Source organism: Bacillus rossius, chromosome 1, assembly GCF_032445375.1.
Source record: "Bacillus rossius redtenbacheri isolate Brsri chromosome 1, Brsri_v3, whole genome shotgun sequence".
In the NCBI taxonomy this organism is placed as follows: domain Eukaryota; kingdom Metazoa; phylum Arthropoda; class Insecta; order Phasmatodea; family Bacillidae; genus Bacillus; species Bacillus rossius.
The window spans coordinates 41047971-42158753 of record NC_086330.1 but is presented as its reverse complement, the minus strand read 5'-3'; the positions used below and the strand labels follow the sequence as shown (position 1 = coordinate 42158753).

Sequence of the window (1110783 nt, the reverse complement as noted above, 5' to 3'; positions counted from 1 at the left end):
TATTTAATTTTAAAACATAAACAGGCAGCGGGAGTAGCGTCATTTGGCGCCCAACGTCCGTTGTCGGACCGCTAAGACACGCGTATCTCTAAACGTGACAGTCCGCACGACCAAGATAGATTGCAAAGTTATATTGACAAGCTGAAACAGTGGCTTCACGTCCCTACGAAAGGTTTAGCATGTAAATGGATGGCTGTTGCCGAAACTTAGGCCGACACGTAAATACGCAGGCAAGATTCTATATTCGGGATAGTTTGCAGTCTAGCGTGCTACGAAATATTAACGTCTCTAACGAAGACGTGGATACGCCGACTGAAGACGTACACGTAAAAGTTCCTACAAATAAAAGTTAGTCACTTGAAATACACGTTACACTTTGCACATAAAAACGGAGAAAGTTACAAGACGAAAGTTAGTCAGTGCTATTCTCAACACTTATATGGAGGATCTACGACGATAACGATTAATTGGCCAATCAGCCGAAAACTGCGTACCAATACTACGCGGTCCTTAAACTGGACATGGAATTACGTATAAAAAGCAAAGTTCCCTGGTGGGAAGAACTTAATAAATTAAGAGCCGCACGAAATATCGTGCGACTGGGTTGGGGTCGGCGCCGAGTTAATTAAAAGGTTTACAAGAACTTACACTATTGCTGAAATGTTGAAGAGATGCTAGAGTTGATGACCCGACGTTCGCGGAGCGTCCGACCCCTTCGAGCCCCGAACGGTAACTGAGCGCGAGACCGCCCTGCGGCCTCGCGCCTAACCACGTGAAACGCGGGAAAACCGACCAGGCCAGTTTTGGACTTAAAGACAAGTTACAAAACATATGCTTATAAAACAATTAGACATAATTTCCCTTACATGAATCCTCTTTTAAATTGTTATTTATTTAGTTGTTTTAACTTGACAAATAATTATATATAATTAGTTAGGCGCATTGCCACACCCGGCCGGGCGCTGACGTCGCTTAGGTGTTCGTCGCGGCGCACTTTCATACACTCACGCTCGGGCGTGTTCGATGCACTTAGGGGCAAGTGTTGTTGTGGCATAACGACCTTTGCGGACCAGAGGGAGCACCGGCGGTTGGCGTCACGGTGAGTACACGTCCTTATGAAGGATGACGTCGACCCAAGTGCCGACCCAGCTCTCACAGCCCGTTATGCCACGCCAACGCCTTCTCCTGCCCTGTGTTGCGTGTGCGCCGATGTGCAGTGCGGCTAGGGCAGGGGGAGATTCGCACGCTAGAGGAAGTTTAATGTAAGATACATAAGAAACATTCTTATTTGTAATTTGTTTATATTATTATTTGAAGGGTCGTGTTTTCTTTATTGTAAATAGTTTATAATATTGTATGAAATGTCATGTAGAAGAAGTTCTCACGTGTTCACCGGGCGCCAAGGCCGTGGCTTCCGCCTGTGACCAATCAGCGCGTTCTGCGGGCTTGCGAGGAGGGGTGGGACGCGGGCGCTGGGTCGCGCGTGGCGAGGAGGGAGTCAGTCGGCAGCTGGACTCAGGAGGCGACAGACCTGTCTACGAGAGCTCTCCGAGACGGTGAGAACGGGCGCAGTGTCTCGTAGCAGTTCATGCATTACCGGGAGGAAGTTATTCCTCTGTCACAGTCATGTGGTCATTTAGGTGTGTCATCGTGTCATTCAGTCGCGGCGTGCAGTCAGTCACTTCTCTCGCATGCGAGTTTTCTCCAGCAGTTTACGAGTCGCAGAGTTCTTTTGCGGGCTGGATTTTCGCCTTCGTTTGCACGGTAATTTTCGGGTCTTGCTCCTCACGAACGGGACATCACGTATTTTCCCATACAGCAAAAGTGCGCGGAACCGGGCTCCGCCCTACAGGATCGGTCACAGGCGGGAACGCGGCAGCCCCTTGTAAAGGGTTTGATTTTCCGTATATAAAGAACCTGGAAACCGTCTTTGAGTGTATTAATTGCTATCCTGATGACTTAGTCCCTTGGCCACGCGGCCCGAACCCTCTCTACCGAACACTGAGTATCCGGCTAAATACAATTATTCAGGGGCTAGTCGGCCAGGCAACGACAAGGATTTGGCGGATAGTCGTGGAACTTATGTTGCTACGACTTAGGCTGACACAGAAACACGAAGAGAAATCCCTATGTTCAGCCTGCGACGAAATATTAATGTCTCTAAAATTACGTCGATACGCCAGCTGGAGACGTACACGTTAAAGTCTCTTGAAATTGAAAGTTATTCAGTTAAATCACACATTACAAATTACATGTTTAAGATGGTGAAAATTAAAAGGCGAAAGTTAGTCAGTAGCATTCAACACTCATTACAAAGAGCCTACGGTAATAACAATTATTTGGCTATAAAGCTGAAACTGCGTAACACTATACGCTGTCCTTAAACTGGACATGGAATGTCCCTAGACTAATGGGTGGGGAGAACTGGGGTGGAGCTTGTAGGCCGATCCGGTACAGAGTACGCCTGCCCTGCCGACCCACATGCACCTTACCTTCGTTGACGTCTATTGCCGCGTCTTCCTGTATCAACCAAGGTAGGCCGAGTATCAGGTCCTCTCTCAGTCCCGGAATCACCAAGGCTGTTGTCTGACTCAATTTATCACGAACGCCGATGATTACCTTGGCGCACCCAGATGTGGGTGCGCAAACTCCCTGCGTTGCCAGCTGGACGTTCCCCTCGTATGGCTCCACATCCCCCTCCGGCACAAGGTGAGTGGCAACAAAGGTCTGACTGGCCGCCGTGTCCACCAGTACTCGAACAGGGCGCCCATTCAGGTGGACTGGCACCCGGAGGAGCTCGGCTGTGTTGTCCCTCAGCTGTCCGAAACAAAAAGCAAGTGGCTCTAAATTCACACAATACAACTTAATGATTAACTTTATATATATATATATATATATATATATATATATATATATATTAGAAATGACATGTAATAAGTTTGTATAAAATAAGTCTGAATTAACAGTCACACTGGAGACTGTTCGTTGCTTGATAACTACTCCAGTGGCGAATTATAAATGCTAATTTGGGGCGGTTTTAGTTAAGTCACATATTACACTATTGAAATCAGGCTGAAGGCCGCAAGGGGAGCACTCACAGTTGTTTGAGTAAAAAACTACACGTGAGTGACCCGGGCACTCCTACGTCACACTTGTGTTGCACGGTGTTGTTCATTCAAAGTGGCGTATTCATTAAAGTGTAGTGAATTTACCGTGTACATGACTCCGTTTGTCTTGCCGATTAAGTTAAGGGCGTTGATAATACCTAAGTCCCACAGCGCTCGTTTGACTCGGGTGGGCCATGGCTAGGGGCGCATTCCGTTAGCTGGGTCGGATACTGGCGGTTGCAGGTCGGGCTTTAGGGTGGCCTTCGGTCGGACGACTTCAAATTGAGGTCACGCCCGGAGCGCTCGGTTGACTCAATCCGGCTGGGTAAGGGGCGCGCTCCGAAAATGGGATACGGTACTGGCAGTGCGGAGCACGTGCTTAAGGGCCATGGTCGTTACGACGTCAATATGGAAAGCTTGGTTTTACAATTTTTTAAAACAAATATAAAGAATTTTATTATCTGTTTCCAAAAATCTCTCATACCCACATGAATTACAAGCAATGTTCTCCTCGAGCTGTTGTAGGTGTGTTATGGCGTCGGTCATGGGTCGTGTGTAGCTGCACAGGTCATGTGTCGATGCGCAGATCGCATGTAACGACACAGGTGATGGTCACTCCGCGAGTCGCGTGTCGCTAAGAGTAACAAAAACAGCGCCGCAAAATAGATGCAGCGGGCAAGTTTCCATGTGAGCCCACTGTTGTTTGTTGTCCGTTTTTACTACTAATGTTTTTGGTTACTTTCAACCACGGTCAAATAGATAGGTCTGTTAACTCCCTAATCTTTGCTTTTGTGTGTCTCGTCGGCTTAGTGAAGTTCGTGGTGGCCGGTGAAGAAATGGCTATAGTAGTAAATGTCTCTTTCATTACAATAGGATTAAATAGGAGTTTCATACACAAGTAGATATATATATGCGCAGACCATTGACCTCCTGACATTGCAGACCTCCATGGAGCATAGCCACCCAATTTTATATCTATAATAGGATAAAGGGACACGGAATATAGTATCTGAGAGTGTAACTTGATGACATTAGTTGGTGCTTCCTTAAGTTGCTTAAATTATTGTTGCCCACTGCTGCCCACATGACTGTGTTTCTGGGAGTGTGGTGTAAGTGTGACGAGTGTGCCCCCAGGGGCAGCCGGGTGTAGTAAAGTGCACCGAGTGAAATGTCCCTCTGGATAATGTTTCGATAGGCACCTGCGCAGCTATTATGTGATACGCCATGTTCCTCCAAATTAACCTTGCATTTCTCTCCGTCGGAAATAGTTATCAGAATTTTAATTTATTAAATTTAATAAGTAATTGTTATTTAAATTTTAATCATTCTGTTTGAGAAACCTCAAATTATCCACTGTGCGATTCGGCCTTATCACACATCCCGAATCGTTCCAGCATTCTGCGTGCTTCGCGCAGGAATCGCGGCATTCGGGGGAGCACAATTCGTTGTCTGACCGGTTTAGGGGCAGAAGAGTATGCTCACCATGGTGTCCTCACTGATTTGTTCATCTGTCTTAATCGCAATAGTGTAAGTTCTTTCAAATCCTTTTGCATCAGCCCTGTAGTCAGCCCCAGCTATGGTGTAGTTTCTACCAAATTTACCAGTTAGCTTAATTATATTATTCGCCATTGCGAGTTTACAAGTTTTCACTTAGTTCTTTAGTAGTTTCCTTTGTCGTATACGGACGATAAGTACACATACTTAATAGAACTTTCTTACATAATCATCAATTCCAACTGGACATTGCTGTAGGCTTTGTCTACATACAAGAGGAATGTGTCCACATGAGCCTTTGCTCGTGTTTAAGAGTAAACAATCGTCTCGTATAGTACCACACGGTTGGTGTATCAATGTTCTACTTAGCGAACTGAATATATAACGCACGTGCAGTGCTAAACACATAGCAGTCACACACATGACCTAAACCAGTGAATTTGTAACTTTAGTTTTTTTAGGGTTATTTTTTTGTGATTTGTGAATGTAGAGGCTCCAGCGGTTGTTCCAGACTCCTCAGGGAAGCAAGATTCTCAAACTCCAAATACGCCAAAAATCCTTTTGAGTTTCAGTCGCCTAAGGCTTCTAGCTCACCAAAACCTGATATGAAGACAACGAAGTCGGGAAGGGTGATTAGGCCTCCAAAAATATTGGATTTGCAAATATGCTCGTTATTATTGAAGTATTGCTATTGATATGTTTTTTTAAGTATTATCTAAAGGAAAGGGTGTGATGTATCTGCCTACCTCTGACGCCGTCCCCGCTGCCTGTTTAGAATTAATAAATTTAAATTAGAGAAATTTAGAATGTTACTCGAGGGCGGGGTTCTTTGCCTCGTGGCTGTAGGCAGGGACGCGTCGACAAGGACTGCCCGGGCTGTTTAGGCTACCCAGGATGCCATTACGATTAAAAGAACACGTAAATATAACTAGATTTATTAGCATGTTACACGGTACATTACGTCACCTGGTACAGTACGCCGTCACGTAACTGGCAGTATCATCGTCTACCTTCTCATCTCCGTATACACATCCCTCGAATGGCGGCACTGATTCACGGTTTGCGGAATTCCCTGGAAAAATCCCACTGAGGGTTGCAGGCTACCCTGAGATTAAGATTAGAGGCGATGAAGGCGCGAGGCGTGTCTGGATGATGTGGATAATGATACACCGGATGGCGAAACAAAGGAATACTTCAATTAGTTAATTAATAAATGACCTAGGTGAAACACTGGATTACACAACTAAACATGGCTGATGGCTGAAACAAATGCTAGCATTGATACCGGGGAATAGAGTATGACATGGAAATGTCCCGTAAGTCGGAGTGAATCTGATACAGGTACACCATTCATATTAAATTAACATAATTACCGAGAGTCCATCCTTGTAGTGGCATGGGGACACGTAATGCTGGGTGCGGGCGCTGCGGTACCGGGGCACGGAAACTCACTCGCGACCGCGACACGTACCAGGAACTGATTCATTAGTAAGTCACTTTTAGCGTTTGGCACAATGCCGCCCCTCGTGGACAAAGTTCAAATCTCCTGACGGAGGAATTACTGCGTGAATCGCGAGCACATCGGCGTGCTGCCCAAAACGATAAGAATTTCTTATTAAGAGAAACGGCTCATGACTGTGTGTCGTCGTCCCTCCGAAGGCCACAAAGCCCGGCCTCCACCCGCCAGTATTAAACCCCGCTAACGGAATGCACCCCTAGTCCATGTCATGTAAGTAAAGCGAGCTGTCGATGCCGGTGAATGTCTTCACAGATTATGTCCATATGCCAACACCACCAAACAGTTCTCATGTATCATAAATTGCTGTGAGTAATTAAGTGATTTTTAATTAACAGAACAACCCATAATATTGAAAGTGCATCGTAGGGGTGCACCAATTTCCCCAGTGGGGAATCGCAAATAATAAACGTCCGTAACGTCCCTTGTGCCCTTTCGACAATAATTAACCACAGTGTTAAGCAACTTAATTCACCTCTCTGTTTTTACTTGCAAATAGCCACTGGAGTAGTTAACAAGTGACAGACAGTATCCAGCTTGATTTTTTATTTTCAAATATTATATATCTCAATTTTATAATGTATTATTATAGGCCTTCCGCCAACTAATTCAAACAGATGTCATTAAGATACGAGGGTTATAGAAATAATAATGACTAATTATAATTATAAAATTGGAATAACAGCACATTATAAAGTTCGCGCATCATGACGCTTCCTCTCCTCCCAAGCCGGCACAAAGCAGCAGTAGAGTTTTACTCATGGGCCGGGGCGGACGTGTGATCCCACGGGGAGACTTCAACTTTTGTACTACTGATTCTTCATACTGGTAACTATCATAATTCACTATAACCTCTTTTCCTCTTTCCGCGTGCTCCCGTGCCCTTTTCTGGTGCAGGGCTTAACCCGGTCGCCTTAAGTTTGGCTCGTCACGGAACAACGGTTCGTGACTTAGTCACTTTACAGTCCGAGCCGAACAGAAATTAACGTAATTCGTCAAGCATATGACTGCGACTGCAAGCTTAAAAACTTTGCCCCTTAATATTATCTTCGTTGGCCCGCGACTCACACAGGTTAGCCCGGGCACGAATCTATCTACAGTTCATCACGGGAGTGGCCATTAATTCACCGAAACTCTTCGTCGACCCACAACCTAAGGTCTAGATCTTGTTTGCAAGTGCTGCAACATAACACGTAATTAATTATCAATGCGAGTGTGTGTAGTGCCAACGTATTTTTGTCAAGTGCAATTGTGTAACTTGTGCCTCATCCACACTATGTGAGATGCAGGATTTAAAAACCAGCACCTAAATACTGTTTCTTTATTTCGTAAAAGCCTCCTGAACAATTAGGAAACAGTCCTCTATACTGTTTAGGGCCAGTGCATATTAGAAGTAGGGACTCCCACCCACCATCAACAGCTGTCGATCCTAGTGGAACACGCAGGGGCAAAAACCCACGACCACTTCTGTTAATCCTCGAATTAACCTGGTGTTCGCCGGAGATTTCCTTTAGAGCCATTGAAAACCACTAGGACCCCCCAGGTCTTGATCACGAGGCCACGGGTGACGGCATTTGGCGACCTTTGCGTGTGGCGAAAACTGGACTTTTTCAACAGTTTCCAACCATTTCTTCAAATGGTCCACGGCGTGGGCAAGAAGCGGCCATTTTTCGAGCAACAAGTGATTGGGGTCAGACAGGCAAGCACGGCCAGAGTAGTGCACAAATAGTCCCCTTCCTCCTCTTAGACAAAGGCAAGCCGGCGGAACAAGGGACGCGCGGACATTTGACGTCACAGCCCAGCGCCCACCCCCAACCCCTCTTTACTTTCGCATACTCCCGCTCTCCCTTTTGTTGCGGCTTTCCGGGCGCTCTTCCCCAACCTCTCCACCCTCTTCGACGCTCTCCGCTTCGTGCAGTCATCCGGGCGGCGCTTCCCTTCCCAATCTTCCACGATTACTCTTTGTGCTGCTGTCCGAGCGCCTCTGAGGGCAGCAGCCCGACCCTGCGCGCGCAACCATCCAGCGAACTCGTCACTGCCACGCCCATTCATGGACTTAAGCACGGGACACCGCGCGCACCCCGAGCAGCTAATCAACAACATGCAGCCACCACCAGAGACTACCGTGTGTGCATACTGCTTCCTACCCAGGGAAGAAGACCTGTTGACAGGGACACTACCATGGTACAAAACGTGCCAATGCACACCGACAGGGAAAGTGATCAGCTGCCCATGGGGCGAGTGGAACCAAGAGGCAGGGACTAACGAACTGCCATGGCTGTTGCAACCCACCAAAACACCCACATCACCCGATGCAGCAAAACCGAGACTAGCACCACGTTAATCGACACGAAGACAACATTGTACCCGACTTATGTGCATGCCGCACCACACCCAACACGAGCTAGAGTGTTGGCTTCATTAACCGAACAGAGCTCCTGGATGCCCACGTGACCATCGTGGGACCAGAGCAAATTAGTGCTGCCGGAGTTCAGTGGGATTGCGCACAAAGACCCTACCACATTCCTGTAGCATTATGAAATGCGACTGGCTAGGTCCGGGATACCCACAGATGAATTGGCGGAACGCACCAGCGAGCAGCTGAAAAGCACCGCCTGCCAATTGTGGAACTCGAGGGGGCAATTCACCATGCCTTGGGAGGCTTTCACAGCCACGTTCGTACGCCCCTTCGATACTGACCAAGCCATCATGCAGTGTACGTTCAAGTATTATGGAAAACGAAAACGGGATGGCGAGCCAGTCGAGCAATTCTTCGCCAGAAAATACAACTCTTTAGGCGATTGTCGCCCAGTAGGGAGCCGACACACACACTGACTACTGTGACAGCCCTATTATGTAATGAGCTACAACCCTTCTTGAGATGCCAGCAGCACGAATCCATCGAAGACTACGTCTAACAGGCTGTAGACACCGAGCGTAACATGCAGGGGCTATGGCGTCAGAGCATGCCGAGCACCAACAGGTGGCCAATTAATTTCACAGCGAGGCGAGGACCGCCCCTAGAGAACCAACTGGAGAGGGCCAATGGACAAAAAAACCGCCCAAATGGCGACGTGCCATCGAGGAGGCACCTAGGCAAAACAGAAGAGACGCACGGGAAGGTCACGAGAGCCCATCAAGGTGGACCGACACATCACTACCCCGGAGTCAACAAGGTTGCTCGCCTGAAATGCGCCACTTGCAAATCGAATGCCCCCTACCACCACCACAGCGGCAGTCACCAACCACCCCGCCGGGAAACGGACACCTGGGGGCGTGGAACTAAGTGCCTTCCCCCGAAAACTGCAGCTCAAGACATGCTGCACCGGCACGGCACCTCGCCCGTCCTGATCCAACTGTCCCGCTCCCGGGATGGTCTGATACGCATCCCGGTGGTTGTGGAAGGACAGCCCGCATCCGCCCTGGTGGACACGAGCGCGAGTCATGTGTTCGTGTCCCCGAGCCTGGTGCCACCCAGCACGCTCCCACCACACAAGACTGAGCAGCGGTTGGCAACAAGCACCCAACCACGCATGACGGTGGGACAGGTGGAGATTAAGGTAAGCCATCGGAGCCTATCAACTACAGTGACAGCCGTGACATGATACTGTGGTAGAGACGAGTCCTGCGCGAGTTCACATAGGCACCCAAGAACGTTTCACTGTGTACGCGACCAGTACCATACCCGAGGCCCCACAAAACTGTTGACATTAGAACAAATGCAGCATGACGTTCCACTCATGTATCAGGATAGCGTGAACCGTGTGCTAGGAGAGAGGCAATACGTGTTTGCCACAGCAGACCCACTCAAATGCACCACAGTGGCAGAACACTGCATACCCACCCTTCATAACAACCCCCTGCGCGAAACACCTAGAGCCTACGGCTTCCGGGAACAGCGCGCCATTAAGGAGCAAGAGTCAGAGATGCTGAGGGATGGAGTAGTAGAACCATCTAACAGCCACTACAATGCATGTGTCGTGTGTGCTCCTAAAAAAAAATGGCTCCCTACGCTTCTGCATAGATTTTCGCCCGCTGAATGCAATTACGGTCAATTCCCCTCCCCCCACTGTAGATCAGTGTTGAAGCCGCCGTAGCGGGGCTAGGCGGAGCCAGGGTATTCAGCACCCTCGACTTGAAAGTCGGCTATTGGCAAGTGCCGATACATCCTAAGGACAGGGAAAAGTCCGCCTTCACAATCCTGGTAGGGCACAGGTTTCAGTTTAGGGCCATGCCATTCGGCCTGAAAAACGCCCCCACCACTTTTCAGGAGATGATGACGAGGGTACTGGAAAGTTATGTGGGTCAATTCGCTATCGCCTACCTGGATGTTGAATTAGTCTTCTCGGAAACGTGGGAGGACCACGTCTGACACCTGGCATTAGAACTGGAGCGCTTAGCGACACACCACCTGACAGCTACCCACCACAAGTGCAACTTCGGGATGCAGGAGGTAGAGTTCCTGGGCCACGTTGTGAGCACCGAGGGTAACCGCCCCCAGCCCGGCCACCTGCGCAAGATCGCGGACGCAGAGGTGCCACGGACCCGAAAGCATTTACAACATTTCACTGGCCTCGTAAATGGGCTCAGGTGCTACATTCATGAGTTCTCTCGAACAATAGCATCGCTAACTGACCTCCTGTCACCGCGATCCTGGTAGCACTGGAACCACGCGGTGTAACACGCGTTTGACGAAATCAAAACCTCGTTCACACAATGCCACATGCTGGCACCAGTGAACCCCGAACACCGCCTGTACCTGCAAACGAATGCAATCGCCCGTGGGGCGGGGGCGGTACTGTTCCACGTGAACCTGAACAGCGACAAGGGGGTAGTGGACTACGCTAGTGCCAAGTTCGGTCCGGCCGAACGCCGGTATCATAGCAATGAACAAGAGTGCCTAGTGGTAGTGTGGGCGATGAAAAAGTACTGACCCTAATTAGAGCGGAGAAACTTCACAATGCAGACGGACAACAGGTGCCTCACGTGGCTGCATACAATGCAAGGGAGGAAGGGGAAATTGATTATGTGGGCGCTGTTCCTTTAGTCCTTCGATTTAGAAGTAGAACATGCCACTGGCACCGAGAATCAACTACCCGATCTACTGTCACGAGAACCTAATGCCCAGACCCAGCTAATGGACAGCGAGGACTGGGAAGGAATACTGCCCCCTAGCCCGCAAGACGAACGGACATACCTGGATTCGACGTGCACACACATCACCGCCGACGTGCACGGCGACGAAGATCCACCAAGTACAGTGGCCGACGTCCATAACCGCGTCCTCAGAGCTCAGGAGACGTCGCATGACGCCGACCGATGCCGCCGGTAACCAACAGCCGGAGACCATGAGGCGTGGAGCATGCAAGACGGGACAGTGATGACCCGGACACCTGGAGGCCGTCACGACTGGAGGGTCTACATACCGCCTGAGGCTCGGGAGGCGACCTTAAGGTTCTTCCATGACCACAACTTTGTGGGCCACCCAGGGACGGACCAGACGCGACGGGCTGTAGGCCAGCACTACCACTGGCCCACCATCACTCATGATGTGCGAGCGTACGTTCGGGAGTGCGAGACCTGTCAAGTGAAGAAGGCACGGAGACGAGACGGCGAAAAGCAGCAGCGGCCATGGGAACCAACTACCGCGTTCCAGACCATCACATTGGATGTCATTGTCCCGTAGCCCTGCACAACCCGCAGCAAATGTTTTCTACTGGTGATCACGGACCTATTCACGAGGTGGACAGAAGCATACCCATGTAGAAACGTAAGAACACCTACCATCACCGAGATCCTGTTTAGCAAGTTCCTTTCGCGCTGGTGTTACCCACAGTCCATCCCCATGGACAACGGCAGCCAATTCCTAGGGCGCCAGTGGAAAGCCTGGTGCAACGACCACCGCATCGATCACCACACCACGCCCGCCTACCATATGAGTGCGAACCCCACCGAACAGCATAACCAGGAGCTGAAGGCTCAATTCCACATACATCTTAATGGGGATCACCCGCAATGGTACCTGCATATGGCAGACACATTGTTTTGTATCCGACGCCCGACGAACGCCGCTACTAGAATGATGCCGGCTGAGATGGTACAAGGGCACAACCTGCCACTACCAGATGAGTGGGCCACTCACAGAGTCCCACACACCACAGAAAGCGTAAAGGAGCGCAATTAGCACCACACAACAGCCCAGGAGGATGTCCGGCATCGCCAAAGAGCCTATTTCGAGGAGATAACCCCTGTGACACAGCACCCACCGTCGACTGTGCAGGCCGGGGACCAGGTGTTCGCACAGGTACACCCTCTGACAGCTGCACCCTGCAACTACTGTGCCGGTCTGGCACCACGATGGGAAGGTCCCTAAACAGTGCAGCACCGACTGGGTAGGACATAGTACCTGGTACACCTCGGGGGGCAGAAGGTTGAGAAGGTACACCGGGATGACCTTTGCCTCGCAAGTCTGCCAGGAGAAAGGCTCCCGGCCGTAGGGACACCGCCCACCACCGAGGCTAACACAGCGTGCGAAGAGGGCGCAGACCCCTACCAGACACCCCACTGATGCCAACGCGGACAAGGACAGCCACGCCCACTGACCCTCCGAAAGCTACCAGTAATCGCAGTGGAGCCTGATACAGATGGAGCCATCACATTGGAAGTCGAGCCCCGAGGGTGGGTGCGGAGGCATCCGGGGACCCGGTGGACGAAATCGAAGGCCACCACAAACTGCTGGCCAGCACCATCAACCAGAGCCACAGGGAGGATATGGAGCAGGGGCCAAGTCCATGCCCACGTCGTCTCCGACGCCGGCCACAGCACTTAGGGGAATATGCCCTGGAAACCACACCAACCTGACGGCGTCCTCGCCGAAGACGGTCACAGACACTGACAATAACAGACGTCTCACACAACTTGGACAGGCACTAAGTGGAAGAGGGCTCAAGCTCAACCCCACTTATCTCAGAGCCTGAAGAGGAGGATATGATGACACCCGAGTCCCCAACACGTGGAGCCTGGGGACACTTCGCCTTGCTCACCGATGCCACCTTCCACGTGCGCATCGATCTGCCCGGGGAGTAGTCATGGAAAAGGTCATGGCAACAACCGAACCGGTCGCACCGATTTAAGGACCCATACATGGGGAGCCCATGGGACGATGGAGGGACGGAGATGCACGACCCACCTGGCATCCCGGAATGGGAAAGGAGGCCCTACTGAGCGATAGCCCGCCAAACAAAAACAGAAGGAGTGGCCCCCATAGCTCCAAGATATGCGGGACCCTACAACCTGGAGGAGGCCCCCAATGAGCGTCCCCGACGAGCCCCACCACTCCCGAAGTACCTGGCCGATTACGACCTGGGAAACTACCTGAGGGGGCAGGTGGACAACCCGACCCCCGGGTGCTCGACGTGGGACGACCTAAAAGCGAGGGGCCAGGTCTACCAACCACAAACACCACCCGAGTTGACTGGTTGCTGGAAATAGGAGGCGCACACTATGCCCTCCACAGGCTCCACGACACCACCATTCGGCCAGCCTGCCACAGCAGCTGCCGAGGATGTGCGCACTCCGGCCTCCACATGCGCCACGACGCTGCCCCTCGGCCAGCCTGCCACAGCAGCAGCCGAGGAGGTGCGCACTCTGGCCTCCACAGGCACCACGACGCCGCCCCTCGGCCAGCCTGCCACAGCAGCAGCAGGGGTTCCATCCATAGTGCATCCATAGTGCAACACAAAGAATGGGCCGATTGTAGCTCTTCCTTTTTGTTCGTTCTCAAAGCCATATCAAAAATTTTATTACTTCTTGATGTCATCCTACAAATAAATAGGTTAAATGAATTATTTGTTTACTCTTCATGTTTACATGTATGTCACGAAACTCCACACACAAGTATAATGGTAGACATTTAATTCGAGATGCAAAATATTATTGCAGAAAATGCAAAAAAAACTCCAATGTATTTTCATAATAATACTCGTGACACATAAATGAAACTTGCCTGCCACACAATGCTGCAAACCACGTAACTACAAAAGTGATATTGTGTGCAAACTATAAAACTTATTTTGGTTTGTCGTCGTCCCTCCAAATGTCATAAAGCCCGGCCTCCACCCGCCAGTATTAAACCCCGCTAACAGAACGCACCTCTAACCCATGTCACATGAGTCAAGCGAGCCGTCAATGCCGGTGTTTGCCTTCACAGATTACGTCCATATGCGAACAGCAGCAAACATTTCTCATGCATCATAAATTGCTGTCAGTAATTAAGTGATTTTTAATTAACAGAACAACCCTTAATAGTGAAAGTGCGTCGTAGGGGTGCAGCGGTTTTCCCTGTGGGAGCATACGACTGCCGACTGCAAGCTTAAAAACTTTGCCCCTTAATATTATTTTCGTGGGCCCGCGACTCACACAGGTGAGCACGGGCACGAAGCTAACTACAGTTCATCATGGGAGTGGCCATTAATCCACCCAAACTCTTTGTCGACCCACAAACCAATGTAGGGATATTGTTTGCAAGTGCCGCAATGTAACATCCATGTAATAGGTAATTAATAATCAGTGCAAGTGTATGTAGTCCCAACGTATTTTTTGTCCAGTGTAACTGTGTAACTTGTGCCCCCATCCACACTATGTAAGATGCGAGATTAAAAAACCACCACCTAAATACCCTTTCTTTATTTCGCAAATGCCTCCTGAACAATTAGGAAATAGTCCTCTATACTGTTTAGGGCCAGTGCATATTAGAAGTAGGGACTCCCTTCCACCATCAACAGCTGTCGATCCTAGTGGAACAGACAGGGGCAAAAATCCACGACCACCTCGGTTAATCCTCGAATTAACCTGGCGCCAGCCGGAGATTTCCTTGAGAGCCACTGAAAACCACTAGGACCGCCCCGGGTCTCGATCCCGAGACCGCGGGTGATGGCCGGTAGATACATAAATTATTCACCTACAGTAAACTGATTGTACACATGTCCTTTCTAATAATACCAGTATGTTTTCGGAGGCCCGAAGGCCAACGCACCCGCCTTCCGCCCCTCCCAAATGTGCGCCCTTTAAGGGTAGATTGGGAGTCTGCTTACAGATCTGTATAGTCCAGGGCCCCTTCCTACTGAAGCTACCAGATCCAGAAAACATGTCCCCTCCACCATTATGGTACCCATAGTGGCTTTTTAGGAACCTGTAGACTGAAATCCCCACATGGGGCTGTATGCAGGTAAGGGTTCAAGTCAGGTGCTTTCACAGCCCAGCAAAACCAACACCATAATATATATATACGTCTATTACATGTCCTTTATATGCCATTATATATTGATTATGTGTCCATTACATGTATTTTATATATTGATTATATTCCTTTATATAAATTATATATCCATTATATACCCTTATACAAATTGCCGGACATGCTTCAGCACACTGCTACCCATCAGTCATCCAGGTATTGCCATAACTGAGGACCATCCACTGGGGCCAGGTCCCCCATTAGGGCCCTGACTAACCAGTAGGTAGTCATTGATCCTGTGCGTGCCTTATCCAGGAGTACATATGCCAAGTATCTCAGTAGTAGTTGAATACTACTCCGCTGACAATTGCAAGGGAGAATGCTCACGGAGCCAGTGGCTCGGTTTCGTCAGCCACTTCAAGTCTCGCTATGACTCTCCGAGCAAAGTCACGGAAGAGAACCCAACTCTCTCTCCGCGCCACCACATTTGCAAGGTCGTAGTCACACCCAATCAGATCCAGGTGGAACTTCAGCTGTTCACGAAGATCCTCAACTTTTTCACAATTATGCAGCACATGTCTGACATCATCCACCGTGTGGCAGTGCCCACACAGCGGATTCTCTGCTAGACCAAATTGGTGTAGTTTGGACTTGAAGTTACCATGCCCAGTTAGAAGTTGAACCGTGGCTCGCGTTAGTTCTATATGCTTGCACTGAAGTCGATCTTGTACATTCGGGAAGATCTCATAGGTACGCCTACCTTTTTCACTAGCTTCCCACTTGAACTGCCACTGCCCCATGGTCACTTCCCTGAGCTTTATGTGGTCCTCTGGCCTGAGGGTGCCCGCAGCTTTCAGGGCAGCAAGCTGCCCTTTTTCAGCCACGAGCAGATCCAGTGGGATCACCCCAGCGAGAACCATCAGAGCGTCATTGGATACAGTACGGTAGGCCCCGGTAACTGCAAGAAGGGCAGCACGCTGCGCCGACTGCAGTTTCCTCCTCATGTGTACTAATCCTGAACGATGCCACCATGCTACTGCACCATAAATCATGATTGGGATGAACACCCCACTGTACAGACATGCCAGCGTAGGCGACGATAGGCCCCGGTTGGTCGGGGACAATCCTCGGAGGCGATGAAACATCACCACAGCCTTTTGGGAAACGTACTCTATATGCTTAGCAAATAAGAGCCGATCATCCAGTAAGACTCCCAGATACTTATGAGTGGTGGTAAATTTCAGGCACTCACCCCCTAGGCTCACATGTGGGTAGTGAGCCCAAGCTCCGCTAAACTTGCCCTTTAGCATCATGCATTTGGACTTTCCCGATGAGAACCGAAGTTTCACCGAGTCAGCCCAAGATGAAATCTGCCCCAAGATCTCATTACATCGCCACTCAAGAGCAGCCCTGGAACAACCTGAGACGAGAATAAGTCCATCATCGGCATACCCAAAGATCTCGCAACCCTCGGGCAGCCGGATCCGGAGGAATCCATCGAACAGTATGTTCCACAACAAGGGTCCAAGCACGGAGCCTTGGGGGCAGCCCTTTGACAAAGTCTTTTCTACTTCCGCATTCCGCAATTCCACCACAGCTGTGCGGTTGCGAAAGTAGTCACACAACAAGGAGTAGAGGTTTTGAGGACACTCCAGCTCTCTCAGCCGGCCCACTTGCTCAACTTGGTGGGTGAGCCGCCTGTTAACTAACTTTTCGAGGACTTTCCCCAGGACTGGCAGTAGTGTGAGAGGCCGGTATGACTTTGCATTAGCCGGGTCCTTCCCATCACCTTTGTATAGGGCTCGAAGGATGCCCTTTTTCCAGGTCTTCGGAAATTTTCCCTCAGCGAGGGATTTATTGTATAACTGCAATAGATGCTCTGAAATCCTGGGGTAGACACTCTTTAGTATTTCTGACGTTATTTTATCGTGACCTGGGGCTTTTCTGTTTTTCATATTATTGACTGCATCCGTAAGCTCTTCCCTGTTAAAGGGAGGAGTGTCCTCCACATGATATGGTTCTAAGATGTTCATTCTGGTGTGCATATGCGAGTTGCTCTCTCCGACAAGGGAGTCGTCAGGGAGAAGCATTCCCATCATCTCAGCCGAACTCTCCACTATATCTGTGCTGAACTGATTATCTATGTTCAATCCATGCATCGCAGTGGCCACTCGCCGTCTCTGAGCAGCTATTCTGTATACTATTCCCCATGGGTCCCTGTTACCTTCAGTTTCCACAAAACTTCGCCATGACTCCAGTCTGACTTCCCTTACACGGTGGTTATATTCATGGCGGAGCTGTCGATACCGCCGCGAACCCTCCTCACGATAAATTCCTTGCAGAGAGGACAGCCGACACCTAGCTGCCCTCAACTGTTTACGTGCACCATCAAGTTCGCTTGTCCACCAGGGATTTCCAACGCGGTTGTTTTTGCGTTTCCTCAGCACAGCTTCAGAAGTCTCCTGTATTATCTTCGTAATAGCTTGTGCTCTCACATCAACGGAGTCAGATTCCAGCCTCTCCTGATTCTCCAGCACCTTCTGCATGAGTACATCATCAAATTGTTTCCAATTTGTACCCTTGTGGATTTAACAGGTCCTAGGGACAGTATCAGTAGCAGCATTAGCAGGAAAAAGGTCTACATAGAATTGAATCATTCTATGGTCACTTGAGGTGTGGTCTGTTACCTCCCAATTTGTAATCACTCCCCAGGCACGCTCCGTGCATGCTGTTACATCAATAAATGTCTCGCTTCCTTGGGCCGAAAAATATGTGGCCATCCTCCCAGGCTGGTTTACGATATGCAAACCGTTTGCCAAAAGAAACCTATCTACCTCCTCTCCATTCCAGTCTACTACGGGTGAATGCCACAGCTGTGATTTAGCATTGACATCTGCACAGAGTATAACCCGCTTATTCCCGATACTTCTCAGTATCCTATCCCAGTGGTCCAGGTGAACTTGGACATCGTCCGAAAACTTGAAGTAGGAGACCAGGTATATCTCTTCTCGTGCAGGCCCAGTTAACTGCACTACTATATGATATTTACCTGAGAGGTGACCACATACCAGCATATCTATGGATTCATTCCAGACTATTATCGCCGCCTGGGGGTGTTCTCCTATAAATACCTTTCTTCCTGTCAGGCCTGGCAGATTTCCGCCTACAGAGTACGGCTCCTGCACCAGCGCAATGTCAATCTTATTTTCACGGCATACAGCTTCAAGCTCTGCCGAGACAACCGAAGAACCCCGCATATTGACTTGTGCACACCTAACCATAATCTATGCGAGAAGCCTCTAAGGCGGTTATCTTGACCAGAGTAGGGCATGTGCGGGAAGTTACCTCATGATCAAGATCAGTGAGGTTCTCTCGCTTACAATTGGCACAGCAAACCCTCGTGGCCTCGCACTGCTTATTAGAGTGCCCTTCCTTTCCACATCGACCACATGTTTGTGCCTGCTTGCAACTGCCGGAAAGATGTCCGTATCTCTGACATTTATAGCACCTCAGTGGGCTCAGAAAATCTGCAACCCTACAAGAGGTGTAACCCAGATAGATCCTTCCCATAGAGATCATTGTGCGTCTAGTTCCTGGATTGCATTGTACAACCAGGTGTACCTCCTCTTTTTTCCTGTCTCCAATCATCCTCCTTATTTTAAAGTCCCGCTTGAATTCCTCACAAATGTCCATTAGCTGGGCTACAGTTCTTACCATAAATTGTTTCTGCCACAGCTTCGTTTGCCAGGTTTCTTGGCAAATCATAAATGATGACCGAAGGAAGAAGCTTCCTTGGTTCATGTACTCTCACTTCGGAGGAATCCTTGAGCCCAGTTCTTATGTGCTTCAGTGTGGCGTCATCTCCGGCTTCAACCAACACTCCACCTTTGGCGACTGGCCTAATCGCCTTTATCTTTACATCTTTTTTCGTTTTATCAAGGCCACCAACCAAGGCTGCTTTGGTTGTTTTACTAGGTGCCAGTGTGTCCACCGGATAGACTACCAGCACTTTCTTAACAGGTTGGATGGGTACAGGTCCAGCTGAGGTCTTAACTACTCGGGACGATCCTGGTTGTGATACGTTCATCCCCCGGGCTGCAGCTGCATATGAGTGCTGCTGTCCAACTGGAGCCTCTACACATGCCTCACTCCTGCCTTCAAGACGGCCTGCCAAGAAGAGGTTTGTATGGACCATGCGATGTATTATCATCTGGAGTATATCAACCCTGCTACTAATCTCCAGAGCAACCTCAGGTTGAATAAGATCTTTGTTATTCAATATCTTCGATAGCTCCCCAACTATCGTGTTTGTGGTCAGACCCAGCTGACTCAAACTGAATGGACCTTCCACTATGGTTGCACCCTCCTGAGGTTGATCGCATGGCTTTTCAGCATTCGCCACGGCGGGCGGACACTTAGGATCATTGGAAGATAGTCCTCCATCATCGGACTTGCCCTTTAGAGGCTTGTCCCTAGGATTAGACTTCCCCTTACCTGTCTTTCCAGTACAAACTTTCTTGGAGGCCGACCTGCTCCTTGTTCCCACTTCGTGTTCTGATTCTGAGCTCTCTGTGGGGCCCTCCCGCCGAGTGCCACCTTCAGGCGATTTGGGATCCTGAGAATTACATCTGTATGCCCGACCCCTTTTCACCATCCAGTGCCCCGTATGGGCTGGAGCCTCCTCAGTTCCAGTTTCTCGGTCAGGATCTTGGGATGGCATGGCTCTGGGCTCCCTTCCCTCACCAGAGGCCAGTCCCATTTCCTGGGCCAACTGTTCCAGGTTGACCTTAGACCGCGTGGCGCTCATCCACGTGGCCTCACAGATCGCCTCAGCCGCACGCTTAGCCGTGACAGGGAATCCTTTCGGAATTATTGCAGTGATAGGCACTGACTGATGACCCGCCTTCGTTTCCACCCTATACCATGAGGAGGTGGTGCTCGATCTGTGTGCGCTTTTGCAACAACTTCCGAAACACTTTGTCCAATCCGTCAAACGCGAAGTTCTAGGAACGACAAAGCTGCTGCGTTTGGATTTAATCAGGTATTTCCGAAAGCGCTTAGAGCAAATAGGAGATACCCCGAGAAAACCAATAATACCAGCAGTAAAACAAATTCTGAAATCTACTGTAGCAACAGAAGATTGATTATAATAACACTAGCGACAGATCATAACAAGGCACTGACGCCGCCGTCGGTGCTCCATCTGAGAGCACAAGCCGTTATGTATCCTCAACACCTGAACCAGTGCCAGTGCTACGAACATGCCCGTGTGTGTAGCATAGTGCAGTACCTCGAACAGCGTAATGCAAAGAGACGTCACGATTGACATGGGCGAGTGGTGGAACATGGACCTACTGACAAGCGAGAGAGAGGAGACCTGCGAGTTGAGGCACACACAACACGTCAGTGCAGCGCGAGGGAGGATCCGTTCCTGGTCAAGGGGGAAGTCAGAGTCACGTCGGCACACCGCTGCCTCGCCGTGGGGTGCCACCGTCAGGCAGACAAGTTGGCCTACTGCCACCAGTGCGGCATCACAAGGCACCGCACATGCACGGAGGCACGTGAATTCCTGAACTTCCGCGACGGCCTGTTCATGTGAGCAGCCAGCGAGGACAAAGTGAATGCGCCCACACCTTTGACCGTAGTGAGTAAGATTCGGCGGTACAACTTTCGGGTCAAGCTGCCGGAATTCTCCAGGCACACGTACGAGGACCCAGAAAAGTTTACACCGGCGTGCCAGGACCGCCTGGCCAGACATGGCGTCCCGAAGGAAGAATGACGGAACAAATCACCGAGCAGCTCAGGGGACCAGCGATGGATTGGTGGACCATGACCGGCGAGTATGACATGGAGTGGGAAGACTTCGCGCAGCGCCGGGAAGCTCAGTTCAACGATGCCCGTGCACGCACCCAGTGCCAGCGCGCATTATTCTGCGAGCCTCAACGAGCAGAGGAGGATGTGGAAACATTCATACGGTCCAAAGTGCGAGTACACCGGCGTCTGGATGCCGGCGGACAGACTAACGCGGCGTTAGACATAGCAGTGGAACTAATGAAGAGGGATTTACGCCCGCACCTGAGGGGGCGGTCGACAGGGAACTCGAAGACTTTGTGCAGCTGGCGAAGGAGATCGAGAGTGACCTGCACCTGTCACCTCGCCAGCGGGACACTGCGGCCCGCCGACGGGGGACGTCTCCACCACACGCGCTGGCCCCAGATGATGCTTGGGCAGTGGTGCCGTACGTGAACCCCCCTCCCACTCCCAGGAACACCCGTTTGGGGGGGGCGAGACGAGGGAGCGGGGTACCACAACGCAACTCACCGCGCACCTGGCCAACATATCCAACCAGCGGACCGCGCGTTCCAACCCACGCGCGGACGGACAGCGGGACAGGCCCCCACGGTGCCGATACTGCAGGGAAGAGGCCTACCATTGGCATGATGTGTGTCCTACCCGGACCGCGCTGTGGTAGGACCGTCGGCCAGGTGTGACGCTGCCGGGAAATGCCAAATAGGGAGCATAATACCGGCGGGCTACTGCTCCTGGATTACGGCCATATAACCACCCGCAAGGCCAGCCTGCATAGCACCAACCGTCAGACCAGGCGGTGGTGCCCCGCATCACCTGTCAGCGACCCGCACCAAGTCGTTGGCGTGCGACGCCGCGTCACCAGTACCCCCGACGTCCCCAGCACCACCTGCGGAGCCTGACCTAGCACCTTCGCCGCCTGTCAGACCTGGCGGTGGTGCCCCGCACCACCCGTCAGCACCCGACACCAGGTCATCACCGTGCGACACCGCATCACCAGCGCCCCTGACGTCCCCGCTCCAGCTGCGGGGCTTGACTGCGCACCAACGCCGTGGCTGGGAACGACTTGGGCATGCTGATGCGGGTGCCAGTCCTGCCCAATGGTCAACCCGTACACGCCCTGGTAGACACCGCGGCATGCCACATGTACGTCGCGGCCCACCTGGTGCCCGAGGCGGACCTGGAGCAGAGGGAGGAAGGTGTCCAACTAGCCACCTGGCGAGCTTGCGCGCTCATGATGGGGCGCGCCCACATAAGGATCGCCGTGTGGGACACGTGTAGTCGGACAACAGCCCTGGTGGTACCGGAGCTGAGGGATGACCTGATCCTGGGACTGCCGTGGCTCGTCCAGGAGGACGCCGCCATTGATGTAAGTGAGGTCAGGATACACGTCGGGCGTCAGGGACGGAGGACACTCTACAGTGTCAATCAGAAGGGAGCACCCCCACTGACCCCTACCATCACCCTAGCGGACTTACGTAACAAGATGCCCCCAGAGTTCACGAGCCTGTTCAATGAGATGCTGGCCCAGCAGCCGCAGCTGTTCGCCACCGCGGAAATGCTTCGCCGCACCACAGTTACTCAACACACCAATCCGACACGACCCCATGAGCCCTGCTTCGTCAAGCCCTTCGGCTTTGGACCCAGGGAGCGAGAGGCGATACAGACACAGATTGCGGAGATGCTGCGGGATTGGGTGATTGAGCTGAGTGAGTAGCCCTACAATTGCCTGGTGGTGACAGCTAAGAAAAAGGACGGCTCACTCCGGTTCTGCGTAAATTTCAAGCCCATCAACGCAGTCACCATCCCCGCACCACCACCAATCATCAACATCACAGACACAGTAGCCGGGTTGGGGGAGGCCGGCATATTCATGTCGCTGGACCTCAAGTCGGGGTACTGGCAGATGCCCGTCTGCCTCGAGGACTGGCCGAAGATGGCCTTCACCACACCCGACAACAGCAGGTTTCAATTCTGCGCCATGCTGTTCGGTCTGATGGACATCCCCGCGACCTTCCAAGCCATAATGATGCGCGTCCTGGACTGGTTCATGAGCAGGTTTGCCGCGGCCTATCTGGACGATGTCATCATCTGGTCGCGGACGTGGGAAGAGCATGTGCACCACCTTGCCATGGTCCTCGAACAGCTGGCCCACCATGGCCTGACTTGCGCGCCCCACAAGTGCCATGTCGGTGCGGTGGAGTTAGCCTACCTGGGGCACATGGTGAGTGCGGACGGGTGCCGCCCCCTGCCAGCCCAGCTCGACCTGATCGAGGCAAATCCTCCCCCATGTACCAGGAAGCAGCTTCGGCAGTTGGTGGGGCTGCTCAATTGGCTCCGAAGCTTCATCCCCAATTTCGCAGTCGTCACTGCCCCCATGACCGACCTTCTGTCCCCGAAGTTCCGGTTCCGGTGGACCCCCGAGTCCGACCGCCCCCTGAACACCGTCAAGCACCTGTTCCGGGATTGTCACACCCTTGCCTGCCTGCAACTCACAGAGCACATCTATCTACAGACCGACGCCAGCCAGGAGGCATAGGCGCGGTTTTGTATCAGCTGGGTCCCGACGGGGAGCGGCGCATCATAGAGTACGCCAATGCCAATTTTGGGCCGGCGGCGCGCCGCTACCATGTAAACGAGCAAGAGTGCCTGGCGGTTGTGTGGGCCATGGGGCGTTACCGGCATCACCTTGAGGGCAGACCATTCACCCTCAGGACAGTCAGCGAGTGTCTTAAATGGCTGGACTCAGTGCAGGGGCGAAAATCTATATTCACCTGATGGGCACTCACCTCGCAGACACTCAATTTCCACGTAGTCCATGTACCGGTTCGGGAGAACCAGCTGGCAAGCGAGCTGTCGCGCCACCCCAACGGGCCACCGAGTTCAAGGACGAGGGGACCTGGTACGAACTGTTGCCGCCACTAGGGAATTCTCCTGACCAACTCGAGGGGAGGGAAACTGCCACCCTGTATGTTACCCAAACCACCACGGCACCAGAGGTGGACAGTCCAGACAACTTGGCCAGCCTCATCCAGGTCGTGCGTCGCACACAAAATGCGGACGTAGCGGTGCGCGCCGATGTGGCTGCGTGCGCGGCGGGACACCGCTCGTTCCAGCGGTGCCTGGACGATGAGCTGCAGACGTGCGCCCCATTGGAAATGGAGAGTTGGCGAACGCACGTACCCGCTAATGACCGTCCGGCCATACTGTATTTCTTTCACGACCACAACTGGGCCAGGCACCCGGGGGAGAAGCAGACACAGGAGGTGCTGTGTCACACTTTCCACTGGCCCAGGGTAGCTTGTTACATACGGGAGTACGTAAGGGGGTGCCAGCTGTGCCAACAGCGCAAGGCTCGGTGGTCCGACGGGGTAGAACAGCAACAGCCCCGCAGATCACACGAGCTCTTCCACACTCTGGCCTTGGACGTGATGGGCCCGTACCTGCGGACACCCAAGGGGAAGCGCTTCCTCGTAGTCGTCACCGACCTCTTTACACGCTGGGTGGAGGCGTTCCCGATGTGCAATGTCTGGGCCAAGACGATCACCAACTTGCTAGAGGGGGAGATCTACTTGCGCTATGGCTTCCCAAAAGTCCTCCTGACGGACAACGGGAGTCAGTTCATGGGGAGGCAATGGCAAGCAGACTGCCTACACTGGGGCATCACCCATCACACCACACCCACGTACCACACCTGCGCAAACCCCACGGAGAGGAGAAATCAGGAAATAAAGGCCCAACTCCGGCTACGCCTGGGGGACGATCACACCAAATGAGACGTTCACCTGCCTAAAATCCTGTATCTACTGTCTGACACGGCACATAAACGCCGTCACCAGTCACTCCCCCACAGAGCTCATGCAGGGGCAAAACCTGGCACTCCCAGAGGAATGCAAACACAGCCACGGAAGACTTGTGGGGGGATGAGCTGCGACCCCAGATCGAGGCAATGTGGGAGCAGGCGAGGGAGATGCAGGCACTTTTCCTCACGCACAAAACGCCTCCCACCACGCACGCACCAGTCCCCCTCACACCAGGATAGTGGGTCAACGTGCGTCAACACCACCTCTCAGCAGGGTCAAAAAAATTATGTGTTGGGCTGGCCCGCAAGTGGTCTTCGCCGCGGCAGATCCTTTGGAAAACGGGGCCATCCACATACGCCGTACACGCCTCGAGTGGGAGTCCGGCCAAAGTGCACCGGGACGACCTACGGCTAGTCATTACTACCCCGAATCCACCACCCGCCCACGACTACAGGCTCAGCAGGGACACGATCAGGGACGCGGGGCCCCTGACGCAAGACGGCAGCATGACACCGGGGTCGGGGCCACCTCCCGACACCCCGGCCAGAGAAGCAGGGGAAGGGGTCACGAGCGACTCCACCCCTCCTTAACCCACGAGCAATGTCGTCCTCCCGGCTAGGCCGAACGTCACCCCAACTGACAGTCAACCAGATGAGGCAGGAGAAGCGACACTTACCCCCCACGATCCCGCTACCACCCCTCCCGACACAGGCGACACTAAGGGCGGTATTCCAAAACATTCAGGTAAGGTAGCGAATAAGCACTACCTTGTTGGGATACAACTGTAACTTATCTCGCAGACTGTATTCCAGAATGCGTCCCAATCCAATTCCTGTTAGGAAACGAAAAAGCAACTGTTTTAATAAACTGTGCCCTGTACGAGGCTAGAAACTGATTTCAATGCATTCTAGCGGATGTTTGGCAACCATCGATGGATTTGCTACGCCAAAATCCTACAGATAGCAGCACTATCGTGCGAATTAATTGGCGTAATTTTAATTTTCTCAGGTACTTTAAAGTTGTTGATTATTTGTTTTTATGACCATTAAACTATTCAAATATATTCGAGAATAGTTTTTGCTATTATAAAGTTTTATTTGACACACTAGGTAATTTTAAAGTTGTTGATTATTTGTTTTTATGACCATTAATGTAATCAAATATATTTCAGAATAGTTTTTGCTATTATAAAATTTTATTTGACACACTAAAACACATTATACATCCCCCGATTATAATTAAAATGACTATATATGAGTTAATGGTGCCAGATGCGATTCAGCCATCTGGGAGAAATCAACGAACAAGTGAGCTCTGCGCATGCGCGTGATTTTGGCAACGAAACGGCAACAGATAGGACACCAAAAATCAGTGCTTTAAAAATAAGGTACTAGCCGTGTCCTATCGTGCACTTGGAATATGGTTAGGGTACAGGTATCGCATATTCAACACCTAAACCCTTATTTTTGTGTCTTGGAATACGGCCCTAAACCCACCATCTGTCACCTAGACAACGAGGCACCCGTACCGAAGTCTGACGGGCATGACGAGCCCTGGTGGCCACTGGACCTGAACCTGCGCACATCCAAATTCCGGGTAGTCATAGAGGAGCCAGTGGCAGAAACGGGGGAGGGGGAGGAAGTCGCTAGGATGTACCCATGCTGGAAGCGGCGGCTGTTGCAGCGCACGTGCTGCACGGGAGAGCCGTCAGCAGCGGAAAGAGGGGACGGGACAGTCGGCCCTCAGGCCATGCCACACGGGGACAGCGGGGATGTCAGGGACCCAGACAGACATGCCGATGCAGGGACCGTCGAACCCCCGCTCACCTGAATGACTACGTCACCACCACTAACCAGGCCACCAGGGGGACGAGCGGCGCCAGGGAAGCCAGAGCCCCCGATAGTAGCCGCCTGCTCGAAGCGGAGCCCCAAAAGCCCCTTGACGTCCCCGGTCGCACACGCCAGGTCCCACCTCATCTCAGGGACTACTTCCTGGGGCCGATCACGTCACCCGCCAGTGACATCTGCCCCGGAACATCCACCATGCGCACGAGGAGGGATTACCCAGGGTTATCAACACAACCCGAAACACGGTATGGGACACCACTTGGGGGGCCCCTGATCTTGTGGGCAAACCACACCGAGACCCAGTAAACTACCCACAGCTCAATCCCGCCTGCGTGTGTACCAGCGACGTCCGAGTACGGCAATACAGTGTGTGTAAAGGTGTTGAGGCACAAAATGGACTCGTTTAGGGGGCCGGGTCATTTGACGCCGCCGCCGGTGCTCCCTCTGAGACGCACAGGCCGATATGTGTCCTCAACACCTGAACCAGTGCCAAAGCTACGAACACGCCCGCGCATGTAGCATAGTGCAGTGCCTCGAACAGTGTGACGTAAGTCACGGCCGGCTGTATACACGAAGCGCCCTGCCGGGTGTGACAATGTGCAAAAGGGAATACAGTGCATTTGCAATTTAAATAACAAACACGAACTAAAAATTTTAATGTATCAAAAATTTCTTATTAATTAATGATATTGTAAACTCTTGTCGTTCACAAAACTGGTCGTCGTCATCTTCATGCGCTCCGCAGTTTCCCGCGGATTTTTCCCCCTCCCTGGCCGGGTTGCCAGGGAGAATAGTCAGTAGCCTTCCAGCACTCACCAGGGCTGTCAGCCCTGCGCACGTGGAGCGTTCAACTTTTCGTGCCTGATCCAGCATGTAACATCCATAGGTAATATTTCTAAATCTACTTTCATCAGCTCCATGGTCGGCCCTAACCCAGCCGTATGACGTGTCATACGGTCCATCAATAAATGTGTGACTCGACTACGAGTCGTTTTCGTGTGCCAAGTAAATCTTAGTGTTTTTAGGCAGCCCACCGAGGTGCCTGCCATCCGGAGTACTTGAACATTGCCCACGTGGGGCGGCATTACGCCTAACGCGAAACCAGACTTTCTAATGCTTCATAACCTGGGACGTGCCGTGGTTGCGGATGAATTACCACGTCAGGTACCACCGCGCCCGTGCCCAGCTTAACGTGGCCCACACCACCACGAGGACGAGCCTCGCTTAATGTAATTTTCCTGAACGGAGGGACTTGTGTCATCCCAAACACCGGGACTTTCTTGTAGCAACTTTACTGCTAGATTTCAGTGTTAGTATAAGTGTTCGCCATAAACCATGCATAAGTGTCTATTTTAGTGTTTTGTGTACTTTTCAATCAGTAATTAGTGAACTCTCTGTACAACGCACCGTCCGGACTACCACGTCCTAATCACTAAATTCGCTGCGTGCCCTAATCGTCATCGCCGTAGCTCTCAGGATAGCCTGCGCCCCTCGATGTGGTAGTCTCCCGGAATACCACCAGACTCTAACCAGTACTGCCAATTGAGGGCCGTGTGAGCGGAGTGGAGGTCGACGATGATACTGCCAATCAGGTGAAAGTGTATTGTGCGAAGCGAAGTGCTGTAACGTGTGACGCAACAATAAAACCAATTATGTTCACGTGTGTTTTTTAATAGTACGGCGTCCTGGGTGGCCATAACAGCCCGGGGGGCCCTTTGTAGATGTGTCCCTGCCTGCAGCCACGAGGCACAGAACCCCGCCCTCGAGACCAAATTCTAGTTAACGTAATTTTATTATCATAATTTCAGTACAGGCAGCGGGGACAGCATCAGCACGTAACTCCCTAGTTTGAGGTTAAGATGGGAGAGCGCCTACCTTGTATCTCCAAATGTTTCTTAGACACCCTTGAATATAAAAATATTTATACTAGTTCACATATAAACAGTGTAATTTAATGAAATATGAACTTACTTGTCAGCTGTAGCGTTATTTCATTACAAATACACCAGTTTAGCTAAATTGATTACTGTAACACAGAGTGACCACATAAGTGTAGTCATTTGCTTAGAAACAGACTGGAGTTACATTGTTTGCCAACACAACATAATGACACATGGATATACAAGGTTTGCAAAACACCATATTTTTTAGGGAAATAATTTCTCTGAAGATTCCAGGCTTTACAGAATTGTGCCAAACATGGCAACAAACATTGTGAAAGTAAAATCCCAAAACGATAATTTTGGAGTTACGTGGTTTTACTATTAAGCCATCGAAATAAAAAAAATGTATTTCAAACACCCAGTTTGTTGCATTATTAGCTATATCGCTTAATGGTCGTTGTCTATGCATTTGAGTCAAAGACAATGTGTCCCCTATTATTGTTCTGTGATTGTGGTGTTGATTTGCGCTTGCGCTCGTTGAAGGGGGCAAGTTCATATAATTTTTGGAGAATGGCTGATCTCCTTAGTGTTTTGAGAGAGTATAATATCAATAACAAAGATATAATTGATTGTAACGACATTATCATATTTGGAAATGTGTACTGGCCGAAAGATGAAAAAATTAATATTTTAACTCATCGGTAGGTATATTTGGTAAATAAATTATAATTATCTATGTATTTCACCATTTCTAAACAAGGCTTTAGTTTTTTTTTTTCTGAAAAAAGAAAAGTGAGTAGGGGTTCCTTGATAATTATCCAGTTATTTTAATTTTGTGTACACATCGTAGCAATTAATAGGTATGCCCATTACTCAATATTTTCGTAGGAAATGTTACCACTTTACCCAATATTTTCGTAAGGTTTTTTTACCCCATTCAACCACTTGTCCTATCTGTTCTATTTTCTTTTAGAGTTTTTTAGATTTAAAAATTAAGTTGAATTTTAATCATGGATTGTGTATCCCACAAGGAAGGCTCAGCGCAACAATCAAATTTATATGGATACTGGAATAAAGTAATATTGCATTGCAATAATATTTAGTAGTTTGCTGATAGTTCATTGTTTGAAGTTTGATTAGGTTATTTTAGCCATATTTAAAATCTGTTTTCTGTGTATGTATGGTTAGGTTAGTTGAGCTGTATGAAAAATTCAATTTAATTATGTGTATACGTTGTTACGTTATCTACATTTATTATACTGTAGGTAACTGTGTTCTTTCCTTATCCAGAATCCTTTGTTCCACGACCATCTCTCCTATGATTGATGGGTCTTAATTGAGAAAATTAGATTGTATTTTAACCTGATGGTGCTGACAATGTCAGACAGTCCGAAACTTTGGACGTTGGTATGTCCTGCTGGAGACCACAAAAAAAGTGTGAAAGATGCTTTAGTGGTATGTTGGAGGTTATATATTGTTTACGTAGGGGGAAGGAATTGAGCCCTTTTGATGTAGCTATAGAGTAACTGAGGAATGTATAGCAACAAGCAACATCAATTTTGTGTTAGGCTTTCTTAAATGATTGTTCCTGATTGTTTCTATGATGCACTGTCTGTTTTTTTTTTAGTACTTTATTTATGTTGAAATTAAAGTTCATTGCAAGTAAATATGTTTTTATATCTGAAACAAATACATTATAAATTTTATGAATTTGGTAATTTTTTTTAAGTCTGTCATCTGCATAAAAATTATAAAAATATAGAATGGATATTTTTCAGTTCTGTTTATTATAGGTATTTTAATAAGGTAATTATAGGACAGCGCAGTCTTTTAGAATGTAAAGAAAAAATTGGAAAAAAAATTGTTTTTACACACTACACACGTCTTTAAATTTACTCTGAAGGGATGGTTTCAGAGTTCCTACTAGTTTGTTAAAAAATTAAATGGTAAATATTTACAATCGCGGTAGATGCCAAAAAAAATGCTAAAAATCCGAAAATACTTTTATTCTATGCTATTTCACTTCCTCTTTTCAAATCAACCGGCGGAGATAAGAAATTCCAAATACTTTAGGAGATATCGAATTTTTTTAATTTCATGATATGTAGAGTCGCGGTAGATGCCAAAAAAAATGTAAAAAATCCTAAAATACCTTTATCATATGCTGTTCAACTTCCTCTTTTCATTAAAAGCGGCGGAGATAAGAAATTCCAAATACTTTAGGAGATATCGAATTTTTTAATTTTGCAATACAAGACCTGTGGAACCATTCGAGCGGCGCCATTTTTGTTATTTTGCAGTGTGTTCGTGAATACGTGAATCGTGAATGCGTAATTAATAAAATGGTTGATTAGGTCAGGTCAGTTACATTATTAATACTTTCAAACTAAGCCGACATTAAAAATTATTTTGTGAATTAATTTTAATGGATGTTTAGTTTTAAAATATTTATAATGTAACTGACCTGACCAAACAAACCCGGACAGAGGGTGAACAGTAAACTAAAATGGTCGATTAGGTCAGGTCAGTTACATTATAAATACTTTAAAACTAAGGTGATATTAAAAATAATGTGAATTAATTTTAATTATTCTTTAGTTTTAAATTATTTATAATGTAACTGACCTTACCTAACAAACCCGTAACAAAGGATGTACAGTAACAACTCACGTAAATTTTTTTGTTACTTATTACTTGCGCAACAATATCAAAATAACAAATAAGACTTTAAAATTAGAAATGTTAAAAACTCACGTAAGTTGGAGGCGGTAATTAAACACCGTTTTAAACAATAATTGAACTAAATAATCACGTATTAGTTCATTTGAATTCTGGCCTATCATGAACAATCACGTGACATCATTATCCAATAAAAAAAATAGATACTCGTACGTAAACAAGAAACAATGGTGCACGCATGCCACAGGAATGCGCTGGTTTTGTGCTGAAATTTAAAAATTCGATATCTCCTAAAGTATTGGGAATTTCTTACCTCCGCCGGTTGTTTTGAAAAGAGGAAGTGAAAGGGCACAGAATAAAAGTATTTTCAGATTTTTAGCATTTTTTTTTGGCATCTACCGCGATTGTAAATATTTACCCTTATATTTTTTTTTTTTTTGTTATTTCATTAGAATAAGTAATTCTATTACAAAATGTTTGTTTTGTTACATTGCATTTAAAGTACGTACTATTTTGAGTCGCATAAAGGACGAGTCTAATGGGAGACAAAAATTTGAATAGAATTGTTAATATCGTTCATTGAATTTTGCAGTCTTTCCAAGGAATTCTTTGATTACAGCCGTCGTATATTCTATGTGTGATATGGCTGATGTGTCATGTATCCCAGTTTATCCCTGGAGTCTGAAGGTTAAAACACCAAGCTTCATGTACCACAGGTTCAAGCCAACAGGATCATGCCATCAGGATCTTTTGATGTATTGAATTAAAACAGCAAGTACTAATGTACCACAGAATCAAGTCAACAGGATCCAGGGATAAACTTCAGTATATGAAACTAAAGAATTGGCATATTTTTTATTCTCCATAGTTGACTACAGTTATGCTAAAGAAACCGATACACGATTGTGGGTAAACAATGAATGGCGGCGGCAGTGTGAACAAACAGGTATTGTTATGTAAGCTTTAAAATGTTTTCACGAACCAGTACTAATTAAGAAACCATTCTGTCAGGGTAAATTTAGGGACATGTGTAGTGCGAAAACCACGTTTTCCAATTTTTTTCTTTCAATTATAAAAGGCGCGATGTCAGAGTATTACCATTAGGGTAATTACATTTATTATACTGTAAAATAATGTGGAAGTTTGGTTCGGATATTTGTTATAATGCTAATAATAGTATTTATGGTTTGTTCGGTAATGTTAGTCTCATTTAAAGTAATGTTTTGCTGGGTATTAGAGGAATATTAACTGAAAAATATCATTTGGATACTTTTTTTATGGAAAAGCCCCACAAATATTTTGGCTGTTTGGGTTTGGTCTGCTACATTTATAATATAATTAAATCTTTTTTGCACAGCGGCTAGGTTTTCTAAGTCCAGGTGATGATTACTTACTTTAGTGAAAGGTTGGTAAAGTTGCATCAGCTACATTTGAAATACTTTAAAATTGTAGAATTGTTTCAAATTTTGCAACATATTTTTCTGTAGTAGTAAAGAATTGTGAAATCAAGAAAAATTGTGAGCTTACAGATTGTTAAAACCATGTACTTTAATGGAAAATTATTAGATACCAATTGTGATTGTGTTTTTAAAAATTTTCATAGTTATATCTTTTTCAGTTTTTAGTGAATTTGAAGTTATAGCACTTTTACCACATTTCAGTTTTTTAAAACAATTGGAAAATAGAAAACATCTTTTTGGGGGACAATCAAATAACATATATAGTACACAAAAATATTTTCAGAATTGCCATACCTTATCATGTTTTCTTATTAACATACAGTGACATGTTGAATGTTGTGTTTACTCTAATTTAAATAGCTTCGGGTATAGTTTTTTGTTATGTACTCTATACAAAAAATTTAATAAACATAATAAACAGTGTAGCTGCCTAGTAGATTGGGTATTCATCATTCATGATGTTAGACATAGCATACATGATGATATTTTGCAAGTTTAATAACTGTGTTATGTGTATGAATTGTTATTATATTGCATTCTCTGCTCCGTATGTAATACCAAGCTACTAGTCCCAGATGAATCAAAAGCCATGCAGCCTAATGCAATTTGATATTGACTTCAGTTCCTAAAAATTACGATCTTAAGTAAGGAAACAAGCAAACTTTTTGACGTGAAATGTCTTTAAAATCCAATCGAAACGGGCAGATACCAGAAGAAAAATTTGTACTCAAACGAAAAGGTCTATATTGTCTTGCCTTAATAATTCCCTAACTATTAGTCTTAGAGACATAAGTTTGGTGTAATCATTTAACAGGGACTGGAAGTAATGCGCTACTAGTAACGACGTTATTTGTAACAGTTACTTTTTGTGGTAACGCAATATATTAAGTTTTCTGTAACTGTAACTGAATTACATTTTTCTGCCTTAAAGTAATGATAATTGTCGTTACTTCTTGCGTTACATTTTTTAAATGTATTTCTTATTGAACGAACAACGATTTGTTAATTTTTTCAAACCCAGAACGAAAATCCCGACAAGCATATTATTTGCGATGGTATTGCTTGTACTTGTAAAACTACTGTTGGCTAGCCTGCGCTCGTATTTTGACTGTCATTTATTTAATATTTGCGACATGTGGGTTTACTGCTGTGGTGTTTAATTAATTAACCTACCTGTGCACATGCGCGAAAGCAATGACAGAATCTAATGAAGCGAGAAGCCTAGAAAGCAGTCCAGAATTTTCGTTGCAGTGGCCTTCATATTCTAATTTTTTCGAAGTTCGGTCGAGTGATAAAAATAACCTTATTGTGAAGTGCTTGTGTGGTTCTGCGAACAATTTTGTAGTGTGAACTAATTACTCAATGTAATTTAAGACCTATTTAAAATTTTTCATTTTAAATAAACATATATCTTTACTAAACACAATATGTTTTATAAGCTTTTAATTATAACAATATGACGTATCACATTTTTAGTTTTTCACAAAGTAACTGTTAAAGTAACTTACAGTTACTTTTCTCAGAACTGTAACTGTACTGGTTTATTTTCACTAGTGTAACTTGTAGTTGTAACAGGGTTACATTTCCAATGGAGTATTTGTAACTGTAACTGAGTTACTTTTTAAAAGTAACTTTCCGGTCCCTGTCATTTAATGTATGTAGTTAGCTCGCTGATATAACCTTGAGTTTGCATTCCGGGCGGGCTAGTTGACAGACATGGGAACCGCACCGATTGGTCCAAACCGGCACTCACGCTCCTTTTATTGTAGCTCATGACTCAAATGTGATAGCACTGTGATTTATGTGTTTGTGTATAGAGTTTATTTAGATTGATTGATTTAAACTAAAAATAGTGTATTTTGGACAATACTTATATGTAAAAATGTAAAGTAAGCCTATAAAAAAGTATTACATTACAATATGTCAGCCTCAGCCCATGCAAAAGCCAGCCGAAAATATAAGTGACGCCTATCGTTGGAAAGAGGAGGCTATGGGCCACGCACAGGGACTTCAATGTCCGGTGCCAAGCGAGGAAGACTGTTTCGGGAGCGTCGCAAAGCTGCCACAGCTCGCTCAGTGAATGATGCCAACTCCAACAACACTTCTACTACTGTTGTACCTGTACCAATGGACATATTGAGTGAAGATAGCACCATTCAGTGTCTATTTTGTACTAAAAGTTTTAGTATGCCGTCAATGTCCATAAACCACCCGTCTATTCCCAGTACGGTGAGTACTGTTTTCCAGCCATAGTTGTCATCCTTTCTTTTTTTTTAAATTATTTCCGACAAAATAATGTGGGTGTGCTGGCTGACCTAATGGCGTTCCCTCGGGCTCAAAAATGGGAGCCAACTAGCTGGACATGCCAGCTTTCCAGTTGCCATTGGTCCTCCTTGCGAGGGCACATCTGTGAGCTACCATCTGCCTCATTGTTGAAGCTGCTCTCCGAGAGCTGGTGCTGGGAAACTTCACCATATACTGCCACTTAGCGGCGTCTGCCATGTTCACACTCTGGTGGTAAACTCACCTGCATCAGTTGTTAGAACATTTTGGCTCCTTTTTTTTAGAAACCAATTTCACAGAACTCTTTCTCATGCTTGCATTCACTAACTAACAACTGTATGTTTCTGACCGCCAGCAACAATAGACAAACTTTCACCCACTTAGCAGTACCAGTACATACTAGTACATCAAATTAAGTAATAACTGAATATAATGAAACAGTTTGTGAAACTTTGCTACAGATGACCATTGCTTTTGTTTCTAGGTCTAATGGTGACAAAGGTCCAAGAGAGCACTTTACTTTGGATAGTGTGGTGTTCCTTCTGAAAACTTCTGATCTTTGTTATTCTGAGTATGCCATGAGAGCTGTGGTAAGTAGGTTTTATGTAGGCTAGCTATTCTTTTAAATATTTTTTAATGATCCTTATGAGTCAGATAGGTACAGTAATGTGTTTGCAGCATGATTTTTTTTTAAAGGATAATTGCAGTATTTGTTTGCATGTAAAATTAAAGCTTAGACGTGATTAATTTTTTTTAGTTCATGTTGCATAGGCTTATGGCATGTTAATTTGCCTTTCTTATCCTGTTTATTGTATGTCTGAGGCCTGTTTCTTTAAAGTACAAGTTGCGTGAAAATTATGCTATTTAAAAAGAAATTCAGTGGCAAATACTGTACCGTGTTTTATTCTATAGTCGTAATGCTCACATAATGGTTGCTCTGTTATTTTAGTGTCATATTTTGGAGACAAAAAAATTTTTGCATAAAAGTTGCATTTTGTTTTTGGTCCACTGTTAGATTCAGAGCGCTTCGTGTAGGTAGTAAACATGTCTTTGCCAAAGATCACAGGACAAAGAACTGTGCTACGGAAATCATATTTCAAGTTGCTGTCAAACGAGAGGTAGTTAAACTGAAAAAAATACAGTAATTACAATTTACAGTATAACTCATATAAGATGTACCCGTACAGTACAATTTCCCATCCAATACAGTCAAAAATTGTTTGTCCTACAATTTTCTCCATAAAATGTATGTTTTCCCCCCATGAAATAATGTATTTTAAAGTTGAAATATATTGTTTTTTAGGATATTACATCATATTTAATTAACAGGAATAAATTGTCCAATTTGTAAATTTTCTTAGAAAGACTTTTCTAGACATTTTAACTTTTAATTTTTTGTCGCCGCTGTGTAGGGCATATAAAAATGTAGCCAGTGCTAGTTGACATCATATTTGGTTATGTTGATGTCTGTATAACGTAGCTGCAGGGAATTTATGGATTTGATTGGTGTAGAAAAATTAATCGTAAATATGGGTGCTACCATGTGATTGGGGCATGTGGACCCGGCTAACAACTCCCTCTCTGGATGGAGATGTGGCCCGTGTGGGTGCTAGGCCCGATTCCCCTATGTTTGGTTGCAATGTATATTTGAGGTGCGGCTGTCCCTCCTACTCCCAGCAACGAACTGAAACGACAGCCAGTGTGGAGTGTCATGGCGGCCTGAAGCCTCACCATTACCGTTAGACAATGGTTACTTTAGTATTATAAAATAACACGGAACAAAACAAAACGCCTTAAACTCTCAACAATAATGTCCAAATATTTATGGCTGATTAATAATATTTATAGGAATACTTAATTACTATTCAGGTTCGAAATGCAACAGCCCGCGGGGGTTCTTTTCATAGGTGGCGCATGGCGCTGCTACATCCTTACAAGCTACCTGAAAACATGGTACATACAAGTTCCAGTGAATTTGTATAAGTTAATAGTTTTTTATTGATGCTACAATTGTTTTACTACAAAAAACAATAGGTGAGTGCTATTCAATTGATAAAATTTATCTTAAAGTTGAATCACTTCAACATAAATGTACTTTTATATCAGTCCTTAATCGCTCGTGTTTTGTTACAATTATTTTGGATTGTGAACGATTGTGGTTGAGTGGTCGGATCACTTGCTGTACACCAAAATGATCACTTGCTGTACATCAAGATGATACCGGGTTTGATTTCTGGCAGGGTCAGACCCTGGTATTTCGCAAGTGGGAAACAAGGTGGATATTTCAACAAGCAGGTAAGTTTTCCTCAGGGATCTCATGTCTCCTCTCTCTCAAAGAGGCTTGCAGCATCAGAGAAAGAACTGCAGTGCTTGCCAGGAAATGAACATTCTGAGACACTATCTGACACTACTGTGAAGGTTCAGCAGATTTGTGTTGCATTGTGATGCGGTGCATCGAGCTTCTGCCAATTGGAGTGTTGGCACCAATGACTGAATGTTGTGATAGTTGCAAGAAAATCAGAATATGATTTTGGTGTTCATTACTGGTGTCAGATATAAAGAATAACAGATTACGTATTTGATTTCACCAACAAATGAATTAATAATGGATGTTGAGAAGTTACTAGTAACAAAGTATACAACTATGTAGATATGCTGATATTACTACAAATTATTTATGGATTGTGTTGGTTCTTCAAAAACAATAATTCAGGCATTTCTAATTCTAATACAGACACATAACCAAGATTTATGGTAATTTTATGAATGAAGCTTCAGTTTGAAAATGGTGCAACATGTTTAATGGCAGGCGAACAAATATTCTCGAACACACAGGCTGACCTTCAGTTGCGACTGATATTTCACTGTAGATGGATACGGTTCATTTCTTCCTGAAATTTCAAATTCTATTCTTTATGAAATTGTTAGTGATGATTTGGGCCACAGAAAAGTGTCAGGTGGGTTCCTTGAGTTTTGACAGATGAACACAAACAAAAACAGATGTGAGCTGCACTGACTCTTGTCAGTCGGTACGATGGTGAGAAGTTATTGAATCACATTGTTACTGGTGATGAGACCTGGATTTTGCATAAAACTCCAGAAATTAAGGGCTAGTCAATGGAATGGCATCATTCCTGATTCCCAAGAAGACCAAAGATGCCAAACAAATTCTGAGCACCAAAAAGGGCAGACCAAAGTGCAGCGACCTATTGTTAGATCCTTTACCAGTTACGCCACGCCGTTCAAAACAAACGGCAGGGATTGTGGTCTAGAGTCATTATGCTTCTTCGTGATAGCGTACGCCCACATGCTGCCGCATTGATGAACAATTTCAGCTTTTTAAGTGGGAAGTTTTTTTAAATCTTCCTTATAGCCCGGACATTGCTCAGTGATTACCATATTTTCCCCAAATTGAAGGGTTTTATTGGCCAGAAATCACTATGAAAGTGACAACAAACTGAAATAGGACGTTAATGACTGGTTCAGCAACTTGGCTGTAACTAAGTAGGCAGAAGGCATAGAAAAAGCAGGTGATACACTTTGAAAAACTTGTATGGTAACTGTGTACAAACATAGCTAAGGTAATGTGTTGTAAAATAAGTTTTGTTTCATTATCTTAAATAAAAATATCTAGAGAAACTAAATGTTTTTACTTTCAGAGTGTTCCTTGTCTAAGTAAGATATTTTTCCATTTTTCTGCACTCCACCTACCATCAAGCAGAGCCAACAGCTGCACATGTAAATGTTCATGGTACACTTAAATGTGAAGCAACAGTCAGGGTTGTATGAAGGGGAGAATTGTGGTAGTTCCTCCCCCCCCCCCCCCCCACACACACAAAAAAAAATCCTAACAAAAATCTATTATTCCCACCAATAAAAGGAAATGGTTTGAAAGCAAACATCAGGCAAATAGGTTCCACACCTACACCTACACCCTCCCCCCCCCCCCCTCCCAATGGACAATTGCCACTCCTCTCAACAGTTGAAAAAAGACTGAAAATGTGATATGTGCCAAACAAGAGATGCACTGTAGGTATAAAATGTCTGAAATTTGCTGTTATGTTATTTCAGAAAGACACATTTCAGATATTTCTGGCACATCCTGTAATTTTTCCCATGTGATTCAATGTCATTGAGATTGAGATATGACAAGGCTGCAATTTTGTGAAACCGGCTACAGAATGCACAGCCGCTCAATCGTTTTTAGTTAGCTCAAGAGAGAGATGGGCTCTGAGTAGTGGTCAAATAATTGTAATTGGGAAACCGGAGGTCTTGGAAAAAAAAAAAACATTGGCTCGTGGTAAATCTTAGATTTTTCTACCTGCTGGGATTCCAGCCTGCTTCATTCTTGTAGGAGGCAAGTGATCTGCCCACAGGCAGCAATAACCTAGAACCATGTTACTGAGCTGTCTGTAACTGCTTGAATGTTGCTTTGTGTTTAATGTTACTTCTTAATAATTTGGTGCAGATTATGTGATTGGTTACTTCTCACTGTTGCAAAATTATTGTTCTAGGTAAGAAATATTCCAGTAATTGAAGATGCCATCAGAGCAGATGTGCTGGAGTATCTTTGTGCTGATTTTAAGTCATCTTCTAGAACCATAGACTCTACTGGGAGTATGGACCTTCCAGCCCTTGAAAGAAACACTGAAGATAAGCATTTGTGGGAGGAAAGTTTTGATATGTGTGTACCCCATTTTGGAGAAACACTAGTTAATGACATTAAGGAAGAGAGGGACATGGCATCTCAATTTTGTCGCTGTAGAGAAACATTGGTACACAGCACTACTGAGGATGACTTCTTCCAGCTTCACCATGGAGAAACAATAGTAACTGACTGCAAAAAGGAAGTTAGTTCCACAGGACTGCCAGCTAACAAACGGCATAGGTTGCAGACCCACTGCAATATCAAGGAAGATCCTGATGTAAAATTGTGTGTGCACGAGAAAAATAACATGTTAGGAGAAACCTTTATATGTGACTTGAAAGAATAGATGAAAAATTTTATGTGAGAATGATAACCACCGCTCAAAATTCCTTTAAATAATAGTGCTATTTATATTTTTATATGTGACAATATTTGTAAAAGGCAAAATTTAGTCCTAAAAGTATATGTTTAAGTCCTTAATCAGTAAGCTTTAAATTACTCTGTGTGATGATGTGCAATTTTAGATTGATAATTTAGTATAAAAATAAAATTGTTGACTGATATTAATTAATTTGACTGTCTGATATTTAGTTAAAAGTTATTTAGTGTTTATGCTTGAGCTTAAAAAAAGTTTTTTTATGGAAACATTTCATATTATGTTATAAAATTATTCTTTAAGAAACTCTAAAACTCCGAATGCATTACAGAACTAGAATACCCTAAGAGACTTTAAACTAATTATTCGCCTGAAACTTCAATACAGGAGCTAGTTTTTAAAGCTTAAAAGGAATGAAATGCTTACAATTATTTAGTGTTAAATTATAATTTAGGTGTATGTTTAATAATACATAAAAAATTAACTAATATGTCATTACACTGCTGTCAAACATTTCTTTTTGTTGTGTAGTTTCAACTCAGAAATGTAAAAGTGTAAACATTAATGCTGTTGAGTATTGTTTTCGTAAAAAAATGTATCATAAGAGAAAATATTTGCAAATTCTCCTATAGTAATGCTGAAAATTACTTCAACCTCACACCATTTTCTTGTTGTAACTTTGTATAATGTAAAATCATTTTGCTGTTAACCTATGTTTTGAAGTGTGATGTTGAAAGAAAGGTCATTGTTTTTTGTTAGAGGAATTTGACCTTAAACACACTTCTCAAAAAAAAATTTCCTGAGGATATTATTGGCTGAAGAATAGTGGTAAGGAGAAGGAACTTACGAAGAGAAGAATGTTTCGATCTTTAACTCTTTTCAATGAAGGGAAGCAGTTGTCTGTGGTTTGTATAGTTTGTCATACAGAATCTGGTAAACCAAAGCAATGGACGACACATTTTACCCAGTGAAGAGGAACCTGCTAAACTGCCTACAGCTTGCAATTTTAGACTTCCTGAACGTTTGACTATCACTATGGAATTTTATGATGGCATAAGGCAGGAAATTCAGTGTGACATTGCAAAGTCTGGACTTGCAGTACATCTCTTGAGTTACTGTCAAGTGGAAATGTGGGTGTTAAATTTATTTATTTTGTTCTGTGGATTCCACGTGGATTTCAGCTTCTCTTCATGCTATGGATTGACAACTTTGTCCTTATATAGTGGTTTGTGTAGTATAGATGGATTAGCGAGTGGGTTTTCCGAAGTTGGCGAGGCTGAGTCTGGGAAGATGGCGGACAAGCGCAGTACATACCATTGGCGACGAGGTGGTTTTTTTAATAAGTTCATGGTTTCTTGGAAGAATGGATTCGTTTGGACGTATGGACGAGTTCGAGGAACATTCAGATACTATAGGGACGTATTTGAAGAGGTTACGGCACTACTTTGACGCGAATTCGGTGCCAGAGAGGAAACAGGTGGCAGTGTTGTCTGTGATCGGGAAGACGACTTTGGGGTTTTGTGTGATTTGGTGTCTCCAAGTAAACCGGGGGATAAGTCGTTCGTAGAGCTATAAGAAATATTGAAAACTCATAGCCCAAAGACACTCGTGATTGCAGAACGGTTCAAATTCCATGGGCGTACTCAAAAAGGAAATGAATCAATATCCGAGTTCTCAGAAGCCATTAAGTACTTAGCACAAACATGCAATTTTGGCGCGTTTTTGCCGGAGGCTTTGCTGAACCAATTTGTTAGCGGCCTGCGCAGTTCAAATATCCAACAAAAGTTAATTGAAGCAGAATACACGTTCCAGGCCTATGCATTGGCAACGACACTAGAGCAAGTGCAAAAACAACAGCAACTGTTTCCATGTTCCTCAAAGTCACAACAACAATTCTGGGCCTCAGGCATCGTCGGAAGAAGTGTATAAAGTGCGGGTGCAACAAAAACATCAGCCGGGGATGGGAGCATATAGCGGTAGCGTGCCCATACTCACAATACAAGTGCCACACCTGTTCAAAGGTAGGACATTTGGCTAAGAAATGTCGCAAGCAGAAGGTGGCAGCAGTGTGGGGGGTGGCAAAACAAGACTCAAGGGTGCCCATTGAGGGGAACAGAGGGGAGTGATGGCCATAGCAAGGAAGTGATGGAGTTGTTTAACATACAGCACCCAGAGGGTGTGGCTTCAGTGGGGTACCAGGTACTGGTTAGGGTGGAAGGTAAACCACTGGTGATGCAAGTGGATACCGGATCGGCAGTAACGTTGGTGTCAAATGAAACATACTTAGCAAACTGGCCAAACTTGCAGTTAAGTAAATCGAAGGTAAAACTGCGGACATATTTTGGGGATGACCTACCAGTGAAAGGGGGTGCTCAAGTGGAAGTTGAATATAAGGAACAGAGGAGCCGACTTCAGCTATTAGTGGTGAACTCCGGTCAACAACGGCTTCCATCACTATTGGGAAGGGATTGGCTCGGTCATATTCAGTTGGACTGGAACGGTATTTGTGCAGTGAGTGTTAGCCAGAGACATCTGGGGTGGGTACAGGAGGATGTGCTAAGGGGGCTGCTGGATAAGTATGCGGGAATATTTAGTGGGGCGTTTGGAGAAATTAAAAATTTAGTGGCTAATTTTACACTCAAGTCACCAGTTTTTCTCAAGGCAAGAACTGTAACATTTGCACTTCGAGACAAGGTGGACAAGGAGCTGCAGAATTTGGACAAAGTGGAAAACAGCAGCTGGGCGAGCCCACTGGTCATTGTCCCAAAGGTGAATGGCGAGGTAAGAGTTTGTGCAGATTTTAAGGGGACGGTGAACCCTAGATTTGAACTAACACGCCAGACACTCCCAGGCATTGATGATGTGTTTGCATCTGTAGCTAATGGTAGGGTGTTTAGTGTACTGGATCTGTCAAATGCATACCAGCAGTTGGTCGTGGGGAAGGAATCGCAGGAATTGGTGACAGTGAACACCCATAGGGGCCTGTATAGATATTGTAGGGTGTCATTCGGCTTGTCGAGTGCTCCTGGTATATTTCAAGCTGTGATAGAGCAGATGTTACAGGGTATTCCAGGAGTGGTGGTGTATCTCGATGACATTTTTGTTACGGGGGGGTTCAGTGGAGGAGGGGTTGGAGCGACTAGAAGCAGTGTTGGCGAGGTTGCAAGAACAGGGTGTACAGGTTAAGAAACAAAAATGCCATTTCTTGAAGGAAGAAGTTCAATTTGTGGGGTATGTTATAAGTAGGGAAGGTATTCGGCTGGCGGACGATCTACAACCTACACCTACCACGGTGACACAGTTGAAGGCGTATTTAGGCTTAATATCTATGCCAGATTTGTGCAGGGAATGTCAGGCAAGCTGAAACTGCTGTACAATTTATTTGCAGAAGGAGCAGCATGGACATGGGATGCCAACTGTCAACAAATTTTTGAGGAAAGTAAGGCATGGATACTTCAGACTCCAGTGTTAGTGCCCTTTGACCCACAGAAACCACTAATTGTAGCTAGTGATGCCTGACAATATGAAGTGGGTGCAGTATTGTCGCACAGGATGCCAGATGGCACAGAACGGCCCATTTGCTTTGCGTCTAAAACCCTGTCCAAGGCGGAGCAGGGTTATTGCCAATTGCAGAAGGAGGCATTGAGCATCATCTTTGCAGTACAGAAGTTCCACAAATACTTATATGGTCACCATTTCACGCTGTATACAGATCATCGCTCATTGACAACAATATTTAGACCAAAGAAGGCACTTCCATCTTTGGACGCAGCCCGGTTACAGAGGTGGGCTCTTCTCCTGATGACCTATAACTATTCAATAGAATACAAAAAAGGAGAAGACATGGGTAATGCGGACGCTTTGTCAAGGTTACCACTGGCCTACGAGAAGTCAGTGGAACAAACAGTTTTCCTGGTGCAACGGGACATCCCAATCAAAGCGGAGGAGATTGCGAAGGAAACGTAAAAGGATGAAGTCTTGAAAAGGATAAAAAACTATACTATGTATGGATGGCCACAGCATGAGTATGAAACCGTATGTCACCAGAAGGGATGCGTTAGCGATAGAAGATAATTGTATTATGTGGGCAGACAGGGTTGTGGTTCCACAAGTACCTATTGAGAGAAACGGTGTTGCAGATGTTGCACGAGGGTCATCCGGGAGTAGTGCGGATGAAGATGCTGGCTAGGAGTTATGTTTGGTCGCCAGGTATGGATAACGAGATTGAGGATACAGTAAAGAAATGCACAGCCTGCCAACTAACTAGGCATAGCATACCACAGAAGTCTTGGGTGCTGTGGCCGGAAGCTTGTCGAGTGGGGGAACGAGTGCATGTGGACTTTGCTGAAAGGGAGGAAAAAGGTTGTTGATCTTGGTTGATGCCTATTCTAAGTGGGTGGAAGTATGGCCAATGCAGAGCATGGTGGCAGAGAAAACGATTGAAAAGTTGCGAACGGCTTTTGCAGCATATGGCTTGCCGGAAAGCCTGGTGGCGGATAATGGGCCTCAGTTTCGCTCGGAGGAATTGCAGTAGTTTTGCTAGGCAAATGCCATCAACCTGCAGTTGACACTACCGTTCCACCCCCAATCCAATGGAGCAGTGGAGAGAACAGTTCAGTCAGTAAAAACAGCCCTTCTGAAGCAAACGTGGAGAATGGTTTAACGGGAGGGACACACTCCCTGCAGCATACATTGGATAAGTGGTTATTTGCACATCACAACACACCTCACATCACAACATGGAAGACCCCAGCGGAAATGTTCTTAAAAAGGAAGCCTCGTACACAATTGTTGTTGGTGAAACCAAACTTGCCGGAATATCATAAAAAGCCAAGTAGGCTGAGAGGAGGGCCAGGACTCAGGTTTAGTGTACACGTTCAGGTGTAGGTAAAGTGCGTCAGAGAAGAACAGACTCGGTGGATACTGGGAAAGATTGTAGAGGTGGTGAGCATGGTTACTTACAGAGTCAAAGTAGGGGAAATAATAAGATTTTGCCATCAGGATCACTTAAGGAGGAGTCATTTGCTAGAGGAGATAAAATTCCGAAGCTGGAAGGGGGCAGCAGGGGCAGTGAGTGGTACCGGACCGAGGAAAATCCAGGGGGAGGAGATATCGGAAGTGGGGGCAGCATCTCCGCCAGGGGGACCAACGACAACGAGAGCAGCAGCAGCAGAAGGAGCAGTGGAGAACCGGATAGAAGAAGGACCAAGCGAAGCTCCGAGCACAGTAGAAGATAGTGATGAGGATGAGTTTAGGGGCTTCGGTGAAGAAATGGCAGTTTTACCCACCCAGAAATTGTTGGCACAAAGGTGCAGTGGGAGGGTGAGGTGCCCCCCTAAGCAGTGGCAACAATGGTAGGTGAGGTGCTGAAGTGAGCAGAAGTGATAAACAGTGCAGTTGGGGGGGGGGGGGGGCTAATTTAGTAGGTAGGAGTGTAGTATAGATGGATTAGCGAGTGGGTTTTCCGAGGTTGGCGAGGCTGAGTCTGGGAAGATGGCGGACAAGCGCAGTACATAACAGTTTGGATAGCATGCACAAATGTGTGTCTATGCTTCTCTAGTATATGTTGCTGTTGCAAGGATGTGATTGTCTTAAAAGTTATCTGCTTGGAGAATGAACTGACACATGCTCAGTGACATGCAGCACAGTGGAAGAGATACAAGACAGTGGTCTGAGTAGTAGGAAAAACAACTTCGAACATTTGGTTAACAGTCACAAGTTAAGAATAAACCACCAGTTACTCTGGTTGTATTAAACTCCATAATTTACATTGATAGAGGTCAAGTGTAAATCAATCCTGTTGTGGAATACATGGTTTCCTCCACTCCCCACCCAATCAATTACTTAGTAGAAAAAATATAACTAGGAGCAAAGCAAATTAGGGTTCAGTAAAATTCCTCCCCTCCCCCTTTGTACTTCTCCGTCTTCTGTTTTGAAATTGGTATGCTCTTGTGAGCATGTGAAAATGTTTGAAAGATGAAGTTGCATGTATGTTGGTCAAAAGGAAATGAAATTGTATATGAGGTAGGCCATTATGTAGAGCAAGGTGCCATCTTAGTTTTGCTTTCTTGCTGAGGATGTTTATTAAAAGATTTTTGAAGTGAAACTCCTTTAGGCACGTAGGAGTAAAATCTAAAATTTCGAAGGTCTAGTTTTAATGCAAAGTTTTTGTGAAACGTTTCTGATGCGAAAAGGACTGAGAATAGGTTGTGGATGGTTCAGAGAACATGTTGTGGTCTCGTTCCCTTGATCGGGCTCCACGTGGCGGCATGCGGCTCAGGTTGAACCCTGCCATGCTGCAGGGATAGGCAGGTCGCGGCATTAGGAACTCTGCTGCGCCTGATGCCAGTCGACTTGCTGGCATCTAGTAAGGGAGTGTTTGGGCAGAGGGCAACACAATGGGTTTGTGCTTATTGTGCACCGTGCTGCAGGCCATATTCGCAAGAAAATGTTCTTTCGTGTATGTTTGTAAATCATTGTTAAGTGCAACGAAGAATATGCTAAACAAATCCTGTGTGTGGACTAGTATGTGTTTTTATTTTTACTGTGTGGTATTTTTGTTATAATTTAAAGAATTAGTCTGTGCTGTTTAGTTTACGCATCGTGGAGCAGCGGACATGTTGCCATTGTTCATGTTTATGTAGCCTATTGGCAGAATCTCTTGCTCTATACAAGGTGATATTTTCAGATCTACAAAATCAGACTATATGAATCTTTGATCACTTCTTACCTATAGTAAAATTAAATTAAAAATTAAATTAATATAATCAATTCTAGCTTTGATATACTAAACAAATTTTCTTTGTGGTGTATTTCAACAGTGAGTAACATTTAATTAATCAACATTTATGATCAATAATTTTTGATTTCCTGAGCAGTTATTTTTAAAGTGACTAATTTGGTTAATTCATGTTTATTAATTTCTAAAGGCCCGTTTAGACAAGCAATATAAATTGGCCATTATTGGGCAATTTCGTGCTCCACATGGCCATCAATATTGCAATATTGTCCGGCAACACGTTGCCCAGCAATACTCGCCACCAATGTTGCCAGCAATATGGAGCAACATGAGTGGACGGGCAACATGCATTTAGACAGTCAAGTAGGGTCCGTGTGTTGCCGGAACTTGCTGACGGACATCATGGATGTAGAGGTATCGGCTGCTGCCTTCATAGTAATTCACAGAATTATTTTAAAGCGACGTGCAAGAAGAGATAGAACATTCTGGATGAGAGCTTTTTTTAGATAGACAGAATAGTAGCATTGATTTGTGTAATGAATGAAAACTTGACTTTTATTTATTTCAGAATTTTACTCGTATGTCACCAAGTGATTTTGAAGAGTTGTTAAACATAATTTGACCAAATATCAAGAGAAAGGACAGCACAATGAGAACAGCAATCCCTATAGCTACAAAATTAGCTAAACTTTACGATTTCTAGCTACAGATGACAGTTTTAAAAGCTTAATGTATTTCTTTAGAGTATCTACAGCTACAATTTCTGTAATGATACCAGAAGTCTGCAGAGCATTGTATGAAGGTTTACAGCAGTACATGCAAGTAAGTATTAAAAATATTACAAATGTATTAAATTTATTGTTTAGGAAACAAACGAAAAAATAATAGAAAACAATATTGACAAAATTAAAAATCAATCAAGAGATGGCTAGGTAAAGTTCACAAAATACAGTGCTGCCATCTTATGTCGTTTCTGGATGATCCTGTGGCACAGGCATAGGTGTGCTTGAAGCGGGTGGTTTAGTGGGTAGGTCTGGCGAAAGCTCATACTGTGAACATGGCGAATAAATCATGGTAATGCCACTGTGTGAGGACAGTTAAGTGTGAAATGAGGATTCAGATGAGCCTGCTTGTTGAAACGCTGTAAAGTGCCCCATATCAGCTTCAAACAACAGCTGTGATATTTTGAACTCCTCTTCTGTTGGCAACATTAGTACTGTACGTATTCAGTTTGAAGGCGACATGGTTCCCAAAGTGTGTGAACTGTTTTTCGACCTGATCACCCCATCCTGTAGAAGACTGTAGGCCTCTTCTGTTTGTCTTCTCGTTTCATCTGCAGTTTCCTTTTTTCTTCTGTGGGAGAACCTCTGAAGAGGCTTTTGTTGTACTGCCGTCGTCCGGGGTCTCGGGCTCGAGTCCCGGTGTGGCTCCTAGTGGGAAAAGGCGGTTCTTGATACGTATTGTCCGGGTGGGCGCCAGACTAGCTCGGCTCTAGTCGTGAGTTTGGGGTTGTGGATGTATGTGCCCCTGCGTGGCCCACTAGGGCCGGCGGCGGTGTTGCGTGAGATGATTTTTAAATAAGAGACGTGGAGTTGAGGTGGTAGTGTCGTACCTTTTATTCATAGGAGCGAGTCGTACACAATACAACACTCTACAGATGTCCCCGGGGGGGGGGGGGGGGGGTTTACTCGTTATTCCGTGGCGCCGTATTGTTTGTGTTCCGCGTTACGTGGGCCTCGGATGCTGTTACGTCTCATACGTCTCACTGGGTGCGCGGGTAACGTAATTTCGTAACACAAAGGCGGGACACAAAAGTACACTGAATTAAGGGGGTGCGCATAAGTTACGTGGCACTCGTTACTCGGGTAACGTAAGTTAGTAATACAAAATACGGGACACAAAAACACACTGAATTAAGGGGGTGCGCACAAGTTACGTGGCACTCGTTACTCGGGTAACGTAAGTTAGTAATACAAAATACGGGACACAAAAATACACTGAATTAAGGGGGCGCGCACAAGTTACGTGGCACTCGTTACTCGGGTAACGTAAGTTAGTAATACAAAATACGGGACACAAAAATACACTGAGTTAAGGGGTGGGCGGTTGGAGACGGCCAATCCCGTATACGAATGTCTCTGCGCGGGTGTTGTGCCCACTGTGGTGAAACACGCACCGCAATTAAGTTTGTCCAAGCTCCCTTGCGGGTTTGTGGTCAACGCCGCGCGCGTGACCTTAAGTAAAGTTCTGTGAGTTGCGGGAGGCGGCCCGTGCCGTATACTGAAGATCAAACCCTGCTGGCCAAGTGTGGTGCGGGGTGTCTTTAAACTGACGCGGTCGGATTAGGTCCTGGACCGAAAATTGGTACCGGGTACACACGGAGAGGTTAAGTAAAAAAAGGGGGTTCTGTTAATTAGTGACTATATTTACCGGACGTTACTTTCGATGAAGACAAAGGTTGTTGCCCCTCCGTGGGACGTAGGTCCGCCCCGGTCCGCGAGCCGTGATGAACTGCCGAACTGGCATGGCGTCCGAGGGAGGCTCGGCCTCTCTTGCGCCAGGTTTGACCTCATTACGCTAGACTCTAAATGGGTGTGTCTGGAAGAGACTTTATTGTCGCTAAAATCCTAATTTAATGTTCCAGGAGGAATGGGTACGGTTCTTCTCTTGTCTACTCAGGTTTTCGCGGGTTTGCCTTTAATCGCTGTTCGGCTCGCCTGACTCGGGTGGGTCATGGCCAGGGGTGTGTTCCGTTAGCGGGAGCGTATACTGGCGGGTGCAGGTCGGGCTCTGGGAGGGTCGTCGGCCGGACGACGTCAGTACCACATTCATTACTCACAGGAAGTGATGATGAATAACCGATCTCTTCATTATTTTCTCCCTCGGAATCCTGAAATATAACATTATTATACTAAATCAAATGTAAAGCAAGTTAACAAAAAAAATTAAATAACGTAACTTTGTATCAAACTTCAAGCCTTACCCCTTAACTTATTTTACTTGTAAGGAGAGTGCATAATATATATAATTTCATACCATATAATTACATGCAAAAATATGACGAGAGTTTTTTTTGTCTAATAGTACCTATAGTTAAAATGAAAACCGCAATGATATACTAGCCGAAGAAACGTTATAGGTACTTAGTGTACATTTTGAACATGTGCATGCTTGAGACCAATTAAAAGCACTGGTTGTGTAAACATTAGTCACTTAGCTATATTATATTGACGTCCCTCGCCCTGAGGTCCCTAAGTCCCTGTTGCGAATTGTCCTGAAACTCGCCTTGATTTGCCCGCGTAGCTCCAGTCGGAGAGATAGTGGAGTTCAGGCAAACGTGGCCGGGACCGGGAGGGAATCTTGTAGAGGTTCTGGTTACGGTAGAAAGGATAAGAAGTTGCTGTCCGTTTACACGAGCTAGTTTATTTCGCTGAAGCCCTGTCGCAGCCTGGCCGACATGTTGCAGGACGAACGCTCTCCCCTGCCGCGACCTGGTCTCCCGAAAATACACGCAAAATATCTCGTACGTGACTTGAACTGACTGCGGAGGCAATCCCGTGTCGAAACTTGCTGATAGCGAAAATTCAGCCGTACTTAGTGCGCGTCTCGCGCGGAGCGAGCGAGAGTACACCTGCTCTGCTCGGAGACTGGCAAGCGACTGCCACCCCGCCCGTCTGCGGGCCGTGGAGGAGGGGAAAGGGAAATAGGCCGGCGTGGGAGAGACGAGACTCGCGGCGGGCCAGGTTGCGGATCTACATTTTACAAGCCCTGCAATTTAAAATATATACAAAAATATTTAAACACAAATTATTAAAGAATTATGAAAACATTACAACTTACTATACAAAAACGTAGCCGCTCGTGAGTATTTACAACAGGAAACATAATTACAAGATAATTTTGAAACAATAGAAATTATTAAACAAAACACGTGGTCGTTTGTGGAGATATCAGGGTGCCCTCGTCCCTGATCAAAAACACCATCAATGCACTGGTAATGCAAGAGAGGAAGCTAAAGAGGCATAATGGCCTGAAGGAGCTGGAGAGACACTTGGGTCGACGTCAATATATTTATGCATGTGTTTGTCATTTAACTTCTAGTTAATATATTATTTTCAGGTACCAAATTCAAAAGAAAAATTGTTGGAAGTCGAAAGGGATTTTTATACCAGATGGAATTTTCTGCACTGCTTGGCTGCAGTATATTGAAAGCATATTGCCATACAGTGTCCATCCAATAGTGGAAGTGAATATTTCAACTATAAAAGATATTTCAGGGTTGCTTTGTTTGCTGCAGTGGATGCTCAGTACAGATTTTTGTACGCTCATGTTGGATGTCAGGGATCTATATATGATGGTGGTGTTTTTCGTAACACATCATTTGCAAAAGCATTACTCAATGGGAAATTAAATATTCACACGATGATGCTTTCCCACTCACTGAAAATATTTTGAAACAGTATTCAACCTTGTTAGGAAAAGGATCTCCTAGGCGAGTGTTCAACTTCAGGTTATCAAGAGCTCGAAGAATCGTAGAAAATGTATTTGGTTTATTAACCGCAGTGTTTCGCATATTTAGATCTGTTGTGAACTTAAAAACAGAAACAGTGCAAGATGTAGTGTTAGCCTGTGCCTATTTACATAATTTTCTGCTGAGAAATCCTCAAGCCACAGCACTGTACTCGCCACCAGGTACATTTGACACAGAAGACACGAACACTGGAAAAATCATTTTAGGTTCACGGAGAAACGAATTTTCTACTGCAATGAAAGATTTGCCACGATTACCAAGATAGGCCAAAAAAAAGTTCAGAACAAAAGAATTCAAATAATTTTTCATGTCACCACAGGGAAAAGTTTCGTGGCAAGACAAACATTATTTGTAAGATAATGGCAGTGTTCCAGAAAAGTAATAGGTATGTTATAAGTACATATTATGTAAATGTGTGTTAAAAGTAAAATTTTCTTACATTTACAATTCGTGGTTTTGAATTTTTTTTTCTTTATTTGGGCAAACATATTTTTTTACGAAAAAAGTGTGTTGCAGCTCTAAAAAAATCACGGGTAAACATTTCTTTGATAATAAAATATTTAAGTCCCTATGCATAAAATACATAAGCCTATATTGTTAAACAGTAAATAATTGGGTCTTACCTTGTCTTCCACGGTGAAGCTTTCTTTTCCCACATCTGGGACATTACTGCTTAAAATAAAGCTCATATTTTTGAAGAGGAACCACAAACTGTCTTCGTCAGTAGCACCACTATCACTTTTCTTTTTGGAATGCAGTTTTTTTTTGTTTTGCTTTTAACATATGTTCGCAAACTTTGAAATTTTGACTGCGCAACATCCCCCGAAACATCAAATTGCTTGCAAATTTCACCCCACACATCTTTTTTCAGATTACTGTCTGTATTTTGCATGCGTTATTTCCCATAGTTCAGGATGTAATGAACTTGGTTAACGAAATTAATTAATCGCTCTTGACTCCACGACATACTCGGCAATGTGTGGCCCACGCCGAAAGTTGCCAGAAATATTGACTAAGAAAACGGCAACTGTGGTCGTGTTGTCGGCAACATTGCTGAGAGTTGCTCAGTATGGCCGGCAACTGTTTTGCCACCACATATTGCTGGGGAAATATTGCTCGTCTAAACGGGCCTTAATAAATACAAAAAAATTATGATTCCTTATGACTAGAAAAATAATTGAAAGCCCAAAAACCTCGGATATGTTATTTTTAAAAATTCTCTTTTTTTTCCCCTCCTACCATTACCACAATATATACTTATGACACAATGTTTCAATTGCCAAATAAGTTTAATTTTTATCTTGTGTATTGCATTATGCCTTTTTTTATCAACTGCAGATAATTTTTGTATATACCTCAATAAAGTATGCTTGTATTTTTATTTAATCCTAAGAGATTCTGCTTTAAGGAATAAGATTAAAATTTATCACTGAAATTATGGGTGGCAAATCCATAGATAATTCGGAGAGCCGATTCAGTTCTGCTTGAATGTGTCTTAAATGTTGATCTTCCCCACTGCTGTACTGCTGCTCTAGCCGGGCGAGAGAAATGTTCTCATCTCCCAACAATGAAAAAAGTCATTATTTGTCGTTTTTTTTTTCAGGACCATACTCTATGATTTAACAGTAGTTTCAGTTGTCTGTGGCTTAGACCATACATATCTATGGTCTATGGTCTAAGGTCTGTGGTCATCTTGGAACTTATGGCTGCTCCAGTATGTTTTCAGTCTGTGATGGTCACGGATGGCAATATGGGTAGGTTCTTACCAGCCTACAATGTAAATTGTTTGCAGTACAAACAGCGATGGTGGTGCATTCCTAGCAACTACGATGCATGTCCAGAAAGTGAGTGCAGTTTGGTAATTAAAAAATACTCGTGAAAAAAAGGTTTTATTGAACATTTTAGTTTACTAAATATCTACATCACATTTTCTCTTAGTCTCCATTTAGTTCTAAGCACTTTTCCTAATGCTCTACCAGATTATTTAGCTCCTCTTCATATAAGCTTGCTGCCCGGGAATGAAACTGGTGCCGTGGGCATAGTCATTATGAACTTCGAATATGCAATACATGTAGCCTAAGTACAGGTGTTTAGCAAACATTCTACAGAAAATGTTTAAGCTATCTCCGTACTCGAATGGGAAAATGATGGCTACCGTTTTTGGGACAAAAAGGACTTCATTTTAGTTAATTTAATGAAACATGATCAAAATGTACAAAATTACGATTTTCCAATGGTTTAATTTCCATCTAATCATTCGGCAAAGAGCAAATTCATATGTTCTCATTTTGCAAATAAACTTATAATGAAACTCAGGCACGAAATTTAACGTAAAAATTATTTATAATAATACAGGTCTTAATATATTGATACGAATGTCAGCAAGACCGCGACACGTGTAAGTGCAGAGCTGGCTGGCAGCCCCACACGGCCGCTGCAACATGAGATGCGCTGCATGCGCCTGGAAGATTACAAGGATTGTCGCTTTCCCCCGTCCTTCCATCTGCTCCCCGCTTGGCGCTGATAGCTTGACATCTGACACCTCGCAGCTGGGGAGTCCAACGTGCCACCTGGCAGCTGCCGACGGTGTCCAGAAATTTCTTGCGTCGGGTCGGTGTGGAATGACGCGACTGGCCCCAACCGCGCTCGCGAATTCTAGAAGGCGCCTGGGCTGATATATAAGCCGAGGACTCCAGCCTCAGAGTGAGAGGAGTTCAGTCGGGAGTTCTCCTGTGGCGGAGTTTCCGGGGCGATAGTTCCGCCGGAGTGGTAAAGTGGCGAAGTCCTTGGACGAAGGTTCCAGGGCAGAGAGTTCAGTTCCGAGCGATAGTGTCGCGGGCGTGGCGGAGTCCCGAGCAAAATTTCAAGTGAGGCGTCGAGCGGATGCTCGGCGAAGGCAATTGCGTCGGCGGCGGCGGCGGAGATCCACGAGGGGTGCTGCGGTGAAAGTTGCACCAGAGGTGCGGCCCAGCGAGGTGTGTGGATTGTAAGAAACAAGTGACTGGGGAAGCAAAATTTTTTTAAAGTGTAATTGATTATTGGCCATTTTAGAAGATTAATTGTAAGTGACATGAGTAGTGGCCATCAATAAAACTGTGTGGTAGTAAAATCTTTAATTGTGCTATCCTTTACGAACCCGCGATCGTAACAATATATATACAAAAAAAATTCCCGAACTACATTTCTTGACAAATCTCATGTTTCCGCACACCAAGTTACATATACTATCAAATCATTCGAAGCGAGAGGTTAAAATGCCGCCCAGCCAAAGTCCACCATGTAATGCTACCGAGCGATGTCTGCAATGTTTACACACTGATGGTAAACTCACCTGCATCAGTTGTTAGTGACGACCTGCGCCTAGTGATGTCTTGCCGGAATCCACCGGAATTTGATATAGGATTGTTGGAGCAGGGCCCCGAGGGAGCCAGGGGGGAAGGCGCTGTACCCGAGCCCCCAGTAACCACTCCATCCACACCAAGTCCAGTGCCTGTCCCACCTGTCTGCTCAGGGAACAGTTAGCGCAACCAGCTTATCCCGACCGACCCGCACATGTCCTGTGGACGTCCCTCTCGCTCAACATGTTCCCTCGGTAACGAATGAACAGGATCGTCTCTCGCTAGCCTCAGTTGTGGCAAAATCCCCACACATCTTCCCTCAACCCCACCAGAAAGACCCAGAGGACACTGGTCGCCGGACAACCGGACGGCGAGGCTGCGGCTCTCGAGCACAACGAATCGGATGTGCCCGGGTGGTCGCCGAATTTGCAACCTCATGGGAAGACACCTCTTCCCAGTACACAATATAGTGCTACGCAGGATAGATTAGTTTTCAGGTGGTCACGCCATACTGATCCCTGGTGTTCAGCCCCACCTAAGCTCTTCCCCGACGTTCCAGTGCGGTAACCAGGTCGTGCCTCGTTGATGGGGGGGGGGGGGGGGGGTAATTGGACGCCACCCATTGGTACTCCTCTCGTCGCACACACTTCTGGGTAGGTTTTTATGATGCACCTGCCCAGAAGCGTGTGCGACGAATGCGCCTGTGCTGCACGCAGTGTTGTGCAGATGTGAGCAGTGCACGTACGATATAAAGATAGCATCGCTACCGGCCACTTTAGCAATATGACGATGCCGGGTGTGGTAAGAAGCTTCCACCAAACTTGGCAAAAGTGTTTACGTATTTATTTTCAGGGACAAACTAAAACTTGTAACAGCTTTCAATTTTCTCATAAATAAAAATTATTCAAAGTGCGACTATGTTGTAAAACTAATTGCTTCTGTTTTCCCGTGCTTTGCGCTTTTTGGCAGGAGTTTGCATCTCCCTCCAGCCCAGCGCTGGAGAGACACGTCAGTCACTGTTGGGAGCTCACAGAGGCCAGCAGCCACCAAGCCATGCAGAAACAGGAATTTCGCGTAGTGGAGACGTCCGCCACATTGGTAGTATAATATAACACATCACGCACACAGTCAACACGACATTGATGCCTAAATAAAAGTGTCGGAGTTCATTTATGTATTATAGTATTAGCTTCAGAGACTTTGTTCAACACAGAAACGTCCGCCATGGTAGTATAGTGCCGCATATCACGTACACAGTCAATACGAAATTGTTAACGTCTTAAGCAATGCGTTAGGGTTTCATGTATGTATGTTATTATTAGATTCGGAGGTTGAGTACCACACAGAAACGTCCACCGCGTCACTCGTCGGGAAGAGACTTTCACTAGCAACGTAAACAGTGCCGCCACTGGAAGGGGCCGTGTTAGTTCAGAGATGTCTATCCGATAACAGAAATGGTCAGGAGTACGATAGCACAGTGTATCTCGAGCCAAGGCTAATAAACCATTATAACTTATGCGTGTATTCTTCTTTTCATTTAATACAGTGTCCTGGATAGTCTGAATAACCCAGGGACTCCTTCAGTCGACACGCCTCTGCCTCCGGTCATGTGGCTGAACCGAGTCCTGAGACCCACTTATTTTACTTAGACTTGTGATCCCTACAGGGAGGCAGATGGAGCAGTGTCAGGATGAATTTGAAACCTACTTATATAAAAATCAAAAGGATACGAGGAAATTGTGTTTTTTTTTATGTAGTTTATTTATTATATATTCATAATATTACACTAAAAAGACAGCTCATCAAACTTATTCACAGTACCATAATAATTGTACTAATTTCATAATATAAGTTCAAAATTATAACGATTCCCTTTTGGAAATGAGTTAATTGATTATTAACTTATAATCTTACTTTGAGAAACAATGAAACGAGCATTGTTTAAATACGTATGTGTCCCTTATAAATTCAAATCAAATGTGAAAGAGAACCATCTAGTATTGTCGCCACTCCCGCTGCCTGTTTAAGTTTTTGAGTAATTATTAATCTGAAAATGATCTCAGGGGGCAAAAACGGGGATTCGGCCTCGTGGCTGCAGGCAGGAGCGCTTCGCGGTTCGGAAACTACCCGGGCTGTTTAGGCCACCCAGGACGCCTTAGAAATAAATGGTAAACTGATTGACACGGCACTGCACTTTATTAAAAACTGTTACACACGATTGTCCAAGGACTGGCCGCGTCTGTTGTCTGACCGTCGCTGCACGAGAGCCTCTATATGTAGACGATGCGCGCGACCAGGATAGATGGCAAAATGGTATGTAAGGACTTATCATGTGCCCGTTATCGACGTGAAGGATGCGGCAAATTATCGCGGAGCTGATATGCTGGAACAGCTTATGCAGTGAATGACGTTAGCATGTAAAACAGCACATATAATTGAATGTTCTAACGATATTTGCAATCTAACCTGTTACAAGATGCGAAGGTTCTGGAATGTACGTAGGCCCGGCTAGTTGAGAACATAAGAGTCACAGTCACTTATTACAGCTTAAAACAGTTATTACATGTTCAGATTGCAAGATAGATATTACACAGTTAAATAAGATAAATCGTAAATATGTAGATTAAAGAGTTAGAACTCCACACACAGACAAATAATGATTAGCTGGCTTCGAAGCCTGAAAACTGCGTAAGACTCATTTACGCTGTCCGTAAACTCAGTACGTGAAAATTATGTAGTAAATTGATATCTCCCTGTTGGGATTAAATGCATTAAGTTAAGAGTCGCACGAAATGATGTACGACTGAGTGGGGCCGGGCGCAGAGCTGAAAAAAGGATTTAATAAACTTACACTATTGCGATGACTTGGACGTGGCGCGAAATCTGTAGGCTCTGCGTTCGCGGAGCGACCGAACCCTGCGAGCTCCCGACGGCAACTGCGCGCCCTGTGGTCCCTGAGTCCCTGTTGCGAATTGTCCTGAATCTCGCCCTGATTTGGCCGCGTAGCTCCAGTCGGAGAGATGGTGGAGTTCAGGCCAACGTGGCTGGGACCGGAAAACGTAGGACCAGGAGGGAATCTTGTCGTGGTTAGGGGTTATGATTAAGGTAGAAAGGAGAAGAAGTTGCTGTCCGTTTTCACGAGCTATTTTATTCCGCCGAAGCTCTGTCACAGCCTGGCCGACACATTGCAGGACGAACGTTCTCCCTCGCCGCGACCCGGACTCCCGGAAATACACTTAATGCAACTTATACGCGACTTGATATGACTGCGGAGGCTGTCCCGTGGCGAAACTTGCTGGTTGCGAGAGTTCAGCGGTAGAAAGTAACACATATGCGGCCTGATATGACTGCGGAGGCAGTCCCGTGACGAAGCTTGCTGGTTGCGAGAATTCAGCAGTACAAAGTAACTTATGCCCGACCGGCTATGACTGTGGAGTCAGTCCCGTGACGAAACGTGCTGGTTGCGAGAATTCTACCGTACTTGGCGCATGCCTCGAGCAGAACGAGCGAGAGCACGTCTGCTCGGCTCGGAGACTGGCAAACCACTGCCTCCCCGCCCGCTCGCGCGCCGTTACGCGCGGGCCGCAGAGGAGGGGAAGGGGAAATAGGCCGGCGTGGGAGAGACACGACTCGCGGCGGGCCAGGCTTGCGGGTCTACATGTTACAAACACTGCAATTGAAAATATATACAAAATATTTAAATACAAATTATTAAAAAGTTATGACAACATTGTAAATTATTATACAAAAAATGTAAACACAAGTTATTAAGAATTATGACAATATTACAAAGTATTATAGAAAACGTGGACGCTCGTGAATATTTACAACAGGAAATACACTGACACGATAATATTATAAGATAGTAGAAATTATTAACAAAACACGTGGTCGTTTGTGGATGTTCCAGGGCACACGCGGGTGGGTCCCTGATCGTAGACACTACACTGCACTTAAGTTGCACTAAGGGGAAAATACCTCCCTTAGGCCCACGTTGGTGGACAGGTACATATAAGTCACGAATAAGGGTTTCCCCCCTTTTCTTTGATAACCCAGCGCTCTTAGCCAATCAGCCCTACCGCCCTGGGGCCCCCACGGGTGTGGATGCGGATACGCCGCATACGCAACCGGGAAGAGCGTTAGAGCTTTTGGCTATGCAAAGGTACTGAGGCTACCCATCTCAGTTTATGCACCACCTCCGGCCCCCTACTCCACTCAGCTCACCAGCAAGTTGGATGCTCCCAGAGCCCTCTGGAGTCATCACTTCTGGCACCTAACCCAGTCTTCCGCTCTCACACTGGGACCCCTCAATCACCCAGCGAACCCGCAGTCCAGTGGAGGCCTACCCAACCTCTTCCAGCTGTCCAGGATGGTAACCGGAGCTGTGGTGGACAGGTACAGCCTTTACGTCTAGGAGAGCACGACATCTGTCGTCAATGTATCGATATAGAAGTGATTTCATCATCCACTTGCATAATTTCAACCGCCCCAGCTGCAAATGTACTGGCACCGTCATTCATCCGCTCGGCCGGATTCATTCTTTTACGTTCCCGGCACTACTTCACTCGGTCATACGGTGTTTTATTAGTATCATTCGACTGATTTTAGGAAACCCTTTCCAACCGTATACAATATCTGTATTTGGATTTGGCTTTTTTGATGCAGTATAGGCCGACATTATATATATTTGATTATATACCCTATATATTTTTAAGAGTACATATATTCCCTGTAACTATTTTACACTAATGTTTTATATGTGAAATCGATAGATTTTAATGTCAGCTGACGATTGAAACTCAAACGAAATACTGTTTCTCCGAGTCAAAAGTTTGCTAAGGTAGGAAAATCCTACCTAACGAGATTTCCCCAAAAGGCAGGATAACTGCAATACTCGGGAGTCTAAGGGGTTACATAACTCCTAGGCCCCAGGAAACCCGAGATTCTCAGGCGACGAGGCCCTTAGCAACAGCGCACGGAGCGCTGATTGGCTATATATGATGTCACTTCAAGTCCGTGCTGATTGGCACTTGATTGGGTTCGCCTGGTATAAATACGGGTGTGTTAGCAAGCAGCAAGCAGAAGGTGCCTGGCTGCCAGCCAGAGGCTTCGGCTTAACATCGCTCCGAAGAAGACCACCGATTGTCACGCTGCCGACATCGCCCACGATGCCCGGAAAGACACGACAGCACGAGGCCGACAACTTAGAAGAATCTGCACTTGGGGCAGAAGGGAATCGCTGCTCCGTCACGAGAGACAGACACCAACCGGACTCTGCCTGTGACGACCGAGCTGTGAACTCTGGAGTCTATCACCTCCATCAGCAGCCGAGGTGGGACATAGCCGAATTTCAACAAGCAGTAAGTGGAACTTTAACTTTTCACAAGGGACCGGGACTTAGCCGCAGACGACGTAATAAGAAGAAACGGACTTAGCCTCAGACGCCACGAATCGCCACCATTACTCGCCAGGAGCGAGTAGCAACACGCTCGACGAGTAATTATGTGAAAAGCTACTAGTCAGATTTGAAGTCCTCAGGGGTGGGCAAATATCCCCTGAAGGAAAATATTGCAGGGAGCAGACTTTTGTTTAGGGACACTCGCTCAGCGAGTGGAGAAGGAGCGAGTCGGCGCTAGGAGAGTGGAAGTCAACATCTACATCGTCCGCATACGGCAAAGAGGGGTTTATAGGTAGCGTTGACAGATGTACCCGGAATTGACTTTGTAAATAGACTAAGGAATTGATAGAGACAGGACTGACACACCAGATAACCAGAAATAGAAACATGACGAGTTGGCCGCGCCTCAAATAGTGTGAAGGCGAAAGCGCCACTAGGATTTGACTTCAAAGTTAAATATAATGAAAATGGAGGGCAGACACAAACTCACAGCGTTGGTCTATGTCATAGTCAAGGTTATGTTTTAAATTATGTATCAGATAAAGATTGTGTAAAATCGAGAAAAGTTAAGTTTAGTTTGGAATTCAGGAAGTAACAGTAATTAAATTCAAAGAATATTGTATACCAAAAATTACATATTTTGTTGTCATAGCTAAGATAATCGCTGAATGTCAGGATTATTATTTGTTATTTCGTGATTATTGCATCAACTTAAAAGTGTTGTATTTTTTTTCACAGAGATCGTCAGCCATTTGCTGTTCCAACTATTGAAGCAAACGGTGACGAATCACTTCCAAGTTTGCATGCGTGTTGTGTGCCACATTATAACCAATAAAAGCGTCTTGTACACAAAACTGTTTAAGTTTCTTCGCAAGACAAAAACCCACCCTATCTCCCTTGGCAACTCTTTTCGAGTCGTTGCAGGAGATAACTAAATGTAAATCTCGAAACGCAGAAAAATTACCTCAAAATTGCTGCGCATCCCCATCCACCGTGCGCGATGCGTCACATTATATGATCCTTTAGATATCTAGTGGTGCAATTAAATTTTGGATAGATATGTAGCTGCAACATCAAACTGTTTCTCCCGATTTTGTTATCATTGGTTTTTTGAATTGCCTCCCACTATGGAAGCAATTTTAACGATGTATTCACGTCAAAACTCCTAGATTTTTAGAATAATTGCTATTTTTCCACCACAAGGTCTGCAGATTGATGCCTGTTTCATCGATGAGAAAATGATGAAGTAAGTGGAGTGGGCTATAAGTGACAGGAGGGTGGTGGGTTAGATTGGTGACTGCTTAAGCAACAGGACACGGAGGGTACGTGTGGAGGGGGAGATTACGGAGGAAGGAAGGGTTATGTCAGGGATGCTGCAGGGTAATGTGCTCGGCCCACTGCTCTTCTCTATAATGATGAACGATATAGGTGAGGTGATAAGAGGGCATATCAGGATATTTGCAGATGACTACGTAGTATACATGTATGTTGAGACGAATGGGCTACATGATGATCGGAAAGGCTGGAAGAGTGGGTGGAAAATAATGCCATGAAAATAAATGTGGGTAAGACAAAAGTGTTATCTTTGAAAGATTTGTGCAATGGGAGTGCATGACTTGATGTATTTTTTGGACATACGCCATTGCTAAGAACTTTTTCTATTGAAGAAAAAATAAAAAATAAAAAAAATCAATAAATAAAACCCCAAAAAGACAAAAAACACAAAATTAAGCAAAAAACTGCTGTTGTCAACAAGGATATAAACAACACAAAATATTCCGTAACAGGAATATGGTCAACAAAACAAAGAAAAACAAAGAGAAATGTACTAAACGAACGAAAAAATTCCCACAAATAATGACGACACAGAAATATTGAACCCAAAAAAATTCAGCACAGCCGTTGAAACGAAACAAAAACCCGACAAAACGAACAGACGAAACAACACAATAGTTTTCCAAAACAGAATAGAACGATAAAAAAAAAACCACAAATGATGACAGCACAAAAATATTGAACCCAAAATAATTTGCCATCACCCGACCTCTGTGAAAGGTCCGGGGGGTACCTGACGGGCGCTACGGGCGTCGCGATGCTCTTGTTGTCCAGAGGGGCGCCAGGCTAGCGGGCTGCTAGGCCCCTGATGTTGGGTCGTGGGTACTCTGCCCCCGCGTGCTCCGCCAGGTACACGGCTTGAATGTAACCTGAATGGCTATCCCTTGACTGTGAAGGCCGCTCGGCCGTGTGGAGGACGGGAGACTACGGAAAATTAGTGTACACGAGTTGGTGAGGATTACCTTTAATTTATTCCCGCTACAAAACACTCTCACCAAATCTCGGCGACGTCTAGCCATTACACAATTAACACAAAAAAAAACATAACACTAATGGTTACCGCAAACAGTCTCGCGGGGCGTGGGTCGATTCTCGCTGGAGATGGCCAGCGCCGAAAGTTAACGGGTGCAGGATGAGGGGGGGGGGTCGAAGAGCGGGCTCCTAAGTTCGGCGAAACACTTACGTGAGTGATACGATACACAGCGCGGTATCACGATTAACAGGTCGGGATAGGCCCGGTTCCGTAAAATACGCGCCGAGTCGACGTGGGCAGCGATGAATTAACAAAAGGTTTTAAATTTAAAGATTTAGTACAGAATAAAAAATAATCAAAGAAAGAAACTTGAATGCTGCCCACGGACACACGTCTGTTCCCGGCGCGGAGTGGTTTGAGACTGCAGAACATGGCCGCCTCGCAAGGAAGTGAAACTTTCTCTTCTTTGTGAGTCGGCGTCAAAAAACTTATATTAATTGAATTTACTCTATTACCAGTTAAAACATGTTCCAGGTGCCTATTAAAATGTAGCACCTGGTAATTGGGTGCTTAAGGCTAAACAATGGTTTTAATGTATTTAATTATTTAAATTGTGACATCAAGTTGGCGACTGTAAATTTACTAACATATTGTCCCACTGCGAATAGTTTTAGAGGGATTTCTCCTATTCTGACTTGATCATAGTCACGGGCATTTTAATTAAGGCCAGTGGCCGCGGTGACTGTTAATGAGGTTTGTTGTCTGCTCCATGCCTGGTGTACTCGCCCGGAGTGGCTACGACGCACTTATTACATGTCGGGTAATTAGTAATTTCGTACTAATGGCTTTTCCCTTAATTGAATTATGGGTTCGAGCCACCGGGGTTCAGTACCTTTAAATATCATTATGTCTATTGGGGTCACGCCAGAGGCGCTCGCCTGACTCAATCCGGCTGGGCAAAGGGCACGCTCCGAAAACGGGATACGGTACTGGCGGTGCGGAGAACGGGCTTAACGGTCATGGTCGTTACGACGTCAAACCCCCCCCCCCCCCCCCGGGGAAACCCGTCTCCGCCCCGTGTTCCTGCTCCTGCGGTACGACGACCCCCTAGCACAGCCGGCACCCTTCGACACGCGATCCCATGGCGCGTGGCGCCTTAGCGCCGGCGGCGCATGAGGAGCTGGCGCAGGAGGACGCCGCCTCGGTCGCTGCGTGGGCAGCTGGGCCGGGAGGCGGCGCCGCGGCGCATGTGGTGCTGGCGCAAGCGGACGCCGCCTCGGTCGCTGCGTGGGCAGCTAGGCCGGGAGGCGGCGCCGCGGTGCATGGAGTGTCGGCGCAGGCGGACGCCGCCTCGGTTGTTGCGTGGGTAGCTGGGCCGGGTGGCGGCGCCGCGGTGCATGGAGTGTCGGCGCAGGCAGACGCCGCCTCGGTCACTGCGTGGGCAGCTGGGCCGGGAGGCGGCGCCGTGGTGCTTGGCAGGGGAGGTGGTGCCACGAGCCCGCCCAAGACGTACTCGGCCAGGCGGGCCGGTTGCCGACGCTCCCGTCGGGGGCGCGATCGTGGGCCACCTTCCTCCGGGCTCGTCGGGCCTTGCCGTCCCTAGGGCTGGCGTTCCCGCTCGGGTATCAGCGCTGGGCTGGGTGAGCTCCGCCCCAGGGGGGTGTTCAGGACAAACTCCTGCAGCCTCGCTGGTCTGCGTCGTGTCCGACGGGGACGTCCAGCCCCCTCCTCGCGTGGTTGTGTGACGGTGACGCGGAAAGTTGCGTCGGCAAGGGTGGCCGTGAGCCCCCAACCACCTCTGGTCGGGCTCGGGGGCGATTCCTCTTCGTCCTCGTCTGGGTCGGATATGATGGGTTCGGGGTCAGGTGTCGCTCTGGCGGGGTTTTCGGAGTCGTCCCCCGTGACAACTGTCACCCGGCACCGGGCATGGCGGGGCCGGCCCCTTCTCCGCCAGCGGGGCGTGGTGTGAGTCTCCGTAGGTTCCTCATGCTAGGTGGGGGGGGGGGGCTTGCTCTCGGGGGCCTCCCCTTATGGCGCGGTTTCTGCGGGACAGGGTGCCTCGCCGGGGTCGTGGGGTGCGTCCGCGTCCAGTTTCCCGTCGGTGAGGTGCTCGGGTTCATCTGGAGCGGTATCCTCGGCTTCCTTTCGCTGTTGCTCGAGTCCTCCAGGAGGGAGTGCACCAAGGGGGATGTCTGGTCCGTCTGCCGTGTCCCCATGTTCGGGTTCGTTCGGGAGTGGTTCCCTGGGGGTCGCCGCCGCTTGCAGATGGTCCCGGTGGATCGTCTGCACGCGGCGGCCGCCCAAGTCCACCATGTAGGACGTCGCCCCCAGGCGCAGCATCATGGTGTAGGGCCCCTTCCAGCGGGGAGCGTGTCCGGCGCAGTAATTGCGCGGCGCTGCCGACAGGGGGTACGCTCGGGCGTACACCCGATTGCCGGCCCGCAGTTGTGCTGGGGGTCGCGCTGTCTGCGGCGTTATTCCCTGACTGTAGCGAGCTTGTCTTGCGCGTGCCGTGTCGTGCTCCTGGGTTCGTCGCTCGTCGCGCTCCTCCGGTTGCACTCCTGGGTGTGGTACGCCGTATGTTGCCAGCTCGCCGGGCAGCGGCAGGTTACACCTCTGGATCGTCTCGGCGGGGGTCATCCCAGTGGCCGCGAACACGCGCCGCCGGACGCAGAACAGTGCGTCGGCGACGTGGCGGTCCCACTGGGTGTGGTCCTCCCCTAGGCGCAGCCGCAGTTGAACTTTCAGATCCTGAATCCTGCGCTCGGTCGGATTGGCCCTGGGGTGGTATGAGGGTGTGGTGTGGTGGATGATGTGTGCCTCTTGGCACCACCCTCTCCACCGGGCCCCCAGGAACTGGCTGCCGATGTCCGTCAAGACGGACTCCGGGTAGCCGAACCGAGTGAGGAACACGCGCGTCAGGACTTCGATGATGGTGGCCACCCGTGCATTGCCGCAGGGGTAGGCTTCTGTCCAGCAGGTGAACATGTCGGTCACGACCACTAGGAAGCACTAACCCCGCGGCGAGCGGGGGTACGGCCCCATCACGTCCAGCGCGAGCGTCTGGAACGGTGTCGACGGCTGGCGAGGCTGCTGTTGCTGCGTGCCGTCGCCTCTGCGGGCCTTGCGGCGCTGGCAGATCTCGCACTCCCAGGCGTAGACCCGGACATCCCGGTTCACCCGCGGCCAGTGGTAGTACCGGCAGATGGCTCTCCGGGTCTAATCCGAGCCAGGGTGTCCGGCGACGTCATAATCGTGGTAGAACCGCAGTGTTGCTTAGCGCGCTTCGGGTGGGACGTAGGTCTTCCACTCGTCCTCTTCCCCTGGCGGTCTGTTCATGACCCGGTCATCCCGGAGCTGCCAGGCGGGGTGGTCTCCTCTGCGCGCTGTCTCATGGGGCCGGTCGGCGTCCGGCGAGCGGCGCTGGGCCTTGAGGACGCGCCGCTCCAGGTCGGCCTCGGTACTGGGAGGGTCTTCGGTCCCTTCTACGCCGAGCGTGAGGTGGGTGCAGGTAGGGAGTCCGTCGGCAGTTGTGCTGGTGTGGGAGGGGGACCGGATTTCGTCCCACTCCTCCTCGTCCAGCACCTCCCTTCTGCCGTCTGGCTCGCGCAAGAGCAAGTCGGGGAGCTGATTTTCCGCGCCTGGCACGTGCTCGACCGTAAAGTCGAACGACTGTAGAAGCAGCGCCCAGCGGATCAGCTTCCCCTTCCTCCCCTGCATGGTGTGGAGCCAGGTGAGGCAGCGGTTGTCGGTGCGGAGGGTGAAATGCCTGCCCTCCAAGTGTGGACGGTATTTCTTCACGGCCCACACCACCGCCAAGCACTCCTGTTCGTTGCTGTGGTACCGCCTCTCCGCCACGCCGAACTTACCGCTGGCATAGTCCACCACCTGCCGTTCTCCGTGGTCGTTCACCTGGTACAGCACGGCTCCGGTTCCCAGGGCGCTTGCGCCCATCTGGAGGATGAGTGGGCACTCGGGGTCGATGCGGGCCAGTGTGTGGCACCGGGTGAACGTGCTCTTGACGACCTCGAATGCCGTCTGGGCGGGTGAGCCCCAGTGGTAGAGGACTTGGGGTAACAACAAGACCGTCAGAGGCGCGATGACTTGTGAAAAATTCTGAATATAGTTCCGGAGCCAGTTCAGCAGCCCGATGAAGCGCTGCAGTTGCTTCCGGGTGCGTGGGACTTCTGCCATCGCTATCTGCTGAAGGTGACCAAGTTGGGGGCGGTTCCCCTCCGCGTTAACCACGTGGCCCAGGAAGTAGACCTCGGCGGCTCCGAAATGGCATTTGGCTGGGTTGGCCGTCAGGTGGTTTGTGGCCAACCGCTCCATCACCAAGGCCAGATGGCGGCAGTGGTCCACCCAGGTGTCTGAGTACACTATGACGTCGTCCAGGTATGCTAGGGCGAACTGCCCGATGTAGCCCTCCAGCACACAGGTCATCATGCACTGGAAGGTGGACGGGGTGCAGTTTAGGCCGAACGGCATGGCTCTGAACTGGAACCTCCGTCCGTCTGGCACCGTGAACGCTGTCTTCTCCCGGTCCCCGCGTCGTATGGGCACTTGCCAGTAACCGGACTTCAGGTCCAAGGTGTTGAAGACCTGGGCCCTTCCCAAGCCGGCTACGGCGGCCTCGACGCTAATCTGGGGGGGTGGGGCGCTGACGGTCACGGCATTTAACGGCCGGAAGTCCACACAGAATCGGCTTGTCCCGTCTTTCTTGTTGGCCAGCACAATGCACGCATTGTACCGGCTGTGGGACGGCTCGATGACCCTGTCGTGCAGCATCTCGTCCACCTGCTCCCGGATGATTCGCTGCTCGCGAAACCCGTAGCCGCGAGGCGGGTCGAACACTGGGTCATCAGTCAGGGTGGGGATGCAATGTTCGGTGACGGTGGTCCGCCTCAAGGTTCCGTCCACGGCAAACACTTCGGGTCGGGCGGCGAGGACTTTGTTTACCTCAGCCTGGTAGGAGGGGGGGACATCATGGCGCACGTCCGCCAGGGTCAGCACCGCGTCCTGTCGGGGGGGGGGGGGTGTCTGTCCTAGGGCGTACACCACATACCTCTCGGCTCTTCCCAGGTTGAGGCGGGGGGGTACTAGCTCCAAGACCGCATCTTGCTGGACCAACCAGGGGAGTCCTAGCACCACCTTCTCACACAAGTCTTGCACGACTACTGCGGACACACTACTATTTAATTCCTGCGTACTCACCACGATCTCAGCATGCCCCAGCCTTCGCCCGGTGTGTGTGGTGGTAGCCAGGTGCAGCTCGCCGCTGCCCGGACGCAACACACCTGCGGGCACGAATGCGCGGCTTACGAACACGTCGCTCGCTCCCGTGTCGACGAGCGCGGCAGCTGGCCGGCCGTTGACCTCCACGGGGATGCGGAACAGGTTGTCCCGTGGGCGGCCCAGCTGTCCCAAGGTCGGGAGGGCACGCACCCTGCCAGGCGCGGGGTTGATGGTCTGTGCGGGGGGAGGGAGCTTTAATCCCGGTCCCCCCGGGGGCCATTTCCTGACTGGGCCGGGCTGGTGCGCTGTGGCGGAGGTGGTACCACGTGCGTCTCCTGGCGCGGCGGTGTGGCGGGTCGCGCCTCCCGGAATCCCCGCGGCCACTCGCGGTGCCAGTGGCGTTCGCCACGCGGGCATCCCAAGCGACACAGTGGGACTTGCTCCCGTGCTCCGGTGTCCCGCGGTCGCTCCGCTCGCCAAGATGGCGGCTCCTCGATGGCTCGTTGTCCTCGGTGTTGTTGTGAGGGTGAGTCCCGTAGTGCGGTGTTCCGCCGGGCTTCTGGTGGGCTGTCACCCCCTCGGGTGCTCGTGGTCGGGCCGCGCTTGCAGGCTCTCTGGAAGTTGCGTTCTGTCTCGCGTGCTTCCTGCACGTACTCCGCTACACCGCTGGTGTGGCAGCGATGCAGAAAGGGCTGCAGCTCGTCCCTCACTAAGCCTGTGATGATAGGCAGTGCCCCGGACAGGGGGGTACCGGGCGAGATGCGGCGAAACAATTGGAGTTTAGTGGCGATGAACGCCTCCACTGCCTCGCTGTCCTTCTGCCGAGCCCCAAAGAAATTTGCGGAACACTCGACGAGGGGGGATCCTGTGTCGAACCGGTGTCGGAACGTGTCCATGAACTCGCCCCATGGCATGGCAAACCGGCCCCACATGCTCCACCAGCTCCGAGCGGTCCCTCGCAGCTGCTCGCTGACCCGCTCTGCCCACTCCGGTTGGTGCGTCCGGCACCCGGTCAGGCGCGCCTCGCACTGCGTCAGGAATTCCCCTGGGTCCTCGTGCGGGGCTCGGGCGAACTCTGGCAGAGTCGCTCTGCGGGGCGGCAGGGCTCGTGCCAGGTCTTCCAGGCCGGGCCACACACACTTGGCCTCGGTGATGTCCAGCGCGTGCATCGCGTGGCCAGGGTGCGAGCTCCAGTCGCTGGCGTGGGTGGTTGGGGGGGAGGTGATGGCCGGGGTGGTATGGTCCGGTAGGGGTGTGTGGTCTACCGGTGGTGTTCGCGCCTGTAATACCGTCTCCATGCTGTCGTGCCTTGGTTCTATGAGCGCTTCGACCTTGATTGCCGGAAATTGTAATCCGGTGCGCATTTACAGGTCTGTGGAGGGTTCGCTTTCCCCGTTACCAGGTCCCTGCCTTGTGGCCAGTAGCAGACTCGACGGGTGTTCATCTTGAGTCTGTCTCCCATTGCAATGCGCGGCACGTCGGTGTTGACAGCCGCTTCGTGCGCGCACGTGGCTCTGTTTATAAACAGACTCCCGGCGTAAGACGAGGGGATAGGGGGGTTGGCGCACGCGCTGGCCGATAGGCGCCCGGACAGCCGCACAAAAGGGAGAGCCGAGACTGGCCACTGCGAAGGGGGGATGCGGATAGCCGTGTGTAGCGGCAGCCGAGAGCGCCCGGATAGCCGCACAAAGCGGAGAGCGCGAGGATGTGAAGGGGGTGGGGTGGTGTGCGGGCGAGGATGTTCACTGAAGGCCCAAAGGGGAGGGGTGGGGGTGAAAGTGAAAGTTGGCGAGGGTCGGCGCGGGCAGTGACGCGCTCTTCCGGGTGGTCCCTTTGTCGCTGCTCCTCTGTGGGCCAAATTCCACTGTGCGCGTCCAAAATGGCCGTCTTCTGTACCCTTTGTCTGATCTTTCTGCGTTTTTCGTGATTTTTGGCTGTAGTTAGGCCCAACGCAAGGGCGTTATTTGCCGTCACCCGACCTCTGTGAAAGGTCCGGGGGGTACCTGACGGGCACTACGGGCATCGCGATGCTCTTGTCTGGAGGGGCGCCAGGCTAGCGGGCTGCTAGGCCGTTAATGTTGGGTCGTGGGTACTCTGCCCCCGTGTGCCCCGCCAGGTACACGGCTTGAATCTAACCAGAATGGTTCTCCCTGGCTGTGAAGGCCGCTCGGCCGTGTGGAGGACGGGAGATTACGGAAAATGATTGTATACGAGTTGGTGAGAATACATTTAATTTAGGAGTTTCACCGGGGGTCCATGTGGGTACACGGTACGCTCTACAATTCCGCTCCGCGGTTCAGTCCTGCTACAAAAATTCTCACCAACACTTGGCGACGTCTAGCGGTTACACAATTAACAAGAAAAAAACACAACACTACGTGACACTGAAATGGTTACCACGGCAGTCTCGCGGAACGTGGATCGATGCTCGCTGGTTATGTTTGCAAGGGGGGGGGGGGGGCTCGATGAGCGGGCTCCTAAGTTCGGCGAAACACTTACGTGAGTGATACGCTACGCTGCACGGTATCACGATGAAGACGGTCGGGATAGGCCCGGTTCCGCAAAATATGCGCCGAGTCGACGTGGGCAGCGATGAATTTAATAAAAAAGTTTTAAATTTAAAGATTTAGTACAGAATAAAAAAAAGCAATGAAAGAAACTTGAATGCTGCCCACGGACACACGTCTGTTCCAGGTGCGGAGTGGTTTGAGACTGCCGAACATGGCCGCCTCGCAAGGAAGAGAAACTTTCTCTTCTTTGTGAGTCGGTGTCAAAAAACTTATATTAATTGAATTTACTCTATTACCAGTTAAAACATGTTCCAGGTGCCCAATTAAAATGTAGCACCTGGTAATTGGGTGCTTAAGGCTTAACAATGGTTTTAATATATTTAATTATTTAAATTGTGACATCAAGTTGGCGACTGTACATTTACTAACATATTGTCCCACTGCGAATAGTTTTAGAGGGATTTCTCCTATTCTGACTTGATCATAGTCACGAGCATTTTAATTACGGCCAGTGGCCGCGGTGACTGTTAATGAGGTTTGTTGTCTGCTCCGTGCGTGGTGTACTCGCCCGGAGTGGCTACGACGCACTTATTACATGTGGGGTAATTAGTAATTTCGTACTAATGGCTTTTCCCTTAATTGAATTATGGGTTACAGCCTCCGGGGTTCCGTACCTTTAAATTTCATTATGTCTATTGGGGTCACGCCCGAGGCGTTCGCCTGACTCAATCCGGCTGGGCAAGGGGCACGCTCCGAAAACGAGATACGGTACTGGCGGTGCGGAGCACGGGCTTAACGGCAATGGTCGGTACGAGGTCAAATTCAGCACAACAGTTGAAACGAGACAAAAACACGACAAAACGAAAAGACAAAACAAACACAATAGTTTTACCAAAACAGAAACAAGCGACGTTTCGGGAACTGCTATCTACTCCCGTCCTCAGGCAGAGACACACATGGTACGGAAACACAGGTGCGACTGAGTAGGGGCTGGAAAAATAAGGGTATTTATCAGAGAAATGTGTCGTCATTGTTTGTGGGGATTTTTTCGTTCGCTTAGTACATTTTTCTTTGTTTTTCTTTGTTTTGTTGACCATATTCCTGTTACGGAATATTTTGTGTTGTTTATATCCTTGTTGAAAACAGCAATTTTTTCCTTAATTTTGTTTTTTTTTGTCTTTTTGGGGTTTTATTTATTTATTTATTTTTAACTTTTTAGTTTTTCTTCAACAGAAAAAGTTCTTAGCAATGGTGTATGTCCAAAAACTTACATCAAGTCAAGACAAAAGTGGTCAGGTTTACCAGAAAGAGGAAGATTGTCAGGGGGGAATATCGCTGGAGGGGAGACGTGATGAGTGAGGTCACAAGTTATAAATATCTAAGGGTGGTGCTGCATGGGAACCTGTGGTGGGAGGAGCAGGTAGACAAGGTAGTCAAGAAGAGCAGACAAGCCCTGGGCATGCTGGGACGAGTGCTCAGGGGTGGAAGCAGCATCTTGCGTGATAAGGCCTATAAAACTATGGTCCGCCCCATGCTGGAGTATGCCGCAGCAGTGTGGGACCCATACACGGCAGTATTTAAGAGGGAGCTGGAGGTGGTGCAGAGGAGAGCAGCTAGATGGGTGAAGGACAAGTGGAGGAGAATGGACTGAGAAGGGAAGGTGACTGCAGTACCACAGAGATTATAGGTATGAGATGGGTTAAAGGATAGAAGACAGAAGGAGAGACTGGTCAAGATATACCAAGTGCTGATTGGAGTGGGAGGATGGGGAGAGCTGGGGAGACGAGTCAAAATGAGAATGCCTAGAAGTAGGAAGGAATATACTAGGAAGGTTTTCAAAGAGACGAGGAGAACAGAAAAGGGAAAAAATGCGATGGTTGTGAGGACGGTAGGGAAATGGAATAGGCTGGAGGAGGAGTGTATGTCGGCTGGGAGTGTGGATCAGTTCAGAAGAAGAGTGCGGGGAAAGTTAGGAAAATGCTTGCCACCGGGCACTTCTGTACCCGATTGCATCTATAACAATAATAATAATAAATAAATAAAATAAATAATAATAATAATAATTCTACTAACATATGTTAGGAAGTCATCTTCGACTTATGGCTGTTAGAGTACTGATGTTGGCCTCAACAATGAGTTTAGAAGTAAACAAATACAATTTTTGTTTGTGTAAATGTTGATTTGTGTATGTAAAAATGAAGGTTAAGCGACATAAAAGGGTCCACAAATATATTAGTTTCTTTTGTAATAATTTTGGATTTCGTCAGCCTTATCAGGTTTTAATTGATGGGACTTTCTGCTATGCTGCTCTTAAGGTAATTATTTTATAGTATTACCTACGATGCTACTTAGGCAGGTGTGTTTCTAAATATGTCTGATTGCTAGTTTTTGAATACGATACGATACGCTTTGCTTGCAATTGGTCTTCTATTTGGTGGCATTCACTCCTCTCTCGATAACTTCCTCTGTTCAACCGATCCCCCAGCTTTCCCCAGCTCCGTTTTCTCATAATCACTTTCTAAAGTTTGACGTGTCCCGGCAACAGCGTCCAGTGCTGGAGTGGCTTGAAGTGGGGTGAACACCCTCCTGGGGTGTGATGTCCTCAGTCGACACTGTCGAACAGCTCCTGTAGGCAGGCAGTCTGCCAGGCTGAGCGGGGCTGCAGCCTTCCCTCTTGCTGGGCAACAAGGAAGAGGAGGGAGGGAAAGGCCCTATAGCATAAGCCTCGAAAGGCTGCTCCAGGAGGAAAGTCCTAGAGCGTAATCCTCGAAAAGCCACTCCAGGAGGAAAGTCCTAGAGCGTAATCCTCGAAAGGCCACTTCAGTGGGAGGGTCCTAGAGTGTAATCCTCGAAAAGCCACTCCAGGGGAAGAGGGAGGCTAGAGTGTAATTCCAAGGGCCGCTCCAGCAAAGGCCGCTCCGGAGGAAGGAAGGATAGAGAGAGAGAAAATGAGAGAGGAGGGGAGAGGAGAGCAGAAATCACTAAACCAAATTCCAAATTCCTGTTTTATTTCCCCAGATATCTCTGGGGTAAGGATCTCTAACTGGTTCAGTACAAGCCAAGCTTATATACAAGTCGGTTGCATTATCATTAGAGTCAATATTTACAGATTTAGCCTTTGCAGCATGTTCTATATTATGTCACTGACTGTCCTGGTAATATGCTGATTTTTGAATCTCGGGATGCTCCCAACATGAGTGGAAGCCTGCTCCTTCCCTGAGTAATGACACAATGAATCACAACTATTTACATTCTGCAGCAGGCGCCATCTATTGGTGCCGGATGCATCACCATCTTACAGGATAACTAGCTTAGGCATAGATATTAGGTAAAATTACCCTGCGGTGTCGGGGCAGCTATGTTTGTTTCAGGGATGAGCATGCAGCACTCGCACAAGGGGGCCGAGGCCAAATGCAGGTCACGACAAGTTTCACCTTTAGATTCAATTAGATTAGTATGTTTCGCTCGCAATTGGGCTTTCACCCAGTGGCAAGAGCCCTCCCCTTCACTCACTTCCTTTCCCCCTTTTTTTAGTCTTCTCTGCAGATCCCGTGCATCTTTCACCCATAACATTTCTTCATCCAGCCCATTCCAGTACCCTCACAGAGGATGTTAGATTCAAATATATACCCGTACCATATTTATGGTACTTACAAAAAAAACCATTGTGCAAGAACAGATTGTCAATTTCATTTAAAAAACAGCGTTTAAATGTGGAAATAAGTTTAAAACAAAATTATATATTTAAAAAATGGAAGCAGAAGTCAATTTCATTTTAAATACAGTGTTTAAAAGAGAAAATAACAAGTTTACAACCAAATTATTAAAAATAAAAATGGAAAAGAACTTAATGTCACACACATTGTGATCCCAACTTCTGATTCAATAAGTATTATTTTGTAACCGTGGCAATTATTAATGAATTTTCAATAGTAAACAATCAATCATAACATATTCTGCTTTGTACAAAAGTTTTAGAAGATTCTCCTTAATGTCACACATGTCACCACTGGGTAAGCCTGTACCAGTTTTTAATGAGAGCCCATCTGAAGGGCCTGTCTACCTGGACACACACACAGTGCGCAGAGCTTCAGGAAAAACAACGCGATTTGAAAGCAACTCAAGTTATCAGAATGGGGTCTGTTTACGAAAAGCATTTAATAGTTCTGCCGAAAAGTAGATTGATTTTCAGGTTATGTTTTTAAACAGTATTTATAGAAGAGTTAAAATGGCTAAAAGGCTTGTTTTCATAATAATTTTTAGGCTTAAAACAACCAATTCAGATTCTTGAAAGCACTAAAGGGTCTGACATTACCTACGTCTTTATCCTCATTTCTCCGCTGTATAATGTTACTGTCACCGCTCAAATGTTGTAGTTGTTCAATGTACGACGAGACAACTTCGTGACAGTTCAGAGCATTTCGTTTAGAGGCAATACCACACTAGAAGCACCAGCGAGCATCGCACTTATCACCCCGCCTCACTGACACAGATACACCCATGACGATGTGGGACCTTTAATAGCCATGTAATATTTAGGCTTCACTCGCACGTATTCCAGAAATATAACTCGTGTACATAATTTGTTACATTAATTAAAATCAATTTATTTATCTATAAACGAATTGAGCGTTTATACTGTATTGAGAGGTATGTCATTAATAGTAGTCCCTTTATTATGAGTAAATCTAATGTTATTAGCAGCTATAATGGTTTAATGTAGCTTAAGGATATATTTATTGTTTAGTACTGTGATCAAATATTTTTATTTTTCTCCTACCAAATGGAAGTGAACAGTGCTGTTAGTGAGAAACTAAATAATATGCGTACTTAGGGTCATAAAGTTTTATATATATATATATAAAAGTAATATTTAATGATGTTTGATACCTTTTTATATTTATATATATTTTCTTGCTTTTCACGGTATGTACCTGTGGAAGTTATAAGAAAAGTGGCAACTGTGGTATGGGGTGTTGAGAGTTATGCTGGCATAATTCTTATATTGGAGGGTGTGTATTTTAACAGTGACATAGGTTTTGAGGTGAGGTTGACAAACCTCTGTAATTTGATGGCAGTGATACCGCTCTCCAGCCCCCTTACCCTTATTTTATGTTGCACCAATTGTGGATAATGAGTAATTAAAATATTGTACTATGGATTGATTCAAATTTGGAGAGCTCTTAATGTTAACTGTTGCTGTTCTCTCCTTGTTAATTATTTTTGCATTTGTGCTGTAATCAAGTTTGTGGACATACATCAATTGTTGTTTATTATTTGGGTTCTTTACACAGCATATTAAATTTGTCTTGTATGAACCTATTTTTTACATCTAGAGTGATCTTGCCCCTCTTTTCCCCTTGATAAGTGGTGAGTGGAGATTAGGGTACTGACAATCTATTTATGAGTATGAATGTTATCGCATAACATTTTTTTGCTTTATTTTTCAGAACAAAGTGAACATCAGAGACCAACTGCCAAAATATTTGGAAGGAGATGTCAAGTTTCTGACAACACAATGCGTTGTTATTGAAGTTGAGAATCTGGGTATGTTGAGTTATTACAAGTAGCCATCTCGCCTACTTCTTTGCATGCATAGGTATATTAGTTAGGATAAATCCAAAATGTTTTAGTTATAATACGTACTGATAGAAAAAGATCATATAATCATATTTTTAAAATATTATTCAGTGGAATGCGTGTGGCTCTAATACTGTGCTAGCAAATAATTCAAACACCCAGGGGTGCATTGGAAGAACATGTGGCATTGATTTCTTCAGCTTTGCAGAGTAAACTTGTGATATAATTTTTTTTTTTTAGTAAGGCAGAGTATCATTTGATTTATTGACACAAATATTTGTGTAATTTATATTGATATTTTACTACTTTATTCAGAAAAGCCATTTAACTATGTTTTTACTGTTTTTTTACAAGGATGGCTAGGTTATTATTAATGCGAATTTGATTTTTAGTAATTTATTTTGTTTAAGGCTAAGATCCTGAGTTTATCGCGAGCGGGCAAAGACACGCGTAGTTACCTAAGTCCTCAACAGAGCGCACTAGCAGTACGGGTGAACGATGTAGAGACGCGTGGAAAAGGAAGGGGGGTGGGAAAGAGGACGCTGTTCTCAGAATTCTTATCGCCCAGCGGGGAGTCATGTTTACGACCGGTCAGGGAGAGGGGGGTGGAGGAAGGGTGTACTCTGCCTCGGCTAGTATTAGATTTCCAATCCCTTTGCCTCTCTGTCCATGTCCCTCACACCCACCCAAGAATACTGAATCCTCAACAAAGCGCAAGAGAATAAATATTACTATTTTTGGTACATTTCAGTTAGAAACCCGTACGTAACCGAGTGCAACCCAAGGTAATTATAATAAATATTAATTTGGTGCACTACACATATACGATATACAAATTGTATGTTTTACTGTGTTGATTATGTGGCCAAAACTATCAGATTTGATCTCTTTTGCAAGAACGCTCGTTCACAGCTAACCACTACATTCAAATAAGTTGACCAGTAATGTAGTTTTCCTGCCCCCGTAAAAAAAAATATTTAACTGTGTGTGTGTACAACAAAGGTTTTGCGCTTCTACAAATTTTATTTCTTTACCCATTTTGTCACAGGTGTGTGCGTATATGTATTACACAAACAGTTAAACGTTGACCACCTAATAGCATGACGTTATGTTGCAAAGCGGTATTATTTGCTATATTTTATATCTGATTAGGACTGTATTTTTCTGTGCAACTATATATACAGGCGAACTTTTTATACTATCGGAGAATTTTTTGTAGCTGAATATCTGTCTTCAAAATATTGCAGGTTATTGCAATAATTTTAGTGTTTTAAATGTATTATGTTTTTAAGTATGTATACATGAGGCTAGAGCTAGAAAAATGTTTGGTTTGCTTTTTTAGCTGACCTGCAGCTTGTGGCTTTTGATTACACTTCCTTTTTTATATGTGATGTTTAAAAACGATATTAGTAAATGTCCTGGCATTCGTACTTCTTGTAAAAAACATAATCATATTTTCGAAAATTAAGCTATAATTTAGTAATTTATTATTGCAATATAAATACTTGTGTATGTCAGTCGCGTCTGGTGAAATGAGGAGCTCCTTCACGCTATCCCTACTGGTGACGTCAAGCATCACTGGTAGTTCGTCTTTTATGTATGAACTGGAAGTCAAAGATGCTCGAAATAAACATCAGTTGTAACTAATAATAATAATAATTTAATTCTGAAAGGACCACATACTCGAAGAATCGCTTTCTCTACGCAATCAAACGTGTTGGAAGTAAAATATCTAAGGAGTAGGCTACACGTCATAGGTTGTATAAGGGAGCTAACCAAAGGATATTTTATCGTGAATACAGATAAAGTGATATTTTAAGAGTAGTAATTACCCCCTCCCCCAACACCACCCACAAACTGATGGATTTATTGACACATCTGTACATAAAAAAACACTGTTCCAGAATCTGCACCTGAATCGTCTTAGTGGGGAAAAGGTGTACATAAATTACAATCACTCAGGTTATACAGAAGGTAATCAACCAGAGTAAGTGATTAGGAGCAAGGAATACTAATGCAATAAATATGCCATTGATATAATTTAATGATAATTTTTACTCACGTTTTAGAAGTTGATATTGCTGAATAGCAAATTTAAATTTTAAAATATTGTAACAATGAAAAATTGCGAACCAATAAATATTTTTTGCTTAGTGTATCATTTGATTATGTCTTAAGACAAATGGAAACTAGATATTATGAGTACGAAATATTTTTTTAAGTAATAAAATTTACATAATAAAATACTTACATTCATACAAAATACAAATCTTTTTCTTAGATATACAAGTATAACTACAATTCATTTTCGGCCAACGAACATATAGTTATGCTTTGGGCCCTGATAATAATACATAATTACATTTTCACTTTTCACCAAAAGTACCTACATGAAGCACAAAAGTCAACAAATCTTAAAACACAATAAAAATATATCCGGTCTACATTATATTTTAATACAAACACCAATACAATACTAATTTTAACTGAACATTTTTTGGATATATGCATAATTTTATTAAAATTAATCAGAAAGTAATGCAGTTACATGTTTGCAACCTTGCGTCTTCACTTGCCTTTGACGAATCCGGATAGGTTCAATGTTTAGCCAGCCGAAAAAGACTAGGCTGAAGTTGGCTTTATTCTAGCTTTATTTTCCTTCCCCTCATTTCCCCCACCCGGAGATGTGGGCGGAGCCAAGCGGTACAGTACTGAATATACAAAATACAACACGTTCTTATGTACAGCACTGCACATAATATGTGCAACACGGACTTTAAAAAAAATTGTGCAATGGTACAGCACTACACATACAAAATGCAACACTTTTAGTACAGTATTACACATAAATGTGCAACACGGAAATAAAAGAAATTGCGCAATGGTACAGTACTACACATACAAAATGCAACAAATTTTTGTACAGCACAAATCATAAAATGTGCAACAAGTGCTTGAATACTCATACGAAATACAACAAAGAGTACAACACTACACATACAAAATGCAACACGAAAGGAAATGCAAAATGATATGTGATTCTTTTGTGCGTATTGTGTGCTTCACCAAGAAAATTCAAAATACTTGGGTACCCACCGTACAGCTCTCTCAAAATCGTCTAAACCAAAATGATAACACAACTTTGAGCCGGGAAACATTGTTTCATTTTTTTCCCATTATAAATCAAGGTGGCAACAATAGATCTGTTAGACTCTTCTGTTGTGCGCATGGTCTGCTACATAAAAATAGTTATAATTTTGTGGCTGTCAGCGTACAGCACTTACCAAAGGCAGTTGATTCAAAAATATAACATTATTATGCAGAACTACAAAATTCAAATATTTTTTTTTTACTTAAACTAAACGCTGTACAGATAGAGCTGATATGTCTTTCTGTTGTGCGTATTGTGTGCTTTACCAAAAAATTACAAAATGCGTTGTACATGCCGTACAGCACTCTCAAAATCGTCTAAACCAAAATGATAACACAACTTTGAGCCGGGAAACATTGTTTCATTTTTTTCCCATTATAAATCAAGGTGGCAACAATATATCTGTTAGGCTCTTCTGTTGTGCGCATGATATGCGACATCAAAAAAATTATAAATATGTTGTTTGCAGCGAACAGCATTTCCCAAAGGCATCAGATTCAAAAATATAACTCCATAATGCAGTAATACAAAATTAAAATATTTTTTTTTACTTAAACTAAACGCTGTACAGATAGAGCTGATATGTCTTTCTGTTGTGCGTATTGTGTGCTTTACCAAGAAATTACAAATTGCGTTGTACATGCCGTACAGCTCTCTCAGAATCGTCTAAACCAAAATGATAACACAACTTTGAGCCGGGAAACATTGTTTCATTTTTTCCCGTCATAAATCAAGGTGGCAACAATAGATCTGTTAGGCTCTTCTGTTGTGCGCATGGTCTGCTACATAAAAATAGTTATAATTTTGTGGCTGTCAGCGTACAGCACTTACCAAAGGCAGATGATTCAAAAATATAACACCATTATGCAAAACTACAAAAATCAAATATTTTTTTTTACTTAAACTAAACGCTGTACAGATAGAGCTGATATGTCATTCTGGTGTGCGTATTGTGTGCTTTACCAAGAAATTACAAATTGCGTTGTACATGCCGTACAGCTCTCTCAGAATCGTCTAAACCAAAATGATAACACAACTTTGTGCCGGGAAACATTGTTTCATTTATTTCCCATTATAAACAAGGTGGCAACAATAGATCTGTTACGCTCTTCTGTTGTGCGCATGGTATGCTACATCAAAAAAATTATAAATATGTTTTTTGCAGCTAACAGCATTTCCAAAATCATCCGATTCAAAAATATAACTCGATAATGCAGTAATACAAAATTCAAATATTTTTTTTTACTTAAACTAAACGCTGTACAGATAGAGCTGATATGTCATTCTGTTGTGCGTATTGTGTGCTTTACCTAGAAATTACAAAATGCGTTGTACATGCCGTTCAGCTCTCTCAAAATCGTCTAAACCAAAATGATAACACAACTTTGAGCCGGGAAACATTGTTTCATTTTTTCCCGTCATAAATCAAGGTGGCAACAATAGATCTGTTAGGCTCTTCTGTTGTGCGCATGGTCTGCTACATAAAAATAGTTATAATTTTGTGGCTGTCAGCGTACAGCACTTACCAAAGGCAGATGATTCAAAAATATAACACCATTATGCAAAACTACAAAAATAAAATATTTTTTTTTTACTTAAACTAAACGCTGTACAGATAGAGCTGATATGTCTTTCTGTTGTGCGTATTGTGTGCTTTACCAAGAAATTAAAAATTGCGTTGTACATGCCGTACAGCTCTCTCAGAATCGTCTAAACCAAAATGATAACACAACTTTGTGCCGGGAAACATTGTTTCATTTATTTCCCATTATAAACAAGGTGGCAACAATAGATCTGTTACGCTCTTCTGTTGTGCGCATGGTATGCTACATCAAAAAAATTATAAATATGTTTTTTGCAGCTAACAGCATTTCCAAAATCATCCGATTCAAAAATATAACTCGATAATGCAGTAATACAAAATTCAAATATTTTTTTTTACTTAAACTAAACGCTGTACAGTTAGAGCTGATATGTCAATCTGTTGTGCGTATTGTGTGCTTTACCAAGAAATTACAAAATGCGTTGTACATGCCGTACAGCTCTCTCAGAATCGTCTAAACCAAAATGATAACACAACTTTGAGCCGGGAAACATTGTTTCATTTTTTCCCCGTCATAAATCAAGGTGGCAACAATAGATCTGTTAGGCTCTTCTGTTGTGCGCATGGTCTGCTACATAAAAATAGTTATAATTTTGTGGTTCTCAGCGTACAGCACTTACGAAAGGCAGTTGATTCAAAAATATAACACCATTATGCAGTACTACAAAATTCAAATATTTTTTTTAACTTTAACTAAACGCTGTACAGATAGAGCTGATATGTCTTTCTGTTGTGCGTATTGTGTGCTTCACCAAGAAATTACAAAATACATTGTACATGCCCTACAGCTCTCTCAAAATTGTCTAAACCAAAATGATAACACAACTTTGAGCCGGGAAACATTATTTCATTTTTTTACCGTCATAAATCGAGGTGGCAATAATAGATCTGTTAGGCTCTTCTGTTGTGCGCATGGTATGCTACATCAAAAAAATTATAAATATGTTGTTTGCAGCGAACAGCACTTACCAAAGGCATCTGATTCATAAATATAACACCATTTTGCAGTCTCAGAAAAACCGAAAAGATGACGGACCCGCGTGATTCATTCGTATATATAGTGCTTTCGTTGCTATCGTGGAAGTTACACCGCGCATTGGTGATAAAAAATATATAGTTTAAAAATACTTGAAAACGCGCTGTTATCAATAATCTAACTAAAAACAAAAAAAAATTAATTCTTAGCATAAGAACAAAATTACCGATGAGACAAATAGTCACTGTTATAAAAGCGTGGGTGCTTAGTATGACATTTTAAAAAAGTACTCTCCGTTTTGAAATGAAACTAGTAGAAAATTTTAACGAGTGATATCGAGCCCTGAATTATAATATAGCCATTTTGAGCGTGTTAGGAAAATGGGGAAATGAAGGATTAAGGAAAGGGAAGACATACTTAGTGAGTAATTTTCGGTAACCGAAAGAGTAATTCGGACGGCCCGGATTAGGAATAGAACCCATATCTATTGGTTGGGATTTATCTGTTAAGAAACGAAATGAAATGATTTTCTTTTCATTTAAATGTTCATATAAAAAAAGATTTAGCTTTAAAAAGAAAAAGCTTCTATAAACTCAATCTTTAATATCTTCATTGTAGGTAAATAATTTTTGTTTTGTGCGAAATTTTTTGTTAGTATTTTACATTTGCTAGTAAAATGCGAAAGTAGATGTTATTTTTTTGTAGGTACTTTTTGTTTTACTTATATATGGTTTTTATTACGCATATATTCCTTGTATGTATGACCCCAGTAATGTAATGTAAGTTTGCGAGATGTGCACTAACGATCAAATATAAAAAATACGTTTACTCACCGTTCATGGAAATAGCCGTTTGCCTAGAATAGTCTTGTATATTAAGTATATGTGCATATACATAATTATATGTATATGGACATATATATATATATATATATATATATATATATATATGTGTGTGTGGTTCGCGTAATTATCTTTACTTACATGTAACATAATTTCATTATATATGATATTGATAAGTTTTATATTTTCTATATTTGACTTGAATAATTGGTCCTAATTAATTTGCCAAATTCCATTATTTTAACTACACTATAAACTCGTTAATACGTGATGGTCGGGACGGAAATAATCACGGATTACCAAATTTCACGGACTAGCGAATAAAAGCCCGGAAGGTCTTGTCAAGCTTCTCAGACATCAGCGTGCAGCTGGGTTAAGTCCAAGGTCATGTGACGTAACATCTCCCGAGGCTTACTGCGCCTTGGCAGCAGATTGATAAAAAATTGTAAACTCTCCTTTATTCGTGTTAATTGGGACCCGCCGATGCCCGGATAATTTTAATTCTGTTAAAAAAAAAATAATAATCAACAAACCCGCATAATCTGTTCACGGTAAGGGCCGTCTTCGAATTAGTGACTCGGCTTAAAAAAAATACGGCACTGCCTAGCCCATGGTGTAAAGAAAGGGAGGTGAAACCGTCCAGCCGCCCAAACTCGTCCTCCACTGCGCACTACGTCACCTTAGTCGCACCGCCCGGTCTACACGCAGCGCGCTTGGGAATACGACGCAGAGACAGTTCATTTTCAATCATTTGAATAGCGAGTTTCCACGAAGCGTAAAAATACTTGGTTATGTACATTGTATATAGAGCATCCCAATGTTAGATTGCAGTGTGGAAGTAAATGGGCGCATCTCTCTAACACACGCCGATTGCCGTTAGCGCTGTCCTTGTTTCTTCGTGCGTTGTTGCCAAATATCAAACGAAATTAAAATTTCAATTTTTGGACCAAGCTTTTTTTAATATTGTATAGCATCGAAATACGCATCAGCCAATGCTTATTTTGAATACTTAACAATATTTTAAGTGTCCGAAAAAATTAAAAAACATAACTTATTCACTGCGAACTGTTTTGAAGTATTCCGAGATGTTTCACATCATAAAAAAAAACCTGCATGTGTATTTCATTCAGATTTTTTTTATTAATAAATTAATGCCTTAGGACGCCACCGAACAAATGTTAAGACAAAAACTATACAGGTTTCACTTAAATAATTTTTTTAATATATTGAAATGCATTTTCTCACAAACTGACACATCAAAAAGTTGACCAGCGGAAAACCTTTTTTCTATTAAAGATATATGGGGGACGAAAGCGTGAAAAATGTTCACAATTAATTGAATTAGTTTTTAAAAGCAGCTCCATCTCAATTGTTTCTACAGTTTCCGTGGAAATAGCTGTTAAAGATGTGTCTTATCAGTACAAGAGCGCGCTGAAATAGAGATTTCTCTCACAAGCTGCCATCGTAAGAGGAAACAGGGTCGTGTGTTTATATAAGTGGGGTTCTGTGCTGCAAGCAATTTCAAATACATGGCTTCCTTAGTCAACCATGTATTTCCTTAGACACGCATTTCTGAAAACCAGCCTGCCAGTTCGTATCGCGTCTCGAGACGAAGCAACGCGTTGTGTCCGGTAACTCGTTACAGTTATAATTTTGACAAACAAATTATATATTAACATACGTGATTTTATTTTCTACATTTATTTTTATTACGTACATATAAAATATGGAAGTTAGAACACCGAAAAGAAATTATATCGGTAGGCTACGTGGGAGGGAGCGCAAGATTGTGTTGAATGTATTTGAGTATTTTTCAAAAAATATGAGTGTGTGCAATGAAATTAAGGAAGCTTACAATTCTTCTGGTCAGCTCTGTGCTACTCTTATGGAAGGGGTATGAACATTGGTCAGCGGTAGCGATAGTGATTAAAAGGTAGGTATGTGATGTTATTAATTTCTTAATCAAGTTAACGTTACATTTATCATATAAATTCCTATGAATGAAATGTGTGTGAACAGATTCTTGCTGTAAGTTAAATTTAAAAAAAAATTCCTTATCGGCACAGCCTAAAGGCGCAGGAAGATTTTGATGATTATATTTCTTTACATTGTAACAAAAAGGGATTTTGATATCCTTAAACCTATATTTTTTTCTTCCCCTTGCAGTAATGGTTGTTACAAAATATATTTTAATCGAATCTTGAACATAATATGTAAAATTTATTAAATAAATACGAAGGAATTTAATAGAGATGATGGTACAAAATTTTGAATTATTTTTCTATCCTTCTCAACACCAAGCATCTTATCAAACATTGTTTTTGACAAAGTTTTGGAAAATAATTATGATATTTACAAACAATTTAAACAGATTTGATAAGGTGTCTACTAAGGCAGTTACGTTTTTTTTGTCCGGTGATTTCGAATCCATGCAGTTATGGCTGGTCGTAAGAAAAATTTATTTAGAAAACATTTTTTGGCATTAGATACTACGAGTGATCATACGTTTAAACGGATGCGATATTATGCGATATTTATGAATCAAATGCCTTTGGTAAATGCTGTTCGTTGCAAACAACATATTAATAATTTTTTTGATGTAGCATACCATGCGCACAACAGAAGAGCATAACAGATCTATTGTTGCCACCTTGGTTTATAATGGGAAAAAAATGAAACAATGTTTCCCGACTGAAAGTTGTGTTATCATTTTTGTTTAGACGATTTTGAGAAAGCTGTACGGCATGTACAACACATTTTGTAATTTCTTGGTCAAGCACACAATACGCACAAAAGAAAGACATATCAGCTCTATCTGTACAGCATTTAGTTAAGGTAAAAAATAATATTTGAATTTTTTAGTTCTGCATAACGGTGTTATATTTTTGAATCAACTGCCTTTGGTAAGTGCTGTACGCTGAAAACCACAAAATTATAACTATTTTTATGTATCAGACCATGCGCACAACAGAAGAGCCTAACAGATCTATTGTTGCCACCTTGATTTATGACGGGAAAAAAATGAAACAATGTATCCCGGCTCAAAGTTGTGTTATCATTTTTGTTTAGACGATTTTGAGAAAGCTGTACGGCATGTACAACACATTTTGTAATTTCTTGGTCAAGCACACAATACGCACAAAAAAAAGACATATCAGCTCTATCTGTACAGCATTTAGTTAAGGTAAAAAATAATATTTGAATTTTGTAGTTCTGCATAATGGTGTTATATTTTTGAATCAACTGCCTTTGGTAAGTGCTGTACGCTGAAAACCACAAAATTCTAACTATTTTTATGTATCAGACCATGCGCACAACAGTAGAGCCTAACAGATCTATTGTTGCCTTCTTGATTTATGACGGGAAAACAATGAAACAATGTATCCCGGCTCAAAGTTGTGTTATCACTTTGGTTTAGACAAGTTTGAGAGAGCTGTACGGCATGTACAACGCATTTTGTAATTTCATTGTAAAGCACACAATACGCACAACAGAATGACATATCAGCTCTATCTGTACAGCGTTGAGTTTAAGTAAAAAAAATTATTTGAATTTTGTAGTTCTGCATAATGGTGTTATATTTTTGAATCAACTGCCTTTGGTAAGTGCTGTACGCTGAAAACCAAAAAATTATAACAATTTTTATGTATCAGAACATGCGCACAACAGAAGAGCCTAACAGATCTATTGTTTCCACCTTGATTTATGACGGGAAAAAAATGAATTAATGTATCCCGGCTCAAAGTTGTGTTATCATTTTGGTTTAGACGATTTTGAGAGTGCTGTACGGCATGTACAACGCATTTTGTAATTTTTTGGTAAAGCACACAATACGCACAACAGAAAGACATATCAGCTCTATCTGTACAGCGTTTAGTTTAAGTAAAAAAAAAATATTTGAATTTTGTAGTTCTGCATAATAATGTTATATTTTTGAATCAACTGCCTTTGGTAAGTGCTGTACGCTGACAGCTACAAAATTATAACTATTTTTATGTAGGAGACCATGCGCACAACAGAAGAGTCCAACAGATCTATTGTTGCCACCTTGATATATGACGGGAAAAAAATGAAACGTTTCCCGGCTCAGAGTTGTGTTATCATTTTGGTTTAGACGATTTTGAGAGAGCTGTAATTTCTTGGTAAAGCACACAATACGCACAACAGAATGACATATCAGCTCTTTCTGTACAACGTTTAGTTTAAGTAAAAAAAAATATTTGAATTTTGTATTTTTGCATAATGGTGTTATATTTTTGAATCAACTGCCTTTGGTAAGTGCTGTACGCTGACAGCCACAAAATTATAACTATTTTTATGTAGCAGACCATGCGCACAACAGAAGAGCCTAACAGATCTATTGTTGCCACCTTGATTTATAATGGGAAAAAAATGAAACAATGTTTCCCGGCTCAAAGTTGTGTTATCATTTTGGTTTAGACGATTTTGAGAGAGCTGTACGGTGGGTACCCAAGTATTTTGAATTTTATTGGTGAAGCACACAATACGCACAAAATAATGACATCATTTCGCATTTCCTTTCGTGTTGCATTTTGTATGTGTAGTGTTGTACTCTTTGTTGTATTTCGTATGAGTATTCAAGCACTTGTTGCACATTTTATGATTTGTGCTGTACAAAAATTTGTTTCATTTTGTATGTGTAGTACTGTACCGTTGCGCAATTTCTTTTATTTCCGTGTTGCACATTTATGTGTAATACTGTACTAAAAGTGTTGCATTTTGTATGTGTAGTGCTGTACCATTGCACAATTTTTTAAAAGTCCGTGTTGCACATTTTATGTGCAGTGCTGTACATAAGAACGTGTTGTATTTTGTATATTCAGTACTGTACCGCTTGGCTCCGCCCACATCTCCGGGTGGGGGAAATGAGGGGAAGGAAAATAAAGCTAGAATAAAGCCAACTTCAGCCTAGTCGAAAAAGATGTTTAGATTTTATTTTTAAACGCATGTGAAATTAGTCCTTTTTTTTAACACTTCATCGCTGTCACGTGAACTTACGGCAACTTACATTATTGTTTTACTTTTGTTTTGTAGTAACGATTGGTAGGCTAAATATGTACATGTGTTTGTCAATTTATTTATTTATACCAGTCAAATACAAAATAAATGATATTTATTTTACGACCTCTTAAATTATTTAAATGATATATAAAATATGACCAAACATTTTTCAAATGAAAACGTATTTTCAACTGGAAGTACGCGAGAATTACACAGATTCATTTACTTGCGTATTGCATAGCATAATTCACGTCCATTTTTGACAGCCTTGCGACGTCACTTCCAAAGTATATACAAGTATATTCTTCAGGCGAATTCGGACACGGCATTATAATCTGCCATTATAGGCTAGAAGACGTGTTCTCACATTTGCTTGGAGTTTTAAATTATTTTTTTGAAATAATAAAGGCAATTTTAAAGTTTAACTCCATTGCAGGCTTCATATTTCAGTCGTTACCATGGTACGACTTCCGGAAATGTTTTAAATATATTTGTTTTTACAGAAGGTACCGGAGCTTGCAGGTTGCGCAGAAAGGAATTGTATTGTTTGTGAGAGTTCTCTGTTGGTAGTAACACATATGATATATGTTTGATGTTCTGTTTCCAACTCATCGTTAACTAAATTTTACAGACTGATAATTATTCTTTGATTTAAAATCTAAGTTATTTACAGTGTTTAAAATATACTTTCTTGCGTTTAAGAATATTTCGTTTTGTTTGTATGATGTTTGAGTCACCCGCAAAGATGAGATAGTTATTTTATACTGCTTCTTTCGCGGTTTTTTAATTTTAGTCTTGACAATGGGGAATGAATTATTCAGGCTGTGATAAATAGATAGATTATGCTTTATATCATTAAGATCAAACTCTTCTATTTTTGTGCATTTGATAGTATTCCTAGTTTAGTTAATTTATCCAACAATATATTTAAACAATCGAGGCCTTAGATGCTTAGTAAAAAAACTCAATTGATTCATAATCAGTTGCCGTGTATAGATTTATTTTGTAGAAAATAAGCAGTATGTGTTTTAGTACTTAGAGTTGATGTAAAACCATGTATTAAATTTGAAAGTATGTTGTGCTTTTCATATTTAAATTATCATACAATGATCAAATATTTTTTGATATAAGTAAGGACACCTGTATTTCGCGAATACATCTCGTGTCCGGCTATTTCACACATAACTGTAGCTTTTTTCTTAGAGGTTTGGCGAATTGTGGGCGTGCAGCAGTACGGTAACTACGTCCTCATTGGCCCCGTCAAGTGCGGGAAAACAGCCTTCACCGACCACAGCCAATAATTAGAAGAAAAATCTACAGTGTTTTGTAAAATACCTTGACACGAAATGTATTCGCGAAATACAGATGTCCCTAGATATAAGCCGTAATTGATCTCTGACGATAATTTTCTTTACTGGTATTATCACCTTTCTTATGCAGGAGAATAGTTTTTGTAGTCTTGTGATACCCATTCTGAACGAATTCCAATAATGGAATATGTGTTTATTATAATAAATTTGAAAAAGAAATTATAAAAAATTACAAATTAATCTACTGCACATAAATCACAGATTTTAAAAAGCCAAAATTACTATAATATTCAAAATATTACAGAGCGTGCCATGTAGAAAACACGGACGCATGTTGTTGTCTAAATGAAATAAATAAAATACAAGTCTGCGGCTTTAAAAACCAAAGAAATAAAATGTTTCATAAATATTCAACGGTTATAAGGGTACAACCATTCATTACACTGATAGGACATAGTTTTTCAGTACATCATACTGATTCCAAACCAGACACACATATATAAATAATTTGTGTTACACTTCAATTAATTTGGCCATGATTTAAACCTGATAAATAAACAATGCAAACAAGCGGAACTGTACAGAGTATCTTCAAATAAAATTTGGGCCAAAAGTAAATCTATATTTTAGTGCTCAATACAATTCGAAGGAAATGGAAGATTTTTTGTAGTATTATAAATGATCATACAAGGATTGCTGATTTGGTTTTGTATTAATTTTGAGCGTAAAACTACCCCGAAAATATTGCCATCGTAAACATTACTATGAGTCTGATTGGCCATGTTGGTGATATGCACGATTTTCAAGGCTGTCTCCCGATATTATATGATATGTGTTTTATTTTTTATACAAAATGAAGCACGAATATGTTTTATATTTCTTGTGTGTGATACCAGTTGCAAAGACTTTGCAGTTGGATTTTATGGGTAGTGAATCAGTGGTATAAAATAACTTCATTTATTTTTTCCCGATAACATATTTTTGACATTAGTATAATTTTATCACTCGCCAAGCAGAGAACCTTATTTTTTTTGGTCACGAAAAAAATTGTTTGTATTCAATATCAGCTAATAACTTATTATTGCTTATGTCATCAAATACATTTACAGTACTGTTCAATTTGTACAAGCATGAGAAGTAAACAATAATTTCTGCAACAGCGTTCTTCCGAAAGAAGGTATACACCGATTTTAAAGGTGCGTGCCTATTTCTTAATTTTATTTTTTTAATAATTAGAAAATAAAAATTGGTACTTTTCCGAATTTCCTCATTGAGGCTGCGACCCAAATTTCAAGTTTCCAGCCCTTTTGGTAGTGGGTTGGAATTTGTATTGGCCAGTATGTGAGCGAGGGAACTACTTTTTGCATATTCGAGCAATTCAAAATTTAGGCCCTAAAGTTTAATTATAACAATTTCACGTAAACTAGATAGCTCAAAGGCTGGTAAAACAATATAATTTTATTTCATATAATTCTGTATCAATTTCATCGAAGTATTACACACCCATTTAAACACATTTTATATACATAATAATTTTACTTCAGCAAGGTCTTCGGTTTCTTGTAACACAAATAAAATTACCTAAAAAAATTACGGGGAATACTTAAAAAAGTTTTTAAATTGTAATATTTGCCAAAGAATTTAAATAAATCTAACTGCAAATGTAAGAACACAGTATAAAGGTCTTTAAAATTGTATTTTGGAAAATTACCTGAATTTTTATTTGCTAAAACTCCTCATTTCACTTGTTCAAAAGTATTTACATGTATACATATGCGTGCGTGTGTGCGCGCACGTGGAACTTATGTTTCTATGATCATTTATAGTTGCAAATAATGTAGCGGAAGTTAAATTGAAAAATATATAATTCTTTTTGGCCAATATTTGTTTTAAAACATAATTTTACATGACCCCAGATGCAAAAAAAAAAAAAAATCGCCACTGCCTTGTAATTGCGTTTCTAACGAACTTGTGTAACTAACGAAAATGCTCAAGGTTAGTGATAAAATAAATGCTTGGGTAGTGAAAAATCCATTGTTAAAAACCAAAAGTAATTTTAAACGACCTTTAGTTAACCATACTTGAACGACAGCATCGAGAGATTGTCCCTATTTTTTGTATCGTTATATACATAACTAAATCATTACGGGAGGAAGTTGCCATAGGCGGCTGGTCCTTCAGTTACTAATTTTTTTTAAACATCTATTAATATTTTTATCATAACTCATTTATGTAACATTACACCCAGAGGTATAGCCCATACTACCAGAGCTAAAGTCGAGGTACAAATATAATTAAAGAAACATAATTAAATAAATTATAACTAAAGAAATATAATTAAATTAATTTATACAAAATCATTGTCATTTTGCAAATCAATTTTTTTACAATAATTATTGAAATATTCTAATAAAATCTTAAACATTATATATTTGTCTTGAATAGAAGTATAAATAATAAATTAAATTGATTTTGGAAGTTATATTATTATATGTTTGCTATTATTTTAATACACCGTGATTGCAGGATTCATTCATGTGTTACGGTAAAGAGTCATATCAAAATACATAATGAAGTCACTAAGATAATATGTGAAATAAGGTTGTAATAAATGTAATTTGCGACGTTCACGTAGATGCCCGTAAACGAAACAGGTTAGATATCATATTTAGCACTTTAGTATTTCCAAAATAAGTTTTTTTTAAGGCGCCCAACTATTATAGTAAATCTCTATCTACTAAAACAATTCAGTAATTGTAGTTAGATGATTTTAAATCAAAAATATTCTATGAATAAATTTGTCACAAGAGAAGCATATTAATTATAATTTACATCACTGAGAAGATGACAAATATATCTATAGAAATTGTCGACAACGTGAGACGGTTTTCAATTCATTTATTACTATTGCTGATACTAGTGTTGTGTTTTGACCGTTTCGAAGCGGTAATATTCCCGCCTGAACTCCTGCGATATTCGAGGCATCTAGTGAGTAAACTCGGAACTAATCGGAGCTCTAGCGGCAAACTGTTGAACTCGTTCCTTTCATGAGCGGCAAGTGACAGTTAAATCACAATATTTTGTACTCAGATTATTTAAATTCTGTACGTTGTATTAAAAAAATTATACGGCAGAATTGTTCATTGTACCTCCTTTAAGTTGTGTGCAAAGTAACAGCCGTTTACCGTTTAAATATATACCTAATATTTAGTTTTTAAAATTTGAAAATTAAAATTAAATAAGAAAGCATTTTTTGAGAAAATTTTAATCATCATATTTACAAAATTTAAAGTTTTGTTTACAATTCTGCCGTTTATATATTTTTTATCTACTACGATATTCATGGCAGAAATAATTTTCTTGGAGGCTGCAAAACTAAGGATCTTAGCCTTAAATAGTTTTTTCTTGATTATATTTTTATTTGTGTACGCCATAGTGTGTGACATTTCTAGAGTGTGGGATGGGGGTTTCTGTGAAAGAGTGAAAGAAAGAAAGAAAGATGCACGATGCAGTGGTGCCAAAAGATAGACAATATTTTATCGCATCCTGTGTTAGAGAGAGACGGATACTTTTGCCAGGACCGTAGAGAAGTGTTCTGACAGGGGAATCACAGAGTAGTAATTATAAGACAATTATTTATAGTCAATAAGGAAGGCATCTTTTTTTGGGGAAGTCCGCAGTTGGTACTTTTTCGTGTTTTTTTGGTACTGTGCTTTGTCTTGTCAATCATTGCTCGAACGTTGCTGTGTGAGTTTGCGTTGGTCGTTGGCTCCCAAATATATTATTTTAATGTGAGTGAGATACAAATTTAACGGCTGTGGTCCAGGCTGTGCCAATAAAGAACATTTTCAAACATTTTATTTTGAATTTTGTTGACCACAGTCGTTGGCAGTAGCCAATGACAAGGCAATAGTGACCATTTATAGCATCCCAAGGCACTTTATCATTATGTTTCCTTGGTCATACCTTGTATTCAAAATTGAATGTGGGACATTTTATTAACCTCAAATTCATTCTCTGCCGAGCAGTGAGTTGCCATGAACTGTGTTGATTTATTAGTGATATCATGGACAATGTGAAAAATAGTCTGGTAAAGAAAAAAATAAAACCACAATATTTGGCTATAAACTATTTTATTTGAAATGCCATTCCAAATTCAGTAATAATCTTCATTCCCTCATCATAGTAAACAGTCTCATATTAAATACCCACAAGACCTCATATTTTCTGCAAGTGCAATTCAAGCCAGAGCTTGCTGGTGAAGTCTGGATCATCACAAATCCAATTTTTATATTGTAGACATCACATTATTTGTCTACTGGTGGAATGTAAGAGGTTGCTTAACCAATTAATAATGATAAACCATTATCTCGGCTGTATCTGTTTCTGTTTAAGCAATGAATAATTGAAATCATTACAACTCTTTATGATTAGTTAATACAATGATAAGTAAGACAAATAAAGTAAATAATGCTCTTAATAATACTGTTACGATCGCACTTGGCTGCAGTGCTTGGCGTCGCCGCACTCGTTCGGCCTGTCTGCGACCCCTTCCACCCGCATCCTCTCCCTGGTATCTCGTGTCATACTATCTCGCGACATCCTGACCTTCGCAGTGCGCACCTGCCTCAGATCGAGTTGCGTAAACAGGCCGCACTGCGGCATAAAAGGACTGACAAGTTTATCGGCGCATTTTGTGGGAACCCGATTCTGTTGCGTTTATCGGCGTTCTTTGAGCAGCCGCCGCGTGTTTCGACAGGACTCACGACGCGTTTCTGGACATTTCGACGGCGAAGGTCGCGCGATATCTCGAAGACATACCCGATTGTTCTGGACGGGAACCCAAGGGCTATATAAGGAGGTAGGCCCGAGGACGTCAGTCAGAGAGTCAGAGTCTGAGTGAGGGAGTTCTCCTGAGGTGGAGTTTCCGGGCGATAGTGCCGCGGGTGCGGCAGAGTGGCGAAGTCCTTGGACGAAGGTTCCAGGGCAGGGAGTGAGTGAGTTCAGTGGAGTGGGAGGTTCTGGGCTATAGAGTCGCGGGCGCGGCGGAGTCCCGAGTGAAGTTGCGAGCGAGTCGCCGTGTGGGATCTCGGTGAAGGGTGTGACGGCGGCGGCGGAGTGCGGCGACGGAGTCCCGCAGCGGAGACCCACGAGGGGTGCTGCGGCGAGAGTTGCGTCGGAAGTGCGGCCCAGCGAGGTGTGTGAAACGAATGACTGGGGAATTGACATTTCTTTACGTGTAATTAATTATCTGCCAATTTAGAAGATTATTTGTAAGTGACAAGTAGTGGTAATAAATAAAACTGTGTGAGTGAAATAAAATCTTTAATTGGGCTATCCTTTACGAACCCGCGGTAAATCGTAACAATACAACCATATCTAAAACAACTCTTTTAGTCACACCTTATTTCCTAAAATATTTTAAGTATTTTTTTATTTTAATCAAACAATTTTTAAATTATTTTATGTAGTAATAATCTTAAGCTCTAATTATAATACATATTAATTTATAATTTTTATATTTTAACATATAACTTAGGGTAACATTTTTTTTTTCATAGCCCTAAAGAATGCTGTTGAATAGAATGTGGACTACACCATGTATCACTAAGATATAAATTGTTTACTTTAATTTACAAATAGACTGAAAAGGTTTAGCTTACAGAAATACTGGCTGGTTTATTTTTAATTCCTTAAATTATTAATCACTGAATTTCCAGTAGTGTTTATTTTAGCACAACTAGAAAATTTAACAAAGTATCTTATATTTTTAAGTTACAATTACAAGATATAAAAGTCCAATCCTATAGGACATTATTTTTGTCTACTTTTTCTTAAAGAGGTTAAGATTGAGAAGCCAAATCCGTTCCTTCGAGCACTTATCTGCTGCAAGCTAGCTGCCAGGGAGCGGAGGTTGTTAACAGTCTGGAGACGTCAGCATCGTCTCGGAAAAGGCGGAACACGTGGGCTGCTGAAACATATGCAGTTCCGACGAGCTGGGTGGTCACTTCATCTTGACGGATGAATACGGACCCAGGGTGAACTTGGACCCCATGGTGGGAATGGGGGTAGCCGTGTTACCAAAGGCAAAAGGCCAATTAAAAATTGAACTGTGTAATTTAGTTAATTATGAGACAGCTGATTTACACTTACCAGTAGATGTGGGGCGTTTGGAATTTAAGTCATGAAGATGCCTCTTCTATGCCCCTCCATCACACAATGCCTGCCAACTCCATATTTCAAATCTTCCGCCAACGATGTGCATGTGATGTGTGATTTTGAACAGCATGCCACTAACTCCAATAACTCTCGTAAGAGGGCGCATTAGTCATTGCCTCTATCCCTTTATAAACCAATAGATCAGAAGATAAACCTTTTTCTTTTGCCTTAAATGATATGTGTTCTTTTTCAGAGTCTCACAAAAATTCTTAATGTTTATTTTATAGAAATTAAATTAACCAGAGAAACTTAGACGAATTTATGAAAGAATTTTGTGATTTGAACATTAATCTTTACACATAAATTTATAAATAATTTTACATATTGTTACGAATGTGATCAGGCCGGTACACGTGCAGGTGCAGAGCTGGCTGGCGGCCGCCGCAACATGATATGCGCCGCGCGCGCCTGGAAGACAACAAGGATTGTCGCTTTCCCCCCTCCTTCCCTACACTCCCCGTGCGGCGCCCTGTCTTTGACACGTAAGTTAAGCGAGCCGCCGACACGTGTTTCGAGTGATTACTGCCGTCGGGACGGTGCGGAATGACGTGACTGGCCCCGGCCAATCTCGTGAGTTCTGAAATCGCGCCGGGGCCTATATATATGCCCGCGGACGCCGGCCGGGGGAGTCTTGAGTTCAGAGAGAGAGAGTTCAGGTGGGAGCCTTCCCGCGGCGGAGCTTCCGGGGCGAGAGTGCTGCAGGTGTGGCAGAGTGGCGAAGTCCTTGGACGATAGGGTCGCGGGCGCGGCGAAGTTCCGAGCGAGGCATCGAGTAGGATCTCGGCGAAGGGAAGTGCGATGGTGGTGGCGGAGTGCGGCGACGGAGTCCCGCGGCGGAGACCCACGAGGGGTGCTGCGGTGAGAGTTGCGCCAGAGGTGCGGCCCAGCGAGGTGTGCGTTGTGTGAAAACGAGTGACTAGGGAAGCAACATTTTTTTTTAAGTGCAATTGATTATTTGCCATTTTAAAAGATTAATTGTAAGTGACATAAGTAGTGGTCATCAATAAAACTGTGTAGTGTAATAAAATTTTTAATTGGGCTATCCCTTTATGAACCCGCAGTAAATCATAACATTTTGGTGTCAGAAGTGGGATAGCCCTAATATAAAGAATTTAGGATTAGTTTATAGTGAATTAAAATTTAATTATATTTTCGAGATTGCAACAAGAGTTAGGAACTGTAGTTAGTTAAGTGAAGTAGTTGGATATTAGTGTTAGTGTTTAGTAGGGGTCTTGGTTAGCTTGTAGAGGAAATTAAGTGTCGTCATAGGACATTAGTGTTAGGCTTGTAGTATATGTGGACAAGAAAGATGGTTGCAGACAAAAATAAAAATTTAATGGCATTCTTGGCCGAAATGAAGAGTCAGCTGGATGAAGTGAATCATAAAATTTATAAAGATCAGGAAGAAATGAAGAATGACATGAAGAGTAACAGGGAAGAAAAGAAGAATGAAATGAAGAATAACAGGAAAGAAATGAAGAATAGGCAGGAGAAAATGGAGAATAGGCTGGACGAGATGAAGAGTCGCCAGGAAGAAATGAAGAATGAAATGAATAATAGGCAGGAGAAAATGGAAAATAGGCTGGACGAGATGAAGAGTAGCCAGGAAGAAATGAAGAATGAAATGAAGAGTGGCCAGGAAGAAATGAAGAATAAAATTAAGAGGAGATGAAGAATGCTATGAAGGAAGAGATAGAGGACATCAAGAAAAACCAAGAATAAATGAAATAAGAAGATCGATGAAACCAGCAACCAGTTTGAAGGCAAAGTACAGTGTTTAGAGCAACATGTGGCAGAAAATCAAGAACTAGTTGCACAACAGCTGGCCCAACTCGAAGCCACCCATCCTTGTGGCCAATCGTCATGACCTGTCTACAGGCGAAAGTTTGAGGCAGCTGCTGAAGTAAATGGGTGGGACGATGAAGAAAAGGCTACGGCACTCGTCTTGGCCCTGCGAGGATCTACTCTAGAGCTGCTGCAGACCATACCAGTTACAGACCAAAGAGAATATGGGGTATTAGTAGAGGCCCTTGAGTTGAGGTATGGTGACCGACACATGGGCGAGGTGTATAGAACAGCCCTGAAAACACGTCAATAGAGATCTTCGGAAACCCTCCAAGAATTTGAAGCAGACATCGAGCGACTCTTGCACCTCGCCTACCCAGAAGCACCAACAGAGTTTCGCCAGCAGCTAGCAACTAGTGATTTTATAGACGGGCTCCGAGATGCGGAGGTTCAGCAAACTCTTCGGTTGGCTTGTCACAAAAGCATATGCGATGCTTTTGTTCACGCCCTGGAAATCGAAGGTGCCTGCATGGCCTCAAGAAACATGATTATCAGTGCGAACAGGCCGTGATAGAACCTTACCACTAAGCGAATGGCCGCTCAGATACTAACGAAGAGATTATACTTGGAAAACTGAGGAAGCTGTTGAATGGATCGCAGTTTCATAAAATAAGAGGAAGACAGCGGTGCTTCGTCTGCAAAGAACTAGAGCGGTGCTTTGTCTGCAAAGAACTAGGACACGTCCGGCGCGAGTGTCCAAATCGTGGTAGGAAGCCCAAGGGAGAAGTACAACACTATAAAACAACAAACGAACAGGAGAAGAGTCTACCGGACCGACGGAGACGAGGTCGTTCACGATGTTACGCGTGTCGAGAAAGAGGGCACGTCCAACGTAACTGTCCGAATCGTGTGAAGAAACTGAAGGAGGAAGGACATCTATGTGACAGCGGGATTAAGGAGGGTGGTAACTCACTGGTTAAAGGAACGGGAAGTTGCCTACGGTGTTCTGCTTCTGCGTGCCGACAAGCGTATTCTCAAGGAAGGTGCCCGGAATGGGAACGTGTTCAGCGGGGTTGCCTGGTGGAAAGGGAAGCGCCACAGCAGCAGGTGCGGAAGAGCAAGACCCATAGTCACCGCAAAGCTGGCCTACGGACCCTAAAAGTCGGAGGATGGCAGCGATGTTACATCTGTCAGGAAGTGGGCCATATTCAGTACACCTGCCCGCTGCGTAGGATGGCTTTGCCACATGGCTGACAACAGCACAGTGTTACCTGTTCAGGAAGAACAGGTTTAAGGAGGGGGCAATGTTACGAACGTGAGCAAGGCCGGGACACGTGCAGGTGCAGAGCTGGCTGGCGGCCGCCGCAACATATGCGCCGCACGCGCCTGGAAGATAACAAGGATTGTCGCTTTCCCCTCTCCTTCCCTACACTCCCCACGCGGCGCCCTGCCTTTGACACGTAACTGAAACCTGAGAGCTGCGAAGTTACGCGAGCTGCCAACACGTGTTTCAAGAGATTTCTGCAGTCAGAACGGTGCGGAATGATGCGACTGTCCCCGGCTGCTCTCGTGAGTTCAGGAATTGCGTCGGGGCCTATATATATGCCCGAGGATGCCGGCCGGGGGAGTCTGAGTTCAGAGAGAGATGCAACAACTGCAAAAACTTTAAAGATCTAATTTTAAGTTGAAATTGGCATGGGTGCGCCGTCTATCATTCCTCAGCTGCCAATTCTCGTCCCAGTGACATTACATTGTCACCCAAAGTAGGAAGGATGTCTTCCACACTCTGAGGACTTATTGATCTTTGTCAACCCGGTATATTTTAATAATGTAAATTGCTTTTAATTGTCTTCAGAGCTTATCTCGGGGGGCTTAACTGTTTGGTTTAATTTAATTGTAGTCCCCTAGCCGGAGTTATGACGTACCACGGGAAACTTTATCCAGTCACGAGGTAGCTCTGACAGTCACAAAACTGATTTGTTTCATTAGGCTTTTCTACCTTTAAGTTATAACTTCAGTGTATGAGAGGCACGTGACTTGATGGCATGTATTACCGTAAATCTCGTTTATTGAATCACATGTCCTTATTTCTATGTTCATTATGTGCTAACCACTTAAGGTGAAACCGGCGTGTGGGATGCCTATAAGAACTCACTTAATTAATGACATCATTTAAGCATGCTTCCACATGTGATGTCGCTCCCTGAAGACATGGTGGCACCCATTGTTTTCACATTTCAATATTTTAAGCAAATTCTCCGACCTCATAAAAAAAAAACTTAAATTCCAGATGAAAATAATTAATACATTTTAATGATGAAGAGGTGTTATGGGTTTACTCCCAAATCATGTATGCTACATCTTGTAGAAAATCGAAGATCATTCCGAAGAGACAAAGACTGCTGGGAGGGGTAGTAAAGGTAAAGGTTCCAGGGAGGGGTTAAGAAAAATCAAATGAAAACGAACTGGAGGGGGCCTGTAGGGATAGTTCCCGTAGGAACTGAGAGATGTCACCCAGGGCGTTTAAGCACTGGCATAGATGGCCAAAGTACTATGTGAATTGTCCACTAGAGATTGTAGGATGTCAGTACAGTGAGTGCATGCAAAATGTTAGAGCATACCCAGGGGGAAAAGGAGAATGGAGCATAGAGAACTAGTGTAAATAGAGTGCCTGACATGTAGCCATGCCGCAGCACAAGATAGTGCTAAAACCGTGGTTTCTTGCTGGGGAAAGGGGGGGGAGGAGTTCCAATATGTCAGCTTGATGAACTGAGGTGCAGGGGGTACAGGAAGGAAGTGCAACGTAGTGAGACTTGAGAAGGTGCTGCTAAATAGACGGTGCAGAGTCGTCTTGAAACAGCAAACTGGAATTGTATGTGCTGGTAAGTGGGTTCACAGCCGGGAGAGGTGAAACCGTACGTGCATTAAGGTGCGGTTAATGTGAGGTGTGCTAACATTGAAGCAGCTAATGATGCGTGAGACTAGGGATAGACTGAGGCATGGCGGCCTAAACGGCAGTGGAGAGTGAGTACAGGTTTACTGCTGGACAATAACTAAAGTAGAGAGTCTCCAAAGAATGTCTAAAACCATTAAAGATTTGAACAAAAACATTTAAACAAACATTACTCAGAATAATTAAAAATGTTTGTGATTCAAAACAAAATTTGTGCCTGGAAATAAACTAATTAGTTGCACAAGAACATAAATAACATATTAAAATAGAATTCATACATACTATGTATTTATTTTTCTAGGTATTTATATATTTAATTAGCATTGGTTTCCTGTAATAACATGTAATTACATAGCTTAGGATCATTCCACAATAAATAATTCAAAATGGCTTTGCTGAATATGTTAAAAAACTGAATGAACAATTTTCTTTACTCATTGTAAGTAAATATATTTCTTTTAATATGGCATAAACATACGGGTAGAATTTTGCAGCTTTTAGTTAGCTAGGTATTTGTCCTCTGAAATGTTAAAAATATTAACTGGTGTGGCAAACTCAGATCTGCAAAATTACACCACTATGTTGGGAGACATGTCACACTTCCGTGATGCCGTTGTCAGTCATCATAACAAGTTATGTCTTCGTCGTAGACAATACTACATTAGAGTGTTTTATAATTATTCATCATCAACTGCTTCCAGCCTGTGGCCAGGTCTTGCTTTTTCAATGATATCATTCAAGTCCTGTCTTCTGCTCTTGCTTGCACCATCTCATTCCTGATCTTGCCTCACCTCGTAACTGCCAACATAATCCAGCATCACTCTTGTCTATAGTACAAGCCTCTGCTCCATAAGTGAATATAGGCACATGGTAGGTGTTGTACAACACTTGTTCGCATTTTAATGGCACCTCCCTCTTCAATACCAAATCTCACACACCTGTAGAATGAATTCCCTTTTTGTCCTCTGCTTACTATTTCCTCCTGGTTTTTACCCCCTCCCTCCAATACACTTCCTAGACTCTGGAAGATTCCTTCCTGCTTCTTTTAAATCAACACCATCTAAGTCAATGCATCTCCTTACTCCATTTTTGTTCATCATGACCATCACTTCACTCTTTTTAGTGCTGAATCTCATACCTCACTTCTTCACTCCATGTCGTTAGTTTTTCTACCAAATCATCTTCCTTTTCTCCACTCACCATGAGAATGTCAACAAATAGCATGGCCTTCATCTTTCCTTCTCCAATCTTTTCATTGGCTCTCTTCTTAATCCTCTCCACCACTATTATAAATAGCAATGGTGACAATGCTCTACCCTGCTTCACTCCATTGGCTTGTTTAAACCACTTCGTCATCCCTCGTACAGTTCTCACACTACTTCTGGCTTTTGTTTCCCGTATACGTACTCCTCACTAATTGTTAACTCAGGAGACTCTTCTTTATTCCCAGTTTCTTCCATAACTTGCCAAATGCACTGTCTTTCCACACTGTTGTATGCCTTCACATCCAGGAATATCGTTACAATATCCTTCCCAAATTCATATCTACTCTTCAATCAGTTGTCATATGGCAAAATTCAGGTCTGTGGTAGACCTCCCTTCTCTAAACCTATGCTGCTCCTCAAACCATTTTCCTTCCATGCCCTTTCTTATCTTCTTTTCCAAGGTCTTCTCATACTCCTTTTTACAGTGGCACATCAAAGTGATCCCCTTATAGTTCTCATATCCTTTCCTGTCTCCTTTCTTAACAACTGTGATTTACTGATTTTTCCTATACACTTTCCAGTACGTCTACTTTGTTACGACTTATTTCAATTAAATTGAGAGTGACGGGCGATATGTACTCATTCGATCATATAATTAAAACATTTTGTCTATTTTATTATTTTGCTAATTTGGCAGATTTAAGTGCATTAGATTTAGAATCTATTTATATTGTTTATAACATTAGTTAGTATTGATATTTCTTGATATATATATATATATATATATATATATATATATATATATATATATATATATATATATATTCCTTTTCTTGTTTTGATTATTTTTGTTTTGGTTGGTGTTGCTTTTTTACTTTATTTGAATGTAGGATTTTAGGTGTTTTGCAAGTAAAAAAGAAGTTTTTGGTAATTTAGGAATAATTTTTGCAATAGCTGCTATTGGTTTATTAGGTTTTATAGTATGAGCCCATCATATATTCACAGTAGGAATAGATGTAGACACTTGAGCATATTCCACTTCAGCTACTATAATTATTGATGTACCAACAGGAATTAAAGTATTTAGATGATTAGCAAAAAATAAATGGTTCAAAATTAACATTTAGCCCATCATGTTTATGAGCTTAGGCTTTGTATTCTTATGCTGCTCTAATAATTTCTTTTGTTAGCTCATCCATCCCTGAAGTTTTGCCATTCTTTCTCTATCTCTTTCCATGTGATATCCTCATCATCCAACTCTGCCTTACTTTCTGCTCGTCTGTTTCTTCTTCATTCTTTTCCCATCTGGGTTCAGCAGCTTTCATGTCACTCAAATGGTCAAAACATCATGTGTGAGAATTCAAAACCAGAAAACTGTAAATAATTGTTTCAATTTAAATTGTTTTAGAACAATAACTCCCACAGTAAGACAAAAACTGTAACTTGGTTGGCAACGTTTAATCTAGATGAAAAATTTGTAATAGGTAGGACTTAATTTGGTTTCCTGTACGTAGCCCAGATATTATATTTTTAAAGTTTAAAATTTTCCCTTATTTTGGTTTGGTTAATTTTTAAATAACATTTTATTTCATGCTGTATTACTGAAGTATTTCACTATAGTTTTTTTTTTAGACAGTTTGAGCTTTTTTCGAGTTAACTCTAATAAAGTTAAGTTTCCAAGCATGACCAAGTATATGCTAGAAATGAAGAATATAATTGGTTTTGTTCATAACAATTGTGTATGCTGCTTTAGCATCCAATTTCTTTTATCATTAAAGATGGTTGTATTTTTTTTTTATCTTTGTATAATGTTGTATTTGAAGTCAGTTATGAAGTGTGCAACCATCCTGTGTATGATGGTCTGAAAAAACAGAAATTTGCTTAAAAATAATTTAAAATTATTATTGGTGCATTTACCAGTGAGATTAGAAATATATACTTGACTTCTTAAAGCTTACAAGAAAAAATTGTCAGTAGTAAGCAACATGTGTATGTTGTACATATCTGGCTTGAGCTTATGCTCAAAGTTAAATAATGTTCCAAAATTCTTGGCAGCATCATAGTATAATATGTCACAGCAGCCTGTGTTAATAATACTTCACTTGCACTGCTGGCCGTAGAATGTGACAGCGGTGGAAGTGGGGGAGGGGGGAAGGGAGTATACAGGTTGAATGTCCTTCATCATCTTTAGTGTACTTGTCAATGATCAGCCAGCATTGAGTCTTGTTCACTATAAATTGATGTAATTCACTGTACATTTATTGTCATTTTTGACAGAGTTAGGTGTCATGTGCATGAAGTTAAAATAAATATCTGGTGTTGCACAAAAGGTACCTTCCTGAAATTTGGACTTAATGTTTTGTAGACAGTGAGGTCATTGGAGACGGAAACACACAACAGCGCAAACCAAGATATTGGAAAAGGAATTGGCAGTGGCCACCTAAGATTTGCCTGGAGTGATGTTTGTGGGAACTACGGTTAACAAAAGTAAAGTTGGCCGGACCGGGGTCAAACTGATGTCCTCTGTACGCTATTAAAATTCCTTCTCTCTTTTATACTCTTAGATGTGGTGGATGTTATCATAATTTGCAGGGTCCGCTGTATTTGGTGCAATGCTGATCGTGAAGCAGTTTGGCATTCACAAGTGTGGACATGAGAAGAAGCCAGTTCCGGGGTCGACATGCCTGTTGTCCATGCTGGGCGAAACCAACACCAGCAGGTAAATTGCTCATTGTTGCTCAAGAAAAAATTTTTATCATAACTATTTTTAAGGTTTGATGTTTTATGCATTTGTTACAGTGGAGTTTTTGTTTGTATAGTTGTATAACCAAGCAATTTTATGCATGTTCATTTTTACTTGTTGATCATATAGTATACTAGCTAATGCCTGGCATGCATTGCAATGTCTCAATCAATTTTCTTTTTTTAATTTTTTGTTAGTAGATAAACATATACAAAACATATCTCTCTCTCTCTAATTCTCTGTCCCTCTATATCTTTCACTCTCTATCTTTTTATCTTTCTCTATATATCTATATCTCCTGCTATATCTCTATCTCTCTCCCCTATATATATGTCACTCTTTAGCTGATTTAACACACAATTTAAATCATGACTTAGAAGCAATGAAAATATTAATAATCTCTTTTTACTTTTTACCTGTCACAGGTGTGACATGGGTATAAAATTATGCGCTTGGTGCCAGTGGGGTCCATTATAGGGACTCCTTTTTATTCAATAGTAAAACAGAGGTTTGTTGTGAAGATGTTTAAAATGCCTGTGTGGTAAACTTTTGTTTTGGCTAGAATGAGAATTCTTTATTGTTATGAAAAAGTAATTTTTGTACTAGGTATATTTGCTGATGTTTTGTTGAACATGTCTTCAGGTACATCTTGGCGACTCAAGACCGCGAACTGGAGGTTTTGGCCAGCAGGGTTCCCGGCACTCCAGTGTTGTACTTGCACCAGAAAACCCCAGTGTTGCAGCCTCCGTCAGATGCAAGCACAAGCTTTGCTTCATCACACACCCAGGCTTTGTGAGTCTTACTAATCACTCAACCAAAATACTAAAGTATATGTAGAATAGAAGTTAATTGCTTTGAGGGAACGTGGCATTTTTGATAAATGTTTGGAATACAGCTGACCCACCTTAAATCAACCAGTATTAAAAAGTCTTATTTATTGTATTGGATAAGCCTATTTGTTTTAATGTTGATTTAATTTGAGCTTGTCTTCATTCCTATTCTTTCTGGAGATTATTTTTATTATTTTTGGATATTTTCCTTTAGAATTCTGCATATATTATTGTTATTCCCACTCAAATACAGCTGTGACAACTGTAGGGTTACCGAGTTTGTCCTCCATGCAGTCTCTGGTTGTATTATACAGTAACTTCAATACAGGTATTACAGGGCTTTACAAATACAGGGCTTCAGGTCGCCGTGACCTCTGAAGTTTTCTTGCTGGCAGCTAACGTTTTGCCGATATCTAGTAGTTTGAAAACATAAGCCAATTTTTTTCTTTTAAAATCTTGCATTACATAATGACTGGGTCCAAGAAACAAGGATGGTATTTAAATAGCAATAAGTTAACTCTACTGATATTGTACCAAGTTGCTATATAGGTACCACTTATTACTTTAATGATTAAATTACATCTTAAAGTATAACTATTTACAATTTTTTTTGCTGGTTCCTAGAGGAGACTTGAGTAGCAGCCATTATCAAGGTGATGGCTGCGTATGCAAGGGAAACCCCGCTAATAAGAGTTCACAGGAGACAAGAATATTCCAGTCATCTGCATCCTAGTGGTCTAGGATATTATCTGCAGTTGTTAAAGCTAGGTTCTCTGCCATTCAGCGACTGTCATTGTTTGCATTATTCATTTGCTTATTAACAGAACGTACAGAGATCCTGATGCAGGGTTCCTACTGACAGGGAAAATCTGAAAAAATGGGAAAAACTCAGGGAATTGAAAAGGTGTCTTCAAAACCTGGAAAACACTTGGAAATTGACAATAGGTATCTTGTTAGTAATTATTCATGCTATGTAGTTAATATCTTAATGTCTTAAAAAAGTGTGTATTTTAACTACAGATTAATGTACCTTTAATAATCTGCATCAGATTTTTACCAATAATTAATTAAAAGTAAAGGATAAAAATACCATTGAGTATTAATTTGAAGTCCAAACAAATACCTATATTATTTTAGCAACTCATATATAATAATGTATTTTTCCAAAATTTTATGATGAAATTAAATACAGTAAACTCCCGGTATACCGCGCCCCGATAGATCGCGGAATCGGGTATATCGCGGGTCAAACTATGTCCCCCAATCAGAAATGAACAATAATAATAATAATAACACAGTAGAACCTCATTAATTCGTGATGGTTGGGACCGAGATAATCACGGATTACCGAATTTCACGGACTAGTGATTAAAAGTCCGTAAGGTCTTGTCAAGCTTCTCAGACACCGGCGTGCAGCTGGGTTAAGGCCAAGGTCATGTGACGTAATATCTACCGAGGCTTACTGCGCCTTGGCAGCAGATGGATAAAAATTAGTAAACTCTCCATTATTCGTGTTAATTGGGACCCGCCGATGCCCGGATAATTAAAATCCTGTAAAAAAAAAAGTAATAAACCCGGATAATCCGTTCACAGTCTTAGAATTAGTCTCGGCTTAAAAAAATACGGCACTGCCTAGCCATTAGTTCACGGTCATTTACAACAGCCGAAGAGAGAAAGATAAGATCGTGCTGAACTTGCACACATAAATTTTGGGTAGCGGCCCCCCCCCCCCCCCCCCTTCCCCCATCCCACTTCGTCCAGCCGAATGCCAGCCAGACACGTCACTCGCCAGGCGCCTGCCGTGCGTTGGCGGGTGGAAACAAACAAAGGGAGACGGGAAGCAGAAGTCAGGACATCCCCCTCAAGTTTAAAGAGTGACAAATGTGACAGCTGAAAGGGGGACGACACAAAGGGTCGGTACAAACAGCGTTGCAGAGTTTGGCGGTCCATGCGAAGGCTTGCAGTGTTTGCCGGCCGCCGGCCCGCGTGACGTTAATTTTAAGCGCTGACAATTTTTACTTCTCTTTTTTTTCTGCACTTTTAAATCGTCCCGGATTATCCGATTCCCGAATTAGCGCGTCACGGATTAACGAGTTTCTACTGTAATAATAATAATGGAATAAATGGTTGACAGCCGATTAGGATAATTTTGCGTTGTAACTCACAAACTAAGCATCGGGCAGAAAAAAGCCTAGGCGTAGAAAATGTCCGCAGTGAAATTCTAAACAAGATATCTCCGTACATTATTCCTCTATCTTGTAGTGTTTTCAAATTATGGTCCAATCCAGCCCAGTGTTATTTTCTGAAACACTAGTTCTTAACATTTTTTTTTAACCCACAAATAAAGCATCGGACAGGGGACCCGATAAAGCCCACCGTCCAGCGACATTATCCAGCGTGACTCGGCTGGGGATTGATTTTGGATAGGTTTGGTTGACGGCAAGCACTGGGAGGGGAGAGGCGAGCCGAGAATATGCGACCAAGACACCCGGGTAGACGGGAGGAGTGTAATATAAGCGCCAGTGATGAGAGGGGCGATTAAGCCGAAAGGGGGAAGTCTGGTGACCTTGAGTAGTTCACTCATTTCCGTCTGCACACTTCTCGTGGTCACGTGTGTTGACAAGCGGAGACATATAAATGTTTTGTTACAACTTGAACCTACAGACGTAATATTATTCGTTGTATTATACACGTTCATCTTTTTACTTTGGTATAATGTTTTAACATTAAATAGTAAAGTAAATCAGCTAGCGTATTTTTAATCTTTGCCGAGGAATTCCCAGTGGTCCAATACTTACGTGAACCATACTGTACCACTTTTGCCGTGAGGTAGTAAACAAGCCCCGGAAATGTTTATTTGTAGCGGCCTCCCGACCTTTAACCAGAGGCTGGGGAATATAACACTTGCCGATCCGAGCCACACACACTCAGCAACTCGACACAGCGTTTGATGGAATAAGTAAAGACAACGTTTAACAGACTTTTTAATACGGCGCCACTGATTGCGCTAACATTATTTTGGCGCAATTTTTGTATCCCACGTGTGACCATTTATAATTTACTGTAAGCATGGATAACAAAGTTTAACCACTTTACACGATAGACGATTCTTTATTTTATATTGTACGAATGCTAGAATCGTTTTTCACGTATCTGCTGCATACTTCTGCAAAAGACACGCTATCTGTAAGTACGTAAATCTATAATTTTTATTTTGTCAATCAAACTCGGTACTTTGCGATTCATATTCGGTTTGAAGTATTACTATGGCCTTTCTATTTAGAAGACTTTGACCACAGAATCGTGTGTAACCGCACACACTGCACTTACTTTGTTACGGACACTCAGACGAAGCAGATACTGTGGCTGACACCACGAGACTGGCAGCAGCTTGTGTGCCGCACGTGTGTATGGCGGCGTGTGGCGCGCTCGTAGGCCGTGCGACAAACTGTGCGCGGCATGCGGAAAAATAAAAAATAAAATTCAACATTTAATATTTATCTTTAAAATTTATTATTTTTATTTTTTCACCCGCGTTTAGTGAAAACTGCGGATGCAAAGTCCGCACAAAGGCGGGCCGTCTATACTGTGCGTGCTTGCCGACCTATTAGAACACAGGTGGTGTTTTATGCCTTTTGACCTTGGTCACATCGAAACATCGCGGTTATGCAACAACGCGGGTAAAAGTTATGTCCCCCGACAACCGCGTTAAATAGGGAGTGTACTGTATATTATTTTTCTTTTTCAGACTGGTATTGCTGGTTATTTAGTGGTGATGTAAACATGTATAGTCAATTTTTGTTTGGTTTATAAAACAGACTTATGACAGATAGGCAGAAATTTGAGTATTTGCTCATCCGTAGAAAATTAGTATAAGATCTACTTTTTCATAATGCACAACAAAGTTTCAATCAGCTAGAGAAATGGAGGCTTTAGCTGAATCATCGTATTGCTTTATAGCTTTTTCTGTTAACAACAAAAAATATCACAGCCCCACAAAAATTTATTTTGTTTGGTGCCTGCAATTTTTGAACTGCTTTTGACTCTTATTTTATGTGCTGGTTTCCAATATGCAAACAGTTTTTCTCTCTCAGTTCTACATTTTCAGATTCAGTGTAGCAAAGTTACAAAATATTTTTATATGCAATTCTTTTAGTGGCGGTTAAGATAAGTTTTTTATGTGGATTGGTTCCCGCTTTTGTTCAGTAGTCTATGTGCTGCTATAAGCAGCCATATTTGGTGACATAACATAGAGTTAACATGTAGCATAATTATAAAGTTTTTTTTGTGCTGATTGATGAGTAGAGATGTTTTTCGCAGATGTAAAAGAAAACGACAAAACAGTATCCAGTTCAATGAGAAATGTTGACATAATGGCATGTCTTGCCGTCCAAATTTTTATTACCCTCTATTAAAGGTTTGTAGATAATGGTGAAAATTGCTAGTAGTTTTAGACTACTCGACGCCCACACATAACCTCTGGATTTAACATGTTTCTTATAGAAATGTGAGACTTTCACAAGGCTGTTTTATTTCCTTAAGGTTTCAAGGAACAGCCAACATAGTAACAGGACTATTTTTAAGTACAGTTCTACAGCTCAGGTATTTTAGTAAGTAATTTAAACATTGTCTGATGTGTTTGTGATATTTCAGGTTTGGTGTCAGGCAGCATGAGGAGGAAACAATAAAAAATCTCAAGAAAAGGTTCGGTTTGGTAGAGGAGGAAACTATAAAGAAACGGAAGAAGAAAAGAGGCCCTAACCCATTATCATGTAAAAAGAAGAAGAAAAAGACAGTCCAAAATGTTGAGAAGCCTGAACAAAAGCGCAGAAGAAAGAGAATTAAATTGCCTAAACATGTAAAAGAAGTCTTGAAATCAGAAGTTTTAGGCCAAGTACAGCCGAAAGGTTAAATTCCACTTAATTAAGCTGTATTTCATTGACATAAATACAAACCAAGAGTATTTATTTATACATGCTACAATCAAAAACTATTGGAAATCATGCTGAGAGTTTTTTTTCAACCCAATAACATGCAGACTACCTTCTTAAAATTATTAATAATTTTGAAATACAGAGTACAGAGATGTCAGGTGTACATTATTAAAAAATATCCAGTGAGCTTTAAAGTGAACAGATTGAAAACTGTACCCTGAATGTAAATATGTACAGAACAAATTTTACATTTTGCAAAATACTTTTATTTAACCCTTCCCTCATAAATTTTGTATTATTTTGCCTGAAATATGATGCTGATGCATACTAAATTTACTTTTATTTGTAAAGTATAAAGCTGGGTTTTTTTACTTGGTTTTAGTTTATTTACTTTTGCAGGGTGACAGTTGGGTAATTCGTAAAAACCTGAAATTACTCAGGAATATGTGTAAAATACTCAAGAAATTTATTCATTTCTCGGGAGATTTCTCATCCGTACAGTATTTATCGTTTAACAATGATCAACGAATGAATTCATTGACTATGTATGTGTGCAAAGAACTACAAAAAAAAAATATATATATATATAAAATATGCCATGGGAGAGTCAATATCCACAGATGGAATCTTAATCGGCAAATCCTGACACCATGTGTATTTAAGTTTGTGACGCTTGGTCAAACACTTATAAAAGCTGATGCCAGAGCACAGTAAATGCTCATTGTTTACTGTGAATCTTCCCAGTTTTCTTAATACAAATTGCAGTTAAATATTTTTATAATTGAAGTGTTTCAGTATAACACATACATATACAATATATTATCTAATAAAGGTTGTTTTATAATGGCTTATGCTTGTTTTAGTGTACTGTAATATTTATCAGGTTGATAGTTTGGCGATACTTCATCTAATACAGCAACATCATTGTTTCTACAAAGTACATTTGCACGGAAAGTTATGGGAGTCAGCATTTTGTTACTATATGTTTTTGTAGGTACATATTTATTAATTAAGTATTTCTTATAGCTGTTAAAATAACTAGCAGGCATGAAAAGTATTAAAAATAATTAGTATATGTAACGTAACCTCAATGATTTTGTTTTGCAGATACTGTTAGTTTTTTCATGTTGTGATTTTTTAAGTTAATATGGTTTGTTTGTTAAATCATATGTTAATATCAGTGTATTAAGTGTTAGTTTTCAACTGAAGTGTTAAAAAAAAAATGGCCAAATCAGAACACAGGAGAGTCATCCTATATATATATATACAGTCAAACCTCTATCTATCGAACTCGCATGTATCGATTGTCCGTGTTTATCGTATACTTTTTACGGTCCCGGTAAAATTGCCATACAACTAAGGTTAAAAAAGTCCGCTTGTACAGATGTTCGAATTATCGTTTTGTCCGCATTGATCGTACAAAATATGTGGTCCCATCACTATAAATTATAATAGATGATCGTTTAACCATAAAGATTTTGCAGAAATAACCATATCTTAGAATGAAACCGTCATAAAAACAGTAACGATAGTATACAGTAGTAAAAATCACCTTAAATCTGCAACCAAGTAATGGAGCACGTAAATATGAAGAAAAGACAAATGAACAACAACCTGCGAAGAATTATGGATGATGTACCATAACTACAGTACAAACCCAATTGTTATCCTAAGATAATTACCATAAAAAGAACTAAAGATTCTTTGTCGATACCATAATTACTGCAGAAGCACGATAGTTACCACATTTGCACTACAGTTACCGTAACAACAGAGATGTATATTTACCGTGACGGTAATGTATTTATTTATGACATTAAAATTAAAGAACATTATTGAAAAAAAGGATGTTAAATTTTTATATGTACGTTTGGCACATGTTGCGAAGAAATAATGTGATCTGAAAGAATGCAGTACTACTACGAAAAGTGAAATGGGTAATCGTGGATTTTTAGGTTATGGCAGTCTCTCTCGTTTTTCAGTAATATCGGCCGAAAATTAACAAGCGTATCGGAAGTCGGCAGAAATGCCGATTCAACTAAATATTGGCAAAATCGGCTTCTTCAGTACAGCTCTACATTTGATGACATGAGTAAACATATTTCAGACTTCAGGATATTGAAAAAGACTTTAATTTCCATGTAGATTTATTGTGCGTATGTTTTTTTTTGCAAGTGTAAATTGAATTAAGTAAAATGCTTCCATTTTTATTTATTTTTCAACTGATTAACTTTAATGATAAGTAACTGATATATTTCTGACACTAATTTTGAGGTTGTAATATTTTTAAAAAATTCTTAGAGTGAAGTCCACATCTATTGAATGTCCGCATCTACTGAATTTTTTTGTTGGTCCCCTGAAAAACGATAGATAGAGGTTTGACTGTATATATATATATATATATATATATATATATATATATATATGAGAGAGAGACAGACAGACCTAGAGGCGTGAGATTTGGTACATATGTTTTTCAAGGTGGTCTGTTTGTAGCTCAAAACTTTTTTTCCCACCAAATTAATTTTTTTAAATTATAATATTTATTTGAAGTTTTAGCTATTTGCGAGTACTTTTTTTATTTTATTTATTTCTGATTTTGAACATCTTCCAATAATGATCTTCAGGTCATTTCAAGACCTAAATGGTGAGAGTAAAATAAAGTTGGTTCTGAATTTGTAATTCAATTCCCAAATTTTTGGTGAATTCCAAACTATGTTTTCAAACAATCACTTTTTTTCCTTATTGAGAATGAATGGATTTTTTTTGGGGGGGGGGGGGGGGGGGGGGGGCGACGACGACAAGTATCCTGAGGAAACCCACCAGCTCACTGCAATGTCCATAAAATTTATCATTTTTGAAATAAATGCTGTTACAACTCTGCTGGGAAACAAATAAACAAATCCATATTTTCTTGGTGGGATACAAGTGATTTGGCCCAGATTGAGAACAATGAGATGAAATAAATTTGCAATAATAAAGCTCCAGACCCATGGCTGCTTCCAGCATGAGCACATGACTTACCTAATAACTAATAAGTAAAGCGCTGCAATGTCTAATCTATAATTTTTTTCCTATTAGCATACATATTTTAACTACATAGTTTGTGAATAAATACACTTTACAGGTACCATTTTCAAAATTTATAAACACAAAAATTTAATATAAAGCTTGTCAATTTTTTTTTTTTTTAGTGGGCTATTTAACCAAGATATTTCCTTTATTGAAGTGTGCTGCGAGCACTTAAAATTCGGAGTAAAGTCACTCAATCTGCATAGAGTTTAAAGGCTGGGGTGACAATTTTGATACATCAGGGAAGATCTGTATTATTGCTTCGTCTCGCACAAATGCACACTCATCGCTAGAAACCTAAATGTGTCTAGACGACTTGATGTATAACAAACTTCAACTCAAATGCCAAACAGAAAATGCTAAGAGTCATGTTTTTTTTTGTGCAATGAGCAACTACAGTTGTAATTATTTTTTTGATATAAACAAATGGTTCTCTTTTTGGTCATAAGAAGCACAGCATAGCTCTTCAGTTCTACGAAACAGAGGAGTTGCAGTATTTCAAAGTACTGTTTCATGACCAAAACATTGACCTATGCCACCTACCTGTTACCATACTACATAAATACTAATGAGATCAGTTTTGAGTTGAGGCTGTATATCCTTTAAGACAAGGTTATTGGAGACGTACCACACAATACAGTTGAGGGCTATTAGAATAAATCAACAATGGCTTGTAGTAAAGAACCAATCCAGCATCTTCCTGGAGTGATTATAGGACACCTTAGGCTACCTAAATCAGGATAGCTGAACTGGGTTCTGAACCTGGATCCATGGAATAATCTTCGCCCCTTCATTCTTGTTCCATGCTGATAAGTTAGGGTTTAACCTTTACTTTACATGTGTTTTTGGGTGAGAACACTCAATAATTTACACATTAAAAATTTGTATAAAAATTATTATTGCATTATAACTAAGGATATAAACTACAAAAATCTTTAAAGTTCAACAGTTATTACAGAGGAACCCTGTTATGACATTTTTGAAGGGACTTGAGAATTTTATTTAACTACCATACCCATACTGAGAATAATATTTGGAGCTAGATTGGGGGGGGGGGGGGGGGGGGGGGGGGGAATATGAATGGAAATGTAATAACAGGGCACAACTGCATTTTAATTTCAGATAACCACATTGTTTTATAGCCCATCACAAATGTACACCGTCACTTGTGTAGGTATGTCATGGTCCACTTATAAAATAATAATAAAAAATTATCTTCTAGTGGCAGACTCTTGAGTGTTTAAATTTTTGATAGTAGTGATTCGGCAGCCATGCACACCATTCTTACACCACGTGTTAGTTTATTGTTGGGGTTTGTAGTCATGTATATGTTTAACTGGCAAACTAATTTACTAAGCACGGTTGGCAAGTGCTCACGAGTTATTTGATCAGTTGGATCCAAGCTTGTAACCGCCTCCTGCAAGTAGCTGTAAAAAATGAATAAACAAAAGAATAAAACATTATAGAATCACCAAAAGGGTTTTAGGACAGAAAAAAACAAATTATTTTTTATTTATAATTTGTACCATGCACACCAACAGTTTGAGGGACGTTTTGGGTGTGCACAACATAAAAACAATCAACAAATACATACAGTAGAATCACGATTATCCGGGATAATGACTGGCAAGAGGTCCATGGATAAGCGGAAAACACGGTTAAAGTAATAATAATAATAAATTTGCAGGCTTGCCAGTCTCTAAATATAAAATAATATATATGAAATGTAACCGGCAAGAAAGCCGGCGATACTGCACTGAAATGAAAAAAAGACAGTAACAATAAACTCTGAGAAAACTTAAAATGCTGGCAGTGCAGTAATGCGACATGATGGCCAACTGCAATAGTTGCAATCCACCCGAAAAAAAATTGGATGTGAGCAGCTCTGTTGGAGCAGGGTTAAACAACGTGCCAAAATGTATAATTCTGGATAAAACACATTTCACTGTAATTAACACCTATTGGTAAGGTTATTGCAAGGAGCAAAGTCACTTTTTGTTAAAGATTAATTAGATTAGGTAGGTAGTTTATAAATTTAGCACTGGAAAGAAATATTAAATTGAATTACGAAGCTCATACATGAATAAAAAAAATTACAGAGAAAAAGTTAGAATAGATGAAGGAAAAAAAATAAAAAAAAAAATTACAAAATAAAAATACTAAAACAATCCAAAAACCATCAGCAGTATAATGACCAAAAAGTAGATTATGTGATTTCATTCCATGCACATTTAAAAGGTTCATGAATGTTTCATACCTATGTTTGATGTCATTGTAGTTTGACATGTCTGCGCACAGCTGCTGCACCAAAGACAACAGTACATTTTGCCGCAGAGGACACGGTGTCTGACTGAACACTTGCTGTGGATTCACTCTCTCGCAGACAAACATAACCAATGACAAGTTTGCAGCCGAAAGCGCCTGTAACAAACACCCTTTGAGTTTGTACACTGCATAGCTCAGAAAATAAATTCATAAGCTGAAAACTTCAAAAATTTTATAATTTGTTATGTACTGTCAGCTCGGTTGGTAAGGCTGAGAGTGTGGTGTTGTCTATGGTTCGTCAGTCAACAGTAGCATCATGGCTGATAGCTCGTCAGATAACCTGTGTAACATGTAATGTAACCAATGTATCGTGTAATGCAGACACAGTGCGTGTAACGGGTACATAAAAGTGGCGACGAGGAATTCCGGATCGGTTCGTGCGCGTGAAGTGGTGTGCGGGCGATGATGGCGGCGATTGGGGTTATGGGAGAGTTTGTGCCGGGTCGGGACACGTGGAAGAGTTACCGCGAAAGGGTGCAGTTTTATTTTATAGCTAATAAAATTGAAAACGACGAAGCAAAACGCGCTGTATTTTTCACTGTCTGCGGGGCGGAACTCTACAACTTAATTTCATCATTGTTAGCTCCACAGGCTACCGATGAGATACCCATCGCCGAGGTATTCAGCAAGCTGTCCGCACATTTCGAACCGAAACCCAGCGAGATTGTTGAGACATACAAATTTTTGAAACGTGACCAGCTAGCGGATGAAACGATAGCAGTCTATCTGGCGGAACTCCGGCGATTGAGCACGCATTGTAACTTCCCCAATTTGGAGAGGATGTTGAGAGACAGACTGGTGTGTGGTGTGCGGGATAGATCGGTTCAGCACGCGTTGCTGTCTAAGGATCCACTGAGCTTCAAAGATGCAGTGGATATTGCTATGGCGGCTGAGGCAACAGGGAAGAACATATTGGACTTACGTGGAAAAGGTGACGAGATAAGTACAACGCGTGTTGACGAACATCCGGTGCATGCGGTGGCAGGCAGAAGCCATACCGGCAGACGTCCGGCTGGTATTCAGGCAAACATGGACACGGGAATACGTAAACAAATGATGGGCCCCCAGGAGAACAAACGGAAACAACAGTGTTGGCGATGTACAGGGAATCATGTTGCGGAAGAGTGTCGGCATGTGACAACTGTGTGCCGGTTTTGTTCCAAACAGGGCCACATAGAGAAAGCCTGTATTACAAAACAAAAACAAGGTAGGCCTGTTGGTGGGGCCCGACAGGGAAATGTGGGGAATAAGTCTAACTCTGGACTTACTCACATGTTGTCAGATACAGTAAGGGAGCAAGAGGGAGAACAAAATGAAGCAATGTACAGTTTGAATAACCTGCGTGCGTTGAAAAGTAAGGCACCCTTTGTCATGGATGTTGGGTTGGATGGCAACAAACACTGCATGGAAATAGATACAGGTGCAAGCTTTTCTGTTATTAGTGAGGAAACATACAAGGCCCTGTGGCCCGAACAGCCACCATTGGACATGTGTAACATCGCATTGCGTACGTGGTCCCAGGAACAGTTGCGAGTTAAGGGAGTTAAAACAGTCTTGGTAAAAACAAGGGGACGTGAGGCAGTACTGCTTCCGGTGTTAGTGGCGGCTGGGAAAGGGCCGAGTTTGATGGGGAGGAACTGGTTGGAGCCCCTTGGGATTTCTGTGGAGGGCGTTTTCATGGTAGAGAGTTGCAAGGAACCTAGTGTTGTGCAGAAGAGTCAATGGGTGGAGGAACTGGTAGCCAAGTATCCAAAGGTATTTGACAGCAGTTGTTTAGGACAGTACAAAGGTCCACCGGTATCCCTCGTGCTTAAAGAGGGAGCCACACCAGTATTTAGGAAATGCAGACCAGTGCCGTTTGCAATAAGGGACAAGGTAGGGGATGCAATCGACAAGCTGGTGATGCGAGGAGCTTACGAGGCAGTGCCGTATTCATCGTGGGCGACACCTGTCGTGCCTATTATGAAATCGGATGGGTCCATTCGCATATGTGCTGACTACAAGGGCACAATCAATCCAGCATGTAAGACAGAGTGTTATCCGTTGCTGACCATCAACGAAGCTCTGGCATCGCTGGCAGGGGGGAAATATTTCACGAAGCTGGACTTGGAGGATGCCTACATGCAGGTTGGAGTCGACGAGGGAACGGCAGATTTGTTGACTGTCAATACCATCAAGGGACTTTTCAAGGTCCGCCGATTACAGTTTGGAGTGAGCAGTGGCCCTGCCGTGTTCCAGAGGCTCATGGAAACACTCTTAGCAGGTATAGAAGGAGTGGTAGTGCTACTGGACGATGTGTTAATAGCGGGCCCAAATGAAGAAGAGCACTGGACACGTGTAGCGGAGGTAGTGGCAAGGATAGACAAGGCTGGGTTACGGTTGAAGAAGTCCAAGTGTGTTTTTGCATCCGCAGTGGTGAATTTTCTAGGTTATAGGATAGATGCGGAAGGGATACATCCCACACACGACAAAGTGGAAGCAATCCGTAGGGTACCAGTGCCCCAAAACAAGAAGGACCTGCAGTCTTTTTTGGGCTTGCTCAATTTCTATGAGCGGTTCTTGAAAGATAAAGCTAGTGTGTTGGAGCCTCTACACCGACTGCTTGATGGAAACGCTGCCTGGAAATGGGAGACACAGCATGCAGCTGCATTTACCAAGGCCAAGGAATTGCTACAAACAGACTGTGTGCTGGTCCATTATGACACCACAAGACCTCTGGTGCTAACATGCGACGCCTCAGAGTATGGTGTGGGTGCAGTGTTGGCACACGTCATGGACGATGGTGAAGAGAGACCGGTGGCGTTTGGGTCGCGGACACTGCAAAAATGTGAGCGGAACTATGCGCAGATCGACAAGGAAGCCCTCGCAGTGATATTTGGGGTGACTAAATTTCATCAATATTTGGCAGGCCGATCATTTACAGTGGTGACGGACCACAAGCCACTATTACGACTTTTGGATCCCAAGCGCCCAACCCCGGACATACTGTCACCTCGCATGTTACGGTGGAGTCTGTTGCTGGGCATGTATGACTACACCATCATGCATAAGCCAGGGGTTCGGATTGGACATGCAGACTCCTTGAGCAGGTTGCCACAGCCGACATCACCTAGGGAAGTTCCGGCAGTGGCAGATATCCTGATGTTTGAAGCAATGCCGGACGCCCCCTTGGACGCCCAGTCCATGGCACGATGCGTGAGCGAGGATCCAGTGTTGAAGAGGGTGAAGCATTTTGTGTTGCATGGATGGCCACAAGAACTACCAAGTGAGGAGATTCGACCCTATTGGAACCGCCGGTTAGAACTGTCAGTCTACCGTGATTGTGTGCTGTGGGGAACTCGGGTGGTAGTTCCGCAGCAGCTGCGAAGTAGCCTCCTAGGAATGTTACATGCATCACATGATGGAATGGTGCGCTCAAAGGCCATAGCTCGAAGCTACATCTGGTGGCCAAAACTGGACGAAGACATTGAGGAGATTGTAAGCCATTGCCAGATATGTCAGGCTGAACGCAGGGCACCAGCAAAGACCCAGGTGCCATGGAGCACGCTCCAGAGACCATGGTCCCGTCTGCATGTTGATTTTGCGGGGCCCTTCCAAGGGAAAATATTTCTGGTTGTCATTGATGCCTTATCGAAATGGCCAGAGGTACGGTTGGTGCCGTCAATGTCATCTGCTGTAGTGGTGCAGGAGCTGAGGAGTATGTTTAGTAACCATGGTATTCCGGACGTTGTGGTGTCTGATAATGGGACTGCCTTTGCTTCAAGTGAAATGAAGACCTTTCTAGAGAAGAATGGAGTCATCTACAAGTATACGCCCCCATACCACCCAGCCAGTAATGGACAAGCCGAGCGAACGGTGCAAACTGTCAAGGACAAGTTGAAGAGGTTGAAAGCAGGCGACTGGAATACGAGATTACACAGACTGCTCTTTTCGTTGCGCACAACTCCCAGTACGGTCACGCAGAAGACGCCTGCCGAACTCTTGATGGGTCAGAAGCTGCAGACGGTTTTCGACAAGCTGCACCCGCGGTCGCTGTCGGGTGCGGGAAAAGGGTTAGTGGAGGACGGGTGTGGTGGAAAAATGAGACAGTTTAGTGAAAAGGACCCAGTGTTAATACGCAACTATGGAGCTGGACCCAAGTGGGTCCCTGGAGTGGTGGCACGTAAGGAGGGTCCAGTTACATACCAAGTTCAGGCTGGAGGTCACATGGCACGGAGACATGTTGATCAGATGGTGCGACGCAATATCGCTACACGACTCCAGGGGAGCTCGAGGTTACCGGTGGGAGGAGCATCTGGGACGCAGCCCCGAGAGCAGGAAGAATCGCTCCAGCAAGCTGTCCATCGGGGGATAGCAGAGCTTCAGCAGCAACCACAAAGGCTTCCAAGCAGTACAGCGACACAACCAGGATCATCTGGTACGAGGATGAGTGGCAGCGAGATGCCCCTCCAGCGAGCGGCCGGTTCCCTAGTGTTGGGGGACTCCGAGCTACCATTTTTGGGGTTTCCTAGTGACTGCGGTTCGGCAGCTGCAGTCGATCATGTTCGTCCAGGGCAGCAAACATCCGAGGAGCTTGCTGGAACCTTGGAGTTCTCACTGCAGGAGACCCAGGGACAGCCCCAGGAGCTGAGTAACTTGCCAACGAGGGTGAGGGAGCGATCCACACGAGTCAAGAAAACACCAAGAAACTTGAGTGACTACGTTCTCCATTGTGTATAACAATATGTACAAGTGCTTAGGGTAAAAAATCACTTGGAGGGAAGGACTGTTATGTACTGTCAGCTCGGTTGGTAAGGCTGAGAGTGTGGTGTTGTCTATGGTTCGTCAGTCAACAGTAGCATCATGGCTGATAGCTCGTCAGATAACCTGTGTAACATGTAATGTAACCAATGTATCGTGTAATGCAGACACAGTGCGTGTAACGGGTACATAAAATAATTTTAAACATCCTCATATAAAGTATACACAAGAAATTAGATGACATTACTCATGTACCAATACATCATTCAAAATTTTGATAGTCCAATCACCTAGGTGACTGCTATTACAGCGCCAACAGCATTCCACTTCTTCATTTTGTTTTGCATATTCGTAACACATGAATATTTATTTTCTCCAAGAAGAACGTTAGACTTGAAATACAAAAGCAGGGAGACAAAGAAAGAGTTGGAAACAATAAAAAGGAGTAAGAAACAAAGCAAAGGAAGAGTGGCAGAGAAATGGTGGAAAGAAAGATACCTAGTGAACTAGGCTAACACTAGCACAGGCTACAAACACTACTACTGTTGTCATCATGTAAGATAATGAAGATTTAATTTATTTTGAAAAAAAAAAAAAAAAAAAAAAAATGCTTTTCAAATATTTAACTTGGTACATATACACCTGCCCTTCGAAGAAACGCAGTCCGATTTGCTTGGTTTTGAAGTAGCGCTGTTTTCTTTTACGTGAATTTTTATTTCCGTACGCGCACAATGACAATGACACTTGTGTACATTCAATACAATGTAACAAATCAACAAACAATATTTTTTTTCTTTCTTTAATAGCCAATCTCTTCCTTCATTGCACATTTATCTCCAACGACGCCTCGTGTTGATCCAACATTTATTTTACGCCATCCCGCATGTCAGTAGCAGCTCTTGAAAGTAAAGCTAGAAGCTTTCTGGGCTAGTTTATCTCGCGCCTACCAGAAGTCGCTAGTGGCAAATGATGGCAGACACACATTTAGTATACAAAAGAGTCGGAACTTACGTTAACAGGTTAAATGATTTTTCTAATAGAAAAAGGAAAAATATTTTATTAGAACTAACTATATCTCCTATATTAATAAAACTTTTATTTAATACTCAGAAATGTTGTTAGCACCGACTTAGGAATGTCATGCCCAAGCCCTAAAATTAGGCCTGTATTAATACACTAGAGTCCCGTTATAGCAAGGTGTCACGGTTCCGGGTTTGATCCTCGCTATAACCGTGTCCTCGCTATAACCGTATTGGACAAATTTTGGCCCCCAAAAAATAAAAATTAACCGAAAATAGCATAAAAAATGTGTTTAAACCTGCATAATTGGAAAATAACAGGTTATATTAACGAAATCTTAATTTCTGTGAGTAGATGTGTGAATTCTCTTTAAAACGATACCCCACAAGTACGGATGCGATCACAGATTCAGTCAAAATAACCAGAATACCCTACCACGCCACGTAAGTATAGCATCTCAGCCCGCGGCCGACACAGCATTGTCCTGCTATCTATTGTCGACGCGGGCTGTCTGCTGGCGGCCATGTTGGTTCGGGATGTTGCTAACAGGTGGTGCTAGTGTAGCGCGACGATTTAATTCCTTACAAAAAAGCAGGAGTGCGGCTGCGGCAACGCACGTACACCTCAAACGAAATAGTCGCTGGAAAACTATACTTTTTTCATTTTAAGAAACCTGTCAACTTTTTTAGAAAATAAATTTGGGTTTAAACTCAAACCATCACCACCCCTTTCCCGAACAGATACCCCAACAACTGAACGAAACAAAAGTTACAAGAAAACTGTCCTAGCGATTCGGAAATAAATACGGTAGTGCCTACTAGAGGTGTAAAAGTAACGAAAAAATGTGTACCCGTATGTATTCGTTACTATAACAATTAGTACTCGTTACTATCGTTACGTTACTCGTTACTTCTGATACCGCATAACATGCTATGTTATGTTGCAGCAACGAATCCAGTCGTTTTGCGTACGCGTACAGTATGGCATCGCGTAAATAATAATAAATAGAATACAAACAATTAACAATATTTGATAATTAATAGTTTTTGTTAACCAAGAAACAATTAAATCTCATTAGAGCGGCTTTTTAATATTATCTCTTTTAAGATAACAACCAAAAAAATGTGAAAATACGCGATTATAAAAACAAAAACATACATATTTCTAATTTGTAAAAAATTCTTTCTTACGTTGTTTCTGTTCCAATCTCAAACTTTGTCTACACACATGGCACAGATAACTAACGGAAGTTTGATAAAAGAAAGTTAGGATGGGATTCTATTTTTAAAGCCACGCACTTAGGTGGCGAATGCAAGGCTGAAGAATGTGACAGGCGTCAACGGCAAGATGTCTAGTGGTGAGCGAGAGGGGTGGAGATTTATTTTATTTATTTATTTATTTATAAATTGTGACATGCACACCAACACTCTGAGGAGAGCTTACAGGGGTGTGCACAATACAAAAAAAACACACACAATACACAAGAGACACCACAGACAAAGGACACAAAACAAAACAAACAAAATAATAATAATAAACAAAAAATATTAATAAATTCAAAACTACAGAAAATTAGTGGATTAAGAATACACAGTTAATTGAATTGGCTGCAAGTGCTACTAAAATAATTTACTAATTGGCTAAGCTTGTTACTATTGGGTCTACAACTATTATAATTGCTTATCAATCTAAAAATAATATCATTTTTTCTCTTGATTGTACAGAAAGTAGACGTACGTCGACTATTATACTGGGGGACTCTTAAACCAGTATTATCTAAGATGTATTTACAATTGATTTTAGATGAATAACAATTGGAAATAAAAAGATTGTCAAGGAGGGCACGCCGATCAAAAAGTGATGTTAATTTAGGAGGGGGAAATAATTTTTGAGTAATAAGTTAAATACATTTGTTTTGAATATTTTCAATTTTATCAATATCAGATGAATTAATGTTGTTCCATATTACTGAACAATATTCTAGTTTTGACCTAATAAGTGCTAAGAAAAGAGAAATAATGGAATCTGAATTAGTGGCATGGTAAGTAATATATTTAATTAGGGCAAGTGTTCTTCGAGAACTAGAAATTAAAAAATCTACATGTTGATGAAAAAATAATTTAGAATCAAGAATAATTCCAAGATCTTTTAAAGCAGTCGTTTTTGGAATTAAATTCTCTAATTTGTACTCATAGTTTATAGGAAAATATTTCCTGGTAAAGGAAACTATTTTTGTTTTATCATGATTAAGACGGACAAGATTTGATTTGCACCAAAGATTAACTGCCTTGATGTCGGATTGCAATAAAATGCAATCATTGACTGAGATGATTTTTCTACAGATTTTAAGATCATCTGCAAACAGAACACCAGTAGAGTAGGACAAGACGTGTGTGATATCATCAATATATAGATTAAAAAGTAAAGGAGATAAAGTACCGCCCTGAGGAACACCAGAACAGGCATTGTGAAGAGTTGAATTACAGTTGTTAATAGAGACAAAGAAACTTCTGTTACTGAGGTAACTCGAAAACCAATTAACAAAGTTGTCAGATAAACCAAAATTGGATAGTTTAACAAGTAGAAGTGGATGACTAACAGAATCGAAAGCTTTGGCTAGATTAAAGTAACAGGCATCAACCTGGCCCCTGTTAGTGACTTCATGGTAGATAGGATTGAGGAAGGTAATTAAATTTGTAGCAGTAGACATTCCAATTCTAAAGCCATGTTGATTTACAGAGAGTCTATTTTTTCAGGGAAAGTTGATAATTTTGAATATAATTTTTTCAAAGATTTTAGAAAAGCCATTTAATAGAGATATAGGTCGAAAGTTTGATACCTTTAATTTAGAACCACTTTTGTGAATCGGGATAACTTTGGCAATTTTCCATACATCAGGAAATACTTGAGTTTTTAAACTCATGTTAAATAAGTGAGTTAAAAGAGGAACTAAAAGATGAGAACAGCCTTTCAATATGAAATTTGGTATCCCGTCGGGACCCATTGACATAGATGTTTTTAAAGTCTTGATGCCCCAAAGTACTAGACTTTCAGATATTATAGGAGCAGAAATTGTGTCATGTGATACAGATGAACAGGAAACATTGTTGTGTGAGTAGTTGGCACATAAACACTAGAAAAATAATCCGCAAGCATATTAGAAAGTATTTTAGTATCATTGGAAACACTACCTTTAACTTCAAGAGATAGATGATCATAATATCCATGTTTCATTATTTTTACAAAGCGCCAGAATTTCTTCGGGTTATTCTTGATATTATTATTAATTGCTCTTAACCAATTGATTTTATCACGTTTGATTAAGTGCTTGGCCTGTTTACGAAAAAATGAAAATTTAGAGAAATACAATGAATTACAGTTTCTTTTATAAAGTTTGTGAAAATGCTTCTTGGACTTCAGAGCTTGAATTAGATCTTTTGAAAACCAGGTTGGGTAGGAGGAAACCATTCTTGTAAAAGTAGGAATGAAGGCATTCATATTTGTGCATATACAAGAATTAAGTTCATCAACAAGATTATTAACATCAGATGATTGAAAGAAATTAGACCAATCATGACATCTAATACCATTATAAAGACCAGCATAATCACCATTTTTGAACGATTTAAAATTGACAGAAGAATTGGTCACATGAGAGAGACTATCAAATGTTAATTTGATATTTAAGGCTGGGTGATATAGGTCTTCCTTAACAAGAGCTTCATCGGCCTTAGTTATTAAACACTGAGAAACATTGCTGCTAAAAGATTTTTAGATGATGAGTTTTATTGTATTGTGTTAAACCAAGACTAGAAATAAAGTTAATCAGGAATTGTGCCTTGTTTTTAATATGCGTGTGTAAAATCTGGGAAGCTTTTTTGTTAGTCCAGTCAACTCCAGATACATTAAAGTCACCCAAAATCAAAATATCGTCTTGATAGACGGCGAGTTTATCTTCTAAGAACTCAAGATAAGAAAGGTAAGTGATAGGGGATGTTTGAGGGGGAAAGTAAATATTGCCTAGAATAAAAAATTTTGTTGGGTTTTTTTTTAGCCAAAGAGCTTCAATTCCAGGATAATTGAAATTATGTAAAGATTGAACAGATGAAAAGTTGGATTTGTTCACTGCTATAAGTACACCACCACCACGTTCTTTCAATGTCAGTAATTTGTTTCTATCACTTCTATAAATGTGATATTGGTCAGTAAAATAGTAAGAGTTAATACTAAATTTGTTGAACCAAGTTTCTGTAAGACAGATAATATCTTTTTGACAACTGATACAATTATCAAAAAATTAAATATATTTAGTTCTAAGACCTCTAACGTTTTGATAAAGAACTTCACGGTCAATGGAAATGGACATGGACGACACTTATGATTAGAGTCCCGTAAAAATGGTTTTATTTTTCCTTAAATTTCGTTTTGAAAAAATCAAATTTCGGTTTTATTTCGCTGTTTTGGTTTTTCATGTTTACTTTAACTTTTGAGAATGGTTTTATGACCTACAAGTTTTGCTTGGCTAAATAATAGTGGCACGGCGTATACTCGTATACTGCACTCTAAAGTCAACACTATTGGCAAATAAAAATTGTAGGCTTGAAACAGCTCGGCACGGCCCGGTGCCGCCTAGCGCGCTGCCTCGGCACGGCCCGGTGTCGCCTAGCGCGCTGCCTCGGCACGGCCCGGTGTCGCCTAGCGCGCTGCCTCGGCACGGCCCGGTGTCGCCTAGCGCGCTGCCTCGGCACGGCATGTCTCAACTTAGTATTCTTTTAATATTTCTTGCTGCTGTTCTTTGTCCCGTTGACGCCGTATTCACTTGCTCTGCGGTCGTATTGCATTTGCTGAGAAGTGTAGTTACGGCAGTTAAAGGTCACTGATTTTGCTTATCAATCGGCGTAGTGCCATGTGTTCATGTTTACGAGTAGTAGAGGTGTAAAAGTAACGAAAAAAAGTGTACCCGTATGTATTCGTTACTATAACAATTAGTACTCGTTACTATCGTGTCGCTACGTTACTCGTTACTTCTGATACCGCATAACATGCAATGTTATGTTGCAGCAACGAATCGAGTCGTATTGCGTACGCGTACAGTATGACGTCACATAAATAATAATAAATAGAATATAAACAATTAACAATATTTGATAATTAACAGTTTTTGTTAACCAAGAAACAATTAAATCTCATTAGAGCGGTTTTATTATATTATCTCTTTTAAGATAAAAACAACAAAAAACGTGAAAATACGCGATAATAAATAACAAAAACATACATATTTCTAATTTGTAAAAAATACTTTCTTATAAACAGTAAAAAACTTGGACGACAAATTTCCATATTATACTTAATAAACAAACATCGTTCTTTGTAACGTAAATTCATCGAATATGCGCGCGCATGCGTAAAACATACGAAAAATGCGAGTAACGAAATCCAGCCGTGTGTAACGTTTCGTTACTCGATACTAGATGGCGCACCCGTTACTCAGTCAGTACCGAATACATACGGTTTGCTACACCTACAGCAGGGGGGTGACAGTAGATAGGACAAACTGAATCCTTAAAAATGAGATCATACCATGTTTCACCAACATCGAAAAAAAAAATTACAAGTTTTGATCTCTTTAGTTTATTACATATCCAGTTATTATAATTACATACGGCCATCTTTGTATTGTCTCGTGGTAATAATGGGATTGGAAAGTAAAAGTATATATTTTTTAAATGTAACTGAAAAATAGATGATGCGTGACATATTGCCGAAAATGAAAATTAGAGCACGTTGGCCTGTCGTTCTCCATATTACCTGCTAGGGCTGCTACTGTAGTTTTTGAAGTTGAAAATTAAAAAAAAAAAATTAAAAATGGAATGGAAAATAAATATAATAAACAGAAATAAAATTAATTACTAAACGATCATCAGTTTCAATCTGGCTGTATAATTAATTTGGACTTTACTAGTGCAGAAAAATATAACATAAGTACATACACTTGTTAAACCTATTTCAAGATAGATTGGTGGTCTTGTGGGTAAAGGCGTCATAGCTCGAAACTGACGATTGAGAGTTCGAATCTACCATAGTTAAAAACTTTTTTTTTCTATTGCGGAAATAGTTTAACGTCCCATTATAAGGACTAACATAAAGCAATTTTACAATATCAGTAGCTTTTATCGAAAAAATATAAAATATGACGACTACAAAGGTGCCAACTGTGCCAACTATCACACGCTAAACTTTTCTCAGGTTGTATCTGGCTGTAATTTTTTCGTTGTCAAGTTGCAAAGAAATGGTATGATCGCAAGGGTTTTGTTTACAAATTTAAGCAAACGATCATTACTATGGGAGTGGCGCCTCTCCCTTTACTTACTCTATGACCTACAGCTCTAACGAGTAGGTTGCCAAGCCAGTCAAACGTAGTTGAAAGCATGAGGTTGTTAACTGTTCAACATGAAAGGAAGAATTAAAATTTTATATTTCTCTACAAGATTAATGTGTAAATACAGCGGGTTGAAAATCATGGCAGCTATATTGTGTTGAAAACATCGCCGGTATTTTTTATTAACTTTGTGTTGATGCTCAGGTACATTTTTCTCTTTTTAATTAGTTTATGATTGCAATTACTGCTTTCGTTTCAAATTGTAATGATTACGTGACGGGAATACTGTAAATCATTATTTACTTTCATTACTACAAAGCGGCCATGTTGAAACTTAGAAAAATGGCGATGTGCCGTCAACGTCGTGTTTACTTGTTTTTCGCGATGTCTTGCATGGGTGGTCTAATTAATTATTATCAGTTTTATTTCTCGATGCTGTGCGATTTCGGTGTTTTGTCGCGAATTAAGGTAAATTGCGGTGTTATTTCGCGATATCGCGATTCGCGAAATTTCCGTGTCTCTACTTATGATGCTCCTCCAGGCACCTGGAAAGAGGTCGAAGCAGTCACAGGTTTGGGACTGGCCCTACCTGTAACACCGGAATTTTCAGATGTAGACGCATTGCCAGCAATTTGTTCAGGATGTAATTTCCCGTAGAATGGGCTAATTAGGCAACCACTCGGCCAAAACACTATGTTGTTAATTCGAGTGAAATCGTCTTCCAGAACCGAAATGTGAAAGGAGGCATATGTGTTAAATTTTGTTTTTAGTTTAGCTACTTTAGCAGACAAATAACAAAAGCGCGCTTCAAGCGATCACGCCGTAAATTCCTCAAAAAAACCTCGTTATAGCCGTGTTCTCGCTATTACCGTGCTCGCTATAACGAGATTCTACTGTATTCAAATTTTCAGATACGAATACAAATAATAAACCATTTGTATTCGATTCAACCTCGAACACAAACACTTCGAAATAACAAATATTCATTTGCTTACGAATACTTGACATAGTATACCCCCAATAAGTTTGTCATATACCAACGTTCACTGGTGAGGTCAATTAATTTGTCCAATATAAAAACCCTTTTTTGATGTTTAATGGGACTTCATAATCAAAAAATGAACAATAAGCGATGTTTTAAACATGCAACAAGTATTCAAAGTAATTTTTCACTACTGCCTTGCAAAACAGTTACAGAATAAATTGTGTAAACAATTAAAAACATGGCATATTTTTCATTTAAAAATTGAAAATAAATTATTATTTGTATTCTTTTAGTCACACAGACCAGAAGCGGGAAGGAAAAAGGGAGAGGAAAAAAAAACAATCATGGTATTTTACGGTTTGGGAAAATTTTCTGGATCAATAGGTAAAGTAGCAGGTTGTGGAAAATAAGGTGAATAAGAACTGAAATTAAAAGTTGGTAGGTTGGTCTGTTTTCCTGGAACAAATTAGAGCCTTAATTTGAGGGGCAGGTGTTCTGCATATCTGCTCCTTGTTGTTTTTATTATAGTGAGACACTAGAAAAAGTTTCCTTAGTATTTCTAGTATTTTACACATATTTACATATTTTTGCTCTGGTCCCTTGAAATACATGAGGAAGTGGTTCTACTGTGTATGAAATACTAACATGCTTTTCAGCATTATTCATGTTTCGTTGCAATTCATCATCAGCATGTCCAAACAAAACTGCAATAAATTTTCCTAAATTTTCCACGACCAAAATTTTTTCCCTAACTATTTATTAATTTTTTTTATTAATTATTGAGCTATTTTGCAGTATCCTGTAAGAATTAACAAAAATAAAGTCATGCTGGCCTATAGTTATATAAAAAAATTAAAATTCAAAAAGAACCATTTTGGAATTCATATGACTACGCGCTAAAACACCATCTGAAAAAAAAAAAATTCTTTCACAGTCTGGGCGATGGATGACTGGGAGCATGAAATTCTGCTCCTCAAATTACTACCACTGACGAATTTCCGTGTTTTTTTACAGGATACCAAATGAGTTCCCCGACTTTACCCTGACATTCCAGAACACTGCCACCCTGATCATAAAATCTTGTCGCTCAATACATAATTGGTAGTCACGCAATGTAAGAATTAAGAACGTTACCTCTTGGAACGCAGAATTGATGTGGCCTTGTTTAATGAAGTGCAAGATCTGATTCTGCTTGTGCTGGCTGTCGAGCAGCTGAGGGGCCGGCGTGACGGCCCGCGACCGCACTGCGGTCCGCACGCTGTCCTCTATCAGCGCCTGGTGGGCCTGGAAGCCTTGCGCCATGCTGTCAGCCACGCTCCTGCTCACCGCTGCACTCATCTTCTCTTCCATGCTGGGGGAACAACAGCACGGGCACGGTGAGTGGCACCAGTGGCGTAGCCAGGATTTGTGTATGGGGGGTGTTAAGAAGCATGGCCTTACCCCCCCCCCCCCCCGTATTTATTAAAGCGGGGGGTCCGGGGGTCCTCCCCCGGGAAAATTTGGATTTTAAGGAGTAAAATAGTGCTATTCTAGCCGTTTTCGGTACTTAAATTTAAATATTGTAATGGTAAAAATTTTATTAACTTCAATATGAAATTTGTTTGAATGATGAATAAGAAATTAATTAAAGATTTTGTGCTAAGTGGGGGGTACCGCCCCCCCCCCCCCCCCCGGCTACGCCCCTGAGTGGCACGACATCATGCAGTGAGACGCAGACATCTTAACTTTGCTATCCACTTCCCGGGGGTTTCATTTATTCACACTTTCAACACGACTGACGCCAAGCTCATTAGTGACGGCTGCCGTACCAAAGACAGACTTTGCTGCAGAGAACATGGTGTCTAACTGAAAAACTTACCGTGGATTCACTCTCACAAATAAACATAACCAATGATGACAAGTTCATGGCAGCGCTTGTAAATACCCGTCTAGTTTGTACGTTGCGTAACTCAGGAAATAAATCCATACACCACAAACCAATGTCGGTTTTCCATTATTTACCAAAATCACTCCCACCAAATACTGGGCTGGTTTCTTACTGTGGGCCATGCCAGATACCTTCCCAAATGTTCCTGATTTGTATAGATGAGTGTTAGTGTTTTTAACGACATTGTAGCCAATACGTAAAACCAAGATGTTAATTACATAATTACTTCAAACGGGGGAAGGAATTGGCCTAAGCCTTTGATAATGAGCCATCCCAATAAACACCTAAATTATCTCTGGAAACCATAAAATTGTATACTGACTTATATATCATTTCAACAAATTTGAGAGCTACTTACAGTTAAGCCAAAATTGGCACACTTAGTAGTAGAATGTGATGATAGACAGTATCGAATTTTTTTAGCTAAATTAAAGTAACATGCATCAACCTGACCATGTGTAATAACTTCTGAATAAATAGGGTTAAGAAATTAAATCTTAGTTTGTCATGGTTATTTTACTAATTCTAAAACCATGTTGAGAGTCAGTAAGTCTATTTTATAAGTTGAAAAGGTAATAAGTTAAATGGCATTAGCATTTACCTACATAGTTTAATACTGAATGTTGAAGCACGCTATCTTTGGTGACAGTGCCATATTTTTAAAACACGAATCATATGGACAGATTCACCCCAAACAATAGTTGGAAAAATCATGTATGCTGACATTTTTCATTGTTTTCTTGCAATTTTAATTTAATATCGAAATCATCTTATAAATAAAAAGATGTAATTTCGTTTTGAAAGGACAATATCAGTGTGTTCCAAGTTTTTGGAAAATACCTATAAAATACTTTTTAAAAAGAGAAAAATTAATTTTTCTACAAACAAAACACAGTGAAATTTGCATTAAAACTTGTGATATTACAACTGTGATAAAAGCAAAACCTACAGATGCAATTTGTTTGCTAATTTCTACTTTTGATGCTATTTTTGCTCATTTTCACTATAAATGAAATGTTTAGCGAAAATATGTTAAAATATCACTCACTTGTAAAAATAAACCTCTCATTATTGTCACAAATTGTAAAGTTTTATTTTTACATACAAACCACCTCATCATTGTAGACTTCTTTTTAAAACCTACACACCTCTCCATTAAATAAACCAATATATACAAGGTATTTGCACTTTGCGGATTATCGGTTTTACACGTGCACAAATAAATTGATTTGTTTTAAGTACTTTTTCACCTTAGTCTTATCTGCACGTCAGTTAACACAAAAAAAAAAAAGTTTGCCATCTTTGCCAGAGATTTTCTATGATTGTATGGTGGGTTTAAGATCAGGGTGTCTACTCATGTTGAGTCACAGAATTCCTGTACAATTCCCGTACATTCCTGTACACTTATAAAAAATTTCATGTACATTTACAGCTTACACTATCACTAATTAGGATAATAGCAATGTTAAAAATAATTGTACAAAAAAGTTCACAAAAAAATTTTTTTTAACAAAAACTTGGATTTCAAGAAAATTTGTCACAGAAAAGTTAGGCCTACATTTATGTTGATAAAATTTAGCTCATTCTAGGTTACTTTGCACTGCAGCCAAACTTTGCCACATGGCAACTGTCAAATTTTTAACTTTTATCTTTAGAGGCTGTACAGTATAACCCCGACCTAACGAAAACCGTTATAACGACAAACTCTTTATTACGAACACGCAATATGGTCCCGCCAAAACTGTATTATTTTTTACGTATATTAACCTCTAATTAACGAGCATTTTTTTCTTCGCCACATGACGTAACTCCGTTATTACGAATTACTTTTACCATAGGACGAGAACTAAAATAACTTTAAACACGATATAGTGTTTGCAAGCTACATATTTCCTTGTATTATGCTTTCGCGTAATATGTATACATTCGACTTCACAACGTAAATATTGGCTTAGCTTCATAGATAACCATAGTACAGGCTACATACCACATCTATTGAAAAAAGTAAACATCTATGAAAACCTATTCCATAGCTGCGACAATACATTTTAGAAAAACCTCGACAGTAACTATCGATTATAGCCACAGTTGCAGTCTCATCTCTGTTTTGCCAGGTGACGATTACTGCATTTAAGTATGACATCTCTGACTGTTATGAGTTTTTTTTACCGCCCGCTAGTTACATTCGTGTGATGTTTGTGCGCGCGATACACTGCAACGAAATTAATGAAGTGAAATATTAATTTGTTTTGATCGATGGAGGGTAAAAGAAAACGCAATGCAATTTCGCTTGCCATAAAAATGGAAATTCTGCATGCTGTGGATAAGTGGTGAAAAAAAATCTGACGTCGCTAAGAAGTATGGAATACCATCATCAACTCTCTCGACTATACTTTCGAACAGAAGTAAAATAGACAGTGCAGTTTTTCTTGGGACAGATAAAAAGAAATATCGACCATGCCAAGATGAAGCGTTAGATTCGAAAATGTTCGATTTTTTGATGGAGTCACGATCAGCAAACATACCTATTTCAGGGCCGATTCTGCAGGAGAAGGCACGGTATGAAGCACTGAGAATGGGGATAGAAGGCTTTCAGGCATCTAATGGATGGTTGCACAGATTTAAAAGTCGATGGAGCCTGACAACTTTAAAGGTTTCTGGCGAAGAAGGCTCTGTTGACCCTGCAGTAGAAGCAGCATGGACTTCAAAACTCAATGGAATTACAGCCGGTTATGCACCAAACAACATCTTTAATGCAGATGAGGCTGGTGTGTTCTTTAACCTCCTTCCAGATAAAACCTTGGCACTGAAAGGGGAAACATGTCACGGGGGAAAGAAAAGCAAGGACAGGTTTACAGTTCTTTTGTGTTCAAATTCAGATGGAACAGAAAAGTTGGCACCACTTGTCATTGGTAAATTTGCAAGACCCCGCTGCTTTAAAAATGTGAAGAACCTGCCATGTCCTTACAAATTCAACAAGAAATCATGGATGACCTCATCTATATTTTGTGAGTGGCTTGGAAGCGTAGATGCACGAATGGGTTGTAAGAACAGGAAAATATTAATGTTTCTTGACAACTGCTCTGCACACAGAGTGGAAGGAATACAACTGAGAAATGTAAAAGTGGTTTACTTCCCACCAAACACCACTAGCAAGCTCCAGCCAATGGATCAAGGTGTGATATCGCAGGTAAAGAGGATTTTCCGTCGCCAACTTGTGCAGTACCTCATCAGAAAAATGGAATGTCAAGATACAGAAAACATGAAGTGGAACATACTACAGGCAATGCAACGCATATGTATGGCATGGAGCAGCATTGAAGCAACTTCCATTGCCAAATGCTTCCAGAGAGCAGGCTTTCAAGTTAGCCCTAACGAAATAGATGATGAAACACTTGAACATGTTGATGAGGATGAGTGGAAGCATGTTACCAACAATGCAGCAGGTGCTTGCTACATTTGAAGATTTTGTTGAGGTTGACAGTGCAGTCATCACAAGCTCATCTTCCACAAATGAAACTCAACCAACATGCAAGGATAATGAACAAGATGAAGAAGGTGAAGAGATTGAAGCTGAAGTGACCAGACCATCAAGAAAAGATGTGTATTCTGCTCTTGACGTACTCGAAAGATTCCTTTTGACGTCAGATTGTTCGAACAATCAGTCAAGCTTGAAATCACTACGCCAGGTAGAGTGTGCAGTTGTACAAGAAATGAAAATCAGCAGCTGTAAGCAAACTTCAATTCGGGACTACTTTTCAGAAAAGTAGATGTTTATTTTCTGCATTGTACAGTAACCTGTACAGAATTACATATTAATGGGTCAGTGCCGATTGTCCTTATTAATCAAATCAATTAATTTTCTGTTTTTATTGTGAAATGTTGATATTATTTGCTAGGGCCTAATTGTAAGTTATTCTCTTGCAATTGTGCCATGTTATTATTTTTTATGATTGATGTGTACAGTATGTAGGCTATTGTGTTTGTCTTGGATCGTTTACTGTATTACAAAATTCCTATTATCGATACCTTATTAAATTTGTCAAAAAACAAACTTTTTCGAGATTTTGGATAAAAAAAAATGACCCCTTTATAAAGAACTCCTTTATAACAAACATGCCAAAATTTAATCCCTTCAATTTTGTTATAAAGAGGTTTTACTGTATATATACCTGTACCAGTTTTGTTTTTATTATTTTTGTTTCCCATGTCTGTATTTTTGGTATATTTAACTTAAAACTGTTTGTGTATTAACTTATATTTGTTGACGTGTCCTATACCATTTGTACAAATGTCTGTATGGTCAAATGGATGAAAATAAATAGACAAATAAATAAAACTCGCATGACCTTGCGCGCGATATGCCACTTGCCAAATGCCAATTTTGCCAACCAAGTTCCTGTCCAACAGATAAAGTACACCCGCCCCTCGAAGTAACACGGTAATCCATCCAAAGAAAAATGGAGCACTAATCAAAACAGCGCTAATCAAATATGTTTTTAACATAAGAGTGCATGTTAAACAAAATAATTGGTTTTCCCGCCTTTGAAATATGTATGTTTACTGTACCATACTCCACATTTATCCCGTTTAAAAATTGGTTGTCTGTAAAGTCGGTTTACGGACGATAGTTTAACGTGACAACGTCATAACAAAACATTGATGAAATGATTGCATACTTTTATGAATAAAATTGAATCATTTTTATTTTAATAATAAAGGAATAATAACTTTTCACATCACTTTATAAACAGTCGAGTGGAAGAGAGATAGATGCGGCGCAAGCGTACAATGAGCGTAATGGGACACAGCGTAACGGAACAATGTGCGTAACGGGACACTTTCGTGCGCGCAGCCGGCGTTCATCGATTTATTAGACTTTGTCACGTCAAAAAGTTTTTTTTCTGGAAACGTAATGCGCTGTCAACTTCAACTAGCGCAACCTGGCATGCATGAGATTAACAGACCTCGAAAGCTTCTGACCTTTCTCGCCAGATGGAAGGAGTAGCATAAACATGGCTGTATAAACACGCTCCACGGATATATTAACGTAATTTTATTGCTTGTAAAACTTTTAACTAGACATAAGAAAACAGGCATCAAAAAATTGAATAACTATTACGGAAAAGTGAAAACTAACGCTTTTTTAATTCGTTCTTTTATTAAAATTGTACAAGTGTCGAGATTTATTATGTTGCATTGTGTTTGATACAAGAGTGCCGTTGCCATTATGCGCGCGTGTAAATAAAAAAAATTTGTGGACGAAAAAGAACGATACTTCAAAAAGAGCCCTAATTAATTGGCGCTAATCAAGCAGCGTTACTTCGAGGGGTGGATGTATACTCACACAGAGCAAGACTGGCTTGCAGCTGTCGCCGGCCGGCGCAATTAACTTTGTCTTACGCGCTTAATTTTTATACACACGTGATAATGGTCGCTTGTATACAAAAATATGACACGGCATATAATATGATTTTTGATTCGTGACCACTGAAATCAGCATAAAATTCTTGCATTATACGCCGGCAAATACGATATAATTTTGCAGGTATGTTGTCTACTTTCTTCCGATGTTCACGAAACGAAAAACAAATTTTAATAAAAAGATTTATCATAAATAACTTCTGCACACACACAAAGATGCAGTACTATTAGTATTACTTAACAACCGGACGAACTTTAACAATAACCACACTATACAACACGCAAAAATAAACTGGATGAAAATTTAAGCATGAGCGGGAACGATCATTAACGAACGACCACAGTAAAAAAAAAAAAAAACTGGGTGAGTCCACGCGTCTTACGCAAGTGGTTATCACGATTACGCGGCAACTTGTGTTGGTTGATCCCATCGTCTGCATTCAGCACTCTGCAATAAAGCACCAGCATATTGTAGAGAAGCAATAATCACACGATTCACGATTGTGTTGCAGTAAAATCTTCCCTTTTTAATATTAATATATAAATGTTGTTGACGGGCGGGTAAAAGTCAAAAGTTCCCGGACATCGGGATAAATTCCCGCACAATCCCCGTATTTTTCCCGGGCAGTATAATTCCTGTACAATTCCCGTTTTTCCCGGTCGGTAGACACCCTGAAGATGCAAGGCACTTAATTTAGTGAAAATAAAAAAGGGTCTACTGCTTGCATTTTGATTTTGTATTAATGAGCAAAGTAAGCCATAATGATGATATTTTTACAGGTGCTTTGACATTTCCTGAAATGTTCAATACTGTGTAATGAACATTCGGTTATGGTTGTCTAAACTAGTTTTCATAACTTGTATCGTTCTTCGTAATATTGTCATTTCAGGCGATGCGACTGTAATAAGAACTTTAATAAACTGGGAATGCATGTTCAAGGAATTTTCGTTGTAGTATTTAAGTGTCCCCCCCCCCCCCCCCCCAACCCCAATAAGTATGGCGGTGCTGAAAGCTGATATAATGAAATATATACATATTAGGCTTCTGCGAGCAGAAGATTTTCACTTCGAGTCGAGCTCGAGCGAGTTTGCTAAAATACTCGCGAGTATCGAGTCGAGTTCGAGTTTTTTTTAAAAGTTTATTGCACATAAATTTACTGTGATGGAGTAATAAAATGTGAGAACTTTTGAGAAAAATATGGAAATAAAAAAAGAAACCATTATCATTGTTAGCCTACTAAATAGATAGACCTACATTAGAGGTCTGCAAGCCTAAGAATTTTACTTTGAGCCAAGCTCGAGTGAGCTTACTTGAAAGTTCTCGAAGCTTGAGCTTTTGTGATACAGTTACACTTTTGGGAAATTATTTTTACCTTAAACTTAGTAGGTATAATGTTTGAATAAAGTATTAAAATGAAGTGGGCTTATTAATTTTGGGTAACTATTTACAGAGTGCTTTTATAATTTGCACTGCTAGGAAAAAAAACAAGTTTTCCATTGAATCTAACCTGTTTCCATTGGTTCATTAGCAACTGATATCATCCAACTAACATAACCACAGTTTACAAGTACGTATATGTTTGTGTAAATGTAACATATCTTTGGAATAATTTCATCCTTGTCAATTTTTCTGGAGTCCTTACTGAGCTTCAACTAACTGAGCACCAAAAATCATGTTGTTTGAAAAGTACATTCACATTGTTTCAACATTTCCACTTTTCAGCACAAAAATTCTGAGAGAGATTGTCATAGAGTATTAAATTCTGTTCTTCAATCTATCATGCAGAAAAATAATTTGTTCTGCACGTTCAGGAGTTAAATTAGCTCTACGATTGGAGATGGTGTTTACAGCAGATGAGAAGCATTTCTCGCTGGCAACCTGTGTGGCTGGAATGCTTTAGTAAAATTGTTGGTAAATATGTAGAGTCGCGGTATATGCGGAAAAAAAATGCTAAAATTCCGAAAATACTTTTATTCTATGCTCTTTCACTTCCTCTTTTCAAATCAACCGGCGGAGATAAGAAATTCCAAATACTTTAGGAATATCGAATTTTTTAATTTTCATCACAATACCTGGGTATTCATGCGGCGATCACCATTGTTTCTGGTTTACGAGTATCTATTATGTTTCTTATTGGACAATTTTGTCACGTGACAGTTCCGTGATTGGCCAGTATTCAAATGAACCTTACGTGATTATTTATTTATTTATTAATGTTCCGTCGGAGGTATCGCGACGTAGGTGAACGACTACATCATTTCCTTCTAATGGCAAAGGAAATGTACCCGCCTCCAACTTAGGTGGGTTTTTAACGTTTCTAATTTTAAAGTCTTATTTTTTATTTGGATATTGTTGCGCAAGTAATAAGTAACAAAAATATTTTACGTGAGTTGTTAATGTTCATCATTTGTCCGGGTTTGTTAGGTCAGGTCAGTTACATTATAAATACTTTAAAACTAAAGAACCATTGAAATTAATTCACATTTTTTATGTCCGCTTAGTTTGAAAGTATTAATAATGTAACTGACCAGACCTAATCGACCATTTTATTTATTAAGCATTCACGAACATACGGCAAAATAACAAAAATGGCGTCGGTCTAATGGTTGTACAGGTGTTGTATTGCAAAATTAAAAAATTCTATATCTCCTAAAGTATTTGGAATTTCTTATCTCCGCCGGTTGATTTGAAAAGAGGAAGTGAAAGAGCATAGATTTTTAGCATTTTTTTTCGCATATACCGTTACTCTACATATTTACCAAATTGTTTAACCTCAAAATTAGTGTCAAATATCTGTAACTTGTCATTAAGTTTAATCAATTTAAAGTAATAAAAATAGAAGCATTTTACTTAATTCAATTTACACTTGCAAAAAAAACTTACGCACAATAAACCTACATGGAAATTAAAGTCTTTTTCAATGTCCTGTAGTCTGAAATATGTTTACTCATGTCATCAAATGTAGAGCTGTACTGAAGAAGCCGATTTTGCCAATATTTAGTTGAATCGGCATTTCTGCCAACTTCCAATACTCTTGTTAATTTTCGGCCGATATTACTGAAAAACGAAAGAGAGACTGCCATAACCTAAAAATCCACGAGTACCCTTTTCACTTTTCGTAGTAGTACTGCATTCTTTCAGATCACATTATTTCTTAGCAACATGTGCCAACCGTACATATCAAGATTTAACATCCTTTTTTTTCTTCAATAATGTTCTTTAATTTTAATATGTCCTAAATAAATACATTACCATCACGGTAAATACACTTCTCGGTTATTACGGCAACTATAGTGCAAATGTGGTAACTATCATGCTTCTGCAGTAGTTATGGTATCTACAAAGAATCTTTAGTTCTTTTTATGGTAATTATCTTAAGATAACTATTGGAATTGTACTGCAGTTATGGTACATCATCCATATTTCTTCGTAAGTTGTTGTTCATTTGTCTTTTCTTCATATTTATATTTACGTGCGCCATTACTGGCAGGAACTTTCATAAAATTTTTAAACGGGACTTTATATCACACATTTAATGGCGTAAATGATGAGACCCCGGACAATTTAAACGCTTTTTACAGTAAAATGCGGGAAATGTTTCCGCATAAAGCGGGAAATACTTCCGCATAAAGCAGGAAAGTGATACATTAATGCTATGCGGAAAATTATAGAAGTAAAAAAAATTAATCACGGAAATTCGTAAATCCCGGGTACGTAAAAATGATGTGTTCATGTATACGGTCGATCATGTTACATTATAAAGTAAAGGATAATAGTGTTGTAAGACTTTTATTCCGATATAATGAGAGTTTTTTTTTCTATAGGTAGAGTGCAAGAAAAGCTCGCTCGAATTTCGAGTTGTTGAAAACCACGAGCTCGAGTTCGAGTATTACTAAAAAACTCGACTCGAAACTCGAATTTCGAGTACTCGCAGGTGTCTAATACATATATATGTATGTTAGTTAGCATAACTACCAAATTTAAAGGAGGGAAATAAATGTATAATCACGGCATTAAATCAGAAAGGTATTAGCAGAATTAATCTTATATTGTATATAATTGAAATGCTTAAATATTGAGCTTCTAATTTAGGTATTTATAACGATTGGTCAGGAAAACAAATGAGCTTCTAGTGGGTTGGGGATGCTGAACTGGGTGCCATTCATGGAGAGAGCCATGGAGCACGGGACTCGGTGAGTCCCTCAGGGTGAGATAGTTCCTGAATTCCCTCGTCCTGGACCACACACAGACGATCACAAGGGGTCATTCTTTGCCTTCGACATTCTGCCAGAAACTGACGGTACGGGCCGTGACCTTGCATGCCCGCGACAGAGTGTGCATCTGGCGCATGTAACAGGGACTGCGGCAGGATTGCAGACAATGGTCTCATATATACAAAAGTACGTAAGTTAATATTATGTTTTATACTAGGCCAGTGAAACAGCTTGATTCAAAAAATAGATGCCAATTGATAAAATCATATATGTTAATTTCAGAAAAAATTGAATATAATTTTCCCAGCCTTTAGACTTATGCAGTGAATTTACAAGGCATACCTTTCCAGTCCCTTGAGCACCTCATGCTGCACCTGCTTCTCAATGATGGCTGCCAACCGCTCGGAGCTCGTCGTCAGAGACTGAGAGATGCTCTGCAGTTGCTCTGCCACTCTCTGCTCCTTCTCCTGGTGCGCCTGGTACCGCTTCATGTGGCTGTCCAGCAGGTGTGCATCTGGAACACGGTCCCAGCTGTCCGATTCACAGTTCCCATGTCTGCCGACTGTAAACCGTCTACCCTCACACCTCAACTACAGACATTATAATGGACATCAAAAAAGCCAACTTTTTCAATAAAAAATAGTGAATTTTGTCATTGCAACAAATATAGTTCATATGTATCAAGCAAAAGTGCTTCAACAATTTTGGTAAGTTACTTATTATGTGTGTATAAAAACAATATATTAATGAGAGTAAAAAAAAACTGCCACTAAAAAAATGCAATATTAGTCTGTAATGTTCCTTGATTCAGAATGAAATAAAAAAAATAATGGAATTTTTTTTTTTTTACTTGTTTTGCTGTAAACATTCATACATAAAAACAAAATATATTGCATGCAAGGCGCGCTCTCTTGTCAAGTGCCGAGTTAACTACATTTGATGGCCTGCACTCTTTCGTGGTAAGTGTGTACTACGACGATAGTTATACGTTAGTTCAGGCTCGCATTCGGGTCACAGGTTTTGTTTTTCTATTTAAAAATAAAGAAAAGTTTTCGTTGCATGACTTATTAATTTAAATTGTTTGGCGTGCCCTTTTATACTCCACTTTTTAAATGAACATACTTCCAAGAATGGGTTTTGTTTTTATAAATAACTTTATCTAACAAAAAAATTTTTTTCTCATAAAAGTAGCACCCCTACTTTTCAAACTTGATTTTAACATAAAATGTGTGACTATTATGCGATAAAACATGGTACTCAAAAACTCATTAAAATATCATAAGTAGCTTGTACTCACATTCTTTGGTACCCGCAGAAAAACTCTGATTGATTTGCTGGAACATGTTCTGACACACATTCTCAAACGCTGGCACCACTGATGATGCAAAGATGTCCTTGTACGTGCCTTGAATCAGTGGCCGCATGGTCGCAACGAGAGACTGGCCCAGGACTTCTAGCACTGCCTATGCACACAAATTGAAATATTAAGCTGGCTGCACCCCCAACTTGCTGTATTATATGTGTGATAAATACAACAATCTGTCTTCACAGGGCTGTGAAGTTGTTCATCTTCAAACTAAATGGAATTCATTAAAATCCAAACAACTCACAAAATTACCACAGTATACAATAAAAAGTCTGTACTCCAGCATGTTCGAGACCATGACCATTCTGAATAAAGTGATTTTGTCAGATTATTGCATGCCAATATAGTCTTGGTGGGAATACCAAAGAAAAAATAACATACAGTACAATGGTATTTCAACTAAGTTGTAATAAGATACTCTATAACCTGAAAAAATACAGATGAGCATTAGTATTAAAAAAAGTGTGCGTAGAATCCACACGCGACTGAAATAACACCAAAAAGCAATACAGTTTAATTGCACCGAAATGAGTGTTATATTATGGGATTGAGCAGCATTTAACCAAAACTTAATTCAAATCACATACATGAATGTGATTAATTCTGAACAAAAATTGTTCTTAAGTACATTGATCAGAAAAATTAATTTGTTTTATTGTGCATCTCTTGAACCAAAACTTAAACTTTAAACCAAAAATGCTCAAAATTTATTATTATTGTTCAGAATCTGTTTTAGGCCGATTTATTACAAATTATTTAATCATAAAAATGCAGCATAGAAATACACTATTTTGGTGGAGTACAAAAAACACAAACACATATACACACAGAAATCTTCTGTTTTAAAAACAAAATTGGACTAAAAATAAAACCATAAAATCTTGTCTCCAAGTATAAGGAAACTTCTCAAACGAGACTTCAATAATGTATGAACTTGGTGGAGAAATAGAGTCAGATAGCTTGGTTTGAAGTTTTGAAAGTGTTTGTGTTTTGACAGTGGATGGTTGATTTGATAAGGGTGGAGATTTCAATGTACCTAAGATTATGTTTTCTAAACTAGTAGATGAGGTCGAAGCCTGAGTGAATAGACTGAGGCACTTTGGGAACTGGGTAGATGGGAAAATACAGACACTGCTGCATTATGGGATAAGACACAAGAGAGAGAAATATTTGAGTAGAAAGCATCACAGGGGAAATTGGCTACGATAATTCATTAAAGGATATGGAACTTCAGTTGATCTAGCCATAGTATTTTTGATAATTTTTAATACTTCACTTTGAAATTCATGTTGTTTATCTACAGTGAAAGTGCTTTAACAGCAGTTGTAATGATGCAAAAATTGACAAGTTGGGGTTCACATTCCTTGCTGGTTTAGCTGGAACAGGTGTATTGATAAATGTTAACAGACTTGTCTTCCAACATTAACAACTAGTAACACATGGTTTTTTCCCCCTCCTCTGGTGGAGCAGGTATTGATCTTCCACAGTCACTTAAAGTTCTGACTGATCTTCTTGGATGCTTGGTTTAGTTGTAGCTGGTTTGGTAGTTCCTTGTAAAAAGCTGAGCTGTCGAGCACAGACATTTTGTCTTCCACAATCAGCTCATTGCCCAAATTTTTTCTTTTTTCTTTTTTTTTTATAACCCTGTCCCTGATGTTTCTCCAGTTACACATTTTGTAACATAAAACAAGCAGCATGCAACCTTTCCCTACTATATAGGGGCTTGTACACAGGAAGTACATACATATTATAAAACCAATCCATAATGGTTTGTTATTTTTAAATACAAGCGATATTATTTTTCAATTTTCTTATTGGCAATGGCTGATTCAAAATGCAACCTCTTGTATGTAGTTGTAGATTCTCACAGTAATAATTGCAATAGTTCCATATTTCAAAATTCTACTTTTGTTATGTCCTCAACATACCAAAAGGCAAAACATTACCTGTAATGGATCAATCCCCCATTGCCTTACGTATTAGGAGACGAGGCATTTTTTATTGTGTAGAAATGTTTTGAGACCTTATGGTAGTAAATTTTTGTCAACAGACCTCTAAACCATAAAATTGGACTTAACATAATGTGCTCTTCACAATTATGTACCAAAAAGTAAAAAGAGATGGTTTGAAGATATATTAATCACTGAAGGGTTTGATGAGCTCAGATGAGAAACACAGGAGCAAGTATTTTAAAAGTGATATCGGTAGCTTACCGTGGCAAAACATTTTTATTTAGTTTATGAGTAGAAATAAAAGTGTACACAGAATTTAAAGTCTTAAAGATATAATATGCTCACTTACCCAGTTATTTTATTTTTTGCATCTTTTCTTGAAAACTTGGATCCAACTACTGGCAGGTTTTTATTCATGCAGTTCGTTTCACATTTTTAACATGATAAAGTTCACATTTTATATCCCACACTTCCTAAAAATCTTTACTTGCTGCCTTTGCAGAGCTGCACATATGGCACCGCTCGTCTGAACTGCTCGCAACAGTTCTGTGTACTAGTACGCCGGTCTCTGGCACCGCTGCGGTGTCGCAACACCGCTGTACTGCTCGTGTGCAGCGGGCCTGAGTGCGTGTGGCCATTAATTATAACATTTCAATTGCAATCAAAAAGTATTGTATTAACGCAATTATTCTCAAATAAGAAGCATAGTTATGCATTTAGTTTCAACCTAAAACATGATATAAAATTATCCTTATTTATTAATTGAAACCAAAATAGAGGTATATCATTGTTAATGATAAAACTGAATAATATTCCAATTAAGGAAGTATGAAGATCAAATAATAGCTGCTAACTAATTATTCTAATGGTTAAATTCTGTTTATATTTCTAATTATATAGTTTAAGAAAAACATTACATTTTTATTGTAAAATCAACATACAATTTTTAAATACTTATAAGAAGAAAATATTTTTCCTTAATATCTTAAATATTAAACTCTTGTAACAACCCAGATTACAGCCTTCCCCATGCCATCCAGCAATAATAATTAGTTATAAATTTTTTGTCATATTTCAGGTTAGATTTAAAGTTTTTCCTTTTTCAAAGTTATTGTGAAAATAATTCTCCGGGTTTATTGTTTTTATTTTTAAGATTCACAATTTTATTTTTCTCGTAATTTTTTGCTGGCTTCTTTGTGTGGGAAGGCATGCTGACGTGATTTTCCTTTATTTTTTCCATGACCGAGGCTTTGTTTCACACGCTAGGCGTGTGAGTCACGGTCACGGGAGTGCGAGACAGATACAAAATCGCTGCATCATGGGAACAGAAGTAAGCATTTCGTGGAAGCCTCTGTTACCATCCGCCGTGATTGGCTGAAAATTACGTCAGCGAGCCCAGGACACTGCCCGCACAAAGAAGGAAGGCTGTAAGATCAGTCATTGTCCGAGCACCGGGCCGAGAGGTCGTTGTTCGGGCGGCGGGACGAACAGGCCGTGCCCGGGAAATGGCTCAGTGTCATATATATTTTTGATGAACTGTTTAACTTTTTTTGTGCGCTCTGTCCGGTATATAGTGTAAAATTTACATAAATAAATAAAACAGGCAATACATTGAACATTGTTTATAAATTTGTGCCGATAATGCGCCATTTCGGCACCATTATATCTAATAATAATAAAAATTAGATTATTTCCTAAATTTTTTTTCTATCTAAACTTATATGCCCTGTTTTCAAAACTTCTTCGGCCCAGCGTACGGCCGGACCCATGCTTCTTCAGTTTAGTGCACTCCTCCCCTTTTTTTTCGTTAACTCGTTAACCGCAGTTTTCTCCGGCTAGTCTTAGCCAAGCAGCCGGCTTCATATTTTTCTCGCTTGGAGCCATGCCCCGGGTTTTGGTAGCCTTCACTGTCGTGTCGCAAAACGCTTGCGGAAGGCAACCTGCCACCCACCACCCCTTCCGAGAGACAGCTGACATTTGCGTTTTTCGCGAATAACTCCGGTCAGGTTCAACAATGCCCAAGCACGTCTGTGTCTCCAGTCAGGACCTTTCCCACCACGCCCGCATTTCTCTCCAGCCCCCCGCCCCTCCCTTGCCAAAGGTGTTGTGAGCCAACGACCCCCGATGACCTGGACTGCCCGTCAGAGCGCGATTGGTCGCCAGTATGGGGCGCGACGTTTGAAAAGACTCGCACCCGGGTCTACTGTACTTCATACCCGAGACATCTAGCGAGAGCGGCTTGAACTAACGGGCAGCTTCCCCTTCTCTCCGCCAGAGGGCAGCATGACCCTTGCCCCTCCGAGCCAGCCGTAAGGGATCGACTCGGCTCCAACTCGAGAAGTCGTTCCCCACTCGTCGTTACTCGCGACTCGCCAGAGCGAGGTAGCGGGAGGCACCATCCCCCCCCCCCCCTTCCATGGATAGGCACAGTAACTTTCTTTAATTAGGCACGCCGACGCCATTTTTGGAAATTCGGCAGGCAGCATCTGGACAGTACGGACCACGCGTCGCGATTCGCAAGTCTGCCACTGTATTATTTCCAAGACTTGGCACTAAAAAATGTAGTCTCGAATGTCAAGGCATAGATGCCTTATTTTTCTTATTTTTAAAATTGGCTACCCGTACTGTTTTTTTGTATCTAATTTTTTTTTTTTTTACTTTTCTCGTCATGGCTACTGCGGACTTCCGCACCGGGAGTTGTCAACTCTAATACTGGAGCCAGCCAACGTGACTTCACCCCGCTGTTTTTGGTAAGTGATCGTCATATCTCCCCCTCCCTCTTTTTTAGCCTTTCCCTGGGCGTAGTCTTGCCCAGCTTCAGCCGCCTGTTAACCAGTCTAAGCAATTTGGGACTTTGGTTACAGGCGGGGTCCAAGAATTAGATTCAAGAATTAGGACGGAACTTCACCACCAAAATTAGCAGTCCGTGATTGGGGTCGTGGAGTCACAAGATTTATCCCCACACCGGTCGACATACAAGTTACTTCATAAATCGACTTCCTCTGGACTTTAATCCCCAGAAAACAACCGGTGCCAACACCGCCAGTTTTCAGGACATAGTAATTGGTTAAATTCATTTTAAAAGCAAATTAAAAATGTAATTGTCTTTCTTTTGAGCCTGCGAGCTCACGTAAAACCAGGGTCAAGTTTAAGAGATATGGTTGTTTTTAGTGATGGTTCCAATCCCATTTTTCTCGAATCCGAATCTCAAATCCGAATCCCAAACAGTACCTCGAATCCACCCCTCGAATCCGAATCCAGTTCTCAAGGGTTAATTATAAAATAATTTATAAGTTAAGAGAAAAAATTAAACATTATGCAGAATTATTTAACCCTTTAAATTTTTATTTAAAACAACAAGGATTTTGACACGGTCTGGATCAAGACGATTCCGTTTTTGGTCACATATGTTTCCTGCAGTGCTGAACAAACGTTCAGAGAACACTGTCGCAGGTGGTGAACACAAATATTTTTTGGACAGTTTATGTAGCCTGGGTGAACACGCAGACTGAGTTTTCCAGTATTTGAGAATGTTTATTTCTGGGTTAACTGTAGGATCACGTAAGAATCTGGTCACTTCATCAATCGCTGTAGAATCCGACTTGGTGGATTCAAGGCATTCAGGCATTATCTGTGAGTACAGTGATTCATGTATCCACGGAAATCGGAAAACGAAATTCAACATCCGACGGAACAATATTTTGTAGTTACCAACTTGACATTTGTTTTAAGTCCCAAATGAAGGTAAACGCTTTCCTGAAATATTTAATGGAAACTGAAAGGCGCCATCTTGGCTTCAATGGTTTTAGGCCATAAGAAATATTGTCGTGCGTCTTTTAAAATTAAGCCTCACTAAAGCATAGTGATTAATATGCCCGAAGTTAAAAGTGACGGGGTGTTTTCTCTAGTTTACCCATTAAATTTTTTTATATTAATATTAGTTATTTTTTATGTTGCTCAAAATGATTGGCTAACAAATTCATTGGTTGGCCATCATGGAATTCTCAGATAATACATATTTTAACATTGGTAGTCTACACAAACCAAACTTGGTCCTAAAAAAATTCATAAATAGAACGTGCATCAGAATATTTAAAATTGTATTGTGATTAAAATAATAATTCTATAATGTATTAATTTTTGTCATTCATTATTTCATTGTTATTACTACATGTGCGACCGTAACTTGTGATGAAAGTCGGCATTATTGTTGTATTATTAAGTAACAGATTTCTCTGTAAAGTTATTTAAAAAAAAAAAACAAGATTCATATTTGTCTACATCCCAAATGTGCTTTAATTTTTTTTAGCATATTCTGAGAATACATATGTGATTTATGCCTTATTTAATGCCAATGTAGCGACAATGCATCCATGTTCATGAATATAAAGTAAGTTTCCCAAATCAGTACATGCTTCATAATTTTTTTTATATAATAACGAATTAAAAGTACAATACAGTAGAACCTCGTTAATCCGTAATGCGCTAATTCGGGAATCGGATAATCCGGGACGATTTAAAAGAGAAGAAATAAAGAAGTAAAAATTGTCAGCGCTTAAAATTAACGTCACGCGGGCCGGCGGCCGGCAAACACTGCAAGCCATCGCGTGGGCCGCCAAACTCTGCAACGCTGTTTGTACCGACCCTTTGTGTCGCCCCCCTTTCAGTTGTCACATTTGTCACTCTTTAAACTTGAGGGGGATGTCCTGACTTCTGCTTCCCGTCTCCCTTTGTTTGTTTCCACCCGCCAACGCACGGCAGGCGCCTGGCGAGTGACGTGTCTGGCTGGCATTCGGCTGTACGAAGTGGGCAGGGGGGAGGGTGCAAGGTCAGCACGATCTTATCTTTCTCTCTTCGGCTGTTGTAAATGACCGTGAACTAATGGCTAGGCAGTGCTGTATTTTTTTAAGCCGAGACACTAATTCGAAGACGGCCGGCCCTTACCGTGAACGGCCTTAACCCAGCTGCACGCCGGTGTCTGAGAAGCTGGACAAGACCTTCCGGGCTTTTAATCGCTAGTCCGTGAAATTCGGTAATCCGTGATTATCTCGGTCCTGACCATCACGTATTAACGAGGTTCTACTGTACCTCAATAGGATGTGTTCCAAGGAAAACGTAAACAGGCCAAGTAAATTGTAAGCATTTAAGTTTTTAAAGTACTACATTTACATCAATATTTTTCCTCGAATCCCGAATCTTTTCTCTCGAATTTCGAATCTTTCGAATACTAGAGATTCGGTGGGATTCGAGGATTCGACCGGCCCATCCCTAGTTGTTTTCCTTTTATATTATTTTTTTGTTTTTGCCCTGGGGCTCCCTTATGTTTGTAATTAATATATTTTAATACATGTGTGCTTAAAGATAAGAAAAAAAAAAGCTAAGTAAATAATTTTAGTAAAAGGGCAGTTATATAAATCAAACCAGCATTTTTTTTAAATTCATTATTATTCTTCCTCGATCCACATAGCCTCCTAGAGTTTCTAGTAGGTTATAAGTAAATTCCTTTGTACGAGATCTGGGCACCTCTGTGATAATTGTTGTTTTTTTTTGTTTGTGGGCTGACGCTTCTAAGGCCTTATTTTTACTTATTGATTTATTGAGTGTTTATCTGAAGCCCAGCGTACGTTACAAATTTCTTCTTTCTTCGTTACCTGCAACCTGTATGTTCCACTCATCACCAAATTTGAGCTAGCTGGAGGTGGTGGGTGGTAACACTCTATATAAGCTATATAAATTAAATATCAATGTATGTCAGTGGATTGACACCATACACAATCTTCAAGTGTCTATTTCAATTATTATACAATTTTGCCAAAACACTTTTTTTTTTGCATGAGATTTCCAATGCTTTCAATTGAAACATTCCATGACAAAACTGCAGCAATCAGCGGTGTTTTGAAGTGGGGCTTTTATAGTTAAGTGGTGCGGGAAAAGGATGGGCCTTAAAGTTTGGAATGGGGGCTGGGGAGTGAGGGAGAGAAGAGGGTACATGACTGCTGCCTCGCCTACAGTAGGCAGAAAGCAAAGCCCAATGCCAGTGCCCTATTTCTTACGCGCCAATAAGGTGAAAACGTGGAATATATAAAGACTTTACTTGTACCCACAGCAACTGTACCCATGGAACTCTGCCGTAGACGAATATTTGATGCTATCCATATTTGAAGGCAACCTTTATGGTGAAAATTTTAGAACTTAAGGCCCAAAACTATAGATGTGACCCACATGCAGGGGAAAAACTTCTGCAGAAATCCGTGAAATATTGGTGGGCATGATTCCAAGGAAGGCAATATTGGCCGATTAATCAACTGAAAAATGGTATTGGTCCAGCTCTATGCCAATTTTCAAGCAGAAGGGATATAAAAGGAAGTAATTAAAAGTAAATAAATGTAAGGCCCCAGTTTGCAAAATAAAACTACAATTTTAAGTGTTTCGGCCACAACACACAGACTTTTAGTTTGACTACACAAAACTAATAGGAAGTCACATACTGCATTTAAAAACTTCAAAAGGCTCCAATGAGGTTTTTAGACAGAAAAATACTCTCAAGACGACAATTATACAGCTTCCATTGCCTATCTTCACACAAAGGTAAATATTCAGCTTGAAGAGCATGCAGGGTACAATGTACTATTTCATCGGTAATTATTTTGAATCTAACAACCTGCAATATATCTATTTGGGCATGATTATACGTAGTTTCTTTTTGTGTCCAATCTCTATACTACTAACAGCTACATGACTAAATTATCATCACTAAATGAAAGTCGTTTAACGTGTTTGAACTACTAAAACAACCATTCTCACCTTGCTGTTCACAAGATTTGCTATGTTTTCCTTCAGCAAATGATCAGTGGTAGCAAGCTTTTGAGACATTTGAGAGTGCAGTTCCTGCTTTAGAGACTCCATTACATCCACCACACCTGCAACAAAATTGGCATAAGTAAAGTTCATTCTAAGTATAAAATTTCTAGTTAACAGAGCACTCAATTACATAAATATTCAAAATCATGTTTTCACTCTCTCTCTCTCACACACACACACACACAAAACACACACAAACACATACAAAAAATACACACAAACAAATACAAAAAATACACACAAAACACACACACAAACGCACACACCTTTTGAAAATGAACAAGTAGTGGAAAAATGCTCTGTAGAAATTTAATATTAAAATCCTTACACACATGATGCTTCAATGATAACATGCTACACTGATGTAAACTTCAATGCAGAACGTGCTGTGACTGACCAGGAAGTATTGTGCTGTTGATCTCGGACATAACAATCTCATCCAGCTTGGTGGTGACGAGGTTGCCAACAGACTGAGAAATAGCTGACATCAGAGCCTCCTGCCTTTTGCGCTCTTTGTCTTCCTTGACAGCCAGAAGCTCATCAATGAGCCGAGACTGCTGCTGTCGTTGCTTCTCCAATGCCACTTCCACAAGACTGGTCATACTGTCCTCTAGTTTAGGAATCGCATTGGAAGTGTTGTTAACGTGAGTCATCTTATCTGTAAGGGCCTAAAAAAAATTATTATGGCAAGCATGTTTTGTATCCAATAGTTTCACAATAGTAAATATTTATTTATTTATTAGATATTATTTTATTTCAGACCCTTGATTTTGATTAGGGTGGTAGATTCGAGATACACCAATCCCTAACTTAGCAAGACTAATTTGTTCCTAAATACAGTGTTTTATCGTATAATGGTCGCACGCACGTAATCATCGCAACCATATTTTAGGCTGTCAAAATTGGGATAAAAAAACTTCACGCGTAAACGTCTCATGATGTTTTTGGTCCCGCTTTGTGTAGGTATCTTTTCTGAATAAAACGATGTATTTTAAAGTAGAAATCTAATATTTATTCGGTTATTACCACTTACTTAATAAATTAACGGAAAAATACTAAGTTGTTTGACGTGTAAATTTTCTTATAAAGACGTTTTTAAACGTTATTTCCTTTATCTGAACGTCTGCGTCGCCACGGTGTAGGTATAATCTAAAATTTAAATTCGGTCATTACCACTTATTTATTTAATTAAAGGAAATACGAAGATGTCTGACGTGTAATTTTCTTTTAAAGACGTTTTTAAACGGTATTTCCTTTATCTGATTGTCTGCGTTACCGCGGAATACCGCTTATAAAAATGTAGCCAGCGCATCATTCATGTTTGGGTATGTTGCTTCCCGTATAGAGCGCGCGCACGTAGTAGAATATCGATATCTCGCTGATTGGATGCAATGCTCGCTCTCTGTCAGGTGCCGAGTTAACTACATTTGATAGCCCTCATTCTTTCGTGGCAAGTGTGTACTACGACACGTTAGATCACATCATATTCAAGTGGCTTGCGTTCGCGTTAGAGTTTTGGTTTTTCTATTTAAAGCTGAAGAAAGGTTTTTGTTTAAGGAATTATTAATATAGATTGTTTGGCGTGCTCTTGTATACGCCACCTTTTTTTAAATAAACGTACTTTCCATGAACGGGTTATGTTTTTATGAATAACTTTACCTAACAATAAATTTTTTCCCCGCATAATCGTTGCACCCCTATTTTTTAAACTTGATTTTAGAATAAAATGTGCGACGATTATACGAGAAAACACGGTATGCTGATGTTATTCGAAATCGCGTATTCTGAAGCATTAGTTTCCATAAATAGAAAGGCTAATTTATTTAATGTGTTCCAAAATTGTGTAGGAAAATATACTTTACGTAATATAAATGCGTTGAATAACACTCAACTATAAATATGTCACACCATTTATCTTTATATTGCTCCCATCGCACTTTGTATGACAAATATGACACAGCGTAACGGAAGATACGTGGTTATGTACTTTAACGTCAGTCGGCTGGCTGACTTGCCCGCCCGGGCGTGACCTTCAACTCATGTCGCATACCTTTCCAAACCATCCTTTACTAACAGTGAAACCGATATTACTGTCCGGATAATTACATTTTAATTTTTAAAAAATTAAAGTGCTTATTCGTGTATCACCACCTGCTTCACACCAATCCTGCCAGGCCAATGATTATTTTTTTCATTGCAACATTCATTTAACAACCTTTTTCACGTGAATAATCTGTTCATTTCTGTTCCGGTATCTAATGTCAAATATATTCCCGCTAGTATAACCAACAGCATCAGACTTATGTAAACTTTTGGTACGAGTCCTTATTTCATACGATTGTGCGCACAGTTGACTTGCTTAAAACTAAAGTGCGACCAACATAAGTGTGGCCTTCATGACAATTTGTGCGCCATAATACTTCTAGTTTTGTCTCAAATACTTGAACACGATGCATTATGAGTGATCAAGCACGTACAGTTACCGGCAGCTAAATGTGCAGGCGTTGCTTATGTTTGAGTGAATTCCCTGCCACTGGCTAGACTGAGTTCACGGCCCGGTTTGTGCCCAGGCGACAACGGTACGGCACGGCGGTAAACGTGCGTATGTAAAAAAATTTGGTCCTTTACACTCCATAGCCGCAATTTAACTTGCCATAGCTGATGTTTGTACAATAGCCGATAGCGTAAACAGACCTTCGTGCGCATCTCTTCCCTCTTGTTTGGCTAAATGTATCACATGGCACATCCATTGTTTACAGAAGTTGAAACAGACTTTGTGGCGTCGTGTTTGATTTTTTTTTTTGCCTGCGGAGATTTCGTGCTAACTGAAATTTACAGACGCGCTATTCAAGACTGGGGCAGTAAATTTCACATCGCGCTAAATGAATCCACACAATATGAAGACGTGCTAAGTGAGGGATAGGTGTACTCTTTATGATTTGAATTTGATATTTGGATGTGAGAAAATTAGGATTTTATCAATTACTAAAAAAAAGACATTTAGAGATTAAAATTTGGGGAATACATGTGCATTAATTTTAATGAGTACATTTTCAAGCCTAGTAATAAATAAAGATGGTTATATATTTTTTGCAGTAAACTGAAATTTTTTTACATGAGATTCATAAAAATTTCAATTTTTTTTTTACATATATATACTATGTGGAAAGTAGAGACTGCCTTAACACATATGTATGCAGACAACTGCATTTGAAGGAACACAATCTTTTCCCTGAACATACATGCATACTGAGTATATTAATTTTAATTTTGAAGTGTATGTTAGCAGAAATGATCTCAACTTTACAGCAATGAAGAAAACAAAAATTATAACTGCTACATATAATTTTTGTTATTTTTATTAAATGTCAAAGATCACATAAAATATATTGTGGGCATGACAAGGAGTAGGAGTTGGCTTTTGAGTTCTCATTCAAGTCAATATTAGTAGACTAGAGTAATGGTGCTGATAGTTGTAGCCAACAGTGTCAAATATAACCATTTGTTTACTCCTGGGTTTAGAGACTGGATTCCATTAATAAATATCAAACTATAACATGGTATGAAAGCTTGGGAAGATATAATCATTCCTAAAATTTGGTTAACAGCTTAAAATTGAAATTGCTGAGAAAACTCTAAAAATCCACATTGTAGGCAAATAATCCCCCTCCATACAATTGTTAAACAACAAATCTCCAATTACCTTTATTTGTGAATTTTGTTCTTTGACGATCTTTGTTAGGCTATTGACTTGTTCTTGCATCACAGATAATGCAGATTCTATTGAACTATTTATCTTCGTAAGGGTGAAATTCTCTTCATCATCATTTTTAGATAGTTGACTTTGGTAGCCTAAGGAGGTCCTGAGTACATAACATGTCATTATATATAAAATACAATCACACACTACACAAAACGAACTCTCGTACTATTGCTCATACTGCTTACCGCATATTGATGATAGTTTCTTCAGCTGCTGCAACAGACTTGCAAACTTCATTTGGAATCCTTGGGACTTCAGGCCAACCATCATTCTGACCACTTACTGGCTTCGAGGCACCACTATCTTGATCATTCTCAATATCAATGAGCTTTTCAAGAATTTCAGGCTTTGGCCTGAGCACAAAAATATATTTAGAAAAATGAACAAATCAGCTATGAATATTTTAAAAATTATAGCAGTAAGAAAAAAAAAACTAGCTTAGCTATAAATTTACAATTATGGGAATGAAACTATTATTTCCCACAAAAAATCTTAACAAATAATATTATCTGCAAATTTCTAACCTGTACAGTATAAAGCATTGATTTTTACATTAACAAGAATCTTTAAAATTAAAAAGGTTTTAAGTTTTATATGCTTGTGCATTCCAAAATTATATAAACACATAAAAAAATAAATAAAATAAACATACACACACACATAAACAGTGTAACCCTGATCAAAGACATGTTGACAGCAACAACCATTTTCTAAATTTTTATGAGTATTATTATTGTTATTGTTACATTACTTATGCTGATAATCATGACTAATCGACTAAATATTAAATCTTACAATAAAAAAAAAAATGAAAATTGATCACATTCCAAAGAATTCTGATATAATGAAGTACATCTTCCCCTGAAAGTAATGCTGTTCAAATCATATGATTTTGAAGTAATGGCACCAATGAAGTAGTGTGCTTGAAGTAGTGTGGTTTTAGATTCAACGTAAAGCTTCTTTTCATCCCTGTAAATTTTTATTTCTGTACATGCACAATAACAGTGGTACTTCTGTAACATTAAACACAACGCAATGTAGGTAATACAATAACAAATTAAAAAAATCACCCTTTCTTTCATAGCCATTCACTTTCCTGTCTATTTACTTGAATCCGCTTAAAATGGTAGAGGAATTAATATCATGCAGAATTAGTTCCGACACCTGTGTGTTCAAACAATGATTATATTAAGTCATCCTGCAAGTCAGCAGCAGCTCTGGTGAAATACCAGACTCTTTCAGGGTTAGTTTATCTCGCACCAACTACGCTGCACTAGTAGCAAGTCATATGTTAAGCATTTCAAGTGTTATAGTTGGCATACATGCATTTAGTAAATAATAGCCAGAAATTTCAACTTAATTTTGTTGAAAAAGGGATGTTAAACATACAGTATATTTTTAATTCAAGCACAAAATGTATGGTGTAAAAAGTAAAATTGCAAAAGCGAAAAAAGTTGCAAATTTAATGTTTTAAATTACAGGCCTATATCACTTCTCAATGGGTTTGCCAAACTATTAGATAGAATTGTCCTTGAGAATTTTAGTTTCAAATTTAAAAATAAACTGTTAGATTATCAGCATGGTTTCAAAAATTAGAGAAAAAAAAAAACTAAACTTCTAACTTTTGTTAACCCTATAAATGTGAGTTCAGATACATAGATGCCAGTTACTTTGATTTAGCAAAAGTTTTTCACACAGTTAATCATAATAAATAACATAAAAAATTTTCTTATCTAGGATTAACAAGTAAATATTTAAATTGGTTTTCTAATTATCTAAACTAATGAGGTTTTTGGGTTTCAATTAATAAAATGTAATTAATCAGCTATACTTGTAGCTAGTTATGTTGTTCCACAAGGAAGTACTTTATCGCTGTACTTTTATCTATATTATAAATGACTGAAACCATTCTGTTGGACTACTGTTTGCAGATGATTTAAAAATATAAAGGAAAATAAATTCTTTACAAGATTGTCTTTTACTTCAAAATGAAGTACGTGCGATGATTGAATGGTGTAAATTAAATCTAGTAAATCACATCCCTGGAAAAACTAGTACAATAACCTTCACTAGAAAATTAACCTAGTGCATTTGAATATTAGAAAACCAAACATTTTCCACGAGCATTTTGGTAAAAGATAATTAAGCCAAACATGATTCTAAATTATTTTTCTATCACATCAAATCCATTATAGCAAATGCCAATAAAACACTTGCCCTTATTAATACATATATTACACTAGAAGCCTGATTTTACATACTCTGGATTTAACGAAGCAGCAATTTTATGAATACATTCTCAGGAAACGTCAAAAAATTTTGACGCCAAAATATAAACAATAAAAAAAAATTGAAAAATCACAATGAATAGCTTATAAAAATTTTATTTTGTAATGCACAGCATATATTTTGTGTGAGTTTTAATCTTTTAATACTCTCAATTATTTTCCTATAAGACCAAATCCGTTTAAAATTGTGACGGCGGTAGCTTCTGCTATTTAAGTGGGAGTGCTCGAAACCCGTCTGGCCAGGCTGGCGGCAGCGGCATCATAACGTTGTAAAACTTCCCCTTCCCTCCGCAGGTTAACATTCTTCAAGGATAAAGCTTATCATTCCCAGAAATGTCTTCCCCCCCCCCCCCCAAATGCATGCATCAAAAGCCAGAACACCACACAGTGTAGTACAGTCCATTCCCGGTTAAAAAAATATTTTTAAGGGCCACACAACGAACATTTAACGTTAATAAATAAAGTTAAAAGTATCATGGCATCAGACATTAAATTAAAAAATAAAAGTGAACTAATACACTTTGTTCATTAGTCACACAGCAGCATTTCTGCTGGAAAATCACAAACTTCAAAATTTCTTGGATGGAAAAATTTGGCACGGCCGTAAAAATATTTATTTACTGCAAATGAACTAGTCACCCTTCCCACCACATTCCAACATTTCAGGCGTGCAACACATAGCAGCAACTGCCACCGTGTTGTGCAATGTGAGAGAAGAAAGAAAAGAATTTGAGTAGCAATTCCTACCCCTACGGCTAATCGCCGGCAACACATAATCACCCCATTTTTAAGACCCTTCGCGGTTTCTGGGAAGGAGGTCGTAATCGGAGAGAAAAGGAGGGGGGGGGGGGGGGGGGGGTAATGGTTTGTAATAAACATTTTTGACCGAATGAACTCGTTCCTCACACTGTAAAATTAAAGTCTAAAATGTTAGCTGCCAGAGTTTAATTCATTACTGAGTTTTAAAACAGCTGATATATTGCATAATAAAACTAAACTATGTTATTGCAAAAATGACCGGGAGTGTACATATATTAATATTATTTAATTAACAATTTTATAATTGTTTATATATGTTCATGAAGACATATGTTAACTGGATGTAAAGAACGCAAAATGTAACTGTTCTTCGATGAGTGGTGCAAAAGAACGTCAGAAAAAACTCGAGATGCTGAATTGTATTCTTATTGAGAATATGTTCACTATTTTGAGTATACCGTTAATTTTAAAACTGCCCAGAAAAATTTGGAATTATAATTTTGCAATTTATGTCATCATAGATGGTTTGATTTACATATTGAAGATGCCGACTTTGTACACTTTGTCACAAATTTCAAGTTAAAAGTGAAGTGAATACCTATATTTTCCATAGACAATAATATGATAGTGTACCACAACCTGATGCTTAAAAAAAATTAACTTTTCTTGAAGAACAATCAATTGCTAAATTTCACCTGGTTATTACATTAAATCGACTGAAAGGTGTTCAATCTGGATATAGTAGGCAAAATAAGCTTGCAAGTCCTCACAAAGCCATGCTTTTTGCTAGTTAAAATACTTTTGATATGCTACATTCTTATAAGTATGAAAAATGCAAATCAAAATCACACACCTTTAAGAAAACTTGAGCAGCTTGTAAAAAAACATTAACACCTATAGCTCTGTCTACAGTTTGGCAGCCCAGTAAAGGCGGTGACCACCTAAACTAGGAATTAAATATAAAATACCTTTCATTACAAGTCAAATGCTAAACAATTTAAATATATTAGGCAACAAAATTTTTCAAGTAGGACCTTTTCAAGAGGGTTTCTGTGTAAATGTCTTACTCAATATCTTGATTGATGACAGGAAGATCCTTTATCTCAAAATAATCCTGGTTCAGGGCTAGGATTTCTTGGACCTCCCGACTGGGACTGCTACCTCCACTTGTGAATATTTCTCGTTGGAAAGGTGGCACTTCTATCTCGTGCAGTTCTGGACTTACATCCACATTATCAACCTGCAAAAAAATGCATGACTGAGGCAATTTTAAAAATGAATAAATGAGTTACTGCAACACACCTGCAAGATATTCACGTCACAATTCCATATCTGGAGATTTTTCCCCCCCTAATCCTATGGCCATCTTATCTTACAATAATAGAAGTAAATATGAGACAAATTTTTTAAACAATTGTGTTCTACACAGGTACATGTAAACCCTTCAACTGACTTAAATTACAATGGATTTTCATTTTCTTTTAGGTATCCAAGTTTATACCTGACATACACAAAATTAATCTCATACAATATTAGTTAAGGCCCTCTTCTTTTGTCAAATTAACTTACCTAAGTTATTGGGGCCTTAGTATATCAATTTTGATTTAAAAACTCATTGACAATGAGATCAAAAACAGTGGATTTCATCAACGTAACAGGTCAGGGAAACTGAAGAAAGAATTAGACATTTATAGCCTATGGCAAATAACTATTCCAACATTTGCCTGAAAATATTTTGGGGACACCATGAAAAATGATACCAAGATGGCTGGAACAGAAATCCAACAAGTCACCTCCCAAATAAACTTGCAGCAAGGAACTTTCACGCGGAGGTATATAACACACCTAATATTTAACATTTTCAGGAGATCTACGTTTCATTTACTTTCCGTAAGCTTCCACCACACTCCTACATAGCATTGTCAAAAGCCAAACGACTGCATCGAGTAAGGTGAAACTGTTCCATCGTTGGAAAAATAAAAACACTAGCATGCTGAATATTATAAGCACACAAACCAAATTAAAACAATTTTAGAGACCACCAATGTAAATAACACAGGATTTTTTTAAAAAGACGTTCACCTGAACTACTCTCGATATGCTGGCAACCAACAGGGAAAATGGCATTTCCCATAACACAATGTGGCGCGAACGTGTGTCTCTGTCTATGACTATTACAACTGCGTTTGACACAGTTAACACATAACAGTTACTTATCTTTGAGTAATTACAGATGATAGTACGGTGTAGTGTATGTTAAAGATAATGTATGTTAAATGGCTGGCAAAGTATGGTGGTTGGCTGTACTCGTGTACGATTAATAACAAAACTGATAACGTTTAATAATTAAAGCAATATCAAATGGTATTAATTGTATTGTAATACTATAATTGATATAATTTCAACACATAGATATGTACAACCCTTAAACTGAAAATTATTGATCTGAATAAATTTGACTAGGAAGATTAGGTTCAGATTATCCTAAAGTTGTACCAGCTTTTAAATAACCTACCAAATACAGATAGCCAGACATGAATAGATTTGGGTCCAGTTTCGATACCACACCGTCATTACTGAATTATCAAGGTTTGCAACTACCGGTACCGACTAGCTCAAGTTGTGGTAGGGCAGGTTCTTCGGCCATTCAGGACTGCTGGGTAGATCGGTGTATGGTCGCAGGAACTTGTAGAAAGGGACGCTGCAATAGAGTTCTAATCCACTACGACTGCCGTAGGCTACGACTCATTGACTGGATCGGCGACACCAAAATGGTCCTGAAAAACGTGGTACAAGGAAAGTTCTCACCACGAGATGGCAGGAATCAGATGTAGAAGTCGTGATGCTGGAAGCACTCGCGAAACGCCTCGTATGTCGTGTTAAGGCGTATACCCTGTATTCTGAGGTAGATGTACTCAGAATTCTCCTATCTGAATACTCCGTTTACACTGTAGTATCTAACTATCGTAGCGGACACGATCTTCTTGTTTCCTTTGCGGGCACCAGGTTTTTGGCAACCCATCGCAAGGGAAACGTCTTCTCTCGAACATGGCGTCCTAGAATCCTTCTCTATTCCTTCCTTTTCAACCTCAACTTCCCAGGAATTGTTGTAGCAACCAGCGAGCTCGCAACTAGCAGGAAGAAATACTCAGCAGTTGTAGTAAAATCCAATGTACGGTAATTAAACCTGTGTTTAACTCATGTAAAGCTTGCAGAAAAAGGAATAGGCGTCCAAAGAATAATTAAATGAAGACAATAAATTATTAAACTGCTGCGATTTCCAAAGACTAAACATACTGGCTGGCCTTAGCTATCCATATTAGTGTGATTGCTGGTACAACTTATAATACAAATACATATTTAAATATAATAATTAATTTACAATAAACATGAGATAATGAAATCAACCTGTAAACGGTTGACTGTTTACAACAAACACAATCTTTAATTTCCAGTTTATGATTAGTGATATTTTACAACTGTATATGTAGAATAGAAAGTGTTCGGTTTAAGCATGAATACTAGGGGTCTGCGAGTACTCGAAAATTTCGAATTTGAATCGAGTAATTGTATATTCGATTCGAGTAATTGTATATTTGATTCGACAATTCAAATTGAATATTTTTTTCAATTATTTGTTTCTCTCAGATACAAAAATAACCTATCGAAGTTTTATGGAAATTCCATTTCGTTAGCTGCCTCACCTGTGCGTAACATAACATCATAAATCCTGGCCTTGCGTGTAGTAAAAAGCCAATAATATCTTTATTATAACTTCGACTTATCTCTATGTCAAGGTCATACTATTGCGATCAATAATACCGGGCATCTTGATCAGTAACGTCTGTCAGCCATCTTTCAATACAAGCAGTTTTACGTTAGAGTAAAAAGTCTTTACACAAGTGAAACTTTTAAAATACTACTTAACGATTTTTCCTTTACCAAAGAAAATAGTGCCTACCCTCCCGTTTCATTTTCTTTGTGGACTTAGGGCCGGTTTTACGACCCCCGGCTAAATCTAAAGGTTAGCTAGCCCTCAGGTTAGGCTAGCCTCCCGTTAACGAACGAGGGGTGTATTATGACCCATACTTAGCCTGCAGTTAGCAAACCGGAACCTGATGAAGCATGTGGTGTAATAATGGGTGTGTTGGTAATAAAATAAACCAGAATTTGGTAAATTCTGTTGCGAGACAGTTTTTTTTCTGGTAGAATGTTAGTCAGCTGTTTGTTTGTATTGTGAATCGTAATGTTTACAGCTGCAGTAAAGAAATATGCCGCGAACTTTATCTTGCAACAGATATAATTAAATTAACCAAAAACTACTTCGACATCAAACCTGCTTTGTATTAAACCATAATATTACAATTTAAGATTCAAAACCGTGTGTTTTCAACTTTACTCTTGTATTTAAACTCATGATTTTGTTAGGTTATATATTAAGCCAAAACTAACGAAGTAATTCTATACAAAAAAATAAATAGGGATAAGACATTTTTGCTAGAGAACACTTATTTCTTTTATAAATTTATTTCATAATCAAATAATATAGACCCTGTTTCGGGAAAATACTTGACGACTTTCATTTCACTGGTGTAGGTTTCATTTTTGTACTAATAGTTTTGTATCACGTATCCAAATTAATCCGATCCTGATGGAATTAGTTTGTGGTATATGATGCTTGCTGTTTTAATTTAGTAGGTCAAGAGATCCTAGACATATTCACTGGTGAAATAATTATGATTGTAAAATGTATATGAAAGAAATACATTTTTACAAGATCTGACATAATTTGTTTGTATCGTGATATGTTAGGTATTTTGTGTTTTAATTACAGGATTTTTCAACATTCTAAATTAAAACAGCAAGTATAATGTAAAACAAGACCAACATATAAAGGGTTATGCCGATAGGATAAAGGGATAAACTTGGATACGGGAAACAGAATAATTCCATTGCTGTTTTCGTTTTGCACTTGCGTGGCAGGTAGATAATAAGAACCTAAATGTTTGTAAGATAGGGAAGGGATAATTGGGTAACATTTATTTTCACATTCAATTGTATTCATTGAATTAGAACCACAACTGAAGTCGTATGAAGTGCATTTCATTCCCGGCATAACTATGTCCACTGTATTACGAATAAAAATTCACCGATACAACTTCCACGAAAACATGCATTTTATAGGTAATAAGAACCCTTGTTTTGCAATTTTAAAATGCACTAATTTACACATATTCTTAAGCAGGAACATATAAGTTTATATACATCGCATACGTTTATGTACTTTGTGATCAACTAAAGTCAAATAATAATATATGACTCGACGAGAATCGAAAAGCGTGACTACACTTTCATGTAATTTTTAATAAAACTTTGACAAATACGGCGAAGCATTTTATATTTAGTAATAAATTATTCCATCGCATTCTGCAAATATTCAATAGAATTCCTCAAATAGTCATCATCACTATCAACAACTAACCTCGCCTGATACATCGCCATTTTATTTTCTGTCGCTTAGCCTCCGGTTAAGCAGCTAGCAGCCGGTTCATTCACCCGCTAGTTTAGCCGGGACTTTAACTGGAAGGTAGACGTTAACTGGGAGTCATAAAACCGAAATAAGAGCTAGCCTGCGGTTAAATTTTAGCCGGAGGTTTAGCCGGGGATCAGAAAACCGGCCCTTAACCACGTTTATCATTACATCATCCAATATTAGACGTACATTGCAAAATATAATTTTTTATAAGTATCATTACATAAATATTTACACAGCAACGCCTCTCTTCAAGGACTGTGATCGCTTGACGGTAAACGGACAGTTAACTTTAAACATTATGTGTTCTCAAACTCCACGATGGCGGTTTCTACGATTAAGAGTCAAAAGTTTCCATTCGTGTGCAGTTATATTTCAACAATCAATATTTCGACCATATATAGACTAACATCTCAAGCCTCGGCATGAATCGACTGTTAATATCTCGGCACCCTGCTTCATTGAACACGTTTTCAGAATTGTTTACATCGTATATCCAAATAATTTGCATATCATCCTCAATTGAATGGCCTAAAGTTTTATCATTATGACGGAATCAAAAACATTAAAGAGAAAGCACAGTTTGTTGTGGCAATATTACGAAGAAGGCGATGGTTATGCAAAATGTTTGTATTGTCCACAGAAACTAAAAACACCTACAGGTTAGATAACTTAAGCTTAAATTACGACTTATTTACGTTAATTCCGTTAAGGCTCTGTATATTTAATAAAATTTTTAAGTAGGTACTATTTAAATAAATATTTACTCATTCGGCCCGCATAAAATATAACTAATTTTATGTACTTTTAAAAGTTGTGCCACTGGGAAGGTTATTTACTACAGAATGCTTTTATGCCATAAAGTCTTACCTTTGTGTTTTATTATACCAAATAATTAGGCCTAAGATTGTATTTTGATTTTTTTTAGGCTCACCATATAATTAAAACTTATGTTGCTAAAAGATTTCTTTGATTTAGGGGTAACCACATCTCTGAAAAACCATCTTTCCCATCACCATTTCACTCAGTACCAGGAGTTTTTGAAACAGTCAGACACAAAGTTTGCAGCTACCCCATCAACATGAAATGCAGGCAAGCAACAAACTGTATCAACCTTCATGAAATTACCACAAAACCATAAATACAAAAATTGCCAAAATGATTGCAATGTGCCATCTCCCATACAGATTCGTTGAAGAAAAAGGTTTTGTTGAATTAGTTAATTACTTGAAACCAAATTATCAAATACCAGTAAGTACGACATTCTATCGGAGTATTATTCTTGAACTGTATCAGTTTGAAAGGCAAAAGTTACAGTTGGTACTCAGACACGACGTGATAGGGGTAGCATCAGAGCATAACCCTGTGTGTGTTGCTCTCACAACTGATAACTGGACATCAAGAGCAGGTAATGTTACATGTCTCTAACCTGCCATTATCTACATCACTTTGAGTACAAGGAAATTACTCTGGGAAATGTTGCTGTGCATGAATATCACACAGGAGAGAATCTCCAGCGAGTGTTAGCTGACATGAGTAAAAGCTGGTGCTTACCAGCACCTACTGAACCAAGTCCTATAAAAATATTTATCATTACAGAAAATGCCACCAACATGAAAGCTGCCATTAATGGGACAAATTATCATCACAGATTCTCTTTTGCCCACATGTTACAGCTTGCAATCTCTGATGCTAAGACTTCAACAACCAACATAGCACACCTTGTATCGAAAGCACGTAAAATAGTGGGTCATTACAACAGGAGTTCAACAGCCAGAGCTAGGTTGCACAAAGTTCAGGAAAACATGCAACTTCCTAAACTGAAACTTATTCAGGATGTTGAAACAAGATGTTGCAGCGAGTATGCTATGTTCGAAAGTTTATTAGTTTTGAGAGAAGCCATTGCTGTAGATCTTAGCTCATCAGATACAGACATTGATTCTCTATCGTCAACTGAATGGAGACTGGCTGAAGGCATGGTAAACGTTTTAAGACCTTTCACAGAAGCGACTAAAGAGTCCAGTGGTAACCATTACCCAACAGCGTCAATGGTAATACCTATGATTAAAGGTACGTTAAAATTGCATTTGCGATAAATGCAAAATAGATGCGAAATTTCCGGGTTTTTGCGAAATATATGAGACGATTTAAAAAACTTGGAAGATCATTAAAAGAAGTGCCGATTGGCCCTACACAACAAATTAATATGTTCAGAATAAGACTTAACAAATTAAGTATACCATTAATGTTTTAACGGCAAATACATACGTTATTCAGGATTCGGCAAACACAGTCGTATAATTTTGGTCGCGCATTCGCGTTTACTGTCGAATGTATAGTAAAAAAAATCCCGTCCATACCCGCTAACCTAATGCAAACACAATATATCAATATTATGTTTGAAAACTATTTAGCTTGCAACATTATCTAATCCGCTGTAATCAAGACGAAACATCTTTCGATTTTGCTATTTTTTGCTTCCGAGGGTTGTTTACTAACAAGAAATTACAACACAATAAACACGGCACGGCACAAGCTCGCCGCGAACAAAAGCTGTGATTCGACAATGTAGTTTGAATATCGACAACAGATCGCAGCACATCTGAAGTGCTGCCGCGTTGATCTGGCGTTGGAAGTTCGAACTACATGTACGTGCGCGAGCCTCAGCATACAGTCGACGCGCTCACACTGTCCGTTTCGAGGCGTTTATTATCGAATGCATTTTTAATTTCGCTGCGCACGCTGCTTTCAGATCAGATCACCATAGTTTTGTGTGTACAAATGTTGTGACATTTGTCTAGTCGGTGCATTGTGTTCATTTTTTTGCATTTTTTTTTTGTGCGTCGGCGGAAGTAGGTAGATATGGGGCGACCCAAAATAACTATTAAGACCGTGCGAGAGACTACAAAGAAGAAAAATTTTATGTAAGTGAATCGGGAATTTTAATTATGGGATATGTAATATAACGTTGGAATGGGAGAAGAAAGATAATTTCGACAAGCATTGTCAGTCAGGTGGGCATAAAAGCAAAAAAAAAAATCTGTTGGAAGTGACCCTCAGTCCAGCAAGCGGCAAGCCAGTTTGTTTGAAATAAATGAAAATGCAAAGAAAGCCAAGCAGGAAAAATCAGAATTTGTCATGGATACTGTGAAGACATTCCTTCAGGCAAACGTACCACTACATAAATTAGATAATCCAGCAGTGCGTGAATACTTGTCAAAATATGTTAAGGGATCTGGTGACTTGCCAGCGAGCGACAAGTTGAGACGAGTTTATGTAGAGAAGTGTGGCGAAGATGAGAGAGAGAGACTTTGCAAAGAATTTGAAGGAGAAGACATTGTAATAGTTGCTGATGAAACAACTGACATTCAAGGACGATGTGTTTTTGCAGTATTGTTTAGAACTGTAAGCAGTTCAGCAAAACAAAAGGTTGCTCTTGCCAGTTGCTCTTTTCTTGATACAGCTACAGGGACAACATGTAGTCAAGCTATAGTAGATACTGTTCAGAAATATGGCATTTCATATGATCACATTGTTGGTCTGGTGTCAGATTCAGCTCAGTATATGAATACCTGCTTCTCTGCTCTGAAAGTTCTTGTTGGAGACCATTTGCTACATTTTAAATGTTGGGCCCACAAGATTAGGCTCATTGGAGATGTCTTTATGACAGAACTGCCAGAACTTAACAGGCTTATTGTTAACCTGAAAATGTCCTTTCTTCATGGCAGAAAGATAAAAAATTTGTATATTAACTTTCTGATGTCAGAATACCCTGAATTACCTCCTGTGTTGTTTCCAAAACCAGTCATCACAAGATGGAATTCATGGTTTAAGAGTGTTGTCTATCTTGACAAATACCTAGATCCTCTTGCAAAATTTCTTTCTCAGTATGAAGATAAAAATGCAAGTAGTCTGTTGGTATGTGAAACACTCCAAACCCCAGAACTGAAAATGCAAATAAAGACACAGATCACATTCATTTCTGAAATCTGTCAACCTCTGATGACACTGATTACTATTTTTGAAGGCTCTGAGTACCCTTGTGGTCATATCATCTGGGACCACCTTGAAAGAATAGATTTGTCATTGGGGAGACAAGCAAAAGGATTCTTCCCAGAAAAAACTGCAGCATTTTTGTCTTGTTGCAACAACACAGTGATGAAGGCAAAAATGACTGAAAACCTGAAAAATGCCTGTACGAAAGCACACATGAAGCTTGTACTGCACATGGGTCCATGTGAAGCCAACAATCTATACAGGGCATCAGGCAAACTCTTCAACCCAGCTGTTGCAGGACAAGTAGTGCAGGTTAATAAAGCATCTGTTCATTGTAACACCCCTCGTGCCTCAAAATAGAGTTATTTGGAATTAATTAAAAGAGCCTTGGAAACAAGCTGGAAAAAAAAATACGTTAAATGAAATGATTTACCAGAGGCGACACGAGGTGGGAACAAACACAATTTAGGAACTTCCTGTAACAAGCAAAGGGGAAGTTGGGGGATCGTTATAATCATTAAAATAAAAACTACACGATTAACTTGATCTATAGTTTCCCTGTTTTATTTGCCCTGATGAATATCATGTTTCAATTATTTTAACATACATACAAAAGATTTAACAATTTTCCAAGATTAACAAAAGGAACACGAAATTGGGGCTGGCCAGCGCTTACTTAAACTAATTTACATTCTTAGTTTGAAATATAAACATTTGCATTATGAGTGGATGGATCCAATGATTACATTGATAATTAGTTCTATTCGTTTTACATTTTCTTGAGAAAAACACTGGTCGCTGGTGGGTTGGTCATCCGGTTGAGATAGTTCGTCGCTAGGTAAAGGGGAAATGTTGAAATTACATTACCACCCGGGGTCTTCAAACAATCACGTCGGGTAGTAGAAGCGTTTCTTCGAATGTGACCCACGGAACAGAAAAGGGGGGGGTGGTCACGAGATGAGACCAATCAATCTCTCCCCGTCATCGAACCCTGTCTGCAACAGTCCAAATCAAAACTGATTAGAACTGGTATACAGGCAGTCTATGGGGCAGAAAATGCCCGGAAAACAAATTTAAAGGGAAAAAGGAGGGTTCGCGAATTATCACTCACCAAAACAGGGGAGTTGCCCAGCACGCTGCAGTCGTGGAGTCAGCCAGGCTCGGGAGCTCGCGAATTGCGCGGCAGGACGCGGATGATTTCTTCATAATAATAAATTTCAAAGAGAAAAATTTCTAAGGCAAATAACTAAACTATGCAGACAGACTAATCTACTAAAATGGACTTGAGGGATAGCATCCCTTATACAAGGCGACTACATATTCGTTAACGGTCGGATGAAATCTACCCGATTCGCCGATACTCGAGGGAGGTCTGTCTGCAGCCGCGACGCGAGTTGATCTGTCTCGCGGTAAACGGCGTCTCGTAATTAAAAAGTGCCCACCTGCTCTAACAGGTGGAAGGGGGGGGGTGTCTGGCCCGCCGAAAAATACCGAACTTGCCCGAACGCGGGCGGAAAAAAAAACTCTAGCAGGAGTCTTGAAGTTGGCCACACTGGGCGACCGTAGAGAACTCTGTCGGAGGCGGCTGAGTTGAAAAGAATCGACTCGCGCCGGGCGTCCATATAACTCAAGGCAAAGCAGGTGCTGCTCTCTGGCGGCCTACAGGGCAAGTTGGCTGGATGGTTAGCGAGTTTGCCGCTAGGTGTCGCGGGGTGGTCCATCCTGGCACACACATTTTTTTTATGCAAGGCATCCTGGGAGACGGTCGCTGTTGTCCAGGGGGTTACGACCGGTCATTGGCCTTAGGCGAATTCTTAGAACCGAAAGAGAGAGGGGGGGGGGGGGGGGGGGGAAGTGCATCGACGCTGAGAACAAGCGTCCATGACGTGCTTTTCGAGGAGAGAACCTAATACGTATTCGTGACCAGACTTACTTCTCTCAGCAGCTCTCTGAGAAGTAGCGGCTTGCAGCCCAGAAGCTGCTCTATGCAGTTAGGGTCACGAAGGGAAATAATATTACAGGCTTGAGGCGTGACTGAAGGCGGGGGAAATGGTAAGCGGTCTGCCAGTCAGTGATTAGGCCAGCAGAATATCCAATACGCCGATGGGAAAGGGGCTTCAGGGCACTGAGACAAAGTTTAACTCAGAGGAGTACACCGGACTAACATATTAAAATTACACTATAGTAGAGCAAATAAAATTTCCACACAAAAATTTAAAATCATAATAAAAATTTAAAATATATTGTGTCGAATTTACAAATTAACGGCACATACTTCCCCCCTGAAAGATGGAGTCAGGGTGGCCCACTTGAGCCACCAAAAACCTGGGTTCCAGAAACTTACCCTGTACCAGGATCTACTGTAGTAAACTACTTACAATGGCTAACAATTCTTACGTGTCTAAATAACGGCTAAAACTTACAGATAACTTATTGAATTAGGGGCGCCCCTATAAACTAGACAACTTAATGTAACACTTCTTAACCTAAATTTCTTATAAACTAGTACCATGGATTTTTTTTATTACCTATAATTATTACCTAGGTTTTTGTTATATCAACACGTTGGTTGAGTATGGCATGCCGTAGTAGGAACGCTGTTCCTTGTAGAAAGAAACACAGTGAAGAGTGCCCTCATTTTAGGTTGGGGTGTACTTTCTTCAACTGAGAAATGTGCGCGCGCGCGATATTCGCCGGAACTGGGGTCGGCTAACGCGACCGTGACTGGCGTGAGGTATCGCTGGATCTGCCAGGGGCCATTCCAACGATATGAAAGCTTGGCTGACCTCTTGTCGATCGCCTTGCTGAGTGTGTGTGCTCTGCACAACACTAAATCTCCTACTCTGTAGGGATTGGGATAGCGTTTTTTGTTATATTTTTGCCTGCTTGCCTCGTGGGCCAAGTTCAGGTTTTTACGAGCTCTACTCCAGACTTCCTTAATGTTCCTGGGGTCGTCTGGTAGTAACTCTTTTAACGTCCATTGATTAGAGAGTGGGGTGTTGGGCTGGTACGTAAACATGAGTTCAAACGGTGTTGTTTTGTGACTCTCATGTCTGGCGGAATTGAAAGCCATTTGCAACCACACGAGATTGGAATCCCACCTATCCTGCGAGTTCGCATGGAATGCTATCAAGGCAGACCGGAGGTTTCGGTTGAAACGCTCCGCATGCGAAGGCTGGGGGTAGTAGGGAGTCGTGGTCACATGCTGAATGCCGTGTGAAAAACACATGTTTTTGAACTGAGTCGATTTAAAGTTTGTGGCATTATCGGAAACAATGATGGAAGGTACCCCGGATATTTTGAAAATATAATTTTGGAGGGCTCGAATGGTGATTTCGGCCGTGGCTCTTCTAACAGGGATTAGCCACACAAATTTTGAGAATGCATCTACGCATACTAGAAGCATCGAATTTCCGTCTTTTGACCTTGGGAAGGGTCCCACAAAATCTATGAAAAGCTTTTGCATGGGCCTTTCGGCCACGTCAGAACTTAAATAGCCGAACTGGGTCTGCTGTGCAGGCTTACTCAATGCACATAATTTGCACAATTTCACCCTTTGTGTTATATCCTTGTGCATTCCGTCCCAGATAAAATTCCTGCGAATGTTTTCAATTGTTTTGAAAATTCCTAAGTGTGCGCCCAAAGGTGACGAGTGGTAATATTGAAAAACCATGTCCCTGAGATTCTGAGGTAGGGCTATTCTGAAATTTTTTGCTTGTTGTGTCCTTCGGTAAAGTATGCCTTTTGAAAGTTTGTAATATTTTGGAGGTGAGCCTGATTTTATTTGGTTAATTATGTCGGACAATTGTGGGTCAGAATTTTGATTTGATTGTATGTCGGAAAATGCTAGAGGAAAATCTGTTAACAATGCGTGGCAGGACATAGGATTGTTTTCCTGAATCTCGGAGTTGGAAGGATTCTCGAACATTCGAGAAAGAGTATCTGCCACGATGTTCTGTGAACCACGAATATGTTGGATTTGAAATTTCAGAGAAGCTATCTTGACAATCCAGCGTCCTAATTTGCCTAATTGCTTGGGGTGAGCCAAAAGCCAAGCAAGGGCCTGATTATCGGTTTCCAGCAGAAATTCTTTGTGTTCCAAATAGGGCCGGAACTTATCTATGCCGAAAACTACGGCAAGGCACTCAAGTTCGTATACCGAAGAGGCTTTCCTCTCCTGGTGTGTTAGGGTGCGGGAGGCGAAAGCTATTGGTTGCCTGCAGCCATAGAATTCTTGTGACAACACGGCCCCAATGGCCACACTGGATGCATCGGTTTGCAAAATAAAAGGTTTACTGAAATCAGCCATTCTAAGTACTGGAGGGCTAGCTATTGCATGTTTTAGAAAATCAAAAGCTTTGTCCTGTTCTGGACCCCAATTGAAAACGGAATTTTTTTTACGTAGAGCATTCAGTGGTGCTGCATGCTCAGCAAAATTGGGTATGAATTTGGCGTAAAAATTTGCCATGCCAATAAACCTGGAAATGCCCTTAGCATCTTTAGGGGGTTGGAAATCCTTTATCGCTTGTGTGCGATTAGGGTCAATGGTTACTCCTCGACTTGAAATCAGGTGTCCGAGGAAAGAAATTTCCTGCACTGCAAATTTCACCTTCTTTGTATTAACAGTGAGTCCGGATTTACGTAGGCGCTTAAGGACTTCTTGCAAATGAGCCATATGCTCTTCAAAGGATTCTGAATAAACAACAACGTCATCAAGATAATTAAACACAAATTTGAATTTCAGATCGCCGAAAATTTGGTCTAGAAGGCGTGTTAACACTTGGGCGCCTGTGGCTAGGCCAAAGGGTACTACCTTGTATTGATACAGATTCCACGGAACGCAGAAACTTGTGACGTGTTTTGACTCTGGTGTTAGTGGTATTTGATGATAGGCCGAATTTAGGTCAAAGACGCTGAAAAATTTGGCTTTACTGAACCAGTGACATGCCGAATTTAGGTCTGGTAATGGCGTCATCTCTACTTCAATTTGCCGATTTACGCGGCGGAAATCGACCACCATGCGGTGACCTTGGCCTTGGTCCTTGGGTACTAAAAATGCCGGGGAGGCGAAACTGGAAGTGGAAGGTTCGATAACATCTTTGTCTAATAAATTTTGTATGTGATCCCGCATTATCTGCATTTTAGGTCCTAATAATTGGTAAGGGTGACACCTAACTGGGGTTTTGTCCAAAAGCTTAATTTCATATTGGGTGAGATGGGTGCGCCCTAATTTTTCACTCAAAACGTCGGGAAAGTTACTGCATAACTTCTCTATTTCTCGTTTCTGTTCAAAGTTAAGATGGGTTAGTGAAATGTTATTATCACCTTTAGCCTCTGTGTGAATGGCATTTACTTTGCTCTGACATTTTGCGTCAGGTGACACAAAAGAAACAAAAACTTGGTTGTTAAATTTAAAGTGAATTCTTCGTGCTTTCAAATCAATTATCATGCCTGTTTTTGCAATAAAATCGGAACCAAAAATTAAATCTGTGGCCAAATCATCTGCTACTAAGAATGGGAAAGACCAAGAAAACAAATCTATTTTTACTTTAACAAAAACAAAACGGTTGACCTTCAAAGGCTGTTCAGCAGCTGTAAAACATTTTATTTTTATTGGCTCTACCTTTTGAATCAAACGGTCTTGTTGTAATTTCCTGAATAGCTGGCCTGACACGAAAGATCGCACGGAGCCGGTATCTATTAGGCCTGGAACTTCTTGTTTTCCAATTATTGTGTTGGCGTAGGGCAAAAATGTGGGTATATTAGCTAGAATATTATGACATGTTCTTTTGTCCGTGGTTCGCGGACAATTACATTGTCTGCACATAGGCCTAAACGTGTTACAGTTTTCCGTTTGCTTATCTTGACGAGCTTTGTCTTTCTTAGCTCGCCTTTGTTTCTGTTTTCTTCTTTTATTTTTTCCTCTGTGTGGGGAAGCTGTGTTTTGTTGAACTTTTTGTTCGTAATTTTTATTAGGGCCTTGGTGAAGGGAAAAATTCCTAATGGTTGTTTGGGTGGCTGGCTCAGAAAAAATTTTTTCTGGCCAGCGATTTACACGTTTTTTTGAGTCACGCGAATTTTGATAGTTTGGGCGATAGTTTTTTGCGCGACACTGTTCAATGTAGTGCCCGGGTCTTTTGCAGTACCTGCAGACAGGTATCCGTTCATCTTTATTTTGAGCCTTAGCGACTCGTTCATTGCTGTTTTTGTGTTGCGAATTTTTGTTATAATACTGCTGTTTATTTTCTGTTATTCGAGTATTGTTGTGGGCGTAGACATTAGCTTCTCGATTTCGCTGGTGGTCTGCGTATGCCACATTTGTGTTGGAGATGCACAAGCGATCAAGCTCGGCAAAATTTTGTGGTCGGGCCTGAAAAACTGCCCTCGATCGTTCCTGCGGATTAATTCCATCGAGGATGTTTGAGACTATCTCACTCTCAGATACTCGCAACCGAAGAATTTGATGGCTAGTTTGATGTCTGCTATGTAATTAGGCAAGGCTTCATTTCTTTGTTGTAGCCTGTTGTACCATTCCAACCTGATGTTGGTCATCAAACGGGCTGGAATAAAATAATTTAGAATGTCCTCATGAAATTGGTCAAAAGAATAATTTTGTTCAATGGCGAGCGTCACTCGCTCGCTCAAGGGTGGTTGTGTGAAGGGGAAAATAACTTCTAGGAGTTCCCTGTCTGGAAGGTTTGCCTTTTGTTTAATTTTGAACAAGTTCTTTAGGAAGTCGATTAGACTCTTGGGCTCCAACCCTGTGGTTTCCTGAAAATTAGCCAGCAGTCTTTCGACGGGATTAGGTATCTTGGCGTAAAAACTACCTCCAGTTGTTTGATTGAAGGTAGGAACCACAGGTACTGGGTTCGGTGCTAGATTAGAGGCGTGAGGTGTGACGGGTGGAGGTTGAGTCTGGTTTTGAAGTTGGTATACCTGCGGGCCCAATGGCAGGTATGTGGTGGCGGGGCTGGGGTAAGGAAGTTGTGATTCAATCCTGCCACCAGGGTGCACAGGGGCTGGTTGTGGTAGGTATATGGGTTGGGGCATGTAAACAGGATGAGCTGGGAGCGAATGCATAGGATAGGCGAAGGTGACATTGGGGCTCGGGTGAGTACCAGTCGCCATGACAGTCGCAGATGGAAAATGAGATGGTGTGAATGTCGAAATCAATGCCCGGCGACGTGATGTCGAAATCGGAGTTCGTACTCCAGCTCGTCACGGCGGAGATACTCCGGCGTGAGCATTGTGTCCCTTTCGTAGGTGGAGCTTGGTCCAGTCTTACGAGGACAGCAAAACATATACAAAAATTTACGTTGATTGGCCAACCAACAAACTATGGTTGAAACAAACTATGGTTGAAACAGTACATTAAATTCTACACAAGAGACACTTAATTTAACTTAGCTTAGCTTAATAATATCGTAGTTGCTCCGACGGGTGGGAAGTATGTGCCCAGAATACAGAAAGTTAACTATTTTTGCCGGCAGACGAATGAGTTGGTACGCCTGTCGGCGTCGCTCTCAGAGGTAAGCGACCTCTGGGACCTGCGTGGACAAGGGGGGGGGGGGGGGGGGGGGTGGTAGGCGACGTGCAATCACGCACGCGTGGCAAGATTACAGCTGTCAACAGACGCCACGGCCCTTGGCCGTCGGGCGAGGAGAAAAGGGGGAGAGGGGTGTCTGTGACCTTGTGCCTGTCACGTCCGGGGACGTGCGATGGGGGGGGGGGGGGAAGGTCAGCTGGCTGGCTGAAAGACGTCTTGCGCGCTACGCGCTACCTAAGTCCGCATGGGAATTTAAAACTCAATATAAATTTTAAAAATTTAACTCATTATAACTAGGGGGTGTACCAGCGATCAGTTTACAATATTATTACAAAATTATTATTATCAAAAATTAATTTAAAAAAAATTTTTGTACTTTAAATTTTAGTTTAGGTATGCTTATATTTTTCAGGTATGCCTATAGACCAAGGTAACCACGCTCTGCTACCAAGTTGTAACACCCCTCGTGCCTCAAAATAGAGTTATTTGGAATTAATTAAAAGAGCCTTGGAAACAAGCTGGAAAAAAAATACGTTAAATGAAATGATTTACCAGAGGCGACACGAGGTGGGAACAAACACAATTTAGGAACTTCCTGTAACAAGCAAAGGGGAAGTTGGGGGATCGTTATAATCATTAAAATAAAAACTACACGATTAACTTGATCTATAGTTTCCCTGTTTTATTTGCCCTGATGAATATCATGTTTCAATTATTTTAACATACATACAAAAGATTTAACAATTTTCCAAGATTAACAAAAGGAACACGAAATTGGGGCTGGCCAGCGCTTACTTAAACTAATTTACATTCTTAGTTTGAAATATAAACATTTGCATTATGAGTGGATGGATCCAATGATTACATTGATAATTAGTTCTATTCGTTTTACATTTTCTTGAGAAAAACACTGGTCGCTGGTGGGTTGGTCATCCGGTTGAGATAGTTCGTCGCTAGGTAAAGGGGAAATGTTGAAATTACATTACCACCCGGGGTCTTCAAACAATCACGTCGGGTAGTAGAAGCGTTTCTTCGAATGTGACCCACGGAACAGAAAAGGGGGGGGTGGTCACGAGATGAGACCAATCAATCTCTCCCCGTCATCGAACCCTGTCTGCAACAGTCCAAATCAAAACTGATTAGAACTGGTATACAGGCAGTCTATGGGGCAGAAAATGCCCGGAAAACAAATTTAAAGGGAAAAAGGAGGGTTCGCGAATTATCACTCACCAAAACAGGGGAGTTGCCCAGCACGCTGCAGTCGTGGAGTCAGCCAGGCTCGGGAGCTCGCGAATTCCGCGGCAGGACGCGGATGATTTCTTCATAATAATAAATTTCAAAGAGAAAAATTTCTAAGGCAAATAACTAAACTATGCAGACAGACTAATCTACTAAAATGGACTTGAGGGATAGCATCCCTTATACAAGGCGACTACATATTCGTTAACGGTCGGATGAAATCTACCCGATTCGCCGATACTCGAGGGAGGTCTGTCTGCAGCCGCGACGCGAGTTGATCTGTCTCGCGGTAAACGGCGTCTCGTAATTAAAAAGTGCCCACCTGCTCTAACAGGTGGAAGGGGGGGGTGTCTGGCCCGCCGAAAAATACCGAACTTGCCCGAACGCGGGCGGAAAAAAAAACTCTAGCAGGAGTCTTGAAGTTGGCCACACTGGGCGACCGTAGAGAACTCTGTCGGAGGCGGCTGAGTTGAAAAGAATCGACTCGCGCCGGGCGTCCATATAACTCAAGGCAAAGCAGGTGCTGCTCTCTGGCGGCCTACAGGGCAAGTTGGCTGGATGGTTAGAGAGTTTGCCGCTAGGTGTCGCGGGGTGGTCCATCCTGGCACACACATTTTTTTTATGCAAGGCATCCTGGGAGACGGTCGCTGTTGTCCAGGGGGTTACGACCGGTCATTGGCCTTAGGCGAATTCTTAGAACCGAAAGAGAGGGGGGGGGGGGGGAAGTGCTTCGACGCTGAGAACAAGCGTCCATGACGTGCTTTTCGAGGAGAGAACCTAATACGTATTCGTGACCAGACTTACTTCTCTCAGCAGCTCTCTGAGAAGTAGCGGCTTGCAGCCCAGAAGCTGCTCTATGCAGTTAGGGTCACGAAGGGAAATAATATTACAGGCTTGAGGCGTGACTGAAGGCGGGGGAAATGGTAAGCGGTCTGCCAGTCAGTGATTAGGCCAGCAGAATATCCAATACGCCGATGGGAAAGGGGCTTCAGGGCACTGAGACAAAGTTTAACTCAGAGGAGTACACCGGACTAACATATTAAAATTACACTATAGTAGAGCAAATAAAATTTCCACACAAAAATTTAAAATCATAATAAAAATTTAAAATATATTGTGTCGAATTTACAAATTAACGGCACATCATGCAAACAGATCAATACTGCCTGCATGCAAATCTGTGGATTTGAAATTTATGGAAGGCTACCTATATTTCCATGAGCAGTTGGTGAAACAGCTTAAAGAAGGAGCCAAAGTTGATGTTCTTCAGATTTTGTTGGAAATGCGACCAAACTTTGAAGAATTTTGCTGTGCAGCTATAAAATCTCTTTGGTTACCAGTCAACAGCGTAGATGCTGAAAGGTTTTTCAGTAGCTACAATCTTGTGCTTACCGACAGGAGGAGGAAACTGACAGAAAATAACTTGGAGACTTGTGCTATGTTAAAGATCAACCAGTAGGATTAATAATATTTACATTGTGGGTGTAGTACTGTAATGAAAGTGAGTGGACATATAGGTATGGGTAAACTGTTGACTGACAGTACACAGGAAAAAATGTATATTTTAAAAACTATTTTTTCAAGCTATAAATAGTATAACATCTTTATATATTAATTTTATAGATGCTGCAAAATACAAATTTTCTCAATGTATATGTGTTACAAAATGCTATTTTCCTAATTTTATAAATGCTACAAAATGCTATTTTCCTAATTTTATAAATGCTACAAAATGCTATTTTCCTAATTTCATAAATGCTACAAAATGCTACAGACCACAAAATAAATGCTATGAAAGGTGTTTGTAAATGCTCTTTTAACGTACCTCTACCTATGATTCATTGTCTTAAAGCAGCAACAGAAAATTATGTCAAGAGAAATATTAGTGAACATGGTACAGGTGTCCCTTTTGCAAGAAATCTTTTGAAGGCACTCAGTAGTAGGTTTCCACTATTCAAGATGGATGATGTAAATTGTTTATCGACCATTGTTGATCCCAGATACAAGGCTGCACTATTTGACAATGAAGCAGAAAGAATGCATGCAATAAGCCTATTGAAGAAAGAAATCCAGAGTGATTCAGTTGTAACCGATAAAGTTCAGACTAATTATCTTGAAGCAGAAGAACAGAATGAATCATTATGGGATGCTCTAGACAAACTTCCTCTGAAGCTTGATACACATGCAGATGAGAATGACTACAAAACAGAAGCAATAAATGCATACCTAACAGCACCACGTATAGCACGACACTGCAATCAACGTGAATGGTGGAAGAAAAACCACCACCTTCACCCTACAATTGCTAAAGTTGCAGCCAATTATCTTGCTCTGCCTTCAACACAGGTAGCGAGTGAGAGGGTTTTTCCAACAGCTGGGAATATAGTTACCTGTCGAAGAGAACTACTCTTACCTCACCATGTAGATGAACTTACCTTCCTTCACGATAATTTAAAATAATTATTATAAGTGATAGCTTCTCAGTTCTCTGTGGGACTTTTTGAAGAAGTTCCAGATTGTTTTATTTAAAGTTTATAATTGTATACCAAACAAATAGTTTTGTTGCCATCCTAATTTGTAATTAATTTTAAAATTATTTTACTGATAGTAAGTGTTTAAGGCTGTTGGATGGTCGGGCGCTGGCATCTTGCCAGTATAGGAAAATCAATGTTAACTAAATTACCTTTTATGTATGCACTAAATAAGATAAAAAGGTGAAATAAAAACCAAAACGCAGATAATGCAGGTATACACTTGCGTTAATACCCATTATTTTAATAACATTTTCACATAGTTTTTAAATGACTTGTTCATTTTTCAATACTCTATTGTAAACAGGCTGCCCGTTTTATATATAAAATGAATATTAAGGCATATTCTGCAAATTATTCAGATCAAAAAAGATTCAGACCGCATGTCTCTATCTGTAATAGGAAAGCTATAATATTATATTTGTTGTATTGAAATAATTTGGCAGGGGCAAATATCTCAGATGAGCGATGGCTAGATCGGTGAGGGGGGCAGGAAGGGTGGCAAGCTGTCAGGTAGCTGCCTTGGTGCCTTGGTGGGGAGGGGGGGAGGTACGAATGCCTTCCTAGAGCTGTTTACAGTTTGTAGGTCGTGACTCACCACGGCATCGAAACTCTGGTATATTTTCCCCCTTCGTTCTTGACAAATACTCAGTTTGAATCCTAGACCCTAAAACAGATTTTGCAAACTGGTATACCATATCACCTCAGTGTAGGCCACCAAATTATAAGTGTATATTACCATGTTACTGACGATGCAAATAAAATTATGTCATTTACTATGTGTGCAATTTGTGTGACACTGATTATAAACCAATTATAATGAATAGCCAAAGTTATTACAACTTCAGCATAACATTCGTTAACTGCTTTATCTACACGCCGTGGACTTAAATATGATTGAAAACATGTATCAATAATATTATATGGTAAACAAAATGTTCAATATCTGAAAAAAAAAAAAAAATATATATATATATATATAGTCATAGCTTTTAACTAGGGACCGGTAAAGTAGGATATTTTTTCCAAACTTCAACATAGTAAGTAGTATTCATTAAAATACCTCTATCGAATTCGTATACTTATTTAGAAATGAAATATTTATTATATTTAGCAGATTAAGTGTGATTACGCACGCAATATCGGCGAGAGAGCGTACAGACAAATAAAAAAATTGCTTAAAAACCATTAATACATTGGGCCTGCGTGTTATCTGACAACATATACATAACTGTTATTGTAGGGTCAGTGAGAAAACTATTTTGCAATGCTTGAATGATTTCACCCCTTATTTGCGCAAAGAAAGTATTGTTAATAAATAAATCCAGAAAACTACGTAATTATTTATTACGCTCAGTTGCGTTCATATTTAAAAAAAGGAGGAAAAAAGTTTACCCATACGAAATCAAACGTTAAACGTAAATGTTTCAGTGCTCCAGTTGTCTGTATATTATAAATATATATATTAATATACGATAACTTATATTGCTGTAAATATTTTGCAGCATTGCGAAGAGTGTAGAATTATAGTGTACAGTAAAATGTAGGACCGGGACCATATGTGCGTCGCATCGCTCTTCTTTTCAGCAATACAAGTTTACGCTACTGAATACACACATGTCTACATTATATAAATACATTAGCATAATATATCTGACGACATAGAACAAGTTATAGTTATATAATTTATACGAGAGTTGTTATATTTGAATTAATGTTGCATTTACTTCACGAAACTAATCACAAACATTATTATTAGGCCTATTAAAATAAGTGAAAATCTAATCAGACAAAAGTTATTAAACTATACAAATTAATACGTTCTTTGAATGTTTGATGCAATGGGGAATTTTGATTCAGTGAAGTCTTTTGGACATAACGCCATACAAATAATAAAACAACTCACTTAAACTTTAATTTATATTTCTTAATCTAAAAATAATAGTGCTTACCCAATTTATAGTAGGCCAATATATAGTATGAAATTATTATATGTATTTGATTTTTTTTGGTTAATCACAATTAACAGCTATTATTCTGAAAAATTGCAAGTCCCGTGTATGTTTCAGTTGCACTCATAACACAAGTCATCTTCATATTAAAAATATGAATTATTTTACAGGTTTACTGATCGACGAAGTCAGAATAAGTAGAGAATTTTGGTTGAGTAAAATGCTTCCAAAACTTCAGACATTTTACAAGGAGTGTCTTCTGTCTGAAATAATAGATTCGCGGAGAGCTCGAGGGCTGAGCATCAAAGATCCGCCATACATTCAAGATGCAAAGAAGAAACTGCAGCTTGACAAACATAAAACAAGAACAAAAAGTATTTGATGTGATTTGGAATGTAATGTGTAGCTTAGATATGCGTGTACTGTATGTACAGATATGTAGGCCTATTGTAGATACTGTAGGTATGTTTGTTTTTGAATGCCAAAAAAAGGTTATCAATAGATAAAGTAACTAATAACGCAATTTAAAAGCCTACGTGTTTCTCTCTCCCACTCCTTTTTACATCGCACATTCTCTGATCAGCTTCTGTAAAAAAATTTCTGTGAAAAACAATTTTCAACATGTTGTGGCTTGTTGCTGAATTAATAATAACCACACACTAACCTAATGACTTCTAAATCACATATAAAATAATAATTTATTTGCTTATATAAATTATAAGTAGATTTCTTCAGGCTTTGCCGACTTCGGAATAACGATTACTAGGTACAAAGATTTGTCTTAGGTCGTGCAAGTGTTTCAGATTATGTCTGTGGTAAGAGAAAGGATTTATGATTCTTGCAAGAATGAACAGTAATTTTTTTAACAGAAAAATTAATGAAAAAAAATTAAAAATTACTTTAACACACTTTGTAATACGTTGGCGTATTAAATTTTGTTTCGAAGGCATAAAAATTTCACCGAAATGGAAATTTACTAGCGAAGAAATTTCTTGCTCATTATGGTGACCTTCGAAACCGTTTTGAAGTATGCTCGTATAATAAATGTGTGTATCTACAATATCAGTATAAATGCAAATTTATTAGAATTACATAATTATATATATTTATATATATTTGTGAAATTATAATCATGATAAAAGGTTAAAATAATATGCAATGATTATATGTATGCTGCATACTATACATTTTATTCAGCTTGCAAATTATTTTTTTACTCTCCTGAACCATACGATGATAACACAGTTGCCCATATTTATTATATGTGGTTTTGAAATGCACCGTGCTATTGCATAATCGCAATTCCGTCCGTATAAAATTTTAGGGCAGCTCATTTCTGAATAAATTATTGTATTAATATTTAAAACTGTTTTTCACGAGACAAAAAAAAAATCCTCACTTAATTTGTGTATTTTCACTAATTTAATACACTCATTATTGGATTAACAGAAGTCTCATTTGTCACGTAAAGTTAGAAAACAGTGTTTTTCCAAATTCAAATAGCAAATTATGACATGAACAATGCCGTTTTAATAGTAGGATATTGATAGGTAGCTCGCTCGTCGTAAGTCTTCAAGAAAGTTAGTGCGTCCCTGCCCATTTGTATCCTTCCCCACGTTCAAGTACATACAACAACAAGATGTAACCAAACCAACTACGTTGCCATTCACTTGACTGTGGGTTAAAGGAAGGCTTCATTGTTCAATGTCTTCACTTCGAATTCAATTCGAAATTTCGGAAGTTAATTGCCTATAATGTGCAGTAAAAGGTAAACGACTTCAACTAGTCAACTAGTCCCTATATATATATTTATTTATATATATAGGGACTAGTTAAGTACTGATCTTTACTTTTATTCTTAAACGATACTTACACACGCTTATTATTTACAGGTAGGCTTACGAAAAATATCTGGATGATCAGTAATGAAAAAATATAGTAAATAATATAACATTTACAGCACAGTACGTACGTGCTCATCTAAAGTGACGTTTGGTGGGAATTTGTACGAAGTAGATTTTGGTTCAGGTACAGAAAATTACGGATCTTTTAGTCATCTCTGCTAGTGTCAGAAGGATCATTACAGTACTGAAATACGTTTCGCTGTAGAAGACTCACCAGCTGGCGGAGGGTGGGGTCATGGGTGCGAGTTTCTTGTGAGACATGCATGAGCGTGATGGGAGTGTTTAATGTCAGGTTGATGTTGCTTGATTACTAAGCCATCCTCATTCCCTCTACAAAGTCAGCCTACGGACTAAACAAATAGGGGAAGTGTTTGAATATTTATTTGCACACACAATTATTTCACCAGTAATAACTTATAAAAATCAGTGGTGGAATATTCACTCACGCTTTACATACCATATGGCAATTTCAGCCTTTGTGGTATCTATATCTGCTTCTGGTTTAGATATTTTTTCAGGCCACTGATGTATGATTCCGCCAAACGTTAACAATAGTATTGCCATGCAGGAAATGCCATGTGACTACCACAAGAAAATGTTTTCAATCGGAAGATGCAAAAAACGCATTAAAGTAGATCTAAGCCAGTAGATCTTACAAAAAAGTTGAGGTTACATTGCGGCACCTATAAACAACTGTAATACCACAGTCGTGTGACATATTTACAATTAAAGTCAAATAAAATTAAAAATTATTTTCAATATTTTTTTGTTGTGTATTACACCAAATATTACATAATTATATGTGGTAATATAGTATTGACATACCTTAATGCCACATTAATTACTTTCAATCTCACAGACGCTGGAAATTTGACATGTATTGCATTTTGTTGAAAGTACGAGTACAGTATTATAGTGATCACGGAAGCGCCTTAGATAGAGAACTGCAGTATGATTGGTCAAATGCGAAATATGCTAAGAAACCAGACAGGAAATTAGGTGATAAATCCATGCCACCTGCGTGGCATAAAAACTGACAAAGTGGATATCACACATCATAGCAAGACATACAAAATTAATTATGCCACAAAGCAAAAAGAAAAAAAACCTAGGTATATCTTACTCAAGGCAACTACATTATTCATATAAATCGAATGGTGACCGAAAGAAAAACCCCACTAATTGAATAAACATTTCATGTAGGCAATTTTCTTTAGATTTTGCATAAACGAAAAAACTGCTAATTAAAAAGTTAAATTAGCGTGGCCTTAAAAATGACGTTTTTATTATAAGCAACTGTGATGCATTTATAAATTAGAAATCCCAACCCCATTCTTTAATTTTTTTTTGTGGTACAAATATGTACTCCACGTGACTGAAAGCTTCCCGACTACGCACAGGGATCAAGCCTTGATTCTGCGTTCAAACAATAACTTGTTTTTGTCAGAGATATACACGGACATACTCAGTAATTCTAGAAATATCGAAGGTGAATTGTAGATACGCGTAGATATAGGCCCTACATAAATTAATACACGTATGCGTTGCCTTCCATTAATATTTATGATTTCTTTTACTGCAACATCGGCAGGCAGACTATGTAGGGCCTAAATGTCACTGTGCGAACTTTCGGTGTTATTTTGAAAAGACCTTCTAGTTTCAAATGATGTCGCACATAGAATGTGTACGACGCCTTTTACAGGCATGTTCAACGGAGATGTTTATCAAACAAGCAAGAGAAAATAAACATATATGGCACTGTGAAAACTTAATTATATGTACCACTTTGCAGAGTTCGCAATATCAAAGTATTTATTTTTAAATTCTGTATAGCATTTTGATATCTATAACTTATTGAATTCACAAATTCCACCATTTGTTTTTCCTGAGCTTCCCATAACACTTGACTCGCCCCAGGACAAGCAGCATGAGATGCTTCCTTTCCTCTTTTCAAACAAGGGATTACGATAATCCCCATTAGTGAAGCACCCAGCTGTGTTGACGAGGGTCGACAAGGCGTGTCATTACCCTGGAGGGACAAAGGTGGATTATACGGCCAAATTCTCCTGAAAATTCAGAAGATGCTACTTGTCATACATCCGTGCATTTAGATAGGCAATTTTTCATATTTTACTGGAGTTCTTGGCAACCAGTCAACGGCCTTAATGTAGTTCATGTTTTGGTAAGTAATTTTCAATGTTTTTTTACTGCACATCAAGTGGGACTCATAAAGAATTAATTTAAAAAGTGTAACATATATTAATCAAAGAAAATTTATTTACATTTGGATTTGTTGAACATACTAACATACTACATACTTAGGTACGTAAGTTTTCATGTTTTTATGTAAGCACCTGTATTAATAACCAGTTTTATACCAAAATTGTATGTGTTGAGAAAATGCATGGCCAGGTATTTAATTTTATTGTTTTTTACACGACACTAATATGGTTCCATATAAATATAAGATTTTTCCAGTTTTCCAGTACAAATGTATCTTTCTTTTAACTGTGTTTGCCATCAATTTTTTTTGGACTCCTTAGATTTGCAAAAATATTTTTATACTGAATTTTTGAATTCCATTTGAAAAATATTCAATATTCATGAATAATTTGATATTCGATTCAATATTTGAGTCGAATAAAAAAAACTATTCACAGAAGCCTAATGAATACGTACACTGAACTCCTATACTGCTAACAAAATGATGAATACTGTACCCTGAAATAAATATTTTTTTGAAGCCTTCAATAAAAATTCACGATGCAATCAAATCTACAATAATATTTAAAATAATGCTACATTTTTATTTTAGTACTTCAATCCTTCAATCATTTACAGGCTCATCTACTATTATGAGTCTGCGATGCTTAAGGTAGATAGAGGTTGCAGCACCGCTTTTCAAATGAGGCAGGCCTTGGGACAAAAAGGTTGTTGTTCAGACTGCACCAGAGAAACAAACCACATTTGTTAAAACAACAGCCAGTACAGTTAGTTGTGACCGGCGGTGTTGCTACAAGGGACTTAAAGTATATGATAGTGAAGAAACTAATCTGATGGCCAACCATTGGCATGAAAACATCACCCACTTCCTGTCCCTCATAGTCAGAACTCCAAGGGAAACAAAGCCACAAGAAATAAGGGGTTGTTGAAATTCTCTACCCTGCTGACTTGCCCAAACAAGCCACTAACATTAGCAAATGAACTGCAGAAAAGATAATAAGCACCAGCTATGTATAAGTTAAAAGGTTTATTAATATTTAGTTTATTATTTTGTAGATTTAGTATGTGTTTTTCTTTAACATTAAATAAGTAACTTTTTTTTTCCATTTGATAGCATGGGTAAAATTAGCAGGAATCTTTCGTACCCAAAAATATTTGAAAGTTTTAAAAAAATAAAAATAATAAAATTACAGAGATGAAAATTTAAGTTAAATAGGTCATATAAATGGAAATGCAGAAATCTCACCTTCATGTCATCAAGAACATCTTTTTTAGCAGGGGAGTTGAATGCATCTGGTGTCATCAGTTTCAGATGCTGCTGCTGAGCGCTGTGGTTGGCCGGTTGCAATGATTCTGACAGACGATTGGCTGGCAGATCTTCCACGACATGTGACAGGTCAGACCCTGACATCTGGCTTGACAAGTCTACCAAGTTGTCAATGAAGTCTATGAAAATAAAACATTGATTGCACAGATAAAAAGTACTCACTCAAACTCTTCCTTAACTAACTTAAGGCTTGATATCACAAGAAATGTAAAATTTTTCATTAAAAATCAAAAAATTATGATAATTGTGAAGACTTGAGCACCTTTTAACACCCATTATATTACACTAAGTGAATATCTGTTGAAAATACTTGTGGCAAAACAACAAATGCAAGGAAGATATTGAGTTAAAATTGTGGAAGTAGTCCTTAAATAAAAATTATACTGAAAAAAATAAATAAATAAACATGGTGAGTGAACTTGAGCTGTAACATTAAGTTAAATCAGATCCAAAACTTCAATTTGTAAATCCTCTTGCAAAAGGAAAGGGTTTGAAACACGACCTGGCAATATGAAATATTGGAAATGGTTTGAATAATTACTAAATGTAATTAATCAAAAATGACCAACAATCATCAAACATAAAACTTTGATTGTAATGATGGTATTATTTTCCAAATACTATGCACACACCTACAAAGCTGTAATGAACGTCCACAAACTCACTCAGTGCATCCTGAGGCATGGAGTTCAACATGTCTGCAGCAACATTCGCGCTAGGAAGTTGGTACACAATCTGGCAGTCCTGGAGAGACTTGGGTTGGACATGGTAGATCTTCAGCACCACGGCTTCCACAGGGCCCGGCTCATCCGCAGTTTCATCTGCATGAAAAAAAAAAAAAAAATTAGAAAACCAGCAAAAACAAAGAACTGAGTAAGTAATAGCTTTCTCAACTAAATTGTTTTTAACTCTTCATTACATAAATAACTGTATCAATTCTCCCAGAGAAAATGTAAGTTAAGTGAAAACAAATTATTAAGTACTTAGAGAAATATTTTTTTTTTTCTCGAAATAGTTGTTATACAAGTGATTTCTTCAAGAATTTGATTAAATACCGATATGATTTGAACTCGTTTATGAAAAATAATTAGGAAAAATACAGTACACATAAATAAAATAGGTAAATGAACACTCATCACATTGTTGCATCATAAATAAATATGTTTTTAACATAAAAATTATTTATTTTATTCACCGTATGTGTAACATCATTGTAAATTTTATAGTTTCTTTGCTCATAATGTTAATGATGCATATGAAAGATTATTTTTTTTTTTAATAAATGATACCATCATAGATAGGTCAACACATCAAAATCAGAAGAAGAAAAAAGTTAAACCAATAAGGTACTGCATTGTATAACCACAGAGTTTGGTCAGGGGATAAAGTTTTGTGTACCCCCCACACTTTCAATACTCCAACCTATAAGTAAAAAAAAACTAGGGATGGGTGGATTGAATATATGAACTTTTAAAGACCATTGAATCTCTAGTATTTGAAAGACTTGAGATTCAAAGAAAAAGACTTGAAGGAACATTTTGGAGGAAATTAGAAAGTTTGAAAATTCAACAGTGACTACTTGTGTATTTCTTTGTAACCATCCCATTAACATGGTTTGATTCTGGAGTATTAGTTCACGAAAAGAAAATTTGAATGATTGAATGTAGTAACATTTTAATTCATATGTTTTTGAATTTCTTGCACATTATTGCCGACCAGCGTGCCAACTCATGATGGTGAAACAACCAGCCGCCACCCTGTCAACAGGGGTGCCCACCCTGGACCTATCACTGGCACAGTCACTGCCCACCCCCGCCACTGCAGCATATGCAACTGCTGGTGCTGGCACCACCGTTGGGAAACACTGCAATGGGCACAGGTTAATGCCCCCGTGCCAGCTGATCTGATCAAACTATGTAGGCCGAGGGCGGCCCACACCAACCCTGGGCCAGCTGTTCTGGTTCACTGACCACCTGCTACATATTCCGGTGAAGGTGAACGCTTCTCTGGTGGACGCAATGTGGCGGACACGTTACCCTCGTTTCACTATACACGCTGCGACCAAACCGTGCAAAGCTGCACCTGGCAGCCAGCATCCGGCCTGGCATGACGGTGGGCCAAGCGAACATAACAGGAAGCCCATGGCACTACTCAAGTGACAGCCCTGGTTGCAGATCTGCATGAGGAGATTGTACTGGGACAGCCGTGGCTAGTGGAGCACGATGCAGTGTTGGAGATGAGACTCGCTTGCATCGACCCCATGTAGGGACCAAATAATATTTCACTGTATATGTCACGGGTCTCCCACCCAAACTGTAAGGTGAACTCAACCCTGGCCCACCTACGTCATGATGTGCCGATGTACCAAACATTCGTTGAACTAGTGTTAAGACAAAGGAAATATATTTTTGCCATAAATGATTGCCTTCAACGCATCACAGTAGCAGAGCACAGGACTCCAACCACTCATGACACCTCCATCCATGAGAACCCCAGTGGTTGTTGTTTCTGTGAATGTGTCATCAGGGAAGAAGTGTCTGAAATGTTACAGGACGGAGTGATTGAGAATCCAAATAGCCACTATAACGTGGTGTTAACCCCTAAAAAGGGCAGTTCGCTATTTTTCTGCCTAGATTCCTGGCCGCTGAATGCTATCACCCATATCAGCACATGATGATGTACTGCAGCATCAAAGAGCTTACGTGCAAGAAATCACTCCAGTGACAAAATGCCCTATTTCTTCCCTGTGATTGATAGACCAAGTGTTTCAAGGAGTACACCCATTGTCAACCCCGCCACGCAACTGTTGTGTGGGACTGGCTTCCCATTGGGAAGGTCCTTACAGAGTTCAGAAAGGCTAGGAAGAACCACCTACCTAGTGTGCTTAGATGGCTGCTAAGTCAGAAAAAATTACAGGGATGACTTGCTTCTTGCCGCACTACCGGAGACAGACTCCCTGCAGCAAAGGAGGGGAAAACCCTGCCGGACAGCCCTATGCCCGCAAGGGAGCCTAACGAACCCCCAAAAACTTCCGCTGACATGGCAGGAGTTAGAGCCCTAGCTCCGAACCATGACAAGCTGACGTGAGCCCAGACCAGACCCTGAGCCAACTACTCCACAGACTAGGCCACCAGCGATTTATCATCACCAACATTTCCCTGGACACAACAGAAACATCACCACTTATTAGTGAAACGGAGGAACCCAGCCAGGCACTACCTTTCATGAACACATGGTGCCTTGCAGACACCACTTTTAGCATCCACATGGACGAGCCTGGGGCCAGACCCAGAAAGAGACCATGCCAACAGCAACAACACCTACATCACCTCGAAGATTAAGCGACGGAAGACCTCACACACGGCAGCACACTGACGAACATGCCACCTGGTATCTCAGAGAGGGAGAGGAGATCCTACCAAGTGCGTTCATCACCAGATGCCACAGAGGTCAGGATGTCCGCGCCGACCTGGCAGAAGTCACCTCCTTATGCACTTCAGGGAGAGGTAGCCACCAGAACTGACCTTGGCCCCAGCAATAAGGGGGACGAAGCAGGAAAAGGCCCCATCGGGCTTCATCACCACATCCGCAGATACCCGGGATGCCTGGCACAATTCAATAAGGGAAACGTCCGGGGGCCCCATCCAATGATACGGCCCCCCCCGTGCGTATCTCAGGACGATGGGAAAGCACAGCACTGGCCCTATCAGCTGCAGCCCCCAGTCTGGATCCGATGCCAAGGATAAGGATGCATGCACATTGCAGGGGGATGACCGCGGGGTAATACCGGGATTCTCCAAGGGGCGTGGGGGGTGTTTTTGTTGTACCTCCTGTGGCAGTAAAGGCCGGTCCCCACCCCATCAGTAGCAACCCCTGCTGGCAACATACCCATTCTTCCAGCCCACATAAACCCAATATAAACCCCTGTGCAAATATCCTTTTAGTCTTTATGCTGCAATTAATAAATTAATTTATAGTCACTTGGGGATATAATGTATTTGTAAGCTACCCAAATATTACAAGATGAATTAGTTACAGCAAAAAAGTCTCTCACTAATTATTTACTTTATAATTAACTACAACATTTTTGGGCCTTTAGCCATCTGTTTGGCACACAGTAATTTATGTAAGGGAAGTGTAACGTGTTTAATCTTTCCATCATCATGTAAGATTATTTTTTTTTTGTGCGGTTTTGACATGGGGATATTTAACTTACTCCCACTCATGATCTGGAGCGGGCACTGTGTCCCGTGGGGAGCTTCACCTTTTTCTTACTGACTTCATTCTAATAAAAATATTCTCAAGAACCTAAACCTTTTTCTTAATTAACTGTTCACATATCCCTGGTCATTTTACGGTGCAGGACTTACCAGGCCGTGTTAGTTTCACTACGACATGCAACCGTGCTGCAGAGTACTACATTTACGGGACAGTCCAACTCATGAGAAAATTGTTTCAATTAATAACCGAGTTTATGAAGGCCGGGAACAGACAACAATCAATTAATTATCAGTATTGTGAGTTACGGGCAAAAGCATTTGGCCTAGCAAAAGCAATGCAAACACTGCCATTAGGATGTAGTTACAAGGGTCAAGCTGGTTGACCATAACCCACAAACATGTGCAACAAACACAAGAGTGCTGTGTGAATTAAATGTAAACGTGTTTTGAGATTATCATAGTTTTAATTTCAAAACCCCCACAAAAAATCTTGCAGGTAATATGCTGTACAGGGTGTGTAACTTTAAAACAGTTAACTTTATTGTTCAGCAATTTACAGCCTAAAAGTAACTCAAATTATTATTTCTTTTATTTTTGATATCTAGTGAAAAGAATGTTCCATTTATAATTATTTGGATAATAATTTGCCAGTTATTTTAGAATAAAAATTTGTCAGAGCATTGAAGGTATCTAATATGATTTTAAAATGTGATTTTCGATTAGAGAGATGAACCTTTTTAGTGTGTGAATTTTTGGCAACTTTCTACTAAATGAAAAAAATTATTCAACGTTAAAATGGAAAGGGGGGGGGGGGGGAGATAAAAATAACCTTTGAAAACCCCAACCCTCCCTAACTTTGAATAGTAATTTTTTAGAAATAATATTTTTTGTAAGGTGGTATATTAGTTGATTATGTGGTTCAAGGTCATTGTGACCTAGTTTTTATTATTCTTAATATTCTTGTAATTAATTTTTATAATTATTTTATTTAGAGACGATATTCAACTATGATTTACTGATTTTAATCATGTTGGCTTTCAATATTTCACTTCACTTTAGTGTCCTTTTTATGTTTATAGTTTTTACGTATAACGTATGTGTTTCATAATGTGTGTGGCATGTTTGGAGAATGTGAGACAGTGTTTTCTGTGAAAGAAAGATCACGATGCTGAGGCAAAAAAATGATACGACAATATTTATTGCATCCTGGGTTAGAGAGAGACAGAGATGTTTGCCAGGGCTGTGAAAGAGCTCTCTGAGCAGGGAATCCCAAAATAGTAGTTGTAATAATAATTTTTGTGCCCAAGAGCAGCTTTTTCAGGAATGTCCCAGTTTTTATTGTTTTGTGTGTTTTGTATTGTGTTTTTTCTCGTCAGTCGTTCAAGTATTGTGCCAAAAGGATGTGCAGGGCGGCAGCTCACAAATAACAGTAAAGCTGAATCGAGCGGATGATTTCATGTATGTAACATTTAAATTTGCAACGCGAGAAGAATAAATTTCAAAATTCATTGAAAACTCTTTTATTTCAATTCAACTAGTACAGTCTTCAAATAATATAATTATGTAATTAAAACAGAACTTAACACTTAACTCCTGCAATTTCATATGGGATGTTCTTTAAGTGTTTATGTATGTGCAAGAAACAATCATTATCTTAGCTGGGCACGATTGTGACTTGTTACAGCTTTCTGTAGTTATTCCAAAGAACTGTTTTATATAGAGGCTTAGCAATCTAACTAAGTCTCAAGAACTATGACAGAAAAAAAAACTATTATAGCTTTGGTCTGGAGTGATTTCCCATTTCAAAAAAACTACAGAAAAAACTAAAGTAGGATGAATGGGCTGGGGTTTGAACTTGAGTCCTTTGGAAAGAAATTCCAGTAATACCACTGCATCTCCTCGCTTTATAAAACGGCTTGGACCAAAAGAAGCATAATGACTAGAATTGAGGTTTTTCATTAACTTACCGCATGCATCTTCTACATCAAGTGAACCACTGTTTTTGAATTTCTTGATGCAAGCATCGACAATTCCAAAACCAAGCATTGAACACGGCATCAGAACTTCAATAACCGAAGAAACATATGCTTTGGTTTCTTTTGCATCTTTATGGATCTGCATAACATACAGCACCTGACGAACAAAGAAGATTTCAAAAATTTTTAATCTACGATAACATGAATTAGAATACATTAAATATTAAAACATATATTATTATTGGATAAAATGGGGTAAATCAGTAGTGAGTTAAATACCAGGTTAAATTTCCAAACTTTTTTTTGCAGTCATATTTATTACAATTATTTAAAGTATGGCAAATTGCTGCTAAATATATAAACAACATTTTGGCATATTTTATATTAATCTAAGTAATATGTAATATGAAAGTGTAAAATATTTGCAGCGGACGTCTCCGCTGCTTTGAAGTCTGTGCGTGCTCTTGCCGTCCTCCGGTCACCTCCTTCTCCTTCACACCACCACCCGCTCCCCTCTCCAGGCATTTTGTCATAGTGACATGTATGCACCTTGTGATTCTCTTTTCCCCTAATTTCACTTTCTGCAATTGTGCAGTGGGGGGGTTGTGTATGCTTATTTAAGGCCGCATCACCATTTTGGACCCTCATTTGTCTAGTTTGTTTTGGGCTGTTAACTTCACTTGGCTTCTCGCAGCCGTCTTGCTTATTGCTCCACCTCTTTTCGGCGTCTAGCTTCACGTGTCTACAGTAACGTAACTGGTCAATCTGGGGCTTAGCTTGTAATTCTCCTTCATGTATTCTTGCTTTTCGCTCTCGACGTGGAGTGCATTGACTTGTATAGCTTTGCTGGAGTTTTATTTGTAAGATCTGGTTTGTTTGTGGACATAACTCCTTTAATTTGGCTTGGTTTCCCCAGGAACGTGACGTTTGCATTGCGCACTGACTTGGATAGTTAAAGATTCTGTTTTGGCCGTATTTTCTCCACACGCTTTCCTTGCTTGCGGGTTCGTGTGTAGTTTATTATATGTATTCATTTAAGCTTTGTATGTTTGTCTCACACGTTGCCCGGTGGTGACGAGGCTCGATTGCGCACCACCGAGGTGTCTTGGTAACTGAGGCCGATGTGTAAACACACGACACTTTTGTGTACACTCTGTGTGGCGTCTAGATTTTTTGCTTAGTGGTATTGATGAAATGTAATAATGTTTTTTTTTTATTTATGTATTTTATAACCTTACTCTGTCTATTGACACTCGTTTTCTTTGCCTAATTGATTATTTGTATGAGCGGTCTGTGTACCTGCATTGTGAGTCTTAATGCGAGCCATGTTAGACCTGGTGTTTATCGATTACCATTTTTTGAATAAAATGGTAATTGGAATTTTGTTTATAATTCCCCGCCACAAACGCTGTCCTACACAATACGAACTGTACACTTCTACGCTGTTACTAAGTTCAAAACCAAACTCGTAAACCCTCTGCATCCTCGTTCTAGCACGAGGCTGTGTTTGTGTGTCTTTGGCGTGCACGCCGATGTAATTTCCTAGAACAGTGGTTCTAAGGAGGCTACATATTTGACCTCCAATTTACCCAATATGTAAAATATATTATCCAATATAACCTTATCAGTAAATAATGCCAGAATAATAAAGGCCACCAAAACCTCACAATCATGTCATTGACAGAACTTTTCATGTAACTATCTGCAACAACTGATGGTGATGGAATATTTTTCAAGCGTTTTCTGTATATATAAGGAACTATTGTCCTTTTGGCCAGGCATACTTGTGACTTGTCACAAATTCAAGCATTTCACATTTTTGGTATGAACTCCAGAATAACCTCTATATAACAAAACTAAAGGGAGCAATTTTTATGTGTTTGTGTTAAAGGTGTTGTTTATAAAGAGGTATAGATCACAACAAAGATAAGAGAATAAGTTTATGATGCCAGTATTTACTCTATTTCTTGACTCAACATGCCTATTTTATGAGTGTTGGCCACTGAAAGGGCAAGGAATTTGTTAAAGTATTGGGTCTGAAAGCAAGGCATTGTTACAACTCCTGAAGTCATTTTAGAGAAGTAACCCAACTCTGTTATGCCATGCAACTGTGTTGGCCATCACAACTGTGTATCTATCCTTCATGTCCATCTTGTCATTGCGAAGTCAACAACCTCCAGTATTCATTACCTGGTTTTGAATTGTCAATACGAGGTGCATTCAAAAAGTAACAGGAATGTTCATTTCTTTAGAAAGAAGTTTATTTAACGTCTAAATTAATGTTATCCCCTTCAAAATATTTCCCAATATATATTATACACTTATGCCATTCATTTTTCCAATCCCCGAAACACTTCTGGAACTTAATCTTTGGGATACCATTTAACTCTTTCAGTAATGTGCTTTTAATCTCATCTATGCTTGTAAAACGTTGGCCCTTTTGGTTCTCTTTATTTTTGGGAACAGAAAAAAGTCACAAGAGGCCATGTCTGGCAAATATGAAGGTTGAGAATGTGCATTATCGTAGTGCAAAAACAATGAATTGTTTAGCTACAAATTCGGGCATTTTTCGGATTGCTTCACGCAAACGGCGTTCAGGTAGTATGTACTACTTATTGATCGTTTGACCTTGTGGCAAGAACTCATGCAGTATTGTGCCGTTAAAATAGAAAAACACAGTGACCATAACATTCCCATACTACCACTATTGTCGAGCTTTTTTCATTCTTGGCGATCCAGAATGCCTCCACTGGGACAACTGAGACTTAGTTTTAACATATCTGTGAACCCATGATTCATCACCTGTTATGACACATTTCAATAGTTTTGTATCGTTGACTTCATTTAGCGACTACTGAGCAACTTCCATTCCCTGATGCTTTTGTTTGAAATTCAACAATTTGAATGGATTTTATATTGTTCCTGCTAAGGGAGTTACAGTTTTTTTTTTTAATTTACCCCTCTTTTTTCAACCCTTTGCAGAAATGATTCATCTAATCAAAAATTGTTTCAGACAAAAGTTTTAAATAAAAATTAAAAGATTAACAAACAATTTGTACGAATTTTATGTTGTGCCTATGAAGGGAGTTATGATTATTTTTTGTTCTCTAACCCTTGTTTTTTAACCCCTTGCAGTTATGGTTGTCATATCAAAAACTTATTCAAACAAAAGATTTCGGTAATACTCCTACGAGTTATAATACATTCAAATGGATGTGATATTTTCCATATCATTTACCCTTTAGTTGGATACTGTCCATTAACAAACTCAACCAAGATTTTTCACTACTAGATTTTATGTATGGTGATACTACAGAGTAATTTAGAATATTGAGCAACAATAAGGTTATAGTTTTGCAATGCGAGGTGAAATTTGGGGTAGAGTACTGCAAAAACACTGTTGATTTGTTGGCATTTCTGGAAGAGTCCTCATATCCTTATGCCACAAATTGTGTGCCAAACTTTGTGATTTAAAGATATGGTTCAAACTTGTCAGTAACAAGAATTTTGCTGGACACACCGCAAAACAGTAGAATTATGCCGCAAGTATAAAAGCTGTAACAGGAGAGAAAATTGCGGTCACTGGCCAGAAAACTTTTCTAAAACTGTCATCTTTCATAGGAGGGGATTCTAGAGAAATCATTCTCAGAGAAAATTGGCTCCTTGTTCAATTCACGAGAAATCATTTCAACAGGTCCAGAAATTGATGCTGTTAACTTACAGGATCAAGTCCGGTGACTTTACTTTGAGATGACATTTCAACAGTTTTATGGAGGGCTACGCTGCAACAAAACAAGCAATTATGATGTATGACATTGGGGAAGTTGACATACTACAAGTTTTGCTGATAAAGAATCACTTTTCAGAATTCTCCGACAGTGCAGTCAAGTGTCTGGCTGCTAATATCCAACGTTGACATTGAACATTCCTTCTCAATGTACAGCAATATAATAAGTGACTTAACACACATCTTTAGGGGTGGAGAACATGGTGATAATTTTAGCAATGTGTTTTGATGGAGACTTGTTTGAAGCAGGTAAACAAAAAACTGACTTACTGAGATAGAGGTTGAAATTAATTTGTGTAACTAATTTTCAACTAAATACGCATGTCGCATGTGTTTGAGATAAATTTATGACTTGTTATTAATGTATATAATCTTCAGAATTTTAATTTGTAGCAACGCAAACTCAAAATGCTAAATTAAACTGTAAGGTATCATAGTTGTACTTTAAACCATTGTTTTTTGTAAATAACGAACTAATAAAACAATAATTTTCATCACACAGAAATGTAAGTTCAAAATAATTTTTTTTAAGAAACCCTTTTTTTTCCCCACAGAAATTTTGCACTGAAATAACTTGTTTTATCTGCCCAAGGACCATTTTTATATACAATTTTCCACTGGCTCTAGGAACAAATCAGCTATTTTCAATTGCAAAAAAATACATAAATTTCCATACACTGTTAATCAACAAAATCACTCTTACTAAATAACCAAATACATGCAGTCAAAACTGATTTTTACCTTTCGAAACAAGTCTGTCAGCAGTAGAAACTGGGCAGACAGATCCAATCCAGCCTTCATAATGACATCCTTCATTCCTACCTCTGGACTAAACCTTATTGTTTGCAAACAAGTCCACGACTCACAAGACCATATCTTAAGCTCGGAGTTGTTGTCAGCACCAGTCAGCACAAACTTCCAGAACTGCGCACTGAAAATAAATTAATAATTGGAAAAAGCCACACAACTATAAAATTTATTATAACAGGCCCTAAAATGACTCTCCTTTACTAACATTTGAATTATGTAAATGTATTCACTAATTAAAAATATTTTCTGGAAAATATTTGCTTACCAACCCAAAATAAATACAAATGAAGAAACAAAGACATAAGAGAAAAAAGCACCATAAAATCCACACAATAAATAAAAAATCTCAGCACTGCACTGTTCTTCTTGGAGGCAAGGAATGAAACAAGAATGACAGCTTTATAAAGCCACTATAGCAATTGGGAAAAAAAAAAAAAAAAAAAAAAGTGATTACATATTTTATTCATGAAATGATTTATTTTAGATTACAAGTTCAAATCTCGCAAGCAAGGTTAGACTGAAGTGATTACAACAACATGAAACGACAACAGCTATTATTTAGCTAGTATTATGAGTATTGGTGCTTTAGTGAGGCATAAGTTCAACTCCAACAGAGACTACAAATCTTCATCATATTTATTTCTCTTAATTGGATTAATTATTTTGAGATTTTGACCAACTAGAACTGGAAAATAAACATAAAATAATGTTGCACAGTTAAAAGTTTTAAAAGCAGGCACTTTGGGAACCACAGATATGCGGAATTATCGTATGTCAATTAGTTTTAACGGGAATACCAAGATTTAAAATATGTTATGTAAATCGTTAGGAAACAAGAAACACGTTTAGTGCAATGAAAACAGAAAGTAGCGATAAACTCTGTAAATCAATACTCATTATAACCTGACAACGAATGTAAAATATTTGCGGGAATGAAACACTTTTTGATAGAGGTGGGACTATACCACACTTTCGATACTCGATTCTGTATTGTTTTTTTCAGTTCGATACTTTCGATACTGCAGGGAAAATATTTTCCCATTAAGTAACAATTATTACAAATAACATAAATTAGTTTTAAACTATATAAATTCAATCTAGCATACCAGCACAATGTCAGATTAAACTTAAATACATAATGTGTAAATAATTGCATTATATTAATGAAAGATATGAATTCATCATTATATATACATATAATAAAACCACCAGAAATGTAAAATACAGTCCATAATCAAGAAAAGATGACATGAGAAACAGTGGCCTTACAAAATGTTATGAAGTCCTTTCTTGGAAGGGGGGAAAAGTCACCAAGCCTAAATTAGAAATAAAAAAATTAGGCTATTGTAAAAAGAAAATCAGAAATTTTTGCTTGTTTGTTTCATTTTACAAACAACTATGCAACAGAACAATTTTCAATAAAATTTTAACTTGAGAAACGTAAAATACAAAACAATCCGATCGTAAGAAAACAATAACAAACAAGTATATTCAGTTCAAAGATTAATGAATGCACAAAATATGAGAAACGTGCCTTGGTAAAGCGCGTGCACCATTTTCATAATCATTGCTAGTTTGCGCCACTAGTCTTGCTTGGTGCTGGCCATAGATGCTACTAGCGAAGTGCACAGTCTTCCTGATACTATCCATATCTATGGTGCGATAAAAGTTATTTTTTTACGTTTTCAAAGGTAAACAATGAAATTTTTTCAAAATAAAAGCATTAAAACGTAGTTTATCAGGAGGAATATAACAAAAAAGTTTGTGAATTTTAGGACTTTTCTGCTTCGTAAAAACGTATGAAACGGGAAACTAATGATTTTAAAAGTATATGTTCCGGGAAAGTAAACCATTGTAAATATAGTACTTTCGGCGGAACCAAAATTAATCGGTGTATGACACGGGAAAATGTATGAAACGGGAACGTATCATCGAGGTTCTACTGTAGTTGTATTTTGTACGATGACGACTCAAAACTTACTATGACATAAAATATCTTAAAAGAGGCAAAGAGTAAAATAAAGTATATTCTTTATTTCAGTCTCATAAAAAATTCCATGAAATAAAATTTTTGATCAGTAAATGTATCTGAACTGTTTTCCAAGCTAACCTATTTATTTTTTACTTCATATTCCATAGCAAAAAAAAAATACATTTGATAATTCTGAAAACAAGTTTCAATTAGAAGCGAACCTTGACAAAGTATTTTGTTTGAGTTTCATCAACATTCGCACAACCCTAAAACTGGAGAGGGCGACTCACTCGGCGACGTGGGTGCGGTGGTTGTCAAGGAAGAAGAAGGACGCGAGGGGCCGGCCCCCGTGCGGCTGCCACTTGTGCAGGCACCGGGGCTCGCGCCCGTCGTGCATGTACACCTGGAAGAACTTGACGTAGCCGTCACGGCTGGCGGTGGCCAACGCCGTGCCGTCGGGGCTGAAGGAGGCGTCCACCACGTCCTGGTCGTGGTCGCCCACCTCCAGGAAGCCCTCCTCCGGGACGCCGTCCGGCAGGGCCCCCTTGCCGTGGCGTCGCGCCACCATGGCCACGTTCCACAACTCCGCCCTCGCGCCGTGGATCAGCACCAGCAGCCTCGCCACCTCGGAGGAGCTGGCGTCGGGGTCCTCCTCCGGGATGTACGGGCACCAGATCACTCTGTGGTGGGTCTGTGCTGGGCCTCGGTACATGACGCTCAGCAGCAGCGCTCCCCTGCCAGCCGTTAAGGAACCAATCATGCTCCCGTCCGCCTGTCACCTCCCGGTTACCCGCGCTTTACCGTTGTGACGGGGCTGAAGCGTTCAGGAACACAATTGGTCGCTTCTTCCGCTATACGGTGAATTGTATAGCGATAAAACCAAAATGACACCAAATGAAAGGCAAAACACAAAACGAAACAAAATTCACCCGAATTACCAATTAATGTCTAATAAAATGTAAAATTCAAATTATAAACATTTAGTTTAGTCATGTAGTTAGAAAATATAAACAACCATGTTTTAGTTTGAAAAAATCTTAATTAACAGCACGTAAATTTAAATAATAAATATCTGGTACATAACAAGAAATTTTATAATGAAACTGAGCTTCCAACTTTACATATTATTTGTACTATAATAAAATAACAATAACAAAAAGGTCCAATTCAAATTATAAACTTATCATTTCAGCACCAGAAAGAAAGTATAGCCATGCAATATTTCTTTTATATATACATATATATATATTCTTAAATTCTTATATATACATATTTTTTTATATATAATATATATAATATACTAGCTGCAGTAACTGGCATGATAGAGAAATGACACAAATAACACAGGCCTGCATTTTTCGAATTTTTGAAAATTGTCTCACATTTGGTGGCTGAACTTTATATTTTTAAGTGTGCTGAATCCAAATATGACCATGGTTTTTTTCCATCACGTAAGGTTTTCCTACAAAATGCAAATAAAAATTAGGAGAAATAATACAATTTTATAAATGATCAAGAAACTTCACTTTATTTTTATTTATCATAAAATTTATTGTTCATAAATCACTTAGAGCGCTTTTAACACCATTTACTGTATGATATGACCAATTTGTATGTTTATTCGTCTTCATTATGCCTCATTCTCTTCTTTTTGAAGCTCCTTTTATGGCTTTCTCGTTTGTAGACTTTGTCCGGTAAGTCCCTCTTCAGCATCCAACAGTAGTCAGCAATCATAGTAATGTTCCATCGACCTTGATACCTCCTTTCCATTTCTTTCACGTCTTGGTGAAATCTTTCACCCTGTTCCTCACTCACAGCTCCTAGGTTTTGTGGGAAGTAGTCAAGATGGGAATTCAGGAAGTGAAGTTTTAAACTCATCGAACAACCCAGATTTTTCAGTTTAGTCAGCATATTCTCTACAATGAACATGTAGTTAGGGTCCTTATAATTTCCTAGAAACTTGGTTATTACCTCTTTCAAAGAAAGCCAAGCCTCTTTTTCTGTTATATTCATTTTCGTCTCAAACACATCATCTTTCATCAACTTACGAATATCAGGGCCGACAAAAATGCCCTCTTTCAATTTCGCCTCAGACAATCCTGGAAACTTTTCTCCCAAGTATTTGAAACACAGGCCATCTTTTGGCAATGCTTTGACGAATTGCTTCATAATACCCAATTTAATGTGGAGTGGGGGCAGAAGAACTTTCTCTGGTTCGACAAGATTTTCTCTTAACACGTTTTTAACTCCTGGTACTAATGCTTCTCTTCTTGGCCACTCCTTTCTAATCCAATGTGAACTTTTGTCTCTACTGTCCCATTCACATATAAAGCATGGGAATTTTGTGTACCCTCCCTGCTGTCCCAGTAACATCGAGATCACTTTTAAATCTCCACAAATCGTCCACATATGTTCATTATAATTAATCTTTGACAATATCATTTCTAAATTTTCATAACGCTCTTTCAAGTAAACAGAGTGGGCTACTGGTACTGATGCATACTTATTACCATTGTGCAGAAGTACGCCTTTAAAACTTCTCTTTGACGAGTCAAGGAAAAGACGCCATTCATTGCTATTATACTCAATATTAAACATACCCATTAACGCTGTTATATTATGGCAGTAAACCAGTTCCTCATGCTGAGTGAAGAATGGAGTGAAATGTTTTTCACGGTTTCTGTACCAGTAGAAAGAAGTACCTGGAGCTAATAAATTTTTTTCTTTCAGTCGAGAAGATAGCAACTCAGCAGATTCTTTAGATAAACTTAAATCCCTGATCAAATCGTTCAATTCACATTGGGAAAACAGTTGAGGTTCACTTTGAGGTATATAGAATTCTTCATCACCTGAAACAGTGATTTCTTCTTCAGATGTTTCTGGTAGTGATATATCATCTAATGACTTTGGAGCAACGGGTACTGGAATATCTGGACCATGGGGAACAGGACGCATAGCACTCTGAATATTTGGATAAAAAATCTGTTTCTTATTAATCAAATTGTAACCTTGAATATCGCAAGAACAAAAATAGCAATCATCTGAATGATTACGAGGCTCTCTCCAGATCATGGGGATTCCAAATCGAAAAGATTTTTTCTTACCTTGGGTCCACTGACGAAGTTCTTCTACACAAATAGAACACACTTTATGTGGTGCCCACGATTTGTCTTGGTCCCCTAGCTTCATACCAAAATAGGCAAAATACGCTGTTTTCACAAAATCAGTAATATTTCTCTGTTGTTTTTTCACAATAAAACTTCCACAAATATAACAAAACTTATCAGGAGAAACACGACATCCTCTGGAGGTCATTTTATAAATAAATAAATAAGTCAGTGGTCAAAAAAACAAAAAACACACACAAACAAAACCAAGAGCAAATTAGATTTTATACGACTGTAAGACCACGTTAACTGTGTCAACACCAAGGGAACCTTCTTCTTCTACCTTGATAGTTATGGCCTTGGGGGGTACCCGTTCAGCCAGAAATGAGCGTGTCCTTATACGAAGCTTTTTTTTCTTTTATCATATCTTATCAATAAAATCTCTGTACAATTCGTCCATATTCGAATCATTATCATGCCCTAATCAATCAATTTGTAGCTTGTAAATAACACCCATGCCTTACCCGGGACTCGAACCCAGAACCCCTCGCACCGTAAGCCGGTGTGCATCCGACTACGCTACGGAGGTCGGCACACCAAGGGAAGAATGATAGAAGGAAAGTAAGAAGTGCTATGAACGAGAAGGACAGAACATGAAAAATCCTGTTAGAACCTGATTGAACATGTTCTTGGCTGTCTGGCGGCCAAGAACCTCTTCACCCTGGCTGCTCTCATTCCTCTACCGAAAGTCATCTTTATCACCTGCTCTTGAACTTTAATGCTTTTATACCAGAAATCTTTAAAACAATTAAAACTAATTAGACCCCGCAATTATAATTATAAATATACAAAATCAGAAAACATTAGTGTATGCATTTACTCCTGAGGGGAAAATTGTAATATAACAATTGTACGGTAAGTATATTTTGTAAAAAAACTGTACGTGATGGACTTTTTAAAATATTTTTCCTGAATTGAGCACACTAAAATACTTAAGAATCACCCTTTAAATTCCAAACAATTTTTTCATCGCAGGCCTGTGTAATTGCTGTTTGTATGTTTATGACCTATGATTTTCTGTTTACTCATGGTGATCAGTTGGGCAGAATAGAAGTTGATGCATAATTTAGCAGCGAGTTACAAAAAATGGATAGCATAAAAACCTCCATGAAAAAATACTTAGATGTGCCAACTTTCATTGTGATTGGTCAAATGGTGTCAGAGTTAATGTCATACATATATACCAACATCCTATTATAGTATATGTATACCCCAATGAGCTACTGGTAAAAAACTTACGTAGCTACAAAGACAAGGAATATTGTTTTGACATTAAATTATGATAAATGTAGGTAATTTGAGTAATTTTACATATTTATTAACAATGTTAAGTTACGTGTAAAAAATTCATAAAAATAAAAATTAAATTTGTTATAATTAAAATTATAAAACCTTGACTCCACCTTTAGCAAAACCTTAGAAATTGTAAGTTTTATATTATGTTAATAACATAATAAGGTATCAAAGTTGATTTCTTCACATGATAAAAAAGGACAGTTCCTATTTAATAACTGGAATTTTTTCATTAATCAGGTATTTTTTTTACCATATGGGGTTTTCACTGTCTAATGAGGGTATAGTGCCAATTTAATGGGATTCTTGTTTGTTTTAGTAGGAGTTCTGTTAAATTAAAAGGGTGTTTAAGAAAATCAGTAAGGGCATTATTATTTAAACAGGGTTCATATAATAAGGAATTCATAAAAAAATAATTGGGAATAATCAGTTATTACTTAATATGTTACATTTACAGTATTAATTAGGTTTCTTTTACTTCGAGATACAGTGTGATTTTAATTTTACTGTTAAACACAAACAGTACTGGCACACACAATTTAATATATTTTGGGTCCTCAATTAAATGAAGGTATCTATTTATACATCATCATTAGGAATTATTTATATAACACCAGGTACTTCTATTAATCAGGAAACATTTAATAATTAAAGGATACAAATCTCAAATGTGAGAATTAAACCTGAAATTGGAATATTTTAAAAACTGACTCAACACTACTTTCCAACTGAAGTATTATTACGTACTTATGAAAACTGAAGGAATGTATCTATACTTCTAATGCACAAATTTATACAAAACTTCTGATTATATAGGAATAAGTCACTAACAATAGATACAGAAAATGCTTCTTGTTAAATAAAATATTTGTGCTAAAAGTTTTTCAGTACTACAAACTTTTTCAACATATAGGGTAGGCCAGTACTGAAAGATCTTGTTAAAGTGTGTATTATAAACATTTGCATTAAAGAAAAAAAAATAATTTTACATTTTGTGAAACAGTGAAAATACATTCACTATAAAACAGTGTTCTGTTTCAAAGTTATCACTATACTATTAAATATATATATTTTTTTAATTCAAAGTTATTTTAAGTAATGCCATGCAAACAAAAACCAAATTACAATGTGAAAATATTCAAGTGACAATTTTGAATTCACACATTATAAAAACACGTATCTTTATGATCCTTAAAAAATAATAATAAAAAAAGCAACCTAATCTATATTTTAATCAATAAAGCCATTTTTTAATAATAATAATGAAAGAGGTAATTTAATAAGACTTATGTTCATGATATTAATTTAGTTCAATTCTTGTATTTTTTTCTTCTTCTGATCTAGTAATCTTATAAAAGTAAAAGTGTCAGCACCAATTCAACACCACCATTTTCACTTAATTCCACACATTCATTTCTGTTGTGCTTCTTAAAGAACTTTAATTCACTATCTTTCAAAAATTACCTATTATAAGCACATCATCCACATAAAGCAGTAAAGGATACACCATTTGCGGGCCATCTGGATCTTGTATTTCATACACAAAAAGGTTTCCAAACTCATCCACGGATGCTACGACAACCTCGTCGTGTTCGTGCGAAAAGGCAATGTCTTTAATTTTGCCAAGCATTCCTCGAAGCAGAGTTCTTTCACCAGTCTTGCGATTCACCACTCGAACAGCACCTTTAGTGTTATTTGCTGCTAGGAATTTAACAAAATGAACATTACATCAAAGAATATTATATTTTTATGCATTTCACTATTTATTTGTAACAACTTACTACAGTAGAGCACCCCTCAACCGGAATCATTGGGGAGAGGTCTATTCCGGTTATGGGAAAATTCCGGGTAAGGGGAGTTGCGGTAGGGCCGGTTGAATGACCTTCATTCAAGCAAGCTGGCAGGCACGTGTTTCTTAACTCTGTAGGTAGGTGCGTGCGTGAGCGAGCGAAGAGGATAAGAAGAGGGTTCGGGGGAGGTAGTAGGACTACAGCTGCAGTGTTGTGTTACTTCTGTGTTGACGTGCTAGTGATTCACACTTCCGGAGAGTGTATAGTCACTGCCACGCACAGTTTACATTTCACATACACAAGAATAACACTTCAAGCATCTCATTTAAAAACACAGAGATAGAGAAATACAGGTAAATGTAGACTGTTTAACCATATATTAACGTATAAATATGTACATAATACATATTTGTACACTAAATTATTGTCTATAAACTGAAAGCAACACACGTTGGAAGTAAATGTTACTCGCTATCACGTGTGTCAGCGTGTGTAGTGGGAATCGGTGTGCATACTCTCGGGCCGGTCGGAATTTTCCGTTTACTTGACATAGTGAAACAATAACTACTTATAGCATAAACATCTTTATAGTAATTCACGTCCGACGCGAAAACCAGCCGTGTATTTACGCAATGCGTGGGAAAGACTGGCTATAATTAGATCTCTGACAGACGTGCGCACGCGTGCCTACAAGACATGTACAGTCAGGCAAAAGCAAAAACGCCTCGTTCCAGTGCGGAAATGTTTTGGAGGTGTTTTGTAATGTTTTAATATTGTTTGGGAAAATTAGTTCCTGATATTGGGAGTTCCGTTTGTGGGAATTACGGTTGAGGGGTGCTCTACTGTAATAGCTTTTGTGCCCACTGTCTTGTAGGCTATCTTGGTTTCAGGCATATCAATTTAGTAGATAGTACCAAAGTTTTGCTATAAATTCCAACATGCATTATCACTTGATCAGAGTTTACTAGAAGCTAGGAAGTAACTGTGTGGCTCTCAATTAACTCCCAACTCTGATGATGCCTGCTAGAACGCAAAGTGAAACGTCTGTACACTTTACCATTTTGACGCGGCTACACAGAGGAAGCCAAACTAGCCTATACAACTTACACTGTTCAATAGAAAAAAAAACATTACTCAGAAAATACATGTAACTAAACGACACAGCTACAGAAGATAGGTAAAATTCAAATGAATTAATTAATGGGTATCCTGATTTTTAAGGTTTATAGCAACATCACATTGATCACATCTAACTCCTTTTCATTGGTGCCCACACAAGCCAGTTAGCTGACATCATCTATTGAACAGTTGCTCCAGGACACTGCCAGAACAATTTGAAAGCTTTCTCTAATCTGATTTGAAGGTTCTCATGGCCTGTCATCATTTTAGTTCACTGCTTCAGGTTTGTGGCTATATCCATTTCTAGATTTCTTTGTATTTGACGTTTTTGCAAATCTTAAGTCAATTAAAAGGACAGAGTTCTTGCGTTTGGCAGTTGAAAATTTTTATATGGACCATGGTTATGAGAAGACACTATGAAAAAATAAAACCTCTAAACAAGAATGATATTGTACGGCCACTTACCAATTTTATTAATATAATTTTCAACAGTCAAAAAATAGTGTACCATTGTAAATTCATGGAGGACAGTTACATTTTGTTTTCTATATAAGTCATTGCTCACTGGCGAATTAACTGTTGCATGTAAAAGTATTTGAGCAGCCTTATGCTTATGCCTTGTATGCACATGCTAATTATAGTTGCAATGGCATTCCTAAATAACATTGTTTTGGTGTAACAAAAAGCTGAACCAGAATTCAAAGGGAGGATTCAGTGATAAAGAGAGCTTTGAGATTGTTTAAATGGACTTCAAATAGTTAATATGTCAAGATATTTGAGAACTGCAAACAAACTGCAGGGAATGTTTGTAAGATAAATAATAATAATAAAAATACACACTTTATAAGAGTAAATATTAAAAATTGGAACAGACCATGACAGTGAAATACTATTTGATGGGACTACCAAGAAACCCAGATGAAGAGGGTCATCACTAGATCCAGTTAATATTACCAAAAACCACAACAGCTGAGAACTACAGTTGGCCGAGACCATGACACGCAGAAGCAAAGGTTCCACATCAAGGTTTGGCTACTACTCATAGAAAGTACGATTATGATGAATCACAGTTTTCTATGATTCCTGGCAGGCAGCAATAGAGGGTCCTCTACGAGATCTAGCTGACTGACGTCGATAATAAGACTATGGAATCCATACAACCAGAAGGAAGAGCATGAACTCTACATACTTCCTATGAACTTCAAAAACCACTCATATCAAATGAGGTATATTTGTAGATTTTGGAATTAGAGTCTTTGATAGTTCATGTATGTTTACATTTGTTTGTTCTTGTTTAACTGCTAATCACATATCACATTTAATGCAATTAGCTCAGTCTTCTAAATTGCATTAACTTTTCTTTGTTTTATCCAATGATTTAAATTGTAATTTGTTGTGATTAATTTTCATGTTTAGAATCTATCATAAAATAGTTAATTTCAAACTACTGTTTTTTATTGATTTTACTCATGCTATGCACATCCTTTTCGTTACAAAGTATCATACTGAGAAACGTAAACGTTTATGGAAAAGGTGTCCTAAAGGTTTACACATAAATATTGGTATCTCAAGTGGTCCAATTCTTTAAGTATCTAACAAGCAATAAATAATAAATAAAACTAAAAGAAAAAATGCTGAAATAAACTAATTGTACAATTAAACAAGATAAACAAATCCACTGCTTATCAGAGATTCAAGCTCGGAGCCTTGTGATCCCTAACTCTCTGAAAAGGTAGTTAAGGTTTAACACATGACTATGTATAGTATCTCTAATATTACAGATGGCTAAAAACCACTAATGTGATGTCCTGATGATCACAGCCATGGGGACTCTTGCAGCCTTAAAAGTTTACCAGTATGCCCTCCAACAGACTAACAAGTTAAGGCATTAAGAGGCCAACCTTATCAGGAGTGTATTTGAGTTAGTGAGGCAGGACGATAAGTGTGATGCTTGCCTGTGATTTTAACACGGTGTCGGCTCTAAGCAAAAGGCTCTGAACTGGTGGTGCGCAGTCTTCTTGTTGAGCATATAGAAACTATGAGATTTGAGAATGTAACCATAACATTTAATAGCAGAGAAATAACGATAAAGGTGTAATGCAAGTCCATTGAATGCTTTCAAAAATCTCTACAAGGTGGTCCAGCCTAAAAATTATTATGAAAACACATGTTTTAGTCATTTTGACTCTTCTAAAAAAACTGTTTAAAAAATGAAATATGGAAACAGAACTACTTATCTGCCCTCAGCATATTCTTAAATGCTTTTTGTGAACAGACCTCAGTCAGGTATCTCAAACAGTTATTAAATAAAGTTTTTATTTTCTGAAGCTCTGTACACTGTATGCATGCCCAGGTAGGTGGGACCCTTAACTTGGCTTGGCTTATAGGGTTTTAGCAGCACCAAGTGTTCAGTAATAAGCTGTGACGTTTCGGTCGACATCGCAGTCTTCCTACTATTATTACTACTAGGCAACTGCTACCATTAAGCATTAAGATGGAGCCTGTAATGTCAAGTGAATTATGGTTTAACGTTTCGTTGACGTTGGGGTCATTAGAGACGGCAAAGGGTGATGATAAAGAGAATAGATTATTGACAAAATCAAAGGGTGGAGGGAAGCGAAAGAACCCCAAAGAAATATACAAGCTCAATTAAATTATATTAAATTCAAGAATATGCTTGAAATTGGATTTTAGCCCAATTTTTTTGTGACAAGGAGTTCTCCCTCTTACTATACTTTCCCATTTCCCGGATCTTTTTCCGTAGGATTTTCTCATCCTTAGCAGCCAATATTTCTTCCCCTCAAGTTCATTCCACTCCTGTTCCGTTCTAAACAGGAATGAGTGCTTCCCTCTTTCCATTTTGTCTCACTTCCTCTGGATCTTCCACTCCTCCCTCTGTACCCACCTTTGTGCACTTAATCTCCAAGATTTACTGAACTTCCTCTTCCCCTAAACCACTTTTAACAGCCTCACCAGTCTTTCTACCTTTCTCCTCCCTCGTAGTGTCTCACACCCCAGATCCTTGATCATCACTGATGGTCTTTACATCTTCCCCTTCCCTTAACCACCACTTATTCATCACCCATTTCATTGCCCTGCATTGTACCTTCTCCAGCTCCTTTACCTCCGTCACCAGGGCCGGGTCCCTAATTTCCACCCGCATACCAACGTGGAACATGCCTTTTCCTTTACTTTCCGTTACCTTTAAGGTCCTGTTGAGCTCCAGTCCCCTTCTCCCCTTTCTTACGACCTGCTGTACTTGCTATCCCTATTCTATTGCTCTGAAGGGTTACCTGCAGACATTTGTAGTCCTCTACCTCCTGTCCCTTCCACACACACACTTCCTTACATATTTTTCTTCTCATAAACCTAAACACATCTTATTCATACTCACCTACATTCCACTTGCCCTCAACCAGCCCTCCAAAGTTTACGGATCACCAGTCATCCACGAACATTATCAATCTACTCCTGTACCCTCCCATGGGCAATCTATCTCCCAGCTTTTCCCAACCATCTCCCCCTTGACCACTTTAAGCAGCCTCACCAGTCTCTCTACCTTCCTCCTTCCCTGCAGTGTGTCCCACCCCAGCAGTGGTAAACACAAACACCGTTGCTCCAAACTGCCAAAGTCTAAGCAGCTGAAACCCACGAGCCAGTGACCAATGGTGCCACGCATGCCTCACCGATGACGCCGTACGCCAGGATGCTGTTGCTCATGTGGACGGCCAGGATGTGGCCCGCGTGGAACTGCACGTCCCAGCAGAAGTCGACCACCGTGCTGGCCGTCATCTTGGAGCTGCCACTGTCGTGGTCGCCCGCACTCGGCACCACCGTCACATCCGTGCTCACCACCGGCCGGCACACCTCCGCGTCCGCCCCTGCGAAGCGGCTTCGCGCCCGTCGGACACAACAACCCGCTGTCTCTACCTTCTCTGGACATCCTTCCGCCAGACTTGCATGCACGTGCGTATCGTGCAAAGCTATAAATATACTAGCTAACAACCAGCTCCATCGCTCAAACAATTTTAAGGTATTGCTGACACTCTACCACTTTTAGAAAAGTTTTTTAATAGTTCCAAACTTTTTACTAAAGATAAATACAAAAAAAAATGAACAGGTATATACAGGTTTCATTTATAACAAAACTGTTTCAAAGACTGAAATTTTTTAAAGTGATAATGAGTAAGCCTGTTTAATTCCTAATATAGATTCAGTATATTGATTTGATAACTCCCGTATCAGGTGTTCAGTGATATATTTTTACCTTGATGAAATCTCATTTACATCATTTTCATTTTATGAGGTAGCTTATTTTAAAACTTGTGAAACACGTACCTACTTAGGTTTAATTTAGTTTTATGTTTTCTTTTGGGTTTCCACTTTCATTTAATTTGGTGGTATGCACAGAATAATTATAATTAAACTTACCCTTTCACCTCATTACAGATAACTAAATTATTTTAAGATCTTTGAGAGAATCACATTGTGCCAACTGTAGGTATTCAAAACTTCGACTAACTCAAAATTGGTCTAGAGTGCACATATGAGAACACATGAAAAAACTTGTTAGGTACTGAAAAAATATTTAAGTTCTAAAAGGATGTTATATATTGTCAATGATTGATTTCTTAAATAAAGTCTCTCAGACACAAACTATTGATACTATTTTTACTTTCTCTTTATAAAAATTAATTATTCACTGTGGTCGCCATCCAACCACGAAAACAAATACATGTTGAATGTACCAACTGGTCGCACAAAATATCAGCATCGACACCAAAACACAAATTTACTGTTGGTCAGTACCAAAGATTTGCAACTAAATCCCATGGTTGCTTACGCATCACGGTACAAGCCGAAGGATTCAGTCCTTAAAACAATGACAAAGTTAAGCGCTCATTGTTTTGGGCTATTACCAGCAACTATTATCGAAAAAATTCTAATTTAAATGTCCAAAAAGGTTTTTAAGTTCGGTGTAACTCGGACCACAGCTGCAAAATTGTCTCTTCCACTTCATTAATACCTATATTAAATGTGAGCAAACGCCCGACTTTTTACCTTACAGTACCTAATACAAACACTGACTCCATGATCAACCTTTTCTTCCGAGAAAGATAAGGATGCTCACAGACATAATTTACAACCTCTCACAAAATTACATATCAAAATATCAGCCAATACTGGTGTATGGCAATAGCATTTATTCACAAGTAATCCCGTGTAACCCTATCTTTCCCATGCTTACAGAACTCTGTCTTTAATTCTTATTATACTGGCAAACCTCGCATCAGCTAGCTTTCAAACAAAGAACCGTAGATAAAATACAAAAGAAAATTATGTGAACACACACAACACTTAACCAACCAGTAAAAAATAGGTACAAAGAACTTCCAATGACTTTTCCACAATAAAGTAAGCAAATAATCATAAATACCTACAAACATGAAATGTAAATTATGATCATAAAACATGCTGCAACTGTACAAAATACTTCTAGAAAGAATAATCAGCTGTTGTTTACATCATACAAGAAAACCTAAACATTGTAGTGCATTTGATATGACAACATAATAAATTGTTAATCAAGCTGTGTAACAAACGGGGAGGGCTGAAACCTGGGTCGTAAAGAGCAATGCTAGTTCAAATAATATCCAAATTGAGATACTTACGAATTATCATTTAAAAATAATCTTGGATCAATTAGAGTAAATTAAAATACATAGAAATAAATCTTACTAAAATGTAAAAACTTAATAACATGAAAGTATTACATTTCTTCCACGCTGGTAAATGATTACTTTTAATTCATTACATGTCATCACTCAAGATATACGACTTGCTATGGTGTCTTCAGCAGACAATGCTAGGAGTACATTAATCTCGCAGTGCTCACCTGTCTCCACACAGCAGAAGACAAAAGCTGACCACCGCATGATAAATCATTTCACCTAGTCTGCCATGGCTAAGCCATGGTTATTTCCCCATGACAATGACTGGAGATCCAACAAGCCTCCTGACTGTTAACTGATTAATGAAATGAATCATGGCTGCTACTGATCAACAAAAAGAATAATGGGTAGAGCCAAGATTTTACGGTGTTTTAAAAATGCAAATTTTGTCATTAAAAATAGTGGATTTTGTCTTTATCGACATTGAAGATTAAACATATGTAATAATAAGTGCATATAAAGCACAATAACGTTGATCAACTGCTACAAAAATTTGTGGTAAGATGTTTAAAATGTGTAGAGTAGTTATTGATAAGTTACAAAAAAAAAAATCAAAAAATTCAATATTATTCTATAATGTTTCTTAGTTTACAAGAAAGTTCAAAAAATTTTCAAATTTAAATTTTACTTTTGTCACTGTCTTATTATTACAATATTGTTAATATGAATAAAAATTAATGCAGTGTTAAATATCCAAAATCACAAGTTTCTCTGTAAGCCTTAAACCATATCTGTAGGTATCAGCTATAGACTGTTTTAGATTTACCTATAATAATAATGATAATAATAATAAATATTTAATTAAAACATAATATTTAAAATATTTAATAATTACCCTAAATTAAATATTTATAAAATGAATTCTATATTTTAACAGAAAAAATAAGTTAACTTAGGTGAATATTGCTACATTTTGTGTTTTTCTTTGCATTTTGGTGTTTTTAGGTGTACTGACTTCCATTTTGATGTTTGGCGGGGTATTGAATTTAATATTGTTGTTATTTTGATTTCATCACTAGTCATATAATCTTGCCTCTAATCATGGGTGATACTAATTAATGATATTAATCTTAAGTGCTACTGATAAATAAAATGAATCATGGTTGCTGCGAATGGGCAAAGGAACAGCCCATTTTACCCGAACAAACTACTGGTTAGGTCGCTTGAGCTGAACTAGTGTCTCTATCCCGTCAGTGCTGCTAGATGTTTGCTCCAAACACAGATCCTGCATGCATGCACACCAGCCTCTCTTGCACTCGTGCAAGTTTCCACGGTTTCCACGTAAATAGATAATGCTGTCTCAGGAACAGTTCAAGCTGACGAATTGCTGGAGTATCTCATACAGCGAGGTGCTACTGGCAGTAGATGGAGCCTTGACCGCAATATCTTGCGAGCACAATGCAAGTATCCAGGTGGTTTAGAGCATACTAGACTCTCTGAGGGAAATGCAAATCCTCACCTTTTCATTACAGTTGAGTACAGCTAATTCGGTCTAGATGGGATCAGATCCTGTCTGTATCACCAAAAGTCTGGCTTAAACAGAATTTACTTAAAAATGCACATAATATGTACAAGTTTTTGATGGGTAAAAATTAGAAATATATTATTTTCTTTATAAATTCAACTTTTAGGTTTTATACGATTGAATAAAGTAGGCCTAAGTTTTTAACTTACAAACTGATGTAGGATTGAAAAATTTTAATTCTACATGTAGCTTTTCACCTGAGACAGAGAATGGGGCTGACACTCCTAGGAGCCAGTTGCCCTACCCGATGGACAGACCTGTTGTTCCGGCCAGCCTGGATAATGCGTGAGGTGAGGCGACAAGACATACATGTGATTAAAATTCCAAATTTATTGACTGACCAGAACCAAAATCTAGTCTGGATTAAATCATGTCTGGACAGATGAGGTAGGAATTACCGGGGCACTGGTGTATTTTTTTCCTTGTGAATCATAGAGCTTGATCGTAGCTCCAATTACACACAAACCTTTACCATAAAATAAAATTTAAGATTTCAAGTCAATAAAAAAATTACACTGAAAAGAAACTTTTGACAATAGGTACTTAATTTCTTATGTTTAAATCAAGTGGCTTTCACAAGTATAAACATAAAATAACTACTAATTTCTTAGCTTCCTATAAAATAAAACAAAATTAAGTAGGTACGTTGCAAAAGAAAAAAATAATTAGCGTAACATTCTCAACAGAAATGTTAAAAACCTTACATTATTTGATTACAGTCTATAAGTGAAGGCGAAGCACTTATGGCAGCAGGCGGTTCTGTTGAAATAGCATCCATGGTCATCTGGGGAAAAAAAAAAAAAAAAAAATAATTAATGACTGAGAAAACATGGCTTTCTAAAAAAAAAAATAATAAAGAAAAAACTTTGGAGATTGTATTTAAAAACTTATTCTTCCTTTGGTTATTATCTTTCAAACCTGCTTTTTAAAATTTATACTATATTCTGAAATATTCTAATGTCACTGACATAACATAAACAACCTTCCGCACGAAGAGGGCTATGCAGAATTACCAGCAAGGGATAAGAATAAACATGACAAAATTAAAAGTAAGTCCTGAAAAATAAACGACAGAGATAAGTGACCATTTATGACCACTTAAGAGAACGGTGACTAGCTAGGTGAGTGAAAGTGAAGCGAAGATTGCACAGTAATTGAAGACAAGGGTAACTAGTTGGTCAGACCATAAAAGCTTTTCTAGGACAAAAATGGATATGCTGCAGAAAGAAAGGTTGGTGAGGATGTACTAAGTAATGAAGGGCATAGATTGGCAAAATGTACTCTGTATCTGTACTAGTATTGTTGTGAATATATATGAACAAATTGACTTGTTATATATCCTAGAACACTCTACTTCATGTGGGATCCACAGAACAAAAAAATAAATAAAAGCTGTATGTAGTAGAATATTTTTTTGGAAAGTTCAGACTGTGAGAATTACTGGCACAGACTGGCAGTGTAAGCTTCTATTATTTATCGATTACTGCTGTGAGAGGGCAAAAACCCAGTGGCAAGCATTCCTCCAACTTTCTTCACTCTTCTCTTTAAGTGAGTCACACTCCCAGCCAACACACACTCCTATTCCAATACAGTCTATTTCCCTATTGTACTGACAACCATAAATTTTTTCCCTTTTGTCTTTCTTCACTCCTTAAAGACTTTCCTAGTGTTTTCTCTCCTAGTTCTAGGTTTCCCCATCACAACTAGTCTCCCCACCCTTCCATTACACTCAGCACTTGATAGACTCTAAGCAGCCTCTCTTGCCTTCTGTCCTTTAAGCTGTCCCACCCCATACCTTCATCAGCTCTGATGGGCTATTTAGATTTAGATTCTTTCCCTTACTGCTTCTGATTCTCCTAGTTAGTTTCTTTCCTCTGTGTCCTTCCAGTTCCCTCTCACACTGCTGCTGGGTACTCCCAACGTGGGCCAAACCATTGTTGTATAGGCCTTTTCCTTAAAATCCCTGCTTCCTCCCCTTACACAAATCCCCGCATGCCCAGGCCCTGTCAAATCTTCTTAAAAACTTTCTCCACTTGCTCCCCCTCCCCAGATTTACTAGCAGCACTACCCCTAAATTTTTCTAGTTAAATGCCTCACCCATCACAACTCTACTTCAGTGGTAGAACATCTTACCAACATTCTTTTTCCTAGTAAACCTAACCACTTTCGTCTTGCCCACATTTATCGTAATGCCATTCCTTTCAACCTGCTCTTACAGCTTATTCAAATCCTCCTGGAAACCTCCCTCACCATCCCCATACATCCTCTAAATCTCATATACCCCTTTATTCCCTGCCTCACCTAAATTGTTCACCATGAAGGTGAACAGCAGTGGGCCGAGCACATTGCCTTGCGGCACCCCTGACATCTCATCCTCCGTACCTACCCTACGAGTCATGTTCCTAAGGAAAAGAAAATTGCCAATCCACTCCACCACCCTTCTGTCCCTTACGATACCCTCCACTATTTTCATAAATGTCTCATGAGGAACCTTATCCAAGGCTGCTTTAAAATCTATGACAGGTATTGATCTGCTGTCCCATATCTACTCCACCCACTCCCCCAGCAGGCCCGCCAGCTGTGTTTCACATAAGTAGCTTCTCTGAAAACAATGTTGCCTCTTGTTTAGCCACTATCTCATGTCCATCTCCCCTACTACATATCCGTGCACTAGCTTCTCCATGATCTTTACTACAGCTTATGTAATAGAAACTGGCCTATAGTTTGCAGGGTACCCTTCATTGCCTCCTTTTAAAAAAAGGTACAACCGATATTCCTTCCATTCCTGCGGCAATTTTAACCCCCTTCCTCCGCTCTTTACCTAGTAATCTGCTGAGAAATACCCCCAGGTAACTTTCTATGGCTTCTCCCCCCAGTTTTATGAGTTCATTCCCTATGCCATTCTTGTCTATAACTTTCCTGCTGTCTAGCCCTTTCACTATTTAAGCAGCCTTAAAGTTTCCTCGATACAACATGTGAATCTACGAATAAAACCAACACCATAGCAAGTGCCGGCACTTTTTACACTTTCTCAATTATATTAACTTGAATACTTCCACAACACCACGAGTACAGTCACTCAACATACACTTTCAGTTTTTTCAACTAACGAACACCTCTGATAAAATCCTATTTATTATCTACTTTCATTACATCATCATCCGAAAATCAAAATACACATTTTCAAGATATATTTTTTAAACGAGCAAAGATTAACACATAGATATGTAAACTCAAGTAGGCACACAAAGAAGGGAAGCCTTCTTCAAACGAGAGAGCCAAACGGCCGATCATGCATCTTCGGTTTTTTTTTCTCCATTGTAACTCATGATAACTAATGGTCAATTAGGTTAGGTTAGCTACATTATAAATCCTTTAAACATTGTGGACGGTTGACTTAGTTAGAATTGCTACATTAAAGATACTGTGAAATCATGTAAATTGTTTCCTAGCCCTGGATAGCTACATATTAAAAAGTTATTTGTTAAGCAACCATAAAATGATTTTACAGTATTTTTAATGTAGCTATACTTACCTAATAAAACCAACCATCCACAATGTTTTAAAGTATTTATAATGTAGCTAACCTATTCTAATCGACCGCAAAATTTAATGCCACACCGGTTTATACAATGAGATAGTACAGGGGGGGGGGGGGGGAAAAGCGAGCATTAATTCTGGGAACTTATGTTGTAGCTCTCTCGTCTGTGAAAAGAAGGCTTCCCCACAAAGAAACATATTTCTTTGATTAGACATCTTTATTTAATTTCTATCTACTACGCTCACTTCCACTCTATAATGACATGTAACATAGAAATCTGGGGGAAAACAATGGGAATTGAAACAATTCTAAATATACAAAAAAAAAGCTATTAACACCTTGACGCCGACTGCCAATGCTCCTCTATGTCGCATAGACCGCTATGCCTCAGCAATGTCTCACGAAAGTGTGTGCACCGAACGTGCTCGGGCACGCACCGGAGTGTAGGAAGTGCAACGGGGCGAACGCCACGTAATTAGTGCCACGTCGGCGAAGGAGACCAGCCGGGCAGTGGCGTAGCGTGGGTGGGGCGGAGGGGGCGGCCCGCCCCGGGCGGCAGCCCGCGGGGGCGGGTCGCCGGTGAAGCGGGTTGAGATCTGATCTATGATTCATTCATTACATGTGTCAGACACACTATAATGTTCCATTTTTATCTAAAATTTTGCGCACCAACTATTTTTTAATATTTATTTAAAAGAAAAACTGCGAAATCACTGACAGAGCTCTTTATAACGTTTGTTTGTTTACATAGGAACGGCAACATCGCATCACGCCGCGCCGCCCGGCGCGCGCGAGCCGATTTGAGCGGCACTCATTATGTTAATTACTCATACAAAATCTTTTGTTTCACGCGTCGGCCCGTGTCGATGCCTCTCTTTCGCACTCATTGAATTTAGTACTACGCATTGTACTGTAAAGTTTGACCTTAACCCAGGGCAAACCAAACAACTTCCGCAAACCGGGACACAGTAAAACTCCTATATTGCCCCGTACCGCGAGCGCAGGTAAACCCAAAAAAAATATAAAAACCCAAACTAATAGCAGGCTTAAAAAAATACTAATAAGGTTGCGAACAGTGAGAGGAGGCAGCAAGTTAAAAAGACGTAAAATTTATATGACAACATTTAATAAATATATATATCATAAAATCGTTTCATCACAAATCGGCGCATCCATCATAAAATGCATACCCTATTACTACTTATAAAAAAATAGCTATATAATAATACTAAAAAAAATACTTTAACAATTCCCCCCCAAAAATTATAATTTGATCATATACTTCGGAGCTCCGAAAATTAAATATAATTACCAAAAAGGCATTAAGAATATATAAGAACATATTAATACAAATACAAATATAGATATGCACCGGGCGTATCACCGCTGTAAATACCAATTAACATAGGCGAAATCTAGCAAAAAATTGACACACCTTAACATGCAAATAAATATACCAAAAATTTAGCAAATTACAAATTATGAGTTTACAAGCCCTTCTCAGTAAAGTCATTTTCTAACGGTCGACGCCTTTTTTCTTCTAGGTCTGGCAGGGATTGGGTGAAACACGCTGAACGTAAAATCCCAGTTTCAGTTTTATTAGTCCGTTAATTTAAATCCCAAAAATCCACAAATTATAGTTTCGCACCAGGGGTCAAAGGGGTCAACGGGGCAGTGGCACGGCTGGCACTTACTTGCTTTTTGACGTCGTGATGTCCGGTCACCAAATACACTCGTTTGCTCATGAGTGTTTTTAATGGCAAACCCTTACCATTATACGTTACCGTAGCTGCAGGTAATTGTACGGATATGACGAATCCTTCGCCATACCGTCTTGGAGTTTATTTCGGCGCACATAATTCATCCTTGGAAAATCCTCGCGATATTCACACACGCCTCACCAACCACTCGCGTTCATCGTACCAAAGCGTTCTAAATTACATAAATGAACCCCGTTCATATTCAAAAAGGAACACTCGTATACAGTTACTTCGATGTGGAACCATCACCATGGCCAACCCGCGTTTTACTTCACGTGCGCGCCCGCCTGGGCCTACCAGGCGACTCCGCTCGCCCGTCTCACCTGACGTCACACAATCAGCTGTTCTGCTCGCGCGCCGTCTAGCGCAGCGATTACCAACATATTCGGTAGTGTCCTCGAACTTTCCAGACCAATTTAATAACTTAAAATCAATAAGACTAAACAAGAATTACAAATTTATTTTTTAAAACAACATATAACAAACTTAAATCCAAAATAACTCGTATTACCAGGGCATCCGAAAGATTAATAAAATATGTTAACCATTTCTGCCAACATAAACATTATCAAAGGTAGCAGCTGTAGCACACATGCTACAGTACTGATCTTTGTTTGTTTTAATGCATCGTGGAGTACCGTTACGCAATCACGCTTTACTCGTATGTTTGTTTCGCGAGAGTTTCGGATACGGAACGAAAGTAATTTTGATTGTGTTTCGATCTTTTAAATACTGTTGAATCTTCTAAAACTAAACATTTATAACTTTACCCAATCTTTGAACTAGTTTTTGAAAATGAAAAGAGTCAAAGAAAGCGGTGCGGAATTCCGCAAAAAAAAAAAAAGGCTAAGAAAGAAGCAGATGCGAAGAAGTCTCAAGGTGCATTACTGAAATATTTTAGTTCCAGTTCTGGTTCGAAAGCCACGTTAACGTCTTCGGTGGCATCCTGCAGCAGCGGAAGTGATTCCAGTGTAAGTAGGTATATGATTCCTCCATCTAGAATCATGCATGGCCTAGAATTACTCCAGTTATTATTATTATTATTATTATTATTTATTTATTTATTTATTTATTGTTTACAAAAGTTACAATATTTCTTACATTAGTCTCGCAAAACATATTCACCTAGGTTTGTCTGCAAGTACGGAGTCACACTCGTTCATTAAATCTTATTTTATAATACACTTAAAATTGCTCTAATAGCTGTTTGAACATTGATTATTGTTTAAAAAGTATGGAGTATATTAACATAAATTACATTGAGTTAAGGTACATCTTTTTAAGTTTACGACTGAATGTTGTCCTGCTACTTGAATTTAAAACTTCAATAGGGGATGTTTTGTAAATCTAGTAGTAGTCTAGGAATGTATATATATATTTTTTTGTTTTTTTTTTGTTTTTGGATAACTTGATTATTTATGGTACCTGTCATACAAAGAAAACATAATTTTTCATTTAGCTCAAAAATGGCACCAACGATTTTTCTCAAATTTATCGTCATTTTATCTTTTAATAACATCTATAAGATGGCTTACTCAGTCAGTTTTTACCGGGAAACTCTAAAAAAGGTAGCTGCCATACAAAATCAATTTTGTTTGTAAATTTTCCTATAAGCCCAGCAAACCGCGCCGTCACCAAAACCACTTTTATTTTGTGATAGATAAAATACTTATTTGAAATTCGAACGTGTTCTCCGGCCAATATTCATGGGAATACATAACTTATTTTACAGGTACAAGAAGAAGACGTACCTGCCGTCGCAGTTGGAAGTAGTTCTGGTCCCACCACAGAGCAGGGTCGAGACGAAGTCGACTCATCAAAAGTACCTTAAGCATCTAGTCATAAGCCTGCAGAAAAAGTGAATGTTGCCAAAGAAGACATAATTGAAATCGTGCCTTCTGCTCCTGCCGAAATCAAAGATGTGAATCTCGACGATGTAGGTTGCTGGCCTTCTCCTATGACCGACGAAGTAAGAACGCTTCTAGTACATCGCGGATCTGACTCAGTACAGCACATCGGTTCCAAATTTGCCGATGTTGTTCGCTCAGGGACTTCAACGAAAGGCGGTACCCGAAAACTAACCAAAGAGTGGTTCTACAAACCATTATCTAACGGCGAAAAGGTTCTCCGAACATGGATGGTGTACTCGCCTTTGAAGCAATCCTTGTATTGTTTTTCTTGCTAGCTGTTTGGCAATTCCGGCTCTAACTTCGCATCTGAAGAAGGATTCAACAAATGGTGGAAGCTAAATCCAAGAATAGGAGACCATGAAAATAGCCTGGGCCATGAACAGAGCTTCTTGAAATGGAAGGAGTTGGAAGTTCGCCTGAACTGTAAAGCAACCATCGATCAGAAACAACAAGAAGTTTTCGAAAGTGAGGAGAAGTGGAGGGATGTACTGTACAGGTTGCTGAAATTATCCAGTTCTTAGCCAAACAGAATCTGGCCTTCAGAGGACATTGAGAAGACATTCGAGGAGATGATAGTGGCAATCGCGGGAACTTTCTGGAGTTAGTGCACCTCCTAGCTAAATACGACCCTCTTCTAATGGAACACCTGACAATGATAAAGCTGGGAGCAAGAGTCTCAGTTTCGTATCTATCTCCAGAAACCCAGAATGAATTTATAAACTTACTGGGACAGCAAGTTCGATCCACCATCATCCGTCGTATTCAAGAAGCTAAATATTATTGCGTAATCTTGGACAGTACACCAGACATCTCTCGCAATGACCAAATGAGCCAAGTTCTGCGATACGTACATATCGAAGGAGAAAAAGTCGCCGTGGTAGAATCTTTCATTGACTTCTTCGAACCAAAAGGAAAAAATGCAGAAGATCTCAGCAACGATATAATCGCGAAGATAACATCAGACGGACTGGACATACAGAATCTGAGAGGACAGGCTTATGACAATGCTGCCACAATGTCAGGGATCCACAATGGAGTTCAAGCCTGGATTAAAGCACTGAATCCGAAAGCTATATTCGTTGCATGCACAAACCACTCACTAAACTTGGCTGGGGTACACGCTGCTTCTGAATCAGTGGATTCCGTGACGTTTTTTGGAACTCTGGAGAAGCTGTTTGCCTTCTTTTCCGCATCAACTGTTCGATGGAACGCTTTGGTTGCCGTCACAGGTCAAGCAGTAAAAAGAGTCACTGAAACGCGCTGGAGCGCTAGACATGTAGCTGTCAAGATGCTTAAAAATAAGTTTGAGGTAGTTCTTGAGGTACTGGAACAATTAACAGATTCATCTCAAACTTCCGAAACAAGATCGGGAGCCAGTCTTCTCCTGACAGCCATGCAGTCATTTAACTTCCTAACTTTTCTTGGCTTTTGGGCTGCAGTGCTACCTGAAGTAGATGAAGCACAGATTTACCTGCAGCAACGAGGACTAAGTGTGGATAAGTGTGCTCAGAAACTCTGTGCTTTGAAAACCTTCTTAGTGGAAAGTGGAGACCGTTTCGTGCAAGAAGCAATTGACTTTGCTAAGACTCTCTGCGAAAAACTCGGAATCGAACTCAAAACGAGAAGAATTCGCAGGAAAAAACGCATGCATGGCGATGAATCTTCTGAAGATGCAGCTTTGTCTCACGAACAGGAAATCCGTCGAGAGATTATCGCATCATTCGACAAGATCATTCAAGAAATGACGACTCGATTCCAGCAAATTCAAGAAATATCGTACAAGTTCGGATTTTTGATGCCAGCGAAACTTTTGGACAGCAAGTTCTAGTGTGATCTTTCCCATGTATTAGAAGACATCGACAAGGACGAGTTTCAGATGGAGCGGAAGCGTCTTCAGCAGTTTGTTGTTGTTGCCTGTTCTGAATCAGAGGAAGATATAAGTGGTAAAGGACCACTGGAGCTCCTCCAGTTCATTCAAAAACTGAATCTCGGAATTTCGGTTCCAAATATAGTCATCTTGATTCGTATATATTTGACTTTGGCGATTAGTGTTGCAAGTTGTGAGAGAAGTTTTTCGAAGTTGAAGCTAATAAAAAATTACCTCAGATCTACTATGAGCTCCGCTAGACTATCAAACTTGGCTATATTGTCTATTGAACAAGAATTGGCTGCTAATATTGATTTTGACAAAGTTATTTCTGACTTCGCTGCTCATAAGGCCCATAGAATCCGCTTGTAAAACCGCTCATCCTATTTTAACTTCAATAAAAGGTACCTCATTGCATGTGAAATTTAATTTTAATTAAGCACCTATAGAATGGGGGCGGCAAAATGGGTCTCCCGCCCCAGGCGCCGAGATGGCACGCTACGCCACTGCAGCCGGGTATGGCATATCCCTCCGCCGAACTACAAGTGTTTATGTATTTTTTCCACAGGAACGTATTAGACGTTATTTTCATTGTTTATTACTTTATATCTTCCAAAATTATGTTTCACCGGGCGCCTTGTCCCGAACCTGGCCAGTTCAATTTCCCGCGAAAATCATGCCTTTTCCATGGGAGGGCTGGCAGGGAGGGGGGTCGCGCGCGGTGAGGGCGGCAGTATCCTTCCGAAGCTCACAGAGGCCGGCAGCCTCCGCGCATCACGGGACCAGCATTTTCTTAATTTTCACCGACATGTAGTTCACCATAATTAAGCCATTCTTAAAACCTTTTCCTTCAGTCCCATGGTCGGCCTCGATTTACTGTGTGGTATGTAACTTAATTAATTAGTGCTCCAAGGTGATTGCACTACGACATACGCAAGTACTGTGTAAGGACTGTAAGATGGTCTGTCAGCGCCTCACGCGATATCTTAGCCAGTCGGCTACTTAGTTTTAGCCCTCACGAGACAGCCAGTAGGCACTACGTAACCAACTTTCTAACGCCTCAGTATCTGAATAGGTGTGCCCAGATATTTCCATTAGGTAGGCCCTGCTAAATTTTTAAATCAGAAGCTGAATTTAGAATGTTAAATAGCCTAAATACATTCACTCATTGACTTGTTTATATTTATGTGCAGTATCAACGAGATATGTTTACTAGTTAATATTTATATCTGTATAATTTTACAATCTTCAAAATATTTTTTTTTTCCATAGAATGTTTAAAGGGTACTTACATATTTCCCCCCCTCGAATTTTCCATTAGCTTGGTCCAGATCTACCTTGAAATGAACTTCTTTTTAGTGAATGCAAGCACAGTAATTCAGACAACAGAACTTTAACGAACCTATTAATTTTTTTTTGCTCTGAAAAACATACATTATCAAAAAAAAATGAAACAAAATTATGGATGACACAGACGACACTCAAAAGGTACATGTTTTTTCAACCACAATAGCTTGCATTTTCAACTGACCTTGACAAGGCCGCGGCTAGTCCCTGTTATTAGTGGCGCGTCTCCGGCTGCTCAGGGGCGGTAGATTAGGGTTCGTGCCTCGTGGCCTAAGGGATCTAGCCTGCCCAGGATGACTTCAGGAAATAAAGTTCGAATGAAGTTTTTATGGTTTTATGCACGATAAAACATACCCTTTACATGGGGCTACCGCGGTCCCGCCTGTGGCAATCTCAATAAGGGCGATGCCCGGTTCTGCGCGCTTTAATTTCCCTGCACACTGCAAGGGGCGTCCCACCTGTACTGTAATCGCGACTAAAAAGGCCTAGCTGTGGAGCGACGTCTCCCTGCGTCCACCTCCCTGCGTCTCTCGAGAGCGACTGCTCCCCCACGTGCCGCAACCGCGACTCCCCTCCCACGTGCCGCGACCTTGACTCCCCTCCTCCGCGAGCCCGTGGAATGCGCGGATTGGCCACAGGCAGAAAACCATGGCCTAGGCGCCCGGTGAATAATACGAATAAAATAAATAAAATATGAACTATAAAAACAAATTAATCTGAAATGAAATACAATACAAAATAAGTACATACAAAAGGAAACACAAGTCTACACTGCACCCTCGGCGAGTAGAAACACTTCCACGAAGCACCACTCGGCAGGAGAAGGCATTGGCGTGACATATAGGCCTATAAGAGTTAAGGAGGCCTTTGGGCCGACGTCAAATGCCCCCCCCCCCACTCCGACGAGGCCAATATGCACACCATTGCCTCTCATTTACATGTTTCACTTTGGTCTTCCATGTCGAAGCACTGGGGCAGCAGGGTGATGTGGGTGACCTGGTGGGTAGGGGCTGGACTAGTGTGTTTGTTCCACTTGAAGTACGGGAGTAATTGCATGACATTACAGCGGGGTCCATTGTTGGGGGCTCGTGTTGTTTTCGGCACTGTAAGCCACTGATAGTCCTGAAGGTACTTGGGGGGCCTACGTGTTCGCGATGGGCGAAGGGTGACGGGGTTGGGAATGGAAACTATCCTTCCGGATTGGTCGTTGGGTGGCGACCTGAGAAACACATCATTGCCATTGCTTGGCTCCTGCGAAGTTATCTCTATCCCCTTAAGAGTGTCCTGCCCTGACATTCCCGCCACTGTCCGGATCACAGATTCGCAGATGCTTCGGCAGCACCACTTGGCCTGCGCCCGCCCCTCGCGATGAGGATGCCCCCCCTCCATCACAGTCTCCTCTCCCTCCGAATCTGACTCCGTGACCGTGACCTTAAAACTAGCATCTGACAAAATAAAATCAGGCGGCCACCCCTTAAATGGCTCCTGAGAGTCTGACTCCTCATCAGTGAAATCCGGCCACGCCACTGTTTCGGATGTGTGGCTCCGTAGATGGCTACCTAGGGTTTCGTGTTCTGTGTCCTGTTCCTGGTTTTCTACTTCGGTTGACGAAGTTTCGTCCCGTGGCGCGGGTGAGTTCCCCTCCTCCTGACAACTCGTACCTGCTGGCACGGTACCTGTCAATAACAGCTGTTCTTCCCTCGGGGACTCGCGACCATTATACTCTCGTGCTTCGATTCTCTGCGCCCCTCCTAGCACAATATGGTGACAAGTGGGTGAGGGGGTCAGTGTGGTCGGGGTGTGGTGTGGTGGTGGAATGGACGACTTGGATGGGGGGATTAATTGGGTCTGGCCACGAGTGTTGGCACCACTGGAACGCCCCCTACGGGCCGCGCCTGGGTGGAGTAGCTCGACGCGGACCTGGACCACTTGTACTCTGCCAGGTAGGCCGGGGGTCGGCGGGCCCTCTGTGGTTGTGTGGTGGGGACTGTGCTGGTGTGGGTCTCTACTAGCCATAGTGTGGTAGGCTCCCTCGTGTCCGGTTGGGTGGTCGGGCAACTCGCCTCCACTGCGGGACAGGAGCGAACTCTACCGGCTCGCTGTCGTCCTCGCAGCACGTCCTGACCGGGGCCCGACGTCTGCGGGTGGGATGCCTATCCCTACTGTCCGGTGCCTCCTCCCCGTCCTCGGGCTCGTCCACGGACACCCGGAACGTGGCGTCCGCCAGGCTGAGGTCCAGCGGCCACAGTGGCTCATCATCCTCCTCCTCAGAGACCCCTTTCCCCTCCTCATCAGGAAACCAGACCAACGGACTCCCCACCTCCGTGGGGACGTGCGGAACTGTGGCCAGCGGCACCGGGGACCTGATTGGGGTGTCCCAGAGGTCGGGTTCGGTGCATTCAGGTGCCTGATCGTGGCTACCCCCGTCTGGGTCGCCCGTGTGCATGTACCCCTGGGTGGCGAGTTCGGGTTCTGCTCCTTCCCGCAGAGTCTCTGTGGCCTCCTGGAGTGTGGGGGATGATGAAGAGGGGGTTGTTGGGCCAACTCTGACCCCGTGCGTGACTAAGCGCAGGTTGTCCCAGTGCACTTTAGCGGGCCGCCCCCTCGGCGTCTGGACCGCATAGGATGAGGGGTCCGTCCTCCACAGGACCTCCCGCGGCTCCGACCATCGGGGCGCTAGCCCCGCACAAAAGTTACGTGCCCCGGACGACAAGTGGTGCTGCCTGACGTACACCAGCTGACCTAGCTGGATCGGGGATGGGGGGTGACTACTCATGGGTGTATGGGCCGCCAGGAATTGGGCCTGTTGTCTGACGTGCTCCCTCCTCTCCTCACAATTGGGGCACACCACCATGCCCATGGCGATGTCGGCCACCCTGCTTTCCCCGGGCAATGCCAAGTTTTTCCCGTACAGGAGCTCGGCAGGGGAATGACCGGTGACGGCGTTGGTGCGGCGCCGGAGACAATACAACAGCTTCGGCAGGTGGACGTCCCACTTGGAGTGGTCGTCCCCCAACCTTAGCCGCAGTGGTGCCTTGACCTCCTGGTTTCTCCTCTCAGTGGGGTTGGCCTGGGGATGGTAGATGGGGGTGGTGTGGTGGTCGAGACCCCATCGGCGACAGTCAGCTCTCCAGTGCATCCCGCTAAACTGACAGCCATTGTCCGTCAACAGCACGCGCGCGAAACCATACTGCGGGAATATTTCGTGGTCCAGCAGAGCGGCTATGGTTCCGGCACGCACGTTGGACACCGGTAAGGCCTCGACCCACCGGGTGAAAATGTCGGTGATGACGACCAAGAACCTCTTTCCCCGGGTGGTCCATGGGTAGGGCCCCATTATGTCCATGTCCCCTGATACTTGGGTCTCCAACACCCCGTCTATGCACCTGTGGTAGGGGTGAGCCTGCTCCCCACATTACCGCACCTCAGCCTGTGTGGGGTCGTCTGCCCGCTGGGCCTGTTTCACGAATTCCACTAATTCGCTCAGGGTCTCCACAGGCAAGACGGCGGGATGGTCGGGGGCCCTTGGGATGTGGAACAAGGTTGCGGGCGCCTCCCCCGGAGTGACTGGCGACGCGACTCCATCTGGCGGCAACAGCCCCTCCCAGTCCTGGTCATCCTGAAAGGTGTTGTGTGGGTCGGGATGGCGCGACAGCTCGTCGGCGAACTGGTTGTCCTGTCCAGGGACATGCTCGACCGTGAAGTCGAAGTTCTGGAGCATCAGCGCCCACCTCGTGAACTTCGACTTGCGGCCCTGGGCGGAGTCCAGCCAGCGGAGACACTGGCTGTCCATCTGCAGCGTGAACCGGCGGCCCTACAGGTGGTGGCGGTAGCGGTGCATAGCCCAAACGACGGCCATGCACTCCTGCTCGTTCACATGGTACCGGCGTTCGGGTTGGCCGAACTTGGCGCTGGCGTACCCCACCACCCGGCGCACGCCTTTATCCCCCACCTGGTACACCCTTTCCCCTCCTGACTGGCGTCTGTCTGAAGGAACAGGGGAAGGTCAGGCTGCAGACGGGCGAGCTGGTGGCACTCTCGGAACTGCCGGTTTACCGCGTCCAGTGCGGCGTCCGCCCCGCTGGTCCACTGAAACCGGAGCTTGGGTGACAGCAAGTCCGTCATCGGGGCTGTGATGCTGGCGAAATGCGGAATGAATGAGCGCAGCCAGTTGAGAAGGCCCATCAACTTCTGCAGCTGCTTGCGGGTTCGTGGGGCGGGTTTGGACTCAATAAGGTTCAGGTGCTTTGGTAGGGGGCGGCAACCCTCCGCATCCACTATGTGCCCCAAGTACTCCAGCTTAGCCGCGCCCACGTGGCATTTCTGGGGGGCGCACGTGAGGCCGTGTCTGGCCAGCCGCTCAAGGACCAGGCCGAGGTGCCGGGCGTGGTCCTCCCACGACCGTGACAAAATGATGACGTCATCCAAGTACGTGGCGGCGAACTCGCCCGTGTACCTGTCTAACACATGCACCATCATGGCCTGGAAGGTCGCGGGGGCGTCAATCAGCCCGAACGGCATGGCACAGAACTGGAAACGTCGGCTGTCAGGGGCAGTGAACATGGTCTTCGGGCGGTCCTCTGGACGTACGGGCACCTGCCAGTACCCGGACTTGAGGTCCAGGGACGTGAAGATGCGGGCGTCGCCCAGCCCTGCCAAATCATCCATTATGTTGATAAGCAGCAAAAACGCATGGAGCCATCTTTTTTGTTCGCCATGACAATCTGGCAGTTGTATGGCGACTCACTGGGCGCGATGACTCCATCACGTAGCATTTCTGTGATCTGGGTCTGGATGACGTGCCTCTCAGTGGGTCCGAACCCGTACGGCTTTACGAACTGGGGTTGGTGAGGTCAGGTGTTGATGGTGTGTTCCGTAGTTGTGGTACGGCGGAGCATGTCCGTGGCCGCAAACACCTGTGGCTGTTGGGACAGGACACTGTTTATAAGCTCTACATGGGCAGCAGGCACACCATTTCTCAGGTCCGCGAACGTAATAAGTGTCCCCTGTTCGGCAGGTGGCCGATAGCCCAGGCTGTAAACAGTGCGCCGCTCGTGATGGCCAACGTGTAGTCTTCCCTCCCTGACCTCCACAGTGGTGTCCTCCTGCACTAGCCAAGGCAGTCCTAGGATTAGCGTCTCCCATAGCCCATCTACTACTAGTGCTGTTGTGATGGAGAGGATGATGTTCGTGCGACCGACAATACAGCTAATGCCCCCTTCGTCGCTAAATGTACCTTCTACGCACCTGAGTCAATGTCCTGTACGCTCGAGCACTGAGCTGACACATACGTGTGGTTAGCGGCCGTGTCGACAAGGGCATGCACTGGCTGTCCATCCATCCTGAAGGGAATCCTGAGTAAATTCCCCGCCCCAGGTCCCAACTGCCATTATTGGAACGACTCACCGCACTGCTCCAGGGGCGCTGCCGCTGCTGTCAGGCGGTCCGCAGGTGCTGCCGGTGTCACCGGGGCCACCTGGTGCCTGGTGCGGCTCGCCGACGACCCGGTGCGGGCCGCTGACGAGTCGGGTGAGCCGCGCCCGTCTGTCCTGACAGGGCATGACGGTGTGTCAGTTGACCCCGCAGGTGCTACCAGTGTCACCAGGGCTACCTGGTGTCCGGTGCAGCTCGCCGACGACCTGGTGCGGGCCGCTGACGAGTCGGGTGAGCGGCACCCGTCCGTCCTGACGGGGCGTGCCGGTGTGTCAGTGGACACCGCAGGTGCTGCCGGTGTCGCTTGGGCCACCTGGTGTCCGGTGCGGCTCTCCGACGACCCGGTGCAGGCCGCTGACGAGTCGGGTGAGCGGCGCCCGTCCGTCCTGACGGGGCGTGCCGGGGTGACAGTGGAGGCTGGGCTAGGGATAGGGACAGTGGCCAGCCATGGCACTACCCCCTAGCGGGCATTTCCCGACATGGGACCGCCCGCCCGCGGGCTTGCCAGACAGCTGCCCGCGTGGGACAGACATCGTGCCAGTGGTACCACTCCTCGCGGCAGTACTTACAGCGCGGGGCCCCCTGGTTTGGTGCTCCGGTGGTTTCCCTGGTTGCGGCACGTCGGGATGGCTGCTCCCCCTGTTGCCTCGGCACTGGCGCCACATACGGTACCAGAGCCCTGGAGTCCTCGGGTGAAGCTAACTTCGGTGGTGACGCTCCTGGCTGTCGGGTAGACGGCTCGCGGCCGCGGCGAACGATTTGCACGTCGCGCTCCACCTCGTTTGCCAACCGCACGAACGTCTCCTGTCCCCTGTCGGAGGCGGCCCTAAGGAATGGCCGCAGTTCGGGCAGCATCAGCTGGACGACTACCCCTAGCATGCTGCTTTGTCCTCTCCTTCCGCCAGCCGTCGGTGAAGCTGCGCCTTGGCCCTGATGAAGGCTTCCGCGTTCTCCCCCGCCTCCTGAGGTCGGCAGAACAGAGATTGTTGACACCAGGCACGGGCATGGGCGTCGTTGAAACGTTCCTCCAGTCCGTTAGCGAAGTCGCCCCACTCCATGCCGTATTCTCCGGCTGTGGCCCACCAGTCAAGGGCACACCCCCTCAGCTGATCGCACAACTTCTCCATCCACTCGTCTGTAGGAACCGAGTATCGTGCCAGCCTGTCCCGGCATGTCCGTAGGAACTTTGCGGGGTCCTCGTGCTCCTGCCCTCCAAACTCCGGTAGTTTGAGAGTGCCACCGGGGCGCGGTGCGATAGGAGGCGCCGGCATTGCTGACGTTCTGTCCAGCGCGAGCTCGCACGGGCGGCACATGAACAGCCCATTCCTGAAGTTGAGGAACTCCCGGGCCTCGGTGCACGAGCGGTGCCTCACGGTGCCACACTGATGGCAGAACGCCACCTCATCGGGCCGCCGATGACACCCCCTCGCGCCGCACTTAAATGTAGACATCGGCCCAGGTTTTCCATCGTCAACGTCTGTTTTGGGCTTATTCTCCGTGTCGCAGGTACAGATGGCGAATGTCCCCGCCGCGGCATGATTTACCAGCAAGCCTGGCAGAAGGCATGCATGGCATACCCCTTCCATGTCTATGCTCACGGCCCCGTCACGGTTCATGTCGATGCGCGCAGCAGCGCCGCAGCTGCGCCATCTGATCCCTGTGTGAGGCGCGTGGACTTCCGCTCCTACAGCCGTTATCGCGCCTGGCGCGTAACTTGATACGCGCCTTTATCGCGCCTGGCGCGTAACTCGATACGCACTTATCGCCAGGCTCCCGCTCCTTTGGCCGTCTGCGTGTCGCGTCCGTATCCACGCGATTCCTTTGTTCCTACACGAGCCCTTACTGGTACACTAATTTGAAGCACAATAAATTTAAAAAATTTGAAAGTTAATTTTTAAGAAAAAGAAAGCCACACTAGTCGGGCGCCATTTTGACGCCATCCCCGCTACCTCCTATGATTTTTACATGATTTTTGCTTGGGTTCGAGATCTCAGGGAGGGTTCGGCCTTGTGACTAGAGGTAGGGGTTAACGCAGTAGGGCCCCCGAACTGTTATGGCCACTCGGGACGCCTGAAGAACACAAAGTTTCTGGAGGATATTTGATGAATTTATTACGACACAGCCCTATACATAGTGCTGCCCGTTCTGGCTGTAACGGTTTTCCCGATGCGACTAGTCACACGCGCATCTCACTTCCTCAGTGGCGGCTCACGATTTTAATGCGCGTGAGGGGCGGACTTGTACACGTGATGCGGCGGTTACAAAAACACTCTAACATGACGAATTAAATCCTGACGGACAACACACTTCACTATTACCTAACACTTGATATACTGGGCTAGTGGCACGTAGGCCCGTGTCTCCGGCGACTCTATGTGATACCTAGATGTGTCCCAGGGACTGATTCGTTAGTACATTTGGTGGCATGATACCGTGCAGCGGTGATACCTAAACTCTAACATGACAAATTATACTTTGACGAGCAAACATTTCACTATTACATAACACTTCTTATACGGGCTAGTGGCACGTAGGCCCGTCTCTCCAGCGACTCTACGTGATACCTAGATGTGTCCCAGGGACTGATTCATTACGTTCGGTGGCATGTGTCGCCTTCTGGCTGCCCCGTGCGGGCCAAAACTAAGTAGCCGGTAAGCTAAGTTGGGGCGTGAAGCGCCGATGTAAAGTCTCGTAGACTCCCCACAGTACTCACGTATTATGTAGAACACTCATCTTGGAGCACTGATTTAATTAAGTGAAATACCTCATGGTAGATTGAGGCCGACTGCGGAACTGTACATAAAAGATTAAGAAGATATTATACTATTGAAACTACATGTCGGTGAAAGCAAAGGATGATGGTTCCGCGTTGCACGCAGGCTGCCGGCCTCTCGGAGCTCCTGAAGGACACTGACGGTGTCGCTGCGCGCGACCCCCCTCCCCCGCCAGCCCTCCCGCAGAAATGTGTGAATTTCGCGGGAAACTGAACCGGCCAGGTTCGGGACAAAACGCACAGTGAAACATGATTTTGAAAGGACTGAAATATTAATTGATGAAAAATAATGTTTAATAAAACCTGTGGAAAATATACATAAATTAATTTGTTGTAGTGCGGCGGAGGGATATGCCACACCCGGCCGGATCCTTCCACAGGCGTAGCACTCGTTGCCTGGCGTTCGCCTCGTCGCACGAAGTACACTTTGCTGTGCGCACGAGCGCATTCGGAGCACTCACCTTTGCGAGACGTTGATGAATCATAGCGGTCTATGCGACTTGGAGCATTTGCGGTCGGCGTCAAATCATAATTTTAAGTTGTTTTCCAATGAACAGAAATATTATGATATCCAGGCAATTGTAAGTTAAACAAACCGGCAAGCATTTTTATTTATCTGGCAATCTTGTACAGTTTGAGTGTCACAGTACCAGGAATATACAAATATTAACGAACGCATCAGAGAAAATGCCAATATGAGTGATTACATTAGGGGGGGCCATGGCCCACCTGACCCCCCCCTGTAGGCACACCTATGAGTATCTGAGACAGTTTTAACACTCATTTAGCATCACTGGAGTAGCGGGCCTACATGATCCTAGCCTAGTGTAATACATAAATGTTATTGTGAAGTGTGATCTTGCTAAGGGTTTTAGTTGTGTTATGTTTAGGGTTCGTATATGTAATCATTGTGTCGTGTCAGAACTGAATGACCTTACCGTGTAATAAAATCACGAACTGCCACTGAGAGAGTGACCACGTGTGTGACGATTCGTTTCGGGATTACCGTTATGGCCAGGAGGGGTAGCACCATGTACAGGGCTGTGCCGGATTAAATTATTATAAGTTATAACACAGTGTTTTCTTGGAATTATCAGGCGTCCCGAGTGGCATAAACAGCTCGGGGGGCCCTGCTGCGTCGAACCTCTGCCTCCCGCCACAAGGCCCAACGTACCTCGAGATTCCGGACAGTACATGTCATAATACTCCTAAATTCACACGGAGGTTGCGGGTTTCGTGTCAAATGGTGCCCAACTAGTTGTGGCTTACTTTCAATTTTTTTTTAAAATCATAGTGTGTCAAAATTATTGAAACAGCAAGGGCTCGTGTAGGGACAGAGGAATTGCGCGGGAACAGACGCGAAGCGCAGACGAACAAGGAAGCGGGCACCGGCAATAGGCGTGCATCAAGTTACGTGCAAGGCGTGATAACGGCTGTGGGAGCAGAAGCCTGCGTGCCACACAGGGGATCGCGTGACGCAGCTGCGCCACCGCCCCACGCGTCGACATGAGCCGTGAGAATCGACATGGAGGGTGTATGCCATGGATGCCTACTACCAGGCTTGTCGTTAAACCTTACCGGGGCAAACACATTTGCCATCTGTACCTGCGACACAGAGAGGAAACCTAACACACATCGACGAGGGTAAAACCAAGCCGACGTCAGCAATCAAATGCAGCGCAGTAGGTTGCCATAAGTGGCCCGATGAGGTGGCGCTCTGTCATCAATACGGTACCACCAGGGGTGTTGGAACCGGGGGGACAGGGGCGACATGTCCCCCTGAACGTTTTGGGTGGAAGGGACTGTCCCCCCCAACTTTCTAGACCGTGATATTTTTATTTTATAATATTATTCTGCCCAACTTTATTTGTAATTTCTTCACTCATCAAATTTTATCTTAAGGAAACAATAATTTTAACATTGATGTATCCAATGTTTAGATACAAAAACTGCTTAAATAGCGCTATTTTGCACTTTTAAAATCAAAATTTTCCTGTGGAGGACCCCCGGACTTCCCGTATTAGTAAGAGGGGAATGGGTTTACATGACATCAAAATCATTATTTGTCCCCCCCAACTTTATGAACACAGCTACGCCAATGGGTACCACAAGGCACCGCGCGTGCACAGAGGTGCGCGAGTTTCTCATCTTTAGAGATGGACTATTTATGTGCCACGCGTGTGAGGTAGCCCTAGACAGGCAGCCAGTAGTACCGGCAACCCCTATCACACCGCGCTCCGGTGGCATTGTCAAGCTACCGGAGTTTGCGGGACAGGAGCATGAAGACCCCGTAAAATTCTTACGGACATGCTGGGACAGACTGGCATGATATGCGGTCCCCATGGACGAGTGGACAGAGAAGGTGTGCGAATAAATGAAAGGGTGTGCCCTGGACTGGTGGGCCACAATGGGTGAATACAGGATGGAGTGGGGTGACTTCACCGACAGATTAGAGGTGAGATTCAACGACGCCCGTGCCCGGGCTCGGTGCCAGCAATCTCTGTTCTGCCGGCCTCAGGTGGTGGGTGAGAGTGCATAAGTCTTCATCAGGGCCAAGGCATGTCTCCACCGAAGGCTGGTGGAAGGCGAGGACGAAAGCAGCATGTTAGGGGGGTCGTCCAGCTCATGCTGCCCGAATTGCGGCCATTCCTCAGAGTCACCACTGATAGGGGCCTGGAGATGTTCTTGCGGCTAGCAAACGAGGTGGAGCGCGATGTGCCGATCGTTCGCCTCGGCCGCGAACCACCTGCCCGACGGTAAGGCCCTCTTTGGCAGTAGAACATTTTAAAAATAACCCTTGACATATGAACCAAACAATCCCAAAAATTTCGAAAAATACCATAATGCTTCAAAAATTGTGAAAAAAAAAAAAATTATCGTAAGGAATTGTCGTGTCTTTTTTCTTGAAATTGTGTGGCACTTTCATTAATAACAATTACCTAGTATTCTGCACAACCTGCTAGTAATTTTTGTGAGAGGCTGAGTGAAATAAAAAAGTAAAAGATGAGAGTGATTATATGAATAATATGACTTTCTTCTTGGGCTTGGTAAAGTAAAGAGAGTGGTGGATTTTTTTTGTGGGCTTCCTGAGTTTCAAATACCGAACTTGAATTAATTGACACTGATGATGAATTTTTATCACGTGATTGGTTTCAAAAACGTTTTAATATGAGTTATATTTATAAATAGCTATCTGAATAAAAGAGGATGAATATAAATATACTCAATATTTTAAAATAACATTTTACATTTTGGAAGTTATTTCAATTTTTCTTTTTATTGAAATTTTTAAGTATCTTGGAAAATATGCAAATCTGGGATTCGGATTTCACTATGAGCATCAAATTATCCATGAATTATCGAATATTATTAAATGTATGATTTTTCTGTCAAGGTGAAATGTCAAAGATTCGAGGTTGAACCGAACTTGCACAGCTCTAAATTCTGTTCTCACCTCGCCAACTACTTGAAACAACTTAGAAATTCGGAAGTCCAAAAAATGTTTTGTAATTTTAATCTCCTTTTCACCGTTACATTATCAAGTTAATTATCATAAAAATAATACCTGCTGCAATGCTACTTATCTTTTTCATTTCATTTAAAGGAACGTTTGCCGATGGTATTATATCAACAAAATTTTCGTGACTGCAGAAGTTGGCAAGTAAAGTTTATACAAAATCCAACATTTTTAAAATACATCAAATATGAATCAGTCCATACATACAGGTCTTGTGTAAATAATCTGGCCTAGAGGTGGGTCGAAAAGTATCAACCTGATACTTTGTCACTGATACACGCCTGTATCAGGAACGGCAAACGAGTACACTTGAAAAGTATCAGGGACTTTAGTATCAGTTCAGAATTCACCTGGAACAACACCACGGCCAATGAGCGCAGTACCCGATCGCAGATGACGGTCACTTGGGCGGAGCTTGTGAAAGGGGAGGGAGCAGGAACGACGAATAAGGGATAAAGAAGGGAAAAAATGTAGGGGAGGAAGCGCAGGGGAAGGTGTTGAAGCCTTGAAGGAGAGGCGCAAAGCGATATTGTTACAAGCAGGGCTGCCACTCATGGGTTTTTCCACCCAGATCTGGGTTTTTCCAATGGTGTTTGGGTTTATGGGTTTTTAAATAATGAATTCCAACAATTCTAGGTTTTTTATAATTTTAATTATTTTTATACCTAAAACAATAATAAAGGTAGTAGCTACTGTATCTGTTGCAATATCTGTTTGATAAATGCAAACAAGTCTATGTGTTTCACACACAAAAATACATATAAACACAAAACTAGTTTTCAAGAAGCTAAGTCGAATATTAAATTAGACACATTCTTCAAAGAGGCTTGCAGAACACAAAACCAATGCAACAATTAACCTTCAAACCAATCTTGTAGAATCAGACTCTGAATAAAGACTAACGTAAATGATGCATTTTTATAAAAACAATTACCGGTTTAAAGAATGCAGTGATGGTGTTTGTTTTGTCATGTATATATTTGTAGGTTTTTTTATGATATGTGCTGGTCCAAGAATTACTTATACAGCCATTTTGCTGCAGTGTAATTTTCTTGTATTGGTTGTATTTAACCGTTTTCAGTCTTGTAAGGTAATTAATTGTTTTATATTAAAACCAGTTATGTTTATATTTTTGAATTAGTACGCAAACATTTTCAACGATAGCATTTTAGACGCATCTGGGTTTTTTACCCATGTGTCTGGGTTTTTTTGTAGGTTATCTAGGTTTTTCATGAATATCAGAGTGGCAGCCCTGGTTACAAGTCGTTTTGTTTATTGTCCTACTTCAAAGTACGCTCAGTGCGCAGTGCGTGCACCGTCTCGTTCAATAATAAAACTAATGAAATTTTAATATTAAAAAGTACATTAATACAATATATAATATTTATATTTGTGCACCTAACAGCTATGAAAATGCAAATAAATTCTCAGTTGACACTAATAACAGATGTAATCAACATATGGACTTTCTTTTTTCGAAAACAATTAGTAACTAGTGTTTTTATACATTAAAAATTCACGATTTTATCAAAAATAAAAAATAAAAAACATAGGTACATTAGTGAGCATACTATATCAATGTTTTTTCAAATGTTTCTTCAGATTAGTCGATGATTTATAACTCAGTTTTTGTTTACACAAATTACAATTAGCAAACTCATTATTTTCCGTGAAAAAATTCCACACAAATGAAGTCTTTTTCGTGCACTTATCCATTCCTTATTTCACTATAAAGATACTAACTACCTATAAAGCATGACAGCCCGCAACATGGTGATACACGGCCAGGACGAACTGCAGTGAATGTTGAACTGATTGATACTGGTTGAATCAGGCGGGCATGAGAGTATCAGAGGTAGAGAATTACCAGGCGTGATAAATAATGTATCAGATTCTCCTTCCGGTCGCACGGTCTGCGTACGCGGAGCTTTGTTGCCTCCTGGGACCGTCTGATACAGAAGTATCAGAGACTTGTAACATGGGACAATGCTGTATCAGTATCAGGTTGGAACAGATACCGAAAATTGCTGTAACAACCCACCTCTAACTGGCCTCATTGATTTAGGCATTGAAAAAAATTCTGAATTAAAAAAAAAATTGTTCAATCCTCATTATGCCATTTACGTATAAAATTTATATAGTTTTCATAAAGTTTGTTAAAAAATACACCCTTGATAATTCATTTTCCAGATTGAATGTTAAACGAAGTTAAATCAGAAGCCCTTTAAGCATGAACAGATTATTGGTACATAATATTGCACGCACATATTGTTAAAATACTGCATGAATCATTCAAAATTATATACAGTTAGTTTAGTACACTGTAAGTCATTGACTATTATTATGGAATGCAAAATAAAAGGCATTTTTTTTGTATTTTTACGAAAAAAGTTTTAAATTTGTTTTCACACTATTTCTTCATATAAAGTTATAACCAAATAATTAATGTGTGAATACAGAATTAAAAATCTAGAGCAATCTTTAAAAAATAAATTTCTGAATTATTAACTGTATACACAGATAAATTATGGATAGCAACAGTTATCTCAGGAACAATATAAGTCATTTGCGTCTAGAAACCTAGTTCCTAAAATATGGACTCGCTAATATAATCAACATTATTAATCACCATTATTTTTGAAAGATTTTTGCAATGGGAGTGCATGACTTGATGGAAGTTTTTGGACATACGCCATTGCTAAGCACATGTATGTCTGCAGAAGAAAACTACAAAAAAACCCAAAAGACAAAAACTCAAATTAAGCAAACAATTGCTGTTGTCAACAGGATATAAACAACACATAATATTCCATAACAGGAATATGATCAACAAACAAAGAAAAACAAAGAAAAATGGACTAACAGAACGAAAAACCCCCACGAATGATGACAGCACAAATATATTGAACAAAAAAAAAATCAGCACAACAGTTTAAACTAGACAAAAACACGACAAAACGAAAGGACGAAACAAATACAATAGTTTTCCAAAACAGAAGAGAACGAAAAAAAAAAAAAAAAAAAAAAACCACAAATGATGACAGAACAAAAATATTTAACCCAATAAAAAATTCAGCACAACAGTTGAAACGAGACAAAAAACACGACGAAACGAAAAGACGAAACGAACACAATAGTTTTCCAAAACAGAAACAAGCGACGTTTCGGGAACTGCTATCTCCTCCCGTACTCAGGCAGAGACGCACATCGCTACATCAGTGTCAAATTTAATTTCACAACACAACTCATGAACTATGTATGTGTTTTTGGCGTTTGTTTCTTGAATAGTCTAAGCTACGATCACATTCCATCCGAAAACCCTTAAGAAGTGTACAAAGTTATAATGCTAGGTTTTTTTAAAATTATTTTTATAGTCCTACACCACAAACGGTAGACAATATACCTACACATAATAAATTGTTAAAGTAATAATATTTTGCTACGTATAATTAAACCAAAAAACGAAATATATACATTTTCAATTGCATGATTTAAAAGTTCTGCAGTAAATTGTATTAACATCTATACTAATATTATAAAGCTGAAGAGTTTTTTTTTTGTTTGAACGCGCTAATCTCAGGAACCACTGGTCCGATTTGAAAAAGTCTTTCAGTGTTGGATAGTTCATTTATCGAGGAAGGCTATAGGCTAAATTATATTATCAATAACATTAGGGATCCTTACTAAAAGTCCAATTTAGAATCAAATGCGTTGGAGGGGGTAAGATACAACATGCAGTACACGTACGAAGTGTGTGTTGACAATGCCGCAGGCGCTAAAAGTTTATTTCCTATTGCCTATTAACATTGTTGCCACGCACTAGATGCCTTATCATTCTTAATTTTCCCATACAAGTAAAAAACACCTGTGTGATATTAACAACGAAGCAATCAGTACCATCATAAGAGTTCAATTAGTATTTAAATACTTTTTATCACTTTAAATCGCAAACCTAAACTAATTTTTTTTCCTCTCTCTGTGTTTAATTTGTTTTTTATTGCATGAGAACAGGATTTTGCATTTTTCATACCTTCTGCGTCTCCATGACAACGGGCATCGCGCGGCAGTGGCGTTCCCAAAACGAGGGGCATGTATAACGAGCGGCTCAAGAGTGATCTGCCTGTAGACTGCCGTAGCGAAGTACGGGTACATCAGTTGTACGTTGCGTGCACGAGTCGGGAAACCATCGGTGCTATTCATTTTCTCTCCGGTACATTATACAGCATTGTAATAAAATTTCACTGAATTTTTTTAATTTACCATTACTGTAAATGGGAGATCTGGCTTAAGTTTTTTCTATTAGTATAGCCGTGCGAAGCCGGGTCTGGCAGCTAGTATTTTATATGGAAGTTTAAAGTAATACGAAATTTATAATTTCATTCTTTTTTCAAAATATAAACTCGTGACACGCTCTTACTTAAAAAATTACCAAGTGCGAATTTGTTTGAACAAATTTTCAAACAAAAAAAAAAAAGAAGAAATCTATTTAATTGTGAATTGCACATAACGAGACATTTACAAAATCTTTTCCCTTTGATTTGATTGGATTACATTTTGTGTTTAATGGGATAGTTATGCATTTGCTATAACATGGTGACTAACCGTGGTCACAAATGCATTTAATTGCACATAATAGTTTACCGAATAAAGTTTATTATAGAACATTGGACTATGTAGGGGAGACCGGGGCTAGTTGCAACAGGGGCAAGTTGCAACAGTGGCTCTAAATCATTAACCGATGGTAATAGTGTCGCACCACTACGGGAAGGAAAGGAACCACACGTAATCTTAATGGCATTAGTTCGACAAGTCATAAAGAGATCGCGCTGGGCTTCAGTCGTGCACAACATTACTACTGTAGTCGCGAGTAAATTCACGCACGGATTACTTAGCTGCTGTTGTGTTGAATGTGTTTGTCGAAAGTTAATATATTTGTACTTCTGAGGGCAGCTTATAGTGTTGTACTTATCTGTATATAATGACAAATGTTTTATAACAACGCCTCTAAGTGAATGGCGGTAAGTAAATTCAAGTTGTATATCGGGGCTATTTGCAACACATGTTGCAATTTACCCCAGATATCATGGATAATTTTTTAAACGTTAAACATCAATTCATTTGTATTTCACTCGATTTAAACGTTTATACCGATATGTTCGCGTTACATTAGACCACGTATGTTAACTAACATAATTTGTTTTTGTAAACTTTTAGGGCTTCACTCAACTATTTTTTACATAAACATTGTTTTAATTCATCTTAGAAGTTACGAATATTTGAAACCAAAGCAAATAATCGAGAACTAGAATGCCGCAATTACTGTTTATAATATTTATGTTTATAAATGTAATAATTATTTTTAGTTATTATAGCTATTATTTTCCCATTACAGTTACGATGAGAACGTATAAGAAGAAGACGAATCGAGGGGAAACACCACAGGATGTCATGGAGAGGGCAGGTAAACTTGTTTTAGCCAATCCAAACGCCAAAGATGGTTCCGTACGACAGATAGCAAAGATGTACAACATTCACTACTCTACACTGTCAAGATACATACAAAAACTTAAGAAGAAAAACATGGATATAACAACAGAACAACCTGAATTCAGTTTTGTCTCAGCGGGTTATCTACAGCCGCGGTGTGTTTTCAGTGCCGAACAAGAGTGTCAATTTGTCGAGTATCTCAAACGTAATTGGGAAATTATGTTTGGGCTAACACCAGCAGAAGTGCGCAAGCTTGCATATTAGTGTGCACTAAAGTTGGGATTACAGATTCCGGACCCTTGGAAAGTTAATGAGTGCGCCGGTCCAGATTGGTTTTCCGGTTTTATGAAGCGCAATAATGAACTGTCTGTCAGGCAGCCTGAAGCCACGAGCCTTGGGAGATGTACTTCGTTCAACATGCATAACGTTTCCGAAGTTTTCAATAAACTATCATCCGTTCTCACACGTCATAATATTTCAGCCTCCCGAATTTACAATATGGACGAGACTGGAGTGGCAACTGTTTTGAAACCTGGCAAAATAGTTGCTAAAAGGGGAGTCAAACAAGTAGGATCAGTAACTGCAGCAGAACGTGGAGAAATGATTACTGTAGCGACAGCTGTGTGCGCAATAGGAACAACTTTGCCACCCATGTTTATTTTCCCTCGGAAGAACTTCAAAGATCATTTTATACGCGATGGACCGATAGGTTGCATAGGTATTGGCACAAAATCTGGTTGGCAAACAGAGGAAACATTCATCATATTTATGGGTCATTTTGTCTCTCTTACGTTACCATCTCCTGAAAATCCAGTGCTTTTGCTTCTGGACAACCACTGTTCACACATCAGCTGCCAAGTCATAGATTTGTGCAAAAAAAGAGGCGTAGTTCTTCTTTCGTTTCCTCCACACTGTTCCCATCGCTTGCAGCCTTTGGACGTTTTAGTTTTTGGACCTTTTAAAAGGCGGTGTGAAATGGGAATTAATTCCTGGCACAAAACAAATCCCGGCAAGACTCTAATCATATTCTATTTGCCAGCAATAGTGAAAGATGCCTTCTTGCACTCTATGACACCAGCAAACATTACATCAGGTTTTCAGGAAACTGGAATTTCGCCTTTCAACCTTAACATATTTTCAGAAGAAGAATTTGCCCCTGCTTTCGTTATTGACCGACCAGATCCACACAGTTGTCAGACAGTTATGCAGGGAAGCGTTTCTTCTGAACCTAATGTGCATTCTGGACCCAGCATTATTGAAACAAGTGCTGAAAAAAACATTCTTGCAATACCTGGTCCAAGTGTTTCCATTCAAGAGATTGTGCGTCCTTTCCCAAAAGCTCCACCTAGAGGGCAAACCTCTTGCAGAGGGAGGAATAAAAGGAAGTCTGCAGTAATCACTGACACTCCTGAAAAGAGAGCGATTGAAGAAGAAAAATGTAACAGTGAAGAAAGGAAAAGGAAAAAGGCTGAAGCTGAAGAAAGGAAACTACATGTAATCAATAAAAAGAAAATTCAGAAACCTTCACAAAATGACAAGAAAGAAAAAAAAGGAAAGCAAATTGTAAGAAAGTAACAAAAATAAAATTAAACTTTAAAGAAGTTAGTTGTAGTGCAGAACAGGACGAGATGTGTTTAGTGTGCATGACAAAATACAACAGGAATAAAGAATGGGTTCAATGTACATCTTGCCAAAAATGGGCGCATTGGTCTTGTGCAAGAAAAGACCCTATGTATGTGTGTAACGACTGTGAAACAGATGATTCTGATACATGGGAGTAAGTGTTGCAAGTTACCCCAGCTGGTGTTGCAACTTGCCCCAGGTCTGGGGCAAGTTGCAACACTTACATCACCATGAATACATAGCTATAGATTTTAATACTTAACTGCTTTCTATGTTCTGGCAATGTTATGTGACAGCTAAGAGTTTCTAAGAAAACATTCCCTTTATTATAGTTTGATTTCTATCGAAACATAAATACTACAATGCAAAATGTGAAGTGTTGCAACTAGCCCCGGCCTCCCCTACATATTAATTTTTCCGCTTCACAAATAACCAATTTAGCAGAGCTTTCTCAATTAAAAAAAAGCATAAAACTTTAAATTATGCAGTTTAAAAAAAATAATGCAAAAATGGTATTCACTAAGACTGCCGTCGTCCGGGGTCTCGGGCTCGAGTCCCGGTGTGGCTCCTAGTGGGAAAAGGCGGTTCTTGATACGTTTTGTCCGGGTGGGCGCCAGACTAGCTCGGCTCTAGTCGTGAGTTTGGGGTCGTGGATGTATGTGCCCCTGCGTGGCCCACTAGGGCCGGCGGCGGTGTTGCGTGAGATGATATTTAAATAAGAGACGTGGAGTTGAGGTGGTGGTGTCGTACCTTTTATTCATAGGAGTGAGTCGTACACAATACAACACTCTACAGAGGTCCCCGGGGGGGGGGGGGGTTACTCGTTATTCCGTGGCGCCGTATTGTTTGTGTTCCGCGTTACGTGGGCCTCGGACGCTGTTACGTCTCATACGTCTCACTGGTTACGCGGGTAACGTAATTTCGTAACACAAAGGCGGGACACAAAAGTACACTGAATTAAGGGGGTGCGCACAAGTTACGTGGCACTCGTTACTCGGGTAACATAAGTTAGTAATACAAAATACGGGACACAAAATACACTGAATTAAGGGGGCGCGCACAAGTTACGTGGCACTCGTTACTCGGGTAACGTAAGTTAGTAATACAAAATACGGGACACAAAAATACACTGAATTAAGGGGGCGCGCACAAGTTACGTGGCACTCGTTACTCGGGTAACGTAAGTTAGTAATACTAAATACGGGATACAAAAATACACTGAGTTAAGGGGTGGGCGATTGGATACGGCCAATCCCGTATACGAATGTCTCTGCGCGGGCGTTGTGCCCACTGTGGTGAAATACGCACCACAATTAAGTTTGTCCAAGTTCCCTTGCGGGTTTGTGGTCAGCGCCGTGCGCGTGACCTTAAGTAAAGTTCTGTGCGTTGCGGGACGCGGCCCGTGCCGTATACTGAAGATCAACCCCGCTGACCAAGTGTGGTGCGGGGTGTCTTTAAACTGATGCGGTCGGATTAGGTCCTGGACCGAAAAGGGGGACCGGGTACTCACGGAGAGTTTAAGTAAAAAAAGGGGTTCTGTTAATTAGTGACTATATTTACCGGACGTTACTTTCGATGAAGACAAAGGTTGTTGCCTCTCCGTGGGACGTAGGTCCGCCCCGGTCCGCGCGCCGTGATGAACTGCCGAACTGGCATGGTGTCCGAGGGAGGCTCGGCCTCTCTCGCGCCCGGCTTGACCTCATTACGCTAGACTCTAAATGGGTGTGTCTGGAAGAGACTTTATTGTCGCTAAAATCCTAATTTAATGTTCCAGGAGGAATGGGTACGGTTCTTCTCTTGTCTACTCAGGTTTTCGCGGGTTTGCTTTTAATCGCTGTTCGGCTCGCCTGACTCGGGTGGGCCATGGCCAGGGGTGTGTTCCGTTAGCGGGAGCGTATACTGGCGGGTGCAGGTCGGGCTCTGGGGTGGTCGTCGGCCGGACGACGTCAAACGCCCCCCCCCCCCCGCGAAGCCCGACCTTGCGCCGCTTATGGTCCCGCTAACATGGGGCCACCCCTAGCTTCGGCAGCTCCATCCCGGCGTGGTTCGCGGCTCAGCAGCTGGTCGGCTCCGCGTACCGGACCCGGTGATCGTGGCTGACTGGGCCAGCATGTGCGCCGCCCCGGTTCCCGTCGTGGCAGGCGTGCCGGGGGCGGCGTCGTGGTGCCGGTGTGTGGTCAGCGGCTGGTAGGGCCAGCGCACTGGACCTGGTGATCGTGGCCGACTGGGCCAGCGTGCGCGCCGCCCCGGTTGCCGTCGTGGCAGGCGTGCAGGGGGCGGCGTCGTGGTGCCGGTGTGTGATCTGCGGCTGGTAGGGCCAGCGCACTGGACCTGGTGATCGTGGCCGACTGGGCCAGTGTGCGCGCCGCCCCGGTTGCCGTCGTGGCAGGCGTGCCGGGGGCTACGTCGTGGTGCCTGTGTGTGGTCAGCGGCTGGTAGGGCCAGCGCACTGGACCTGGTGATCGTGGCCGACTGGGCCAGCGTGTGCGCCGCCCCGGTTGCCGTCGTGGCAGGCGTGCTGGGGGCGGCGTCGTGGTGCCGGTGTGTGGTCAGCGGCTGGTAGGGCCAGCGCACTGGACCTGGTGATCGTGACCGACTGGGCCAGCGTGCGCGCCGCCCCGGTTGCTGTCATGGCAGGCGTGCCGGGGGCGGCGTCGTGGTGCCGGTGTGTGGTCAGCGGCTGGTAGGGCCAGCGCACTGGACCTGGTGATCGTGGCCGACTGGGCCAGCGTGTGCGCCGCCCCGGTTGCCGTCGTGGCAGGCGTGCCGGGGGCGGCGTCGTGGCGCCTCCTAGCTCCGGCAACAGCTCCACCCGGGTGGTGCACGCGGTGGCCGCAGTTGGTAGGGCCCGAGCACCTGTCCCGGGTCGTCCCACGCCGAACATCGGGGTGTCGACTCGTCGAGGCGGCCTTGTGGCAGACAGGCTCTGCGCCCTGGTCCCAGGTCGTAGTCGTCTAGGTGAACTGGAGGTCTGTGGGCCCGTCGGGGTCGTTCCGCGGGCTCGCTGGCGGGTTCGCTTGTCCCCGGTCGATGTCCCGGTCCGCGGAGGTTCTCCTTCGGCGGCGGTTGACAGTTCGTGGACTGGTACGGACTCCGTTCCCGTTCGGGTATGGCGGCTGATGCTGAGGCGGTGATCTCCGGGTCGGTCTCCTCGGGTTGCGTGACGATCGGCGTTGGCCCGTCGTCGTTGCCCGCGTCGGATTGACCTATGCTGTGCGACAGCTCGGCGATCTCCACGGTCTCTGCTTCATCGCCCCGTAGGTAGTATTGCGGTGGGGGGCTCTCGTACACTCCGCTCCCCTCCCAGGGTACCACTGCCATCTCCGGTGCGTCCTCGTGGACCTCTTCCGGTTCGTCTGGCACGTTGTGGGCGGGGTTGCCCCCGGTGTCCCCCGTGGTCATGCTAAGGGCGTAATCGTCGAGGTACATGGGCGGGCGCCGCCACCGCCGTGGTCGTGGCCTCGCCTCGTCGTCTGATGCGGTCTCCGCGGGCGATGTCCCGGGCGTGTCCGCGGGTTCGTCTCGGGGCCTGTTGGACGTGGTGTTCGTGAACACCAGGGTGCGGTATGGGCGTGGTTCGGGTCGGCTTCTAGCGGGGGTCGCTTCTGGCAAGTCGTCTTCTTCGTGGACGGCGTCGCTCTCCGGCGTATGGCGTCCGTTTTCGTCCGGAGTGGGGGGTCCTGCGTCTCCGTCTGGGTTCCTCTCCCCAGGTAGGGCGGTGAGTCGGATGTCGTCCCTGTGTAATTTTTTTAGGCGCCGTCCCTCCGTGCGGACTAAGTACGTCGTCCTGCCTAGTCGTCACCGTACCGTGTATGGCCCGCCCCAGCGCGGGGCCAGTCCCGCGCTATAGTTGCAGGGTGCGGCTGAAAGCGGGTGTAGTCGCGCGAACACCTGATCGCCGACCTGCACGGCGGGTGGAGGATTATCTGTGGTTGGGGTGATCCGGTTGGCGTATCTCTCCTGCCTGCATCTTGCCTCGTCGTGCAGAGTCACCCGTCGTTGGTCGCGTTCCTCCGTCGTCTCGTCGGGGTGTGGAGTGCCGTGTGTGGCCCATTCTCCCGGTAAGGGCAGGTTGTGGCCCTGTATCATTTCGGCCGGTGTGCGGCCGGTTGCGGCGTTGGTGCGGCGCCGTACACAGAAGAGGGCGTCAGCCACGTGTAGATCCCACTGCTTGTGGTCCGCCCCCAGCCGGATCCGGAGCTGTGCCTTCAGTTCCTGGTTCCGGCGCTCTGTCGGGTTCGCTCTCGGATGGTAGGCGGGCGTCGTGTGGTGCTCGATCTGGTGTTCGTCGCACCAGCCCTTCCACTGTCGCCCCAGGAACTGGCTGGCGTTGTCCGTCAACACCGACTGGGGGTATCCCCAACGTGACAGGAATTCCCTGGTCAGCAGGCTGATGATGGTAGTTGCGCGCACGTTCCCGCATGGATACGCCTCCATCCACCGCGTGAAGAGGTCCGTTACGACGAGGAGGAAGCGTTTACCGCGCGGCGTGCGGGGGTAGGGGCCCATCACGTCCAAGGCTATCGTTTGGAAGGCGGTGGTGGGTTCCCTGGGTCGTTGTTGCTCCTCGCCGTCACGCCGCCTCGCTTTCCTCGCCTGACATATCTCGCATTCGCGCACGTACGTACGTACGTCGTACGTGATGCGGGGCCAGTGGTAGTGCCGGGTGACTTCTCGTCGTGTCTGATTGGTCCCCGGGTGTCCAGCGAGGTCGTGGTTGTGGAAAAACCGAAGGACCGCTTCTCGGGCTTCCGTTGGGACGTAGGTCCTCCAGTCCTCCTGGTGTCCGGGCGTGTGAGTCTAAATCAGGCCGTCTCGCACGCGCCACGCCTCATGTCCGGCGGTCGCTTGCTGGCGGCGTTTTGTCGCGTCTATTGACGTTTCCTGTGCTCGACGTACCCGGTCCTGGACGTCGGCTACGGTGTTGGGTGGGTCTTCGTCTCCGTCCGCGTCGGCCGTGATGCGCGCGCATGCCGAGTCGTGCGATGCGTGTCCGTGTGGTGTATCCGGGGGTAGAATCTCCTCCCAGTCGTCCTCATCCGTCAGCTCTGTTCGGGCGTCGGGTTCCCGTGACAGTAAGTCGGGGAGCTGGTTCTCTGTGCCGGGAACGTGCTCGACGTCGAAGTCGAACGACTGGAGGAATAGCGCCCATCGTATGAGTTTGCCTTTCCGCCCCTGCATCGTACGCAGCCAGGTGAGACAGCGGTTGTCTGTCCTCAGTGTGAAGCACTTCCCCTCCAGGTGGGGCCGGTACTTTTTCATGGCCCAGACTACGGCTAGGCACTCCTGCTCGTTGCTGTGATACCGGCGTTCGGCCGGTCCGAGCTTTGCGCTAGCGTAGTCTACGACCTCGCGGTCCCCGTTCGGGTCCGTGTGGAAAAGCACCGCGCCCACACCGAGCGCGCTGGCGTCGGTCTGGAGGTAGAGGCGGCGTCCGGGGTCTACTCGTGTGAGGGTGTGACAGCGAGTGAAGGCGGCTTTTATTTCTTTAAAGGTGCGTTGCGCGGGTTCGCCCCAATGGTACCATGCCCGTGGTGACAGGAGGTCGGTCAGCGGTGCGATAGTACGGGAGAAGTCGGGAATGTACCCCCTGAGCCAGTTCACTAGGCCGATGAACCGTTGGAGTTGCTTCCTTGTCCGCGGTGGTGCCGCTTCAGCGATCTTGCGCAAGTGAACGGGTTGGGGTCGGTTGCCAGCCGCGCTTACTAGGTGGCCCAGGAATTCAACCTCCTGTGTCCCTATATGACACTTGTGGTGTGCGGCCGTTAGATGGTGTGTGGCTAGGCGTTCCAGGACCAGCGCCAGGTGTCTGGCGTGGTCCTCCCACGTCTCGGAGAAGACGATCACGTCATCGAGGTACGCGATCGTGAATCGGCCCAGGTACCCCTCCAACACTCGGGTCATCATTCCCTGGAACGTGGCCGGTGCGCACTTTAGCCCAAAAGGCATGGCGCGAAATTGAAACTTCCGCCCGTCTGGTATCGTGAACGCGGTTTTTCCCCTGTCTTCCGTTCGTATGGGCACTTGCCAATACCCAGCCTTCAGGTCGAGCGTACTGAAGACTTTCGCGCGGCCGAGCCCGGCTACGGCGGCGTCGACGCTGATTTGAGGTAGGGGGTGAGCTAATCGTGATCGCGTTTAACGGCCGAAAATCGACGCAGTAGCGTAGCGAACCGTCTTTCTTTGGGGCTAACACGACGCAAGCATTGTAAAGACTGTTGGACGGTTCGACTACCCCGTCGCGAAGCATGTCCGCCACCTGCTCCCGGATGGCCCTCTGCTCCCGGAACCCGTAGCCTCTCGGGGCCTCGTGTACTGGGTTGTCGTGGGTGGTCGGGATGTGATGTTCGGTGATGGTGGTGCGCTTCAGTAGGTCGGCTACCGCGAAGACGTCCTGTCTTTCTGCCAACACGCGTTCAACTGCTGTTCGGTATTCGTGGGGGACGTTGTGGCGTAACTGGTCTAAGGTTACCTTCTCCCCCTGACTCTCGGGAGTAGTGCCTATGGCGTACATCGTGAGTCGCTCGCGGGTGCCAATGAAAACTCGTCTGGGTTTCATTTCGATTACCGCATCTTGTCTCGCTAACCATGGTTGGCCTAGTACTATCCCTTCGTGTAAGTCCTCTACCACCAGGGCGGTTACTGTGGTGACGTCGTCCCGAATGCGTACCTCGAGTTCGGCTTGCCCCACTGTCGTTCCCGGTTGTGTGCTGGTTGCCAACCGCAATTCGGCCTGGTGGGGCTGCAGCGCGCCGGGAGGTACCAGGTGGGGGGCCACGAACACGTGGCTCGCGCCCGTGTCTACTAGGGCTGCCGTGGGACGTCCGTTGACTTCCACTGGGATGCGGAGTAGGCCGTCGCGTGGGTGGCCTAGCTGGTTTAGCTGCGGTGTGGCTGCCTCCGCGGCGGGTGTGGGTTGGCTCGGGTTGCTCGGAGGCGCGGGTTTTACCGCCGCGCCCCCGGGTGGGCGTTTCCCGACGTGTTGGTGACGGGTAATGTTTGCCGGCGTGAAGGGCAGTCGACATGCCAGTGGCGGGTACCTGCGGGGCAGCCCAACTGGCATCGCGGTAGTGGGGGTTCCTGTTGCGTCGATGTCCCCTCGGGCCTACCGGGTGGTGGTGTGTCCTCGATGGCTCGTCGCGGGTAGTCGGGTGGGTAGCCCCCTGCTTCCCGGTTCTGGATTCTCGGACCCATTGGGCGCCTGACCAGGCCCCGATCGGTGTTCGTGGGGTCGTAGTGCCGCAGTCCCCGGATGTTCCGTTCCGTGTCTATGGCTTGTCGGACGTAGTCCTCGACTTCCTCGGCGCGGTAACACCGCATGAACGGTTGCAGTTCATTGTGTAGGAGGGTGGTTATGGTTGCGAGCGCGGCGGTTGGTGCGGCGCCGGGCGCTACTCGGTTGAACAGCTGCATTTTCTTGGCCAGAAACTGTTCGACGGGTTCGCCGTCGCGTTGGCGTTCGCCATAGAACTGCGTAGTGCATTGGACCAGTGCGTGTTCTGTGTCAAATCGGCGGTTGAATGACGTGGCAAACTCCTCCCAGGGCATGCCGAAGCGTCCCCAGATGTTCCACCATTGGCGGGTGGTCCCCTTCAGCTGTTCGCTCGCTCGCCACGACCATTCGTCGGTCGGTATTCCGGACCGCGCCAGTCTGACCTCGCAGTGTGTTAGGAAGTCTCTGGGTACTTCTTGCCCTATTCCGCTGAACTCGGGTAGTGCTAACTTCCCTGTGTAGCACGGGTTGCGTGTATGCATCCCCGTGTTTGGTCCGGTGATTGCGCTTGGTGGTTGGATGTATTTTGGTGCCAGATTGTTCCGTGCACTCGTGAGGCCCGTAGCCGGTAGTATGCCTCCCAGTGTGACGTTAGCTGGTGCCTCCGTCTTGAGCGGTGCCCATGACCACGGTAATTGGGTGTGCTGCTCGCCGAGTAATGTCTCGCTCCAGGGCTTGCCCCAGGTGTGGTCGGTGACGTCTTCCCGGGCGTTCGCGCATTGGCATGTCCTATACCACGGCAGTGATCCCGTCAATAGGTCTATTTCCCGCGGTAATAGGCAACGCGCGCACACGAGGTCTGTAGGTGGTGCCTGCATGTTGAGCTGTATGTTGTATGTTCAAGTTCGCCGTTTGTGACGGGTTGTTTGTAGTCCGGGCGCGTGTTGTAGCGCGCGGGTTTGAGATTTGCGGCGGGCAGGTGCCCGAATAGCCGCACAAAGAGGAGGCGAAAACGGTCCGCGCGGGGTGGGGATATCAGGATGGTTGCCCGAAGCGGAGTGCGTGAAGAGGGGTGACGAGGTGGGGGCAGGTGCCCGGACAGCCGCACAAAGAGGAGGCGAAAACGGTCCGCGCGGGGTGGGGGTGTTGACGTCGCTCCGTTGCTCGCCTCGCCGTGATGACGTGTGGAGGTGGGGGTGGTTGGAGTGTCCTTTGTCCGCTCGCCTCGTCGCGCCAGTCTGTCTGGCCTTCGACCCTTCCTGTGTCCAAAATGGCCGTTTCGTGTCTCCGCTGTCGCCTGTTGGTGAATTTATCTCGAAAATGTCCAGGAGGTGGGGAAAAAAAAAATTTTCACTTTATTTTCTGCCCCACGCAGCGGGCACCAAATGCCGTCGTCCGGGGTCTCGGGCTCGAGTCCCGGTGTGGCTCCTAGTGGGAAAAGGCGGTTCTTGATACGTTTTGTCCGGGTGGGCGCCAGACTAGCTCGGCTCTAGTCGTGAGTTTGGGGTCGTGGATGTATGTGCCCCTGCGTGGCCCACTAGGGCCGGCGGCGGTGTTGCGTGAGATGATATTTAAATAAGAGATGTGGAGTTGAGGTGGTGGTGTCGTACCTTTTATTCATAGGAGTGAGTCGTACACAATACAACACTCTACAGAGGTCCCCGGGGGGGGGGGGTTTACTCGTTATTCCGTGGCGCCGTATTGTTTGTGTTCCGCGTTACGTGGGCCTCGGACGCTGTTACGTCTCATACGTCTCACTGGTTACGCGGGTAACTTAATTTCGTAACACAAAGGCGGGACACAAAAGTACACTGAATTAAGGGGGTGCGCACAAGTTACGTGGCACTCGTTACTCGGGTAACATAAGTTAGTAATACAAAATACGGGACACAAAATACACTGAATTAAGGGGGTGCGCACAAGTTACGTGGCACTCGTTACTCGGGTAACGTAAGTTAGTAATACAAAATACAGGACACAAAAATACACTGAATTAAGGGGGCGCGCACAAGTTACGTGGCACTCGTTACTCGGGTAACGTAAGTTAGTAATACAAAATACGGGATACAAAAATACACTGAGTTAAGGGGTGGGCGATTGGATACGGCCAATCCCGTATACGAATGTCTCTGCGCGGGCGTTGTGCCCACTGTGGTGAAACACGCACCGCAATTAAGTTTGTCCAAGCTCCCTTGCGGGTTTGTGGTCAGCGCCGTGCGCGTGACCTTAAGTAAAGTTCTGTGCGTTGCGGGAGGCGGCCCGTGCCGTATACTGAAGATCAACCCCGCTGACCAAGTGTGGTGCGGGGTGTCTTTAAACTGATGCGGTCGGATTAGGTCCTGGACCGAAAAGGGGGACCGGGTACTCACGGAGAGTTTAAGTAAAAAAAGGGGTTCTGTTAATTAGTGACTATATTTACCGGACGTTACTTTCGATGAAGACAAAGGTTGTTGCCTCTCCGTGGGACGTAGGTCCGCCCCGGTCCGCGCGCCGTGATGAACTGCCGAACTGGCATGGCGTCCGAGGGAGGCTCTGCCTCTCTCGCGCCCGGCTTGACCTCATTACGCTAGACTCTAAATGGGTGTGTCTGGAAGAGACTTTATTGTCGCTAAAATCCTAATTTAATGTTCCAGGAGGAATGGGTACGGTTCTTCTCTTGTCTACTCAGGTTTTCGCGGGTTTGCTTTTAATCGCTGTTCGGCTCGCCTGACTCGGGTGGGCCATGGCCAGGGGTGTGTTCCGTTAGCGGGAGTGTATACTGGCGGGTGCAGGTCGGGCTCTGGGGTGGTCGTCGGCCGGACGACGTCAAGACAAAGAATAAGGCCAAAATTATGGTTTCTAGTTATAAAAACCATGCAACAAAATATGACCTGTAAATTTGGGTTGCTGAGAAACTAGTACTATTTTTATACATTACTAGCTATTTTAAATGACCTGTATTTCCACCATACCTATATTTTGATGTTAAAATTAAATTTTCAGTTATTTTTATAATTCTTTTGTTAGAAATCACTTTAAATGATTTAAAATTTTTTTTTTACAGTTTTTCTTTTGTTTTGAATAGAATAAAATGCGTTTTTTTTGGTTGTGTGTAATTTATATAATTTATAAAATTTATTTTTCACAGTAATTTCACCGTTAAATGCACGAACTGTGTGAAAATGCCATCTGCCAAGAAACAAACAAGTACCTATTAAAAAATGTAGTTTTCAACGAACCACATAGAGAACGCTGGTGGTCAAAATGGTTATACATCGCTTCCTAACCTTCAATGAGAGAAGCTTTGTAGGGGGCTGGATATAAGACCGTATGAAAACATTTGCCACAAACACACAACCAAAAGTTTCCGCATGAAATATCCACACAACTCAGAAACGTTAGAAATGTTGTAACGCAGAAAGTCATAACTTAGAACTATCACAACTTAGAAACACACAACGTAGAACGATCATAACTTAGAAACACACAACTTAGAACAGGCATAACTTAGAAGATTCGATCTTGTGTGTTTCTAAGTTGTGACAGTACCCCTGGGAACTGTATATACTGTCCGCGCCAGGAATGGTGGCACTCGAGCTCCCTAGTCCTCGGGCTGATGGGCGGGCACAACCACCCGCAGCGATGGGCGACAGCAGTAACGGCGTGGCCGTATATTCTCTTACATGAAAACATTTGTCCGCGCCAGGAATGGTGGCACTCGGTCACTCTAGTCCTCGGATCAGAGGATACGATCATCTGTAGCGAGGACGATAGTAGTAACGGCGTGGTCATATATTGCGTTACATGAATATATTGATAAATGTTTCACAGTAAATGTTGATATACACCTGTACCATGTGACCATAATCATTGACTTTACAACAGCTTTCAAGACAAGGTACTAATTTGTTTCAGTGAAAAAAACAACACATCGAATATTAAACATAATTTAAAATACTAAACATTTATGTCACATCAAAATGTAAACAAAACATTCATCACGGTACTGCATTACTGCGCAGCTGAAATGTCCCTGCAGTCTTTGTATAACTATGCGATACAAAGTGTCTTAGGCATTGCCGTCGTCCGGGGTCTCGGGCTCGAGTCCCGGTGCGGTTCCTAGCGGGAATGGCTGTCGCAAATGTAATGAGTCCGGGTGGGCGCCAGACTAGTTCTGGTGCTAGTCGGTAGTTGGGTCGTGGGGTCGATTGCCCTGCGTGGCCCACTAGGACCGTCGGCGGTGTTGCGTGGGTTTGAGAGATTCCCTACTCGGCGGTGGTTGGGAATAGCAGGTTTAAAGAAATGTACGCTGAAGTGGGTAAATAAATGACGTGCGTCATTTATTCAGTCGACAGTGGCTCTGGTGTAACGTTGTTGGCTACACGCCACGTCGTACAATAGGTGGCGTTACAAGATACAAATTACACAATTACACGCAACTGAGTCTGAGAGTTACTGAATTACCGTAGCACAAGTTTACAAAAGGAATGTTACACGAGGTTGCGTTATACAAATTTACGCATGTTACGTGGAGAGATGCGTCGCACAGATTACAAAAGAAATGTTACACGAGGTTGCGTTGCACAAGTTTACGAAAGAAAATGTTACACGAGGGTGCGTTGCACAAGGTTACAAAGAAATGTTACAAAGTCACTAATTATTGCGTATTATCGTGTCCCTAGGCGTTTCTGAGCCTGGCTGCTCAACGAGGGATGAGGGTGATTGGAGGCGGCCAATCCCGTAAATCTGCGTATTGAGGCGGTGCTCGCGTCCACGGCAGTGGAGCGCGGACCGCAGCTAAATTCGCTCAAGAGTTCCTTTACGGGGAGTGTCAGCGCCGGAGCGACTGAGATTAACAAAAGTTCTGTCCTCGGGAGTCGGCCCGTACCGGATAATGCACCTACCCCGCGGACCAAGTGTGGTGCAGGGGGGGGGGGGGGGGTGTGATATTTATGCGGCCGGATTAGGTCCTGAACCGAAAAGCTGGACCGGGTACACACGGAGAGATTATTAAAAAGGTTTTGAAGAATGACTATAGTTACCAGAAGTGAACTCGGTGTGGACAAAGGATGATGTCTCCCCGTGGGACGTGCGTCCGCCCCGGTCCACGAGTCGCGCTGTACTGGCGTCATGTCATGGCGTCCGGCCGAGGCTCGGTGGCCCTCGCGCCAGGGTTGACCTCATTATGTTAATTTCTGATCTGATAAGTTAATAAGAGAATTTAATGATGTTAAATTCTTATATAAAATATAAAGGCTGAATTAAGGTCATTTGTCCCTTCTATGAATTGAAAGTTATTATATTTAAGAATTATTGTGTTTGAATTTTTTACGTCACACCAGCGACTGTTCGTTTCTTGTCAGATTGTTCTGGTGTGGTTAATGACGCAACACAAGGTTTGAATAATTATGTCATAAGGTCTGATTGATTGATTCAGGCAGAAGGCCGCCAGGGGAACACTCACACGCGTATTTATGTAGTTGCACACGTGAGTGCCCGGGCACTCCTACGTCGCACTTCTGTCAACCGACTTTAAATTACTACGTAATATAGTTTAATAATTAGTGTTTGTTTTTATACGTGGTTGATTGAAGTGACGGTCTGTTTATTTGGGGGAGGCCGGGTTCTACCTTAGTTGTTGGTGGCTCGCCTGACTCGGGTGGGTCATGGCTAGGGGCGCGTTCCGTTAGCGGGGTGAATACTGGCGGTTGCAGGTCGGGCTTTAGGGTGGCCTTCGGTCGGACGACGTCAGCATTATTGTCTCTTATGCTTCAAATCATATATATATATATGCATATATGCTGTTAACAATAAAATATCCTAATAACACACATCTTACAACACATTAACATTTTGTCAATACTATATAAATAATCTTCTTAAAACACTATTTAATTGTTATTGCAAATATGGTAGTGCAATTAAAAATGTGATAACATGAATGGTAAAATAATAATAATAAGGCTGAAAATTTAGCATTACAAATGCTATAAATAAACAATACCAACGAATTTAATACGATTCAGAAATGTATGAGTGAAATACCAAGCTACGCTGATAGAGATATATTTTAAATATAATGTTTTTTCAAACGTACAAAATGTGTTGCACATGTCAGGAAACTCATAATGGACTTGCCAAAACACTGTCGTTACTTTCACAGGATGAAGAACAGTAACCATCACTGTTTTCGGCACTGTTTTCACTACCTTCACCGGTATCACTATCTTCACTGTCGTTCCCAATGGTGATAACAAATTCGTTTTGAATATCGTCCATTAAGTGGTATTTATTGCAATAATTTTCTTCCGTGTTCTATAAGTGTTGGCAGTACCCTCCCAGTCACTGCAGGTAATAGAATTCATAGCTTGTGTGGTTTGAATTTGCAATGATTGGAGAGACAATTCGAAGGTGGTGTTATTTTCTCGCACTAGACGTTTAAGTTTTGCCCAAGCGAGCTCTATAGCATTCAATTCACACTTGTAGGGTGGTAATCTGATAGCCCGATGACCATGAGTTGCTAATAGGTGATAAACTCTAAACCTTTTTGTTTGTGGTCGATGTCTGTCCAGCAGATCTAGTAGCTCTGTTTTACTCATAGTCACATTACATTCGACCCCATTTCTATTAAACCATCCCACTATTTCACGTTTAACATCGTATTTTGATGATGGCTTGTCCACATGTTTGGAGTGGTATGGTGCGTTGTCCATAACTACGATCGATGCAGGTGGTAGATTTGGCAGTAACTTTTATGAAAGCCATTTTTATAAATTTACAGAGTTCATTTGTCTGTGGTAATCTCCCTACTGTAGCACTAGCTTTGTAAACAACACATGCTCCTGGAAGGAAACCATTTATCGAACCAATATTCAAAACTATTAGTCTGTGAGCTGCGTTTCCTGTACTCATAAAACCGTTTATATCGTCCTTTTTCTGCCAACATTTCTTGAATGTTAAATTTGTGTCAACCCAAGTTTCATCAAGGAAAAATATTTATTTTCCATCTTTTCTGATTTGCTTCATTTCAGTAAGGTATTTTGACCGCCAACGAGCCAACACTTTCCGCGCCCCCGCAAATTATCATATTAACATGGAATACAAAAACGCTTCCCCCAAACACCATTATTTATTATAACGATCCCTTACATTACATACCTTATTTTTTTTTACCAGGAGTTGTTTGAGGTTCGTGTGGACGTTCTTTGTTTTGTTTCCTTATCCTTAGGACAGACCTACAGCTTACGCCAGTGTAGTGTGCTACTCTGTCCGTAGCTTTGTGGACTGGCACTTCTAAACACTTATTTTTCGCTTCGCGGTCACAACATTCCATAACACGTTTCACTATTTCTCTTTCACCACTAAGAATATCTTTTTTAAATCGTACCGGACGTTCTCTAGCATCCATCGTAACCGACTACCACTGTTCAACTGCTGTGAGGGTACAATGTTTGTAGGTTGCAGGCTACAGACGCGGGTCTATCCAGCATGACCCCTCACCCCCGCGGAGAGAAGTGCCACCTTTCCATGCGCTGACAGTAACTGGACGGTGACACACGTATCGAGTAACGTCAGTCCGCATCGTGAGCAGGACACACAAAAGTCCGCGCGTGGAAGGGCCGCTGCCGAGAATGAAGGACAATGGAGTTGTAAAGGTTGACGGCTGGTGCAAAAGGTGATGGGGATGGGGAGTATGGGTGGAGAGGAGAAGAGCTGGTTATCACGGTTTGCTTTCCTTCTAAGAAAACCTGTGAGGTGTCCGAGCTTGAGAGAGAGAGAGAGAGAGAGAGAGAGAAAGAGAGAGAGAGAAAGAGAGAGAGAGGCGATATTTTCGGAGACCTTCCGAAGATCCGCGCTAGATGGCAGGCCTCAGAGCTGCACCCTTCGACAACCCCTACTCATGAGAGGTCGCTTGCCACTAACTTGCGAATTTTTTTTCCTAACCTAAGTAATAAAACTAAGTGTATTTGGGAGGGGTCTGGGTTAGGGGGAGACTCTAAGTGCGTCTCAGGCCGAAGCCTATACGCTCTAATAATGCAGGGTTTAAGCCATGCAGGAGAGGTAGCATGCATCATGTGCTAGGAGGGGGATTGGCCCGCCATGGCAGCAATTGGCGCAATGACTTACTCCCCTTTGACTATTATAGATTAAATACTAGATAAGTTGGGCCCAGTTAAAACCTGCATAGACACAGGGAAAACCCTGGGCTCAGACATGCGGTATGCAAAAATTTCATGCATTAATATCAAGCAGGTTGGTTACAGGAAACAGAAGGATGGTTCCGGAAGAAGAGTTGGACAGAGTAGAAACAAGCTATTAAGCAATGGGCGGGAACTTGGACATTGCTGTCCGCATTTGGTTTTGGGCAGTACTGGTTATTCGGGGGTGACTTTGTCGTTTCACACAGGCTGCCAGCCAACGTGTCTAACTTAAAACTAAAAATTAAGAACGTTATGTACGATGGTGTGTATATTAATATATTTAATTACGTTAATTAATCGCGAGTTGCTGCATCTGTCCCTGCTTCAGAATCGATAGAGCGTCAGGTCTAACTTGCGAAATCTAACCCACTAGCTTATATACGTGCTGGCTGATCCTACAGTTGTAACGAACAAGCATTTATGAGACACTTAAGCCACATTCCAACAAATTCTGACGCATGACCGTTTTTTGCCCTGCACCAATTCCCTTAACACACTTTTATTAGCTTCACTTGTAACAATGTAATCAAATGTTTAAAGTTGATTTTAACCTACTTATAATTGTCGTTTCGATTTGAATCTTTGCAAGCATATGTAATCCGGATGATAATACAATACTTATATGATTATAAGATGGAGAGAGAGGGTGGGAGGTTCATAGGGGCAGAAAACCGCTACTTTCAAGCTATGGGCAAAAAGCACTACTTTCGAGCTATATGCAATAACCATCCTTTTTTGCAGGGCCGGAACTAGGAGATTCGTTAGGGGGGGCAAAGCTTAATTTGCCGCTCCCTCCTTACCAACATTACAAAATACCCGTTTTCGTTAGAAGCGATGGTTGAAATGATACCATTCACTTATACATAATTGAGAACTTTTATTTATCAAGTACACTAATTGGAAAACTAATACAATTACATTTTTTATTATAATGAAGTAGACTGTTATCAAACTATTGTTTATTGTTTGCACAAAAGTGAAAATTAATGTCTTACCAATAAGTTTATTAAGTACTAAAATTACATAAGGAACATGTGATTCTGAATTAAGTATAATATTGTATTGATAACCATACAAAGAAATTCAGTTCAAAATTTAATTTTTCGAGCATGATTAGCTGCAAAAGTGTTAATAATATCATCAAAATTGATCAAAGCAGCTCGTTTGTGTTCAATAGATATAAATAATACTTAGATTTGTTCATCTCTGCTGGCCCATCGTGCTTCTCAAATAGCTTTTAATAAGTTTAAGTTTACTAAAACTTCTTTCACCTGACGCAATTGTAACTGGAAGGGTGAGAAACATTCTCAGAGCAGTAGTAATGTTAGGGTATGCCTCCTCCAGTTTATTTTTGTAGATAAGGCTCAACATTGTTGATGCTGTAGCATCTTTTAATTCATAGTCTACTGTTAATGCATGGTGCTTAAAACTTTCAATTTCAAATACGAATTCTTATTTGTTAAGATCGGCACTGTGTTTCCTTATTCTGCTGCTTTGACTTTTAAATCTTCTACTTCCATTTTATGAATTTGAACACCACTAAAAAATCCAAACTTATTGTTAATGTTCTCCAAAGCCTTAAACCTGTTACTCAGTTCCATAACTAATCTGTCAATGACTTTCAACATTACTTGATGTAAGTTTTTTGGACATACGCCATTGCTAAGCACTTTTTCTGTAGAAGAAAACTAAAAAAAATAAAAAAAATAAGTAAGTAAAAATAACCAAAAGACAAAAAGCACAAATTAAGCAAAAAATTGCTGTTGTCAACAGAATATAAACACCACAAAATATTCCGTAACAGAAATATGGTCAACAAACAAAGAAAAACAAAGAAAAATGTACTAAGAGAACGAAAAAAACCCACAAATCATGACACAAAAATATTGAACCCAAAAAAAATTCAGCACAACAGTTGAAACGAGGCAATAACACGACAAAACGAAAAGACGAAACAAACACAATATTTTTTTCCAAAACAGAAACAAGCGACGTTTCGGGAACTGCTATCTGCTCCCGTCCTCAAGCAGAGACGCACATGGTACGAAAACACAGGAGCGACTGAGTAGGGGCTTGTAAAATAAGGGTATCTATCAGTGAAAGGGCTACATCTTGCTCAGCCAAGTGATCACCCGCGCAACGGGTCCTTGAGATGCCAGCTCTCATCGCAATGGTTTTACCCACTCCAGACCACGAATTAAGGTAGGGGCCTAATACTTGTTTCTTAGAGTGAAGTAACGCATTTGAAGTACGAATATATTTACAAATTATGCATAATCAAGTTAAATAGAATTTCTTAATTTCTTGGCTAACTTTTTGGTTGCGATATGTACACTTTCAAAACTGTTTTTAATGACTAGTTTCAACTTGTTTTAGTGAACCACTTTCCATATTTTGCCGCCCCCTGATATTTGCCGCCCGGGGCACATGCCCCCCATGCCCCCCATGCCCCCCCTTAGTTCCGGCCCTGCTTTTTAGTGTATCCATGAGGCCGGGGCATGGTGTGAAATTCGCCGGAAGTCGACTGCCTCCTCCTTCCCCCAGCAACAGGTCAAAACCCAAAATTTCGGAACTTTCAAAAATAGATGCTCTTTCGATTTGGAGTGTTTCCGATCCAAGATGCTGGGGCACGGTGTAAAATGTGCCTGGGGTTCGATTCCCCGCTCCGCAAAGGAGAGTTAATTTGCCCCGATTTTTATAAAGTCAGGAAAATTGAAGTATGTTGAATTTGACGTGCTCCCAAGGCCTTCGGGCACCAACGAACCCTCTCGCGGGGTAGAGGTAAACACCCCCCTCCCCGAAATTTCGGGACTTTGAAAATTATTTTGTGGTACATATGAACTAAAAACAAAAAAAAAAAACAACACATTTTTATTGTTTTATGAACTAAAAACTAAAACTTCAGTTTTAAGTAATTTGTTCACCAGCTATAGAATTAACTATGTATAAAGTAAGTTTTTAAAATAATTTTAATAATTGATTTTGCGGTGAATTCATAAAAAAATTATTCAATATAAACTTAAAAGTATATTTTAAAAAAGAAAAAAGAAACACACTTTCATTGTTTATGACATAAAAAGTAAAACACAAAAAAAAAATTAAGTAATTTGTTTAACACCGATAATTAACTACAACTCTGTATAAGGAATTTGTTTTAAATAAGCTTAAAATAAGAATAAAGAAATAAACAAAATGAAACAAAAGTTTCGGTTATCTCTTCTTTCATTTTCATAATGACTCTGTTATAAAGAATAGCTTTAAGTGGTAGAAAATTTAAACAACTGATATCAAGCATGCGTTGGTCTCTTCTTTCATTTTCATAATGACTATCCTAACGAACATAAATTAGTGATAGAAAATTTAAGACAACTGACACCAATCACCTCACGCTTTTCTTGATTAAAATTAATTGTTTTGTTAGTTACTTGATTCTTATTTTAAGCCTATTAAACATTGTACAGAGTCGTAGTTCATTATGTCGCTGTGGAACAAATTACTTAAATCTAGTTCATACAATAATGAAAGCGTGTTTTTTATTTATTTAAAATATAATTTTATTGAATTTTTCAAAATAAAAGTTGACCATTGGTCCTCGATTGCTTTCATTTCATTTTATAATATCGTAAATACCAGTGATGAGTAAACATTTAAACTCAGTAACGAGCGGATACATATGTTCTCATGTTACAGAAAATAAGTTTGTTTAATAATAAAAATCTACTCTCCGAAGCAAATCAAGCGGGATGTAATAAACCAAGGGCGAATAATGTAGAGGGAGAAATGTTAGCTTTGGCTTATAACAAATCATACAAACGGATTTAATCAAGTGGAAGTAACATTTTTTTTGGGAAATTAGATTTATTAGTACTCAGCATAACTATTAATTCTGTACTATACATTTCAAATTAAAAAAATCTTAAAATAATGCGTGAAGTGAAAAAGAGGGAATTTTAATCATTCTATGCGTAAAATAAAATGAAATGAAAGTGGAAATGTCAGAGATGACAAAATATAAATTAAAGTTAAATACAACGTGTTTCCAAATTTTAAAATAGGCGACCTGTGTTCGATTCACGGCGGAGTCGGACCCGGATTTGCACATGATTTTAACATGTGGAAGACGATGCCATGGCCTGACTGTGGGGTTTCTCTGGGTTATCCCGTTTCCCTCACCAATTCATACCCCAATCTCATCTCCCCTCATGCATTCTCCCTAGGATAGGGCAGCCTCAGGCGGACAGTGTGTGTCGATTCTCGAGGTACTTTTAAAATTACTAACTCCAACCTTATATATCTGATATTTCATGTAATTTTTAGTTAAAAGAAAATAAAACGTACTTTTTAAAATAGTTTTTATGTATAAAAGTAAATTTTTAAGATTATTTTTCTCGTTGGAAAAAACTTTATTTATAACATGGTTGGATGATAACTAACAAATACGTTTTGCAAAACTCCATGACCCCGGAGAAACCGCCGGATGGCCTCCGCATGGGGGGTCCCCAGAAAAGAAACGGGCTCCCCATTTGGAAGTCACCCTAGAAGGTTTTTTGTTTCCACCCGCCGTCTCTTTGGTAGCCTGACTTGTTGCAAGGAATTGTATTCCTATCAGACAAATGACACCATTTGCCTGAGACAATCCGCCTTGGAGGAGCCGGGGCGCGAACCCGGGTCCTACAAGTCACAAGTCAGGCGTTCTACCCCAGAGCCCGTAGGTAGAGAGGGTGCAATATCAGTAATATCTTGAAGTTATTACGAGCGAAGTCACGTGTTATAAGCTAGTGCTATTATAAAACTATAACTTTGTTTGTTTGTTCGAGCATCACGCAAAAACCATTTTTTATAAGAAAGGTCTACATATAATTACAGAATTCTACCCTAAAGTGGGCGATAAAGAAGTACATATGTTTTTAAGATAATAATTTATATATCTGAAACTAATCAAGCTAAACAAAATATATTTGGTACCAATAATTAAAATACAAAAATAGCCAACCAAAATTTTAAATTTGTCTGAAAATACCCCCAATGAGTGAAAAAGGGAGGGAAGTATATTTTAAATATGAACAATAAAATTTCAATTAAATTAAGCGTAATAAATGATATTGCATACCAATAATAAAAATACGAAAAATAACAACCTCAATTTTTATTTTGCGAAATTCAACTCCAAAGGAATGTAAAAGAGGTATATATGTTATTAAGATTAATAATTTCAGCTCCGAATTTGATTATGCGTAACAAATGATATTTGGTACCAATAATAAAAATACGAAAACTAACAACCAAAATTGTTATATTTTGAGATATTAAACCCCTATGAAAGAAAGGGTAAATACGCTTTTAACATTAGTAATTAAATCTCCGAGTTTAATTAAGGTTAGCAAAAAATCCTAGGTACCGTTAATAACAATACAACCTCAATATTTACATTTTGCGAGGTGAAAAAAGGGTTAAGTATGTTTTCAAGGATGATAATGATATCTCCGAATTTAATGAGGCTTAGAAAATAAACATACTAAAACTACGAACCACAATATTGATATACCGTAATTCAACCCCTAAGGGTTTTTCAAAGTTAATAATTGTATCTCCGAAATAAAAAAAAATTTAAAAAATGTATTATATAGGATACCAATAATAAACATACAAAAATTACTAACCACAATTCTTATATTTTTATATCTCCGAATATAATTAAGAATAATAAATTATTTTTGGTACTAATAAGAACCTTACGAAAACTACAACCACAATTTTACCATTTATGAAAACCAACCCCTAAGTGGTGATAAAGATGTAATTATGAATTGAAGATAATTATAACTCTTAAGCTATCCAAACATGGGACCATTAATAAACATACGAAATCTACCAACCACAATTCTACCAGTTTGCGAAATTCAAACCCTAACGTTAGTAAAAGGGAAAGTTTTGTTAAAAAAACGAACACTTTAAATTAAATTCGAATAAGTAGTTAGAAACTAAAAATAATTGTATCTAGAGTTATGTACTGCTTATTTTTTTCGTTGGTAAAATTCCTCTTTTAATGGGGGAGAAAACGGGGTAAGGTTCATTTATTTAAAAAAAATCGTATCACCGAAACTAATTTAATACAATGTAAATTAATGGTTTAAATAATAATATATTAATTATTAATTAACATATGTTAATGATTCCGCCAATAAGGGCTGTAAAGGGGGTAAGTTTGGTTTAAAAAAACAAACACATTTTTGCGAATCTACTGAATCTAAGGGTTAGAAATGAAGAAATAACTTTAGATATAGAGTAAAAAATTGTATTTTTTAAGTTTTAGATTTCTTCTTTTAAGGTTGCGAAAAGGAAATAAGCTAAAAAAAAAAAAAAAAAAAAAAACTGGATGTAAGAATCTTAACATAAAATAAATAATTCATTATGCAGAGTACTTTGTAACTATTTATTTAGAAAAAATATGTTTTCAATTGGTTACATACTTTTCTTTAAATGGTAAGATTATAGTGATACTCTTGTAGAGCTACTTCTGCTCGTACAAATGGCCCCACTTGGGTTGCCAGATAAATATGTGGGGAAACTTTTTGTTCTCGTGTACAATGGCCCCACTTCTATGGAGACAAATTTAATTACGTTGGGCTTTCTTTCACTGTGCAAAACAATACTGCTTGGGGTAACACTCAGTTGGCATGTGTTGGAAGTATTTAAGCCACAGTTAGGTATTGACTTAGGAACATAGACACAAATATACACTTGAATATCTAAGAAAATAAATAACATAAAACGACACACAATTAAAATTTACTTATTTATTTAAAACAAAATATTTCAAAATTTACCCTTATTATTATTTACTTATTAGGCTCAATTCCCTATCTGTCTATTGGCATCGCATTAAACATAAAATTTCCAACTGTCAGGAGTGACGATGCGCACATTTAATTACCAAGCAAAAGTCTTTGATTCGGGTTCGGCGGTATTTTACAGTTTTATTTCGTAGAATTTGGGTTCTTAATTGTTTTTACCTCGACTATATATTATGTTCAAATTAGGTCGGTAGAGCTCAGAGTCTCTCGCTCATCAGACCTCTGAGTTACGTTAAGTGTGTGTAATAATAAAACAATTTGTATCAAAAAAAGTCAGTTCCTTGTAGACAATATTAGTTAACTTTAAGTTTCAATGTTTATAATTATTTTAGGCCGCGATGTGACGATTTTACGGGAGGTACGTGACGATTTGCATAGAATTGTGGTGATAGATTTTTGCAATTATATTACTCACGTAATTTTCACTCCTAGGATATTTATCTTTGTAGATAAAGCCTACTTAAGTATCTATACACCCTAAAGATACATAATTACCATCCTTAGTTCAGGATGCCTACTACTTTCCAGCTATTTCGTTGGATTTAGAATCGCCGACGTCACGAAGCTGTGCTAGCTTCAGCTGGCCATCACATTCTCTCAAACCTTCTCAAATTAAGCCAGTTAACAATGCTAGACTTAATTTCAAATTGTGGGCCGTGATTGGCCGAAAACCAAAATCAGTTATATTAATTTCTAATTAACTCGTGAAATCCGCGCGCAACAATAGCGCGGAACACAAAATTTCACGTAAATTTTAAATACATAAATACTGAAATAATAAATTACATTACAAAATAACGGCGTCAACTTTACCGTTTACCGTTTTAAAGTCAATTCTTCCTTAGAGGGGTCTCGGTAATTGTTCAATTTCAAACGTCCAATTCAGTCCATAGAGTAACATTCTCATAGATATACATTTAAAAATAATTACCGTTTTTAAAATAAATTAAATATCTGACATAGAATACATATTAAATAAAACATAAATAATAATAACATAATCTGTTAAAACATTAAATGTTGCAGTACACTCTGTAAAACTGTAATTGGTTTGTTTGTTCGAGGTTGACACAAAAACTACTTGACCGATTTTGATGAAACCTTTTGTGTGTAAAAACTGGTGTATATCTTATCTCACTATGACGACGGAAGCCGGAAATATAACAATAAAACCACAGAAGTGTTTGTTTGTTCGAGCATCACGCACATATTACTAGACCAATTTGGATGAAACCGCTTATGTTTAAAAGCTTATGATTAAAGGTAAAAACCATTATCTTATAATCCATCAGTTATTCTAACTTCATGAATAACTAGCCGCAGTAACTGCGCTTCGCTACGGCAGTCTGCAGGCAGAACAATCTCACACTGCTCATAATACACGCCCCACCTCGTGGGTGCGCCACTGTCTTTGCAAAAACCGTTGCCATGGATACGCAGAAGGCATCAGCAATGCAAAAGCCCGTAGCCATGGAAACGGAGAAAGCATCATCAATGTAATGGCAAAATTTAATAATTAAATCTTGCTAATCTTTTATGGTATATTGCGGCTCCACCCGCGTGAAATCTAATGCAAGGGCACTCAAAACTGACCCCCTTCAACATGAATGAACTTGGAATGGGAGCTCACCTTATATTTGCTGCACTTAGTTGTGAAAAAAATGTTCTGTTGTTATATCTCCGGATCCCGTCATGGTAGCGAGATAAAATATACACCAGTTTTCAAGTCAGATCACAAGCTTTTAAACACAAAACGTTCCATAAAAATCAGTCCAGTAGTTTTTGCGCCAACCTCGAACTAACAAACAATAGTTTTATAATAGTATAGATGAAAAATACCGCGAAACAAAAATATATTATAGTTATCATTTACACTGGAAAGTGCGTGTTTGTCTCACGGGGTCCAGAATACCTGATTAAAAAATATTTCGTTTTTAATAATTATAAAAGTATTGAAAAAATCGTATGACGATGGAGTGAATTATATATACATGAATATTATTATTTGTTTTTGATAATTAATTTATATAAAAAATAATTTTGTTTATATATATATATACACATATATATATGTATTTAGTTTGAATGTTGATGGTTTTCATGTTCAAGGGCGGATCCTAGATTGACTTCTGGGAGGGGCACCGGTAGTCTGGACCTAGTATAATACCTTTTTATTACTTCAGAAGTCGTACTATCCAGGGCATATTTTACCCTTCTGGGGGAGGGAGGCACATGCCCCCATGCCTCCCTCTAAAAATGCCACTATTCATGTTCACCCTTGTATCAGAATATAAATTGAGGTAGATAAAATAAAGTCAAAGTCATAACAAATATGGTTAGGGTTATGGTTTATACAGGATGGCAATCGCCTTTAATACTGACCTTGGAAAGTTGTTCTAAAGACAAATTCTATGGAACCAAGCAAACAACCTTGATACAGCGAAGAAAAGAGATCTGTACATAGTGTCAGAAGGGAGGAAACAAGACAAAAACAGAGGTCTTTCTACGACGAGACAGTCGCGGAGTCTGAAAGGAGAAACATCGCGCTGCATTCTCACGCCAACGCAGTCAGCCGATACGGTTTGACTTGTTGTGAAAGGAAGGTATTGGTTGACTTCCACTGGCGGGCGGTGACCAGAAAGTGCACCAAGGACGAGAGCTCGAGGGACCTCGCGGGAGGAGGGGGGGGAGGGCGCAACAGGTGGGCGTCGCCAGGCGGGCAGCGCAGGCGCCGGCCTCGACTGGGGCGCCTCGGCGTCGCGCGGCGCGCAGTCCGCGTCCGGCGCGAAGGGCCGTCGCTCGTCCTCCCGGGGCCGCTGCGCCATTCGTCCGCTTCGCCCCGCAGTTCGGAGGAGCGTTGTCTCCCACTGGAACTTCCCCATTATGCCACCTTCTTAGGTTCTTTTAACGACTCTGTTCTCCCGAAGAATTATTTGTAAAATAACGTGTTTAACGAATACAAACGCGCCGCAAGACGACTGACCGTGTAGGAGGGAAGTTCAGGGTGTGATACTTGAGCTGGAACCACGGAGCGATGAGACTGACGGTGTTCCGCCACCGCCAGAGGCTCGGCTGACGGGCGGACGGAGGCCTATGGGCCCCTGAGTCGGCGATGACGGGCGAGCGCGAGGGGGCGGCGCCCAACGCGAGCGACGCCCACGGCCCGCCGCTCTACCCGCGCTTCGACTCCAACACGCTGGGCGTGGTGGCCGCCTACTCGGCGCTCTTCGCCGTCGCCGCCGTCGGCAACGTGACCGTGTTCGCGTCGCTGCTGCGGGGCCGCCGCCGCCGGTCGCGCGTCGGCCTCATGATGGCGCACCTCGCCGCCGCCGACCTCATCATCACGTTCGTCATGATGCCCTTGGAGGTGGGCTGGCGCCTCACCACGCAGTGGGTCGCCGGCAACGCCGCCTGCAAGCTGTTCCTGTTCCTGCGCGCCTTCGGCCTCTACCTGTCGTCCAACGTGCTGGTGTGCGTGTCGCTGGACCGCTACTTCGCCATCCTGCACCCGCTCAAGGTCAGCGACGCGCGCCGCCGCGGCAAGCTCATGCTGGCCGCCGCACAGTGGAGTATTTGTACCAAAATCCTGGCCAAAAAAGAAAAAAAAAATATTTCGTTTAGTCACAGCAGAAATGGTATTTTCTTGTTGCCTAATCACATGCGCGTCGAGCAGGGTCTATTTTGGTACCATGAGTCATATCCGGTGACTGCTACGCTTAGTTGAAGAGTTTTCTATGTGTGCGGACGTGCTTGTGCTAGAGAGTTCACCGTTCGTGTTCTTCAACATACGTGTTCCTACTATCTGTTAGGATTGACATATTGTCATGAAATTTCGTACAGCTGTTAAATAAGGTAACTGTTTCATTTCAATGTATATTTTATTGTGAAAAATTATTTAAGTACCGTAATAAAAAATAACAAACTTAGGACAAAATGTGTGTTCGAAAGGTTAGAAAAAATTTATGATTTCAAGAGACTTTTTGAATGTGTGTCGGGCCTTGTCGGGCTGTCGTTTTAACATATTCTTAATACGTTGCCCACTAATTTTCAATACCAGAAGAGAAATTTCCCGCATGTAGTTGCCATTTTTATTTAACACTAATTTTAAACATTGGTGTGGATTTTTACAATAGTTTTCAGATTAACAAATTTGACTGTTGCCTATCAAAGGATACCGGAAAAACTAATTTTACTTTGGTTTATTATAGCTCTTGTATTTGTAATACATTGCCAGCATTATTAAATAAGAAATAATATTACAGTCCCTACCAAATGTTTTGCACCGCTAGTAAATTCTAATAAAACTATTACAGAACTAGGTACAAGTTGCTAATCAATATTTGTGCTTAAATTAATATTATGAGCCAGTTGATTCATCAGTGCTGAGATATGCACGTGTTGGGGACTGGGAATTAGAAAATAAATTGAGGAAAATACCCTATGTGATGCTCCTATCTTAATTTCGGAGTGGACATATTCCCATCAACATTCACTTTCAAAGTTCTGTGCGTTTACTATTTTCTTTGTCCCAATCATGCTTCTTATCCAGATATTAATGTGATAGGAAATGTGGTTTTGTTAACACAGATTTATTAAAAATCTTATACATTTATATTTATCGTGATATAGATAAGATTTAAGATATCGGTTTTTAAGTGATTGCCTACGTTATACTAATATAAACCGTAAATAAGATTTAGATAATTTTTAAAATAATATGTAAGTATAAACTTTATTTCATAATTAATTACAGTCATAAATATTAGTTTATTTTGTTTTAGGTTCCGAACATGGAAAAGGAATTTACAAGAATGTCATTATATGAACTACTCCGGGAATCTCCAAACAGGTCCATTGTTGAAAAGCTTCATTTTATGGAACACAGAGTAGCTGACATAACAAAGTGCCCAGAAGATGAGAGAAAGTCATTAAGTCGCTTACTCAGGTATTTTAAAGCTGATTTTAAGAAAAGGTGGTCTTTAGCTAATAACAAAGAGGAACGGTTTCCCCAGAACAATGGTAAATGGTTATCGCATACCATTAAGGTGCCCAACTTTTCATCAAATACCTCAGGTCGCGGTCGTCCTACGAAGTACTTCATTGAGTCAAGTGAGAGGACAAAACGCAGGAAAACAGAAGAACTCAGACAACAGTTCACCCCTGAAGAACTAACATATGCTGCATCAATGAATCACAGAGTTTCAGGAAATTCTGATGCTGCTGATTTAATGAAAAAAATCACTGAGACTCCAACAAGGGCTAGTAAAATTAAAACAAATCTATTGTCAAACAGAAATTCAGTAAAAAAAACACAACCCTTCAGAAGCATTGTCTATTTTTGTTCAAGCGGAATTAACAAAACAGTAATATCAAGTAATTTATAGTGCAAACAAAAATGTTTACCCTTGCTATTCACTGCTCACAAAAGCAAGAAAAGAATGTTACCCAAGCGAAGACTCCATTGTCGTTTCTGAAACAAAAGCAGAAGTTAAGTTACAGTCTTTATTGGATCACACCTCTTCAAGGTTATGCAAATACTCAGAAGAAGTGTTACAGGTACTGTCGTCAGAAGAAAAACAAAATTTGGAATTAATCTCAAAATGGGGGTGCGATGGTTCTCAGCAAACACAGTTCAAACAAAAATTTGAAAACATAGCTGATAGTGATGCCAATATTTTTCAAAGCTCATATGTGCCCATAAAATTAATTGCTAATAACCATACAGAGAAAAAAAATTATATGGCAGAACCCAACACCTTCCTCCACAAGATTCTGTAGGCCAATTCGCATCCGTTTTGTACATGAAACTGCAGATGTTACTCTTGATGAAATTAAGTACATTCAGGAACAAATAAAAACATTGAAAGAAACATAAGTGCCAAGTTTTCATGGAGCTGTGAAGATTCGACACACTTTACTGTTAACAATGGTTGACGGAAAAGTCTGCAATGCTGCAACTGGCACGACATCGACAATGAGGTGTTACATCAGTAGATCTACATCAAAAGATTTTAATAAATTATGTAAGGATTTCACAGAAAACCCCAATACTTTAACGTTTGGACTGTCCCCTCTGCACACACGGATCAGGTTTTTGGAATCAATTTTGCGTTTGTCATACAGAATACCAATTAACATTTGGCAAGCAAGAAGTAAAGAACAGAAGAGAATTGTTGCGGATACTAAAAAGAACATTCAAAAAATGCTTAAAGACGAACTTGGATTATTGGTTGATGTTCCAAAGCAAGGATTTGGAACTACGAATGATGGGAACACATCAAGACGCTTCTTTGCAGAACCAGACACTGCATCACGAATTACTGGCGTGAATGTTGAACTTATTAAAAGATTAAAAGTAATATTGGAAGCTATTTCAAGTGGGCACCATATTGATGAAACGAAATTTCATAAGTATGTTTATGAAACAGCCAAGCTATATGTGAGCCTCTATAGTTGGCATCCCATGAGTCCAACAATGCACAAAGTATTGATGCATGGAGCTGCAGTTATTAAAGAAGCTATTCTGCCTATAGGCCAGCTATCAGAAGAAGCTGCTGAGGCTAGGAACAAACATTTCCGGATGTACAGGACGAAGTATTCCCAAAAATTTAACAGAGAAGTGTGCAACAGAGATGTCCTCAATAGGCTGCTGTTAACCAGTGATCCTTTTTTGAGCTGCTCTACACAGAGGCGAAGGAAAACAACTAAGCAATATAGCAGCGAGACTCTGGAGCTTCTTCTGCCAGAGATGGCTGAAATTCGTTCTACCAAAAGAAGCGAAGATGGGTGCGATGAAGAAGCTGAATATAATTACGAGGAAGCAGAGGAGAACCGTAGCTGTAGCTCCGAAGACTCGGATTAACACAGTGTGCGTTCATCGTAAAGACACAAGAAATTACAATGAAGGCTGAGAATAAACTGAACTCATTTTTGTAAATAACTTATCATCTATAAAGACTGGTATGAATACAGAAGTAAATGTAAAATGAATCAGCAATGTGAATAGCTTTCCACTTAATAGGCTTTGCTTTTATTTTATTGTTGAATCCAGTTGTTCTTTGGTGCACAAGAGCTTCATTTAAGTGTTTTATTGCAAAAATAGTTCACAAAAAGTCGTCTATACTGTTTGACTTCAAATAATCAAAAAAACATTTTTGGCCAGGATTTCGGTACAAATACTCCACTGTGCGCCGCCTGGGCCGTGTCGCTGCTCTGCTCCGCGCCGCAGGTGGGTCTGCAACCCACTGTGTCGTTCCGCCACTCAGTCTGGTCACTGGTCACATGCAAGAGAGATATGTTTCATTTCACGATGCATTGGGTACGCAATATTTTTTGTTGTTCCATTGTCTGAGCTTATAGAGATGGCCAAGTTTGCCGAATCCAGACCACGCAACATTTAATTGTCCGTGTCTAAAACCTAACCGCACAATTCTAACATTTGGCCCTGAGCTAAGCAATGAAAAAACAAAAACCTATATTTGTCCTATATAAATTATTATCTATCTTTTTACAAGTCACAAGTACGAATTAGGTATATAAAAATTTGAATGCAAAATTGTGTCATATTTTAAAGCAATTGGTGAAGAAATTTCGGAGATTTAAGGTTTTTAAACGAACGAACATTACATTTTTATTTATATAGATAGGGTTATGCATGGAAGCTTAAAGCTGCACCCTACCTGGGCAAAAACACCATGTGCAGAGTTTGAGAAAAAAAAAAGCCACAGATCAAGATATTTGAGTGGTGTCTGTCTGCGAAAATCATTCAAGAAAACGCTTTTTAAGCCGCATTTTTAGAAGAGCGAAAATGGCTTTAAGGCAAGGGACGTAATTAGTCAAGTTTCCACCCGGGACAAGAACCAACAAAACCAAAATATTTTCCCAACACCTCATACTTATCGCCACCACGTATTAATTCCTCAACACTATTCCAAATATTTTTCCTTAAAATTACTTGGTAAATAAATAGATTTATTTGCAGTCATTTCATTTTTATCACATCGCAAGCTTGTTATTACGCGAAAAATACTAGTTTTTTAAGTATTTGACGATATGTACACGTATGTATTTTTCAATACAAATAATTCAGTTAATTTGCCGTACAACAAATTTTTTTTTTGGGTTCTAACTCAACGATATTCAATTAAATATCTATAGTAAAAATTACTCTGCCAGTTCAGCCCTCCTTTAGTCACGTCCCTGCAAAAGGTGTGTTTTCAGATGAACTTTTGGCATGAAAGGCCCAATAGAGAATCTTGTAAGCACTGCAGGAACTTGCATTACAACTGAACATTAATTGCCGTAAGCACGAGAAGAAGGCGCGCCGGTCCATGGCGACACGGAGCTAGAAGCACCCAGCATCCCGCCTCGCCGACACAAGCACACCCCTGGTTAGGCGCTTAGTGGTTGTAGCGGGACCCGAACCACTCGGGTGTCTTCGAGGAGCTTGTGGGTTCGAGTCATGCCGGGGTGCTGGGATCGAACCTTCACTCCCCTCATTCACTCTCGCTACGCATGAAGCCACGGTGCGAGTTGGGGGACCCGGGTTCGAGTTCGAGTTCGAGTCCCGGCCTGGACGCTCTGATCTCGAGTGTCCCGTGGTTTCCAGAGTTGACTCCAGGCAAGTGCAAGGATGTTTCCTTACCGCAGGCCGTAGCCGAGTCCCTCCGTTAAACCTGGTTTGTGTCCAGTGTTCCCGACTGCGACAGGACCTTTCAAACTTTCAGATTTAAAACAGGATGTTGGTATGCATGACGCAGATAAACTCCCACACCATTTGAACGATCGCCTTGAAAGTTGGCACATCGAAGTGTTTTTTCACGGGGAAGGTTATTATGCAATCAATTTTTAACTCGCAATTAGATAGCGCTGCAGCGCATCAACTTATATTCCGTTTAACCGATCGCCATGAAATTCGGTGTATTGTATTTTTGGTGTCATTGATCCTAAAAAGACAAACAAATAGTGACTGTTATTAGTAATTGGTGAGTGAGTTTAAAATAGAATACAATTTCAAATACTTGATAGATTCCAGATTACATACAAACCATTCATCTGGCAGGACGTCTGCCGGGTTTTGCTAGTATATTATATATATATTTATATAAATAACTAGCTGCAGTACCCAGCGTTGCCCGGGTAAAGCAAAATTATGGATAGCGCTACATGACAGTGTGGTGGACATAATAAAGAAATGACTAAAATTTGCTGTTTGTATGTCTATTACCTTTATTTTTTGTTTACCCATGGCGATTTGTTAAACGGTTTATAAGTTTATGCGCTGCAGCGCTATCTAGTGGTGAGTTATAGCAAAATTGATATTGCGAAAATATTCTCCGTGTTCAAATATCTATGTATATCAATTTAATGGCAATCGATTGAACGGTTAGAAATTGATACGCTGCAGTGCCATCTACTAGCGAGTTACAGAAAATGGATAGCATAAAAACCTTCTCCATGGAAAATCACTTCGATATGGCAACTTTCATGGTGATCGGTAAAACATTATCGGAGTTTATCGACGTCATACATACCAACATCCAATTATATAAATATAGATATGAGTATACGTTTTGAATATATATTGTCACGATTTATTAAAATAAAATAATAAATCGTCGTGTGGGACAACTACTGGGTTCGTAAATGGATAACATATTTAAAGATTTTATTACTACACAGTTTTATTGAATTTCAATATTTACATCACTAACAAATACTCTTCTAAAAATGCCTAATAATTAATTAAACCTAAATAAATGTTTATTCACCAGTCACTCGGTTCTTATACACCGCACACCTCGCTGGGCCGCACCTCTGGCGCAACTCTCGCCGCAGCGCCCCTCGTGGATCTCCGCCGCGGGACTCCGTCGCCGCACTCCGCCGCCACCGTCGCACTTCCCTTCACCGAGAATCCACTCAACGCTTCGCTCGGAACTTCGCTCGGGACTCTCGCCGCACCCGTGGCACTCTTGCCACCCAACTATCGCTGAGAAACTCAAGGAACTCCTCGCCGAGGAACTCCTCACTCAGGAACTCCGTCGCACCAGCGGCACTATCGCCCGGAACTCAAATCCCAACTCAACTGCACGGAGCCCGGCGTCCCGGGCTTATATAGGCCCAGGCGCCACTTCTAGAAGTCGCGAGCGTGGTTAGGGCCAGTCGCGTCATTCCGCGCCGACCCGACGCCAGAAATCTCGAGGCATGCGTCGGCAGCTCGCATTTCGGCCTGCGGAACTCCCCAGCTGTCAGGTGTCCGATAACAGCGCCGAGACAGAGCGCCGCGTGGGGAGGGGTGAGAAGGAGGGAGGGGAAGCGGTGACTCTTGTAATCCACCAGGCGCGCGCGACACGTCTCACGTTGCGGCGGCATTGTGACATCAGTGGCCGTGCTGGGCCGCCAGTCAGCTCCGAACTCGCGCGCGCCGCGGCCCTGCTCACGTTCGTAACAATATGTAAGTATTAAATAAAATTAGTGTATATTTATGTCATGCAGATGAATATATCTTAGATATAAATGTGTATACGTATTGCAAATATGTTTTATATATTTAATGTATTCTACGATATTAATTTGTTTCGTAGTTTTGACAGCTCCATAGAACTAACATCTTGAGAGACTGACCCATCTTCAAAAGCACGTCTAAAATATGGTAACGAGAATACGAGACTCAACGTAGAAATAATTAAATTAATGCCGTGTGTGATAAATAAATGTTGTGTTTTAATCTACACATCATGGTACAGTTAGGTTATTAAAAATTAACAAATATTTTTTCAAAACTCCACGACTCCGGAGAAACCCCCATAATGGCGACCGCATGGGGAGCTCTAAGAAAAGAAACGGGCTCCCCATTTGGAAGCCACCCTAGAAGGTATTTTTTTTGTTTCCACCCACCGTCTCTTTGGTAGCCTGACTTGTTGCAAGGGATTGAATTCCTATCAGACAAATGCCACCATTTGCCTGAGACAATCCGCCTTGGAGGAGCCGGGGCGCAAACTCGAGTCCTACAAGTCACAAGGCAGGCGCTCTACCCCAGAGCCAGAGTAGTAGAGCGGCTACCTGCAGTCTTCGTAACACTGATAAGATGTTATTCCAAGAGTTTACTGTGGTTAGGTTTGTCATTAACACGTGCTTTCTTGTAACAGTTGATTTGGGAAGTAATCATGTACCTATGTAGAATATTAAAAGAATTGTGAGCGAGTCATTTAGTGCATTTAGTAACGTCTAATCTCGGTAACGAGCAAATTCATATGGTCTCACGTTGCTTAAAATTTGAAACTTGGACACATAATTTAACGTAGAATTATTTAAAATATACGATAATTGTGTTTTCAACTAAATTTTTGGACGCGAAATACAGGTAGTTTCCGCACCCGCCGCTAGAATTTGTTGCCGGAGCAGCTGCTGTAACTGGTAACGATACTACTTCGTATAAACTGGTTAATTTGAATTTGATCCCGGATGCAACCCTCAGGATTTTCTTGTTTTTTCTAACTCTTTTTTTAACGTACCTCAGTACCAACATGACGCGGAAACGTAAAATCTGATTGCGGAACCGCAACCATGTACGTTTCACGAACTGTTTGCCACTTTCACAGTGCACGGATACGTAACAAATGACATCCAGTGAGATTGAATTAAGGTTAAGAAAAGTTAATTTAGTTTGAAAAAATATTAAATACCTGAAAATAATATGGTCTGGATTCACAGGGATGAGAGCCACAACCGAACAGTACCGAAGTTTTGCCGATCGTTCGTGATAAACGGAAAAATATAAAGAAATAATGTTTATTACACTGACCGAATCTAACCTTACCTAACCTTTTACTTCGGTAAACTGCCGAACTGTTTGGGTTGTTAATACCCGTGAACTGTATGCAATCCGCATTTACATACATAATAAAAATAACCTGGTTTCAATTACATAACAATATATATTCTTGTTCTTGAAAAAACGTTAACAAGCTTCGCTACCATCGCGGCCAAACACTCGTCCTCTATTGGTCGCATGGAGTAACGTAAACGGATGAGTTGGCAATGTCAAGCTAATCCGCAAGTATCAGTATCCGCATGCGGGCCATTAAGAAGTTGATACGCTGCAGCGCCATCTAGCGGCGAGTTACAAAAAAAAATGGATACCACGAAAACCTTATTCATGAAAAAAAAAACACTGAGATATGCCAACTTTCATAACGATAAGTCAAACGTTTTGTATATATATATATATATATATATATATATGTAGGTAATACATAAATATAGTCTATATGAATGTCATGCATATGCCTAATGTATACATATAGTGTATGTGCATGTTCTTGTAGTATATATTTGTTGTACATATGCATATATGCATATAATATCAGATATGTATTACATAGATAGTGATTACGTATTTATTTCATTATATCATTCATTCAGTAGCTTGCAGGCTAAGGCCGGGTACACACAGAATGATGCACGATAAGACACGGAATTTTGTGCAGTAGCAGATGATTTCCATGTATTTGCATAAAGGCAATGCACACAGAATCAGACGCGGCGTGACGCCACAAAGCTGTCGCGATCAGACACGAGGCGACTGCTCCAACTTCGTCGCGAGCAGACTGTCCGATGACTGCAGTGTTCTGCGCATGCGCGAGTTTAAACAATTTGTCAACAAATGAATGCTGTACGCAGTGTGGATACAATTATTTAATCTATTATATTGTGTTTAAATGTCACTAGATAAATTATGTTTATCAACGATAAATTTAATTTGAGTAAATATTACCTTGTTAAGTATTTTAATTGATATTTTTATGGAGCTGGATGCAGATCGATACAGTTAACACCCATTTTATATAATCCATCTTTGAAAGAGCATCGCGACCACATGTCGCGCTGACAGGTGTGGTGTCGCTCCGTGTCGCGTCTTGTCTGCTCCTGTGTGCGTCCAGCCTTAAAGGTGCTATTCAACTCACGATACAGGGTTCCAGGACAAACATCTCGAGCCGTTTTGGAGAATTTGGTACCATCTGCCATGAAAATGCAGTCACGGTACGCAAATGCACCTCGATTTGACTACAGTGTACAGGTAAATTGACAGTGAAACATGCATGCTATATTAAATTTTTTGATCACTTTTTCAAAATAAATTTGTCGGTATTTTTAGTTCGTTCTGTCCACGCGTGTGAAACACTGTTGTAATTTTGATTCTACATAATTTAACTTCGCTGAGGTAAGACTACGGGACTTCCAAGATTATTGTGGACTCCGATCGGCTCATTGATGGTATCTAACCCATGACGCGCTATCTCGGCGTTTAACTTCGTTATAAGCAAAAAAAAGTTTTTTTTTTTTCTTTTCATGTGGGAAAGAGGGATGGGGGACCGCTCTCAACTTTACTTTTATTATTGACATGGCAAATATTGTACATAACCCTCCCTCCAACGTTTTACTCCATGAAAAGAGACTAACCAGTGGGTCGAGGCTTGTGAGTGGGTGCTAATTAAATTCGTATAAAATGAGATGAAATAGCAAAACATGTGTATTTTAATTGTCGAATGCAATAATTCCACTCGCTCAGATCCCGGGCGGATGCAGTGCGCTGTGAGACATTTTTTTTATGAAATAATAATTGGCAAACTAGCAAGTTCGATAGTCACCAGTTTGCCAACAATCTCACCCCCCCCCCCTTTAAATGTAGTAAATTTTATGTAATCCCAAGTCATTGCGCAATAGTAGTTTTTGTATTGGTAAGAGCAAACGAGACGATTAGGACAACACAAATTACTCATGTATTACCCGGGATTCGAATCCAGAGCCCAATTTCTGTGGCAACGACCTTTATCGTGCTCATTTACCGATGCCAATGTGCTTTTAATTCCTTGGATTGGGCCGTGAAAACATTTCGAGTCTCTGTAGGTATTTCTAAAACCACTATAGACTTTATTTGACTGTTTTTGGCGAATCACGAAGTTCCAGTTGCACCTGGCCCAGTCAAGTGCGGAAAAACCCACTCACGATGGGCGTACTAAAAAAAAAAAAAAAAAAAAAAAAAAAAAAAAAAAAAAAAAAAAAAAAAAAAAAAAAAAAAAAGGACCATTCCCACCAAGAGTGGAAATAATTTGAAAGCACACATCAGGAAAAGTGGTTCTATTCCCCTCCCCCCCTTTCCCAACTACCAGAAATAAAATTATGAATATTCTCCTGCCTTTCATGGACTACAGATTATTATAAAATAAATAACTGGTCAAATTTTAATATAGCGTGTAAAGTCTGTCAACATTTTCCTTAAAATACTTTTGTATCTACAAGTGAATGGATTAACTCTTCTTATTTTGGCTTTTTACTGGCTAGTACAAGAACATAGAGAGAATTGTAGTTCAATCATTTAAAGTACACTCTTGTTAGAGATTATAGTTTTCAGGAAAAAAGTTTTTAATCATACGTTTTTATGTAATTTACAGGAAAATTTTCACAGAAACACACAAAAAGTTCTATTAACCTGTTTAATACAAACATAACCAAATAACAAAATAAGTGATTCATTATGTGGTAACTGATGACAAATATACTATAGGTACATACGGACATTCTCCACAATTCTATAACTATTTTTGACTTCAAGTTTTTTATCTGTATTGTAATATAATGGTGAAGTAAAATTTTACAAGTGGTATAACAAGTTCGTAATAAATATTAATACTAAAAAATATACTCGCCTATAGACTATAGCGTAGAATGTTTGCAGACTACGATGAGTTTAATTAATATACCTATCTAAATTATGTAAATCCTTTTTTGGTATTGTAAAAACAAAACAAAAAATTCACATAAAAAGTTTTTATAATTTTCCTGAAAATTTTCCGAACGACAAATTTCGTTCCGAAAATTTTCCCACTCTCATCTCTAACTTTGGTTCCGAATGAATTCGCGAATCCTCTTGTCTCTGGCTGTATCGAGAGGTGGCGAACTATTGTGGGAAGAGTTGGCTGTTGATAGGTTTCGACGCGTTTTGTCTATATTTTGAACATACTTGTCCATATTTTAAATATTCCTATTCGTATTGTCGACTTGGAGAAATAAGCTCGTCCCGCAAACGAGGAAACGCATACCGCAAAGCAGAACGTCCATGAACCGCCTTACAAATATATCTTTAGTCCACAAATAGCCAGGAATTTAAATATTACAACTGAAATTTTTTATCTCACCGGTGCTTAACACGCAATCGACTTGTTTGTTTTATCCTATAGACACGCGCAGTGATAGTTTAAAAATGTTAATCGAACGAAAACGTGATGTTTCGCTTGTATGCTAATTCATGTTACAGATTTTAATAACTGTGCTCTCGATGTCACGCCGGAAGGCTGGCAGGGTCGGTGGGAGGGCCAGGTGAGCGGATATGAGTTTAATAAACTAATACGCCATGCTGCGTTAGAGGGCACTTTCACTCACACTGCCGCGCATGCCCGATGGGTCGCGTTCGGTCGGATCGCGCTAACCGTGACAACTGCCAGAGGTGGGAACTCAGCGGCGTCTTTGAATATATATACTGTATAGAAGTCGCCAGCCCAGGTTAAAATTTCTAATACGGTTTTGAGGTAGTTGGTTAATTCACCGCCGCAATCGCCACCATTTCTAGGGCATCGACTTGTGGTGGTCCCTAGCGGAGAAGTTTCGAACTCTTCAAACACCCCTTCCCCCTCCCGTTGAACGACGTTGAGCTGCGGTGAATGTTTGATGAGGGGTGCGGGGAATGACAGCGGGCGACAGTTCTGCGCTCTAACGTGTAAATAACTACTAAGACGATACAGGGCGTTACGGCAGCGCACTGCAGCGGTGAAGTTCCCAAGCTGCTCATCAAACGCTTTTGAAAAACGTAGAGTAAATCCTATTCACTCGCGACTTCTATACAGTATATATATTCAAAGGCGGCGTTGTGGTAAATAATATCTGCGATGATTTCAGCACAAACGTTCATGCTCTGACACGTCACTTAAATGTGTATGAATGACCGAGTGAACGAATGTATGAGTGGACTGGAAGTGGCCACCTCGTGGCCAGTAGAGACAATGGGGGTCTATGAGATGAGAATGGAGCATTGATGGAGTGAATTAACACGGGAAGGGAAGGGAGGGGGGGAGGACGGAACGGCAAGTCCGCCACGTTTCCCAATCACGAAAAAAAATAATAAAAATAATCCACGTCGTAAATCGAAAACTAGTGACTTGATCACTTGTTTCCGACGTTTGGCTCTTAATGGTTTTTCCATAAAAAACAAGCTATCCATCCCTCCTTTCTTTGCTTGATATCGATAGTTTTTTTCTTTTAACTTCGACAAATTTGTGACAATTTAGACCATATAAATGTACAATCCAGGACACTAACCCAGACCTACTGGTACCGCAAACGCGATTCGGAGGTCGGCAACTACTAAACCACCTTAGCCTATGGGAGGTGGCCGATTTCCGACAGCAAATAATATTTTGGTAGTGTATGTACCCGCGAATCATCCAGTAGTCTGGGCGTGCGAGGTCGAGCTTGCCTGCAACCTCGAGCCGTAGGTGCGAAGCCGTTAATGAACCAGTAGGGGAAAAAAAATGGAATGGGTTGTTCATTATTTATTGTACGGCTTAGTAATGTATGGGTAAAATACACTTGATATTTATTGATCGTATTTTTGAAAATTACATGAAAATATGTTGTACAAGAACATCGAGAGACATGTAGTTCAGTCATTAAAAGTAAATCAGACGTAAATGTGACGTAAACAAAAACAAGGAATTTTCTTTTATTAATCTCAAAGGGTGAAATGGGATAAAATATTTTCTAGAAAACCTTTAGTAACGCGCAGTTCAAATGAAATGAAACTTAGATTTATTATCCAAATACCAATTAGTATAGTCTTGAAATCGATTTTAAATGTATTACTTCTTACTCGAATTAATGTTAAAAATAATCTGTTTAAAATATTGATGAGTTTACAGGTAAACCTTCAGTAGCCTATCCACGAATTCTTTGATTAAAAATAATACCTAATTATTGGTCGCAAATGATTTTACGGGTTTTAAAATTAGTTTTACACCAATGAAACTACACAAATAATGTCAAATGAAAACACTTGCTGGAAAAAACCTGATTATAAATCAAGAAAAGATTGTTATTGTATAGATCATTAAATGGATCTTAGTGTATTATACGTACTGGCTAAATTTACCAAAGCTGTTAACTTCACTCTAATGACTTACGCATCTCTATAAACGACATTTAAATTCTTTGTGTTGCCTGGAAAATAAAACTGAGTGAGATCCTCAGTATGTAAATGTAATTAGTCGTTTTAATTAATGTATTCAAGGCGGGCGAAATAAAACTCCGCAGTGAGTAAATGTGAATAAATTAACTGACGCATCAAATGCGTGAAAAACAACGTTTTGTCGGAGTAATTTACGCACAGCTCAAATATCTGGACTCAAAAACATGGAGTTTTAGGAATATAATTCCTTTTGAATGTAGGCTGCCAAAACAAGGTATTTCCTTTATTCATCAATTATCTCGGAAACCTTTAGTATCGCGCAGTAGGCTACCTTCAGTACAATTTATTTTTTGATAAAATTACACCTAAGTCGAAAATGAGTTTATGGTTTTTAAAATTATACATACACTAATGAAAAGAGGCAAAAAGAGGTGAAAATTATGTTTTTTTTTTCTGGACACAATGTATACGACCAAAATGTTTTTGTATAGGTAAAATTTATAATATGCACCGACATAAATACTTGGTTAGTCGCTTGATCCTGAAGATGGCCGCTTAGCGCTGCAAAAAGAAACCTATACCTGCATTTATCGGAATAGAGAATTATTAATTAAAAAATCCGTTGTGTTGGCCTGTATGTAATTTCTGTAACGCCCCTCCCTCCTGTCTTGCAAAAGTTATTTAAGTTCCTTATCAAAATTAGGAAACACTTTGAAATGGAAATCTGAATTGCATGAAACTGCTGGAAATGAACTGGTCAAAAAGAATAACAGAGGTGCACGAGAGAGAGAGAGAGAGAGAGAGAGAGAGAGAGAGAGAGAGAGAGAGAGAGAGTGTGTACAAGAAATGTCAAACAGCCCCTGAATGGCTTACAAGGAGCTGGAGGATCGTTTGGTTATGAGCTTAAATAAAAGTCAAGATTTGGATTGCTAGGATTCTTTTTGATTTATTAAATTAAATCATTCAAATTCTTTTCTTTTCTTCTCGTTTGCTGGTTGAATTGTAATAAACAACATTATTTCTTAAACAACAACAACAAAAGTTAAGTTGGCCCGGGCCCTACACAGAATTATACCATTTATACAGTTAAGTAAAATCCTTCCTTAAAAAACAATATAAAATACATTTATAAAGACAAAAACAAACTAAATTTAAATTGTCTCCCAGCTGGCACTTGTTCATTTTATTCGGGGCATGTTGCCGGCGGAAGGTGGGAAATTCTCTGCCCAGTTGCCCGGGACGAAGTTAAGACCAGAATGGTGGTATCCCAGTTGATGACCGGCTAATGGGGCTGAACAACGGAGGCTTGGCCTGCACTCCTGGAGCCGTCAGGTTGGTGGAACCTTGGCGGTACTCTTGAACCCGCCTACAGACCAAACCAATCAAATAAATTAGGCCTGATCTGTAGACGATTAAGGGAGGGGCGGAATTAGCCCTCGTGAAGGCGTGGAATTAAGGGGCAGTGGTGAACACTTACCGAAGCGGGGAGAACTCAGCCATCTCGGTACCGGGTTGGTGCCCGTCGCGCGAAGACGCGGTCGTTCGCGGAAGCCATGTTCTTGGAGCTTAATAAAATACAAAAGAATTTACAAATTTTTCTAACTGCTCTGGGCAGACTACCGAAGATAAATGTAAGACTAAAGTAATAAGGCCAGGGTGCCTTTAATGTAGGTAACTACATTCCGCAGGCGGATGACGGAATTCGGCGAAATGCGTGTGAGGTGCGGATCAGCGGAGCAACCCGCCCGTCTGCTCTGTTGAAAAGCTGCCCAGAGAATCCTCCTCGATCAAGTGGACTTCCTAATTAAAAGCTGGGGCTCTGCCCCTTGGGTCCAGGTGGAGGGGGACTCTTCGATCTCTGGCGGCGGTCCGGGGGAAGGACACATGGTTAGTTGGTGTAGCTCTCGTTAGATGGGGCGAGCTGTCACTTCTGGCGCGCCCAGAATTTTTTTTTTGAAAGGCCTCCCCAAGATGGCGGCCCTGTGTGGGGGGGGGGGGGGGGGGGGTAGCCTTGAGCGGGAACAGTGACCGAAAGGGGTTTATGACCACCCGGGGTCACCTTAGGCAGGGTTCTTGGCGCGGGGAGAGGGGAAATTTCCGCTTGGGCGATGGAAATTCGCTGCGAGCGAACGCCGCTACGTGTCTGCTCCGGCTTGAAGAGTGCTGATGGCCATACTTCCACGAAGTCCGTTGGGAGCGACGCCAGTGCTCACCACAGCTTTTCTAGTCACGAAATCGTGTAGGGTTTCGAGACGCCGGGCCTGACTGGAGCCGGGAATTATTGGAGATGGCTGCTGAACGTAAATATTTATAAATTATTATGTTATTATTAAACAGGTGATTATTTATTATTAATTTTACTATTGTTTAAGTTAAGTTAATTAAAACACGTCTTTGAAGATGCCAAAGGATGCGTTTTAACCTGTAATTGAAACATACATTTTTTGAACAATTCCCCCCCCCCCCCACAGCTTTTTTGTCATTAGACAATACAAACATTTTTCTTTAGAGGTTACTCTTGAAAGAGCGACATATAATTGGCCATATGAAAAACACTCAACGTTCTAATCTAAGCCTGCAACTTTGAAAGTTTGAACCTGCGATTTATTAATGGTCATTGCAAAAGATATCTTTACCGGAACGGTAAATCCGATGGTATCAGAGGAATTCGGGGAATCAATACATCTTCTCCGGTACCACATTTTTTCTCGTAAAAAGTAAAGGATAAAAAATGGTTATTGTGGGTTATCCCTAAGAAATAGACATATACCATCGTGGACTTTTTTGTAGACCTTTTTAAGGTGTACAATACTGTAGTACATTATTTTGATCTATCTCGTAGGGTTCAGCCAGCGTTTGCAATGTAAGCGCAAAAAATGTGTTTATTTACATCACATTAGAAACCTCTAAAATTATCAGTGTTTCTCAACTATATTATGCATGTATTATACGTATAAACCTACCTCTTGAATCACTCTATCTATTAAAAAAACAGCATCAAAATCCGTTGCGTAGTTTTAAAGATCTAAGAATACATAGGGACAGACAGACAGCGGTAAGCGACATTGTTTTATACTATGTAGTGATATTCAAAAATTCGAAGTTCAAAAAACCTCTGAAGATTTTTGCCTTAGAAAAAACAAAAATTCCCCAAAGAGGCTTAAATTCCTTGACGATAAACCACCTCTAAGCCTCTGGCGGCCATCTTGGATGACCTTGACCCTGAACAAAAAATTAAAATTATCTAATTCTAACCAAATAATTCTAAAAAATAATACATTTTTTACTTCAATTATTTACTTACTTAATTGATTTCAGTCCTCCGTTCGAATCCCGGCGAGAGTAAAGATGTAATTTATTAATAACAAAAAAATTAATTAAAAATTTTTACGTCACACTCGCCATATTGATTTTGACGTAACCACTGCAATTATCGTTACGACCGCCATCTTAAAAATCCGTAATTGTAATAATTCGGAAATAATTACAAAAATCATGAAAAAAAATAATTATAAAAATTACGCCATCTTGAATTAAGACATCACCGTTGCAATTTACGTTACCACCGCCTTCTTGGATTCTAGAAACTTTACATGTTTCTGTACGTCCGCCATCTTGGATGTGTATGACGTCATCGTTGCACGTTTAGTTACAACCGCCATATTGGATTCTAGAACATAGCGATTTTCGTTATGGATGTCATCATGAAAATCCGTATTTTTTATGATAGAAAAACGGGGCAAAATAAAAAAATGTTGTAAAAAAATGAGTAGAAATGTAAATAAAAACACTCCGCCATCTTGGATTATAACATAATGTCCACCATATTGAATACCTGTAATTATTATCAGAAAAAATTGGAAAAATTAAAAATTTATGAAAATCAATAAATAAAATTTTAATAAAACACGCACTTCCATTATGGAGTCCTCGGTTTGAAACCGGTGAGGGCATAAAAAATGACAAATCCTTCATCCACGGAAGCCGACGGCAGACTGACCTCCCACCACTAATACCAAGGTATATATATATATATATCGCCAGCTAGTATGAAGTCACGTCCGCCATCTTGTTTTCGTCTGCTAGAGTGCGGTACCACCATATTAGTTCAATTTTTACCTGCTAAAGTGTAGTAATTATTTATTATTACTGTGGCGCCCGCCATCTTGAAATTTGGACGCCATATTAGAAATTTGGTAATTATTTAGCTATAAATTCGGAAAAAATTTCAAAAATCATTTAAAATCACTCATTTATATTTTATATCCTTCCTCGGTTCGATCCATCGTCAATATAAAAAAAAATAATTTGGGTGCATTGTAGCCTACCGTAAATTGACGATCGCATACTATTGAGTTAAACGTTCGTGAAAATGTAGGCCTACGTCCTTTTCGTTAAATATGCGTAGTCAAGCCTACATATCGTATCCTACTGATGAGATCGTATCCCTTTGGCGAGTTCGTACTGCTGTTGCGAGAACGTATCCCAGCAGCGAGATCGTATCCCTGCGACGAGATCGTACCCCTCCGATGATATCGTATCCTACCAAATTGAATTTTCGTACAAATGATTCTCCTTTTATTTAAATGTGCTTCATTTTTTCATTGTATTTCCGTTTCATAAAAACTCGTTTCATTTTTATTTATTGTGCTTCCAAATGTGCTTCCTTTTTTATGGTGCCTTTAAATGTTCTTCCTTTTTTGATTGGCCTCCAAATGTGCTTCCTTTTATGATTGTGCATCATTTTTGTACACTGCGTGTCCTGTGTGTGTTCACTGCTTGCTTACCGTGTATCCTGTGTGTGTTCACTGCTTGCTTACCGTGTATCCTGTGTGTGTATTGCGTGTACAGTGTGTGTATTGCGTGTCCAGTGTGAGTGTACTATGTGTTTATTACGTGTTCGATATGTGTATTGTGCGTCCTTTTCTTTTGTCGAATGTTCTTTCTTCTTTAATGTTCATCTCTTTTGTTGAATGATCATCGACAAGTCTGTTCTCAGGACATGATTGGCCTCGTAGTTCGGATACGATTGGTCTATAAGCCTGACATTGAACATGACCTGTTTCAAATGTTGGTCGCGTATAGGCGAATAGCATATCTTGGTTTGGAGACATTTGGCCTATGTGCATGAATGTGTACATGTTCTGTTTAAAATGTTTGACGAGTATCGACGAAAAATACCTCTTGGCTACCAACTGGATGTGTCTGAACACCTACTGGATACGTCTTGCTACCAACTGGATGTGGCTGGCCACCCACTGGCCATGCGTTCCTGACCACTGAATAGACGTATCTGGCCACCGACTTGGCGTACCTTACCACCAACTGGACGTGATAGCCTTTCCAACCGTCTGGTCTGCGTGTCTGACCAATCGACCGATGTGCTTGGTCACCAACTTGACATAAATATGTTACAGCAAGACGTGGTTGGTCGCAGACTGGCTGTATCTGACCACCGTCTAGACGTGGCTGGTTAATAGACTCTCGTGTGGATGTGTCCTGAAAACACATGTCAAGCTATGGAAATGACTTGCTTTGCCTTATAAGAAGACTGTATATATTGAGACACGGTTGTAATTATTTTTGTACTGGTAGAGTATCTGTAATAAAGTATTTATTTGTAATTATGTTTTTTTTCTATAACCTGTCATTTTGTAGTTAATTTGGATTAAATGATTATTTTTTGCATCAAGTAAGGATCTAAGCAAGGACAAAAATTTATCGAATAATGTTCACATTAATATGTGATATTTTTTTTTGTAATTTTTCAGAATTTATAGGTCAAATATTACGATTTTCCAAGATGGCGACTACATCTGTTTACTGGAGGCTGGTAGATGAGGAACTTAAGCCATTTTTAGGATTTTGAACATGATTTATTAAATAAATACTGTCTACCTAGAAGAAGCATTTTTGCATTAGCCAATGATCGAACCAAGGCTATCGAATCAGCCAGTAATTAAATTGTTGAATTTTTTGATGATTTTTGGAATTTTTTCAGAATTTATACTTAATATTTAGAGATTTCCAAGATGGCGGCCAAATTTTAAAAGGGCGGGTACTCTGGCAATAAATGAATACTGCACTCTAGCGGGAAAATATTTAACTAATATGGTGATAGCGCACTCTAGCAAACGAAAACAAGAGGGCTGTCATGACATCATACTGGTTGAAGTAATATCTGCCTTGGCATTAGTGGTGACAGGTCAGTCTGCTGGTGGCTTCTGTGGAGGAAGGATCCGTCGCCATTTTTATTCGATTTCTCTCGTCGGGTTTGAACCCAGTAAATTCTATTACCTAAATTTAATCAAGTAAATGTTTATAGAATTTTAAATTTTTGCCCATTAAAATCGGATAGTAATTACGGAAATTCAATTTGGCAGACGAATTTCAAAATGACGGAACTTCTTTTTATTAAAATTTTATTAGTTACATTATTATAAATTTAAATTTTTTTCCCTTAAAATCTGACAATATTTACGGATTTTCAAAATAGCGACCAAAACGAAAAGTGCAACGATGTCGGTCAATGTCAAGGTACTGATATCAGCGGCTTAGGGCGGCTTTCTTTTAGGAGCCATAAAGTTTCTTTTAGGATTTTTTAAGCTGTTGACTTTTCCAGGAATAAAACGGGGATTTTTCCTTCGAAACAGGAATTTTTCCCTCAAAATAGGGACATTTCTAGAAATTTCGAGTCATTTCTGAGGTATTTTGAGTCCAAAATGGCCTCCGTGACCTCATAATCCATGATGGCGGATTCACAATCTCCATATACATGCTGAAGTCTATTTTAGGAAATACATTTATATACTAAAGTTTATTTAGCAAATTGCCTTCTTTCTTTCTCTAGCTTCTGTGTTACCTCTTAAGATAATGTTACGAACGCAAGCAGTGCTGCGGCGCGCGCACTGACGTCACGTGGCCACCGAAGACGTGAGACATGCCACGCGCGCCTGGCGGATTACAAGGGTCTCCCCTCCGCTTCCCCGCGCGGCGCTCTGCCTCGGCGCCGTTACCTGGCACCTGACAGCTTTTGGGGATCCCGCAGGCCATCGCGCGAGCTGTCGATGCATTTATCGACGCTTCGGCGTCCGATCGGCGCGGGATGACGCGATTGCCTCCAGCCGCGCTCGTGACTTCTGGAAGGGCGCGAGGCTCTATATAAGCCCGGGACGCCGGCCTCCGCGACAGTTTTCCGGTGCGAAGGAGTCCGGGCGATAGTGCCGGGGGTGCGGCGGAGTTGCTCAGTAAGAGAGTTTTTGGGACGAGAGAGATTCTCTGCGATAGTTGGGTGGCGAGAGTGCCGCGGGTGCAGCGAGAGTCCCGAGCGAAGTTCCGAGCGAAGCGTCGAGCGAATCCTCAGTGAAGCGTCGAACGGATCCTCGGCGAAGGGAAGTGCGACGGCGGCGGCGGAGTGCGGCGACGGAGTCCCGCGATGGAGGTCCACGAGGGGTGCTGCGGCGAGAGTTGTGCCAGAGGTGCGGCCCAGCGAGGTGTGCGGTGTGTGAAAGCGGGGCTAATCTGTCGGCTAACATATAACACCTTAAGAATGCATTGGTGGTGGAAATGACAGTACCCAGAAAGAAGGGTACTCTGTCTCATGGCAGCGTTCATCACGTTTTCAGCTTGCGGAAACTGCATTTCAAACTGAAGACTACAGCAGAATTCTCAGTAATAAAAAAATGAATAAAATGTCCCTTAGGCTAGGCTTATAGGCACATGTAGATTTAGAAGTTCACATGTCTGTACGTTGGAAATCAATTCCACAATAATTTAAAGTATTTCTTCAAATATTAGTAACGGTTATCTAACTACCGGTTTGTGAAAGAGAATATTTCCAATTTTAACGTTGCAATTTAGTCGTGGTTTTTACTTCATTTTATTGTTAAATTCATTTAGATTTCTTTATATTTTCCCAAATTTCCGTGGAAATGGGCACTTTGATACCGTGATGTTAGTGGAGATTGGAATTGATTTCCCTGACATTCGAATAAAATGTACTTTGTCCCTTTCCGTTTTAATGAACAGTAAAATGAACTTTAAAATCTATCTGCGTCTGTAGACCGAGCCGAAACGGAATTTTTTGTTCTGCAACGTCATTTTGTTATTCCTTGCAGTAAGGGCTAGTCGTAAAAAAATATTTCAAACAAATGTGTTTACAAGGTTAAAAATTACTTCGGTGATTATGAATATGTGACTACTATGGGAGTTATTTATTTATTTTTCATCTTTCAAACGTTTTTACCAACCCTTGTTCATTAATGGTTGGTGTTATCAAAAACCCATTAAAAGTTTTTTTATACTCCTAGGAAGAATGATAACTCTACATTAATGCAATAGTTTTTTTTTATACTAAGGGCTATACAGTGATTTTTATTTTTTTCAAAACCTTCTCCATTCTAGATCCTTGATCCGATTTTGTACATTAACGAACTCAACTTAGTGGCAGATTTAACGTAATTTGTGTTGAAATATGGTAGTTATCATGTACATAAATTTTTTAGTTGACGATGGTTTTGTAGGTTTGGTATCATGAAACTAAAATCTAAGTAAAATATTTTCCGGAGGTTCACCATGCTAACAATTGCAATAAAAAGACTTTATTCTAAATCCACACTGTTTAATATATTTAATTTTTAGTTTACAAAGAACGCTGGTTACAAATTATCTAGGGATCTTCGTAAATTTGCGGCTATCTTCGTAAATCTACGGATACTGAGTTCACTTACTTTGAACATGAATAGAAAAGAATATTCTTGGTATATTAGCAAAACTTTCAAAAACTAATTACGTCCACAGCAAGAACACTTCTATTTCGTCCACGTGTGTGTTTACCTTTGTTTAGAGTGAAACATACAACTCGGAAGTTGAAATCCGTAGTTTATATGAAGAATGAGTTATTTTAAATTACGAAGAACGATTCGTTTATCTGAGATTGAATTCTTCGTTGGAAAATCCGTAGATTTAATGTAATTTATAACAGTGAACATAAAATAAACAAATAATTTCTAAATATCTGCGTGCTCCTTTGGGATATGTAGGTGGGTAAGCCGTTTTTAAAATGAATAAATAGAACGTGACGTCCAAAACGTAGACCACAGGGAAACTGATGGGTGGCTACCGGAGCAACCCAATATCAGCCAAAGTTCGGGACGCCAACAGAGGTCCCAGGTCACCATATCCGGGTTAAGGGGTGGGGGGTGGATGGGGGAAGCGGATCGAACAAGGAATGCTTCCGGGAATCCAGAGCGGAGAACAATATAGAAGTGATCCGTGGCCCGAGGTCAGAGCAATGCCCTCGGCATTGCGTCGGGACAGGCATGCCTCGCCGGTAGCGAGCGGTGGTGAGTTTCTGCGCGACTGAAGTTCGCTACTGTACTATTTAAACCATGTTTCTATTTTGACATCCTAACTCAAAAAAAAAATATTTTATTTCCAATTTGAAATGAGCGATCTTTGAATGCATCTTGCAAAGGGGAAGATTGATTTAAAACATTTTTTTGGGAAGTACGCCATTGCTAGTTTAGAGCCATAAAGAAAATATGAACGGACAGACAAATATAAAATCTGACAAATAAGTGAAAATCAGTCGATGCCAAATTGTAAGTGCACAGAATTCCGTGAAATGAAAGAATAATTTTTAACAACATCATTACAGCAAGAAATATTTGCGACATAGAAACAACTCGAATATGCGTAAATAGCCAAACAAATGATTGAAAATCGGAATTCAACTTCGTACGCGAGGAGCAGTTCCCAGTATTGCTGGTCAGAACTCATGTGGCATAGAGCAAGGAGGGAGATATAGAAGTGCGACGTTACAGTGGAAACTGAAACCATGTTTTGCGCGAATTGTGATACTCTGTAGCGTGTGCCCAAAACAAAACTATGAACAAAAAAAAAGATCGGACGGGAGGTTCTAATCCAAAGAGTTAGGTATATAATGTTTATTTAACTACTTGGCGGCTAATTGCTAAGTAACCGAGATTCAATCTGCGTGAGAAACAATTAATGCTGTTTTGTCATAAAAAAAAGCATGGTATATATAAATGAGTAGAAGATGCAGAATTTTTTGTATGCCACACCACAAAATATGTGGCTACTACAATAAAGTGAAATAATTGTCACTGGATTGCTTGCCTGATAACAACTTATGCTTTACGTCTCACAATAAATATGTTAGTAATGTATTATGAAAGCCACTATCTAGCGGGTGAGCTCAAAACTACTTAAAAACTGTGTCTCAGTCTCGCCGTGGCATGCAGCCTCTCCTCTGGGCGCGGTGTGATCACCGTGCTTGCGCCTTGTTCGCTGAGCTGTCGCCGCTCAGTCGAGGCGCGCGCGAAGGCCCTCTCCTCTTCCTCTGGCCATCGACCATTTGCAGGTCTTCGCAGGTTAGCATAGCTGGCGGGGCTCTGGCGCTCTCATGTTCTGGAGAGGAATCTCATCGTAATGCCCGCGCCCCGCTAGAAACATTAAGTATCTCACTTGCGCTTGCATTGCAAAATCATAACAGTGAAACAGGAATGATAAACGTAATTTCGTGTAACTTACAACCCCCCCCCCCCCCATTTTCATATTTAAAACTCCTTTTGTGGGAGTATTGAATATCCATCGAAAAAAAAACTAAAATTAAACTATTTGGAATTTATTTATTTATTTATTTTTTAAGCCAACCTCAAAACTAAATTTCGACATTTGGTTTTCGGTAATTTCCCTTATGAAATGTTGATATTCTTTCCTGATAAATTATACTCGAGTTAGTTTTACAAATGATAATCGATGAAATTCGTGTGAAATCGCGTTATAATTTCAGGCAACAAAGTATTTGAAATGTTTTGATGTGTCACATCTTAGCTCTCGGCATACAGCATTTGGTGGGAGTAATATCGTGGATGCGACGGAAGTCAAGGAACGGAGGTGTGTAACAACCACGGTGCTGCTATCTGTGCTGGATCGCGCGAGTCAAAGTTCACAAAAAAGGGTCATTTTATATTATTAACTGTTAAATAAATTTCAACAATATAGGCAGTATTTTGTTCAAATTACTTGTTCAAAAATTAAGTATAAAGCCGTGGTATTTTTCGTTTCATTATAAATTATAATTTCTGCCCGCGAGTGGAATGATTCGATAGCCGACGTAGCGTCCAAGAAATTAATTTGAAAACAAACTTTGCGTACATTTTATCACGCTCGGCAATGTTTCCACGTATTAAAAGTGTATTTTCAGCACGAGAACACATGAATTTGTTCGTTAACGAGGTTAGATGTACTGAAAGACTCGCTCACATTTTTTTTTTCACGGAAAAAAATCCTTTCCCCAGTAAACGACGCAAACGAGGGAAATAGAAACGGAGAGGGCCGTTGCGGGTCTGCCCGTCCCCCAGTGGGTGCAGGGAGACGCACAGGACTCTGTGGCAGCGTGGCGAGTGCAGGCACACAGTCACACGGATCATCGCGTTCGTGCAAACAAGACTTAGTCACTGTGGCGTGAACACCCATTGTTTGGTACGTGGGAAGGCACTCGCGTTCCTACCTTTGGGACTCGATTTTCCTCTTCAATATGAAAACATGATCGAAAGTGCACAAACAACAATATAGCCAGCGTGAGTGCTACTGCGAAGTAAGGTCGCATTTGCCCTAACTGTCGCGGCGAATCCTAGTAATATATATAAAAAAAAGTTTTCCCTTGTTATATATATTTTTTTCATTATATGTATTTATTCCTCCCTCCCCCATAAACCTGAAGGGTACTTGTTGCAGATCAGCAAATAACCTCCAACCCACGCATGGATAAACTATAAAAAAGTACCCTCACAAAATATGTACCTGAAAACAAATGACAATGTCCTAAGCTGGATTAGGAATGGCTACTAGAGGTGTGTTATTGTAGATATAAGCAAATTTAAATTTTATCTTGACGTCATCTTTACTATCCTTTCAACTGCAAATAGGTACATTATAAACAGGTACAAAATAGTTTATTTCACAAAATACATAGTTGAATAATTCTGATATAATACTGATAATACTGTATAATACTGATCCCTGTAACTGTAACAGCCACAACTTGCACAAATTTATAAGCATAACATGAACCTATTATATTTTACATTATCAAGTCCCGCAATCGGACTCTCACAAAGCAAAGCTAGCCAGCTGTGAATGTCAAAAAGAGAAAGAGTCAAATAGATACAGCACATTATGCCACAAACGGCCTAACTTGTTAACGTAGACCAGACTAATATAGAACTGGCACAGCATGATACAGTTACTACAAAAAAAAAAAAAAGAATTGAATTGAAAAATTATTTAACCACAAAACCGTACGTACCACGAGACTACTCGACATGGTTACCCTACTGCAGAATGCCAAACGTAATTTCCAAGTGGCAAGCCGAAACAAATAATTTAGAAGAAATATCATTAAGCTACATAACGATCACCTGACGTTAAGAACAGGGCCACAACCTGTTGGTGCCCAAGCACACAAACCCAAGTTCCGCGAAGAAGCTTACCATGTCGAGAGCTCGCCAGCACCGTACCCATAACTGACTTAAAAAGTTACAAAAGGAACTACATGCTGCTCAAATGCAAAGTGACCCGACACTGTCGGTGGCTACAGCTGAAAAGGCCTCGAGACCTAGCGCCTAAAATCCTCGAAAGCAGCGCCCCAAAAGGGGAACCGCGCAAGCGCAGTAAACCAGAAGGGTGGGGGATCAATTACCAATTGGCCGGAGAAGGAATCGTGACGTATTTAAAGGGGAAAGGAGGGGGAATGGGTAGGAGGGGTGACAACTACGCCGCGCCGAAGTCGAAGTACATGACGTTGTCATTACAACTTCCCACCCCTTGACTGTCTGTATTCTCTGCAGTGTTGAAATGCCTTCAAAGTCTCCAATCAAGCACAACGCTCCAAATTAGTCATTAAGGTCGGTTACATTACGTAAATAAGTTTTAGGATTCCCCAGCACTGGAGAAAAAAGTTGCTAACACACAAAAAATTCTAGTTCAATGTAAACAAACACTGTCTCTTATCAATATGCTCACATATCTCAACATAGATAAGCATTGTCTATCAACAAAATTTAAGTCACAAAAATTTCCATACGTCGACGTATTATAGTGCTTTCCAAACAGCTTCCTCCAAAAAAGACCGCCAAAAAAGTGTAAGTCCCATAGAATTATCACAATAAAGCCTTGTTCTCGCTTCTGCGCCTGAAGTCTCCGCAAACAGCAACACGTCCAAGAAATGCGGAAGCTCCGTCTCAAGGGGCGCAGGGGACGGCAACAGCTGCGCCTGCTACGCCACGCCACGTCGCGCCAGCCACGCCAGCGAGCAGCTCCGCCACGCCCCGCCCACCGCGGCAGCGAGCAGGAAGTCAGGAAACGGCGCAACAACGCGCCGCCTCACAACGCACCGCAACAGTTGGCACCTCTCACCACCTCCCCCAGGCGGGCCCTGCCAAGGGGGGGTCGGCGACATCAGAAGAGCTCGTCCATGGTGACGTCACAAGATGCGGTCCGCCACAAACCAGGCGGAAACGGGCCGATGTCCAGTGCGACCCGTCGGAAGGAGCGCGCCCGCGCGCGCCGTCACGTAGTCTGGCTGGCGAGCGGAACGGCAGACGGAGCGGCGGGAGCGGAGAAAAACGCCCCAAAAAAAGGCGCTGACACGCGTGTCAGCACGCAGCCGAACGGCAGTAAAGGCAGGCAGGCAGGCAGGCAGGCAGATGGGCGGGCAGACGGGCGGGCGGCGGACAAGCTATATGTTTATAAAACTGGTGACAAACGCAACACAAAAGCCAAAGCACGAGCCACTAGGCGATACTTCTCACTGACTCACACGCATAATAATCTTCTAACACACGTAATCCACGATAAACGGTGACAGTCAAGAGGGGGTGACGACGTCGTACTCAGTCCCGACTGAGAAGCGAAGCAACCTCTTCTGGGCGTGTGTCAACCCCAATAGGAAAGGAAAACATACACAACTAGAAACTATAATATTATAATGGGAAAACAATACCTACTTAACAATAAATAAATACACCAATTCTCCTACCTAGGAATGAAATATCTTTAAATGGCTCACATGAGCTTTTTTATATTTACCTTTTTTTGAACAATCCTCCAAAAGCACAGTGTTTTCACCCAAAAAACGCCTAATCACAAAGGGGCCATTATAGGGCGGTATCATTTTCACATTAATTTTTTCCGCCAATGAAGGCAAAAGGAAATTTTTACAAAGTACTCTATTACCCACACAAAAGTTGTGAGCTCTACGCCCGCTGTTATACAACTCACGTACTACGTCTCTGGCTCTTTTCAAATTTTTAGTTACTTTATCCAGCACCTCGTCCTGGGAGGGAGCCTCGGCGTCCAAAGGCGGCAACCCCCACACATTTAATAGGGGATGAGTCAACTCACGACCTAGGAAGGGTACAGAAGGGGGAAAACCCGTGGACGAATGAACAGCACTGTTCAAACCTACACTTACAAAATCCAACTCTGAGTCCCACAACGTCTGATCCTCCCTATAAAATGATATAAAAATTACCTTTAAAACCTTATTTATACGTTCGCTCTGATTTCCCTGAGGGAAATAAGCACTGCTGTAGATCGGCTTAATTGCCCACTCAACACACATGTCCTTCCAAAGAGTAGATTGAAAATAGCGGGCATTGTCACTAACAATCATGGTCGGCGGACCGAGGATTTTCCAGACCTGCTCTCGCAGCGCCTTAACGATGGTAATAGCCTTCATATTTTTTAAGGGGATGAGAACAAATTTAGAAAATATATCCAAAATAACAAGTAAACAATTATTCCCCTTTCTACTGCGGGTAGGCGGGCCAAATATGTCCACATGGAGTACATGCCATGGTGCGACCGGGGGGTCAGCACAATACAAACCAACTTTAGAGCACTGAGCAGGCTTAGAAATTTGACAATCCTTATAAACACGTACAAAATTACGTACGTCTGCGCGTAGCTCGGGCCAGGCTAAGTGAGCACTAATCCTGCGGAAAGTTTTGTCCATGCCCAGATGACCTCCTATAAGCGAAGCATGATAGTAAGTAAGCACCATGGGCCTTAACAACCGCGGCACAACAACCTTACGGGCCCGCCCTATTTTCCCGGTGAAATACAGTAAGCCATCTTCGACTACATAAGGAATATGCTTATTAGCCTGTAGATCGCGAACAACGTCCTTACAAAACTGATCCTCTTTCTGACAATCCCGGAGATTAAAACATGACTCTGGAAAAACCTTACATACATAAATGCACACGGGCTCCGACACATCCTCAGATTTATCCAGCTCAAACTCTTCAGGAGTGAACATGCGGGAAAGAGCGTCCGCGACAGCATTATCGCTACCCTTCAGATGATGCAACTGAAAATTGAAACGTGACAAGCGCAGCACCCAACGGCCCAGCTTACCCAGCTGGTGCGGGTGATTGAAAAGCCAACTAAGCGCCTGGTTGTCGGTGTATAAGTCGAACTCGCGACAATCCAAGTACGACTCGAATTTCTCTACACCAAAAAGACAAGCCAGGGCTTCCTTCTCATAAATACCTAGCCATTTTTCTGACTCCTGGAGGGTTCTGCTCGCGAAGGCGATAGGGCGTAAAACGCCCTCCTGCATGTGCCCTAAAACGGCGCCTACAGCCAGACCGGACGCGTCCACTTGCAAGGAAAATCTTTGGTCAAAATCTGGTAAAACAAGGATAGACGGAGATGAAATAAGCCTTTTTAAGATGTCAAAGGATTTCTGTTGCTCCTCGCCCCAAACAAAATCAACACCTTTCTTACGCAACTTATTCAACGGGGCGCACACAGTAGCGTAGTCAGGAACGAAACGAGCGTAATAGCCTGTCAAACCTAAAAATCGTTGGATGCCTTTTAGATTTTTCGGACGGGGAAAATTCACAACAGGAGCAATCTTGTCCGGATCCATCATCAGACGTCCCTTAGCAATAACGTAACCCAGAAACTTTACGTGATCCTTTCCCAGAGTAATTTTATTGGGGTTTACTGTTAAGTTTGCCCTTCGCAATCGTTCAAAAACCTCCCGCAGATGGACTATGTGCTCTTCCCAGCTGTTACTATAGACAATTATATCATCGACGTAATTGAATACGTATTGATACTTCAAGTCACTAAGCACGCAATCGAGCACGCGGCTCATGGCCTGACTGCCGAAACAGACACCCATAGAGATTCGATTGAATTCATATTGACCCCAAGGGGTAGAAAAGGCGGTAAATTTTCTACAATCCGGGTGTAACAAGCATTGATGAAAACTTGCGTTCAAATCGATGACAGAAAAAACCTGAGCCTTGCCAAGATGCTGAAGTGCGCTCTCGACTGTAGGGAGTACAAACTCGTCGTGAAAAATACGATCATTCAGTGGTTTGAAGTTGTGTACAAGCCTCCACTCACCTGGCTCTTTTTTACATGCTTTATATTAGCTTCACCTGTATGATTGTCTGTCCGTCTGTAACTCTTTCGACTAAGAGTGATCTGATCACTGTAAAATGTCCCACAAATTTCATTACGTTCGTTAGCCGAGCGGTCTAAGGCGCGCGACTTCTATGACGTCACCTTTCGGATCCAACGATCGTGGGTTCAACTCCCAGCCACGCCGAAAAATATTTTTTTTCCGGTAAATTCTAAGATTATATCCATACATCTAACTGTAAATGATTCGGAGAGACTTTACCATTTCTTTGTGACGTTGCAACTCCAAATAATTATCTCAGATGGTAATAGGTAGTGTCGGTAACTCATTTCCCTATGATAATTATACATGAATATAGTTTAAAAAACTAAAAAAACATGCTTTTAAAGAATATCAAACTAAAACGTTAAAAATAAATATAGTTTAAAAACTAAAAGAAAAAAAATACTTTTAAAGAATATCAAACTAAAAAGTTAAAAATAAATATAGTTTAAAAAACTAAAGAAACATGCTTTTAAAGATTATCGAACTAAAAAGTAAAAAATAATTTTAAAATTTAATTTATGACAATAGTATATAAGCAATACTAGTATGAATGAGAAAAAAGCTTGAGGCGCTTTGTGCCATATTTTTTGTATATTAAGCGCCCCATGCTTTTTTCTCATTTATACTAGTATTGCTTATATACTATTGTCATAAATTAAATTTTGAAATAATTTTTTACTTTTTAGTTCGATAATCTTTAAAAGCATGTTTCTTTAGTTTTTTAAACTATATTTATTAGCGACCAGAAACGTCGGCGAACAATAATCTGACACGGAAGGTGATATAACACCAGCCCTTAATAGGCAATCGATTATGCTTTTCATAGCCTGGATTTTCGGAGGAGACATCTTCCCCATATATTTAGCTTTAACAGGCTCATTACTTTTCAAGTGAAACTTGTACAGCAAAACGTCACATTTACCAAGCCGCTTAGCCACCACATCCGAAAACTCACTAACCAAATCGGCGATATCTTTCTCATGGCCAGACAGGCCCGCGGCGGAACAACTGGAAACCAATAAGGGCGTAACGGAATGATGAGTCAGGCCTACCTTAGTCTCGGGTGCAAAGCCAAAACGTAACTCACTTCCAGAAACGTCTAACACGGCGCGTGTTTTACCGAGAAAATCTAACCCCAATATAACATTACTTGTCAATCCAGACACAATAGCAAAACGCCAGTTCCAGGCAAATCTGTCAACTTTCAAATGCAAAATAACGTCTGCTTGCGAATGCAAAATTTCACCATTAGCGACAAAAATAATAACTGATCAAAAAAAGACTGGCTAATTAGCGAACGTGTTTGGCCTGTGTCAATTAAGGCCAGATGCAACTGCTTGTAAACAGAAATCTGTACGTAGTTATAATACGCCCTGGAGATGGCTTTACGAAACTTGCGGCCTCGGCGACCATCATTGCGCCGGGTCGAGTTTAGTTTTCCGGACAATTATAGCGATAATGTCCCGGCTGCTTATACCGGAAACATTTCCGCTGCAATAAATCCAGAGCCGGCTGACTGCATTCAGAAATGCCATGACCGTAGCTACAACAGTTGGCGCACCTGTACTGCGTCGTGCTCGGCGCGGGAACATTAGACTGCGCAGCCTCGCGCTGAGTCGCGCCTCGCTTGACAGCCTGCTGGTGTTGCTGTGGAACCTGCCTAGCTAAGCCGGGTTCACTCCGAGCACCCTCACCTGAAGCATAAGAAGCTACGAAAACCTTATGACTCACACGCCGATTATCTTGACGTGCCTGGACTGGGCTAGCAATTGCTGAAACAGTCCTCTGTTCCTTGAGGTAATCCCCGACTGCTAGCAGCCTATTATCTACGATGCCACTCCATTTTCTAAGCTCATCCAAGGTTGATGGGGTGCTTAACATAGCACAATTCTGGATTTCCATAGGCGAAACATTTCCCAGTATAACCTGAACTAGCTCTCCCTCACTCAGAGATAATTCTAAAATCTCCGCATAAGAGGCCACGGAATTTATAAAGTGAAGTAAAGGCTCTTTAGGGCATTGAAAACGATACACAAAGTCTCGCTTACACGTTTCCCTCACTCTAGGCGGACACACGAAGTGCACTACAGCCCGCTTGAACTGCGTGAAAGTCTCACCTCTAGCAATAGAATCTATGAGCAGCTGCAAATAGGGGTCCCCACACAAACTTAAGAGGGATTTCATGAACTCGCCTTCACCCACTAACTGTAACTTAGCAATGCGGCCGGCTGCCACGAGAAAATCTAAAACCGCCCTAGGCTGATGGCTATCTAGATGGGGCAAGGATTTTAAGGATATCATGAATATTTTTTCCTGAAAATGATTACTGGTTTGACTCACGACCGCCGGGGACTGCCGGGTTTGGACCGCCTCGGATGCCTCGCAGGACTCACGCACGTATCGGACCAGCTGGGCTCTCAATTCCGCCACGGTGTCCGTCTCTGAGAACTCCAACCCGTTTTCCTCCAGGTACTCCTGGAGTTCGGCACGCCTCATTTTATAAATCCAGGAAGTTGCCGCCGAAATCATGATGACACTTGAAACAATTCAACAAAACACACCAGACCAGAGCCGAAGCAGAGTTGCGCAGAATTTTGAAAGGTACTTGTTGCTGATCAGCAAATAACCTCCAACCCACGCATGGATAAACTATATAAAAGTACCCTCACAAAATATGTACCTGAAAACAAATGACAATGTCCTAAGCTGGATTAGGAATGGCTACTAGAGGTGTGTTATTGTAGGTATAAGCAAATTTAAATTTTATCTTGACGTCATCTTTACTATCCTTTCAACTGCAAATAGGTACATTATAAACAGGTACAAAATAGTTTATTTCACAAAATACATAGTTGAATAATTCTGATATAATACTGATAATACTGTATAATACTGATCCCTGTAACTGTAACAACCACAACTTGCACAAATTTATAAGCATAACATGAACCTATTATATTTTACATTATCAAGTCCCGCAATCGGACTCTCACAAAGCAAAGCTAGCCAGCTGTGAATGTCAAAAAGAGAAAGAGTCAAATAGATACAGCACATTATGCCACAAACGGCCTAACTTGTTAACGTAGACCAGACTAATATAGAACTGGCACAGCATGATACAGTTACTACAAAAAAAAAAAAAAGAATTGAATTGAAAAATTATTTAACCACAAAACCGTACGTACCACGAGACTACTCGACATGGTTACCCTACTGCAGAATGCCAAACGTAATTTCCAAGTGGCAAGCCGAAACAAATAATTTAGAAGAAATATCATTAAGCTACATAACGATCACCTGACGTTAAGAACAGGGCCACAACCTGTTGGTGCCCAAGCACACAAACCCAAGTTCCGCGAAGAAGCTTACCATGTCGAGAGCTCGCCAGCACCGTACCCCTAACTGACTTAAAAAGTTACAAAAGGAACTACATGCTGCTCAAATGCAAAGTGACCCGACACTGTCGGTGGCTACAGCTGAAAAGGCCACGAGACCTAGCGCCTAAAATCCTCGAAAGCAGCGCCCCAAAAGGGGAACCGCGCAAGCGCAGTAAACCAGAAGGGTGGGGGATCAATTACCAATTGGCCGGAGAAGGAATCGTGACGTATTTAAAGGGGAAAGGAGGGGGAATGGGTAGGAGGGGTGACAACTACGCCGCGCCGAAGTCGAAGTACATGACGTTGTCATTACAAACCCTAGAATCATTGTGAACTGTCTTTTAGAGCCATCGGAAAATTTTAGGGTTCACAAACCAAAATATTAAACTGATTTTTAAAAATTAAACATTTTGAATTGCTTCTATTTTTTTCTGTCAGACCAAAATTTCTGAAAGGTCCTTAAACTAATAAAAACAACCAGAGAATACATTATCTACTTAATTTAGGCGAAAAAATAATTTGAGAAGAAACAGGATTTTCTACGATGTACAAAACACCTGTAACCATCCACTGCATCCATGCACACGCGTGATGTCACTCGATTAGGAAACCCGCAGAGGATATGAAGAAATAATAACGAGTCGATGGTACGAACTTGCGTGGAAAAAAGCGCGACCTTCATTCACACCTACTCAAAGCTGCAGCGGTGCATTCTTGGAGGATATCTACATCCTGGCTGCTAGACACGGAAGACGACGAAAAAAAACAACAAAAAAAAAACAATCTGATGATTTGAACTGAGGATAATGTGGCCGCGTGTTATCCTTTCGGATTAGTGTGATGAGGGGAGGGGCAGTATTGTGCACTCCCTTCTTTTCATTTTCAAGCTTTGATGGATATTATTATAAAGGAGCCCATCTAGTCAGGGGTGTATGTGTATTAGTGATGCGGGACTATAGGTGCGGCACTCGCTCGTGCTTCTAGCGCGGTATCGCCGCTAAGCGCAAGGCTGTGAACAGACATCACTCGAACATCAAGTTGGGTTTTTATGAAGTTCTGCACACCGGGTAGGTGGACGTAAGCCTTCCGCATGTGGTGCAAACCTTGACCTGCGATTTGCCGAATGCTGAAGGCTGGGTTTCGCCTAGAATGGCTCCCGAACGACTCGCGAAGTGTGCCCGACCAATGGTGTGACAACATTAATCGCGTGCAGGTAGTTTGGAGGGGGTTGCGTCCTAGCGAACGAAGAGTGAGTGGCATTCAATGAATTGCAGGCGAAGAGAGATCGAGTCCCTACTTTTAAGGGCCCCGCCTTCCCCCTCTTAGGATCCGCCATTCCTTTCCCACGGAACCTACACCAACATAAAGAAATTTTTACTTACTAACAGCAACAGCAAGTAAAACTATGGAATAGTAGTTATAACAAAGTGATCTTGAATGCTCCGGTTTGATCATCCGGACGGGTTTTCCGTCTTTCACCCCCCCCCCTTCCCAAGCATGAGGAAAATACGATGGATATGTTTAAAACAAAGTCCGTTTGGTCATGATTTTAAAAAAAAAAACTCGCGAGGAAAGGTTTCTATTGTTAGTTTTAGTTTAATACATATCTACTTCACATTCCAACATAACCGCCATTCAGTTATAAGCTCTTTTCGTAACGCTGCAACAATTTGTTTAAACCCTCTGCCAAGGCGTTCGCCGCCTGGGAATGAAACCATTTGACGACGGCAGTCTTGAGTTCCTCGTCATCAGCTTGACGACGCACCATTCGTAGTCACCCACTGTTACGCTGCTTCCCTAGAGGTTTGGATATGTGTCCAGCTATCAGATGAGCAGTTAGTGGACGGCGTGCATGATAAGGAAAACAGCATAACAAATAAAATTTAGCGAAAGTATGCAGACGCTCATTTGCAACCTACATTTAAATGGATCAAAGGGTTAATCTAGTAATAACAGGATGTCTGAGAGAAATTAACATGATAGCAAATAACTCTGAATTGTAGCTTGTATTTACTGATTTATAGGTAGATTAAAAATCCAGTGCTAAATTAGTAAAAATAATTAAATTAAGTAAAAAAATAAATCTGCTAAATGCAAAAGAAAACTGGCCAGTAACAAATTTTTTTAAGTAATTAGTTTACATAATTTCACTGTTTACAATAAAGTTAAATTCATAATTGCTTCTCTTTTAATTAATTTATAATTTCATAAAAATATTATTTTATTAAAAATATCCAAATTGATATGCCTTTTGGAAGATGAATTTTGATGTATGATATATGTATTTATTTATACTTAAATTTCATTATCTAAAATTAAACTGACGTACTTAAATAATTCACATCCCAGTGAACTTAGCTGGACCTGCGCGCCGGCCGTGTGGTGGGGGGTGTTTCCGGAGGGCTGGCCGCTAATCAGGGAAAGTCACTGATTAGCTCCGACCTCTGACTGAGGTGCAGCTCCCGAGGAATGTGCCAACAGAGAAGTTGGGGAGAAAACCGGAGTAGATAGGTCCCCAACCGATAAACCCACTGCACACTCAAGAACAGGCAGTGATAAATAAATAACTAATAAAGAAACGAACTGGTAACAATTACGAATTAAAAACTCGATTAAAAGGTTTAGTTAGGTTAATGATTCCACTTACCGCATACATGGGGATGTCCATAAGCTAATCCATATAGGCGAAAACAATCTCACAGTCCGAAGAATATGGCAGTAGCGAAACAAATATAGAACACACTATTGAAACTACAACATTAAATGAAAGGAGGCTGGAGAGGAATTAAATATCTTAATTATAGTAACTACATGATGATTAATTATCCGTGTACGCGCTCCCAAATTAGATGGTAAAGAACAATTCAATTTGTTACGCCTCTCCTTAGTGCACTAATTAATATTAAGTAATTTCTCAGAGAAACTTCTAAAATACAAAAATTTGTAAACGTACTGGAAAGATAAATTTATAATAAAAATATATGTCAATAATACATCAGAGGGGCACTAAGGAGGGTGAACAAGAATTTATTACCGCCCCTGTGGGCTTACAGATGGCGGAGAGGATCGTAAGGCTTATAAATAAGAAGTCGAGGTTTGGTTGGCGAGCTATTCATTTTATTCTGATTAAAAATTGATTTTATATTTTACTTTGACAGTGCTTTCATAATTTTTATATGGTTCGCATATTACAAATTTAAGATTAAGACAACATTATTTAAAAAAGGTGAAAAACAATTGAAAATCGGCCCGGGCCTCAACAGGGTTAGTTATGAAGGTTAACATATAATTACACAAAATTGTTTCGTTGCATTGGCTAGCACTTGAAATTATAAATTTACAGTTCTGAAATATGAAATAAAACAATAAAAAAATAAAAACGTCTACAAACTGGCACGGGTGGTATGTAGACTTGATATATGTTGGTGGTCAAGCATAGTGAGCCGCAGACGACGAGAAGAGAGATAGCAAAATGACGAAGGCGTTTCACCAAGTGTTGTGAAACTGCTGGGTCAAAATCTTGATGTGGGATGTTCTAGGACGAAATGGGTTCCAGGGGTGTTCTCGAACCCGCACTGCAACAAAGGCCATTCGGTACGAATTACCTCGGATGCAGGCGTTAGGTAGGGTGGCGGAATTCGCCACCGGGATTGGTGGAAATGGGGTAAACACATTAAAAAAAACTCACCACTGCGGGGAGAATTCAGTTGCCTGGCTGCCACCTCGTAGACCGACGCGGTAGCACACGGTTGGCTTTGGGAACCATGATGGATACGAAAAAAAATTGGAAAAAGGAAAATATATATATAAAATACAACTTGCGACTACTTAGGGCAGACTAAAAGCTAAAAATAGTAAATCGGCACTTGAGGCCTTAACTGTAGTAGACTACATTTCAAATGATTGATCGGTGGTCTAATTCTCGCGTAAGTCAGGAGAGTCGCTGACCGGAGACGTTCGCGGTTGGCTGCCCTAAGAAAAGTGACCTCGGGGTGCGGTTGGGGCGCTAAATTAAAAGGCCAAGTCTCCCTTGAAAGAGGGTGGGTGCCCCCCCCCCCCTTCGGTAATCATCGGCAGGGTGGCCCCCCCCCCATTTTCGGTAATCATCGGCGCTCGTCGCCATAGACACTCGAAGTTGGCATCCTTGGCCAGCGAGCTCCGGACGGAGAAGTGGGGACTCAACTCGCCCGGCGAGCGGTCAGGTCGAGGGTCGATTCAACTTGAACATTGTTCTTATGGCCACGACAGTGCTGCCCTCAGGTGGACAGCCAGGATGGTAGGGAGGGGTTAGTGTCTCTCGCTTCCGCTATATGGATCGCGGATACGTCTTTTAGCAGTCCGGCGCATCTTAATTCCTCTCGTTGCCGGCAGGGTGTGCGGACGACAGTGTGAGAGCGGCTTTGGGTTATGACCTCCATAGACCAGAGAGTAGGGGGGGAGGTTATGACCGGTGACTGACCCAGCCTGGGTTCTGGACGAGGGGACTGGCGAGTGCGGGGGAAATTCTGCAAGGTTCGTGAGAACCGAGGCGACGAAACACCGCGACGTGTCTGACGCACCGAGAATTTGACCAGGCTGGTAGTCCAAGCTTGCTGATTGCGAGACTTCGGGGAAGTCACTTGGGGCTGAATGTCTGCTTGTCCCCGCAAGTCTGGTCATGAAATGGCTTCGTGTAACGAGACTTAGTACATGACAGCAAGCGGGGTTTATGGGACCGGGGCGCTTCAAGCAAGCAGCACTCCAAGTCGCAACGTAGCATTGGCGAAGCTGTGAACCGGATTGTGTGTGTGTGTGTGGGGGGGGGGAGGGGGAGAGAAAAAAAACGCCCTGAAAAAGAATGGGCCCGGCCGTACACTGGGCTGAATAAAATGTCAGGGAGAAGAAAAGAATTTAAGTAAAAAAAATTTAAATAACTCAATTCTTTAAAATACAAAAAAGGGGTGCATATAATGCACATGATTGGCACAGCACAGTAGGAGTACACAAGGTTAATGCACCACAGACTTTTTCCCTAGGGGCCTAGCGACGAGCACAGTTAAAGAAAACGGGGGTGGGGAAACTCCTGGCGTGGTACTGGCGTATGTTTGCTGCGCTGGTCACTCTGGCACATAGGTGGTATCGTGATGCAACACGGGTGTCTAGCCGGCTGTGACTGTGGCACGAACCCTGCACGGGGCACTGGAGGCGGTACGTGCGGCCAGGCGGGACTACATGACCCGCTGATAACAGAGCATGGGAAGGTTTGCGCATCCGGCCACTTAGCGCAGTAGACTTGTCCGCGAGCGGACAGACTGCTTAAAGCTTAAATAAGAACACCCCTTGGAATAAAGAAATAACAATACTTAATGTTAACCGCTGAACACTTATCAAAAGTACGAATAAAAAAAAAGGAAGATAGTGCCGAGATAGTGCCACCTGGCTAGTCGCAGTGCAGACGAGTGAGGCGGGAAGCCCGCACACAGGAGCATACCAGGCCCCGCGCCGATCAGGCCGATGGCATCTTCGCGAGTAACACGCCTGGCAGGCATCGCTACTTGCCGGAAACGCCGGGCGACAATATCATGTCTGTCAGCTGTGTGACTTGCGAAGATGGCATCGGCATGATCGTCACAAACAGAGCCTGGGCTACGAGCCAATGCCCCTGTGAGCGGGCTTCCCACTCTACTCGCCCGCACTGCGAGTAGCCGCGCTTCCTGGCGCGTGACTTGCTTGCGTTCCTAGGCGAATAACCTTTATGCAGCATTACGGAAAGTGCTTAGAACTGAATTGCGATTATGTGGAAAAATGAAGCAAATACGTAGTAAAGAAAAACTGTCAATAATAAAAAAGAGCGCGTGTAACTTGTATAAGTGGTAGAAGTGAAAATGCGTTGGCAATTCAAACCTCAAACTCGACTCGTAGGTACATCGTAAAAGGGTAAATTGGCAGCGAGAGAAAAAGAAAAAGAGAGAAATAATACCATTTTTCTAAATAAACATGAATTAACAAAATTATTTCTCATTTCAAAATAACTGCTCAGGATATCAATACTTATTGATAAACCAGTAATGATTAATTTCCAATATATATTACTCACTGTTGAAATAGTCACACCATAAAATGTTATATTAATATTTTTAAGACCCCCACCTAAAGCACGAAAAATATTTAAACTACAATTTATACACATTAAAAAAATTAACTCAAATTCGATAAGTTTTATTCTCAAACACATAATTTTTCTTAGTAGTACTCAGCAAAACTAATTACACATTTTAATAACAAGATAACACTGTGCGGAAATTTTGGTTTTCATTTATTTTTCAAGTATTATGAATCTTAACTTTTCATAATTATTATTAATTTGTTAATATGTATTATTAATTGAATTAACAAAAATTACTACTCATTTCAAAATAACAGGTAAGGATATCAATAATTATTGATAAATCTATATTGATTAATTAACAATAAATATTACTCACTGTTTACATACTCAAATCATTAAAAAATCAGTATATATTAAAGCTAGGATTGAGTATAATAAATTAGTTATTAATAAAAAATTTTTTATGTATAGTTAAGATGTGGTCCATCATTTTTCTAGACTGATTTTGTTGTTCTTCAAATATCATATCCTTGAGTTATAGTGCAAAGGATACATAGATAAACCAACTTCTATCAAAATGTGAACTTCTCCTTTGTTTAGTAAGAATAGAGTTCTAGCACAAGCCAGAATGTTTTGTATTTTTTTTTTTTGTGATTCACTAATAATGATTGAGCAAAACGTGCGTTGGTTTTCTACGAGTCGCCCTGATTATTTCCGTCAATATTTTGAAGGTTTTCTCTGTGTGCTCCTAATTATTTCTGTCAATAATTTGTTGTATTTCTCCGTTGGTTTTCTCCGTGTGCTCTTGATTATTCCTGCAAATATTTTTGTTGGTTTCTCCAAGTACTTTTGATCCTGATCATTCCTGATGACACTTCTGTTAGTTCTCCGAGTTTTTCTGGATATTCCTGTGAAAATTATCCCTGAATAAAAGTTTTTTCTTTATGAGACATTGAATTTTATTCAGAGTTTCATTTAATTTATCAATTCATGTTATCAAATCAGCACTTAATCATGTGGAATTTAGACAAATATTCATTACTGAGTCGATTACTATGTCTTAAAACAGCTGAGAAACACTACCATGCAAGACGAAGTTGCTTCTCTTTGATGTATAGCGAAATCATTCTTCTCTTGCGATTGTAAGCATTCCACATCCCACATAAAAAGTAAATATTATTTACCAATACGCAACACGTGCTGAATTCTGTTGTTGAAAAACAGAAATACTTGGTCAGCCACGAGTCTTTGAAAATGTCAAATTAACTCTCGCTGATGAAATATTAAAAATTATATTTAAGTATCTGTTCTAACTTATAACTTTCAATTTGTATCTGGTATTAGCAGCAGAAGCTAATATGGATCCTGGTTAGTTGTATGTAGCTGTATCGGACACCTCTGTAGTTACTGCAGTAAGAAGTTTGTCCTGAGAAGGTATGCTAGACGTCACGAGACGATTGATTGTGTTAAAAACCCACCACGGAAAATTTTAAGCTGTGATCGGTGTAGCAGGTTTTGGCAGAACTTGTAAAGCCAAGCCCACTTACGAGATAGAGGACATCGATAAAGCCGCTACACTAAGGAAGAGCGTACTGCATGATGTAAATAATTTTTCTTGTATTGAGCGTGATTATGTTCATAGCTGTCTTCAACTCAACGAATAACTTAAATTGAAGGATGCTGATTGCTGCTCCAGCACCTAATGGCACTTGAAGCAACTGTGCTACTGGGGCTAGGTGAATTATTTTGGTCGGATTATGGTAAAGTAGGACGCTGATAAGTCACGTTAAAGAAACACAGTATTTATTAGGGCATACTGTATCTTTGGTGTGACTTTAAATTGTGTAGAGATTAACCTAAAACTGAGAACCAACAACCAGGAACCGAATTTATAAGAACCAGAACCGAACCGAGAACTGGGAAAACAGCAGAACCGACACATAACTAATTTCAAGACATAATTGGCAATTAATACAATACAGAGTTTGTCTGTCTGTAGTTCGCGTAGCGTGAAGAGGGTGAGGTGTATAGGCGTGAAACTTGATACGAGAATCCTCCGGGAGAGGGGATGGGGTTACGTTGTTGCATGTAAATTCCTTCTTTGTTTCCATGGCAACGGCTATGGCGTTGTTGAGATCGCAATCTCTTTCGGATGATAATCAAGTCTTTCTGTAACCATCTATGTTACCATATTGACACAGTACTGTTTGTTAGGGGGAGCTGAATTGTTGCCCGTTGGATGGGCAGCCCTTCAGGATTTTTCTGGCAATGGTTTGTTTGTACAGCGACTGGAAGGGCAGCCCATCCAATTTCTGAAAACATGTTTCTTTAAGTGTTTAAATAATCCTGAAAACTTGCCCCTTGGATGGACAGCCCATCAGGATTTTTCTAATAATAGTGTTTTTGAAAGGTTGTCTGAATTGTTGCCCATTGGATGGGCAGCCCATCAGGATTTTTCTGACAGTAGTGTTTTTGAAAGGTTGTCTAAATTGTTGCCCATTGGATGGGCAGCCCATCAGGATTTTTCTGACAGTGGTGTTTTTGAAAGGTTGTCTGAATTTTTGCCCGTTGGATGGGCAGCCCATCAGGATTTTTCTGACAGTGGTGTTTTTGAAAGCTTGTCTGAATTGTTGCCCCTTGGATGGACAGCCCTTCAGGATTTTTCTGACAGTGGTTAGTTTAGGTTAGGTTAGGTTAGGTTAGATTAGATTAGGTTAGGTCACTTTACAAACTAACCAATGTCAGAAAAATCCTGAAGGGCTGCCCATCCAAGGGGCAACAATTCAGACAAGCTTTCAAAAACACCACTGTCAGAAAAATCCTGATGGGCTGCCCATCCAACGGGCAAAAATTCAGACAACCTTTCAAAAACACCACTGTCAGAAAAATCCTGATGGGTTGCCCATCCAATGGGCAACAATTCAGACAACCTTTCAAAAACACTACTGTCAGAAAAATCCTGATGAGCTGCCCATCCAATGGGCAACAATTCAGACAACCTTTCAAAAACACTACTATTAGAAAAATCCTGATGGGCTGCCCATCCAAGGGGCAAGTTTTCAGGATTATTTAAACTCTTAAAGGAGCGTGTTTTCAGAAATTGGATGGGCTGCCCTTCCAGTCTCTGTACAAATAAACCACTGTCAGAAAAATCCTGAAGGGCTGCCCTTCCAATGGGCAACAATTCAGTCGCCCCGTTTGTTAAATAATGTGAATTTGAAGGATTGGAAAAATGGTGGTATCCAAGATGACGTCTTTGGTTTAAATTTCTTCCCGTTCTTCTGTAGACTGCCCACTTACGAGATAGAGGACTTCGATAAAGCCACTACACTATGGAAGAGTGTGCTGTATGATGTAAATAATTTTCCTTGTCTTGAACATTATTATGTTCATAGCTTTCCTTATCTCGACAACGAACTTAAATTGAAGAAAGCTGATAGTTTAAGGAAGACTGAAAGCAATGGAGTATCATCACAGTGAAAAGTGAGAATACATTCAAACCCATCTCATAATTTGGAAAAAAAATTGGCGGAATTGTTTTTAAAAACTGGAAATTTAGATGAATGTTTGGCTGATTTTGATTCATGTTTTTTTGGCAATTATTGAAGGTAAGGGTCAAATCTCAAGGTCAATTAATTCAAAATGGTCGCCGTGACGTCCAAATTCAAGATGGCGGTCGGCTCGTCACGCTCCTCACACGTGAATCCAGTTTCCAGATCTACTATTATATACTACTTATAAAATACATAAGGATTTATATGTTAGCTTATTTCGAACACACGTGTACATCACATACTCACTCGACATGGTTATTTTGTTACATCTGAACGGATTTAAATATCGTAAGTCAAGAATGCTGTTAATTTTCCTCGGGTTTTAGTTACAAATATTGCTTTATATTACGTAAATACAATTTTTTTTTTTTCAAAATAAAACGAACATGTGTTTATCTGGAACACTGTATTTGTGGTACAGTGAAATAAATTTTGAATGTGTCCAGTATTTGGGAGTTTACTTCTTACAAAAAAATCAACTCGCACTGTCTCGTTTATATATATATATATACACATAAATAAAAATATTATTCAAGTTTATAAAAATCGTTCATATATTTCATTTACTAGAGTAACTAATTGAACAGGATTTCTAAAAACTCTTAAAAAGGAATATGTGTGTATTTTTTTAAACTTTAGTATTAAGTATTCTCTATCACCGCACTGAAAACTTAAATGAAGCATCGTCAGAAAATGGTATGAGTAAAGGTATAAGTAAATATATAAGTTTTAGTGTAGCGTGGTAATGCACAAAATAGGATTCCAACCTTTTTTCTAGTGATTCGATTCTTATAAATGTATTAATACCTGCAGGGAGTTGGACCTGAAAAATAACAGGTGCTGTTTTGTAATCAAATAATAGTGACGCCTTAGCGACAAAGAAAATTTCAACAATTTTCACCTTGCTGTACTATTTACAAAGATTATAAACAATTTTTTTTAAGATTCTTAATTTTTTTGCCTTGGTTTCCGATGGGATATGTCTCGAACATAAAAATAATAAAGGTACATTAACAATTAATTTTTACCACATACGCTTTTAAGGAGAGTGAGTAACCCTTCTCCTGAACTTGTGACACTCCGTTTTTTATTAGAGCATATGCATATAATTGCTAACTCAAAAGAATGGAAAGGAATAATATATGTATTCAAAATGTAAAAAAAACACTTAAGACCCAAAATTCTATCATTAACTTCAAGAGGTTAATTTCGGGAAATTTTCTTAGCTATGCCCTACACCATTTAGAGCGGCAAAATGTTGAAACTATTCTAAACTGAGAACTTTTTGTCTGAAATGACAGGTATCCATATCTCTTTAGGAGTCTGGAAAACATTTCAGTGACTTTTTCTCCCACAGATAAATCTCATCTTAAAATACACTAGGTATATATAGACTCACTAAGTCAAGCCAAAAATTATACCCATTATGTTTTCTGTAACAGTATTCGAACAACTTGTAAATCATTCTACGAACTGATTGTAAAATATAATTTTTGAGGCCTTTACTACGAAAGTACTGCAAGGTCTCATATGTTGTACGAACATAAGTACACCAAAGAACACGAAAAATAATCATAGTGTTTCCGTTTAAATCATTATATATATATATATATATATATATATATATATATATACACACACACACATACACACACACTTCTTTCCTACAGGTGTTTAAACTACATTACGAAGTGACTGAAGTGAGGAAGACGAGTTAGATGAGAAACTGAAATATTTTTTGTTCATAAATAAAGACATAGCACATTTATAAGAAGTTTAGTCGGAGAACTTCTTTTCCCAAAATGCTGCTAACTTGACTATTTTCAAAACCAAAACGTTCATTCACTCTCAGTTCACAGAAAGTGAATTTTGATAGTCAGCGGGTTATTTAAGACGTATTTCTAAGATTGTGGAACGGCCGTGGTGTTGTTTCGGATCTCGCGAGTCTTACACTGGCAGAGCGAAAAGGGTCTCTGCTCTCGAGGCGAAGTAGAAATTTCCTGCGAGCTACGAAGCCTCTTAAAGGACTCGAAAGTCTGGTGCGGAACAAAAAATGTCAAAAACTCCCGCAAAATTTCAGTCGTAAAATAAACGAATAGAAAGAAAGTCAAAGAGCGTAGGTGTCTGTGTACACTGTGGACTGAGTTCCTCGCGGTTAGATGCCTCGTACGGAAAAGTATCCAGCGAGTAAAACTTTACGCGCGCTCTCTCTGAACTCGAAGCGCGAAAAAGTAACTGCGGAGAAATGAACTAGAAACGATTTCTCTTCAACAGGACTTTCGAGAAATATTTTTTTTATCAGGGAAAATAACCTTGACACATGACATACAAGCATACAAGTGCCCACGTACCGAAATCTCTACTTTATTTTAAAATAGGTCTTAAACATAAACACAGGACTCAAATAACTAGCCTTCACGAGGAACCTCGGCCCTTCGCAAGCTGAACTCTCTACATTTGTTTTAGCAACGTACATGAACAAGTTGTGAAAGTAATTAACTTACACAATTTTATGCGTAATTTCTCATGAATCCATCCCATCTCTCAACTTTTTACGGAAAAAAATAAAAAGCGTAGAAATTTGATCTTAATTGTATATATAATAAATATCACATACAATTGTGTATGTTAAGGACCCCTCCTGTCTGGGTACACATTCGGTGTGCAGAGCTTCAGAAGAATATCACTTGATTTTAAAACTGCTCAAGATATCATCTGTTTAGGAAAGCTATTAAGAATACGCCAAGGGCGAATGAATACCTTCCCCAATTGAACCTTCACCGCCGATCAATCATTTGCCAGGCGGGGAATTTAATGTGACGTGCGGCCAAAAACCGAGGTTTCTACTACTCACCCCGTGTACTGTGTTCAAGACGCACCCCACACATTTGTTAAAATCACTTGGTTCAAGGGGGAGGGACGCAGGTTCTGTGGGATGGTTTGGCACACGGGCCTGTGTGTGCGCTGCAAAAGATTCATGTTTAGGTGTATGGCGAGGGTGGGAAAGAATACTCCCCCCTTGCTATATCGGCTAACTATGGCGTAATGTATTGTCGTTATAGGCTCTACCTTTTGATCGCATTGTAAACTGTTTCGAAGAGTCAAAATGGCTGAACGCGTGATTTCGGAATAAATTTTAGGCTACAGATTCTAGAGAGCACATAAGGGACTTGTACACATAAACAATATGGTGGCTGTGATGTCATAATCCAAGATTGTGGCCTTCATAGGATTTAAACAAGATGGCTGACATGACATCATACTAGCTGCCGTAATATATTACTAGATATTAGTGGTGGGAGGTCAGTCTGCTGGTGGCTTCCGTTGAAGAAGGATTTGTGTCAATTTTTTTTTGCCCTCACAGGGTTTGAACCGAGGTGTCAGAGTTCCAAGACGTAAGTGCGTTTTTAATTAAAATTTTATTAAAATGGTTTAAATTATTTTTTTTTATTTTCGAATTTTTTTCTAATTTTATAGCTAAATAATTACCAATTACAAGATGGCGTACCAAGCTGCAGGATCGGCTTACTGGAGGTTGGTAGATGAGGAAAATAAGCTGCATTTAGTATTTTGAATATGTTTTATTCAATTTGTGTTTTTTTACCCAGAATACAATTTTTTGTGTCCAGCAAAGATCGAACCAAGGACAGGAACCGATCGAATCAATATATTGATGAGTGATATTTTTTAATGAATTAGGAATTTTTTCCGAATTTCTAGCTGATATTACAAATTTCTTAGATGGTGGCCAAATAGTTGGAGGGTGCCCTGGCAATAAACTCTAAAGAAATATAGCGGGTTAAAATTAAACCAATATGGACTGCAGAGCCCTCTAGCAGACTAGGTGTGTATATGTGACACTAGCACTCCTGGTAGCGAGTATTGAAAACAATATGGCTGCAGCACTCTCTAACAGACGACATGTGTACTGCATGGTACCCCTTGTAGTGAGAATTGAAAAAAAAAAGTTGGCGGTTCGATCTCGAAAAGGTGATGCTATTATTACTTCGAATTCAAAATGTCCGAATATATGTGTTATTTTTTTATATACATTTCTTAATTCTCAATATGTAAAATGTCTCGATGGCCTTGTGGTTAAGGGCGTATGTTTTACAACCCAGAGGTCAGAGCTTTAATGGTTGAAAACACAATGCTACTAATGCATTTTGTATAAAAATCTATATTGAATATCTCGATTAGGGTCATAACATTAATATACGTCGATCTGACATGCATAAGACATAGCGATGCTGGTGCATTTAGAAACAAGCAGCAGAACAAAAATTGTATTATCCAAGATGGTGGCCTCCAGCTGAACAGAAAAAAACGATGGCAGTCTTGACATCATCCAAGATGGCGGCCTTCAGCAGACGACAATAACATGGTGGACATGAATTCAGAATCGAAAAAAGTGGTTGTCCCATATGATCCAAGATGGCAAACATTAAATCAGTATTCAAGATGGCAGATGTGATGTCAGATTTCAAGATGGCAAACATGCTGTCAAATAAAGATGACGGGTGTAACAAAAAAATTCAATGTTCATGGGTGGAACACTAGATTTCAAGATGGCGGAATAATAAATGACGGAATCCAAGATGCTGGACGAAGTCAAGGTTCCAGTCAAAATCAAAGGTCAAGACCATCCAATATGGCCACCGTGATGTCACAATACAGATGGTGGTCGGCACCAAAGCACCACATATGGCATCAGCACACACTAGCAGACGAAAAACAACACGGTGGATCCAAGATGGTGGCCTTCAGCAGAGAAAACTATATGGCGGATGTGATATAATAGTAGCCTCCGTAAGATATTCATTGATATTAGTGGGAAGAGGTCAGTATCCCGTGGCTTCCGTAGAGGAAGGATCCATCGTCATTTTTTTTCTCTGGCCAGGTTTGAATCGAGACTCCGAGCTCTGTAAAGTCAGTTCGTTTTTAAATTAAAATTGTATTTAAAATCTTTTATCTTATTAATTACGGATTTTAAGATGGCGGTCGTGACGTCTTTCAAGATGGTGGCCGATTAAAGGTTGAGATCAACGATCCCCTCCAGAGGCTTATTTAAGATTTGATAATGGGGAATTTAAGCCTCGATGGAGAATTTTCGTTATTTTAAAAGCAAAAATAGTGTTATGAATGCGGGAGACAAGACCGCGACGCACTCCAGTTACTTGAGCTACCTGGCGGTTTTGCAATTCACTTACGTCACACGCATACCTTCGGGGATTATAGTGGCCCGGAATCTTCACCTCCTGCCCCCGCGCCCTCCTTACACGGCGCTGTTATCTATCCCTTAGCAGCCTAGGAGAGGCACTAATCTGGATGCTTCGAACGTCGGGTCAGTCCGGGATGACGTTTCATGTCACAACGATTCCAGTTGGTTCCAGAAAGACTGCCAAGTGTATAAAAGCGGAAATGCTGGCCTCCACGGGAGTTCTAACAGGCGAGTTGAGTGAAGTGCGAGTTCAGCGTGGAGGACGAGAGAAAAAAAAAACCCTCCCCCCTCCTCAACAACTATGTATGAGAGCGGTGTGACGCGGAGCGACAGGGCCGTGCGAGTGTGACTGAGTGGCACGAGACTGTGTGTGGACAGGTGCGAGGTAAGGGGCGAACCACTGTTGAGCCTAGCTCCAGTGAGAAGTGTGAGCTGTGTACTTGACAGATATTTAGTGCTTTGTGAACAGACATTAAGTGTAATGATTTAATTAGTGGTGTAATTATTAATAGTAAATAAAACTGTATAAAAATTATTAGAGCTGTCCTCACGAACCATTTTTACTCTCCACTCATGACAATATTTTGAGGCATTTCAAATTCCGATTTCTGAAGTTAAACTTCTTTGGGTGCGATGGGAGTAAATTTTCAAGGCCGTATTTTAAAGGTACGTTTTCGTGAAATATAGATTGTTTTCCTAACTTAACTTAAAACTAAGTGTATTTGGGAGTAGTCCTTGTTAGGGAGGAGACTAAGTGCGTCTCAGGCCGAAGCCTATACGATCTAATAATGCAGGGTTTAAACCATGTAGGAGAGGTAGCATGCATCATGTGCTAGGAGGGGATTGGCCAGCCATGGCAGCGATTGATGCCATGACTAACTCTCCTCACTGACTATTCTAGACTAAAACTAGAAATGTCGGGCTCAGGTAAAACCTGTATAGACACAGGGCAAAATATGGGCAGTTGCATGTGCGATGCAAAAATTTATGCATTAATTAGAAGCAGGTTGGTTACGAAAAACAGAGGTATGGTTAAGGAAGGAGAGTTGGACAGAGTAGAAAGAAAAAAGCAGGGGTTGGGCGCTTGGACTTTATGTCCGCATTGGATTTGTAGGCGGGGGACACTGTTTTTTTCGAGGGCGACTTTTTGTCGTTTCCCGCCAGGCTGCCAGCCTGCCTAAAGAAAAATTGTTTTGATTCTTTTTTTTTTTAATAATTCCTAGCCTAAGTTATTATAAGTGTGTAGGGGAGGGTCCAGGTTAGGGGAGGACCTAAGTGTGTCTCAGGCCGAAGCCTATACTCTCTACCATGCGGGTTTTTAACCATGCAGGACAAGGGCGCGTGCATCGTGTGCTTATTGGGGTTTACTGGCCAGCCATGGCTGCGATTGGCGCCATGACTGACGCCCCATTGGTCACCTAGCTTAAAAGCTAGCTAATGTGACCCCGGTAAAACCTGCATAGACACAGGGAAAACCCTGGGCCGGTTCATGCGGGTATCAAATAACATGCATTAAGCAAGCAGGTAACTACTGGACAAGAGGAAAGAAGGGTCCAGGTAAGAAGAGTTGGAGGGGCTGAAAAATCAACCATGCTGGAGTTGGGTGCTTGGGCCTTGCGGCCCGCATTTAAAGGTTGGGAACTCCTGGGTTATTATTAACCAGGGGCGCATGCGCCCCCAGGGGCGGGCGACTTCACTCGTCGACCCAGCCACAGCTGCCCAGGCAGCCACAGTTAAGACAGAAGTGGTCAGACGAGCCAGTAAACCGGCTCGAACTGCTGGCGCACGGAGCGAAAGGCAGCCTGACGTTGCGCCATCTTCATCTTCCTTCTTCAGGTCAACAGCAGTACTTTTCAAGCCAGGGTGGGGGGAGGGAACCAACCTCGCCACCCAAAATCCCCGAGACGGTTTAAGGTCACGCCGCTCGAGGCTACTGCTGCCACAGCTACAGCAGCCCCAGCTGAAGGTCCCTGATGTCTTCCTTCAGAGTTCCGATGCATTTCAATTCCGTTGCACGCGCAGCAGTTCACAGCTCCGCAAGTTCCAGCCCGCAGTTCGTCTACACTTCGCATTTTTTCAGCACATCGAGCTCCCCTGCGGTGCCTTCGCCGACGAAGCTGCTTCCTGCCACGCGCCGAGCTGCATTCAGGCTACCTTTCACCCCGACAGCCGTAATAACGACTCCACAGGCCGGCCATTGGTCCGCGGACTGCTATAGGTTATTCACAGCCACCCCAGCGAGATTGCAACTCTCGAGCTGGGCTCCCGTATCCGCCACCCGCGGGACGCGGTCGGTAGCAGTTGGCGCTGCTAGGCCGCCCCCAGCACGCACACAAATCCCACACGCACTGCCAGCCTTCGGTTACCCAATAGGTCGCAGGGAACTCCCAGCCAACAGCCCGCGAGAGAGATGCGCACGCCCCGAGAGACGACCACCGACAAATTGTTTTTTTTTTTCCTAACCTAACTATTTACTAAGTGTATTTGGGAGGGGTCTGGGTAGGGAAGACTCTAAGTGCGTCTCAGGCCGAAGCCTATACGCTCTAAGCATGCAGGTTATGAACCATGCAGGAGAGGAAGCATGCATCATGTGCTAGGAGGGGATTGGCCAGCCATGGCAACGTTTTAGCCATGACTAACTCCCCTCACTGACTATTCTAGACTATAACTAGATAAGATGGGCCCAGGTAAAACCTGCATAGACACAGGGAAAACCCTGGGCACTGACATGCGGGATGCAAAATTTCATGCATTAATTACAAGCAGGTTGGTTACAGGAACAGAAGGATGGTTCTGGAAGAAGAGTTGGACAGAGTAGAAATGCTACTATGCAAATGGGCAGGAGCTTGGACATTTTGTCCGCATTTGGTTTTGGTGGCACTGGTTGTTTTGGGGGCGACTTTAGTCATTTCCCGCCAGGCTGCCAGCCAGCCGAATAGTTGAAGAAGTATTATATTATAATTATACGACCGCAGCGCCCAGGTTGCCCCAGTTGCCGCGGTCGTGTGTGTCGACACATTGTGCTGCCAGCCTGAGCATGTCAATCATCGGCTAGTCCAATGTTGCATATTTGCGCCGCAGGACGTGGTCAGGCACATGGTCAGACACCTATTATTCAATAGTGAGGCTGCTCACTGAATATATTTTAATCTAAGGGGCAGTAAATGTCAGGACACATGTGTGTAATTCATTAGAGCCCCGCTGGGCCAAAACGCGACTGGTTTCATTAGAGCCCCGCCGGGCCAAAACGCGACTGGTTTCATTAGAACCCCGCTGGGTCAAAAACACGACTAGATTCAGCGAGCGGCGCGACGAGTGTACTGGAGGGTTGTGGGGGCCTTAATTCCGACACATGATGCTGCCAGCCTGGGCATTTCCGCCGCAAGACGTGGTCAGGCACATGGTCAGAATCCTATTGAATAATACTTAATGCTATAACTTAATAATAATATTCTGAAAATAGTAATATTTTTAAAATTAAATTGGACGAGCTGCCAGAAATACGAGTGTCTCTGTGCGTGCTACAGCATAGGCAGAATTTTCTCGCCAGTCCGCAACCGCAGTGTTGGGGTCTGGCCTCGGCCGCGCGCGCTGCGCTGCGATTGGCCGGAGCCTCCAGCCAATCGCAGGCCACTACGGCGGCCGGTGCGCCAGGAGTGATTTTGGTCGTTTATACTTCTGATCTACGTCCGGATCATAGTTTCCTAGAGAAGTAATATGTGGATTCAGACTATTTACGCATTTATCGTAAAAAGTCTGAGTTGTGCGAATGTAAAAGTCTTGCAAAGTTTCCGATCTGGTTTCACGATGCAATGCTTCGACAGGGCAGTACACTGGGGCGTCTGTGGCGATTCGAATGCATCTATTCTGAATTCGCTGTAATTTTATTTAGTGTGTCTTTGCTGCAGTGGCCCATACAGGGGCTGCATACGTGATTATTGGTCGTATGAGGGCTTTGTAGAGCAGTAGGCCGGACGCCACCTGGCTTGGGCAGAGGGCAACACAACGGGGTTTGAGGCTGAAATCTATGCATGAAAAATAATTAATATTTTGTAACACAACTGTTTACAACTGCACAGATATTTGTTTCAATTCTAACTGTAATTTTCACTGTAATTTCATAACCCATGTTATAATAGCGCAAAGACACAATAGTTAGAATCTGAGATAGTGTATTCATCACAGTAGTAGAAAATTTAAGTTATCAAAAGCAAATTAATGTGCGAAATTACTATTCAAATTAACTAGAAAGTTATTCGTTTAAAATGTCACAAAATAAAAATGATGTTAAACAGTTAGTGGCTTTATAATTTTCGTTGGCTAGAAAATCAAACACAAAGACTATATAACATTATTATTTTAAAATTTAAAACAATCATTTTTATAAATGATATTAGAGTTTGTTGATCATTGGACTAATAAAAATACGTATGAAAGCTTGTAGAAGAGTTAGATGTTTTATTTTTTAATTCACACAAAGAAAACAATAATCATACTTTCATAAATATATGTATGCATGAATGTGTATGCATATATGTGTGTATGTTATTGGTCTCTTAGTCCATGATGAACGAAAATACACATTGCTCAGGCTATACTCCGCCAACGCAAAGCTTCTTTTTAAAGAAAATGAACTAAAAGCGTGTTCTTAACTAATACAATTTTCATCAGAAACGAAACAGCTTTCACGTAACATCACCAGCAGATGTGTTAGAGGAACAACTTTGAGAAAAAGGAAGATGATGCTGAATAAAATAACGAACACAGGGAAGTTAAAGAAGGCAGAAGTAACGCAGCCGATGATGTGGAAATTTACACTTCACATGTAGTACCGCCGGCGATGCAGGTGGCCCTGAATGGATAGTTACGGCCTCTCACATGCCGAAAGTAGTATCTTCATCGCCTCACTACTTCTCAGTTAGTAAAAAAATAACATTGTTCCAAGTAAAATAAAATGATGAATGCACAGTATTTTCAAAAAAACATTTTCTTAAATGCAGGGTTTTGCCTCTTTACCCATATAAATTATTTGAAATAAAGTGGCATTAGTTCAATTTTAATAAATTAGTTAGCAGGGGTAGTTAAAAAATGAAATTTAAATAAAAGTTTTTATTGTAGATGTACATCACTGGGACACTTAGCTTAATATTAGTAACACATGACATATGTAATGTATCTGTGTGTAGGATGTAACACTAATAACATAAATTTTCACTATCTAGCAATATATTAAATTCGTAATGAATTATAGGTCAGTAGCTTCCTAAATAAAATAAAAATATACTTTTTTAAAATCCTTAATGGCAGCTTGAATGTGAGATCGGCTATCAGTTTGATTTGAAGTTTCCATCGGGCCATGCACAGAACCTTCCATTGCAACACACAAGGCCATATTTCACAGATTTGTTTTTTATTTTTCCATGTAAAAGATTTGTGCATGGACACTTTAAAATTGTAGTTTTTATTGTTTAAGAAACATAATTTTCAAAATATTTCACTTAAAATGTGATAATTCAGGGCTTTTGTGTACCAATGTTTTGATTAACTATCCATTTTTTTCCCTTAAATAATTGTATTTGATGTGATCTGTATGATTGTCCAACAAAATAACTTATTATGAAAGCGATAAATCAGTTGCTGAATGTTTTCTGTAATCATTAGTGTCACTTGAATTAGACATTATTATTTTGATAAAAAAAAAACACTAATCTCTCAATGAAAAAATTTGTTTATTGCTAGTTTAAAACTTAATCTGAAAATAAAATCAGTTTTGACTTTTTAAGTAATTTGCAACACTCAAAAAATATCCAGTTTTGCAACATTGTTTTTGTTATATGTCAGTTGTGCACTCTTCTCTTGGACTGTGCGGTAGTTGTGCCTGTGTTGCATGCATCCCACTGGCACCCCTTGCCATTAGGCCGAGAAAAATTCCCCCCCCCCCTCCTCGAGCAGCAGTAGGCTGCTGTCTGACCTTGAAGATTAGTCACACAAAATAAACACTTTTTTAGGTTCAAGGGACAGAGTGAGCATTAGTAGGAAGAAGTAAGTGGAAGTGAAGTTTGTGGAAATAAATGCAATTTTTATTTTATGTATTAAATTTGCTCTTCGAGGTTTTTTTTCCAATCAAATTATTAATGGGTAAACAAATTCCGTGCAAACCCCGGGCTTCTCGTCCACGGAAACGAAACAAACGCTCGAAAGCTGCGAAAGAGATATGAAGGAAAAGAAGAAAAGTAAGCAATATTGACTAGATGAAGAGGGGTAAGCAAAAATAGATAATTCGAAATAGAATAATACCTATTTAATTTTACGTGATTCAATACAGTTTAATATTTGATGTAATACATTTATATTTTATGTCCTTATTTTGTCGAAGTAAGAATTTTAAATACTATGTTAAAATTAATGTCTTCCCCAATGCGAATTGGATTTAAAAAAGTAAAATTAAACGCATATTTTTGCAATGTGAGTATTGCAATGTGTTACTTCAAACTTAGAGTTGAGAGCTAATTTCCCCATACGGATTTAACAATTTTACATTTTACATTTGAACACACTTCAATATTTTGAATATAATTCATGTTGCAATTATTCAAAATATATATCATACTAGAAAAGAACTGTTAAGCGGTTTCGCGAAATGGGAATCTCAAAAATAAGTTTGAAGTGTACAAAAGTATGGTTGTCTACTAAAAAAAAAATTGTTTTGGCATCTAGTCTATATATATAAAAATGAAACCCGTTTTCCTTGGTCACGGCATCACGCGTGAACGGTTGGACCGATTTCACTAATTTTTTTGTTGTTGTGTTTGCTATGGTCAGGAGAAGGTTCTTATGAAAGAAAAAATTAAGAAAATTGTGCGGAAAATTAAAAAAATTTAAGAATAATAAATTCCTATTTCCCTTGGTCACGCCATCACGCGTAAATGACTGAACCGATTTCACTAATTCTTTTTTTGTTGTGTTTGTTATTGTCACGAGAAGGTTCTTATGAAAGAAAAAATTTAACGGAAAATTAGAAAATTTAAGAATACTGAACCACCATATATAAAATTATTTCCAAACTAACCCAACACTTTGTACAATATAAATATTTTTAAAGTAACCTTATGACGTTTGACATAGAATTGACAGAATGTTTGCTGCAAATATCTTCAAAGAGGATGTAAAGAAACTGTATCGTTTAGGAAATATTTATCAACATTAACGTTTTACTATTGAACAATGTCATCGAAGCCACAATTTTGAAAGGGAAGTACAAAGGCGAAGATGTTTTAATCCCACGCATCCCTATGATACCGAACGACATGCCATTCAGCTTTAAGCGTTTACAGTTTCCAGTGCGGCTTGCATTTGCAATGTCAATAAATAAATCGCAAGGGCAGTCGCTAAGTGTATGTGGCATCAACCTAGAAAATCCATGTTTTTCACATGGCCAATTATATGTCGCCTGTTCCCGTGTCGGAAAACCATCAACATTATTTATTTACGCGCCAGAACATAAAACTAAAAATATAGTTTATCAAAAAGCATTAGAGTAGATAGAAGCAGTGAGGGGTACAGAGACTATTAGTTGATTTATAGAGCGCGCGTGGTATTGAGCTCATTGTTTACTTAAAAATGCCAAGTTGTTCAATAGCAATTTGTAAAAAACATTAGTGGAATTATTGAATCCTATGGAATAAACACTATTTTGACAATATATATTTTGTTTTTTATTTAATTAAATTAGTAAGGTCCTTTTCAGTTATAGTGATACCAGGGAATTATGGATTAATTTTTATATGGAGGACATTATAGATTCCAGTTCAAATTGAATAGGTACTCATACCTAAGATAGGTCAGCTATACAAAATAAAGTAGTGCATCATTGCTACGCTAAGGCGGTACGAAGTTCGCCGGGTCAGCTAGTTCCCAATAAATATATAATGTACTGTCCACCCATTACTTTGAGTTTGTGTGTTCTCACAAATTGAAAATCTTGCGCATCCTGAAATATTCAAAAACTTAAGAATCTTTTATGTACTGAAACGTGTAGTTTTGTTGTGTCCGGGATTCCGGGAGGATAGACATATCGACAAGATTATTTATTTGTATTCTTTGTATTGTGTTTATTTCATTTAAGCATACGTTTTAAGACATTTAATAAAGATAGTACGTAGTTCTTATGATTCAGTGGAAAGGGTACATGTGCACTTAGCCGGCTGATGCGTAGCGAATGTTTGTAATCTGAAAACGTCAGCGGGCATGTACACAGAACTGTTTGTGGAACTCTGTATGCTGTACAAACCGAGGATGATCATGCGTGTGCGTCGCTGCTGATTCCTGGAAGCCGGAGTGCCTCGTGACCGGACGCCTGAAAAACTGAACTTTGATTAGGGCGTTGCTGGCGGTGGTATTATGTGAGAGACGCTGGGGAACAGCGAACAGAGGAGACTAGGCTCTCGGAGGGAGCGGACGTTTAGTATGTAATTATGGTTGTAGCTGACTGGTACGTAAATGAAGTGTAGAGTTGGGAGCAGGTGTAAAAGAGATCTTCCACAGATTCATGGAGTTCCTTTTTGGGGTAACTATCCCTTAATTTTGGCTATCAGCGAGTGTACCGCTCGGCACTCGAACCCACCTAGGCCCGACTGTACAGTAATAGGCAGACGGGCGCAACAGTTTATACTGTTTGCCATAAAATATTTATTCGTATGAAAACAATGAGCCTTTTTTTTTCTTGTAAATATATCTATCTGGAAATTTCATGATCAAGTGCTTAAATATACACTTTTACAAGCAAACTTGTTTGTTATTTTTTTTTTAAATCACCGTTGCAATTAATTAGTTTTCTGAGCTGGTAATAAAAATGCGGTATGTTAACGTTATACGTGGACTACGTTAAAAAATATACATCTTTCCTTCGCATCTCTTTTTCTCGCGGTCAAGCTATTATTACAGAGGTTTTTTCCCCCTCCTAATGCTTCTCCAAAAACAGTTTTTACAAACATTTTCAGAATAAAAAAATATTTTCTGAAAAATAGGACATCTATGACAGTTAACGGCAAATAATTCTTAGTATTTTTTAAATGTCAATTTTTTATGCTTAATTTTGCTGTAATGTATGTAATGGGTGACATTTTTTGTGTTAATTGTTTTGCCCTTTTTTTCTATTTAGGCCCATCATTGTTACCCTGCACTATATTTATTTCATATCTTAACAAGTTTTTGTGAAAATTTGTCGCAAGTTCGTGAGTGAACAATAATAAAGTATACTTTTTGGACTGGAGTTCTCTAAGTACATATAAGTTTTGCTGTATTTCTCTTTCTTGTGACCACGATTTGCTTCGGCATAAAGAAGTGATATTTTACCCTTTTAAAAAATTTCATTCAGAATTAGGAAATAACCCATATTTTTAAAGTTGATCATTTGAATTTCGTACAGTGGTTATCTGATAGCCGATATATAAGGTGGCTGCCCTGCGCGATGTGGTCATTCAGTTGAAATTTGCAGTGGAATCGTCAGTACAAGGCTAACGACCCTCTATTAAATTTGTGATAATGGGTCCTACTTTCTCTGTCTTAGCTTTGCAGCTCTCAGTTCAGTTCCGGGAATCATTCCAGGTAGGCGCGTGAAGGGTGTGTGTCGGTGTATGAAGTTGTGGAGGAGGAAGAGGGAAAACATTAGGGACAGTACAGTCGCACCTAGAACATTGTAGCCGGGCATATACTAGACTTTCTGGACGTGGTGTGGCAAGGAGGGCGATGCTTCGAGCCCAGTCGCCGGCATTACGAGCCGATTAGGTTTTCAAAGTGAATATATTTTTAAGACGGTCTTACAAAAATCTTGCCTACCCTGGAAGTAGAGAAGTAATAAGAGTAACACCGAAATTCGGGGTCACTAAAAAGTATCGAATCTAAAGAGAATATATTCGGGGAAGAATCTTTTCTGAATGGTTTCGAATCTGAATAGTATCGAATCGAAAAATAATCAAATAAGAAAACCATCTAATCTGAAAAGAAATTAATATGAATAGTATCAAATCTCAAACGCGCCGAAACTCAAAAGAAATGCATTTCTAAAGCGTGGAATTTAAAATCCGTTGAATGAACGCCGTTTCAAGCACATGATGAAGAAACTTGTCACTTCTAAACTTGAGATGGGTAGTGGTCGTTCAGTATTTTCGTCGTTGTGCGCCTAGCTCTGGGAACTTAAGTTTTGACCATAAAATTTTATAGCACATGAGAAGTAACATATGTTTTCTCTTTTGATTCTAAAATATTATTGTGTTCTATATTAGATAATTTTTACCCAAATCATTTCAAAAGTAATAGTTTTTGCCATTAAACATTTGAAAAAAAAATTTTTTTTGAGCGAGGATTTCAATACTTACCAGAGATGTGTAACATCTAACCTCGGTAGCGAATAAATTCATGTGTTCTCATTTTGCAATACGAAATTTGGACACAAAATTTAACGTAAAATTCTTTCAAATAATGGCGAGCGTGATAAATATACGTAAATTGTGTTTCCAACTACATTTCTGGAAGTGCACCACACGTAGTTTCGGCGCCCACCGCTAGAAATCGCTGCCGGAGCAGCTACGTCGACTATCCAATCATTACATTTGTAGACCGAAATTCTAAACTCTTCGTATAATGAAACGACTCCGATAAAAGCGTAAAAGATTTGAAAAACAAAAATACTAAACCTCAGCAGCTTGAGACCTAATTTACGACCAGGAGTTTTATTGGAATCCTGTTAAAATTCATTAAACAGTTGTTAATACTACAAAGTTTCCCTTTGCCTTTGTGAACTTTGTTTAGCGCCATTAGCGACAAATGGCACCTCCGTGGGTACACATTTCCGTTCCACGCGACACCCATTCCATTCACGAAATTACTCCTTCGAAATGCCGTATTCCGATGTTACACATCGAAAATACGTCTCAGTAAGCAATAAATAAAATTATACACCCAAGGGGCGGACGTGAAATGTAACGGCATGTTTTGTGAGCGTAGAGAAACAGAAAACCCAGAGAATAAATTCCGGATATTTCATCACATTTTGTTAAAAAAAAAAAAAAAAAAAAAAAAAAGTTGAAATTAGCCGCAGGAACCCGGAACACGCAGACCTCAGTTCGCGCACGTTCAGAAATGTTCGTGAAACCAGGCGACCACATCACAGCGACTCACGCCGCCACAGCGCGCGGGCTGGGTCGCTGGAGAAGGTTTTTTTTTTTTTTAAATCTAGGTTTGCAGGCGTGTTGCCTTGATGTAACTCTCTGTCTCGCGATATTCTAGGAATCTGCGCTAATATTGTTTCAAATATAATTAACCTTTTTAATAATGTTCTCTACTTTCATTCAAATAAACCACACAGAATATGCCGTATTTTTGTTTTAAATGACTTTAAGCCTGTCTATACCAAAATTATACCATACAGATTTTCAATTTCATAAGTATCATCATATATATTAATACAATATGAACATGAATATACTCATCCCATTTCTAAAAACAACGCAGATAATTGAAATTAATTTGTTATCATTGAATACATTTTTTTTTTTTACTTTTGAGTTGAAAATATTTTGAATTAAAATTGTTTATTAGTTAATTTTTATGAATTTATACATTATAATTGAATCTTTGTATGTTTTTTGTTTGTTTGTTCGATTATGGCGGAAAAACTAATGGACCGATTCTGATGAAAAATTTTGTTTTTAAAAGCTTCTGATTAGACATAAAACTGGATACGATGACGGGAGCGTGATATAAAACAATCAAACGACATGTTTTCACAACATAAGGTGAGCATACATTTTTACCAACACCCACTTTCACAAAAACTATTATGTACTATATACATAATCTTATTCAAGTTATTTATTATATCACAAACAAAAACTATTTCACAATTGATTTTTTTTTACTATATGATGTGATAATAAAAAAAATCACCATGTGATTATTCGCACGGGGACATATACTAGTTAATGTATATTTCTCTTAATTATTATTTTTCCTTCCTGCCAAAAGACGGCAAAAATGTGTTCATATTTGTAATTTCTCATAAAAATAGTGTACTTGACGGTTACTTAAGTTTCACACGTGAATCTTCGCCAATTTTATTAAAATTATTTTTTTGTGAAGAGAAACATTTTAAGACTTTATTTGCAAGATGTCCTTCATAAAATTTTCTCCAAGAAAGATTAAATTGCAAAGGTTTTCAGTCCATGAAAGCGACCACTTTCGCATAAAAAAACGCTTCGCATGATCCAGAAAACAAGCATTGTGTAAAAACAACTGAAAAATGTCAAAGGGGTAGGAAGTTAACAACATAAAAAGCAAATCGAATACCTAGAAACAGAACCCTTTACTTGATAAGCTTGACATTATACTTGCATCTAGCAAAAAAAAAAAAAAAAAAAAAAAAAAGTAGGACGTGCTGTATGAAATTATTTTCGAGGCATTTATTGACTCTGAAATGTACAAATAGATTTGTTATAAAATATACTCGTCAGCAATATTAACGATAAAGTACGCTTAGGCAATATTTGTACGGGATCTTTGCTTTTTAGTTTTGTTTCATGGCAGTAATGCATGCGGAAATTAATAAGCTGTGGTAGTTGAAACTCTCATTCAATGCCAATACCTATAATTTGAGTTTTAAAGTTTTAATTCTTTAGATGTATTGAAGGGAACATTTTTTTATTTCACAGAAATTAATCAGGATGTAATCCATTGCTCATATGCATTTAGTCCAGCTGTATTCAAATGCAATATATACAACGTAGTTCGTAGTTTATTTTTAAAAGAATTAAAATTTGTACAAATTTTATATATATATATATATATATATATATATATATATATATATATATATATATAGTTACGAGTGGGGAAAATGGGTTCGTAAGATAGACCAACTGATTTTATACAGTTTTATTTGCTACTCATATTTAAATCACTGATTAAATCACCACACTTAATGTCTGTTCACATATCACTAAGTATCTGTCTATTCCACAGCCCACACTCAACAGTGGTTCGTCCGTCACCCCGCGCCTGTTCGCACTCAGTCTCGCGCCACTCGGTCGCACTCGCACGGTACCGTCGCTCCGCGTCTGCGCCACTCGCCGGTCTCGCACATCGCTCAACTCGCCTCTCGGAACTACCGCGGAGGCCGGCGTCGCCGTTTTTACACCAGTTGGTCGTCTTTCTGGAACTAACTGGAGTGGTGGTGACGTGTTGTGTCATCCCGGGCAAAACCTACGCCCGTCCGAAGTATCCAGAAACGCGTCGGAGTCACGTCACTCCACGCGGCGGGCTCTGTAAGCCCGCCGAATTCCCAGGCCATTAAGCCCACCCCACACGATGCCCATTTTCTGCTATTACTTCTGTTATACCCATGCGTATTAAATGCGAATAAAAGTTGTATAGCAGAAAAGAAAAAGAATTCTTAACTACATACACACGATACCTAGAATGCTAACAGAAAACCAGCCAACGCAGTTGACGACCAAAGCAAGCATATCGGGGAAGGACAAACATGTTATGTTTAACCAAATACTGAAAAAAAAAAGAGAAAATTGTATCTGTTTATGTTAAAAATTATGTAACATTGTGAATGATTTTTTGATTATTTATCTTTTATATATCATTTGTAAAAATGTAACAAACTTGGTTTAGTATTTAAAAAAAAAAAAATACGGAGCGATTTTGAAATCAAGGAGATTGAAATTTTTATTGGTAGGTTAGTTTCAAAATTTAGTAATATAAAATTTGAAGGCTACAAGTTAAATTAGGTTTGCTTTAATGTAGTTAATTTATGATATATTTATAATATTACATTAATCTGACAGTTCATAGAGCTAATTCACAGTATTAATTGTGCTAATTTTATTGTAATAGTAAAAAATATGTTACCGATTCACATATCCTATACATAGTATTGCACTTTGCTAACCTATAACTCCTAGCATTGCGACCGAGTCCTTGGCACAAATATAGTATTTTTGACTACATCTTGGTGTTGGGTAAGCCTTTTTCCTGCACATCATCGGTGAGTTAAGTATCTTAATTGTATTATTCTGTGAATTAGTTGATTTGTATAATTCTGTGAGTGAATAATCATGTGTTTGACATGTTTCCATATGTATGCCCATTATCTACAATTATGTCGTTCTGTGTTTGAGTTATCAATGTCATATGGTACATGGATGTATGTCTTATTTTGTTGGTATGACCTTTTTATGCAATGAAATATGAATACATATTTTATTGTTCAAAATATCTTCACACGACCAACTGTATGTAGCTTTGTCACTATGAAGAGTTGCAAGTAATTTTATACACGTGTTTATATTAATTAATCTTAATATATATAAATCCAGTGTCCTGATGTTTGTTTCCAGTGATCTCTTCACCAAGTCAACCGATTCCGATGAAAATTGGCATTTATGTGTAATTTTTTCCAACTTGAGAAATAGGATAGTTTTTATTTCGATTAATGGTCTTAATAATTTATAATTAATAATAAACTGATTATCAATGTTGATTGGTGTTATTAATCGTAAGTATCATAAGTCTCAAACAGATGGCGCCTTAAATCAGTTTTTTACAGACAACTGTTGTACTGTCTGACATAAATATCTCATAGATGACGCTACGTTTCAATTCAAATTTTATTTTTCTCCATGTTGTGCACATTTTCGTTGATCAATGTACTACGTAACCTCACTTTATTGTATTATTTTTTATTTTATTCTCACGTGTTTACAATTATTGATATCTATCTTCAACTGTCAGTCTACAGATATAATCAGAGTATTTAATAATAAAATAGAATTGAAAACGTTATGTTAATCTGTTATCCGTCACCGAGATGAACAGACAGATCTATGGATCTAGCCCCTTTTTTAGTCACCAGTTCAATAGGCGCAGACCTACAAAGTAACTACAATTATTACCTGCAGTTGATACGCCGAATCTATGGAAACCAATATCTAGAGATGAAGATATCCAAGTATACATGTACTTTAGTTAATTTCACTCTTTTAAGGGCTGAATCCACGAATAAGATCTTTTTGCAAAACAATATCTTCTCTTTAACGTTATTAATTAATTAGTCAAGTATAGTAGTGCAAAACATCTGTAAGCTGTGAAGTGGTCATGAACATTAGTGTAACAGAGATACTGAAAATGAAAAGTGTATTGAAAATTTGAATTTTTACTACCAATGTAATTAATTGTGACGCTGGTGACAATACACATTTACACAGACATGCCCATTTACACAGCATATGAAAATAATGAAAACATGACACGTGATTATCATTCACAAATATTTCAAATCAATATAGCTCATCATTATTTCATTGATGATATTTGTAGTATTTAAGTTTGGTAGTTTGTTTATGTTAGATTTCAAACCAACGATTATTATAACTTTCTTTGGAATTATTTGGTAATTTACCAACTAAAAGCATAAGTTGCTCTTGAAATGCATCATTTTCTTTCAATAAAAAAAAAAACTTTAAACTTTCGGTACTCAGTCGAAGAGCAAGAGTTATAGGAACCACTGGTATTAGAACTGATAGTAGCATACAAATTCAGTTTACAATTGGAGTGTGTCCATTTATATTATTACATTTATGAATAGAATTATTGGATTGAACTTATGACATTTCAAATCTGTGAGATAACACTTAATTCACCATAGTTTCTTTTGAACCAATTTGACTCTAATTATTTGTGGGTCAAAATAATAAAACAATTATAAATCTTGTGACTGTTCAGTATCAAGGGGTTAACACGAACTTTACTCAGTTTGGGGTACCTTTGGGTGGGGAAACAAATCTCGTCGAACCACTACACGATTTGGACTGCTCTGGAAAACCTTTCAAACTCCGTGGCTTCCTTCCTGTGCTGCTGGCTCTGCAGCTGCCGAAGTCGAATGTTAGGTTACTCCTCCGGTCCTCTCCCTCTGAACCTGACGTCGCGTCGGTAAAATTGGAGTCGTCGTAGTGGGTGCTGCCTCGGATCCCGTCGTCCGCGATGTCTCCTCTAGTAGATCGACATCCTTTCTTCGCGGCGTGGGTCGGCATATCTTCTTTCTTGCTTCACTGACATATTTGATTCTCTGGTATAAAGCTAATTAACGTTGCCTGTCCCAATCGACGGTCTTGATGTCATGCTCCATAATCGGTCACTACCTCTTCTAATACTTAGTAGTACCGGTTTTCTTGAAATATATCAATGTTGTTCCTGATTTTCGTCGTTCATTAATTACTACTAAAACTTTACACTTTGATTCTTCGATTCTATAATCTCAAATTACATGGAACTTATTAACGATGTATCTAACTCCCTTGGCCGTCGAACGAACAATCCAAACTAAGCTTCCATATTTAAAAAAAAAATAAACATTTTAAGTTTCCTTGTTCCGAGCTCATCGATATATCGCTCGAAATCGCAAATATAGTTTAAACGGAATATTAATCGTGCCCTAGCCTCCAATCAATAATAATCTCTTAAGTGTTATCTCTCAGGAACAATACATAAATATAGTAACACCGAATTTCATTAGACAATATAAAATAAAGCATTAATAATTATTTTAATCAAGAAACATACTTATAGAAAGAAATAAAATTAACGTCTAAGCTAGAGTGAAATATTCATAGAGGACAAAAATTGCAAATAACTTTCAATATAAGGCAACGATAAAATTACACAGAGAATAAAATTAAAGACATTTAAAAACCAAATGTTATATTTCTATGAGTGCTTCACCAAGTACCTCTACACTGTATTAAATTTTGTCTTTTAAATCCTTTCTAAATCACTCAGCCACAGCAACGCGTGGCCGGGCCTGCTTGTCCTATATATATTCCCATCGCTGAATCACTGACTCTGTATGGCCAAAGAGATATGTATACATTGGAGACAAGCGTATCACGAAGCACAAATATTAGCCTACTCCATAGAGCTGTGTATAAAATAGAAAATGTAAGCGTAACGATAGAGTAACATTTTAAATGCAGTTACGTAAGTGGAACACGCCTTACTTATTAAATTAATTGTTTGATATATTCATTATTTTTCCATGGACACCTTTGGCGCCTTACGAATAACTATGTTTATAATTAATAAAAAGTCAGAAAGTTTTACTCTAAGCGAAACACGGTGAAAAATGTTCTTTTTCTGTAAATCGAAATTTGCGTCAATGCGAATCTATTTATGATATTTTGAATTTTGTGCTTATGTCCCTTATAAATCTTTGTTTTTATTTTATAATTATGCTTATATATTTGAAAATTATATTGTGCCGGAAATTAGGCATTTCGTCACTTTTTTAATTTATTCTATAATTTAAAATTTTTTTTGGGGTTTCCATTTTTTTAATTTGTCTGGTGGTTAATGGGGGTGATTTACTTTTTGTTAGGCCGGTGTACGCCACCGATTTAAACTTGGTGCCAGTGGACCGAAGCCCCTTCCCAGGGGGCCAATCTGATATTTTGCTGTCTAATGTGGACATGGTCAGCCCGGTTGAAATTTCTCTCGCCTGCAGTCACGCCCCGAGTTTGTAATTTTAATTCCCTGCATGACCAAAACTGCTTTGAGCAGCTCCTGGGCTGCAAGCTGCTACCTTGTAGAGGCCTGCTGAGAAAAGCATGTCTCGTCACGAAGCAGTCTCCAGTGGAGCTGCGTTCCCACCTTAGTGGCTATTTCTGCCCCCCCTTCCTCTCTCTCCTCCTCACTTTAGTTCTGAGAAATTAAGCTAAGAGCAGTGACCGGACGGGACGATGACCTGATGCAAAAACCTTCTCCCGGGTCCGACAGACACATCCCTGACATCTAGCGGCAAAAAAAGTAACCGCGGGCCTGGTCGCCAGCGTGCAGAGCTTACCCTCATGACACCTGGTGGCAAGTCTGCTCACCACCTCAAGTAGTTCCCCCTTACGCCGCTAGAAGGCAGCGTCGCGGTGCCATAAGGCACTATGCTTTCCTCTCGCGGCCCGGAGAAGTCGATTGTTCTTTGTTTTCGTTTCGGTCCGGTAGAGAGCGCGCATGTCGTGTTGTTGCCACGACCGCCTCGGACTCCTTCGGAAATTTTCGGCTTAGAACCGAACCTACCCCCTCCTTTGACCCGGGGCCTTACCGCCCGATTTAATTAGGGGTTTTGGCCGATTGCGGGGCACTCAGCCCTCTGACCTCGGCTACTGACCTCGTCTCACCTACGTCCTCTGCGCTAAGAGGCTTTTTGCGGGAACGGTGATTTTCGCGTGCACGAGAATGTAGTCAGTTTGCTTAAGGGATGTGATCCCGTTTGTACAGTAGCCAGGCAGAGGTAGTTTTTAGAAAAGTCATGCGTAGTTAAATTTTTATTTATTCTTATTTAATTCTAAAAATTCCGGTTTCGTCCGCGCATCCTGATTTCTCGGTCCGCGGCATCCTGATGTCGGCGCGAGACACCTAGTGAGCTCCGAACTCTACACCCTGGTTGGTGAGTAATTTTTTTTTCCTTTCCCCCCCCCCCATTCCCGTTTGTTGGCCTTTTGCGCCGACGGTATAGGACTGTCTGGAAGCAAGTCTAATTCGTTTTGGATTTGATTTGGGTTTCAGACAGGGTCGAAGTGCTGGAGAGAGAAATCGCTCCCAGCTCGTGGTCCCGCACCTCCACTGCGGGTCACGTTAGAAGAGAGGTTTCCGCGACCCGACGTTATTTTTTGAAGACCCGGGTGGTAATGTGAAATCAACATCCCCCCCCCCCCCCCACTTTCTAGCTACGAACTACATAAATCAAATGAATAGCCTACCAGCGAACAGTGCTTTCCTCAAGAATATGTAGAATCAACAAAACTAATCAGCGATGTAATTGTTGGGACATTCAAATTTGGTGCAATTTTTAAATTTTAATTATGTAATAATTTTTGCTAAGGTGTAACATGTACTGTTTTAATTACTCCTGGGGCGCCCCCTTTAACTTTGTTATTTACTAAGATTTTTATTGTCAGGTTTGAATAATACGAACACAAAATTCCTTAATAATAAACCAGGGAACCTATAGACCAAGCTACTTGTGTAGTGTTAATTTATTAAGATATACCTTCTTCCCTTAAAAGATCCATACTCCTCCCAAGTTGCTTGTGTCAGGGAGATCCAAATTATCTTGTTCTCCACCTCGTGCCACCTCTGGTCAATTACTTAATTTTCTTATTTTTCTTACCCAGCAAGTTTCCAAGGCTCTTTTTAATTAATTTAAAATAATTCAACTTTGAGGCACGAGGGGCGTTACAATTGGTAGCAGAGCGTGGTTTGGTCTATAGGCATACCTAAATAAAGTAGGCATACCTAAAATAAAATATAAAATAAAAATTTAAAAATTAAATTAATTAATTTTTGTGATAGCAATTTTGTAATAATAACATTGTGAACTGATCGCTGGTACACCCGGTAGTTATATTGCTTTTCTATTTTAAAGTTATGATTGAGTTTTAAAGTCCCGTGCGGACTTAGTCTGCGCGCAGCGCAAGAAGTCGCGGCGTCCGGTCCGCTAGCAGGCCGGCAGCGAGACGTGTCTTATCTCTCGCCTCAGCTGGCGTCCCCCCTCCCCCTCCCCATCACCCCGCTTGAGCCAGCGACACGCCCGTTATCTGAGGGCGACGACACGGCCCTGTTCCTCCCGCACACCCCTCTCCCTTGTCCATCGTGGGAGACGACCTTACGAGCGGCAGGTCAATCCCCTTGTGGACATATACAGGTGGTGCAGGTCAACCTGACAGGGGACGTTCGCGCAGTTGTCTGAGTAGTACGGCGACTCTTTACGCAAATAAGTTTGGGCACATACCCCCCCACCTTGAAAGTGTGACTTACTCCCCGCGCATTGGGGTTAGTTGGTAGTTTATATTAATATAGGAAGCCTTAGGAGGTATTTAAAATTAAGATAGTTGTTAAGAGAGGAGTATTTATGGTGTACGTTTGAATCGTACATGTGTGTTAAATTTTTGTTTTAATTAGCAGTAATTTACGTCCGAGCAGTATGTTTAAGCCGGAGTTATTGCTGTCAGATGAGCTGACCTATGAGTTACAGCTACGCAATTTGCCCTCCAGTGGCAATGTCCAAGTCCTCAGGAAGAGGCTCAGGGCCGCCCTTCATGATGGTGTGCCCACTAGTGTAGCGAATTTGGATTTAGATGTAACTGAAGAATTCAACCTTGCTTGCGCCAAGTTTTATGATATATCGGCTTTCGTAAGCTATCTAGATGTGGAGGAAAATTTACCCAATGTCGAGCGACATATAGTCAGGCTAAAACATGTTACCCGACGTTTGCAAAACCTGAAACAGCTTTCGGCAGACCTTCTCCATGGAATTTATATAAAAGAGGTAGAACGATGTTTGCAACAGACGGCAGGTTTCCATTCAAAATTGGCGGCGAGAGCAGCCGTTTTGGAAGACACACGACGCAGTCAGCATTATGTGGCTGGGGCACAGGCTTTAGGCATCGATTGTCCCGCCTTCCCGGAAGGGGACGCTCCTAGCTTGCCCCTGGGAGTAGAGCAACCCGACACGCGACAATCAGAAGTACGGGCGACGGTAAACAGACAGGAGACGGAAACGAGCAGATTACCAGACGCAGCCCCTGACTCACAGCCACTAACGTCGCTTCCAAACCAACCGATACACGTATCTACCACTCATTCAGAGCCGCTTGTGCAGTCGACGACAGCGGCGACAAACATTACAACGAGTCATGTGACAACCCACCCCGTCACTAGCGTGACATTTTCACAGGGATTACCAACCTTGGCACACCAAATGACGCAACCATACCCACCAAACATGTTTTTCCCGTATCCGATCGCTCAGGGCTATTTTAACCCTTATGCTCAATTTCAGCCACAGTTTCCTTCATGGCAAACCACCCCACTTCCGAGTGCTGGTATTCTGCAGCCGCCACTCACAACGCCCCAGCTCACTCCACCACAAATCAGCCCCTTGGGTGCGACTCGGGAACAGACTCAGTCGCACCCGGTGTCACACCAGCCTTCACCTCAGCCGGCAGGAGCCGCGGCTCAGCCCCACGACTCAGTATTGCGGAGCACGACAGCCCCAGAAACTGGCTACAGTTTCTATGGAAAAATCACCCATCCTGTAGAAAGGCTACTCAAGGAATTGCCAGAGGCGTCGGGTCTGGACGCACACAAACTGATTGATTTCCTTCGAGTCTTGTTAAAGCTACGACAAAAGGGAGGGATTCCCGACAAACAAATTTTTGAAATTGTTTACCCGTACACCCAAGCTCCCCTAAGTGAGAGGATCATGGCAGCCATTGAGAATGACCTCACTTTCGACGAGTTTCATGAAGACGTGTTAAATTTTTGTATACCGAGTAGGCTACTCACAAACATCCGGTTGGAGTGGTTTAACCGACTGCAGCAGCGTAATGAAGCCTTGCCAAATTACGTGGCTGACATACGCGAAGCCAACCAGGTACTCAGGCTAAAGGTTTCCGAGAGAGAGGTCGTGAGTACTATTCTAGACGGTTTGAACCCAGCGGAGCGCTCGCGCTCAGTGTTCCAGGCACGCCCCCAAAATTATGCTGAGCTTGACAAACTTTGCGTACACGCCACAAACATAGAATACGCTGATTTTCAGCGAAATAAACAAGCCACATTCGCTAGTCAACAAGGTAGCAGCGCGGGAACGGAGCGCAGTAATTCGCAACATAAGAAGGCAGCACAGAAACATCAGGGCAATACATTTTTCTCTTCAAGGCCACAAGGGAGATATCAACAAAATGCACATTGTACTTTCTGTAAAAGAGACGGGCATACCCTGGCCCAGTGTTACCACAAAAACAACAAACAAAATGGCGACACTCCAAAAAACGCATAACGCGGTGGCCTGAACAACCTTATTCAGGGCCACCGAAAAATTCAAGTGTTAAAAATTTTTCTTATAAGTGGGAAGTTCAACTTGCGCCAAGTAATGGCAGTACACAAGAAACACCACTACACAAAAACAATAATCCTAACAACAAGGAGTCCAGGAATAAAAGTAACAAGCGAGGTCACAAACATAAAGAAAGAAAGCACAATAGCAGGAGAAATAACCAAAATAAGGGATATGGTAATTCAACGCACACGTACTCATGTAAAACGTGTGTTGATCCTACAAATAAGGGCAAGAGAAAGTGCCACCAAATTTTTGGTAATATTCCTACAGTAATTCCGTATGCAGTAACAACGATTGGCGAACACACTGTACCGGGACTAATTGATACAGGATCAGCGCGCAGCCTGATTTCTGGGCAGTTATTTAACAAGTTAAAACAGAGCAAATTAATTCTAAAGACTGAGACCACTAAGTTACAATGTTTCACAGCTTCAGAGCAGCCATTAAATATTATGTTAGCAGTTGTGATCAAGGTGAAGATTGATTTATATTCATGGAATTTCCCATTTTTGGTGTCTGATCAACTTGCCACAGACCTAATCTACGGGTCTGATTTCATTGCCAAGACAGGTCTAATCATTAATCTTCAGGCGAAGAATTTCGTTTTCAAATTCAACATGGGTAATCCTATTCCTTGTGGGACCCCTGAACAAATAGTTTCAGCTCCGGCCGAGCCAACGGCAGCCATCTTGGATCAGGGTAACACCACTTCACACGAGCACCTTAATACACAGCAGCGGGCCGCCATTGATAAATTATGCAGAACTTTTCCAGATGTCTTGACTAGTAAATTAGGTCGCACAAAATTAGTCGAGTACCAAATTGAGTTAGCGGATAAAATACCAGTGAAATCTCACCCTTATCAATTTTTAGGCCCTAAGATGCAGACTATGCGCAATCATGTTCAGGAGCTTTTGGAAAAAGGGGTAATCGAACCCTCGACCTCCGCCTACAGTTCCCCAGCTTTTCTGGTGCCTAAGGGCAAGGATCAACAACGATGTGTAATTGATTATAGAAAAGTTAATGAGAAAATAGTGATACAAAACATACCTTTGCCAGACCTAAACACTGCTTTTCATTGGTTCAGTAAAGCCAAATATTTTAGTGTGTTTGATCTAAATTCTGCCTACCACCAAATTCCCCTTACTGCGGATTCAAAACCCATCACAGCCTTCTGTGTCCCTTGGAACTTGTACCAATACACAGTAGTACCTTTCGGACTTGCCACGGGAGCCCAAGTACTAACTCGACTCCTGGATCAGATACTAGGAGATCTAAAATTCAAAACAGTGTACAACTACCTAGACGATGTCGTCGTATATTCAGAAACATTTGAAGAACACATCAAACATTTAGAGGAAGTCCTAAGTAGATTTCGTAAAGCGGGGTTAACTGTCAACACAAAAAAGGTTAAGTTTGCAGTCCAAGAACTGTCTTTTCTAGGACACCTGGTTTCTAGCAAGGGAGTCACCATTGATCCTTCACGTACTCAAGCTATTCGTGATTTTCCGCCTCCCACAAACCCTAAGGGTATTTCACGTTTTATTGGTATGGCAAATTTTTACTCAAAATATATTCCTAATTTCGCTGAGCACGCAGCACCACTAAATACGTTGCGTAAGAAAAACACACCTTTCACATGGGGTCCGGAACAAGAAAAAGCTTTTAATTTCCTGAAACAGGCGATTTCTTCCCCGCCTGTACTCCGCATGGCAGACTTCACCAAACCTTTCATTTTACAGACTGATGCGTCCAGTGTGGCTATAGGCGCAGTACTGTCACAGGAAGTCGAAGGCTGTAGACAGCCCATTGCGTTTGCGTCGCGGACACTTACCCACGCCGAGAGGAAAGCCTCCTCGATCTACGAATTAGAATGCCTCGCCGTGGTATTTGGCATTGACAAATTTCGCCAATTTATAGAACACAGGGAATTCCTGTTAGAGACAGATAATCAGGCATTAGCCTGGCTTTTGGCACACCCGAAACAATTAGGGAAACTCGGGCGATGGATTGCAAAAATTTCCTCTTTGAAGTTCAAAATCCAACATATTCGGGGCACACAGAATATAGTAGCGGACACACTGTCTCGCATGTTCGAAAACCCAACTCAGACTCCGCCCGAAGGAACGCCACTCTTATGTCAAGCCCTATTGACAGACTTTCCGTTGGCATTTCAGGATTTACAGAGCCAGCAGGAAGCTGACCCACACATTTCCAGTATTATTAAACGTTTTAGTTCAGGAACGGCGCCAAAATACTTTAGGATGTCTAAGGGGCTGTTGCAAAAACGCACCCCCCAATCAAAAACATACAAAATCGTGCTCCCGCAAAATCTACGTAATATGATATTCCATTATTATCACACCTCGCCGGTGGGCGCACACCTCGGTATATATAAGACCATTCAGGGTATCCGACGTCATTTAGTGTGGGACGGCATGCACAAGGACATCACCGAGCAGGTGAAACTATGCAAAATCTGTGCGCTGAGTAAGCCAGCGCAGAACACTCGTTTCGGTTATTTAACTTCAGATGTGGCTGAGCGCCCCATGCAAAAGATGTTTATCGACTTTGTCGGGCCTTTCCCGCGCTCAAAGACAGGAAACACTATGCTGCTGGTGTGTATTGACGCCTTCACAAAATTTGTCTGGCTCATCCCCATGCGAAAAGCCACCGCAGAAAACACTGTATCTGCGCTACGTAATCAGATCTTCAAGACGTCGGGAGTCCCGTCTATAGTAGTGTCAGATAATGCAACCCAGTTCACGGCTAGGATTTTTAAGAACATGTGCTTCTCACATGGCATTCTGCACGTCACAACCTCGCCTTATTATCCACAGCCCTCGCATGCTGAGAGATTCAACCGCAATCTCCGGTCTGCTCTAATAGCTTACCATGCGCAGGAGCAGGATAAATGGGATTCGAATTTGGTGTGGCTGCAAATGGCCTTTAATTATGCACATCATGAAGGACACAAAAGTACTCCTTTCGAACTCATGTTCACTTACCGACCTAATACCCCTCTTTCAAATCTTTGGTCTTTGAATGACCTATTGCCCGATGATCCGAGAGACATCAGGGAGATTTGGAGACGAGCTCGTAAAAATCTCAACCTGGCTCATGAGAGCAGAAAAAAGAAATACAACGAAAACAGATCTCCTCACCCTTATAGGGTAGGCGATTTTGTGCTTTGTAAGGCACACCCACTCAGCAAGGCAGTGGATAAGTTTTCCGCCAAGCTGGCGTACCGCTGGAGAGGTCCTTTTCAAATACAGCGATTTTTAACGCCAGTTACGGTTAGCCTAGCTGACCCCAGTTCAGGAGAATTCGTGACCAGAGCGCACATCTCCCATCTAAAGAAAACACATGCTGACTTAAAGTAGATGTGTTTAATTTCTTTACCCTAACATAGGGAACTCTCTAATATTAGGCATGCCAGAAATCCTCGAGGTCTTAAAAATCCATGGTACTAGAAATAAGAATGCTAGCTTTACGTTGTATTAGTTTTAAGTGACACTTAGTTAATAAGCTCTTAGTTAATAAGTTTGTTTAAGGGTTATCGATATGTTGTGCCTGAGAGGCGGACGCGTCTCAAAGGTGATAGAATATAAGTAGTAGGATACAGGCGAACCTGGTACTAGTTTTACTGAGCAGTGTAAGTGTTGTTTTTTTTTCTTCCCTATATGCTCCGCATTCAAGCGGGGGAGTATGTGCCGGAAATTAGGCATTTCGTCACTTTTTTAATTTATTCTATAATTTAAAATTTTTTTTGGGGTTTCCATTTTTTTAATTTGTCTGGTGGTTAATGGGGGTGATTTACTTTTTGTTAGGCCGGTGTACGCCACCGATTTAAACTTGGTGCCAGTGGACCGAAGCCCCTTCCCAGGGGGCCAATCTGATATTTTGCTGTCTAATGTGGACATGGTCAGCCCGGTTGAAATTTCTCTCGCCTGCAGTCACGCCCCGAGTTTGTAATTTTAATTCCCTGCATGACCAAAACTGCTTTGAGCAGCTCCTGGGCTGCAAGCTGCTACCTTGTAGAGGCCTGCTGAGAAAAGCATGTCTCGTCACGAAGCAGTCTCCAGTGGAGCTGCGTTCCCACCTTAGTGGCTATTTCTGCCCCCCCTTCCTCTCTCTCCTCCTCACTTTAGTTCTGAGAAATTAAGCTAAGAGCAGTGACCGGACGGGACGATGACCTGATGCAAAAACCTTCTCCCGGGTCCGACAGACACATCCCTGACATCTAGCGGCAAAAAAAGTAACCGCGGGCCTGGTCGCCAGCGTGCAGAGCTTACCCTCATGACACCTGGTGGCAAGTCTGCTCACCACCTCAAGTAGTTCCCCCTTACGCCGCTAGAAGGCAGCGTCGCGGTGCCATAAGGCACTATGCTTTCCTCTCGCGGCCCGGAGAAGTCGATTGTTCTTTGTTTTCGTTTCGGTCCGGTAGAGAGCGCGCATGTCGTGTTGTTGCCACGACCGCCTCGGACTCCTTCGGAAATTTTCGGCTTAGAACCGAACCTACCCCCTCCTTTGACCCGGGGCCTTACCGCCCGATTTAATTAGGGGTTTTGGCCGATTGCGGGGCACTCAGCCCTCTGACCTCGGCTACTGACCTCGTCTCACCTACGTCCTCTGCGCTAAGAGGCTTTTTGCGGGAACGGTGATTTTCGCGTGCACGAGAATGTAGTCAGTTTGCTTAAGGGATGTGATCCCGTTTGTACAGTAGCCAGGCAGAGGTAGTTTTTAGAAAAGTCATGCGTAGTTAAATTTTTATTTATTCTTATTTAATTCTAAAAATTCCGGTTTCGTCCGCGCATCCTGATTTCTCGGTCCGCGGCATCCTGATGTCGGCGCGAGACACCTAGTGAGCTCCGAACTCTACACCCTGGTTGGTGAGTAATTTTTTTTTCCTTTCCCCCCCCCCCCCCCCATTCCCGTTTGTTGGCCTTTTGCGCCGACGGTATAGGACTGTCTGGAAGCAAGTCTAATTCGTTTTGGATTTGATTTGGGTTTCAGACAGGGTCGAAGTGCTGGAGAGAGAAATCGCTCCCAGCTCGTGGTCCCGCACCTCCACTGCGGGTCACGTTAGAAGAGAGGTTTCCGCGACCCGACGTTATTTTTTGAAGACCCGGGTGGTAATGTGAAATCAACATCCCCCCCCCCCCCACTTTCTAGCTACGAACTACATAAATCAAATGAATAGCCTACCAGCGAACAGTGCTTTCCTCAAGAATATGTAGAATCAACAAAACTAATCAGCGATGTAATTGTTGGGACATTCAAATTTGGTGCAATTTTTAAATTTTAATTATGTAATAATTTTTGCTAAGGTGTAACATGTACTGTTTTAATTACTCCTGGGGCGCCCCCTTTAACTTTGTTATTTACTAAGATTTTTATTGTCAGGTTTGAATAATACGAACACAAAATTCCTTAATAATAAACCAGGGAACCTATAGACCAAGCTACTTGTGTAGTGTTAATTTATTAAGATATACCTTCTTCCCTTAAAAGATCCATACTCCTCCCAAGTTGCTTGTGTCAGGGAGATCCAAATTATCTTGTTCTCCACCTCGTGCCACCTCTGGTCAATTACTTAATTTTCTTATTTTTCTTACCCAGCAAGTTTCCAAGGCTCTTTTTAATTAATTTAAAATAATTCAACTTTGAGGCACGAGGGGCGTTACAATATATTTAAAAAAAAATATATTCGGTACTTTTGTTTATGTTTATGTGTATTTATGTTTGAATGTCGAAAGATTTTTGGCAGATTTGCTTTTATGTAGTTACGCCCTTTTGAATTTTTATATTATATTCTTATTTTGTGGTTACTTAATTTCTTGCTGTTAACATTATTGGTAAATAGCACAGATGCAATTAATACGGTATATATAATATTACTCAATTTTTTTATGATTTCATATATAGGTGTATATATGTATATACCTATATGAAATAATTTGTATTTGCTTTTTAAATTTTTAATAAAAATTTCGTGTATATTAAATAAAAAGGTTTGTTATATTTATCATTTTTAACGGATGCCATAGGCGCCTTACTTGATTACTGACTTATTTTACTACTTGTTTTGAGAAATTGTAACTAACATTTTTTTGTAACCCAGTGTATTATAAACTTAAATCTAAAGTGAAGGAAATTTTTTTCGCATTTTCACTTAAGCTAACAGATTTGGGTTGCTATAGTGTTAATTTATTCATTAATAATTTATGGATATTATTTTCTAATAAACTAATGAGTTTTAATTAGAGACTTTTTTTTAAAATTACTTGTTAACATATAATTTTATTTTAAGTAAAAAATAAATACACCTAGTATGAACTAATAAAAACAGTATTGTTACGACCTATGTGAGGAGAACAGGGTTCGTAAGGGATAGCCGAATTAAGTTTTATTGCAGTTTTATTAATTACTAATATTTAAATTACTAATAAATAATTGTATTTAAAAATGTCCGACCACCAATCACTGCCACTTAAAAATATTTATTCGCCAGTCACTCAGGGACTGTCAAGTTACATATTTCGCACTCCTCACTGGAGCTAGACTCAACAATGGTTCGCCCCTTGCCTCGCGCCTGTCCGCACACACAGTCTCGCGCCACTCGGTCACACTCTCGGTCCCGTCGCTCCATGTCACGCCACTCTCGAGGGGTCTCTCACCCTCTTCGCCGATGTCGCACGTCCCTTTCACTCGCGGAACTCTCCGAACTCGCGGAACTCGCGGAATCCGTCACTGAACTCGCGGAACTGTCGCGGAACTCGCCGCGGGGCTCTCGCGGAGGCCGGCGTCGCTGCTTAAGTACCTGGGGTGCCCTTCTCGAACCGACGAGAGCAGCTGTGACGAGTCGCGTCATCCTGGGCCGACCCGACGACGCGACGCCTGAAAAGTCCAGAAAGGTGGTGTTCATTAATGGCACCCCGCGTGGTGGCCCACGGAATTCTCAAGGCCGTTCAGCGATAGAAAACAGCGCCGAGGAAGGACGTTGCGCTAGGAGCGGTGGGGGAGGGGTTAGCGATGACCCTTGTAATCCGGCCGGCGCGCGTGGCATGCCTTACGTCAGTGGACAGCACGTGACACGGCGCGTGACGTCAGTGGCCGTGTAGGGCCGCCAGTCAGCTCCGAACCTGACACGCGTTGCTGTCCTGTCTGCGTTCGTAACAATATTATAAAAATAAGATAACCTAAATGTGTTAATACATATTTCCTTAAAGCACAATATGTAAACCTAATACAGTAATCAGTAATTTAAAAAAAGAGTAAAAGAAAGTGATTGCAGTGACGAGGTTTTAAACCACTACAAGAATTTCCCCAATCTCGCCACAAACGAGCTCTATAGCACTACGCTATCGAGACTTACATACTTTGAAGTGAAGAATAACACTTAATACTATTCTAATGCATTTTTATTACTTATTATAAACTTGCTATTACTTCCTTATACGATTATTTTAGTTTACTAAATATATTCCAGGGTAGTATTACTATCATAAAATAATTTGGTGAACAAGAAGTATAACTTCTAAAGCACATGCATTTTCTAGGTAGATTTCAAAGAAATAATATCTATTGTAGCCGTTACCATGAAGTGACTACCAGAAAAAGTTTACATATTTTTTAGTTTCATGGTCCATGGACAACAAAACCATCGTCAATTCAAAAGTTTATAAGTATAAATAAAACCAAAATCTTGTGGACACGATTACTGTCGCAATTTTTCTCAAATCACTAAAAAAATAATAAATGAAACCAAATAGTGTAAAATCTCTGTAAAGTTCGTTAATGGGCAATATCCGACATAAGGGGTAGAATTGGGGAAGTTTTTTTTTTTTTTCAGAATAACATAAAAACATTCTAATTCCCGAAATATATAAAATATCACATCCGTTTGAACGTTTTAGAACTCGTAAGAGTAATGCCAAAATCTTTTGTCTGAATAAGTTTTTGATATGAACAACCATAACTGCAAGGTGTTGAAAAGACAAGGGTTGGCGGACAAAAAAAAAAACATAACTCTGTTCGTGGGCATAACATAGAATTTGTACAAAGTATGTATTAATATTATAATTTTTATCAAAAACTTATATTTGAAACAATTTGTTATTAGTAAAAACCATTGCTTCAAGAGGTTGAAAATTGTGTGTAGAGTTAAAAAAAACAAATCTTAACTCCCTCAGTAGGTACAATATCAGATCCGTTCCGACTGTTTGTAAATCATATAATTTTTACCTAAAACTTTTGTCTGAAACAATTTTTGATAAGACAAACCATTGTGTCAGGGGGTTCAAAAAATAAAGGGGTATAATTAAAAAAAAATTATAATTTTTGTACCATGACAACTATTAAATTCATTCTGTTTTACGTTAAAACCTTAAATTATCATATACAACTATCGTCATATTAATTATTTATACGACCAATTATTGCTGCAAGGGGTATAATAAACAATGGTTGGAGAACAAAAAAAAAACCATAACTCTCTTCGTAGGCACAACATCGAATTCGTATGGATTGTGTGTTAAACTTATGATTATTATCTAAAACTTTTGTCTGAATTTTTTTTGATTAGACTAACCAATGAAGAAAGGGGTTAAATAATAGGGTGTGGAATTAAAAAAAAAATCATAACTCCCTCAGTAGTTACACTATAAAATTCTTTCAATTTTTTTGTAAATCTTAAAATTGTCTGAAACAAGTTTTAATAAGATTAACAATTGTTCAATGGGTTTAAAAGATAAAGGGGTAGAATTAAAAAAACGTAATTATCTTACCTTATGCATTGTTAGATCCGTTCTGTTTTACTGTAAAACCTTAAATTTTTATCTAGAACTTTTGTCTAAAATAATTTTTTATACGACCAACCATTATTCCAAGGGTTTGAATAAACAAGGATTGGAGGACAAAGAAAAACCTTTCTTCGAAGGCACAACACAGAATCCGTACAAATTGAGTATTAATCTTATAATTTTTCTGAAACTTTTGTCTGAAACAATTTTTAATTAGACGAACTATTGCTGCTAGGTGTTGAAAAAATAAGGGGTAGAATATAAAAAAAACTTCATAACTCCCATTTTAGGTACCTATACTAACAAATCCGTTCCAATTATTTGTAAATTTTATGTCTTACCTAAAACGTTTCTCTGAAACAATTTTTGATAATACAAACCATTATTGAAAAGGGTGGAAATAACAAGTGCAGAAAAACCAAATGTCATTACCTTTTTTAATACATTTATTTTCATTTTCATTACAATTTATTGTAAAACGCGTAAACTTTATCTAAAACTTTTGGCTGGAACAATTTGTTGATGAAACGACTATTACAGTAAAAACAGCGATTGAAATGAAAAAAAAAAAAAAACATACTGTATTTAGTATCAAATTCGTCTGTATTTATTAATAACTATCTTAATATTACCTTAAACCTTTAACCAAACAAATTTATACGATTAACATATAAGTGGAAGGAATGAAAAATAGTGTTTGAAGATCAAAATTAATTGCATGAATACCTTTCTAGGCATATCAAGAAATTCTTTAAGACATTCAATGCTGAATGCATTAAGTTAAAATAACATTCAAAATATTTTCGCTGTATGGAATTTGAGAAAATGTTAAATCGATCTTTTTTGACCCACATATAGGATGTTATGTCGGCTACATCAAGTTCCTAAAATGTTCCAGGAGTTTATAGAAATTTCCAAAATATTTCCAAAGAAATAGGTATTTCGATAACTATCTACGCCTGTAGGCTGTGCCGAAAGGGATTTTTTTAAATTATCAAAAACAACTCAGGTGGGAAGTTAAAATGTAAAGTGTTAGTCTTAAAATGAAATTTAACTGTTCCACGGAATATTGCCTAATAGAAGACAAATACTGTACAAAAATAATAAAACTCTTAATATTAGTTTGCAATAAAACATAATTAATTTTTTTATGTAAAATAATAGGATTTGCAGTAATTATGGTATGCCACACCTCAAAATATGTGGCTACTAAAATAAAGTTATCTAATTTTTCACTGTTATTTACGTATTAATAGATGCTTTACTTTCACAATCAAATTAGCCAGGTTATTAATAAATTGTGTTAGCCACTATCTAACGGGTGGGCCCAAAACCACTTCTAAAACTAGGTCTCAGTCTCGGCAACGAGAATTTCTCCCCCGTGCAGCAGTACGTAAGCACACACGCCGTGTTTTTTTTTTTTTTGTTCTTTCAGAGCGTGGTGTTCCACGTGTCTGCCCACCCGGACTTCCCGGAGTTCAGGCAGTGCGTGACCTTCGGCTTCTTCTCGTCCGCCGCGGAGGAGATCGCCTACAACCTGTTCTGCGTGGCGGCGATGTACTTCGTGCCGCTGGTGGTCATCTGCGTCGCCTACTCCCGCATCCTCTGCGAGATCACGAGGAAGAGCCACGACTCTAGAGGTGCGTGTCTTCGTCCCGTCACGCTCCGTCACGCACGCCATCTTGGTTTTCTCGAGTGTCGGATCTTCTAGTGATGGGTCAGATCCCAATCTTCTAGTGATGGGTCAGATCCCAATCTTATAGTGATGGGTCAGATCCCAATCTTCTAGTGATGGGTCAGATCCCAATCTTATAGTGATGGGTCAGATCCCAATTTTCTAGTGATGGGTCAGATCCCAATCTTATAGTAATGGGTCAGATCCCAATCTTATAGTAATGGGTCGGACCCCAATTTTCTAGTAATGGGTTGGATCCCAATCTTCTAGTGATGGTTCAGATCCCAATCTTATAGTAATGGGTCAGATCCCAATCTTCAAGTGATGGGTCGGACCCCAATTTTCTAGTAATGGGTCGGATCCCAATTTTCTACTTATGGATCAGATCCCAATCTTGTAGTGATTGGTCGGATCCCAATGTTCTAGTGATGGGTTGGTAATGGGTCAGATCCAAATTTGCTCGAATCCAAATCTCGAATCCGAATCCCAGATGGATCTTTGAATATACCCCTCGAATCCGTATCTAGGCGTCAAAGGTCAAAAATAAAATAATGTACAACAAATGAAACATATTAACGGTGGTGTTAAAAAATCCTACCCTATAAATGGTTGTTTCACAAACTAAGTTTCCAGAATCAGTAAACGTTGTAATTTTAATTATATGATTAACGTTAAAAGTACAATATCTTGGGGAAATGGTAACAGAATAGGTAAGAAGGAAAAAAAAATTGAATTAGTACATTTCAGAGGTATTCAATGTTGAAAATTTTAATTTACTTAATATCTTTTAATATTTACCCGCGAATCTTTTACCTTGAACATCGAATCCTTCGAATGCTAAGGATTTGATGACATTTGATGATTTTACTGACCCATCCTTAATTTTTTCTAAAATTTTAACTCAATACCTCATTTGCATTTGTTGTCCTAAAACGGCGCGTTAAATCTTAGTAATAATCACGACTTTCTACGGCCATGATGTTACACGAAGTGAATATCTGTTGAAAATACCAGTGACAGGACAACAAAATGATAGGAATGTATCGAGCTAAAATTTTAGAAATAGCCCTTGAGTAAAACCACAATTTTGACGTGAAAACATATATTGACTACGAGACTAATATCACGTCAACAATGATCGAGCCCACAACGGCTAGACCATGTCTGTGCGTGTTTGTCGCGCATCATTTGTTTTGCCTGTGACGTCATCGCACCAGTGTGGGCGCATGCGCGTGGTCGTTACGAATTAGCTTTGTCCAAAGTTATAAATTGGTTAAGCGTGTAATCGCGTTTAACGAGGACATTGGTTCGGGTGTCGCTGCGAAGAACTGGTGGAGCACCACTAGGACCCAAAGTGAGAGTGTAAAAATATTCGCCCGGATATAAGTGAAAATCGTTATTAAATCAAAAATTTACAAAATAATTAAAGGTGTCGTCTCATATGACTCGTAAATATTTTCGGAATTATAGAAATCGTGAGTTGTCAGTGGCGGATTTACAAAATTTCAAGGTATAGGCTGTAAAGTTTTTGCCGCCCTTGCCTCTACAATTTTCGTGTTCTAGATTATTTTTACAATCTAACAATTTCGTTTAAATTGCACGTAAAATAATTTTTGGGTATATTTTTGAGCTAATTAAAACTCAATAATGTACGATTAATAAGGCGGGGTAATGCATGCTACTTACACAATAATGTACATTGGGTAAACGTGAATAAATAATCTTTATTGCGCTTACAGTTAAAAATAATCAACTCAGTCAAGTTATAAAAGTTCGTTATAAAACCTTTTTGCGCGATTTTTTGTTGGCAAAATCATTGATGATGTCGTCGTAACTCGTAAGTAATCTTGTTCATTATATACAAACCATCCAATTCGCAGACTCCAACCAGTATCTAGTAGGACTGGCATGCATGGGTTGATAGTGGGAAGAGAGAAATACATTTTCTATAATTTCGCTCTTTTCACTCATTCAAAGTGTGGGCAAGAGAGCGCAGAGGCCGATTACTGGTTGGGGGGCGGCGAACTAGCTGTTTTACTCTAGAATATGGAAGTTTGCTACACGGATTCACGGAACGTACAATGATAAGGGAAGGGGAAAGTCGTCGGCAAAATTTGTTGCAGACTTCTATCTGTAAAACATCAGAAAACAGAAAACCGTCATGCAAAAATCTTTTTGATTTCTTTGAGGTAACAAAAAAAAAATCCTATCTCCAAATTTGCCGCCCCAGAAATCTGCCACCCTAGGCTCAAGCCTACTCAGCCTGCAGGTAAATCCGCCACTGCGAGTTGTATCAAACGTATTGATAATTAAATTACATATTAATACTAAACATTTGTAAAGATATTTTCCCCCGGCGTTTTCGCGGAAAATCTACGGCACTGACCCGTACTGAGACTTTCTTTGTTTTTTTTTCCCCTAGTACGGTACGTTGTTTAGATCTAAACCTAGTCAACAGCGAGGTCATCACATTTCCAGGGAGCGGGGGGAAGCTATCGACATTGACCAAGCAAGGAACAGAGCAGCACTTTACTGGGCGATCTCGGGGACACCATGGTACAACTATAATAGGAATGCCCGGACTGGAGTTCAAACCCGAGCCCACTGGAATGCGAGTCCAGAGTCTTACTTCTCGCTTCTTGTGGCACGTTATTGTATTTGCATTTGTCAGGCGTAGCTAACAGTGCCAAACGTTCCATATACGGTATAATATTCTCCGGTGTCGTGTTGTATTTGAAATACCCAACATTAATTAAACTTACTGAAATACGTTTTCACGTGAAAGAAGCAACTTGGCACCGCGAGGGTAGTTATACAGCGGCATTTCAGTTTAATTGCGATTCTGTGCCAATGAAAAGATAGAAATATATTTTTATTTCATAAAATGCTCATAACCAACATTTCGTTGTCAGAAAGAATTTTTTGATTACTCAAGTAGAAACTGTTTGTCATTTTTTAATTACGAAAAGCATGAAAATTTTTACTCCTTTCACTAAGCTTACCAAAAAAGGAACGCACATTACACAAAAAGAGAACTATTCTTAAAATATGAAATATTTCCACTGTGATGGATATTATTAAGGCATGAGAACAATTCGTAGTGAGTTATACATCTGTTAAAAGGCAGTTGATGAGCAAATAATAAAATTTCATACATTGGTTAAAATAAAACCAACGGCATGGCTTTCAAATATTCACGTAAGTTATTATATATAAGTATTTTTTTGAAAAAATCTTAAGGCGTCTGCCATATTTGACTATGATTAGGAATAATGGGATAATAATTTAAGATATGCTGCAGCACCGCCGACAGTATGACCAATAATCCGAGAGTTTGACACAGGTTAACATTCGAGAATGAGTAGCCTACGTATTCCCCAGAAAACCATTTCATGAAGAAGTAGATTGGATTTTTCATAGGTCAGCAACACACTGTGGAAAAACTAATTAAACTCTTTTCTTTAGCCTTTGATCGATTAAAAAAAAATTATATATATTTGTGGAAAATGGAGGACTATCTTAAAAAATAAATAATTTTGTCGTAAGTAATAATGTTATTCTTAAAATAAATAAAAATATAAAAAACGTTTTTGCAGCCAATCTCAGTTAAGATGAAGAATAAAGGATGACTTCTGGAAATATCAATTTGGAAATTATTGAAAATTCATATAAATTTATGCTGGAACCTATGTAAGATAAATCAATTAAACACTGAAAATTTGAAACAAATTCTAGTAAGTAATTAAGTAAAATTAATATTGCAAAAATGGTTTTCATATTTGGATTAAATAGCTATACGCTAAAAAATTAAATATAATTGTTAGTGAAAAATTATTTTTGTACGAACAAATGAATTAATATTTGGTTATTTGGGCGTAGAATAAAAATTTACCACTTGTTACTTAAGTGAAATAAATTGTTTGAACTTTATATTCTGATATAAACGATACAAATAGAGATTGTGTTTAACCACTCATGTCCGTGTAGAATAGAGTAATATTTATGTATATATAGAAAGTGTCAAAAGGAAAACTAATTTTAAATTATATTAAGCGACACTTCACCCTACGGATCTTATCTTTCAGTGTGGTGGCATTGTAACATGTGAATTTGTGTATGGGACAGGTTACTATAAATAATACTTTATTTAGAATATGCTCGTACGTAACACTTTATATGCAATAGTAATTTACTTGAAAAATTACCTAACAAGTGTTGAGTATGTTACATTTTAGAAGCAAAGCTAGTTATTTACATAGAAGTTGAAAGTAACTTTTATTAACTAGTTACTTTAAAAGTAACTGGACCTTACTTTTTGTAACTTAATCTAACATAGTTACTCAACAAGTAGCTGTTACAGTCTACGTGTATGTCAGGTCAGAGAAATGGTTGGTTCTAACGAAATCTTTAGATTAAAATAAACATATATCTGACAATGTATGATTTAGATACGTTTCCTTAAATACAGGAATGCGTTTGAAAATAAATATATGAAAAATTAAAATAATCATTGATTAGAACAACAAAAAATTATACTTTCAAAGTTAAAATAGTTAAAACCTTTGCAGACCCATGTTACAATGGTCAGTAAAATTTTTTATAATGTTACTGGCGGTAGATAAATAATCTTAAATTTGAATACAATGTTTGGGGTATTTATGAGATGGTTATGTGAAATAACAAGAGATTTTAAGTATACATACTCTTTGATTCAAACAATGTTTAGGTTTATTGTAAATAAAACACAGGGTTGATTTCCTTATCCTTAAATGTTTCTCCAAGTTTGTGAAATGCGTTCTAAATGTTAGCTAAAAGTAAGAGAAAAAATTCAGATTAATAAATGGGAAAGTTTTCTTCGTTCGCCTACATGACTCCACAGCATAAAATCCGCAATGGACTATAAAGACGGGACAGGTACTGGCAATGGCATGGATGTTAAAGGTAACAAACAGTATTCATCATTAGAATGCGGACTATAGAGTAAATAAAGTACTAGTACATAGTGGACACTCAAAGCTCTCGAATTTTTGCGGTTTTTCTTCATAATTATGATACAAGAGGACAAACTTGACAAGTATTAATGTGGTTGTGTCACGCTATTATTTTACAATAAACAGGTACCAAGTCAATAAATGATGAGTATTATTCATGAAATATGTGTAAATGTTATCATTGTTTGTAGGTATACAATAAATAGTCGAAATGGGTATAAAATCAGTATGAGAAACCGAGGGATTTATTTCGTTAGCATTTGGAGTAGCAACCCTGCAATTTATTTAAATGGCTTTGTAACATTTTATTTAACTGATACAAGGATGGGACATAAAAGAATAGCATATAAATGTTGTTTAGTCTTCTGCCCTTTAGTAAAACACACACATCAAATTTATGAAAAAAATTAAACAAATACTGTCACTGAATGCTAGCGCACCGATCACTTTCATCACGCCATGCTGTCTTCATCGTTTTGCCAAATCAAGTGAAACACGTGATAAAAATTAATAAAACTATGTTTCTCATATTTTAAAGTAATAAAAAAATGTGAGCGATACTCGCCAGAGATGTGTAACATCTAATTTAGGTATTGAGAAAATTCGTGTGTTATCATAATGCAAATACACTTACTTATAACACGAAAATAAACGTAGATTTCTTCAAAATAATTCCAAGTGTCATAAATATGCGCAAAATTTTGTTTTTAAGTACATTTATGGACCCAAATCATACGCAGTTTCCGCACCCGCCACTAGAATTCGCTTGCGGAGTAGATACGTTGACTATTGAGTCACTTAATTATCATACTGCTATTTTAAACTATATAATGAAACGGCTCCGATAAAAGCAAAAAAAAAAAAGACTCGAAAAAACTAAATCCTGGCCTTGGACCCGATTTTCGACCAGGAATTTTATTTAAATACTGCCCATCTGGTTAAAGTTCATTAAAAAGTTAATAATATAAAAATTTCCTATGTCTTTGAGAACTTTGGTTCGCACCATCCACCATAGATGTCAGCAGTGTCGTCATACATTTCCGTTTCATGACTTCCGTTACTCCCACCAAAAGCCGTACACTGAGAGCCAAGATGTTACACATAAAATTTTGAGGGTTATATACAGTTGAAACTTAAATATAAGTAAAATAAATCAAAGCTTTTATTTAATTTTACAATGTTCATTCTGCGTTGAGCTATTAAAAAATACTGGATCACTGATATTATCCTCATGCTCATTATTATCAAGACTGTTCTGAGTTCACCCACTTCCTGTAACTGTTGAAGCTTGAATTCAGCCCGTCTCTTTTATGTATATGATGAATCCTAACTTTCTATAGAAATTATTGTCAATGTAAAATTAACGAGGAAGTAATTTTTAATTTGGTTTTAGGTTTGTTTTGATTTTGTTATGGAAATTAGATAAGTTGCAATTTTAACTTTACTATTACTGGGCCATATCACACTGACTTTCTGCATCAGCACAGATGTTCCTGTAGAGTGTTCGCTGGCCAAGAGAAAACGGGAGGACACCACTATACCGTAGCGACACTTTACCGTACCTGTTTCTACTGGCTTCTGCGTCCTGAGGCTCTGAACGAATAGCGTGCCTGTCTACTTGCGTCAAAGGTTTAACCATTGAGAAGATTTAGAGCCCATTGCAAAATCTCCCCTCCATTTATTTTGGCCAATCGCGGAACAGGACCACGCCGCACCAGTGGAGTCGCGAGAGGGTCGTACTTGTTCGCCGAGCGAGGCTTAGGCCATGCGCGCTGCCCGCCTTGGAAGCCTCCGACTCCCAAGTACTTCCGTACACACTTGAGCCTTTGAGTAACTTTGGGATCTCTTTTTTGACGTGAATACGTCTTTAGAATTACTTCAATAGTGGGAGGTAATTAAAAAAAACGAATAATAACAAAATCGGGGGATACAGTTTGGTGTTGCAACTACATATCTATCATCTCCATCCAAAATGTAATTACACCATTGGATAGCTAAAGGATCAAAGAATTCGTTACGCTAAATGAGGACTGTGACGCATCGCACGCGGTGGAGGCGGAAGCGCCGCCATTTTGAGGTCATTTTGCTGCGTTTCGAGATTTCCATTTAGTATAACATTTTACTCGGAGAAGCTACGACGTTCGTTTAGGTTTCAATCGTCAACTCTCGTCAAAATCGATCGATTGCATAAATAAAAGATTAGTGTAAAATAGTTACAGTGAATATATATCCTGTTAAAATAAAACATAGCGTATTTTATATTTTGTATAGAAAATTTTACCTGTTACGTACACGTATTCACGTACAACACACGGCCGTGTCCATGACACCACCACACCCCATTTTTTAAGTTGAAAAAACTCGAGGGTTAAGGATGGCATTGAGGTGCCAAGCGAAGTAACGAAGATACTTTAGCCATTAAAAACTAGAAAAAAAAAACATTGATTTGAAAATTGCAGCAAATATTTCTTTACGTCGCGCCAGGAGCGCAAATCTGTAGGTTCGCAAGGGGGAGCGGAATTTCGGAGCCGGGGGCGGGGTCGGCGTGCCCCGATAGTTTAGCGCGTGGGGTTAACCAACATTTCACCTCTGGACACAGTCATTGTTATTTTCACCTGTTTGCAAGTAATAAGGACAAAAAAAGTAGAATGTATTGAAAGTTTTATATCAATATATGTTTGATATTATTATGTTTATTAACCCCCTTTTCGTAGTCACAATTTTGTAAGCGCAAACGGGTCAGCGGTGCCTCACAGTGAAATACTTCTAAATTCAAGGGGGTCCGGGCCCCCTCCCCTCTTTGAGATCTAGGCTCATGACTGTCGTTATTGAGGCAAGCTGTTTGCAAGCTCGGTAGGAACCCACTCATGGCGGCGCCCGATTTTCTACGCAGGCAAGCGTTAAAACGGTTAATTACACGTTAAGTTCAAACAAATTCCTAATTTACACGAAGACAAGTGTTCGGGCGTGTTCGAAATGGCTTTGAGAATAGCGGGTTTCGCCTCGCGCCACCGCCAATCGTCCGCGAACAGCTGCTGTCCTCGTGACGTCACAAGCCGCTCGCCGCGGCGGTCACCGGAGACTCATTTCAAACGCGTGATTCCAGCTTGTACACTAACATGGCGGTTACAAAAACCCGAACTCAAACAATGCTATCCATAGATGATTTGCATTTAATGTTAACAAAACAACAGTTCATCAAAATTTGTAAAAATCAGAAATTACGGCAAAAATATATTTTTAGGTATTTTAGTAAAATTACAAAAGAGTAAGAAATAAAAAGGAAAGTCAAGTTTAGTATTACCAACTTTTGAAAAATCATTCAAAGTCTATGGCAGAAACAAGGTACCATAAGAAAAATGTGATTAACAGATTCTTTACCAATGTTACAGAATTACTGCGCTTGACCCATCGCACACAGAATGTTTATTTAATTAATATTATACTTGTTTGTTTTCTGTAGTATTATAATTATCAGCATTCGCTTCGTGGCTCTGGGACCACTCAGTCAAAAACATCTCTCGTCGCAATTCAAGTGCACCCTCTGGAATGGGACTCGTCGACCAGTGAAGTGGCATGAGCACCACTTAATTGCTTAAGTGCTCTTGTTTTCCTTTCATATACCAAACAACAAGTTTCGCATAAATAACTCCCTAATTTGCTCAGATACTTCCCCCCCTCACCCCCACCCCGGGAAAAACCATGTTCTATTGGTGTCCATCAGGACGCTTCTCAGAGTCCTAAACACACACACAACAGTTCCGAAAACTACACGTGCATACATCTACCGTTTATAGTTTACATATAAATTATTGAATTAAGTATATTGCCACGTATTCTGTTTCTTTATCGACGAAAATTCGTTCCATTAGAGTAAAATAACAAATTTTAATCACATTAAGGTGGGGTCTAACACACCAAGTAGATTTTTTTCATTTTCTCGTTATTACTATTTGTTAAGGGATATTTCTGTAAATAAAACACTATACCTATCTTCATTTATTTATTATTCTGTCACAAATATTTGAAGAGTTTCTTGCTAAGTATAATATTTCACCCATTATATAACACATAGTAAATAACTTTTGAAAATATTTATATAACAAATATAGAATTAAGTTTACAGAAATAACCCTTTATTAAAAGTTATACAAAAAATGAAGGAAAAAATCAACATTGCGTGTGAGACCCCGCCTTAAGACTGACATACAGGCGATCATTAAGTAGTCTTTCTCTGTTTTAGTCAATTTTTATTTGAAAGCATACTATCATCTAGTGTAAGATGGAAGTTGGACAATGCACTGCCAAAGTCTAGCAAAATACCCATCGAACTTAAAAAATAATAATAAAGAAGCCTGTTTTTATGTTTAGGATCTGTGAGTCGTGTTCGGAAAGTAAGTACCGTTTGGAGATTTAAAAAATAAACTAATGGAAAAATGTTTTTATTAAAAGTTTTATTTTACTGCGTATCTAAATCATAGTTTCACAAAGTCGCTATCCAGTTCCAAGAACTTTTCGCAACGCTCTACCAGTTTATTTAACCCTTCTGCATAGGCACACATACAGAGTAATGGCAATAATATTATTCTTTGTTTTTACGTCCCAGAGCTTTTACAGACACTGTTTTTAACCTTCAACGGTTGTAGGCAAGAGGCGTCGTAACAACCACTTGTTTTGACGCCCGAAGAGCCCATCTTTGGTGCTACAGCTTTACGAAATACAGGGTGCCAGCGATAATTAATTTCCGAGGGGCGTGACTTCCGCTCGGGCTCGTGAGGAAAATCCATTAACACTGTCGTCACTACCGCCAGCGGTGTAAAAAGCACCCTCTCCTCCCCAAGAGCATCCCCATTTGACCTCGATTCGCTCCGACGACGCACAGAATTCCCTGACCAGAACCAAACTCGTGAATAATTGCAGTCGATTGGAAGCAAACTTACGTTAACATGTTACAACAAAACAATATACAAATAAACTAAACACATTAAAATAAGGTCGTTGTGTGTTACTAGATCAACACTGCATTGCCAGAGATTTTGGATTACGTATTTAATTTTTTTAATCTTTAATGTAATAATTTTTGTTGAGAAGCAGTTTAATATAAATGCATACTGTTAAAAAAATTCACTCGGTCATGCGATATACAGCAATAAATGTATGTAAGGAAGTTTATTACTTTTATCGATGCAAATTTCATACAAATTTTTAGATTTGTTTTTCAAAGTGAACGTTTATTTAAAACAATGTTTACATAGCTACTTTGTTTCGGGGTGTATGTCACGTCTACGAAAAACGTTTCGGGCATGTCTCGTCGCAACTGTTTTCGAGTGTGGCTAAACTAGCAGCCAATAAGTAGTTAAGAACTCTAGTCACAATGGCTTACTGAAAAATATGTAATGTTAAAAAAATGAGAGCCTGTAGGTACTTATGTGCGCGTTAGATGTTATACTTACTTGAAAAAACTTTAATTTTAAATGCAGATATTTAATAGAATAAAAATAATAAAGAACGAGAGTGATATAATTGGTTGGTAAATGTAAATTAAATCAATTTAAAAATTAAATAAATACCTAGTATTCAATATCATTATAAACATGTTTATTAATTTAATTATCAAATTTAGTAAAATAATCGAGATAAATTTAAATAATAATGAAAATCAATACATGTGATGAATGTTTATTATAATTATACTTTATTAAATAATACAGTAAAAATTTATAATTAATAATGCAAAAAAATTATACATACGGGAACATAAACTTATTTATATAAATACAATTGAAAAAGTTTATATTTTGAATTATATGGTCGAGTACTCAGTATCAGTCAATAAGTTTTATGATTATGAGCACTATATATTTTTTATTTGCATGCAGCTTTTTTTTTCATGCTTCAAATGTTTTGTTGCATGGTGCGCGCGCATCGTAAAAATTCACTTTTCATTCTTCCATAACGCACCTACAGAAGTATAACTTCAAAAGCCAAATTTTTTTTTCATAAGACACGTTGTATCTCGGATTTTCCAGTAGTCATAAATATAAACTATGTGTTGTACTTTTGTCAAGTATTTGTCAATTCGCCAACTCATTAATTTCATACACTGGTATTTCATGCAAACTCGAACGTAGTTAAAAAAAAAAAAAAAAAAAAGGCAGATTTCCAATCCTGGTAATGTCTCTCCTTCGCATCGGTTTTGCCTGAAAACAAATATGTTCACGTGCTCTCCGTTTTTTTTTCCCCTTGCAGTCGAGAGCTCGAACAGCAGCCAGGACCGCTTCAAAGACGGCCGCCTGCGCCTGCGCAGAAGTGACGTCACCAGCATGGAGCGCGCCAAAGCACGCACTCTCCGCATGACGATCACGATCGTGGCCGCGTTCATCTGGTGCTGGACTCCGTACGTCGTGATGACCCTGTGGTGAGTGCGACCCGACCCAGTCCCCCTCGCTGCTTCGTCTGTGGCGTGCTGTCTCTCCCGCGTACGTGACGATGTCTGCGCAGCTCCGAGGCCGGTGTTACAACACACGAAAAATAAGGGTTTAGATGTTTAATACGCTACACCTGTACCCCAACCGTATTCCTAGTGCACGATAGGACAAGGCCAGTCCCTTATTTTCAGGGAACGGATTTAGGTGTCCTATCCGTTGCCACTCTGTTTCCATAATTCCATACGCATGCGCAGAGCTCTCGTTTTCGTTGATTTCGTCCAGTTGACGGACCCGAGCCTGGGTACGTACCAATCTTGTTTGTGTGCCAAATTGAACTGTATGATAACGAAACTATCCTGGAACAAATTTTTTACTCTTCGATGGTCACAACAAGAAATAACAGCAACTTTAAAAGTACCTGAGAATACTAGAAAGGCCGTTATATTTTTGTGCGACGGTACTGCCATCTTTAGTATTTTTGCAGTAAAAAAATTGTATCGATGGTTGCGAAACGTCCGCTAAAATGCGCTGAAACCAATTCCTAGCCTCGTGCAAAGCACTGTTGATCAAAAACTGTTGCCGATTGGTTACCTTACTGGGACACGGTTGCGACGCGTTTTGGAAGAAGGCCAGCGAGTTAGATTAAGTTGTCTCCCAACAATGCAGTGCTTATTCGCTACCTTACCCGAAAGTTTTTGAATACCGCCCTGAGTAGCGAATAGGTGTTCGCAAATTAATGAGCGTCATGGGAATCTGAGCTTGTGCCACCAACCTTTGGGTAATCACATTATATAACATCTCTGAGCTACCATGGCTTCCATGGACACTTTCCTCTTCGAAGATTACGTACACTGGAAGAATAAATATTGAAATAGACCTGGCCTCATTTATTTTCATTGACTGCAAAAATTCTGTTTCCAACTTATTGAAAAAAATATTATTTTGCCATTTTGTTTCCAACTTATTACAAAAAATATTATTTTTTCATTCAACCATATCTTTTTTTATTATTTTTTTAGAGAAAACTAAATATTTTTACCACTCCAGAAACAATATGGAAAAATGTGTTGAAATAACTGAAAAACTGTTTTATTTCTTTGTGTTAAGAGAGCTAAGCTTTGTTTATTTATAATATGGGTGGAGTTTTAAGATCTGGAGAAAGCAAATTCAGAAATGCTGCAATCCAAGCAGAATGGAGAGGGTGGACTTGAATGTTATTTAGTTTCCCATTTAAGTACCGAAACACATGTTGAAAAAATTAAGTAACAAATTGTTTCGTGAGCTAGGAATTTCTTACGTAATATAGCGTAGACCCTGTATCGTAAACGCTATATTTTCAAAATTACCTGCCTCTGTGTTGTGTCACCATTTTTGTGAAATTATTCAGGAATAACTAGAATTATCGGCATGAAAACTAATGTAAGAGCGGGTAATTTTTTGAAATCACTTAGTACTGAGGGGTTTATAACAATAAATTTTGTAATATTCATGTTATTTGTCCCCAGAGAGACATAGCTAAACTAAGTTGTCTTATGCGATAAAGATTTTAAGAAAGATACAGTATATAATGCCAATCAATATAACATTGTTATCAATTATTAACCCGAGCTAGTTTATTATATACTTAGACTAAGTTAAATTACTTTCTGTTATCAAAAATAATATTTTTTAGAACATTTTTGCATTTTTTATTTATATGTATGTAAAAGAAAAAATGTTCTATAAATGTAATATAGTGTCAGTCAATTTAAAATGAATTTGTATTATAATACACTTCTTACCCTCGCCTATGTTTCAAATATATTTACACCATTAAAACTTAATGTCGGTAAAAGTAATTCCTACTACCCTAAAATTATAAAAATAAGTTTTTTTAACTTGTTGGTACACAGATTTTAAATGCAAATTAAAATTTTATGATATCGAATATACGAGGAATCAATATAATTATTTTGGTATCAGAGTGAAATTAATTCTGTCCCAGTAAAAACCGATTGCTCATAATTCAAACTATGGCGTTTATAGGATTGAACACATTTTTTTAACAAAAAAAATCACTCCAGGATTTCAAAGTACCAAGACCAATTTCAGACGCAGACATCTAAGCGTTTGTAAGTTCTCAGTCGATTTCCGATATTGCGTTCCTGCAGTAACTTGACGTAACTCAATCTTGTGAACGGAACGATACTTTGAACATCGACTCTACGTCAAAGTATGAACTTTGACCGGGTGCATGAGACTCGGTACTTTTGTTTAACTATACGAATGTTAAACTGCTAACTTATCCCAGCTGCCGGTAAAGACCGAAATGGAACGCAAATGCAGTGAAGTTGTGCTGTTCTTGACAGGGTTGTGCTACAATCTCGCAACATTCGCTCTGTTTTTGAATACTAATGGCTCCATAAATTGCTTCACATAGCACTCCAAAAACTTTCAAAAAAATTTGTCAGCATTTTTTAGCGTCTCGCTAATAGATTTTCTTACCAATTCTTAAGCCTTCGGCTTTTGTTTTACCCTTAAAAGCGGTTCACGTAGAAATAAACACGAATCTTCTATAAACAAACGAAGCAAGATATCTTCTAGTCAAATATTTTCACAAAAAAATAATGCCACACGTTACACAAATTTAACTATGTAAAATCAAGTTTCAGTAATTCCAAGGATTATAACTGAAATCATTTTATTCGGGGATATTTTCCAGGTAGCTACATTTAAACTTATAAACATCAATAGAATATGATACATTCAATATTTGGAGTGTTAAAGAAATAATTGATAACATTTAATTTAATATTAAGTATTAATGTGAAGGTAAATTCAGTTTTAAGCCTTCTAATTTTCAAGAGCAACGAAAAAATGTATTTAACATTGTCGTGTCGCAATTAAAAACTCAAGAGTTTACGGTGGCCGTGAGTGCTAAGGCCTCAAAGTCAAGATGAGAAGAACGCACGATATCTCAACACAAGTTCAACTCGAACGAATAACTTTCAATTAAGACTAGAGGTAAATGAACGGTCTATGTTCTAGATCATTACTTTATTTTTACTTTTGACATGGTTAAATTTGTAGACTTTTTGAGTGGCCACACTTCAACAAAATGAATATATCTATGTATATATATAATTTGATGGAAAAGTTTAATTTTTTACATTTTGTGCGGCAAGGATAAAGAAAATAAATAACTGAAAGCTTTTGGGATTAAAGGCAATCTTGATAATTACTGCGTGGTATGGTTTAAAATTCGTTCAGAATTTTTTTTAAATTTCATTTATTTTTAAAAAATCATAAACATTCTAATAATTTTAAAGGACCAGGTAAAATAAAATATTTTTTTTCTGAAAGAAATTAAACAATATAATGTAGCTGCCAGTAAAATTCACTTTAAAACTAAAAAGGTCCAGTTTAATATTTAATTTCAATCTTATCCACACTGCACAAAAAAGTAAAAAATTCAGCTTTGCCAGCTAATTATGCTAATGGTATGCGATATATATTTTCATTTTGTGAAATTTCAGCCACTCAAAAAGTCGGCGAGTTTAACCGTATGGAACCTAATTAAAAAAAAATTGTTGGTTGTACTTACTTATGTACGCGCGTTAAAAGTTATAGGGTACTTACTTGGCGTGGCAAAAAAAAAACTTTAATTTTGTATGCAAATAATTATTTGCAATAAAATAATGTAAGGTCTTGAGTGATATTAAAAATACGGTGGGTAAAGTATAAATTTAGTCAAATGAAATAAAATATATAAATACTCTGATATCAATATCATATAAAAACATGTATAAAATTAATGATTTATTTTAGTAAGATATTAAATATAATTTTTGATTAATAATGAGAAAAAACAATAAATATGCTGTATGTTTATTTGGATTTATTAATTTGAATTATTCATTAAATAATAATGCAATAAATTATAATTCAATAAATTATACTTCGGGAAAATAACCTCACTTGAAAATTAACCTGAAAAAGATAATAAACACGTTTTCTATCACTAATATTCACAATAAATATATATTTTTTAATTATTTGCACCAGTATTAAATAATTAAAAAGTATATTATTTAAAAGCAGATATATGAATTAGTTTGTTTGTAGTCTTTAAGATTTGTAAGAAGCATTTTTTTTTTCGTCCTGTGAAAATTTCGTTGCATGGTGCGCGCGCATGGTAAAAAAAATTCACTCTCATCGTTTTCCCAAAACGCGCTCAAACTTCGGTAGTGGCATGGAACGGGACGTAACACCTTTAAAGCGTCACCGCTCCCCCGGCTAGTGTAGCGTTCCGCGGTCCAAGGGCGCCGCTTTCGGCAACCTCGCTTTGGGCGGAGGCAGGGCGCACACGCATCTGGTCCGGCTGGGTGGGGAGGGGTGGTGGGGCGCGGAGCCAGTTGTGGCGTATCGGATTACCTCGCATCCTGACAAAGACGACACACGCGCCAATCCCGGATCTAATTGAAGCGCGCGCGCGGGAACGAGCCACGTCACAGCGCGACTGGACGGGTGTATCGGTGGAACGTCCTTCACCAGCCCCCGACCACCTTCCAGAGCGGCGACCACCGACTTGGGACAGACATCATGTTTCCGAGCACCAGCAACACATATTAAATCATATTGCATTTTTAACAACAAAGTTTTACGTCATACTTTTTTTTTTGCAGTGACAAAATAAAATATGTGATATGTGATGAAGGAACCTAAAACATGTATTTTAAAAATAGTATTTGTTTAAGAAAACCTAATTTTTTTTATGGAAATGGTATTTGTTTAGTGTTTGTGACTTCTGGAAACTGTCTGCTGACAGCTGTATTCCACATACATGCAAGCAAATACGGTCAATACATGATTGTATACCTGGTAATATTTCTAGTTGTAAGATTGGTTGGGCGGGCCGTAGAGTTGACCCTTGACTTTGATATTCTTTCCTGATAAATAATCCTCGGCTAAGATTTATATATGCTTAAGATCATTTTTCCGGTATAATCACATGAAAGTTTAATTTTCCATAAATCATTAATCAAAATGAAAACTGTAAAATATGGCAATAATTCAAAAATACATCAGAAATTAATATGAGGAATTATTAATTTCTCATGGGACTCATTTTACCCCAAGATTAACTAACTAGCATAAGCTAAAAGTATTAAGAATTTTCAACAACTACAATTGTCAAAGAGCATTTATTAAAAATTATCTTTAATTATTCCTCAAATATTAAACTGTTAGCAACACATTTTTTTCTAATGGATTAAAAAAAATACCTATATTTTATTCAGGATGACATCTTGTCGACAATTTTACCTGAGGGTCGTAAGTAAGATTACCTAACAAAAAGTAAACATAATTTGAAGAATATATTTATTGTTGCACAATCCGAAACGTTTTTTACGTGTCTCTAAAATAACCAGGAGTTTTTAAGAGAACTTACACAAAGTAACGGCAAACAAAACCAACTTTAAGCACGGCTTGACATACTTGCCGCTCTGCTCTTTGTAATTACATTCCACATACTCTTCCCGACCTCGTTGTTCGAGGCAGCAGTGGTGATATTGTCACTACACAAGCTCTCTGTATCGTATATCGCAGTGAAAAAGCGCGCGTGAGCACAGTCGTGCTACAGTAACATCAGCCTTGCAATAACAACATTAATCAGCTTCAGGCTGGGCTACAAAAGAAAAACCTTTATGCGTGGATAGTCGTAGTGGTAATCACTTGGACAACATAAAAGAAACAAAGCGGCCAGGCTGCAATGGACCTGAACTTGGCCCAATACCTTTGCTTATATTTGAATGTTATAGCGCGTGAGAAAATAATGGCACTGTAGTTATTAATGTGTATCTAATCATAAGTGAAAAGTAGATATTTATGGAATAAAATCCTTAATAGCGAAGGAATATCAAAAATTAAATGCATGTTAAATTTTCCTTCAAAAAACCACTCCGTGTTGCGAACGTTTAAACAAGAGAACATAATTTTTGGCATCATCTTTTACTATAAAATGTTTCTTGAATGACAACGCAGTACGACGTTCAGAGCTCCTGGTTGACTTAAAACATAATACGGTTTGCGTGATAACACAGTATTATGCGAGAGTCGATCTTTACTTATACCTTATACTCATACCACGTTTGTGTAAACGCGTATCGTAATGTACGATTGTAGCTAGATAGATTAAGTAACGTGTAGCTTAATTGTTACTTATAATTCGTAAAATGCTTCTGTTGACTTTGGGCGGGCCAAAAAAGCCAAATTTAGCAATCGCCGTCCAAGCACTTCTGCAGCAGCCTCGTGATCACGTGCTGTCACCCTTAGGACCACATTCGATGTCGAATAAATAAACGGACAGCAAGATACTTACAATAGTAAAGCCGAAAACTACGAACCCTTGGTGAATTAAGTTATTTTAAAACTATACGTAAAAGTGGAATTATTCAGGCTCTGAGCTCACGAAGTAAACACTCGGATAGGTAAATATATTACTTCCCTTCTCTTCTGTTAACTCAATAAGCTCTTATTCACGCCACCTCATTTTGTCAGTGTTTCTTTTAAATCACAATTAACACGTTAAATGATTGATTTAAGACAGTTATTGACAAATCCTCTTTTCCTCATCACCATCTCGGAGTTTTTTTTCGATAGGCTTTTCTTTAAATCATTTTTAAATTAAGACACGGTATTAAATAAAAAGTTATATATTATTTTTAAAAGGTTTAGAAAACTACACGAAAACTCGCTGTGTGCGCGTATGAGAAATGCCATTCATAAACAAAATGGCAAACATTTATTTCGTCTTGTATCGTGGCGTTTTAATAAGCCTTTGCGCTGCAGGAACTCACGTGCAGAATATTCCCTCCGGTCGTGATAAAAGATCATTCTTAGCGTTGCCAAGTTACACGGCACCGATGCCTTGCCTCGTATGTCGTAGCTGAAGCGAGATGCCCGCAGGAAATCGAACATAAGTCAATATAACTCCAAATACCGTCACTTGACTTTCCGTTGATTCCCCTTTTGACAAGAATTCACTTCCTGGAATCTCATGTTTCTCAGAGCGGACTCGAAACGCTCCAATATTGTCGAGATACCAGCTCCCCAGCATCTCTGCTCCTGTATGTAGTAAACGTTGGTCTTCTAAAGTTCCTGCCAAATTGTCACATTTTCGTCTCCAACTGCATTTTTCGGCAAATGTTGAGCGGTTATACAAGATGAAATAGGGATTTTTATTTTAATATCAAATATTTTTTTAATCCTTTCGAAAAATATTGTAAGGCTGAGGTATCTCAAATTTTACAATTTTAATCTCATTTTAAAATTTCAATGTTTCTATAGTGCTGGAAGTGAACTTTGAAAATGTTATGGTTTTTATGCATTTAACTTTTAAGACGTCTGTAAATTTTAATCCCACTAAAACTTGGTGTAAAGTAAATCAGGCTGCTTGCAAAATCGTAACTATATGAAACGCAAATTATAGACGTAATTCCGCGGCCCCTTGGTAATCCAACAGATATTCCCCCATGCATGTGGTTATAGAAACACGAGCATTTAGCTTTTTTTTTACAGACAGATTACTGCACACACGACCTTTAACCTCCCATGGGTCCTTCGCCATTTCTAATATTCGTTGAGACGAAAACGGTAATTTTTTCTGATTGGCTGATCCGCCAAACAACGAACATATTTCAGATCCAGTCCTATACACACAATGTTTAATGGAAACAAATCATCCAACTTGTCAATAGTTGGATATCGCGTGATGGACTCTCACGAGAAACCAGGGAGCCTGAGGGACAGTCCATCTCCATAGCGCAGTCGGGCGCTCGCCGGCTCTCAATGCGAGGGGTCGTGGGTTCGATTCGCGGCTGGGGCGTGGGTGTGGATTTTTCACTTTCAAAAGTTGTCACTAATTTGTCGAAGTCAACAAATATGTTAAACGAAACTATCACAACATACTAAATTACTAGCCAGGAAAAAAAAAAAAAAGTGAGCTAGTCTTTTGGTACTTGCAGGAATTTGTAATATTTAACCTCGGTAACTAACACATTAACGTGAAATATTTTTGTTAATACACCGATATTACGACTCTCGGACACGAAATTTAACGTAGAATTCTTTAAAATAATGCCGAAGGTGATAAATATATGAATTTTTTTTTTCAAAATGTATTTCATGTCGAATCACATTTAGTATTTTCTCCACCCAACGCTATAATTCGTTGTTGAAGCAGATACATCGATTATTGAATAATTTTATTAGCAGACAAAAATTTTAAACTTTATAATGCAATAGCTCCGCTAAAAACTAAAAAAAATATATATATACTAAACCCGTGCCTTTGGACCTGATTTTCGACGAGGAAATTTATTAAAATACTGCCAATCATGCTAAAATTCACAAAACAGCTAATAATATAAAGTTTACATTTGGCTTTGTGAACTTTGGTTCGCGCCATCCGCCACGGGTGGCAACACTGTGGTGACAAAGTTCCGTCCCACGTGACATCTGTTCCATTCACCAAATTACTCCTACCAAATGCCGTATACTGAGAGCTAAGATGTTACACATCAAAAAGCGGTAAGATCTCTCGCACCCCAGCGCTCAGTATTCAGGTACGATTCCAGGCAGGTGGGGTCAACCCGAATATTTCGCAAGTGGGAAACGTGGCGGACGTGACGGTCACGGGGGAGAAACTCTAACTTCCGAGATTGAGACCTATTTTTTGAAGCAGTTTTTGGACAACCCACTAGATTGTAGCTTTCATAATGTTCTACTAACACAGCTTTAGTGATTGTCAGAAGTAATGAATAAGCTGTTATCAGGAAAACAATCAGTAAAAATTTAATTTAATTAATTTTGGTAGCCACGTATTTTGTGGTGTGGCATACCAGAAATTTTGCATATCACACTAATTTATATAGAACATTATTTTTTTTATTAAAAAACAGCAATAAGTGTTTCAATCTCTGTTACTAAGCAATAAGTAGTCAAGTAATTAAATTAACATTATAAACCTAACACTTTGGATTAGAACGTCCCGTCCGAGTTTTTTTGCTAGTAGTTATGAGCCCACCCAACAGATAGCGTCACATGTCACGCAAAACATGGTTTCAGTTTCCACTGTAAGAGTCGCAATTCTATATCTCCATCCTTGTTCAATGGTGACTGTGAACATATTTTGACGTGACGTCTAATAAATCGATGAACGCCGGCTGCACGCACGAAAAAGTGTCCCGTAACGCACATTGTCCCGTTACGCTGTGTCCCGTTACGCTCATTGTACGCTTGCGCCGCATCTATCTCTCTTACACTCGATTGGAACAACCATCGATTTGACTTTTTCGAGGCAAATTAAACTTGAAACACTCCCATTCGTTTCCTACTTTTCATATCATCGTCCTATCCTTAACAGAATTACACAGATTGGAAGAAGTTAAATAGCAAACATGTATAAAAGTTATAGTCAAAATAATATGTTCGTTAAATTAATAAACATATTTGAATTAATGAGTGAAAATAAAAGTAAATTTATCAATTAAATTGTAGATTTCGTTTCACTCCTTTGTATCCATACAAAATAGTGATAATTCAATAAAAATTATTCAATTTTATTCATACAAGTATGCAATCATTTCATCAATGATTTGTTATGACGTTGTCACGTTAAACTATCGTCGACTTTACAGACTACCAATTTTTTTTTTCATCGTGGGTTTTCTTCTCTTAAATTTTTTTCTGAAAATGTTCAAAGCTCATCTCATCCCATCGTCTCAGTTAACCTGACTGACTGATTATTTGGAACTGTACCATGTTGTTGCAGGTACACGTTCGACCGAGAAAGCGCACAGCAAGTTGACACGAATCTACAGGATGCCCTGTTCATCATGGCTGTTTCCAACTCGTGCATGAATCCTTTGGTTTATGGTTCATATGCAATCAACTTCAGGCGGGAATGCGGCCACTGTTTCCGATGCATTTTGCGGTCACAGAAAGAAAATGCAGGTAAGGTATCTCATTAGCATCATAAAATCAATTATAGATTTAATTAGTTAGCATATTAGGGTTAATTACCGCTGCTTCAGTACATTGTAAAATTTAATTTCACCGTATATTATGGCTAACAGAGTGAATGAAACCTTAAAAGAATAGTTGTGGTTCAACTCTATGACGAACCTGTTAAGTTTTATTTCGCTGGTTAGCCTTCCTGGCACACGCGTAAAAAATATATATAAAGCCAATATTATAAACGCCGCAAGTATTATTTATGATCTGTACAAACGGTTATCGTTGTTAGTCCTTCTGATTACGAAACATGTCGTTTCCTCCCTTCTCCTTTTAAGTTTTTTACCCCCATGATACTTGGTTCTTTTTGCAAGGTTCTGTCATGCATCCTAAACTCTTAACTCCACGACTGAATTATTCGTGAATGTGAAAGAGCATTCACACGAAGCGATAAGGAAAACAATGGAAACTGAAATAGAAGTGGCCGGATTGTGACTTTAAACCGAGTCTTTCGCATTGCGAATGCATTAAAGACTCATTTTTAAAATGCATTGCTTGAGCTAGTGTCCACTAAATGTGCATTTTTTGTTTTATATTAATACTAGCTGAAGTACCCGGTGTTTTTCGGGCTTTACGCGAAGCAAATTTTTGTAAAATAGGGAAAGTTTTCTCGAAATCTCACGTAGAAAGCAGATTTTATTTGGATAGAAAAGAAACCAAACAAGCCTTATTTATAAAAACTTTTATTGTAAAAGTAGAGAAAAGATATCGCAACTTTGTACATCACATGGATATAGTTATCGAAGGTACAAAATGTTAGTTCGTAAGTCTATCCGGAGCGAAAACTAACTCTTCAGCTTGCCGATCTTTGAGAAAGCCACGTATCAGTTGTTGCACATGAAAGGCTTTACGTATCGTGAAGAGGCTTATTTTATTGCAATGGGAATTTTTTCCCCAAATCAACGGATGATTTAATTTATTAAGAAAACAAACAAAAATCTTCTATTGAAGAGCTAAGAGGTATATAATATTTTTCTTTTTGTCCAACCAGAGCGTAAACAAACTATCTGGTGTATGCCTCCGTGTAAGTTTCTCACGTGTAAAACATGGTGTAAGTGTTCACACCTGCCACACTCTGTGCCTCTGTGCCTCGTTGATACGCATAGCGCATGCAAGTCGGGTAGAAACGACACTCACTTGAAATCGAAAGGGTGTATTAGAGTCACTGGGTATCATTGGAAGGCGAGCATTAACAATTCAGTAGCCGTTGCCAGGGTTTGAAGAAAGCGTCAACCTTGAAATATTGAATATCATCAAGTAGTACGGATGCTCTGCTTTTAAGGCCATGGAAATAGGAATGAAATTGATATTTAAAAATTATGTAGTAGACAGCGACCTTCCTCTTGATTGGATGGTAAGTTGTGCAAAATTACATTGTGATCAGAGTAAAACTATAGATTTATATAAGAAAAAAAACGAACAACTTTATATACACACTAAATATCACTTTCGGATAGTGATTTTTATTAAAAATCGGTTAAAAAAAAGGTTCTCCTCTTGAATTTGCAAATACCCCCTGTTAGTTACAGAGACTTAATTTCACGTGTTCCCACTGATTTTAGCAGTGAAATTTGCTACCATTATCTCGGGTTCCTAGTGGAACTCCACTATTTCACCAATCATCAACAGCTTGGTAATCAGAAGTCCAGTTGCCAAACGGTAGCCTACAACTCACATAGTTTCGGTTCCCTACCACGTTCGTGCAACTTCGGATTTCTCTCAAAAATTGAAATTAAAAAAATCGAAGGGTTAGGTCAGGTCAGTCACAACATGCTTGAACTTCTGATTTAGCGGCTGAAGTGGCGTTAATACCAAAACGCAAAACTTCGGAAATCGTCGGAAATTCTTGCAGGGAACCGAAACTACGTGAGTTTTAGGCTTCCTGTTGCCGAAATTTAACTGGTTTCGATTGGCTGGTTCATTTTGATAAAGAGATTGGGTGCTCGATGCCACGGTGGCGCTGTTGGTGACACGTTTAGGAAGGACACGCAGAGAACGGAGAGCAATAAGGCTTCGGGGACAGCTATGAAGGAATCGGGGACTCGCCGCACGTGGCCGGGGTCCAGGTTGTGGGGGAAGGGGTCGCGGGGTGGGGTGGCCCACCGGGACCCTTGTTCGTCGCCGGCAATGCACTGTATCCATGGAGACGAGATGTTTGCCCAAGCAAATCGGGCGTCCCCGGTTGCCGAGAGTGCTTCCACATCGCGACTAATGGCAACAGCGCCGCGCAATCCATATAAATAATGTGCACTGTAAACATTTTGTAGAAATTTACACATTCGTGTTGGAAAAGAACATATATGTAGTTTGTAAATGTTTATACATTCCTTGAGAAAAATTACTACTACGTCGTATAAATTTTACACCAAATGTAGGCTGACAGTCTGAAAATTCAACTTTAGTGTAAGAAAATACACGGTTGCCGGGTAAACTAACGATTCTTCTGATAACCTTGAACCCACAATGCCGAAGTTACATTTATTTAACATAAAGTAAAAAACAATTCATGTTGTGATAAAAGCTAATGCCTTGACAGGATGCGTGTAATTTATACAAGATCAGTTCGCATTTTCAAACAATATAATAAACTATAAATGTACTCAATTTAATTTCTGTGTGCTTTCTGGCAAAATTCCTTGTGCAAAAGTATCTCGACATCGTGCAGTTTTACATTAAATGTATGTTGATATCCTCAAAACTCAACGTTGGTGTGAAAATATACAGTTGCCGTGTAAAAAAACTTTTTCTTTTGAAAATTGTACACCATTACACCCATATGCCGATACACTTCAGAGCTCTTCTCAGGTAGACTCACCTGAAGATGGTTAGTGGTTTAAGCAGTTTAAGAAACAACTGATCTTCCTGATTAAATTAACAGCGACTTCCTTGTAAAAAGTAAAAGACTCTCTAAAAGTGTTTAGTCTTCAGACAGACGAGCACTTTAAACTCAGTCTCATAAGCCATGGTTTCTTTTTTTTCATTTTGTCGTTATTTTTTAAGGACATTTTTCTGTAATTTAAAACCGTACCACCCTTGAAATTGTTTTTTTGTCACGAATATTTTCAACTGATATTCATTAAGTGAAATATTGTAACGCGTGGTCTTAAAATATATTAAATAATTAAGCAAATGAAGAAATCAGGCCAAAAACCTGGGGAATAACAAGTTATATCCTTACTTGGTGGAAATAATGAAGAGTACTCCCTAAATTCATTTTCAAATAATCGACTAAATACTTAAATACTTTGTCTGCAAGAGGTGACCAAACACATATTTCTATCTAAAAATAGGGGGTTGTCTGTAAAGTCGGTTTACGGACAATAATTTTACGTGATAACGTCATAAGAAAACATTGATGAAAAATTGCATACTTTTTAAATTTCAAATATTGCTTACAGTTTTTGCACATTTAAATTAAATTAAATAATTTGTTTATATTTAATCACGAACAATTAGTTATAGAAATAAACTGAAATCAAATCAATGTCAATAAATTGTTATTTTCAAATGACGAATTTTAACAAATAAATCAAAATTTTTAAATTGCTGCTTTTAAAAAGCCCACCTTAACCTATTTGATATTATAGATTTTCTCGCACGGTGGTTGGCCGGTTCTTGCACGCTCGGCTCAGGCGGAACGTGACAATGAGTCATGCTTTTTCATGCGTGCAGCCGGCGTTCATAGATTTATTAGACGTTATCACGTCAAAAAATCTGATTAACCATGATCCTAGAACTATATTCCGCACTGGATGCTGAGTGTTATTGAAAGGAGATAAAAGTAAAGGGATGTTTAAAAATAATTTATCTCTAGTTTAAAAAAAACATTTATTCTAAAACAACCAAATACTTTTAATTACAATTAAGTTTTTATGTTGACGTTTCAGTAATAATTATTTAAGAGTTAGGACATTGATTAACTGTACTTTTATGGGACATGTTTTTAACCGATTTATACTCAACTTATAAAGAGTTTCAAAACGTCTACGAACGTAGACATTTCCTAAAATTTCATTTACAAGGAGAGGGCGCGAACTTTGGGTACCAGAATCTCACGTCCCTTTGCAAGAGTAAAGTAGGTACTTCCCAATAGCAATGTACCCCGTAAAGGAGAAAGCCCAACCTCAATTGATCGAGTAATAGCCGATCGAGAAACGGGGCACAACTTCTATATATGCGTAATACTGCAATCATAATTGCTAAGGCAGCGTGGTCCAGATGATATGCAGCTTCTTGTCCAATCAACGCTGGGACCTGTTGCATTCCTAAAATTGACCTTGATAAAGCTTTTGATAGAGTGAATTGGGATTTTCTCAATGGATGGCGCTACACAGAAAACAATTTCCTATACTTTTACAGAAGATTCCTTTGTTAACCAATTGACAAGAAATTGTTCGTAATACTACACAAAAGGAATTTATTGTAACTGTAAATGTAACTGCTTTGGTAATTTTTTCAATTATGAAATACGTTTTTTTTTTTCAAGTACTGAGAATTTCTTACTGAAATTGGCGCTTTACTTTATATTTTAATTGATGTTTCATTCAAGCATATATTTTTTAATCCATGGAAAAGATAATAAAATATTTAACAACTTGACCTCATTTTTTGTATCATGCTTATTATGGAAAGCTATTCAAAGAAAGGTTTACACATAACTTTAAACTATTGGAGGTACTGGGACAACACAAATCATAAATTCCCGGGTAAGAATCCGAACCGAGTATTACTGCGAACACTATTTTGTAGCGATACCGTTGTTTTGCGTAAATGTAAAAGTTTACAAATATCTGTAATTTTTCATAAATATTTATGTTCCATTCAAAACAATTTTATAGTGTAAAAGTAGACTTTACGCAATCTACGATTAATACACCAGACAAATTTCCTAACCGTTACACGACGCAGATATCTATTAATGGGAAAATTGGCGAAGAATTTTACATACAATCGTCTGTGCGTTAAGGATGTCCATTGTCCATGGCACTTTTTGAATTGTCTATAAAATTCCTCATTTGAACACTCCACCAGAACTGGAATAAGCATTGAAAGCCACCTGATTAAATAGTGGCTAAAAGAATTACGTCAAGTGCGTTATACGAAGAGAGGAAGAAATAACAATGATAAAAAATACGCTGACCAGCTTTAGCCGTGCGTCCACTGCCCAAGTGAACTCAGTAAAAACTAAGATATCAGCCCTCAAGATGGCACCCAATACACTGCTTCAGTTAATACCATACACCAGAACAGAAACACTAAGGATCACATGCAAAACACAGGGCAGATGTACAAGTTAAGATGAGCCAGAATAATGGGAACTTTTGGTAAACAAATAAAAATAGAATACATGCAACGACACGAAATTTTATCGACAGTAATTGAACCATTACAACTTGCCTTTTAAGTACCTAACAACAATTCAAATTATCAATTTCTGACAATTACGTCGTGCAGATGGCGTCCTTTTCTACGTTTACATTTTTCTAAGCTGTTGTGCATGTTCCCCATTGATCGTTGCAACATCTCAGCTGGGATGCCACGAATTTCTTCTTCAATTCTTTGTTTCAATCCAGCCAGTGTCCTTGGTGAATCGTGCAGACCGCACAAAGACAGCTCGTATCTAACAACTACATCACCCAAGGTCCTCGTTGCTTCATTGTCCTTTTAGTCCTTTTAGTCGAAATCTTCTATGGAAAATAAGGCCATTTTTGGGAACAGGAATAATTTCATTTTTATTAGCATCTAATTTAAAAGTGCTGATCAATAAATTTCGTTTTCAATTGAGTTTTCATGATTTCATATATTGTCAAAACTTTCAAAGATTTTGTTGCCTCATATAATGATGTGATTTCACCGGAGTGTGATTGTTGTAATTAGCAAAACTAACCCCGAGTGTAACTTTGCTAGAAAGGACATAAAATTTTCTTTAAGATAAAACATAGTTTTCAAGAGTTTATTTTCAAACATTTTGCCTTTACATTATACACTCTTAGGCCCCCACACAATAATATTAGGACCCGGAAAAATTAAGTTATCCAGGGCCCTGCAAAGTCTAGTGCCACCACTGAGCCACGCGTCTTCATTCGAGTTTTGTGGCAGCGGCGGTTGTGTTCGTTCACAGCGGGTGACGTCAAGGTCACGGGATCTCCAACACCTTCTTTGAATGATTCATGCACTGGAGTATTTTGATTTAATATAATTTCTTGGACATACGCATTGCACTTTTGCGCTGCTTGTCGTGGGAAAAATTCATAAATGCAAAATAATAAATAAAAAATGAATAACATAAAACCCACAGAAAACAAGCCTAAATCAGATGTTGTCAAACAGATGGACCCACACCGGTATTATTAACCACACAACGACAACAGCACAGACGAAAACATTCAAGCTAAAATATAAGACAGCACAAGAATTCCGTGGAAGGAACTTAGTTTTGAAAAAAATAACAAAAGCATATACGAACACAGTGGGCTAACAACGAGGAGACAGTTTAAACAATAACATTTAATGCAGACGGAAAACAAAATCTGGATAACGCAACAAATATACGAACACAAAGATGAAGATAACATATACTATAGACAACCTAACGGCAACACCGACGAACACAATAGGTTGCAACGTTTCGGGGACAGCTGATTCCGGACACTGGAAAACAGGCGGTTTACATATGTTTGACCTTCTCCGCTCCAATGTTTGAAACTATGTATACATGTCTAGTTTTAATTAGATTTCTGAAAAGAAATGACCTGGAACAAGCACTTAAAAACTGAGCTCAATTTGAAGATCTGCAGCGACCGAACTAATAGCATGCGAATCACAGTTTGGAGTTAGATCCAGAGTGGGATACATATCAATGCCTAATTATTCACTGACAATACCTCCGTCGTTGATAATCACGAATTGTTCTATTCTAGCTAAACTTTACGATACATTCCAGTTTAAGTATATTCATTATTTAATGTATGTAGGTACCTATCCAATCTTCCATACGCTTTGAAACTCATCAAAAAACAATACATTTGGTAAACTTGGAGCAAAAAACATCTCGTAATTGTGTGGAGAAAGTAGAATATCTTAAATTATTTTGCGGGAATAATTTTTTAATATTAATAAAATGTCTCCCTTAAAAAAAATTGTCATATTTTTTTCATGACGCTGTGTGCTGACGACTGAATCTGGGCGTTGAGTGACTTATGCCGCCAAAGTCATAACATGAAGGCGCCGTAGAAGATCGATAGCCACATTTTGTCGTACGACGTATAACACGACTCCTCACCGCAGTGACGATGCAAAAAGAGATCCGTCAACGACAGCTCTCGTCCCCGGCGCTCCAAGTACGCTCGGGCGCGCAGCAGCCGCGCGTGAACTACGGCGGGTGCTTCGTAGTACAGCATCGACGTGTTACTTGATTGATAGTCATCAAGAAACAGGTTTTTTACATTAACGTTTAAACAGGAATGCGCACAATTATATCGCACCCACGTATTATTGTGAGCTACAATCACTAACAAATTCATACATCTCGTACAAGAATGTAATTAGAGGTAAATTTTTTGACGCGACAATGTCTAATAAATCGATGAACGCCGGCTGCACGCACAAAAAGTGTCCCGTAACGCACATTGTCCCACTACGGATGTCCCACTACGGATGTGTCCTGTTAAGCTCATTGTACGCATGCGTGGCATCTCTCTTCCACTCGATTGGAACAACCATCGATTTGACTTTTTAATCATATTTTCGTCGTTTGAATTATTAATATTATGTAATTTAACGATCGTCCACCGATTTTCAGCACAATAGGTACGGTTATTTAAAAGTAATGTTGAATATTCAAATACGTTTTTAACGAGCAATGGTGTTTTACAGTTACACATAATAATTCAAATTACACCCGGGATCTTTTGCACAATGTTTTAAAAAATATTGTTAACACATTATAAATAAGTTTGGTGTATTTGGGATGCGTATTTGTTATAAAATCGTATTATAAAAACGAAATAATATTATTCCCCTACCGTGAACAAAGTTTATATATATATATAACATCTGAAGCTATCATTTCAAACATGGCCTCGTGGCCATACGGTTAGCATCGCTGACTATCAATCTTAAGGTTGACGAATCGAATCCCCACCGCCACTATATTTTCATTTTTGTACTTGTAAAAATAAATACGGCGCACGCGACACTACAAAAGTAATAAACATATTTGAATTCATGAGTGCAAATAAAAGTAAATTTATCAATTAAATTGTAGATTTCATTTCACTCCTTCTTTGTATCCATACAAAATAGTGATAATTCAATAAAAATGATTCAATTTTATTCATAAAAGTATGCAGAGGTAGATTTTATCATTCAAAAGATAGAAAAATTAAAAAAAAAAACTTCCTCAAAGAATAACATATTTTTAACGAACAATGGTGTTTTACAGTTACACATAATAATTATAATTACACCCGGGATCTTTTGCACAATGTTTTTAAAAAAATAGTAACACATTATAAATAAGTTTGGTGTATTTGGGATGCGTATTTGTTATTAAATCGTGTTATAAAAACAAAATAATATTATTCCCATACCGTGCTGCTATATACGGTGACTAACGCGAAACGAATGAAACGCGATATCTATCAGCTATCGCGGGAACCAGGCCCGGCGAGTGCAGTAATAATAGGTTATGTTACAATTGACTAAAGAATTATGGTGATTCATATAATTTATGATAGATATTTGATTACAATTTATTTATATGAAAACTTGTTCATAATTATATTTAAACTTTATAGCTAAACACCAGTTTTTAAAATTAATTACACGTCATCTAGACGTGAACTGTTTCGTCGACTGTTTATAAAGTGAAGTGAAAAGTTAATGTGGTTTTCATTGCTTATTAAAACAACAATTTCGGCAATAAAGGTTAATTATTCTTACATTTTAAAAATCTTATTACTAGTATAATTTCAAGTATTTATTCTTTTATTATTAAAAAAAGTAGCATCTGTCGGCGAGTGCAGTAATAATAGATTGTTAGATATTTGATTATAGTTTATTTTTATGAAAACTTGTTCATAATTATATTTAAACTTTATAGCTAAACGCCAGTTTTTAAAATTAATTACAGGTCATATACACGTGAACTGTTTCGTCGACTGTTTATAAAGTGAAGTGAAAAAATGTGGTTTTCATTGCTTATTACAACAAGAATTTCGGCAATAAAGTTTAATTATTATTGCATTTTAAAAATCTGATTACTAGTATAATTTCAAGTATTTATTCTTTTATTATTAAAATAAAAATGATTCAATTTTATACATAAAAGTATGCAATCATTTCATCAATGTTTTGCTATGACGTCACGTTAAACTTTCGTCCGTAAAAAGACTTTACAGACAACCAATTTTTTATGCAGGCTTTATTTACATTCACTCATAAAGCTGTTACGCTAGCATAAATTAACCTAATTACTCTTACATTGCACACAAAGTACTGGCGTTTTGATTTAGTCGTTTAAAAAATGGGAAAAAATGTGAGCTAGTTTTTCTGTACTCGCCAGTGATGTGTTAACATCTAACTTCTGTAACAAGCAAGCTCATTTTTCAATTTTGCAAATAAACTTATAATACGAATCACAGACACAAATTAAACGTAAAATTCTTTGAAATAATGATGAGTGTGGTAAATATACTGATGAATGAAATATATTCGATTTTCACAAACCAAAATTTATGGATGTGAATCACAGCACATGCTTTCTGCGCCCGCCGATATATTTCGCTGGCTAAATCGTAAACTTTGCTTGTCATCATCACGCGCAGATATCAGCACAAAGCAGATGGAAATATAAAACTAATTTAAAAGGCTCCGATTCAAGCGAAGACTTAAAAAAACAATTCTAACCCCCGGCTTTGGACCTGATTTTCGACAAGGAATTTTATTTAAATAGTTAAAATCTTGTTAAAATTCACTTTTAGTTAATATTTACTAGTTTCCGCACATATTAGAAGTGATACATCTATGGCATTACAAAAATATTAACCTAAAACATTTTTAGACATATTAAAACACTAAGTATAAGTTTGTATTTTGAGTGCTGCTTAAACGACTAATATCAGTCTGTAAATACTTTCTACAAACAAACTTTAAACTTAATGAGCTGATTCAACATTATTATTCACATTATTGTATTATAAAAACAGGAACATTTTTTCCCCCAATGATGAAGACCGAACCACGTTTAAATCTAGCCCTTGAGCTTTAGAAGCGTGCGCTCTACCACTGTGCTACCGAGCTTACTCGGAATTTGTAAGGTGAATATTTATTATTACCATTTTTTACGCATTTTAAAACTTGTAAATACTTTCTACTATGACTATTTTAGTTTACCAAATATATTTCTCAATTATAAATTTTTTCATTTCGCGCACTAATACGTATGGGTTGACCCTTAATGTTTACAAAAGTGACAATATACGGGTTAAGTTGTTATCACGTGGGTCCGCCATTGTGACGACTTCGGCAACGTGGTTACACATTTCCGTTCGTTCGACTTCCGTTCCATTCACGAAATTACTTCTGCCAAAAGCCGCAAACTGGGAGCTAAAATAATGTTCTAAGGCTTTCACGGCCATTGTCTGATGTAGCTTGGCTTCTGGGTTGTAGCCGCATCCTTGGCGAATAATTCACCGAAGTTTCGGTCGACATTGCAGTCGCCATCATCAGGGAGCAGTTACTGATAACTGCTCCCTGATGATGGCGACCGAAACTGCAATGTCGACCGAAACGTCGATGAATTATTCGCCAAGGAAGCGGCTACAACCTAGAAGCCAAGCTACTTCTTGGGAGCTTAAATGTTTACACACATAAAAAAAAAAAAACCTTGCAATCACTTCTGTTCGAAATAATTTCCACCGAAACAACGGATATGTGCCGTGGCTGGGCGAGGTGCGCTCTCATGGGCTAGAGACCTGTAAAATTCGCGGATTCATTTCGCGATAGGATAGAGTCCAAATACTTTTGACATTATTTTGCTTCAGTGATTGGGCCACAGTTTATCTGAAGGACTCTGGGCCAATGAAAAATCTTTAACAGAAGAATTAGCGAAATACGATCATTCCAGTCAACAAGTGTTACGAGTTGGTATCCAATCAGCAGATGTAATTTGCACGAGTGCATAGAGGATCATGGAGTCTATCCTTTAGGGATTTGAAATCGCGAATTTTTCCGGTCTCTTCTCATGGCAAACGACGAACAGCCGACCTTGCCACTAACGTTGGACAAAGGCACTCCATCTCCGACCTAACCTGGAGCGGCACAAAGTCAGCCGCCGCTCATCAAACGCGAGGACAAACATTCACCCAGGTTGTCTCGTGTCAACACTGACACAATTAGGTAATGATTTCCGATATAGTGGTTCAGTTGGGGCAGTACAGCTTGGACGCGCCTCATGCTGTAACCATGTAGAGACTGGAGGAGCGCTAGCGATGCTATCACGTTCACTCTATCCGTCTGCTCGATCCTTTTATTTGCCCTGGTTGCTTTCCCCCGTGTAAACGCTCCTTAAGAACGGATACAGACCTTCGCGCAAGCTGTGCAGTACACTGTTATAAATTACTAACTAATAACCCGTGGCTACTCTCGTGGCAACTTCAGGATATTGCACCACTGGTAAGACATTTTTGTGAATAATTCCATATGCGTTTAACTAAAGAAAATCACAACATAAAATATCAGGTATGTTTTAGACTTCATTCACAACAAAACCATAAAAGGTTGAAATATGTAATATTGTAAAATGCAATCTTGTTTAATTTTAAACATAGTTTATATACGCCGATCTTATAACTCTCGTTTTGGTGGTTCGAATATATTTTATCTTGAACAAATCACATTAACTTATATTTTATTTTATGAGGTAACCTATTTTAATATTTGTGAAACACGTGCATATTTAACTTTAATTTAGATTTGGTTATGTCTGACATTTTACACTTTCATTTAATTTGATTTAAACTTCCCCCTTTTTCACTTCATTATAAGGTACCTTCAATATTTTAGATATTTGAAACAATCCCATTTTAATTTGAAATGTATAAATCAGGTATCAAAAATTTTATCGTACGTGGAACTATTTTAGAAGTAAAGCGTATTACTAATAAATCAAATTGCACAATAATAATCACCCTCCCGCTTGATTAGATTAGTTTATATAATTTTTTTTTAATCAGCTGACTAAATTTTCACCCTCTTTTGAAGGTTATTCTTTCTCAGTTCTACATTATTCGTCCTTAATTTATTACCTCCCACTTGATTTGTTTCTGAGATTAAATTTTTATTGCTAGACCAATTTTACCCATTTTCCTATACTTTTAAACTTTTTAATCTTTATGGTAGTGAAAAAAATATGGTGGTATTGTTATATATCCACGGCTTCCTTCATCGTAGCGGGATAAAATACATATTCGATTACCTTTCCATGATTTTTTTTTAAAAAAAGGAAAAACATGCTTTAACTAAACATAAATTAAATTATAATATTTTGGATCAATTTTTGTAATAAATACGCAATATTGCCTTGAAAAACGTATTTCATTTATAGAAAAATAAGAATAGCCATGTGTTGTACAAATTTACAATATTGTTACGAGTATAATGAGGGGAACTGGATTAGTAAGGCATACACAAATTAAGTTTTATTTCAGTTTTATTTATTACTAATATTTAAATTACTAATAAATAATTGTACTTTAATTGTCTGATCACCAACAACTTGCAATTAAAAATGTGTAATTGCAAGTCAATCAATGTCGGTCAAGTTCCACAGTTCGCACTCCACTGGAGCTAGACTCGACAGTGATTTGCCCCTTACCTCACGCCTGTCCTCACACAACCTCGCGCCACTCAGCCGCACTCTTTCGGTCCCGTCGCTCCTCATCGCGCCACTTTATGGGGGGGGGGGGGGGGGGGGTCCTCTCACCCTTTTCACCGATGTCGCACTTCTCTTCACTCTCGGAACTCTGCGAACTCTCGGGACTCCCGCGGAGGCTGGCGTCGTCACTTATATACCTGTGGCGTACTTTTCGAAGGGACGAGAGCGGCTATGACATGTCGCGTCAACCCGGGCCAACCTGACACCCGAAACACCCAGAACAAAGACGCTTATTCACGCCACTCCTCGCGGTGGTCTCTGTAATCCCGGCATTCCCAGGCCGCCCGAAGTGAATGGTGAGCGGGGAGTTGAGAGGGGGGGTGGTAGCGAGGACCCTTGTCATGCGGCCAGGCACACAGTGGCATGCCTTACATCAATGGACGGCGCTTGACGTAAGTGGCCGCGTAGGGCCGCCAGCCAGCTCCGAACCTGGCGCGCGTCGCGGTCCTGTCTGCCCTCGTAACAATATATTTCTTGAAGTAATACAAACTATTACTTGGCAAGTGGTTTTCAGAGGAATCTTTTGTGAAATTAAAGCACGTGGGGCGCTTCACAAGGGTTGGGCTCTTGTGTGTAGAAACATTCTGTGTGAAAGGGTTCATGCATGGCTTCCGCAAGGAGCTATTTTGCGAGTGTTCTTTGGAAATATCCGCAGGAGAATGGAAGGGAGCCTGCCTCATTCGAGGTAGACTGACACAACACTCAACACTCCTGGCGAGGACCATTATATCGTACCTCGCAGTCTGAAATGTACGTGCTCCAGAATATTGATTGAAGCTTATCCTAAAATACTATCGCATCACTGCTGCTGTTTTGCTTTCGTGGAACTGGGATTCACGAACGTCTCTCTCATCTAGGTCGAGAGCACTGGAGACTACTACCTTCGGGTGTAATTAGCTCCCTTAATGCTGCATCAGGGTCCTCATCTGAGGAACTGTCGCTGTTATAGATAATGTTTTTAACGCAAAGTAACAGTCATGTCTGGGCAGATATAATCGTCCAAGTTACGTATATATTTTGGCTCTGCTTTTCTTGGACGGAGTGCTCATTCAAGCCGCATACAAAATTGAGGCTATTGGGAAAGTAAATGGCAAATGCCTATAATCAGTAAGCATTTAGTCTATTTTTGGAGTATAAAAACCGTCTTGGCTTTCGAGGCAGCGCCGCGTGGAATGCCAATATAGTTCATTATTCAATGTCCACCAAAACCTGCAATCTACTTTACTTGGATTAATCTCAGGATATTCATGAAGAAGAGAGATCACGATGGCTGTAGCTGTGCTCGAACCCGTGTTCTCGCGAACAAGAGCCCTATTCTTTATACTTCAGAAATTTCAATTGGTGCGCTCATATTACATCATTTTTATTAGTATAAGGCTATTAGTCGACCTGCGTCTGTATAAGCACGGCGAGTGAAATTTATAAAATTAATATTTGTACCTCCTTTTATTTCTCCTAGAATTTTGGACATAAATTGATTGTGAATATTAGTGATAGATATTGTGTTCATAAACTTTATAAAGTGTATTTATATAAGTAAGGTTATGTCCCCGTACGAATAATTTAATTCCCTTATTATTGATAAATAATTAAAATGAATAAATTAGAATAAATATATGGAGAATTTTTATTGTTTTTCATTATTAATTAAAATTTGTATCGATTATTTTACTATAAAATAATTTATTTTACCACGTTTTTATATACATATTGAATACATAGTATTTGTTTAAATTTGTTGATTTGATTGGATTTATACTTTACCAATTCTCTTAATAATTTCACTCCAGTCCTTTTATTATTTTATTTATATTGATTATTTGAATGAAAAATTCCAGTTAATGTTTTATTACGCCAAGTAAATATACGATTTAACGTAGATAAGTACAAGCACCCATTTTTATTAAGTATTAGGTGAAAATTGTGTCTCTGTAAGCATACGAAAATGGCCTAGTTGACATCAGGTAATTTTTGACAGTTCTGGGGTCAATTCGTAAGCAGTGTCAGCATAATGTGTACATTCCTAGAATCGGTCTATATTTCACCCAAACATGCATAAAAATTTAACACAAACACAGCCAGATTAGCAGCCTATCAGTAACTGCCCAATACTGGGATTGGTCCTGGCCCCTGCGGGGAATGGTGCATGTCACTTGAGGTGTCGGAGCTGTTTCCGGCTCTAGAGTCCGAGTCGGAATCAATCGGATCCACGGAAAGGGTGTTTGATGTGTATAGCCCCCCCCCCCCTTATAACCAGACACCAAGGAAACTCACTGCCTCCTCGTGGCACCGGCGGGGTGTTGGAGCCCTTAGGGCTGGCCAAACGGGACCAGTTTCCCAGGCGTCCCTTGAGTGCATGACAAGTCTCGGCAGCAGTGCGGAACGACCCTTGTTTACGCTTTAAGTTTCCCACTGAGGTTTCCCCCGCCGTCTCGGGTCGCATGGTGAGGCAACGCACCGGCAGTTGGTGGCTCTGACCACCAAGAGCACGCACGCTCCGTGAGTCCCCACCCTCACAGAGCGGCGGTGCAGTTCCCGGAACTAGCCTGATAAGCCAGGTCGCAGGCTCTCTGGGTTGTCTGACGAGTCCCAGAGATGTGACAGACTTGGTTAGGCGCCATGTGATACTCTTAGGTTGAGGTTACTCGGAGACAACCACAGGTTAGCCTAACCAGGATAAGGGGGAAATGCTTCGAATAAGAGCGAATTTTTTTTAAATTACTTCCATTTCCTTATTCATCTGATTAAACAAGAGAGGAAATTTAATTTTTTTTAACACAGTAATTACACAAAAACGTAAATTACTGCGCTTTCAAATGTTATAATTTCTATTTCAATGAAAAAATGTAATTGCCTTTTTTATATCTCTAGGCACTTCGTTATCTATTAGGTGGAGTTTATATTTGACCAGCTTAAAACCCGCGGCTTCGTTTGCATATTTCAGAGTATTGCTAAGATCTTACCGTTTAAAGAAAGGTATTTAACTAAATCAAAACCTTTTTTATAAATAAATAGAGACAAAGTCTTCTGCAGAATTAATTATTTACGTTATTTGTGCTAAGATTCTTAAATACAGTTTGTTTGCTATGGAGTTATTAATTTTTTTATTAAGATACATAATTTACTCCCTTATCACACCCTTAAAAAATATAAATCTGGAAAACTTAAAAACTACAATTTGAAACTCCATATACTTAATGCTCAATCTTAATTTATTTCCGTTACATCTAGTAAATTAATTATTTACGTTATTTGTGCTAAGATTCTTAAATACAGCTTTGTTTGCTATGGAGTTATTAATTTTTTTATTAAGATACATAATTTACTCCCTTATCACACCCTTAAAAAATATAAATCTGGAAAACTTAAAAACTACAATTTGAAACTCCATATACTTAATGCTCATTCTTAATTTATTTCCGTTACATCTAGTAAATTAATTATTTACGTTATTTGTGCTAAGATTCTTAAATACAGCTTTGTTTGCTATGGAGTTATTAATTTTTTTATTAAGATACATAATTTACTCCCTTATCACACCCTTAAAAAATATAAATCTGGAAAACTTAAAAACTACAATTTGAAACTCCATATACTTAATGCTCATTCTTAATTTATTTCCGTTACATCTAGTAAATTCGGAAATATCCAATTGTTTCTTCAATCTAAGTTAACTCCTTTATCTCACTTAGAGGTGTAATCTTTAACGTAGGTTAAATAATTTATTAGTTTATTATTTTTACCATTAATATACGTCTTAATTAGTTTCGGAAATAAGACGTTTTTAATAAACGAAGACTTTTCCCGTTTTCACCCCCATTAGAAAAAGAAATGTTATAAACACAAAAAAAAGATAAGCAATATGTAACTAGATGCAAGTATTTTTTTAGTTTATAACTTTTCATTCTAATTGAATTTGAAGAGTAGGTTTTTTTTCTTTTAATCCTACCCTTTTTTATAACCTCAGGGTTTGAATTTCACAAACTGATAAAATTGTGGTCCTAATATTTTTTATGTATAATATTGGTAATCAAAATAATTAATTATGCCTAATTTACTACTAGCAAAAACCACTCGGACGGGAGGTTAAAATTCAAAGTGTAAGGTTTATAAAGTTATTTTAATTACTTGAAGACTAATTGCTTGGTAAAAGAAATTAATATAATGCGAAAAAGACTTGATGTTTTGTAACAAAAAACATTTTCTATATAACTGAGTAGGAGATAAAAAAGTTCTGGTGTGCCACACAATAAAATATGTGGGAACCAAAAAAAATTAATTTTCACTGGTTGGTTTTCCTGATACTAGCTCGTGCATTACTTCTCACAACCAATGTAGCTATGTTAATAATTAACAATTAAAGCTACTATCTAGCGGTTGGGCCCGAAACTTGTTCCAAAATATTGGCCTCAGTCTTGGCAATTGGAGGTTTTGCCTCATGCCGATGGCTGTTGGATCGGGCAGAACATCGAGACCGAAGTTACGCAAAGTTTCGCCGTGGAACTGCCGAGGAATTTTTTTTTTTCACACGCTTGTGTAAAAGGCTGTCTACGAGAACTTTGACTTAGTTTTAATGAAGTTAAGGGTACAAGCTGCAATGTAAATTTTTTGGCACCCTTTTGAAGACTCGCCACTGACATACGCGCTTTGGAGTCGTGCATAAACTAGATTAACAGCCGGGTTGATTTTCTACAATTCCATGGAGAATATATACACCTCTGTGATTATATGAAGATATAAATATTTAGTTTAGTGGTTTATTTCTATAAACATTATTTACTTGAAGAGACTGGGCTGTGATAAACTTTATTTTTTATTTAGATTCGTCACTTTAAAGAGGGCCATTACATTCAATTGTCTACCAGTTTACCGCAAGTATTTAACGTGTTGAGTGAGTGAGATGAGGATGAATATACCGTTTGTTTAACCTACTGGTGCATTTGTTCTAAGCTTAGACGGAACTAATACAGAAATGGTTGGCAGTTTATTAATCTTTGACAATAAAGCTACGGATATTTGCGCATCAAACTTTGGGACGACATTTGTAAACATATTGCGAGGCATTTGACTAACAAATATTAGCTGTCCTACCACGTCACACTTTTAATATTTTAACTAAATATTTGTTGTTCTATATATTGTAAAATTGAACATTTTCCTTTTTAAATGATTCTAGTATGCCAAGGCACGCTTCTTTTGCAAGTTTCACGGGATGCACGAATTTAAAAAATGTAATGAATATAAATTTTTAGTATACTTAATAAAATTTTAGTGCAACTAGAGTAGTTTTGAAATTAATATTATAACATATTTTTGAAAAGTACTTGTGACCACGTAAGTATGTTAGTCTTATTTGGTTTATTTGTGAAGTAACGTGCAATCAAATCAGCACACTAAACTCTGCTAGCCTTTTGAAAATCATTGGAAATTCAATGTTTAAAACAAATGAAGCAAACTTATTTCTTTTTCATTATATTTTACAGCCAACATTCGTTCATAATATTTTATAGATATTTTAGAAATGTAGAGATTATTCTTATTCAGTGGAGTTTTTGTATCAATAGTCAATTTTGAGAATGCTCCAATTTTGAAGCAATACCGGCTAACTATCTTTCAGCATGGAATGAAGGGTAGCAACTTACTTTTTATTTGTTATTTCAAATATTTGGCCCTGCCCGAAAAACAAGCCCATAATATCTATATCAGAATGGCTTGTGTTTATATTAAGCTAGATTTAATGAGTAAATATTCACCAAAATAAAATATTTACTTAGTTATTTAAATTTTTTTGGTTTTCCTATCCTGGTTGACATTGTGTAGGGATGATATACATAAATTAAAGCATTTGTGATAAGGTTTATGCTAAAATAAATAGTCACTTAGATTATGCCGAAACATAGGCCCAGATTATTTATTTTTATTTACACGTGCAAACATTTATTTAAGTGTTGTGCATCAATGCAATAAATAACGTTATTTGGTTATAAACAGGAACATCTCTATACTTGTGTGCGCTCTATGACTCAGAATATCGAGTCGTTTGCAACAATACTTTGAAAAATGTATTTTTATAACAAATATTGTTACAAACAATTTTATCCTGGTTAAGTTTTATTTTGAAAACAATTAATTTTCGGACTTTGTTGTGATTGTTTTTTATTTATTTTGAACTGTAACGGCGAATATTTCTCATTCGTACGGGCCAATGAGAAGGCGCCTTACTGACGGTTTTGAACGGCCCGGTAACGATTGAAAGGAAAAAAATGTAATGTTTTTTTTTTTATTATTGAAGAGGGACGCAGAAAGTCACGTCCTAAAATAAGTGCTGTAAAAATTATAAACTGTTATGTAAACAGGATTCCGGCATATTACGACGGAATCAGTAATACAATTTCAGTAACGAGAGTAAAGAATTACAAGCTATCACGTAATTGTGTTTGAAACAGGGATCTGTATTTACGAGTGCACCTACCACCGTAAGTTACGTCATTGTGGTCTTATTTTTCCTTGTTAACCGTTACTTGAAAATAATATACACATCCTGTCTACTCGGCCCTTTGAACAATCGACTTTAATAAATTACGTTGGCGACTAATGATATTTACGTGACATTATTTTTTTTAAATAAACATTTTTTATTATTATTAATAAAGACGACAATGATGTACATCTTGCCTACCCCAGCGGTCCCGAGGTAAAAGTTTCTCTCCTCTCCCTGAACTTGTTAGCCGGCGCCATATAAATAGACTAACATCTCAAATACATTTCTTTTGTGGCAAAATAATTGGTGTGATTGACTATGCACGGACCAATGAACTCTTGAATGACGTTTATGTGCCCTACGTAATTCCGGTATTTTAAGATTTCTAGAGTGACAGTTTAAGTTATTTTTTTGTTTAAAGGAATTTCATTAAGAACATTAAATTTTCAACTATATGCCAAATTTTATAACAAATAATTATTGAACTGTCTTAATTTTATATGAGGGTGAAATTTGTTTATGTAGTGTATATGTTCAGTATTCAGATCTAGGTTCATTAAAATATTTTCATATGTTTACTTCAGTATAAACTTTATATTATGTTTTGTTTATTTTTCATTGTTCATGTTTAATGTGTTAAAATTGACCTATTCAAATTTAAATTGCCACAACATCTCTTGGAGAAAAGAAATAAATACAGACAAGTTTATATTATATTTAACATACTATAACGCTTTTCAAATAAGCAGTACTCATACAATAACATTAAAACAGTACAACACAAGATGTAAAACCTAGTTATGTTAATCTTTGGTGATTTTAAGATTTCTACATAAAAAACTTCTTGACAACAGATGAAGCACAAATGACAATAACTAATTTTTGTAAGACTACAAACAAAAAAAAAGTAACAGAAAATTACTTTAGAATAATTTGGTCTATTATGCAATTTCTTTAACGACCCGAAGACCTACAAATTTCTACATGCTAGGTTTTGCATCCGCAGTTACGAAATACGTTACTGATAATATCTATACTAATATTATAAAGCTGAAGAGTTTGTTTGTTTGGTTGTTTGTTTGAACGCGCTAATCTCAGGAACCACTGGTCCGATTTGAAAAATTCTTTCAGTGTTGGATAGAACATTTATCGAGGAAGGCTATATGATATATCTATTATATTATCAATAACATTAGGGATCCTTACTAAAGTTTACTCTGCAAGTGTAATTATTTCTTTGGGGGCAGTTCATGGGCTGACCATAATGGAAACTTTGGGCAAAGTAAGCGTGTAACATTTTTATTACCAATACATACGTTCTATTGGAATGAAGACTAACTTCTTGCTATGTCTCTTCCTTACAGTGGGCTCAGGCAACATCCGTGCGGCTGTGTTCTCCACGGCGGGGAGAACTACGCCCTTAAAGGGAAAGTGTTCTACATCTACTGTTTACACCGTAAGTTCAAGAGAGTATCAATGTTGATAATGCATGTATGTGTACGTATAATATATATGTGTGTAAACTGGCGAATGTAGGTAAACAATACATACCAGAATAATATTACAATATAACTATTATAAAACAATTTAATGGAAATTATTACATACAATTTTACGAAACTAGCTAAAATTATATTTTCATTTGCAATTTTTATTTTATGTGTCCGACTTTACTTATATGTATACTGGCTAGGTACTATTTTCAAAAAAAAAAAAAAAAACATCTACGTAGCCCATATTTGTGGTAAAAATATTTTATTGTGTTTTATTTTACATTATTGCAGTTTCATTGTATTTTTTGGTCGTGGAATCTTATTATATAAGCTTGTCATATGCCCAAAAATTCTTACTCTTTCAAATTCGTGCCATGCACTGTTGAATCCAGCCATTCAGATTTTTGTTTTCAATGGTTTCCTGAAATCACTCCAAGCATGGTTCTTCTCCATGGTTCAAGGCCAATTCATTTTTCAGAAGCTATAATATGGTTCGTGAGCTCCCACCAACGAGACGTAAGGTCCAATATCAAATAACTGTAAACGAGTGTTGCGCGTGTGTGCGTTACTTCCTTTGAAAATGGCTCTTGAAGTATATTAGTGATAATTTTCTTTTATATCAAAGTTACAGAATTATTTGCATATTCTAAAATTAAACATAGCAAGGAAACGGAAGGTAACCTACAACGTGTGACAACGTTTTTATGAGTTTAGAGGATATCGTGTTTTATGTGCAAGCTTATTCATTCAATTTATTTCAGTAAAATTTGATCGATCGTGTTTACTACGATGTTACCTCTGACTTAGCAATATAAGTACCAAGTTTTCAATAAAGGAAAGTAGTAACAGTCAAGCGCAGTCAAGTGTAACTATGACGACATTTGCAGGACGTCATCGAAAACATCATTAGCGCAGCCATATTTTTGGACAAGTTGGATGACTTGACTTACCTTAAAATGTTTTGCATGTAGGAAGGGTTAAAATATGTAGGATGTGGGAAATTTTAAGGTACCTCGTAAATAAATCAATAATTTCCATCCAGCGGATATTTTAATAGTCTGCAAATCAAAATTATACCTAAGCAACGTAATAAAGCAGGATTATACCTGTTATCATAAAACATCGAATAAAAATACAAGATATAAATAATAGTAAAGAAAATATAAATATTAAATAACAGTTTTATTAAAACGTTTAATTATTACCTTCACTAGAAGGAATTTAAAAACAGTAATGTATTGCAGTATTTTAAAAGCAATAAACAATGTTTTACATCTTTTTGTGTTTCGGTGCTGCAGTCTATGTAACACTTAATGCCCCATGGGCAAGGCTTACCTCTCACATATTGTTTGAGGAAGAAACGGCCAGTGAAGGGAACAATTTGCTCGTCCACACACAGATGTTCTTCCAAGTCTAATTCCCAACATCTAGAACGAATTGCGTCATACAAAGGCCTCACCTTGTAGAGCTTGTCCTTGCAGTTCGCTGGCAAATCCAACACATTTGCGATGTGAAAATTTGATCTGAGCTCGTAAAAACGATCCCGGGTCATATTGTCTAAAAACATGTTGATGCCAAGAACTTTGTCCCAAAACAGACCTACACGTGGGAATTTCAACGAGCCTGCTGCAATATGTAAACCGAAGAGAATTTGCAGCTCTGAAAGACAAGTGTGCCCAAATCTTATTTTATTCTTATGTACGGCAAACAGATTTGTCATCTCTGACATAGTATCAAACAAGGTCAAAGGTACATACATTTGAAAGTAAGAAAGCGGTGACAACAATTCTGCATCGCCACTTTTATTTACACCTTCGTATGGTGCAACTAAGACCGTCAGTGGTCTATGCCGCCACTGAATGTCCCTCTTTTTCCTGGTTACTGTCTCTTTGTGTGCACCTGTACATCTTGAACTCTGGTTATCTTCAACTTTCTCTTCATTGTCAGAAGAGCCTGGTTCTAAATCACTAACTCCCACTTGGTCTTTACCCACTCTAATCCTTTTGTTCACAAGTCCCTCAACAAGTTCATCTTCACCATCCGAAATCCAAGTGTCAGAAATCTCCCCACTTTCGATCATGTCAAGTATAGACGCAGCAAATCCCATTTCACCTTGTGACTCCATAACTTGTAGTTTCTCTCGATATTTTACATGCAGAACAATTTCAAAACAGTCAAGCACAGATACTTACACGAACATAGTTAAAGGTTATGTTCATCGCTAGGAAAAGTTCAGGTGGCTATATTTGTGTACAATTGTGCACATATAAGTTTTTGGTTGCAAAATAATAAAATACTTATCGTGTTTACTGAAAATTACCTCATGATAAAGAGGACATTTCACAGATACTAGAAAATATTAATTTAGTACAGAAAATACGATGAAAACACACCTACACGCTAAATTCACGACTGTTTTGCTGCAAAATTACAATAATTTATGGTATGGAAGTTTTATGAATTTTTGATATCCCTGCGTCAGACACTGAAAAATTCTTTGGTAGGTTGATGGCAAGGAATAGTGCAATGCTCAGAAGTGGAGTGCTCAATGGTGAAGAGGGGGAGATGAATATTGAGCGCCCTACTCGTCACTCTCGGGCAAGCGTTAGTGAAGCGACGTTACAGTGTTGCATTTTTATTGCGCTAGAAACAAATTAAATTCCATTATATAAATTTAGAATTATTTAATTTAGAAATGTGTTCATTAATTATATATATTTTCAATAATATTAATGCGATTTTAATATATTTTACTTTTAATTGATTTTTGAATACACGAACGAATACAGATGTACAGAATTTTATGTTTTATTTCACGATAAAAAAAATGTTAATAAATAAAATATTTCAACCATGCTCTAGAACAGCATTACAGAAAATAATGAAATAAAAATAATAATGCAAACTCTTAAATAAATAGAAATATCCAGTTCAAATAATTAAAAATATTCTACTTAAGAATTACATATTTAGGCCTACATTATACTTACCGCATTTTATGAATTTACTTTCGTAAATACGATGCCTCTGTTAGCGTGGCAGGGTTCCAGCTGACTCTTTCTTGTGAAGCAGAGCACGCACTGTTAAAAATATTTTCCCTTAAAATTACAAAGAACGCTGGTTCAACATATCCAGGGACATTCATAAATTTACCGTTATCCTCGTAAATTTACGTGTACATGAATCCACCAAAATAATCTCGGTATAAATAGCAAAACATCCAAAAAATTGTAAAGACTCCCGCAAAAATACTCCTGTTTCTTCTATGAGTTTGAAAAACAAAACGTGGAAGTCGAATTATGGCGTAGTTTCTGCAAATAACGAAGAGGTCTTCGTTTATTTGAGGTGAATTCTTCGTTGAAAATTCCGTGAATTTACTGTAATTTCTAAGAGTGCGGTAGCGTGTTTTAGAAACAGCGTTAGACGTGCTCTGCCGAAAAGAATCTGGTATATCGTTCCATAGGTGGCTTGTCAAGTACCCTATGATGTTAGGTAGATTTCGAAGAAGTACTACTACCTATTGTAGCCGTTAACATAGTGCAACTCCCGAAAAATTTTTTTATATAGTTTTTGTTTATTGACGATAATTACCAAAACCATTATTAACTAATAGTTTATATCTATACTAATATTACAAAGCTGAAGAGTTTGTTTGTTTGTTTGTTTGAACGCGCTAATCTCAGGAACCACTGGTCAGATTTGAAAAATTCTTTCAGTGTTGGATAGTACATTTATTGAGGAAGGCTATAGGCTATATTATATTATCAATAACATTAGGGATCCTTACTAAAAGTCCAATTTAGAATCAAATGCGTTGGAGGGGGTTAGATACAACATGCAGTACACGTACGAAGTGTGTGTTGACAATACCGTAGGCGCTAGAAGTTTATTTCCTATTGCCTATTAACATTGTTGCGACGCACTAGATGCCTTATCATTCTTAATTTTCCCATAAAAGTAATAAACACCCGTGTGATATTAACAACGAAGCAATCAGTACCCTCATAAGAGTTAAATTAGTATTTAAATACTTTTTATCACTTTAAATCGCAAACCTAAACTATTGTTTTTTTCCTCTCTCTGTGTTTAATTTGTTTTTTATTGCCCTTTTTTCAAGTATATATATTTTACAGACTTGAAACTTCACAGTAATGTTCCTTATGTCACGCAGGATGACATTTTCCGAAAATTAGATCCCATGGGTGGTTAAAACCAGGCAACAGTGGGTACTTTGTCTGCATGAGAACAGGATTTTGCATTGTTCATGCCTTCTGCGTCTCCATGGCAACGGGCATCGCGCGGCAGTCGCGTACCCACAAGGAGGGGCATGTATAATGAGCGGCGCAAGAGTGATCTGCCTGTAGACTGCCGTAGCGAAGTACGGGTACATCAGTTGTACGTTGCGTGCACGAGTCGGGAAACCATCGGTGCTATTAATTTTCTCTCCGGTACATTATACAGCATTGTAATAAATTTTCACTGAATTTTTTTAAATTTACCATTACTGTAAATGGGAGATGAGGCTTAAATTTTTCCATTAGTATAGCCGTGCGAAGCCGGGTCGGGCAGCTAGTATATGTGTGTGTGTATATATATATATATATATATATATATATATATATATATATATATATATATATATATATATACCACATTTTTAGGGTCACGATAACTGCATAAATATTTCACAAATCGCTTCCAAACTGTTACATAAAATATAATTAATCATGGATAATCTTGGCCGAGTTCGTTAATGGGCAATATCCGACCAAAGGGGTAGAAATAGGAAAGGTTTTTTGAAAAACTGAAAAATCGCTATAGCTCCCATAATATGATGCATATAACATCCGTTTGAACATATTATAACTCGTAGGGGTAATACTATTTTTTTTGTGTCTAAATTCATTTTTGATTTAACCAACTATAACTGTAAGGGGTGGAAAAAAACAAGGGTTTGGGGATAAAAAAATTCTCAACTCCCTTAGTACACTATCGAATCAGTTCAAATTATTTGAAAATTGTATAATTTAATCTAAAGCAATTGATTAAAACAAGTTTTGATAAAATAAACCATTGCAGAAACGGAATTTGAAAAACAGGTGTAAAATTTAAAAAAAATCTTAAATTACGTACCATGTACACTATTGAATCCATTCCCATTTTAATTTATTGTAAAACTATAAATTAATATCTACAACTTTCAAATGTATTAGTTTTTCATACAACCAACTATTACTACAAGGCGTGTAAAATATCAGGGTTTGATCTAGAAAAAAAACTCCCTTAGTAATTACAATATTAAATCCGTTAAAATTGTTTGTAAACCGTATAAATAATATCTAAAACGTTTGTCTTCAACTATTTTGTATATACAACTACCATTGCTGCAGAGGGTGGATAAAGATGGATTAAATTACAAAAATTCATTTACAACTATCTTAGTAATCGCACCATCAAATCCGTTCAGATTGTTTGTAAAGTTATAATTTTTATCTAAAACTTTTGTCTGAAACCATTTTTGATAGTACAGACAATTATTGCAAAGGATAAGAAAAGCCTGAGGGTGGAATAAGAAAATAAATAAAACTTCTCTGCCATGTACGCTATCGAATCCATTCTTGTTTTTGTTCAAGTTTCAAAATATAGTCTAAAACATTTTTTTTAAATAAATGTTTATCTGCAAGAGGTGGAAATAACAAAGCTTGAAAGTATACTATCAAATCCGTTATAATTTATTGTTTACATCTTAAACTTTATCTAAAACATTGGCAGAAACAATTTTTGATGAAACCAGTTAATACCGTAAAATTATGGGTTAGGATTTTAAAAAAATTCAAAACTTTCTTAAAATCAAATCTGTTCAAATTTATTTTAAACAATCTTATTATTATCTTAAACCTTTGTGCAAATCAAATTTTTATACGACCACGTTATTAGTGCAATGGATGAAAAATAGTTTTTGCAGATCAAAAAAAATTGAATAATTACTTAGTTGGCATATGAAATTCTTTCTGATCTATTCAATGCTGGATGAAAAAATTGAATTTAAAAAAAAACATTCTTAATATTTTCGCTGCATGGAAAATGAGAAAATGTTTAATCGATCATTTTGTAATATTGGATGTAATAAATATATTATGTTTATTAAGTTATTAAAATGTTCCAGAATTTTATAAAAGATTCTAAAATATATTGAGAATAAATAGGTACTTCGAAATCTACCTACGGCTGTAGGCTGTGACCAAAAGGATATGAGTTATACATTTTTTAAAATTATGAATGTTCTGTTTGTTATAACGCACGCGGAGTCACACGCACCCATCTATTTTTATTTCAAAAATTATTATTTTTTTATTTGAGAGTTTCTGCGATTTGAGACGTTTTATCCTTTTCTGTTGCAAATTTGGCCTAAATATTGCTACTGTGATCTAGTTAGTAAAAAAAACGCGTGATCGATTTCCTTCATTAAATACAGACGTCCGTTATTAATAACTGGTGTATTCTACATCAAAGTCTTTCGTAGACGAATGCATATGTTTTCAAATAGCGTTACGCATTACAAACAGACTTCAATGGCCATATATTTATTCGTAAACACGATTGGCACTCAGCAACAAATGGCAAACTCTGAACCTCCCTCTCCCCTTTACGCTACTGTGTAATCGATCCTCTTCCAATATGGTGCTAGCTTTGAGGAATGTGTGTACAATCGGGTGTCGTGCAAACTGAAGATTTCGCACATGCCCTCCAGCTTTTAGCAAGATGTATTTGGCTGACTAAGAAATTTTCTCCAGATCAGATCATCATGGCATCAATTATAGTGAGTGTGTGTGTACTTAATGGAAATGTAGCATGTTAGAAGAGCATTACAATGTCAACACAGAATAAAAGTGTAACAAAGATTTAGCTAACAAATTAAGGAATGAACGGGGGAAAAAATAAAACTGCGGACAGTGAATAAAGATTTTAAGTATTAAAATTATAGAAACCTACTTGTATCCATAACGTGTTAAATTATTAAACTATGCAATCCTTTTATTTTTGGAAAATAATAATGTACAAAATTAACTTTTGTTTTGAAAATATAAATCTGAACGGTTTTCGCCAGGTATGATACCATTGTTACTGTACGTCAACAAGACTTTAAATGACTCATCTGAACGTGGAGTGATGGAGAGGCCCGTGCGAAAATAAAGTTACTCCTGCAAACATTGCCTTCTTTGTCGAGAGGCATGTGGTACATTCCTTGCTGATGTTATTAATTTTTAAGGGCAGTTAAAAATCACCCAGGGAAACGATGGAAGTAGTAGGAGAGTGTTATGGGTGTCTAGATGGTTTAAGGGCATGTCGCCTTAATTATTTCTACGCACAACCATTCGTATATGCCAATTAAAAATGCAAACTGATACTTTCATTTTTGAATTGAAACTTCTATTGAAACTACGTCATCAGAGCGTAATGAAAAGTAGCGAAACGAAAAAAAATGGAAAAGCTCAACACTACAGAATGTATAGCGATAAGTAAAACTGGAGTTAACTTCATTGCTATTTGGCACCATGTTTGTTCCACTTGTATGGCGACACCGTGCAACTGAGTGTGTCGAGGTCGTGTGGCTGCGAATACGTGAGTTGCTCATCTCAGAACTTGCCCTAGTAAAATTCGGATAGTCAGATTTATGTAACTTAAGAAAACAAAACTTACACATAAACTGGAAATGCATTGTTATAGCACTTACACTAAAAGCCTTCCAATCGCAAATTTTTGTATCAAATATTAGCTATCAAGTTACTCGCCGCAATCACAAATGGCGGCAACAGCGCTGCCTGCAGCGCCGTTAGTGATCTAACCCGGAAATACTATTAGTCCGTAAAGTTTCACTTCTAACGCGCGTGGCGGCCACACGCCCGCGAGTTTTTTTTTCACGTATTTTGAATGCCACGCCAAAATATTACTGTCAACTCGCACGTGTCTGAAAATACCTCTGAATGCCTCTGAATACTTGCAAGTAAGCATATTTGTTGTAGGTTTTGCATATACTCGTAGTTAGTTTGATTACAATCAAGCTTGAGTAACGTTTGAACGTCAAGTAATAATGTGATGGGACTTAGGCCGGTATTCCAAAACACAAAAATGAGGGTTTAGTTGTTGAATATGATACACCTGTTTCCTTACCGTATTCCCAGTGCACGATAGGACACGGCCAGTCCCTTATTTTTCGGTGTCCTTTCCGCTGCCTATCTATAGCCCAATTCCGCACATGCGCAGAACTCACTTTCGTTGATTTCGTTCAGATGGTGAACCCACATCTAGCGCTATTAACTGGTACATAGACACTTTTGTGACCATCGAAGGACGTACCAAGCGTATTGGTGTGCTACATGAAACTTGATGATAGCGAAACTAACCTGGAATACAATTTGTTCACTTTAATAGTCATAACTAGAAATAATCGCAACTTAAAAAGTAATTGAGAATATTAGAAAAACGGTTCTATTTTTGTGCGATAATGCTGCTATCTATAGTATTCTTGCCGAAAAAATTGTATCGATGGTGGCGAAACATTCGCTAGAATGCGTTGCAACCAGTTTCTAGCCTCGCGAAGGCCACCGCCGCGCCGTTTATTAAAAAGGTTGTCGATTTTTTTTTTTACTTACAGGGATTCGGGTCGGACACGTTCTGGAATACAGCCCGCAAGTTAGTTTACGGTTATATCCCAATAAGACAGTACTTATTCGCTAACTTACCAGAAAGTATTGGAGTACCACCCTTACACGCGGATTGTCTCGAGAGACGTGGAGCTAATATCTCTGGCGCCAGCGCTTTGCGCCTGCAGGGGCCGTGATTCGGTGACCCGGCAAACAGGCCGGTGTTGCTGGTTGCCGACATCAAGTGTTAGTACAGAGATAAAACATTTTTTAGGGACCTGCTGTAGAAATTAGAAGTTAGCGAGTGGGCATGTGCCAATTTTGCCCTACTTATAATTGAAAATGAAAATGAGAACGACTCCAACTGCATATCAAAACATTATTATTGTTATAATCAAGATAAAAATAATTAAAATATTTTGAATACATTTAATGATAGCATTTGTACGATACTTCCTAGCGAGTTTTTTTTTCGAGCATATAAACAAACTTTTAGAATTAGCCTTTGTGCAGTTGCAATTTGTTTTTACCTAGTGTTTAAATTGAGTGTATTATACTTTAGACCAGAAACCCATTCCATAGACTTATACTTCCATCGGACATGCAGAATATTATTTGACTTTATTTCACTGCCTAAACTCCTACATAAGCACTCAAACAAAGCATAAAAGCACGATATTAAAATGTCATCCCATTGACAAGAACAGGAGGGAATATCAACTCCATTTTTTAAATTAATTATAGGCACTTCTTTAGGCGCGTTATGAAATAATAATGAAAGGAAAATTTTACAATGCGCACGCACCACGAAAATAAATATTTACAGTATAAAAAAAGGCTAAAAACAAATAAAAATTGTACATGTGCTTTTAATTCATGTTGATATTGATCACTGATCCATATAATTAAAAACATTTATTTATTGTAAATATTAGTGTTAGGACTTGTGTTTGTTAACTTTTTAAAGTGTATTTACATAAGTGAGCTTGTGTTTCCAATTGTATAACGATGTCAGGTTGCTTGTTAGCTTCCATTGTCGCTGGCCGTTTTCATGGGCGTGTTTGTGAAGTATTGTTACAGTATGTAAAATTTATTTACACTATAAATTACTACATTATTAATTAATCATTGAAAATAATATATTCGAATAAACGTTCAGCATATTTATTGACTTTCATTATTAATTAAATCTTATCATGATTATTTTCCTAAATTTTAAAATTAATTATATATAGGTACGTGTTTATACTAATATTGAACATAGTATTTATTTAAATTGATGTGTTTATACTTTATAACCTTATTTATAATGTCATACTAGTCCTTTTTTTAATGTGCTTATACTTTACCAACCGTATTTATAATGTATTTATAGTCCTTTTATTATTTTATTTCTATCAATTATTTGCATGCAAAACTAAAGTTTTTTTTTATCACGCCAAGTAACTTAACGAGCGTACACAAGTACACGCACCCATATTGAAGAGTATCTTCAGTTTTAAGTGTTCCTATCTTATAGTTCACCTAAACTGAAAAGTCAGCTAGTGTAATTATGTAATTATTAAATGTACTTAATAATTCTAATTTCTCTAGCCTTCCTCTATCAGTTTTAAGAATTGTTTCTAGAAGTTTGTGTCTGAGAGTCAAAATTACAGTGTGTCAAAAGTATGTTAAATGCTAATTTCGTGGCTAGACCTGGTAATGACGTGTAAACAAATTCCAATGTAATATTTATATTTGCGTGTAAGGTTTTGTGCAGACGGTGACAATATACTTCGATAAACACAATATTACAATTTCTATAAATATCTTAACTAAAATAGTTGTTGTTATAACTTACCGGTGGTTCTGAAATGTGTTAGAAATAATATATAATCCATTTAGGTAATTTGCGTGGTCATTTATTATATTCTCTTGATACAACAATCTAGCAAAAAGGTAACAACTTCCATAGAGAATATAATATGCATGACAGTATGCAGGAACAAATAATGTGCTGCCTATTTGCAACCAAACAACAATTAATCTATGATATGGCAGAAACTAATCAATTCCAACACTCCCACTTTAGGTTCTGCCTTTAACAATATTACTTTGAATAAACATATTCAAACAATTTTCGCAACATTCTGGACAACGGTAATAGTTTCTCTCAACTTCTCGAACCTCCTCTTCGGTAGTGGTTTTGTGAATACATCTGCTTCCTGATCTTCTGAATGTACATACTTCAGGTCTAGTTCCTTGTTTTTGAACTTCTCCAGTATGAACTTGTACTTAATGTCAATGTGTTTTGACCTTGCTTCAAAATTGCCATTCTTGATCCAGGCAATTGCACTCTGATTGTCCACATTTAAAGTTGGACTTTCAATTCTATGTCCAACTAGTTGTGTTACTAGTTTATTTAACCAAACTAAATTCGTGGTAGCATGACAGGCTGCTACAAATTCTGCTTCTGCTGTAGACAGCGCAACAGATCTCTGCTTCTTGGTTCCCCATATCACTGGTGTATCTCCAATCTTCAGCAGATACCCTGTTGTGGACTTCCTGGTCTTGGTATCTCCTGCGAAATCGGCATCTGAGTAACCTGTAATTATTATATCAGTCATCTGTCCATGAAATTTAATCCCGTATGCAGCTGTTCCCTTAAGATATTTGAATATCCTCTTCACCGCCTGCCAGTGTACTTTCTGTGGATTCGAGCAATGTTGACTTACACTACTTACAGCAAGTGATATATCAGGACGTGTGATCAGTGATAAAAACAATAGACTGCCCACAGCCTCTCTGTAGGGAACATTTAGTGACAGTTTTTGACTTTCTGCATTGGCTGTTTGATTCAAGTCCTGGTGATTGTCAGTTGGTATACTGACGGGATTTGCATCTGTCATGTTGAACCTGTCAAGTATCTTTCTTATATATAGCTCTTGATCTGCTATTATCGATCCGTCAGCTAACCTAGTCAAATTCATCCCCAAGAACATTCCCGGGGGCGACACTATGATCTCAACTTCTTTCTTCAAGCAGTTAAGAAGTTTCTTTACCTTGTTCTTCTTCTTTGATATAACCAATCCATCATCCACATAAATTGATAGGATTACACATTCGTTAATGTCTCCCGGTGATTTGAACATGCACGGATCAGCTTCAATTGGTTCCAAGCCGAACTTCTTGAGACAGTTTGTGAACTTTTTGTTCCAACATCTCGGGGCTTGCTTTAGGCCATACAAACTTTTATTCAATTTACATACTTTCTCGCTGCCATCATCGAATCCTTCTGGTTGCGTCATGTACACTTTTTCCTCCAAGTCTCCATGTAAAAATGCTGTTTTTACATCATACTGTTCGATGGGCATATCATGAGCTGCTGCCAGCGATAGCATTACTCTCACTGAATCGTATTTGACAACTGGACTGAACGTTTCCTCATAGTCAACCCCAGCTCTCTGCTGATATCCTTTTACCACTAATCTCGCCTTGTACCGCAAAACTTGACCGTCTGGTTTATGCTTCAACCTGTAAACCCATCTATTATTTAAAATGTTAGCTTCCTTAGGTCGATCAACTAAGGTCCATGTATTATTCTTTCTAAGAGCTTCCATTTCCTCTTCCATAGCTTTCCTCCAGTTTACTTGGTCCTTGTGTTGTATTGCTTCTTGAAAGCATATAGGTTCCTGGCTTAATAGAAGATTTTGCTCCGGTTTCGTGCATTCGATGCACTCGTAATCAATATTTTTGTTGAAATTATTTGTGTCTAAACTGACACATTGCATGTGATACCATTTTTTTCAATTATCACATTGAACCCAATCAATAACTTCATCTTGTGGTCGTGTACAATCTGGTCTGCTACACTCATCACCTTCATCTGTTTCCAAATCTGACTCACTGAAAGCTCCATCTGCTCCATCAGCTCTAATCGTGTTCTCTTCATTAGTCGAGTCAAATCCGTTTTCACCTTCCAAGTGTCCAATATCTTCTGCTTCGTTCTTCTCGATAAACTCCTGGATCTTCTCAAATTCCTCCTGGACCACATGCATCGATGATGTGTTGTACAATTCTCCTTCATTAAATATTATTTCGCAATGTATCTCAACTTTGTTTCTTCCCGGAAACCAAACTCTGTAACCTTTGGTTGTATCGCTGTATCCAACCATGATACCTTCTTCAGCTTTCTTGTCCCATTTCTTTCTTTTTTGCTGAGGTATGTGTACCATTACTTTTGAACCAAACACTCTAAACCGATTCATATTTGTGCTTTTTCGAGACCAAACTTCGTATGGAGTCTTACTGTCAGTTGAACTCGCTCCTGTGTGATTTAACACATAGACAGCCGTATTGACTGCTTCAGCCCACAATAACTTTGGTAAATCCGCACTATAAATCAATGTTCTAGCTGCTTCTACAATTGTTCTGTTCTCTCTTTCAGCTCTACCATTCTGCTCTGGGGTGTATGGTACTGTCCTCTGGTGTTTGATACCCTCCTTGAACAAAACTTCTTTCAGTTGGCTATTCACAAACTCCAATCCATTATCCGTTCTTAGGACATTTACTTTTTTACCAGTTTCCTTTTCTATTCTCATCAGGTAATTTTTAATGCATCCTGGTACCTCACTCTTGGTTTTAAGAAAGTAAACTTGGCGGTAATTAGAGAAATCATCTTTAATTAATAAAAAATACTTAGCGCCTCCTAGTGATTCTGTTTCCATAAACCCACATACATCTGCATGAACAACTTCTCCAATTTCAGTAGCACGGTTTAAACTCCTTCTGTATGGTTGACGATGCATTTTCCCAAGTACACATGCTTCACAGGGCTCTCTTACTCCTGATATTGGAATGTCCTTCATCTTGAGTATTTTGTAAACATGATCATAGTTTTGATGCACTAGCCTTTCATGCCACTGCTGTATACTTGTTGATTTGCTTGCTCCCACTACTGGGAATGCTTTCTGGTTTCTCTGGATAACTGGCTTGAATTTCATTATATACAGCTGATCTACTCGTTCTCCCACTGCGACAGTACTACCATTATGCATAAATTTACAACTGTTTTTGTCTGTAGCCATGTCATAACCCTTATCTAAAACTGCACTCAAGGAAAGCAGATTGAATTTTAATTTTGGAACATACAGTACCTGCTCTAAGTGCTTATCCACCCAATGTGATCCATTATATGCTTGAATGTTGATGAACCCTCTCGCAACTGCATCAATCGTTTTCCCGTCTCCTAGCTTAATAGGTATTTTGTTGTTTAGCCATACCAGTTCTGTGAACAATTCTTTGTTTCCACTCATATGACTTGTGGCTCCTGAGTCAAGACACCAGCTTTCTGTCATGATATTTGAATTTGATTCTGACAATAACATGGCGTCGATGAGGGCTCCTCCGGCCATTTCCTTCGTTGATGATTTAGAATTCGCGTTCTGGACAGAGTCTCTCTTCTTAATTCGACAATCACGTTCCCAGTGACCTTCTATTCCACAGTAATTACAACATCCTTTACGTACCGGATACTTGTGTTTCTTACGCTGCTCTTTAGCGGCCAATGCTTCTCCTAAGTCAGCTGCCTCGTGGATACCCATTCGTGTCTCTTCCATGACCAATCTTGCTACCAGATTTGGCAAAGTCCGGTCAACTTTCGCTGTCGACTCCCAAGCTGTGACGAAGTGACTGAAATTTGACGGTAGCGTTAAAAGAATTTTAGTGATTACCTGATTGTCTGAAACATTCTCACCCAGTGCTCTCAGTCTATGTGCAAGGTCTTGCACCTTGGATACATGTGTCGTAATGTTGTCAGCACTGTCCTTCTTCATTGTGTACCACTGTTGGTTTAGCATGTGAATCCCTGTCTCTGTCTTGCTGTCGAAGACTTCATGAAGGCGATCCCACATCTGCTTGGCATTTTCACAGTTGATTATATGCAGCATGACCTCTTCTGTTAGACTCGATGTAATCAGAAACTGAGCTGTCGCTTCATGCTGCTCCCACTGTTTTAACTGAAGCTTGTAATTTTCCAGTTTATCTGATGTCAATTGAGCGTCTGCAGTTTTGTTTGGTTCCTGTGGCTTCTGATGATCATCAACTGTTACTCTCCAAACGTCTTTAGCCATGAGGGCAATTCTTACATGAAACTTCCATAACGCCCAATTTTCTAATCCACGCAATTTTATTACTCTAGTTGCTTCATGAACACTCTCCATTTTTCAAGACAATTGCACTTTCGCACGCCGGCTGGCCAATCTTGAAACTTGGTTTCACATACAACTTTACAGCAATATTATTTAACCCTATATTTCAACACTTACAGCCATCCACCTGGGCCCATAACCTGTTGTTATAACTTACCGGTGGTTCTGAAATGTGTTAGAAATAATATATAATCCATTTAGGTAATTTGCGTGGTCATTTATTATATTCTCTTGATACAACAATCTAGCAAAAAGGTAACAACTTCCATAGAGAATATAATATGCATGACAGTATGCAGGAACAAATAATGTGCTGCCTATTTGCAACCAAACAACAATTAATCTATGATATGGCAGAAACTAATCAATTCCAACAATAGTTTATGTTAAAATACAGATGGAATTTGTTATGATTCTCGACTTCAAAGATTCTACCAATTCTTTCATTAGAGTAATTTATCTTTAGGTTAAAAGGTTAATCAATTGTGTATTATTTATTTTAAAACTAGCTTCAGTCCGCAGAGCGTGGACTACTGGGTACATAACTTGCAGTACCCGTCAAACAAAATAGCAACATGTACTTTCAATAGCAAGTTCCATCTATACTGTCTTATGTTATTAGGTTCGGGATCGCGATTCCGTAATTTAAATGATAAATCTAAAGATGAACAAGTACACGGTCTTTCTATACAAAGAATACGTTTGATAACAAAAAAATTCTAGTTCGGTGAAAATGTTCGTCTTGTTCAAATCGTCGTTAGTGAGGATACTTGTTTAATCAGCGAGTCTTCGGGTGATGGGGTAAGGGACCAAACCTTGTTGCAGAATACCCACGAGACGTGTAGGTTCTCGGAGGATCCTTGGTTCGCCTCAGTCAGGACTGCGAACTTGGTGTTGCTCCTCCGGTCTCTAGCGGGCGGCAGGAATAAGCGCCGACACGACTCCATCCTTCGGGCTGCGGGCGGGAACTGGGCTGGACTGCACGACGGTCATCCTTCCCGGGCTCGAACTGCGACTTTTCATTATTCGACTGAATTCTTCTTTCTTCAGGATGATCAAAGACATCTATTCTTTGTAGTTTCAATACAATTTAAATTCATTCGACGCTCTCTTGAAATCTGGATATTCGTCGCTCTCTCTTCTTAAATAATGGTTTGAATTCTTGACGTTTGAGTTTTATCTTCGTTGATTCAAATTAGTAATTCCCTCGAAATCTGATTCAATATTAGCATTAATAAGCATTTTCAATTCTTCTATGAATAGTCAAATTATCAATTAAAGTCGAAATCGTTGCGTTTTTAGATGTTGCCTTCATCGAGTCTCAATTTGTTCTAAAGAATCTTTTTTTCCGTTACTAATAAACGACTCTCTTAAAGCTGTTGATAAAAAAAAACTATTAAAATTACTATCAATTACTGTCGTTGTTCATCTTTAAAATAGTATTAGTTTCAAAAAAATACTGCTATACTAGCTTTGACAATTATTTAAAATAAAATTTAACATAGAGTAATAATTACTCATAGATGACAAAATGTAAACATGCGGAATAAATTGTAATTAAACAAAATACATACTAAGGAAATTAAATATTTACTTTCTATAAGGGTAAATATTGCCTTTATAATATTTTGAATACTTTCATAAATTATTCCACTAGTAAAACATTAAAAACCATATTATCATCGGAGCGTACACAGTTCCCTCAAATATATGTTCTGCTGCTGGTACAGACTGGCATTTATCCACGAAAGTGAGAAAAAAATGCCAAAAATTGCATATTTTTGTTATGATTTTATTTACAACAAAAAAAACTACAATTATAAATGGTGAATTAGATAAAAAAAATATATATTTTAAAACATTTGCACCAAAAATAAATATAAAAAAACTCAATTATAAATAAATATTATATTTATTTATCTACATTTAAAATTTAAATGCGAGTGTTTCGACTGAAAATTGTACAGGCCGTGTACAGTCCCGAGGGGACGACTTAGCTCGGCGGCGCGACTGCAAATGACCGACTCGTTGGTTCGCCGGCACTGCAAGCAGGGTGCGACAACCACCATCGCAGCTAGTAGCACGCGAAGTCAAACCAACACGATTGAACTCTCTCAACTTTATAAGGGTGGGTCGCGTCGAAGTGGTAGATCGAATCGGAGTTGCGCTCCGTAGACTGAAGCAGGCATCTGCGCCCTGAAGACGCCTCCTGCTCATACGGAGCTAAACTTCAGTTCGATTGAACGACTTGAACGCGGCTCAACAATGGCGTGAAGGCTGGAGCCGAGACACTTGACGGCGGGGTCCGTGTTGCAGTGCCCGGCGCGGGACGACCCGCAGAGGTCGGAGAGCAGCAGCTGCGGTCACGTGACCTTCCACAGCGACCCGCCGCCCGGCCGCCAGCTGATCCCTTGTGGCGCCCTCAGGGCTTCCAGCAGCGTCGACCAGGCGCGCTGGTTCGCCCGCTCGCCGTGACGGCGCCACCGTCGCCGCGCCCGCATCGTACCCCGCTCGACACTCCTCGTCGTTTCCTTCGTCATCGTTAGGGACCGGAAAAATTCGCTGGTTCAATGACCTGCAGGATGAACTCCATAGTTCTACGTACACTCGGTCAAATGTGACCCACTCATTGGCTGCTGTCTTGTGAGACGTCCCAACGTAGCAGCCTGTGATTCGATAAATTTTTGGTTGGGTGTTTCCCATTGGCCCAGCGTCATCCAGAGGGGAGTTGTGAGCCAATAGCAGAGGCAGCACTGAGGTGTAACTATTTGTATTCTAGCCTGTCGCGAAATGAATTCGCGAATTTTTCCGGTCTCTAGTTATCGTTATTTGTGTTCAATGCACAATTTGACATTCTTCACTAGCACGTCATGGATTAAATGCTGTCCAAAGAAATAAAAAATGTTTTTTTTTATCATCATACTTTAGAATGGTTAACCTCGTTTTTATTCACGCAGCAATCGGGCACTCTTGACATTTTAATCACGGACATGGCTTCAACCTGGAAGCCGAGAATCATTGAGTGACTCTGGCGACGAAAGAATTCGAGCTGCAGTAGAATACCTGTTTATAACTTACTGAAGCTGTCATGGCCAGAGCGAGTAGCGTGCTTGCTGAGAAGCCACAGTAAGTGTGTCCTGGAGCAAGGCGACTGAATGATTGAACCCGCGCCAAGTTCTGCTTCAGCGCTTTTTTCGCTGAGTGCGTCCATAGGGCCGGGAGCTTGTTCAGGCGTCGCGTACAATCCCCCCTGAAAACGTCATCTCTTTGTGTCGCCCGTCCTGGTTGACGCGACGAAGCGAGACCAGCCAGCACAATGAGTCTTGGGGGAAGTGAAGCGATCGGTCGCCTTACGGGAGCAGGCCCTATGCACGAATGCGCTTCACTCGGTGAAGGGACAGAGGCGGATGTTTTTGAAACAGACGGAACAAGTCCGGGCTGTTCCGAGTGTGTCGCGTGTTGTCTGACCTGGCCGGTGCCGTCTGTTTTCGAGACATAGGGTCCGCACGTTAGCTTTGGACCATGGTTTGGGTGGCACTCCTAAGGCCAGTCGCGAGCTCTCAGATAAAAAAAAAATCGGAATCATTTCGACGCTTCAAAGACGTCTAATAAAGCCAACCACTATCAACCACTAGACAGGTGCCACTGACCCTAGAACCTTAATACTGGCGTGGTCTACTCTTCACATCGTTGACAACTTGGAATTTCCTAGTCCTCGCTCAACGTTATATTGCGAAATTCTCAAACGTACAGGAGCAACAAAAGCGGGTTGATCCATTTCCGACGCTCGCCAAGTTAGTCGCCGCTTGGAGGGTTGTTTGGTCTGCAGACGAACGATCCGTATGACCGGGGATCCGCGTTGCTCCGGCCGGCACCAATTATCGGATCGGCTGAAGTTGGGCGAATCCGTACTGTTCCCCGCAGCGCATCCCCCCTCCGGCAGCAGGATGCTCAAGCGCGCCGCCCGCTAGGGAAGCGAAGAGGAGTCGGAACACTCGACTAATCCATTAACGGAACAAGCTCTTGCGCGGAGCTAGTCCGGCGAAGTTGTCCGCCTTGGTCCAAGCAGTCTATCGCCTTCAGCTATCAATGGCGTCTGGTAGAAGTACCTACAACTCAAATTAATTTTACATCTCTCGGCGAATCGTTTAAAGGTGCTAAATATTGAGTCAGTAATCACGAGAAAGTCAATACGTGAGAGATGTCCCCGAGTTAAATAGAGTAATTTCATTTGTGAATACATTTTGATTCAAGTCATAACCTAAGTAAAATTAAAAGAACTTAAGACTAGTTTGCATTTATATATTATGTATGAATAAAAGTCAAAAAAATTCTGTTGAGGGACTCTTTTTTTACTTTTAATTTAGTAAACACAATTTCAATAAGTAAACCTAATCACGTCTATATTCTTGCTAATTAAGAATTTTGCAATATTTTATGATTGTTTTTATTAAACATTGTGATAAAATAAATTTTTTGCTTTTTAGAAATTTCTAATACTGTTCAGGATAAAATGGTTTATCAATACAATTAAAAAAATATTTATATTAAAATAAGTGTTGGAAAATTTTCAATAAAGTTAATTTATTTTGGTGAGTGTAGTTTTCACCACAAATTAATTATGCCATGATAATGTTACCGTGTTTATCTTTATATTTCTGATATTTGGAGCTTTAAAATTAATAATAATTCTACGTTATAAGGAACGAACGTGTGATTTGTTTCTCATGTAAACATCAATTATTTTTTAATTACTAGAAAAAATTAAAAAAATTACGTTTGTCAAGATGTAATGATATTATTATGTGGATTAATGCTTGTCAGTGTTTATTGTTTATGATTAATAAATAAACGATGCATTTTCTTTATTTAAAATTATGTGATGAGTGTTGTGGTGAATAAAATACAGACCACGAATTGATGTGTTTGAAAATTCCCTTTGCAAATAGTAATATTCAATAAGAAATTATTAAAATTGAAATATATCCAAGGCCAACGTCTCTTTGAACCCAAGCCATTCCGTAAGTAGTCCTTGTGAGAAGTAGCAATATAACAATAAACGTGAATTAATTTCCCATTTCTTTATAGAAAATTCATATCTTAAGAATATTTGAGGACATCAAATGAATCTTACCAATCTTAAACTGAAACAATAAGTGGCAATTAGAACAAAATGGAAATTTTTTCATCAGAATATCAAACTTTTCACCAGATGGTAAAAAATAAAAAATTAAAAAATTTAACAGAACTATATTTTATTCGACTTTATCTCAATAAACTGAAGTTTCTTTGTCAAGTTCAACAAACCCTGCATGTGTTATTATTATCACGCTACCATTATTTACAACACATAAATTGGTAATTTAATTTTAAGTGTACAAAATAAACATTAAGTACCACTATTAATAACTTAAAAATACCAGCGAAGCAAATACAGAACTTCACTTGTAAGCCTGAATAAAGGAGAATGTTTAAAAACAAGAAGTCTCCTAACATAAAACCTTACATTAAACAAGTATTACCCAATTACAAAGTTTTTAATGCTGTAAGGACAGTGGAAAGTAGCACGAAAGTTATATTTTGTTCATAAATCTTTAGGTACATACATTAATCTAAAATAACTTATTATGTATGCGTAGCCTACATTTATTTCTATAATTGATCAGTGAACTCAGCAAAGACCATAATTTTAATCTTAGAAAAACACAGTACATAATCTCTAAACCAATGCAGTGGGGCATTCATAACATTAATTTTTCATAACATTTCAGCGTAATTTTAGATAACATGCCTCAGGCAAAGTGCTTTTAAGTTAATGACCTTATTATTAATAATAAAATATACCCTTTGATTATTCATTATTCACTGATGAAAATAACTTGAGTGAACAAACCGTAACCAAGAGTAAAAGAACTAATCCTCTGAGCCAAATTTAAAGTAAACACGTAAAAATGTTCCTCTTTCGGTTCAAGGCTCTGACATTTAAAAAATCTTTAAAAATATTTTTTTTTCTTTTTCAGAATTTACATTTCTTAAAATGCTTTTGTTTTTCCTTTGACAAAATTTATTAGTTAACAAAAGTTGAGAGTTATTAAATGTGATTTGTGGCTTTTTATCGACCTTACATTTGACATGGAACGAATGTTAAATTATATAAAGTTGTTAATGTTATACACAAACTATTTGCAATTCTCAATATAATTGCTATCATAATGTTCCCAGCGAGACTGATATTTTTGTTCAGTTTTTGGTCACGTTTTTATTGAATGTCCCGTTGTTGTTTCATATCTGACATCCTGTGGGAACGTCGAAATTTCCGTTAAAGTAATTTTTGAGGCATTCGTCACAGTTTACGTGAAGTTGATGATGATGGTGTCTTCGCCAACGCACAAGGACGTGTTGTTAAACTTGTAAGTCACTGTTTGCCCGGAACCGAGGGACGAGGAGTCTCTTTCGGCTGCGAAGGCTCTGGCCCGATAAGGTACGAGAAGTTCTCTGTTGAGAGAGTGTAGTGACGTCTTGCTGGTCCCGCTGTGTTGTTCGGCGTGCGACGACGAGGAGCCCAGACCCGGCGAAGAGGAGGTGGCGGGCGCAGCGGAGGACTGAGATGACGAGGACGGGACAGTCAACCCTGACGTCACCGCCGGCGTGCCGCCTGAAGCTCCAGATGACCCGTCCGCTGAAGCTGAAGCTGAAGCTGAACTCGACGAAGACCCCGTAGCGGCGGGACTCGTCGTGACCCCGGCAGCCTCCGCGGCGCTAGACCAAGACGTCGTCGCACCGGGCTCGATCGACGCGGACGCCGCAGTCGACGGACCAGAGGTATCGGCTGAAGTTCCAGATGACCCGTCCGCTGAAACTGAAGCTGAAGCTGAACTCGACGAAGACCCCGTAGCGGCGGGACTCGTCGTGACCCCGGCAGCCTCCGCGGCGCTAGACCAAGACGTCGTCGCACCGGGCTCGATCGACGCGGACGTCGCAGTCGACGAACCAGAGGTATCGGCTGAAGTTTCCGATGACCCGTCCGCTGAAACTGAAGCTGAAGCTGAACTCGACGAAGACCCCGGAGCGGCGGGACTCGTCGTGACCCCGGCAACCTCCGCGGCGCTAGACCAAGACGTCGTCGCACCGGGCTCGATCGACGCGGACGCCGCAGTCGACGGACCAGAGGTATCGGCTGAAGCTCCAGATGACCCGTCCGCTGAAACTGAAGCTGAAGCTGAACTCGACGAAGACCCCGTAGCGGCGGGACTCGTCGTGACCCCGGCAGCCTCCGCGGCGCTAGACCAAGACGTCGTCGCACCGGGCTCGATCGACGCGGACGCCGCAGTCGACGGACCAGAGGTATCGGCTGAAGTTCCCGATGACCCGGTCGAGACGTGGGACGTTGCCGTGTTCCGCGTGGTTTCGTGGCCGGGAGTGTGGCCTGGAACACATCTTCGCTGTTATTTTACACAGTTCCAGTGTTTAGCTAGTGTGATTTATAATATTCACGTATTTTTGAATTATTAGAAAACGTCGCAAGGTACTGTAGGACCACTGTTTGTGACTCTATTTTAACTAATGATATACAGCAACAACAACTTGAGTTAGTTGTATGGATTTTATTTCAGAAAGGGCAAATAAAGTGAAAACTAGTTTAAAATTGACAGCAAATTTTGTATTATTTTCCGCTTACTTTCAAACACTAAATATAAAAAAAACAATAATTTGGGACCACTTTTTTTAACATCATTATTTTTTAATGGCTACCAGAAAAAAAAACTTTTAAAGGGTGCTTTTATTTCAAAGCGTCGTTTTACTCTATGAATATGCAACAAGAGTTCAAGACAAATAAACGCTGAGTTTTCGTCTTCTTTTATTTAAGTCTTTTCATATTTTCACTGCGTTTGTAAAACTCTGCGACAAGGTGAACGGCGTAATTGCAGTTAATTTATTCTGAAAAGAGTATTTATATGCAAACGTTTTTCAACCCCCATTGTGAACACTTAATGAATTTATCGCTGGAAGCAGGTATTTTTAATTAGTATGTTATGTGTGTATTTTACATAACATCCATTTAATTGATTATACTAAAAAACTAAACTTATTTTTAAAATTCCACTCTAGAAAATTTTAATTAAAAATACTAAATAATGAAAGATTAAAGTGCATTAAGGGGCCCGCCTAGTTTGGTGTATTTGCGTTGGTGAGGCGGGATGATAAAAGCGACGCTCGCTGGTGCTTCTATCACGATATCGCTTCTAACGTGCAGTCTTATCGATGTACATAGAATAACTGTGATGTTTGAGTGGCAATCAACATTACATGGTGAAGAAATGAAGATAAATGTGTAATGGAAGTCCCTTGAGTGCTTTCAAGAATCTGTACCGAGCGTTGCCTTGGTCGCTAATCTAAAAACACAGTTATTTTTTATTTATTTATGTAATTGGTTTGTGTTTTATGTGCACATATTATAGCTGAAGGACATTTATAGAATGACACCAAAATCAAACGTACAAAACATACATTAACATGCAAAACACACAATTCCACAAAAATACTTCGAAACAAACATGCAATTTAAGATATACATAAAGTGACAATACACGTGACAAAACAACACACAGACAGACACATATGTCAAAAAATTTCATTAACAGGAAAAGGTTTTAATTTTTTTAAACTTTTGTTCCTATATTATGACAATTAAAAAATATTTTACAACAAAATCAAGCAAAATCATATATTACTAGCTGAAGTACTCGGCGTTGCCCGAGATAAACACATCATAATATAAGGAACGTCACTACCGAGTTTCAAATTTATATGACATACACTTTAAAAACTGGAAATTTTGATTTTAAAGTCCCGTTGATTGCACAATCTCGGTGCATCAAAACTACGCATCAGCAAAACCGGGACACCAATTTTCAGCTTCGTTTTATGTGAAGGCAGGTAACCCCTAGGCAAGACGTAACGGACGCACAAAACGCGTTACAAATTCAAGGAAACGCCATCTATGACGAAGTTTTAAACTAAACTGTTATTAGCACCTTTAGTTCGCTAGCAGCCGCGAGATTCACTCGGATGGGTTTAGCCAAGGAGAAGGATAGGACGTATATGACCGTGTGGCTGACATAGAGAAATGACACAAACCCTATGACTTACCTTCTATGATGTGTTATTATAAAACAGAATTTACCCCTTTTAAACTCCCTAAGCGATGGAATTTTGAAATTGTATATAGTACAAGTCCTTGTCAGAATTGTAACGGGAGAGGAAAATTATTGATGGTCCGAAAAATGAAAATTAATTAAAAATAATAAAAATAATTCTAGTAAAGAAAAAAAAAACAAATTAAACACAGAGAGAAGAAAAAAAACAATAGTTTAGGTTTGCGATTTAAAGTGATAAAAAGTATTTAAATACTTAAATTAAGAATGATAAGGCATCTAGTGTGTGGCAACAATGTTAATAGGCAATAGGAAATAAACTTCTAGCGCCTGCGGCATTGTCAACACACACTTCGTACGTGTACTGCATGTTGTATCTAACCCCCTCCAACGCATTTGATTCTAAATTGGACTTTTAGTAAGGATCCCTAATGTTATTGATAATATAATATAGCCTATAGCCTTCCTCGATAAAGGTAGTCCAGCACTGAAAGCATTTTTCAAATCGGACCAGTGGTTCCTAAGATTAGCGCGTTCAAACAAACAAACAAACAAACAAACTCTTCAGCTTTATAATATTAGTATAGATAATGTTATTTTTTTTAAATAATTGTTTAACCACTATAGTATGAAACTAAATGCGGCAACAAGCTTCTCGTGTTCTGAACTGCTCCCGCACCTGCTGACGTCCCCGCCGGCCTCATGACGGTCACCTCCGCCAGCGACGGCAGCTGCGCCCTGGAGCACGCCTCGCGCAGGTTGCCGACGGCCAGGGACGCCGAGCTGGCGCGGAACGTGACGGTGACGTCCTCCTCCGAGGTCACGTGGCCGGCGGCCGAGCAGTCGCCAGCCGCGGCGCAGGCCAGGGCCACCACGAGCTTGTAGCGGCCCAGCCGCGACGAGCGGGCGTCTGCGCCGGGCTCCTGCGGACCGACCCCCACCCGGGTGTCACGTCAAGGCTCTCCGCGGGGGTTACATGCGCGGGCTCGGCTGGATGCGAGAGCTACAGCTGGCAGAGCAATTGGGAAATAACATTTTTTTTTTGTGGCGGATTGTTAGATTAGGTCGCAAGCAGTAGTTGGCGCAGCGACAAGAGTGCCGATTCGCATTACAATGGTCGCGGGTTCAAGTCCACGTCAGTGGCGTAGCCAGGATTTAAGTATGGGGGGTGTTAAGAAGCATGGCCCGCCCCCCCCCCCCGTATTAAAGCGGGGGGCCCGGGGGTCCTCCCCCGGGAAAATTTGAATTTTTAGGTGTAAAATAGTGCTATTTTAGCAGTTTTTGATACTTAAATTTAAATATAGTAATGGTAAAATTTTTATTAATTTTAATATGAAATTTGTTTGAGTGACGAATAAGAAATTAATTTAAGATTTGGTGCTAAGTGGGGGGTTTTAACTCCTAAACCCCCCCCCCCCCCCCCCCGGCTTCGCCACTGGTCCACGTGCATCTTTTCAATTATTATGATACTTACGCCACAAACTAATTGGAATAATGCTTATTGTATTATATTTATTTATATAATCACAAATATTTTATTTTTATTTTTTTATATATATTTTAGGATATAGTCATTACGAAATTAAAAGAAGAGAGCACCCCATGCTTTTAGTTATACAGAGTTGTGGTGAATTATTTGGCTGTTGGACAAAAATCTTAAATTAAAATTATATATATTTTTATTTTTAGTTTATTCAACGATAAAAGCGGTTATTTTAGTTTTTTTAAACTATAAGTTTATTTTATTCTTTTTAGTCTCAAAATAAAATAAAAATATTAAATATGAGTAACTGGAAAAAAATAAAAATACTAAATATGAGGTATTAAAGTATATATTTATTACAATGAACTTAATATAAGTCACTAATGTTTACGTAATCTAGACTTTTCAGCTAATGCGTCAACATTACATAAAAACTATTTTTTTAGTTGTTTTAAACTATAAGTTTATTTAGTTTCAAACCTTGCTATTTCCACCTTTTGCAGTAATGGTTGGTTCGATAAAAATTTATTTTAACATAAGTTTTAGACAATATTTATTATTTTTAATAAGAATGGATTCGATACTGTACACGGCAGGGAAGTTTTATTTATTTCCTTATTCAACCCCAGGTTTTTTAACCTCTTGCAATAATGGTTTGTATTATCAAAAATGGTTTTCGACAAAAGTTTTAGATAAAAATATTAAGATTTACAAACACTTTTTACGGATTCGATGGTGTGTCTATGAACAAAGTTATAATATTGCTTATCCTCCAATGCTTGTTTTTAACACCCCTTGCAGTTATGGTTGTATCAAAAGTGTATGACATTACTGCTACGAATTATAATAAGTTCAAACTGATGTTGTGCTGTTACTATTTTCATAATGCACAGAAAGTTATGACTTATTTTAATGATACTATTATTTATAAAGTCTTATTATTTTGATTGTTATTATTATTATTATGAAATTTTATTATTTAATTTGTATATTGTTCGCCCGCAAAAGTTATTTAAATATATTTTTATTAATTATGTATATCTACGAGAGCTATGCTCTATGACCTGAAATGGACTTATATGGACAGTCAATTGAGTATACCCCTCTAAGGACTAATGAACTTAACGAATAAACGATGATTTTATTCGGGGTATTACTTAAAGAAATTTTCATTATTGGAAATTTTCGTTTTAAATTTACCGCATTTTTGTGTTTTCAATTGTATTAATAAGTGTTATTTACAGTATTTATATTGTAAATTACACTAACCGATTTTGGTTTCGGCCAATGAGAGGCCGTGTTTTAGATGTGAGGCGTCTAGAACGTCTTAATTAATAAGAATGGTTGTATGAAGGCGTCTGATGCCGACGCAAAGGCGCGAGGCCTATTTTAAATTTGAAATATAGCTAGCTAGATTATGCCATCCGACACTCAGGATGAGCTTAAACGACGTATAAATAAATAATGTGTAAGATTATAAGGGCATATTCTGACGGATATGTTATTAGGAGTGAAAATCTGTAAGTAAAGATCTTGCATTTTGTATCGCCCATAGACATACCCAGCTGTATGTAATTTCGTCGTAAATAACTCCGATTTGACTACAAACTGATTAGTTTTCACGTAAAAGGTGTCAATTATCCTGAACTACGTCATGAATTGTTAGTTCCAAGATTTAAATTATTATTTTATTTTGTGATACCCAGAGGTGAAATGGGAGTACAAGTTTCGTGTCTCTACCATATAAACTGAGTTAAGCCAAGGCAAATACGAACCCAAATATAAACATAAATAGTAATCATACAAATTAATTGTGCTATGATTTCAAACATTTTTCTGTTATGTAAGAATGCGTCCGTAAAAATATCATTTGATTGATTTTCTAAACTTACACTAACGAACTTTTGTGAACGATTCATGTGTGCTACGTATTTTCCTGATGTTTAATTTACATAAGCGCATATCCACGAGTCATGTTCAGTATCGTTAGGATTGTTTTTCTGTGATTTTTATCTAATTATATTAATGTTGATTTTTATCTCTACACATATGTTAGTTGTCCCTGATGAATAGCCATTTTATTCTTAATAATAAAAACCTGAATTTTATCCCTATGTGTTGATATATGTTACCTAGCTACCTGTGTCCAAGAGTGTGTGTTTTATGATAAATAACATTTTATGCATGTTTCTAAGGGTCAGAGTACAAGAGCATAACAGTACCATTGACACACACATATATATGTATATATATGTGTATATATATATATATATATATATATATATATATATATATATATATTTTTTTTTGAAAAATAGTGACAGCCAGTGTATATTGTCCCGACAACACACACACAACAAAAGGGTCTATTTATAAATCGACGAGTACTATTAATGGTACTGGCGCCAGCAGTAAGAATACACCAACAAGTTTAGCAGCAGTACAGTATAATGTATTTTCCATATTTGGAATTTATAGCGATTTTTCTGTTTTTCAAAAACCTTCCCGATTTGTACTCCTTTGGCCGGATATTGCACATTAAAGAAATCGACAGAGATTTTGCATATTTATATTTTATGTGTCCGTTTGGGAATGATTTGTGAAAACATTACGGCAGTTATCGTTTCCATAAAAAATGTGATATGTGGATATATGAATACATACATAAACCTTTTGAATTGACGATGGTTTTGGAGTCTATGGACCATGAAACGAATATATATATATATATATATATATATATATATATATATATATATACACACACACAATTATTTGGAAGTCACACCATGGTAACAATGCATAGTACAATAGATAGTATTTATTCGAAATCTACCTAAAAGTTTTCCCAGTGGCGAGATTGTAAATACTATGTGCTTTAAGGTTTAAGATCATCATGCGCGTTCTCTACCATCGTGCTTCTAAGCCAATTGGGAATTAAGAAGGAGAATAATTATTATGAATATTCATTGTAATGCCGAATTATTATGTATTTTAAAACTTATGATTGCGTTTTACAGTGACTATATCAGTTTTCCAAAAATATTCCACGGTAGTTTCACTAACACAAAGTTTCATTTGGCACACCAATAAGTTTTATTTTGTATGTACCCTAATGTTTACGAAAGTGACTATATACGGGTTCATGTGCGGTAGGTGGGGTCCGCCAACTTTGTGACATATTTTAATTCCTCTACTTCCTTTTTATTTTCACGAAATTTCTCCTATCATATGCCGTACACCAAGATGTATTATTGTGGTTGTTATAAAAATAAAATTATGTGTTGGCCCTGGATATTTATTACTAGGCAATCTATATACTAGTTTTTTTTATTGACGTGATAACTTCTTATAAATCGATGAACGCCGGCTGCACGCATGTCACGTTCCGCCTGAGCCGAGCGTGCAAGAACCGGTGAACCACCGCAAGAGAAAATCTTCTATAGTATAAAACAGGTTAAGGCGGGCTTTTTAACTAATTGTTCGTGATTATATTTTAACAAATTATTTAAATTTAATTTGAAAAAAACTGTAAATAATATTTGAGAATTAAAAATGTATACAATTTTTCATCAATGTTTTCTCATGACGTTATCACGTAAAATTATCGTCCGTAAACCGACTTTACAGACAACCCCCCTTTTTTTTCAATAATTTTATTTGCTATTGTTGTTATAAAAAATAAAATTATGTACTATCCATGTCAGATGGGAAGATCCCTGGAAGGAATGCGGTTGCCGAGGCTAGCTCTGACGTCTCAAGGTCAGACAGACAAGGGAATATGCGCTACTACGGAGAGCGAAAACATTTACTCACCTCGTACACAACGTTAAAATTTCCAGTTACACGAAACACGAATGTTATAGAAGAAAACCTGAACAATTATTTACTACCAACGTTACAAACCGTTATTTTTTGCTAAAAGATTAAAACGAGCGCCGACAAAACCACGGAGCGCTGCTATTTTCATGCTATTGAAACCAATTTCGTCAAAAATCGTCATATTGTCTAAAAACTGAGCGCGTTTCGAAGAAGCTGTTATTTTTATACGTATGTATAACTTTTCTCTTTTTCCCGGTAGAAGCCATTGCTAAAATGAGGTTTATTATTACTATTTAAATTTATCTATAGTTACGTAAATAGTAGAGTTTAATAATTACTAATTAAATAACTACCTATAAATTTCAAATATATACATTTAGTAAAAATACTAGCGGACCACGCGTTGCGCCTCAACTTGAAAACAAGAAAAAATGTTTGCGCGTAGAACTGTACACTGCTCAGGCGAAAAGCGATAACTGGCGCCCACCCCCCTCGTTTCCGGGTAGGGACCGGTTACCCCCCCCCCCCCCCCCCAACGCCACCACACCCGTGTCTAGGGATCTTCCCATAAGTCACGTACAGTACTGGCGCTAGATATTGATTATTAAAGTTATTTTTTAATTTTTTTTGTTTTATTATTTATTTTTGTTATGAATTAATTTTAAAATATAAAACTTTTAAATATTTTGTAAAAAAAATTATGGAAAATCCATCACACGCATCGTGGAAACAATGCAGTTTCCTCCTCGTGGGGCGTGGGGCGTGGGGCGTGGGGCGTGGGGCGTGGGGCGTGGAGGGCCAGACCTGCGTGGGCAGCACGTGACCGCCGCGCAGCAGCAGCACGGGCCGCGCGCCGCCGCTGGCCAGCGGAACGGAGCGGGCCCCCAGGCCGTCGCTGACGGGCAGCCCGCCTTCCAGCAGGTACCAGGGCTCGCCGGCGGGGAGGTACACCCGCACCACGGCCAGGTCTGCCCGCAGCGCCGGGGCCGCGAGCAGCGCCGGGCCCACCTGCCGCAAGCGACCAGGGGTCAGTCAGGCCTTTGAATATATATATATATATACTGTATAGAAGTCGCCAGCCCAGGTAAACATTTCTAATACGGTTTAAGGTGGTTGGTTAATTCACCGCCGCAATCGCCACCATCTCTAGGGCATCGACTTGTGGTGGTCCCTAGTGGACAAGTGTCCAACTCTTCAAACACCCCTTACCCCTCCTGTTGAACGACCTTGAGCTGCAGTGAATGATGGGTGTGGGGTGGGTGCGGGGAACGACAGCGGGCGACAGTGCTGCGCTCTAAAGTGTAAATAACAACCTAAGACGATACAGGGCGTTACGGCAGCGCCCTGCAGCGGTGAAGTTCCCAAGCTGCTCATCATACGCTCCTGAAAAACGTAGAGTAAATCCTATCCACTCGCGACTTCTATACAGTATATATATTCAAAGGTCAGGCCGCTCCTTACTCGTCAGGTGTACAATAGAGACAGGGCCGGTGCAAGGTAAATTGGCGCCCTAGGCGAAAAAACCTTGAAGGCCCCTTCCCCCGGGTGGACACCCCAAAAAAAATTTTTCCTTGCCTCAAAATACATCACGTAAGCCCGAAGATTTTGTCAACAATCAAATGTAAGCAGGCTTGTGTTTTTTTTTTTACTTTTTTAACTTATTACAAATCATAAACAGGTCACAGTGGATTTTAAATAATTACCTATATCAATATAAAAATCCATTTTCATCTAGTTTCAATAATCGTTAAACATATTATATGAGCTGTTGTGTGTCGTGCTGCGCCGCCCCCAGCTACTTGGCGCCCTAGGCGGTTGCCTAGTTCGCCTATATGGACGCTCCGGCCCTGAATAGATACGCGGGTACCTATGATCCAACTGAAATATCATCTGCAGGCACGATCTCCAGCTGAACACCCCAACCGATCGTAAATTACACTTATAAAGCTAACCTCTTATGTTTATATGTCTTTGTTTTTTTTTAAATATATTTTCAATCGGACTATTTACACAAAAAATTAATGGTACTTGTAAGGTCAGTTGCACAAATCAGTAACTTTTCCCCACGTATAAATCAATTGTATATAATTTAAATAAAATAAAATAAATAGGGTAGCGTCAATCGTATGCCTTTACGAAAATTGAGGCGTAGACGAACGCAAGCAGCGTTAGCGAGAATTTCGTAGCATCACTAATGCGTTATTTATATCCTTTCCCTGCCGTCTCCCCTTCCGGCCGTTACAACTAGCATATGGCATGCTACGCTAGGTACTATCCATGTCTGATGGGAAGATCCCTGGAAGGAATGCGGTTGCCGAGGCTAGCTCTGACGTCTCAAGGTCAGACAGACAAGGGAATATGCGCTACTACGGAGAGCGAAAACATTTACTTGCCTCGTACACAACGTTAATTTTTCCAGTAACACGAAACACGAATGTTATAGAAGAAAACCTGAACAATTATTTACTACCAACGTTACAAACCGTTATTTTTTGCTAAAAGATTAAAAAGAGCGCCGACTAAACCATGGAGCGCTGCTATTTTCATGCTATTGAAACCAGTTTCGTCAAAAAAATCGTCATATTGTCTAAAAACTGAACGCGTTCTGAAGAAGTTGTTATTTTTATACGCTCGTCAAGTAGGTAGTTAATGAGGAAAAAAATAGTAAACATTTTTCCTAATGTTTTATAACCAACCAATATTTATACGTATTTTTTATAATGACATGACATTATATGGCTTCACATTGGTTTTTTTTCTAAATAATCTAAAAGCAGAAGTTATTGTAAATAAATGATGTTGGAAACTTGCTGACACTCCCCTTTAGAAATATATAACGGACATTTAATTTACCACAAATCATCCATACTTAAAAAATCATTTCATTGATTTGACTTACAATTAAAATAATTGACATAAACATACATTAACTCACCATTTATACTTGACTCCAGTTGCATAGACAAATAAGCAGAGGCAAGCTGAGTCGCTGTGTAGGAGGGTGCGAATTTGTCTTGGTGGAATTTGCTTATGTACTCGTGTTTCTTGATAGTCACGCGAAATAAAAAACTATGTAACTTAAAATAGTAACTTAAAAAATACATCTTCCCACTTATGTTAAATTTTTACAATGGCCAGTTCAGAGTCAGATTCACTATCACTTGGCTCTTCATCTCATGATGACTCGTCACTTTCAGTATCAGTGCTATCGTCGGTACCTAAATTAACAATTATACTGTCAATAACGTCCGGAATTATGCCATCCTTCTTCCAATATCCTTCTTCAATGTGTTGCACGTGCCTGCAAAATCCCTCCCAATCTTGTTTGGTCACTGACGAAATGGCAGCTTCTGTCAGATCATTTAGTTTCGTAAGTGACAAGTCACCAGTAACATTATTTTCTCTGACTAGCCTCTTCATTTTCCCCCATGCCAGTTCAATTGGGTTAAGGTCACACATGTAAGGAGGTAGCCTAAGTACAGTATGACCAAACTGCCTGAGTTTACCATCTATTCGGTATGTATTTTCCTTGGGCTTATGTAGTTCTACGAGCTTATACAAATCAACTTTACGCATGCTCTCACTGAATCCAACACCGTTTTTCTCGAGCCACGTCATAACATCGGTTTATGTAGCATACTTCGGCGGCGGTTTGTTTATTTGTACAGTGTGGTACGGTGCATTATCAATCACAATGACAGAATTTGGCGGAAGTTTAGGTAATACTTTTTCGTTTATCCATTTTTCGAAGTTTGCATTTGTCCGTGGTAGTCTCCGGTAACAGTTCCATCTTTGTAAAAAAATGACGCATTAGGAATAAACCCATTCTGGCTACCTGCGTGCAACATAATAAGCTTCCTACCTGCGCTCGAATTTGCCTCAACTCAAAATTCATCGTCGTGATACCAAAACTTGGAAAACGTTAAATTGTTGTCAATCCAACTTTCATCGAGATAAACATTCTCTGTGCCGACTTCGCGGTAGTGCCGTATCTTGTGCAGGTAATCATTACACCACGTAACAATATGTGCTCTCTCAACGAGAATTTTTCTCTTGGATCTGCATTTCCTCCACTTGAAACCCATACTTTTAATTAGGCGATGCAGTGATCTTGCTCCCCATGGAAAATCTATTCTATTCTTAATTATTGGCATCAATTTCAGGACTGTCGGAACTTTCTTCTCGCGTACGTAAAAGTCATGTATAGTATTTCTTATAACGCATCTGTCGAAATCATCTACAGTAATGGTAGTGTGTTTTCGCCAAGCAGAACGATCTTTTCCAGGAGTTGATAATTAATTCGTAGAATCTGTAGCGTTTCTTACTTGGTTTTCCTTTCTGATTCGCTTCACCGTCGCTTCACTGACACCTGTATAAAAAGCTGCGCGTAGTGTTGCTTGAGTCACAGGAAAAGCTAAGTTACCTTCTTTTGCTTCGTTGTCACACTTCTCTACAACAGTGTTTATAATTTCGCGTCCTTCACTATGTATAACTTTTCTCTTTTTCTCGGTAGAAGCCATTGCTAAAATAAGGTTTATTATTACTTTTTAAATTTATCTATAGTTACGTAAATAGTAGAGTTTAATAATTACTAATTAAATAACTACCTATAAATTTCAAATATATACCTTTAGTAAAAATACTAGCGGACCACGCGTTGCGCCTCAACTTGAAAACAAGAAACGATGTTTCCGCGCAGAACTGTACACTGCTCAGGCGACAAGCGATAACTGGCGCCCACCCTCCATGTTTACGAGTAGGGACCGGTTCCCCCTCAACTCCACCACACCCGTGTTTAGGGATCTTCCCATAAGTCACGTACAGTACCTACCTTACCCCACCCCGTCTTCTTCTTATTTATTTATTTTTTTGCTTTTTCGCATGCGACTGCTAGTGCATGTGTTGGAGTGGCGCCGCAGCAGACGCACTCTCCTCCACTACCGGTTCCCCCACCACGTATCTAACCATTCCCCTCATGCGATCGGAATTTCTGTAACGCTCGTAAATTGAAGCCCCCTCTGCAAAGAAGTTTCACTTCAAAAACATAAGCGAGTGCATAGCACGCCATGCGTACGTCTGTGCAGTGTTAGTAAATAACTACATTAATTACCAAACGATTATGCCTTGTCATCTGACCAGCATTTTGTGAGCACAGTTTTTCATCATATAAATCAATGTTATATAAAATGTTTAGTCAACCATTCTAACCACAATACGTTTTTTTTTTTCATTCACAATTTTTGCTAGTGTCTTTTAAGTAAGAGTATTAATTAATTTTTAAAGCAGGAATTACACCTGGATAGTGTAATAGCTCGCCATTTTTTTTGCACACAATATTATTTATAAATATAAACAGTTTTATAGTCCTGCCAAAATGGCTTCCTACTCTACCCTCACTGGTTCTTGCGCCATGCGTCCGTAATAGAAATGAAATAAATTCATTTCCCTTCCATGCGCACGATCTGTCTCTCATGGACACGACCATCCTTTTCGCAATTGTGCATCAGTGTGTTCGAAAACATAACGATCAAATCTTTTGCCCACGACCTACTATTACTGTTTTTGAAGTGAAAACTTCTATAGGAAGGTTCGGATAGAGAGTAAATTAATGTAAGTCGTCTACGACATGGTCACGTGACGTGTTAATTTTTTTATATTTCAAGGATAAAACTTAATTTATTCTGTTTTTAAAAATTAGGGTTTTTAATTTTATCTTTATTATCCAAGGAAATTTTAACGTTATTGTGTGGTAAATATTGCGAGTATTGGATATTTTTTAGTAGGTAGTTAAGTTAGATTATGTTTTTTCTTTTGTTTATTTATTTACGATGTTAATTTCTTCAAATGTCAGGTTATTGATTTACTAGCGATAATGTTGATTATTTGTAGATTTAAGTTAATATTTTTTTTTTTCCAATGAAACACTTCATTTCTTCTAGTTTTAAAGTTATTATTGGTAAGAAAAAAACTTTTGGGTTCGCGTCACCGACATGCTATAATACCAAAATCATTTTTTGCGTACATTTAACGTAGAAATGATTTCATATTACACATTTAAAAACAAAATTTTAAGTTTTCACTTCTGTCGACAGTCCCCATGACTGACTTTTTTTTTTTCAATTGTGCTTTAGGAAATGATCCAGACGGAGCATTAAGGACACCGTCTGCCCGGGCACACACGCAGTGCGCAAAGCTTCAAGAAAAACAACGCGATTTGAAAAATATTCAAGATATCCGAAGTTGGTCTGTTTACGTAAAGCATTCAGAAGTTCGCCGAGGGCAGATAAGTGGTTTCGTTCCCGGATTAAGTTTTTAAACTGTAATTTTACAAGAGTTAATATGATTAAAATACGTGTTTTAGAGTAATTTTCAGGCATAAAACCACCGGCATAGATTCCTGAAAGCACTCAACGGACTCTCATTACACCCTTATCTAAATTTCGCCGCCATATAATGTCATGGTCACCGCTAGAATGTTGTAGTTGTCCTACGCACGACGAGAAGCCTGCGCGCCAGTCCAGAGCCTTGTCGCGCTAGAAGCACCAGCGAGCGTCGCGCTCATCATCCCGCTTCGCTAACACGGGCACACCCCTGACGAGGCGGGTCTCTCAAGGCTCTCTGTCACACGTGCCTGTCCTCGGCGTCCGAAATACAAGTTTGGCACAGCGCACCCAGTACCGGGGCGTTAACCAACCCCAAAACCCCTGAAAATTTATTACATTCTCTCCTCTTTCAGTTCTGATCTTAAAGATAATTACAAACGCCACAACGGATGGCGATACTTTACGAACTGCTCCCTCGTAGCTGTAATGGGCACAGAGCTACTGAATAAAGTGGCGGATACATGTATTTATTAAAAAAAATATTTTTTTAAAAAAAAAATATGTCAACAATAAGGATTTTGGACTTTATTTTGGATTTTGGATTTTATCATTTTCAACATGCATCACTGCCTTTGTGGATCGTGATTCCATGTGTATTCACCTGCCTTCACCGAGACCTCGCATTTTTTTTAAATATTTTCAGATGAGAGGGGAGGATATATCCTCCCTATCCTTCTTACCTCGTTGCGACCGCTATTGACTAACTGAATCTTGGCTGCTTGGAAGAGGCCACATTCGTGACAATGATGGCGCACCCAACACTAAATACCTCCAGTTGTTTAATCGCCATCGAATATTGTTTCAAACAGGGCATGCCGAAACGTCAGGCAGACGTTTTCTTCCTCTTTTGCAAGTATTTCCCCCCCCCCCCCATAAAAAGACATAGAACGATGACCCAAAATTGTTTTTATGACAAACATATACATAAAAATATAAACATATAGTTCAAAATTATTGAATTTTTTTGTCGAACAATCATTAACTATTAAATGAAATTCCTTTCTAATGAAATCAGCAAGTTTGCAAAAATTATTAAACTGAAATAATGTAAAACTATGATATATTCTAGACAAAATCTTCCCTGCAATAACTTCCGTGGACATGGATTCAATCTGGAATCCGAGGTAAAAATGTAAACATTTTAACATATCAGGGTTTGGAACTTGCTTATAAACGTGATATACCTTATAGGTTCATATTCCTTCCTGGTTGCGTAATCCCATGACATAACAGTTTCTTGCAGTAAAGGTCAAGATGGCTACATTTCTAGTGACTCGTGAAGAGCCAGTCGTTCATATTCATCTCATTCTTTGGATTTTATTCGCAAGGTATAGACCGACAATTAAGTGTTCGTAAGCCTCTAACACTGCAGTGCATTGTTAAAAATGTTCATGTTAAATATACGAAGAACGCTGACTCACCCAAGCTGGTACATTTCATTATTATTTATTTTTGCTTGTCTAGTCCGCTGATAAAAATATGGACATTAATGGATAAGGAAAGTTAAAATTTTATTATTTTGTAATTTAATGTGCTGGCAAATACTGTTTCAATTCAATCATTTTACAAAAATAAAAAATTATATATATTGCCAGTAAACGACGTTATTCCACCGGAAATACGATTGTAAGCATCTATAAAAACTTACCTGATGATAATTTAGTAGGAAATAATATCAAAATATCCTAAAATAAAAATCATAGTTGACACTGAAGATGGGTTGAAAATCTTGTTTGGAAGATTAAATTTTTCAAATTTTCTGAGTGAGGGCATCCTTAAAAATTAAAAAACCCAGGGTTTTCAAAGTCTAAGGCCAGGAATATTCGTAAATCTGCGATTATGTTCGTAAGTTTACTGGTTATGAATTCACTTGCTTTGAACATTGATTAATAGCAATGATATTGTTATGCTGACAAAACTAAGAAAGTGTACAGTTGGAAACCTTGTGACTCGGAGGTCGCAGGAGCTCACCATGAACTGCTCGTCGAGCCGGCGGGCGGCCGGGTCGCGCGGGAACTCGTAGAACATGGGCCGCGCCAGGGGCTCGCCGCTGCGGCCCGCCTCGGCCAGCAGGGAGCCGTAGTACGGCAGCAGCGAGTAGCGCAGCCGCAGCGACTCCAGCACGCCGGCGGCGAGCAGGGCTCCCCCTAGCGGCGGGTCCAAGCCGCGGGCCAGGGGCAGCGTGGCGCCCAGCGAGTACCAGCGCAGGCACAGCGTAGGGTCAGCGTCGCCCCGGCCCGCACAGAGCGGACCCCCGCCCGCCAGCGGCACGCCTGCCGCCGTCCACCTCCATCTTCCATCCTCATTGCTCACCATCCACCTCCATCTTCCATCCTTATTACTCATCATCCACCTCCACCGTTCATCCTCATTGCTCCTCATCATCCACCTCCAACGTTCATACTTATTGCTCATCATCATCCACCTCCAGTGTTCATCGTTATTGCTCCTCATCATCCATCTCCATAGTTCATCCTTATTGCTCATCATCATCCACCTCCACCGTTCATCCTCATTGCTCCTCATCAGCCACCTCCACCGTTAATCCTCATTGTTCCTCATCATCCACCTCGAATGTTCATCCGTATTGCTCATCATCAACCACCTCCACCGTTCATACTTATTGCTCCTCATCATACACCTCCACCGTTCATCCTCATTGCTCATCAACCACCTCCAACATTCATACTTTTTGCTTCTCGTCATCCACGTCCACCATTCATCCTTATTGCTCCTCGTCATCCACCTCCACCATTCATCCTCATGGCTTCTCATCATCCACCTCCACCGTTCATACTTATTGCTCATCATCATCCACCTCCAGTGTTCATCGTTATTGCTCCTCATCATCCATCTCCATAGTTCATCCTTATTGCTCATCATCATCCACCTCCACCGTTCATCCTCATTGCTCCTCATCAGCCACCTCCACCGTTAATCCTCATTGTTCCTCATCATCCACCTCGAATGTTCATCTGTATTGCTCATCATCAACCACCTCCACCGTTCATACTTATTGCTCCTCATCATACACCTCCACCGTTCATCCTCATTGCTCATCAACCACCTCCAACATTCATACTTTTTGCTTCTCGTCATCCACCTCCACCATTCATCCTTATTGCTCCTCGTCATCCACCTCCACCATTCATCCTTATTGCTCCTCATCAACCATCTCCAGCGTTCATTCTTATTGCTCCTCATCATCCAACTCCAGCATTCAGTTTTATCGTCATATTAACCACCACCATCATCCATTTTAATCGTCATAATCATTATCAAAATACATCATACATAAAATTTTTTATAAGTACATCATCCCCTACCATCATCAAAATTAATTCAAATCCATCATACATTGCCTTTATTATACGTGATCATCCACCACCATCATCCAACTTAATCATAATAATCAGTGTTTCCAAAATATTCCATACTCGCGGCTCGTTTAATATAGGTACAAATGACTTCCGGCAGCGCACCTTGTACCAACCAATATGAGGTTCGTTCCAAAACTCGTAAAAACAAATTTTTATAGAACAAACGATCAAATTTTAATGTCTGAAAAAAAATGTTTTGTCTTATAAAATCTCAATTTGAAATCTGATATTTTCTTTGAAATTTTTTTATTATTAAGGATATTTTATGAACAAGTATGCGAGGTGGTTGAAAGGAAGACGTAAAGAAACAGTAAACCGAGCGAGTAATTTTTTGATATGATAAAAGCTGCAGCGTCCTTTGCAACGCTTGAAGGTGCCTCTGAAGGCCGCGGTGCACACTTTGGGAACCCCTGGGATTATCCTTGACCACCCTCAATCTCATGTTCAGTCATCAATTGTCACCATTCATCACCAGTGAAATAACTAGAATAATTAACTTTGCGGTCATTATATTAAAAAATCTGCCAGCTTTTGCCAGACGCAGTGGTGACCTGCTGACGGCCCACGACGTCGTTCAGCACGGCCCGCCCAAGCTATCTTTCAACTAACAACTATCATAAGGTATAACGTTTTGTACTAACCATCGTTGTTTGCTTATATGCAGATTTCAGTGTCAGCAGACACGGTATTCTCACATAAATAATCAAAAATATTATTTATATTTATGTAATATATTATAATGTAATGTGTCATTATTTTTTTATATTTTTTAAAAGATTTTTTATTAAAAACCCTATTTAAATGCTTTTATTCCTTCACTTTATCACATGCCACGTATTTATCTTATTAGTCACTCTACAGAGCAGGTAAAACATAAAATAAAAACACGTGAACAGGACTTCCAGTACTCACCAGTGATGTGTAACATCTAACCTCGGTAACGAGCAAATTCAAGTGTTCTCGTGTTGCAAATACACTCTATGATACGAAACTCGGACACGAAATTTGAAGTTCAATTCTTGAAAATAAAGCAGAGCGTGATAAATAAACGAAAATTGTATTTTAAAATACATTTCTTGAGGCAAATAACGCGAAGCTTACAAACCCACCGCTAGAATTCGTTGCCGAAGCAGCTACGTTGACTATCGAATCATTAAATTTGCAGAGCGAAATTTTAAACTATATAATGAAACGGCTTCGAAAAAAGTGAAAAAGACTAGATGAAATATTAAACCCCCGCTTTGGACCTAATTTTCGACAGTTAATTTTAGTAAAATAATGCCCATTTTGTAAATATTAAACAGTTAATACTATAAAGTTTCTCTTTGGATTTGTGAAATTTTGTTCGTGCCATCCGCTACAGATGGCAGCACCATGGTTACACATTTCCGTTCCATACGACTTTCGTTCCATTCACGAAATTACTGTTACCAAATGTCTTATACCGAGAGCTAAGATGTTTACACATCAAAAATTTGGTATAATAATACAGTATGTCGATAAAAGAAAGTCCCAGTTATGAATTTTAAGAGTATCAATCATAAGCATTGTAGAGTTTTGGTTCAAGGTCACAATTAAAGAGTAATTCAAGCAGTTTTTAGATAAGTGCATGCTCGATTGCTGCTTAGTTTGTTTTCTCGCTTGCAGCGCCACCTACGCAAAAATAGCAACTCCTGAACGTAAAGCAATTTGTGTTCTGCAATTTGCTAAGAGCTAATCTGCAATTTCAGTTCAAACGTGCGTTTCGTTTTGGTTTGGTCGTCGGATCGTTCGTAATGGCCTCAACGTTTCACCAGACGTAACGCGTGCGTACCACGTTCCGCTACTACCTGATGATATTTGCCGGAGTTGAGACGCGGATTTTGAGAAGATGATAATTTGCTTCCATGTACTCCGGACGTGATGACCAACGTGTTTGGGAAAAAATTGAACTTTAGATTTGGGAAAGGGTGCCGTATAACTGGAAGGGGCACGTATTGAATATTGGTAAGGAAAAATCTAGATTAAACTGTAAACAGTCTAAATGAAACCGTTATGGTTAGGGGCAGGAAATTTTCGCGAAAAAATCTGATCGCCTACTAGACTGCAACAAGGTATACCCACACCAGCGGTTTCTTCCTTGTGACTGGCGGCCGTCTGCGAGAGAAATTCGTTGCCTTGTTTGCACAAGCCACTAAGAACGAGTTTGCTTCCACACTGAATTAGTGTGATTGGTTGTCGTAACAATCGACGTGCACCTCAAAGTAACTCGCCCAATCACGAAACACAGACGATGCTACAGTGTTTTAACTTGCAGCTGCTCTCGGGATCTTTTCGCGAAATTTTCATGGCCCTAGTTATGGCACGTGTGATGGGATCGGAGAGAGCCACTGACCGGCCAGCCCGGCGCCCAGCACCGACACCACGGCGCGCCGGAGGCCGGCCCACGAGGCCTGGGGCGCCGCGCTGCCCTGGTTGGCGCAGGCGGTTGCCCCGGGCCCGCAGGAGCCGCCCAGGACCGCCGCGTGATGCAGCGCCGCGGAGCGCACCAGCGCCTCGCCCTGCAGCCGGCCGTACGAGTTGTGCAGCTCGTAGTGCCGCCTGCCGCCGTAGTGCCGGGCCGACCACTGCACCGTGCCCCGGGACAGCGAGCCGTTCGCCGCCTCGCAACACCAGCACCGTCCGCAACTACTGCCCGAGCTCTCCGTCCTCATGCTCCAGCAAAACATTCACTCTCGCTAAAACACTGTTATTTCTTCTACGAGTGTGTTTACTTCACGAGTCTCGTCCTCATCTTCGGAACACCTCCATACTCTAGCAAATCATTCAAAAACCTGTTGACACTCTCGCCAAAACACTGTTATTTCTCTTCTACGAGTGTGTTCACTTCAAATAAATTTACTTAAAAGTAAAAAAAAAAAATTAAGGAGTTCCAAACTGCCGTGTTCACATTTTGCAAATATCAATTTTTTTTTGACATTTTAAACGCGTAGTAAACTGGGTTCGAACCCAGGTCTCTTAAGTTTTTTATTAAAATTTTATGAAAACATAATTAAGTAATTTTTTTTAATAAATTTTTACAATTGTTTCTAATTTTTTAGATAATAATTGTTGAATTTAAAAATTGCAAACATAATTCCAAATGGCGGAATAAGTATTTATAAAAGTTTTAGTGAAATTAAAAAAAGTTTTTTTTAATTTAAAAATTTTTTTCCGAACAGAACAATATAAATTAACAAGGAAAAAAGAAAAGGAAATAATAGAGGTATAGATTAACTAAATAAGAGAAAATACTAACGGAGCCTGATGTGAACAATAATGGAAGGAATATTATATAAGTTTAGAAGAGAGAAGAAAGAAGAGTTAAAATGATGTCATGAATTAATTTACAGAAAAGGCAGAAAATAAACGAGGAAGAGAGTAAGAAAAAAAAAACAATAGATGACATGGAGTAGAAGAGGGTTTAATATGGTTATGAAGATATAAGAAAATCCTTGTAGAATGAATGAGAGAAAAATTAGGGAAAAAGATATACCTAATGAATAAAAATGTAAGAAGATAAAGGAAAGGAAACTAAAGGACTGCGGGGAAAGAGAGAAGAGGACCGAAATAAGGTACATAAGTGACAAAATGAATAAGGTGGGATAAGTTAAAAATTACGACGACCCTGCTATCGATCCGGATGTGATTTAAATTTATTTATTCTTTAATTTTTTTAATTAATATGAAACACGGGGACAGAATCCAGCAGAGAAACTGAAATGAAGAAGGGAGACGATGGGCAGGTGGTGTGTGACCCGGCGAGCTACCTGCGGCAGGTACGGCAGATCCTCCGCCTCGCGCCCCGGGCTGTCGTCCTGCGGCCAGTTGTCGGCCAGCACGAAGCCCGCCAGCACCGCGGAGACGTTGCCGGCGGCGGCAGAGAGCAGCCGCAGGTTGGAGGCGGTCCAGTTGCCCGCCCCCGGGTGCGCGAAGTCCGGGTAGTGGACGGGGCGGCCGCGGTACTCGCCCGAGTACAGCGAGCCGTCGGCCCGCCTCAGGAAGCAGTCGCCCTGCGCCTCCGACACCTGCGGGGCAGCACACCCGCCCTTCGACCCTTCCACGTCCTTCCCTTCTCTCGGCGCAGATACATCTCACAGTAATGTCGTGGATATGGTAGGGAAATGCGTCATCTCCGTGCTGCGTCGGCCCGGAAGGCTCGGAAACCTCGAACCCGCGTGATTCATTCGTGTGAATGAATAGTTTTATAAAAAAATTGTGCTCACCCATCACTGTACCAACCACGCTCGATGGTGCTCAACTTTGATAAGTCCAAAACCGAAATACTGTCTTTACCCGCTCGGCCTCCGTGGCATCATGGAATGCGTAAAATATTACGTAAATGAATATTTTAAATATATATGCAAAGTAAGAATATCTAAGGAAAAAAAAATTAAAAATTTTATGGGTCCTTTAACTTTACTGTTTAATCTTTTAAACCGCCCTACGTAACCAACGACTGTTCCGAAACTAAACGAAGCGCATCAAATGCACCGACTTAGAGATAAATGGTATGAAATAAAATAAAAATTAGCCTAACCGAAGCTGGGATGGGTTAGGTTGGGTGTTATTCGGTTAGGTTGTTACTATCTTGTTAAACAGATTTATTGTTTTGTTTTGTGTAAGAAGGGGGTGGGAATTGTTACCTTTTTCCTTTTAATTAATACTTTTCGTATATTTATCAATTATCGCCATTATTTTTAAGAATCCTACGTTAAATTTTGTGCCCGAGTTTCGTATTATAAGATTATTTGCAACATGAGAACACATGAAATTGCTCGTTACCGAGGTTAGATGTTTACACATCACTGGCGAGTGCTGGAAGAACGTTCACTTTTTTTTATTTAATTCGATACCTCCCTTGCATTATTTGTTCTGCCACAAATATTTTAAACAGATATTCAGTAAGTGTAATACCATGGGCGTAAAAAAGGCACGCAAATCTTCGCAATTTTCAAAGCCTGCCAGTCAATCACAGCCATCCAGTGCGGAAGCAAAGGCGTTCTGAATGGCCAGGCCAAAATGTGCAACCGCTTGTATTACAGACGGCCGCCAATTACAAGGGAAAATTGCTAGTGCAGGCTAATATTATTGCGGTCTAATAAGTGATCAGAATTTTTTTTTCGCGAAAAATAATTTTCCTAAGTAACTAGTGTCTCTTGACAGTATTATTACAGTGCAGTCATCCCAAAAAATAAAGTTCAATACCAAACGCCAATGATTCCACTGGGGAGACCATTTGTAAAAGTCGCTGTTAATTTCTGGTATAACACTAAATTATATGCTATGCTTTAACAGAGCCCAATTTTGAAAATCAAACAATTTTATACTGCTATTGCCTAAAAATGGTTGAAACTAAGATGGCGTCTTTCGGTTACCATCTCTTTCCATTAAGGTTAGTTAACTATATAATACTTAAGAATTAACAGTAAGAATTTGTCATATCGTCGGTCTAATTAGCAAACCTCGTAACTCCACTTTTTGTCAAAAATTGGTTTTTGGTACTACTATATACTCAGTTATGTGTTCTATTACCATTCCAAAGATCATAACAATAAACAATCCCTATGGGCTACAATCCTATTTTCAGAAAACCTCTTATCTCCAGCTGTCGATTTTCTGCATATTAGCATACCTCGTAACTCCATTTTGTTAGTAAACAAACACAGTGTTATTGTTGGACTGTCTATTAATTGTTTTTAAAATATTATTCTAATTGTTTCGATATTGTTTGTATGTATGGAGCAGGTACATTTTATTATTATCTCACACTTTAACTATTGTCCATCGGTTATTTATGCATACAAAACACTTATTGCAATAAATTATACTTTTCAAACTTTTGTAATACAGGCCATAATATCAAATGTTTTTGGAGGTAATGTCTAAACTATTTTATACGATTTAGCTATCCATTCTTCATTTCAGAATGTCAAGAGCCAAGAATGATTTCGGCATGGATCTCATGAGTACTCCTTGTAGAACATCATACATTCTTTACGATATTGGCACTTTCATTGTTTTCTTTTACTGTTTTCGATTTGAAAGCCAAAGATGGCTTCTGTTATCTGTGGAACGAGACTGAGAGGGGCCTTGGTTCAAATGAGTTTGCTACAATAATTTGCAACTTCATCTTGTCGCAACTACCTTTGAGGAACGATGCCGACAAATTGATACTGTATAGTGATGGTTGCTGCTATCAAAACAGAAATGTGACTCTCGCCAATGCACTCTTACAGATATCGGTGACAAAGTGTGTAACGATAAAGAAAAAGTTTCTGGAGGTCGGACACACACAAATGGAGGCAGACTCCATGCACTCGAAGAAAAAAAAAAAGCTGAAAATCAAGAAGATTAATGTTCCAGCTGACTACATTGCAACTTGCAGGGAAGCACACAGAAATCCACGTCCATATGAAGTTCATTATTTGACTCACAGTTTTTTTTTTAAAATTTGATCATGCTCAAGTGTATAGCTCTATCAGACCAGCAGAATAACTGGGGATCCATGTGTTACCGACATCAGAGCCTTGAAGTACACTCCAGATGGGGTTATTTCCTACAAGTTGGGTTTCACAGAAGAGTGGAAGAACTTGCCTATTCTCAAAAAGAACATTACTGATAAGCCATTTAATCGTTTGCCAGCACTGTACACTGAGAGGCTGAAGATAAAGAAAACTAAATACGACCATTTGCAGTCCCTGAAAACAACTATGGAGTCAGACTATCACTTATTTTATGATAGCCTTCCTTTTCAAAACTAAAGCATTGATTTTCTGAGGGGTAGTTTTTTTTTACAATTTGTTGGAGTAATATTTATTGCCTCAGTTATCAGTATTTAAAAGCTAGTTTTATCTTGATGTTCTTTCAAACGAATTTATAGTCAATGTTGATTTTATGTACTATACAATATTGCTGTTGTGTATTGTATACTGTCCTTACTGTTCAATATCGGAAATAACCCTTGTATTGTTAGAGATACTTTTTTATAATACACGAATAAATTTGGTGCTATAACTATTCATCTCAAAATTGTTCTAATATCAATATTAAGTTTACGCCAATAAGAAGATTTATATCTTATCAAACCTCGTATCTCCATATTTAGTTTGAATTTATGATTGTAAAACCTCGTAACTCCATTAAAAAAAGGTTTAATAATTAAAAACTGACACAGAGTTTGTTGACAAACGTCAGGGGGTGTTTTAACTTTTATGTGATGAATTAAACACATATTTAGTACAAACAAAAAAGTTATTCAGTTTTTTGCTTCTCTTGTAAAATTTGTCTTCAGGGAGTTACGAGGTTTGCTAATTAGTCCGTCGATATCCTTAATATATGTCACGGTGTTTACGAGCGTAATGGTTTACGATTGTCGGTTAACGACAATCGTTAACTACATTCTTGAGTTACTCTAAGTTATTTCTCTTGTACAAGCTGCATTGCAACTCCAAATTCTGTACGGCACATTGCTTAGGGATAAATTAAGAAGTTGCATCTGAAAGCTTCATTGAAAACCGGTGTTTATTAAACTTTTTAATATTACATAAAAACTGTAGACAAAATTATTTCAATATTTTTTTTTATATACTTGAAGTCATTTTTTAAAGGACAGGACATAAATCTTACTGTAATTTCTTCAGTACACAATTGTAGACTAGCCTTTGAACTGGTATGAATAGGGAAATAAACATTTTGTCTTAAACATTCCCGAACTTGTGTTTCCGTCACTGTTTGCAAGGGGTTGATTGAATTAGGCTTAAGAGGGAAAATGCTTATTTTTTTTTTAAATTAATTTTTGTGATAACGATTTTGTAATATATATCCTAATTGTGGCACATTGAAGAATAAATACTAGCTACAATATTTTTTACGCCATCATCGTCTAGTGTTGATGAACATGCTTCAACATGTAACCGACATGATGGGAGGAAACTTCTGATTACTTCGCGCGAAGAGACTTAATAGTTACACAAGATCACAAGTGTTGACTTCAACAAATGTCCAGAGCTTGTTCTGTGTTTTATCCACACGTATAGCCAAGTAACACATCTCTAATAAAAGTTTCAGACAATATAAAAAAGCCAAGTTCCTTACAGGTGTCGATGAAAGAGGACAGATCATTGACGGAATGCGTGAAGATAAATGAGAACATTCCGAGAACACCCACAAGTTTACGGCAACATTTCTCATTCGTGTATATATAGCGGATCGATCCCCCAACATAATCGACTCGGTGGGAGCGCGAGTTATCTAACAACTCGATCAACGTGGTTCTTCCTTTAACAGGTGGCTAAAGTTTACGTTATAAAATTTGCATGAGACGCAATAGCACAATAATGCAAGATGCAACAAACTAAGAAAACTGCTGTAGGTTACAAAACACGCAAGCCATCACCAACCTTAAAACCTAAAACTGTAAATCTACAGAAAAAAATTTTCATCGGGCTTCTTTCCACAATTAAAGGGGGTTTTTAAAAGGAAAGGTATAAAATTCTTAATAATTTGGATCAAAAGATTTATTTTCTTTTACTGTGCAATATTTTTAGTAATTGATGCATGATGTGATGAAAATAAAAACGTTCGTATTCTTATATACGCAAAACATTTGCATATATAAATTATTCAGAACACTTCCCTTTTATTATTTACTAACCCGGCCTAACAGGGTTGCCTATCCAGTGCCAGATTGCTGTGTAAATGCCAGTTTTATGACCTTCGGTTAAACCTAAGCCTACAATTTAACTTATAGATAGTGCTTATTTTTGTTTTACGACCCTCTGAGATATTTTTCCGGTTATAGTTTACAGTGGATGAACTGGTGGCTATCTGCTTAACCTTGAACTAACGAGCATCAGAAAATAAAATGGCGAGATATCAGGTGAGGTTAGTTGTTGACAGTGATAGTGACGATGATGACTATTTGGAAATTTCCAATGCAATTTAATGCAGGATTCGATGAACTGATTTAATCCTGCACACAAATTCTTATTTCCATTAATCGAAATTTAGTTAAAAATTACTTAATGTGATTATGTAAGTAGGCCTATCGCTGATTCGTAAATTATATTTGTCTTTACTTAATACTTAAGGAAATAGAACGTTGTATATAACGTACACGTGAAGGTTAGAAAAATTGTGTTTATTTACTGTTTAAAATCATTGCAAAACGAGTGTTATTCCAACTACTATAATTCGTATTTTCGTGAAAATTAGCTTGTAAATTAATCACCAGAACTTGTTAGAATATATATGCACATTTATTTGTAATAAAGTAACCCTATTCGGGACTGAAATGTACTTCAAACGACTTCAGGAAAAGGTCAATTTCGCCCAGTTGCAATTAAATGTGAAAATAAAGGATATATTTTCACCCCGTCCCTATCTTACAAACCTATACTACCTCCCTGCCATGCCCGTAACAAATCCTTTAAATGAAAACGGCACACCAATAATAACTACACCAGTAAAATTAAAATTACCATGTAGTTTCCCGAGTTAAGGTCTACATGAATGGATTATTAAATAAACAATACAACAGAAAAAATTGGTTGTTATGTAACGGAACTCTATTTTCTATATCTCTATCGTTTTTGTGAATAAAGACTTATTTCCGTTTGCTGGGCCCCCACATTCGATTACGGGCCCTGCACCCAGGATCGGAGACGTGCTACATTATAATTGCATGGTTATTTCTTATCTACACCCTTTTTAGAAAGTTATTTAAACTGAAAATACAGGTTATAATTATGATTACTATTTTTAAAGTCCAAACTAAGCTTAACTTATAAATTATTCTATATTTTTTCTAGTTTGTAAACAATTATAATAGTTAAACTTTAAATCCAGGGGTCCACCCAGCCCCACCCTTGTGGGGGCCATGGTCTTAACTTATCATACCTAACTAAGTAGATATCGTGCTTTGGACTACAAGAGTATCGTTGAAAAGAAAAAGGACACGGTTATGCGGAATGAAAATAAAGTTAAATGTCAAAGTAGTTATTTTGTTTCATTTTATATAATTCTGTTGCCAGATAAAGTTTAAGATAATTTCTTTTTGTTGCAGCCGTTACATCAAACAAAATGCAAAAACAGCTGACTATCAGACTACAGGAAAGAGATGTCTTGCAACTTAAAATAAACATTTGTACCAAACTAGTTAATTTTATTGCCAATACATCCAATATTACACCACACTCTTCGTCAGGTTTCAGTTAGCCAACCTCCGACTAAATACGAGTCGTAAAACACCATTTGTTTTTCATCCGGAGGTTAGTTTAGCTGTCGGTTGGCTATACTTAAGATTTAACTGGAGGTTGTAAACCCGGCCCTAAGGTGTTAAATATACTTTTTTTTTTTTTTTTTTTTTTTCAATTCCTTTACCCTCCATGTCAACTCCCAAGACTTGTAGCTGTTAAGTATTAATTTATTATGAGCCCTTTAAAACACACTACTAAACTGGTAATTTAAACACTTATTGTTTTTAACAACATTAGGCTGAATATCTGCGAAACCACTCCATGAGTGTGCATCGATGCACACATTTTCCAGCGATAAAATTACAGGATTGCCGCTTAAAGCTAGGTATGTGCATCATGGCGAAAATACTGCACGCTAGTTCAGTACTGTGCACATTGAGACGACCGGGTGGTTGATGCACGTGCTTTTGAAGTCCTTAACGCTTATTAGTTTCTGTCAGAAAAATAAAAAAAAATATTCCCAAAGATGGAGCAGCGTAAGAAGTCACTGGTGGGAGGGGCGTGAATGCTTAGAGAAAGCCTGTCTTCTATCGGCTGCATTTGCCATGTTTCTATCATTCACTCTGCAGATTTATATGTCGCGGATTGGTTCTAATAGCTTTGTACTTTTTAGCCTACAAAAGCCTAGAATATATTTTAAACGCTTTGTACAACTGTTGAGGTAAATTAAGTATAAGATCATCCCCGTAGCCAACAATATCTCAGAGTTCATTTGCAGTAGTATTTATTATCGGTTTTAACTTACCTGTGGGGGCAGCGATAGCAGGAATTTTTTCCCACTGGCCTGTAGAGCGTCGAATGCAACGGCAAGTTCGCTGAACACTTCAGCAGACGCAGAGAAGTTGAGGTCGCCGAGTAGCCTCTCGTGGATGCAGTCCGAGTCATAGGGCAGCCCTTGTGATATCGAGCGGTTGTGGAACTCGATGAACTCACTCAGGATGGCAGTTGCATTCACTTGCGTCGAGTTCGTCCCATCAGAGGAGTCCCGACAGACGTGGAAGCCGAGGACCCAGAACGGGGGAAGTCTTGGCCTGCCGACTATCTCAGTCAGCTGGTTCACCACGTCTCTGGGTCTAGGACCTGCAAGTATGTTGATATCCCAGCCCAGGTTAGATATAGCTCTCAGGATTACGACGTTGGATTTATTATTGAAAGACACCTCCAGCGGCCCATAATTCTGAATCAACAATCCATGCGCATCCCCTTCTTCTCCGAGGCACATCAGGTAAGGGAAGCTTGCAGACCTCGACGATGAACTGTACAGCAGAGTGGTGTTTTCGAGCCCCAGTCCTCCCAGACCGTACACGGTGCCTCCCGGAGGACAACGCAGACCGATCTCCCAGTAGTTATCGCTGGCTATCAGAGGACTCCGCGTCGTCGATACCAACGGCGCAGATGAGTTGTCGCCTCTCCTGTACACCTCGAACGTGAAGGCAGGACCGGACACGCGAACCACGAAGCTCGAGTCATTCGCGCTCGACGACGCGACGTCGGCGAAGGCCGAGGAGCCGGGGGTGCCGACGACGATCCTCAGGCGGGTCGCCGACGCGAACCGGAACGCGGCCCGCAGACGAGGGTAGCTGGTGGTGAGAAGAGGCGTGCGGGACAGCCGGGGAGACAGATCGAAGTCCATGTCCGCCGACACCCTCTTGGTCTCCCGCGTGGAGGTCCAGAGGTAGGCGTGGCGCGCCGGGATCGAGTGGTAGCACTGCCTGCTGCCCGGGTCCCAGCAGCAGCTGACGGCCTCGCACTCTCGCTGGCCGACCTCCGAGTAGGCGGTCGTGCACGGAGTCCTGCAACGGACAGTAGTGCACTAGCAACAACTAATACCTTTCATATACGAATAACACAGGTTACGGATTATCCAGGGATCTTCGTCAATTTATCGGTCCTAAGTCGGTTGGCTTTGAACTTGAATTCACAAGAATCACCCTGAAGTATTAACTAGCAGCAGTTCTATGTAAGAGCGATGGAGGCGATGCCAACCCCCGCCCTGTCCCGCAATGAACAAATAACATGTGGAGACAGTAACAAATGAGCTTCTTCATAGCTTTTATAATGAATTTTAAAGATGCCCGAAATTCTTTAAAATATAAGTTTTTAAAAATATATTTTTTTCCAATATTATGGGCTTTCCCATTAAACTGGCAGGTATACCACACCTCTCCAAATTTTCTAGTCACTCGCCCCTCCCAATATTTGCAGTTATTTTCACCCTTGATATTAACAAAATTTTCAAAATGTATTTTAAATCTACAAAAAAAAACACGCTTGTTCCTTCCACGTGCATGTATACCCTGTTATCGTCGGAATACATAACGAAGAAGTTGGTGTCCGGCGCACGCTGTTTAAGATTTTAACCTTAAATTTACGAATAAGGCTGGTTACAAATTAACAAGGATCTTCCAAAAATTTACTATCTTTGTATATTTAAGGATACTGATTCATTTACTTTGAGCAGGAATTAACAATAACAATCTCGTATAGTGACGAAACATTCAAAAACTTGTAAAAAACATTCGTGTATCTGTGTTTACCTTGTTTACTAAAAATCACAAAACTCGGAATTTGGAATACATCGCATTTCCTACTAAGATTCAGTTAACTGAAATTACAAAGAACTCTTCGTTTATTTGAGGTGCTTTCTTCGTTAAAAAGGTCATAAATTTACTGTAATTTCTAACAGTGCAGTTTCTATAAACATCCAATTATCTGGAATTACGAAGAACGCTTCGTTTATTTAAGGCAAATTCTTCGCTGAAATGTCCGTAAATTTACTGTTATTCTGTTTGGCGATAGCTGTCCTCATTTTCTGTTATCGCTGACGCGTGGCACTCCGGTGGCTAAGGTCGCGTTTCGATACCGCATTGCCCAAAAATATGAACACCAAGTTGGCACACCAGTGACTCGGAGCTCATTATAATCTTGGGGACTTGGGAGTGGTCCTGACTCCTGCAGGAGAAGGCGACTGTCACCTGAGGTATCGGAGCTGTTGCCGGCTCTAGCTATCCGAGACCTGATAACATAACCACGAAAAGGGTGCAAGGATACGAATACATAGCCTCTCCGCACTGATGGCAACCTGCTTCCTCCTCGTGGTACCAAGGTGGACTATGCCAGGGAGTCCTCGTCCCTCGACATCCTCAGATGTCGGAAAGAGGTATCTGTAGAGGTGGAAAAACCTTCTTGGCAGGCAACAGCAGAAGATTCGGAAAATTCAATTCAGGGTGAACACTATGGGGCCACCAGGCAGTGGGTCCCAAAAGCCATGGATCTAACATGAAGAGCCATATTGGAATAATGATAAAGACCAGTCCTGGGCAAGACTTCTGCTCTGGAAATGACCGCGATAAATAAAATGATTTGTAACCAAATGTAATTAAATAAATAAAATGAAGTAAAATTACATGAAAAAGCATCAAAACAACCGATTTATTACGAAATAAGTGTACTTTAATAGAATCGAATTTCAATGATTAAATGCTAGAATTGTAACGAAATAAATCAAAGGAAAGAACTTAATTGTGTGGAAATGTTATCTAATTGAACATATTAATGTGAAATAACCGAAATAATCTTAAACGATATAAATGGAAATGAAAAACTGTAATCTCCGGGGTGCCGGAGATGGTGGAATATTTGAGGAGCTGGTTCTGCGGGTTTCCAGTTCCCGAGGTGACCCTGCGGTCCGGACTAGGTCAGTTACCCCGCTAGCTCACGGGCTAATAGATCATAGAAACTCCTTGTGCTACTAAAGGTATAGGCAGTAGTGTGGGACTGCCAATCGTAAAGGGAAATCCCCCGCTGAGGTTTAATAAATACGCCCAGGACGTGTGGAACTTTATCGCACTGATGTATACAACACTCGACGCTTACGAGCAAGCCCTAGGAGTCCCCTTTCCGAAACAGGTGGATGGGTACGCAGCTCTCTGCTCCTTTACTAGCCTGGAGAGCTAGTAGAGGTTGAATGGGTGTTAGGCTGGATGACGGGCTCTCTGGGTGTTTTGAGGGGTTCCAGATATGTGTTAGGTTTGGATAGACACCTGCAATACTCACTGTAGAGGCTTGCCCGTGTAGTTGCTGGTTTGGTTGCTGAATGGGTGAGGGGTAGTGTGTAATGTTGGTAATGGGATGGGTTTCCTCAAACTCTCCTCATATCATCTCTCCAAGAACCTCCGAATCGCTCTAAAGTGGCATATCCACTTCCTTCGCCATGTAGGGTCATGCCAAAGTTGGTTCAGACTAAAAAGAGTAGTACTCCTACATGTAGGGGCATTATTTGGTGTGTAATAACTTCGTGGAACGTAAGTTCTGATGACTATGTTCTCTTGGAGGTTAAGCACTTTGTGTTGGTTAAGCACCTTTTGATACTCTATGGTTGGGATGTCCTTTGAGTCAACCACAGGTTAGCCTAATTATTTTAAGGGGGGTGGGTGTCAATAATGCTGGAATGGGTGACCTCAGCTTCTCATTGTAACGTCACATGAAACACTTCCAAGTTGCATTGAAATTGCGTGTCCATTTCCTTTTGACTCTTGGGAGCTCGTGTTGGTGGTGATCTATCCCTCATGGGAGTAGTTGCTTTTAAGTCCTGCATGTTAAACAACAATTGCAGCATTCTGCTGAATGATTGTGATCTTGATGGTTCCTCTGCGCATAGTCTTGTGAAGCGAAACACTAAACATCCTACCACACATACACATAATACGGTTATAAACCAACAAAGTGCTCATCAACTTGAATCATGCCTGGATGTTGGTATCACCAGACCCGTCATATGCTCTAAGATCACGGCCACCGAAAACCTCAATAATGTTTTTAAATAATGTTATAGGTAAAAGAGTAATAAATAAAATTAGACACACGTCATTTTAGTTTTACACTGTTTATCATGGAAAAATTCCAAAAATTTCAAAATAAGAAATAAAAATTAAATCACCAAGAATAACTCTGAATCCACTGATATAGAAAAGATACCCTAACGATGAAACTAAAGATGTATTATATTATGGACAACACAACGACGACAGCACAGGCGGATACATTCAAACTTTAAATATAATACAGCACAAAAATTCCATAAAAGGAATTTAGTCATGAAAAAATTAACAGCACACTAACACAATGGGCTAACAACGACGAGGATTTGGATGGGGAAAAAAAGGATGTTTATTGTGTATTAAAAAAACAATTATAGTAGTCTACAAGTGTATTTACTGACTCTGGTGTGGTGCTAGATGCATCGTGCCGGAGTTCGCCATCTTAGATTGTGACATCACGGCCACCATATTGTACGACCTTGACCTTTGAACTTGACATTCAAAATTCGCCAAAATCGCCAAAAATAGTTCTCTAAATTTTACAAAATAGACCCAAAATTCGCCAAATAGATTCAAACTTTTAAGTTTTCAGAGAGAAAAAATGCCGTCAAATAATAAAATTAAAAAAAACTGAAAATTTAAGTTTCAATTTTTGAGGGGAAAACACTAAAATAAAAAAATTCTGAGTATTTTTTGGCAATTTTCGGCAAAGTTTTAAGTTCAATGTCAAGGTCATCCAATATGGCTGCCGTGACGTCACAATTTAAGATGGCAACCCCAGCACCAGGCACCTAGCACCAGCACGGAATCTTCTCTGTAATTATCTCCTACTTGATCTTTTGAAATCTCTGAAATCTCTGCTTTCAACTAATTCAGCTTCTTCTGCCAACGAGTTCTCTTTTATTTACTAAGACTTTTTCATTGTTGTGCAGCTAAAGAATTACTAGCTTGGTTATGCGTTTCGTGTCACGTGAAAGTACTCTTAGTGCGCAATTCATCTATGAATGCGGTCCATTTCAAGCAGTTATTTTCTACCTGTCCAATTTCTGTTTATAATTCCACTATTTCTTCTACTCTGGTACTCAATTCACTGACATAATCTTAAGATTACTCGCACTATTCATAATGAAACTTTATACTCCCTATGAAATTAAAATTTGCAACGCGCCTTCAAAGTCGGTGCAGACCTTTCTTAGGAAGTTCACTGTGGCCAAACTATAGGACTTAACAAACGTTGATTGCACAATCGTATTGCATTTGCCTAGGTCTACAATGACGGTTCCGTGAATTTTGTCGTATCTCCATCAATTGTAGCCTACATCAGATATAGTCACCGTTTTAAGTCAAGGATATTTGTACACATTTTTTCCAATCATTTTTACATTTAACGGACAACTGCTGTCTTCCAACTTGGAAGGCCAGCTACTTTGAAAATATATATTAAAATTAGTCTCATGATGTTTTGATTTGTCTCTACTGGTTTCAACTTAGATTGTGTAAATGTTCACACATTATTTGATGTTTTGACGTACATCGATAGAAGTTATAACTATAAAATTTTACACGCTTGTGGCCGTTGAATATACGAATAACCCTGCCAAATTTTATGATTATTGCCGTCATACAAGTATTTCTTTAATATCTCTTATAAAACATACATATACAAAAAAAGTAACATATTTATTTACACTTAATAGCAAGCTAGAGTCTTCAAACATGGGAGTCTTACAGTACCGACCATTCCTAGTTCTCACTTCTGACACTAGATAGCAGCACTTTGCAGGCGTTCGTGAATAACTTTTTATCTTCATTGATTATATTCTTTGGCGACTACTGTCTTTGTTCATAGTTTTGGGAACCGTGAGCCAGAGAAGGTGTTCGTTTACATTTCGTGCGCGATAAGTTGATTTGACGAAGGCGTATCTCCTTTCTGGGGTAAGTTATTGTTTCTTTTTTAGCATCCACTTAATCTCTTGAGTATAAGGTCAAATTACATGGTATTAAATTCGTGATATTTCACGAGATAAATGTGCAGCTTGCATTAATGTTACCACCTGTCGTCCAGTACCGAGCAAGAAATATATAAAAAAAAAATTGGTTGTCTGTAAAGTCGGTTTACGGGCGATAGTTTAACGTGACGTCATAACAAAACATTGATGAAATGATTTCATACTTTTATGAATAAAATTGAATCATTTTATTGAATTATCACTATTTTGTATGGATACAAAGAAGGAGTGAAACTAAATATACAATTTAATTGATAAATTTACTTTTATTTTCACTCATTAATTCAAATATGTTTATTACTTTAACGAACAGATTATTTTAACTATAAATTTTATACGTGTTTGCTATTTAACTTCTTCTAATCTGTGTTATTCTGTTAAGGATAGGACGATGATAGGAAAAGTAGGAAACGAATGGGAGTGTTTCAAGTTTAATGTGCCTCGAAAAAGTCAAATCGATGGTTGTTCCAATCGAGTGGAAGAGAGATAGATGCGGCACAAGCGTACAATAAGCGTAACGGGACACAGCGTAACGGGACAATGTGCGTAATGGGACACTTTTTCGTGCGTGCAGCCGGCGTTCATCGATTTATTAGATGTCACGTCAAAAAATTAAATCATTTAAGCTTTTTTTTCTCTTTTCAGAGAAAAATGGCCGAAAATGAAAGAAGAAAGAAAGGAAAATGGAAAGAAGACGATATGAGATCGGCAATACAAGGAGTTGTTTCGCACAATATGACATAACGTCAAGCAGCTGAGATGTTTTCTGTTCCCGAAACCACATTAGGAGATAGACTGAGAGCCATTAAAACTGGCAAAACCGTAATTTTAACCCCTCAGATGGGCAGATTTCAAATAACTTTTGATGGAGAAATGGAAAAAACAACTTGTTTTTCATATGCAAGACCAAGATGACAGATTCATGCCTTTCAGCAGGAGAGAATTTATGAAATTAACATTCGATTTGGCTGAGTATCTAAAGTTGCCTCACCAGTTTAATAAGGAACACAAAATAGCTGGGAAGCAGTTTTATTATGACTTTATGGTTCGTCATCCCGAGCTTTCTTTGAGAACTCCAGAGACCACAAGCCTACAGAGAGCTTTAGGATTTACCAAACATCAAGTAGATCGCTTCTTTAATAAGTATTCCGAGCTAGTTTCTAAACACAATTTCCCAGCCAATATAATTCACAACTGTGATCAAACTGGGGTCTCAATTGTTCATGGCAATGATGTAAAGGTGATCTCACAAAAATTGAAAAGGCAAGTAAGCAAGATTACATCAGGAGAAAGAGGGGAAAATGTTACAGTTTTACTGTGCATAAATGCTGCTGGGGATATTTTTGTCCCCCCCCCCTTTTTTTTCTCTCTCTCTCTCTCTCTCTCTCAATCTTTGTTTTCCCTAATAAACAACGAGTAGATGCTGTTCTGAAAAAATATGCTCCTAAAGGAAGTATTTTTGCAGCTGAGGAAAGTGGCTGGATCACTGCTAAAGCATTCTTGAAATGGTTGGAATTATTTGTTGAGAGGACTCATCCCACTAAGGAAGAACCAGTCCTCTTCATTCTTGATGGGCACAGCAGACATAGAGATCTCGATGTTATCATGTTTGCTAAGAAAAATAACGTTCACATGATAAGCCTACCTCCACACACTACACATCAGTTGCAACCATTGGATCGGGCGGTTATGCGGCCTTTCAAAGGAGCATTCAATCAAGCTTGCAGTGCCTGGATAATGAAGTATCTACCTTTAAAAATTGCTCAGAGGGATGTTGCTGGTCTGGTTAACACTGCCTACACTTCAATCTGTAGAATGAATTTGGCACAGTCAGCTTTTGTATGTACAGGACTTTGGCCTTTGAAACCAGGTGTGTTCTCATAATTAGATTTCATTCCTTCTGAGCACTTTCGAGAGTCAAATATTACTGATGATGAAGATACTCCAGTAACTTCGGAGGATCAATGCCAGTCTGCAACATCGATGCCAAACACAAATTTGAATGTTTTCAACTGCATAGTTTCCAAATCGGGACCTGCATTACCTCTTACTCCAGCTGATCTTACTGAACTGCAGCCAGGTCCTTCTTTGCTCTCTCCAAACAATCGATCAGAACAGGGAATTTTATCGGCTCTCACGCCGACCATTCGAACTGAACCTCAACCAAAATATTCTTTAGTTCTCACTCCAACTAATCTCATCGACCACCAACCAGAGACTTCATCATCAGCTCCCGATTCAATCTCAAATATAAATATTTTACTACCTTGTTGTTCGTCTTCTTCTTCAGCAACTGTTGATTTCAACAAAATAATTGAAAAAATATCTCCTTCCATCAAACCTTCAGAGGTCAAAGTGAAAAAAAAAGAGTCCAACGAACACAATAATCAGAGATCCTTACCTCAACACCTTATAAAGATCTTTTTGTGGAGAAAAGAAAAATTACTGAAGAGAAAAGAATTAAAGCAGAGAAGAGAAGGTCTGAAATAAATGAAAAGAGAGATGAAAAAATCAAGACGATAAAATTCGGCGCCACTGGAGAAATGGAAAGGAAGAAAGGCGAGAAGATCATTAGAAAATATATGATGAAACTATACTTTTGTGAAAATTCTAATTGTAAAAAGCACACAGAAGACAAAACAGAGTGTATAATTTGTAGTGAATCATTTGAAGAAGACTGGGTGCAGTGTGTCCAATGTAAAGGTTGGGCACATGTTGAATGTACAGCTCAAGAAGGCATAGTATATTTTAAATGTGACCTTTGCAGAAAGTGAACTCATCCTTAAGCAAGTGTAGTGAATTTTTTTTTTCATTTTTTGTTGTATTAAAATATTATTATTAAAATATTAGTATATGAGACATTAAAACTTTTAAAATAATTGTTGGTCGGTACTGGACGACAATTTTTTGCACTCTACAAAAATAAGCTTTTTTATATTTGGAAATAAAAAGATTTTTAATATAATTCAAGAAACATTATATACGTGTTTTTATAAAGTACTAGTTAAGGTAACATATTAATGTTTAAAAATGCAATATTTAATTACACAACCTAAATTACCGTTAAAAAACTTAAGGTGGTCGGTACTGTAAGACTCTCCCCTATAGAATTCGCAAAGATCTATAATATATCATAACTACCATCGTAACTCCGTCGGTTATATTCAAAGTACATTTTCACATATTCGTTTATGTCTTATATTCTTATTGGGTTGCTAGGATCTAATAAATTGGCATGCTTATGGTTGTTGGATGCGCCTGTGTGCTAGCCAAATTTAAAAAAAAAAATATATGGTTGGAAAATCTTTTTGTGTAGAGTAAGCAAATGGCACACAACTCCTGAAACTTTAATCATGAACGGGAGGAATAACAATATAAACGCCATTTTATGGAGAGAAAAAATCCGTAAACCTCGCAAGTTCCGGCTTCCGTGAAATATTGTTTGGAATCCTATCAACTAATAACAGGTTTTTGTTACGATCAAAGAGCTGTAACATGTTATTGGTACTCCGTAGCCAATGTTAGCTTTCAACACGAGATTAAATTTCTTTTTTCCCAATTATGATGCCAGATGAACTGCAATACATGAGCGAACAGTTTGACATATTGAATTTCTGGAATGGCAGTCTTTGATTTCTGGCTACCTTCCTCGTTCTCTTCTTGGCGTTTCTCACCAACGCTACACTTTATTCCCTTTCCTACAATCCTCCCTCAGCGCTTCGCATTTGACGGCAAAACTTTTATGTTCGTTCCTTTGACAGTCCAAATAACTGCACACGAGACACGGTTCCTTCTTACGTGATAGATAAACAAAATAGAGACTTAAAAAAAATAACCAGCACTATAAAAGTGTTTCTTATGAGGGTCAAGTTACCATTCAAAATTCAGAAAGAGTTCTCAGAAATACTTATACTTTTCAGTTCGATCTAAAACTCGTGAGAATAGCTGTTGAAGAAATAATTATGGACTATTTGAATAATACGCTTCTGAGATACTCAACGCTGTTCGCGGAAATTGAAATTTATCTAGAGCAGTAACTAGAATTTAGTGAGTTAAGTGGAAATACGTGTGTATCAAGTATTCAGGCTTCACTAGAACGAGTTTCAGCTTTTGGTGAAAAGACAAGCACTAAATACGCAAGGATAAAGAAAACTCTTTGTGGATTGGCTCGCTGTACGTTAAATAACAAGGTTCAGCAATATGCGAGTTTTGTTTTTGTAATGTTACAACAAATTGTGTAAAATTTTAATCAAATAAAAAAAGTTATTTTTATATCATTCCCCCTCCCCCAAAAACCTAATTTAATTTAATAATAATATAATAATATATAATAATATTATATAAATATAATATATTTAATAATAAATAAATTAATAAAATGTAATTTAATGCTCTGCTTTCCTCTGAGCAGAGAATACTCGTTTGAACACATTGAACGTGTTTTCAATTAATTTTGGTCAAATGAGCTACTCTTTGCAAGCTATATGTTAATGTTTCAAAGAATTTTGATATTTATTCAACATATTATCTCAGCTTAAAACAATAGGAATATCTTGATCATGACCATTAATTGAATATAAAAATTTCAAGACATTCAAAATATATTCCAATCTTCACGTACTATGTTTTTAAAATGTAAATAAGCTTAATAAATGTTTACTGAGTGTAAGTAGATAACATATATAAATATTTTAAGTATGTTTTTAATTAGTTAAATTATAACATTTTTTAAATTAAATTAAAAAACAACTAATAACAAAAGAATTTTTTCCGCAATGAATATTTGTTGCGGTCAAAACTAACGGTAGATAAAATAAAGATAACATTTTTCTGTTAAATTAAATTACCTAGAAATCTGTACAGTTTCTATACAATTTATTTTTATTAAAATATTATTTGAAAAAATATTAAACTCAAAATTTATGTGGCGCAACTGAGTTGAAATGTTCAAATATCATATTCAAATTAACGAGGGTGACTATTTTTAATCAGCGATATGTGTTCGCTTGTTCTTATAAATGGTAAAAATTATATTTTTGTGATGTGATATATTTAAAATTATATTTTTAGATATGAGTTGCTAATTATTTAATGTGGCTATGTCTTAAAGTTTTCCAATAAAACTTTTGACGTTTAAGAACATACTTTAAAAATATATATTTCCAATTAAAAAATATATATTCACAATAAAAATATGTATTGTAAGTTATTATTTTAAATAACAAATAATTGTATTTTAAGTCATTATTATAAATAACCAATAATACCTAAGTCGTATAAGTTATATATAAAAAATTGTAAAACATCTTGGCTTTGAAAGCTTTGCGACGTCATATACAAACACAATGGCCGCGAAAGCCTGCAATTTAATTGTGTTTAAAATGTCTACGGTTTTTCTCTACTGTATGCAATTTTAATTAATGATGTGAATAATTTTGGTTCATACATTTAAGATTAGAATACTGAATACATTATAAGTATTTCCAGCAGTTCGCCCCAAACTGTGACCTCAAGATATGACGTTTCTAGTGTAAGAAATTACTGTCAAAATTTAGTATCTACTGACTTATCACAACAAACTAAGAAAACATTTTGAAGTAAAATGCTACCAACATACTAATATTTTCAAATTTTATCGCAGTAGTATAGAAAAGGGGATCCTGCGCTAGGCTTCAGGCTGTGGTGCCTGTGGTGCCGACCGCCATCTTGGATTGTGACGTCACGGCGGCCATCTTGGATGACCGTACTTTGAACTTTGGCCTTGACCTTGACCCTGGCGGCCATTTTGGATCCGCCATATTGGATGACGTCATTTTGTTTTCTCGAACATTCCGGCATTTTGTTTTCCGCCATTTTAAATTATGATGTCACCGTTGCAATTTCTGTTATGGCTGCCATCTTGAACATATTTATTTATTATCCGATTTTATTAAAAAAATTCAAATTTATTAAAAAATTCAATTAATATAATTTTAATAAAAAATATTTAAAAAACATACATTTACGACATGGAGCTCGGATTCCTCGGTTCGAACCCGGTGAGCACAAAAAAAAATAAAATGGTGACCGATCTTTTCCTCATGGTGGCTGCTGGCAGACTGACCCCCACCACTTTTTTCATAGCATATATATCATCAGGTAGTATGATGTTATGTCGGCCATCTTGAAAATCCGTAATTTTAATGATAGAGATTCGGGAAAATTCCAAAATTCATTAAATAAATTTTTAATCAATATTCTGATTGATTCGATCGATTTCTGTCCTTGGTTCGATCCCTGGATGAAGCAGAAAATTGTAATTTTATGTAAAAAATAATAATTACAATAAATCATGTTCAAAATCCTTAAAGAGCCTTAAAATCCTTAAATACCAGCCTCCAGTAAGCCGTTAGGTCCACCATCTTGGAAATTTATAAAAAATTATTGAATTCATAAAAAAAAAATTAGTCAATAATCTACCTATAGAATCGATACATGGACAATAAAAAAAGGAAGTAATTTCAGGTAAAGGCTACAGGTTTGAGAAAATAAAAACATCACAAGTTCTTTAAAAAAAATATATATATATTACAAAAAAACCAGACGAATTACTAAAGTCTTGAGCATTTCTCAATTTAAGCAGCCTTCTTATTGTACGGACTAAGTCCTTTTCATGACTTTAAATGTCTTTTCAGTTTATCAGGTCGACAAATTGGTACACTACATTTTTCACACAGAGAAGAATTATCGATTTTATTAAAAGGACAGTGATATATTTCATGTTGTTTTTCACTTTGAATATTTGCTAATGTTTTGTTACAAAATATAAAGCTTGATTCTGATGAATGCACAGTCAGTCTATCACAATTCCTGAGGTGTCGTTTTAATGTTCCATAGTGTATAAACTTGCTTAAACACCTGTTGCACTGATATTTAATGCGTTCAGAGTTACTACTACAATTGTGTATTACATAATCCCGTAATTTCAAGTTTTTGATCTTCTCACAGTACGTGCAGTCGGGTGATGGAACACCGCTGGATGCTCCTTCCTTTATCAATGTCACTGGCACTGTTGACAACCATTGTAACACCGCTGAAATGTTAACTTCTGAAGCCTTCGAGGTCTGTTCTGTGAAAGATGTTGCACGCGTCGAAATCTCCTGCTGTGCTGGTAGAGTAGTTGTAGCTGTAGACGACGTTGTTATAGGGCTCTGCACTGATGATGGTAGACCTTCAATCCAAGTCGGTGTTGGTAGTGGTAATGATGCCATCGAGTTCTCAAGAATAGCTAGATACTGGTCCATTATGTTATACAAGTCTAACTATCCGATCCGCACGACAACGCGGTCAGAGACGGACTGAAGTTCTCATCGACAGGGTCTCACTTATATATTCTCATTTAGCTGGTACAACACGTGAGTCAAAACTACAACCATGTGCATTATGCTTGCACTTAACATTCTCAGAGAATTTTTTATAATGTCGATTTAAGTTATCGAGACGTGAAATTAGTTTATTACATTCTATACACTGAAACAGTATTCTTAGAGCATTATTCGGACAACCGTTTATTTCATGTCTGCGCGCATTTGTATGTTTAGTAAATGATGCACCACAGTATTTACACTGACGCGATGTACGCTCTTCATTCACTGAAGTCTGCATAGCTGATGTTGAAACTTCAGCTGATGCTGGAACAGCACATATCGTTGTCCCCTTGGCAGCCGGTATCGGGATCTCCGACTCCATCAACGTTGCTGCCATCGAGGTCCCCGCTGCTAACCGTAAACAGTCTATCCCAGTCGACATTGGAGCAGTAACTAAATATCACGAAACTTACTGAAGAGAGCCGATCCGTACTGCACCGTGGCCAGAGGTGAACTGAGGGTCCAGTCGTCTGAATCTCGCTTGTATACTCGAGGCCTAATGGTACTACATTATTCAAAATATTGACTGTATTTAAAAATAATTTTTATTAGGTACCTTAAAATTATAGCAATAAAAACACACAAGTTCAAGTTTTACACATTTATTTAGAATAATTACACAAATGCATATTAGGTTAAGGAATTAAGCATTTTCGCAAGCATGGTCTTTAATGCCGCACGAACTGCCTCGCCGACTCCGGTTCCAACTGGCTCGTTGACTCCGGTTCCAACTGGTTCTCAGGTCACGGGATCAGGAACACATGTTTCTAGCTGGTCATCTTCTGCGACGACGGCACCTCCGGTGAGACATGATCGATGACGTCTGTGACCACGTCTGCGCCTGGGCTTTGCCTCAGTGCTAGTTGGAACAGATTCACTGCCTGAACTTCGACGTCGAGACGCACGTCGTTTGGACGTCTGCGTAGAAGCATCACAGGTCACAACAGGTTGCAATACGCTCATGTGTGGTGTTGCACGTGCAGACGAGGCGACTACCTCAGCGATGCTAGCAGGAAGGATTGTGTGCGGTCTCATGTGATAGACGGCACAGTTTCCAGGTTCACAATAATCTAATAGCTACTGAGTCGGTTCGTAGGACACAGGAAAGTGCGCAAACCGCCAATGCTGAGCGCCTCGATCACAGGTTTCTGTATATGTACGTATATACCCGGAATCCCAGTAGCTGTACTCGACACTGCTGAAGCTAGGTCTTACGCTCACGTACACGTTAGCAGGATGAAAGGTAAACATCTTCTTGCAGGTCGAACGTCAACTGAAGGCACGAACGGATGTACGCCTTTTATATATGCATGCTCCTACTAACACTGTGTGTGCCAATTCTGCATTAACTGCAAGTTTGTACCGGCACATACTCGTTCAAACTTGTCAAAATTGCACTAAGCTTGCGCAGGGAAGGACAGCCATAGTCGGTCTGTAGGTCTACAATAATTTCAACTGACGCATCACACAACTTGCTCAAACATTTATTCTGCTCAGGTCCAGCAACGTAAATTAATTCGTTTTGAAATAATAAATCTTCAATAGTGTTTTTTACTTGGTGGTACGGAATTTTACCTTCGTCCCACTCCAGGCCATGGTAGTATTTACATAACAATTCATTCGTACGTTTACTTTTTTCGTTAATAATTTCCAGGGATACGGAGGTCGGAACGTGCGGGTTCGAGTCTTGTCTCCGGAGGTGACGCTAATTTCCTTGAGCACGAATCCATTTTTGCACTGGAAGCCTTGTAGGTTGCAGTACATCTTGTCGCTAGCAATGCTAAGTCGTAATTGAATTACTATCAAAAACAAAACAATATTTGTGTCAGAATTTTCACAATTTTGTCTCGACAATTGTACGATGCAAGCCGATAGTGAAGTATTAGACAAAAAGCATAGCTGTTTGGTGGAATATTTCCGCTAGTCGATATCTCTATTCTACAGTCGATGATGTTTGAATTTATTCGATCATCCTGTTTGGAAACGTCAAACACCATTAACGGAGCCTTGTTCTTGAAACTGTCGGGACTCAGTATCGGTGACTGTCTCCGCTCATGGTATGCTTGCTGAAACTTGGCGTACATTTGATATGCGAGAATAAATCTTCCACTTTCAAAGTCCATGTTCATATCAACATATGGATAGCTTTCGCTGTTTAAAAATATTTTTACATTACGTATTTGACTGTTATCGAATAAGGAGCGATTTACTCCTGCACTGAGCTGTCTTCCGGTCTGAAGCCCGACGATGATGTATCTTGGTTTTTCCGTAGCGAAGCTGGACTTTACTATCCAATTGATACGCTGACTATGAGGCAAGCCAGGATAAGATTCCAGGCTCCAGGATCGGAATGGCACATCGAAGTTCTTGCCATTTTCTATGTTCTTCAACATCTCGACTCGTTCAATGGTGTTCACTTGGATGTGGGGCAGCATCCACTCGATAGACTGTAGTGTTAGCGAGACATCTTGAGGGTTTTCTGCAGCGGCGACAATTTCATTAATGTGAGTATTGGCTAGAAGCAGTACAAGCTTTTGTTTCGAATTAATGATTATATGCTTGTAGTCCTCAGCGAATCCAAGAAGCATAGACAGAGGGTCACAAACTTCGAACTTCCCTTCGGCATAAACCGGAAGCATTATATTCATCCTCGAGAGCCCAACCGGCCATCTTTGCAGCAGACAGTTCATTTGGCGTGAGCGAAAGGTAATTTTTCATAGCAGATGTTATGCCTACATCTCTCGTCTGGTCTACTTCAACGCCATTGAGTACATATATGTAATGCGCTCGATTAGGTGAAGAATACCATTGCAGGATATTGACGTCGTTGTCGGATGCGTACCATCCGCTTTTGTCAGCGTGCCTCTTAAACGTAGAAATGACTGCGAAGGTAAAGTACAGATATCTTAGTGCTGTACAGCAATGCGTACTTACGATGGTAGTGCGTACGGTCCGAGCAGGAAAGGTTGGTACTCGTGCAATTCCATTTTCGCAATGCTGTCATCAAAAATGACCGGATCTTCCACGTTGAGGATTTCGTCTTCCATATTTATTCGGCACTTGTTCAATACTAAGAAGATACTTTATGCTGTCAGGTGTTAATGCACCGATGTCTGGTAGAGAACTTTTCTTATTCACGCCAATGCGATTTTTTTATAACTGTTCGGTGTTACGAACTTTATGCCCATCGCTTCAGATGCAGAAGTAATGTAATTTCTTTGTATTGAAAATTCACCAATTCTCCTCGCGGTCAACTATTCTGACGACGACTTCGTGTGCGCACTTCATGACGACTGGAACATAAATGATACTTTGCGGTACTTCGACCAGTTTATATCCTGGCGGGACCATCGACGAAAACTCGTGCAGCATGTTGCTTAGTCTTCCGTTGAGATACGATCCACTTGCCAAATTACAGTTTATTCTTATGACATTCACAGGCAAAATGTTTACTGCACGCGTAGATTCGTACGTTCTTCCTGTATCATACACATTTGGTTCGAATCCGAGCATCGTACCTATGGTGCCAGGTTTCGTAAAGTCGACATTTTCACTGCATGTTAGAATGCTTTTCTGAGTGTTTGGATTTCCACGCAGTTGAAAGTCTACATCCTGTGGTAACATATCCCTGATGTAATTTGCAATGTCGTCAATTTCGTAAGAGCCAACAGGCACTTAACTGTATTTCACGAGCGGTCCCATCGCTTTTCAGGAAGCAGATCTTGCAATTTTCCTCGTCAATATTCTGTACGGCATTATACGTTTGAAAATCTACGAGTCCGATACACAATTCTCCGTCTATATCCAGAGCCGGGAAATGAACCGCACGCAGCTTTTATGTGTGACCTGTCAAGGTAAGTTTTATCAACATGACTAAAAAATTATCATCACTGCACAACCTTTAAGTAGCAAATTTTTTTGTCAGCAAATATTTTTTTTAGTTAAAAAGCGAAGGCACAAGTATCCGCAGTTTGTTTGATTAGGTGACTGTTTGGTTTCGTAATATATTTTAGATCAATGTAGTGGTCCGACAAGTTCTGGCGGAGGTCGTAAATTTCCAAAACTATCGTAATACTCGACCATTTATTCAGACTTTATGTACGCCACCCAGTGCGTGCCACGACCCGATCTAAATTAATTATGGCGCGCTCACGTGTCTTTGGCATAAACACACCTCGGAAGTTTGGCATTTTCAGTTTTTGAGCGTACTTGATAAAATCTATATTGGTGAGCGGACGTTTCGGCAAAGAACTTAGGGTTTTTTCATTTGTTTCTTTCTCATGCCTCGATCTGATTTGTGAGGTTGCAAGTAGAGTCCTGCACCGTTTTTTTTAACCCATGTAAATGGCTTCCATGCTGGCATTGTGTCGTTGTGCTTCTTTTAACTACATGCGCTCATTCTTCGAAGTGTTGACTGCCCGCCCTATACCGCTCGTTGAACCGATGAGGCCGCCGAGAGCACCCAATGCCGGCAAAAGCAAATGAAGAAATCCTCCTATAATCTTCTTGTCGAGAGTCTGTAATTTTTGCTTGGCTTTTTGTACGCCTGCACCAGTCTTGTGTTTGGTCTTGCGTGAGTTAGTCTTACACTTGATGGAGCTGGCTCGACGATCACCCAGTCCTAATTTGGTCTTTGCCTTCATGATTTTGGAAACACCCCAGGCAGCGATTTTTTCTCCAAGTCCCACGTCCGGGGATTTGCTTATTTCTTCGGCTTCCTGTGCCAATATCTGATCTGCTCTGTGCCTAGATTCCAGATCCTTGCTAAGCGAGTAGGCGATATCGTGTTGCTTGCACTTTTCGTCGAGCGAATTAATGCCAACGTCACCGCGAGCTAACCTTTTCGCTATTTTAGTGCCGGGGCCGCAGAATCTGTAGCCGGGAATGTGTAGCTCGAATGGCAGATTGTTTATCAGCGAGTTTAAGAGTCCTGCACCGATGTGATTATTGTTCTTACCTCTTCGAGTCATTGCGCACAACTGACCAGAAAGTATAAATACGCTTCTTTTAAACATTTTTTTGTTAGTACAATGCAAGTCGTGAAGCAAGAAGTGTGTTTGCCCGTGCGCATTACGCAAGACGATGTATTTAGTGCGCGTGAATCACGACATGGCTTATTGTTGCCTTCTGCCGTACGATGCATATTGGCGGGGCCGTCCAACTGCGGCAAAACGTGAGTTCTACTGAGTTTATTAGAGGAGCCAAACGGTCTTCGGTTCGAAAACGTGTACCTTTATTCCAAATCGTTGCAACAGCCAAAATATAAGCAACTAGCTACAGTTCTACAATCGGTGGATGGTCTGGAGTATTTCCCGTTTAGCGATAATACTGATGTGGTACCTCCAAGCGAAACAAAAGCCAATTCCGTGTTTGTTTTCGACGATGTAATGTGCGAGAAGCAAGGCATAATACAATAGTACTTTTCCATGGGCAGACACGCCAAGGTAGACTGCGTTTACCTGTGTCAGACGTACAGTCGTATTCCAAAACATCTCCTATGAGACAACGCAAATGTCATAGTACTTTTTCGCTGGATGAACTTAATTAACGTCACGCTTATGACGATCACGTAAACACCGACATGACATTCCAGGAATTTAAAGACATGTGCTCTTTGTGTTGGAATAAGAACACGGATTCCTAGTTATAGTCAAAGACTGGCCTCTATATAAGGGTAGGTACAGACAAGGTTTCGATCAGTTTATCGTCAAACATGAGTCATAGCATTTTGAAATTTGGTCGTAGCAGTCGAGACTTACGTACTGCTCTCAAGTCTCATGACGATGTTATCCGCAAATACATTTCGCTACTGGCTCAAAAAGTAGAAAGTATGAAAAACGAATTACTAGATTATCTCGTTGCACTCGACCAGCGCGTGGAAGCCTCGGATTCTCGCATTCGCGACATGATCGAAGTATCGAATGAACAAAGACGTGATGATTTGAGGACTTTTCAAAGTAGTCTGAAAGCATCACTAACTCAATTGTCAACAAATTCAGATTTTGCCAAACACAAGAAAGAAGTTTCTGCGAACGAATAAAAAAAGTATAAAAGGAGGTCTTGCAATATTTTTTTTCAGCCAGTACAATGTCGGACCTGGCAGTGACCTTCATCGAGCTATACAGTCTGTTCGTGAAAAATATCTACTTGCCTGACGAAACAGACTTGCACGTGAGATGGAAAATGAAGAGATATTTAAACCAATCACTAGTCGCCTCGACGAACTTAAAAATAAAGAAGAACCAGCCATCAAAGTGAAAACAGAAGTTGAAGATGAAATGCCAACTGTAAAAAAGAGAATGTATGGACCATAAACCTATTCATGGTGGCTTCTATGCCGAAGAGATTCAGCCTACGTTGTATCCCGATGCGTACTTAGTGGACAAGATTATACTACGAAGAAATGGACGATCCTGCGTCAAGTAGTAGGGCTTTCCACCTCGCTTTAATTCGTGGGTGGCAGATGCAGAAATCGAGAAATGCTCAAGACTTTAGTTATTTGTCTGTGTTTTTTTGTAATTCAATTTTTTTGGTTTTTTTAAAAGAACTTGTGGTGTTTTTATTTTCTCAAAACTGTAACCTTTACCTGAAGTTACTTCATTTTGTTTAGATATTGTCCATGTATCGATTCTATAGGTAGATTATTGATTTATTTTTTTATGAATTGAATAATTTTTTATAAATTTATGGGTCAATAAATACAAATTTCCAAGATGGTGGACGTAGCGGCTTACAGGAGGCTGTTAGTATAGGATTTTAAGCCTCTTTAAGAATTTTTAACATGATTTATTGGAATTATTATTTTTTACATAAAATTACAATTTTATGCATCATACAGGGATCAAACCAAGGACATAAATCGATCGAATCAATCAGAATATCGATTAAAAATTTATTTAATGAAATTTGGAATTTTTCCCGAATCTCTATTATTAAAATTACGGATTTTCAAGATGGCGGTCATGACGTTATACTACCTGATGATATATATGCTATGAAAAAAGTGGTGGGGATCAGTCTTCCAGCAACCACCATGAGGAAAGGATCAGTCACCATTTTTATTTATTTTTGCCCTCACAGGGTTCGAACCAAGGACTCCGAGCTCAATGTCGTAAAGGCATGTTTTTTTTTTTAATATTTTTTATTAAAATTTTATTAATGGATTTTTTATAAATTTTAAATTTTTTCATTAAAATCGGATGATAAATAAAGATTTTTAAGATGGCGGCCGTAACGGAAATTGCAACGGTGACGTCATATTTCAAAATGGCGGAAAATAAAATGCCGGAATGTTCGAGAAAACAAAATGACGTCATCCAAGATGGCGGATCCAAATTGGCCGCCGGGGTCAAAGTCAAGGTCACGGTCATCCAAGATGGCCGCCGTGACATCACAATCCAAGACGGCGCGGCGGTCGGCACCACAGGCACCACAGGCATCACAGCCTGAAGCCTGGCGCAAGAGCCCCTTTTCTATACTACTTATCGCAAAATAATTTCAATGTAAACTATAATTGTAGATACGTTGATATTAGTACTTACTAGTTACTTAAAGACAGAAAGAAACGAATAACAAACCAAGAAATTTTTTTTTCCTAAAATAATGCCAACCTAAACACCTTAGAGCATAAGGTTTCATTAAATTTATGGATTATATCTTGGTTGGATTCCAAGCCATAAATAGAATTTAATTACATTTTAATTGCTTGATAATTTATTTATTTCGAGGCATGCATTATCGTGATATGGATACTATACCTTTTGGATTCCAAGCCAGAAATTAAAGTAATGTGTTTAACTTTGAAAGCCACTCATGTATTTAATAAATATATTAAAAACTCATCAACTGGTTAAACCCATGTACACGAACTTAATAATTTCACTGGCCATACCGTCACCTACCTAAAAATTTTAATTATTAAAATCCAACTAACAGTTATGTCAGACAAAGTCACACTCACAGAAGCCGATCAATTAGCTGATACGGAGGGCTCTCACTGTTCGCTCGATTAATGACAGCAATACGTTAATGGCAAATGAATGAAACGGCCTACCTGTACTCCTCCAAAAGAACGCAGTCCCCGTACGGGAAGATCAGAGTTGTGGAGACGTACACAGTGAGCAGCAGCACGCAAGGCACCACTATGGCTGCGATGCACATGAGTATCGCAAACCACACCACCACGGATCCGTAGGTCTTGATGAAACCTTCTGTGGACGGAAACACGCAGTTATAACTCTCGTGAAGACGAGTTATGCAGGTTTGAGGACAGGTTAAGGCCTACTGTGGCTATCAACCATATAGACGCTCTGTGTCCGTAGGTCCTGATGAAAAATTCTGCGAACAGAAACACGCAGAAAAAAATATATCGTGAAGAAGTGTTATGCACCTCTAAGGTAGGGTTAAGGCCTACTATGGCTATACAGATTAACAAAAATACGCTGTGTACCGTAGGTCCTGATGAAACCTTCTGCGGATAGAAACACGCAGTCAAGCCCTCTAAGGTGGGGTTAAGGCCTAATGTGACTATCAAAGCTCCCATAAAGACGCTCTGGGTTCGCTCTTCCTTCCGTAGGTTCTACACGGATTTTCGAAGGTAAGTAACGTGGCGGACGTTGCCACTTTAGAATTTTTTTTCGTCATTTAGTCAGTGACGTAATTGCGTGACGTATCGTATTAAAGCTGCTCCCAAACTTTAAAGGGACGAGCATTTCGTAACAAAAGCTAAACTGAGTCATAGCAATCATAATTCTAATAATATTATAAATGCGAAAGTATGTTTGTTTTGAATATTTGTCTTCAAAACACTCATATAAGTAGAAGACAATAACTTCGTGGAATAGGATGTAGGATTTTTTTTTGTAATCCTAATTCTAATCCGAGTACAATTTGCTAAATGGTTTGTTGGAATGTTTGTCCCTTAGTTAGTCTCAAATGGCTGCACTAGTTCCAGACAATTTTGGTATAGGTACTTAGCCAAAGTGATAATACAAGTGTCGAGGTTTCAGTTACCAAATAAGTTTAGATTCTATCACGTGTACTGCGTTAAACGTGTTTTTTTCTTGTTAGTCGAATCTGTTCATCTTTAATTGCTAAATTATTTTCAAACGACTATTTTCACATTTGTGAAATTATCTTTGACAAAATAAAATAAAACAAATAATTTATTATAATTAAGTTATTAATATGAGGTCATTTTAATTACTTTCAGGTGTTTTACTATGATTATATACTATTATTATAAAGTACTACAAATTTATTTGGAGTGAATTCATACACAAGGTAATATCTTACTCAAGTTTTTCATTCAAATCGTTTTTGTCAAGCATAACCTCTAATATACTATTTTAGGTACGTTTACTTAATTTAATTACGCCGTGCAAACGTAAATGGAATCTTTCTCGATGCTGAAATAAATCCCGAGTGAGTAAAGTAGCAAGGCGTGAAGAGACATCAAGTGAAACAGATCTCGGAAGACGGTAATTTGTCGAGCAGTTGGCAGGGCTAATGAAACGCCAGAACACAGAAAATCGGAGTCAGCAGAGTGCTCAGTACTCGGTTGCAAGACGAGCTGCTGAGACGCCTGAACAGTCGCGAGCTCGGCGTCAAGCAGAACTGAGAAATGCTGAAATGCCAGAGCAGTTGGGAAACAGACGTCAACAGCAAGCCAACTGAGTGGCATCACTGCGTGCTAATTAGACCATTGCTGAAGCTGAAGCGCACAGCCGTGCACTTGATGAGAGGGCGGCGCAGCGGTGCCCAGCTGTTGTTAAAACATTTTTGAGAATTTTTGAAAAATCTTCTTTCGATTACGATCCAACGCTGAACTACAGAAGTCACAATCTAATAAAAATTAATGGAATGAATAAAGAATGTAGCTTGTGTGGTGCATTGAAATGGAACGAGGAGGCCAAAGAAATGTGTTCTAAAGGTAAAGTGGAAATTCCTAGGTTAGAGGAACCAGGAAAACATTTGCGACAGCTTTTTTTCATATGAAACAGATGAATAAAGTCAATTTCTGACTAATATCAGAAATTAAATTTCGTTTTTTCTTTGGTGCAGACAAAGTCTTTGCGACACAAGTATTTCCATCAATTATCACTATTCAGGAAAAAGTCTACCATAGGATTGGTTCTTTACTTCCTGGATGCAATATAAAGTAGCCATATTAGGGATTGTTTTAATTATAATAAAATAAAAGATAAAAAATAAATTAATACTAATTTCTGATTTACGCCTAACGGAGCAGGCGGGTAACAGCTAGTATGTAATAATGGTAACTCAGGGAAGAAATGAATAAAACTTTTTTTATTGGCTGCAGTTACTTTAAACTGACTTGTACCTAAAATATGCTGAACTATTCTCTTAACAGACACGCTAATTAACTTGTTGATGAGAAGGAATAGTTTTTATTTTTCAACGCTGCAATAATATTGTAGCCTGCGTTTGAAACTTTTAATTAAATTCAGGCCCAGCGCTCATGGTATTTTCCACCAACGGAAAAAAAAGCACGCTTATTCTTGAACTGACATGTTGAACAGCTAAAAATTCCAATTATGATGGCAATGCAATAATATAAACATAACGTATTCCTACGTGCAAATTCAGAGCTTGTAGTAATGTATATCTGCTTTATTTTCCAACGCCAAACAGTAGTTTTAACAAATAAATACAACTGCCCCGAATCGTCGTTTATAATCTCCCTCCCTCAATGTTGATAGACTCATCGAAGTGGTTCAGATTAGGTACGAAAACTAATATAAGCTACAGTGAAACTTTACAAACACCCCAAGGTGTGTTCAAAACGATTAACTGGATGTGAGTGAAATGTGACGTAGCATGGTGTTTAATTAAGGAGGTGTCCAATTAATGTAATAAATAACAGAATGTTATTATTTTTAAGCTTGTGTAACTAAATATACTTACTTTTTTTCTTGCTCTGTGGGAGCTCGTATTCTGATGACAGTGATCCACTTCCTCTTTTGAACTGGTCGGAAAAGGACGTCGATATGTTATTTTGAACGCTGTTGCGTCCAGCGCCGTCGGAATCTGGGTGGGATATGCCGTCTGTAGTTACATTTGCAGCAAACGTAATACTTTTCTGTTTGAATTTCATCTTGTATAAATCTGGAACATCATAGTAATATTTTCGAGCTTCGAATAGAAAGTTAAGAGAGCAATTTATTGATTAGCCTTAAAACGAATGTGACTCGCTACCTGTTGTTTATTATATTTATGTAATACATTTCCGTAGTGCCGTTTTGTTGTAGTAGAGACTGTACTGATATGCTATACGTCAAATTAACATGATAAAGTTGCAGTATTTACAACTAACATAGGAAATATCATGACATTAAATAAACTAGAATATATATTTCCAACTGAATAATATTTGCATACAGTCAAATTACAGCGAATAATAGCATTATTTTAAGCATGGATTATTTCCTTCACAGAATAAATTTTTATTTCATAAGATGGTGTTTTTTTAATGTGTTTAGATGATAATTATAGAAAAAACCGTGAGAATGTTTAGCTAAATAGTGTGTTAAATATAATGATTCATAGATCCAGTGTTGAATTATCTACTCGAGTATGTGACAAAATACATTTATCATGAAAATAGAACAACTTTTAAATCATATTAAAAACTCTTCACCTTACACAAAGAGACATAATGAGAGCGTACTCGCTTTGCCAACAACCATAGCATAACACTGAAGTCTCACACATAAAGGTGCATCTTCCATAGATGTACACATATGCAAAGTGAACTCGTACACCTCAATATGATTATCTCTCACTAGTCACACTTCAATAATATAAATTCACTCACATTTAAACATAGTGATTATTACGAATGTTAGATTTACATTACAGCGCAGGAAATATATAGATATATTTTAAAACTTTTTCCCAAGATTTTGACAGCAAATAATATTATATTAGTACCAATGAGAAATGTTTACAGTTGATTAACGTTTTAGCGGTTTGAAGTGTTCGAGTGAGCGTGAAGTAGTCTTTTCTTGTATATGTAAGAAAGTAAGAGGTTATAGATCTGGAACGATCTAGAACTAGGTCTTTCTTTGGTAAATACTTCCTTTGCATCTAGTTATATTTATTAATTTTGTCCCACACGGAGTCAACAACTCCGCGATATAAAACACGCCAGTAATCTCACAATATGCATTGCACACGCAGATTATAATTGACATTAATTAAAAAATAGGAAAAACACCTCAATTTTCTTAAATTATAGATGTACAGTGTATACATAATTAATGCATGAATTAAGTCTTGGTCGCTTTTTCATAAAGAGAGTTCAGAACGCTTTGAAGTTGGACGGAAGGCGGGAGTAGGACAATATAACGTGGTAGATAAGAGGCTTAAAGAAGATGGTTCTTTAACGGACTATGTAAAAACAATAGGTCGTTTTTAAAGTCTTGGTGTTTAGAGGTACGCCAATATTACGATTGGAGCTGTTAGTGTATTCTTGTTTGTGTGGCTTGTTTCCGCTCAGTCATCGCAAATAATAGTGAGCTCTACGCGCTTATGTGGCCAGCAGATGTTAGACGTACCACATACCTAATACACATCCCTTTATCTAACCCCCGGTATTAGGTACCAGAACTTCCTCATCGTGGTACGGGAAAAAAATTATCAGTTTTTTCTCTCATAAAAATATTAAATGACGTAAAAATATTGTTACTTTAAAAACACATGCGTAACGTCTAAGCTTTATTAACCCCCTACCCTCCCCCCTCATTAAAAAATAAACTTGGCACATCGTAAGTTGTAATTCACGGTGAAGCCAACTGGTCAGTTTTTGACAGATCCTCTGTTTCGATTTCTTTTTTAAAAAAAAGTAAGTACATTGTTTTAAATTTTTTGACTAATGAATGTTTTAATTAATATAAACGGCAAGTATGTTTAAGTAAAAAAAACTATTAATGTTCAAGAAATTAACATATTAACTTTATAGTAGTTTTAATGACCTTTATGTGCCTGGTAACATTATTTTTTCTTCAATTATATGGAAACACTGGTGGCGAGAATCGTGGTGCGATACAAACACCCAGTTATGTCTAGATTTATGGGCATCGAGTTGGTAGCCGAGTGATTTGGAGCCTGTATGTCCCGTCGTCTTAAGACTCGGGCACAGACGCCGTGTTAATTTTTGTTTTTTAATAATTCCTTTTTTAAGTGCTATTTATAAAATTCTATCTCGATACCTCCCTTTCATTAATTTTTCTGTCACTCATGGGTATAAAAGACGAGCAAGACATCGTAATTATCACTTGCGTGAAATTTATACTTATGATATTACACTAAGTGAAAATATGTTGACAATTTTTTTGGCAGAACAAAAAATGCAACGGAAGTATCGAAATAAAATTTTAGAAATAGCCTTTCAATAAAAGTTATGATGTAAAAAAAAAAACTAAAAATTCGAGATGCAGCGTGAGACTGAGTAAAGCCGTGGGAAGCAAAACCGTACGTTTCTTTAAGCTGGAGTCACAATGCCACGACACGACACGACAGGTCCAACACGCTCAGTAGCCAATGAAATGCAAGGTTGCCGTGACGTCAACACGACGAAGTGTGCGCCCCGACGGCTCGCAAGAAGTAGATTCTGTTTCTAAATTCGTTGGGTCGTGCCGCACGACGGAAAGCAAAATGGGAACCTTGCAAAACAAAATGAAAAAATTATTACCAACTTGGTAAATTTTTATGCTGAAAAACGAAATTTCGTTTTACATTTTGGTGCACTTTTACATTTGTAGCGTGCCTTCAACTGTTTATTACGTTTATATATATATATATTTTTTTTTTTGGCATCTCAAACAGCGGAATTATTTCCTGCCCCTTATCAACACATCTATAACTTGTTTTATTGTATCCAAAATAAACTTAATCTCACTTTGTGCAAGAAAGGCAAAAATTATATTTTTATGCACTTAAGCTATCAATAAGAAATAAAATATATCTATAGAGCCTACACTGTTTTGAGTGCATTATATATTGCATTTTATGAACGCATTTGGCATGAGTAGATGTGCGACAGCCTTATCAGAGTTCGTCGCGTTATGTTGTCGGGGTATTGTGAACCTACACTATTAACTATGTCGCACTGGAACGATGTACTACGTACGTATAATCGGATTTGTCACGTCGTGTCCGTCGTAGTATTATGACTCCAGCTTCACTCTGTGAACTTCGTCTTTACATCTCTTACCACATCGCAAATAAAAAAAGTGGTTCCAGGAATTTATTTAACGTTCCTCTAAACAGAATCCTCGAGGGTAAAAAAAATATAACGCTTCTCGGAACGTTTCTGGTGTGTTTCGGCTTCCCGCGAACTTTCACTTCTCGTAACGGAACTATCGGAAGAACTACAATTCTAAAGTGTCGTCGAAAGCTGATCACGATTTGAAAGTTCATATTCAAAAATTAGGAAGATAGCGTAGTGGCTACAATGTCATCGCATACGAGCAGGGCGTTCTTTTTTTTTCCATCTTAAATAACATAGGGACAGTGAAAAGGAGAGAACGTGCATACTGTAAAAGAATTATTTTCTTCTCGGAGTGATTTCACATTCGCAAGTTAGTAAAACTAGAACTTCAAAAAACCCCTATCACAAATTACATACCAGGCAATGACTGGAAAGTTTAGATAAGAAAAGTAATTTTACTTTATAGCCTTATTTGATTTTGATTTTGTTATAACTCACGTAGTGTTGTTAAAGGAATAGTTTAAGTTCAATTCATAAACATTTCTGAGTTCCCGTAACTCTAGAGTCATACTCTAACATATTTGAATTGGAATTTCAAGTATTGCTAAGAAATTGAAAGATATCACGACATATTTTGATACCTGCTTAAATAAAATTTAAAAAATTAAACTGTTTCTGTTACCACACAATTACAGCCCCGTAAAATCCACTTTGTTAAAAAAGACATTGGATAAAATTATAACTAAAATTCCTCTAAAACTGCGCCTCAACTAACAGAAGTGTCAAGGGCGGCTACGGGAACATTTCAGCAGGGGCTAATCGCCCCGTGAAGGCACCAGTAGCAAACAATGACAAATAATTTTGCCGTGAAATATTGACATATAGTCTGAAATACTGAACTTTTGGAGCTTTCATTAAAGTTTTCACGAAATACAAGTTCAACCCATGAATTTAAGTATTTAAGTAAACATAAATATTCCTCCATGTAGCTGCACATGAGAAATATCTGTGAAAAGAAGTAAAATATGTCGGAACGTTACCTTTATCACTCAGTAAACTGTTAGCACGTTGGCCAGCGAAACCACGTCAAATCCCAGTTATGCAATGATGGATACAGGATTTGTGCGTTGTATCTCGCTGTTGTTCAGAGTCGCTGGTGTCACACAGGCCCTTGCAGCACGTGTCACATTCCGCTGAGACGGCTGCGTCTCAGGACCAGAGGCAGTTAACAGAGCAACTCCTGCCTTGTCGCGCAAACCAACGCCTGTGACAGCTACGCCAGGCACCACCTCCACAAACACTTCCAGTATCTGCGCGGAGATAGCAGTCAGGGTATTGCTTTTTGAGCAGCGTTATCGCTCTTTTCTCACGTCATAATAAGATTATCTGGGCGACATTTACTTATCGAGCACAAATTTCCACATCGGATTGAGGAGAATTTTTATGATAGCACTTCACTGGAAAGTTAAGATTAAATTTTTTGTCAAGGAAATTGTTGCTATAACAAACTTTAGTGATTTTTTACATGTTCTCAATTCTTTTTTCTGGGAGTTTAAAAATGTATTGTTTTAGATTGTGGCTAGAAGCCTCACTACCGCTGCCAGACCACAAGCCTCACAGCTCGCTGAGAGTAGCGTATATCACGCGAAACATCAAAATGAATTAAAATCTGCTTCCAAAATACTCAAAACGCAAGATATCTCGCACCAACTCTCAGCCAAACTCAAAAGGCTGTGACTATAGTTAAATTTTATAAACATTAAAAGAGGAATCATAAAAATAGATAAAAGTAAAATTAAGGAAGGTAGCAACAAACATAGTGACTGAATTAAATAGTGAAATATATTTTCTTGGCTTTTAATATCCTTATTAATCGCAAAAACGCGAATACCTTATACAAGAGAAAATTATAAATAAAAGTTACGCAAATATATTTATAAAAGGAACCAGTTACCATTTAAATAAATATAAATATATAAAAAATAATGTGCACATGGTATATGATAGCTTAAACATTTAAAACACTACTGTAAGAATTGAGATTAAACAATTTCATTACAATTTGATTTGAAAATTACTACACTCTTTACAATAAATTTACTTAATACCCTCTAAGTCAGGGCTTATATTTCTCTTACAGTTCAAACTTTAATTACGCGTGAGCTTTTATTCTGCAATGTTACACTTTTTGTGGTATGACCAATTTAGTAAAAATTGTTTTAAATTAATTACTCGCGCCATTGACTGAAATTGAAGTACGTTTTGTGATTTCTTTTGTGTAAAGTATATAAATGTAATTTGGCCCGAAACACGCAAGATTTTGGCATTTTGAAGTATCCGAGACAACCTTAAAAATACTTGTAAATATCCGTACACTATCCCTATGAAGATCTATGGACAATTCATTATATACCCGGGACAGGGCTTAGGTTCAAACCATGAGATTCCGAAAACTGTGACTATTTTTTTAATTAACCTCTAAGTACACCAGTGTTTGGCGTGGACACCCTGTATATAATTTCAACCAGAGACCAGGGAGACTACGCACTCACAAAGTTTTACTAAAACGTAATTACAGGTGGAACAATGATTATACCATTAGGTATTTCTACAGAGCTATAAATTAAAGTCAAGCATGCTGTGTTAAACGACCATAAAAAATATTTAAATTCATATTTATATGTATTATAATCATTGTATTAATCATTATAATCATTTGTATTATAAGTACATTGTTTAATTACTTATATTACAAGTTGGGCTTGGATCGAAAAGAAGTTTACAATACCAAGCAAGCAACACGAAGGAAAACCTTGCACGGAGAACACTTACAACACAAGTCACGGATATTGCAGAAGGAATCGGCTATGGCTTATGGTGAGGGATGATTTAGGGACACCCAAATAACACTTAAATCAAGATGGCCGAACCGGTACGCAACCCCATTTCCCTTCGAACACGACCAAAACGTATTACGTTTGATCAATCTCTCTCGGTTCTAGTTAGCGCCTCGGCCCTGCAGTGAATATCTACAAGTAACAGCAAAGAAAGCCATGCCGAAGTAGAATGATAGCGTCTGAGTTAACAGAGTGCTAACCGAAGTTCTATCTGCACCATAATAAATAGCTGAAAATACATTTTTAAAAAGGATTTTTTATGGAATTGGTAAAAATATAAAAAAAATAGAAAATGTTACTAGGAAATATAAAAAAAATATCATGACAGTAAAATTCATGCTGGGAATTGAAGGAAGTGTTTTCCTCTTCTATTGTAATTTAAAGTAATCATATTCAAAAAACGCTTGCAACATGTGTTTTAAAACTTTTAAGGGATCAAACATACCAACCAATCAGTGGTTATCTTATATGTTCACATGATACGTACAAATAACTTTCCTTTCTGAAAAAAACGTGTTCTTAAAATAAAATATTACAAATATATTATCTAAGTACAGAGATGCTTAAGTTCTTACCAAATAACAATAATTGAGTCACAAATTTATTTTCAATCCAAAAGTTAAAATTGTAACAGTATTACCAAAAACTATGATTGCCATAAATCTTATGTGTCTTTATATTTTTTGTACAAATTATTTATTACTATTTAAAATATTTACTTTTAATTCACTCTTATTGTTCATGTAGTTAATTGAAGTTCTTTCGACTATAAAGAAGTAAGATTTTCGTCGAAAAAAATTTCAATAAATGCGTGGGCATAAACATTGGTGCAGCTGTACTATAAACTTTAAACAGAAATTGTTTAGAAAAAAAGTTAAGCCGTATAAAGCGTGATAAAAAGTCCAAGGCTGCTTCGAGAGAAAAATAAAATTACTTTCAGGATTTATTGCTTTCTCACTCCTTTGTAGGTTTTTCTCGTATCAATAAGTTTTATTTCTTTCCTCGAATTTTCTTAGCGTTTTCCTCTTTCACTTTATATCGCCCCCATTATTTTGTTTGCGCCCGTGGTGGTCCTAACTTGATTGATCCTACTCGCTACTTTGTCACATTGCCTTGTTCTAACTTAAATCAATACTCTTAGTCTTTCCTCCTAAACATTTTTTTTTTTTTCGGTTCCGAAGTCCACCCGTTTCAACAACGCAGTTACGTCTCTCGGGTGGTGTGCTATTCCACAATTTTATCCTAAAGATAACTTTACGTTAAAATGTGACTTTACCACCACCTGAGGCTTGATATGCCTCCATAGCATATTAGTGTTGCGTATAGTTTTCTTTTCGTTACGAAAATAATCAACACATTATACTTTGACACTGCGACAGGGAATGGGAAACCACAGAAGAATCACCCTGCCAAGAGAACTTCAAGAGAGACAGTTTTCACCGCAGTGACGTTATCTGGGGACACCGCGCTCATAATTGAGCGTCAGGACTTGCTTGCTCAATGCATTGTAGACACCTGGCTTTGTCAAATAAATACATTTAGAGCATCAATTTTTATAAATGAACATGTCTTTTGACACTGTTTAAAAATTAATTTTTTTTGATAACTATGAAACCAAATTTCAATGAAATTTATTTTAAAAAATAAATAAATTAAAAATAATATAAATAAAAATAATATTACGATTTACCGGGGGTTCGTAAAGAATAGCCCAATTAATAAATATTACTACCACACACAGTTTTATTTATTGCCACTATTTACATTATTAGCTTATAATCTAAAAATTCCAATTAATAAATTGTACTTTAAAAATGTTGCTTCCTCCAGTCACTCGTTTCTCACAATCCACACGCCTCGCTGGGCCGCACCTCTGGCGCAACTCTCGCCGCAGCACCCCTCGTGGGTCTCTGCCGCGGGACTCCGTCGCCGCACTCCGCCGCCACCGACGCACTTGCCTTCGCCGAGGTTCCGCTTGACGCCTCGCGCGGAACTTCTCTCGGGACTTCGCCGCGCCCGCGACACTATAGCCCGGAACTGAACTCTTCGCCCTGGAACCTTCGTCCAGGGACTCCACCGCTCTATCACCCGGAAACTCCGCCGCGGGAAATCTCCCGACTACACTGAACTCCTGCCCTGGAACCTTCGTCCAAGGACTTCGCCACTCTACCGCACCCGCGGCACTATCACCCCGGAAGCTCCCGCCTGAACTCTCATTGTGATAACTCCAATAAAGAATACATTTTTTTATTCGGAGCGTAAAAAAGGCTGACCCATGAAGTGAGGCAATGGCGTACACATGAGGAGGGTCATTGACGGACTCGCAATGAAGGGCAGTGGCGTACCAACGAGGAGGGGCTGAGGTGGTCTTAAGTAGCGTGGCAGTCACTCACTGACTGATCACAGTATAGCTATGCTAAGAATTTTCAATAGCTAACATAGGTACATAAAGTCATTGTAACAACACTATGAATATTCCATCCTATTAATTCAAAATGAGCAGTGCTAATGAGCTGTAGCCTTCCGTAGCGAAGCACGGGTACATCAGTTAGTATTTTATATCAGTATATATGTTTATTCGCATATATTACAATTAACGCTTACACTAACAATCATTATGTACGGTGAAGCACAATTTACGCAATTTTTTTTGTGTTGCATTATGGCGATGATGACATAGAAAGGCATGCCATCTATTTACAATTCATAACTTCTCGGGTATTTTATTTTACCATTTTTTGTTCGTATTTATTTTTAAGACACAACCATGCAAACTTGCGTGTGCAATGAATGAAACAAATAAATAAACAGTTACGTAAAGAAACTTAGCATTCAGTCACCTTGTGCATTATATAACAAACCTTCTGCTGTTGCACGTGTTCAGATATAATACTGATTAGCACTACAGAAAAATTCTGATAATATAATTTTAAATGGAAATATTGTTATTACATACGTCGTTCTGATAGAGAATATTTTTAATGAAGTTATTCGATAGAAGATAAAAAATATTTAGTTGTTTTTTAAGAATATATGTTATCATTCTTTTTGTCTTTTATTCTGTTTTGAGCTCACTATGTTGTGTATCCGTTCCACACGATGACATATTCCTATCAAAAGAACCTGCATTTGAATCACCACAGTAACGTTATTTTGTACCCAGAAGACTTATCGAGCTTTGGCAGTATTTAGCTTAACACTTTTTTATGCAACGTGACAGTCTTTACACTAAATAGCGATTATCTTTAAGCACTAAAGAAAAAAAATTAAAGATAGAGTTCATTCAAAGACAGCTTTTTTAATAACACTTTTATCATCTTATACGTAAATTAAACAAGCTGGTGGCTGATAGTTTCTTGAAGTTCTTGTAATTGTTATTATTCTGGCAAAGGCTACGGTAAAAGCTTTTTTAGAGAGTCTTAAGATTGAACGACATTAAAATTTAAATAAAAAGATACTCTCTCCAAAGAGTAGCATTCTAAAAAATGGTGACCTACTGAAAAAAGTAACTAAACCACGTGCAAAGAATGAAAAAGCCATGCATAACTATTTAGGATAAAGTATTGGAAACCTGATAAATATACATATTCAGCATTAGGAGCTGCAAAATTTCTTCATGTCTTAAGCCTGAATTTATTTATTTAACGTCTTTGTAGGTGGTGAAGCCAAGGTGCGCCTTTATGAACTCGAAAACAAACTTAAGTGCTAAGGAAATTTTGTAAAACAACTAAAAATTAGAAACACGAACCCTAAAGTTTTTTACATATTACTATAAATTAAGTATTTATACACATGAACATGCCACACCTAAATTAAGAGCAAAGCATCACAGCTTGATAATTTATTTGATTTTAAAAACAATACTTTATTTCTCACCAAAGTTGTGATTAATTTTAAAATGTCGCGTTCATCTGTTTTGAAAGTAGGCCTATAAGATGACATCTGAAGCATATCAGATGTTTCTTTCGTGTGAAAAAATAGTACGATTTAGAATTCTTACAAATAAAGAAAAACTTCTAGATTCTTTCACTAACACACATAAAAATGTATTTTTTGTACTCTTTACCTGCCTAATTTATCAAAAAATATTATTTTCATTCCTCTCTACTGCTGAGCGCGCTGCCTGTTTGCACTCCTGCCTTTCAATAACCAACGCCAAAAGACGACCCAACGCGTAACCGTGAAAACAGGCCTGCAAGCTCATGACAAAAGAAGAGGCGACGTCAGAAATACGCCTTGTGCATTGCCATAGCAACATGCAATACTGAGTACTGTGATCTCGCCAAACATTTTCTAGAGGGAGCCATAAAGGAAACCTGACAAGCTTGTTATAGAAAAAAGACGGAGAACGTTTCTCAGGAAAGACGTGATGACGGCTCATAATTGTAGTATTACCTAACTAGGTATATGGGTTTTATCCTCTCGTTTAAAAACGATATTTATATATATTGCACTCATTCTTAATTGTATTTACCCTGGCACTCATCCACATCGCGTTGAAAGCGATTTTTGCTGTCGTTAATCACCAATCAAATTTGCGAAGATATCAGTAAATTTGCGAATAGCCGTGGCGAATTTTCAATCGATCTTTTTCATTAAATTAATGGAAATAAAAAAACTTAATAGTGCAGCTTTGGTTCCGGCAGTTCATAAATAACATATTCAAAAATGTTTAAGATATTTTGTAGTCAAAAGTAAACTCTTATGAATTTTACGTAACACAGCGCTGTGCACTGTCAAGCTTAAGGCGACGATCCTACATGATCATTGTGTTCTCCGAAAAGTATGGTTGCTAAACCAAGTGTTAAAAATTAATATGATTTATGCGACGCGAAAAACCGTCCTTACCTTTTAGATGAAAGAGATCACGTGACCACTAATATAGAATAACCTTATCTCCTGATTAATTTAATTTGTTCCAGTACTGTATTTCAGGGAATTTTCATTAGGGCATGAAAAGCACGTAGAAACTTTCAAACCAGAAGAGTCCAAGCTTTTGATATATCTCTTGGAAGCAAGAGGCAAACTAGGTTAGTGTTGTAACTCAACTTCGTTGCAATGAGACCCTGATTCCTGTCAGTTGCAGTCAATTTTTTTTTTTTCTGGTGGGAGCAAGCCCTACAGGGAAGGGGAGTCTGAAGCAAATATTCAGCTAGCTCTTTCATGCTGTGGGGTTTTGTGGTCAAACTATAAGCAAGACGCTTATTTTTAATGTGTTCGTATTGTTTACAAGTAATTTTAACTAATAAACTACATTTAGTTAATATCCATCACATTAAACATACTCTGTACACACGACACTATTTTGCGGGGAAAAAAATTAATAAACAGTTGTAAATTATATAGCCAACACAGTTGTGTTAATATCATCATATTTGATAATAAGAATTAAAAATATTTTTTTATGAAAAAGTAAGAGAGGAAACAATACTTACTACTAAAACATTGATCTTATATTTGGTTTCAGAAAGATGCGTATTCGTAAGTCCGATAGCCCCACCAACTGGGACAGCTAAGGAGTACCTCACTATTATGAACAGAATTTTGACTTTAGATGTTTTATAACACCTTGGATTGCAGATATCATTAAATGGAATTCGCAACATTCTTACGTAAACATAAATTAACTCCCCTTCTACTTATTTCCTACTCAAAGATAATCTTTTAAAATTTTCGAGATGAAGCCTATGAATATTTACATCACAAATATCAGTGAATAATTTTTGCCGAAGGAATAGGGGAGAAAGTGAAACAAGTAAACACCAAAGAATAAATTAGCATATCAAATAAACTCCTTCATTTACTAGCTCTTCAACTTCCGAGATTATTTGACTTTGTTACAACTAGTCAAGACGGATATTTGTGTATTTCGAATTGAAGTGTTCAAAAAATCATCGATTGCTGACACTTCCCTCCAACTACAACCATTTCCCCGGCCAGTGTATCCGTCAATACAACCAGATCCATAAAAGACCAAGAAATAGTTATCTTAACCAGATTATGATTTTTTTCTTCAACCCAGCCATACCCACCACAACACAGGGATGGTTGGGGAAGTTGGAGTGCCGGAATAAAAAAATTCCACATGGATGTGTTTAGAGGTGTATGATAATTTAATGGATGAGATGGAGTATCGGGGGAGTACTTAGCTGGCGGCAACAACCCCCCCTTCCCCTGCTCGCGAAGCGTCCGGGTTCGACCCCGTCCGCCGGCAATGGAACCTGGGTCATCTTAACAGGAGGCGAGCGCAAACGGGTTGCCTAATGCATTTGTGTTTGTTGAGGCGGGATGATACGTGCGACTCTCGCTGATGCTTCTAGTGTGGTATCGCCTCTAAGCGCAAGACAGAGGACTGACACGCTGACTCCTCGTCGTGCATAGGGAAACTATGAGCTTTAAGCAGTAACCATAAACATTATATGGCGGAGAAATCAAGACAAAGGTGTAACGCAAGTCCCTTCAGTGCTTTCGATTATCTTTGCCGAATGTTTTGTTATGGCAGATTACCCCTACCTAACGATTTTGCCCCTAAACGGTAGGACATCTGCGAAACGTTCAAGTCAAGAGGGTTGTATAACACTCAGGTAGTGAAAACTCCTACAAGCTACAAGAGAATCGCTGGTGGCCACGTGCTTAGTAACAGCTCAGCGAACGGTTATTGGGCGCTTATGCGGTCATCCACCGAGGTCCGCGATTGGATACGAATGACCCAAAATGAGCGAGTGACCCAAAAACGAAAGTCTGCCCTCAGTCCTCCCAACTTCCAAGGGGGTATTTGCCTTCACCTGAGGACTCTTAATTTGAAGAGCAGCTTTCCACATTTTACTCGCCGAGCGAGTCCCTACTCGCTTACGGCGAGTACTGTTAGCGAGTTTGTACGTCTTTGCGTCTGAGGCTAAGTCCGTCTCTTCCTTACCGTCGCCAACGACTAAGTCCCAAACCACAAAAATACGTTGAAGTTCGACTTACAGTGGTAGATATTATCTAAGTCCCACCTCGACCTCGGGCGTCACGACAGTCTCGGGAGGCGTGGTTGAAGCAGCCGGGAAGACGTCCGCGAGACGTCCCTGGTGCAGAGTTGTTGGATCTCGGCTCTCCCTCGTAGTCGGTCTTGTTTCGCGGCGGTCCCGGAATCTTCTAAGTCCCGACTCGTCCTCGGGCGTCGTGGTGTTGTCGTGTGACGTAGCAGATGGTGGCAGCGTGACGTTGTGTTGATATCTTTGGAGCGGTGGTATAATCCCAACTTGAAAATTGTGTGTGTAAATGTCGACTGGACAAATTAATACCACCAGTGTGATAAAGCCCAATTTAAATTCATTTAAAACTGTGTGTTTATGTTGTCTGTCTTGAGTAAGGACAGGTGTTTATAAATTATAGGTCAGTCTTCAGAATATAATCAGGAAGAGGGTTTGTGTATTTATCTTTTGTTTAGTATTTATAAATACTCCTTCTGTTTACAGAGTCTTGCAAGCCGTATCCTGTTAAGCGATACTTTGCGAAGGCTGTTCACGTTTACCTAAAGTGCCAAGTTTACATTTGTGTCATCTGTAAATCTTGTTCTAATAAAAAAGTGTATTACACCAAACTGTTTAAGTTTGATTGCAAGTAAACGTAACCCATTTCTCCTTTGGCATCTCTTGATGAGCTGATACAGAAAAGATAACAGTTTCATGACTAAAAATTATTCTGAAAACATACGTTTTATGCATTTTAGCTCTTCTAGAAATAAGTTTTAAAAGAAAAACAGAAACAGAACTAGGTGTATTCTTAAATGCTTTCCGCAAACAGACCCTACTCGGAATATCTTGAGCAGTTTTAAAATCGCATCAGAGTATGGCATGCTGTGACGCAGATTAAGTAACTTTTTTTTATCACCCCATTGCCATTCTGCAACATTCGAAATAATGCGGGAATGGCGCTTGACTAACGCCTGACGATGGTTAATAAGTATGAATTGTCACTCCTAGACACTTTAGAACAGTTTCCACAATGCAAACACATTGTTCCACTCAATTTAATGTGTGTCCGGCGAACACGGCGCCGATCATTAGCTGAACAAAAACTGGCTTTACGTAGTATCCATTTAGTAAAGGGGGTAAATTGAGGAGGGTGGATAACGGGAACTCTCTGTTATTAAAAAAAACACTGTGTGGGGGCGGCCCCCTCCCCCCCCCCTTGCTTGAGCTTGCAAAATTGTAACTGTGAAACGGAAATGACAGAAGTAAATTTTCCCGCCCCCTTCCTGAAAATCCTACCGATTTTCGGCCCTGGTGCCAGCATGCATGGCCACCCATTGCTGCGCCGTGTGTACGCGATCCTCCACATCGCCGTAGGAACACATCTCCAATCGAGGCGTGTTGTATTACAGCCCCTTCAGAGGCCCGCCTCGTCTAGCGTGTATTTTGTCTCAGTGAGGCGGGAAGAAAGCGCGACGCTCGCTGGTGCTACTAGCGCTGCACCGCCTCTACGCGCAAGGCTGTGAACTGGCGCGCAGTCTTCTCGTCGTGCATATTATAACTTAAAAAATCTGAGCGGTGATCGTAACATTACATGGCGAAGTACTTTCAAGAAACTGTAACCGGTTGTTTGATGCCAAAAAATTACCCTGAAAGCACTCCTTTTAGCCATTTAAACTGTTCTAAAAAAATACAGCTTAGTAACTTAATCCGGAAACAAAACTACTTATCGACCCTCAGCGAATTCTTAAATGCTTTTCGTAAACTGACCCCACTCGGATGACTTGAGTAGTTTTCAAATCGCGTTGGTTAACCTGATGCTCTCCGCACCGTGCCCTAGTAGACGGGGTCCTTAATGAATTTTACAAGAAAATCTGACATTAAATTTACATTGGATAGTTGATCGACTGTATGAGCGGGTTGTGACTAGTCAAGGCATCACATAGCCACAGCCACGCCTCACACGGGACTAGTCTCGCACTGATAGCCGGCGAGCATCTGCCCCCTCCCCCCCCCCCCTCATATAGCAGCAACCCCCGTTGGGAGCGCCCAGCTAGCAGCGCCTTTGTGTTCGTTCAAACAATTCCTTCTATGTGCAGGCTTCGGGGCGTCCTCTGTACACAATCCTTTTCCAATTCAGTCCCGTTTTGTAGTGATTGGGTTTTGCCTTCGAGGAACACATGCGGGGGAATGCTGTCAACCAGGAGCACAAATCTGTAGGATTCACAAAAAGGAGAGGGGGGGGGGAGTTGTTTGCCGTCAATTCGCAGGGGGGGGGGGGATGGGAGCGCGACCCCCGCGAGTTTTCCGCGTGGGTTTTAACCAACACAATTCGTCGCTGGATAACAGCGACTTACATCAGTCCATTAAAATGCTACCCATTTGTACAGTTTTTAATTTAGACTGTCCATAAAATTACCAAAATAATCTTGAGACTCTAATACAGCCATTAATGTTGTAAAAAGCATAAATTGTTAATATTAAAGATATTATATTAAGCGATTAATTCATGACATATTTTTTTTTTATATTTGCCACCCAGATAAAAATACGATTTACACCAATTCGAAGAGCCCAATGCGAAAAATGTCCAAATAAATGTTAACCCTTTAGCTTTAAGACAGTATATTTATAAAGAGTCTAACGTAATTAGTTGGCTCATTAAGGCGGCCCGAGCGTTGCAGTGTACTGCGGCCGTACTGATCTCTCACGCCCATCGCCGCGCCGGCGCGGCAAAGCAACACACTGCGTACTGAGACACTCATTCAACTGGGTCTTATTTAGGGATTATTAAAATATAGCTAATTCATATGAGAGGGTGTATTTATGTTACATGTAATGAGATATGCATTTTTTTCTTATATGAATGTTTTTTTGATACAATACAATTAACAATAAACGATTTCTGCTTGGAACTTGTAAATGAAAAACTCTAGAGGACCTCTGGTTTTATATCTGTATGGGTTTATTCTGTTTAAAAAATTTTATTATGAAAAATTATTTTTTTAGCAACAATTTTTTTTAAATTTTATTTCTGATACATCGTTTTATTTTCGATCAGAACAATGCAAAATTTTAATGTAGCCAGTATTCGAAAATATTAAAAATTATATATTTACTTCTTTAAAATCAGTTTACTACATAAAAATTGAATAAAACGATACATCGCAAATGTACTCTGAGTTCTTTTTTTTCAATTTTATAACATAATTCTTATAATAATAGGTTTTTTTTTTCAGAAAATAAATAAAACACGAGTTGTGTTGTAAAGTGTATAGGTAGCATTACATATTAAGTTTTTTTTATAAGTTAATGTATTTGAGTGCTGCGCCTAGCTGACGTCGTTGGATTGCTAGTGGCAAAGAGCGGTGGTGGATGTTTTTGCAAGAGTTTGACCGTATTTTATGACCCTACCTGTGAGAGGGTGTTCGTACCAGAAATCCTAACGGTTAAGAAAACTATCCATTCTCTGTAGTCACGTACGGGTGTGCTACTCGCGCAATATCGTCAAATATCACAACTTTCCGGGACGTTCTGTCATTTCTCGGTTAGCTCTGGTTTCACCATAGTAAACGGAACAAAATCTTGTCTGTAGTGATTTCATATTCCTATTACCGTAGCAGTATGGCGTTTTAGGAAAAACCATGTTTGCTGTATACTGAGAGCCTACTTAAAAAAAGAATTTATGGAGTTATTAAATTATTTATGAAACACAATTTTGTGGATCGTTTGGGAAATTATCATTTAGGACTTACCTGCTCGTTATTGGTGTGATCACAAGGGTTACATCGGTAAACTTTTGACATGTTACTAAGAAACGTTTATTCTACAACAGTACAAAGTTTCTGCTTTGGGATAATTATCCATGTTTCTTAACAGCGAAATTCGTCCCGACCTCAAGCCTACTTCGACAACCTCGCAGTAGTATACTCTACGCGGCTCGGATCGCTTCAGCCGTCAGAATAATTGTATGAGACACTTAAAAAATATACCAATTTAAAGATGAATAAATATGCAACAACGTTTACTTTAAGCGATTTCCATGTTGGGCTCTTTAAGTTTATGTAAAATGTATTTATATTCCCTTAAAAATGAATGAAAGTGAATTCGTTAACTTTAATGATTTAAATTGTCCATTTTATAGAAAGATGTTTAAACTTTGTACTTTTTATCATTATCCTCAGATAGGGCAATTTTTCTAGATTATTTTGGGTTCCATACTGTCAGTCTACTCCATAAACTGCATTTGCAATATCCATTATTGTGGATCGTTGCAAAAAATTGTCATTTTGGGCTTAACTGCTCGTTATTGGTATGACGCACAAGGTTTGCATCGGTAAACTTTTTACATGTGACTAAGAAATGTTCATTATACTACTGTACAAAGTTTCTTCTTTGGGATAATTTTCCATGCATTAAAAACCTTTGTTTCTTTACAGCGAAATTCGTCCCGTCCCGAGCCAACTTCAGCAACCTCGCAGTAGTACACACTACCCGGCTCGGATCGCTTTAGCGGCCATACACATTGTACCAGGCTCTCAACAAATAAACTAATTTAAAGTTTAAGAACTTTGCAACTACTTTAATTTAATGTTTTCACATCGGGCTCTTCGTGTTTTTGTAATACATATTTCCATTTGTGCCTTTTTTTTCATAACACCGCTCTTCTAATATTATTGAATAAATAGCATATTTAGTCAAACGTAGTGAAAGATTTTTAAATTTAATCATTGAGAATAATGTTTTGAGTAAGTTTTGGTTTGCTATTCTGAAAGTATACTATAGTAATTACGTTTGAGTTCCATATTGTTGAGTGGTCAGTAAAGTATTATTTAGGACTTCACTTCTCGTTTTCGGTGTTCCGCGCAAGTTTTGCGGAGGTAAACATTTCAAATGTTGCTAGAAAACTTGAATGTTACCACTGTTTTAAATTTCAGTTAGGAGCAAATTTTACAAAGATTAAAAATCTTCGATTTCGTGGGAGTGAGACTGGCCACAGCGCTTGCGGCTGTGGCTCTGTCGCAGTGCGTAGACGACATTGATAAGCTCGGGAGTCTCTAGTGATCCTATAAACTAAGCTAGACTATTGAGAGATATGTCCCTGTAAAGCTTAAGAACTAAACAACAACTTTTGTTTAGGAAATATTTGCGTAAGACCCTTTATTTGTAAGTGAATTGTCTTTTTATTGCCTTGACTGATGTAAAAAAACTTATTTCATTAATTAAACATTTTCTTTCTTACCTTTAATATTAACACTTAGAATTTTATTCGTTATAAATGTGTGTAGTGGTGCTTTAAGATTATTTTCATATAGCTATCGAGAGTCTACGGTAAAAAGTGCGTAAATGGGAAGCATTTTAATGAACTGCTTTAAGTCGCTGTCATCTAGGATTTAACTGCAAATTTTCAGTGATACGCACAAGGTCTACAGCGGTAAACTTTCGGTATGTTATTAAGCATAGTCGACTCTACCACTGTGCAAAAATTCAGCTTTGGACAAATTTTTCACAGGTTGAAACCTTTGTTTCCTGGGCTAAAGGTGCTTGTATGGAGTATACTAGTCATATCTTGGCCTATATGCATGCAGCCGGCAGAAAACTTTAAAATACAGAGAAATTTATTTCATAAAACATATTTTTGTCGTTTACTTTATTTATCAACCACATTTCACTGTCGCGACTTTGCATACGCAATCGAGCCCCCTCAGTGAGGAGCTTATTAATTCCAGGGAGGGGAGGCAAGCCCCCCTGTCCCTCCCCCTCAGTATCGACACCCATGCACGTCAACATTTATGGTTGGCCAGACCATCCTGCACAAGTGTTTCTATACTCAAACTATCAAATTGAAAAGTTAAAATCATTGATTACATAACTAGGACAGATCCAAACACCTATAGCTACAAGTTACGACAGTAGTTTTTAATAATAGCACTAAAAATATATGTAATAATAACACATATATTCACATCCGAAAGCATAACGGTAGTTTAAAACAGGAAATTACCAAACTGTCACATTTTGTCACCATGTCAGCAATATCAAGAAAAAAAAATGTTTGCAGCTACCTTTTCGTTATCGTTCAGAAACGCCACGTGCCGGAACTCTACTATGCTGTGATTCAACACGCCTCGATTGGAGCTATGGCAACACGGCGATGTGTAAGATCACACTACGCGCGACGCAGCAACAGGTGGCCACGCGCTCATTACTAAACTCGGAGGCTAATTTTAAATATATTATCTTTAAATTTTGTTTTATTGTTGTTATAAAAATACAAAATTATAAACTGGCTTTAAAAATCAATATTTATTTTTTTACATGTACCAACTGTTAGTTTATAATTTGATAAACGTTACTTATTTTTGTTGTAATGTGTTTTTCATTTACGGATAATCCCGGTTCGACCCCAGCGGAAGTCTAACGTAGATCACCTTGGTCTGATCTCATCTTTCAAACAACTGTGACCTCCTGACATTAAGGAAACAAACTAACTAACTAACTAATTAAAGAGAGTATATCATTACTCGCCAGGGATATGTAGCATCTAACTTCGATAACGAAAAAATTCACGTGTTCTCATGTTGAAAAACATTTACAATACGAAACGCGGACACAAAATTTAACGTACAAATATTTAAAAAATAATAATAATGCCGAGCATGATAAATATAAGATAATTGTATTTTCATCTAAATTTCTGGACGCGAATCACACGTAGTTTCTGTACCCGCTGCTAGAATTCGTTGCCGGAGCAGCTTCATCGATTATAGAATCATTCCCTCAACAAATCGAAATTTAAAAATATATAATGAAATGGCTCCGATAAAAGCAAAAATGTCTTGGAAAAAATACTAAACCACGGTTTTGGACCTGATTTTCAACAAGGAATTTTAACAAAATGCTGCCCATATTGTTTAGATTAATTAAACAGGTAATAGGATGAAGTTTCATTTTGGCTTTGTGAACCTTTGTTCTCGCCGTTAGCATACATATGACAGCACCGTGGTTACGCATTTCCGTTCCATGCGACTTCCGTTCCATTCACGAAATTACTCGAACCAAATGCAGAATACCGGAAGAGCTCAGATGTTAACACTAAAAAAAAAAAAGGTATTTGTACTGGCAGTTTTATCATTTCCGTTTCACAGTTACAATTTTGCAAGCGCAAGCGGGTTTCTCCACAGTGGGGTCTTTTCAATCTCAGGGAGTTAACCTCCCCCCCCCCCCCCCTCCTTGACCCTAGGGATGACTACATGAATACTGCATAAAGGGGCTTGTTCGGCAAACGGTCTGCGCCGTGATTGCGGGACTCCTAAATCATCGGGTGAAACGTAAAGTTTGCATTGCGATTGCGTTAAACTGTTTTTAAGTTAATGGGAGTGACTGTGTTTAGCGACGGAGGTTCTAATTCACGCCTTTTAACCGCCATCAAGCGTATAGTCTGTTTCACGCTTAGATTGCAGTACATAACATAGCGAATACTGTTGCTACATTCATTCTACACTTGTTATTTATAATTATTAATAGTCTTATTTTGTGTACCATCGCTAATCAAAATACTATTTAATAAAGTTTTTAATTATTCTATTTCGTTATTTTTCTAAGACCATAATATAGTGTCTACTGGCAGTATTATTACAGTTGTAATGTTCCTGCAAAAAAAATGAAATTATAATCACCAATTTCACCGGTGACACTATTTGTAACATTTAGTTACTATTAATATTAAAAGTATGTGCAATGCTGAAAAAAAAAAAACTTCTTAAAATTAAATGACAAAAATATTAACACAAACGGTTGAAACCAAGATGGCGTTTTTTAAATAAAACTCCTTAGAAATAAGAAAATGGAAACTATCAGACGATGCTCTTTGTGAAATACACCAGAAAAAAGTATTAGCATAAATCTCATTCCAAATTTTACCTTACAAAATACAATTTTTTCTGATACATTAAACAAAATATAATTACATTACAAAGGTGTGTATGAAACTTTTGCGCTCTACGGTGTACATCTGGCAACAGAGCACACTGAAACAAAGACAGTGCTAATGGTAGAAAGCATGCATTGGAAAGAGACAGTATATGCCCATTTAAATACTCACTGCAAATAAGGATGAGACGCGCTAGGGTCAAAAAACATTCCCGCATTGTTTTAAGTTTTTCAATATGGCGATGGTGTGGTCAAAGAAATAGTAACTTCTACTATGACACAGCATGCCGTCCCCTGAAATGTCCTAATTACAAGCGGCACACGGTGTGAATAAAACAGCATGGCATTTCCTAATCCCTTGACGAGTTCACGAACCGACCGGAGAACTTGAACCAGAGAAAATTCCTTGAGCAACAGGAGCAGCATCAATTATCAGGAAATAAAGAAGCATTTTCTGCCTTCTATAGGCCATGTTTCCACTGCCACCATTAGACATACTGCTGATAAAGTTTTCAGTTCCGTGAAAGGATAAATGTTCAGAGTAAAAAAAAAGTATTTCTTACAGAACTTGATCCTGTGTTGTCGGTCTAAGTTTAAACGATTTTTTTTTTTTTAAATAGACAGCGGTTCATTTCTTTGAATTAACAGTTAAGTATCTATCAGTGTTTACATTTTTTTGGTAAAATTTAAATCTTAAGTCTTTAGATACTTTACAAAGAAACTTAAGCCTATGGAATTTACAAAACAGTTCACATTGTCTCCCGCAGGGTAAACCTAAAGGCGCGCATAAATAATGAACCATGCTGAAGATTGAACAGATACAATGGCCTACTCCCTGTGTGATTTCAAGGTTTTTTTTCTTTTTAGGTAGAAAGAAGACTTCCGAAAAAAATTTATGTAGTTGTTCGTCAACTCAAAAATATATATCACGTTGTATGGACACGATCACTACCACAATTTTTTCACATATCACTTCCAAACTGATATATAAAATAAAGTAATGGACAATCTCGGTCGAGTTCGTTAATCGGCAATATCCGACCAAAGGTGAAGAAATTGGAAAGATTTTTTGAAAAAAAAAAATCGCAATAACTACCCTAATATTACAAATATCAGATCAATAATTAAAACGAATTATAATGTGTAGGAGTAATACCGTAAAACGTTTGTTTTAACACATTTTTGATACGACCAACTATAACTGCAAGGGGTGGAAAAACAAGGGTGGAGCACAAAAAAATAATAACTCACTTCGTAGGTATACCATCGAATCCGTTTAGTTTTTTTTGTAAATCTTACAATTTTTATCTAAAACTTTTGTTGCAAACAATTTTTGATGTTACGAACCATTGTTGGTACATATATATTTTCATTAGTATCAAATTCGTTCGAATTTATTTTTAACCATCTTAATATTATCATAAACCTTGGTACAAAGAAAATTGTTATATAGCCATGTATTATTGCAAGGGATACAAAATAGGTCTGAAGGTCAAAAATAATTGCATAAATACCTATTTAAATAAGTCAAAATTTCAATGCTGAATGCATTGAGTTAAAACTATTCGAAATATTTTCGCTGCATGGAATATGAGAAAATAAATTCTATTTTAAATTTTTGGTGAACATATAGGATGTTATATACATTAATTTCTTAAAATGTTCCAGGAGTTAATAAAAGTTTCCCAAATATTTCCATAATAAATAGGTACTTCGAAATCTACCTACACCTGTAGGCTTTGCCGAAAGGGATTTTTTTTTTAGTTACGAGTTTTCTAAATAAGTTTTAAATTGATAAATAATGATAGTTTTTATCATATTAGTTTATTATCTTCTCAAAAATTAAAACAAATACTATATAGCCCTACTACTGCAGTCCATTTTTCAACATTTTTTAAGGATTTAATTATAACTTATATATATTTTTAATATTATTATTATATTTAGGGTGAATTAATTACTTTCATTGATTTTAAGAGAGTATTAAAGAGGAAAAACACTATTTTTGGTTCTTTTACTATTACAATGACATATTGACTTTCTATTATTACATTAAATACTTATGTATAAACGAACTTGTACAAAAGTAATAAATTTTTACATACATCTTTAATGTTATACTAAACTATAATATAAATATAAAAAATTGATCGAGTGTGGTTTTGATTTCAAAATTCTGAAGTAAACTAATAAATAAAAAGTGCAAACACTGTTTTAAGACCCACGCTCGTTTACTGATGATGTTCTGAGTTGGCCGCTTCATTAAGACCAAATATAAATTTCATCTCCCATCACGGCAACTGTATGGTAGCAAAGGGCAAAAGTGTAAAGTTTCTCTTCGGCCGAAGCGTAATTAGTTACCCTCGCTGATAGCTGGGGTACTGAAAAACCACCATTATTTTTCTGCTGTCCGACCCTTGTCATAGACCAACGTCCAACAATAACATTGCATACACCCGCCGAGAAAATATTTTCCCAAAATCAGTGGTGGCAGCTATAACCCTATCGAAAAGACCTCGGAAAATTTCCTTCAGTGAAGACATATTTTCTGCTAATAGTGTACGCTTTGTATGCAATGCTAAACGTTTACCCTAAAGGAGACTGGCCACTGCGCTGTTTGCTGAATGTGTCGTACATAAACCATGTTCTCGCTTAGTATTATACCAAGCTCCTTAAAATTAGCCTGTATTTTTTTTTAGAAAACTCTAGTCTTGACGATAGATGTTGACATCAAACTTATGATAACGATGTCCACATAGAACAATTAGAGATATCATGAAAAATTAACTAACAGACGATCCTGATATATTCGTATTCATTTCCCTTCAACTAACCCCCCTTTTTAAAACCCTCTATAAATCTGTTTAACCAAGTGGTACTACTGATTTCTCAAGGCTAGCCGAACAACAGGTGTACCGACGCGTAGCATGAAATTGCCTCAACGCTGGAACTGTGACATTTTATCATAGACCGGAATTATCATTGCATGGGTTTTTGATGTTATGCTTCTTTAGGCTCGTCTTAGTATACACCAGAAATGCAATGTTTTAAGCACACATTACAAAAAAAAAAAAAACAGGTTGAAAGTACAATGCGCATGCATGCAGAAACTGCTATAGCCACTAGCTGAAGTCAGCAAGATAGTGGACCCACGTGTGGCAACACGACGCACACGTATCTATTAACTTTCGAAAACATGGGAAATGTGCTAAGCTTATTGGTGTGCCAAAGTGAACATTGTGGTAGTGAAACTATCCTGGAATACATTTTATAAACTGGAATAGATATCAGAAAATAACATAGCAACTTTAAAAGTACATACTTTTTACTAGCCAGAAATATTGTGTTGGGACGAACATGTCGTCCAAGGTGTTTAACATTTTGTTGATTCTCTAAAGCATTACGAACGTGGCGCTATCTTTCAGGTATTATCAAACTAAAAGTTGCAGTACAATATATCTTGGCTTCGTACTTGATTTTCAACAAGAAATTTTAATAAAATACCGCACACGTAAGCAGTTATACTTCAATGGTCTTACTAAAATTGTATCTCAAACATTTTAAAACAAATATGTATTATCAACAATGTAATGCCATTTTATAATGTTTTTTTTTTCTTTCAGACTTGATATTGTTACGAAACGTAAGCGGGGCCGCGGCGCTCTGCCTCGGCGCCATTACCTGACACCTGGCAGCTTTGGGAATTCCACCTGCCGTCGCGCGAGCTGCCGACGCCTTTCTCGACAATTCTGGCGTCTGGCGTCGGGTCGGCTCGGAATGACGCGACTGTTCCTCGGCGAGTGAGTTTTCTCGGCGATAGTTGGGTGGCGAGAGTGCCGCGGGTGCAGCGAGAGTCCCGAGCGAAGTTCCGAGCGAAGCGTCGAGCGGATCCTCGGCGAAGGGAAGTGCGACGGCGGCGGCGGAGTGCGGCGACGAAGTCCCGCGGCGGAGATCCACGAGGGGCGCTGCGGCGAGAGTTGCGCCAGAGGTGCGGCCCAGCGAGGTGTGCGGTGTGTAAAAACCGAGTGACTGGGGAATAAACATTTTTAAGTGTAATTGATTATTAGGCAGTTTTAGAAGAATTTTTGTTAGTGATGTAGATATTGGCAATCAATAAAACTGTGTCGTAAAATCTTTAATTGGGCTATCCATTTACGAACCCAGTAGTTTTCCCACGACGATTATTGTTTTAATAATCGTAACAATATTATTTATTAGGTACTGACTATTTTAGTTTATCAAATATATTTCAGGGTAGTTTCACTATCATAAAGTTTCATTTGGCACACCAATACGTTTGGTATGTACTCTAATTTTTACAAAAGTGACTATATACGGGTTTATGTTGCTATACACGTGGGTCCGCCAACCGCCATCATGTCCCACATTTCCGTTAATTGACTTCCATTCTATTTTTCATGAATCTACTCCTACCAAATGCTGTACACCGAAAGTTAAGATGTTTACACACACACACACACATATAATAAAATAGGATGTTAGTATGTATGACGTTGATATATTCCGACACCGTTTGACCGATCGCCATGAAAGTTGAAGTGTTTTATCGTGGAGACGGTTTTTATACTATCCATTTTTTTGAACTCCAGATTAGCCTTCAGCGCATCAACTTCTAAAACATGTAATCGATCGCCATGAGTAAAAAAATCATAGGCCATAGACATACAAACAGCATTTGTGTGTAATTTCTCTATGTCCACCACACTGTCATATAGCGCTATCCATTTTGATTTAACTCGTGGACAATATATCATCCTGTATTCAGCCCGGTCAACGCCGGGTACTGCAGCTATGAGAATTTGTATATTGTGATATTTACTGTCCTTAATCCTCAATAACAACACATATTGACTGTGATTGTGATTAATATTTGTTGAGTAAGTTTAAAATGGAAAACCATATATTACACACTTTTCGGGTGTCGTTTCGGCCCGGAATGACGCGACTCGTCACTGCCGCTCTCGTCGGTTCGATAAGGGCGCCAAAAGTATATAAGCAGCGACGCCGGCTTCCGAGGGAGTTCTGAGAGTTTGGAGAGTTCCGTGAGTGAAGGGAAGTGCGACATCGGCGAAGATGGTGAGAGACCCTCTGGAGAGTTACACGACGCGGAGCGATGGGATCGAGTGAGTGCGACTGAGTGGCGAGAGACTGTGTGTGGACAGGTGCGAGGTAAGGGTCGAACCACTGTCGAGCCTAGCTCCAGTGAGGAGTACGAACTGCGTAACTTGCCAGACATTGAATGACTTGCAAATAAACATTTTTAGTGCCAGTAATTGGTCATCAAACATTTTTAAGTACAATTATTTATTTATTAGTAATGTAAATATTAGTAATATAAATAATAGTAATTAACAAAACTGTAATAAATCTTAATTGGGCTATCCCTTACGAACCCAGTTCTTCCCACATAGGTCGTAAGAATATATATATATATATATATATATATATATATAATCGCATTACGTTTCCTATGAATTATATTAACAGTAGACTTGTAAATTTCATGTCATTAGGCTAAACCTAACTATTTAAACAATTTGTGCGTGGAATCCACGTGCGACAGACGTAAACCTTTTACGTATTAATATTGGATAGAGATAAATTATTAGTTATTTTTGTTGAACAAGAGATAAAAATTTAAAATAGTAGGCCCAAGGATTCGGGTATAATCTCAAATAAAAACAAAAGCATTTTTCCTTCCCCTGTACTCTTGCATCCCTCTGCTCTGGTATTTTTTGGCGCTTCTTTTAGTGGTTTGTTCCCACATTACCATTCATAATACCTCTTATCTTTTTCTGCATTTTTATTATTTTTAGGCATGGTGGAAAATCACAATCTCCAGCTGAACAAAAAAAAACACTCCAATTGAATTAGACCTATCAATCTGTCTCACAAGTCTTTACATTTTCAATCACACTATACACATAAAAATGAATGATACTTATAAAGTTTATTGCACAAATCAATAAATCTGTTCCACACGAATTATAAATTGTAGCTAATTTATATATATTAGCGTCAATCGTTAACCGTTACGAAAACTGAAGAGTAGACAATCAACAAGCCGTGTAACAAGAATTCCGTACCATCACTGCTACATCATTTCTACCTCTCCCCTGCCGTCCTCACATTCCGGCCGTTACAACTAGCATATAGCATGCTATGCTACGTACCTATCCCCCCCCCCCCCCCAACTAACCGTCATCCCATTCGACCCTAGTGCATGCGCAGGAGTGGCGTCACCGCGGACGCACTCTTCTCCTCTCCCGGTCCCCCCCCCCCCCCCCCCCGGTTCTAGCATTTCTATTCCCCTCATGCGATCGAAATTTTCGTAACGCTCAAAAAATTGTAGCCTCCTCAGCAAAGATGTTTCACTCAAAAAATCTGGAAACACAACTGGCGCCCCTCTGGTGGTAAGGCCCCGGGAATGTCGTTACCTCCCTCCCCTTCCTCAACATTTTCTAGCTGGCCCTGGAATGTCCAAGAGGAAACGACAGCGTTGTGTCGGAGTAACTTAGCTATATCGACAGCATATCCACTGCGAGACAGGTGTCGCAATCACAAAGGCACGTTGGCGTGGAAACGAGTTCGCTCCACTCCCACGACGGCTGGCAGTGACAGGGATTTGCTTTAAATAACGGATCGAAGAAAACGGATCGCGAGTTATGTGGGACAGCTATTCCAAATTATTACTGAACTGACGGCATATACTTACATTTCTATATTTTTCTCAGGCAGTTCAGTTTGTAATCGAGACAAGTGCGACTTTATTGAGACTTCACGACACACCTATTAACCCAGGCAAACGGTCTCAAAAAACGGCCTCTCGCTGCGAAAAATCCAGTATTCGGTTTTATTATTTCCTTGTTATTTGGGATGCTGAATCCTATTTGGAGTTATTCAACAAAATTTCCTGTTGTCTTTTGAGATATTCGGAAAAAAATATTATTATTTTTTTCTTCGCTTAAAATTTCAACAGTATAAGTGGTAGCGTAAAATTCACAAAAACTCAATCTTACTGTTTTCAAAGAAGACTAAATGTGCCACAATTTGAGCTCAACTGTAGCCCTGTATGTCTCATAGTTCTCGAGATACAGCACTTGCATAAATAGTATTTTTTTTTCTCCAAAAAGTGAAATTTTAAGTTTTGGGTCAAATTTTGAGCCAAATTTTTGTGGAACATACTGATCCTACGAGGAAAATGAGCAGGAGTGAAGTTGTAGCAACTGTTTGAATATATTTACTTTCTGTTAAAAACGTATTATTTTATTGTAAAATGGAAAAATGTAATTTTTCTTATGATAATAAATAAAAAGCAGAGTAGAAAATCACTTGCTAGCATTTTCGTAAATCTTTATTTTATTCAAAATCTCATCTGATTGTGTAATTAAACTTTTTTAACATATTAAATTTCTGTAATTAATAGTTTAATATTAAATATTAAACTATTAAAATGAAAATGTGAAAAGTTCCGAGCGGATATAGAACTCAATCCCGCGGACTATCAGATCTTTTACTACTACACCATGCCACTGACTTCACAATTTAAGAAAAATTATCGGTTAATTAATATCTTTGTTAGATTAAAACTTTAACTGACAACTGTGGCAAAGTTATAAGTTATTGCTATGTATTCAAAGTCTACAAAGCTTCCAAATAAATTAAAAACCTTAAATTTTACCCGATGTTAAAAACTAAATATTTTTTTTAATATACCTACATATATGTGAAACTCCCATTTAATCTAATGTTACAGAAAGGTACACCTACTACTAGTGCCGTTAGTTTGCTGGCCGCCGCGAACTTCATTAAGCCGACGATACACGTCAAGGCAAAGAATAGGAAGTTGCCAGACCTATATATATGACTGTGGATGAGATATGCCAAGGCAAAGGATAGGAAGTTGCCAGACATATCTATATAACCGTGTATTCGACTCTCTTGACTATTTCTATGCAAAATAGCATCGTTGGTTTTACTTTAGCCTCTAGGCAGTAGCATGGGATGGAAGCTATATAGTACAGAACTGAAACCACTTGCAGTTTTGCACTGTTTGTCATGAAAAAAATTCCTTAAATATAAAAATAAAAAAATAAAAACATGAAGGTAAAATATGTATGTTATGTTGATGTCGGACAAACGGAACCAACGATGAAACTAAACAAGGATTATGGACAACACAACGACGGACAAAAAATGTTAAACATATATAAATATCATAAAGCACAAGAATTCCGTCGAAGGAACTTAGACACGGAAAAAATAATATAACAACACAGACAAACACAGTGGGCTAACAAAGACGAGATAAATTAAATGCAGGCAGACAACAAACCTGGACAATGCAGCAATCATATAAACACAATGGTGAAGATAAACAAGTACTATGGACAACACAAAGCCAATAGCACTGACGAACACAGAAGATTTCCAGTGACAAAAGTTGCGATGTTTCGGGAACTGACATCTGTTCCAGTCATGAGGCACAAACAGACTGACAATATATTTTTAATTATTTTTTCCTAACCTAATTTTATCTAAATGTGTGTGTGTGGGAGGGGGGGGGGGGTTCTAGGTTAGGGGAGGACCTAAGTGTGTCTTAGGCCGAAGCCTATACACTCTACCATGCGGAGTTTTAACCATTCAGGGGAAGGGCGTGTGCATCATGTACTTATTTGGTTTTATTGGCCAGTCATGGCTGCGATTGGCGCAATGGCTGACACCCCTTAGGTTATCTAGTTTAAAACTAGCTAAAGTGACCCAGGTAAAACCTGCATAGACACAGGGAAAACCTTGGGCATGGTAATGTGGGGATCAAATAATCATGCATTAATGCAATCAAGAAAACTACTGGACAAGATGGAATAAGGTCCAGGTAAGAAGAGTTGTGTGGGGCAGAAAGAATCAACCATGCAGGGGTTGGGCGCTTGGGCCTTTCGGCCCGCATTATTATTGTTGGACACACCTGGGTTGTATTTACCAGGGGTGCATGGCCCCCCCCCCCCCCCAGGTACGAGTGACTTCACTCGTCAGCCCAGCCCAGATGTCCAGGCAGCCACCTGTAAAATTAAATGGGCTGCTGTAAATATTCCTTTCCCTAGTGCCGGAGCCGTGGCTATGCCAGCATGACAGCCTCGGTTCTAACAATATTTACAGCGACAAAAGGCGGCAAGGCAAGCCTTGCAAGTGAATCCACTGATTCGCTGGCAGCTAAGGACTGGCTCGATGGCCAAAAGTACAAGTGCTCTCGGCGGTGGGCAGACGAGCCAGTAAACCGGCTCGAACTGCAGGCGCACGGGGTTTCAGGCACCCTGGTGATGCTCCATATTCATCTTCCTTCTTCCAGTTAACAGCCAATTATCTTTCAAGCCAGGGTGAAGGTAGGTCTTCCAGGCGAATGAAGTACCTTGCCGTTTCGAATCATCTTGTTCTCCCAACTCCCCAGGCCAGTTACAGGTTGCACCACCCAGATTTACCACTAGATCCAACAGGGCCCCAACTTGAAGGCACCGCCATCCTTCCTTCAGAGTTCCGATGCTGTTCAGTTCCGTTGCGCGCGCAGCATTTCACATCTCCACCAGTTCCAGCCTGCAGTTCAACTACACTTCGCATCCAGGGCATACCGAAATCCCCTGTGATGCCTTCATCGACGAAACTGCTTCCAGCCACGCGCCGATCAGTATCCAAGCTACCTTTCACCCTGATAGCCATAATAACGACACACCATGCCAGACAGTGGTCCGCGGACTGCTATTGGTTATTTACAGTCACTCCAACGACATTGCAACTTTCGTGCTGGGATTCCTCTATCCACCACCCGCAGGACGCAGTCGGTAGCAGATGTCACTGCTAAGTCACCCATATGCAGCACAAATTCTCCATTCATTACCAGCCTTTGGTAATCCAAAAGGTCGCAGGGCACATCTCGGCCAACAGCCCGCAGGAGAGATGCGTACGCCCCTAGAGACGACCACCGACAGACTGACAATTTTGTTTTATTATTTTTATTTTATTTTTAGCCACGGATAAGGCATTCTACACAGCCGAAGTGATTGTGAAACATATAAAAACAGGAGTGATGTGACGGGAGGAATTAATGCGTACAAGGTGAAACCTATATGTTTATATTGATAAACTTGTAAATGCCTGCACCACTTACCTCTTCTGGGAGTCTTGAATTTTCACCAGGCTGCCCAAGCTACAAAGACTACCGCTTGTCTGGTACACGAGTCAGTATTTTGTATTCCTGACTACCCCAGCTGTCATCACAGCTGGGGCTCCGCAATCCGCCACCCACGGGACGCGCTTGGTTGCAGACAGTCGCTGCCTGCGTTTCCCCGGCCTACACAATGCATTACACACCCCTTCCGCGCCGACAGGGGCTATAAACCCCCAGGCGGAGCAGTCGAAGAGCTGCCTGTGATGTGCACACTCTGGAGTCCAGTTTTGATGCTTTTCGGATGATTGGAATTAAAATGAATGTATTGGCCTGTATGTGGTGATTTTGCAGTTAGGACATCTAGGAAAGGATGGTGAGATCCCTTAAGCTTTACTGCGCTTCCGCTAGTCACACTGCTGTACCTTATATAAAACTCTGATTTCTTTGTGGTTTTATTTTTTTCGCGCCATTTGAAACTGGTGATGTTGATGCCACTCCCGCTGCCTGTTTAAGCTTTTGAGTAATTATTAATCTGAAAATGATCTCAGGGGGCAAAAATGGGGATTCGGCCTCGTGGGAGGAGTGCTTCGCAGTTTTAAAACTACCCGGGCTGTTTAGGCCACCCAGGGCGCCTTGGGAATAAACGGTAAACGGATTGAAAAGACACTCAACTTTATTAAGACCGTTACACTTGCTTGTCCAATGCCTGGCCGCATCTGTTGTCTGACCGTCGCTGCACGAGAGTCTCTATACGTAGACGATGCGCGCGAGCAGGATAGATGGCAAAATTGTATGTAATGATTTATCCTGTGGCCATTACTGACGTGAAGGATGTGGCAAACTATCGCGGAGCTGATAGGCGGCAACGATCTATGCAGTGAATGACGTTCACATAAAATACAACACTATATAATTAAATGTTCTTAAAGGTATTGGCAATCTAACCTACTACAAGATGCGAATGCTTCGAAATGTACGTAAGCCCGGCTAAAAGAGAACACATGAGATGACGCCGTCCCCGCTACCTCTGACTATTTAGACGTGATTTCTGCTCGGGTTCGTGGTCTCAGGGAAGGTCCGGCCTTGTGGCTAGAGGTAGGGGTTAACGCAGCAGGGCCCCCCGAGCTGTTATGGCCACTCGGGATGCCTGAATAAGAACCAAAGTTTCTGGAAGATATTTGGTGAATTTAATACAGCACAGCCCAATACATGGTGCTGCCCGTTCTGGCCGTAACGGTTTGCCCGACGCGACTAGTCACACGCGCAGCTCACTTCCTCAGTTGCGGCTCACGATTTTAATGCGCGTGAGGGGCGGACTTGTACACGTGATGCGATAGTTACAAAAATACACTCTGACATGACGAACGATATCTTGACGAACAATACACTTCACTATTACCTAACACTTAATAAACTGGGCTAGTGGCACGTAGGCCCGTGTCTCCGGCGACTCTACGTGATACCTAGATGTGTCCCAGGGACTGATTCGTTAATACATTTGGCGGCACAATGCCGTACAACGGTGATACATAAACCCTAACGTGACAAATAACACTTAGACGAGCAACTATTTCACTCCTACATAACACTTAATAAACTGGGCTAGTGGCACGTAGGCCCGTGTCTCCGGCGACTCTACGTGATACCTAGATGTGTCCCAGGGACTGATTCGTTATTACGTTCAATGGCACGTGTCGCCTGCTGGCTGCCCCGTGCGGGCCCAAACTAAGTAGCCTGTAGGCTAAGTTGGGGCGTGAAGCGCCGACATAAATTCTCGTAAATTCCCACAGTACTTACGTATGACGTAGAACACTCATCTTGGAGAACTGATTTAATTAATTTAAATACCTCATGGTAGATTGAGGCCGACCGCGGAACTGAACGTAAAAGTTTGAAAAGATATTACACTATTGAAAACTACATGTCGGTGAAAGCAAAGGTTGATGGTTCCGCGTTGTGCGCTGGCTGCCGGCCTGTTCCAGCTCCGGAAGGACACTAACTCTGTCGCTGCGCGCGATCCCCCTCCCCCGCCGGCCCTCCCGCGGAAACGTGTGAATTTCGCGGGTATTCTGAACCGGCCAGGTTCGGGACAAAACGCACAGTGAGACATAATTTTGACAGGACTGAATTATTAATTAATGAAAAATAATGTTTAATAAAAACCTGTGGAAAAATATAATTAAAATAAATTGTTGTAGTGCAGCGGAGGGATATGCCACACCCGGCCGGATCCTTCAGCCGGCGCAGCACTCGTTGCATGGCGTTCACCTCTTCTCACGCACTACACTTTGCTGCGCGCACGAGTGCGTTCGGAGCACACGCTTTTGCGAGACGTTGATGAGGCATAGCGGTCTATGCGACATAGAGGAGCATTGGCAGTCGGCTACAAATGCCCCCCCTTCTCTGAGACCGCTATGTGCATCAACGCCTCGCTTCACACGCTGAGCACTTCACTGACGTTCGCCGCACTGCGAAGCCTACACTACGCGGTGGAGTGGTGGTGTGTTGTGATGCAATGATTCTGCCCTGAATACCTCTCCCACTCAATGAATGACAAGACGGTACGCCCTGACCATTGTCCTTTACCCCCTGGGACTGGGCAGCGATGTGCGCCTCTCCTAGCTCAATATGGTGACAAGTGGGTGGGGGGGTCAGTGTGGTCGGGGCGTGGCGTGGTGGTGGAATGGATGACATGGACGAGGGGGATGATATGGGTCCGGCCCCGAGTGTTGGCACCACTGGAACGCCCCCTACGGGCTGCGCCCGGGTGGAACAGCTCGATGAGGACCTGGACCACTCGTACTCTGCCAGGTAGGCCGGAGGTCGGCGGGCCCTCTGTGGTTGTGTGGTGGGGACTGTGCTGGTAGGGGTCTCTACTGGGCAGAGTGTGGTGGGTTCCCTCGTGTTCGGTTGGGTGGTCGGGCAACTCGCCTCCACGGCAGGGACAGGAGCGAACTCTACCGGCTCGCTGTCGTCCGCGCAGCACGTCCTGACCGGGGCCCGACGTCTGCGGGTAGGCCGCCTATCCCTACTGTCCGGTGCCTCCTCCCCGTCCTTAGGCTCGTCCACGGACACCCGGAAGGTAGCGTCCGCCAGGCTGAGGTCCAGCGGCCACAGTGCTCGTCGTCCTCCTCCTCACGGACCTCTTCTCCCTCCTCGTCAGGAAACCAGACCAACCGACTCCCCACCTCCTCGGGGACGTGCGGAACTGTGGCCAGCGGCACCAGGGACCTGATCGGGGTGTCCCGGAGGTCGGGTTGGATGCATTAATGTGCTTGATCGGGGCTACCCCCGTCTAGGTCGCCCGTGTGCATGTCCCCCCGGGTGGTAAGTTCAGGTTCTGCTCCTTCCCGCGGTGTATCTGAGGCTTCCTGGAGTGTGGGGGATGGTGAAGAAAAGGTCGTTGGGCCAACTCTAACCCCGTGCGCGACTACGCGCAGGTCGTCCCGGTGCACTTTAACGGGCCGCCCCCTTGGCCTCCGGACCGCATAGGATGAGGGGCCCGTCCTCCACAGGACCTCCCGCGGCTCCGACCATCGGGGCGCTAGCTCCGCACAAAAGTTACGCGCCTCGGATGACAAGTGGTGCTGCTTGACATACACCAGTTGACCTAGCTGGATCGGGGGTGGGGGGTGACTACTCAAAGGCATGTGGGCCGCCAGGAATTGGGCCTGTTGTTGTCTGGCGTGCTCCCTCCCCTCCTCACGATTGGGGCACACCACCGTGCCCATGGCGACATCGGCCACCCTGCTTTCCCCGGGCAACGCCAAGTTTTTCCCGTACAGGAGCTCGGCAGGGGAATGACCAGTGACGACGTTGGTGCGTCGCCGGAGGCAATACAACAGCTTCGGCAGGTGGACGTCCCACTTGGAGTGGTCGTCCTCCAACCTCAGCCTCAGCTGCGCCTTGACCTTCTTGTTCCTCCTCTCAGTGGGGTTGGCCTGGGGATGGTAAATGGGGGTGGTGTGGTGGTCGAGACCCCATCGGCGACAGTCAGCTCTCCAGTGCCTCCCGCTGAACTGACAGCCGTTGTCCGTCAACAGCACGCGCATGAAACCATACCGCGGGAATATCTCGTGGTCCAGCAGGGCGGCTATGGTTCCGGCACGCACGTTGGACACCGGAAAGGCCTCGAAACACCGGGTGAAAATGTCGGTGATGACGACCAATAACCTCTTTCCCTGGGTGTTCCACGGGTAGGGCCCCATTATGTCCAAGGCCAGGGTGTGAAACGGGTCGCGGGGCCGGCGGGGACGCTGCTGTTCCATCCCGTCAGACCGCCTCGTCTTCCTCTGCTGGCACTGCTGGCAGCGCCGCACCAGGTCCCGTACGTCCCGCGTCACCCCCGGCCAATGGAAGGTCTTATGGACGTCTAACTGTGTTTGGTGCGCACCTGGGTGTCCCGCCAGCTCGTGCGTGTGGTGGAAACCCATGATTTGCTCACGGGCACCGACCAGCACATAAGGCGCCAGGTGTCCATGTCCCCTGGAAACCGGGTCTCCAACACCCCGTCTACACACCTGTGGTAGGGGTGAGCCTGTTTCCCACATGACCGCACCTCGGCCTGTGTGGGGTCGTCTGTCAGCTGGGCCTGTTTCACGAATTCCACTAATTCGCTCAGGGTCTCCACAGGCAAGATGGCGGGATGGTCGGGGGCCCTTGGGATGTGAAATAAGGTTGCGGGCGCCTCCCCCGGAGTGACTGGCGGCACGACTACCTCTGGTGGCAACAGCCCCTCCCAGTCCTGGTCATCCTGAAAAGTGTTGTGTGGGTCGGGATGGCGCGACAACTCGTCAGCGAACTGGTTGTCCCGTCCAGGGACGGACTCGACCGCGAAGTCGAAGTTCTGGAGCATCAGCGCCCACCTCGTGAACTACGACTTGCGGCCCTGGGCGGAGTCCACCCAGTAAAGACACTGGCTGTCCGTCCACAACGTGAACCGGCGGCCCTCCAGGTGGTGGCGGTAGCGGCGCATAGCCCAAACGATGGCCATGCACTCCTGCTCGTTCACATGGTACCACCGTTCGGACTGGCCGAACTTGGTGCTGGTGTACTCCACCACCCGGCGCACGCCTTTGTCCTCCACCTAGTATAGGATGGCCCCCATCCCCTCCTGACTGGCATCTGTCTGAAAGAACAGGGGAAGGTCAGGCTTCCGACGGGCGAGCTGGTGGCACTCGCGGAACTGCCGTTTCACCGCATCCAGGGCAGCGTCCGCTTCGCTGTTCCACTGAAACCGGAGCTTGGGTGACAGCAAGTCCGTCATCGGGGCTGTGACGCTGGCGAAATGCGGAATGAACTAGCGCAGTCAGTTGAGAAGGCCAATCAACTTCTGCAGCTGCTTGTGGGTTCGTGGGGCGGGTTTGGACTCAATAAGATTCAGGTGTTTTGGCAGAGGGCGGCAACCCTCCGCGTCCACTATGTGCCCTAAGTACTCCAGTTCAGCCGCGCCCACGTGGCATTTCTGAGGGGCGCACATGAGGCCGTGTCTGGCCAGCCGCTCAAGGACCAGGCTGAGGTGCCGGGCGTGGTCCTCCCACGACCGTGACCAGATGATGACGTCATCCAAGTACGCGGCGGCGAACTCGCCCGCGTACCCGTCTAACACACGCGCCATCATGGCTTGGAAGATTGCGGGGGCGTCCATCAGCCCGAACGGCATGGCACAGAACTGGAAACGTCAGCCGTCAGGGGCAGTGAACGCGGTATTCGGGCGGTCCTTTGGACGTACGGGCACCTGCCAGTACCCGGACTTGAGGTCCAGGGACGTGAAGATGCGGGCGTCACCCAGCCCTGCCAAAGCGTCTGTTATGTTGATAAGCGGTGGTGAGGCGGGTATGGTTATTGAATTGACTGGTTTGAAATTCACACAAAAACGCATGGAGCCATCTTTCTAGTTCGCCATGACAATTTGGCAGGGTTATGGCGACTCACTGGGCTCGATGACTCCATCGCGTAGCATTTCCGTGATCTGGGTCTGGATGACGTGCCTCTCAGTGGGTCCGAATCCGTACGGCTTTACGAACTGAGGTTGGTGAGGTCGGGTGGGGATGGTGTGCTCCGTGGTTGTGGTATGGCGGAGCATGTCCGTGGACGCAAACACCTGTGGCTGTCGGGACAGGACATTGTTTATGAGCTCTACATGGGCAGCGGGCACACAATTTCTCAGGTCAACGAGCGTGATTGGTGTCCCCTGCTCGGCGGGTGGCTGATAGCCCAGGCTGTAAACTGTGTGTCGCTCGTGCTGGCCAACGTGTAGCCTCCCCTCTTTGACCTCCACAGTGGCATCCTCCTGCGCTAGCCAAGGCAGTATTAGGATTAGTGTCTCCTGTAGCCCCTCTACTACTAGTGCTGTTGTGTGGCTGACATGGTCCCTGATGAAGAGGGTGGTGTTCATGCGACCGACAATACGAGCTGTCGCCCCCTTCGTCGCTAAATGTACCTCCACACCTGAGTCAATGTCCCGTACGCTCGAGCACAGAGCCGACACATACGTGTGGCTGGCGGCCGTGTCGACTAGGGCATGCACTGGCTCTCCATCCATCCTGACGGGAATCCTGAGTAAATGACCCGCCCCAGGTCCCAACTGCCCTAATTGGAACGACTCCCCGCACTGCTCCCGGGGCGCTGCCGCTGCCGTCAGGCGGTCCGCAGGTGCTGCCTTTGTCGCCGGGGCCACCTGGTGTCCGGTGCGGCTAGCCGACGAACCGGTGCGGGCCACTGACGAGTCGGGTAAGCCGCACCCGTCCATCCTGACGGGGCGTGCCGGTGTGTCAGCGTACACCGCAGGTGCTGTCGGTGTCGCCGGGGCCACCTGGTGTCCGGTGCGGCTCGCCGACGACCCGGTGCGGGCCGCTGACGAATCGGGTGAGCCGCGCCCGTCCGTCGTGACGCGGAGAGCCGGTGTGTCAGCGGACACCGCAGGTGCTGCCGGTGTCGCCGGGGCCACCTGGTGTTTGGTACAGCTCGCCGACGACCCGGTGCAGGACGCTGACGAGTCGGGTGAGCTACGCCTGTCCATCCTGACAGGGTGTGCCGGTGTGTCAGTGGACACCGCATGTGCTGCCGGTGTCGCCGGGGCCACCTGGTGCCCGGTGTGGCTCGCCGACGACCCGGTGCGGGCCACTGACGAGTCCGGTGAGCAGCGCCCGTCCGTCCTGACAGGGCGTGCCGGTGTGTCAGCGGACACTGCAGGTGCTGTCGGTGTCGCCGGGGCCACCTGGTGTCCGGTGCGGCTCGCCGACGACCCGGTGCGGGCCGCTGACGAATCGGGTGAGCCGCGCCCGTCCGTCGTGACGCGGAGTGCCGGTGTGTCAGCGGACACCGCAGGTGCTGCCGGTGTCGCCGGGGCCACCTGGTGTTTGGTACGGCTCGCCGACGACCCGGTGCAGGACGCTGACGAGTCGGGTGAGCTACGCCTGTCCATCCTGACGGGGTGTGCCGGTGTGTCAGTGGACACCGCATGTGCTGCCGGTGTCGCCGGGGCCACCTGGTGCCCGGTGTGGCTCGCCGACGACCCGGTGCGGGCCGCTGACGAGTCCGGTGAGCAGCGCCCGTCCGTTCTGACAGGGCGTGCCGGTGTGTCAGCAGACACCGCAGGTGCTGCCGGTGTCGCCGGGGCCACCTGGTGTCCGGAGCGGTTCGCCGACGACCTGGTGAGGGCCGCTGACGAGTTGGGTGAGCGGTGCTCGTCCGTCCTGACGGGGCGTGCCGGTGTGTCAGCGGACACCGCAGGTGCTGCCGGTGTCGCCGGGGCCACCTGGTGTCCGGTACGGCTCGCCGACGACCCGGTGCAGGACGCTGACGAGTCGGGTGAGCTACGCCCGTCCATCCTGACGGGGTTTGCCGGTGTGTCAGTGGACACCGCATGTGCTGCCGGTGTCGCCGGGTCCACCTGGTGCCCGGTGCAGCTTTCCGACGACCCGGTGCGGGCCGCTGACGAGTCCGGTGAGCAGCGCCTTTCCGTCCTGACAGGGCGTGCCGGTGTGTCAGCGGACACCCTGGTCAAATTTGTAGCAGATATCGATGATACTACACTCCTACTTAGTATAAAAATAATGTAGAGGTATTTTTTATCAGAATGATGTAAGTCAAACATTATTATTTTTCAAAAATAATTTATAATTTAAAAAAATGTCAATTTTTCTACCTGTGGAATAGTCAATGTTCAGTTAATAAAACTACTTATATAGCACTCTTTTGTACCTTGAAATCCATATTTTCCTGGGGGAGGGCCCCCGGACCCCGCCCTCCCAGCCATGTTTTGGGGTGAACGGAGTTGTTGCATCCCCTTATGTAAACCTCACGCCTCGCCACTGCATATGAAGTCCTTCATTCTTGCTGATTTTTAAACACTGTCTTGCATGTTGATACATCGCAACTCTCCCGATAAAATCCTATAATCACTTTTCTTGCTATTCGTCTAACTTGGTTTTTAATAGTAGGTAATTGGAAGCCGAATTTGGGTTGTCTCTAGTTCTGATCAAAAAGTTTCTTATTCATGTTAAATAAATAATCACACACATTCAGACGCATTAAACGGATAATATCGAGATTATAATTAATTTACATCTGACTTTGCTTTACTTTTACCTGCAAACAAACATTGACGCCAACCACCGGTGCTCCCTCTGGTTCGCACAAGCCGTTACGTCCCAACAACACTTACTCTTAAGTGCATCGAACACGCCCGAGCGTGATGTCCGCCGTGTGAGGAAAGTGCACTGCGACGAACACCATGTCGATTACTGTGCCCGGCCGGGTGTGGCAATGCGCTAAATTAAATCATTAATACTTATTTTTAAACAACCAAATTATTAACAATTAAAAGATAGTGTAATAATGTGAAAATTATGTACAATTGTTAAATGATCATGTAGACTAATGTCAAATATATCATTAAGTTCAAAACTGGTCGGAGCTGTTTTCCCGCGCTTCACGTGTCTTGGTGCGAGGTTGCGCGGCGTCCTCGCGCCAGTTGCCGTCGGGAGCTCACAGGGGTCGGGCACTCCGCGAACGCAGAGCCTACAGATTTCGCGCCCAGTCCAATTCATAGCAATAGTTGTAAGTTTATTCAAATCCTTTTCTTTAGCTCTGCGCCCGACCCCAACCAGTCGTACATCTTTTCGTGCGACTCTTATCTTAATTCATTTAATCACAACAGGGATATTTAACTTACTACGTAATTTTCACGTCCTGAGCATTCGGACAGCGGACTTAAGTCATTCGCAGTTTCCAGGCTTCGAAGTCAGCGAATCATTATTCGTCAAGGGCTCCTAGCAAGTCTCGCGTGTCATGTACTAACTCTCTTATCTACGTGTTTACAATTTAGCTTATTTAACCGCGTAATATACTTCTTGCAATCTAACCTAGTAATAACTCTGTTAACCTGTTATAAGTGAATATGACTCTCTGACGCCGACCGTCAATGCTGCTCTATGTCGCATAGGCCGCTATGCCTCATCAACGTCTCGCAAAGGCGTGTGCACCGAACGCGCTCGTGCGCGCAGCAAAGTGTAGTTCGTGCGACGAGGCGAACGCCTGGCAATGAGTGCTACGCCGGCGGAAGGATCCGGCCGGGTGTGGCATATCCCTCCGCCGCACTTCAACAAATTAATTTATGTATATTTTTCCATAGGTTTTTATTAAACATTATTTTTCATCAATTAATATTTCAGTCCTTGCAAAATCATGTTTCACTGTGCGATTTGTCCCGAACCTGGCCGGTTCAGATACCTGCGAAATTCACACGTTTCCGCGGGAGGGCTGGCGGGGGAGGGGGTTCGCGCGGCGATACTGTCAGTGTCCTTCAGGAGCTCCGACAGGCCGGCAGCCTGCGCGCAACGCGGAACCATCAACCTTTGCTTTCACCAACATGTAGTTTCAATAGTATAATATTTTCATAATCGTTTACGTACAGTTCCACGGCCGGCCTCAATCTACATGAGGTATTTCACTTAATTAAATCAGTGCTCCAAGATGAGTGTTCTACATAATACGTGAGTACTGTGGGGAGTCTACGAGACTTTATGTCGGCACTTCACGCCCCAACTTAGCTTACCGGCTACTTAGTTTTGGCCTGCATGGGGCAGCCAGAAGGCGACACGTGCCACCGAACATAATAACGAATCAGTCCCTGGGACACATCTAGGCATCACGTAGAGTCGCCGGAGACACGGGCCTATGTGCCACTAGCCCAGTTTATTAAGTGTTATGTAGTAGTGAAATGTGTGCTCGTCAAAATGTAATCTGTCATGTTAGAGTTTAGGTATCACCGCTGCATGGTATCGTGCCACCAAATGTACTAACGAATCAGTCCCTGGGACACATCTAAGTATCACGTAGAGTCGCCGGAGACACGGGCCTACGTGCCACTAGCCCAGTTTATTAAGTGTTAGGTAATAGTAAAGTATATTGTTCGTCAAGATATCGTTCGTCATGTCAGAGTGTATTTTTGTAACTATCGCATCACGTGTACAAGTCCGCCCCTCAAGCGCATTAAAATCGAGAGCCGCAACTGAGGAAGTGAGCTGCGCGTGTGACCAGTCGCGTCGGGCAAACCGTTACAGCCAGAACGGGCAGCACCATGTATAGGGCTGTGCTGTATTAAATTCACCAAATATCTTCCAGAAACTTTGTGTTATTCTTCAGGCGTCCCGAGTGGCCATAACAGCTCGGGGGGCCCTACTGCGTTAACCCCTACCTCTAGCCACAAGGCCGGACCTTCCCTGAGATCACGAACCCGAGCAAAAATCACGAATAATAGTCAGAGGTAGCGGGGAGGGCGTCAAAATGATGCCCGACTAGTGTGGCTTTCGTTTTCTAAAAAATTAACTTTCAAATTTTTCAAATTTATTGTGCTTCAAATTAGTGTACCAGTAAGGGCTCGCGTAGGAACAAGGGTTTCGCGCGGAAACGGTCGCGACGCGCAGACGGCCAAAGGAGTGGGCACATGGCAAAAGGTGCGCGTCGAGTTACGCGCCAGGCGTACGTCAAGTTACGCGCCAGGCGCACGTCAAGTTACGCGCCAGGCGCGATAACGGCTGTGGGAGTGGAAGTCCGCGCACCTCACACAGGGTTCGGGTGGTGCAGCTGCGCAGCTGCTACGCGCATGAATATGAGCCGTGACGGAGCCGTGAGCATAGACATGGAAGGGGTATGCTACACATACCTTCTGCCAGGATTGCCGATAAATCATGCCGCAGCAGGGACATTCGCCACCTGTATCTGCGACACGGAGAAGAAGCCCAAAACAGACTTTGACGACGGATAACCAGGGCCAACGTCTACATTTAAGTGCGGCGCGAGGGGCTGTCATCGGCGGCCCGATGAGGTGGCGTTCTGCCATCAGTGCGGCTCCGTGAGGCACCGCTCGTTCACCGAGGCCCGGGAGTTCCTCAACTTCAGGAATGGGCTGTTCATGTGCCGCATGTGCGAGTTCGCACTGGACAGACTGTCAGCGATGCCGGCGCCTCCTTTCGCACGTCGCCCCGGCGGCACTCTCAAACTACCGGAGTTCGGAGGGCAGGAGCACGAGGACCCCGCAAAGTTCCTACGGACATTCCAGGACAGACTGGCACGACACTCGGTTCCTACAGACGAGTGGACGGAGAAGGTGTGCGATTAGGTGAGGGGGTGTGCCCTTGACTGGTGGGCCACAGCCGGAGAATACGGCATGGAGTGGGGCGACTTCGCTAATGGACTGGAGGAACGTTTCAACGACGCCCATGCCCGGGCCCGGTGTCAACAATCACTGTTCTGTTGGCCTCAGGAGGCGGGGGAGAGCGCGGAAGCCTTCATCAGGTCCAAGGCGCGGCTCCACCGATGGTTGGCGGAAGGAGATGACGACAAAAGCATGCTAGGGGTAGTCGTCCAGCTGATGCTGCCCGAACTGCGGCCATTCCTTAGGGCCGCCACTGACAGGGGCCTGGAGACGTTCGTGCGGTTGGCGATTGAGGTGGAGCACGATGTGCAAATCGTTCGCCGCGGCTGCGAGCCGTCTACCCAATGGCCAGCAGCGTCACCACCAACGTTAGCAACACACGAGGACTCCAGGGCCCTGGTACCATATGTGGCGCCAGTGCCGAGGCAACAGGGGGAGCAGCCGTCCCGATTCGCCGCAACCAGGGAAACCACCAGGGCACCAAACCAGGGAAGCTCGCTCTGTAAGTACTGCCGCGAGGAGCGGTACCACTGGCACGACGCCTGTCCCACGCGAGCAGTTGTCTGGCAAGCCCGCTAGGGGTTAGTGCCATGGCTGGCCACTGTCCCTGGAACCCTAGCCCGGCCTCCACTGTCACCCCGGCGCGCCCTGTCAGGACGGACGGGCGCCGCTCACCCGACTCATCAACGGCCCGCACAAGGTCGTCGGCGAGCCGCACCGGACACCAGGTGGCCCCGGCGACACCGCAGCACTTGCGGTGCCCGCTGACACACCGGCACGCCCTGTCAGGATGGACGGGCGCCGCTCTCCCAGCCCGTCAGTGGCCCGCACCGGGTCGTCGGTGAGCTGCACTGGACACCAGGTTGCCCCGGCGACACCGGCAGCACCTGCGGACCGCCTGACGGCAGCGGCAGCGCCCCTGGAGCAGTGCGGTGAGTCATTCCAATTAGGGCAGTTGGGACCTGGGGCGGGTCATTTACTCAGGATTCCCGTCTGGATGGATGGACAGCCAGTGCATGCCTTTGTCGACATGGCCGCCAGCCACACATATGTGTCGGCTCAGTGCTCGAGCGTACGGGACATTGTCTCAGGTGCGGAGGAGGTACATTTAGCGACGAAGGGGGCAACAGCTCGTATTGTCGGTCGCACGAACATCATCCTCTCCATCAGGGATCACGTCAGCCACACAACAGCACTAGTAGTAGATGGCTACGGGAGACGCTTATCCTAGGACTGCCTTGGCTAGCGCCGGAGGACACCACTGTGGTGGTCAGGGAGGGGAGACTACACGTTAGCCATCACGAGCGGCGCACGGTTTACAGCCTGGGCTATCGGCCACCTGCCAAACAGGGGTGACCCATCATGCTCGCGGACCTGAGAAAAGGTGTGCCCGCTGCCCATGTAGAGCTCATAAACAGTGTCCTGTCCCGACAGCCACAGGTGTTTGCAGCCTCGGACATGCTCCGCCGTACCATAACCACGGAGCACACCATCCCCACCAGACCTCACCAACCCCAGTTCGTAAAGCCATACGGATTCGGACCCACTGAGAGGCACGTCATCCAGACCCAGATCACAGAAATGCTACGCGATGGAGTCATTGAGCCCAGTGAGTCGCCATACAACTGCCAGATTATCATGGCCAACAAAAAAGATGGCTCCATGCATTTCTGTGTTAATTTCAAACCAGTCATTTCAGTAACCATACCCGCCCCACCACCGCTTATCAACATAACGGACGCTTTGGGAGGGTTGGACGACGCCCGCTTCTTTACGTCCCTGGACCTCAAGTCCGGGTACTGGCAGGTGCCCGTACGTCCAGAGGACCGCCCAAAGACCGTGTTCACTGCCCCTGATGGCCGACATTTCCAATTCTGTGCCATGCCGTTCGGACGCCCCCACGACCTTCGAGGCCATGATGGTGCGTGTGTTAGACGTGTATGCGGGCGAGTTCGCCACCGTGTATTTGGATGGCGTCATCATCTGGTCACGGTCGTGGGAGGACCATGCCCGGCACCTCGGCCTGGTCCTTGAGCAGCTGGCCAGACACGGCCTCACGTACGCCCCCTAGGAATGCCACGTGGGAGCGGCTGAGCTGAAGTACTTGGGGCACATAGTGGACGCGGAGAGTTGCCGCCTTCTGCCTAAGCACCTTAACCTTATTGAGTCCAAACACACCCCACGAACTTGCAAGCAGTTGCAGAAGTTGATGGGCCTTCTCAACTGGCTGCGCTCATTCATTCCGCATTTCGCCAGCATCACAGCCCCGATGACGGACTTGCTGTCACCCAAGCTCCGGTTTCAGTGAACCAGCGAGGCAGACGCTGCCCTAGACGCGGTAAAACAACAGTTCCGCGAGAGCACCAGCTCGTTCGTCTGCAGCCTGAACTTCCCCAGTTCCTTCAAACAGACTCCAGTCAGGAGGGATTGGGGGCTGTCCTGTACCTGGTGGGGGACAAAGGCGTGCGCCGGGTGGTGGAATATGCCAGCGCCAAGTTCGGCCAGCCCCAACGGCGGTACCATGTGAACGATAAGGAGTGCATGGCCGTCGTTTGGGCTATGCGCCACTACCGCCACCACCTGGAGATACACCAGTTCTCGCTGCGGACGGACAGCTAGTGTCTCCGCTGGCTGAACTCTGCCCAGGGCGGCAAGTCGAAGTTCACGAGGTAGGCGCTGATGCTCCAGAACTTCGACTTCGCGGTCGAACACGTCCCTGGACGGGACAACCAGTGCGCCGACGAGCTGTCGCGCCATCCCGACCCACACAACACCTTTCAGGATGACCAGGACTGGGAGGGGCTGTTGCCGCCAGAGGGTGTCGCGCCGCCAGTCACTCTGGGGAAGGCGCCTGCAAACTTGTTTCACAACCAAAGGGCCCCCGACCATCCCGCCATCTTAACCGTGGAGACCCTGAGTGAATTAGTGGAATTCGTGAAACAGGCGCAGCGTACAGACGATCCCACACATGCCGAGGTGTGGTCATGTGGGGAGCAGGCTCACCCCTACCACAGGTGCATAGACGGGGTGTTGGAAACCTGGGTACCAGGGGACAAGGACGCCTGGCGCCTTCATGTGCCGCTCGGTGCCCGTGAGCAGGTCATGGGCTTCCACCACACGCACGAGCTGGCGGGACACCCAGTTGCGCACCAGACACAGTTAGACGTCCGTAAGACCTTCCATTTGCCAGGGGTGACGCGGGATGTACGGGACCTGTTGCGGCGCTGCCGCTGCCAGCAGTGCCAGCATAGGAAGACGAGGCGGTCTGACGGAGTGGAACAGCAGCGTCCCCGCCGGCCCCGCGACCCGATTCACACCCTGGCCCTGGACATAATGTGGCCCTACCCGCGGACCACCCGGGGAAAAAGGTTCTTGGTCATCATCACTGACATTTTCACCCGGTGGGTCGAGGCCTTCCCGGTGTCCAACGTGCGTGCCGGAACAATAGCCGCCCTGCTGGACCACGAAATATTCCCGCAGTATGGATTCCCGCGCGTGCTGTTGATAGACAACGGTTGTCAGTTCAGTGGGAGGCACTGGAGAGCTGACTGTCCCCGATGGGGTCTCGACCACCACACCACCCCCATTTACCATCCCCAGGCCAACCCTACTGAGAGGAGAAACCAGGAGGTCAAGGCGCAGCTGCGGCTATGGTTGGGAAACGACCACTCCAAGTGGGACGTCCACCTGCCGAAACTGTTGTATTGCCTCCGGCGCCGCACCAACGCCGTCACCGGTCATTCCCCAGCCGAGCTCCTGTACGGGAAAAACTTGGCATTGCCCGGGAAAATCAGGGTGTCCGACGTCGCCATAGTCATGGTGGTGCGCCCCATTCGTAAGAAGGGGAGGGAGCACGCCAGACAACAACAGGCCCAATTCCTGGTGGCCCACACGCCCATGAGTAGTCACCCCCCATCCCCGATCCAGCCAGGTCAGCTGGTGTATGTCAGGCAGCACCACTTGTCGTCCAGGGCGCGTAACTTTTGTGCGGGGCTAGCGCTCCGATGGACGAAGCCGCGGGAGGTCCTGTGGAGGACGGTCCCCTCATCCTATGCGGTCCGGACGCCAAGGGGGCGGCCCGCTTAAGTGCACTGAGACGACCTGCGCTTAGTCGCGCACAGGGTCAGAGTTGGCCCAACGACTCCCTCTTCACCATCCCCCACACTCCAGGAAGCCACAGGGACACCGCAGGAAGGAGCAGAACCTGTAATCGCCACCCGTAGGGGACACGCACACGGGCGACCCAGACTGGGGTAGCCCCGATCAGGCACATGAATGCACCGAACCCGACCTCCGGGACACCCCGATCAGGTCCCCGGTGCCGCTGGCCACAATTCCGCACGTCCCCGCGGAGGTGGGGAGTCCGTTGGTCTGGTTTCCAGACGAGGAGGGGGAAGAGTTCTCTGAGGAGGAGGACGACGAGCCACTGTGGCCGCTGGACCTCAGCCTGACAGACGCCACGTTCCGTGTGTCCATGGACGAGCCCGAGGACGGGGAGGAGGCACCGGACAGTAGGGGTAGGCGCCCCACCCGCAGACGTCGGGCCCCGGTCAGGACGTGCTGCACGGACGACAGTGAGCTGGTAGAGTTCACTCCCGTCCCCGCAGTGCAGGCGAGTTGCCCGACCACCCAACCGGACACGAGGGAGCCTACCACACTCTGCCCAGTAAAGACCTACAATCGCACAGTCCCCACCACACGACCGCAGAGGGCCCACCTACCCCCGGCCTACCTGGTGGAGTACGATTGGTCCAGGTCCCCATCGTGCTACTCCACCCAGGCACGGACCGTAGGGGGCATTCCAGTGGTGCAAACACTCGTGGCCCGACTTATATCATCCCCTCATCCACGTCGTCCATTCCACCACCACGCCACACCCGGACACACTGACCCCCCCCCCACCTACTTGTCAATATATTGTGCTAGGAGAGGCGCACGTCGCCGCCCAGTCCCAGGGGGGTAACAGACACGGGTCAGGGCGTACCTCCTTGTCATTCATTGAGTGGGAGAGGCATTCAGGGCAGAATCACCACACACCACCACTCCACCACGTAGTGTAGGGCTCGCAGTGCGGCAAACGTCAGTGAAGTGCTCAGCTTGTGAAGCGAGGCGTTGATGCACATAGCAATCTCAGAGAAGGGGGGGCATTTGACGCCGACTGCCAATGCTCCTCTATGTCGCATAGACCGCTATGCCTCATCAACGTCTCGCAAAGGCGTGTGCACCGAACGTGCTTGTGCGCGCAGCAAAATGTAGTTCGTGCGACGAGGCGAACGCCTGGCAATGAGTGCTACGCCCGCGGAAGGATCCGGCCGGGTGTGGCATATCCCTCCGCCGCACTACAACAAATTAATTTATGTATATTTTTCCACAGGTTTTTATTAAACATTATTTTTCATCAATTAATATTTCAGTCCTTGAAAAATCATGTTTCACTGTGCGATTTGTCTCGAACCTGGCCGGTTCATTTTCCTGCGAAATTCACACGTTTCCGTGGGAGGGCTGGCAGGGGAGGGGGTTCACGCACAGCAACACTGGCAGTGTCCTTCAGGAGCTCCGAAAGGCCGGCAGCCTGCGCGCAACACGGAACCATCAACCTTTGCTTTCACCGACATGTAGTTTCAATAGTATAATATTTTCATGATCATTTACGTACAGTTCCACGGCCGGCGCCAATATACCATGAGGAATTTCACTTAATTAAATCAGTTCTCCAAGATGAGTGTTCTACATAATACGTGAGTACTGTTGGGAGTCTACGAGACTTTACGTAGGCGCTTCACGCCCCAACTTAGCTTACCGGCTACTTAGTTTTGGCCACGTACGGGGCAGCCAGAAGGCGACACGTGCCACCGAACGTAATAACGAATCAGTCCCTGGGACACATCTAGGCATCACGTAGAGTCGCCGGAGACACGGGCCAACGTGCCACTAGCCCAGTTTATTAAGTGTTATGTAGTTGTGAAATGTATGCTCGTCAAAATGTAATCTGTCATGTTAGAGTTTAGGTATCACCGCTGCACGGTATCGTGCCACCAAATGAACTAACGAATCAGTCCCTGGGACACATCTAGGTATCACGTAGAGTCGCCGGAGGAACGGGCCTACGTGCCACTAGCCCAGTTTATTAAGTGTTAGGTAATAGTGAAGTGTATTGTTCGTCAAGATAGCGTTCGTCATATTAGAGTGTATTTTTGTAACCGCCGCATCACGAGTACAAGTCCGCCCCTCACGCGCATTAAAATCGTGAGCTGCCACTGAGGAAGTGAGCTGCGCGTGTGACTAGTCGCGTCGGGAAAACCGTTACGGCCAGAACGGGCAGTATCCTGTATAGGGCTGTGCCGTAATTAATGCATCAACTTTTCTCCAGAAACTTTGTGTTCTTATTCAGGCATCCCGAGTGGCCATAACAGCTCGGGGGGCCCTACTGCGTTAACCCCTACCTCTAGCCACAAGGCCGAACCCTCCCTGAGATCTCGAACCCAAGCAAAAATCACGTAAAAATCATAGGAGGTAGCGGGGACGGCGTCAAAATATATAAACAGACAACACATGGCAAAGTACTAAGTAGGTACCTTATTTTTTCTTGATAAAGCAATATACCTGAAAATAACTAAAAATACAACTTGACGCCACTCCCGCTGCCTGTCTAAGTTTTTAAATTGATTATTAATTTTGAATGTGATCCCAGGGGTTTTAACGGGGGTTCGGCCTCGTGGCTGCAGGCAGAAGCGCGTCGTTGTTCGAAACCTACCCGGGCTGTTCAGGCCACCCAGGATGCCTTATAAATAACTGGTAGACGAATTGACACGATACTGCATTTTATTCAGAGCCGATATACTTATTGGTCCAGGTACTGGCCGCTTCTGTTGTCTAACCGCTGCGACACGCGTATTTTTCTACGTAAACGGTACGCGCGACCAGGATAGGTTGCCAAGTGGTGTACACGGACTTATACAGTGGCCGATTATAAATATAAATGGCGCGGCGGATAGTCACAGATCTCCTGTGCTGCAAGAACTTCTACAGGCAGGTACGTTAGCATTGAAAACAGCACATACAAACGGACGTTCCAAAGTTATTTGCAATCTAACCTATGGCGAAATATTGAGGTCCCGAAAAAGTACGTAACTCGGGACGCTGGAATCATACACGTTACAGTCACTTATTAATCAGAAGATACTCGGTTAGATTGCAGGTTAAAAGTTACACATTTACAGACGATGAAAATTAAAAAGCGAAAGTTAACAAGTAAGAACTCGACACATGTTGCTAAGCGTCTTCGATGATTACAATTAATTGGCTGTGAAGCCGAAACTGCGTAACACAATTACGCTGTCCTCTCTGGACACGAAATTACGTAGAAAATGTAAAGTTCCCTGTTGGGATCAATTTAATTAGTTAAGAGTCGAACGAAATATCGTGCGATTGGGTGGGGTCGGCGCTGATCTGGAAGAAGGATTTTAAAACTTACACTATTGCTGATATGTGGATGTAGTGCGAAAGTTGATGGCTCGACGTTCGCGGAGCGTCTGACCCCTGCGAGCTCCCGACGGTAACTGGGTTCGAGACCGCCCTGCGGCCTCGCGCCTAAACGCGTGGAGCGCGGGAAAACAGATCCGGCCATTTTTGGGCTTAAAAGACATGTTACACAATATATGATTATAAAATAACTAGACACGATTTCCCTTAAATTAATTATGTTTTAAATTGTTATTAAATTGGTTGTTTTTGATTTTAACAGAATAATTACGTATTTAATTCGGCGCATTGCCACACACAGCCGGGCGCTGTCGTCGCTTTGGTGTTCGTCGCGGCGCACTTTTACACACTCGGCGGAAATCACGCTCGGGCGTGTTCGATGCACTTAAGAGGTGTTGTTGTGACATAACGGCCTGTGCGAACCAGAGGGAGCATCGGCGGTCGGCGTCAAACATTTGAGTAACTTGAGGCACCTCAAAGCATACTCTCTTTGGCTCCAAATTTTTGCACTTTTATAAGGAATATGAAAGGCAACTTTTCTGAAATATAATAATAGTATTAAAAAAATATTTGCCCCTTTTCCTTCCACATTAACGTGCAGTGACGGGACCGTCTTCATTTTGTGCTTTAATAACGTAGCTGAGACTGTTTTCCGCGAGAGATTGCCCTGATTATTGTCACTGCCCTATTATTTACTTGATACTATCTGCAAATAGAGACTTTTGCTCTCCGGAGATCCTTAAGAATATAGTTTATTCAAAGCTATTGACGCCGACCACCAATGCTCCTTCATGTCGCATAGACCGCTATGCCTCATCAACGTCTCGCAAAAGCGTGTGCACCGAACGCGCCCGTGTGTGCAGCAAAGTGTAGTTTGTGCGACGAGGCGAACGCAATGCAACGAGTGCTGCGCCGGCGGAAGGATCCGGCCGGGTGTGGCATATCCCTCCGCCGCACTACAACAAATTATTATAATTATGTTTTCCACAGGTTTTTATTAAACATTATTTTTCATTAATTAATAATTCAGTCCTTGCAAAATCATGTTTTACTGTGCGATTTGTCCCGAACCTGGCCGGTTCAGTTTCCCGCGAAATTCACACGTTTCCGCGGGAGGGCTGGCGGTGGGAGGGGGGTCGCGCGCGGCGACACAGGCAGTGTCCTTCGAGAGCTCAACCAGGCCGGCAGCCTGCGTGCAACGCGGAACCTTCAACCTTTGCTTTCACCGACATGTAGTTTTCCATAGTGTAATATCTTTTCAAACTTTTACGTACAGTTCCGCGGTCGGCCTCAATGTACCATGAGTATTTAACTTAATTAAATCAGTGCTCCAAGATGAGTGTTCTACGTCATATGTAAGTACTGTGGGGAGTTTACGTGAATTTACGTCAGCGCTTCACGCCCCAACTTAGCCTACAGGCTACTTAGTTTTGGCCTGCACGGGGAAGCCAGCAGGCGACGCGTGCCGTCGAACATATTAACGATTCAGTCCCTGGGACATATCTAGACATCACGTAGAGTCGCCGGAGACACGGGCTTACGTTCCGCTAGCCCAGTTTATTAAGTGTTATGTAATAGTGAAATAGTTGTTCGTCAAGATATCGTTCGTAATGTCAGAGTGTATTTTTGTAACTATCGCATCACGTGTACAAGTCTGCCCCTCACGCGCATTAAAATCGTGAGCCGCCACTGAGGAAGTGAGCTGCGTGTGTGACTAGTTGCGTCGGGCAAACCGTTACGGCCAGAACGGGCAGCACCATGTATTGGGCTGTGCTGTATTAAATTCACCAACTATCTTTCAGAAGCTTTGTGTTATTCTTCAGGCGTCCCGAGTGGCCACAACAGCTCGGGGGGCCCCACTGCGTTAACCTCTACCTCTAGCCACAAGGCCGGACCTTCCCTGAGATCACGAACCCGAGCAAAAATCACGTCTAAATAGTCAGAGGTAGCAAGGACGGCGTCAAAATGCCGCCCGACTAATGTGGCTTTCATGTCTAAAAAATTAACTTTCAAATTTTTTTTCAAATTTTTCAAATTTTTTGTGCTTCAAATTAATGTACCAGTAAGGGCTCGCATAGGAATAAAGGAATCGCGCGGAAATAGACGCCTTGCGCAGACAGCCAAAGGAGCGGGCACCTGGCGATAGGCGCGCGTCGAGATACGCGCCAAACGCGCATCATCTACGCGCCAGGCGCAATAACGGCTGTGGGAGCGGAAGTCCGCGCGCCTCACACAGGGATCGGGTGGTGCAGCTGCGCAGCTGCTACGCGCCGAACATGAGCATGAACATGAGTTGTGACGAAGTGGCGAGCATGCATAGTGGAGCAACGTCACAAGTCACCATTGGTCACTAGAAATGAACGACTTCCAGGAGGCCTATGAGGCATGGGCAAGCGAGGGCTACCCATTCCCAGGGGACAACTGGGAGTACGAAGAAAAGGACAAATGGAAGGAGAACAACACCGCAGCGGACACCGAGGGGCCGGACGTAATCCGGACACCGCTACGACAGCACATAACGCAGCCCGCATTGCCGCTGCCACATGCATCCAACCACAATGCCGCGGTAACAGCAATGACGCCGCCCGCGTCACTGACAACCCAGACGTCCGTCCTCAACAGGACACCGCCTCTGACGCCGCCCCCGCCATATGGGGTGGAGACGACATCACCGCAGATGGAAGACATCACACCCATCCAGCCACTGTGGTACAATTGGCACGCGGAGACCGGGTGGACACGTCAGGCCGACGCAGACACGCCACCCCCTCCGCCTCCGACGCCGCCCCCGCCATATGGGGTGGTGACGACATCACCGCAGATGGAGGAAGCCACACCCCTCTAGCCACTGTGGTACAATTGGCACGCGGAGACCGGGTGAACACGTCAGACCGACTCAAACACGCCACCTCCGGCACCACCGACGACGCCGCCCCCAGCCGCTGAGAAAGCAACTGGCGCGGCCGTGCACACCGACACAGCCACAGGGAGATGCAGCCTGGCAGGCAGCCAGGTCGCCGATCACACGGAGCGTCACTGCGGATCCACCAAACCACCTCCGGCACCACCGACAACGCCGCCCCCAGCCGCTGAGAAAGCGACTGGCGCAGCCGTGCAAACCGACACAGCCACAAGGAGATGCAGCCTGGCAGGCCGCCAGGTCGCCGATCAACGCAGCGTCACTGCGGATCTACCACGCCACCTCCGGCACCACCGACGACGCCGCGTCCAGCCACTGGGAGAGTGACTGGCACGGCCGCACGTCTCAAAGCCGCCACATCGCGACCCAGTCCGGGAGACAACCAGGTTGCCAACGACATACCACAATGCACAGGGGGCGTGTCACCTCCGCCCGCCGCGCACATCACAGAGGGCGTGTCACTTCCGCCCGCCGCGCACATCAAAGTGGGCGTGTCACCTCCGCCCGCCGCGCACGTCACAGAGGGCGTGCCACTTCCGCCCGCCGCGCACGTCACAAAGGGCGTGCCACTTCCGCCCGCCGCGCACGTCACAGAGGACGTGCCACTTCCGCCCGCCGCACACATCACAGAGGGCGTGCCACTTCCGCCCGCCGCGCACGTCACAGAGGACGTGCCACTTCCGCCCGCCGCGCACGTCACAGAATGCGTGCCACTTCCGCACACCGCACACGTCAAAGTGGGCGTGTCACCTCCGCCCGCCGCGCAAGTCACAGGGGGGTGTCACTACCGCCCGCCGCGCACAACACAGGGGGCGTGTCACCTCCACCCGCCACGCACATCACAGAGGGCGTGTCACTTCCGCCCGCCGCGCACGTCAAAGTGGGCGTGTCACCTCCGCCCGCCGCGCACGTCACAGAGGGAGTGCCACTTCCGCCCGCCGCACACGTCACAGAGGGCGTGCCACTTGCGCCCGCCGCGCACATCACAGAGGACGTGCCACTTCCGCCTGCCGCGCACGTCACAGAATGCGTGCCACTTCCGCACGCCGCGCACATCACAGAGGGCGTGCCACTTCCGCCCGCCGCACACATCACAGAAGGCGTGTTACTTCCGCCCGCCGCGCACGTCAAAGTGGGCGTGTCACCTCCGCCCACCGCGCACGTAACAGAATGCGTGCCACTTCCGCCCACCGCGCATGTCACGGAGGGCGTGCCACTTCCGCCCGCCGCGCACATCACAGACGGCGTGCCACTTCCGCCCGCTGCGCACATCACAGACGGCGTGCCACTTCCGCCCGCCGCGCACGTCAAAGTGGGCGTGTCACCTCCGCCTGCCGCGCACATCACAGAGGGCGTGTCACTTCCGCCCGCCACGCTCGTCACAGAATGCGTGCCACTTCCACCCGCCGCGCACGTCACAGAGGGCGTGCCACTTCCGCCCGCCGCGCACGTCACAGAGGGTGTGTCACTTCCGTCTGCCGTGCACGTCAAAGTGGGCGTGTCACTTCCGCCCGCCGCCCACGTCAAAGTGGGTGTGTCACCTCCGCCCGCCGCACATGTAGCAGGGGGCGCCGCCGCCACGCACGCCACTGTGGGCGCGCCACCTGCGCAAGCCATGCGCGCCCCTGTAGGCGCCACGCTGCCTCCGCACATCAAGCGCGCAGCTGAAGGCGCCGCGCCGCCACCGCACGTCATGCGCGCCGCTGAAGGCACCACGCCGCCGTCGCCTGCCACGCACGCCACCATGGGAGCACCGCCGTCTGCCGCTGAAGGCGCCGCGACATCGCTGCCGCCCACATCGGCCGCCGATGACGCTGACCACAGGTACCCGACCCCGCCCCATGGACAGCCGCCCCGGGTATACCAGGTCAGTGTGCCGGCGTATCTTTAAGTGTGTGTGTGTAGTGAGGCGTTGATGCACATAGCGGTCTCAGAGAAGGGGGGGCATTTGTAGCCGACCGCCAATGCTCCTTTATGTCACATAGACCGCTATGCCTCATCAATGTCTCGCAAAAGCGTGTGCACCGAATGCGCCCGTGCGCACAGCATAGTGTAGTTCGTGCGACGAGGCGAACGCCATGCAACGAGTGCTGCGCCGGCGGAAGGATCCGGCCGGGTGTGGCATATCCCTCCGCCGCACTACAACTAATTATTATAATTATGTTTTCCACAGGTTTTTATTAAACATTATTTTTCATTAATTAATAATTTAGTCCTTGCAAAATCATGTTTCACTGTGCGATTTGTCCCGAACCTGGCCGGTTCAGTTTCCCGCGAAATTCACACGTTTCCGCAGGAGGGCCGGCGGGGGAGTGGGGTCGCGCGCGGCGACACAGGCAGTGTCCTTCGAGAGCTCAACCAGGCCGGCAGCCTGCGTGCAACGTGGAACCTTCAACCTTTGCTTTCACCGACATGTAGTTTTCAATAGTGTAATATCTTTTCAACCTTTTACGTACAGTTCTGCGGTCGGCCTCAATTTACCATGAGGTATTTAACCTTATTAAATCAGTGCTCCAAGATGAGTGTTCTACGTCATACGTAAGTACTGTGGGGAGTTTACATGAATTTACGTTGGCGTTCACGTACCAACTTAGCCTACAGGCTACTTAGTTTTGGCCGGCACGGGGCAGCCAGCAGGCGACGCGTGCCGTCGAACATAATAACGATTCAGTCCCTGGGACATATCTAGACATCACGTAGAGTCGCCGGAGACACGGGCCTACGTGCCGCTAGCCCAGTTTATTAAGTGTTATGTATTAGTGAAATAGCTGTTCGTCAAGATATCGTTCGTAATGTCAGAGTGTATTTTTTGTAACTATCGCATCACGTGTACAAGTCCGCCCCTCACGCGCATTAAAATCGTGAGCCGCCACTGAGGAAGTGAGCTGCGCGTGTGACTAGTCGCGTCGGGCAAACCGTTACGGCCAGAACAGGCAGCACCATGTATTGGGCTGTGCTGTATTAATTTCACCAACTATCTTTCAGAAGCTTTGTGTTATTATTCAGGCGTCCTGCGTGGCCATAACAGCTCGGGGGGCCCTACTGCGTTAACCCCTACCTCTAGCCACAAGGCCGGACCTTCCCTGAGATCACGAACCCGAACAAAAATCACGTCTAAATAGTCAGAGGTAGCGGGGACGGCGTCACTATTTTAAAAATGACAGGGATCACAGAGTGAGTTGCAGCTAGCATCAACTAAACAGTCGGGCGGTAACAACAATCAGGCCAATCTCTTGTGGAAAACAGCCTCGGATATACTAGAAAAATACACACTTTAATGCACAGGCAAACATTAGCAAGGTTGACGACATGGTAATGAGACTTCAAGAAAGAAAGGTAGGAGGCGGGTATATTTTCTTCGCAGTGAAGAGAAAATGATGTAGTAGGTCGCGTTCGTCAAAATACCTTCGACGGAACAAGAATTCCTTGGCCAACTTAATGACCGCCCCACATTTGTTGCACAAATCCACTAAACCCTCAAATTTGAAAACGTCCATAAAACACCTACCACATAACCGATTCACAACCTCTGACACAATCTCATACCAGCCATTCAAGATATAGAAAGTACAATGGAATGAATCAGATGAATCCTGTACATATGCCTACAAATCTTCAGGTCACAGCTACTAAATGCTTACACAAAGCAATCACAATGCAGCTATTCCATGAAAAACAGGAAAAGTAGGTACAAGAAATGTTTTGACGCCGACCGCCAATGCTCCTCTGTCGCATAGACCGCTATGCCTCAGCAACGTCTCGCAAAAGCGTGTGCACCGAACGCGCCCGTGCGCGCAGCAAAGTGCAGTTCGTGCGACGAGGCGAACGCCATACAACGAGTGCTACACCGGCGCAAGGATCCGGCCGGGTGTGGCATATCCTTCCGCCGCACTACAACAAATTGTTATAATTATGTTTTTCCACAGGATTTTATTAAACATTATTTTTTATTAATTAATAATTAAGTCTTTGCAAAATCATGTTTCAATGTGCGATTTGTCCCGAACCTGGCCGGTTCAGTTTCCCGCGAAATTCACACGTTTCCGCGGGAGGGCTGGCGGGGGAGGGGGGTCGTGCACGGCGACACCCGCAGTGTCCTTCGAGAGCTCAACCAGGCCGGCAGCCTGCGCGCAACGCGGAACCTTCAAACTTTGCATTCACCGACATGTAGTTTTCCATAGTGTAATTTCTTTTCAACCTTTTGTACAGTTCCGCGGTTGGCCTAAATTTACCATGAGGTACTTAACTTAATTCAATCAGTGCTCAAGATGAGTGTTCCACGTCATACGTAAGTACTGTGGGGAGATTATGTGGTTTCACGTCGGCGCTTCACGCCCAACCTAGCCTACCGGCTATTTAGTTTTGGCACGCACGGGGCAGCCAGCAGGCGACACGTGCTATCAGACTTAATAACGATTCAGTCCCTGGGACACACCTAGACACCACGTAGAGTCGCCGGAGACACGGGCCTACGTGCTGCTAGCCCAGTTTATCAAGTGTAATGTATTAGTGGAATAGTTGTTCGCCTAAGTGTAATTCGTCATGTCAGGGCTTATGTATCACCGTCGTACGGCAGTGCGCCACCAAACTTAATCCAGAGCTAGGTATTAGTGTAGTGTATTGTGCTTCAAAATATCGTGTGCCATGTCAGAGTGTCTTTTGTAACTTTCGCATCACGTAAACGAGTCTGCCCCTCACGCGCATAAGAATCGTGAGCCGCCACTGAGGAAGTGAGCTGCGCGTGTGACTAGTCGCGTCGGGCAAACCGTTACGGCCAGAACGGGCAGCACCATGTATTGGGCTGTGCTGTATTAAATTCACGAACTATCTGAAGAAGTTTTGTGTTATTATTCAGGCGTCCCGAGTGGCCTCAACAGCTCGGGGGGCCCTACTGCGTTGACTCCTACCTCTAGCCACAAGGCCGAACCTTCCCTGAGATCACGAACTGAACAAAATCACGTCTAAATACTCAGAGGTAGCGGGGACGGCGTCAGTTTTTTTTTTAATTAATAGTCTGTTCCAGTCAAATAACATTTAGACTTAACCTTATTTTTTTATTTTCCAACAAAATTATTAATTTTCAATATATATTTTGTTGTTTTTTAGGTATGTGCATGTTTAGTTGTGTGCAATGATGTTTTAGTTGTTAAGAATGCTTAAGTTGGCTACCATGACAGCTTTTTGAACAATAAGCCATCTTTAGTTTTGGAGGGAAAGATATTGTTGTTGTTTATTATGATGCAAGAAATTTTACAGGTAAGTTGACTTTTGAATATATTTGCCTGTATACTCTTATGTTTTGTGTGTAATATCCGTTACACATTTTAAATGGAAGTTGGTACGAAGTAAATAAAACTGATTTCCCTCGAGTCAAAACTTTTGTTAGTCAAAGAAAACAAGTGTGTTGCATTTTGTACTGTGTGTCAGAAAACTTTAAAAAATACTGCTGCAAAACGTCTATAATCACACAGGTAAGAAAATAATTCTACTTACTTAATATGATATTTATAACCTAAAAAAGCAAGAACTAAACTAGGCACTTATTGCACTAACTGCATATGTATTGTTAATATAATAAAAAATTATGACTACTTGATTATCATTAGGCCTACAACATGAAAAGTACAATTTTATGTCAAGTGAATAATTAATATCTATCTTTAGTTTACTTAATAGGATGTTTATAACCAAAAAAGTAAACAAGATGTTCTAACAACAAACTATTAATTGTATAATTATAACAAATTAATTTTTGTTATATTACAAACTACATTTGATTTGAATTTGTTTGATGTCTTATGTCATTTTGATAACAGGTAGCCTACAATTAATATAATGTAGATTTATTTAGATTTATTCTAACATGCATTCATACATTGATTAAGGAATATAGAGTTAATAGAGACCAAAGGTCATTCATTAGCTTGCCTACAAAATGTGCTGTAGTAACCTTGGGATTACAATGTACAAACTGCGCACCAGTCTTTGTTTGGCCGTGTATCACAAGCCTCCATCCCAGAACTGTATATCCGGACGTGTGTTGCCAACCGGGCAGCGCACAATATACCACACTTCTCTCCTACCCATAGTAGCGAACAAACAAACAACAACGACACATGGACAAAGAGTACCACTAGAAATGTATGTTCACACACATCACAGGTTCATTTTTTTGGGGACCCTGTTCCTTTTGGGGTATCGTTGTTGACTACTGGCATCACCACTCACGAATACACTGTCTTCCCCTAGCACAAACCCCTTAAACCCATTTTCCGCATCACTACACCTACTCCTTTCTTCATCTTGGACACTGCCAGCTGCACTTTCCATCAGGTTTTCCTGTGGCTCCTTTTCTGTCAGTGCTGCCCTGCCGCCTGTAGGCTCCGCAGTTGAGGACGTTTGGTGGCAGGGTGGCAGTTGTGCTTCTCTACCACTGACCCGCATGTTGTTGCTGCTGACTGTGTTTGCCTCCATCTGCGACAACGGCGGAAGGGGGCAAAGCTGATCTAGGTGGCGGCGATGGGTGACTCCGCTGGCCCCTTGCACACTGTACGTGTGTGGACCCAACTTGCCAACGACCACCCCCTTCTCCCAACTCTGTTTCCCACGTGCATAAACGGTAAACCCAACACTGTCATTCACATCAAAAGCTCTGTTCCTGAGGGCGGAATGTGAGACCACCGAACCCATTTGGCAAGTTGCAACAGTGGTGGCTACAGACGGGGCTAGTAGCGACAAACGGTTACGAACAACCCTACAGAACATTAAACTGCTAGGTGACTCCCCCGTGACCGTATGGGGGGTTATTCTGTAGCTCAACAAGAAGCGGGGTAAGGCTGTGTTGAGCGGAACATTATAGTGAACCAATGACTTGAGTTTGTTTTTAAAGGTTCTGACCATGTTTTCCGCCAGACCGTTTGAGGAAGGGTGATACGGAGGTGAAAATGTGTGCCTTATGGCATTGCGTTTACAAAAACTATTGAACTCTTCCGACGAGAACTGGACACCATTATCTGAAACTAGCTGTTCTGGCAACCCGTATACAGCGAACCACCAACACAACTGTGTTATGACTGCATCCGACGTAATACTGGGAAGCACACTGATTTCTGGCCATTTTGAATGGCTATCCACAAGAACTAGGAAATGCCATCACGTTTTGCAACGGGAACGATTGGGGTGGCCCACTCACTAAATGACACCGGATGAAGTACACCTAACCCCAGAAGCCTGTCTAGCTCTTTATCAACCTTGCTCTTAAGCGCAATGGCCAGGGGCCTAGCAGGTAAAAAGACTGGTGCTGTCCCTTCACGTACATGCAATGACACCTTACTTCCAATGAACGTACCCAAACCGTCATCGAACAAGGTAGGGTACTGTTTGGTAATGACACTCAGCACTGACCTGTCCTCATCTGAAGTGGCCCTGATATGGTTAAGACTCGGTTTTGGCAGCTCTAAAGCATCGTACCAATCCCTGCCAAGAAGTGGAGGGCCTCCATTTGGAACTACAAACAAATCTAGCTTCTTGGGCTTGCTCGACTTCACTTGCACCAGTACTGTAATTGTCCCGAATGGGTGTATTACACCGTTCGTTTAAGACTTGAGACTAACCCTTGTCGGAGACAAGTGGTATTTTGAAAACTGCGTCCTATACAGCCTTTCTGAAATAGCGGATATAGACGCGCCACTGTCGATTTCCATATCCAGCACCACGTCCCCCACCGACACCTCCATAACCCAAGGTCGTGACCTGGCTGCCAACCCACACAACTGGAACACAGACGCAAAATCCTCGTCCGACGTGTGTACACTTTGGCGATCAGGGTCTTCACGCACAACATAATTATGACGAGTCCGGTCCTTCGTATTAGTCGACATGAAGTTCGGGCACATTCGTTTAAGATGACCTATACCTTTACAATTATTACACTTGTACTTACGGAACTTGCAGTCACGCACATAATGAGTAACATTTCCACAGCACAAACACCCGTGCCCGCCCTAGTTTTTGACGCCATCTTCCCGCGAACGTGTTTTCACTACGTGTACATTTACTGGTCCCTCGGCCTGTTCCGCCAAGCCGTGTGAAATTTCAACTTTCGGCACATTTATACATGAAGGGCTGCATTTTCCACAGCCGCTTCATGCTGAACTGCTATGCCTACTGCCTTTTCGAAGGTGAGGTCATTGGTTTCCAGGTAAAGCCGCTGGGTAATGTTTCAGTCCCTTAACCCTACCACAAACTGGTCACGCAAGGCGGCGTCTAAGAAGGTACCAAAATTGCAAGAGCGCGTTAATTTCCTTAAATTCACCACAAAATCTGACACTGTGTCCTGTTCTTGTTGGACACACTTGTGGAAGTTGTGACGCTCGGCAATCACAGACGGCCGTGGAGAAAAATGGCTCGTCAACAAAGTGACTAGCTCGCTGTAGGTGCGCTCCGATGGCTTCTTAGGCTCACACAGATTGCGTAGCATTTCATACGTTTGTTTCCCTACAGACGAAATAAGGATTGCACGTCGTTTAACTTGATCCTCTGGCTTGTCTCCCACGCCGTTTGCGATGAAAAGCTGTTCCAGCCTTTCGACATACACGAGTCCCACGTGTCCTCGCCGGGCGTAAAACTTTCAACTTTAAACCCTGACATTCTTTCTGAACATTACACAAGCCGTAATGTACGCAAAGAAACCAATCCCACTCTCGTCGCCAATGTAGTAACCTTGGGATTACAATGTACAAACTGCGCAGCAGTCTTTGTTTGGCCGTGTATCACAAGCCTCCATCCCGGAACTGTATATCCGGACGTGCGTTGCCAACCTGGCAGCGCACAATATACCACACGTGTTTAGTCTTAATCAATCAAAAAACTTCCTTTGGTATGCCAGAGAGTGTCTAAATGTCTCTTTCTGTTCATATTTTACGTGATAAGGACATTGTACAATGCATTTGGAAATTACTTTCAAAGCTTACAAACCTGATTTCTGTTTCAGGAATGTATGCCGCAATGTAACCTCTACAGCGGTTTCCTCTGCATCATAATCTGTTCAACCACACACAATTAAACAAAGACACAAAGTTAGTGATGATGATGATGATGATCCTGTATTTGGCCTTTCCACTCCTAGTGAATCTATGAGTTTCATTGTTGCAACTACAAGCCAAGGATCTTTATCTACAGGTGGCTTACAGTACAAATCTCATGAACATAATTCACTATCCAAAGTTCTAGGCATTCCCACAGTCACAACCACAAACCAACACTCTTTCACTGCAGGCGACTCTCTGGGTGATTTTCACCGTATGGAACAGAATTCCATACCAGAGGTTTCAGAAGGAGTACATAAATGTATTGAGCCCCCAAAGTTGATGAAAACAAACACAAATGCGACACAAGAAAATTTGGATTATAAGAACCGGACTTTTTTTGATAAAATATCAAAAGCAGAGAATGAAATTGCCAACCGTGCACTGGGTAAACTTATATTTGGATGTAACATTCCTCTTAGTGTTGTGGACTCTATAATCATTTTAAAAATTTTGTCAAGACATTAAGACCGTCATACAGGCCACCAGTTCGAAAAACACTTGCAACAAACATTCTTGATGCAGAATATGAAGAGTGCAGAACTTCTTTAAAGTTTGATGAACATTCTTTTCTGCTCATCGATGGATGGAAGAATGAGGCAGCCAACACAAAAAACATAGCTGCCATGATACATAATGCAGCAGGTGACATTGGAATTCTTGATGCTTGGGATCTGTCGGGAGAGAGTGAAACAGGAAGTGCTCTAAAGGATATTGTTTCACAAGCAATTGTATTTGCACGTGATCTTTACAATACAGAATTATATGCTGTATGTTCGGACAATGCTGCCAATATGATGAAAATGGTTAAAATTATAGATTTGTGGCACATTACATGCAATTCACATACTGGCAATCTTCTTGCAAAAGAGCTTGTTCCACCCCAGCTGGCATCAAGAGTAAATACATTGTTAAAAGCTTTCACTTCAGCTGATCAAGAAGTACGTCTCCTTGCATATGGTGGCCACCGGATAACACTGGCATGTGAAACACGATGGTGCAGCAATAGAGATGCATTCCTTTGTCTGCAGGAAAATCTACCATCAATGAAAAAGGTGGTTGGACAGGGTGTATCAATTGACCCTGCTGCTCTTCAGCTGATGTTTGATGACAACTTCATGAAGCAAGTTTCAGATGGCATCCAGCTGTTTGACCCTGTTTGTACTTTAATCAGTATGTGTCAGCAAAGCAAATTCAGTACATATTGCTGACGCTGCTGAAGAGTGGATGCAATTACGGTTGCCAGATGGATTCATCCAACTCCAAAAAAACGTTGAAAAGAGGCGTGAGCAAGCACTTACCACCTATGGCTTAGCAGCAAACTTCTTGCACCCAGTCTACCTAGGGAAGAGGTTTTCTGCAGAACAGCATGATGAGGTATGTACCCAGGAAGTGAATAAATTTAAGGAGGGCAGGGTTGAGAGACTCTGAAGGAAAGGAGGAGGGTGGAGAGATTGGTGAGGATATATCCATGTTTTGAATGGAGAGGGATCATGGGGAAGCTAAGAGACAGATCGGTAGGAGGGCACTACAAGGGAAGGAGGGGCAATTGTTGGACGGTCTATAGGCAGAGAAGGAGAACACAGAGGAAAGAACTCAATGCTGATTAGAATGGTGAGAGAGTGGAATGAGCTGGGGGACAAATCTAGGGGTTGGAGCATTCAGAAGAGAGTAAGGGTAGAGGGAGGGAAGGAGAGAGGACAGATAAAGTGAACCCTGGAAAATACGGTAACCCAAATGCAGTTGTAAATGTTGTTGTTGTTATTATTAACATTTGAAATCTTAACTGCTCCTAGTTAGCCACACAAATTAATCTGTTGCAGGTGGAGGAGTTCTTGCTTCAAGAACTTGATGGGCAAGGACTGGATGATCTAGCAAAATTCAAGAGTTCTACGGAGCATAGTTAGTATTTTTCAGTTACTTAGAGAGAAAGGTGTTGTTAATCCATATCTTTCTGGGGGCTTGCTCAACGAAAACATCCAGAAATAAGCAAACTAGCAATTAAGCTCTTGAATATCCCAGCCTCATCTGCACAACTAGAGAGGGCATTTAGTAATTGGTCGTATGTCCACTGCCCCTTACGAAACAGACTTACATTTGAAAGGTCAAAAAAGTTGCTGCATGTGTACCATACGCTGAAACTTCGAGATGTCCCATCTGATGAATATTGACTAACTTTATAAATGGAAACCAATCCTACTCTCTAGTTTTATTGTTACTAAAGAATATTAAATATGTAATTTAATACATACAAATTCTAGTTTCCAGGTAAATATGTAGTCTGTATGCTGTTAATAAACATAATTTTCTACGTGTAGACTATGTAATAAATCTCAATATTCTACATGACATACTCTACAGTAGAATATACATGTAGATTACTTATTTTCTACGCGTAATATTCTACTGACCCAACCCTGCCAAAAATGCTCTTCCTTTTAGCCCTAACAAAAAGAAAGCAGTTCTTAACATGTTAGTGAAAGGAACTTTTGGTAAAGAGCTATTAACTTTTAAGAAATTACCCCAAACCAGAAGACTTCCTATAGATGTTGAGACAGTGAGAGAGTTTTACAACAGTGATGAGGTCAGTTGGCAGACTCCAGGGAAGCACCAGTACAAATCTGTTAAAGATAAGGAAACTGGAATGCGATCTCAACAACAAAAGCGTTACCTACCTTATTATGACTATTTCTGAGGCTCACCTAGTTTTCCAAGAAAAAATTTTGTGTTAAAGCTGTGGAGATCTAAGTTTTATGACTTGAGACCAGAGAATGTGTTGCCAGTAGCAACAACACCTCACAACATCTGTGTCTGCATCCAACATGCAAATTTTTCATTTCTAATTGATGAAGTCAGTCCATACGTAATTTCTGAGAAACCAATGACCTGCAAAACTCTACTTAATACAATGTGTTGCAATCTAGGTAGTGTACAGTGCATGACAAATTATTGCAATAGTTGTCATTATGACATTTTTGAGTTGTTTAAGCCTGAAATTGACCTTCAGCAGAACGTGAAGTGGAAAAAGTGGGAAAACATTGAGAATGGGAACTTAACAGTGGTTACAAAAACATCAACTTTACAGTTGCTAGCGAGCGAAATCAATGACAATTAATCATCCTTCAAAAGCCATGTTTTTGTTCAGAAGCAGTAAGCAGAGTATTTTGATGAAAAGAAAAAAATGTTTGCAGTCTGGTGAAGCAGTTCTTCTAGTGGATTTTGCAGAAAATTACAGTCTTATTCATCAAGATGAGGTCCAAAGTGCACATTGGCAACTTTCACAGGTAACATTGTTTACAGCATGTATTTTGTATGAGAAAAAAATTTCCTCCTATGTTGTAGTGAGCGATGATTTAACACATTCAAAAGAATCATCTCTGCGGTTTTTGAAAGCTATTGTTTCAAACTTTCAGAAGGTGCACTGTGATGCATTGTTGACACACCCGTATGTATTCTCTGACAACTGTGCAGCCCAATTCAAAAGCAAATTCACTGTGTACAACTTATCTCACTTAGCAGATGACTTGAACGTGGAATATGTTGACTGGAACACTTTCGCTCCTGGTCATGGCAAGGGAGCAGTCAATGCTATTGGTGGAAAACTTAAAAGAACAGTTTGGACTGCTGTTAAATCAAGAGGTGTTACAGTGACTACCAGCGAAGACTTTTACAACTGTGCAAGAGAACTAAGTCCTACAGCTAACATACTGTATGTTCCAAAAAGTGATGTTGACAGTATATCATCCTTTCTGAATGAAAGGTGGAAGGATGTAAAAGAAATCCCTGGAATAAGGAAATTTCATCATTTTCAGAATGTGCATGACAATTTTGTTTTCTGTGGTCTCACAGTAGTTTCTCATTTGGAAAAAGTACAAGTGACTAAGTCTGCTCTCAGTTCTACCACCCCAAGCGCTTATTTTACAATGAAGTGTACACTGACTCCGAAGACGAAGCTAGCACTTGTCCAAGTACTAACCCTGGGCCATCTATGAAGACTTGCTCATCAACTGCAGAGTTACTACTATGTAACATTAATCCAGGAACATATGTTTTGGTTAGCTTTGAAATGGGTAACAAATCTGACAGTCTGTACAAGTACATCAGTATTTGTCAAACCCATGTGGAGGACGATGATAAAGTCCATGTTGTGTTTCCTAAGCTACACGGGAAGACGGGTAGATTATTTAAGATAGATGAACATGATGAAAAATACATCCGGTATGAACAGATAATAAAAATATTGTCTCCACCTCAAATAGTGACAAAGGGAGCTAGAGTATTTTATGAGTTCATTAATCCTGTACACGTATATGAAAAAAATCTTTAATATAGTGAATTGAAAAACTAGTTAATGTTTTATCGTAAAGTGGTCGCAGGATTTCATTATTATAAGTTTTATTGGTGTACTTGTGAAATATTACGAGAAAACATATTCAAGTAAACCACTTTTATTTATTTTCGGTAGGTCTAAATAGTCATTTACTTAGTATTCATTCTGAAAAACTGTTTAATGAATAATTTTGAAGTTATTTACATTAAACAATAATGTTTTGATCATACATCATTTCTTGGTGTTATATTATGTCTTAATGTGTTTATGTAAATGTTGTATTTAATGTAATTAGTACTTGTAACATCCGTTACAGTGTGTATGTAACATCCGTTACAGAGTAAATTAACTAACTTCTTCATCAAAACACAATATTTATTTGAAGTCGTTATGTTTGTGAACTCTTTGAAACCTCCTGCCTTGATACAGCAAATTTTAAAGTGCTATGTGTCCTAAGAGAACAGATTTTTGGGCAAAATGAATAATAGTCGAGGTACACCTTCCTTTTTCTGTAACGTCTGTTACACTTAGAAATTGTGTATTCGCCTCTTAAGATGTATGTTTTTTCAGGGTGTTGCATTCACTAGCCAAACAATTGCAGACACCCTTAATTAAAATGGCAAAATGTACAGTAAAGAATTAAACTGCGGTAAATTATTATACTTTATATTAGTAAAACTGTAACATCCGTTACAAATGGAATCACTCCATGGCTAATGAATATGACACGAATTCAATCTCACGATTTAGCCCTCCATTTGAATCATTCGCCATTGCAATTATCAATCTTATTAGAGAGCAATGAAACATTCTAAACAACATGAATCAAAAAATGTAAAAATTAAATTGCCTTTACAGTTAATTAACCACACAACCACCAGTAATTTTGGCTATTTACATTCTGATAAAAAAACTACTCTTTACACTAGTCGTTCCAAAACAGATAGGCCCCACCCACACATAGTTAACATGGCAGTTGTAATATAATGTCATGACAATTTACATATAAGCTGTTTCCAAATAAATGGAATGTAAGAAACTTTGTCTCCTTTCTCAGCATGAAAACCACAAAGGTAGGTAGAACCAAAAAAAAAAATCTTTTTAAACCCCCATTTCCAATACACACATTCAGCACTTAGTTTATTTAGTAGCAACTCAGCGTGTCTCCAACGACGTCATCAGGAAAAACGGTAAACAGCTCGTCGACGAAGACGGCTTCACCGTAGTACAACATTCACGCAAGTCCACGAATAATGAAAACTCCGATAGAAAATTATCTAACACGGATCGTAAGAAAAATCCCTTGCAAATTGGCATCAGGAATGTTTCCACATTAAAAACAATTGCTAAACCTATTTACAAAAAAACAAAAGCTCTCTTTGTCACGCGTTTTGAGCCGTCTGTCACGGAACAAGAAGTCGTAGATTATATTTCCAACGAACTAAATCTCAAGCAAGTCAAAGTGGCCAAGCTCCGGACAAAGCATAATTCTTACGCCTCCTTCCATGTATCTGTTCTGGAAGAAGATTTTAGTAGAATTAATAATATTGTTTTTTGGCCCAGTGGCTGTTTAATCAGTCCTTTCTTTGGAAAACTGCATCAAGACCAAATTGTTAATACTAATTCATCTCCTGAAGCTCTCGGTAATTCTACCCAATTACCTCCAAGTTCCTGCAGTACATCGTCACCTTTTATGCCAGCAACTTCTATGCCAGGGCCTGGAGGAGTGCTTCCTACTCACTTCCCAGTGAATGCCCAATCTTAATGAATGGGAAATTGCATATCAGAATGTTAGAGGACTTAGAACAAAATCAGTTGAATTCTTTGATAATCTTATTAATACTCAGTATGACATAATCTGTCTAACAGAAACTTGGTTCAACGAAAGATGTATCAATGCTCATTATTTCACCGATAATTATTCTATTTTTAGAACTGATAGGGATCCGCTACTCTCATCAATGGAACGTGGTGGCGGAGTGTTGATCGCAGTGAACAAACATAAATTCCCTTCTGTTCAGCTAATTCAATTATATGACTATCGTGGAGTAGAAGCCGTATGGATTAATATTAAAATTGCCTTTAATAAGTACTTAACATTGGGTAATATTTATCTTCCTCCAACTACATCACCTAATCTATTTACATTGTATTTTGAAGCTCTTGAACAAAAACTCGTTAATTCTCATGATAATGTGATTATCTTAGGTGACTTCAATGTACCTGGGATAGATTGGAAAGGAAATCACTATTTCAATATTGCCCGTGCACATGTCAGATCCAAGGCTCAGTGCCTGCTTGATTTCATATCTAATTTGGATTTATTTCAGCACAACCTAATACAATCTTCCAATAATCTTCTAGATCTTTGTATTTCTAATCTATCCCATTGTGTGGTTGAAAAAGCTGTTGAATCTCTGGTCAAAGAGGATATCTATCATCCTACCCTACTTATTAAACTACTTATTGAGGCGACCTCACACAATTTTACTCCAGATTCTATTTTCAGAAACTACAAAGCTGGTGATTACTTAAGCCTTTATAACTCTCTAAAAACCCACAATTGGGATGAATATTATAACACCACTGATGTAGATGCTCTTGTAGATCAACTTACATCTTGTATCTGTGATAAAATCAATACTCACATTCCATTATCCACACGTAAGGCCTCTAAACATCCTTATTGGTTCTCTGGTGAATTAATTCATGCCTTAAAATCTAAAAAACACTTTCATAAACTCTATAAAAGAAACAATAATACTCAGTATTACCTTCTTTTCTCTAAATATAGAGCAATAGTTAAAAATCTTATTAAGCGTGATAAAACTAATTGGAATCGTAGTATCAATAATAAGGTTAAGAATAACCCTAAAAAATTCTGGAGATATGTCAATGTTATGAAAAATGGTTATAGTGAATCCCATTCTCTTAATGTCAATGGTGATATCTGTAATGATCCTGGTATTCTTTCTAATGTCTTTGCTAAGTACTTTGCTAGTGTATATGTACCATCCACCAACCACCCTCGTATCATTGATCCCGATATTATTCACGATTCAATTCCTGTATCATTCTTATCAGAAAGCCAGGTCTTATGGGGAATTAAATCATTAAAACCAACTATGTCTACTGGTCCTGACGGTATACCAAATTTCATTATTAAAGGCTGCTCTTTTATTCTAATGCCTCTATTGTTGCATCTATTTAATACAAGTCTAAAATCACAAGTATTTCCCACTAAATGGAAAATAGCTAAGGTTATTCCCATACATAAAAAGGGTAGTAAACTCAGTGTATTTAATTATAGGCCTATATCATTATTAAATGGCTTTACTAAAATCTTTGAAAAAATAATATTTAAACATATTAACTTTCCAATAAACAACAGATTAGCTCCTAATCAGCATGGCTTTAGAAATAGTATGACAACTTCTACTAATCTTCTCTCATTTATTAATCCTATATACAATAAAGTTACAACAAGGGGGCAGGTTGATGCATGTTATTTTGATCTGGCTAAAGCCTTTGATACTGTCAATCACTCCATTTTACTAGCTAAACTTTCTAACTTCGGTCTCTGTAATAATTATATAACCTGGTTTACTAGTTACCTTAAAGATAGATGTTTCTTTGTTTCACTTAATAAAAAAACTTCTACTTTATATCATGCTACTTCTGGTGTGCCTCAAGGGGGTACTTTATCTCCCTTATTATTCAATATTTATATCAATGATATTTTTAAAGTTCTTCATCATACTACTGGTTTTCTGTTTGCTGATGATCTTAAAATATCCAGAGAAATTTCCTCCTTAAATGACTGTCTGCTTCTTCAATCTGATATTACTGAAATTGATAATTGGTGCAAAATGAATTTAGTTTCACTTAACAAAGATAAAACAAAAATTATTTCTTTCACAAGGAAAATTCATCCAGTTAAATATGATTATTTTCTTGACAACTCAAAAATTTCCAAATCTCTTAGTATAAAAGATCTTGGTGTTATTCTTGATTCCAAACTATTCTTTCATCAACATGTTAATTCTTTAGTATCCTTTTCCCGTAGAACCTTATATTTAATAAATTATATAACTTACTATGCATCTGATACTGAATCCATTCTTACTCTTTATTTGTCCTTAGTTAGAAGTAAACTCGAATATTGCTCAGTTATCTGGAACAGTATTAACACCACCGACAGTGACAAAATTGAATCCATACAAAATAAATTTTTCAAAATAATTAGTTCTAGACACCATCAATTACCCAAATTAGAATCTCTTTCAAATCGTCGCATCCATCTGGATGCCCTGTTTGTGTTTAAGTGCTATAGTTCAAAAATTAATTGCTTATACTTACTTGATAACTCTGGTATTCGAGTCCCGCAGTTCAAAAGCCGCCTTCGATCCCTATTATGTTCCTTACACAATAATAATGATTTAATTTACAGACTTATCTCAAATTTCAATAAATATGAAAATTTTATTAAAAACTTCAAATTTTAATTTTTATGATTACCCTAATATTCTGAGTAATTTTATAATCCTGTTTATTCTTCCAATTTTAGATCAATTAGTTAAAATTATCTCAGTTGCTGTTTTGTTTTGTTTTGTTTGTTATTGTGTCGTCCTTTATTTTCCTGTGTAGGTTGTATTTATTCGCTTGTATGTGCGTCTTTTATTATCCTGTTTATGTTGTATTTATTCGTTTGTATGTGTCGTGTTTGTATTACTTGTTCTGTGCACACCTCTAAAGCTTCGGCTGTTGGTGTGCATGTCACAAATTTTAATAAATAATAATAAATAAATAAATAGATGTAAAAATAAAAATAACCATAACTCAGAAACGAGTAGGAAATTGGGGGGGGGGGGGGGGGGGGGGGAGGAAACTGTTTTTAGGGCAAATAGAAGATTGTCTTTAGTTTTCGAAAACTCCGAATTTCAAATTTTGTTATTTTTTTTTGCGGAAAAGTCGTAAGTCTCACAATTTACCCTTAAATGCTATTTGCCCTTAAACAGTGTTTAAAAATCTTACTGGATTCTAATAAACTACCATTGATAGTAGGCAGCTTCATTACTGCACATTATAGTTGCAGTAACAAAAACACTTTCTTGTAGATTACATACAAAACTATTTTCATTATTAATGAAATAGGTACTATGTTTAACACAAGTAGTAGCAAAATGGAAACCCACACACAGTTGACATCAGCTGCTAAACTAGAAATTTAGCTCACTCCTAACCCCCTTTCCCCTTTACCCCTTCTCAACCTTTTTACCACCTTTGACAAAGATGCATTTTATACTCGGTTTACATTAAACTACTGGAAATTTTCATTGAAGGTAATTTTTTCCATAATTACATCTGTTTTTTGGTGGTGGTGAACAGTAAAATTTTGGTTCAAGTAGGGAGATTTATTGTTGGTGTTTATGTAAAAAGAATTATCTTGAACAGTGAATTGTGTTTTTTTGACAACAGTTTTTGGTAAAAAAAAGTTTCAGAAAATTTCAGAATTATTTTCAATTGGTGATTCATCCACGTAGTATAAAAAAATTTAACCTCAAATTTCCATTTTTTTTCTTCAGCTGCAGTATTAATATGCAAGGGTTTCTGAACTGTAATTGCGTTAGGTATTCTTTAGTCAGGTGGAACTGATATGTTACATATATACTTTTTTACACAATTTTAAGGATGAGACAAACTATATGCATTTTTAAAATTAACCTTTTTGTTAGTACATGTGTTGATTTGATTTGATTTGATTTAAATATCTGCTAGCCTTTTTGTGTTTGAAATTTGTATTTGTCACATGAGTTATAAAAAAAATTGATAAGAGTTGCATGATCAAACAAGTGATACAATTAATTTTTTTAAATTTATATATTTTGAATCCTGCAAATATTGTCTCATAATGAAGATTGTTACATTCCTTGCGGCCCGGCTAACACATAGAAATGTAACAATACAAACAATGTTCTTTAAGAATTTATGACTACGATGGTCGATTCAGATAATTTTTAGTTACATCAAAATATGTTTTAAATTGGAAATGAAAGAGTTTATTGCATTACTTTTTGTTTATTTCGTTTCAAACCAAAGAAACGATAGTTTTTTTAGTTACATGACAACACAATTCAGACAAATTTGGTTCTAAAGCTTTGTTACTTGCACAGTTTTTGTTCTACAAATTTTTTCGAAGTCCTTGAATTTTGATAGGATGAGGTCCAAATGCATACCATACCAGACATTTTTCTGTTGATGGTCGTTGAGTCTTGTGGCTCACAAAAAATAGAATTTATTACTGTCCCTTGGTTAGCGATGTAACTCAAGGTACGGTCGCGCACTGACCGAAATCGCGCGAAGTTGGGCCGTCGCCGACGCCTAGGGCCTAAATTTCTAGTTACATTATTCCGAAAAAATCTTTAGGTTCAAATTTACGGCCTGGCCCCAGCCCCTAGGCGTGAAATTTTCCCTTAGTGCAACTCCATAATATTGTGCGAGTTGCTGACGACGCGACCGGACTGGACGACAATCGAGCGACAACTGAGTTGGTAGACGAGATTACCTCCCTTGTATAGATGAAGACAAGGGAAGCAACCCCGTGGGCCAACCGACCAATCACAGTACAGCATTCACCAACATGCCCAAATAAGGAATTTCGGCCGAGCGCATCACACCACGCCAGGACTCGCCCTGATTGGTTGGCTAGTGGTAGCCTCCAGAGAACCTTCCAGACCGTCGCGAAAGCTATGCGTCCACGTGACGCGTAAATCCCCAACAACGCATTTACAACGAGGAAAATAACTTGCTGGCGCCAGTGTGTCGCGCCTGTCCGCTCTTCCTTCTGGGCTTTCCAGACTGTTCTCGAATTATTCCACTACAATCTCAATAGAATTCAAAATTTACGCAACTAATTTAAATATAATATTCAAATTTTAGCAATTTAAGTTGAAATTCACATTCAAAATTTTAGTTTAAAAATTATGTCCTGTAAAATTATCTTCTCCATTGCCTTAAATAAAACAATTAATGAAATCATATATCAAAACTAGTTATGAGCTGGAGTTAACCCACAAATTAATAATTAAATATCTCGGGAAAATAAGTATTTTAAGACTTTACATGAAATTAAAAAAGAGTAATTAATAACAATTTTTAACATATCTGAACTGTTTTCTATATCAACAAAAAAAAATATCTTTCACCTCAAACTTATTCTTAATATTCTTATGACCCATTTTGCAATGCTACAAGATATTCATATTATGTAGACTTTGTAGGATAGATTGTGGTTTGTACTAATTTTTGTATCACTTTATTACATGAATCAACTTACATTTCTTTGTTACTCAGTGTAACTTATATTTTATGTCATTTTGTATAGTAATTTTTTTTTAATGCTTATTGTTCTGTCTATTGTTTGTGTACCGCTGAGACCAAAGGGCTTAGAGATGTGAAACTTGGTCCATAAATTCTCCAAAGAGGGTCTGTTTGCACCTCAAAGCAATCTTTTTAAAATTTTATTTAGTTCTCTATTTATAACTTAATTATCTGAATAATGGTGAATTTTTAAACCATATTTTGAATTTGCTCCTAACCCCCCCCCCCCCCCCCCCCCCTCTTTCCATGCCATACTTGTTCCTCTATATTAAAATGGATTCTGAAATCTTCCAACCAGAATGTCTTAATACTCTCATAAATTATAGAAATGATGGATTTATGGCCTTCGTTTAAAACAAGAATGTTAAAAAAACCTAATTGGACTTTTTTTCTATAAATTTTGGAATCACGAACTGTGTTATGCTTACGCATAAGTACTTTTGGTTTGCATTTTGATTACTCATTTGTATGGTCTTATTATATAAGCTAACAATGAACTTCAAAACCCAATCAGTTACTGTCTCATCGTTGTGAAATATTTAACCCTGCAGTGGTCGCGCACGGACTCAAACTCCGCATATATATTTGTTTTTGTTTTTCTTTTGTTATCTGCTTGTTGCGGCATCAGCCATCTAGTTACCTTCCCCTACCAGGAGGGGTGGTAGAATGTGTTAGTCAGTGCGTTCTTAGCTGTCGCAAGGAGCGGACACGTGTCATGTGCGGAGTCTGTGTCCGCGCGCGTACGTGCATGTTATGAGAGGCGGAGTCTGAGTCCGTGCGCGTACCTGCGTGTTATGACTGGAGGAGTCTTGAGTCCGTGCGTGATCGTGCGTGTTATGTGACTGGTGGCGTCTGAGTCTGCGCGCGAGCATTTGTGAGACTTGAATATTACTTTGTTGTTGAAAAATGGAGGACCCAGAGTTTGAAGTAGAAGGTAGTGATGACAGCTGCGAAGATGCTCTCCAGGTAAGTCCCCATACTACAGACACGGAGCAGTCAGATTGTGAAGATGATTTTCCAAGACAAGCTGCTTATCGTGGAAGAGATGGCAACACACAGTGGTACGACCGCCCAGTAAGAAGAGGTCGAACCTGCCGACAAAGGCATCACAACATTGTGAGACATCTAGCAGGTGATTTGGGCGATGTAAGATTTCGAGTTACTTACGAGGAAGTGTTTGATTTATATTTTACCGAGAACATGTTGGATGACATAGTGAAGTTTACAAATTTGTATATAGAGTGTTAACAGGGCAGTTATTCTAGAGAAAGAGACACACATACAACAAATATTCGTGAAGTAAAAGCTTGCTTGGGTTCACTCTTCCTTGGGGGTGTAATGAAAGCCTCGCATACAAATCTCAATGACCTTTGGGCTGCTGATGGAACTGGCATTGAATACTTTCGTTTGGCTATGAGTGTATCGAGATTCAAATTTCTGCTGAGAGCCTTGAGATTGGATGATAAATCAACCAGAAATGAATGACTCAAAACTGACAAACTTGCTGCTGTGCGAACCATACTTGACAGATTTGTTGACAACTGTAAGAGACACTATTCACCATCAGAGTTTGTCACAGTTGACGAAATGCTGGAGGCCTTTCATGGTCACTGCCGATTTAGGCAGTATATACCTTCTAAACCTGCCAAGTATAGTATTAAAATTTTTGCATTAGTCGATGCCAAAATTACATATACAATAAATATAGAAATATACTGTGGCAACCAACCTGAAGGTCCTTATGCACAATCAAACTCGGGGCATGATATTGTGAAGAGAATGGTAGCACCCATAGCAAAGAGTGGACTAAATGTGACTTGTGACAACTGGTTCACATCTGTGCCCCTAGCCATGGATTTACTAAAGAATACAAACTTGACACTAGTTGGGACAATCAAGAAAAATAAAAGAGAGCTACCACCGATAACCGTCTATGTGAAGGATAGACCAATAGGATCCAGTCTTTTTGCTTTCCATAGAGACATTACATTGGTGTCATACAAACCAAAAAAAAATAAAAATGTACTACTCATATCTACAATGAATGCTAGTGACGATATGGATGATGAAGCTGACAAACCTGAAATAGTCACATTTTATAATTCAACAAAATCGGGAGTTGATACTGTTGATCAAATGAAATCACTTTACAATGTAGCAAGGATAACACGACACTGGACTTTGGTAATTTTCTTTGCATTACTAAACATTGCAGGAATAAATTCCTACTGATTCACTGCACAAATTTGGGCCGAAAATCTTTGAGGAAAGACTTCTTGAAGTCATTATCCAAAGCTCTTCTAAAAGACCACCTACATGCGAGGCTTGTATGTAAAAGTCTTCCTCAGACTATAAGTCTTCGCTTGAAGGAAGTGTTGAATGCCCCACGACAAGAGACACCTGTCACTTGTGAAAACACTGAACAAAGGCGTGGGAGGTGTAAACTTTGTGACCGAACAAAAAATCGGCCAACGAAGTACATGTGTCACAATGCTGCATGTCAGAAATTTGTGTGTCTTGAGCATGTAGGATCTGTAAACTGCCCAGATTGCTAGAATAGTGTGTCTTACACATAAAATGGCACCAATTACAAATTCTCTGTAAATAATAGAGTTTCATGTGTTATTTTTGTTACATAAATTATATTATTGTTTTGCTTATTATTATAGGTATACAGATGCAGTAAGTTTGTGAACTGTTTGAACTTTCAAACAACTAGTTTTCTAAATAAAATTTCAAGATAAACGTGGTGAATCAAACTATTTTAGAAAGTTGTGCTTAGGCCTAAATTGGTAACTGGTCTTGTAATATTCATGACGACAACTTTTTTTGCACTAAAGCAGATTTACTTATTGTTTTGCTTCCTGATGATGTTTTATGCTAAAGTGGTAGAATATCAAGAAATGATTATTGGGAATTTCGAGAGAAATGTAGCAGGTAATGAAAAACTATTTAGAAAGTTATGCTCAGATGGCAATTTGTTACTGGCATTGTAATAGGTAATCATGTTGTCAAATTGTTTGCACAACTAACTAAAACATTTATACTTACTTTTGCTTCCTGATTATGTTTCATTGCAAAGTGGTGGAATATCAGATAAATAGTTATACATAATTTCAAAAGAAATATAGTCATGGAAAACTATATTACAAAATTGTTTTCAAATGTTAATTTTTAACTATAACCGTAATAATCATGCTGACCTATTGTTTCACTACTAAAGTAGGTTTATTTTTTTTTGTTTTCTTATGTTTTATGACAAAGGTGTATATTAGCGAAGAGATGTATATAAAACTGTTGCTTAAATATTTTATATATTTTTTAAGCTATTAGTAAAATCAAACTATAACTTCTATTGATTTTTTTCCTTTCATTTTACCTAACATGCAACAAAAATTGTCATGAATATGTGTGTAACACAGTTGCGGAGTCCTACTCCGTGCACGACCATTAATGTTAATTTTTGCACGCGACCTCCGCAGGGTTAAATTAAAGAAAGTGTTATATAGCTAACATTGGTTCATTCTAGATTATAGAGCAGCATTAATAAAGAATATTTCGCACCAATCTTGTAGGCATAATTAGCAGTGTAGTGAGTGTTTTCTGCCTGTAGACTTCTGTAACGAAGCACAGGCACATCTAGTAATTAATATGTGTAGCCTCATGAAATGAAGGATATAGTGCGTAGTTAATACAGGTACTAAAAAATATTAAAATATACAATACATAAAAACCAGTAACTTTTAATCAGTTTCACTTGCACAAAAAAATAATTATCAGTATTGTACACAAAACATTACATAATGAAATCTCAGAACACTACTGTTTCACAAAGCCATTTATTACACTTGGGGAGTTTCATTACACTACTGTACTGTCCCATAGAAATCCCACGAAATACTTCTTTTTTTTTCTTTTTACAAACTACTGAGCTGTGCCATATTTTCATTTAATAACAAAAACTGAATTGAAAAGGTTGTGAATGACCAAAATCTCAAGTAAGTATGGTAACACTGACAGTTTCACAGCAGCATAGTTATTAACTGTTTTATCATAGTCCTGTTGAATAATTTCTTTTAATAATTGTAATAATCATTCTCTAATCTATATAATTAGCAGTTCAACTCTACACAGGTATAAATCTGTTTATATTTGTGCTTGTAATTTTATTGAAAAAGAAAACTATTTGTATTGTGAGAAAACATAACAATGAACTATAATATGGATGTTGAGTAGCAGGGGTGTACACAAAAAAAATTAAGGCAATTGTTTCTCTTGAGAGTTCAATTGTATAATTTTTTTGAGAATGTTACCTAAATTGCAGTAAGAAAATGTTGCTTGATGAGAAACTGCAGACAGAGCCTGTGTGTGTTAGAGACTGCAATGCAATATTTTCAACCTTTGGGGTGCACAAAGACCTGGTGAATAAACAGGATGTGTTAAAGTGGACTGAATGTATCGTAACTAGCCCATATTGATGTAAAACTTGATATAGAAAGCATTTTTGAAAGAATTGCAGAAAAGTAGAGTTAGTGATGAGTTTGTGGCCTGAACTAGATTGTGTCTGAAGATTATTCAGTACATTTTCTAGGAAAAATGACTAGGTTTTCTTAGTATATTTATTGTTAAATTTTAATATTCTTAAGAAACTAAAATTCCAGCAGGCAATATTCTTACACGGTTAAAAATTATATTTTTGCTGTAATAAGATTAGTTACTGCTATTATTAACTTCGAAAATTGACATTTTCCCTGTAAAGGTGAAGTTTAGGGGTAAAGAAATTCAGAATACCCCCACTTTATAGTTGGCAATCAGCAAGTCTCTTTGTCAGATATTCTGTATATTAATATATTTTCCTCTCACTTTTCATTTTTCAGAAATTTTACATACAATTTGATTGTCACCCTTACAAAAATGGCTCTACTCACCTATGGTAGATATACGCTAGCCTATCTGGATGAATAAATTTATGGAGGATTTTGAATGAGCACCTGTGTAAAAATATGAAAAGCAATTATACTTCCTGATTATATTACCTATGTAGTGAACTCACTAACGTTTTAGATAAAATGAAATTTTACCAATATTGTGGTGTCATTAAAGACTAACCAATTACAGATCCGCTGCTGTGATGTGATGTTTCGGGTAAAACAAATCTTTTGCACACTTCTAACAGTAAAATATACAATAAATGGCAGAGCTTGAGTGACCATAAAGTGACAAAATCTAAGAATCATAAAAAAAAAAAAAAATTTAGTGTTTGAAATACTTGTGGATCTAAACTCTTGTGTTTGATTGTGTGTGTGTGTGTGTGCGTGGGGAGTGGGGAAGGAGGTGGAAATGTGTGGTTAATTGTAATAATAAAATTTTTGGGAGCGAGCTACAATTTGTCTTTGGCTTCCATAAATAACTGTAGGCATTTGAATTTTGAACTGCAATTGGTGATGCACCTGCTACATGCAATATTAAGTTGTTTACCATTATGTATTCAAAGGAAGGTGAATTCTCTAAAATATATTATAGATATCAAATGGTAAGTTTAAGTTAGCATCATTATTACTGTTAATTATCTGTATGAAGTAACTAATTACATGTAATTTTATGGAGACATCATTAAATAAAAACTATATTACACTAAGAGCAGTACTGTCACTTTTAGAAAAAGGCAAAGTGATGTTTTGTGCGTATAAGTCACCTGAAACAGTTTGGTATCGTTCCCCCTCTTAATTTTTAAATCCACCCATATTTTGACAGTACAAGAGGTCTTGATTTTTGTTCAGGCTTCTATCAAATAAGGCTTATCAGAAAACTTTATAAAAAATAATCACAGAATTGTACACCCCTGAAGTGCTGCTGTCAAAAAATGCAAACGGTTTCAAGCTTGCTACAGCCCTACATCATGCATACATTTTTCTTTTATCTTTTAATTGGATAGTTGTAGTTAAGACATGAACTGAATGCATTTTTTTTTAAATTCAAGTTATAATAAAAATATTTTGTAATTTACACAAGCTTTTGATATGACATGATGATTATTGTAATATATTTTTCAATTGCACAGCTTTGTCTTCTGGTGTTACACAGAATGTTTGTTCTTTCTTCGGTTATCATTGTTACACTTGAAACCAAACTGAGTGAAAATTGCCTATGAACTTGGAGTGTAATTAAGTGCAACAATAATTTCTTTAAGGCATCCGCCTGGTCAGAAGTGCATTTGTGTTGGTTAGGCGGGATGATAAGTACAGCGCACTCTGGTGCTTCTAGCACGGTGTCACCTCTAAGCTCAAGGCTCACAGTTTTCTCATTGTGCATAGGACAACTATGATATTTGAGCGGTAACCATAACAATATATTGAGCAGATATGAAGATAAAGGTGTAATGCAAGTCCCTTGAGTACATTCAAGTAAATGCTTTGTTTTAAATATATACCACTTTGATATCTTGAGCAGTTTTCCAACCATGTGGTGTTTTCCGAAGCTCTGCACACTGAATGTGTTCCCGGGTAGGCGGGAGCCTAATTATATGTAATGTAATTGGTACAAGTAATTGAATTTCTTGCAATAAATTGCACTCCGTGATGCTTGCTTGATATTATATTACAAAAGGCAAATATACCTCTACTTATTGTAGTTAGTTTACAGAATATTCAAGGAATATATTTATTTTGAGTGATCTTTCAAGAACTTTATTTATTTTACTGTATTTTGACGTGAAACCACTTTGCTGAGGGGGCTTCAATTTATGAGCGTTACGGAGATTCAGATCGCTTGAGGGGAATGGTTAGGTACGTGGTGGGGGAACCGGTAGAGGAGGAGAGTGCGTTTGTGGCGATGCCACTCTAACGCATACGGTCGAATGGGAAGACTGCAAGTGAAGGGGGGATAGGTATGTAGCGGAGCATGTTATATGCTAGTTTAACAGCATAGTATATACTACTGATTGTGTTTGTCTACTCCTGTTTTTGTAACGGTGACAATTGACGCTTCCATATTTCTTTCATTTTATGTGAGAAATCTACAATTTATGTATTCATGTAGAAAAAAGTTATTGATTTGTGTAACTGAATTTATAATTATCGTTCATTTTTATATGGCTGGTTTAATCAAAAATGAAAATAATTTCTCTCTCTCTATACCTAAAATGCAAGAAGATTCACATCTGTTCAGCGTATATTTTTTTTAATTGTGTTATTTTTTATATCACTCACTGCTTTATCCATTATTGTTCATGCTTTTAATGATGCTTAAATGGTTACTGCAGAGATAATGTCAGGAAGGGTGATGCACACTTCTGTGTTGACAGCTAAAGAAATGCTGATGGCATATGTAGTGACCAAATCGAGCCAACTTCTTCCAAGTGTTGCCTTGCATTGGATTAAGTGCAGCATATAATACAGTGCAGCGTAGCCAGTACCTCATACATTAAGTCGCGTGTTGTGGGCGGGAAGAGAGTGATGCGGGATATAAATAGTGGGTGGAAGGGAAGTTATTAACACATCTGCGTCAGCAACGTAACTTTTCTTTTGCATCCTCATCCATGACTGACCAAACAATTATAAAAGCTTTTCATTCAAAATTGGTTTGCTTTACATCCCATGTTCACTGGTGTTTTTCTCTTAGTTTGGTGACGTGTACAACCATGTGAAAGAAAGAAATTTTTTTCGTAACATCAGTGCAATCTCACATTTTATTCGCTATTGAATAATCAAAGTAAAACTTGACCCAATCATATTTATTTAGAAATTTGAATATGGGTATTAAATGAAATAAAAATTTAATGTTTTCATCAAAGTTATGGAATACATATTAAATCTCAGTTTAATTACTATTACTATGGTCTAAAAGGTTATTACAATGTCTCATGTAATGAAATCATATTCTTATTGTATTATTATTTTACTGAAATAGTAATAACATGCTTTAAACAATTAGCAAATGTTACATATGATCGATTTCTGTATTAATTTCATAATAAAAATAACAGGCAGCTGGAATAATAATCACGCCTAAGTTAAATAAAGCGAAAAAAAAAAAATTAAGTCAATTTTAGTTTCAATAAAGTCAATTTTAGTTTTAATAAAGACAGTAATTGTTAACTTCTTTTCCACTCCTTAACTTTAAAAGCATGGTAGGTACATTTAGTGTGCATCATTCTCGATATTCAACAATATATTTACTGTTCTCAAGGAAGCATACATTCAACTTGACATCATACACACACTAACACACTTCTAACAGAGATAAGATGGCTCTCAAAACTTCACCCGAATCTTGGGTTAGGTCATTTATTTACAATACAATATATACATATTAAAAAAACTATTTTCTTTATTAAAACACTCACAACCTAAAATTCATTCAGTATAACAGTAAATTACTTTCCTTGATAGAATAACTGTACAATATTTATTAGTTTATACAATGTTTGTTGTTCTCTGTCAAAAATTTTCACACTTTACACAACTGTCACGTTTTACAGTGTTAGGTACACTTGTTCATCACACATATAAAACACCATACTGAGTCAAAATGAAATGTTTTTGCAGTCGCACTTAGAGTTACAAAGCACCACAAGGTCTCTTTTTAAAGTTAGGGCAGACGAGGCGGTTAGTTCGGGACACGGATTTAGTGCGGTGGAGGCAAGGGGGCTGATATTAGGTAACAATCACTTTTTTGGCTGGGTTAATCACATCGGACACAACACCGTTAATTTACTTAACTACGGATTGATTTATTTACAAAATGCTTTACAAATAAATGTATCAAATTTCTCTGCTCTGAAAAGCCTGGCGGAGGAATCGTTGGCGCTGGCCGTATGTTTCCCCCCTCTCTCCGGCCCGTGGCTCGCCACGCCACGGGGGGACGATAAATGCAGCGTGTCTTACAGGAGATCCGGCAGGGTGTTCTTGGGCGGACGAGCTGGCTTCTGCTTCTCGACTGCATCCAGAGACGCCTTCTTGTAGTTGATTGGTCCGTAGGAACGATAATCGACGTCTGCGTAGTCGAGGTCCGAGTACTGTGGTCGGAAGGGCTGAAATAATCCAAGCCTTGCATTAAACTTAGCTAGTAGGCAAGTCATTCTACGATAACAAGCATTTGCAACTAAGTTTGTAATAGTTGGTTTGCCACTAGAGTTCTGTGAAGGTGTAGATAGAACTAGTTTTTCATCACACATGTAAAACACCATACTGTCTCAAAACATAACCCCTCTGCAAAAGTAAATAACCTTTACTTTTGTTTCTTAGTGGTTTGGAAAACCAGGTAGTATGAAGCATACACAAGTATTTTTTTTACTACAAATTTTTTTCTTATTAGTATTTTTTCATATAGAAAAATTATGAGTTTCAGTCTGTTTTGTGTTCCTCATTTTCACAGCTAAAATTATCTGCTTCAGGGACAAGGATCTAAATGAAGTGTGTAAAATCCATGGTCTACCTTGCTTAAGTGTTTAACTAGAGAAATTAAGGTTCCAGATCGTATGACTCTTAGTTAAGCTTTGTATAAGTGAGGCAATTTAGTTGTAAAGTTATGTTAGTTCTTTTAACAGGGATATTTCGAGTATACTATGAGTGGGGGAGTGAAATAATTGTCATTTGTACTTAATTGGGGTCTTGATACATAGAAAAAAATTTTCAATAAAGAATACTTATTGATATTTTTACTGCTTAAAGGATTGTATTTAAAACATAATGCAACATATCTAAAACTGAGAGGGTGGAACAAATGAAGGTTGAGAATTGTACACTTTCCCTCCCCCTTCTCTTGTTTATCTCTCCCCGTTTCAAGAAAATTACGCCCAGGAAAATTGCACCCTCGTTTAGAAAGTGGGATAATTGTGCTCCTAAGAGAATAAAAACAGCGCTTGGTGGTATGTGAAAAATTCTGCCTGGAAAAATTGCGCTCTCACATAGAAAGTGGGATAATTTACATAACTTGGTGACTGCCATTTGAAAATTGCAATGTATGTAAATCTAAAGTTGGTTTTAATCTCAGTTTAGAAGCTAGAGATGTCCTTTGTCATTAATAGTTTATATATATATATAAATTTTTTTTTGCTAAAATATTTTGTCACACTTGTTTTTACATAGCTTGTGACTGTCACTGACATGTCATTTAATTTTTTGAATGAAGGCGAGACTCTTCAAACACTTGAAGAGGTCCTTGGACATAATTTTTCTGTATGTTTGCAAAACTTTGGCAATTTGCTTGTCCAGTTTTTTGTACAGCAGCACTGTCTTTGATACTGCCAAACCAAGAGTAGCCTTATCACATTTGTTGCCAGTTTATTCCAATCCCTGCTTCAGTGCCTTCAGAACGGTGTAGCAATTTGGGTCAAGATGAACTTTGTTCTTAAGCTTATTGTTCCACCCTTCGACAGTATTGTTTGTTCAATGGTCTGCATCTTCACAGTGCCAAAATCAACGTTAATGTTCGGATCATGCAACCATTGGTGCACAAAGTAGTCAAAGAAATGTTAATTTCTGTTCTCCTAGGGACTCAAGAGGGAGGGGGAAAAACTTTATTAATTTTATTTTGGAGGAATTATTTATGTTACTTAAATACTAAAGTCCATGGGTTAAACTTTCTTTTTTTTTTTTTTTTAAATTGTATGAAAGAAATAAAGTTCAGTATTTGAGACCATAAGTTTGTAAATATTCCATAGCTAATGTCTGAATTATTAAATTTTTTTTTTGCAACTGCATCCCTCTTCGTACGACAGCCCCTCTTGAAAAGTCTTCCTGGAGTCACCATTAATAAAAAAAAAAGTCATGCAATTGTTCGTATTTATGATGTCTGCATGATCTTTTACGGCTTTAAAATAAAGTTTAGCAAATATCTGGAGAGAAAATTTGTGACCCACAACAAATGCAAAGGTGTTATCAGAATAAATTGACAGGAAACTCCCTTAATTTATTAACAGTAATAACAAGAAAATGGAATAAAAAAACTAGGTGTGTGAGATCGAATCTTGCATGCAACATAGAGATTTTGAATTACTATAAGAATTTTTTATTGTAGACAACTGACTGAATAAGGCATACAAAAAATTTTCACTATACATCCTTATAGAGAATGGGAGGATTGAAAATAATCAATTTCCCAGATAAAATCTTTTACTGAACAAAAAAATTTAAATAGTAAAACTTAGTTGGGTGTTAGTTTAACTGCATCATTTACTTTTAATTATTTATTTCAACACCGTATGATCAACCATGGGTGTCCAGTATCATAACAGATTGTGAGAGATACTAATTTATGGAATGACAAGAGGCACATCCATTCTAAGCACGTTAACTAGTGGCATAACATATATATCTTCGAGCATTCAGTAAATTTTAAGTAATTTAGAAATACTGTTCAAAACAATTTCCTTAATTTTTGGGTGACATAATTAATAATTTTCATTGGTACTGTAGCTAATAATTGATGTCTGTTATTATCTTGGTCTCCAATCTCAGTAATGCACTATGTACAGTTAAATTTTTTAATTAATCAGAACTTTGACTAACCAGGAGTGTGACAACCAGAAGCTAAGCAGGTAAACATACAGATATTGGTCTACAAATTTCCTAATGACTTTCATCGGTGGTGCCTTCTTATGTGTATATGTATTTAAGTCACTAAGGTCTGTCAAGAGAATAGTTAATTACAACATTCTTAGTTTTAAAGCCAAACAGATATTACTGCTCCAAGAATCACTCTTATAATTTAAGAAATTTTTATTTTGTAAGATTTAGGCTGCCCTATACATATAGTACCAACAAACTTAATTCTTATATGTATTCTATAGACAAACAATTGTCAATCTAAGTAAACATGTTTGCTGCAAAATAAAATTATTTAGGTCTAATGGCAAAATTTTTTTTTTACCAATCTATTACGCTATACAAAAATACAGTAATGGTCTTATAAATATATAGTTATATGCCTATAAACAAACTATTATACACATTACTCCATGATAGTAAATATGTCTGAAAAAGGTACACAACAATAATTAAACGTTAGACAAACATAAACCGACAATATATTATCTGTTTAGACAGTGTCTGCTGTTGATCCAGTTCTTAGCATGGAAAAGAATGGTTAATTATACATGAAAAATTGCAACATGCTTATGAACTGCACATTTGCTATGTACAGTGTAAATAGTTAACTGTGCTCACCATAAAAGTAATTATTACATAGTAATGAAATAATAGTAATTTACATACACGTTAACTACACATAAAAATGTTTCTCATGCATTGGTCAGTTGCAGAGTATGGTCAAAGTGCTCAAAATTCTAAAAAGGGATTGAACTAACTTTTTTTATTATTGACATAGGTATCAACAAAACTTTTTAAACATTAATGTATTGGCTTGCTCCAGGGTTGGCTTGTTTAAACCACAATGGTTTACACTAATGTTTAAACCAAGTGGTTTTTTAAAAAAACCAAATGGGTTTTTAAATAATGTATTTTTTTAATGAAAGGTCTGATTCCACTATAAATAGCAGCAAATGTTAGCTCATTAATGTTTATTGTGATTTACAGGAGCAAAAAAATTTATATACTAATCAAAATCTTATCATTTAAATTATCTGAATAAGTTGTAAATTATACACAGCTAAATTCTTTTGTAAAATTAAATTAATTAGTCAATAATGTAAAAAAGAGGGTATAAATAAATTTATTATTAAAAAAAATTCCTATTCTGTGGGAAATCCCCAAATGTACTGTAAATCCCTATTCTGTGGGAAACACCCATTCCTTGGAGAATACTCTTTCTCTGGTTAAGTCCCAGTCAGATGTGCAGATTTGCTGGACTTCAGTTCTATGATGTTATAAATTTTCTGGTTCAACATGAGTGGCAGAAAGTGGGATGTTGTATGGCCTTCATTTGAGCATACTGATAAACAAACTAACTAACAAAATTAAAAAAAAAAAAAAAAAAAAAAATGGTTTAAACAAACAAAAAAAGATGGTTTAAAGAAACCAAAGAAAACGTGGTGTTTGGTTTTTTTTTAAATAGAAAACATGGGATTTATTTTCCAACCCTTGCTTTCTCATAGTCACTCTCTAACATGATAAAAGTGCAGGTTGTGAATGTATAAATGAGAGAAAAAAATAATTCATCAGCCTAAAATTGTTTTTTTTCTGTCTACCACCTTCGGAAACTGTGCAGCTGGAGAATACATAATCTATTAGGTCCTGCCTTATCCAATCCCTCCCCCTCCTCCCTGGATGTACAAATATGTCTAATTGAGCAATACTGTACGGAAAGACCATCAGAGATCTGATATTGGGGGTAGTATTTAGGGTCCCTTTAAATTTTGGGTGGTCATAAATTTGAGTGACGCTAAATTTAAGATTGTGTTATATTCAAGAAAGTCTTGTATTGAAAGCTGTTTTGTATTAGCGTATTTATGTTGGATAAAATTTAAGGACAAAAAAAATTAGGAATTCCTAATTTTGATTTTTTTGTGCTCTATTAGTAAAATTCCTAATGTTAAACAGAGGGTTTAGCCATGACTATCATGATTGATATTAGCTACAAACACTCAGAATTTAAATTTTTCTTTGGTTGTATGGAAGCTATTTTAGACATTTTATACTGTACATGTAAAGTTAATTTTTTAATTCATGCTCTGTTGCAGCAGGTAATTAGTTAAACATAAATGGTAGTACTGAGACAGTCTCTAGACAAATATGGTGGAACTATACTAATTTTAAATTTCTTTTGTATACCTCTTAATACTTGGACCACTTCCTTTAAAAAATGTATGTAATGCTGGCTTTTGGTTTCTGCTCGTCCTGTTGAAAATAATTCAGAACAATTTTATCCTTTTTAACATTCAATTTTTTTTGACAGTATGTACAACATTAACCAAACACACTATGCCGCAGTTATAACAAATTCATTCCATTATGTATAATATAGTTTTGTTTCCATCCCAAATAACATTTAAAAATATTATTGTTAGTTACAACAGATTTAGACATAAAATATGAATTGAAGTTTCTATACAAAAGAGATAGTAACTACATGTCATTTTGGGTATTTGTTTCACATAGAAATGTTAAATTTAAAAAGAATTTACAATATCTTGACTAATAAAGTAATAACTTAAAGTTTGATGATAGTCTGACCAACTATTATTTGCACTGAAAAACTTTTCAATGACCAGCGAACCTGAGAAGAAACCTATCAATGCAAAATCAAGTAACCTTAGTAATAGTTTGGTTGGGGAAGTAGGGGGTGAAAGAAATGGTATAGGAAACTAACTATAGCTATGGCTCGTTTAAACTTGTTAAAATAAAAACAAAATTTTGAACAGAAAAAAACCACCAAATTTCACAATTGTGGATGTTATGGAAAGGAAGTTAAAGTTAAATGTCAGATAAACTTATAACACTAATAGTGAACAAACTGAATCAGTATGAAGGTGATTCACTATTTATTTTAAATCAGTATACTAACAACCATATTTGTTTTTATGAAAGCTTGTTTGTAATGTTATCATTTAAATTATTTCTGATTGGTTATCAAAAAATTAATATTCAAAGTGAACTGAGGTACCTAATGTTTTGGTTGCTTTAAAATCTGTGATCATCTTCCAAATAAGATACTAGTGATTTACTACAATGAGGTTCAAATGAATCATCGATGACCTGGGCCCTATGCAAGGGGGACGGAGATGTTGGGGTAGGGTAAATGTATATATCCCCCACCCCAAAATTAAAAGCAAATCTATCATCCCCACCAACAACTGGACAGAATTTAAACGCAAACAGTGGAAAAAGTGGTTCTTGCCCATCCTCCCAACCCCCTCCCTCAAATAAAATTCCGCGTATGCTCCTATTGGGAACATTCTTTGACTAGGACATACACAATGTCAACAGATATTTGTACCAGGATGTGTTAGTTAAAACTCTTTTAAGAAGTTTTGAGCACCCACATATTTTATGTCAGAAGGAGCTGTTGTACATCTGCCTTGCTCGTGATGGTTGGCATCACTGATAACAGGTGAATGTCAGTTCCGGTTATGGCGCCTGTATGTGTACCACGGTGAACGGACAATAAAGAATATTAAGTGCTAACTACATGCACTTGCTTATCTACAACTTAAACCCTATGATCTCAAGTAAAACATGGCGCAGTCGTGTGGAATTGTGTTCATATTTCAGTTCGTCCATGTTCGTTGGATTTGTGTGCTATAGGTGATATAACCTGTAGGTGTGCGTTTGTTTGTCGACACGTGTTTGTCGGACGTCGGTGGTTAATAGTGAATATCGAACAATGTTGTTGACAGACTGAATCGTATAGTTTTTTTCTGTTTGTGCCATGGCAGGCCTCAATCTTGTAAAGCTCCCTGACTCTGTCGACTTGGAGAGTCCCACGGCCCGAAAAGACTGGGAAGTGTTTGAAGGAGATTTTGAAAATTATTTAATCGCAACGGGCCAGGATGAGGGCCCAGATAAGGTTAAGATCGCCCTACTCAAAAACATGTTAGGCTCCCAAGGACGAGCCCTTTTCGAAACTTTCGACATCCCACCGGAGGACAAGCTTGTGTATTCTAAAGTAAAGGAAGCGTATCGCGTGTTCGTGGCACCAAAAACAAATCCTTTGTATGAACGGTTTGTTTTTAACCAGCGTGTGCAACTTGAGGGTGAGACTTTTGATCATTTCTTGACTGATTGCCGCCGCCTGATTAAAACATGTGGCTATGAGCGCCCAGTTTCGCAGGAAGAGAATATGCTGGTTGACCGCATCGTCCAGGGCATCAGAGATTCGTCCGTTCGGGAGTCTCTGCTGAGGTTAGACAATGCTACTCTTACTAAAGTTGCTGCACACTGCCGTCTGATGGAACAAAGTCAACAACAAGCAAAGGAGATTCAAGCTCGGAGTTCTACTCACGATAGTGTAAGTTGTGACTTTGTGTCCACTAAGGATAGGAAGTCGTCACGCCCAAGACAAAACAGCAAGTTTGGTGATAACGGTGAGTACAACTGCTCAAGGTGCCAGACACAGCACAAGGCCAGACAATGCCCAGCATATGGAAAAAAATGTGCCAAATGTGGCATTATGAATCACTTTGCTGCCTCGTGCAGAGTTCGGAAAGTTCGGGAGGTAAAAGCAAAGCATTCTTCTAGTGAGAGTCTATACTGTGATGCGGTGACAGTCAATTCTGTGTATCCTAGAGGGACTAGAACAACCCACATCAATGAGTGGAGGGAGCGTATACTGATTGAGGACAAAGCAGTGAACATAAAATTGGATCCCGGTTCTGAAATAAATATTTTGCCACTCAGTTTGTTCAGGATGGTTGACAAACAGTTCAAGGTCAGGCCAACATCCCTAAAAATTGAGGTTTGGGGTGGGACCATTCTTGCAGCAAAAGGAGTAGTTAATTTGTGTTGTTCTGTCAAAGGCCAAGAGTCTTATGTTGAATTTGTTATAGTTGACTCTGACAGCACTCCTTTGTTAGGGCTACAGTCTTGTGTTGACTTCAATCTTGTAAAAAAGGGTTCACTCAGCTTGCCACGAGGCAAAGGACAGATTCATTAAAGAACACAATGAAGTATTCACTGGTTTTGGCTGTTTCCCCCAAGTATGTAGAATTAACATTCGCGACCATAGCAACCCTGTTTGTAAGCCTCCAAGAAGGGTCCCTAGAGCAATCAGACCTGCGTTAAAACAAGAACTGGACAGACTCGAACAGAAAGGCATTATATGTAAAGTTGACAAGCTCAGTGCTAGCGCTTGGGTGAGCAACCTAGTTGTTGTGGAAAAGTCAAGTGGGAAGTTGAGGTTATGTCTTGATCCGACTGACCTCAATAAGGTGGTGATTCGAGACTACCATGAAATACCGACATTGGAAGAAATGTCCGAGAAGCTCACAGGGAAAAATTTTTATTCAGTGTTTGATCTTAAGGAAGGGTTCCACCAAGTGCAACTAGATGAAGACTCGTCTCACAAGTGCTGCTTCTCGACACCATTTGGGTGCTATCGCTATCTACGCATGCCATACGGCATTGCCAATGCCCCAGAAAATTTCCAGAAGTTTATCGAAGAAAACTTTGCCTCTATTCCTGGAGTGGTGACGTTCTTCGATGACATCCTCTGCACAGGCGAAACAGAAGGTGACCATGATATGTGTGCTCAGCAAGTGGTGGAGCGTGCAGCCAGCCTTGGCATCAAGTTCAACCCAGATAAGCTTCAATATAAGGTTTCCGAAGTAAGGTATGTGGGCCAGATCTTCTCCGCCGCAGGCATGTCACCTGATCCTGAGCGAATCCGAGCTCTAACTAGTCTACAGGCTCCCAGCAATCGCAAAGAACTTCAACGTACTTTGGGGATGTTCAATTTTGTTCGCTGTTATATTCCAGGTATGTCTAGTGTGTGTTCCCCATTGTATGAACTTCTTAAAGCAGATGTAGACTGGTTGTGGCTCCCGTGTCATGAAGAGGCTTTTTGTAAACTCAAGTCGCTCATCACTAGTGCCCCTGTTCTGGCAACTTTTGATCCCACAAACCAACTTGTTATACAGTGTGATGCATCACAGAGTGGGCTTGGTGCTACTTTGTTTCAGGAGGGCCCAAAGGGTCTCCACCCTGTGCACATTGCCTCCAGGTCCCTTACAGCAGCAGAAAAGAGCTACTCCCAGATTGAGAAGGAGCTCTTAGCAGTTTCTTTTGCCTCAGCTAAATTTCACTACTATATTTATGGTAAGCAGGTCCTAGTGCAATCTGATCATAAGCCACTTGTGAATGTTATGGTAAAACCAGTTCATCATATAGGCTCAGCACGCCTTCAGAGGTTACGTCTTAAACTGTTGAAGTATGACCTAAACGTTACTTACCTACCTGGTAAACTCATGTATTTCGCAGACCACCTGTCGCGGTCATATCTTACAGACAAGGTATTCGACGATCCTGCAATGGTTGAGGTAGTACATTCCGTCAGTAAGCACTTGCCTATGTCAAACAAACGCTTGCTTCAGTTCCAGTTGGAAACAACTAAGGACGCGGCTCTCTGTCAAGTGTCCCAATTTTGTCAGTCAGATTGGCCCCCCTACAGTAGAGTTCCTCAAGTATGCAAACCTTATTACAAAATGCGGGATGACTTGTGTGCTGAAAGTGGTTTAGTCTTCCTCGGCGATAAGGTTGTTGTTCCTGAGGCTCTAAGACCATATGTTCTACAGCTGCTTCATGAAGGCCACTGTGGAGAATCGAAGACCAAGTCCAAGGGCCGTCAGTTGTTTTACTGGCCATCTATGTCAGTTGATATTGTGCAGTTCATTCAAAAATGCTCTGTGTGTGAGAAGTTTCGCCCAGCCAACTACAGACAGCCCCTCTGCCCACATCCCATTCCAAAGCTGCCATATGACACAGTAGGTGCAGACATTTTTGACTTCGCTGGGAAAGATTATTTGGTTCTTGTGGACAAATATTCCAAATGGATAGATGTGTGTGAACTTCCCAAAAAGACTTCCTCTGCCGTCATCAGTGCCATGCAACAAGTATTCAGCACTCATGGTCTCCCACGAGTGCTGATGGCTGATAACATGCCATTCAATTCTCATGAATGCCGTCAGTATTATGCCCTGAGTGAAATTGAGCTACGAACTAGTAGTCCTCATTATCCACGCAGTAATGGGTTGGCAGAAATGGCAGTAAAGATTAGCAAAATGCTGCTACGCAAAAGTCAGGGCACTGATTTCAGAAACTTACTTCGTGAATATAGAAACACCCCTCTTCCTGGCTTAGACTGGTCCCCCTCTCAGTTACTATTTAATAGGAGACTTCGGAGTAAACTGCCTGTCTCATATAACACCCTCAGACCTAGAGTCATCTCCCCAGAACACGTGGTGAGAGCATTAATGTCAAAGGAGAAGCAGATGAGAGACGTATACAACAAAACGGCCAGGCGACAGGAGATAACATTCGTTAAGGGGGAAACTGTGGTTGTCAAAACCCACAAACATGACAAGTGGGAGCCGGGAGTCATTGTGGGCAAACACTCATCACCTCGCTCCTATTGGGTGCGAGGATCAGGTGATAGGATAGTCCGTCGCAATGTGATCCATCTGAGAAAAACCACTACCTCGCAGAAGCCCCACCTGCTCGAGGTTCCCAACACCAAGACTGATGGCGAGGAGGGTAACCGCCTGAAGCAGACTCCACGCACCTCATCATTGGAGCCTGACTTCCGGGGGTTTGAGCCTCAAACTTCGACGAATGCAGTGACTGATGTGTCTACTGTGCAGGGTGATAAATCTCAAGAAGCAACAGACAGCAGTGGCCATACCTTGGCTACCAAAAGTGGAAGGGAGGTGAAGCCTGTGAAGCGCTTAAATTTGTAATGTTGTCTGCTTGTCAATTAGTGTGTTGTAAGTGAGTTGTGAATTGCACATGTGTGTTTCATGCAGTATACTTGTTTTCTGAATTATAGTGTGTACTGTTAATACGCAATTGCACAACTTTGTATGTAAGTTTGGTCTCAACAAGTAAACCTTAGAACCCTAGCAAGTGGTCACATGTCTCGCAGTATAAAGGGGAAGGTGTTGTACATCTGCCTTGCTCGTGATGGTTGGCATCACTGATAACAGGTGAATGTCAGTTCCGGTTATGGCGCCTGTATGTGTACCACGGTGAACGGACAATAAAGAATATTAAGTGCTAACTACATGCACTTGCTTATCTACAACTTAAAACCTATGATCTCAAGTAAAACAGGAGCCCTACTTCATTAATGCCAATTATGGATATCAATAGTGGTAAACGTAGATATGGCATGGTGGTATTAATGTTTTGAATCAAAAACATTAGACAGAATCAAATACAAACTGCATTGTAAAGTAACTGTTGTTATAATTAGAGACAGTGAATTTCTTGCTCTAAGAGTGGTATTCCAAAACATTTGGGTAAGGTAGTGAATAAGCACTGACTTTTTTCGATACAACCGTAACCTAAGACACGGGCCGTATTCCAGAACGTGTTCAAACTGAATGCCAGTAAGGTAACAGAAAGGCAACCGTTTTAATAAACAGTGCCCTGCGTGAAGCTAGACACATTCTGCGGGGTGTTTTGCAACCATTCATAAAAGTTTTATGGCAAAAATCCTAGAAATAACAGACCCATTGCACAAATTAAATGGTGTTATTATTCAAATTTTTTCCAGTAATATTTAAGTTGTGATTATTTCTTGTTATGACCATTAAAGTGTACAAAATGTATTCCAGGATAGTTTTGCTACCATAAAGTTTAATTTGGCACACCAATACGTTTGATACGTCCCCCGATGTTCACAAAATTGGATATATACAAGTTAATGGTGCCAGATGTGGGTCCACCATCTGAATTAAATTAAGTAAACTGTGAGCTGTGTGCATGCGCAGAATTTGGGCAAAATATTGGCAACGGATAGGACATCAAAATTTGTTCCCCAAAAATAAAGGACTCTCCATGTCCTATAGTGCACTAGGATTATGGTTAGGGTACAGGTGAAGCCTTTTCAACACCAAAACCCTTATTTTTGTTTCTTGGAATATCGGCCAAAATAATACTACTTAGTGCAGTTGTGTGTTTAATATTAAAATTATGAATGCTTCATTGGATAAAAGCAACAGTAAATTTAACTAAACTCTAATGAAAATATGGTACAGTTAAATAATCAAAACTACTGAATAGAGTTCAGTAAATAAAACTGTGTAACATGGGGCGTATGCACCGACTGTACAGAAATTAAGCTATAAGTGTTGTACAGGGTTCCCACATACTTACTTCAGCCAATTGCCCTAAGTTTTCCTTTCTTCCCTGTCCCATCCAAAAAATTTTACCTGTCTCATTGGTGTAGCTGGCAAGATAAGAGATATATTACAATACACATTCTTATCAAAACACATTTTATCAAACATGCATAAGGTGTAGAATTGTATATAAAATACTTTCCTGCACATTATACACTTTACACAGTTACCATCGTTTCCTTTAATACTACGTAACCATCTTTGTAAGTTTGAAAAGGTTAATTAATGTTAGTAAATATGAGATACAGATAATTAACACACAAATTTATGGTTAAAATACAGTTTTTAGGAAATCGTGATAATACATACTATTTTGTTACTAAAACATTGTCAATTTCCTTGTGTGTCCAGGTTTTGAAGCCACCTTTCTTATTTCCCTGAGTTTTTTTCCTGTTTTCCCTTAGTTTTATGATCACATGGCCATTGCATTACCACGTTTAACGCATGTTGATTTATAACTTTATTTCTAGAGCCGACAGCAGGTTGAAAGGAAACGCGGGCGCCCGGCGACCCACCTGCTCAGACGTCAATCTCCTGCCCCACGTCGTGGAACTTGAGAATGGCGTACTCGGTGGACGCTTGCGGCGGCCGGTAGCACGGGGGGTAGCCGGGGTCGCGCCTGGCGCCGGCCAGGGCTAGGTCCGCGTACACTACGCTATCCGCCAGGTGGAAGGGCTGCTGGTACTCTAGTCGCACGGGGGGGTGAGGGAGGCAGTTCCTACCGGCGCCGCCGCTCCGCCTGAGGCTGCCGCACTGTGGCGGGGGGTTCTGGGGGAGGGTGAGCAGGTGGTGTTGCGGTGGCATGAGGTTGTAGTGGTGGTGATGGTGGAGGTGGTGCTGGCTCTGGAAGGACACAAGCGCACGGCCCATGCGTGTTAGTCTCGTTAGCTCTCTCGCACACAGGTTACTTGCTTGCAGCATGCCAATACAGTAGAACCCTGTTCGGGGCCATTTTACCCAATCACTGAACGTCAACATAGTTTTAACGTGAATACAAAGCGTGAAAACCAGTTAGAAAACACTGTACTGAGTTGAAAACTGACGGTGACAATAAACTGAGTGAACTAAAAATGCTGCCAGTGCAGTAACGCACCTGGTAGCCAAGGTCAGCAGTCGGAACCCACCCCCAAAAAACCAAATTCTGAGCGGCTCGACTGACTCCGGATTACAGAATGTGCTGAAGCATGTAACACCAGGCTAAAATTCTTTCAAATTCTAGTATTTTACAAGGGCAAGAGAGAGAATATATTGTGTTATATGCAGGAATTTGTTATAAGCAGGAAATAAATTTTAGGGGGCTCCATTCTATTCCTGGACATTAATTTTTACAAATCATAAAGAATTTCAGACAGTATTTACTAATATTTAATTCAATTATTTTTTTCCTTTAACCATTTTGAACATTCACTCAATTTTTAATAGCCACCATGTAAGGAAACTCACAACAAAGTGAGTGTAATTTAAAGATTTCTGCTTCAAATGGGACATAATTTCTAGAGTATTAACATTAAAATGAATGTACAAATGTTTCTACAAACCTCTCCTTTAATAAATTTGTAGTTTTATTCACATTACTAAGTGACTATTTAATTTTATCGCAATTTATATACAAAATTATTGAATTTTTTTTTTTCATTTTAAAGCTTGTCTTATGATGTTATAAGTAAGAAATATTAAAGCATGAAATTTTGTACACAGGAAATATATTCCATGAAGAAAATGTTGGGACAAAAATAAGCAAGAAGAAAACAAGCAAGAAAATTTTATAAGCAGGCACCTTATAACAGAGTTCTACTGTATTTATATTAAACTGTGCATAGAACACTGTACAAAATGTAAATATCAAACAGGCATTAAACCACAGCATTAAGCAGCAAAATTTTGTAATGTCTACCTTAAATATTAAGACAGCTAGGCTGATTGCTGTTGAAGTTTAATATTTTCATGTTATACAACAGAACTCATTTAATGAATGGATAAATAACTTATTTTTGATTGATATAACCCTTTGCTCTCGTGAATGCATTTTGTACATGATCAAGCAGTATCTATAAATTAAAGAATATTTAATTTTTGTCATTAGCCAATCACAACTTCAAGCAGAATCAGTTTAAACTAATACAAATTTAACTGCTCCAAAACTAACGTAGGTATTAAATTACATACACATTATTACCATTAGATTCAGATTACTACTTTTATTGCCTGTTTTGACATATTTTAGTAATACAAAATTGATAGGTTATGACAGTTTTTATTACACTTAGAAAATAATTAATTGGTTCTTAGTATATTAATCCAAGCACTAGATGTTAAGATCACCATCACGCCACTCTGAAAAAGGTTAAAAGTGGAAAATTAAAAAAAAAAAAAAACTATTATAACGTAGGTTATACATTTGTTGGTAACAGTATGTTTTGAACAATTTTGAACTATCGTGTAACTAATAGGAGTTTTGAATAAAAAAATTCCAACATAAATTACTGTCTGATAGATAGGGCCTGATGGTCATACTCTCAAAATTTTTAAATATAGTTACAATTTAAATATTATGTTTTATACTATTTTTGTTTTCACTAAAATTGCATCTGTTGGAATTTTCTTCATCACATTTGGGCTATAAAATGAAGTGGCTTAAAAACTGATTATTTTTTCTAATTTCATTTATTGGTGTTATTAGAAGGAAATAAGATATACACAAATACTAAACAGATAATAATACTTAGAGCATTCATTCAGGCAGCTCTGGTAGTTAATAGCTATTACGATTAGAATTTTATGATACTTTTTTGTATGTATATTAATACATGCAAACTTTTAAAACTAGTTTAGAACTGAATGTGTAATATGAAAGACATGCATGATAAGCAGTTAATTTTAATATGAACAATATCAAGATATTATGTAGATATTATAATTTAATTTCCAGTAGGTGATGGGCCTACGAAAGCAGCATGCTTTAGCATAAAGGTGTCACAAGTCCTTAACTAGGAAGGGGATGGAGGGTCTACAAAGCTTGCGGTCAGCATGAACAAGGTTGGTGAAATGTGTACAGGCCACAATAAGTACTATCGTGTGAAGAGTGCCAACTGAGTCTATGAATCCTGCAGAGCCAAGAGCCCTCTGTCTTCAGCATTCTTGTGTGTTCACAAAAGGGGAGTGAAAAGAATACCATATTTTAAAAGGAAAAGTCTTGCAATGCATCATTTTTGAGATGATTAAGAATTGTGTGTTTCAAGTTCAATGAACTGAATTACTATTAAAAAAAAAGATGGAGTAAAGCACCTTTGTACAAAATTAGAACAACTCAAATTGTATCGAAAGATTAGTATAGGCATTAAGAAGGCAAATTTTGGGGGTGAAGCACAGTGATGTGATACAGGATAATAAAAACTATATGGGTGGAAACAGGAAAATATATTAGAGCCCTGATGAAAATTTTATGGAGAAATTTGTAGATACATCGATACATAGTTTTTTAAGGTCACTCGTTTGGGAATATTTATTAATGAAATGCACTTAGTTACAAGTGTCAACCGACATATTCAATATCTCTCTTCATGATTTCCTATCTTGTACCAATTATTTTCCATCATAACTACCATAGTAAATGTTTGGAGGCTTTTAGCGTAGCTAAATGAGCCAGTTATAGCAATGATAACTATGAAAAATTAGCCAATTTCAATCTATGTCACCATTAAATGCCACCTTAGGGGCAGTTAAATAAAGGGGTGCTTCTGGATGCCAAAGGTAGGAAATCCACCTCAGGTGGATCCACGCCATCTGTGGTTGAGCCAGTTCGGTGCAGGCAGACGTGTTCTGTTATGGAGTGTGGCACTTGCATTATTACATGCTTTATATTAGCTTCACCTGTATGTTTGTCTGTCCGTCTGTAACTCTTTCTGTCCGTCTGTAACTCTTTCGACTAAGAGTGAGTGGCTCATGACTGTAAAATGTCCCAACAATTTCATCACGTTCGTTAGCCGAGCGGTCTAAGGCGCGCGACTTCTGAGACGTCAGCTTTCGTAGTCAGCGATCGTGGGTTCTACTCCTGGCCACGCCGAAAAAAAAAATGTTTTTTTTTCTGGTAAATTCTAAGATTATATCCATACATCTAACTGTAAATGATTCGGAGAGACTTTACTATTTCTTTGTGACGTTGCAACTTCAAATAGTTATCTCAGATGGTAATAGGTAGTGTCGGTAACTCATTTCCCTAAGATAATTATACATAAATATAGTTTAAAAAACTAAAAAAAACATGCTTTTAAAGAATATCAAACTAAAAAGTTAAAAATAAATATAGTTTAAAAAACTAAAGAAACATGCTTTTAAAGATTATCAAACTAAAAAGTTAAAAATAATTTTAAAATTTAATTTATGACAATAGTATATAAGCAATACTAGTATAAATGAGAAAAAAGCATGGGGCGCTTAATATACAAAAAATATGGCACAAAGCGCCTCAAGTTTTTTTCTCATTTATACTAGTATTGCTTATATACTATTGTCATAAATTAAATTTTAAAATTATTTTTAACTTTTTAGTTTGATAATCTTTAAAAGCATGTTTCTTTAGTTTTTTAAACTATATTTATTTTTGGTGTGAACTTCCTTCCCTGCTCGTGGCACGGCACCATGTGTGCGTCAGGGTCGGGATACCACAGCAGGTAGGCTTGAGGAGTGGTGGGAGCGCACTACTCTGGGCTTCCCAGTGTCCTTTTGGCCTGGCAGCCGAGAGGCAGGGCTGGGTATTGGTGCACAACTACGTCCAAAACTGGGAGAACCACTGTTGAACCACTGTTTCTTCCTATGACTAATTGCAAGGACGATGCTGTGAGGCATATCTCAGTAACTGTTATGGCTTGGACCCATACATGTTCAAGACGTATTTCCAGGAAAAGTCGAAGACTTACGTCAATGTAGTGTCTCCTTAGAACATTTGGAACTTTAGATAGTGCACAGTTTTTTTATGCGAAAAGTCAATGCATTAATGGAACCAACAAAAACAAAAATTATTGACTTTGTGTTCTTTTTTTCATGGAAACTTTTTCCGGAGGAAGAGGTTAGATGCTGAAATATGCAAGCACATCCCTCTCAAATGAGAGCAACATTCGTAAGGAGCAATGTGGTGTATGTACTCTACTTATACTTTGTTCAAAATTTTAAACATTTACAGTTAAAAATTTTAATGTATTATACACACAATGTTCACAAGGCCATTTGTATTCAAGTTTGCCAGTACAGTGAACCATTGGTGGATTGTGGAATTTTTTCAGGGAGGGGGAGGTGGATATTAAAAAATATATATACTGTATATATATATAATGCATATATATACATAATGTATATATATAAATTAAATTGTGACACATGTATTCATAAAAACTTAAATTCCTATTGACACTAACAAACTGTGACATACAGGCCTACAGTAGTAGCTGTAGGTGACATGGCTTCTAAGACAGTAACATACTGTCTTCAATAATATTTTGCAAATAGTTTCATAAATTTAGGGGCGGTAGTATCCCTACTCCCCCCTCCTGCATTCGCCACTACTGTGAACAACATAATGTGTTTTACCCAAAACTCTTAACAAAATTTTTGAAGTAGTTATATATTATTTTATTCATAAATGGATTTTTTTATTGAAGTGCCATTATTATTTTACTATGCAAATAAAACCTGCTAAAAATGTTTATCAATACTAATGGTTTTGAAAAACTTGAAGCTCAGACTGACAGAAACCTTCTTTAAGCTATCTAATTATTATTAATAATTGTTTGGCAAAAATTTAGTTTTAAACGACAGGTGAGAAATAGAAATGCCTGTGAAAGAATTTTAAAAATTTGAGTTAGTCTTTCAGTATTCGCCAGTTATGTGTAAACATTTAAACTTGTTAACGAGCAAATTCATGTTGCAAATAAACTTTTAATATGAAACTTGGACATGTAATTTAATGTATGATTCTTAAAAATAATGCAGAGCGTGATAAATATACGAAAATTACATTTCTTGGCGCAAATCACACGTAGTTTTCGCACCTGCCCCTAGAATTTGCTGTTGGAGCAGCTACATCAACTATAGATTCAATCGATTTTCAGAGCGAAAAGTTCAACTATACAATGAAACACCTCCGATAAAGCAAAAAAGATTTGCAAAATACTAAATCCTGGGTTTGAACCTAATTTTCGAGAAGGAATTTTATTATAATACTGCCCATTTTGTTAAAATTCATTAAATGCTTAATACTATTAAGTTTCCCTTTGTCTTTGTGAAATTTGGTTTGCGCCATCTGCCTCGGATAGAAGCACCGTGGTTGTTACTTATTTTCGTTCCTTGTTACACATTTTCCTTGTATTCACAAAATTACTCCCACCAAATGCTGTATACAGAGCCAAAATATTTCCACATCAAAAATACTAAATTCCAGCTTTGGACCCGATTTGGAAAAAGGAAATTTATTAAAATAATGCACATAGTTAAAATTCACTTAACAGTTTATAAAGTTTTCCTTTGGCTTTGTGAACTTTGGTTCGTGCCATTCACCACAGATGGCAGCACCTTTGTAACACATTTCCGTTCCATGCAACTTCTTTTCCATTCATAAAATTACTCCTACCAAATGCTTTGTGCAAAGAGCTAAGATGTTACACATCAAACATCAGGGATTTTGAATATATCAGTCATTATCTGTATTAAGGAACCAACTCAGCATTTTCATAGAGTGATTTCAGAAAACAAAACCAGGATGTCTGATTTGGTATTTGAATACAAAGTCTTTGGAATGCGAGCCCAGTCTCTTACCACTGTATCATCCCGCTCCAGTGTTATCTAACAGACTTAACAGGTAAATAATTATAGTAAATAAATGAAACACTTATACCACTGAATGCTGACCGCAAGCCATTATCTCCTGCATGCTTGCAAAGGCATGTAAGTGATAAGTAAAGACAGGGGTATTAAGTGGTCAGAGCGGTACCACAAGGTACGGCTGGCCGAACAACAGGAGTACGTACAGAATGCATCGCAGGTAAATGCCTCAACGCTGAACCTGCGACATTTCCCCCTAGACTGGAATTATCATTGATCGCCTGCATTTATAAGGTTAAACTTCTATAGCTGTTTGAGGGTGAAATTTTAACATGCAGCAGAAATGCAATGAAATAATCGAGCATTACACTACGGAAATTCTTAGCCCCCCCTCTGGATCCGCTACTGCACATGCATGCAGAAACTGCTATAGCCACGAGCTGAATTTGTCAAGATGGCGGACCCATGTGTGGCAACATGCAACCATATATATTCACTTTTGCGAACATCAGGAAAAAAATTTAAAAAAATACCTATAATTTATCAGCCAGAAAAATTGTGTTGTAAAAATTTTGGTTTAAAAGATATTTAACATTTTTTTGGTTCTTTAAAGCATTTGAAACTTTGAAGTATTTTTTAAACTAAAAGTTTCAGTACAATAGATACATTAAAACACAATCTGAAACATTTTAAAACATGTATTATAACACTAAATATATGTATGTATATTTGTTTTTGCTTAAAAGACAGAAGTAAGTCTGTAAATATTTCCTAGAAACAAACCTTAACCTTATTGAACTAATTCAACATCTAAAATTAACACTAAAAGTTTCATTACAAAATTATTTTTTCAACATAGCATCAAATATTTTCAGGCTAACAATTTTTTATGTCTCTACAGTACGACCAATGCTGCACTATCTTTACTTTTCAGAGTGAACAAAGGGTAGTCAAAATTGAAATTTCAGGATTCTAACGTATTTTTTTAAGTTTTAATTAATTTTTATGACTATAAACTATAACAAAGTATTAAAGGATAGTTGTAATATTATGAAGTTATATCTTTTAATACCTATGCACGGTGTAAATTCTGTGATGTTCACGAATGCAATATATACACATGAATTGCGTAGTTCCGCCATTCGAGATTTCTGAGACTTCCACAAATGGCTGCACCATGTTGACACATTTCTTCCAGTCTATTTTCACTCCGTTCACGAAATTACTCCTAACAAATGCCGTACACTGAGAGCTAAGATGTTTACACATCAATATGTTTTTTTGGTGTGTAACATCTTATATCTCGCTTGTACGGCATTTCGTGGGAGTAATTTCGTGAATGCAACGGAAATGTGTAACAGAAAGTAGGAAGAAGGGTGGGCCATTCAATTGTTCGGTGGGGCCTAGATTTGGCACTTTGTTGCAGTATGTCAGCGAGCGCAAAGATGGTGTTTGAAAGAGAGAGAGAAAGGGAGATAGAGAAGAGACAGTTGTTTACGTTTGTTCCGCTAACCATAGTCTTGTAATAATTTATAATATAAATTCAATAATTTTATAAGTGTTGTATTAAAATGCTTGTTGTGTTAATACATAGTTTGTGATACAAATTCATTCCTGGAAGTTATTTGTATAAAGTGAGTAGTATTAATACAAATGTTTTGTAATTGATACTATAATGTTACTTTAAAACATGAGGTTCATTCCTTCTATTGCCATTTTAATTATTCCTTTCAAAATTTGTTTGTAAGAAATTAATGAATTATAAAACAATTTAACAAATAAAAATTATTTTCTGACTCGATAAGATTTTGTTAATTTTTTAATTACAGGGATGGGCAAATCAAGAGCAGATTGCATGCAAGAATACAGGCAGCGTAAGTGTGAGGAAAAATTACAAACTAGAGGAGTATGGCCAAAAAAAGTTGCTTATAACTCTATCCAACGTAACCTGGATTTTTCTCATTTGTAAGGTTAGATGTTACACTTACTCACTTCTTTTTCTTACATAAAATTTCTAATTTAGTAAGTGATTATTTTACTTAGAAGTTGCTTTGATCTCACGTATTGAAACAACCACTTTGCCCTAGCTTGTATGGTACCAAACAATCTGCAAAATTTAAAAATGCTAAAAGCCTGCAAAAATATTTTCTATACAAGCTTTTTCATGAAAAAAAGTTTATTTATAAATTACAGGGTCACCTTATTAAAAATTAGGTCTATATTTCTTGCTATCACCCACTTCTAATTTTAAGTCTCAATAATTAACACAAGCATAAAAGGTGGATTTAGGAAATAAGCTACAATAAAAATGATATAACTCACGTGGCACATACACTAGCACAGTTGCAACATATATGCCAGAGTCCAGCTTACAAAAAAAATGTAAAACACTTTTATTAGAATATCATTAAATTTTTGAAACATTGTGGATTTAACTTGATCTAGTATGAATGATGTCAAAGCAGTTAAGGTGATATAAATAAATTAAAAGTAGTTTCAGTTAATTTGTCTATTTATGGGAAATATTTAATAAACTTAACATTTTTGTGCAGATTATGTGGTTTCATACGAGGTCAAGTTTTTTTTTATCTTTTTACACTTATACCATAATAATTTTTTAATACATCTACTAAATTGTAATCTTATGGTAAACTATAAAACTAACATAATTGTAATAACAAAGTATGTTTTATCTTATTATACCATGCCATGAATTTAATATGTATTATAAGGACTGAACACCAATGGTGACACTTTGGTGTCCTATAGTTTGAGCTGAATACTAGCCAGTTTAATACCAGCATAATGCTGGTGGTGATGGAGAAAACTAGAAATATTTGATGTAAATGGAGATTGTGATTTCTGGATTATAGAGTATTTTTTGAAACTGTACATAAATTACATTTATTTCTTATTATTTTATAAATTTGCTAATGGAAGTAACATGTTGCACATGTAGCATATTTGTTTAGTTGGTGTTACTGAGCTTGCATTAAATGCTAAGTGCATGCAATCTGGTTAAACACAAAGAAATATTGTAAACACCCATCCCTTGTAGTAACACTCCTCATTTAACACAGTTTTAAAGTTATGAATATAATAAAGGTACAGTCTGTAAAAGCATTGTTGAAAATCCAGTATTATATCAATTTGGTCCAGTGTATTTTAATATTTCAGTACACATGACAATGAACAATTATTTCACATCTACCACTGTAATGTCAAAGTCATAAACTATCAAATTCAACATTGTAACATTTAAGTGCTCTGGGAAAAAAAATTAAATTAGTGACAAGTCAATTTTTTTTTAACTTAGGATGGTTGGAATAGCAACTTTTAAATAAATTATCTTAGAAACTTTTTTTTTGAAAATTATTCTAATGATATTGTTTGGTTTTATAATTAGGCCTTATTTTTTGTTGGAAATAACTGTTGTCTCAACTTAACATTCATTGGATTCACGTAGTGGTTACTTATTTGACTCAGCCAGTTTTAACCAGTAGCGACATGCATATTGTTATATGGTCTCTTTCTCAAGTGTCTAGAAAAAGACAAAATGAGTATATGTATTATATACATATATGCATGTTTATATGTGTACATATTTATACATACTGACATCAACCAGGGCTACTACCTCCCTTAGCCTGATGTGCCTCATCCCACTTCAGGTCCCTTCTCCCCCCACCAACACCGTCTGTGGTCTCAGCACATTTCAAACCGCCAATGTGTGCGGGTGTGTGTGTGTGTGTGCATGTATTAGGCCGCCCCGCAGGAGGCGCACTTACTGTGCCACGCAACCCTAATGCTTAAATCACATAAAATATTAAATTGTCATTTATATAATTGTCTTTTATATCAATCCCTCAAGTGTATGTGTTTTCAGGGTAGTGTTTAAGGACGGAGCAGTGCCATGCGCAAACCTTCAGTAAGCACCCATTGGCATTTTTTTTTCAGTTGAACATATGTGAAGATTGTTTTGATTGTCCTATCAAGTAAATCTAGAATAAAACGCTCTTTTAAGTATTTTGTCTACCGACCACGTGTACCCCTGCATAGGAACCGAGGCATGTGGGACGCCTAGAGAGCCCACCGACGACCACCATTCGAGTAAGTAATAGAGCGCCCGTCACCCAGAGCGGGCTGATGGAGGAATCGAGCCTAACTCCCGCACAGGCCACGTCACGACCCAGGGACAGAGTCGTGAGCCAGGTCCACGTACCCATCCCTGTGGTGGCGCCCAAGTCCACACCCGCATTACGCATAATTCCCTCAGACAATAACACATATAATATATATCTATATTGTATTCTCACATGTCCATGTATGTATATAGAAATGTTTTATATAAAAAAAAATATTATTTTGAAGACAGTGGCTCTAAAATGAGATTTTTTTTTTTTTTTTAAGTTTTCTCAGATATTGTGTGGTTGATTCAAATGAACCTGGTTTCCATTGAAAATTTGAAATTCATACAAAACCATAAAAAAAACCTCATAGATCAATTCTTTTGTTTTATAACAGCTGATCATGTTTTCACTAATTTTATGTTAGTTGTATGTTTGTACTTGCAAAAAATCATTTCAACTTGAACACCTCTAGGTGCTGAAACTGAAAATATTGCAGTTACGTTACTAAACAAAAAAATTTTTTTTGTAAATAATAAAGCATGAGACTTTTCACACATCATGTATAGGCAGTTAGATTTAAATCTATTTTGGATATTATCTTGTTATTTTTTTTTTTCATTTTGTTTTTAAATTCAATTATTTTTTTTGCATGTGAATACTTTATTCATACAATGGATATTACATGTCAGCAGACCAATTTACCTTATTCTATTAAAAATATAGGTATATATTGCAGTTTCATGTCATTGTTACAGTTTAAAAAAATACATTTAATTAATGGTTTTTTTTAGAGCTGCAATAATTTGTCGTATCTAAAATGGGGATTGTATTTTCTATTTTATTTAATTATTTATATTATTATTAGAGAAGTGGTATGCAAATTACTGATAATGTTGTTTTCAATAACAAATATTCTTGAAGTTTAGACATCGTAAAAAATAAATTACGTCAAAATGTTATTAATGTGTGCAACCTATACCTTTCTTGGATCTAGAGGAAGCATGTTTTAGTTAAAAATCATATTAGTGAAATTATTTGCTATCACGTTGACTTCAGTAGGCTGTTTTTTTAATCCATATAAGCTATAAGATAAATGGGATTTTGGTCTAAATATTTGGCATGTTAGTGATTAATATAATGCAGTGTACTTAATGTTAATTTGAAAAGATAATGGTTAGCAGTAGATACAAACCTTTGGAGTGAGGTCTTGGGAATTGGGCGTTATTGGTATGGGAACGTTCTGATACGTGTGCCTGACGACCTTGTTTGGAGGTTGTCTGCGAGGTGCAGGCACCGGGGCGGGAAACCGAGCGCTCACTCGACCGTGCCTCTCGCTGGCATCGTTGTTGTTGTTGTTTTGCTCGCACACATCGTCTTTTTCGCCGGGGAAGTTTTCGCGTATGGGCGTCGCGCACAGCGAGAAACCACCGTCGTCCTCGCGCTCCGCGCTTTCCGTCGCTTCGGGCCTAGCTGGTCTCTCGTGCAACCTCTTGCGCAGCCTCAACGAATAGAACCTGGGGAAGTGCCCTGCGCCCTGTCCCCTCTTGTGCCTGTTCACTCGCAGGGAGTTGCACTTGTTCCCGGAGAACAGCCCGGCGTGGCTGCGCGTGGAGCCGTAGCCCGAGGAGCCGTTGTGACTCAGCTGGCTCGGCGGCCTACTGACCACGTGAGAGCTAAAACTGGGTGCAACAGGCTGCAAGCAAAACGAATAGCACATGCAAACACACACACAAAAACAAAAAAATCAAAACAAGCAAATGCAAAAGCATAAAATGAATAAAATGTAATCAATCATGCAAAAAAATAACACAGTAAAAAAAAGAGCACACTAAATTAGTTAGCACTACAATTTACTACTTGTAATGTTTTTACTGATGAAGGTAAACAATAAAATGAAGGAAAATGTTAAAATATATGCTAGAAAATGAGACATACCTAAATAAAACTATTTATAGTTTAAGTATTGAATACATCTAAACTCAAATGCCACTGTCATAAGCATAAATAAAAAATAATTTCATAATGTTAGTCTTAAACATAAACGTCAGTATAAAAACATTTTGTACTAACAACACTATATTATGCAAAATAAAACCATCAAGCTAATATATATCTTCTCAAATAGGTTTCATACACATTTGTAAAGAAACAAATACTGGAGAAATAAAGTGGAGTATCTTGAAAGATAAATGTTTTTATGTAGTACACAAATTTAATATATATGGTATATAATTTTTATGTCAGCCTTTTAGAAAAGGTTATTTTTATTATTTGCTTCTTACCACTTGGCTATCAATCCAATGATAAATACTTCATATGGTAATTATTATTAAAGCCAGATCAATTATTCCATATATTGGTTATGGTAGAGAAATTAGAATACTATAATTAATTGTTTAAATGATAATCTTTGTTTGTGAAGCTAATGTTATGACAAATTATTTTAGAATAATCAGTGTAATGATTTAAGAATTTATTGGGAGGTGATGAATTGTTACGTTCTGTACGAGCCTGTTGATTCTTAATGGCCCGTACTATAATATTAGTTTTAATTATTTATCATAAAGAATTTATTACATTGTATTTCAGTCATTAAATAATGAAGAATACTCCGAAAGTAGGCCTGGTTTAATAATAGTATATAGAGATGCTTGTGCTGGAGTAAAATTAACTTTACTTTATACCAATTATTATGTATATAAATCATTACTGTAATTTGGAAAAATTATGACAGACTACTAGTTTCACTTCATATTTCTTCATATTTCTAAAGTTTTTTAAAAATGACTGCCATCAGCCTTTATATAACACTGGTGCATTATCAACATAGGTAGGTACAATGCAATTATAAATATTTGTTGTACGCATTAATCTTCAGTTATTACTTTATCACTTCTGATAGCATTTTAAGATAAGTTAGTGACATTTGTATCACTGATTAGTCACTCATTTCTAATCCAAATTACGTAAATACCCATTTCCAGATAAACATGCAACAGAACCATGTAACTTTTTTTAGAGGGTTTCAAACACAAAAATAAAACACAAAATAAATGAATTGTAATAGAATATGGTAACAGTTAGCTAAAATTTTATAGCTATTAGGCATGCAAAGTGCTTGAAAAGAAAATCGTAATAAATTCCAATACTATTCAAAATATTTTCAACTCTATGCAAAACACATAATTACATATATTACTTTCCTAAAATAACCTGACTCACCACCATAGCTTCTTGCATATTGCTGACAAAGTCACAGTGCAAGAAACACTGAAACCTGTCATTTTGCTCCAGTGATTTAAATCCACTGGTAGCATACAAATTTTTAATTAGATACTCATTCAGTATTTTTTATTTTTGTTTTATTTTTATGGTTTATAGTTTACAATGTTGATCATAGGTAAACTTTCTGATTATAATTCATGGATTTAAACATTCTTTTAGTCTGAAAATAAAAATTAAAACCATACGATTGATAGTATAGAAAGCTGAATCACATTTGGTCACTTATAATAGGGTAGCTTTAAATCTCATCTCTAGCATGAATTTTGTGTGATACTTATATGAAGGTTATTTTGGTTATGTAAATATGTAGCTGTTGCAAGTTTAACCTTTAATTTGTCAATTAACTAAAAAGGGAAAATAATCTCTGTACAAGGTCATGTGGTTACCTACACCCATTCTGGGCATCCCTGTGTGATAATATGCTGGGCAAAGTTTATGTGCTTGGTGCTCTCAGTGCATGATGTGATTTGTGTGCATATTGCATGCGCTGCAGTGCAAAATGTGCGAGACCTTTTTGTTTGACATCGTCCGGGCCTGCGGCCCCTTTTGAGTCCGATATGCCTCCGCTAAAAACACCACCCACCCTCCATTCAAACCTCCCGCTTACGTGTGCGTGTGTGCGTGTGTTGGTCGCCCGGCAAGAGGGCGCTGTAGAGCCAGTGCGCCGCACCCCTAAATATAATTAAATTCATCTTTGTAAATTGTTTTTATTGCTTCCCGAGTGCGACGTGACGGCAGATCGGCCGGGAGGGTTTTTATGTAATTTTATTTAGAATTGTGTAGTTAATTATAAGCACGTTTCCGGACATTCACGAAGCACACCGAAAGAAAATGAAGCCAGACAATATTTAAATATATTCCTTAATAATTGTAATTTCTATCATCCTTTTTTTTATATTCAGTAAATATCACGTAAATTTTTTAGAACCTTTTTCATGTTGCTTTAGTTCCCCGTGGCACGGAATCAAAAATAACATTAACGGAAATTGTTTCGGCGGGAGGACGCCATGTTAGGCTAGCAGAGTCCTGAGCTCAGCCCAGTCTTCCGCCATCAACAACCGAGAGCAGACGCTTCAGCACTCCGGGGACCTCACCGCTTGTTCATCACTGCTTAGTAATTCTGTTCATCTTTAATTCTTTCAGGGGACTGCTTTAATAATTACCTTGTGACCATTATTGGTCTTTTCTTAAGCTTCATACGTAAGTTGAGGTGTGACCACGTGGTTGGTCACTGCACTTAAAACGATTCGTGCCGCGGGCGTTTGTTACAGTTTAAATTGTGTGCGTGTGTAATCGAAGTTGGCCAAATAAATAAGGGCGTGTAAATTTAAATGAATTCTTTTATTTTTAAATATGTGTGACCATGTTGAGTGTGACGGCGTGTGGGACGCCTAAGAGCCCACTGCATAGGTGATAGCGTGCCTGACGCTGAGAGCGGGCAGGTATTAGTACTAGGTTGGCTTCAGGGGAAAAATAAAATCATGTCTCACATGGGAGACGTCACAACCCTGGTAAAGAGTCTCTCATAGATCCATGCCCGTTGCACGGTGGCGCCCTTAAAATCAGAGCATTCACAGAAAACCCCGCTTATTAAAGATCAGAGGCCACGGCCCTGTAACATGTTTTAGCATTTCATGTAAAATTAGACATTGTTCAGGGCTTTGCCCCCACACAGACCGATATGACACCACCCCTCACACCCCTCCTATCCTCATGGCACTTCAAACTCCCCACCAGTGACATGTGTGTGACATGTTTTAATAGCGCGCCACAAATACCACAATCTACTGCAAGAGGGCCTTGTTGCCTTAATAAATAATAAGTTACATTGTAAATCTTTTTCTTTTATTTCCTAAGTGTACATGTATTTATTCAAGAACCTGCAAACATTAAACATGTGTTCGTTATTTTAAGTTAACACTTTGCAGCAACAGACCCGAATTTACGAAAGGCCATTTATATACTAAGTAATAATTTTGAGCTGCAATCTTAATACGTAACTCACTTCATGTTTTGGAGGCTGAAATAACCATGTTATAATTTTAGAAGTATTATTCTGTTTTAATATAAATATGTTAACTGCATAAACTCAAACGACTTAAATTTGATGTTAGACGTGCTGTCCAGTGGTCTTGGCGGCCCTATCTACCTCCAGTCACTTCTCATTGCCTCCCGAGGTAAGACGTTTCCAGCACTCCGAGAACTTCATCCTTTGTCTCTAACTGATCTTCATAATACCGGCCTTTTAAATGTTATAAATCATTTATGTCTAATCTTGGAGCTTACCACAGGGGCTCGACTTTTTTTATTGAGTGGTAATCCACTAGCCGGAGTTCACAAACTAATGAAACCTAATGTCCTACCTGTAAACCATTTGTGCTGTTAGGCATTTTTGCTGTTAAGCCCATTATTACTTTTAAACATCCGACGGAAAATCCACCGACCACGTCAAAATATAAAAGTTGTTTTTATTCAGCAATATTTCATTTTACATTAAATAATGCTCTGAATAAAAACAACTGTGCTAGTGTTTCTTGTTTGTACTTTCTATTCCAGAGAAATGACTGCTATCACTGGAGTTTGGTATTTTGTAATTAGTTTCTGCCTATTTAGGTTTTGTAATGTTGCTTGGAAACATTTACTAGATTATTAACTACCAACTAACTGCTTTTAGGCTTCTGGGTTTAGGCCACATCTGTAGAAACGTTAATGTGCCCGGCGTTTTGGGACGTGCCATGTTACAGCCAACTTCAAGGGCATTTAAAACTGAAGGCTTGATTCTAGTATAGTATGATTTTAGGGTCTCATACAGTAGGTGGGATGTGATTGGTCTCCATGGGCAACCATGATTGGAGGATAGTCTGGCCAATCAGGTTGAGCCAGCAAATGGGCAGACTTAACCGGACTGGCCAGACACTTCATTAGTGATGGCCGCCTAACAGGAACTAATCACAGCTAGCCGGCAAGTGACCCTACATCAGTACCGGACCCAGCTTTGAATTTTGGAGAGGGCATATGTCTGGTGGTGGACTGTCTGAAATTTTGAAAAACAATAGTCCCTTAAGAGGTTATTTTAAAGCATTTCTGACATCTTGAAAAAATTATTACTATGACTATTATTACATTTCTTTTATTTTTAAAGAGTGCTTGAGTTTATAAAACTGGCACAATAAGGTAGCAATAAAATTTTAAAGTAATAAATTTTATAAAAATAAATGAATAGATTTCAAATGAGGAGGGGGTATTTATCAACATCACCCCTCCCATAGGACCACCACTGCCCTATGTAATACTGAACACTTGACCTTCGATCAAGACATCAAGTATCAGGTAGCATTCATCTTTTTATAGACATGACCGTAATGAATGAGTGAAATGACTTAACGTCTCGATGATGAGATGAGAATGGAACACTGACGGAACGAAAGGGTGGGGGGAAACTGTAGTACCTTGAAAGAATCTACCAGGGCTCACTACAACGTCTGCCACATTTCCCACTTGTAGAATCTGGGTCGCCCTGAGGGAATCAGTTTCCTTGGAGTAAGCAACATGCCCTCTGCCCAGAAACCAAGAAGCAGGTGGCATTACGAAAAGGATAACCCAATTAATTAATTACAGTTTATTTATTATCTACTATTTACACTATTTATTAAATTACAACACTTTAAATGTCTGTCCGCAAATCAATCACTCTTTTGTTTTGTCCACAGTTTATTCTCCCCACCAAAGTTCAACTTGACAGTGGCCCTTCCTACAGCTCGTCTCTTACTGCGCACCTCTGTCTCAACACAGTGCCTCGTGCTACTCACTAGTCTGTCGCACACAACACAGTCCCGATGCACCAGTCTCCGCACACAAAGCCTGACGCTCGTCGTTTGCCTTTGTTCACCAAGGGGTCACCTGCCCTCTTCACTTCACTGCTTTGGAGACTGGCATCACCATTTTTATATCCCTCAGCCCCCTTCTGGAATGGCCTCGCTCCCCTTGGAAGTGTCGCGTCATCAGGGTCGACGTGGCACCCAAAGCTCCCAGAATAGTGGCGTACTAGTTACGCCATTTCATGCAAGTGGGACTCTGAGAACGTGTCAAGGAGGCTAGCGAGGTACCGTTGCTTATTTTATCAAGCACACAGCAGTAATGAACTGCGTCCCACCCGTGGGTTAACAAGCTAGCAAGCTAGCTGGCTTTTGGCCCGCCTCATGGCCCTGCCTCCAATATCTTCGTAACAATATGTACAGTTGTATGGAAAAAATGTTTGTTATTGAAAAGACAGCATATTTCACTCTTTGCAGTTACTGTAAAATCATGTTCTTGCAGCTAGAAAAGCCCAAGGCTGATTATCAGTATAACTGTAATTAAATACTGAGGTTTACTTTACACTCAACGCAAACACCTATAAAGTCATGAGTATGGCATACTGTGGAAAACAGTTATCCCTGCGGCTTTTAACATTATAATTAGCAGCAAGCAGTTAACACCTGCATGTTTTGCCATGTTTTCCAGGCAGCCTCATGCAGTCATGCATCATTACACAAAATCAGGAATGAAGTTAAAAATTGCTATGGCTAGTTACGTGTTGTTTACAGTAGTTTTATGGAATGAGTGATAATTTTTTTGAGAAAGTGATTAATGTTCGTAATTTCAATTTGCCACTAACAATATTAGGGATGAAGTAACGGAAGGTTTTGCATGTATGCTCTGCACATATGTCCCAGTGACTTTGCAGAAAACCAGGACAGCTAATAGGCGCAGCATGTCTGGCAGATGTGACCTCTATGCTGATTTAACATATCCAGCTCAAGGCAAGCTGATGCATTTTAAGTTCTCAAATCACAGCCTGGAAAATAGGAAAATTGTTTTGCTGTAGTTGTAGAAATGTGTCTGCTACGCAAAGGAAACTTGCTAGGAAGGCAGCAGCTACACTACCTCAGAACTTTACTGCTAGTAAGGGACAGTACAAAGTAAAACAATCAATTTTAAAAAAAATTTAAGTTATGTGTTTCAGTTTGCAGTGCTATTACAAACTGGTAGTAGTATTAACCATACAACATAATTCCCACATGCTGATTTTTTTTTGCTGAGTTACCATGGACAAATACAAGCACCCTCTACAAGCTCTCAGGGTCATTTCAGGTGCACTACATACATGCAGGTCACTTGGTAAAACATCTTAAACTCGTCCTAACTGCTACTGTCTTTAGTCTGTGTTGACGACTTGAGATGGCACGAATGTACATGTGGTTTACTAAAATCTTAAAATGAAGGGGTATAAATTTCCATTTTTTTAATCCTGAAGCTAGAGACAGCACTGGGTAGGCATACCGTAAAGTAGGACAACATCGTCATTGCTTTGTAAATGTTCTCTACTACTTCTATCCTTCCAGTATAGGGATTGTTTTCTAAATCATTTTGCTTCTATAATTTCATATATTTTTTTTCTCACATATTAAAGAGATTAATATTGTAAACATTGTTTGTGTTTATAAAAGGTTTTATCGATTTAAAAAATTTATTACGTAATTGGTTTTTATAAACTCTAAGGCCAATTTATATTTTAGCCCTAGCATGAACTTGGAACAAGTCATTCTAAGGTATTCAGTTTTGAATTAACTGTTCGAATATAGGCTTTGTTGTAAAACACTTTATTTTTATACATACACATAAATAGAAGTTTGGATTTATAAAACACCAAATAACTCAAATTCATATTATTTTGTAAAACCAATTTTTTTTTTAAATTTCTGTAGGATATACTGAAAATAAAACTGTTTTACCTCAAAGGCTATATACAGTTAATTCAAAACTCTTTCACAAAATTTCATGCTTTGAATTAATGTATCATCCATTAATAAAGAAAAATTGTATTTCTAATAATAATAGAAATCTGAGTGTTCAGGGCTATAGGTCTGAAACATAAATGGACCTTTCTTTAAAGTTTTGACAATCTTTAAATACTTTTTGAAATAGTATAACTTTTCATAAACAAATGATTATACTATAAATTTATTTAAAATCGTGGGCAAATTACGGAAATACTGAAGCAAAATAATTTAGAATACTACCCCTTTAATCTTCAGCTGTTCTTTCCCAGTCGTCGCCTCTGGTGGCAAACCATCAGCCACCTGATGGAAACATTTCAGCCAAATGGTCCCTGGGTCGGCTACCATGCTGCCAAGAGGAACACTGTACTACAGAGAATGTTAACAGCTTTGCTCTGAATCTGTTCACAATTGAACATGACTATGCATATGGGTCTGCTGTACATTGGCATGACTAGAGGTATGACATAATCCCTTGAGGAGAACAGTTAAAAATACCGTATGTAATTCAGGCTATATAATCATAAATACAGTTATGTTTCAACTCATGATGTTCCCGTTAGGGATTTTCCCATTAAACTTTCATTTTTTTATGTGAAAACGTCTATTCGCTCATTACAGTGAGAGTTGGTCAGACTTTTTTGTGTGATAAAATACAGTCAGATTTTAATTGTTGAGCCCACAACACATAGATCATGTCTGTGTGTGTTTGTTGCACAGTACGTATTTGTTTTTTCTGTGACATCATTATACCAGTGTAGTCACATGCATGAATTAGCTTTGTTTAAAGTTATAAATTGGTGTAGCATGGATTCAGGTGTGTTTGTGAAGAGCTTGCGGAGCACTACTAGATGACAAAATGAAAAAAATATATTAAAGATATTGATAATTAAATTACATATTAATACTGACGTTGACCAGGCCTACGCCCTCCCCTAAGCCCGATGTGCCTCACGCCATCGCCGCCCCCCTCTCCCCCCACCACCACCCTCTGTTTCAAACCTCCCGCCGCCGTTGCGTGCATGTGTGCGTGAGCCTTGGCCCTGCAAGAGGCAAGAGCTTCAGTGCCACGTTCCCGTAAAAACTTAATTAAAATAATAAGTAATTGTAATGTTAACCTTTTATTTTCATTTTTTTTTTAATTCCTAAGTGTTTATGTGTTAAGTTTTTAGTTAGTAAGGACGGTGCAGCGCCCCAGGCGGGCAACCCCGTAACTACCCGCAACTACTTTTTTGAACTTTAACAAATAAATTAAAAATAAGTTAAGTTTGGTAATGATAAATCATTGTGGTCAGTTTTTGCTTAGTGTTTAAGAGGGTTTGTCATGTTAATATGTTACCAGGTGGATTACCTGGTAACATAACGGGAACTTAACTCTTCCCGGCGGCCATGATGCCCTGGTCTCGTTAGTCAGATTCCGTTCGCCACCCGGGGTAGAAGACCTGCGCGCACCTCGTCGACTTCAATTTTAATTTCACTGATCTGTTAACATTCGTCGCTCTGTAATTATTTTTTTAAACCTTTTCTTTTCCTCGAGGTCTGCCCCGGGAGGTTGGCTCTTTAACATAATTATTTAAATCCAGTTGGATATTTTATTTTGTCTTAATACGTAACGAACTTTCGAGGCCAGGCCACGAGGTGACCTGGTCAGCCTTTAAGCCCGTGTAATATTCCTGTTGGCATGTTATTTCAGTGTATCAGTAAATAACGCTCTTTTCATGTAATTACTTACGTAACGTTTTATTTCCTTGTGCCGCTCAACATCAATAAAGAGCTTTCCCTAGACTTCTGTGAGTTTCACTGAGCAGCCGTGTGCATAATCTTCTGAGTCCCGAGGCGTGTGGGACGCCTTAAGAGCCCACTAGTGCTACTGCCAAAGGGGGAGTCGAGCCTAGTCCCCACACGGGTCACGTCACGGCCCCGAGCCAGGAGTCTACGGCCGGGTCCACGTGCCCCTACACGTGGTGGCGCCCAAGTTATATAGTTTCAGTCTATCCGGACCCCCCCCCCCCCCCCACCCCCAACGACAATACAAAACACTTATGATTTTATCCAGATGTTTTCATGAAAAATATACGGCTTGGACCCAAACTGCTCCTTTAACTTTTTTTTTAAACACATGGTGGCAGCATATACTACAAGATCTGAGAGGTAGTCAAATTTTAAGTTTCAGAGATTGAAAATGCTCATAGTGTTAAAGTATATATTATTTATGCAGCACTTCCCCAGCCACCCTTCATTTCTGTTGGTTCTCTTAACTACCATAACAACATTACTGTGTACAGACTGCATCTCACTTCTCACACTTTTTATAGAGCTTGGCCAACATGTTATTGCATTATCAAACAATAGCTATTTGTTATATTATTTTTAATGTAACAAAAAAACGAAATCTCAAAAAATGAGATTTGCTTTTGAAAGATCATAACGATTGAAACACGCACATGTGTTATGAAGCAAATACTGTGGAATGTAGAATACTTTATTTACCAGAACACTAGGCTAGTATATATTCCAAGCCTTGAGCATAAAAAAATTCATATTTATTTTGCTTTGTGGGATTATAACATTCACATTGTTGATTTTTTGCCTGATTGGCACTTCAATTAATGCTAAGCTATATCATGAACCATTTATTTCAGTACACCAACTGCAGTATAATTAAATAAATTAAACTTTCAAACTTTATATGTACCTAAAAGCAAATAAACTAGTACTAGTTGGAGTTTTTATGCATAATTACAACATGTAAAAATAAATAAAAATGCCCACACTCTTGTAAGTGTTCTTCTTGTTAATCAATCACTGCAACTTCCATCTATAAATTGCAGAGTATGTTTCATATTTTAACTAATTCTTTAAAATTTTTAAAAGATTTTCATTATTTCTTGTTGGACTATTTGAGCAATTTCTTCTTGTTTTCAGATCAACTTCTTCTTCATTGACCCTTCAGATGTTAAAAATTGTTTTAAAATGTACATTTTAAATGTGGCCATTCTCTGTTAATTGACGAACATGCAATACTCTACTCTGCATACAAATCATATGCTTTAAAATGGTTTACTTCGTAAATTTGGGCATCCTTCGCTATCAAAATTTTTATAGAAAATAACAAAAATGTATAAATAGTTTAAATTCACAAACTTTTATAGCAACTCTACTATTTACAAGATATTAAAGAACAATAATTAAAAATAAGGTAATAGGTACCTAATTACTTAGTCAAATAATGCAACTACATAATTAAGGGTTGTAAAGTGTGTAAACACAAATGCAATGATTGATTTGACTAGCTTGTTGGCTGGCTAAAATAAAAATAAACATGTATTGCATGAGATCTGTAACAACTATTCCTAGAAATATCTATCATATAAATATTATCTTATAGGCTAAAATAATTTGCTTGGGATGCTTCATTCTCAAACCTCAGTGAAAAGAATACATATTCACAAACTGTTAAGGGACGTTAAAACAATATTTTCTACTAAAGCAATATTTTTGCTCACTCTTAACCATTAGGTTGGAAACACTGGTAAATGAGATAAATTTTTCATAACTTTTTGTTATTGTTGAATTTAAAAGTTTATAAGTAGTAACTAAGTTAATGTTAATACAACTCAGTTAATTATACCCACAGTTAGTTTATTAACATGGTAATTTATTACTGATATTAGTTTTAAAACCATGCTTGTTCGTAAAGATGGATTTTATTTAAACACCACACCTCTAAAACATTTCATGCTAAAATAATAGTATGAATGAAAATAAACTTACATTAAAAATAAAGCTATGAGGTGGTTAGACAGCAGTTTCAGAAACAAGAGGAGGAGCAGTAGACAGAGTCGCCTACAAGAAGGACAAATGATAACATAAAAAAAGGAATATGAATTCATAATAAAACACATGATTAGGCAGGAGAAAAAACACACGTACCAACTAAAAATAAACCATGATGTAATATAATGAAAACATACATCGAAAGTAGTTTCGAAGACATAATTTGATGTATAATGGTATAATGCTTTGAAGGTGACAAAAATAGTATGGAAATTAGATGTAATACAATTTTGGAATGGAACTCTTCAGAAGTCCTGTAATTTGATTTTTAAATTTTCTAACCTCCCTGATTGACTGTTGTGTGTATGTATGTGTATGTTATAAGCTCGTGCTACCTTAGCTACAAAGACAATAAAATATGCCTAACATGACTAAGGTAGGACCTTAAAGTGGCTGAAAACACTAAAATTCAGAAACAATATTAATAATGTATACTGCAATTTTATTCTAAAAATTTCCACAAAATTAGTTTATTTGGTGTTCCTCAATAGTAGTTAAGTACAGTGAATTGTATTGTAATTTATTACCATTTAGATTATAATTTCCGAAAAATTGTGTTTTAAAGGTAAAAATAAACCATTTTATGCATATTAAACACATTAATTTTGTTCATAGAGAAAATTTTAGCTTAAATTATAAGTGAACCATGCTATTCAATTTAAGGATTTAGTTTTTAACTTATTTGAATGGGGTATAATAAATAATTGCAATAATGAGCATAAACAGTTCTGTTCTTTAAACAACAGAATTTTTAGTGAACCAGAATTTTTTCTGTTACTGGTAATTCATTACCAAAATAAGGATTTTAAAAATTTAATAATACAAACTTTTTATTCTCAATTTTTGATACTTTTAGTAATGGACATTTGGAAGTAGGAAAACCTATTTTTATATTTTAGTGATGTTGCTATTTACGTGCAAAAATTCTGGCAACTGCCAAACTTAGTGTAATTTAATAGTTATATAAATACATATATATATATAACAATAGTTATATATATAACAATAGTTATATACATATATATATATATATATATATATATATATATATATATATAACTTTTCAATAAATTTATTTAATATAACACAAGTAATTATGTGCCAGTTTCATGTGTATAGCCTAAAAAATGCTGAGAAAATTATAGATTAGTTAACATTGCTTTTTTTAAATATTTTTTCTTTGTTGAGATATGACAGTCTTTTGGGTATCTACTACTGTAACATAAGCTGCCTTCCTTTCATGTGTTCAGTGAATACTAACTATTGCTTATGAAGCATATAGCTGGCAACTGGTTTGTAAAAAATATGTTTCCAAACTTGTTCTCAGTCAATATGTAACTGCTTGTCCTTGCATCAGACCTTTCCCATTTTGAGATCAATAACATTTGACAAATTGTTACATTCCAGGTTGGCCCGGCTAAGCAACCCAGAACAGTAGCAAGACACTTAAATCACGTGAAAAATTTATTGATATACGATGATTTTGAATTTTTGTTTTATTGCCAACATTAAAGATGAAATATCCTGTTAGGATGAAAAGTTGTACTTAGTTGCATTTAAAATAAAATAGTAAAAAAAATAAATAAAAAAAAACTTTGTTTAATGTTGAACAAAGGTATAAACCCGCGAAAAAATCCCGGAAGGGTGATGATGGTCACCCTGGGGCAGACGCCGACACCTGTGGTCAAATTTCAAGTTAAGGTCCAAAAATTAATAATATAAAAAAGGTTACATTTCGGCCAGGCTCTGACCAGCAGGCGTGAAGTTAGCTATTCGTAACTTTACTTCATTGTTTCCGACGAGCTGCCAACGACACGGCCACACACAGCGACGATCGAGCGACAAATATCAGAACAACAAAATTGTCTTCTCTTACAAAGGTGATAAAAAGGGGACAAAACTTCGTGTCGACTCACCAATCACAACACAGATCCACAAAAATGACCATATAAGGAGAAATACTATGTTTTTCTCTGAAAGTCAGGGAAGACACATCACACCACCTTAAGGCTTGCTCTGATTGGCTGGCGAGGCAAGGCCCCACCGAAAGTTCTGGTTCATTGCTGCACAGTCGTGTGCTCACGTGCTGGGTTTTCCCTAATTTGAGGCGTGGAAAATAACTTGCTGCTGACAGAGTGTCACACCCGTGTCTTCCTTTCTTTTGAAATGTTCTAGAATGTTACAGTCTTACTACCCAGAATATGCTTTGAATTTTGACAAAACGTAAATAATATCTACACATTTTAATTTTAAATGATTAAGTAAATTACAGTGAAACAATAATAGACACTACATTCAGCTTTATATAGAACCTAACCTAAATCAATAATAATATTAAAGCACAAACAAAATGACTTAAATTACTATATATAATAGATGTAACATGAGTACAAAATAATTACGAAACATTCAAAAGACATAAAAATAAAACATTCTCTGTCAAATTGTTATTGGTAGTAGGGGGCTGGAATTCTGCAATGTTACAAAATCTATTATAATTTATATCAACAAATTTTCAACTACTGTAGCTTAACTCCATAAACTTCAAATGCTCCAAAATAAAATTGTGGTTTTATGCAACACCTTCGTAACCAAACTATACCAACTGAAACCAACTATCATTATTTGAGTTCCGTAATGGTTCATACAACATAATTTTCATAATATTGTACTTGATTGATGCCTGAATTCTTCCATGTATGTGTAACTCCTTTTGTGCTAGTTTTTATCCCTGTATTTTTGTTTTCCAGTAAGCCATCTTTATTTAATTTAGCAAACGAAATCAGACAATTAAAAAGTCTCCTTTGTAAAGATATATTTTTTTATGGTGAGTTAATATTTTGAATGTCTCTGGAACAGCAGAAATCAAACATTGTCGTCTGGAAAAACTAGGGTATCAAAATCAAAATTACTAAACAAACAGAGCTATATGTGTTTTATATATATATATATATATATATATATATATATATATATATATATATATATATATATATATATTAGAAGGCAGGTTTTACTCTGCTGCTCAATAAAATAAAGCTCTGTGTAATCATTATTGTAATTATGGTTTTAGGTGGCGCCATGGGCATAGATCCTGGGGCCCTCCTGGAATTAATTAAAACGTCCCTCACTGTGGAGGCCTGCTGACCACTTGCACTATTGTGACTATGAAAAAGTGTTGATTAACATAATAATGTCAAAACAATATTTGATGGAAAACTTTCTGTATATTTAAAATTTTTTGTGCTTATATAGGTCAAAATAAGGGCAATATACAATATACAAGAACCTTATTCAGACATGATGTGTCAGTTAACCTCACGCACAAAACTCTTGGGCAGCGCAGGGGCCACTGCGAATCCCACAGATTTGCACCCCTTGGTGGTGCACTGGCAAGACACTGGAATTACATTCCAGAGGATCTGGGTTTGAATCTCCGTTCCTTACCGTAGGCCATGGCGATTCCTTCCCAAATTTTCCATGAACTGTTGACGTCGAGTATATCAAGTTTCTAATGACCTTGTCGACAAGGTGGTCTAGAGAAACTGAAGGCACAGGGACAAAACATTTCGTTGAGCCCTCTCCGATGTACAACTTTTTTAACTCCATAATTTAAAAAAAAAAATTTGAAAGACTTAATGTTACAATGGCCATAACTATAAACATGATTTGCACTTACTGCATAACTTGTAAGTTCTCCTACGTAAATTCTGTTATTTGTATCATCTGGGTGAAACCCAGGGATTTGCCCCTTCCGCCCCTCCTAGGTGGCCCTGCTTGTCGACGAGACATCAAGCTCAGATAAAACAAAATAAAACGACTGGGTTGAAACTACAGCCGAGGATCTGAGTGGATCACTGCTGCCTACCTTGTTTGGTGCCGTCTGCATGCCATGGAAAGGAAGGTTCTCGTAGAATGCTTTGTCTCCGTCGGGCTGCAGGAGGCCATCGTTTGGCGACGACATCAAGTCTGGCTTCGATTTATCTTTGATAGCTGATGGGTTTGGGTCTGGAAGCAGAAAATGTTTCCCATTCAATGGCGTGATATGTGTTCTAGTTGCATCAATGTCATAAAATTGAGAGATGCATGCAAAACTTTGGATGTCAAGTGTCTTCTCAATCCATTTAATTATTTTGTTTTCTTTAGCATTTTATTTGTATATATTTTAGACAATATAATTTTGCATTTATTTTTTCCATTCATTCTACCTCTTATATTATTTACTACCATTTGGTCACCAAACAATACCCTCTAAATGGGCTGCTAATAATCATTCATGCCTCTTAAAATAGTTCTGGCCAGAACAGGAGATCAAACAACATAAAACTTTTAAGATAACCCAACTTTTTTTGCATCAAATTCTGGTGGTTTTGTTCATTTTTATTTTCACCTTTTTAAACACAGTAAGTTATTGATTATGTTCATGCTCTCTGTACTACGTACGAGGGCACAAGTTATTGAGGGTTGATGATGATGACGAATAGCAATTTTAGTGTATCTATGAGCCTGCATAGTAAATTAAATATATTTTACCAATATACCATGGATATCAATCCCAGGAATATGTCCCCATTTTTCTTGCTATTCATACTGTCTGAAGTGTTGCTGTAATTGGTTATTGTCGTACTAACCTGCTCCTGGTTTTTTACGTTTCCTTGACACACCATGGTTTGACTGGCCATCTAATTTCTTGAAAGTCACCACTAGAAACACAACACAGCACAAACCATGCAGGTCAAACAAAGGGAATCACTACGCACGCTGAACGAAAGGAAACAAAACATTAGTGAAGAGAATGGCATTAAAGTTATTATGGACTCAAAATTGGAAACATAAAGTAAGTAAATTACAATAAAGCTTGATAGATTATCATGCAAGAAAAAACCAAAGGTTTTTAAAATAATGTTTATGAGATCGCATTGCATGTAATAGTTGTACATTACTTGGCATGCAAGTTACTTTGAAATTAAGATATAAAATTCACACAAAGTGACAACACTGCAAACACACATACAAGAGAAGATGAAGCTAGTATAATTTAAATTACTATGGTATTTACCACTGATACAGTAGTTGAATTAGAGGAGCAAGATTTTCCATTTTTTTTTAAACGCTTACTCACTAACAGTATTTCATTAAACAATTTTAACAATATTTGAAAAATATTGACTATAATCATTGTTCACATTACAAACATTCAGATTTTCCTGTTTGACGGATTATTTGTGCACATTTTTATTTTCATTTGACATTTCATAGGGTAAGGGTCTGTTAATCAATTAAGTATAAAATTAAAAATTGCAGTTGAGAAAGAGGACTAAGAAAACCCATCAAGTTTCCCGTTTTCACTGTTCTTATCTAGGTCAGTGTTACCAGTACCAGATTCACTGTAATTCCCTAAACATTTTCAAATTAAGATGAATACATACATGTGTAAAATAAGACAGCTTTAAGTTAAAGGGATAAGCATTTCATTATCCTAAATAACCGGTTTGCTGAACGAGCTAATAACTCACTTGGCCACTTCTACTGTGACATTGAAATTTAATAAATTAAAATATTTTTGTAGTGAGGATCCTTGTAATCCGGCTAGGCATGCGTGGCATGCCTTACGTCAGTGGACGGCACGTGACATAAATGGCTGTGCGGGGCCGCCAGCCAGCTCCGAACCTGGCGCACATCGTGGTCCTGTCTGCGTTCATAACAGTATTAAATTTGTTCTAAGCTATTCAACGCTTGTAACATAAAATAAAATAACATTTGAAACATTTTTGCTGCTTGGAATATTAGAAAAGGTTTTATCAATCATTTTAGAATTTTAGACAACATATGGGATGTCATGTACATTAAGTTCTTAAATTTTTTCAGAAGTTTATAGAAGTTTTCAGAATGTATCCAGAAGAAATAGGTACTTTGAAATATACCTACGCCTATAGGTTGTGCCACTATGGAATTTTTTTTCTGTAAATGGCCCTAAGAAACTTTGTGGACGAGCCTCATACAAATATTTAAACGTTTTCATGGATTTAAATTGTGCAGCAAAAGCTATTGATCTGGTATGCCTTGGTTCAGCAAATTCTGTATTCAGGCATGGATCAAGCCGCATTCAGTTTTTTCAGGGAAATACTGGCATTATACAAAAAAAAGCCTGAAAATTGACTTGGGACTTTTTAGCTAGCTGAAAATGATTAATGTTAGTTGTTGAATAGTTATTACACTTATTTGTAGGTCACAGTGTGTTAAATAATATAATTCAAAATTTACTATATTTAAAAACTGCATTTGCTGTTGCTAAGCATGACCCACGTAGAAGGCAAGTCAGCAACACATCGCAGCTCAATGTGTTTCTTTGTTCTACACCTACCTCTTTCTTTCAACCACTCTGAATTATATCTTAAAAATTTCGCAGAGTAGTTAAAACAGTAAGAGACTTTATACTTCAAGTTATTCTTCAGTCCGAACTTGTGTTTTCATAATACCATGGAAAAAATATAATTACTGAAAGAACTGTGGACAGACAATCCGTAAACATTCAACTCTGAGCTCAAATGCTAAGATATATTCTACTGGTTTTTCTATTTTGAAGCTAATGGCGATGATTCAACTGGTTTTTGTTTAGTAACTCCAAAGAAGTCTAATAGTTGAACTATGAACATGCAGGAAATGAAAACCAATCTTAAGGCAGGCTTATACAGTCAAATAAAAACTAGAATATAAAGAAAAAAAACAAGGATTAAATTAAGTAAAGAATGCCAATCAGGATGAATATCATCGAAACAGCGGGCTGAGTTCGTACATTCATTAAGCGATTTGGGAAGCTGTGTGGAGTTTAATTGATCAGGCAGTCTCAGCAGTCACAAAATGTATTAATGAGAACACTAAGCAAGCTAATTTTTTTTTGCCTGAAGGAAAATTGTAGCTTGGAAAAAGGTTCTGAAGTTAAAATTTGCTGCATGTGTAAAGCAATTTATTTAAGTGAAATGTATTCCAAAGTGAATTATTATTTTATTGATTCTAAAAATTTTGTACCATAGTGATGTATATAACAGAAAAGCACTTCACTCGCCAGTGCACACAGTGATGACTCAGCCAAGACCACAGACTGGCATATGATTTAGTTATTTATTTTTTATTGATCAGTAACCTCAGCTTTATTATAATTCTGAGTAGCCCTAGTACCTGCATGAGCCGTGAGAGTATGTTTTGAAATGATGTGTATTTGTTTCTGAGAGGAAACAGGCAAAGCATCATCTTACCTTCAGACTTGCTGTGGATGATGCCCGGAAGCGTGTCACCCCGATAGCCATCGGAAAACATTTGCCGGATCCTGCTAGCCCGACCGTGCTGGTTCGTTTCGTCTGGAGACGCCAGCGCGCCCAAGCTAACCGCTCGCCTGCGTTTGGCCTTTTTGCCCCTGCGGCCCGCGGTGCCAGGGTGGGGGGGCGGCGGGCCCCCCGGGCCGAGGCGGCGGGCCCCGTTCACGTGGACTAGCACCCCGGGCCGCAGGGGCCACTTGTGGGCGGGCTGCGGGGGGGCCTGGGCGGGCCGCGAGCTCGCGTCTCCGTCCGGACTACACACACACACACGGGGTCCGCATGCCACGCCGGTCCTCCCGGCCAGCGACGAGCCGCCATGCAGTTGGGTCGTGCACGCTGCATGCCTCATACTGTACCTGGGCAGCAGCCCTGCTGCATCCGTGGTTGTCACGTCCAACTATTCCCTTCCAACGTACTCGTACATTTTTTACACGTTTTTCAAGTGAATTTCTTTGCCGAGGGGGCTACAAAACTTCCAATTGCATGAAGGGAATAGTTAGGTAGGTGATGGGGGAGCTGCTAGATGATTAACATTAACCATGTGTTAAATAGGAGTTTCTTTTTAAACGTCGGGTAAAGTTAAGGTTTTTAAAATTTATTTGGGAGCTTTGTAAAGGTTTGATGCACAGCGATAACTTGTAACTTTGCCGCAATAGCCAGTTAAAAGTTGGAGTGTTGAGAATGCGGATCTCAAACAAACTGGGATCTCCCATAAGAAAGCATATTTTAAATATTAAAAACTTATTTAGATCAAAAATATTCATTTGCTGTACATTTTAATGTTAAAGCAAGTGTAATTTTTTAAAATATGATTCTAACTCAGTAATTTTTTGTAATCTAACGAGGGGAGTGTCGGAGTTGGTGCTCACCAATTTGGCTTGAACTGTGTGAGTAGAAGCAGGTAGGTGCTCCTTTCAACATACTAAAATATCTCGCCTGAGTGGGCCTTAGAAAGCGAGAAAAAAATCTTTAAAGATTTAAAATACAGTATAAAAGATAATTTTTTCACTTTCTAGTAAGTCAGTGGTGTGGTGTAGTGGTTAGATGCAAGATCTGGCAATCTGCAGGGTCTGATTTGATACCCACTGAAACCAGGTTTTATTTACTTTTTCAAATTTTATTTCTCTCACAATTAAACAATTAAGTATCGAAATAAAATATATTTAAACAGTTAAATCAATATATTCAATTTAGAAAAGTTTTCTTTAATTTAGATATATATATTTTTTTTTTAAATGAATTGTTTTAAATGATTAATTTTGAAATTGTATGTACTGTCTAGCGTGGTTTCTGATTTTAACTTTTGTCCTTCAATAGTACCGTTTTGTTGTCATTATATCCTGATTTGATCCTTTTTCTTTCTCTTTCGAGCCTTCAGAGCACATGGCCCTGGCAGGTGTTTCAAATCCCTTATAGTCGGCCACTGCTATGCACTTTTTCCTACAGATTGTAATAGTCTCTACTATTATGAACACGTGTCTGCAGTTATTTGTCATAAAATGTATTATTTTATTTTAAAATGAAAAAAAAAATTAATGTTTATTCTGATAGTAAATAAAATGCACAGTGAATAATTACTTGCAAGAATTTTTGTAAATGTTAATTTGTTCAAAACCTCAACCAACTAATTAATTAAACTTTTTAAATATATTTAATTTCTGTTTTTATTGCTCAAAATAAAAGAAAATGAAAATGTAAAAACAATTTGTTCTAGTTGGCATTGAACCCGAGCCAACAGATTGTTAGACCATGCATTAAACCACTACACCATGCCACTTACTTGACAAAAAATATGAAATAACTAGCTTTCATAGTGTACTTTTTTTCTTTTATCCGGGTTGTTAGGTAGTATAAAAATGAAAAAAAAAAAAAAATGAAGATTTTAAGCCGTAACCTTTATTGCAGTCAAGCGCAATACAAGAGCGAGGCATGGTCTCGTCATTTAAACTTAACTATAGCCCGCCCCACTCTATTGCAGTACACGGCTTATGGCGCGCGCTGTTGCCAAATCTCTAACACATTACGAATTTCAGGAGATGTGTGTCTTTGTAATTCGGATCGAACAAGAAGCATTTAAAGAAACCATTTCGTAATTTATATTATTTTATACTATTACACAAATAAATTTGTAATAATGCCACTTTTATGTAAATTTCAAATAAAAACTACCTATTGTAGACGAAAATTTCTTATAGTTATCTTTTATGTTCTAAAAATCCCATATATATATATATATATATATATATATATATATATATATATATATATATATATATATATATATATATATATATATATATATATATAATCACATTTTCATGGGCGCGATAAATGCCGTATCTTTGGACAAGCCATGTCCAAAATGATAAATAAAATACGGTAATGGAAATTCTCGGTCGAGTAAGTTATGGGAAAAATCCGAACAATTGGGTCGAAATGGGGAAGATTTTTTGAAAAACAGAAAAATCGCAACAACTCCCATAATATGAATAATATCGCATCCGTTTTAACGTATGATAACTGGGAGTACCTAATGCCAATAAATGTTTTCGAAATAAATTTTTGATACGACCAGTTATCTGCATGGGTTCGAAAAATATTTTCACCGGAAAAAAAAACGTAACTGCCTTAGTAGACACCTTATCAAATCTGTTTAAATTGTTTGTAAATATCATAATTATTTTCCAAAACTTTGTCTAAAACAATGTTTGATAAGATGCTTGGTGTTTAGAAGGATAGAAAAATAATTCAAAATTTTGTACCATGATTGCTATTAAATTCCTTCGTATTTATTTCATACATTTTACATATTATGTTCAAGATTCAATAAAAATATTTTTGTAACAACCATTACTGCAAGCGGAAGAAGAAAATATTTGTGTAAGGATATAAAAATCCCGTTTTGTTCTAATGTAAAGAAATATAATCATCAAAATCTTCCTGCGCCTTTAGGCAGTGCCGATAAGGAATTTTTTTTAACTTTAACTTGCAACAAGAATCTGTTCACACACATTTCATTCATGGGAATTTATACAATAAATGTAACGTTAACTTGATTAAGAAATTAATAACATCACATACCTTTTAATCACTATCGCTACTGCTGACCAATGTTGATACCCCTTCCCTAAGAGTAGCACAGAACTGACCAGAAGAATGGTAAGCTTCCTTAATTGCATTGAACACACTCATGTTTTTTGAAAAATACTCAAATACATTCAACACAATCTTGCGCTCCCTCCCGCGTAGCCTACCGATATAATTTCTTTTCGGTGTTCTATCTTCCATATTTTATATGTACGTAATAAAAATAAATGTAGAAAATAATATCACGTATGTTAATATATAATTTGTCAAAATTAGAACTGTAACGAGTCACTGGACACAACGCGCTGCTTCGTCGCGAGACGCGATACTAACTGGCAGGCTGGTTTTCAGAAATGTGTGTCTAAGGAAATACATGGTTGACTAAGGAAGCAATGTATTTGAAATTGCTTGCAGGACAGAACCCCACTTATCTAAACACACGACCCTGTTTCCTCTTACGACGGCAGCTTGTGAGAGAAACCTCTATTGCAGCGCGCTTTTGTACTGATAAGACACATCTTTAACAGCTATTTCCACGGAAACTGTAGAAGCAATTGAGATGGAGCTGCTTTTAAAAACTAATTCAATTCATTGTGAACATTTTTCACGCTTTCGTCCCCCATCTATCTCTAATAGAAAAAAGTTTTCCGCTGATCAACTTTTTGATGTGTCAGTTTGTGAGAAAATGCATTTCAATATATTAAAAAAATTATTTAAGTGAAACCTATACAGTTTTTGTCTTAACATTTATTCGGTGGCGTCCTAAGGCATTAATTTATTATTTAAAAAAAATCTGAATGAAATACACATGTAGGTTTTTTTTTTTGAAGTGAAACATCTCGGAATACTTCAAAACAGTTCGCAGTGAATAATTTATGTTTTTTAATTTTTTCTGACACTTAAAATATTGTTAAGTATTCAAAATAAGCATTGCCTGGTGCGTATTTCGATGCTATACAATATAAAAAAAAGCTTGGTCCAAAAATTAAAATTTTAGTTTCGTTTGATGTTTGGCAACAATGCACGAAAGAACAAGGACAGCGCTAACGGCAAACGGCGTGTGTTAGAGAGAGAGAGAATGCGCCCATTTACTTCCACACTGCAATCTAAGAGTGGGATGCTCTATAACAAATGCGGAGAAATTTTAAGACATTGGTACTTATTAGGCATTTACCAAGCACCCAAAAGAATGAAAAAATTGATATAGAGAAAATTTCAAAAATTGAGACAGAATTACCAATATCATATTTAATACGAAACTCCTATTTAACACAATGTTAATGATGGTACAGCCTACTACTAACACTGTTAGTTCGCGGGCCGCCGCGAGCTTCACTAAACCGACGAGATACGTCAAGACAAGGCGAGTAAGTTGCCAGACCTATCAATATGACAGTGATTTACATTTAATTGTTTGTTGTTTTCTTTAGTTCGCTTTGAGGCATCTAGTATCATGATCTCCATGACAGTATCCTCTTTGGATTCCAAACTAGAAATTAAAGTAATGCGTGTGATTTTAAAAGTTATTTGTGTATTTATTAAATGTATCAAAAACCCTTTGACTAATTTTTTCTTAGATGAAATAAAAAATTCCATTGGCCATACCTGACTACCAACCAAAGTTCATGAAATTCCAATTAATGGTTCGACAGTTATATTCGGACAAAGTCACATACATATTTACAAAGACATAAATAATACATACGAACAAACAATCAAACAAACAAACAAACAAAAAAACGCTCTATTAAAATGTTTGTACCCCATACCACTACATAGGGGCTGGAAAAATTAAAATCTTGCTATAGGTGCTATTTGAGATATTTTTCTAAATAATTGCTCTTTTTCAGTTAAATTAGTTTAAAATATTTATTTGTAAAATATCATTTACATCCATATCCTTTATATCATATATCAATTTTTTAAGATGGTTTCTAAAATTGATTGTTTCACACAACCGTCTTGTAGACTTTGTGACCTTACTAACCATATTTTTGTACTTTAATGTATGTTTGTCACTTAAGACTTCAATTAGTACACAAAATCTTTGTCACAAATTTTTTCGTCTCACGGATGCAAAGGAGAATGGTTGGCTTAGATGAAATAAAACAGGCTGTACTCTTGCATTTTGCTTTAGCGAGATGTGAAGTGAAACACAGCAGTACTACAGGTACTTGGAGTTCCCCAAAGTTACATTTGAACCGTGTGATGATTTTCTGGTTATTGTTCTCTACACCAGTTTCGTAACTAGCATGCATTGAACTATTGAAATTTCTCTGTGCTGCAGTCAAGTTACATGCAGCTGAGATAACTACAAACATAAGCCCAACCCAACAAACCCAGCAATTGTGAATTACTATGAATTAAACCTCAGATTTCATGTTTTTTAGCATGTTGCACTACCAATTTTTTTTTAAAGTAAAATCAGCATTACCGGGAGTATTTTTGTTTTAATTAGAAAGGTATGAACAAATTGTATTTTTATGTATGACTATTTAGTTTGCAAACATTAAGAATGTGTAATTATTAAGTTTTAAAAGGTTGCATTAAAAATGCTAACACCACAACAACAGATGCTAATTTATAAAATTATAGATGCTAATATTGGAAAAAAAAAGAAAAGAAAAATAGATGAAAATTTTTTCAGCCTCTATGAATATCCATTATTTTGTCGAAACCTTTACATTTAACATTCAAACATCTTGTATGTTTTACTGCACTATCTTCATAAAATAAACAGCATTTATAAAAATAAAACCAATAACACTAAAATCTTCTACTTTTAGAACAGAATTGAGTCAAAAATAAAACCATACAGTTTTGACTCTACCTATGTTTTACATGATCTAGAAAAAAAAATGTTGTAAAAATGGCAAGAATCAGAAATATACAGTGGCTATCACTTTTTGAATTTTCAGACAAAAATTTGTGGGATATTTCAGTTTCACTAACTTCCCCTCTTCATCATCCCGGTAACCATATGCTGGATGAGACATGTATTCTCTATAAATTCAATGCTTGCTATGCATGCCTTGGTAAATAAAAATACCTACCTAATTTTAATAAATAATTAACATAAAAGTCTACAAATAAAGTAATTCATACCTGAATTCAGCGCATGTGTTTAGCATTATGGAATCAATAAGTCTTTAGCTAATATTTTTTGCTACATGGGAAGAGTGGTCACAGTTTAAATTTAAAGGAAATAGCATCACCGCTTATGATGTGAATGTTCACAGCTAGGCACTCATGTGAAATCAAAAAAGTTATACATTTGTTATGGCTTGTTTATGATTGGCATACACACTTAAGAGAATGGTGACTTAGATAATTCTTTCTTTAGCAAAATTGTGTGTACTGTACCTTTGAAATGAGTTCAGAGGTGAATTAGTTAAGCCTTGAGTGAGAAAAAACCTGACCTTTAAGATTACTTTGGACTTTGTTTTATATCCCTTATGTGTGATGGCTGAGGCTGGGCCAAAACCATACACCCCTCGTTCTGTCACATGATGCCTTAGACCGTATGACCACATGGCATGGTATTCACATCCTTAACATTCAAAAAACATTTAACATTTGCTACCTAGCTGAACAAAGAGTTATTAAATTGAGTATATGTATTAACAATACAGCATGCCTTATGTATGCACTTGTCAATTTTTTTTTTACTTTAAAGGTATTTTTTTTTTGTAATAATTTTAGCTGAACAATTGGCCTTTGTTGAACTAGATGAATGAATTATTCAACATTTTGCAAGGAAAGTAAATTAATTTCTATTTTTTAAATGTGAAGTTGATGTTTTTAAGATCGTTACAGTCAAAACAGATCAAAAAGCATATGAAACATTCTGAATCTGTTGATTAAGACAGATGACTCATAGTCTCCACGGAGTGATGAATGCAAACTGTGACCTCAACTTACAATGCATATATGTATACGCTTTCGTTATGGAATTCGGAGCACAACAAAAAAGATTTCCGGTGTACTGGCCAAAAGCAAGTTAACTACATACTTACAATCTACAAACATACATTTATAATATTATTTTACATAATACAAAATAAAGTCAAACTATTCTAGATAATTCTAGCGGAAATCCCTGGTACTTTAAAGCTATTTTAAATAGGGTTCTTAGAGTAGAGATGTGGAGTTAGTGAAGAAGACAGAGTAATTACCTGCACTGTGTGTGAGAGAAGAAGATAGGGTCACAGATGATGGAGAGACATCATTTGTAGGCCGTCCGTCAGGACTCTGACATAGAAATCTTTAGACGATAAATACGTGATTAGAAGGAAGCAGGATAGATTTAGTAACTGAAATGTTGTTGCTAGGTATTAGGATTCCCATCCTCTACCACAGTAGGTAAATTTGTAATAATATTCTGACCTCATTTACAGTGATAGCACCATGTCTCATAGGATTTTTTTTACAGAGAATAAAATTTAATACGACAGAAACTTCCTGCAATACACATTCAACTCAAGTGTTAAGTACTACAGAGTTGAACACAGATCTCAGAGTCATAATTTGGTTGTATCAAAATAACTACAAGACACACCAAAATGCAACACCAAAAAATAGGCTGTTGCAATGTACTTACATATGGTGATGTCCGTACACGTTCATTACCAATTTCTCATCTTTGCTGCAAATATCATACAGTACAGTGTTACTTGAAGTCAACTTACCTTAAAAAGAAAAAAAAATGAAATTCAAGCTAACATCTGTTTACTAAGAAGCCAGAAAATTAATATTTTGTTTGATTTTATAGTGCATGTCATATAACTTGTCTCAAACATAAAAGTTCTCAAAAGAGTAATACTAGTGGTACCCATTTCCCCAAATGTAATTTGCAAAGCGACACATGATGTTTGTTTACAACCACTGACAACCACATGAACTTTGTTTACAAGCACTGCTGACTAAGCAAAACTGGCAGGACAAATAGACCATTGGCACTAGGTTTGCTTTGCTCACAGTCTCTCTTGCTCCCTAGGAGTTGTTAAGAGTTAGGAGCAAATGAACTCAGGTCAAGGTGAAACTACCTAATATCATGCCACAAATGACGATAGCTTAATCAAATTATGTTGTATGTGTTTTTAACATACTGTCAATACGAATATACTCCACATAACCCGCAGTAAAGAAATATAAAACATGTTAACAAAAACACGGTACGTATTCAAAATGTCATGAGATATAAATATGTGATCATCACTGCCATTTGTAACCTGATACCTACATAAGATATTAATTTTCATAAAAAATCACATATGCTGAACATTAGGAACAACACAGACATAGATGATCGCGCTGAAGCAACCAGCAGACAACTTGCCCTCGCAACTCTCCCTCGAGAGGAGAAGCATCAAGGGCATGACCTTGACCTGAGAGCATCTTGCTCCCTCGAGTAAAACGGCCATCCGCCATGCTGTTTCTGACAAGTAATATATGCAAGGCTGCTCTGAGAGTTAAAAGGTCAAAAAGAGACTTTGAGTGAAACAAACCTGCTGCATTTGAGAACTGTAAAATTAGAGATAATTTAGACTTTACTGTATTCCAGATGTTCAATGATGCAGTCGTATAAATAATTGTTAAATATTTGTGTTGGTATTTTCATTTCAACCAAACACTCATCAAAAAAGTAGTATTATTTTACAATATTTTTAAAAATATTAATCTTACTATTAAGTTTAGGGTTATATGTTTGTATTACTTACAAGATGGTTGTTACTGTTAAGCTTTATAAATGTTGAAACAAACATTTTAACTTAGGGTCCATCGTGAAAATATTTTCCATGCTATGCAGGGTTAAATTTGGTCAAAAGTACATTCATGTATATATAAAAATGTAACTCACATTAAAATGCATTTTCCATTACCCACTCATTTAAGATGTACGAAAACACTGCTTATCTTTATTTCATTAATTTTTGAAATGGTTAACATTAGCTGTAATTTTATCACCAATTTTCTATTTGGTTTACATTGAAATATTTTTTTTTTGTTATGACTGTGTATTGCCAAGACATTTAAAATATCATCCAATCAGGGTGAAGTGATTTGATTTGTGAGGTTTGAACATAACCCTTCACATAACACACAGTCGTAAGAAATTATGAGCACTATGTGAATTCCACGACATTTGAAATCTGCTATAATGAAAATTTTAAATCTGAAATAATGATAATGTCCAGTCATTTATTACCCTTACTGAACATAGCTGTGAAACATGAATTTGTACCTACGAGAGTCATTGTAAAAGTAAAGAATGTTTTGATCTGAAGAGCCACGCAGTTCTCCCACCACCACGTCATGGACCTACCCAGTCCTTTGTGCCAGTCTAATGCTACCAGTGAGCCGAAACAGTTGTTTACTGGTCGTAGAAATATGTGACCAAATTAAAGATCTCGCCAAGTGTGAGGTTGTATTGTAATATGCTTTTTTAGTGCGAAAAAAGGTTTGCCATATCGAAATTTACAGACAGATAACTAAGGTTTATGGTAACGAGATGAATGAAGCTTCAGTTCGAAAATGGTGCATTATGTTTAATGGCAAACGGATATTCATGATGAAAAATGCTCGGGACGACCTTCAGTTGTTAATGACAAACTCAAATCAAGAACTGTGGAAAAAATTCAACAGGATAAACATTTCACTATAGATGGACACAATTAGTTCATTCCTAAATTTCAAGGGCAATTCTTTATAAAATTGTGATTGGTGATTTTGGGCTACAGAAAAGTGTGTGTCAGGTGGGTTCCTTGAGTTTTGACAGATGAACACAAACAAAAACAGATGGCAGCTGCACTGACTTTGCCCAGTCGGTACAACAAGAATGGTGAGGAGTTTTCGAACCACATTGTTACTGGTGATGAGACCTGGATTTCTCATAAAACTCCAGAAACAAAGCACCAGTCAACAGAATGGCATAATTCCTAATCCCCAACAAGACTAAAGAACCCAAACAAATTCAGATCACCAAAAAAGTTATAGTTACAGTTTTTTGGGATCAAAAGGGCGTCCTAATCATTGACTACATGCCTAGAGGGGAGACCATTAAGTGCAGTGACCTACTATCAGGTTCTTAACTGACTTCGCCATGCCATTCATAAAGAATGGCAGGGAATGCTGTCCAGAGCCATTGTGCTTCTTCGTGATAACACACCTCCGTATGCCGCTGTGTTGACGAACAACTTGCTTCAGCAGTTTAAGTGGCAAATTTTTGAACATCCTCTAAGTGATTATCATCTTTTCTCCAAATTGTAAGATGTTTTGGCTGGGAACCACTATGGAAGTGACAACGAACTGTAAGAGGATGATAATGACTGGTTTGACAACTTGGCGGTAACTGAGTATGCAGAAGGCATAGAAAATCTGCTGATATACTATGAAAAATGTTTAAATTTGTATGGAGACTACGTAGAAAAATAGCTTAGGTATCATGTGTAGTAAAATAAGTTCTGTTTCATTATCTGAAATAAAAATATCTAGAAAAACAAACACAATTTTCCTTTAAGTACTAAAAATTAACTTTGCTAATGGACGTAGTTTTTTCCCTCCTAAAATATCTTTGTTATAACTTCTTATAGAAATTAAGCACAGGAATCTAAACTGGATGTCTTCATAATCAATACACAAATTATACATCTCAGCATAGCTATTTTCATAATTAGCTTTATTTTATATCAGATTAACGTCAATATTGGACTTATCATGCAGAAATTAAATTTGCTTTAATATTAATAAAATAATACTAAAGCATTTGTGTAGTAAATATTTATTACTGAACAAAGAGGCTATGGTAGTAATAAACAGATAAAAATATATTATTTCCTCTTTGATTAGATTTGCCTTACATGCATGGGAATCCTTATTCTGGCAACATCATTTGACAGTTATATTTTGAAAGAAATGATTAGTTTTACCATAGTAAAGAAAAATAAGAGATGAAATCATAGGTATGTTTAGAAAGTTTAAAGGTTTGTAAAATTAATTAATTTTCTTATGGTAATGTTATGAAAATGTTACTATATTAATGTTCACAACAATAATTTTGTATTTAATGTAAAATGTCTAACTTATTTTAATAAAATTTAATACATATTGATTTAAATTATTAAAACTCATTATAAAATAAAAACAGAAATTAATTACACTCATTAAAATAAAGTTTTACATACTCTTTTTGGAAATAAATTGTAAAATGAATAGTATAAAAATAAATATGTACTAAAACAATCACTACAAGTACCCTAGAATTTGAACAAATGAAGACACTTACTTTTCTCTCTCTTCCAGCTCCACTGGATTATTGTCTACAAAATTGAAAAGGTAAAAAACACCATGTTAGTTTAGCTTGGTTGTTAAGCATTAGCTAGATTCAAAATAACTAAAAAATTAGGAAGTGTATGTAAAAATACACACACACATACAAAAAAAGCTATTCAAGCATTTCAAAACTTCATCAAAAACAAATTACTCTTATTAGACCTAACTGTTTCAGTAGCTCTGCAAGCAAATCCATGCAAGTGCAAGATACCCACAGCCATTGAAAAGCCCCAAGACAAAACTGTACATTCATGCTAAGTTAACAGCTGCAAACAAGTTGAAAGTGGATGAAATAAGTCAGTAGGATATAGGTAATTTGGATCCAAAATATTCTTCATAAAATTTCATAAAGACTTGTAAAAAAAAAAATCTGAGTTCAATCAAAGTGTAAATACTAAAAATGTTTTTTAGAAATTTTTAATTTTACCAATGCAGAAATTTTCTTATCAGATATTAGCTCATATTGGCCACATATATATAAATCAGTTATCATGAGGTAATTCTTTTATAAATAAATATATAATTTTTTACAAAAAAATTACAAAATTTCAAAAAAAAATACTATAAAGTTTAAACAGTTAAATTATTGCTGTTCAGCGATGTCCTTTTTTCATCCACAAACATTTTATTAGAAAAAACTAATCTGTCAGTTAAAAACTCTTTAAGTACTGCTCCATAATGTACATTACCAAAAAAATACTGAAATAAAATGTGACTGTTTGGAGGTTGAGCGAGACCTCCCAGTCAACATGGCCTGTCATGCACGCGCCAGAAGGGGGTCCCCCGTCTAAGAGAACCCCTACAGCCCCAACAGCCCTGGAAACCAAACGGTGCGGTGGGTGCAGACTACAGTGCCCACGGCGGGACGGCCACTCCCCCGCGTCACTTACACTTGTCGTCCGCGCGCTTTCTCCTGCACACGATGATGATGATGACGCACACTATGAGCACCATGATGATCGCGCCGACCACCACCGCCACGATGATTATCATGTTCTCCTTCTCCATCCCCCACCAGCTGAGGTGAGCTGCTGGAAAAGAAAGAAGACGGGAATAGTGTCGTCTTTCCCCGCTCTCTGTGCAGGGATGGACACATGTCGAACATTGGGAGGGGCGAACGGCCCGAGGATACCTCCCAGTCAGGCTAAATGAGAAGTCCAAAAATTTTTAAAAAAAAAAAAAAAAAAAAAAAAAAAAAAAAAAAAAATGCTATTTTAACACATTAATGACCTTTCTAAAATTCATCATTAAAGCTGTGAAGTAGCTTATTTGTTGTTCTCTTTACAGTTTATTAATTTAAGTTTTTTTTTTGAATAAGCAGGGTGGGCGATCGTCCCATTGCCTCTCCCTAAGACACCCACTGTCTCTGTGCTGGGCTTAATATTGCTCGAGCGAGGGTTAAGAACTACGTGGGCAGTGGATTCTCATCAATGCAATCACTTAAGGAATAGACTTTTTAAAATGGTTCGTGCTTATATTAGAACATTAACATTTACACTTTAGTTTGCAGTAGGTTGAGGTAAAAAATTTAATTTCTTAGCACCTTGTTAAAAGACTAATTTTCAAATGGCAGCCAATAAAATCTCTTTGATTTTTTTTTAAAATCAGACACATAATTTTTTTAAACTTAAGTCTTGACAATAATTTCAATTAAATGAACAACTAAGGCAGTGTTTGGACTGTCAAATTTTGTTGACTTAATTACTGTGTGACCTCATAATTAATTAAAATGTAAGATATACTGTGTTAGCAGAAATCAAATCTATCCATTAGTGCTGTTCTGGATTATCCCTTTTGTGTCCGACCGCTATTATTGGCTGCAGTTCTGATGATATAAGCTATTAGTTTCGTGAAAATAGTATTTCCTTTCAGGTTTCTACATCATTTTCATTTCAACTGAGGCTTGATTTTTACATTGATACTTAAACTGATACATAAAATATAGCTAGAATTTGTTAATACGTAAAATCAGGCCAAAGGGTAGATATAAGGTAGTTTTTAAAAAAATTAAAAACTCTATTTCTTAGTATGAATAAATCGTGCTTGCGTGTAGAGTTATTATACCTCCCAAGAGTAGTACTGCACCAAAAAGTTTTGTTTGAAAGGTTATTTGATGAGACAAACCATTATCTCAATAGGGGGAAAATATGGGTTAAATGACAAAAAATTACAACTCGCTTAGTAAACACAATATCTAACCTATCAAGTTGTTTTAAACCTTAATATTATCAAAATATTTTGTCTTAGAAGTGTTTTTATAATGGCCAGCCATAGCGCAAGGGGGAAAAAAATGGAAATTGGTAAGTATTTAGTTATTTTCATTGAACTTTGGAGCTTTATTCCATTGTACAGAAATATGATATTTAAATTATCTGAAGCTGTTGGCCAATCCTCTAGGAATTTCTTTTAGTATTTTTTATCAACATTTTTAAACCAGCAAAAGGTTTATGTTAACTCTCACTTTAAACGAGGGGGCTTTCCAAAAATAAGTTTCATAACTTTTTTTCCCCACAGAGAAGCTGTATTACACAGTAAAAACACATTGGCACAATACATTTTTTCCCCTGAGTACAGCACGGGAGGAGCTAGAACAGAGGAGGCATAGCACGGGCACAGGATGCCCAAGAATAGAGATGCACAGCAGACTGATAAGCCTGGGCTCATTCGAGTGCAGACCAGTATGGGAAGAAAGACGAGAGCTGGAAACATGGCTACCAATGGAAGTGCGTGCTGTCTTGCGCTGTGAATGTGACTAGAGTTTCAGTTATTCATTATCGCCTGCAGAGCAACTATGGAGATGAAGTCATGACCCGTTAAATGGTTGGGCACTGGTGTTCGATGTTCGGTGAATGAAGGCAGAGCGTAGAAGATGAAGATCCGAACTGTCCACGACTGCGACACATGTCGGTCGACGACAGCCGTGTGACTGGCATGTAACTGTGAGTGATGTCACTTCCACACTGGGTGACGGATGTGCTTGAACTCACCACATGATTCACAACTTGTTGGGATATCAGAAGGTGGCGGCAAGATGGGTGACACAAGACTGCAATAGTGGCATTAAGCCTCTAACACTTGATGCGGTAGGAGCACATGGGCAATGACTTCCTGTATTTAAATTACCGGTAAGACCTTTCAAATTGTTTAGGATACAGTGCATAACTTAACCAACCAAAGAATATCTATACACAAGGATGCGTTGATTTCAGGTCTAAAGTGAAAGTGAATGAATATAATTAACTTGTTTTAAAACATATGTGCATATAGATTTGGGAAATGCCTTGAATCAACAGAATGTTTGATGCTTTGGATTTAAAAATTTTATGATTATATTTTTAAGTTTAAGTGGTGCAATTCTGAATTTAAATATACGACCATTCTGAGAATTTTTAAGGCAACTACATTTTATAATAAATGTATTGTAAAATACTGTACTAAAATAATTAAAAATTCATATCACAAGTATAAGACCAGTGACTATCATTGACAATTGGATTAAAATAAGTGTGACTTAGAAAATGACTCCTGAAATGCAGTCCAAAACTTAGTGTCACCCAAAGTGCAGACACAGGTCACTGGGTCTTCTCGTACAACAGAAGGGAAGTGTGAACAGGTGAACATATAAACAAGGCCGAGCTTCCAAAAAATGTTTGAGCAACAGTGAACCGACTCAGGTGAAAATGCAGCTGCAATTTTTGATTAATTAAATTAGCTGCTTACATGTTGCATGTTTGGCTTGCAGTTACCTACATCACGGTCCATGAAGCCTAGGCATGGTTTCATAATGAGTTGGTGGCATTTAAAGTAATTCATTCGTATGCCAGGGGTGCACACAAGAGGGTGTAACGACGCAGACTGCGTCATTAAAATTTCAGGGAGGGGGGGGGGGGTGGTGGTGGTTAAAAGACGAGAAAAATGTATATATTATTTACATAATTATAACTTCTAATGTGAAAATACGTTTCTGGTGCTTTGATAATTGAAAGGGATCTTGTAAATCAAATTGGCAACCCCGCACTTTCCTCAACAAAAGCAGTTTGGCATCTGTCGGTTCAGGATGGAAATATTACCTGATATATGACCAAAATTATTATTAGAAAATCATTTTTAATTAATGCAAAATGTGATAAAATATAATACTAAAAAAGTATAATATTATAAAATAATTGAGTAAATCATTGAGAAAATGGCATAAAAAATTTCGGGGGGGGGGGGGGGGGCATCATTAGGTTAGGGGGGGGTGAGTCATAGTGTTTGGGGGGGGGGGGGGCACCTCTGCGTATGCCATAGCCTGTTATGCATCTATGAAAGGGTGTTTGGAGGCCACTGGCAAAGCATCCAGGAAGCTAAGAAGCAGTGCTTCCCTAAAAAAAAAATGCATTACCAAACTAAAAATACTTTAAGTAGCCTCTAAGAGCAACAGCCACAACTACACAAACAACTAACATTTTGCCTCTGATTGAATGGAGCTGTATTTCACTCTTGGAAAAGCAAAACTAATGGACTGGTGTCTCACTCTAGAGAGCAGTGGAGGTATAAGAACAGTGCCAATCTTGTGCCAAGCTAGTGAAGGTAGCCAAATATGCAGCATCCACTGGTGTAAAAGTAAAGTTGTAGACCATGAGTCCTGATATGGTTTATTACATTTTTAAAATGAACTATGTTAATTAACACATACAAATGTTTAAGTTCATTAGGTAAAGTATATTTGTAATATACAAAATAATAATCATACTATGTAGAACTAAGTGTGACTCCATTTTTTTTTCTTAGGAAAAACTACATCTAATTAATGTCTCTTGCCAAATAAACTTTATTGTATTCTATAGAATTTAATATAAAAACTTTTTAATTAATATTTGGTGAACATTTAGAAATTTTATGAGGGAAAATATTTTTATCATATTACAAACACCGGTTCCACAAAACATCAAATTAAACCTGAAATCATCTGAGTCATGTTCCAAAGTTATAAGCAAATTAGACATGACAAAACTCAAGGAGGTAAAAACTTTTATAATTTCTTAAATACCGTAATCATAAGGTATCCTGTGTGAACATTACACAACCAAATGAAGTGGCAGATCCAGCATTTTGGTTTGGGAGAGGCTGAGGGCCTTCTTATAAAAATTTAACATTTGAAAACACACTATACCTACTTCAAATGGATTAAGTCAGTATAAGTAACGAAAATTGTACTGTGGGTAGTGTAGTACTAAGAAAGTAGGATAATATCAAGTAAAATTTGAGATTTGTCAGGGTTGGACCCAGATGCTTTTATTGGGGGGCTCCCCTTGAGCCCCCGCCCCCACCCCCCTAAGCACCCTTCACGGATCTGCTTCTGGTGTGCATCACAGGAAACATAAAACAAATGTTCTAGTTGCAAGCTGATATAAAAAAGAGTCATGTTAATGTTGGTTCCGGTACTCATTAGAAGTTGTAGAGGTAGTGGTCATATAGTTTTCAACTACTCCAGGTTTAGTTCCAGAGCATTAACTTTGGAATTGCAAATTCACACTGTTGGAGTCCCCAGTTAAATCCCAGGATCCACTAAGCTGCTGAATTTATGGGTGGAAATCTTCTCGGTTGTAGTACTTATGACAAAAGAGGAGTTGGGGTTTTCTCTGGTTACTCCTATTTCTCCTGCTATCTGCATCATTCCACTAGCTTCTTCTTCACCAGATTTCACCACATCTGCACGTTAGCAGGGCGAGACTGTTCTGAGAGCAGCAAGTTTCATAGAGTGTCTCAGGTTTATTTCCTGAGTTACCAGTTCAACAATGGGAATTTTGAGCAACAAATTGAATAAATTAAACAGGTGGAAAGTCAGGAAAAATCAGAGAAAAGTCTGGGAAGTTAAAACTGATCAGGAGAAGTCAGAGAATTTATTTTAAATCCTGAAAAAGTCATGGGAATTCTTGTGATAGTAATTAGAGGAGAAAAAGTCTTGCCAAAGTCAGCTATGGGATGGTAGAGGCAGGATGTACTTTATTTCTTTCAAAAAATTGCAAAATAGGTAAATTATTTTAAAAAAATAGGGAAACTTGAAATTTTGTTCATGGAAGATCAGGGGAATTTTATTACATATTTTTGTGGATACCTTAAATCATTTTAGTAAAATAATATTTGGTTTGAAATGTTAGTTACTTACACGGAACAAGAGCAGTGAATTTTTAAATAAATTTGTGAGTAAAGGGTCGGAGAGAGGAGTACATATAAAAATTTGCTGTTACACCTCTGCTTATATCAATTAAACTAGTTGATATTTTACAGCAAGTTCAAAAGTATTATTAATTTAATTTCTGGCTGTTTAGATAGGTGGAAATGAAAGGATTGTAGCCCAATACAAACAGGCATCTTTCGTATGCAAGAAGATGGAACATCAAACCTGACATTCAGAATCAATCTATAGGACAGACACGCCACATTCTGCATACATTTAAGCAGGAAATGAGATTCATAAACTACTTTGCAGCTTCACTATGGTTGTGAGGGCTGTCAAAGTACGGAGCTGCCAGGACCTCCCCACAACAACCAAACTTCTAACGACCTTGTATCTGACAAAAATGATGGACACATTCAATCAATAGGTAGGGGAGCAGGGGGTAATGAGGATCAGTGGGGAATGGCGATCACCCTCTTTTCTCTGTTCCTACGTATGTTGGGCGCATCCCGACGTGTGCGGCCATCTCTATTGATGCAATGGAACTACGTGCTATTCCTACATCAGAGTCGTGTTGTTCTCCAGTGTGTAAAGTAAAGTGGAAGTTTTTTTGCTGTTTTCTTGTAATTTTCTGCACTTATTACTTTAAATGTAAGTAATAACAATAGACCTATCGATACTAAATAGTATTATTTACTTATTGCTAGTTATATTGACTTTATTTTAATGCCAAAGTGATTTTAAAAAAGTTAATATTAATGTTTCTGTAGCGACCAATAAGATGGCGGGCATGTTGGGGCAATGGAGATCAGCGTGATCGCCATTCCCCGCTTATGATCGCCATTCCCCGCTTATGATCGCCATTCCCCGCAAGTTGTCATGATGGTTTAATTTAGTTTATTGCGTCAATTAGATCTATTTTTAGTACATTTTTGGACAAAGATGTTGGTCAAGTCATGGTTACAAAATACAAAATATTGAATAAATAATAAGAAAGAAATTATTCTGAAACACTGTCAAACAATGTCTTTTCTTCTGTTGGTTAACATTATTGTAAAAAAATGGCCAGCGTTTACATATTTTGTACCATTATCCTGAAACAATTGGTCTGACGCTACCTATTTTTTGAGTGCACTTAATAAATCGCGGCCTGTCGAGGCAGTGTGTACGAAATAACAACGCTAGTGTAGTAAGCCCCCTAACAAATGCATATTGAGAACTTTTTTGCTTTGTATCGTTATTTGATTATATCAATATCAATATAATATTAAGATTTGAGAAGAGCGGCGTTCAAGTTTGCAGGGAAGAAAGGACTTCCTCACAATTTCAATAAAGCTAGCAGAATGGCAGGGCGGGACTGGCTTGGATTCCTGCGAAGAAACTCATCGCTTTCCGTTCGAAAGCCTGAAGCAACAAGCATGGGGCGAATAAAGGGTTTCAACAGAGAAGAAGTGTCAAAGTTTTTTTTAATAACATTGTAGATGTAATGTCCAAGCATAAGTTTTCCCCTTCTCAAGTATTTAACATGGATGAAACAGGGTTGGGGACTGTTCAAGAACTTGGCAATGTAATTGTGCCAAAGGGACAAAAAAGAATTGGTTCAGTTACGAGCTGGGAAAGGGGGAAAATTATTACTGTCATATGTTCAGTGAATGCTGCTGGTAGTTTTCTTCCGCTGTTGTTTGTGTTTCCACGAAAAGAATGAGCCCTACTGTGGAAAAAGATGGACCTCCTGGAGCAATGTACACATGCTCAAATAATGGTTGGTCAAATGAAACCATATTTATGGACTGGCTTCGACACTTCCACAACCATGTGAAATCATCTCCAGAGAAACCTGTTCTGTTGATCCTTGACAACCATTACAGTCATGTGACACTTGAAGCATATAACTTTTCGAAACTTCATGGAATTGTCATGGTTTCAATTCCACCCCGTTCCTCGCACCGTTTACAACCACTAGATGTCACATTTTTTGGGCCACTGAAGAAGGCGTACCATAGGGAATGTGATATTTTTATGAAGTTAAATGCACAGAGGATAATTAGGCCTGATGACTTTGCAGCTCTGTTTAATCGTGCCTATTCACATGTAGCCACAATTGCAAAAGGTGTATCAGGATTTAGAGCCACAGGAATTATGCCTCTGGATGTTAATATATTTATAAATGAAGACTTCAAATTTGAAATAGAATGTGGAAACCAAACTACAGTGCCCCAGGCTTCCTCTTCACAACAGGAGTCCACGCCATAAAATGAAATGCCTACAACAGAACCAATTGCCTCACCCACTTCTACACGGAACAGTCCTTCAGTTTCTTTTGAAAGTGTTTCACCTCTACCCGCAAAAGCACAATAGTCCTACAGTTTCTTTCGAAAGTGTTTCGCCTCTACCCGTAAAAGCACAATCAGTGAACACTGTTTTGAAAGGTAGAAGAAAACAACATTCAGAGATATTGACTGCCACACCACAAAAGAAGAATTTGTAAATGAAGGCCCAAAAGAAAATCGAAAAAAGGAAAAAAAAACCTAACGAATCTGCACATAGAAAGAAAACAAAAGTGGACACTACATCAAGAAAAACTCCAGCAAGAAGATCCAGAAGGAATTTATAAATGGAGTTATACATGTTCAGAGTGCGACAATGTTGATAACAGAGATCTTTATGACGACGCTACAAGTGATGACATTTCTGAGTGCGATGAGGGAAAATGCTTAGTGTTTGGTGAATTTTGTATGGAAAATGAAATGTGGTATAGGTGCACAGTTTGTGGGCTTTGGGCTCATTCTCTCTGTACTGGATGGGAAAGTCCTGAAGGCTACACTTGCGACTTTTGTGTACGTAAAAATGCAAAATGGTTCTAAAGAATCAGTTAACTATGTATAGGTACTTCTTACTACTTCTTTTTTTAATGCATACCTAGTCTAATTTGGATGTAGACTAATTAGCTGCATTTTTTATTAGGGCCATTTGTACCATGTAAATGCTAGTGCCCTGTTCATGTATTATTAATATCCGTTAATGTAGCCATAGTTATCCAAATGGCTGTAAATCGCTTATTTCATTCCAGTTTTAAAACAAGTTAACATTTGATGTTTTGATCACGATTGCCCCATATCATGATCGCTATTACCCCAAACTGTGGGTAATGGCGATCAATGCAGTACATGTACTTAATATTTTTTAAATGTTAATGTTTTGTTAAAAATCAAAAGGTGACTATAAAATAATATAGTCTAATGTGTGCCAAAAGTGTATGATTTTTTTCACTTCGTTAAAAATGTTTTTTTTTATGTTGAAAAACTGATTTCTGCTTAAGTGATCACCATTCCCCCCTGCTCCCCTACCTTCAAAAGCATTTATGAAGTAAGCACTACAGAAAAAAATATTTCTTACACTAGGATGTACCAATGTTTCATAGTTAAAGAGAGGATTATGATGAAAACTTGAAAAAAATTTCAGTATCAGTGGCACAATAAAATACCAATGTAAGATGTGTATTTGGCAATTATACATGTCCCATCTATTCAAGATTATATGAACTATGACAGTGTAAGGCCAAGAAACTATTGAGTTACTTACTCTGTAAATTAAAGTCAGTCAACACATACCTAGTATATATAACACATACAAACAGTTCACTGCACAGACCAACACTCTGATTAAATTTAGTTTAGTTTTTAGTTATGAATTAAAAAAATAAAACTAAAATTAATCATAGTCCATAGCCATTTTTATTAAATTTTTGTAAATTTTGACTAATTGCAAGCTACTCTCTGCCAGTCACGTATCAGTAAGTATGGATTCATAAATGAATTTCCAGTCGGAATTGAAAAACCTTTTTCTTGGATTTTAGATTGTTATGATATAATGCATGTGTGAAGAAGTCCTAATTATTTAATAAATAATTCATAATCTCTAAACATACCAATTATAGTTTCTTTGAGTGAGGTTAGGGGACATTCTTTGTTCACTTTTGTGTTTACGACCTTAACATATACTTTTAATTAGCTGGATACCTGTATGTATTAGGCTAGTAAGCATGCAAATTGTGACAGACTAATTTTGTTAAAATATCATGCCATTAACACCTAAAATAAAATGTAACAGTACATTTCTTAGTTTACATAAGAAATTTTAAACTAGGATGTAATTAAATTTAATTGATGGTCAAAAGATGAAATATAAGTATTTTAGGATTATGTCTCAACTATTCAAATATAATACAGATTTACTACAATTATATTAATTTTGGTAGGTCATATGTGTAACATGGAAAAATGTTAATAACATAAATTGAATACCAGACAAATGACAAGAAGATATCAGGAGATAAGTTGTAAGCCAGAGAAACAAGCATATTCTATTTTCATGTCAAATATTATTCATTCTAACAATAAGACAAAAAGTATCATAATAGTATTTATAAATCCTTTATTTCCACCCAAATGTAAACACTAATCACTGTCACAAATTTGTTTTTATATTTATGAATAGTTTGATTTTAAAATAAAATACTTCTTGACAACACAAGCCTAAGGTTACTTTTTTTGTGAATGCACAGAAAAATTAATTTCTGCTCGATCACAAGGCACTGTTGTGTGTTTAGAAGCATTCTGCAACGCAGGCACGTGAAGCCACTGAAAGCCACATGCAGTTCAGCATGCAGCATGCCATGAGCAGAGAAGTGGAGTGAGAAAAAAGAAAAGGCCCGCTACAAGCAAACATCATACCTGTGTCTCGGAACTTACTACTTTTCTCCTGGTAGGCTAGAAGCATTCGATAACTAAATCAGTATGTACTTACTTGGAGGCTCAACAGAGACGGTTTGGCTCAAAAGTGTCATGAGAAACTCTACGTCATTAGAACAGTTACTTTTGCAACCAGCCCAAACATTTTATCATAAAAATGATAGTTCCTTGACTACACCTTCAGGCTGTAGCGTAGCCACGAATTTAGTTTGGGAAGGGCCCAACCAGCGTGGAGCTGTACAAATGTTATAGCTAAAAATGTATCAAAATTTATAATAACTGAAATGAACATTATATCCCACATTTCTTGAATGAGGAAGACAAAATAAAAAAAATCTCATGAAAATATTTCTAATGACTTAAGATTTTAAGTGCCTTTAAATGTAACACATCAAATATTGAGCCTCAGAGGAGTAAATAGTATGCTTTATAGCATTTTAACTGCTCTAAGAGTGTTAAACGTTACATTAAAAATTGCAACAATATGGTGGTATCTAAATCTTTAAATAATTAATTAGTTTATTATTATATTTTATCTTCCAGAAGGGTTTGGGTACCCTTGGCCACCCTATTGCTACAGCACTGCCTTCTCGTTTCCTATCTTCAGAAAAACACTCTTGACATGACAATGTTGTGCTTTAATGTTTGGGTCGCAGAACGTATTCGGTAATGTCATGGCATGACATTATAAGTTTCATAAATAATTGCACTTATAAGAAATTATTAAAATAGTGTCCATCAATAAATTCAACTCTTTCGGCATCAGAATCCTGCAAACAGTAACATATTTTAAGATGTGCAAACATGTTATGTGCAAAAGCATTAACTTGGAACTTCGTATATATTATGATTCCTGCCTAGCAGTCAGTACTGAAAGGTTATTATTTGTCATGTCACAATATTTATTTCTGTATACACGTATAAAAGTATATTATCGAGATACTAATAAGGGATTGTAATTTATCTGTGCTAAGCAATTAAATCCAACTTTTATAAATGCGAAGCTCTTTTGCTGAGAATGTATTTGAGACCATGGCAATCATTTTAACTGCTAAACATTAATTTTTTAAATATAAATAAGGGCATATTCAGGTCATAAAAGTCCCAAAAGTCACAAAAAAAATAAGGATATTGAAGGACTGGTCATGAAAATCTCGAAAAAAACTGAATAAACAGCTGAAAGCTACAAAACTTTTATTTAGAGCTAACTCTCTTACATTATCCTTTAAATGACTCCTTACTTCAGTTTATACGAGGGTTATTTTTTTTTCAACCTCCGATCGGCTGTAATAAAAAAAGGGAATGAATTGGGAAATTATGTCAAAAAAAAAACGTACATCTTTACTCTATTTTTCCACATAATCACCGTGCAGATTGAGGCATTTTTCGTACCGATGCACCAGCTTTCCAATACCCTCTGCATAAAATGATGCCTCCTGCCTATTCAGCCACGTTTTAACAGTGCTCATTCGGCGATGGATTTCTGCTGCAGTGTACCCTTCTGCCTGTAAGAAACGGATGACTCCACGCAGCTCGCATTTCGCCGTACAGTTTATAGTTGCAGCCATGTTGACATTCCCATAACCAACCTTCAACTGAGGTGTGAGTTGGCCGCTCCACATGGTTGGTGGAAGGGGGTAAACACTACGAGACGTGTCGATTTGTGTACGAGCGATTAGGGTATCGATTAATGGGCATGCCATGGAGAAATGAAACTGTAATCACATTGCAGGGCACTGTTAAAACGTGGCTGAATAGGCAGGAGGCATCATTTTATGCAGAGGGTATTGGAAAGCTGGTGCATCGGTACGACAAATGCCTCAATCTGCACAGTGATTATGTGGAAAAATAGAGTAAAGATGTATGTTTCTTTTGACATTAAAATAATTTCCCAATTCATTCCCGTTTTTTTATTACAGCCGATCGGAGGTTGAAAAAAAATAACCCTCGTAGTTGTGCATGTAGAAAGTATTTCTGAAAATATTTTAGCTTTTTTAACTTAAAAATCTGTATGTTCCTGCAAATTGTAGAAAATTTCATATTGCATTTTCATCAATTTGATTTTTGGTCATGTATATAGATTTAAAAAACAATCTTTGAGAAAAAAAACTTATAAATTTTTTTTTAAAAGATTCTGAAAAATCCCTGAAATTGGTTCACTAGGTATTTGTGAGACTTAATTCCAAAATGATATTTTATTGTGCTTGACATCAGCTGGGCAGTACGACACTTATGATCATCTTTCAGGAGTATTAAGGCAGTTCTTCGAAGGTTCATGACGTCAGCCAGAAGCAACATTTGATGCTAATTAATAATGAATGAGGTCACGTCTGGCTGAGTTAAGTGTTAAAGTAAGGGCCGACGCGAACATGGGCAGAGCAGTGTAGTCACCTTGGGTGCAATAGTAAAGTGTCTGTCAAAAGTTGGTCTTCCCCTCTTACATATAATATTTTGCACGGGGTGGGACTGAATCAGGCTTACTGTAAAATAAAAAAATGAATCAACTTGGGATTTGTGTTAGTTTTATGTTCCTTTCTCATTTTCTAGTGTGAACTTGAAACAAAACGTAAATAGCCATTTGGTTGGATCTTGTCTCTGCTGCCTGTGGTTAAGACGACTATTTTGAAAACCACTATGAGCCACATAGTTTAGTTCACTGATCTGCTTTTTCTTAATGAAAATATTTCAAGCTGTTTTGATATGTGTGAGTGTTTCAGAGGAACACATTAAAATCAGAACCTGATATGACTACACAAAATAAATTTAATCGTGTGTTTTTTAGGAAATGTTTGAAAATGTTGATTTTATTTAATTAAATTTAAAATGTTAACTATTTTTTTGCGGTAATTACATTGACTTGCTTGAATTATTTAAACATTTCCCAGAATTTTATTAATATAAGCATTAAGCAACTAATTAACCCCTAATATTGTTGTGACTGAGAACAAACTTCATATATTATACATACATTGTTTACATTGTTTGCATGATGTTGATATCCATGACTTTCTTTGTCGGTTGTTTTTTTTCCATGGTGATAATATGTTTTGTTCGTATGAATTATGTACCATTAAAGAGTAAGTAAACTTGAGTTAACTAATTTGGTTCTATATCATTATACCTTGCTTTCACAATAGGTTATGGGCCCAGAAACGTGAAATTATGATATATATTATGAAATTATGATATAGACGTAAGAAAACATGGTATTAGATATGGCAGCAGGACAAGCTCATAGCTCATTGCCGACGATCGAAAAGTTGGTCGGACGGGAAAACTATAATACTTGGCAGTTTGCAATGAGAACTTATCTGGAACATGAAGAATTGTGGCAGTGTGTCACAGGTGAAGAAAAGGATGACAAGAAGATTATACGCGCTCGGGCAAAGATTATTTTGTCAATCAGCTCTGTAAATTATGTACATGTTCAAGACACTTGTACAGCAAAGGAGGCATGGGACAAGTTGAAGAATGCTTTTCAGGATTCAGGGTTAACAAGAAGAGTAGGATTGTTAAGGTCTCTAATTACGACTAGGTTAGAAAGCTGTACTTCTGTAGAAGAGTATGTCAATAGTATTATAACTACTACACACAAACTCAGAGGCATTAATTTTGAGGTTAGTGAAGAGTGGATTGGAACATTATTGTTAGCCGGGTTGCCAGATGATTATAGGCCAATGATAATGGGACTAGAAAGTTCAGGAGCGCCTATTACTGGAGATTCTATTAAGACCAAACTATTGCAAGAAGTCCAAGTAACTGCAAGAAAACCAGGAGTTCCTGAACAAGAGTCTGCCTTCTACAGCTCCAAGGCGAGGAGGGATTTCAACAAGGGTCCCAAGTGTTTTGACTGCAATGGGTATGGCCACATAGCACGTCATTGCCCCCAACGATTTGAACGTGCAAGATATTCAGAGCACAAGGGCACAGAAAATAAAGGCGCCGGTCACCGTGCTTTTCTGAATGTTGTCCTCACTACAGGAAATGCTGATACTGAGGAATGGTACATTGATTCGGGGGCAACTGCACATATTACAAGAAAACTCAGCTGGCTATCAGGCACTCGTGAAGATACAAATGATCAAATCATGATGGCGGATAACAATAGACTGCCAGCTAGAAGCAAAGGAGATGTACACTTGAAGGTATCTGTAGCTGGAAAGGTAGATACTGTTAAGGCAGAGGAAGTTTTGTATGTACCTGATGTTTCAACTAATCTGCTGTCTGTGAGTAGAATTGTCAAGCATGGCCACACTGTGTTGTTCTCTGATAAGGGTTGTTGCATTTATGATACTAACTGGGAGCTGGTGGCTACAGGCTCTTTAGTGAACAATATGTACAAGCTGGACCAATCTGAAGAAAGAGTCAATTGTACCAGATCGGTTTCTGGCAGTACTCTGTGGCACAGAAGGCTAGGTCATTTGAACCGATGGGGTATGAAACAGTTGCGGGATGGATCCGCGTCGGGGCTGAATTTTTCGAACGTGGACAGTGCTACATGTACTACTTGTGTAAAAGGCAAACAGCAAAGACTCCCATTCAAGCATCAAGGAACAAGGGCACTTGACACATTGCAGTTAGTGCATTCTGACATTTGTGGTCCAATGGAAGAGTTGTCGATTGGAGGTTCCCGCTATTTCTTCACTCTCATAGATGATTACTCTAGAAAGGTATTCGTCTATTTTTTAAAATCTAAAAGTGAAGTCACAGATACATTCAAGGATTTTCGATCCATGATTGAGAGACAAACAAATAAGCAAGTCAAAATATTGCGTACAGACAATGGGGGTGAATATGTCAACAGTGGACTATCGATGATCTTGAAGGAACTTGGAATCCAACATCAGACCACTTGCCCCTACACACCTGAGCAGAACGGTCTAGCAGAGCGACTGAACCGCACTCTTGTGGAGAAGGCACGTTGTTTGCTCATAGAGGCAGGGCTGGATTACTCTTTTTGGGCTGAAGCAGTGAACACAGCAGCTTACTTGCACAATCGTTCCCCTTCTAGAGTGTTAGCTGGAAAAACACCAGAGGAGGTCTGGAGTGGGCACAAGCCAGACTTGCGACATCTGCGAGTTTTTGGGTGCAAAGCCTTTGCACACGTTCCCAAGCAAAGACGTAGACGATTTAGTGAAAAGGGTGAAGAATGCATCTTTGTAGGCTACTGTGAGAACTCCAAAGGATATCGACTTCTCAAACAGGGAACTACAAGAGTTATCAAGAGTCGTGATGTAGTGTTCATTGAGAATGAAGGAATTCACAGAGTTCACAGTGAGGCTGAAAAGGATGTGTTTAAACCTATTCCAACTGCATCTCTCCAGTTAAAGGAAGACATTCCCATCATGGTACCAGATGATGTTGAAGACAATTCATGCCATGAAACAGATAGTTTGAATGAATTTAAGGGTTTTGAGGCTCAAGAAGGCTTCAGTCAAGTGGGAGACTGTGCAATTGAAGACTATGTATGTAGCGAGGAACGAATTAGTGATGATACACAAGATCAGCGGCTCCGACGTTCTGGTAGAGCCCAGAAACCAAAACAAATGAAGGACTTCATCATGTACAAGGTTAATGTTGACTCTGCTGATCCTCAGACTCTGGAGGAAGCTCTAGCATGCTCTGCGAGAAAACATTGGATTCATGCCATGAAGGAAGAAATTGACTCATTAAGACAGAATAACGCATGGGAAATCGTAAACCTACCAGCTGACAGAAAACCCATCGACTGCAAATGGGTATTCAAAACCAAAAGGAACACAGAAGGAGGAATAGAACGTTATAAGGCCAGGCTGGTTGCAAAGGGTTGTGCTCAAAAAAAAAAAATTGATTATGAAGAGACATTTGCTCCTGTAGTTCGTCACTCGTCAATAAGGATAATTTTAGCATTGGCTGCAAAGTATGACCTAGACATTGATCACATGGATGCTGTGACAGCCTTCCTACATGGAGATCTTTCGGAAGATATATATATGACTCAGCCAAAAGGTTTTGAAGAAGGTGAAGAGAAGGTTTGCAAACTTTCAAAGGCAATATATGGCCTTAAACAAGGTAGTCGAGCATGGAATCAGAAGCTAAATAGAGCTTTGGAAGAGATTGGGCTCTCTCGTTCAATGATAGATCAGTGTATATATTTTAAGGTAGAAAGTGGGAGCATCGTAATTGTAGCTGTCTATGTTGATGATTTACTCATTGCCTACAACAACAGCCAAACCAAAAATGCCATTAAAAATGGATTGATGGAGAGATTCAAGATGAAAGATTTGGGAGAGGTCAAATGCATTCTGGGAATAAGAGTTACACGGGACCGTACTGCAGGGAAGATCTGGATTGATCAAGAAGGTTATATCAAGGAGGTGCTGTCCAAGTTTAACTTGGAAGAATGCAATCCAGCAGTCTGCCCTAGTGACATCAACCAAAGGCTGTCGAAGAATATGGGATTGCAATCACAAGAATCTGAAGAGTTCAGCAACGTACCTTACCAAGAGGCTATTGGAAGTTTGATGTATGTTTATCAGGGAACCAGGCCCGATATTGGATTTGCATTAAATGCAGTTAGTAGATTCAGTAGTAACCCCTGTAAGGCTCACTGGGTGGCTGTAAAAAGAATCATGCGTTATTTGAAGGGTACAGCAGATGTCAAGCTTGAATTCAGTAGTAGTGAATCCAGTGACATTACAGGACATTGTGATGCAGACTGGGCAAATGATATCGATGATCGACGTTCCACTACTGGCTACGTTTTCACTTTGCAAGGAGGTGCCATTACCTGGAGTAGCAAGAAGCAGAGAACTGTAGCGCTGTCAACAGCAGAAGCCGAGTACATGGCACTCTCCGCAGCATGTCAAGATGTACTTTGGCTTAGAGGATTGATAGGCGAGTTAGACAATATTTGTTCACATGGAGCAATAAACATTTTGTGTGATAGTAAAAGTGCAATTGATTTGGCGACATCACCTGGTTATAGAGCAAGAACCAAGCACATTGACACAAAACATCATTTCATACGTCAGCTTGTAGAAGACAAGGTGATCAACGTGATTCATCAAGGTTCTGTTGGCATGATTGCTGATGTGCTGACCAAAGGCCTGCCAGTCACCAAACACCGTTTCTGTGTTCAAGGAATGGGACTCAAATCAGTGACCTAATACATTCACAAAGTATGTTCTAGTGGGAGTGTTGTGACTGAGAACAAACTTCATATATTATACATACATTGTTTACATTGTTTGCATGATGTTGATATCCATGACTTTCTTTGTCGGTTGTTTTTTTTCCATGGTGATAATATGTTTTGTTCGTATGAATTATGTACCATTAAAGAGTAAGTAAACTTGAGTTAACTAATTTGGTTCTATATCATTATACCTTGCTTTCACAATAAATATTACTGATTTTTTATAAAAGTATACTCCAGATAAACCAATGCTGGCACTAACTTTGTCATAAAATAAAAACCAACATTAAAATGGTGAAGGAAAAAAAGTACTAAAACAGATAAGTGGGAAGAATAAAATTATAAAAAATATATATATTTTTTTAGATTACTGAAAAAAATACTTAGTTTATTAGCTTTAACTATATTTTTGAACCTGTTAAATAATTTTTACTCAAAGCAAGTTTGGACTTTTTTTAATGTATTCCTTAGTTACATGAATGAATTAAAAAAAACTTTTGAGCAAACCATCATCAATATTAATATAAATTATGTACTACACATGTAGTATGCTATAAAACGTGTTAATGATAAAGCGCAACATACATGAACAATTATACAAGCATAAAAATTCTAAACAAAACATGTTAATAGTGTTAATACATACAAATTTGCATTAAGCACAATAAATATGAAATTTAAAATTTAATATGAATAACTTAAGAAAAATGTAGTCCCTAGAATTGTATTTATCATTAAACATTTCCCAATATGCTAAATATTTTTTTACTTGGGCCTTTATTTTGGTTACAGCAAGCTAAATATGATTAACCATGCTCCTGTCCAGTTAATAGATTGAATCAATAAACACGTAAAACTTGATGTGCTTAAAATATAAAATGTGACCATGTGTTAAGTAGATAGTTTAGTTAATCCTACATTATACAACAAAACTTACAAAATAAATTTTAATAGAATTTTAAAAATTAAAAGTTCCAGAAAGTTTCATTCAAAAAATAAAAACTGATTGGTGCAGAATTTTAAGGAATTATTCTGTACTAAAAAGAATTTAATGAAACCATTGGTTCAAGGTGCATAATTGAATGAATTGTTATCTGAAAACCAATGCAGTAAGTACTTATAAGTTAAAGAAAATTAAGTTTTTTTAAAATTGATTTGTAAGTGCCAAGTACATGCCCAAATTATGCCTTTAAAAGTTATTTGAGTAAGATGAGAGTGGTTAAAAGAAAAATATCACGAAAAAACAGTGTAAACGATGCCATGATCTGACAGTATCTTGCAGCAATAGTGCCGGCAACTCACCAGTAACATCTTGCTCGCATGGGATGGACACTCCCACCGAGTTGTTGGCAAAGCAAACGTATGTTCGAAAGTTCTCAATGTATGAGTCGAGCGTGAGGTGGCTTTGCAGGCCTTTCTTCTCGATGTTTTCCTCAATTGTATCGTTTTCATTTTTTATGCGCCACGTGAAGTCCACATCTGTCGGGTTGGCGTGAACTGTGCACACCAGCACCAATTTTCCTGCCATGTCTGTCTGCGATATAGCACACTCGGGTTTATCTGAAATAAAGAAGAATTGTGTAGATGTCAATAACACCCTTGCATCAAACTCTTAAGATTAACAAACAACCACTACAGTCAAAACTATTATTATTAAGAATTACCACTTAAAAATTTTTTTTAAATGCTGAAATAACTGAAAGATCTTGTTATCTTTTATTTTGATATATTGTGAAATGTAGAAGCATAACTGCATGCTTGGTAGAAACTTCTGATTCTTGAGGAATACATTTTCTTGGTAAAATTAAATATGATACATGGGTATTCAACAGGGTGTGAGTCTAAGAGAGAGGGGAAAGAGAAATTTGATCACGACTTACACTGGATAAAAGAACTTTTTTTGGGATGGGGGAGATGAGAAAAGTGGGAAGAACAGAAATTAAATTTCTGAACACATGCTTCTGGATAAATAGCTACTCAGAGACATAGCTATTAGCAAACGATTCATTACTGCTGAGATGTTTATTTAAAGATCTTTCAATAACTGCCACCATACTTGGCTGTAAAGAATTTCGCATAATGAGTGCGAACTCTGCAACAGGTGTACCTAGTTAAATGATTTTTAAAGTCTATTTTGCACTTTCACTTTCACCCATGAATTTTATTGAGGGAGAATATAAAATATTTCTAGCTGCACTACTATTCAAAACACTAGTAAAGTTGAATTTATTTCTAAGCATTATAATGTGAACTGAACTTGGGTACCATGAATATAAAGGTTTTTGAAATCTAGGTTTTTCAGGGGCTGTCACAAATTATGTCAGTGTTTCAAATCTCACAATCAATTTTAATACCTAAATCATTATAAGCAGGGAAAAAATTCAGTCATAAAGATAAAAAAAGAGATCAAATTAGACAATGTTAATAAATAATCGAAACTATTTCATTCCATTAAAAATACAACTTGTTGAATGAGCCATCTTGTTGCGCCATTTAATAAAATGCCCTTGGCAAGGAAACTTTCATTACAATATCTTAATTAAACTTAATTGCTTAAAACAGCTTAGTTATTTCAATTTTTATGAGATATCCCTGAAATTTTTTTTTGTAAAAATTTACCATGCTTTAAGACAAAAATTTTGCTCAAATCCTTTCAAAATATGGTGGTGGTAGTAGTAGTAGTTTCAAATGAATTGTGCTTATAACTAATTTAGTATTTTTCCAGCAGAAAAATTTGTATCAGACTGGTAGCTAAAAATAAATGAAGATATGTACAGTATACAGAAATGCTGTAATGGGTCACTTTTTATTTTTAATTTGTCACATGTCCACCAACAGCCAAGGGCTTTAGCGGTGGGCACGACACTTACAGATAAGGACACAAAATAGTCGCTGCGAGTATGTGAACACACATTTCAATTCTTCGATACCAAGAGCAGGCAAGCACAACCTAAAGTGTAACCATATCAGCAATTGGCATTTCATGGGAGTTAATATGTGTTATGATACAGTAACACAGTGAAAGGTTTTTTAATCTCAAATACTGTAATCTGGTACCAATCAAGTTGATCACGTTTAGATTTTTTCTAGTTGAATCTGTGTTGGCCTGGCCACTAGGTCATATTCTGCGCTGCATACATTTTTAGTTCCCTCAAAATTATATCAGTACTTTGGTTTTCATTACAGTACAGTGTTTCCTTTTTACACATTTCACTAATGCATTCCCGTAATGCTTTTTTAAGAAGACGACAGCTCGTCGTATTTGATCTTCTTTTTCTATAGAGAAGCTCAGGGGTGCTAATCTATGGGATTTGCGTGGGTTGTATCTGACACAAGTCATCTCTTTATACAGTGCTCGTATGTTGTACACTGACCATATTTTGGCCTATATGCATGCAATATGAAGAAAACTTTAAAATATAAAGTTTCCTATAGTTTTAAGGTTTACGTTTATCAGCCCTGTTTTCACAGTTACAATTTTGTAAACGTAAGCAGGCCCCCTTAGTGAGGGTCTTTTTAATTTCAGGTGGTCCGGGTGCCCTTGTCAACACCCCCTCCCTTTCCCCCAGAATCTACACCCATGGAGAAGCTTATTACAAATTAATTAATGGTTTTTGGTATTCCTGCTAAAACTATACTGACATTGGAAAAATTGCTAATCTGGCATGGCAGTGGTCGTCAAAATGCTGGATTAAAGATATTTCATAGATATTACTTTTGAAAAAAAAAAAGGTAACTTACACAGAACGTTGATAAATGTTTTGTCCGTTATGCGCCCGTGTCTGTTGAAAGCTTCGCATATGTAGTTCCCGCCATGATGCCTTTTCAATGGGAAGCCAAGGTTCAGTGCATTTCCTTTCATCGTGCTGTTCTCACCCTCCTTGTACCACTGGTACTGCGCTTCAGGATAGCCGTTCGCTGTGCACATCACCTTCTCGGGTACAGCATTTTCAATCACGTTGACCTGCAGCTTCGACACCGTGATGTTCTCTGGAGGATCTGTTCATCAGAAACAACATCTCACTTCACCAATGACGTTTTTTAATCTTTTACTTGATTTTACAAAAGTTTACCCTTTGATGCAGCTTAAATTTTGCTATCTAAACTTTTTATTGTAAAATTGAGTCTTCTATGCACTTCAGACAAACCTCCTTTATACAAAATTATATTTAGGGAAATCTTTTGATAATGAAACGTAACTCTTAAAAGAAAACATTTTAAGGTTACATTTCAATGATTAACACTGACTTGTCTTAAATCTCAAAATATTTTTGTGTTTTCATCTCAAACTGAGAAAATAATTCACTCACATTTGTAATAATAATAATACTTTCTATATTATAATTTGCTATTTCATGGAATTCTTTTTCCTCGTGGGCTAACAAGTCAAATATACACATTTCAGGTGATGATTACAAGAGTTGAGGATGTAGTTTTTAAATTTTGTGGAGGCAAGGATGAATGAATGTACTGCACATACAAATGAACATAAAGCCAAAAATCAAAAAGATTGATGTAGTAAATCAGGGTTTAAAAAAAAGGTAAAAACAAAACTTCTATAAAATTAAAAATATAATTTAATAACCATAAAGGTTATATGTAGTGTTATTTTCTCTGATAAATTGGCCCTCTTCCCATAATGATTGAATTAGAAATAATAATTCATTTTAATGTTTAAGTTTTTTGATATATCAATGCTTATTTTTTCATTAACATTAGTTTTGCAACTCTGTACTATTATAATATTTGTAATTAGTAATGCTGCCATTGTTACAAATATTGTTGGATTTATAATTTATTATTATTAATTATTAATATTAGGCCTATTAATTTATAATTTATTATGAAGTTTAATATACTTTTATCATGGGTAAGACATTTTAACAATTCACAATTGTGCCTGGCTAAGACAACTGTTCCTTGTACAAACATACAACACTCGAAAACACTCTTGACGACTGTTGCAGCTATTAGGGTATAAAATTAGTTTAATGATTATAATATCTTTCGATGATGTAATTTAAATAAAATAGTTTCAAATTAATTTCGCAATTTATTCTTATCAAAACTATACAATCACTGAGCCGCCGAGATAGTGCGACCTTCCACCCCATGGGCCTTCCCCCAGTTCTGTTACGTGTGTCTGTCTCTGTCCGCTTACCTACACCTCTGTCTCTTTCTAATTTTATACAGAATTATGGGATTCCCCAGTCATATATTCTGGGCTCATGTTTGCCTCTCTCTCTTACACAAGATACGATAAATTATCGTCTATTGGCGGCGCTGTGTCGCCGCATATCTGTCCTTTCAACAAAATACTGGCCTTTTTAAAACCACTATAAAACACATATGTGCAAAATTATTATTAAAAAAGTACATTTCAATGCAATGAAATACTGAAACACACACACAAATAATAGGCACCCAAGCCAGCAAAGTGAAAGTCAATACAATTATAGTCAAGGGGCTTTTCAAAATAAAATACTTAAACATTAAAATTCATTACAATAATATTGAAAATAATAAAACAAAAAAAAGAAAACTAGGCCAATACGACCTTGCAGCATATAAAAAGTTTATATACTGCAGTACTGAGAAAATAAATTTTTTTTTTAAATTTTTTATTGAGTTCTTGTAAAAGCTGGGAAGAGAAGGGTCTTGCAACGTTACAACATTATCACTATGCATTTGCAAAAAAAAAAGTGTAATCCTACTCATGGGGATTATAACTATTATTTTTCAATATGTAATTCAACAAAAATATCTCAAAATGATATGAAGTAACTGATTTTTTAAAATATTTATAAATACCCAAAATGAGATTTCAGTGTATGAGCACAGTAGTCTATTTTTATATATACAAATTGCATGTTTGTTCTAGCATAAAACAAACACTATGGAATAAATATTGATGAAACTTTTTGTCAGGTCTTGGACAAAATTAAATGAAAGGTGGTTACAAAATTCTACTCCTAAATGGGTTAACAAATATATCTCGCTAGCTAAATCAGCAAGAGGTATGATATTAGGATAAATTATAAAAAAGTACCAACTCCCTTTTACTTATTTTTACATTCCATTTGAACTGGGGTGAAAAAGGGGAAAATATTATTTTAAAATAAATATCATCATTGAAGCTAATTAAACAGGATGTATATTTGTAAATTATCACGTATCAGTGCTTTATTATTCTAAAATCAAGGTAGGCAAAACAGCCTGCTGTTAGCTGGTAATGAACATAGCGAAAGGCCGGGTTTATAATCTACACAAGGAATGTAACAATGGAACATGCAACCAATGCAAGAAAATGACAGTTGTTTATATAGCAAGTGTTATTTTATTCTAGAGAAAGTTTAACAAATATAAACATGATATAGGCCTGTTGCACATAAATTCTGCATTTTTTTTTATGTTTTGGATTATAGGTTGGATGAGGACTGTAGTGGATTACTTTTATTTTGTTACACCTTTAGCTATTTTTTATTTTAGTTCAAGTTTTTTATTTTAGTTCAAGGGATTATGGAGCTGAGTGAATTTTGGCAGGGTGGGGGGGGAGGATGTGATCAACCTCCCCACCCTTCCCCTAGGACCTCCAGACTTTTAGCATCTTTCGTTTGTTGCATAGTTAATATGCCTGGTCTTAAGCTGGACTCTCAATGATTAGACCCCCGTGAATTTCGCGGATTCATTTCATGTTATGCTAAAATTCAAATAATTATACCTTAGTGCTGCTTCTGTCATTGGTTCTCTGTTAATCTGGAGGACTGAGGGCCAATTAGAGCCCTCACTCATAGAAATGTCGAATCACAGGCCACCTAGTCGAGACGACTCACAAGTCAACAGCCAATGAACAGTTGGCATTTGCCCGAGTGTGTAGAGGATATTGGAGTCTATCCTGGAGGTCATTGAATCCGCGAAATTCACGGGTCTCTATCAATGATCCATCGCATCTGTCTGTCACCCGTCCGTCCGCCCTTCAACAAGCCAAATTATTTACAATGATCCACACACCTGTCATAATATTTCTCTACTTGGATGCTGCCAACAATCTTATATTTTTTAATGAAATTTCACATGTAAAGGTTTACCAGTTGGATGATCATGTTCACTAAGCACTTATAAAAGTTATAAATGATTGAACAGTATGTAAAATACTTATTTTAATATATTTTCAAGTACCGTGCATTATTAAGTACTTTTATGTCTCAGGCAATTTTTGTTTCAGACATCAAACTCAAAACATATTCATAGGAAAGTTAAAAACATAACAAGGAAGCGGCTTAACCAATATACAAACTAAAAAAAAAAAAAATTAAAAATAAATATACAATTGTCTTTCAGATATTGTTGAGGTCAGGGGCGCAACAATAGGGGGAGGGCAAGGGTATTATGCCCTCCTTCTGAAACCTTGAAGTGGGGGCAAACGGGGGCAAAGAAAGTGCTGTGTAATCAATTTTTTGATAATAAAACTGCTTAAAAGCACCATTTTCCACCTTGAAATACAAATTTTCCCGGAGGAGGACCCCCCCAAACCCCCGCTTCAATAGGAGGGATCGATGATTCTTTATAAATAGGTATATTGCCCCCCCTTTGGAAATTTAGTTGTTGCGCCTCTGGTTGAGGTTATAACTTCATTCGTCCGTCCGTCGAAAGTTAATTGTTGGCAAGGGTGTGTCCATGGTAACTCACGTTACGGTTTGACAATTAATTTGAAGTACCTATATTGTGTTATTATTCTCATTCTAAGACAAGGAAAATGTAAGAAATGTAAGAAAAAATCCATTTTGTATTTATAAACAATATCCTCAATTTTCATGTACTTACTTCTGATTAATATTGCACTTAACTCACGTTACATAAAAGGGACATAACATTCTCAAATTATATCTCCGATGCCAATTTTCTGCTAATATGGTCAGTTTAAAAATTAAATGCTATTTATCCTGCCAAATATACAGTTACAAATTTCAATCAGTAAAGTTACAGAATAATATATAATACCTCAATTGTCAAAATGACAATGTAAGCATTAACATGTTGGTAACTCACGTTACGGTAACTACTTAACGTTACATTTTGTCTACATATCAATTTTGGACTTAAAACTTTAAAGCACAAATAAAACAACCGAAAAATTAATTAAAGGTGCTTTGTCAATGCATTAGGCCTACTGTATAAACGAGTTGGTATTGTGTTACTACAACTTATGTATTAAAAATTTCTATTTTCTATCATATCTGTATGCACAGTCTAATCATTAGAAAGAACTACTTTTCTTTAATGTTAATATTTTTCTTGAATTTGTAATGCATCCGCTTTCCTCGCATGACAATTTCTGGACAATGTAAAACTTTGACAATTTGATATTCTTTAACAAAAGTGATGTCTTCTTCATCAATCTTAAAAACTTGCTTGCTGTTGTTGACACTCTTAAGGACATTATCTTGACATCATTCTGCTCATCGATTTTGCTTTGACATATTGCCACATATCGAAACTTAATATGCGAGTTTTTCTCTTCACTGCATTCAACAAGAATAAAACTTCCATTTGTTATTGCAACTTTTGAGATGGAACCCACCGGTTCCACATCATCATCAGATGAGTTATCTTCACTGTCATATATAAGGTTATAAACCGGAACTCTGTGATTTTTTTTCAGAGTTTGAAGGAAAACTAGAAATTGACTGTGAAATTTTGTTTGTGAGGTCATAGGTCTTCAAGCATTTCTTTTCCCAAATGATGCAATGTGCTTTCGTAATTCCTGGAACAGAGTCAGCCTCCTCAAATATGCTTTTCACGTCCAGTAGCTTATTCAGCGAATCAATTTCGTCAACAGACATGTGCAATACAGTGACATTACTGACTTCCTTCGCTAAGCTGCAAAAATCAGAAGCATTATAAATAACACCTTTTCCACTCAACACTGCCTGTCGAACTTGCCTTTTAACAGATCCTCCAATACCGTCTACCGGTCCCTTACCATGTGATGTTGCAAAATAATTCCACATGATTTTCTTCTTGTGTCTCTTTTCAAGAGGCTTCAAGCTGGCAGCAATAAATTTATTCTTGAATTGAGAACTTGGTCCATCTGACCATACTCTGACTTCGCTTACTTCTGTGGGAATCTCATCAAAAATTCTGGACATGTAGGCAAAAATGGTATCTTTTGAATGATTTAAATTATCAGAAACAATAACAATAGGGTTCTGCTTTCCTTCATAGCACAGACTACAAGTGAACAAAGATACTTGTGGCTGGTTCCAATGATAACCTTGTATTTCCTGTTGGGCAATGCAAGTGTAATTTTCTGAGAAGTCTACCTGTACCAGTGCCATTTTCTAGTTGTGGTGTGGAGAGGCAGTCTTAGATTGGTCAATTCGATAACTATTAGTTTGTTCCCTTTTCGTGTATGAATGTTTTAGAAATTCATTACAAATAGTGTTGATATATGCTACGAGTGTTTCTGCGCGGTCATCCTCTACAACCTTGTGTAGACCTTCTGGGAGCTCTTTCCAAACATGCCACTTGACATCACATGATGCACCATTCTCCTCTAACAGTTTTGCCATACACTTATGGAGCTTATTTTTACAGTCTTCACAATTACTGTGAGGTTGACAGAGATATTTATCCCAGAAATTTTGAGTGTACTTGGGAAAGCAAGGAAGAGTATAATGCAAGGCATTTATAGCCAAAATGAAATTTTCGTGGTATTTGCATAAACAAACGTTGTGTGGCAACCTACTGGAATATTTTACATGTTTAGGTCGCAGTTCGCTAAATTTGCTTTTACCAATTATAGTCTCTCTATTATCTTCGCAAAACAAAGCATGAGTTTCACGAATTAATGAGAAAAGGTGTCGAGTTTGGAGCTTTTGTTTAGAACCATCACTATGCTTTACTGTTGTTACATCTTTCAGACCAGGGGCTAGTCTACTAATGTCATCACGTTCATAAAACTCAATGACTTTACTAATAGTATCTGAACTTAAAGCCAATGAATTTGTGTGCTTAGTTTGATTAATATCGTTGATGCCTGAGATGGATTCAAACAATTTTTTTACTACATATGCTTTCTTACGTGGTGATTTTAGCAGTGCCATTTTAGCACGTTTAATGGCTTTTCCCAATGAACATGCACTCTTATGCATGACACATGGAGAAGCTTGACTTCTCTGTCTTTCTTTCTTTAAGCATCTATGTCTAGCTACTCTCTCTCTTGTTTTCCTTCTTTCTTCCAATCTTATAGCCTCTTGGCTACTTTTTTTGAGCTTTGAAAGCTGTTGTTTTTCCTTGTCTCTGACTTTCTTCATTTGTTGTCTCTGCTTCTCTTTTTATTTATTTATAGTTACGTTCCGTCGACCATGAATGAGCAAATGCTCAATGGTGTAGAACATGTCAGTATATACAATACAATACAAAATAAAAAAAAAATAAAAATAAATTCATAACATAGTTAGATAAAAGTTATAAACAATATCATGATTATATACACATATCACAATTAAAGGGATAGAGCATACATGTATTGTACACATATAATATTAAGGTGTCCGTACACAATGATATTTTATACATAAACACACAAATATACACATAACATAACTATTATATATATATTATATATATATATACACACAATTCAGATGTTAACACACAAGTTATGATTATCAATACAATTTAAAAATTCATCAACAGAATAAAATGTTTTTGAGATAAGATATTCTTTTAATTTATATTTAAAATTTTTACTTTTACATAGTTGTTTTAAAGTTAATGGAAGATTATTAAATAACTTCAAAGCAGTATTATATATGCCTTTCTGCTGTAAAGTAGTTCTTGCCCGAGTTATATGCAAGTCATCACATTTTTTAGTTTCGTATGGATGTATTGCTGAATTTGGCTTAAAAATATTCAGATTTTTATTTAAAAACACTAAAACTGAAAAGATATATTGACTTGGCAATGGGAGAATACATAGTTTATTAAAAAGTGGTTTGCATGAATCTCTTTGCTTGCTATTACAAATAATCCTTATGGCTTTTTTTTGTATTATAAAAACTTTAATAGCTTCCGAGCTATTTCCCCATGAAATTATACCATATTGCATTAGTGAGTGAAAATACCCGAAGTACATTAATTTCATAACCTCAACATCAACTTTCCCAACCATACAGCGAAGAGCAAAACATGCAGATGTTAGTTTATTACATAATACCTCTATGTTCTTTTTCCAATTTATTTTTTCATCAATTATTAATCCCAGAAATTTCGCATAATGAGACTGATGTAGATTTTTATTTAAACAAGAAATATTAATATCTTCATACATTTGGTTTCTTGTTATGAAGTTAACAAAATTTGTTTTATCAAAATTTAAAGTTAATTTATTAGACTTAAACCAAGAAATCATTAGTTTGAGTACATTTTCAGATTCCTCAATTAACTGGGTGCGAGACAGATTTTGTATTATGATACTAGTATCATATGCAAACAGAATAGCAGAAGCTCTTACATCAAGCATATGTGGTAAGTCATTAACATAAAAAAGAAAGAGCAAGGGACCTAATACCGATCCTTGAGGCACACCATGCTCTATACATCCTGAGCGAGAGACAAACTTTTTATTGGAACAGGTATCCACTAACATTACACTTTGTTGTCTGTAGTATAAATATGAGATTAGAAGTTTTTGAAGCTGACCAACAATACCATAAAAATCCAATTTTTTAATCAGTATACTATGATTGACACAGTCAAAGGCTTCATACTTCCCCTCTTCTTTTAATTTATGTCGCCACCTTCTCATCTTTTCTGCTGCACTTAATGCCATGTCTCTGTAAAAAATAATTCTGTAACATAAAATTATGTTTTCAGAATAAATTTGCAACCTATATTAAGCCTACCACAAACCTATATACTTTATTAACGAACAAGACCCTATTAACCTTCATTAATGAATCTAAGATGCCCGTCTTGGCTTTGACATATGCTTCTGCCGGTCCTGTAATAAAATATTGGAAGGAAACTCTATAGCCAGCAAATGGGTCATGATATTAAAAACATCATTCTAGGCCTTGGTAAATGGTAACTCACGTTACACAAATGTTAAGACTGAAATATTAATTTTGAGGTTATGTAAAAAACTTTTTCAGTCTTGGAGTTACTTGGAACAAATATCTTGCAGTAATTCTGAAAGTTATTTTATGTCATATAAATATTTATCATTTTAAAATTTAAAATGTTTGTTTTAGGTAACTCATGTTACATTGCATGACCTGATATTGATCAAGCATTAAGAATATATACTAAATTCAAATAAATCAAAATGAAATATTTATTTACACTTACATTTTATCCTAGTTATTTTCTTGTTACATCCAGTTATCTTCCGTCTTTCATAAAAGTAAAGATAAATTCAATTACAGATCAGGTTAATGTATGTCAGTATCACTTCAACAGTGTGCTGTGTACTCACACTCACAATCAGCTGTTAAAAATACAAGTAAACATTTTTCCCGCCGAAAATATCAAGGCAGCCAACATAGTCCCATATATTAGCTCTCTGAAAAACATAAAATTGTGTGCATAAAAAATATTTTTGAAAAAATGTTTTATGTCCACTTTCTTGTGGACAGACCCGCAGGTTTTTACGGAAAGACGGTTAAAAATTTTCAGGCCAAATGAATGGCTGAATGTTACGTGGCTGACGGACGGACGGATGAAACGGGGCATTGTTGAGTCCAGCCCTACTCACACTCGACCCTGAAGGTGGCGTTGGCCTGCACCCCGGGCCCCGCGGCGTTGCCGTCGCTGCGGCACGTGTAGTTGGCGTTGTCGCGCACGCGGTCCAGCCGGCCGCCGGGCCACGCCGAGATGTTGAGCACGAGCGTCGACAGCGTGGACTCGAAGTCGTTGCTGCGGCCGTCCGCCGGCAGGACGGCGTCGATGACCGTGTACCTGGGCAGGAGGCCGTCGTTGTGTTGTGCCTCATCCTCAGTGGGCAGCATGCATTTACTCTCGTTTTCCCGTGCACGATGTCTGCTAGTGGGAAGCCTTCTTTTCACATACGAGAGAGCCAAACGTCCGATCGTGCATCTTCGGTTTTTTTTTTTTTGGTTCATTGTAAATAAATATGGCGGTGTTGATAAACAAGGCAACGGTATTTATTTGTACCTACGCCGCCATATTTTTCGTTTGCCGTGTGTCCGTGAATGTTTATTTTGGACAACTCATGATAACTAATGGTCAATTAGGTTAGGTTAGCTACATTATAAATACTTTAAAACATTGTGGACGGTTGATTTGGTTAGGATAGCTACATTAAAGATACCTACTGTGAAATCATGTAAATGGTTTCTTAGCGCTGGATAGCTACATATTAAAAAGTTATTTGCTAAGCAACCATTAAATGATTTTACAGTATTGTAGCTAACCTACCCTAATTGACCGCAAAATTTAATGCCACGCCGTTTTATACAATGAGATAGAATGGCGTATGACATATGAGTAAGCTAGTTTCCAAATAAATTTACCTGTTGCGGTACGAAAAAAAAAAGCGAGCATGAACTTCGGGGAACTTCGGGTGTGGTTCTCTCGTCAATGAAATGAAGGTTCCCGTTCAAATATTGTGCTGTGTTGCCAGATATACGTAAAGAGCACAACAGTTTTAGACACAACTTTATAAATTAATATAAATGTTTTAAAAATGTGCTTAATTTTTTTAAATACATTTTTGTGTTGTATTTGATCAAGAGTATCGTCTCATAAAATTCTATTCTTATTTCCAAGAAAACGGAAATGAATGATGCCATTTTAGTTTCAACCCATTTTTGACATGAACATTTTTTGTATAAATTTACTTTAAAACTTTGTATCTGTTTGACCATAGCACATCATTAATGAAATACCTCGTTGTTACTAGTGACCGTATGCTTTAAATAGTTTGTCCTGTAAAATAATTTTTTTAATTTTTTTTTTTCATTTCAGAATGTATACAACTGTACTTACACTGTCAAAAGACCCATATTTTATGGTCTTAGAAAACTCAACAATTAGTAGATTGAAAAAAAAAAAACATTCATACAAGTATATATGGTATACAAAATAAGAATTTTAATGTTAACATGCCATGTAGCATCAGTCTAGCAACAGTGTGTGCTATTTGGTCTGTACATTTGGTCTAAGAGTGAGAGACCGATAGGGCCTATGCTGCTCTTAGACATGTTTTAAAACTCCATTTATACTGCTCACGGTAACGCAAGGTATTCACGATTGTCTGCCGAATTCACAGTGCACGGAAACATGACGAAAATGTAACCAATGAGATTGTGTGAAAATATTGTGACCAACACAATCATAACAAATTTACCTACATATGTAAAGAATTAATGTTTAATTCCAAACTCAAAAAATTGTCATGCAGTAAAAGAAATGTGCGGATATTTTAAGTTTGAAGGTCAAGGAAAATCACTAAGTTATAAAAAAATCTCAAATATCATGAATAAGAAACATTGATTGAATTGAAATTTTTTTTCGATACGAGATAAAACATGGTCTGGATTTACATGCATTCATGTAGGTCTATGCATTTATATAATATACCTATTATAGATATTTGTTTATGTATGTACTTATAAAATATATAATATAAATAAACCCCAAAGTAATGATAGAAAGCTGGTCGTATCACGATATTTTAGGTCTAAAAACAATTTTTAACATATTTAAAATGTAAATGATTATGACTACCATCGCAGCCAAATACTCGACTTCTATTGGTCGCATGGAGTAACAGTAACTGAAGAGCTGGGCTACAGTTTTCGAGAGTTACGAAAATTCCAATCGCATGAGGGGAATAGTTAGGTACGGGGCGGGGGAACCAGCGGAGGAGGAGACTGCGTGAGCGGTGACGCCACTCCAACGCATGCACCAGCTGTAGAAAGAGAAGGAAGTAATTTGTGGAAATAGGTACGTAGTATATAGCATGCTATATGCTAGTTGTAACGGATGGCAGGGGAGAGGTAGAAATTATGTAGCAATGATGCTACGGAATTCTCGTAACACTGCTTTTTGTTTGTCAACTCTTCAGTTTTCGTAATATCTAACGATTGACGCTATATATATATACACACGCATACAGATAAGAATTAGTGATTGAAAATGTAAAAATAATAATAATAAGTGCGTGGAGTCCCTCCGTGCGGAAGAAGTGAAACTTCGTACTGTGGAAATGAAAATAGGAAGGGGTAGAAATTGATTTTTAGTGAAATCATATTGTTTCTTTAAGACAAACTTTATTAACATTGCTTACAATTCACAATTGATTGGATCTTTTAATTATCATTTTCGAGTGGAGAAATATCCAAATCTATAACATTTACAATGGGATTATGATAACTTAAGTAAGATACAAAATGTTTGAGTTCTATTTTTTCAATATTTCTTGTAAAAACTGCTTAAATGGTAGTTGCCCCTTTGGTTTTCACGACGCTCACACTGTTTACTTCGCTGCATAGCAAGAATACCACGCGCATCTACCGACTCACTCTCTTTCTCTCTCCTACTTTCTACCTTTGTGTATCTTTCTTTCTCTCTCCCTCTTGCGTTGGAATATTGGACGCTACTCGTTGCTAACGCTAGCGCATGCGTTCGAGTGCCACGCATTCACTCTCACTCTGTCTCTTTCTATTCCCCCTCCCCAGGAGCGTTAAACGTTTAACGCAACCTTGTTGGAACTCGCATTAGAAGTTTCACTTCAAAAAGATGCGTAGTCTTAAGAAGTTAGCTTTATAAGTGTAATTTATTTTCGGGAAGGTGAACACTGTGATTTGAAATATCAAACGGGCAGACTTTATAAGCGTAATTTATGTTCTATTTGAGAGTTTATTTAAATCTGAGCGGCGAGGATGGGCGACTATCGTCCTACCTGGGCGACGACTCGTCCAGCAGCACCCCGTCCTTGTACCAGCGCACGGCGCACAGCGGCGAGCACTCCACGCGGCACGACACGCTCACGTTGCGCGCGCCCATCAGCGCTCCGTAGTACAGCGGCGGCCGCTCGATGAACACCGGCGGGGCTGCGGCAGGCGACATCGCTCTCACCGCGGTGCCACAGCGCCACAGCGCCACAGCACAGCTCGTGCACCGGACAGACGTTCAATACGTGCACCTTTGGTTACGCGGCCAGGGGCGTTGACGGGGGGGGGGGGGGGGTTAAGGGTTCAAACCCCACCCCCCCCCCCTCCGCCTTAGCTCCAAATCTTTAATTAATTTCTTATTCATCACTCAAAACAAGTTTCATATTAAAATTAATAAAATATTTACCATTACAATATTTAAACTTAAGTACCGAAAACCGAAAACTGCTCAAATAAGTAGCACTATTTTACACCTTAAAATCCAAATTTTAACCGGGGGAGGACCCCCGGACCCCCCCGCTTTAATACGGTGAGGGGGGGGGGGAAGGAAATGCTTCTCAACACCCCCCATACACAAATCCTGGCTACGCCACTGTACGCGGCACACATCCAACCTAAAAGGTCAAATTATTCCCACACTCTCCTTAACACGTCCTCAATTCTGTGTCTCAACTCTGGCAAATATCAACAGGTAGCGGTGGAACGTGGACTTGTTATGTGGAGGCCAGCGAAAAAAAAAAAAAAAAAAAAAAAAAAAAGAGCTCTGTCGTCTCGGCCATTACGACAAATCCAACGCTAAGGGACTTCGACGTTCAATCACTCTCGTGCATAGAAATTCCAATGGGGAGGGGCTTCATCCAATTTTCCACTCTCTACTAATTGAGGAAAGAACTATTCTTTTTGCGCTGCAAGCGAAAAAAAAAGCATTACTCGCACATGAAATTAACTAAAACTGCTTGAGTCACTCTTGAACCAACTCTCTACAACACGTACAGATGATACTATTAAATGTTATAACTGGGAAATTCTTTAATGGACATACTGTATTATCATCTAAGTAGGTACGTCACCTTATTTAGTCGTCGAAGTCCGAGTGTTATCTAAAGCACCTGTAAAAAATGCCTGAACTCTTCTTCAAGTGAGTGTACTGTTGGATTTCTGCTAGAATGTTTATATCCTGTGGACTTTGAAAGTAAATGATAAGTGCAAATATTTCTCGAAAAAAAAAAAAACTGTTATGGCTGTAACTGATACGTAATTTTGCTACATGCAAATTACTTTCACTTTATTTCATCATTAATTGACGGGATGACAAAAGTGAGTTGAAGGCAACCCGCCAGCGCCAAATTTCTCATGTCACTTGATCATGAACATTACTTACTTTTTGAATTGAAAATTCTCTGCAGCCGGTAAGGCTAAGTCAAGCTGGGCAAATCCCGGGGTCCCGCGCTACCCATTCTCAGTTGTTGTGTTCCTTGTTTGTCTAGCTTTATGCGAAGAAAATTTTTTGACGTTAATCGTAAAAGGAAGTCTATTTCAGTTCAGTTTCCATTATTTCGTATTATAAAACCTTTATAATGACGCGATTTCACCAATTTTGACTGTTGGTATTAAAAAAAATTACCTATTTATAATTTTTTATCAGGAAAAAAATATAAAGGCATTTCTTTGGCGAAATATTCGAAATTAAAGCTCTAGGTAGGTTTAAAAACGTTGTTTAAAATAATCTTTTTTTTTTATTATTTTACAATTTTCCGGGAGAGGCCCAACTAACCCTACTATTCTCTGTGGGGCTTATCCATACCTCCAGCCCCCCTTCTCCCCAATAAAGCCCATCTCCAATATATTGTCGCGGGTTGAAATTTTGCAGGGTTGTTGAAATCAAATTTAGGGACTTTACTGACGGGACTCTGGGCTGGCTGCTCTGTTCACTCGTCAGCGCAAGTGGCGTGACCATGTAATTGGGGCACGGGGCCGGCGCGGCGCGCTGCGGGCTTGCAGAATTTTGTTTGTTTGTTTGGCCGCGCGCTGGCGCAGCCACGGGCCGCAGTTACTGGGGCGCGCTGTCGTAACAAGCCGCGCGGTGTGGCCTGCACATTGTGGTAGAGGGGGGGGAGTCTTCCCAGATGTTCTAGTTAGTTGTTTAGTAAATTTGACTTCAATAACGAGCTTTTGTTATGGTAGGCGCGGCAGGGCGCGCGAATTTAAGCGCAAGTGAGTGGTGACTCGGGGCTCACTCAGGCGGAGGCTATGCGTCTCACCTGTGGTCACGAGTTGTTAGTTCGTTCGTGATGTAGGAATTCAGGCTCACTCAGGCGGAGGCTATGCGTCTCACCTGTGGTCACGAGTTGTTAGTTCGTTCGTGATGTAGGAATTCAAGCTTTCGGGCGGAAGCTATGGTCGACGCCAGAGGCCACGAGTCGTTTAATTTAAGTTAGGTCATAATGTAGTCGTCAAGCTTTCGGGCGGAGGCTATGGCCCTCGTCAGGGGTCACGCGTCATAGTTTTTAAAATGTAATGTTCGTTCGGGATTTCAAGGGCAGGAGAGGCCCCTACGTTATTTTTTTAAAGTAATCGATCAAGAAAGGCTTTTCGGAAAATGTGAGTATGGACTTATCTTTGTTTTAATTTTAAGTATTAATTATGATTTGAGGTATTCGGAAGGACTAGGGAAGTGTTTAGTGAAGTTCTCTCATTCTCTCTCTTGTAAGGTCGTTCAATCGTTAAGGAAGTAAAGAGATTATTGTTTTAAATTGTAATCCCGCTATTTAAATGTTCTTTAAAATGATGTTGAGTATTTGACTTTAAGAATAAAATAATTTTAATTAAGTATTATGTTATTTTGCAAAATCTCCTTAGTTCAGCTCTCACCAGACATCCTGTACGGGATGACGAACCTATGATCCTAGGTACAGTAAAGTATTTTATGAAGTTAAGACTAGTTGATGCCAAGCGAGTTGTTTCTATGTAAAGAGCTACGATTCTCGCCCCCCCCTCTGAAGGTGGATCGTGACAGAAATGGCGGTGGCACCGGCTAGGTGCACGTGAAAGAAATGGTAGAGTTCGCCGGATAGGTTCTATTTCTGGAGAGAGAGAGAGGTAGATTTTTATGTTTATTATTAAGTTAGTTTCAGCTTCTGATAGCAGGTTACTAAGAGTTTACTTGAGGAGAGGATTACGGAATTTTAGTCTATAGTGGAGGAAGTCTTTGAGATTTTTTTTTTGACGTAACAGATGTTTATTTGAGGATACTTGTAAGGATAAAGTTTATAGTGATAAGTTGTTTTAAGTCGTTGAATTTATTGTAGATTTATATCGGGGATTATTACGTGAGGAGAATACGTTATAAGTTAAATGCTTATTAGAGATAATGCAAGTGGTTTAATTTAATTGAAGTTCATTTTAAGATTGTAGGTTAAGAGAATTATAATTTAAAATAAAGTTTTTTGTCGTAAATAGGAATTATTTTCAAGAGAAGTTTGTTTTGTTTTCGTGCGCGTAGGAGACGAGACGTACGAATTAAATCAGTCGAGGGAAGGATAAACGTTAGAAAGGAATTAAAGAGAAAACGAGAGTTTATGTAAAAGAGAGTTATAGAATTTATAGTGATGTTTTGTTTTAATTAGAAAAATGTTGAGAGTTGTTTCAGAACGACACGTCAGTGGACGTGGCAGAATGAACACGTGACGGGGAGGTGCTGAGACCTAGCGGAGAACGGAGGAACCGCAAGCGAGGGTTGGCGCACCTGATGGAATTCGGTGACGTCACGGGCTCATACGGAGACGTGGACAGGCCGTGACCTTGTTTTGATCAGCTGTACGGTAACTTAGCGATAAGAAAATAGACTATTGGTTAAATACATTTAAATTTAAGTGTGTTTTAGGAGAAGAGGAACTTTCAGTATGTAAGTAATTTAATTTAAGAAGTGTATGATGTATAGGCTAGAAGTGTTTCGTTGTAAGTTGTTTATGTTTTTGTTAGTTAAATTCTACCTCGGTTTTAAAAATATTTTTTTGGGATTTGTAAACATTATTAAGGAGGTACACTATAAAATCGATAAGCATTGAGAAAACTGGGAAGGCTAGATTTTGTGTGTAGAGGGAATTTACTCCAAAAGAACAGAGAGACAAAATTAATGTTTTCATTAGGGCGAGGGACCCTAAGGTGAGGCGTTGTGTCCCTGGGAAGAAAGGGAATTGTAGCGCAGACCATAGGAGATGGGCTGACTACGGAATTAAGGGTCAGGAGAATCCTGAGAGTTGTGAGTAGTTTGGGGCAGGAGTTCCCCATGGTAGTACCGAAGTGGCTATCCTGTATGGGATAGGGTACCATTTCAATGAAGTTTGTTGGTGGGGTTAGAGCCCCCTGTGTAGTGGGCCTATAGCAGATAGGCACTACAGTGAAATTTTTGGTTATTTTGTGAGGTAAATTCCCTGGAGGTTAAGTAAGATTGGATTCAGTTAGGAAGGAGGGAAATGAGAAACATTGCTGTAGAGAGTTAGTGTACTTGCCTAATGTGAAATTGAATGTTACTAAATTAATTTAGGAGAAAGTTTTGTTCGGTAAATAAATAATAATGGAAGATAGCTAGATAATTAATTAATTTTTTTTGAGTAAGGTGTTTTAAGTAATGAAATAAAATAAGGTGAAGTAATTTGAATAATTGGGGAGGAGTTTCTTTAAGAGTTTAGATAATTGTTTTTGAATTTATTGAGATATTCAGCCAGTGGAGTTTGAGTATGAGAGATACAGTGAGATTTCAAGGAAATTGGTTGTTTATTAATTAGGACGAATGAGATTTTATGATTTAGAGTCAGTAAGCATAGTTAAATTTACGACATAATATTTGTTGACAGTTTACAGTTATTAAGGAGAAAACAGAGTAATCTATTTATTTTTATTTTAAGGGTTTGAAGATAAGATTATGAATTTTTTTTTTGAAAGTTTCTTGGGCATGTTTGAATAATTTTTATTTGGATTTTAAGAAATTACAGAGAAAATTTAATTGATTTACATTAGTTTGGAAGTATGGAGGTTTAGTGTTCGATTAGCCCTAACTTGATGGTCGGATCCCAAAAGAATGCCGTAAAACCGATAGCCAATTGAGAGGAATGCGGTAGGCGCTTGTGTAGAGAGGGGTTGTGGGAAAACTCCTTGGGACTGATGGCAGATCAGGGGCCCTAAATAGTGTGTGATGCTGTAAAACCAGTGCAGAGAAAGCCTGGTATGCTTAAATTTTTGGGCACAGGTTATGTAAACCTGGGGTTCCATGGGATTTAGTCATGTTAGCTGCTGTGAGACATTAAGATTTCCAGGCTCCATAGTAAATTCAATGTAAATTTTTGTTTTCTTAAAATAATAAATTTGTTTTTAATTTATTTGAGATATTTGATTTGTAACAGTGAATACAGACCCCGAGGAATAAGAGTCATGCTGTGAGAGGAGAAGGTGGTAGGCCTAAAAGGGTACAGGCACCACAGAGGTTATGTGCATTGCATAATTTAAATATAAGGAAACTTGAGAATTTGAAATTTTGTTGTTGGGTTGTACACCCATAAGAAGAGTATAGGCAGAATTTTTATTGTTATGAGATGTCTAATTTAATTGAAAAGAAGAAAGTTTAAAGATGCAAGGTAACATTATTATTGTAATAATTGAAAGAGATTAAGAGGTAGAGAGAAATAGGCAGTTTTTGTTTGTAAGTACTAAAGTTTACAAATAGAAATTTAGTAACTAAGAATGAATAATAAGTTAAGTCTAGTGTAAAAGTTTTTTTTAAGTTTGTTAAGTTAAGAGTCACAAGTAAATTTTTTTTTTAGAGAGAATGTCTTTGATAGGAAGTATTAGAAACTTATGGGAAGTTTAGGGTAACATAAATAATGTAGGTAATGAATAATAAATAGATGGTAGGTCTTAAGTTAGGATTAACATTTGAAGCAGAATTTAATTAAGAAGAAGGAAAATAAATAGGCCTAATGAAAAGAACAAAAAAGGATTTTATGGTAAAGCATTTTTTTTAAGTAATAAACAATGAATAATAATGTTGTTTCAGGGTAATGTGTACTAATAATACAATTTTTTTTTTTAGGACCAAAGAACAGGAATTATGTAATTTAAATTAACATGTATTTTTGAAACTGTTACAGATTCCTTAAGATGAGCTGAGCAGCAGTCCAGTTTACAAGATGACAAGAGTTCGAGAGACAAGATACAAGATCACTGAAACAAGAGCCAAGACTGAAGATTCAAGAGAAGAGAAAGCTGGCAGCCATGGACTTACAAGTGGAGATTAATAAGGTCATGTAAAGTTTTATTTTTTTTTATGGAAGACAGTAACTGGAGTTTTTTTTTGTTATAAACATTATTTACAGAACTTTTTAGGTTATAGTAATGTAATGGAACTAGTGAGTTGTGGTAGCTGTCAAAAAGAACTAATACCTTAAGTTTAATTTTTAAAGTTAATTTTCTTAATTTACAGAGGGATTAGTAGTTTTTTTTAAAACCTTATTTAGGTTGGAATTTAAATACAATAGCTTATTATAAATGTGTACGAACAGTTCAAGTTCACAGTACTGATAGGTAGGTCAGATGATCTTATTGATTTTGATGATTTGTTGTTTTGAGTTGATTTTTAAGTGTTGTGAATTAGACAATGAAATAGTTCTGAAAACTTAAATTATTTCAAGCTAAGAAATAGTAAAGTTAATTGTAACTCAAAGGACACCAGAATTTAATTTTTTTTTTGAATTAGTAATGTTTGAAAATTTTATACTTTACAAGAAAGGTTATAAACAAACAGATCGGATGGAACAAGGATGCAGTAAATCACAATTTCATTTAGAATTATTGATTAGCTTTTGAGGTTATGAAGTAAAAGTAATTATAATTTAAAAGTTTGAATAAAAAAATGTTTTTTTTTATTTGTTTGAAATAGAAAGTTTAAAAGTTAATTAGTCATGATCTAGGTGGGTGATGGGGTGGGAATTGGCCACTCTTTTTCCCTATAACCTCCCTAACATGGCCTTCTATTACATCTAACAGAAAAAAAAAAGAAGAAAAAGAAGACTTATTATTAGTTAGAATGTTTTTTTATGAAGATACCTGATGAACTTTTTTTTTATTGTTGGGAAGAATAGTAGCAAGATTAATCAGATGTTTTACTCAGAAGAAGAAGAAGAAGAAGATAAAGCAGTTTTATGACTCGACAAGCCAGAGATTGGTGTTTCCCCTCTGCGCTCCTATTGACTACGTTGTTTACTCTCATGGGATAGCTGGTTCGGCACCATGGAGAGAGATTGGTGGGCATTGTGGTTGCCCCCAGAAGAAAAGAAGAGTAGAAGAGGTTATGGGTGGGTCATGTGAACTGACCTTCAACCCAGTTACTTCGTGGGGACTATTTGCTGTATAGAGAAGATCAAGACTCAAGAGTTAGGGAAAATTATTGGAGGTCATGTTTCCCTTCCTTAAGTTTTTCCTATCAAATTATTTGCCTGATTAGATTATGCTAAGGGTGGGATACTTTATGTTAGCAGTTGAATTAATTAATTTTATTTTTTTGTGTGTTTGCATCCTTGCCCATCGATTGCAGTTTAGTAGTTAGTTTTGTATTTGTCAGGCGTGATGGTAATGCCTGTTGATGATGTTTCAGAATTGTAATCTGTTCGTGATGAGGATGGCACAACTCCGAAGCAGATGTGGGGAGAAGTTGTGAGCTGCCCTGGAAGCCAGTCCAGTAGCTGTTGGAGTTGAGTGGTGTTTGCTGATGGCCAGCCCAGGGAGCTACTCTTCTCGACAACACTGACTTCGAGGAGTTGCACCAACCTTCACGAGATAAGAGTTTAATTAATTGAAACACTGTAAGGACACTTAATTTTTTTTGAAGAACGAAAGAAGTATGGTAATAAACGGAAACCGAAAAAAAAAAAATAATAATAATTATCAAGAATTTGCACATTGTTTAACGAATACTGAGAAACTAAGAACAGTAATTTAATTTGTAAAGAGAGCTTCACTAACAGAACAATTTTTTTAGAATTGAGAACTCGAGCCTCTGAAGGTTCCTGTGAGAACAAACCAGATAAAAGTTTTACATTTAATTTTATGAATACTTGTTGTTTTAAAATAAATCTTATGCAGAATCTAGATGTATGTTCAGACAGCAAGGAACTAAGAAAATTATTATTTTTGTGAAATGAGGAATTTATAGTTATGGTTTAATGGAAAAAGACAATTTGTAATTTTGAGGTAGCTCGATGGGGCTCGAGCTCTGTGAGGGGAGGGTTATGTCGCGGGTTGAAATTTTGCAGGGTTGTTGAAATCAAATTTAGGGACTTTACTGACGGGACTCTGGGCTGGCTGCTCTGTTCACTCGTCAGCGCAAGTGGCGTGACCATGTAATTGGGGCACGGGGCCGGCGCGGCGCGCTGCGGGCTTGCAGAATTTTGTTTGTTTGTTTGGCCGCGCGCTGGCGCAGCCACGGGCCGCAGTTACTGGGGCGCGCTGTCGTAACAAGCCGCGCGGTGTGGCCTGCACATTGTGGTAGAGGGGGGGGAGTCTTCCCAGATGTTCTAGTTAGTTGTTTAGTAAATTTGACTTCAATAACGAGCTTTTGTTATGGTAGGCGCGGCAGGGCGCGCGAATTTAAGCGCAAGTGAGTGGTGACTCGGGGCTCACTCAGGCGGAGGCTATGCGTCTCACCTGTGGTCACGAGTTGTTAGTTCGTTCGTGATGTAGGAATTCAGGCTCACTCAGGCGGAGGCTATGCGTCTCACCTGTGGTCACGAGTTGTTAGTTCGTTCGTGATGTAGGAATTCAAGCTTTCGGGCGGAAGCTATGGTCGACGCCAGAGGCCACGAGTCGTTTAATTTAAGTTAGGTCATAATGTAGTCGTCAAGCTTTCGGGCGGAGGCTATGGCCCTCGTCAGGGGTCACGCGTCATAGTTTTTAAAATGTAATGTTCGTTCGGGATTTCAAGGGCAGGAGAGGCCCCTACGTTATTTTTTTAAAGTAATCGATCAAGAAAGGCTTTTCGGAAAATGTGAGTATGGACTTATCTTTGTTTTAATTTTAAGTATTAATTATGATTTGAGGTATTCGGAAGGACTAGGGAAGTGTTTAGTGAAGTTCTCTCATTCTCTCTCTTGTAAGGTCGTTCAATCGTTAAGGAAGTAAAGAGATTATTGTTTTAAATTGTAATCCCGCTATTTAAATGTTCTTTAAAATGATGTTGAGTATTTGACTTTAAGAATAAAATAATTTTAATTAAGTATTATGTTATTTTGCAAAATCTCCTTAGTTCAGCTCTCACCAGACATCCTGTACGGGATGACGAACCTATGATCCTAGGTACAGTAAAGTATTTTATGAAGTTAAGACTAGTTGATGCCAAGCGAGTTGTTTCTATGTAAAGAGCTACGATTCTCGCCCCCCCCTCTGAAGGTGGATCGTGACAATATTAAGGTACCTACCGCAGAAGTAAGTGGCCCGGCGTTCGCCTGGTTTAGAACCACCACTGCCTCCCTCCTCCGTCGCCCCCCCCCCCCCCCAACCCAACTGTGAATCTGTGACGTGTCCCTTGCTCCTAGATATCCTGCGCTCTTTGTAGACTCGTTCTCAGTCTAGCTTGTTGCCAAATAAAAATGTGAGCGATTCTTTCAGTAATCGCCAGTGATGTGCAAACATATAACCTCGGCAGCGAGCAAATTCATGTGTTACAATGTTGCAAATAAACTTGTAATACAAAACTTGGGCACGAAGTTTAACGTAGAATTCTTAAACATTTAGTCGAGCATGATAAATATACGAAAAGTATTCACTTCGGGAAAAATAACGTAAAACTATTTCCTCTTTTTATAACATAACAGCATAACAGTTTAACAAGGAGCTAATAATCTAACCGAACTCAACCCAAACCAGGTTAGGTTAGGCTAATTTATATTTATTTCCTACAGTTTTTCTCAAAGTGCATTTGATGCACTTCTGGTAGTTTCGGAACAGTTCTGATGCAGTTCGTGCGCTGGTAATAAGCAGGGTGGCTAAAAAGAACAAAAAGTAAAGTTAAAAGGATTTGTAAAAATTTATTTATATTTTTCTGAGATATTTTTACTTTATTTATACGTTTATAAGACTAAAGTATTTCATGATGTCATGGTGGCCGAGCGGGTAAAGACGTGTGCTTCAGTGTGGACTTAATAATAATTAAATTATTGATTTTTTTGATCGATAAATAACAAAACACATGCAAAGTCAATTAATAAAGAAAGAGATAACACAAATTCTATCCGAAAAGAAAATATCGATATCCTGGAAAACCCACCGCAACGTCAGTGCATTAAAATTCAACGCAACGCCATTGACGAAGTTGAGAACTGAAGTTAGTTCGCTAGCCGCCGTGGGCTCCACTAAGCGGACGGGTCTCACCGAGGAGAAGTAGGTATATAGGAAGTTGCCAAACCTTACCATATGACCGCGCGGCGGACCCAGAGAAATGACACACGCTCACTGCGTGTATGTCTATGACCCATGATTTGTTTCGTTATAAAAAATTAATTTACCTGCGGCAATCGGTTTGAACGGTAATAGAAGTTGATGTGCTGCAGCCCCAACTAGCGGAGAGTTACACAATAATGGCTAGCATAAAAACCTTCTCCATGAAAAGGACGTGCCAACTTTCGTGATGATCGGTCGAACGGTGGCTTGAGTTTTTACATACACAGACACACACACATCAGCCCCGTGGTTACGCATTTCCTCTTCACATTCGCGCAATGACCGCTACCGAGAGCTGGGAGGATGACGGGGTTGCCTACCGAGCACTCGGATGAACGCCGTGGCCGGCTCGCCCTCGCCGCCCTCGTTGTAGGCGAGGCAGGTGAAGTTGGACTGCGTCTCCAGGGTGACGGGCTGGATGGTGAGCGCCGGCGCCGTGGCGTCCTGCACGTGGTGGCTGCCCCGCAGCCAGCGGAACGTGCTGGTCTCCGGGAAGCCGCGCTCCTCCACGCTGCAGTTCAGCGTCACCGAGCCCTTCTTCACGACGCTGGGCGGCGAGTACACCAGCGACGCCGGCCCGGGCGGGTCTGCAACCGGGGGGACATCGTCGTCACTGTACGCTTCCAGCAACTATCGTGGTAGCGACAACACCTGGCAAGACCCGGCGCGCAGGGGCGTAGCCAGCATTTCTTTTCGGGGGGGTGTTTACTTACACTCTGCCCCCGTACTAGGGAGAGGGTCCGGGTGCTCTCCCCGGGAAAATTTTTTGATTTTAATGTGCAAATTGGTGCTATTTAAGCACTTTCGTAATTAAAATATTGGATTTAAATAACATAAATTTGTGTCCCGTCTTTATATTTTTAACGAGACACTGTTGAAAACTCATTGCTGAATATTAAGGGTTATCGGCTCAAAGGGTTCTTTCTTAGTTTCATCTAAGTGCATTTTCAACAGCTAGACAAGTGTAAATTTTGTCATAAGTATATATATATATATATTAATATTTCGGGGGGGTGTTTTAACACCCAAACCCCCCCCCCCCTTCCTGGCTACGCCCCTGCTGGTGGAATGGAGTGCATCTAGAGGAGTTTCCCATGCTGTCCCCATTCCAGGACACTGTAGAGACGACGAAAGGCGACCGTGTGCCAGTGGAGGATGGAAAGAAATGAGTGGGCGCTGGAAAACGGGAGAGCCCCGAGGAAACTCGCCGGTTCGCGGACACACGTGGTACGCCACGTTTCCGGGTACCACCTCGCCGGGAATCGAACCCGGATCGCCTTTGTGGGAGGTGACTGAGCTTACCCGCTCAACCATCGTGGCCCATCTCTTGGATTCAGAATTTCATTATAATTTTTATGAAACTGTAACTTGCAGTCGGAAAAGGGAGGGCCGTGAGAGGAGCAGCGACAGAAGCGTAAGTCCTTCGTCTCCTTCCCTCCTTGGACTGTAATTGCATAATGACAATATAATAGATGACCACATAATAGTTGAAATGTATTTTTTAAAGACTGAAAATATTTCACTAGCTGCAATTTGAATTTTATGGTAGCCCAAAATGGGAGAAGCACTAGAATTTTAAAATATCCCTTATATGTGAAATTCGGCTACGACAGTGGGAATTATTGTATCTCGTAGATTTTCAAAGTACGTACCACAAAGTTCATGAAATTGAAATAGACACATTTTGGTTATATTTTGCACAGTTACATGTAAGTCAAACTTTGTTTGCTGTTGAGTAAGCAATGTTTCAGACTTATTGCAGACATTTATCATTGCATCACTGGAACTTCGTAAAAATTATGCAACATTACAAAAACGTGTATGAAACTGTTTGTACACTATTTAGTTAAAATTTGGAGTCCTGCCGATTGTGAGAATTTTATGAATATACAGGATAAGTCTGAATTCGACCGAAAATTTTCAGCTGCAGATTCATCATGTAAAATAAGTTGAAAACGTTAATAATACGTATGGTCTAACTGGCTCCCAAGACTGGTGTTTGCCTCTGAAGTTGCAGCTGAACTAGTAGGTTTTTAAAAAATAATAAATAAACTATTTATGATGAAACTCCAAGCATCTGCACAATGTCTGGTTGAAAAATGTTCTACAAACTTTACAAGTCTTGTCGCTGAAGTAAAATTATTTAATGGAAATAATTTAGGTTAACACCCTTATTTCCCAATTATTTTGGTGTTGCGGAGAAATAATGTGGTTTTCAAATTATGATTATTAATCGACGTGTCAAAAGAAATGAAAAAAGTTCGCTTTGTAGTACTAGCTTATACCTCAATGTTTGCGAGAGAAAAAAAATTAGTACGAAATATTTATATGCCTGGAAGGTAACACGTACGGTTAATCCAGCATTCACGTTTTTACGCTTTGTTACGTTTGCAGTTGTTTTAGTTAAATTATTCGTTTAGTGCTTTCTTCAATATACCTTAATTTACCTGTACATCACTTATCAATCGGTGCCCCTGATTTTAGGCAGCTGTATCAAACTGAGTGTTGTGAGTGTTCGCACCTGCCAGGTGTCGAAGTATTTTGTTCCAAAGTTTATTTTATTTTCTCGCGAAAATGGTGGGGTATAGGGTAGTACTTAAACGCGACGATTTGCGTTACTTTGAAGTGCAGATTAATAATTAAGTCTTTTAAAACTTCATTATTCCTCCTTGTCACCAGAATGTATGGAAAACAATGGTATTACCCTAAATTAATTCCATTAAATAATTTTACTTCAGTAGCAAGATTTACAGTGTTTGTAGAACTTTGGTTAGTTGTACATTACTCAAACGCTTGCCTTTTCATTACACATAGTTAGAGACCTGCAAAATTCGCGGAATCATTCGGTGATAGGCTAGAATTCAAACACATATACTTCTAAGATAATTTTGCTATTGGCTTACTGTTCATCTGGACGAATCTCAACCAGTTATAAACCCTCAACCAAAGAAGGATCGAATCACAGACAAACCAGCTGAAACGACTTACAAGTCGGCAGCCAATGAACTTGCGTTATTTGCCCGAGTGTACAGGGGTATGTGCAGTCTATCCTGAAGGCCATCGAAACCGCGAATTTTGCAGGTCTCTACACATAGTTTCTTTATTAATAAAAAAATACCGGTTCAGTTACAACTTCAAAGGCGTACACCAGTCTTGAGAAGCACTTTAGACCATAAGTCATATATGTTTTCAACTTATTTTTATGTGATAAATCTGCAGCCAACTTTTGCAGGTCAAATTCAGACTCACTCTGTACATAACTCACAAAATGACACTGGTAAAAGGCAGCATATACAAAAGAGGGTTTAAGGTGTTTATTTAATTGGTTACACACTCTGAATAAGTGAATAATGGTAACTTAAAATATTTTTAATGAGCTGTTGTGAAAAATTAATCACAGGATTTTACTAAAAATCTTAATTGAGTTATAACACTAACTGAACAATTAGTAGAGACCTGCAAAATTCGCGGATTCATTGACCTCTAGGATAGACTCCACAGTTCTTTAAATACTCGCGGAAATGACACCTGTTTATTGGCTACTGACGCGTGAGACGTCTCAACTAGGCTGTCCGTAATTCGGCACTTTCTTGGTTTAGTGTTTCCCATTGGCTCACAGTTTCCCGGAAAAAATGTAGGCCAATCGCAGAAGCGGTACGAAGGTATAGTTGTTTTGATGCTAGCCTATCGTGAAATGAATCCTCGAATTTTGCATGTCTCTAACAATTAGTAAACTTTGATCACTGAAATAATTTAATTTAATTTATGCAGATTTAGAGTAGTTTTATTTGTGCATCTTTCCTGCACTCTTCATATGCCAGACTTTGGATTGAATAAGTAACGTGTCACCCCATTCTGCAGATCATCAATGTTTCAGATACGTTTCAAAAATATAACATTACAATACTGAAACATCGTTATGTTCGTGCAACATTACAGCAACGTGTCTGAAACACTGAAGCCCAGGCCCCAGTTTCAGGTATCTTGCACTCTGGGCAGATAAATCTTCAGCCCCCTTGACATCATCGTGTTTTATAAATTCAAGCTTATTTATCTTCAGTTTTCAAACAGAACCTTATGCAACTATATAAGTGTTTCCAAATACATAGGCTGCCAATCAACCTGCAACAGGTTGTGTGTTTCTCTTACACCAAGCGCGGGTACAGTTTTGCTTTAAATTGTAGGATTGTAGGATTTGACATGTAATTAATTAAAATAAAATCATTACTTCCCTTAATTTTTTTTTGTCCTTTTTTACGCACCTTGGAGTCTCCCGCCCCACAAAAACTGTATCTCTGGGTAAATGCCCGGTTGGCTACTTTCAGCCTGTCTTAATTCCTAAGATTGATGTTCCAGTCGTTTTATCATTGGCGCTGAAACTTTGACACTCAATGTAAGCAACAGGAGGGATGTGATGTTCACCAGGGTCATATGCCACAGGAGGGGTGTCTTGTTCACCAGGGTCACGTGCAACAGCAGGGGTGTCTTGTTCACCAGGGTCACATGCCACAGGAGGGGTGTCTTGTTCACCAGGATCACATGCCACAGGAGGGGTGTCTTGTTCACCAGGGTCACGTGCAACAGCAGGGGTGTCTTGTTCACCAGGGTCACATGCCACAGGAGGGGTGTCTTGTTCACCAGGGTCACATGCCACAGGAGGGGTGTCTTGTTCACCAGGGTCACGTGCAACAGCAGGGGTGTCTTGTTCACCAGGGTCACATGCCACAGGAGGGGTGTCTTGTTCACCAGGGTCACATGCCACAGGAGGGGTGTCTTGTTCACCAGGGTCACGTGCAACAGCAGGGGTGTCTTGTTCACCAGGGTCACATGCCACAGGAGGGGTGTCTTGTTCACCAGGGTCACATGCCACAGGAGGGGTGTCTTGTTCACCAGGGTCACGTGCAACAGCAGGGGTGTCTTGTTCACCAGGGTCACATGCCACAGGAGGGGTGTCTTGTTCACCAGGGTCACATGCCACAGGAGGGGTGTCTTGTTCACCAGGGTCACATGCAACAGGAGGGGTGTCTTGTTCACCAGGGTCACATGCAACAGGAGGGGTGTCTTGTTCACCAGGGTCACATGCAACAGGAGGTGTGTCTTGTTCACCAGGGTCACATGAAACAGGAGGGGTGTCCTGTTCACCAGGGTCACATGAAACAGGAGGGGTGTCCTGTTCACCAGGGTCACGTGCAACAGGAGATCACTCACAGTAGACGACGAGCTCCTGCTCGGGCGACACGGGGCCCCAACCCGCCTCGTTGCGGCCTTCGCACGAGTAGTTGCCGTGGAAGTCGCGCTCCACGTTCTCCAGCATGAGGCGGCTGGGGTCGACGTCGCAGAACATCTGGGCGGTGTCGTTGCCGCCGCCCTCGCACACGGGCAGTTCCTTGAGCAGCTCGCCCTCCAGGTACCAGCGCACGCCCGCCAGCAGGTCCGGGTTGCCCGACTCCACGCGGCACACCAGCGTGATGTTCACGCGGTCCAGCTCGCGCACGTGCGTCGACGGCTCCATCAGCAGCGCCACCGTCGGCTTGACTGCAACACCGCGAGCCGTCACACGTGCCAACTGCTGCCATGCTTTTATCTATATCGTTCAGGGGCGAAGCCAGGTGGGGGTTTTAGTGTTCAAACTCCCCCCCCCCCCTCCCTTAGCACCAAATCTTTAATTAATTTCTTATTCATCACTCAAACAAAATAATATAAAAATTAATAAAATTATTACCATTACAATATTTAAATTTAAGAACCGAAAACTGCTAAAATAGCACTATTTTACACCTTAAAATCAAAATTTTACCGGGGTCGGACCCCCGGACCCCCAGCTATAATATGGTGGAGGGGGGGGGGTGGCATGCTTCTTAACACCCCCCATACACAAATCCTGGCTCAGTGTGCTTCAGATAAACTGCGTACCAAAAACAGGTAAGCTTATTTCCATTTTAGTATATTGACAAATGAATGCGCGAAATTTTCCCTGTCTCTACTAGTTGGATGGTCATGCGCACAGACCTGGAATTTCCACGCACTCACCTGGAGTCAGGATGGAATTCTAGCTCGCGTGTTTTCTGTACCAATGTTCGAATTTTCCATTGTTTGGTTCATCTAAGGGAATATTTTTGTTCTTGTTCATCGGCACCACCTCATTCTCTCACTTCCCTCGTAGCTGTGCATCACTGGCTCACGGTCGCCGAGGGGCGTGTCCACAGGCAACTGAGGTTTGCGTGCTAACTTGCGAACAAATGAATGCGCGAAATTTCCGTGTCCTCTAGTCGCGCGTAACCACACTGCGATTCCAACTTTTTACTATCGAGCCAAAACTACTGATGCACTCTAAATTACTTTTTCACTTTTGATGAATATGTCCAAATTATTTATCAGTTACATTCCTTCCTCCCTATATATATGTGTGTGTATGGTTATATATATTTTTAACCTAACAGTTTTTTTATTAATTGGCAATCTGTAGCGACAGTTTTGGTTTTAAGTAGCTCAATTTGTGAGGATTTTTAGGCTTTATGGTAGTAGAATATACCAAAGAACATTTATTTCCCATTTTAAAATTCCCTGTTTTATTTAAACATATGAAATAAAACTTATATCCGTCTATATGTTTCTATCAGAAGTTATCTCTACGTCAGCGTTATAAACCCCATTATTATTAATAATCAACTAGTACGTAGCCCACTGTGATCTTGTAGACCACGTTCTGACCACAACTGCGCGACTGAAATTACATTACAAGCATATTACAGACTGTCTAAAAATACTTCGCTAACTGAATTCCCGGACTTATTCAGGACCCATTTACGTAATTAAATATTCCTTACAATGTTTATATCACATATTCATATTTTAGAAAATAATCTAATATAATACAAATGTTTATATTACTCAAATGAACATGCTTATTTTTCTGTTAGAAGTCTGAATGTTTTCAGAGATAAAAGGCACATTATTCAAAACGGACAGTCTCCAACTGTGCGACTCTAAACTGAAGTGAAGCGTCACACAAACCAACGGCAAGTTATCAAAAGGCTGCTCGATCCAACTCAAGAGAGTTGAACGTTCTCCAATACGACTGCCAGTTAGGAACCTTCCCAGTTCACTGTCTGGGACGGAGATACTACATCAGGATGGCCGTACCTCGATTTGAAACCAATGGCTTCAACAAATGCGAATCCAGTCTCACCACTGCACCGCCTTAACTCCACGAACGCACTCCAACAATCACACATCGACTAAACACATCGATTAAACTAAAAATCACCTATCAAGTATTGAAAGGGAATTAGCCAAGGCCATGACAGATTTTTAAATGTTTAGCCTCATCCCGGTGGTTACGAAGTGGAGACTGAAAATAAATATCTAATTGTAACAATGTGTAAAACCTCAGGTAGATGTAATTTATGACATGTAGTGAAAAAAAATTTTGAATTGTAATCACATGGAATGAACTAGGTATAAATATAAATATAACATTATTTAAAAGAGGTTTATTATTAGAGACCTGCAAAATTCGCGGTTTAGATGGCCTTTAGGATGGATTGCACATACCCCTGTACACTCGGGAAAATAACGCAAGTTCATTGGCTGCCGACTTGTAAGTCATCTCAACTGGTTTGTCTGTGATTCGATCCTTCTTTGGTTGAGGGTTTATAACTGGTTGAGATTCGTCCAGATGAACAGTAACAAGCCAATAGAAAAATTATCTAAGAGGTATATGTGTTTAGATTCTAGCCTATCACCGAATGAATCCGCGAATTTTGCAGGTCTCTATTTATTATGAATCTAAATATGTCAGTATTTGCTGTTCTGCAAAACGCATGCTTATATAAGTTTAAATTACAGTAGGCCTAGTTGAACATACGTTCGATCGATTCAACTCACAATTTGATTCACTGAGAGATGTTTTACAGCTAGGCGGTGCGGGACCGCGGGCTACTCACAGTAGATCGACACGTAGATGGCGTCGTTGGTCTCAGAGCGGTCGATCTCGTTCTCCAGCACGACGGTGTAGACGCCCTGGTCGTCGCGCGAGGCGTTCCTCACGGTGAGGTTCGGAACGCTGACGGTGCTGCCCTCGTAGCGGCCGGGCGTCGGCACCACCTCCGCTCCGTCGCGGTACCTGTCGGGACAGCGGGCGTCGCCCCGTCACCCCGTGGCCGAGGACTCCCTGGGGGTACCCGGGCCCCACTCACGTGTAACATCTTAGCTGTCGGTGCACCGCATTCGCTGATAATTAGCTAGAGCTGTGGCAAACCGCATGTATTCGGTACTGAGTAACGGGTGCGCCATCTAGTAGCTAACGAGTAACGAAACGTCACACACGAATGCATTTCGTTACTCGCATTTTTCGTATGTTTTACGCATGCGAGCAGGGGCGTAGCCAGGGGGGGGGGGGGTTAGGGGTTCAACCCCCCCCCCCCCTAGCACCAAATCTTTAATTAATTTCTTATTCATCACTCAAACAAATTTCATATTAAAATTAATAAAAAAATTACCATTACACTATTTAAATTTAAGAACCGAAAACTGCTAAAATAGCAGTATTTTACACCTTAAAATCCAAATTTTCCCGGGGGGTCCCCGCTTTAATAAAGGGGGGCCATGCTTCTTAACACCCCCCATACACAAATCCTGACTACGCCACTGCGATGCGAGCGCTTATTCGTTACAAAGAACGATGTTTGTTTATTAAGTAAAGTATAATTTTGGAAATTCGTCGTCCAAGTTTTTTTACTGTTTGTTAAAGGTATTGTGTGTGTAGACAAAGTTTGAGATTGGAACAGAAACAACGTAAGAAAGTATTTTTTTTTTTTTACAAATTATAAATATGTATGTTTTTGTTTTTTATTATCGCGTATTTTCACTTTTTTTCTTATCATAAAAGAGATATTATAATGAAGCCGCTCTAATGAGATTTAATTGTTTCTTGTTTAACAAAAGCTGTTAATTATCAAATATTTTTAATTGTTTATATTCGATTTATTATTATTTACGCGACGTCATACTGTACGCGCACGCAATACGACTCGATTCGTTGCTGTAACATAACATAGCATGTTATGCGGTATCAGAATTAACGAGTAATGTAACGATACGAAAGTAACGAGTACTAATTTTTATAGTAACGAATACATACGGGTACGCTTTTTTTCTTTACTTTTACACCTCTAATAATTACCAAAGAATGACATGGGGCACCTCGCCATCCAGCGTTGTGTTACCGATGCACCTGCCATGTTACAACGTCTCAAACCATTTGCGCTATATAAATAAAACGTAATTTATTCCATTTTCACTAAGAATATAGAAATTTCTCTAGATAATAATTTAGCAAAACCATCGTCGAAATTTAAATTCCAGGTTGGCTAAAGAAACACTTTTTTCAAGGATTTCATTTTTTTTTCTTCCAAATATTCTCTGGGAATTACTCAATACCGCTAAGGACTTCCCCCTCCACTCCAAGTTAGGCACCTCTTCAGACTATGCATAAAAAAAAAGTTAAACAAAGAACTCACCACACAACTAAATCAGACAAGTTCGACTCAGAATCGCGTGTTAATGATCATTGCGCACTGTTAGAGATTACAGTACAGAGAGTCCATAAAAGAACGTTCCAGTTTCAATGGTAAATTATAACAGTTTTATTTAGACTGTTTACAACAAATCATACATCAAATTGAAGGTAAACTAACATAGTTTTTTTTTTTTTTTTTTTTTTTTTTTTTTTTTTTTTTTTTTACAAATTATCAATATGAGAACCTTTAGTTATACGGCACACATCCAACCTAAAGTCAATTCTTCCCACACTTTGGTTAACACGTCTTAAATTCTGTGTCTCAATCTGGAAAATCATTAGGTAGCGGTGGGACGTAGACACGATCTTTTATAAAGCCCCAGAGGGGAAAAAAAATTCGTATGGCGTTATGTCAGGTGAACGTGGAGGCCAGCGAAAAAAGAGCTCTGTCGTCTCGACCATTACGACCAATCAAACGATCAGGGACAAAGTGATTCCAATGGGGAGGGGCTCCATCCTGTCGCTAAATAAAGTTTACAGATTCACTCTTAGCAAATTGCTGAACACAAAACGCTTTACGCTCGGGAGTAGGTGGTGCTGCAAGCGAGAAAACAACAAAGCAGTGCTCTTGCATGGGCTTATCTAAAACTATTTAAGTTACTTTTTAATTGTGACCTTGAACAAACACTCTAGAACGCTTACAGTTGATACTATTAAAATTTATAACTGGGACATTATTTTATGGACGTACTGTCCGAATAATTCAACTCAAATAAACGAAGACTCCTTCGTAGTTCCAGATAGCTGGATCTTCGTAGGAAAATTGCTGAATTCAGACTAGCGGGTTCTGTGTTTCGTTGTAAACGGGACAAGCATTCACAGGGTAGAAAAAAAAAGAACGTGTAGGCTTCTCACGTTCTAGAGGGTTTTGTAAATACTCTAGAATACTTGTCGAATGTATGTTAGCTCGGCTCCCGTAATCTTACTAAGATATATTGAATGTACGAAGATCAATGGGTCATTTGTAACCAGTCTTCGAGAATTGGAGGTAAACATTTGTAAAAGTTTTGTACCATTTGTACTGTACAGATAAATGAAAATAGTTGAATCGTAGATAATATATACATTTTTAATTAATAACTACTGCAAATTTAAATACAGTATGTACTATCGTATGTTTAATTCACTTCTTGCATAGAATACCTGTTACCAGCATGAGTTAAAATGTTAATTAGAAAGCCTAAAACGTAGCTAGACACCGGACACTTGTCGCTGCAAATCCTGTCCCAGTGATGGGCATACTATCAGTATTCGTAAAACCTAATACGAATGTATTCGCGAAAATTATTTTCCATGAATACGAATATATTCGTATTTACACCTGTTAATACGAATATATTCGTATTTGTAAGTGTGAATACGAGTAAAATTATATTCGTATTTTCGTGTGAATATTCGCATTTGAATATTAGAGCATACGAATACACGAATAAAATATTCATATTCGCGTTTTCGTTTCTGCGTATTCGTAAAGACAAATTCTATATTTAATAAACTAAAAACGATCGTTTCTGAGCTTATTGTTCCTGTGGCATGGTGCAGTGGCGTTGAAGCCGCAACACGCTTGATTCTGCAGTGTTTTCCAGTTGCGTTCAGCAGTATGGTGGTGTTAATGAATCATTCAAATGTGAACCCTCTGACCTCCCGGGAATAGGTTATCTTTGGCGAACTTTTATTTAAACCATTAATATATTATAAGTATTTTTTTCTTTAACACAGTTACTGACTGCAACCGGGATATAACAAAGAGCCAGGTTACGAGGAGGGGTTTGATTTATAAAGGATGCTGGGTAGCAAAAAGCTTACGTTGTAAGTTGTGCACACAATCATAGTAATTAATTAAACACAGCCAATAAAAAAAATACCATCTCATGAAGCGCGGGGAAAGACCCCGGATTGCTGGGTCGTAGGACGTGAACGAGCCGCCGCCGGCAGTGAGGTCTATCCGCGCGCGTCAGTTGCCGCGCGCAGGTGACGTCAGCTGAGTTACGGGGGTCTCGGGCGCGGCTAAGCGTACCTTTGTTGTGGCGTCGCTACCGCGCGGCGCGACGACTGACCCGCCATAAATCCGCGCGGGAGCGGCGAGGAGGGGGGGGGGGGGGGGGAGATTTTCTGGGGGGTTTTCGGGAATGCAGGGGGCCCCCCCGGATAATAGCAGGCGGCACACAATGCCGCTCCCTAACCGCGGTCATTTGTCAACCATCGGCCATTCACTGCGCGGATCCCCCCGCCCCCTTTCCCCTTTTTATTCCCGCTGCTCGAATGATAACGGCTAATGCTATTTATGGCCAGGGGCCGCGAATCTACAATTTATTTATCACTGTCAGCATCGCTAGGGGAGAAGGGATCGGCGCAATAATATCCTGTATCGAATCGAAGAATAAATTGGTAACAATTTTTTTTTGCAACCTACCCCCTCTCCCCTTTTCCTGCCCGAGCACAATTAATTCAGAGGCCTCATTGTTCTCGGTTCGTATTGGCCACGCGCACCTGGTCGCGTGGCCTGCCACGCTGATGCCTCAGTTCGCTTAGCGCCGGTCGAGTGATCCCCGCTAATTGCTTCCAAACAAACCGCTCTGTTTGCTCAAGAACGATGGACGGGGGGAAAAGTTTTTTAAAAGTTTCCAATACGCTATCCGACTGCATCGTGGTCACACGCGGACATGTCGAAACTTGTCCGCATCAAGTCCGTTACTGCGTGTTAGTAACGAGGATGGTGGTTGCGTCGTTAATCGTACAAAAATTTTCGTTCCCCGCACACTTTTTTTCCCCCGCAGACGTGACGGTTTGTATCCCATGAATAATCACAGTCTGTATTTGACAGAGTTTGTTCAGTAAAGAGAGAAAAAAAATACAGTTCCCTGCTACGCATTATTTTTTTTTAAATTGATAAGTTAAATTTAAACTGTTCCGTTAAGAAAAATCTTAAAAAAATATATAAATAGTCTGACGATATCTACCACTCGTATCAATCCTATTCAATATGATGAGTAAGGTTTATTAACGAATAGCATCTAAGATAAGTTTTACGCCTGAGAAAAATTATTTAATTGCATCTTCGCGTTCTTCGAATTGAACCGTGGGAAAAAATTATCCTGTGTACAGCCTAATAAATGTTACTTAAAAAGTGAATAACTGTTACATTACGCCATTTTTAAACAGTTATTTATTTGGTTCAAAGTGTCATTTGTAAAATATGTAATACTATTAATTTTGTATTAAATGTTAATTTGAATTGAAGATTTAATTGTTTAGTTCGTTGTAAATTGTAGGTAAATAGTTATTTTTTAATATTTAAGCTAATGGTTAGTATGCTGACTAAAATAAATGTTTCGTGCCGATATAAGAATTACATTATCAGGTAGGAGTGATAAAAACATTACGTAATTGTTAAGTATAACAATATTAAATTCCGTTCAGCGAAATAATACTTAAAAAGGCGAAAGAAGTTTTTTTCTTGGTTGTGGAAATATATTTAGCTTAACATCTATATCTGAGACCTGTGTTACCGGACAAAATTAGGTATGCTATATTTAAATACCGTGGGCGGCATAGTTACAACGCACACTCATTATGTCTTTTGACCTGTCATAGTTACCTGATGCACATATTTTCTTCAGAAAAGTTATGATGATTATACAATTTGAATTTAAACACAAATTGTGAACTGCTCCAGCTAAATAAGAATCTAAGTGCATATAAGCTGAAACTGCTCAAACGTATCAGTGATATTCTACTGATTATTTCAGCTACAGTGAACTGAATTTCTTGTGAATTCAACTGTTTTTTTCTGAGAACTTCATCTTCGACCATTGATTCACAATAAAGTCCACTGATCTGTCAGTCAGCGGAAGCTGTTTAACTGAAGTAAAAGTTAAAAAAAAAAAAAAATTTGATTTTATTTTTTTGAAATTTATTGATTTCATTAAGAATGTGAAAATCACGCAAGTATAACCTATGTTGGAGTTAGGCATTAACTACGAATGCACTTAAACATTTTTTTTTTAGTTTAAAGTTCATTTGCAAGTGAAAGTTCCGTGCATCACACTAACAAGATTATTACTTGCCATTTGCAGGAAAAATATAGTCTATGTGATAGCTTAACGATTATCATTGATTACAGACCTTACAAAATGATTCTGCTGAGAAATAAACTACTTTGATTTAAATTTATGGAGACTGGTTTGGAGTCCCAACCAAAGTCAGTGTGCTAGAATCACGATTAGCACAAAGCTATCTCCGCAGGGATTAATCTTCCATGAAAGCAACAAAGAAACTTATTGGGAAATCGATGCTTTCAACGATGAAATTAAAATATTATAAACTCGAGAAGATTTTTCGTAATTTTGCTGACGATAAAAGAAAACATTAATGGTAAACACAAAATCTTTTGTTGTATGGGGTATGTTCCATTTCAGGTGATAATTTCATATTTACTGTTTAACACCGTTAAACTTGCAGACTTTTTTAGTCGCTGAACTTTAAATATACAGCACATACTTTTTGTATAACTAATAATTTTTATTTTTAATAATTTGTATAATTTGTATATATTTTGTACAGTTGTTAAATTTTTAACATTTTTGTGCGTTATTGATAAGGAGAACCAAATTGAAAAAAAAAAAAAAAACCCTGAAAATTATTGGTTTTAAAGGCATGCAGGTGGCTACTATTTTACAAAAAAAAAAATATAATTTAATTTTATGTGGCCTTTTAAAATCTTAAAAATTCTGAAGATTTTAAAAGATTAGATAAAATTATATTTTTTTAAATTAAATTAAAACATATAGGCCTAACATAGTTGCCAGTAAAATTGACTTCAAATCTAAACTGTTCATGTTTTATATTCCATTTCAATATTCTTATCCATACTATAAAAAAACGTTACAAACGCAACTTTGCCAACTCATTAGGTGTAAAAATTAAGCGATATATATATATATATATATTTTTTTTTTTCATTTTGTGAAAGTTCAGCCACTCGAAGAGTCGGCGAGTTCAACCACGTGGAATGTAAATATAAAATAACGACCTGGAACGGGACATAAAGTCTTAAGTTTGATTGTGCAAGCAAAACATTTTTTTTGTCTTAATATATTTAAAAAATCTTGACACTACAAAATAGCAATGGTTTTGTGATAACCATCATAAAAAAATTGGCAGGGTTGGTTTGTGGCGACAGCCATTTTTTTCTTAAAAGTGCAGTTCGAAGGTAGCCTATCGCTCAAATTGTTCACACTGGTAGATCGCGCCTATGTGGATGACACGCCGGATCGAAAACAGCTGACGGGCCACTCTTGTCAATTGTCACACGACGCGATTAAAAAAAAAAAATAGAATCCACCCACGGCAGGAAGGGCGGATCGAATGGTAGGCGCTCCGTTGAAACGTGGTAATAAAAAGGGAGGTATGTTTATAAAGGCCCTGCCGAGTCAAGGGTGTATTTGCGTTAGTTCTAGCGCCGTGGACTGGCGCGCAGTCTTTTCGTCGTGCAAAGGGCACGAATTAAGATAAATGTGTAATGCAAGTCTCTTGAGTGATTTCAACAATCTGAACTGGATGTTTCATGAATTTTTTATTTTTTTTTGAAAACATGCGTTTCAGCCATTTTAAATCTTCTCGACAATACAATTTCGAAATGACACACGGGAACAGAACTACTCATTCACCTTCAGCATACTATATATTTTTTTTTGTAAACAGCTTTGCACGCCGTAGGTTTGCCCGTGTAGGCGGGGGTCTTAAGAGAATCACCGTTTCGTCGAAGATGGTGTTGCGTTTCCCCCCACACGGCTCGATCTTTCTCCTCGCTATATGGCTGCAGGAGGAACATTGGAGCGTTCACAGCTAACGAGCGGGAAGCCAAGGGATGTTCACATAAAAATATATATATATATATATATATTTTGGAGTTCGTGCGATGAGGTGCATACTCGTACGCTGCGGGAGTGTTGCAGACGTTCCGTCTCCGGCGTTACTTATTCCTGTGTTCTTTAAATGATTCATTCAATGGGGAATTTTGAATAATTAACATTTTTTTTACGTACGTAATTGCAGTTTTGCACGGTTTGCCGTGAAAATTTTTTTTTTGACGTGATAACGTCTAATAAATCGATGGACGCCGGCTGCACGCACGAAAAAGGATTACTCATTGTCCCGTTACGCACATTGTCCCGTTACGCTCATTGTACGCTTGCGCCGCATCTATCTCTCTTCCACTCGATTGGAACAACCATCGATTTGACTTTTTTGAGGCGCATTAAACTTTAAACACTCCCATTCGTTTCCTACTTTTCCTATCATCGTCCTATCCTTAACAGAATAACACAGTTTGGAAGAAGTTAAATAGCAAACATGTATAAAAGTTATAGTTAAAATAATCTATTCGTTAAAGTAATAAACATATTTGAATTAATGAGTGCAAATAAAAGTAAATTTATCAATTAAATTGTAGATTTCATTTCATTCCTTCTTTGTATCCATACAAAATAGTGGTAATTCAATAAAAATGATTCAATTTTATAAAAGTATGCAATCATTTCATCAATGTTTTGTTGTGACGTTGTCACGTTAAACTATCGTTCTGTAAACCGACTTTACAGACAACCAATTTTTTTTTTCTTTCGGGAATGCAAAATATCAAATAAAAATGAGAATAAGCCTTAACTGACTGATGTCAAACAGATGGACCCAACGATGAGACTTAGCAGGTACTTACAGGAATGGACAACACAATGACCACAGCACAGATGAAAACATTCAAACTTTAAATATCAGACAGAACTAGAATTCTTATTTTGATTTAGGCTTGATTTTTTTTGTAAATATATGTGTTTATTTTAATCCTTATTTTGCATTCTTTAACTATTTTTTTCTATGACAAACAGTGTAAAACTGCAATGACGTACCTATATAAAAAAATGTATTTAATTATTCATGTGTGTAGTCTTTCCATGATCCTGGATATTCCGAAGAAGGAACAGACTGCACAGCAAATAATACTTTTGTTTTTACAGTTCCAGGGGGTCCAGCATCAAAGATTACTGGGAATAACTGGAATTTCAGGTGATTTTGAATGCATGGAGGAATCATCAAACAGCGAGGGAAAATGTATGTTAGGTCAGGAAATTTAAATGAAATAGTAAGACAAAGGTTCATCCTGTATTGATTCATTAACTACTACATGCTTATTTAACATGGGTTCAGTTTTTGTTATGTTGCAGTTTGGTGTGCCAGTTATTTTCGAGAGAGTTTTATTATTTTTATTTTTTTTATTTGGCTCGGGATATTGAATTACATCTGCGATGGAGCCTAGTGTGATGCAAGAAAATATGTTTTGTGCATGATTTACAGGATTTTTGTCACTATGTTAAAGGTTTTGTCGCGAAATTAAAAAACTTTGTGGCCATAGCAATTTTAAGAATTAGCGCAATAATTTAAAAAAGTCTGTTTTCAATGGAAATATTAAATTATTTTATCAGCCAAATATTGTAAATAGACGCAAGGAAAGCCAGGAATCCTCAATGTAGATTTTTCCGGACAGTCTGGATTGAAGTGATTGATATTCGGATGAGTGACATTCATCGAAGATTTGTTTTGTGAGCAGGAGCGTATTATTTTCGGGAAGGAGGGGTGGGGATCTTTTCCTACTATTTGCTTTCAAGTTCTTCCCTTTTGTTGGTGGAATGATGGACTTTTTTTAGGAATTGGGGAGGGTGAAGCATATACCCTCATTTCACCCCCTCCCATGTGTTCGGTCTTGGTTGTGAGATAGCTACCGCAGTCATAGTTCTTTCCTTTTGTTGTTGGAATGATGGATTTTTTTTTGGGAATTGGGGAGGGTGAAGCATATACCCTCATTTCACCCCCTCCCATGTGTTCGGTCTTGGTTGTGAGATAGCTACCGCAGTCATAGTTCTTTCCTTTTGTTGTTGGAATGATGGATTTTTTTTGGGAATTGGGGAGGGGGAAGCATTTACCCTCATTTCACCCCCTCCCATGTGTTTGGTCTTGGTTGTGAGATAGCTACCGCAGTCATAGTTCTTTCCTTTTGTTGTTGGAATGATGGATTTTTTTTGGGAATTGGGGAGGGGGAAGCATTTACCCTCATTTCACCCCCTCCCATGTGTTTGGTCTTGGTTGTGAGATAGCTACCGTAGTCATAGATTTGTTAATTAATTTTTGCTATGATTTCAAGTTAAGTTATTCGTCTGACTTGGGCACCAGCGTGTAGCCACCGCACCACGAGACAATGGCTCATTAGGTCACGTGAGTGACTGCAATAACCATAGTAAGAGCCAAGATAGTCCACGAGCACCACAACTATAGGTCCTGCCCCACCTATAACAGCATTTATGAAATACCGAAGCTGTAAGGAAGAAAATGACTTAATATTAAAAAAAAAAATTGTCAAAGATGGCGAAACGTATTCCACCTTGGGGCTCGGTTTCACACGCTAGATTGTTTATACCATTTTACTGTCATCACTATTAATTAAAGGAGTTTCGTGTAATTTTTATTCCGATATCTAGCTTGCAACTTTTGTGTTACAAATTTTCTTATCTGATATTTGCGAAACGTTTTGTTTGAGTTTTAAAGTTTCCACACGTTATCATAACCACAAACACCTACTTAACAGTTTACCGCCATTAGAACATATTTGGTCAATATTTCTGGTAAGAAAATTTGTGATTGATCGTGAAATGCAAGAGAGCTGTCGCAATAAATTTACAAGAAAAGTCCTCGTGAAAAATTAATAAGTGAGAGAATTAAAAAAAAAATCAACTCGAACTCAGGGGCTTATTTGAGCTATTTAGACGGGGTGGTAAGTGCGATGCTCGCTGGTGCTTCTATCGCGGAATCGCCTCTGAGCGCAAGACTGTGGAATGGCGCGCATAGGGCAACTATGACATCCGAGTGGTAACCATGACATTATATGAAGGCGAAACGAAGATAAAGGTGTAATGCAAGTCCCTGGAGTGCTTTCAAGAATCAGCACCGAGTGTTTCACACCCAAAAATTAATCTAAAAAAAAAAACACTATTCTAAAAATACCTTCAGTTTAAGAAAGAAATACAGAAACAGAACTCTGATATCTTGAGCAGTTTTCAAATAGCGATTTATTTTCCTGAAGCGTCTCGCAACTGTGGGTAGGCGGAGCACCTTAATGGCTGTTTGCTGTGCGAAACGCTTCGAAAGAGAAATCGGGAAACGTTGGTTCGGGATAGGCTACAGTTGGCCGCGAGGCCGGCGCGCACGCGAGCTCGCATCGTGAAGTGAAGCGCAGCCGTGTGTTAAATCCCCGCACCGGGGCCGGCCGCAGCGGAGACATATTCCCGCGGGGCGGTGTTATCTGGAGCCCTTCCCCCTCCCCCTCCCACTCCTTCCTCCACAGCAGTGCAACACAAACCTGCGCGCAAGAGCGGAGGCGAAAAGAAACCGCTGATGTGTGCTGGGCACGGGCGGGCGGCCCCAGACGGCGCATAGTAGGGTGGGAATGAAGGAGGGAGGGGATGGTTTTGGTCAGGGGAAGGGGAAGAGAAGCAAAACCCCTCGGCCAGCACCCAGACAAAGCGCGGCTATTTCCACTCCCTTATCGCTCGGCCGCCCTTGATTGAGGCGATTTGCTTACTGCGGGGGCGCGCAGTAAACCGCCCGTGAAATACACGTGCGTGTGTGCCCTTCCCCTCCTTAAAACAACCCCCCTCACACCCTCCTTATCAACGCCGGGATAGGGACTCCCACCGAGCTTTCGAAACAACAGTGTTCCACGGCAGACACCGAGGTACGAAGCATTCTAGGGGGGAGGAATAGCTGAAAAAACGCCATCTTTGTATCAATATATTTTACCGCAAAATTATTTCTTATACAGCACATAACTTTCTGGAATGCCTGAAGTTAACAATGTATCCTTGCTACAAATAAATAGTTACACCACAGTTAAAAGTATTCACCATCAATTTACGAAAAAAACTCTGGTTACAAATTATCCAGGTGTCTTCGTAAATGGGCAGCTATCATTATAAATTACGGACACGGACACTGAGTTCGCTTATTTTGAAGAGGAATCCAAAAGAATATTCCTGATATAGCAACAAGCCATCTTCTTTGGAAGCGCGTGTGTTTACTTTTGTTTAAAACGAAATATATAAATACGCAATTCAAAACGCGGCATAGTTTCTAGGAAGGCTAATTTATTTGAAACTACGAACTCTACGTTTATGTTAGTTCTAATATTCTTCGTGGGAAGGTCCGTAATTTACTGTAATTTCTAATAGTAAAATTTGTGATAATACTGCTGGTTGGCTATATTTTATAGCCTCAGAAAATCGGTTTATGTATATTTTCTGCATTAACGAAGGAAAATTTTCAACATAAGATGATAACAACTTTGTTGGTCAAAAAAACGTCGAAATCAAGATGACGCCTATCTGTTCCTGTCTCACAAACTTAACAGATTTTGGTAGCATTTGATCTCATTATTTACTAATTGAAAAACTTACACATGTTAGCAATAGTAGACAAGTGATCTTTTTAAGAAAACTGAAATGAAGCTTCCGGTTTTTAAGAAGACTACGCTAGTAAAAATGAATCATGATGTGATGTTTTTGTTGCCGAAGCTCCTAATAATAGTGCTTGGTGCGTATTTCATGGAGGCAAAAATGTCATGAATATCTATTTATTGAATATGCGTCTTAAAAATACTAATAGTATTTGGCTTTTATCATAACATAAAATCCTCCAAAGCAAAAACCAGTTAAGACGCTCGAAAAAATTTGGATATGTTCACGGACCACTGGATCCACACTCTTGACCAATTCTACGAATATGGCAGGTGACCGAATTTTCTATTTTATTTGCGCTTATTATAATTGGTTACCACATTTTTATTGGTTAGCTTATTGTAATTGGACACAATATTTATTTATATACATTTATTTACACATATTAAGTTTACACAATTCTTCAGCGAATTGCCCTATTAAAGCTAAAAGCACAAAATAATGTATAATCTGTTCTTACCTATTGGTGTGTACAGTTCAGCAAGGTAATGCAAACTCAAAATATGTATATATATTTTTACATTCTTGTAAAAACAATTACAACTCGCTAAAGGCAAAAACGTCATTTAAGACTAGACATATTTATTTAAATATTTCATAGGTTTCATGAGAAAATTATCTTTTTAAAAGAGATGTGAAACAACCACTTTTGTTTTCAAAAATAATTATTTCAAATATTTTTTTTTCGCTACCAGAATATTTATGGTCTGTCAGGGAGAAGAGTGTGTCCGGTACTACCTATTGTAGCCGTTACCATGGTGCGACTTCCGGGAAACGTTTATATAGTTTTTCGTTTAATGGTTCATTAACTCCAAAACCATCGTCGACTCAAAATTTTATATATATGTTTATATATGTGTATAAAGCCTATATATCACATTATTAGGAACACAATAACTGCCATAATTTTTCACAAATCACTTCCAAACTGATACATAAAATATAATCATAGAAAATCTTGGTCAAGTTCTTTAATGGGCAATATCCAACCAAAGGGGTAGAAATAAGGAATGTTTTTTTGAAAAAAAATAAGCGTTATAACTCCCAAAAAAGTGATAAATATCACATCCGTTTGAAAGTATTAAAACTCGTAGATGTAATACGATTTTTTTATCTTAATACATTTTTGATACGACCAACCATAACTGCAATGGGTGGAAACAACAAGGGTTGGAGGACAAAAAAATTATAACTCCCTTAGAAAGCACACTATTGAATACGTTCAAATTATTTTTAAATGGTATAATTTTTTATTTAAAATATTTTTCTAAAACAAATTTTGATAAAACAAAGAATTGTAGAAATGAAATGAAATTTAAAAAAACAGGGGTATGATTAAAAATAAATGCATAAATTCCATACCATGTACACTATTAAATCCATTCTAGTTTATTGTAAAACCATGAATTATTGTCCAAAACATTTGTCTGAAACAATTTCTGATACAACCAAAGACTGTAAAGGGTTGATAAAAAGGGAATAAAATACGAAAATAAATTCTTAACTCCCTTAGACTTCCTGTAAAAGGTCGATATTTATTAACAGGGTCTTAAAATTTTGTCCTCAGTTATTATGTTTCTCATTATCTTTCGGGACGCATAGGCATACTAATTCTCAGTTTATCTGAACTTGGTATGCCTACAAATCTTAGTAAATACATAATAAAATCAGTACAAATTGTTTGTAAATTTTATAGTTTTTATCCAAAACATTTTTCTGAAACAATTTTTGATATTACAAACATATATTGCAAGGGGTTAAAAAATCCTGGGTTTAGAATAAGAAAATAAATAAAAGTTCACTGTCATGTACGCTATCGAACTCATTCTTATTTTTGTTTAGCTTTCTAAATATTGTCTAAAACATTTTTTCAAAAAAACATTTTACCTAAACAACCATTTGCTGCATGGGGTGGAAATAATAAAGTTTGAAAGTATTCTATCAAATCCGTTATAACTTATTGTATGAATCCTAAACTTTATCTAAAACTTTGGCCGAAGTAATTTTTGATGAAACGAATTATTACCATAAAAACAAGGGTTGAAAATTTAAAAATTTCAAATGTTCTTATTATCAAATCCGTTTGAATTTATTTTAAACCATCTTATTACTTTAGAATTTGGTGCAAAGCAAATTTTATACCACCACATTATTAGTGCAAGGGATGAAAAATTGTTTTTAAAGTTCAACAATTTTAATAATTACCTTATTTGGCATACTATGTAATTCGTTGTAATCTATTCAATGCGGGATGGATTGAGTTAAAAACATTCATAATAATTTCACTGAATGAAAAATGAAGAAAAATTTTAATAGATCATTTTGTAATAGTTGAGAACATAAATATGTTATGTGAATTAAGTTCTTCAAATGTTCCAGAATTTTATAGAAGTTTGCAAAATATTTCCATAACAAATTGGTATTTCGAAATCTACCTAAGCCTGTAGGCTGTACCGTTAGGGATTTTTTAATGTCCTTTAGTGATTGTAAAATTTAAACTTATTCAAATAAAACCCAATGACATGTGGTAAAAACTGTTTACTGTTGTATATACTAAGACAACATATCAGAGCCTTCCTGTTAGTAAACGTTATCGTTATCCATTTTAAGCCATTTTGTGACTTACACTATTTTTCCACACCAGCCTAGATAATTCTATATATTTTTGTTTATTCATTGATTAAGCTGTTTTATAATATAATTAATTTTTTCCTTTAATTTATGTCACATATTTGGCTTACTGGGTCCCACCTTTCTCTCTCACTCTCTCTTCTTTCACCAAACTAGTAGTGTTTTCCATGAAACGGAAATATTGTGATATTTGTTTTATCTAGTTTATTATATGCGAAATTTTAGGCTGTATAATATTAAAGTTTACAAAAAAATATATTTATCCTTCAATTTTAAAAAGTGGCCGTTTTTGCACTTACAACTAGGAAATGTATAAACATGGGAAGATAAATGAAAGAAGTCTAGCGTGTTTTTATCAGATGTTATCCTTGTCTGCTTTTATAGAGCCCAGTATTTTAACAATTAGTACGCAACCCACTTTAACATTGTAAACCATTTTACAAACTTAAATAAATCCTTTAATTTTCTGTGATGATCAATTATTGGGAAATATAATATGCAAAAAAAATTCTAACAAAGAGCAAGATAGAAGAAGTTCAAATGAAAAAAAACTTTAGAAATAATTTTACAAAAGGGCTAATCAAAGTTTGCATGGGTAGATTCAGCCATGAATTTCAAACAAGTAGAGGGAGAATTTATATATATGAATACACACAAGCTCTGATATATTGCTCTCTGCCTCCTGTTTTAAAAAGGGTGATCAGAGTGGGTGGTAGGTCCCTTAAACTCTCAAACTCCCAAGCCCACGCATGAACGCACTTTCTACCACAGTGATTAAATATGCTATTTATCATTTTCGGTAAAAAGCAGGTAATCTTTTTTCCAGGGATTATATATCACTTCTCAATTTATTAAAGCATTGTTACTAGTGACTAAGTGCCGAAGTTGTAATAAAGAAAAAAAATTAATACCCCACTCATTTCACTTTATGTGAGGAAAAAAAAAATCATCTTTAAATAATACTTAAGTGGAAAGTCTTCTAATGCACGTAACTAATCAAACTTTTTTCTGACATTAACTATTCATTTGAAAATGTTTCCTGCTAAATGGTTTTATGGTAGATAATATTTAGCAATGACCTGCAGATCTGTTGACTAGTGATGAAATACTGCAGTCAATATCGAACTACTTAATGGAAAACATAAAACAAGGTGAGTTTTCAAAATCTATTTTCTTTCTTTAAAATATATATAGTACATCAATGTACAGTATCTCAAAATCGCATGAAATTGTTTTGAACACTTTTAGCAGAACCATCTGCTTCCTGCCTTTGACGTTGTTCTTCCGTCATTACGACGGCCACAGGCCTAACGACATGCATTGTTCGCTGGGAAAAACTTGAACACAGTAACTCTGTTGCTTCTTTGATTTATGTCGACTAGCTTTTTTTTTTGAAAAATATTAGTATTAAAATAAACGTTAAAATATTTATGGCACAAGAGTTAAATAAGTTTAACGACTAGCTCTAATTTGAAAACTTCCATAGATGCATTCAAAAAAAATTATTCACGCAGTCAAATAGGCAGAAAACCAAGATCGAGTAGTTCGTAAATCAGCGGAGCACTTATTTATATTTGAACAAAAATAAATGCTGTCTAAGAGTAAAATTTTTTCGTCTATAGTTTTGTGTGTTAAATCAAACGTAAACTATAGAATCTACGCATTTGACTGTAACATCACGGCCGTCATAAAACTGTATATGACTATGTCAGTGGGTGAGCGCGGAATTAAAAAAAAACACATTTAGGCTTTAGTGTTTTAATCATGTCATGATTTCGGCAACATGAATATGGCACTGTTACAGTCAGCTTCGGGATTACTATTGATTATGATAGTGAACGTTAGAACGGGAAACACAAGTCTACCACTTGACTTTGCTTAGTTTAAGACCCTTCCTTCGAGTTAGTGCAGTATTGCCACAAGCGGAGACGAGGCGCCATCTGTGTGTTATGTTACTGAGACTAGCTGTATCATCACCTACCACGCATGCACTTAGAGCTGTCTGACGTACACGGATTCTCTCGTAACATGAACCTCTGCTTTCATGCATGTGGCTGTGGCGTTGAGAGGCAACAATCTAATGCGCTTTCCCTCCAAGCATTGTGACGATGGTTTCCTGCGAATCCATTAGATCTCACTCTTGATTCAGGGCACGCAAGAGCTAACTAATCAAGAGTTTGGTTCACTGGTTAGGACGCATATTTGGTGGCGTCAGTCGTCCCGAATTTGCATGGCCCTTGCAAAGGATACCACGAAACGCGCGCCCTTTTGTAATAGGTTCATCCGTGAACGTTGACTTTTTATACAATTAAACAACTTACTATTTACACATAGTTGGCTAATCTGGTCCTACATGAACCCGTGTTTTATTAGTTTACTAGTATAGTTGAAAGCCTAAACGCTTGCTAAAGAACATGTTATAAAAAATATATTTTTTATTGTGAACAGAGTGCGACTTATGATTCGCCTGTGAGATGGTATTCTAGCAACCCGCTGTACCGCGAGAAGTTGTGGGAACACCAACACACAGGCGAACGGAAAGTCGCGCTGGGTAATTCATGAACTTTAAGTTCGTGTTACAGCCGTCACACCTCTGCATGCACACACACACTGCTGGGAAGCAACGCCCGTGGAAACCTCGACACGCAGCGGATTCCAACCCATTTGCTATGCGGTGGTTCCCCCTGCCAGGCCTGTGGGCAAGGAGGGTGTGTTGCGGTTTAAACTACTGGCACTCGAAAAGGGGGGAGGGGGAAGCTGGCTGGGCGTGCGAGTGCTTAGGGCGACAATGGCTCGCGCATCACACGCCTCTTCGCCTCTACGCGCCAGGCACCTAACTGGCGTGCAGTCTTCGCTTCGGTAACGTGCTTCAATGGGACTGGGCGGTGACTCTATAAATGTATGGTGGGATATTCAAGATAAAGCACCCCCCCCCCCCTCCTTTTGAACTTTCCCATACTATTAAAAATAATGTGTGTAGAATTTTTAATTGATTTAAATGTCCGTAAAAACATCCGTTTTAGTTATTTCACTCTACTGAGAATACACGTTATGGACGAAACCATGGAATGAAACTTGTATAGACACGTGCAATGGCTCTTAAATGCTATTCTTAATAAACGTTGGGTGGTTTGTAAATGGTGCCTTAAAGCCCGGAGCTCTGCACGACGTTTGGCTCCCTTAATGGTTACAGTTAGTCATAGCCGCATTGCCAAACTCTTACCCTAATATCAGTTTCCTGAAAACTATACTTCGAAGAGCTTTATTCGTAAGCGTTATACAGCCGTTCAACACGTACGATGAACATTAAGCATGTTGCCTTTAGTATAGTACATATCCGGCGGCAAAATTAGCGAAACAATACAAGCTATAACAATACTTTATTGCAAATAATTACTTTCTTCTGGTGGTTAAATAATAATAGTGTGAAATAATGTAAAAATTTGGTTGTCTGTAAAGACGGTTTACGGACGATAGTTTAACGTGACAACGTCATAACAAAACACTGATGAAATGATTGATCCAGAAGAAAAGGAAATATCATATTCGGCCTGAGACTGAGCCGTAATAGGTTTTTGCAACCAAACCATTTAGGCATTAAAAATATAATATTTATGAAGAAGAAATTTTTTTTTAAAATCTTTCTATCTTTTGTATGATAAAATCTACCTCTGCATACTTTTATGAATAAAATTGAATCAATTTTATTGAATTATCATTATTTTGTAAGGAAACAAAGGAGTGAAATGAAATGTACAATTTAATTAATAAATTTACTTTTATTTGCATTCATTAATTCAAATATATTTATTACTTTTGAAATGTTGCGTGCACCGTATTTATTTTTACAAGTATAAAAAAAACTCGCAGCTGCCGGGATTCGTACCGACAACCTTTGGATTGGAAGTTAGCGATGCTAACCGACGGACACGAGGCCATACTTACACAAAAATAGTTTCAGATGTTATATACATATTTATAAAAATTTTGTTCACGGTAGGGGAATTATATTATTTCGTTTTTATAACACGATTTTATAACAAATACGCATCCCAAATCCACCAAACTTATTTATAATGTGTTACAATATTTTTTAAAACATTGTGCAAAAGATCCCGGGTGTGATTTGAATTTTTATGTGTATTTGTAAAACACCATTGTTGGTTCAAAACGTATTTGAATATTCAACATTACTTTTAAATAACCGTACCGATTGTGCTGAAAATCGGTGGACAATCGTTAAAATACATAATATTAATAATTCAAACGACGAAAATATGATTGAAAAGTCAAGTCGATGGTTGTTCCAATCGAGTGGAAGAGAGATGCCACGCATGCGTACAATGAGCAAACAGGACACATCCGTAGTGGGACATCCGTAGTGGGACACTTTTTCGTGCGTGCAGCCGGCGTTCATCGATTTATTATACGTTGTCACGTCAAAAAAACTATGGAAAAATTGTTTATTCCTTGCCATATACAAAAATTTGGTAAATATTACAAATTTGAAATCATAGAAAAATATCTCTTAGAGGAGAGGAAATGATGTTACTTCATGAATTTCACGACTTTTAATCGTCATCCACAAAAGAAAAATGGTTACGAGCGAGTATTTCGGAAAACAAAAGGTACTAAGAATAAATTTATAAAATTTGTATCTTCTAATAATAATAATAATAAAATTTCTTTAAAGACTCGGGGTTACGACAATAATGAAAAAGTACAATGTAATTACTGTAAAAAAAAAGAAGAAAAAAAAACTTAGTAGATTGGAAGCGCGGACTCAAAAAGCGCTTCAGAGAAAACGTGTTCAAACTGCTCAAACGAAACTTCTGATGCGGGAACGGTTGTCGGTGGCCGTGAGCGCTGAGTCGCCACGCTGATGTGGAGTTAAGGATCGATAATTCGTTGCCAACCCCTAGCGTGACACGCTACTTTACAAGCACCGGGTCCAAGTACTCTATTACCTCAGATACCCATAACCTCCTTCCCTGTTACATGAGGAATGAGTTCATTATTTAAAGATACTATATTTCATTATCATAACTCTAATTGGAAAATCTTAAGAGCACCAAAGTCGTCATGTAATTCGTCTCAAATCTGACGGATTTCATAACTCACATAACAACTGACCTTTGCAAAGCATCACGTGTTGTTGGTTCACGGACACCGACATCCACATGAAGATGTTTCCAAACACTGTCGACTTAACAACAGGGGCAGAAGGATTCGCAGGACAGTGATACGACTTCTGGAGAACCGTCGAATTCGAGACTAATCACGTGACACAAAATCAGGGGCACAAATCTGTATGATTCTCAAGGGTGGGCCCGCGCGGCCCAAGAGTTATAGACGCGCGGGTTTTTAACCAACACAAGTCATCACTGGATGAGCTGCTTGTATGTTGAATACTACCCATACTTTGGCCTACATGGATACAATACACCGGAATTTTTTAAAAAAATATACAGAAAATTTTCCTTTAAATATTTTTTTGACGATTACATTCATCAAGCCCATTACACAGTCACGGTTTTGCAAGTGCAAGTGGGCCCCCTCAGTGAGGGGCTTCTTAATTCCAGGGGGGGGGGGCGGGACCCCCTTTCCCTGGCCCTCCGAGATCTATGCCCATGCACGAAATATATATTTCATGCAATATTTGGCTTTTCTTCAGCTTTTAACATCCTTGCCTTAAGCGAGACGGTTTAGTGGGGGAAAACTAAGAAGCAAATGAGTACTAACTCACACACATGCTTTAGGCGGAACTGAAGTCAATCATTCGAAGGCTGGAAGTTCGTTCATTACTACACAACAAATGCCAGAATGGTTTGGAGCTTTCTATTATTCTATGGCACTGATTGTGGGTTGACTAAATTAAGCACAATATGTAACGATATTATGAGTCGAAGTGATGACGGGTGACTCTCCTACGTAACTTAAACCTCTCAGTGATGTCCTCTATAATTATTTGGAGGAGCATACAGGGATGTTATTAAATGTGCGAAACAGTTGCGGCTGTTATATGAATGAAATCCCTAAACCAATAAACTTCTGAAATGAGGAACTGAAATGGCTGACGGCCTAAAACATTTGTTGGCGAAACTTTACCATAGAAATACTACATATTTTCGTTTCTTCGACAGAGAGCTATGTTTCAGCAGCGCAGTGAAAAACATACACGTCTGGTGATATTTAGCATACGTAGACACTCTTCAGCGCTGGTAACGATCGCAATATCTGGAGTTATAAATAAACATATGTTCCTATTGTTACAAGATGATGGGCCACGTTCTTTTAAATCAAGCGCAATGGGATTTGTTTTGTTTTTTTAATTAAACTAGACAGAGAGGAGAACATGCGTCACAAGGGGGTAAAAGGGGTGAGGAAATACAAGGGAAAAGAGATTAAAAGAGACAATTCGGAATTACAGGACATCACTCTCGGTAATTAAATATTTATTTTTCATGAAAACGGTAATTTTACACTGCAGGCCCGCAGCTCGTGATTAAAATTCATGGGAGGCGGCGGCTGTGCAGGCAGCGGGGTGAGAGGCGAGGCAAACTTGTTTCCTCTTGTTTTTGTAGAAAAAACAGAGGTTGCGTGCGTTTTATAACATGTTTATTTATAATTTATTAAATTTTTAACTAAACGCATCACCTACTGATTATAACCTGATTCTGTTTTTTATAACAAAAACAATGTAATGGCTCAAAATTCATTAGCTTCACTAGACATCGGTGCCACAAAAATCAGCAGAGTTCTCTGACAATCAATTGCGACCAGGCTGAAAGTATGTAGAGTAGACTGCAGGTTTTCGCGGCCATTGTTCGATAAACTATCTTAGCTTTCGAGTTGGAGCCGCGTCGAAGCTTTAAATACTGTACCGACGTTTCGCTCTGCATTTGCAGGAGGTATCTTCAGGATTGAGAAATCAGGCCTGAAGATGCCTGCTGCAATGCAGAGCGAAACTTCGGTACCACCCACCACTTCGACTTGGCTCAATCTCGGAGATAGTATTTAAATTTTTGAACTTTTTTAAACCGTCTTTTATCCTCAGTTCAACTCTCAAGCGTGTAAACAATGGCTCTGTTTTCATTGTCGGCCATCTTTAAAACAGAAAATTCACAAGACTGTGTAGCATGTATGTATCCAGAGCCGTGGAGAGGGTAAGGGTAGGGTGGAGCTAGCTGCCCTCCCTCCTCTAAAGTATAATAAATCAATACAACCAGGAGCAAGGCCCTGCAGTTACAGAACATTTGTAACTAATCCTCAAAACAATTGTTCAAAAAAAAATTCTAAATAAAAACTTTTTGTCATTTTGTTATTCTTCGTGATAAAGGTTTTACCGTTAAATCTTAAATGTTTACTCGGCTCAATAAGTTTAAGGTTTGTTTATAGGAAATATTTACAGACCGATTTCTGTCGTTTAAACAAGAAATATACACACATATAGGTACTTCGTGTTATATGTGAGTTTTAAAATGTTTCAGGTTAATTTTGTTCAAATGTATTAAGTGGAAAGTAACATTTAGTTAAAAAAAATGATAGGACTGCTTTCTTAAATCTTTAGAGAACTAACAAAATGTTAAATATTTTAAAATGTTTTTTTGTTTGTTCTAACACAATTGTCTTGGCTAATAAATTATATGTACTTTTAAAGTTTCGATTATATCTTGTTATGCCTATTTAAGTTACCAAAAGATTTTTCCAGGACAGTTTCACTATCATTAAGTTCACCTTGGCACACCAATGCTCTTATTACATCTCCCGATGCTCGCAAAACCTGCACGGGGGCATGTTGCCACACGTGGGGTCCGCCATCTTGACGACTTAGGCTCGTGGCTATGGCAGTTTCTGCATGCATGCGCGTTATGTAATGCCTGCGAACATTATTATTTCATTTCATTTCTCGTGAATACTAAAATTTCACCCTCAACGCGCCTATAGAAGTATAACCTCAAAAACGCAGGCGATGATAATTCCGGTGTAAGGGGAAATGTTACACGTTCAGCGTCGAGGCATTTACATGCGACGCTTTCGGTACTCCTGTTGCTCGGCAATAGTACCATCTTGTTAAACATAATTATAGTTAGGTTTTAAAAGCGGGAAACATGTTTACAGTTGTCCCTTAAAATGAATACCGTATATTTATCACGCTTGGGATTAATTTAAAGTATTCTACGTTAAATTTGGTGTCCGAGTTTGTACTATGAATTAATTTGCCACAAGAGAACACGTGCTTTTGCTTGTTACCGTAGTTAGATGTTTAGAAAACCCTGTCGAGTACTAAAAGACTTGCTCACATTTTTTTACTATTGTATTATTACGGATCCTCCTCTTCGTCCTACAGCAAATAACTGCACCCTGATGATGGCGACTGCAATGTCGACCGAAACGTCGGTGAATTATTTGCCAAGGAAGCGGCTACAACCCGGAAGCCAAGCTAATTCAGACAATGGCCGTGAAAACCTGCGAACTTTATTAATATTATTAAGGATTTCAGCGATATTCTTGGCTGCTCAAACTAGGATTTTAATGGCTTATAAAAATAGCGCCGATAATAGGATATAAATGTAACTGAAAATTTGCATGTTAAAAAGGTGCACCACTAAATGTGCACTACAACCGACGAGCAGACGAGTATTACCCAAGAAACAACGACGGGAACTCAAATGAAATTTCACCGCAGAGCCAAGGAAAAACTCGCCAGAAAGTAGCGATTTTGCCACTTGGCCGCCAGAGCCCCGCTAATGATTCGGCTTCATTTGGCTCACCGTTAAGACGCCGAAGGGCTCGTGAATATTCAGCGACCCTCCCCGACTCTAATAAACTGCTCATTCTTTCCGTAATTCTCCGTCCGTGCCCAAGTTTTACAGATCTCCAGGTGGAAACTCTTCAATTCGGAAATGCGACGCCATGAATATTCATGAGCGAACTCGGGAAGACACGTTAGACCTTTAAGCCGTCATTATTACTTCCACGTCCGAGTTTTCCTGCGGAATAATAAATTTAATTCGAAATATTTAAGCTGCGGCAGATGTTGCAATGCTAAATGGATATCGCGGAACTTTGCCATTCCGTTTTGAAACAATCAGCAAGTTCGTTGAAAGTGAAAGGTATAAGAGAAATGCCCTGAGGAGTTTTAAAATAATTTTCATGCGAAATTCATAGAGTATTGCTTATATAAAATAGTTTTTTTTCTCGTGAAGGCAAGGCATAACCAGCGTGTAAATTCTTGTCAACAATAAGGCAATAAAGAAGGGGATAAGGAACAGTGACGATTTGCCTCTTAACTTTTGGAAGGGGGCAGGGAATGAGAACTCCGAGAAAACCCAGCCGATCAAGACAACGTCCGCCACGTTTCAAAGTTGCACAGAATGTCGGCTTCGACCCTTACGGCAATTGAACCGGGTCGCGTTGGTGAGAAGCCAGTGATGCGATAGCTTAAACACCGCCGCTTACTAGAAAAATATAATCGATTTCAGTTTCAACGTGTCTTATAGAAAAGTAGAGTTCCATGCCAAACAACCAAGACTATAATAAATCCAAACATTTTAATACCCGAAAAAAAGATTATTGATAGGGTAAGAAGAATACTTGATCAAATATTGCTAACGTTTTGTGGTGTATTCTTGTACTGAAAATAATGCTATTATGTATTTTTCGTATTATTCCAAAATCTTGGACTAACAACAAGCTCATGCCACCAGGATCACTAAGTATTACTTGTCTCGCGGATTTTCAACGTCTTTTTTATATTAAACCATTAGAACATTTGCCCTTCATAGCCTAAGTCACCCATTAAAACTTACACAAATTAGAATTTCACGCGTATGCTAACAGCTCACGCCGCTAGGATCGCTGTAGTAGTGCGTCTCGTGCTTCGCCCATGTTAACAGGCCTGAGTTTCTTATATTTTATTTTACAATATTTCCTTCAGCTACGTCACAGACATAAGTGGTATTGCTTACATCAGCTGAATTTTACAATTTTATTCTGATTTTGCCCCCTTCCTCCCGCGTAGATGAAAAAAAAATCGGAAATCGTAGGCTATATATATATAATTAGTCTATATATTACACACAAGAATGTAGAATTGTTTTAATATCTTGTACACCTGACAAATATAATAGTGGCGGAGGGAGGGGGGTGGCGGTGTTTGAATATTTGCCCCTTAAGTAATGGGGAGGGGATGTGACAAAATTATTGGACCCTGAGGCCTTAGTTTCTATCGACGGTCCTGGTTTGTACCGCCCTGTTATGGCCGCCTTCATACACCGCAATATTTAAAAGTCGTACCTTTGTACGCGTACCTTGACGCTGAGGCGGTGTATGGGAACTTACACAAAATTAAAAAATTCAGACACGTAGCTTTATGGTTTGACTTTACTATCGTTTCCGCCATGCTGTTCCCTACAGAGAGCTATACACAATTTACCTCGTAACATTAAAGTCAGAACTTCCGACCTCTGAACTTAAGATTTCGTAACATGGAAACGTAAAGTTAAAGTCAAGTGGCAAGATTGCTGAGAATCATTCAGAGCCTAGCAGATCTATTTGTTTATGCGGCGTTGGGTTGGAGATATTGTGTGGTTCGAACGTTAAGGCTCAGTCTCAAACGACAGGTCGTCTATTTAATTTTTGTGACGTTACTTTGGTATAAACTATATTCCTTTGAATTTAATATCGGTAGCTCTCTTGTATCTAATGTTTCATCACAAACTTCACTAGGTATTCACCAAGTGGAATCTAATAGCGGTAACTATATGATAACATACGTGACATGTTTCAGCTCTCAATTAACAATAAATAAATATCTGAAGACAAGATTTTGGATGAAAAATAAAATGCATGAGAACTATCGCGATAAATTCAGAAGAAAAGCGCTTAAATAAAAGTTATTACAAAAATTAGAAAAATAAACCAACATGGCGTGTGAGATAAAACCTTAAGGCGGTAATATCCTAAACAATTTTACTCCCATAATTTAATATTTCTGCTCATTAACAATTTGGAAAAACTTAGTGTGTAGGATTTTGGGAAACCAATTTATTATTTATTTATTAATTATATACGACAAAAGCTACACACAAGCGATTATTTTGAAACTGTATACCACACGATTTCACGCTCTTAGTTCATGGTAGGGTTGACATAAAAATTGGGCTTTAAATTTATAAGAAAGCAATAAATAAATACATGCTGTATTTTAAAAAACATTTTACAAGGAATACGCGATAGTTATTTTATGAATTTATTTAAAATAATGAATAAAAACACGAAATTATGGAAGCAAAATAATTTTGTATACACCCCCCTTAAGTGATTGAGAATCAGAAATGTTATCGGTCGGGATGAGGGTTAAAGTCATGGCCCGAAAAGTACGGGCCCTCGTCCGAAGTTTTGAACTGCGCGCAGGCCTTAATCCGGAGTGCCAGCGGCCGCCATCTTGACTTAGTGGAAGGGACAGCGTGCAGTGATGGTGGAAGGGCAAAGGGGGGGATGGGCAGTGGAGCGCTGAAACGAGCAATTATTCAACGGCGAAGTGACGAGCTGCGGTCGGCGCGCGCCGCTAATGGGTCGCCGCGCCCGAGGAGTCAAGGTCACGGGGTCACGGCCATGCGAGGGACAGGGGGGGGGGGGGGGGAGGAGGTGACCCCTGGAGTGTTTGCCGTTAGCGCCGGGCCCCCGGCCGCCCTCACCAGGGGACCCACCTAGCCGCGGCTGTTTGAGAAGCGCGCCTGCATTAAAATTCATAGCGTGGATTGCATAATACAAACCAGGACAACTCCCTCTCTCTCCTCCTTCACTTTTCCCCCGTCCCTTTCCCATCATGCCCTAGAGGGTACGTTGTGGGAGAGACGACAGTTGAGATTTAATTCTATTTTAATTTGAAATTCGCATTGAAACCCTTGGGGAGGGAATCGCGAACAACTTGAAGGGCGGTAAAAAGGGATTTGCGGGTGGAGGTAGGGGTATACGAGAGGAATAGGAGAGAGAGAGAGGGGTGGTTGGTGGAGGCTGAGAATCGCGGCTTGGACCTACAGGAAGGCTTTTCAATTAGGAGAGGAAATGTGTCCTGTCTGCCCGGCCGTTTCGCAGAGTTCCGCCGTGCTGCGTCGGCTGCCCTAGGAGAGGGGAAGAAACAGGGGTGAGCAAAATCGACCGTACCACCGCTCGCTTCATTTCTCCGCAGATGGAAACACAGAGCGTATCCAGTGGGAAAATTCGTGGTTTCCAGGCTGGACTAAATATTCCCTATCTGCTCGAGCAAATTGGCTACTGACTCGTGACACCTGTTAGCTGGGATGCTTTTTAAATTGTTTTTCATTGGATTATAGTCCTTCAAATAAACTGTGCCCCAATGACTGAAGAATCACAAAAGTATACGCAATTAGATTATAATATATGGACGAATAAATCTGCAACTTTTTCCTCTCTTTAACAACACAAAACGATTACGTGTATAGTGTGCGCCACGTTTCCTGACTCAAAATCAATAGTTCTCAAAAGTAGTGTCAGTGTTACCCTTTTCCCAACTGTCACTAGGAAAGCATCACGTGATGTTTGTTTATGAACGCTGACAACCACATTAAGTTGTTTACAAACGTCGTTGATAGAACAAAATAACAGTGGTAAAAATATATGTAGACCACTGGTACTACTACTACTACTACTACTACTACTACTACTACTACTACTACTACTACTACTACTACTACTACTACTACTACTACTACTACTACTACTACTACAACTATTACTACTTTTAGGAACGGTTGTATTTGTGAGAAGTTAAATAACACTGTTAATATCTATACAAGCAATAGAATTGTAACAGTAATTCTACCAAAGTTTTTTATCTTTACAAAATAGTACACAGGAAGTTTTATAATACAAACAAAAATAAATACATGTTATCTTGAAAAACATCTGTTTGCGTTTAGAAATACCTTTTTCAATTATTTAAAAAGTTATTATAGGTGTCATACAAGTTTATACTTCAAGTAATTTAAACTTTTTTCAGTTCCATTGTTACAATTAAATTTTTATTTCAATGACCTCAAAAATTTTATTTTTAAATGGCAATAACAAATTCTACAATGATGTATGCATATGATTTTATTTTAAGAATTCTAAAAATATATATAACTTCGAGGATGAAAAATAAAATTAAATGCAAAAGAAATTATAAAAATGAAAAGGTTAGTTACCTGTTCTTTAATAGAAAAACAAATGTTTATAAAAGTTTCATATTTTGAAATGGTGGTTTAATTTTTTTATATTTTTTTTTTTAAAGTTCCATGCTTAAATTTTTTTCAGTCAGTTCACAGTTAATCTAGGAGGAAAGAGGCATACGTGCGAAAAAAAAAATACTGGTAAAAATTAAGTGGAAGTTTTATGAACATAAAATCTTATAATGAAATATAGTTGATATCGTAAGTAATAAAATATTCAATTCTCCTGTTTCTTCGCCAAAAAAAATTGTTCCTTTACACTTGCATGATCGCTTTAATTTCGATGGGTAGTCATGGCATGTAATTGAAATACAATTACTTAACGCGGAAAACTTGCAACCAGAGGGAGAAAAAATTACATTACAGAGTAGGAAGGGGAAAAAAAAAACGGGAAACGAAATTCCTGCGAACACCCGTAAAATATTTAACGGAAATTTAATAGAAAGCGCAATATTTCGCGGTCCGTTGGGAAGAGGAAAGTGTGCGCTTGTGTTGGAGGGGGTGGTGGGGCTTGGGGAGGGGGGGCCGGGAGTTTTAATTCACCAGCTCTGGCGCTGGTTCGCTGGACACAGCGACCTAGAAGGGCCGAACTAATGAAAGCTTTCAGAGTCGCGAGTGATTGCCGGTGCAAGTTCCACCGTTTCTCTTTCCTAGGGGGTTGATGGAATGATGGGGGGGGGGGGGGGGGGGTAGGGGGGAACACGGCCCCCCCCCCCTCTTTCCACGGCGAACGACACGTCCCGGCGAGTGGAAAAGGGGTTTAACCGAGCGTGTAGCGGCGCCGAAGTAAATGAAAACCTCAAACCGATCCGTTCGGGTTGGGACTTGAAAACCGTCGTTATTTAATCGCTTCGCCGCTGCAGGAGGTCCGAGAGAGCCTCCCAAAACCGCAAATGGAAACAATTTCGGAAACTCTGTCTCTCTCTCCCACCACACCTTTTCCCATCCCCGCGAATTTCTGATACAGGAAGTCTCTTTCGTCTCTCCGCCTTCCACGTCGGGGTCGTCCTCCTCTCGGGCGGCAGTGAATCACGCGGCGGGGCGGGACAGAGCTGACCCCGTGTCCTTGCAGGGGTCGCCGCTCGTCCGGGGAGCAAGTGGAGCGGCTTGCGGCAGCCTGCGACTCTGACCGGATTAGAGACCCCCTCCCCCCCCCCTTCCCCACGCCAACCCCGCAGCCCCGAGGCGCCGGCCGTCTCTTCCAATCCGCCGCTCGCTCGGAGGGAACACCTGGGCTGAGTCTCAGCGGCGGGGGCACGGGGAGAGATGGTGCCTGCACGGGGACACTTCTTGCCTCGCCTTCTTGCAGACTCAACGTTTTCATACCGCTTGCAGCTAAGCTTCCGTGCTGAAAATATTTTGGTTTGACATGCCACGGGACTCAGCTTTGGTGTTTTTTTTTTTTTTTTTTTTTTTTTATCGTGGTAGTTGTAGTAGCCCGCGTGAAATATCAAGTTATTTCCTCTCGGCGCTTACAGACTAGAGCCTGTTGGTAAATGCGTAGTTGCAAAGAGGTATATATTATCTCTAGATATATGATTTATGCCTTGACATGCCAAACATTGGGGATTAATAGATCAAAATTAGAATTATAGCAAAAAATATGTATAAAATTCCAATATGGCGGGGCCTAGTTCCCCTTAAACTGGCTTGAGAATCGCTGACTAAATAATACTCATTTTCTTTCTTTTTTGTGGTTCTTTTAATAGAATTTGTTGTCGGCAACGAAATAAAAGATTTATCTATCAAATTAAAGAAGGGATTGCTGGATTTGAACAAGTTCGCAAAAAATGGGTTAGTTCACGCTTGCAAAGTTTATTTCCTTATTGGCTTTGGCTTGTGAATGAGCCAACACTTCAGAATGTACACGATTCGCCCTAAAATAGCAACGCCCTATGAACCAAAATCCCTTTCGGCACAGCCTGCAGACGTAGATAGATTACGAAGTATCTATTACTTCTGATAATATTTTGGAAACAGCTATAAACTACTGGAACATTTAAAAAACTTAATGTAGCCAACATTACATCCTATATGATCGCCAATATTCAACAAATGTTGATTTAAAATTTTCTCATATTCCATGCAGAAAAAATATTTTGAATGTTTTTGACTTAATGCATCCAGCATTGAATGTCTTAAAGAATTTCATATTATGACTTCTAAGTTATTTATGCAATTATTTTTGACCTCCAAGCACTATTTTACATCCCTTGCACTAATATGTGGTCGTTAAAATTATTTTGTCAAAGTTTTAAGATATTATTAAGATAGTTATTAATAAATTTCAACCAATTTGATTCTAAGAATGTTTTATTTTTTAAAAACGCATTCCATGTTTTTACGGCAATAGTTAGTTTCCTTAAAACTTGTTTCAGCCAAAGGTTTTAGATAATGTTATTGAGTTTTACAATAAATTATAATGGAATTGATAGTATACCTATCTCTTAAACAGATAATGACATTTCGTCTTTCAAGCCTTGTTATTTCCACTCCTTGCAGTAATGTTCTGTGATATAAAATTTAATTTAAACAAACTTTTTAAACTATTATTAAAATTTAAACAAAAATAAACATTATTTCAAAAGAGTACATGGTAGGTAAGTTTTATTTCTTTTCTTATTTCAACCCCATATTTTTTCAACCCCTTGCAATAATGGTTTATATTATCAAAACTTGTTTCAGACAAAAGTTTTAGGTTAAATTATAATATTGAGAAACAATTTGAACGGATTTGATAGTGTGCCTAGAAGGGAGTTGTGATTTTTTGTCTTCCAACCATTGTCCTCCAACCTTGCAGTTATGACTGGTCTTATCAAAAACGTATTTAGCCAAAATATTTTGATATTACTCCTACAAGTACTCCTATAAGTAATTTCTATATCATGGAAGTTACAGTATTATGGAAGTGATTTTATGTTTTTCAAAAAAAACTTCCCTATTTCTACCCCTTTGGTCGAATGTTGTCCATTAACAAACTCGACCGATATTTCCACTACTAGATTTTGTGTATCCTTTTGGAAGTGATCTCTGAAAAATTGCGTAAGTTATTGTGTCCACAAGATTGTTATATATATAAACTTTTTAATTGACGATAGTTTTGGGAGTTATGACCCATGAAATGAAAATATATAAACATGCACCATGGTAAAGGCTACAATATATAGTATTTCTTTGAAATCTACCTAAAAGGCGTGTGTACTTTTGTACGCACGTTAGAAGTTACACTTCTTTTTTATTTAAGACACTGAACTATTTTTAAATTTATTGAAACTCAAATTAATAAAATAAGCACTTAGTATTCAATATATTAATATAAACATGTGTATAAAATAATATTATAGCAATACTATAATCAAATAAAATGTATTCATATATGCCTACATTTCTTTAGAGCGAAATTTGTACAATCCAATAATCAATAATTAAAAAAAAGTAAGAACATTTTTCCCTGCTGAAGTTAGAACCACGGTCCTTAGCTCAATAAACACTCATTATAACCACTGCTGTACGAAGCCAGATAGAAGATTGTAAAGATAATATGTTTCATTATTGTTGTTTTTTAAAACTGAAGTTACTTTTTATTATGGTTATTTTAGTTTTAAAAATACCAATATCTTTGGTATGCCCCTTAATTTTTATTACAGTGACTATATATGGGTTTATGTTCATACACGTGGGTCCACCATATTCCTATGAAAATTTCATTGCATGGTAGGCACGCATCGTAAAAAATTCACTTTCATCATTTTTCCATAACGAGCCTAAAGAAGTAGCCTATAACTTCAAAATAAGCATTTCTTACAACCACAAGAGCAAAAAGAAGTTGCAGAGGATCGCAGACTGTCTCGGTTCAAAACATTTTCGCTATAAATCACGGCTAATTTCACGCGGGAACAATCACCGAACAGCGCAGTCGCGTGTAGGAAGCGCTGATGGCTCGGGGAAATGTTTCCGCGCTGCAAGCGACTGTTTCCAAGGAGGAAGTGATGACGCGGGAGACAGGTGCAGGGAAGAATTGGAGCGCAAGGAGCCTGCGCGCGTCTCCCTGCAGCCATCAGCAGTCTGCTCCGCCGCCAAAGTTGGGTAATGCTGTTGATGTTGGTAGCTGATCGATCCCAGAGGACCTCTCGCGCAATGATGAGGGGGTGAGGGGGAGGCGGGAGTTGGTGTGTGGAAGGGAGAAACTCCCTCTCCTATTCCTCTTCATCTTGCAGCAGCATCTGCCAAAGCAGCATGAACAAAGCGAACACCCCCGGGACACGTATTGTGCATGAATTAAACTGATCTTATCAAAAATAAACTGATTAGCGAAGCGCCTTCTTCCCCGAATAACTGGATCGGCAACAGCATCGCTAAGCACAAAAAAAAAATGTCGCATGTCACTCCAGTTGAGATTCATGCTCTTCAAGTGACGTTGCGAAATGGGAAAAACTTAAAAGAGCGAATTACAAAATGTTCTGGGTGACTTTATTCGCCAAGTTTTAGTGAGCTTGAATAGTAACATCATAAAAACGAAAAACTCATAAAATACGAAGTAAAAAAAGAACTGCGAGGAAATTAGTAAATGTTAGAAACTAAACCACGATTCATTAAACATTCATTAAAAAAATGTTGGTATAATTAGGAGTGTCCATTAATTACGTGAGACGATTTTAGTGATTTTTTGAACCCCCTCCCCCTTTGGAGGTTTATCGTGAGATTTGGCATGACACACTTCCCCCCCCCCCCCCCCCAATTAAACGTTAGATTTTTCAAAATGCGTATTTTTAGTGTAAATACGTTAATCTATGCTTGATTGCATTGGATTTATTAAAAAAATATAAATTGCTAAATTATTTTTATTTAAGACTAGTTAAGACTAGTATTTAAGACAGAACGTAGTCTAGAATCACAGTGAGAAAATCGAACAATAAAATACTTAAATAGGAACTACTTAAATTCGTAAAATAATATTAATTCTAATTCAGTCCACGGGGACTCATGTGTGGTCTCAAGAGTGACTTTGTGGCGTACATATAACCGCGATAAATATTATTGTGTAGGATTTAGCCATATTTTAGTGGAGAAACATGGTTTACTTAATTTAACCCAGTTTTCTCGTAATTTTCATTGTTTCTTGCGGGAAAAAAAAATTACGTGATATTTGCCGATACAATCTCTCCCCCCCCCCCCTTCTATACAACGTGTGATCGGGTGAGTTTCGGCTCGACCGACTTCCCCCCCCCCCCCCACCCTAAACGCCTCGCGTAATTAAAAGACACCCCCTTACTCCCTTTTTATTTGTGGCAAAAAGGAGTTAAAATAATAGTTATTATTTAATGCGTTGAATTGAATTAAAATACAATAGAGAACATAATGTGAAATGGTGATTTAAATGACGATGTCTACCAAGCTTGTGTGACAGCTGGAGCTTTCCGTTACGTTTTTCGTTACGGTCAGAGACGCAAGGCTTCCCCTCCTCCAACTACGTTTCCGCACGCACTCTCAGGGTAGCCGGCAATGAGGCCTGTGTCGCAAGACACGGGAGTTACTGATCACAGCATTGGTGGAGCATGGAGAAGAAGAAGAAGAAGAAGAAGAAAAAGGGGGTAATTTCGATCCCACGGACACCTGGTCCCACCCTCGTCACCGGAAACGCGGAAGAACGAAGAAAGGGTCGTTACCACAACGCCGAATTACCACAACGCCGAACGTACAATAACGCCGAATACCATAACGCCGAATTCCAAATTGACCACAACGCCGACGACCCGAAAACTGCTGTGTACCACAACGCAGAATGACCACAACGCCGAATGACCATAACGCCGAAAAATGTTGCTGCGGGAGTGCCAAATGAGCAAACTGAAAACTACTAAATGAATTTATGTGTGTTTCTCAAAAGTACCTTAACGCCGAAATACCACAACGCCGAATGCCATAACGCCGAATCGGTAATTGACAATAACGCAGAATTAAATGTTGACGATAACGCCGAAATACAAATTGACCATAACGCCGAATCCATACTTGACCACAACGCCGAATCCGTATTTGACCACAGCGCCGAATCCCTAGCGTGTTGCCTACCAGCCAGGAACCTAAACGCAGTATTTGGAAACTTATTTTCTTTATAACGAAAGCAGCAAAGTTTAGAATCTTATCTGTAGTTGTAAAGTGGCACAATTAATTAAAGTAAGTTATAATTGTCAGTTATTATATGAATTGTTAGCGATGATTAGTAGCCCCGGATACTTGGTGAACGGAATAGTTATTTATAAAATCATTCCTCTCGAGCTGTCTCCTCAGTTAATGCTTCGTTATCATTTCATGATAGCATTTAAACTCACTTCCATGTATCATTATTAACCCGCATGCCTAAGTTTCATTGTGCACTGTGGAGGTACATATAGCTGAAGTAGCTATTCAAATGCTTGGAAAACATTTAAGTCTTGCAAGATGACTACATAACATAATTATGCATTATATTAAGGTGGTTTGGACGCAATAATAGTTGTAGTTTTATATTTGTACCAAACAATGTCCAACTTTTAACCATTGATTCCGGTTTTCAATGGTTTCCCGAAAGGATAATGCTGAAATGGCGCGGTTGAGATATTCGGGCGTTTTTAGGGTCTTGAAAATTACATTTCATAAATTCCTTACATATCGTAGGGGTTTGTGAATTTTTTCATGTTAAGAATAAATCTTGTTCTAGCCGCAAATGCGTTCTTAAATGCGATATAAATGTGTTTAACAAAAAAAATAAGCATAGTACACCTAATAATTTTTTCTTGAACCATTCGTATTTATGTTACAGATTTTATGAAAGTATAATTAGCGAACATATTTGCTGTTTTTTTTTTATTCCCAGGGGCTTTATCTTGAGCCTAGCATAGATAGAAATTAGTGTGATGCAATAAATAATAAATTAAATATTATTTACTTGGATACTGTAAATTGTATGCACCTAATTATAAATTTATCTTATTAAAGCGTAGCGACGAATTAGTAAAATAGCATGTATGTAAACTGATAGAGCTAGAGTTAGGTCCCGTTCGTAAGTTTACTGCGTTCAAGAAAGGTAATTGGTTTGTGCAGGAGCGCAAGAACTAACTATTCTCTATACCGCGAGGGTAAACGTTGCTTCCGAAGAGCCCGCTAGAATGCGTGGAGTGCTCTGCTAGAGGTGCTTGGCGCGGCCATTGTGCTAAGGAAGGCGCGCTGTTGTCACTTACTCGTCTGTTCTTTTCCAAGTGAACGAAGTGCGCCGGAAAGTCCAGAACACAAAACGTGACAACTTCGTAGTCGACAGTGTGAATATTTATGTAAACTAAATATATGTATGTTCAGTTCGAAAGCGTAGGTCAGATATTTTATTGGGTTTGCCATAAATTTACGTTGCCGTGATGCAGTAGGTACTGTGCGTATAGTGAAAAATCGTTACCTACGTTTTTCTAGTAAGGCCTGTTCTAAAATACAACGGTAACGGAACAGACGGAACCGAAAACGAAAACGGATCGTTGTTCCGTTCCGTCCGTATTTTTCTCTTTCTACAACTACACAGACCCGTAAGAAAAACAGCCGGTAAATAGCAAGCGTGGCGTCACATAAAACTAAGAGTATCAAATTAATTACTTTTTAAATCTTTGTATATGTACGGTAGTATATCTGGAAATATATTAAATAGACATTTGGAAAGGAATTCAGAAATAATGGAAGGCATAAATCTCCTCGTCTTACGTTTAAACATTTCATTTTAAAGTTTTTCTCCAACTTGTCATATATATAGTAAATATTTTACCATGAAAATCAGCAGTTCGTTAAAATTCATCACGACGAAAAACACACGAACAATTAAATCACAAAACTTGTTTACATTTTGTTTCTGTAAAATAAAAATAAAAAAATAAAAATTTTACAAAAATAAATCAAAACAAATTGCGGGAGGTTATGCCGTCCACCCTGGATAGTCAAGGTCACTGTGCGGAATGAGCGTTTTGTAGTAGGAGTGTGGGGGTGGTGGTGGAGGGTTAAACCAAATATTTTAGAATGACAATATAGGAAATTCGAGACTTTTAACATGGTGAAAGCTGGCGACACCCGACAGCAGCGACCCTGGTGGCTTTGCCTAAAGGAACGCCCGCGAAATTAAAATTCCCATGCATTACAATGGGAGATACCAGCACAGATTTACTCTCGTCTCTTGAAATATTGTTGTTATCGTGAAATAAATTTACGGTCAATATATTTTTACTGAAACAGAGTATTCATATTTCAAAACAGTTACCCAATTTACAGAGCTATATTGATTTTTAAGACCATTAAATATAGTGTTACTGTAAACATAACAGACAACCAAATGACGCAAATCAGACAGTTTTTAATAATGAAACATACTTAACTCTAAACCTGAAATTTTATAAATCACATATTTTATAAATATTCCGTGAAAGTTGAAAAAAATTTCCTCGAGGAACTGCTTACAGTGAAAAAAACAACTTAAAAATTGAATATGAATTGTCCCGAACCAAAATTAAGTATTTTTAATGTTGCTAATTTGAAGTCAACCAACCAAACACTTATAAAATTGAGATTAATTTAATTTATTTAACATAACCAAACACTTAAAACTAATTTACATTATTTTTATGTTGAAAACCAAACATAAAACCTTTGAAATCAATAATTTAGGTAAACTGCTTGAAATACTACAGTGACAACTAAGTCATTCAGCATAATGAGTGGAGCGCAAAAATACAAATTTGAGGATATTTAAATTATTTTTTAGGTAATGCTCTGGTTTAAAAATATACAATAAAAATTTAAAAACAAAATTATATTAAAAATAGATTAAAAAATATTTTAAAACATTGAATTTTGAAATATGCATCATTGTTTCCAATAAGACACTATCATTTTTAAACAGTGGAAAAGGAATATTTGATTTAAACTATACACAAGTAAACATGGCTATAGCAAATATTGTAGTTCCTATTAAGATATTTGGCTATATTTTCAGCCTTCGGAAAACTAAAAAACGACTTCTAAAAGCTAGATACATCGTAATTATTGCAACCAAACATTGCACAAACTTTTCCAGTCATTATAAATAACTTAAACAGGAGAAAACAAAGAAAAAACGTCCATTCAAAATTATCAAAATAACATTGTCTCAAATGCGCTTACAACGTATGTCCAGGCTAGGCCGCCAGAATGCGCTAATGAAAGTGTCGCCCGTTTTTTCGACGACTTTCCTATATTGTCCTAAAATATTTGGTTGAACCATCCTCACACTACCATAAACCTGTTTAGGGACTTAAGTGGGGGGAAGGGGCGGGGTGGTACATATCCCACATTGTAAACAAACAACGTCTACCATCAACTACTAAGTACTATAACTACTATTATAAACGTTCATTTAGTAGTGTGTCAACAATGTGAGGGATATAATAGACTAAAGATGATGATAATACTTACAGATTTACGCAAATACTGAATGCTGGTTGTGATCTGCCATACCACTGGCGCTAAAATACTAAATTCTTCCACGCTTGATAACTTAAAAAAAAAAATATTTTCATATTTGAATTATTTTCACCTTGTAAACACCGCTCTTAAAGTGACAATAGATGGTTAACACCACTATGCAAGACTAATTTATATTCAAAGTCATCCACCAATGCCTTGTCATAAGCTTGGAACAGTTTACCGACATCAGATTAGTCATCCCATGGCTGAGGGGATGACACTGACATCACGCAAAATGTTTATTCAGATCTGTATAATTGTGGGTGTGAGTGTTCATGAACGTAATAGAATTGTAATTTTTTATATTAGTACTTAGTCTGCCACTTAGGAGTGTTTTTGTGTATTTGTAACATTTATGTAATTGTATCGTTTGAGCATTGATTTTTAAATAACATATCAATAAAAAGAAAGTGTATTTTAAATGTGTCCAGTGTAAGGAACGTTAGCATGCCCTCTGCGCTTTTAAAGACGTTCATAAATGAGAATGAATCACTGGAATATCAGGTGTAGGAATAGCGATATATATACACAAAAGCATAAAAGTGACTGCCTTAGACTTTCTCATGCCAGGTAGGCATGAATACTTATCAGCAGAAGTACGTCATAAGCACAGGGATATTGCCGTAAGGGTCCTGTACAAGCAAAAAAAAAATAATATGTAGGTATATTCCATATACTAATTAAACTGAAGACTGTTCATGGTAAATTTAACACTTCTGAGCACCTGGTTACTTTTTTCTCTCGATAAATTTGTATCCTTTCACTACTTATTTATGCTAAATATTTATATTTTTCTATTCAGGATAGTCTGTTTTTTCAACCCAACAAAAATTATATGTCCGAAACCTCTACGAAATATAATATTGGTTGTTAGGTTATTCAAATAGTAGTGATTTTCAAAGTGTCCACTTTACCGTGAACGGCCTACCTTGAAAATGAATTATTTAACATGTTAGAAAAATATGAAGATATAATCTTATTAGATGATTTCAACATAAATATGTTAAAACTTTCCGCTGTGAAACAGTTCTACGCAGGAATCCTAAATATTGCGCAACGATTTAAGGTGGCCATCTGATAGCGGGTATGTTTTTAATGTTCGAGGCGTGGGAAGGGCGGGAGAGCTAAGAGCGATACAGACACGCGCATCAAGGTCCTAACGCCTATATCCGCCAGGCGGTCTTCTGACATGCAGCAACATTGTCGAAGACTCCCCTCTAAGGCAATTTCAGTGGGGATCCTATCATTTTATGACGAAATATTAAATGTGAAGGTTTTTTGCACGTTCCTAGACCATTTTAAAGTCAGTGAAACTTTATTTTCAAACCTAAAATTGACGGTGAAAATAACCATTTTAGCCATTTTCAGCTTCCAAAAGAGGTTATTTATATAGAGGATTGTATAAGCTGGCAATGGTCTAGGAACACGTGTAACATATGTTAAGTGGTATTGGTAGCAAGTGCCGAGCTCACACGCGGTACACTTGTGTGATACGTGAACTGCTGAAGCTCTGCACAGTATTTATAGTGGCCGGTCTAAACAACCTCCTTAAATAATTTCACGTAACTGGATATAATAACCCAAAGATATCACATGAATACCAGAAGAACCTCGTATTTTACAAAAAAATTCGAAAACTCAGCAATTATAAAAAAAGAAGAAATTATTTCGTTATGGGTATATTTCAGCATATTGCCTATCGCATGTAATTTCATTCTGAATAATTTAATATTGGTTTTTACTTATTGTATGCTCGTGTAACATGCATATTTTGTCTTTAACAAGCTGTTTTGAGAAAAATATGCAAACTTTGCTTACAACTAATGTATACAGAATTAACGATATTTATAATAAACATCAAATACTTTATGTGTAAATTACGAACAACAAACTACTACACTTATTGAGACAAATGTTTTAAGACGCTCGTCCACTCACAGGTGACTTGTGTGAATGAGACACTAAATCGATATACCGCCCTTATCCTCGGTGCCTCCAACTCTGAGTCGCCCTTCACGCACAAGCAATTGAACGAGCATGCAGCGTTTTCATTGTGCAGCGTGTACCTACGGGACTTTAAGCGGTAACCTTATCATTTTTGCTATAACTACGTAAGTCTGAATCGAATAATATATATGTAACTGCAAGAGTGGAGGTTAGCTGCAGCATTAGCCTCCCACCTAGGCGATCCGGGTCCAATTGTAAAAAAAAAAAATTATTCTTTCAAAACTATATTTCATTTCGATCAATGTTCCATTTGCCCTATAAAAAATAATAAAGTGTTATGTTTTAACTAGGGGAAAAATCAGTACTGATATTGAATGTGCAAAAAGATAAACATGTTGGCTGTATGTTTAGCTTCACAGTTGCAAGAGAGTGCGCTTATCTTACGAATACAGCATTTCAATGCCTGGCAGGTAGGCAACAAGTTATGGTTTCGGCGTTATGGTCATATTAGAATTTCGGCGTTATGGTCATATAATGGTTTCGGCCTTATGGTCATATAATGGTTTCGGCGTTATGGTCATATTGTAGATTCGTTGTTGTGGCATTCGGCGTTATGGTATTTCGGCGTTGTTGTACATTTGAATTCTCTTTCAGTATATTTAGTGACTTTCTTCTGAGTTTGTTTTTGTGGCAGTACTGCAATGACATTTTTCGGCGTTAATGTATTTCGGCGTTGTGGTCATTCGGCGTTGTGGTACACGGCAGTTTTCGGGTCGTCGGCGTTGTGGTCAATTTGGAATTCGGCGTTATGGTATTCGGCGTTATTGTACGTTCGGCGTTGTGGTATTTCGGCGTTGTGGTGCGTCCCCACGAAGAAACCTGCGCAGAGAGCCTACATATTGCGATCGGACATGGGTTATAGTGGTGGCATACAGTAGAAATCTTAGGTTTCTCAAAAAGGAGGGGGGGACGGGACGTTATAAGCAGTAAAACATTATGAGCAGGAATCTGTTAGTGTATAAACTTAAAAAAAAAATTGATTTAAACCAATCTCATGTTGAAACCGCTGATGGGTACTTTCCAAGCTTGAATTTGCTTAAACTAAGCCAAAAGTTTTCCTTCAACACTTCCCTATGCTAACAAATTGTCTCAGAGATGGCGTTTAGAGTGGAAACGTCTATGTCAAATTCCTTCGTCACTTGAACATGTTTTTTTTTGGTGTGGATTCCTATATAAGAATAACATAAAATCAACTGTATCATAGCGAGATGGTTGGCAAACTAAAATATTGTAGATCTACATAAATACATCTGAAGGAAAAAAAAAACACTAAAATGGCAAGGAAAGTAAGGTTTTGTTACTTGTTTTCCAATAGGATGGTGTCAAAGACATGTAACTGCGAACGTACGTACCTTAAATATATTGAATACACCGCGTTAGCCAGAGCTAACGTGTGGCACTAGTGTCCTGACGCACTTCCGTTATGTTTTTGCATACAATTTTATCAATGCTACAACGATTGTAAACAAATGTACGTAAAGTGTGAATAAATTGGTTTAACGTGTTAATCCTCGCAGATGGGATAAGTGTTGAAGTAGCTAGGTTTTTTCAATTATTTTTCGGGTTTATTTAATTTTACGAGAACAAAAATGTTGCACACAGGAAATAATTACATTGTCCTGATGGGGAAAATGTTGGGACTTGAAAGTACGATGTTATAAGCACTGAAACATTATAGGCAGGAACATCATAACATTGTTTTACTGCAGTGGTATTTCCTCGCGTGTCTCATTTAAGCCCTCCGCATATCCGGGCACACTCACGGTGTGCAGAGCTTCAAGATAAAAATAACGTGATTTAAAAACTGATCGCTATATCAGAGTGGTGTCTGTTTACGAAAAACATTAAACAATACGCTGAGGGCGGATTAGTCCCTTGGTTATTAAATTGTATTTTTAGGTGACTGAAAATGGCTCATACGTGTTTTTTTTTTAGAATAGTTTATAGTCATGCAACATCCGGTAGAGATTCTTGAAAGCACCCAAGGGAATTGCATTACACACTTATCTCCATTTCTCCACCATATGACGGAATGGTTGTTATAGCCATAGCTGCTCTATGTACGAGAGGCTATGACCTCACAGGCGACACCGTTCTAGAAGCAGCGTCACACTTAAAATCTCCTAACACACATACACGTTGTTTACATCATTTTGTAGAAACTGTTATTTACGGGATTTTCCCGTAAACCTATCACTGTCCGGTTTTTTTTTTCATTCGTTGTTTGGTCTCAAATTTTGTCGTCACATATTCACCAAAAGTAATTTTTCAAGTGGTAAAATTTCATACAAGTTATCACAATTAGGAGTAGGGCTATGGTTTTTTTTTTCTGTAAAGATTTCCAGACCAGCTGTGTTATATATATATATATATATATATACTTATATGACGAAACAAAAAAAATGATTGTGATAGATTTACAGTTATACACCCTAAGTCACAGTAATGACAAGAAAATGAAAAAAAAACTGACAGTAGCCCGGGATTTATTTACTCTTTATTTTATTGTAATATCTCAAACGGTTCTCAAGATATGATTTAAATAGTATGCCCAAAATTGATTTGTAGTTATAATTTCTTTTCAAGTTATTGTTATACAATATAGGTACTGTCTGTGTGCTAGTAGACGTATTATTTTACAATATTGTTTGTAATTTTAATCTTGGCCAAAAATACATTAAAAAAATTTAATCATATAATATTTTTATAATCAAACAGTTTTCGTCTGTTAATTATTTCATCCACGCGAACGAAGTCACAGACAGGCACAGCTGGTAAAATATTAAACAAGGTTAAGCTTGTGATTTGTAAAAGAAAAAAAAAGAACCTACTGTTACATCTGGCTTGTATTTGATAATACGTGCTGAGGACCGGGATATAGGGATAAATGCCAGAAGCTAACTGGCTTAATCGAGGGGATCAAAAACTAGTGTAAATTATTCTCTCTGCGGTCTAGCCTTTGGCCTTCAAGTCATTATACATGTTAATAGTAAAGTGCAAATAATGATAACATATATTTTTAAACATAACATATACATACTTTACCTACGTATGTACCTGCTGAATGTTTTAAATGAATACTTCAGTCGTAATTTGTAGTTATGTAGGCTACTTTTAAATACACATATATTACTTTTTGTAAACTCTCTGTATTTTATGTACCTGATACTGCACTAAAATATAAATCTCAAAATAGAGTTTCCATTTTTTTTAAATTTTCTTAAATTACTACTGAAATTCACAATTTATATTATTTTTTAAAGAATATGGACCACAAGCAAAGACGCTTTGCTGCTTAATATTTTAGTTAGTACATTATAATGAAAAAAAAAATAGTTTTGTAAACTTTTAATACATATTTATTTGTCACATACAATGCTTAAAGTGTTACGTTTACTACAAAACAGTATTCATAATTATTAAATATAAACGTTAGAATGTGCTCAGTCAAGATTTCCTTTCAAATAAATTGTCGTGATAAAGTATCAATTCTGTGAACAAATGGGGGGAGGGAAAGAACAAGTTTAGTTGTGTCGAGGAAGCATTGCAAAGCCGGATGAGACAGAAACAGATGAGTTTCGTTTTATGATTAACTAACTAATAACTCGCGGCTTTGCTTGAGCTATTTCAGAATATTTTTGATATCTTACCATTGAAAGAAAAGTATGTGATAAATACCAAACATTTTTACTAAAGAAATAGACACAATAAACTATCAGGTGCAAAAAATATTTAATTCATAATGAAAACTCTTAACAATGCTATTTTTTAATTGGTTACGAGTAGGCCCTTTATAATTTTTAGTATCTGATTTTATAACTTCTATTTTGGTGTGTTAGAGAATATATTTTACATTGATGAAATCACTCCTAATTTTAATTTCACGAGGTAGACAATGGCGGAATGTCATCAAGAATAATTATTTTCAACTTTATGGGTGGTTTTCTCAAAAAAACACCTAGCCAGTGACCTACCTCGCGTTTCGAAGGTCAAGTATGCCAAATTTGATTGAGATCGGAGCAAAAGTGTAGATATGTAGAAGAAAAATAACGGAAACTCAAACTACGTTTTAGGAATATTTTCGAATATTTTTTTTATTTCACCCCCCCCCCCCCCCCCCCCCGCCTTTTTCATATTAATGAAATTTAAACTGGATCTCACTTTTTATTGTCTGCACTTGGTTGTGAAAAAATTGTGGTTTTATTACACATCTCCGGCTGCCATCATCGTAACGAGATTAAAACACAATTTTTAAGTTATAATTATAATCAAGTTCTAATCAAAAGAAGTTTCATCAAAATCGGTCCAGTAGTTTTTGCGTGATGCTCAAACAAACTTCTGTTACAGTTTCATAATAATAAAGATAATATAAAAATTAAAAAAAAAAAAAAAATCAAAATTTTTTTCTCGCCACTAGAATGTTTCTTGTAAAGTGTGTGATTTACTTTGCCTATTTATTTTCTCCGCCTCTGATGCTGCTACGGCCCAATGAACGACTGAAACCACGAGAACAAGAGGGGAAGCAAGCGAGAATATCAACTCGAGTCCACAAACTTGAACTGTGTTACAAACGAATTTCTCAACCTCAAAACCAAAGTATTTAAGAACACTACAAACCAACTGGTAGCGTTAAAATTGTTCAGCACCGCAATTAAAATAATTGAAATTTCCTTTTGAAACATGCAACATAACTGAGGGAAAATTTTTGAATGTTTTTGTGTTAATATTTAGCTATGCAAATCTTAGAAATTCGATGCGAGCTTTACAAGTCTCCAGCTGTTCCGTTAAAAATAACTGTAAACATGGTCTCCAGTTCTGTTTTTGGGGCGTGTAAATGAAACATTTCAATTGAGAAAGTAGCAATTAAACCGAAAAAGAGTTCCGAGTCTCAGAATTACCCTCGAATTTGCAGAAAGAGTGGTGCCCAAAGCAAATGGAATCCATTCACGGAAAGCCCGTGGTTACACGAGGGAGAATTAAGAGGCTTAAACTCGTTAGAAGTGTAAATTTTTGTGCTAAGCAGGACGCTGCTAATTACAAGATTACCGAGAAGTTAAACTACAGCTGCTGGCTACAACATCCAGCCCTAATAAACGCTTAATTACTTTCCCATTTGCGGGTTTCGCGATACAAGTGAAGAAACTCGGAAGATTGGAACGGTTTGGAGTTCGAAAAAAACTGCGTAAAAATAAAAAAAATACGATGCTCTTAAATACATAGTTTGAAGAAATTTTAAAAAAATATATAAATTATTTTATTTCTTTATTAGTACATAAAGCTCAGTTAGAGTGAAAAAGCTACTATGAGGGAAACAAAAAATGATTGTTCCCGTCAGCAAAGTTCTTATCTAAACCGTATCCAACACATATTGTACAATTTATATAATTTAATACACCGATTAGTAAATTTAAATTGATAAACACTAATTATCTTGACAAAAAATCAAATGTGTAATGTGTCTGACTGATTTACTTGGTTACAAAAACACTAAAAAATATCTTTGGTTTAAACCCACAGTTTTAATCTAGCTGAAAACAAATACTATTTAAAAAACAAATATTATTTAGATCAAGTAATTACATTTCCTCAGTCAAACGATTTGACTTTTTATGTAGCATTATTATTTTTAATTCTAAAAAAAAGGTTATTCTCAACATTGTAAACGTTACAAAATTTTATCAATAAGAATAAGGGATGTCTAGGTTCGAGCTGAATTTTCCTCGTAATAATTGCATGTTCGAGGGAAAGCATATAAGTCAGTGGCAGATACTTTCAAAGATTATGGATTGTATGCAGCATCATTAGGTTTACGTTTTTTATTTCTTATTGCCTAGGAAGCATTTGCACGTATGCGTCATTCATTTCAAAAATAGCGATGATTCTGATGATTGCACGAAAGAATTTCAGACTGGCCAAACGTGGCTGCAACAGCAACCCTAATAACATGAAGCTGAAATTAGGGTGCCGATAAAACGATGGGAATATGCAATAATATTGTTGGAGATAATTTTGATAAATAAAAATAGTTTTGAAGTGATTTTCACTTTAATTTATATTTTCATTATATTTGTATCTTTCTCAACGACTTTTCCTCATATAGCTATGTTACTTTTTAAATTTTCGAAGAACCTAACACACATTTTATTTTTACCTGCGCATAAGTGCTCCAGTATGTCTTGGCAACAGTCAAGTTAAGCTTAATTCCGCTAGAATGCGTTAAAATCTGTTTATTCACGATTCGTTTACTAACTGGGATTATGTCTGAACACGTTCTGGAATACGGCCCACCAATTAGGTTACGGCTGTATTCCAATAAGGTAGTGCTTATTCGCTACCTCGCCTCCAGTTATAGTGACTCATCATTACCATAATATTGTAATACGTGTAATACTTGCAGGATGGTACAAAAACTAATGATAATATTGTAGTTATTTACAGCGTTTGTACGTATTAATAAGATGTTGTAGTCGAAGGTAGAATGAGTTACAATGAAATTAGTTATGGGTCAAAACGGATTATTAAGCATGTTAAGTCTGCAGTGCGGATTTGTCGAAAAAACAATATTTTCTGACAGTCAAAATATGTTTTATGTTTTTTAATGTTTATATTTTTTCAACACTAAACGCCATTCTATTAAAAAACAAATATGCATATTATATGACGTATTTTGAAATTGAAGTACAGTTAATGGTAGATATATCGTAATTAATATTGGCTGTTCTGGTGCACTGCTAAAAATGTTTGCCTTCAATTTACGAAGAACGCTGGTTACAAATTATCCATAGATCTTCGTAAATTTACGGACAATGAGTTCATTTACTTTGAACATAAATCCAAAAAAAAACTATTTTAGTATGTTAGCAAAACATTCATAAACTGGTGACGTCCACAGTTACACTCTTATTTCGTCCATTTGTGTGTTTACCTTTGTTTAGAACGAAATATAAAACTAGGAAGTAAAATATCGCGTAGTTTCTACGAAGACTCAGTTAACTGAAATTATGAAGAGCGTTTTGTTTATTTGAGACAAATTCTTTGTGGAAAAGTCCCTAAATTCATTGTAATTTCTAGCAGTGCAATCCAGCTCGCGCGTAGTGGCGCACAGAATCAAGTAGAGAGTTAATTTCATTGTACACGCCTGCCCGACTATCGGGAAAAGTTTCCAAGCTTCGCAAGCTGTGGTTTGGGCAACTTTGTTGGCTAAAAAAAAAAGGTCTCGCAGCTGCCAACCGGATTCCGTGACCGACACAGTTGAGTTTTCGTGTGCGTGGGAAATGTAGATAAGCGGTATTGACGGGCGATGGATTTTCTCGCAGATGGGAATGGAGGACGTGGTGATTTGGAAGGATTTATGAGGGGAAAAAGACGGAATTTGCAAAGGTGTTTAGTGCAACACAAACCTATACGTTACCTTCTGTGAGCAGCCTTAAAAAGCGTTGGTTATTATAACTAACACGGTAGCGTTAGTTTCTTTAACTATCACAGTTTGCAGCGTGCAACTATGTTTACTCTCGTATTTTCATAACGTGTCTCAAATAAGAATACATACACATTCCTGTATGTGTGGCTATTCACGTTGCTAACGTTTAACTAATCATCACGGCTTTCGTGCATATCAGCAGTGCTTGGGACGTCTATTAACTTACTATCGGTAAAACTTTTTTCACGACATTATATCAAAGATTCAACGAACTAACATACAACCTCCCTGCACACAAAATTGTATTATAAAATATGGTTTCTCTTTGTTATTTCTCATTCAAAACCATTTGCTGGCTAGAAATTTCCCGTAATGTATGTCAGATTGATTATATTATAACTTTTCGTTATATTTTTGACTCTAGTGTGTATATGTTACGCCGTCATATGTATTTTTATGATAGTGTAACTGTTGATTAACAGTCTACTATGTAATTTTTAAGTCAAAGCTGCATTCACCTCTAAATGAAAAAATATATATATATATATTCCTGCTTTTTAGAGCGATTAGGACGCACTGTACGTTGTCAGAATAATTTAACTCATACGAGCCTCAGTTGCCGTGTTTTTGACACACCGACTCTTCTCTTCGAAGGTCTGAGTTCGACTACCGCCCGGGTCACTCGTGGAGTTTGGCATGCCTCTGGCTGTCGGTTCTTCTAGGTGTAAACCTCCTTACGTAAGTCTCGTCTCTATACAGGTACATACTGTCACCATCTCCACTGATCAACTTTCTCTACCATGACAGAGCCACAACTATATGGGTTGCTTCAAAAAGGCTGAGAAATCTGGGATTTTTAAATTTTTGCTATAATTTCACTCATTTCGGATTTATTTATCCTTATTTCTGGCATGACACACACAATATGTATATATACACCCAGGCTTTCATACTTCGTTACAGTCTAATACTCACGTTTTGGAACGGCTGTGAAAAAAAGACATGTATTTGGTCACTTCCCGCGGGAAATAAATTGTCATCATGACAGTACACGAATAGTACAGTACACGAATAGTTGCATCAACGAGTAACCACAGCTAGGTACTGTGCCATATCAAATCACGAAATAAAATGCAGAAGTTGAACTGCAAGTTATGTCTAGGGACCGGAACAATTCGCGGAATTATTTAGTGGTAGGATCAAATTCAAATATTCGTACCTCTAATATGGTTCGCCATTGGCACACACTTTATAGGGAATACTTTTTATGGCCAATGAAAAATCCTGAAGTAAATAACTAACGAATCATAGGCTACCCAGTACAAACGTCTCACCAGTCGGCAACCCAATGAACAGGTGATATCTGCACGATTACGCATGGGCCTGTGGAGTCTATCCTAGAGGTCACTGGAAACGCGAATTTTTCCGGTCACAACCCATACATAGAGACCTGAAAAATTCGCGGATTCATTTCGTGTTATGCTAAAATTCAAATAATTATACCTCAGTGCTGCTTGTGCCATTGGTTCACTGTTAATCTGGAGGACTGAGGGCCAATTAGAGACCCTCACCCATAGAAGTGTCGAATCACAGGCCACCTAGTCGAGACCTCTCACAAGTCAGCAGCCAATGTACAGGTTATTCTATCCTGAAGTTCATTGAACCCGCGAATTTTGCCGGTCACAACCCATACAGCAAAATGGTTTGACACACACTTCTGTAATGTTGCCCATTTACGGAATGCACCTGAAGGAAACGTGCGCTGCGCGGGAGAGTGGAGCATGGGCACGTGGACAGGCCAGCCGGCCAGCCCGGTCACGTCTGGCTCTCGGCACAGTGGCAGTGCCGGGCGCCGCGATGCGCAAAGTGCCCCCCCCCCCCCCCCCCCACACACACACACCGGCGCGGGGAGAAGCACGTCTCTTCGGCGGGCTCTCCAAACAGCCGCGGCGCTCAAACGAGGCAAGGGGCTGATTGGAGGGGCTCAACCCCTTTCTCTTCCGCCTCCAGTGGGGGGCCGGGGGAGAATTAACTAGAATCACGTTACACGGGAAGAGGACTCTGCGAGCGATACACTCCGGCGGTACAGTTTCTCTCGGTCTCGCCTTGCCGCCGGCTGCGACGACGACGACGACGACGACGAGCAAGCGACAAACGTCCTTCCGCACCCCTCGTCAAACCCTCAGAGCAGCGCGTCGCTACAATCCCCTCAACCCCCCTCCCCCCCGACGGCAGGTCCTTGCCTGCCTGTGTCGGCGCGACTGCCGGCACAAGCTACCTTCGCCCCAGCCGAACCTAATCACATCCACCCCCCCCACCCCCCACACGTGTTGGGGGATAGCGCGAACCGTTCCCACTGGTTACGGCCGCCGGTGAGGAAACAAAGATCACAGTGAAAATTCGGAACATCAGCGAGCGTGGTGCTGATGTGCGCTGGGTTATTCCCAAGTACATGTGCAATTTAGAGATTCGAAGATTGGAAATCGTAGTAGTTATACCCATATCTAGCTACATCATCTCATTCTCATTGCACCCTGTATTTTATTGGGAGTACAACTGTTCTCGTGGAAGTTGTATTGAACATCTAGCTTGTAACTGACACTCACTGAACAAAATCCACGCCCATAAGGACTAAAATTGTGCATCTCAGACTGGTAACATAGACTGCAGTGGTGCCGAACATCCCTCTATTTGAGGGCCAGATATAATTTTAAAACTACTAATTTTAGGGCATTTACATATTAATCAATATTAAATTATGTAGAGAAAAACATATATAGAATAATAAAAAAATGTGACAAATAAAAAAGTTTAATTATCCGATAAATAGTATTAACTTAAAAAACTTAAATGTATATAGCTTTTCTTCCAAGTTCTTGCTTGTTTCTAAATACATTTTTACTAGGACAGACTTGTCTTTACCTCTTACTTCTTGCATCAATTATCTCCTCTTAGTTTTTTCTTGTTTTCTTCTAATAGTTTCATATTTATCTGTAAGCATAATCTTGTTTTTAAATTCTCCTCATAATTCTTATTACTGCTTGCTTCTTTCCGGTCTCTTTCCAAGTTCATCGCCCAGTTATGAGTGTATCCCTTCTTATTCCTGCAATCTTTTATTGTACCAATTCCTCCGACTTATTTCTTACTTAAACTTCTCTTCTCATATCGTCCTGCTTCGGTTATCTTCTTTCCTTGCAGCTACTACTTTTTGTTTTTAGGCATCCTCTTTTTCTTTAAACATTGTACAGGGTTATTTTATCTTCTTACTCCAGTAAGCTTCTTCTCCGAGATTTTATGTGTTTCTAAATACATGTTATTCGGACATATTGGTCATTGTATCGTGCTTCTTCTTATCTTTCTTGCATTATCATTTATCTGCAAGCATTTTCTTCAATTTTCTTAACTTATTTCAGCATTATATTCCATCTTATCTTCTTATGTCAGTTAACTTCTTCTCCTAGTTCTTATTTCGTCTTGCTTTTTTCCGATGTTCGTGCCAGTTATAGAACCTTTTCTAATTTTCTTTCCGTTTCGGCTGACGTTTCCCGAATTGCAAGTGTTTCACGCTCGCACGTTATTCCAGGCAAACATGCGTGGGCTAATCAGAGTGTTGCAGCCGGGAGGCTGGTGTTCTTCCCCCCTCCCGCCGCCCGCGAGGTCCACAAACATCGCGAGGACCGCGCGCGGAATGCCCAAACAGGTAGCGACGACGCAGACTCGTGTTATTGCCGGTGCTAATTGCTGCCATCAAGGAGTGTAATGAGCGCCGTTAGGTTCAGGAGGTCCTGCAGGGAGTTGGGAGAGGGTCGTGCGGTCTGGAGACGTCGGGGCGAGGGGAAGAGGTCACAGCGAGCGGGAAGGCAGACTTTGCCAGGCAGCGTAAAGAGAAAGAGGGAGGGAGGGAGAGGAATTCCTCCAAACTCGTTTAGTTGCGGTGCGCACTTCGCCGAGAAGGGGGAAGGGGAGGGGGGCCCTCCACCTTACCTTCCAGCAGTGCCACGACCAACTCGACTATTACTCCCTAACGTGATCAGCAGGACCCAAACCGACCAATTACCGTCCTCCGCCGGCCAGTCGCGGCAAGTCGTCTTGTCGTCGGCGACCGGCGGGATCTCTGCTGGCCTGTGGCCCGTCGTCGTGGTCGCCGTGTCGGAATTCCTCGTGACCCGACGACTGCGCGAGGCAGCGAACAAGCACTGCCCTGTTGGGACACAACCGCAACCCAACTCGCGGGTCGTATGCCGGAAAGTGTCCTAACCGAATCCCAGTAAGGAAACAGATCGGCAACCGCATCAATAAACCGTGCCATGCGCGAGGCTATAAACTGGTTCCTACGCATTCTAGACGTCGTTTAGCAAACCATCGATAAAATTGCTAAGGCAGCAATACTACAGATAGCAGCATCATTTCACAACAAATTAAACCGCCTTTCTAATTTTCTTAAGTACTTTTTTAGGTTCTAATTATTTATCGTTATAACCATTAAAGTGTACAAAATGTATTCCAGGTTAGTTTCGCTATCATAAAGTTTCTAACACGCATGGTATGTCCTTCGATGATCACAAAAAATTACTATATACGAGTTGATGGTGCCAGACGCAGGTCCGCCATCTGGACGAAATCAACGAAAAAGTGAGCTCTGCGCATGCGTGGAATTTGAGCGACAGATCGGTAACGGGTAGGAAACAAAAATCCGTTTTCGAAAAATAAGGTACTGGCCATGTCCTATCGTGCATATCAATACAGTCAGGGTACAGGTGTAGCATATTCAATACCTAAACCCTTATTTTTTTTGTCTCGGAATACCGGCCTAAAAGGCTTTCCGACCCGGTACTTTCGGGACCAAGGTCTTGCCGGATTAGCGATTTTGCCGGGCATTCGAACGTAATGATATTTTTAATGGTGATTCGAGAGAATAATCCATGCACAGCAAAATTATATTTAAAGAAGCTGATAAACTGCTATATGACGAGAAAATGTATACATGATTGCAGGCCCAGAAATTCCGTGGATTCATCTGGTGACAGGCTAAAATTCACTCGTGCCCGAATATACTTTCCTGTTGGCTGATATATTTAGTAGACTGCTTTTGAGTAGGTGGGCGTGATTCAGTCTCTCTACTGCTAGCTTATAGCGCAGGGATTTGCGTAACAATTGTGATCCAATAATAATCAAAGAAATGCTAAGTTAAAGATGTTTCCAGTCCAACTGGTAACCAAAATAAAGCACCTAAATTCCGGGTCCATAGACATGATTTGAGACCAGAAAAATTTGCGGACTCACACCGCGATATGTTGAAATTCAACCATTTTTACCTTTAGACTGCTTCTGCAATTGGCACCTAGTTCATCTGCGGGGCTGCGGGCCAATGAGAAACCATTACTCAAGAAAGTAAACGGATCTACTACAATCCAGTTAAGATTTCTCCATTCGTACTTCTCGGTTCTTCGTATCACTCTTTCAACGGAAAAGATTGGTTTAAACTGTCTGGTTTTTTCCTGATCACCGAAACAGATCTGAGTTGCCACAACGCTGAAACTTCGGGGCGGGAAACCTCAACTATCCTGTCCATGCTCAAGTTACTGCAGTTGTGTTTATTCGACGTCACCACGGTCAAATAATAATATTTAAAAATAGCTTCTCATTTTTGGACTGCGCTGTACGTGATATCAGTCTCGACGTTTCTCCTCGTTCATTGCTAGCTCAGGGTGTGTTCGCCAAGAGTGTGGATCTATCGTCGAAGCAAAGTTGTCTTAGGTGGACCACTATGTTCGCCTGCGCTGTCGTCGTGGTGTACAGAACATGTGTATGTTTTGGTCACATCGGTGGATTCGCCTGTGCGTCTCTGTGTTTTCGTTGTGTATTCCAGGTTACGTGCTTGGTAATGCTGACGCTGTGTTGTCTAACGTCTGTTTTCGTCTTGATTTACTGATATTGTTACAACTGACAGTCCACCGTGACATTTTTATGACTAATCCCTTCCACGGAATTCTCTGTGTGGTCTATGCATTCAATTTTTTGACATAGATTGATTTTAGATTGTTTTCTGTGTGTTTGCGTATTCATATTTTTTTATTCGTTATTGAGTTTTTTTATGACATACAGTGTAACTTGCAATGGCGTATGGATTGACCCTATAGTGAAAAGAATTCCAGAAATTAACTTATCTCAAGGGCAAGATATAGTGGCCATTTGAAACTTATGCTTATTTTTTTTGCAGAACAGGATTTTTACCATGGATATTTTCTGAGATTGCTATAATACCTGTTAGAGTTTTACGTCACTTTTTTTTCTGCACAGAGGTTCAAGATTATGGTTGGCTCCTCATCGCTTGAACACCGACTCAATGATCACAATAGGAGTCATCCCAGTGTCTTTGTCATATGAGCGTGACTCATTGGCAATCATAATCACCAAAAACTACATACGAGATTGCTCGGAAATTATTGTTAGTAATATTCCTGCAGCTGGATAATATTACGACTTATATAATATCACGTGGAAAAATATTCATCTCAGCCAATAACTATGACCATCAGGCATTCCTGTGTGTCAAAAAGCTATGTTTTAATAAATAAACGCTGATAATATTAAACAAAAAGGTATTACTGCCTTACAATATTTAAGCCAATATGGTGTCAATATCGACGGCGATTCAGTCAGAATATATTACAAATTAATAAAGCTTAAATTTTTTTTAATTTGGGATGCAAAATTTGTACAAAAGCAAAATAAGTACAATTAGAATTAAAAATATTTGAATGAGTCAGTGCGGAGAACACATTTTTGATGAATTCTTTTGATTTAGTCATTTACGTGTAAGCTTGCAACAATTTTAAGATAAGTTTAAAATGGCGTAAGTTATTATTTTGGACAACTGTATCGAAAAAAAGCTACAACAAATATTTTAAATGCGTATTGTTATAATTAATTGAAGGGAGGAAAGTTGATTACAGCGAGTGATCAACGGAATTTATCTATGAGCTTAAACTGATAGTAACTATTCTATTACTGTTATTAATTAATAGACCTGCGAAATTCGCGTTATTTATTAGTAGAGACCGGGAAAAATTCGTGATTTATATGACCTATACAATAGAATACATAATCCTCTATGCACTCGGGCAATTTACTTCTGCTAATTGGCTACTGACTCGTGACACCTGTTAACTGGGATGTTTGTGATTCGATACTTCTTTTGTTGAAGGTTTTTCATTGGCCCTGAGTCCTTTAGATAAACTGTATCCCAATCACTGAAGCAGTAAAAAGGCAAACATATTTGGATTCTAGCCTATCGTAAAATTAATCCGTAGGGGCATGCACGTTTCGCGAAAAGATTCCAAAACTAGCTGGAAGTTATAACACTATAGCATCGTCTGTGTTTCGTGATTGGGCGAGTTTCTTTCGGGTACATGTACACTGTCAGCACACCAATCACAGGAATTCAGTGCGAAAGTAAACGCTTCCCGAGTGGTTCGGTCAAATAAGCCAACGACCTCTCTCGCAGACGGCCGCCAATCACAAGGAAGAAACCGCTGGTGCAAGTTTATCTTGTTGCAGTCTAATTGGCGTTCAAATGTTTTCGCGAAAAATGTCTGCCACTACGTATCCGCAAATTTTTATGTGTCTTTTAATTAGTACAATCTCTAATGCAAATGGTTGTACACTATAACATTCCTGTCATTGAATCTCTGGTTATTTGACACGCACTGAGCCAATGGGAAACACCTAGGAAAACATTAGCGAATCGCCGGAGAGGTGAAATGTGCCACCAGCCAACGTACACATGGCATCGACTTGATTGCTCACACGTTTGTGGATTCTAGCCTGACAGAAAAAAAAATGAAATTTGCAGATCTCAATTTAGTGCCAACACAACAGCACGTACGCAGCGCACCAGTTTGAACGTAAACATAAATATAGCACCACAAATTCCACTGCATGTATAACACTTTTTACTATGTTCTTACAAAAAAAAGAAGAAGTGGGAGTGGTGTCTCGAATGCTCTCGTTTCCCCTGCCAGGAAGCTATTTTGTTTCTTTGTGTCTCTTTACCAGAAATTTTTAGCTCTTGTTCTGAAAATTATTTCACAACCTTGGAGGCACAGTCGTGCAGGAAGAGGCTAACAAAGTCAAGAGGTGAAGGAAGGAGGGGGCGTACAAAGAGGAATTAAACTCATCAAAAATAATGGAAAGAAAACGAGAGTAAAGCAGAATGAAATGCTTGCCACAGGCCGGAGACAAAAGAATGGCGACTATGGGTAAGGATTGGTGGGGGGAGGGGAGAGAAGCGCTCAAAAATGAGAGAGCAGGATGGGCCGGTGGTTGGAGAGGAAGGAGGGGTAGCGCATCTCTTAAACAAAAGGTCGTGATTACAACATGCAAGAGTCTTGAAGAATAGTCAACAAACAAGATTCTTCGTTTGTTTCTGCTCGACATTTGAATATTCAGTCTCTTTTATCTCGTTTCGCCTTCGAAAATTATTCGCTCGCTGAAACGCACAATGGCTCGATGATGATTCTTGGCAAGAAGTGCTTCAGTTTGTAAGCTATGTAAATAACTGACTGCAGGCAAAAAATCTGAATGATCATTTTTAATTAATTAAATTCATTAAATCCAAATAAGAAATCGGAGATATTTATTTACGAAAGGAAAATTGCTTCATAATTATAAAGTTTACTAAAAAATTGCATTTTTTTTAAATTTACAAAAAATAAAGAATTGACTGAAATAAATTTACTTAAAAATTCTTGGAATACTACCACCAAGACTTCCTTTGATTTGTCAGCGACTGTAGTACGTCACTGAGAATATAAGTGTTATAGATAGAAAATCACATGATAACATGTTCTGGAAATGTTACTAGAGTGCAGTTAAAATTGAAGTTAATAACTACGAATTTGACATGTGGCGTATAATGCTATGTAATTTCCACATTTCTAATTTATTAAAACCAAAACTGCACGTAGTTTTGATTTTTTTGTGGGTGAAAGTGAATATGTGATAAATATGTGATTAAGGTAAATTTTAAATTATATATAGGCCTATACATTTTTCCTAACTCACTTGAGGTATATATCTGCTATTTTTTGGTTCATAATATAATTAGATAGGTAAGTTTAAATACCTAAAATTTAGTTTTTCACTTCACTGATACTTAATCAGGCGTTTTGAAACATGTATATTCATATCTGAACCCACGTGCATATGTAAGCTTTAAGTTTCAAAAGACGCTACTAAATATAAAATTTAAGTAAGTGTTTCCTTCTTTGATTAAATGTTATCAAAAGAAAACCACTTGGCCAGGATCAAAGGATTGATACAGCCATATCTTCTGAAATCCCTAACATATGCGTTTGATGATGAATGAATAGGTATGTGTAACGAACTATTCTCTAGCGATTTCTTTGCGAAGAGAAACTCCATCTGAATCCTAGAAATAAAAAAGACAGCACATAAAGCTGAAGTAAAGAATAGCTTAAGTCGGTGAATTATTCGTGAAGTCGCTCGGATATTCTTGCCGAGAGCAGAAATGGCTCTTTGTATAAAAAAAGTAGAGAGATATCAAGAAGCAAATATGTCTTGCTTATCGTAAGACTATCCAAAAAAAGAAAGGAACTAAAGCTAAGTTAGAAATATTTAGAAATTTTCTCAACTGTAATTTTTTTAAACATTACTTGAAATTTTCTTGGACCAAATAGCAACCATTTCAGCTAAAGAATCTTAAAATTTTGCGAGGGGAATAATGTTTCAAAGCATTGAATCATTATTTAATACTATACAGTATAAAGATTGAAATGAAAATTACATTATTAAACCTGCATTTAGTTAAAATCATGTGTGCTTCTTAGCTATCACACCCCCTTTTCAGTAGCTACATATTTAAGTAGCTCCTTCTCTACGTTTAAGTTAACCGGTACCGTTTTCAGAAACAAAAATGTTTTTACAAATAAGACATTATTATTAAGTGAACACAAAATAAAGCGAGATAAACTGGACTGAACTGACATAGGGCATACCTTATTTAGTTCAATTTTATTCAGTTAATTTGGTGCGATAAAAGTTTCTCTTAAACTCAGAGGACTGAAACAGGATTCTGAAATGCATACATTCTAGTGAGTCAGCCTACAGTAATTCCTGCTTACACTCTCCAGTTCTGTATTGTTATATGTCAGTACCAGGACGCATATGTATAAGCAATGATACAAGTTTTATCATGTGTACTTGTAAGAGTAGGCTGTGTATAACTTAAAATCAAGCACACTGTAGTTCTGAACGGATAACTCGGTATTACATAAGTTTTACATTTTACACAATGATATTAAAAATAATATCTTTGACACATTGTTTTTTGTATTTTGACTTGTTGCAATTAAGGCCTCGTTATAACTTGTTATAGATATTTAAACTTACATCATGGTTACGCCTACAAGATTAAAAAATGTAATATTGAATGACCTTTACTTAGGTTGCTTGGTTGGCTTTCAGTTTTCCTAGAATACAGTAACCACATTTAGCGTTTACTTTACGCCCACGCGGTACTCATAGAAAAGTTAATTTATTATGCAAGTTACATTATTATGAAAAATTTGACCTGTCTCATGTATTTGAATGCTTTTACGAGGAAACAATTGTGGGATGTGCATCTTTTCTTGGTTAAGGAAATTATATGTTTCATTAATTCATTTTACTCTTTTGGGTTAGTTTATTGTATGTAAATATTTGTTTTAGGACAATAACTACAAATACTTTATGTTGCATATTATTAGGGTCAAATAATTTGTTTCTTAAAAGACTTGAACGGTCAATAGACTGAAATAAAATATAATCGTGCTTTGCAATTGGCGGTCGTCTGCAAGATAAGAGCCATTGCCTTATTTGGCCAGGATATTTATGACACGTTATTTTTCGCACAGAATGACTGCGATTCGTGTTCCGACTGTAGACGAACAAGTAACATAGTCGATGCTACAGTGTTTTAATCCAAAGTTAGTCTTGAAATCATTTCGAGAAAAATACATGCCAAAGCATACAATATTTTCTTGAATATTTTGTCTTCAGTTGTATGCTGCAATTTATCTTATATTTGTGATAATTTAAGCATTCGTAATATCGTAACCATTTCTCGTACCATTTCTGCTACGTAATGAATATACTTTATTGTATGATCCCATTTTTGAAATATTTATGCATATGAACGTGAAACTAGAAAAAAATGAGTGAGACAAAAAAAATTTCATTCTAACTTTTTAAAAAAAATATAAAGTTTATACCTAACATAAAACACATAGACTTCAGGTAAATATTTATAGTTATAAGTTTAATCATGATAAGACACTTTGGACCATACTTGTCTTAGTCGCTGAGGAAAGGGTAGAGGGTAAGAACTTCTGAGGAAGTAACAGATATGGGATGGGCTTGCTACGTAAGGACGGATAATCAAAGCAGGAAATGACGGCATGGAGCTGACGGGATTGAGATTCGGAACTTACCCCCTTCCTCATTTCACTCACAATTAATTTGAACGTTTAAACTTCCACAGCATTTTACCAAGTTATACATACCAGCCAGATTAATATTTAAAAGTTATTTATAAACAGCGGGTGTGTATTGAAAGGATAATGAGTTAAATTATATAACTCATAATTATCCTACACGGCACAGACAAAACATAAATTTACATACTCCTCTATTCCATAAAACAATTGCATACATATTTTTATAATATTTGCTAATTATTATTCTTGAAACATTATAAAAAAAACATTATTTTCAAATAAAAAATGTCAATATGTAGCTGGATAATTTAACTCATGAGATTTATTTCATATTTAAGTAAGATTTTATATATTGTAATAACTTATGTACTCATAATTTTCCTTTCAATATTAAATTATGCTTTTCATGTATTTTTTCCCCTGAAACAATTATATAATTTTTTTGTATTTAAATTTATTGCTCTTTTTAACAATACAAGTTTTCTTAAGTTATTTATGTAATTTGATTGTCAAATGGTTAAATTATTCAAATGTATTTTTAGTCAAAATACCGCACGTAGATTAAGGTGACTAGATGCACTCATACACAAGCTTGCTTTTGTGAGCGTTAAATTTTCTTATTTAATTAAGTGAATTGTAGTCAAAGTGTAAAAAAAGAGGAAATAAATTAATTTAGTATTATTATCCACATGTATTACAACGATGCGTACGTGTAAATTGAGAAGACGATTTAGAGACTAATCTTGATCAGCCTATTGAAAATATCATGTAACCACATCGCCACCTTCCTTCACCAATACTCGTTTACGCGATTGAGGCATGGAGGATCGAGTCAGTTCGGTCTGGAGCACAGACGACTAGTATAAACTAACGAACAAACGAACGAACCTCCTTTAATTTGTTTAGGCTCATCTGAACATATTTTTAAACCAACAGTTGAAAAATATATAACTGTCAGAAAACTAAAAAATGAAGCAATGTTTTTAACTATAGTATGCACAAGTCAATTTGGAATTATATTAAAAAAAGTAGATCATTGACTTGATGTTTTATGAACAAATTCTATAGTTTAAACTGTTGTCAGCTATCGTTGAGTTCTTTTTTTTTCGTCCACGTGCGTTAGAATGAGATTGGATACCTTAGCCATGTTTGTCACAGTTCTCGCCTTGATCGACGCACGCAGACAACAGGTCGCAAGGTACGTTCTCATTATACTCAAGGGGCCCGGCTTGTCAGGCGTGTATGTGTGTTGGTGAGGCGGGATGATAAGATCGACGCTCACTGGTGCTTCTAGCGCGGCGTCGACTCTAAGCGCAAGGCTCTGTTCTGGTGCGCAGTCCTCACGTCGTGCATAAGGCAACTAGGAGATTTTAGCGGTAGCCATCCCCACTAATATTATAAATGCGATAATGTGTTTGTATGTTTCTCCTTCTTTCACGCAGCAACGAAGCAAAAAATCAACATGATTTTTGCATATAGATAGTTTATGGGCCGGAGAGTGACTTATAATACATATACTTATTAAATTGTATTCCTAAGAGAGTGAAAAAAAAACAGTAAATTGATTTTTATAATAGAAAATCATAGGAGGTAGGTCATGGACACAAAAAAAAGTAAGTTTGTGTCATTTCTCTATGTCTGCCATACGGTCATATAGTAAGGTCTGGCTACTTCCTATCATTCTCCTTGGCAACACCCGCCTGGTTAGTGAAGCTCGCGGCTACTAGCGAACTAAAGTCATTAATAATAGTTTAATTTAGAACTTCGTCAAAAGATGGCGTTGCCTTGAATTTGTAACAATTTATCTTTTGGTGCATCCGTCTCTTCTTGCCTAGGGGTTACATGCCTTCCCACAAAATGTATGTCCTGCAGACTTGAAACTCGGTAGTGATGTTCCTTATATTATGATTTTTTTTTTGCCCGGACAACGCCGGGTAGGCCTTCTTCAGCCAGTAACATTATGTACTGAGTGATTTCAAGAATCTGCACTGAAAGTTTCATTCTAAAAAAATATTCTAAAAAGACAAGTTTAATCAGTTTTAAATTTTCTAAAAAATACAGTTTAAGAAGAAAAACGAAAACAGAGCTACTCATACGCACTCAGCGTATTTTTAAATGCTTTCTCCTAAACAGACACCACTCTGATATTTCAAGCAGTTTTTATTTTTAAATAGCGTTGTTTTTGTGCGGAGCTCTGCACACCACGAAGGTGCCGAGGTGGGCAAGGTCGCGGAAGCATACTGGAGGCAGGGCCGCCGACACTGCTGCTTGTGAACGCGGACCGCAGCCATGCAGTTCCGCGCCGCCGGACCAACCACAGGGCTGGTCTCAGCGCTTCGTCCGCGCTCTCAGACCTAATTAGGACCCTCCGCGCGCATATTCTCCTAATTAACCGCGGCTTCTCCCGCCCCGCCCCCTCCCGCGCCCCGACCGTCCGCCGCGCGCCGTCTTGGTGGCCTTGATTTATCGCCGCGCGCGCCCGGGGTTCGGCTGATAATGAACGTTTCCGCGCGGCCCGCGCCTCCCCGTAATCTCATCGCACGGGCCTCTTTCACACCCCTCTCCCCTCGAAAAAAAAACATGGCGACTTGGTGCTGCGGGGAAAGAAGTGTGCGAGAACAGGAGGTCGCTATTTTTTTCCCCCTTCTTTTTTTTAGCCAGTCGTAAATCATGGTAATTAGTAACGAAGCTACGCAACGCGCAGAACCAACGTCCGCGCGTGAGGGAGTGGTAAGAGTGGTGTGTACGGGGGAGGGGGAGGAGGCTGGAGGTCTAATGAGTTTCCTCGGCGGCCAGATTGTGGTCCGGCTGCTGCCGTGCCCCGGCGATGTCCTCTCTCTGGGTCCCGGGCGTGGCTCGCCAGCACGGCGGTCCCTCCCGTCTTCACCGTTCTTCACAGCCGGCGGGGACGAACAGCGTCACACAACCGTTAGGGACTCTCAGACGTCCGGGTAGGGCAGCAAATAAGCACGGCCTTGTCGGGACCCACAACAGTAACCCAACTCGCGGGCAGTATTCCAGAACGTGTCCAAAACCGAATCCCATGTGAGGTAACAGATCGGCAACCTTTTTAATAAACGGTGCCCTGCGCGAGGCTAGAAACTGGTGACGCACTTATTCCAGCAGACGTTTCGAAACCGTCGATACAATTGGTACGGAAAAAAAAAAATTACTAGAGATAGCAGCACTATCGCTTAAAAATTAGAACCGCATTTCTAATTTTCTCAAGTACTTTTTATGTTGTGATTATTTCTTGTAATGACCATTCAAGGCTACAGAATATATTACAGGATAGTTTAGCTATCATAAAGTTTCATTTGGTACACCAATACGCTAGGTACGTCCCACGATGATCATAAAAATGACTATATACGAGTTAATGAGCTCTGCGCATGCGTGGAATTCGGGAAACTGATTGGCAATGGTTAGGACACCAAAATACGTTTCCAAAAAATAAGGCACGGGCCGTGTTATATCGTGTACTGGGAATACATTTAGGGTATAGGTGTAGCATATTCAATAACTAAAACCTTGTTTTTGTGTCATGGAATACCAGCCTTAGCAGGTTTTTTCGCCAACATGTTTGTTACAATTGTGAATTGTGTACTTTATTGTTTGGTATCACCGTTTAGATGAATTATTGAATGTGTTGATCTATTGTTCGAGTGGATTACTGCAGCGTGAAGTTTCACTTATAACCCGCGTAGTGACCACGCAAGCATTTTTTTAGGGGTTATTCGATGCCACGTCACCATCAGTTCTAAGTCTCTCTGTGTGTACAATTTTTGACGTAAAATGTTAACTTTAGTTTCACTTTAGGACTTTTTGCACGTAGTTTTCTTTTTCTTACACGTCGCCAGTACAATGGTTTCAAACTAGTTAACAGAACTTGCATAGTAAACGGAATTATTCGACAGTGAACCAGTTCCACGCCGGAAAACTTACTCGTCCGTTTTATTATAACGTGTTTACAGTTGGGGAGATGATAAATCGACTCACTTTTTGTGGTTGCTATATTAAAAATCCCTTTCGGCACAGCCTACAGACGTAGGTAAATTTTGAAGTACTTATTTATTTTAGAAATATTTGGGAAACTTCAATAAACTTCTGGAATATTTTAAGAACTTAACTTACATAACATATTTATGTTCTCCAATATTACAAAATGATCGATTAAATATTTTCTCTGTTTCCATACTGCGAAAATATTACGAATATTTTTAACTCAATGTACAAGCATTGAGTATTTGACAACGCAGCATTGACTAGCTTAGAACGAATGTCATATTATATGCTAACTACGGTAATTATTTAGCTTTTTGACCTTTCAAACGCTTTTTTTCATCACTTGCACTAATAACGTGGCCGTATAAAACTTTGCTTTGTACCAAGGTTGAAGATAATATTAAGATTGTTTAAAATTAATTCGAACGAATTTGATACTACGAAAGTAATGATTGTTTTTAATTTTTCAATCCATGTTTTTACGTTAATAATTCTAACTACTACGTACGCGTAATACGAGTTTAAATTTTCTGTTGTGAAAAATAGAATATAACTTTTATATTTTGCCACTGAGATTATAGAGCATATTGGTTGACTCAAATTTTGATTGCAGTCGTGAACTGTGATTGTCTAAAACTCGAATAATAGGTGCGGTACCTAAACCAAGTCTGAGAAGCCGGTCAAAGACCGGCGAAACGCCGTGGCAGCTGCAAGTATCCGACTAGTCGCTAGACATTTCACGACGAAACTCGATTGAAATATTCACGACCGGAGATGCTCGATAATGGACTGTAAATATTTCATCGGGCTGCACGCAGCACTGTGATGTTGCTTCTGAGACTTCCAACGGATCTCACAAGCCCAGATAATGCAATGACGACAAAAAAAAGGAAGCTGCTTTTCCTAGAAATTCATCAGTGTTTGCTGTTGCGATATTTGCCGTCGCTCTAATTACTTCACTTTAACAGTTTTTTTTTTAGTTAAGGGGGAAATATATTTAGAGGGAGGAAAAAAAATGCGTCTGCAAACGTTTTATTTTTAAATATAGACTTGCTGAAGCCATTGTGTCTAATATGTCCAAATGAGAACAAATTACAATGTAAAAGTGGTCGCAATCTGAACAATAATTATTTCATTATATCAAATTTTAGTGTGGAATAGCGGCACTCTAGAGGTCATGTCCCACTACGCTAAGGAGCCTGTTCCACTCCTGGCTAGATCTTCATCGTCGGCAAGTGGTCGCAGCTGCTGGCTTCCTCTGTAGCGCGTGAGGCGCGGGTGATGCGTGAACCATGTGTGGCTCAGGTGGAGCGTGCAGCGTGAGTAGCAGGTGCATCACGGGTGGTGCGTGAGCCGCGTGCGGCTCGGGTGGCACGTGCGGTGCGTGTGGCGCGGTCAGTATGGCGTGTGGCGGTATGCGCCGGCACTGTGACGTCGGCAGAGGGAGGGGAGACAGGGAATACATAGCTCGTCTGCTCGGTTCCCACGACTTACTTGTTGAAGTAGGTACTGATAATTATGTAATGGCTTTATGTTTGTGATTAATGTGTTGTAGCCAGCCAGTGCGTTCATTTGTGATGGCGATTTCTTTTTCTGTCGCCGCCGCGTCTCGGCGTGCCGTAAGAATCACCCGTATCTTAAGGTTTAAAAAGACTGTTATAGCTACACACACAAAATTTTCATGTTAGTAACAAGAGTGTGTATGGACTAATGTATTTAGTGTTCAAATATATCTTGTGTAGTATGCCTGGATTTCGTGTTTCTCTGCTCGTGGTTTTTCCTGTGACCAACGAGCCACAGAACCACGCTAGTTAAATACTTTAAACTTTTATTTTTCAAGGGGAATACACGTGTTCGAAACCAGAAGTACTCTTTTATTGTGAGTTTTCCGTGTTGAGGGAGGGACCAAGTGAAAGTGCGGAGTAATAAAATGCAGAAGCACTTGTAGTTATTAGCCAGATGATGCGGCCATGGAGGATGTGCGTTAGTGGAAGTAGTTACCACGCGTCTGAGTCTCTCAGGTGAGGGTCCATGAAGCTTGGGGGTCCTTTCAATGAGCTCTTCACCGCTAGATGCTCGGAGATGCTAGCCTCTCAGCAAATAGGGACAGAGCGAGAGAAAGAGGGGGAAGGCATGGGAAAAGAGCAAGCGAGATTAAAGTAGTGGAAGAAGAAAAGCAAAAAAAAAAAAGAGGTAGTGGGGAGCCGAATGGGCTAGACTTTTCCTGTGGAGAACTGCTTGGGGCGGGTTTAATCAACCCACTGCGCCTTCCCTTCCCCTACCATATTCCAATTCGGGGGTAAAACTGCAGGCCCCTTTCTTTCCCCAACCTACACCCCTAACCCTCGCAAAACTCCTTTAGAACACTTCCTAGTTACAGATACGAAGGAAGAGAACAAAAAAAAACTCGGCTTCGTCCGTCCCCCTTGGCCTCGAAGCACAGTTTCTTTTCATTAAAGCTTCTTTGCTCTTGTTTCAAGGCTGTTTAACCGCATCTATCTGCGGTTGTTCCCCTCTTTTTTTTACAATAGTTACCACCCTTAATTGGCCAAACCGTCTAGTGTTAAGGTGTAGTTCACAAAGTGGTACCGTAGCCAACAAAACAGACCGGTTCTACCAGAAGATATTCCATAAATCTGATTATGATAAGTCAACCAAAATATTTATGGACGTGTTTAGTTTTTCTCTGTAGCATGAACAAAAAATTTGGAAGTCTATAACAAACTCTTTATTAAAATCACGTAGACACAATTATTTACTCTATTTTTTCTATTATTCAGCATTTGATAACCAAGTAGTAATAAATCCGTGAATTTTATATGGAAAATAAGTCAATGAGGTGAATGTGTATATATATATATATATATATATATATATATATATATATACTATAAACGTTAGCGTCTGGTTTCAAAATCATAAATAACTGCAATGAAGTTTCAATTGCTGTATGCGCTTAGCCTGTTAATATGCAAACCTGCATTCAGAACCATCAGTTGTTAAACATACTCAGCTATCATCGAACTGCGAAACTTGAAATTATGTTTTATTCCGGGATAAAACTATCACATTTCGCGAATTCTTACTCTGACAGATGACAACCTTGGTCGTCTTGTCATCACATCAATCGCAGTACACGCTAATTATGTCATCGTAGGGTCTCCCTTTCTCTCTCTGTCTCTCATTCTTTCTCGCTCTGTCTGGTTCTCGTTCTCTTTCCCTCTCCCCTTCTTCCTATCTCTCGCTGTCTCACTTGTCCTCTATATATAGTTCTCTCTCTTTCCCTCTCCATATTTCTCTATCTTTAATCTTGCTCTCTCTATCTTTCTCCATATTTTTTATCTTTCTCTCTTTCTTTATTTTTCTCATTCTTTTTCATTCTTTCTCACTCTCTCTCTTTCTCTCTGCCTCTCCTCCCGAGCTTCAGGTCGGGGAAACGATGCTACCCGCAACACAGTGTCGCACAGCGGGAACCCTACACGCCATGTTGTAGGCGCAATGCCACACACTGTGGACAAACCTGGGATGCTGTCACAACTTAGAAACACATAACTTAGAAACACACAAGATAGAATCTTCTAATTTATGCGTGTTTTAAGTTATGTGTTTGTAAGTTAGGATAGTCCTAAGTGATGTGGTTCGGCGTTGTGTGTTTCTAAGCTACGTGTGTCTAAATTATGACAGTTCTAGGTTATGAGTTTCAAAGTTGTGATAGTTCCAAGTCACGACTTTCTACGTTACGACGTTTCTAAGTTGTGTTGGTCTGCGTTGCATGTTTATAAATTACGTCTTTCTAAGTTATGACAGTTCTTGTGTGTTTCTAAGTTGTGATAGAATTAAGTTACGACTTACTATGTTACGACGTTTCTAAGTTGCGTGGTTCTGCGTTGCGTGTTTATAAGTTATGATAGTTCTAAGTTGTGTGTTTTTAAGTTGTGGTAGTTCTAAGTTATGACTTTCTAAGTTATGACGTTTCTAAGTTGTGTGTTTCTAAGTTATCATCGTTCTAATTTATGATAGTTCTAAGTCACATGGATTTTTACGAGGTTTCTAAGTTATGACTGTTCTAAGTTGTGTGTTTCTAAGTTATGTGTGGTTCCCGACAAACCTTTCACTCTTCCCATTACCAAACTGAGTTGTTGATTACAGCCCACAGGCCAGTGAACTTGAGAATTTGTCTTTGCCTAGTGGTTTATTGCGTACATTCTGCGCGACAGGCTGTAACTTATTCTGAATTTCAACATTCTAAAATACAAAAATATTGTAATACATAGATAGTTTCAAATGGAGGCAAGTAGTCTGCTAATATATGAGCTGTCGTTTGCTACCACTGACAAAGCAAATATGTATAGGCCATTTAACATACACACAGCAGCCAAACGCGAAATACAAAACCGCAAACGCGAACAAAGCATCGTCAAGTATAACAACCAAAACTGATAGTTAAAATATAGCTCAGTCTCGTCATTTGTTTTGGCCTAACTGTGATCATTTAAATCCAAGGCTTTTGGTCATTTTGTTCATAATGATAGGATTAAAATATTTAAAGCAAGAATTTTAGGAACAAAAGGTTGGATCATTAGATAAATAGCTCTCAGTAGCAACAGGACATTGTGAGGTCAGTAATAGATGGGGATTGCATAATTGTTTCCTTAGTTTGTTATTTTTGCTATAATATTTAATTTAAAATATGTATTAAACTTTGGCATGAAATAGCACCAACAAAATATCTAAATTTATTTGCGTTGTTGCAGTTTGGGATTAATGCACATACACATTAATGCACCGCTGAGATGATGCAACCCAACTCACTATTTACACTAAACCACACGAACTTGGTCTTTTACATGGTTCCCAAATAAAGCCCTGTGGTTTTTCGACCCCCAAAAAATGTAAAATAAGACATTTGCAACGCAAGCAGCTTTCAAATTTTCCATACCTTCAAGATGGCAGTGCATGATATTATTATATTTTGATTTGGCCTTAAACATTTTGTACAATGAGGAATGAAGAAAATAGCTTAAGTCAAAACAATGCAAGGCTCTCGAAATTGATGGAAAAAAAATTTAAAACGAAAAATGTTTATATATATAAAGGAGCTTATGGCAGGGGTTTGTACCTCATATACGGCCTAGAGTAGCTGACACGATACCAGTAGAATAAACGGCAGGCAGTCCGAGCAGACGGCAGTCGTTACCTGCAATTTCAAAGGAAGTCTGCGTGAAGTTTGGGCCTGAGCAACAGCAAGGAGGGCAACGCAAAAAAAAAAAATGGCAGCGCGGATAGAAGTTCAAGAGTTCGCCAGCGTGACAAAACTCCACAGGAGAGAGAGAGAGAGAGAGAGAGAGAGAGAGAGAGAGAGAGAGAGAGTGTGTGTGTGTGTGTGTGAGAGAAAGTTTTTTTTCTTTCTTCCACACGCGGTGTTTTTCTGACCTCCCTCCCGACCGCAACTGGCCGACGCCGCTCCACCTGCGGCCCTTCGCCGACACGCGGACACTCCCTTGCTCTGTTCGAGCGCCCAAATCCTTTAATTTATAGCTGTCTCGCTTACTTACCGCCGGGCCGCGCGCGGGCTCCGTGCGACAACGACCCAACTCCCGCTCGCCGAGCCGGCGTCCCTGCTTGGCTTCCGTCCTGGCGGGTTTCTGAAGTTGCGCTTCTTCAGGGCGCGGTATCACAGAATGACGAGAGTGAATTTGTACGATGCTGCGCGCGCACCATGCAACGAAATTATCACAGGATGAAAAAGAGGCTACATAGAAATAAAATTCATTATACTTTAGTAAACCATACTTATTACTTTTCTATTTAAAAAAAAATATTTTTTTTTGAATAACATAATAAAAATTGTGTTTGTAAAAATTGTTCAAGTGTAGGTATTGACATAATTTATTTGCATTAAAAAGTATTCATTTTTATGTAATAAATACATAATTAAAATCATAATATTAAAATAAACATACATAATATTTATTGATTTTCATTATTAAATAAAATTTATCTCGATTATTTTACTAAATGAAGTAGTTTTTATACACTTATTTATATCAACATTGAATACTAAGTGTTATTTTTAATTTTTTGTTTGATAAAATTTATACTTTACCAACCATATATATAATATCACTCAAGTCCTTTTATTAATTTATTTCTATTAATTATTTGCATGCTAAATAAAGTTAGTTTTTTTATCATGCCAAGTAATTATAACTTCTAACAGGCGCACGTAAGTACACGCACCCATTTTCTAAAAGGTTTATTTTTCATTAGGTCTCTACTGATTTTGTGTTTTTCTTGTACATCTATCATCAGTGTTATGTTTGTTTCATTATGCAAATTCCATGTCTGGTTTTCAGCTTCAGCCGTTATCACGACCTTATTCTTACGAGAATGGTTCTAACATAAACTTGCGTGAGGCAATCGTCTGCAGTTGTCACACTAATTCACGTTAGTCGTCACCCAGTTAACACTTTATCAACCTGCCTTATGTGAAGACTCTAACGGCCTCTCGATCGCACCTGTTAGTAAGTCTCTTGCCTCCGCCGTTCTTCTTTATCGACCGCAGCGCAGCCGGGCTCAAACTTGTCGACCCTCCCATCCCCTCCAAAGAGTCTTTTTTTTTTGGGCGTGGCTGCCTTATTTGAAACCTCGAGTTCGAAGCCGTATTAACAATCATAGCTCCCTCCCCCCTTATCCCTCTGTATGTTTTCTGAAATTTTCATAACAGATGTTCACCAAATATTATCTAATATGAGTATAAAAAACCAAGCATCTGTTTATAATGATAAGTTCTTGCGCGACCTTTAACACCTCAAAAATAACCTTAGTAAATAACTTGTGATTAAAATAAGTTACTCTAAAAAAATCCAATTGGTACATCGGAATAAAATTAGTGGAAAATATTTTTCATTAACTGTAATGGCAATGAAATGAAGTGTGAAACTGAGTGCTAGAAGGGCGTTTTTAGACATTTTTACATTTTAGCCCTCGCAGCAAGCGCTGTGAGCAGTAGTAACACATCTGTTACTTTACAAAAATATATAGACGTCATAAATATTTCTTTGATTAATTTTATTTTTGTTCATTTTAGAGTTTAAAGTTTCTGTATTTTTCTGTGTGCACGTGCAAGTGACAGTATGTTGTGCCGAGCCGATCCAGTTAGCTCTGAACGCTTCCGCTTGGAGCGCTGAACGCAGCCGCAGTTTATCAAAACGAGAGTGTCCGATATATTTCTTATCTATGGTTTTCACCACATTCTCACAGAGTATTCTTATCTTCGCTTGAAAATGTTAACGATGCCACGTGGAAGCACGCTTGTTTGCTGCAAACAAATGCACAGATGTACATATTTTTCTTAAAAATAATCCTTAAATGTTAATGACTATATATATATATATATATATATATAAATATATATATATATAAATCTGTGTGCAACTGATTTTAAAAATAATATTTAGTCTCGGCACATACTTAAGTGACCAAACATTTTAGTTTAGTTGAAAAAAAATTTTTATTGCCACAGTAATGTGTGTGTAGTTTCCCTACACACAAAAACAATTTGCCATTAAAAAAATAATTTCGTTCTTTGTAAAAATCCCTGATACTTATTTATAATTTTTACTAGGTGCAGCATGATTCTTAAAGAAAATATAACTATACTTGGTTAGAACTGGCTTAAAAAACTAATTGAATAAAAAGAAACATGTGTGCTGGTAACTTATACTTCCGTGATTAACTTTTTTTTTAGAATATAGCATTACTTATAGTAAAAGAAGAAAATGCGGAAAGACATAAATTGTATTGATTTTTATTTGATGCCCTCCTCACAATTAAACCTCTCATAACCATGCCAACCTGTGATACTTCTACAACTAAAACGAACCACCAAAGAAGCAACTTTTTTTTGTTATACTTGTTACAGTGATGGCCATCTCAAATTTTAATCATTTGGAGAACTATTGGCATGGTTTCAGAACAAAAGCAAACATAAGAAGTCGGGGAGTGAAAATAATTTTTTTTTTGATGAGCATGATGATGGTTGTAGTTATGGGTCGTAACCCAGGCACCGCAGGGCGAACTAGGCGAGTTGAAACTGCAATGGTCCCCCGTCGCCTTCCGGAGTATGGAGGGAAGAGACAACACAACAGTCTCACATCAGGGAAAGAGATATGCCACAAGTGAAATAAAACCCCTATGGTTCACCAACCACAGACCAATGAGCCAATAATGATAAAAGCCAAGAAGCAAGTATAGATGTTCACATAATCGTGCTTGTTAAAGGTAAAATTACATTAGGTGCGGCCACGATGGTTACATAATGTTGAATTTATAAGTGTTCGAACTGATAGCCAACATTTACATTAGCATTATTTATTTCACCCAAAGATGCAAGGTATTTTTGATACAGTAACATAACTTCCGCACTTCTTTGGCAACCTCTAAAAAGTTTTTTGTTTTGTTTCAACAGATCAAGAGCCACTTATAAAATGTCAAATATACGCTTGCTAAATTTACAGCCTATTGTTATTCTAGTAATTTTAAAATTGGAGTGCAGTTATACACAAAAGCGTATTTTCTAACATGTATCAAAAGTAATTAAGCTGAGGCGAAATTCACAGACGATTTCACTTTGTTTTCAGTTTCTAACATAAAGCCAATTGAAGTAGGAAATCTAGAACTTTTTTTTCTATATGGTCTGTAATTCATACGCTGTGTACGAACTCCCGTGCATTAGAGAACTACAAAAATACAAAAAAAAAAAAGTTTGAATAAGTTATTTTGCGAGTAGCGTTAATTATTTCATCCTGCAAACACGGTGGCTAGTAAAGAAAGCGTAGAATCGATGAATGGATAAATAGACCCAGTTTCCTGAAGCACTTTTTTTTTCTTGCCTCCCTTAACATTCTTTTTATTTTCACTCTATACTTCGCCTTTCAATTCAGGCAGGACGAGAGCTTCCTGCTAACCCCCTCGACACTCCAAGTAAGCTTTTAGCGAAACAAAATACAATTGGAGACGTCGAGCCACTCGGTGCAACGAAGGAAGGGAAATATTTTTTTTTTTTTAGTTTTTTTTTTCCCCCTATTATTATTCCCCGCCCTTTCTTCGCGATCTTGAATCTCCCGCGCGATGCGTTAATTATAGCGACGTCTCGTTGAAAAGCTCGCGTTTTCCACCTTCCCCCACCAAACCAACCCCCCCCGCCCCCCTCTCACGACCCTTCTTGCACTCCCTGATCACGCTTCATCCGAGACGGCATTTAGCGCGATATTCCCTCCTCTTTCCTCTCGACTCCGCCTCCGCACCCGGGCGTCTGCACTGCGCATGCTCAGACGACTATGAAGGGGGGAGAGAGAGTAATTGTAGTGTAATTGGACAAATTGAAGAGCTGATATCCAGACAGCCGGGCGCGCGCGCGCCTCGGCTCCGGTTAGACGCGCAAGAACCAGGAGAGGTCGGAATCAACCCCGCGACCGGCGCTAATTGAATAGCCACACTTTGCCCGCGCCTGATTGGGTTATTCATGCCCCGCGCGTCGGAAAACATCGCATCTTCCCGCGCAAGGACTCACAATAAATCTGACAGCGCCTGTTTGCTTTGGCTTCTCGGACCGTGTCTGTGGCTTGCAGCGGTGAAGCATGGCTAAACATTGTGTGTGTGCAACCCTCTCATAAAACATACAAGGTTAATATAAGGTCATAACAAATTGCATCAATTACCATTTATCCAGGTCTTAGGTTGCACTGAATTTACTGCACAGTATCGTTCGATTTTAATTGCATTTGATATTAAAAAACACGTAAATTTTAGTACTAAGAGATTTACATTATTACATTTATTTAATTTTGGATACTTCAAAAATGTTAGCTGACAGGTCCCACTAATGTTCAAAACTATCAGTTGACTTAAGATAATGTTGATTTGGTTATAAACTTCTGGTAGAAATTACTTATTAAATTCCAAATCTAGATATTAAAACTTCCAACGTAAACATTATTAAAAAATATTTAAAAATTATAAGAGTAGTAAATATTTACTAAACAAAACAAATTAATTAGTTCTCTAAAATATTTACTACAATAATTTGTTTTATTAGTTTTTGAAATAATGGCGTTTGTATAATGTTTAGTACATTTGGACAAACATGTATCTTGTAAAAAAATAACTTTCGCAAAAATACGGTGATTTAATTAAAAACAACATAATTAGTAAATAATGCTAGTAATAGACGCTAACTTATACCTTACAGCACAGACAAAAATTTCTTATCGAAATTTACAATATATATTTTTATACAATTTGCAAACTAGGCGTCAGAAGCCAATCAATAGTTACTTTCAAAATTTGACTTGCGGTTATGAAGCAGTTTCTACCAGTATTATAGAGCCAAATACAATTATATAAAAATTTTCTAGGTGTATTAAACTTCTAAGCGAAACCTTGAAATGCGCCAGTAACGATTCACAGAGACAAACGAGCATCAACTCTTCAGCAGGCGGAAGGATTGGCCGGTTGTGTGCACACGTACCTTCAGCGCTAATTGAGCGAGAAATGTTCGTGAGGCGTTAAGAGTATTTTCAGGCGCATCAGTTGGTACAAGCGCTTTCCATTTTCCCCGCCGCACACGCGCTCCGTCCCGCGAATCTCGAGCCTGCGACGCCCGGCGCGATCACAGTATTTCGCGCGATCGGACGTCCAACAACGACGCGGTCCAAAAAGCGGGGGTCGATAAATCCTCATTAGGACGCAGTTGGATCGCTTATTTATGGAAGGGCACGGGTCAGCGGACAGAAGGTTTTTCACTGAACTGACAAAATACGAAATGCAGGACTGCTCTCGCACGAACGGCAGTGGAAAGAAAAAAAAAACGACAGACTCTGGTTTATTGATTTTCATACCAGACACTTCGGTAGTCACACAGCTTCAAAGAAGAGTTATTAAAAAAAAAAAGTCAGAAACTTAAATTTACTCGAAACAAGAGTTCAATTCGTCGCTGAAAAGTTTAACTTAATTATTTAATTTTTAGTCTAGCTTAAATTAATAAACGCTGATATCAAGTATTTAAGTAGATTATAATTCTCATGAATAGCTAACTTTTTTTGTTCATACATTTTTACACCGCAAAATATTTAACTAAACTTACTCATTTGCTGTACATTTATAGCTGTTTTTTTATGAGATCAACAGTTCAATTTAGCAAACTTTTTTTTTGCTACGACGTAGCACTATTTATATAATGCCCTGAATTGTGTACTATAACGAAACATTTTACGTTTAGCACGAGTAATTAAAAGTATTTGCCAGCCAGACACAGAGACACTGCTTGTGAAAGGCTTGTAGAATCACACGACTCCAGACTCACATGCTTTAGTAATAAGGGCGATATAAGTATTCGCCACTGAACTAGCGCATAAGCCTATTTTCGCCTTTCTTTTTTGCAAGTTCTATAAGTTCATTGGTGTAAAGTCTAGTATGTATTAAGAAAATGGGAACATTTTTATTCATATAAAAACACTCATAATATTCTTGTTTTATATAAGTGTGTGTGAAAAGTCTTGATGAGGTTGTACTTCGGACTAACTTACAATATGGTATGGGGATTTTTTTAAATAAAAAAAAATTGTTTTCGTAGGGAAAAAAAATGAAATTTGCGTTGCGTATTGATTCTGGAGGGGCGTTGTTTTGAACACACCGAAACAGTTCCCGTGTGACGTATGTGCTTGCTCCAACTTCAACAGCTTGGCGAAGTATGGTGAGGGGGGGGGGGAGGTGTGTTTGTAACATCCTTCACCGGGAGCTGTATTGGATTGGTCGACGAATTTTTGCAGCCTACAAAATCTGTGAAATAAAAGGCGAATAGAAAAAAAACCACGCAATATGTACAAATATTTAAATGTTATTCATTATCAATAATTATACGGGATTTTGTAAAATTTACCAAACTTAAAATTTTATATGCATTGTAAACGGATACAAAAAAAAAATTATGCCGGTGCGTGAATTGCTGTTGTGAAGGTTGGTGAAGGAGGGGCACAGTTTCCATCCCGGGCGCAGGACAGCCTATAGTCCCGTCCCTGGCCATGGCTTGCGTAGCTAAACTCCGCGCGCGGGGGAACGAGTCAGGCTCCAACATTTCCTCGGCGGGTAAAATATCGGGCGTAGGCCGGCACAGAACACGAGCTAGCGGGGAGCATTCGTCAGCGACGAGAACAAGAGACGGAAAAAAGAAAAGGAAGGGAAAAAAAATAAAGGGAGAGCATTTTTTTTCTAGCGCCCGAGTTTTATTAATAGTAGACATTTAAACTTTGAAATGGATCAAAGTAGGTGGAGAAACGGTTAAAACAAGCTGCGCAAGTAGGCCGGGGAAAAGCGAAAGCTGCTACAGCCTAGAACTATTTAAATACATCCAGAAGTTGAAATTCGGGACGCAGTCCCCTTCTCCTCTACCCACTCCACAGGGCAGAAGGTGAAGAACTCTCTACTCCACCTTTATCCCCCTCCTCATACCATCCCTTTTTCCGCGTTTCTTTCCGTGGCCTCGGCTATCACGGGCGGCCAGAAGTCTAAGAGGGAGTCTTGGGGGGGGGGGGGGGGGGGGGGTCTGCTTTATCTGCGTCTGTCGCTAACAAATGAAGCAAACTTGGCGCGTTTCTCAGCGCCGCGGGCTGAAGCCTAGCGCGGGCTCAGCGACCGTTATGTAATAAGGTCGGACGTGAATCAGCACCGGAGACAGGGCGAAGACGTTTCCTAGCGCCGATGTCTTCTCTGCTGAGCCCTACTACTGGCTTCTTGACGTTGGAATCAGATTTAATAATTCACGCGGCCACATATTACCGTGATTACTGTCACAATAGAAATTGATTTTGTTACAAACAGGCGGCTAATTAGATTATTAGATATTTCTCGTGTTCTCGACGAGAACCGTTTCAAATTAAATAAAAATATAAATAAATATAACATCATATATTACTATAATGACACGTTAAAATATTCATAAATACGATTATATTCATTTGCAGGCATGAGATTAGATTAAATATTTCAAATGTAAAATAATGTGCAACTATAACCATTTTTTTTTTCACGTTTACCACGGTACATTCAAATCGTTTTACTAGGCCATTTTATTAGGCCTATACATAGGTTTCAAAACCATGTGTTCAGTATTACGCAATACGATATAAAAGACACAAAACTCATAAGTGTTGCCATTTAACAACAGGTCAGAGTTCAATAAGTAAACACTGCACTTTCCACGAATGTCACTAGTTGGGTAATCAAAAACAAAAAAAGGGGGGGGGGGAATAACATTACAATACTCATTAAAATGTGAAAATTATGTTACACGAAATGAGTTGACATTATTTTCTTAGTTTTTTTTTTCACCGGGTAAACATAACGCAGTGAAATTTCTTGAATCCAGAATTATATGGTTTGGCACACCCTGCAATTCGGCACAAATTGAGCAGCTAGTTTTGAGATTTTCCGGGCGGATTCTGACTTCTGACCTCGGCCGCCAGGTCGCATTACTGCGCTGTCTGCGTGTTCCGTTCGCTGTCGGTTTTCATTTTAGTGCAGTGTTCCCTGTTTTCCAGCGGGTCACATTTCACATTTTCACACTCGGTACGCCCTTAAAAAATAAATTGACGCTCTATGATTCGGCAAAATCGCCAATCCGTTGTACCGAAAATGCTGGATTAGAGACCTTTCAATGTATTGACTTACACTGAGTCATCTAAGCACGAATGGTGATAAAAAAAATCATGGGTATGGACTTTTAAGTACTTCATTTACGTAAACAATTTTCCGACAAAAAAAATTTAAAAAAATGTTTTTTCTTGAGTGTGGCCAAAAAAAATTTAACTAAACATTTTCTGAAGATGTCACTGTATTAAATTGACTTTTCAGCCCCTCAGAGCTTTCTACTGAAATAACTGGCATAAAAATTATATATATATATATATTTCGTGATCCCATTTAAATCTGTAAACTCTTTTCGCATTAATGTTTATATATATATATATATATATATATATATATATATATATATATATATATATATTTCAGCTTTGTTAAAACTATTTTTTTTTTATTTAGAAAACAAGTTGGCGGATCTGTTTAAAAAAGAAGAAAGAAAAAATTATAATTTTTGAGTTGCTTTTACTTTAATATGTATTACTTCGTATTTTATTTTTAAAGAAAATTTGGTAGTGGGTAGTCCACCAGAAGTGATATAATTTATTTAATCAACGGCTTGAGCGAGACATCTCCCGCGAGGCCTTGCGCCTTCAGACCCGATGATTTCATTAAAGGCTGGAAGAGTATTGACGTGCGACGGAGCAAAAACACGGGATTGGAAATTCAAATGCGCGACAAACTCTCGGCTTGTGGATTCGGACGGCAATAAAATCATAACAAAACGACGTAAAACAACACGGGCGTCGGCAGGGCTCGAAAAAAAAAAAAAAAAAATGCTATTCCAACGTCCGAGTCCGAATGATTGAATTGACCATATTCCTGGAAATAAAGGGTTTTATGGTCCAGTCGCGGAACATACGTGTGCTGAGCGCGGGTTTTCTACGGGGCCCCAGCACGCTACAGCCCCCCCCCCCCCCCCCAACCCAACCCCTTTTTCAACCTCTTTCTGCTGTTCGTGACTCGATACAATCAGTGACGACCTTTTACATCTTTCTTTTGTTCGCCATTCTATTATGTTTGGACGGTATTTCACGTAGGTCCCACAGATGCAAGAAAGATAACCGTGCTACCAAAAAATATGTTTTTACTATATACATAACTGAAAGTTAAACAGGAATAAATATATACATATATACATTTTTGAAATGGCAGAACACATGCAAGTCTTTTTTAATGTGTTATAAAATTTTACTTAGCATTCACTTAAGTAATATTTTCCTGACAACATGATTCATTGCTAGAATAAAATATGTGGGTACAACCTATGCATTCTATTCAGCATTTAAATTGCGAGAAATGTTTTTAAAATTCCATTCAATAAAGTTTTTTTTCATAAAAACAGGTTTTTTGCGTTATCTTACAATGAATAATTAAAAACAAGTATTTGATAATGCGTACCTTTAGACCCTTTGGTGGTTAATGTAGATGTTTACATATTTGAATAATTTTTGGTGTAACGATTTTAAAATTATTCCTGAGATTTGATTTTTTTTAATCCTTGAGAAAAAAAATTGAGACAAGTTAACCAACTGAAACAGTAAAAATACTAACATTTTTCTTTTCCCGTGAACTGTTCTGGGGAATTATTCAAATCACTTAGTTAATGTTCCAATCTAAAGACGCTCACGTTAATCAGATACATCCAAATAAACTGCATAGTACTGGCATATCTTTAACGCGGCTTGCGAGAGGAAAAAATCCTACGGAGAATTTCTAAAATATCTGATAAAGACTGTCTTCAAAGGGATATTTTCCTTGAAAGAACAAAGTGGTTCCAATAATGGGGCCAATATAGATCTTGTGGCAAAGGTGTTTACAAGTCTAAGGGATTAGAAAGTTTTTAGTCATTATTCCATAACACCAACTACTGTAAATAACGTCAAAATATGTTATTCAATGACTATTTTTTTGTTTCTTACGTTTGTAAGACTGAAAACGATTGCGTTACGGGTCTGTATTATATCGTATTCTCCAGCCATATTGCATTATTGCATTTTACTGTCATTATTAAATTCTAATGCAACTTCTTTGTGAAAAATTGTTAAGAACCGTTTCTAAAGCAAAAAGGACATATAATAGGTACTTGACAAAATATATACAAAGAGAGCACTATGCTATACACGTTGCTGGGCTCGTTTTCGTTCTCTCTGTGCAATTATTCGTCCCCCGTCCGAAAAATAATCGAACCGAGAGAGACAGATGAAGAAAAAAAGAAGAGTGTTTGCACATGCGCTTGTTTCAGAAAATAGATATAGGTAACCTATACAGTCAGCTGTGAGTGCCTTGTACTTTATATTTGCTACCAGCGCGCTCGCGTTCCTCCTTGTTCAACCAGCAGCGTAGAGAGCGCTGTTGAGGCAGTCCCTCCATTTCCCGCATAGATAGCGCTACCTGTTATGAATTTCATGTTTCGTTCAGATATTTGGCGTTTTTCAAATGGGAGAATTGTTTGAAGAAACAGTAACACACACAGTTTTTCTTAATGGTGTGGGTATTTCAACAGTGAGTAATAATTATTGAAAATTAATAATTATTGATTATTGATTACCAGTTATTTTGAAGTGAGTAGGTAATAATTTCGTTAATTCATATTAATTTAAAAAATGGTATCTCTCTCTATCTCTCTGCCATTTTACCCATTACGATATACGTACGAGTCGATGTCTGAATTGCGAAAGAAGTTTTACTCCTACTGAGTTACAGGCGCTCTTTATTTTATTTAACACCCTTCGTACGTATGTTTCACATTAGAAGAATTGCACGCTGTGTTTTGTAGCAAACATTGTTCCGGATATATGTTACATGTCTGTGACGGTTTAGACTGAAATTTTGTAACCAAGCTTTCCAATAAACTCAACCCGTGGAGTTCGATTTTACAAAATAATTATATTGAAAAGTAGCTGTTCACTTCAGCATAAATTAAAACACAGTACACCGGCGGTTTTGAATGCTATGGTGGAAAGAAAAACCTGAAAAAAGCTATTAGGATAGTCATCAAAGCCAAAGATACAATTTATTTTACTGGTCACATAGGTTGATTGTATGTACCATTATATATTAGCCGTTCAATTATAATATGTATTATGATATGATATTTTTATATATTTCAGTAGTAGTTACCAGTGGCAACTCTCAGCTAGAATGAAGCTAGTTATTATTTGTTTTTTTACAAAATTTGAATATGCATCTTTGTCTTTGTTGGGAAAAAAATCTGAAAGCCAATTTAGAAAGATTTTTTTAATATAAAATTGAAGATGTGTGCGTAACATTGATTCATGTGGTGCATTTAGAAAAGTTTCAAGTGGCATGGTCTCTTTGATCAGAACAACAGTATACGAATAATGTAAACAAAAACTGAAGCTGGAGTGTATGGCGACTGCAACAAATATCGGTGTCCGTTGTTTGCTGGTTGCACGAGAAAGAAAATGGGGTGAGTGGAGAGAGAGAGAGAGAGTTGTAGTGTTTGCGAGAAGAGGGGAAACTGTTTGCTGGCAAAACATGCACGTTCAGTGAACACGAAGTAATCGTAAGTGCAATGCCAATAAATGTTACAGAAGAGGTCTGCATAGACCACCGCACTCACAGTTCATCTCGACAATTGGTTATCGATAAAACAAACCCTCAGACCTTCATTTCAGTTGTACGTTACCATAGATCTAGGAAACTTGAAAATAAATATTGATTTTTAAATATTCATACACGAACTGCTTTTCAATCAATTCTACAGATTAATTTCATATTTTAAGCATTTTATTTGGAGAATGTTAAGTTACTTCATACTTGCAACTTATTTCATAGCCAATATACTCTTTTGCAGAGCAAACAAATATATATATATTAAAATAATTAACTGTCTGTGATTTTCCAGTTTTCGTGAAAATCTCTTCAAAAATATTGTTATCTATTCAGCCTTTTTTTAAACTAAGGCTTTCTCTATTTGTATGTCTTTACTAAAAAATATTTTCATGAAAACTGAGACTTAAATACTCGTTAACTTATAATTAACATTGAATTTAAGATAAGGGCCGCTTCATTAACCAAATGTCATTTGTGCCTCAGACATTTCTATTGGTGCTTTGGCTCCAGGTGGAGTAACTTTAAAATAAAACTGGCATTACGATGATCGCCACATTGCAACGGCTTCCACAGGAAACAATGATACTGGATTTTAATTCTGTGAGCATCGCCTTTATTATTCGTTCTCTTGATGTTTTTCAATTTTGGATTTACTTGAAACGTCAACCAACCTAAAAAAAAGATATTTTAAAGTTTCAAAGGTTTACTTTGGCAACGTACATTAATTTAACAAATTTAAAACCACTAAATAAATTTTAAAACTTATAACTCATTCATTTATATTGAAGGCAAAGCCAATACTTAAAATTATATGAAACTCACATTAAACTACTTAAAAAAAATTCTGCTCGATAGTGCAAATTATTATGTTGACGAATTTAACGAGAAAAAAGCCAGATAACTAACAGGCTCACAGAATTATCATTATGTTGAACTAGCGTATAATCGTAGCTTTCAGGTGTCAATTAAAGTTCAAATTTTAGTTGAACTTCATTGTTTATCTTTACATATAAGTGAATGAATACGTCATTTTTTATCATAATAATTATGCAGTAGTTTACCTAACACTTTTGAAGTGTTAAATAACTTGCATAGTCTCTAACGATAAATTTGTTACGGTGTTTCACCATAAAATAAATGTGTGCGTGGAGTCCACACGTGACAGAAGTGATACTTCTTGCTAATTAGTTATAGTTAGAGATAAATTACTAATTATTTTTAATAGAACAAGAGATAATAATTCAAAATAGAAAGATCACGGTATTATCTCAAATGAAATAACTATTTTCTACACGAATAAATAAATAATTAATTATTTGAATAAAAAAGTACAAACAATTTTTTTCTCGTACATTAAAAAAAACTTTGATTTTAAATAATTCTTAAACTTGAAGCTTGCTGATAATTAGGTAGTTTATGCAGTTTAACTAATTGTCCAAGAGTGGACGTGTGTAGTTTGAGGTAGGTATCTGGCAAGTGAAAGTGACAACCTGGCATAAGAATAGGATCTTTTATATGCTTCTTTGATGAACTACAGTCACCGACTGTAGTTCACCCCGATCGAGTAATATTCACGCCTGTTAGTTGAACTACACATTTTTACACACTCGTGGGCTCATAACTATAATAGGTGTGTGAGTTAGTTAATCAAATAATAATTTGTGACAAATAATTACAAATGTCAATCTAAAGCTTGAAAAGCATTATATCAGTAGAAATAACTAGTTACACAGATAAAACAATATTCACATAACACTGTTTAACAATACTGATTTACACAAGCAATTATTTAAATTAGTAATACATACATGAAACGACAATATTTGCATTCGAATATGGCCCGTGGCGCGGTGAACAACAATAAGCTCAAACCCCATTGTGTTGCCCTCTGCCCAAATACTCCCTACAGTCGAGGTGGCGTCAGGCGCAGGCGGGTCCCTACTACCGCGACCCGCCTATCCCTGCAGCATGGCAGGGTTCAACCTGAGCCGCACGCCACCACGTGCAGCCCGCTCAAGGCTGCTCCAGCGATCACCGACTGCGCCAACGGCCCCGGAGAGGGGATAGCGCAACGTCCACCCCAAAGAAACAACCGCGCACATGAAAGTGTTCAAGTGCGCAAGTACGCAAGTGCGCAAGTGCGCGAGTGCACGAGTGCGTGAGAGCGCAAGAGTTCAAGAGCGCAAGAATGCTGCGTCATTCTACCTTTCCCTGCCGTCTCCACTATCGGTTCCACCACTACGTACCTAACTATTCACCACCTCTCCAGGTTCCCCCACCTAGCTATTTCCCCTCATGCGATCGGAATTTTCGTAACGCTCGGAAATTGTTACCCCCTCAGCAATGCAGTTCCACTTCGAAATATCATGGCTGCCCTAAAAATAACATCTCAGATTTTATAATTTCATCCCACATTAAATGATTCCTTCGTGTCGAATTTGAATCTCCTAAAACATATACCATATATTCCTAAATACGACACTGGCATAACCTGTTACCATATTACGAATTTTTCGCTCGATATTCTATGTTCTCATGAAAACTGGGTGACATTTATTTATCCCTCGCGTAGATTAATAAGTTTTTTCGGTGGGATGTGCTGTTAGGACCAATACTTCCGCACGTTGCGTGTGGAGTGGACCCCATCACTTCGTGTTACGAGCGGCTCGTCACTGAAGGGCAATCACTGGGTGGGTATTCGTTACACGGCACAGCCAACCCCCCCCCCCTCCTCTATGAGGGAACTGGACTGTTCCATCGGCACCGAGGTAGTTGGCGCACGTTGCGACGTGGAGATGGCCCACTGTTTGCATGGAAATGGAGTCGGGAATGAATATGGTGATTTCTGAAACGATTTGCCGCCCCGCTTTGAAGGCGCAAACAACGCGGCGAGTAAGTACTTTGAATTGTGACCACTTCAGCCTTCGGAGCGAAAAGGACAACCCAAACACCATCTGCCCTCCCCCACCTGCCCCTCCCCGCCGGGACCCTGATAACGTGACCAACGTGCAGAGACCAAACCGCTTCGCTGACCATCAGGATGTCCCAAGCTCAAAATTACTCCGCGTTATAGCTCATGGCCCGTGTCCCGGACATGGGTCGGGTCACACGTCCAGATCATGGACCAAGCGCGGACAAGAGGCAACAAGGCTGATTCTCCACTTCCTCAGTGGAACCAGTGAAACCAAGTATAGAAAAATTAAAATAACAGCTCTAAAAAAAATTTTAACTGCTTCTTTCAAGTAAGTGGAGACCTGAGCGGATTGTTTCAGTCGCAGATTTGCACTGCTTTATTAGTAATTATCACTCATTTCTCTTACTTAATATTAGAGAAAACTACTAGTTCGTCAATCAGCTGAAAAATAAAAATGGCTACCAGAAAATTTTAAGGAAATTCATTTTATTTTTTACTGATATCACTTTATCTGGACTTAAAGTGAAAAAAATTATTTCTTTAGTTTTAAAGTCATTTTTTTTCTAATGTACTTAATTAAAACAAGGAAATATAACAAAACCATATTTAGTTCGTGATAGATATAGTGTCACTTGTTTTACAATATTTACAAACCTGTTGGCTAGTGCTAATGAGGACAATTTTCTTTATACAGTAATTTAATCGCTTCAGTAGTATGATATTTTCCCATACTCATTAAATAATTTAAAAAAAAAGATTAAAAACCTGTAGTGATTAAGTGTTATATTCTTCAAGTAAACGGTGTTAGGCAGTTCATTTAATATAAAACTTATGATATAAAGTACATTACTCTCCTAATGCTGTTAAAAATATTCTGTACCAAAACCTAGGACTCCAACTTAAAATGTACCTACAGCTATATGTCCTATTTAACACTCGATACTTGAATTCAAAAACACAAAACACTTTGTGTGGGGTAAACCGTGGTTCGGGTAAACAATAACTTTCTCTCTTCAATTCATAAGGAGTTAGGTTATTTTTTTTATTCATGTAGCAGCTGAAATATTACCAAACATGTTTAAACTCAAGTGCAAAATAATTAACATTTCGTTCCGAGTTCTTTGAAGCACTCCAGTTCTGCTCCGAAATGCAAGTTTCATTTCAATATACGGTGGGAAATATACTTCGCTCCTCAGTTCCCTCTTACAAAACGTTTTCATAAATTAAGAGGGGGGAAAATAAAGTAGGAAGAAAGTTGCCGGCTTCTCATTTCAATTGTTTTTTTTTTATTTTATCTCCTGCTCGGCCATATTTCAGGTGGCGGGGCCCGGGAGGTGGTCTGATATTGCCGCTGTGTAAAATGGAGCAATTTCGCCGCTTTCTCTTTCGTTTTGTTTTATTTAGGTCACGGGGAGACTGCGTCTTTCTTCCTTTCAACTTGGGTTCCAACTGGCGGCCCGCTTCGCCCGTGTCTCGGGCACGTGTCCTAGCGCAGAGCGGCGCGAGCTGATAGGCCCGTTATGCTCGCCGCTAGTAATAATTTACTGTCGCGGAAAAAAAACAAACAATGTGACAGAAACTCAGGCGTTGCCGCAGATGAACGAATACCCAGATGACCACTGGTTCGATTGCAGTTCTTTGGTTTTTAATCAATGTTTTGTTATTCTCCATAAAACATCCTTATCTTTAGATCTTGAACTACTGTTCATATTCATTGTGTGTTTATTATGTATCGAAAACAATTTTAAAAAAGTACTTACATTCCTTTTAAAATGATCTGTTAAAGCATTACAAAATACAGAAGCGATACAATATTATTTGAGTGGTTATTACAAGCGACTTGAATGTTCCACAACAAACATGGTCACTTTACATATATAAAGATTTGAAACAAAAAGGTAGCCTACAGGCAAACAGTGGGAAGAGGTTTGCTTGCACAAAAATAAGAGGAACTTTTACATCTTAAAAAAATGCGTAGAAGCATTATGCTTGAACGAGTAATAGAGAAACAAAAATTAATTTTTTTTACATTTTTACCACGATATTTAAGAATAAAATAAGAAAAATAAGTTTAATCATAATAAAAAAATAGATTTAAAAAAAATAAATGTTTTGTATCATTGGCAAAAACTATGGTGATCGTTGTGAGCTACTTTACTGCAGAACGATCAACACTATGCGAACTCAGGTGAAACAAATTTAGTGTGCAGATATACACGCTTATGACGGAATCCGCAAATTTTTTTTTCAACGACTCGGTTCTAAAAAAAGAGCTCGTGTAACTCAGTATACGTGATAAAAGTGAAACTTCTTGGTAATTCAAACCTCGACTTGTCATTATAGCTAAAGGGGTTATATATTTGGCCAAGTACCTATTCTCTATCCTTTCGCGTCAGAAAAGTTTCACAACAAATGTTGCACAAAAACGTTGCACTGGAATTAGGCCTTGAAATTTTACTCCCATAGCACCCAGAGAAGTTTAACTCCTATAATATCTTGTTATACAGCTCAAACAATGCTCATATAACACAGTTTAAAATGCCGATTTACATAAGTAATTACAATAATACGTACTTGAGAGGACACCATTTTTTTTGCGACTATGACCCGTGGCGCGGTGCACAACAATAAGCTGAAACCCCGTAGTGTTGCCCTCTGCCAACCCGCCTATCCCTGCAGAACGGCAGAGTGCAACCTGAGACGCACGCCACCACTTGGAGCCCGCTCAAGGGAACGAGCTCTGACAAGTTCTCTGCACCGGCCGCAACCTATGCCCCGTTCTTAGAGTCAGAAACGTTTCACAACAGTGCGGCTTTACCCGCTAGCGGAGCTTGCTCTGCCACCATCTGCCGCTGTAAATATTGCCTGAACCGAGGCTGTCCCGCTGGCCTAGCCGCTGCTCCGGCGCTAGGGCAAGGGAATATTGACAGCAGCCCATTTCCTTTTTCACAGGTGGCTACCTGGGCAGCTGGGCTGGGTTTGACGAATGAACTAGCCCGCCCCTGGGGGCGCATGCGCCCCTGGCTAATAACAACCCAGGTGTGCCCAACATTAAATATGCGGTATAAAATTAAACAAAAGGCCTACACATTAATGGCAAAAGTTATTCAGTTTTTAAAAAATTAAAAGTTTCGGGGTAAAATCCGTCTCAACTACTGACAGCTGCAATAGCTGAAATTTGAGTTGTTACTGTTTGTAAAATATGTGTGTTTATATATATATAAGTTTTCCCCCTCTCTCATGTAACTAAATATTTTATTTCCTTATAATATTGTAACTTAAAAAACTCCTCACGTCTACTCATCTAAAGAAGTCGCTAAATGAGACATTCTGTTCATTTGGACATCTTAGAGAAAACAAACACGATATTATTAAATTATATCTGAAAAAAATACGTACATTTCTAGACCTTTTGGTAAAGTTTAGTTCTCAAATTTGACGTGTTATTGGTTTGCTGTTTGAATGGACGAGTTTTTAACGATAAACAAGTCATTCATTAGCTCTAGTGCCACTTAAGAGCAAAGTCGCATTATGTGTAATCTCAAAATGTCTAGCAAACTCTTGTAAGTATTACACGTATTAGAGCATAATCAATAGTAGCTTATACGAGTGCCCTCGTTATGCAATTAACGTTGAAGATGTTCAAGCCAAATTCACTCTATTGACATGTAAAAAACTAAAGTTATTGACTGCTGGTGACTTTGTTTTACGTTGCTACGGAACTTAATCTTAAAGTATTTTTGTAAGACTTGTTGATGTATAACATCTTAGGTCTCATTGTAGGCGTTTGGTAGGAGTAATTTCGTGAATGGAACGGAATTCGCATGGAACGAAAATGCAGGGCCGGATTTAGGGGAGGGCAACCGCCAAACGGAGGGCCCCCACAAACGGAGGGCCCCCACAATAGAGACTTAGGAAAAAAAATCTTTCAAATTCCGACAAGTAAACACTAGTAAACATATTTTCCTTTGATATTCTTGTTTTGCTGTTTTACCTTTACCTACAGTACTTTGTAAATACATGATTATATTATTGTTAAATATTAACAGAAATATTCATTAACACTAAAATTTAATTTCATATAATTCTTGTCTCTGATATATTTATGTATGTTTTTAAATAATAAGAGTATATACTAGATTTCACAATAAATAATTAATTAGAAAACCCGACTGAAAAAAATTGTTCATTTTATTTGGAAAATAATTTGGGGCCAGGAGGCCACCGTTCCTCTGTTGCCCCGAGGCCTCCAGACCTCTAAATCCGGCCCTGCGAAAATGTATAACCACGATGCTGCCAGCTATGATGAATGGTGCAAACCAAAGTTTACAAAGCCAAAAAGAAACTTAAAAATATTAACTGTTCGATTAATTTTAACAAGATGGGCAGCATTTTATTAAAATTACTTGTCAAAAATCAGGTTCAAAGCCGGGGTTTAGTTTTTTTTTTCTTTTATTGGAGCGGTTTCGTTACATAGTTTAAAATTTTGCTCCACAAATCGAATGATTCGATAGTTGACATAGCTGCTCCGGCAACGAATTCTATCGGTGAGATGCGGAAACTTATGTTTGATTCGCGTCAAGAAATGTGGTCGAAAACTCGAATTTTGGTTTATGTTTATCACGCCCGGCATTATTTTAAATAATTCTGCGCGTTGGGTTTAGTGTCCGTGTTACGTAATAAGCTTATTTTCAACATGACAACACAAGAATTCGCACATCTCTGGTGAGTACTGAAAAAAAAAAAAAACTCAAACACGTGTTATTTTTTTTTTTGAAGTGTGAGGTAGTTAACCCTGATTGTACTCATACTTGTGCGGATGATTAGGGGTGAAGATGGAGGAAGTGGGGGGGGGGGAGCGACAATTAAGAAAACGGGCCTTGAGTGATCGCTCCGGAGTGAACCCTCGTGGTTTTTGTCCGGGAATCGCGCGCCCCACTCGCGCGGACCCGGCGCGACCCGGCGTCACCGCGCGATCGCTCACGGCTCGCGCGCGTCGTTTTTGTTCGCAAACAAAAGGCGAGCGGGCCTCGTAACGAGGCCATTTGCTGAATGCGACGTAATGGTTTGCGCCGCTCTCCCCTCCCCCAACCCCTCATACACCCCCTTCACTCGCGGGGCTGGAATACAACCGCACTTCACACAGCCATTCTGCTAACGATTTTTACACCTCATGCATTTATTTTATGACGGGGGGCCCCGATCCTCGCGCGAGGATTGGCCGCTTCCAGTTAAAACCTCGACGTAAAAACCGTGACGACGTTCTGCGCCAGACAGCACTGCAGTCGGTCTGTGGTTAAACCTGCACTTCTGGGGAACTCGGTTCGATCACCAGCGGTCGCTGTCCAAAATATATTAAAGAAAATTTATTCCATGATTTTTACATACTATCTGTACCTTGTTTTTCATAGAACCTCACTAATTTACTCAGCTATTTATGTGAATTTTTGACATACCGTAGATTTTAGTGTTGTGTGTCTCTAGAAATAACGTAAAATGTTTGTCGGGTTTATGGTAAAAGTGCATTTCCCCCCCTAGTTAAGAAATGTAAAGGTCTTGATAAGAAATGTAGTGGTATATCAGTACCAGCTGATTGTTCACAATATTAAATATACATAATTCATAAATGGCAACTTGGGAATGAAGCTTCATTTGTATCCCTCGCCACCAATGTCAGAAACTAAGTGAGTTAAGTCTCAATTATATTTATTTTAATGATGCAGACATTTATAAGGAACACTACGGGCTGATGAATAACACCAAATGAGACTTGACAAACATTACGTGTTTCTTATATAATTAAATTTCAAACATTGTCTCGATAAGAGAACAGCGCAAATATGACATATTATTTTTTTTTCCTTTTCACGAATGGCATATCGGTTTTTAATAAAAACATTTTTTTACAATTGGAGATATTTTAAATGTCATGAAGGAACTTGAGACATCCAAATTTTTTTTTCTCGCAGGGAAATCTCTCACTAAAAAATATCTTACAAAAAATCAGTCAATATTTCTTTTCACTTCAATAAGATTCCGTTGATAAACCATCGCAGGAAAATAATAGAAAACAAATAACTACAGAGAAAAACCATAAAAAAAGTTTTAAATTGTTTATAGGTGTTGACCTTAGATTTCACCTCTCGCTTAAAAATAAAGCTGTAACGAAGCCCACTCGGTTGAAACAATCTGCTGACGGAGGATGGTTTCACAGCCGCCGCACCGGGCGCACGGAGTTGCGACAGGCCTGCAGGAAGACGGGCGGGCTGCCGATAGCAGGAGGCGAGAGGGCGGCGGAGATCCCGGGAGATACACGCGCGGGGGAGGGCGCTGCCAGCCCGCGGTTGAAGCCTTGTCAGCTGCAAGGCTAGCAGCGCCCCTGTGCCACGGGGCCGCTGCAGAGCGTCCCAGCTGGCGTGCGCACCGCGGAGAGTTCGGGGAAAAACAATCCTTACGTCCCTTTCTTTTTTTGACGCGACAACGTCTAAAAAAATCGACGAACGCCGGCTGCACGCACGAAAAAGTGTCCCGTCACGCACATTGTCCCGTTACGCGGTGTCCCGTTACGCTCATTGTACGCTTGCGCCGCATCTATCTCTCTTCCACTCGATTGGAACAACCATTGATTTGACTTTTTCGAGGCACATTAAACTTCAAACACTCCCATCCGTTTCCTTATTTTCCTATCATCGTCCTATCCTTAACAGAATAACACAGATTGGAAGAAGTTCAATAGAAAACACGTATAAAAGTTATGGTTGACATAATCTCTTCGTTAAAGCAATAAACATATTTTAATTAACGAGTGCAAATAAAAGTAAATTTATCAATTAAATTGTAGATTTCATTTCACTCCTTCTTTGTAGCTATCCATACAAAATAGTGATAATTTAATTAAAATGATTCAATTTTATTCATAAAAGTATGCAAACATTTCATCAATGTTTTGTTATGACGTTGTCACGTTAAACTATCGTCCGTAAACCGACTTTACAGACAACCAATTTTTTTTCTTAACCTAACTAAAACTAAGTGTATTTGGGAGGGGTCCGGGTTAGGGGAGGGACCTAGGTGCGTCTCAGTCCGAAACCTATATGCCTAGTCATGCTGGGATTAACCATGCAGCGAGAGGGTCGCATGCATCGTGTGTTAAGAAGGGAATGGCCAGCCATGGCAGCAATTATTGATGCCATGACTAACTACCCTCACTCATAAATCTAGACTATAACTTGAGATAGGTTGGGCCCAGGAAAAACCTGCATAGACACAGGGAAAACCCTGGTCACTGTCATGCGGGGTGCAAATTTGCATGCATTAAGTTAGGAGGAAAACAGGAGAAATACGTCAATTTCATTAAATATCTGGTGTTTTATCATATCTAGTGGAAAAAGTCTAAAAGAATTTTTCGTATAGCTGGTTTAAGACTTCAACGAATCAAGCAAGTACTATTTCAATTGTTAACAAAACCAATCTCTCTGAGTTAAAAATAACAATATATTAAATATTGCAACTATTTACAATCAATGCACACATAATTATTGTTTGAGATTCTCGGAACTCTTACAAGCTTACGAATAAAAATAATTTTTGCATATAACCTACTGAAATTTTTGCTAAGTTATTTAAACAAATTACCATAAAAAAATTTTAAAGAATGAAATTAGTACTTGATATTAAATTTTTAAAGACATCATTCATAAAAGAATCATTGTGAGGTGTGCTTATACATACAATATAAAAACAACTATAAATACTCAAATTTATATTTAATCAATTTACCTACCTGCATTATCAGTGGAACAAAGCTGTTCGAAAGCTTTGAAGAGGTATTAAACATCACCTAAGAAAATAATTCTTTTAACCTTCAAATATTATTTTTTTATCCCTTGCATTAATAACGTAGTGGTATAAAAATTTGCTTTGCACCAAGGTTTAAGATAATATTAAGATGGTTTAAAATGAATACAAATAAATTTGGTATTAAAATTTTTTTAATTTTTTAAAATTTCAATTCCTGTTTTTAAGATAATAATTAGATTCATCAAAATTGTTTTAGCCGAAGTTTGAGATGACGTTTAGGATTTATACAATTAATTACAATTGATTTGATAGTTAATCTATTAAAAAAGCAATTATATTTTCTTTACTTTTAAACCTTGTTATTTCAACCCCTTGCAGTAATTTTTGGTTATATAATTTTTTTTACAATATAGCTTTCGTCATTATTTAAAGAGTTTAAGAAAATATAAGAATGGATTCGGTATTGTACATGGTAGTAAAGTGTTATTTATTTTCTTATTTCAACTCCAGGTTTTTTCAATTCCTTGCAATAGAAGTTTGTTTTATGAAACATTGTTATAGACAAAATTTTTAGATAAAAATAATAAGATTTACAAACAATTTGAACGGTTTTGATAGTGTGTATAATAAGGGAGTTATGAAATTTTTGTCATTCAAACCCTGTTTATTCCACCCCTTGATGTCATGGCAGATCGTTTAAAATAAAATTCAGTCAAAAGTTGAGGATACTAATTAAAGGGTTTACAATAAATCAGAACAAATTTGATAGTGAATATGGTACGGAAATATGATTATTTTAAATTCAACCCATTTTTTTCAATCCCTTGCAGCAATGGCTCATCTTACAAAAAAATGTTACAGACCAAAGTTTTGACAAAAATTACAAGATTTACAGAAAATTCGAACGGATTCGACTGTGTTCTTACTAAGGGAGTTATGATTTTTTTTTTGCTTTCAACCCCTGTTATTTTCCACCCCTTTCAGTAATGGTTAGTCATAGAAAAATATTTTCGGATGAAAGTTATATACAATATTTTGATGTTTTATAATAAAAATGAAATGAATTTAATTGTGTACATGGTACGAAGTTTATGAAAAGCATATTTTTTTTTATTTTAAAACATATTTTTTCCAACCCCTTGCAACAATGGATCGTCGTATCAAAAACTTGTTTCAGTCAAAAGTTTTAGATAAATATTATAAGATTTGCAAACTCTTTGAACGAATTCGATGGTGTGCTCACGAAGATAGTTAAGGTTTTTTTTTTCTAACCCTTGTTTTTTCCACCCCTTGCCGTTATGGTTGGTTAATGAAATATGGACAGTACAGTATTTTGTTAACACGCATCTTCGAAAGGTTTATTTGCAACACGATACACATCGCTACTAAAAGACTAGCTCAGGTGGTATGTATACGGATATGTGTGTATATACATGTGTATACAAGCTCCGCACAGCGCGCGTGTGCAAGGTTGACGCACTTGAGCTCGGAACAGTCGCTCGGCGAAGCAGCTCCGGACATGCCAGTCCTGGACTACCGCCACAGCCGTCGCGGGCCAGACTAGGGCATCGGACCGCAGGAGCCCTCACCTCCAGGGTTGAATTTATTAGAGCTAGGTGTCTTGATGGGTTTGGCGATGAAGGATAGTACTTAGGGGCTGCCGTGTAGCATGCCTAACTATTTCTGAGGGACAAGGGTAAGATCATTTTGAATCGACTGGGGATTGATTTGGAGTGCAAATGTTTTGGATGACTTCGAATTTCGTGTGTTGAGATTGTAAGAAGTTCGCGGGCGCGCGAAAAAAAAAAAATGGCCGCGAGGGGATCCCGCTTCGACCAATCACTTTCCGCCGCGCCAAGCCCTGTGCGGTCCGCGGGCGGCCGTACATCGACCCGTTAAGGGGGGGGGGGGGGGCGAACTCCGGCCCCGTGGGGGAAATCTCTTTTTAATGACGGCCTCTGAGGGTGTTGGGTGCGGGGAGAAGTGGGGTTGCAGGTGGGTGGAGGGGGTCAGTCCAGGGATGGGTCCCCCCAAGGAGACGAGCCACCGGGGAAGAGACTGAGAGAGTTCTGGCAGGAAGGCGAGCGAACACGAATCTCGGCCCTTTTTTTTCCCTCCTCTCTCTTTTAACAAGGCCCCGCGCCCGGGAGACGGGGCAAGTGCGGAACCTACCATCGGCTGAATCGTCCAGATTTATCGTCTACGCGATGCCTCCGCTACACCGTTACAACTCACGGTGACTTTCACGGACTTTTCAACGATTCAAGCAATAACCCGAGCGTCCTTCGTGTTTCCGGACAACTGAATCTTCGTGGTAACTGTACACTATTACGACCTCTTTGAGCTGTGAGTTCCGCTGTAAACGTATCAAACATGCACGTTGCTGTAGATTCAAACAAGTGTGTTGAAATTTTGCTCACTCCTCAAACTGAAAATTTATTTGCGTTCATGTTCAAAGTACGTGAACTCAGTTATCAGTACGTTTACGAAGATGTCTGTATATCAACGAAGACTCATGTACTGTTAAAATTTTTTCACCTGATATTTACGAGAAGAAAAAACCGCTTGTTAAAAAATTTCTAAGGATCTTCGTAAATCACGGGTATTGAGTTAAACTTTTTTAAACATAATTACGCTATAATAATCTAGTTATATTAATATAAAACATTTGAAAACATTTTAAACTGTCCAAAATCGTAGGCCAATTATTGTTACTTTTTTCCCCCCTACTGATTGCATTTTCTTTTTCAATGACCAGAACAAAAACAAAGCTTGTTTAGGTGTTCGGATCGCATGTCCGACCAGCGCAGCACTCGGGCTCGTGTTCGCTGACAGGATGTGTGAAGGTGGGGAAAGGGGGGTTGTGGAGGGGGGAGGGGTCCGGCCCGCGTCACACCGTTCGATTCGCTGAAGAAATAAATTGAAGTGCGCGTGCGAAGCAATCAACAGGGCCACGTTAATTACCAACGAAGCGCCGCGCACGGGACACACGATAGCATGTTATGAATGCATTACGGCGGGGACGCTGACATGGATATAATTATGGCCAAACAATGAGCAACAACCCCCTTCCCCCCACCCCAAACACCCCTTTTCATTCTCCTATGGCCTGGCACAACGAGACCGGGGAAAATTTCTGTCACCCGTGTGTGTGTTTTGGCAGGCATTTATTGGTTCGGCTCGCGTCACGCCCGCCAAACATGAAAAAAAAAAAAAAAGAAAAAACACAACGACCGTTGGAAGGTGCGAATCTGAATCGCAAATCTGCGCTGTCTCTGTGGTTTGTTTCGCGCTCACGGGATCGTGTTGCATGTCCGCGCGAACGCAAGTTGAAAAAATGCATTTATAATTTTTCCCCTAGTGACACACCTACCGCTGGAACGCCTAATCGACCGCGTTTGCGCCTATCCATGCCGGCCCTGCGACATATGTGGCTTTCTGTGGGAGAAGCTGCTCGTTTTCTCGGGCAATAACCGGTGTTTTACACTGTCAGAACATTTTTTTTGTTAAGAATGCTATTTTAATTCAATTATTTAGATACACGTTATGCATTATAATATAATTTCAGTGGATTTATCTATCGGATTCTGAATTTGCTGGTTAAGAAGGTTGTGAACGCCTGTCTTTGACGAAACAGTGTACTTTACAGAACATGCAAAACCTTTATAAAAACTTTTTTTTTCAGCTACAGCGAAAGGTTATGTCGAAAAAAAATATATATTGTAAAATAATACTAAAATTAAATTAAAATCTTGGAACATTGGTTTCAGAAAAAAATACTGTAGAATTTCATCAATAGTTTAGAGCTTTACGATTACTGGTAAACTTAACAGTTTTTTTGCTGGAATTATTTTGTGTTATACAAAATACTTAAACTTGTGTCTTCGTTACTAATGATACCATCAAAATTTATTTAGTTAGTGAGTTATTTAATCAATGTTGTTTTTATTTCTATAAACATTTAATACATTTTTAATACAGAACTTTTTTCACATTTAAAGTTTTTTTCTACGAGTGAGGGAAACTGGACTCGAAAGGATAGAACAATTAATTTTAGTTTTATTAGATAGCCAATATATAACTGTTAGTAAAATTACAATTTAAATGCCCGTTCACAAAACAATTTACACTTTCGTAAATAACCACATTTACTCTCCCCACTGGAGCTGGCTCGTCATTGGCTCTCTCTACTGTTCGTATCTCACCACGCACCTCGGTCCCCAACACAATGACTCACACTACTCACTCGCCCGCCACGCACACAACTCCGTCCGATAAGCACTGGTTCCCAATGCTCCGATCTTAGCACACTGAACCCATCACTCGTCGTCCGCTATCGCTCGCCAAATTAGTGAATGATATTGAATATTGGTCCATATAATTAAAAAATATATATTTTTTGTGAATATTAGTATTTTAATTGTGTTTATAAATATTTTCAAGTGTATTTTTATAAGTGTGTTTATGTTACCGTAAGTATTATTTATTTGCATTACAAATTAAAAATTAAAAAGGTTATTATTTCAATTCGGTGTGTTTATTGTTTGTAATTAATAATTCAAATTTATATATATTAATTTACTAAATTTAATAATTTATTTTATACACATGTTTATATTAAGGGGGTCCCTCACACTCTTCACTTCACTGTCTCGCAGGTTGGCTTCCCCCCCCCCCTTTTTATACTTCTCTGCTCTTCCCGTGGAAAAAAGGTTTTCGTAGCCCTCCGAAGTGTCGCCATCATCGAAAGTCCCCCGACTTACCACCCGAAGGTGCGAGAAAAATGGCGTCCTAGTTAAGCCACTTCCTGCGACAGGGCTCTTGGGGACCTGCCGAACTCTCAAGGGATACGGAGAGATTTCGCTGGTGAGGATTTCCGTGTAGCAACCTGTGTCCGGGAGAAGGTGTGGCCTCCTTTGGACTGACTGTTGGGCAGTGCATCGGGCTGACTGGCCTGCGCATCGTCTTCAGCATCGTCGTAACAATATATTAAAATAATAATTTTAATTAAAACAGTTTGCTCAACTTAAGTATGGAAATCATCCAGAAGTTATAGAAGTTCTCAACTCTCAACTGTATATCGGAGAGACTTAAAATAGTTGTGAATATTAAATTTGATTTTTAATTACCTTTTTTTTTCGATCAACACTAAACCATATATAAAGATAACGATGTCGACAAGACGTCAAACTTACATTCAAACATTCGGGGAAAAAACCCCTGATATCATGGAAGACCTTATAGACCATAATCAGTTATCGCAAACTCTAACTAAATTTCCTTAAATATGTTTAATAAAGTGCAAGAACAGACACCGTTATGTTGAAAAACAATGATTATGATAAGAGACACACTGTACTCTTTTAAAAAAAATTCTTAAACTTTCAGACTGATAATCCAATATCCGCAAAGAAGATTGGGGTGTGAGGTCCAAAAGAATCGAAAATGGTATGCGCTCTATGTATTGGCTATACGCAAAGTTATTTTCTCTCTCACAGGAATGCCCTAATTAAAAGGAGTTTGAACACAGTTCATGAACATGCTTCGCAACGGTGAAGTTTTAGCAAACTTCTATTAGATTAGGAATACTTCTTAAGTGCTGTATACAAAGCAAGTACCGTGTGGCAACATCCAGATCAAGGCTGTAGTTACTTCCAAAAAAGAACCTTAAACTATCCTATATAGAGTTACGCTTATCACTGACTTAATGATCGAGTAACTCTGTAGGCTATATAATTTTTTATTGCTCTTTGCTAACCTGTACCTCCTAGCATTGCAACCGAGTCCGTTATTGCTCTATGCTAACCTGTTCCTCCTAGCATTGTTGCAGAGTCCGTGGCACAAAGATAATATTTTGACTACAAATTGGTGTTGGGTAAACCATTTTCCTGCACTTCATCGGTGAGTTAAATATCTTATGTGTATGATTCTGTGTGTTATTTCATTTGTATAATTCTGTGTATGAATAATTATGTGTTTGACCATTATCTTCCTATATACATGAAAATTATCTTTCCATTTGTATGCCCATAATCTTCCCTTGCGTCGTTCTGTGTTTGAATCATTAATGTCATAGGGTGGATGGTTTTTCCTTTTATGTTGGTATCCCTTTATATGCAATGAAATATGAAATAATTTTTTGTTTTTCAATATAACTTCACAAGACCAACTACCTGAATGTGGCTTTGTCACGATCAAGTGCAAGTCAAGTGAAAGTGTATATTGAATCAATCGACAGCAAAGAAGATTATTGAATCACCAGAGACAATTAATGCGCTTGCAATATATTTAAAAAAAAATTGAATTTTCAGTAAATTTTTCTTGTATATTAATTTGTCATATTTGTCATTTCTTTGGGCGCGTTATGGAAAAATGATGAGAATGAAATTTTATGATGCGCGCGTAGCATGCAAGAAAATTGACGGGATGAAAACAGGTTAAATACATATGATACATAAGTGAGGTTAGGTTGTATTTCTTTAGTCACAACTTGAAAAAATGACAGTGAATTTAAACGATGCGCGCGCAGCATGCAACGAATAATTGATCCGATGAAAAAAGGGTACATACAAATAAAAAAATATATGTGATTTTAAATAATATGCCTATTTTAGTGAATGATATTGAATACTGTTTCATAAAATTAAGCAAAAATATTGTGAATATTAGTGATATAAATTGCGCTTATAAATATTTTCAAGTGTATTTTTCAAGTGTATTTGTGTAAGTGTGATTATGTTTCCGTAAGTATTATTTATTTGCATTACAAATTATAACATTATTATTTAAATTCAGTATGTTTATTGATTTTCAATAATAATTAAAATGTATCTCTATTAATTTACTAAATTAAATAATTTTATACACATTGTTATATTAATATTGAACACTGATCATTATTTTAATTGAACTTTTATTACAGGCGGTCGAGTGGTCAGAGCACTGGCCTCCCACCAAGGGGGGATTCCCCGCGGGGTCGAACCCGGATCTTCGCAAGTAGGAAACGTGGCAGACGTTGCCTTTTCCTGCGGGTTTTCTCGGGGTACTCCCGTTTCCCCCACCACTTTTCTTTTTTTTTCCGTCACTGCTCCATTAACAATCTCATCTCAACTCACGCATCCTTCAGGCTGGCCGGAACGACAGGTTGGTCCCTCGGGTGGGGCAGCCGGCTGCTGCGAGCGTCTGCCCCGCTCCATCCATGCTGACCCTGCCTCAGGCGGGAAACTAAACTTCGGTTTTCATTTTCATTTTAAAATATTTCAGTGCCTAAAATAAAAACAATTGTGTAACTTAAAACGTGCGTACATAAGTACACACTCTTTTATTTTTTTTTTACTTTAGCCAGTTAATATCACTGATCTAAAACATCATCAAGAATCGTCTGTATATTTGATTATTCTTTTTTTATTCTTCGAGGATCAAATGCTCTTGATCTTCCCCTATGTATGCCCATTTTCTTCCCTCATGTCGCTCTGTGTTTTAATGATCATTCTTTATGTGATTCTGTTTTTTAAATGATTTATGTAACTGGATGTGTAAATGGTCTTTCCTATTTGGTTGGTATGATTTTAATATGCATTGAAATATAAGATATACTATACATAGTTACGCTTATCACTGACTGACTGACTCTGTAACGCCAAATAAATATGTATGCCTTGGAGACAGGCGTATTATGAAGGACACATATTAACCTGCTCCATAGAGATATGTATAACATAGAAAATGGACGTGTAACAGTAGAGTAACATTTTAAATACAGCTTCATTAAATGGAACACGCCTTCGTTATTAAATTGAAGTGTTTTGTATTCCCCATTTTTCAAGGGGCGCCTCAGGCGCCTTGCGAACAACCTTGCTTATAATTACTAAAAAGGCTTATATCGCAGAAAGATTAGCTCTAAACGAAAAACGGTGAAAAGAATTTCCCATTTTGGAAATTTAAGTTTACGAGACTGGAAATCTTTTGATGATATTTTGAATTTTTTACTTATTCCCTTTTGAAAATCTTGGATTTTATTTTTTTAATATGTTTATATCTTTAAATTTTATAATACATTTTTTTAAAAAGTTGGTATTTTTTGTTATTTATTAATAATTAAGTTTAAATGCTCAAAAATGTTTTGGCAAATTTGCTTTTTTGTAGGTACGTCCTTTTGAATTTTTATATTATGTAGTTTTTTGTGGTCACTTAATTTCTTTCTGCTAAATTTATTGGTAAATAGCACAGATAAACTTTATATATATTATTGTAATTTTTGTTAACTAATTTTTATATCATTTTTTATATTGAAAATAATTTTCATTTGCATGATATGAAGAGAATTCGCGTTTTAATAAAATCTTCGTTTATATTAAATTAAAGCGTTTGTTGTATTTATCATTTTTCAACGAGTGCCTTAGGCGTTTTATTACACATAGTACTACATAGTTAAAAAAATAAATAGTTTGTTACAAAAAGTCATACAGCTAGTATCTAAGTACTTTGAAGCGCGTCACGTTAATAATAACTTACAAGGTTACTCTGATGATAATGATATTATTTCAATATCACACACGAGTATCAGTTGAATGCCTATGGTTTTCTTTTTAATTTTGTACTGTATACATTTAATTTTACAAACAAAACTTAACTAAAAGAATTTCTGATAGAAAACTCATCTCACAATGGTAATAATTAGTGATTTAATTTGACGGTAGTTGAAATGTTATAATGACTACACTGTTTAATCAAAACGAGGTGTAATGGCTCTATTAATTTCATAATAATATTAGTACGCAAATATAGGGTGAACATGTTAAGTAGTTAAATGATTTCGCAGAAATAATATTTACAATTTCTGTGTTTTCCTACGTTGTAGCGGTTTGCGGGAGAAAATATTTACGACGTAAAACTTTTGTAAGTTTTTAGCAACAAAAAATTGCTGTAAGTTAACTTCTCCGTTGGCAACACCACATAAACGAATGTGGTGGGTGTACGTATTCTCAAAACAGCGATGCAACGTCACGCTTAAACTCGTGAGATAAATAAACTAAGTATATTTTACTGCTAAAACTACGTGTACGAGGGAAAAAAAAGTCGATTGCACGTTTCAATAAAAAATATATATTGCTCTATTAAAAGAGAAATTTTTAAATTAAATTTAAATGATTTTAGCTTGTAATGGGTTGCTTTTTTCTTCTTCTAGTATTGACATTCTAATGTTTTTATGACACACCAAAACACAACAAATGAATTTGGGAAGCATGTTGGAGGCTTCAACATTGATGAAATAATTTTGTCAATGGTGGAAAGAAAATTTTTGGGAACAGACAATAAATCATCTTTAATTAAGTTCAAATAAATTCATTTCGTTGACGCCATGTGAACAAGATTTTAATGAAATACTAAAATATTATTTTTTTTTGTAAGTTAAATCAAACTTTTGGTGAAGTTTTCATTCATTAAATACTTAGTGGTAAATGTAAAATTCTTTCATCCGTGAAAAGCTTATACCGTAGGCCGTACAGGATTTTCTACTCTGCTCACATTTAGAAGATATCAAAAGAATTGAGAGAAAGTAAGATGCCCTCCCCACTTTTCCCGCATTCCCATCAGTCGGAGGGCAACAGCGCCCCATCCCTTAGCAACGCGAATCGCCATTTTCCATTAGCACTCATTTGTGTCCATTAGAGTAAAAAAAAACTGACTGCGTGCTTGTATGTAGTGAACGTAATTATGATAAATGACTTTAAAAAAAACCCAGTCTTTTCGTCCCTGAGAGAAAGAAACCTTCTGCGGCACTTTATTAACCAACATAGAATTTACACTCTAAAAATCCTGCCTTATCTCACTTCAAGTAAATGCGCCAGCACGAAGAGCATGAATGTATCTATTTTTTTTCTTTTAAATCTAACAATATAAAACAAAATTCACTGTGTAGATAATATTACTTCTGTGGATTTTGATACTCCGGGCTAGTTACTATCGCAACTTTTTTTTTGTTCTCGGTGGCATGGGGTCTCGTATATATAAATAAAATAGTGTTACGAGTGTATTGATGGGGCGACGGGTTTGTAGGGACAGCCCAAATTAATGTTTTTACTATATATATTTATTTATTTACTTTAAATAATGACATTACTAATTATATCATCACACTTTATGTATGTTCACAGATCACTAAGTATCGGTCCAATCCACAGTTCACACTCCTCACTGGAGCTAGGCTCAACAGTGGGTTGCCCCCTTACCCCGCACCTGTCTACACACACACACACACACACACACAGTCTCGCGCCACTCAGTGGCACTCGCAGGGTCCCGTCACTCCGCGTCGCGCCGCTCTCAGAAAAAATGGGGGGGGGGGGGGGGGGGGGGGGGTTGTCTCTCGTCGTCCTCGCCGAACTCGCATTTCACTCAACTCGCACTTTCGGAACTGTCGGAAATCCCGCGGAGGCCGGCGTCGCCGCTTTTATAACCATGGGCCGTCTTTCTCGAACGGACGGGAATTGGTTGTGGTATGCCGCGTCGTCCCGGGCCGACCAGACGCTCGAAGCATCCAGAATAGCGGCGCTTATTCATTCCACTCCACGCGGTGACCTCAGAAAGCCCGAATAATTCCCAGGCCGTTAAGGGATAGATGGCAGCGACGAGGAAGGAGGAAGATGGGGCAGGGGGGTGGAGCCTCGTAATCCCCGACGATATGCGTGGGTGACGTCAGTGGCCGTGCAGGGCTGCCAGTCCACCCACGTCGCAGCCTTGCCTTCCCCGTACGTAACAATAGCTTTAATATAAACAAGAAGATAACTTACTTCTGAATAGATTGCACCGTTCTCAACCGAAAAAGTGGTTTATAATTTTTTTTCAGGGTGAGTTAGGGAGGAGAAGACGATTTATGACAATTTATTAATCGTAAGAAATTAAGCAAAATTTTATAAAGTTTTTCATAAAGCAAATACAATACTTTTTGCATTAATATGGGTAGTATCATATTAATTTCATAATTAAATAGTGGTTGAGTTATCCCACTTTTGGAAAACACGTTTGTTATCCACAATGAGTGCAAATGAAAATTAAAAAAAAAATTTTTTTGGTCGACCTTACCTCTTCATCTCTCAGCCGGTCCTATTGGCGTCAGTGGCGACACGAAGTTGAAATCTAATTCATTCATTCAATAATTAACTGTGTTAAATGAGTCATTTAGCTCGTTTGCCCATTAGTTCTAGAAAATATTGAGAGCATTAGTTATTTTAAAAGTATTTACTGTAGAGTATCAATCTACAGGCCAGCCTAGAATCGTGCAACACAAAACAATGTATTTTCCTTACGTTCTTCAAATGATTCATGCTATTGGAACTTTTGAATTAATACAATTCTCAAGACTTTCTTTGCGGTGATATTTAAATTTTGATATCAACTGATTAAAGCATGTTCTCTGTGGGTTTATGTTTTCATTATTATTTTGCTTTCTTGAAGTGGTGCCCATGTCAAAACAGTGCAAAACTGCAATGGCGTGTGTCCAAAGAATTGTATAAAAATTGCTTTTGCACGTCCATCCCCTCTAAGCCTTGAACTGGTTCCAAGAACGGCTTGCAGTTTATGTAGGTAACTGTGATTAGAGACCCTCGATCAAAGAAATAACGAACAAAAAGGCGCTCAAATTCATTCATAATTCAACTCCAGCTAAACGTCATCTGATTTTTCTACAATACTACAAAACAATAATGTAAATATTTTGACGGCTAACATTCTTCATGCCACGAGTTTCTGCTGAAAAGTAGTACTAGACACTGGAGTATTTTTCCTTACTTCCTCCCACTGACCTATTACCGCCCCCCGCCCTTTCCCCCGACCACTTTTCTTAAAGGCGACGGCTCCTTTAGCCGGGCAACGCCACGGAGCGCAGGATACGCGGGGCTATCGGAAAACGATGCGGAAGGGTCCATAATTTAGTATTCATGTAATTTGGAGCGTGCTAAGTGGAATTGGAATGTCAGTAGCGCGGCGGAGAGTAGCGTTGAGAGGAGGGGAGGAGAGATGTATGGGTTTTGGGTTGTGAGGGGGGAGGGGGGCGGTATTCAGCGGCGCGTTAACCCAGCAGACCGCGCAAGTCCTTCTGCGCATGCGCACCGTCCTGTTTGTGGAATTCCTGCGCCGAGAGGAAGCGCGAGCGGCAAATTGGAATCAGATACGGTCGAGCGTCCATTCGCTCATTTGAATAAAGCCGAGTTAGAAAAAAAGGGAGGGGGGAATTCCGAGGATTTGTGCTGGATTAAAAATACATTTCATTTTCCGTTACTGATTCATCGAGAGAAAAAAAAGGAGGAGCAGAAATACATCTGTTTGAAAAGGTTATGTGCTCGTTCGAAACGTGAGGACATCGAATGAACATATCGCTGTTGAAATGAGTCCCCGGTAGGTAATTTATCAAACTTATAAAAGGCAGGAGAATCGTACCAATTTTTTTTCATTAACCTTTCTTTTACTGGCCAAAAAACAATAATCATTTTACTTTGAATTAATTACCTGCAAAACCAAGAAATCGTGTTTGTAAGCAATAATTAGGCTATTACTAAAACAACTATTCACGGTAGTTCTCCATTTCTTATTCTATGCTATGCCTCTCTCTCTCTCTTCACCCCCTTTGTTCTTTAAAATACGCCCACACGTGTATGCAAATATAAACATTAATGCTCTGAAATTTGCGTTACGACGGTATGCTATGAAAAACTATGTGTTTTCATACTTACGCAGTCTGAAAACTATCCTAGGCCAGTTGGTTGAAGAGCTGGTCAAATAGATTACGAAAATAAAACTGGATTCGAATCTGGTGTAAGGAATTTATTGACGTGAGTGACTTTTTTTGTAGTACGATAAGTATCGGTTTAGTCTGCCATCATAAAAGCAAGGATTCTTATGAAACAAACTAAATTCACCTCCTCTTGTCTTAAATAAACAGAATAAAATCCACGGCATATAGTTTTTTCGAGCAAAAAGGTCAATCTTCTAAACGGGTAGTTACCTAAATTGTTATTCTTGGACGAATTCGTGCTTTTCTTATAATTTCCAATTAATGTATGATACAACTACCGTTTCCTAAGATGAGTATTACACACTGAGTTTTATTCTTACTTTAGTTCACCTTATACTTACTGTTTGAGACCGTTAAATTTAGACTATCCTCTTAAAGAAAATAAATTTATTTTATGGTTTGATAAACTTAGGTATACTTCTATTTCAATTTTAGCATGAAAGATGAACAAATTATAGTGAGGTACAAAGTTTGAATTAACCGTTCGTATATAGTATTTGTCAGAGAACTCTTCAGTTTTAACGTTAACATTCGTAAATTCCATAAACACTAGAAAACCAAGACGTTCAAGTTTCTTTAGAAAAATAAATTGATACTTATTTATTAATATAACTTCAAAGAACATAAAGAGTTTTCCACGAATCACACAGAGCTGTTATAAATTGGCCTTTAGGCTTCTCAAAACCTTTATTTAAACTTTTTTTCAATTTATTATACTATTTATAAACAACCATAGTAATGTTATGAATTTATTAACTACTTCCTAAATAGGTGTACCTAATGACGTTGGCAATCCAGGTAAATTACACTAATATTTAAACATTGAACTAGTAACCTCTTTTAATACCTTAGAAAACCTCTTAGAATGATTACTGTTAAAACTTTAAAAACATAATTTCTAACGTTATTTTTGTTGCATATAAAATTCAACCATTTAACACATGTTAAAATTGGTCTGGAAAAATGTGTTGTGATTTGGCTTGAACCTAGACGAAAAAAAAAAAGCTCTGTTAAGGCAAGTAAAAACCGGCCAACAAAATTTTGGCAAAACTTTGACGGGTATTGGCAACATATTTGTTAGGCACAGCAACTTGCATCTGGATGTGTATTTTCAACAGTGTTGAGTCTAAACTAAATCCAGTTTGCTTGTCCAAAACAAACTCAGTTTTGAAGTAAATATGGAAGTGACGACTGCCAATGTCGTTGATAGTGTTGCTTTTATCATAATTGCTGCCTATGCCTAAAAAACTAAAAATAAAATGGTGGCAGAGACAGTTGCTGGGTCAACCTATGGCGACAACTTAATGTGTTATTTACTTTTGAACGACAGTAACTCGTTCCGCAATTTCGTCAAACAAACAAAATCTGATATCGAAGAACTTCTGTGTCTGGTAGCCCCTAAACTCTTCAAAAAGGATTCAAACTACCATGTCGCTATTCCACCATCAATAAGATTGGAAGTTGCTCTGCGATATTAGCTACGGGCGATTGTTTACTAATATAATGTACCTGTTTTATTGTACCTGGAATGTGCGAAGACATCTTTCAAGTTCTTAAAGGATATTGTCAAGTAAGTAGATATTAAAACAATAAATTATTTTTAATTTACTGTTAATTAAAGTACAAGTAATTTTTACAAAGAAGGTTCATTGAGAATGTCTTTGGGAACAAGGAATTCGGTAAGTTCGGTCATTACCACAGTTGATCGATATTCTGGCATATTCAAACCTTATTGTGGCAAACACATTTTTGGTTGAGGTTTTCCAGTTTATGATTTTCCAGACACTGACAAGCAAGAAGATTGTGGTTGAGAGCGTGGTGTTGATTGTTATGGGGGCACAGGAAAAACATGCCTAGACAGAGTTGGCATTGATGACGTGACGGGTAGGGTGATGGCATTGAAGCTGAAGATGTTGTAGGCGACGCTTCTTGCGAAGAACAGTAATTCACTGGGTGATTTCTGTAGTTCCTGGGATGATCTGGATATTGAGACAAGGATGATCTCCCATCAGATGTTTCCACTTCAGACATCGAAAATTCCAGCCATAAAAGTTTATAATCTGTGATTTTTTTACTATAGATATAGCCCGACTGTTTTGACTTTGTGTTGCGAATTCTGCTGGTTACGTTTTCTCCATAAACTGCAAAGTCATCTTTGGATTTAACATTTTTTTAGGATACTTTGCGAAAATTTGTAGGCCTCATCCTCCCTTGGAAACATTAATTGTTTTTCTTTTGGATTTTTAATGGACGCTGAAGCTTCCGATGAAGGTCTTATTGGATGAGATATCTATGATTGAGATATCGATGGTTGAGTTTCATGTTGAGTTTTATGATGCTTTTATCTTCCTCGGTCTTGTGGATGAAATACTTACGCCGCCGCCATCGTAGTTTGCCACTTCCGCTGCGTCTTACTAATAACAATATCTATGCACTGTTATTATTTATTAGTTGATTAAATGTTTGGAATTTACATCTGAATTTACTTATGTTAGCAGGATAGTGGAAACCTTAATATAATTAGTATTGCTGTTACAGATACAACTATCAGAAGAAGAGTGGCTGGAAATTGCGAATGGATTTCGTGTAAAATGGAATTATCCCCACTGGGGATGGGAAGCATGTGCAGATCGAAGCACCATAAAACAGTTGAAGTGTTTATTATAACTAAAATGGCGTATATATTATCGTATTGACGACTGTTGCAGATTTTGACTACCATATTTGGTACGCCGAAGTGGGATGCCAAGGGAGAATTTCAGATGGCGGTGTTTTTTCAAATACAACATTTTATAAGAAGCTTATTAAAAATGAATTGCGACTTCCAATGTCTTATTTATCAGAAAAAAACTAAGTGCGGCTTACTCCTTTTGTATTGGTAGCAGATGACGCCTGAGCACTAAGCCCAAAACTTCATGAAACCTCTTTACAGGTCCATACCCAAAAGGTTCCCTAGAAAGAGCGTTTAATTATCGATTGAGCAGAGCCCAACGCATTATAGAGAACGTATTTGGTTTATTGTCAACTGTTTCAGATTGTTTCGAAGGCCTAACTCATTACGTCCCAAGAAAGCTGAAAGTGTAGTACTTGCACAACATTCTTAGACGAGATGCATAGTTAGTACGGATGCACCACCGCCTGGTAAATTTTACAGTGAAGATTTAAATACTGATACGATAATATTAGGTTCGTGAAGAGGTTTACTCGATTTACAGTGCATCCCGAGAAATGTTTCACAATAAAAAAATCAGAAAAGAATTCCCCCGAAATTTTAATCAAGAAGAGAAAATACCGTGGCAAGATAGATTTGCATGATTTTGCTTTACTGCCATTACTTTAGATTTATAATTAAGATTTGTGTAATTGATTTTGAAAAAAATAATAAAAATAAACTTTAGGTTTTATAAAGCTGTGTGAATGTAGCTTTTTATTTGTGTATACTGTATAGGCTTATAGGCTATATATCATAGGCGGTGCTACTATTGCTATCCTGGAAACGTTTTGTAGTTTGAGAGTTTGCTAAATCAAATAACATACGCGTATTATAATGCAGACACACAACAACTTATAAAATCGCAATAAATTATATAGCATATTTAATGGGATCAAACAATGGATTAAAACATTTAAAAAGGAGAAATATTTGTTGTGCTCGGCACATTTAATTATTTTTATAACATAGTTAAGTAAATAATAATAAACACCTACCTCAATAGTACTGCAACTGCCTTTAGAGATTTTTTTTTGTGGGAAAGCACATCATATTGTTTTGAAACAATATTGTCTTACGAAATTGTACCAGCCATTTTCAACTATCATCATATTTTATGTTTCTATCTCTGTATTCCTTTAATTTAATGTTTGACAATGCAGAAACAGCCTTCAGCATTTCTATTAGCTCTTTGATCTATATCATATTTTCTGCATCATACACTAGGGCAACGAACTACATTCAATAATTTTTAAATAAAAAAATTGCGTACAAATAATCAACGTACTCTATAGATTCAAAAGGAATGTGATGAAACTCTCACTTTTAACGTCACTTGTTGACAACACCATACAGACAGAGCGATTATTTTTCCATTTGAAACGGAGAACACGGATACAAGCAACATGTAACCGAATTCTTTGATGTCATGCCTCCGGATGTTGATGACTATCAATTAACTATTTGCTAGTTAACGGGATACATGTTTCCAACATTTTGTTGGCCGGTCTGTACTTTCCTTTAGTTTTTAAAATAAAATGTTATCATCTAACCTTCTTGCAAACAGGGTTCCACTTACCCAGAACAAACACAGTGGACTACATGCCACTTACAGATATACATCCGGAAATCTCACGGAAATCACTGGTATGTTTCTGCAGTGCCCTCGATTGGAACCTCAGTGATTTTAAACTCCCATGGTATATAAGGTCACCCAAAACCAATCGAAACCCATCATTTTAAAGCTGCATTTACACCAGTGCAACATTGTTGGCAACAAAAACGCGAAACAGCAATTGTAAATGTAGCAACATGTAGGCAAAAAATATTCATTTTCCCATCAGTGAGCGGTAAGTATGAAATAAATTAATGTCAAAAAAATTTTTGGTGACATTGTTATACACATGCAAATTTGTTGTCAACATAGGGATCAGTATTTATTTAAGTTGGGCTTGAGACACGATTTGGTAAGGTTGTATGTGCAGGATGTGTAGGCCTATTTAATTAAATAAAATGTAGAGGGATCGGTCATTTGTGCCTTGCTTGCTTATTATTATCTCAGTGTGGTTACGCGTAAATTCAAAATCTGAACTAGATATTTGTGTGGAACTATTAAAACTGTCTGAACACTTATTCTACAGTCATCACAGTTTAGATCTCGCAATAAATCTTGACAAAATACTTTCGGTGACTGAGGAAAAATATGAAACCAGTATGGACTCTGATGTCTACGTGAACGCCTACTTAAATGACTACAATTTCCGCAGATGTGAGAAGAACATATTCTTCAGACAACATCCTGAATTCAACTAAGTTCTCACAAAAGTGTTTATTAATTTATAACGTCTTGTATGGTCAATGCTGATTGCCAAAATTCGTACAATTGGTTGGCAGCACAGTTGCCAACTGTTAGCAAAAATGTTATCTTAATGTAAACGCAGATAAACGGCTGAAACAAATCAAGTCATTCAAGACTTGATCATCCTGTCTCACGAGCAGCAGTGAATAACAGTTGATGTCGTAGGGTTGAGATCCTCATTGTCTGTGGCAGAAAAAAAAATTCAGTTTCAAATTGGTTTCTCGTTTACGACGGGTGAACGCGATCAGCGCACAAACACATCGACTAGTTTTGACGCGTGCATCGCTTGGAAAATTGTCGTAAGCTTCTTAGGAACATCCAGTTTGGTTTCCTGACTGGCCGGAACAGTCCAGCCACGGACGTCGCAACCGTGATTTGAAAAAAAATTGTCTACTCTGTTCTCCTTGTTGGAATAAAAAAAATTGATGTCATTGGAGATTATATCAAACAAGATAAACAACTATTGTGCTTGTGTTCAGTTTGAGTAATTTTAGTTAAAATTGACATGTTGAACAATGTGTGTACGAAGATCCAACAATCTACAGAATTATTGAGAGAAAAGTAGTTATATAATCATATATTTTCAATTTTGAAACATTCAGTCATACATCCAGTGTCACGAAAACTTAAATGTGGTGGGAGGAGCGTAAATATTTGTTGTGTCATATTTTGAGATGTGTAGTTATTTCTTTACTGAAGTAAATTTATCGGATGAAGACAAGACACATACATGATTCCTGTATACCACCAGTAACTCGGAAAACGGTAAAGAATATATCTTCAGCATCGCTTTGGAGGGGAGTTGAAAGAAAGATTTTGTGTTAAAATAAATCCCTTTTGGCACAAAAATTGTGAAGGATTTTAACATAACATATTTATGTTCAACATTACAAAACGATTATAAAACTTTTTTAATTTTACATGCAGTGAAAATATTAAGAATATTTTTAACTCAATGCATCCAGCATTGCATAGCTTAGAACTAATTACATATTATGCCAACAAATGTAATTATTCAATATTTTTGACCTGCAATAATATTTTTCATACCTTGCGATAATAACGTGGTGGTATAAAATTTGGCTTTTCACCAAGGTTTAAGATAATATTAAGATAGTTTAAAATAAATTATATTGAATTTGATATAAAGAAAAGTAGATTTTTATTTAGTTCAACCCCTGTTTTTAAGGTAATAATTCGTTTCATCAAAAATTGTATTAGCCAAATTTTAGATAAAGTTGAGGATTTATGCAATAAATTATACGGATTTGATGGTTTACTTTGTTATTTCCAAACCTTACAGTAAATGGTTGTTTGAAAATATTTTTTTTAAACAAAAGTTTTAGACAATATTATGAAAATTACACAAAAATAAGAATGGATCGATAGCGTATACCGTACTTAATTTTTATCGTTTTCCTAGTTATTTAAATCCTTGCAAGATTTGTGGGATTATCAAAAATTGTCTCTGAAAAAAGTTTTTAAAAAAGTATTATTAGATTTTAAAACAAACTGGACAGATTTGATAGTGCACTTACTAAGGGAGTTTTGAATTATTTTCGTATTTTAGTCCCTTTTTATCCACCCTTTGCAGTGGTTGGTTGTATCAGAAATAGTTTCAGACAAAAAATTTAGGTTATATATGTAGTATGAGCAAACAATTTGAACGAATTTGAGTGTGTGACTACAAACGGTGTTATGATTTATTTTGTCATTAAACCCCTGTTTTTTTCACTCCTTGCAGTAATGGGAATTCTAAAAATTATTTCAAACGAATGTTGTAGATAATAATTTATAGTTAAATTAGAATGGATTTAATAGTGTACCTACATGGTAAAGAATTTATGAATTAATTTTTAATTCAACCCTATATTTTAATCCCGTTTACACAATGGTTCTTTTAAAAAAATGTTTTACACAAATGCTTCGTATAAAAAGTATACCATTTAAAATAATTTCAACGGATTCGATAGTGTGCTTACTAAGAGAGTTATACATTTTTTTCTTCCTCGAAACCTTGTTTTTTCACCTCTTGCAGTTATGGTTGGTCGTATAAAAAATATATTTAGACAAAGACGAGTTATAACGGATTTGATATTCATCATAGTTTTGAGTGTTACAGCGATTTTTCTTCCTTAAAAAAAAAAATACTTTCCCATTTTTACCCCTTTGGTCAGATATTGCCCAATACTGAACTTGACCGAGATTTTCATGATTCTATTTTATGTATCAGTTTGGCAGTAATTTGTGAAAAATTACGAAGTTATCGTGTTCCTAAAAATGTGATATATACGTGTGTGTGTGTGTGTGTGTGTATATATATATAACGTCGACAATAGATAGTATTTCTTCGGAATCTACCTAAAATTTGTGTGTGTATGTATGTATGGGGGGGTGGGGGTGAGTATATTCTGCCTGATGGCAGGAAAGATCAGTGAGACAGTCATTTTTCTTATTTCCTCCGCTTCACCATTTCCCAGCATTCCCAGCGTCGCAGTCTGTCTCTCCTACAGGTTCGCGGGAATACACGTCCGCGCAGTTTTTCGATATCCCTTCCTCCGGCACCGTGATGAACCCGCGTCTCCTAAACGATACGGCTATTTTTTTTATTCTTTCTCCCCCTCCCCTTCCCCCACCCTTCACAAACCTTCGTTCGCCCGCTAGCGACTTGGCGTGGCGTCTCCTCTCCCCCCCTTCCCGTCCCTTAGCCAGCAAATTGAATTTCCTCCTAGACGGAGCATATTCCGCGAGCTACTTCCGCCATCAAACTGAGATACAAAGATTCCTCCTTGTCGTCGTCGTCTCTACCTCCAGCCCCCCTCCCTTTTTCACCACACGCCCCAAAACGAACGACATTTTTCTACAGCCTTTTCGCAGACAGGCCTCGCGGTGTTGCAACACGTGGCCACCCCCCCCCCCCTTCCCCCTCTTCGTGACCGCCTTTCCATTCCCCGCCGGGCGCTGCTAGGGCCCGTCCTTTGCTTGAAGCGTATTCGCCTTGAGTGAATTGCCGACCCCCCGTTTTCCCCTCAGACACAACCGCACATCTCACCATCGAAGTCGGGCGACGCCACGCTGCGACGTAATCGAAGTCACCTTTCACCACACCGTCGCCATATTGCAACACCCTAACACGATGTCCGGTATCGGTGCTTGAACACGTCGTTGAGTACTGAAATTTCCGTCATTAAACATATTCGCTTCCATAAAATACAGAGTTCTCTAAAACTGATTCCACAACGCACACACGTCAATTCACCCAGTGGTTTTTGTTGTGCCGCAAACACGGAGCAGACAGTCAGTTGGACTGATGCGGTGTCCGCGTGGAGCGGGCAGTTACGTGTGCTCACTAGCGTTCCATAGAGTAGTGATGGAGATAGACCCACTTCCCAGGCACGGCTCAGATAATTTTCCAATAGAACTGTCAAAAAAAAAAAAAACCGCGTACCACGGCGAACGCAGCGGGTAGAAAACTCTCATAACGTTGTGTGTCTTTGTTAGTTCCAGTGCTTTAAGTGCGTTTGGTATTTTCACGACAAATGCATTTAAATATGTACTCCGTCAAAATACAACTTAACATGTAGCCCTAATAGTTTTCTATAATGCGTGCTTCTATAATGTTTTCGGTTTCTGTGAGAGAACAGCTTGAAAACCAACGCACGTGAATTTGTTTACATTAGCAGATTTCCAATTATCAGTTTTTTTCATCAATAATGTTTGAATCATTCTGTCGAGGGCGAAGCAATGTGGTAAAATTCTTCCATGATTGGGTCCTACAAGTCTCTGACAATGTTTTATACAGCTACTACTCTGTTTTTTGAATGAGTAAAGTGCCTGAACAAAGGCGTAAAACACTACAAAAAATACATATGTGAGTGTAGGTGGCAACCACGCTCGTTAGAAGTGAAACTTCACAGATAGAGATAGAATAATGTATAGGAATGCGTGCAAGTAAGCGAGTGAGTAAGTGTGCGAATGAGAGTGCAAGAATGCGACAGTATAGGTTTGCTTGTGCTGTAAGTATGCAAGTGTGTATGTATACACGTGTGAGAGCACGCAAATGTACTTATATGCGAGTGTGCCTATAAGTCAGCAAGAATGCCACTGAGCCCCCTAGCCTTCTTCATTATTTAACGCCGCACTCCTGATAGTTGCAATTTTTAAGTTGCCCTTTGAGCGTTACACTTTCGTTAGGCTCTGATGACGTCATAGCCGCTACTTACCCTACCGGGTGTAAACATGTTTTACTCACTGAAGAAACACAAATAAACAAAAGCAATACACTTACCTATCAAAGTCCAAATCATATCATGTCAAAACATGTCAGGCATGATATATCCAAAATCCGGATATTTCGCAGGAGGACGTTGTCTTCATCAAGGCCGGATGAAATGTTTTCAGTGTGCTTCCGTCCACCCCACCAATAAACTCCTTCACTGATCCATCTCACTATTACTCTAAGCCGTCTCTATTAGCCCGGATGTCGGCGAGGCGTCCATCCAGCCAGGAGGAGACACACTATAGAGCCCAGGAAGCCCGGTTTCCCAAACGTTATACACTAAATCAAACCTTAGAAAAATAAACCAAACACTTACATGCCACTGTACACGACTTAGTTTTGACTTTAAGTATTTTATTTTAATTTTTAAATGTTATGAAAGCCTCAAATTTTTATTATTTTTTTTAAATACGAGAAATATGAACTTTAATTTTTTGTACATCATGTATTACGTGTTGCACATGCTGATTATTTCCGAAACAAATGAGACAACAAAGTGTGGTGATTGAACAGGTGTGCTTTCTGCAAATAATCTAATACAGTTGACGGAATTTTTGAAGAAATACACGTGACTTTGATACGCACTGTGTGTCCTACTCAGGGAAGGAGAGCAAAGAACTCTGTTCTGCTTTACTTGAATCGCCCGTCGTAATATTAGCTAAATAAAATGTTGCAAATTTCTATAAAAAAAAAAACAAATTCAGGGCTGCCACTCCACATGTTAATGAAAAGTACCCTAGATTCACCTGTGTGTGTATGTATTTATAATAATACCAGTATTACATATTTTAATTGCATACTTTCATAGAAGGTCAGCAATTATACATATTTTTTTTATAAATTAACTTATACCTAATTTATCGATAGAGGCACGGAATTTCCGCTGATTGGTCGCAAGCTAGACTGCAACTGCGCCGTGTTCATAACTGAACCGCAGTTACTTGGACAACCCCCCACTACGACCGTGAGATAACGATGCCCAATTGAGCGAAGTAATCGAATCAGGCATTCTCCATACCAGCCAATGGAGAAAGCAGACGTTTGGTGAAGCAAACATAAGATTTTTAATTTCAGCCCGAAGCCAAACGATTCCGCGAAATTTTCCGGGTCTTCATTTATCAACGATGCGTTCGTTTATGGTGTTTTGAAAGCTCGGAGATCAAAACAGTGGTTTTTTGTCGAGTTTGTAATTCTGCGCAGCGAAGATTCAGTGGCACGGAGTGCTTGCAGCGGCGCAGAGTCGCGCGGCAGTAGGGGGAGTGGGGTGGGGGTTGGCAGGGGAGAGCGGGGAGGCACCTCACGACACACGTGACAGATAACAGCCGACTAATATCGCCAAGTGGCCGGAGGTAACAGGCGCGTGCCTGGAGCACCTCATTACGAGCCGGAGGCCCGCGCCGGTAATGAAGCAAACACAGTTGCGCGGGAGTGTTGGGAGGGAGGGAGCTGGAAGCGGGCGAACGGGAGAGGCGACCGCGGGTGTGGAGGGTGTATCCTTTAAGCCCTCTCCCGCCCCTCGCGTGTGCAGCCGTGATCCCTCTGCTACGAACCACACCACACAGGCCTGAGCCTCCACCCCCCCCCCCCCCTTACACACTCCGAAACACCCCTGGAGCATGAAAATTCAATAAACACAGCCACTTGAAACGTCACGGGAAGACGGTTAAAGGGGCGAGGGGGTTGTGTAGTAAGGGGAGGGGGTAACTCGATTAACCGTGCACGCTGGATCTCATCTCACCCTCTTTCCTCGTCTCCTCCTACCCACTCCTTTCCCCTCAGCCAGGATGTCCTCCCCTGCGAGCCCAACAGCTGACGGCCAACCACCCTCACACTCATTACAAGCGCTAGCTTATTTAATTATTCACCGGCGAGCCGTTTGCTACGAAAGAACATAGGGTGAGCCACGATCCTTAAAAATCCGCTAAAACCGTGGCGGTGGAAGGAAGGGCTTACGATCACACGATTGCGCACAAGGTGGCTTTTAAAAAGCATTACCCTTAAAACAACGTGTAAGGTTTCAGAAGAACATTTTATCAAAAATCCAAGTGGTCCTTTTTTTTCCATTAAGTCTGGTAAAGAATAACACTTAAGAAAATTTATCAGCTCTGCATAAACGTTTTATTTTATTTACTAGCATTTTTGTAGACATATAACAATTCATGATTTAAGTATTAAATTAGCTGCTGGGATTTCCGCGCATGAACCTCAGAGTAATGTTAAGGCGTTCTGCGCTTCGCGACAAAATGAAAAGGGATGAAATTGTGTTTGAATCGTAAGCCAACGTTGCCCTTATCGGCTTATGAGTAAACGGCGATATTCTCTATTTACACAACGCTTCTGAACTTCGCCCCCACGGAGTTTCAACTCCACAGCGAAGTGTTGGAGCTTACAATATGCTCGTCACATATACAAACGAAAATCAGTTACTTCAAGGAAAGAAATTTCGAGTGTTTACTACACCATAAACCGTCTTGCACTTAGACTTCAGTACACGCTCTGTTGCCAGATACTAACACGTTACGAAGAAGTTCAAGGGGATGTGCTCCTTTGAAATATTGAGTGCACGAAAAGCATTTTAAGAATGCATTTTAGCATGTTATAAGGTTTGAGGCCTACATCTAATGTCGCGATAATAAATCTGTGATAAATCGCCTCTTTTTAACTTAAACAAGAAACAATTAAGACACATTCATTGATACGAATTCATGCGAAAATGTAATGTTCACTAGATAAATAAATAAAAAATATCCAATACCTACAATTCCAAATACTTTAATTTGGCAACAGCGCGCGTAAAAACGACAGCGCTTACGCAGTCAGCGTGTGTTAGAGAGAGAGAGAGAGAGAGAGAGAGAGAGCGAGAGATAAAGTGCCCACATTTACTGCCACTCTGCAATCTAAAAGTGGGACGCTCTATAGTTAAAAAGTACCGTGTATATTGAACATAGCGTGGACAAATATAGGTATTTAAAATAATGGTGTCTCCATAAAATTAAGATATTGTTACGAACGTGACATTGACCGGGACACATGCAGGTGCAGAGCTGGCTGGCGACTGCCTCAATATAATAAGCGCCGCGCGCGCCTGGAAGATAACAAGGATTGTCGCTTTCCCCCTCCTTCCCCCCACTCCCCGCGCGGCGCCCTGCCTTTGACACGTAACTGACACCGGACAGCTGGGAGTTGCGCGAGCCGCCGACACGTGTTTTCGAGAGATTTCTGCCGTCGGGACGGCTCGGAGTGACGCGACTGCCCCCGGCCACTCTCGTGAGTTATGGAATTGCGCCGGGGCCTATATATATGCCCGATGACGCCGGGCGGGGGAGTCAGTAGAGTTCAGAGAGAGAGAGTTCAGGTGGGAGCCATCCCGCGGCGGAGTTTCCGGGGCGATAGTGCCGCGGGTGCGGCAGAGTGGCAAAGTCCTTGGACGAAGGTTCCAGGGCAGGAAGTGAGTGAGTTGAGTGGAGTCGGGAGTTTTCCCACGGCGGAGTTTCCGGGCGATAGAGTCACGGGCGCGGCGGAGTCCCGAGCGAAGTTGCGAGCGAGGAGTCGAGCGGATACTCGGCGAAGGCAAGTGTCGTCGGCGGCGGTGGAGTGTGGCGACGGAGTCCCGCGGCGGAGACCCACGAGGGGTGCTGCGGCGAGAGTTGCGCCAGAGGTGCGGCCCAGCGAGGTGTGTGAAACGAGTGACTGGGGAATAGACCTTTCTTTAGGTGTAATTAATTATTTGCCATTTTAGAAGATTTTTGTAAGTGACATAAGTAGTGGCAATAAATAAAACTGTGTAGTGTAATAAAATCTTTAATTGGGCTATTCTTTGCGAACCCGCGGTAAATCGTAAAAATATTAATCTTTTAATCCCTTTTTATTTTAACTACAAAGTTTTTTTTGTATCTTTGTATCATTATAGAGGCAGATTTAAAACATTACTTTAAGCTATGCATTTCTTTAATCTACAACTACTTATAAAAAAAAGAGACATATATCTGTAAATACATAAATTTAAGTTTCGTTAACGAAATATTTGACAGTGTTGGAGAACATCTGACAGTGTCGCATAGCAGCTATAGGCATGTGTTACTGTTTGGATTATTTTATTACAAGTAGGCTAAATCTCTTTGCGGGGAAAGGGTAAAAAAAAAAATCGCAGAGATGCTGCTTTGCTCTCGATCATCTAAAAGAAAAGCTTTGTTATAAAATAAGGCAAAATAAGGTTAAATACCCAAATACTGTGGGAAGTCTAGCTGGAAGACGTAACTTTTGAACGAAAAAGAAAAGAGGCAGAAATATGTAAATATATGGAGCAGGTTAAGGCATGCAAGGGAAAAGAGAAACAAGTTCAAAAGAATTTAAAAATTCTAAAAAACGGGGAGATTAAGAAAGCAGAGAAAGCAAAACCGGATAAAGATTTCAATTTGAGACGAGTTACGGGACAGATACAAAGCGCAATAAGGCAGGCATTAAATCAGAAGCTAATTGTCCTCGGCCCTTTACAACAGCAAAGAGAACTGGAATGCTGTAAATCCCTTTCATCAAGAAATAAGGTCACGGAGTTAGATTAATGCGTTCAGAAGATCCGGGGAACATTGTGCGTTGAGCAAAGATAAGACGTAAATGAATGACGTATTGCGTTTCCAGGAATGTAATTATCGTTGGTAACATAACCAGTAAAAAATAAAAAAAAAACCTCAATGACTGAAAAAAAAAAAAGAAAACTTTCAAACATTGGCCTATTTTATTTTTGATTCATTTTCTGCGAATATTACTAGCGTCTTTTTTATTTTATTTTATTTTTGTAAGACCAAAGAAAAGCTTTTGGTAGCCGCGTTATAGCCTACCTAGCAGCGTAGAAACGAATGACGCAATCTTGGAATCAATATATTTTATGTTATGAAAGCTTTTTGTCGCTTGATTTTCAAAATTTTACATTATTTAAAAATATATATAAAATAATGGAATGCCTAAAGTTAATAGTAACCGGCTGCTGCAAATATATTTTCTCTCTATAGCTATTTGTGTTTAGTACTGAATTTTTTTTGGAACAACTAACACTGTAATATTATACTCAAGAATATGTACTTGGTGTTTAATACTTGAAAGTTATTCTGAAAACACACATTTGAGCCATTTTCACGCTAATAAAAATAGTTTAAAAACAAAACGAAGCAACATGCCTTCAGCGTATTCTGAAATGCTTGTCGTAAACAAACAACACTCGGATATCATGAGCAAGCAGTTTTCAAATCGTGTGGTTATTTTTTTGGCTCATAGGCAGTGTATGTGTGCCTGGGTAGGTGGGTCCCTATTCTCTGGCTTATTAGAGCAAATTTTTAATACTAAACGTTAAAGAAGTGTTAATGTACAGCATCTGTTAAAATCAATATGGCGTGTTTCGGTTACTATCAATCCTTCAATGTGATATCTCGAACTGTATTACAGTAAGACCTCGTCTATCAGGCCCTCGTTGGTCCGGATCTCCGAATAATTTGGATCTGTTTACTAGTCGTTTTAATTCATGTTCACATAAAAATTATGATTGTATTCTACATCTATGCAAACAAAAAAGTGTACCTGACCATGCTTCACTGAAACGCCACACATGTTTGAAACTGTAGAAATTTGACGAATATATTATTTATAAAAACTGTGAAAAGTAGTTTTTTAATGACTTCTTAACAATATAGAGCATGTGTACTATGGGTTTTGTTTTAAAAAAACTTAATTTTTTATAGTTAGTAAACGGTAAGTCTGCTTAATTTAAAAAATTCGTTTTGCTAATTACCCATATTACTGTATCATCCGGATTATCGATTGTCAGGATTGCCTTTGATCCCAGTTAGTCCGGTTGACCTGTATAGGTTATTAGCTAATGTTATTAAACGTCTACGTATGCGTTTGTTTTGAGCTCGCGCGACTCATGCCGAACACACGTGTCAGCACGTGTCAGCACGTGTGTGCGACGCCCTCCGGCGAGTGTTCGCTGCTCGGTCCCCGACGCCCGCCGCCTGAGTCAACCCCCCGAGTACCACTCACCACCAGGGGCGTTTGCGTCCCAGGTCAAATATTCCAGATACAAATAAAATTCAAAGCGGACCACGAGTCCAAGTGCCCAACCCCCGCATGGTAGACTCTTTTATACTCTGTCCAACACTTCATCCAGACCATCCTCTGTCTCCTGCAAATTCCTACACGTAGCATGCCAATTTGCATCCCGCATGAATGTGCCCAGGGTTTTCCCTGTGTCTATTCAGGTTTTACCTGGGCCCAACCTATCTCTAGTTATAGTCTAGATTTAAGAGTGAGGGGAGTTAGTCATGGCGCCAATCGTTGCCATGGCTGGCCAATCCCCTCCTAGCACATGATGCATGCGATCCTCTCCCTGCATGGCTAATCCCAGAATGACTAGGCGTATAGGCTTCGGCCTGAGACGCACCTAGGTCCCTCCCCTAACCCGGACCCCTTCCAGAATACACTTAGTTTTAGTTAGGTTAGAAAAAAAATCCTCCCGAATCAGCCCGCCAGGCCTGCGGCCGACAACCCGCCCCCTTCCCCGGTACCCTCTGTCCCTGCACCGAGACGCAGCTTCCTTCGCCCGCAGCAGCACGGTCCCTCGCGGTTCCATCAGCCACCGCCGAGTGACTGTCGCTTCATGCGTGGAGTTGCTTGGCTTCTGGGTTGCAGCCGCTTCCAAGGCGAAGATATCACCGACGTATGTTTACTATGTTTAGACTTCACTCTGATGTGCCCTTCATTATTTTCTTACAACGTAAAACCACTTTTTCTTTACGACAAAGAAAAAAATAAACATTGAAACAATCGCGATTTAAATAAATTTAATATTAAATCATCGATGATATTAAAGAATCGCACAGTTATTGCAAGTTAAATTTTTTCTTTGATAATGATTGCCCTTCTTGATTTATTTGTATACTAATGTGTCTTTGCGGTTACAATAATTTGGCTTCTAACACAGAATATTTTCTATGTATCAAGAGTAACTCACTTTTTCGTTAAGAAAGTTTTTGCTATTTTTTTGTGGCATTGCAAACTTGTCTTAACTGTAAACGTTTTTTTTTTAATTGTTTGTCAAACATAACCAAGCAGTGGCTCATATCTAAACGAAAATTGGTTTGTCACAACAAACCATTCATTCGTTTTGGCAGGGACTGGTTCTACAGTGTTTCCAATATCTTCCGAAAAAAAAGGTGGAAAATGTTGAGTGGTCGCCACGCGTGTTAGTAGTGAAACTTCACATTTAAATTAACAAATTTAACAATCAAACAAAAAGTTCAATAATTTACTAAAGGGGGGGATAAGGCCTCTCCATCTTACAATTTAAAATATTTTGATACCGCTTGCAATAAGCTTCCGTGCTAAATCTTTTTAGTCGATATGACACAGAACTTAGCTTTGGCTACTTTTAGTTACAACTTGTCAACTGTTGTGATTATAATGACAGTTGTACTCGCCCGCTTAAAATAATAAGTTTTTCGTCGCGGCGCTTACAGACTAGAGACTGTTAGTAAATGTTAGGTTGCAACAAGAGAAAGAAGGTTTGGGAGTTAAAATCTGTGCCTTCACATGTCTAAAATTGGGGTGAATAGTTCAAAATTAGAATTATGGCACAAAGATGGAAATATCCATGATGGAAGGGCCAAATTCCCCTTAAACAACAAAACTAATGAAGGTACACAGTGGAAGTTCACATCTGAAACAAGCAGGGCGAAGAAAAACCTGCAAAGAGTCTTAAAGTCGTTTGACTTTCTACTTTCATTAGTTATTCCCCCCTGCCCAACCCCTTCTCCGGAGTCGAGAACACAAATACTGAGAGTTGCAGTTATCGTTATGTTTTTCTGAGTCATCTTCTCGGCTTACACTACAAGCTATAAAGAAATTAACACGGTATTTTTTTTTTGCAAATGTAACAGAAAAAATTCAAGTAAACTTTTAGATATTTGAAAACTTGTAAATTTACATAAAAAAAAAACAACCGTGTCATCAAAATAGTGTTCGCAGTAATACTAGGTTTGGATTCTTACCCAGGAATTTATGCTTTGTGTTGTCCCAGTTCCTTTAATAGTTAAAGTTATTTTCTAACAGTTCCCTGAATAGAATTAACCGCGCATATAAATAAGCACAGTAAAACTAAATAAAGTAAAATCGTTGCATATCTGATTATATTTTCCATGGTTTAAATAAAATATGTTTGAATAAAACATCAATAAAAATATGCGCATATTTTCTTAAGAAACAATTAGTATTATCTTGAAAAACATATTTCACAAATGCAAAAATAACCAGAGCCATGTGTTGTTACACCTCGGAAGGAACAACAAGAAGGATATTTTTGATTAACGAACGAATGTGTCAAAGCAAACAAATTTATTAACAAATTTTTGAAGTCAGACAAACAATCAAATATGTAACTCGGTCGTGGCACCTGTTATTTTGTCACTCGCTTCCACTCAGCACTGGCGACCAGCTCATTCGCGTGGAACAGACAATTGTTAAAGATAATAGAAAACATAAAATTAATATTTATTTTTATCAGTGCTAGCTCAATTACAATTGCTATGTCTGATCACAAGGAGCCGTTGCCTATTATGATGTTACGCACTAACAAACACAAATTACATTGTTCCCTTACAAAAATTATTAAAGATACACAGTATTCCTCTCTGCTACAGGGAGTTTCAATATTCAAATTAAAATTGAGTAACATATTTAACCAGTGAAGTGCTTTAATAAAATTCAAAATTATTTCACTTCACGAAAAAAATTGGTTGTCTGTAAAGTCGGTTTACGGACGATAGTTTAACATGAAAACGTCATAACAAAACATTGATGAAATGATTGCATACTTTTATGAATTAAATTGATTCATTTTTATTGATTTATCACTATTTTGTATGGATACAAAGAAGGAGTGAAATGAAATATACAATTTAATTGATAAATTTACTTTTATTTGCACTCATTAATTCAAATATGCTTATTACTTTAACGAAGAGATTATTTTAATTAATTTATACATGTTTGCTATTTAATTTCTTCCAATCTGTGCTATTCTGTTGAGGATAGGACGATGATAGGAAATGTAGGAATCGAATGGGAGTGTTTCATGTTTAATGTGCCTCGAAAAAGTCAAATCGATGGTTCCATTCGAGTGGAAGAGTGATAGATGCGGCGCAAGCGTACAATGAGCGTAACGGGACACAGCGTAACGGGATACTTTTTCATGCGTGCAGCCGGCGTTCATCGATTTATTAGACGTTGTCACGTCAAAAAAAAACTTAAATGTTTCAGCAACTCACTCTTAAGCAATTACTTTATTCTTGATTATTTAAAGCTTTTAAATTTTGCAAACTACGTCTTCAGAATGACGACGGAAAAGTATTGCTGCAGATAGCCCCCACTGTACTTGGGTGTTTACTGTCGCCACACTCGCCTGATATCATGCACCGACTTCTCCCACGGCGAAGTGCACTAAGACGTCTCCACTGAAGAACTCGGCGGCCGGCGTCCGTCCTCCTTCCCTTCTAGAGGGACGTCTGGACTCCGATGACGAGGACTCCGGACTAGATGACTCGGGACATACCACGAGGACCTCCACTCGAGGACTTGCGCATCGCCGATCCGACACATTTCCTTCGAACGCTGGCAAAGTGTATGTCACAAACAAACCTTCAGCTCCGGTTTCGCCTTCCTCGCCCTACATCGACCTGGCGATGGCTGACGTGACTTGTCGGGTCGCGAAAGTCTAAGTCCTGGTTTCTTACTCGGTCAAGAGACCACTTGTCTAGGACGTCCGAGGTTAATCATTCTTGTCCCACATTGTACTTGGGTCACTGTTGCTCGCCGCGCCGTGAACTCGCTTCGCCCTCTACTCGCTCGTCACTTACTCGTCCAGCGAGTGAAATATGTGCCCTTCACCGGCGAGTGGTTCGTCATCCCTTTCAGCTTTTCTGCAGCACTAATGTCTTCAGATTCCCCTGAGCGAGCTTCTAGGTTTTTACTCGCTTAACGAGTCGACCATGACAGCGAATGCGGACGTCTTCACCCACGACAAGTTACCTTTGTTCTAGACGACTATCTGTGGCTGCTTCTGCTCGTCGGGCGCTAAGTCCGGCTGTACTTGGTATGTTAGTTGCGCTTACCGCTGTGGAGGCCAAGTCCTTGCATCGACTGGAGTTGCACTCGGGCAGCACGACGTCCTCCAGGAGGGCGACAGCGGGGGGGGCGTATTCATTGCGGCGGTGGCTATTCGTCGAAGCTGGTAGTTGACTCCTGGAGAGCCGGTGGTAGACTTCGGCTTCCAGAACACGCGAGCACAATCTCCCGAAGTCTCGCTCGGAAGAGCTCGGGAGTCACGTGGTCGGCGTATCCCGGCCACGATGGCTCACGTGGAGCGTCGCACTGAGGCCTAACCACTCAGGGGAGAGAAAAAAGAACAAGGATAGAAAGATGCTGTGTTCGGCGGGTAGCGTGCTTACAGGCGGCATGAACGTTTGCATCCGGTAGGGAAGGAACAGTTTTACAGGGCTCAGAGAACCACCTGCAACAGTTTTGTAGTTTTATCCTATGTACATTCAGTGAATATCTAAGGTGTGCAGTGAAATGAAACACGGCTAGCCCGAGGAATGACCGAGTAATCAGCTATCGGCAAGGCCTACCAGGTTATCTTTTTCTTTCATAAAAAAAAGCACTGATATGAAAAGGCCCCTGGGAAGCATCGATTCCGATTCGTCCTTGTGAACAGCTTGTGTGCCAACCCCAGGGACGTCTACGTCCCAAATTGAAGCGGACACAAAAGTTAACTTACGTTACAGCCCAATTGTTATAAGTGCCGCAGTCGTCTGCCACAAATCGTGTTGGCGCCGCTGTTACGTTCTCGCTCTGTGCGACGCATCCGTGACGAAATTAGGTTTTAAAGTATACCGTTGAGAGAGGGTAAAAAAAACACCGGTTGGACCGCATGATTCAGTTTGTGGCGTGACGCCATTTTCCGCTCCGCCACTAATAAAACAAGCTGGCACTGCGAACAAAAACTGCGCGGGGAGAGGATGTTTTAAAAGTTGAGCTGTTTCTTCCCCTCTCCTAGGGCAGCCGACGCAGCACGGCGGAACTCTGCGAAACGGCCGGGCAGACAGGACACATTTCCTCTCCTAATTGAAAAGCCTTCCTGTAGGTCCAAGCCGCGATTCTCAGCCTCCTTTTTACGCATCGAAGTACGATTCTACCGAGTTTTATTCCCGATGGTACGTACGACTACACATGATTTCAGTAACCTATCGTTTGCAATGAGAATCGCTGGACAGTAAATGGGAATTCCTGAAATAAAAAAAAAATGGGTGCGTGTATTTATGTACGTGGGTTAATTTTTTTTCTTATTTGGCATGGTAAAAAAAATTTCATTCTGCATGAAAATAATAATAGAAATAAAATAATAAAAGGACTGGAGTGATATTATAAACACGGTTGATATATGTATAAAATAGGATGTTGGTATGTATGACGTTAAAAAACTCTGACACCGTTTGACCGATCGCCATGTAAGTTGGCACATCGAAGTGGATTTTCATGGAAAAGATTTTGTGCTATCCACTTTTTTTGTAACCCTCCACTAAATGGCGCTGCAGCGCATCAATTTCTAAACCGTTCAACCGATCTCCATTGGTAAACAGAAAATCTTAGGTCATAGACATAGCCTATAAACATAAGTTTTTAGTCATTTCTCTATGTCCACCACACTGTCATATAGCGCTACCTATTTTGCTTTAACTTTCGTACAATATATTACCCTGTGTTCAGCCCGGGCAACGCCAGGTACTGCAGCTGGTAATATATAAGTATATAGTAGATAAAAATAACGCTTTTAAGCAGAAATCACCTCAGAATGGTAATAACTGTAAAATATATTGTAAATTATAAATGCAATCAAATAAATTTTTTTATATAAATACTCAGCATTCAATATGAATATAAACACATTTATAATGGAAACAAATGTACACACGGGAAAATAAAATCACTTTACTTGAAAAGTTTATAAACACAAATTCTATCACTAATATTCACAGTAAATAAATGTTTTTTATGATATTGATCAGTATTAAATATTAATCACTAAAAAATAAGATTTAAAAGCATAGTATGAAAAATGTGACAACAGCAAACAGACAATAGACACCCACTTATTTGTGTAAAACAGTGTGGAGTTCATCCATTAATTCGTGCATTAATTTGTCGATATGCTAGAATCCAAATACGTCTACCTTTTTGGTGTTTCAGTTATTGGGCCACAGTTTATTCCCAAGGACTCTGAGCCAATGAAAAACCCTAAAAAAAAAATAAGTATCGAATCAAAATCATCCCAGTTAACTGTGTCACGAGTGAGTAGCCAATGAGCGGGTGCAATTTGCTCGAGTACGTATTGGATAGTGGAGTCTATCCTAGAAGGTCACTGAAAACGCGAACTTCCCCAGTTCCATACCATGGCTGATCCCTGCCCTAATATACATGGTCTGTGTCGTCGTGTGTTAACGTCTACAAGGCCGGTGTCACACGATGCCAAATTCTACTCGGTGATTGCTTGAACATCGATTGTTAACATGTCCGATGCTGGTAAATTTCCTTAGTGCATTCTTGAGAGACCTGCGCCGTTCACTCTAAGAAAAAGTTGTCGAAATAATATCCAGCTATGAGGAAGTTTAGGACGCAGCGGCAGCGCATAACGTGATACCGGGACAACTGACCCCGTTGACGTCAAGCAGATAGGCCCCAATGGAATAAGCTTGCACGCTTGGGGGCACTCTTATCTCTTTCCCCTCCCACCCTGGGTGAGGCCCGGATCGTCTGTGTGAAGGTGAGAGATGTGATCACTCTCCCACATCCGCCTCTTGTCGTAGAGGGTCACTCGCAACGATTTTTTGTTTGGACGCAATGCAACTGTCGTTAAAGAAAAAATATCTCACATTATGTAGTCTACAAACGTTGGCCCTTTTTTTATCTACTGTGAGTAAACCTGCGTTATATAGTCACATTAAATTTTTTAAATCTTAAAATACAGCTTGTGATATGACACGTTTTCGGTTAAAATAGTATTACTAAGTAATTTTGATCATCTTTATCGTATACTTTTGGATCCTACTCCAGTAAAATGTCATCCAATTTCAGCTGTTAGGCCCCAAAATGGAAATTACGCGCAATCACATACAGAAACTATTAGACAAAGATGTAATTGAACTATCTTCATCTCCTTTCAGCCCCCAACATTTTTGATTTCCAAATGGAAAGATCAAAGAACTGTTATTGACTAGAGGAAGATTAACAAAATCCACACACTTGTACGCTCGGTGTCTATTGTCCATCGGCTCCACCACATCTTAACTAACAGCCTGTTTGCATGTGGCTAGGTCATTTTGATTTCTCTCGTTTTGTTATTGGTTTCTTGTCCTTCGGGGCGTGCCGGAACTACATTAGGCCCAATGAGAAAGACGTTCAGGCGCAAACTGGTGTGCATTCTAGCCTCTTTCCAAATATTAACGCGAATTTCGCAGGTCTGTAGGCATCTAGTAAAGGGATGGAAATCGGTCTCTTTTTAACGAAGCACATTGTGATGGCAAAATTTCGCTGTCTATAACAAGCCAGTTTTGTTGCTAAAATAAAATACAGTAGATACGTACATAAAAGAATGTCCCAGTTATGAATTTTAATAGTATCAACTGTAAGAGTTTTAGAATTTTGGTTCAAAGTCACAATTAAAAAGTTACTCAAACAGTTTTAGATAACCGCAAATGCGAGTGCTGCTTTGAAGTTTTTTTGTTTTTTTTTGGCTTGCATCACCACCTACCAATGCTGAGTGTAAAGCGTTTTGGGTTCTCCAATATGCTGAAAGTGAATCTGTAATGTATTTCGACGTGCTTTTCGTACAAAGTTAAATTGTGATCTCCCATGAGGTAAAAACATCCGCCGATGGTACAGGAAATTCCAAACGACCGGATGTGTTTGTACAGAGAAAAGCACGGGACGACCTAATGTGTGTCTACAGGATGTCGACCGTATCAGAGCATCTAACCTGCGTGGTCCTAAGAAATCTGTTCGGAAAGCAAGTCTTGAACTTCAGTTGACAAAGACAACCGTGTGGAAGGAATTAAGAACGCGTTTACACATGCTTCTATACCGGTTCAAGTTGCTACATGCTTTAAAGGTGCACATGTTGAACATTTGTAAAAAAAAAAAAAAACTAGGTTAGCTATCTTCAATTTGATGGTTTGTTGTAAATAGTCTAAATTAAACTGTTATAATATATCATTTAAACTGGGAAATTCTTCAAGGAACACCCTGTATTAAGTGGGGGTCCACGTTTATAAAATATGATGTGGAGGTCACGAAAGTGTTTTATCAGTGAGTACGCAACGAAACAGCGTTTTATGTAGGTCTCCACTGTTGAGTAATTTTCTGACCGTGCTTCTACGCTTATTTTACGATCGCCCTGGATTTAACATTCCCAGAATCGGGCGTACGTACCACAGAGCGGACATTCCTGCTCTCCGGATCAGCCAGTGCAGGGCTCAAGGCGGCACGCGCCGCCAGTAGGTGGCGCCGAGATAACCAGCAAGCCACGCCGTTATCCCTGCTTCCCCCTCCCCAGCCCCCCTCACCTATTTAGTAATCGTGTGAGAGTGGAGAGAGAGGGGGCTAGCTTCTTTCCACGCTCCCGCCGTCAGCAGCCGGCCATGCTTGTTTTGCGCGCTTGTTTGTTTGTTTGTTTGTCACTTTGTTTACCGCCAGGCCCGCCGCGCGCCTTTGTTGACTCGAAGAGAGCATTCTCCATTCCCTTTTTAGCGCTTCGTGCGTGCCGAAACAGCGGCGATCCCGCACCCCCTCCCCCTCTCACGCTTTTTGCGCCGGACCGCAAACACGGAGGTGGATGACGCAGGTTCGGCCATAGGTTGCAAAAAAAAACCACATTTGGTGGCATCAGGGACTGGGGAAAGTAAGCAAGTTTAAACGACCTGCAGGATGGACTCCATACACTATAAAAATTCCTGTTTTTTTTACAAGGAAAATCCCTGGGAAATCATCTGCCAACGATATCACTTGTAAAACTGAAATGCAGGGCTCTGTAAAATTGCAAATGGTACTAAGACTATCTTTGTAAAAGTACAAACTATTTTTACAGTGTAGTACTCTGTATACTCGGGCCGATGACATCTTTTCATAGGCTGTTAAAACTTTGAGTGTAGCGCGTGCCATTTCTATAGTGACTGACTTTGTTTTATTGGGTTGGTGCCGAGCTCTTTATGCCATTCAAAGATACAGAAATTAGATACGTCTTGAGAAGTGACAATAAATACGTAGAGTAAAAAAAAACTTAGCTTTTGTCAATTGATGTCAAATATTTTCTTATTTTACACCAATAACATATCTAAAACTGATCTTCAAGGACCGAAGAGCGTGTATATATATATATATATATATATATATATATATATATATATAGGGCCTACACTTGTTAGAAATTGAACTAGACTGCCCAGTGGCTTAAGTTAAAACTAACTTATTTCCCAATTTTTAATAATATCACAAAATATTTTGACAGTTACAGAGCAAACTGTAAGTATTCATAGAAGAGACAAAAATTCTTAGTTCGCTCTATCTGCTTACAATCATTCCACATCTCTTTTCAAACAACCCAGTTCCTCTGAGTGAAATATTTATTCCAGCAGTCTTTAAAAATGGATGGAAAATTGATAAAACACACACAACGAAAGCAAAATCTGAAAGAAAATAATTGCTCTCACCACAGTGTTGTCTTAGTTCAATTCATACCATTTAGTCTTAGAAAATATATACTAAGCTCGTTTCGATGTATGTAAAACAAAACATACTTTGAACACCAAAGATCATAAACAGTCGAAAAGATACTAAAAAGAAAACGTCTGCTTCTGAAACGGTATCTTAGTTAATCTTGTAATGCCTCTTTCAGACGGAAAACAATTTTAATTAATGTAATAAAAAGGAAAAAAAAATATCAGGAAACGTGTTCAAAGGCAGATGTCGGGTAGCTAGAAGCTTGCTGTAATTATGCAGAGTGGATTTCCCACGATGTTTATCTTTCGGTTTATCAGTAGAGACCGGAAAAATTCGCGATTTCAATGACCTGAAGGATAGACTCCATGATCCTCTATGCATGCGGGAAAATGACATCTGCTCATTGGCTACTGAATCGTGATACCTGTTAACTGGGACGCTAGTGATTCGATACTTCTTTTGTTAAAGGTTTTTCATTGGCCGAGTGTCATTCAGATAAACTGTTGCCCAATCACTGATGTGGTAAAGGCAAACGTTTTTGGATTCTAGCCTATCGCGAAAGGAATCGGCGAATTTTTCTGGTCTCTATTTATCAGAATAGGGTCCTGAGATGACTAGATAGATCTTGCCATTCAACATTTGTACATCTTCAGTCATTACCACGAGTCATCTGTAAAAATTTATATTAAAATTCTTTCATTGCTACAAGTCCTTACATTAATTTTGTGTAACGGTATTTAATTTAAAGATAATTGATACTAATATGTTACTACTTATCAATAAAAATAAAGAGTACATTTTTGTTTTATTTGTATAAATAAAATCACATTAAAACTAGTTTTTTATCTTGAAAATTTTTTTGATAAAATAATTTTAAAAGTTTTGTAGACTAAAAAAATCTTAAAACACTAAGATTCTCGAGCACTTATTTTACAAGATATTTTATTTTTGATTGTATTTTTTTTCGAAAACCTACGCGTTGTTTGTAAAATTTTGACAGAAGTTAGAATTTTGTAATTATAACTCACTTAAAGAAATTACAAAGTGATTTCTAGTTATGCATGCGAAAACAGTTATATATTTATGATATGATATACCCGTCATATGATAAAATACCTTATAATATTTCCTAAATAAAAACATTAAATTTATTCTACTTACTGTAAAGTGAAAATAAAAATATTTAATATTATTTGTATGATTACAGACAGTATATATCTCTTTGTATTCGAACATGGCTTACTTAACAGACCTAGAGAATATTTTATATCCTTAGGGGGAAAAAAAACTTAATCTATGTATCCCATAAAAAGTTCACTTTTCTCAAAAATATCATGTATTTATATATGTATGTGTATATATATATTCAGGTATTCTTCCTTGTAGCATATATAAAGCCCTCAGCAATGTAACAAATAAAAATAATTGTTCTTAATAAAAACCGTCACAATATACTTCCTCGCAAAATGTAGTGGTCTCTTTTGAAAGAATACTTCTGTGTATAATATGATATTCAAAAATAACATGTAATTAAAAAAAAAACGTTTTCCGGTGGGAGAAAATCAGACACTTAAAGTGAAGCTTAAATTGTATAAGTTAATAACGTCCATTACATACAGAAGAGTGGTCAGACATCTCACCTCCCCGCCACTCGATCGGCTGTTCGATTTCTGGCAGAATCGATCACAGATTTCTCGCAGGTCGGAAACGTGGCGGACGTTGCCGTGAGCCGGAAGGTTTTCTCGGGGTACTACCATATTCCCCACACACATTCATTCCACCAGTGCTCCATCAGCAACTCGTCATCTTCTATTGTCTCTAGGGACCCATATATCGATAAATTTCCATTTCCATTAAATGTGTTGGAATGCTACCATATAGGCTACATTATTTCATATGGTGTATGTGTCCGTCTATTTTACCGAGTAAATATAATGCTTTTTTTTACAGTATGAATATGTGGAGTTACCAGATTAAACATTTTTGCCGTATAAGTAATGTAAAGAAATTTTGCTCCCCCAAAAGTGAGGCATGTTTGATTTTACTTTGAACCGAAATCAATACGTACTGTTATTAATATATGCGTAAAAAATAATAATAGCATACGTAATATGTAAATATGTAGCGACAGTTTCTAATGCTGTGGTGCAGAGTGGATATTAAAAAAAAATTAAAGGGAAAAAAATGCAAATAACTAAAAAATTACGAGCTTTCTTTTTTGGGACTTTGATTGAGAACTTGCCTTAGTTGGTGTAGGCCCTATTTACTGCTCACGGCTGGACGTTGAATCCCGGGACCCGCTGTGTGCACGCGGACACACGCAGGCATAGCGACCCCCTCCTGGCGTAGGTGCCACGGGATAGTGATCAGAGTGTCCACAAGGAAAAAATATTTTGTACCAACTTAGGCGAGAAAAAATTACTAGATTTTAAAAAAGGTACTAAATTATAATTTGTTATGGTTTTAACAATTTAGGAAGTTATTATGACATTGCAATGCTCTAACTTAAATATAACACCACACACACATACATTCCATAGTTTTTAAAAATAATTACGCTTAATAATAAATCATATTGGAGTTACTGTAATATTATTATATTAAAGAAAAAGTACGAGATCTGAGCGTAAATGTACTAGACCACTAAAAAACTTATAAAAGTACTAGATATTGTTGGAAAGTACTAACTGTGGACACCCTGATAGTGACGCTCGCTCCGTCCGGTCGCCATGGCCACACAAACCCGCGGTGACGTCAGCGCTGCCGTGTCAAAGAGCGCGCGCGCGACATCTAGCGCCGCGCTCAAAAAGCGTGCGTCGAGCGAACGGCGCCGCATCGTGTAACAAGGCCGTGTTGTTTGCGCGCGCCATGTAATATGGAGACATTAACCGGTGTGCCGGAAATTTGGTATTTCGACACATTTTTCTTTTATTGTTTATATAATTTTAAATTATTTTTGGAAAATTTATTTTTCTTTATAATTTGGTTACTTTGGGTGATTTACTCTTTGTTAGGCTGGTGTACTCCCATTAGTTAAACTTTGTGCCAGTAGACCGAGGCACCTTTTCCCAGAGACCTATCTGAGCTTTTGCAAATCTAAGATTTCGTTGGCAGCCCGTTTAACATTTCCCTCGCTTGCAGGCACGTCCCAGGTCTGTAATATTACTTCACTTCATGACTAAAACTGCATACAGCAGCTCTGGACGAGCTGTTACCATTTCTCAGAGACGAGCTGAGCATAGCCTTTACCGTCACGCATACGTCTTAGGTTCACTCCTCGAAAGTCACGACTAGGACGCTCGTTCCCAGCCTCGTTGCACCCCCACCCCTCCCAGCTCACTCTGGTTCTCAGAATTTAGTCCAGGACCAATGACCGGTCGTAAACCCCGCCAGGCAGTGACAGTCTCCAAGGACGACTGGCATAAAAAAAATGTGTGTGCAAAGATGGACAACACACGACTTCTAGCGGCAGAAATCGTAACGTCTTCTCTTGGCGCCAGCTCGTGGAGCTGACGCCCGCGACACCTGTGGGCGAGCTTGCTAACTCCCCCCTTTTGTTTCCTGTAGGCCGCCAGAGTGCTGCACCAGACTGCGCCCTTTATCCCCTTGTTATAGCAGACGTCTTGGGCGAGTCGATTCTTTTTTATTTCAGACACCCCTCAACAGGTAGCGCTAAAGTCGGCCAGTGCTACCAACTTCGAGACATCAAAGTCAGAGTTTTTTATGATGCCCACTCGGGGAACTTCGGAACCTTTCGGTCCGGACGTCCCAGTCCCTCCCTCCACTTTTGATTGAACATTTACTTTTAATTACGACACGCGGTTCTTCGCGAGACACTTCGCGTCGCGACTGCAGACGGACCGTTTGCGATTATCGGCGAGTCGACGAGACACTGCAAGACTTCCATCCGGCCGCAACCGAAGATGTAGTCCATTAAATAAGGGATGCTATCCCTGTAATCTACTTTAAGTAGTTTAGTCCGTCTGCATAGTACAAAGTGTAATAGTTAGTTTTATTTTAAATTATTTCTTTTGAAATGGTGGAAACGTCCGCGCTCAGCCGCTTATTCGCGGGATCCAGTTCCTGGCTGGCGACGCATCGGAAAAGAGAAGCCAACTTCCCTGTCTGGTGAGTGACGATCCGCGACTTTCCCCAACCTCCCCTTAACTTTTGCGGGCATTCTCTGCCCAGTTTATACTGTCTGTGTTCTAGTTCTGATCAGTTTTGATTTGGACTGTTCGCAGACAAGGTCCGAGAGCCGGACGCCGAATTGGCATTTTCACCACCCTTCCTCTACAATACACAGGCGCCCTGGCATCATGTTCTCCGGGAAACGAAGCTCCAACCTCCGGTGCTACTGTATCTATTAACGTTTTTCTGAACTTTCTTAAACTACGCCGTCAGACGAAGTTCATCAGATAAACATCATTTCTGGACTTTAAGTATATATACTGGGATGGTTTAAATATATTTGTATTTTTTTATTGGTTTATGTAGGTATTTCTTTAAATGAAACCTTTTTATAATTTAATTTCGGGTCGACCCATATTTTTTCTTTCTGAATATACCTGAGATCTGTTTAAGTACGTAATTATTGATATTGTATGTTTATATTTTTTTAATACCTGTTATAAATTTTCCTTTAATAAATTTTACGTAATTATATTCAGACGGAATCACAACTTGTTTCTGTTCATTTTATTTTAACATTGTGAAACCTTAAATATCCCCAGCTCACCGGCGAGTGCTTAACCAGGGCAAGTGGAAATAAGTATAGCAGCATTTCACTCTAAAGTATCCTAAAGTATTTTGCGTACATAAAAAAAGTGTTTTTTTTTGTTGATTATTTGAAGAAGCTTTATGAAATACCTAGGACCGAAAAAAAAAATTCGCGGATTCACTTCGCGACACGCCAGGCTCAAAACTCTTTCACCTCCACGCTGCTTCTGTGATTTGATTACAGTTTATTGGCCAATTGAAGAAGAATCTAATCACGAGCAACCCAGGAAGTAGCCAATCACCAGTTGGCATGGTAGTTGAAACTGCGAATTTTTTCGAGTCTCTAGCTATGAGTCGAGACCTGCAAAATTCGCGGATTCATTGACCTCTAGGATAGACTTCACAGTCCTTTAAATACTCCCGGAAATGACACCTGTTCATTGGCTACTGACGCGTGAGACGACATAACTAGGCTGTCCGTAATTCGGCACTTTCTTGGTTTAATGTTTCCCATTGGCTCACAGTTCCTCGAATAAAATGTGGGCCAATCGCAGAAGCGGTACGAAGGTATAGTTGTTTTATTGCCAGCCTATCGCGAAATGAATCCGCGAATTTTGCATGTCTCTATAATTGATAAACGATTACTCATAGCTAGAGCCACGGAAATTTCGCGCATTCATTTAGTCGCAAGCTAGAATGCAAACCTCCACACTGTCGCACTGTGTTCATGATTGGATCGCAGTTATCTGGACACGCCCCTCTACGACCGTGAGCCAACGATGTCCAGCTAGGAGAGAAGTAAGCGAATCAGGTAGTGCCAAATAACAAGGATAAAAATGTTCTCGCTAAGAAATCAACCAATGGGTAGGGACCAGAAAAATTCGCGGATTCAATGACCTCTAGGATAGCCTCCATTATCCTCTGCACTTCTCAAGTAAACACGCATGTTCATTGGTTACTAAATCGTGAGTCGTCTCCACTAAGTAGCTTGTGAATCGACGCTTCTTTGGTCGATAGTCTCTCATTGGCCCAGAGAGCTCCAGTTAAACCGCGAGCCAATATAGAACCAGCAGAATTATACACATGTTTGAATTTCAGCCTATCACAAAATGAATCTGCGAATTTTTCCTGTCTCTACCAATGGGAAAGTAAACACGGGTCGAGCACACCTATAACTTTGAATTCTATCCTGAGGCCAGAGGAATTCGCGAAATTTCCGGGACTCTACTCATAGCTTTAAACTTATAATTTTTGGGTTAGAAATATCTTTTTCTAACACATACATAAATTATGAAAGTTAATTCAAAAATTTCAGAAAAATTAATGTTTGACTAAATATCGCTAAAAAGGACAATATCCAGATAATTTATTATTAAATTTATTACTCCATATAATTTATGATGACGGTGAAAATAACTAATTATAAAGGACTATAAAACATATAATTCTGACAAGGTGGAGGATAAGTACTCATTATATTCTGGCACATAGAGCCAATAAGAAAATGTATTATTGTTTAATAGAGTCAAAATTGTGTAGACTACTATTATGTAAATTAATGAAGTTTTGATGGCTGCTGCTGAAAAAGCTGCAAACAATTCAACAGAGTCTTGCCATCGAAATGTGTGTTAAAAGTTCACTTGTAATCGCGGTGGGATTCTTGCATACTACAAGTTTGAAAATGGAAGGGGGGGGGGAGGTAGGAGGGTTGAAATTAACCTCCAGAAATAACACGTGGCTCGCAAAATTCTATCCAACCGGAACAGTTAAATCTGCAGAACGCAGAGGCCTACAAAATAAAGGCCTTCTCTCTGCCCCCCCTCAGAATTCGCTTGCTAAAACCGTTTCCACACGGCGTGCCAAGACAAAGGACCAGGGCGCGCAACTCGGCGCGAACGAAATTAATGCGGTGGTTGTTCCTGACGCGCCATTATGGAGCATGGTCGTTACGGAGGAGAGTGGAGAAAAAAAAATATTCTAAATTAACTCTCCGTTATGGAAGCGGCCTGGGAACTAAGACAGTGTTCAATGGCAAGGTAGAAACAGCAAGGGGAAAAAAAAAAAAGAATCATTCGTATCATAATTTTTCCAACAATTATCCATTTCGCATTTCGCGTTTATTACCGTGTAAAATCATTTTGAAATACACTAAGTACTCTTGCATGAATCAAACTTAAAATACATGGAAATGAAATAGGTACGTTTGTATGTAAAATTTCCTCGGCAATGTAGTAGTAAATGTACGGGAAATATAATGACACGTGTGAATTCAGGTTAAATGACATTTCCTACAAACGATCAAAAACTATGTTATTTGCTTGTAATAATATTCTAGACTTATACGGTCATACAGTTACATTGATAATGTAATTTCAACCAATCTATACGTCTGTGTTATATTTACTGTTTAATGATCATACAGGTGTGCTTCGGAAGTAAATTATACTCTTGTGGATTTACAAAATGTAATAAACAAAAATTAATAATATGCTGTAGCTATTGGTTTCGTAAAAGCAAATAATGGGCTCATAAGAGTGTGTAAAATAATTTTTTTTAATGATCTATCTCTAAAGTAATGGCTTTAAAATATGACATTAAAGGACACCCATTTTAACTTTGACAATTTTATGATATTCATTAAAATAAAATCCATTTGAAAATGGGATCAATTTTACTATTTACCGTACTGTATAAAATAACAATTGAAATATAATTTCCAACATAGTTCTTAAGAAAACTTAAGGCAAGGGCAGGCACTACAAATGATTGGAAATGTTTAAGTACATTCCATTAATCAAATTTAGGTAAGGAATATCACTTTAAAGAACACGTAAAATTATTTATAAGAAATATTTTATTTGGGTTATGTTTTTGATTCAAGGCCAGGAAAAAAATATTCTGTAGTTCATTGTGGTATTTGGCAACTGGAAAATCTCCAGTTTTTCAGTACATACTTAAAACGGTCGATACTTATAAAATTGGAATACAAAATTTAAAAGTATGTCTAGTGTTTCTAACACTTTATCCAAAGTTTTATACTCATACCAACCTTCTTTATCATAAGCATATATTTAAGAATGTAAGTTACAAATTATTGAAAATCAAAATGTCTCATAGAGAAAAAATAATAAAATTAAAAAAAATAAATAATGTACCATGTTTTCATAACGGACTAAAAAGTATAAAATAATTTATCTAACACTTAAGAAGGATAAAACCATATATAGATTTCTAAATTTTTATAAATTATCCTGAAATTTCATACTTGGCAACATTTGATAGCTATTAAAATACTTGTAAGTTTGGAAACGAAAAGTATGCAGCAGATAGTTGATGGATTAATAGATAAACTAACAATTTTATTGCACCGCAAATAATGTGAACCGATAATTAAGTTCTTTTATTGATAGCTACTTTCTACACTCTTTATAGTTATGTATTGCATGTGCCCCATGTTTTTCGTTTCCGGTTTGACTGAAAAACCTACAAAAAATAAAGGTTTATGCATTTTTCACGAAAACTGAATAAATAGGAAGCATAATAATTGTTTTCTGCTGGAATGAGTTTTCTTAGCAGTGGCGTGAACTTATGGTTGTTAAGAAAATATATATACAGCCTAAGTATTTTTAATGAAGTACCAGTACGTTTGAAACATTGTTTATAAATTTATTTTGGCGATAAAAGTATAAAAAATAAATTGCTGTCACTAGACAAAGCAAATAAATGTTTTGAGTTATGGATGCATATTTGAGATACTTAATGTCACCGCCTCTTGTTCTAGCATAAAAAAAAAGGCATCGGTGATGTAGCGGTCGCACGGACCGCTCATACGAGCGACCGTAAGTTTACCCACCGTTGGCCCCCCTCGATGGTAAAAAAAAAAAATCCGCCACGTCAAAATCACCGCCTGCAAAACATGGAAATTTATGCACCGCACGCGCGTGCGACACACGTGCTGGCCGGTCAATTTCTCTCATTGTAGAGGGGGGGGGGGGGGGCGCAATTTGTACATCAATCACCGTGTTTTGACCGCGGTTTGATGGACGACCCCCCGTCGCGCCGTGAAAAATAGCGCCGCCCCCGCATTAAACACGTGGCCAATTAAGCAACTACTGAATGTAACGCATAAATCACCAACTCATGAAAACGCGCAACTCTTAATATTCTGCCCGAGCAAACTAATTAATCCTCCCCCTTACAAAACCTCCAGACAGTGTAAATGAGCCATTATGTATAAAATAAAAACTGCCTTGTAAATATTTACATTTTTCGAACACGCGTTAACAACGGTGTCAATACGGTAAAAAACTATCTAATGGAACTAAAAGTGAACCAACCTGATGTACTATGAATTTAAGGATTTACTGCAGAGCCCATGCCAACATTTTAGCTGAATTTTACAAATTATATTATTTGGAAAATTTTAACTTATTATATTTAAATAAAGGAACTGGTTAAAGAACGAACATTTATTGCCTACGTACTTAAACATTAAAAAAAGTTTAAAAAAAATATAACCACTTCATCGCACTAGAGTTTTATGAAGTCTCAAAATAAGATTATAAGTTTTCCAGGTATTTTTACTCACTTTGTACGTGTTTCTTTCATTCACTGCTGACCTTGCCTCCGTACTGTTCTCGAACGAGAGTAGATTTTTCAGGCGACTTTAATGTCTACTCTTTTTCAGCGAAGGTCAAGTTATTTTAAGATCAAAAATAAACATCCAACCCAGATGGAAGTTCATACCTCGCTAATACCAAGAAGTCCTTTTCTGTCGACATTTTTCATAGAATTCGAGCGATGAAAAAAAATATCAAATACAAAGCAAAGCTGTTTGCTACAATGATCTGTGTGTATGTTACCACACGTGAAAGTGTATAGCTAACTACAGTTAAAAGAAATGGATAGGAACCGATTGGTTTCGACAGTTTTTATGACATAACAATTGTTTATAGTTATTTTCAATGTTGAATTGAAAATTTTTTCCTTACTATTGGGTTAAGATATACAGAGCCAATTAAACTGTGTATGTTGACAGTACAATTAAAGTTTCAGTAATTTCCAAACAAAAAAATAATAATAATTCAATACTAGACACCAATGATTTTTTAGCAGCCAATCACTATAAACTTGAGACATTCCACTAAGTTATTTACGATGCTTTAAAACACACGAATTTGGAAAATCAAACTGGAGGAAAAATTTTACGTTAAAAACTGTTTGGAATAAAGATGGCGTCTTTTGGGTACTTCCCTGTACGTCTCCCTCACATCACGAGAGGAACACAGTCTGCAAGGCATGCAAGGCAGTCGCACTCACCAGCGGACGGCTTTCAGCGTGTTGGGATTCGACGTGAAGTTGACGAAGAGGTGGAAGTCTTGACCCTCGTCCCTGGTCACGTTGTCCTGGCGCAGGTACACGATGGGCGGGTCTGAAACAAAGCCACGCCAGACGTCGCACACGCGGCAGAAGTAGCGGTCACTGCAAACAAGGAAAAAAAAAGTGAGCGAGTCGTTCGGTGCTCGCCCGCCTAATGTGTAACAGCTAACATCCGTAACGAGCAGATTCACGAGTTATCATGTTGCAAATTCGTTTGTAATACTAAACTCTGACACGAAATTTAACTTTGAATACTTTTAAATAACCCCAAGCGTGAATAATGCACGCAAATTGTGTTTTCAACCACATTTCGGACGCGAATCACACGACGTTTCCGCACCCGCCGCTAGAATTCGCTACCGGAGCAGCTACGTCGACTATTGAATCATTTGATAAGCAGACCGAAATTTTAAAATTTATAATTAAATGTCTACAACAAAAGCGAAAAAGACTTGAAAAAATACTAAACCCCCTTTGGACAAGGAATTTTATTAAAATACTACCATTATTGTACAAATTCATTCATCAGTTAATTCTATAAGGTTTCCCATTGTCTTTGTGGACTTTGGTTTACGCCATCCGCCACAGATGGCAGCGCTGTAGCTGTTACGAATTTCCGTTCTTCGACTTCCGTCGCATCACAAAATTCCCACCAAACGTATTATACAGAGAGGTAAGATGTTACATATCAAAAACACAGTTAAATGTTTACAGTGTTTAATTGTTACGTAACTTTTAAGTTAGTTAGGGATTTTATGCTAATTCAGTTTAAAATATACTGTTGTGGTTTCCAAGTATAATTACAGAAGTTTATTTGTCAAACAGGGAAAAATAACTAATTTTTCCCTTTTACGGTATTCGTGCGCGTCGACACAACCAGTGGCCGGGTTAATCAAATGGCTTCCCTTGTCTTTTGTAATAAAAAACAACAAGATAAATTGCATGAATTAAAAACATAAACTCGATAAATAAACTACTTTTTTTTTAAATAAACTCACTATACACTAGCAATATCTAAACCCTTCCAAATGCATCTTGCTGAGTTGTTAAATTCAACCCTTAAACTCATTATTCAAACCAAAGCATGCAAAAATGAATCAAATGTGGGCAGATCTGCTTTAAATCCATTTTCAGCCTAGGAATAATCCTGTGAATTTTAGAAAATTTGTTGACGCTCATCCTTGCGTGAAGAATAAGATATTTTGAAGTTTTTGGACAACTATCTGTGACTATCCCCATTTTCTCTCTCTCCGAAATCTTGCTTTAGAGAACATGTAAGAACAAGGGACAGTTTTGAATAGTCTCCAGTTTAAATAGTACATCTTAAAAAAATGCCGTTAAACGTTTGATCCCTGGTTTACCGGGAAGACACGGCTTGGTATCCTGGGTTCGATTCTCTCTGAAATCATCTGAAGTAAAAGCTGGGGTGGCGCTTCGCAAAACGGCATGTCGATTTCCATCTTGATTTCCGTGAATGGTTCGGGTTGAATGCTTTCACGAGTGAAGACCTTTCTTCTGATGAGAAGCCAAGCCACAGGCCTGTGTGTCTGATGGTTGGGCGCCGCAGAACGTAATGTTATTTTTCAGGGGTCACTACACGTTCGCCGATGCGTACAACACACGCTTCACGCGCCTGGCTGGGCGCGCGAGTGCTAAGGGTGACACTTGCTGACGCTTCACTTGCCTCTTCGCCTCTAAGCGCCAAGCACCGAACTGGCGCGGTTAACGCGCCTCTATGGGATTTCAAGCGGTGGCCTTTATATTTTATGCTGGAATATTAAAGATAAAGATTTCTGGCACCCTCCTATACCACTTACAATACCTCTTTACAATTATCCTTACATTAAGGTGGTTTATGTCCTACTATCTTGGATTTTTACACTTTTTTCTGTAACTCTAAATATGAACTATTTATTATAATTTCTGAAATGTGAAGGCATAAATAATAGCTGCCAGACCTTATACACCACGTCGCAACCACATATTTACCAAAAGGCTCTTTCTTGTATGTAAGCGCCACGATGAAATAACATTATTTCACGCGGGCGAGTAAAACTGTAATGATAATCAAATCACATAATTGCTTAGTTTAAAGAGACACACACAAACCTCCGTATAAAATATCAACAACAAATGTTTCCAGGCATTTAAACACAAATTTCTTCACTACAAATATATTTTTTTAGTATGGAAAAAAAAAAAGCACCTTCGTGAAGCCCATCATAAATAATTCGTTTCTCTGAACGAACAAAGAGAATAAAGGAAACGAAAGTGATCAGCTGTTAACAACTCGATTTGAAAACTACTCAAGGTATCCGAGTGGGGTCTGCTTACGAAAAGCATTTAAGATTTCGCTGAAGGCCTTAAAGTACTTTTGATATCGGATTAGGTTTTTAAACTGTATTTTTAGAAGAGTTAAAATGACTAAAACGCATGTTTTCAGAATAATTTTTAGGCGTAAAACAACCGGTACAGATTCTTGAAGGCACTTAAGGGACTTGCATCACACCTTTATCTTCATTTCTCGGCCATATAATGATACGGTCACCGCAAAAAATTTCACAGTTATCCAGTGACGACGAGAAGACTGCGCGCCAGCTCAGAGGCGATGCCGCGCTAGAAGCACCAGCGAGCGTCGCGCTTATCATCCCGCCTCACTAACACACATGCACCCCTGACGAGGCGGGCCCCTTAACTGCCGGCCTGTGGCACGTGGCACGTGGCACGTGGCACGTGGCACGTGGCCCGTGCGAGCGGCGCGGACAGCGAGAGAGACCTCGGCGCGCTACGAGCGAAGCAGGCAGGACTTACCGTCACAGCCCGGCCTCGCTGCATAACAATGAGCCGCGCGAGGCAGCGGCGACGGTGGAAGGCGGCGACCTCGCTTATAAACCACACTTCCGTGTGTTGCCCTCCCCCCTTTTAACTCTTCACATCCCTCCCCCCCCCACCCTAACTCATACTTTTTATTTTACACGGCGCGGCGCACTGAAGCGACGTAGTCTCTGGTGGTCACGCAGCTTGTTTCAAATGTGACAGTTCTCCAGAGTGGTACCGCTCGCACCAATTTCCCGTCATGGGATTACTACAGTTGTCCATAATATCTGTTCATCTCCATCGTTGTGTTCGTGTGTAGTTACTGCGTTGTCCAGGTTTTTTTTTTTTTTTACTGCCTGCATTTACTGCTTTTGTTGAAAATGTCTGGTCGTTATTATCCCTCTGTGTTCGTCTGTGTTGTTGTTATTTTTTACATGACTAAATTTCTTTCACGGAATTCTTGCAATTTTTCATATTTAAATTTGAATGTGTTAGTCTGTGCTGTCGTCGTTGTGTTGTCTATAGTACCTGTTTAGGTTCATCGTTGTATTTACCTGTTTGGCATCAGTTTATTTTGGCTTATTCTCTGTGGGTTTATGTTTTTCATTTTTATTCTTAATTTGCGTTGTGGAATTTTTTTCCCATGAAAAACAGTGCAAAACTGCAACGGTGTATGTTCAAAAAATTGTAATAAATTCCCGACTGTCACTTGTAAACAATCACTTTTTTTTTTAGGAGCACTGGCAACCTCATAAAGTTGTTTACTAAAACTGTTGACATAACAAAAGTGGCGTAAGAATACTTACACCATCAGCACTAATTTAAAAAACTGTCATATTCGAAACAATTTACATGACGCATACTATAGAACCAACCTACCCTCTCTTAGGATACAAAATCAGCTTAGATTTCCCAAGCACAGAAAGGGTTTTCAAATTGACGATCGTCAAAACTTGCAGATAAGTTGTCGAACCATCAAGCCAAGCTCGAAGTCTATATCAAAAACTGAATGATAGTAAAAACCAAATAAGGATGCACAGTGGCTTAAAAATACTAAACACTAAGCAGGCCTCCCAGAAATGTTAATTCAAAAGTGAAAAACTTAAGTATATAGTTACTGCGAATACTTGCAGTAATTTCTGATCAATCGTTTCGCATAAGGATCTATTACACATTTCCTGTCACCATTTGATCTGAACAAACACGAAACACTGTTATGGTGGTGATATTTTAAAATTTCTAAACTTTCATTACCTAAAAATATTATTTTGGGCATATTTATGTGAAAAAGATTTTTTAAAACATTTCATGGAACCTACTTACATTAGCACAATTTTTAACAAAACTAAATCTATGCAAATAGCTACTGAAAACAGGAACGTCAAAGTGTAATAATATATTTTTTTAAGATTTTTTTTTAGTTTAAACACATAGATACGTCGTACGTGAAGAAGCCAGAAGCAAAGCTTTTTTTTTTTAATCTGTTATGTTTCGTTACTTCAATCCGTATATGCTATCCTGAAGTGTGTCCCTAATTAAAAAAAAATTTAAATAATTGATGTTTGACAGTACAATAATGCAAGTACAAAATAAGTAGCATGATTTAGTTTTAATTGGTGTAGAATAAGCCATTAAAATGCACGGATGCGAATGTAACAGCACTGTGAACACAGCGAGGGAAAGGCAAGTGCAGCCGCGACCCTTGAAGCGAGCAGCGGGTCTAGGATCCCAGGAAGCCCGGTGAGGCAAGGGTAAAGGGAGGAGGGGGGGAAGTCACTGAGCAGTCGCGTGTCGAGGTAATTAGCCCCTCGGAGTGGCACTCCCTGGACCGTCTAGGAGGGGGAGGGAGGGGGGGGGGGTCCCACGGGCCAGCGAGCCGGTCGAGAACCCCTCGCCCTCTTGAACCTCACCGAGGGAGTAATTGGCAGTCGCGCTGCAGCGCCGCGAGCCGCAAACAATACCCTCTTGCCCTGCCGAGCCCGCCGTGGTGTGCCGGCTCAGAGGGCTTCTGGCTGCTGTGTCGTCCCTGCGCCGTCAGTCTGCGTGAGGCCTTCCCCGGTCACCTGGTGTCCCCGTGCTCGAGCACTGGTGTCGAGGAATGTCATCACCATCATCGTCATCACCATCATCATTGTCATCGTCACCATCATCATTGTCATCGTCATCATTATAATAATCATCATAGTCATTCATAATCATCATCATTTTCTTCATAATAATTATCATCATCATAATCATCATCATTTTCTTCATCATAATTATCGGCAACATCATAATAATCTTGATAATTATAAAAATCATCACAGTTATTCATTATCTTTTACCATTATTATAATAATCATCCTCATCATTGTCTTCATTATCACAATCCTCATCATTTTCATCATCACAACCATCATCTTAATCATCATCGTGATTATCATCGTCATGAATAAAAACATGCTTGACGTAAGTAATAAAAAAAATAATCGACAGCACGACGGTATAAAATGACAAAAACCACAGGCCATAAACATGCTCACTATGGCAGTCCAAGAGTCAGCCTACCTGGTATTCACGACCTGGGGATTTACGGTTCAATTTATTTTATAGGAGAGATGGGTGTTTTTTAGAAGTAAATAGTGTGTTAGCTGTCCCCTGTCGTCCTTCGTTCATTGTTGTTTTATGTTAGCCAATTGAAAACTTCATTTCATATTCGAATAAAGTTTACACAAAAATTCTTTATAAATAACATGATTTTGAGAGGAGATTTATGATGAACATGTTTTATTTTTCTCGTCTATTTTCGTCTTTTCTAGAGTTTTATTTAGAACGAGGTAATTACTTTCAAGCGAGTCAAGGACTGACATGCAAACTGCTTATTTTATTCTCATTAGCCCGGTCAAGTGCGAAACAAATTTTTTTTTGCCGCTTACAGTCAGCAACGAAGGAAATGTTGCAGACCTTAACAATATGTTTTAACGCTTAATCTGCATAGTTTCATACAGACGCAGGGCGAATATGGTATCTGCAAGGTAGTAGAAATTATTCTGACCTGTGTAGTAGATATAATTTTCTGCAACGGAAATACCATTAACATCACACTAACACTTCTGCAATGGGCAGGGAAGAAACTGACTTCAGGAATTATAAAGGTAGAAGAAGGCAGACAAGACCCAATACCTGAAAATCAATATCAGGACTTACAAGTTACATCTCGCAACACTTCGGTATCCACGAAAAGAAACATTCGCAGTGCATTGAATAATTCGGAGTAAAAAATAGAGTTTCATGGCGAGATAACATGGTACAGAATCGAGCCAGAGAATGAGAACTGTTTAATACTATATTTCAGGTATTGTAAAGACATGTAGTGCAAACTTACTTTACCCTATAGTATATAAAGTATTTATTTCCATTCATTGCATATTCGCGTAAGGAAGTTACATTTGACACAAAAACATTTGATAGTTTCGTGACTACATAGGCCGATGTAGTACCTACATTACAAATATTTTTTTTTGTAATAACATAATATAATTCATGTTCATTGTAGTATAAATCGTGTACCCACAACAATTCTTGTACAATGTTGATGAATTACAAAGTCAAAACTAAAATACAAATAAACCCCAATGTGATTACCTGACTTTCTTTCTGATATTCCACGTCCTCTTTTTTTTTTTTGCCTTGTCTTGTAGGGTTGTTGTTGGCATAGAAGGGTGTGTTAGTCGTGATTGATAATGAACGAAAGCATGGCATACTGTAGTACCACAATAAAGGTTTATAAACGCTGTTCTCAAACGCGCCCGATTTCATATCTTTACCCTTTTTTATTCTCTCCGAAAGTTCTGCTTCAGTGTTTCTATTCTCGATTCCGGAAATTTTAAATCGCCCTTGGCTGTAATTTGGCGCGTAATTAGCAAAAGTGTGGTCAGTGCTTCATGACGCACGTTCCTGTCACGGTTCTCGTCACTCTTCAGTCTCCAGCTCTCCACAAACATGGATGATTACGACAGGCCTCGATGAAGTCCGTCAGAAAAGACGGGTTCATAACTCTAGCACTATCCACCGTTGTGGCAACTCATCTAAACACACCTCACGACTGGTCTAGACTACCGGACGACGGTTCGTCCTCTCTGCACGCAGGCGGACGTGGCACGACCTGGTAGCGAATCGAACAAATGTTTTCAAACTCGACGGAAGACCAAGATTGTCAGCGAACTTGGTTCGTTAGTGCTCACACGGGGACCAAGTTCGGCGAACCATGTTCTCATGTGAGTAGGCCGCTTAGTAACACATTAATTTTTTTTTCCCCTCTCGTGTAACATGAGAAAAAAATTTCAAAATAGAAAGGCCCTCTGGGCAGTGCTTTACATAATTTAATTTTGCTGAAAGGACGGAAGGATTACCAGAAAAAAAAGCAAATGTAATTCTCTTAAGCACCAGCACGAAGTTACGGCTCTGTTAAAACCGAATGGGTGGATGGCCAGTGAAACGTCAGATTATAATCGCGTGACTCGCGGTTGCCAACCCACATACGGGAGCTCCCGAGCGTATGGGAACGAGCTCTATATGCACGGGCCATTCGAAACTCGTTACCGGGATATGTGGGAGGGCTGCGGGTGACGTCGGACGAGCTTGGGTAGGGGGTAGGGGTGTGCAGAGCAGGTTGGGAATGACGATAGTAAAGGGGAAAGAGAGAGAGAGTGAGAGAGGAGGCGGGGCAAAATATGACTGATCGCGAGTGTGCGGATCTGAACGCATCGATAAGTCGTCGTTACGTCATAGCCCAGGGTAGCAGGGATGCCTGGGTGGTACCTAGGGGGATGACAAATAACAATTACTGTCCCGGACATGTTGTACTGCCTTATTTCCCGACTTGGCTGTTGCCGTGAAGATTTTAACGTTATAGCTATATGCAACAACACGTTAACGCACAAAGCATAGGTTTTTTTTTTCTGATTTCGGCATACCTTCGGTATGTAAAATAGTACAAATAAATATTAAATTTTATCGGTTCCTACAATTCAGAATACCAAAAGAGTTGGCGTAATAGTATTTCACTAGACTTTAATGTAAAAGGGTACGTGTTTGAAGATTTTGAAGATAAACACCTTTTCCAATATGACAAACTGAAAGTTGGGTTAGAAAAAATTTCTTGCTTGTTAGTTATTAAAAATTAATATCAAAAAAACCTTAGACGACGTTATTATAATATTTAAAACCAGTGTTACCATCCGTGGAAGAATTGTCACACACCCAAATATATATTCACTTTTACTTCAAACATATAAGCAAACGTCAGTCTGGGGAAACATGTTCTAATCTGCATCCTTCGCTATCGTTTGTCATCTGTTAACACCTGCCGAAACTCAAGCGAAGCGCTCAGACAGCAGACAGCTGGAGAGAGAGACGTCACTGCTGAAGGTCCACCGCCGCGCCGCTCTCCGACAATCGCCGAGACAATCCATAACAACCTCCCCCTGTCCCCCGGGGGACGGACCCCACGCAGCCCTGCGCTATCATTGGCCGTTCCCGCCGGTAAATCACGAGCCCTTCCGACACCCCCCTCTCATACCCTCCCAGAGGGCAACACTCGCCCCCTCTTCACGTCCCACGACATCACTCCCGAAGGATATAACTGCGCGAGGTCGCTGGAAGATAGGGATTTCGGGAAACGGGAAGGAGGAGGGGTGCTCTCCTACCCCCCCCCCCCCCACCCTCACCCATTCCGAACCAATGAGGGACAGCATTCCGAGTTCCCCGCACGTTTTCAAATCATTGTGTATTGGGGAGGCACCTGCTTCAAATATCAATGGCCGCCCTCGGGCGCCGACCAGATACGAGTGAGTAGTATGCGTGTGGGCGGGTATCCCGAAGGTGATGGAGAGGAAGGAAAGGTGGGAGGGGGAAAAAATGGGAAAGGGTTCCTCCATTGGCCACTTTCAAACACAATCTTGGAGCTCTCATACTACTTTACTCCCTTCCCGATTACCGAGAAGCGACTTGAACGGAGCCGCCCTACCCAGGCGCGATTGGCTGCAATAGTAGCGCCTATTTTAACCTTAGACTAGAGGTGGTTGGAGCTACGATTATTTCATAGATTTATTGAGAAGAAAACTAGCAAAAAGCATGTACATCTCTGCTTCACGTGTTACATTAGGAATATAAGAATAATATATACCAGAACTGAGCAGCAATTGTAAAGATAGAACAAGTTTGGGCAGATGATAACAATTTATTTAAGATTTATACTATTACTATTGAGAGGAAGAAAACACACAGATTCATTGAAATGAGTTTTAAATCTGTATATAAAATTTTTATTTTTTCTTAAATGTACATCGCAAAGGAAGTTTACGACTGTTGAAAGTTGGTATTTTTATGCCAGTGGTTTCAACTACATAATGACATTTTAAATTATATCTGTAACAGACACAAATAAATATAACATCTAGTGCAATATAGCTTTTTGCTTAAAAAGAGCCCAAATGTAATTTTCGTGTACAGTCATATAATTTTTATATGTTAAGATAATTATAGTTAGAAAATTAAATTTGTTATTTATTGATTTTTTGAATATAAAAATTTTCAATAATGTTCCAAATTATAGATGTATATTCGAGTTTGAATCTAATAAGAGCTCTACAGAGATATAGCGGAATCAAAAATTATTGAAGCATTGAAAGTAATATTCTTAATCCAAGTATTCTATTAGAATTAAATATAAGGGAATCAATGTGAAGACGGAAATATAACTTGGAATCAAGTAAAATACCTATATATTTTATACAATGAGCTTTAATAAAATGATGATAACCAATGTTGTATTCAAAGGTTATTGGATGGATTTTTCTTGATAAAGTAATGTAGATAAAACAGAACCAGTTCAACTTGCACCTTTATATTATCGCAGAAGTGTCTTAATGGTGTAAGTGGTAATCATGGGGAGATGAAATTTTTCTGTATGTTTGATGGTCATCAGCAAACAACGTGCCACTTGAGTGGTTTAGAACTTTACCTAACTATATCATCGATGTAGATGTTGAAAAGTAGAGGGGAGAGAGAGAGTACCTCTTGACGGACCTCAGAACTAGCAACATGTAAATAAAATTTAACATTTTTAACTGAAATATATTAGTATCTTTCGTTTTGATAACACGTGAAAATTTCAAAATATCTGTCGCTTAAACTAAAAACAGCTAAATTATTATATTACTATATAAAACCTTACTTACTACCTTAATTACTATATAAAACCTTTTTCTTAATCAAAGTACATACATAAACTTGACCGCGTGTTATTACTTCTAAATAAATAGGGTTTAGAAAAGATATTAAGTTTGTAATTGCGGTTTTACCAGTTCTAAAACCATGCTGAGCTTGAGAGAGTCTATACATATTTAGTTTGAAGATTTTAAATATTATTTTATCAAAGAATTTTGCACATCCATTCAAAAATGATATGTGCCTTTATTTCCATAACATTTAACTTGTTACCTTTTTTCATATATGGAAAAAACCTTAACAAGCTTCCAGTTGCAAGGATATACGACACTATTGAAACTTTTATTACAGATATATTATAGACGAGGAACGAGGAATAGCGAGCAACCTTTTATAATGAAATTTGAAATTTTATCAGGACCTAACTTTAAGGTTTTTATTGGCCTTGACGACCAACTACAAGCCAGGAGAAGAAGTGGTTACCCAATCACGTATAACCCACCAAACGATGCGACCTTGCTATCGAACAATGAAACGCTTAAACAAAAGACTTGATTACATACGCAATTCGAGTCTAGCGTGGGCGAAATCATTCCACATAGTAATTGTGGCCATAGCGATGAGTTGAGAAGGAAACATTTGTCGGTTCAATCCCAGAAAAATTAAATGTCAAACTATTTTGCATTTGTTCCTCTGCTGAGGTTGGCTCACTTTCGACTGGAATATTCTAGGCCAATGAGACAATTCTGAACCAGATAAGCCTATTTATCGAATCATAAGCCATCGAGTTGATGAGTCTTACGAATCAGATATCACAATTTGTATAAGTACTTGCTTCACAGAAAAATGCACACTTTTAAAAACTTCATTTTTAAAATACTTTTTCGTTCTTAAATGAGTTTTATACACGTGTCAGTAATATAAAAGAGTAAAATTTGCTACAAGTAAAAGGAGACCATATTTGCAAAAAATCTAAACATAATTTACCAAACTTATGAGAACATTAACAAGCACAAAACTGTGTGTTTTGAATTTGACAACATATATCATGGACCATGGTTTTATGGTACCAAAATGTCAAGTTGCTAATTTTTTAAATTCCATTTCAATTTGGGCCGAATCTGCTGTAAAGTACTACATTGTAAGGGTTAACGTAGACGCGAAGTTTTCAATTACTGGTGACAGGTGACGTAACAGGCAAGCTGTCCATTATTTAGAACAAAACACTGAACGGCTTGTTTTGGACTATAACTGTTAGAATGACGTGACATGGTGCACACACTTAACGTGCTCTAACCTGTTTTTTGCGTCAAATAGTTTCCTTTAATTCAATACATTTTTGATGTGTATAAACATCTTAGCTCTTGTTATACGGCATTTGGTAAGAGTAATTTTGTGAATAGAACACAAGTCGCATTTAAATGGAAATGTGTAACCACGGTGCTGTCATCTGTGGTGGATGGCGCCAACCAAAGTTCATATAAACAAAAGGAAACGTAACAGTATTAACTGTTTGATGAATTTGACAAGTTGGACAATATTTTAATAAAATTCCTAGTCGAAAATCAGGTCTAAAACTGGGATTTAGTATTTTTTTTCAGGTCTTTTTCGCTTTTATCGAAGTCGTTTCATTATATAGGCCTAGTTTAATCTTTCGCTCTACCATTCGAATGATTCGATAGTCAACGTAGCTGCTCCGACAGTGAATTCTAGCAGCGGATGAAGAAACTACGTGTGATTTGCATCAATAAATGTAGTTAAAACACGAATTTCGTATATTTATTACGCTCAGCATTATTTTAAAGAAGTCTATGTTATATTTCGTGTCCGAGTTTCGTATTTTAGGTGTATTTGCAATATGAGAACACATGAATTTTCTCGTTACAGAGGTTTGATTTTACGCATCACTGGCGATTACTGAAAGACTCAAATATTTGTATGGTGCCTGAATACTTAATAATGTATATAAACACACTTGTAATTGTTTGCAACGGTTAATTTTGGTCAGTGATATTTGCGTATTAAAAGTAAATGATTAAGTCACGCAAAACAGAAGAAAATTGGCCTGTATCGTTAGTCAGAGCTCTTATACTTGCATTTCGAAAATTACCTCTTTAAATGAATAGCCTCCTACATCACATAAAATAATTTTTTAGCTACTATAATATATATTGCAGGAATTCACCCTGCTAACAATCCTGGGACAAATTTTATTAGAAGGTAACGAACTTTAAACATCATTAAAAAAACTATTTTGTAATCAATAGAAAAAATAAATCAATTTTTTTGAGTGAATTCATACAAAACGTTTTCTTTCAAACACCGCGCAATACACGTGTGATAGAGAGTTTTCGACCTGCAGTATTTCAACGAAACCTGGAGATTCCTGGATCATTGATAAAAAAGAAGAAAGTATAGCGTTACTACTGTATCATGCGTAAAACAGTCCAACTAGCACAATGATAGTGGTTTCATTTTATAGCGATATGATTCAGTAAGTTTCTGTGAGTTCTACCCTAACGACGAATTTATTCCAGATGTAGTCGCCACTTAACCCGATCGATAATCTTATCTCAATCACTACTTTAAAGCAAACATAATGCACTTCGTTTTCTAGGCTTTCCATTAAAAACAATTTTTAAATTTTCTCTTGTTTCGTGTGATGAAAATAAAGCTTAAGAATGTTGAATGAATTGCAGATAGATATTTTAATGCAGCTGGATTTTTTTTGGTCACAGCACATGCGAGCGTTTTGGAAATTTCAAAGAACATCACTACCATGAAAAAAAAACTGAATGTTCGTAAAACATCATACGAACATGTGTGTAAAAGTTAAATAGTTTATTCATTATAGTATCACTACATTTTATTTTGTCTGATTGCTAGTTAGAAAATAAAATTGCGAACACATTATTATTTATTTAATGGTTTATCAAAACGAGCGCTAGTACAGTAAGTCACCGGACGGATAGGGGTTTTGCTGTTAGTGGTGGAGGGGGAGGGGGGGAGGGTGAACAGAGGAGCGGAAAGGGTGTTTGCCCCCATTCCCCCCTCTCATTTACCCTGCTCGGTGCCGCACTCATAACGCGTTTATCTTTCGCATACGCAACTACCGAGAATCCCCCTCTACCCGGGAAGGGATTACACGCGGGCGAAATTTTCGCACGTCGTGCTGCAGGGGAAAAGGGTTGGAGGGGGAGGGGGTAACGAGGTTGATGTAGGGAATGGGGAGGGGGGGACATCAGGTGCTGTTGTTCACCCTCACCGCGCGCAGCTCGGCGAATACTCGTCGACAAGCCACATGCTCTTGGCAAGCTTAAAGGAAAGAAAAAAATATCTAGGTCAGCCTGACCACCACCGGTAAAAACGTTTCACGCTGCTGCAAAAAAAAAAAGCCGCAATGGATTAATCCCTCCTAGGAACGCAACCGTAAAAAAAAAAATTCGTAAGAATCGTAGTAGCATTAAAAAAAAATGTCCTACCAATGTTCGTAAGAGGTAAACAGATATTTTAAAATAAAAATAATAAAATAAAAATACTATTAAAATCATTATTTTGCACATGACCCCTTGCAAGTTTATTTACACTGTATGTCATAGAGAAAATCTGAATAACGGACAAAGAAAGGCGAATGCACAAACACACAGAAAACAAACCAAAATCGCCGATGTGAAATGTAAAATGCAGAGCTAGCTTAGATAACTCCGTGGAAGTCAGAGTCGTATCACAGCACAGGCGAACACAGTGAGCAGACAACCACGAGACAGTATCAACAGGAACAGTAAATACAGACAAAAAACACCTTGGACAACACAGCGATGAGGAATCAAACATTCCATAAAACTACAAGTTTGTGCAACACTATCAAACTCACTGGCAGCTGAAATAACTCAACGCAATAAAATAATTCTGAAATCTCATGTTTATACCGTACCTAAGTTGCTCATTCTCGAGGTAATGGGCTACCACTCACGGAACCAGTCTGTTTATTCACAAAATTTACACAATCAAGTCACCGATACACAAGCTCACAACTCACCTCTCAGATATGGTCAAAGAAAAAGTAATTCATGTATGCCACGTGACTGTGTGCTGTTAAAAATATTCACCTTCAATTTACGCGTAACACTCGTTAATTTAGGCCTATATAAGGATATTCGTAGATTTCACACGTAGATAATAAATACTTTTAACATAAGCTCAAAAGAATCACCTTGTAGTGTAAGCGAAACCTAAAAAAATTGTTAATTCTACAGCATTAACAGTTTTATTTGTCTTTCACGTGTATGCCTACCATGTTTACAACGGAACAAAAATCGTAGATTATATGAAATACAGTTATCTAGAACTAAAATGAACGTCGATTTGAAATATATTTTTGGACATACGCCACTGCTGGGTTACATGTAATGTCATCGAAAAAAACCTCAAAAGCACACATAAGAGATGAACACTGAAACACACAGAGAAAAAAAGCCAAAATCAGCTAAGTAAAATGTTGAATTCATAGACAGCACAGAGAATTCCGCGGAAGAAATAAGTCAGAAAAATGTCACATCATAGACGAACACAGTATAGGCTGACAACCACGAGACAGTTGCAACAGGAAAAGTAAATACAGACCAACAACCACCTTGGATAACACAGCGACACACAAGCGAACCCAGCGATTAAATTGAACATATATTCTGTACAACACCACGACGACATCACAAACGAACACAACAGGCTTCCTAAAAGGAGACAGATGCGACGTTTCGGCAACTGAAATCTGCTCCCGTCATCAGGCACAAACAGAAATCAGCTGGTTTTGTCTTTTTTTCTGTGTATTTTTGTATTCATCTTTATTTTTTGTTCGTGCTTGAGGTTTCTGTGTAACATGCAGTGCAAACCAGCAATGGCGCTTGACCACAAAAAATATTTTAAATCAATCTTTCCCACTGAAAGAATCATTCAAAAAAAGGAAAAATGAACCTTTTATTTACTTGAATTGTTTCATTTCGTTAAAGGCGCGCAACTTCAATGTAACTACAAACTTTAGAATAATAACATTTCTATCCAATATTGCCAACTTTGAAAAAAAGCACAGGTTAAATTGCTTTATTTCCAGGCTGTTAACTTGGCCATTGATTCTGATTCACGCGCTACATATACGCAGCAGATATTTTTTTTTACGAGAGTTGGCCTACGCGTTGTGTTAAAAAATAATCAATTTCACCGAAAAGCTGTTTTCTCCCAGCTTGAACGCTGTCATATGGTTTAGTCAACACTGTCACTTGTTCTTCTTTCGCACAAATCAGAAATTTCGCAAACGTGCTCCAAATATCTTAATGCTGCGATACGCGGCATTAAGAAGCGGGGACTGAGCATTTCTGCATAAGAAGGCAATTTTCTCGCGGGCCGCATTTTGGAGTCTGACAGCGTCCCACTGAGGAATTCGTGAGTCTCGCGAGAGAGAGAGAGAGAGAGAGAGAGAGAGTGTGTGTGTGTGTGTGTACGTGTGTGCACGCGCGCACGCACGCAACCACTTCCCAATGATTGCGTTATGGGGTTTATGGGGTTATGGCGTTATCTCGGAGGGGTCGAGGAATGGAGGAGGGAGTTCGCGACCCGTCTTCCAACTCCCCCTTCCATTGACTCAAGTGGACCTCTAGCGTTCTTTGCACGGGGATTAAGGGGGATATTGGGAAGGAGGGAGTATTGCGTTCCTTTCTACTCCGTAAATTCCCTGTAAATGGATTTCTCGGGCCGAAAGAAGGAAAGCGACGTGGGGTCGTCTAGATGGGCAAAAGGTGTTGGGAGGGGGCAAAAAAAAAAAAGGCAGTGGGGGAAGGAAAAGAAATTGAGGGGAAGATGGCGGGTGGAGTTTGGGGGTTGACGCGGGCGAGAAAGAACCGGGAATGAAAAGAGAAATAAAGCAAACCGAAAATTTCGTATTCTAGGCTGAAATCTCCTGTTCCGAGAGGCCAGGGAAGGTGTTTATATATAGCCTATATATATTCTTTTATATAGGTTTGTATGTATACATGACCCCGAGAGAAATGCCAGGTCCTGTAAAGTACATGGGATCGGTAGCGCGAAAACCTCATATATCACTATCACACGGGCATCCGTGCGACACGTAAGACGGCGGCAGCCATAGCTGACTTTTTTTTTAAGTTCAACTTCTTTAGGCGCGTTATGAAAGAAACATTTACATACAAAATAGAGTGGTTTACTTATGTAGGCGCCTTAGATGTTACTTCTTTTTGATTTTAAGACACTGAACTGTTTGGAAATTTTTTTGTAACATATTAATTTAATAAATACTCAGTATTCAATGTTAATATAAACATTTATAGAATTATTTATTTAATTAAGTATAATATTCGAGATAAGATTTAATTAATAAATAAAATCAATAAATATGCAGAATATTTATTTTAATTAGTTGTAATTATTTATTAAACATTAAGGTAATAATTTATAATGATAATTAATTATACACACGGGAAGATAACCTCACTTATATAAATACACTTGAAAATACACTTAAAAATGTTTATGTAACAATATATTATTAATATTCACAATAAATAAATGTTTTTAATTAGGACCAATAATTATTGTTATCAGTCACTAAATTTATGAACGCACTCGCACGTAGTTCCGCACCCGCCTCTAGAATTCGTCACCGGAGCTGCTACGTTGACTGTCGAATCATCTGATTTGCAGAGCGAAATGTTAAACTATATAATGAAACATCTCCGATAAAAATGAAAAAAAGATTTGAAAAATACAAATCCCCGTTTTGGACCTGATTTTTGACAAGGAATTTTATCAAAATACTGCCAACCTTGTAAATTCCACTATATACATAGTTTGCGCACACGTTTGATGACTAAAAATTATTAAGTTTTAAAGGATTGTTGTACTATTATAGAGATTTATTTTTATTACCTATGTGAATTCATGGAAATTAATTTCCTAACAAACATAATTAATTTAATATTCCTTCTAGTAAAATAATATGAAATAATCCAATGGACTAAGCTATGCATTTAATAATGTTATAGTAATGCGAAAAAACAAATAAAATGTATTCATGCATATTTTCCTAACGCAAAATTGTATAATCCAGTAAGCTGTATTTTAAAACAGTAAAAAAGAATCATCATTGCTGAGTTTTGAGCCACGTTAGTTAAAACCGCGCACTACAGGTAATCACTACGCCACGAACGCCAATAGAAGATGTAAGGAGATTATGTATTATAATAGTTGTAATACCAGTATCCTTAGGTTGTTTAAAACTTTCTACTACTCTTTACTATGACAATGCACCAAATATATTCCAGGGTAGTTTCACTATCATAAAGTTTCATTTGGCACGACAATACGTTTGGTATGTCCCCTAAATAGTATGAAAGTGGCTATACATGGGTTTATGTTCATACACGTGGGTCCTCCATCTTCCTGTGAATACTTCGTTGAATGGTACGTGCGCATCGTAAAAATTCTATTATAATTTTTCCATAACGCGCGTAAGAAGTAGGGGAGACCGGGGCTGGTTGTCACACGGGTTGGTTGTCACAAAGTTCATTCCTCCGCCGCTAGAGCTCACAGGCAGTATGACGCGCTACTGTCGTTCGCCCTCATCTGTAGTAGTATGTTGTTGTTGTTGTTGTTGTTGTTGGAGCGAAGGTAGTAATACGAGTTTTCAGGCAGTTAGAAGTGATATTTTACAAAGTCGGTCGGTGAGTAAAATTTATCAAAAAAGTTTTTTTTTTTCCTTGTGATTTTGTCTGTAGTATTTTACTGATAGAAGATGTATTGTAGTAAACTGGGTGCTGTTTGTTACCGTTTGCGATAATTATGTACAGGTTAAGGTCTTTAGTTAAAATCATACACCACTATGAACATAAAATGGCGGAACGGGGCAGGTTGTCTCAAGTAAGAAGGGGCTGGTTGTCACATGTGACAACCAACCCCAATGAAGTTTTTTTCTTTACAGATTCCGACACACGAAAAATGGTTCGGAACTTAAAAAAAAAAACTAAAGAGAAGTTACAGCCAATTTAATGTTGGCAGCAGTGATATCTGTTTTTCGAGAACACAAGTCCATCAGACAAGCCGCAAGAGAATTTGACATCAACTACCGTACGCTTGCTAGATATTGCAAAAAAATTCCCCCAAGAGAATTAAATGATGACCAGCAAATTTTCCCATCGGTTCCTGTCGGATACCAAAGAAATCGTCAGGTATTCAATGAATTTCAGGAAAAGGAGCTTGTGTTATATACTACAAGCATCTGACATTTACTTTGGCCTATCTCCCAAGGAAGTAAGGAAACTTGCATACCAGGTAGCTTTAGCAAATGGCATAAAAATGCCACAATCTTGGGCTGAAATTAAAATGGCAGGCGCTGATTGGTTTTCCAGTTTTTTACAGCGCCATCCAACAATGTCACTTAGACAACCTGAAACAACTAGTCTTGCTAGAGCCTCTGGTTTCAATAAAACAAATGTGGAATCATTTTTATCTAATTTGGGTGGAGTCATGGAACGCCATAAGCTCATGAAATATGGAATATGGACGAGACCGGAGTTACAACAGTGCAAGTCCCCGACAAAGTTGTAGCTCGACAAGGATTTAAACAGATTGGTAGTATTGTTTCTGCTGAGAAGGGTAGTCTTGTGACAGTTGCATGCGCGGTGTCAGCAATCGGTAACCATATTCCGCCTTTCTTCATCTTTCCTCGGGTTAACTACAGAGAACACTTTGTTACTAATGGTCCTTCCGGCTCACAGGGTGCTGCCAATCCTTCAGGTTGGATGCAAGAAGCTCACTTTTTGCAATTTATGAAGCACTTTCATAACCATACCAAAAGCACTCCTGAGAAACCAGTTTTTCTTCTCTTGGATAATCATAACTCTCATCTTAGCATTGAAGGTTTAAATTTTGCAAGACCAAATGGTATTGCAATGCTTTCTTTCCCGCCGCATTGCAGTCACAAATTGCAACCTTTGGACAGGTCAGTTTATGGGCCATTAAAGAAATTCACAAATTCAGCTTGTGATAGTTGGATCATAAATAATGCAGGAAAGACCATGACGATTTATGATATTCCTGGCGTGATAAACAAGTCCTTTTCACTCGCGGTGACTCCCAGTAACATTTGTGCAGGGTTCAGAAGCACGGACATTTTCCCCTTCAACCGAGACATTTTTACAGAATCTGATTTTGCACCCAGTTTCATCACCGATCGGCCACATCCTAGCAACCAAGTCGCTGATGAAGTCACGCCAACTCCAACAAAAACAAATCGTCAAACCAACACCAGTGAAGATGTTGAAGAAATACAAGCCAACAAACGAGGAGTACCGCACCAAGATCAGGCTGATCAAGTCCCTTCTTGCAGTGGTATGAGCAAGGCGTTAACAATCAGTCCCGAAGTCATTCGGCCATTTCCTAAGGTTGGAGCGAGAAAAACAGTCCGCAACAATGCTAGAAAAAGGGAAACGTCGATTTTAACAGACACTCCAGTAAATAGATTATTAGAAGAAAAAAAAAACAAGAAGGTGACATGTTCCAAAAGGCCACTATTCAAAGAAAACCAAGCTCAAAACGTGACTAAAAAAATACAACTAGCAAGCGGCGTAGGGATGCAAGCGAGTGCAGCGAGAGTGTTTTTGCCTAGTCTGCATCGAGCCATTTTCCAAAAGTAAGCCGCAAGACACGTGGGTCCAGTGTGTGGAATGCCAGGGATGGTCTCATGAAAAATGTACCTCGGGAAATCTTGTTTACACGTGTCATAACTGTTTTTCTGATGTGTCAAGTGGTGATGATTAGGAGCAATCTGAAATTAATAAATATACCAAATTTAAATTTTTAAAAATGTTGGAAAATATTTTTAAATACTTTAATTGCAATAAAGTGCCCAGTATTGTGTATGATATTCATATTTTGCAGACATTTTATTAAATTTTGTAGTTTTTTTGCTACTGCATAAATAAATATGTTCACAATATATCTGGAATGTGGCAATATTATGTATTTTAGTCAAATAATAAATAATTCATGCTTAATGTTTTAAGATCATTTAATAAACCCTTACCTTTTATTTTAACAATTTTAAGAACATAATTTGTGTGTGTTTTATGATTTTTCTTGTATTAAAAAAAGTTGGGACAACCAACCCCGACACTTGAGACAACCATCCCCAGGGCGGGGTTGGAAGTCACACGCCAAATTTTTTTTTTAAATTAAAAATTCTTAGCCTTAAAAGTTTCACAGAAAGATGCTGATTTTTCATAAGATGTAAAAAAGTTCATATTTTTGTTTTCCTATAAGATCACGTCATTATTACTTACCAAAATGAAATAAAAATTTGAATTGTAAAAAGTGTGACAACCAGCCCCGGTCTCCCCTATAAATTAAAAAAAAACTACAGGAAAGTAAAAATTATGTATGTATGTGCTTTTAAATCTTATACTTTTGTGATTGATATTGAATATAGTCTATATCATTTTAAAAAATTGAAAATATTAGTGAATAAAATGTTGTCTATTAACCTTTCCAAGAGTATTAATAGAAGTGAGTTTTGATTTGTCTCAGATTGAAAGGTTTCCATGAATCGTACAAGTGATTCTTTTTTTCCAACTGTCCTTTGCAAAATATCACATGTTATTTGTTTGCGAACTATCACATGAAGTTGTTATCAAACACTGTCGACAGAACAACAATGACGGAAGGATATATTGATCATTGGTTCTAATTTTGAGTATCAACTTTGACTGCTCTGAAACAAGTCACGTGGCATAGACTCTATTATTTAATGGTAAAACCCCTCCAAACTTAGATTAAGCCTTACTGGTAAATATCATTCCGTCTTTAACATCAGCATAAAAAATAAGTGAGCGAGTCTTTCAGTACTTGCCAGAGATGTGTAACGTAACGAGCAAATACATGAGTTCTCATGTGTGAAAATACACTTATGCCTATAGTACGAAACTCGGACATGATATTTAACGTAAAATTCCTTTAAATAATGCCGAATGTGATCAATGTACGAAAATAGTGTTTTCAACTACATTTGTTTCCGCGCATACCGCTAGAATTCGCTGCCGGAGCAGCTACGTCGACTTTTGAGTCATTTGATTTACATACAAAAAACAATTGAAACTATACAATGAAAATATGGCTCCGGTAAAAGCGCAAAAGACTTGAAAAATAAATACTAAACCCCAGTTTTGGACTTGATATTCGACAAGGAATTTGATTAAAGATACTGCCCATTTTGTTAAAACTCATAAAACAGTTCATACTTAAAAGTTTCCCCCTTGCCTTTGTGAACTTAGATGGCAGTACCGTGGTTACACATTTCCGTTCCATTCACGAATCTGCCTACTTCTGCCAAATGCCGTATACCGAGAGCTAAAGAGGTTAACGCATGGAAAATACCAGGGCGCGAGGGGAGAAGCCCTGGCGAGTTTCCTTCTGCTGCGTTACTCTTGCTTACGTGACGAGACCCGCCTCTTGCGGCTTCCAGCGACGGTGCTGCTACACCGCCGCGCGGTCCCGCCTGTAACTGCTCGCCAACTGCCTGTACGTAGCGCCCCGGCGTGGCCAGTGACCTCCGCAAGACCCGGCCTCCTTACCTCCCCTCACCCTGCTCCATGCGGGGCTGCCCGGACCCAGTAGTCCCCCAGACTCCACACCCCCCCCCCCCCCCCCCGGACAGCGTCCGTTCCGTTTACTCACGGAACCACACAGCGAACCCTAACAAAACATGCACATTTCTCTCAGACATGTACATAATTGCGCTAGAGGTAGTTTAAACACTTCTAAAATTCAAAACGAATTAAAATATTTACCATTACATTTACCACTTTAAGATTTTTCTATTAGTTGCTTTTTTTTACTTAAAAAGCCATTACTGTGATCAATTTTGTTTTGTTATACAAAATACTATAGGCGTGATAAAGCTTTTTCGCATTATTATTTTCAAACAAAAACAGCACTGCGCATGGAAAACAGTATAGCATGGCTGTAAAAAAAAACAGTACTATAAAGTTATTGTTGATTTAAATTTTTAAGTTAAATAAATAAATGCTAGTAAGACACTCAGATACACAAAGATATTTTACGTACTTTCTTTTCTATTGCAAGGGTCTTCTGTTGCAATGTTCTACTTCGCTTTTGCTTTGAAAGCGATAGTGCGAAAAATTGCTTAAGCGCACCAAATATTACTTATGATGCAAAAACCCTATCTCGGCACACGAATGCGTCTCCGGGAAGTCAGGGCCGTTGATTTCGTGGAGTTGGCATTCGTAAATAAATGACATGCTGTGACGCAGCTGAAGTCATTTTCTGCCTGACGAAAACATTGCAGAATTGTCGCTTGACCACGGCTGATGGTGGTTAATATGAACGAAACAATATTTCCGTTTTCAAACACTGTCACCTAAATAAAATACAGTCGTTTAAGGGGGATTAGGCTGCACTATCTTGGATTTTTCCATCTTTTTACTATAATTATAATTTTGAACTATTTATCACCTTTTATGTGTGTCAAGGCATAAAGCATATATATACCAGAACTTCTATACCTGGTTGCAACCACATATTTACCAACAGGCGCCGCGTGGGAATAACTTATGGTTTCCTGCGGCGTCTACAACTATCATGATAATCACACCAGTTCACATGTGCTGACTTCAAAAAGTATCCAAAGCTAATTCCCATGCCATATTTAACCAAAATATTTAGCATGGAGGCTTTATTGGAAGTGGTATCAACATATTTGAGATTGCAAAGATGGAGAGTCCTAATTACCCTTAAAACAGCTTCCACAATGTAAAACTACACTTTAGCCATGTTTGTGCTGTCTCGGGTGTCTTTGGTGTCTCTGGTGTCTGGTGTCTGGTGTCTCTGGTGTCTTTGGTGTCCCGCAGACATGAGCGGACCGTCAACTGGTGCACGGCAACAGGCAACACACTGGTTAAGTCCTGTTTCATTTATCTTCAATGGTGACTAACATGGCGACTGCTGGGAGCGGGTGTTGCCGCGACTCGGGCTCAGAAGTCAGAACACGCCGCAAGGCAACGGAAGACGACGGAATACTCGACTCGGAGAGGAGAGAGTTGGTCAAACAGGCGTCGCGAGAAGTTGCGGGCAGAGGTGGAGGGCTGAGGGGGTAACGAAGACGGAAGCCTGATTCAAGGGGTTGTTGGCGGGGTATAGGACCGGGAGGGAAACGGGGGGCGAACCAAGAAACAACCGCAAGTTTGTTACACCGGGACTCCCGCGTCTCCCCCGGAGAGGACAATGGCGGAACGCACGCGCGAAACATTTCTGAAATTCGCCGCGAGCCGGGGAGGAAGACTTCGGCGTGGCCGAGACGGAACCGCCCGAAATTCTGACTCCGAAGAAGAGGCAGCTCAGGCTGGTTGCTCACCAAGACGATACCTCCCGCAGGGTTTGCTGCAGAACGATGTTGTCGTCACTGTTGTGGACAGGCCTCGAAGTCCGGAAAACTCACGAGTAGGGACATGCATATTTCGCGAAAAGATTCCGATATAATCTAAAAGTTAAAACACTGTAGCATCGTTTATGTTAAGTGATTAGCTGAGTTGATTTCAGTTATATATCGATTGTTGTAACACCAGTCACAGCAATTCACTGCGGAAGCAAACGCGTCCTGAGTGGTTCGGTAAAATACTGCAACGACTTCTCCCACAGACGGCCGCCAATCACAAGGAAAAAAACCGCTGATGCGGGTATACCTTGTTGCAGTTTAATATATTTAATAGTTTCGCGAAAAATGCCTGCCTTTACTCATCAGTAGGGGCATGTATTTCTCGTGAAAAGATTTCGAGACTAGCTGCGTATTAAAGCATTATACGCTGTATTTCGTGATTGGTTGAGTTTCTCACAGGTTACACGAATTGCAGAAATTTTGCGCGGAGGCAAACTCGTTTTTATTGGGCCGGTCAAAGGTGGCAATGGCCGCCAATGAAAGCAAAGAAACTGTTGGTGCGGGCATACTTTATTGCAGTCTAACGAACGCTTGGATTGGTTTGCGAAAAACTCTGACGCTTCCTTTACATAATACATACCTAGTATAACAAGTAAAGTTGTTTGATTTTTTATTTATTTATCTGCAAGTCCTTGGTCTTAATAAAAACGCAGATTCACTAAGCAGTTTTGTAACATCTCTCTCAACGTCTTTATATTTGCATTTGTGTATTAATTATTATTAATCACTGTGCTACAGAAAATATTCTGTTCTTTATATTCCTATATTCATTACTTTTAATATGTAAGTAATACTTCAGCATAATAACATAGTAATGTAAATATAAACGATCCGACATGTCTGGTTAATAGGTTATAGTGTTTTTGTTAACATGCCATGTCATCAACGGAGGTTATGTGAGATTCTATAATCACCGAATGAATCCCAGTTCAAAAATACACGTCAAAGAAATAACATCAGCGTGAAAAGTGAGAATACATTTAAGCCCAAATCCAGTAGATCCTCCATACTTTGGAATAATGCTGGACACTTAAATATGAAGATTTTAGACGATAAAGAAGCTTCTTCGTCAAAGATTTCAAGTTCTTACAGTAATTCAGGTGAATACGCTGACATCTATGGTGATAGCGACAGTGACTCTGAAGCCGGTGACGCGATCGAAGACTGCGCTGAAGCATCTAAAGCAGGCAACGTTCTAGAATATAAGATTTGCGGTCATGGCATCCTAATAGTCAAAGTCGTAACCTCGGCGGCTTATGGTGGCTTTCTTTCATGACTCTTAAGCCACTTTAAGGAGTTTTCCAGCCATTGGCATTTCTGAGGACTAAAACGGGAAATTTTTACTCAAAACGGGACTTTTCCCTCGAAGCAGAGAATTTTTTTATTTTTCAAATTTTTTGAAATTTTTTTGGAGGAATGTTTATTGTAAAAATAAATAAATAATAATTTGGGCAGATTTTAACGGACTTTGGGCTAATTTGAACAAATTTGGGGTCTTTTCGGCAAATTTTAAAGGTCAAAGTCAAGGTCATCCAAGATGGCCGTCGTGGTGTCGCAATCTAAGATGGCGGTCAGCTCTTCTGGCTCCTCCTGCGGAAGCCTGGCGCCAGATGAACTATCATATACTACTGACTTGACCTAATATGCCGTTAGTTAGAACATGTGTAGGTCAGACTATACGTAACTTAAATTTTACGCATCTTTCTATTGGAATAACTGTCAGAAGTCAATTCTGAAATTTTTGTATTTGCGAAAACGCACTATAATTGCTGCGATGGTATGGATAAATACGAATTATGGATTCAACCGTGTGATTTATAATATGGTTGATTTAATTTTTTTTTGCAAAATGTTGTGCCCTAAGTTAGGACAAGTCCCTGCCGTGAGAGTAACACATATTTTAAGACCTTGCGCGGCTTTTTTTTATCATGACGCGAAAATTACGTTCATTTGCCTCCCGGGAATATTTGTTTTCACACGCGATGAAAGAATGAGGTTTGAAATTTGTCCCAGAGTAGAAATAGAGAGCACGCAAAGTTCATGTGTGACGGGTGATTAATTGAAATTGCTGGAACTTAACCCAATGGAATTATAAATGATCCAAATGAATCATTCTTAATTATTCAGCTTTTTAATTTTCACGCAAATAAAAAAAAACAGTTCATAATGCTCTAAAAAATACGCCTCAACTCAATTACGCATATGCCATTTTTCGTTAACAGAATGCTTGACTTTAGAATTTAAGGAGAAGACTACAGGCTTAGTTCTTCATCGCATAACCAATAGCTATACATTTACAGTAGATCTACATTTCAAGCTCATGGCTTAAAGGCGACTACCCAATTAAATATCATATCACCCTAGTTTAATAACTTCAACGTTACTGGTTTTTGTCTGCAGCAAATATTTTTTGGATAAAATGACAGGCATAAATATACATCCAAAAAATAAACCAAAGAAAGAAATTACAGCAAATTTGCAGGCTTTTCATAAAAAAAAGATATGGATCTTCGTAGTTTCAAATGATTACAGAAGATAAGCTGAATCATGACTTCCGAGTAATCGATTCCGTTGTTAACATGGTAAAAGTTAACGTGCTAAGAAGAATACAGGCTCTTGGAAATTTTATATTACTCCAAGATTATTCTCGCCAGGTTACGTTTAGGACTAAGAAAATTCAGTGCCCGTAAATTTACGCCGATCCGTGGAAAGTTTCGAAACCAGTATTCTTCGGGAATACACAGTGAAAATGTTGGAAAGTTTAGGAATTTTTTTTTATCGCAGAGTTGGATTGAAAATGGCGAGGCGAGTGACTCGGGTGGGAAGACAAGTTCGCCCGCCCGCGGGAAGGATTGCGACGGCCTAATCAGCTGTCCGGTCGCCCCGGAGGGTTCCCGGGGAAGAGGGGGAGGCGGGATAGCGGGGGATCTGGCGTCGGGACGGCGCTGCTATTGTGTTTCCCCCCGCGGCGGAGGTCAGCAGCCGCCACGGCGCCGCGCGGATTTGCTCGATAAAGAAGGCTTTGGGCGACCGACCTCGGCTCTCGAAATCCTGGAGAGAGATTTGAGCGCACGCCGCGGAGAGAACCAGAGGGAGGGAAAGGCGAACGAAATAAAACTTGTTTCTTAAAACTGCGTGCGCGCCCTCGCCAGCCCCACAGATGTCAGTACCCACGAGGTTTTGTAACGTCCACTGCTTCACAGCGTGTTAACCTGCTGCTCTGCGATGGTGAAAAGTTGCAAAGGTAAAATCCGCGCTTCTAGGGCATCGATGGTCAGTAAATTCTTTAAAAGCTCTTTCCTAAGTTATGAATACTGAACCAGCTCGTGATTTATATCTATTATATATGAAGTAGCCGGCGTTGCCCGGACTTAACACATCTTGAAGAGGGCTCGCTAGTGCGATGGCAATACTTTGTTTTTAAAGAAATAAATACCCACGCAAACCCTTATGAAAGTATATTTTTGAAAAAAAATATATAATTTTATCTTATCACAGCGAATATTAATTCTGAAATTACAGTGAAGGTTTCATGGTTAAGATACGTGAAATTTTTGGTTTCTTTAATGCCTTTGAAAGTCTCAAAAGTAGTTAATTTTGATATAAACATTTTTTGATCAAGATTTTTTAAAATAATCCAACAATTATTCATTTAAAATTTTATTGTTTGTAGATCTTATGGTTATGACGCGCCCGCAAACCCTCATAGTGATCAATTATCGGGAGAAAAAAAATGTCACAAATATAACTCTTTCATTTCAACAGACATACGTGCCAAATCTGAAGTCTGTAGGACTATATTTTCGACGCCTCGCAAACTCCCACAGCGGTCGATTTTCGTTCCGCTTACCCGCTTATGGATGAATCTTCGTAAAAATCAGTTTATTGCTGATCTATAATAAGTAAAATAATAATTTAGCAAACTTTCAAGTCAGTAGGGCTAACAGTTACGGAGATCTCGTGATGAGTCGGTGAATCGTTTTTCTTATATATATATATATATATATATATATATATATGAGAGTGAAATATATTTAAATACAACTTTGGGCCTTGCTTTTTTTGTTTGTAAAAACAATAACAAGCTGAAACAGTGTGAATTGCTTGAAATAAGAGGGCTTCATGCTAAAGCTGGATGTAATTTAGTCAGAAATGCTGACAGCACAGACTAACCCAGCATGCTGACGACGAGAGAGTTGAAACCAGAACAGTAAACGCTGAAAAACAACAACTCTGGACAACACAGCCCCCGATGAACCCAGCGATAAAACGGAACACAAATTCCGGACGAAACATCGAAGACAGCGCGGATGAACGTAGTACGTTCTCAATGATGAAACAATCGCGATGTTTCAGAAACTAGCCCCTAGGAAGCACAGACAAACTGACTGTGCATTTATTTTTTCTTAACATAACTAAAACTAAGTGCATTTGGGAGGGGTGCGTCTCAGGCCGAAGCCTATATGCTCTACACATGCTGGGTATTAGCCATGCATCATGTGATAGGAGTGCTAGGAGGGGATTGGTCAGCCATGGCAGCGATTGGTGCCATGACTTAACCCCTCGGGCACTGGAAAACAAGGGGTAATACTCTATGCTTTTGAATCGTCTCCTGCCGCGACCAATGACAGATGAGCATTCTCCCGATTGGCCAGAACCTATAAGCCAGAGTTATTGGCGGGAGACTTGCTGCACTAGGTTGTTGATTTGCAATTGATTTTTTAAATTAAAGTTTTACATATCGTCGACTTACTATCAAAAGTTCCTAAGTTTAAATCACAATTTTTTACAAGAAAAACAAAAAAAAAATTGTTTGGGATATAATGGAAAATACAGATATGCTGTAATAAATAAAAATGTCAAAATAAATTGATATTTAATTATGAAGAAAGAAAATACATCGTATAAATTATTTATATATATTTTTAAACATAGACGGTATTTATATCGTAATACGAGAGTTCAGAGACATAGCACGTTTCAATTAAGTCCGATAGATGTCCTTGTATTCATAATTCGACTTCAAAGGTTTTACAGGCGTAGGTGTCAGTAATTTATGAACCAAAGTAATCTAAAACACCAAAGTCTCAAAATTCAGATCTAGTAGGTTTTGATAGTAAACTGAACATACATGTTTTGAGTTGATTTTTTTTTTTGACTAATACATTGTTATTGCTGACAATAAATGGTTATAATTTGAATTTTATTTTGGCTGTATGTTCTTCCTGTACAAATGAAGTGGTATTGTTCAGAATATTTCACGACTATTGTCCAACAAGTGTTAAGCTAGTTTATATTTGTGAGTTAATGCCCCTTTAACGTGCTCTTTTGTTCACTGTAGTGCGCTTTGAAAGGTCCCTGCCAGTTTTTTTCCGATGTATATAACACGTATTCGCATACACAGGAGTATCTGATAAACAATGTTCTGAGATTATAAAATGTATGTGGCTGCTTTTACTTTGGTGATCGTGATTCTGATATGGAATTGCCTTGAAAGTTGTTCTTGGTTCACGTCTGTCTCCCACTCTCATTTTTTTTTTTTTTTCAGAGAGGCCACGGACATAGCGATTAACCAATGTTCCACTGGCATTTCACCCGTATTTCGTGAGCTTGTTAACTTCTGTTCGAACCGTATCGTTCCAGCTTCCTACACTATCAAATATTTTTTAAAACTTTTTTTATCTCCGTATAACACTTGTTACCAATTATCCACAGATGTTCGCATATTCACGGGTGCGTGAAATCACAGGTATCATCGGAAAAAAAACCCTTCAAAAACACGTATAGCCACAGCAAAAACTATATTTTCCACTCCGCGTGCCTTACAACGCTAGAAAAAGCTTAGCAGTAGGAATACGGCGAAGTTTCTACGATGATACATTTTCCTGAACACATCACCGGCGAGTATACTCGGTAACAGGCTTATTAATGTATTCTCATGTAACAAATACACAGTATAAGAGCATGACTAGACAAATATTTGGTAGCTCTCCGCTAGAGAACGTAATTATTATCGCCTCCGAAAAACTCTGACACGAAATTTAACGTACAATTATTTTTAATAATGCCGAGCGTGATAAACATTTGAAAATTGTGTTTCAAATACTTTTCTGAACGCCAATAACACGTAGTTTCAGCGCCAGCCACTAGAATTCGCTGCCGGAGCAGATACGTGGTCAATTGAATCTATTGAGTCTATTGATTAGCAGAGCGAAATTTTAAACAATCTAATAAAATGGCTTCGGTAAAAACTAAAAAAAAAAATAAAAAAAAGTTTTATAAAATAATAAGTCCCCAGCCTTGGACCTGATTTTCGAAAAGGAATTCTATTAATACTGCCCATATTTTTAAAATTTATCAAACAGTTAATACTATAAAGTTGTCCTTTGTCTTTGTGAACTTTGGTTCGCTCCATCCTCCACAGGTGGCAGCACTGTGGTTGTTACATATTTCCGTTCCTTGACTTCCGTCGCATTCACATATGAAAAAAAAAATGTTTATCTGAGGTGCATTCTTGGTCGAAAAGTCAGCAAGTTTGACTTGATTTCTAACAGTGTAAGACATCTATCTGCACCCGGAGATGCGTTACCGCGAAATTTATAAAGAGCTGGAGCAATCTAGACGCGATGGCTTGATCGTCTCGTTTCCTTGTGCTGTTTGGTAGAGGGGGGGGGGGGGGGGGGGTTGTGGCGGGGAGGAAGTGGAGGGGAAAGGGAGTTCGAACGTCGCAAGAGACGTGTGCAGGAAACCAGAAGAGTTATTTCATTTCCCGGCGCGCGGGGGAGCGGAGAGTGTGCGATGCTGCAGGGCGAGTTTCTCTTCCCCCCCCCCCCTGCCCCATCAAACCCATTCCTCCGGCGATGTCACTCCAGCCTCGGCCAGGATGACGTGAGAGACAGCTGGCGACAGCGAGGCGAGGCGCTCGTCGCTTCCTCGCGCGAGCTGTCCTGTGCCGTCTACCCGCCGACGCATTTCTGCGAGACTTTTTTTTTTCTTTTTTGAGATACAAATAACTGTTGAGAAAATCGCTTAAACGTATTTACAATCTGTTATCACTAAAAAAAAAAAAAATTCTTCAAACTACTGTTGACATTACAACACAAAGGAAAAGAATACATACATACATTTAGCTTACTAAATACCGAAAACCTATTTATTCGAATATCTATAAAAACACATTAAAAATATCGTTGTTTAATAAATTTTACTAGTTTTTTTAGTAGTTGCGAGTAGTACTGCAGTAACACCCATGTCTAGTCCCCAATGTATTTTTTTTTTTTTTAACTCTGTTATTTTCCGAATTATGTAAAACGTTGGTTGGCCAGTAGAAGTAACGTAAGCAGAACTGTAGGCCCAACTCCTTTTGCGTCCGAGCGCAGGATGAAGTGCGCTGTATAATGTATTTTCTACCTCCAGAGGGGCCGACTCAAAGCAACCTACCTATATTTCTCTCAGAAAGACATCGCGACATGACAAAGTTTACTGGGCAAACAAAGAGGGGGGTGGGGGGATGGGGGAGCGAGGGAGCAATCTAGTCACGCATATCGATCACGCAAAGTCGATTCCCCCGTCGCGCTGCCTTTGAAGCGCCCGCGGGGTCGCGTCTCTCGTCCGGAACGCTTTTGCCAGCCGAGTTGCGGGTAATGCGATTTGTTATTCGGATCTCTTCTGGCGCTCGAGGACGCTTTAATTTGTTGCCTTTCTGTCGTCGTCGAGTCGGGGCCCTCCCAGAATCCCCTTCCGGGACCCCCCTTCCCTTTTACGCCCACTTTCCCCAGCCAACCCTACCCTCTTTCCCTCCCGCAACTCTTCCTTATTCGATTGCTGAGCGAACATGTCGGAATATCTTCCCGGAGAGACGCCGGTTTTGTCGACGCGTCAGTCCGTTCAGCGACCTTCGCGGCCAACGGCGAGCTGGGAAACGAAGCGAGTACACTGCTAGCAACTACAGCGAGATTACGACATTTTCAAAGAAGAATCCACCTCAAACAAAACTGGAATCTTCGTAGAAACTACGAAGTATTTCGACCCTTGAGTTTTATGTTTCGTTTCTAAAGAAACATCACAACACACGTGCACAAAAAAAAATGTTCTTACTGTAGACTTAACAATTTTTTTTATGTTTCGTTCATGTACAAAAAATATTATTTTGGATTCGTGTAGAATGTCGGTGAGCTCAAGATCCGTAAATTTACGAAAATAAATGGATAATTTGTAACCAATGTTCTTCGTGAATTTGAAGGTGGAAATATTTAACAGTGTAAGAGCACGACTAGACAAGAATTTGGTAGCTCTCCGTTAGAGAACGTAATTATGCGCACCGCGGAGTATTAAAAAAGGTGGAATTTTAAATTTGAAAGTAATACTTATTTCTTGCGTACCCTATATGGGTGCATTAAGAAAGGATTTTACGAAAATTATCTCCCCAGAGCTCTTCGGCGGTGTTAAATATTAAAATATCCCGTATTTTAAATATATGTCCTACATACTTGAAACACGTCAGGGATTTTCTTTATACTACATAGTCATCAACTGATAACGGGAGTTTCCTAAAATCAGATACAAAAGAATGGTTATAGAGGCGCTAAAAATCAAAAGTTCACCTTTTTCAACATAGAGTTCTACAAAATTTTGCGTAGACATTAAAGATCCAAATTTCCGTTTTTCAAGTAGGCCTACAATATTTTCTACAGACTCGAAACTCAGCCATGATGTTCCTTATATTACATAGACAGCAACTGAAAACGAGGTTTTCCGAAAATTAGTTTCCAAGGGTGGTTTAGCCCGGTCAACGCCGGGTACTTCGGCTAGCCATTACATAAACTAATATACATCTATGTATATCGTAATTAGCTCGTCCCATGTCAAACATTTTAATTTTTTCCTACGCGTCAGTTCTCGACTGCGAATGTTTATTTTGATCGTTTTAAGAAGGAACTTTGATTCCAGAAGGTACAGTACACTCAAACAAAATTAAAAAGCTACTGGCGCTCGAAACAGTTGGAAAGGAGCGAAAAGGGAATTGGAATGGAGAGTAAAGTTTCCTGGCTTTTCCATTTCCTCAGCCTATTTCCAATCAAGCCCGGTGGCAGTCGGGGGTAAAATGTTTCCAACTTACTATATATTGACGTAGGTTTACATGTCGGAACCATCGTATGGAACATGTGACCGAAACATTTGTTTCCTGTTGCAACGCAGTCAAAACACGAGTTTTGATTAAAATCATTTGTTAAATACTCCTAGTTTCAAAATTTGCTAAAGATCTTACTTCAATTAACAACTAAATTAGCAAACTTAAATAGCTAATATAGTATGGTTACTGCTTATGTAATATAAAAGTCTAACTCACCATTGTCAGCTTGCTAATGTTTAAAAATAGCATAAAAATAGTATTGTTTGTTTCAGTAGGTAACTGCTCCTTGATGATGGTGACTGCAATGTCGACCGAAACGTCGGTGAATTATTCGCCAAGGACACCGGCTACAACCCATAAGCCAAGCTACTTCAGACAATGGCCGTGAAAGCCTGCGAACATTATTGTTTAAATTAATGGGTGGATTCCAGGATAAACGTTTAGAGTCTCATACCGCAGCGTTGTGAAGTTTTTAAGACAATAAACCGTTAAAAGTCTGTCAATATATGTTATTTTCTAAATAATTTTTTAATTTAATGAGGCAAACCCGTAATCTAGGAGATTATATTTTATTACGAGTTTTTGGTTGAATGTTATAAATCGTGTTCTGCACTGAATGCGTGATAAAAGTAACACAGAAACAATAAAAATATTTTTTTACAAGCTATGAAAAAAAATTCATAACTTAAGTAGTTATTTGAAAACTGCTAAACCATTTTCACTGGAGTATCACTTCGACAAGCATTTGACCTCTGTTATGTGCACCTACGTGCTTGGGAAAGTGATTTTTGTGGGTGTTGGAATAAAACGCTTCAGAGTGTTGCGCGTAGAGGTGACTAAGTAGTTAACTCTCGCACTGGTGTCGCCCTTAATCATCACCGTCGCTTCAAGGGCGACCGAAATTTCTACAGCGCAGTCCTGGTGGCTCATCAGCACGAAAGGTAATCCCTCTTCAGGGCGTAGTGCAAAGGGTCGACTGCATCCACAGCACTTCTGATCAGAGTCATTTAATGTTCGTCGTGTCGTAAGAGGAGGGGGGGGGATTAAATAAACAAATTAACTGCGTTGTCGCCAAACCAACGTTTGTCTAGCGGTTGTTTTTTTTTGTTCCTGTCCCGCACACCACCAGGCGGGAACGTGTAGCACGGATCGGCGAGCGGCAGCCGTTTCCATCTCCGTTAACGTCCTACCGCCGAGCGACCGATACTATCGGGCGTACGACCAGGGGGCTTATCGGGCGGCCCGTAGCGCGGAGCGATACTGCGCGCAGTCGGGGTGCATCTGGGACTGTCGTTACATCCACCTGCCGCGCAGATAGCGAGCTGCCTCTCCCTCCCCGCACCCTCGCAACCCCGGCGATCACCAGACCTCGTCCATCGCCCGTCGCTGCGACCCAAGCCATAAACAACCCCTCTCCACCTCGCGCGTGTTGCCAAGCTCGTCGTTAGCACTGGACCCTACTTTCGCCTCGGTCCACCCCTTCTACGTCCCACAACCCTTGCGAAGTTCCAGAATCGGTTTTGCTGACCTCCCGACCTGGTAAAGAAGGCATATCCCGTGAGACGCCAAGTAAGAGCATCGCGAATGAAAATTGTTTATTTTGTTTTTATTATTTCTGACAATGCGCTCTTGACGAGAGTTGTTGCAGTCACAAGGCACGTCATTTGCCCTTGTGGTCATCCCAACCCATACAAAGTAACCAGCATACGCGCTAGTGCGAATATTTTGTGTTCATAGTTCCGGTTAAGATGTTAAAATATTTAAAAAAAAAAATACTAAATATGTTTTAGGTTTTAACAGAATGAGATTGACTGTGTTTGAGTTTGATTTGTGCAGTTGTCGACAGAAATGGCCACTAGAAGTGTTTACCAAAACGTTCGGACTAACAGTAACGCACTACGCCCGGATGTGATATCTAGCGAGAAAATGATAACAAAACATACATAAAGCTTTTCCCTTAACCTGATTACTAAGTTATGCGCCATTAAACATAAAACTTTTAAAACCCTTGCAGCCAAGAGAAAATTTGGTTAAATAATCTTTCTTGCAACAGTCATCTTACACCTGTAAAAAAAAATAATGGTCGACGGAAAAATTTCCCTTCTTAAAAAAAACAAATGGTTGTTGCCAAACTATTTTTGCGTGAAATCTTAAAGCATTAAGCAATGCCCATATTATAATTAAGGGACAATGATATTCGCCAGGTTGTCACTCACCTGTCAAAAATTTTGAAATTGAAAGAAAAAACGTCAGAGAAAGGCGCATTCGGGTCCGCGCCGTTGATTTTTCGTGAAACCGTAGGGATAGAATCGTAACAAGTGTTTCGTATCAATATGTCATTTAATTATAAATCTCTTTAATACAATGGTTACACATAGTAGTATAATAATCACAGAATAGATCAATCACAAGTTTATCGCATGCAGAAATGGTCTGTAGTAGCTAAAAAAAAGCATAGCTTCTCGCTATGCATAAGATGAACACGACAGCGAACACGACAGCGAACAAGATCACGCCACAGGCAAAACAAAACAAATACTGCGTGTCGAACAAATACAGACATGATCCATCCGTTGTGGGCTCAACCACTGTTGACGCATTATTAGTCTCGTAGTTATTAGCGATTCAAATCTGACGGTATTTTGTCACACAAGAAAATTCTAAATTCTACTTGCTATCGCTGTAATGAGCGAATAGAAGTTTTAACGTCAAACAATTAAAAAAAAAATTCAAAATTGTATTGTTGTCAAGCGGCATACATTGCAATGACTCAATCAATTGAAATTTTTATTATTATTTGGGAATTGAATTTGTTTGAAGTAGCGACACACATAATAAGCATCTCTCTATCTACATACATATAACACTCTGTATCACTCTTTATCTTTCTATATCTCTTTATCTCGATATATCTCTATCTCTATATCTATCTATGCATATATCTATATTTCTCTAAATGTCAATGTATAGCAACTAAAATATTAAAATTCGGTGTTTTTACCTATACATATTTTTATCTATCTTTTTACCTGTCACAGGTGTGACACGCACGTATTCAAATGCAACGTTTGTCAAAATTTCAAAGCAATCGGTGAAGATTCAAGATTTTTGAACGAACGAAAATTAAAATTTTTTATTGATGCAGACGGCGCGTAGCTCCCTCGCTGATCACTTATGGGACAGCAGTTGTACACGAGGATGTTCCCGCACGACCACCTCGCACTAGTTCACCTGCGAGGCGCCGGTTGTTTCCGGGAACACCCTGGGAGGTCTGCTCGCAGGGGAGAAGGTAGAGTAGAGGGGGGGGGGGGTTAGCCAGCGGGGTGGAACACACACATCACGTAGCGCAGCCCCTCGGAGTAATCTCTCCCCCCCCCCCCCACCCCCCCCCGCACATTCGCCCGAGCTCACGCACCAGTCTACACCGCCGCCCTTGATTGCTTTCTTCTGAGCGTCCTCCCCGGAGGAACTCAGATTTGTCCCCGCTCCGCCGACCAATCCGCTTCCTCGAGCTTCAAAGCGATCGCCTCCGTCGAGAGCTCTAGCCTTCGCGACAGCGCGTCAGGGCTCGGCTCACACGCCACGCTGATTTCCTTTATTCCTTCATAATCTCCTCATTACATACAATCATCTAAATCTGAAATTTTAACACGAAGCCACTTTTTCATCTCACAAATTATTCCAATCGACATTTACTAAGTGCAAAAAACGACCGGAAGTTTTCATAAGTATTATCACTTGCGCAACTTTCACACTCCGAATTTAATACAATTAGTGAATTTATAGTAAAAGAATATCTCACTGACAAGCTACCGTGTAAAAATTTCCACTTTAGTCCTTTAATGATAGTAACAACGAGAAAATGAAAAAAAATATATATATATCACATGACTGACTCAAATAACTATCTTACATAATTGCATATTGGTAGCTTTTGAATCTTGGCATATTTTGTGTTGCACGGCACAGAAAACATTTTCATAACAACAGAAAACACGTTTTTAATAATTTCAATTTTATTTTTCTGAAATTACCATCCTCACGAATATTTGTAGGTACTCATCTATTATTTTTATTGGTCCTTTAACAATCGATAAGCAAATATGAAACTAAACTGTGTGCGCTCAAAAACAGGTGTAGATTGCTACATGTGCAGCTACAACAGACTGAAAGAAATGATCGCGTTGGCACAATACGTATATCCGGTTTGATTGCTAGAGTAGTCGGTGAAACTGAAGCTCTTGTATCCACCCAATAAAAAAAAAATACTCTAGCAACAACACTTGAAATCTAAATCTCTTAACCATTGCTTTTTTTTTTTGTGATTCTTATTTCAATTAATTTTCCTAACACTACAAATGCTTATGCCTTATTATTCTTGATGTCGACGCATACGTTTCTCCAAGCACAATTTAATTTCAAATTTCCTACTCCAAAGGTTCTCCTGTTTTGGTTGCCAGAGACAGCAAAAACAGTTACCCCCCCCCCCCCCCCCCTCCATTTTCCTTGCATTTAGTTTTTTTCCTTGCAAGCTCGTCTTTGTTGATAGCGCCATTTTTTTCGGTAACTGCTTCTGTTTTGGGTTACTTTACCGTGCCCATCTAGCAACATTTATGGATTCAGACCCTATAGAAGACTCTGTATGTACAAAATAACATGTGGAGTTGGATTTCCATCGTTTCTAACTTACGCACTCAGCCACGCAATGCGTTATTCTTTAGTAACTATGATGCTGTGAAACACCAGCTGATGCCCTCTAGTACTAACAAGAAAATGGTTTAGTTGTATGTAACATAGAAACGATAAGTAAATAAGTAGTTTATTGACACAGAAAATATACATAAAACGGTGCCTAGAATGTGAGGCTAACCTTAATACATTGTGAACCATTACATGCTTCAGTCAAATATCGGAGCTTTCATGTGATAGGGTATATAGTAAAAAGAGACTCTGATCATAGAAAAACAAGAAGAAAAGGTTACTTATTCTGAAAATAATCATTAAAAAAATCTGATTTTCTATAACATCATTCTTATCCTATCTATGGGATGAGAAGGAAGTTTCTTTTTCACTTTATATATTTGTTACCATTACATCTGTGACAACTGAGTACATAAAAACAATAAACGATACAAATTGGGTAAGTTTGGTTTTATGTAAAGCACGTCTCCTTAATTAATAAAGATGGAGGTAAATAGAAGTAGTGTGTACCTACACATAATAAATAAAAAATTCAGAACAACTACAAAATCCTCATTCAGATATTTATGAATTATTTCTTTAGAAGGGAAATTAGTTTGTGTTTGGCGTTGTAAAGTCAAATTGATATCTTCCAGTAATTTCAGCGGGAAGTGAGGAACTCAGCATTGGTAACTTAGACAAAAAAATTTCCCTCTTAATTAAAGCGGGTGAAAAAAAAAGTATTTGGTTTTAGTAATAATTCATCCTGTCTTTGAACCTAATTTTAAGAAAAAAATAAGTAATGGAAATCGCACAAAAGTACATCTTCTGTATGATTATCCATCCATTTAATCTCATTATAAATGACGTGAAAATAATAATTATTAAAGATATTTGAATACATTAAAGTAGGAGATATATTTGGAAAAGTTTATCTACATTGAAAATTAGGGAAAAATTTTAGTAATAAAACTTCGAAGTTTTAATAAAGAAGTTTTGTAGTTCACTCGGCAAGAACGCCGCAGGAGCTTCACAACCGCAAAGCTGTTCGTGAGAACCAGTCATTCTTTTCGTGTAAAGAGTGCACTAAACACACACACACAACTGCCAGAGAAACCACACTCGTTTACGGGTGACGCCACTTGGATGACTGACTCAGGTTCTGGACTGGTTCATTCTCGTACATGATACACAACATGTTCCTGTTATTTCTCACCTCCACCCACCCCTTAACAACGTATCAACACCAAAGCGGTAGGTGCGACTTTCGCAATACATATTTTACAAAGAAAATTAAGTTAATTTTTTTTTAATATTTCAATCATGTGGTGAAATGATTGTGAATGCTGTCTATTTTGGTTCAAGCATATCACTGACTCCACACACAGAGATTATACGCTGTTTGTAACGCTTGTTTACACTAATTTGTTAATTCAAAAGAAGTGTGGCGTGCTTTATATATATATATATATATATATATATATATATATATATATTTGAAATTCGCTTTCAAGTGGAGTGTAATTTCATCCAAATTACTTATATCTCCGAGTTAATTATAAATCTGCACGTATTATGTACCTACCTACATTACAATTAAATAGGCCCAATTAAAACATTTTTTATTCAAATTCAGACAACGAAATTTTATAAATGAAGAAAATCATTCATGTTAATGATGTTTTACTGAAATTCTATTGCGTCTCTGTTTTTTTTTTTTTAAGGATGTTTGAAATTTAATCACATACTTTTCTCACAGTGCTTTAGTATAAATAATACCCTGAAATTTGTTTTTTTGCAGCAGGTGGTAAGCTATTATTTTGTAACTCTAAGAGGTTTCTCACAACTGGCATAAGAATACAACTCATTTGGCACCCGGAAACGTTGGAAACGTACACAACGGGATGACGGCAGATACCTCGACATGGGTCTTAAAACCCGACGAATTGTAAAAGGGAACCATCTTTATGATGAGTCGCGCCAGGAGAGTAAATGGAAACATTGGGCGAGCCCACAGCTAACAGGCCGTTGATTTCCCGCCGTCAACATTAACTTCCCTCGGCGCAAGGATTTCTCGACTGTTGTAATCCGTTTAATTGAAAACAGCTCGCGACCAATCCCAAGGCTGCAGCTCCCTCCCTCCCTCACTCCTTTCCCCAACCCCCATACACCACCCCATGGTCCCAGGAAGAGCGAGAATTACTCACCGCGACACTCGCACCCCCAGCCCTGCCTGCCTGCTTGCTTGCCACGTCATCATCCCCGGTACATTAAGCTCATCATCTATTCTTACGGCCTCCGAGGGAAGCCGTGAAGGATGGAGAGGGGGGATAGGAGTCCAGGAAGTGTTGCAAAACTTTCATTAGGCAAATGCAGTACCCCGGCGAGGGGGAGAGAGAGAGAGAGAGAGAGAGAAGGGGGGGGGGGGGTTGGTAACCGGGTGGTTCGGGCTAATCTTGAAGAGTTCACTCGGTTGGTTCCTCTCGTTCCACCTGGGCGGGCCTCGTGCTCAACACAACTGGTGAAGTAGGAGCGGCAGGGAGTGGAAGGGGGAGCTACTTGGCAGACTGCGTCTTTCACCACACTCTCCCCCCCTCTCCTCCTCACCGCTCGCTCACCTCCTTGTTTCAACGACGAAGAATTGTTTTGGAGGCACGGAGTCGATACACCCAGGAGGCAATTTCCTTCTCCGTCGCGCCACTGCCTGAGGCGTGATTACTTTAAGTAATTGTACAGCACGCAAGCCCGCAAGAAGATACCACGCTTGCCAACATAAATAAAACTTATGTCTTAATATCTCAGCACAAAACAATGAGTTACCAAAGATATGAATGCAAAAAAAAAAGTATCTTGTAGAACGAATGTTTAATAATAATGTGAACGTGAGAACAATTTCATTAAATTCTCTCAGTGAGTCTTCTTAACAAAGTGTAATCGAAATAAAGTTTACTTTACACCAGAGAATGGGTAACAAATAATTTTATATCATATATATTCAATACACATTTACATTTCATAACTAATATTGTCCGAGTAAGGCGTGGATAAAACAACAGATTACATAGTCACTGTTGAAGTTATAGCTGTCACCTGTAGATAAGTTTGGGGTGTGTCAAAAATTTCGTCACTAGTGGCCCGAATGACCAGTACGAATATTTTAAATGACTAACGTGAAAACAAATGCTCGCAAGAATTTTTACGTCCGTTAAGTTATCCTGATCTCTCGTTTCCAGTTGTACCTAACTCAAATAACGCCCCAGTGTTGTTAACTGCAGCAAATATCAGGTTCAATTAATTTTTGCAAAGGAATTGTGCGCTGGTTTCACGTTGCCTTACGTGAAACTGAGGTGAACGGACAGAAGAACGTCCATCACTGAGCCTTGAGAAGGAAAATTTTATATTAAAATAATTCTCATACCAATAGCTTTGGTTCTTGACTGGTTCATTCAAGTAAATGATAAACAAACATAAAAACAAGCCCAAATCAGCCGATATCTTCCTTAAGAACACAGCTCTTAAATAACCATTGTACTCTTTTCCCTTTCATGTAAAGTTATGTTCACTATAACCTTGGAGGTCCCTCCATTTTCAGCCTTTGTACATAATCGCGTGAGGTTAAATCAAATCAAATTCAAAATTACCTTGGTAAATCATATTATTCTAACCACGCAAGAAACGCAACGACGAAACAACGTAACTCACAATCAACGAAATAAAACTACGGTTTAATTTAAGCACGAATGTCACAAGACGTCACACACCCTACAACTGTAAAACTTTTAAAACAAATGAAAATAAATTCCCTGGGTTTCTAATTATAACTCATTTTCATCACAAACATTTGATTTTAAAGTGTCATTTTCTTTCAGAAATGTTTCACTAGTGAATACAATAAAAAAACAACAGCATTGAATTCTATGTACACAACGCTTGCATATTTAAAAGTTATCGAAACACTTCACTTCGAATATGGAAGGCGGAAGCGTAAGACGAAACGCAAGACGTTAAAAGTTGGCCGATGCTGCGTTGCGTTTGTGCGTCTTGAGTAGTTTATAACCGGGTTTTTGAAAACTTCGTTACTTAACTTTTGGCATCTTTAGTTTCCTGCGTTTCTTGTGTTGTTTAATGAACCCGGCCCAAGGACGTGGTTACAAAGTATACATTTTCAACTTCTGCGTAAGGTTACGCAAAGTCTGGACATTTTTTCGTTCGAGGAAATTTCTAACTCACGTAAACGGGTTGGCAAAGCAGTTCAGAACGACATATCTTCTACATAAGCCCCCTGATTGTCCTTTGAGTGTTGAGAGTATAAATAGTTCTTTGCGGTAAACGCAAGATGGGAAAATGTTCCTTGAACAAGTTGGTGTCATATTTTATCGACTGCAACAAATAAAAAAAAAGATGAATTGGTGCTGAAGGTACAATTACTCAAATAAATATGATCCACAACACATTCATTCCATGGAAGTAGATAATCGGTAGTACACTGCCGTGTAGCTGTACACTTTCGCGTTCGTAAACATGTTTACTTATTACCTACTAGAGACACGGAAAATTCGCGGGTTCATTTCGTGTTATGCTAAATTCAAATAATTATACCTTAGTGCTGCTTCTGTCATTGGTTCACTGTTAATCTGGAGGACTGAGAGCCAATTCGAGGCCCTCACTCATAGAAGTGTCGAATCACAGGCCACCCAGTCGAGACGACTCACAAGTCAGCAGCCAATGAACAGTTGGCATTTGCCCGAGTGTGTAGAGAATATTGGAGTCAATCCTGGAGGTCATTGAACCCGCGAATTTTCCGGGTCTCTACTTATTACACCTGTTCGCTTGAAGAAGTTCGAAGTTCCGCGTAACCGCGCCCTATTGCGACGCCCCCTAGCAAGGAGACGGTATACGCGCGCTACGTCCAGGCGAGCGCCACCCGATTCCTCGAGGTCGGAAATTGGCGGAGGCGCGAATCGTCAGTAATGGGTTATCCATCCGCGGGTCCGGAACGGCGCCGCGCGCAGATTACACGGACAGCCATTAGTCACCCGCGGCGTCAGTGACGGCGCGAGGTTGATGGGGGGAGGGATGGTAAGGGGGGGAAGCGGTACGAGGTGTCAGAGCACGGTTAACACGGTTACATCGGACGCCCGCCCCGCAGCCGCGATACCACACAATAGCGCCGCGCTTGTGCCTCCTCCCCCCACCCCTTACACCGTCCCCACGTGCAGGGGGCGTTTAACGGCCGCCCGCCGCGGGCATTGTCCGTCACTCCGAGCGAGAACGACCTAACGGGAGCGTCTGAACCGACCCGCGAGAAGCGAACGCGCGTGTGCACAGCCGCCGCGGGAGCAGACAGGTCTAGTGGAAGAGTTGAGGCCGGAGGTGAATTATAAGAAACGCCCGCCGTTCCCCCCGGGCTGAACCACCCTTGCGAGCTGATTTTCGGAAAAACTCGCGCATATGTAGGACACATATTTGAAAAACTGGAAATTGTCATCTTCCGCAAAATTTTAACGGAGACAAAGAATCGAAGATTGCATCAACAATGCAACGTTCGTTGCCACGGAGATTTTTCGACCCAAATCCGCGATTTTTGATCCTAACGCACCTGAACACTCCCCTCCCCCTTTTAGGACATGAATTAAAAAAAAAGTTATTTTATTACTTCTAAAAAGTTTGTTTACAAAATTCCATCTCCTTTAGGGATTGAATTAAAAAAATCCTTTGTTAGTGCTTATGTGCGTTACCCAATTCATGCTTGTAGACCCATCGGTGTAAGCTGTGCGTGGTCTTTTGGAAAGATCTGTTCCTGGGGGTTAATATTTTGCCCCGAAATATTATTTATATAAATATATAAGATTATTGAAAACTCAATTTTACGCTATAATATTATCCTGCAGTACTTTTTTTTTAAATCTAAAATTCGATAGACATTTCCCTGTACGAAAGGTAGATCGTTACATTATGTACCACTGCTTATGATTTTATTGCCTAATACGTGTTTAAAAACATGGCTACTCTATCAATTTGCTTATTTAATGCTTATTTATCGAACCATACTTGAGTCATTTTATGCTGGTAATTAGTTGCATTACTGTTGAAAAAATACTTGGATTGCCTTGGTTGCCACTTGCAGAGTCGTGACATTACTCCAAGCAACAATAAAGTTGTAAATACAATAATTCCCAAGGCAATTTTTGCTATTTAATTTTCTTGTTATTACTGTTGAGGGATTTTCTTTGCGTTTTATGTTTTGTCTAAAATTTTCTCAACGGATATGCATTGAATAGTATCCAATAACTGTAAAAAGTCATGAAAGTGCTAATAATTGTAAACACTTGAGTTCCTTTTTACAGTTCGAAAATAGTTTTTACTAAATGTCTGGTGAGAAAAATTGTGATCCAACAACCAATTTAAGTGAGTTAATAGACTAAATTTACTGGAAAATCCCTTATTTTATAATAATGACAAGGAAATGAAATATCCAAATGGGCTTGTGAGACCAAGCCTTAATAATGATTAACTGCTCTGGCTTAAAATAGGATATAGGTATATTAATTTTTTTTAATCATCAGGAATTGTAATAATGTGTGTTCGTAAAACTATTTCATAAACGCATCATTTTTTGTATCGTTATTGCTTTGCGTCTCGGTCACAACGATGTCATTATTGATATATTTTCACGCCTGCAAGCTGATTGATTAAAAAAAAATATTTAAAAGCAAAAAAAAAAGCACGGATTTATTTTTGTATGAACTTAAAAGTAAACTTTGATCGGAATCACTTCAAATCGAAAGAGAATAGATTTTTTTAAATTTCCGACATTTTGGAAGTTCACTTCCAAAGGGAGGGGAGGGGGGCAAATACGTCATCATCTTTGTTTCAGGGGAATTACTATAGATGTTTCACTATAGGTACAATCATCGAATTTTCTGTTTAGCTGCAAATTTTTTGTTGCCTGAATCATGACCTACGTTGTATTCTATTAATTAAACGTCAATACTGTGAGTAGGTATTCACAATTAAAGCCTTTCCACTCAAATAATTGTTCCAGTTCATTCACTATGGGTTAATTTTCTGTGTTTGCACAGCTAAGTAACGTCTCCAAATTAACTTCTGCAGTACCATTTTTGAACTATTACAATGTTAGGAATTACTGTAAATTTACGTTCTTTTCAACAAGGAATTAACTTCAAATAAACGAAAGGTTCTTCGTAATTTAAGATAACTGCATCTTCATTGAAATTACACTGTATATCAAATTCCGAATCCTCTCTTTCTGGTATAAACAGGGTAAACGCACAAGTGGAAGAAATAAGTGTGTTCTTGCACGAGTCTTTAAAAGTTTTTTAATGTACTTTTCTACATACCAAATTCATTCTTGAGGATTCCTTTTTCAAAGTACGTGAATTTATCAAGGTAACGGTAAATTTTGGAAGATCACTGGATAGTTATTTTCACCAGCGTTCTTCGTAAATTTAAGGTGAAAATTTTTAACTGAGTAGGTAGGCCTATTCCATTAAAAAAATCTAATATCCCAAAAAATAGGTGTGTGTACTTATGTACGCTCGTTAGAAGTTATACTTACTTCGCGTAATAAAAAACAAATTTTAATTTTTCATGCAAATAATTAATAGAAATAAAATAATAAAAGTACTAGAGATATATTATAAATAAGGTCGGTAAAGTATAAATCCAGTTAAATGAAATATTTAAATAAATACTCAGGATTCAATATTAATTTAAACACGTGTATAAAAATTAATTATTTAGTTTATTAAAATAATCGAGAATAATTTTAATTAGAAATGAAAATCAATAAATATGCTAAATGGTGGTTCTAATTTGTTAGTTTAAATAATTTACTAAATTATAATGCAATAATAATTGATTTACAATACAAATAAATTAGACATACGGGAACATAACCTCAGTTACATAAATACACTTGAAAATACATGTGAACAAGTTAAACAAAATTTATATCACTAACATTCACAATAAATAAATGGTTTTTAATGATATGGACCAATATTCAATATCAATAACTAAATTATAAGAATTAAAAGCACATACATGATATTTTTGTATATTCATATTTTAATGTAGATTTTTTTTTCATCCTGTGATGATTTCGTTCCATTGCACGCGAATCGTAAAAATTCACTCTCATGATTTTTTTCATAACGCGCCTAAAGAAGTGTTACTTAAGAAAAAATCCAATATGGTGGGCGATTCCGAGCGCATTCACTGCCAGATCTGGGGCGCCAACACCAGAGTCCTCGGTCTGGACTCCACCTGTCGTAGACAGGACGAAAAACTTCAGATTCACCAACCCGAGCTAGACGCCCGAATTATCCGCATCACCTAGATTATTTTTTTTTTGTAAAATTAAAATGTAGGTTAGGTAAGGTCTGCCTCATAAAACAATTCTCACGAAAAATCGTCTTTACTTTTTTTTTTACCGGGAAGTTTGGCATTTCGCAGGTCTAGGTGATCGTTACTGGAATAAAGGTTTGAGTGTGTTTGGTCAGTGACATTCTTATACTCTAAAATCGTAACTTGTATTAATTATCGCCAAAATAATGTCTTTTTTTTAATGTGTAACTTCTAATCTCACGGTATGCAACATACTGTCGCGAATACGATGGAAGTTGTAAGGAACGGAAATGTGTAACCACGGTGCTTCCTTCTGTGGCGGATGCCCTGAACCAAAGCTCACAAAATCAAAGGGAAAATTAATTATACTAACTGTTTAATGAATTTTAAAAAGATGAGCAGCATTTTAATATGTTACTTCTTGTCGAAAATAAGGTCCGAAGGCGGGGTACAGTTTTTTTTTCCAAGTCTTTTCGTTTTTATCGAAGTCGCTTCATTATATAGTTTAAAAATTTGGGCCAACAAATCGAATGATTCGATAGTAGACGTAGCTGCTACGGCAACGAGTTCTAGCGGAGGGTGCGGAAACTACGTGTGATTCGCGTCAAGAAATGTAGTTAAAAACACAATTAGGCTATATTTTAAAGAAGGTCCGGTTTTACTCATCGCTGGCGAGTACTGAAAGACTTGCTCTTATTCCGACCACGAAGTTGCACGAGCGAGCGGCCAGCTTCGGACATGTTCGGGACTGCCCGTTGATGTATGGGTATTGGCATCCTCTGTCTCCTGTAAATTCCTACACGTAATGCATGCCAATTTGCATCCCGCATGAATGTGCCCAGGGTTTTCCCTGTGTCTATGCAGGTTTTACCTGGGCCCAACCTATCTCTAGTTATAGTCTAGAAATGAGTGAGGGGAGTTAGTCATGGCGCCAATCGCTGCCATGGCTGGCCAATCCTCTCCTAGCACATGATGCATGCGACCCTCTCCTTGCATGGCTAATCCCAGCATGGCTAGGCGTATAGGCTTCGGCCTGAGACGCACCTAGGTCCCTCCCTAACCCGGACCCCTCCAAAATACACTTAGTTTTAGTTAGGTTAGGATAAAAAAAAAAGGGTATTGGACAGGGGTGAGGGGGGAAGGGGGTCCGAGCCCGGGCAGGCAGAGGAGCATGTCAGGGAGAGGGAGGAGGGAGAATGCGAAACGAGCAATACAGGGCGATTCCCCGGAAGCGCGGGGCTGGGGCGGTCGGTGAAGGGTGAGGAGTTCCCGGATAGGGCGGCTTGCTGTTGGGTGGGGGTGGGGGGTGGGGGGGTTTAGCATGTAGTCGAAATGCCGTCGACAAGGATCGGAGGAGGTAAAAGGGAGGGAAAGTTGAGTTTGGAAAGGGGAGTGGCGTGTTGAAAGGGGGGGAGGGAGGAATTTTCCCACGCGGACCCTGGAAGCTGCCCAGGGCAGTAAGCAGCGGGACATTTGCATAATCCCGTGTTAAGGTTACTTGTTCCGAAATCCCGGGGAAAGGTTTCGGTGCCAGGCAGTAGCGAGAGTTGTGAGCGGTGGTTGGGGGAGAGGGGGGTGGTTGGGGGTGGGAAGGGTGGGGGATGGGTCGCACTCTCTGTAGTCCACGCTGCTGGCCCGCACTCTACCGTCGTTCCCGGTAATACGATTTGCTTCTTCGTACGGCGGGTGGGTGGGTGGGTGGTCCCTACGCCCCCCAGCTTCCAGGACGGCCGCTGTCCACGGCGGAATTAATACGGCAGGGTGTTATCAATTAAAGCGTCGAGCGACAAATTGCTAGCGCGGCGGCCAAGCACCGGGCAAGAGCAGCAAAAAAGGGGTGGGATGGGGAGTGTGGGGGAGAAGGGACCCCCAAGCTAGATACCTTGGTTGTGAACTCTAAGCGCTGGAATATCTGCGGGCTAAATTCATAAATTGTTTCCTACAGCTTTGCTTCATTTGCGTTGAACACGCAAGCAAAAAATAAAAAGGTTTTGATATGTGTCTAGACGTACATAGACATTAAATTTAAACTAACTGACCTTTGAAGAGGGTAAGTCGAGTTAACGCATATAAAAAAAAAAATCCGCACTTATATTGGGTTTTTATACATCGCTGATTTTGTCTGAAGTCTGATGTGAGCGCGATTTTAAACTAAATTGAACTTCAAGATAAGATTGGGCTAAACTTTTATGTCTGGCTCGGGATTGGAACTCAGATCCTCTTGAACTGAATTCAACTGGCGGTTCAATAAATGTACCATTTAGGCAAGAAATTTTGGTATCTGCACCATGAGGATGACAAAGATATACCGATACTGAACCAAATAAGAATTTCCATTGTTAAGTCATCGTGACGGACAGCACTACAAACTGCCACTTAAAACGCGGATAATCTGTTATCAGCGAGTATGTGCCAAATGAAGATTATTTTTTCCAGTGTAAACTTCATTCAAGTTGGTTCAGAATACCTGACCTACCATTAGTGTGGTGTAGGGATCGCCAGACTACGCCCCGTAGCTGCCGGCTCAGTACGCCTGGCCGATGCTGTGTCGGCTCTCAGTTCTGGAACTCCAGTCCAGCCACATTCCAGGGAAATCTAGGATGGTCCCCTAAAGTATGCCATAGCCCATTTCGTTCCCACCAGCCATCAATTTTAGCACGTGTGTTTCCTTCGAGGATGGCCCTGTCGAAGATGACACGTAAATTGAAAACATAAATTAAAACAACCTTAAATTTCATCCTGTTCAAAATCAGAAATGAGAAAGTATTGAATGACCCGACCATGAACATAAAAAAAATATATTTATGTAGCCAGCACAAAATATTTTAAGCCGCTACAGACCCCGTCAAATAAAAAAAAGAGCCTATGTTAAATAAGTGACTTATAAGTAACAGGGATCCACTCATAACTTAGAAGGACACTCCACAACTTAAAAACACAAATTAGAACTATCAAAACTTTTGAACACTTAACTTGGAACTATCAAAAACTGGAACTACATATTTTTTTTTTAAACTTGAGTATCTTATAAAATATATATTTATTCTGTGTTTCTAAGTTGCGCCTAAGATATGTTTATAAGATATGATAGCACCCCTTAGGGACGGAAAAAACTTTTGTTCGTAAAAAATGTCTTTGTTGAGGCCAAACAAATATAAGTTGCTGACACCAATGAAATTTAGTGGTATATATATTAAAATATTTACCAATACTCCACGCTGATATTAATTATTATTTTTAAAGCCCACGGACGTCACAGAGGACATGGGCAGTTCTTCTTCTCAGGCGAAAAGATCTGGCTCCACCATCGCTGCAGGAGATGAATTCTCTAAAAGGGGCTTCTCTCTGCTGGAAAGTACCTACGTCAGATACTATCCTGGGTAGACTGCGTTCTTCGGGTACTTCGCATTACCCTCCTCGTCATTGTTTTGACACTTCTTCCTTCTCTCCCGCCCCGCCCCGCCCCCTCCTTCTTATTCATTCTCGAAACAACAGATCCTTTCCCCATTAGTATATGGCAGCGGGGGTCCAATTAGCCCCGACCTGTCTCCGCACTCGAGCGGGTTTTAACACTTCAGCACAACTTAATGAAAACGAACCGATGTATTCGCGCACCGAGCTCATGTTTCTTCAATTTACACACTTTGTGAGTTGAGATAACTCATTCGCTTGCAAGCGACGCAACCCAGTTTGAGTTTAAAACTTCATTTATCCAGTGAGTCAAGATCACTTTCAATTTTAATACGAAATACAGCATATATCTAAACAGGAAACAATATATTTTTAGTATGGCAGTTGTTAAGGATTAGAGATAGGAAAAGAAATATGCCATGTTTGTTTCAACAGTCTGTAGTCCATTACAGTTTTTTGTAGTTTAATTTTCAAAATTATTGCAATGCCTGAAGTTAGTAGTGACTGGCTGATACGAATAATTTACCCTGCGAAGTTATTAGCGTTTGGTGTTTAATAATTTTTGGGAATGGCAACAAATATAATAAACTTTTACTAACAGAGGTACTGGAACAACACAAAGCATGAATTATCGGGAAAGAATTCCAACCTAGCATTACTGTGAACATTTTTTATGTGTAACATCTTAGCTCTCGCTATACGGCATTTGGCAGGAGTAATTTCACGAATGGAACGGAAGTCGTATGGAACGGAAATGTGTAACCATGGTGCTGCAATCTGTGGCTAATGGCGCCAACCAAAGTTCACAAAGCCAAAGGTAAACTTCATAGTATTAACTGTTGTATAAATTTTACCGAGCTGGGCAGTATTTTAACAAAATATCTTGTCAATATTGTTTAAAGCCGGGGTTCAGTATTTTTTTTTTTTTTTTAGGTTTTTTCACTTTTATCGGAGCCGTTTCATTATATGTTTTAAAATTTCAGCCTTCACATTGAATGTTTTGATAGTCGACGTAGCTGCTCCGCCAACGAATTCTAACGGCGGTTGCGGTAACTACGTGTGATTCGCGTCCAGAATTGTAGTTGAAAACACAATTTGCGTACATATTTATAACGCTCGGCATTATTTTAAAGAATCCTGCGTTAAATTTTGTGTCCGAGTTTCGTGTTGTAAGTGTATTTGCAAAGAATGCATTTTGTGTCGTTCCCGAGGTTAGATCGTTAAAAGTCACTGGCGAGTATTGAAAGGCTCGCTCACAATTTTTTTGTTGTTGTAGCGATAGAGTTTAAGGTGTTAATGTACAAACTAACGCTAATGTAAAAAATTTTACATTATCTTGTGAGTTACATTAAAAAAAAATTTCAGTGCGGGAAAAGACGAACATACACCGGAGCACTGTTTGGCTGTTTGTTTCGGCAGGCACCCACGGGGGGAAATTCTTATTGCAGGACTGAGACCTAGTTTTTTTGAAGTAGTTCTGGGCCCGTACGCCAGATAGTAGCATTCATAATATATTGCTAACACAGCTACACTGAATGTGATAAGTTAATGCATGAGCTATTATCAGGCCAACAAACCAGTGAGAATTAATTACTACATTTTGGTAGCCACATACTTTGTGATATGACATACCACAAATTTTTGTATCTCATACTCATTTATATATAACATTACTTTTTTTAAATTATAAAACTATTTTTAGTGTTTTTCGCACAGCAACAATAACTTTTACTAAGCAAGTAGTCGTCAAGTAGATAAATTAACATCATTAAACTAAACTTAGTATTTGAACCTCTATCCTGATTTTTTTTTTTTGCTAGTAGTTATGAACCCACCCAACAGATTTCGCGCTAAACATGGTTTCAGTTTCCACTGTAAGCGTCGCACTTCTACATCTCCCTTCTTGTTTCAGTTTCATAAATTCTTTTACTTATCGGAATGAGAGTACAAATGGAAGAAGCTTAGATGAAGAGATGGCTTTGGTATTTAAGTAAGTTTTATATATTGTTATAACTTTGTACTTGTACTTCACTTTAAATACTAATTTTTAATCAATTATATTTTCATTTATACGTGTAACAATATTATAATTCATACTTTTTTTTGTTTATAAATTATATTGAATTTTAATAAATTGCTCATTTTAACTTTCATCTTTATAAAAATATTGTAAAGTTTGTTAGGTTATATTTAATACATTTATTCCTCAGTTATTATACATTTATAAATGTTTACAATTATCAAAATACCGCATGTAATTTGAAGTGACTAGATGCACTCACATACAAGCTTGCTATCGTGAGTGCTAAACTTCCTGGTAAATTGTGAATATTTTTAAGAAAGTGTAAAAAAAAGGGGGAAATAAAATTATTAAAAAAATATTATTATAGTAGACAATAAAACACTGTACATACACACAGCTGCAATGACAGACGCTTCCATTGTCTCTTCTTGCAGTACATGACAGGAATAAAAACACGAGTGATGCCGTAGCACACAGGATTGCAATGCACGAATAAAATGTTCCTTGTTCTGTGCAGGCACAGAAGGACGTCGCAAGTGCCGGGAACGGGCACGATTGTGCTCGCGATGGGCTCCGCCACGGCTCCGAAACCTCTCCCGTACCGCGCAATTACCCTTTTCCTACCGCTCGCTGCCCCATTCCCATTACCAACCATCCCCCCCCCCATTCCCGAGAGCCGTGCTCCGCCGCGACCTAGGGGTTAAAAACACTGCGTACGACCGCGCGATAACAGGGGACAATGGACATCTGTACGCACCTCTGTCACCACTAACGCAACAACTTAATTGTTACAGCTCGGAGGGAAAAAAAAATGTCACACGTACAGCCACACTTGGACAGCAGGGGACAGCGGAAAACACGAACAACCGCCCCAAGAGGATAAACACAAGCTATGACGTGGGAAAATGCTGAACCGAAGTCACTAAAATAAATGTTTTGAAAACTTGTTTTTAAGGAGCAAGTTTTATAATGACTACGTAAAAGTATAAAAAAAAACTAGCTATGTTTGGATTGAATTGAATCTGAAGCACATTTTGAGAAGACAAGACATGGTCCTAAAAAAAAAATATTAGTTTTATAAATGATTTCCCTACATCCATGAATAAAATGTCATTGTAGTGAAACAAGCGACTTCTGACGCTGGTGGGTTGCGGACGGTGCAGAGAACTGGCGGGCCGGTAATCCCTGAAGGTGGAGGAATAAAATGTTGGCTTGCGGGTGGGCCTAATAATGTAAACGTAATAGCATGTTACTAGTTAATACACTCTCTCTTTACCAACAGCATGAGCTATCCTGTTTATCCACTAGCTAGATATGCCTTATTAATAATTCACACGTTCTCAATAAAGCTTTGTGCTTGAGAGTTGTCACTTATGACATACCGCGGTGTCATCTGACTATTTAACAAATATTCTGTAAATGTACAGAAAAACTACTTGTGAAATATTTTTAGAAACCTCTAAACAATTATTTAGTTAAAATCTCTTTTATTCCGAGGAAATTAAAATTAATTCTGTCATAATATTTTAATGATATAAAGTAAAAACTAATACCTAGTATAAAACATTAGTTTATTTTTTATGATGAAGCAGCTGCATTGGGTAAAAATTATTGAGTTTTTAAGTCTCAAAGGACAAAAATTTGCTAACAGTCAATTGCGGAAGACGTTCATGGTTGGCGTTCTCTAACGTTCTAATATGAAAGGTGGTTATTTATGCAACTAGGGATAACGAATTATAGATTTAAATAAAATAAATCAAGAGTTAAGGTAGTTACAAGGCAATTTTTTTTGGTATGATGACTACAAGATTTCACCAAACGCACTTTCGCCTTTTTAACCACCGTGCGCAGAACATTCTCTTTCACGGGACTATTGAAATCAATATGTTACAATGGCATTTTAGGCGTGTGTTCCCATCAAGCAGGGAAAATAAGTGATTTACGACTTCAGATTACATGGACGATGCTTTTTTTTTTGTGAAACAATTATTTGAAAGAAAATAAAATAACCTACTTTTAAAGTGTATTTTTAAATACATAGTTTGCACCAGTTTAGGAAAATAGCTAATCACAAAATTATAGTAAATTGCAATGCAATGAAAAAAAACAGTTTATTTCGACATAGCGGCCCACATGTTGTATACTCGAGGAGTATACAGGATATACTAGCAGAGAACCTCGGGCGGTGTACAAAATGTACTCTCGGAGGACCTCGGACAGTATTCAAGGTGTAGTCACAGATGATCTCGAACGCAGTATACAGAATGTACTCTCAGGGTACTTCAAGCGGTATAGAGGATGTACTCTGAGAGCACTTCAATCGGTATACAGAGTGTACTCACAGAGTACCACAAGCGGTATACAGGGTGTACTCTCAGAGCACTTGAAGCGGTATACAGGATGTGCTCTCAGAGGACTTGAAGGGTATACAAGATGTACTCTCATAGAACTTGAAGGGTATATAGGATATTCTCACAGAGCACTTGACAGTTATACAGGATGTACTCACGGAGCACTTGAAGGGTATACAGGGTGTCCTCTGAAAGTACTTCAAGCGGTATACAGGATGTACTCTGAGAGTATGTCAAGCGGTATGCAGGGTGTATTCACAGAGTACCACAAGCGGTATACAGGATGTACTCACAGAGCACTTGAAGCGGTATACAGGGTGTCCTCTGAGAGTACTTCAAGCGGTACACAGGATGTACTCTGAGAGTATTTCAAGCGGTATACAGGATGTACTCTGAGAGTATGTCAAGCGGTATACAGGATGTACTCTGAGAGTATTTCAAGCGGTATGCAGGGCGTACTCACAGAGTACCAAAAGCGGTATACAGTATGTACTCTGAGAGTATGTCAAGCGGTATGCAGGGCGTACTCACAGAGGACCTCCAGCGGGATGGTGTCTTCGAGCGGCGGCTCCTGGCGCGCGGACATGACCGGGTTGACGCCCTTGCAGGACAGCACGCCGCCGTTCTCGAACCGCGTCGCCACGAACTCCAGCCGGCTGAGGGTGGTGAAGGTGCCGTCGGCCTGCGCAACCAGGCGACACATTGGAAGCGAGTCTCCTGGTGGACATTAATCAGGTTATATTTCTTTACAATTCCATTATGCATTTATCCTCTCCGCACTTTTCTCATACAAATAGCTGTGTATTTTTTAAAGTTTTATTTTTTTTAGAGTATTTAACCAACTGAGAATTAGAGTGTTTAAATTCAACCTTTCTTTTTACCTGGGTTATGATACTATTGCTACATACTTTTATCGTCATAAAATATATTAATAAAGCTCAGGGTAGTAATATTTCTATTCAATACAATGATTTTTATATTACATTTTGTAAATTTTGTAAATTTTATAAATGATTAACTGAACATAGAACTCTCTGATTCTTAGACGTCGATTTTAAGTAACATGAAACGAAGACTGAAAAGGAAAATTTTACACACTTAGACTACATACACGTGTTCACACAATCCAAGAAAAGAAGTCTAAATTACTAAAACGTGTTAATGATTTTAACATGTTTTCGACATCGATGTCATTAGAGACCGAAGACCGTTCAATCTGTGGAACATAGCAGGGAAGAAATTCGTCTGTGGAATGAAATACGAGTGAGACAAAGCCAGGAATAGAACCACGGATCACATGAGACGATTCTTACATCTTACACCGCGACTTCCAAGTTGAGTATTCCAAGGACGCCTCTAATAAGAAGTTAAGTCTTTTAAAGTCAGACGATGGGCGCAATTATTGAGAACCAGCCTACGGAAACGTTAGTCACATTTTTTAAACACCAGGTAATATAAAATATTTCATGTCACTAACATCTAACATTTTTTGATAAACACCAAATGAAAAACTCACGTATGCGTTGATACATTCTTTGACAATGAATCACATATTTTTAACATATGAACATTGATTCTGGAAACTGTATCCAACTCTAATAATTCGAAATTTCAAGACAACGGCTAAATATTTTGAGTGAAATAATAAGCGGGTTTTAATAACTAGTTTGAAGTAAATTTTCATTTATGTTTAAAATTAGGCGTGCACAGTGGCTGGCTTAAGAATACTAGTTTTTAAAGAAATTTTACAAAATTGTTTTAAAAACGAATTATAACAACACGAAGGTAAAATAGGTCATACTCAGATGTATTTTAATAATTTGTAATGTTATCAACAACAGTGCTCTGTTTCATTCTATTTAAAGATCCGGTCTGCTCCTGAAGCCATAACACTTTACAACGGCAAACGACGCCTTAGCAGTTTACGTCATTCATCTTAGTTTGCTACGCGGAAGTACCTCCGTTAATAACCATTAACCCAGTGAGCCTTGTGCACTAATTGCGTTAATTACTGGAAGGTAGCAATATCCATATTTATCTTGTGACTTGAACACGGATAGGAAACTTTTACGAAAATACCCTCAAGATTCTTAAAGCTCTAATTAGTTTAATATCTACGTCATAATTTTCTCACGCTTGGTGGATGATTCCGAGTCAATAACTCGGAAATTTGCTCTTCAATATAAAACAGAATCACATTACAAAAATACTTCCTAGACATTTTGTTAGGATTCACATGAGTCGATGGAATACTAATGACAGTAAGACATAAATACATTTCCAAACTATAACCAAGAAAACACATTAAATTTGTTTACATGGAAAAAAACATCACAAATTTAGCTACCATCTGTTTTTTTTAACTGCTGTAATAAATACTTGCAAAAATTTCAAAAATAAGAAAATATAAATTTATTTAATGATTTACAGGAATGGCTGATATGCAAGGAAAAAGTGCAAAAAATACTCGTTTGTTGTTTCATCAAGACGTATATAATCATTTAAATTAATACCTTATAAAAATAATATTCCTTATCAACAATGAAAGAAAATGCAAGTAAATATAATTTAAACAAAAATTTTTATTTTTTGAATATGTTTTCACTTAATGATGCATTTTTAATATTTCAAGTATCTTGGTGGGCTGGGGTAGGGGAGGGAGGGAATAAAAATTAGCTCCCACAGTCAGTAATAAAAGGTAATAAGAACCAATTAAAATAATTTTCCAATAATTTTATTTGTTTTGGTTCAGTATCTAGAGAAAGCTGGAATAATGATCACATTGAATATGTCCTAAATATTTTTGGAAACATTTTTTTTTTTAAACCTGTTTGTAATCTTAAATTATAAAGGAAATTCATTCATTCGTTCCGACTGGCAACAGCCTGTGCATGATACATATTTAAAACCTTGCCAGTGTTTAATGTTGTTGTAGGAAATGTAGAACGAGAAGATAAGAACAGCTAAGAGAATATCCAGCGAGGCGGTATATCAGCAGTCACGCCACCAACGGCAATGCGGGTAGAAGAATCGCAGGCGACGCGCGAACAAGGTTGCTACGGGAATCTTAGTAGAATGTTCTAATGTTGCAATGCTATCCGCCTTATGACCGTGTTTAAGGTCACAATAGTATGGATATTAGATTTAATGTTTCCCAAATAAAATAATGGTTAAGGACATTCAAAAATTAGTATAGCCTATGTAACCTTACCTGTAACAGCGTGGGAAAAACTACAGGTTTTGACATGATGAAAACAAGTCTTAGATGGGACAAATGCTGTTCTGTGGTAAATGTATAAAAAATGTCAGAGTAACCATAAAAAAGGGTACAATGGTGGAGTGAGCTATTTTGATTTCGTTACTAGGAAATTCTCAGAGGTACCAACCTGACAGGTCGAGCATTGGGAAAAAGAATAAGATTACGGAAGTTTCGCCTAGATCGATTGTTGTCAGTATATTTGAGACTAGCGAAGAATTTTCAAAAAAAGGTCTTAGTAGGATTTTGAACGTTGTTGATTCCCTGGGGATTTCTTTTTTTTGGGGGGGGGGGGGGGAATTAGGGTGGAAGGGGGAGGGATTGTATGTTATTTATACTCGGGGGATGAGCACAGTAGAGGAGACGTCGTGCAGACACATAGGGATCACTGACAGAGAGAGCGAAAGAGATTCACGAAGGATGGTCATTGGAGAGCTAAGTAATCGTAGTTTGTTCAATCCTCTGTAAATGGCCAGTAGTGTCGGTGACGTTGATTTTCAACCTTGTTGCAATGTTAAGATTTAATAATGTTTCCTTGTAGTAAATGTGATATATTTCGTATCTCCTTGGGTGGTGCACCTGAAAGTAATCGTAAATAGTTAATTGCTGTACTTGGTTTATTTTGGGAGCCCTTAAAGCCAGTTTCAGCTGCGCACTTTTCTTCATTTATTGGCACTTTTCTGCACTTTCTGCACCTACATGTGCATTAGTTCGTTTGTTTTCCCGAACAAATTTAGTGTGATTGTTGTCACAGCCTAAAATGTTAAATATCTTCATTCAAAATAAACCTTTGTGTCTTTATGTTACCTATGTATGTTTAGGTATTCATATATTAACATATTGATGACATTTTTAGAGAAAATACTATTTTGTATATTCAAAGATTTTTTCCGTGAGATATGTGGAATAATTTTATAGAGATAAAATGAAAAAAAAATTATAAAAAGTTTATTTTGTTTTAATGTTTTGCTACCTTTTCAATTTTTTACTTAGATTATTTTTCTTATGATTTTGAAAACTAAATGTAGGTTAGGCCCCACGTGGGCAAGCAAGTTTTTACCTTGGAAAACTGAAGTCTGTGTTAAATAATGGCTTGCTTGCAGTGAGAGCTTTGATCAGGTGTGGCCGCACTCATCCCGAGAAATTATACGCATATGGTTCTGTCTCACACATCGCGCCGTGTTGATTATCTAATTTTCTTGTTATTACTTTAATTTAACGGCTTATCCGGTTAATCGATAACTACATATATCTTTTATGTTTTACCTCAAATTTTCTCAAATTTAAAATATAAATAATAAAAATAATTATCACTTGCATGGAATTTTACATCTGGAAAAAACACCTTAATTGATATTTGATGACGAATCATGTGTCCCATCAATTAAAGCAAGAAAATTGTAGGAATAATTATGGCAATGAAAATCTCGAAACTAACAGTAACGTCCAAGAAAATGAAATAACTTCAACGGCGCGCAAGTCCTTTCCTTAATAAATTAGCACGAAAGTACAACTAACCGCAATGACAGAAATGTGCAATAAAATAGAGTACTTCGCACGGATGAGCGTGTATTTTACGCAGGTTTGCGTCGAACACCGCTGTAAGGGATGTTTGCAAACACTCTCGGGGAGGTAGAGGGCGGGGGTTTTGGGAAGAGAAGGGCGCGCGGGGGGTGTATGCCTTCTGCCTCAAGGATGCCCGATAAGCCGAGCCCTACAAATCACGCGGAAGTCTCGCCGTAATTACAAGCCCTCCTGGAATCCGCGGGTAGAAGAGTAGACGAATAATAACAAAAAAAATAATAAAATATAAATTGAGCGAGCCTTTCAGTACTCGCCAGACATGTGTAACATTTGACCTCGGTAACGAGCAAATTAATTTTTTCTCAAGTTGAAAATTCACTTATATACGAAACCCGGACACAAAAATTCAACGTAAAATCCTTTATTAGAATAATGCCGAGCGTAACAAATACATAGGCCAATTGTTTTTTCAACTACATATCTGGACGCGAATCATACATAGTGTTTCCGCACCCGCCGCTAGAATTCGTTGCAGGTGCAACTACGTCGACTATCGAATCATTCTTTTCGCAGAGTGAAAAAGACTTGACAAAATACTAAACCCCGGCATTGGACCTGATTTTCGACGATAAATTTTACTAAAAAAAACTTCCCATATTATTAAAATACTTTAATCATATAGTCGTACAAAGTTTCCCTTTGGCTTTATGAACTTTGGTTTGCGCCATACGCCACAAATGGCAGCACTTTGATTACACAATTCCGTTCCAAGCAACTTCTGTTCCATTCAAGAAATTACTCCGACCCAATGCCGTATACCGAGAGCTAAGAAGTTACACATAAAACAAAAGTAAGGATTTGCCTCAGGGAAAAAATACCCCTCCCACCACCTTTTCTCCTCCCTCCCCATTCCTCGACCGGCAGGCAAATCACCGACGAGCATATCCGTGATCACTCTTCCTGCGCCGCACTCTATGGGCAAGTCCGGAGCGAAGGGGATTATGGGGCGGGCGCCCTGTTAGAAGCCGCGGGGGCGGACCGCACCCCGCCCTTGCCAAACGTCAGGCGGGTTGCGAAGCGTTCTCTGCATGAACGCCGTGGCTTGTGATTTGTTCCGTTACCTCATCAGTGCTAGGTTTTTTTTTGCGTAGGTAACGACTTAAAATTTAATGAAATGTATACTGCAAGTTCTGTGAGTGTCCCTAACTGCTCGCAAATCTTCCTATAGATATTATAATTTTCTATATGTTTGTAACCAGTTCCAATACTTATTTACAGGTATATACATAAAATATCAAAATGAGATTTACATCACTATATATATATATATATATATATATATATATATATATATATATATACTGGCGCAGATTGAGTCACGAAATTTATTTCTGGTGTAAGATAAAGCATTAAAACAATTTTTCTTTCTTGATAAATCTTTTTACGTGCAGCTAAATAAATTTAAGTTAATTATAATGAAGTTACAGGAATGTCTTAAGCCTGTGAATCCAGATTTTCGATGTGTAACATTTTAGCTCTCGGTGTACAAATTTGGTGGGAGTAATTTCGTGAATGCGACGGAAATGTGTAACAGGAAGTAGCGAGAAGCGTGCGCAATTAATTTTGTCATCATGGTCTACAGTTGGGTTGTTGTGCCACGGCGAGTCAGCGAGCGCAAACATTTCCATGGCGTTTGAAAATAGAGAGAGAGAAAGGGAGAAAGATAAAGAAGAAATAGTTGTTTTCCGTTCGTTTCGCTAACAGTAGGCTTGATCAGTGCGACGCATTACCATGTGGATTTTGTAATAAGTTATAAAAACGTTGCGAAATAATAATGTATAATATATAAAATAAACTCAGTAATTTTATGTGTTGTACAAATATACGCGTTGTGTTAATATAGTTTATGATACGATAGGATAGACGTTACACATCACAGGCGAGTACTGCAAGAGTGGCTTATTTTTTTGTAACCAAACTCTTTGGGGAAATAAAGAAATATTTAAAACTCAAGAATGGCTAGGACCGACCCAGCTTATGGCGACGAAACCTGAAAATTTATAACAGGAAGAAAAAAAAAATATTTTTACCGACTCCGTGCTGACAGTGACGGGTTTATCGCGTGATTTGGCATGCGTATACAGGTGTGTCAATAGGCGTTATTGTTGAGTCGTTCCTCTCACACGTGGCCAGTACTTTTTTTATATACCAATCCTGGGATCATTTGCATCAATTTGAATGCAGCGTATCAGCTCACTTTAAGGTTGGAGGTTCTGTGCTCTTCGGAGCTCCGGTGCGTTAACTGAGTGACATATCTCCCTACCTTTCGCCCGACTCAACATTCATCAATTTACCTACGGCGCTTGATATAACATCGGCTGTCAAACACTTTTGGACATCCAATCATCAGCTGTAGTCCAAAACATTAAAGAGTAAAATTTTTTGACAGATTCAAGCGAGGCGTTTAACTGTTTCACACACAAATTATCTCGTTAGTAAAATGTGTATACATTGTTTTCCAAATATATATGCTAGCCAACCATTCGTCAGTATTTGTCTCAGGAACAATTTAGGAATATTCATCCATCAAACTAAAAACGTAAATAAAGTTACCACTCGTTCGTGGTATATACTATTAAGAGTGGGAAAAAATGTCAGGAAAGATAGCGTTTTTGTTTTTTTAACTAATATATAAACTATATGTTAAGTTATAACAAGTTAACTAACTGTCTGTCCACAAATTCATCACACAATTGACTCTTCCCACTGGAGCTCGGCTCTACAGAGGCTCTCTCTAATGCTCGCCTCTTACAGCGCACCTCTGTCTGAACACACTCCTTCGCACTACTCACTCGTCCGCCGCACATACAACACCCGGATGCTTCGGTTCCCGGTGCACCAATATTCCCAAACAAGGACCACCGCTCGCCGTCCGCTAGCGCTCACCAAGGGGTCACTCACCCTCTTCATTTGACTGCTATCACAGGTCGCTCCGAGGGTCCGCCGACATCACCAACAACCTCTGTCCCTCTCACACTACTCGCCGCAAGCATATCTGCCAAGTCCCGGCCTTTAAAGGTCTCGTACCTATCTGAAGTGTCGCGTGATCAGATTTCACAACTTCACACTCGAAACTCCGAGAAAAATTGCGTCCTAGATACGACACTTGATGCAGACGGGGTCCTCAGAACGTGCTGAAAACTGGGAGGGAGGTGCCATTTCTAATAGAATTACCGCAAAGGGATGGGCGCTACCTGTCCTGGGAGTGGCGCCTCCCCTGACCACCCACTGCGCTGGCCGGCACGCCGGGCCGACTGGCCTATGTCGTTGCCTCACCTCTAGCATCCTCGTAACAATACTATAAGTGTGTCGTCTGGGAATAACCTTGTCCTCTCACATATTACAAATACACGCTTACGTGCAACAGCCGCCCGGGATATGAAACCAGCACGGCATGAGACGCAAACCGAGGCGCTTCGTCGGGGAAGCGGAACGATCCCGGCGCCGCCCAGTGCGCATGGTGCGAGGGGCCGGTAACCGATGCCCGGCGATGACCGGGTCTGACGGGCGAGCCACGCCTTGCCGCCGTGCCGTGCGCTGATGCCCGGCAACGGGGCTCTAGATCATAACGGACTCCAAACTGCAGAGCTGCACGCACTATGGTGATTACGTAGATGATGAAGCCGCTATTCTGACTGCTAGGGCTCCAGAACTACTATAAAGTCAATTAAAATAATCAATTATATATGCCTCATAAAACCATTAACTTTTTTTTTTTTTAAATAATCGGAAAATGAAAATTCTTGAAACTACTCCAAATAGATTCAAATTGATTATTGCACACCAGTATTTTTTTTTGGTGAAAACATATCTCTTGGTATTCGGTATATGGTATGAGTAATTTCGTGAAAATGATACGAAAGTCGATGAAAGGATATGTGACAAAGATGGCGGTCCGACGTGTAGCAACATAAACCCATATATAGTCACTTTCGTAAACAATATGGTACATACCAAACGTATTTGGTGTGCCAAATGAAACTTGATGACAGTAAAACTTCCTTAGATTATATTTGGTGAACTAAAATAGTCTTAAAATAATGAATCCAAGTTTTAAAATACCTAAGCAAGCTGACATTACATTAATTCTAATACAGTCTCTCTGCAATATGTGAACGGGCTTGGTGGAACAGCAGCAGAGTCCGCTTGTTAACTTCGTGGAAAGTGGTTCGAAACTTATCTCTAATATTTTTTTTACGTTTATTAATAACATTATAATATTATAAAATAAATAATGTCGAATCAGCTTAATAGCGTTAAGATTTGATTGTAGCAATTATATACACACTGATTTCAGTCGTTTTAGTAAAAAACAAAATTTAGGGTTATAATATATGTGTTTAAAATGTTTCTGATTAATATTTTAGTAATACTATGGAAGTATAACTTCTAGCGCATGCAAAAATATTATAAAATTAACAGTTTAGTGCATTTTAACAAAATGAAGTCTTTTTTGAAAAAAAAATCATTGTCGAAAATTAGGTTTCAAGCCGAGTTTTTTTTTTTCGCTTTTATCAGAGCCGTTTCTAATAGTTATAAATTTCCGCCTTTTTCGTATCGCTATTGTTACGTGATGGTTGCAAGCAAATTATACGATACAAGCAGCAAATTTTATCGATGAGCGCAATAAGAATGTGTGTTTTGCACCCATATATTTTGGTATTTGAAAAGCGAATATTTTATTTATCAGTTTATATATCACGCTCGGCATTATTTAATTTTTTTTAAATTTGTTTCTGATTTTCTTTTTATAAGTTTGTTTGCAACATGAATAACATGAGAACACATGCATATTCTCATTACCGTGGTTAGATGTTTACACATCGCTGACGAGTAGTGAAAGACTTGCTCACATTTTGGTTTTCAGATTTGTTTGGTTGCAAGTTAAAAGGAAAAAATGTTATACTTTGGTATTCAGTAAATATTTTGCCGCAGTTACTCTTAATTTGACATTCACCTCTAAGACCGCTTACAAATGATTGCCACTATTAGCTAAATAGAAGAATCGTTTAAAGCCCGCTTAAATAACGCACATATTATTAATTCAAACGAATTTAAAGTTAATTTTGGTAAATTTTAAGCATATGGAGTTTTCATTATTAGCCTTGCACCAAATGAGTCCGCAAATTGTGTAATTTAATTCGTACCAGAGTGTCATCGTCTGCTACGAAAAGTAAATAACGTAAAAGAGAATTGTGACTAACATAGATATACTCAAAAACTAAGGCCAGACTGATCGGTTTTGAGTGACGTAACGTAAAATAAAATTACAAATAGTAAATTATATACGTACTGCTTATGGTTATAATGATATGTTCGTAGCTAACAAATTTAGCAAACATAATTACAATAATTAATTTAGACAGATATTTTATAAAAATCATGTTTTCTTTCTCTCAACTTAATTTTGTAATAACTATTATAAAAGTGATTTTTTTAAAGAAATGAGTTTTATTTTACTAACGTTGTTTTTGCCTTTAGAAAGGAAATTTTTAGTTGAATATTGTTTGCACACTTCAAATTAGCGGATTATGTCTCCAAGCGGTAAAGTATTAGTTATGTATCAGCAGGTAAATTTGAACACTGCGCGAAGTCTCAACACGTATTATGAGATTTTCCTTAAGCGACAATCTTATGAAAGTTTCTAGAAAACTTCACACAGGAGCCCCGCTAAAGCTTTAAGGGATCGGGTGAAATTTTGGAAGAAAGTTGAAAGCAAGGGCACAAAGTTTTCGGTGTTTATGAAAGTAGAGATACGGTAACTTTGAAGGCACGTCTTTCTCTGCCTTTTTTCTCTCTCGTGTGCCATGTAATTACGCATACTTCTCAGGATCACCGAGGTTTCCATAAGTTAAGGTTAGCAACACTGAAATTAGGTTTTAGAAAATTCCGTAAAGGATATACAGGCTAAGTTGGAATGGCAGGTGATAATTTTTAAATAAGAAAAGTGTCAAAAATAAAGTAACGATTTCTTAATAAATGAATATATATTGGAATATGGGCGCAAAAAATCAAGTGTGTATATGTGTGTGTATATATAAAATTTTAAAATACAGTGAAGCATTTTTGAATATTATTTTATTAGAGTATTAGACACAGAATTGTCGGGATACTAGTTATAAATTAATATAAATGTGTGGTGATTTTCACCCTTAAAAAACTAAAATAGAAAAATAAATTATCTTTTATTACACCTCAATAAATAAGGTGAAAATTGTTCGTGTTGTTGGAATACGCACAAGTGCAAAAAAAAATCAAATATATAAATACCATAAATACTAGTGATTGATTTTTGAACCAGAACTAGACAACGGAAATGAGCATAATTGCACCACAGAATACATAAACTCTCAGAAGAACATCTGCTTAAATTTATATCTTACTTAAGACGACCATGCCTCCAGAAAGGCCAACATTGCTAGCAACATGGTGGGAAAAAATTGTTTGCCGACTAGTGGCCCACATCAATACAGGTTACAAATTACCCACGGATCTTCGTCAATTATTGACGTATATCTTCGTCTATTCAGAGGTACTGAGTTCAGTTTCTTAATCAAAAAGACGAACCTAAAACATCATATTCATCTGTCTTCAAAACCGTAAAATTACTTTTAAGTCTATAGAAAAATCTGCTCTTCTTACTTCTAAGTGCATGTCTATTCTGTTTACAAAAGGAACACCAAAATCGTAAATCGTAATCCTGCCTAAATTCTTCACGCCATTCCAGATCTTAAAAGTCATTTCTTCTGTGGCGGAGATGCACGCAATGCTTGTCCGCCCTTAGCTTCACTCTCTCAGCCACTTCAACGAGGGTCATGCCCGCCCGCCCTCCCTCCCTAAAGAAAAACCCACATCCAATTACGCAAAAAAAACATAAACTGTTTGTGGCCACAGCAACATATTTTGTGACTAGCCAACCTACCAAATTTTTTTTTTATAACAGCAAATATATTTTAAGTCAATGTTGCGGTTTATTAGTGATCGCAAAATTTTTCAATTACAAACAAACGACAATTTTTGGTCACTAAGAGAAAATAATTTAGAGCTGTCACCGCGAAAGCCACAACGTGGCAGACGTTTCCACGACCCCGAGGGGTTTTCCCGGGCTGCTCCCGTTTGCCCCGCCCATTCGTTCCATCGTTGCTCCATCCCTATCTCATAACCACTCGTCGTCTAGAATGACCGCGATGTCAAGATAATACGTCTTTTCTTTCCCTTAACCATACTTTTTTGGCTTCTGGATTTCAGGCCAAGTCAGTAAATATTTTGGTGCTCCTTAAGATGGGGGTCATATAGTCCACGTCGGTTTTTCTTTTTCTCAACAATACTATACTAGTTAAGGGCTATTGATGTAAATTGAACACTATACCTAATTTGCATTTTTGTTCTATTATAAACATTTTCCACAGATATTTTTTAAGTGTTATATTGTCACGTGCACCTAGCCGGTGCCACCGCCATTTCTGTCACGATCCACTTTCAGAGGGGGGAGAGAATCGTAGCTCTTTACATAGAAACAACTCGCTTGGCATCAACTAGTCTTAACTTCATAAAATACTTTACTGTACCTAGGATCATAGGTTCGTCATCCCGTACAGGATGTCTGGTGAGAGCTGAACTAAGGAGATTTTGCAAAATAACATAATACTTAATTAAAATTATTTTATTCTTAAAGTCAAATACTCAACATCATTTTAAAGAACATTTAAATAGCGGGATTACAATTTAAAACAATAATCTCTTTACTTCCTTAACGATTGAACGACCTTACAAGAGAGAGAATGAGAGAACTTCACTAAACACTTCCCTAGTCCTTCCGAATACCTCAAATCATAATTAATACTTAAAATTAAAACAAAGATAAGTCCATACTCACATTTTCCGAAAAGCCTTTCTTGATCGATTACTTAAAAAAAAATAACGTAGGGGCCTCTCCTGCCCTTGAAATCCCGAACGAACATTACATTTTAAAAACTATGACGCGTGACCCCTGACGAGGGCCATAGCCTCCGCCCGAAAGCTTGACGACTACATTATGACCTAACTTAAATTAAACGACTCGTGGCCTCTGGCGTCGACCATAGCTTCCGCCCGAAAGCTTGAATTCCTACATCACGAACGAACTAACAACTCGTGACCACAGGTGAGACGCATAGCCTCCGCCTGAGTGAGCCCCGAGTCATCACTCACTTGCGCTTAAATTCGCGCGCCCTGCCGCGCCTAGCATAACAAAAGCTCGTTATTGAAGTCAAATTTACTAAACAACTAACTAGAACATCTGGGAAGACTACCCCCCCTCTACCCCGATGTGCAGGCCACACCGCGCGGCTTGTTACGACAGCGCGCCCCAGTAACTGCGGCCCGTGGCTGCGCCAGCGCGCGGCCAAACAAACAAACAAAATTCTGCAAGCCCGCAGCGCGCCGCGCCGGCCCCGTGCCCCAATTACATGGTCACGCCACTTGCGCTGACGAGTGAACAGAGCAGCCAGCCCAGAGTCCCGTCAGTAAAGTCCCTAAATTTGATTTCAACAACCCTGCAAAATTTCAACCCGCGACATAACCCTCCCCTCACAGAGCTCGAGCCCCATCGAGCTACCTCAAAATTACAAATTGTCTTTTTCCATTAAACCATAACTATAAATTCCTCATTTCACAAAAATAATAATTTTCTTAGTTCCTTGCTGTCTGAACATACATCTAGATTCTGCATAAGATTTATTTTAAAACAACAAGTATTCATAAAATTAAATGTAAAACTTTTATCTGGTTATGTCTCACAGGGACCTTCAGAGGCTCGAGTTCTCAATTCTAAAAAAATTGTTCTGTTAGTGAAGCTCTCTTTACAAATTAAATTACTGTTCTTAGTTTCTCAGTATTCGTTAAACAATGTGCAAATTCTTGATAATTATTATTTTTTTTTTTTTTTCAGTTTCCGTTTATTACCATACTTCTTTCGTTCTTCAAAAAAAATTAAGTGTCCTTACAGTGTTTCAATTAATTAAACTCTTATCTCGTGAAGGTTGGTGCAACTCCTCGAAGTCAGTGTTGTCGAGAAGAGTAGCTCCCTGGGCTGGCCATCAGCAAACACCACTCAACTCCAACAGCTACTGGACTGGCTTCCAGGGCAGCTCACAACTTCTCCCCACATCTGCTTCGGAGTTGTGCCATCCTCATCACGAACAGATTACAATTCTGAAACATCATCAACAGGCATTACCATCACGCCTGACAAATACAAAACTAACTACTAAACTGCAATCGATGGGCAAGGATGCAAACACACAAAAAAAATAAAATTAATTAATTCAACTGCTAACATAAAGTATCCCACCCTTAGCATAATCTAATCAGGCAAATAATTTGATAGGAAAAACTTAAGGAAGGGAAACATGACCTCCAATGATTTTCCCTAACTCTTGAGTCTTGATCTTCTCTATACAGCAAATAGTCCCCACGAAGTAACTGGGTTGAAGGTCAGTTCACATGACCCACCCATAACCTCTTCTACTCTTCTTTTCTTCTGGGGGCAACCACAATGCCCACCAATCTCTCTCCATGGTGCCGAACCAGCTATCCCATGAGAGTAAACAACGTAGTCAATAGAAGCGCAGAGGGGAAACACCAATCTCTGGCTTGTCGAGTCATAAAACTGCTTTATCTTCTTCTTCTTCTGAGTACAAATATCTGACTAACCTTGCTTCTATTCTTCCAAACAGTAAAAGTTCATCAGGTATCTTCATGAAAGAAACATTCTAACTAATAATTCTTCATTTTTCTTCTTCTTTATTTCTGTTAGTTGTAATAGAAGGCCATGTTAGGGAGGTTATAGGGAAAAAGAGTGGCCAATTCCCACCCCATCACCCACCTAGATCATGACTAATTAACTTTTAAACTTTCTATTTCAAACAAATAAAAAAAAACATTTTTTTTTATTCAAACTTTTAAACTATAATTACTTTTACTTCATAACCTCAAAAGCTAATCAATAATTCTAAATGAAATTGTGATTTACTGCATCCTTGTTCCATCCGATCTGTTTGTTTATAACCTTTCTTGTAAAGTATAAAATTTTCAAACATTACTAATTCAAAAAAAAATTAAATTCTGGTGTCCTTTGAGTTACAATTAACTTTACTATTTCTTAGCTTGAAATAATTTAAGTTTTCAGAACTATTTCATTGTCTAATTCACAACACTTAAAAATCAACTCAAAACAACAAATCATCAAAATCAATAAGATCATCTGACCTACCTATCAGTACTGTGAACTTGAACTGTTCGTACACATTTATAATAAGCTATTGTATTTAAATTCCAACCTAAATAAGGTTTTAAAAAAAACTACTAATCCCTCTGTAAATTAAGAAAATTAACTTTAAAAATTAAACTTAAGGTATTAGTTCTTTTTGACAGCTACCACAACTCACTAGTTCCATTACATTACTATAACCTAAAAAGTTCTGTAAATAATGTTTATAACAAAAAAAAACTCCAGTTACTGTCTTCCATAAAAAAAATAAAACTTTACATGACCTTATTAATCTCCACTTGTAAGTCCATGGCTGCCAGCTTTCTCTTCTCTTGAATCTTCAGTCTTGGCTCTTGTTTCAGTGATCTTGTATCTTGTCTCTCGAACTCTTGTCATCTTGTAAACTGGACTGCTGCTCAGCTCATCTTAAGGAATCTGTAACAGTTTCAAAAATACATGTTAATTTAAATTACATAATTCCTGTTCTTTGGTCCTAAAAAAAAATTGTATTATTAGTACACATTACCCTGAAACAACATTATTATTCATTGTTTATTACTTAAAAAAAATGCTTTACCATAAAATCCTTTTTTGTTCTTTTCATTAGGCCTATTTATTTTCCTTCTTCTTAATTAAATTCTGCTTCAAATGTTAATCCTAACTTAAGACCTACCATCTATTTATTATTCATTACCTACATTATTTATGTTACCCTAAAATTCCCATAAGTTTCTAATACTTCCTATCAAAGACATTCTCTCTAAAAAAAAATTTACTTGTGACTCTTAACTTAACAAACTTAAAAAAAACCTTTTACACTAGACTTAACTTATTATTCATTCTTAGTTACTAAATTTCTATATGTAAACTTTAGTACTTACAAACAAAAACTGCCTATTTCTCTCTACCTCTTAATCTCTTTCAATTATTACAATAATAATGTTACCTTGCATCTTTAAACTTTCTTCTTTTCAATTAAATTAGACATCTCATAACAATAAAAATTCTGCCTATACTCTTCTTATGGGTGTACAAACCAACAACAAAATTTCAAATTCTCAAGTTTCCTTATATTTAAATTATGCAATACAAATAACCTCTGTGGTGCCTGTACCCTTTAGGCCTACCACCTTCTCCTCTCACAGCATGACAACTCTTATTCCTCGGGGACTGTATTCACTGTTCCAAATCAAATATCTCAAATAAATTAAAAACAAATTTATTATTTTAAGAAAACAAAAATTTACATTGAATTTACTATGGAGCCTGGAAATCTTAATGTCTCACAGCAGCTAACATGACTAAATCCCATGGAACCCCAGGTTTACCTAACCTGTGCCCAAAAATTTAAGCATACCAGGCTTTCCCTGCACTGGTTTTACAGCATCACACACTATTTAGGGCCCCTGATCTGCCATCAGTCCCAAGGAGTTTTCCCACAACCCCTCTCTACACAAGCGCCTACCGCATTCCTCTCAATTGGCTATCGGTTTTACGGCATTCTTTTGGGATCCGACCATCAAGTTAGGGCTAATCGAACACTAAACCTCCATACTTCCAAACTAATGTAAATCAATTAAATTTTCTCTGTAAATTCTAAAAATCAAAAAAAATTATTCCAACATGCCAAAGAAACTTCCAAAAAAAATTCATAATCTTATCTTCAAACCATTAAAATAAAAATAAATAGATTACTCTGTTTTCTCCTTAATAACTGTAAACTGTCAACAAATATCATGTCGTAAATTTTAACTATGCTTACTGACTCTTAATCATAAAATCTCATTTGTCCTAATTAAAAACAACCGATTTCCTTAAAATCTCACTGTATCTCTCATACTCAAACTTCACTGGTTGAATATCTCAATAAATTCAAAAACAATTATCTAAACTCTTAAAGAAACTCCTCCCCAATTATTCAAATAAATTACTTCACCTTATTTTATTTCATTACTTAAAACACCTTACTCAAAAAAAATTAATTAATTATCTAGCTATCTTCCATTATTATTTATTTACCGAACAAAACTTTCTCCTAAATTAATTTAGTAAAATTCAATTTCACATTAGGCAAGTACACTAACTCTCTACAGCAATGTTTCTCATTTCCCTCCTTCCTAACTGAATCCAATCTTACTTAACCTCCAGGGAATTTACCTCACAAAATAACCAAAAATTTCACTGTAGTGCCTATCTGCTATAGGCCCACTACACAGGGGGCTCTAACCCCACCAACAAACTTCATTGAAATGGTACCCTATCCCATACAGGATAGCCACTTCGGTACTACCATGGGGAACTCCTGCCCCAAACTACTAACAACACTCAGGATTCTCCTAACCCTTAATTCACGTAGATAGCCCATCTCCTATGGGTCTGTTCTACAATCCCTACTTCCCAGGGACACAACACCTCACCTTAGGGTCCCTCGCCCTAAAGAAAACATTAATTTTGTCTCTCTGTTCCCTTGGAGTAAATTCCCTCTACACACAAAAACTATCCTTCCCACTTTTCTCAATGCTTATCGATTTTATAATGTACCTCCTTAATAATGTTTACAAATCCCAAAAAAATATTTTTAAAACCGAGGTAGAATTTAACTAACAAAAACATAAACAACTTACAACGAAACACTTCTAGCCTATACATCATACACTTCTTAAATTAAATTACTTACATACTGAAAGTTCCTCTTCTCCTAAAACACACTTAAATTTAAATTTATTTAACCAATAGTCTATTTTCTTATCGCTAAGTTACCGTACAGCTGATCAAAACAAGGTCACGGCCTGTCCACGTCTCCGTATGAGCCCGTGACGTCACCGAATTCCATCAGGTGCGCCAACCCTCGCTTGCGGTTCCTCCGTTCTCCGCTAGGTCTCAGCACCTCCCCGTCACGTGTTCACTCTGCCACGTCCACTGACGTGTCGTTCTGAAACAACTCTCAACATTTTTCTAATTAAAACAAAACATCACTATAAATTCTATAACTCTCTTTTACATAAACTCTCGTTTTCTCTTTAATTCCTTTCTAACGTTTATCCTTCCCTCGACTGATTTAATTCGTACGTCTCGTCTCCTACGCGCACGAAAACAAAACAAACTTCTCTTGAAAATAATTCCTATTTACGAAAAAAACTTTATTTTAAATTTTAACTCTCTTAACCTACAATCTTAAAATTAATTTCAATTAAATTAAACCACTTGCATTATCTCTATTAATCATTTAAATTATAACGTATTCTCCTCACGTAAAAATCCCTGATAAACTCAACGACTTAAAACAACTTATCACTATAAACTTTATCCTTACAAGTATACTCAAATAAACATCTGTTACGTCAAAAAAAAAATCTCAAAGACTTCCTCCACTATAGACTAAAATTCCGTAATCCTCTCCTCAAGTAAACTCTTAATAACCTGCTATCAGAAGCTGAAACTAACTTAATAATAAACATAAAAATCTACCTCTCTCTCTCTCCAGAAATAGAACCTACCCGGCGCCTCCACCATTTCTGTCACGTGCACCTAGCCGGTGCCACCGCCATTTCTGTCACGATCCACTTTCAGAGGGGGGAGAGAATCGTAGCTCTTTACATAGAAACAACTCGCTTGGCATCAACTAGTCTTAACTTCATAAAATACTTTACTGTACCTAGGATCATAGGTTCGTCATCCCGTACAGGATGTCTGGTGAGAGCTGAACTAAGGAGATTTTGCAAAATAACATAATACTTAATTAAAATTATTTTATTCTTAAAGTCAAATACTCAACATCATTTTAAAGAACATTTAAATAGCGGGATTACAATTTAAAACAATAATCTCTTTACTTCCTTAACGATTGAACGACCTTACAAGAGAGAGAATGAGAGAACTTCACTAAACACTTCCCTAGTCCTTCCGAATACCTCAAATCATAATTAATACTTAAAATTAAAACAAAGATAAGTCCATACTCACATTTTCCGAAAAGCCTTTCTTGATCGATTACTTTAAAAAAAATAACGTAGGGGCCTCTCCTGCCCTTGAAATCCCGAACGAACATTACATTTTAAAAACTATGACGCGTGACCCCTGACGAGGGCCATAGCCTCCGCCCGAAAGCTTGACGACTACATTATGACCTAACTTAAATTAAACGACTCGTGGCCTCTGGCGTCGACCATAGCTTCCGCCCGAAAGCTTGAATTCCTACATCACGAACGAACTAACAACTCGTGACCACAGGTGAGACGCATAGCCTCCGCCTGAGTGAGCCCCGAGTCATCACTCACTTGCGCTTAAATTCGCGCGCCCTGCCGCGCCTAGCATAACAAAAGCTCGTTATTGAAGTCAAATTTACTAAACAACTAACTAGAACATCTGGGAAGACTACCCCCCCTCTACCCCGATGTGCAGGCCACACCGCGCGGCTTGTTACGACAGCGCGCCCCAGTAACTGCGGCCCGTGGCTGCGCCAGCGCGCGGCCAAACAAACAAACAAAATTCTGCAAGCCCGCAGCGCGCCGCGCCGGCCCCGTGCCCCAATTACATGGTCACGCCACTTGCGCTGACGAGTGAACAGAGCAGCCAGCCCAGAGTCCCGTCAGTAAAGTCCCTAAATTTGATTTCAACAACCCTGCAAAATTTCAACCCGCGACAATATAATGGGTGTAAAAAAACGCGCCAGTGTTGGTAAATGCTATCACATGCGCGCATTTTTGTACACATTATCTACAACACTTAGGAAATATGCAACACTTAGGCAATATGCAACACTTAGGCAATATACAACACTTAGGAAATATCTGTGAAAAATATTTATCAGAACAACAAATGCAAACTAGTTATAGTGTTTCCTTTAGGTATGAAAATATCGCTTAAGTAGTAATGTCGAGAAATTAAAAAAAAAATCAATATGCAGTGTATGACCCCACTTTAAAGTTGGTTGTTACAAGGCATGCCAAAATTCCGGGCATATAATCGCTTTCTTGGACTTGGACTTAAATGAAAAAAAGTAAAGAATTAGTTAGTGCCTCTTGCTACGGATTTCTATGATGTAGACCAGTGTTTGCCAATTTCACTCTTTTTGAATTTTTGCAAAAAAAATAATATTTTGTACCTACACCATATGTTCTGTACAGGGATAATAAAAAACAGATAAAGGTGCAGTTTCGGTCCGCATTATATATTTTTTCTTGAAAAGTGAACTATCCGTTGTGGGCTCAACAGCTTTACTCTGACATGAGTTTTCTCTAATTCCGAGCATATTTACGAGTTATGTTTGACATCTTAAATTATTTAATAATTTCACTTATATTACGTAAAATATTTTTACGGTCTTACTTCTGGTTCTAGTAGTGCTCAGCAAGCTCTTCACAATGACAACCGAATCAAAGTCCTAGCTAGTCGCCTTTCCTCGCTACACTAATTTATAACTTCACACAATGCTGATTCGTAACAACCACGCACATGCGCGTTTACACTAGTATGGTGACACTACGAAACAAACAATATGCGACTTGTTCTATCCATTGAGCCTAAACCATTGCTAATTCATTATTAGTCTCCTAGTTATTAGCGATTCCAATCTGACGGTATTTTGTTACAGAAGAAAGTCCGACCGACTATCACTGTAACGAGTGAATATACATTTTTTAAGTTAAAACACGTGGCATACGATTAAATAACGCAAGAAGCCATTTCAAATTTGTATTTTTAAAAATTAAAAAAAAAAAAAGTTTTTTTACTGACAGTACAGTTTGTCCAATAAAAATTAGGAAATCAATTTTATAAGACAATACAGTGTATCCATAAAGGAATGTCCCAGTTATCAATAAGCGATGTAGAGTGTTTGGTTTTAGGACACGATTAAAGAGTAACGCTAAACAGTTTTAGAAAAGCACATGCGCGAGTACTGCTTTGTTGTTTTCTCGCTTGCAGCGCCACCTTTGTTGAAAGAATGGCCCTTTTCCCCAACTGGTGTAAGGTGAACCTCTATGAACTTCATTCGGCATCAGGATGGAGCCAGAGTTGCGAGACAGAACTGAAGAGGCCATTGCTTCCACTACAGACTTGTTAACCAAAGTGCGGGAAGAACTGGACTTTAATTTGGACGTGTGCCGCATAACTAAAGGTGTAAATACTGAACATTTGTAAGTAAATCTTGGTTACTTTTCCTTCAAATTTATGTATTGATAGTTGTAAATAGTGTTAGTTAAACTGCTATGAAATACCATTGAATCTAGGACTTTATTTTATGGACATTCTGTACATACCGAGCGAAACAATGCCGCGAGCCACCAGTTGTTCATCCCTGGTCTATACCAATGCCCACAGTTTCAAGGAACCCGGAAGAAGACGTACCAACGAGGTGCAGATGACTGTACTGTTTTCTTAGGGAGGAGAATTTTTCAGTATCTAAGCCGCGCGAGGCTGCTTTAGCCGGGGCACGAGTCCGGGAGAACGACCCAAGACCAAGGGCCTCCGAGGGTGGGGGAGGGGGGGGGGGGGGTAAGAGAGAGAGAAGGGCGTTGATTTAAGTGCGGTGCCTCCAGAGCTGAGGTGTAATTAATTTTTTAAGAGCGCCGCTCGCTATCTTGGGAGGTTCTTCCGCCAGATCCTTCTCCTACCATCTTCCTCGCCCGGGGAATTCTCGAGCCCGGTCGATGGGGGGTTGTTGGTGGCGGGAGATGCCTAGGGGGGGGGGGAGGGGGAGGGGGTGACCGAGCGATTAGACCACCTCCGCCCACAGCAGCCCCCGGGCTGAGCCGCCGCGCTCTGAAACGGGTATCAGTTACTTTCGCGGAGGACAGAAGGCTTCCGACGCTGTCTTGCGGCGGCAGGCAGTCAGTCGCAGCTTTGAAGAAGCGCTTCCACGACCCCGCCGAAACTCACAGTCAAGATACACAAGTACAAAATACACATTTGGCGGTTAATTTCGCTAATTTCATCTCGTATGATTTACATTTCCCGTTTATAGCGTACAGATCATTAACAACATTTACCTGTACATTTGTCGTTTGACTTTCCCTGACGTGGTAGGTATTTTTTTTTTTACTTAGACGTCAAAAAATATATTGTCATGTGGTTTTACGGCAAATTCTCCTTTTAAATGCTATAACATATCAGTACACTTTACCGCAATAGCCAGTGATGGGCATATTTGTACTCGTAAATACGAATAAAAATGAATTCGCAAAAAAAAAAAAAAAAAAAAAATCCGTGAATATGAATATACTCGTATTTGCAGATGTGAATACGAATACAGTTGTATTCGTATTTTCGTGTTGACATTCGCATTGGTATTAGGGAGTACGAGTACATAAATAAAATATTCACTTTCGCGCATTTATTTTCGCAGATATGTACAAATATTTCAATTCGCGTATTTTCCACCTTTATTAATACTAACACTGTTTTCTTGAGCTCTAGATTTACATTGTTCGGTACTACCCAGCATTTCGGAGGTAAACTTATGGTCCACACTCCACCGGACATTCATCTCCCTATATTATGTCTTTTAATAGTTAAAAACATACTACATTTTTAAATCAACTTAAAACATAATATGCCGTTATTACTTAGGCAAAAGTAAAATACACACAAATGTAACATACCAATATGTCCATACACAAAAATAATCGCGCATAAAGTTTTAATTGAATCAGTGTTTTAAAACATATAATATACACATGATATTTAAGTATAATATTAAACTTAAAAAAACAATTAAAAATGGCAATATTCTGTACCTAGTATTGCATGAATCGAATAACAAAAAATAATTACATTAATGAGCAATGCTTTTTTAGTTGGAAACACAAGTAACAGAATTTTAACATTTTAACAAAAAAAGTAATTGATTTCAAACTAACAAAAATCTTTGTTATGAAACCCAGCTCGCGCTCTGGCTTACAAACGATCCTGTGAACATCCGTGACCCGAGACTTAGCAGGAAATAAAGCCATTCAATATCATAACAAGTCTATGATTTTACTGCCTCAAGTGGTTTGTGACGACAGGTATCCAAAGTGCAGACGCGTGTCTGTACAATCTGTTTCATGACAGCTGATAAAAATGAACTTGAAATCATGAACAATTTACTCCAACGAGACTCTAGACAAGCCTAAGCTAACGCAAAATCTCGAAAATTTTTGTAAATTTCTATAATATAATCTTTCAAAAATGTATTTTTTATAAATTATTTTATATTGAACTGAATGTTCATAATATCTGAAGTTAAATGCAACATATAAATATCCAGAAGGCCTACTTAGTAAAATGTTAAATGGTTTAAATTTGTAAATAAGATTGTCATTAAGGTAGCATGATTCTGTAATCAATCTTCACACACTATTTGAATAACTAATTCAGAATGATATATAACTTACCGCCATCTACAGAGTACTATATGAACCCGGTGCTTTGGTCAATTTTAATTCCAAGATGCATTCGACTTCTAGCAAACCGATCATCCTTCACGGCCAAATATCTTGAACCGATGAGTCTGCGCTGTGTAATGGACGAGCGTTGCTTGATTTAGCGAGAACAAGAGTTTTACGGACGCATTAATGAAACGCACATGTTAGTGCGAGCTGTCTCTAGGTGGCCAACTAAAATTACCAAAGAAATGTTCCAAAATTTATGGCGAAAGGGAATGTGGGGAAGAGAAAGACAGCACATTTCTCTTGTCGAACGGGCAACTTCCCGAGCACGGCTTGTTTGGCCGGTATCAAATGAGGAAGCCATAAGATCCCATTTCGACTCGCCGGATTCGGCTCCCGTAGGGTCCACGCCCACCTGCAGACGAATGGAGCGAGAGTCGGTGCTCCGCTAAAAGAGAACGAAGCGAAAGAGTAGGGGAGAAATAAAAAAGATGTTGAAGAGAGCGGAAAGGGGTACTGTGATCAACCGAACCTCCGTTTCCAACAAATTCGTCCCGGGCCGGCGCTGCGCCACCCATAATTCCCCGCGGGCGCCCACGCACGAGGGGTGAAGGAGGGTAGGGTGGGGTGGAAAGCCCACTCTCATTAAGGGTCATTTATATTCAAACAGAGGAGAAGACACATCGCAACACGCACGCGCCGGGGGGGTTGGAACTTACGCCAAGAAACTGCCCCCTCCCCGCCTTCCACTCTCCGGAGAGGACCCAGCCTCCAGTAAACAAAGTTCGCTCAAGTTGCCACAGCGACGCGCGACGGTCCTCTTGCTCTTCCCGGAGCAGTTCCGCGCCAACACCTGCTGGCATCCCTTAACGGCGGGTTCCTAGGGGTGGTAGGGTAGCAGGGTAGCACTGGTCTCGCCTCTGCAGGCGGCAATAAACTGCTCGGGGGAAACACACGGCTTTCCTCCCCTCTCTTCTCCTTTGCAGGAAATTTCTGCGCCGTGCGAGACTGAAATTAATGATTCCACCGCTGGCTGTCGCAGACCGCGAATATAAACAATCCGAAATATGCGCCAGGGGTTGAGGGGGGAAGGGAGGGGGGGGGGGGTGGGTGGTATTATATGCCGGGCCACGATGCGCCACTCCGCTAACCTCCGTACCCGGGCGTTGCAATAACAAACGAGCCAGAGCCTCCCTCCTCCTGCCCGTTCCAGCAGACCTCGGTCCCTCGGGCACCACGACGAGCGACGAGCGCGCGGCATGCATCACCACGCGGACGGCCCGCGACAGGCGCTGCGACCGTGCCTCCGCGCCGGCGACAAAAGGCACGGCCATCGTCAACTCGTCTGCGCGAGCGTCTGGTCGTGCTTCAGGGCACAAACATAAATACGTAAACAAAATCGCGCGCGCAAAAAAAAAAAAAAGAATTGAGTTGCGTGTTTCGCGCTCCGGCTTACAAACGATCCAGCGGAACATGCGTTAATGTTGTTTTTTTTTTGTTTGTTTGCACAAAAGCCTTCGAATATCACGCGTACGTGAATGTAGTTGGAAGTTTGTATACGTTAGCATATGACCTTTGTTTGCTATTTTGAATCGGGGTTGTGTTTATCAAGTCAAAATTATTTCACAGATAATTTATTGACGAAGGGGTATTTTTTTTCCTTCACAAATTTTCTTAAACCAGTAATCAAATACATATCAATGCCATTGGAAATCCGGTTTATTAAAAAGAAAAGACATTTAGTATCCATTAAACAGTTTTTTTTACACTTGTGTATAAAATCGTTAACCTAATTTGCCAACGTATCGCTATGGTACATTCATTTTCTTTAATTAAAAACATGCAAACTTCTGACCAATTAATGCCATTATTTACAAGCTTTAAAAATATTGAACTCCCAAGTTTATTTTTCATACGCTAGTTCATCTTAGCTATAAATATTTAAAATTTAACAAAAATGAATTCCGTTGCATCACCTAAATTTATATGAAAATTGTGTGATTCATCCAACTAAAATTACACGCAGAAAGATATTCCTTCAGAGTATAATGCAAGCAGTGGTTAAATTGCGTGTGTTTGTCATCGGTATATTCTGAAATCAAAAACGTTTTAATATTCAAATTGCAATCGTTACTAGTTCAGAACATCAAGTATAGGGAGCTCCCATTTCTGGCACGAAATATGTCACATGATTACGTCTTGCAAACTTAAAAATTTACTTTGTTATTTTGTGTTACAGCAGTGTTTTTCGGTACATGTTACAAATATTCATTACAGGAGTTTCGACACAACTTTTAAGTTCAACTGTTCATCTGATATTAATACAACTCGTCAATGAATTACACACTGTTGACTTGTTTGCTCAAAAAATTCAATGCATACTCGAACGCTATTTTAAAACCTTACGCTTGCTTAGCTATGACAATATTATTAAAGATTGAATTTTTCTGTTTTAGGGTTGGCAGAGGGGCTCTGACTGCTGATTTCATTCGCCTCCCACATTCGCTCCGGTTCTTTCTCAAGTGGGAATCGTGTTGGACGGAGCCGTGAGCCTGTGGGTTTTATCGGGGTGCTCTCGTTTCTCCAGCCCATTCATTCCACCAAAGCTCCATTCTCATCCCATCACCTTCGTCTCTAATGATCTCTATGTCGACAAAACGTTACGCTATTAATATATTATTTCCTTTTTTTCTCTCTCTTTCTACCAATGGCCACTCATGAACACAATATACGAGTCATAGCATAGCCATATTACTGGAAGATTTGCCATCGATCATGGCATAGTTCTCAGGAATGGTTATACACTCTTCTAAAATAAAATTAATGACATTAAGTTGTATGAAACATTTTTCTATTATCTTTGAAAGATTTGTGCAATGGAAGTACATGACTTGATGTAAGCTTTTGGACATACGCCATTGCTATGCTTGGAAATGGCGTATGTCCAAATGCTTACATCAAGTCGTGAAACATTTTTCGATAAACAACATTTACTGTACATTATAAACATGATTTACAGATACCGTATATATTTTTCTTTAAATTAATACCAGGTTCATTTGTATATAAAAATTTGGCCTGTAGGCAAGGCCTCGACAAATTGCGTTCCATATTAATTTAAAATAAAATGAATGTCACATCTGAGTATTTGATCTGAAAAAGAAGGTAATGTTTCATAAAATAGACTCAAACTTATCCGAACATTACTATACAGTCATTTTAATATTGTAATGTGGTTTTTAAATAGATATAGTTTTAACTAAATATTTTCGTTTTATAAAGGACAAGTAATAAAGCTGAAAATTTACAAATCTCAAACTGAAAGCGTAGAGAGAGTTAGAGGTGAGAAATCGTACGGTTTATGCTACCGAGACTAAATTAAAAACAAATTACGAAATATATTTAATTCATTAATAAATTCACAATCAAAATATTCTGGACAGTTGGCTACTCTCATAGTTATGTTGCTAGGTATAGAAATAAATTATTCTTAATAGCCCTTAGATAACAAGAGTACCTAATCTATACTGATAATAAATCTTTTCGAGGTAAAAAGTCTGTACATTTGTTTGAAAAATTGAAGGAAAAAAACTCTTGGAAATGTCTACTAACAATATTGTAAACTCAAAAAGATACATTTTAAATTTTTTATTTATTTATTTGCTTGCTCTGGCCTCACTCAAAAACATTTTGACATTTTTTTATTAGTAAGTTCTTAAGCTAACTTAAGCACAAGGCTATATATGATTTAAAATCGGGGTGAAAAAAAGGATATATATGGTTTCAAGATAATTATGTCTCCAAAGATAGCTAAGCATAAGATATATTGGGTACCAATAATAAAAAACTACCAAACCAACCAAAGACAATTTTAATATATTTTTTAGAAATTCTACCCCTCAGAGGGAAAAAGGGGGTAAAGATGGTTTTCAAATAATTAATGATAAGTCTGAAGCTGACCAAGCAAAATAAAATATATTAAGTAGCAATAGTCATAACACCAAAACAACCAACATTAATTGTACCATTTTGCGCAATTCAACCCCTAATGGGTGAAAAAGGGGTAAATATGGTTTTTATGAAATATAATTACATGTACGAGTCCAATCTAGCATAAAAAAGATGTTGGATACCGATAACAAACATACCAAACCATCCAACCAAAATGTTAATTTATTTTTGAGTTCAACCCCTAAGAGCGTGGAACAGTGGTTAGTATGGTTATAAGAAAATTAATCATATCTCCAAGCTAACGAAGCAAAATAAAAGATATTGGGTACCAATAATAATCACACTAATACAACCAACTACAATATTACCATTTTGAGAAATTCAACACCTAAGAGGTGAAAAGGGGTAAATAAGTTTTAAGATAATTCATTATATATCCGAAGCTAGCCAAGCATAATACACGATATTGGATAACAATAATAAACATACCAAAACAACCAACCAAAATGTTACTTTGTTACGAAATACAACCACTAAGGGGTGAAAATTGAGGTGATTAATTATGACTCTGAATCTGATCAAAAATAAGAAAAGTATTGATCACTATTAATAAACATACCAAAATATAACTACCAAAATTTTTAACATTTTGCTAAGTTAAAAAATTATGATTTTTAGAATGGGTAAATACGTTTTTTAAATAAATAATTATACGTCTGAATACAATCACACATAAGAAAATATTTTTGGTATCAATAATAAGCATACATTTACTATTAAACAAAAGATTATCATTTTACGAAGTTCATCTCCTATAGGGCGAAAACTAAATAAATATGGTTCTTAGATAAATATTTATATCAAGCATACTTAAAGTTATGAAATATTAATAACAAATATAAAAAATGTCGTTAACAGATTTACAATTTTGAGAATTTGAACCTATAAGAGTTGAAAAAGGAATAAATATGGTTTTAAGATAAATTATTATATTTCTGAATCCAATCAAGCATATGAAAATATATTAGGTACCAATAATTAACATACAAAAGTCTACTAACAACAATTTTACAATTTTGGAAAGTTCAAACACTAAGGGGTGTAAAAAGGCTGAGTATGGTTTTAAAACAAAGTACACATCTGATTCAATTAGACCTAGAGGTGATCAACTAAGAAAGAACAACTTGCATGCAGAGTTACCAGCTGTATTTTTTTCTTATAATTTTTCTGGAATTTGAACTTAAAGGGGGTGAAAAGTGAGTAAGTTTTGTTTATATAAAAAATTTATCAACACAGCAAATGAAGCTGGATGTGAGAAACTGAGAATTAAAAACTTAATTAATTTCGTAGAAAGAATTAACAATTTTTAGGAATTCCACTCCAAAAGCAGTAAAATAAAGGTACATTCGTCTGAATAGTAATTAATCATATATCCAAGAAAAATAAGAGGGAAGCAAGAAATTGAGCATGAATATTGTACAGTTTATGTTTCCATTGAATGTTTATTTACATTTTTCTAGATTTGACCACAAAAGGGTGAAAATGCAATCAATTTTCTTTTATTATAAAGGTAATATCTCTAAAGTTAATCAAGAAGTATGTTACTTATGCGGTATCATTTATAAATATGCAAAATATATTAACTAATTTTACTACCAGTTGGAATTCTTTTTCTTAAGGGGTGAAGAAATGTAAATATTTTAACAGTAAAAACCAATATGTTATGATTAATAAAAATTTTAATTTGAGATATATTTAAATGACTGAAACTACATTATCTTATTCAAAGTTCTTTGAAATATCACCTCTTATGTTGTTACATGTGTGAATATTTATTAAAAAAATAAAACAAAAACGTGTTGGATCCTCTAAATCAGTATTGGGAAGATAAATTTAAATTCAATATAAATGTAAATTATTAAAAATATTTGGGATTTCACATCTGCGTTAAAATATAACGAAATGAGTTTGGTTTTATTTAGTGAACGAATATTTCCATATTTACTAAATCTGTAGTTCTAAATTTTCACATAGGCAACCCTGTGAGAAAAGAGGGGAATTTAGGGAATTAAGTTTAAGTAACTCTAAGAGAAACTAAGAATCAACTAATACGTTCGAAAATAAATATAATATTTGTCATATAAATTTTAAATACAAATGTGATTGTTTCAAATATCTTAAAATAATGTAGGTAATGGTAATAAGGTGAAATAAAATAATAATTTTAAGCATAGCTATAACCAAAATAAATGACAATGTAAGTGTAAAGAATGACAGAAGATTAATTAAAATTAAATATGTGCGTTTTTTTTAGATAGGCTATCTATTGAAAAGAAAAGGAGATGAAATTTGGTCAAGATAAAATATATGATGGAACATACTAAAACGGAAATTAAAATCAAATACTTAACATAATTTTTAAAATTAAATAGATTTTCGCATAAACACTTAAAAAATATTACTCTTAAACTGATTTTTTTATGAATCAAATCTTTTATGCACCTGACAATCAATTTTGTCCATTTCTTTTTGTACGAATGTTTATAACTAAACACATACATTCCAATATCAGCAATACCCTGAGATTGCGCGAGCGAAACCACGGGTTATTTACCTAGTATCATATATATAAGAAAACTTCAAAATAAAGAATTTTACAAAAAAAATATTTCGTAAATAGTATTACAGCATTATTTAAATACTAATAAAAAGACACCATTATATGTCACTGTCACTAGTCATACAAAATTGTAGTACAACCAATGGTTCACTGTGAAGAGAAAAATTATTCTGCTGTCGGCGAGGTCTTTGCTCACTGGCAGAGGCGCGCGCGAGGGCGCACGGAGTGACCAGTAGCGATGTCCTGGGCTGATAAGGGCGGGTCCTAAGATCCCTCATCCTCTTCCTTAGCAAGGACTCGTCTCGCTGCAGGACCTTCAGCCCCAGGCCAGGTGCCGCGGGACATTGGTGTGGCGTAGTCGCAAGGACGGGTTCTGGAGGGAAATTTTGTTAAGGTTTTGAGGGGGGAACGAGAACCACTCCCCTCCCTCTCCCTAGGACTTCAAAGAAGGTGCGGTAACCTCGCACGCAGCCTAATTACATTAACGGCTCCGGCGCACTCTCATTTACCGAGAGAGGGAAAGCAAGGACGCCAGAGGGGAAAGGTTGCGCGGAGGAAGCGGGGTTGTTCGTGGCGTGGGGCCGGTCTAGCAGCCAGAGTAAATAAGGCGGCAGGTTTGACTCGGCTGGCCTTCCCTCCAACAACTTGACGTGGCAATCCCCTCCCAACCCGCTTCACCTTTCCCACCCCCTCTCACCCCCTGGGCCAACACCATCCAGCCACTGGATCTCTTTGCCACGCCTCCCAACCCCCTCCCCCGACAAACAATCCGACCACCCGGAGAGCCGAGCCGAATTTAATGTGTTTACCTGAGCCAACAAATTACTTCTACCCTCGCCGAGAGATGCACGAAGAGATGGCTTCACCCCTCGCCCAACTCCTCCCTCTTCAAAACCAACGACGTCCTGGCAGATGATCCCAGAGTCGCGCTTCTGCAAGACGCGTCGAAGACAAGGGAGGAAAACCTATTGGTTTAAATTTTTTTTAAAAATAAGTGGAAGCACCCCAACCCCCTGCGTCATCGCCTGGCTCGCTGTCGCCGGGACGAGCCTGACGTTAATTACTTCTCGCGCTCGTTAACTGTGTATTTCTTGCACTCGTTAACTCTGCGGCCAGAAGGAAACACCAAGTAGAAACGTATTCTTTTTCTGATCGAAATTTAAAAAAAATATGTGTTTTACTTTTTCGTTTACTTCCACGAAAAATTATACCTGGAATAAAAAAAAGAAAATACCGAATACGTATTCTTTCCATGCAAACCTGAGATTAGGGAAAAACTAATTTATATTTCTTTGAATGTTATAATAAGATTAAAGTATTTTAAGACGAATTATACAGACGAAAGGATAATCCAAGCGTGATTTCATGCTTCCGTTACATACTAAGGCTGACATGAAGTTGTGTCTCTAAGTTAAAAAAAAAAAAAAAAAAACATTAAAAGAGAACTTGTTAAAAAAAACATGAAATAATAGAAACAAAATAATTCAGTATGCTACCCCTTAAAGGTGATATTTCGCTAGATCTGTCCACCGCGAAGGTTGGCAGTAGTGGTCGGCAGCAGTAACGGTTCTTCTAGACTTTTCTGGGCTCTGGGATATGTCCTACTTTTATGGCAGGCCTCTCCAGGAAAATTGGAAAAAAAAAAAAATTCTTTCAAACGAAATTACTCACCCAATCTGTTACTTAAACTTCGACGATGGATATTTTGAAATTCTTTCCTAATAAATCATCCTCGGGTCAGTTATATACATGTTTTCGATCAAATTTCCGGTGGAATAGCGTCATTTATACGTGGAAATATAATCTTTTAATTTTCATTTGTAATATGGAATAATGAATTGAAATAGGATACGCTACAAGATAATAAACACCTAAAATTTCCTTTTCACATTAATGACCTCTTTTTTAAAAGATCACTAGACAAACAAAAACTAAAAAATGGGCACATATACTTATGTACGCTCTTTAGAAGTTATAATGAATTACCTAAATAAAAAACTTACTAAAATTTTGCATGCAAATAATTAATATAAATAAAATAATAAATGGAATAGATTGATTGATATTATAAATACGGTAAGTTAATTATAAATTTAATATAACAAAAATATTTAAAAAAGTACTCAGTATTCAACATTAATGCAAACTTATGTAGCCTATTAAATTAATTATTTAAATTAGTAAAACAATCACGATGATTTTTAATTTAAAATGAAATTCAATAAAAATGCTGAATGTGTACACCATTTATTGAACAATAACTTAATAATTTAAATGCTAAAAATTAAACGTACGGGAACATAATCTCATATTTAAAATAAAAAAATCTTTTTAATTTTATGGAACAGAGTTCAATAATAATCACTAAAGAAAATATTTAAAATCACATAAATAATTTTCATTTGTGTATAGTCTTATTTCAACCTGTCAATTTTTTTGCATGGTGCGCGCTCATTGTAAAAATTCAATTATATAGTTTTTCATGACGCGCCCAAAGAAGTATAACTTCAATGAAAATGAAAAAAAAAAAAAAAAAAAAAACCACGGGCGTGGCGTGGGGCCCCGATAGACGCGGGCGATTGCCCGGCCTGCCCTGGCCTGAGCCGCTCCTGGTTGGCAGTTTCTCCCTGGCGCGCAGGAGTTCAACTGGACTGTATCCCGTACAACCTGCCGGACTGACGTCACAGCGGCAGGCCGCTCGCTGCCGCGGGTAGATCGCTCAAGCACCAGTCGAGAACGGCGGCCGCAGGTGGAACTCCTTCGAGCGCGGGAGGAATATGATTTTCGGTTGGTTTTACAGATCTTCCATTCGTATGATCAGCACGCACGAAATTGAGGCGGGGGAAAAGTACCATAATTGGAAAACTACCATGATGGATAACAACCAAAACTTGAAAGGACGAGGGGGAATTCTGCTATAATTTCATATACACTCCATGGAATTAAAACAATGACATCGCTCTCAGAGCAGTGTATAGAATAAGTCAGTAGGTAGCGCTCTCAACCACAGAAATTTCTTTGGTTAGTTAAAAAGACTACAGATAGCACTTCTGATGCTGACTTTCTGTAGTCCCAGTCATATATTAATCCAACAAATCGCGCACGAGAAGAAAAAAAATGTTTTAGGGAGCAACACTGTAATATTGTAACCAATACATGTAAAAAAACTATGGCAGCATCCCCTTTGGTACTCTTCCCTTATGGTAGTTTTCCCCCTGTTACAAGGATGCCAGGGGGAATTTTGTCACCATGGTAGTTTTCCAGTATGGTAATTCTCCGCGCCCCTGCAAAATCAACCGGATGTCAATGACAGATGCAGTGCTGACAAGTATTACGGATTTTACGTATTTGTTACTGATTTATACCTCCAGTTGCGGGATTACAGTGGTATTTATTTATTATGGAAAAACATAAACTTGATTACGCCTTAGAAATATCTATCAGCGTTTCCTACGAAAAAATCTCGTACGTATACCTGGATGTGTGTTGGCTGCAAGTATGACAGTAATAATATTTTTTGAAGAATACAATTATTTTAACACACAGTTTAGCTTACTATGTGTGATATACAAAATGTTAACTCACAAAAAGAATTTTAAATAATCCAAGAATGCAATGCTTGGGTTATCAAATTTAAATTCGAAGCAAGACCTTTTGAAAATAACCTAACATAGTTTTAAATCCTATAGATATATTTTAAATGCTACTTTTATTTGATGTGTCTTTTTTAAATTTTTAATAGATGTACTATTTTTTGTTACTATAAATGTGCTAGTTATCTCGTACAGTCTAGTATTTGACGTGAACGTAATTAAATTTTCTTTACGTGTGTTTTAATGCATGCGTAAATATGATTACTGATGGGTGTACTGGAGGTTGGCATCACTGCACATTTGTCTGTCAGCAGTCGCTGCCGACCGCAGCGGAACAGTACCCTGGGTTCGCACACTCTTTCTCAATACGACTTCCCTGTCCAACAGAAAAAATTTTTTCCCTGACTTATCGATCAACCTTGCAACATAAATAAATATAACAAAACATTTGAAGTGTCGTATTAACCAAAATAATATATTCCTGCACAATACACAATTTACACTGTTATTTCCATCAATGCTATGCAAGTTAATTTATCGGTCAGTACTATTAAAAAAAAATTCGTTTCATTGATTGTGACTGAATGAATGTTTCTCGCCATTTGATCGTTTTAAAATAAAATAATTTACACTTTTTATAGTTGATTCATTAATTGTTTTTTTACTTCTAATTGATAATAAAAACATGTGCGTTTTTAAGTATACATGAACATGGTTTCAAAAAATTTAGAAATACACATTTAATAAATTAATAGTAATTCCACTCAGGTAACTAACATTTCGTTAATATGTCTTGTTTTTTCCGTGTTTTAAATTTACTATTTCAATTCCCTGAGTTTTTGCTGGTTTTCAGATTTTTCCCTGTCTGCAGGAATCCTGAGAACCTTGAGGGCCGTCATTCGCTGCACGTGACGTAATGAATTGATATAAAATGATGGAATTATGGTGATATAAATGGAAGGGAGGAAGGAGACACGCATGGGTGTACTTACGAGTATGTTGGCGAGGTGGAATGATAAGTGCGACTCTCGCTAGTGCTTTTAGCACGGTATCGCCTCTAAGTGCAAGGCTCTGAACTGGCACACAGTCTTCTCGTCGTGCATAAGGAAACGATGAGATACGAGCAGTTGAAATAAATTTGTAATGCATGTATCGGCGTTTTGAAGAATGTGTATCGGGTGTTTCATGCCTCAAAATTATTCTTAAATTTAGAAGAAAAGTATTCTTAAATGCCATCCGTAATCAGACACCATTGATAATCGTCGTTGGTAAATGGCGCGTTGATACTCAAGGCTCTGCACGCCTTTTTGGCGACGAAGCCTCATGGCCACATAAAGGGCACGTCCCGTTCTATAGCTCTTCATTTTATATTAACTTCTCCACGGTTAAGCTCGGCAAATTATTTCACAAAATGAAACAAATGTAGGCCTATATACCACATACTTCCTGCATTATGCAAAGCTGCATTTCTAACGTTTTTATGCGGTATGGATAAGAATAATGAAACAGAAGATGTAACTGGAAAGTTTTAGGTTTAAAGTCCGTTTTACCTGGCCTTTTGAAATCATTTGATGATTTCAAAAGGCTAAATATAATTTATTAAATTTTTCTGAAATAATTTGAAACCGTAGTACCACGCAGTTCAGCACTGCCTTTCCAAACATTTTCAGTTATTTATTCCATTTGGTTTTCCTTGCCCATACTGCACAAACAATATTTACAAAAATCCAACTTTACCAGCTAATTATTCAAAAAGAATGCTATATATATATATATATATATATATATATATATATATATATATATATATATATATATATATTCTAAATTTGTTCGAAGTTCGGCCACTCGAAAAGTTTGCGAGTTTAACGGTGTTAAACGTTGATACAAAGCAATAACGTGGGACGGTACACACACCCCTAAACCCAGGAGGTATCTCCCGGGCATTCAAGAGGCTGGCCTGCGAACAAGCACGAGGATCAAGACGAGGAGGGTTGAGTGGATATCATTGGGGTGCGCAGTCTGGGGGAGAGGGCGCGATGAGGGGTTGCAACACGCTAATGAAATTTCAGGGGGCTGCACTCGCGGCCAGCGCACCGCTTGTGGTTTACGACGTCTTGAAAGGATTAAGAGGGCGGAGGAGATGCTTCGGCTGAATTTATAAGCAAGGGAAGGAGGGTGGAGATGAAGACCCTGATGAAACAATAAGCGTTTTGCAGCGACGTGGCGGAAGGGAGACGTGAATATTACAGGGCGCGGAGTGTAACTGCCGAACTTCAGCGGGGGAAATGCTTGGCAAGATTTGCGTTAATTAAAAGCGCGCCGTGAGTGGGCGTTAGTATTCCGGCCGAGTGTTTGACCGCCCCTGGTAGAGAGCTGACAGTTCAAGGGACGCTCCAAGGCTTCGACGCGGCGACAAAGAACAGTACTCCTCGCTTCGGCACTGGCGGTCTTCTCCTCATACTTCACCAAACGTGAATATTCGTTAGGCAGACGTAACTTTTTTTCTTTACTTAAGCTAACTATTTATGTAACTATGAATTACTTTATAAAACTGCCTCGAAAGACTTAAGAGTTTTTCAGACAGTCTACGCGTTTTTCTGCACCTAAATATTTACTAATCAGTATATAGGCTATAGTTAGATTGTAGGCTATTTTAATTAAAATGTCTGATAAGCCTTGTATCAGCTTTCAATTCACCACGTGGATTTTCAATACGCGCATATAACAAAAAATGACGTAATCCCAATGAGGAGACATGTAGACAGGTGAAACACCATAAAGTAAAAAAAAAACTTTGAAACACAAATACAACAAAAACTCTCACTATAACTGGGAAGAAACAAAAATATTTTTTATTTTGAAGACCGGCAAAATAAAACATTAATTTTTTATTAAGTTATAAGATTTGAAATTATTTTTTCCTCAAAAGATTTCTACGTAATTGGTTGTAATTGCTACTTAAAAAACTTAAGTATTAAATTATTTGCAGTACCTAACTAAAATAGGAAAACTTCTATTAATTGAATTGGTTATTATTTATAAACTTGTGTATTACGTTGCCACTAAAAAATAATTAGCCTCCTTAAATTTATAATAAAACAACATCCGTTTTAATGGAAGTGGCCTAAAGAAATTACAATGCTAGAAGTACTCTTTTCAGCTCAACAAAGATTAAAAATGTAATAATATCCTTTACCAGGAATAGATTTCTTACGTGATATTTAAAAAACAATGACCATTTATTTTATAGAACAATGGTAAACGATACATCATTTTTTAAAATGCAGCCACACTAAAAATAATACTTAAATAACACACAATCCATTAAAATACATAAAACTCTTACGAAATTTATAAATTAATATAATCTAAATCGATAAAAAATTCATTTTAGGGAATGACCGAATATTACTAAAGAAAATATTAAACTTACATCGTTAAATTGAGTTCAGAGTATTTAACATCATATCATATTCATTTAGACATTTTTACTTTTGAAGTTAAAATATGATGCAATTTTGTGTCCAGATAGTATTTGCGCTGAACACCCTTTCGTTTTAAAGATCTCCTTTAAAAACAGGATAACTGTGTTGCGGTTTCATGAGAGGATTTTAACAACTCCGGACCACTACTTAACAAAAAAATTCGTTTTGAAACCAGTTGCCAATATATAGTTTGTTATATTACAAGAAAGATATTTCAATTTTGTACAACACATGGCTACGGTTGTTTTTGCATATAGGTACTGACATGAAATACTTTTTTCAAGATAACAAGTATTTTTCACCAAAATTGACGCATAATTTTATATTTTTACTGATGTTTCATTTAAAAATAATTGTTTAAAACATGAAAAATAAAAGCAAATATTCAACAATTTGACTTTATTTTTTTTTGTCGTGTTAAATATGTGCACAGTTAATACTGGAAAGCTATTCAGCGAATAGTTTGAACATAACTTTAATTATTGAAGTTACTGGGACAACACAAAGAATTAATTCCCTGGGAAGAATTCGAACTCAGTATTACTGCGAACACTACTTTGTAGTGATGCAGTTGTTTTTGAAAAATTTACAAATTTAGGTATCTAAAATTGAACACGAATATTTATGTTTTATTGAAAAAAAAATTACACTTTTTTTTATGTGTGTTGGGAGGGGTCCGGAATAAATAAGACTCTAGGTGAGTCACAGGCCGAAGCATATACGCTTAATCATGCAGGGTTTCATCCATTCAGGAAGCGTATCATGCATCGCGTGCTCTGACTGTGAATTGGCCATTCATGGCAGCGTTTGACTCCTCAATCTTAGCTGTGAACTATGAATAGTTACGTTGGGCCTAGGTAAAAACAGCAAAAACCTGGATAAAACCCTTGGCTTATTATTTCGGGGTGTATATGGGCCTAAATTACTATCAGTAAAGGGCTATTTCTGTAAATTACACAATATATCATACTTGCATTTTTTTTTGCCACAAATATTTTTGAGAGATATTCACTACGTGTAAAATGACATGCAAATAATTATTGTATTGTTTTCATTTGCGCGACTCTTTACAGTTATTATAACATATTCAGTAAATATATTCCACAGAACAACAAATGCAAGAGATGTATAGTGTTAAATTTACAGAAATATTCCTTAAATAATATTAGTGAAGAATGAAAATGAAAAAAAAATGTGAGCAAGTCTTTCAGTATACTCGCCAAAGATGTGTAACATCCAACCTCGGTAAAGAGCAAATTCGGTGGTTCTCAAATTACAGATACATTTGTAATACGAAACACAAATTTAAAGTAGAACTATTTAAAACAGTACCGAGCGTGACAACTATATACGCAAATTGTGTTTTCAAATACATTTATTGACGCGAATCAAACGTAGTTTCCGCATCCCACCGCTAGAATTCGTTGCCGGAACAGCTACGTAACTATCGAATCATTCTATTTGCAGATTGAATACCATGAAACGGCTCCTTTAAAAGCGACAGGAGTTTTGAAAAAAAAACTAAATCCCGGCTTTGAACCTGCTTTCGACAAAGAATTTTATTAAAAAAAAAATACTGAGCATTTGTTAAAATTCATTTTAAAAAAATTTCTAAAATTGTCCGTTGGCTTTGTGAACTTTGGTTTACGCCATCCGCCACAGGTGGCAGCACCATGGTTATAAATTTCAGTTCCACGCGACTTCCTTTTCATTCACGAAATAACTCCTTAACAAATGCCGTTTAGCGAGAGCCAAGACGTTACGAACATAAAAAAATAAGAGAATGGTTCGCGAGACGGTTGGTTCTGGGCAGTTTCGGACGACGCGATGTGTTTCCCGCGATCAGGCAGAGCCGTCACGTCCCGCGGACCCCTGCTTGGCATGACGGCGGCGGCGGCGGCGGCGCTAATCCGAGGATCGTCCGTCGACGGCCAAGAGAGCAGGCGGAGGGTCGCCGAAGGGTTGATGCTCGTTACCGGGCCGCCTTGCAGGAAGCGGGAGAGTCAGCACACGCGGGGATGTCGGAAGAATGGCATTTGTCACGACCGTCCAATTATCGCCCCCCTCCCTCCCGCTCAAACCTTCAGTCCTCGCCCGATCCTTGGTTTAGTAGGGTGGGGAGGGGGGATACCCGCCGGCCGACGGACAGGAAGCCGACTGTCCTGGTTTCTTGTCGAAGAGAGGGATTCCCCTCCTTTCCGGGAGGGTTGTCGCTGGGTCCGCCCTTTCCGTGTGAGTGCGTGCGTGCGCGGCGGGGTCCGCCGAACCGCCCAATCACCGGACTGCCTGCAGCCTCCCTCGGCCGCAGGCACAAGTTGCGGACGGCCCACCTCTCTTAATTAACGCCTGCCTTCCCCGGGCCCCGCCTGTCGCCGGCTGTCTTCACCCGGCATTCCGCCTGACACGGGGCCCACCTCGGCCGAAACCCGCGCTTGCAAGCCTGGCCCACATTCTCACGGCATACCACGTGTCCGCTCCGATTTTACCATTTCCTTTTTCTTCTAAAATAAACTAAGTTGCTAGTAGAAAAACATGTTACAGAATTTTTAAAGAAAAAAAAAAACTTTAATATTCAATACTATTAAAACTTTTCACATTAAAATAATAATAAAAAACTTCTAGATTTTGTAGGAATAATTTCACGTAAATGGAACGAAAGTCGATAAACGGTAAAATGTCGCAAAGATGATGGACCCACGTATCAATTGTATTTTTTTTTTTCGTATTCTGAATAATATAATAATGTTGACTTCGCTCAATGAAGTTATGGTTTACTTCTAGGAAGTATTTACAGACTGATTTCATTCGTTTAGGCAAAAAATGAAATATACAAACATATGGTTAGTGTTATCATATGAATTTTAAAATGTTTCTTTTTAATATTTTAGTAATGCTGTAAAATTTTAACTTCCAGCATGTGCAGAAACTTTATAGTTGTAGCTATTTAGTGGATTTTAACAAGATGGGCAGTATTTTAATAAAATTTCTTGTCGAAAATCAGGTCAAAAGCAGGATTTTTTTTATCAGAACCGTTTGTATTAATTTAAAATATTCTGTTGTTCCATGCTGCTAATTGCTATCTGCGTTTGATGGTGGCAAGCAAAGTTTACTATTCAAGCAGCGGATTCAAGCGACGGGCGCAGAAAGAATGTGTGTGATTCGCATTCAGAAATTTTGTTATTTCAAAATAGAATAATTTATTTATCACGCCCGGCAATATTTAAAAAAATTCTAAGTTAAATTTCGTGTCCAAGTTTCGTATAAAAAGTTTAATTTCCACACGAACAACATGAGAACCCATGAATTTGCTGCCAATAGGATAGATGTTTACTCATCATGGTCGAGTAATGAAAGGCTCGCTCACACTTACATACACACACTCACACACACACATATATATATATATATATAGTTTTTTATTTTTTATTGTTGGACAATATAAAATGTGGCGCAAGTGCAGTTTTAATAACAGAACAGTAAATTTAAAACACTCACAATTTTACAAGGATTATAATGGGTAGTCTACTCATCCAGACTAATAAAAATTCTAAACATGATAAACGAACATAATGAAAAATTGAATTACTTTGAACAGTTCTATTAAAAAGCTAATTTTTGCTACTTTAACGGTGAATATGGCTGCTGACGGCAGTATTGCGCCTCGCAGCACACTCTGGCACACAGACAGGGGAACTACAGGGGAGTAGAGTGGTCGAAGCAGGAAACCACTCGCGGAGACATGCGGTGTTCTCCACGCACTACCGAAGTACGTTATAATCCGCGCGACCTGTGAACAAATCACCTCAAAGGGCAAGCAACCCCTGATTAATTAATTTTCTGGTTGAGTTAACTATTGTTCGGTTACTGAAAAACATGACTATTTTGTTTTACTAATTACTGATACAGTTATTATTTTACTTATCTTGTTACAAAGCTTTTGAAACTTCGGCAAATTTGTTTCACGATTATTAAAACCAAAATAAGCAGTATGATATTACGTTACGTAAATTTTTCAAACTTTATGTCGTGCCATAGAAAACATGAAACCACAGACTGACAAATTAAAAAAAATGCTTCAGCAACGAACCCTAACATCAATTATTGATGCTCACGTGAAACTTCCATTTATAAAATTTTGGCTTTTAAACACGCACGAATTTACGCTAAAAGAAAAAAAATGCTGAAATTTTACCTATTTTATTACCTTTTTTAAAGTTAAATCACATTATTATTATTATTAAATTATTTGCTTCATACCACCAACTGATACACAAGTGGAATATTACGTGGCATCGGTGAGATAAATACCATGCGAAATGCGTGTTCAAACCCAAACGTTATTACCATCACAACGTCATCAACATTCGAAGTTTCAAAGAAATGTGTTGTGTTCGTACTCACGTAGCAAGGATCGAGCGGCGAACACTCCCGATCAAGGCCGAAGGTTCACGCCATTTAACCTGTCAGAAATTACTGCCTTGGATTGCTTCATTTAGCAACTGATCTGAGCCATTACCCTATAGGAATCCCATTACATCTCTTATTCCCTAGTTTACACTGCTGGCTCTCTTAATATTTATGGACAGATTTTAAGGTAGTTTTCGATACAGCCAATGCCGTCGATGCAACACACGGCTACCCAACGAATCCTGTAAACTATCCAAGGAACGCAAGAATGCAATAAAGGCAAGACGCAAAATTATAACAACCCCGTTCTACAATACTCGGTTATTATTAATTACGCAAGATGCCAAAGAGCAAAGCAAACACTGCCCAACTTTCAACTTATTTTTCCGTTTCGTCTTGGGTTTCTGCCTTCTATAGCTATTTGAAGTGGAGAGTTTTGCAAAAACTTTGAAGATTGGGACGATTTATTTAAAATTTGAATAAAACTATTGATAATCCTCACGTCTTGGTGATAAACGTAAATTGTTAGGTAAAACACCGATGTAGTTAATTTTTTTTCAGTTTCAAGTAGTGGTGTTAGTGATGTCTTGGATAGTCGCGCCCATTACGAACCACCGTGCTGTGTTCTTGTGCTGTGGCGTCTCTCGCCAAGTCTATGATCCCGAGCGCGCGAGCGAGAGCTGCGATGCCGCGACTAACAACTGTACGTCGCGGGTTGACGGTAAACCCCTGGTCACGTCCCTCCAGAACCCGAAACAACGCCGCAAGGCTTCCCTTCTGAAGCACGCTTCCCTTCTCCCCTCCTCTCCTCCTTCCCCGGCAAACTCATCACCTTGCATGCATACATTACGTCCTCACGCCGGGGATCAGCGCTGCCGAAGTTGTTTGCCCTGCGCGCCACCAGGTGCGCTGCCCGCCGTGCTGGAATATTAAGTATTTAGCCACGGCTCACAGCACAGCATCCGTATCTCCATACCGCGCACAGTTTTAACAAGTTATTCTTCTCGAGGTGCGTTATGAAGATGAGAGTAAATTTTTACGATGCGCGCGCAACATGCAACAAAAATTGACAGGGCAAAAAAAAGGCAACATTCAAATAAAAATTATATAATAATTAAAAACCATTTATTTATTGTAAATATTTCTAGTGTAAATTGTGTTGATAAAATTTTCTAGTGTATTTGTAAAAGTGAGGTTATGTTTCAGTACGTATAATGTATTTCATTGTAAATTATTAATGATTAAAATTAATATAATTCATAATTAAAATTATTAAATTAGAATAAACATTCAAAATACAAATTTATTGAATTTCACTATTTACTAAAATTTACCTCGATTAATTTAATAAATTAAATAATTTTATACACACGTTTGTATACAACGGAAACTGAGTATTTACTTAAATTTAATAATTTGTTTGTTTTTATACTTTATCAATCGTATTTATATCACTATTTCATTTTCTATTAATTATTTCCATGCAAAATTAAGGTTAGTTTTATATTACGCAATTAAGTATAACTTCTAACGAACATACATAAAATACATGCGCCCTTTTTTAATTAAAAAAAAAAAGTGCTGTATAAAAATGTATGCTTTCAAAAAATATATGATTTCAAATGCAAGAGACATTAAACATATTTAAACGTGATATTAACATATAGAGGCGCGGTGGTTGAGTGGCGACGTGTTGCAAGACAACTCACTGTCCCAGCCCATGACATTAATGTTAATAGAAAAAAAAACATGCTTTCTTAATTTATCAGTGTTTCCCATCGTACAACGCTATAGTCTGGCTCATAATGAACTTTACTGACTTTACCTTACACACCCAAACTCCTTATTTTATACTTACATACTTCGTAGTGTCCAATGAACTATGTACGAAACCAAAACTCTTAAACTAAAGTTTGAGCCTTCGATACCAATATCCCAATGTCCCAATACCATTTGGAAGTTGCCTAAAACTAATTGTCAATAAAAACAAGTACAAAATTTTTTTAGTGCACACGCTTTCTCCCAAAGCGACCGGAGTTGGATTCCCGACGGGGTGGAATTCAGATTTTGGAAACGTGATGGTCATGACCTGTGGGTTTTCTCTTAGTACTCCCGCTCCCCCCCCCCCCTCAATCGTTTCAGATCTGACCCTCTTCTCACCCCACCTCACGCATTCTTCAGGCTGGGTCATCCATTAGTTAAATGGGTACGGAACCATTCAGTAGACAAAGTTTAGGATATATAACGCCAGATATATAACGCCAGATTATTAAACAATTGTAGTTTTTCGGTTATGAGGGTTCAAAAAACTACTCAGTTATTCCAATCAAATTATAGTACAAATGTGTTTACCCTTGATTTGGGTGATTCTAGATTACTGGAACATGTAGTGGATATGCGGATATTTTAGAGTAGGTAATCGTTGACGTAGGTCTACCATGTTTTTTTTCTCATTATCTAATCCAAACCTCACCCCGGCATTTTAATATATATATATATATCTATATATATTAAAATACTTTATGTATTACGATTGCTACCACACATACACCATTTTAGGATCATACGAATGTAGGCCTACTCTAAATATTTTGTGTATAGGAAAACTTAAAAAAAAAAAAAAAAATCATGGGAATTTAAGCATTGTAACTAAGGCAATAATACCCATAGAAATTTCCTCTGATATATTTTTTTAACATAAAAACCTAATAAAATATTATTTTCATCCAACAACATGGATTTTTTGTCATATGCTATTCACAACGCATCGCACGAAAACACCACTGTTGACTTGTTTCGCGATAAAAGGATTAACTGTCCAGTAAACTCTTGCATTACATTTGTTGTAACGTATTTGAAAAAAAAAAAAGAAATCATCTAATTTCAAGTTTATGTTAATTCTTTTTAAAACACCTTTTCAGTAACCATAAGCAAATTGTAAATATTTCAAACGTGAAAAAGGTCGTCGAAATTGGGATTATTTTGATTGTATCACCATTAAACTTTCGACATATCACAAGAGCAATGCGAAATATCGATGATGGTATCGATTCGAAGTATCGAAAACTCGATGTCGCCCGGTACTTTACCGCCGTCCCCAGGGAGGCCCGCTGCAGGATGATGGAAGCTTGTAGCTACGGCGATACACGGTGGCTGCCCGTGGGCGGCTGTAAGGGGAGGGGGACAGGACACGAGCATCGGCACGAGACGACCATACCCTCCAAAAGGGAGAAGTGAGGGGAGGGGGCCACTGGTGATAGCAGGCGCCCCCTTGTCTGATAGCCGCCCAGCAGCCTGGCCGGGCACTTGAGCCCTGAGCGGACCCCATTGTGCGCGCCAAACAAGCCGGAAAATGACCGAATTGTTGTGGGAGGAAGAGGGGCGTGGGGAGAGGAGGCGGGGGGAAACAGAGCAAAGCACAATGGCGATAGATCTCCCACACTACCCTCCCATAACCGCCCACTCCTGGTCCAGGCTGTACTCGTCATCGGTCAACCGACCGCGTAACGACACCGCATAGCAAAGAGGAATCAACCGCCTCATTTGTTTTTTTGGACAGCATAGTTTCTCTTGCTCCAGGAGTACAGACTATATTCCTCCATGGTGTTCCCGCACTCCAAGTTACGCCACTCCCTGGAAGAAACATGCCACAAGAAATCTCCTTACGCCCACTCTATTTCTGATCGCAAAATACTTTCACCTCGATGAATTCTATTATAGTACGTATATTAGAGAAATTGTCTGTTCTGTAGTTCGCGTAGCGCCCAGAATTAAAGGCCTAGAACCGTGAAATTTGGTACGTGGATTTCCAGCGGAAGAAAATACCTGGAAAAAGAAGGGGTATTTCCGTCCCACAAAAGTTTTTTTTAAAATTCGTGTTAGTTTTATTTTGACTCTAACAGCGACCTTGGGCCAAATTTTCCCCGATAATGTCCATGGAAAAATGCTTTCATCGTCTACTGGCAACGGCTATTGCATTGTTGGTTCTTTATTCACTCTTAGTATTATAGTCCAGTATTTTTGTGTTCATCTTTGCCAACCTAGTGACACTGTATTGGTAAAATAAATGCGAATTTGCAGGTCCCTTTGAAAGTGTTGAATCCAAGATCACGTAGTTGGTGTTTATTTTCTTTTATTTTAAGATGATTTGCACAAATAGTTTCAGGCTTTGTTTATCAGTTGCGAATATCTAAACATCGTGACACTGACAATGCAATTTGACAGCCCTTTCTTTAATGCGAAACCAATTTACGAGTTTTAAATCGTACAGAAGTACTCTTTAAAATAATTAATAAATTTAAATATAAAATTGGTTGTAAAAACATAAAAAAAATTAATGAGTAACAAGCGTAAGTGCAATCAAACAGATTCACAAACGATATTTATTGATGAGCTAAAAAAAAATCAACTTTCTGTTAACAAACTGATTCCTGCATCATAATTGTTCGAAGCTGTAGCCTGTAACTCGAGTCCTTGTATTCAAGAGCTTTTTATGTTAATTAACAATGTCTCACACGTATTAATTACAGTTTCACAGTGTGCTATGTTTAAAAAAAACACACACACAAAAACAATAGCTATGTTTGCATTAACGCGCGGATATCCGCATGTTATTTCATTGGAACGCTGGATTGGCTATTTTTTGAGGTAGGTATTCATCATAACTCACGCCTGAAAAGCCATCGCCGCGTTTTCGTGGCACAACATCATTGCTCGTGGCTGTTGAGTCGGTAATTCCCCCCCCCCCCCCCCCCCACCCTTAATTCCTCAAAGGATCTGCTCAAATTGGAAATTTCCGCGCGACTCGACTGCAGACACGCGCGCGCACAACGTCGTCGAAGAGGCGTGCTGCGAGTGGGAGAAGGGGGCGGGGGAGCAGTGGTGAGCGGGGGAGGGGAGTAACCGCGGGGTGCGACGGGGTGAAAGTCTGGCGCGCGTGGGAGCCGCGCTCGGCCGCCACGAGCAGCACCACCTGTCACGCCCCCACCTACCCCCCCCCCCCCCCCCCCGGCAGAGGTTCACCGTCCCGGATACTGCCGCGTACTGTTTCTGCCCCTTTATCATCAACTAAACCCGCACAGAGACTCAGCTTGCAAACTGACCAAAGCCTTAAGGTTTTCTATGAAAAATAAATAAATAAATGCATTATAAAAATAGTATTTATTAGTCTGTCATACAAAATTAATTAAATTTAATTGGAGCTTCCACCATAAAATTAAATAGTTACAAGTATTAAAATATATTAGTTTTTGATAAAAGAAAATTTGAGTATGTGAGCTGTTATTAAAAATTTGTCTTCATTCACATTTGTTGCAGTGTTGCCGTAGTGTTGCCATTTTGTTACATACAGTGTATCCAGCAATTGCGTATGTTCACGATAACATCTTGAATCAAATAAAGACTTGTTAAGAATAACAAGACTTTCATAAACAAGATAAGTTCATGTTATGAATTTATTTACAATTTTCAATTTTATTTTAAATATACATTTCAAGGAATTTTTGGCGCTGTTTTTGTTTTTAACCTCTTGACAGTGGTTGAATTTGTATATTAATATTTTTGTCAGTTTTTGAGGTTTATTATGGCGTACATTGCTACCAGCAATGGCGTACGTCCAAAAGAACATCTTAAATCGATCCACGAGTCTGTTGCGCAAGCGACGGACGAGCCAGGCAACCCGCATGATAGTCGTGAGATGCGGGTTGCCGGCCTCGCCTGTCGCCGGACCAGGTCATCAAACACACTGGAGACTTAACAACAGACAGCTCTATGCTGAAACACAGGGGAGAGTGTGAAAAATAACCTAGTGGCAAGTTGTTACTTGAAAAAATGGCATGTATTTGAAATAAATATGAAAAATATATATTATTATAAAATCAAATAATTTGTTTAATATAGACGAAAAAATTCGAATTACTTGCGTACTATATAAAAAAAAGCATTTTTAAGTTTAAAATGAATTTTTTTATAAACAATGATTATTTTAAAATATTCATAAACTGTTTGTCTGTAACACATACTTATTATAAAGACCTTTAAGCTGAATGTTTATATTTAAAAGGTAAACTGAAATATTCGTACAACCATTTCAAACTAATAGCATTCCATTAGCAACTTGAAATGTTTACTACGTAATTTTTAAGGTACAACATATATGAGCTTTTTTTAAAATTTGAAGTATGATTAGTTTCCGAAAAAAATAGTTCATATTTTTTTTTAAAATTTGAAGTATGATTAGTTTCCGAAAAAAATAGTTCATATTTAGTCCAGTTTGTAGAAACGCATGTGAAGTTGTACGATTCATGAATTTAATATGAAAAAAAAATATTGGTGCCTGCTTAGAATTCGCTCCATATTCACAAATTGTAAGTGTAGTAACTAGCCTAGCAGCAAAATATTGCAATTATAAAGAACTCGGAGTTTCAAGTTTACTGATAATACAAGTGCTTTTATTGTGCTTTATTAGAGTCTTATAGTTTAAGTTCAAAAACTAAACCAGCCAAAGATTTTAAGTGATTTACGTTTCATAAGCCAATGACTTACTAAGGATTCTATCATGATCCCTCGGAGATAAACTGTGGCGGCTTGTCGTCCTCATACTTTAAGTACACCAAGAGTCATGCGACCGTAGCACAAATCTAGGCTTACGGTTGTGTGAAACCTTATATATTGCGGAAGGTAATACAGTAGATGGCAAATATATTTTGATCAATAACTAACGGTGGTCTAATAATTGGGAAAGACAATAAATAATTGTTTTCTTGACTTTTTTTACACATGGAGAAATAAAGTAGTTTATTGAAATGCATAAATTTATGATTAAAAAACAAAAAATGGAGTATTAACTAATGAACTTCTTTGATTAAAATTTTAATTAAAATGGCTAATTTTATTCTGCAGGCATAAGAGCAAATAACTTTGGAAATTAGGACTATAGTAAATAACTTTCTTAAATAAAAAATTAAAAAAAAAAACATTATTGCATAAGCAAATAATTTTCTATTTTTGCAATGATTTAAGGTTTGTAAAAAATTATAATATAATCGTGACGTAATCAATGACTATGCAAATGTGTATTTAATTATAGTGTTCAGTGCACATTTTCTTTTTCTTGTTATTTCCTTATTTCGCATTTGGAAGCAGTCATTGAACTGCGCACGCCAATTCAACATAGTATGTTGTTCTCAGCACATTAAAAGACAAAAGAAGAATTTTGAATTGCTATATTTTTCTAACTATCATCGCCCCAGATGCAAAAAACAGTGTCTAACTTCACTGGTTTCCATCTCAAACATATTACACAAGGTATTTATTAAGATGTTTTTTACTTCTATCAACTGGAAGCTTAACAATAATCTGTGGGAAAGAGCCAATCAAATATTAGTATTAGAAAGATTTGGAATCCAATGAAAAATTGTCGAAGGAAAATAATTGAGAAGTGAAATTCTAAAATAATTTACGTAAACATCTTAACATAATCTATTAAAAAATTATTCGCTTTCATCTACAGTAGTCTGGAAACGATTGTTTAGCAATTATGGCAAAAAAAAAGTATAACTCAAAATGAACTTGTTAGTATTCTTTACATGTAACCATTAGCTTTATTTATTTTATATATTAAAAATGAGTTGGCTGAAAATAATATTTAAAAATAAATTTTCTGTGGTTTTATTTGTATTTTATTTTATTCCTGACCGTCGAACATATATGATTAGAGGCCAACTTTAGTATTGACTTCAAAATTATGATTAGAGAAATCACAAATCATTAGTTACTACGTATGTTTACCGCATATGGCGCTGAAAAGTTTCGGTAATTTTCGTATGCTGATTTTGTAAAATCAATAGTAAATAAGGGGACATACGTGGTTTTGCAACTGAAGTGACGTTATGTTCCACGCAATAAATGGCAGGCTCCGTGTATTCAGTTCCTGACCCTGTGCTCGTAAATAACGGAGCCATCGACCACACCCAACGACCATGCATCTGAAAGACGGAAAATTCAACGTTGTTTTTCTGCACTTGCATACAATCGCCGACTACGCTGCCATATACGAATCTAGAAATGAAGTAACGTGATTTAAAGTGCATGACGATATAGTTATTGAAAAAAATCGATAGTCAACATTGTTTTTAAATTTTGAACGGAGGGAATAAATAACCATCAGTCTCGCTTAGTAGAGTATTAATAATAATAATAATAATAATAATAAACTTCTCAGGAATTGTTTACTGCTATTATGCTCGATTCAATTTCCGAACATTGAAAGGTTTTAATTTCGTTATAAAAATAGGGCATTATTATACTTGATCATTTCATTTGTTTTAGTTTTTATAGAAGCGATAAAGTGGTAATACATTACCGTGAAAACCGACATTAACAAAAAAAATAATATAAAATAATAATATTTTATTTTATAACCATTTATCATTTAATTCATAAATGTTATTCTGTCGTAAACATTTAAAAAATAAGTAATAACGCTCTCTGTGAATTTACGAAAGAACTAGCCAGCTATAGTAGTTCTATCTATGGTGTCGATTTGGAACTGCTTGTGCGCATATCGGGCTGTGCGAGTCGCCGCGGGAGGGGTTGGCTCACGTGACTTCCCCGCCGCCCGTCGCTGATGCGCTCGGTGCTCCACGCCCGCAGAGTCTCCGCAGGTTAGCCGGTGGGATCTCCCCCGCGTCCCCGGAGAAATTAGCCTGAATAATTGATGCCGGTAATTACGGCAGGGATTTTCTTCCGCCCGCCGGCCGTCTTCCCCGTAAAAAAAAGGGGGGAATGAACGCGAAGGAAGCAGTTTTCGTTCCCAAAGTTCGTCACGCGGGGAACGTCCTCCTCTCGCCACGAACAAACACACGGACTAATTGCCGCGGCTAAAAGGGGCATTGTGCCACGCTCTCCGGGAGAGAGCAATCCGCCCGGTTTTTGTTTTTAAAACGGCAGTCGTCATTCTCCAGCCTCCTCTCCTTCCGCCTCCCCCTTCACCCCAACGACACACGCACACAAACATGCGCACAGAAGGACGCCGATACCGCGCGGTGCGGACCGGCGCTCGTCCATTATTAACGCAACCTCGCTAATTGCTTCCGAGCCAGCGACGTGTGCCAGGCCCGCCTCCCAAGACGTCTTGAGGGAATTGCCCGCTTTCGAAATTTCTTCGCCCTTCTCATCGCCCTTGTGGATCCCGTGGTTCTCTTTATTCTCTCCTGCACTCGCCTGGCTTCTCGCGGGTCCAAACAGAGCTGGAAACCACCCCGTGACGCAGTGCTGAGTCAATATACTGCACGCGAGATACGAGATCTCAGCCCACAACGTCTTAGCGTATCATCAACACTTAATCCCAGTTTGAAATTGAATTTGGAGACAGAAGGACTTAGGCCGACATCACACCATGCGGTTGGACCAGAGCGACTGCCACATTGTTAGAAAATTTCACCTGAATTTTACGAAGAACGCTGGTTGTAAATTGCCAAGGGATCTTCGTGAATTTACCGTTGTCTTCGCTGGTTTACGGGTGTTGATTCACTCACTTTGAACATTTATCAATTACAATAATGTTATTACATTAAAAAAAAAAACAAAAAAAAAAGTTTTGAAACTACAGCAAAAACTTTCTTTTTTTCCCCGCGTGTATGTTTACCTTTCCTGCAACGAAACACAGAACTCCGTAGTTGGATTTCGGCATAATTTTTGCGAAGAAGCAATAAATAAGTATACAAAGAACTCTTTTTTAGACGTCCATTAACGCACTGTAATTTTCAACAGTACAGTTTCTACTCGTGATGTATTCTAAATCCGTTATTCACATATTCGATTTTGATAAATCGTGCACTCTAAAGAAAAGCTGTCGAAAGAATGCTCTACAAAAAAAAAAAAAACGCTGTAAATGTTTTGGCCAGAGGCAGAAAATCTTATTGTGAAATCAGCATTGGTTCACTTATTTTATTAATAAATTTCTACTTAAAAATTGTTAGACGAAGGCATGATGTGAATTATTTTATGTTTTGTATGTATACAGTACTACATATATTAAAATGCTGTAAAATAAACTGATTCAGTCTCGACAATGATTATATGTATTTTATAACTATTTATAATTGTCAAACAACCCAGAGCAATATTTTTGACTCAAGCCGGCAAGTATACTTTCAACGTCGAGTAAAAAAAAAATTCTTGCCCAAGTATGTCTACACATCAATCGCACTAGCCTGTTCCTAAAGACGTGAGAGTTTCGCAAGTTGACCTCGTAGCTCCTCTACAAAATTGGCTGAAGTGTTTGATTATTTTTCTGGACCTACGCGGTCTTTTTTGGGTGAGTTTTCCAGCCATGGAAACCGATTTATTTTCCTTCTAAAAGCCTTCCTATATCTTTCGTTATCGATCTCGCAGTTTCTACCGTCTCCTGACTACGGCGGCCTCGCGCGAGACAAAAGAAAGCTGTACCGGCCGCGTCAGTTAGAAGGAAATTGCTCCGGACCCCAAAGGAAAAAAAAGGGTTTCCCTTTTACTCTGAGCTCACGGCACACAATAATCCCGATAAGTTTTGGTTCTACGCTAAGAAAAAAAAAGCTCTAAAACCATCAAATAATTTGCTTGTGTTTACCAAACCCATTATCTAAATGCTATCAATTTTTAGTAAAGATAACTTTACTAAGCAACACATAATGAACAAATTTTTTTTTATATATTTTGAGTTCATGCTTGTATATGGCATTTTACCTTAACTCAATTTTTTGAACTTGATCTGAATATATTTTCAGTCAACAACTGATAAAAACTTCAGTTAAATTTGCTTATCTCAAAAATTATGTTCCAATAGAAAAAATATCACGGTTACTGGGTGAAAACACTTGGTAAGAATTCAAAAGAGTTACGATTAGTTGTTATAGACTGTATAACCACCGATACGAAAGCTGGTTTGATCAAAGTTAAGCTAAGGATAATAAAATATTCCGTATGTCCTAAATAAAACCTGTAGCGGCATTGTGATACGGCAATGTAACCATTCTAGCTAAAAATACAAACAAAAAAAAACAGTTCCAACAGATGACAGTTCTGGCAACATACACAGTTATTGTAGGGTGATCTGTTAGGTTATCCTTTATAGCCTCACTGCGGTGGGTGAAAAATGTAACTGAAGAGCATTTTAGCCCAGGTGAACGCTTGTATCTCCTTGATAAAATTTCATTTTAGATAAAAAGACGTTAAATATTAAAACTTATATGTACTTAGTTGAAAATGATTTTAGTTAAAATAATATTAGAATATTTTTTTTTTGATGTGTAACATCTGAGCTCTTGGTATACGGCATTTAATAGGAGTAATTTAGTGAATGTAACGGAAATGTGTAACCACAGTGCTGCTATCTGTGTGGAATGGGGCGAGCCAAATTTCTACAAGACATAGGGAAACTTTACAGCTTTAACTGTTTAATGATTTTTAACAAGATGGGCATTATTTTAGGAAAATTCTTTGTCAAAAATCAGGTCAAAATCTGGAGTTTTAAAATTTTCCAGATTTTTTTAATGCTTTTATCGGGGGAATGTCATTATAAAGTTTTAAATTTTGGAATGCAAGTGGAGTGATTAGATGGTCGACGTCTATCTCCGGCAACGAATTCTAGCAGTGGGTGTGGATTCGTGTCCAGAAATATATTTGAAAATACATTTTCGTATATTTATTATGCTCAGTCGTATTTTTAAGAATTCATTATTTCGTGTCCGAGTTTAGTATTATAAGTGTATTTACAACGTGAGAAGACATCAATTTGCTCGTTACCGAAGTTAGATGTTACACATCTTTGGCTAGTACTAAAAGACTCGCTCACATTTTTTTGTCGCTATTTTTTTAACGGCTATTTATAACGGCTATTGATACCTCCCTTGAATTGGTTAATCTTCTACGAATATTTTCTACCAATATGCACTAAGTGCAATATCATCATTGTAAAAAGGCACGCAAAAGATGATAAATACAAAGACTTCGCGCCTTTTTACAGACATGATAGTACACTAAGTGAATACCTGTTGAAAATACTTGTGGTAAAATTTTAAAGTTTTACAAATATATTTTGAATATAAGAAATGATTAAAAAAAAACATTTTCAATATGGTGGTTGAGACCGAGATTGAAAACAAGACACCAAGACGTCAAGCCAAAAGTAACAATAAAAAAAATCAACCGTTAGGCCCTTTGCTTTTTCAACAAAATGATAGTTTTCGTGCACACGTTTGGTCATAAAACCAACCAAAAATTTTCGTTGGGATAAAAAAATACCGCTCTTAATGAGTCCTTGTCCGTGTGCAATTATCGCCCCTAGCTTATCGTAACCGCCCGCGCGGCACGAACGCCACCCAGACTGCCGTGGGAGGAAAGACAAAAAAATTGTTCACACTTGTAAAACACTCCCTTATCTTCCTGACGCGGCGATACCCCAGTCAGACCAAAAGAAACCGGCGCAGGGGGGAATTAGAAGAGAACTGTTCCGAACGGCAAAAAATAAGGGGGGGGGGGGGGGAATTGCCATTTCATTCGCTCCCCGCGAAGACTTCGCGCAGAGAAGTGAACCTTACCCCTCCACCCCCCAACCACCCATGTGGTTTCGACATGAAAGAAAAGATCTCCACTCTTCCATCATTCTCATCTCTTTCACCCTTCCCTACATTTTTGGGTTGGGGGGTGGGGGTGGGGATACACAGAGATGAAGACCGGTTTTGGAACGTTCCGCACAGCCACTCCGCAGTCAAATGGTGTATGAGAAAATACGATTTTCCCGTCGCAGGGAGAACAGAAAGGAAAAACGAATAAAGATTGAAATATATATATATATATATATATATATAAACACAGTGAACCAAGTGAAGTTTCTACGGATGCGGTTTCACAGCATCGTGAGTCGATGTCGTGCTAGCTTGGTGTTTCTAAAATTTTCCTTCTGCTTTCGAATTCGTCATGATTTTTGTCAAACTGGAATGCTACGATAGCGTCCTGAAGGAGATGGAAATGAATTTTTGGTTTATATCCTTGGTCTGTTTTTTCTACCTGCACAGGAATGTGATGTGTGACGAACGTTTCGGCATGACACAACGCCACCTTGTTGAAGCGAGTCCTGATAGCACTAGAAGAAACTCTCACACTTGAACATATAATTTCCATTTGCAATATTTAACCAATTCAGTTTCAATTAATCACAAGACGCAGCAAAAGAAACGTAAAAAATGGTTGATACTATTATAAACCGGCTGGTCTGTTAAAGTTAAAAACTATAATTTAGAATTCCCCAATTGTTTCGCTTGGCAAAGTTGTGAGGCAAATAAGATAAACGTATATGATCGTCAATTGTGTTCCCTGTTAATCGCAACCTTTCAATTAAATTTCTTAAGTTGTGAAAACATCTGTGTAGAGGATGAACCATTATACGTATTATATATATTTATAAAATCAATAAATTTTTTACTAACGATCTTACATAAAATAACCTCAAATTCATCATATATACTCTCTAAAATTTAAAAATAAATATTTTACTTTACTGGAATATTTAAACACTTGACTTTTATTTTTAAAAACATCCATTATCTATTTGCTAAAATCGCAAGCTATCTAAATTAGTAAGTATTCTAAAAAAAATTCATATACAGTAATTGATTCGCCAGAATTTGAAGCCGTAAACTTATAATACAGAAGTTTAAAATAAATATTCATTAGCAAAAAAAAATAAATCGTGAAAATCTAAGTTCCAAAATGTTTTCACGGAAATCCTGGGTGACTATATATTTTATTTCTGAGTTTTTGGGAAAATCAAGTTATTTTGTTTTAGTATAACTGAAACGAAATATTTTTGCACACTTGTCCAGAATATTTTTTTTTTCTTAATTCAATTTGAATTTGTATGGTGAATTTATTGCAGTATGTAAATCTTGTTTTTTTAAACCAAATCCTGTGTTTTGTATATTGCTAGTTACAAAAGTATAGAAAACGAATATAAATTCAAGCATGTAGGCCTATGTGGTTAGCTAGTAGCCGTATATAAGGTATTAACAGTAAATAGCTGTAACCGTTAAAATTAAAACTACTGTCTCAATCTTTGTGTTTTGCCGACACCGAAACCAAAGGCATTTCTCGCAAGTCATCAGAGGGGTTCTGTGCTCAATTCCCGGGTGCAAACGAAACTATCAAAGAATAAACAAGAATTAAATAAATGGTGGATGTTGGCTAGTTGGTGATAAAAATCACAAGCCAGCCAAATTTTTTAAAAATAAAAAGTAATATACAAGGGCGTATCAATAAATAACGCACATAATGTAAAAAAAAGAGAAAAAAGCAAGTAGTGATGACATGAACCAGAAATAAAGGAACGTATTACCCATATATTATTATTTCCATGCATGTTGAGGCAATTTTCCCAACGATGGATCAGTTTGAAAATCCCGGTCTCACAGAACTACGTCCGCTGCGAGAAGAGTCGAATACGCACGGCCCGCTTGAGTTCGTCGTCAGTCAAACTTCTTACCGCTCTAACTCGGTATAAAACCTATAAGGCCCCACAAAGTGGCGTGACAAATGTTTAAGTTATATGAATTATGACGGTTACTGCGACCCTCTAGTATATGCGTGGAACGACAATCAACAGCTAGCAAAATACATACATTATCTATGGTCAGGATTAGATTCATACATATAATATTGTCGCGGGTTGAAATTTTGCAGGGTTGTTGAAATCAAATTTAGGGACTTTACTGACGGGACTCTGGGCTGGCTGCTCTGTTCACTCGTCAGCGCAAGTGGCGTGACCATGTAATTGGGGCACGGGGCCGGCGCGGCGCGCTGCGGGCTTGCAGAATTTTGTTTGTTTGTTTGGCCGCGCGCTGGCGCAGCCACGGGCCGCAGTTACTGGGGCGCGCTGTCGTAACAAGCCGCGCGGTGTGGCCTGCACATCGGGGTAGAGGGGGGTAGCCTTCCCAGATGTTCTAGTTAGTTGTTTAGTAAATTTGACTTCAATAACGAGCTTTTGTTATGGTAGGCGCGGCAGGGCGCGCGAATTTAAGCGCAAGTGAGTGGTGACTCGGGGCTCACTCAGGCGGAGGCTATGCGTCTCACCTGTGGTCACGAGTTGTTAGTTCGTTCGTGATGTAGGAATTCAGGCTCACTCAGGCGGAGGCTATGCGTCTCACCTGTGGTCACGAGTTGTTAGTTCGTTCGTGATGTAGGAATTCAAGCTTTCGGGCGGAAGCTATGGCCGACGCCAGAGGCCACGAGTCGTTTAATTTAAGTTAGGTCATAATGTAGTCATCTTCAAGCTTTCGGGCGGAGGCAATGGCCCTTGTCACTAGTCGTTTAGTTATAATTTTTTAAAATGTAATGTTCGTTCGGATTTTAAGGGCAGGAGAGGCCCCTACGTTAGTTTTAAGTAATCGATCAAGAAAGGCTTTTCGGAAAATGTGAGTATGGACTTATCTTTGTTTTAATTTTAAGTATTAATTATGATTTGAGGTATTCGGAAGGACTAGGGAAGTGTTTAGTGAAGTTCTCTCATTCTCTCTCTTGTAAGGTCGTTCAATCGTTAAGGAAGTAAAGAGATTATTGTTTTAAATTGTAATCCCGCTATTTAAATGTTCTTTAAAATGATGTTGAGTATTTGACTTTAAGAATAAAATAATTTTAATTAAGTATTATGTTATTTTGCAAAATCTCCTTAGTTCAGCTCTCACCAGACATCCTGTACGGGATGACGAACCTATGATCCTAGGTACAGTAAAGTATTTTATGAAGTTAAGACTAGTTGATGCCAAGCGAGTTGTTTCTATGTAAAGAGCTACGATTCTCGCCCCCCCCCCTCTGAAGGTGGATCGTGACAGAAATGGCGGTGGCACCGGCTAGGTGCACGTGACAGAAATGGTAGAGTTCGCCGGATAGGTTCTATTTCTGGAGAGAGAGAGAGGTAGATTTTTATGTTTATTATTAAGTTAGTTTCAGCTTCTGATAGCAGGTTATTAAGAGTTTACTTGAGGAGAGGATTACGGAATTTTAGTCTATAGTGGAGGAAGTCTTTGAGATTTTTTTTTTGACGTAACAGATGATTATTTGAGTATACTTGTAAGGATAAAGTTTATAGTGATAAGTTGTTTTAAGTCGTTGAGTTTATCGGGGATTTTTACGTGAGGAGAATACGTTATAATTTAAATACTTAATAAAGATAATGCAAGTGGTTTAGTTTTATTAAAGTTAATTTAAGATTGTAGGTTAAGAGAATTATAATTTAAAATAAAAATTTTTTGTCGTAAATAGGAATTATTTTCAAGTGAAGTTTGTTTTGTTGTCGTGCGCGTAGGAGACGAGACGTACGAATTAAATCAGTCGAGGGAAGGATAAACGTTAGAAAGGAATTAAAGAGAAAACAAGAGTTTATTTAAAAGAGAGTTATAGAATTTATAGTGATGTTTTGTTTTAATTAGAAAAATGTTGAGAGTTGTTTCAGAACGACACGTCAGTGGACGTGGCAGAATGAACACGTGACGGGGAGGTGCTGAGACCTAGCGGAGAACGGAGGAACCGCAAGCGAGGGTTGGCGCACCTGATGGAATTCGGTGACGTCACGGGCTCATACGGAGACGTGGACGGCCGTGACCTTGTTTTGATCAGCTGTACGGTAACTTAGCGATAAGAAAATAGACTATTGGTTAAATAAATTTAAATTTAAGTGTGTTTTAGGAGAAGAGGAACTTTCAGTATGTAAGTAATTTAATTTAAGAAGTGTATGATGTATAGGCTAGAAGTGTTTCGTTGTAAGTTGTTTATGTTTTTGTTAGTTAAATTCTACCTCGGTTTTAAAAATATTTTTTTGGGATTTGTAAACATTATTAAGGAGGTACACTATAAAATCGATAAGCATTGAGAAAACTGGGAAGGCTAGATTTTGTGTGTAGAGGGAATTTACTCCAAAAGAACAGAGAGACAAAATTAATGTTTTCATTAGGGCGAGGGACCCTAAGGTGAGGCGTTGTGTCCCTGGGAAGAAAGGGAATTGTAGCGCAGACCATAGGAGATGGGCTGACTACGGAATTAAGGGTCAGGAGAATCCTGAGAGTTGTGAGTAGTTTGGGGCAGGAGTTCCCCATGGTAGTACCGAAGTGGCTATCCTGTATGGGATAGGGTACCATTTCAATGAAGTTTGTTGGTGGGGTTAGAGCCCCCTGTGTAGTGGGCCTATAGCAGATAGGCACTACAGTGAAATTTTTGGTTATTTTGTGAGGTAAATTCCCTGGAGGTTAAGTAAGATTGGATTCAGTTAGGAAGGAGGGAAATGAGAAACATTGCTGTAGAGAGTTAGTGTACTTGCCTAATGTGAAATTGAATTTTACTAAATTAATTTAGGAGAAAGTTTTGTTCGGTAAATAAATAATAATGGAAGATAGCTAGATAATTAATTATTTTTTTTGAGTAAGGTGTTTTAAGTAATGAAATAAAATAATGTGAAGAAGTTTGAATAATTGGGGAGGAATTTCTTTAAGAGTGTAGATAATTGTTTTTGAATTTATTGAGATATTCAGCCAGTGGAGTTTGAGTATGAGAGATACAGTGAGATTTCAAGGAAATTGGTTGTTTATTAATTAGGACGAATGAGATTTTATGATTAAGAGTCAGTAAGCATAGTTAAAATTTACGACATAATATTTGTTGACAGTTTACAGTTATTAAGGAGAAAACAGAGTAATCTATTTATTTTTATTTTAAGGGTTTGAAGATAAGATTATGAATTTTTTTTTTGAAAGTTTCTTGGGCATGTTTGAATAATTTTTATTTGGATTTTAAGAAATTACAGAGAAAATTTAATTGATTTACATTAGTTTGGAAGTATGGTGGTTTAGTGTTCGATTAGCCCTAACTTGATGGTCGGATCCCAAAAGAATGCCGTAAAACCGATAGCCAATTGAGAGGAATGCGGTAGGCGCTTGTGTAGAGAGGGGTTGTGGGAAAACTCCTTGGGACTGATGGCAGATCAGGGGCCCTAAATAGTGTGTGATGCTGTAAAACCAGTGCAGAGAAAGCCTGGTATGCTTAAATTTTTGGGCACAGGTTATGTAAACCTGGGGTTCCATGGGATTTAGTCATGTTAGCTGCTGTGAGACATTAAGATTTCCAGGCTCCATAGTAAATTCAATGTAAATTTTTGTTTTCTTAAAATAATAAATTTGTTTTTAATTTATTTGAGATATTTGATTTGTAACAGTGAATACAGACCCCGAGGAATAAGAGTTGTCATGCTGTGAGAGGAGAAGGTGGTAGGCCTAAAAGGGTACAGGCACCACAGAGGTTATGTGCATTGCATAATTTAAATATAAGGAAACTTGAGAATTTGAAATTTTGTTGTTGGTTTGTACACCCATAAGAAGAGTATAGGCAGAATTTTTATTGTTATGAGATGTCTAATTTAATTGAAAAGAAGAAAGTTTAAAGATGCAAGGTAACATTATTATTGTAATAATTGAAAGAGATTAAGAGGTAGAGAGAAATAGGCAGTTTTTGTTTGTAAGTACTAAAGTTTACATATAGAAATTTAGTAACTAAGAATGAATAATAAGTTAAGTCTAGTGTAAAAGTTTTTTTTAAGTTTGTTAAGTTAAGAGTCACAAGTAAATTTTTTTTTAGAGAGAATGTCTTTGATAGGAAGTATTAGAAACTTATGGGAATTTTAGGGTAACATAAATAATGTAGGTAATGAATAATAAATAGATGGTAGGTCTTAAGTTAGGATTAACATTTGAAGCAGAATTTAATTAAGAAGAAGGAAAATAAATAGGCCTAATGAAAAGAACAAAAAAAGGATTTTATGGTAAAGCATTTTTTTTAAGTAATAAACAATGAATAATAATGTTGTTTCAGGGTAATGTGTACTAATAATACAATTTTTTTTTAGGACCAAAGAACAGGAATTATGTAATTTAAATTAACATGTATTTTTGAAACTGTTACAGATTCCTTAAGATGAGCTGAGCAGCAGTCCAGTTTACAAGATGACAAGAGTTCGAGAGACAAGATACAAGATCACTGAAACAAGAGCCAAGACTGAAGATTCAAGAGAAGAGAAAGCTGGCAGCCATGGACTTACAAGTGGAGATTAATAAGGTCATGTAAAGTTTTATTTTTTTTTATGGAAGACAGTAACTGGAGTTTTTTTTTGTTATAAACATTATTTACAGAACTTTTTAGGTTATAGTAATGTAATGGAACTAGTGAGTTGTGGTAGCTGTCAAAAAGAACTAATACCTTAAGTTTAATTTTTAAAGTTAATTTTCTTAATTTACAGAGGGATTAGTAGTTTTTTTTAAAACCTTATTTAGGTTGGAATTTAAATACAATAGCTTATTATAAATGTGTACGAACAGTTCAAGTTCACAGTACTGATAGGTAGGTCAGATGATCTTATTGATTTTGATGATTTGTTGTTTTGAGTTGATTTTTAAGTGTTGTGAATTAGACAATGAAATAGTTCTGAAAACTTAAATTATTTCAAGCTAAGAAATAGTAAAGTTAATTGTAACTCAAAGGACACCAGAATTTAATTTTTTTTTGAATTAGTAATGTTTGAAAATTTTATACTTTACAAGAAAGGTTATAAACAAACAGATCGGATGGAACAAGGATGCAGTAAATCACAATTTCATTTAGAATTATTGATTAGCTTTTGAGGTTATGAAGTAAAAGTAATTATAGTTTAAAAGTTTGAATAAAAAAAAAAATGTTTTTTTTTTATTTGTTTGAAATAGAAAGTTTAAAAGTTAATTAGTCATGATCTAGGTGGGTGATGGGGTGGGAATTGGCCACTCTTTTTCCCTATAACCTCCCTAACATGGCCTTCTATTACATCTAACAGAAGAAAAAAAAAGAAGAAAAAGAAGACTTAGTATTAGTTAGAATGTTTTTTCATGAAGATACCTGATGAACTTTTTTTTTTATTGTTGGGAAGAATAGTAGCAAGATTAATCAGATGTTTTACTCAGAAGAAGAAGAAGAAGAAGATAAAGCAGTTTTATGACTCGACAAGCCAGAGATTGGTGTTTCCCCTCTGCGCTTCTATTGACTACGTTGTTTACTCTCATGGGATAGCTGGTTCGGCACCATGGAGAGAGATTGGTGGGCATTGTGGTTGCCCCCAGAAGAAAAGAAGAGTAGAAGAGGTTATGGGTGGGTCATGTGAACTGACCTTCAACCCAGTTACTTCGTGGGGACTATTTGCTGTATAGAGAAGATCAAGACTCAAGAGTTATGGAAAATCATTGGAGGTCATGTTTCCCTTCCTTAAGTTTTTCCTATCAAATTATTTGCCTGATTAGATTATGCTAAGGGTGGGATACTTTATGTTAGCAGTTGAATTAATTAATTTTATTTTTTTGTGTGTTTGCATCCTTGCCCATCGATTGCAGTTTAGTAGTTAGTTTTGTATTTGTCAGGCGTGATGGTAATGCCTGTTGATGATGTTTCAGAATTGTAATCTGTTCGTGATGAGGATGGCACAACTCCGAAGCAGATGTGGGGAGAAGTTGTGAGCTGCCCTGGAAGCCAGTCCAGTAGCTGTTGGAGTTGAGTGGTGTTTGCTGATGGCCAGCCCAGGGAGCTACTCTTCTCGACAACACTGACTTCGAGGAGTTGCACCAACCTTCACGAGATAAGAGTTTAATTAATTGAAACACTGTAAGGACACTTAATTTTTTTTGAAGAACGAAAGAAGTATGGTAATAAACGGAAACCGAAAAAAAAAAAAATAATAATAATTATCAAGAATTTGCACATTGTTTAACGAATACTGAGAAACTAAGAACAGTAATTTAATTTGTAAAGAGAGCTTCACTAACAGAACAATTTTTTTAGAATTGAGAACTCGAGCCTCTGAAGGTTCCTGTGAGAACAAACCAGATAAAAGTTTTACATTTAATTTTATGAATACTTGTTGTTTTAAAATAAATCTTATGCAGAATCTAGATGTATGTTCAGACAGCAAGGAACTAAGAAAATTATTATTTTTGTGAAATGAGGAATTTATAGTTATGGTTTAATGGAAAAAGACAATTTGTAATTTTGAGGTAGCTCGATGGGGCTCGAGCTCTGTGAGGGGAGGGTTATGTCGCGGGTTGAAATTTTGCAGGGTTGTTGAAATCAAATTTAGGGACTTTACTGACGGGACTCTGGGCTGGCTGCTCTGTTCACTCGTCAGCGCAAGTGGCGTGACCATGTAATTGGGGCACGGGGCCGGCGCGGCGCGCTGCGGGCTTGCAGAATTTTGTTTGTTTGTTTGGCCGCGCGCTGGCGCAGCCACGGGCCGCAGTTACTGGGGCGCGCTGTCGTAACAAGCCGCGCGGTGTGGCCTGCACATCGGGGTAGAGGGGGGTAGCCTTCCCAGATGTTCTAGTTAGTTGTTTAGTAAATTTGACTTCAATAACGAGCTTTTGTTATGGTAGGCGCGGCAGGGCGCGCGAATTTAAGCGCAAGTGAGTGGTGACTCGGGGCTCACTCAGGCGGAGGCTATGCGTCTCACCTGTGGTCACGAGTTGTTAGTTCGTTCGTGATGTAGGAATTCAGGCTCACTCAGGCGGAGGCTATGCGTCTCACCTGTGGTCACGAGTTGTTAGTTCGTTCGTGATGTAGGAATTCAAGCTTTCGGGCGGAAGCTATGGCCGACGCCAGAGGCCACGAGTCGTTTAATTTAAGTTAGGTCATAATGTAGTCATCTTCAAGCTTTCGGGCGGAGGCAATGGCCCTTGTCACTAGTCGTTTAGTTATAATTTTTTAAAATGTAATGTTCGTTCGGATTTTAAGGGCAGGAGAGGCCCCTACGTTAGTTTTAAGTAATCGATCAAGAAAGGCTTTTCGGAAAATGTGAGTATGGACTTATCTTTGTTTTAATTTTAAGTATTAATTATGATTTGAGGTATTCGGAAGGACTAGGGAAGTGTTTAGTGAAGTTCTCTCATTCTCTCTCTTGTAAGGTCGTTCAATCGTTAAGGAAGTAAAGAGATTATTGTTTTAAATTGTAATCCCGCTATTTAAATGTTCTTTAAAATGATGTTGAGTATTTGACTTTAAGAATAAAATAATTTTAATTAAGTATTATGTTATTTTGCAAAATCTCCTTAGTTCAGCTCTCACCAGACATCCTGTACGGGATGACGAACCTATGATCCTAGGTACAGTAAAGTATTTTATGAAGTTAAGACTAGTTGATGCCAAGCGAGTTGTTTCTATGTAAAGAGCTACGATTCTCGCCCCCCCCCCTCTGAAGGTGGATCGTGACAGAAATGGCGGTGGCACCGGCTAGGTGCACGTGACAATATTACTGCGATAACAATTTGATATTTATTAAAAAAATAAATAGCAACTGGGTCACTACAGCACACTATAATAATGACAATCCGAAGGAAGAAATAATGTTCAAAGCTAGTTGCCGTTACGGTGCACACTATTATTTCAAAAGTTCATTTATATTGTTGACGATTTAATCACTAACGCCATCTTACCGGTGACTGACGAACACTATCGGTATTTGTAATCACATGATTTTACATCGGGCCCTTTCATTAGCGCCATCCAGTTCCCCACTTTTTTTTTAAATAATTTAATTTTTATTGATTATTTTCTTACTTAGAAGCTGACATGTGCGTTACTTATCGATACTCCCTGGCAGAGTCGCAACCAGGATACTCCGTCACAACATTGTCAATCATCGGAGTTTAACGATGTTCGTAATCAGGTAGCTTTTTATCCCCACCCTTGATCGTATGTCACAGGGAAAACCCGAAGAACGGACAGAGAAAGATGAATACACAAAAACACAGAAAACAGGTTTAAAATAAGCTGACGGCTTGTTTACCATGTTTGTGTATTCATCTTTCTTTGTTCCGTCCCTGAAGAAGTTTCCTCGGCGGTAACTCAAGCAGGCAGTGCGGACGTGGCTCGACCTGCATTGCTTACCGTGTCTCGTACCGCGAGTGTGTGCTCGCAGTTAGCTCGCTGGGGGCCTGAATTGGTTCACGAGAGGGGTTGGTGGGGGGGGGGGGGGAACAAATGAACATCTCTGGTCGACTGGTGCGGATGAACGTCATGACGCTGAGGCTTCTCGCGACAACTGCGCGCCAACAGCCACAAGCCGCTGTCCTTTCACGCGTCGCGCTCCTATCCCCGAGAGCCCGGAAAAAGTCCAGCAGCCCGGGAAAGTCCAGCAGCCCGGGAAAGTCCAGCAGCCCCAGAAAAGTCCAGCAGCCCGGGAAAGTCCAGCAGCCCGGGAAAGTCCAGCAGCCCGGGAAAGTCCAGCAGCCCGGGAAAGTCCAGAATCCCGGGAAAGACCAGCAGCCCGGGAAAAGTCCAGCAGCCCGGGAAAGTCCAGCAGCCCGGGAAAGTCCAGCAGCCCGGGAAAGTCCAGCAGCCCGGGAAAGTCCGTGCTGTCCTCGCGGCGAGGGGAAGCCGTCTCTGATGTCACCGGCACGGGAAACGGGGCGACTGAATACTTGCCCCTTGGAAGGGCAGCCCATCAGGATGTTTCTGAGAGTGGTTAGTTTGTAAAGTGACCTAACCTAACCTAACCTAACCTAACATAACCTAACCTAACCTAACGTAAACTCCAAAGGGCAACAATTCAGCTCCCCCCGGGAAACGAGCGCGACCGAAGCCTCGTCGTGATGCTTACGAACACGGCCCGCCAATTTTTTTTTTCTTTTCTGTCCGGTCACGCCGCCCGCTCAAACAGTAGGGGTGAAAATAACACAAGCGTGCGCGTAAATTTCGCCCCAAGGGCACGCGCGAACAAAAAAAAGAAGATAATAAAAACGTTTCAGCGATTCGGCATTCAGTTGAAACAGCCACGCGGACGAGTGGGCGTAGGGCAGAGCTTGTCGTGTAGGCAAATATTGAAAGAGAGGAATTTGAATGCTGACGAGGGAAGGTCATAACAAAAACATTTGCATTTTAATTATTTTTGCGAAGCGAAAAAAAAATTACGAGCGGAGGAAATTTCGTTTCTCGTAGTTCTATCCACAGACTAAAAAAACTGACATCCAGGCATAAAAAAACCTGTTTCTTCTTAAAAACAATTAACTTTATTTTTTTTTACATCCTACTAATATTGCAAATACTAAAGTTTGTATGTTTGGATGTTTGTTACTCAATCACGCAAACAACGGCTGAACGGATTTGAATGAAATTTGGCACACAGCTAGTTTATAACCTAGATTAACACATATAACACATATTAATATGAAATTACATGCCTAATGGAGTGAAAAATGGAAAAATTGATTTTTATAACAGAAAAAAATCATAGGTCATAGACGTACAAACAATGAGTGTGTATCATTTCTCTATGTCTGCCACACGGTCATAAAGTAAGGTCTCGCAAATCATATTCTTCTCCTTTGTGCGAACCCGTCCGCTTATTGAAGCTCTCGGTGGTTAGCAAAATAAAGGCGCTAATCTACTGAACTTTGTCAACAGATGGTGTTTCCTTCAATTTTAAACGCGCTCTCGTTTGAGGCATCCGCCCCGTCTTGAATTTTAGTTCCTGTACCAATAATTCGATTGCGATGAAATTTTGGTGAGTGGTTATGTGCATGCCCGCGAAGGTTTCTGAGTTAGTAAAACTATTTTACAATAGGTAGCGCACGAAACTTTTCAACAATTGTGTGTATTTCATATAGTTTAGCGGCACTTCGTGTGTTTCCAATGTATGAGTGCACACACATTACATAATGGAAATGAATTTAATAGAAACAGCGATAATTCACAGAATTGAATTGAATAAAAAAAACCAGCGTTATTTCTGTTTGTGTGTGATATAATGTGTTTATTACATATTATATAGCGAAAGTTCGTTTGCTTTCATTGTATGAATGCGCAGGCATGACACAATTGAATTGAATTAGATATAAAATAGAGACAGAGAGAGTCAGAGTGATAGATGTAGAGTGAGATAGAGAGAGACAGACAGAGAGAATGAAATATATATATATATATAGATATTCAGAGCTATACGCTATAGAAGCATAGATAGAGAGGTATAGACATCGGTATAGAGGATAGAGATAGTGAAAGATATAGATATATATGTAGAGATAGAGAGATAAATATATATAGAGAGATATTTAGATGTAGATAGAGATTGAGAGAGATATAGATGTATATTTAAAGATAAAGATATTATTTGTACAATATTTGTACCTACTTCAAAAAAATTACAAAACCAAATTGAATTAGGCATTGCAACGCATGCCGAGCATTAACTAGATAATGGAATCTTTTCAATCTGTAATCTTTCATTTTTAAACTTTTTTCTATAGTGATTGATAGAGTCTAGAGTACATACAGACCACAAACTTTTATTATATAGAGGTAAATAACTATACACTGACAGAACAACGTCTACCGGGTTCTGCCAGTGATATAAATTATTTTGCACACTTGACATTCAAACTAAGAAAAGACAATAACTGTATTCATCTGATTTCAAAGAAAAGTCCCCTTCACACTATTTTCAGCCCGCGCAACGCCGGATACTGCAGCTAGCAGCTAGTATTCAATTTTACATTCCGTTTAGGTGTGTCTTTCAAAAGAAAAAAAATGTCGTGTTCGTTCTAATTAGATAACGTGGATTTATGATTATTTTTTTAGTTAACCTGCTTTGACACACCAGAAAATTTGTGTCAGGAAGATGTTTCAATACGACTTATTAGGTTTTTTTTTTTCAGCAAAATGTTAGGAAATATAAAAAAAAATGCCACAGGTAAACGAAGCGTTGGATCGGTACGGCATAACAATAGAATAATTAATTCAAATTGCTGATGTAAACAAGCGTAACGGAGACTTATCCTTTCAAATTTGATACCCCAGTTTGTTTATGTTGACGTGCGGTTAATGAACGGAGCACGTACCGTTGGAGCACCATCAAACGTGAACGTCGGCGAATGGCAAAAAAAGAAAATTGCAGTAAATACTGCTTGCATGTCGACGTGTGGGACGGGTTCCGATGCGCAGACTATGACACGGGTCACCGAATTCTGCTAATGAAGCTGTATTGATGATGAAGCTCTGTGATGACAATCGTCACACATTCACCGCCACGCAAATTTTTCACTAAAACCTATGCTCAAATATTGATCATTCACCCGCAAAATAATTAAAATAAGTTGAAGACTTAAAATAAAAAAAGGCTTTAAGTGCCTGTTTTGCAAAATATATTTTCAGCAAAACGTATGTACGTTCCAAGGCAAATAACATGAAATAATAGTTGTAGCAACCACCAGGTTGTGCTTGATGTATATCCTGGCAGTATTTTCTAAAAAAAAAAAAAAAAAAAAAAAAAAAAAAAAAAAAAAAAAAAAAAAAAAAAAAGTCTAGGTGTCATTCCTGTTATAATCTTATCAGAAGTCATGCCTTCAGTTTTGTTTATTTACACTGTTGGACATCATATTGGGTCTATACTGTTTTATTATCATGCATTTTAAGCATAAACGTGGGAAAGATAGTGTGGTGAAAATGAGCAAGAAAATGAGAAAAAATGGACAAGAACATATTACGGCAAAAAAAAAAAGAAAATAGCAACCAAGCAGCCTCCATCGCAATCGGTAAGTTTGTTTCTATAGCTGTATCGGTTTGTTGTTATCAGAGTTTAATCGGTACTTCGTTACTGATGTTAGAATCTATGCGCTCAATGAAATCAACATATTTTTTCTGCATATATAAATTAATTGCATATAGATTAGTTACATTTTTAATTTTGTCTCAGTCACTTTCAGATTGATTGCAAGTGTCATTACCAGTGTGAGAATATGGACTACAACCAACGGATGAAATTATTTACTGAATATTACATATTAAAAGACTAAACTTTCCAAACAAAGTACCTTGTAGGATTATTTCACAGAACTGAAATCGCTCGTCGTCGGAATAGAAGGTACCAACATCCTGATCAAGCAGAAGACAATGTTCGTTTGCAAACACATTACTTACTGCTGAAGGAAATGTAGTTCGTGTCTGCCAAGATAACCTTTCCGCATGTGTTCGCACTAAGTGGAAAGAGGTTACAGGTTCTGAATGACAAGAAAAAGAAGGGTGAAATTGTTGCTAACGAATATAAAGGTAATAAAACTGTTTAGGACTATGGAAAATATTCCGAAGAATGTAATATATATATATTCTTGATCACATAAACCTGATTCCTAAGGATATCAGACACTACTCTCGTAATAAGACTTCTAAGGAATACCTGAGCTCTGATTTGAATTACCACAGGTTATTTCTGGCGTATAAGGAACTGCATCCCAACCCTTATGTTTAATACAAATAGTATACAAAGGTATTTATTAAGCATTTCCCAAATCTTTGTTTCCGTGCATCACGATAAGACACTTACCCTGCCTGTGACCTGCATAGTGCAAGACTAAAAGCGGATCCGTCGAACACGGTTCTGAAAACGAAGCTGGAGCTGTATCATCGAAAAAGTGAGAAGGCACTATAATGTACGAAAGAAGATCACCAGATGTCGGTTTTACCTATAAGCAATGTTACAACGTGTTCAATGGACTTGCAGCAAATTTTTTTTCTTAATTTTCTGATACATTCCCAAATGTTTTATTCAAGACAGCTGTCAAACTTAAATTCATGTTGGGGATAATGATGCGGGTTTCATGCACCTTGGAACGGGGTTAGGCCGGGGGGGGGGGGGGGGGTCGGCCGTGGAGGAAATGAAATCGCCCAGTGTGTCCTGAAAACAATGACTTCGGAAATTCGCAAAAAATAATCTGATTATGTTTAGCCATAATTGCCGTGGAAAAAAACAAAAACAAAATGATGGTGTTTCTCTTTGGATATATATAGAGACAAAGGGATATTTTAAGAACATTATTCACAAGTTCCTCGTGTCCGGTCACTCATTCTTGAGCTGCAACCGTGATTTTGGGTCGATTGAAAAGCGTAAAAAAGTCAGCAAATGTATGGTGCAAAGAGATATGGTTGAGGTGATTAGTCGTTTCAGGCCTGCAAACCCGTATCAAGTCACACTTATGAAAAGCGTAGATTTCTATTACTTTAAAAAGGCAGCGGAAAACTGCATTAATACTAACAAACTTAATATATTTACAGTGCAATGGATTCAGGCGTCCGTTGACAACCCTGGACTAATAAAAACAAAAACCACACTGGAGAGTTTGGAATCGTGGCAATAGTTTAACGTCCCGAAGAAGGGAGTAACTGTTGACAAAATAAAATCTATGACGTTGCCGCAGCTCTAACCACTTAGTCATATCTCTGAAGAAAAGAAGAAAGATCTATAGCAAATGCTTCTGTACTTGAATTAAGATGAACAGCGCACCTTTTATTCAAACATCATCAGAGTATGAAACGCTTAATTAGATTCAGACATTAATTTGACTATGTCACATAAATCCTTATTCAAGAAAACGACACGCGGACTTCCATATTTTCAAATATTCTGATGTTATAATCTATTTTTGTTATTTTTATATTTCTTCTTTTATTATTTTTTAACCATACTTTATTTTCCAGCTACATTAACTGCAAATTGAAATTTAAAAATTATTTTTTAAAATAAATATTTATTCTACAAGTGTCAAAATATGATTTTTTTTATAATTTTCATTTTTGAACTTACAGCTTTTTTAATTTCCAGTAATCAGTTGTTATTGGAACTTCATAAAAAAAACGTCCTTATGTACGATTACAAGTTGTACAATCACTCACATGAAGCCTACCTACTAAACATAGGTAGGTTTTTGAATACTCATTAAGCTCATTAAGCTCCTGATTTATGTTTAGCACATGGAAAACTCAGAATGATCTTTATTCACATGCCAGCCAACGTAATATTAAGAGAAACGAGTGAAGTAATTCCTTGGTATTTTTATGTTATAATATTTACATTCCAGTAACATCATATCTTAATTCTGATATTTACGCATTAAATACAGAGTTATCCATCCTAGCATATCTGTGCACCTGGCAATTGTTTAATGCATAAAATTTATCTTCATTAAACCACAGAAAATTCTTTTTCCAATTTCAGCACATTTCAAATTAGCTGAGTTAACATGAGAATGTTTTATACACGCTCTTAAAACAGAAACTAAATTTTTCTTTGTTTCCAAACATACCACTAGCTGTTGTTAAGATAACTCTAAAAAACCACTTAACTAAGATAAAAATGAACGATAAATATATATGTATAAATAATAATGCATAGATGCATTCCGAAGAATAATGAATATTCCGCATAATACGCGCAGTGATAGAGATTTCGGTCATACTTTAAATGTATCAGCCAATAAAGTAAGTGGAAAAAAGGAAACTGAAACCTTTGTACATATAAAAAAGGTAATATATAGTGAAATATATCGAGGTAGTATTGGAGTAATCTGAGTACGTGGAGATAAGGAAAAATTAACAAAGTATTTCGCTGATAGTGTGGATCTTAGCCAACAATCCGTGGGGATCCGTGCTACGGGGGTAATCCACAGCAACAGGCTGTGTATAGTTCTTAGTTTATAAGAGAAATTGGAGATACAAGACCACCCTGATCGATTCATAGCAACGCATTGACGTCGTTGGGGCTGATCCCGTCCATGGTGGTTCAAGTCCCGGCTGCTCAGATGGGTTGTAGAGGGGGTTCGAGCCTCGTGGCCTGGGGGATCAAGCCTAGCGCAGGTGTGTCACTGTCCCGGAGAGTAACGCAGGTTCCCGTCGTGGAACGAGATGACGAATCTCAGAAGTTTCCTCGCCGTGGTTGCGACCCGCGTCGGCCAAGGCGTCCGTCCGCGAGCACGCGCCTCCAGCGCGTTTCACGACTCTGCTGCCTCCAGCCACACTCATTATGCTGCTCCCGCGGCAGCTGCGCGACTCGCGATCTGTCGTCTTTGGCGGTCCGCGCGATACTGGCGCTAAACGACAATCCGGCTCGCAAGAACATCTCTGCCCACACTCCCCTCAATCCCCACACGCGAACTGGTGGTGCCATCGGGGCAAAGAGGTGGCAATGTGCAACAACCGTCTAAGCGACTGGGAGGAGCAGTTAGGGCGACGTCAGCATATTGTACATAAAAGAATATTTCATTTCAATGACTTCGGCATAAATATGGGCTATGTACGTCCAAGAGGGGGAAAGTATGCACAAAACCCAGCATTTTGTAACATTAAACAATGCTCAGCAATGGCCGATACGCATCAATGCGTGATGAATAGGTAGGGACTGCACAGCAACGGACTGTGCACAGCAAGATACAGTGCACATCCATGAGCTATGTACAGCAATGGACTGTGCATGACCACCAAAAGACTAATGCAAAGCAATAGTGCACAACTATTGGCTATGCACAGCAATGGACTGCGAATATATATTGTCTGTGTACAACAATGGAAGGTGTACATCCATCCATAGTCTATGATACCATTACAATGGACTGTGAACATCCATGGGATATACTGCATGGACGCTGCACATCGATGTAATATATGACCAAAATCGTACTGTGTACATCTTTGGGCTATGCGCGTCAACAGACTATGAACATCCATGGGCCTTGCACAGCCATGGACTCTGCACCTCCATGGTAAATGAACTACAGTGGAGAGTGTACATCCATGGGCTGTGCACAGCAATGGACTGTTTAGATCCGGCCCGGCGACGAGGGCACCGAAAGCCTCTTGTGGCGAGGCCAACCCACGGTCGTCAGGTTTTCTGCTTGGCCGCCGCCCAAGGTAAGCCGATCTTCAGGCGCACTCGAACGGACGAGAGCGTACCGTACTGTGGGACCTACTACTCTCCTCCCCCCTCCCCACCAGGTCACCCTACGCCCTTCCAACAAGGGGTGGCCACGTGGTCTGGCTTCCGACCCCCTCTTAGTTCCAGTTGGCTCACCCACGCCATGTTTGCTACTTCATTTTTTTTTCCCTTTACTACTTGAACTGAATTGAAATTCCTGTATATTAATCACAATAACTCTCTTGCATTTATTGTTTTGCCACACATTTTGTAATTATATATTCACTAGGTATTTTTTAATGGTAAAATATCAGGCATGATTTTCAATTGTAATTACTTTCTTGAAATTTTACGGATTTAAAATGAAGCTGAGTATTTATCTGGCTTCTAAACAAATAAATACCAAAGAGCACTGGTGATAATTCTTAAGGTATGGCCTTCAAACAAAGGAAAAGCCATAAAAAAATTGGCGTGTGAGACCAAGTGTTAACTGATCATTATTTTTGAAGATACGTTAAAGTCTGTGAGTAATTTAATTTTACATTGTCACTGGTCTAGTAACTTCAATGGATGTGCTTTCATGTGGAAACCTCAAACTGCCTCAAACATAGGACTGTTTTGTTTGCAACAAATCTTTCTTTAATGTTAATAAGCAAAAGAGAAACTTATTTAAGTAGCCAATATATTTCTAATATGACACTTTTAATATGACGCAAAAAAGTGAAACAAATTTTCTTTATTTGCTATCAACATGGATATATAAACAGCGTTTCATTGAATTATGTGCAGTTACAGGCTATGACTTATTTGTTGTAGCTCATTAAATTTTTTTTAGGTAAGTCTCAATGGAGTGTAACAGTTGAGTGAGCAATTTTGAAAATGTTGTAAATTTTGCTATATTTTTCTTCACCATATATTTTGATTTGTGTCTGAAAGTCACCTATCGAAAGTAAAATTTTTCATCACGCATATATCTGTAAACTAATTCGAACAGATAAAAAAGTGTGTTTGATACACATGTAAATATACTTCTGTTTTATTAGATTCTTGTTCAATTTTCTAGGTAAAAATTAGTACACGAAAAGTCGAGCCTAATTTAAAGCAATAACTTAAAATATTGACTAGTATAAAGTCCTGTTGAAGTACTAGCGCGAATATTATATACATTAAAAATACTAAATATTAAGACTCTAGCCTAATTGGCAGGTGCTGCAATGTAGAAGATTTTTATAGATTTTTTCCCCATTAGACTATAAGTGATCTGTGTCAATATTTTATAATGAAAGGTATTGACGTGAATTTAGTGAATGACTGAAATGCTCCGTGCAGCTTCGACAATGCACATCTTACACGTTTTGTACTTTTAAAACTACCGTCTCCTTTTACATCGGCAGCATTCTTTCGTGCATTCGCTGCACATTCGTGTGAATATTCGCGCGCGGTTGGTGTATTATGTGCCTGCTTTATCGCCTTGCTGAACATGATCGCGGACCGAGACCGTGCATTGGGAAATGCCTGAACCCCACACTTGAGCCGTCGTAATCGCTTATGAACCCCTGCTTTGTGGCGCCGTGGCCCCACCCCGGGGCAAGGAACTTTCCGCAAACACAAAGCCCACGACCGCAATTTGGGGGGGCGTGCCCCACACTGCTTCCGACCTGTTCTTTGTGCGCGCACGCCGCGCGCCGAACAAAGAACGGCTGTTCTTGGCTGCTCGGAATCGCACCTACGTAAATCTGCAAACGAACTCGGCGCGATCCACGCACACTGCTAAGCGTGGTGGAAAATCCCCTTTTCTCATATTCCGAACAAAGCAAATAAATTTTTTTTCAAATTAATTCTTGCCGGATATGTACGTAATAATGGGATTAATTTTTCAACAAGAAATAAGGAGAGTAAAAAGGCATTATACCTAAGTGATCGTTAAAACACGCTTGTCATTATTCACAGGAATATAAAATACACTGAGTAAAAAACTCGAAAAGAATGAAATGCTGTGAATACTCGCTTCATTACCTATAAGCGATGATTAAACACAAGTTGTGAACTTCTCTGAGAGCTTATTTAAATTTGTAGGCTTGAAAAGGTTTTCGTAATTACATTATTCTAAGTATTTAAAATAAAGATTTATATTTAAAGACAGGCAATTGATAGCGTTTTTTTAAATTTCCTCTTGGCCAGTGTGCATGTGTTATTTGCATTGGTATATCAGCGTCATTTTCTCTGTATGGCCTACATACAGTATTATATCATAACTGTAAAAATACAAACGCATAAGTATGTACCCATTCATGTTAATATTTACTACACTGGAGTAAAATAAGAAACAAAAACGCATTATTTGAAATTGTTTTCTTATTTTGTCGTAAAATGTTTCAACACTTATTAAACAATTACTAAGAATTATTTTTTTAAATAGTTGACACATAAAAAGATCTACAATAAAGTGCAGAAAGTAGTATTTGACCACTTTGTACATTATTAATTTAATAAGCTTGCGATGCATGCCTAAGTTAGGGTTTACATGGATGACCCGAGGCTAGAAGAAGTCGAATTCATGTGACACATTTGAAGGATAGGCTTGTCCCTTATGAGAAAGCCGAATAAAAGTTTCATGTGACAAGAGAAAGAGACCACCTCCATGGAAATCACTCACGAAAATCTAACCACTTTCCACGTGCCTAGAGTCAAACTCAAGGTTTTTTCCGGTAAGTGGAAGATTAGTAACAGCTGTTTCTGTGAATCTATCACAATAGCTTTCTTTAGTTTATTTTTCTATCACAAATTTTTCGCCTGATACTAACCAAGCAATACTTGTAAGCTGTGAAATTTCAAAACTATGACAATTATTAACACATGTGACTTAATCTACAGCCATTATAAAACACTAAACAAATATTTAATGACAGAAATGTGTGATGTACCGCAAAATTCAATTAGCTGTCATGCTAAAAGCCCTTAAATAAAATTAGTGAACAGGAAATGAAATATCATGTAATGTGAGACAAATACTAAACTATAAAAAACAATTTTCAAAACGGGTTTACAAGCAACTGATAATATTTTTACAACTATTCATATATTCTCGATCTATTTCATAGCCTGGCCTATATTTCCAGAGATGCACTTGGTTGATATTATAAATATAATGCTTTCACTTCTGTTGCCTATTTATGTATTTATGAATAGAATGGTGCAGTAGCATGTTGGTAAACATGTAAATTTAAAATTTCAGAAAATATAATTTACAGGGTACTACATTCGATACGAGTCTATTTCTCAAGTTTATTTTACACATAGCTTGGTAGCGTGTTTCACAAACACTGCATTAACGTTTCTTCAAAAATGAAAACAGAAATAGTAATAATTGTTGTATGCTCTCAGTACAAATTTAAAAGTAAACCACGCAGCGTTCAAGTACTTTCTCCTCATTGTTTTTATATAGAAAGCGTGTTTGTTTATCATGTAGGTATGTAATAAAAGTCTCAAGCGTAAAACGGAAATAAGAACAAAAAATGTAACGTATTCTACAAAAAACTAATGCAATCCAAACGGAGAAATTTTTAATTTAACTGCACAAAAGCCAATTAACGTAATGATAGAAAAACTGAATGTTACTAATTCATAGAAACTAATTAATTAAAAAACATTGAAAAAGCAAATACGAACAAATCTAATGCAAGCACTTCAAAAAAATGTGTTTTTTTTTTTTAAAAAAAAGGTAGCAACCATTTAATTTCAAAAAGAAATCTTTTACTTGATGTAATGAAGGAACTCATGATGTACACACACACACACAAAAAATTAATTGAATGAAATTGCACGCATAGGGATATGAGAATAATATAATAATTATAACGAATTTTCGTTTTAGAAAATAAATTCATTTTAATCATTACTAAGCAATTTAATATAGTAAATAATTGTAGTTAAAATAATAAATTACCTAAAAATAAAAGGATTTAATTATCTTAGTTTAATTTAAATAATTAAAGTACGTAAAACACACATAGTTTTATAAACTTAAATTATGAATCTTCATTCAGTGCAAAAGAACGAACCAGTTTTGTTAAAATCAAATTTGAAGCAAGAGTAAATAAAAAATTCACAAACAAAAATATTAAAAATAATTATTCTAAAGTCGTTGCTAATAGTGAAACGTTTGTACGTAATCTATGCTTTTGCTATTGGGATGCGTCAACTCGAGAAAAATCTACTTGTTGATTAAAACATTTACTATATAAAAGACTCTCATTTAGAACTTATTATAAATGTTAAAATATGCTTAACAAATGAAATAGATAAGCGTAATTTATATGATGTAATTCAGTGTCCATTGAAAGTGAATTCAAGAAATCGTGTTCACCAAAGTTTGACAATGGGATGGCCAAGGTTGTAGACAATTTGAAGGTATTCTAATAAATATGAAGGCTATAGAAATATAAAGTAACCAATTCTAGTTACAAATGTTTAAATGAAAAATTTCAAAGCATAAAAATAGTTTCACAAAAGAAAATTGTTAAAAGAAACTATATCTCGTCAAAAGCAACTTCGTTATGTTATTTTACATGTTCGAACACATTTGTAATCACAGAAAGTATAAAATGAAATAAAGTTCATTAGTTCAAACTGATGATGTCTTTTGTTATTTAAATAACGTTATAGAAAATCCTATAATAAACAATGACATATTAAAAGGCCGTTTCACACGATCACACTGAGTTAAAATGAAATTAATATTCATTGGATGCAGTTGCATGAATAACACGTCCCTTACCAAAAAATTGACTTAAAGTTTTTTTAATCAAATAGAAATAATAACGTATTTAATTAATTAAATGTTTGCAGTTATAGTTAGGCATGTTCATTACTCACTTTAAAATTTTTTCCGGCGAGTTTGAATAGTTCTAGTGCAGAAATAAACACTTCCCATCAAAAACTCACTAACAAAATGGTCAAAGTTGTTTTCCATTTATTGTAATGCCTACTACGTCAGCAGCAGTTCATATTTTTATTATTTTTTTAAACTTTACCGGATTGCCAAATAATTACTCCCAGAATTGCGCAAGCTGTTTTCACATGACTGCGATATTAATACGCATGATCGAGTGGAAACAAAGACGTAACTTGAGGGGGGTAGATGGGGCTTGTGCCCCGGGCGCCGCATTTATGGCGGACCAGGGAAAGGGGGGGGGGAGGCGCACTTAAATGTCCGAGTAATTTTTACTATAAATATTTACTTGAATAGCGTAGTGTTAGAACACAAAAAAAAAAGTGTTAGAGGGCAGATGAACGGAATTATTTATATTTAAATATACGTACAGATACATGTATAGCGGAAAAAAAATATATAAAAACTGGTATTTTTGGCGTACTATTCAACTTTCGATGTATTAAAAGTAAACTAACTATAAAAAAATATGTTAATTTACTGCATACGTCAAATAAAAAAAAATGTGGTATATATAGTTTAATTAATATGTGGTGGCGATATGAGGTGTTGTTGGAGGTTCTGGTTTGGTTATTTTGGGAAAAAAGGGGCAGGGGCGCAAAATGAGTTCTTGTACCCGAGTTGAAACTAGTCTAGTTACGTTCCTAAGGCCTTAAAGCTGGGTGCACAATTAAAAAAAAAAAAAAAGAAACAGTAACAGTCACATTGGGTCGTGCGCACAAGACTTGACCAATATGTTTTCGAAACTAATGATTCACAATGGCGCATATACGTGTGCATGGGAGACAAGTCGTGTGCGCGGAAGGGAAATTAATTTATTTTTATTTTTGTTACGGATGCATGGCGCAAAAACCAATGAGAGTAGAGTAGGAACCAATTTTGGCGGGACTACAGAGCTGTTTTAATTTATCAATCAAATTGTGGCAATAAACTGTGGAGGTATTACAATGCTCATGTAATTCCCGCTTTTAAAATGTATTGATTCTATTTCTTTTAAGACACTTGCAAAAATTATGAATAAAAATGTGTCACAGTAAGAATGGCTAGCTAAATTTTTTTTATATAATCCTTATTTATTTTTATGTTGAAAAACTGTGCTGACGCTGATCAGATGTCACTGTATAATAACTTGGTAGTTAATATAGTTACTTGCTAACACTGCCGAATAAATCGTGAAATTTGTTGGCTGAAATTAACAGTAAGGTTTCAATTGTAAACCATCGTCGCAACGGTCGTGTGCACAGTCGTGCATGGATAATATTCAAATAATTGAATCCGATAAACTTCTTGTACGTGTGAATGAGCCTTAACATGTTAACTTAACTTCAACATTTCTTTATTTTGGCACATTATCTTGAAAGCAAAAAAAAGTTTTCTACTTCATAAATGGCGTATGAATCTTGAAACGGAAATCTGAACTCACAGATGAAGGCCTAACGGTTATGGTTTTTAAACTGCGCTCAGCTGTGGAGGCATGACAAAGAGTTGGACATGCGGGCATTCCAGTGAACAGACGCATGCACAGGGTGTGAGGTGCGGGGTTACTCATGCCCTTGATGACCCTCGTCTTGGGCGTCTGTGCGCGGGGGTGACGTCACAGTGGACCTAGCCTAAGAGCTTCACTGCGCTCAGCTGTGGAGGCATGACAACGGGCTGGGCATGCGGGCATTCCAGTGAACAGAATCATGCACAGGGTGCGAGGTGCGGGGAGTTACTCACGCCCTTGATGACCCTCGTCTTGGGCGTCTGCGCGCGGGGGTGACGTCACAGTGGACCTAGCCTAAGAGCTGCACTGCGCTCAGCTGTGGAGGCATGACAAAGAGTTGGGCATGCGGGCATTCCAGTGAACAGAAGCATGCACAGGGTGTGAGGTGCGGGGTTACTCATGCCCTTGATGACCCTCGTCTTGGGCGTCTGCGCGCGGGGGTGACGTCACAGTGGACCTAGCCTAAGAGCTGCACTGCGCTCAGCTGTGGAGGCATGACAACGGGCTGGGCATGCGGGCATTCCAGTGAACAGAATCATGCACAGGGTGCGAGGTGCGGGGAGTTACTCACGCCCTTGATGACCCTCGTCTTGGGCGTCTGCGCGCGGGGGTGACGTCACACATCGGTCGTCGCCCATTCGCACGGAGTCGACGCAGCAGCAAGCCGCCGGCGGTCCGTGAAGAAGTAAGCGAAGCATGGAAGGGGGGAAGGAAAAAAAAAGGGAGGGGAGAAAAGAGCATCGTGTTAGAGACAAAGCTGTGTCACACACCTCAGACAGATTTACAGCCTGGCGGTAGCGTTTGGGGGTGATAAGTGTTATGAAGATAAGTCGGAGCGCGAATAAATTAAAAGATACGGAGCCGGCGCTCCTTTTCTGCGCTAAGCTCCACTCCTCCCCCTTCACCCACCCTTAAAATCCAGCACTTTTCTCCAAACACACACAACCCCAGACTTAAACTTGGCGCCAGACAACCACGCCTTACCCTCCTTGGACCGGCAGCATATTTCTCGCCGAATAATGAGATTCACAATAACTTACCTTCAACTTTTTCTCCCTTTTTTTTAAACCTTAGGAATAAAAATGCATGTCAGAGCTTAAGATAAAAAGAAACGCCTCTCCGTTCTTGAAAATTACCTTAGTTTTCTCTTTGACATAAAAAAAAAAGTTAAAATTAAATTCCTTACCCATATATAATAAGTTTTCACCACACCCAGGCGGTTTTCTAAGAAGGTATTTCCCAGAAACACTAACCGATGTTAGATGTTAAAGGGATAGTAACCAAAAAGAACTAAAGGACACAAAATTTTTAACCTTGTCGCATAAATCAAGCGTTAATATTTTACAATAGGATTGAGGAGTATAAAGGTTTATTTTTTCATGATTAAAACAAGCTGGAACATTTATAAAACAGCGTTTACCCAACCTGGTTAGGATCTGCGACACAATAGGCCTACATGTATTTATTTTTTATATTTTCTCTTATAGGTTTTAAATTTTGAGAACTTTTAAAATTACAATAACCACTTTTATTCTATTGTATAGTATTGAAAAATATTAAAAGGAGTCATGGAATTTTTTTATATACAATATATTTTTCTGCCAAAATATTGGATAAAGCCTAGCGAGGCTTCAAACACATTAGTGTGTCGTGACCGATTGGGAAACCCTGTTCCATATGGAAGCGTTTCGCAACAAAACAGTTAAAAACATAATTAATTCTACTTTTAAAATTTTTGCTCTTGCGATATATACATGACGGTGGTATGTATCTACACACTTTAAAGGACTTCAGAAGCAGCACAGCCAATGTTACATAAAATATTAAACAAAAAATAGGCTATTTCGCATAATATGTTATGAATTAATCCCTCTTTACATTAAATAGAAATGCTAACATATCAGTACTTAACTTAACTATAATAATTAATTCAGTTATTTAATTATTAGTACTTAATTTAATTAATTACACCTATACATAAATTAAATAATAAAATATTGCTCGACTGAAATAATACTTTAGGGTAATTAGTCCTCACCATCTTGCATTTTAAAATATTTTGATACAGCCTGAAATTAATCTTCAGGACGTTTTTTCATAGGACGTAGCTTTGGTTACTTTTTGAAGTCTATACTTGTGTACTGTGGTAGTTATCATGATAATTGAATCTACAGAATTAAGTGCTTACAGACTATATATATGTGTGATTTGTATATAGGTATTTATATTTGTGTATATATGATTTCTCAAGGTAAAGAGGGTCTGTAAGATATGATGACGTATGCCTTGACATTCCAAAAATTGAAATAAATAGTTTAAAACTAGAATTATAACCAAATGATGAAATAATCCCAGATTATGTGCCTAATCCCCCTTAACATTACCTGTGGCAACCACGTGAACGATTAGGTTTAATGCTAGAACAAGTTAAATTAAGTGCAAAACCAAACAGTATGAATATTAGCGTTGACTGTGTGCTTAAATCTAAGGTGGTATACTGTTTGTGTTTTTTATAGCTATAATAATTTATTTTATTACATAATATCGACAGGTGTTATTGAACAAGAAGATCAATCAAGGCAATTTTAACTGGCTTATATTATCTTTCCCAATATAACTTGTATTATGAAAACAATTGTAAGAAAAAGTACTTTTAAATTATTCTAATTAAGTACCATACCCGATGAATACTAGTGTACTTTTATTCTTTTATTTAGGTCGTCGTTTAGTATGTAGCCTCCTAAATGTAGCATAGAAAACCATTGTGACATTTATTCGAAGCATCTGTTAAGAAGGCAAACAAAACGTCACGAGATTTACAAAAAAGCCAATATTCATGGGTGAAATTAATTCCAAAGGTGACTGTGGCGTGTTTTAACATTAGAATATTTTGTCGCCTCGCTCATAATCACGCTCCAAGGTTAAAATGTCAGGGTACTTGAAACTTCATAAAGACCAAATAAATAACTTGATGAATTCCACTTCGCCTTATTCTTCAAAAGTGTGCTTTGCCAAATAAAATAAAAAATTCAAAATGAAAAAAAAAAAGATTTTCAGAAATTATTATTATTATTAAGGGAGCACCATTCTTTGGACAACAACAAAAGTCGCCTGAATTCATTACAGGAGATTTGAGAATATCATCTTTTCTTCGCAGATGAGATCCAGGAGACGCGAGGAAAGAGTGATAGAAATTTAAATTCTCACAGCGTACGATGGGCGTGAGAAAAGAAAAGAAGGGGGTAAAAAAAGAAGCGGAGAGAAAATACGAGGTGAAGAGGAGATGGGATGGAGGAATGTCGCCGGCATGGAGCATAAAAATGACTAATGACCAGAGTTAGCTCAGTCTGGTCGCGAGAGTATGGCGAGTGGGAAACGAAGGACCGGTGGGTTGGCAACGGCGAGGAAGATGGTGTTAGCACGAGACTAATTACGCCACCACCGAGCGAGAAAAGAAAATCTCGAGTGGGAAATTAAAAAAAAAAAATAATAATGGACGAAGCTGCTTGCTCAGACAAAACAAGGCCCGCCACTTTAATTAAGTTTTGATTGTGCGTGTTCAGTGTACAGACGCATCTTGCATTGTGAATGCCTGACAGACGATCTTCAACCAAGGAAAAATAATGTTAACGAGACAAGATGACTAGGTTTGAATAACGACACAGGTCTTAACGTGCTCAATAAATTTCACATTTCAACCATTCTTGCAATGAAATTCGTGTAGTAAAATACGTCTTTTTATGTATTTTTTTTACCATGCAAAAAGGCATACCGTTATGAGAAATAATATTTCACAATAAAAAACGCTGTCATTCATTCACAAGCCAGTTCCGAAGATAAAAGAGAGAAATGAATAAGGAAAGTACAATACGCCCTTAAAGCGAAAATAAATAAATAAAGTTCTCACAAGGCAGACAGGCAATATACCATGAAGAAACATGAACTGTTTAAGAAAAATGTTTCATTAAAATATACATGGGTTTGCTAGTACTTTTATTGTATATTGCATCATTATCAGATATAAAATAAGTGGCTGGGTTATATCTCATAACCCATTCGTAACGTTTACATCAAAAAGCAATTTATACTGAACTATTTATTAATACATATTATTAAATAATTTTACAAAAAAAGAATTTTTAAAATAATCAATATTTTATTTTAATAACGGTTCTTGCCTACTCTGTTCATTTCCATATGAGAAATTACTAATTTTATAAAAATAATTTCTAGGGATTAAATTCCTAAAAAAAAATTTAAATTCAAGTTTTCCTTTTCATTAGCGAGACTACTTTTGCACAATAATAAAACACATACAAAAACAATCTATAACACCTAGGAGGGAAAAACTGCACTTTAATTTGAAAAATGCCTTTAAGGTAAGTGTCAAATAGAAAAAAAATCTTTTCTGCTATTTTTTTTTAGGAAGGAAAATACAAAAATGGAAATATTTTTAATAATAATTAAATACTTGTAGTTAATACAAGTTTGTGTTTTATTTGTTGATACGGTTGATCGTCACACTAACACGTAAAGATGATTAAAGCGACGTAATTTCCTAGATACAAGTAGATTTCAAACTAGCCGGTTACCTACTCGGTGCCCATAAAATTGAGTCACGGCCGGGTGCTACCATAAACGCATGCCACTAAAGCCCCTTCAAAACATGTAGGAGACTAAAGTGATGTACGTCACATTTGTAGCGTTTTCATTATGCGATAAACTAAAATTTTACCTGAAAAGATAAACACGACGCGATGAAACGATGAAATTCACATACAAAAATATTGGTCCACATTAAGTTGTCCGAATACTTTCCACGTTACACGTAAATATGCACTCTCAGAAGCCTTAAATATTCATGCGTTACCTAGGCGGCACTGCAAACGGTCCAAGAAGTTAATATTAGTAATTAGTATGCGAACGCTGTGTTTACGAGTAATACTGCAATTAGACAGATAAAATCACTCGGTATATAAAAATGGTCCATACGAAAGTCAAAATAAATAAGGTTCTTTTAGATCCTCTTTTATGCTCGTTTTCATAAGGAATAGGCTATTTATTTTAAAACAAATATATAAGATGGTTTCTAAATAAGCTAAGATTCACTCAACCACATAAGCATGTACTTAAAAATGTTGCGTTCTATATAGAAATTTATGCAACTGAACAAAATTCACTTAAAAAAATTAATGTTTTAAAACACATTACTTGCAGATTGATTTAGATAACATATACGAGGTACCTGCACCGTACCATCAAAGACTTCATACAAACCATATTTTACAAGAGGTCAAGTTTACATTTTAAACAGGGCATTTTAAATTGTATAGAAATGAAGCAAACTTCAAGCATTTAAATGAATATAAGATTAAAACGTTAAAGAGATGCTTGAACATCAAAACTTTATTCATTTGACTGCTAAAAAAATATTTGCAAAAAAAGCACGTATTCACTGGTTAGGGTTTCCCCCCCAGGATTTTAAATAATAACTAGTGGCTGAAAAAAACTGATAACTAACTAATGCTCGTATTTGTACTGTAATTGAAAATTTTTTGACCCCTGGGGAAAGATATGGGAGGAGAGAGATGCCTCTGGGTCAATAAAACTGCAGCGAACAAAAAGAGAAAAACGACGAACAGCTCTCTGGAGAGAGAAATTGTTTTCTCACAAAACGCAGCAGCAGCGAGTTGGCAAATGACAAAAGACTTATTCACTGCGCAGATGAACTTGCAGAGCGCACACTTGATTTAAAATGTGAAATTTGTACGTCATGCCTGTAGTTAACTCAACTAAAATCCATGCAATTGTGTGCGCCAATGCGTAGTTTTGTGCTTCAGTTCAAACTACACATTTTATGTCACCTTATATCCAAGTGACGAATGCACGGTGTTGTAGTAATAGTTCTTTAAAGGGAGCCAATTGAAACTAAGTATTGGGCTTCACCTTACAACTATTTTCTTCAATTTGAACAAGCAGAAGCGAAGAGCTTACCACACCACCAGATGCATTAAAAAAGAGATTAACTGCTAAATAAAAAAAGTGGAAAACCTATTTCTTATCTAATGAAATTATAGTAAAACTATTACAAAATATTTTTGCTAATGACTTTTAAGGGATATGAGAACATTGAAGTAGATTTAAATTTTTTCAATAAAAAATATTTTTCACAAACATTTTATTCGTATTTTTTTTTATTTCTAAAAAATATTTATAACTATAGTTATTTTAATCGAAACCATAAGTGCAAAATCATGCTTCAGTTAAAAATATAACTGTATTTCTATCTGCATTTTTTGTACATCTACATGTTACAAAATCTTATGTTTTAATTTTTAAATTAACGAATGATTTATTTTAATAAATACAACTAAATATTAGGCAAGGTTCCTAGTCATGGATATATGTAAAATTGAACTTTAATGACTATTTAATCTCATAAATATTACAACATTTATCTGACCATAAGTTTTGTATTTGGTATTTGTATTATATCCATTATTTTGTGTTATTTATTTAAAACTTGAGTAGGTATCGTCCATATTTTTCAAAGGTGAAATCAAAAGCCAGGTAATAAAAATTATGATTACAGTAAACCGAGTTAATGTAACACTTTGTTGCCGCATCCTTTGAAAAACCTATCTTACTCTTTTTTGTCTGAAGTCCACTGAGTTTGCCAGTAGAATATTATGTTTTATTATACTACTTTTATCGAAACCTGTAAAACCACCCAGAAAATTATCTTCTCACACACATATATATATATATGTAGACATGGATTGCTATCATACAAGGTTGTGATAACTAATATGGTCTTAAGGACTATTTTAGTTGTTAAGATTATATTCTATATTAATCGTACTCAAAACAATTATTTTCTTCGAACTGGCACTGGAACCCAAATGGGTTAGCTTTCTAACGTTATCTCACATTTATGGAAACTTTATTTGGCTCTAATTATCATTTTCTTATTTGGCTAGTTTAATATTCTCTGACTATGAAAATTCCGTCAATTAACCCATATGTCACACGCTATAATATAAAAAATTAGAATTTTTTAAAATTACAGCTTGACTGTGAGGAATGAATTAAAAGAAAAGAAAAACCTTTTTAAATATTAAACCAAACATTCAAGGATAAAACGTAAAAATAATGTAGTTTTTAAGCAATAATTATCACTTGATATACAACAAAAATCAGCTTTCTTCAAGTGCTACTAAAAATGGTTCCGTTTTGGGAAAATAGTATCGGTAGTCGCTCGCTGGCAAAGGATTTTAAATTGGCTACATATAATAACATTTTTCTAGGGTTAAATATCGTGGTTACTTTAGGGAAGGTCAGGGAAAAATGAAATCGACTGCTCAATAATGAATCACAAAATTGATTTAATGCTGTTTTTTGGACATATATCATTGCAGTTTTGCACTGTTTGTCATTAAAAAAAATCCATGACAAACAGTGCAAAACATAAATTGCGTATGTTCAAAAAACAGCATTGAATCAAAATTCCCCATTGCATGAATCGTTTAAAGAACGTAATAATAACACTGTTCAATTGGTCACATTATTACAAACGACACGAAAATTTTGCATTATTAAATATTAAAATTAAAATCATACTTAAAGATGCTATGCATCCATACTTTAATCAGGCTTCTTATCCAAAACCTCAAGTATTTTCGACGGGCAAGAAACTACTCAGAATCACTTAAACCCGTTGTACTAAACTTTCACCAAAATTCTTTTTCATTACTTTATATCTGTGCTAAAAAAAATTTATTTTATATCCTGAAGAAGACGGAGTTATTTTTTTTGAGCAATTCTCTAGATCGATCTAAGTTGTACCCGAACTGAGCGATGATGGAAAAAATATTTTCATGACTGGATTCATGCACAAAATGCGTGTATTTCAAAGTGTCCTAACTGTTTTCTCTAAGTGCCAGGTTGTTTTTCACAGTAACCACGATGTGAGAGTGGTGAGTCGGTTTGCAACGGAAAATGTAAAAATCAATTTGTCATTCAAGGATTTTACGGTAAGCATTAATAGAATTCTACGTTAGGGATGAAGTTTTACAGTCCTTCATAATGAAAACGGCAACAGCAGGTCAACTCACAATCAACTTGTAACTGTGTCGTTGGTTTCACAACTGAATCCACACGTGAGATCACGTCGTTCAACACAGTAGTCAGACCAATCCCCAAACTCAAGAAAGAATTAACGTGTGATTCCCGATAAAGTCGGATCTACAAATATGCACTTTTTGGGGACGCGGCAGCCATTACCCGTGGCCCGTCGGGTTTTTGTCAAAAAAACTCCTGCTGCACCCCTAATAAAAAACTGATACTTCTTTAATGATTGTATTTTTCCCACGTGGTCTTTTAGCGAATAGGAGATGCCCACAAACTGCCAACCAGAAATGTGCCACTCAGTGGGTGATAGCTCACGTTCAGATATGTATCCACTCCTGATTATTATTTTAAAAAAAATACGTATTTCCAGAACAACGCCTCTGAAGGGAGACGTGAGCAAGCGGTCTGGATGCACACACGTCACGACGCGACGGTACGCGACAAGCAAATTTAACGTAGACTTATACTTGACAGCTCTGAGATCTTTGTCCAATAGATAGCAGAACATTTTCCCATTACAAATGTAGAGGTTGCACAACATTTTCCCTGTTTCAATGTTTTTATTCAAATAGATGATGCCAACTATATGTGGATGCACTGAAAATTTCGAACATTTAGAATATGTTTATAAGATTAATTTTTATTGTAAGTAAAAAAAAATAAGAGTTCTGCGCCTACCTAGTGACTAGGTTGTGTATTTAAAGCTATTATTATAACACTTTCTTAAACAATAAGAATTTAATATATGATTTTTTTTTTTACTTCTGATGAAGTAAGGGTGTATGTATCTTCCAAGTCATTATTTCAAATTTACGTTCAACACTGTTAAATGAAAGAAGTATATATAGTACATACGTTTTACATCATTAGCTGACAAAGATGAATTTTTAACATTTTTGGGAAGTATGGATAAGGAGAACCAAATAGAATAAATTTCTGAAATTTTTTGTGTTTAAAAATATTTAAAATAATATATATCGCATACTTTTGCATTATTATGTGGTAATTTTTTTATCGTTTTTGTGTTGTATGGATAAGACGAATGAAATGTAAAATGATATTGGAAACTTTTTTAGTTTAATATATGTTTAATTCACAAATAAATTAACATTATTCCAATATATAATAAATTCCAATATAATATAATATAATAAATTTCAATATCATTTTACATTTCATTCGTCTTATCCATACAGCACAAAAACGTTAAAAATGAAAAAAAGAATTACCAGATAATAATGCAAAAGTATGCGATATATAATTTTTTTATGTTTTATAAAAGTTCTGCCACTGAAATAGTCGGCAAGTTTAACCGTGTCGATCGTAAATATAAAATAAAGACCTGGACTCTTAATAATAACACTTCCTGCTAGGCATTCTAAACTGTATCAGAGCTCGGATCTAGGTAGTAGGACATGGTATCGAGAAAGAGGGTTCCCTGACTTTGAATACGCCAGAATATTAAACACCAAAAGGTAGGACTGCTTCACAGTATTTGATGTGCAAACATCCTAGCTCTCGGTATATGGTATTTGGTAGGAACAATTTCGTGGATGTAACGGGAGACGAATGAACGGAAATGTGTGCAACCACAGTGCCGAAGTCGTCAAGTTGGCGGACCTACGTGTAATGACATAAACGTGTATATAGTAACTTTTGTAAACATTAGGGGACCTACCAAACGTATTGGTGTGCCGAATAAACTTAATGATAGTGAAACTAATAAGGAATATATTTGGTAAACTATAAAAATCATAGTAAAAATTAATTACGCACTACTATCATTATAATATGTTCTCCTTGCAGAGAGTGCGCTTGAAAAGTGATAAATTTCGACATGGTTTAAAAATCATTACTGGATATAATTTTACTTTTGTTTAGATAACACAGTCAGCTTAAAAAGTTTAATTAATGTGTGTTATTATGAAATATTTACAGTTTGATTTCATTTGCTTCAGCAAAAACAAGTATGCGAACATATACTTAGTGTTATGTTTTCTAAAATGTATCAGGACTTGATGTAAGCTTTTGGACATACGCCATTGCTAAGCATATGTATGTATGTAGAAGAAAACTACAAAAAACCAAAAGACAAAAAACACAATTTAAGCAAAAATTGCTGTTGTCAACAGGATATATATATAATACATAATATTCCATAACAGGAATATGGTCAACAAACAAAGAAAAACAAAGAAAAATGAACTAAGAGAACGAAAAAAAACCAAAAATGATGAATTGAACCCCAAAAAAATTCAGCATAACAGTTAAAACGAGACAAAAAACACAACAAAACGAAAATACGAAACAAAACTACAATAGTTTTTCAAAACAGAAACAATCCAGCACAAAAGTTGAAACGAGACAAAAACACAACAAAACGAAAAGACGAAGCAAACATAATAGTTTTCCAAAACATTTTTCTTTGTTTTTCTTTGTTTGTTGACCATACTCCTGTTATGGAATATTATGTGGTGTATATCTCCTGTTGACAACATAAATTTTTGCTTAATTTGTGTTTTTTTGTCTTTTGGTTTTTTGTAGTTTTCTTCTACAGACATACATGTGCTTAGCAATGACGTATGTCCAAAAGCTTACATCAAGTCATGCACTCCCATTGCACAAATCTTTCAAAGATAAAAAATGTATCAGGTTAACATTTCAGTAATGCCGCAGAAGATTAGCTTCTAACGTGTGCGGGGTTAACTTTCGTGTCCGGGAACCAATGGATCTGCTCGTTACCGATGTTAGGTGCCTACACATGACTGGCGAGTACCCCCACCTCCACCACCACCCCGGGCCGCCTGGGAATCCTTCTTTTCTCAGACGAGAGAGCCAAACACCCGATCGTGCATCTTCGGGTTTTTTTTTTTTTTAGTTCATTGTAAAATAAATACGGCGGTGTTGATAAAAGGATACTAATGGTCAATTAGTAGAGACCTGTAAAATTCGCGGATTCATTTCGCGATAGAACAGAGTCAAAATACTTTTGACATTATTTTGCTTCAGTGATTGGGCCATAGTTTATCTGAAGGACTCTGGGCCAATGAAAAAAAACCTTTAACAGAAGAATTAGCGAATCACGATCATTACAGTCAACGGGTGTTACGAGTCGGTAACCAACCAGCAGATGTAATTTGCACGAGTGCATAGAGGATCGTGGAGTCTGTCCTTTAGGGATTTGAAACCACGAATTTTACAGGTCTCTATCAATTAGGTTGGGTTAGCTACATTATAAATCTTTAAAACATTGTGGACGTTTGATTTGGTTAGGTTAGCTACATTATAAATACTTTAAAACATTGTGGACGGTTGATTTGGTTAGGTTAGCCACATTATAAATACTTTAAAACATTGTGGACGGTTGATTTGGTTAGGTTAGCTACATTATAAATACTTTAAAACATTGTGGACGGTTGATTTGGTTAGGTTAGCTACATTATAAATACTTTAAAACATTGTGGACGGTTGATTTGGTTAGGTTAGCTACATTATAAATACTTTAAAACATTGTGGACGGTTGATTTGGTTAGGTTAGCCACATTATAAATAATTTAAAACATTGTGGACGGTGGATTTGGTTAGGTTAGCCACATTATAAATACTTTAAAACATTGTGGACGGTTGATTTGGTTAGGTTAGCTACATTATAAATACTTTAAAACATTGTGGACGGTTGATTTGGTTAGGTTAGCCACATTATAAATACTTTAAAACATTGTGGACGGTTGATTTGGTTAGGTTAGCCACATTATAAATAATTTAAAACATTGTGGACGGTTGATTTGGTTAGGTTAGCCACATTATAAATACTTTAAAACATTGTTGGACGGTTGATTGTGGTTAGGATAGCTACATAGAAGATACGGGGGAAAAAAAAGCATGAACTTCGGGGAACTTCGGGTTTTGGGAAAGGAAGGGCTTCCCGGGGAACTGGGAGCAACAACTCACCCTGGGCTCGGCGGCTGTGTCGGGCCGCGCGTCCTCGCGCAGCGCCTCGGTGCCGTTGTACCACGTGACCTCGGCGGCGGGCCGCGCGCCGGCCACCTCGCACTTGAGCACCACCGTGGTGCCCTGCACCACGTGGTGCTCCAGCCCCGACAGCTCCAGCTTCAGCGGCCGCACTGCGGGCACAGCGGCGAGGTACACGTCAGTCACTCCACCTACTCCACTTGCATGATTAGCTGGCAAAATTACATTGTTAACGACTTGATGTAAGCTTTTGGACACACGCCATTTCTGAGCACTTGCATGTATGTAGAAGAAAACCACAAAAAAAACACAAATGACAAAAAACACAAATTAAGCAAAAAAATTGCTGTTGTCAGGATTTTTTTTTTGCTTAATTTGTGTTTTTTTTTTCATTTGTGTTTTTTTTTGTAGTTTCTACAGACATACATGTGCTAAGCAATGGCGTATGTGTCCAAAAGCTTACGTCAAGTCATGCGCTCCCATTGCACAAATTTTTCAAAGATCCGTTTTTAACGTTTTTGTATGTATGGATAAGGAGAATTAAATGAAATATAAACCTGAAAATTTTGAGTTTCAAACTGAATTTTATTAGGTTTACAAAAAAAAGTTTCATTTCATATGGCTTTTTAAAGTCATCAGAATATTTTTATTTTTATTTTAGAAGGCTAAATAAAATTAAATAAATTTTTCTGAAGGTATTTTAAACCATATCACGCAGTAGGCACCAGAATTGCTTTTAAATCAACAAATTTTCAGTTAATTATAAAATTTTGTTCTCCTCATCCATGTTGAACGTAATTATAAAATAATGACCTGGAACGGGACCTACACCCTTAATCCTACAGCAAGGAGACGACCGTTTTAGAGACAGCCACTTACGGCTCAAAACCACTAATATTAATAGTTTTCTGTTTTCCTGAAAAAATGCAATCGTGATGTAATTAAGTTTTTAATATTATAATACTAATTAAATTTATGTTTGAAAATAATATCGTCTATAACTAAGAGCAAAACTTATTTCATTGTTTTGTTGTTTTGATACACCTGTACTGTTTAGTATGTGATAATTAAAGGTTATAAAATTGAAAGCTTTCAGGCAGTTCAAAGATAAAGGTAGGATTTTACATTGCAATGTAACTTCCAGCAGATTAAGATATCCTTGAATCACTTGCATACTTGCTTGATAGTCATGAATTTGAGTCATACAAGATGCTGGAATAAAAACATGAACTAGGACCCCATATGCAACGATAAAAATTAAAACTTTACTATCAATAATATACAAGTACATCAATGAAATATCGTCAGCCCACGTGGTCTAGTGACCAGCGTGTCTGACTGGGGGCTGGTATTTTAAGAACGAAAGAGCTGAGTTAGCTGGAGCGAGCTCTCTTATTTGCTGTAATGTGCGTTTGTAATGTGTATTTATGTGTGGAATAAAATCAATATAAATCTAAAAAATCTGGATGGTAAGCCAAAGGGTTCGGGTTTGATTCCCGGCGCGGGAGGTTTTTTTTTTCATTCCTTCTCCCTGGGTTCATGACTTGTTTCTAGTGTTGTAACTTTCACCGTCATCCCGCGGAAGGCAATGTTAGACCACGACGGGATCATCCTGACTTAGCAAGTGTAGGGACACACATCGGTAAAAACAACCCATCATTATCACATGTACGTGAAAAATACTCATACACGGAGCAGCTATAAGATTGGATATATACGATACACCTCCCGACTGACGCACACACGTGTAGTACTGGCATCCCTCACATAAAAAATATTGGTTTGTCTGTAAAGTCGGTTTACGGACGATAGTTTAACGTGACAACGTCATAACAAAACATTGATGAAATGATCGCATACTTTTATGAATAAAATTGAATCATTTTTATTGAATTATCACTATTTTGTATGGATACAAAGAAGGAGTGTAATTAAATCTACAATTTAATTGATAAATTTACTTTTATTTGCACTCATTAATTCAAATATGTTTATTACTTTAACGAAGAGATTATTATAACTATAACTTTTAAACATGTTTGCTATTTAACTTCTTCCAATCTGTGTTATCCTGTTAAGGATAGGACGATGATAGGAAAAGTAGGAAACGAATGGGAGTGTTTGAAGTTTAATGTGCCTCGAAAAAGTCAAATCGATGGTTGTTCCAATCGAGTGTAAGAGAGATAGATGCGGAGCAAGCGTACAATGAGCGCAACGGGACAAAGCGCAACGGGACAATGTGCGTAACTGGGCAATGAGTCATCCTTTTTCGTGCGTGCAGCCGGCGTTCATCGATTTATTAGCCGTTGTCACGACAAAAATATTACTGATATCATTTAGCTGATGTCAGCCAGAATAATGTTATGTAACTTTGATGTAGATGGTTTATGTCCCCCGCTCAGAAACTGCTGAGAGAGGCGGCTCAGCGGTCCCGGCAGGGTAATAAGTAGGGGCGGACAATCTGTAACGGCGACCCCCGTCCTTCGTCGCACCGCAATTTATTCTCAGCGCGGTGCGTTCACGAGGCGAGCGCGGGTGTTAAAACGCCCTGATGGATGGGGCAGTTGCTCAGGTGTTGTTTGAATTCAGCGGCGGGTCCATCCTCCCTCCCCACCAAACCCCTCTGGAGCGCAGGTCACGTGCTTCGCGTCGGAGCGCCCGCGGACAAACTGCCCGTCCTGCGTCGCGCTTCTCGCGGGCGGGAACTCTTGCAGAGTTCGGCGACCCCCTTCGCCCCTCCCCTAGGGTGTCTGGATTAACTACGCCGGTCCACGGGCGGTGACTTCAGCCATTTGTTCCCCGTAATAACGCGTGGGCTGCTCTCGCAAGCTGTCGCCGTGACATAGGCGCGTATCTCCCACAGTTTACGTAACATCAACTCTAGCAAACAAGAGTAAGTATATAGGTACTTTTTGTTGTAAATCTTATATACCATTGGTATTTTAAAAATATGTTTTGAAGTTTTTAAAAATAATGTTATATGATCAGTAATATAAATTATATTTTTGGTCAGTTTTAGTTAAAAAACATGTAAACTTATTTACATTATTTATTAGAAAATTATTTGTTTCTTTATTTTATATAAAAAAAATATATATCAACAGTTTTAACAAAACATTAAACTTTTTTGTTTTCGAAAACAAGGTAAAAATCACACTTTTCTGTTGCTCGTAAAGTGACATTGTCTTAACAAAGAAAATAATTTTTTTTAAAAAAAGATGATTTGGTGTTATTCATGGTGGTGGTGTAATAAAATCACTGGACGTTTAGCATTAATGAGGACTCGGGTTCTGATCTCGACTCGGCATTCCGATGCAGATTGTTCGTGGATTTTTTTTACATTACCTTAACACACATAGTTTTAGAATGGTTTCTAATTAAAGAACATTTTCGATATCATCCACAATCTCCTTCACTGTGCTGTTTTCTGTTCTGGTGTCTCATGAGCTATATGTTATAAAAGTAAAGACATTTAAATAAAATAATCCTGATCAAATCCCAGGTTATTTTGAAAAGGCTTCTTTAAGCAGAACGGATTTATATACATACATACATACATACACATTCTCGCCAATTCAAAATTTCATGTAGACAGTTGATTTTATTCAGATAGAAAACAAACAACGAAGCTAACATTAAAAAAAATACATATTGGACCTTCTATTACAAAGCTTCCGGGACGCAATGTTTATCGTTTGTCCATTCGGAACTTAAACAAACAAACTATCCGGTGTGCCGACTCTTGAGCGAGCCCCGTGTAGGCGTCTCAAGTGATAAACACTGCGTTTACAAGCGAACACCTGCCACACTGAGTGCTCCTGTGCCTTGTTGATACGCATAGCGAGAGCAAGAAGTCAGGTTGGAAATGGCACTCGTTTGAAATCGAAGAGCGTATTTGAATCACTGGATATCAACGGAACGCTAAAATCAACACAATGAAATAGCCGTTGCCAGGAGAAAAAAAAATAAAAAAAACATCATCAATGCTATTGCAAAATTTTCAAGAAGAAATGATTGATAATTGCTCTTTAAAAAAAGGGGGGGGGGGAGGGGGTGGTATCATGGGATTCTGTGGTGGTTTTTGAAAGTCTCTCGTAAACAGTAACTTTCCTCTTGTTTCAAAAGGTCAAGTGTGCAGACTCTCATCAAGATAGAAATAAAAATGTAGATTTGTTTAAGAAACCAACAAACAAACAAACGGAAAGTTTTCATTATGTTTATTGATGTTGTAAATATTTTAAAATTTGCCCCAAAAAACCCTTCTCACGTTATTCCTCTTTTCACTGTAGATACTGCTAAGAAAGTGCGTTTTTTAAGTTGTGTGAACTTTTATTACTATTAATAGTAATAGGTACCTATGCGATAGAAACATTCCGCGAGCTGGAGGAAATGAAGACACAAACAGACTGGTTGTAAGTGTCCTTGCAAATGACGTTCGTTGAGAGGATGCAAGCTGTTTTACACCAGTCCCCGATCCGTTATTTTTTTTTTCCTTTGCGTTATAAATCCTCATAAATTTTAAAATACGGGCCAGTGGACAAAAGCGCGCGTGCTGACCGCAAAAAAAATGTAATTAATACGAAAACATTCTAAAGCTGTCCTTTATCCCTCGTCAAAAGCTGTAAAAGACATTAATATTACGGTGTTAAAAAAAGCGCTTGTGCTGGCGTAGTTAAAAAAAAAAAATTGTATCTCGTGTGAGCTCTCTATTGTGGCCCTGCCTCTATTCACCTATTCACCTATTCACCTAGTCGGGATGCGGGCGCGCACGGCGGCCAAGAAATTTATAACACGAGATTACGAGAGCAAAACCTGGCCCGAAAGGGAACTAAAAAAGAACCCGAGTCCATTCAAAATTAACAATCTGCCGGGCAATTAATTTCATTACGTGAAGTGAAGTCTTGACTAAATTGGGTTAGCCAATTAAATGTCAAATGTTATTAAAAATAACTGTCTAAAGTCAGTAGAATTATTAACGCATACTTAAAAAATTAAAGTTAAGAATAAATAAATAAATTATACATTAATATACGCAACGTGTATCTCACATGTATTTCAATATGGAATTTTACAATTAATTTATCGAAGCTCAAGAATGATTTCAGAATCATTTGTCACATAAATTTAATTTAATCGCAAAATTAATGCTTTCTGAATTTATTTTGAAAATAAGACAAGAATAATTGATCAACAGAAATCTAATATCGGAAATTTTTTGAATTACTGTTAGTAATAAAAAATGAGTAGAATAAAATCAACATTTATTTTTATTTGAAAAAAAAAAAAATTATTTAATCCTGTAATTATCATACTGTCCAAATTCTGGAAAGTCAGGGAAAATTCAGGGAATTTGCTTTAAAACATGAAAAAGTAATTTAATTCCTGCTCCGGTATGTCATAACCCAGACTTTTAACTCATTTTTTTTTCCAAATAGTGTTTTAGTGCATAATCATTCATATTGTAAAATGGCATATGTGAGGTTCTTTTTGAACTAGTACAGAATAGGGATAAAAGAAACTTGATTGTATTTATTTCTTCAGAAAGTTAAACACTTTTTAAAAATTGGCCCGGGAAATTGGTGTTTTTGGCCATAGAAAGTCACAGAAAAATACGGTTAAATTTTTCCACAAATTGGTTTATACTCCCTATGAAATATATTATGAACAAACACAATGTCTTTATTTTACCATGTAACTTATTGTGACTGTAACGTTATTGTTACTGCAACTGGGTTGGGTAGGGGTGACAACCGACAGAAAGTTGAATTTTCATTCCTTGATATTTTATTGCCATCGTTCTTAAGAATACAAGACAGATTTTCATGTTTAACTTAATGATAAAATACTTTGCAACAAAGGTGGTTTGAAAAAATAAAGGTTATGGAACATTTCACATATTGGTTTATACGTTCGTAGAACAATTCTGGCCAGGGGTAAGAGAATGAGTGAAATGAATGAAAATTCGATATCAAAAAGATAGGCGAAAATTTTTTTTTATTCAGTTTCACCTTTAGTATATGCACCTTTTAATAAACTTAAAGAAAATTTTAGAACTTTATTGGAAAGTATCCAAACACATGGCAGATTCCTCGATTAAAATTTGTTTTTAATGTATTTGAGTAATATATGTTGGCACACGCTGTCACGATACAGTGGGTTCCTCAGAAGCGCCTCCTCCCCCAAAACCTCTGGCATTCGGTCGCTGCTGCACTCGCGTCACTGCGTCCCTCGCCATCTCTGACGACCTCGTTGCCAGGGAACATAGACGGATGTCCGTACGGCGCGGGGCGACTGAAATGCTGCCCCTTGGAAGGGCAGCCCTTCAGGATTTTTCTGAGAGTGGTGTTTTTGAAAGGTTGTCTGAATTGTTGCCCCTTAGAAGGGCAACCCATCAGGATTTTTCTGACAGTAGTGTTTTGGAAAGGTTGTCTGAATTGTTGCCCCTACGCCGTGAAAAGTCCACGTGTGCCGCGGCTGCTGTCACCACGACGTTTCCCGTGGTAACTTTTCTCGGACACGAGTGTCAAGGACGTATCATCATTATCATCATCATCACATTTTGTTAAATAATTATTAGTTTAGAATTTCTCCAACCAATAAAGTCTAAAGAAGGCCTGTTATTAGAGACCCGGAAATTTCGCGGATTAACTTGATCGCTTAGGTAGACTGCAAACATGCAAACCTTTGCATTGGTCTGGTGATTTGATCACAATTGGTTTGGACACTTCCCTCTACGACTGTGGGCCAGCCAGCTGCTAGCTAGCAGAAGAGTGGCCGAATCACATCGACCAACTCCAAATAAGGGGATGTTCTGCTTTTAAGAAATTAGCCAATGGGAAAGGAAACGTGAGTGGAGTACATTATGGACTACAAATTTCAGCCTGACAAGAAATGAATTCGCGAAATTTCCATACCTATCATGAACGTGACCCTGAAATTGCCGTTCAACCTCGCGGTAACGCTTGTCCACACTGACGGAAGAAAGTAGCCGTTGGAAACACGTGATTTTTTTTTTCTCGGCAACCCTACGAGGCTGCTAACATACGGACAGAACCCCAGCTGGGCTAGGGGTACCATCTAATAGTTCCGGCAAGAAACAGACCCGCTGTAAATCACAGGGCGTGGTCCCGCCGCCGCCGCAGCCCTGGGGTTCCCCCTGGCTGTTGCTCGGTAAGCCGATTACAGCACTGTTTGGCTAATCCGTCCCCTGACATTTTTCTCGGTGGTCCAAGAGTCGGATCGACAAAACCTCGGAGTTGCACGTTTCCGAGATGACCCAAAGCCTGAATAATATTACTTAAAATAAAAAAAAATAAATAAATAAAGTGAGCGTGTCCTTCAGTACTGGCCAGAGATGTGTGACATCTAAACTCGGTTTCGAGCAAAATAATGTGTTCTCGTGTTACAATTACACTTGTGGTATGAAACTTTGACACGAAATTTAATATAATGCCGAGCATTATAAATATTTACGCAAATTGTGTTTTCAGCCACATTTCTTGACGCGAATCTTGCAGGAGCAGCTACGTCGACTATTGAATCATTTGGTAGACATGCATTTTAAACTAAATAATGAAACGGCTCTGATAAAAACGAAAAAAACTTGAAAAAAATACTGAACCCTGTCTTTGGACCTGATTTTCAACAATGAATGTTTTTAAAAAAACACTGCCCATCTTGTTAAAATTCACAAACCGTTAATATTAAAGAGTTTCCCGTTGCATTTCTGAACTTAGAATTTTTCACATAACGCCACAGATGGCAGCACCGTGGTTACAAATTTCCGTTCCATTCACGAAATTACTCGTACCAAATGCCACATACCGTGAGCTTAGGTGTTACACATAAAAAAATGCATGACAATTTCTAGCGGCCACTGTTATCGTAATTACACCTAACAGAACTCTTCTCCGCACTTCACTAGCTCCCATTCAAAGACATGTTTCCGTTTGCCTTAGAGAGTAGGAGGCAGGCAAAGTGATGGAATCATCTCCAGGCATTAACTCATAGATAGCATGGTGTTAAATAATTTCACCATACATTTAAATATAATATTGTTTATCTTGGCAACTTTTGGAAACTTACAGATATTAAAATTACATTTAGAACAACAATTAAAATTTTATTTTGTATCCCATTGCAACAGTATTTTATTGTTAGAAAATTTTAAGTTTAGTGTAAATAATGAACTAAATTGTACAGATATCATTCCAATAATGAATATTGAATTTTAGAAGTATTTTAAATTGTAAGTTGATAAAGTCCCCGAAGTTTATTCGCATTTATATCCTTACAAGAATTGATCATTGACTAAATCAATTTCGATGCATTTTAAAACAGAAACATACTATGTTTTTAAGTATCCAAACAATATGATATTAAGCAGAAAATTAAAAAAAAAATATTTTGGCTTAGTAAAGCAAAGAAAATCTTTTGATTAACACCTGATGTTCAAGATAATAGCAATTTTATCACTTTTTTTGCCTTTTTATTCAATGAATCGTAATCCAAATGTGTCTTTCAATTACAAAAAAAAAAATATAAAAGTAGACAGTCTGATGGTTAAAACATATTATCAACATTTCATGATCGGCAAATGCGAAACAAGAGGGGAACAACTGATAATTGAAAAATAATTACGAAAAAATAAAATAAATTGTTTTACGATTAAACTTAATTAATTTGCATTGAAGCGCCTATCTATTAAAACTACTGTGTTTCATGATCCGATGAATATAAAATGTGGTTAGAAACCTTTAATAAATTTTAACTGAAAATTTATTGTGCTTAATAAATATTGTTCTATGTTCTATAAAAACATTAAATATCGTTAATATATATATATATATCTTTATATATATATATACATATATTTCTTGTGTGCGTGTGTATGTCACTGAACTCCTCCTAGACGGCTGGACCGATTTTGATGAAATTTGTTGTGTGAGTTCACGGGGATTCGAGGATGGTTTAGATTCACAATTGGATATTTTATCTCGATTCTGAGTTAAGAAAAAACTAAAAAAAACACGCTTTAAAAGCAAAAAAACTAAGCATTGTTGATAATTAGCCTCCATGGCAACGGGCTTTTGCATTGTTGTTGCCTTCTGCGTAACCATGGGAAAGGTTTTTGGTAACGGCAGTGGCGTGCCCAAGAGGAGGGGTATGTATAATGAGAAGATACAAAATGTCCAGCGTAGAAATACTTACCGCCATATCCATATCTCACAAAAAGTACATTTGGGCAGGACAATGTCTGTCGGGTCCGCTAGAAAGATATATAGATATATATATATATGTAGAAAGATAGATAGAGTTATAGAGATATACATAGAGGGATAGAGAATTAGAGAGATAAAGAGAGATGCTTAGTATAAGTTTAAAAAATTGATTGAGGCATTGCAACGCATGCCGGGCATTATCTAGTATATATATATATATATATATATATATATATATATATATACATACATATATATATATATATATATAATAGTTGCCTGGTTATTAAGGAATACTTTTCTCCCGTTGAAAGTGTTTCAAAAGAGTAACAGTGCTAGTGATTTGAAGACATTTTCGACTCGGCCATCTCTCACTCGCGATCGCGCAGCCCACACGGCAGCCCGTGACGCGCAATTGGAGCCGACCCTGTGATGAATGCGCTTCAATCTCAACCTGAGTTCCAATCCCGCGCTCGTCCTCAGGTGCCGGTTCTGCGGTCGCGTTACGGGATTTGATTACACGCGGCGCGCCGAGAGACGAACCACGATTTTCGTTTCATTTCCCCGCTTGGGGGAGAGGGTGGGGTGAAGTTAAGTGGGAATTTGTGGTGCCCGGTTGGTGGGGAGGGTTGGGGGGTATGAAGCAGCCTTCGAAGTTTTATATCTGCCGCCCCTCGCGCGTGGTTGCAATTGATGGAGGGTCGGTGAAGGGGTGTCGGAGGGGTAAAGGGATGTGAGAGAGAAAGAAATTGCGTGGAGGAATTAACATCCACGCAAACTCCACCCATCCCTCCCCGAGCGGTATTTTTGAGGCTGGTCGAGATAACTATGGTGCACCAAGGTGGTTATCGTTCACTACTTCTGCCCCCCCCCCCCCCCTCAGCCAAGCTACAAATTTAACCCGACCGGTCGGCGTGCGATGGAGAAACACCAAATTAATTTACGCTGACCCGGTTAACTTGGCCGGGCATCTGCCAGGACCAGTTGGGATACGAGGAGAAGTGGGGCGAGTTTGGGGGTTGAACTTAACTCACTCTCAAAACCACCCCCCTCCTTCTCCTCACCCTACTCCCGTTTCCTTCCCTCACGATCAACTCCACCCCCGCTTCCTTCTTAACCAACACACGCTTCATGCGCCAGCCCCAAGGCGCTGACCAGTGCGCCAACTTAGGAATAATATTTCCCTCATTTCGTTTCTCAACTTTCCGTAATTACTGCGGGGGGAAGAACTCGGGAGTTTCCCTTACGACTTTGCCATTGAAAATAATTCGAAAAAATAAAAATGCAGCACATTGGCGTGGATCCCTTGTAGAGGGAGGGGGGAGGGAATGCCCCCCCCCCCTCCCTGGAGTGAATATTCCCCTCTATGTGGGGGCCCGCTGGCCTTATTGCGCTTGCAAAATTGTGACTGTGAAATAAGGTGTTGATATACACATTAATGTCAAAACTATATTTAATGGGAACATTTTTGTTATTATTTAAATTTTTTGACATGATGTAAGTTTTTGGACATACGCCATTGCTAAGAACTTTTTCTGTTGAAGAAAAACTAATAAATAAAATAAATAAATAAAAATACCCAAAAAAGACAAAAAAACACACAAAATAAAGCAAACAATTGCTGTTGTCAACAAGGATATGAACACCACAAATTATTCCGATATATATCGTTATTTTAAAGATAACCTTAAATTTTTTAGTACTTATTGCATGCATATAGGTAAAAATAATGGCCGTATACAGCATACAAGTACCATATCCGGAGATGGCGTGTCGGTTAAACCCACATGCAAGACTCTCAGACCGAAAATGGACAACCCCCCCCCCCCCTTCTCAACAACGAATTGACGCGGCCATCCCCTCTTGCGAATCCTATAGATTTGCGCCCCTGATGCAACGCATTCCATTTCATGTTGTTTAAAATAAGATCTGGGATTATCATCTCGTTGGTTGTGAGGTCCAGTTGCGCCGGCAGCAAATGAAGACACGGATCACGATTATTGGAAAAGAAAACATCAACGGCCGATAATAAGTAACCACAGGCACAGTTCTCCTGGAAGCGCATAAAACCTTTTTTAATTCATTCGATTCATTTATAAATTTAAAGTAATCATATTAAATTTTATGAGGCTGGTTTGAAAAGGAAATTTTGCAAAATCAATGTTTACCCTACTTTTGGCTGGCTATATAATAGCTTTATATATACACATATATATTCATAATGCTATTGCAGGCAACCTTTGATTTTCCCTTATTGTTTTCGTGCATGTGCATAGGTAACTATCACAAAAAAAGCCACGACAAGTCTCCGTAGGTGATAAATGTTAAAAGAAAACATTTTCTGACGGTAATGCATGAAAACTGAAGGTTAGAAACAACCTCGTTTAGTTTCCAATTGTGGTATATAATGTATGGCATTCTAATTTTAAAAGTTTTAGGTTTCACAAACTTGGAAGCAACTGTTTTCTCTGGGGAGATTTCTATTTAATTTCATATAGGTATACATAAACTACTCGAAATAGCGTGTGGACATTTGAAACGCTTATTTCTTTCAAATACAATAAATGGTTCTAATGTCGTTCTTCAAAAATATTACTGGTCCTTACAAATGAATATATATATTTTTTAAATTTTCATAACTTTAAATAAAAATCAAAACAATTTTTCTAGAAATCAAAACCTCTCATGGCATTATCCCGCTATAAAATTATGAAAATAATTACATTTCTAGTCATATCGTTAAGGACGAAAGTGGGCACTAATTCGGAAGTTATATACTTGAAATTATAAATAAATATTAAATATAAGGGTGTGCATTAGTATGGTGTTGTTTCCCATTATATATACATTTTAGTTAAAATTACAAGTGATTTTAAAGATTCATGGTTTTTGGATTTGTTACTCTTCGTTGCAGATGAAGAAGCTAAAGGTATTATCCAATTGCAAGGAAAAAGTATATATCAAAACTTAGGATTTTTTAGGTAATCCTTACGAAGTTTAGGGTATGTAAACTTGAAAGATGCTATGTAAAACATTATTCTGAAGCACTGGCGATCCAGGGCGAAAATCTTCGTACTTGATCTCATATTCCTGAAGTTACACTTCCTAATGGGGAAAAAAAAATCTGCGATAGCGTATCGGTGAAGAAAATTTTCAGAGAAGGATATTCGTAAGATTTTCACCGTGCCGAAGCCCAGGGAATTACAAGGAGATCTCCCGAGGATACAGTATAAGAGCCGAACTACGAACTTCCGGGAAAACAATTTTCCAAAATTCCAGAGACCAATTCCGGCGAAGCTGTTGGTTTTATGGGAAAAGGGATGAGGAAGGGGGAAGGGAAAGTGAAGTTTTATGAGTCCCTGGCAACCAGCTGGATCGCGAAAGGGACTCATGCCGGCGTTGCGCGCTTTGAGGCTTAGCTCATATCCGGCAGGGCTGCTGGCGGGACCGCCGTGCGGCGAATCACGTGCGAGGGGGACTTTAATCGGGGAATGAACCGTGTTTTAATCTGTTGTAGGCGGGACCAGGCTCAATGATGTATGTTCAGATCCCGTCTCCTCTCGCAAGTCTTCGTCCCGGACCGCCCTTCAGTAATCCACCGGTGACGGAGGGAACAGCAAAAACAGATGAGAAACTTGTCCCGTGCACCGAGAGGATTTTCGAGTGCATTACTGGCTTTGCGCGATGTTATGAGTTTCTTCTGCCACGTAATTATTTTGTAGGTAAGAGAAGAGGCAATTTGGGCCATTTTTGTTTCGATTTTATTTCAACAAGATAAACAACTTTGTTATAAGAATCCGCTTCTTGGAATCGATCTAGACAAATTTCAGAATCGGAATTTTTTATAAATAGACACGTGAAATAAAGTTAGTTTCATGGAAATTAAGTAATTCCTTAACTTCACTAAATTTGTAATTTTATTACAAATATTCGACGTGAACTCCCGTATGCTATAACGCGTATGCATTTGAAGCAGGTTTCCTTTGTTTTTATCAACGTGTCATATTATACTTCAGAATACTGAAAGAAAAGTATGTAATTGCATTTTATATTCTCAACAGCAATAATTTTCAGCGGTAACATTTTGCTCAGCACAAGGATTTCTGTTTATTTTATATATATATATATATATATATATATATATATATAGAATATTTTAAGATAATTCAAGTTAGCAGGATGAATTCCCATAGCTCAAAGTAAAATTTTAGGTTATTACTAAAGTAAATTTTACACTAAGCTCAATATTTTTAAAGTATCTTACCCAAGGGCTTTAACTTGAAGGTATACTTCTAACGAAACAAAAATGTATCACATTTATTAAAATGATTGAGAAATAGAGTTTATGAGTTTTGAATTTAGTTAAGAAGTTTTTCACTAAAGTTATACTCTAGTAATTTATAAGAAGTATACAGAAAAATGTATCTGGAAGCAAAAGCTAAAAAAAGTTGATCATATGGGGATGTGAATTAACTTTCCGGGAATATTTCCCGTATGTAGTTATATGGTTTTAAATTTAATTTTGAAATTGAAGTTCAGATAGCTTCAAACCAAATGGCGATCACTTATCAGCCATACTGCACTGCGCAAAATTCAAGTAATAATTTAAAACCAAAAGTTTTTTGATTTTGTGAATTATTTAACGTATGCAATCAAAATGCAAGGAATAAATTGACCACAATAAAAAGAATCGCACAATAAAATTTGTATAAAATGTTTAAAAATTCTTAATTTTATTTTTAAAATGTAAGATAAAAAAATCAGACTATGTGATTTTATTTCAGTAATATGTGTTTGCAACCAATTTAAATTATTTCGCATTTTTTAAGTATCTTATAAAACTGTTTTCATCAGTTCATTAAAACAACTAGCAACGAAACGAAGTCGATCTCATATAGCCGTAAGAGGTCGTAGTTAAAAACATAATATAGTCAAGTGGACCTACAAAAAACATGTTTGAGAAAAACGTAATATGATATCATGAACATTTAACGATCAAAGCTTCATGAAAGAAATAGAATATTAATTTAAAATCAAGGCAAATATATTCACGAAACAGGAAGCTCAAAGCTTTGGACAGATTCAATCAGTCGTTTTCGATTTATTTGAGGATGTTCTGGATGTGAAAATAAGGTTTATAAAAGCCGTACTACTGTTAATATAGTTTAATTTAATTTTTGGGTGTTGACAAAATAAAAAAAAATATAAAATAATTTCACCAGAAAGTTAAAAAAGTAGTTTTTTTTTCCTAGCTCAGAAACCATTCAGTACATAGCACGTTTAATAAAAAAATGTAGTGTGTATTCTTTAAAACTGATGCACTGCGTTTACAAATTCACTGATACTGAACTGGTTACAACATGAGACAAGGCCCGCATGCCATAGTTTGAAACTATTTTTCAAAATGCTTTTTTATTCCTTTTATTCCTAGTGTGCTTCGCAGCACACTAATACACAGTCACGGCTCAATAAAGTGTCACTTATATTAAAAGTTAATGGAGAAATATTCCATAAGTTAAATAACTCGTATACTGGACGTAACACACCTGTATACAATCGAGTGCGTTAAAGCTGCTAATTTGTTGCGGTATGGCCAAGACAAGTTTTCTATAAAATTATAAATTATTATTTTTAATTAATTTAGACAGTAGTTTATTATTTCCAGAATAAATCTGTCCAACAAGAAATAGTTGTTCAGTCAACTAAAATTAAAAAAAAAACTTTAAATATTTTAATTGGTATAACAGAATCTGAGGCCAAACATGATATTTCATAGAAAGCATCCTTTTTTTAAAATGTTATTTAATCAATAAATTTTTTTTACAAGGAATGGTTCCAGTGTTACAGGGCAAGGAGAAATAATTTGTAACATGTTGGCGAAATATACGGGTAAGCACAATAATTCAATGTTTATTTTGTCACCGAACGAATCCGCGAAAACATGTATAATCATGTCACACACTCTGACGCGACAGCGCCGGGTTTCGAGACTGCATTCAGAGCCTTGGCTGGGGACAGCGTTGTTTCGCGATGCGAGGTATTTACTAAAATAATAGTTCTAGATTCTGTCTGCTCTCGTAGATTTTAGATTAAACTTGAGCACAGAGTAGTTATTTCAGGCTATAATCACACCACAGATGCATTCTCGTGGGCCAAGTTAACGAGCGTAAAATCATTATGTAACCTATATTAAAGGTAATAAGTAACAAAAGACTCTTAGCTCATGACGTGAACTGAGTTTTATGAAATTTTCAAAGCAATTATTTTCACAGTCGAAATAAAATTGCATTAGTGTTGGTATTATTAGATACACAATTAAGAAAAATAAACAACAGTTACCAGGCTAACTAACTGTAGCCAAACTGTTATGCGAATTCAGATCTTCTAAATTTCCCTAGTTGATCTTCGTTTCGTGCATTGGAAGAAATTTGCCTATTAAGAATGACCTTAGAAATGGGAAGGAAATATGAATGTTTTATAAAACTGAGGGTTCATGAATCGTCGAACATTTTCAATTATTATTTTAGAAGACGAACTGTTGTTGTGTCGAAGCATTAAAATGTACAAGAAACATTTAGTCCCAGGATTTTTTATTGGTAGAGATTTTCGCATTTAGATGACTCAGCAGTTTCCTACAGTCATCTGACAGAGGCTGGAAACACAGTTTTTGTTTACATATATAATGATTTTACTATTTAAACTCTCTGAATTTGATACACATAGTGGAAAATATTCTATATCAGACGTATTTGACTACAAATTGGTCCAAATGCTCCTGTCAGGAAAACAATTCTTATAATTTTAGTGACAATAAGTTCAACAATTTTGCACAAATTAACAATAATATTACTTTGATTACACTGATTTTGCAAAAAAAATTTAAGAACCAAAGGCAGTGATCCTCAGTGATGTGCGCTGATGCAAATGAATTGTTTAAGGGGTTAGTGTGTCTGCTTGATGTGTCTCCACTGTAATCAGGGCTCATGCCGGGAGACTCAAGTCGTTTCGTTTGCATGCGGGAAAGAGAGGGATGGGTCGGGAAGGGGGGGGGGGGGGGGTGGCACGCTCGCAAGCCACTGGCACTCCTGGCTCCTCTTCTCGCCGGCTTCTTCGGGTTCGCTTCCAAGTGGATTCTGGGCGAAGGAGTGAGAAGGGAGACGGCGGCGTGAAATTGCTTCGCGCTCGTGATTAAACCGGCCACCGTGGCGAGGCGTGAATCACCGCCCCCCAAGCGCGCCCCGACCCCCCCTTTTCCCTTTCCCTTTCCCAGCATCCACACAGCGGCGAGCGCCCCCTATCGCCGTGACCAGGTACTAGGGTTCCCTGTCCCGAGACTCCCGGGAATTCCCGGTACTTTCGATGTAATAAAATAACCGGGTTGTTTAAAATGATTCCCGGTTCTTTCGAAACTTTCGGGAATCGAGATCGAATGCAAAAAAATGTCTTTTTTATTGCTCGTTAAAGTTACTTTCATTCGCTTCTCTCCTCTGACGAGGCGATCCTTGCGGGCGGGGTGAGGGGAGTGGGTCAGTCGCGCTCCTCAGTGGTCAGTCCGTGTTCGTTAGGAAACTTAGAGCCCTAATTTTACCTACCCATGTTCGAAATACATGTAAGAATAACTCTTTTTTATTCAATCAACTCGGGTTTAACTTGCTTGATCATATGTTACGTTAAGTAAAGTGACCGATAAGCACATAAGAGGAAGAAAATATTATAATTTAAATAACTTAAGAGAAAACAAGATATTTATTTGTTGAAATCGTAGGGTATGTTTATGAACCATCCAATTGACAAAATATAATAGATCTAAATAAAAAATTAATTTAGTTAAGTAAATGAAAATATGTTTATTATGGCTTTATTTACAACACATAATCAACTGAAAACAGTCTAAAAATACTACATTTTTTATCTTAAAATAATTCAACACATAAATTATCCTAACTTTCAAGTTCTTCCAATAAAAATATCAAAATAAAACATATTTTTTCATAAATTAAAAGGTTAACCCACAAAGTAAACATAGGTAATATGCTATGTTTTCAGAAGTGCCATTTGAGGGAGGGATTCTATTACCAGCATGCCTTGAGATATCAGTTAAACTGATTGCAGTGCTTATTTAGGAGCGACAGAATGGGTTTACTTCAGGAGAAATGGGTATACCTCCAAGAATGAAAACAGGCCCAAGGGCACAATCCACTGAGCTTCGTTCATGGGTCACATTGGTTACAGGCCAAGTTGTCTGACTGCCACACATCACACGTATTTATTTCGATCGCTGGAACATTAAAATATTTACACAATGACACCTCTGAATAATGTTTTCAAAAAAAAATTAATAAAATTTTTGCAGAAAGTAAGTTTCGAAAATGAAAGTGCTGCATTACTGTCATTCGTGTCCCCCCCCCCCCATTCCTCCTAGAAACCACGCCAGTTAGCAAGTGGTCATTACTCTCACTGGAAAACCTGTGGCACATTAATATTTCACTAGGGTTTTTAATTTTTGCGCGCAACGGCCGCAGTATTGGCGAGTGTCACGTCCGGCGGGTGATTCATTGTATCGGGCTGCAGCTGCGCCAAAACCACGGGGGGTGGAGGGGGGTATTAGCGAGCGGCAATTATCGAGCAACCATCTCTGACGAGGTAGCCAGGTTGCCGGCCCCCCTGTAGGTACAAGATTGATGTTACTGGGGGGTGGGGGAGGGAGGGTTCGGAAGGAAAGATCTGTCTATGACCGGTTGTTGTATCTTCATAACGAAGTATAACGATAGCCAATGTCACCAAACTGTCAGATCAACAGGACAATTTGTGCTAAATCAATCGCACAGTTAGCCTACATGAAGCTTATCACTTCGATTCTACTTCACTCATATTACAAAACATAACATTTTTACTTATATCCAACTTTCTACAAAGCTGAAATTTCTGATATGTATAGGGCCACTTCCAAACATATAAAATATGAACATTACACGATTATTTAGATATAAAAATTCATGTTTCATTTTTTAAAAATGTTTGTTGTATGATATTTTATTAAAAACATATATTTCATTTCATTGCTTATTCAAATTATAGTAAACTAAGATAATGTGAGTACTTAGGCATGTGTTGTATAAACATGCATTTCATTGTTCATTCATAAATGTAACACATTAAAAAAATTTCATTTGGGTCAGTAGGTATTGCAAGACACAAAAATAAGGGTGTAGGTGTTGAATATGTTACATTGGTACCCGAAATTTATTCCTAATGCACGAAATCGATCCCAAACTCTTAGATTAGTGACCGCAAGTCCCTATTTTCAGGGAATGAATTTTGGAGTCTTATATGTGACCTATCTATTACCCAAACTTCTGCACATGCGCAGAGCTCCCTTTTTAATTTATTTCGTCCAGACGGTGGATCCACGCGCCATTAACTCGTATGTGTTTACTTTCGTCACCATCAGGGGAACACCAAGCATACCAGTGTGACAAATGAAATTTTAAAAAACTATCCTGAATTAATAAACTTTATTGGTCAAAATAAGAAATAATCGCAACTTAAAAGTATTTGAGAACATCAGAAAGGGGATTCTATTTTGGTGCGATGGTGCTGCTATCTCTAGGATTTATGCTGTATAAGAATTGTACCGGTGGATGCGAAATGTCCACTAGAATATGTTGGAACTAGTTTCTAGCCTCGCTCAGGGCATCGTTTATTAAAACGTTTGCCGATCTGTTCCTTTACTGGGATTCGGTTATGACATATGGGCTCGCCAGTTAGGTTATGGTTGTATCCCAACAAGGTAGTGCTTTTTCGCAACCTTAGCCTTTTCCTATAAATAAAAATATATATTTTCACTAAATAACAAATATGTGAATTGTTAAAATATATGTCAAATATAAAAAATTAAATATATATTAAATTGCTGTATTTGAACTGAAAGGATACCTACTCCATTTATTAAAAAAAAATTATTCTGACAGCGACTAAACTCCTATGTTTCAAAGGAAATTTTTATTTGTTAAAATATTTGAAAATTATTTTAACATTTAAAGGTTTTTTAAAATAATCTTCTAATTAAATTAGGATCTTTAATAGTGAAAAACATTTTTTTGGAGAATTCTCAGACTTATATAAATGTGTTATTTTGTTTTATTTTAAAGAAAATATATATTTTATTAAATTTATTTTTATTCACTCTTCTGAAATCTAAAAATGAAATTTGTTTGAGTTTGTTCACTAGGTTGTAGGCCAAACAAACAATGATTAACGATCTTAATTCTACACTGTGGTTAATGGTACAGGGGAGAGGGAAATGTATCAGTCTAATATGACATACGAGAACTCCCAAAACGACCAGTGACAGTCGATCATCGTAAACCCGAAATGGCGGTTGCGATTTCTCTGCCTGTTTTTTTTTTCTCGCCCAACCCTAGCATCCATTGGCCTGCTACATCTCCCATCCCCTCATCCTCTTTCCTTTCACAACCCCTTTCGCGATCTCGCCACTCGCAGCCGTGGAAATTTCCAGGTCGGTCCGCGATATTATTGGAGCGATCGTGCATTGAAGTGTTAGGCCCCGGGATGAGGACGGGGGGAAATGGTGGAGAGAGAAAGAGGAGGGAAAACAGAGAACACACACCCCGGGCAACCCCTGTGGGGGATGAGTATGGAGGAAGTATAGAGAGGAGTGGTGCGGTGGTCGGTGATGAATACGGACAACTCTCTTCCTCCATCCCTCCCCCTTGTCAACCGGACACGCCGACACACATTTCGCGCGCCGCTTTTGTCGCGTCACGTCGTTACCACAGGCACGCTACCCCTCCTCCCCTCCCCGTAACCGGTCGCCATCATTCCGGCCGTGATATCTTGTGGAAAAGAGACACCGGTCGGCGGGTGGTTGCGGGACTGTGGAAGCGCCCCGGGGTGAAGGGAAAGGTAAAACGCTCTGATGGTTTGGACGGGGAGGAAGGGATGGAATCACAGTTTTGTTTCGCGATCGAATGTGTAGAGTGCGTCGGTCCGCCCCCACCCCGGGCAATCCCTGCGTCGTTCCAGAAGAGGGGTGCGGGGGTTCCAGGTCACAACATTCTCTGTCCGTCCACTCCCCTCGTCCACTCGTGCGTTCTCCCTACCGTCCGGAACAGTCGCATCCGACGCTCTGGGGCCTGCCCCAAGGGTTAACAAGGGACTTCAAGGTACATGGTAGCAGAGAGGAGGCAGAGTTGGGGCACTACCGGTCCTTGCGCTGTGAACTCGCCTTCCGCCCGTGCGCGCACGCGCAGTGAGCCCAGGAAACTCAGCGTCGTTCAGAAAGCTTGAGAGAGCAACAAAAGTGATCGCGAATCATTTAGCGTTCTCTAATACCTGGTAATAGTAGTTGTGAGATTAATTTAAACATTTCCTTAGCCCTGCTTGAAATCGCGTTTTTTTTATCAAAGTGTTATACGTGACTTTGAATGTAAACTTGTAGTGTACGCTAATGTGAAAGATAAGCGAAGCACCAGAAAATCTATGTTAAAAGTGAGCAAAGAAATGTTTCCTCTTCACTAAATTTTTAATGTAATGGAACATAGTTCTAATTTCAATGTTATATATGTATGTTCACCTAATACCGTATGGCAGATAAAGTAAGAAATAATAAAAAAAACCTAACACACCCATGTTCGAAATAGTACTCTGACATACAATTTCAAAACTGAAAATTAAAAAAAACGAGGCTAGAAATGCTTCTTAGAATCATAAAACAATATTGCTTAAAAGTATGGAACTGTACAGTAAATATAGGTATAGTCTGTAGGTTCTGCTGAAAAACTTATCTCGTTTACGTATTTATTCCAACACTGACTATTTGAGCGATTGCAACTTAATGGCTTTCGGAGCAGGATAATGCATAAACAATAACTTTTGAAGTTTAAAATGTAAAATAAATTCGCCATAAAATTTTTAAATAAGAATACAACGAAAGATTCACCATTACGAGTAAAGCATTAGAATTCATTTTTTAAGATTTTCAAAAATGTTTAGAGACAATATAAGATAAAATAAATAAAAATTCTTGGCAGTGTTTAAAAAGGTTGTACGTGTGATAGAACTGTAGTTTGGCAGTCTCATCCCCTTTCAATGCGAAAATAGAAATTGATGTAGAATTTTCGCATACAGGTAGAAACCCTCAGGCATTTTTTAATATAAATTTAAAAGAACACGGAATGATTAAAATAAAATATTTTCTTAGTTTATCTCACTAAAGTTAGCCTTGTTGTGGAAACTGTTGCTTGAATTACTTTCAGATGCGTGTGTAATGCCTACACAGTGTGCAGCCATTATCTCTTTGTTACATGACAATGTAGGATATGTCTAAAAACAGAATTCGGAAATGGTACAAGCTTAACAATACTACGAAGTAATTTCTCACTGCACGTTCCTTTTAAGAATCTTTCAAAATAGTGACCTGCATCTCAGACGAAACTTTGACATCTACGCAGAGTTTACTTTTCTTCAAACAAATGACCATCTAAGCATTTTTTTCATCACATGATATTTCTGTTATATTTATAAAAATTGATTCTGCTACAGATTAGATTTTCATGTGTACGTAAATGCCTTGATGGTCTCTTAAAATCTTAAGTCGTATGACTGTTTCTCTTTCCTATTTGTAGAAAATTTGTAGTTTAATAATATGTACCACAAACAAAATGGCAGCCTGTGCATACGAGTTAAAATTAAAATTAAGTTATTGTGCATTTTTTTAATGAATTTTGTTTATTCACATTGCACTTGCCTCATCCAATTACTTAACTTAAAAAATTTAAATTAAATAAAACTGTTAAATATTATAACGTAAATTGTAAATTATTTTCAATTTAATGTTGCCTCTGAAGTATTATTTATTTACTTTTTCGTAGAAGTTTTTTTTTTTTTAACTTTAGAGTGGTATACGTAGTGAGTTTTCCGCGCATTATTCATGTGTTAAACAGTACAAATTAGAAAAAATCTAATTATTTAACTTTTTTTTTGCAGAATTATCTTGCAAAATGTTAACCAGTGGCTTTTTTTATGACGACCGTGGTATGATATGTAGGGATGGAAAAACTAGGAGTCCAACAACAAACGTATCACCTATAATGAAATACGTCATCGTAATGGCCTCGTACTGTCGCTTGCAAAACGCGAAATTAAATACCCTTTCCCTTATTTTGATACATAACTGAACGCAGAGGCATTCAAATTCAGCTGTTTCTTTTTCGGGTCTTTATGCGTTTCCACATGGAAAACCAAACAAAAATTCACATTTTGTAACACAAACTGTCTGTTTATCCCCATACATGTATTTGGCATGAGCAGAAATTTATGAAACGCGTTTATCACATGTGAAACGAGTTAAAAAATGGATTGCTTTTAAATAAAACTTTGCAATAATTTTACTGTCAGAGAAGTAAAATAAGCAATACTAAATAAGTTCGACATGTGATCCTTATTAACATAGAAAACGATTTTCGCATAATTTTAATTGCAAATTAAGAACTTAAAAAATAATTATACAAAAATTATTTTAAAGCAGTTGGAGCATATAAAAACTACAAAAAAATTAACTGTTCTTGCAGGTACGTCAGGAAATATGTGATTTTATTTTTAGTTTCTACTTTCACACATATAGGTAATTAGACAGATTTTACTTAATTTCAATACAAAGATAAAGATAGAGTGTGCCTAACGCATTCATTTCTGGTTAAAATCAGCACATTATTTAGGTTTTTAATTTAAATAAAATATGTTTTAATGTACCACGTTCTTTAAGTGGACTAAAAAATATAAATTAATGTATCATTCCCCTATACATATTTATAATTTCATACAGATTCTTAACACAACATATATTTTCCTAAAATTTGTGATTGTGAATTTTTAATACCTATGAATACGTATTCAATAGATAATAATTGATGCATGATTAGTTCACCTAAGTCACTTACAATGTTTTTTGCTCTGGAAGTGATAAGAATTCTTATGTAAGTATTCTCAAAGACAGCATACACACTGCACTCCTTATCTATAGCAAGTAGTATATAATAGGGGCAGCTGGGACTGGCGCTGGCGCGTGGTGTGTGGCCGGTGGTGTTTTCCGCCATCTTGGATTGTGATGTCACGGCGACCATCTTGGATGGTTGTGACCTTGACCTTTGACCTTGACATTTGACCTTCAAAATGTGTCAAAATCCGCCAAAATTGGGCAAAATTTGCCCAAAATTCCTCAAAAATCGCCAAAATTTCCATTTCTGTGGAAAAAAGTTCCGCCAAAAATTCGCAAAAAATTCCTCAATTCGAAAATCAGGATTTCGAAAATCCTCAAAAGTCGTTTTGCCCTAGAAAGAACCCTAATTCCTAAAACTGGCTTAAAACTCCTAAGAGATAGCCGCTTATAAGCCATTTCTAGGAATAAGGATACCATGACCGCCATCTTGGATTATGTCGTCACCGATGCATTTTTCGTTACGGCCGCCATCTTTAACTTTTTTATTTATTATCCGATTTTAATAAAATATTTTTTAAAAATTATAAAAAAAATTAAATAATAAAATTTTAATAAAACATTTATAAAAAACAAACATTAACGACACGGAGTTCGGAGTCCTCGGTTCGAACCCGGTGAGGACAAAAAAAATTAAAAAAGGCGACAGGCTCCTTCCTTAATGGTGGCTGCAGGCAGACTGACTCCCACCACTTTTCTTAAAGCAGATATATCGTCACCTAGTATGACGTCATGTCCACCATCTTGTCTTCGTTGCTGGAGACCACCATCTTGTTTTCGTCGGCGAGAGTGTGCTGACGCCATGTTAGTTTAGTTCTTATCCGCTAGAGTGCAGTAATCATTTATTACTAAGGTGCCCGCCATCTTGAAATTTGGACGCCATATTGAAAATCCGTGATTATTTAGCTAGAAATTCGGGAAAAATTTCTAAATTCGTTAAATAAATCACTCATTAATTTACATATTGATTCGATCCGCTCCTGTCCTTGGTTCGATACTTGATCGATGCAATAATGTTTAATTTTATGTAAAAAATAATAATTTCAATAAACCATGTTCAACATTCGTAAAGAGACTCTAAATCCTCTACGACCACCATCCTATCAGACATCAAGACCACCATATTGGAAATGCGTAATTTTAATGCTAGAGATCTGGGAAAAAGTTCAGAAATCATTAAATAAATTTCCGATCAATAAACTGATTAATTAGATCGACTAAGGTCCTTGGTACGATCCCAGGTCGATACAAAACAACTTTAATATTTTAAAAAAGCACCACTAAAGTGTAAGGTTCGAGGAATTAAACACCGCAAGTTCTTTTACAAACATAATATTTATTACATAATTTCTATTCTACTACAGGATCACTTACGAAAGCCAGCAATCTTATAATCATTTAGTTCCGCAGCGGTGTGAAATGACTAATTCTTAGCTCCAATCGGTTTATACTAGACAGAGTCCAGCCAGAACCTTTACAGACATAGTCCACCTCTTCTTGACAGAGTTTCTGGATACCGTTTTTAACAGTTTGCTTCACATCGTTAGAACTGTAAATTACTGCAGCCGATGTCTTGAATGCACACTTCTTCACTTTGTCATCGAACGGATATGGCTTTCCATATATACAGTCCAACCACAAGTTATATTTCAAAGGTCCGTTTGTTGCTACATCATCAGTAAGCTGATTGATTATCTTCTGTCTGATATCGTCAAGAAAATTACAAATGTCCTTCGACTCACCGAACGTATTTAGATAATAGTAGTCTTTCAAAGTTCCACGAAATGCAGACTGCGCCAAGTAGAAGCCATTATCGTTCACTTGTAATGCTCCGAACACAGTCTTAGGTTTAGTTCCATGTTCAGACGTCATAACAATCGGTTGCTGGGCATCTGTTTTTTTGGTTGTACGCTTTCGTGTCTCCAATCTAAAGCGAGGAGCCGAAATGTCGGCAGGTAGTTCAGCAGTAGGAGCACAGACTCCACCTTTACATTTTTTCGCATGATGTCGCAAACTGTCAATTCGAGTAAACCATTTAAGGCACTCATCACATCGAAACTTCATGCGAGAAGGATTCTTCGTGCATTTGCTCTGCTCATGTCTTCGTGCATCATGGGAAAATGCGAACGACGTATCACAGTAGCTGCAAGGATACCGTGGTGATGAAGACGATCCTTTCAGACCCGATCCAGATACAGACATTGCAACAGTAGTACCATTTCCAGGCATTCTCTTATGCACATCGATGCATCGTTGTTGCGCCGAAACCTTTACTTTCTGCCGCACAGCAGGACCTTTGCATGCCTTCATGTGCGTTTTCATATTATCTTTTCTGGCAAACTGCTTATGACATTTCTCACAAACAAACATTTTACGATATAGGTTCTTGGCACATTCGCTCCTCTCGTGTCGCCGGGCATTGCTGTTGTTTGAGAAAATCTTGTCGCAGTAACAGCACCGATGTTCGCTAGTTGTCAAATCAGCATCCATTGAAGTCTCCATCGAGGTCGTATCGTCGATCGTCGTGGTTTCCTGCACATCCAGCTCAGTAGTCATTAAGCTATCTTCTGCTGCTGGTATCACATCTGTTGAAATCTCCTCCAATGTCGACGTCGTCGTCGTTGCCAACGGGATCTGCTTCACCATTGTCGTCGCTGACGTCAAGGTTCCCGTAGACGATGGTACAACGTCCATCGAGTTCGGCGTTAAAGTCGGTAAAGATGCCATCGAGTTCTCAAGAACAGGTAATTACACGACTTATGCACCAGATGAAATAATCTAGGTGATCCTTACACCGTCGACGACAGTAACAAACTGAGCGACCTGCTGTCTAGGACTCGCTTATATACATACACCGGATGGAATAATACGCAAGTCAAATCAAGAACCATTTACTATAATACTAGAGTCAAAACAACATTAAAAATAGAAGGACCATCAACGAAAAGGCAGCACATTTGGAAGCACCGACAACGAAAAGGCAGCACATTTGGAAGCACCGACTACGAAAAGGCAGCACATTTGGAAGCACCGACTACGAAAAGGCAGCACATTTGGAAGCACCGACTACGAAAAGGCAGCACATTTGGAAGCACCGACTACGAAAAGGCAGCACATTTGGAAGCACCGACTACGAAAAGGCAGCACATTTGGAAGCACCGACTACGAAAAGGCAGCACATTTGGAAGCACCGACAACGAAAAGGCAGCACATTTGGAAGCACCGACAACGAAAAGGCAGCACATTTGGAAGCTCCATCAACAACAAAAAAAGGCAAAAAGGAAGCACAAGTTACGAGATCTATGTCTTAGTTAGAAATCAGAATACAAGAAATAAAAACATTAAATTCTTATAATTTAAATTATTTATTTTATTGCTTTACACTATACAAATGCAAGTAAAACAAGCCATTATTGTATGTAGCCAGCATTCCTCAGTTCCTTGAGTATGAAGGATATTTCTTTGATGCTCGAATAGTTTCCTGCACAAAGCGAACCATGTAGAAGTCTTAGCCGGTCAACCAATATGTTTGGATCTTTCCATGATGTGTAATCATTCTCTTCTACCACCATCTTCCTTGCACCTTTATAATTATTATGATCTCTGGTGTCTTCCGTTTTACCACCAACCGCAGGGTAACTTTCATGTTTGAGACGGTGATCATCACAAGCTTGATCAGATTTATTTAATATATCACGTCGTTTCCATCGTTTCGGTCTCAGGACACCGCCACATTCTTCAATCTTGGCAGCTTTAGGTGCTTCATCATAGTCTATGTCTTTGTAAACAGCCTCAGAGTCACTGTAACAATCACCGTAGAAGGAATCGTCTTCACCCAATTTACCGTAATAATTCGATGTTGATGATGTTGAAGTGTCTTCATCGTCTTCATGCTTCCTTTTTAGGAGTCCATCATTTTTACAAAGTAGGAAAGATCTACTTGAATTCGGCTGGAATATATTCTCACTTTTCACGTTAAGGATTCTTCCATTGTCTTCATTCTTCCGTAAATCATCAACCTCCTTCAATTTAAGTTCGTTGTCGAGATCGGAAGAGCCAAGAAAATTATTGGCGTAATGCAGATCACTCTTCCTTAGGCTAGTAGATTCATCGTTGTCCTCTAGCCTGTACGCAGGCTTGGCGCTACAAGTTCTGCCATGTCTTTTTAGGCTCTCTCTCCGCGTAAACGACTTGCTACATCTAACACAACTTATCATATTGCGCAGTGGATTTTTAACAATCATTCTTCTCGTGTTGTCTTTTATTCTTTCTCAAGATAAACTCTTTACTGCAAAACTTACACCTATGTTCTTTCGATACAGCGTCAGATCCCAAATCGGAATTCATATTAGTTACTGAGACTAACGTCAGATACCAATTGAGTGTTTTAAATTAGATCCAATACTTAAATAGAAATATTTTCATATTTCATCAGCGAGAATTAATATATCTCATGCAAAAGTACTTTATGCATGTAGTTCTGCTTTTCAACAACAGATGTCGCCACACGTTGCTTGCAGGTAAATAATATTTAGTTCTTTTATGCGGGATGCGGGATGCTCACTAACGATCGCAAAAGAAGGATGGCTTCGCTAGACTCCAAGGAAAAGGAAATTCGTCTTGCATGTTGGTGCTCCACAGATGTCTCATGGCGTAATATTAATTTGACTGAGTAATGATATTTTTTAATTCCACCTGATAAAAATATTGCAAGTTTTGATTTAGTAGCAGAAATTATCGAATTAAATGTAACTCCAAATAAAATGACATGTCTCATTAGTCAAAAAAAAAAAATCCATGCAGACAGCGGTTTCTCAGAATAGTCATAAACACTTGGAGAAAGCCATCAATATAATAACAAGAATAATCTGAAGCACTCGGAGAAATCCATCAGATGTCTAGTTAGGTATAATCAGAAGCACCCGGAGAAAACCATCATAATATTGTCAAGAATAATCAGGAACACACAGAGAAAACCACCATAATATTGACAAGAATAATCAGGAGCACACGGAGAAAACCACCATAATATTAACAATAATAATCGGAAGCACACGGAGAAAACCACCATAATATTGACAAGAATAATCGGAAGCACACAGAGAAAACCACCACAAGTTTTCTTTGATATCATAAAATTACAGGAAAAAATATTTAAAAATAAAAATAAATTAATAAAAAAAATACATAAATTTCTGGCTTGTACTAGAACTATATCTTTGCTCAACAATGAGAAGTTCACAAGCTAGCAGAAACTGTTTATGCATTTTTTTTATTAATTTATTTTTATTTTTAAATATTTTTTCCTGTAATTTTATGATATCAAAGAAAACTTGTGGTGGTTTTCTCTGTGTGCTTCCGATTATTCTTGTCAATATTATGGTGGTTTTCTCCGTGTGCTTCCGATTATTATTGTTAATATTATGGTGGTTTTCTCCGTGTGCTCCTGATTATTCTTGTCAATATTATGGTGGTTTTGTCTGTGTGTTCCTGATTATTCTTGACAATATTATGATGGTTTTCTCCGGGTGCTTCTGATTATACCTAACTAGACATCTGATGGATTTCTCCGAGTGCTTCAGATTATTCTTGTTATTATATTGATGGCTTTCTCCAAGTGTTTATGACTATTCTGAGAAACCGCTGTCTGCATGGATTTTTTTTTTTTGACTAATGATACATGTCAATTTATTTGGAGTTACATTTAATTCGATAATTTCTGCTACTAAATCAAAACTTGCAATATTTTTATCAGGTGGAATTAAAAAATATCATTACTCAGTCAAATTAATATTACGCCATGAGACATCTGTGGAGCACCAACATGCAAGACGAACTTCCTTTTCCTTGGAGTCTAGCGAAGCCATCCTTCTTTTGCGATCGTTAGTGAGCATCCCGCATCCCGCATAAAAGAACTAAATATTATTTACCTGCAAGCAACGTGTGGCGACATCTGTTGTTGAAAAGCAGAACTACATGCATAAAGTACTTTTGCATGAGATATATTAATTCTCGCTGATGAAATATGAAAATATTTCTATTTAAGTATTGGATCTAATTTAAAACACTCAATTGGTATCTGACGTTAGTCTCAGTAACTAATATGAATTCCGATTTGGGATCTGACGCTGTATCGAAAGAACATAGGTGTAAGTTTTGCAGTAAAGAGTTTATCTTGAGAAAGAATAAAAGACAACACGAGAAGAATAATTGTTAAAAATCCACTGCGCAATATGATAAGTTGTGTTAGATGTAGCAAGTCGTTTACGCGGAGAGAGAGCCTAAAAAGACATGGCAGAACTTGTAGCGCCAAGCCTGCGTACAGGCTAGAGGACAACGATGAATCTACTAGCCTAAGGAAGAGTGATCTGCATTACGCCAATAATTTTCTTGGCTCTTCCGATCTCGACAACGAACTTAAATTGAAGGAGGTTGATGATTTACGGAAGAATGAAGACAATGGAAGAATCCTTAACGTGAAAAGTGAGAATATATTCCAGCCGAATTCAAGTAGATCTTTCCTACTTTGTAAAAATGATGGACTCCTAAAAAGGAAGCATGAAGACGATGAAGACACTTCAACATCATCAACATCGAATTATTACGGTAAATTGGGTGAAGACGATTCCTTCTACGGTGATTGTTACAGTGACTCTGAGGCTGTTTACAAAGACATAGACTATGATGAAGCACCTAAAGCTGCCAAGATTGAAGAATGTGGCGGTGTCCTGAGACCGAAACGATGGAAACGACGTGATATATTAAATAAATCTGATCAAGCTTGTGATGATCACCGTCTCAAACATGAAAGTTACCCTGCGGTTGGTGGTAAAACGGAAGACACCAGAGATCATAATAATTATAAAGGTGCAAGGAAGATGGTGGTAGAAGAGAATGATTACACATCATGGAAAGATCCAAACATATTGGTTGACCGGCTAAGACTTCTACATGGTTCGCTTTGTGCAGGAAACTATTCGAGCATCAAAGAAATATCCTTCATACTCAAGGAACTGAGGAATGCTGGCTACATACAATAATGGCTTGTTTTACTTGCATTTGTATAGTGTAAAGCAATAAAATAAATAATTTAAATTATAAGAATTTAATGTTTTTATTTCTTGTATTCTGATTTCTAACTAAGACATAGATCTCGTAACTTGTGCTTCCTTTTTGCCTTTTTTTGTTGTTGATGGAGCTTCCAAATGTGCTGCCTTTTCGTTGTCGGTGCTTCCAAATGTGCTGCCTTTTCGTTGTCGGTGCTTCCAAATGTGCTGCCTTTTCGTAGTCGGTGCTTCCAAATGTGCTGCCTTTTCGTAGTCGGTGCTTCCAAATGTGCTGCCTTTTCGTAGTCGGTGCTTCCAAATGTGCTGCCTTTTCGTAGTCGGTGCTTCCAAATGTGCTGCCTTTTCGTAGTCGGTGCTTCCAAATGTGCTGCCTTTTCGTAGTCGGTGCTTCCAAATGTGCTGCCTTTTCGTTGTCGGTGCTTCCAAATGTGCTGCCTTTTCGTTGATGGTCCTTCTATTTTTAATGTTGTTTTGACTCTAGTATTATAGTAAATGGTTCTTGATTTGACTTGCGTATTATTCCATCCGGTGTATGTATATAAGCGAGTCCTAGACAGCAGGTCGCTCAGTTTGTTACTGTCGTCGACGGTGTAAGGATCACCTAGATTATTTCATCTGGTGCATAAGTCGTGTAATTACCTGTTCTTGAGAACTCGATGGCATCTTTACCGACTTTAACGCCGAACTCGATGGACGTTGTACCATCGTCTACGGGAACCTTGACGTCAGCGACGACAATGGTGAAGCAGATCCCGTTGGCAACGACGACGACGTCGACATTGGAGGAGATTTCAACAGATGTGATACCACCAGCAGAAGATAGCTTAATGACTACTGAGCTGGATGTGCAGGAAACCACGACGATCGACGATACGACCTCGATGGAGACTTCAATGGATGCTGATTTGACAACTAGCGAACATCGGTGCTGTTACTGCGACAAGATTTTCTCAAACAACAGCAATGCCCGGCGACACGAGAGGAGCGAATGTGCCAAGAACCTATATCGTAAAATGTTTGTTTGTGAGAAATGTCATAAGCAGTTTGCCAGAAAAGATAATATGACAACGCACATGAAGGCATGCAAAGGTCCTGCTGTGCGGCAGAAAGTAAAGGTTTCGGCGCAACAACGATGCATCGATGTGCATAAGAGAATGCCTGGAAATGGTACTACTGTTGCAATGTCTGTATCTGGATCGGGTCTGAAAGGATCGTCTTCATCACCACGGTATCCTTGCAGCTACTGTGATACGTCGTTCGCATTTTCCCATGATGCACGAAGACATGAGCAGAGCAAATGCACGAAGAATCCTTCTCGCATGAAGTTTCGATGTGATGAGTGCCTTAAATGGTTTACTCGAATTGACAGTTTGCGACATCATGCGAAAAAATGTAAAGGTGGAGTCTGTGCTCCTACTGCTGAACTACCTGCCGACATTTCGGCTCCTCGCTTTAGATTGGAGACACGAAAGCGTACAACCAAAAAAACAGATGCCCAGCAACCGATTGTTATGACGTCTGAACATGGAACTAAACCTAAGACTGTGTTCGGAGCATTACAAGTGAACGATAATGGCTTCTACTTGGCGCAGTCTGCATTTCGTGGAACTTTGAAAGACTACTATTATCTAAATACTTTCGGTGAGTCGAAGGACATTTGTAATTTTCTTGTCGATATCAGACAGAAGATAATCAATCAGCTTACTGATGATGTAGCAACAAACGGACCTTTGAAATATAACTTGTGGTTGGACTGTATATATGGAAAGCCATATCCGTTCGATGACAAAGTGAAGAAGTGTGCATTCAAGACATCGGCTGCAGTAATTTACAGTTCTAACGATGTGAAGCAAACTGTTAAAAGCGGTATTTAGAAACTCTGTCAAGAAGAGGTGGACTATGTCTGTAAAGGTTCTGGCTGGACTCTGTCTAGTATAAACCGATTGGAGCTAAGAATTAGTCATTTCACACCGCTGCGGAACTAAATGATTATAAGATTGCTGGCTTTCGTAAGTGATCCTGTAGTAGAATAGAAATTATGTAATAAATATTATGTTTGTAAAAGAACTTGCGGTGTTTAATTCCTCGAACCTTACACTTTAGTGGTGCTTTTTTAAAATATTAAAGTTGTTTTGTATCGACCTGGGATCGTAACAAGGACCTTAGTCGATCTAATTAATCAGTTTATTGATCGGAAATTTATTTAATGATTTCTGAACTTTTTCCCAGATCTCTAGCATTAAAATTACGCATTTCCAATATGGTGGTCTTGATGTCTGATAGGATGGTGGTCGTAGAGGATTTAGAGTCTCTTTACGAATGTTGAACATGGTTTATTGAAATTATTATTTTTTACATAAAATTAAACATTATTGCATCGATCAAGTATCGAACCAAGGACAGGAGCGGATCGAATCAATATGTAAATTAATGAGTGATTTATTTAACGAATTTAGAAATTTTTCCCGAATTTCTAGCTAAATAATCACGGATTTTCAATATGGCGTCCAAATTTCAAGATGGCGGGCACCTTAGTAATAAATGATTACTGCACTCTAGCGGATAAGAACTAAACTAACATGGCGTCAGCACACTCTCGCCGACGAAAACAAGATGGTGGTCTCCAGCAACGAAGACAAGATGGCGGACATGACGTCATACTAGGTGACGATATATCTGCTTTAAGAAAAGTGGTGGGAGTCAGTCTGCCTGCAGCCACCATTAAGGAAGGAGCCTGTCGCCATTTTTAATTTTTTTTGTCCTCACCGGGTTCGAACCGAGGACTCCGAACTCCGTGTCGTTAATGTTTGTTTTTTATAAATGTTTTATTAAAATTTTATTATTTAATTTTTTTTATAATTTTTAAAAAATATTTTATTAAAATCGGATAATAAATAAAAAAGTTAAAGATGGCGGCCGTAACGAAAAATGCATCGGTGACGACATAATCCAAGATGGCGGTCATGGTATCCTTATTCCTAGAAATGGCTTATAAGCGGCTATCTCTTAGGAGTTTTAAGCCAGTTTTAGGAATTAGGGTTCTTTCTAGGGCAAAACGACTTTTGAGGATTTTCGAAATCCTGATTTTCGAATTGAGGAATTTTTTGCGAATTTTTGGCGGAACTTTTTTCCACAGAAATGGAAATTTTGGCAATTTTTGAGGAATTTTGGGCAAATTTTGCCTAATTTTGGCGGATTTTGACACATTTTGAAGGTCAAATGTCAAGGTCAAAGGTCAAGGTCACAACCATCCAAGATGGCCGCCGTGACATCACAATCCAAGATGGCGGAAAACACCACCGGCCACACACCACGCGCCAGCGCCAGTCCCAGCTGCCCCTATTATATACTACTATAGCAGAAAACCCAATTTTTTTTAAAAAAATATTACAAGAATTTTCATAAGTATTAAACATTCATAATCACAAATTTTCTGGTAAACTTGAATGGGGTTAGTAATCTGATATTTATCTGTATGGTGCTAGTAGAAATTATTTCATGCTTTTAATCTTTTTTAAAAATGTAGTACAATTTGTTTTTTTAATTAAAATAATTATTTTCTGCTTTAAGTCGTGTAGTATGTGAAATTTTTCAATCTATTTAAATATCTTGATGAGGTTATGACACATATTTGGTGAATTTGGCAAAGCTCAAAGTAATAAACCAAGTTGAAGGACTAAGACAACGAATAAAGGCAATAAATTCATTATGAGCTGGTATTTATTTATATTATTAGCAGTTTTTTATAAAATATATTATAAGCTGTCATTTTTATATTATTAATATATGTTTGTCAACCAGTTATGAACTATGTTTTGAGCTATCTCTAGCTCATCGGGAAGTTACTTTAAAATCGATTGTAAAATTTGTACCAAACAGATAAACAAACCGACCGTCACGAAAGTGAAATGATATTGCAATGTCATCCAGTTGAAAACTATGTTTAAAAATTTAATTCTGTAGTTCATCGGGAAGTTATTTTAAAATAGTTAATTTTGTACCAAACAGACAAACGAACAGACAGACAAGAAAACCAGTTCATAAACGCATGAAAAAAAAATACATTTTGGGATGCTGTAAGTGAAGCTACTGACTGAATTCTTTGGAAGGTTGATGGTACTAGATAACTGTGCGATTCCTCTAACCATCAACCTTAAAACGTTTGCAAGTTGACTGATCAAACATACACAGGGCAGCTTCGAACATTCTACAAAAAAACTTGATATACCATTTATACAGCGCAGAAAACATCAATCTCACTGCAAACACCTCCAAGCAATGAATGAATGACCCGAGGGTATATACTGAAACATTCAAGCCACAGGTGGTGCCAACATCAACTTTGCAAGAGAAAATAATACCGACTTTGTGCTTAACTACAGCATCGACGAAACTTTTTAAATGTAACATATCTTTATTTATAAAATTTAAACTAATCAGCAATTTTTTATATTTGTATTAATATGCTTGTCTGTTTCTTAAATTTTCACGTGAAAAATGTTTTGCCAATTTTAATGAGATATTTGGACCAACTTACAACTAAAATTTAAATAAAAAACTTTTTACATAGATTAACAAACATTTTTAAGATGTACCATATTTTATTCGCACTTAAATTCTCAGTATCTATTTATTTGAAAAAAAAAAAGATAAAATTACACGAAAATTTTAAGTACTTATTCTTCATAATTTAAGTGAAACCATTTGATTTTGTAATCACGAAAATTATATGGTGGAACAAGAACGACGTGTTTTCAACCTATTTTATGAGTTCAAGAGCAATAACTAGATAAAAGTTAAAAAGATAGAGGTGCTATTATTTTAATCTACCACGAACTAGTCCGCTACATCCACCTCAAGGCATGCTCTAGCCACATATCTTGGCACGGAACAAAAAAATATGTTAGAGGTTAAAATACTTATCAGTTTGGCAACACTCTCTTAATTGGTCATAAATAGAGATTATTAATTTTTAAAAATTATATGGGAGGCTGTATTTTTTTTAAGATATTATCCCACATAATTTTTTATTGGCATGACATTGAAATAAAAAAATATTAACAGGATGTATAAGCTTGTTTAACAAGTTATAAATATAGTTTAAATAGTTAGTAGTAGGGTCCGTACCGTTGATGACGCTATACCCCCATGCAAGCCAATAAGTCTTTCCCAGAAATTTAGAAATCTTTAAACAATGTTTAAATTTAAATATCATTTAAAATATCATCTTTGTGCCATCGGCTTGACAGTAGTGATACGAGGTACAGGTTAGCAAAGAGCAATGGAAATGTTACACTGTAAGCGCATAAAAACCAGAATTCAAACAGCGTTGCAGAGTCAGCCAGTGAGTCAGTGATGAGCTTGTTTATATAATTAAATAAAAACTCACAATAAGTAGCTTATTCTTGCCTCTATACAATAAGGAATAAAATTACGTATATTGTATGATTTTTCTTTATCAGCTGTGTTTTATGATAAAAAGATAAGGTTTTACCCGAAAAAATAATTTAGTTTAACGGTGTATAGTTGAGTACTTACAAACATAGTAGGCCTATATAGTTAGAAACACTTTTAAGCTTTTTGAAGTTATACTTCTTTAGACGCGTTATGAAAATAATGATACGATTGAAATTTTACGATGCGCGCGCACTATGCAACGAAATTTTCACAGGATGAAAAAGAAATAAAAATTATATATGTTCCTTTAAATATTATTATTTAGTGATTTATATTGAATACTGGCCCATATAATTTAAACATATGTTAATTAAATAATAGTGATACAATTATGTTTATAAACCTTTTCGAGTGTATTTAAGTAAGTGAAGTATAGTTTCCATATGCATAATTTATTTGTAAGTACATTAAATTATTACACTATTATTTAATAAGTAATTAAAATTAATAAATTATAATAAACATTTAGGAAAAATATTGACTTTTATTTTTAGTTAAAATTCATCTCGATTAATTTACAAAACGATACAATTAATTTTTACACGTATTTATATTAATATTAATTTAGTGTTTAACAAAATTATTTCTTTTGATTGAATTTATACTGTACCAACCGTAATTAAACTATCACTCGTCTATTTATTATTTTATTTATGTTAATACTTCGCATTAAAAATTAAAGTTAGTTTTTTACTACCCCAAGTAAGTTTAAATTTTAACGCACGTACATACGTAAGTACACGCACGAAATTTGTTTTTTTGTTTTGTTTTGTTTTATCGATATGTTTACCTGCAGTTGTTACCAGTGTGAGGCCGACTGCCGCAGAGAACCAACTTCCCTCCCGGGCTTCATCTCGGGGCCTGAAGGCGTTCCCGTCGCATTAGCAATGCTGATACCGCCTGTTCCCTGTCCGCTGGTCTTCATGTTCGCAATCAGCTTCCGTTAGAAAAAAAATCGATCAAATCCTGACGAATTAAGGAAACCCCAATGTACCGCGACAAAAAAAGCGAGAGAGAAGGAAAATTGAGAAATATGGACAGAGTTACCAATTAAAAAATTAAAAAAAAATTAATTAAAAATATATTTCATTTTTTTTAATTTTTTCTAGTCATAATTACATATATGGACTACATAAAAAAAATAACTAACATACCATTGCAAGTGGAATGCTGATATAACTTCGATAAATTATTTGTTAGAATATATTTTTATACTTGAATATAAACATACTACAATTAACAGAGAGATTGCTTGGTTTAAAATTGTTATTTCTTCGCCTGAAACATACATGAATAAATTGCCATTAAAATATATATAAATAAGTTGTATGTTAGAAAACAATTCAACAAATATGTATGTGGAAAATAGACAAATACTCGTAATGTTATTTTATATTAATTAGTGCAACTCTAAAATATAAATATTCCATATATTACTCCAAAATGTAGTGTTTATCAAGTAACATGTAAATCTAGGTTTATCATTGAAGTAAGCATAATAGGACAGATGATAAACGAGGGCATAGTTGTTGGTATTAGTTAATCTGAATCGTGGTCACTAATTACTTCTTGGCTTTTTGTTGAGGTCATTTCCATGAAAACTATGAAGTGCCCGTCGTTCAGACATGCTTTGTTGCATCCATCTTCAGGGGCGATTAACTGGTCAACAACTTCTTTGGTTGCGGGATATTTCATTGGTCCAGAGACTTCTAGGTAAAATCTAAGCCAATAGCATCAGCAGAAACAGGGTATATATTATTGCATTCTTTCGTTTTTCGAAACGAATCTAGAAATTTTCTTCTGTCTCCACGCAATAAGGCTTGGTCTCACACGCAATTTTGGTTACATAAACTTTTCTTCATAAGTTCTATTTAATATATTTATTCCTGCAAAATATATATTTAATAGCACTCTTGCATTTCATAATTCGTCGGAAATTTTATCACGAGATATTTAAGTGTAATTTTTGAACTGTAAAATGTTACGTAATTAATAAATAATAATTAACAATTACGCACCTGTATTAGTTTACTCATATAATATACCGCCTTGGTGAATATATTAGTGACGAAGTTAGCGACGAACGTAGTAACGTAGTAAGCCAGCTAGTTATCTGGATAGAATATGTCATTACTGTTAATAGTGAAGGGATGTTTTGTAACTTTAACGCTACACTTCTCTTGCATTTGTTGTTCTCGCGCAAGTGACAGCAAATACACCCGTGTATTAGGGACAGGAAAATTTTTCGGTTTAGATGGCCTTCAGGATAGACTGCACAGTCCTCTGTGTACTCGGGAAAATTACGCCAGTTCATTCGCTGCGGACAGTGTAAAACCTTCAACAGAGGAAGTGACAAAACGAATCACAAACATCCCAGTTGACAGGTGTCACGAGTCAGCAGCCAGTGAAGCAGATGTAGCCTGCCCGAGCACATGGAGGATCATGGAGCCCGTCCTGTATATCGTTGTAAACGCGAATTATGTATAAATTTTTTTTCTGGTCCGTGGTAATGGCACGTGGGACCGAGCAGCTGGCCGCGGGAATGTCGCCGCAATGCTTCCCCAGCCGGCAATCCCCGGGTTTGGTCACCGCTCATTCTCTGGACGCGAAGGCACGCGACGGGGGGGAAGCCGAATGGCGCACTCCAGGGAGGTTAAATATTCAGAAGAAGCGGGTTAAACTTGCATGCGGCGGCCGGCACGGCTGCGTCCATTACCTGTCGGCGTCCAGCGGGCGGAAGCGAGGGACCTATCCGCGTGGTGAGAGGGGGAGGGGGGTGCAGAGTTCTGGCGACGGCCGGAAGTGGCGACTGCTTTCTGGGCGGGCAAGCCGATTAGCGGCATGCCCTTCCCGTGCGGTCCCGAGGCGAGCCCATGTTGCATTGCCTCGGCGCGGCTTTCCTCTGGACGCTGCTTACGTATTTAACACCTGCTTTAAATATGATGAATTAATGTGCCAGGCCAACCCACGATTCTCCATTCACATAGTTACTATTCTCAATTTACCATTGTCATTCCTAAACTTTCTTGCTCGCGAGTACTTATTTAAAAAAAAAAACTCCATTTTTTTTTCAGATATGAAAATAAAAATTTTAAATTACGTAAAATTAAATTTTTACAAAATGTTACAATAAAATGCATACTTCTTTTCCGGATTCGCCAGAACTTATTTTGATTGTAATTACTTTCAGAAGTAATATTTAAATGATTCGTGTATTAAAAAACATATAAAATAAATTGATAATAACTAGAGATTTTTTTCCCTCTTTTACAACACTTGAGAAAGCAAACTTACATACTGTACCCGCCAAGTTAAGGTGCTAGTCCTCGAGATATCCTCCAAAACTGCAGTTCCATCGGATTCCACTGAGCGAGCCACGCCCCAGACAGATCACGAAAACATAAGTGCACAAAGGATGGAGTGACACCGAGTGGAGGCTTCGTGTTCTGTCACACACGCCATAGAAGTTATGAAATTTTATAGTCATAACTATTATTTGATGACCTTTTCCTGTACACATGTATCTTTCAATGAATGTTTTTTTCTTAATTTTTTACAGAGATACTTACCAAAAATTGTCTTCAAATGATAAAATGTCACGCACGAGTTTATACGCATGATGCTTGGTAAGAAAATTACCAAACAAAAAACAAATTCAAGATCGCTATGGGAAGACGTTTGCAGGAAAATTGACTAATATGTATGAATTACTAGAAAATGAAAAAATTAAATAACCAACATTACGTGTAACAACTAAATTTTATATTAACTTGAATTATAACCTTTTTTAAAAACAACTTAAGGCGCGAAATTGTTGAGGTGGCAAATTTTTTTTATTTTCAGTTTAAAGGCACTATTTTTTTCAACGATTGATTGAAAATATATTCGGATGTGCATCTATAAAATATATGCATGTCTACGAAATTGAAAACAAACATTCATATTAGAAAATAAATACGTTGTGAAAAAATATATATAATTAAAGCTTTACCAAGAGCTCATACTAGACAATTAAAAAAAAACTGTATCCGTTTTACACCTACCAAATCCAGCCTTTATTTTGAACACTAGAATTCATTGTGAAGATTACATAAATTCCAATTTACCAACCTTTTACGCGCGATTACCACGAGATTATTTCTTTTGCGCTCCTTGGATTAGATTTCAACAGCACTCGCTGAGCGCGACCGTAGAATTCAAATGTGTTCGTTAAAACGTAGTTTGGAGCTTCGGCTATTTCCGCGAATGGCCGCAAATGTACCGAGGAGGATCGGCAAAAGAACGTAATCGGAATCGCTGAAATCCTAACAGCCGCGAATCACACTGCAGCTGAAGCGCTACGAGATCCGTTGTTGGGAGAAGTGGGGAGGGGGTGGTATTTTCACTTATCGGAAAAGCGTTGTGCGGTGGGGGTTAATTCTCTAAGTGGGCTAGTGGGTAATGACCGGTGCCAGTTCGTCCGGCGATGGGTGCGCCTCACGAGATACAATTACGAGTTTCATTTCGCGCGAGCCCCTAGCTGTGTGGCAGACCCTCCCTCGTGTAGCCCCCGCTAACTCTGCAATTCACAGGAGTGCGAGACCCACTCGAACAGCGCCGAACTTATCCGAACTTTGCCGATCACTCATGAAAACAAAAAACACAATGTCAGACGAATTTACATAGTTTACGGTCATAGATTATTTTAAATTACGCTAACGTACCTGAGGTACCTCTCATTTTAGTTACGATAACATAACCAAACCTAACCCAACCTTTAAAAAAACTATTTATTTATAATACTAACCGAACCTAACCTAACCTTTCACTCCGGATAAACTTCAGAACTGTTCGGATTGTGGTTGTGGCTTTCGTCCCTGTGAACTGCAGGGTAACCGTTTAACCCTATTAATCCGCTTTCGTGCTTATTCGGTTTTTAATTTTCTTTTGTTAAACTAAAATGTATGTTGGGCTAGGTGTGTGCCATAAGTAAAATTCTCGAAAAAAAAAGTTCTTAATGTCAGATGTACAGATGATCATTACTAAAATGAAAAGTATCTTATGTTAGGTCTGTTTCTTAGAACTGCGTAAAGGTTTTAAAAATCTTGCAAAAACAGAGTTATTTATTAATTTTTTTACGGTATGGTAGGTTTTAGCTTGTCTAGGAGGTGATCGTAACTAAAATTACAGGTAGTTAAGTTAAGAGGTCTGGAATATAATAAACTTAACTAAAACTAAGTATACTTGGGAGGGGCCCGGGTTGGGCAGAGACGTAGGTGCGTCTCAGGCCGAAGCATACATGCCTAGTCATGCTGGGATTAAACATGGAGGGAAGGATCGCATGCATCGTGTGCTACGAGCGGACTGATGCCATGACTAACTCGCCCAACTTTAAAAAAAAAAACTAGCTTAAAACCATGTTAAGTTGGCTATCCCTTATGAACCCAGATCTTTCCACATTTTCAATCGTAACAACATACTTCTTTTCCGGATTTGCCAGCACTTATTTTGATTGGAATTACTTTGCGAAGTAATATTTTAATGATGCACGTATCAAATAACATATAAGTTGGTAAAACTTTCATAAGAGAAGACACACGGAAAACACTGGGCATAGACGTGCGGGATGCGAGGGCATGCAGGATGGTGCGAATGAAGAGTTGAGCAGGTTTTTTTTCTAACCTAACTAAAACTAAGTGTATTTTGGAGGGGTCCGGGTTATGGAGGGACCTAGGTGCGTCTCAGGCCGAAGCCTATACGCCTAGTCATGCTGGGATTAGCCATGCAGGGAGAGGGTCGCATGCATCATGTGCTAGGAGGGGATTGGCCAGCCATGGCAACGATTGGCGCCATGACTAACACCCCTCACTCTTAAATCTAGACTATAACTAGAGATAGGTTGGGCCCAGGTAAAACCTGCATAGACACAGGGAAAACCCTGGGCACATTCATGCGGGATGCAAATTGGCATGCATTACACGTAGGAATTTACAGGAGACAGAGGATGGTCTGGATGAAGTGTTGGACAGAGTAGAAAAGAGTCTACCATGTGGGGGTTGGGCACTTGGACTCGTGGTCCCCTATGAATTTTATTTGTATCTGGAATATTTGATCAGGGACGCAAGCGCCCCTGGTGGTGAGTGGTTACACTAACCACTCACTCCACCGCCAGTCAGACCTATAAAACTAAGAAACTGAGACAGAAAAAAAAATAAATGACTTACAAACTAGGCATTTCGTTACGAAATATGCAAACACCCAACACAGGGATGGACGTGCAGTACTTAAGATAAAACTAAAATAACTCTAAATATTATTTTTTATTTTGTTTTTATTTTTTTATTATTATTTTAGAAATATATGTATATCTTTGATGGCTAGAGCATGACCGCGAGCCGCGAAGTTGCACGAGCGAGAGGGGAACTTCGGGTATGTTCGGGAACTGATCGGCGCTCAATGAATCTTAAAGCTCGCCACCCCACACCCCTCCTCTTCCCGGCCGGCGACCGGTTGCGATTAGCGCGCCACGAGGTGCGCTATCTGCAGTCGATGGCCCTAATTACCAGCGCTCGCGCCACCTGGCGCTGCGTCCGGGCCTGCAAGCCGTGCAGTTCGTGCAGTTCCCCTAGCGGCGGCGCGAACAAACTACCACGCGACGAGAGAGCCGGCTAGCACAACCACTTCCAATGCGGCCACCGTTCCCTGAGCACGCACGCTGCATTCCGTTTGCACCTGAACAGTTCATTCTATTACATATACCATTGTAAGATTGAAACTTCTAGAAGTTTAAATAAACCAAAAGTCAAAAATTGATTGCAAATGACTGATTTACGTCTAAATTATTATTTTGAGGCATATACGCGTTGGTATAACACCACGTATCCACACTCACCAATCATACAAAACTCTCAATGTTATATGAAATTATGTCAACGATTTTCATTATTAAACGTGATAGAAAATTCCAAACAGTGCACTTTTTGATACGTTTGAAACGTTTCGGAATTAGTCGCTGCCAACCTAATAAGGTTTTGGGTTTCAGTATAATCATCCATTAGTGGTAAATGTATTTATATTTCTTTCTAATAATTTTCTTGATATTTAAAAAAATATAATATGATATAAATAAAAAATAATAATATTCAAGAATGGTTTTATTTAAAAAAAAAAAAAAAACAAATTGCAGTCATGAGGACTATCAACATAAGTGTAAACTTAAAAACATTGTTTTTAAATTTGTTATATGACATCATTTATACGTCAAATGTACGTAAGAAAATGATTTTGGCATTATTATATCACTAGCATGTCGGTGACGCGAACTCATAAGTTTTGCCCCTACCAAGGATCGCTCAACGCGGCTGAAAAAGTTTTCCCTTCAAAAATATAAGTTGTGGTGAAGGGTTAGCTTCAATTTTACATGCCCACATTAGGTGTATATATATATATATATATATATATATATATATATATATATATATATATACACACACACACGTGATTTGCCCAAGTAGCGGGATCAGCATGGATGAAACAAGTAGGATGGCACTGAGTGTAACCTACAACCTTGAAATATTCGTGTTTTTTAAACTGAGCAAACAAAAAACAACATAATTGATAATGTTTTCCATAAATGATATCTCCAGAAAGGTTCGGCTTGTACATAGACTGTGTATGACGTAATGTGGAATATCAAATAAAAATTAGTTTTTTTTGTGGATGTTTTGAGAGTTTGTGTTCGCTTTGGTAGTGGATTGTAATTTCAGTGCTGCAAAGTACTACAGCTTTTCCACATTTTTTACTGATGCAAAAGTCCAGTCACCGAATTACGGGGGTTTATTGAATTACTACTAAAACAGGCACACATAATGACTATGTAATATCGTACGATAAATCATGCGTTTATATCCGGTTGGCTGTTGCAGCAATTATAGGGCGATAATTTTAGTCAAATCATTTATGATTAAATCAAGTTAATTTTGTTTGTTGTACTATAACCACAAATTTATCCCAAATATATTCAAGAATTAAAGCCTGCAAACTTTGCCTAATAAAATTAATGAGAATGAAAATATCATATAATATTATAATTTTATCTAAAACTTTTGTAAGAAATAATTTTTGACAATACTTTTGTAAGGGAAAAGAAAAACTTGGGGTTGGAATAGGAAAATAAATAAAATTTCACTACCATGTACGCTATAGAATCAGTTCTTATTTTTGTTTAACTTTCTTAACATTCTCTAAAACTTTCGTTAAAATTCATTTTTATTTAACAACCATTACTGCAAGTGGTTAAAATCACAATGTTTGAAAGTATACTATAAAATCCGTTATAACTTATTACATGGATCCTAAACTTTATCTAAAACTTCGGCTGAGACGAATTATTACCATAAAAACAGGGACTGAAACTAAAAAAATCAAAACGCTCATAGCATAAAATGCGTTCGAATATATTAATAACCATCTTATCATTATCTTAAACCTTAGTGCAAAGCAAATTTTTATACGGACACGTTATTAGTGCAAGGGATGAAAAATAGTTTTGGAGGGTAATTTTTTTTATTATTTCCTTAGTTGGCATAATATGCTATTCAATGATGGATGCATTTAGTTAAAAACATTAATAAAGTTTTTGCTGCATGGAAAATGTGGAAAAGTTTAATCGATCATATTTTAATACAGGAGAACATAAATATGTTATGTACATTACTTAAATTGTTATAAAATTTTATAGAAGTATCCAAAATATTTCCATAAGAAATAGGTACTTAGAAATCTACCTACGCTTGTAGGCTGTGCCGAAAGGATTTTTTTTTTTTTTTACATTTCTGTAATAACTCCACAATTCTCTGTTATTTAAATGGCTTTTTATTTTTGAACGGGCAAAACTATACCTTTTTTCAACCTGCACTGTCAGTCAGTGACTCGATCACTCCTCAAATAATTGCTTCCGGCTGGCAAAGGGGTGTAGATGATATGTCAAAAAATACAATAGTACGATTATCGAAGCTAAAATAAAGTGTAGATGTATAACGATCACTCTATTATCAAAACTATTTATCACGAGTGTCAATATAAACTAAAACATATGATGAAGTTATTGTTAACGGGTTTGAAAACCTTAAGTAGTTTCCGTCATAATAAAGCGACTTAAATTACCACTGGCCTCATAAAATCTATGTAATTAAATTTAAATTAATTAAATGTTTCTTTGGACATATTTAAATTTTCATGAAGATCATTTAATAATTATTTTTTTCTGATACCCTGCAATGAATTACTGAATGACTTATAGCAATGCCAAAACCTTTTACTAACAAACGTTACAAATTTTAATTTTAATTTGTCGTTTGATCAGATATAAAATGTTTGTTAATATTATGCGTTTTACCAATACTTCTTTAAATAATTAAATGAAAACTTACATTGAGACTTAAATAGTTGTCAATATCTGGGTTCAATACAAGCATGTACAAAATAAAACTAAAAAATAAAGAGTTGTACAACAAAAAACTTCTTCAAAATCTCAAAATAAGTTACTTATTTTTTTAACTATAAATAATTAAGTATAAAAAGTATAATAATTGTTTATACGTAATGCAACTTCAATGATAATTAATATTTATCTCTCATCTTACTTCTAAAATAATTACAATAATTCAATCTGTCCTACTTTCAGAGCTCTTGTAACTTATTTATGATTTAAGTATATTTGTCGTCCAGATTTTTTTTTTGTATTTCAGAAATGAACACTAGACTTAAAACAAAAAAAAAAAAAATCTATCAATCCATACAACTTGATAATTGTGAGGCCAAAATTTATATTTTATCTAAACAGAACCGAGGTACCTATACAATTTCACAGCAACAACGAAAGTTACTACTTATTATCAACTTAAAAAAAAATTCCTGAGTCACAAGTACGTTATATACTACACACATACAAATTAATGTAAATATTAATATGGATTATATATATTCACATATACAATTTTTCCCATAACACAATGCCAAGCCGATAACAACTGATAGGTAAGTAAATTACGGTTCTGAATCAAAACACCAATGTTATAGATGCAGAAACCGAATGGTCGTGGAAATTTCAGTAAAAAAAAAGGAGTACAATGCTTAAATTATTTTCTGTGGCAATGAAATGCAATATCCACCAGATTGTTCCGCTTGGAAATGTAAAGTCCTCTTGGGAAAGTTTGGTGTTTTCCTCGTTGTGTTTCCTGCGGGAAGGCGTTTCGCCGTGAAAAGCTGCGGCGGCACCGACCGCTCCCGAGTGTTGCCAACACACGAAAAATTAACGAGGAAGTGCGAGCAGAAGGAGCTCAGGCGAAACGATTTAATGAAACCGCTGAAGTCTAGACAACTTTTAAACAGCTTACTCCCGCGCTAAATAATTCGTGGCGGCAAATTTTGTTTCATCTGCGGAAGTTGTAAGTTATTAACAGTTTTTGAGTTCGTTCAGTGCAAGACGGATTTAGAATTTGGGCCCAGTAATAAGTGACAGAATTCACTCAAGATTGTTATTGAAACAAATTAATCATTTTATGGTATATTCATATTAAGAGTAAAGTAAGGAAGAAACACAAAACCAAGTACGTATCAACTGTATTAATGATTCTTAATATTTGAAAAAAAAATCTATTTATAATAAACTAACGACGCTTGCTTGTATTTTTGAATAAATAGCACATCATAAAAATAAAACAATCCTCTCATTAACATGTTAATACTTTGAGTACATGTTTGAATTTCCATAAGATATATGTGTTTTATTTTCTAAATTTTAATTTTTTCCTTAAATGAGCACTGAAAATGTGTGCCTTTCCACGCTATAATTTATTTTTAAATGGGACAGGATTAATCATATAAAGTAACAGATATTTATAAAACTGTACATTAACATGAAAACAACTATATAATTACAGAATAGTGTTCACAGTAATACTGGATTTGGATTCTTATCCCGAAATTTATGCTTTGAGGGGTCTCAGTACCTTTAAAAGTTAAAACTTTTTTTTACCTTTCCCTGAATAGCTTTTTAGTATTTACTGCGCAAAAATATAAATAGATAAACAAATCAAAATAAAGTCAAATTGTTGAATGTTGCATTGTTAAAAAAAAAGTCTGCTTGAATGAAACATCAAATAACCAATACAATTATGCTCAAATTTTCGTATTAAATACTTAGTATTATCTCGAAAAAACGTATTTCATATGTGAAAAAATAACCATTGCCATGTATTGAACAAAATTTTTTGTTGTTTTCGGTTGTATTACAAACTATTTCTTGGCAACTGGTGCCCAAACAAATCTAATGGAGAAGTACAGAAAATATTTTTCTTTGTAAAAATTTCTTTTTTATAACGAGATACCTTGCAGCATTTATTGTATAGCTTTACGCACATATAATCCTACATGACATAAAATAAACATAGCTCACACATAATTCGTTTCAGGAGTCAGTGAGATTGTAAGGAACAACGCATTAACTAATTTCGTTATTCAAACGGACGGAGATCCGAACCTACCGTTTTAAAACCACGCACAGGTCTTAAAATCATTAGCCTACTTAATAAAACTCTAACACAGACTGACAGATAACGTACACACTAAACCGGTGGACCTAAAAGTTTGAAATTCGGAGAAAATATTCCTTGAGTACTCTAGGGGTGCACTAAGGATGGATTTTTTGTGTTGAAATTCCATCTATAAAGGGGTGAAAAGGAGTAGTAAAGTTTGTTTGGTGCATAAAACACTCAATGACACACTCATCTCGAATTCTCGACAACTATAAGACCTACAGGCTTGAAATTTGGCACGTGTATTCCTTTATCTACGTAGACTTCGCTAAGAAAGGATTTTACGAAATTCGACTTCCAAGGAGGGTTGCGGCGGCGTTAAACATCAATCAAATTTCAATGCTTTTGAATTGTTTTGTGCTTTCTGCGTCTCCTGGCGACAGCTACTAAATTTTAAAGATTTTAATCGCTTTAAGGTTTTAATCAACTGCGAACATGGGTTGCAGGGTTTTGAGTATACAAATTTCCCGTCTTTCAAGTACGTATCCTACACTTGACCTGATGTGTAAGGGCAAGGAAGCGCCGGGTACTTAAGCTAGTTACGAAATAAATACATAGAAAAAGCAAAGGGTTAATGATCACTTCGGCTAAGAATCAGTATTACGATCTGGATCCGTGCGTGGGGTATGCATAAAGAACATCGAGTCGCTCACTAAATGTTATGTTGGAGTTTGACACCGTACACAATCATGCTACGAAGTACTGACACTTTAATTGTTTCAGATATAACAATGCAGTTACTTTGAAAAAAAAATCTAATCCATGTCAAAATATTGATTCAAACGTGTGTACTATTATAAAACAGTGTATTAAAAACTATTTCGCAAATGCATTAAAGCTAGTTATGGGTGTTTGCAATTTATTTGAAAAGTAGTCGCGAACGATAGTATGTGAAATTGTGCTATCGAGGGATATTTCACGTCCACGATGGAAAACATTTCTTGCAGCGAAGACGTGGCAACACTGGCCCCGACCCGGGTTCTAGGCGTCTCGGAGATGTCCTTGCCTCGTCCAGGGGCACTCGACGCGCGGCAGGAGGATCCTGGCCAGGGGAACAAGGAGGGAAGGACCAAATTACAATCCTGCAGCACGGTCTTGGGGCTCGAGGGTTTGGCGTCGCGTGGGTTGGCAGCCCTTGCCCGGGAGAGAGAGAGAGAGAGCGAGGGAAACCACTCCTGCCAACCGCGCGGTGCCAGTCGTGACACTTTTCACGAGGACACTGCAAGGAGTTCGAAAACAGTAAACTCTTTGGGATGTTGGCACCCTGGTTGACGTAACCGCGACCGCTTCTAAGCTACCTTCTTTATAATTCCCATATTCGAATATTTTAAATCATTTTGAAATTAAATTGTGTATTTTTATTCATGTTATGTAGCTCACTAAATTAAAAAAAAAAAAAACAAAGGTTTATTTTTAGCACTATTTGTTTTGTGAAAGCCAACCGACACTGTCCAAAACGTGCTGGTACAACAAAAATACAAAACAAACATAAATACAATACAAAAATAAATACAAAAAAATATTATTTTGGATTCATGTTCAAAGTATGTGAACTCGGTGTAAATTTACGGATTAAGTTTACAGCAAGAACAGACTTATTTTTTCAATGTGAGTGTTTGCCTTTGTTTAAAACAAAACATACAACTCGAAAGTCGAAATACGGCGTTTTTTCTATGAAGTTTGAGTTATTTGAAATTAAGATAAAGCCTTCTTTAATTAGAGTTTAATTCTTCGTTGAAAAATCCGTAAATATACTAATATTATAACAGTGTTATTTGAGACCCCACACTTAAAAGTTTTAAATACTTTGCTTCCGAAATAAAGTATGTTAAAGTTAAGTGTCTAAAAATTAAATCATACTATTGAAACTATTAAAATTATTATTTATGAAATTTGTCAGTAGAATGGGCGATGTCAACAAGAATTTTCATTAACTTACACGAATACGTCTGCCCAACGTTCAACATCTTAATCGATTGTTCAGTCGCGCAAGGTTAGTGAGCCGGAAAAAAAAAGCAAAGTATTTCTGACGACAGGAAACAAGAACACAACGGACGGGCCTTCTGAAGAAAATGTCTGCTCTGGGTTGTCGCTTGTCACCTCAGATGCCGAAAATAAAATACAGCAACCTCAAAAAATAACGTGAGGGAAAGTACATGAACGCCTTAAATGTAGCCACTTAAATTGATGGCTCGAAGGGAATGCGGTAATATTCTTTACAACGCATATATATTTATTGAAGACTGCAACGCAAGGTTTCCAACAAAAAAAAAACACAGAGAAAGGCACAGTTTGGGTGCGCGCCGTAGATGTTTCGTGAAAACGTCGGGAAATTTCATTTCATTTTCGACGCTGTCGCATTCTGTAGGCGCGGGAATTAAATACTTTTTGGATTCCTTTTACGCGAGCTTTCCTCTGACTAGCGTTTTTCTGTGATTCTGATCATATTTTCGAGTCATATGAGACATTTAAATATTTCATAATATTGAATTTACTACCGATTTTCACTTATATTCCGGCTGATATTTTTATTGTCTCACTTTTTGTCCTAGTAGTGCTCTGCAAGATCTTCGCAATGACAACAGAATAAATGACCTAGCTAAACGCGATTACACGCTAAACCAATTCATAACTTTGCAAAAATCTAATTCGTAACAACCACGCGCATGTGCCTTCACTAGTTCGATGACGTCTCAGGCAAAACAAATACCGCGCGACGAATACGTACAGACATTATAATATATCCGTTGTGGGCTCGATCATTGTTGACGCATCATTAGTCTCGTAGTTATTAGCGATTCAAATCTGGCGGTATTTCGTCACACAAGAAAGTTCAACCGACTATCACTGCAACCTTATGAATAGACATTTTCACGTCAAAAAATCATCGCAAGGCTTTAACAGCTGGTATTTTTGTCTTTAATTTTCACTTCACTCACAGACTTGAATACTATGGCTCGTTTTACCGACAACAAATTATGTTTGCACAAACCATATCTAAACATTTTTGCTTTATTTTCATTAAAAGAGAAAGAAAATTTTATAAAGAATAATTCAACAATTATTGCTGTTGACTTCTACTTTTGTAATTAAACGTAACAAAACTTCCAAGCATTATACTTGGCTGATATCCCCTCACAGAGGTAGGCAGAACCCGTATAAAACTTATCCTGTTAGACGTGCGGGGTTGAAAAAGTCAAAATTATTTTTATAAGAAAAAATCTTGCCTATTCCCTTCTTAACTTAAAATTTTCACCGTTCTGCTAATGGAAAACAACCGGTAAAATAAATAATTCCATACCAGTTTTTATAAATAGAAACTTACTAAAAGGTATATTGAATACTAACCATCCGCCCAGGTTGAGATCTACTAATGTGGTATCATTTAGATTTAATGATTAAGTACTTATAAGTATCAATTTTTCGTAAGTTTCCGGTGTTTTAAAAAAATTAAATACCTACTTACACGTACAGTAAAAAATAATAATTCCTTTGTAAAATATTTTGACTTTTTTTCCTCATGAGAAAACACAAATAACGTTTTTGTTTAGAAGTAACAGGCGAAAGGGCTACATACAGCTGTCCATGTGAAACGCATTCAACGCTCAAATATATTCCTGGTTATTGTGGGTCTTCTTCAGAAGGATGTCATCGCCAACTTTCCTGTAGACCTTTTGAAGACTTACAGTTCTTTAGTCAATAAATTTAATGTATCAGTCAGCGTAAATCATGTAAGCTGTCAAATGATTTGCCAAAAAATAAAATTACCATGGCAGTAGTAGCACTCGATGGCATGTTTGCATTTTAGTACACTTGCGCACTAGCATACTTGCTTACTCGCATACTTGGGTACTAGCACAGTTTCACACTCTCATCCTTTCGCATTCAAAAAATTTGAACACATTCTTATACACTCACATACCTGTACGCTTGCTCACTTGTAAACGTGATTCCATTATTTGTTCACCCTACAAATTTTGACGTGACGTCTAATAAATCGATGAACGCCGGCTGCACGCACGAAAAAGTGTCCCCCTATACGCGCATTGTCCCCTTACGCTAATAAATTGACTAAAATTTATGGTGATTCATATAATTGATGATAGATATTTTATTACAAGTTATTTACATGAAAACTTGTTCGTAATTATTTTTAAACTATACAGCTAAACGCCAGTTTTTAAAATTAATTACAAGTCATCTACACGTGAACTGTTTCGTCGATTGTTTATAAAGTGAAGTGAAAAGTTAATGTGGTTTTCATTGCTTATTACAACAACAATTTCGGCAATAAAGGTTAATTATTCTTGCATTTTAAAAATCTGATTACTAGTATAATTTCAAGTATTTATTCTTTTATTATTAAAATAAAAATGATTCAATTTTATTCATAAAACTATGCAATCATTTCATCAATGTTTTGTTACTACGTTGTCACGTTAAACTATCGTCCGTAAACCGACTTTACAGACAACCAATTTTTACAATCCCTCTAGCTGTCTCATCACGTGCGGGGACGCACCGGTGTTTAAATTTTAATTTTTTCTTAACATGTGCATTGATTAAGAACAGTTAAGTTCTCTTGATGTTCAGGAGGGGGGAGGGGAAATGATCAGAACGCGCTGGACACTCTGCTGGGATGGACTGCTGTCAGGTCGGACATGTCCGGCGATCAGCCTCGCCCCGTCAACCGGCCAATCGGCCGAGCGACGCGCGGCGCTGTCGGAGCGCGTGACGTCACCGCTGACGTCCAGTGATATTGGGTCGACAGTCGACAGGCGCGAGCGGAGCTGTGTACAACGAGCTGCGAGATCCCCCCCTCCGGGCGGATCTTGTCACTTGTCGCGTGTGACGGCCATCGACATGTGACAATTTTTTTTTTTTTTTTCGCAATTTGACAACGTGCTTTTATCGCAGGAATTGTACTTTTCCATCCAAAAATAAAAAAAAATCCTGAGCAAAATTATAACAACTCCTGTTCCCTGATGTAACGAATCTCGAACTGTTTTAATTACATATAATCACATACACACAACACAAAACAAATTTTTTTCCAAGACTTTGCCAAGTGCATGAGTTTAGGCCACACTAGAGACCGGAAAAGTTCGCGGGTTCAATGACCTCCAGGATAGACTCCAATATCCTCTACACACTCGGGCAAATGCCACCTGTACATTGGCTGCTGACTTGTGAGTCGTCTTGACTGGGTGGCCTGTGATTCGACACTTCTATGAGTGAGGGTCTCTAATTGGCCCTTATTACTCTAGATTAAACAGTGAACCAATGGCAGAAGCAGCACTATGGTATAATTATTTAAATTTTAGCAAAACATGAAATGAATATGCGAATTTTTCAGGTCTCTAGGCCACACAAATACTTGAAGAAAAGGTTTACAGAGGACTCCCAAACACATAAAATATAAACTCGATGCTTTAAAAATTCGAAAATTCCGAGCCAGCTACCCACGCGACAGCAATGTGGCATCGGTTATCATGACTCACACTTGATTCACAAATCGTTTAAATTATACTTTGATAATCTGCAAGAGTGCATCTTAGCTTTGATAGTTTCAGAAAAAAGTCAGCACGTTCTTCCAAGTAAGCGCTGCGTTGCACTATTTAAAAAAAAAAAAAAAAAAAAGGTTGAAGTAGGTAATTTTTTTATGTAGTATTTTTATTTACATATATTTAAGCAGTTGAGCAGGTATAGTAATGTTGTGTTCCGAATCGTTTGGCTACATATTCCGTGCATTTAGTTGTTCGTCTTTCTGGATTTTGGGTTGGAATCTGTGATACTTGATGCTTCTGCGTGTCGAGGTAGCAATCAGGACCTCCGAAGGACACAACGTCACCCACCCCCCTTCCCACCCCCAATTTCTCAGTATCGCCATAAGTGTACCAGTGAACCAACATATCATGAATACAATATATACTTTTTTTATAATATTTCTTTGTAATCAGCAACAAGCTCCCATGGTATAGGCTTATCAATATCTCAACACCAAAAAGGAACACGGTCACGTCGACATATACATGCTGACTTGTTTTAAAAGCTGTAAATAGATATATTTTAGGAAGAAAGTGGTTATATTATTGGTGTGGAATTATAGTTTCAAGGTTCGAATCCTCCCACTAGACACTAAATTTTATTTAATACTTTTTGAATGACTTATTATTGTATTTTAAGCACCAATTTCTTAACTTTAAATGTTTCTATTTCACTTCTAACTATGTTTATTATAACTTTTAATTAGTGATGGGTCGAATTTCAATTTTCTCGTATTTAAATCTCGAATTAGAATCCCAAAGAGTACCTGGAATATAACCCGAGAATCCGTATTTAGGTCTTACAGGTCAAAATACAAGAAATTTAAAATATTAACAGTGGTGTAGAAACATAAACCCTTTAAATTTTTGTTTTACGAACATAATTTCTAGATTCCATAGATATTATAATTTTATTTATACATTACATTTTAAAAGAACAACTTCTTTGGGAATATTAAGAGGATAGACTTGAAGGAAAAATTCTGAATTAGTAAACTTCAGAAGTTACCAGTGTTGGATTTTTTTAGTTAACTTTATTTCCACTAGTATTTATTCTTAGAACCTTTTTTTCTTCGAATATGGAATCCATGGAATACTAAGGATCTGATGGTATCTGAAGGAATTTGAAGTTTTGATTAGCCCATCCCTACTTTTGTTACACGAGTCAGTCCAATTTAAAAAAAATAGTGAAAACAAGTAACTCCGTAAGTGGATAACGTGAGCTGGTGTGGGTATTTGTTTTCTCGGGGTACTCCTTGTTTCCCCCGCCAACTCATTCCGTTTTGATGGCCCGCTCTCGTCTCGTCCCTGCTGTCTTCTCGTGCAGACAACCTCTGGGACTGTGGTGCGGTCGGCGAGAAGTCTACACAACGCGCGGCAGAACTAGATCTAAGATCACTCCCGGAATTTCCTGCCATACATCTAAAATTGCCTGATATTATCTCAAAACCTTTTAGTACAGCAGCAATGATAGTTTTCCATTTAAAAAAATCACTGTAATAAAAATAACTACTGCCTAAGAGAACATATACTAACACTGTCTTTTAATAATAATATGAAATTTAAACATAAAAGTTTTATTCATCTGACATATAATATTATCATCCTTAATTTTCATTGCGATGATAAAAGAGTTTTTTTCCACAACGTAATTTGTGATTTGAAACGCGTTTATTAAACTTCAAAAATATGTATGTTTAAAAACCCACTACTAAAATTATGGATTTAAATAAAGGCATGATTTTTCGTGTTATCGCGAGTGGTTCTACGTGATATATAATTGGAATCCTCGTTTTCCGCATTAAAAAAAATACTTAAAATATATAGTTGCACGAGCGTGTGGTTTGGATGATAAAACGGAACGACCAGATAGAATTTATGGCAAAATATTTCATCAAAAGGAATGTAACTGCAAGCATTTTATCACAACGGGCTAATTAATTACCTGGCTGGAGTGAGCTGAATTCATGAAACAGTTTCGACATTAATGAACGGTTTTAATTAACAGCGTATGTAACTCCGCGATATTCGGCGAATATAGCTGCTCACTTCACGAGCGACAGAAACGTCCATGTGATTTCCACGGGAAGCTATCGGGCACGTTGCGCTGTTTGGAACAAAAAAAAACTATCATGCACACCTGATAATTATTGCAGAGATTTCGCGACACTCGCTAGATAGTTTCGAGATTACCTAACCGCACTAGGCATTTATTTTTTTATTATAACCACATTTGCATCGGCACCGGGACTGCAATCACATAATGCGCCTAAAGTGAAACGAACGGTCTCTGGACACTGATAATGGCTGGGAACATTGTGGCTTCGTTCTAATCAGGGTAATTGAAAACACCGTATTGCAACAGCGATATTGGCTGGGCCAGTGTTTAGTGAGTATTTAAACACGAGGCAAAATCAAATATTTACGATAGTGCCGCTCCCAACGTTGTCCATCACACAGTGTAAAAATTCCGCCCTACCTAGCGAACTACCCTGAACCGCAGATCTTTGATATAATTTATATCATCGCATAATTATTTACCCAATTGTGAAACTGTTTAGGTGAAACTACTATTGAATGAGAACAAAGAAAATATTGTTTGTATAGATAGCTTTATAAGAATATAGACGTATAATATTTAATCTCATTAGTAACTTATATGCGGTATGGTTAAATTTTATGTGCATAGTCAGAAAAATGTTTTCTTAAGAATTTTCTTACTAGTAGATATACATTTTAAATAATTTGATCAATTAGCTGACGCTAGACTACCAAAAAAGTAACAGCGACAAAAAAATAACCCTTAGATTAAAAAAGACACGCACCAAGAATCCAAATGTATTACCAGTCCTTTAGTTCAAGTCGTAAAAATGGCAAATGAAAACATAAAAAAAAAAGTACATATACTCAGGACACAAAGTTGACTAAACTATTGTCGTATATTAGTGGAAGAAGTCTGAACGGGGAATGCTGACTAAGAACATAAGATAATACGAGAATAATGACGATTGTTTACGACCCAAGAAAATGGAAGTACACAGGCATAGTAAATATAGGAGAAAAACATAGAAACCGCGTCATGCATGCTGGCGAAAACTGTTGCTGACGACTGTTAAAAGTATTAATTTTTTTAAAAACTACAGCCTGGCTAGTTATTTGAAACTATGTAACTATGATATTTAGTACGATAACGGACGGTAAGGAAAACATTTTGTAATGCTGTAACATGCTTGAATTTCGCTCAATCTAACCGCGGCGAATGGCTGCAGTATCTGGTCGTTAGTTCGTTCGTTTAATGATCTTACAATGGAGAAGCTTGGAATTTAAACATTTTCATAGACTTAACGCCACTGCTGGTTTTCACTGTATGTATAGGAAAAAAAAACAGAGTAATGTACAAGTAAGATGAATAAACAAGCAAAAAGAAAAAAAAACACAAAAAAGCCGATTTTAAATGCCAAAGTCATAGACAACACAGAGTATTCCGGGGAAGGAATTAATCGTAAAAAAAAAACAAACATTGCACGGTTGAACACAGTGGGCTGACAACGACAAGACACTGTTAACAGACAACCAACAACCTAGGACAACCCAGGGATAAACAGTCGAACCCAACAATGATGAAAAAAGAGATAATCTCGACAATACAAATAAAACACAGCGACGCACAGGTGAACTGACGATTAAACTAGACAGATATTCTGAAAAACACAACTATGAAGGCACAGAAAAACACAATAGGTTTCTTAAGACAATACTTTGGGTTCCTCTCTGGTGACAGTTGCTAACGAATGTGGCAAGGTAACTGATGAGAATGCTTTTTTGATTGATAGGGCATAACATCACACGACTATGCACAGTGGCTCACAGGCGATGGGATTTACAAGATAACTGAAGACACAAATTTACTTGGATACCAGTTCAGTGCTCATTATTGAGCCATGCTTGGGTGTTGAAACCCTGGGAATAAGGGGTAACACGAGGTAATTTTACGAAAAGATAAATTTGCATTCTAAATCAGCAAAAAAAAAAAAAGAACTATATTGCTACCTTCGAAAAACCAGGAGAGGTCATTCAAATTCATAACAGTAACAGTCTTAAAAGCATTTATCAAAATTTGATATTTTAAAACGTGCGAGTAAGCCAACCTCTAATCCATAGTAAAACAACCACAACATAGCAGAGTGAAGTTCCGGCATGATCGAACATAATTTTCTTTTTCTTTAAATTTTAATTTTTTTGGTATTTATAATTATATTTTTGTTTTTGGTTTTCTCGGAGTCCTTTGAATTTATAGTTGCTTGAAATTGGTGTATGGGACCCTTGGCAGGAGATTGTCGAGACTTGAGGAAGGTCATTGCCGCATTACTACTCATGGATACTGTGTGAAGCTATTACTTTTTATCCAGCTGATGGTCTGCAACACTGGGCGAAGTGTAGTGTCTTCATTGTGGAAGCTCTTTCAAAGGATTGCATTTCATGAACGTGACTGTGTTTAACGGCGCAAGATATTGGTCATACTTATTAACCATCATCAGACGTGTTCAAGCACAATCCACACAACGTTTATTTGGTGTTGCAATACGGCGACGATGAGGTAAAGAGCAACCTCGACTTCCGTCACAGCATGTTCTCCTGACAGCTCCTTAACTCGAGGGTCGGGACGGAAAAGGTGATTGGCAGGAGGTAACGCCAAATTATGATGAAATTTCGAACGGAAAGCAAAGTATATAGGAGAGTTGGCGTCTTCGGTGACTCTGCTGCACGTCGGTGCCTGGCGATTCTCCTCGACGGCGAAGACGACCTCTAGGGCGGTGCGTCCACCCTCGCACGACGCCATCTGCCGCCTTCCCACAAGCTCGAGGTAATGCCCCAGGCCTCATCACCCCCTCACCCTTAAGCCGGCGAGGGTGCGCCCTTCCAGGACACTTGGCGCGCATGTTCACCCTCCTCCATCTTCACGGCTCCCCCCCTTCAGCAACGGCGGCTCCGGGCGCTGAACCACGGCGACGGTTACGGCGATAACAACGATTCTTGATCTTCTTCGCGTGCGGACGGGAGAAGCTTGGTGCCAGAAGCACATCAAGACTATTAATTCAAGTAGTGTTTCCTACACTCTGCAGTTGCATAATTTCTTCATACTTGATGTTTTTTTTTCTTCTTCTCCGGATTTTGTTTTGTCGTGATGGAGAATGAGAAAGTTTTGCAGCATTTTTTTTTTCCGTTGCAAAAGTTTCGTTTAAATCGGGGCTGGGCCAATCTAATCCTCATATCCTCAAATACCATAACATATTTAGTATTCAAAGAGTTCGATATTCGAGGAAAAGAAAAATTAAAGAAAATATCAAAAGTAAATAAGATATATTAAAAATATCCAACACTCATAATTTCTAAAATATACTAGGTAAATTTTTTCTGCATACCTATTCTGTTACCATTCCCCAGGATATTTTACTTTGAACATGTAAATATATTAATAAAATTGCAATATGTATTGATTCTGGAAACTTAGCTTGGGAAATAACAATTTAAATGGTAGAATGTTTCAAAACCGAATTTTTCGTTTATTGTACATTATTTTATTTTTGACCTTTGAGACCTAGATTAGGATTCGAGGTCTCTCCGAGATTCGAATTCGAGATTAGGCTTCCAGAAAATTAGGATATTACCCATCCCTAGGTCAAATAAAACCCACTACCTCCAAATTGAAACCGGTGGGAGCAAAACACTTTTTTCCCGCATGTGGAGCAAAGTGACGCAGTTCTATGACTGAATCGCCTTCCGAAGGTCACGTGTTGAAATCCCGACCAAACTATTATAATTTACATTTACCAAAGTTTCTTTAAATCACACCGGCCTAATTAATGCTGGGTTGATTCTTTAACATAGGCAACGGCTGATTCATTTATCCAACATTCCTGGTCGCTGTGGGATACCACCTGCAATGGCCTCACTGTTGACAAAATTTTAAGAATTAATAAAGTATTATTCATGTATTATATATATATATATATATATATCCACAAGCTTTGAGTGGGTGGTTGCGTTTGTTATTATTTCTACATGACATAAAAGTTGTTTTACTAACTACACGAAAGGATACCTAAAGTCAAATTCTGATATAATGTAGGCTATGCACTGCAAGTTTTAGCCAGATGATATTTTAAATATTAAATATGGTTCTGGGAATAGATCATCAAACCACGAAGCACATACTGCACTATACGTAGAATCAAATTGTAAAAATTATTGAAGGTCATCAATGGTCCTTCCTTTAATTATTCGAATGTGTTTTTAAATAAAAATATGTTATCGTTTTTGTGCATCTGAAATAAATTGGAATATCTTTAACCCGATTTAGCTTGATGGTGATGATGTAACTTAGATTTTCGTTGCCCTTTTAATGTATATTTTCTTCACTTCTTCATGCTCCACACTTTAATTTTATAACTTTAAATGCTTATCCATAATTTTTTGTGACTTTGTAATTTTTCTGCACATTAATGATTTCTGTTTGGTTTATACTTTGTACGTCAAGATTTATAAGTTGAAAATGTGCGCAAATAATGCGACTGGATGAAAATTACATAACAATTATGAGCACGTGCGTACACTTGTGGGTACGTTTGTTTTGTAAGCATTAAACCGCTGTCAGGTGAAACAATGGCGGTGTAGTATGGGAAGAGCAGTAAGCATGAAAGAGGGATATTTGTAACAGTACGGGTTTCGATGAATTATGCTGATTAATGCGGAGTGAATTGATGTGACAGGAGGGGTTTTTGAAAAACACAAAGCCCGCTGGAATGAGTGGCGTCCTTTGAAAAGGCTTACCGATGATCACACGAAGTGCAGCCTATTCCCCTTCAAGCCAGGGGGAAAAAAAAGGCCTCAAGCATTGATATTGGGGTATTAGGTGCGTAAATTAATTTTTTTTTGTATTTGGTTAACGTGCAGGAACGCGTTTGGACGGCTTTTTTTTCCGGGCTAAGCCCAAAGAAAGGGCAGGAACCCCTGTTGGTAACAGTTCGACGGGGATCAGAGATAAAAGAGAAATAACTATATTTGCGTGAGTCACACACCCGAAGATTTTTTTCCCCCCCAATCGCTTTGCCGACGGGGTCTACTGGTAACCTCCTCTCCTGACACAACTTACTCGCCGTGAGAGCAGATTTCGTCTGCAAGGTTGGCGGGATTTGGCGCATAGGGAAATGGCCCGCATTTCCAATACGGCACGCATCGAGGGGTTGGATCCAGATATGGAGGTAAGAAGAGAGGAATTCTCCTGTCGTCGGTACTAGAGATTGATTTCCTGGGGATTACGATGGATTTGACTCTCCATTAAATATTTACCGAAGCACTGTTTCCAAAGCGAAAAAAATACATCAAACGGTTTTTTTTCGAGCAAAGCTCTAACAAAACACTTAAGCGCTGCTGCTAAAAAAAAGACCATAAACCCGATTACTTTCCATGAAAAAAAGGTTGGAACGGACATAACTAAGCATGTTTAGGTTCCTGGGTGATGGTAACACGTTCGTCAAAAACGCCGTAGTAGGCTTCATCCGAAAAGCTGGGCACTATAAATCTTTTCATGTTCAATATTAAATACTAACCTTTTTATTGCCGTGGTACTCGTATCCTATTTTAAACAAACACGAGTCTTTTTTCACTCTCGGTCATTAAAATTTATACTCCATCCAAAACAGAACTGTACGCTCAACATTAAAATCCCTCTTAAAGAAAAATAAAACTTTTATTTACGCTAAAATAAATTAAAAATTTCTAACCAACTAAGGGATTTAAACATATCAGTTCAACAACTCAAACAAATTCCTGGATCATAATTTTTTTTGGACTTCTAAAACGTTACTAGATTAAAGGGTTAGTTGTCCATAAACAGGCTATTAAAAGTTTAAGTTACAAGGGTGTTGTAAAATTAATGAAGTACTCACAGAAAATGTACTTTTATCGTTATTTAAAGGGTTATACATTAATTTAGGTGTCCATAAACAGGCTATAAAATGTTTAAGTTACAGGGGTGTTGTAAAGTTAATCAAGCACTCACAAAAAAAGTACTTTTATCTTTATTTAATGGGTTATACATTAGCTATATGACAATTAGTTGCCAAGCTACAACCCACCACCTAAGTTTACATTCGGCCTTACGTAAGGACAATAACATTTGTCTAAAAAATATATAAAGGTTTACGAATATACGCACGGAAATACCCTGCAAACTTTTAGAACACTTATAATTCTTCAAGATTAAAGTTTTGGCTTATACTTGCTAGCTTTTACTAGCTCACAGTTGCTAGAAATGTAACTGCACTACTACAGTAGTATATCTTTAAACGTAAGAAAAATATATCTGTACAAGACAACATGTTAATTAGAAAACCTCTTCAATTAATAGATAGTTGTAAGGTTATGTAAATACCATATTCTTGTACTTTGTTTTACAAACATTTTCATACTCTGCACAGACTAACAATCAAATTAACACAAAACAAAGTTTAGTTTTTATTTCACTTACTATCGAGCTAAAAATCAAAATTATGTTAGGCATATATATATATATATATATATATATATATATATATATATATATATATATGACTAGATACTTGTTGGTTAAATAAATTATTTTTATTTGCCCGGATCATTTCAAGCGATCTATTTTTTTTTCATTTAAAACGTGATAGTGATGTTGAAAAGGTTACTTATATCACAGAAGAAGAAAAAAAAGCTAAATGTTAAGAAGACACAAAGATTAAACTTATGTCTGAGCAATAAGTCTGCTGAATTAACGGCAGCCGCTTGGAGCAAGTTCCCGAAGCAGTAATCCCAAATTTACGACAAACCGGGGGGAACTCTCCACTCGGGCGATAATAAGGTCCACCCTCGCTCGGACGCGGGGCGTCGGAGTGGACCCTGTGGCCGCCGGAGCCGCGACGCAGGACGCGCGCGATAAGCCCTTCTCATCCCTCGTGGGTGCTTTTACGACACCGCGTCCTTTATTGCCAGGCGCTGCGCGAGCTCCTCCCCCGCATGATCTGCAGGGCTTGTCGCTTCATTTACGGCCGGTAAATAAAACTGTCCGCGCGTCTTGCCTGCAGGCAAGCGCCGTTAATGCCGCGCGACAGAATCTACCGGAAATTCACTTAGAACAGAGACGTCATCTCGGCCTAATAAGACATTTAAATGCACCTCGGCTAACTCATCCATTGCTGCCTTCACCGAAAAAAAAAAAAAAAAAAAAAACCCTTCAGAATGAATAAGTATTATGACAAACAAAAATTATGTGGCCCGAATAATTTCTTGGTTGGATAAGATGTCTACGTATCTAAAAAAAATAAAACCTTTTTCGATAACAATTTAGTCATTTAATTGAAAATTTTATTGCGCGTCTTTTTACAAAATATTTTCAAGAAATTGTAAATATTCTAGTAATTTTTAGGTAAAAATGAAATTTATTGATGGAAAAAAATATTTATTGTTTAAGAGTCAAATAATAATGTAATATGCATTAAAATTTTATATAAAAATGTTTTAAACACGTCACCGTAGAAAAATAATAACTCCTGTAACTATGTATTTTATTATTACGATTAGTATAACGTCTAGGAAATAGTTTCTTGTATTTGTTGCTGTGGATTTCAGTCTGACCTTATTTTACATCGCTTGCTGATAAATTTAGTTTAGTTGTTTTATATATATTCTACCATTTATCTGAAGGCTATTTTGTGATGGTGAACTGATATTAAAAAAAATCAGTGTTTATTAAATATGAAACTATTTTTGTAAAGTAACACTTTTGGCAAGAAAATTGTTATTTATTACACTAATTTCATCAGTTGGCGAAGTTCGTTTTGCCTTGTTAACCATTATTTGCTTAAACATGAATTATTAGTTTCGAAAAATATATATTTTTTTCAATTGTATCAACAAAAGTGTTTCGGTACATCCTATGTTTTAGATATAGTTATATTTAAAACGCTCTATATAACTGTCCAGATTTTTATGTGGTTATAAGTAAGTATTTTGCTAGCTAAATAAAGCAGTTCAACTTATGTAGGTTGGGAGCGCGGGTAAACGTGACTATGACTAAATGTCATATTAGATAAACTTTTAACAGACTCTGAAATTGGTTTGTAAGCTTAACTTTACCAGATAGTCTGGCAAAAATGGCTTGTGTACTTATGTGAAACATATGTTTTGTGATACCAGTACATACGAAATATAGCAATAACGTCAAGAAGCTCCTTTTACGTGCAATATCAATTTTTATTTTATTTTACGAGACCTAATTGCAAACCAAGAAACCAACCCAATCTTATTTATTATCTGAATGTATTAAAAACTAAAAATATGTGGATTTTTAGGTGAGTTGCATAAAATACAAAGAAGCTTCATCGAAAAATTGTTGCTTCACATAAAAAATAAATAAAATCAATATTATTCTACGGTTTGAGAGTACCAACTAAAGGGACACTCCAGTTAAACTGGTACGTTATATATGTAAATATATGAATCGGAAGTGGAACTGATCTTAACAAGTATGTAGTAATGGTATTGACAGTTCACTGTGGTTGGAGGAAGAGCTGAACAAGCTTTCGACAGTAACAAACCATCCATGCATTTGCCAAAAATAATTTCAGAGAGCTGGATTGAAGTTTGAAGCTGAATCTCTATGATGCGAGTCTGGAGCCTAAGCACTGCACCACTTTACTTTGACCAAATACTACTTTTCTGGATGACAAGTTTCTCTTTGTAAGGCTCAGACACTTACATACGTCTAGAAATGTTAGAACAAATATATTAATTTATGTCTGTACACAATTATACAAACCATCCACAAAACGGAAAGTGGTCAAATATGTGATGGAATATCTAGTCAGATAATGAACTGACCAGACATATATCATGCATTAATTGACAGTAAGAAACACACCAAGAGTCATCAAATGTTCCGCATGACGTCAATTAAAAAATATCAATAAACAATAGTATTAAATCAAAACTAAACTTTCTGTTTACAATCCGAGAGTCACTATATGAATAATAAATGTACATTATTCCTAATCCTAACTAATACAATATATAACTGGTTCACGTTTAAATACTAGTCTTAAGTAACAGTTTTAAATTAAAAAGTGATGTCATCAACGTAGTGATTTGTAGGTATGCAACTAAAAATGGGAAATTTATATCTTGCACGAAATATGAAGAGATTGTTAAGGCACCAAATCATGTTTTAATGTGTTTTGGCCTACAAACACGAAATAAAAAATATATTTTTAATAACCCATAAATTTATATATATATATATATATATATATATATATATACCCGACGATATGTTTACGGAAAACGATTCTTCATATGATGCCATAATATCTGGGTGTAAACAATATGTGACCACGTTATTTCACATGTTTATGTTTAGCAGTTGATTTCCAATCCCTCCAAATAATCTTGGATGGTAGGTTGAGTTACTACAAGAGGCATAGTTGATACGGGCTCTACATTTGGCAAATTCTGCAACAAAACGTGCAGTGGGCGTAGAAAGAAACATTAAGTAGACAAAGAAAGTAAGAAATATAAAAGTGAAACAAAAACTACCTAAACGTACTAATACTTAAAAAATAAAATTATAACTAATTGTAACTTATCACTTGACATTTTAAATACGTGAAAAATACCGTGCATCAACCGCACGTAGTCTGAAGCACCAGAAATTTCTCGCACTGACGAAGAAAGGCTCGAAATTTTGGCGCAAAGGACAACATGTTTAGTTTAGAGAGTTCACGACTGCATCTGACTTAAAATGGCCTAAAATGGCTCGAAAAAATGTTCGCTGGCTAAGGGACCAATTATTTTTACATTTTTACTCAAATAGTTTGTTGCAAATCCTTTAAGGGTCCGTAAGGTGCTATCTTTGTTTAAAAAGTGTTAAGGCCACGTCCGTTTTTTTACATGCTTTATATTACCTTCACCTGTATGTTTGTTTGTCTGTCCGTCTGTAACTCTTTCGACTAAGAGTGAGTGGCTCATCACTGTAAAATGTCCCACCAATTTCATTACGTTCGTTAGCCGAGCGGTCTAAGGCGCGCGACGCCGAAAAAAAAAAAGGGTTTTTTTTTTCCGGTAAATTCTAAGATTTTATCCATACATCTAACTGTAAATGATTCGGAGAGACTTTGCCATTTCTTTGTGACGTTGCAACTCCAAATAGTTATCTCAGATGGTAATAGGTAGTGTCGGTAACTCATTTCCCTATGATAATTATACATAAATATAGTTTAAAAAACTAAAAAAACATGCTTTTAAAGAATATCAAACTAAAAAGTTAAAAATAAATATAGTTTAAAAACTAAAGAAACATGCTTTTAAAGATTATCAAACTAAAAAGTTAAAAATAATTTTAAAATTTAATTTATGACAATAGTATATAAGCAATACTAGTATAAATGAGAAAAAAGCATGGGGCGCTTAAAATACAAAAAAATATGGCACAAAGCGCCTCATGCTTTTTTCTCATTTATACAAGTATTGCTTATATACTATTGTCATAAATTAAATTTTAAAATTATTTATATATATATATAAACTTAATTTCATATGGTGAGTGTCAGAGGCCACGTTACCTTTTGTGAAAGTGAGGCTAGATGGTAAGTGCGACGCTCGCTGGTACTTCTAGCGTGGTATCGCCTCTAAGAGCAAAGCACTGAACCGGCGCGCAGTCTTCTCGTCGTGCGTAGACAGCTACGAGATTCGGAAGGTAACCCTAAAATTTTATGGCAGGTGTAGCACAAGTCCATTGGGTGCTTTCAAGAATCTGTACCAGAATCATTCTCTAAAAATTCGCGTTACAGCCATTTTCAAACTTGTTAAAATACTGGTTAAAAACTAGTATACGGCCATCAAAGTATTGTAAAATGATATTCGTAAACAGACCCCACTCGGATATGTAGATCAGTTTTCAAATAACGTGTTTTATTTTCCTGAGCTCTGCACCCGTAGGTGTGTCCGGGTAGGCGGGTGCAGTTTACAAAGGAACCTCGAGGCAAAGGGAAGCAGCTGACGTGTCGTGAAGGAGAAGCGGAGGGCAACTCACCGTTGACCTCGACCTCGACGGCGGAGGTGATGGGCGCCTGCAGGGCGGCGCTGTCGGCGCGGCACTCGTAGCGCGCGCCCAGGTCGCCGCGGCCCAGGGTCAGCTGCAGGCGGCTGCGGCCCGTGCCCACGCCGTTGGCGCTCGGCTCCTGCGAGTACCTGCCTGTGGGGCAGCCGAGGCGAGCCGTCGGGCATCAGTTCTCGCTCTCTGCCGAGACTCCAGCACCACAAACACACACACACTACCATCCTCCCTGCAGCACTAGCACGCTGCCAACCTTCCACCAACACCCACTCTATCCATCTTACCGTAGTTCTCGCACTCTGCCGACACTCCAACACCACACACACACACTACCAGCCTCCCTGCATCACTAGAACGCTACCAACCACACACCAGCACCCACCCTATCCATCTTCCTGTAGTTCTCGCACTCTGCCGACACTCCAACACCACACACACTACCAACCTCCCTGCAGCACTAGCACGCTGCCAACCTTCCACCAGCACCCACTCTATCCATCTTCCCGTAGTTCTCGCACTCTGCCGACACTCCAACACCACACACACACACTACCAGCCTCCCTGCATCACTAGCACGCTGCCAACCACCCACAAGCACCCACTCTATCCAACTTCCTGTAGTTCTCGCACTCTGCCGACACTCCAACACCACCCAAACACACTACCAACCTCACTGCAGCACTAGCACGCTTCAAACCTTCCACCAGCACCGACTCTATCCATCTTCCCGTAGTTCTCGCACTCTGCCGACACTCCAACACCACACACACAAACTACCAGCCTCCCTGCAGCACTAGCACGCTGCCAACCTTCCACCAGCACCCACTCTATCCATCTTCCTGTAGTTCTCGCACTCTGCCGACACTCCAACACCACCCAAACACACTACCAACATCACTGCAGCACTAGCACGCTGCCAACCTTGAACCAGCACACACACTAACCATCTCCCCGTAGTTCTCTCACTCTGCCGACACTCCAGCACCACACACACTACCAACCTCCCTGCAGCACTAGCACGCTGCCAACCTTCCACCAGCACCCACTCTATCCATCTTCCCGTAGTTCTCGCACTCCGCCGACACTCCAACACCACACACACACACACTACAAACCTCACTGCAGCACTAGCACGCTGCCAACCTTCCACCAGCACCCACACTATCCATTTTCCCGTAGTTTTCGCACTCTGCCAACACTCCAGCACCTCACACACAATAAAAACCTCCCTGCAGAACTAGCACGCCTCCAACCTTCCACCAGCACCCACACTATCCATCTTCCCGTAGTTCTCGCACTCTGCCAACACTCCAGCACTGACACACACTAAAAACCTCCTTGCAGAACTAGCACGCTGCCAAACATCCACCAGCACCCACTCTATCCATCTTACCGTAGTTCTCGCACTCTGCCGACACTCCAACACCACACAAACACACTACCAACCTCCCTGCAGCTCTAGCACGCTTCCAACCTTCCACCAGCACACACACTATCCATCTTCCCGTTGTTTTCGCACTCTGCCAACACTCCAGCACCGCACACACACTAAAAACCTCCCTGCAGAACTAGCAGGCTGCCAACCTTCCACCAGCACCCACAATATCCATCTCCCCGTAGTTCTCTACCTCTGCCGACACTCCAACACCACACACACTACCAGCCTCTCTGCAGCACTAGCACGCTGCCAACCTTCCACCAGCACCCACACTATCCATCTTACCATAGTTCTCGCACTCTGCCGACACTCCAACACCACACAAACACACTACCAACCTCCCTGCAGCACTAGCACGCTGCCAACCATCCACCAGCACCCACACTATTATTCTCCCCGTAGTTCTCTAACTCTGCCGACACTCCAACACCACACACACTTCCAACCTCCCTGCAGCACTAGCACGCTGCCAACCTTCCACCAGCACCCACACTATCCATCTCCCCGTAGTTCTGTCACTCTGCCGACACTCCAGCACCACACAAACACACTACCAACCTCCCTGCAGCACTAGCACGCTGCCAACCTTCCACCAGCACCCACACTATCCATCTCCCCGTAGTTCTCGCACTCTGCCGACACTTCAACACCACACACACTACCAACCTCCCTGCAGCACTAGCACGCTGCCAACTTTCCACCAACACCCACACTATCCATATCCCCGTAGTTCTCGCACTCTGCCGACACTCTAGCACCACACACACACTACCAACCTCCCTGCAGCACTAGCACGCTGCCAACCATCCACCAGCACCCACACTATCCATCTCCCCGTAGTTCTCGCACTCTGCCGACACTCCAACACCACACACACATACTACCAGCCTCCCTGCAGCACTAGCACGCTGCCAACCTTCCACCAGCACCCACTCTATCCATCTTCCCGTAGTTCTCACACTCTGCCGACACTCCAGCACCACACACACACTACCAACCTCCTTGCAGCACTAGCACGCCGCCAACCTTCCACCAGCACCCACACTAACCATCTCCCCGTAGTTCTCTCACTCTGCCGACACTCCAACACCACACACACTACCAACCTCCCTGCAGCACTAGCATGCTGCCAACCTTCCACCAGCACCCACACTATCCATCTCCCCGTAGTTCTCACACTCTGCCGACACTCCTACACCACACAAACACACTACCAACCTCCCTGCAGCACTAGCACGCTGCCAACCTTCCACCAGCACCCACACTATGCATCTTCCTGTAGTTCTCGCACTCTGCCGACACTCCAACACCACACACACACACTACCAGCCACCCTGCATAACTAGCACGCTGCCAACCATCCACCAGCACACTCACTATCCATCTCCCCGTAGTTCTCTCACTCTGCCGACACTCCAACACCACACACACTACCAACCTCCCTGCAGCACTAGCACGCTGCCAACCTTCCACCAGCACCCACACTAACCATCTCCCCGTAGTTCTCTCACTCTGCCGACACTCCAACACCACACACACTACCAACCTCCCTGCAGCACTAGCACGCTGCCAACCTTCCACCAGCACCCACACTATACATCTCCCCGTAGTTTTCGCACTCTGCCGACACTCCAGCACCACACACACACTTCCAACCTCCCTGCAGCACTAGCACGCTGCCAACCTTCCACCAGCACCCACACTATCCATCTTCCCGTAGTTCTCACACTCTGCCGACACTCCAGCACAACACACACACTACCAACCTCCCTGCAGCACTAGCACGCTGCCAACCTTCCACCAGCACCCACACTAACCATCTCCCCGTAGTTCTCTCACTCTGCCGACACTCCAACACCACACACACTACCAACCTCCCTGCAGCACTAGCACGCTGCCAACCTACCACCAGCACCCACACTATCCATCTCCCCGTAGTTCTCGCACTCTGCCGACACTCCAACACCACACACACTACCAACCTCCCTGCAGCACTAGCACGCTGCCAACCTTCCACCAGCACCCACACTATCCATCTTCCCGTAGTTCTCACACTCTGCTGACACTCCAGCACCACACACACACTACCAACCTCCCTGCAGCACTAGCACGCTGCCAACCTTCCACCAGCACCCACACTATCCATCTCCCCGTAGTTCTCGCACTCCGCCGACACTCCAGAACCACACACACACTACCAACCTCCCTGCAGCACTAGCACGCTGCCAAGCTTCCACCAGCACCCACACTATCCATCTCCCCGTAGTTCTTACACTCTGCCGACACTCCTACACCACACAAACACACTACCAACCTCCCTGCAGCACTAGCACGCTGCCAACCTTCCACCAGCACCCACACTATCCATCTCCCCGTAGTTCTCTCACTCTGCCGACACTCCAACACCACACACACTACCAACCTCCCTGCATCACTAGCACGCTGCCAACCTTCCACCAGCACCCACACTATCCATCTCCCCGTAGTTCTCACACTCTGCCGACACTCCTACACCACACAAACACACTACCAACCTCCCTGCAGCACTAGCACGCTGCCAACCTTCCACCAGCACCCACACTATCCATCTCCCCGTTGTTCTCGCACTCTGCCGACACTCCAGCACCACACACACACTACCAACCTCCCTGCAGCACTAGCACGCTGCCAACCATCCACCAACACACACACTATCAATCTCCCCGTAGTTCTCTCACTCTGCCGACACTCCAGCACCACACACACATTACCAACCTCCCTGCAGCACTAGCACGCTGCCAACCATCCACCAACACACACACTATCAATCTCCCCGTAGTTCTCTCACTCTGCCGACACTCCAGCACCACACACACACTACCAACCTCCCTGCAGCACTAGCACGCTGCCAACCTTCCACCAGCACCCACACTATACATCTCCCCGTAGTTCTCGTACTCTGCCGACACTCCAACACCACACACACTACCAACCTCCCTGCAGCACTAGCACGCTGCCAACCATCCACCAGCACCCACACTATCCATCTTCCCGTAGTTCTCGCACTCTGCCGACACTCCAACACCACACACACACACTACCAGCCTCCCTGCAGCACTAGCACGCTGCCAACCTTCCACCAGCACCCACTTTATCCATCTTCCCGTAGTTCTCGCACTCTGCCGACACTCCAACACCACACAAACACATTACGAACCTCACTACAGCACTAGCACGCTACCAACCTTCCAGTATCACACACAATACCAACCAGCAACACCCTACGAACCTTTCTGAAGCCTAAACACACTACAAAAAAAATCTTTTTTGCAGCAGCACACATTTTCAACCTTCCTGAAACTCATACTAACAGCTATTCTGTAATACCATCTACCAAGCTCCCAACAGCACACATTTTTATTGCATCCGAGATAATTAACACAAACAACTTTCATTACAGCAAAGTTATTAGGATATGATTTTATTTAATGCGCTAACTACATATAAATCTTACACTTGAAAACAACACACGCTTGAACGGAATCCGAACCCAGACGCTTCTACGGCATTTGGCGCTTTAAAAAAATGCTGCGTATGATTTTCTTTAGACTAATTTTTTATAATACGTTTATTAATTTTAGAGATTTTATAATATATATGTTATTAATATCAAAACAAATTACATAGTAACACAAACCAGATAAAATAATTTATTAGATACAAAAATTTAAAATGCAATCACTTACAAACCTAAAACATAAAAGTTTCGTTTTTAATACAAAATAACAAATAAGGTTAAAAACTTAAAGAAAAATTTATTGAAACATTATAAAAGTTCTTATTATGATTTCATTCTCTAACACGCTCATACACATTTTCAATCAGTATTCCTTTGGTTACGTGTCAGTGACGGCCCCTTATATACAAAATATAAGCTGTTTAGTGCGTGAATGCCATATAATGTATAAATTACTTTTATTCTATACGTAAGGGTTTCGACATAATATCCATGCTAATGAGGATTCGTAAACTGGTGGGCGGGGGAGGGGGGTGGGTGCTGATAAGGTCTTAGCGACGCGCGAACTTGGGGTTCACCGGAAACTGATTCAGGTGGCTAACCTCGACGTACAAACATACTCAGGCGGCTTTACAAGGAAGGGGAAAAAAAAAATAATATCGGCGTAGAAACACGTTGAGAAATAGTACGAGGGGGGGTGAGAGGGGAAGGCGTTAGTTGAAACGAGAACCGTAATGGGCAAACACCAACAAGCGACAGGGACAGCGTAATGGCCGTGCGGGGAGCGCCGGACCCGGTGTTGCTAAAGTCCCGAAACCCCCCTCCCCCCTTCCTTATTCCTGTCGGCCCTGAAGTCCCCCCTCCCAACTATCCCCGGGGAAAGAGGAAGGGGAAAACACGATCAAAACTTGGATACTTGTGGGAGCGGCTTATGCGCGGGGGTTAATGGTATGTAAATTCATGGGGTCTATTCCCGACGCAGCCTTATTCCAGCTGGGGAATCGACCACCGATGGGGCTGCAGAGGGGATGGTCGGGACTGGGGGGTGGGGGGCAGCCGGGAAGATGCCGGCCCCAGATGCTAGATTGACGTCGAATCGCCGTTGTTGATCAGCTGGAAAACTTTCTGCCTGCTGGTGTTAACTGCGAAGTCGTTCGGTATAAAGGCATTGCGTTCTCGAGATGGATTAGAAACACATCGACGCGTCAACTTGATATCGGTAGTTTCTAGGAAACAAATATGGTTTTTGTTTAACAATTTTAGTTAGTCTTTGTCGAGGAAGAATTTATTACCTTTCATCTATTATAAAATGGCCGAGGTTAATTTAACAAGACAGTGTTTTTTTTAGTTTTTTTTTTTAAGCATTATTACCAACCGTTATGTACTCTCTGACAGGGTCAGTAAGTTTAATTATGTTTGCGATTTGCTTGAGATAAGGCGGACTTTGAAATATATAAATACGAAAGCAATAATGGCGAAATGATTGTGAAATTTAAAAATACGCCTTTCTGTACCTCTTAAATATTATAAAAATATAACGAATATATATTTTTATTGAAGTGACGGACAGATCTGCTATTATCTATAACCTAAACTATTTTAACTAGCCTCGACGGTGAGATGAAAAGCATGTAAACCTACATCTACATGGTTTAGTAGTCGGAGCCCCTCTTCAGATAGGGTGGGTGTACTTAAGTAAAGTTAGTTCGCAAATCATTGTCCACTTACGCTTCCCCATCTCGGGTATAATGCGATCATGTGAATTTATTGCAAAAAAAATCTTAAGGCGTTTGGATCATACGAAATTTCTAATCGTTGACTTTTGCTAGAATACAGGAGCTCTGAACTTCATTTTATGTGCCGTGAAGACCTCGAAGATATTATGAGGCAATGCGTCCCAAACAACTTATTTAATTCCAAGAATAATTAAAAACTAAAAAGTACATGTGTCTAATTAAATTATACTGGATGATTAAATTCATTGCTTAAGCTATAGATTACTACCCCTTAAATTTAAATGGATAACATTTGAATAAAAGAAATTTATTATTTACACAGAATACAAAGTTAAACAAATGATTACATTTCCATTGGAAACTTTTATTATTTAAACATTTTAGACGTGAAAAGCGGGGTTTTACTTGTTTGCGCACACTTGGGCGCATGTTGTTGTGAATTTCTATATTTCTATATTTCTACGTATTGCTAAGTTACGAAACTTCTTTCTCGTGACATGTATAAACATTTCAACTTTCTTACTTAGAAGAAAAAATTATTGTTTCTACATCTCTTCAATTCAAACTTCAACTCTTTGACGGTCAATAGATGTGAAAATTAAATATTTTGACCTTATTTTAGTTTTCTTACGGTTAGCAGCCAAATCAATTTTACTTACTAATGTTTAAAACGTAAAATTGGCATTATTTACAATCTTACAGGAAACTCACTGGCAGCCCTTTTGTTTTCCCAAATATCCTTTAAAGAATATTACTTCCCGGCCTGGGACAAACCATCATGATAGTTATGTCTGACGGGTGACCAGTAAATGGCCCTGCCACATTCGCGCTGTCGCGTCTGAGTGATCTGGCTGATAGTGTTGTCCGACCGTGCTAATACTTTTTCCGTGGCAGCGTATCACATTCACTTGGCTGATGTATCTGGTTTACGTAACAATACATATAAAGCAGTGCGGCAGACTGCTATAGATATTTAACTAAAGTTTTACTTGAGAGTTTCATTCAAAGTCGATAATAATTTTAATATGTATTCATGGAATTAAATTTTTTTTAACTAGTTAAGAGTTTTTTACATACTTGAGCCAAACCTGTGATTTTCATGCCTGCGTATGTTCATTAATATATTTAAATTTTCCGGTACTTCGTTTTTGTTTCAAAACAATTTAGCGTGAAACATATTAAACGAAATGGTTCCCAAAACGAAATGATAAAAACCTACAAATAAAACGTTCGTTTGTAAATAATTGATTTCGCGGGATTTTACAGTTCTTTTTCCGTACTCATCACGCTTCCCATCTGGCGAGTATTGCTCATGACGTCAACTGTCAGATGCCGATGCTGCTGTCTGACCTCGGAAGTTCTAGTTCGCCAGTTCCGGCCCGACAGATCCGCTCCACGCGTGTGCACCACCAGCACCTGACGTCACAGGTCACGCGAACCAATCAAACGCCATATTTGCACCTGCGCCGTCAGCTTTGACCCATCAGACGGACGGGAACGCAAGCATATGGCCGGCCGGCGTCAAAACTGTACAGCTCACAACGCAGCGAAACTTTCCGATTCCGCCTGATCCCCTTCTGCCGCTTCTAAATCTCCCGAGCAGTTAAAACAAACGAACATAAATATGCTTAAAGACTAAAAACTAAACTTTGTTTTACTGCACCCGCATACAATCACCGACTACACTGCCATCTATGATTCTGCAAATGAAGTAACGTGATCGAAAGTGCGTGACGATAGAACGTATTGAAAAAAAAATTGATTGTCAACTTATTTTTAAAGCTCGAACGAAGGCACTAGATAACTATGGATGCTGGCTACATATTCAGAACGCTAAAAGTTTTTTTTTGTTATTTAAACGTTTCTTATTTACATTATGGACTATATTATATCTGTCAGTTTCGTTTTCTTCAGGTATTACAGAGGCGATCATGTGGTAACAATTTTACCGTAAAGAACACACATTAATAAAAACAATAAAGTTAAATAATAATTTTGGTTTTAGTACTATTTTTTATTTAACTGTCATAAAATTATTTTAATTATTATTATTTATTATTTTATGTATTAGTACTCCCTGTGAATTTACAAAATAACTAGCTAGCTACATTAGCACTATCTATCGTGTCGATTTGAAACACTACTTGGTTACACATCGGGGAGGGAGGGAGGGAGGAGTAGGGGAGTCCACGGATCAGCATCGTCGTAGAGGCGGGCCCCTCCTGCTGTTGTGCGAGCCACACGTGGCGCCGGTGACTGCGATGCTTCCCTGCCCACCACCCCTCCACCTGCTGCGGGTGAACTCTCCCTTCCTCGAACCCTCCTCGAACCCTCCGCGAGGACGCCGGCCCACGGGGGAAGACGAGGAGCGCCTACTGATTGCTGCTGTTTATAGCGTCTCCCTCTCCCCTCCGCACCACCTCTCGGCGTCCGAAACCAGCCCGCCGCCTGATATCGTTACACCCCTCGGAACTTTCTGATTTACCTCGCTGTCGGCGACGGGAGAGCAGTCTCGTTAGGCCAACTTGTTCCTCGACGTCGAGCGAAAGGAGGCGCTTCCCCCCTCCACTTCCCCAATATACTTTTTTGCCTAACCCGGGGGAGCACCTGCAGCTACGTGGCGCACATTCATGATAAATTAGGACTTTTTTTTTCTGCAAAATTGGTAAAAAAAAGATGAGACGTGAGAACACAGAAACTCCTGCCGTCGACGGCTATAAAAATAAAATCGTATTCGAAAATCTGTTCTCCCCATTTTTAATTATTACCTACCGTGCGATTTGATACTTTTACGATACTGTACACCGCTAAATAATTAATCATTAATTATTTCACTAGAATAATCTGAATAAGTGTCTAGAGTTTTCCGTGCGCGAGAATGATTCTGAGAAAATTTCTAATTCTCTGTATCACTACTTTCTTTTGGGGAGTGGGGGGAGGGGCCGGGGGTAGAGTGTTAGACGATTACAATAAACAAACGCCGGTAGAATAAATGGTCCACACACCGTAGCTTACAACATATTCTAACTCCAAGCTTAGTTTCCCGATACTGATTCTACAGAGGTTGCCGTTTGGGTAAATATGAATTCGTTTCCACCTGGGAGGCACAGGGGCATCATTTTCGTGCAGAACTATAGCCCGGTGAACAGGAATTCAACGTATCTACGTGTCTGTTTGAAGCCGTGGAGCCACATTAATTCACACTCGTCTCGACCAACAAATACTTTCATTAGAGACTCTGACATTTCGCAGATTCGTCTGGTCTCAGGATATAATTCAAAATCACAAATGTGGCTCGATCCATGTTTGCTTTAGCGAGAACATTTTTACACTTTTTAATTCGCACTACCGGATTCGCGTATTTCTCTCCTAACTGGGCATCGTTGGCTCACGGTCGTAGAGGGGCGTGTCCAAATAGCAGCTGTCCAATCTTGAACACGGTGCGAGAGTGTGAAGGGTTTGCATTCAAACTTGCGACTTAATGAATGCGCGACGTTTTCGTATCTCTAACTTTCATGTTGCGCATGCACAGGGCCGCGGGCACAAAATTGCATACGTTCCCAGTCTTAAGGCTTCTAAAATATCGGCGACAACGTTTTAAATTATTTAGGATAAAAATATATTTCATAGCAACTCACCACATGACTTTTGAAAATCCATAGGTGGCCATGCACGCATTACTACTTGGACTCAGCTGGTGTTCCACGCCACGTTAGCAGAACACCCGAAAAGTAAGTTTAGTGTTAGCATTGTGTAAACAGTTTTAAAGGACAGGAATGTATTGAAAGTGACTGCGCTTAACGATTAAAATTTGAATTCATGCCTATCAACCAATATGAGGTTTCGTCAATAACCGCTTCTGCAATGTTTTTGGGTTTTGACAAAATGACCATGGTGGGTTGATAAATGAATTCAACTGCGTCACAGCACACCATTTACTGACGATTACTAATTCAACGAATAAATTGCTTGAAAAATATGTGCATGACGAGGCGAGTGTGGGAGCTGCTCTTCAACGAGATGAAAGGGAGGAAAATTTGTGCGAGTCTTACAGTACTCGCCAGAGATGTGTAATAACTAACCTCGGTAACCAACAAATTCACGAGCTCTCGTGTTGAAAATAAACTTATAATACGGGACTCGGGCTTCGGACACGATACTTAACCTATAATTCATTAAATAATTCCGAGCGTGATAGATATATGTAAAATATTATTTCTACTAAGTTTCTTTACGCGAATCACACGTAGTTTCCGCACCCACCGCTAGAATTCGCTGCTAGAGCAGCTACGTCTACTATGGAGACATTCGATTTGCTGAACGAAAGGTAAAACCATCTAATAAAACCGCTCCTATAAGAGCGAAGACTTTGGATATGATTTTAAAAAGGAATTTAATAATAAAAATACTGCCCATATGTTAAAATTCGTTAAACAGTTGATAGTATAAAGTTTGCCTTTGGCTTTGTTAAATTTGGTTCGCGCCATCCGCCACAGATGGCAGCACAGTGGTTACACATTTATTTTCCATTCATGTAATACTACCACCAAATGCCGTATACCGAGAGCTAAGATGTTCCACATCCAAAGTAAATTATACGAATTGGGTAATCCAACCCGGGCTTATCGGTAGCGAGTCGAACGGAAAGCCGAGCCATAGAGCGTTGCGCGGCGGAGAACCGCGGCAGAGCACCTTCGCCGAGATCAAGACGTAGTTGTAAGGGGGATCGTTTCGCTTGAGGAATCCTGGCACGCGTGACCCATACTTCTCTCCGAACGACATTCACGGCCCCCCCCCCCCCCCCCAACGCTATCCCCTCACATTGCGACGGGTGGAGCAGGCGTGGGAGAACGAAACGGTAATTGGGATCCTAAATTAAAGAGTCGCGACGCTGGGTGGTTCTGGGGGGACGTCCCCCCTCCTCTCCTCTCCTCTCGAAGGCCCCCTTGCGCCGTCGAAGCGCCCGTCCTCAGACGCCAACCCCTCCAGTTGCTATCTCTCACTCTTCCCGTCGGGTGTGAGGACGGAGGACGGGACCACCCGACCCCTCGACCTCAAGAATGACCCCTTCCCCCTTCCCCCTTCCTTCAACACCACGCAGAAGAGACGCGCGTGCAGGGAAATCTCGGTGCTGCTAATGGATGTGGACTAAAGACTGGGTCGGGCCGTGTGCCAAGCCCCGGCGAGCCGGCCTGTGTTAATAGTGCCCGGGCCATAACTCCCTCGCGCGGCTAGTGACCTTCCCCCCGGGTTTCCCCTTGGGCCATTTCCTTTTTTCCCATCCAGCCGTGCCATATTTCCCACGCGGTCGTTGGAATGAGGGAAAGGGAGGTAAGGAAATAAAAATCCCCCCCTCCGACCATTCACCCGTAGTAGAGGGGACCAGGGGGAGGTGATTAAAGGTGTAATATATTCCCGGGTAATGATACCTTAAACTGTTCCATTCCTAGCGACGCGCGGAGGGGGATAGAGCGAGAGAGAGATAGACTCTGGCGAAACTATTTCAGGATTTAATGATCACGCTAGTATAATGGCACTTCCTCCCGGCGCGGGTTACGAGCGAAGAGGAGTTTTCGGCCTCTGGGGAAAATTGTATCGAAAACAGTAAATTGGGAAACAGTTGCGTGAAGTATTCAATTTTCAAATAAAGGAAGAAAAAAAATTGCGAAAGATTTTTCTCCTGGCTTTACGTTAGCGGTCTTGAATGCAGGATTAGCTAGGGGCCTACAACCCCATTGATGCACTGTTAATAAAACTAGAGTTTTAATGATAGTATAATTGTGTGCGAGACTTTGAGTACTCGCCAGCGATGAGAAAATTAACGAGCAAAATCATGTATTATTTTGATATTCATGTTGCAAATAAACTTACGATTCGAATCTTGAACACGAAATATAAAGTAGAATTATTTAAATTAATGCCGAACTCCTGAATCGTAAACGTTGCTTGCCACCATCATGCACACATAGCAGTACGAAGCAACTATTAGTAATGCCAACGATAAAAAAATAAAAATAAAATTGAAAGAATCATAAACCCCTGGTTTTTGAAAAGGTAATTTTACTAAAATACTGCCCGTCATATTAAAATTCATTAAACTATTATTACTACACAGTTTCCTCACACGTTATAAGTTATACTTACCTATATGGCATTACTAAAATATTAACCTCAAACATTTTAAATCACATTTCATATCACTATATGTTTGTATGTTTGTTTTTGCTTAAGCAACTGAAATCAGCCTGTAAAAACTTCATACAAACAAACCTTAACATAGTTGGTTGATTCAACATTAATGTTATAAAAATTTAGAAATTATTTTTCCAGTGACAACATTTCAACCACGTCACAAATTTCCCTATGCGCTTTATAAGTGCGCCCTCTAACGCTATGCTATGGAGCCTAATGAGAACTTAAATAGAGAAAAAACTATTATTATTGAAATACCAGGTTTATTAAGTATTTTAAAACTTGTCATTACCTTTTACTATGACTATTTTAGTTTACCAAATATATTCTGGGGTTGTTTCACAATCATAAAGTCTCATTTGGCACACCAATACGTTTGGTATGTCTTCTAATGTTTACGAAAGTGACTATATACGAGTTTATGTTGCTTCTCGTGGGTCCGCCATATTGTCGACTTCGGCATCATGGTAACATATTTCCGTTCATTTGACTCCTACCCAATGCCACATACAGAGAGAAAATATGCTTACACTTCAAAAATATAATTTTAAGATTTAATTTAAATTATGAAAATAAAGATAAAAATAAGTAAATTCAAGGAAACCTGGTCCATAATTTTAGTAAACGAATATGATCTCCATAATTTAAATATACGCAATTTAACGTATTAATTTTAGCCTCGTAATTCAAGGAATAATAAGCGAATAATAACGAAACATTATTCGCAGATGAGGCCTTAGATGTTGGCACGAGTTGCACGTACACCTTGAAGTAGAATAGATGCAGACATCGAGAAAATATGTATGAATAGACTGCCGTGTCAATCTTCAAAATGACAGACATATTTGGATTTTTATTTGAATTTAATACCAACATTTCACCATCCGCGGTAGGATAATATAAAAGTGTTACGGTTTCTAACAGAGTTTATGTGGTAGTGAAGATATTATATTTTAATCCAAGAGAAGGAAAAAAAATATTATACTAACACTAATACTGAAATATGCAAAATCATACAATAAATTAAATTTTAAAAAATATGTTTATAAATTCCATGAAACAATGTTTCAATTCACCTCTGTTAAATTAGTGTACATAATCCTGCCAATTTAACAAACTTCAAGTTGTGGAGCAGATTGTAGTAGAAACTGATCTCTATTTCATCCCCTTAACCTAGCGCAAAGAATCGAACACACGCCCTGAAACCTGCGTCACCGTGCTTGCTGCCGAAGTGTGAAGTGGGCTTTGAAACTCCTGGCCACTGGCTCCGACGCTCATAATCGAGAATCCGCGAGGTTTAGCGAACAGAAAATTGCCCCATTTGCCTCTGCCTACAGTGACCTCACAGCACCTGCGCTATTCACCTGGCCAATTCGTTACGACGGAAGCCAATAAAGTATCTATCTCGGTCATTAGTGTCCGTGCGACGATAACAGAGGGGTGGGACGCGATAACTCCCCCACATGCTGGTGGTTCAAATCTGACTTGGTAATAAGGGATTGTTGCGTGCGCGCGAAAGCAGACGTTGCCAGTTCTAGCGCCATTATCACCCATGTGCTCCGCATTAAGGAGCCTAACATATCAGCAGATTTATGCATGTTATACTTCATAAAGTGATTATTTGGAGTACGAATCATACATGAGAAATTATTACAGATATTTTGTAACTAGCTTAATTACCTGGCGTTGCCCGGGCTAAATCTCTTGGGAGCTGATTTTCGGAAAACCTCTTCCTCAGTTGATGGCTATTTAATATGAGAAACATCATTGAATAATATCAAGTCTGTAGGAAATTTGCTCGAAGAACGCGAAAGTTTGTTCTTTAACGCCACACAAAATTTTTTAGCACTCACTGTTGAAATACATGAAATTTTGTATTTTAACGCCCCCGAAAACCTCCTTGGTAGATGATTTTTGAAAACCGCGTTATCAGTTGATGGTTATGTGATATAAGGAACAATTCTGCTGAATTTAAAGTCTTTAGAACAAACACCTGAAAAACCGGAAATTTGTACCTTTAACGCCCCCGCAACCCCCCTTAGGAGCTGATATTCGTAAAATATTTGGGTACCGGATATCTATGTAGCAAAACGAATATACGTGCCAAATTTTAGGTCTGTAGGTCTTACAGTTCCTGGGAATTCGTGATGAGTGAGTCACTGAGTGGTATTTAGCTTCAAACAAACTTTGCCACCCCTTTTCTTCTTTAGGGAGAAATTATATAAAAAAAATACCTCCTTAGTGGATTATTAGGGTACTCTAGAAATATTTCCTCCAAATTTCAAATTTCTAGGTCCATTGGTTTAGGCTGTGCGTAATCTGTCAGTCAGTCAATGTTAGAGTTTTTTTAGAAGAATGTGGTACCTTTCGTAAACTGCAGACAATGATTTAAATGAGGAAACTTGTGTTGGATCAGAAAACCTAGGTGAGCCAGGTGGCCAAATAAATTTCTCTATCTTCCTCTCTCTCTCATTTCTGAGGCTCTAAATCTCGTTGCTAGGCCGAACATGTAGCAATTAAAAAGTGAATACGGTTTCCCTCTTTTCTTCACCCTCCTCCCCCTCCTTCGTAACCACCCACATACATTAACAAGTATTTAACCACAGATAATTTCCACGGGGCGCATTAGCATTTTCGCGAATCCAGCAGGGGCCTTTACCTCCCCTCCCGCCAACCCCCTCCCCAGGACTAGGACCAACAAATCACCGCCACTGCCCGCGCGCGATTCGCATACTGAGCACGTGGATACGCTCGCCTTTGCAGTGTTGCCACTTTAAGGACGCCAAGTTCTGGTACCAGGAGTCAAAACAATTTCGGTATAAACTAAAATTTACCCAGGAAATTTCGCTCAGTAATTTAACGGAATGTGAAGTATATGCTCAATTTTCACCTCTGAATGCTTCAGTCACTACAAGTTTCGTTGTTCTTTGACTTTCTTGGTAGCTATCTTGAGCCTGATAGGTTATTTTTATGTATTATACTTTATTATTTTGGCTATGTGATTTGACGACGTGTCAATAACTATTACTTTAATTATTAAAGGTGCGTTAGAACGTACACATGTTCGAAATAAATATTTGTTTTGTCATTAAAATGAATCCGCGAATATTACCTGTTAAGTAATCTTATACTTAACATAATTTGATAGAGTCAGAAATTAATTAATGTTTTGGCACAACCACGTGTCCACTATGTGAGTAAAAATACCTACGTATATAACAAGATATTACAGTTAACATGTTTACTAACCTAATATAAAATTATAGCTATCAATCACGAATCTCATAACTCTGTAAAGTCTCTCAAATAAGGTACATGTGCTAGATAATATTCAAGTAATTGTTAATGCTTGGATTTTATTTAAGTTAAATAGCAGTAAAATATATTTTTTTACGTATGAGTAAAAATATAGGACTATTGAATCATTCACAGAAACATTATTTTCAGTAATTAATGACTGTCTAATTTTCATTTAGAGGTATGGATTCTGAGACATGCTTAAAAAATATCCTTAATATTTTTGGTTGTTGGATCAATATAATGGTACTTCTGCGAATCAGGATAACCGCTATTACGGTAACTTATGTCGTAGTACTTTTGCCTGAATCGTGGTACGCGTGGCACAGAAGATAAATCCACTTGGCAGGGGCGCAAAGTCGGGCTGCGGATAAGGTAGCTTAGCGCAAGCGCAGTGATATTATATTCAGACCACGGGACGCAGTAACTCGTCGACTCAATTGCCCCTCCCCCCTACCAAACCACCAAACGTCGCCGATTAATAGTCGTCGCCCTTCGCTTGATACTTGTTCCAGCCGGAATAAACCCCTTTATTCCAGATAACATTTAACATTCCAAAACCAGCTTCTGTATTAAAAATCCTTGCCGCACTGATTACATACAAATTAATCGCGAAGCATTTATGATATATATATATATATATATATATATATATATATATAATATGAAATGTAGCTTCGCTATGAAAATAATTTACGTTTTTTTCTTCGTTATTACAAATTATTCTACTCATAAGCTCTGGCGAAGTGTTTATCTGTAATTATTTTAATTTATTTATTTTTAAATTTAAAACATAATACAAACAGCATATATACATACAACTTTTTAAGTTTAATAATATTTTGTAAAAGTTGAAAAGTAAATCCAATTGAATTGTTTAAAGTTAGTGAACACACCATGCATCTCAGAGAGACCACAGGCACTGAGCAGTTGGATCTCTTGTATCCTGTAACTTCACGACCCGGCTTCAATTCAAAACAGGGGTTCAGCCTAACCCTAACTTTGATCTTCCCCCCGTACCAATGAATTCCGCCACTGTTCTAGCTCAATGACGTCGAGATGCGATATCAAAATCGACGAGTTTTGGGGGTTCAAGACCGAAGTTGTATAGGGGCGCCTGCCGGCCTACCTTCCCCTCGCCCACTTCCTTCCATTCCAATTTCATTGTATATTTTTTTTCCATGTCATTGCCCTGGCTCCCCACTCTTATATTCTACGCATGCACCCTTGTGCCCTCCGCGGGGCATACGGGTTTAGGTCCTACTCCAATTTCGGCTCTGACATGGATCATAGGTAGCGTAAGATGACGTTGGTGATGCTGTTTTTTGGCAATACATTCATGAACGCAGTCACAAATAGTTTATAACAGCCATAAACTCGCCGACTCGTGTTTTGGATTTGTTTGAAAAATCTTTAAACACATGACTGTGTACAGCTGCCATATGCGCCAGGGGATGCTACAGAATATTTTACGGTGAAACCAATTTTATTTTCTGATAAAAATTTTAAATAATGTAAATTTCGAATATTTAAATATCCATATAATGAATAACCAACAAGACGTCCGATTTGGTTTTAGATCATTTATCACGGTTTGATCATTTACCATTGGTTTTGAGTTTTAGTGTAAATGGTACAATATGAAAAAAAAAAAAGCTTTGACCAAATAGTACAATTTTAAATTCATATGATAAATAGCAACAGCGCACTAAGAAACAAGGACAGTGCTAACGGTAGTCGGCATGTGTTATAAAGAGAGAGGAAGCGCCAATTTACTTCCACATTGCAATCTTAGAGTGGGACACTATAGGAGCATGGAACGGAAATGTGTAACCACACTGCTGCCCTCTGTGGCGGATGACGTATACCAAATTTAACGAAGCCAAAGGGAAACTTTAAAGTATTAACTATTTAACGAATTTTAATAAAATGGGTAATATTTCAATAAAATTACTTGTCAAAAATCAGTTGCAAAGCCGGGGTTTGGTATTTTTTTTTTTTTTTTAATTATCGGAGACGTTTCGTTATATAGTTGAACCTTTCGCTCCTCAAATCTAATGATTATATATTCTACGTAGCTGCTCTGACAACGAATTCTAACTACGTGTGACACGCGTCAAGAAAATTATTTTAAAACACAAATTGCGTGTATATTTATCATCTTCGGCATTATTTAAAAAAAAAAAAAGTATTTATGTTTAATTTTGTGTCCGAGCTTCGTATTATGAGTGGATTTGCAACACGAGAACACATGAATTTGCTCGTTACCAAGGTTAGATGTTACACATCTCTGGCGAGTACTGAAAAACTCGCTCACGAGATTTTTTTTTTAATTTACTGCATTTTGACTCATTCGTTTGCTTTCTCGGGCCTGCAGCTGGATGAAGAATTCACGCAGGCCGATATCAGCACGCGCGCAATGCTATCCGCGAACAATCCCACTGGCATTTTTATTGGCGGGAGCTGTTTCGCCGCGCGCCCAAACGGAGTATATCGAAGAGAGGGATCGTGCCAGGCCATCAAAACAGCGTGGAATGTCTAAAGTTACGGGCCGCATATAACGCCATTAGACCATGATCTTATCCCCCAGGTCCATAACATGGTCACTATAGCCGGTTTATGGTTACTGCCATGTTCAGCGAGCATCTACCATCTTCCTTTCATGGCCATAAGGTCATATATATATATATAAAATATATAATAATACTTGCAACAATACTTTGCAAGAATACTGGAAATAATATTCTACGAACACAGTGTTCGCTGGAAGAGTAATTAGTATAAATTAGGGATGGGCCAATCAAATAATTAAATCCTCAAATATCACCAAATACTTAGTATTCCAAGGATTCGATACTCGAGGAAAAACAATCGAAGAAAATTATTAAAGAAAATAAAGTAAATTAAAAATTCAAAACCGATAACCTCTGAAGTTTACTAGGCCAATTTTGTTTCTTCATACATATCCTGTTACCATGCCTCAAGACATCGTACGTTCAACATGTATTGATGTATTGATTCTGAAAACTTAAGTTTATGAAACAACCATCTAAAGAGTTAAATGTTTCAACACCATAGTTAATTTTTTTTTAAATTTACTGTACATAATTTTATTTTTACACTTGACACCTACATTGGGAATATAAGGTTATATTTGAGTTTTTTCTCTGATTCGACTCATTACTAATATAAATATTTATTATGTGGGTTATATTTTCAGTCTGAAGCTGAAAAGCAATACGAACGATTACTAGGAATAAAAAAAATACATCACCAAATACTTCGAGTTATAGTAAATCAGTTATTATAATTCATTAGTTTGCGTTAAAGGATTTCCTACAGATAGTAATTTAAATGATAAATAGCGAAAATTGTTACTTATAAATTAATAAGGTGAAAAATTCAGCACACTGGAAAATAACATCATGAGCTTATTGATTATAGAACTTTGACATACAATATAATGTTTATATATTTTTCAAGGTGAATCCATCGTTCAGCTATCATATTAAATGGTTCACTTACTTAAGAGAGGCGAGGTTTAGACTAACATTTATATTTAATTGGTAGTACAGTTTGTAAGCTGTAATTTGAACTCTATATTACGGGTTATAAAATTAGTTTTATATTGAGGGATATGAAATTTCAGCAATGATGAACTAAAAAAAAATAAAATTTTATGCTTATTAACTTCGCAAAAAATTCAGTCCACATTGCACATTAAAGAGTAAGAATTTGATATTTCTTAATTTTGATTGAAAATTGCTATCAACGGTCTATCGACTCACGCACTTGATCAAACTAGTTCCCACGTAGATTTTATCATTAAATTTATCTTCCACGATTGTAGCACCAGTAAGAAACGCAACGAAAACTTAAGTATCATATTATAACTTCCGTTCTCGTACTGATACTGTTTTTAATACTTTCCACTACCGTGTTTTTTTTTTGCAAACCCTATCACATATGAGCTTTCAAATTTTATCCATATATAGGTTTGATTTAAATGCACGTGGTTTACTATGCTCACACAAACTGTGACTGTTAAAATACAACTGTGTCACGAAATTCCAACTTAAGCCTTAAGGCAACATCACGCAGCTCGATGAGACAAGTGCCAAAGAAATTATGTTAAAATGTTTTACCCATTTTGAATTGGCAAATACATATTTATATAGTTTAGTTGCAAATGTTGATTTAATCACTTATAAAAAAATACTTTGTAAAAATATTTAGTATTTATTTGGTCGTACATAGGTTATTTTAATAATACACCACATTCGACATCAGCTGATTTATGATTGCTCTCTGTGGGGGTTATGTTTTCATTTTCATTTATTTTGCATTTTCGAATTTTCTTCCCATGAAATACAGTGCAAAACTGTAATTGTGTATATCCAAACATAAATTATTAAATAAAAATTTCCCATTGCATGAGTCATTTAAAGATCGTATGCGTTATGTTGTTTTTGTTAAAAGAACTTTTTTTTCCCCAAGCGAATCGTAGAGCGCAGTACATAACGCGTGACCAGGTGGTGTAATTCATGCATTCTGAACTCCTCGTTTGCAGTCAGAAATCTCATTAAAGCGCCTGCACCGCTGAATATTTTTTCATGCAAGCCATATTCTGCTCCCCGCCCACTGATCCGAATAATCTGGGGCTGTTTTTGCAGCGAATTACAGCGGCCGCTTCTGGGTTAACCGAATACTCCCCTGGCGGGAGGCTCGCGAACACGCGGACGAAATTAATCCGCGTGACGCAGGCACGCCTACGTGGGTCAGGCGCGCGGTTGGTCAGCTTGCTGACCGTTTGCTCGTAAGCTCGCTGTTGCATAGCGATGGAGAGTGGCCACTGGATTCAGAATGCCAACAGTCTAAAATAAAATGATTCTACTTTCCTGGAAATTAACTAATACTATATTAAGGGAAGCTGTGATTCAGGGTGGTTTAAAATTTACCAAAAATAAGTTATTAAAAAATATTAAAATTATTTGTATTTTTCACTGAAAATAATTAAATGGTAATGCAGCAATTAATTAATTATATTTTAGGTTCCTAATTAACTATTTAATTTCTTTTTTTTAGTATTTTACTCGCTGCAGGAATGTTTCATTTTCATGAATTTACGGAAACGGGTTTATAGTTAATTTCGTTTATTAGTTATTTAAATTTATAGGTAGGTACATGATGCTCCGAAGAAGCTATTAGAATGGTCAGGCCGACATTAAAATAAATGAGTACAAACGAGTCTCGAATCCGCACTATCGACTGTTATTTAAATCCTACGAATGCGTAAGCCAAAGTATGTCCAAAAAACTCCATTAAATTAAAATTCCCCATTTCGTGAATCATTTAAATAACGTAATCCACCTAGCTACATTTAGCAATAAAAAACCGGCCATGCACTCTTAGAAAGTGTTCTACAAGCCAGATGAAGCTTTGATGTTCTTCTTTTTTGAAAAATAAAACATGTAAACAGTAATTTTTATTTTACTTCATTCATTATTTTAGCAAAATTTCATCCAGAAGTCCAAAATTCTGTTTAATCGGATAGGAAAGGGAGATTGGGTGGTTTTTACGAAAACTCATGAAGACAGTGATTTTCTTTTAATTTTAATCAGATGTAGACGGTAATATTCCTCTTTCTTTGAACGTCAAACGTGCAAAATTTCACCAATAAGTATGAAAGTCCATTTTAAACGTGAATGGGTGTGGTTTTTAGGAATATTATATAAACAATGAAATTTCTCTTGTTTTGAAGGTAAAGTGTGCAACATCACATAAAGCTGGGAGTAAAACTTGTAGATTTGTATAAGATAAAAAAAAAACTGATAATAAAGTAAACAAACATGACGTGACGGTGTCACGCTTCCGCACCTGTTACCATTGTAACATTTCTGGGTTTCGCTTAAAATGGTTTGTATTAGAATATAAATAAATCTATTCCGTGCGTTTTGTTGAATTATCTTTTTATGTTTGTTTACTGATGTGAATTGGACTACCAACTTTACGCGCGGTAGGTATAAATAATATAAATAATACCGTGCGTAATAAATATACGCAAATTTTGTATCCAACAACATTTCCTGACGTGATTCACACGCAGTTTCAGCAAAAGCCGCAAGAATTCGTTGCCGGTGCATGTACGTTGACTATTAAATCATTCCATTTGCAGAGCGAAATATTTAACTATGCGATGCAAACGACTACAATAAAATATTTGGACCCGAATTCGGACAAGGAATTTTGTTAAAATACCGCCACCTTGTTGAAATGTTAATGCAATAAAGGTTTCCTTTGCATTTATGGTTCGGGCCATCCTCCGTAGATGGCAGCACCGTGGTTACACATTTCCGTTCCATGCGGCTCCCGTCGCATTCTCGAGATCACTCCCGCCAAACGTCGTATCCCGAGCGCCGAGATGTTACACGTCAGAACAGTTGCATGAGCTGTTGGTTGGTGAGTGGCACGGTGACGTACGAGGGCGGCGACCGAACTGGACTTCGCGATGGCCTCCGCTGCGGTCTGCCACGCTGACGACTGTGCGCAAGCTGGTGCACGGCGGCGCGGGCTTGCGTTCCTTGGAGTGCGAACGACCGGAGAAGACCAGGAGGCAACTCCGTGAACCGGGCCTGTGGATATGGTCTGGATGTTTCCGACGGCGTGGGGAGTGATGGTGCAAGTGCAGAAGTTAACGTAGGTGCAACTCCCCGCTCGTAACTGCACCGGGTTCCAAGTTCTGAGAGAAACAAGTTTACATGTTCGCGTTGTTATCTCGCCAAGTTTTTTCCAGGTCACTGACAAAAGGCCCCAACACACGATCAGTCCAAGTTGCAGTTCGAACTGCTCAGTCCGAACTGACAGTCTGGACTGAACTGGGACCTCTCCCACACACTATCTGTCTTGTGGTTGTTGTTGCTGATGGGTGTATAGTTTCGGCGTAGAAAATGGAAAATGCAGTTGCAGTTACACTTTTAGTTAGAAAAAGGAATAAAAAATCGCAAAGCAATCAAAGAGTATCAACACATATGTCTACCACGGCACTCAGCTTAAGGACTGATTGGTGGTCCTTTATATATGGACTGGCGAGACGCTGTTCTCACACACAGCAGTTCCGACTGAAGGCTATCGAGCCCACAATCCAATTTGATGTAAAGCCATCTTTTCCTCAGTCCAGCAGTTCCGATTGATCACTCCACGGTCATTGCACACACATACGACAGTTCCGACTGTTCAGTTCCGACTGATAAAAAGGGGGAAGGGGGTAAGTTGAATGGAAAACGTAAAACAAGTTTAATTGGGCTAAGACAGTTTACAGACAAATACGTTGGACCATGATTTTAAAGGTCATATTCGTTTAAGAAGTCTTTACGTTGAAGTTTAATAGAATAGATTATACAATAAATTTAATAGGTGACCAACATTTAATTTTTCTGATACTATATTGAGTAGTTTGTTATTTTCAGATAAAATGCCAGGCAAAACTCGTAAAGGTTTAAATTATCTATACCAATGTGAATGTTAAAAAGTAACGTGAAATGTTTTCTTCAAGCGATTGCGATTCATATAATTTCTCAGTAACTTAGTCATTTTTATTAAAATCAATGAAAGGGCTATAATCAAAAATTGTTTTTGTTAGTCAACTTGATGTTATGCTCTGCTGAGTAATTTAACTATTGCATTACTTTGCCCTAATACCAGCTTTCTCCGCTTTAAAATAAAGTTAGTATTATGTAAATGTCCTGAGCGTAGCAGCGCGTTTCAATAAATATTTATGTACATACATATATTCACATATTCCTGATAAATCACGTCGATTGTTTTTTATAAGTCTTACTTTTGTTCAAAATATACATACTTTTTTGCCTAACTTGTGTTAAAAAAACAAGAAACAGACTAAGCTGTTTTAAAACTTATTACAACAATAAGTTTAACAAAAAAATATAATTTTCCTAACTGTAGTGTTAGAATCAAATGATGGGTTGTAAAGGTAAAGTAAAAAATTAAAACCTTTTGATTCCAAGGGGGGAAACTGAATTTATGAAATTATATTTCTAAACTACGCATTAAACCGTTGACTTAAATACACATGAGACATGACTTTACTGTACCGAAATTATTGAATACATGTTAAACGGTTAAATCCCAGCGTTATAACGTATTTTTTAAATTTGTGAGAATTAATTTTTGTGATTATTAATGTTTAAAAAATTTTATTCTAGGATATGTTCGCCATCGCAAATATTTATTTGGCTGGACAATACGCTTGGTACGTCCCTCGATGCTCCCGCGACCGGCCGTCTGGACGACTTCAGCGCGCAAGTGAAGCAGACACGCGGCTGCGCTTCAAGATGGAGTCTCTATGCCAAGACGACCAATCCGATCACACGTCGTACTTCGCTCCAGCCCGACAGAGCTAGTAGCTCCGGGTCACAACACCACGGCAATATTAACTCGACGAACTCTTCCCCTGTCAAATGCCCATAAAATGCAGTACACAACGAGCAAAAAAAAAAAAAAGTGTAGTCCATTTATTTCCTGTTGACTGTTAATGTCTCTTGCACAAAGTGAGATTAATTATTATTTTTTAAATACAAATATGCAAGCTAATATATTTTAATAAAGGACATAAATATTAATTATGCTGTAAGCTATGCGAATAATTAAAATTAAATCCTCACTAACTGCAGAATAATAATGTTCACCATAAACACGATGACATACATTTACATAAATTTTTGAAGTCAGACTAAAAAATGTGTAAGTATAGCCACACGTGAAACAAAATTTAGTTTTTTCATCATAAAGATTTACCGAATACGTAAATATTTTTGAAGTTTAGTTTTCTAAGGTTTCCGTCGGGGCGTGTATTTCGTCGTGTTGACGTCACGGTGACCTTGTATTTCATCGGCCACTGGGCGTGTTCGGCCTGTCGTGTCGTTTCGTGGGCTTGTGACTCCCGTTTTAGACTTCATGTTAAACTTCCGGCCATGGTGCGCACAAACTTCACTGAGTTTCGTTGCTTGCTAAAATACCCTCAACGCGCTTAAATATTAACAAGCTAATTATAAAAATCCTACATATTAATTTTTATTTCTTTATTTTTTTTTAATTTAAAAATAATGATTTTGTTACCTCATTTGCCGAAAGTCATTTATCAGCAATAAATCTTTAAGTAAACCCTAAATGTTTTAGGGCGAGGGTAAGCGGGAGTTTGGATGAATTCTTCTAGTGTGTGCAAGAAACTGTGGGAGGGAGTGCGCTTGTGAGTAATGGTGGTTTTGGATACAGCCTTAATTAACACGCAACCCTCCCTTTGAGTTAATTATCGCCTATCTAAAGTTTCTGTGACGATAAACACCACGTATTGATGTATAAGCAGTCAATATAAGCACATTTAGATGATTGTTTAAAATCAAACATACAAAGTTAAAAAAAAATTCGTTTTTATTTTCAATTCTTCCGAGAGCATGTCCCAGAGTTTATTTTGTGTTAGAAAAGTATAAAGGCTTTTCTTTCAAAGACTTCACGATATTCCACGAAACACATTTCCTTTCTTCTCAGGCATAGATAAATGAGAAAATTTAAAGGGGAATTTTTTCTTAAAAAACTAGTATGCCTTATTAATGACTTGATGTAAGCTTTTGGACATACGCCATTGCTAAGCACATGTATGTCTGTAAAAAAAACTACAAAAAACACAAATTAAAAAATTGCTGTTGACAACAGCAATTTGTTTCTTAATTTGTGTTTTTGTAGTTTTATTTTACAGACTTACATATGCTTAGCAATGGCGTGTGTCCAAAAGCTTACATCAAGTCATGCACTCCCATTGCACAAATCTTTCAAAGATAATGCCTTATTAATAGTGTGATAATCTAATACAAATGTTATAGCTTACATTTAAAAAAAAAGCCACAGCAATCTATTTTTGATGTTTGTTTATTACTGAATCTACACCTGAGTTGTTTCACAAAGTTTGCTACCTCACTTACATAGAATGTTAGACTACTTCCATTTAAGGTCAATCTTAAAAGGAAAGTATTTATTAAATTAACAACGTCATAGTGTCTATATGGCTGTTTCATACGGTGCCAGGGAGTCACGCGCTTAACACGACCGGCCAGGTGATGAAAATAGCTGTGCATAAGCCAGTCCTGATGAATATTTAACGTGACGTGGATGAACAGATCAGCGTGACGGCCGAACAGATGGCGATGGGGGAAAGGGGTGGGGGAATTTATTACTACTAGTTAGACTTGGGGATGGGTGGGAGTAAGAGGGGGCAGCGAGTCCACAGGGGTCGTGCGGTGCTGGCCCTGTGGGAAGGGTGGTTCACACAGCTTCGACCTTGACCTTGAACAGAGAAGAAGAGGGGTGAAAGCCCGAAGCGGTTGGCTTGCAATCTTCCTTGGCTTGGCGGAGAATTACGACGAGATTAAGACAGAGTTTACACTGCTGGAGCAGGGGGGATGGGAGGGGGGACAGCGATTAGCCAACATGGCGGCCGCGCCTAAGCCCACCCTCTAACCCCCAGCCACCCCTAACCCATCCCTGGTAGCCAGACCAGAAAGCGGGAGGACCGTTCTAGCCGCACACTTTCACAGAGGCGCGGCGACCCGAAGGAGGTTCGGCCAAACATTTTGCTGCAGCCTGCGGTGTAGGTTACCGCATTCAATTGTTTGGTTTCGCAAGAGATCAAGGTTTGATCTCTTGTTCGGGTCACTCTTCACGTGGTAAGATAAATGAAGTAACATGTCAGCTGCTAGAAATAAATCACTTATAATGGTTATCCTAAAGTGAAATATACTAAATCACATCAAGCTCTAACAACGTAATAAGGCTCGGCAGTGTGCGTGTTTGTGTGTGTATAATACCCCACAGTTTCGCTCGCGCAATTTCAGGGTAGTGCTGATATTTTACCATTGTAAGTCAAGTATGTGATTGATTCAAATTTTTTAAAGAAATAAATAGAAACAAAAATTCAGGCGTATAAAAGATTTAAATCACAAACAAACTGTTAAGAATGATCTTTTTAAAATGGTTATACGTAACCTTTTTTTTTAAATTTAGATCAAGTATCTGCTTTTATAACTCCCATTTAAGTGTATTCGAAGATATATTTTTCCTTTATGAAATCACAACTCTTTTTCATTTCAAGAGGTAACCAATTAAAAAAAAATAACTTTATCAAATGCTAACTTCATTCTAACCAATATTATGCCATCATTTACACTTTAATTTATTTTCATAACGAAACTAAATCCAACGTTAGGGCATGGGGCATTCGATAGCGACCATGATGAAAAGTGTAACGGTGACGTCATCATGCAAGATGGCCGCCGTGACGTCTCAAATAAAATGGCGGTCGGCTTCACGCTCCAAGCTCTGGACCTAGGCGCCGGAGCCCCCAAGCTACACTGCTAAGAATCAAAATGTAAAATGGCAGTTTGATGCAGACTATGATAAATGTTAAGTACATTAGTCGTTTTGAATGTAACAATAATACGGTATTATTACTGTACAAATATTGGTGAGCATAAGCCAATTTAGAAATTAAGATTAAACTTGTCGCTTTACAATGAACCGAATAAAAAATAAACATCGATAAAAATAATTTCTTTAAAAAATAAGTACTTCAAAATTTTGTTTTATAGTTTTATTAATATCTTTTAGAGCTTTGATAATTTTTTCTACAAACGTACTTGAATTATTGGCCAGCGAGAATGAGAAATATTTGTTTATCCCCGAATGGTTTTTTTAAAATGTAAAGGAAACCTTATGTTCATCTCAGAGCGTCATAAAAAAAAATATATTTTTTTTTATTTCTTCCCCGCGTGGAATGCTAGCAATCTACGTGCTATATTGCGCCATATTTTAACGGCGAGGTAATATTGCTCACTCCGTGGCCGCTTGTGAATACTCGAGGAGCAACTGTGACTGACGCCGCTTCCTTCGCGGCTGGGAATGAAAAACGGCGGGCTAAGATTCCATATCATATTTCCAATACGTGCTCGTTTTCGTGTCTTCCCTGCGGTGTAACACGCCTGGTATAGTACTGCGTCCGTGCACGCTGCTTAATCGCGCTGGCAGTGGGTGGGATTTGGACTCGGAACACTAACATTTTGCAATATATCAAAGCTAACCGTTTTCCAAGCCAAATTCCTACATTAAATAATTGGCCCACATAAGGAACAAAATTCGAATGAAATATTAACCGTTCTGTGTCATGTTGAAGATTATTATTCTTTACTAATGGAATATTTCACATTTTCACACTTAAATTTATAAGTACAATAAGTGTGTGAATACCTCAAATCCGATAGAAACAAGCATTTTTGGACTTCGGCAGCCAAAAACACTTCGCATATCTCCGACAATGACTTCTGAATCTACAAGAAAGTGGATAGTTCTGCATTTTAAAAATAGAACTGTATTACTGAATTGCGAAACAGGATTCTGTAGTTTACTATGCCTTTTTAGAGAATACGGTCAATGATGTGATTCTTATTTGGTCAATTTTAAATAACAATATTAAAGCGCTACCTCATTTCATATTTTTTTAAACTTATTTGGTCCATATCCGAAACACATCAAAGTTTGCATCGACGTAGACTTGGCGATTCTGTGACGTTCCTCGTCACATGTCTAAATTTTTCAGGGCGTTTTGAGCCTTGTGGTCTGTCACTTAATTTTTTATTAGTTCATAGAATATTTCTGGAAATTTACTTGAGTCTTTCAGGATATTAAAGTTTAGTCTGTTGGCACTCTTTCCTTTTTCCTACTTTGTTTAGTAACAAGTATAAGAGGTTTCAATCAAGTTACAGTAGGAGTTAAGTGTTTGCTGCTATATGGGTTTATAAGATGTCTATAGAATATTCATGTATAAATATGAGGCTGCTGTAATTAAGTACGAGGATAGCGAAAGTGTAAAGCAAAAAATTTCCCGTGCACATTAAGTTTTTCGGCTTCAGTGCGAGTGCAGTTTTGGAATTGAGCCTACTCCTGGCAGCGTGTCCGAAATACAATGTCTCGTCTTTATTAAGGCGAGGCATAGCTCGTCTGGTTCGTGAAACTAAGAAATTGTTACAAATAAATAAAAGTATTTATGATGCTCATTATCATTACTTGTACAACAGTAAAGAGAACGATTAATTAGGCCACCAGTGAAACAAAAAATATAAACGACTTAGGTTGCTGAACTATTTTCACTAGCTCGTTACCAACATAATTGCAAGTGTACAAAGCAATCAATCACTCATTCAGCTATTCACAGTAAATTGCCTTAACTTTGGTCTTAAATATTGGCTTCAAAGTTACAGTATGTCTATAAAAAAATGTTCCAGTTATAAATATTTAGTATCAACTGTAAGCGATGTAGAGTTTTGGTTTGACACAATTAAAGATAAACTCAAACAGTTTTAGATAAGCGCATCCGCGAGTACTGCTTTCTTATTGTATCGCTTGCAGGGCAATCTACGCAAAATGGCGACTCCTGAGCTTAAATTGTTTTTGTGTTCTACAATTTGCCAAGAGTGAATCTGTAAATTTCAGTTCAACGTGCGTTTCGTTTAAAGTTTAATTAATTGTCGAAGTCCCTGATCGTTGGATTGGTCGTAATGGTCGAGAAGATAGAGATCTTTTTCGCTGGCCTCCACTTTTACCTGCCATAACGCTATGCGATTTTTTCCTTGTGGGGCCTTATAAAAGTTCGCGTCTACGTTCCGCCGCTACCCAATAATTTGTCAGAGTTGAAACACAGAATTGAAGAGGTCATTACTCCGGACGTTTTAACCAAAGTGCGGGAAGAATTAGACATGAGGTTGGATTGTGCCATATAACTAAAGGTTCACATGTTTAACATTTGTAAGAAAAACTATGTTTTTTTCCTTCAAATTTATGTTTGGTTTGTTGTAAATAGTCTAAATTAAACTGTTATAATATACCATTGAAACTGAGACATTATTGTATGGCCAACCTGTACTTTGATAAGTGTATTCGTTTACTATCTGTAAATTCTTCAATATAATAAAAACTCAAAATTTGTAGCTTTTTTACTAAAAAAATAATATAATTTGTGTAACTCTATTACTTTTTGTAAGGGTAATACAGATAAACATAATTTGTTTAATATATCTTTTAAATAGTAAACAGTATAAATATTTAACTTTCATCTTGTAATTTTTAAAACTTTTTTTCAACAGAACATTTTTATCAAGCTGCACTCAGCCGTAATAATGTTTAAAGCAGGCTATGTTGTAGAAAGTAAAAATGTTAAAATTATTTCGGAAAAATCAAACGTGACAGTTAATTACAATAAAAAATGCGAATTGTTGAAGGACTTAATGTGTTTTTACGTATTACTGAGATCGAATGTGTTGAAGTTAAAGTTTTTGCTAATACCATGAATTCTCTGGTGCTGCACGTTTGGCAACCTTGACCATGGCCACTGATAAACGGTGGACGGATGTTCTGCCAACTGCTAGACGCCACGACGCCAACTTCAGTTTCCTTCGAGTCAGCGCCGAGTCGTCCAAACACCCCCCCCCCCCCCCCCCGCCACCCCAACAACAATCGGGGGAAGCAAAGACGGGAGAAATGTTGCTGACCTCGATCCAAGGGGAAAGAGGGAGGGGTCTTCTCCGATTCCCGCTCATCGTTAATTACTCGGCTCTAATGCCGTGTAAAACAAGCGCGCCGTCGCCGGGACGTTTGGCTCTCCGAGCAACAACGGGCTAACAACTTTGCTGGCAGCCATCTCGTTGGAAGCACCCGCGTTAAAACTATCAACTTCCAAATTAATTTTAATGTAAAGTTTTGAAAAATTAATATTTGAAGATATTTATATTTAACTAGCTAATACCCAGCATGCGTTGCATGCCCCAATATTTTTTTTTTTTTTGTAATTTTTCAAAGTAGGTTCTCAATTTCTCTAACCATCTCTCTATATCTCTATCTACATATATATCTACCTCTCTCTATCTCTATATATCTTTATATCTATATCACTTTATCCCTTCTTTATATACCTATAACAATATACCTCTGTATACAACTATATATTTCACTCTATAGGAATTGAAATATTAAAAATCTCTGTTTTTACTAATCTTATTTTAGCTATATTTTTGGTTTCACAGTTGTGACATAGGTATATAAACAGACGCGCGTATTCGAATACAAATCTGTGTCAAAATTGATAAACAAATCGGTGAACTTTCGAAGATTTTAGATTTTGAACGAACAAAAATTTATATTTGTATATAGGCTACATAGTATTTCATATATTTTAAGTAAAAATAGTCAGAATTGATTATGGTATTTTTTGCACGATTAGGCATAATTTTATTAAAACAGTATAAGCGAAAATATTATTATTATTATTTAACTCCAATATTTTTAGACTGCGAATGCCTTTACCCAGCTACTACATTTACGTTAAAACACTTGTTTGTTTATTTTTATAAACAATTTTTGAATGCTAACAAATCTTAAAATAAATGTAAATTTCTACTGAAAATGCTCCGACAAAAGTACTAAAATTTATGTTAGAAGCAGATTAGGAATTTGACGACACTAAACTTAAAAATAAGGTATGGGATTCATGTAAAGATACCACGCTACTATTTTAAAATTTTAAGTAAATACTTATTTAAAAAAACTAATTATTTTTTATTATATGCCAAATTAAAATCGAAACGGTATTTAATTAGTTTTTTAGGCTGTTATATTTTGTTACATATCAGTTTTTGCATTGGTAGGCCTACATTTTATATGGCTTCTAACCTTTGTTATAAAAATACTATTTGATTGCGGAAAACAATCACAAATTATAATCTATGCAAGTTAAATAAACCCTTTCTTAAATATGTGTATTTTTTTTCATTGTGCATTTTTCATAGACACCTGAAATATGAATTTACTTAAAACATTAAGCTGGAAATCAGAGTACTCTTGAATACGTAAAAATGTTTTTACGTGTTTGTGAGGTTGGTGTATATATTGTTCCACATTATTTAAGATATAAACTTTAATTTATTTTTGGCGCAGTATCATACTGGTTATATCACTGCTAGTAGTTGAAGTACGGAAAAAGTAAGACACGGTCAAATTATAGGTTAACCTTCTTTGCTGCATTTATGTAAGGCAAGGGAGAACTTAAATATTATTTTGTAGATCTATAGCTACAATTTATTCAAGCCATCAGTTTAGTAAAATGTAACTAACGAGGCTTTAAAACGGATATGATTATGTGAACATGTTTATAAATCAAACTGTTGGTTATAAAAAAATCAAAAAAATACTTGGTTTTTGCAAAAAATAATAAGTTCAATTTTAATTGATATATTTTTATTTGTCATTGGGGGATTTCAAAACGTTGATTCACTGTATTCTTTATTTAAATGATGCATCTGAAATTGGGTAAGAAACATCTAAATAACTTTTCAGGTTAATTGTAATGTAACAAAATATAACAGCTCAAAAATCTAATCAAACGCCATTTATATTTTAATATGGTACATTAATAATAAAATATTAAGTTTTAATGTGCGTGAGAAATTAGGTGAATTACTTTTATGACTTACGTTTGTGTTTAATATACGTACATACAAAAATACTTTCTTGGATTTTTACAGTTTCCTTCCATAAAATAATATACCTACGTTTTAAACATTAAAATCCCTAATACAGTTTACTAAGAACATTATAATTATGTTAATTATTTTTGAAGACTTGTTTCGCGAAACACACAAGTTTCGCGTTAAGGTGCAAATTCAAATAAATGCATACAAATTAAAAGTAAAAAACATGATTTCATCAAATGGTAAAGTAATCACTGAAAATCATTTTTAACAACAACGCAAAGTGTGGATATAAAAAAAGAGTGTAAAGTAGCACAGGTTGAGTGTGGCCGGTAGGAAAGTAGGCTCCAGCACTTGCGTCGCGGATAAGAGGTGGGATGACGGTATATTCCAGATGGTCTGTCGCTAATCGACTTAGCACGCTGCTCCGTTGAGCCGACCCTCGCCCTTATTGTGCGAACAGCTTATTACGCCCTGTCTCGTCACTAATTGCCTCATATTGACTCTTGTTCAGCTTGGCTCATGCTTCCTTCTGGCAACAGACTCTTTTTTTCCTTCGCCAACTTGGCGTTCCTGGAACCAGTTCACAACTCACCCCCTGGATACCCACCCTGGCCCTCTTTGTGCAAGCCACACCAAACCCTGGCCTCCAAACCCTCTCCCTCCCTCCCTCTAATCACGCCTTTCTTTCTCCAGGCGCTGGAACGGCCGCGTCGCTCCCGACGGCTGAAGTCGCCTGAAGCAGCGTAACACGAGGTCGGGGTGGCACTTCAATCAGCCACGCATTGCATTAACGCTGTTCTACTGACACTCTGCACATTGAAACGTGCTCTCCATTGACTCTGCTTCGACGTGTTTCGTGCACGACGTGATCAACTGAACGAATTCCGTTAAGCGTATTATTCCCTCTGGAAAAAAACGTATTGTTATGCAAGCGAGGAAAATAAAAATAAGCTTACGTGCGCTGTACGAAAAATAGAATCTTCATCGTATCGTAAACATCGAATCGGAATACTAACATTGATTGTCTTCATTATTATACAGCGTTTTTGTATCAAAATCTTACATCGTCTTTCCTGGTAAGTAAAGGGTTCACCATGGAAGTAAAATCTTCTAGTTCGAACTCATAAAATACCAAATAAATACCGGGTTATCTGAACTTATTTTTTAAAGTTATATTTCTTTAGGTGCGTTATGAAAAAATCGTGAGAGTGAATTTTTAGAATACGAGCGCATTATGAAACGAAATTTTCACAGGATGAAAAAAAGTTTTTTTAAAAGATTAACGTTTTTATAAACTTTAAAAAATGTACTTTCAAATGTATTTATATAAGTGAGGGTATGTTTTCGTGTGCATATTTTATTTCCATTACAAACTATTCTGTTATTATTTAAAAATTGATTACAATGAATTTATTAGAATAAAAACTAAGTATATTTCTTGATTTTTGTTGGTAATTACAATTTATCTCGAGTGTTGAACTAAATTATATAATTAATTTTGTACAAGTATTTATATTAAAATTGAAACTGAGAAAATACATAATTTTTTTTATTTGATTCAATTGATATTCTAACTAACAATATTTATAATATCACACCAGTCCTTTTATTATTTTTTTTCTATTAATTTATTTGCATGCAAAATTAAAGTAAAAATTTTAATTACGCCAAGTAAGTATAATTTTTAAACGCACGTACATAATAACGCATTCAATTTTTTTAATTCCACTTTTCCACTGTTAAAATATGCAACACCGGCCTCAGAGAAAATAAAAATAACATTTCGGGCCGGAGCAGTATCAGCTCCGGGCGTGATCGTTAATTTGTGGACTCGCGCCTTCGGGCGAACCCGTCTCGCTCAGCCTGGAAATTGGACCGCCAGAGTTCACCGTTCCCTAAAACCGCTCCGAATAAAACGACGGCAATCGAGAGGAAAATTTCCAAATAGAATTCCATCACAGCGACGTTTCCTTTGTGCCTCGCTCAACGGTTCAGGGTCGATTGCAAATATCGATCCGCACGCACCCCTGCAAAGCCGATTCCGCATCCTTTTTTATTTTTTATTTTTATTTTTTCAACTGCACAAAAGAGTGAATTGAAAGTTTCTTTGGAAAAGAGATCGGTCGGACGATTGGTTTTACTTCTGGTAAGTGTTCTCTCCGGAGGACGGCGACTGATGCAATAACAATTCCTCGAAACGCTTCTGTCGGCGCCAACACCCGAGCGCTGCGGGACGTTTCTGCTCGTCGCGGTGACAAATGACGAGCGCCATTTCTGGATGACGTAAACTTAGTTCCACTCGTGCTGAGAAACTACTACCTCAAGAGAGTTCATCCATAATTTACCGTGTTAAAGCACGGGCGCTTTTTTTTTTTGGAGCGAAGTTCTGATTGGTTAAAAAAAAAAAAAAAAAGATCTGTTTAAAAAAAACGCATTTAACTCAAAACTGAAGATAGGGATACTTTTTTTTTTTAAATTCAATATCTTTCATGGAGATTCATGACTTCTCACAAATAAAGCAGTGTCTAAATTTCGTATTTAATTTCTTTCAAAGTGTTTAATTACGAGAAAACAAATTGTTCGATAATTATTCAGAAATTTTTATGGTATATATCGTTTTTGTTTTACTTTTCCGCTTCGAAAGGGAGACAGATGCACTCCTTACCACCCTTGAATTTTCTCTTGGTGGTTTTAGTTAATATTCTTAATATATGCTTGCCACACATACGATATAAATTAGAGGGATCCCCAAAAAAATTATGTATGATAAAATGTCTGCACAAAATGCTACGTGACATTTCCGGAAAGTACTCAGGAATAAGTAAAACTCAATAGCTGTGAAAAGTCCTAGAACTTTTAAATGCATTTGAAATTCACTGTAACAAAAAGAAATCTAAAAAAAATGAAAAAAATGCTACAGTCACGTTGCAGAAAATACGATCGTAATCAGATCGATATTTTCCCAATATCCCGTTTACCTACAGAAACAATGTTGAACACATTTTTGTGACATCATGCTCAACTCTAAAAGGCCTACTGAAGACGAAGTGGGTGAACCAGTTTTTTTTAAAAAGTAGTTACTAGAGAATGTGTAAAGATAGTTTATAAATAAAACATGGAAATGCAAAACCGTAAACACGCAATAACTTAAATGTGAACACACAGTGGAAACAGTGAAATAATTTAAAGGGTGGTTCTTATTTCGACAGATTTAACACGAACAAGGCCACATAAGTTAAGGCTGGATCATTGTCGGAATGCAAGAATAGGGAAACCTAACAATTCACGGCATGTGCACTATGTATCCGACCTGCGAATTATTTCAACGGGAACATTTGAGGACAGAATCGGGGACGCTTTGAAGAGACGTTAATAAGCTAACGAAACTCTAACATACTCCTTTATTTATTTCTACAGCTTAATATTTTTTGAAGTCATGCTCTTATGCCAGTGGAAGCCTGAAGTCTCTCACGATTCATGAACCATAAATTTCAACCAAGTTTAATATTTCAACTAACATTAATATTTATTACCATGTTATCTTTCATATTTTTCTCCCAGAGATTTACCATGAAATGTTGTTATTTTTTATTTTTTTTATCAAACTGGCTTTATTTAAACACCCTTGTTTGATTGGATTACTCATCTGCTGTATTATAAATTTTGTAAAGGGGATATTAATATGTGCAATAAAATACCACAAAGTAGTAATAATATGATCGTGCAACCCGAATTTTTTATGATATATTAATTTAATAATATCTATTTACTGATGTGTTTATCACAGTTCATGTTGATGATTATAACGTAAGCTCTTACTTTCAAATAAACATTATCACACGAATTCCTCGCAGCGTAAACTTGGCTGCAAATAAACACCAGAGCACCGAGCGGCGGTAGGTCTTACAGGGCATTTATTTTCCGAGAATGAACCTTTTACATCCAACCTTTGTTGGGATAACTTACGCCCGACGTGGCTGGCGGAAAGACTAGCGGCAAGTGTACGTTTCTCGAGCAGCGCTGCAAACATCTCGGTTGCAATCGGCCCCATCGCAAACCGCTTGACATGTGTCTGGTTTCGTGACGCCGCTGAAATACAGTCTGACCAACATAAACTGTAAGCGCTGTAGAGTGTTGGTTCAAAATCACAATTATAGAGTAACTCAAACAGTTTTAGATAAACGCATGCGCGAACACTGCTTTGTTGTTTTCTCGCTTGCAGCGCCACCTTCGCAGAACGGCGATTAGTTGAGTAAACCTGCAAACGTCATTTAGCAAAAAGATGTAGCCCCTCTCCGTTGTAATCTCTTTGTACGAGAGTGGTTGAACGTCGAAATCCCAGACCGTTGGATTGGTCGTAATAGTCGAGACGATAGAGCTGTTTTTCGCTGGCCTTCACGTTCACCTGACATAACACCTGGCATTTTTTTTCCTTTGGTCGTGTCTACGTTCCGCCGTTGCCTAATGATAGCCAGAGTTGAGACACAGAATTCAAGAGGCTATTTCTTCCGTTACTGTAGTCTAGTTAACCAAAATGTGGGAAGAATTGTACTGTAGGTTGGATGTGTGCCGTATAACTAAAGGCGAAAATCTTGAACATTTGTAAAAAAAAAAAAAACTAGGTTAGTTTACCTTGAATTTTATATATGATTTATTGTAAAAGGTCTGAATTAAATTTATATAATAAATAATTGAAACTGAAGTATTATTTTATTGAAACCCTGCATATTTATAGGTATACAAATATTCCCGAAGAACAAATTAGGTTGACTACATACGCACGCTATACTGACGTTCCTCTAAAATACCTAGAAATTTATGTGGTACAACTTCTGCTTTAGTAGTCTTGGAGTGAAACGTAAGTTATTTCTAGCACTGTAAAAAAAAGGGGGGGAATTCAGTTTATTTAATTATTATTTTAATGTTATTCCCAAAATGTTTTAGGTACTTTACATGAACTAATTTTTTGTTGGTGATATTTTACAGAAATATTATCGCACCATGAAGTAGGCATAGCGAAATGAGGTGTGCTGATACTATTATCAATGCTGTTTAGGGTCGCACAATTAAAGCAACTGTAAAACAAATACTTATTATGACGCTTGTAATGTGGGCGAATAACAATAACACACCTGATTCAATCGGTATCTCACATTGACTTAAATTGTAACTGTGTCCTGCAGTAGTGATGTTGTGATTCGGACATACATATAATCCAGTTGAAAACATTTTGAAGCAAGATCTGTAGAAAATGAATTAATAAAAAATAATAATATAAGTGCTAAATTATGGTTTTAAATAATTTATGCAGGTAAAACAAAAAACGAACAAATATAATACACTTTGCACTATAACACATTAATTGGTCACACACACTTACAATTAGTACTGGGACTGATATAAAAGTTTGACTTGCTCGGAATAATAAAATACCCTTATTAACATTAAATGTCACAAATTAAATCTTTAAATCCTCTGTGTCAGAGTCTTATGAAAACACCGGAGGTATGGTGGGCAACTCTTAATCCAAATGTCTGTATTATGAAGTGAAAGTCAATACTTAGCTTGAATTGCACAACATTATAAGTTCTATGATATTAAAAATAACATGTAGGCCAACTAGACAGTTTAGTGGAGAACACAAAAATCTTCCACTCGAGACCACTGAGCTGGCAATTTGAAATCTTAAATTTTTAGTTAGTTTGCATATTATAATGTTAATGTAACAGTTTACAATTTCAGTAATTTCAATAGAAAACAATTTATATTGAACGTTACACGTAAAAATTTACTTTTACTCTTCACTGGTTTTAAATAAACGGTTTGACGTCATATTTTCATTTGAATAATGTAGGCTGTGGTAAAGCAGGGACTTGCGGTACTCTCTTCAGTTGGAAATACTTATACACAAAATACTTTTTATTACTGCTCTGTTACGCCTCAATAGCTAAAACTTTCACAAATTCCCTAGGCATCTATTGGTAGATGAATGCTAGCAATTTCCGAGCTTTTATTCACAAAATATTCAGCGCTTTTGTATGCCGTTTTGTCACTTTTATATCCACGGTCCAGAAGAAGCTTTTCATATAATTAATTTATTAACAAGCTTTATGTTTAAAATTGTACGCCCTGATTGGCTAGTGTGTAGTGGTGCCATGGTGCCAGGCGCAACTGACACTAAATCACGCGTTTCTTAAAACATAAAAAGTACTTTTAAGTTCAAAATTATTAACACCATTAATTTTGTCGTAGTTTTTTTTAAATATTATCCCAACTATAAATATGTTTTATTTTTTTATTATTTATTTACTACAGTTGTGACATGCACACCAACACCTCATAAAGAGGGTACTAGGATGTCCTAATGATATCTTTGAGATGTCCAAGTCATTGCATCTCGTAACGGTCATTACACGTAATAGAGTATGATGACTTAAGAGAGATTGTTTATACGGTCAGTATCAATACTGAGGCAGGCAGACGCATAATACACAGTTCTAAACGTAAATAAAGATCGCACAGTATTGATAGCACACTATTTGAGCCATCGTTTCGGCACAGAGGACATGACATTTACAAACATCTCGGTTGTTAAATTTTCAAGTATCAACGAGATTGAAGATTATTCGCATCTGATAAGTTAAAAAAATAAAATATAATTTTTTAAGTATAAATTTGTGACCTTAAAATTCCAAGCAGACTTCTCTTTTGTGAATCTGTCAGCCGCCTCAAGCTACGGCCACACCAGGGTGCTATGCTCGCTATGTTCGTTATGTTCGCTACGCGAGTGAAATATAGCCAGCTGCATTTCAGGTGCCACCGGCCACACACAGCTGTGTTCGCTGTGTCCGCTATTTCGGCGACCCTGGCCGTGTGTTTGGTTCTCGGCTATTTTTTTTCTAAAACGTCGCCGACTTCGCGCATGCGCAGATAAACTAAAACATCTGATTTCGCGCGGAATTGTGCAGTGCTTCTGTTTTTTTTTTTTTTTTTTGCTTTAAATGAGTATCATGTCGACGAGAAATTTGACTGAATAATTAAGAAAATATCCATGTTTGTGGAATAAATGTTGGAAGAATATAGAAGGCAGGATGTGCAGACAATGCCTGGAATTTGATTCCAAGGTAATGCTATCAAACTGAATTGTATTTATTCTGTAAATAATCCTTAAATTTAGCTTTGCCCTCACACCAACTGCTCGATCAAATGATGAAATTCTCCAAATTCGTATATTTTCGGATTAACGTTATGAACCCATTTTTTTTTTTTTTTTTTTTTTTTTTACATTTACGTTCGTCGGGATCATCGCTTGAATCACGCAGGCAGGCGTCTCTCCGACATCGCGAGCTAGACCAACACCACCGAGACTCGGTGGTGTTGGCTAGACTGGCCTGTCTGGCCACCTGGCGCAGCGAACACAGAGAACATCGCGAACGTCGCGAACGTCGCGTGGCTTTCCCCGTGTGTGGCCTCGGCTTGAGTCGGCCGCGGAACACCGTAAAAAATTTTTCAAAAGCCGAAGAGCCCCGACGAAGCAGCTGCCTTTAGGGTCCGTCGAACCGTGGGCCCGACTGACACCGGCTCTGCTCGGGAAAGAAGGAGAAGCAGCTATCTCTAGCTAGCGAGTCGCCAGCCGGCGTCGGCGAAACGCCGCGCTTCGCGGCAACGTGTGATGTATGTAACTGGGGCGGGCGCCCGCGGCGTTAATGAAATTTCTGGGGAGAAATGGAACAGGTTAGGGGTACGGGTGGAAGGAATATAGGCGAGTGGAGCAGGTTGGGGAGGAGTTAGGGGAAGTCCCTTCCGGCACGGAGGGCGGTGCGCGCTCGAGGAAATAACATTTCTCTCTCCACTCTCTCTCACTCTCTCTCTCGCTCTCTCTGCGCCGCTGGTTGCATAGCGCTGGGGGGATGATGATGAGAATCGCCCGCGCCTTCCACCTTCACGTGACCGCTCCCCGGTGCGGCGACAGTGCGAGCAGTTGGATGAAGAACGCAACGAAACGCAACGTTCGCCGTCGTCATATTCTTTCGTCGCGTTGATCCCGCCTTCGTGTTTCACGTGGAGCAGAGCCAAGAGTAGAATAATTGGTTTCGTTCAATTTCTGACGCGTAACATCTTAGCTCTCGGTATACAGCATTTTGGTTGGGGAGTCATTACCGTGAACGGAACGTAAGTCGCGCGGAACGGAAATGTGTGACCACGGTGCTGTCATCTTTGGCGGATGGCGCGAACCAAAGCTAAAAAAAAACTTTTATAGTTTTATCTGAATTTTAACAAGATGGGTAGTGTTTTAATAAAACTCCTTGTTGAAAATTAGGTCCAAAACCGGGATTTAGTATTTCTTCAAGTCTTTTTCGCTTTTATCGCAGCTGCTTCACATTACGTAGTTTAAAATTTCGTTTTCTGGATCGAATAATTCGATACTTCGACGTAGCTGCTCCAGCAGCGAATTATAGCCACGGGTGCCAAAATTCGTTTGATTTGCGTTAGTAAATTTAGTTGTAAATATAATTTGCGTATATATTTATCTTGCTCAGTGTTATTTACAAGAATTCTATGTTAATTTTCGTGTCCGAGTTTCGTATTATAAAGTATAATTGCAAATGAATTTGCTCGTTACCGAGGTTAAATGTTACTTATCTCTGGCGAGTACTGAAATACTCGGTCTTTTCTTTTAGAGTAATTATTCTGTAATTTTATTTGGGGGTATATTTACCGGTATAGTATTTTTGAATTTTTTTTTGTATTTTATACTCTTTACCTTTTCATAAATTTATATTTTTGAGTTCGAGGTACTCTACTTAATTTCAATTTAGCAAGCCTATATAATTATATTTTAAATTTGTATGTACTTTTATACTTTAAAATTTAAAATATAATATTTTTAAACGAATAAATTTAAAAAATACATTGTAATCATTTTTTTTAGCTCCAGTGATCACTTAACTTGGAGTGTTTTAAAAGAAAACACTACAGCAGGCCTACTATCTAAGAAAATGGTAGTAAATTACCAAAAAAAAATATTATACGCAAAATATCTACACAAGTTTTGCGTATTTTACCTACACCTTGAAATAATTAATTGAAACTCATTAATATTAAAATACACCAAACATAAAATATGCTACTGGATTATTAAGATAATATTAATTGAAAATCATGGTGTATCTGCTTAATGGTTTATTTAAAAAGCAAAACCCGACAGTAGAATTTCTAAGTGCTATCATTTAACTGATATTAAGGGATAGTTTTCTCAGTTATATTGCATTTTTAGTTTCTGTAAGTGATTTAATTTGAATAAATAATCAAACAAAGTTGATTGTTTTCTAATTCAATAAATTTTAAATTTAATTGTTTTGAGACTCAATTTATATTTAAAACCTACCATGAATTGAAACAATAAATCCAGTAGTACAAAATTTTTAATCGAAGGGTTGTCTATAGCGTTTGTAGTATACCTCTTTATATTTAGGATATCATTTATAATTAATAAAAATTCTGTTTACGCAAAAAACTGAAAATCACGGTTTTTAATCTTAAAAAAAAATATTGATTTTTTAAAAATAATATCATAAAACAAAATGTTCTACGTAAAAAACACATACAAACGTAACATTCATATGTTTATGCCACACGTTCTGTGATTATGATATGATTTAAAAATATAAATTTACCAATAAGTTTTTCAAAAACTATAAAAAAATTATTATTAGCCCTACACTAAATGTTCTAAGGGAGTTAAACTTTTGGTGGGACATGTATATCCAGCTCTTGAGCATGGGTTGCTATCGCGTTCCAGTGAGAAGAGTTATATAAAATTATCATAAATAATTATCATGGTTATAATATTAGTTTTACTTAAAATCATGAGAAAAACACGATGCTCTTCAAACATACTAATTTAAAATACAACCATCTTCAAAGAATGTGACTCAAATTTAGCGTGTTGCTTGTAGTTGACAAATATTGTGAATGTAAAAGATCTCCGAGTACATGTTACTCAAATTTAGTGCGTGGCTTGGTTGTTTCAGATCTCAGAGTACGCGTGACTTATATTAATTTATTCAATCATACTGAATCTCAAAATTAAAAACTTTCAAATGTATCATTGATTAGATAAGGCTTTCAATTTACAATGCGATAGCTTGCAAACCACAAGGTTTCGCTCTGCTTTCTGTTCAGGTGGGTTTGTTTTTTAACTGCGAGGGGCTTTTCATCTGTCGGAGCTCGTATTTCTTCGCGAAAAAAAAAAAAAATGTGATCGCAATAATGCAAGACCCACTAACGATTTTTCTTCCCTTGTGATTTGCGGCCGTCTGCGAGATGAAGAAGCCACGTGGCCCTATTTGGCCAGTCGGATTCAGGACGCGTTTGACTCTGCGCTGGATGGCCCGTGATAGGCGTGCTTGACAGCAGACGCGTGCCTGAAATAAACCCAGCCGACCACGAAACACAGGCAGTGCCGCAAAGTTTTTTAACAAACGGCTGGTGTGGAAATCTTTTCGCCAAAAAAAAAAATACATTTTCCCACACACTCTTGTATACTAAACACACTCTATCTCAAAATGAACTTAATTGGAAGTACGGTTTGGTTTTTTTTTCTTCGAAAATGAGTTAACCAATAAAAGTTAAAAAAAATTAGGTATTGATATAGATGTAGGTGAAATGAAAGTCTATGATAAGTAGAGACAGGAAAAATTCGCAGTATCATTTCGCGATAGGCTAAAATACAAATAGTTATACCTCAGTGCTGCCTCTGCTATTGGCTCACAACTCACCTGGTTGACTCTAGGACAATTAGAAACACCCGGCCAAAGTTGTATCGAATCGCAGGCTGCTACGTTGGGAAGTCTCATAACACAGCAGCCAATGAGTGGGTGACATTTGACCGAGTGTACGTAGAACTATGTAGTTCATCCTGCAGGTCATTGAACCTGCGAATTTTTCCGGTCCCTAATGACAAGTAAAATTATTTTAACTTGCTGTGCCTTTGAGCAGCTGAAACTTTGAGCCCAGTGCTGCAATACCGGCTCAGAGCTGGACGTTCCCGGTGAACGGCTGCGAAGGGCACTCACCGGCCATCCTGTGGGTGCCGTTCCACCAGGTGACGCCCGGGATGGGCTTGCCGCCGCCAGACTCGCACTCCAGGGCCAGCTCGTCGCCCTCGGTGAAGGGCCCGATGACCGAGGAGTTGCGCAGCTCCGCGCCGTCGCCGCGCGTCACCCGCACGTACTCGGGCTTGACTGCGGGCAAGAGAGAGCACACCTCGCCTTGGCAACGGGCTCCCGCGGACATGCACACCCACAGCAATATATTTGTATATATGTATGAGGAAAATACATTCATTTTGTTGATCCAAGCAAATATTTTTTGTTGTTGGAAATATTTTGTCGATCCAGAAAAAAAAAATTGTTTCGGTCAGTTTAACTGTATATTTTGTTAGGTGTTATGAAACAATTTTGTTACTCACAAAATTTGTTTTTGGCCAACAACGTATTTTGTTACAGGAAGTAAATATTTGTTTCGCCATATATATAAACAAATATTTGTTTGATTAAAACCAACATTTTTTCTCCGTGCACCTGCCCGACATGCGAGGGATATGTATCCGGAACGTAAGCACCTTTTGACCATTAAAAAAATTTTTTTAAACTCTCGAGAAAAAGTTTTTTTTTATGACGTGATAACGTCTTGTAAATCAATGAACGCCGGATGCACGCACGGAAAAAGCATGACTCATTTGCCAAGTTCCGCCTGAGCCGAGCGTGCAAGAACCGGCCAACCACCGTGCGAGAAAATCCTTCTATAACATCAAACAGGTTAAGGCGGGCCTTTTAAAAGCCGCAATTTAAATTTTATTTATTTATTTGTCCAATTTCGTCATCTCAGATTAACAATTTATTGACGTTGATTTGATTTCAGTTTATTTTCATAACTAATTGTTCGTGATTATATTTAAACAAAATAATTTAAATTAAATTTGCAAAAACTGTAAATAATATTTGAAAATTAAAAAGTATGCAATTTTTCATCAATGTTTTCTTATGACGTTATCACGTAAAATTATCGCTGTAAACCGACTTTACAGACAACCCCTTTTTTTTTTAAGTTTTAGTTTACTACGTATCTACTTCACATTTTCATAAGGTCACCACTCAGTTTCAAAAAATTTTCGTAACGCTGCACCAGTTTACTTATCTCCTCTGCATAGAAGTTCGCCACCAGCGAACGGAACTGACGTCTCTGCCCTAGGCATCATGGATAGAGCCACGGAATTTTCGCGCATTCATTTAGTCACAAGCTAGAATGCAAACCTCCACACTGTCACACTTTGTTCATGATTGGACCTCAGTTATCTGGACACGCCCCTCTACGACCGTGAGCCAACGATGTTCAGCTAGGAGAGAAGTAAGCGAATCAGGTAGTGCCAAATAACAATCATAAAAATGTTCTCGCTAAGAAATCAACAAATGGGAAAGTAAACATGGGTCGAGCACACCTATAACTTTGAATTATATCCTGAGGACAGAGGAATCCGCGAAATTTCCGGGACTCTAATCATGGACTTCGAATACGCAGGCGCTCAGTAAACATCTACGGTAAAGGTTTAAGCGATCTCCGTACTAGAGCCGAAAAATGATGGTACGGTTTTTTTTTAACGAAAAATGGCGTCATTATGGGTGATTTAATGAAACGTGGGTCAACGATTATCCTAAAAAAATTACTAAATCACGTTTGTCAACTGGTTTGATTTCCAGGAGGCGAAATTCTATGCGGAGGGGTTAAAGAAATTGGTGCCGCGTTACGAAAAAAGCTTGAAATTGAGTGGTGACTACGTGAAAATGTGAAGTATATATAGTAAAATTAAACTGTCAATAAAGTTTTTCTCACGAGTTAATTTTTTTTAATTACCAAACGGTACTTACTTTACGGACATCCCTCGAACTTAGCTGGTTCACTGTAAAACGACACCTGTCAAGTCCGGCTCAACATCTACAGTTGGTTGATGAGAGACAAGCACTTTTGAAAGCTTGACCAGTAACTACAGTGTTGGTTTGCCGTAAGTTTTGATTGGGACACATGAATAGTTCACTGTAAAACTAATACTTTAAAGTCTACGGGAAAGAAAGAAAGTCGTTTTGCTGGTAAACAAATACTTCCAGGCTTTTTGTTGCTGTGCTGTCGTCACGTGTAAGTGCCGGACTGTAAAAAAAAATCATTACCATACACTGCAACAATTTCTAAATTATGTTTTTTGACATTTTGCAATTATAACAGATGTTTAATTCTGTACAAGATATAAGTATTTGCTATAAATAAGAATGTTAATGTTTCTCTTGTCCCAATGTTTACTTCGATTTTTAAGAAAATGAAATGATCAGCATGACATCGCTGCGCTGAGACAACCAGGACTGTAACAGATAACGGTAACGGTAAAAGATGCCGCGTTACTTTCCGCGCACCAACGCGTGCAGAGAAGCTTGTCTGGCTCGACCTTGTACCAGGCGAGTGACTACAAGGTCGACTCACACGTCTTCACTAAACAAATATTGGCCTCTGCGAATGGCAAGCTCAAACCTACAGCTCTCACGCAATAACATCTAAAACAGCCCCCAAGAAAAAAAGTGAAAACGGGTTTTAAAGCCCAATTTTTCATTGCAGCATTGTGTGAAAACTTAGTTTAGATTCGAATTGACATAGTAATTTGTTACTTTTGTTTTCTTCACGCTGCTTTGAATGTAATTGAAAATAACTTTGGAACATATAAAAAAATGTTTTAAAAATAATAAAACGAAAGTAAATCCATGGCATACTTTTCCTGTTTTTTTTTTCCTTCAAAAACAGTTATATGACATCTCTCTAAACTGAGTTTTGGTTTTTAACTATTAATCTTTAGTGCTGTTAAACTGAAGGTTACCCTTTAAATTTTATTTTATTTTTTAACTCTTTTCAGTAACTTGCTCAACTAGAAACGCCAAGTATCACTTTTTTTCCCCCCGCTACATAGTATCGGTCCCCGACAGAAGTGAGCTGATGCAACTATGAACGAGTTCTAGGTCGGTTAAAAACTGGTCGCACGAGGGTGGTTTTTTTGCCAAAACCGCAAAACAAAAACAAAATAATAATAATAATAATAATAATAATAAATACAGGGAAACCACGTACCATTCGCGAAAAGAGGAGGAAACTTTGAGAAAAAAAAATAAGAGCGTGTGTATGTAGCACAAGGCGGCGCGGGAAAATGATAGACATCTCTGGCAGCGGGCGCCAGAAACATAATAAAAACGCCTGCGGGGAAAACACACACACACACACACATATATATAAAAGTGTTCCGGGCGGGGGTTTAAGGAGGAGTGGGTTGTGCGGGTGGCCTACTGGGGAAGATAAAGGGGCAAGCGCTCGCGCGTTTAACGAACCGGCAAAGCGCGTGCAAACGTAGGCAAGCCGGCGCGTCGGGGGCTGCGTGTCGCGCCTCGGCTCCGGGAACAGGCCCGAGACTCCGGGCGACCCCTCCGGATCAATATGCGCGGGGGTCCCGGAACAGCCGTGCGGGGAGAGGGGAAGGGTTGGGGAGGAAAAAAAAACCCGGAGCATCGACACATGAGGAGCGGACCACCGCTGGCACCCCCGTCACCGCAGAACAGGTGAACGCACAGAAGCAAAGTTTTACTCTCAAGGTACAATTTTATTAATTACTAGCTAATGGTTTCCAATTGTTGTAATTTGTTTGATATAGTTACACATATATAAATCATTTTATTTCAATTTATATGTCCCTCTATAAATTCTACTACCTATATTTCTCTCTAAACATAATAATCTCTCTATATCTCTCTACCTTACTTTATCATTATTTATATATATATAAATATATATCTGTATCTGTATCATATATTACTATATCTTTATATCTATGTATATATATATCTGATTCCATATCCCTAGCTACATCTCTCTTCATTTTTCAATACATCTATAAAAATCCCTCGCTCTATCTCTCTATATTTCTCTATATTCTGTACCTCCATATCTTTATTTCTCTATACCTCTGTCTACATATCTATCTCTCTCAGTCTATATGTTCCTGTCTATATATTTATCTTTACAAAACAAAGACGAACACACATTTATTTATATATATATATACCTATCTATATTTTTATCTATCTCTTTACCTGCCACAGGTGTGACATAGGTGTATAAAAACAAAGGTACATAAAAACACTAGCGTATTCAAAAGCCACTTTGTGTTCAAATTTCAAAGCGAACGGTGGAGTACATTCGGAGATTTAATATTTTTAACGAACTAACATTATTTACATTTTTATTCATACAAATATTTGCTAGCGAAACCTTGCCAGCAGAAGGCGACAAACGCTATGACCTTATTGAAAGGAGAATATTTTTACAGTCAGTGGGGTGATCGATGGCAAGTTTGCATTATAGAACACTTGCATATTTGCGTACTTGCATTGTTGCACACTTGCATATAAGCAAACTTTCATTCTCGTATACTTGCAAACTTGCATACTTGCTTAATTTCTTACAAATTCATATACATCTATCTGTGAAGTTTCACTACACGAGCCCATTTGTGTTTTCCACACAGTATTTATTTAAAATGATGCAATAATTTTTTATGTATTAATATAAATAATCTAAATCCGAAAAGAGATTGCACGTTAACAAACAAGCAATTCTGATTGAGAAAATTATGGGCTCGCTGAATTTTTAAAACCAATGATAATAATTAATTTAAATAATTATGTTAAATCATTCCAACAAATACAGAAACATGAATAGATGTCTCGTAGCCACACCAGTTGAGTGGTCGCATCAGACCGACACGGTTTCGATTCCCTGCTCGAGTCAGCCCCGCATATTTGTCAAGCGGGAAACTCAAAAGACTTCGAGTGAGCCTGTGGGGTTTTCTCGGGGTACTCCTGTTCACTCTCACCTATTCATTTCGTAATGTTTTTTTTAACACTTGTGACAAGATTATATGGTGAACTGCGATGTAAATAAAATAACACACATAAGTGTGGCAATTATACACCACACAACACCGAAATGCAAGTTGATACGCCATTTAGCAGCGAAATGCAACTTAAATCATGCGATTAATCATCATTATTAATCCAAATTTAACTTGATCACCAAAAATTGGTTGTCTGTAAAGTTGGTTTACGGACGATAGTTTAACGTGACAACATCATAACAAAACTTTGATGAAATGATTGCATACTTTTATGAATAAAATTCAATAATTTTTATTGAATTATCACTATTGTGTATAGATACAAAGAAGGAGTGAAATGAAATCTACAATTTAATTAATAAATTTACTTTTATTAGCACTCATTAATTCAAATATGTTTATTACTTTAACGAAGAGATTAATTTAACTATAACTTTTATACATGTTTGCTATTTAACTTCTTCCAATCTGTGTTATTCTGTTAAGGATAGGACGATGATAGGAAAAGTAGGAAACGAATGGGAGTGTTTCAAGTTTAATGTGCATCGAAAAAATAAAATCGATGGTTGTTCCAATCGAGTGGAAGAGAGATAGATGCGGCGCAAGCGTACAATGATCGTAACGGGACACAGCGTAACGGGACAATGTGCGTAACAAAACACTTTTTCGTGCGTGCACCCGGCGTTCATCGATTTATTAGACGTTGTCACGTCAAAAAAGCTAACCTTTTGATATAAAACCAATGAATTTAATTAATTTAGCAGGAAATTTGTACCAAAATGTACGAAGTAAATATGTTGTAAATTAGTTTAATTTCTTTATCATGCAACTGTTTACATTACGACATCGGTAAATCTTCCAAACACATCAAATAAGTATTGGCACATTTTTTTATTATTTTTACTAGTAGTGAAACATGCGTAAAAACATAGTATACTATATAAAAGCAGTATCTAATAGCCGATAATTTGTTGATGTTTGTTTAATATTCCCTACTATTGTTACAAATGTGAAGTGTGTTGGTTTGTTTGTCCTTTAACGCAGCAACGCAGCAACGGATCTACATGATTTTGCATCCCTTAGGGAGCGAAAAGAATTAATTAGTTTTTAAAATAGAAAATCATAGGTGGTAGGTCATAGACTTACAAACAGTGAGTTTGTGTGTATATGACACAAACGCCATATGTTAGTGGCTCTTATCGTTTGGAGCAGGCTCCAAGGGTTCTCTAGCCCGATGCGGGGTCGACGTTGTGAGCGACGACACAGCTCCGGTACTAGCCCGGACAGCTAGTAGAGGTTGGATAGGCCTCCACCGAACCGCGGGTTCACTGGGTGATTGAGGGGTCCCAGTGAGATGTGGGAGAACGGGGTAGGCGCCAGCTATGCTGCATCTTTAGAGCTTGGGATGCAGCCACTAGTCTGGTTAGCTGAGTGAGGCAGGGGTGACGGTGGGGTCTATGCTGGGATAGGTAGCCTCAGCTTCTGGGCATAGCTGAATCTCTAACACCTCTCCTAATACAAGTATACGGTGTATCCGTATCCACGCCCGTGGGGGCCCCAGGCCGGCAGGGCCTAACGGCTAAGAGGGCTGGGTTAACAAATGAAAGGGGGAGAAATCCCTTTGACATTCGTGTCCGCCATATGGTAATATAGTAAGGTCTGACAACTTTTTATCCTTCTTCTTTGCGAAACCCAATCTCTTAGTGAAGCTCGCGGCTGATAGCGAACTAAAGGCGCTAATAAGAGTTTATTTTAGAACTTAGTGAATAGATTCCGTTGCCTTGAATTTCTAACGCATTATCGTTTGGTGCGTCGGTCACGTCTTGCCTAGGTTGCTAACTGCCTTCCCGCAAAATGAAGCTGCAGATTGGCGTTCGAGTTTCGTTGATTTGACAAGATTGTGCAATAAGTGGGAATTAAAAATCATAATTGTCCGTTTATCAAGTAATTGTCCTAGGAGTACTTCAGCTGGTATGCTATATTTACGAATCAACAGGATTAAAAAAAATTATAAAAAAATAAACACAGAATTCTCCTTTTTTTGAAAGCGAAATTAACCTAAAAATCCACATAATCTGGTCCCTTCTTATCAGCACTTCTCGTCTTTCACAAACACCAATGGCTGGCTCATAAGCTATAAATGCGCAGCTGCTCATATAGGAAGTGGGCCATCTAAAATAGGGTATAATTATAATTTAGACTGAAGCATTGACTTATAACCTGAATTTTTTTCTTTAGTATTTTCAGTTATCCTTAGATACATATTACGAATATTTTTTGTAATGTTCTATGACTGAAAATTATGCAAAACAAAATAATATATAAATATACCATAAATTAATCGTGTGTTTCAAAATTTTTAAAAAAATAATAATCTAAATTAATTAAAAAAGCTTAACATGAAAAAAATCTGCCATTTATAAAAAATTGTAAATAAGACTTAGTGCAAAAATTATGGCAGGAATGAGTTGTGTGTTTTCTCAGCGGCCACGTGTCCAGATGTTCAGAAACTATTGTTTTTCCCCAATTTTTCCTGTACGCCATTTTACCGAGTTTAAAAAAAGACTATTACATAAGTAATTGGTAAATTTTAATTAATATTTAATGATTTTAAAGAAAAACAAATGTTTTAGCATAATGTGTATGTGTATTATTTGAAAACTTAGGAACTTTATTGACAGTTATTATTACTAAAGGTAAAACATATTACTGGTTGTGGCAGTATTATGGCTGAGATTCCTGAACATTTACATAGTTGGTCAATTTTTCAAAAAAAAAAAAAATTCCTTATAAGTTATTTTATATCCTCCGATTAACCCTTATAGAGCTTTTCATTCAGCGTACGGTTCTGAATCGCAAAAGACTGTCTTAATGTATATATAACATAGACTATAAACGTTTATAAGTGAAGCTTAAATTTGGTAAATTAAATAAAGTAATTACTACCGTATGAGTGTGAAAATATATAGTCATACGAATTTTAAAAAATAATAATGGTACCCTTATATTCACAGATTATTATTAACCCACCCAAAAAGAATATGCAGTTTTAAATTAGTTATACGGTAGTCTAAGATATCTCGATTTAGTTGAAATTTTGGTTAGGTTAGTTGTTCCACATTTAAGAAAACGAAATATGTATGTGGTGTGTGTATATGTGTCTGTCTATATATATATATATATATATATATATATATATATATTGTCGCGGGTTGAAATTTTGCAGGGTTGTTGAAATCAAATTTAGGGACTTTACTGACGGGACTCTGGGCTGGCTGCTCTGTTCACTCGTCAGCGCAAGTGGCGTGACCATGTAATTGGGGCACGGGGCCGGCGCGGCGCGCTGCGGGCTTGCAGAATTTTGTTTGTTTGTTTGGCCGCGCGCTGGCGCAGCCACGGGCCGCAGTTACTGGGGCGCGCTGTCGTAACAAGCCGCGCGGTGTGGCCTGCACATTGGGGTAGAGGGAGGGTAGTCTTCCCAGATGTTCTAGTTAGTTGTTTAGTAAATTTGACTTCAATAACGAGCTTTTGTTATGGTAGGCGCGGCAGGGCGCGCGAATTTAAGCGCAAGTGAGTGGTGACTCGGGGCTCACTCAGGCGGAGGCTATGCGTCTCACCTGTGGTCACGAGTTGTTAGTTCGTTCGTGATGTAGGAATTCAAGCTGTCGGGCGGAAGCTATGGCCGACGCCAGAGGCCACGAGTCGTTTAATTTAAGTTAGGTCATAATGTAGTCATCTTCAAGCTTTCGGGCGGAGGCAATGGCCCTCGTCACTAGTCGTTTAGTTATAATTTTTAAAATGTAATGTTCGTTCGGATTTTAAGGGCAGGAGAGGCCCCTACGTTAGTTTTAAGTAATCGATCAAGAAAGGCTTTTCGGAAAATGTGAGTATGGACTTATCTTTGTTTTAATTTTAAGTATTAATTATGATTTGAGGTATTCGGAAGGACTAGGGAAGTGTTTAGTGAAGTTCTCTCATTCTCTCTCTTGTAAGGTCGTTCAATCGTTAAGGAAGTAAAGAAGAGTATTGTTTTAAATTTTAATCCCGATGTGTAAATGTTCGTCAAGAATGATGTTGATTATTTGACTTTAAGAATAAAATAATTTTAATTTAGTATTATGTTATTTTGCAAAATCTCCTTAGTTCAGCTCTCACCAGACATCCTGTACGGGATGACGAACCTATGATCCTAGGTACAGTAAAGTATTTTATGAAGTTAAGACTAGTTGATGCCAAGCGAGTTGTTTCTATGTAAAGAGCTACGATTCTCTCTCCCCCCTCTGAAGGTGGATCGTGACTGAAATGGCGGTGGCACCGGCTAGGTGCACGTGACAGAAATGGTGGAGGCGCCGGGTAGGTTCTATTTCTGGAGAGAGAGAGAGGTAGATTTTTATGTTTATTATTAAGTTAGTTTCAGCTTCTGATAGCAGGTTATTAAGAGTTTACTTGAGGAGAGGATTACGGAATTTAATCTAAGTGGAGGAAGTCTTTGAGATTTTTTTTTGACGTAACAGATGTTTATTTGAGTATACTTGTAAGGATAAAGTTTATAGTGATAAGTTGTTTTAAGTCGTTGAGTTTATCAGGGATTTTTACGTGAGGAGAATACGTTATAATTTAAATGATTAATAGAGATAATGCAAGTGGTTTAATTTAATTGAAATTAATTTTAAGATTGTAGGTTAAGAGAGTTAAAATTTAAAATAAAGTTTTTTTCGTAAATAGGAATTATTTTCAAGTGAAGTTTGTTTTGCTGTCGTGCGCGTAGGAGACGAGACGTACGAATTAAATCAGTCGAGGGAAGGATAAACGTTAGAAAGGAATTAAAGAGAAAACGAGAGTTTATGTAAAAGAGAGTTATAGAATTTATAGTGATGTTTTGTTTTAATTAGAAAAATGTTGAGAGTTGTTTCAGAACGACACGTCAGTGGACGTGGCAGAATGAACACGTGACGGGGAGGTGCTGAGACCTAGCGGAGAACGGAGGAACCGCAAGCGAGGGTTGGCGCACCTGATGGAATTCGGTGACGTCACGGGCTCATACGGAGACGTGGACAGGCCGTGACCTTGTTTTGATCAGCTGTACGGTAACTTAGCGATAAGAAAATAGACTATTGGTTAAATAAATTTAAATTTAAGTGTGTTTTAGGAGAAGAGGAACTTTCAGTATGTAAGTAATTTAATTTAAGAAGTGTATGATGTATAGGCTAGAAGTGTTTCGTTGTAAGTTGTTTATGTTTTTGTTAGTTAAATTCTACCTCGGTTTTAAAAATATTTTTTTGGGATTTGTAAACATTATTAAGGAGGTACACTATAAAATCGATAAGCATTGAGAAAACTGGGAAGGCTAGATTTTGTGTGTAGAGGGAATTTACTCCAAAAGAACAGAGAGACAAAATTAATGTTTTCATTAGGGCGAGGGACCCTAAGGTGAGGCGTTGTGTCCCTGGGAAGAAAGGGAATTGTAGCGCAGACCATAGGAGATGGGCTGACTACGGAATTAAGGGTCAGGAGAATCCTGAGAGTTGTGAGTAGTTTGGGGCAGGAGTTCCCCATGGTAGTACCGAAGTGGCTATCCTGTATGGGATAGGGTACCATTTCAATGAAGTTTGTTGGTGGGGTTAGAGCCCCCTGTGTAGTGGGCCTATAGCAGATAGGCACTACAGTGAAATTTTTGGTTATTTTGTGAGGTAAATTCCCTGGAGGTTAAGTAAGATTGGATTCAGTTAGGAAGGAGGGAAATGAGAAACATTGCTGTAGAGAGTTAGTGTACTTGCCTAATGTGAAATTGAATTTTACTAAATTAATTTAGGAGAAAGTTTTGTTCGGTAAATAAATAATAATGGAAGATAGCTAGATAATTAATTAATTTTTTTTTGAGTAAGGTGTTTTAAGTAATGAAATAAAATAAGGTGAAGTAATTTGAATAATTGGGGAGGAGTTTCTTTAAGAGTTTAGATAATTGTTTTTGAATTTATTGAGATATTCAGCCAGTGAAGTTTGAGTGTGAGAGATACAGTGAGATTTTAAGGAAATCGGTTGTTTATTAATTAGGACAAATGAGATTTTATGATTAAGAGTCAGTAAGCATAGTTAAAATTTACGACATGATATTTGTTGACAGTTTACAGTTATTAAGGAGAAAACAGAGTAATCTATTTATTTTTATTTTAATGGTTTGAAGATAAGATTATGAATTTTTTTTTGGAAGTTTCTTTGGCATGTTGGAATAATTTTTTTTGATTTTTAGAATTTACAGAGAAAATTTAATTGATTTACATTAGTTTGGAAGTATGGAGGTTTAGTGTTCGATTAGCCCTAACTTGATGGTCGGATCCCAAAAGAATGCCGTAAAACCGATAGCCAATTGAGAGGAATGCGGTAGGCGCTTGTGTAGAGAGGGGTTGTGGGAAAACTCCTTGGGACTGATGGCAGATCAGGGGCCCTAAATAGTGTGTGATGCTGTAAAACCAGTGCAGAGAAAGCCTGGTATGCTTAAATTTTTGGGCACAGGTTATGTAAACCTGGGGTTCCATGGGATTTAGTCATGTTAGCTGCTGTGAGACATTAAGATTTCCAGGCTCCATAGTAAATTCAATGTAAATTTTTGTTTTCTTAAAATAATAAATTTGTTTTTAATTTTTTTGAGATATTTGATTTGTAACAGTGAATACAGACCCCGAGGAATAAGAGTTGTCATGATGTGAGAGGAGAAGGTGGTAGGCCTAAAGGGTACAGGCACCACAGAGGTTATTTGTATTGCATAATTTAAATATAAGGAAACTTGAGAATTTGAAATTTTGTTGTTGGGTTGGACACCCATAAGAAGAGTATAGGCAGAATTTTATTGTTATAAGACGTCTAATTTAATTGAAAAGAAGAAAGTTTAAAGATGCAAGGTAACATTATTATTGTAATAATTGAAAGAGATTAAGAGGTAGAGAGAAATAGGCAGTTTTTGTTTGTAAGTACTAAAGTTTACATATAGAAATTTAGTAACTAAGAATGAATAATAAGTTAAGTCTAGTGTAAAAGTTTTTTTTAAGTTTGTTAAGTTAAGAGTCACAAGTAAATTTTTTTTGAGAGAGAATGTCTTTGATAGGAAGTATTAGAAACTTATGGGAATTTTAGGGTAACATAAATAATGTAGGTAATGAATAATAAATAGATGGTAGGTCTTAAGTTAGGATTAACATTTGAAGCAGAATTTAATTAAGAAGAAGGAAAATAAATAGGCCTAATGAAAAGAACAAAAAAGGATTTTATGGTAAAGCATTTTTTTAAGTAATAAACAATGAATAATAATGTTGTTTCAGGGTAATGTGTACTAATAATACAATTTTTTTTTTAGGACCAAAGAACAGGAATTTTGTAATTTAAATTAACATGTATTTTTGAAACTGTTACAGATTCCTTAAGATGAGCTGAGCAGCAGTCCAGTTTACAAGATGACAAGAGTTCGAGAGACAAGATACAAGATCACTGAAACAAGAGCCAAGACTGAAGATTCAAGAGAAGAGAAAGCTGGCAGCCATGGACTTACAAGTGGAGATTAATAAGGTCATGTAAAGTTTTATTTTTTTTTATGGAAGACAGTAACTGGAGTTTTTTTTTGTTATAAACATTATTTACAGAACTTTTTAGGTTATAGTAATGTAATGGAAATAGTGAGTTGTGGTAGCTGTCAAAAAGAACTAATACCTTAAGTTTAATTTTTAAAGTTAATTTTCTTAATTTACAGAGGGATTAGTAGTTTTTTTTAAACCTTATTTAGGTTGGAATTTAAATACAATAGCTTATTATAAATGTGTACGAACAGTTCAAGTTCACAGTACTGATAGGTAGGTCAGATGATCTTATTGATTTTGATGATTTGTTGTTTTGAGTTGATTTTTAAGTGTTGTGAATTAGACAATGAAATAGTTCTGAAAACTTAAATTATTTCAAGCTAAGAAATAGTAAAGTTAATTGTAACTCAAAGGACACCAGAATTTAATTTTTTTTTTGAATTAGTAATGTTTGAAAATTTTATACTTTACAAGAAAGGTTATAAACAAACAGATCGGATGGAACAAGGATGCAGTAAATCACAATTTCATTTAGAATTATTGATTAGCTTTTGAGGTTATGAAGTAAAAGTAATTATAGTTTAAAAGTTTGAATAAAAAAAAATGTTTTTTTTTTATTTGTTTGAAATAGAAAGTTTAAAAGTTAATTAGTCATGATCTAGGTGGGTGATGGGGTGGGAATTGGCCACTCTTTTTCCCTATAACCTCCCTAACATGGCCTTCTATTACATCTAACAGAAAAAAAAGAAGAAAAAGAAGACTTATTAAGTATTAGTTAGAATGTTTTTTTATGAAGATACCTGATGAACATTTTTTTATTGTTGGGAAGAATAGTAGCAAGATTAATCAGATGTTTTACTCAGAAGAAGAAGAAGATAAAGCAGTTTTATGACTCGACAAGCCAGAGATTGGTGTTTCCCCTCTGCGCTTCTATTGACTACGTTGTTTACTCTCATGGGATAGCTGGTTCGGCACCATGGAGAGAGATTGGTGGGCATTGTGGTTGCCCCCAGAAGAAAAGAAGAGTAGAAGAGGTTATGGGTGGGTCATGTGAACTGACCTTCAACCCAGTTACTTCGTGGGGACTATTTGCTGTATAGAGAAGATCAAGACTCAAGAGTTAGGGAAAATCATTGGAGGTCATGTTTCCCTTCCTTAAGTTTTTCCTATCAAATTATTTGCCTGATTAGATTATGCTAAGGGTGGGATACTTTATGTTAGCAGTTGAATTAATTAATTTTATTTTTTTGTGTGTTTGCATCCTTGCCCATCGATTGCAGTTTAGTAGTTAGTTTTGTATTTGTCAGGCGTGATGGTAATGCCTGTTGATGATGTTTCAGAATTGTAATCTGTTCGTGATGAGGATGGCACAACTCCGAAGCAGATGTGGGGAGAAGTTGTGAGCTGCCCTGGAAGCCAGTCCAGTAGCTGTTGGAGTTGAGTGGTGTTTGCTGATGGCCAGCCCAGGGAGCTACTCTTCTCGACAACACTGACTTCGAGGAGTTGCACCAACCTTCACGAGATAAGAGTTTAATTAATTGAAACACTGTAAGGACACTTAATTTTTTTTGAAGAACGAAAGAAGTATGGTAATAAACGGAAACCGAAAAAAAAAAAATAATAATAATTATCAAGAATTTGCACATTGTTTAACGAATACTGAGAAACTAAGAACAGTAATTTAATTTGTAAAGAGAGCTTCACTAACAGAACAATTTTTTTAGAATTGAGAACTCGAGCCTCTGAAGGTTCCTGTGAGAACAAACCAGATAAAAGTTTTACATTTAATTTTATGAATACTTGTTGTTTTAAAATAAATCTTATGCAGAATCTAGATGTATGTTCAGACAGCAAGGAACTAAGAAAATTATTATTTTTGTGAAATGAGGAATTTATAGTTATGGTTTAATGGAAAAAGACAATTTGTAATTTTGAGGTAGCTCGATGGGGCTCGAGCTCTGTGAGGGGAGGGTTATGTCGCGGGTTGAAATTTTGCAGGGTTGTTGAAATCAAATTTAGGGACTTTACTGACGGGACTCTGGGCTGGCTGCTCTGTTCACTCGTCAGCGCAAGTGGCGTGACCATGTAATTGGGGCACGGGGCCGGCGCGGCGCGCTGCGGGCTTGCAGAATTTTGTTTGTTTGTTTGGCCGCGCGCTGGCGCAGCCACGGGCCGCAGTTACTGGGGCGCGCTGTCGTAACAAGCCGCGCGGTGTGGCCTGCACATTGGGGTAGAGGGAGGGTAGTCTTCCCAGATGTTCTAGTTAGTTGTTTAGTAAATTTGACTTCAATAACGAGCTTTTGTTATGGTAGGCGCGGCAGGGCGCGCGAATTTAAGCGCAAGTGAGTGGTGACTCGGGGCTCACTCAGGCGGAGGCTATGCGTCTCACCTGTGGTCACGAGTTGTTAGTTCGTTCGTGATGTAGGAATTCAAGCTGTCGGGCGGAAGCTATGGCCGACGCCAGAGGCCACGAGTCGTTTAATTTAAGTTAGGTCATAATGTAGTCATCTTCAAGCTTTCGGGCGGAGGCAATGGCCCTCGTCACTAGTCGTTTAGTTATAATTTTTAAAATGTAATGTTCGTTCGGATTTTAAGGGCAGGAGAGGCCCCTACGTTAGTTTTAAGTAATCGATCAAGAAAGGCTTTTCGGAAAATGTGAGTATGGACTTATCTTTGTTTTAATTTTAAGTATTAATTATGATTTGAGGTATTCGGAAGGACTAGGGAAGTGTTTAGTGAAGTTCTCTCATTCTCTCTCTTGTAAGGTCGTTCAATCGTTAAGGAAGTAAAGAAGAGTATTGTTTTAAATTTTAATCCCGATGTGTAAATGTTCGTCAAGAATGATGTTGATTATTTGACTTTAAGAATAAAATAATTTTAATTTAGTATTATGTTATTTTGCAAAATCTCCTTAGTTCAGCTCTCACCAGACATACTGTACGGGATGACGAACCTATGATCCTAGGTACAGTAAAGTATTTTATGAAGTTAAGACTAGTTGATGCCAAGCGAGTTGTTTCTATGTAAAGAGCTACGATTCTCTCTCCCCCCTCTGAAGGTGGATCGTGACTGAAATGGCGGTGGCACCGGCTAGGTGCACGTGACAATATATATATATATCCAGAAAGAATAATTCCAAAGTTGCAAGAATGTGTAATTACCAAGCGGGTACTTTAAGGAATTCTCAAATTTAGTACAAGCCATAAAACAAATTGTTATGCAATTGCTTTATGTTCGTCTGTTCATCTCACTTAAAAAAATTACAAATAAAAGTCGCTGTTTTGAAAACTAAGTTCTAATATTCCTATATCTGCCTTGCAAACACATTTCATGCACTCACACGTGTGAATAAACAAACGTAAAACTATATAAACAAAATGTTGTTTGAGCACAAACAAATGACCATTTTTTTAAAATCTGCAGCACACATTTAACTCTTATTTATTTATTTATTTTTTTAGCGGCGAAAGCTGGAAAACAAATGATCGGGCTTTTCACCAGTAAAGGGTGGAAATGTTGTTTGAGTGAGGTGGTGGTTGGGAAGGGGGGGGGGAAATGGGTTTTGGATTTCGCACAGCAGTTCGTTGACGACATAATCCCACCGCAGCCCAGGTGTGGGTGATGCGGGGGGGGGGGGGGGGAGGGTGGTTGGCTGGTCACAAACATCCCTCCTACGTGAACTCAATAGCCCTGTGACGAGGCGGGCGCGTGGTTTACAAGCGTCGAACACGCGATGCGCGACAAAAGCGACGCGCGCTCGTGCGCACCCCTACACCACCCGGGTAATGGTGCAGTTATCCAGCTGCACTGCTTAGTTTAACAGCTTGACCAAACCTACACAGCGGGTTCGCTAGCTTCCTTAATATCCTTGCAAAATTCTTCGATTTGTCTTTAGTCGAATGAGGGCCCTTAAACGTACTAAAATTTCACCAAGAATCCTTCAAATCTCCTTTAAAAAAAAGCTATGGACAAATGCGACGGACAACGTTTGGCGCATGCGCGGTACATTTAGCGAATTCCGGATCACGTGATTAAATTTTGTAAATAAAAAAATTTATTTTTTTTTTTTATTTATATATATATATTATTTTGTGTTTCACCTTTAAAACTGAAAACGTGTGTTTCCTTGTCTTTCTTTTAACTTACAAAGAAAACGTTAACGTGATAAAATTAAATGTTAAGGCTTCAGTATTCAGATATACCTATATCATGCTGGGGTTAGATGTGTGTTGCAGAGATGTCATTAACTATTTGACATTGTGATTTCCGTGAGTGATGTTGTGATATTACAAATTTCTACCTCATAATAGTTGTTCTAGGCGACGAATTAAAGGGGTCCTTGAGAAGTCCTTAACTTTTGATTGCACGAGAGGGTACGGAACATGACAGTTCATCGAGTAGTGAAGGTGTTATTTTATCCCCCCCCCCCCCCAAGTGCATATAAACTATTATAGCACGCTTGCATGGCGCAGCTAAACTAGATCTAGACTCGGTCTCAAACGCCACGTTAATTTTTTTTTCGTTATTATTTTAGTTTTAGGGTTATTTTCTATAATTTTAACTTAATAACTCCGGTACATTTGTTGTTGTGCCACACATATTTTGAACCTATATTCATTTAATGTAATATCGTGGGTGCAAAAATAGGCGCGTAAGTGATGATAATTACGTAGACTTGCGCGCCTTTTAACTCCCAATATACAACAATGAAATAACATATTTTGGTAGAATTTGTGACAGGAGAATAAATACGACAAGGGTGGTAAAATTTTATAAATATCCATTAAATAAAAATAACTGCTGAAAAACTAAAAAAAATAACAATGCGTGTGAGACAAGCCTTAAGTGAATATGATTAGGTAAAACAATTGAAAACATTTCCCCGAGTGAGAAGAATCTGCGTTTCAGGTTACAAAAAATCGATTTTGTACATCTTGAATCGATAGTATTTTTTATGTATAAGTTTCGGTGTTTAAAGAAACGTTTTTAATATAAAATTGCAATTAACCTAAACTACTAAACTAGCACGACTACTACAACTAAACTAGTTTCAGAAAATGCTTTAAGACAGTCATATTTTGAAATGTTCAGAAAATACTTTAAGGCAGTCATATTTAGAAATTATTACCTGGCTGATAATGATGGCATTTTTAGGTTACAAGTTAATTTATGTATTGTTTTCGCCTAGAATAGATCGGTAAATTTATTTTTGAATTTCACTGTTTTTTTTTATTGGTCTATCATATACCACACAATATTCTTTATTGAAATCAACTTAAACCCAATCATACAAAAAATCATCAATAAGAAGGTAGCGAACACGATGAAGAACTGAACCTTGAGATTGCAACGGAAAAGTTTGTGATTTTTTTCAAACAAATTTCTGTGAAATGTTCTACGTCGTTAATATGATCCGGAAGAACGTCTCATTAGCGCTCTGTATCTTCCCAGTCTTAGGTCGGGACAAGAATCAAAGAAAAAACTTAAAGTTTAAAAAAAATCCCACTTTTATCGTTGAATAAACTAAAAAATTAAAACATAAAATTAAAATTCAATTTTTCTCCAACAGCCAAATGATGAAACACAACTCTGTATAAGTAAAAACATGGAGTGCTTGATATAATTTGCCTTAAATTTTTTATCAGCAATAAAAATATAATTTGCAATGGATATTCTATCACTAATTTTAGTATATAGTCAAAACAAAAATTTTAAGATATATTCATTTAGAAAATTTTAGGAATTTGTTATTGCGGAAATGAATATTTGAACTTAAAAAATAATAATGAACTTAAACTTATTAAAATTAGTAACGGGGTGCTTCAGAGACGCATATCTGTAGGATTCGCAAGCGGGGCCCACGGAAATTTACAAGGAGGTTGGGGGGGATAATTTTGTACGTGGGGTTAACCAACACATCATATCTGGTTGCGGTGACCGTATGCTGTACACTGCCCATATTTTGGCCCTACATGCATGCAATAACAAGAAAACTTTAAAATATACCTACAGATAGTTTTCCATAAGACATTGTACTACATTAAAAATGTTTCACAGTCACGCTTGTGTAAGTGCAGGCAGGCGCACCCCCCCCCCCCCTCCCTTAGTGAGGGACTTCTTATTTCCAGGGTTGTCCGGGCCCCTCTGGCACACCCGCCACCCCTCCCCTCACGGGATATACCTCCAGGGGGTGTTTAATATCATTTGTCTATCATAAATTTTATTATATAGTCATAATGAAAATGAAAGAAGACAGAACCCCACTCTTTTAGTTACACAGAGTTGTTGTGCATTATTTGGCTGTTGGACTTAATATTATTTAAACATTTTAGTTCATTCAAAGATAAAAGCTGTTTTTTATTTTTAAAATCACAAGTTTATTTATAATTTCTTGCCTCAAAATAAAAAAAAAATATTGGATACGAGAAACTGAAACAAATTAAAACATTAAATATTAGTGATTAAAGTATTTGTTACACTTAACTTTAAATTAATCATTAATGTTCACGTAATCTAGACATTTCAGCTAATGCGTCAAAATTACATGGAAAATTTCTTCTTATCTTAGAGCAATCAAGTTCTACCAGAAAACATCTAGTGACTTTACGCGACTAAGAGTTATATAAAGCCTGTCCGGCACCAAAGAGACGCGATTTCAAATAAACAACTGCATAATCTACAGCGCAGCCTTGCATTTTATGCACGGTAGATGCCCAACTCAGTAATAATGGCATAATTCGCCTTTCAGCAGTACCATAGCTGTATTTCTCTGGAAACAAAATGGCTATTGGTTTAATTATATGTACACCATCTGTGCTGAAATCAACAAGGACTGATGGAATGTCAGTATCATACACTTGATCACGCCGGAAGAAACGCCAGATAATTTAAACATAGTACCCATATTGCCATTTACGAACCTCGGGCTCATTTTCCACCATAACCCGACCTCGGAAACACTCTAAATCAAAAAGAATATATTTATAAAATTTTCGAAATTCGAGGGCTTTAACCCCCCGGGGCACATTTCCCAACATTACGCGACCTTTTGAATCGGAAACACTCTAAATTGAGGAAGCATTGATTTTTAAAATTCCAAAATTTTGGGTCTTTAATCCCTCCCCCCCCTCCTAGAAGTACAGTCTACCTGAGGCGAATTCCCACCATGCCGCAACCTCATGGATACACAAAAAGCACGGTTATTACACATTGCTCGAAATTATTTTTTTTTACCGTCAGAAAACAACCCCCCCCCCCCCGGGTTAACCCATTCTTAACACTAAGGTCTTAAGTTATCAAAATATGGTATTTTCAGAAGTTTTTTATATGTGCGTAAAATTTCAACACATTCGGACATCAAAAAATGGGTACAAATTTAATGGAAATATAGTATTACATAGTCCGTTCATTCCCACGTACAGGTCAAGATAGTAAAAGCGTGGTGAAAAGGAAGAGAGAAAAAAAAGGGGGGGAGGGGCTGAAGGAAGCACGAATCGGTCACGAGAACAGGAACAAACATCGCCTAATGTCCTAGTCGATCCCTCTCCACAATTTTTTTTTTTGTCGGCGCCCAGACGAAAGCCGCCACTCCGGGCGAGCGGACGACAAAAGGCATGTCATTAGGTGCAGATTTACGGGCCTGTTTAATTAAAACCTCTCTATCTCTCTCTCTCGCTCTCTCTCTTTCTGTCTCGGGTTCCGCTGCCGCCTCAGAGCCACCTGCCCGGGCCGCATGCTAGGGGCTTCTGGCCCCCCCCTGCCCCCCCTCAGATCCTTCTTGGAGGGGGCTGGTGTCCCCCCCCCCCCCCCCACGGGAGACAACGGCATCTGGCGTTATTTTATTAGTTGGAAGGCAGTTTTAAAAGGCCCATGAAGACAAGCGAATTTCGTTTTGAGACGGCTTAATTCCCCCGGCAGCAATTATTAGCCCGGGAAATGAAACGGGGGGGGGGGGGGGGGAAGAGATAGGCCTAGGAGTGTGTGGGGTGGTGGGGGGGGTGGGGTGTAAAGAAGCCATTCGGCAGTGAGGATGACTGTGGATAGTAGGGCCACGTTTGCCAGAACCCTACAAAGGGCATAGAGAGAGAGAGAGAATGAAAGGGAAAGCCGCACGAATGAGAGAGGAGCGGTAATAGCCGTGAGCCCAGGCATAACTCAGTCGAACACACGGAGATAAGAAGTCGGGCGGTGGCTAGGTGCAATCTTCGCCATGTTAATGATTCAAGTCGAAATGAGATCAGTATTCACCCCCCCCCCCCCCTTCTTTACGTGGAAACATCTTAGCTCTCGGTATACGGCATTATGGTGGGAGCGATTTCCGTGAATGGAAGGGAAGTCGAATGGAAAGTAAATGTGTAACGAAATTTCACAAAGCCAAAGGGAACTTTGTAGTATTAATTGTTTTTGCTGAATTTCAACAAGATGGGCGGTGTTTTGGGGATAATTCCTTGCCGAAAATCAGGTTCAAAGCTGAGGTTTGGTTTTTTTATAAGTTATTTCGCTTTAATCGGAGCCATTACAATGCGTAGTTGAAAATTTCGCTCTGTGAATCGAATGATTCGATAGTCGACGTAGCTGCTCGGCAGCGAATTCTAGCGGCGGGTGCCGAAACTACGTGTGATTCTTGTCAAGTAATGTAGTTTGAAAATATAATTTGCGTATATAGAGTTGTCATTCTCAGTATTATTTTAAAGAATTCTACGTTAAATTTCGAGTAGGAATTTCGTGTTATAAGTGTATTTGCAACATCAGAACACATGGATTAGCTCGTTACCAGGTTAAATGTTACACATCATTGGCGAGTACTGAAAGACTCATACATATTTGTAATGCTTACTACATGACGGCAGTTTTTATGACTCCTCTCAGCGAATTTCCTTTAATCTATTTAAAAAAAATTAGATTTATCCCTTTTTCAGCGACAGTTTGTTTCCCCAACAAATTGCTTACCAGAGTGAATTCAACTTTAGAATAGACAACCAATGCCACTGACAAATACGATACACTTTATAACTGATTTTGAAGTGTAGTATGGTGTGGAGTGGCAATATAAAAAGTCGTTGAATGTCAATTTATTAAACAAGTGTTAAATGAAAATTGCATGTAAAAAACAATTCCAGCAAAAATATTTTATTCCAGCCCGAGTCACTAAAAAAATCAATCCATTTCGACTGAACATCGATTTTTAACAAAGATGTGGGAAATATTGACAGGATATAATACCCATCATCAAAAATTTTAGAAATTATTTTTAGGTTGTGATTGTTCAGAAGTGGAAATAAACTTATAGAACGAACATACAAAAACCACGTTCTTTGAATAGTTCTTGTCATGGATAGATTAAAAATATTTTGGATGTACGCCATTGCTGATTAAACTGTATGTTATAAGAAACCTCCCTAACAGACTATATATATATGTGTGTGTGTGTGTTTACATCCATACACAGAAAACAATCTAAAATAAAGCGATGTAACAATTTTTTTATTTAATTATTTATATCATAAAAAATTTACGTGGAAGGAAATAGTAAAAAAAAAAAATTAACAGCTCAGAAGAACACAGTGGGCTTTCAACGATGAGACAGTATCCACGAGAACAGCAAATAAATACAAAAAGCGGCCTCGGACATCATAACAACAAATATACAAACCCAGCGATGGTACAAAACTGATAAAATGGACAACACGATGACAACAAAGAGACACACAGGCGAACACAGCGATGTGACAAACATATATTCTGGATACCATAACGACAGCACAGACGAACACCTTAGAGGCCTTCTAAGACAACAGCAGTACACTTTTCACGAAGGAGACACCTCTAAGAAAACAGAGTTGTTTATTATTTGAGATATTTGAATATTCGTAGAAACTATGCGTTATTTAAACTTCCAAATTCTATTTTTAGGGAAAAAAAAAACATGCAGAAGAAAAATAGTCTTTCTGCAGGAGTCTTAACTTGTTTTTCAATTTTTGCCATTTTACCATTTATTTCCTGGATTATGTTCAGAGTAAAAAAAAAAAACTTAGTATCCATAAATTTTTGAAGATAAATATAGAGATAAATATAACGGTTAATGTATGAAGATCACTGGTAAATTTTTGTAACCAAAATTCTCAGTAAATTTGTCAGTCACACTTTGTCATTTCATAAGATGTAATGTTAATATTTTTTTAAATATAACTAAAAACCTTTTGATATGTTATGTTGTAGTAGTTGTTAACTACATGTATAATACATTTAAGTACAGGTTATTTTTATTTTATAACATAAAACTTAATATAATTTTCATAGCCCTAAATAATTCGGTTGACTAGAAGGAATTAACGTAATAAACATTTAATTTAAATATTTATTGATTTAATATAGTTTCTTGGACTAATTTAATTGCAGTTTTGCACTGTTTGTCATAAATTCCATATAAAAAAAGAAATGAGAAAACATAAAACTACAGAAAAACAAGCCTAAACAAGCTGACGCCAAACAGATAAACCTAAACAGCAACTGTTTGGACATAGGAAAGCTACTGTGTTTGTCGGTGTTGTCATCGCTGTGTTGTCCATGATATCTGCTTACGTTCATCGTTGGGTTTATCTGTTTGACATGAGCTGATTTAGGCTTGTTTTAATTTTTTTACATTCATTAATATATTTTTTCCAATGACATTCAATGCAAAACTGCAATGTCGCATGTCCAAGAAATGGTATTGAACCGAAAAATTGCCCATTTCATGAATCATATAAAGGACGTAGCACAGTTTTAGTGTGTCGTCGGGAGATGTTTACTGTCCACTTGGGTGTGACGAGCGGGCTGGAAGGGTGGGGACTGTGCTAGGGGTGTGTTCGGCCCGGGCGGGTCGAAGGGGCTTCCCGCGGCTGAGCTCTGAATGGCGCAGCGACATGGCGGCGCACAAAGAGACGACGCCGCTTCTTCTCGACGGTCGTGTTTTCGCTCGGCGGGCGAGAGGTCGCCGCGGGAAGGAAGGCCGCAAGCCAGCCTACAGCACGACGCTTCCAAACCCCCGTCGTCGCCGCGCTGATTAATCACTGCTGCCCCGCTGTTCTCCGCGAGTCGCCGGGGCCGACAAAAGGAAGGGAGGGGTAGAGCTAGTGAGGTGGGGGTGAGACTGCCAGACAGCTGGGACACGAGGGGTAAAGGCATGTCGCCACAAACACACTTTCGCTTGCACCCGGCGAGAGATAAACAGCAGTTCCAAAACAGCACCGTCAGTATGGGAGTTACTTGCTCCTTCTCGAAAACACCAATTGTTTTCTTCTCGAAAGCACATAGTCATAGTCAAACGTCGTATAGTGCGTGGACATACGTATCGCTCTGTTCGTTCACCAAGCGAGGAATCAATTTAAACAATATACGAGGAGGGTTCGAGTCTCACGAGGAGTCGATATATTTACAGAACACATAAACCATCATCCGAGAGGCGCGGTAATCGAGTGGTCGGAACACTCGACTCCCACCAAGGCGACCGGGTGTCGATTCTCGGCGGGGTCGAACCTGGATTTTCACAAGTGACCGACGTTGCCGTGGTCTGAGGGTTATCTCGGGGTGCTCCCGTTTCCCCCCACCAATTTATTCCGTGACTGCTCAATACCCCCAATATCATCTCACCCGATGCAATCTCCAGGCTGTCTCTCGGGTAGGTCAACTCCATTCCATGCATGCAGACCCTACACCAGGCGGGAAACTACGTGTGGATTCTCCTTTTATAAAACGTCATCCAACCAAAATGAAAATGTAAAGTAACAGTATATTATTTAAATCTTATAATAAAGTTTTTTATCATACATTTTTCCCGTTTTCATTAATTAGGCATTTTGTCATGTCCATGTTAACAATCGTGTAATAAACTTACTGCTACTATATAACTGAGAACTGACGCATCAAAAATAAAACAAACTAACAATAAACGACAGGGGACGCGGAAAAAAATAAAGCCATTAAAAGATTGTGACAGAGCGTTATACTTCATGCAACAAAAAAGGCCTTGGGAATTTTAAAAGAGAATTTTTATTTGTGTTCTTGAATTAAATGCTGCTAATGCGCCTGATAATCTGCAATACTATATGAAGACACATCATAAACCCAATGTCACTAATTTTATACGGTCCAAATTATACGAACACGGTTGTGGTTTTATCACCAAATTAATTTTTCTTAGAGAATTTTATATACATATATGTTTGTGTATATATCCTTCATCGTTGGATCAATCTGTTCGACATCAACTCATTTTGACTTGCTGATGTACAAAAATCTTAGCTCTCGGTATACGGCATTTGGTAGGAGTAATTCCGTGAATGAAACGGAAATGCTGGACAAGGGTGCTGCTTCTGCGCAGAAGTCCCAGAAACCTCGAAGAGATGGCAGACGCAAGCGTAGCAACATCATCCCGTATATCGTTACTTTGGTGAACATGAGGGTTCATACCAAACGTATTGGTGTGCCAAATGAAACTTTATGATAATAAAACTACCCGGGAATATATTTGGTAAACAAAAAAAAATTATTCAAAGTTTTTAATTACCTACTAAATCCGTCTTATTATAATACATACTCTCGTTAGTGTTTACATACTGTCATGATAGTATGGCGGTAAGATGTGCGTTTCGTAAGTTAGAAGCACATGGTTCACATCACGTTTATTCATAAATATTTTTTTTTTTAACTTTTTACAACATTATAATTATATATGCAATGTTGAATCACCTCAATGAGGTTAAGGTTGGTAGGAAGTATTTATAGACTGATTTCAGTCATTTAAGGGGGAAAAAAACACAAACATAACTTAGTATTGTTTTTGAAAATGTTTCAGGTTAATATTTTAGTGGGTAAAATTTATATTTTTAATGTTTAATGAATTTTAACAATAATGGCGATATTTTAATATGATTCCTGGTTGAAAATCAAATCTTAGCCGGGATCATTTGGATGGCAACTTTTAGTTTGAAAAATACTTCAGAGATAGTACTACGTTTGTAATGCTTTAAAGAACTAACAAAATGTTGAATATCTGTGACACGATGTTCGTCCCAGCACAACATCCCTGGCTAGTAAGTTGTATTTATTTTCAAAGTTGCTATTAAATTTTATTATGACTATTCAAGTTTACAAAATGTATTCCGTGATAAATTCACTCCCATAAAGTTTACACTGGCACACCAATACGCTCACGCTTAACACATCCCACCTGGGCCCACCATCCCGACGACTTCGGCTCGTGGCTATAGCAGTTTCTACATGCATGAGGATTAGACATTCAACCTGTCAGATTGTCGTTGTGTAATGCGCGCTTATTTCATTGCATTTCTGGTCCCTCGACGTGCCTAATCATGTATAACATCTAAAACGATACTACCACATTAGTAAACATAATTATAGGCATGTTTACCATTTTTCCCTAAAATAAATACTTCTTATATATTAATCAGGCTTGGCATTGTTTTAAAGAATTATTCTTTAAATTTGGTGTCCGAGTTTCGCAACATGAAAACACGCGAATTTGCTCTTTACCGAATTTCGATGTTTACAAGTCAGTGGCGAGTACTGAAAGACTCGCAGAAAATTGTTTGTCTGTGGGTTTATATTTTCAATTTTATTTATTATGTTGCATTCGTAAAAATATCCATGAAAAAAGGTAAAAAACTATAATGCAATATGTCCAGAAAATTTTATTAAAAAATAAAATAAAAAAGTCACTTGAAACGGCGACACTCACGTCCAGGAGCGCAGAACTGTAGGATTCGCCAGAAATTTTTTTTTTTTTGGGGGGGGGGGGGGGGAGGGGGAGAAATCGCGCGGCCGGAGAGTTTTGCACACACGGTGTTAAACGAAATATCATCTCTGGATACGGTGCTTGTATGTTGTATACTGTCCATATTTTGGCCTACCTACATGCAATGAGCAGAAAACAACTTAAAAATATAAAAGTTATCCACGAAACATATGTAGTTTTGAAATCAAACCCGTTTCACTGTTAAGTTTTTGCAAGAGCAGGCAGGCTCCCCCTCAGTGAGGGGCCTGGCCCTCCTGACCCCCCCCCCCCCCCCACGGGAACTACGCTGATGCTCACGCCACTGACCAGGGTGGCTGTAACAGGAAACGGCCATGCGCGACCCAGCCCAGCATTTGTCTGGGTTCAATTAGAGGAAACCACTTATTACATTTATCAGAATGACCGGAATGCCACTTAAAACCAGAGTCCCTTGAATTGCGAATCGCAGTGTTTTAACACTACGCGACCTTGCTTCATAAAATCACTAATATTATATCAGAGCGTTATTTAAGTTAGTTTAATAGCCTTAAGGCTGGACGAACACAGAACCAGACAAGATGTGACCCTAACTACTTCTTCCCACATTCTTGAAATCAAATTGATGTCGTGATAGGGGCCTACTCCTTTAAAGATGGATTATTTAAAACAGCTATACATATAGGTACTTAACTAAGCATAATGAGAAAAAAAAATTGGTTGTCTGTAAAGTCGGTTTACGGACGATAGTTTAACGTGACAACGTCATGACAAATCATTGATGAAATGATTGCATACTTTTATGAATAAAATTGAATCATTTTTATTGAATTATCACTATTTTGTATGGATACAAAGAAGGAGTGAAATTAAATCTACAATTTAAATGATAAATATACTTTTATTTGCACTCATTAATTCAAATATGTTTATTACTTTAACGAAGATATTATCTTACCTATAACTTTTATACATGTTTGCTATTTAACTTCTTCCAATATGTGTTATTTTGTTAAGGATAGTACGATGATAGGAAAAGTGGGAAACAAATGGGAGTGTTTCAAGTTTAATGTGCCTCGAAAAAGTCAAATCGATGGTTGTTCCAATCGAGTGGAAGAGAGATAGATGAGGCGCAAGCGTACAATGAGCGTAACGGGACACAGCATAACGGGAAACAGCGTAATGGAACAATGTGCGTAACGGGACATTTTTTCGTGCGTGCAGCCGGCGTTCATCGATTTATTAGACGTTGTCACGTCAAAAATTAATTCAATACTTTACAAGTGAATAAATACTAAAATTAAAGAAGTCATGAAAAAAAGCCGTTAACTAATCAGCTATGAACACACCACGGCAATCTGTGTTGACAAATTTTTGTACTCGCTCATGCACAGAACACTGCAGCCATCGGACAGTCTGCTCGCGACGAAGTTGGCGCGGTCGGTCCATATGGTCGTCTCGTGTCTGATCGCGACAGCTTTGTAAATACATGAACGTCAGCTACTAGCAGACAACATGTCATGTCGTGTCGTGCCTCATTCGGTTTGCGCCCGGCCTGAGTCAGCCCACTTGGTCTAACGGCTAGCGTGTCTGGCTGGTATGCCAGTGGGACCAGGGTTCGACCGGGGGGGGGGGGGGATTTTTCAGACCTTCTACCTGGGTTCAGGACTGCGTGTTTGGGTTTGTCCCTCTTACTTTAATCCCGCGGAAGGCAATGGCTCTCCATCGCAGAATCATCCTGCCTTGGCCAGCATATGGATGTCACACCTGTCAACACCATGGCGTCGTCTGTGCTCAGGACACCCAGAAATGAACAAAACGACTCATAATCATCAGAATCTCTAAACGTTTCCATGCTTTGAGACAGCTATTACAAATCATTACCCTTGTGTCTGTTACCAAGAGAACACATTCTTTCGTTGAAAGAATTTAAAGTATTATATCTTTGTTTTCGTCACTGTAATTTTCCTGAGTGCTAACGTCTGTTTCTTGGCGTAAGAGAGCTAGTCCCAAAGTATTCGAGGCTCTCCTACCATGGGCCTAGGATGCTGACTCTACCCATGAGGTTAAAATGGATCTGGGGAAAGGAATCGGACATTCCCTTCGTAATGTAGACCTAACCACAGTGTGTTATCTTGTCGTCATTGTTGGGGGCCAACAGGGCCGATGAGCGCTGGAGAGATGATAGTGAAGAATTGAAAGGATGAATGTGATGTGGAGGAAGGCGTGTCCTGGGATAAAAAAAAAATATTCATTAAAATTTGCGCAATGTCCGCCACGTTTCAACAAGTGTAAAACATTTCTCGTTTCGACCCCATCTGGAGTTGAACCTCCATGTCATCTTGGTGGGAGGCGAGTGATGCAACCATTTAACCGCTTTGGTGCCCCTTTCTAACTGGGGCGCGGGGCAGAGAGCTTTCCCACCTGCCCCCATCACATCACCGGACACTATGATTGATGTTGGGGAAGGGGGAGTTGCGGAACGGCACGCCACCGAAGATGATCGACATCACTTAGCCGGGCGTGTTTGTTCATCATTTGTGATATTTGCACAGCACGCGACTCTCGCAACACGTCCTGTTGACAATTCATTACCCCGACGGTAAACAGCGCGGGGGTTGGAAGGAGTAGGGGGTGGTTAGCGGACCGTCTGGGGCCCTGGGAGCTCCGCCCATTTTCCCGGTTGTGTTACGAGGGGGGGAGGGGAAAACACACGCGGGCGTCCCACGGCGTCCAAACCCTCCAGGGAGTGGGGGGGGGGGGGGGAGGGGGCGTGCTACGCGGTGAGCCACATGACCGTCGAAGCCCTAGACGCCTCCCCATCCCCGTCCCAGAACTCACAACCAATAAGCGCTCTCGGAGTCTCGGTCGAACGGGACGTGACATTCCTAACCAATCCAGCTCAGCGGGGGCAATTTACTCAACCTGATATGTACCCGACAAGTGTTTAAAAATCGACACGATAGATAGCGCTACTATAACTAGTAGTTCTGTGGCAAGTTCATAGAGAGCGTTAGAACTAATAATTTAACACTAATTGAAAGGTTTACAACGGAACTAAATGTAATAATTAAATAATAAAAACCAGTAGAAACAAAAATTTTAACTTAATATAATATTTTGTTAAATAGTTTTTTTTTACGGAAATGTGTTACTAGCTGATAATTTATATAATAATTAAAGAAAATGAAATTATTATCTATTTTATATAAAGTCCACAATGTAAATTTGTTTTATAGCAAAAACCAAAACCTTTTTAAGCTTTCTGAAATTGTATGCAGCATCCTTGCAATAAACAAGGGTTGGGGAGTTTATTATTAATAATTACTATGCGAGACACAAAATCTTAAAAAAAAAACGTTCAAAATCCATTTATTCAATACATTCTATACTCACGCACTTTCTATCACGTCACTTAATTTTCAGATTCAAGATTTGCAGCGTAATCGGTGATTGTATGCGGGTACAGAAAAACAACGCTGAGTTTCCAGTCTTTCAGACGTATGGTCGTTGCTCCAGCTTAGCTGTGGTAGAATAGCATCTACTCGGAAGGCTGTGACGTAGTTGTTGTGCTCTTAGGCGCACGCGCTCTCCCTTGGTTTCCCTGTGGTATTATTTAGTGAGAACTTGTCTTCGACGCCTGCGGGACTTGAAACCCGCAATGCTTGCGCGTCTAAAGAGCAGTCTTCCGTCCAGGCGAGCAGTGGTTCAGTGTGAAGAAAAAAGGGTTCCAGGGATAAAAAAAATCTTCATATTGACAACATATGCAGATGACGTCATACAGGAAGTCGGTAATTGCTGCGACTACCTATAAGACTGTTCTAGAAGGTTCTCTTCTGGGCTAATCGTTGCTACCACGGGTATATAAACCCCTCCAGAACGAGTGAGAGCGCAGTTCGCCGGTGCCTGGCGCACCAAGCATCGTCATTACGCCCGCTGACGCTCCGACTCCATAGACGCGCCGCTGGAACGACGCACGTCTGGCATGGCAAAGAAACGCTGTTACATTTTGAAATTTGAGGGGATATAATATTTCAGAGTTGCATCGCTTCAAGAGTTAGGGAAAAATATTTTAAGTCTAGTTTGGACTTCAGCCATTTTCTAGGTACATATAAACGTTGCAGTGTTTATATCGGTGACATATTTCATGGATATAATGGCTGGTGCGGGTTGTAACTGGAGTCGTTGAGCTGGTCGGTAGTTAGCAGTAGCGGCGGGCAGCTTTCGCAGTTTGGACTTCGTTACTTGAACGTTGCTACGGTGGTTACCAGTCCTTACGTACGTTAAGTAACGTGCGATACGTTTACGTAATGAAAAAAACACTATGCTGAATTGAAGTCAGTATGGCGGGGTATTAATGAAAATCAATGGACGACATGGTTTCACGTAAGTGCATAAAGTGTGTTTACAATAAGTTATGTATGACACTCGATATTATACAGAGACAGTGCACTTAAAAACGCGAGTGGAGTACGCGTTTGAAGTCTTCGGTGAAGGGAGAAACACCTGAAGCACGCAAGAGGTGGTGTGCCTGTACTATGCAGAAACGAGTGCCAGCGCAGACTGTTTGCGGACCTCTCCAGATATCTGGTACCAAGAGATCGCCTAGCAGGGCGGTGTCGGTGTTCAGTTGGCTCGGACACTTCCGGGGTGCTGTCACGACTTAGAAACACACAACTTAGAAACACACAACTTAGTAACACATAACTTAGAAAAACAAAAGATAGAATCTTCTAAATTATGCTTGTTCTAAGTTGTGTGTTTCTAAGTTACGACGTTTCTAAGTTGTATGGTTCTGCGTTGCGTGTTTCTAAGTGACGTGTTTCTAAGTTATGATAGTTCTAAGTCGTGTATTTCTAATTTGTGATGGTACTAAGATATGACTTTCTAAGTTATGACGTTTATAAGTTATGTGTTTCTAAGTTATGTGTTTCTAAGTTATGATAGTTCTAACTTATGACAGTTCTACGTTACGTGGATTCTTTCGAGGTTTCTAAGTTATGACTGTTCTAAGTTGTGTGTTTATAAGTTATGTGTGGTTCCCGACACTTACGCCTGCAGAGCGAGTCTCCCGGGAGCGAGCTCTGCTCATCTCGGCTATCAGAGTGGCTACTAGCTAGCGTCGCGATGGAACTAAAGGCAAGTTGCGATAAGGTTTGAAAACCACTAAAACTTGAGTGGTGGGCCTAGAGAGTTTGTTGCGTAATTGCCGTTCACTGACTAGAGACACGTCGTAAAACCCAGTAAAAGACCTGTGTAATAAAAAAAAATTTTAATTGTATTTTATTTGCGCCAGTAGCGTGGGGCGTATAGTTAACGAATTTTGTATAACAGCTGGTTTTTAGCCTTTAACTGCCCATGTTGATTGTGTGAGGATTATAACCCCCCTCAGTATTACCTTGCTAATTGGGCATTTATATTTGTATTTATTATGTTCAAAAAGGATGGATGTGGACCTACAAATCAAGATAATTTACATGCCTTGTATTGTTAATGTTCATCTTTTAACATATCCCCTTTAGGGTAGTCTAAGCCATCATATCATGGTTCAGTATGATTAGTAAATTGTTAATTTCTCAGGTGGAATAATATTTGCAAATGCATGATTTTTGTGAATGCAAGATCAGTAATGTTACGTTTATTTGTTACAGTGTCATTACCCAATGACCCAATGATGAAGCTAAACAGGTACTATGGACAGCACAACGATGACAGCACAGACGAACATAAACTTAAAATATCGGACAGCATAATAATTCCATGGAAGTAATTTAGTCATTAAAAAAAAATAACAGCACAGATGATCACAGTAGGCTAACAACGATGGGACAGTTTCAACAAGGACAGTGCAGACAAAAAAACCTGGAAAACAACACAATGTATATGCTGATAAACGTTTTCCGCCGAAGTACTGAAGTATTGTTCAATGTCGTTCACTATTGTTAATTGCTGAGTAATGAATAAATGAGTTCTTAGTTACTGCGACGCTCTATTTATTATTTACGTTTGCACATGATAAACCAGTGATAACATAGATAAAATCCCATTTTATTATCATTACGTTATTAACTCGGTTTCCTGTTTGTTTGTTCAGTGAAAACTGTGAAATCGATTTAAACTAACTTTCAGTTAAGCTAGAGACTTGAAACTTAAAAGTAGTTCAGAATGGATGACAATGCACACGCGCAATAACAAAAGCAGAAAATAATTATCTAAATAAAATAATTTAATATACCAGTTTTTACAACGGAATAAAATGTATAAAACAATTTCTCATAGCCCCAACCCAATTTTAAATACCTACGAAAAAACATGTACGATTTAAATCGAAATTGTGGGGTACATGCTAAAGATAATAGTAAGGAGTTTAGAAAACATACTATGTTGGTCGGTGCTGTCCGTAATAACGGTTTATTTTCATCAATGTATGTATTTTCATCGTATATTTGCTGCGTTTTCCAGGTTTTTTTATTCTGCACTGTCCTTGTTGAAACTGTCCCATCGTTGTTAGCCCACTGTGATCGTCAGTGCTGTTATTTTTTTTTCATGACTAAATTCCTTCCATTAAATTATTATGCTGTCCGATGTTTTAAGTTTATGTTCGTCTGTGCTGTCATCGTTGTGTTGTCCATAATACCTGTTTAGCTTCATCATTGGGTCCATCTGTTTGACATCAGCTGATTAAGGCTTGTTATCTGTGGTTTTATGTTTTAGTTTTCATTTCTTATTGTGTGTTCTTGAGTTTTTTTCCATGACAAACTGTGAAAAACTTCAATGTCGTTCGTTCAAAAATTTGTATTAAATCAAAATTCCCGAATTGCATGAATTATTTAAAGAACGAATCGCTTCGTCGGCTACGCCCGCCCGATCGTTTGCTCGTACATCTTCGGCAGTGCCTATTGAAGATGACGTGTGCGCAAAATATACATTAGAGTTATACGTCGATTATGTCTTCTTTTTGACAGATTTACCAAAAAAACAAAAAACTATTGATTCCAGGATTGTGTGCTCCTGAATGAAGAAGAAATAACTGGTTTCAGTAATTTTGACATGATGAAACGTATGCTACTCTTTCTTACGAGTTTGCTTAATAAACATGTTATAATGGACCTTTCGTGGCCGTAAATGGCATTCAAGCCAAAATTAGTATTCATTAAACATATTTATGATAAACATACTAAATGTTAAACATATAAACGTTTTTTCTAAAAAAAAAATGTAGGTGCTATTAACCAAATTTTTGCTATCTGTATTTACAGGTGCTATAAAATATTTAAATTAAACACTAACAAATAAATTTAATCAAAGAAAAAGTTTCGATCGTAAAAAATAAACAACTTTTCGGAAGTATTTTGAATGCGTTATAGGAATTTTTCCCGCAAGTGTGACTGATGAAATGAATAGGCTTCCTATTCCTCACACCACTATAGTCCTCACATAACATACCGAGCGAGGTGGCAGTGAAACATCGGACTCGTCTTTCGGGACAGCCATTAGGATTTAGGCTTTTTGCAGTTTTCCAAAATCGATACGGGCTAATGCTAGAATGGGTTCCTTTACACAAAATACGAAACAAGCAACCATGATAGGCTATTGGTATTATTTTGGTAATGGATTTATGCTCGTATTAAAAGCACCAACAATGTTAACTACTTTTTTCTTTTTTTACATGCCTGCCAACTTCACTTTTTGGTCCTCCTTAATTTTTTGTTTCTCTGCTTATTATCTTTTTTAAGCCTCACAAGCTTGGAAAATATGAGCAGTTATGATGATCGCGGTGAGTTAAGAGAGTGTCGTTTAAATCATTAATTTTTTTTCTTCAATTTTGTTGCCGCTTGTAAATGTGACTGCTCTTAGCAAGTCGCGGGGACTGTCCCTGCCGTGTGTTATCGCAGGGGAAGATGATAGCGAATGAAAACAGAATTAATACGGCTTTACAGAGTCAGTAAGTCATGAGCGCTCTTATATTTAACAAGATATGACTGAATAAAATTAAATAACTAACCATTAAAATATATATTAAAGTGATTGACTAAAGTTTTGATTCTATTTAGTAAATTTGTACGAATGAAAATAATTTATTGTTATCATGTTTTTTTATCTGTATATCACTATCTATAAAATTAGGTGTTAACTTATGCCAATTCAACGAAATTTTATATTTTTAAGCTTAGTTTCACAAATGCTAAGAAAATTAATTGAAGTAAAAACACAAACAGTAATGAAATTTTTTTTCGGACATACATCCAAAGATTTTTAAATTAATCTTACCCAATCCAAGAATCATTCAAAGTACGTAACAACAAGTAATGGCAAAGCAGTCCAGTAAAATAAAAAAATTACAATAAACAATTAAACAAATACTATGCTTTATGCGAGTATGTGCTGATTTTGGAAATTTTATAATTAGCCCAATTACTCTTTACTCTCACTTTTAAATGTCCCTTCTTACAAAACCAAATGAATCATCAAGGCTTTGACTCAATCAAAATTATTTTTTTAAAAATCAAAGCTGTATTTTCAAATACGAATAATAAGTGTAAAAATATTCGTGATTGAATCCAGATTCCTTACTCTTAGTTACGGAAAAATTTCTCAACGATAACCACCCACATTTATTGATGCCTCTTCGTTTTAATTTTTTTGGCATGGCTTCTCATTAAATACATTCCCACAACATTTGCAAATGATTTAAGATACCGGCGTCCTAATCGAGAGAGGCCATTTTCTCGATTATTAACCTGCTCTACTTGCGTAACGAATGGTCCTCAGGGGTAATGACTCCGCAACTACGCCAGCGTCACAGAATTTAACAACCCTGGACTCGGGGCAGCGATGTAATGTTCCGGTTCCCTAACTAGTATACCCCACGGAGCCAACACGAGCTGGGTCGAACACACCCCGCAGGTTTGAAACTGGCTAGGTTTGAAATTTCATGAAACCAACGAGCACTAGGGAGTGAAGAAAATTAATGCACGTATTTGGTGACTTTATAAGTAGTTGGATACACCACCTTATAAACGTAATATGCATAACAATAAGTGATTGCAAGGTGATATGGGAAAAAATTAACACTTTTTTTACTTTTACAAAATATGCCTTTAAAAACCAACTGTAAAGAAATATTTAGTAATAAAATAAGTACAAGAACAATATCGTACAGTAGTTGAACAAAATATTGTTGTAGCAATTTTTTTTGCAAGTATGAAACACGCTTTTGGAAACGATACTAATTATTTATTGTCGCACTTAAAAAAATCGTGACATATCTTAAATTTTGATTGATGTTTCGCACATGCATAAAATATTTTAAACCATGGAAAAGATGATCGAATATTCAACAATTGGACTTAATTTTTTTATAATGCTTATTAATGTTTGCAGTTAATACTAGAAAGCTATTTCAGTGAACGGTTTACAAATAACTTCAACCCATTGTCAGTATTATCACGGACATTTATTTTTTGTAGCAATATGGAAGATTTACTGTAAATATCTGTATATTTACTTTACTGTTTTAGTTCCATTTACAAAAAAAAATTACAAGTTTACTTCCAGAACTAATAATAGATAACGTTAATGTTTTTGATACTGAAACCTTGCTGTCACAATCAGATAAGGATGTCTTAATATTCTTTGGGAACTTCGACCTCAAGTTCGAAGATAAAGGACATTTTTTTTTTTTCCCCGCTCTCGTAGTTTTCCATTTTCCCCGCCGGAACACCGCCTCCCCCCCGGCTCGCAGATGACGACTGTGACGCCTGACAAAGCGAACCGCCGACCCCCGGTATTTTTATCGCGCGCAACATTAAATGACAAATGTCTCAATTCTGTGATGTTAGTGGGTGGAGCAGGTTCCCCTTCCTCCCGACCCCGCCCGATTTGACACGGATATATATTAAGGAGGAAGAAGAGAAGAAATCCTCCTCCAGAGGAGTGTCTGGTGGATGGGGGATGATTTCTCCGGCGTGGCTTCTGACCAATGGACGCGTCCTTCGCGCGAAGACGGAGCGGGTTATAAATTTGCTGCGCAGTCACTCCCGTCTCCCGAAAGGAAAAAAAAAAAAACTTATTTTGTCTCTTCCGCAATCAATCTAGCTTCCTCGCGCTTACCTCTTCCTCCCGCGTTCGTCTCTTTTGCACTCGCTTATTTTTTTTACTCTCATTACCCAGGTCATTATGCCTGGAAATCGAGCACTTGGCTACAATTATAATTTCCTAAAGAAAATGAATCAGGAGTAAAAGCCCGACTTTCCTGTGATACAGCTGAAAGCGTTTGGGAACCCTCCAATTTATTTTGTGCTCTTTCTTTATATATTCAAGGCAGTGTAATAATTACCACAATCAACCCTTCAATGGACGAAGACAATAAATTCTGAAGAAAAAAAAATGAAATTATTTCAACTTTTGGAAAAGTTTATTTAAATTTTAATTTAAATAATATTACGCGTAATTTATTCCACTCTCAGTTAATTTAAATATAATGCAAACCATAAGTATGTAAGGGAGTTCTGACAATTTATTTCACTGCGTATAGTTTATCTAAGTACTGTTTTAGTGAAAGAATGTACTAAGTTGCAATACAAATGCTATTTTCTGGCCATTTTTCTGGCAATTTTTTTGAAACAGAAAGGTCTTGTTCAGAATATACCTGTGCACTGCAACTTGGCTATGCGATACCGTTATGTTGGAGTCAAATTAGTGTTATTAACTCACTAACAAACTTTTCACAAAGCATTCGGTAAAATATACATTGAAATTTATAACTGAGTTCAGAGTTATTACACAAAAACCTGAAAAACATTTACAGTTCCCGTTGGCGATATTTTTCCGTAAAATTGTTTTTCGAAATAATAAATTGTTTGATCGTATGTTAAAATAATAATTTTTTGTATCCTACGAATGTTTGCTTAAATTTTATTATTAGTTGCTTTTAATATTTCCGACTGTGGAAAAATCAATAAATAATAATATTTGTATCCAATAAACTATGGACCGTGGACAGGATACTTGTTATGGGTTTGTTGGCTGAACTCTGAAGCTATAAACAGTAATACGAGTAGTTCTTTTCGTCATCCAATTGAACGCAAAACACTTATTATTGCCGTTTGAAGAAATTCAGGCAAAGAAATTTAAACACACACATTTCCACGAAAACTGTATCATTAAGGACATTTAAAAAGTTTTCATTTTCCAGCTAACGAGCCTTGTTCCGGAACAGCGAAGAAATTTAATTTATTTCGTGACGTATTTTTTTTAATTACTTTTTCTTTCTCGCTGCCTCCTGTCCATGTCATCTGACGCTTAATCTCCCAGCCACCAGAAAGATGGCGCCGCGCTGCTAAGAGTTGGAAACCTTTACTTTGGGATATGAAGACACTAAGTACGGCATAGTAAATCATAAAAAGTTTGCAAAATACCAGACCATAGAAGGCGAGGATGGAGCATTAAATGACACCGAAATGTCAAGCCATGAGACGGGCGTATTTTTCTTATGTGTAACATCTTGGATCTCGGTGTACGGTCTTTGTTGAGAGTAATTTCGTGAATGCGATGGCAGTCAAGGAACGGAAATGTGTAACAGGAAGCAGCCTACAGTTGGGTTGTTGTGCCACGGCGAGTCAGCGAGGGCAAACATTTCCATGGCGTTTGAAAATAGAGATAGAATATGAGAAACAGAAAGAAGATACAGATGTCTATCATTCGTACCACTAACAGTAGTCTTGAACAGTGCGATGCATTGCCATGTGGCTTTTCTAATACGTTATAAATACGTTGTGAAATAAAATTGTATAATATATATTTTTAATTTAATAATTTTATAAGTTTTGTATTAATACACGTGTTATGTTAATACTTATATCTGTGATACGATGGGTTAAATGAAACACACCAATGGTGAGTACTGAAAGACTCACTCACATTTTTTTTAAATTTTAAATACTGACTTGGTAAACATTTAACCTAAGGTAGTCATTCATCAAATGCAATGTTCGGTGAACATATGTATCACGCTTACGAGGTAGGGTCGGTATTACTATCTGATTGTCCATCTGGCATGACTCATAATTAGAGACCCGGAAAATTCGCCGGTTCAATGACATCCAGGATAGACTCCAATATCCTCTACACACTCGGGCAAATGCCAACTGTTCATTGGCTGCTGACTTGTGAGTCGTCTCGACTGGGTGGCCTGTGATTGGACACTTCTATGAGTGAGGGTCTCTAATTGGCCCTCAGTCCTCCAGATTAACAGTGAACCAATGACAGAAGCAGCTCTAAGGTATAATTATTTGAATGTTAGCATAACACGAAATGAACCCGCGAATTTTCCGGGTCTCTACTCATTATATATGAGCACCAAGTCGTACCGAAGAGATTCAGAACCCACTTAATACTTTTAGATCCTTTCACCTTGAACATTTGTCGAAAGCCACACTATATTTAAAAAAAAAAAAAAAAACTCGCGTTTTATTTATCACTTTAACTGGCAATGGGAAACGCCAATTTGCTAGTTTATAAACCTGTCCATTAAGACTTACTCTAACACGCAATGTTTATTTTTTTAATGCGTAAGCATCTACGCTATCGGTATACGGCATTTGGTAGGAGTACTTTCGTAAAAGGTACGGAAGTCTAATGAACGAAAATGTGTAGCCATGGGGAAAAATAAAATATTTTAAAGCCCTTTATAAAATTTTTACAAGATACCTCCCTTGCTTTGTTGATCTGACACTAATATTTTGAACAGTAATATACTCAGGGTAATATTATTTATGGGCGTAAAATGTTACGCAAGTGTTTGTAATTATTATCACTTGCGCGAATTATTATAAAATTATTAAAAATATTAGTTACAGAACAAAAAAATACAAGAGAGGTATTTGGTAAAAATTTCAGAAATAACCTTTAAATAATATAAATGAAGATGAAAAAAAGATGAGCTAGTTGTTCAGTACTCGCCAGTGATGTGTAATAATCTTATCTCGGTAACGAGTAAATTAATGTGTACTCATGTTTTTCATGTTCCAAATAAACGTTAAGTAAGAAACTAGGACATGATTTTTAAAGTAGAATTCTTTAAAATAATGCAGAGAGTGATAAATAAACTGATAAATAAACAGTCGCTTTTTAAATACCAACATGTTTAGATACAAAACACACACATACTGCCTGCGCCCAACACTGTAATTCGCTGCCTTAACATAAACGTTGCCTGCTACCATCAAACGCAACTAACAATAAGCAGTACAAAACACCCGGAAACTTTAAACTATTAGAAACGGCTGCGATAAAACCTTGGCTTTGAATATGGTTTTTAACAAGGAATTTTATTAAAATACTGCATATCTAGTTAAAATTCACTAAACAGTTCCGCATACTTTAGAATTACTAAAATATTAACCAAAAACATTTTAGCACATATTTTAATACCAGGTAAATGTTTGTATTTTTGTTTTCCCTTAAACGACTGTATTCAGTCTGTAAATATTGCCTACAAACAAACCTTAACTTTACTTAGATGATTCAACATTATAATTGTTAGATGATCATGTGATTATAAAAAAAAATATATGTAGTGACAAGATTTGAACCACACCACGTAAGGTTAACGCCTATGCGTTCTAGCGCTGTGCTAGTAAGCATTTTGGGAATTAAAAATAAAAGAGAATATATATTGTAATCGCTGTAATGCCAGTTTTAATTTGTATTTTAAAAGTTCTTATTTGTCTTACTATGACTATTTGAGTCTACCAAATATTTCAGTGTAGTTACCTTATCGTTAAATTTTATTTGTCACGCCAATACTTTTGTAATGTACCCTGAAGACTAAAATTTGGATTATGTTGCTACAATTTGGTCCGCCATCTTTGTGTCACATTTATTTAATCGACTTCCGTAACATTTTCACGATATTATTACGCATGCCAAATGCCGAGAGATAAGATGTCTACACACACACAAAAGAAAAAGGTCCAAACGTTTGGGACCGAGACCTAAAACGTAATGATAGAATATGCTCCCAGATAACGAATTAAATTTCTGAAGCCCAGCGATAGCATATCGGTCAACGTAAAGTTAACTTTACCTTGCGCCGCTGAGATCAGATTGACAACGGCTATTTACGGCGGTTTCGCGACAGCTCCCAGTCCTCGTAGTTTTCGAACGTATGCCTCTCTTCCCCCTTCTCCAGCTCCCCATTCTCCGTGGGGTGACGTCACCACAGAGAGATTATCCGTCGCGGCGTTAAGGCGCGCATGATGTAGTGCCCGGGGGACTTCCTGCAGCCGTCGATATGCCAAACGCGGTCGCGTAGCGTGTGGTTGTATGTAGAAGGGGAGGGGGTGAGATAGCTACACACCTCCCCCCCCCCCCCCACCCAAGGTATTCGTGCGCGCTGGGGCGAGGCCCATAAACACGTCTGGCCGAGCCATCTACTCGCGCGTCATGCGCTCCTGATACATCACTCTCAGCAGGCGACCCAGGAAGCAAAGCGGCTGGGCGCTCAAACAACCCACCTCCCCCCCACCCCACCATAACCAACGGGTGCTTCGAAAAAAAAAAATAATTTACATCCCGTCCGTACGCTGGTTCGTTCGTTCGGGTGCGGTCGGCGCGGCAATATGGCAGGCGCTCGCACGGGCGAACGACAACCACTCCCCCCCCCCCTTTTTTTGCACGCAAAACCAGACCGCGCGCGTTTCGGGCGCGAATTTATTTCCGCGAAAACGACGGAACTTGGTCATTTCCCGTATTTGCCATTCGCGCGAAGCCCGTTGGGGTGGGTGTTGGATGGATTGGGTCGTGTGGGAAGGGGGGGAGGGGGTGTTAAGGGGCGAACGTCGCGGAAATTGGGCGGGTAGCCCGCGCCTTCGAAGTGCCCGCGAGGGAGATGAATTCGTTTCCAAATGGGCCGTGCGTGATGCGTTCATTCATTGCAGCAGTAGTTGTTGTTGTCGGTTTGGTCATTTCGAAATTTCGAATTCACACTTTTTGATGGATGCGTGCGGCTCGCTCGTTGGACCGCTGAGCTCAGCGGTTTCCTGTTGAACTGCATCGCAATAACATCCGGACGGTGATCTACTTCTAGGTCATGAGCACCCCACTTTGTTTCCAACGATTTTTTTATTCCAAACAATTTAACATTTGAGGAAAATAATGACAGTGAAACACTTCTCTACGGGAAGTCATTGTCATAAAACATTCACATTTATGGCAACGATGTGCGAATAAATAATTATTCCCGGACGTTCTTCGACATCAAACTGGGCACAAGTTACTCGTGTATAAAGGAAAATGGCCTAACCAAAATTTAAAATATTTTGGAAAGTTTTAAATGAGAATTTTCTTTTAAAAAATTAACATGGAAGTAAAAAAGGATAATTCGGGGCCTTTTTGGAGAGTTTTAGGTAATATTTGGGTAACACAGACAATATTTACAATGTCAGGGGTCAAAGATATCCAAGATGGTAGATGTGCAACCACAGATCCGAGATATTTGAGTATAAAACAAGTTAACGTTGAGACTATCCACAGTCTATGTTCTAACGAGCACTTTATCTTGCGCTGCAGTGGGTACAGTAGGCTGAAATAAAATAATATCACCCAAACTATGTTAAATTATAAGAAATATGGGTATTGTCACCCAATATTCTAATTGAGTAGACTCCATTCAAATTTACCTGCACACTTTTTACTTCTAACACTGGCTAAAAACCTATACGTAGCTTTTGTTTTAAAAAAATTCTAAATATTTTGACGATTTAACTGTTTTCGATTTTGCCAAACACATTAAAGAACGGTAAATTTTTTGTGAAGTTATAATTTTACTGAAAAAATATTTATTTAAAAATATTAATCAAATTAAGGATAGAAACGTTAGTAATGTTGGTTGTATAATATGCAGTATGTTAAAATAATTTTTAAATATTATTCCATTAAAATAATTTATTTTTGTTAGAGAATTTGTTCCGACATATTATCGTCTTTAGGTAGCAAAAATAAAAACATAAGTCATACTTCCAGAGTTTGGCTTGTAAGGGTAATAATACTATTCGATTCTGTAGTAGACTACGTGCTACAGAATCAAATAGTTTTTGTAAACAGACTATCAGGTTTCCGGCTCACACTTTTCCTGTGGAATTATTTAGTATGTCAGGCACCTGAGTTCAGGATGTGGGCAAGAGCAGTCCGTTATAATTGATTTGTGGAGTCACATCTACCATCTGGTTAACTTTGACCCCTGACCTCGACAATATTATCTGTGTTATCCAAATATTACTTAAAACTCTTCACAAATGGCAAAAATATCCTTTTATACTTCCAAATAAATATTGTTTACATAAAAAGTTCCATTTAAAAATTTTTCAAATAAGTTTAAAGTCTGGAGAGGCCATTTTTTTCTAACATATAATACATCTTTCCTTAGAGTGTGGCCATTTTCTTTAGAGTGACACCGTCTACCTTAGATAAAAAAATTTCCTTGGAGGTGAAAATTCCGCAACAACAGTTATATCGATTGATGCGTTATAGTCTGGCATGTCTGTAGGAACAAATAAAAAACCAATCTGGACAGAAGGTAGAGGAAATAAAGATTTTCAGACTTGATTGTGCACAAGGTTCTGAAAACTACGCCTGTGCCCGAAAATAACGTGAACTTTTGCAACTCGCATTTTATGTAAATATCGCCTAGTGCTTTAGAGTGACGACTCAATGCTGCAAAATAAAAATAATAATAATAATAATAATAATAACAATAACCGTCGGTTGAATACTCACTTAGTTATAGCTTGAGAGAGTAGTTTTCGAGAAGGTTCTCACTTCTTCGAGCCCCCATAGACCACCCCTTTCCCTTGTTCTTTATGCGACGCTGTACGTATTCCCGAGAGACGCGGACAACCGCGAGCAGACTTCGCGCCCGCCAGACGGCAAGCCCGCAACTCCGCGCTCTCGGCCGTCTTCCGCGCTCGTAAAGTAAGCGCTTTACGGTTCGCGAGATCTGCATTTCAACCGCGCCCAGCCCCCAGCTACCCCTCTCCCCCCACCCACCCTCTCAACCTCCTCCCCCGTGGACCGCGCCTCCAAACACTCGTCCCTCTTCCAGGCGGAGCTCTGCCGCGGAGCGCGCCGGAAGGGGGTAAAAAAGAAATGCTTCGAGGCGAGCATTTGCTTGCCTCGCTGCCCGACGCAGCAACTCCTGTCTCGCTTATTCCTCGGATAAGTTCAGACCACATTTAAAATAAGAAAAATAAAAGTTTCATTCTGGGCACTATATTGTAAACGTTACCCGACAGGTAATTACATTGGGAGAGACAAAAAAAATCATATTGTTACAAGGCTGCTAGAGAAGAGGACCGGCCAGCCTGGTGGGATTCCCAGAGAAAACACCGCTTCCTCTTTGAGCGGACGTGACACAGGTAGGGCCCATTTCTCCATTACCACTACATGGACAAACAACCCCCCCCCCCCTCCAAATTAGCGGGTCTCTTCCAGTCCCACGGAGACCGGACCACCTAGCTGTCTCAATGGAGGGTTCTGCATAATTATAAAAAAACACCGTCGTGCATAAGAGGCATAACTAGGACGCCACTGTTCTCGCAACTTCGAGTGTAAAGTCGGAAGACTCCGATGGCGCGGCACTTCGGAGGGCTACGAGATCTTTACAAGGTCAGTTGTATAAGGCCGGGGGCCGAAATGAGACTTGTGGCGTGTACCGGATTACCCTCGGAGCCGTACAAGAGTGAAGCGGGGAGCGTGAGCGAGCCCCTTGGCGAGCGATAACAGGCGACGAGAGACGAGATTGGCGTGCGTATATCGGATCATCCGGGACGGTGTCGCGGCGCAGCGGACGAGTGAGTGGTGCGAAGCAATGAGCTGGGTCCGAGGTGCGCTGTAAGATACACAGTAGAGAGAGAGCCACTGTCTAGCCAAGCTTCAGTGGGAATAGTAAATAGTGGACTTATGAAATTATGAGTAATTGGTGGACTGTCATTTAGATTGCCATTATTAAGGAAAAATTTAAATATGTACTAGTTAATAATTTAATTCTAATTAATTATTTGTAGCTATTCTTTCCGTACCTTTATTTCGTACCGTTAAAAATATCAAGGGATTAAAGCAAATGATCCGCCAGAGATAAGAGACAGAACAATTTCGCGTATTGAAGTAGCTTGGCTTCTGGGTTGTAGCCGTGTCCTTGGCAAATAATTCAACGACTTTCCGGTCGACATTGCAGTCGCCATCATCAGGGAGCAGAGTAGGTAACTGCAAACCTGATGATGGCGACTGCAATGTCGACCGGAACTTCGGTGAATTATTGGCCAAGGACACGGCCACAACCCAGAAGCCAAGCTACTTCAGACAATGGCCGTGAAAGCCTGCGAACATTATTAAATTCGCGTATTGTACTAGCGATAAATTAAAATTGGAATGCCCTCAATTTTGTGGAACTTCCGTGCTGTTGGCTCACTTTTCACATAGAAGACTCTGGGCCGATGGGAACCCCCAACCAAATAAGTATCGGAACACTTGCCACCCAGTTGAGACGTCGCCCGAGTGAGCAGACCGTGAACAGGTGACATTTTCAATGGTATGCGGCTAGTTGCGGAGACTATTCTAGATATCAGTGGACACGCGATTGGTTTTCCTGTCCCACGCCACAGTCATAAATGAGGAGATAAATTATCATATTTTACCTGAGTTGATCTGGGAAAGTAATGACGAGTCGAAACCAGGACAGTAGGGGCTGGGATAAAAAAAATAATAACCTAGATCTTTCGATATGTTAGTCCAATAATCTACAAAAATTCCTGCTCGCTCATAATTTTTTTTTCCACTGGGGTTCGCTGCCCACTCACTCACCCCATGCTTCGGTGGAGGCAGTGCTTATATCCATACCACTCGGCACATACTACGGTAATTCGGGTTTGATTCCCTGAGTGTTTAAACCCGAGCTTACACATGTGTATGAAACATTTTAGCCATAATTTCTGTTAAAAGGATCCTACCCCCTCTCTCTCTCTCTCTCTCTCACACACACACTCTCTCTCACTCCTTTCCCAACCCCTTTTTTTTCCTCGCCTCACACACACACACAAACCTAGGCGTTCCGTCTGAAGGTTATAAGAACCTAAGGCCTTATTTCAGTGTTGTGTTTTAAAGCTTTCGTCTTTGAGATATTTGTGTTTATGTAAGTTAATTTTTTTTAAATTAATTTCAGTTCGTCTAAGTGAGCTGAAGATCACGTAAAAGTATGAAAATTGATTTTGGTTTAAATATTATTTACTATTTGATGGCTAAGTTTCAAAATAATTATAAAAGTGTGTACGTACATCAGAGTTTAAAAATGCATAAGAAGATGAAGAATTGTTATTTTTAAGTATAAATCTTAAGTGATTCAGTCAAATGAGGTAACTTTCCTTCTACAATATAACTTAAAAAAAGTTCTCGAGCATGTAATTCTGTGTAAGGAGAAAAGTGCAAAAAACTGGCGTACAGTTTCATTGCTAATGTATTTTAAAATCACAGAGCAATGATTTCACTTTGTTTTGTGTGTGTTTATCACCTGGTGAACTTGTGATGTATTTCCATGGTAGCCCTAACTTTTATGTGACACTATTTAAAGGAAATAAAAGCTTTGCAACGCCTAGATTTCTGTGCTAGCATATTTACAAAATTTTACATCGAACAGAGAATGTAAGTTTACAGTTTATGACACCAAAACATTTACTTCACTGTACGTAACTATAACACAAAAGAAATCTGAAAAAGGGTACATTCAATATTGTCATGATAACTATTTGGTACGTAGTTGAACAATCTCCCGAGCAATAGGGTAAACGAAGTTTGAGCCGAGGAAATACAATCGAAATAGCCACAACCATCACTGCCACGATCCATTTATAGGTTCTTAAAGGAAGACACGTTTACTCAGGAGCCAAGGATCTTGGAAGGAAATGAAGGCGGATCGCAGCCGTGTGTAGCTACAGAAATACCCTCTCGCAAACACACGCCTCCGTGCAAGCCAAGTTGCCCTTCAGTAATGCGCACTAAGTGGCGCCCTCTGTTCTCGAGTGTGAACCCACGCCAAGAAGCAAGACACGGTCTCTATAAACCGGCCCGCGGGGGGGGGGGGGGGGAGGGAGAAAGGGCTGCTTGCTGGTTTGAGTGGGATTTTCCACGGCACTGCTCTTCTCCCGTCGAAAACACTTTTTCCCCCCTCCTTCCGAATGATATTACGGAAGTTTCCGTAACGGGGGTGGCCGTGGAAGGGGAAAGGGACGTCTTAAGACCGAGATCCCATTTCACACGCTCGACTCGGCCCTGTCTCTCCAAACTCCCGTGCATAATGGGTTCTGTGGCTTGTGGGTGAAGAAGGGGGTGGTCGGGGGGTTAGAGCGTGATCTTCATTACGTGCACGCTACGTCGGTGGACCCGCCTACGACAACCTCTCTCTAGATCACGCGATAATAAATAACATATCGACGCAAGATTTTGGTTAACTCTAACATTTTTGTTATACTTAAGGTGTTGCTGATTACATTGTACGTCGTAAGAAACCTCAATAACGGACAAAAATCACGGATATGAAAACACACAGAAACCATCTCTGCGTTCGGCTGTGCGTCTATGTGTTGTCGCTTATGTTGTCCACATAACCTGATTAGTATGGGCTAGTCTGTCTGTCGTTATATCGTTTTTGTCTTTATTTTCTGTTCTTGTTGTAGCTGTCTAGTTATTAGCCCGCTGTGTCCGTCTATGCTGTAATATTTTTTTTCTGACTAATACCTTCCACGAAATGTTTTGTGGTATCTATGCTTTTAATTATTTGAAATCAGCTGATTTTCACTGGTTTTCTGTGTGTTAGAATATTTATCTTTTTGTCTATTTTTTAAGTTTCTCAAAACCTTTCAGTGTAACCAGTAATCGTATAAGTTAGGTTAAAAAAAAATCTTAACTCGATCTTCTCCTTTGCGAGAACATTCAAGAACGCATTACTGCTCTGGAACTATAACACGCTGATTCAGAAGTAGTCTCGCGAGGATAAGCTTGTGCAATAATAATGGTCGAAAACTTGACTTGACTATATAGCTTCTTGGTCTAAGGACTTCAGTCGCGACGAAGGGAGAAGGTTTCATCGACGATATGTTAGATATTACAGTCTCCATCTTCAGCTATGAGCCAAGAAGGTGTTTCTTTCTTTCTGGTTGGCTTGGTGGTTTGGCCAATCGGAGATGGACCCAGAAGCCAAAAACTTCAGACAATGACTGCGAGAGCCAGCAAACGTTTTTGGCTGCACAATCTCGAAAAATAAAAATTAAAAAATGTACTGTTTCCTGGCCAATGACTAGGCTAAGTCCAAACACAAGCAAGACTAATATTAAAAAAGGGTCAATTTTAGCATGATAGAAAATGGCTACATGCAAATCAAAATTTATGCAATTGTCTTCATCACATTAAAAACCATTATATACAGGAAAATTTTCTTTTAATTCGAGATGGGCATATAATCCACCAATACATCAGTGTTTTGGGTACAGCCGAATCACTTGGAAATCCAACTTTTGATTTCGCCTGCTCATTGCAGTCATGAGCTTCAGCCGCTTGACAAAGGAGTTTTCAAATCTTTAAAGGTTTACTGGACAGAAGCGATAGACATTATGAAAGAGTGAATTATGATCGTCCTATTGGAAAGCTTCTATTTGGTAAAATATTTTGTCTTTTAATCCCACGCAACTAGAATACATCCATTTAATCCTAACATTATCTACTTCACCCACTGCATTCGATCATATCACTTTTTCAGGAAAAAAAAACATTCGAGAGACCTCAATCCCACTGTAAGTGCTGCTACTGGAACTTCCCAATCACCCTCAGTGGCTGAAGCCAAAGCATGCCAGGTGGTTTCTCCATCTCGCAAAACGCCGTCATTCAGATCATTAATAGACACACCAGAAAGCAAAAGAACGCAACCCAGTACAATAAGATCTAAGAATGTCCATGCAACAGTGCCACAAAAACCATTTCCTGATATGTCCCAGCAGATCCTTTCAACATCAAATTCTGCAAGTGTGCCGTTGTAATGTTGGTGGCACTTGCTCAACTTATTTATTTATAATTATTTTTTTCTTTTTTTTTGGGCGAACTGGTTTCCACACGTTTTCAGTGTTCTATATTGGTACTTGTTAATGGTAATATGTTATTTAAATACTTAAAAGTTAATTCTGAACGAAGTTGTAATAATTATAATTATGTGTAATTTAAATGTTTTAACACATCAAATTTTTTTATTTGTGTCAATGTATTTTTTGAATCTATTATGAATAATGTGTTTACAAGTTAATTATTATAGTAAATATGTGAAGGTATATTTAAGAAATTATAAGTCAATCTTTTTTGTAATAGAATTAATGTTCCAAGAACAATCGATCTTTGGTTTTAAAAAAAAGGTACTCTCTACGAGTGCCATGTTCAATGTCCTTCTTCGTCTTGCACTTACAGGCCACAAACGGTCTTTTCCAGCACCTTGACGCCATGTTGCAGTAACGCCAAAATTTTTGATATTGTGATTTTAAGCTTTTAAGATGCATTAAGCATCTACAACCGCACTAAGTGGTAAGTTTTGTTGTTTTATTTCTCAAGAACGTAGGGAAATGTTTGTAACACCGGGGGTGTTAAAATTCTTTGTAATTTTTATGTTAATTAGCGGTTCCACGATACCGGCCATGCGGTACACTTGAACCAACTTGTGCTGTGGTGTTGGGGGCCTGTCCCCGGCAGCCCGGAAGCAAAATGAAGTGACCGCACCTAATTCAGGAAAGCCGACGACTATTTCATTATTTTCGGCATGAACTACTAACCTTTTTTTTATCAACTCTACATAATGTGAAAATTTCGTGGACTTAACCTCATCGGACTTCTCGTCAAACTTTGTCTTCTCTTCTATCTTAAAGAAATTTTTTTTTGAACCAATGTAACGTCTTATTATATATATAATTTACAAGCAACGAAATAATGTAACATGGACTAAAGATATTTTGATAATAAAAAAAAATGTTTTGTAAGAAATTCATCATGTAATATTGTAAAGAAATTTTTTTTTTTCTCTCTTGGGGCCCCAGATAAGATAAAACTTAAACATAATAAAATCAGTATCATGTTAGAAATAATTTAAAATCCAAGTGATATTACAAGAAAAGTCAAGGGTGTTGTTTAAAAAAATAATTTACATAAAAAATAAATTATTTATCTGAAATTGTCCTTTTTTTATTTAACCATTGGATAATACTCTTATAGTTTATTGTGAGTGTGCATGACCAGTCAGCCCTGTTGATACTCTAACTAACCCCTCCGCACATCGAAACACTTCATGAGCCTTGGTCCACGAGCTTTCAGCATCCGCCTGCCTCTGTTCATAACCTAAAAATTGAATGGAGGTAAGGTGTGGTGCAGAAATGGTAGCAGAGCCTGTGGTTCTGAAGTTGTTTTGATGTGCATTTGTGCATGTGTAGATTTTGTCTTGCATGTGCCCCTACCTCAACAGCGGTGCTATTCTGGAGGTGACAAAAATTTCGGGTTAATTTGTTTTATTTTGTCGTTTGTTTATATTTTGTATTTTTTTTTAATCATGCCTTCGACGGTAGTACCAGAATTCCTTTTAAAGGATGAGTTGACATTTGAGTGTCAGTTGCGTGGTGTTCAGCACCAAGAAACCACAGCAGCTGTTTTGCGTAAGAAACTTCGCACAGCAATCAATAATGATGTACCTATTGTTCAAGATAATTTAAAGAGTATTGACCCCAATCATGAATTCAATGTGTGCTCGAGTAAAATTCTAGTTTTACAGGAGATAGTCACTAATTTGACTGATGATGAAAACTTTGCCCTTACCTTGCCCAGAGTCAGAAATCGTTTATCTCATTTGCACAGACGTGTTCAATTGCTTTTAGAGGTTCATGCCTCTGTATTGTCTGAGGTCCAAGTTGCCTCTCTACAAAATGTTATAATTGAGGTTAAGAGACTGTTAGATATTGTAAACAAGTCAGAAACTGAATTTTCACTCTTGCGAGATCTTACCCCTTCAGCCACTATGGCACAAGTTTGTGACCAATTCGCGGGTTTAGCATTGCCCACTCCCAATAATGAAAACCTTCCTTACAAACCCATCCCAGGGCCTTCCATGTTGAATTTGGATCCTGTTCCAAGTACCACTAATCAAGTTGTGGATTTCACGAACCTAACCAACACAACATCATTACCACCCACGAGCTCTAATTCTCGTGTAGTATTTTGTACAGCACCTGGAACGTCACAGCCGGTAACGACACCAAGTAGCTTTTCTCTTCCTAACGTTTTTGGCAAGATTACACACCCTCTTGAAAATATGTTGAAGGAACTACCAGTCACAGACGGTCTTAATATTCCACCCCTGTTAAATTTTCTAAAGAACATTGTCAGGTTGCGACAGAGTCATTGTGTGCACGAAACACAACTTTTGGAGGTAATTTACCCTTTTACATTGGGTCCCTTGGCCGAACGAACTCGAGCGGCTATTTCTCAAAATCTTTCGTTTGATAGTTATCATGATGACATTCTTACATTCTTCATTCCATCACGATTGCTCACACAACTTCAACAAACACATTTCAGTCGTCTACAGAAGCCTGGTGAAACCCTTTCTGTTTATGTTAATGATGTTAAGAAAGCCGCGGCTGTTTTTCGTCTTAAAGTCACCGAACAAGAAATAGTAAACAATATCCTTGATGGACTTTCCCCTGAAGAAAGATCACGTTTAGTTTTTTTGAATAAGCCATGTTCTTTCGCTGAACTTGACAGGATGTGTATTCACTCACAGAACATAAGATTTGCTGACAGAAACAGAGATATGCAATCACCCCATTTTTCAGGTTACAAACCAGCTAGACATTTCACTAATACCTGCAACACCACACAACCTAACCGATACTACCCTAACAGTAATGTGAATTTACATAACAGAGCTCAGTTGCCAGCAAACTCAAGAGGTTCACCTCAAAACTTGTTTTGCAAAAATTGTAAAAGAAATAATCATGTTGTTAGTAATTGTAGATTTTTGCAACAAAAAAACGCCTGGAGCAGGGATTCAAGGTGAGCGGTTCCCCCTGCAAATTTGGCCAACCCAAAAATTCTCAATATAATGCTCACATTTTTCAGCAGATGAAAGTAGCACGTTGTTTTCAAAAGTATTTTGGTATACCGATAAAAAGGAGAAAAGTTCCAGATCAGGTTAATCATTCTAGTTCACCTAATTTAGTAGGATCCAATGTTGTTCCAGTTCCTCGTGTTAGTGTTTCTTTTGGTACGTTTGTAGAACAAGCTCTTGTGGATTCAGGTTCCACACGGTCTATTATTTCTTATCAATTTTTGAATAAACTGAAAGAAGCTAATCTTGTTAAATCTATTGATAATGGTCAATTTAAGTGTTACACTGCATCTAATGAAATTTTGCCTATCGTTTGTTGTGCTGTCATAAAGTTGAAAATAGCACAGTTCACGTGGATGTTTCCTTGTTTAGTTTCGAAAAATGTTGGTTTAGACTTCATCCTCGGCGCTGACTTCATGACAAAATCCGGTCTTATTCTTGATATGCAGGAGAAACATATTTTCTTTAAATTTCAACCTAACCTCAAAGTTCCTTTTGTAGGTGTATCCCAGTTGGATAATAGCCTTGCTGAAATTAGTGTTAAGCAAAGTTATGAAAATTCTGATTCTTTGAGTCATCTACCTGAGCATCAACGTAATGCAATCAAAAATTTGTGTGAAAAATTTCCTAAAGTTCTCACTTCTGATTTAGGACTTACAAATCTTCTCGAGTATGAAATTAAACTCCATGACAATGGATACGTTAAAAGTCATCCTTATCGTTTAGCACCACCTCAGATGAATCTTCTACGAAAAGAGGTACAACAATTGTTAGATAAAGGAGTAATTGAACAATCCACATCTCAGTATGCAAGTCCTGCATTTTTAGTACCAAAACCCAATGGTAAACAACGCATGGTAGTTGATTTCCGCCATGTGAACCAAAAAATCGAAATTGAATCAGTTCCATTACCAGATTTGCATTCCGCCTTTCACTGGTTTTCCAAGGCCAAATTCTTCACTACTATAGACTTAAATTCAGCTTATCACCAAATACCTCTAAAACATGAATCTAAACCTATTACAAGTTTCTGTGTACCATGGAACCTATATCAGTTCACTCGTGTGCCCTTTGGTCTTGCAACAGGCGCACAAGTTCTCACCCGTTTACTCGACCAAATTTTTCATGACGTTAAATTCAAGTTCGTATATAATTATCTAGATGATCTCGTCATCTACTCTGAAAATTTTGATGACCATCTCCAACACATAAAGGAAGTTCTGTCCCGACTTGAAAAAGCTGGTCTTACTGTTAATCCACAGAAAGTTAAGTTTGCAGTACAAGAAATCTCATTTTTAGGACATAAAATTTCTTCACGTGGAATATCCATTGATCCTGAACGAACAAAAGCTATTAGAGAGTTTCCTCCTCCACGAGATGTAAAAGGTGTTGCACGTTTTATTGGTAAGATACAATTTTTTGGCAAATTCATTCCTAACCTAGCGGAAAAAGCAATTCCACTTAATAAGCTACGTAAAAAAAACACAAAGTTTGAATGGGGTGATGACCAACAAAAGGCTTTTGAATCATTAAAACAAGACATAATAAGTCCACCAGTTCTTCGTATGGCGGATTTTTCTAAAACTTTCATTTTGCAAACAGATGCATCTGGTTCAGCAATAGGAGCCGTTTTTGCTCAGGAATTTGACGGTGTTAGACAACCCATAGCGTTCGCATCTAGAACTCTCACTCAGCAAGAACAGAAATCATCAATTTATGAATTAGAATGTTTGGCAGTAGTTTTCGGTATTGACAAGTTTAGGCCCTATCTAGAACATGCTGAATTTCTTTTAGAAACGGACAATCAGGCATTATCATGGCTTCTTGCACATCCCCACCAGTTAGGCATTGGTCGTTGGGTAATGAGGATTTCTTCACTAAAATTTAAGGTTCAACATATCCGAGATCTCAAAATGTTGTTGCAGATGCTCTTTCACGTATGTTTGATAAGACACAACATAATCCCTCATTGGAGGAAAATAAATGTAAAGTTCTTCTAACAGATTTTCCTTTAACATTCAAAAACATTCAATTGCATCAAGAAGAAGATCAAGAATTACGGAAGATTGTTCAGAATTTAAAATCTGGTGTACCCCAAAAACCTTATTTTTTATCTAATGGTGTCTTATATTCTAGAATTCGAAATCATCAGAAACTTATTGTGTTACCTCAAGTCTTGAAACCTGTTGTTTTCCAGTATTTTCATTCATCACCCATTGGTGCCAATTTGGGTACCTATAAAACAATTGAGGCTATCAGAAGAAAATTTGTTTGGAAAGGCATGTATGGTGAAATTGCAGAGAGAGTTAAGCAGTGCCAACTTTGTGCCCTTAGTAAGCCAGCTCAAAATACACATTTAGGTTTGTTGTCTTCAGAAGTTTCGGATAAACCAATGCAGAAATTATTTATTGATTTTGTGGGACCATTACCAAGAAGTAAAAAAGGAAATAATATGTTGCTAGTTTGTGTAGATGCATTTTCAAAATTTGTTTGGTTGATCCTGTTAAAGAAAGCTGATGCACCCTCAACAATACAAGCTCTTCAAACCAATATCTTTCAAAATTTTGGTATACCTGTTTCAATTGTTTCAGACAACGGATCTAAATTCACTTCTAAAGTATTTAAGAATATGTGTTTCACCCATGGTATACGTCACATTTGTCTGTCTCCGTACTATCCGCCACCTTCGCATGCGGAAAGGTTTAATCGAAACCTCCGATCAGCGTTAATCGCTTTTCATGCCGAAGATCAGAATAGTTGGGACAAACATTTAGTTTGGCTTCAGATGGCTTTTAATTACTCACGACATGAATCACATAGTCTACACCATATAATTTGATGTTCACTTTCACGCCTAATAATCCATTAGCAAATCTTTGGTCTTTAAATGAATTGTTACCAGATGACCCAAAAAACATAAAGAAAGTTTGGGCAGCCGCCCTTAGAAATCTCAAGCGCTCTCATGAGAGATATAGAGTCAAATATAACAGGAACAGAATTGATAATCCTTTTCGACGAGGTGATCTCGTCTTGTGCAGAGCACACCCAATCAGTAAAAAAGTAGATAAAAGAATGGCAAAGTTATCGTTTCGCTGGTCAGGTCCTTACCAGATACAGCGTTTTCTAACCCCAGTTACGGCAAGTTTGTGCGATCCAGACACTGGATCCTATGTTACCAGAGCCCACATTTCTCATTTAAAGAAATATCATTCATCGTCTTCAGTAAGTTAGGGGAAATTGCACCCCAGTTTTGTTTGGGCCTTTGGCTCAGTCGATCGTGGCCTGATCACCCACCGATCCTAGTCTTTGAGTCCCAAGAAACTTTCTTTTTTTTAATAAATCAATATAGGCCTATATCACTATATCACTATATCACTATATCTATATCTATATATACATAATATACATAACTACACAAGAAAATGAATAAAGTTAAGTAAAGAAAAGTAAAAGTAATATAATAACATGTATGTGCACATAAAATATAAAAATATAAAAAACCATGGTACCTAGTTTTAAGTTGTCGCGACAAGTCTTAATTGTTTGTATGTTAGTTTTGGGGAATAAGTTTGGTTGTAGGGTTTTCCTAGTTTGAAGTGTTATGTTCAAGTATTCATTTGTTTGTAGGTTTCTATTTTGAATCATTGGTAGAGGAGGATTTTAGAATTTTTTGTCCTAATGCAATGCTATCCGCACTTGTTCTTTATGTTTTATGTTTTAGTGCAGCGGTCCGCTCTCTTCGTCCACTCCGTTGATTGATGTCTGTACGCCATGTTTGGACCACTTGGTATTCTTCTCTGTGTCTTCACCTTAACTTCAGCTAACATTACGGTAACAACAACTCATACTGGTGTTCTCTTTGAAAAAGAAGATGATCTTCTGTTTTCAGACAATTTTTATTCTATTGTATTGAATTTCAATTTTCTTCAGTTGGAACACGCAAACAAGGACTTAGAATCAGATTTAAATAAGGTAATTCAGGTCAACAATGTCATTCTCAGTGAAAACAGCTCTTGGAATCAAAACTTCGCCTTCGTAATTCATCAACTCAAGGAAAATTTTGTGGCCTATAGATCAGAGACAATTGCTTTAACTTCATTGTTACCTCAAGAATCTTCAAGGAGAATAAAACGTGGTATTTTTAATTTTGGTGGCAAGATTTTGAAAACTGTTTTCGGTACTCTGGACAGTGAGGATTTAGACATTTTGGAAAGACGTTTAAAATCAGTGGAAGAAAACCAAGATGAAATTTCTGGCAATGTCCTACACCATATTCTTGTGGTTAACAGTTTGGAAGAAATAGTTCTCAATAACACTAAATTGATGAGTAACCTAGCAAAACACTATTTGGCCAGTCATAAAGAATTTTATAAACTTTTGAATAGTTCACTACATGAGATTTGGGACAAAATGATGCTAATGAATTTGAGAATTGATTTGAATACACTTTTGTTTAGAATAAGTGAATCTTTATCCAGTGCCCGCTTAGAATTATCTGATTTGAGACAGTCTATCGAAAATAGTGTTCACGGCAGATTAAGTTCAATCTTGTTACCACCTAACACATTCCTTACCTTGTTGGACAATATTCAACATTTAATTTCATTACCATTATACATGTTAGCACCAGTCACTTTTGAAAACCTTCATATGTTTTATGGTCTGAGCACAGTCCAGGCAGTCATTTATAATTGTTCACTAAAAGTCATTGTCAATGTGCCGTTATCTAATAAGGATAGTACTTTCGAATCATACAAAGTTTTTGCTATTCCTTTCTTCTTCCCTAAATTGCAACATTATCTATTACTTAAGATTCACGATGTGTTGTTGATTAGTCCTGACAGGAAACTTTTTGCATCTATTAATTCTAACCTATTATCTGGTTGTGTAAAACACAGTATCACTTTGTGTCCATCCAGTTTTCCTTTCTTTGATTCTCATATAAATAGTTGTGAGTTTAATATTTTTCTTGGAAAACCTTATTTTGAGTTTTGTGATAAATCAGTTGTACCTTTAAATCTACCTTTTTTTCAGAAGACCAACACACTCTGGTTGTTTGCAACGAATTTTTCCATTGATGTAACCTTTTTATGTAAATCTACTAAGGAGACATTTGTACCTTTCACTATTTCAATAACTGGTAGTGGTTACATAAGTAATGCATCTCATTGTGACATTGTTAGTCCTTTCTTTAAAACCTTTGGTTCAGTCAGTTCCTCTCTAACGTTTAATATGTCTCTACCCATTATACATGTACCTAAATTTAATGTCAATTTAAGTCAGCTGACATTTTCCAAGTTACCAAATGTATCCTTCAATTCTTCAATTGTGGAAGATATTAACAAACTTTTGATTTCTCAGCCTAGTGGTGCTCCATTCCACGACATTGTTAAGCTTTTACGTCCTCACCAGTATGTTGAAACTAATTCTAATTTTAATGTCATTGCTTTGATTTTGTCAGTCTTCGTTTTCATTTGCATTTTTATCCTATGTATAACTCTATGGTTCAAGTTTAGGTCCATCTCGACCACCCCTTCTAATCCCTCACCCCCCATTCCTTCTGGAACCATCTTAATACCCGTAGCTTCATCCTCCAATGTGGAATAGTTTGTAATTTTTTTATGATGATATGTATGTAATGTTTTTTTTTTGTGGTCAAGGATTTAGTTTTAATTTTGTGGGATATATGGTGTAGTTTTGTTGTCTCCCGGTAGCGTCTGCTTTGAGGGGGGGAGTATGTGCCGTTATAATGTTGGTGGCACTTGCTCAACTTATTTATTTATAATTATTTTTTTCTTTTTTTTTTGGGCGAACTGGTTTCCACACGTTTTCAGTGTTCTATATTGGTATTTGTTAATGGTAATATGTTATTTAAATACTTAAAAGTTAATTCTGAACGAAGTTGTAATAATTATAATTATGTGTAATTTAAATGTTTTAACACATCAAATTTTTTTATTTGTGTCAATGTATTTTTTGAATCTATTATGAATAATGTGTTTACAAGTTAATTATTATAGTAAATATGTGAAGGTATATTTAAGAAATTATAAGTCAATCTTTTTTGTAATAGAATTAATGTTCCAAGAACAATCGATCTTTGGTTTTAAAAAAAAGGTACTCTCTACGAGTGCCATGTTCAATGTCCTTCTTCGTCTTGCACTTACAGGCCACAAACGGTCTTTTCCAGCACCTTGACGCCATGTTGCAGTAACGCCAAAATTTTTGATATTGTGATTTTAAGCTTTTAAGATGCATTAAGCATCTACAACCGCACTAAGTGGTAAGTTTTGTTGTTTTATTTCTCAAGAACGTAGGGAAATGTTTGTAACACCGGGGGTGTTAAAATTCTTTGTAATTTTTATGTTAATTAGCGGTTCCACGATACCGGCCATGCGGTACACTTGAACCAACTTGTGCTGTGGTGTTGGGGGCCTGTCCCCGGCAGCCCGGAAGCAAAATGAAGTGACCGCACCTAATTCAGGAAAGCCGACGACTATTTCATTATTTTCGGCATGAACTACTAACCTTTTTTTTATCAACTCTACATAATGTGAAAATTTCGTGGACTTAACCTCATCGGACTTCTCGTCAAACTTTGTCTTCTCTTCTATCTTAAAGAAATTTTTTTTTGAACCAATGTAACGTCTTATTATATATATAATTTACAAGCAACGAAATAATGTAACATGGACTAAAGATATTTTGATAATAAAAAAAAAATGTTTTGTAAGAAATTCATCATGTAATATTGTAAAGAAATTTTTTTTTTTCTCTCTTGGGGCCCCAGATAAGATAAAACTTAAACATAATAAAATCAGTATCATGTTAGAAATAATTTAAAATCCAAGTGATATTACAAGAAAAGTCAAGGGTGTTGTTTAAAAAAATAATTTACATAAAAAATAAATTATTTATCTGAAATTGTCCTTTTTTATTTAACCATTGGATAATACTCTTATAGTTTATTGTGAGTGTGCATGACCAGTCAGCCCTGTTGATACTCTAACTAACCCCTCCGCACATCGAAACACTTCATGAGCCTTGGTCCACGAGCTTTCAGCATCCGCCTGCCTCTGTTCATAACCTAAAAATTTATGAATGGAGGTAAGGTGTGGTGCACAAGACCACAGGAAACCAGCAACCTAATTACTAGTGCAGATTCCAAAAACATCAATCTCTGCAAGTCCACAGGAAACCAGCAACCTAGTTATTAGTGCCGATCCCAGCTATTATTGTGGAGATTGAGGGGAGTACTATATTGATTATGCAGGAAAAGTGTAAGCTGGGTTCAATGCACAAAATGCAGTCTTTGGTTCCACGAAAAGTGTCTTTCAGAGTTGGTTTCCAAATCTGGTATTTGTGGTATTGCATTGACTATTAATGTGATTAAATACTGCCTCATCGTTTCTGTGAATATATCTATATCAATTATTTTAATGATTGAAGAATAATTTGATGGAGTGTTATTTGTTTAAACATAATATTAAAATATATTTTGTAATGTGACGTAATTGTAGGCAATATGGATCCATTTTGTTTTCAATAATACTTGTTATATAAAAATAAGGAACCATCTTTTTATAAATTATTTCAACATCTAAAAATATTTGGTATTATTGTTGGGGAGTATCTATGCAATAATATTATTCTAAAGTAAACTAAAATTTCAAAGTAAAATTGAATTTTGAATAGTAGTTGCGTTATTTCATATCATTACTTAAGCAGTAAAAAGAAATTTCGCTTGTCATCAGAGTTTTAATTTTATATCAGAATGCTGATATATGTAAATATAATAAAACTGTAATAGTCGTCTGTACTTGGAAATGTGTTTTTAAAATAGTGGCAATTTGTTAAAAGAAGTGAGACCAAAGCCAATATGATCAAAATTATTCTGTATCTATTAATTTGGAAGAACATCACGATAATGTGTGACATCTGAGCTCTCGGTATACGTCATTTCTTGGAAATAATTTCGAGAATGCGATGGAATTTAAAGAACGGAAAAGGGTAACAACCACGGTGCTGCCATCTGACGTGAATGGCGCGTACCTACTAAAGTTCACAAAAACATAGGGAAACTTTATATTATTAACTGTTTAATGAATGTGAACAAGAGGGGGAAGTATTGATCAAATTTACGGTCGAAAATCAGGTCCAACGCCGGGGTTTAGTATTTCTTCAAGTATTATTCTCTTTTATCGGAGCCTTTTTATTAAATAGTTTTAAATTTCAGTCTGCTTATAAAATTATTCAATTTGTCAACGTATCTGCTCTGGCGACGAATTATAGCGGCTGGTGTGGAAACTTAGTGTGATTTTCGTCAAGAAATGTAGATGTAAACGCAATGTGCCTAAATTTATTTTCTCGGAATTATGTTAAAGAATTCTACGTTATAAATTATTGTCTGATTTCGTATTATAGCATGAGAACACTTAAATTTGCTCGTTACCGAGATTAGATGTTACACATCAATGCCAAGTAATGAAATATACGCTCACAAATAAATATATATATTTATATATTTATATATATATATATATATATATATAAGCACGAAAGCAATTTCTATCATGAAGATAAAATTCGGGAAGCTCAGATTCCTCAATTTGTAGACAACTTTCTATGTTAACATCGCTCAAAAATTATGTTTCTGAATCTTGAGATCCACACGAACGTAATGGCAAACCCGGAAATATTTTTTGATATTTTAGTTAAAGTAGAAATTAGTAGCCTACACAATTATTAACACACAGGGAATGCTCTAATGTCTCGTATTTATACGTCATATCTCAGAGCCCATTTAGACAATCTTGATGCGTGATTTCTTCTTTCTGTTGGCGGGTGCATTAAAAAATTTTGTTTCGTAGTTTATCTAGCTGACCCCAATTTATTATTTATTTTTTTATTTTGCAATGTGATATTTCCAGGCACCGTGATTTGTGACCTATATAACCAAGCGATGGTTGTGGATAGGGGGTAGGGGTGGAGACGGAAAAGCGACACCTTCAGGTTTGGGAGAAACCTCTCGGCAATATTTGGCACGTTCAGCAAACAATGGCACGCGATGGCGAAAGGACGTGTAAGGGTGGGAAAAATTGGGCTCCGGGTGGAACAGGGAGGAGAGAGGAAGGTGCTTTGTGAGGGAAGTTCTGTCCCAACTCCTTCCTCACCCCCTTCCCCCACCCACCCAAGATCTCATCCCCGTCCTGCGCCTACGACGCTCCATCACAAACACTCCCAAAGAGCCACTCCGAGTGACAGATTCCCAAAGAAATCTGCCGGTTGAGTGCTGTTCCTCCACTTTATCTCCGCAACGCAAACAAACGTTTCTTCCCCCTACCCCTCTTCCCAACCCCCAACCACCTTTCCATTCCCCACTAACATCATTCTCCCTCTCATCCCAATCCTCTACTTTCCCTGTCTCAAGCGCGATGCCGCAGGTGGTGCGAAGTCAGACGCCGCATCTCTCGAGCGGTTGGAAAACTAACACTCTTGAATCTACATATTGGAAACCGAACTAAATATAAAACTCAAAACCCCTAAAATCTTCGTTACGGACATCGCCTCGAATTTAGAAATTAAATTGATAACTAAAAGGGTTATTCAAAAATGTATCTGAATTTATTATGTTTTTTTTTTTTGGTGACACAGTTTTTGCAAAATTATACAAACAACGCATTTTAAAATACATAATTTTACTAAGATACAAAATTGAACCAATTTTTTGTCTCAATATTAAACACGACCAGTGTTTGCAATGAAACAAATTTTAGTGCTTCGTGGTGTTACGACCATCATCTGACGACTTAACGTTTTTAAATGTTATTCTAACAGCTAAATAACACTCTCTGAGTCATGATAATATTTAAAATAAAAAATTTAAAACAGAAATTACATATTTAATAATGTTTATTTGACAGTAAGCAGACGGGTTTGAATTTTAAGCTATATTTATTACGACGAGCTTAATATCTTTTGGCGTTATTTAAAATGACAAATAACAAATATTTCAACCGAATTAGTGTACCACCGAGGTAATTTATTCACTTTGGAGCTGGCCATATTTGATATGAGAAGCATTTAAAAATTATTTTTAATAATAAATTTTTTTTATCATTTATAATCAAAAGGAACATTATAAAAAATATCTAATTACTTTTAAAAAGATTAAATTACAACAGCTTTGGCGTTATATTTTACGTATCTTACCTACTTAGAAACAAATATTTTTTTTTAAATTTTCTTTATAACTCTTAGTATATAATATTTCCCGGGGGAGAGATGATTGGGGATTATTCTTATGTTTTCAGAGATTTTAGTGAAACCAAAAAAGCGCTTGTTAGGTAGGCATACAAACCAGAAGGTAAAATATTGAGGGAGAGACTTAAGGCAGTCTTAAACGTCGTTCTCTCTGGAGCAAAGCGAATCATTGTGCTTTGAGCGGGTTTGTCAGCGGCGAGTTAATTCGCCTAGTGTAATCGAGGCTGTGGATTGGGACGAAAGGAGGACGGTTCCGAACCGCTCGTGTAACGGCCGACCCCAGCGCTCCGCCCGCGCCCAACTCAAACACGAACTACCCAGACGGCGGGCTTTAGAATTATGCGGTCGGGTAATTAGGAGGTCACCACCCCCCCCCCTTCCTTACCCACCCTTTAGACTCCTTCTCCGAGGGCCAGTCGGTCGCCAGGTGGCTGGCTTCCGGGCTCCGCCCCGCTGCAACATCGTGAATTATTCATGCGCCTGGCGCTCCGGAGTGCTGACGCGAAGTCATCTCCGGGGATTTCAGCCCGAGATCTCTTTCCCTGCGATCCACGTCGTCTGATGACTTCACTGCAGCGCGGTCTTATTTTTACGTCTTTTTTTTACATATAAAGAGTATAAGTTTACCTTCTTGTAAAAGGTCTCCGGACAACGATCACTCCGTGATTTTTTTTTTTAAATTTCACTTGTTGGCTTCGAACCGAGAACCTTCAAGTCGACAACGGAATAAATATATTTTACTAAATATTAGTTCAAATTGTTTTTTTAGTAAACAATCAATATATATATATTTAAAAAATTTAATCCAATATGATGGGTTTATAATTACGGACGTGACGTCACAAACACGGTATTACCGAATACAATAAGGCCGGCGTGACGTCATGCAACGTCACCCCACGACGCCTACACAATCTCCGTAAACTAAACAGTAATTTACTTAATGATGGCATGATTGATGGTATGGTATGTCGAACGTCACAAAACAACAATAACACAGTTCATGTTACTAATACCGTGGTTAAAAAGAATACTGTGACTAGGACCTGATTTGGAATACATTTTTAATTGTAAGTCTTTGGTGTACGTCAAGCGTCAAATACATAACAAAAATAGAAAAAAAAAATTTAAACATCGTTATTTTTGAACTTAAACATTTCATCGATGGCGTCAATAAAACTCAGGACTATTTCGGAAGGAAATGGTCCATAGGCTATAAGGGGAGCGGGGGACATCCAAGCATTTGCCTGGGGATATTTAGAGACAGTACGGGAAGACTTGAAATCAGAATGACTGCACTAGAGTCCAGAAGTTTTTACCAGTGCGTCACATCGCTCGATTCAATCCAAAATTATGTTTGTACATGAAATTTCACTTCAATCTGGACTATATAGGTTCAGCCAGTTTGCATTGTGCCAAGGTTAACTTTCAGTAGACCGTAACGTCTTTCCCACAACTGTTGGACAAAACCACTGGCGGTCAGCCAATAAACTTTTACAAGTG

The 1110783-nt window shown here is 39.0% G+C and overlaps 6 protein-coding genes across 11 annotated transcripts; 2 read left to right on the top strand and 4 right to left on the bottom strand.

Annotated features, from left to right (window-relative positions):
- The first annotated feature begins 72284 nt into the window (after window positions 1–72284).
- On the top strand, window positions 72285–109421 carry LOC134535089 (rRNA-processing protein UTP23 homolog). Its single transcript, XM_063373959.1, has 5 exons — window positions 72285–72513; window positions 75649–75745; window positions 103437–103563; window positions 104230–104379; window positions 109071–109421. The coding sequence occupies exons 1-5, from the start codon at window positions 72394–72396 to the stop codon at window positions 109327–109329; spliced, it is 753 nt and encodes a 250-aa protein (XP_063230029.1). The 5' UTR covers window positions 72285–72393; the 3' UTR covers window positions 109330–109421.
- Window positions 109422–113304: 3883 nt separating this feature from the next.
- LOC134535060 (enhancer of mRNA-decapping protein 4) lies at window positions 113305–215319 on the bottom strand. Of its 6 annotated transcripts, none has more exons than XM_063373929.1 (19): window positions 215158–215319; window positions 212774–212853; window positions 208499–208704; window positions 203409–203601; window positions 197734–198177; window positions 195403–195592; window positions 190866–191031; window positions 185344–185499; window positions 184598–184797; window positions 157495–157667; window positions 153566–153733; window positions 153321–153480; window positions 150015–150285; window positions 149561–149676; window positions 140736–140901; window positions 139781–139952; window positions 129007–129223; window positions 114681–114844; window positions 113305–113850 (listed from the first exon to the last, which is right to left on the bottom strand). In XM_063373929.1, exons 2-19 carry the CDS (start codon window positions 212851–212853, stop codon window positions 113664–113666), a joined length of 3429 nt encoding a protein of 1142 aa, XP_063229999.1. In that variant the 5' UTR covers window positions 215158–215319; the 3' UTR covers window positions 113305–113663. The 6 variants fall into 6 exon arrangements, with proteins under 6 accessions (XP_063229999.1, XP_063229983.1, XP_063229976.1 ...); XM_063373913.1 differs by having other exon boundaries at window positions 203409–203604; window positions 215115–215302; XM_063373906.1 differs by having other exon boundaries at window positions 203409–203604; window positions 215158–215302.
- Window positions 215320–266686: 51367 nt separating this feature from the next.
- On the top strand, window positions 266687–407688 carry LOC134527073 (adipokinetic hormone/corazonin-related peptide receptor variant I-like). Its single transcript, XM_063359449.1, has 7 exons — window positions 266687–267129; window positions 270763–270802; window positions 347755–347959; window positions 359235–359403; window positions 369228–369409; window positions 376757–376857; window positions 407530–407688. Exons 1-7 carry the CDS (start codon window positions 266687–266689, stop codon window positions 407686–407688), a joined length of 1299 nt encoding a protein of 432 aa, XP_063215519.1.
- Window positions 407689–410451: 2763 nt separating this feature from the next.
- Window positions 410452–469437, bottom strand: LOC134535052 (probable maltase-glucoamylase 2). The gene is made up of 10 exons (XM_063373894.1): window positions 469222–469437; window positions 464875–465075; window positions 462002–462158; window positions 440459–441506; window positions 433225–433482; window positions 431811–432078; window positions 428028–428329; window positions 420478–420681; window positions 415048–415291; window positions 410452–412639 (listed from the first exon to the last, which is right to left on the bottom strand). The coding sequence occupies exons 2-10, from the start codon at window positions 465062–465064 to the stop codon at window positions 411564–411566; spliced, it is 3747 nt and encodes a 1248-aa protein (XP_063229964.1). The 5' UTR covers window positions 465065–465075; window positions 469222–469437; the 3' UTR covers window positions 410452–411563.
- Window positions 469438–518176: 48739 nt separating this feature from the next.
- Window positions 518177–525946, bottom strand: LOC134546313 (uncharacterized PE-PGRS family protein PE_PGRS10-like). Its single transcript, XM_063389087.1, has 5 exons — window positions 525824–525946; window positions 524501–524684; window positions 519752–520024; window positions 519356–519472; window positions 518177–518199 (listed from the first exon to the last, which is right to left on the bottom strand). Exons 1-5 carry the CDS (start codon window positions 525944–525946, stop codon window positions 518177–518179), a joined length of 720 nt encoding a protein of 239 aa, XP_063245157.1.
- Window positions 525947–542733: 16787 nt separating this feature from the next.
- On the bottom strand, window positions 542734–1047811 carry LOC134546245 (hemicentin-1). The gene is made up of 21 exons (XM_063388969.1): window positions 1047592–1047811; window positions 1003745–1003906; window positions 937726–937898; window positions 925878–925904; window positions 847462–847612; window positions 793361–793472; window positions 654867–655045; window positions 652129–652455; window positions 647241–647507; window positions 636441–636591; window positions 633270–633472; window positions 624251–624508; window positions 621812–622069; window positions 603309–603449; window positions 602372–602405; window positions 598688–598732; window positions 590941–591254; window positions 588316–588387; window positions 587553–587692; window positions 571936–572436; window positions 542734–548037 (listed from the first exon to the last, which is right to left on the bottom strand). Exons 1-21 carry the CDS (start codon window positions 1047809–1047811, stop codon window positions 547888–547890), a joined length of 3885 nt encoding a protein of 1294 aa, XP_063245039.1. The 3' UTR covers window positions 542734–547887.
- Between the last annotated feature and the right edge of the window lie 62972 nt (window positions 1047812–1110783).

Bases quoted from the DNA above. Each gene is read 5' to 3' on its own strand.
- LOC134527073 (XM_063359449.1), top strand. From the start codon at position 266,687: ATGACGGGCGAGCGCGAGGGGGCGGCGCCCAACGCGAGCGACGCCCAC. The intron at 267,130-270,762 runs CGCCGCACAGTG...TACTCCACTGTG, and splicing joins CGCGGCAAGCTCATGCTGGC to CGCCGCCTGGGCCGTGTCGC. The intron at 359,404-369,227 runs GTGAGTGCGACC...ATGTTGTTGCAG, and splicing joins TACGTCGTGATGACCCTGTG to GTACACGTTCGACCGAGAAA.
- LOC134535089 (XM_063373959.1), top strand. From the start codon at position 72,394: ATGAAGGTTAAGCGACATAAAAGGGTCCACAAATATATTAGTTTCTTT. The intron at 72,514-75,648 runs GTAATTATTTTA...TTTATTTTTCAG, and splicing joins TCTGCTATGCTGCTCTTAAG to AACAAAGTGAACATCAGAGA. The intron at 104,380-109,070 runs GTGAGTCTTACT...GTGATATTTCAG, and splicing joins TCATCACACACCCAGGCTTT to GTTTGGTGTCAGGCAGCATG.
- LOC134535052 (XM_063373894.1), bottom strand. From the start codon at position 465,064: ATGAAATTCAAACAGAAAAGTATTACGTTTGCTGCAAATGTAACTACA. The intron at 428,330-431,810 runs GTCAGTGGCTCT...GGACGGCGGCAG, and splicing joins GCTGGGCGCCGGGCTGGCCG to GCGTGCCGCTGGCGGGCGGG. The intron at 412,640-415,047 runs GTGCGGGAGCAG...GATGTGTTCCAG, and splicing joins GCCGGCGGGGACGTCAGCAG to GCCACACTCCCGGCCACGAA.
- LOC134546245 (XM_063388969.1), bottom strand. From the start codon at position 1,047,811: ATGTCCGCGGGAGCCCGTTGCCAAGGCGAGGTGTGCTCTCTCTTGCCC. The intron at 603,450-621,811 runs GTGAGTTGCCGG...TTTCTTTTCCAG, and splicing joins ATGCGAGCAAGATGTTACTG to CAGCTCACCTCAGCTGGTGG. The intron at 598,733-602,371 runs GTAAGTGTCTTC...TGATATTTGCAG, and splicing joins GAGCTGGAAGAGAGAGAAAA to CAAAGATGAGAAATTGGTAA.
- LOC134535060 (XM_063373913.1), bottom strand. From the start codon at position 212,853: ATGACCATGGATGCTATTTCAACAGAACCGCCTGCTGCCATAAGTGCT. The intron at 150,286-153,320 runs GTAATTGGAGAT...AATTTTTTTTAG, and splicing joins AACAAAATTCACAAATAAAG to GCCCTTACAGATAAGATGAC. The intron at 129,224-139,780 runs GTATGCCTTGTA...TTGTTCCCCCAG, and splicing joins GTGCTCAAGGGACTGGAAAG to CATGGAAGAGAAGATGAGTG.
- LOC134546313 (XM_063389087.1), bottom strand. From the start codon at position 525,946: ATGGAGGTGTCGGTGGGGGACGTGGTGCTGGATATGGAAATCGACAGT. The intron at 520,025-524,500 runs GTAGGTGTAGTG...ACCTGTGGTCAG, and splicing joins TGTCCAAGATGAAGAAAGGA to CGTCATCGGCGGCCGATGTG. The intron at 519,473-519,751 runs GTGACACACCCA...TGATGTGCGCAG, and splicing joins TACATGTGCGGCGGGCGGAG to CGGGCGGAAGTGGCACGCCG.